Source organism: Protopterus annectens, chromosome 4.part1, assembly GCF_019279795.1.
Source record: "Protopterus annectens isolate FY-2018-M chromosome 4.part1, PAN1.0, whole genome shotgun sequence".
Classification (NCBI taxonomy): domain Eukaryota; kingdom Metazoa; phylum Chordata; order Ceratodontiformes; family Protopteridae; genus Protopterus; species Protopterus annectens.
Window position 1 is genome coordinate 758397774 of NC_056734.1, and position 1130995 is coordinate 759528768.

At 41.5% G+C, this 1130995-nt stretch overlaps 2 protein-coding genes and 1 pseudogene across 3 annotated transcripts in view; all 3 read left to right on the forward strand.

The window, feature by feature from the left end:
- The first annotated feature begins 151994 nt into the window (after window positions 1-151994).
- CCHR4.PART1H3orf33 (chromosome chr4.part1 C3orf33 homolog) lies at window positions 151995-718088 on the forward strand. Of its 2 annotated transcripts, XM_044070506.1 has the most exons (6): window positions 152105-152169; window positions 258759-258766; window positions 327540-327599; window positions 445602-445755; window positions 560855-561015; window positions 711612-718088. In XM_044070506.1, the coding sequence occupies exons 2-6, from the start codon at window positions 258764-258766 to the stop codon at window positions 711885-711887; spliced, it is 654 nt and encodes a 217-aa protein (XP_043926441.1). In that variant the 5' UTR covers window positions 152105-152169; window positions 258759-258763; the 3' UTR covers window positions 711888-718088. The 2 variants fall into 2 exon arrangements, with proteins under 2 accessions (XP_043926440.1, XP_043926441.1); XM_044070505.1 differs by lacking the exons at window positions 258759-258766; window positions 327540-327599 and having other exon boundaries at window positions 151995-152131.
- Window positions 224194-224751, forward strand: LOC122801429 (annotated as a pseudogene).
- A 360145-nt stretch (window positions 718089-1078233) lies between the features above and the next one.
- PLCH1 (phospholipase C eta 1) overlaps window positions 1078234-1130995 on the forward strand; it is a 3453772-nt gene continuing 3401010 nt past the window's right edge. The window contains exon 1 of the mRNA XM_044070508.1: window positions 1078234-1078642. The gene's annotated coding sequence lies outside the window, so the exon portion shown is untranslated. The remainder of the gene's footprint in view (window positions 1078643-1130995) is intronic.

Consider the following 1130995-nt stretch of genomic DNA (forward strand, 5'->3'; position numbering starts at 1 on the left):
GATGTGTCCCACCTGGGGTACTGATATTGGGAGGGTGGCTGTCCATTCCATATGTCATTGCTATGTGTATATGGACATTACACATGTCTATCATCATGGTGTGGACAATGGCCTTCTGCAAGGTAGGCAGCATGCTGCTTGGTGGGGTGTGTATGGTGCATGCTGGTATCGCGACATCCATGCATACACATTACCCTGACAGGTGCTATGTGCTGTGATATTGTTCAACACAGTGCTGTATGTGCCCACACACTGATATCCCGTGCACATGGATGGTAGCCTGGCCTGACATGGGTACCACATATGTCTACATCCAGTGCCTGCTGCCACCGCCATGTCAGCAGGTGCACCACACAGCACCATCCCTCCCACAGGGACCGTGGTGTTGGGCACAGCATAGGTATCCATGTATGGGGACAGGGATGTTCACATAGCGGGGCACTGATGCTATCATCCATCGGACCATACACGTATGACACACACCTCACACACCCAGCCCATTCAGTATGTTGTTCGCAGCACTGACACAGCTATACTGCTAGGCCAGGGACATTCCCAGCCGTACATACACAGATGCATGAACATCTGTCTGTGGCATAGGCTACAATGATGGTGGGGTTCAACACATAACGTGTTTGAGTGTGGCTGGCGCAGATGTTCTGTGCCTGCGTGTCTACACGGTAAACCTGTTCTACAGTAGCCAGCGGTGATGTGCTGTGCACATGTCAATGCTGTACATTGTGTTGGTGTCTGTCTGTCAACAGGCCAGTGGTGGAACACACAAGGGTATTAGTGATCAAATATGCAAGCCGCCCTGTACAGCTGTACTGCTAACATCTCTGGTGCTAATGTATCATGGACATGCACACCTTACCCGGACAGGTGGTAGTGGGTTGCCTCCCATACCCATCTCCTCTTGTGGGTTACTATGATCCAACACACTGTTTGTATTGTATGTTCAGGCTATGCACCTGTGTGGGACATGTGGGCATGCAATGCACTACTGCGTACCTTTGCACCCATTGCACAACATGTCACACAGGTACACTGGCAGCCATGCACTTCACAGCTTCATGACGGTACAACAGGTGTTGTACACACATAACACATATCCTGTGGGACATGGTCATATGTACAGGCATGTCCAACAGTCACGTACCACTGCTACCCCTATATGATGGATATGCAGTACATGTGGCGGTACAGCAACTGTCACATGTAGTCGTGCAATGCCCCCGTACCTGCATGGCGTGGTACTGCCTGTGGGGGATATGCGTCTGCATCCATGCTGTGCCCATAGCTGACAGTTGTACATCGATATGTGCAACATACCTCATTTGGTATTCTCATGGGTGCATGTTCAACATGGCTCCGCATTGTTTGTGTCTGTCACACAGTCATTGTTGTACATGGTTTACATGCCAGCCATGGCTTACTGTATGTGATTCCATGTACTTCATTGGGATACCATCATTATACATTATAACAGCATATTCCAGCCATCACATAGCCTTCCTAGATGACACTGTTAGCCAGCCAGTAGTAGGTGTTCCGCCATCTGCACATAGGTCACACAGTACCAGGGCGGCTGACACCCATTCTGGGGACAGGGTGCTGACAGCTGTGGATGGGTGTGATGCTGTCAACAACCGTGACTGCACCTGATGGTCACATCTGGATGGGTAACATTCACAACACACACCTACCTTCACGTAGTAACACATCATCTACAACAATGGACATTCCTGCCAGAACAATGTGTGCAGTATGTCTGTATGACCACCGTAGGCACCACTGATGGCCCCCAGCATGGCAGCCAACAGCACCGGTGTATATCCCGTGGAACCATGGGTTACACCATTCACAACACACCTGTCTCAGATGACCCTGTTGTGGATCACAGTGCAGTTCCACACATCATGTTACAGTATGCATCATGCACTGATATGTTGCGGACGTGTGAACAGCTGTGCAACTCAACATATGCACACATGACACATCACCTGGTACAACATATCCCTCATACAACGTGTTATTGTGACCGCCCTGTGATGGCATTACACAGGCTACGTGTACTGGGACATGTGATGGCTCACCAGTATATTCACCCTCTGGGTGTGTGTCTGGCCAAGTGTACAGTAGGCAGTGGTCTGAACACGGGGACACTGTACATTGACCTACTGTGTCACTGCAACTGTTGCCTATGCTCATACTGTACTTATACAGGCATGTGGTATCTGACCACTATGACAGTCCTGGTCGACCACACTGCTGTGGCACACATGACCTGTGGCCATCTGCCTGGGGTGTGGAGCACACATGTACATCTTCACATGCTATACTGCCTCTGTGGCGGTGTCACATGACTGTCTCCAGCAGGGCTGTAACAGGCAGGCACGACATGGGGTCATGTGGGACAATGCTTGCACCTTCCACTGTGCTGCACACAAGCAAGGCACACACACTAGTGCACCACTCACATTTATCTGCAGTGACTGGGACCTGCCTCCATGTTCTGTGCAGCACGCCTGCAAGTACAGATTGTACACGGATCATACCTCCCAGGCACATACCTGGACTGCAACACACACAGGTGAGGGGATCACACATCACACAGTGTTCTGCACACATCCTGGATATTTGCCAAACACAATGCATCATAGGTGCTCAATGTGCAGATACCCATGTTTGTGACTGCTAGACACATTGTAACACACAACAGAGTTTACATTGTACACCACAGGTTACATGCTGTCTCTGTTGTTATACTGTACATTGGGCCTCGGACAGCTGCCACTGCCATGTGCTGACAGCAACCCACACTTCCCTAGAATGGACACCCATGTACCTACACATGCTTGAGGCATGCACTCCACCCAGCTGGATGACACATTACACAACACATACCATACCTACACTACCCTCAGCATGCACAATACCTCCATGTGTCTGGTGTGTTAAACCTGGGGTTATCCCCCCTTTGGTGGATGAACACATATGCTTCACGGCCCTGCTAGCCACACCCTGGACACACACCCATCACAGCATACACGGAACATGTGTACTACAGCCAGTACTACTGATGTCTGCTGACAGCAGTTGTTGATGGCATGACACCCCGGCAGATGGACAGTGTACATACATATGCTGACACATACCACAGTGCACTTCCGTAGCATGTACACAATGGTGGGGACCATGCTATTCCACACAGAGATGTGGCGGTACTGACATTTTCACAGACGCCACGGTGGTGGTCATGTTCCATGCACATCTGATGTATGGGCACATGTGCAGGCTGTTGCACGGTGGTGTATATTCACATGTGTGGGGTGCATCACTTGTCAGCCATGGTGGGTCCTCGTGGTCCATCACATGCTCCTAGGCTAGCTACCTACACATGACTGCCGCACATTGCAGTGTGGGGCCTCAGGCAGTGTGGTGGTATGTCTGTGTTGTTTGGCTACATCCACATTCAATGTCACATACAATTGTCACCCAGGCATTGCAGACCGTGATAATGTTGGCAACGTGCCAGGCGATGGTGTACTTACCAACAATACACACTCACTCACTACAGGGTTGCAATCCATACATGGACATCGTAGTGTCCCTGTGGACACATACATGGTACTGACATGCACACGTTATGTCCTGGGACACTGGCCCAATGTCACCTTCCGATGTCCCTAGCTGTTCCCGCCAACCTGTTTGGTATGTGTCTCCACACCAGCCCACTATATTCACTGCTAGCCTGTCAGACATTGTGTACCTTGACCACCGCACAGCCGCATCTATCGCACTACCCATGGGTGTCACTGCATTGCACGTGTGGCACTGCATTCGTACACCCATGACTGGACTGTTCTGTATGGCACTGGGGCACATCCTCACAAACGTGCTTCACGCACACATTAATGGCCTACATGCCTTTCCTGGCACCCTTGTTGGGCTTCTGTGTGCCACAGCACACCACATACACATGCTGGCCACCTGTCGTACCATTGCATGGGGGGTTGGGGTGGTACAGAGGGCAACAAATCAGACGTTGTCCTCACATTGCCCTTCAGCACCATTCCACGTTCTGGTATTGGCAACGTACACATCCACCTGCACATCATGCCCTGTGTCTCAGGATGTTAGGCTATATGACTCCTGGACAGGACACACAGTGGTGCAAGCATATCATACTACCTACTACATGTCAGGTACATATGGCATTACACAGACCTCACTCATGGGGCCACTCATGTTCACTATTGGCTTACATACACAACATGCTGTCACAGAGTACTGTCCATGCCTAGATATCCCACATCTACATACCTGGCACCATTATAGCTCCACCGGCTCATACCGATAACGACCATACGGGTGTCAGTGTGGCACATACATCATGTGGGTGTCATGGCATCAGGATGCATGACACATGGTGCATGCACATCACCTTTGCATAGCAACATTCACCCAGTGACTATCACATGGATACTGGCCCTGTACATGCATATCACATTGTACATGGTTGCTGTACACACAAATGCCCCACACGGTCCTGTGGTTACCGTATTCCACTGTGGCATGGATACACTTCTGCAGGGCCACACCTATCTGTTCTGTGTGTGATGCTGGTACATAGGTAGCCATTGTACCTGTGGCATTCACACATCTACACACGGTCAAGGGTACAATACCACATTCATGGTGTACCTTCCACAACGGCTACAACTTAACATGGCACAGCATTGTCATGCCACGATGTGTACCAGGCTCGGACAGTTTACATATGCGGCTGACAGATGGAAAACACATCTGTACACATCTGCATACCACATACACAGGGTTGTCTTCTGCTCTGACACGGACCATGTCCTCCGCATTACTGATGCATATACTCCTCATACATGACAATTGCAGTGGGCAGTGTGAACGGACTGCTCATGGATATGTGCACACATGCCACACTGCATGGGCTGGGCTTCTGTGTTACTTCCGCAGACACAACACACACCATGCTGTGGAACATAGGTCCTGTGCACATCCCACAGGGACACACAGTGGCACTGTTCATGTGATAGCTCCCTTGCTGTTTGAGTGACACATAGTCATGGTACGACCACAGCAGCAGTACTGTGTAAACATGCAGTTGACACCCGCCTCTGCTGTTCACTGGACACTACCATGGGGAGGTGACACTACTGTGTACACTGCACATGTGTTTACACATGGACCTGCCAGACCTCATTGTTGGCCACAATGCACCTGCAACAGATCGTTTGGGCATGGTTACCTGGTGTTCCTTCCATTTCAGATGGCTATGATGCTACTACTCTGTCCCATACCTACAGGCCATATGTATCCTGTTATTGTACATACCAATAGGCAATACCTCCATTATGCATGATATGCCTGTGATACTGTGTATAATGTCTGTCATATCCACCATGACAGCTTTACATTACACATAGTTGACATAGTATCCCCTACTGCAAGGCATACGTGCAGGTCAGGTGCACATTACGTATGACATCGACGGTATATGCCCATACACATGTGTGCTGTGACAGTATACATACATGTCCTATCCCCTGCTATGGCACTTCCTTGTTGGACATCCACTGCCAGCATCGGCGTGTGGTCTGGCATTGTTCTCTCTTATGCCCCCCTGTGGCAGCCCTTGTGGTGTCTCGGCTGTGTACATGATGTCCCACTGCTGTGCACACGGTGTCCACAGTCGGTATGCTCAGCAGGATAGCACTACATAACCACCTTTCAGCACTCTCTGCATTATGGACAAGTATCATTACTTACAAACACCATTCCCATACAGTACTGCTTCATCGTACACATCATGCGTTACACACCCGTACATATCGTGTGTTCTACATACCTTGTCGGTGTTTCGTTACGTTTTTCGTTCCATGTATCGTTATTCCTATTTATCACTCTTTCCGTTGTACACTGCTGGTTCGGTATGAGCATACGGTTTGAATATCCTGTGAGTCATCCTTATATCCGTCGATACCTGCAACATGTGGGTTCATCCCAACAATTGCTGTTCCTCAGTGTGTAATTGTGCGCATATCACCTGTGCATCTACTCCATTTGGACATTACGCGTCGTAACTGGGGTATGGTTGGATTCTTCACCTGGGCGTTGCCTATTTGCCCTACCTTCGTGGAGATGGTCTGTATTGTGTTATGTTATGTGTAACTGCAGCCGCTATGTGTGGCGACAGGTACATTTCGCAGTGGTGTTGGCCGTGGATTGTGTGTGTTGGGTATGGTATTAGGTTTGACATGTGGGTGTCCCTGTCCTGACTGCGTCTGTTGATGGCGTTTTGCATTCGGATGTGTAACATAGCTGTTGTATTCCTTTGAACAACGCATGCAAGTATGCATCCGCTGTTGATTGTGTTTTTCACGCGAGATGTATCGGTTATGCAGATGTCATTGACTGCCTGTATGTTTGTGCTGCTATTATGGCTTGTATCCCTTTAATATGTACGATGGGGAATATCGGAGGTTGTAGGTGACAGTTACGGGTTGTGGGCCTTGCATCTCTACATACACGGTATGGTTGTCTGTGTGCTCCATCCCTGCCTGGGGAGTTGACAGTTAATTGTTTGTTGGTCTGGGAGTGTAGGTTATGTTGTTGTCATGTGGTGTTGGTATCGCCTGCGTATGTGCTTCATGCATGTATTCCTCCGTCACATCTGTGGTATATCAGCGGCTGTTTGTACGTGACGACTATCCCTTGTCATTCTGTCCCAGATATTTACAGTGATTGTGGTCCTGTACTTGGGATGGCCTGTTTGCCATTGGTTGCCACCTATTCAGGTGGGGATTGCTTGTTTGACACTTGTAGAACACACAGCAGTGTTTACGGGCCGATACGTGGCCACGGTCAGTAGCGAGGTAGCACATACGTATTTCCGCGGTACATACCTATTGCTGTGTGACTTTGCCGACGTATCGTTTTGCAATTAGCATATCGGTGTCATACATACGGTCATGATTAGTACATACGTCCTTTCCATTTCCTGTGGGGTATATTCCTGTGCTACGTTCTGGGACATTGTCACTTTACATCATTATACGTCGCCACACGCCTAGCCAGGGTGGGGCTCTCACTACTACTTTGGGACTACTGGTGTACATATGCCTGTGGCTAGTGTACTGTATGCCTACACATATTATTCCACTCTGCCTCTAACATGGCACCAACATACACATATTACAGAGACACACACATTACACTCGCACAGCGACACACACGGCACCCTCTCCGCACACATACACATACTACGGCAGTCACGGGGACGTTTGCACACAGTACCTGCGTGGGCCGCATCACCGGCGGCGGTGTCTACCTCCCCCCTCATATCATCATAGTATAACCCGCGCATGTACTGTTACTGTACTGTGGCCTGGCGATCATTCCAACTCGCGGTTATGCATTTCGGTATGTTGACCTTTCCATGGTTGGCGGTATCCTCTTCTGTTAAACCTCCCGGATGCTCAGGTTGTCGTTTCACTATGTATACTATGTACAGATATCGCGTGTTACATCTCTGTCACCTTACATCCCTCTGATTCCCTGTCTTACCTGTAGTACTTCTATGTATATGTGTACATATATGTCTATATATGTAATGATATCTATCTACATATATGTATATGCACATATATACATGTTTATATGTATACACCTTGCGGCAAACATGGCAGCATACAGCAACGCCGTCTGCAGTAGGACCCGCGTACGGTTCAGGTGTTGCCGTTCCATGCTCCGCTGGCTGTTGGGTGTACAGTGTTTGGGTGCTGCCTATGTTGGAGTCACACATGGGGCCACCCATATGGTACACTTTATGGGTGGTCATGTTTGTGTGCCATCCATTTCACTGTGTGTGCAGGTAGGGAGGTGTCAGTCCATGGGGCCTACGCTGTCAGAGTATGTGCTATACGTTCCCTCTTTGCCACGGCATAGGCATATTGGGTACGCCTCCGTCTGCCTACTGGGGCTGGCACAGTGTGTTCATGGTCCTGAACCCTCTGTGCCTGGACTGGCCTTGGCAGTTGTGGTGGGCTTCGTGGCCCTTCGCCATTATGTCCCTGCAGCAGCTGCTTCCGCAGGATCATATTATGTAGCATGGCACATACTATGAATATGTGGGCACATGTGCCTGGAGAGTACTGCAGGGCTCCACCAGATGTATCCAAGCACTGGAACCGTGATTTCAGCATCCCAAACACACGCTCTATGATTATTCTGGTTTGTGCGTGTGCCTCATTATGGCATTCTTGCATGTGTGTGTGTGCATTTCTGATGGGAGTCATCATCCATGGCTCCAGTGCATAGCCAGCATCTCCCACAAGGTGGCCTTGTGGGATGTCCCCCTGGTGAATACCTGGTACAGCTGTGAGGCATGCCAGATATGGGAGTCGTGGTAGCTTCCAGGGCTGCCAGCACACACATCCATGATAATGCCCTGCGCATTGCACATGACCTGGCAATTGATGGAGGGGAATCCCTTGCGGTTTATGTAGCGTCTACCCTGCTCCCCAGGTGGTGACTTGATTTGTATGTGCTTACAGTCTATCGCACCTAGTACCTCCGGGTATTGTGTGACACGGTGGAAGTGGCACATATTGCTAGCCAACTCCTCCTGAGATCTGGGGAAGTATATATGCTCATTGGCATGTGGTAACATGGCATCCAGAAACTGGTGTAGTACCCTGGATGCTGATGCCTGTGAGATGCCCATGATATCCCCAGTTGGCCTTTGAAAGGTACCTGTGGCCAGTATTCGCAAGCTTACACATACCTTTGTGTCCACTGGGATGGGCTCCCCTCTGTTGTTTCTTGTTCTAAGGCGTGGCCGGCACAGCTCCACTATTTGCTGTAACGTGTCCCTATCCACCCTGTAACGCTCTATTATCTCCAGGTCTTGTAGCCCCTGGTAGGTTACCCTTGGTCTGAACACTCTCCTTCTCCTCTGAGGCCTACGGTAGTTGTCGGCATCCTCCTCCACAACTCCGTCTGTCTCTAACACATGCTGATGGATCACGGCCACGGCAGCACCCAACATGTACATTTTAAAAGTTCCCCGTGTGTTTACACCTAAGGTGCGGCATTTGGGAATACACGGCTGTGTTTTGTGTGCATTCACACTTTATACTGTTGTGCTGTACATCCGGTGATGTCATAGGGTGTGTCTGTGCGGCCGTATCTGGGGATTATCTTCCGTGTTTTACCGTTGGCACTGCAACGCTGTTGCCTTTGGTGTTGCATTACTCTTGCCTGCAATGGATTACCTTTCGACCTTCCCTTACTGTTTATGCACGTTGCACCTACTATTTCCTGGCATGCATCCTGCAGAGCCCTGTCATGTGTAGTTTCTGGGACATGGCATATCGTGCGTTTTGTGTGCCACCTCCGTTATGCTGCCTGTCTGCTTTGCTCTGCTGTGTCAGGTCTTCACTCTTTGCACTCTGCTACCTCCCCTACTTTCTTTGCATTCATATGCCTCCTTTATCCCGTTTTGCAGGTTTCTGCATGCAGAGTTGTCAGCTGCCGCCGATTGGCCTTCGTGGGTTGATTAGTGTTGATTGCTCATTACTACTCCAATTACTATGCTTCCGCATTTCCTCATATTCTCAACATCACCTTCCTGTTTCCGATGTTATTTGCGGGGCGAGCGTCACATGACTGGGTTAAGGGAACACAGTCATCCTCGTGCACATGCACCTCTGCGCGCATTGTGTGCTCTCAGCTCAACTATTTCCCCACACGCCGGTCCTGCAGCTGTGGTGTGCAATGTACAGCCCAGGTTTGCTGAGCTCCAATGTGCTTCCTCCTACAGTGGCACACCCCTCTGCAGGTGACATGTATTCCCTCTGAGCCACTTCTCGGTGTATTACCGCTGCGCCGTTTGGTACAGCCTTACGCCGGCGGGGGTTTTGCAATTCAGTATTATCTGCCTCATTTGCATGGCATTGACTACTAATTCATAGTTACCACGCCGAACACTGCCGCGAGTCCTTGGCAACCCTTGCACCGTGGTTGTGGCTTTCCATGCATACCATAGTGTATTGTGGCTGTGAAGCTGATGTGTATTACGCTGCTGTTTTATAACATTGTCATATTATTTCATTGTTTTGCACCTTCCGCAGACATGTCCTGGGGTTCTGCTGTGAGTTTCTGTGGACATACCATTTATGTTATTATTTACATGTTGTGCATGTTTTCTTTTGACATTCTCTGTGTCTTTCGCCATTGGCATATGGCAACAGTGTGATACCTGACGCTGACAGCCTTCCGTTACTCCTATGTTATGTTTGGGAAAATGTAAACCGTTTTTTTTGGTTTACATTGCCGTGGCCTTATGCTACGCCTGCGCCACTTCGTGGATCGCTATATGCCTTCATTTGCATGGTGCAACACCGCACATGGGGTGTTTAGCATACCTACGCCAGTGGCGGCGCTGATCCGGTGCACGCCGGTAGTGCACGTGGGATTGGATCGTACCTGAATCGCTCGGCGGCCATATTTGGCATTGTAACGCCTACGCTGTGCGTGCGCCTGGTGCAAGGTTCATGAATTCCCAGGGATAGTCTTTTTCAGGAGTCAAGAGTAGCAGCTTTGTAAAACCCTTTGCCAAATTGTTAAAAATGTAAAATATTGATGTTTCAGATAGGACCTGCTAGTGCATTAGCATTTGTATTGGTTGTTTCCATTTTTCTCATTTCACAGTAACATTTGTGTTCCTCTAGGCAGAATACTTATGACCCTGTCACCTTAGAATTTTCCTGGGTTGGTTCCTGACAGCTGTGGGACACTTGTACAATAATTTAAACCCCACTCTTCATTGTCTGCTAGCACATTATTTTGGGGGAGGAAGTTACACTAGTAAGAAGTTGTTATGCAGTGAAAACAGACATTAGGAATTCCATCTGGAAGGGTTCAGACAAAAAACATATATTGGTTTGAACCAAAAAAGGAAAGAATCCTGTTTTGTACTGTGTGGTGAGAAGACCTACATGTCTGGTCACTATTTGCCAATAAGCAACCATGCAGTAGTATATGGTTCACAGTGGTCATGGAAAAAGATTCACGAAGTGCCACAACTAGCAGCCTGTGGGATTTTTAGAAAACCTTATTAAAGTAGAATATAGAAGGTGCATGAGAAAAAAAAACTGGGTTGTTACTGGAAGAAGAGTAAGGGAGGGGAAGGGCTGTGGGAAAACATAGAAAAGCAGTGTGGAGGATATGGAAAAAGAATTAAAAAATGGTCGCCATGGCAAAAATGAAAAGAAACAAAACGCATAAAAAAGCAAAGGGAAAGTTAAATGGAAAAAGGCTAAGCAGATATTAAGAAAAGGAAGAAGGCTTCTTCAGTTGTGTTAGAGAAAGGAAGAAGTCATATAGGGCAACCAGTAAACTAGTTTGTGAAGAACAAAGATATAATGAGGTCATTACATCTTTCTTTACTAAAGAATCCGAATGGAGGCCATTAATACAGGAAGGCAGGGCCTTTGTATGATTGATTAGGAGATAGCAACTGAAGAGAGAGGTCTGTCACCTTGGGGGCTAAAGTAGGGTAAGGCACAGTCAGAATCCCTTAGAGAATCCCAAAACAGACTGCTATGTTTTAACTAAACCCCTGGCAGAACAGCTCAACATGTTCCTCAGGGAAGACTGGCCCTGGTGGACTGGGAGGTAACAGTTGTGCCAGCATGCAGAGAGAGCTGGGATCAGACCATGAAATTACAGGCTAGTGAGTGTGAGTTTAATTTATTTCTTATTATTTATTTGACATTTATTGACTGGGTTAGTCCGACCGAGCTGATAACCTTTTTTCATTGGAGGCTTGGGGAGAAAATCTCCACAATTAACACATATGCAAAGTATAGTATTAAAAAGGTAGTTTGTAGTTGACAATTAATAGTGTTAGGTCCACAGTTTGAAAAGTACAGTATTAATAAAGTTATTACAAAGTTTACCATTAATATTGTAAAGGCACCGAAGCTATATACAAAGTTATACAATGTTACCAGGAACACCTTCATTAAGGATGTGACTACAGTTTTAAAAAGTTAGAACAAAGTTTCCCATTAATATTGTAGAAGCACCAAGGCAATATACAAAATTATACAATTCTTGTCAGAAACACTTTCATTAAGGAAGTCACTACGTAGTAGCATAGAATATGAAAGAATGTCGACAAGCATTTAGCTACTGGTTATTTAGTTTGCAAATAGTCATAAACATGTTAGTGGAGGTAGTGTAAGGTATTTAGAAGACAGCTTTGCAGAATATGGAATTTAAGAGAAAGAAAGGGGAAGTAGAATCCAGAGGAGGTAAGGGTATACAGTTAAGGAGGGTTTGTGCAGTGGGAGGTCCAGGTGCTTCTTAGGAAGTTTTTGGTAGGAATTTTGAATTTTCAGTTGTTTAATTCTTTTAATATCCAGGGGGAGTTTGTTCCAAGAGAGGGCAGGGTAGTAGCTGTAAAGGTTTTGTCCTATTTTGCTTTTTGGTTTGTAGATTTGAAGAAGATTTTGATCAGTGCTTTGGAGAGTCCTGGGAGGGGTGTATAGGAAGACAAGTGAGGAGATATTGTGACAGAAGGAAGACAGATTGTATGACTGAGTCCTATGGTAGATATATGGAGATAATCTGATGGAATGAATGACCTGAAGCTGTGAGAGAAGTACTTGGTGGGGAACTTCTAGCCAATTTAAGCTGTTGAGAGAAAGGTAATGGTGAGATTTATAGGTTTGATTTGCATCGAATCTGGCAACTTTATTGTAGGTAGTTTCTAATTTTGTTAAGAGAGAGTTCTGAAGATTGGTGAGGATTTCTGAGCAGTATAATAGGCTAAGGGGAAAATAGGCACAGGAGAGGGAGATTTTAGCTTTGTTAGACAGGAATTTCTTATTTCTGTAAAGAAGACCACGTTTTATGTGTTTTTTTATGCAGTTGTAAATATGGAGGTCAAATTTGGGCTGGTCATCTGTTATGAATGAAGTATTTCTGAAGTAAATGCCTACAGTTTCCCTGTGGCAGAAATGGCCTAATCTGAATTTTAGGATGGATTTTTAAATCAGCCAGTTATAGATAGCCCAATTGTATGACTGAGTCCTATGGTAGATATATGGAGATAATCTGATGGATGTGATCTTATCTGGATTTCAATAAGGCCTTTGGCTTTATGCTGCAGCACAGGCTCCTTGCAAAGTTGAGAATCATTGGTGATAGAATTAAACTATGTAGATAGGTACAGTGGCTAGATAACTGACAACAGAAGGTAGTAGTCAGAAATGATGATGATTAGCAATATTTCACAGTTATGAGTCCTAGTCCAGTGCTTATTTAATATGGTTTTCTCAGATCTCATGTAACACCTAGAAAAGTGGATTTCATTTGTTGGAGGTGACTACTCCAAGAGGAGACCATTGGTGGCAGATAGTGAAATTAAGCTTGTTGAGGGACTTGGTTAGACTGTAGGAGCATGGCTTGAAATCTGACCTCTTCACTTCAGCTGCAGTTGCAGCTGGGGACCAACAGTTCATGGGCAAAGTAGTTCATCTGAACAATCAGGCTAAAAGAGATGCAGAAATGTAAAATGAGCTGAGGTTATTGTAACAGAACAGTTAAACCAAGAGGCAAAGGTAAATCAAATGCTGACCTTTGTCAAGGGGGTGAAATTCAGAGAAGTAGGAGAGTGATAATACTCCACAGCTAGAATAAGGTATTAATTTCTAAAAACTTTGCATTGATTACATCTCTGATGAAGGTATGATGGAAGATTAAGTAAGGTAGTTTGGAGAATGGAGGAGATAACTTGAGGAAAGATCAAATTAGTTTTTTTCCTTGTATTAAAGGAGAGACATGAATATGACATGAGTTTTAAGCTGTCAAGAGGCAACTATGATGAGATTGCTTTGCAAAACAAGAATAAATCAGCATATAAAATGAATTCAGTTTTATATTTCTATGAGTTTACAAAGAAATGGTGTTGAGCAAATGTTATGTTAGTATTCAAGAAGTTTGGGGCCTTCAAGGCATCTTCCAAATCCTCAAGGAATAGGACAGGAGTGGCATCTTCATCAGGCTACCTCTTGCTCCTCATTATCCTTCATCTTATTTATGTAATGTAATAGAGTATTGCAATGTTAGAGCCATGACAGGCATCCCACCACAGAAAAGTATTTGTTACTTTCTTGTGCTTATTTTATGACAGCATCTTAACTTTACTGGGACTTGCAGTCTTGTAGATACCAGTGTTTCATAGAAGATGACTGTCCCGTCTGTCAGCAGTGGTAAAATAATACCAGATCCTAAGTATTTCTAACTCCTGCCAATCATTTGTTGTAGAAGAAGGTATTATCCTGTACCAGTCTCTTATCATTAGTGATTTACAAATAACATCTTTATAAATACAAAGTAGGTATAACAGGTTGTGTGCTAGGTACCACTGGATGGTTTTAATTCCACACAGCTTTGGATTTCAGCTTCTTTTTTTTTATTCTAATAGTCATCTGACAAGTTGCATGTATGACCCTCTGCTGTACATTTTCCCCACACTGCTGTCAGTCTAGCAGTTTGACATCTGTACTTTTTCTATACTTGTTTCCTTAGTTAAAATAGTCCGTGTTATATTTGCCATTTTAGGCCAGGTTCCAAAAAGGTCTGTGAACTACTGAGGAGAGTCCTCACAGTCGAAACAACACAACAGTGGGCAGCAAATAACTTGGAATGCATAACAAGGAGCAGTAAGAGTGTAAAGTTGTTTTTTTTTCAACAAGTGTGCCAGACATGTTAATAGCAGTATTATCAGTGTCTGACAGAGGATATCTTTTCAGAAAAAGAGAACTAAAAGTGTTCATAGAGATGCATCATAGCAGCAAAAGCCAACAACGTTGTTGTACAATAAAGATGATTACACAGACCTCCTTAGCAATATAGCTCCACAGAATGCAAGTAACTGTCACAGTCCCAAAATGTTTGCAGCATGATTTTACCATGCTGCAACACTAATACTGTAAAAATCCATAAGTGTGGCCCATGCAGGACCACATAACAGTAGACTGAAAATATCACCATTATAAATAACGTATAGTGGGGTCAGGCAGACACAGGTGCCATTAAACACATGATACAGTGCATGGCCACCACGAGAAGCAGAGGAATGGCCAAGCAAAATTTGTCAGCTAGGGAAGATTCATTTTTGTGGAGCGAGGCTCCATTGTATTTTTGGAGAGCAGGGTAAGCTGGAAGAGTCAAAGAGAAAATGGAAGGTACACACAGGCCTGGTAAAAAAGGACAAAGCTAGATGTGCACCACAAACTCAACAGAAAAGGCTAGGGCTGGAACAAGGAAGGTGAAGGTGAAAATGCAGCAAGGACACTGGTTGGAGAAAGCAAGTCAGTGAACTATTGATGGGATACAACATACAAGAGGAGGATATATGCAATGGCCTTACATGCATATAACACCTCAGGGATGTCTGTCACAACAAGGATAGTAATGCCTAGATCCACAGTGCAGTAGGTATGTTTTTATACATTCAGCTAATCTGTAGGTTAGGTGAGAGCAACATACATTGGAAGTCCATACAGGTTGGAGGAGGAAATCTGACCTCCAAGACCACTAAGCCCTTAAAGTCTGTTCCCTCCTGTGACGTTTAGCTTGAGGAACTATAAAAAATAGCAGTGTCATCAAACCTCTTGACTAGGACTTTGAAACAAGTCTCTGCAGAGGTTTTGTGGACACCGAGTATGACAAGCATACTATGATGAAGGAAAAGGATCCTGTCCTATAACAAAAGTACTTGATGCACTGTGATGTTCAGAAAGCACCCTGTAAAGTGAAGTGTTTGGACCAGAAAATGGGACGTCATTAGGTTCACCATTAAATCCCAGAGACATGAACAGTTTACAGATATTCACTTTTCTAAAGTAATAGTGTCTAAGAAGGGGTGGCAAAGAGTCAGTCATTCAAGCATGTGAACACCTTGAATCAATGCAACCTGAGATTGGTGCCTTTACAAGCATACACTTAAACATATAAACAAACCAAAAAACTCGACAAGAAACAAAGTAATCAACACTAAAAATGACTTTGAAAGGAACACCACAAAAATTTTTTTATGCGTTTCATTCACTTTTAATAAGCGTGAACTTCTTCAGAATTATCATGTTCACTGAAATGATGATTTAAATTCTAATTCATTAGATCACATGTACCTTAAACCCACCAATCAAAAAATCAAATAATTTTAAACAAAGTACATAAAATACAACTAACCACCAAGAAAACTGTCATTAATCATAACAGTACAATATAAAAATGTAAAAGTGTAAAAATATTGATCTGTATTAATGTTTACAAATGAAAACACTGGAAATAAAAATGCAATTAAATTATAGTCTCTGTGCCTGTAAAAAACATTTTATATTAATTGCATCGTTTAAACCACGAAATTCATCTGCATTCAATATGATTTGCCAGATGGTTTCTCTACATTCTAACTTGATTTTAAAATTTCCACATAACAATTCATCATTGACTTTTTCCAAAACAAAAAATGTAAATTTCTTAAAATCTGAGCAAATAGTAGCATGTTTTGCCAAAGCATTAGACAAATCTTTGTTTTTAATAGCTAATGTATGTTCGTAAATTCTATTCTTCAACATTTTAATAGTTTTTCCTACGTAGAATTGATCACATGAATTACAAAAAGCAACATATACAACATTTTTAGTTTTGCAATTGTAATGACCTTTGGTAAAAATAACTTTGTTTAAATGCCTAAAAAATGCTGTACTACTACCTGCAACAAATCTACATTGTTTACAGCAATTACACGGAAAGGTACAAAAATTAGACCTGGTAGTACTAACATTGGCTTGTGAATTTTGTTTTTCTAGCAGACCTTTAAGACACACAGTCTTTTTGTATGTAAACACAGGTGCTTGTCCAATAACCCTACGACTTACCCTGATAAACTGTCCCTTAACAACTCCTCGCTTCATAAATTTAGGGTGCAAACTGTCATGGTGTAGATATTGATTAGTGAATGTAGACTTCCTAAAGATACAACTTTCAAAACATCTACCATCATGACCTAGACTTAAATGTATGTCTAGAAAATCAATTGTATTTCCAAAATGTCCAACAGTAAATGTCAAAAATTCAGTCGACTGATTTAAATACTCGACAAACACCTGAAAAGAAGTGAGATCACCATCCCATAAAAAATTTAAATCATCTATGTACCTTTTATAAAATAAAATGTGTTTTGAAAATAAATGTGAATAAAGGTACTTAATTTCCCACATGGCCATGACAATATTGGCAAAACTAGGTGCAACCCTAGAACCCATTGCAACACCTGTGATTTGCTTATAATATTTGCCTTCAAAAATAAAAAAAATATTTTCCAAGACTAAATCCGTCAAGGTACATATTGTATTCACCATAACATTGTCCAAACTAGTCTCTGTGCTTAAATATTCTCTCAAAAATTCTACACCTACACACTGATTAATACTCGTGTATAAATAAACTACATCTAGTGATACAAACCTGAAGGATCTACCTTTAACATCAAACTGACTCAAAAGTTCTAATAAGTGCCATGAGTCCCTCAAGTAAGAATGTGTACCCTGAACTATGGGATTTAAAATATTGTCCAACCAAATGGAAATAGATTCTGTTTTAGAAAAACCTGCAGCTACGATAGGTCTAAATGGTATAATTTCCGTGTGTTTATGTAATTTAGGGATACCAAATAGGGTAGCCAATTTAGGGTATTCAATGTGTAAAAAATCATAGGCCTGGTAGTCAATGTTACCTTGACTAAACAAATCAAATAGACTCATAGCTAATCTAGAAAAGTTTTTAATAATATGTTCTTTAGTGACAATTTTGTAACAACTTTCATCATTTAATAAAGTGTTCATCGTCTTACTATAATCTTCAGACTTTATGACCACTATTGTGCCATCCTTATCAGCTTTCATTACATGCAAACCCCTATTATTTGTCAAATAATCCAATGCCTTGATTTCTAAAGCATTTAAATTGGCTAGTCTATTGTCATATTTCTTAATTTCCCTAAATTCTTTTTCACATATCTTGCCAAATATTATAAGCAAATCACAGGTGTTGCAATGGGCTCTAGGGTTGCACCTAGTTTTGCCAATATTGTCATGGCCATGTGGGAAATTAAGTACCTTTATTCACATTTATTTTCAAAACACATTTTATTTTATAAAAGGTACATAGATGATTTAATTTTTTTATGGGATGGTGATCTCACTTCTTTTCAGGTGTTTGTCGAGTATTAAAATCAGTCGACTGAATTTTTGAAATTTACTGTTGGACATTTTGGTAACACAATTGATTTTCTAGATATACATTTAAGTCTAGGTCATGATGGTAGATGTTTTGAAAGTTGTATCTTTAGGAAGTCTACATTCACTAATCAATATCTACACCATGACAGTTTGCACCCTAAATTTATGAAGCGAGGAGTTGTTAAGGGACAGTTTATCAGGTTAAGTCGTTTAACCAGTAACGATGAGAATTTTTTAAATGAGTCAAAGATATTAAATGACTTCTTTATTGAAAGAGGTTATGACTCAAGATGGTTAAATAAAATCTTTAGTGAGGTCATTATTCTTAGGAATTCTAAAGCTAGTCCCATTTTACATCAATTAGTTGCTGTGAACAACAATTCCACGCTACAGAATAAAATAGCTAGGTACAATTTAGCCTTCCCTATTCCTATTTCTAATGGAATGGCTGCTATTAAGAATATTATTTCTGTTAATTGGAAGGTTATTTTGGGTAATAATGATTTGAGTAGGGTTATTGGACAAACACATGTGTTTACATACAAAAAGACTGTGTGTCTTAAAGGTCTGCCAGAAAAACAAAATTCACAAGCCAATGTTAGTACTACCAGGTCTAATTTTTGTACCTTTCCGTGTAATTGCTGTAAACAATGTAGATTTGTTGCAGGTAGCAGTACAGTATTTTTTAGGCATTTAAACAAAGTTATTTTTACCAAAGGTCATTAAAATTGTAAAACTAAAAATGTTGTATATGTTGCTTTTTGTAATTCATGTGATCAATTCTACGTAGGAAAAGCTATTAGAATGTTGAAAAATAGAATTTACGAACATACATTAGCTATTAAAAACAAAGATTTGTCTAATGCTTTGGCAAAACATGCTACTATTTGCTCAGATTTTAAGAAATTTACATTTTTTGTTTTGGAAAAAGTTAATGATGAATTGTTATGTGGAAATTTTAAAATCAAGTTAGAATGTAGAGAAACCATCTGGCAAATCATATTGAATGCAAATGAATTTTCTGGTTTAAACGATGCAATTAATATAAAATGTTTTTTACAGGCACAGAGACTATAATTTAATTGCATTTTTATTTCAAGTGTTTTCATTTGTAAACATTAATACAGATCAATATTTTTACACTTTTACATTTTTATATTGTACTGTTATGATTAATGACAGTTTTCTTGGTGGTTAGTTGTATTTTATGTATTTTATGTACTTTAATTGTTTAAACTGATTTGATTTTTTGATTGGTCGGTTAAGGTACATGTTATTTGTTATTTGTTTTTACATGTATTTATTAAGGTACATGTGATCTAACGAATTAGTATTTAAAACATCATTTCAGTGAACATAGTAATTCTGAAGAAGTTCAAGCTTATTAAAAGTGGACGAAACGCATAAAAATTTTTTGTGGTGTTCCTTTCAAAGTCATATTTAGTGTTGGTTACTTTGTTTCTTGTCGAGTTTTTTGGTTTGTTTATATCTGGTTATAATGACAAGAGTGGAATCCACTGATGAAACTTTACGGAACTTGAGTGTTTATCCAGTTCCCGAGTCGGGGAGAAGTCTTAATGAACTTATTACCTCAACCATAAGTGAGGCGGTTCATGAAGCGTTAGCCCGGCAGATGGGACGTGGTAATTGTTCAACTATTTTCAACGTTCGCCCACCAAGTCCAGGAAGTACAGCGAGTGATGGTTTCACCAATGCCAGTGCAGCAAGTCACAGTTCCAGTAAGCAAGCAAGTTTGGTATTATCCATTGACAGCGTAAATGGCAACAACAATAATAGTGGAGCATTGATTGCAGATGCTCAAGAAATCGTTCTTAAAGACAGAGTTTTTGAACATACTTTTCAAAACACTGACAATCCTTTTTGTTCGGCAGGACCAGTTAATTTAAACCAAGTAAGTGATGCTCACAACTTGACTGTTGATAACGACGCAGCAAATTGTAAAACTGACATTTGAGATTTAGAGAAGCTATGCTTAAAGTGCACTTCTCTACAGTTAGAGATTTTTTATCTAGAAGAGAATGTCAGACAGAAGTGAGTTCCTTTTGGTTTAAGGACATTTAAGTTTCCGAACTGTGTAAATTATGGTGACGACCTATATTTAAAACTTGTAGAGTTATTTAATAAGACAGGTTTGGAATTTATGAATTTGTTAATACAGCACTACAAAGTGGAACTAGCTTCTTTGAAGTTAAAAGTAGAAAGTTTAGACGCTAAAGTAAGGGCGTCTAAAGCCTTCAACTCTTTAACTACATTGTATTTTAGTATAAATGCCAAATTGGAAAGGCACAGAGCCTCAATTGTTGAAAGAAAACATAAAAAGTTAGAGAGATTTGTTGGCTTATAGCTCTAATACAGCGTTCCCTTTGAAAACTAAGAAAGTATTTAACAAAAACATTGATTAAACTGGTTCTGATGTTAACTGTAGTCAGATTAATAAAGATAATATAATACAAAGTACACACGATTGTTCTAATGTTAATGTTAATAACACTTCATCTGCCTCTGCATCCACTTCAAAAGAAAATGCATCTTATGCACAAGTTGTATCAAACATAGATACAGTTAAAGCTAGTCCTTTTTTAATGGACAAGAATGGAAACAAAAAACACCGAGATGGTCAGGGAAAATTCAAACTCGGAGCAAAGGGAAGGGCAAAAAACCGCAGGAGGAATTGAAATATGGTATTAAGTATATAATTTAACCAACGAAATTTTGCCTGCGGAAGTGATTTCCTTGCTCCAAAAAGGTTTTTAATTTATTCCACATAATAATGTTAACATTCCAAAACTTATAGTAGATTTCAAGTTGTATTTGAGAAAATTGAACTTGAAATTTATTTATGATGGTTTAAAAGAAGTATAAGTTAGCGATTCTATGTGCAAGAAAAAAAGCACTTTTAATCCTATACTTAATTCTACGTTAAATGTTTATGGCAAGATATGTGAACAAGAATTTAGGGAAATTAAGAAATATGACAATAGACTAGCCAATTTAAATGCTTTAGAAATCAAGGCATTGGATTATTTGACAAATAATAGGGATTTGCATGTAATGAAAGCTGGTAAGGGTGGCACAATAGTGGTCATGAAGTCTGAAGATTATAGTGAGGCGATGAACACTTTATTAAATGATGAAAGTTGTTACAAAATTGTCACTAAAGAACATATTATTAAAAACTTTTCTAGATTAGATATGAGTCTATTTGATTTGTTTAGTCAAGGTAACATTGACTACCAGGCGTATGTTTTTTTACACATTGAATACCCTAAATTGGCTACCCTATTTGGTATCCCTAAATTACATAAACACAAGGAAATGATACCATTTAGACCTATCGTAGCTGCAGGTTTTTCTAAAACAGAATCTATTTCCATTTGGTTGGACAATATTTTAAATCCCATAGTTCAGGGTACACATTCTTACTTGAGGGACTCATGGCACTTATTAGAACTTTTGAGTCAGTTTGATGTTAAAGTTAGATGCTTCAGGTTTGTATCACTAGATGTAGTCTCTTTATACGCGAGTATTAATCAGTGTGTAGGTGTAGAATTTGTGAGAGAATATTTAAGCACAGAGACTAGTTTGGACAATGTTATGGTGAATACAATATGTACCTTGATGGATTTAGTCTTGGAAAATATTTTTTTTTATTTTTGAAGGCAAATATTATAAGCAAATCACAGGTGTTGCAATGGGTTCTCGGGTTGCACCTAGTTTTGCCAATATTGTCATGGCCATGTGGGAAATTAAGTACCTTTATTCACATTTATTTTCAAAACACATTTTATTTTATAAAAGGTACATAGCTGATTTAATTTTTTTATGGGATGGTGATCTCACTTCTTTTCAGGTGTTTGTCGAGTATTTAAATCAGTCGACTGAATTTTTGAAATTTACTGTTGGACATTTTGGTAACACAACTGATTTTCTAGACATACATTTAAGTCTAGGTCATGATGGTAGATGTTTTGAAAGTTGTATCTTTAGGAAATCTACATTCACTTATCAATATCTGCACCATGACAGTTTGCACCCTAAATTTATGAAGCGAGGAGTTGTTAAGGGACAGTTTATCAGGTTAAGTCGTTTAACCAGTAACGATGAGAATTTTTTAAATGAGTCAAAGATATTAAATGACTTCTTTATTGAAAGAGGTTATGACTCAAGATGGTTAAATAAAATCTTTAGTGAGGTCATTATTCTTAGGAATTCTAAAGCTAGTCCCATTTTACATCAATTAGTTGCTGTGAACAACAATTTCACGCTACAAAATAAAATAGCTAGGTACAATTTAGCCTTCCCTATTCCTATTTCTAATGAACTGGCTGCTATTAAGAATATTATTTCTGTTAATTGGAAGGTTATTTTGGGTAATAATGATTTGAGTAGGGTTATTGGACAAAAGGTCTGCTAGAAAAACAAAATTCACAAGCCAATGTTAGTACTACCAGGTCTAATTTTGGTACCTTTCCGTGTAATTGCTGTAAACAATGTAGATTTGTTGCAGGTAGTAGTACAGTATTTTTTAGGCATTTAAACAAAGTTATTTTTACCAAAGGTCATTACAATTGTAAAACTAAAAATGTTGTATATGTTGCTTTTTGTAATTTATGTGATCAATTCTATGTAGGAAAAACTATTAGACTGTTGAAAAATAGAATTTACGAACATACATTAGCTATTAAAAACAAAGATTTGTCTAATGCTTTGGCAAAACATGCTACTATTTGCTCAGATTTTAAGAAATTTACATTTTTTGTTTTGGAAAAAGTTAATGATGAATTGTTATGTGGAAATTTTAAAATCAAGTTAGAATGTAGAGAAACCATCTGGCAAATCATATTGAATGCAGATGAATTTCCTGGTTTAAACAATGCAATTAATATAAAATGTTTTTTACAGGCACAGAGACTATAATTTAATTGCATTTTTATTTCAAGTGTTTTCATTTGTAAACATTAATACAGATCAATATTTTTAAACTTTTACATTTTTATATTGTACTGTTATGATTAATGACAGTTTTCTTGGTGGTTAGTTGTATTTTATGTACTTTAAATGTTTAAACTGATTTGATTTTTTGATTGGTCGATTTAAGTTACATGTGATCTAACGAATTAGTATTTAAACATCATTTCAGTGAACGTGATAATTCTGAAGAAGTTCAAACTTATTAAAAGTGGACGAAACACGTAAAAATTTTTTTGTGGTGTTCCTTTCATACACTTAAACATCTTTGGGGCAGAGTTGAGATTGAAGGGGGATAGTTCAGAACTGATAACGATCAGGTATAACCCAGAAGTATTGAAACCTTGGTTATTCTATTCAAATTTTGATACCAAAATTGGCATCCTGGAGATCCAAAGTGCACTTTTTTGATGGGTAAGGTGGATTAGTCTGTGCCACATCCATTTAAAATGTTTCTTTAGAAATACAGACATTTATGCTAATGAGATGCAAGATATGCCTCATTTTCTGTTTTCTGATATACCAGACAGAATCTGGAGTAAAGTCCTAAGCCGTTCTAATCTGGGAGTGGCTCCTTTTTTTATTTATTGACATTTGTTTACCAGAAAGGTCTGACTGGATAATTTTATCATTTTTCAGAGGTCTGGGAAGAAGTGCTCCACAAATATAAGAACAAAAGATACATATACATTGATGAAAACTGACATTACATTACATTATACTGTAAGTACATAGAATAATAGAAATATTAAAACACATAAGACGTAGAATGATAGACATGTACCGTCAGTAAAACAAGATAAATACAATATCATGTAGCACTGAAATGTGATGATGTTATAACTGAGCGAGTTTATTACTTACTCATAAAGCAAATGTCTGAGGGGAACATTAAAGTAGTGGATAAGGTAAAGGAGAGGAAGGGAGGGGAGAGTGAGAAAAAGTTATTTGTTAGAGGTGATAAGCACAGTAGATATGGGAGACAGAAGAAATAGAGGTAATGCAAGATTAAGGGTAAAAGAAATGAGTAAGTGAACTAATACAAGGAAAAGGAGAGATGGGGTGTATTTACATATGATAGGAGTGAGAGCTGTAATTATTAGCCAGATGTGCAAAGCTAGGTGTTTGAAAGGAATTATTTTAGTTGTGGCTTAAATAAATGAATGTTATATATTGCCCTGATTGGTGCAGGAATTGCATTCCAGACATGTGCCTAAATACAGACTTTGACTACAGTTTTTGTAAGGCTTATAGATGTCAAGTAGAGTTTGGTAAAAAGATTGAAGGTGATGATTTGGGAGATAGTGGTAGAGAATTGTATTAGTAAATGGACAGGAAGTTGGATTACGTGTAATTTTATGTGTTGAGAAGTTGGGTGTAATTTAGTTGGAGGTGTAATTCTAACCAATTTAGAGAGTTTGGAGCAGAACAGTGATGTGTTCTGTGACTTGTATTAGCAGCAAATCTAGCTACCTTGTAACACTGTTCAAGTTTCGATTTTAGGGTGGCCTGAAGGTTAGTCAAAATGGGAGAGGCATAAAACAGAGGAGAAGGTTATGCAGTGGCAAGAATGATTCTGGTAGATGCAGTCATGATTTTTTGGCTATTTAAAGTATTCCTTGTTTTTTGTGAGTTTTCTTTTGTATTGCTCTGTATTTGGAGGTAATACCTGAGGTTGTCAAATTTTGTAACCTCCAGCAGCTTTATATGTCAATTGGAGTCTTGTTTAGGAATGTGATTCTAAAGTTATATTCACATGGATAAGTGATTTACTGAAAAAAAGTAATTTGGTTTTCTTTGGCTTAAGGAGCTGATGATTACAAAACCAGTATTCAGTAGAGTTAAAGGCATGTTGTGTAATCCTTTCTAAGTTTTCTATATTGTCTGAGAGGTAGATAAGAGAGGAATTGTCTGCATACTATACAAGGGATGAGCAAATAAACACTGTACGAGGGATGATTGTTATGCAGAAGTATGAAGATTGTTTATGAAGATATTAAATAAAAGAGGACCAAGGATAGAGACTTGAGGGTGTCTGTATTGATGGGCATTTATAGGGAAACGGTAGAATTACATCTGACTGCCTGGTAGTACTCTGACAAGTAATTATTAAACTACTGAAAAGTAAGTTGTGAGTTATGCATGGTGGATAATTGAAGTAAGATTTTTTGCGAGAAGCAGTGCTGAATGCTTTTGATAAGTCTAGGAATAAGGAAGATGTGAGTTTACCACTATCCCTGCCTTTATTTATGTTATCTGTAAAAGTTAGGAGGGTTGTTGTGTTATGGACAGTTCTTGGTAGAAGTGCCACCTTTGTGGAGAGGGATGATATGGCATTTTTCCAGATGGTAGGAATAGAGTATTGCAGTACTGACCAGTTTATAAGGATGGAGGCTTGAATTGCAATAGTGTTAGCAGCAGTTTTGATGTATTCTGCAGGAAGGTTATTGTCCAAGGATGAGCAGCGCTTAAGACTGGATAATAATTTTTTTTGAAGAAGTAGTGAATGTCTTAAATGTAAGGTTGGGAGATTTGTGGATGGGGTGGGTAGGCATGAGTCAGGGAGGGATTCATTGGTATGGGAAGCTATACTTTCAATGAAGTACGGGTGAAACTATTTCTAAAGGGAAGTTATTGGGACAAAGGTTCGGGACATTGTTACTTCCTGGATATAAACTTGATGGATGACCAGAATTTTTGGGGGTTATATCTATAGTTAGTAAATAACAGTAGTGTTGTTTCTTGTCATGGCTGACTTGCTTTTTGGTAACGTTAAAATGTTTTTAAATAGCTGTACGTTTTGTGGAGTTTTATGTTTCTGGTAGTCTTTCCATGCTTTGTCTCTATTTTGCATAACACTTCCAGTCTAATTAGCAACCAAAGGGGCAAAGTTAGATTTTACTTTTTCTGTATAGTGGTGCAAGGCTATTTAGCATGCTTAAAAAGTTGAATTGAACATTTTTAGTGCCTCGTCTAATAGCAAGGCTTTTAGAATAATCCAGTTTAAAGCAGCTAAAACTGATTTAGGGTTACATTTTGAGAGATTATGAGTATTTTGTGTACTTGACTGGTATGGTGAATAATACGCCTGATAGCATATGGAGGGCATTGAGCACTAAGGGATTCAGGAAGGGTTCCTGATGCAGTGTAGTTGAAAGGATTAGAGATGAGAATCCAGTCAAGAATGAAACTAGAGTTCTGGGATTTGTTATAGTGAGTGGGAGAAGTAATAAGCGGTTTGAAGCCATGAAGTGTGTTGCCAGAAGGATAGTTAGAAGTTTAAGTACTCTAGCTGACGTTAGCATTACCTAGAATGATTGTTTCATTGGTGATATTGTCTAAGATCCAGTAAAGGATGCCTTCATGGGTGGATATACTGTTTTGGGAGGATGTATAGAACAATTTTACAAAGGAGTATTTGGTCATTTAATTTTATGCAGGAGATGAGCAGCTCTGCTTTATTTAATTTAGGCAGAGTTTTTTTGTAAGAGGAGACTTCATATGTGTTAGGGTTGGGGATCTTTACCCCTCCAACTTTTTTGTTTAGCCTATCAGCTGCAATGATACTGTATCATGGGGAATACTTTTCTGAGTCTTTTATATGATGTTTTAGCCATGTCTCAGTGAGGGTAACAATGTCTAATGTATAATGAGAGATCCAGGCATGCAGTTCAGTGATTTTATTACAAACACTAAGTATATTTATGGAGGTGAATTTTAGTTGTTTAGAGTTATAAGAAATGACCAGAAGGGGATGTGGGTGAGAGGTGGGGCAGAGATGGAAGGAAGGCCTGAAATGGAGTGTATATCAGTACATAGTTTCATTGTTAAAGAATGTTGAAGACAGCAAAGTGGTTTTATCATGGTAATTTTTATTCTTAGTTTTTGCTTTGTTCTGGGTGGTAATGAGAAGTAATACTTATGTATTTAAGGTAAAGAGTAGGTGAGCAGCTAGATATATTTGGAGCAATTTCTGGTGAAGAATTTTGAAGAGAATGCTTTAAATGGAGGCTTATGGTAGGTGAAGAAATTTTAGTTGTAAGAGCAATGTTATAGTCTGTGAGGATCTGTTGGTCAAGGTTATGCTTAAATAGGGTTAGGGATGGACTCTGCTTCATATGGTTGTGCAGCCTGTTTCAGAGAATGGGGATCCTCTGAGAGACACATCCATCTTGCCAAAAAGTCTGATTAGTGTCACGAGCAAAATGTAAATCCTTCAGTCTAGTGGTTCTGATGCAATTCATTTTGCAGATGTGCAAAACACTCAATGTTGGATCTGAGGATGCCTTGTATGACAGGCGTAGACTGTCTCTCAGTAACCTGTTTTCCAGCACAGTCTACACTGTCTTGGAAGGATAAATTGCTATCAGTTGTAATACCCAGACACTTAACATTCTGCAGTTTCTGTAGGTTAAGCTGTACTGGCAATAGTTTAATGACAGTTTTACTACTACTTTTCTGGAAATTTCTACCAAATAGTGTAATTTTTGTGCATTAACTGAATGAAGACCTGAATTAAGGCTGCAGGACAATTTGTACTATAGGAGAGTGGTGCTATTAGCATATACAATGCAGTTTAAACAACTGAGAAATTTTAATGAGGTATGTTGCAGTTCTATTTGCAACTCCTTGGTACAGATTTCTCTATTCTGTGTAATTAATTACCTGTTTCATTCCTAAGAAAAGGGAAGCAGAGACATTTAATTTTAGGTGTGACAAGGAAATTTCCAAAATTGTTTGAGTGCAGTAACTGTTATGGCAACCCCAAAGCTAAATACAATAAAAACACAGATTTAAAATGGGTTATCACAATACTTTGAAAGATTTGCTTTCTTAAGATGCCAAAGTTAAAAGGAAGAGATCATAACCATTCTTTGAACACAATACCCATTTGTTAACCAGGTAGGCCCACTGGACAATGTCACTTTTCAGGGGTGAGTAAAGCAAAGCTGATCCATGTCCCTATTCAAACTTAACGTAGGTCAAGGGATGGAAAATAGGAAATTTATCCTAGGATTAACCCCTAATATACAGAGCCAGTGCTTAAACTCCCTACCCCACATTTTTGTCCCCTAATACACTGAAGGTGGAACCATAACATTTAATCCTATGCAAATGACAAGTATTTAAATAAAATTATGGCATGGGTAGTTAAGCACCTACAGGAAAACATAGCTAGGGGACAAACTGGTAACAAGGCTAAGTTTAAAATGTCCCACCAAGGATGACAGCCTAGCATTCACCTATGAACCTACTAAGCAATATGCTTAAGGTCAGACAGTAGGCCAACAAAAGCTGAGGGAGTCAAACCCTGTGCCACAGGAACTAAAGCTAACATTCGTAACCCCCTGCTCCAACTGTAAGATGTATTTCACATCTGCTCTTCTATTTATAGCTCTGGATTACCTTGTTTATGTGATTTGTGACACACCCATTTCCTTTTCAATTAGTACTGTTCCAAAGCACTTTAGCATTGGAGAGCCATTTCAAAAGTTTTCTCATACCAACAACTCCTAATGGCAGGAAACATTAAAACATTCTGTGGAAGTACCCACTATGAGTAGTTAGCAGAGCCCTGCCTAAAGAGGTATAATAGGGTTATTATGCCTTCATGTAGAAGATTCCTTACCTCTGGGCTGTGAAAGCACTCTAAAGAGGAGTCCCAAGGGAGCTGTGTGAAGGTGCCACTGAAGTCTGAAAGAGACAGGAGCTAAGGGAAGTTACCCTGTGCATGTGGTAAATCCTGCTGAAAATACTGGTGAGTTTAAAAGTACTGTTTGCTTTGGAAAAAACACTGAAGGAATATTGCAACACTTCACTGAACTTCGGAAAGACTGGTGTGAATAGGCTGGACTTTGTTACTCCACAAATTTGTTGCAAGAAAGTACTTCCATTCATCCCTGTACAGAAACTTCATTTGAAAACTGTTTTTACAGACTGGTTTTACTGTTAAAAACAAACAAATAAACGTAATGCTACACAGATGGCTGGCTGGCTGCAGTAAGAACCAGCAATGATATTTTCCTCCTGTATTTTTTCTCCTATAAATCTGAATGTCCAAGCTCCTTGCTCTATCTGAACATATTTTTTCTTACCACAAAAAGGTATGCGATCCTTGAATGAATGTTTAAACTGATAGGAACCTGTAGTGAACTATATGAGAAGTGTCTAGAGTGTACAGTTGAAAAAGTGGGGAACTTTTAAAAACCCTTGTGGCCGCAGGGGAATCTGCTCTAAGAAAATCCCATATGGGAATTTGTCCCAGGAAAAGGGATCCTCATGTCAGTGAGAAGGATCTCTGTGAGAAGAGATTTCCCATTGCTCTGTGACACTTAACATTTGCATACACTAAACTAGTAGCTGCAGTTTCTTGTGCAAAATGGAAAAAATGAGGCTTTAGCAAATTCTGTTATAGTTCTTCAGAACAGATGAACAGCCACTGAGCAACATCTGGTCAGCCTCCAGTAACAAGTATCCACTTTACATTTCAACCAACTAGCTCACTGGGAATCACCAAAATGGGGCAAGTATCCCTTTATGAAACAGATTCCTAAACTCTGGTTTGAGAGGATGGTTGCAAAGGGGATAGGTAACTGTGTGAAGGTGTCCCTGAAAGCTGATGTCTGGAAGGTGTCCTTGAATTCTGAAAGGGAAAGTAGCTAAGAAAAGTTAACTTACCCATCTGATAACTGTAAGTGCTGTTTGTTTTGGGAAAACCTTGTATGAAGGAATACTGGAATTGTGAACTGAACTCTGGAAAGAAACTGATAAGATTTTTTTTCTCATTATTCTCCATGTTTTGTTGCAAAGTAATAGTTTCCCTTTATCCCTGTGAATAAACCTTGTTAATGTTATAATAAGGGGAGCGTCTTGGGCTACGACAGTTAGCCAGCTTGCCATATTGAGTGATGCAGTGGGGAGGGGGGCTCTAGGTTAGTGGTTACACTGACAAAAAGATTTTACTATGGCGGTTTGAATAGTTTTAGTGTTTGTTTTAGAGTAACAAATTAGAAGTAGCAAGGCATATTCTAGTATGAGAATTAGTACATGCATTCTGAGAGCTGTCTTAGAATCAGGTGTAATGCAATTACAGATGTTCAGGAAAATGCCAGAGTTGATTTATCTTAACTGTTATAAACTCAAGGTGAGCTATAAAAGAAAGTTGGGGGTCCAGTGGTAGATCTGGGCATTTGTAACTGAACTTGTTCCAGTCTGCTATGAATCTTCACAACACTAAATGGTGGATCACAGTTAAGTTTTTGTAGAGTTCCAAATGGCACTGTGTCTGTTTTGGGTAAGATAACACTAATCTTATTTGCTACACAGGTTTCCAAAGTATGGAAATCTTTCTGTAGCTGTAATCAGAGGGTCCCGTTCTATGTACAAAATGTTATCTACAGAGAGTTTATGTGGAAAGAGGAGGGGATAAGGCAATGTTTAAAAAAAAAAAAAAAAAAAAACGAGAGAGAGAACAGAATGGGTGGCCGACTGAGCTCTGGGAGAATCTGCCTAACTCTGATCTGCTGGTAGGACAAAACAGTTCTTGAAAATTTGAAGAAAATTGATACAAAAATATTGAGCATAGTAGGAAAATTTTATAAATACAGAAAATCTGGTAGCAGTAAAGACATACAAATCAAATTGTGCATAGATGCTAAAATGTATTCTCTGTACAACAGACTGTAGATATATTTGAAAAATAACCTTATGCAAAACAGTTTGGCTCTACAAATGTGAACATAATTTGTGCTATGCTAGCAATGTCCATGTAACCTGAGATACTGAAATTAAATTAGATTATACTGAAAAAATACTTTGCAAACTGGACCAAAACAAAGTGCAGGGAAGAGATGGACAGCATGATTATATATGTTCACCGTGTCACTTAAGTATGGAGAGATTTCTGAAGATTGTAGACATACGCTTGTTAAACTCATCTTTAAGGGAGCAGGGAAAGGACAAAAACTCATCTTTAAGGGGAAAAGGACAAGCCTAGAGTCATACAGACAAGTTTATTTTCTTGGAAAAAAATAATGAAGAAAGTTTTTTGATACATTTTAGTTAGAACTGGAAAGGTTGGGTCTTATCAGCATGCACGTGTTGAAAATAAATCAACAACTATCTGTAACGTAGTGCTTACACTTATCAAGGGCATAAGACATTGTCAGAGATTTGGCATGCATGGCTAGGCTTAAAAAGGCCCTTGTGGTCATTAGCTTAGTAAATACCTATGAACCTAATAACAGCTATAAATGAGAAATTGTGTTGTGATGTTATCTATATAGACTTACATTCTGACTTTGATAGGGTCATACACACAACAAAGATAAATAAATAAGAATAAATAGGTATTAATGTAATCTTGATAATACAGATATCTGCATGGCTTACAAACAAGGCGCGGAAAGTATATACTACAATTGGAGAGCTGAAATTCTATGTTAGAGTAAGGGTGTCCCACAGGTCAGTGTCCTAGCCCCATACTTGTTTAGGTTGTATCTTTGAAATTATGAAGACTAAATTATCTGAACTTGTACATTGTTTCATTAAGTCCCTACGCAGATGACTTGAATCTAGGAAAACTAATTTCATCTGTTACAGATAGGGCATGACAGAAAGGGCACACAAGAATAATATGCTGATAAATACATAAAAACTAAGGATGCCAGATTTTGGAGACACACATTGAAGGATTAATATCTAATAAAGCACACAATGATTGAAGCTGTGGATTTATTTAACTCACTCAAGCCTACATCACCTTTTTTGTATACTTCCAGCTCCCACCCATACCTCCTTATGGCATCCAAAACTTTTTTGGGGTCTGGCTTCTTCAAGTAAGTGATTTACCAGATAATAATATGCAGTAGTAGAAAGGACAAGGAGTTATTAAGAAAATAACACTAAGACTGTTAGTCTAGGTTGTCCTGCAGTGGAGAAACTAATTTTTGTTTGCCACATATTCACATTTTCATATTTATCTTCATATTTTCATAACCAAGAGATCTATATTTTTATTTAGGTGCATGGTGTGAAATACTATTGTGGGACACATGACAATTATCTGAAAATGCTGATTTACATCACATTATACTGGAAATATTGCTACTTGTTTGTTAGCAGTTATGAAAATAATATTTCCATATGTGCTTACATTTTTCAGAAAGCAAGTGACTTACAAACTGTTGCATGACATAAGGTGCAACCTTAGATGCTGTTGAATAGAACTGTCTTTGATATTTGTACTGTAAATAGCACATCTTGACAGAGAACCAGTTTTATTTGCACTAACATATGTTTTCAAGGGTGTACTTCAAATAAACAAAAGACCACCCACCGAAAGATGAGTCCACCGAGAGGACAACACCGAAGTGCCACACCACCAAAGCTGTTTGCAGGATAAATATGCACTTGGCCAGCATGGGTAAATTTGCCCTTTTTCCCCACTGTAGTGTGACCCTGGAGTTGGTATATCTAGTTAAGGTCCCACATTTGGGGTTTTGGATATGTAGCCCCCACCTGGGTGGATTTGATATGCTGCGGTGCATGCTTTCATTGTTTGTTGGCCAAGCGCATACTTACTCTGCAATCTGAGTTGGTAATGTGGTCATTTGCCAATGCAATGCCTCGGTGCCACCGCCTCTGCAAACCCATCCTTGGGCATGTGGTCCTTTGCCCATCTGAAGTAGGCCCATTTTCATATTTCTGTAAATCGCCCATTAAACATGCACTTATATAGGAATTTCTTGTCAAGTAAAGCTTGTATCTAGTTAACAACACTGTTCTAACAACAGATGTCTAAGCTGTATAGTTTTGAAGATATGAACATTTGTTATTGAAAGTTTAGAAAAACTATCTCTGGTTCACCATACTGTAGTTCATCATTCTTGCCCTTCTGAAAGTAAAGTGTGTGCATCATGTTAGTGCCAATAAAGAAAGTGTGGCAGATGCAAATTTGTCCATAGCTTGATATTTTTTGTCAGAGGGATGGACAACTAAACTCATGGCAGTGTGAGCCTTTTGCATAGCTGCAGCTGAGATGTTTGCATCACAACTGGGAGTTTCTGACTAAACTGGGCTTTTATTATGATGCCAGAAATTCCAGTCCACCTTTTTAAGGGCATAGGCCACAATACTTGGGTTGGCCCTGCAGTTCTAGTGGTATTTTGCAGGATGAGGGAGGGATCACCCAGGATGTTTGTAGAGAAAACCTGCATACCTTTTGCAATCATCTTTGCAGTGATTGAGGCCAATTCATCTCATTGTTTTCAATATTTCAAGATCTCAAATTTGGAGTCATCGGGAAAGGGGGGGGGGTTTGTCCCATCCTCATCATCCTGATCCTCCATAGGTGCACTCAGCTTTAATTATAAGCACATGGATTTTTGCACTTTCTGTAGTTTCAGGTTGTCTTTTTGACAGCTAAGATTCTGAGGTAAGGTTGGCACCTGTGGAAAGGATCCCTTCATTGAAAATAAAAGCATCAAAAATGTCATCATGCTATAAATAGCCACCACTGAGGAGTGTCAATATCACAGTGGCTGACACAGGAGAGGCCAACATCAGAAGACCTGACACCAGAAAAGACTTTGTCACATCTGTGCCAGGCTTTGTGGCACAGAGGGATTGACCCCTTAATGAGACCCTTCAATTAGCTGCCCCTGGCACTAGAAAAGCCAGGCAAGGAAGAGGAGTAGGAGTGAAGGGGATATGGAACTGCTTGTCTTTCCTTCAGGTGAGAGGGGTTGTCTTCCACTCAGGCACACACTAGCCTGTGCATTCTCCCTGGTGGAGACCAGATATATCACTGCTGTTGCTTCAATGGAAGAGGCAGAGCTGCTTGTAGTGACTGTCCCTTGTGGAGGTAAAGGGACATCCTCCAGAAATTAGCCCATTGCACACCCCTTCCTGGCATTTAGCCAAGTGTCTTTTTATTTTATTTTATTTTTATTGCCAACTGTACATAGGGCTGGAATGAAGGTAGGAATAATGTGAACTGCCCAGATGGCTGTCCTCTCCCAGTCAACCTTTGCACAGGTGAAGGGGCATGAATGGGGTGGAAGGAAGCCAATGGTAAACAGGCACCAGAGGTAAAAAGCCACAAAAAAATGTCAAATCTGTCACTGAGTACTGACAAAAAAGGTGCACATGATATATCAGAGGGACCAGCATCAGAAATTAGGTCATCGACACTGCTACTGCTCGTGGATGAGAGGTACAGCTTGGAAGCTTGGAGGAGTGAACCATTTCAAAGTTGAAGGTGGTTGCAAACTTGATGCTTATGCCATGTTATAAACAAGTTGAAAAGGCGACATCAAAACTGTTTGCCTTTGAGATGAATGAAATGGCAGTGGAGGAGCCAATCCTAGAACTAATGATGTGACCTGAGAAAAAGAAACCCTGAGACAAAAATTCATTGATGACTTCTGGCTCCCAGTAGCTATGTGGACAGAAGAGAAAGTTTTTTTTTATTTGCTAACATTAATAATTCCCAACACTGTTACTAATAAATATGTAGTAAACTAAGATAATCCCACAGATAATTTAAAAAGCAGGTTTTGAGTTTCCAACTTAAAGGACCACTATGAGCAAAAATTGGAAAAAAAAAAATATATATATATATTTTTTTTTTTTTTTTTTTTAATCTTACCATGAATGTCTACACAATCCAAACCTGCCAGCACCACAATTTTTTTACTACCCTAGAATACCCTCTTATGGCAAACATGCTGACCTGATCTTGTTTTCTTAGAAAGCTATTTCTTGATCATAATGCCCTGTGAAGGCATGACAGAAGACTTTTTTGCAGTGACTTTTGTATACTTGTTTTCAATGTATGTGTTTCACCATCTATGAACATTTCTTAAAAAGGGATAAAGAAGTAATTGACATAATGTAGCCCTTTTTGAGTGATATTTTGTGAGTTTCAGTTCTGTCTTCCTTCCCTGAGTCAGCCAATATTTGTATATGTATATGTATATATATATATATATATTTTTTTTTTTTTTTTTTTTTTACTTGTACAGCTCAGCTATGCAGTGAAATTGCTCTTAGTAATTATCAGGTTTATTCATCTTCAGCCACAGGAAAGAGAAAGAATATAGTTTTTTACTTCAGGTTAGTCAAGGAGTTGTAACTTTTGTACCTGAGTAGATCTGTGATCATAGCTGATATGAAGTAACAGAAGAGAGCTGCAGGTACCTTGCTGTATTTGTTTCCCTAACAAAATGCTTTCAGATATCATATGCATGGCGATGCAATAGCAAAGCAGAATTCCTAAAGAAAGTATTATGATATTTAATTCTGCCTTCGCATGGAGTGCACTGAGTAGGCAGACTAGAATAGAAATGCCACAGTGTGTGAATAACTTTTAAGGCATGCTTTTTTAACGTGAAAGTATGGGAATCATTCTCTAGGGATAGAAATACATTTTGAGGAAAGGAAATTTTGCATTTAGGACATATTTGTCCTTTAAGTGAATCATGTAATATAATAGTAGGTATTTTTAAATGAATCATTTTCATTCTGTTTGGAGTCTTGCAAAATAATTTTGGGACATGACTGGCCTGAAGAAGAAGGATCTTCTACTATTTTAATCGGCGATGAGACCTTGAGAGAAATCTGAGATAATGCATATTTAACAGCTCTTGAATGCAAATCTTTGAATTTAGATTTGTTTTTCCATTTTTCTGATTGACATGAAACCTTGAGAAGTAGATGAATCGCTGGAAAGAGGATGACATTCTAATTTGGCTAATTAGCCCCTGAGTACCTTGTGATGACAATGTCACATTGGTATAAACTGCTAAGCTGTACACTCCAGACATCTAAAGGTGACATGCCCTCCATTTCCTTTAATTCATAATGTAGTACACAAACTGAAATGAAACCCTCCGGTTACTCAGCATTAACTGTTTGTTAACGGCAGACTTAGCTAACTGATGTGTTTATAATAACTATCTTTTCTGGCAGATACATTCTCAGTGCCATCCTGTACAAAAATATGGTAATTATCTCATGTTTACTTACAACCACTTAATCCTTAAAGCAACAGACCCCTAATCAAGAAGTGTATTTAGACAATGAAACTGGAGGCTAAACTCTTGCATAAAAGCACACATCAGGTTGTCAAAACATGCACACAACCCCCACCTCACACAGCACCTAACACACACAAACTAACTTATGCTGAGGCACTTAAAAGCAATCTTCCTAAACAATGAGAAAGATTGCTCAGACCTCCCGTTGGTAAAGTTATGCCTCAGCAAACCCAAAGGCACTCAGAAAAAAACAGCGCCTAACACCATTTATGCAGTCACTCTTAATAAAACCCCAAACACTGTCCCTCTACACATGAAAGCAAACACACTTGCCAGGACCCTCATCATAGGGGACTCCATTGTAAGACATACTAATGCCCTTTAACCAGGCAATCAAGGAGAAAATGGCAGTTAGATGCTTATCTGGAGCCAAGATCTGCCAAGTCATGTATGCAACCAAGTCATTACACCACAAGTACCAGTATTATTCCATCATAGTCCATGTAGGTGTACATGATCTGAGACATACCTCCCTGGACTATACTTTATGGAGCTCTCAGGCTGGTGTGAGCCTAGCATTAAATAGCATATTACCATCACAAAGGATGATGCCACAGTCTGAATAAAAGACGATTGAGTTCTGCAAGTTGTTGTCTTTCTGGTGTCATTCTAAGAGGAACCAATATTTGTCAGCTTGGGAGGACATGATTAATAGACCATGTTGCTTTGCCAAGGATGATCTGCACCTGTCCCCTCTAGGCTTTCAAATACTGGCTAAAACTTTATCACCCTCACAGTGCCTTTTTTTAGGCAATGCCAAACTGAAAAACCTGCCAACATAGCAAAATCAACTCAAATGAACCTTTAGGTATTACTGTTCAATGCTAGGAGCCTAAAAAAAAAAAAACTCCCTCCAAGCTCCCCTCACACTTGAGAATATAGACATCTGTTCAGTTACCGAGATATAGTTTAAAGCAGCAGAGAGTACCCTGCAGTGCAAGGTTTAAATGCTTTCCACACTTTTAGACCCATAACTGCACAGAAGAGGGATAAAGGTGGAGGTATCTTGATACACATTAATAACAAACATACCTCCAGGGTGGTCAAATAGGATGATGCACTGGAATTCTTCCACTTGCAGATCACCTTACACAAAATCCTGTGCCATATCCATAAGCCTCAAAATCAACTCCATAATCTCAGTAAAACTAGTAACTATTCCAAGGCAAACTAGCTTTTATTACATGATGGTTTATCAAAACCCTGAGAACACAGCAGCCTACAGTGAGTCAGAAACCATGTACAACCATGTAAGTGGCTGCATAGAGGCTGCTGTACCTACCAGAAGTAAGGATAGAACTAGCCCCAGAAACAAAGTGCCCTGGTGTCATCCCAAATTAAACAGGATATACAACAAAAGGAAAAAAAGAATGTGTGTGGTGGCCAAGAGTGTTAGAAGTGGAACTTCTGTATTCAAGGACTGCAAGTGCTACCAACAAGCAGCATAGCAGGCATTGGGATGTGCTTTTTAATGTCCCAATGCAGCAAGGTCCTTATTACAAGAACCCAGCATCAGTGCTTTTGCCCTAAAAGATTGTAACCTGCTTCAAAACGCCATCAAACTCGTCATGTTTATTTTTGTGTTTTTTTACAAATATGTGTATTTGTGCATTGTGTATTTAATATATCCTTTCAACTCACAATGGTCTGCAGACACACACATGCACACACACATAAGCATGCAGATGTGAGGCAACAATGTGATCACTATAGTACACCTCCTTTGTACAGCGTGATGCCCCCTCCTACAGTTAGGTGAGAGGAAATGCAATTTGTCTTGCATTTTCTAGTTTTGGAGTGATGTAATGCAATCAGTTCTGTATTTGTTTTTCCCCAGGTGAAGGCTGAAGCCGATGCTTTGGCATCAGCAAGAGTTAAAACTTGCTACCTATTTCTAGACTGGTGTGGAAGATGCAGAGTTACTTTTTCCTGAGTGTGTTTGTTTGTTACAGGATTCTCACAGTGAAATATCCATACAGTGATCCTGTATATTTGTCCTTTTAAGACCAGATTCTGTACTTATTTTTTCCCCAGGTGAAGGTTGAAGCTGATGTTTTGGAATCAGCAAGCATTAGAAGCTGGCTACCTATTTGTAGACTGTCCTGAAGGATGACTCAGAGTCCCATTCTCCTAATGATGCATCATGTGTGTGAGATACAGGATTCTCATGCTGAAATATGGGCATGGCTTTGTGAAATATCTGTACAGTGATCCTGTATATTTATCCTCTGACAGGCTACACCTGTTTCTCTGTGAGATGTATCATACTGTGTAGTAACTTATAAGAGTGGAAAATGCAAGACAAATTCCACTTTCTCTCACCTGTTAATTACAGGAGGGGGCAACATTCCAGATTCTGCACAAAGTAGGTTACCGTCCCTCACTGACTCATGGTTTCATAACAGTTTGATGCAGAACAGTGCCACTGTCCAGTGGAGTCTCACTTCTGTTTCACTTTTCGTTTCATTCTGAACTCGGACTACTGTGCCTAAAGAAGTTTCAGTTAAAAAAATAATTTGCATCCACTGAGGGCGTGGTTGGTCTTTCCAGAGAAATCTCGCATTTCAGCTAGTGATTTACCCCTTTGGGTATCTGAAAATCTGGCAGTTCTGGCATGTTCCACGGATGGGCAAAATATGTCAGACTTCATGAACTTGACAACTACTTGTTGTTTATATTTTATTTATTTACTTGCCTTACCCAATAAATATCTTAATTTTGGACTAATTTTCCTTAACTTATGTAATCTAACAAGAGCAATTTGAAAAAACTATGACTTCATTTTGGTGCCTGGCTCAGTGGATTTATGCCAGATGGTGCTGAAATAGTGGTTGCTAGCTCATAGGTGCTCCTTTATATATCTACGTTTTGAATCTTGCGGCTTTAGTTTCATTTTATTATTACCCTGATTGTTTCTGTGAGCATGTAACACAATAGTATTTTTGCTGATGCTGTGCAAAATTTGAGAATGACAAAAAAAAAAAAAAAAGAATAACCAGTAAAAGGTGAAACATTTCCCGAGTTATTATTTTGGATTTAGATTTGTTACAGAGAGAACTGGAGCCCATTCCTATTCTGTGGACTGCTGAGGATTATCCAAGAGCACATCCTACAGCTATACCTTTTATCAGCTTATTTCCCATGCAGGGTGCTTTTATCCATTTTAAGCAGATATTGACTGTGTAATGTAGCTAGACGTACTGCTGCCTGCAGGTTTTAATAAAAACAGGCAGGGCCATTTTGATGAAAATGACAGAATAATTAGACACAGTGGACACTTGCAAAGAGACCAGAGCATTGTCACTACCTTATTTATTTCAGTTAGTTGCACACAACATAACCTATTCATTAGATGATGTTCTTCATGCTTCACTGTTGCAGTTATTACCTTTCGGGTTATCCACTTGCAGGTAGTCGGTCAGCCTGATTATCAAGGTCTTGGGTCCTGCGTCGGTTGCTGTCTCATCTTCCATGATGTCAGGTAGTCAGGGGTATAAAGCATGCAGCCGATGCCATTTTATCAGTCTTTCTTTCCATGCGGTGCCTGAAGCAGAAGCAGTTTGCAAGTGCCAGTTGGCTGACTCCTGAAATTTTCATTTTCGAGTTTCAGCACCAAAGTCTTCAACTAAAGCTAAGTACCCCATTGGGGAAACTTTTTCTTGCTCCTTACCGATGTCAGTAAAAGTTAATAATTGCATTACTTGTGGAAAGCAAATACCTCATAACAATTTTCATTCGTACTGTATTCCTTGCCTATGCCCTGACCATGACTTACCTTGCTGTCGGTTTTGTGCTTTATTTAATCAGCGCACTTACCATCGTCAGTATATTTTCACCTCTAAATATTTCAGTTCCCGGTTTAATTATCCAGAAATGTCATCAGTTAGCCATCCAACTACTGTGATTCCAAAAAAATGCAAAGATAAAGACAGACAGGCCACCAAGGTCCAAAACTGCCGATGACGCCTCTCCAAAGCCAGTCGCCAGTTCGCCAGTACTCAGTAAGGTGCTTTCGCAGCCCCTGATACCCACTACTTTTGATTCGCAGGCCTCTACTGAGACCCATTCGGAGTCTGGTATGCCGCGAGATGCTTCAAGTATGGAACCCGTGGATGTCTTTACCTTGGATGGGTCCGGAGCCGCTGTGCAGGCACCGGCTTCTGAGGGTGTATTCAGACCTATGGACTTGCATATTAAACCGACGCCTCCTTCTTCACTTGGGCCTAAATCTCGAACCATGCCTAAAAAAACGACGCCCAGACCACATGCTCAGGCCTCTATGCCTAAAAAACAAATAATAAGAATGGCTGAAGATCTAATAACTCTAATCAGGGGAAACCAACCCCCCCCCCTTCTAAGAGGCCTAGGACTGAAGTTGTTTATGAAACGTCTGACCAGGATTTTGTTTTTTCTGATTCTTCTGATGATCGGAATTTGCCCTTATCTACTTATGATGATTCTGATGCAGAGGACTCTATTCCCTCTGCTTCCCCTCCAGAGGATTTTTCTTTTGGTGAAACCTTACATACTCTAAGGGAGCATTTCCACTGGGAAAGCCAGGATTTTTCTGATTCAAAAAAGAGGCTTAGGGATTTCTTACTCCTGCCTCAGCATAGGTCTTTAGCTATTCCTCCTGTACTAGACATTGTTGATGATGCTTTTACGGAATCTAGTTTGGCCCCTGATTCCTTGCCTCATGCTCTCAGAAAACCTGACAGATATTACAGGGTCCCTGAGTCACACAAGTTCCTTTCTAAAAATCCTATTGCGGATCCAGAGACTATTTCACAGGGGCCCAAGGGCATTAAGGCTTCTGCTGCTAAAAATCCTACCCCTTCTGATAGAGACTCCAGGGTGCTGGATAGATGGGGTAAGAAGGTTTACACTTCTGCAACCTTGGCCATTAGGGCTTTAAACTGCCATTTTCATATGCTAAAGTATCAGCAACATGTTTCCGAAAACCACAGACACAAGGAACCAAGTAAAAAACACAAAAAGCAGGCTCTTTGAGATGGTAAGTCCATAAACACAAAATTAGTGTTTTCTTTAAAGTAGTTGCACACTCCTTAAAAGCAGGTCACCAGATAACTGTAACTAGCGTTCCAAAGCTGAAAAAGAGCACGAAAACTCGGAAACTTAACACAGGATTTATTTAACAATAAAGTACAAGCATTTTCGCTGTAGTCAAAGCTGCAGCTTCTTCAGAGGTGAATTTAAAAAAAAAATGCCAAAATCAATGCTTTTAAAGTCACGTCAATACGTGATGTAAATTGCTAAAACAGTTTTTAAAACAGACACACTACATATAATAATGCAACACTTACAGTTCAAATAAACTAAAAAATCCCTCAGGATAAACAGGAAAAATAATGCCAATTAAAGCTTATTATTAAACAAATAACCACATAATATGTGGGAAATTCCACTTAAAGCTAATAACTCAAAAAACAAAAGAAAAAACAATGTACCCTGTGCTGTGGCAACCTCAAAGTAACAGCGTAATAAAATAAATACAGAGTGCTGCAGAAATACGTTTTTCTTATAATGTAACAGCGTCTGAAAACTACTATAGTAAACTAATTACATTATACTGCAGACACCAAAAGTGTAAACTTATTAGAAAATCGGATTATTCAGCATACATAAATACTAGCAGCTTAAAAGCCTAGAATCTATATAAAATTACATCCCATTTTATCAGAATTAACTAGACTGTTACAAATTAGTCCTAGAATATTGATTTAATAAGATACAAGTATGTAGTGGTATGAAAATATAAAAAGTAAACAAATAAGGTTTTAAGTAATAGGTCAAACAATACTTATTCTAACAGTGCATGTTAACTTCATTAACAAATCAACGCCTGTAACTCCTCATTTTTAATACACATGCAATGTTGCAATGCTCATTTAAGCCTGGAAAAGAAAACGAGTCCAATAGTAGCTGCCATTCCAGTTCTCTATTTTCTAGAAATAGTGAGACTGGCCCTCCTCTTTCTGGTTTAAGGACCTGGTCTATAGCCATGAACTGGAAGCTATGTCCCTCATTTTTAAATATATGTTTGGCTAATGCATTTTCTTTATTCATTTGTCTGATAGCATAAGAATGCTCGTATACTCTGTCTCGTAATCTTCTATCAGATTTGCCTATGTAGAAGGCTTGGCAACAATTACATGTTGCCAGATAGACTATAGATCTAGATTCACAGTTCAGTTTATGATTTATTTTAAACTTCCTTTCACGAATTGTAAAAGAATTGGCTACACGTACAAAGTGGCAGTAATTACATGCGCCACACTGGAATGATCCTTTATTTTTTGTTATCCAACTGGATACCTTAGATCTTTCCAAAATTGATTTCAAATTGTTACCCCTGTACGTGATCTTAGGTTTAAACCCCAGCTCGTCCAGTAGTTGTTCGTTATTAGAAATAAAATACCAGTTTTTATGTAGTATAAACTGTATATTCTTAGAGTCTATACTAAATGTGGTAATAAAGCTACTTTCAAGGCCGTGTCCTAGTGTATTAATAGTGTTAGAAAAGGTAATGTCTAAACTCTCATTGCGAGTACATATATTTGTCTCACCTGTTTATCAAGTTGTGAATCATTTCTGTGTGGTGAAAGAGGTGAGTATTGGCCGTTGAGCCTTTTACTAATTACTTCTTCCAGAATCTCGTTAAACAAGTCGGTAGGATATTCTCTATTAGTAAACATATTTTTCAGTGTCTCACATTCCCTCAGAAACAATTCCTCTCTGCTACACATTCTTGATGCTCGAATTATTTGCCCCTTAATAATTGCTTTCTTTTGCTTAAAAGGGTGACAGCTTTTGAAATGCAACAGGGAATTACAGTAAGTTGGCTTCCTGTATATATTGGAGAAATATTCACCCTTAATAACATCTTTAGTTAACTTTATATCTAGGTAATCTATATCAAGTTCTGAAAAATTTGATGTAAATTTCAAAAAGGTAGTTGTGTCATTGATTGAACTAACAAAACTCTTAGCAGACGTACCATCTCCGTCAAACAAGATGAAGATGTCGTCCAAATATCTTGTATAAAACTTAACCTGTCCCATTCGATTAACATCGTTAAATATATGTTTTTTCTCCCAGTACGCCATGAAAAGATTAGCAACGCTGGCCCCACAAGGGGACCCCATTGCCACCCCCTGTTTCTGTAAATAATATTAACCATTAAAGGTGAAAAAATTGGGGGCTTTCAATTCAATTAACATTAGAGTAATCCATTCTATTGCTTCAATATGTGGGATCGATGTGTAAAGGTCAATCACATCTATGGTGAGAAAATTAAATGTGTTACTATATTCTACGTTGTATATTTTCTCCAAAAAGGACCAAGAATCCTTACAAATTTGAGTAACATTCTTCAAATATTTACACAGAATATTTTCTACCAATTGGGCACAGGGGTATGTAAGAGAGATACGACTATCAATAAGAGCATGTAGAGGCGGGTTAAACAAATCTTTATGAATCTTAGGGATCCCAAATATCACAGGTGTTTTGGACATAGTAATGTCTATATAGTTGTATGTGTCCAAATCAATGTTGCCACTTATAAATAAGTCCCTAAAGTAACCTCTATTCCTAGAGTGTGAGGTGTTCATTTCATTCAAAGATGAAATGCTGTAAGCAGGGCCACCTAAGATGGACTCCATCTTATCAATGTATTTGTAGTTGTCAAAAATAACAAGTTCACCTCCCTTGTCTGGTTTAATTACTCTAACTGGGGCTCTACACAGTTGTTCAAGTGCCAATAATTGCTCTTCTGAGGCATTATATTTAAGGTGGCTATTCTGTGAGAAATTAGAGCAAGTCATATATCTGAGATCCAGTTCACAAATTTTTTCAAACGGTAACAGACCAGTGTGTAAGGGTGGGTTGAAAGTGCTTGCTAATTTTAAACTAACATCACTACCAACAGCACTGTTGTTAAACATAAGTTTCAAATTCAGTTTTCTTACAAAACATTTGAGGTCGATTAAGGTCTTAACCAGGTTGCATCTTGTAGAAGGAACAAATGTGTTTGGATTGCTTAAACAGAAAATGATGTTGATTCCTGATTGTGTGTAGAATAAAGAATTATCCTGATTTAATGCATTCTGCTGAACAGGTTGTGGATTTGATTCATTAGAGGCCTCTTGCAGGGCTGCTGTTACTGGGTCTGTGCTCAGAAGTCATGCTTGGCTTAAGGATCAATCTTTGCCTGATCATGTTAAAGCTAAATTGCTGGATGCTCCCTTAAATCAGGACCGCCTGTTTGGCAACAAGGCTGAGGAAGTTCTTAAAAAGATGGGAGATGAAGCTAAATGTACGCAAACTGTTAAAGATATCTTACAAGTTCAGCCTCCTAGATTTAGTAATCACTGGCCCTCTAAGAATTGGTCCTTTCCAGCCCCTTCCAGGTCTTCTCAAGTCAAACCCAGACTCAGCAGAAACCCCAGGTTTCAGTCCCAGGGGACACACGAGACTAAACAGTGGGGGGTTTCTACACCCAAATCAGGGAGTAGTAAGACTCCCCCTATGGAAAACTGTTGCAATGACTTGCTTTTAAAATTTCCAAGCACTTCCCAATTGAATGCATCTTAAGGCGGAAAGATTGGTCTGCATGCAAAAAACTGGGAACTCATTACCCAGGACAAATGGGTTTTAAATATTGTGTCCCAAGGATACAAATTTCACTTCCACACCTTACCAACACCAAGCGGGTGGCCAGATCTACCCCCAAATCAGTGGGCAGAGGCCCAAAATCAAGTACTGTCTCTTTTAAGCATGGGGGCTATTCAGTTGGTACCAGAAGAGGAAAAGGGACAAGGTTTCTATTCCAGACTTTTCCTGGTACCCAGAAAAGGCAATACATGGCGTCCTATCCTGGACCTTTCTACTCTAAATACCTTTCTGGTGATTCCAAATTTCAAGATGCTGACTCTTCACCAGCTGCTTCCTATGTTAGTCAAAGATGCATGGCTGGCAACACTAGACTTAAAAGAAGCATACCTGCACATCCCTATCAGGGAGTCTTGCAGAAGATACCTACACTTCAAATCAGGCTTCATACATTATCAGTTCTCTGCACTGCCCTTTGGCTTATCTACTGCACCCAGGGTATTCACAAAGTGCCTAACTCCAGGCATTGCATTTTGCAGGCAAAGAAATATTCAAATATACCCATGCCTGGACAATTGTCTAATTCAGGCAGAAAGCCAGGACATACTTTTGAATCATCTGGCCTTTGTTCAAAGGGTATTGACTTGTCTGGGGTACACCATAAATGAAAAGAAATCACACCTGGTACCCTGTCAACAAATTAGATTCCTGGGAGCAAGCTTGAATACAACTTCCCAGATGGCTTTCCTCACGCCAGAGAAATTGATTCTTTTGACAACCTACTTCAAACAAGTGGCCACAAAAGCCCAGTTATCTGAAAGGCAAATGCAAGCCTTGGGGTTCATGGCCTCATGCATTCTTCTAATTCCATATGCAAGACTGCATATGAGGAAACTGCAATGGTATCTCAAAAGCTTATGGTGTCAACATTCACAGGATCTAGGAGCAATGATTCCTATCATACCTTGCCTACACCTAGAGTTCCTTTGGTGGGCACAGGCCTGCCACCAAAACAAGGGAATACCATTCACACTACCCCCTGCCACCCAAACCTTAACAACAGGTGCATCAGACTATGCATGGGGGGCTCACCTGGCAAGGAAGTGCATTCAGGGCAAATGGAACCCAAGTCAAATGCACCTACACATAAATCAAAAGGAAATGTTAGCTGTACAGAATGCTCTGACAGCCTTCAAGGACCACATTCTTCCAGGACAACTAATGGCAAAAACGGACAACACCACGGTCATGTGGTACATAAACAAGCAGGGGGGGGGGGTACCTATTCTTACTCCCTCTGCAGACTAGCCATGGCATTGTGGAACACAGCCTTGAGCTACCAAGTGAATCTACAATCTCAATTCTTGCCAGGAAAACTAAATACACTGGCAGATGGACTAAGCAAAAACCTTATGGATCCACATGACTGGAAACTGGAACCAAGGATTTTCAACATGTTGACAAGAAAATGGGGGAGCCCAGATATAGATCTGTTTGCCTCTCCCCAGAACTATCAATTGGACAAATTTTGCACAAGGATTCCCCACAAGCTAGCTTGGAAAGTGGATGCTCTATCCTTCAGCTGGAAAAACCTATCAGTTTATGCCTTTCCTCCTCTGCCTCTGCTCTCCAAAGTACTACTAAAGATCAAACAGGACAAGCCAAGGACAATCTTAATTGCACCAGACTGGCCACGACAACACTGGTACCCCCTCCTGTGCAGTGTGTCATGCTTGGGCCCATGGCACCTGCCTCAGACTCCTTCCCTCTTGTCTCAGCAGGGGAACAAGATTCTTCACCCTCAGCTGCAAACCCTGAACCTAGCAGCCTGGCTAATTACCTAATCTCTCCTTTACCATCCCTCAGCAAATCAGTTATTGATATTTTGGAGGCTAGGAGGCCTAGTACAAAAAAAATCTTATGCTGCAAAATGGAAAAGATTTTGTACCTGGAACCAATCTCAAGGGATGAGTGCAGCAGTGCCCAAATGCCTCAGATTCTACAATATTTGACAGAGATGCTTCATACGGGCTTGTCCTTTTCCTCCATCAAAATCCATGCCTCAGCCATTAAAGCTCATTATAACACAGAGCCTCCTCTCTTCTCTCACCCACTGCTCAAGCAGTTCCTCAGAGGGGCCAAAAATTTAAGGCCACCCAGGGGAGCGCCAACTCCTGCCTGGGACCTTAACTTTGTCTTGGAGCCAGCTGCTACTGCAGATTTAAAATTACTTTCCTGGAAAACAACTTTCCTTTTAGCAATCACTTCTGCAAGACAGGTATCTCAATTACAGGCCCTTATGGCAGTGGAGCCTTTCATCATCTTTCATGCGGACAGGATGTCCCTCAGAACCGATACCTCCTTCATGCCCAAGGTGGTATACAGTGTGGCTCTTAATCAGTCCATTCATTTGCTTACCTTTTTTCCTAACCCACAGAACAAAGTGGAATGGATACTGCACTCCTTAGATGTACAGAGACAACTTAGATTCTACTTGGACAGGACTAAACCTCAAAGGAATCTGAACAGCTGCTGGTGGCATTTGCTGCAGGGACAGAGGGGAAATCTATTCCAAAGCAAACCATTTCAAAATGGATAGGCCACTGCATTCATTTCTGCTATAAGCACCATGGAAAATCTATCCCACAGGGCATCAGACCCCATTCAACCAGGGCTGCATCTATCTCTATAGCCTTTCTCAGGGGCGTACCTACGAGGGGCATCCTAGAAGCTGCTACCTGGAGTTCTGTACATACTTTCACCAAGCATTATCATTTGTCAATTTTCTCTAAATCCAGAGCTGGTTTTGCCTCTGCAGTCTTGCAGGGCCTTATAGCTGGTCCTAATCCTCCACCCAACCTTAGCTTTGAGAATCTACCCAAATGTAATGACTGCAACAGTGAAACATGAAGAACATAGTACAGTTGTGCACACTTACCATAAATGTAGATGTTCAAGTGTATTCACTGTTGCAGTCATGGTTACTCTCCCTCCAGCCCCCTGACTGATATTGTCTATACCTCTATTCTTGTTTACTATGCTTAAAGCTTTGTGGTGTATTTGCTTTTTTTTGGAGGTGTAACCTTGTATATAATTGCTTCCCATTATGGGGGCACCTGACAACTGGGGCAAGAAAAGCTGATAAAATGGCATCGGCTGCATGCTTTATACCCCTGACTACCTAACGTCATGGAAGATGAGACAGCAACCGATGCAGGACCCAAGACTTTGATAATCAGGCCGACTTGAGGGCTACCTGCAAGCAGATAACCCAAATGTAATGAGTGAATACACTCAAACATCTACATTTATGGTAAGTGTACACAACTGTACTTTCTGCAGCCAACCTAAATTGATGCCCTCTTTTTATTTTCTCATATTTTCAAGCTAAATATTTTCAGATGTTACAGACATGTTGACTCAAAAAAGGGAGAAAGCTCCTTAAAAAGTGAATCTCTGCTGACACACAATTAGAAACTGCACTGACACTGATTTCCTGTGGAAAAAAGCTTTCGGCTATATGCTGTTTGACTTTTTTATGTGAGCTACTGAATCTCGAGGAATTTCTCCTCAAGATTGTGTAGGGAAGCCCAAATGTATGCATCATTAAAAAAGGTGGGGGTTAAGTCTGCATTTTGTAAATCAGCTTACTATCAGAATATTGTAATTTGCACACAGCAGTATGCACCATGTCTATCTCTTTGAATATCATAATTTAGTCTTGTAGTAAAGACAGATAATAGCAATCAGAATAACAAAGAATGCTCAGTAGATATAAAATGGGATGGTACTATCATAAGCAAAAGCAGAACAGAACAAAGGATACGTATCACTTCATCCATTTTAAAGTCACTAAAAATTTTTTTACAATTATTATGCCTCTCTTTTTTGTTAAAACATTGAGAATTTACACAAAACCATACAGAAGTCCTTTAAACATGTTTCTTGAAAAGTTCAAACACATTGCAGCTGAACTCAGGAATTTTTTTAACCTCTCTTTTGCCAAAGTCATATATAGAACAGAGTTCAATCAACTAAAATTATATCTAATTAAAAGTCTTCAAGATTCAATGTTGGTCTCAGGTATGCCCTCTCCTTGAGAGTGGATATTGAGACTAAGAGCCGATAGGGGCAATAGTCTCAATGAGAGAGCATCCCTGAGACCAACATTGAAATCTAGAAGACTTTTAATTAGTTAGGTATAATTTTAGTTGATTGAACTCTATTCTATATATGACACTTCACCTATCGTATTAACATCAATATTTTTGACCTAATAAACCCCATAATTTAGGAGGTCAACATTGTTTAGATATTTTATATATATATATATATATATATATATATATATATATATATTTTTTTTTTTTATTAGTATGGGTATTTTTAATAAGTGTATCACAGAGTAATACTTTAAGTGCTAACATCTATACAGCTGGAAAATGTATGATACCTCAAGTATAGCAATATATGAGTATTTATAGTCATGTTGAAATATAGATGGTATATGCCTTTAAATACAGGTCTTCTTGTTTTTAAATGTATCCCTTGAATGTGATTGGGTGACTAAATGTATTTAAATGTTCTTTGATTTGATCTGACTGTTTGATACTGGTTTGAAGAAGCTTACAGTGAAAGTGCTTACTGTTTTACATTCTAATAAATTGATTTGTGGTCCATTGCGTGACTGTTTTACTGCTGCTTATTTCATTGGACTTCGTACTTTTAGTTACTTAATTTTGTAATGAGAACCTTTCAGATGCAGATGAACTTTTTATGGCAGGGCTGTACTTGTTATTTATCTGGTACTTTTAAATAGTAACTAGTCCTGATTTATTTAAGGTTATGTGGAATTTTTGCTGATTTTAGTTTGCAGTCAATCATAATTTTTTTCACTCCCCCAGATATTGTTAGAGGAAAACTCTACATTGGAACTCAAAAAAAAAATGTTTTTATTATGTCTTTGTTTTCGTAGCTATTTTAATACATTAAAACAACTCTAGGTGCTTCTTGTGAAAATTTAACAAGCTTTTACATGAAATGGCCAACAGTGGGTCCTGACATATTAATGTGATATTGTTTTAGTGCTTTCTTTTTTTGTGTGTTTGTGGTATGTCATGCAGGTGGAGACAAATTCCTCTGCAAAGTATGTGAAAAGTTAAGCTTAAAAAACTGGGCACACTTTCCCTTTCTTTGATTCCAAGGCAAGGAAATGAGAGATTTATAAAGCACAGGTAGGTTTTGTGTAACTACATAATACGGGAACCATGTTATAGGGAGATAATCAACTTGAAGCATTAGTTAAATTGTAGGAGAAGGTGGAGCTTTCTTTTAAGTAACCATGCTTTTATAGCAACTTTTACTTTTTATTACAGTTATAGCAGTTTGTAACAGAAATGTTAAAGTAGTCCTCTACTAGTAACAGTATGAACATCTGCCACAAAGTTGCTGGTTAATATCTTATTTGTTTTTATACTCTGGATGTCAGAAATGCAGTGAAAACAGTCACTTGCATTTAGTTTTATTGTTTGGGAACTATTTAGCTGTTTTTGACTTGAAAAAGCTTGGCATTCTCCAAGCGAAAGCGCTTGTCTGATTTTGCTGTTCTGTACCTACTGACTTTGGATTTTACCATTTGGTCTGATTTTGCTGCTTTGTACCAACTGTCTTTGGATTTTTACCACTTGGCAACTAATAAAGGACTTACCTTTTTTACGAACTATTGTCTTCACTTTGCGGTTCTGGAACTACTCTTCTTGGTGTTATCAGTTTTGCTCTTATTTTTCTTCAACTATTTAGCTGCACTTTTTTATACAAAGACATGATTCTTATATTTTCATTAACTACAGTTTATCTTGAGGTAACTTGAAGTTTCTCTGCAAAAGTAGTCAGGTGCTTCTCTAGCCAGAAAAGGCACAGTTTTTCTGATACTTTTATTAATTTATTTATTGACTGGCATTTGTTTACCAGGATAGTCCACTGGGCCAATAAGAGCCCATTTTCGATGGAAGCTTGGTGAGAAAAGCTCCACAATAAACATGAACATAGACAAGCATTTAACGATTAGTTAAAGTAATGTAAAACTTAATTTGTATCAATTACTTAGAAGTAATACAAACTTAATTTACTAAGTGAGACAAGAAATATAAGTAAAAAAGGCTGACAACCTAATTTATTTTTTGGCAGAAGTTTTGTATATCTCAAGATATTTTTGTAGGATAATGTTAATTTGGGATAGAGAGAGGTTATAAAGAAGAACAGTATAGTGGATAAATGAATCTGTAATACAATATGTTCAGGAAGTAGATGGAGTCAGGATTTAATGGGTGGAGGCTTGATGCAAGAACAGTGCCAGGACAAAGAGAGGTACTCTTGTTAAGAGGTTCTGAAACATGCTAGGATTTGCTAAGCTCTGATTGTTAATGGAAGGGCATTTCAGGCTCTGGCTGCAGTATAGAAGTATAGAAGCTGACAGGCAGATAGGTTAAGCTTATGCACCAGTAAAAGTTGTTAATTTTCGGATCTGAGAGGTCTTTTGGGTAGATAGTTGCTAAATAATGTACTAAGGGCAAGGCAGGCTAAAGGTTTGTGGATTATTTTCTGCACATTTTTCAGTTGTAGGTAGATGGGATAGTGTGGGAGTTCAAGCCAGTTGAGGGAATGCAGAGCTGTACAGTGGTGGGAAGAATATTTAGCGTTTGTGGCAAACTTGGCAATTTTGTTCTAGCATGTGTCAAGCTTAGTTTTTAGGGAGGATTGTAGGTTAGTAAGTAATGGGGCACCATGCATGAGAGGGGGGAGTTGATAAGTAGTAGCAAAGGTTTGTTTTGTAGACAAGTCAAGAAAGTGTTTGTGCCAATAGAGAATGCCTAGTTTCTGGTGTGTTTTGTTATTATTATGTGTATGTGCAGGTCAAATGTTAGATGTCCATCTATTATTACTTCCAGTAGTTTAGTGTAATTAACAACTTCAATTATTGTTTTGTTTTGAGATTATATGGTGAAGTGGGCTTTGTTTAGGAGAGTATTTTTTTTCTTACGGGTAAAAAGGAGTAGCTTAGTTTTGTATAGATTAATTATCAGTTGATTGTTACTGAGCCAGGTCTCAATGGAGGTAAAGGCAGTTGAGTGATTTGTTAAAGATGAGACATGGCATCAGCGGAACAGATAATAGTAGAGTCATTTGTGTATTGTATGAGAGAGTCCTGACTGGATGAAGAACTGAAGATTATTAATAAAGATGTTAAATCGGAGGGGACCTAATATAGAGCCTTAGGGAGCACTGGTATCATTGTAAAGATACCGAGAGGAAGATTTTTTCCATTTGACTGCCTGATGTCTGTCTGATGCGTATCTTGAGAACCATTTAAGGGAGGGGTGAGACCAATTTTTGAGACTTGATTTAGAAGTAGGGGGTGAGACACTGTATCAAAAGCTTTTGATAAGTTGAGAAATAGGGAAGAGACAATTTTGCCTGAGTCTCGGGATTTATTGACAGTATCCATGAAGGATATCTAGGCAGTCATGGTACAATGAGCTGGTCCTAAAACCATGCTGTGTAGGTGGTAGAAATTGGTTATTAGGAAGAAAGTTTAGAAGTTGTGTATGTATACATCTTTCAAGGAGCTTAGAGATAAGAGACAGGATGGCTGTAGGACGATAGCTGGAGATATCTGTAGAGTTACTGCCTTTGTGGAAAGGTAGAGTAAATGACTTTTTCCAGAGTTTTGGTACATAGGATTCAGTAATGGATCTGTTAATGAGTATACTGATAGGGTGAGCAATGGCTTCATCTGCTAGTTTAGATATTCTGTGGGTAAATTACCAGCTGTGTTGGAGCAAGGTTTGAGTTTGAAAAGTAGTCTTTTTATAGTATTAGTTGAATGGGCTTATGGGTGAAGGTTAGCATGGAATGGGTAAGTTGCATGACAAGGCCTGAAGGGGGGATGTAGTAGAAGGAGGGCGAATGGGAGGGGATTGTCTTACTGGTCTATTATGATTAGAAATATTTGAAATTGTGGTGCACTGGGATTAAGGATAGTTGCCAGTGAGGTTTGATATACTATTCATAAAGTGAGAGTTGAAGAAGCTGGCTATTTGTGATGGAGTTTTATCAGGCTATGGGCATGGATTACTTTTAGTACCAGGGCTTAGGAGTGAAGTAATGGATGTCCAGAATTTTCTAGGGTTTTGCTTATAATTGGTTTGAAGTTTTAGATAGTACTCTTTTATGTCATTGGTTACTTCTTTTTTTTTTTTTACCTGGTTACAGAGCTGCTTGAATTTCAACAAGTCTGAAGGGATTTTATTTTTTAGCTATTGTTTCCAGGCTTTGTCCCTAATTAGCATTAGTTCTTTAGTTGGCTTCATTATCCATGGGGCATGGGTGGTTTTGATTCTTTTTACTCTAGAAGGTGCAAGGCTGTTTATAGTCTCTAGAAATGTTGCATTAAAATACTTTACCAATCATCTATCAATACTATTTTTAGAATGCTCCAGTTCAAATTTTTTAGAAGATTGATAAATGTCTCTGGTTTGAAATTGGTCAGATTCCATATTTGTTTATAATAATGCTCCTTTTGAAAGGAGGGAACTGTTCTATGAACAAAGGTGGGGAGATGATCACTAAGTGTATTTGGAAGAGTGCCAGCTGCGGAGATTTTACTTGGATCAGTAACCAATATCCAGTCTAGGATGGGACCTTCATTATTACTGCTGTTGAATATAGATGGAGTGGAGATGAGTTGGGTGAATTTGAATAGGATGACATTTGAGGATAGGAATTTGGAACAGAAGTTTAGCCAGTTAATACTGACATCACCTAAAATTATGGTGTCATTTTTAAGTGTATAATAAGTCTAGGCAAGGATCTCTTCCAGAGTAGGTATGTTATTGCCAGGGGTATATATAGAACTATGATACATATTCTTTTAGATTTGCTTATTTTCAGAAAATAAATGAAAATTTTGGTGTTAGAGAACTGAGGAATAATATTTGAGCAAGGGGTTATATTTTAAGTGTTACAGAAAGGGCGTGCAATACTACCCCTTTTTTGTGAAGTCTATCTGACCTTATGTCATTGAAGCCTGGAGAGAGAAATTTTGAGACCTTTATGTTTGGTTTAACCCAAGTTTCAGTAACAGCGATGATATCTGGTTGATTATGAGATACTCTGGCATGAAAGTTGGTAATTTTGTTATGAATACTTTGGAAGTTTAATGTAACAATATTTAAGGATTTATATGAGTTAGAGGGTCAAATAGAGATGATAGGTTAATAGTGGAAGTAGGTCCCGGATTAGGGTGGATATCACAGCATAGGGTTAAGTTTGAGACTCTGGAAGAGTAAAAGGATGGTGACTTGTTGCTTTTTTTATCTGTTAAGGTGATTCTGATGGTAGAAGATAGTGCATCTTAATGGAAGTATTAATTTAGGGAAGAGCAATGGGCTTATATGAAATAAGTTGGGAGATAGAGTAGCTGTTTGATATATTAGATTGTCAGGATGTGACAGATGTTGGTTTGGAGAGAAAGGCGATAGAGTTGAGGGCTGTGCAATTTAATAATAGGAAGAAAAAAGGAAGAAATGGAAAAGAAGCAGTATATTTATATCTGTGAGAGACATTAAGGAAAGTGGTATGAAGTGGCTGTAGTGAAATGTTTGGATTACAGTTAGAGAAAAACAGAGTTTAGAGTATAGTATAACATAATAGAAGAAATATGGGGAATGCAAGTAAATATTAATAAGTGAAAAAAATATGATTGGAGAGATTAAGGAAGGCTAGGGTAAACTAGGAGAGGAGAGGAGAGGACATCTGACATGAGATGAAGAGTTAGGTTAGCAAGAGTTTAAGTACAGGGTGAGATAGTAGTGGGGGAAGGTTTGGTTATAGATGGGAGATGTGTGCTAATGAATATTAAGTTACTGCTGGAGTGTGATGAGTGACAATAGAGTAGGAGTGGTGGGAGAGATTTAAAGAGGGCAGTATATGAATAGAGGGAAAATTAGAATAGTTGAGGTTGGGCAGAGAAGTAACTGAGACTGAGTTTGGTCTGTCTAGGAACAGTGGCTGGTGTTAAGTAATATAAGTTTAGGTATAGTTGGGGTGGGTGAGAATTGGGGGTAGGGTAGGATAGGGGACTGGATTGAGCCCCAGCTTACTGAAAGCGAACAGAGAAGATAGCACCGGGCCTGTGAGAAACTGCGAGTGGAGAAGACAAACTATCAGTAAGGTAGTTCACATAATATACATGTTTATGGAAAATATGCCTGAAGTGGTGGGTATTAATATGCAGAGAGCTGTGTTAATGTATTATTCTATAAGGAGATAGTTTAGGAGAAAGCATGAGATACAGGTTGATATGGAGGTAAGGGGAAACTTGTGATAAGATTGCTCCAGCAATGTGTAAAAAATAGTGAAATAGAAGTTGGTTGCTTAATGCGTAAAGGTAGTTATTAGATAGATTAGATGAAAGAACAAAGAACCCAAAGTATAAGGGAGGTTAAACAAATTAATAGTGTTGAGTATAAAGAAATGAAATACAGAGTTACTGGGGCAATGAGATGGTAAGGAATAGCAACATATGCTGTTCCTAACAAAAACACTATATGCTAAAGCTACCACTGTTATCACTGAAAGTGAGGCACTGTGGTATTCTGCTAGTGAATTGGAACATAAGAATATTCAAATATAAATATCTTAATGGAAAACATGCAAGTCTCTTGTGGTGTAATTCGAAGAGATAGGTGTAAGGACTTGCTTTGGGTTAAGTCACTATGTTGCTGACTTCCAATAAGGTGGACAGGAACTGGTGATTGTACTGGCCAGAGGGTCCTTTTGTCCTGTGTAAATAATTAGAGAGTAGAAGAGGTAAAACAATATATGTAGTAAAATTTAGACAGGAAAAGGTAGGGGAATATTAAGGCATTAAATAAATGTACTAATCAAAAACTGGTAATTGTAATTTACAAAACAGTATAAATTGTCCTTGTGCTGGATCGAGAGGCAAAAGTTAAAAGTAATGTGGCTAGTACACTTTGGGCATGGGGAATATAATGCAAGTCGAATGAGGTATCAGAGCCTAAATATTCTATAGCTGCTTATGGGGAGAAAAGCTCTGTATGTATAGCAGAATGTCCACTCTTTCAGTAAGAGAGGAGTCCAAAATAACAACTAGAGAGAATAAGGGAGAAAACCTAGGCAGGTTTACCTGAGCATAGACCAAAAACAAACACCATTGAAATCAATCAATAAACCAGGTACTGCTCTCATTAATTAATAGAAGGGACTTCCAAGATGGCTGCACATTGAGTAACAGCTTGACTCTTGCTCTCCCAGTGTGAAAACAGAAACTCAACAGAGAAGGCCAGTAGACTTTTGTGTTTATGGGTAAATTTAAGTAACTAGTTTGTAAGTGTACTGCCTTGGTGCCAGGAAAAAAAATACAGATAACCTGGAAAAATCAGATATAAAAAGTGAGGAAGAAACACTGACTGGGGAAAGTTCTGCAGCTGTTCGGCAAAAAGCAATACAACCTCCAGACATGACTTCCAGTAACCTACATGAAGATATAAGACAACTGCAAACAGACCTGGTTAAAATAAACAACATGATGATGGAGTATATCAACACAAACAACAAAAGGCTGGAAAAAATGGAAGAAGCTTTAAACAGATATTCAGATGAGGTGGTAAAGCTGCAAAAATCAGAGGCTGAAATGAAGAAAAAGCTGGCTCAATATGAGACTGCTCAGGAAGAGATGCTTCAAAAAATAAGAGAATTAGAAGACAGAGCACAAATGGAAAACCTGAGATTTTCAGCTATACCAGAGAAGCTGGAAGGAACAGACAGGATTAATATTATGAAAGCACAAATAAGCAATTAGAGTGTTATTCCACAGCAGGAGTTGTTAGTTGAAAGGGCACATCATGTGTACACTCCAAACCTGGCTATGAGAAAACAACCTAGACCTTTAATAGTAAAAATGCAATCTTACCAGCAGAAGGAGTTGATTATGACAAAACTGTGGCAGCAGGACAAAGTACTAAAAGTGAGAGACAACAAAAGAGGAATAAATGTATTCCATTATAGAGGGAATGTTGAGAAACTGCTGTACCCAGCTATTTTTAAAATATTTTTCCCTGGAGGAACAAAAACATTTTTTGATGAAGTACATGCTAAGGAGGACATTCAAAGGTTTGTCCAACAAAAAGTGAGCTGTGAAACAGAAGGAGATTCTGCTTCTACTTATTCTAGTAATAAAGACCACATAGACACTGTGCCAGTGAAACCTTTCCCAGTGTTTCAAAGGAAAATGCTTCAGAGAGGGGAAAAAGCACAGGACTTGACAGGAAGAATTGAGAGTGCACTGGAGATGAAGCAGAGGCAGGGTTTGGGAGATGGAGATAAACAGGAATAGATCAACAAGATCTGGAAATATTGGACTTTCTTGGTCTTTGTTAAACTTATAGGGGACTCTAAAGCATATGACCTACCTAATATCATTAACATTTTGAGATTAAAATCAATAATTTGGAAATTGACAAATGGGGGATTACAAAGTAATAATTGTGTTTGTGAAACGGGACAGAACAAAAAAATCTGGAAATATTGGATTTGTTTGGACTTTGTTAAACTTGTGGGGGACTGTAAAGCTTATTCCCTACTTCATGTCATTGTTTGGAAAAATACTAAGGAGAGGGGAAGAGGAGGGAGAAAGTTAACTGTAAGTAAAACTATTTTTTTCTTAACAGTATTACTAAAGTGGTGCATGATTTTCTTTGGCTGCTATAAAGTAAAGCTTTTTCAGTTATTCTAAGTGTAATGAGGATACTAATGTAAATAGAGGATTCTGTTTATTCTTTTTGTTTCTTTCTCCCTTCTCCAATTCTCCTTGTTCAGTTTTAAGAAATGTAGGTACTACAATGTAAAAAAATGACAAAAGAAAAATTTGTGTGCTTTTTCTCATTCTTGCATAGGGGAATGACTGGGTTAAGGGCATTAGCATTATATAAAAACAAGATTTAACAGAAAGCACGTAAATGAAAAATGTTGAATATTATAAGGTCTTTTTTCTAGTAAACAGTCCTGTATCTGGTTCTCATGTCAGTAGCAGACAATCTTTTTTCTAGTAAGCAGTCCTGTATCTGGTTCTCATGTCAGTAGCAGACAATCTGATAGAGAGAAATGGCTTGGAGAAAATATTTTCTCAAAGCACTCAAGTGTTTTCCCAGCTGGAAGAACTATAAAAATAAGGAAAAACAGATATCACTTAATATAATCACAGGCTCTTCCATGCATATTAGCAAGGATAAACTTTCTTTCTCTTTAGCTTGAGTCTGTGTGTGTGGCTGTCAGTTTGGAACTTTGGTTCCTATTAGGAGGGTAAAACTTCAATATTTGAAGATGTGTATAGTTTAGTGTATTATTAAGTTAGTAGGTTTTAGGGGGTATTTGGGGTGTGTATGCATTTTTGTTTGAGGGTTTTCAATAAAACAAAACGTTCTGCAGGATGTGACATGGGCTCAAATGGAGATGACAAGAAACAATTTTATAAAAGATTAACCTGCCAAACAGTGCATGCATGTAACATAGTAGCTGGATCTAGATATATAACAAAAAAGCTGTTATACATAAAAGATGGGAGAAATAATCCCTCGAGGATAGAATTCTTTCTATAATGTCTTTAAATGTTAGTGGTCTCACAGGTAAATACAAAAAAGAGAGAGTAGTGAAATGTATTAAAAATGTAGAGTACAAATAGCTATGCTAAAGGAGACTCACCTGGAAAGAACTGAACATGTAAATTTGATAAAGAAAGGTTTTCAGGATAGTTATTCAGCAGAATACCTGGGGCAAAGGAAGAGAGGAGTACTTATATTAATTGCAAGAGGAGCTCCAAAACTAATAGAAGAGGAAAAAGAAAATAATGATAGATTTGTAGCACTAAGGTGCTACTGGAAAGGGAGGAGGATTTCACTGGCATGTATTTATATTCCACCAAAAACTGCTTAAGAAAATTCTGGGAGAAATCAGTTTTCAGCAAGGAATTTTACTTAGAGGTGGGGACTGGAATTTGATTTGCAACAATGAAGATGTGTCTGGAGGGCCCAAAAAGGAAAATATAACAAAGAAGGGTAAATGTTTAAAGAAATTTATGAAAATATTTGGCATGGGAGATGTGAATTTACATATTATTCTCCAAGATACAAAACTGGGCTAGGCTAGACAGAATTTACATTTCACAGGAACATGTGCATTTAATTGAAGGTTTTGATATGTACCCAATAACTATTTCAAATCATGCAACATTAATAACTAAAATAAAAGCACAGGGTAATAAAATAAAAATGAGACACTGGCTCATTCCCACCTATCTGTTGAAAAAAGAGGAATTGAAGGAATGGGTAATGGAAATTATTCAGGACCTATTGGAGAAGATAGAAACTTCTTCTAAAAATACAGCCAGGGAGAGGGATACAATTAAAGTGGAATTTCAAAACAGGGTGGAAATAAAAGAAAGGGAGATATGGTTAATAACAAGAATTATTTGGAGGGACTGACAAATATTAAAGTATGGAGTCTCACAGAATAAAAAGTGGAGCAACTACAGAAACAGAAAATAAGAAATTACCTTGATAATATGCATGAGTTTAGAAAGATTGCTGTTAAGCAACTATTTTGTAATAATAACTCTAGGGCACAAAAGACTTTTAGCACAACAACTTAGGCAACAGAAAGTAGAAAGGGCAGCCATCAAGCTTGGGAGGTCCGTAACAAGGAAGATAATAAGGGATTCTTTAGAAGTGTTAGAAATATTTTGGAAATTCTATGAAAGTCTGTATAAAGCAGAGAATAATGGAAATCAAGAAAAGGTACAAATGGAAATATTTATGGAAGAATTAAATATGCCAAGGTTAGAGGGAGAGGGGGGCTCAATTACTAACAAGATAGAAGGAAATGGGATAAAAATGGTGATATATAACCAATCTATAGTAAGGTCCCCTGGAATAGATGCAATTTCTGTGGAAGTTTGGAACCTAGGAGGGAAGAAACTGATAGATCTCAAAGGTTTTGTTTAACAGTATCTTAAGTGGAGAAGAAGTACCAATGTCCTGGAAGAAATATATAGCAGCTATAATAACTAAAGATGGTAAAGATCTATTAGATCCAGTTTCATACAGGCCTATTTCAACACTAAATCATGATTATAAAGTGTTTATGTCTATAAAGGAATGGCAAATTTGATGCCAAAATGATAGATATGGATAAATGTGGTGGTGTGGAGGGGAGACAAACAGTTGACAACATAAACAGAACAGCAAATCCAAACAAAAAGAAGCACTCCAAAGCAAAATGAAAGAATAGACAACGCTGAAACCAACTCTTAAAATTTAATTTGTTAGCGCTTTCGTTCATTTCACATATAATGAACTTACTCAGACAAATTATAAAACCATATACATCCATTTAAATATTCCCCACCAAAAAAAGTAATGCTGACATCACCCAATTACCTCTTTAAAGGCACATACATATCATGGATTCAATTTTCTGGTATACTAGATACCTGGACAATATTTTTATAATTTGGAAGGGTAATGCTGAAACAGCTATAGCATTTGTAGAAAAGATTAATAACTTTACCCCCTTCCTTGAGTTTACCCACCAATTTGGTATTGAATTGATACCACTTATGGATGTACAATTGATCAAAGATAGGGTTAATTCCATGGACCTAGGGAAAATATATAGAAAACTAAAGTATTTGAATACATTTCTACATTTTGATAGTTCCCACACCTTTCACCAAAGACAAGCTGTTATTAAGGGCCAACTGGTAAGGGCTGCCCTGATTACTTCATTAATGGACTTTGAGATGGAGTGTGTTACCTTGAAGAACATGTTTTCTAGGAGAGGTTACCCTATGGGATTAATGGATGAATTAATTTTGGAAGTATCTAATAAGAGGGTAAGTAGCCACATTAAACCCATATTGAATAAAGTGGTGTTTGAAACTGAACAAGATGTGGAGGCAATTAATATTCTTGCAGATAATAATAAGAGGTTCAAATACAGGACTAGTTTCATTACATCATTTTCCTGCGATTCTCACAATTTGAGAAATATTCTCACTAAAAATTGGGTTCTCCTACATGAAGATATATCACTTATGGCTAAGATTAGTGACACACTTAGAATAACATTTAGAAAGGGACTAAATAGTAAAATAATTTTAGAGAGTTGTGGGACCCCCCCCCTACAATTATGGAATGACTAAATATGGTAGGTGTCCACAGTGTAAGTTTATGGATACTTGCAATACTTTTGTTGTTCATGATAGAGCCTACAAATTAAAAGGGAAATTTTGTTGCGACACCAAAGGTGTTATATATTTAGCAAGATGCTAGTTGTGTCCTGTATTCTAAATAGGCAAAACTGAAAGATGTTTTAGGCAACACATGTATGAACACCAGTACAGTATTGGGAAAGGTAATTTAAATAATGCTTTGGCTAAGCATATTCTTAGTAACCAAAACCATTCTTTCGGTATTTAATAATTGAACAAGTAAATAAAAATATTAGGGGTGGACCATGGGCATTAAATTTCTAGGAAAGAGAGCTACTTTGGCAGATAAAATTGAATGCTTATGCCTTCCCAGGTCTTAACGAAAATTGTTCTTTAGGCTGTATTTTAAAATTAAAGTCTTTGGCTAGATAGAATATTTAAAGATTTTGTAAAGTTCTAGTTTAGATGCAATTTTTAAGAATTTTGATATATGATATATGTTTTATATTCAATATTATAATGTTGTTTACAAAGCTATGTAGTAATTCTTTATCCTTATTGTTGAGGACTTTGTATGTGCCTTTAAATTGGTAACTGGGTGATGTCAGCATTCTTTTTTTTTTGGCAGAGAATATTTAAATGGATGTATATGGTTTTATAATTTGTCTGAGGAAGTTCATTATATGCGAAGTGAACGAAAGTGCTAACAAATGAAATTTTAAGAGTTGGTTTCAGAATTGTCTAGTCTTTCATTTTGCTTATAAACAGAACAGTGATGATACAGAGAGAAGCAGAATGTAAGAAATTACCACTGTTGCTGGTGGGTCTTGGTGTAGAGAAAGGATATGACATAGTACACTAGGATTTTATGAGCAGAGAAAGGGAAGCATTTGCATTTCCTGATAAAATTATAAGGTTGATTAGGGGGATATGTGAAGGATCGGAGGTGAAAATTAAAGTGGTGGGGTCCTCTCTGATAATATCTGCTTGAGCAGTGGAACCAGGCAGAGGTGTCCTCTTTACCCATTGTTATTTTCATTATATTTAGAACCATTGGCAAAGAAAATAAGGGACACAGAAATTCAAGGATATAATCAGTATGGTAGTCAAGAAAAGCTGTCTCTATTTGCAGATGATATTATTTTATACCTGAGAAAAACAGAAAGGGACATTACAGTACAGTGCTGTGGAACATATTCAGGCAGTTTCAATCCTATTCAGGATACAAAATTATTGAAGCTAAAACAAAAGCAATAGAGATAAAGTATGTACCCACATATGAATTGGTTCAGCAATATCCATATTTATGGGGACATGATAAAATGAAGTATTTAGGACTATGGTTTAAAAATGATAATGGTGTGGCAGCTAAGGGTATGTGGGAAGAGACTAAACAAAAGATAATACAAAAACTGAGAAAATGGAAGCTCTGTTATATGGATATCAATAGTAAGATACAAGCAGTTAAAATGTTTTTAGTCCCTTTAGTCCTATATACAGGTCAGGCCTATTTTTATCAACCAAATGAGAAGTTGTGTATAGCAATTAATAAACAGCTAAAGGATTCTATATGGGAAGGGAAGATTTCAAGAGTCAAGTGGGATAAGCTGATTCTTCCAAAAGAACAAGGAGGTTTGGGATTACCCGATTTGAAGGGGTATTTCAGAGCTACACTGTTAAGGCTCCTATACATAGTATAAGCAGAAACCTATAATTCAAAGTGGAAAGGGATGTTGATAAAACAGGGGGGAAGCTCAAGAAACAAGGAGAGTCTGGGATTTGGGGTGCAGATCCCTAAAGAGAATAACAATAACCATACAGAATATTATATTCATAAAGTAGCAAAAGTATTCTAAGAATTAAGCCAACACATGAATGGAGAAAGGAGATTCTGCCAATAGGGATGACTGCAATTAGGGATACAGACAACAGGCAAGAGGGGGGTGGAATTTATTGAGAAAATTGGCAAAAGAACTAAGGTAGTGAGAGCAAAGAATTAGAGAGGGAAAGGTAATAAAATGGAAAGAGGCCAATAATTGTTTTGGACTACAGGCTAGAGATTGCCTTTCCTATCAAGGATTGATATCAGAGTATAGGCAAAGAGAAAGAAATAGGGGGGTCCTAAATGAAAGACCTGTACTAGTAGAGTTTTTAGTAGAATCTAGAAAAGAAGCTGCTGTTAAAAAGGAATAATTAGTAGAGCATACAAAATATTGCACGTTAACGATAGGAATCAATCAGAGGAGGTAAGAAAGAATTGGGAAGAGAGATTGGATAAGCAATTCACAATGAAACAATGGGGGATATATGTATGTCTCCCAAACATGCAACAAAGTGTAGAAGATTTAGGATCTTTGCTTGGAAGTGTTTACTTGGGGTATAAAAATCCCTATGTAGACTCCAAAGAATTTTTTCCTCAGGTAGACAGCAAAGGTTGGAGGTGTGATGGGGAAGAAAGAGATAACTGGGAACATATTTTCCTGGAGTATAATCAGTTGGCAGTCTTTAGCAATCCCCTACAGTCTATTCTGTTGGAGATACTGGGTGAGCAATTTGGTGTAACTAAGGAAATAATTTTTAAGTGATGATACAGAATCAGAATTGCCTAGACATAGTAAAGCCTTGCTGAGTCTAATTTTGGTGGCTGCCAAAAAAGCAATTTCTAGAAAATGGAAATCAAAGTCTAAACTAACTAGACTAGAAGTACTGAATATAGTAGAAGAGATAAAACAACTGGAATTGGGATCTTTAGAAAAGGGTAGGGGCAAATTACATAGAAAAATGGGAATTGTGGAAACAATACATGCAGAGGAGGAATAAGGTTTGAAAGAAGGCAGGCTTTATGTTTTTACTGACAATGATTGGATACATTATAAGTGATGCATGATGTTTGCAACTAAAATTACGTCAATATGGTTTGTGATGTATAATGTTTGCAACTAAAATTATGCCGGTATGGTTTATTTTCATTTATATAAATGTATGATTGCATGGGTCATTTGTGGTAATTCAATAAAGATGTTTCTTGTTTAAAAATAAAAGTGTTCCACATATTCCAGTGGATTTCCTCAGAGTAAAGTTTAAGAAATGTACTCATCATGTTAGTTGATTTTAAGAGGGGCTGCTGCAGTGAGTGCATTATGCCCTTCTTCATCCTCCTTACTTGGGAACATTCCAGCTGCTACATCATGGCATTGTGATTTCCTGTAAGTCTGTCAAACTTGTCAGCTATTTTTTTTAATCAGGAGTCAAGGACTGATGCTCATAGAAGCAGATGGGATTACTAGGCTAACAAACCAGAAGGCTTTTTTAAGCTTAACCATGTTTCCCAAAAATATTACCAGGTTTTGGTCCCAAAGTCTTTTGTGGGGACTATATATATAAATTGGGCTTGAGTGATCAAGCATTTACAAGGTACCTCTTTCTAGTAGAGATGTAGGTGTCAGTCCAAGGGTAGGTTTATGATTTCTCATCCAGTGATGTAAGTTATACTTGAACTGGTGCAGGGAGAAACTCTGTTTCACATGAATGGGAAGTTTGTTCCAGAGAACAGGCAGTCTCAAGACAAATACTTGCCCTTCCAGCATATCTTATTTATGTTATAGATGAGGTTTATGTCCCTGGATCAGTTGTTTTTGAAGTTATTTGTTTTATGGATGTGCATCAGGTCAATTAAGACTGGATAAGAGGATATCTTCTTATAGGCCAAACACAAATCACTTCTCAGCAACCTGTAGGAGACTGAGTACAAAGATAAAGCTTTGAGGTGGTCCTCACAGGACAAGATGCCAACACCATGTATTATTTTCAAGAGGAACATATGTGGATTTTGCATATACCTGGTCATCTACATACCAAAGGGAGCATTTTATTCTATGATTTGTCCAGTGAGGGCTAGGTATAATGAAACAATGATATCTTTGGACTTAGATGCCATACTTTGCAAACTGTGCAACATAGACTTCCATACTACTGTAGATACATGATGGTCAAAGACCAATTCACTGTCTGCATGCATTCCCAAATCCCTGACCATTGGCTCTACTCTCAGTGGTGTATTATCAATGTGGTAATTTGTGGACTGGCTGTCTTTCTAAGGGAAACTGTTATGCATTTCTTAGCATTTAGTTTTAGACCATACTTTATGATCAATTATTAGCCAATGCACCTAGTTTGCAATCATCTCTGAACTTAGTCAATCAGAGGCCTTTGACACTAACCTTGACTTCAGAGAAGTGGATGCCAAAAAGCTGAGGCTCTAGCACTCAGCTTTGAGGTACTCCAATAGTGACCAGCCTTTTTTCTGGAGGTAGAATCCCCTATCCTTACTTTCTGGTTCCTATGTGTGAGCCAGCTGACTATCCAGCAGGTGACATAGGAATTTATACTTAATTTAGTGAGCTTGTCTACTATGCCTGAGTGTGATATTGTGTCAAATGCCTTCATCGGGTCAAGGTAGGTAGCATGCACCACTTTACCCTTGCCCAGTGCTTTGTTGACCTTCTCAAAGAAGTCCAACAGTCTGAGTGGGTGTGACCTGCCCTTGACAAAACCAAACTGAGTTAGATCTTTTGGTCTTTATGTTTCCTATATCATCATTTATCAAATCCATGATTATTCTTTCCATGGCTCAATATATGAGACTAGAGACGCTTATGGGTCGATAGTTTCCCAGCTCCATGGATAACTGCCCTTGTGCAGAGGGATAGCACCAGTCCTCCATTCATTCGGCACAAAGCCTGTTTGAAGGGAATGGTTAAACAGTGATTCTAACTGGCCTGATAGGTCATGCTTCATGCTATTAACAAGGTATCTTGAGGTATTATCAGGTCCTGTCAATGCAGTGATTTTGGCCTTTGAGAGTACTTTGAGGACCTTTTCCCTATTGATAGCTGGGGGAGTAATAACTAGGGGTATTTCTTGAATGGTATCTGGGGGTGAGAGTGGAGTAAAATTGAGTTTTTCTGCCAGTAGATTTGCTATATCCTCTGGCTTAGTATAAGTGGCTCTGCTTACAGTTAGTTCAGCATATTGTTGTGTATTGACTTTGAGGTTGCAAACATAGCTGAAGAATGCCTTATGTTTGTCCTTAGGATGTGAGGCTACTTTTACCTTAGACTTAGCTTTGGTAAACTTAATTAGTCCCCTGAGTTGCTTATTTAGTTTGCTGAGGAAGTTTTTAACTGCTGGGCATTGCACATCCTTATTTTTGGACATGATTTCCTTCCTTCTATCATACAACCTGTTAATGCTGGGATTCCACCAGGGTGGATTGTTTTTTGAGTTTGTACTGTGCTTATTTTGGATAGGTGCCACTGCCTCTATGCAGCTGCACACATGATTGTAAAGGGCTTTTGTGAATGACTCCATATAGACAACAGTGTTTCCTGAGGAAGTTTGCCTTGGAATAAAACCTAAAAATTCCAGGGTTAGCTGGTGTCCCCGGTTTATTTTTATTTAGAAGGTTACAGCTTTATGGTCCAACCTGATAAGTGAGGGCATTAAACTTGGGGGGGGGGGTCTGCAATGTTCTCCCATATTGGTGAAGGTTAGATCAAGGATGTTTGCACCCCAGTGGGCATTTGGACTAGCTGATCCAGGACATTCTTGTTGACAAAATCCAGGAATCTTAGGGCCTGCAAGTTTTGGGTTGTGTATGATTCCCATTTTATAGTTTGGTAGTTGAACTCACCCATGAGTATGGTATTGGGTTGAATGGGAAGTGACTCCAATTCATTTAAGTAAGTGGTATGGGTTTCCTGGGTCATAGAGGGGGGTCCTACAGCTTGCAAAGATATGGTATGGGACTTTGTTCATGATGAGTTGCACAACTGTGTCCTATTGCTTGATCAGGGATGAGGTATGTTTGCTTTTTATGTAAATTGAGATACCTTCACCTTTTGTCCTTTTCAGTGCAGTAGCTGTCTTAAATATCTTCTTCTTCTTTTGGCTGCTCCCATTAGGGGTCGCCACAGTGGATCATCTGTTTCCATTTCTTGCTGTCCTCTGCATCTTGCTGTGACACACCAACCACCTGCATGTCCTCTCTCACCACATCCATGAACCTTATCTTAGGCCTTCCTCTTTTCCTGTTACCTGACAGCTTCGTCCTTAGCATCTTTTTCCCAATATACTCTGCATCCCTCCTCAGCACATGTCCAAACTAACATAACCATGCCTCTCTGGCATTGTCTCCAAACCTTCCAACCTGGGCTGACCCTCTAATATACTTATTCCTAATCCTGTCCACCCTCGTCACACCCAGTGCAAATCTTAACATCTTTAACTCTGCCACATCCATCTCTGACTCCTGCCTTTTTGTCAATGCCACTGTCTCCAACCCATATAACATAGCTGGTCTCACTACCCTCTTGTAGACCTTCCCTTTCACTCTTACTGGTACTCGTCTATCACAAATCACTCCTGACACTCTTCTCCACCCACTCCATCCTGCCTGTACTCACTTCTTCACCTCTCTTTCACACTCACCATTACTCTGAACTGTTGATCCCAAGTATTTAAACTCATCCATCTTCGCCACCTCTACTCCCTCTCATTCACACACATATATTCTGTCTTAGTCCTGCTGACTTTCATTCCTCTTCTCTCTAGAGCATATCTCCACCTATCCAGGGTCTCCTCCACCTGTTCCCTACTCTCACTACAGATCACAATGTCATCTGCAAACATCATAGTCCAAGGGGCCTCCTGTCTGATCTCGTCTGTCAACCTGTCCATCACCATTGTAAGTAAGAAAGGGCTCAGAGCTGATCCTTGATGTAATCCCACCTCCACCTTAAACGCATCCATCACTCCCACCACAGACCTCACTGCTGTCACACTACCCTCATACATATCCTGTACCACTCTTACATACTTCTCTGACACTCCTCTCTAGGCACCCTGTCATATGCTTTCTCTAAGTCCACAGAGACACAATGCAACTCCTTCTGACCTTCTCTGTACTTCTCCATCAACACTCTCAGAGCAAACATCGCATCTGTAGTGCTGTTTTCTGGCATGAAACCATACTGCTGATCACTAATCATCACCTCCCTTCTTAACCTAGCTTACACTACTCTTTCCTATGACTTCATGCTGTGACTGATCAGTTTAATCCCTCTGTAGTTACTACAGCTCTGCACACCACCCTTATTCTTAAAAATTGGTACCAATTGATGGCTCAAAAAAATAAGGGGGGGCTGGAATTACCGGATTTCGAAATGTACTATTTAGTGATTCAGGCCAATAGGATTTTAAAGACGTCTTACTTCGATAGTGATAATAGAAAATGGACACCCAAATGGGTGCTCTTAACATACAAGCATATAAATGAAGTGGGAGTCAACGCTAAAGCATTACCCTTTTTAAATAATTGGACAATGAGTAAATATAAGCTAATGGAGCACATCAAAAGTTATGTAACGGCAATTCAAACTCTTTCGCTTCCTTAAATTTACTAAAATATATGATGGTTTTCCAACCGTTTCATAGGAACCCAAATTTAACAATTGGTGGTCAATTGATTGATCTAAAGAAATTCCCTTTAATCATGGAGTTAACTGTACTCGATTTATATCCTTTTCTAGGAGTACCAGTACATGATATTTTAAAAGAAATAGAACTCCTATTTCATATTTAATTATAGTAAGACAGCTAAAAGACTTGGTTATAAACTATTTTAACAACTTTGAAATGAAAGGGAAGATTTAATCATTTCTCGTAATCTATGGGAAGCGCTGTTGCAGGATAGAAAATATATAACCAGCATATAAATTGATAAAAGAGAGGAAGTATAATAATTATATTCTTTTATCGAGTTACTGGAGAGAGAAATTGATATTGCCAGACGACAATAAGATATTGGAGGCATTTAAATTAACATTAAAGTCCGTATCCCTTCAGAAATTGGTATTTACGCAGCTGATGATATTTAACAATGCATACTATACTGTCTCACTTTGCACAAATTTGATGCGAAGAATTCACCCATATGCCCACATTGCTTTGATCAGACAGCAGATTTGCTTCACATGTTCTGGAGTTGTAAGTGCATTTATAAATTGTGGAATTCATTAAAATTGCAGTTACAAAAATGGGTTACCAAAATTTAACACTCTCTTGGGAGTTTATGATTCTTCATATTCCCCGGAGAATCTAAATAAATCAAAAACGATTGTAATTATGAATATTTGCCTATTAATGAAATTATATATAGCCACAAATTGGTTGAACCCAGCCCAGACATCGTGGGAAAATTTCAGATTGTTGGCAATAAAACACATCTTAGCGCATAAACTGTTAATTAGTGATCACAAGAAAAATATCAACAACATAAAAATCTGGGAGCAAATTTTTAATATTATTTTGGCTTAAGAGGTTACTATCCACTTTTTCTCGGGAACCAGAATATAGTCTAAATCAACCTTAGATTAGATAGAAAATGTACAGAAAAGACAGATTGTTGGCTTGGATTTGTTAATGTTGGATTTTTTTTTTTTTTATTATTTTCCTTTTGATTGTTAGTGCTGTACCTTTGATCAATACATGAGGTTGATATATATGTGAAATTAACCAATGGAAGCATTTTGTATATATTGTATATAATGTGTGAATTTGTAATATGGTTGTAAAAAATGATTATTGAAAAAAAAAAATTGGTACCAAAACACTTTTTCTCCATTCCTCCATTCCTCAGGCATCCTCTCAATTTCCAAGATTTCATTAAACAATCTAATTAAAATCTCCACTTCCATTTCACCTAAACACCTCCATGCTTCCACAGGTATGTCATCTGGACCAACAGCCTTTCCATTCTTCATCCTCTTCATAGCTATCCTTACTTCCTCCTTGCTAATCCACTGCACTTCATGATTCACTATCCGCACATCATCCAACCTTCTCTGCCTCTTATTCTCTTCATTCATCAGCCCCTCAAAGTACTCTTTGCATCTGCTCAACATACTCTCCTCGCTTGTGAGTACGTTTCCCTTCATTATCCTTTATCACCCTTACCTGCTACACATCTTTACTAGCTCGGTCCCTCTGTCTAGCCAATCGGCACAGGTCCTTTTCTCCCTCCTTAGTGTCCAACCTTTCATACAACTCTTCATACGCCTTATCCTTAGCCTTCACCACCTCTCTCTTTGCCTGGGGAAGGCATTATACTCCTACACTGCTGAGGTGCTTTGTGTGGCTTTAAACCTTGTCTCAGTAACTACATAGACCTTTATGTTCTTCAGGGTGAGGAGAGCTTGCAGGGAATGGATTTTTTTTATTAGACTTCTGCCATTCAGCTGTATCACCTTTAGGTTATCTTGGGTTGACTTGGTTATGTCAGATGGTTTATCAGGTTAGCAATGCCTAAAAAAGGCAATATAGGGGTTGACAAGATGTTAGTCAATATTTGAAAGCCTACAGGGGACAGGTTCAGACCATAACTAGCAAAGCAGCGTCTTTTGTCAACCTTAACCTTCCTGGCTGATAAATATTGTACCCCCTTCAAATGACACCAAAAATTAAGCCAATTGTTACTCAATTATCTTCTGTTAATACTGTGGCATCAACATTGGAGAAGGTGGAATGCTGCTCAGTGCCAGGCTCATACTGACCTGGGACACATACTCAAAGAGATTCATCATGTCTCCCTTCATATAGTCCAGGGATGAACATGCCAGGTGATTTACACCTACGTGGGCCATGACTTAGTTCTACTGCTACTTGGGGTTTAATGACTTTAGTGTGCCTGATCTGGCAGATCTTGGTGCTGATATTCAACTGGCCATAACCCTCTCCTTGCACAGCCTGTGAGTGGGACATCGATGTGCCTCACAAAGGAGTCTCCTATGAACAGGATATTGGATTGTGAGGTTGTCTGCCTTATGGGCTTATGCAATGAGGCACTGTGAGGTGTGGCTGGTTGTGTCATGATGGATGTTACTGCAGTAGTGTGTTGTGAGGTTGCTGAGGATACTTATTGTGATTTCAAAGTCTGGGAGGCCTTTGAGGTTTGGATAGCTTACTTTAAAGTGCCTCAGCATATGATGGTCTGTATGTTTGCCCTGTAGTGTGTATGGCAAGTATTACGTGGTGTTGTGTGTTTCTGACAACCTGTTTGGTAATTATAGTGGTTTTACGTGAGAGCATTGTCTCCAAAGACAGTGTATTAGTACACCTCTTACATACTTTATGAGACTGTTTGAGAATAAGTTGGTTGTCAGTAAAATGAGACAATTTCTACATTGTCTCAGGATGCCTAGTACACATATCACTAACTGCTGTTGCAGGAATGCTGAGCACAGGCTAAGGGGGATTTTGTTGGGTAAAATTGTAACTCATTTTCTGCAGCACTAATCATGCTGTGTTCCACTCTGTGCCTGTAGTGCTAGTTGTTTGGGCTGCCTTGGTTCAGTCAAGTCTGCAAACACTTCAAAGACAGACCACACAGTTCTATCATTATAATATAGCTTAATCCCAGAACTGAATTAACAGTATTAACTGCTGCAGTTAAGTGTATTTAAACTGAAGTAAGGCAACAAACTGCTTTACTTGTTCATTTACAAAAAATGTTTCTCACAATTAAATGTAATTATGACTCAGACCACCAGGCAATTGTTAACATCCTGCCAATATGCAGTAGTTTTACAACTCATTAACTGGGTGTAACGTGAGAATGAGGTAGAGAAAGTTTTGTATGAGGGTAAAAGAAACATGCACTCATATTCTAACCACTGTAAGGTACATTCTAAATTGTCAATAACTGATTCAAACCTTTACCCTGATTCTGGGTGACTTTAACTATCCAACCACAGATAGGAATAACTACTCATGCCAAAACACAAATGCCCTGAGATTCCTTGATTTCATCAATGCAAATGCCTTGGACTAACTGGTCGACACCCCTACAAAAGGTGATAATATCTTGGACTTAATATTAACCAACATGAGTAACCACTGCAGCATCCCTATACTGTCATCCTCCCTGGTAAGATCTAACCACAAAGGGGTTACATTCAAAGTCACCATCTCCTTGGACCCCCCCCCCCCCAGCTAGGGTCAAACAAAAAAAACTTCTACAAAGCTGATTACAACCTCCTGAGAGAAGGTATAAACAGCTTCACAGCCACCTCCCCTGCATAGGAACTGGCACATGTGTCCAAACCTACACCAAAGTACTATAAGAGCATTTATATAGCTGCATGGAATCAAGAATACCTTACAGGACAAAATCCTCCTCCTCAACGAAGAGTAAACCTGTCTGGTAGACATCTGTAATAAATAAACTCTATGATAAAAGAAAACAATTGCTGTCCAGGACCAAGAATGAGCAGATGACTAATTAGAAGCAGCCTCTTCTTAGCCTGAAAAAGCAAATAAGAGCACTAGTAAAATCCTCCAAAGAAAACTTCAAGTCTGAACTGGCCACATCTACTAAAGACAATCATAAGGCCTTCTTCACATATGTCCACAATCTCAAAGGAAGCACTCAGATCTGCCAGAACTAGTGGTAAAGTACACCACATACACAAACGCTGTAGATATAGGCAACTTGCTGGCAGACAAGTTCATTGAAAATGTAACCCCTCTGTCCCCCCATCAGTAAATCAGGACATCCCCAGCACCTGCCCCCCCTCTTATCTCCAGGGAGCAAGTTATCACTGCCCTCTCAAAGGCAAAAAATACAGCCTCCATGGGACCTGATATAATCCCAGGCTGCATCCTACATGAACTCAGGCAGGAACTTACAGCACCATTAGGCACCCTATTCAACCAAAGCCTGATTACCAGCTTTGTCTCAGCTGAGTGGAGGACAGCCACTGTCATCCTTTTGCACAAAGGTGGAGCATCCACCGATCCCGAAAATTATAGAATCATCAGCCTACCTAGCTTGATCTGCAAGGCCATGGAACAGATTATCATAGACCTCATTAACAAGGACATGGGCAACCTCCAAACACTTGATCCCACACAGTTTGGTTTTGTCAAGAGGAGGTCATGGCTGTTAAATTTGGTTGACTTCTTTGAGACGGTGCACACTGCCTACCTTGACCTGGCCAAAGCCTTCAATACTATTCCCCACTTGGGTATAATAGATAAACTCTCTCAACTAGGCATCAATCCATATGTTACCAGATGGGTAGCAAACTGGCTTACTAATAGAGCCCACCTAGTCAAAATAGGGGAAGCCACCTCAAGCAGTAGACCCGTAATGAGTGGTGTACCCCAGGGATCAGTCTTGGGACCTCTGTTGTTTGGCATATACTTTTCTGAGGTGCAGGCTAAAACCAGTGGGCTATGGGTGACCAAATTTGCAGATGACAGCAAGCTGGGCACTGTCATTATATGGTAATCCTCCAAGAGGGTCTCACCGAAACAAATGACTGGTGCCAGAAACATGTCCTCAAATTGAATGGCAAACAATTCATCATCATCCCCTTTGGGGGAGAGTGATGTCCCACAAGTTATTATATTAATAACAAGGTCCTAAACACACAATCAGTCATGAGGGACTTGGGCACCCAGGCTGATAATAAACTGACTTTTGACCACCATATTGCATCCGTTGTATGGAAAACTTTCTACATGGCCCACTGCATTAGTAAAGGTATCTCATCCAGGGAAAGGGAGATCATAACATCCCTATATTCTTCCCTTATAACACCCATTATTGAGTACAATGCCCCTTTCAGTATGTACCTGACAAAGCATATGCAGCAGCTGGAGAGACCACAGAGGTTCCTCACCAGGAAATCCAGGGCCTCAAATATCTACCCTCCACAGGCTAAAAGCCCTGTCCCTCTACTCAGTCTCATACAGACTCCTCAGAGGTGACCTCTGTGTGGCATATAAAGTAATGGGTTGAATATAGTGATGAGGGCTCTGAAAGGAAAGCCCTCCTCTTCCTGAACTGTCTATCCTATGCAGAATTAAAAATCATTGATGAGTCTTAAGCTCACCTTTGGTTTGCTCAAAATGTTATCCATTAGAGCAAACAGCACATAGAAAAAGTGTTTTATTCTGGTGGGCCACCATTTTCATTTAATTCAGGCTTCCTTAGGTTCACAGGTTATCTTTTAAATCAGTCATGCATCCTTTATCTTATTTTAACAATTACATGTGAAACTTATCAAGTTTAAACCCAGAGTTAATGCATGACTTGATAAGTTTCTTGTAAATCTGTGAAAATGAAAGAGAGTAACTTAGCTTAGTTTCATCTGTTTTTCTAATAGGGTTTCAGCACTCACCTCCACTTAGGAGTGTGGCCCTAAATATACTCCACCCATTCCCAGTCACCCCTACATCACTTACTGATAAGTATTTGCTTTGGTTGACATGAACATCCTACACTACAGAGGTCTTAAAGTTAGAATTTGCCAACACTGAACAAAAGTTGCTTACATTACCAAACTTACTACTAAAAACATGACCACATCCTTTCTCTCATAATCTTACAATCACAATAAAATATATTCTACAATATTACATTTATAAGCTTAAAAAAACACTGTCAATCTCCTTTTTCACATTTTGAATGTAACAAGTCACTCTCTTCCTCAATTTAACCTTGGGTTTCACAACTGAATAAACTTCTCAAAAGTCCAAAAAACAAAGAATGGCAAACAAAAGGCAGAGGACAAAGTAAATTCACTCTGTAAGCTTTTACTAAAAAATACATGATAAACATGAAACGCTTTTTGTCTTGCTGAATACAAAGACTTCTTCAGATGCAAGTAAAACCTATCTTAAAACATTTTAAATAGATGAATACATTGCCATGTGATCCCAACCCACCCAATGAAATCCAATTAAGGATCTGTGCATGTTTTACACTTAAAGACATCAGTCCTATTTTACACTTTAATGCCATTGCTTCTTTCAACAATGAAGAATACATCCTACCCACCCCACTTATTGTACCATACAATGACTAGTACATTCCCTTTGAGCAACAATTTACTATCAAGGACACAAAAGAAGAAGAAAAATGAAGACAAAATGAAAACAATACAAGAAAAATAAAATAACATTTTCATTCTAAGTGGAAAACAAGTAGTCTATGTTACAATAAAGAATCATGCTGTTTACAATAAAACAATCAAGAACAACTTTAACTTGAAGTATGCGCTAGTTAGTGATGACTTTGTCACTCCCAGCACTTGGTCACAACTCATATGTGGTTAATACTCCAGTCATCTGTACAAAGTTTTAAGTTTTAAAATACTACAAATCGTACATGTTTCATTCAATTTTGGGAAATTGTATGCATTCATCAAAATCTGCCAGTATAACTCTCTTGCTTTTAATAGTAATGTACAAGGACCCCCTCTTGGGTCCTGGGGTATTTGGTCGATGACCATATATCCAAAATTATGTGTGTTGTGTTCATTTACATGTTTGGCTAGTGCGTTGTCCAGTTTACTTTTGCCTATGGCATACTGATGTTCATAAATGCGTTCCTTGAAATTACGTTCAGTTTTGCCAATATAGTAAACTGGACAATCCTTGCATCTAGCCAAATAAATGATCATCCGAGAATTGCAATGAACCTGTAGCTGACTTTGTATCTAATGTTCCTTACAGTAAAATTGTTTGTTGTATCCACCACTTTACACTGTGAACACATGCCACACCTAAACATACCTACATTTCTTGACCCTTCTCTCATTTTGTTTTCCAGTAAGCTTTTCAAATTTGATCCTTTACAGAAAACAACTCTAGGGTGCGGGCCTAAAATTTCACCAAGTGATGGATTGTTGTTTATTAACTCCCAGTTCTTCTTTATTATACTCAAAAAATGTTGTTTCACATGAAAATGTGGTGACAAGGCTCAAATGAAAGTTGGTTTTATTTGTTGTAGTAGGTGCAGCTGGTTCCCTAACCACCATGTCGTTCTGTACCTCAGAGGAATTACCTGGTAACTGTAATAACAGTTGGTATAATCCTATGTCTCTTTTATGGGTGACTTCATGTATGAGGTCATCGACTAAGTTGTTTGGATATCCTCTACTTGTGAACATACTTTTTAGAAGTTGACATTCGACCCTAAAATCATAAATCTCTGTGACCATCTTGGCTGCCCTTACCAGCTGAACTTTGACCACTGCACGTTTTTGGTGAAAGGGGTGACTACTGGAAAAATGCAGAATGGAGTTAGAGTACGTCTCCTTTCTAAATAAGGTGGCTGTATAACCTTTTTTCTGTCTATCCTTTGTGAGCAGTATATCCAGGTACGATATTGCATTATTGTCATATTGATGTGTGACTTTCAAAAACTCAGTTGTACTGTTGACACAAGGTCATGGGCTGCAACATGGTCACCTCTAACTATGATGAAGATATCATCCAAAAATCTACAATAAAAGTAAATGTGTTGTTTGATATCCACATTTGTTTGGATGTAGTCCTTTTCCCATTTTGCCTTAACCAAGTTGGCGAAACTGCCACCACAGGGGGACCCCATGGCAACACCTACCTTTTAGAGGTAATATTCTTTTCCAAACATTAGATAGATGTTAGACAAAATGATGTCCAATAGTTCACCTATTAATGATATATCTGAATCAGTTGCTCCCCCCTGTTTTAGAAACAGCATTACCCACTCAATACCTGCTTGTTGTGGAATTGAGGTGTACAGGTCCTTCACGTCGACTGTCAGGAACTCATACTCTTCCTCGAAACCTAAGTTGTTAATTTGTTCTAAGAAGGACCATGAGTCCTTACAAATACATGGAACTCTGTCTACATATTTTTTGAGTATGTGGTCGACGACTTTGGCACAACCATACATAATGGAATTACGTCCCTCGACTAGGGGCCTTATTGGTGGGTTCGTAATATCTTTATGTATTTTTGGGATACCAAATAATAAAGGTGTCTTTGCACTGGGAATTATCATGAAATTGTAGACCTGTATGTCAATTCTACTATCAATAAACAATTCCTCAGTATATCCTCTGATTCTATTAGAGGCAACATTTACTTCATTCAAGGATGCATGTTGGTATGTTGTGCTATCTAACACACTATGCATCCTTTTCTCGTAGTCCCAGCTGTCCATGATGACCAAACCCCCACCCTTGTCAGGTTTCATACACCTGACCTTACAAGAACGTATCATAGCCAAGACCTCCTTCTCTTCCTTACTCATGTTATACTGTGGTTTACTGTGCCTCCTGTCCTGTACAAGTGGACGAATGTCTAACTCACAAACACCCTCAAATAAAGCGAGTACTGGATGTAATGGTGGGTTAAACGCACTCGCTATTCTAAATTTTGTTTCCAAATGCAGAATGTCATTGTTGAACATAAGCTTGAAATTGACTTTACGCACAAAACATTTAATGTCAATAATGGCCCATGCCACATTAAGATGTATTGTTGCTGGTAAATCTGTGTTGTACAGGTCCACTCTGCATGTAAGACACTTTGCCCAGTCAAATTTGGATGGGTAATATGGTCATAGATGGCTTGTTGCTGAGGTGGGTTCTACAGAATCCTGTCTTCCACTATCAGCTTCTGCCATTACAGTCTTAGGACTCCTATACCAAATACTAAGACCAATAGGCTGCAAACAAATCTCTACCATCCTAGCTGACTTTAATATCAATTTCTTACTCTTTCAGACCTAGGATTAACATTAATGGTTAACAAATTCAACAGGCTAAATTCTATATGACAACCTTTCTCTACTGAATCTCCTTATAACATTTAGTAAAAAAAAAATCACTGTTAGTTTATCCCAAATATCAGCAAGTACTCACCCATCACCTTCAGCTTAACCCTCAGAAAATCTAAACCACTTCTTTCTGTAAAACTTTCCAAAAAGCAGCACTTCTCCAGAAGTTTGTTTGTTCCAGTTGGAGCTACCAGTTTGTCAACCTTCTACTAGTCTACTGATCTCAACATAGCAATCCCATCTTCTCATTTGTCTTCTCAGTTAACTCCAAACCATCCACTTCCCTTTTGTAACCAGGCTGAAAAAGTCATAGTCCAGTCCATTGTTAAGTGAAAAAATGAGGTCTCTAGTAAGACTCAGTGATGAAACCTTGCATTACCGGAAGACATCCCTTATCAGTCCCATAGAGGTAGATTAAATTTTTGCAATAATATTGCCAAAAAGCTACATGGTGTGATAAAGCCACCTACTGCCTCGACAAATAAACCTCCCTCTTCAGTAACCCAATATCTTTTTGGAAAGAAATTAACTCCATTTTTGGAAGGACTCCTCCCAAAGAGAACAGATCAGGCACTCCTTCCTTCTCTTCTCCAGTGGATTTTTCCTATTCTGGAACAGTTCCTTCTAAATTTGCTGTGCTGCCTAATACTTCTCAAAACCCAGACCCAGACCTCCCTGGTCCTTCCTGATTCACCGCCACAGACCTAATTAAATGCTAGTTCAAAAACTCCCTACTAAAGACACTGAAAAACTCATAAGCCAACATCCAAATGTCAATTTACTTCAGCCAGCCTTTTAACATGGGTGTGTGTGTGGGGGGGTTGGCATAATGGTTAAGGTGTTTACCTTACTGACACAAGATACAAGTTTGTATTCTCACCTTTGGGAAGCATTGCTAGATTTATGAAAAGCCCCTTGGATCATTAGCCTAGTAATCACATAAGAATATGCTTTATTAACAATGCAAGTATTCAATTGCAAATTCCCTCTGACTCAAATGGCAACCTGTCACTCAAAGCATATTCCAAATTGCCATCATATACCCAGTTTCGAAGTCCTCCTTACCCTTTGTACTACTGACTTTTACCCACCTCCATACTCCCAGTCTTCGAGAAGATGGAATCACACCCACATATAAACGCATTCAAAATTATGATATTCTCTCCCATTTCCAATATGGTGTATCATCTGGAAAATGTATAGTGACTGCTCTTTAACTTCTCAGATATGGCACATTCAAGTTAAAGAAGAAAATCTCCAGTGGAGCCACATTTATTGATCCCATCAAAGCATTTTAGATGATCAGTCATCATCTCCTTGAGAACCCACTCCTACAAGTCCATTTGAATACTGAAATAACAAAAGTGATTCACCAGCTTTTTGTATACAGATAATTAGATAAAATTGTTCATTTCATTTTTATGCTGCTGATGTGGTTATTTGCATAGCTTCCTTATCCCACTTTTATAGAAATGCTTCTGGAAACCTAACTATTCAAACTACATTCTGACCCAGCAACTAAGACCTGTTAGTGAACTTTAATAAAAATCTTGTTTGGTACCCGCAGTCAGCTAAAATGGACCTCACTAACTGGTTGACTATAGAATCCATGGGGCTCACTTTAGAAAATGCCCAACACTTCATATACATGCAGTATGGTTAGATACATCCCTTTAATTAGCACATCAAACAAAATTAAAATGGAACCAGCTTTTATTAGGGGCCAGAAGGCCAGAAAATCAAGTTGGTGAGGAGTACACAGAAGCAAAAAAAAAAAAAAAAAAAAGAAAGAAAAAAAGAGAGATTCACTGAAAGAAATACTATGAACCTGAAAAAAGTGCTTTTTTGCAGGGGCAAACACTTGCACCTTCACCAAGTGTGGCCATAACCTCACAACTGCAAAGGTATATAAACTTGCTGCTGGATCACCAAACAATGAAGCAAAAAATAAACTCCAGGATTATGGAAAGCCATCTTCAGTTAATTTGTTTCACAGTATCAAGACTCACAGAACGTTCTTTGCACAACTGCCATGTTACCAAAAAGTCTTGAGGTAGTTATTCCCACTTGTAAGACAAGCCATTTCAAAGAAAATTCTCCTTGCCACAGACTGAAGGCATTCTTCCCCACTAAATGTCTCTATCACAAAAAAAAAAAACTGTCCTCAATACAAGCATCAGGAAGATAACAGGCTGTCACCTTTTGACCTCAGCATGAATATAACACTTCCATAGTGTACAAAGCTATCTGGCTTTCAGTAAAAGTGTATATAGAATTGCTTCTAATGTTGCTTTTTATGTTGCTTAATTCCAGTTCCTGGCCCATCACAGCAAGCAAATTCTTCCCTTATAACTCATCCTACCAGCTTAGGAAACGAGAAGAAATTACTCATGTTCTCAGCCGCCTTCATAATAAACTCACCTTAAGTTGGCCATACCTTCTGCATGCATTGACCCAAAACATGTGACTCACTCTTCCTGTTCCTTATGAACCAGAATGACTGTGAATGGTTCCTATTTAAGTGGTTATGTCTTCTCAAAAATAAGTCAAGTTGATTCTGTTTTAATTATCCACCAATCACATGACTTCCCCCATACTTCTTTCACCCCTCCAACAGGTCTGACCAATTAAACATTTTTCCATTGCCCCAAAAGTAAATGCTTGAGTGACAAAAAAAGCACAGGAGCCAACTAGAAGAATCACAAGTATCTTGGACTTGAACCAAAAATGGTGTTGAGAGATGATCAGGAACAAGACCAGCAACATTGTGAAATTAATGGAATAAGAGGGATACTATAAAGCAACAAACCCATTTTATATATATAGGATTAGAAATGTGGCTTTGCAAGAAGTGGATGAGAAAGACTGAAATTTTGTTGAGTGTGTTAAACAGGTGAGGGAACTGTAAAGCATATACTCCAGTTTAACATTAATGTTTTAGAAGACAATGAAGGCACTGAAGAAACAACTGTGAAAACAGTTTTTGCACTTATTAATATTTGTATAAAAATAATGATGTAAATTGCATATTATACTGTAAAGCAGTCTTGTGTGTAGTGAGAAGTATTTTAGATGTGAGGTATGGAGAGTCTTATCCGTGACTTCTGTACATGTTAAAAACATTAAAGTAAAAAAGTGCTTTTTCTTAGTTGTAGTGCTTCCTGGCTTTACACTGAAATGAGGTTAAAAAAACCTGGAAATAAGTAAGTTAAAGTTAATATAATATTGTTGGGCTGTTGATGTTGAGGGATATAAGTTTATAGGTTCATAGATGTATACTGGGCTATCGACTCCTAGAGCCTTATAAGCTAAGCCATGGAACCCAGATGTGTCCCACGACTTATATGTTGTAGACATTTATTTGAGCAATTGTTTGTTACAACATGATTTACTGATTGTCTTTGTCCATCATAGATGTAAGACTCAGACCTGGGGTGAATTTTTGATTTCCCATCCAATGGTCCTAGTTAAACTTAAATAGGGTTAAGGAGGGACTTTGTTTCACATGGATGGGGAGCCCATTCCAGAGAAAGGGAATTCTCTGAGATGCATATCTATCTTTCCAACATGTCATATTAATGTTGCAAGCAAAATGTAGGTCTTTAGATCTAATAGTTCTAATGCTATTTGTTTTGTAGGTATGCAAAAGGGGTGGCTTGTATGCCAGGCATAGATCACATTCTCAGTATTCTGTAGGAGATAAGAGTACAGAGATAGGGCTTTTAGACAACATGCATAAAATGTTGTGTTTATGCCTTTGTTCTTTTTGTAGGGAACATTTGTGGACATTACAGTTGCTACATGTGCCTGGATAGGTACATACAGAAGGGGGCATTATACTCAATGATGGGTCTGATGAGGGCCAAGTATAGAGGTGCAATGATTTCCCTGGACCTAAATGAAATGCACTTACTTACTTGGCCTCTTTGAGGAGGTGGTCTCACCAGTCTTAACTTCCTGGGTCCTGTTTGTGAGCCAGCTGTCTATCCACCATATTATATAGGGGGTTTATGCCTAATTCCATAAGTTTGTTATCAATGCCTGCATGGGGTATTGTATAAAATGCCTTAGGCAGGTCAAAGTAGGCAGTATGTACTATTTTACTCTCATCTATTGCCTTGCTGATTATCTCAAAGTCCATCAGGTTCAGTAGGCATGACTTTCCTTTGACAACGCCAAACTGGGATGAATCCAATGTCTGAAGGTTTCCATGATAATTCCTTCTATGGCTTTGCATATAAAACTAATCAGACTAAAGGGTCTGTAGTTTCTGGGATCTGTTGATGGTCAACCCTTATGAAGAAGGATGGTTGTTGCAGTCCTCCATTCTCATGACATGAAGCCTGTTTTAAGACCATAGTTAAATAGCAACTGTAGCAGCCCTGATAGGTCATATTTTAGAGTATTCAGGAGGTATCCTAAGATATTATCAGGGGTGTATTCTTGGTCTTAGCAAGCACACCCAGGACATGACCACTGTTAGTAGGAGGGATTATGTTTGAAGGTATTTCTTGCAATGTGACTGGAGGTGAACTGGGGTAAAGTTGGAACTGAATTTGTCAGCCAGCAGATTCACTATATCACCCTCCTCAGTGAATGTGACACCATTAATGACCAGTTCATCACACCACAGCTGAAGAAGGCCTTATGTTTGTTCTTTACCTGGGAGGCTACTGTGGCCAAGGGGTCTATATTAATCACCGAACACTTAAAAAAGCGAACGGTGATTGATCGACCCAATATAAGCAAAAGCTTACAATGTCAAAGTGTCAGAACAGTGATTTTTTTCCAAGGGAAAAAAAACATTGCTGTTCCAACAAAAAATAAAAATCAATTTCAAACATTACATTAAGTGGGGGGCTTCACCCCCCCCCCACTTATATATACCAACTCTGAGACTGCACTACAGTGCCAAAAATGGCAAAGTGCTGAAGCGGCCAAGTGAATTCTTTCCCAGGGAAAGAATTCGCTTAACAGCCATTTCGATATTTTGCATTTTCAGCCTCTTAAGTTTGACCAAGACACATTCGAAAGAATGCATCTTCGGTCTTCTAATATAAACCCTGGCCAAGTGCATTGCACATATTATATCTAGAATTGTTAATATTTTCCTAAGTTTTTATAGATGCAGATGTGTAGATTAATGCCCTTGGTTTAAGTTGTAGACATTTTTTTAAGCAAATAGGCCTGGAAAATAAGATAAAATGATGAAAGACATGCAAAACTGTAGCTTCTTCTTGCATTTGCAAAGTCATTAGCTAGTTTTCCATTACCACATGATTTCAGTGAGAGACAAGAAATCAACAGGTGCAAACAAAAAATCATGAGATGTATTATTAGTGTGTTCTGGGTGAAATCTACAATGGATCCTTCACGCATTTGCAAAGATAATGGACCAGATTCCAAAGGAACTGCAATAGTGTAAATCTGCCCTGATTCCAAAAACTTGCTCTCAGTGCATGTAACTTATGTGTAAGGCCTATCTATAAACTTTATTTTACTTGGAGTTGAGCAGTCTACAGATGCAAGCAATTACTCATAAGAAGTCTGAACACTGTGTGCTGGATGAGATACATAAGGTACAGTGCAATTAATATTTAAAAGTATATTGGCAAGCAGTTCAGAGAAAATGAAGTTTGAAACAGTGGGAACCGAATAACTTATACAAGTAGTTACTTCCCCAGCAGCCTTAGTACTTTAATGCATTTAATATAACAGTGCACAGTTTATTTATTTAAAGGTAGTCAGTGCACTTCTTCTTAGGGCTAAAAGTTAAAGACAAAAACCTGTTTTTTTCAGATCTGATCAGGGAATAGAGAGAAGAAAAGTTAGCAATTAGTGTAACAGTGTAACTTGGAACACAGGCTTTAACATGCACTTTTTAAAGATCTGATCAGGGAATAGCGATAGGAAACGATAGCAATCAGTGTAATAGGAAATAGAAACTCTAACATGCACTTTAGCATGGTAACCTTAATTATAGAATAGGTAATTCATAGGGAGATGCAGTCATAAGTCTGAGGCAACTGTTCCTGTCTCCAAGGTAAACTTCAAGTATATATTTTTTGAATTTGCTGTATGATAAAAGGGGGAATGAGGTTCTAAATATCTGTTTAGTTTTTCTGTTTGAGCACTTTCATTGAAGAAAACATTCCTGAATATGTGAAATGGATTCTGCAGATGGAGTTAAGAAGAAGAAAACTTATAAAAAAGCAGCCTGCCAAACATGTGCGTGTACATGTAAGCGAAAAGTTGGAAATATACATTCAAAATAAATGTCATGTTTAATAGGTACATGTAAGCGAAAAGTTGGAAATATACATTCAAAATAAATGCCATGTTTAATAGGTAGGATCAATAGCTTTTTATCATAGTGACTACTCTGTCAATATTATAGGTTCATAGGTTCATAGGTTCATACTAGGCTATCTGCCCAAGGGCATTTATAAGCCTAGCCCATAGTTATGTGGCTTTCGCCACCCCTTTAGTTTGAATAAAAACTATGCCTATCATTTTGCTGTGCCTCTGTCAAGCAGTGACACTGAAGTAATCCCTGGGGTATATCTGCGATCTCCCATCCATTGGTCAAGATTCCTCTTGAACAAGGCCAGAGAGGTGCTCTGCCTCACATGTACCGGGATTTTGTTCCACAGCATAGGGAGTCTCTGGGTGATGAATCTGTCCCTCCAGCACATTCTATTTATAACCGTGTCAAGGTTTAAGTCTCCGCCTTGTGGTTCTGAGGGATCTAGATTTTTGAGGTGAAGCATATTCATCAAATCTGGGTTTGACATGGCCTTATATGTCAGGCACAGGTCACCTCTGAGCAAGCGGTATGAGACTGAATAGAGCTGGAGTTCTTTCAGTGGGGCAGCATAACACATATTTTTGAGACCCTTTATCCTTTTGGTGAGGAACTTTTGGGGCCTTTCAAGCTGCAGCAGGTGTCTGGTCAGATACATTCGAACGGGCATTGTACTCAATCATAGGTCTAATGAGTGATGAGTACAGGGGACGATGACCTCCCTTGATCTAGATGTGAATCCCTTCATGATCAGGTGGGCGATATAGAAGGTTTTCCTAACTACTTTAGCAACATGAGTGTCAAGCGAAGGCTACTGTCAACCTGGGTCCCCAGATCCCTGATGACTTTTTCTGTGCTCAGTGGATTGCCACCTATATGGTAGCTAGGGGTAACCTTGTTTTTCCCAAAGGGTATGACTATGCATTTTTGGCGTTTAACTTCAGGCCATGGCTCTGGCACCAGTTATCCATTTCTGTGAGGCCCTTCTGGAGGATATCTGTGTCAGATGTGTTTTCGACTATGGCGCCCAGTTTGCAGTCATCTGCAAACTTTGTCAGCCATAACCCTCCTGTGTTTGCTTGTACTTCAGAAAAGTAGATGCCGAACAAGAGTGGACCCAGGACTGAGCCCTGTGGGACACCACTTGTGACAGGCTTTGAGTCTGACATGGCTCCAGCAACTCTGACCCTGTGGGTTCTGTCGCTTAGCCAGTTTGCAACCCATCTTGTGATGTATGGGTTTACATTCAAGCTGATGAGTTTTTCGATGATACATGAGTGGGGTATTGTGTGAAGGCCTTTGCCAGGTCGAGGTAGGCTGTATGGACTGCCTTTCCCTCATCAATGGCCTTGGTGACTGTCTCAAAAAGTCAACCAAGTTTAAGAGGCAGGATCTGCCTTTGACAAAGCCAAACTGGGTTGGATCCAAAGTCTGCAAGTTCCCTATGTCTTTATTTATGAGTTCCATTATGATCCTCTCCATGGCTTTGCAGATAAGGCTTGTCAAGCTAATGGGGCGGTAATTTCCAGGGTCTGTGGAGGCACCGCCCTTATGAAGTGGGACCACAGTCACTGTGCCACTCCTTGGGTACGTATCCTGAGGTGAGGCTAAGATTAAACAGCTGTCCTAACTGTGGGTTTAATTCCTCGTTGAGTTCGTGAAGCACACAGCCGGGGACACCATCCGGTCCCATGGATGCTGTGTTTTTTGCCTTAGTGAGGGCAGTTCTCACCTGGGCGTTGGAGATGTTTGGGGGGGCTACAATCCTCTGGAATAGATATCTCTCCTTTTGGGGGAGGGGTTTGCACTGAACCTGTCAGCCAGTATGTTGGCAATGTGTGTAGGTTCAGTAATTTTCACATAATTTTGAACTAATCCTGAGCATATCTGGGAGTTTCCTCCTAGGTTTCTAACATAGCTAAAGAAGGCCTTATGATTGTCTTTAGAGTCCTTGGCGATTTTTCTCTCAAAATTTGCCTTGGATGATTTTATGAGAGCTCTTAGTTTTTTACTTATAATGATCAAAGGTGTCTTACCTTTCAAGGATTTTGCTCTATCTTGTAGTAGCTTCCTCCTTTTGTTGTAGAGCTTGTTTATGGCTGGGGTCCACCAGACTGGACGCTTGCCTTTGGTACAGAGAGTCTTAGTTTTGTTTGGGATTGCCTGATCCATGCAGTCCTGTAGGTGCTGGTAGAAGGCATTTGTAAGTGATTCAGCGGTTTGAGTAATGTTTACCACTGGCTCAGGGGCCTTAAAGGAGACCACACTAGTTTTTAGAAGTGTGAAATCGGCTTTTGAGAAGTTTTTCACTGTGGTCTTTTTGTTTCAGGTGGGGGCGGAATGAGGACCTCCAGCGAGATTAGTTTATGATCTGATCTCACCAGTGAGGGGTATACTTCCAGTGTTGAACATTTTGATCCCATGTTCGTGATGATGAGATCAAGTATGTTTTCTCCTCTTGTGGGGATGGTGACTAGTTGTTCCATGGCATTTGAGTTTATGAACTCCAGGAATCTTTGGGTTAGAGTGTTCGGGCTTGAGTAGTGTTCCCAGTCTATATTAGGGTAGTTGAAGTCACCTAGTATGATGGTGTTTGGAGATACATTCATCCCCTCCAATGTTTTCAGGAAGGCCATGTGAGGTTCCTGAGTTTGAGAGGGTGGCCTGTAACATGCTACAAATTGCAGAGCAGTCTTGCCTATGGTTAATTGCACCTGGATGGTCTCCGATGCATCGTGCGTTGCCACCAACCTTGAGGTGTGGGTGTCCTTTATGAATATGGACACCCACACTCCTTTCTTGGTGTTGTCCGGATTTTGGGGCCGGAACGCATGATATGAGGTGAAACCTGTTAGTGCTGGGGTGCTCTCAGGAGCCTTGAACCAGGTTTCTGTCACAGCACAGACATCGATGTTCTCCATATTGAGAAGGGCCTCGAGTGCGTGCATCTTGAGATTGAGACTTCTGGCATTGAGCAGCATTACCCTTAGTTTTTTTCCTTTTTGGTGTTCTAGGGTGGTAGGTTTAGAATTTGAGCCTTGCCTAAAAAGGCACTATGGGGTGGCAAGAGCCTTTGCCAATATCCGAAGCCCAGGGTGACAGGTGCAAGCCGTCCCTTGCGAAGCAGCGTGGCTTGTCCAGCATGTCATCCCAGGCAGACAGACATTGGATCCCCTTTGAATGACACCAGAATTTAAGCCAATTATTAAAGCTGATCATCTTATCACTGTATTGTGGCATCATTCTAGGTGAAGGTAGGATACTGCTCAAGGTCAGGGTCATACCTGCCTGGGCTACATAATCAGAGAGCTCCTCGATGTCCCTTTTCATGTAGTCCAAGGAGGTACTTCTCAGGTCGTTGACACCAGCGTGGGCAATGACTGAGTCGTACGTGTACCTGCTGTTGAGAGACCTGAGTGCTTGAGTTATGTGGCGGATTCTAGCGCCCGACAGGCAGCTTACTGTGACATTCTCCTTACTCAGTCTGGTGAGCGGGACGTCAGTGTGTCTGACTATGGAATCACCAATGACAAGTGTGTCTGGCATTTTGTTTGGCCTTAAGGGCTGTGACTGTTTGACACTCTGACTGTGTGGTCTATGTGTTGCATGTGTTGGGTCGTGAGGTGGTAGTTGTTTGGGTGTCTGCTTTGGTGGCCTCTGCTGTTTTGGTAAATTTTTGATCAGAGCCTCCGAGTATGTCTTTGTGTGAGTATGTGTATGATTTGAAGTTGTGATGGTACCATGTGTGACTGGGTATGTATTGTGTGTGGTTACCTTCTCCTCCTGTCTGGTCTTGCCAGTCCTATGTTGAGAGAGCTCAGCCTCCAGTTTGGCCGTATAGTTGCATCTCTCGCATGTATTTGTGTTTTGTGGGAGAAGGAGAGGATTGTCTGTGTACATGAGGCAATTGTAACATTGCCTCGATATTCCCAGGTTCACCAGTTGAGCTGAAGAGGACACTAGCAACTGATACCTCGACATACTAGAAGTAGTAGATAAAGAGACTTTCAAAAGACTCCGGGGGAAGTGGGTTTTAGGCTGGTGGGGTACTATCTATAATAAGAGTGCTTTATCAAGGTGCAAGTACTGTAGGAGTAAGTGCTAGGCTTTACAGATAGAGAATAGTCTACTTGGGAATCAAGTAGAGATGAACTTTTAAGTTATAGGATATGCTGGTTAGATCAGCAGTACAGCTCGAGGAAGGTAGGTCTAAGGGAAAATTTGAAGAGTGGAATTTAGATGGCTCGAATAGTTTAACCTTGTTTAACCGCCACTGCTCTTGTGTGCAACAGTGGCAACTCTGCGCTAACGCGCGTTTAGCGTGTTTTATAGCAGGGGGCTGAAGGGAGCTAGGAATTGGCCCAAAACGACCAATGGACTACTAGTTTCTGGCTGAAACCACCAAATCGGACAAAAAGGCCGCTCAGTGCTTCCCACTCCCACTGGTAAGCAAAGAAACTTCCCTCCTTCCTAATAAGGCAATGGATCAGTAACAGGAACTAAAAACAAAGCCCAGGGATCAGCAACTCTGAAACTGGACTACTCTAGTTCAGTAAGGCGGGAAAACAAGAGATTTTTTGTTTTATTACAGAGACAAGGAAAAACAGACAGTAAATGCTATAAATGCTGTAAATCGGCTAGCACTTTAGTGTGTAGCCTACAGAAACAATTTGCAACAATTAGTAACTTAAAGTGCAATAAACAGTGTAAAATGCAGAAATCACTTAAAGTAGCAGTAAAACAGGCGAAATGCAGTCGCTAGCTTAATAACAGTGGGAAAGCCACAAAAAATACTTATATCTGGTAGAAAGTCACTCTTTTAGCTCTCTGCTGCTTGGATCACTCTGCAGGCCACCACGAGGATCTGTGCTGAGTTGGTACAAGCTGGAAAACGTGTGTTTAGCGTGTTTTATAGTAGGGGGCTGAAAGGAGCTAGGAATTGGCCCAAAACGACCAATGGACTACTAGTTTCTGGCTGCAACTTCACCAAATCGGACAGAAAGGCTTCCCACTCCCACTGGTAAGCAAAGAAACTTCCCTCCTTCCTAATAAGGCAATGGATCAGTAACAGGAACTAAAAACAAAGCCCAGGGATCAGCAACTCTGAAACTGGACTACTCTAGTTCAGTAAGCAGGAAAACAAGAGATTTTTTTTTTTGTTTTGTTTTTTTACAGAGACAAGGAAAAAAACAGACAGTAAATGCTATAAATGCTGTAAATCGGCTAGCGCACTTTAGTGTGTAGCCTACAGAAACAATTTGCAACAATTAGTAACTTAAAGTGCAATAAACAGTGTAAAATGCAGAAATCACTTAAAGTAGCAGTAAAACAGGCGAAATGCAGTCGCTAGCTTAATAACAGTGGGAAAGCCACAAAAATACTTATATCTGGTAGAAAGTCACTCTTTTAGCTCTCTGCTGCTTGGATCACTCTGCAGGCCACCACAAGGATCTGTGCTGAGTTGGTACAAGCTGGAAAACGTGCGTTTAGCATGTTTTATAGCAGGGGGCTGAAAGGAGCTAGGAATTGGCCCAAAACGACCAATGGACTACTAGTTTCTGGCTGAAACTTCACCAATTCGGACAAAAAGGCTGCTCAGTGCTTCCCACTCCCACTGGTAAGCAAAGAAACTTCCCTCCTTCCTAATAAGGCAATGGATCAGTAACAGGAACTAAAAACAAAGCCCAGGGATCAGCAACTCTGAAACTGGACTACTCTAGTTCAGTAAGGCAGGAAAACAAGAGATTTTTTTTTTTTTTGTTTTACAGAGACAAGGAAAAAACAGACAGTAAATGCTATAAATGCTGTAAATTGGCTAGCGCACTTTAGTGTGTAGCCTACAGAAACAATTTGCAACAATTAGTAACTTAAAGTGCAATAAACAGTGTAAAATGCAGAAATCACTTAAAGTAGCAGTAAAACAGGCGAAATGCAGTCGCTAGCTTAATAACAGTGGGAAAGCCACAAAAATACTTATATCTGGTAGAAAGTCACTCTTTTAGCTCTCTGCTGCTTGGATCACTCTGCAGGCCACCACGAGGATCTGTGCTGAGTTGGTACAAGCTGGAAAACGAGCGTTTAGCATGTTTTATAGCAGGGGGCTGAAAGGAGCTAGGAATTGGCCCAAAACGACCAACGGACTACTAGTTTCTGGCTGAAACTTCACCAAATCGGACAAAAAGGCCGCTCAGTGCTTCCCACTCCCACTGGTAAGCAAAGAAACTTCCCTCCCTCCTAATAAGGCAATGGATCAGTAACAGGAACTAAAAACAAAGCCCAGGGATCAGCAACTCTGAAACTGGACTACTCTAGTTCAGTAAGACAGGAAAACAAGAGATTTTTTTTTTTTTTTTTTTTTACAGAGACAAGGAAAAAAACAGACAGTAAATACTATAAAAACAATTCACATGCAGTGCAAGCTGGCACACTTGAGTATGTAGCAATATTAGTCCACACACAGTATGAAAAAAATGTAATTAAATTAAAAAGGACTAAAAGCAAGTGCAGAAAGGGTTTATTAGATAGAATGCGGTAAAGAGATGGGACTGGGGGAGTGTCCTAGATCAAATCTACAGTGGGGCGGGCACTGCAAAAGCCACCAAATTACAGTTTCAACAGAGCTAGATCTGAGGAATCGGTCCAAGTTATAAAACCACAATAAAATGCAGGAAATATACTTAAATCAGCTTATGTCCAGTTGATGTATGCAGACAAATCTCAGTAGCAAGCAACTCTATTTAAAATGATTACAAGAGATGTAACCAACACAGGTTTTAATGTTATCAGAAACCCCCCAAGCTAATTAACACTTAAAGGAATTTCAGAGCAGTTTAACAACTAGTGCAGAGCTTCAGACACACACACACAAGACAGTTTCAACAGAGCTAGATCTGAGGAATCAGTCCAAGTTATAAAACCACAATAAAATGCAGGAAATATACTTAAATCAGCTTATGTCCAGTTGATGTATGCAGACAAATCTCAGTAGCAAGCAACTCTATTTAAAATGATTACAAGAGATGTAACCAACACAGGTTTTAATGTTATCAGAACCCCCCCAAGCTAATTAACACTTAAAGGAATTTCAGAGCAGTTTAACAACTAGTGCAGAGCTTCAGACACACACACAAGACAGTTTCAACAGAGCTAGATCTGAGGAATCAGTCCAAGTTATAAAACCACAATAAAATGCAGGAAATATACTTAAATCAGCTTATGTCCAGTTGATGTATGCAGACAAATCTCAGTAGCAAGCAACTCTATTTAAAATGATTACAAGAGATGTAACCAACACAGGTTTTAATGTTATCAGAAACCCCCCAAGCTAATTAACACTTAAAGGAATTTCAGAGCAGTTTAACAACTAGTGCAGAGCTTCAGACACACACACAAGACAGTTTCAACAGAGCTAGATCTGAGGAATCAGTCCAAGTTATAAAACCACAATAAAATGCATGAAATATACTTAAATCAGCTTATGTCCAGTTGATGTATGCAGACAAATCTCAGTAGCAAGCAACTCTATTTAAAATGATTACAAGAGATGTAACCAACACAGGTTTTAATGTTATCAGAAACCCCCAAGCTAATTAACACTTAAAGGAATTTCAGAGCAGTTTAACAACTAGTGCAGAGCTTCAGACACGCACACAAGACAGTTTCAACAGAGCTAGATCTGAGGAATCAGTCCAAGTTATAAAACCACAATAAAATGCAGGAAATATACTTAAATCAGCTTATGTCCAGTTGATGTATGCAGACAAATCTCAGTAGCAAGCAACTCTATTTAAAATGATTACAAGAGATGTAACCAACACAGGTTTTAATGTTATCAGAAACCCCCCAAGCTAATTAACACTTAAAGGAATTTCAGAGCAGTTTAACAACTAGTGCAGAGCTTCAGACACACAAACAAGACAGTTTCAACAGAGCTAGATCTGAGGAATCAGTCCAAGTTATAAAACCACAATAAAATGCAGGAAATATACTTAAATCAGCTTATGTCCAGTTGATGTATGCAGACAAATCTCAGTAGCAAGCAACTCTATTTAAGTGGAATATACATGGCTTCACATGTGTAGACAAAAGAAAGAGTATTGAATTAACTTATGAAGTGTAGGGAGTAACTTCCAAGATGGCTGCACACTGATCAACAACATAACTTCAGCTCTTCCAGTGTGAAAACAGAAACTGAGAAAAAGTGCCATTCAATTTTTTTTGTAAGATTCAGATATTGGCTAGCAAATAAGTTATCTGGATGTCAACAAAGAAGAATTCTGGAAAGCCTCAAAGAAAATCAACCAGAGAATGTGAAGACAAGACACTGTGTGGGAAAGATTCTTCAGCTTTTCAACAAAAAGCAGTTCAAGCTTCAGCTTTAGTTCAAGAAATTGCTTCAAGTAATATAGAGGAAAAATGAATCTAATGAGCTCAGAGGTGATTAAAATAAATGAAACACTGAAGTAATATGTCAATTGAAACAAAACAAGAATGAAATAAATAGAAGTTTAACTAGCCATTCACATGAACTGATAAAACTGCAAAAATCAGAGGTTGGCATGAAGAAAAAATTGGCTGAATTTGAGGTTTTTCAAGAGTAACTATTTAAAAAATAGTTGAGTTAGAAGACAGAATGCACAGACAAAAATGAGATTTTCTGCTGTAGCAGAGAAAACAGAAGGAACAAACTGTATTAAGTTTATAAAAGCAGAAATAAGCAATTGGCCTGGTGTTTCACAGCAGAATTTGTTACTGAATGGGCACATTGAGTGTATACTCCAAACCTGGCCATGAAAAAGTAGATAAGATCTATATTAGTAAAGATATAGGGCCAGATTCAGGAAGCCTCCGTGTAAGAGTTATAACTCTTACACGGAGGCTGCAGTTAAACGGTGTGATGTCAGCATGTCATGCATATGCATGAGGTGCATGAGGCATGCTGAATCACACTGTAACTCTTACACGGTCCATGTAAGAGAGTAGGGGGTGTGTCCGTAGGCTAAGCTCTGCATGCGGACACGCCCCCGTAAGTGTAGAATGGCTGAAAGTAAACAGCCACGAGAGAGGCCATGGAAATGTAAACAAACACACTACACAACACATTCCCCACAGACCATCAGTGTACAAAGTGAACAGAGGCTATAAAATGAAAATAAAACTGTTTTTTTTAACCCCCGTAAATGTGTGCTACTGTGTGTGCTCGTGTGCGCGGGTGTGCTACTAGCGCAACTGCAGTTAGCAATCAGTGGAAAAGGATATGAGAACTAAATATGCAAAGTAAGCCAAGAAGAAATAGCTTAGCGGTAGAGTTGCTGGCTTAAGAGTAGGCAGGCAGGGTTCGAGCCCACACAACAACCTTTTTTGTTTGTAAATAAGCACTAAACAAGCCCCTGACAGTATTGTCCAAATGTAAAAGTATACCCTTTTGTAAAATGGAATGAAATGGAGCATATATATTGAAGTAACACAATAATAAAAATAATTAGAAATGTACTGATAGCTAAGCTGCTGTGAGACACAGTGCCCGTAGCTGTGTAGTGTTTAAAAAGCTGCAAACTGTATGCCCATTGCCAAGCACCGGTTTAACAGGCCGAAACTGTTTGCAACTAGCTGTGCTCAGCTTAATATGTGTGTCACTAGCCAATTAAGGTTAATCCCAGTGCACACTGTTTGCGTGCCGCTCCCACAAGCTAACTGCCAGTGCGCATGCGTGAGCTCAGCAAACAGCAGACCTGGTTTAAGTGCTTAAAAGTGCCTTTATGGCACTTTGATTGACAGGTCCTGTACTCATTTTGAAAGTCTGGAAAGAAAAATAAATTCCTACTGCCAGTCTCGAACCCAGGACCTTGGTAACATTAGTCTGTATGACCTACCACTAAGCCATGACTGCCATACAAGAACATAGTGCTAAAATAAATATAACATGTAATAGTAGGAATCAATATAAAGGCAATATAGGAGGTGTACTACCCAATACATCTCAGGTAGAGTTTTAATGTCCGAATTACTGGATTCCCACACTAGTTCAGTGTTAACAGAAACAGCCCTACTAATTGTTCGCTTCTACATAATAATGTAAGGTAATGTACACATAAGAAGATATGTAAATGTACACATACATATATATAGATATATAGTAATACATATGAAATATAGTCGTAGGTGTCAGTATCCATACACACTCACTACAGGAGACAGTGAAGATAAATGCAGCAGCCAGAATCTGCAACACAGCCTGACTCCTGTGAGACCTACTAACCCCTTAACTGCTGGAAGGTGCCTCCAGCACTTTGATTGATAGACCCTGTACTCAATTTGAAAGCAAAATACAAGCATACTAGTAGGCCCTACCACAAGACCATTGTAACACTAGTCTGTATGACCTACCAGCAAGACATGACTCTCATACAGGAATATAGTGCTAAATAAGTGGAACATGTAATAGTAGGAATGAAGATAAAGGCAATATAGTATGTGTACTACCCTAAGCATGTTAGACAGACCTTCACTGTCCCAATTACTGGATTCCCACACTAGTTCAGTGTTAACAGAAACAGTCCTACTAATTGTTCGCTTGTACATAATAATGTAAGGTAATGTACACATAAGAAGGTATGTAAATGTACACATACATATATATAAATATATAGTAATACATATGAAATATAGTCGTAGGTGTCAGTATCCATACACACTCACTACAAGAGACAGTGAAGATAAATGCAGCAGCCAGAATCTGCAACACAGCCTGACTCCTGTGAGACCTACTAATCCCTTAACTGCTGGAAGGTGCCTCCAGCACTTTGATTGATAGACCCTGTACTCAATTTGAAAGCAAAATACAAGCATACTAGTAGGCCCTACCACAAGACCATTGTAACACTAGTCTGTATGACCTACCAGCAAGACATGGCTCTCATACAGGAATATAGTGCTAAATAAGTGGAACATGTAATAGTAGGAATGAAGATAAAGGCAATATAGTATGTGTACTACCCTAAGCATGTCAGACAGACCTTCACTGTCCCAATTACTGGATTCCCATACTAGTGTGTGTTAACAGAAACAGCCCTGAAAATTGTTAGCTTGTACCCAATATTGTCAGCTAAGTTCCATATATGACAGTATGTATATGTACACATATGTATATATAGCAATACATAATAAATATAGTTGTGGGTGTCAGTATGCATACACACTCACTACAGGGAACAGGTGGGAGAAATGCAGCAACCTGATTTCACAACACAGCATGAAGCATGAGAGATGTACTAACCTTCACACTCACAGAACATTTTCCAACAGCATACCAGCATGGTCCACGCCCTTACAATCTGAAAGGGCAACGCCTATCTCACATACCTTTTTATAGCACTGTCCTGAAATCACAGTGAGACATGCAATCAGTACACAACTGGCTGTATGCAATTAGCCAATGCTGCCTTACAATTGGTGCAGAGGCCATCACATGGGCCTATGCAGATACCTACAAAAGCATTCAGTACCCACACTCCACACATGCAATACAATCATTGCACAAACCTGAGAAAGAGAGAGAGAAACAGAAATGCGAAAATAAACAGACTGACAGCAGCAAAACCAGCAGCAGCAGCAGAAAACTGCAAGCAGCAAGCAGCATCACTGATACAGCAACAGCTGCCACAAACACAGGTAATGCAAAGTAGCAGGTTAATACTGTGTTTACTGTGACACCTCCAAATGTATCATAGTTCACTATCTATAGGTATGTCCATGAGATAGGTTGTGTGTACATAGTCCTGAAATATATACATATGTAATATTGCTGTACATGTTGCCCATACTTAAAACTTCCATAGCTTAGAACACAAGGCCAGTTGTGCATATGATGCAGTAGTTACCAGGGTCAGTAGAGGTTACTCCTCATTGGTGTGGGACCACTGTGTATGTATGGCACTGTTCAGGTACATATCCCGTAGTATGGCCAGGGATTAATATCAGTCTGTCATGTGGTGCTATGTCCTCCAGGGGTGAATGTAGCACACATCCAGGGATACCATTTAGTAACAGTGATGCTATGTGTTCTGCAATGATGAGGGTGGCTCTCACCTGGACATGTGAGAGGATAGGGAGGTTACAGTCATCTGGGATAACTAATACCACATGTGTAGGAGAATGGGGGGGGTACCTGCACCTAAACTGTCTGCAACAATGTTGCCAATATCTGTGCATTTGGTGAATGTGAAGCATCTTAACACTGTTGACCACAGATGCCTTGCCGTCATGTGAATCTGCCCTGTGCTGCAGTAGCCTCCTACTATTGTTATACAATATGCCTGTATCTGTAGTCCACTGGACAGGATTAATAAGTGGTGTGCAGTTGTTCTGGCTTAGATATGTGTGTGCACAGTACATGCAGTATGTGGGATGTCTGTGGTAAGCATATGCAAAGGTGCCAGCGGTGTGTGTTGTGGCTTCCACTGGCCCAATGGGCTGCATGGATAGCATCACTGTCATAACTAGTGAATAACTGTGTAATTACATGCATACATAGCAAGGTAGTGTACTGTGCTTGTGGTGTTGTTCGGATATGTATATCCAGGCTGAGTAATGTGTGTCCACATCACAGGGTTGGATGGCAACACACATCCAGTATGTAGGGATGAACACCCAGAGTGTGTCAGACGTGTCGCCTGTGCAGAAATATCCGGCCATTACCTGTGCATCCCCCACAACACACACACATGCAACATATGGCAGAAGTACTATAGCAGTACACACATGTTCATAGGTTCATACTAGGCTATTTGCCCTAGGGCATTGGTAAGCCTAGTAGAATGTGTTTGTCTTTCGCCACCCAATTACAAGTTATGCTGCTATGCCCTTGTCCGACATTAGTATACTGTGCCTCTGTCTAACAGTGACATAGAAGTGATACCTGGGGTACAACTATGAACTCCATCCACTCATCCAGATTCCTATGGAAGAGAGTCAATGAGGGACTCTGCCTAACCTGTAGTGTGAGCTCATTACAGAGTGAAGGGAGCCTCTCGGTTAGGAATATGCCCCTCCAGCTTGTCCATGTATGTCAGTGCTGAGGTCCAGGTCTCCTGAGCATGTGGCTGTATGGGACTCTGATTGCCTGAGGTGCAGCATGTTCATTACTGCTGGGTAGGACATTGCTGTGTATGGCACGCACAGATTGCCTCTGAACAGGCAGTATGCCACTGAGTCCAGCTGGATTTACTTTACCTGGGCAGCATATGACATCTGTATGAGCCATTGCATCCCCTTGATGAGGTACTGTTGTCCTGTACCAGTTGCTGTAGGTGTCTGGTTAGGTACATCCCAAAAGGTGCATTGTACGCAATTATAGGCCTGATGATGGATGAGTAAAGAGGCACAATGACCTCCCCTGCCATACATGTGAATCCCTCATGATTAGCTGGGCTATATAACATGTCTTTCAATCCACGTTGGCCATGTGGTTGACAAATGACAGACCGCTACCATGTTTCTTCCCCAGGTCCCCAACTACGTCTCCTGTACTCAATGGCCTACCACCTGTGTTGTACTTTGCCACCAATGTGGAGGCGTGGGAATCTGCATTGAATACTGATACTCCCCCTCCCTTGTTCAAGTGTTGGGGCCGACAAGAATGGTAACAGCTATAACTTGGTAGTACTGGTGTGCTCCTGTGAAACCTGAAACAGGTTCATGTTACTGCACAGATATCGATGTCCAGAATGCTAAGTAGGGTTTTGAGTGTGTGCATCCTGAGGTCTAGACTTCCAGTGTTGAGTAGCATCACTCTTACTTCCTCATCCTTTGTGATACAAATGGATGTGGGTTTGCCTTATGAACCTTGCCCAATACAGGCACTATGGGTGTAGCAAGAGGCTCCGCCAAATTCCAATAGGACAGGGGTGACAGGTGCAAGCTGTCCCTAGCAAAGCATACCACCCCAAGATGGCAGGCATTGACACACCTGTGAATGACACCAGTATGTCAGTCAATTGATGGAAGGGATCATCGTGCCTTGATATTGTGGCATTGTTCTTGGTGAGGGTAGGGTGCTACTCAAGGTCAGGGTCAAACTGTCTTGGGCTATGTGCTTAGAGAGCTCTGTACTGTCTCATGTCATGTAGTCCAGGGAGGTATGTGTCAGGTCATTCACACCAGCATGGACATTGACTGAGTCATACCTGTACTTGCCTTGGGGTTACCTGAGTGTTTGTGTTATGTGGCAGGTCATAGTGCCCGACAGGCTGCACACCGTTACCCTCACCTCGTTAAGCCTGGTGAATGTGATGTTAGTGTGCCTGATGACAGAGGCACCTAGTACAGGTGTATGAGGTGTGTTGTGTACTGTTAATGGCTGTGAGTGTTCAGCACATTGGCTTTGTGTGATATGTGTTGCACGTGTTCGTTTCCGTGGTAGTGGTTGCCTGAGTGTCTACTTAGGAGGTCTCTGCTACGTAGGCAGACCTGTAGTCCGAGCCTACAAGTATGTTCATGTGTGATCATGTGTTAGTTCTGCTGTCGTGGTAGGTCTATGTGAGACTGGAAGTGTAGTGAGTGTGGTTTCCCTCGCCACCTGACTGGTTATGGCGGTATTGAGTAGACAGAGCCTAGCCTCCAGTTTGGTATATGGTTGCATCACTCACATGAGTTTGAATTTGTTGTTAGGAGGAGGGGGTTGTCTGTGTACATGCAGCTGTTCTAACATTGTCTCTAGAGTACCACACTCACCAGCTGGACTGGGGAGGGAACTGACAACTGACCTCTGGACATGCTAGAATACTATTGTGAATTCCGTAATAATTGAAAACAAGGTCCAGTGGGGAGTGAGGGTGTACTGATATTACCTACAACTGTTGACTGATATAAAAGCGTCAGTGAGCAAGTGCCAGGTAACCTAAGTGCAATGTGTCACAATTAAGTAAATGCAACAATGACAAGCAGTCACTTGCTGTCATGTGTAACATGGAAGTACGCACAGTAAGCAATGCAGATATCAGTAGTGAGTCACAGACGTGTTGAGAAGCTGTGTATTATGTGGAAGTAGCATACCAGTGAAATAACAAGCTAACAAATAACAAGCATATAAACAAAGGTAGATCCAGGAGGCCTGGATGTAGTGTTTGCTACAGCAAACAAGGTGTAGCAATGTCAGTAAGTTACAGCTCAGATATGCAGGCACTATAAACCTGAAACCAGATGTCCCCAGCTATGAATGGCAGAGTACAGCCTATTGTCACACACGAGTGCAGACCACAAACCTTGTTAATGTTAAATAACTGGCCTGAAGGCCAACTGCCTATACCAGAACTAATACACTTGTACACTGGGCCCTCAATCAGCAGTTCCCAACTTCAATGGATGAAAGATATGTGTCCTGCCACCACAGTGCTTGCCACAAACCTCCCTAATGTAAAACAACTGGCCTGAAGGCCAAGTGCTTAGTCAAAATGACTTAGAATGATAGCTACACTGTAATCAAGTTACAACCAAGCAGTAATAAGTACAATTTAATACTCCCTGTATAGAATGTGTACCATGTATTGCTGAGATACTATGCTGATAACCTGTTTGTGTACCTTTCCAGATCAACATGGCTCCAAAAAGGAACCCAGCATATTCTGCTGCAGAGGATGACGTGATTCACCAGAGCCTGGTGCGTGACTATGCCATCCTGTTCTCACGCACCACCCAGAATCAGCAGGAGAGGTCTGCACTGTGGCAAAACCTACTTAGCAGGATAAATGATGTTGGCATGCATAATAGGACATATGAGCAGGTGAGACATCACTGCAGTGATTTGATTAGAAATGTCCGCCAGCGTGCTGCAGATATCCGCAGGCAACAGGTTGCCACAGGTGGGGGGGTGGCCACACATCCCCCCCTCACCAGACAGGAGGGGCTACTGCTAAGTGTTGTGGATCCAGCCCCAGAACAACAACAGCAACAGTCATGCATCATGATGGAGGTTGGATCCACACAGCAGCAAGACACCGAGCGTGCAGGTAAGATGCCATATTTATTTATTGTTATTACTTTTACATTTGTTGACCAAGATAGTCTAGCTGGATATATGTCCGCTTTCAGTAGAGGCCTGGGGAGAAAAGCTCCACACATAACATAATAAAGGCAGACAGACAAGTTGTTAATACAGACAGCCAACAGAATAGAAATATACACCAGCCTGTTAATTAAATCAACATACATTTAAGGAACTCAAACAGTTTAGAGTCATACACAATGTACTGTCGGTTTCAAAGCAATTCTACCTAAAGCATAACGGTTATGCAATAAGGCAAAAGCCATATAGATAATACTTAGGGCTCAGAAGGGTAGAGAAGTAAAAGGAGTATGAAAGATAAAATAATAGGGAAGAGGCAGGAGTCAAGAAGGGAAGTGAGGAAAAGAAGGAAGACAGTCAAGAGGAGGTGGGAGGGATGGGAGATGTAGGTCAGAGCATAGAAGGACATCAAGGTGAAAGAAACAGGGTAGAAGCTAGTTTTTATGCACAATGAGGGGTTAAAGGTAAAGAGAGGGTGGGGAGAGGGACGTTAGCCTGGAGTCCAACAAGCAAAGCCAGTGGTTTTGGAAGTACAGTTTGAGTTGTCGTTTGAAGAGAGGTAAGGGTGAGATTAGAGTTAACTCCTGGTATGTACATATGACTGTTCTGTACACTGTTACTTCATGCATGCATAAGGTGTGCATGTGGTATGTATATGTCATCATGATATGTAATTGTGCATGTGTGATACAGACATTATGAGCAGCTGATGTGTATAAGTGAACTAGTGTACTACTGTACTGTATCATGTGCAAAACAAATGGCACACTTGTGCCCACTGATATTACTCTCTTCACACTTCCAGTCCCTCCCATCTAGCAATGAGGCAGGCCATACATGCTGGTGAGTGTTTTTAACATTACCTGAAAAACAATTTATAATACTAGTAAGAGTAGTGTAACGCTGTAGTAGACATGCTGGTGAGTGTGAATAATAACTGTAATAACCGGTTGTACTTAATTAAGAGTAGTGTAACACGGTACTGATGTGTGTGTTTACTGTGGGGTGTGCATGTGTGCGAGTGTGCCTGTGCCCATGTGTGCATGTGTGTTAGTGTCCATGAGTGCATGTGTCCATTTCTGAATGTGTGCATTAGTATTGAAGTGCATCTCTGTCAAATATGTGTTGGGACTGTAATCTGTGTTCCCTGTTTTCCTCCCGTAGGTTCTGGTGCTGCTCTGGTGACCTGCAGCAGGGAACCTGAATCTTGTGCCCCAGGTACTGATGATGAAATGTCTGTAATGGTGCAGGAAGGTGTGTCTGGGTCCAGCATTGGTCAGCCAATTGACAGTACACAGCTGTCAACCCCGTCAATGCGCACAGTCATCCTGCCGTTACATCCTTTGTCACCATTGTCCCTAGGTGGTGGACAGTCTGCAGTGGGCATAGATCAGGGTAATGTGGTACCTGTGGTACATGCATCCCCACAAGGCAGCCATGAGCAGGGTCCTCCAATGGTACCACGCAGACAGTCGCCCATGGGTTCTCGTGGGGGCATCCGTGGCCGTACTGCCTCTGACCGACGTGCCCAAGGAGGTATGTCAACCTCCACTATGTTTAGAACTGTCATGCAGGCACAGGCACGTATGGAAAGGTACACCAGACAGGGTCTGAGGGAGCTGAGAGCATGTCGCACAGCCATGACAGACGGCATGCGTGACGTTGTGAATGCTATCCGTAACTTCACAGATGTCGTTGACAGACGTTGTGGGGGCATAGAACAGCTGCTCCACAACCAGATGTCCATGGGCCAGGGCGATGGTGTGCGTTTGCGACATCGACGTGGCCGTATGCCAGCAACAGCACCAGCTGGCAGTGGCCGCGGACGACAACAGGCCCACTCACGCACCTCAAGTGCCAGCACCAGCCCCAGCAATGCTGGGTCTGTGCTGTCATCAGGACGCCCCAGGAGACCACGTGCACGTGGCTCTGGACAGTCCCAACAGGGAACTGTGTCCAGTCAGCACACCCCTGCTTCTGATGACAGTTCCCAGTCTGGGTTAGTACCGGATACGGCCCGTAGCATCCCTGCCAGGCACAGGTACCGTGTCCGTGCCCACAGACACTGATCTGGATGACCTGACAGGTGCAGTCTGTGGCTGTCCACAAAACCCTGTACATGGCAGCCATTATGTGTGACTGTGTGCGTGCTTACACACATGCAGAAACCTAACACCTAGGGCAAACACATACACACACACTGCACCAACATTGGTCCACCCTGTACTGCTGCCCCTCACAAACACACATACACACACATGTCAATTGGTGTCACCAGTGGCTGGCTTGGGCATACCTAACCCACACCCTGTGCATATGATGACATTGTGCCACCTCCTGCATACTACAACATTGGTGCAGGAAAAGGTATACACGTTGCTGATGCACAGGGTGACTACATAGAAGTGTATAAGTAGTAACATGTTTGTAACTGTTCACTGTTCCAGTATGATTGTGTGTATATCCCAGCAGTCCTGCTGCAGTAACTGTATGAATGTCCTCAATTGTTATCTGCACCCATACTACTTACCAAAGTGTGCCAGCTGCACACCATCACATGCTAACATTGACCATGGGAATGCGCATCATGTGCTGTTATGTAGATTCAGCTATATGTATCTGTTCTGTCACACATGCATTTATACACACCCTGCTACCCACACACATGCACACGCCCACCTGCCATTCCCATTATTTATTACCCTACATGAGTAGCTGTCGATACATGACAGGTACACATTTGAGAAGTGCACTATGTTGTTTACTACTCACTTCCTCTTCTCTACCTGTACTTACAGGGTGCAGGCAACCTCATCAGTTCAAAGATGTAATGTGCATCAGGTACTGTGGTGCCCTGATTGCCACATCAAACATGTTTCCCATACGGAAATGCACACACAGACACATCCCACATCCACACACTTGCCACATTCAGGCTTCAAAACACTATCTAGGTATATTCTGGTACATGTGCGTGTTACAGTAGCATGTAACACTATACTGCGTACTGGCAGTTGTCTGTTGTCATGTTGTTTGTATAGAATAAAAGAATTGTTTGATTATCCTACTTCATTTTGTGGACATTACTTGAAGAAGTGTTACCTTACATGTGTTATTGGTACCACCACCTTCTCTTTTGTAGTTTTGTTTGTATAGGGTGCTGTCAACATCACTGCTTATTAAGGGTAATGAGCACCCTGCAGTGCATAGCCCCATGTGGCAAAAGCCACATCCCACCCCCATCATTGTGCACACACACTAACCCTACCCACAGTAAAACACATACTTTCCATTTGCAAGATTCAAACCCATACCTAACTGTGTTATGTCAGTAGAAACAGACACATTAGCAGAGTGTGCTATATGCAGTAGTTGTGGAAATCTTTTCTAATGCTGTACTTAGAGGGTGCTGACATCATCTGTGTGTAGGAGGAGGGATGTGCACCCTGTAGTGTGTTCTCCCAGTTGGCAAAAGGCACTTATCCCTCCCAGCATAGTGCACACACATAAACCCCACTCATACTAACACACATACATTCCCTTTGCAGGATTCAAACCCCTACCTATGTTATGACACTGGAGAAAGACACATTAGCAGAGCGCGCTATGCGAATTACTGGAGGACTTTAATACAGGTAATATAATTATAGAGTCCTGACATCATCAGTGTTTCAAAAGGGGGATCTGCATCCTGTACTGTACTGTCACAGCTGCTAATAGGGGCATTTCCCACACACACATCGATGTGTTAGAGGTTTGCATATGTGGGGGATCCAGTACTCCAGTGTGATTTGTATATGGTTTGATTGCAACAATGAGGGATATACTCCCAGTGGTGAGCATTTGGTACTCATGTTTGTGATGATCAGGTCTAGTATATCTGCCCCTCTTGTGGGAAGGTTGGTTACCTGTTCCATAGCTAAAGAATGTCTGATCTATGTGAACCCTAGAGCTTGGGTATTGTGGCTTGTGTAATGTTCACAGTCTATGTTTGGGTATCTGATGTCACCCAGTATGATGGTGTTTGCAGAGAAATCTATACTCTCCTGTGTCAGCATGAAGGCTGTGTGGGAGTCCTGAGTTTGAGAGGGTGCTGTAAGAGCTCCTCTGTGTCTCTTTCCATGTGGTCCAGGGAGGTACGTCTCAGGTTGTTTGCACCAGCATGGACAATGACTGCCTCATAGTTGTACTTGCTGTGGAGTGACCTGTGTGCCTGTGTTATGTGGCACATTCTATCACCCGACAGGTAGCTAAATGTGACCCTCACCTTGCTCTGTCTGGGAGCGGCACGTCTGTCAACAGCTCATGTCAAGCAAGTTCACACCCCTCATAAATGATGTGGAAACCTTCAAAGGCCCCAGGCCTGTTGAAAATATGGACCAGACTGCAGATACCTGTATAAAGGCATTCTATGGACACATTCAGGAATGCATGGATCATGACACCACATATGAAAGCATGACCCAATTCTCCAAAGGCAGATGTCTTGGGTGCCGGACACCAGCCATAAACACACTATACAATAGAAGGATGACGCCACCACATGATACAACAACCTCCCAAAATGTGAAGGCACCACTGATGGTTATTGGAAGACAACTACAGGCACCCATACAATTGTCTAAGGCCATCTTTGAGAGAAGATTCCACAAGCCACTGAGGATAATCACAAGACTGTCTGTAGTTATGTTAGGAACCTGGGTGGTACTACCCAGATATGCTCAGAGGTAATCCAAGATGTCACACAAATACAAAACACACAGACATTGCCATCATCCTAGTGGACAGGTTCACTGCTGTCTTCTCCCCCCCACCACACCGAAAGGGCAAATATGTCTCACGGCAGAGTGCTGCCCCCCCTGACATCACAGATGATCATGTAAGAGATGCCCTTCCCAAAGCAATAAACACTGCATCAATGGGACCAGACAGTGTCCCAGGCTGTGTCCTACATGAACCACAAGAAGAGCTACACCCAGACATAACACCACTGTTCAATCCCAGACTTACTACACGATATGTGGCCAGAGAGTGGCGTACAGCAACAGTGGTCCCTCTACATTCAGGTGGTGCCTTCACGGATCCTGGACACTATTCACCCCATATGTCTGACTAGCTTTGTCTGCAAAGCTATGGCAAGGATCAACATGAACCTCACATATCTAGATATTGTGTACCTACGGACATGTCACCATACACAGTTTGGCTTTGTTAATGGCAGATCCTGCCTCTCAAACCTGTTTGATTTCTTTGAAACAGTCACCAAGGCCACTGTCAAGGGGAAGGAGGTCTACACAGCCTACCTGGACCTTGCATAAGCCTTTGATACAATACCCCACTTGTGCATTATAGGGAAGCTCACCAGTGTACATATTAACCCCTATGTCACTATGGTTATTGCACACTGGCTCAAGGGCAGAACACACAATGCTAGACTTGCTGGAGCCATGTCAGCCTCCAACCTGGTACAAGTGGTGTCCCACAAGGCTCAGTCCTGGGAGCTGTCATGTTCATTATATATTTACCATAGGTACAGGCCAACATGGAAGTACTGTGGCTGAGCAAGTCGCAGGTGACTGCAAACTCTACTCGGTGGCATACTGCCTCTTCATAGCAATCTGTGCCTGACATATAAAGCCATGTCAAACCCTCACTTAATGGCCATGCTGCACCTCAGAATATCCAGATCCCATCAGGATACATGCTGGAAAGACTTGAACCTCAGGAGTGATATACATAGGACATGCTGGAGGGGCACATTCACAACTCTGGAGGCTCCTTCATTCTTGAATATTATCCCAATAGAGGTTAGGCAGACTGACTCAGTGACTGTCTTCAAGAGTGATATTAATGACTGGATGTGACATTGTAGGGTTACCTTGGAAAAGGGCATAGCAAGACAGATTTACAATGCATGTTGAAAGCCACACACATTCTGGCTAGGTGGATACATGCCCTGGGCAGACATCCCTGTATGAACCTATGGACCTATGTATCTTGTTCACCATTGGCCCTATGTGCTGTTAATCACCAATGCAATCTCAATACTATGGTAGCATGTGCAAAGGTCAGTTGTCAGTCACCTCTATGGTACAGTTGTGGGATATGTGTGTCATGTAGTAATGTCACAGCTGCCACATGTACACAGTCAACCCTATCCCCTGCCCATGGATGTACAACACATGTATGAGATAGAAACACATGGCCGAACTGTGGACTAAGCACTCTGAACCCAGTACTGGCATAACCTGTCTGGTGGCATGAAATACTACCGTGACAGCAATACCAATCTGATGTGGACCTACACGGACAGCAATAGAAGCATGGAAACACACCGGGTCAGTTGTGGAGCCTAAGGATAGCATCCTGCATGACTGGCAGACATCTCTGCAGCTGGCACACAGGCATACATTAGGCCTGCACACAGCACGCATAACACATAGCACACAAATCCTGTGTGTCAAACAAGCACAGTCTGTACAGCTATACAACACTACTGCTGCAGTTGTGTTAGGTACCTTTATTGTCCAGTACAGTGAGAACATGCTCACCAGGCTGGACAATGTGTAGGTCACAGTGATATGCTCATGGAGCACTGTGGTCCACCACATAACACAAACATACAGGTCAGTCAGATGCATGGACACATATGACTCAGTCATTGTCCATGCCACCACAGCTGATGTGGGATGTCCCTCACTGGGATACATGATAGGGAACATGGAAGGGATCACTGAGCAAGTGACACAGGCTGGTAGACCCATGACCTTGGTTGGCATCAGACCCTCACCAGGGATTCTGACATATTACTGAATGCTAATGAATTAGTGTAGCTACAACACCCTGGCTGAACGGTTCTTAACATGCTGTCACTGCATTGCTGTGGAATAACGTCTTACCACTCCCACAACAGGTGAAAACATGCAGCACCTGTACATCAACAACATGTAGACTATATGCCCCAGACCAGGTGTGTATCCCTCACTACTAGGCTGATAGCATCTACATCTCACACTGTATATACACATCCCACATGCAGCACCTGCACAGAAGACCACAGTCATAATGTTACCCTGTGCAAATACCATGTATTCACATGTGTCAGGCATCACACATGGTAACTATTGAAGGTCACAGGTACATATGTGTATTTGGCACACACATACATCACGTGTGCATTGCCATAACTGGTTTAATCAATGTCATGCATTATTGTGAGGGACAACCCGCACACATGGGCATTCTGTGTGGGCAAAACACACGTGGCATGTCTGTACTCAAAAGCCATACATAATTGTGATATCGTTTAGAAAGGGGTATGTGCATCCTGTAGTGTGTTTTCCCAGTTGCCAAAAGGGATATTTCAGTCATACATACTTACCCCCCATTCACACACACTTGCCACTTGCTGGATTCAAACCCCTATCTAACTATGTTATGACACTAGAGACGGACACATTAGCACAGCGCGCTATTCGCATTACTGGGAGATTTCCTTTCCCCTGATATACTTATAGGGTGCTGACATCATCAGAGTTTAGAAAGTGGAATGAGCATCCTGTGGTGTGTTTCCACAGTTGCCAAAAGGGATGTTCTTTTCATACACACTTACCCCCTTCACACACACTTGCCACTTGCTGGATTCAAACCCCTACCTAACTATGTTATGACACTAGAGATGGATGCATTAACACAGCGTGCTATTCGCATTACTGGGAGATTTCCTTTCACATGATATACTTATAGGGTGCTGACATCATCAGAGTTTAGAAAGTGGAATGAGCATCCTGTGGTGTGTTTTCACAGTTGCCAAAAGGGATGTTCTTTTCATACACACTGACACACACACTTACCCCCCTTCACACACACTTGCTGGATTCAAACCCCTACCTAACTATGTTATGACACTAGAGACGGACACATTAGCAGAGCGCGCTATTTGGATTACTGAGAGATTCCTTTTCTCCTGATATACTTATAGGGTGCTTACATGATCAGTGTCTAGAAAGGGGAATGAGCATCCTCCGGTGTGTTTTCACAGTTGCTAGGAGTAACATTTGGACCAAGTGTGTGAGCATGCCCAGTTCAGCCTTCCCATGGCATGTTGTGTGAAAAATGTCTCATTTATCTAAGTGTGTGAGCATGCCCAGTGTGGGCTTTCCATATGTTAAACTCTGCAGCACATCACATTTGTGGATGAGTGTGACCTTCAACAAATACCTCCAGTTTATGGTTGTGTGTTCTGTGCCATGTTGTGTAGTTACTGTCCAGATGCTTTTTGTGTGAACACAACAGGGGGTATACTGTGCCTGCAGGTTTTGCATGGGATACTTTGCACACAATTGTCAACATCCGTTCATACTGACCTAACACTGTAGTACTGTATAGTGTAGTGGTTCAGTACTTTCACTGTGGTGGTCAGTATCCTGGGCTTTAGTCCTATCACTGCTTTACATTTCTATAGTGTGCACAACAGCCTGGTTAGGGTCCAGTTGTGCACATCTGCACAAAGCGGTGCCTCTACAGACCATGGTAATTACTGCCCCATAAGCTTAACAAGTCTAGTCTGCAAAGCTATGGAGAGGATCATAATTGAGCTCATAAACAAAGATATGGGGACATGCAGACATTGTACCCATCCCATTTTGGCTTGGTCAAGGGCAGATCATGCCTTTTGTACTGGGTTGACATCTTCAAAACGGTCACTTAGGCCATTGTTGGGGAAAGGCAGTCCATACAGCCTACCTTGGCCTTGCAAACACTTTCAACACAATACCCCACTCAGGTATTGTGGAAAACCCTAACAACTGAAATGTAAACCCATATGTCACAAGATGGGTTGCAAACTGGCTTAAGGACGGGACCCACAGGGTTAGAGTTGCTGGCAATATGTTAGACTCCAGGCTGGTCACAGGTGGTGTCACACAGGGCTCAGTCCTTGGCCCCCATTGTTTGTCATGTACTTCCCAGAAGTACAGGCCAACATGGGAGGACTTTGGCTGACAATGTTTGCAGATGACTGCACACTGGGCGCCATAGTGGACAGTGCATCAGACACGGATATCCTTCACAAGGGACTCACGGTAACTGATAGTTGGTGCCAGAGCCATGGCCTGAAGTCAAAGTGCACAACATGTGTAGACATACCCTTCAGGAAAGGCAAGGTAACCCCAAGCTACCATATAGGTGGCAATCCTCTGAGCACAGAGGAGGTTATCATGGACCTGGGGACCCAGGTTGACAGTCGCCGTTCTTCTGACACTCACGTTGCTAAAGTGGCTAGAAAGACCTTCTACATTGCCCACCTGATCAGGATGGGATTCACATCCATATCTAGTGGGTGATTGTTCCCCTGTACTCTTCACTTATCTGAACGGTGATCAAGTAGAATGCCCTATTCTGGATGTATCTCACCCAACATCTGCAGCAATTGGAGACACCCTGAATGTCCCCCACCTAAAGGATCAAGGAACCCCAACAGCTGTCATATGCTGCCAGATTGAAGACACTCCCACTCTATTCACTCACATACCGTCTGCTTAGAGGTGACATGTGCCTGACATGCAAGGCCATGTCCAAACAGGGATTAATGGACATGCTCCACCTCAGAATCGGCAGATCCACCTGAACCACTAGTGCAAGTGACTTACACCTTAGCAGGGATGTACGTTGGACATGTTGGAGGGATGGAGTTATCACCCGGAGACTCCCTATGCTGTGGAATACAATCCCGGTCCATGTGAGGCAGAGCACCTTGCTGGCTGTGTTCAAGAGGTATCTTGACCTGTGGATGGAGGGTCATACGTTTAACCCGGGGATCGTCACTGTGTCACTGCTGGAGAGAGGCATGACAAAATAATGGGCACAGTACTGTTTCCATATAAGGGGTGGTGTACACCAATGAACTCTGTGCTAGGCTTATACCTGCCTTAGTGAAGATAGCCTAGTATAAACCTATGTACCTATGAACCTATCTGACCATGTTGCATTATGTTCAGATGTGAACTACTTACAACAGCCTCATCCAACATCAGTAGTGTATTCCACAACATGGGTGTACATTGGCAAACACTACCGATGTGCCCTAGGCCATTTCTAATGCTAGTCGGAGAGTGTGTTTGTCCATCAACACATTGTAAGTGTAGTTTGCCATGACATATGTCTTGTTTAGTATACTGTGCCTCTGTCTACCTGTGACATAACATTGATACCCAGGGTAAACCTCCCATCTCCCATCCACTCATTAGGATTCCTGTTGAGGGGAATCGAGTGTCTCTACGGACAACCTGTACTGGTAGTTTACTCATGCGTGGGGGTGGCTTCTGTGTTATGGATAATGCAGTACAACCTGTCCCATGTATGTCAGTGCTGGGGTTCAGGTCCCTCATGTGCATAGCTCCCTGCCATTCAGATTGTACAAGGTGCAGCATGTGCATTGATTCCAGCTTGGACATGGCTTTCTACATCAGGCACAGCTTGCATCTGGGTGGACAGCATGGCAGTGTGTGGAGCTGCACTCTGTTTAATCAGGCGACACATTACATGTGTTCCAGCTCTTTCATACTCCTGGTGAGGTACTGTTGTGGACTTTACAGGTGCTGGATGTGTCTGCATGAGGTACACCCCACAGGGGCTGTTGTGGTCATTTCTAATGCTGATGAAAGATAACTGCAGAACCACGATGACCTCCCCTTAGCTAGATGTCAGAAAGCATGGACCATGCAATCACAAATAAAACAGGACCCTCTCCACAAAGGGAAAGTGTCCTGTCTGGTGGACCCCAGCCATAAACAAACTGTATGACAGATGAGGGTTACTAATGCAAGACAGAGCTACATCTCCAAAAGGGAAGACAGCTGTGATCAGCACTAGTAGAAAGCTACATTATCTCATAAAGACATGCAAGGTCAACTTGGGGACATAAATCACCAAAGACAATGAAGGTAACCACACTGCTTTCTTCAGTTATGTCAGACACCTGGTTGTGAACCCTCAGATATGCTCAGAGTTGGTACACAACAACATATATTCCAGTGACCTGACAGATATTGGCAACATTCCGGCGGACAGCTTCAGTGCGATTTACCTCCCTCACCCCCAAAGAAGATAGTTATCACTGCTGTATGTAACCTCACTGTCATCTTGGATGTCCATGTGAGAGCCGCAATCAGCAAAGACAAGTACACAGCATCAATGGGACCTGCTGGTATCCCCGGTTGCATGCTATGTGAACTCCAGAAGGGGCTGGACCCGTATATATACAACTGCTATTTAACCTTAGTCTTGCTACAGGATATGTACCTGAACACTGGCGTACGGCAACAGTGGTCCCACTCCACAAAGGAGATGCCTCCACAGACCATGGCAACTACCACCACACAAGCTTAACCAGCCTTGTCTGCAAAGCTATGGGAAGAGTCATTATGGAGCTCTTACACAGACACATTGCTGACTTACAGACCCTTGTTCCCACCCAGTTCAGCTTTGTACAGGGCAGATCCTGCCTTTTGCACCTAGTTGACTACTATGAAACTGTCAGTAGGGCCATCGATGAGGGCTACGCAGTCCACACAGCCTACCTGCACTTGGCTAAGGCCTGTGACACAATACCCCACTCAGGCATCATAGCCAAGCTCAACAGCTGACATATAACAGCATATGTCACAGGATAGGTTGCAAAATGGCTAAGAAACAGAACCCATAAAGTCAACATTGCAGGTGCCTTGTCAGATTCGAAGCCAGTCACAGGTGGTGTCCCACAAGGATGTGTCCTGGGACCCCTCTTAATTGGTATTTACTTTTCAGATGTGAAAGCAAACATAGGGGGGTTGTGGCTGGCAAGGTTTGCAGATGACTGCAACCTAGGCACCATAGTGAATACATCAGCCGGCACACACATACTACAGAATGCCGTCACAAAGGTGGATAGCTGGTGCCAGACGCATGGCCTGAAACTGAATGCAACTGATGTGTATTCATCCCCTTTGGGAGGAACAAAGTACCCACAGATCAATACATAGACAGCAACCCACTGAGCACAGAAAACAAATCAGACACCTGGAGACACATGTAGATAGTGACATCTCTTTTGACACCCCTGTTGCCAAAGTGGTTAGGAAGACTTTCTATCTTGCCCACCTTATCATGGAGCGTTTTCCATCCAGATGATAGGAGGTCATTGTTCCACTATCCTTCTCCCTTATCAGGCCCATGATTGAATACAAAGCCCCATATGGTATGTACCTCACCCAGCACTTGCAACAGCTGGAGACACCCCAAAAGTACCTACCATAAAGATCAGGGTTCTTCAACACATGTCATATGCTTCCAGAATAGAGGACATCCAGCTTTGTTCAGTGTCATACCGCATACTTACAGGTGACCTATGCCTGACATACAAGACCATGTCCAATCAGGCTTTGGTGGACATGCTCCACTGCAAGCAATCCAAATCCACCAGAGCCATGAGAGCTGAGGATTTGAACCTCAGCACATACATGTATAGGACATGCTGGAGGGACAGAGTCATAACTCAGAGGCATCTCACACTCTAGCAGAGTATCCCAGTTCATGTTTGACAGAGTCCCTCACTGACTCTCTTCAGGAGACATCTGGACAACTGCATATGAGACAGAGGCACAGACTAGACAGAGGCACAGTCATGTTATTCAATTACGTAAGGGGTCATAATGTGTCACTACTAAGTCAGAGGCACAATATTCGGAATCTATTCTGTACACTTATTACCACTATAAGGGGTGGCAATAGCCACATCACTATGGCTAGGCTTATACATGCACTAGGGCAGATAGCCTAGTAGTAAACTATGACACTATGAAACACTGGTGTATGTGTAGGTATTGTCAGTCAAGCACTATGATGTGGTTTGGGGGGGCTTGATGTCTCCCTGTATTCCAACATTGTTTTGTCTATTCCTTCTAGCATGTCTAGGGATCAGTTGCTAGTGTCCTCTCCTGCTCAGCTAGTGAACCTGGGAATATTGAGGCAATGTTACACTTGCCTCATGTACACTGACAACCCTCTCCTTCTCCCATAAAACACACATACATGTGAGATGCAACTATATAGCCAAAGTGGAGGCTGAGCTCTCTCAACATAGGACTAGCAAGACCAGAGAGAAGGTGAAGGTAACCACACACATCACAAACCCAGTCTCACATGGCACTATCACAACTTAAGATCATACACATAGACACACAGAGACATACTCGGAGGCTCTGATCAGAATTCTACCAAAATGGCAGTGGCCAACACAGCAGACACTCACACAACTGCCTCCACAGGGCACAGCACATGCAACACATTGACCACAGAGTCGGTGTGCCAAACAGTCACAGCCCTTAAGGCCAAACACAATGCCAGACACACTTGTCATAGGTGACTCCATAGTCAGACACACTGACGTCCCGCTCACCAGATCAGTGCACGAGGAGGTCACAGTAAGCTGCCTATCGGGCACTGGAATTCACCACATAATGCAAGCACTCAGGTCACTCAACTGCAAGTACAAGTCTGACCCAGTCATTATCCATGCTGGTGTGAATGACCTGAGATGTACCTCCCTGGACTACATGGAAAGAGACATAGAGGATCCCTCTGATTATGTAGGCCAGGCAGGTATGACCCTGACCTTCAGCAGTATCCTACCTTCACCAAGTATGATGCCACATAAACAGAGACAAGACGATCAGCTGTAATAATTTGCTTAAACTATGGTGTCATTCAAAGGGGGTCCAATGTCTGTCTGCCTGGGATGACATGCTGGACAGGCCACGCTGATTTGCAAGGGACGGCTTGCACCTGTCACCCCTGGGCTTCTGGATTTCGGCTGATGCTCTTGCCACCCCCATTGTGCTTTTTTTATGCAAGATTCAGATTCTACACCTACCACCCTAGAACACAGTAAAGGAAAGACACTAAGGGTAATGCTGCTCAATGCCAGAGGTCTCAACCTCAAGCTGTACACACTCTATGCCCTTCTCAGTATGTAGCACATTGATGTCTGTGCTGTGCCTGAAACCTGGTTCACAGCTTCTGACAGCACCCCGGCACTATCGGGTGTTACCTCATACCATGCGTTCCGGCACCAGAATCCGGACAACACCAAGAAAGGAGGGTGGGTGTCCATATTCATCAAGGACACCCTCACCTCATGGTTGGTGGCAACACACGATGCATCGGAGACCATCCAGGTGCCAGTGACCGTAGGCAAGACTGCTCTGCAGTTTGTAGCATGTTACATGCCACCCTCTCAAAGTCAGGTACCTCACACAGCTGTCCTGCAAACACTGAAGGGGATAAATGTATCTCCAAACACCATCCTACTGGGTGATTCCAACTATCCACATATAGACTGGGATCACTAATCAAGCCACAACACTCTAACACAAAGGTTCCAAGAGTTCATACACTCAAATGCCATGGAACAACTGGTCCCAATCCCCACAAGTGGAGGCAACATACTAGAACTCATCATCATGAACATGGGGTCACACTGTTCAACACCAGAAGTATACCCATCATTGGTGAGATCAGATCATGGACTAATCTCAGTGGGAGTCCACATCCCACCCACACCCCAGATAGAAAAACAAATGGTGAAGACCTTCTCAAATGCCGACTTCACATTTCTAAGGACTGGTGTGGTCTCTTTCAAGGCCCCCAAGCCAGCGGACACCATTACCCAAGCCACTGTATCACTTACAAATGCCTTCTCCCAGCACCTCCAGGACTGCATGGATCAGGCAATCCCAAACAAAACAAAGACTCTTTGTACCACAGGCAAGCATCCAGTCTGGTGGACCCTAGCCATAAACAAGCTGTACAACAGAAGGAAGGAGCTACTACAAGATACAGTGAAATCCGTAGAAGGGAAGACACCCCTGCTCATTATGAGTAAAACACTGGGTTCCCCCATACAATCATCCAAGGTGAGTTTTGAGAGTAAACCCACTCAGGACTCAAGGGACAATCATGAGGCCTTTTTTACCTATGTTTGAAACCTGGGAGGGAACTCCCAGATATGCTCGGAATTAGTTCGGAATGATGTAAATATCACTGAACCTACAGACATTGCCAACATACTGGCTGACAGGTTCAGTGCAGATCCCCCCCCCCCCCCCAACTGGAGGGGTATCTACACCAGAGGATTGTAGCCCCCCAAACATCTCCAATGCAGGGGTGAGAACTGCTCTATCCAAGGCGGAAAACACTTTATCCATGGGACCAGATGGTGTCCCCAGTTGTGTGCTCCATGAACTCAATGAGGAATTACACCCGCAGTTGGGGCAGCTGTTTAATCTTAGCCTCACTTCAGGATATGTGCCCAAGGAGTGGCATACAGCAATGGTGGACCCACTTCACAAAGGAGGTACCTCCACCAACCCCGGAAACTACCATCCCATCAGCTTGACAGGCCTGTTCTGCTAAGCTATGGAGAGGATCATAATGGGAATAATACATGAAGACATAGGGGACTTGCAGACATTGGATCCAATCCAGTTTGGCTTTGTCAAGGGCAGATCATGCCTTTTAAACTTGGTTGACTTTTTCAAGACAGTCACCCAGGCCATTGACATGGGCAAGGCAGTCCACACAGCCTACCTTGACCTGGCAAAGGCTTCGACACAATACCCCACTCAGGTATCATTGAAAACATCACCAGCTTAATTGTGAACCCATACATCACAGCATGGGTTGCAAACTGGCTAAGTGACAGAACACACAGGGTCAAAGTTGCTGGTGCCATGTCACACTCCAGAGCTGTCACAAGTGGTGTCCCACAGGGCTCAGTCCTGGGCCCACATTTGTTCAGCATCTACTTTTCAGAAGTGCGAGCAAACACAGGAGGATTATGGCTGACAAAGTTTGAAGATGACTGCAAACTGCGAACCATAGTTGGATACCCATCTGACACAGACATCCTTCAGAAGGGTCTCATAGACACAGATAACTGGTGCCAGAGCCATGGCCTTACGTTAAACGCTAAACAATGCATAGTCATACCCTTCGGAAACAGGGTTACCCCTAGTTCCCATCTAGGTGGCAATCCTATAAGCACAGAAGAGGTTATCAGGGTCCTGGGCACCCAGGTTGACAGTAATATTTCATTTGACACTCACGTTGCCAGAGTAGGCCTGGGGCAGTTCCTGCTATTAGGACAGAAGTGTGACCTGGTAGTGTCAGGGTGCTGATGTGGGCTTTGACCCTGTTTTCTATTACAGCACTGGTATCTACATTCTCTATATTGTGTGCGTTTACACTGCACGCATTTATAATTCTGGCATTGGGTAGCATTACATCTAGGTTACTATCGCTTGTGGTACCTATGAGGTAGGATTGTGTTATTTGTGGTTTATGATTGGTGAGGGTGGATGTTAGTCGGGTCCTCAGGTGTGCATATGGTACATGGCATTACATTACTTAACACATGGCATTCATGCCTCAGTTGGTGCTGCAGGGCTGCCTCTGTCGGATGCACATACTACACTCCCTGTACATGTTTGGAAGCAGGTTGTGTCATGTTAGGCATCCCTGTTACTATATGAGTGAGTCAGAGTGGGTATCAGTCCCAGTGTTCCTACTGACCAAGTGTATGTGCTATGCGTTGCCTCTTTGCCAAGGCCAGGGCATACTGGGCATGCCTCCTTCTGCCTACTGGGACAAGGTCAGGTTGTTCCTCCTCCGAGTCACCCTCTGCCTGTGGTGGCCTTGGCAATGGTGGGGGGATGTTGGGCCCAGCCCTGTGCTGGTCCTGCTGCAGCTGTTTCCGCAGGATCATATTATGTAGCATAGCACATATCATGACCATTTGGGTACATGTAGTTGGTGTGTACTGCAAGGCTCCACCAGATGTGTCCAGACACCGTAACCGTGACTTGAGCAGCCCAAACACACGCTCTATGACATTACGTGTTTGTGCATGTGCCTCATTATGGCGTTCCTGTTCAGGTGTGTGTGCATTTCTGATGGGTGTCATCAGCCACGGCTCAAGTGCATAACCTGCATCCCCCACTAGGTGTCCGTGTGGGAAGTCCCCACTGGCAAATGATTGGTACAGCTGCATCAAATGCCAGATGTGGGAATCGTGGTAGCTCCCAGGGCAGCCAGCACACACATTCATTATTATGCCCTGGGCATCACACACAACCTGGCAGTTGATGGAGGGGTATCCCTTGCGGTTAATGTAGACTCTACCCCGCTCACCAGCTGGTGCTTTGATGCGTACATGCGTGCAGTCTATTGCACCCAGCACCTCAGGGTATCCGGCTATTTGCTGGAAGAGACGCATATTGCTGGCCACAACCTCACGGTCATTAGGGACATATATATGATCACCGGCATGTGCTGACATGGCATCCAGGAACTGGTGCAGTACCCTGGAGGCTGATGCCTGTGTTATCCCCATCATATCACCAGTTGGTCTCTGGAAGGTACCTGTTGCTAGTATTCTTAGGCCAACACATACCTTGGTTTCCACTGGGATGGGTTCCCCTCTGTTGGTTCTGTGTGTGAGATGTGGCCTGCACAGCTCAACAATCTGCTGCAGAAGGTCTCTGTCCACTCTGTAGCACTCTACTATCTCCAGCTCATGTAACCCATGGTAGGTGACCCTGGGCCTGTATACTCTTCTCCTTCTCCTCACTCTGGGTTGTCTGTCAGCATCTGCATTGACACCACCCTCAGCAATTCGCCTTTGCCTGATTATAACAGCTATGGCAGCCTAGCATTTCTGCTCTGAGTTCAGCTTTTCAGTTTTCAATTCTGATAGCTTACTTTCTTGCAGTATCTCTTGTGAGAAACACCCTGCACTGCTCTTTGCAGTGTTTTAAGTGCTGGGTTGGGCTTCTAGTCTGCCTGCATAATTGCCTGCTTCCAATTGTTTCCAACAATTAACTGCAGCAGTATCCTCTGGCAGTTTCCGTGTAATTTAGTTGTTTCCTGTTTCCTCTCTGTTTCCTGGGGGGGAGCAAAGTGCACACCAGCTTAAGCACGCTCACAGTCACTTAAACGCGCGCACACATCCCTACACGGTGTTACACGCGTGCACACATCCTTACACGGTGTGAACTAGGCTGATTCATGTTAAAACACGTGCACACTGCCTTAAACATGTGCACGCCCGCGCAAACCGTTGTAAACAGTTTGCAACACGCTCCCACATGTTGAACCTGCCTTACACGCGCTGCGCCCGCGTACGTATATCAAGAAACTTTGAGTGTAGGGATAGCGTAAACATTCAATTTCTTGACTTTCCTAGTGTTCTGTTGGGACACACCTCCCTCCCTGAAGTCTGTCTGTCATCTTTCACCTTACATTGCCCTCCAATCTGGTACATTTGTATCTATCCTTCCCCCCGTGATGTCACCTACCTCTTACTCTGTTCCTCCCCCTTCTCTAACTCTTACACTACTCAGAAAGTGCTCATTACCTATGTGGCAGTGTGATTCTGTATTGTAACCCTCATTTACATAGGATTGCCTAGTAATGACTAGTTACATGTCTAACACGGAGCTTCCCCCCCTTGACAACCACTAAACGGAGGCCATATTGTTTTTGGTCTGCAAGTCCCTCCATTGACATTACATGTAATACATAAATCCCACAATTGTGGGCTTATAAGCTTCGGTTTTTAGTTTAGGTAGCGCACCCGCTTTGCTGGTGTGCGCTGCAGTTAAACCTCATAACCCGTGAAAAACAAAAGTTATATTACATATTTTTGCAACACTTTTTTCATGCCAATGGCCACATATTTGGCCATTGGCATGCTATAAAACAAATGCACCCTTTATTTGGAGCTGACATAGCTCCGTTTTATTGCAGAAATGTACTCAGTTGTCAGCTGAGTACATTTCTGCAGCTAACAAATCCGTTACACGGACTGGTTTCTGCTGTGGATCGCTCAAATACCTCATTTGCATATCTTTGAGCTGCAAATGAGGTATTGAGCATTCCCTTGTCCGTGTAAGAGACGTGTTAGCTGTCTCTTACATGGAGATTTGGCCTGTTCCTGAATCGGGAGGCTTACACGGAGGCTTACACTACTCTTGAACTCCGTGTAAGCCTTCCTGAATCCGGCCCATAATCATACCAGCAGAAATAATTGATCCTGACAAAATTGGAGCAGAGAGCAAAGTATTAAAAATTGGAGACAGCAGAATGTTTTTAGGAAATGATTATTCACAGTACACCAGGCAGAACAGAAGTAAATGTATCTCAGCAATCAGGGAATGTCAAGAGGCAGGCGTGAGATTCAAGCCACTGTATCCAGCTGTCTTCAAATTGTTTTTTCTTGGAGGATCAAAGTTATTTTTTAATGTAGTACAGGCTAATGGGGAAATAAGTTTATCCAACAAAAAGTGAGTCAGCAAGCAGAAAGGGATTCTGCTTCTCATTCTTCTGACAGTGAGGTTCATAGAGAGACTTTGCCAGTGAAGCCTCTTCCAGTGTTCCAAAGGAAAATACTTGAGAGACAGAAAAAAAGTGCAGAAGTTGACTAGAAGAATCAGCAGTACCTTGGAACTGAACCAGAGTCTACTGTTGGGAGATGGAGATGAACATGAAGAAGATCAGCAACTCTGAAATTAGTGAATAAATGGAAGATCATAAATCATCTTATCACATTTCTGAAATATAATTTTGCAAGAACAAGTGGCTGAAAAATGATGGACTTTTGTTGACTTTGTTAAACTTGTGGGTAGACTGTAAAGCATATACCCCACTTTATATCATTAATGTTTAGAAGGACAATTATAGGGGGTAAAACTAACTGTAAGTAAAACCATTTTATTAGTATTTGTATAAAACACTGCATGATATGAACTGCATATGATATACAGTAAAACAGTTTTGTGAAGTGTGTAGTCTGATATTTTAAATGTGGGGGAGTAATTAAAGTAAAAGTGTGCTTTGTAGTTGTAAGAAATAAAGAGAAAAAAGGCTGGACAAAAGCAATTTTTAATGTTCATTTGCTGTGATCTTGGGCTGATGGGGCAGATGTGGAGTGTAAAAATGCACTTATACATAGAATTAAGATATTTTATATTTTTATTTTATAAGGGTGAATGCCTAGATTACTACCTTGGACTTAAGCTGTAAACATGTATTTTTGTAAACATGTAGGCTTTAAAAATAAGAGAAAATGATGAAAGTCATGAAAATGCTAAGTTTCCTATAACTAAAAAGATATTAGCTTGTTTGCTTTCCACTGCCAAAAGTTCAGTGGAATCAAGATGTCTGCAGCTGAGGCCATCTGTGCATTCTTTTCTGAGTGAAATTTACAAAGACTCACTGCTGAGTACATCTCCATGGAGACAACCTATCTGCAGGTGCAAGCAGTTAATCTTCAGAATTATGAGTATTCTTTGCTGTGGGAAATACAAACTTTAAAGGAGCAATGGTGAGCATTTCAGTGAAAAAAAAGTTAGAAATCATGAGAAGTGAATGGGAATTTTTCCCGTATGGCAGTTGATGGAGGGGTATCCGGCGGTTAATGTAGACTTCACCGGGCCACCAGCTACGGTGCTTTGATGCGCATATTGCAGTCTATTGCACCCAGCACCTCAGGGTATCCGCCTAGTTGGAAGAGACGATATTACGGCCACAACCTCACGGTCATTAGGGGACATATGATCACCGTATGTGCTGACATGGCATCCAGGAACTGGAAAAGGCAGTACCCTGAGGCTGATGCCTGTGTTATCCCCATCATATCACTCAGTTGGTCTCTGGAAGGTACCTGTTGCTGCATTCTTAGGCCAACACATACCTTGGTTTCACTCAAGGCCCCCTGCTGGTTCTGTGTGAGATGTGGCCTGCACAGCTCAAACAATCTGCTGCAGAAGGTCTCTCGTCCACCTTGTAGCACTCCTACTATCTCCTTCCAGCCCATGTAACCCATGGTAGGTGACCCCTGGGCCTGTATATACTCTCCTTCTCCTCACTCTAGGTTGTCTGTCAGCATCTGTACTGACAATCTCACCCCTGCCAAGCAATTCGCCTTTGCCTGATTATAACAGCTATGGCAGCCCTAGCATCTGCTCTGAGTTCAGCTTTTTCAGTTTTCAATTCTGATAGCTTACTTTCTGCAGTATCTCTTTGTGAGAACACCCTGCACTGCTCTTGCAGTGTTTTAAGTGCTGGTTGGCTTCTAGTCTGCCTGCATAATTGCCTGCTTCCAATTGTGCTTCCAACAATTAACCCGCAGCAGTATCCTCTGGCAGTTTCCGCGGTAATTTAGTTGTTTCCCCTGTTTCCTCTCTGTTTCCTGGGGGGAGCAGCAAAGTGCATTACCCAGCTTAAGTAATTTCACAGTCACTTAAACGCTGCCGCGACACATCCCTACACGGTGTTACACGTAAGGCGTATCAATATCCATTACACGGTGTGAATCTAGGGCTGATTCATGTTAAAACATCGCGGCACACTCAAGCCTTAAATATGTGCACGCTTCATGCTAAGAAACCGTTGTAGGAACAGTTTGCAACACGCCCCATTATGTTGAACCTGCCTTACACGCTACAAGCACACTGCATCAAGTACGCACGTGATATCAAGAAACTTTGGAGTGTAGGGATAGCGTAAAACATTCAATTTGATCTGACTTTCCTAGTGTCTCTGTTGGGACACTAACCTCCTCCCCTGAAGTCTGTCTGTCATCTTTCACCTTTACATTGCCCTCCAATCTGGCGTATACATTTGTATCTATCCTTCCCTTCGCGTGATGTCAAATTCTACCTCTTACTCTGTTCCTCCTCTAACTCTTACACTACTCAGAAAGTGCTCATTACTCTATGTGGCAGTGTGGATTCTGTATTGTAACCCCTATTTACATATAGGATTGCCTTAGGTAATGACTTTTCAGTTACATGTCTAACACGGAGCTTCCCCTGACAAACTACTCTCAAACGGAGGCCATATTGTTTCTTTTGGTCTGCAAGTCCCTCCATTGACATTAAACCATGTAATACATAAATCCTAACAATTGTGTGGGGCTTATAAGCTCTCGGTTTTATATTTAGGTAGCACCTCGCTTGGCGCTGGGTGTGCGCGCGCTTTGCAGTTAAACCTCATAACCCTCCGTGGAAAAACAAAAAAGTTATATTACTATATTTTTGTAACATTTTCATGCCAATGGCTACATATTTGGCCATTGGCATGCTTAATAAAACAAATGCACTTTTATTTGAGCTGATATAGTTCACGCTTTTACCTTTTGGGTAGAAATGTATCAGCTGTCAGCTGGAGTACATTGTCAGCTAACACGTCTGCATTACACGGACTGGTTTCTGCTTTTGTGGATCGCTCAAATACCTCATTTGCATATCTTTGAGCTGCAAATGAGGTATTGAGCATTTCCACGCCCAGTCCGTGTAAGAGACGTGTTAGCTGTCTCTTACATGGAGATTTGGCCTGTTCCTGAATCGAGGTAGCTATACACGGAGGCTTACACTACTCTTGAACTCCGTGTAAGCCTTCCTGAATCCGGCCCATAATCATACCAGCAGAAATAATTGATCCTGACAAAATTGGAGCAGAGAGCAAAGTATTAAAAATTGGAGACAGCAGAATGTTTTTAGGAAATGATTATTCACAGTACACCAGGCAGAACAGAAGTAAATGTATCTCAGCAATCAGGGAATGTCCATCCAAGAGGCAGAGTGAGATTCTCCACTAATCCAGCTGTCTTCAAATTGTTTTTTCTTGGAGGATCAAAGTTATTTTTTAATGTAGTACAGGCTAATGGGGAAATAAGTTTATCCAACAAAAAGTGAGTCAGCAAGCAGAAAGGGATTCTGCTTCTCATTCTTCTGACAGTGAGGTTCATAGAGAGACTTTGCCAGTGAAGCCTCTTCCAGTGTTCCAAAGGAAAATACTTGAGAGACAGAAAAAAAGTGCAGAAGTTGACTAGAAGAATCAGCAGTACCTTGGAACTGAACCAGAGTCTACTGTTGGGAGATGGAGATGAACATGAAGAAGATCAGCAACTCTGAAATTAGTGAATAAATGGAAGATCATAAATCATCTTATCACATTTCTGAAATATAATTTTGCAAGAACAAGTGGCTGAAAAATGATGGACTTTTGTTGACTTTGTTAAACTTGTGGGTAGACTGTAAAGCATATACCCCACTTTATATCATTAATGTTTAGAAGGACAATTATAGGGGGTAAAACTAACTGTAAGTAAAACCATTTTATTAGTATTTGTATAAAACACTGCATGATATGAACTGCATATGATATACAGTAAAACAGTTTTGTGAAGTGTGTAGTCTGATATTTTAAATGTGGGGGAGTAATTAAAGTAAAAGTGTGCTTTGTAGTTGTAAGAAATAAAGAGAAAAAAGGCTGGACAAAAGCAATTTTTAATGTTCATTTGCTGTGATCTTGGGCTGATGGGGCAGATGTGGAGTGTAAAAATGCACTTATACATAGAATTAAGATATTTTATATTTTTATTTTATAAGGGTGAATGCCTAGATTACTACCTTGGACTTAAGCTGTAAACATGTATTTTTGTAAACATGTAGGCTTTAAAAATAAGAGAAAATGATGAAAGTCATGAAAATGCTAAGTTTCCTATAACTAAAAAGATATTAGCTTGTTTGCTTTCCACTGCCAAAAGTTCAGTGGAATCAAGATGTCTGCAGCTGAGGCCATCTGTGCATTCTTTTCTGAGTGAAATTTACAAAGACTCACTGCTGAGTACATCTCCATGGAGACAACCTATCTGCAGGTGCAAGCAGTTAATCTTCAGAATTATGAGTATTCTTTGCTGTGGGAAATACAAACTTTAAAGGAGCAATGGTGAGCATTTCAGTGAAAAAAAAGTTAGAAATCATGAGAAGTGAATAAGAAGTAATAGCCTCCCGTATCTGCCTTAATACTTTAATGCAGTTAATAGAATAATGTACAATTTAGTATTATTTAAAGATAACTAGAGCACTTTTTCTTAGGGTTAAAAGTTAATATTTTCTGAAAACATACAGGCTATTTGTCCATTTGGGGTGGGGAACAGCGATAAGAAAAGAACAGACAGTAATCAGTGTAACTGGGAGCACAGGCTGTAGCATGCGCTTTAGCAAGAGTAACCTTAATTTTAGGTTAGCCATTAATTTAGAGCAATTTTTCCCTTCTGGAGGGTTAAACTTTATGTTTTGAAGACATATGTAGTTTTCAGTGTTTGTTTCAAGTTAATATGGGATTGGGATGTTATGTATTTATTTATTTATTTATTTATTTTGGGAGGGTTTTCATTAAAACAAAAAGTCTTGAAAAATGTGACATAGGTTCAATTGGAGATGAGAAGAAACAACTGTACAAAAGATCAGCCTGCTAAACACTAGCATATGTATGTAACACAAATGCACATTCAAAAAATTGTCACGTGTAATAGGTGGGAACAAGAGCTTTTTATCATGTTGTATATGCTGTCCATATTATCTTGGAATGTGAATGGCTTTACAGATATAGATAAAAAAGAAAGAATATTGAATTATATTAAAAAAATACAGAGCACAAATAGCAATGCAGAAGGCAACACATTTGGGAAGAAATGATTATGTGAATTTGACAAAGAAAGGATTTCAGAGTGGATATTCAGCAGAATATTAGGAACAGAGGAAAATGGGAGTAACTATACTAATTGCTAAAGGGGCTCAAAGAGTGATGGATGAGGAAAAATGACAAAAAATGGTAGATTTGTGGTAGTATGGGGCTATTAGCAAGGGAAGAGGATTACAATGGCATGCATTTATATTCTATTGAAAACTATTATGAAACTTAAGAATTTTTTGAGAAAAAATAGCCTTCATCAGGAAATATTATTTATAGATGGGGACTGGAATTTGATTTGCAATAGTGAGGATGTTTCAGGAGGACCTAGAAGGGAGAATATACCAAAAGAGGGTTGATTTCTAAAGAGATTTCTGAAAATATTTGGTATGTAAGATGTGAATTCAGTAGTAGGAACTCAAACAGAATTTACATATTATTCCCCAATGTACTATAAGTGGGCTAGACTACATATAAATAATATTTCACAGGAACATGTGCATTTCTGATCATGCACCAATAAAAACTAAGATAAAAATGCAGGGTAATGTAGTAAAAATAAGATACTGGTACTTTCACACCTACCTGTTAAAAAGACAGGAATTTAAGGAAATTGTGGAAATTATTTGAGTTATCAGGGAAGAAAGAAATATCTTCAGAAACTATAGCCAATGACTAGGATAAAAATGAAGATAGAGTTTAAAATTAGGGTTGACAACAGAGAAAAAGATATGGTTAAGAAATAAAAGAAATTACTTAGAGGAGCTGACAAAGATTAAAGCATTGTGAATAAGGGGAATCTCACAGAAGAAGAGGAGAAGCAAATACAAAGTGCTAAAGAGAAGATAAGGGAGTATCTGTATAATCTGCATGAGTTTAGAAACATTGTAATTAATCACCTATTTTTGATAACTCCAGAACACAAAAACTTTTAGCTTGATTTTGGCAACTTAATGTTGAAAGGGTTGTTGCCAAACCTAGGGAACCTATAACAAGAATACTAACCATGGACCCCATAGAGGTTTTAGAGATATTCCAGAAATTTTTAAAAAAATGTGTATAAAGCAGAGAAAAGTGGAAATCAAGAAAGAGTACAAATGGAAATATTTACGGAAGACTTAATTATAGGTGAGGCTCAACAACTAACAGTTAAGGTAGGACTGATGAGATAAAAACAGTAATGTATAATCATCTTCAGGAAAGTCACCAAAAACAGATGATATTCCTGTGGAAGTTTGGCAATTAGGAGGGAAGAAAGTGATAAAGATCTGAAGATTTTGTTTAGAAGTACTTTAAAAGGAGGGGAAGCACCAACATCTTGGAAGAAAGCTCTGGTGGTTGTATTGCCTAAAGATGACAAAGACATTTCAGACCCAGCTTCATATAGACCTAATTCAATGTTAAACTGTGATTATAAAGTGCTTATGCTTGTACTAGTAAAAGAATGGCAAAGTACTGCCAAAATGTATAGATATGAATCAATGTAGTTTTGTGGAGGGGAGGCAAACAGTTGAGAATATTATTACAACAATGATGATCCAGAAGGAAGCAGAATGTAAGAAAATATATCTGTGGTTGGTAGGTCTTGATGCAGAAAAAGCATTTGACAGAGTAAGTTGGAAATGTATGAGAATAACCACTCTTTGACAGAATAATAAGGTTACTTAGAAGGATATGTGAAGGATCAGAGGAAAGAATTAAGGTGGAAGGGTTTCTCTCAGATAAGCTGTGTTTGAACACAGAAACATAGACAAGGGTGTCCTCTTTATATTTACAGACACTGGAAAATCAAATAATCAACTCAGAAATACAAGGATATGATTGTTGTGGTGATCAAGAAAAGTTGGCTTTGTTTGCAGATGATATTATTTTGTACCTGATAAATCCAGAAAAGGACATCTCAGTGTTGTGGAACATTTTGAGACAGTTTCAAGTCTTTTGGGATATAAAATTAATGCAGATAAAACAAAGACTATAGCTGTAAATTATGTACCCACACATGAAATTGGTTCAGCAATACCCGTATTTTTGGAGACGTGATAAGATGAAGTATTTAGGGGTACAAATTATAAATGCTTCTGTTATGGCAGCTAAGGATATGTGAGAAGAGACTAAAAAAAGGTAATGCAAAAATTGAGAAACTGGAAACTCTTATTTATGGATGTGGATAGTAAGATACAAGCAGTGAAAATGTTTTTAGTCCATTTAGTCTTGTATATGGGTTAGGCATACTTTTATCAACCTGGGGAGAAGTTTTGGACAATACTTAATAAAGAATTGAAGGAATTTATCTGGCAGGGAAAGAGGGCAAGAAGTGGGAAAAGTTGATCCTTCCAAATGAACCAGGTGATTTAAGTTTACCCGATTTGAAGGGATACTTTATAGCTACACAGTTAAGGCTCATATACGAAACACACATTAATAATTCAATGTGGAAAGGGATGATGAAGCAAATGGAAAGTTCAAGAAATAGAGAAAGAGAGACTGAATGGGATTTTGGATACAGGTCCTGGCATGATAACAATAACAACCATATAAGGAATATTGCACTCATAAAGCAGCAGAAAGTATTCTAAGAATTAAGCCAGTACAATGGAGAAATGAGATTTTCCCAATAGGGATGACTGCAAGTAGGGGTACAGAAAATAGGAAACATGGTAAAGGAATCAAGATATTGGGAGAAAATAAAACAAGCAGGAAATGTAATAGACTGGGAGGAAGCCACACATTACTCTGGATTGTAGGCTAGCATCAGACTGCCTTTTACCAGGGCTTGGATCTCAGAAAGTACAGGCAAAGAGAAAGGGACAGGGAAATTTTAAGTGAAAGACTTGCTTCTAGCATGGTTTTTTTAGCTGAATCTAGGACAGAAGCAACTGTTACAGAAAAGGAATAATTTGAAGGGCATATAATACATGATAACTATAAGAATCAATCAGAGGAAGAAAAGATTAAAGATTAGATGGAAAAGCAATTTAAAGAAAACAATGTGAAGACATTAATCCATGCCTCTCTATGCAACCAAGTCCAGAAGGTTTAGGATCTTTCCTTGAAGTATAGGCATTTCTTATTCAAAGTAGACTTCAAAGTATTTTTTCTCTAGAAAACAAAATGGTATGATGAACAGAAAGCTGTAATGGGGAACATATACTAGAGCATAATGAGTTGGTGGATTTTAAAAATGATGTACAGAGTATCTTCGATCTTGGGTGAGAATGTTGTATTAAAGAATTCTCATTTTTGGTCGGAAAATTTGTTTATTTGTTCCAAGTCAGACTGTCCTGATTAAAAATGTTAAATAAAATTGATAGGCATTTGAATTTCAGACTTAAGGGTTTCTGAATGTTTAATTCCCTGTATTTGATGGTGCAGTGGTAGTATTGTTGCCTCACAGCTATAGGTTTTCTGGTTTGATTCTTGGTTGGGGTGGCTTCTGTGTGGAGTCTGCATCTCCTGCCTGTGTTTGTGTGGATTTGCTCTGGTGCCCTGCCACTTTACAAAGATGTGTCTGCAGTTTTAATCCCTGCGTCTCTGCTGAAAATTGTTTTTGTTCTGTCCGCAGTAAATTTGACAGGCATTTGAATTTCAGACTTCAGGTTTCTGAATGTTTAATTCCTTGCAGATTTGATGGTGCAGTGGTAGTATTGTTGCCTCACAGCTATAGGTTTTCTGGTTTGATTCTTGGTTGGGGTGGCTTCTGTGTGGAGTCTGCATCTCCTGCCTGTGTTTGTGTGGATTTGCTCTGGTGCCCTGCCATTTTACAAAGATGTGTCTGCAGTTTTAATCCCTCGTCTCTGCTGAAAATTGTTTTTGTTCTGTCCAGTAAATTTGACAGGCATTTGAATTTCAGACTTCAGGTTTCTGAATGTTTAATTCCTTGCAGATTTGATGGTGCAGTGGTAGTATTGTTGCCTCACAGCTATAGGTTTTCTGGTTTGTTTCTTGGTTGGGGTGGCTTCTGTGTGGAGTCTGCATCTCCTCCCTGTGTTTGTGTGGATTTGCTCTGGTGCCCTGCCATTTTACAAAGATGTGTCTGCAGTTTTAATCCCTGCGTCTCTGCTGAAAATTGGTTTGCTCTGTCGGCAGTAAATTTGACAGGCATTTGAATTTCAGACTTCAGGTTTCTGAATGTTTAATTCCTTGCAGATTTGATGGTGCAGTGGTAGTATTGTTGCCTCACAGCTATAGGTTTTCTGGTTTGATTCTTGGTTGGGGTGGCTTCTGTCTGCATCTCCTCCCTGTATTTGTGTGGATTTGCTCTGGTGCCCTGCCATTTTGCAAAGACGTGTCTGCAGTATTAATCCCTGCATCTCTGCTGAAAATTGTTTTTGTTCTGTCCGCAGTAAAATTGACAGGCATTTGAATTTCAGACTTCAGGTTTCTGAATGTTTGATTCCTTGCAGATTTGATGGTGCAGTGGTAGTATTGTTGCCTCACAGCTATAGGTTTTCTGGTTTGATTCTTGGTTGGGGTGGCTTCTGTGTGGAGTCTGCATCTCCTCCATGTGTTTGTGTGGATTTGCTCTGGTGCCCTGCCATTTTACAAAGACGTGTCTGCAGTTTTAATCCCTGCTGAAAATTGGTTTTGTTCTGTCCGCAGTAAAATTGACAGGCATTTGAATTTCAGACTTCAGGTTTCTGAATGTTTAATTCCTTGCATAATTGATGGTGCGGTGGTAGTATTGTTGCCTCACAGCTATAGGTTTTCTGGTTTGATTCTTGGTTGGGGTGGCTTCTGTTTGGAGTCTGCATCTCCTGCCTGTGTTTGTGTGGATTTGCTCTGATGCCCTGCCATTTTACAAAGGCGTGTCTGCAGTATTAATCCCTCGTCTCTGCTGAAAATTGTTTTGTTCTGTCCAGTAGAATTGACCGGCATTTGAATTTCAAACTTCATGTTCTTCAGAATACATAGTAGCACAACCTTTTTCTAGCAATTTTCTAAGTTTATAAGATGAATATTTTAAATTTGTCCCTATTTTGGGACTGTATTCCCCATTATTGGCTTCGTCCAGGTTTTGTGCTAAGGTTGACAGCTATGGCAAGAACTGAATTCACTGAATATGGACTGTAGAATTGTGCATATTTACTGATAAAGGTGCACTGTAGAATTGTGCATATTTACTGATAATGGTGGACTGTAGAATTGTGCATATTTACTAATAATGGTGGACTGTGGAATTGTGCATATTTACTAATAATGGTGGACTGTAGAATTGTGTATATTTACTAATAATGGTGGACTGTGGAAGTCTGAGTAGACTTTTTATGATAAATGTTCTCAACTGGGCAGTTTTGCCATTATGGGTGCATATGTTTTGTTTCATTGCTTACTGGAAAAATGTTCAAAACAAATTTAAAACACCCTCTAACAAGTGTACTGTATTGTACAAGGAATATAATTTTAGTACAATGAGGAAGGTGTATCAAAGAGCACATGTATGTTTCATATGCAAGGGGCCTATGATTGAAAACAGCCCAAAATTAATCTTTATCTGCCACTGGCAAAATGTATTTTCTTTGAATGTGGGTTTCAATGAATGTGAGTTTCAAGGGCAGAGAAGTTTTAATGCTAAGTTTTCATTGTGAGACTGCATTGCTTTGTTTAACAGATTACTTAATGTTTGTGCTGTAAAATACAAAATAAAACTTTCAAATGAAGTCCAATCATTGAAGTAAAGCAGTATGCACATTAGTGTTTATGGTAAATGGAGTGAAATAGCCAAGTAATGGTTAATTGGAATGGCTGCAGAGGCTCCAGTTCAAGCATTATTTTGTCAGGGGAAGGGCAGCAAACTCAGACAGGCCCAGCTGAACTATACCTCCCAACTGTCCAGATTTTCAAAGAATGAATAGCTTCTTGCTTCTTATTTTTGGTTTGTTGTTCATAAAATTTGTAGTTTTAATTCCTAAATGATTTGCCAGAAGTCACTAAATAATAAGTTTCAGACTTCATAACCTTCATAAAAATGCATGTTAAAGTAAGAGGCGTTCTATCAACTGTCTCAATTTATACAAGAGCAATTTTTAGTACTGTTTATATGTGCCTCCAATATATTTGGCCTTGTTCAGATTTACTGCATTAACAGGTTGAGAGGTACATGCAAATAAATTGCTTTATAGAATTAGGCATAGCCAACCTCTCAACTGTCCACAATTTTTGGCTCAAAATGTTGCTCTTCCCTAATAATCCCTCCATAAAATAGCAATTGTGGAAGAAAACATGGAGGGTTTACAATTAAGAAATAACTGTAATAATCAAAGTTATAGATTACTTGAAATGCATGTAGATTCTTTTATTTTGTCAGCTGCTCAAGGTAGCAGTACTAATATTAAAGTGTCCCTTCTTTGACAGGTAGAAGCTGTATTGTGTGTCTATTTTATATTTTGCATCACATTTTTGGTCCATTTTCATAAAATTGTGTTTTTGGCAAATTAGTGACAAATCACTAAAGACTGAAGTTAGAAAATGACAGACATTTGAGTTTCAGATTTTATACCCTTCAGAAAATTCATACTAATGCAAGACCTATTCTATTATCTTTCTAAGTTTATTAGAGCAATATTTAAAATTGTCCTTCTTGTTGTGCCTTTGTCCCACTTCTGTGTATGGCTTTGTCCAGATTTCTTGCTCTTGAAGTTGAGAGGTATGACAAATGTGTCAGGGCCATCACAGTCAGCCAGAGAGATTTCAAATTGTGACATGCTTGTTGCACCCCACTCCCCATGTAGTGACTCTGGATGTGTCCAAGCAAGGCAAGGAGTAGTTGTATCTACCTTGGATGGGGAGGACACACTGCATAAGTACTACAGTGGCTTTTCATCTGTCCTTGATTTTGCAGAATGGTCTGGTTTCTGTCATATTTTTGTACTGTTGATTTATGCTTATTACTCAAAGTGCCTGTTGCTCTGTGTTTAAGTAGCAATGCTTTAATGACCATAAGGTAAGCTTGTCTGACATCGTAAGATGCAAGTAAGCTTTAATAAGCATACTGTTAAAGAATTGCCAACATTGAAAGCCTTTCTGTTGTTGCCATGCAGAGAATACTTGACTAGATAATGTATAAGCCTTGGGTATTAAAGGACAGGATTCCATTATTTTAAAAAGCTCATTACACTTGTTGGAGACTTCCAGTCATCTCTACAGGCTTTACCCGTAAACTAAACAGAATGCCAATCATGTGTGGTCCATAACCTGTACAGTAATCCTTTAAGCAATGTATCTTGAGCTTGTTTCTTGTTTGCTTTTCAGTTTTTACTTTTATCATGTTTTCCCCATGAAACGTTGTCAGGCAGCAGGTCTTTATTGGATAAGAAACATTTTTACAAGTGGGGGCATCACATAGATTTCTACTTTCAGCATGTTGCTTGGTACTTTAATAAAGCTGAATATATTATAATTAGAACTGCAGTGCAAGGAGAAGTAGTTTGAGTTGAGTGCTTCTGGTTTTCTTATACTTGATTTTGACTGGCATTCCAGTAATGTATTTAAAAAGTAATTTATTTTTTCATGCCTCACAACCTTTTGTTTCCATCTAGATATTAAGTAAGCTGTCATGCAGCCAATGCATTGAAATATTTTTATTCTTCTACACTTATTTTTGTCTTGATTGGACTTTCATAATGATGGTTTGCCACCCAGGGCAGCGTATTTAATTAAAGTTAGTTTTTTTGTGGTTTTGTGCATAGCTCCTCCCCTTTATGGTTGACCACACCCCTTCCCTTTGACCCCGCCCATTCAGCGTCTCCTGCAGCCCCCCTGTGATTTGAAGTCACCAGCCGCCACTGATGATGAAGCAAATGGAAAGTTCAAGAAATAGAGAAAGAGAGACTGAATGGGATTTTGGATACAGGTCCTTAAGGATAATAATAACAACCATAAGGAATATTGCACTCATAAAGCAGCAGAAAGTATTCTAAGAATTAAGCCAGTATGAGAATGGAGAAATGAGATTTTCCCAATAGGGATGACTGCAAGTAGGGGTACAGAAAATAGGAAACATGGTAAAGGAATCAAGATATTGGGAGAAAATAAAACAAGCAGGAAATGTAATAGACTGGGAGGAAGCCAAGAAGACATTTGGATTGCAGGCTAAAGACTGCCTTCCCTACCAGGGCTTGATCTCAGAGTACAGGCAAAGAGAAAGGGACAGGGAAATTTTAAGTGAAAGACTTGCTCTAGCATGGTTTTTAGCTGAATCTAGGACAGAAGCAACTGTTAAGAAAAGGAATAATTTGAAGGGCATATAATATTGCATGATAACTATAAGAATCAATCAGAGGAAGTTAGAAAAGATTGGGAAGACAGATGGAAAAGCAATTTAAAGAAAACAATGTGAAGACACATTCATGCCTTCCAAGTATGCAACCAAGTCCAGAAGGTTTAGGATCTTTTCTTGGAAGTATTTGTATAGGTATTTTTATACCCCAAGCAGACTTCAAAGTATTTTTCCTCAGGTAGAAAACAAATGGTGGTATGATGGAATAGAAAGTTGTAATGGGGAACATATGTTTTGGGAGTATAATGAGTTGGCAGATTTTAAAAATGATGTACAGAGTACTCTGTCAGAAATCTTGGGTGAGCAAATGTATGTAAGTAAGGAAATTATTCTTTAGAGCTGGGATACAGGATCTGAATTGCCTAGACATAGCAAGGCCTTATTAAGTGTAATTCTATTGGCTGCCAGAAAAACTCTTTCTAGAAAATGGAAATCAAAGTCTACAGCAACTGTTTTTGAGTTAATGAATATTATAAAAGTGATAAAACAAGTATTGGATGGATCTTTAGAAAAGGGAAGGAGAAAATAAAATAGAAGTAAATAGACATTGTGGGAATGATACATGTATAATAATGTTCAGAAGAAGGAGTGAGGTTTAAGGGAATTCAGCAATTTTCTGTACTGCTGGACTGATGATAATGGCAAAGAACATGTATATGTGATATATATATATATTGAAATTTTAAATGGAAAATGTTAAAATGGTGTGTTTTCTTTTCTGTTTATATATGTTTGTATATGTCAAGTGATAATTTAATAAAGATGTTTAAAAACGAAGCATAGGGAGCAAATAATGTTCCAGAAGACACATTTGAACAAAAATAAGCATATGAATTTGACAAAAGATTTCAGGGTGGACATTCAGCAGAACATCAGGGACAAAAGAAAATGGGAGTAATAATACTGATTCATAGAGGGTCTCCAATTGTGGTAGAAAAGGAAGAAAGACAACAATAGTTGATTAAGTAACCTATGAGGAATAGAATATTTTTTTCTACAGGCACTCTGTCCTCATGTCTGTCAAACATCAGGCTTTCTCCACTCAGAATTGATCTATTTGTTCACCCTCACAGGGTATCCCTAGAGTAGGGGTGAGAATTATCTAGAGGAGCCATCATCCAGGCAGCCATGGTAGTGGTCTGTGTCTTTGTTGGCAGCCTGACGATGAAAACAATTATTATTGCCCCTAACCTCTACCTTGGGCATGCTATGTGCAACCTACATTATTGTGGGGGCTACTATTTCTTTCACCATGCAAGTATATCTCTGCTGCATCTATGATAAAGCATGTGCAACTTGGTAGCTGAATGCTTGGCCAGGTCCATCCTTATATCACTACCCCATCCTCCAAGGGATTCTGATAATGGACAGCCCCAGCCTAACCTCAACCCATGATAGACACATTTATTCTCACTACTCTAGCTCTGGCAGATGCCTAAGCCACTAGTCAAATTCAGCTCACCTGGATTGTATTTGGAACTTTGTCGCTCCAAGCCAATGGAGCTGACTTATAAGGAACAGAATATAGCAACACATCCTGCAGCTTTTTGGAATAGTTCATGTTCTGCAACCCTATGATTTTTCACAATGGGACAAAAAATAGAATGTTGCCCCCTCCAATCACGCTACCAAAAGTGGACTGCAAATGTTTGAAAACAGTGCTCACACAAACACACTTAATCACCCTGTAAGACTAGGTTCATAAGTTCATAGGTGAGTACTAGGCTAATTGCTCTTATAGGCCATTTTAAGCCTAGCCAATTATCCCATGTGAGAATCAAACCCTGCAAATTGTGTCTATAAGGTAAACACTTTAATGCCAACCTCTCTCTAGCTCTGTTGTTAAATTGCATCTGTTCCCAGTAAACTGAATTGTCAGTAGTGTCCTGCATTTTTTTATTTTTTAATGTTTATTGTACTTTTTGCTTCTGCCTGCTCCCACCAACCTACAGTTTAGTTCAGAGATTTACTCCCTCATCCCTGAATAACTGACCCATGTGTAAAGTCTTATTGTGAGCTTACTGCTAATTAGAAATGTTGCTTCTGGGTGACATCCTAATGATTTTTTCTAAATGTAGATATTCTAGCTACAACTAAGAGCAGTCATATGCAAAGTAAAGTACAAGATTCCTAAAATCTCTGTAGCTTTACATGCTCTATAGTTTCAAACAGTACCACCCAGTGCTACAGAAGTAAAAGGCAACAGAGATTATAGAAAATTCCAATTTGGCAGAAAGTTAACATTCACAGTTGACCATGTTAATTGAATACCAATACCCCTGAGTATACTGATTGTTTTCATATAGTGCTCAGCTGGATACCACTTTATACTCTTCCAGTCATCACTGCCAACCATGCCTCCATCTACTGCATACATACGTAACTAGCCACCCCCTCACATTAAACTCCTTCCCTTAAAATTAACCATACAAAATCTTTACAATTCTGAAAATATTAATATCAGCTCTTAAAAGCATTTCCCCAACACTTCACTTCAAGTCCTCTGTCTGTAGCAAATTCTAATTAATAATGCCTCCAAATGTTATACATATAAAATATAAACAAAACAAAAAAAAGAATCTTGCTTTTTCCCACTTTCTGAAATTTAAAAAAAAGTTCAGTTACAGATTTGCTGTTCTGAACTGTTTCTAAGTTTCTTGGAGGCCATTGCTTGCTTGGGCTAAAGGGAAGTCTCTGTGTTCATCAGTGGCAGTGGTAAACACTGAACAGCCTGCCTGCCCCTGTGGGAGTGGTTACTGCCTAGAAACTGTAGTTTTATTGGCCATTTTGGCTCAATTCCAAACTCCTTGATCCCCCTCTCTTAAAACCCGATTGCCTCATGGTTTAGGCATCTTTTCAGACTTGTTGGCTGTTGGTGAAGCACCCACCAAAAGGAGAAAACGCCGAGAGAAGAAAGGAGCCACTTTTGAGATTTTAAGTATTTTTCTTCAGATTATTTGTTAAGATTTCTGCATTGCCGCCTACTTTTTGGCATTTTCCAGCTTGTTAAACTTGATATCTGTATTAGGAACTTTATTTAGAACACATCTAGAGCCTGTTTACTGCATTTCCTGTGTTACACTTATTTTAAAATCATTTTTTTCTTAAAACTTGCATTTTACCTGTCTCTGGCCTAGCACTCAAGTGTGGGGCCATTTATTGCACTGTTCTAACGTGTTGTTACTTGTGTATCTCTGCTATCTTTAAACAAAACAAAAAAAAAACAAAATAATCTTGCTTTTTTCCCACTTTCTGAAATTTAAAAAAAAGTTCAGTTACAGATTTGCTGTTCTGAACTGTTTGTAAGTTTCTTGGAGGCCATTGCTTGCTTGGGCTAAAGGGAAGTCTCTGTGTTCATCAGTGGCAGTGGTAAACACTGAACAGCCTGCCTGCCCCTGTGGGAGTGGTTACTGCCGAGAAACTGTAGTTTTATTGGCCATTTTGGGTCAATTCCAAACTCCTTGATCCCCCTCTCTTAAAACCCGATTGCCTCGTGGTTTTGGTGTCTTTTCAGACTTGTTGGCTATTGGTGAAGCACCCACCAAGAGGAGAAAACGTTGAGAGAAGAAAGGAGCCACTTTTGAGAGCTTAAGTATTTTTCTTCAGATTATTTGTTAAGATTTCTGCATTGCCGCCTACTTTTTGGCGTTTTCCAGCTTGCTAAACTTGATATCAGTATTAGGAACTGTATTTAGAACACATCTAGAGCCTGTTTACTGCATTTCCTGTGTTGCACTTATTTTAAAATAATTTTTTTCTTCAAACTTGCATTTTACCTGTCTCTGGCCTAGCACTCGTGTGCGGTCATTTATTGCACTGTTCTAACTTGTTGCTACTTGTGTATCTCTGCTATCTTTAAACAAAACAAAAAAAAATCTTGCTTTTTTCCTACTTTCTGAAATTACAAAAAAGTTCAGTTACAGATTTGCTGTTCTGAACTGTTTGTAAGTTTCTTGGAGGCCATTGCTTGCTTGGGCTAAAGGGAAGTCTCTGTGTTCATCAGTGGCAGTGGTAAACACTGAACAGCCTGCCTGCCCCTGTGGGAGTGGTTACTGCCGAGAAACTGTAGTTTTATTGGCCATTTTGGGTCAATTCCAAACTCCTTGATCCCCCTCTCTTAAAACCCGATTGCCTCGTGGTTTTGGTGTCTTTTCAGACTTGTTGGCTATTGGTGAAGCACCCACCAAGAGGAGAAAACGTTGAGAGAAGAAAGGAGCCACTTTTGAGAGCTTAAGTATTTTTCTTCAGATTATTTGTTAAGATTTCTGCATTGCCGCCTACTTTTTGGCGTTTTCCAGCTTGCTAAACTTGATATCAGTATTAGGAACTGTATTTAGAACACATCTAGAGCCTGTTTACTGCATTTCCTGTGTTGCACTTATTTTAAAATAATTTTTTTCTTCAAACTTGCATTTTACCTGTCTCTGGCCTAGCACTCGTGTGCGGTCATTTATTGCACTGTTCTAACTTGTTGCTATTTGTGTATCTCTGCTATCTTTAAACAAAACAAAAAAAAATCTTGCTTTTTTCCCACTTTCTGAAATTACAAAAAAGTTCAGTTACAGATTTGCTGTTCTGAACTGTTTGTAAGTTTCTTGGAGGCCATTGCTTGCTTGGGCTAAAGGGAAATCTCTGTGTTCATCAGTGGTAGTGGTAAACACTGAACAGCCTGCCAGCCCCTGTGGGAGTGGTTACTGCCTAGAAACTGTAGTTTTATTGGCCATTTTGGGTCAATTCCAAACTCCTTGATCCCCCTCTCTTAAAACCCTCTTTTGCGCGTTTTTGCACATAGCGCAGCATCGGGCAGCGCCGCTTAATCAGGTTTAAACTATTCCCGGCTCCACAAAGTCTGCTCTTCACTTTTTCCCTTAGAGCTGTTCCAAATCTCAAAGTAAGCACTTTGTTTTCCTTCTAAAACCCAGCAGTAGCTAGGATAACTTTCTTATAAGTAAGCACTAATAAACTAAAGCACTACACCCTCTTATACTCCCTTTAAGTACTTGGCTCCCTATTGGTCCTTTTTGATCAAGACAAAAAGTAATTCCTTATACTATTCTGGCATGTCCAAAAGTCAGTTTCAGGTTTACTCTCCAGTCCAGCTGGTGAATATGGGAATCTTGAGGCAATGTTACAACTGCCTTATGTACACAGACCACCCTCTCCTCTTCCCAACAAGCTCAAATATATGTGAGAGATGCAACTATATAGTCAAACTGGAGGCTGAGCTCACTCAACATAGTACTGGCACGGTCAGTCTGGAGGAGAAAGTTATCACACACACCACATATCCAGTCTCACATAGACATATCGCAACAGCAAACCAAACACATAAACACACAAAAACATACTCTGAGGCATACTCGGAGGCTCTGAATAAAAATCTGCCCAAGCAACAGAGACCTCCAAAGCAGACATCCAAGCAACTGCTACCCCACAACAATACCCATGTATCACATAGTTCACAAAGTCAGTGTGCCACACAGTCACAGCCCTTAAGGCTAAACAACACACCTAATACACTTGTAATAGGTGACTCTATTGTCAGACACACTGATGTCCCTCTCACCAGGCTGAACAAGGAGAAGGTCACTGTAAGCTGCCTGTCGGGTGCCAGGATCCGCCACATAACACAAGCACTCAGGTCACTCCAAAGCAAGTACAAATATGACTCCGTCATTGTCCATGTTGGTGTGAATGACCTGAGACATACCTCCCTGGATTACATGAAAAGAGACATAGAGGAGCTCTCTGATCATGTGGCCCAGGCCGGTATGACCCTGACCTTGAGTAGCATCTTACCCTCACCAAGAATTATACCACAGTATAAAGACAAAATGATCAATTTCAATAATTGGCTAAAGTATTGGTGTCACTCATAGGGGATCCAGTGTCTGTCAGCCTGGGATGACATGCTTGATAAGCCACGTTGCTTCACTAGGGATGGCTTGCACCTGTCACCCGTGGGTTTTCGAATACTGGCCAAGGCTCTTGCCACCCCCATAGTGCCTTTTTTAGGCAAGGCTCAAAAGACAAACCCACCTCCTTAGACAACACAAAGAAAAAGAAACTAAGGGTAATGCTGCTCAACGCCAGAAGTCTAAACCTCAAGATGCATGCACTCGAGGCTCTCCTCAGTATGGAGAATATCGATATCTGTGCAGTAACAGAAACCTGGTTCAAGGCTCCCGAGAGCACCCCAGCACTTCCAGGCTATAACTCATACCATGCTTTTTGGCCCCAAAACTCGGACCGAACCACAAGAGGAGGGGGAGTATCCATATTCATCAAAGATACCCATACCGCCTGGCTAGTGGCACTGCACGAAGCATCTGAGACCATCCATGTGCAAGTAACAGTGGGCAAAACTGCCTTCCAGTTTGTAGCCTGCCAAACTCAGGAACCCCACTCGGCTTTCCTGAAGACACTGGAGAATATGAAGGTCTCTCCAAACACCATTATATTGAGTGACTTTAACTACCCAAACATAGACTGGGAGTACTACTCAAGCCCCAACACCCTAGCCCAACGGTTCCTAGAATTTATAAACTTAAATGCTATGGAACAACTGGTCACCACTCCCACAAGAGGGGAAAGCATATTGGACCTGATCATCACCAACATGGGGACTCTATGTTCCATACCAGAGGTATACCCCTCATTGGTAAGATCTGACCATAAATTAATCACTGTGGACATTCATATCCCATCCCCATCCCCAGCAAAGGAAACCACGGTCAAAAACTTCTCAAAAGCAAACTTCCCACTTCTCAAAACCGAGGTGGAATCCTTCAAAGTCCCAGGGCCAGTGGAAAATACGGCCCAAACCGCAGAATCCTTTACAAATGCATTCTATGGATACCTACAAGAATGCATGGATCGTGCTATCCCAAATAAAACCAAGACACACTCCTCCAAAGGCAGGAGACCTGTCTGGTGGACCCCAGCCATAAATAAGCTGTACAGCAGAAGGAGGAAGCTACTACATGATAGAACAAAATCCCTGAAAGGGAAGGCAACTCTGCTCAGTACTAGCAAGAAACAATGATCCCTCATAAAATCATCTAAGGCTAGCTTTGAAAGAAAAATTGCACAAGACGCTAAAGATAATCACAAGGCTTTCTTTAGTTATGTCAGAAACCTGGGTGGAAACTCCCAGATATGCTCTGAGTTAGTGCAAAATGACAAAAAATACACTGAACCCACAGACATTGCCAACATCCTGGCAGACAGGTACAGTGCAAACTTCTCCCCCCTCCCCCCAAATGAGCAAATGACTATCCCAACAGAGTGTAGCCTCCCTGACATCACAGATGCACAGGTGAGAGCTGCCCTCTCCAAAGCGAAAAACACAGCATCAATGGGACCGGACGGTGTCCCGGGCTGTGTTTTACATGAGCTCCAAGAAGAACTGAACCCTCACTTAAAATCACTGTTCAGTCTCAGCCTTACAACAGGATATGTACCCAAAGAATGGCGTACAGCAACAGTGGTCCCACTCCATAAAGGTGGTGCCACAACGGACACCAGAAACTATCACCCTATAAGCCTAACTAGCCTGGACTGCAAAACTATGGAGCATATCATCATGGAACTCATAAACAAAGACATTGGGAACCTCCAAACTCTGGATCCTACCCAATTCAGCTTTGTTAAGGGCAGTTCTTGCCTCTTGAACCTGGTCAATTTCTTTGAAACAGTCACCAAGGCCATAGACGAAGGGAAGGTAGCCCACACAGCCTACCTTGACCTTGCAAAAGCCTTCGACACAATATCCCACTCGGGCATCATAAATAAGCTCACCAGCTTAAATATCAACCCCTATGTCACAAGATGGATTGCAAACTGGCTTAGGGATAGAACCCACATGGTCAGAATTGCAGGTGCCATGTCAGACTCTAAACCAGTTATAAGTGGCGTCCCACAAGGCTTAGTCCTAGGACCTCTCTTGTTCGGTATATATTTCTCTGAGGTACAGGCTAACACAGGAGGACTATGGCTGACAAAGTTTGCAGATGACTGCAAACTGGGGGCCATAATCGACTCACTGGCTGTCACAAGCATCCTCCAAAAAGGTCTCACAGAGACGGATAACTGGTGCCAGAGCCATGGCCTAAAGCTAAATGCCAAAAAGTGCATAGTCATCCCCTTTGGGAAAAACAAAGTGCCCACAAATTACCACATAGGTGGTAATCCATTAAATACGGAAGAAGTAATTAGGGATTTGGGGACCCAAGTAGATTGCAATCTCTCCTTTGACAATCACATTGCCAAAGTGGTTAGAAAGACATTCTATATAGCCCACCTTATCACGAAGGGGTTCACATCTAGATCAAGAGAGGTCATTGTGCTCCTCTACTCATCACTCATCAGGCCCATAATTGAATACAATGCCCCATTTGGGATGTACCTTACCCGACACCTGCTACAACTAGAAAGACCCCAAAAGTACCTCACCAAGAGGATTAAGGGACTCAAACAGATGCCCTACGCAGTTAGGCTAAAGAATCTCCAGCTCTGCTCAGTTGCTTACCGCCTACTCAGAGGTGATCTGTGCCTGATGTATAAAGCCATGTCCAACCCAGAATTAATGGACATGCTCCACCTCAAGAAATCCAAATCCATCAGAACTACATGCTCCAGTGACTTAAACCTCAGCACAGAAATAAATAGAACATGCTGGAGGGACAGATTCATATCCCAGAGGCTTCCCTCACTCTGGAACAAAATCCCAATCCATGTCAGACAGAGCCCCTCAATGATCCTCTTCAAGAAGAATCTTGACGTTTGGATGGGAGATCGTAAATTTACCCCTGGGATCTCTTCTGTGTCACTGCTAGACAGAGACACGGTAAACTAACCTTAAATGGGCTATCTTCTGTGACCTACTATACAGAGGCACAGTCAACTAATCTAAGAAGGGTGGCAAAAGCCAAACACACTCTGGCTAGGCTTGTAAATGCCCTAGGGCAGATAGCCTAGTATCAACCTATGAACCTATATATATATATATATATATATATATATATATATATATATATATAGTACTCTAGTACAATCCATGTATGTAACATAAACCTCATATCTATTACAATTTTAGCCAAAGTGCTTGATAAACTAGTGCAAAACTATTATAATTTATCTGTTAAATGCAATAATATTAACAACATGCAAAACTACCACATAACAGTAGAGGATTTACAAACAAAAAAAAAACTAGGCATCTCTGACCTCCATTACATAAGTGGTATAAAAAACAATAGCACAATATTTGTACAACCTAAAAAAAAAACAGAATTACTTAGCCATTTACAGAAAATATACTTAAACTTGCTGAAGACACTGAAGTCAATCCTAGACTGCTAACTGCATTTCAAACAAGCATAAAAAAAAGAAAAAGAAAGAAAAGGACTGAAAATCATGCATCTCATCTGCAGAACTTCAACCGCTGATCTTTGCTAAAAAAGGTCAGTCACTTAATCATACCGGAAAACTGGTTACATGGAGAATATACTGGCTAAGGTTTATCTCACCAACACAATGCATAGGGTTTGATTATCATCTTTGAGAGAAATTGGCTAAGCTTTAAATAGCCCACAAAGGCAGACAGCCCAGTATTTACCTATGAACCTAAGTCCCACTGCTAGTCATTGGGGTTTAATACTTATCTCTCAATTCTCCCTGATTTTGAGTCAAATGTTATCTCTTCCCTTCTTAACCCTACCTAAAACTAGTGACTTCTGGAGAAAAGGTACTGAATTACACTTAATAAATAACAACAATAATTAGAGCTATAGACAACTTTTATTTCAAAAAGTGTATATTAATTCACTTTCTCTTATTCTGTCAATGTCTCAAATTAATACTGATAATATTTTAAAACTGTTCCTGTTTTTTTTTTTAGATTTGTTCCTGCGTGATTGAGAGCTATGGTTTCCATAGCTTTCAACCAATCAGAAACTAATCTCATCAGAATCATGGACAAATCCACAAATAATCAGGGGCACTTTTAAAATATAAGATCTATTAACCTGTGGTATTAACAGAATAAGAATAAACATACATTTTCTGAAGTAAAAGTAGCCTATAAGTCTAATTATTGTCAATATTTATTAAATGTAATTCACCACCTTTTCTCCAAAAGCCACCAGTTTTAAGAAGGGTTAAAATGGACAGAGCTAAAATTTGATTTAAAATCAGGGATGTTGCTGAAAATCAGAGACATTTGCGAGATATGAACTGTTTTTATATTTAATGCACGTTGATGAAAAAGCTGTTGTTCTAATCACGTTTTAATTGGATTAGAGTAATATTCAATTTTTCACACCTTTACTAAATTATCACTTAAGACAGAGGCAAACATACATTTATGTAAAAGAAAACAAACCATGTTAACATGTTTACAATTACTAACATTATACATCACAGTCATGCTTTGATACAATTGTCATCAATCTAGCATTACATACACTGCTAATTCCTGCATTCCCTTAAACCTCATTCCTCCTCCAAAACATTATTCTGCATTTTATTGTTACAGTTTCCATTTTTTCTAAATAGTTTGCTCCTACATTTTCTAAAGATCCCACTTCCATTTATTTTATCTTTATTACATCAGCTACTTCAATTATAGCTGGTCTAGACTTTAACTTCCATTTTCTAGTAATTCCTTTTTTGTTAACCACCAGAATTAAACTTTACAAGCCCTTACTATGTCTTGACAACTTACATCATGTATCCCAGTTCAATAAAAAAATAAAATAAAACAATAAAAAATCAATATTTCCTTAATTACACCCATTTGCTCACCCAATATTTCTGATGGAGGACTCTGAAAGGAATTTTTAAAGTTTGCCAACTCATTACACTCCCAAAATATATGTTCCAATGTGCCTGTTTCTTTCCCATCACACCTTTAACCATCTACCAGATGAAACATTCTTTGGAGTCTGCTTGGGGGTATAAAAATACCTATGCAAATACTTCTGAGCAAAAATCCTAAATATTCTAGACTTTGTTGCATATTTGGGAGCCATACATATCTCCTCCCATTGTTTCCTTGTGAATTACTTAATCCAGTCTCCCTTCCCAGTGTTGTCTAACCTCCTCTGATTAATTCCTAAAGTTATTGTGCAATACTGTATGCGTCCTATTTATTTTCCCTTTTTAACAGCAGCTTTTGTTCTAGTGTCAATTGAAAACTCAGACCCAGAGTAGGGCTTTCACTTAGAATTCCCCTACCCTTTTCTCTTTGCCAATACTCTTGATGTCAGTCCAAGAAGGCAGCCTCTGGCCTGCAATTTAAATGTCTTTTTGGCCTCTTCCCATTCTATTACCTTTCCCTTTCTAGTTATTTGCTCCCAATACCTTGGTTCCTTTGTCAGTTTTCTCCAGTGAATTCCAATCCCCTTTTGCCTATTTTTGTACTACTAATTGGAGTTATCCCTACTGGCAAAATCTCCTTTTTTCTGTTCTCACATTACTTAGTTTTTAGAATACTTTCTGCTACTTTATGGGTGTAATATTCTGTGTGGCTGTTGTAATTATCCTTAAGGAGCTGCATCCAAAATCCCTTTCTCTAATTTTTTGAATTCCTCCCATTTCATCTTCATCCCCTTTCCACTTAGAATTTTTAGCTTTCTGCTTGTGGTGTGTATGTGATCCTTAACTGTGTGACTCTAAAATATTCCTTCAAATTAGGTAATCCTAAAACATCTAGATGTTGTTCTATATCACTGTTACAGTATTCTTCATAGAAGGGATGTCCAGCCCAGGGCAGCCCAACATTCGGCCAGTATGGAAAATCCTAAAAAAGATCGTGTATGTGCCATACAACACATTTATGCTCCCTGCACAGAACTGTAGGGCATAAAAGGGACATAGTGATGCAACTACATAGAACTTCATTTGTCTCCAGTTTGAATGTCATTTTTGCCAGTTGGTCTGAACCCCTTGTTGTTGTACTGAATATTTAGCAACACCAGATAAGTTCCCCATTGGGGTGGGTTTTTTTTTTACTTTTCTGATCTTGTATTTTGTTTTACTACCTAGAGTTTATGTCATCCAAGAAGGGAAAATATTGGTGTGGGAGGCAGATTCCCCATAAGGATCGTCACAAACAGTGTCCTTGTTGTTTGGGTGCTTCCCACAACCATGTCTTTTGTAGTATCCATAAGGCATTTGTGCCTAAGACACTCAGAAGCCATTTGTCTTCCCTGGCCATTTATCTTGAAAACCAATGGGTTAAACAGTTAGTTCTGGGTACCATGGCAGAATCCTTTAACCCAAAGATACTCCCACTAGGTGAAATGAAGGCCAAGAAGTCTCGTCCGGATTCTTCAGCTGTCCAGCCTCCACCGGACGTCCCTCTAGAAGCAGGTAATATCTCTGTAGGTCATTCAGCTTCTACATCAGATTCCTCTGTGTGACTCCACTGAAGACCAGCCATGAGACATCTTTTCACATGTCCTTAGAGGCTTTGCAGATATCTGCTCCATATGTTGAGGGAGAACCGCATTTGATTATCCCGGAGGGTTCTAGAGGGATTCTGCAGATATTGGTCAGGGACGAAGTTCCAGGTTCTCTTACTGGATCTCGCCAAGGGTCAGAACCTCTGGTATTTATTAAGGTTAATGTCCTTTAAGACAAAAACTGAAGCATCCTCAAAAGGAATTGCAAGAGTTTACTTAAGGCTTGCTTTCTACCTTAATAGTTCTAAAGCCTCCTCAAGGGGTTTCATTTCCATCTCCTCCTTGGACCCCTTCTAAACAGCACAGGGAACCAGATTCTTTGGATGAGGATTCAGTGTCTGGTGAGGGGTCTTCGTCCTATTCTTAACATGTGCCTTTGCCTTATAGTTCTAATGAAGAGAACTCTGTTAGCCCTGAGCCTTCTTTTGAAGAATTGTCCTTTGGGGACACAATTGGTAGGATGATGGAATTCTTTAAGTGGGATTCTTCTCAAGTGTCTGATATTCAGAGAATATATTAGGAGTTCCTTCAGGTGGATTCTCCTAAACCATTGGCAATTCCTCCTGTGTTGGCTGCCTTGTTAGATACTTACATTGCTGCTTCCAAGTCTCCTGATTCTCAGGCTTCTGCTCATAAGAAACCTGATAGGTTCTATAAAGCTCCTTTAGATTATCAGTTTTTATTTAAATGTCTTTCTGCTGATCCTGCTGTGGTCAGTCTCTTCTGACAAACCTTCTAAGCCTTTGCCCTCTTCCAAACTTTTGCCTTCTGATAAGAATAGTAGGGTAATGGAGAGGATTGGCAAGAAAGTTTAAACTGCTTCTGCTTTGGCCTTGATGGCTATTAATTACCAGGCTGTCATGACCAGGTATGCTCTGGCCTTCATTGCTCAGGCTTGTCACGTTATTTCTGCTCTCCCTGATTCTGAAGGCAAATCCTCTGCGTTATCTTTTTAAGGTTCTGCTTCTTAAGTGGCTCACCACTCTATTAAATGTAGTTATGATGCGGCTGATGCCTCTTCTAGGACTGCAGCTTTTTAGTCTATCATGAGATGTAATTCTTGGCTTCATCTCCAGTCTCTACCTGAGGACATTAAGGCCAAGTTGTTGGATACTCCTTTGCATAATACACATCTTTTTTGGGACTGCTGCTGACATGCTTAAGTCTCTTTAAGAGAAAGGCAAAGCCTTGCAAGACCTTAAACATATTTTTGTCTCTCCTGTCCCTAAGTTCGAGAGAAATTATCCTTCTAGGTCTGCTTTTGTTCACAGACAACCCCAACAGGCCTCTAAGGGCAGGTACGGTGGGAGGCAGGTCCCCTCTGCTAAGGCTTATCAGATTTTTGTGGCCCAGAAGCCTCCTTTATTTGATAAGCCTGCTTCTCTTTGACAATTTGCTCCCCATTTCTTTTAGACCAGGCTCCTTTGTCCCTTTGGCTCTCTCTTTGTCTTCCAAATTGGAGTCTCATCACATCAGGCTCTTGTTTTTTTTTCTATTATCCATCAGGATTATATCATAGTATGACAATCTCTCCCTCCTTTTTCAGGGATTCCTCAGCCTCCTCTAGAGCTACTTCATTTCCTTGAGGTTCCAGGGTCTCTGTTAAACCAAAGAACCATTCAACCTCCCCCCAAGTGGGAAAGGGATTTTATTCCAGGATGCTCCTGGTTCCTTAAAAGGAGGGCACTCGGTAACCTGTTTTGGATCTCTCCCAGAACAACAATGTTCTCAAGATCCCTTCTTTTTGGATGCTTACTCTTCAAACTCCAATTCCTCTTTTATTACTCCAGGTTTTTTTGGTATCCTTGGATCTGAAAGATGCTTACCTTCATATCCCTATTCAGCCTCTCTTCAGGACTGTTTTACATTTCTCTCTGTTTTCCTCTCACTTTCAGTTCTCTGCTTTGCTCTTTGGCCTCTCTGCTGCCCCAAAGGTATTCGCAAAATGCCTAGCTCCTGTGATTGCCTTCTGCAGGTTCCAAGTCATTTAGAGTTTTCTTTATCTAGACAACCTGTTGTTTCATGCATCTTCTCCCAGTCAGTTGTTCAGGATCTGCAATTCACCATCTGTCTTCTTCAAAATCTAGGGTTGATGACTCCCTCTCAGGATCATGTGTATCTGGGATGCAGGATTCAGATGGCACCAATGTTGGCCTTTTTTTCTGCCTCCAAAGGCATTGTCATTGACAGCCTTCTTTCAGTCTCTTCTTCCTCTGACTGCCATGCCAGCCAGAGAGTTTCTTCAGGCTCTGGGATTCATGGCCTCTTCTATTTCAATACTTCATCTTGTCAGACCAGATATGCGGAAGCTTCAACAGTACCTCAAGTCAGTTTGGCTATGGCATTGTCACCCTCTGAATTACTGTGTACCTCTCCTTTTCTGTCTCACGAAGGAATTTGAGTGGTGGATTCAACAGTTCACTCTCAACCTAGGCCAGTTCAGCCTACAGTCTCTTTTCAACAGCTGTTTACTGATGCCTGAGACATGGGGTTGGGGGCTTCTCTTGGTCACCTGAAAGTTCAGGGTCTTTGGCATTCCTGTCAGACCATATCAACATCAAAGAGATGGAAGATCTAATTCTGGCCCTTCAAGCTTTTCACCTCATGCTCTCTCTAGGCTCCTTGAAGGTGCACACAGACAACACTACAGTGATGTGGTATGTCAACAAATGGGGGGAGGGCACTAAATATTACCTCCTCTGCAGGATGGCACTTCAGGCTTGGGAAGTGGCTCTCAGTTATAAGTTAACTCTTCAAGCAGTATACATTCCTTCATAGAACAATCTTGTGGAAGACTCTCTGAGCAGATCCAAAACACAGGCTTATGAATGGATGCTTCACAGAGATGTGTTTCTGGACATAGTCCATCAGTGGGGTATTCCTGCTGTAGATCTTTTTGCCTCCCCTCTGAATGGGAAGCTTCTTCTCATTTGTTCCTGAGTGCCAGGCCATCTGACATGGAAAAGGGACGCCCTTCCTTTCCTTACAAGGAAATATTTCTTTATGCTTTCCCTTCTCTTCCTCTACTTCCAAGAGTCCTGCAGAAGATTCAGCTGGACTCCTCAAAAATGTTGCTAGTGACTCCCTTTTGGCAGAGACAGCACTGGTTCACCCTCTTAATGCATCTGGCCAGGGGCAATCACCACAAGTTACCTCACTGGTTGGCTCTCCTCTTATAGGGCAAGGGGTCTCTCATACATCCCCACTTGTCCATTGTGCAACTGACATTGTGGTTGTTAGGTTTTTGATCTCTTTCAGGAACCACTTTTCTGAGGACATGCCTAGGGATTACAGGAGGCAAGGAAACCCTCAACCAGAAAATCTTATATGTCCAAATGGAAAAGATTTTTGGTCTGGTCTCACACTCATAACCTGGACCCTTTTTCAGTGGAGGTCCCTCTAGTCCTCTCTTATTTGTGTGAGTCGCTCCAGTCTGGCTTTGCCTAGTCTTCTGTGAAGACCCATTTGTCATCCATTTCTGCTTGTATGCCCTTGAATCCTCCTTTGACTTCTTGATTTAAGGTCAAACAATTTCTTAAAGGTGTCCTGCATATTTTGCCTCCAAGAAAACCTATTCCTCCTTCTTGGGACCTTAATTTTGTTTTGGAAAAATTGACTCAGACTCCTTTTAAGCCTGCAGATTCTGCTTCTTTGCAACATTGTACCTGGAAGACTGTTTTGTTGTTGGTAGTTATTTTGCTCGGAAGGTTTCTGTGCTCCAGACCCTTATGCCTATTCCTCTATCTTGTTTTTTCACAGGGACAGGGCACCCCTTCATACTAATCCTTCTTTTATGCCCAGGATAGTCAATGAGTTGTCCTTGAATCAGTCGGTACAACTTATTTCCTTTTTTCCCTTCTCCTCAGTCACTAACGAGAGGGTCCTGCATACCTTGGATTTGCACAAACAGCTCAGGTCCTATTTGGATAAAACTAGGACTATTTGTAAGTCTGATCAGCTTTTTGTTTCCTTTCATCCCAGGTCTTTGGGTTTGACTGTTTGTAAGCAAACCATCTCTTCCTGGATATCTAAGGCCATTTCCTTTTTTATTCTTTTCATGGCAAATTTCTTGGCTTCTTCTGTTAGAGCTCATTCCACAAGGACTGTTGCCTCATCTGGTGCCTTCTTCAAGAGGTTGTACACCACACCAATTTAATCTTTGAAGCTGCCACTTGGTCTTCAGTGCATACCTTTACTAAGCATTGTAAGTTGGATATGGTTTCTAGAGCCAGAGCAGGTTTTGCTGAAATAATTTTATGTGGGTTTGTTGAGGGCTCTTTTCAGCCTTCCACCTCCCACTCTGTTTCTTGAGATTTTTTACTTTCACTTCTATGAATAATACTGCAACAGTGATATAGAAGGACATAATACAGTTGTGTAAAATCTTACCATAACAGTAGATGTCCTTCTCCTCACTGTTGCAGTATTTATTCCCTCCCTCCAGCTCCCTCTTGTTCCTTGTTCTACATTTTTCCTTCTGAATGTGCATGGACTCCTTTGTCCTATGGAGACTGTTCTCGTCTGGGGAAATTCAGTTCTAGGTAGTTGCATCCGTATGTCCCTTTTTTGCCCTACATTCTGTGTGGGAAGCATAAATGTGACGTATGTTGCATACAAGATCTTTTTTTAGGAGTTTTCATACTGGCTGAGCATTGGGCTGCCCTGGGCAGGACATCACGTCTATGAAGAATACTGCAACAGGGAAGAGAAGGACATCTACTGTTATGGTAAAATAGAACTGTACTTTCTATTGGAAAAATCAGCTTATCACACTTGACCCTTGCCCTCTTACCCTCACAGATAAAATCCTTCAACTCTTTATTAATTATTGTCCACAACTTCTCCTATGGTTGGTAAAAATAAGCCTAACCTGTATAAAAAACTAAAGGGACTAAAAATATTTTCACTGCTTGTATCTTGCCATTCATATCCATAAACAAGACCTTCCAGTTTCTAACTTTAGTATTATTTTTGTTTAATCTCTTCCCATATATACTTAGCTGCCATAACAGAATCCTTTTTAACCCATACAACTGCTGAACCAATTCATGTGTGGGTACACAGTTTACAGTTAAAGCCTTTCTTTTCTCTGCATTAATTTTATATCCCAAAAAAAATGAAAGCATTTCAGAATGTTCCACAACACTAAGATGTCCTTTTGTGGCTTTATCAGGTACAAAATAATATTGTCTGCAAATAAAGTCTGCTTTTCCTGATTACCATGCCAATTAATTCCTTGACTTTCTCACTCCCTCATTTTCTTTGCCATTGGCTCCAAATATAACGCAAATAGCAATGGAGAAAGAGGCCATCCCTGCCTAATTCTTCTATGCTGATACAACATAAACAAGAACAATTTTTACCTCTAAACCCTCATATATCCTCCTAATTAACCTATTATATCAAGGAATGCAAATGCTTCCATTGTTCTACTTATAAAATCTAAGTTTACGCCTTCAAATGCTTTCTCTGCATCAAGAATCGCCATCAATATTATTTTCTTACATTCTGCTTCCATATGCATATCATTGCTCCATTAATGTCATATGTTTGCATCCCTTCCACAAAACCACATTGATTCATATCTATCATTTTTTTGTAACACCATATTCATTCTTTTAGCTATTATACACATAAACACTTTAAAAACCTGGATACTTTCCTGAAGATTGATTATATGTCACCATTTTTATCTCATGTCTTCCTATCTCAATGTTTGTTAAGCCTCATCTACCTCTGACTTTGGTAAACTTATTCCATAAATATTTACTTGTGTACTTTTTCCCTGCTTTATATGTTTATAAAATTACAGAAATATCTCTAACACCTATACCAGATCGGTGCTAATAATGGTTTAATTAGAGTAATATTTTTAAATAAAGAAAGTCCTAGGCATACAAATCCATTGTCGGTAATTCCTTTTACTATCGCGCTAGTTTAACAGCTTGCAGGCGTGGTTTGTTGACGGAGGAGTCTGTCATTAGTGTTTGTCAATCACTGAAACCACGCCCCATTCCCCGCAAAAACAGTCGGGTGGTACTTTTTTAAAGAAGTTCACTTACTGAAAAGGGAAAAGTCAGCCAGTGTTACATTTTTGAAACATTGACCTTGTGTGCGTTCCTCTTTAAGAAAAGCCCCAAACCACCTTACCTCTGACGTAAATAGGCCCGCCCAGTTAGCTGTTCGTTGCAAGGCTGTAAGTCAGGGGCTGGACAGTAATACGTTATGACGTTTCATCTCGGTGTGTGCGTGTTTTTTTTTTTTTTTTTTTTTTTTTTTTTTTTTTTAAATTCCGTACCATGACGTCTGGTACCGAGGAAGTAAAAGGAGAAGAGGCGGTGTCTATCAATTATATTGCTAAACTGTCAGAGTTTGCGGATAAGCATATTTCTTTTGTTCGGGTATGACAGTACAGACGAAAGAAATGTATATTTGTTTAGTATAAGGATATGTCTTTTGTCGTTTATGTCATTCAGCAGAAAAGGGTTAAATATGCTGTTTTTATGTATTTTACAAATGTAAACTGCTGAGTTAAGACATTTATGAGTGCAATGACGACATTTAATTTTGTACTCACAATCTCGTATAGTTGCTTCCCGTCCTGCTTTACTTTTAAAATGTTTACATTTCGTGAGATGTTGCAGTCATGTGCTTAACGTATGCAATTTTCATCTGATCTTTTAAAACAGATTACCACCTGTCCCACTTTGCAGGGATAGTCCCTCCGGACAGTTGTGTCCTGACAAAAAAATTGTAAAAATGGCAAATGTCCTGAGATTTTAGGACAGAAGTATTTCCTGTATTTTATGTAATAGTTGCATAAAACAGTTATTCTGTAACTAAAATATCTAAATGTTATAAGAAACCGAATAAGCAACTAAAATGCTACAAGAGTAAGCTTTTATTTAGGCAAAAAAATTAAGTTTTATCCTTTGTACTGACAGTGGGTATGTGTCGGCCTGTAAAATCTGATGTTTGTACCAAAAATGTCCCACTTTGGCCATTTGAAAAGGTGGCAACCCAGATCTCTTTCTAAGGTTATTTTAGATGCGTATTCCTATTTCCAAGCAAGTTAAATACAGATGTGTTTGGCACACAGTAGCTTAGCCAGTTGAAGAAAAACCCTGGCGTCACTAAGCCACGGTGTTTCCGAGAGATATTATGACTCATTAGAGTACATGTATACATGTGACTGATACCTTTATTCTGCTGAAAATGAAATTACATTAACGTTTAGCCAAAACAACAATAATCACAGTATTTGTCTTAAACATTTCATCAAAACGTTTAATTATGCTCGTATTATTTATGAAACAGTTTTATTAAAAATGCTGTTTGTGCTTTCTTTCAACTGTGAGCAGTTGAGAGCTGTTCTGATGGGAATTTGCCGTGAATAAAGTGTGCTTCCAGTATTGCTTACTGTATTTTAAGTGGTGGTAAGCTTTTAGTAACTTCCATAGATCAGTCACTTGCATGATTTTAGATTGTATGTGTCATATTTATTTACAGTTGTTGACCTAAAATGCCCAGCTGGCAGAAAGTAACTTAACATACATGTAACCTCACATCGTTTATAAAATAATGAAGAGAATTAGAAAAGCATTAATTGTCAGAACCTGTTCGAAAACAAACTGGGCATCCTGAGGCAATATAGAAACTGCCTCATGTACACCCAACAACCCTCTCCTCTTACCTCCCAACACTCAGACTTGTGAGAGATGCACTTATATCCAAACTGGAAGCCATGCACTCTCCAGCCAAGACTGGAAGAGCTGGTCAAGAGAAGGTCAACACTTGCACCACACCACATGGAACACACAGTCCTCCAGAACACATACCAGCACTGCCTTTACAAAAAACACACACCCACTTTCGTGGATGCTCTCAATAAAAATCTACCTAAACAGCAGAGACCTCCAAGGCAGAAACCCACTTGACCACCACAACACTAATCACAAGACACATAACTCTCCTAAACAGGGTGCCACTAAACCAAAGCCCCTAAGGCAAAACAGCATGCCCAACACACTAGTCATAGGTGACTTGATAGTGAGGCACACTGATGTCCCACTCACTAGGTTGAATAAGGAGAAAGTAACAGCTGCCTGTCAAGTGCCAGGATCCGCCACATAACACATGCATTCAGGTCCCTCAACAACAGATACAAATATGACTCAGTCATTGTACATGTGGGTGTGAATGACCTGAGATGTACCTCCTTGGACTATGTGAAAAGAGACCTGGAGAAGTTCTGAGATTATGTAGCCCAGGCGGGTATGACTCTAGCCCTGAGCAGCATCCTACCGTCACCCAGAATGATACCACAGTACAAGCAGAAAATGATCGATTTCAGTAACTGGCTAAGTTTCTGGTGTCACGGGATCCAGTATCTGTCTGCCTGGGATGACATGGTTGACAGACCTTGATGCTTTGCTAGAAATGGCCTGCATCTGTCACCCCTGGGGTTCTCAAAACTTGCAAAGGCTCTTGCCACCCTTATAGTGCCTTTTTTAGGCTTTGTTCCAAAGACCAAATTACCACAATAACAGCTACAAAAAATGCAATTTGAGGGTCATGCTTCTCAATGCTAGAAGTCTAAATCTCAAAATGCACTCATTCGAAACACTCCTTAAAATGGAGAACATCGACATTTGTGCTGTAACAGAGACCTGGTTCAAGGCAGCAGAAATCACCCCTACACTACCAGGCTAGAACTACACCTTTCGGCCCCAGAACTTGGACTGAAGCTCCAATGGCGGTGGTGTTTCCATATTCATAAAGGATGCGCACATCTCTAGACTGGTAGCTCAACGTAATGCATTAGAGATACTTCAGGGATAGCTAACACTGGGTAAGACAGCGATTCAGGTTGTAGCGTGCTATAGGTCCCCAACCATGTCACAAGACTCACACTCCACGTTCCTAAGCACCCTGGAGAATATTAGGGTCTAACCTAACACTCATACTAGGCGACTTCAACTACTCCTCCATTAACTGGGAAAATTACTCATGTAGTAATACACTTGCCCAATGTTTCCTGGAGTGCATTAATTCCAATGCCCTGGACCAACTCGTTCTTACCCCCACTAGAGATAGCAACATCCTTGACCTTGTCATTACTAACATGGGTGACAGTTGCTCTACACCAATAGTCAGCTCCTCCCTGGTTAGATCCGACCACAAACTAATCACCTTGGAAATCTACATCCCTCCCATCCCCCCCTGCAAAGGTAACCACCATAAAAACCCTCTCCTAAGCCAACTTTGGGCTCCTAAAACAGAGGTGGCTAACTTCACGGCACCCATGCAAATGGGAAATAATTGCATGACTGCTGAATCATACCCCAATGCACTGTATGAACATGTACACAAATGCGTGGATCTCGCCATACTCAATAGAACCAAGACGCTCTCCTCCAAAAAAAGGAAGCAAATCTGGTGGTCCCCTGCCACAAATAAAGTCTACAACTGAAGGAGGAAACTGATGCAGAATAAGGTGAAGTCCCAAGACTGGAAAAACTCCCTAATTGGCCTCAACAAAAAAGTTGAGATCCTTCATCAAATCCTGTAAAGCTAGCTATGAAAACAGAATTGCAGCAGATAGTAAAGACAACCACAAGGTCTTCTATAGTTAAGTAAACAATCTCCACGGCAATATCCAGATTTGCTCTGAGCTACTGCACAATGGTACCTCCTATACCAAGCCAACAGATATTGCCAATATACTGGCTGACAGATTCAGTGCCACCTGTACCCCTCTCCCCACCCAAAAGACCAATCACAATACCAGTAGATTGCCAGGCAACCAGTATTACTGCTGCACAGGTTAAAACAGCACTGTCATGACCAAGAATACAGCTTCTATGGGACTTGACAATATCCCTGGCTGTGCTCTACATGAACTACAGAGTGAACTGACACCTCACCTGTGTGCCCTGTTCCACTGCAGCCTCCCCTCAGGCTTTATCCCTACCGAATGGCGCACTGCTACATTCATCCCTCTGCATAAAGGAGGAGTGACTACAGACCCTGGGAACTATCGCCCCATTAGCCTGATGATGAGTCTGATATGCAAAGCTATGGAACACATCATCATGGACCTAATAAACAAGGATATATGGAATCTCCAAACTCTGGATCCCACACAGTTTGGTTTTGTGAAGTGTAGATCATGCCTGCTCAACCTGGTCGACTTCTTTGAGTCAGTCACCAGAGCAGTGGATGAAGGCAAGGTGGTTCATACAGCTTACCTTGATCTGGCCAAGGCCTTTGATACCATTTCCCACTCAGGAATCATAGAAAAACTCACTAAGCTAGGCATCAACCCCTATATCACTAGGTGGGTTGCAAACTGGCTCACAGATAGAGAACCCACAGTGTGAAAGTAGCTGACTCAAAGTCAGACTGCCGACTAGTCATGAGTGGAGTCCCACAGGGTTCGGTCCTCTCCTGTTTGGTATCTATTTCTCTGAAGTCCATGCAACATGAAGGGACTCTAGCTGACAAAGTTCGCAGACGATTGCAAGTTGGGAGGTATTATTAACTCCCAAAGTGATGTTGACATCCTACAGAATGGCCTCACTGAGACCAACAACTGGTGTCAGAACCACGGCCTTAAGCTCATTGCCAAAAATGTGTTGTTATCCCCTTTGGGAAAAACCTGGTTCCCATGAATTACCACGTTGATGGTAGTCCACTGAACGCAGAAGGCATTATAAGAGATCTGGGAACACAGGTTGACAGCAACCTCCCTTTTGATCACCACATTGCCACTGTGGTCAGAAAGTCTTTTTATGTGGCACATCTCATTACTAAGGATTTTGTATCCAGGAAGAAAGAGGTCATTGTCTCCCTCTACTCTTCCCTCATTAGGCCAATCATTGAGTACAGTGCCCCATGTGGCATGTACCTCACTAGACACCTGCAACAACTGGAGAGGCCACAAAAGTACCTCACAGAGATGATCCCAGGCCTAAAACACTTGTCCTGTGTGGATAGACTAAAAAAAAACTCCCAACTATTCTGTCTCATATCGTCTACTTAGAGGCGATCTCTGCTTGACCCAGCTCTGTTAGAAATGCTACATCTAAAGAAATCCCAATTCCTCTGCACCACACGCTCCATAGACCTCAACCTCATTAACACAATCAATAGAACGTACTAGAGGGGCAGGTTCTTAACCCAGAGACTGCTCATGCTATGGAATAGACTGCCCATACATGTCAAGCAGAGCACCTCGCTGTCCTTTTTCAAGAGAAATCTTGATGAGTGGATGGGAAATAGAAAATTCACCCCGGGGATAACTCCAGTGGCTCTACTCGACAGAGGCACTGGGAACTAAGGTCAGGTGGCACGATGCCAGGGTAATCCTGTGGCTAGGCTTGTAAAGGCCCCAGGGCCATTAGCCTAGTACACACCTATGATCCTATGAACTCCCAAAAATACAACAGCAAAAGTGTGCACATATAGCTAAAAAACACTGGAATGATAGCTGTCAAAAATACATTTTAATTTATACAGAACCTATTAATTTGTAGTATCCACTGGCACACATTAGGGCTTCATTTTCACTGCTACAAAACAAGCAACCTTAATACAATAAGCAGATTATTTTACACTCCTCTTCTCTGCTCACAATTACAGTCTATCACTCAAAATGTATTTATATCTTTTAGGGATTCCCAAATCCTACCAAACCCTAACAAGTTTAAATTGGTGCTGTTTAGTTCAAAGAATAACTACTCCCCAAGGAAAATAAAACTCCATTTACCATCAAGTCCTTCAACAATCCAAAAGTAGAATCCCCCCCCACACACACACACATGTGCACACTAAACTCCTTGGTGTCTTTATCAATAGTACCCTGAAATTTGATGACCCCATCATGCATGCCATCAATAAAACTCATAAAAAAAAGAGAACTCCTGTGTAGAACAAAAGCTTTCCTCCGAGAAACATTGTTACAGAGATTAAGTTTTATGAACTGTGCTGTATGCAGTGCCCATCTACATCAACCTTCAGTCTGCCCAACTCAAAAAAAAACTAGAGCAGCATTGCAATAAAATTATTAAATTTGCAATTTTTTACCAATATGTCATATCATTGCACTGCCATACAACAATTACAGTTGCTAAAACTACCAAACCGCTTGCGTTTAGGCAGACAGAATAGCTTAAAAGTCATGTGTCAGCCTGATAAGGATTGTGCTGAATGTATTTGCACACATGTAGTGTGCATTTATTGGATTATTGTAACTGTTTTGTAGAACTTATGGTCAGTCATTGGGACATATGTTACGTGTACACCCTCCCATGCTTGCTAACACTATGATGTAATTCCAACATATATTACATTTACTAGGGCAATGCTAACTCTGTGAACTGTTCAGTATTTCCCACTGTGGCTACTGGCATTTATTGAATAAACTGTCTGAATATTTGTTGTTATCCTGTAGGTAGTGCCTGGCCGCAAGTGTGAATTAATGTTGTGCTCATTTACCTGACATGTACCTTACCTCATAATACTATAGTATATCCTAACCTTCCACATTCTCCACTCACATGCACCCACAGCTTTCCTCAAGACAATACTTTGCTTAAATTAATTTTTTACTGTTGTCTACCTACAAAAAGACTTTGTTACATCTCTTTTTTGTCTCTTTTTTTCATACAGCTCTAGCTCTACTTCACTCGTAGCTGCCCCCCCCCCCCCCGTGAAGAATTTCTGATAATTATCCTGCAAACAACTGAGGGCAAAAGGAATCACTACTGGGAGTTTTACTGTCTGAAATAGTTTTATCTGTAGGTCTGCTTCACTCTTAGATGCCCCCCCTCCCAAATGAAGAATTTCTGAAAATTATTCTGCAAACAGCTGAAGGCAAAGGGACTCACTACTGGGAATTTTTGTAGGTGTATTCCCAGTTAACTAATTTTTGCATCCAGTTCTTAGTGCTTTTACTTAATTTTATTATATTGGGTTAGCGTGCACACTTACAAGGTCTCCCCCTCCTTTTCTCAATCCCTGCCATTGAAATTAACTGCCACTAGCTGGCAGCAGAACACCACTAAACAGCTGAATCTTAGCCCAGATTAGCAGCTCATCTTGTAAGCAAAACAGTGCTCTACAGTTATTTAAATTCTCCAGTATTACTGTCTACTGTAAAGTCACCCAAGTCCCTTCAAAGCAGTTATTTTTTCCATTCACTGTGAATAAATAGTGGAACACAGTAACTGGCATTATCCCTGCCATTAAACTACAATGCTGCTTACCTTCATGACTTAGACTTTTGATACTTTTTTCCCCAGCTCTTACCTCCTAGGTAGGGCTGTAGATCAGGTTTCACTACCATCCCCACACTGAATGCACTGACAGCAGCATTAGTCAGTAACATTACCTCCCCTTTCTCTCCCTTGTGCACATCAAGCTATCATCCCTACTTCAACCTACCTTACTGATACCTTGCAAGTCGAGTCGGGCCTTCCCGCTCCGTTCCCCCTTGCTTCGCTCTTGCTCACTTCACTCCCCTACCCTACCCCCATTTCCACCCACCCACATATCAATTACATATATACTTAGCCATAGCCCACCCAGTTTCAAGCAACCAATCAACACACACCCCATTCTAAGCCCATTCCGCACTCAAACACTGAATCTACATAAGCCTCACACTGTTAACCTATCCCACCTACCTCAGTTAACAAACACCTTTTTCAACTGTAGTACAACCAGCTTCAACTCATCACTCCCAACCCTTTCTCTCCCACATCCCATTCTGATACTTCTTTATTCACCAAACATTCACCAATGTCACTAATACACTTCACTATATTACCACTTCTTTTTTGTCACTGTCTCATACTACTTCTACACCTTACACTGTTAAATCATACTCATAGAGTACCAAAACTCACCTCTTGTACAGCTATCCAGCTTCCTAAACACAACTCCTATTCCACAATATCTCCTAGTCTTTATTCCATTAACACATTATTATTCCTCAAACATACAATCCTGTCACATACACAGCTAACTCTACAAACTACACTCTTCATAACTCAATTTAACTCTAAGTATAAACTGCTTCAACAACACCACTCAAACAGTACATCCACACTTCCTCAATGTGGAGACATCCACCCCAACCCAGGACCCACTCCAACTAACTTCCCACCTCCCAAATCTCATAAATCCCTAAAGCTCACTACCATTAATATACAAAGTGTCAGAAACAAAATTCCAGAATTTCAAGACTGGATAGCAAATTCCAGACCTAACATAATTGCCGTAACCGAGACATGGCTAAAACCATATATAAAAGACACAGAGTTCCTCCCTCCAAGTTTCTCCTGCCTAAGGTCTGATAGACCCCACAAGAAAGGGGTTGGAGTTGCTCTTCTTTATCCTAACTCTTTCACCATCATTCCTTACCCAAACTCTATTCCCCAATTATCTGCAGCTGAACTCATCATTGCACATCTAAAACTAAATGATTTCAAACTTCTGTGCCTGATAGCCATTTACATCCCACCCGGCAACAATGTTTCTGTCTTAGAAGAAATATTAGCCTGGACCTCAAGTAATATCCACAGTGAAACTATAATCCTAGGGGGTGTCAACATAAATTGGCTAGACCATACAAATCCTTCTCGAAATGCTTCCATCAACCTCTTTAACTTCACTCAGCTCATTACTATCATAACCAGGCCTAGCAGTAACACTAACAAAGGCACCTTACTTGACTGGGTCTTAGTGTCCGATCCCAACAAAATTACATCTGCAGGAGCTCTACACTCTACCCTGCAATATCAGTGACCATCTGCCTGCCTATATAACATGTGCCATCTCCTCAACCTTACATGAGCACCAGTACAGACCCTCTAGACGGCTAACTAACTTCAGCCCCATATGCTTCAGTGAAACATTAAGCAAAATCAATTGGGGCATTCTAAAGTATTTGCCTCTAGATGAAGCAGTTGAATTTTTCAATTCAACTTTCCTCATTATACTCAATAGAATGCCCCCCCCCCCTCCGGAATAAGAGAATCAAAGCAAATCACGCAATTTGGCTTTCTAGAGACATAAAAAAACTTATGAATACCAGAGACCGAGCATGGAAAAAATGGCATAATAGTAAAAACCCCATAGATCCCCAGCATTTCAAACAACTCTGCAGTCAAGTAAAGCGTCTAGTTATTAATGATAAAAACAGTACTACTTCCATCTCCAAAACAAACACAAATATAACCCAAAACAGTTCTGGAATTCAGTCTCCACTCTATTAAACCCTGGCACCAAAAGCAATCCTTGTCCAAACCCTGACAAAGCCCCTGCTGAACTAGCTACCCTTTTCAACTCCTACTTCATAGACAGTATATCCAAACTTGCTTCCACCTTTCTTACAGTTACTCACAACAGCACCCCCACTACTACAAACTATACCGCAGAAAAGCCTTCCCACCAGTCTTTCTCCTTCTCTCACGTTCCCACTTCCACTGTTTCTAAACTCCTGCTGAAACTCAAACCCGGTAGCACCGCCCCAGACAGTTTGCCCCCAGAATACCTTCAAATGTCTGCCAAATCCATCAGCTACCCCATAAGCATTCTCATAAATAGATCTATCCAAGAAGCCCATGTACCATCCATTTGGAAGAAAGCTTATATCATACCATTACATAAAGGCGGTAATAATTCAGACATCTCAGATTTCCGCCCTATAGCCATTCTAGCTCCTATTTCTAAAATAATAGAAAAATGTATTCAAATTCAACTCATGGACTACCTATCCCAAAATCAGCTACTTTCCACAACTCGGCATGGATTCCGCCCTGGCCATAGTATTACAGCTGCTCTCCTATCCTTCCTAGACACTGTTAACCACAGCTGCAATGATGGTAAACTTGTCTCTGCACTCTTTCTTGATCTCTCTAAAGCTTTTGACACCATCTCCCATCCTCTCCTCCTTTCTAAGCTCTCACACCTTGGTTTGTCCACACCTATCCTTAACTGGTTCACCAGTTACCTCACAAACAGACAACAGTCCACCAAATGGTTGCATTCTTTCTCTCCTTTTCTCATTACTTCTACTGGAGTTCCCAAAGGATCCATCTTAGGCCCCCTCCTGTTCAGTATTTTTATTAATGACTTTCACTCCACTCTCACTCATGCATCTGTAGTTCAATATGCGGATTATTCTACTATTATCTGCTCTGGTAACTCTGAAACCGAACTTCTGACCATTACCCAGAATGCTTTCTCTATTACCAAAACCTGGATGACAAATAATCACCTCGCCCTCAACCCAAATAAAACAAAACTCTTGCTCTTTATGCCCCAAAAAAGTACCACCATTAATAAACCTGATTTCATCATTTTCTCCTCCAACAAGACTGCCTTAGAGGTAGTTTCCCATACTAAGTTACTTGGCATAACTTAACCTTTGACCAACACATCCACAACACTATCAAAAAAACACACCAAAAACTTGGTACCCTCAACCGATATAAACACTTTTTAAACTATACCAGAAAAACACTTGCCCAAACTTTTCTCTTACCTTCTCTCCTCTATGGTGCCCCCATTCTGACAAACATCCAATCGTCATTAAAAATAAAATGGAGAGCTGCTACAATAAAATTGCTAAATTCATTACTAGAGCAAAATATGCCTCCCACCACTGTCACTCATTACAATCCCTGAGCTGGCTAGAACTCCCACAATACCTAACTTACATACAACTAGCCACAGCACACACATTCATCTATAATTCCTCCAAATGCTCAGCCCTGGCTTTACTTCTGACTCCTTATCAACCAAAATGTTCACTAAGATCTGAAAATCATTCACTTATCCAAGTTGAGACCTAAACTCCCTGTAGGCCAATACCTTTACTCTTTCACTGTAGCTAAATTCTGGAATGCCCTTCCACATTCTCTACGGACTATAAATAATGCCCCGTCATTCAAAAGAAATCACTCTACCAAAATCTCTCCTCTCATTGGCTATGCCCTTGCACCATCCCCAATTCCTCAGTTACCTGATTACTAACCTGACTCATCTCTCAGATACCCACACTCTTCTTCACTCCCCCTATTGTGCACTCACGCTTAATCACAACACAGTGTGCCTCTCCCTGCCTCACATGGTGTGTAAAAATTGTGTAAGTGCAGATTATCATTATCTGTCTGATCTATCGAATACCTGCCAAGCACCTGAGTCTTCCACAAAATGTTGTTATACATTGTCTATGTTACTGTGTCACTTCTGAATCCTATATTATTCTATTGTATATTGATAAATGCTGTTATTACTCTTGTATATTGTTAAATGCTGTTATTAACTCTCTAAATAATCTCTTTATTATGTACATTTTGTGGAGCTTTTCTCCCCAGGCATCCACTGAAAATGGGCTCATTTCAGCCCAGTGAACTTTCCTGGTTAACAAAAGCAAATAAATAAATAATAATACCCTCTTGCAGATGGTACTCCTCAGGCAAATACCTCAACTTCAAAGTTAAGGGCATAACCTGTTCACAGAATTCCAGTAATTCTGATGGAGATGCACTGTATTCCAACTTTGTATCCAAATTATGGAGTGATATTTCCGCAGCTCTCAGACAAAGTAATGACTTTAACAGCTTCAAGACATCTTAAATCTCTCCTGTAACCATGTTCAGCAAACCATCATAATACTGTGTTGTAAAAACTATGGCAAACTATCCTCTGTCTCTCTACTCTTAGAACTGCTGTAACAAAACTCATTTAAATGTCTTTTCAGCTGTACTGTTCTATTATTAAATGTCCAAAGTGAGTTGTATTTAACTTTCTTTACTTACGCATATTCTGAATGTTTCTCGTGCTTTTTCTTTTGCTCACTACCTCATTTATGATAGTGAACTGGATTTTTCTGACCATTAGCTACAGTTGTACGTTTTGAGCATCCTATGAACTGATGTTCTTAAGTATGTTTGTAATTAGAATGTCATGTAGTTACTCATGTAAACATAGTGTATTAAATACTTAAGAAATGTTGGTGCTTTTCTTCTTGGGCCATTGCCGAAAAGGGCATTGAGCTCTGTCAGATTTCCTGGACAACAAATACAAATAAATAAATGTTGAAGGAAGATTAGTAAATACTAGGCAGAAAGAATCTTAGTATTAGAATGCTTTAACATAAGTACAATTTTCTTGTAATTTTGTTTGAGGTAGAAATTGGCCTACAGTGTGAACAGATGTTATAGAAATTATTGGGTAGGTGAAACGTTTTCTATAGAACTATGAAGTTTATAAACTAATAGTATGCTCTGGCTTGTACTTTTATATTATATATGGTAGTTCTGTTTTGTACCAGAGTATGCAGAGAACATGGAATCTTAAACATACTTTGAGTTTATATTACTTAAGTTACTTGCAGCTACAATGTGACCATCTGAGACCCTTAGAGTATGAGGACTGGTACTCTTTGTAGTGGTGTGGGACAGTGATGGGCAAAATGAAGATGTGAGAAGTTTGTAGGGAAGACAGAGCTGTGAAATTGCAATAGTGGTTGAACTCTAACCAACTGAGTTGGTGGCGTCTATATTATCTTGTCGAAAGATGACAATATTGAACGGCATAAACATCGAAAATGTCGTACATCAAAACTGTTCTTGTGGGGGGCTCACCCCCCCCTCTAATACCAACTCCGAGATTGCACTACAGTGAGAAAAGAGCAAATTTTCTCATCCCCATTGTACCTTGATCCCGCAACATCACTTTCGATGTACGGCATTTACGACATTATAGCCCTTCGATATTTTCAACATGCGATAAGGTGAACTAGACCCGAATTTAATACTTTGCCATGCTCACTGTTATTCTTTGCACCAACTCGGGTCTACTTTACCTTATCGCATGTTGAAAATATCGAACGGCTATAATGTCGTAAATGCCGTACATCGAAAGTGTTGTTGCGGGATCATGGTACAGTGGGGATGAGAAAATTTGCTCTTTTGTCACTGTAGTGCAATCTCGAAGTTGGTTTATATAATTAGCAGGGGTGTGGGGGCGCAGCCCCCCACAAGAACAGTTTCGATATACGACATTTTCGATGTTTATGCCGTTCCATATTGTCATCTTTTGACAAGATAATATAGACGCTTAAATACAAATAACCCATTTCCCTTCTAGGAAACATACAGCTGAATGCACCCCCTGGCGCATGCAACCTACTCCCTTGGTTTATATCACTGTGCAAAAACATCCTTGCTACACTTCTATAGATTTATAACCTCTGCTGATTTCAAAATACAATGCCAGACATATGGAAAACTGCTCTGGTTAAACCTCTTCCCAAACAGCCTGAGCTAGTAAAGACTTTCACTTATGCCATATTTCCCTCCTCCCTACAATTGGGAAAATATTTGAAAAACTAATCTACAACCAGCGGTCCACTTACATCCAACAGTACCACCTCCTTACGTGTGATATGTGAACAGCATGGATTCTGGACTGTCTGGAGCACAATGACAGCACTATGGTCATTTACAGATGTGATAGTTCTCAACATGGATAAAGTAAACCTTTCAGGAGCTGCACTTATTGACTTTACCAAAGGTTTTGATCTGATTGATAACTTCCTGCTCCTTCCAAGAAATTGGTGTTTGTTCCAATACAGTCACCTGGTACCAACATTTCTTAACAAATAAGTATTTCAGTGTCAAATTAGGCCCATCCCTATCACTGCCAGCACCCTTTACCAGAGGAGTGCCCCAGGAATCTATACTTGCTCCTCTTTTCTTTTCAGTCTTTATTAACTATTTTTTTCTTTTCAGTCTTTATTAACTATTTCCATCTTCCTAGCCTTCATATTACTGTTTATGCAGACGTCATAGGTATTCTTTGATCTAGCCCCTCACATGCAACTATTCAAACCCAGCTTCAGTCTGACCTTCACTCCCTTAATTCTTGGTTAAACAACCATTAGCTACTCCTAAACCCTTCTAAAACAGCAAGTATGACATTTGGAACCTCACAGAAGCTGAAAAAGACTCCAAAAATATCAGCATCACAGATCTCAATGGTTGCCCAATAAAAACAACCACATAATTTAAATATTTAGGTTTTTGGTGTAGACCAGTCACTTAACTTCCATAGCCACATTGAAACCATCAGGAAAAATATCAGTTCTCTTTTATTTTCGTCCTGGAAAGTATCTCCCTATCTCTCTGTACCAACTACAGATGTAATAGGCAAAGGAATCCTCCTTGCTCAAATTGAATAAGGGCTCCCCATCATAGCCACAGCTTCTAAAAAAATGTTATCCACTCTACAGTTCATTGAAAACAAAATCTTCTGATTCACACTGTGTCACCCTCTCCAACACCAAATGGCTACCAGTCTATTACAGAGTTGAGCTACTCCTAGGGTTTCTTGTTTTCAAACTACTTCATCCAGTTACCTTTCCACCACTTGCAGCCAAATTCCATAATAAAACCACTCTGTGCAACTTCCGGAACCTCTCCCAGTTAACTCCCTCACTCCAGCCACCCCAAACTAAACTATACAGACCATTCCTTCTCCATTCTTGCACCCAAACTGTGGCAATCCCTCCTCTTCACCTTAAAGAAGTGTCCTTTTTCCCCACCTTCAGGGCTCAACTCAAAAGACAGCTTTATCAAAAGTCTGACTGTGAGTGCTTTTCCACTAGACAAATAACCTAATTCCCTCCTCTCCTGCACAACTTCCACTTTGATCCTGTGTTCTCAGCTGCTGCTTCTCTCATATTTGTTACTAAAATTAATTCACATTTGATTTTCTAGTCTGCTAATATTATTTACAGATTGTATCAAGTGTCTGTGGGATTATCTGTCTTCTGTGATTACGAATTTGTTCTGTTTTCTTTTTGTGAATCTCTTTACCCGGGCCATGCCTGCAAATGAACTGTAGTGATCAGTGTACTAACCTGGTAAACACTAAAGTAAAAAGTTCTACTGCGGTGACTTGTAGCATATCTAGCTGTTCCTTTTTCAGTTTATGTAGTAAGGATGGAAAGATATTGGTAAGAAGATGAGATGAGTATATTCAGAAGATATGTTATTGCTGTGACAGTCCTTACATTATCTGTGAGAAATGTATTGGTTTTGTATACGTTTCATTTTGGTTTTAATGTTTTTAATATGCAGGTCAAATTTTAGTTTTAATCAGGATTTGCACACATTTTGAAAGATAGTTACTTTTCAATCCTGATTTTAGCAAGTGAGGTTATTGTAAATTTATCTTCATTAGATAAGTAATTGCCACATAGGCCCAGTGAAGAGGAGTTGTCAGATGGTAGAATGGGCATTGATTAGGGAATGAAAGTCAGAGATGTGATTTTTAAAGGTATTTTTATGTAGACCCGTATTATTGCATTTGGAGTGAATGAAAGTAGTTCTGAAGTTTTGAGCCTTCGTTTGCAGAGACTTTTTTGATAGTGCATTAGCTGAATCATTTACGTAATGTATACATTTTGACTACCCAGAATGACTAGACATTAATTTGTATTCAGTTTGAATAAGGGAGGGTCAAGGACAGAGGCCTATGGGATATGTACTGTGAGATTGGATGAAATGTGAAATTCCACCTCATTGCTAGTGTTTTGCTGTGTTCTTAAATAGAGAACCAGTGCACATTGCTAAGTGTGAAGCATACGTTTTTCAGAATAGGTACACGTGTGAATGAATAACAGTACTCATTACTTTGCAGAAGTCCAGAACTATTGCAGCAACATATTTGCCTGACTTAAGGTAATCTTGGATGTATTTTGCTGGAAACCAAATAGCAGTATTATAGTAAGGGTAGTATTTGTGCTGTGAACTACAAATTGAATTTGTATCAATAAAAAATTTCAGCATGTGTTTTTTATATATTTAAGAATTTTGGAAAGATGGGAGGTAATTATCATTGAAAATTTTTGCTGGACCGACCTTAATGGAGAGGGACAAGATGACTGGAGAAAAGTCAGTGCACTACTTTCCAAATGTGGCAGTATAGTGGGTTGTATGAATTATTACTTAATCAGTCTAACACGTATTTTTGGGAAATTGAGAAAGTGGTATTAAAATTAATTTCCTCAGATCTTGTGGTCAACAGTGCCATTGCTTGGTGTGGCTTTCTAGATGGACACTGTTGTCTCAAATTTATTACAGATCTTTAGTTTTGTAATTGAAGCAGTTGATCAAAGTATTGTTGTAGATGCAATTTATTTAGCTTTAATGAAGGTTGTTGATAGCATCCCTCATGATGCATTTGCTTATCAGTTAAAAAATTAGTACCAGCTCTTTTTTCTAACTGGATCATTAAGTATTTTAATTCACATTTCAGTGTATTTGTGATATCACTGCCCATTTATAAGCCTATAATTCATAGCAAGTATGTTATCGATTCTAAGGACAGCTTTCCAGTTGCCAACATTAAGGATCACAATATTTTAAAAAAAGTAACTTGATAAGTTGGTAACCTGCTCAAATAGCTAAAATATTGTGCTTAATAGAAAGGATGGAGTGCTACTCTTTCATACGTCTAACAGTGAGTACCAAAGTGCCTGTTGTATTGAAGTCAATATTCTTTGTTAAGGATTGGGGTATGGTAATAAATAGTTTGTGAGTTTATGCATAATGAATTTAACATTAAGAACTATTTCTAACAGGTTAACAGAGGTCTTGCTTCCTTTGTATGTGGTTTTGATCAGGTCCCATATTGAGAACAGGTTTTCGTTTTGTCTGTACGCACTGGCTGATTATGAGAACTTCAAACAAATTCAACAAATCTTTGCCTGTAAAACTGTTTGCTTCAAAGATCTTCCCTGTGTAATCAGGTTGACATCACCTAGGTTATCCTTAATCTTTTACAGTCTGAAAATGGGTGACCTAATCAATGCTTATAATGTTTTCTTGACTACATCTTGGCAACCAGTCTTAATTTGTCACCATTAACTCCTAGGATAAATACCCAAAACTGCATGTTGTATCTACAGGTGAGTACTACAAAATCTATGCACTTGAATAGATTGTTTCCAATACAGAAAAAAAATACGTGTAGTAATTAGTCAAGCAGTGATGTTCCAAGAGTTTAAATCACTCTTGGGTAACTATGCAGATCTTGACAGGTTTAAACTGTATTATGTAAGCCATAAACTCCATGAAGACCCTTCTTAAGGGTCTTGAGTTTGTATATAAAACACTGAGCACTGAACAGCAAGTGATGACTTCCTTGGGTTCAGCACTTTGCCTTCTTTTATGGATTTTTTGATAGAGTAGTGACAGGATCAGCAGTTAAGTATGTTATGATTTTAAGGTTGCCAGAGGAAGATTATCTAGTACAGGAAATAAATGTTTGACTTTATTCATTAATTCTGAATTGTATTGGTGCCAATGTTTTTTTATAGAGAATGGGATGAAAGTATTGACCGTTTTGGTAGGTGGATTGGAAACAAGATTCATATCAGAATCATAAAAGTGGTTACAGTGTGTTCATTTATCATGGAATCACTACAGTGAGGGAAGAGGGATGGAGTATGACTGTAGCCATGGTGAAAAAAGTAGTTTAAAATTATCCACAGTTTGGGGGGATTTTTGTTTCACATGCTGCTGCCTTTGGGAGAGAAAACATGAGTATTTGCTGTTTCGAATGGCATTCTTTATTTCATTTTGTACAAAAATTGCAGAATTCTGAGTTGAGATTAATTTTGTGATTTCCTTTACCCAGAGGCATCGGGTTCCTATTATAACCTTGAACGCATGAAATGTCGAACGTCATATGGTCAACGCCATATGATCAACATTTCAAGTGTTCGAAGGTTAAGCATAATGGCGCCGTTCAGTTCAGAATGGGAGAATTTCCCTTTTCTGCACTGAAGTGCAATCTTGGAGTTGGTATATTTAAGTAGGGGGGGTGCAAGGGGGCTTGCCCCCCTACCTGCACCGTTAAGGTAAGTTTTTTTTGTTTTGTTTTGTTTTTTGTTATATATTCGAACTCTCAAACTTCGATCATATGTTGTCGAACATATGGGATTCAAAGTTTTGAAAGTTCGATTATATAATATAGACCCGAGACATCACAGCTACTGATAATTTTCTTAGTTTCTACCACAGTCTACAAATGATAAATGTTTGTATATTCTTAAGAGTTACAAACTTATTGATAGGGTTGAAGAATACTAAACTGAAGTGGGAAGCCATTTTATTATTATTTTACATTTGTTGACCGGGCTAGTCCAACTGGATATATGTCCATTTTCAGTAGAGGCCCGGGGAGAAAAGCTCCACAAATCACAGTATTATTTATAGTAAATGACATTTTACAAATGCAGGTACATAACAGATTTTTACCATTCCTTGTGATTCTGCTTACAGAATCTTAGTACATATCAGCTATGGTTAGTCATACAAAAAAATATCTAATAACACTTTTAAACTGTTAAATCACACTCTCTTTATTGTTAATAGAAAAGTAACTAGCTTATACAGGTATGGTGATTAGTAACCAGAGATAAGTGAGGTAGTTAGTCACAGGGGCATAACCACTGCGATTTAAAGTATGGCTTCAGTTTGCTTTTAAATAGGGTTATTGAAGAAAGGGAGGTTAGGTCACTGGGGAGGGATGTCCAAGTTTTACCCACAGTATTAGAGAACAGGGAATCACCAGCCAAATTGTTAGTTTTACTTATTTGTGCAAGTAGTTTATTTGATGAGCATAGGGTCTTGAGGTTATTATAGGGGGTGATAAGGTTTGTAAGTATAGGTGTGTTAGTAGGTTGATAATAGGATTTTGTGGGCAACTGTTAGTTGGTTAAATAGTAGTAGATTTGGCAACTCTAACCATCCTAGTTGTTGAAGATTGTTACACTGATGGGTTCTGTTGTTATAGGAGATAGCCAGCTTGTTCAAGTTGCTTTTACATAGTTTAGTATATATATATATATATATATATATATATATATATATATATATATATATATATATGAGGCATAAAGCAGGGTAGAGATTAAGTGGGTACAGGCAATAGTGATCCTGGCTAGTGGGATCAGAAAGGTTTGATCCTGAAGAGGGAACCCAATTTTTTGTTGACTGTTTTTATAGTACTGTTAATATGGGAATCATAGGTAAGGTTGTTGTTTGCTAGTACCCCAAGTAGTTTTGTAGTAGTATCAGGAGATATGATAGTACCATTGCTTGATGTAACATTAAAATTAAGTGGGGGGGCTACGGGTAGGATTGAATAGTAGCAGTTTTGTTTTTTTGGGGTTCAAGATGAGACATCGGTGTAGTAGCTATTTTTCGACTGTATTAAACACGTTTTGGGTTAGGGACTGCAGGCCTGCTGGAGAAGTGGCTGAGCATATTAACGTGGAATTATCCTCATACTGGATACAGATAGCTTGAGCTATAACAGAATGTAGGTCATTTATAAAAATAGAAAATAGGAGAGGACCTAATATGGAGCCATGAGGGACATCAAGGGCAATTGGGAGGTGGGAAGATAAGTTATTCTCCCTTGGTACAGCCTGCTGCCTATTGATTAAGTAGGATTGGAACCATTGTATAGCCAGTGTGTCTAGTGACAGGTTTTTTAGTATGTTTATGAGTACGGTGTGGTTAACCATATCAAAGGCTTTTGATAGCTGGATAAAGAGGGCAGAGGATAGAGTGTCGTTATTGTGATTTTTGTTAATACAGTCAGAGAAGGATAAAAGAGCAGAGATGGTGCTATGGAATGGTCTGAAACCATGTTGACAGTTAGCTAGAAAGTTGTTTTCTAATAGGTAGTTTAACAGTTGTTTATGAATGCATTTCTCCATGATTTTTGTTAGTGGAGATAATATGGCTATAGGTCTATAGTTTGATAATTCATTAGAGTTTCCTCCTTTATACAGGGGGATAATATGTGAAATTTTCCAGATTGTTGGGATAGTTCCTTCAGTAATGCTTCTATTAATCAGGATGGATATGGGGTAGGCTATGGCTTTTGCAGGTTTTTGCAGGTATTCTGCAGGTATTCTGCAGGTAGTAGGTCTGCAGAGAGGGTGGTAGGTTTAAGTTTTTGAATTAGTGTGCAGACAAGGGATGTAGAAACAGGTTGAAAGTGAAATGATGGGGATGGGTTAGAGATGGAGGCAGTTGAAGATGAGGTGTCAGGGGATAGCTGATTGGCTAGAGATTGAATGGTCTCTGTAAAGAAAGTGTTAAAGGTATTGGCTATTTGCTTGGGACTATTGTGATCAGAGCCTGAAGGGGTAGGTGTGACTGAACGGCCTGGGTGTAGGAGTTTATTGATGCCTGACCATAATTTTTGTGGTCTGTTTTGGTGGCTTTGTTGGAGCTGAAAGCAAAAGTTTTGTTTGTCCAACAGTATGGCTTTTTTGTTTCATTTCTTAGCTGTCTAAACTTTAACTGATAAGCAGGGCTTTTAGTAGTACGCCAGCTGGCCCAGAGTTTGTTTCTAAGGAGTATTTTTTGTTTGGTAGCTTTAGAGTATGGGTCTGGTTTTATCCTAGTTCTAATTGTACAGTTCTATATGTGCATGGTAGTCTAGAATGGCTAAGAATTTAGAATTAAAGTATTTTACTGCTTCTTCTAAGGGTAGGTGTTTCAAGGGTGACCAATCACATGCCTTAAGTTCTTTTTGAAAGCTGTCAGGGTTAAAATCGTTGTTGGTTCTTATTGTCGTGTAGGTGGTCGGGTTTAGAATGTCACTCATATCTGATTAAGAAAGTGAGTGAATGGTCACTCATATCTTCAGGGAGGGTCCCTACTTTGTAAGTTTGGTGATGACTATTTATGAGAATCCAATCGAGGGTGCTTTCTTTGTTATTAAGTTTATTGGTCCTTGAGAGGGATGTAATGGTCTGAGTAAAGCCGTGTAGGTTAATATGAGTAGAAGGTTGTTCAGAGGTACAGCTCTTCCAGTTGATATTAAAGTCACCAAGTACTGTGGTTTCTTGTGGGTAGGTCGTGGGAAGCCAACTAAGGATATCCTCTAGGGTAACCACGAAAAGGTAGCGTATCAGGATCCAACTAAGAACAACACAAAACAAGTATATCCAAACACGCTGATCCAGAACACTAGGACTTCGCAAAGTAGTTAGTCAAATTAATCCATTATAAATAGTGTTTTATTATAAAATCACAGATTTTGCTCTTTCATCAACTCTGAATGTTGACTTCATCAGAATACTTAAAACCATCCAATAATCCTTTTTATACTGTTGAATTTTGGCGCCAAGAAGTCTGAACCAATCTCCATTCAGTAATACATTTAAAGACATATCTTATGCTAATTTTACTAAACTTCACATTCAATGCTTAAATAATTCAGCCAACATCATTATAAAATAATAAATGAATATGATACTTGAATATGCTTCACAATATCAACAATCCAATAATGCAAAAGAATAATATGTGTAAAAAGCATATACCAAATTTCTATGTTATCTAATATGCTCATATTCATAGTTTAGCAAGTAATATAGGTTTGATGGGTATACTGTCGTTCAAGCCAGGGAAGTTAGTGGCATCTAAAAGTAATTGCCACTTAACATAAAAGCAATACTAGGAGAAAAAGAAGTTATCTCCCCTTGGGTTAATGTACACCTGTTCCAAAATGCAAACTTTAGATTATGACATTCTCCGTTGTTAGCAATATGCCTAAATAGAGTCCTTTCTTTTTATACAATATAAGTGATCATATATTCTGTTCTTAAACAGCCTTTTGGTCTTCCCTATATAATATCCAGGACATAACATACATTTCGCTAGATAAATAATATATTTGGTGTTGCAGTTACCTGGTTTGAAATTGATAGTAGTTCTATTCACATTCTCCAAAATCAAATTTTCAATTTCTAATATGTAACTACAATAACGGCAATTTCCACACTAGCGTGTGTATCCTACCTTATTCAATTTTCTCATACTATCATAATTCATCTCCAAGTTACTTTTGATATTCCTGTCCATTTTATATACAAATGTTGGTGTGTCTTCTATCAAATGTCAAATATCCTCATCCTTTAAAATATTCCAATTATCCTTTAATAGACGCTTAACCTTATCTACGCAAGGGTCATATTTCATTACACATGCTCTGCTGAATTTAGAAACACTGTTAGAATTTGAATTGGTCACCATCTGTACAATCCCCTTACCTAATATAGGTTTATATTTGTTGTTCCATTCTTTGATGACAAACTGTGCAACATCTTCTATTAAGCCCTTCGGATAACGTCTCTCCATAAATAAGGAACTAATAAATTGTATTTCCTGAACCATATATGCATAACAAGAAGTCATCCTGGCTGCTCTTATACACTGTCCCTTGAAGATGTTGCATTTGAGCTTCTTAGGATGGTTACTAGTATATTCTATATAACTATTACTGAAAGTTTCCTTCCTTAAATTTTAGATTTAAACCCTATAGGGGTGTTTGAAATTAGGGTATCCAAATAAGCTATACTCTCAGTCTGAACATTGTGTGTAAAATTAAGGTAAGAGCTAGTGCCATTTAAATAACTTATGAAGGCTTCCACAAGATCGGGGGGGCCGTCCCATAAAATGAAGATATCATCAAAAAATCTTGTATATAATTTGATATACTTCAAATATTGACTGTTACGTACATGATCTTCCTCCCAATCTATCATCACCAGATTGGCAAAAATAGGGGAGCAAGCTGCACCCATGGCAACTCCCCTGGTTTGTTTGTAATATTCTCCCTCATAAAAGATAAAATTACTGTCCAAGATAATAGACATACACTCAACTATCAAATTTATTTGATCACCTCCTAGCTTTGCATATTTTGTGATAATCCTATGAAAACTTTCCAGTCCTTCCAGTTGGGTATACAGGAAAAAAGGTCAACAACATCTATTGTGATAAAAATAAGATCTTTCTTCCATATCTCAACTGTAATTCAACCCAAAAAGTCCCATGAATCCTTTAAAACATGGGGTACATAATCATAAATGTGTTTTAACCATCTGTCTATGGCAGTGCCTATAGTAAATGTTTTGGACTGGCTACCAGATATTATCAGTCTAAATGGAGTATTATTTAAGTTTTAGTGGACCTTAGGAATACCCACTATAGTAGCTAATTTAGGAAAGTCCACCTTCATGAACTTATGCTCTTCCAAAGTAATTCTGTTATCTAACAGGTATTCCTCAAGGTACATATAAGTGTGTCTGTATGAGATATTAATTTTTTAAGAGAAACAGTCTCATAGTTTCTAGTGTGTTGTAAAATCTCATACATCTTATTAATATACTCATAAGTATCATATATCACAATTCCTCCACCATTGTCCGGTTTCATAATTCTGATATTGCCATCCTGTTTAAGTTGTTTTAACATAGCCAGTTCAGCTCGTGTCAAATTATTTCTTGGTTTACTACTAGAGCTGTCCTGCCAAAGCTTATACAATTCCTTAGTTACCACTTTCTCATATGTATCTATGTTGGGATGAGCTGGTGGTACAAATTAACTTTTCTTCACTAACATATTAGGTGTTGCAGTAGTTTTTATCTTTAAAGAAAATTGCCAAATTTAATTTTCTGAGAAATAACTTTAACTCTGTAAGTGTGTCCACAATATCAAATCTGGATGTTGGTATGCATTTCATACCTCTTGAGAAAAGTTTAATATGCTCTTTTTCTATTTTTAAATTTGTGTAGTTATACACATTAAACTTATCCATACTACTAATGACAACATTCTCTAAAGCTCTACCAAACAACCAACGAAAAGGTCTAAAAAGACCGAAGATGAAGAAAACAACAACAAGGATTCCACGTAGAAGGTTTATTCTTAAAACAAGACTTAGCGCCTCGGCTACCACAGCCTTCAGTGAGTACAAAATAGTAACACAAAACCACTCCCTTATATATCACTAGAGGTTAATTAATCAGTCAATTAATCAATATAACATTTAAAGAGACTCCACTTCATAAATAAAAAAGAAAAGAAACATAATTATACAAAAACATAAATTACAATAAATATTTCCAAATAATTTCCATATTTAAACCATTCGGTGATAATGTATTGTATTTTAATATAAAAATAGATTCTTTATACAATAACATATTTTTTAATAACTTTATGATCACCTTTTTTAACAAAAATCTGCTCTAAAATGGTTGCCTGTAATAAATCTGCATTAGTGTTATGAAATTCTAAGAAATGTGATGCAACTGAATTTTCTATTACCCCCCTCCTAATATCACAAACATGTTCCTGCAATCCAACCCTAAATTTTCTCTTAGTTTCTCCAATGTAAAAAAGATTACATGGACATTTAAGAAAATAAATAACCCCTTCAGTGTAACAAGAAAATGATTTAATTGGTGCAAATATTTTATTATTTATTTTATCAAATGTTAATTTTATCAAAGGGCACACAGTACAAGTAAATCAAGGTACAGTACCAAAAGTATTTAATGAAAGTTTTAACTTGTCATTAGGGCATATATAATATGCTCTCACTAACATATCATATAAACTTTGACCCCTTTTGTAAGCAATTGTAGGATTAGCAGGAAGTAATTTACCCAGAACTCTATCTCTTCTTAAAAATTTCCAATAATATTTCACTATGTTCCAGATCTTGTTACTCAATAAATTATATGTGGTGACAAAATAAATATCATCTGTTTGTACTTTATTATATTTTTAGGTATATTAGTCTGGCTAGTATGACCCTCTATAGTTGTAATAAACTTATTTATAGAATCCATCAGGCATTGAATTGAATAGCCTCTATGTAAAAAAATATCAACAAGTTTACAAATCTATTTTACTAAATCTTGATAGTCATTACATAACCTAGACAGCCTTACAATTTCTCCATAAGGTAAGGATTCAATGGTATGAGGAGGATGACAACTAGTTCCAAACAAATATTGATTCCCATCGATAAACTTTTGATGAACCGAAGTAAATATCGGTTCATCTACTTTCCCCACTAAAGTGATATCTAAAAAAATTTACTTTTGGCCCTACTTGCAAGCCATCAAACTTAATATCACAGTTGTTATTATTGAGTTCAAGTACAAAATTAGATACTAAGTCAAAATCTCCCTGACACAAAAAAATCAAATCATCAATATATCTAAAGTATAACACCGCATGATTCTGTACAAAATTATTAGTATAGATATAATCTAATTCAAATTTCGCCATGAGAATATTTGCATACATGGGGGCAAAAGGTGCCCCCATGGCAGTACCCTTGATTTGATGGTAAATATTTTCATTAAAGCTAAAACAATTATTAGACAAACAGAACTCAGTTAAATCCAAAACATAATGAGAAACAGGGCTATCACCCAAAAAATAGTGTAAAGCTCGAATACCATCCCGATGATTAATATTAGTATATAAACTCACCACATCTAAACAGATCCAGGAAATATCTTGAGTCCAATGTACATGTGAAAATTTCTGGATAAAATCATAAGAGTTCTGAATATATGAATCCAATTTTTGTACATATGGCAATAAGTGTTTATGTATCACTTCTCCTACATTTTGTAAAAAATAGTTAGTAGCCGCCACAATAGGGCGACCAGGAGGACTATAAAGGCTCTTATGCAGTTTGGGAAGACAATAAAAAGTAGCCAATGAACAGTTATCTATATTAAATTTAGTATCTAAGGCTTTTTTATCAAAATAGCCCAAACGAACACCTTTTTCCATCAAAATAGCAAATTGTGCTATTGATTTCATATAATCTTTATGAGTACAGATTTGATACGTAGAACTATCCTTCAAATGTTTCATACACATATCATAATACTGAGTATAAAAAGCTCTCGTATGGAACCACACGCTGTTAATATACAGTAATCCACACAAGAAGATACGTTCAAGCTCGACTAAATAGCAAAATAAATCCACCGGATATAATAAAACCAACAAATGTTGTTTATTGCACGAAACCAAATTCAACTGTTAAGCGCTTTCACTAGGCTCAGCTAGCTTCATCAGAACAGTTGGAATAATTAATTACACAGCTTTTAAATATAAAAAGGCGCCAAAATATAAAGCCTTACTTAAAGTGATATACCATGAGATCAACTTGTACATATAAATGATAAACTTTCCATAAAATACACTTTAGTAATGTCTTTGTGTAACTGTTAAATAAGTTAAAATGTAGCAAGAAATTTTTTACTACAAATGACATATGTAAATAATTAATATTACAATAAAACTATTTTATATATTAATATATATTCTGAGATGTTATAAGTTTTATACTGTGGGAATGATGTACTTCCCTACCTTAACATCAACAAGGGCTTGATGGTAAAATAGTCATTTATGCCTGGCAATCTAGTTGCATCAGTTAAAACTTGCCAAAAAGCTCTCTATAGGCCAATACATTTTTAATATTGCCACCTCTAGGATCACACTTAACAGCCTCTATTATGGCAAATTGAAATTTATGATCTTCTCCTTTTTCCATAATGTGTCTCGCTAATGCATTTTTGAATCCTTGTTTTTTATGCAATATAAGTGTGAGTAAATCCGCTGTCTTAATAATCTTTCTGTCTTACCCACATAATATGGGACAGGCCATACATATAGCGATATACACAACCATTCTAGTTTTGCAGTTACCTTTAACAGGGTATATCCTAGATCTGTTTTCATTTTCTAAAGTAATTGGACTCTTCATACATATACTAAAACATTGTTTACAAGTGCCACATCTCGAAGTATGTGCACTATCATTATGTTTAGTCTTATAGCCTAATTCAAGAATTCTCTTAATATTCAAACCCATTTTGTTCACAAATTTGGGTTCAGTTCCCAATATATCAGCCATTTCTTTGTCTTTAGTTATTAAGTACCAATTTTTTGCAATAATGTCCTTAATATAATTACTGTAAGGACCAAATTCTACTATACATGCTCTAGTGTATGTAACATTTACCATTTGTTTTACAGATACTTCTATGGCTTGATGCTCTGAAATTTCCAAATTAACTGATAGATTTGGTATGTTATTAGAACCAAGTAATGGTTTGTATTTGATTCCCCATTGGCTAATAACATATGCTGAAATATCCACCATCATGTCATTGTCATATCCTCTGTCAAAAAATAGGGATGTGATGTAATCTATTTCCTTGACCATGTCAATGTACTTTGAACACATTCTAACAGCCCTCACACATTGTCCTTTGTATATATTTCTCTTTACTTTCCTGGGGTGAAAACTGTTGAAGTCCACGTAGGAATTGGTGAAAGTGTCTTTCCTGTATATCGTGGACTTCAAACCTACAATGTCTCTTGAGATCAATGTGTCAAGGTACGGAACACCATATTCATTTACCACTGAGGTAAATTTCAAAAAATTACTACTGTTGTTAATGTAGTTAATGAATGTAGAATAGGTGTCCGTATCTCCATTCCAAAGAATGTATATATCATCAAGAAATCTTGAATAATATACAATATGTTCATCATGTGTACCATCCAATACATTCTGTTCTTCCCATTCTAGCATGACCAGGTTGGCGAATATGGGAGCACAAGCTGCTCCCATTGCCACCCCCCTGGTCTGCCTGAATATTTCTCCCTCATGGAAAATAAAGTTGTTCTCTAACACAATGCTCATAAGTTCTGCCAATAGCTGTATTCTGTCCCATGTCATATTGGTATGTTTTCTAAGGCTGTAGGTGAATGCCTCAATACCTTCTTCCATGGGGATTGAACTGAATAGATCTACCACATCAATTGTACTGAACAATATGCCCTGATGGTATTTGTGTAAGGGATAATTCTTTAAAAATTCCCATGAGTCTTTTACAAGATGCTTCACTTCCTTGTATATGGGTTTTAAAAGCGTGTCTAATACCTCTCCTATTGGAAATGTTTTGGATCTACTTCCAGATATTATAGGACGTAAACGTGGATTATCTGGATTTTTATGTACCTTGGGTATCCCTATGATGGTTGCTAAAACTGGGTGTTCAACTGTCATATAATTATACATTTCTTCCGTTATTCGATTTTCCAACAGATATTCTTCAAGGTACATATCAATCCTGCTATAAGCTATATTAACTTCATTAATGGATGACACCGTATAGTTTCCTGAATGATGTAATATATCTAAGATGTTAGCATTGTATGTGAGGGTATCAAACAAAACTATACACCCTCCCTTGTCAGGTTTCATAATACGTATTTTCGTGTCTGTCCGTAAATCCTGAAGTACTTGTCTTTCTTCTATGGACAAATTGTATCTGGTTGGAAATTTCTTTCTATTTTTATACAATTTGTAAATTTCATTCGTGACCACTTGGTCGTAGATCTGTACATTAGGGTTGCTCATTGGTATAAAATTACTCTTCTTTTTCAACCCTAATGACTCAGAAACATTAGTTGGGTTATTCTTATGATGATTATTATTATCAAACATAAGGGCTAGATTCAATTTCCTGGTGTATTGCTTGAATTCTAAAATGTTATCTACAAGATCAAATTTGGGAGTTGGAATAAAGTTAAAGTCTTTAGATAAAAGGTCGAAATGTGTTGTCTCCAATATAATACTGCTAAAATTATAAATTTTAAAACTTTTATATTCACTAACAGTTTTATTGGTGACGATTCCGATCTGATGAAATGTGTTACATTCATTATCATCCATTATATCTACCATTTCTTTTTCCATTTCCCTCCCTTTTTCCAATGCCCCTGATTCCTCTCCCAAGGTGTGTGAAAAAACTTCTCACTATTAACATCATTATGTATATCTACCCCTTGTTGAGGGTAATCTGACATGTCCATATCCTGTCTTGTATAATTCCATTTGTAACACATATTCCTTCTGTACTGGTCTTTGTCTCTATTTAGTTTTCTATGCTTACGTTCAAATGCATTCCTTGCTCTATTTTCAGCAATCGAAAACTGTTTATTAAATAAGTTCTCCCACTGAGAAAAGGCTAAATCATGTGTAATAAGATGATTCAAGTTTTCAATCTCTAATAATAATTTACTTAATTTAGCATCATTGTGTGTGATAAGAAGTTTCATATACTGAAAACCAAAACTGTCAAACAAGGCATTAAATTCAGTTTCAACTTCTACATTGATGTCAATCCCTAAAGGAAGTTTAAAATGCCTTATACCCATGGGTACTATTTGCAATGATAGACAGTGATTTAAATATGCATTGTCTAATTTCAAAGCGTTGATGCTATTTAACTTTTAACCAAACAAATAAATTATATCCTTCAAAGTTCCTTTGTCTTTGATACTACAGTCTGGTTTAGTGCCCCAATGACTGTGATCAAAAAAACATTCTTGTCCCAAAAAGTCTTTCAAATTGTGTTGTTTATTTACTGGCAAATTCGGTCGATTAGTTTCTTTGTCTTGTTTATTAACACCAGAGACATGCATATGTCCGAGTATATTGTGACTGTTTCGGTTTGGTACCTATACGTTTCGCTTCTTCCGTCAAATTGCCAAATGAGAAATCAAAAGTAAACTCTGATACAGCAGTTTTATCATAGTCATTCAAGCCGTTGTTAATCGGTAAATCTATCATACCACTAGGCAGTACGTTAATACCCTGTCCATTAGGTATACCGGGAGACGAGGTATCCGGTATACACGTAGTACTTTTCATTGCAGACGCCGGTATTGGCGTTCTGTCATCTAATATAACTTGTTTAGTCACAGTACCTGTAGTGTGAGAATTAGATGTCTCCTTCGATAATAAGACAATACCGGGGATCTTGCTGAATAGTTCCAAGACTTTGGCTACTTCACCCCTTAACGCCGAAACCTCCGCTCTGAGGTCCGATAAGTCACTTCCGTGTACAGGGGATACACCAACCATAGGGCTGTGAGACGAATCCATAAGGCAACACCAGAACAAAAAGCTCTCGTATGGAACCACACGCTGTTAATATACAGTAATCCACACAAGAAGATACGTTCAAGCTCGACTAAATAGCAAAATAAATCCACCGGATATAATAAAACCAACAAATGTTGTTTATTGCACGAAACCAAATTCAACTGTTAAGCGCTTTCACTAGGCTCAGCTAGCTTCATCAGAACAGTTGGAATAATTAATTACACAGCTTTTAAATATAAAAGGCCAAAATATAAAGCCTTACTTAAAGTGATATACCATGAGATCAACTTGTACATATAAATGATAAACTTTCCATAAAATACACTTTAGTAATGTCTTTGTGTAACTGTTAAATAAGTTAAAATGTAGCAAGAAATTTTTTTACTACAAATGACATATGTAAATAATTAATATTACAATAAAACTATTTTATATATTAATATATATTCTGAGATGTTATAAGTTTTATACTGTGGGAATGATGTACTTCCCTACCTTAACATCAACAAGGGCTTGATGGTAAAATAGTCATTTATGCCTGGCAATCTAGTTGCATCAGTTAAAACTTGCCAAAAAAGCTCTCTATAGGCCAATACATTTTTAATATTGCCACCTCTAGGATCACACTTAACAGCCTCTATTATGGCAAATTGAAATTTATGATCTTCTCCTTTTTCCATTATGTGTCTCGCTAATGCATTTTTGAATCCTTGTTTTTTATGCAATATAAGTGTGAGTAAATCCGCTGTCTTAATAATCTTTCTGTCTTACCCACATAATATGCGGGACAGGCCATACATATAGCGATATACACAACCATTCTAGTTTTGCAGTTACCTTTAACAGGGTATATCCTAGATCTGTTTTCATTTTCTAAAGTAATTGGACTCTTCATACATATACTAAAACATTGTTTACAAGTGCCACATCTCGAAGTATGTGCACTATCATTATGTTTAGTCTTATAGCCTAATTCAAGAATTCTCTTAATATTCAAACCCATTTTGTTCACAAATTTGGGTTCAGTTCCCAATATATCAGCCATTTCTTTGTCTTTAGTTATTAAGTACCAATTTTTGCAATAATGTCCTTAATATAATTACTGTAAGGACCAAATTCTACTATACATGCTCTAGTGTATGTAACATTTACCATTTGTTTTACAGATACTTCTATGGCTTGATGCTCTGAAATTTCCAAATTAACTGATAGATTTGGTATGTTATTAGAACCAAGTAATGGTTTGTATTTGATTCCCCATTGGCTAATAACATATGCTGAAATATCCACCATCATGTCATTGTCATATCCTCTGTCAAAAATAGGGATGTGATGTAATCTATTTCCTTGACCATGTCAATGTACTTTGAACACATTCTAACAGCCCTCACACATTGTCCTTTGTATATATTTCTCTTTACTTTCCTGGGGTGAAAACTGTTGAAGTCCACGTAGGAATTGGTGAAAGTGTCTTTCCTGTATATCGTGGACTTCAAACCTACAATGTCTCTTGAGATCAATGTGTCAAGGTACGGAACACCATATTCATTTACCACTGAGGTAAATTTCAAAAAATTACTACTGTTGTTAATGTAGTTAATGAATGTAGAATAGGTGTCCGTATCTCCATTCCAAAGAATGTATATATCATCAAGAAATCTTGAATAATATACAATATGTTCATCATGTGTACCATCCAATACATTCTGTTCTTCCCATTCTAGCATGACCAGGTTGGCGAATATGGGAGCACAAGCTGCTCCCATTGCCACCCCCCTGGTCTGCCTGAATATTTCTCCCTCATGGAAAATAAAGTTGTTCTCTAACACAATGCTCATAAGTTCTGCCAATAGCTGTATTCTGTCCCATGTCATATTGGTATGTTTTCTAAGGCTGTAGGTGAATGCCTCAATACCTTCTTCCATGGGGATTGAACTGAATAGATCTACCACATCAATTGTACTGAACAATATGCCCTGATGGTATTTGTGTAAGGGATAATTCTTTAAAAATTCCCATGAGTCTTTTACAAGATGCTTCACTTCCTTGTATATGGGTTTTAAAAGCGTGTCTAATACCTCTCCTATTGGAAATGTTTTGGATCTACTTCCAGATATTATAGGACGTAAAGGTGGATTATCTGGATTTTTATGTACCTTGGGTATCCCTATGATGGTTGCTAAAACTGGGTGTTCAACTGTCATATAATTATACATTTCTTCCGTTATTCGATTTTCCAACAGATATTCTTCAAGGTACATATCAATCCTGCTATAAGCTATATTAACTTCATTAATGGATGACACCGTATAGTTTCCTGAATGATGTAATATATCTAAGATGTTAGCATTGTATGTGAGGGTATCAAACAAAACTATACCCCTCCCTTGTCAGGTTTCATAATACGTATTTTCGTGTCTGTCCGTAAATCCTGAAGTACTTGTCTTTCTTCTATGGACAAATTGTATCTGGTTGGAAATTTCTTTCTATTTTTATACAATTTGTAAATTTCATTCGTGACCACTTGGTCGTAGATCTGTACATTAGGGTTGCTCATTGGTATAAAATTACTCTTCTTTTTCAACCCTAATGACTCAGAAACATTAGTTGGGTTATTCTTATGATGATTATTGTTATCAAACATAAGGGCTAGATTCAATTTCCTGGTGTATTGCTTGAATTCTAAAATGTTATCTACAAGATCAAATTTGGGAGTTGGAATAAAGTTAAAGCCTTTAGATAAAAGGTCGAAATGTGTTGTCTCCAATATAATACTGCTAAAATTATAAATTTTAAAACTTTTATATTCACTAACAGTTTTATTGGTGACGATTCCGATCTGATGAAATGTGTTACATTCATTATCATCCATTATATCTACCATTTCTTTTTCCATTTCCCTCCCTTTTTCCAATGCCCCTGATTCCTCTCCCAAGGTGTGTGAAAAAACTTCTCACTATTAACATCATTATGTATATCTACCCCTTGTTGAGGGTAATCTGACATGTCCATATCCTGTCTTGTATAATTCCATTTGTAACACATATTCCTTCTGTACTGGTCTTTGTCTCTATTTAGTTTTCTATGCTTACGTTCAAATGCATTCCTTGCTCTATTTTCAGCAATCGAAAACTGTTTATTAAATAAGTTCTCCCACTGAGAAAAGGCTAAATCATGTGTAATAAGATGATTCAAGTTTTCAATCTCTAATAATAATTTACTTAATTTAGCATCATTGTGTGTGATAAGAAGTTTCATATACTGAAAACCAAAACTGTCAAACAAGGCATTAAATTCAGTTTCAACTTCTACATTGATGTCAATCCCTAAAGGAAGTTTAAAAAACCTTATACCCATGGGTACTATTTGCAATGATAGACAGTGATTTAAATATGCATTGTCTAATTTTAAAGCGTTGATGCTATTTAACTTTTTACCAAACAAATAAATTATATCCTTCAAAGTTCCTTTGTCTTTGATACTACAGTCTGGTTTAGTGCCCCAATGACTGTGATCAAATAAACATTCTTGTCCCAAAAAGTCTTTCAAATTGTGTTGTTTATTTACTGGCAAATTCGGTCGATTAGTTTCTTTGTCTTGTTTATTAACACCAGAGACATGCGCATATGTCCGAGTATATTGTGACTGTTTCGGTTTGGTACCTATACGTTTCGCTTCTTCCGTCAAATTGCCAAATGAGAAATCAAAAGTAAACTCTGATACAGCAGTTTTATCATAGTCATTCAAGCCGTTGTTAATCGGTAAATCTATCATACCACTAGGCAGTACGTTAATACCCTGTCCATTAGGTATACCGGGAGACGAGGTATCCGGTATACACGTAGTACTTTTCATTGCAGACGCCGGTATTGGCGTTCTGTCATCTAATATAACTTGTTTAGTCACAGTACCTGTAGTGTGAGAATTAGATGTCTCCTTCGATAATAAGACAATACCGGGATCTTGCTGAATAGTTCCAAGACTTTGGCTACTTCACCCTTAACGCCGAAACCTCCGCTCTGAGGTCCGATAAGTCACTTCCGTGTACAGGGATACACCAACCATAGAGCTGTGAGACGAATCCATAAGGCAACACCAGAACAAAAAGCTCTCGTATGGAACCACACGCTGTTAATATACAGTAATCCACACAAGAAGATACGTTCAAGCTCGACTAAATAGCAAAATAAATCCACGGATATAATAAAACCAACAAATGTTGTTTATTGCACGAAACCAAATTCAACTGTTAAGCGCTTTCACTAGGCTCAGCTAGCTTCATCAGAACAGTTGGAATAATTAATTACACAGCTTTTAAATATAAAAAGGCGCCAAAATATAAAGCCTTACTTAAAGTGATATACCATGAGATCAACTTGTACATATAAATGATAAACTTTCCATAAAATACACTTTAGTAATGTCTTTGTGTAACTGTTAAATAAGTTAAAATGTAGCAAGAATTTTTTTTACTACAAATGACATATGTAAATAATTAATATTACAATAAAACTATTTTATATATTAATATATATTCTGAGATGTTATAAGTTTTATACTGTGGGAATGATGTACTTCCCTACCTTAACATCAACAAGGGCTTGATGGTAAAATAGTCATTTATGCCTGGCAATCTAGTTGCATCAGTTAAAACTTGCCAAAAAAGCTCTCTATAGGCCAATACATTTTTAATATTGCCACCTCTAGGATCACACTTAACAGCCTCTATTATGGCAAATTGAAATTTATGATCTTCTCCTTTTTCCATAATGTGTCTCGCTAATGCATTTTTTGAATCCTTGTTTTTTATGCAATATAAGTGTGAGTAAATCCGCTGTCTTAATAATCTTTCTGTCTTACCCACATAATATGCGGGACAGGCCATACATATAGCGATATACACAACCATTCTAGTTTTGCAGTTACCTTTAACAGGGTATATCCTAGATCTGTTTTCATTTTCTAAAGTAATTGGACTCTTCATACATATACTAAAACATTGTTTACAAGTGCCACATCTCGAAGTATGTGCACTATCATTATGTTTAGTCTTATAGCCTAATTCAAGAATTCTCTTAATATTCAAACCCATTTTGTTCACAAATTTGGGTTCAGTTCCCAATATATCAGCCATTTCTTTGTCTTTAGTTATTAAGTACCAATTTTTTGCAATAATGTCCTTAATATAATTACTGTAAGGACCAAATTCTACTATACATGCTCTAGTGTATGTAACATTTACCATTTGTTTTACAGATACTTCTATGGCTTGATGCTCTGAAATTTCCAAATTAACTGATAGATTTGGTATGTTATTAGAACCAAGTAATGGTTTGTATTTGATTCCCCATTGGCTAATAACATATGCTGAAATATCCACCATCATGTCATTGTCATATCCTCTGTCAAAAATAGGGATGTGATGTAATCTATTTCCTTGACCATGTCAATGTACTTTGAACACATTCTAACAGCCCTCACACATTGTCCTTTGTATATATTTCTCTTTACTTTCCTGGGGTGAAAACTGTTGAAGTCCACGAGGAATTGGTGAAAGTGTCTTTCCTGTATATCGTGGACTTCAAACCTACAATGTCTCTTGAGATCAATGTGTCAAGGTACGGAACACCATATTCATTTACCACTGAGGTAAATTTCAAAAAATTACTACTGTTGTTAATGTAGTTAATGAATGTAGAATAGGTGTCCGTATCTCCATTCCAAAGAATGTATATATCATCAAGAAATCTTGAATAATATACAATATGTTCATCATGTGTACCATCCAATACATTCTGTTCTTCCCATTCTAGCATGACCAGGTTGGCGAATATGGGAGCACAAGCTGCTCCCATTGCCACCCCCCTGGTCTGCCTGAATATTTCTCCCTCATGGAAAATAAAGTTGTTCTCTAACACAATGCTCATAAGTTCTGCCAATAGCTGTATTCTGTCCCATGTCATATTGGTATGTTTTCTAAGGCTGTAGGTGAATGCCTCAATACCTTCTTCCATGGGGATTGAACTGAATAGATCTACCACATCAATTGTACTGAACAATATGCCCTGATGGTATTTGTGTAAGGGATAATTCTTTAAAAATTCCCATGAGTCTTTTACAAGATGCTTCACTTCCTTGTATATGGGTTTTAAAAGCGTGTCTAATACCTCTCCTATTGGAAATGTTTTGGATCTACTTCCAGATATTATAGGACGTAAAGGTGGATTATCTGGATTTTTATGTACCTTGGGTATCCCTATGATGGTTGCTAAAACTGGGTGTTCAACTGTCATATAATTATACATTTCTTCCGTTATTCGATTTTCCAACAGATATTCTTCAAGGTACATATCAATCCTGCTATAAGCTATATTAACTTCATTAATGGATGACACCGTATAGTTTCCTGAATGATGTAATATATCTAAGATGTTAGCATTGTATGTGAGGGTATCAAACAAAACTATACCCCCTCCCTTGTCAGGTTTCATAATACGTATTTTCGTGTCTGTCCGTAAATCCTGAAGTACTTGTCTTTCTTCTATGGACAAATTGTATCTGGTTGGAAATTTCTTTCTATTTTTATACAATTTGTAAATTTCATTCGTGACCACTTGGTCGTAGATCTGTACATTAGGGTTGCTCATTGGTATAAAATTACTCTTCTTTTTCAACCCTAATGACTCAGAAACATTAGTTGGGTTATTCTTATGATGATTATTGTTATCAAACATAAGGGCTAGATTCAATTTCCTGGTGTATTGCTTGAATTCTAAAATGTTATCTACAAGATCAAATTTGGGAGTTGGAATAAAGTTAAAGCCTTTAGATAAAAGGTCGAAATGTGTTGTCTCCAATATAATACTGCTAAAATTATAAATTTTAAAACTTTTATATTCACTAACAGTTTTATTGGTGACGATTCCGATCTGATGAAATGTGTTACATTCATTATCATCCATTATATCTACCATTTCTTTTCCATTTCCTCCCTTTTTCCAATGCCCTGATTCCTCTCCCAAGGTGTGTGAAAAAACTTCTCACTATTAACATCATTATGTATATCTACCCTTGTTGAGGGTAATCTGACATGTCCATATCCTGTCTTGTATAATTCCATTTGTAACACATATTCCTTCTGTACTGGTCTTTGTCTCTATTTAGTTTTCTATGCTTACGTTCAAATGCATTCCTTGCTCTATTTTCAGCAATCGAAAACTGTTTATTAAATAAGTTCTCCCACTGAGAAAAGGCTAAATCATGTGTAATAAGATGATTCAAGTTTTCAATCTCTAATAATAATTTACTTAATTTAGCATCATTGTGTGTGATAAGAAGTTTCATATACTGAAAACCAAAACTGTCAAACAAGGCATTAAATTCAGTTTCAACTTCTACATTGATGTCAATCCCTAAAGGAAGTTTAAAAAACCTTATACCCATGGGTACTATTTGCAATGATAGACAGTGATTTAAATATGCATTGTCTAATTTTAAAGCGTTGATGCTATTTAACTTTTTACCAAACAAATAAATTATATCCTTCAAAGTTCCTTTGTCTTTGATACTACAGTCTGGTTTAGTGCCCCAATGACTGTGATCAAATAAACATTCTTGTCCCAAAAAGTCTTTCAAATTGTGTTGTTTATTTACTGGCAAATTCGGTCGATTAGTTTCTTTGTCTTGTTTATTAACACCAGAGACATGCGCATATGTCCGAGTATATTGTGACTGTTTCGGTTTGGTACCTATACGTTTCGCTTCTTCCGTCAAATTGCCAAATGAGAAATCAAAAGTAAACTCTGATACAGCAGTTTTATCATAGTCATTCAAGCCGTTGTTAATCGGTAAATCTATCATACCACTAGGCAGTACGTTAATACCCTGTCCATTAGGTATACCGGGAGACGAGGTATCCGGTATACACGTAGTACTTTTCATTGCAGACGCCGGTATTGGCGTTCTGTCATCTAATATAACTTGTTTAGTCACAGTACCTGTAGTGTGAGAATTAGATGTCTCCTTCGATAATAAGACAATACCGGGGATCTTGCTGAATAGTTCCAAGACTTTGGCTACTTCACCCCTTAACGCCGAAACCTCCGCTCTGAGGTCCGATAAGTCACTTCCGTGTACAGGGGATACACCAACCATAGAGCTGTGAGACGAATCCATAAGGCAACACCAGAACAAAAAGCTCTCGTATGGAACCACACGCTGTTAATATACAGTAATCCACACAAGAAGATACGTTCAAGCTCGACTAAATAGCAAAATAAATCCACCGGATATAATAAAACCAACAAATGTTGTTTATTGCACGAAACCAAATTCAACTGTTAAGCGCTTTCACTAGGCTCAGCTAGCTTCATCAGAACAGTTGGAATAATTAATTACACAGCTTTTAAATATAAAAAGGCGCCAAAATATAAAGCCTTACTTAAAGTGATATACCATGAGATCAACTTGTACATATAAATGATAAACTTTCCATAAAATACACTTTAGTAATGTCTTTGTGTAACTGTTAAATAAGTTAAAATGTAGCAAGAAATTTTTTTACTACAAATGACATATGTAAATAATTAATATTACAATAAAACTATTTTATATATTAATATATATTCTGAGATGTTATAAGTTTTATACTGTGGGAATGATGTACTTCCCTACCTTAACATCAACAAGGGCTTGATGGTAAAATAGTCATTTATGCCTGGCAATCTAGTTGCATCAGTTAAAACTTGCCAAAAAAGCTCTCTATAGGCCAATACATTTTTAATATTGCCACCTCTAGGATCACACTTAACAGCCTCTATTATGGCAAATTGAAATTTATGATCTTCTCCTTTTTCCATAATGTGTCTCGCTAATGCATTTTTGAATCCTTGTTTTTTATGCAATATAAGTGTGAGTAAATCCGCTGTCTTAATAATCTTTCTGTCTTACCCACATAATATGCGGGACAGGCCATACATATAGCGATATACACAACCATTCTAGTTTTGCAGTTACCTTTAACAGGGTATATCCTAGATCTGTTTTCATTTTCTAAAGTAATTGGACTCTTCATACATATACTAAAACATTGTTTACAAGTGCCACATCTCAAGTATGTGCACTATCATTATGTTTAGTCTTATAGCCTAATTCAAGAATTCTCTTAATATTCAAACCCATTTTGTTCACAAATTTGGGTTCAGTTCCCAATATATCAGCCATTTCTTTGTCTTTAGTTATTAAGTACCAATTTTTTGCAATAATGTCCTTAATATAATTACTGTAAGGACCAAATTCTACTATACATGCTCTAGTGTATGTAACATTTACCATTTGTTTTACAGATACTTCTATGGCTTGATGCTCTGAAATTTCCAAATTAACTGATAGATTTGGTATGTTATTAGAACCAAGTAATGGTTTGTATTTGATTCCCCATTGGCTAATAACATATGCTGAAATATCCACCATCATGTCATTGTCATATCCTCTGTCAAAAAATAGGGATGTGATGTAATCTATTTCCTTGACCATGTCAATGTACTTTGAACACATTCTAACAGCCCTCACACATTGTCCTTTGTATATATTTCTCTTTACTTTCCTGGGGTGAAAACTGTTGAAGTCCACGTAGGAATTGGTGAAAGTGTCTTTCCTGTATATCGTGGACTTCAAACCTACAATGTCTCTTGAGATCAATGTGTCAAGGTACGGAACACCATATTCATTTACCACTGAGGTAAATTTCAAAAAATTACTACTGTTGTTAATGTAGTTAATGAATGTAGAATAGGTGTCCGTATCTCCATTCCAAAGAATGTATATATCATCAAGAAATCTTGAATAATATACAATATGTTCATCATGTGTACCATCCAATACATTCTGTTCTTCCCATTCTAGCATGACCAGGTTGGCGAATATGGGAGCACAAGCTGCTCCCATTGCCACCCCTGGTCTGCCTGAATATTTCTCCCTCATGGAAAATAAAGTTGTTCTCTAACACAATGCTCATAAGTTCTGCCAATAGCTGTATTCTGTCCCATGTCATATTGGTATGTTTTCTAAGGCTGTAGGTGAATGCCTCAATACCTTCTTCCATGGGGATTGAACTGAATAGATCTACCACATCAATTGTACTGAACAATATGCCCTGATGGTATTTGTGTAAGGGATAATTCTTTAAAAATTCCCATGAGTCTTTTACAAGATGCTTCACTTCCTTGTATATGGGTTTTAAAAGCGTGTCTAATACCTCTCCTATTGGAAATGTTTTGGATCTACTTCCAGATATTATAGGTCGTAAAGGTGGATTATCTGGATTTTTATGTACCTTGGGTATCCCTATGATGGTTGCTAAAACTGGGTGTTCAACTGTCATATAATTATACATTTCTTCCGTTATTGATTTTCCAACAGATATTCTTCAAGGTACATATCAATCCTGCTATAAGCTATATTAACTTCATTAATGGATGACACCGTATAGTTTCCTGAATGATGTAATATATCTAAGATGTTAGCATTGTATGTGAGGGTATCAAACAAAACTATACCCCCTCCCTTGTCAGGTTTCATATCGTATTTTCGTGTCTGTCCGTAAATCCTGAAGTACTTGTCTTTCTTCTATGGACAAATTGTATCTGGTTGGAAATTTCTTTCTATTTTTATACAATTTGTAAATTTCATTCGTGACCACTTGGTCGTAGATCTGTACATTAGGGTTGCTCATTGGTATAAAATTACTCTTCTTTTTCAACCCTAATGACTCAGAAACATTAGTTGGGTTATTCTTATGATGATTATTGTTATCAAACATAAGGGCTAGATTCAATTTCCTGGTGTATTGCTTGAATTCTAAAATGTTATCTACAAGATCAAATTTGGGAGTTGGAATAAAGTTAAAGCCTTTAGATAAAAGGTCGAAATGTGTTGTCTCCAATATAATACTGCTAAAATTATAAATTTTAAAACTTTTATATTCACTAACAGTTTTATTGGTGACGATTCCGATCTGATGAAATGTGTTACATTCATTATCATCCATTATATCTACCATTTCTTTTTCCATTTCCCTCCCTTTTTCCAATGCCCCTGATTCCTCTCCCAAGGTGTGTGAAAAAACTTCTCACTATTAACATCATTATGTATATCTACCCCTTGTTGAGGGTAATCTGACATGTCCATATCCTGTCTTGTATAATTCCATTTGTAACACATATTCCTTCTGTACTGGTCTTTGTCTCTATTTAGTTTTCTATGCTTACGTTCAAATGCATTCCTTGCTCTATTTTCAGCAATCGAAAACTGTTTATTAAATAAGTTCTCCCACTGAGAAAAGGCTAAATCATGTGTAATAAGATGATTCAAGTTTTCAATCTCTAATAATAATTTACTTAATTTAGCATCATTGTGTGTGATAAGAAGTTTCATATACTGAAAACCAAAACTGTCAAACAAGGCATTAAATTCAGTTTCAACTTCTACATTGATGTCAATCCCTAAAGGAAGTTTAAAAAACCTTATACCCATGGGTACTATTTGCAATGATAGACAGTGATTTAAATATGCATTGTCTAATTTTAAAGCGTTGATGCTATTTAACTTTTTACCAAACAAATAAATTATATCCTTCAAAGTTCCTTTGTCTTTGATACTACAGTCTGGTTTAGTGCCCCAATGACTGTGATCAAATAAACATTCTTGTCCCAAAAAGTCTTTCAAATTGTGTTGTTTATTTACTGGCAAATTCGGTCGATTAGTTTCTTTGTCTTGTTTATTAACACCAGAGACATGCGCATATGTCCGAGTATATTGTGACTGTTTCGGTTTGGTACCTATACGTTTCGCTTCTTCCGTCAAATTGCCAAATGAGAAATCAAAAGTAAACTCTGATACAGCAGTTTTATCATAGTCATTCAAGCCGTTGTTAATCGGTAAATCTATCATACCACTAGGCAGTACGTTAATACCCTGTCCATTAGGTATACCGGGAGACGAGGTATCCGGTATACACGTAGTACTTTTCATTGCAGACGCCGGTATTGGCGTTCTGTCATCTAATATAACTTGTTTAGTCACAGTACCTGTAGTGTGAGAATTAGATGTCTCCTTCGATAATAAGACAATACCGGGGATCTTGCTGAATAGTTCCAAGACTTTGGCTACTTCACCCCTTAACGCCGAAACCTCCGCTCTGAGGTCCGATAAGTCACTTCCGTGTACAGGGGATACACCAACCATAGAGCTGTGAGACGAATCCATAAGGCAACACCAGAACAAAAAGCTCTCGTATGGAACCACACGCTGTTAATATACAGTAATCCACACAAGAAGATACGTTCAAGCTCGACTAAATAGCAAAATAAATCCACGGATATAATAAAACCAACAAATGTTGTTTATTGCACGAAACCAAATTCAACTGTTAAGCGCTTTCACTAGGCTCAGCTAGCTTCATCAGAACAGTTGGAATAATTAATTACACAGCTTTTAAATATAAAAAGGCGCCAAAATATAAAGCCTTACTTAAAGTGATATACCATGAGATCAACTTGTACATATAAATGATAAACTTTCCATAAAATACACTTTAGTAATGTCTTTGTGTAACTGTTAAATAAGTTAAAATGTAGCAAGAAATTTTTACTACAAATGACATATGTAAATAATTAATATTACAATAAAACTATTTTATATATTAATATATATTCTGAGATGTTATAAGTTTTATACTGTGGGAATGATGTACTTCCCTACCTTAACATCAACAAGGGCTTGATGGTAAAATAGTCATTTATGCCTGGCAATCTAGTTGCATCAGTTAAAACTTGCCAAAAAAGCTCTCTATAGGCCAATACATTTTTAATATTGCCACCTCTAGGATCACACTTAACAGCCTCTATTATGGCAAATTGAAATTTATGATCTTCTCCTTTTTCCATAATGTGTCTCGCTAATGCATTTTTTGAATCCTTGTTTTTTATGCAATATAAGTGTGAGTAAATCCGCTGTCTTAATAATCTTTCTGTCTTACCCACATAGTATGCGGTACAGGCCATACATATAGCGATATACACAACCATTCTAGTTTTGCAGTTACCTTTAACAGGGTATATCCTAGATCTGTTTTCATTTTCTAAAGTAATTGGACTCTTCATACATATACTAAAACATTGTTTACAAGTGCCACATCTCGAAGTATGTGCACTATCATTATGTTTAGTCTTATAGCCTAATTCAAGAATTCTCTTAATATTCAAACCCATTTTGTTCACAAATTTGGGTTCAGTTCCCAATATATCAGCCATTTCTTTGTCTTTAGTTATTAAGTACCAATTTTTTGCAATAATGTCCTTAATATAATTACTGTAAGGACCAAATTCTACTATACATGCTCTAGTGTATGTAACATTTACCATTTGTTTTACAGATACTTCTATGGCTTGATGCTCTGAAATTTCCAAATTAACTGATAGTCCTGGTGTATTGCTTGAATTCTAAAATGTTATCTACAAGATCAAATTTGGGAGTTGGAATAAAGTTAAAGCCTTTAGATAAAAGGTCGAAATGTGTTGTCTCCAATATAATACTGCTAAAATTATAAATTTTAAAACTTTTATATTCACTAACAGTTTTATTGGTTACCTCAGTGGTAAATGAATATGGTGTTCCGTACCTTGACACATTGATCTCAAGAGACATTGTAGGTTTGAAGTCCACGATATACAGGAAAGACACTTTCACCAATTCCTACGTGGACTTCAACAGTTTTCACCCCAGGAAAGTAAAGAGAAATATATACAAAGGACAATGTGTGAGGGCTGTTAGAATGTGTTCAAAGTACATTGACATGGTCAAGGAAATAGATTACATCACATCCCTATTTTTTGACAGAGGATATGACAATGACATGATGGTGGATATTTCAGCATATGTTATTAGCCAATGGGGAATCAAATACAAACCATTACTTGGTTCTAATAACATACCAAATCTATCAGTTAATTTGGAAATTTCAGAGCATCAAGCCATAGAAGTATCTGTAAAACAAATGGTAAATGTTACATACACTAGAGCATGTATAGTAGAATTTGGTCCTTACAGTAATTATATTAAGGACATTATTGCAAAAAATTGGTACTTAATAACTAAAGACAAAGAAATGGCTGATATATTGGGAACTGAACCCAAATTTGTGAACAAAATGGGTTTGAATATTAAGAGAATTCTTGAATTAGGCTATAAGACTAAACATAATGATAGTGCACATACTTCGAGATGTGGCACTTGTAAACAATGTTTTAGTATATGTATGAAGAGTCCAATTACTTTAGAAAATGAAAACAGATCTAGGATATACCCTGTTAAAGGTAACTGCAAAACTAGAATGGTTGTGTATATCGCTATATGTATGGCCTGTCCCGCATATTATGTGGGTAAGACAGAAAGATTATTAAGACAGCGGATTTACTCACACTTATATTGCATAAAAAACAAGGATTCAAAAAATGCATTAGCGAGACACATTATGGAAAAAGGAGAAGATCATAAATTTCAATTTGCCATAATAGAGGCTGTTAAGTGTGATCCTAGAGGTGGCAATATTAAAATGTATTGGCCTATAGAGAGCTTTTTTGGCAAGTTTTAACTGATGCAACTAGATTGCCAGGCATAAATGACTATTTTACCATCAAGCCCTTGTTGATGTTAAGGTAGGGAAGTACATCATTCCCACAGTATAAAACTTATAACATCTCAGAATATATATTAATATATAAAATAGTTTTATTGTAATATTAATTATTTACATATGTCATTTGTAGTAAAAAATTTCTTGCTACATTTTAACTTATTTAACAGTTACACAAAGACATTACTAAAGTGTATTTTATGGAAAGTTTATCATTTATATGTACAAGTTGATCTCATGGTATATCACTTTAAGTAAGGCTTTATATTTTGGCGCCTTTTTATATTTAAAAGCTGTGTAATTAATTATTCCAACTGTTCTGATGAAGCTAGCTGAGCCTAGTGAAAGCGCTTAACAGTTGAATTTGGTTTCGTGCAATAAACAACATTTGTTGGTTTTATTATATCCGGTGGATTTATTTTGCTATTTAGTCGAGCTTGAACGTATCTTCTTGTGTGGATTACTGTATATTAACAGCGTGTGGTTCCATACGAGCTTTTTGTTCTGGTGTTGCCTTATGGATTCGTCTCACAGCTCTATGGTTGGTGTATCCCCTGTACACGGAAGTGACTTATCGGACCTCAGAGCGGAGGTTTCGCGGGGTGAAGTAGCCAAAGTCTTGGAACTATTCAGCAAGATCCCGGTATTGTCTTATTATCGAAGGAGACATCTAATTCTCACACTACAGGTACTGTGACTAAACAAATTAAATTAGATGACAGAACGCCAATACCGCGCCTGCAATGAAAAGTACTACGTGTATACCGGATACCTCGCCTCGGTATACCTAATGGACAGGGTATTAACGCACTGCCTAGTGGTATGATAGATTTACCGATTAACAACGGCTTGAATGACTATGATAAAACTGCTGTATCAGAGTTTACTTTTGATTTCTCATTTGGCAATTTGACGGAAGAAGCTAAACGATAGGTACCAAACCGAAACAGTCACAATATACTCGGACATATGCATGTCTCTGGTGTTAATAAACAAGACAAAGAAACTAATCGACCGAATTTGCCAGTAAATAAACAACACAATTTGAAAGACTTTTGGGACAAGAATGTTTATTTGATCACAGTCATTGGGGCACTAAACCAGACTGTAGTATCAAAGACAAAGGAACTTTGAAGGATATAATTTATTTGTTTGGTAAAAGTTAAATAGCATCAACGCTTTAAAATTAGACAATGCATATTTAAATCACTGTCTATCATTGCAAATAGTACCCATGGGTATAAGGTTTTTTAAACTTCCTTTAGGGATTGACATCAATGTAGAAGTTGAAACTGAATTTAATGCCTTGTTTGACAGTTTTGGTTTTCAGTATATGAAACTTCTTATCACACACAATGATGCTAAATTAAGTAAATTATTATTAGAGATTGAAAACTTGAATCATCTTATTACACATGATTTAGCCTTTTCTCAGTGGGAGAACTTATTTAATAAACAGTTTTCGATTGCTGAAAATAGAGCAAGGAATGCATTTGAACGTAAGCATAGAAAACTAAATAGAGACAAAGACCAGTACAGAAGGAATATGTGTTACAAATGGAATTATACAAGACAGGATATGGACATGTCAGATTACCCTCAACAAGGGGTAGATATACATAATGATGTTAATAGTGAGAAGTTTTTTCACACACCTTGGGAGAGGAATCAGGGCATTGGAAAAAGGGAGGAAATGGAAAAGAAATGGTAGATATAATGGATGATAATGAATGTAACACATTTCATCAGATCGGAATCGTCACCAATAAAACTGTTAGTGAATATAAAAGTTTTAAAATTTATAATTTTAGCAGTATTATATTGGAGACAAGACATTTCACCTTTTATCTAAAGGCTTTAACTTTATTCCAACTCCCAAATTTGATCTTGTAGATAACATTTTAGAATTCAAGCAATACACCAGGAAATTGAATCTAGCCCTTATGTTTGATAACAATAATCATCATAAGAATAACCCAACTAATGTTTCTGAGTCATTAGGGTTGAAAAAGAAGAGTAATTTTATACCAATGAGCAACCCTAATGTACAGATCTACGACCAAGTGGTCACGAATGAAATTTACAAATTGTATAAAAATAGAAAGAAATTTCCAACCAGATACAATTTGTCCATAGAAGAAAGACAAGTACTTCAGGATTTACGGACAGACAAAAATTATTATGAAACCTGACAAGGGAGGGGCTATAGTTTTGTTTGATACCCTCACATACAATGCTAACATCTTAGATATATTACATCATTCAGGAAACTATACGGTGTCATCCATTAATGAAGTTAATATAGCTTATAGCAGGATTGATATGTACCTTGAAGAATATCTGTTGGAAAATCGAATAACGGAAGAAATGTATAATTATATGACAGTTGAACACCCAGTTTTAGCAACCATCATAGGGATACCCAAGGTACATAAAAATCCAGATAATCCACCTTCGCCCTATAATATCTGGAAGAAGATCCAAAACATTTCCAATAGGAGAGGTATTAGACACGCTTTTAAAACCCATATACAAGGAAGTGAAGCATCTTGTAAAAGACTCATGGGAATTTTAAAGAATTATCCCTTACACAAATACCATCAGGGCATATTGTTCAGTACAATTGATGTGGTAGATCTATTCAGTTCAATCCCCATGGAAGAAGGTATTGAGGCATTCACCTACAGCCTTAGAAAACATACCAATATGACATGGGACAGAATACAGCTATTGGCAGAACTTATGAGCATTGTGTTAGAGAACAACTTTATTTTCCATGAGGGAGAAATATTCAGGCAGACCAGGGGGGTGGCAATGGGAGCAGCTTGTGCTCCCATATTCGCCAACCTGGTCATGCTAGAATGGGAAGAACAGAATGTATTGGATGGTACACATGATGAACATATTGTATATTATTCAAGATTTCTTGATGATATATACATTCTTTGGAATGGAGATACGGACACCTATTCTACATTCATTAACTACATTAACAACAGTAGTAATTTTTTGAAATTTACCTCAGTGGTAAATGAATATGGTGTTCCACCTTGACACATTGATCTCAAGAGACATTGTAGGTTTGAAGTCCACGATATACAGGAAAGACACTTTCACCAATTCCTCGTGGACTTCAACAGTTTTCACCCCAGGAAAGTAAAGAGAAATATATACAAAGGACAATGTGTGAGGGCTGTTAGAATGTGTTCAAAGTACATTGACATGGTCAAGGAAATAGATTACATCACATCCCTATTTTTTGACAGAGGATATGACAATGACATGATGGTGGATATTTCAGCATATGTTATTAGCCAATGGGGAATCAAATACAAACCATTACTTGGTTCTAATAACATACCAAATCTATCAGTTAATTTGGAAATTTCAGAGCATCAAGCCATAGAAGTATCTGTAAAACAAATGGTAAATGTTACATACACTAGAGCATGTATAGTAGAATTTGGTCCTTACAGTAATTATATTAAGGACATTATTGCAAAAAATTGGTACTTAATAACTAAAGACAAAGAAATGGCTGATATATTGGGAACTGAACCCAAATTTGTGAACAAAATGGGTTTGAATATTAAGAGAATTCTTGAATTAGGCTATAAGACTAAACATAATGATAGTGCACATACTTCGAGATGTGGCACTTGTAAACAATGTTTTAGTATATGTATGAAGAGTCCAATTACTTTAGAAAATGAAAACAGATCTAGGATATACCCTGTTAAAGGTAACTGCAAAACTAGAATGGTTGTGTATATCGCTATATGTATGGCCTGTCCCGCATATTATGTGGGTAAGACAGAAAGATTATTAAGACAGCGGATTTACTCACACTTATATTGCATAAAAAACAAGGATTCAAAAAATGCATTAGCGAGACACATTATGGAAAAAGGAGAAGATCATAAATTTCAATTTGCCATAATAGAGGCTGTTAAGTGTGATCCTAGAGGTGGCAATATTAAAAATGTATTGGCCTATAGAGAGCTTTTTTGGCAAGTTTTAACTGATGCAACTAGATTGCCAGGCATAAATGACTATTTTACCATCAAGCCCTTGTTGATGTTAAGGTAGGGAAGTACATCATTCCCACAGTATAAAACTTATAACATCTCAGAATATATATTAATATATAAAATAGTTTTATTGTAATATTAATTATTTACATATGTCATTTGTAGTAAAAAAATTTCTTGCTACATTTTAACTTATTTAACAGTTACACAAAGACATTACTAAAGTGTATTTTATGGAAAGTTTATCATTTATATGTACAAGTTGATCTCATGGTATATCACTTTAAGTAAGGCTTTATATTTTGGCGCCTTTTTATATTTAAAAGCTGTGTAATTAATTATTCCAACTGTTCTGATGAAGCTAGCTGAGCCTAGTGAAAGCGCTTAACAGTTGAATTTGGTTTCGTGCAATAAACAACATTTGTTGGTTTTATTATATCCGGTGGATTTATTTTGCTATTTAGTCGAGCTTGAACGTATCTTCTTGTGTGGATTACTGTATATAATACTGAGTATAGTGTAACAACACAATCTTATTCCCCTTATCAGAAGGTTTAATAATCAAATCATTCCTATTCATAAGATTCTTTAGCGCAAGCCATTCACACTTTGTCATATTAAAGGAACAAAAACTTTTTTCAAAAGAATTTACCAAGTGTTGTAAAGAAAACTGTAACATTTCAGAAAATTGAATAATAGTATTATTAGTGTATGGAGGAATACATTTACTCTGATACTTAATACCATCTGTATCCAAAAGAGTTTAAGCATTAGCTATTTGAAAATCAAACTCGTCAGAAATACAAGAAAAAAAGCTATCGTTACTAGCATCACTTTCCAAGCTGCATATTTCATTATAATTATACCCACAGCCATAGTACTGAGAAAAATAAAATTTTAAATGTAACTTCCTGATAAATCTAAATATTTCTTGTTGTGTAACATAATTTCTTGGAACAACTGTAGGGACAAATTTCAGCCCCAGCTTTAAAACAGAAAATTCTATTTCTGTTAATGAAAGACCAGACAAGTTAACAACATTAGAAACATGAGAAGAAGAAATAAAGCGACTATTAGTTCCATCTTGTACGTTTGGAAGTTTGTTTAAATTGTACTTCACCCGTTGGAGAGCAGCTATTAATTCCTTTTTTCTTACTGCCTCGTTGGTTACTCTCTGCACGGGTTTGAAAGCGCTGTTTGTGAGCCTGTGGATTTTGAGCCTCTGGTAATGGCGGAAATTCTGAAAACTCTCCTTCAGAATCAGTAGTGAAACCTCCTCCTTCAGAGGAAGCAAAAGAGATGGACAGCTGTTTCTTGTTACGTTTATTATTCTTTCTCATTGATGTAGAACGGAAATTAGTGTTCCACAAAAAAGCCCGCCCATTATTGTAGTCCCGAATATCTCTCTTGATTTTAGTAGATTTAAAATCTACCTGTTCATTTTCAAATTTGTTTAATTTCTCTTTCAAGTTCTTAAAGATGTCACCAACTTTTTGTTCACCTATATCGGCAAGTAAATCTATATGCATTTCTTGAAGCTTACTTTGTAATTTATTCTGAAGCAAACGCACTCTCTCTATTAATATATTCACCCATTTCATAGCACAAGAATGAGCTGCAGCAACCCATCTATCTTTAAAAACATTATCAGCAGGATCCGTAGGATCAAATGGTGTTGCTGGATTCTTAAATGCTCTAAGCCCCCTAGGGGCAATGTCAAGTTCAGTGTATCTATTTAAGCCCAACAGGTTAAAGTGACATCGCGTTTCACGAAAAATAAGCTTTTCAAACTCATTCACAGCATCTTGAATTTTCTTAGGAAACATACCTGATGCGGAGCTTCCCAAATCCCCAAAGGGATTCAGAAATTTCTGTTGTCTCTCTTCCATAAAGCGAAAATTAGTAGATAAAAGAGTGAGAGTAGTCACCACGATCAATGTTGATATAAATCACAGTTCACAGATTCCAATCGAAAAATCACCATAAAAAGTCCAAAACATTTTATTGCAAAAGAAGAATGAGCGCTTTCGCGTAGTGCTAGCTACGCTTCATCAGATACAGTTACAAAAAAGTACCTCACATTTAAATACAAGACATTTTGGCGGGCTCATCAATCCATTAGTCTAATTACACATTGATTATTAGCAGCATCTTCAGTACATTTCAATACACTGCAAGTAATTCCAACATAAACTGTGTAACCCTTCCTTGCAACTCACAACTAAAACAAAAGCTTCCCGCTTTGCATAAATAGAAGAATACTCATTCTTAAATATAAACAGAAACACAATTAAAAGTTTCGTGATTGTTACAGAATCTAATACAAAACGGAACCATGTACCTTGATACTTAAAACCATAACAACATACCGACATAAGAACAATAGTCCACTATCTCATAAACATTTCAAGAAACAAATGTTAAAACAAACCCTATTTGGCGTGAACAAGCGGCGATCTCCATAATAATCCTTCAAACATGAAATTATCCAAGTAAAGACGTAAGCCTAAAGCTATCCAAAACGTCATCACTAGGTGTCGCTAACTCACTGGCCCTAGTTTCAGGCATCTGGGTGCGCATCTAACTACATCATGTTCCTTGACACTAGTACATGTCTACTATTCATTATGACATAACTAACCAACTCTCATACCCTGGAAGCTGTAGCGTAAAACCATGATCGTATTGGTAATGAAAAGTGTCACAGTAAACCCAATCGCTAACATATTGGTGTGCCATCATAATAAAATTGACCAAAAGGAGCAATATACAAAAATTATATAGAAGCGTGCAGAACAACAAAACAGATTAGGCTAAAACTACAGATGTAGGTATCGATTCTGGACATGCCGGGGTACACATCCCTAAATAGTCCACAATATGATGGATCAAGTAGTAACAAATTCCTTAGTGTACACTACATAAACATCTGTCTAAATGTATACTGAAACCAAGATAGATAAACACAATATAAATCCTCAAAATATACTAAAATAATATATACTCATGAAATCAATGAATTAAAGGATATAAATATACACACAAGGGAGAAAAAAACTGTATGTATGAATATACATCTCTGTAGCAAAAGACAATAATGTCCACTAATTGAGTAAAACAATTCCTTGTGCATGGTGAGACCAACAGATTCACTACAATTATAAAATTACTACATCCTAATCATAAAACTTAAACAGGGCTATAGGTAAACAAAATAACAAAAGGACAAAATGACAAAAGACTCATTCTTGTAAACATAGTATGCGACTGAGCAGCAATCATTCTGTTCAAATCTTGTGTGCATACCCATCTGTTTATGTTACTACTATCTATCAACCAACACAGGTTTGATGGAGACAAAATTGTTCAACCCTGGTGGTAAATGCGCTGCTAGCTTCAAAATCCAACATAACTCAGCCTTAGCTAGGGCATTCTCGTTATCACCTCCTCTCTTGTTCACTGACAATATTTGTAATACTCTGAAAGTAAAGAAGTGTGTATGGCATGCTTTCACATGTCTAGCTAACGCATTAGTTTCATCCTGCCTACGGATATCGTATAGATGGTCATAAATACGATCCCTTAGCCTCCTTTTGTCAAACCTACATAGAAGGCCGTACAAAGGGAGCATGTGGCTAAATATATCACATTCTTTGTGTTGCAATTAGCATAGTGATTTGGTTGAAACATATAGTCCATGTGTGGATGTTGGTACATCTGTACCTTAGTAAGGTTATTACATCTAGGGCATTGGCGACAAGGATACATGCCTTTTTTTACAATATCTCCTAGAATCAAGTTGTTAGAATGTTTCACATTGGTAACATGTTGGTCATTACACAGTAGTGTCTTGAGGTTATCACTATTCTTGTAGCAAAACCTAGGTGTAGCACCTACAATCTCTCTGACCTGTTGATTTACAGTAAGGACATAAAGCGAAAATTGCCATGAGGTGGCCTAAAGCTATTCCCGTCCTCTGTAGTACCAGAAGCAACAGGTAAAACAGTAGTAACCACAGCAGAAGATGAAACCGATGGAACAGCTGTTACAGCGGGTGAAGTAACAAAAGCAGCATTCGCTGACCCATTAAATCCAAAAACAGTCAAAGAAGTCACAGTAGGTACACCAGATGCACCTGACACCAAAAATTGGTCCAAAGTCTTTTTCACAGAATTACCCGATGCACCTTGAATTCCCAAACAGCCAGGAACCGGAGGGGTAACAGTACCAAAGAGAGCAGAACTGGAGTCATCACAAAAAACTCTAGGGAGTTCTAACATGGAATCCATGACAAACCAGAATACCAAACAACCAACGAAAATGTCTAAAAAGACCGAAGATGAAGAAAACAACAACAAGGATTCCACGTAGAAGGTTTATTCTTAAAACAAGACTTAGCGCCTCAGCTACCACAGCCTTCAAAGAGTACAAAATAGTAACACAAAACCACTCCCTTATATATCACGAAGTTAATGAATCAGTCAATTAATCAATATAACATTTAAAGAGACTCTACTTCATAAATAAAAAAGAAAAGAAACATAATTATACAAAAACATAAATTACAATAAATATATCCAATTAATTTCCATATTTAAACCATTCGGTGATAATGTATGTATTTTAATATAAAATAGATATTTATACAATAACATATGTTTTATTCTCTAAAGCTGTCTCTGTTATCTTGTTAGCATCTACCTTTTCTGAACATTGCTTAACTATTTGTGCTTTGGGTAGTCTGTAAAATTCCTTTCCCCTTTGTCTTTGTACCAATTTTGCTTCCAAGGAGGGTGTTGCTATTTGTTTGGACCCCCATAAAACTTTGCCTTGTCATCCTGCCTATTGTACATTTGGCCTCTACTGGGTCCCTTTTCTTGCCTGTTGTGAATTTCATCATCATAAGCGTTAGGACCTGTTTTCCTTACATATATAAACCTTATTAGAACTAAACTGTTTCAAATCCCGTTCTGTTTTCTTATTTTTCCTTTTGAAAATGTTTTCAGACTTTGTTTCAGTGTTCTTTAACTGTTTAGTATATAATGTTTCCCACTGTGGAAATATTAAATCACTTGTGATAGCTGTATTCAGTGCTTCAGTTTCAACTAATAAATGACATAGTTTTTGTTGTTATATTTTATAAGCATTTTGATATACTCAAACCCAAAATTGTTAAACATTTCAAAATCAGTTTTTACTTTATCCGTTCAATCAATACCCATGGGAACCTTACAAAAACGTAACCCCACTGATATAATTTTTAACTCTAAACATTTCTTAAGATATGCGTTGTCTAATTGCACTCTTTTAACAGTTCCAAGCTTTTTACCCAGTTTGTAAATCTTATCCTTCAGAGTTCCCATATCCTGTATCCTGTATCCTGTACCTGTATCCGTACCCTGGCCCAGAAATCAAGGAGCCTCAATCCTCACCACTAACACCAGGGAGGTCATCTCCTAGAGTTGGAAAGGATGACTAATACACACAGTAAAGTACAATTTCCCTTAAGTGCACACAGGGATCACAGTCAGTCTGGGGCTGGCTGCTCCCTTGCTCACCAGGTTCCCAATAAGACTCCCCACTGGCACAGCTATAGGGTCCAGGTCTCATCCTAACTGGGCAAGCTAGAACCTCCAGTACCCTCTCTGTCCAACCAGCACTTCGTGTCCCTGCCCAAGTAGTTGACACAACACACACACACTTTGAGATAAGTATTTATACAACTTCACAGGCACTCCTGGGAAAGGCTGACACAGATTCTCCAGCTGTGCCCCTTTACCCAGACTATACGGTAGTAATAGTCTAGTTTGAAGCATCCACCTGCACAACAAATTATTTGCTGTAGTCTGGACTGGCTAACACAGGGGGTTCTCCCAACGCTTCCTTAAACTTCTGAAATGCCATCTCACATGCTGGGGTCCACACTACCTTATCTGGCCTGTTCTTCCTTATCTGGTCTGTGAGGGGAGCAGCTATGGTACTATAATTGGGAACAACCTTTCTGTAGTACCCTGCTGTCCCCAAGAATGCCCTCACCTGCTTTTTGGTAACAGGTGCAGGCCATGCCTGAATAGCTTCCACTTTGGCAGGTTCTGGCCTTATCTTACCACTCTCCACTATATGTCCTAGGTAGGAGACCTCTGCCATACCCACTTGATATTTGCTCGGCTTAATGGTCAACCCTGCCCTATGTAGTCTGCCCAGCACCTCCCTGATATGCTGAAGGTGCTCTTCCCAGGAATGGCTGTAGATAGCAATATCATCCATGTAAGCAAGGGCAAACCCTCCTGCTCCTGCTAAGATATGATCTACTAACCTCTGGAAAGTCGCTGGGGCATTCTTCATCCCAAAGGGCATCTTTGTGAACTCATACAAGCCAGAAGGAGTCACAAAGGCTGACTTCCCTTTAGCACTGGGAGTCAAGGGCACCTGCCAGTAACCCTTGGTAAGATCAATGGTTGTAAGATACTTAGCCCCACCCAGCTGCTCTAGGGCTTCATCTGTCCTAGGCATGGGGTAAGCATCTGACTCTGTGTGACTATTTAATTTCCTGTAATCCACACAGAACATGTTGCTGCCATCCTTCTTTGGCACCAACGCCACTGGTGAGGCCCAGGGACTGTTGGACTCTTGAATCACCCCTAGTTGCAACATCTCCTGTATCTCCTCCCTCAGATTCTGTTTGACTCTCTCAGGCACCCTATAAGGGGCCTGCCTAATAGGCCTTTGGGGTCCTGTATCCACCTATTGCTGCACCAGGTGGGTGCTCCCTGGAATCCTGGTGAACATGCCCCGCAACTCCTGCAACACTGCTCGGATTTGTCAAACCTGGGTAGGAGATAGCTGCTGGGACATTGCTACCCCTTCCACCGAGGTGCCAGCCCGAGCCTCACTGAGGAGATCAGTCCCCAGATCTCCCTCAGACTCCTCCTGCAATCCACTGCAAATGCTCAGCACAAGGGCCTCCCTATCACGGTAAGGTTTCATCATATTAACATGGTGCAATTTGTGCCCCTGCCGTCTGCCTAGCACTTCCACCATGTAGTTAACCTTTCTTACCACCTTGTAGGGTCCCTCCCAAGCTGATTGCAACTTGTTGTGTCTGACAGGAATGAGAACCATCACCTGCTGCCCTACAGCATACTCTCTAGCTCGAGCATTCCTGTCATACCACACCTTTTTCTGTTGTTGGGCTTCTGCCAGGTTCTCCTGGGCCAGGTCCATGAGTTCCCTGAGCCTTGTCCTGAGGTTCAGTACATATGCCACAACAGACTCCTTGTGAGACTCACACTCACCTTCCCACTCATCTCGAATTAAATCTAGAGGTCCCCTCACCCTATGCCCATACAGCAACTCAAAGGGTGAAAAACCTGTGGATTCCTGGGGTACCTCTCTGTAAGCAAACAACAGATGGGGCAAATATTTGTCCCAATCCCTCTTAAACTGATCTGCAAATACCTGTAGCATGGACTTGATTGTAGAGTTTAACCTCTCAACAAGACCATTAGTCTGGGGATGGTAGGGGGTGGTCTTCATGTGCTTCACCCCACAGGACTACCACAGACAAGCCAGCAGGTCTGACATAAAATTGGCACCTCTGTCAGGCAATATTTCCTTTGAGAAACCTACCTTGCTGAAAATCTCTAGAGAAGCATTTGCCACCTTCTCTGCCTCAATGGAGGACAAAGCCACTGCCTCAGGGTATTGTGTAGCATAATTTACAATCACTAGGATATACTTTTTCCCTGTGGAACTTGGGGTACTCAGAGGACATACAATATCCATAGCTATCCTCTGAAATGGCTCATCAATCACAGGCAAAGGCATCAAAGGAGCTCTCACCTTGTCTCCTGCCTTGCCTCCCTTTTGGCACTGCTCACAGGTCCTGCAGTACTCTGTAACATCTCTGGAAATTCCAGGCCAATAAAAGTTTTGCATAATATGCCTCTTTGTACGTTTTATGCCCATATGACCTGCAAAGGGAATATCATGGGCTATGGCTAGAAGCGCCAGATGGTAAGCTCCAGGCACTACCAACTGCTGTACTCTCTCACCTTCTAACCCCCCCCCCCTCAGGGGTCCACTCTCTGTACAGTAACCCTTTGTTCCAGTATAAAGATTATCCCTTCCCTTGAGAATCAGGTGCCTCTCTAGCTACCTGCCTCAGGCCTTGCAATGTAGGGTTTAAGAGCTGAGCCTGTCTCAAGTCTCTCCTTGTAACCCTTCCCAGCTCCCCTTCCACTGGAAGTCTGGCATCCTCTGACAGCGGTGCCTCACTGTCAGCCTGGGTGCTACTACTCACCTCTACTTTTGCAGTTACCCTTTTCCAAGGGAACATCAGTACCCACAAGCAGCTGTGGCTCACATTCAGTCTCACTGCTACAGTGTAGCTCACTCCCTGAAGTAACCACCTTGGCAGTCCTGGCTGCAAGTATGCAGTCTGTCTGGGTCTCCCCCAGGCTACCAGACCCACATGCTTGTCTCCTAGCCTCAGTGCATTTAACTGCATAAGTACATGGTACTGCCTCATCCAAATCCTTCCCTTTCAGGACATCTGCAGGATGGTAGTTCCATATCCCTGTTGTCTCAAGGCAACCTACTATTGGCATTTTGTCTTTCCCACTTACTGGCTCTCTCACCTTTGGTTCCCCACCTTGCCTCCGTGGACATCTGTATGCCACATGGCCCCACTGGTTGCATTCAAAACATTTAACCCTAGCTCCTGGACATATACCTGGACTAGTGGCTTCCCCTGCTACTGGCAGATTCTGTTGGGGCAGTCTGTGCTGCCCACCATGGGTGCCTTTAGTCCAATGAGCAGTACTGGGGGTCCCTTTCCTGTGCAGGGCTGCCCTGCTTGCTAGTTATAGGTCTCCCTTCTTCCCCAACTCTTCTGAAGTAGCACACTGTCTGTCAGCTAACCAGATCCTCATGTCCTCAGGCAAAGTGCTAAGGGCTTGTTCCCTTACCAAAATGTCTGCCAGCCTTTCAGAAGTGGTGACCTGACATCCACTCACCCAGCTATGAAAATAAGTGCTCAGTTCAACAACATATTCACATGCATTTTCATCTGCCTTGCATCTATGCTCACAAAACTTTTTCCTATGCATTTCGGGTGTTAGCTTAAAACATTCTAACAAATGTATTTTTACAGCAGTATAATCAAAACAGTCAGTGTCATGCATTTTTGCTAAAGAAGTTACAGCTTTACCATGGAGTAAGGGGGTCAGGAACCGTACCCAGAGCCTTTGGTCAACTTCATACTGTTTACATACCCGCTCAAACATATGAATGAAGCTATCAAAATTATCCCTGTCTTTAAACTGTGGAAGAAATTTACTGACCTTTTGTGCTTCTGGGGTCCGGTTACTCCCTTCCCCATTACCTCCATGACTCTGGCGAAGAGTCAGCATTTCCCTCTCATGCTTTCTCTGCCGTTCCTGTTCATCAGCTTCTTGGCTCCTCATTCTCTCGGCTGCTTCTAGTTCCATACGCCTGGTCTGCAACTCAAGTCTCTTCAGCTCCAGCTGGATTTTTAAGTCCACTGCAGAAAAGTTGAGCTGTCCATTCTCCGAGGATATTGTATCTCCACTGTCAGTCTGATTATCCTCCAGGCTGCTGTTTTCTGATGCAGCGGTAACCAAGACTGCAATCAAGTCTGCCTTAGTTTTCCATGCACCAGCCCCCTAGCCTGGCACATCACTGCCAGCTGGCTCCTTGTCAGCTTTCCATACTTTTCTGCTGACATGCTGCCTGCTCACCCTGGCTAACACTAAGCTAACAAAAGAAATAAACAATTGTGATCTGAAATCTTGGTATACACTGCGTGGCTGTTTTAGAGTACAAATCACATTCGGAGATCACTGTACATAAGCTGCAGGAATTCGCTCAACCCCACACCATTACAAGCCAATTAGTATGTTAAGTAGATCCCACCACTGCCAAACACTTATGACAACCGTATCCTGGCCCAGCAATCAAGGAGCCTCAGTCCTCACCACTAACACCAGGGAGGTCGTCTCCTAGAGGAGGAAAGGATGACTAATACACACAGTAAAGTAAAATTTCCCTTAAGTGCACACAGAGATCACAGTCAGTCTGGGGCTGGCTGCTCCCTTGCTCACCAGGTTCCCAATAAGACTCTCCACTGGCACAGCTATAGGGTCCAGGTCTCAGCCTAACTGGGCAAGCTAGAACCTCCAGTACCCTCTCTGTCCAACCAGCTCTTCGTGTCCCTGCCCAAGTAGTTGACACAACACACACACACTTTGAGATAAGTATTTATACAACTTCACAGACACTCCTGGGAAAGGCTGACACAGATTCTCCAGCTGTGCCCCTTTACCCAGACTGTACAGTAGTAATTACTGCCACCACCCAGTTAATAATATCAGCTACTAAAAGGCCCTTAAAAGGGTGTCCAATTATTACTGTGCAATGTTAATATCCAATGGTAATGTGACTATAAAGTCTAAGGCTTATTGGAAGGGCGTAGACAGTAAACTCTATAAATATATAATGTACTCTAAAGCATACTTCATCTCTACACAAAGCAGCCACAGGTAGAAGGTTTTAAAAATATTTAATAATAAATAATTAAAACATAAGACAAATCTACTACACCACAGAGATATTTAAGAGTTCACAGATCACACAGAAACTTAAAATAATACAGTAGGACAGGTCTGGTTTCAAAGAAAAATACCTAATTAATCTTTACTAGCTTCAACTATTCCTACAAGATATCACAGTGCTACAAACATACATGTGAGCATAAGCAGAGTGCTGATAAGTTAGATGTCCAGATCAAAATGCTTCCAGGTCTCTTGTGAGAAATAGAATTTAAACATTACTAACAAACATGTCTCTAAGGCTTTCCCAAAATTACATAATTTTTGACACTTAGGTTTTCCCAGTATTCATATTGCATCATCTTAACACCTGGTCTGAGTTCTCAGGCCACAAACTGCAATATTTAGCAATCTAACACCTGCACAGAAACTTTCAACAATACAAGACATTTCACATGTATATGCTAACAGAAACTAAAGCAATAAAAGCACCTTCCACATCTAAATTCTAATCATAAACTTTAGCCTTAAAACAATGGGCATGAAATCTTCATCCAGCCGCCATCGGGTTGAATTCTAACATGAAAGGATACAACATGCTTCACTGGGCCAGTTGAGTGCAATGCTGTCACATATTTTGCAGTTCCACATTTCACAGTGTGTTTTCTTACATTTAAAAACATAAGCCTGTATTTTACATTTATTTATACAGTTGATAGAATTATATATTAAATTCTATTTGACTAGGCTGGCAGCCTTCGCCCATCTCTCCCCAGTCGTCACACCCCTCTCTCATGAAAAAATAAAATTTAAAGTCCTTTCTCAATAATGCAACCATTGAAGTCATTTTTCTTAGCAAACTATTAGGGGTGAAAGTGAATGATAATCTTACATTCGACCTGCATATACAAAATTTCATAAGAAGAACTCATAAAAAACTAGGGATGCTTTACAGAGCCCAACATTTTCTCACTGACACAACTAAAACTACACTTGCCACTACTTATCTCCTCCCCACTCTTCTTTATGGTGCTCTCATCCTTACTAACCTCTAGGCTTAACAAAAATTAAAACTTGAACAATGCTATAATAAAGTCGCTAAATTTGCAGTACATACCTCTTTCAGAACCCATCACCGTATAGCACTGAAAAGCCTTAATTGGTTAGAACTGCCACATCAACTAACGTATACAAAACTTCTTACCACCTATAAAATTATCCAGCATCCAGCTGTCTGTCCGGCACTAAAAAACATTCTGCATAACTATGTTCCCAGTCAGTAAATGCGATCCAGTGACCAAAAACTCTTTCTGTCTACAAACCTAACAATCTGCTGGGCATTGTCTATACTCATTTAAGGTTGATAAGGCCTGGAACTCCTTACCTGTATCTATCAGGTCTATACCCTCCCTCTCATCTTTCAAAACCTCTCTGAAAGACTTTCTAGCTAAAATGCGGCTCTGTTCTTGCTCAAAACCAAGATAACCTATACCCCTAAATGCGAACAAATACCTTTTCATTCCTTAAACCTCCTTACTCTCCCTTCTCCACTTACTTCCTTACTGCTATCTAATTCTCTTCACTGACTTTCTCTCTAAATATACCATGCCTGTTTTCCCTCACTTCATATTGCAGTTCCTCTTTGTATTAGACTAACTTAGCTGTAATTTCTTTACAAACTGTCTAAAATGTTTCTAAATATTAAATGATTGTCATATACCTTGTATCAATTTTTAAGCAGTGTTTTTATATTGTGTCTAATTTGTTATGAATATTTAAACTGCATATATTTTTTGTTTTATTTTTGAAGACTGTAAAATTATTATTGTTAAAATGTTTTGTAATAATTTAGAGGTTTTTCTCCACGGGCCTCCTCTGAAAAAGAGCTTCTACCCAGTTGCACTTTCCTGGTAATCAAATGTCAGTAAATAAAACAATAGATAAATAACACAAATAATACATGGGAAAGAGGACACCCCTGCCAGGTTCCACTGTTCAAACAGAATTTATCAGAGCGAAACCCCCACCTCCGCATTTTTGCCTCTGATCCCTCATATGTCCTCCTAATTAATCTTATTATTGTATTAGGGAATGCAGATGCTTCCATTGCCATATTCATAAAATTCCTGTTTAGTCTATTGAATGCTTTCTCTGCATCAAGAGCCACCAACAACAGTGCTATTTTCTTACATTCTGCTTCCTTTTGGATCGTCATTGTTCTTAACCACACTGATCCATATCTATCAATTTTGGCATCCACTTTGCCATTCTTTTAGCCATTATAGACATAAACATTTTATAGTCAAGCGCTTACCAGTTGGATTTTATGTAATAAAGTCATTTGTGTTTTTAGCCGTTCGTTTTTTATTATTTTATAATCAAAATGGGCCTATATGAAGCTGGATCTGTAGGGTTTGTACCATCTTTAGGTATTACAGCCACCACATCTTTCTTCTAGGATGTTGGTGCTTCTCCTTTTAAAATACTGTCAAAGAAAACCTTCCAGATCTTTATCACTTTCCTCCCTTCCAAACTTCCACAGGAATACCATCTATTCCTGAAAACTTTCATATAGATTGGTTATACATCACCATTTTTATCTCATCTCCTCCTACCCTAACTGTTAATAATCGATTCTCATCTACCTTTAACCTTGGCATATTTAATTCTTGCATAAATATTTTCATTTGTACTTCTTCATGATTTCCACGTGTTGCTTTATACAGATTTTCATAAAATTTCGAAAATATTTCTAATAATTCTACAATATCTCTGGTACTTGTTATAGACTTCCTAAGCTTGGCAGCAATGCTTTCTGCATTCTGTTGCCTGAGCCATTGTACTAAAAGCTTTTATGATCTGTAGTTATTATCAAAAAACAGCTGCTTAACAGCAGTTTGTCTAAGCTCATACATATCGTCTAGCTAGACCCTTTATTTTCTCTTTAGCACTCTGCGGTTGCACCTCTTATTATTATTCTGTGAGATTCCCCCTAGTCTGCAGTTCTTTAACTTTGTCAGTTCCTTTAAACAATTCTAGTTACTTCTTAACCATATCAACATTTCTTTTATTTCTACCCTATTTTTAATTTCCATTATAATTTTATAATACTCCCTAGCTATGTTTTCTGAAGAAATTTCTATCTTCCCTAATAGCTCCTGAATAATTTCCACTACCCATTCTGTAAACTTGGCTCTGTTTAACAGGTAAGTGGGGAAGCACCAGTGTGTCATTTTTATTTTATTACTCTGCATGTTTTATTTTTATTATTGGCACATGATCTGAAATAGTTATTGGGTGCATATCAAAACTGTCAGTTAAATGCCCATGATCCCATGAAATATGTTTTCTGTCAAGCCTAGCCCAGATTTTTACCTTGGGGAATAATATTTAAATTCTTTCTGATGATCTACTACTGCATTGACATCTTCCGTACAAAATATTTTCATAAATTTCTTTAAGAATCTATCCTCTTCTGTTATATTTTTCCCTTGGAGGCCCCCCCCCCCGATACATCAATCCCTCCAGGTAAACGCGACAGTGTTCCACTGTATTTTATGTTCTGAAGAAGTCTTGGAGGGATGAAAGTGCTTAACATTAATATCACAGAATTTCCGTCATCTCATTATTATTAATATTATTATTATTTTTTTTTTATTAATTTGAATTTTCTCTGCATATACAGCCTCACTGTTGAAAATTAAATCCCATTCCCCACCTATAAGTAGTATTCCCTGCATAAAGCTGATTATTTCTTGCAGAATTTTCTTAAACTCCTTTTCAGCAATTTTAGATGGAATATAAATAAATGCCAGAGTAATCCTCCTCACATGCTAGTAACCCCTTACTGCTACAAATCTAGCATTATTAGCATTTTGTCCCTTCTTCTATCACTTTTGGAGCTCCTCTAGCAATTAATATTAGTACTTCCCCTTTCCTGTGACCCAGATATTTGGTTGAATAACCATACTCTAATGCTTAGTTCTTTCCAAATGTGTTTCCTATAACATAACTATTTGCACTCTGCATTTCTTAGTATAGTTTACTACTATTTTTTATATATGCCTTTGAGAACATTCACATTCAAAGATAATATGGAAAGTGTTGACATTATGATAAGAAGTTATTATTCCCACCTGTTATGCATAACAGCTTTTTGTAAATGTTAGATCTGAAGTAGGATATTCATTTGTCTGCAACCTGTGGGTTATGGATCCGATATCGGATCCGAACCGGCATGGTTTTCCAGCTATGGATCCAAGCTCTCAGCTCCTCCCCTCACCCATAATGCCCTGCTCTACCCTCATGACCTCAGATCTTGTTTGCCGCGCTGGTAACTGGATGTGGGTACATAGCTCTCAGCTAAGTGAACTCTTTTCTTGTTTAAAAATAGAAAATTTTTTGATTCTTTGACTAAATTTGTGTGAAAGTATTAGGTTTCCCTTTAATATAGAGTAATTTGAGTTTATTTTAAGTTAAAGTAAATTATTTTTATTCCCTCCCCTCGCTGTTCCGTAGAGTGTGTGTGTAGGCCTGTGTGTTTTTTGTTGTTTAAGTTACTTTCTGTAACTTTAGGTATTATAGATTATGGCTGACCAGCCTAAATCTATATTTTCGAAATGCTCCGAGTGTGGCCATAAGCTCTCACCGGCTGATGGCCACACTCGGTGTGTTAAGTGTCTTGGGGTTGAACACCTCACATCTGGTTGTTCCATTTGTGCAGGGTTCAACCCCAGGGCACTGAGGGAGCGGAGGTCCAAGCTGGTCTTGGCGGGTCTTTTACCGCCAGACTCGGCTCCGCCTCCGCTCGGGACTACTGTGCCTGCAGTTGTTCCCCTGTGGCACCCCTCCTGCTCCTGGGACTCAAACTCCCGCTTCTGGAGAGGAGAGGGATGCTGCAAAAAAGGACCGGAGGGAGAAGCACCACAAGCGGCGGGCCGAGACCTCTGTTTCGGCCCGCCAGCCAAGCGGCTTCTCCCGGCTCCGTTGTCAGTTCGGTCTCCTCCTTCGGCTCCGGTCCCTGTGTGCTTTTCACCGGGTCCTGAGGAGGAGGAGACCCGATCTCCATCGAGGCTATCGAGGAGGCACTCCAGGCCTACCTCGGTAGCCTCTTCGAGATCTACCCATAGCCTTTCTGATGCTGATCTGGACCGGATGATGAGAAGGTTCATCCAGGCCCAGATGCAGATGGGAGTGCTCTTGCATCCCCTCGGGGAGCTCAACACCCTTTTTTAAGCCTATTGCTCCTTCTCCGACCCGCTATCCGGGTTCGGAGCAACTGGAGCCGAGCAGCTTTGGAGCCGGGGGAAGGTCGGAGCCGATAGTACTTGGTACCGGATCCGACCCTGCCTCGAGTGCGCCGGACCCGATCTCGGAGCCTGGATCCGAGCCGGATCCGGGGATCAGTGCTCCTTCGGCGCCGCCTGTGTCAGAGCGCACTGTCCCTTCGGATCCGAGTGCTTCGGCGCCGGCTCCGATCCACTCTTCGGATCCGAGGGGGAGCCGATTGTCGGATCCTTTGGTCGAGGTCGGCTCCCTTCGCCTTTGATGTAGTGGAGAGGGCTCTGTTGAGGGTCTCCGGACCCCGGCACTTGCTTCGGCTCCGTCCCGCTCCCTCTGCACTGGGCCAGGCTTCCACCATCCGGCCCCTGGGACAGCCCGTTTCTGTGCCCCAAGTTGCTCCTATGGAGCAAATTGCTGCTGAGGACTCCTCTGACAGCCCCCAGAGGAGGCCCTCGCAAGCATAATGCAAAAGGAGGCACATTGACTCCCCGAGTCTCTCACAGAAGACACGGACTTGGAGGAAGGGGAAGGCTCCCCACGGTCACCCCCCGAGGATGTCTCCTTTGGAGACATCATGGAAATGCTCCGTATTAGGGGGGGGTGGTCTGCCCCCAAGTCTTCCTCGGACGAGTCCGTGTTCTTGGAGGCATTTGAAACGGGCCCGTCTACCTCTTGGGTGTCCCCTGCCGACCCCCTGGTGGACCTTATTACCACCAGGGCGTGGAAGGAACCGGACACCGTGGAGCCAATTCCCAAAAGACCAGATAGGATCCTTAGTCCGCCCTCTGACAGGACCCATTGGAGTAAGGGGCCTCCTGTAGATGCCATGTTGATGGCGGCGGCCACAAAGAGGGAACTGGCTCAGGAGAGTCCCTCAGTCCACCCACCGAGCAAGGAGTCTCGGATGATGGACCGCTTGGGGAAGCGGATGTTCAGTTCGGCGACCTTCTCGGTAAGGGCGCTGAACTATTTGGCACATGTTATTCGGATGCAGCGAGATCTTATTAAGGAATACGCTGCATCCCCCCCTGAGTCCATTTCGGAGGAGGACAGAGTTCTGCACTCCACCAAAATGGCCACTCTTAGGTCAGTTACAAATACTTCTATGCGGCTACTCTCCCATGCAACGGAGGGCGCTAGAGCTGCGGGGACAGGACTGGTCACTAGACGTCAGGCCTGGCTCCGTCACTGCGATTTTTCTGAGCCCTTCAAGGCGTCTTTTGCGAACGCCCCCTTTGATGGTTCTGCTCTGTTTGGCAAGACCGTTCGCGAGACGTTGACCCAGAGCGAGAAGGACGGGAAGACGCTGTCTGCCGTCGGAATCCGCTTCTCTGCACCCCAGAGGCCCTATTCTAGGAACCAAAAGGGTCAGAAGAAGATGTGGTTCCGGAAGTCGCAGCAGTCCCAGCCTGCTCCGGACAACCAGTCCTTCCGTGGCAGAGGAGGACAAGGAGGACGCCGCCCTAGAGGCAGAGGGGCTCCCAGAAATTTCGGGTCCAGGGAACCTTTCTCTGAACGGCCCGCGCAGCAACCCTGAGGGGTTGCCCGACTGCTGTACTCTGGAGGCAGTCGGGGGACGTTTTTCGGGGCACCTAGCGGCATGGGAGTCCATAACATCGGACCGCTGGGTTCTCCAAATCATATCCAGGGGATATCGCATTCCTTTCCTTCACCTTCCAAAGTTGAAGTCCCTCCCAGACGTCCCACCCGGTCAATGGGAGGCCGCTTTGGCAGAAATTGGCCATCTGCTAAAGAAAAGAGCCATCCAGCCCGTTCCCCCAGACCAGATCGGATCAGGGTTCTACTCCAGATTCTTTTAGTGCCAAAAGACGGGGAACTAAGACCAATCCTAGACCTCTCTCTCTTGAATCTGGCAGTCCCCAAAGAAAAATTCCGAATGGTCACTCTGCAATCTATTCTCCCCCTTCTGGGAGAAAATCACTGGATGTGCTCGATAGATCTCAAGGACGCGTACTACCACATCCTGATGGACAGGCGCTCCAGGAGGTTTCTCCGCTTCGGCTGGGAGCCAGTCACTACCAGTTCGGGTCCTTCCCTTTGGTCTCACCACAGCCCCAGGGTGTTCACCAAAGTACTAGCAGTGGTAGAGGCCCACCTGAGGCTTCAGCGGGTGCAGGTCTTTCCCTACCTGGACGACTGGCTCCTTACCGCCCCAACAAGGCATCTACTTCTCTTGGCGAGACTCCTTTCTCCATCTTGCTCCATTTCTGGGCATCACAATAAATACAAAAAGTCCAACCTGGCCCACACAGCTCTTAGATTCCATAGGGGCCAGACTAGACACAAGGAGTTTACGAGCCTCCCTTACTGCGGACAGAGTTCTAAATCTGCAGCTCCAGGTGCGGGCCAGTCTCCATTCAAGTTCTGTTCCAGCGGAGTTGGTCCTGAGGGCTCTAGGGTCCATGGCTTCGGCTATAGCACTTCTTCCTCTTGCCAGGCTCAATATGCATTCTGCAGTGGGCGCTCTTAGTACAGTGGTCATACCTTGCTCTCCCATGCATCATCCCATAGCGATCAGCAAGGCTTGCAAGCGGTCCCTCTTGTGGTGGCTCCATTCCCGGATCTCCACGAGGGTCGCCCATTTTGTGCTTCTCCCCTCTCGCCACGGTGACCACGGACGCCTCCCGCCTCGGGTGGGGGCACTTTGGGCGGACAGTCCAAGGCACGTGGAACGATTCAGAGACCTTACTGCATATCAATGTTCTAGAGATGAGAGCAGTGCTCTTAGCGTTGCTAGCACTTCAGGACTTTCTTCCCTTGGGAACAATTGCGATTCAATCGGACAACATGTCTGTTGTCTGGTACATCAACAAGCAAGGGGGAACAAGGTCTTACCCTCTTTGTCGGGAGGCCATGAGAGTTTGGGAATGGGCAATCTCCACCAACCGCTTTCTCTTAGCAACGCACATTCCGGGTCGGTCCAACATCCTAGCGGACAAGCTCAGTCGCACCATTCTGACCCCTTACGAGTGGTCTCTCAATTGTCAAGTAGCGGAACGCATATTCGCACGGTGGGGAACCCCTTCTTGCGATCTTTTTGCTTCTCCCTCAAACACCAAGTGCGACAGTTTTTCGCTCTAATACCTCCTCCGGAGGTACCCCAAGAGACGCTCTGGTGCATGCTTGGCCACCCGGTCTTCTGTATGCCTATCCACCCTTGCCTCTGATGCTGCAAGTTCTTCAGAAAGCCTCTCGGTGGGTTGCAGAATGATTCTCATTGCTCCATTCTGGCCTCGACAGATCTGGTTCCCCTTCCTAAGGTCTCACTCGGTGAATCCTCCTTGGATTCTAGATCCCATCCCGGATCTGATATCCCATCCATCCTGCATTCCTCCTCCGAACCTGGACAACCTGAAGCTGACCGCTTGGCTGCTCCAGTTCCACTCTTGATAAGGACTCGGTATTTCTTCACCGGTAAAGGCTATTTTGGTGGCGGCTCATAAACCATCCACTAGAAAGGTTTACCGAAGCAAATGGAAACGTTTCTCTGTGTGGGCGGAGCGGCAAGGCCTGAATCCCTTCACGGTTCCTCTCCCTGTAGTGCTTGATTTTCTAACCTCTCTTTAATGATGGTGCCAGCAGTTCCACAGTCAAAGTTCAACTGGCGGCAATTTCTCACTATCACATTGGTCAAGATTCTAATCCTCTTATGTCAGCCAAATTGTGTAAAACATTTCTTAAAGGTACTTTTCTTCTCAGGCCCCCTATAAAACAAGCAGTTCCTCCTTGGGACCTTTCTTTGGTCCTACAGGCCTTGACCGCTCCCCCTTTCGAGCCCGCGGCTACGGTGGATCTTAAGTTCTTGTCCTACAAGACAGCCTTTTTGGTAGCCATTACATCAGCCAAGAGAGTTTCTGAACTTCAAGCTTTATCAGCTAAACCTCCTTACTTGGTATTTCATCCGGACCGTGTCTCCCTCAGGACCAATCCGTCCTTCCTTCCTAAAATCGCTTCTGAAGCAAACATCAATCAATCCATTAACCTCCCTGTTTTCTTCCCTAAATATGAAAACAAAGGTGAATATAAGCTACATTCACTAGATGTTCACAGGCAACTTAGATTTTATCTCAACAGGACAGCTGGTCATAGGCAATCCGACCAGCTGTTTATTTCCTTTGCAAAATTCAATTTGGGCAAGCCAATTTCTAAAGTTTCTCTGTCCCGCTGGATTTCACAGTGCATTTTATTGGCTTATCAAGCGTCAGGAAGGCCCGGAGCGGGGGATGTTCATGCCCATTCAACCCGGTCAGTATCTACCTCGGCAGCCTTCAAGGCTAGGATCCCTCTAGATGATATTTGTGCAGCAGCCACGTGGGCTTCATCTCATACATTTATTTCCCACTATAAGTTGGATCTTGCATCTAGGGGTAGAGCATCCTTTGGCTCCGGTGCTCCGGAATATCCTTCCATGATGGCCGCCCAAGATTCAGGTAGCTGGGGACTCTGTCCCACAGGTTGCAGACAAATGAATATCCTACTTCAGATTTAGAAGTTATGTACTCACCATAACGTTCCATCTGAGTAGGTGTATTCATTTGTCTGCAACCATCCCGCCCTCCTATCCCCCTGGCCTTTCAGTTTCCTGCATATTCTTTGTTACCCTTTTTAGGGTATTCTTGCTTTGGCAAACTCGATCTGAGGTCATGAGGGTAGAGCAGGGCATTATGGGTGAGGGGAGGAGCTGAGAGCTTGGATCCATAGCTGGAAAACCATGCCGGTTCGGATCCGATATCGGATCCATAACCCACAGGTTGCAGACAAATGAATACACCTACTCAGATGGAACGTTATGGTGAGTACATAACTTCTAATTTCGGCTTACGTGTTACATGCATACACTAATGTTTGGCAGATTGATCTTTTATGCAGTAGTTTCCTGTTGCCTCCATTTGAGCCTATGTCACATCTTACAAGACCTTTTGTTTTAATGAAAACCTTCAAAAGAACAAACACCCCCATATAACCTATTAGCGTAATACAAACAGGCAAAACTGTGTACATCTTCAAATAATGTTTAACCCTCCTAATAGGAACAATTATCCCAGCTTGACAGTTATATTTACAGGTTTTAATTGACCTATAATTGTTATCCATGCTAAGATACATGGTACAGCATGTGCTTCTACTTACACTAAGTGATGTGTGTATTTGTGTTATATTCCTCTCCAAGATAGGTTCATAGGTTCATAGATTAGTACTAAGCTAACTGCCCTTGCGAGCCATTTTAAGCCTAGCCAGTTATCCCTTGTGAGACTCGAACCCTGCACCTTGTGTTTGTAAGGCAAACACTTTAACCATTAGGCCACCCTCCCAACCCTAAAGCATGTTCATCTGCAGAGGCAGCTGGAAACACACACACACACACACACACACACACACACACACACACACACACACACACACACACACACAGGGAAGGGCCGGGAGTCGAACCTACGCCTACCTACATGAACTCACTACAGCATGAAGCATTTACAGAACGCGCTACCGAGTAGAAAACAACACGAGTTCTTTCAGAAAACATTACCTTTTAGCCACTAGAAAAAAGTATTCTGTTTGTTGTTATCTTATCAGATTGTCTGCAAAGAAACATGAGAAGCAGATACACAGTTGCCTTCAGCTTCAAGCTTCTGATGTTGCACTGTGAACATTTATTTGCTAAAGGAAAACTTTTCATTACATTCATTGTTCTTTTATTTGCTTGCATCCACTTAAAGCATATTGTTAGCTCAAACTATGGGCCTTAATCGAGTCATTCTCAAAAGTAAAAAGAGTCATATCAATTTTACTTATATCATCGCTGTATACTTTTGCAACCCATTTCTCACCTCAGCAATTTAAGATTACAGCCTGTTATTTTAAACATGCTTTTGTTCAGACTTTCCTCTCTTTTTAAATTGCAGTGTCTGCATTTCTTAAACCTAAAAAAAAAAACAGAAAGAAAGAAAGAGGGGGAGGGGAAGGGGTACCTGTTTACTTTTAGTATCACTATAACACACAAAAATAAGTAAAATAACTGAAAATGCTTTATAATATAATATGCAGTATATGTCAAGTTTTATAAAAAATACTGTTAAGAACAAGCATTATTGTATTTACCATTACCTCTTTCCTTCCCCTTCCCTTACTCTTAATGTTCTTCCAAACTTTAATGACATGAAGTAGGCATATGCTTTGGAGTTCCTACAAGTTTAACAAAGTCAAAAAAGTTCACTATTTCCAGGTTTCTTGTTCCACCATATTTCACAATTCTAATTGATGCGGTGTAATCCCACTTTTATTCATTCATTTCTGAGTTGCTGGTTTTCTTCGTGTCGACCCACATCTCCCAGCTCTAGTCTCTGGTTCATTTCCATTGTACTCCTGATTCTTCTAGTAAACTCCTCTGCTTTTCTTTCTCTCTCATGCATTTCCCTTTGGAACATTGGAAGAGGTTTCACTGGCAAAGTCCCTCTGTGAGCTTTATTACAGAAGAATAAGTAGCAGAGTTCCCTTCTGTTTGATAGCTCACTTTTTTGTTGGACATAATTTTGTATTTCCTCCTTAGCATGTTCTGCATCAAAAAATGACTTTGATCTCCCAGGAATAAAATATTCTGAAGAGAGCTGGCTACAGCAGCTTGAATCTCACACCTGTCACTTACCATTCACTGATTGCTGTAATAAATTTACTCCTGTTCTGCCTGGTGTACAGTGAGTAATCATTTTCTACAAACACTCTATTGTCTCCAATTTTTTATACTTGATTCTAACAAAACTGTGGCAGAACAAAAAACTGTTTTTGCTGGTAGGATTGTATCTTTACTAGTAGAGGTCTTGGCTGATTTCCTGTGGCTAGGTTTGGAGCATACATGCAATATGGCCTTTCAGTTAACAACTCTTGTTGTAGAATACAGTCAAGTTGCTTATTTGCGTTTTTATAACATTAATACAGACTGATAATCTAAAACACACACAAAAAACAAGACACAATGTGTGGACTCAGCAGGAGTGTGGACTCAGCAGGAAAAACACACCTCTTCAGCCAGCTCAGTAGCTAATGCATAGAGAACCAAAAACACCGAATGTCACACTGCAACAGTTTATTCTTAGAACATAACAAATCTTAGATACTAAGCGCTTTCGTCCCCATAAAATAAACAGGACTTCATCAGAGTATCAATAAAATCTAGTTCTCCATATTTAAGTAGAAAAGCCTGTGAAGGTTGCTGTGTTACCAATGGGCTGTTCTTCTTAAATATGTTTTGAATCATATAAAATTGTATTTAAATACAAAACAGTTGGTGCAGTGGTGGTGCTGCGGTAGCGTTGTCGCCTCTCAGTTAGAGTGTCTTCTGTGTGGCGACATGCGTGAATGGGCTTCCTTCGTTGAAGGTTGTACGCTGGGCCCGGCAAGCCAGCACGTAAAACTCTACTGCCAATCATTAGTGGACCGGAGTTCCGCTGTGGTGACCCCTAACCGGGAAAAGCCGAAAGACACAAACAAAACAGTTTAAAAACTGTTCAGACAAATTTATGAAAGAAATAAACCATCTGATTGTTAAACTGAAACTTAGATCATGTAAAATAAATAATCAGGGTTGAAACTTTTAGGGATTTAAAGCCTTCAGTTTCAAAAAACATGCAATAGAGACTCCTTGACTCCTTCATTTAAACCATAAACTCCGTTGGCATTTGTTCTTATTTGCCACTCAGAAACTTAAGCTTGAGTGCAGTGAATCCAAGGTCCCATCCCTGCATTGTCAAAATTGACAGCATCAGTTACAAAAAACTTAAAAAAAATGCCACTGATTGTCACTGATATGTTTCCATAAACTAATCTTAAGATAGGGTTTATGAACATTTAAGGGACATTAAGAATAGTGCTAGGTCTTTTTTGATGTAATGCCGTGGCCCGGCATGGATTGGTACTGTGTGTTGGAGGTCTTAAGGGAGGTGAAGCTGCACCAAATGTGAGATATTGGCCTACACACAATGAACCGATACATTCCTCTCTCAGTCTTTGGGACAGTTGTTCTTTCTTTGCTTGGCTGTTTAGGAGCCAAGATTTGGCTTGTAGATTATGCAGTGCTTTGATAGATAAATTAGAATGGGAATTTTCTCAGGTCGACCCCAAGAAGACAACTCAGATAATCTCCTTCCAAATAAATCGTGACGGTAGCCAGTCAGCCTTCAAGGTTCCATATGCTAGGTCAGAGTCTCACCTGACAGAACTCTTGGAAAAAATCTGTGAGAAGATGAAGGAATATGGAGAGAAGATAGATTCACATACCCAAAGAAAGAATTACTTCTGTGTACTTATTCGTGATGGCACAAAAATGTATCTGTCTGGAACCAAATTTAATGAGGAAGTTACTGCAGAACTCAAGTTTGCTTATGAGAGCATAGCCGAAGAGTATGAAGATGAGCTGATTGTTTTCTTTTCTCATGAGGCTGACAACATGAAAGACAAGCTTTGCAATAAACATACAGATCTGCGTGACCATGTTCTCCGTATACCTCATGATGAACTGTGAACCACATTACAGTTGCCTGCACGGAATGAATCAGCATATTGAGCCCTGGGTTACAAGCAGATCTTGTGACTCTGACAGCAGTTCTTTAACAGACTTTCTCTTTTATAAAGCTGAGACCTGCAAACTTGAACTGTGGTAGTTTAACAAGTGACCAAACATTAATGTTGCTGGAGTTGCAGTCATCTTGTCTCTCCCACCTTGTCCTTTTTGTACCATCAGATTAACATTTCTGTAGAATGTTTTTTTTAGGACCATGCTACTCTGTACTGATGTGTTTAATGGCATTGTTTATGCACATTTTTCTTTCTAGTTAGATTTGTGGTAGAGGTTTAAACAAAGTGCATGTTGTTAATTAAGAAAATACCAAACAATTGAAAATATAGTGAAACATATTATTGCATGGAATTGGAGCATTAATGAAGGATTGTTTTTATAACTTCAGAGTGGTGTCTCCTTTCATCTGGTGCCTGCAAGTGCCCTTTTTCAGTTGTAATGATTATAAAGTGTTTGTCTTCACTAGTTAAAACAATGTCCAAGGTGTTGGCAAAATTGATAGGTATGGATCAGTGTGGTTTTGTGGAGGGGAGGCAAACGTTTGACAACATTAATAGAACTATGATGATCCAGAGGGAAACAGACTATAAGAAAATACCCCTGTTTTTGGCAGGTCTTGATGCAAAGAAAGCATTTGACAGAGTAAATTGGGATTTTATGCGTAGGGCATTGGAAAGATTTGCATTCCTTGATACAATAATAAGATTAATTAGAAGAATATATGAAAGATCAGAGGCAAGAATTAAAATGGAAGGGTTCTTCTCAGATAAGCTGTGTTTGAACAAAGAAATCAGGCAGGGGTGTCCTCTTTCCCATTTGTTATTTGCTTTATATTTAGAGCCAATGGCAAAGAAAAGAGTCAGAAATTCAAGGATATAATTGGTATGTTAATAAAGAAAAGATGGCTTTATTTGAGATATTATTTTTTATTTGATAAATCCAGAAAAGGACATCTCAGTGTTGTAGAATATTTTGAGACAGCTTTTTGGCATATGAAATTAATTAATGAAGATAAAACATAGGTTATAGCTGCAAATTATGTACCCAAACACGAATTGGTCAAGCAATACCCATATTTATGGGAACATGATAAAATTACGTATTTAGGAGTATGGATTAAAAAGGCTTCTGTTATGGTAGCTAAGGATATGTGGGAAGAGACTAAAAAAGAAGTTATGTACTCACCATAATGTTTCATCTTTGTTGTCCATTTTCATTTATCCTTGACATGTGGGTTTGGTTCCGACCCTCAGAACTAACTCGGCAGTCACTGTAGCTCATTCTGACTAAAAACTCTCAAGCGTCACCTCTACCCTTAATGCCTGTTAAAAAAGCCTTAATGAAGCCATATCTGCTATACCTTACCATAAGAAATAAGTGCATTATCTGTTTCACCAAAGAGTCTTCAAAGGCCAGGGGATGGAGGGAGAGGAGTGAAGGATAAGTGAAAATGGACAACGCAGATGATACGTTATGGTGAGTACATAACTTCTTTATCTGATAGTGTCAATTTTCATTTTATCCTTGACATGTGGGTCAGAGTTCCCAGCTACTTTAGACCTTGGGAGGACTCATGGAAGAATATTTCTGAGCACCATTTTACCAAAGAATGCTCTTTCCCTAGAGACCAAATCCAATTTGTAATGAGTAATAAAGGTATGGGAAGAAGCCCAAGGAGCTGCTGGACAGATGTCATCAGTTGAAGCTTTAGACTGGAAAACTGCTGAAGTGGCGACAGATCTTGTAGAATGTGCTTTAACAGGTAAGGCAATTTTTCTTCTGTCATAGATAAAGGAAGTACAATCCTTGAGCCATCTGGCTAAGGTCATCTTGCTGACTGGTTTGCCAAACCTAGAACTTGAAAAGGAGACAAATAGTTGGTCAGATTTTCTCACGTCTTTTGTCCTATAAAGGTAAAAGTGTAATTGTCTGTGAATATCTAGCAAATGCAGACAGTATTCACCTCTGTTTGAAAAATTTGTAAAGAATACCAGTAAATTAATCAGCTGGTTGATATTAGACTCTGACAGTACTTTAGGCAGTGAAGTGGAATTTGTTCATAAGGAAACCATCCTTATGAAATATCAAGTAAGGTGGTTTACATGATAAAGCCTGAATTTCAGAAATCCTTTAGCAGAGATTATTGCCACCAAAAATAATGTTTTCTTGACAAAAAATTCAGATCACAGTCTGCAGATGGTTTGAAAGGAGAATGTACAATAGTTTGCAATGCTAGGCTTAGGTTCCAAGGTGGGGTAGGATCCTTGACACAGGGTTTCAGCAAAAGTGTCCCTTTTAAAAATACCTTACAGAGTCTATGAGAAGCTAAGGGATGTTTTTCCAAACCGTCATGGAAATTTGAAATTGCTGCCAGCTATATTCTGATTGTGGAATGAGAAGCTCCTGCATTGAAAAGAGAGGCTACGAACTCTAAAATATTATCATAGAGGAGGAAAAGGGATCAGTATCCCTTTCATCTGGCCAAATGGTAAATCTTTTCCATTTACTATTATATAATTTCTGTGTGGAAGGTTTATGATAAGCTAGGAGAATTTGAAAAGTAAAGATGCCTGCCCACTAGTGGAATTGGAGGAACCATGCTGTCAGTTTGAGGTTTAGAATGTATGGGTGACCTAGCTCGTCTGGAGCTGGGTCCAGAGTCCAAGGTGGTTAAATCAGATAAGGCCAAAGAAAGGGGAGCCACATCTGTCAAGGCCAAAAAGGAGCAATGAGGATTACTTTGCTGTTCAACCTGAGGGCTTTCTGTAAGAATTTTGGGATTAGAGGTATTGAGGGAAAGCCATACAGGAGTCTTTGGGCCAAGTGTGGAGAAGAGCATCTCTTGGTGACTTCCCCTGAGGGGGAATCAGGCCAAAGTAGTTTCTACCCTTGTTGTTTAGGGGAAAGACAAACTGGTAGCAGCAAGGCTGGTCCCAGTGATGGAAGATCTGTTATATCACTTTTGGATTGAGAGACTGCTTGTGAGGCTGGAGAATACATCTGCTCAGCTTGTCTGCTTTCACATTGGAACTCCCCGGAATGTGCGTTGTTATCAGAAAGCGGTTGGAAGAGATTGCTCACTGCCACACTCTGAGTGTTTCTCAGCAAAGGGGATAAGATTTGGTTCTTCCTTGTTTGTTGATATACCAAACCACTGACATATTGTCAGTTTGAATCACAATTGTTCCCAGAGGAAGAGCAGCTTGAACGGCTTGCAAAGCTAAAGGCACTGCTCTTAGCTTCAGAACATTAATATGCAAGTTGTCCTCTGTAGGGGGTGCCTTGGACAGTCTTACCCAGAAAATGCCACCCCACCCCATTTGGGAGGTGTCCGTGATCAGTATGGCCATCGGCTCTAGAAGGACAAAGGGATGACCTAGGAGAATTTCTTTGGAGTGAATCCACCAAGCTAGATCCTTTCTGCAAAGATTGGTGATCAGAATCTGGTCCGACATGGGTTGATGTAGTATAGACTGTTGAGAAGCCAGCAACCATTGCAGAATTCTCATGTGATATCTGGCTAGGAGAACTAGAGTAATTGTCGCTGCCTTAGAAGCTATGGCCTATAAAATTAGGCGAGCAGGAATCTTCCTTCTGTGTATAATTTTTTTCACTTGGGATGTGATTTTTTTGAAGTCTCACTGGGGAAAGGGAAGCTATGGTTGTTGTTATATTCAGCAGTGCCCGTATAAACTCCAAACTCTGGGTTGGAGACAGTTGAAATGTTTCTTGGTTGATAGTTATTCCTAAGTATGCACAGATCTGGAGAACATAATCCCTTGCTTCTGTCAGTCGATGACTGGTCGAAGCGGTCTTGAGGCAGTCGTCCAAGTAAGGAAACACCCAGAATCCTTGCAGTCTCATGTGAGCTGCTAGTGCTGCCATGTATTTGAACATCCTGGTGGCTGTGCTGAAACCAAAGGGCAGTGCCCTGAATTGGTAATGACTGGCTCCCAACCAGAAGCAGAGAAACTTTCTGGAGTGCTTGTCCATTTTTATATGGTAATACGCATCCTGAAGATCTGTCGGGCACATCCAGTCGTCCTTTCTTAAAAATGGAAGAATGGACTGTACCGTGACCATCCGGAATTTCCTTTGTCGAAATGATTTGTTCAACACACTGAGATCCAGAATTGGTCTCCAGTCCCCTGTCTTTTTTGGCACTAAAAAAAATCTTCAGTAAATTCTGGATCCTCTCTGCTCTGGTAGGACTTCTTGGATGGCTCTCTTGTCTAGCAGTTTTTGAAATTTTAGAACTGATAGTTCTGTCTGACTAGATGGAATATTGGGGATTTTTTTGCATACGGTGGGGGGGGGGGTCGGAAAAGGGTATGGTATAACCTCTGGATATGATCTGTTACACCCAAGAATCTGTTATGTTCAGCCAGGTGTTTTGGTGCAAGGATAAGCATCCCCTGACTGCCTCCAAAGAAAGACAATCAGGCCTCCTTTCAGAAACACTGAAAGGGCTTACTCAGGAAGGAGTCCCCGAAGCCCTGGTTCTGAAGACCACCTTTGCTGTGTAGGCAGCGTCTTCCATTGTGGTCCCCCCCCCTTGCTCCTGGGGGAACTGCCTCCACGTGTGTCTTGGAAAGGCCCTTAGGAGTTTTTGAACCACATCTTTGTACTGATTGGAAAACTTCCTAGAAGAAGATCTTTGGAGGGTGGAAAAATGTATGCCCATAGAAAAAGGGTCTTACCATTCTTCTCACACCTGGATAAAATTTCTCTTACTTTTGGGCCAACCAGAAATGATTCGTCAAAAGATGCATTGATGAATGAAGACTTAAATGGTTCCTCAAAGTCACATAGGTGTATCCAGGCATGTCTTCTTATGACTACGTCTGATCCTGCCACTCTGGAGGTACCTTCAGCTGCATGACCAATGAGCCTATGGAAAAGTTGGACACAGACTACAGGGTGGCGAACTGGGAAGCAACCTTCTCTTGGACTCTCTCAGTAATAGATCCTGCCAGAGTGTCTGACAACTCCTTGATCAGATCCCTTTGAAGTTTGGTGAAATGTGCCAGGAAATTCAAAGACCTTAAGGCGAAGATCAATGAAGCGTACACTCACTTCCCAAATCTATCCATTGCCTGAGACTGTTGGGTGGATGGATAGATGAACTCTCCTCAGTGAGTTCCTTTTCCATGGTAGCCGTTACAACCATGACGTCTATTGCAAAACCTTTAGCTCAAAATTGCTTATCCTTAGGTGGAGATAAAATTTTGTCCAGTATCTTAGGGATGGGTTCAGTGGTGTCTGGAACCTTCCACACCAGCTGAGAAATCAACTGGATGATTTTGTCAGCAGATGGTGTCACCCAAGAGGTAAACGGGAGAGCACTGAAAGCCTGCAGGTAAATTGATTCCTCCAAGGAAGGTTTTTGGGACTTCTAGTCACCCCTCTGTTTCAAAATTTCCTAGGAAGTCTCCAAAGGAGACATCTTCAGTGGATGACCTTGGGGACCTTTTCCTTCATCAAAATCAGTGTCTTCTGTGATCAGTTCCTGTGGGGAATCTTAAGTGCTTCCTCTTGCACTTCATCATCTGAGGAACCTCCTCAGGGGGATAATTTGGGGAGGTATCAGAAGAAGGTAAAACCTGTATTTGAGAATCCTGAGGTTATGGTGCTTCCTGTCCCAGTGGAGAGACAGGTCAAATAACTAGGGCATGAGGAGGGCATCTGTTTCGAGGAGGAAGAGGCCAACTGAGTCACTGTAAGAGAGAGAGCCCTCTCCATTGCCTCTAAGGCTGGCCCCCTCGAAGAGGGAATGGAGCCCAGAAGCAAGATAGATTTTCTCAGAACTGAGGTCACTCCTCTCTCGAAGATACAGCCCCCGAGACAGAGGCCGGAGTTGAACTGAACTGTGCCAATGCTGTAAGGTGCAAGGACGGCTCCAAAAAAATTGGAGTTGACTCCTGTCCCTTGGAGCTGACAGTACAGATGCGGCCCCAGGAGGTGTCTGGCTCTGAAATAACTGAAGAACTCAATGCAATAACCAGTTCTGAAGAGAGAGGGATCTCCAGAACCGATACCATCGGCACCAGATGACTCAAAGCTGTAAACTCTGAAGACTCGGAGGAGGTCAGAGAAGGAGTAGTTACATGGGTGAATGAAGGTTCAGCTCCTGAACCCATAGAAGCCGGAGCCGAAGGGAGTCCTGTGAAAACTCTCACCCACAAACTTTTATTCACCAGCTTCTCCTCATTGAATTCTGTAAGGTTTTTGGTGGAATGGACTGACGGCAGAGAGGGTGATTTTTGGTCTCTGAAGAAAGACCTTGGGTAACTCGCCCACAACAGAGTCAATAGATGGGGAGTAACAAGTCCTGGGTAGAGTTTCTTTTTGTTCAATGTCTGTAGTCTCCACTGAAGTAGTCGGTGTCAATGCAGATGCAGAAGGCGAGTCTTGTTGTGCCAAAGCCATTGGCATCAAGGGTTTTGACTTCTGAATAAAGGTCGGAGACGGACACTTTACTGGTACTGAAATCTTAGCATAAAAGTCCTTCATCTCTGAGGGACTTTTTATTAGCTGAGGATCTAGGTTTCTTTGCTGTCGGTGCTGAAGGGGAGGATGGTGCCGTAAAACTCCTCTTTTTGCCCTCCTCCAAAGAGGATGATGAGGAAGGAGAAGAAATATCCGTTGTCCATAGCAGATATAGCCTCTCTAAAGGTGGATGGAATCAAGCCTTTTAAAACCAGCTTATTCCTCTCAACAAGAGTCCTATGGCTAAAACCATGGGAGGTACTGCAGTCCTCCTGTAAATGCACAGGACCCAAACAGTATACACATGAAAGATGTAGGTTTGAAAGAGGAATCTTATGGCAGCATTTCTGGCATTTTTTGAAGACAGAAGGGGCCTTAGATTTCTCAGTCATAATAAAATGTAGGCTGTCAGTACACATTGACACACACACAACACCCACGCGAAGGAGAGAGTGGCAAAACTCTCAACTAGAAAGGGCAGAAAGATGGTACTTTTTTTTGTAGTGAAAAACAAGAAGGAAAGAAAGAAAGAAACCAGCAACGATGATGGTTAAGAAGTAAGCTATCAGCAATGATAGCAGAAAATACACTGGAGCATACTGAAAGGGAGACAGTAATACTAAATAAAGTGTAGAGAAAACAGCAAAAGAGAATAAACACTCAAAGAGAGAAGAAGTAATGGCCAAATCAGTTCTGAGGGTTGAACCAAACCCACATGTCAAGTATAAAAGGAAAATTGAAAACATCAGATCAAAAGATAATACAAAGACTGTGAAACTGGAAAGAAACTCTTACATATGGATATGGATAGTAAGATACATGCAGTGAAAATGTTTTTAGTCCCTTTATTCTTGTATATGAGTCGGACATACTTTTATCAACCAGAGGAGAAGTTGTGGACAATAGTTAATAAAGAATTGAAGGAATTTGTCTGGGGGTAAGAGTTAAGTGGGATATGTTGATCCTTCCAATAGAGCCAGGTGGTTTAGGTTTACCTGGTTTGAAGTGATATTTTACAGCTGTACAGTTAAGGCTCTAATGTATAACACAAGCAGAATGTTTTAATTTAGAGTGGAAAGGGATGATGATGAAGCAAGCGGAAAGTTCAAGAGATAGAGAGAGAGTGGGATTTTGGATGCAGATCCTTAAGGAGAATAATAACAGCCATACAGAATATTATATTCATGAAGCAGCAGAAAGTAGTCTAAGAACCAAGCCAGTACGGGAATGGAAAAAAAAGATTTTGCCAATAGGAATGACTGCAAGTAGGGGTACAGAAAATAGGCAAGAGGGGGCTGGACTTTAGTGGAGAAACCTGATAAAGGAACCAAGATATTGGGAGTAAATAACTCAAGAAGAAAAAGTAATAAAATGGGTTGAGGCTGAGAATATATTTGGATTGCAGGTTAGAAACTGCATTTTTTACCAGGACTTGATCTCAGAGTACAGGCAACGACAAAGGGATAGAGGAATTTTAAGTGACAAGCCCTCATATATATTGCATGGTAAATATAAGAATATATCAACAGCGGTTAGAAAAGATTGGGAAGAGAGACTGGAAAAGCAATTTACGATAAAACAATGGGAGGACATATATGTGCCCTACCAAGTATGCAACCAAGTCAAGAAAGTTTAGGATCTTTGCTTGAAATTGTTTGCATAGGTATTTTTATACTACAAGCAGACTTCAAAGATTTTTTTTTCAGGTATAAAGCAAATGTTGCAGGTGTGATGGAGAAAAAAGAGGTAACTAGGAGCATATGTTTTGGGAGTGTAATGAGTTGGCAGATTTAAAAAAATTCCTACAGAGTACTGTATCATAAATTTTGGGTGCTCAAATGGTTGTAAGCAAGGAAATGATTCTTTTGAGCAGGAATACAGGATCTGACTTGTCTATGCATGGTAAGGCTTTAAGTTTAATTCTGTTGGCTGCCAAAAAAGCAATTAGTAGAAAATAGAAATCAAAGTCTACACCAACTGTTTTTGAGGTACTGAATGTTATAAAATAGATTAAAGATCTGGAAGAGGGATCTTTAGAAAAAAGAGGGATCAAATTGTATATAAGTAAATGGAAATTATGAAAACAATACAATGTTCATGAGGAGGACTGAGGTTTAATAAGACAGGAATTCAGCAAATGTTTGTGATGTTGGACCAGTGATAGTAGCAAAGAAATATATGTGGTATATGTCATATTTAAATGGAAAATGTTAAAATGGTTTGTTTTCTTTTCTGTTGATGTATGTTTGCTTATGTTTTAAGTTATCCTTTATTTAAAGGTGTTTTAAAAAAACAGAAAGCCTTTGATAGGTTTGGGAAGAAGTTTATACTTTTCCACCATAACCTTCAGAATAGTTAATTGCTGACTTACTTATTTCAAAGACTAAAACATCATCTTTAAATTCTTTAATATCTTCTGTATTTCAAGTTTCTTGCCTAGTTACATAATTAATTTACCAGAGGATGTCAAAGCTGAGCTCCTGAATGCTCCCCTTGACAAAGATATATTATTTGGTCTTTCCTCTGTTAACATAATTAAAAGATTTGAAGAAAGGTGAAAATTAATCCTGTGGTTTACCCAGATTTTTCATCCTTCTCCCCCACAAGCCAAAATATAATAGAAGCTTTCCTTATAGTTTAGGTCCCTTTTATAAGAAGTAGGATAAACAATCCCAGCCAAATAACATTTCAGAAAGCAATGGCAAGGAGGTTAAACAAAGAGTAGAGGGTCCTTCCAAAATTAAGTACAGTCTAAAGAAAGGAAACCGACTATATGCATCTTCATAGTCTTCTCCATTCCACCCTGGCAGTCTAGTAAAGCTTTCCCAAAGTCTGGGTCTTCACTTTCCTCTGTGGCACCATATAACGTCTGACACCCGATTTTCTAAAAATCTTTCAAAAAGGCTACTACTTACAGTGAGATTTCCTTCCTCCTTTTCAAAGAATTCCTCTGCATCCATCCAGTCATACTTCCCTATTTCCCCCTTTCCTAGATCAAATGGTATTTCAAGGAGTTATGGTACCTACTCCCCCAAATCAAATAGGGAAATTATGTTTTCAAGAATCTTTAAAGTTCCAAAGAAAAAAGGATCCCTTCATAGAAATGTATTTTCTGAACCTTTCCCATATTTAGACGAATGCCTTATTTTTGAAGATTTTTATACAAGTTGTTGAGAATCCCTGTCTTGGTTTAAAAAATTCTAAGTCTGAGATTTCATTGAACAGAGAAATCTCTAATTTCATTTCACAAGATAATATTTATGGGATGTAATGGATATATTCATTATGGTAGCTTTTCATTCTCAGGACAAAGTGGAACTTTACAAGAAACAGTTTGATACTTTCCAGCCAGACTCTGGCATCTGTCATGGAATATGTCAGGATTCTAGGTTGCATGGCTCCAATAGTTCTCATGATTACTTGGACAAGACTACACATGAGGAAAATTCAGTGGTTCATCAAAACAGTTTGGACCCACCAACATTACCCCCTGTCATTTCAGATCCCACTGTTGAGGTTTGTAAACAGAGATCTACTCTGTTGGATAAATCAGTTGTCGTTCAAATCAGGTCTTCCTTTTTTCCTTCCATTTCCTACTTAGTCTGTAACCACAGATGCCTCAGACTTTACTTGGCAAGCTGTATACAAGGGGTGAAAGTTCAGGCTGTATAGAACAAGCAGGATAAATTAAAACACATGACTGTCAAATGATGACACTAATAAATGTTCTCAAATCTCAAAAAAACATCTTTGGATTCTAGGCTCTCTACTAATAATAACAGGCAGCACCATGGTGATGTGGTACATAGACTTGGGAATCTAGATCCCGCTCCCTTTGCAGACTAGCTATGATAGCCTGGAAACTACCTACTCAGTATTATATGATCCTCCAGGCTTCTTACATCTGTCCTAGGACACTGCTATAGCAGACAAGCTTTGCAGAGCCATGACAGATCCCCATGAATAGAAGTTGCATCCTGGGTCTTCCAGGAAATGATCCAGCCATTTACCTCCCTTCACAATAGACAGTAAAAGAAATTCTGCTCCTGGACTCCTTAACTGGAAGGCAGATGCCTTTTCATTCCCATGAACAGATATGCTCCTGTATACCTTTCTACCCTGTCCTGTGATAACCATGGTTCTTGTTGAGATTCTGAAGCACATCTCCAAAAATGGTACTTGCAACTCCCTTTTGGCCCAGGCAGTTGTGGTTCTCCCTTCTTTTCAAAATGGACAAGGGTAATTACCAAAAGCTTCCTCACAGGATGGACTTGTCACACATGATAGAAGTTGTTTTAACTCACTGCCTGAATGATAGAATAGTAATACACTTTAGGCACCTGTTTTCTGAGGATGTGCAGCAGGTATCACAGGAGACCAAATCATCTGATACTAGAAAACCATATTTGGCTAAGTGGAAAAGATTTTGTCCTTCTTTATCACTGTTGCAATATTATTTGATATTCTGCTGAAGGTGGCATAATGTCTGACCACTATACCAAAGCCTTTACATCTTCCCAGCATTGTACATCAGACTCATGTCCTATTCGCAAGGTGTAAGGTGCATGTGTGATGTAGGGATGTCTAATCCCCACTCTGAATGCTTCTGAAATCGATCTGTACTCCATTCATCAAGCTGCTTCTTCTACTGAGTCTAATCCAAATGAGTACCCTGTTGCGGCCCCTTTCTTTTCACTTTTCCTTCTTATAGTTTGTGTTCCTGTCATCCAGGAAGAAGAAATGTAAGTGTGGGAGGCAGATTCACCATAAAGACAGACATGAGAAGTGTTTTTTTTTTTTTTCTGGTGCTAAGCATGATGATACTGTGTGTGACATCTGTCAGGTCTTTGTCCCCAAGACACTCTGCAGTTGTTTGTCCTTCCTTTCTATTTATCTTGAAATCCAGTATCTGAAATTACTGACCCAGGGTACCATGGTGGAATCCACCCATCCTGAGGTTTAATCACCTGCTAAGAAAAAAGCTAAAAGACCATATACTGAATCAGCTGCTGTCCAGGTTCCACTGGATTCCTGTCTCTGGTTGGATGAATAACTCGAAGGCCAGCTGGTGATGATACCGGTTTCCTCTGCCACGACCCAGTTGGAGGCCAACATGGAGTTGCTTACTCGCATGTCTGCTGAGGCTGTGCATACATCTGGTACAGACATGGGGGGGGGGTGTCTGACTTGCTTGATTCAGACAGTAAGACTTTTGCTCTCTCTTTACTGAGTTCTGCATCTCAGGTAGTCTGACATTCCATTAAATGCAACTATGATGCAGCTGATGCTTCCACTGGAGCAGCTGCATCTGGTTCTGTCATGAGAAGATATTTCTGGTTGCTCCTGCAGGATTTTTCTGAAGACATTAAGGCCAAACATTTAGATTTTCCCTTGGATAACTATAATCTTTTTGGCACTGCTGCTGCAGAATTGTTTAAAACCGTGCAGGATAAGGGCAAGGTTATACAGGACCTCAAAATATTTTTGTTTCTTCTGTACCCAAGTTCCAGAGGAACTGTCCATCAAAATCATCTTTTCTCTGTAGACAGCCTAGACAGTTTGCCAGAGGTAAAAGGGTTTCTAAGTGGATTTTCCTGGATAAACCCAGAGTTCAAAGGGCCAGAAACCCTCTTTTACTAATAAATCTGCCTCTAACTGACATCCAGCCTCTCCTACCCCTCTGTCAGATTCCCCTATCCATCAGAATAGCCCTTTCCTTTCCTGTTTGGTAACAGATAACCACAGACACCTGAGTTTTTGCCATCATCCAGCATGGTTATTTTGTGGCTTAGAAGTTAATTTCCCCATTTTCTGGTTTCCTTCAACCTCCCCCTTGGCAGCTTCCTCATTTTCTCTAGTCCTGTGGGATTTTGTAGAACAGGGAACCATACAACCTGTTCCCTTAGCTCAACAGGGAACTGGTTTTATTCCAGAATGTCTCTAGTTCCCAAGAAGAGTGGTTGTGGAGGCCTGTCTTATCTCAACACCTTTTTCAAGGTGCCTTCCTTCAGGATGTTTTCTGTTCAGACTCTTCCATCTTTTGCTTCCCCGGACTTTTTGTTAGTCTCCCTGGATTTGAAGGGCACTTACCTTCATATTCTTTTTCATAGTCTTTTCAGGAAATATTTGCATTTCTCTGTTTCTTCCTCTGACTGTATCAGTTTTCTAATTTGCCTGTAATCTGTCTGCAGCTCCAAAGGTATATTTACCAAATATCTGGCCCCGGTGGTAGCTTTCTGCAGACTTCAGGGAATCCAAATATTCCTTTATCTGGATGACCTTCTAATTCAAGCCCCTTCTCAGCAACTCTTATTACAGAATCTATACTTCACTATGCTTCTTCTACTCTTAATATCAAAAAGTCGGTGTTGACTCCTCAGGACCAAGTGTTTTTGGGTTGCAGGGTTTAGACCATTCTAGTGTTGGCTTCACTTCTGCCTCCCAAGGTCCTTGCCTTGACAACTTATTTTGTCGCTTCTTCCTTTTCCAATTCTTTCTGCAAGGGAATTCCCAGGGGTTCATGGGATCTGCCATTCCTATGGCTTTTTCCATACTCCCCATGAGGAAACTTCAGTGGTATCCCAAGGCTGTTTGTCTTCAGCACTGTCACCTTCTGGAGTTTAAAGTCCATCTTTACCCTGTCTCAGAGTCAGACTCTGCTGGTGGATTCAGCAGATCTCCCTAAATTCCAGCCTGCATTTTCAGGTTCCTTTTCCTACTCAAAGCTATACATGGATGCTTCTGATTGAGGTTGGGGAGCTTCTTCCAACAACCTGATGGTTCAGGGTCTCTGGTCCTATCAGTAGATGTCAGACGACAACAATATGAAGGAGATTAGGTTCATAGGAGATTACTAAGCTAACGGCTCAAGAGCCCTTGCAGGTCTAGCCAATTTTACCCAATTTTCTATCTCTGTGGGAAAGGTAACAAGGGTTGGCAAGCAGGGCTTTGACTATTTTTACAGACTGCCTCCACCTATAAGGAACATGGGCACCACCCCAGGAGTGAATTTGTGATTTCTATTCTTTGGTCCAGATTATGCTTGAAGATGGTCAGGGATGGGCTGTGCTTCACATGAATGGGAGGGTGTATATTACAAGACCGAAGAAGCATTCTTTTGAATGCATCTTGGTCGAACTTAAAAGGCTGAAAACGCAACATATCGAAGCGGCTGTTAAGTGAATTCTTTCCCTGGAAAAGAATTTGCTTGGCCGCTTCAGTACTTTGCTGTTTTTGGCACTGTAGTGCGGTCTCGAAGTTGGTATATTTAAGTAGGGGGGCGCAGCATTAATGTAATGTTTGAAATTTATTTATTTTTTTGTTGGAACAGCGATTTTTTTCCTTTGGAAAAAAATCACTGTTCTGACACTTTGACATTGTAAGCTTTTGCTTACATAGGGTCGATTAATCACCATTTGCTTTTTTAAGCATTCGGTGATCTAACGTGGACCTGAATAGGAAACCTGTTCCAGAGGAGGGGCAATCTTTGGGGCACGTATCTATCTCTCCAGCATGATCTATTCATGCCAGAGGTCAGGTTTAGATCTTTGGAGTGGGTAACCCTTGTGTAGTTAGTTTTGCGAATAAGCAGCATTTCCATCAGTGTTGGGTCATAGACTTCCTTGTAGGTCAGGCACAGATCACCCGTCAGTAATAGGTAGGAAACTAAATACAGTGATAGGGCTTTTAATTTGTCTGCATATTACAGGTTGGTTATACCCTGTATTTTTTGGGGAGAAACCTCTGAGGATGTACCACTTGTTGCAGGTGCCTGGCAAGATACATGCCAAAGGGTGCATTGTATTCAGTTATTGGTCTGATGAGGGCCAAGTACAGTGGTACTATGACATTCTTAGATCTGGATGCCATGCCCTTACTTATAAGCTGAACCACATAGAAGGATTTCCTCAACACTGCGGACACTTGGTGGTCAAAGTTCAGATTACTGTCTGAGTACCCAGATCTCTCACCACTGGGTTCACTGTTGGGGGGGGGGGTGCTATCAGTGTTGTAATTTGCAGGGGTATTTGATTTCCCAAAGGGTATTTTTATGTACTTTACAATTAGTTTGAGGCCATGGCTCTGACACCAATCATTAGTCTGCGTCAGACCTTTTCTGTAAGATATCAACATCATTTGGGGAGTCAGTGATTGCCTCCATCTTGCAGTCATCAGCAAACTTGGTCAGATAAAGGCCATCTACATTTGCCTTGACGTCTGAGGACTGTTTGTAAGCTTCTGAGCAGTGCTAAAAAGTCTGCTCTTCAATTTTTCCTTTAGATCTGCTAGTTCTCTCCTCTCCTGCATTTTTACTAGCTTATTAGTCTAGCACTTTACCAGACGTCTTGTAGCACTTATTGTAGCACACAAAAGTGCTACTAGCACTAAACATTCTGCAAGAAAACAGCTCCAGTACTTATTATTAATACCCACTCCTCCAGGCATGTCTAAAGGTCAGTTCCCTGTGCTTTTTCCTATTAATCTGGTGAACTTGGGCATCCTGAGGCAATGTAGCAAATGCCTCATGTACAATGACAACCCTCACCTCTTGCCTCCCAACACTCAGACTTACGAGAGATGCACTTGTATATCCAACTTGGAAGCCACACACACTCCAGCCAAGACCGGAATAGCTGGTTAAGAGGAGAGGGTCAACACTTGCACCACACCACATGGAACACATGGCCCTCCAGAACACACACCAGCACTACCTTCACATAAAAACACAAACCACACACCCACCTTCATGGAGGCTCTCAATAAAAATCTACCCAAACCGCAGAGGCCTCCAAGGCAGAAACACACTCGACCACCAAAACACAACACTAAACATGAGACACATAATTCTCCTAAACAGTGTGCTACTCAACCAAAGCCCCTAAGACAAAACAGCATGCCCAACACACTAGTCATAGGTGATTCGATATTGAGGCACACTGATGTCCCACTCACTGGGTTGAATAAGGAGAAAGTAACAGTCAGCTGCCTGTCAGGTGCCAGGATCTGCTACATAACGCACGAACTCAGGACTCAAGTCCCTCAACAACAGGTACAAATATGACTGTGTCATTGTACATGTGGGTATGAATGACCTGAGACGTACCTCCGTGGACTACATGAAATGAGACATGGAGGAGCTCTCGGATTATGTAGCCCAGGCGGGTATCACCATAGCCCTGAGCAGCATCCTACCATCACCCAGAATTATACCACAGTACAAGCAGAAAATGATTGATTTCAACAGTTGGCTAAGTTTCTGGTGTTATTCCAAGAGGATCCAGTATCTCTCTGCCCCGGGATGACATGATTGACAGACCCCGATGCTCTGCCAGAGATGGCCTGCATCTGTCACCCCTGGGCTTCCGGATACTGGCCAACTCTTGCCACCCCTATAGTGCCTTTTTTAAGCTGTGTTCCAAAGACCAAATTATCACCGTAACAACTACAAACAAATGCAACCTGAGGGTCATGCTGCTCAATGTTAGAAGTCTAAATCTGAAAATGCACTCGCTCGAAGCACTCCTTAAAATGGAGAACATTGACATGTGTGCTGTAACAGAGACATAGTTCAAAGCAGCAGAAAGCACCCCTGCACTACCAGGCTATAACTCATTCCACACTTTTGGGCCCCAAAACTTGGACTGAAGCTCCAAAGGTGGTGGTGTTTCCATATTCATAAAGGATGTGCACATCTCCAGACTGGTAGTCCAACATAACGCATCAGAGATACTTCAAGTGCAGCTAACATTGGATAAGACAGCGACTCAGGTCATAGCTTGCTATAGGTCCCCAACCATGTTGCAAGACTCGCACTCCATGTTCTTAAGCACCCTGGAGAATATTAAGGTCCAACCTAACACTGTCATACTAGGCGACTTCAACTGCCCCTCCATTAACTGGGAAAACTACTCATGTACCAATACACTTGCCCAACATTTCCTGGAATTCATTATTTCCAATGCCCTGGACCAGCTCGTTCTTACCCCCACTAGAGGCAGCAACATCCTTGACCTACCAATAGTTAAACTCCTCCCTGGGTAGATCCAACCACAAGCTAATCACCTTGGAAATCCACATCCCCCTCCCCCCACAAAGGTAACCACCATGAAAAACTTCTCCACAGCTAACTTCACGGCACCCATGCAAATGGAGAATATTTGCATGACCGCCAAATCATACACCAATGCACTGTATGAACATGTACACAAATGCATGGATCTCACCATACCCAATAGAACCCAGATGCTCTCCTCCAAAAAAAAGAAGCCAATCTGGTGGTCCGCTGCCATAACCAAACTCTACAACAGAAGGAAGAAACTGATGCAGAATAAGGTGAAGTCCCAAGACTGGAAAAACGCCCTAATCAGTCTCAACAAAAAAGTGAGATCCTTCATCAAATTCTCTAAAGCTAGCTATGAAAACAGAATTGCAGCAGATAGTAAATGCAACCACAAGGCCTTCTATAGTTATGTAAAGAATCTCAATGGCAATACCCAGATTTGCTCTGAGCTACTGCACAATGGTACCTCCTATACCGAGCCAACCGATATTGCCAATATACTGGCCGACAGATTCAGTGCCAACTTTACCCCCCAAAAGGACCAATCACAATACCAATAGATTGTCAGGCACCCAGTATTACTGCTGCACAGGTTAAAACAGCCAAGGCCAAGAATACAGCTTCTGTGGGACCTGACCATATCCCTGGCTGTGTTCTACATGAACTACTAAGTGAACTGGCACCACAGCTGTGTGCCCTGTTCAATTACAGCCTCACTTCAGGCTTTGTCCCTACGGAATGGCACACTGTTACAATCATCCCTCTGCACAAAGGAGGAGTGACTTCAGACCCTGGGAACTATCACCCCATTAGCCTGACGAGTCTGATATGCAAAGCTATTGAATGCATCATCATGGACCTAAGAAACAAGAATATATGGAATCTCCAAACTCTGGATCCCACAATGCTTGGTTTTGTGAAGGGTTGATCATGCCTGCTCAATCTGGTTGACTTCGTTGAGTCAGTCACCAGAGGTGTGGATGAAGGCAAAGTGGTTCATACAGCCTACCTTGATCTAGCCAAGGCCTTTGATACCATCCCTCACTCAGGAATCATAGAAAAACTCACTAAGCTAGGCATTAACCCCTGTATCACTAGGTGGTTGCAAACTGGCTCACAGATAGGACCCACAGTGTGAAAGTAGCTGACTCCAAATCAGACTGCCGACCAGTCACGAGTGGAGTCCCACAGGGTTTGGTCCTGGGTCCTCTCCTATTTGGTATCTACTTCTCTGATGTCCAGACCAACATGAAACTCTGGCTGACAAAGTTCGCAGACGATTGCAAGTTGGGAGCTATTGTTAACTCCCCAAGTGATGTTGACATCGTCCAGAAAGGCCTCACTGAGACCAACCACTGGTGTCAGAACCATGGCCTTAAAAAAGTTCAATGCCAAAAAAATGTGTTATCCCCTTTGGGAAAAACTCAGTTCTGATGAATTACCACATCGATGATAGTCCACTGAACACAGAAGGCGTTATAAGAGATCTGGGAACAGAGATTGACAGCAACCTCTCTTTTGACCACCACATTGCCACTGTGGTCAGAAAGTCCTTCTGTGTGGCACATCTCATTACTAAGGGTTTTGCTTCCAGGAAGAAAGAGGTCATTGTCTCCCTCTACTCTTCCCTCATTAGGCCAATCATCGAGTACAATGCTCCATTTGGCATGTACCTCACTAGACACCTGCGACAACTGGCAATGCAGCAAAAGTAACTCACAAAGATGATCCTAGGCCTTAAACAGTTGTCCTATATTGACAGACTCAAAAAAACTCCAACTATTCTCTATCTCATATCTCCTACTTAGAGGCAATCTCTGCTTGACTTACAAAGCCATGTCTGACCCAGCTCTGTTTGAAATGCTACATCTAAACAAATCCCAATCCTTCTGCACCACACGCTCCAGAGACCTCAACCTCATCACCACAATCAACAGAACATGCTGGAGGGACAGGTTCATAACCCAGAGACTCCCCATGCTATGGAATAGACTTCCCATACATGTCAAACAGAGCACCTCACTGGCCCTCTTCAGGAGAAATCTTGATGAGTGGATGGGAAATAGAAAATTCACCGTAGGGATCACTCCAGTGGCTCTACTCGATAGAGGCACTGGGAACTAATGTCGGGTGGCACAATGCCATGGTAATCCTATGGGCTAGGCTTGTAAAGGCTCCAGGTCCATTAGCCAAGTACACACCTATGAACCTTTCTCAAACAGGAGGTGGCCCAGCACTGAGCCCTGTGGTACTCCACTGGTGGTTGACCTCTTGCTGGATTTAGATTCTCCCATTCTAACAGCATGTGTCTTACCTGTGAGCCATGTGGCTATCCATCTGGTGACATATAGGTTTATACCCAATTCCGTGAGTTTATCTATAATACTCAAGTGGGATATTGTATCAAATGCCTTGGCCAGATCAAGATAGGTGGTATGCCCTGTCTTATCCTCATCAATGGCCTTGGTGACCTTCTCAAAGAAGTCCACCAGAATGAGCAGGCAGGACCTGCCTTTCACAAAGCTGAACTGGATTGGATCTAGAATCTGAAGATTTCTTGTGTCTTTGTTAATCAGGTCCATGATTATCCTTTCCTTAGCCTTGCATATGACTCCAGTCAGACTTATGGATCAGTTGTTTCCTGGGTCAGTTGATGGTCCCCCCTTGTACAGAGGGATGACTGTTGCTGTCCTGCACTGTACTGAGACAAAGCCTGTCTGGAGACTCTGGTTAAATAGAAATCCGAGTGAGTTTGCCTGAGTTATGTTTCAAGCTATTTAATAGGCACCCTGGAATTCCATCAGGGTCCATTGATGCCACATTTCTACCTTTAGAGAGTGCAGTGATGACCCATTATTTTGTGATAACAGGCAAAAGAATTGTAGGGGGTATTCCATGGGGAGTAACCAGAGTTGATGAGGGGGTAGAATTTGAGCTGGTTTGCAATTACTTCAGACTGAGTATAGGTAGTGCCATCTATAACCAGTTCAGCACATTGTTGAGTGTTTCCCTTAAGGTTTTGGACATAACTAAAAATGCATTGTGGTTATCCTTTGCTTGGAAGGGTAGTTTAGTTTTGTATTTAGCTTTTGAAGACTTGGCTAGTTCCCTGATTTGCCTGTTGAGACTAGTGAGGGAACTTTTTTCTGTGTTGTACGTCCTCACACTTCTAACAGGAATTTCTTTCTTCTGTTGTGTAGTCTATTTATGCCAGAGGTTCACCAGTGTGGCTTGTTTTTCCAGCTAGACCTGGATTTAGTTCATAGATTGATACACTATTACTAGGCTAATGACCAAGTGGGGTGGGGATTCTAAGCTTAGACAAATTTTCCTGATAGAATAATGATGTCTTGCATCCAAATAGAATATTGAGGGCCAGGCATTTATAAGCTACAGCTGTCCATAAGTGATATGGCTGCCAGGCCCTATGTAAATTTCCTATTCCCCATCCACTGGTCTAGGTTGCTCTTAAACTGGGTACATGGATGGGAAGCCTGTTCGGTCAGGTACTATAGTTATACATGGCACTCCTGTATACTTCTGAATAAGCGTCCATGTTTCGAGGTTGAGGGATATTTAAAATTACTTATGCGATCACTTAATAAAAGGTAATCTGCCTTAGAAAAATTCTTTAGCGTTTTAGGGCTTGATGGGGGTTCTACCATTACTTTTATTTCAAAGGAGATCGATTTATGATTCAGTCTTACCAGTAAGGACATTACACGGGGGGTGGGGGGGCAACACTTCCCCATGTTTGTGAGTATTATGTCAAGGATATTTGAGCCCCTAGTGGGAGCGCAGACCAGCTGTTCCAAAGTATTTGCATGGACAAAGTCAAGGAATCTCTGAGCCTGCATGTTAGTGGTTGTATATGTTTCCCAGTTTATGGAAGGGTAGTTAAAATCGCGCAAGAGTAGTGTGTTGGGCTGAATGATAAGTGATTCTAGTATCTTCACACATGTGGAGTGGTTTTCATGGTTCTTGGTTGTGGACCAGTAACTAGCGATGATATGGTGGGGGATTTTGTCTATGGTCTGATGGACATGGAGTATCTCAAGCAAGGCATCCTGCTTGACCAATCTAGAGGTGTGATTGTCTTTTTTATGTAAATGGAAACACATTTTCCTTTGATTTTTTCCTTTTCAGGGGGTGGTCTGAATGTGTTTGAGGCATAGTAGCCTTGCAGCACTGGGATGCTTTCCACAGCCTTGAACCACATCTCTGTAACTGCACAAACATCAGCATTCTCCAGGGCAAGTACAGCTTCCAATGAGTTCACTTTCTTGTTAAGACTGCTAACACTGAGCAGTATTACCTTCAGCTTGCCATTAGAAGAATTTGTTAGGTTGTTAGGTCTGTTAGTTTGGCACTGCCTAAAAAAAGCACTATGGGGGTGGCTAATGCCTTGGCCAGTATTCAAAAGCCTATAGGCAAAGCAGTGTGGTCTTTCGATGATGATGTGCCAGAATAACAAATACCGGATCCCCTTGGAATGACACCAGTAGCTAAGCCAGTTATTGAAGTCAATCATTTTCTGTTTCTATTGTGGTATCATTCTTGGGGAGGGTGGAATGCTGCTCACTGTGAGGCTCATACCAGTCTGCGCCACATTTTCAGAGAGGTCCATCATGTCTCTCTCTTCATATATTCTAGAGAGGTACGTCTCTGGTCATTCACACCCACATGGACTATGACTGAGTCATACTGGTGCTTGTGGTTGAGTGACCTGAGTGCCTGCATGGTCTGGAAAATCGTGGCACCTGACAGGCAACTGACTGTAACCCTCTCTGTATCCAACCTGATGAGGGGGGCATCCATTGTCGCATGATGGAGTGTTGGCAGTATACATGAGACAATTTCTACATTGCCTCAGGATGTCCGTGTCCACCAGGCTGGCCACAGAGATAGCAGAAAAGTGCCTATCCATGGTTTCATGTTTGTTACTATGGGATTAGCCAGGGAGAAGAATGGGCAGATGTAACTGGACTGGGATGATAGCACACAGACGAAGAACGGGTGCTATACTCTGTGTGAACTGCAGCTATCCAACAAAGCAGTGCTGTTCTACACTCAACTCAGATGCTCCTAGAGCAGCAGAGGGATTGGGGAAAGTTGCAGAGATAGTTATTTCAGGTACATTTTAACCTGATAGTGTTTTCATCTATACAGGGCACTGCTAACCTCCACTCCATGGAGAGCAGCCTAGCACAAACACTGGCTTATATAGAAACAGAAAAACAAATTTTACAACAGCAGTGCTTACAGACCAATAAGGAAGAGACACAACAAGCTTTCAGCCAGCAGCCCCCAACTTGGATAGGTTTGCTACAGCACACTTCTGCCACAAGAGTGCAGTCAGAAAACCCTCTTAATGTAAAAATGCTGGTTTTAGAGCTCAAGTGCAGGGAAATCACACAATCTAGGTACTACTGTCTTGTAAAACTAGCAGACACAATGTAATTAAGTATTACAGCATGAGTGTAGACAGTTCAGCTTGGAAACTCTACTAAACTGTGAGAAATGTAACAATTAATATAGGATTCTTATGAAAACATAGTAAAAAAATCAGAAGTGCAAAATATTTATTCTCATTCTTTTAGCAGTGGATGACTTTAGATGCAGCAGATTCTGTGTAACTCACAGGCAAAGTAGCCAAACCAAGAGCAGCTCTGAAGAATTGAGCACAAACCACGCAAACACTGGGCTTATATAGAATCAGACAAACAAGTTTTACAACAGCAAGGCCTGTGGACCAATCAAGAAAACACACAATAAGCTTTCAGCCAGCAGCCACCAACTCAGGTTTGCTACAGCACCCTTCTGCTACAGTCAGAAAACCTTCTTAATGTAAAAATTCTGGTTTTAGAGCTCAAGTGCAGGGAAACCACACAATGTGCAATTGAAGTACTACAGCAACAGTAGAAACAGTTTAGCTTTCAAACTCTACTAAAGTGTGAGAAATTTAACAATTAGTACAGAATTCATATGAAATACAGTAAAAAATAATCAGCAGAAGTGCGAAATGATACATACTTTCATTCTTTTACCAGCAAATGGCTTTAGATGTAGAAGATTCTCTGTACCTCTTCAGCTAAGAGCAGTTCTGAGCTGAAGGCTGTAATCCTAGCTCTTCAGGCCTTTTATTCCCTTTGGTTTCCAGGTCTTCTAAAGGTTTTTACAGACAATACTGCAGTCATGTGGTACATCGGGGTGGGGGGGGGGGCAAAATCTTATCTTCTTTGCAGGCTGGCCTTCAGGCCTGGGATTTTGCAATACATCACACTTGATTCTTCAGGCAGTTAAAATCTTCAGAGCACAACCTAGTGGAAGACTCTCGGAGCAGGAGCAGGACCCATCCTCACGAATGACTGCCTGACATAGAAGTGTTTTTGGACATTGCCCATTGGTGGGGTACTGCTAAAGGAGATCTTGCTTGCATCCCCCCTAAACAGACCACTTCTGGGTTCTGTTCAAGAGTTCCAAGGATGCCATGTCTTTCTCTGATGCTCCTGTATGCCTATCCCCCTTTTCCTTTGCTCCCCAGGGTCTTGCACAAGACCATATGGGACACTCCCAAAATCTTGCTGGTGATTCCCCTTTGGATCAGAAAGCACTGGCTCACCCTTCTCTCTCACCTAGCGAGGGACAGTCATCATATGTTATCTCGCAGGATGGATCTTCTCTCACAAGACAAGGGGGTCTGTCATTCACCCTCACTTGTCCACACCAACTGACACTGAGTGATCTTTTCTCAGGATGTGTTTCAGGTTTTGCAGGAGACATGAAAACCCATTGCTAGAAAATCCCATGTGGCTAAGTAGAAGAGATTTTTTGCTTGGTGTCTCAAGTATGACCAGGACACTTTTTTTCTGGGGGGGGGGGATTCCTGGGACCTTTCTTACTGGTCTAAATTGCTCAATTTTAGTTTGGTGTCTGTCTGTCTTTGAGTCCACCTTTGGTTTCTAGTATTGAAATAAAACAATTCCTAAAAGAAGTTCTTAAATTTGGGCCCCCAGGGAAACCTGTTCTTCTTCTTCTTGGAACCTTAATTTTGTTCTTGAAAAATTGACATATAGTATCCTTTTGAGCCCGCCTTTTTTTTACCTTGCAGCATTGTACTTGGAAGACATTATTGTTGGTGGCCCTTACTTCTGCCAAGAGGGTTTCTGAACTCCAGGTTCTCATGGCAGTTCCTCCTGTTTTGTTTTTTTCACAAGGACATATTGTCTTCTCACACTAATCCTCGTTTTATGCCCAAGATGGTTAATAATTTCTCCTTGAATCAGTCTTTTCATCTTCAGTCCTTTTTTCCTTCACCACAATATGCTAGTGAGAAGGTACTACACACCATGGATTTACACAGGCAGCTCAGATATTACTTGAATAAGACAAAGTGCATTAGAAAATCTGAGCAACTTTTTGTTTCCTTTCATGCCAGGAAATTGGATTTGGCAGTGTTTAAGCAAACCATTTTCTCACATGAATTTCTAAGGGTATATCCTTTTGTTAACTGTTTTCATGGCAAGCAGCTTTCTTCTTTGGTTCATGCTCATTCTGCTAGGGCAGTAGCCTCTTTTGGTGCTTTTTTTCAAGGGTCTGGATACTTGATCCATCTCAGACGATTCTTTTTGGTCTTTTGTTCACACTTTTATCAGGCATTCTAAGTTGGATGTCATTTTCAGGGCCAATGCAGGGTTTGCAAGGGCTGTCCTTCATGGGTTCTTGGAGGACTCTTTTGTGCCTTCTTTCTCCAATACTTTACAGTAGCTTTTTATACTCTCTCAAGTGTAAAGAATATTGCAACAATGATAAGGAGTACAGTTGTGTAAGATCTTACCTTAACAGTAAATGTTCTACTTCTTTCTGTTGCCCTACTACTGGCAGTGGGGTTTCCTTCGGTTTCCCTTCCTGGATGGGCAAGTTATTGTTTCTCTGGGATTGCTGTGGTTCTTCTGGGGCACTTCATTTCTAAGGATTAGGCATCCGTATATCACATATGTACCCTACGCCTTGGGTGTAGGATTTGCATCTGATGTACAACACTGGGAATGTGTAAAGGCTTTGGTGAACTAGCCAGATGTTAGACTATCCTCAAAAGGATATCTCAAGTATAAAGAATACTACAGCAGCAAGAATTAGGACATCTACTGTTATGGTAAGATCGTATACAACTGTACTTTCTGTTTTGTGCCAACATAAGAATCAAGCTTGTTTAAGGCCCAAGCACCTCTGGCTCTACAGTATTTGTGTTAGTTATTATCCTTTGGCTTTTCTTACACTTTTGTCAAGATTCACCTCTTGGCCATCTTTGCTTGCTTGCCCACGTATCCTCCCTTTCTTCCCACCCTCAAGTGGAACAGTTTTCAAAAGGGGTTTTCCATATCTGTCCATACAGAAAACCGGTGGCTTCTTTATTCTAGAAAAAAATAATCATTTTCCTTTTGAATCTGCTGTTGATGCCGATTTTAAGTACTTCTCTTGGAAGGCAGTGTTACTTATTGTTCTGAGTTATGCAGGAAGAATATCTATGAAAAATGAGATAGGGTTGAATCACCGTAAGAGCCTGTAACTGAAAGATTAGATAACTTTGAGAGCAAACCCTTCATCTATGCCTAAGTGGTTTCAGAGTTTACCTTCAGCCAGGCTGTTCATTTCCCTATTTTCTATTCAAAATTCAAAATAAAAAAATAATGAAGAGGGCATTCTACACAATACGGATGTCCTTAGGCAACTCAGATACTACATTGACAGGATAAAAACCTTCAGGAATTCTACTGTTTATTTCTTATGAAGGTAAGAAAAAGGTATAATCGGTGTAAAAACAGAAAATTTCTAAATGATTGTCTCATGCTGTTGTTTTTGGTATTCTCACCATAACGAGACACTTCAAGGGAAGACCAGGACCAACTCTACCAGGGCTTTGGCTACTTCTTTGGCTTTTTGGAAAGAGGTGTCTCTAGAAGCATACTAGAGCCAACACCTTGGTCATCTATGAATACCTGTATCAAGTATTGCAATCTGGCTTTTTTCTCTAGCTTCATTACAAGCTTTGGTCGGACTATTCTCCAGGGGTTTCTGGGCACTGATCCTTCTTCCTCCCCTTTCATTCTAATCTTTGTATTTTGTCCCATATAGCTTAGACTACTTCATCAGTGATCTTATTATGAGCATAGATAAGTTGTGTAAGTAAACTTACCGTAATAGTAGATGCTTGAATACATTGCTGTTGCAACAGGAACACACTCCCTCCACTTTTTGATATGGTTTACACCAGGGTGTGGATATTTTTCTTTTCCTTACTCCTAGCACATATGTAGCCGACAGAGGCTAGCCTCATTTGCTCTGAGGCAAGAAGGCTCTAAATGTTTGGCATCCTAACCACTGACTTCATACCATTCTCCTTGGGCTTTAGAGTGGTTAGGGTGCATGGAAGTGCCCTAAAACTTTGGAATCTCTCCAGTTGTCCAGTCCTTGTAAAGGTATGTCCCAGTTATCTTAGGGCACTCTAGTGATCTATATGAATATCTATTTTTATGGTAAGTTAAAATGGATGATTACACCTATCTTGAAGTCATTTGGTTATCCATAGGTCAGGCTTTATGTTACAGAATTTAGAAATATATGTACTAAAAAGAGGTGCCCTAGTACTGAGCCCTGTGATACTCCATTTCGTTATTTTTATTTATTTTTTAATTATTTATTTAGTTACTTTCTGAAGTGGCATCTGTTACCTTAAATGTATGAGATCTATTCTTCAGCAAGTTTAAAATGCATATTGCCAGATTGTTTAAAATACCAGCATGGGGTGCAGCGTCACAGGCCTTGATCAGATCCAGATATGCTTTTTGAATGAATGGTCATTGCTTATTCCTCTGTAACATTCTCAGAGAAGTTTACCAGGTTGAGTAGACATGATCTGCCCTTGACAAAACCCAAACTGAAGAGGATCCAGTTGCATGAGATTTTTTGATATTGCAGTTTGAGGTGAAATATGATAAGTTTCTTGGTCTTGCAAATTAGGCTTTTTTGGCTGATAATTCTGTAAATTTCAGGGTCTGTGGTAGATCTCCTTTTATGCAAGGACACCACTACAGCTGTTTTCCAAATCGCAGGGACATGTCCTGTGGTTAGAATGAAATTAAACAAATGCAAGATGGAGTCACTAAGATCATACCTGGCACTATTAATTAGGCATCCAGGTAAATTTTCTGGGCTCATGGATATGGTGTTTTTAGGTTTTAGAGCATACAGCTGGTATATATTCCATGGTGATCTTAGCGATTGAGTGGGACTTGAGGATTTGTGGAATTTCAGTGATTGTCTCTAGCGTAAAATTAGCATCATATCTGTTTTCAAGGATGTTAGTAATGTTTTTAGGGTCAAAGTAGGTAATGCAATTTTGGATTAGTTCCACAAATTACAATCTGTTATTTCACAGGTTCCTAATGAAACTAAAGAAGGATTTGTTTTCTGCTGTCATTTTTAGTGCTTGTTCAGCATTAGTCCTTGTGATGGTCATTTTTAGTTCCTTGTTGACCATTTTAATTAGGTTTTCAACATGGATAGATTTGTTATGGGACTATAGAATTTTTTTCTTTTGTTATAACATTTTTTTTTTAAATTCTCATTATAGTTGGCTGTAGCCATTAAAATAAGCCCTTCTCCTTACACATGTGTGCCAACCCTAACCCTGCACATTATGTTGCTAAAACCACTTTCCCTAACAGTACAGTTAATAAAGACAAAAGGACACAGTATGCAAATAACACCATCACCCTGTGCAATACTAGGTATAGTGAAATTTCAGAAGTGCTTTTACAGGACAATTGTCAACTCAGGGTTCTTGCATCTGTAGAAGTTAATGCCAAACATTCTGAAGGGAAATTACTGTAGTAGACCTTGATGATTTATGTATGAAACATTTAGAGAGATACTTTGTAGTTAGGTTAGATAGTAGCTAATCAATTAGTATTTATTAACAAGAAAGAATTAGCTTTGTTAAGAATGATGAATAGAGAGGATTCACCTAAATGGCTATTACCTGGCTACTACTAGTGCTGGCCTCCCCACAACTTCATACTGCTGAGATTCAATGTTTATTTGTATTTCTCTCATCAGAAGTAAAAACAGTAGCATTAATCCCAAGATGAGAAATACACTATAGGCTCAGTGGTGATCAGCAGACTTGTTTCATATGATGCAAGGGTCTGTAGGCTAGTTGTTGCCTTTCCTTGGTAGATGCCTTGAAGAGCAACCAGATCAGTGAGGAAGGACCCACATAGACACTTACTGCCCAGTCAGAGACGGTGAGGAATCAGTGATCCACTACTCCTTCTCTCACCAGGAGCAAAACAGAAGCACTAATCCTAAGATGAGAAGCAGGTCACAGGTTATTTGGTTATTAGCAGGAAACCACCAATATTCAGTACCAATTCACAAACAAAACCAGTGTATCCAAACAGGAATTTATTGCACAAAAAATGCTGACTAAAAATCACTTTTTTACTCCTCTCTCAACTCCTCGGCAGAATGCCCTTAACAGAGTATAACATCACCTTGCAACATCTCCACTTATCTACAAAAAACTCTTAATTAAAACAATTAATTACAACACCCACTTCCAATTAAGTCCTTTGTTTAACCCCTTAGGGTGCAAAGTTTCAAACTTTAAAATAAAAAGTGCTTCTTTCTGTTGCAGTTTAGTTTTTAAACATGTTCCTAAACTACAATTAACTTTTTCTATAATAGTACCCTTTAACCTTTTCCCATCACTATTATGATACATTTTAAAATGTAGCCCTAATGGGCTTTCCACCTTCTCATTTTTAATATTTCTCAAATGCTCTAAAAATCTCACACAGAAACTCTGTTTAGTTTCCCCTATATAAAATAATGTACATTCACATTTGAGCACATATACAATTCCTTCTGTCATACAACTATAAGTGTCACACAAAAAGTACTTCTGTCCATTAATACATTCAAAAGTGCGTACTGTGTGACTGCGGATTCACTTTACATGCTCGAAATTCTGAAATATCGAATTTCAGAATCTTGAGCCCATAAAGTGGAAATTCTAAAAGATCGAAAACCCAGAAGCACGAAATTCAAAATCTCGCATTTCGGAGATGTTGAATTAGCGGTTTTGGTGTTGTGCTGTGTTCATGGATTCAGGTAAGTGTTTATGTTTTAAGGGTTTTGGGTAGGGGCTGTAGTGTGTATTAGTGTGTTTTGTTACTGTGATGTGTGTGTGCAAGGGGAACGTAGCTTGTGGTGGTGTTTTGTATGTTTGTGCATGTAGTGCAACCTTGGAGTTAGTATATTTAAGTGGGGGGGTGGGGGAGGCGCACCCCCTCCACATGGAGGCTGCATGGGGGCTTGCCCTCCTGCTTGTATGTAGGATAGGGTTGTGTGTTTGTGTGTAGGGAGGAAGGTGTGCATGTATGTGTGTGTGTGTATTATAGAAGTCGTGATCTTGAATTTCGCTTCTGGGTTTTTGATCTTTTAGGATTTCCACTTTAAAGGGCTCAAGATTCTGAAATTCGATATTTCAGAATTTCGAGCATGTAAAGTGAATCTGTGACTGCATATGGCACAATGTCCATAGGCTTTAAAACCCATATCCTGAATAGGCTTTCTAAGCCTTTCTATTAGAAATTTAAACTGGGCATGTACCAACATATCTTTAATACTTCTGCCCCGTCTGTGTGACACAATTGGCCTTTGAGGCAGTAGTTCTCCCAACAATGGATCTTGCATCAAAAAATTCCAATAGAACATGACTATTTTTACAAGTTGTTCCGTGAAAATTCCATATGTAGCCACAAAAAATATTTTATTCACCAAATTATTACTTCCATTCCTATCTGGTTTACCCTTATATTCATGTACTGCATTGTATCGGTTTCCTTGCGGTAATCTATTTTTTGCTAACTGTATACATTCAACACTGTAACCCCTATTTCTAAACTTATAACATGTACTCAATACTTCTTCCTCAATTTTATTCCTATCACTAGTTAATTTAAAAATGCTTAGCAGCTCATTGTAATGCAGTGCATTTATTAGATGAGGTGGATGGGAACTAGATCCATCCAAAAAATTATTTACTCCTTCAAATTTACGATGTACAGAAGTAACTATATTCCCCCTTTCTACAGCAAGATTGACATCCAAGAACACTACACTTTCTCCGCATTGTACACCATCAAAACGTATTCCGAAATTATTTCAATCTGGTTACACTAGACTTCCCACCTTCACACAGAAAAATTAGATCATCTATATATCGATGGTATTCTACTACATAATTTCTAAATAAATCCATTCTGTATAAAAATTGTGCTTCAAAAAGTCCCATAAACAAATTTGCATACATAGGATGGTTATTAGCAGTCTTTTCCCAGATGATGTAGGGATATGTAGGCTTGTTGTAGCCTTTACCTGGTAGAAGTCTTAAATAGCAACAAGATCAGTCAGGAATTCCCCTTGCAGAGACTTGCTGCCCAGTCAGAGGCAGTCAAGAGTCAATATCTCTCTGCTCCTTCTCTCACCCGGAGCAAAACATTAGTTCAAATTCCAGACCTTTGAAGCACTTATTAGGTTTTCCAGTGATCAGCAGACTTCAGGAAATCATGACCACCTACTCCTTCTCTCACCAGGAGAAAAACAGAAGCCCATATCCCAGGATGACTACTGAAGGCAGAATGTGGGCTCTCCAGTGATTGGTGGTCTTGGATCAGATGTTGCAGAATTTAAAGATAAGATGGAAACAAAATGGGTTAATATCCTCGGTGTGCAGTAAGCAGTTTTGAAGATATGAAAAAGGGGTAACTCGAATTTTAGCAGTCTAAGGAGAGAGCCACTAATTTTAAAGGAGCAAGCTGGATTGGATGGGGATAGGCACTCAGTATACTAGCTGCATGAAATACAGTGACAAGGCAAATACATTTAAATAGCTTGAGGGGGAGTAACTTCATAAAAAGATAACTTTTTTTATATCTTTATTGGATTATCACTTAAGACACAGGCAAACTTAAATTTATATTAAAGAAAAGAAACCATGTTAATATATTCACGGCTATACATATTATACATCATATGCATTTTTATACAATTATCATCAGTCCAACATTACATAAATTGATCAATTCCTGCCTTCCCTTAAACCTCATCCTCCTCCAAAACATTTTTTCTGCATGTATTATTCTCACAATTTTCATTTTTTTCTGTGCAATTTACTACAACATTTTCTAAAGCCCTACATCCTGTTCTTGTATCTCTGTTGCAATATTCACTACTTCAAGTATGGATGGTTTAAATTTTAATTTCCATTTTCTAGTAATTGCTTTTTTGGCAGCGACCGGAATTAAACATTACAAGCCCTATGCAATTCAGATGCTGTATACCAGCTTAAAAAATTTCCTTAAGTTACATTCTTTTGCTCACCCAGTATTCCTGACAGAGTACCGTGCACTTTGCATTTCTTAGTATAATTCAGTATTCGTACCTTTTTGTCTATACTTGTGAGGTCATTCACATTCCAAAATAATATGCTTAGCATAGCCATTATAAGAAGTTATTATTTCCAACTATTATGTATGATAACTTTTTAAAATATCTATCTACAGCTTTGTGTTACATGCACCTACTAATGCTTGGCAGGCTGGACTTTAGTTATACAGTTGTTTCTTGTCATCTCCAGTTTAACCTATGTCACATTTTACAGAACATTTTGCTGTGAAGTTGTTCAATCTCGCCGTTTGTTCTTTACACGTGGGTTCGGCCGCTTTCCAAGCTCAGTATCTTTGAGTAGCTCGAGGCACAGTCCCTATCCCATGATGCTCTCCTACCAACCCCAGATCTAGTTTGCCACTGCAACAGATCGCACGATCTTCGGAGGAAGCTCGGGCTAGTAACCTTTTTTTATTCTTAAAAGATTTTAAAATTACTTATTTAGACTGTCAGGGATCTGATATTTGTGAGACTTCTCATATTTCTTGTAATTGTTGTTCAGTGAGTTAACTGGATATTATATTTTTGTCTTTCTAATTCAGAGCGGTTGCTCCTAGGCCTTTAGCCTTTCTTGAGTTGCATTTACTTGACAGGGCTCTGTCAAATTTAATTCCATATCCCCTTTTTTTCATAGAATTGTTGTATCTGAACACTTTTTGTGTCACATTATTCTTGTAGGCATTGCAGTTCAGGGATCTGAACTTTCTAAGGAGTTCTTAGTGGTTTTTCAACTTTATTGATATTGTTATCAGGGATCTGATATTTGTGTGTATTTTCCTTATATAATGTCTGAGAAACAAAAATCGGGATTTAAAAGGTGTGACTGTGGACAGAAGATGTCCATCACCGATAACCACATTTCTTGTGTGTACTGCTTGGGTCCACTACATTTACAAGAAGATTGCTCTATCTGACATTCCTTCAGTGGCAGGGTTTTATTAGAGAGGCGAAGGAAATTGGTGGACAGAGGGCTGTTAAAGCCAGATTTTCAAGAAGCATTAGACAAGACTGACCAGACCTCCAAGTCCTTGAAGGGGTCAAAGTCTTCTAAGGTGTCATCGGAGCACAAGTCTTCTGTTCCGAGCACCTCTGGGAAGACTCGGTCACCGGCTTCGCAGCCTTCAGAGCCATGCACTGAAATCTTACCTCGGAGCCAAATCATAGTGTTGGAGCCGGTGTCGGAAGTTTTAAAGTCCCAGATCCTTAAGTCAGTGGCTTCTTTGGCTCCTTCGACCCGTTCTTCCGGTACCCTTTCTGACATCGATGTGGACTGCGTGGTGCAGAGACTTTTGGTGAACCCGGCCCTGGCCAAATTGCTTTCAGCTTCGACCCAGCTGGCTTCCATGCCTACAACCCCCCCACCATGATGTCTGCTCCTCCTCCGAGGCCAGTTGAGCCTTCGGAGCTGGAAAGAGAGGATTTGATAGTGGTGGAACCCTCGGAGCCAAGGCATGTTCCAGTGCCCTCGGCCCCGTCGACCTTGACTTTTTCGGTTCCATTCGAAGAGTCTTAGAGTTGACACTCTCTCGCTGGTTCCGGGGGAGAGAGTAGAACTGATGCTTTGGTTCCGACTCTCCCTGTCGGGGCTTTGGCACAGATGAGCTCGGTTCCATCCTCTGGTTCAGAGTCCGTGGTCTCGGCCCCTGGGAGGTTGCCATCTTCTTCGGAACCGGCGGACTCCTTGGGTCGGGAAACCGGTTTCTTCGATGTCATGAGGAGGGTCATGTTTGCTAAGACCTGTACCTCTTCAGATCTTTCCTCTTCCTCCCCTAAAGGGCCGTGCTCTGTCCCTACACCACAGGTCCCTACCAAGCGTCGAGACCCAGAGCCTCAGGTAACCCCATTGGTTGACCCATGCTTGACTGAGACTTCACCAGACTCCCCCACTGATGAAGTCCCCAGAAAAAGACTGTGCAAGAGGAGGCATTTAGATTCCCCTCAGGAATCCTTAACATCAGACACCGACTTAGAGGAATCAGAAGGGTCCCCACGGTCCTCCTCTGAGGATGTCTCATTTGCAGACATCCTGGAAATGTTAAGGCAGAGGGGTGAGTGGCAGTCCCTTACCCCTACTGAGGATGAGTCGGTGCTCCTGAAGGCCTTTGGGTCTCAACCTTCCACCTCCTGGGTTACTCTGCCCTTTGACGAATTAATGGACTTGGTCGCTCGAAGGGCATGGGAGTCTCCTGATTCCATGGAACTGGTCCCTCAGAGGCCCAACAAATTTATCACCTCCCCTCAAGACAGTTCTTTTCTTACGAAGGGAGTCCCCGTTGATGCCATGGTGGTGGCGGTGGCCACCAAGAAAGATGTCAGAAACCTCTACTTCTGTTCATCCTCCTAATAAAGACTCTAGGACTATGGACAGATACAGGAAACACATCTTTAGTTCTGCGACATTTGCAATGAGATCGCTCAACTATTTGACCCACTTTACCCATCTTCAACGAGATCTCCTCAAAGAGCTTGGAGATACTCTACAGGGCAAAACAGATGATGCTGTTTCTGAGAAAGTAACGGCACAGCTTAACACCCTTAATTCTATTGTGAACTCGTTCATGCGGCTCATTTCTTATGCAGCCGATGGATCGAGCCGGGAAGCAGGTTCAGCGATAGCTCTGCAGAGACAATCCTGGATGTGCTTATGCTCCTTTGCGGAAGCCTTCAAGTCTTCCTTTGTTAATACCCCATTTGATGGCTCTTCCTGGTTTCGGCCTAAAGTCAAGGAGACACTCACTAGGTGTGAGCAGGAAGGAAAGACTCTATCTGCTGTAGGAGTCCATTTTTCCACCCCCACTAGACCATACCCCAAAGGGCAGAAAGGTGGAAAAATGTGGTTGCGAAAGCCCCAAGGAGCTTTCCAGAACACACGTAGTGAACCCCCTCCAGGGGCAGAGGAGGAGGAGGTATAATGGTAGACGCCGCCCAGGCGGCAGAGGGGGTCTGCAGAACCAGGGTGATAGGGAGCAGTTCCTTGGCAAACCCTATCAGCACTTCTGAGAGGAGGCCCGACCGTCTTGCTCTGGAGGCAGTCGGGGGTCGCTTAGCTTTATACCCAGATGCCTGGCTAGGAATTGCATCAGATTCTTGGGTAAAAAGCATAATTACCAGAGGTTACATCATTCCCTTTTCAGAATCCACTTCTATTCGTACAAGAATCCCAGACGTTCCACCCAGTCTGCGGAATCTAGCAACCATAGAAATTCAAAGGCTGCTAGAAAAAGAGTCATCCAGCCAGTCCCAGCGGATCAGATGGGATCCGGAACTTACTCCAGGTTCTTTTTAGTTCCAAAGAAAACAAGGGACTGGAGGCCCATCTTAGACTCAGCAAACTAAACACCTCTGTCAAAAAGGAAAAGTTCTGGATGGTCACGCTTCATTCGATACTTCCGTTTCTCAAAATGGGCGATTGGATGTGCTCTATAGATCTCAAGGATGCGTACTACCACACCAAAATGGCCAGGCCATCCAGAGATCACTTGCGTTTCCGTCTGGGGGCAGTCACTACCAATTCCGAGCTCTGCCCTTTGGTCTCATCACAGCCCCCAGAGTGTTCACCAAATGTATGGCAGTGGTCATGGCTCACCTGAGACGTTTAGGATTCCGGGTGTTTCCAAATCTGGATGACTGGCTCCTCACTGCCACCACCAGGCATCAACTAATTCGCGCCAGAGATTACACTATCAACATGTGTTCCAGGTTGGGCATAACCTTAAATTTCGAAAAATCTGCTTTATTGCCATCGCAGCATATTTCCTTTATAGGAGCAGATCTAGACACCACCACCTCCCTCGTCAGATTGCCTCAAGAAAGTGTAATATCTTTGCGAAGTCAATTGTCCCATTTGTTAATGGAAAGGAGAGTTCCGGCATTCCAGGTTCTGAAGCTGTTAGGCACCATGGCAGCTGCACTCATAGCGGTTCCTCTGGGATGAATGCACATGAGGGTACTCTAGTGGTTGTTATTCACACAATGGTCTTATCAACAGCTTCCAATTTCACACAAGATTCTTCTGACAAATGCTTGCAAAAAGGACCTTCTTTGGTGGTTGAACAGCCACCAAGTTACTGTAGGTCGCCCATTTGTACTTCCCCCTCCCACAGCCACAGTGACCATGGATGCTTCCCTGATATGGTGGGGGGGGGGGCTGCTTCAGGGAAGAACTATCCAAGGCACTTGGTCAGACATGGAATCTCATTTGCACATTAATGTCTTAGAGTTGAGAGCGGTGGTTCTAGCGTTGCAACACTTTCACGTCTCTCTACCTCGAGAGACGATTGCAATACAGACAGACAACATGTCGGTAGTCTGGTACATCAACCAGCAAGGGGGGGCCAAGTCTTACCCCTTATGCCGAGAGGCCCTGAGACTTTGGCAGAGGCTGTATCCACTGGGCGCTTTCTGATAGCAACGCACATACCCAGGTCATCCAACGTGATAGCGGACAAACTGAGCAGAGCCATTCTGTTACCTCACGAGTGGTCCCTCAAAGAACGAGTGGTGGAAAGGATATTCCGCAGATGGGGCCAGCCTTGCTGCAACCTTTTTGCATCCCCGATGAATGCCAAATGCAGAAGTTACTTTGCCCTGTACCCCCCACCGGGGAACAGCCCAAGGGACTCACTTGTACACGATTGGCCCTCGGGTCTCCTTTATGCCTTCCCTCCAATCCCCAGATTCTTACAGAAAGCCAAAAGCCTGGGAAGGACTGTTATTCTAATAGCCCCGTTTTGGCCTCGGCAGATATGGTTCCCCTTCCTACAGCAATACCAAGTGGAACAACCTTGGCCCACTGCCAGACCTTCTGACTCATTCATCGGGAATTCTTCATCCCTGTCTTGTCTCCCTCAAACTGACAGCTTGGCTGCTCCACTTCCCAACCTAGCCTGGTCACATGATTTGTCTCGAGTGGTTCAACATATTTTAGTTTCCTCTCACAAAGTCTCCACCAGGAAACTTTATAATAGCAAATGGAGACGATTTGTTCATTGGGCTTCTCAGCATGATATTGATCCCTATGTCGCCCCTATTCATAGTATTCTGAAATTCTCGACTTCGCTCTTTCACGATGGTGTGGCAGCTTCTACGATAAGGGTTCAATTGGCTGCCATATCTAACTTCCATGTGGGATGCAGTGGTTCAAATATTATGTCCCACAGGTTATGTAAAGCCTTTTTGAAAGGAACTCATCACCTTAGGCCACCTATCAGACATCCTGTTACTCCCTGGAATCTGAATTTGGTGCTATCTAAACTCATTCATCCACCTTTTGAGCCTGCATCATCTTGTCTTTTGAAGTTCCTTTCTTGGAAGACAATTTTCCTGGTGGCTATTACTTCGGCTCGTAGAGTTTCTGAACTACAAGCACTTTCTATCAGGCCTCCATATCTAGTCTTTTACCCCGACAGAGTGTCTTTAAGAACAAATCCAACCTTTCTTCCTAAGGTCTGCTCCAAGGCAAATTTGAACCAGTCTATTGACCTTCCTACCTTTTTCAGACATCATGCTAATAGAATGGAGTACATGTTACATAAGCTTGATGTTCACAGACAATTGAGGTTTTACTTGGACAGAACAAAAGAATTTAGGAAATCTGATCAATTATTCGTTTCCTATGCAGACAATAAGAAAGGTTTGTCGGTATCCAAAGTTACACTGTCCAAATGGATTTCTGATTCTATAAAATTTGTATATTCTTCAGCTAAACAACCTTTAGAACGTGAGGTGAAAGCTCATTCTACCAAGGCTGTTCCTACGTCTTTAGCCCACGCAGCCCGTCTACCTTTGGACATCATTTGTGCAGCTGCTACTTGGTCCAAACCTCATACATTTATCACTCATTACAAGTGGACAGGGCCTCCATGGACAGGGCTTCCTTTTGTTCAACCGTTCTCAGGAATATACTCCCGTGAGCCGCCCAGGATTAGGGTGCTTGGGACGCTACCCACGTGTAAAGAACAAATGGTGAGATTGAACAACTTCACATAAAGAAGTTATGTTCTTACCATAACGTTCCATGTGAGTTGTTCATCTCGCCTTTGTTCTTACACTCCCTCCCACCTTCCCCCTCCAGGTTATGGAAGAACAGGTATGACTGGTGGTCTGGTTGGTCTTGCTAGTGTCCTTCTTTCCAGTCAGATTATTGTTTAGCTATTGTAAATAGTTATGTACTATGTACATTGTTTGTAATTTGTTGCTTAGTGTGTTTTTTTTTTTCTTGCTGGTTCAGCAAACTAGATCTGGGATTGGTAGGAGAGCATCATGGGATAGGGACTGTGCCTCAAGCTCCTCAAAGATTTTGATTTTGGAAAGTGGCCGACCGGAGCCGATTCCCACGTGTAAAGAACAAAGGCAAGATGAACAACTCACATGGAACGTTATGGTAAGAACATAACTTCTTTTTTTAATGAAATCCTCAAATAAAAAACACCCCAAGACACTCCCACAACCTATTAACTTTAAAACAAGCACACAAAACTATGTATATATTCAAATAATGAAGTTTAACCCTCCTGATAGGAACAGTTATCTCAAATTGACAGTTGCATAAACAGGCATTAACTAATGTGGAAAAATACTGAAGTCAACATATTTTGTATTCTGTATTTAAAGGGTTAAGCAGAAAAATGTTCACTGCGTGCAAACTGAAATGTTCTGGAAAATGTTGATCACTGAGGAATGCAGGAGTTAATCTTAAACTGCTGATAAAGTTAATGGTGCAAGAATAACTGTGGTACTGGCTGGTAAAAACAAGTAATCAAACTATCAATTTTAATGAATGTTCTGTGTGCTACGTGTATGTACGTGCAGGAGGGTCTATATAAGGAGAACTCAAAGTACAAGTAGCCAGACTGCTGGCATATTACTATCATGTAGCAGATCTCCATGCATGTAAAAATAAAGCTGTTTTACTTGCTTACAAGAACTTGGTGTGATTCTTCCAGAATATGTTAGAAGAGTAAAATCTTTCGACATAACTGGCGCCCAACGTTAGGGCGGCCCCTGCACGGCGAATCGAACAAAGAGAGGCTGAAAACCTGCGAGGTGGAGAGAGATCAGGCTCTCCTCGAATGAAAGACCTCCAACTGAAACAGGTTGAAATTAGAGGCCAGTCACTCTTTCCAGATTCAATCCGTGAGGTGGCAGCAAAACAGGGCGGAGGAATCACAAAGGTAAGCAAAAAGAAAAGCTATTTTTTGTTGTTTCTGATTGGAATTTTTTGACTAAATTTTAAGGGACTAGTCAAGGGAGAAATTGAATTTTCTCAAAGTATAAGGGGTATATGTGAATAGATTCCATATACAAGAGATCTCAGGAACAGGAATAGTTTCTCGTAAGAGAAATGGGAACAGGAACCAGTTGCCAAAGGCGACAAAACTGAAGATGAAAAGTTTATGTTTGATTTACACCCAAAGAATGTAAAGTATTTAGATAAATGGAAAAAGGAACATGGGTTTAGTGGATGTTTAAATAAGTCAGAATGTCAAAATCTAGTAAGATTACTGCAAACAGGCAGGAAATAAGACAAGGAAGCAAAAGAAGGTAGGGATTCCCCAGGCACAGAAATGGCTGGAGGAAGCAAATAAAAAACATAAGGAACAAAATTTGAAAAAGGGTGTGGTAATTCAAGTGAAAAGATGTGTACTTTGTTCAAAAGGAAGATAATGAAACTTCCATAGTCAGTCGTAGTCACCAGAATCCCTCGGCCCCTCCCATCCAGTATCCAGACCCTGCACAGGTTATTGAGGTGCCCCGACCAGGACCCACCGCAATACCAGGCTTCGTGAGTGTCCCCCATGCCACGTATTATATTACAGAGAGAGCCTGCCAACACTCTTGACTTACGGCGGAAGTATTAGGAGAGAAGGGGACTGGAAAATTAAGGAGAAGGTAGATCAGGAAGGAGAGGAATACCCACTGATAGAAGTGGCAAATCCTCAAGCAGGCAGAAGGCGAGGGTCCTACCATATTGGTCTACCGACCGTGGACCCGTGATGATATCCGAAAGCGGTAGAGGGATTCCCCATCCAAAAGTAGATATGCGTAAATTCCATTACAGGCGTAGGGGCATGAGAATGAGTTATAGATTAAACGCTGTAGAATTTGAACAAGTAATAAGGCAAATCCTAGGACCTGATTGGCACCTTATTTGCGGAACTTGGGACCCCTGCTACCAGAGGAAGGGGAGCCTTGCCGTTTAACTCAAGTGTGTAGAACCAGAATAAAGACTCTCCTAGATAAAATAGAAGAACATTGGAAGCCCAAAGCAGATTGGACTTGCATTAATCAATGCGTTCAATCAGATGACGAAACCGTAGACAATTATCTACATCGTCTCACACAATGTTTTGATGCTCATAGTGGGTTGATTAAGGCAGAAAATCAGGCAAATGACTCGCCCTATGAACAGCAACTGAAAAATGCATTCCTAAAGGGCTGCAAGACAGCCATTGGTAACTTTATACAAAAGCATATGATCACACACAGGACAGCGTCTACAGCCCCTTATGGATTATGCTAGACATGCTGAGAAATACCTGAAGGAAAAAAAAAATAAAAAAGCCCAGACTTTTACAGTTAGTGAAGATGGAACTTTAATGTTAGTTCAAGGTTCCGCAAATCGCGGAAGAGGGCGTGGCAGGGGAAGAGGACGAGGACGGGGAGGCATAAGTCATTCTGAGGATTTCGAGGGTAGGCAAAAGAGGGGGGAGTGTTTTAAGTGCGGTAAGAAAGGACATTTCGCCAGAGATTGCAGAGGACCGGGGAAACCGATGGTTGCTTCCGATGGTACCGCATGACTATATGATGGTCAAAAAGACGTAGATGGAGGGTATGAGGAAGAAGAAGAAAGTGAGAATGGGGAAGTAGGTATAAGTGAAGACGATGGGTGGGGACAGGAAATGGCAGAAAATGAGAAATATCAAATGGTAAATCTAACAGCACTAGCATCAACTATGCAATTGGAATCCCAACCAGTGATCACATTGCAAGTTGAGGGCCGAGACATAGAATTTCTTTGTGACTCAGGGGCTTCTCGAGCGTTAGTCAGAAGTACTGCCATATCATCCGATGTTACCTCGGATGAATATGTGCTTGTAAAAGCAGCAAATGGTCGTATTTACAAAGAGCCATTGTCCAAACCTCTGTGGTTTACCGACCCAGAGACGAACCAAACCATACGGTTCCGAGTAATAATTTCAGAAATCTGCCCAGTACATTTACTAGGAAGGGATTTAATGCAAGTGTTCGGTATAGCAGCCGTCCCAACCTCCACGGGATGGTGGCAAGGAGAATAGAACTGAATAGTGCAATGCTATTAGAGGGGCAGGGAGATCTACATTACTGGTATAGTAATGATTTGATAGAGACAGGCCCCAGAGTGTAGTGACGGCTCTTACAAATTTGGCATTAAGCAAATACGGCATAACAAATCCGAAGGTGTCAGATCCATTACATTGCACAATGTATTACAGAAGATGTGCGGACCTGATTTAGAATCTGAAAAGAAATTTTTTAGTTTTAAAGTCACCAAACTAGTATTGCATAGCCATTTTTGGGACACACTAGGTAATTCTGCAGTCACATGTAGCCTTACAAGGGATATGCAGCTGCTGTATAAGAATGAATTAACCACACATATTTCAGTCACGGAGGGTAAAGGAATGTCATGGTACCTCGTGGGTAAGAAAATAACTGAATGGGTAGGATGGACACCAGAACAGTTGGCAGGTAAAGGCATTCAGGTTCAAAAACTTAACTGGGTTACACAAGCCAGACCGACCGTGCACCTCAGGGAAGACAAACCGATACAATCCCCTGGGACATTATGACTATGTCTCCTTACCCCCATGGAAGAATCTCAATTGCAGATGATTCCAAACTCATTATGGTCGCAGGGTCAGCACGATATCGGACTGATTAGAACGGCAGGACAGGTGAAGATTACACCCAAGTCAGAATTTAGACCTCATAAACGGCAGTATCCCTTGAGCAGAAAGGCAGAGGAGGGCATTTTACCGGTAATCACAGCACTTTTGAAAGCTGGAGTATTAATTCTGTGCACAGACTCACCGTGTAATACGCCCTTATTTCCAGTAAAAAGCGGATGGGACATGGAGGATGGTACAAGACTTACAGGCAATAAATGCGCGGTGGTACCTCGGGCCCCATAGTCCCGGATCCGTCTATTCTGCTGAACGATATCCTTCCAACGGATAACTACTTTTCTGTAATTGATATCAGTAATGCCTTTTCTCTATTCCCTTGCAGGAAGATAGTAGATTTTGGTTTGCATTTACGTTTATGGGCAAGCGTTATACCTATACCAGGTTACCGAGGGATACTGCGAAAGTCCGACCATCTTCTCACAAGAGATGTCCACCAATTTGGCTCAGTTCCAACCAGCCCAAGGGTGCCACCTACTGCTGTCGTGGATGATATCCTCCTGGCGCGACTACGGAAGAACTCTGTAAGTCCGAGACTATTCGACTACTACACTTTCTGGCACACGAAGGACATAAGGTAAATAAGTCTAAGTTACAATTTTGTAAATTAGAAGTACGTTACCTGGGTTATACTATCTCTGGGAAGGGCAGGCGATTAGATGACAGCAGAAAGAATGCTATTTTACAAGCCCCATGCCAACTACAAAAAAGAAATGATGTCCTTTTTAGGCATTACGAACTTCTGTCGTAGTTGGATTCCCAACTACGCCGAAGAAGTGCACCCGCTATCAGACTTAATTTTTGCAATACCGATGGCGGCAAAAGATTTGCTGCACTGGACAGACAAGGCAGTACAGGCATTTACTAGGATCAAGCAACTGATAGCTGGGTCAGCAACATTGGGGTTTCCAGATTACAGTAAGACCTTTATACAGACTGTAGATTGCAAGCAGGGATTTATGACATCTGTTTTAATGCAAATGTATGGAGATAAGTTAAGACCATTGGCATTTTACTCTAGCAAATTAGACTCAGTAGCACGAGCATTACCACACTGTGTGCAAGCAGTAATTGCAGCCGCTTTGGCGGTACAAGCGTCTGCCACGTTGGTATTGTTCCATGATCTTACGTTAAAAGTCCCGCACTCTGTAGCAGTCATCCTTCTGCAGGACAAGTTAACATTTCTGTCACCTAGCAGACATTTATCTTGTATGACTACGCTGTTATCGCAGCCACACATGACAATTGAGAGATGCACTACCTTAAATCCAGCGACATTGCTACCTGTTGCTGAAGACGGTATTCGCATGTATGCTTAGATCTCATACATTCTAAAGTTCTACCAAGACCGGATCTTAAAGATCAACCCTTACTACATGCGGACTGGACACTGTTTGTAGATGGGTCAGCACGCAAAACAGAAACAGGCACCACGCAGGTCGGGTATGCAGTTACTACTGCAACTCAGATAATAGAGGCAAGACCACTCCCCGGGAACTTATCCGCTCAAGCAGCGGAACTGATTGCTGTGACAAGGGCATGTCTCCTTTCAGAGGACAGGAATGTCACTATCTATACGGATAGTCAATATGCCTTCTACGGTGCATGTGTTTGCTCAGCAATGGAAAAATAGGGGGATGGTTACAACCTCGGGGAAAGACATTATGCACAAAGACCTAATCCTTGAATTACTACAAGCCGTCCAACGGCCACGGGGTTTGGCCATCTGTAAATGCGCTGCTCATACCCGTGCTAAGGACCCGGTATCACTTGGTAATGCCCTAGCAGACAAAGCAGCCAAAGAGGCAGCTATGTCCAGTACCTTTTCACTTGAAACCACACCTACAGAATTACAACCAACAGATAAATTTGATTTGCAAACCTTACAAGTCATGCAGGAACTTAACACAGTACAGGAAAAACAACGCTGGACTAGGTATGGTGTTAGGCAGAACAAAGGAATCTATGTGGGACCGGATAATAAATATGTTTTGCCTACTAATCTTTTTAGATATGCAGCACTAGTTGTGCATGGCCCTTCCCATCTGGGCCCTGCAGCTATGGTTAGAATTATCCACCTTACCTTTTGGACCAAGGGTTTCATTGCATATGCAAAACGTTTTTGTCTATCCTGCATAGTATGTGCTAAATACCACGCCGAAGGGGTCAGAGTTGCTCCGGCATCATTTCGAACACCCCTATCCTTTTCATACAATATGTATGGACTTCATCGAATTGACCCGCACAACTAAAGAAGTTTGTGTTAGTAATAGTAGATGCATTTACTAAGTGGGTTGAGGCTTTTCCGGTGACACATCCGGATGCTCAATCAGTGGCTAAAATTTTGGTCAATCACATCGTCCCGCACTTTGGACTTCCTACACGCATCTACTCTGACAACGGCACACATTTTGTCAATCAGATCATACAGAAACTGTCTACAGTTTTCCAAATTGAATTGAAACACCATTGTGCCTACCACCCACAGTCAGCAGGGTTGGTGGAACGCCATAACGGCATTCTAAAAGGCAAGTTGAGAAAACTCATGGCGAGACACATCAGTCTTGGATTACCTGTCTACCTCTAGCCCTCCTTTCCATGCAAGACAACTCCCACCTCAAAAGGAGTCACCCCATTTGAGTTGTTGTATGGGAGACCTTATTACGTCCTGCAGTGGCAAAACTTGTTGCCTGCGGAACGTGAGGGGGTGAGGAGATAGGTGAGTACATGAGGAAAATGCTGACCAATACTAACAGCTGTTTAACGAATGATTGTTTTCAGGTTCAAGAGACGACAAGATCACGGAAATCAGACCCGGCGAGTGGGTCTGGATCAAAATAATAAAACGCAAGAATTGGGCATCCCCCAAATGGGAGGGCCCCTACCAGGTGCTAATCGCAACTCCAACAGCAGTTCGGATTAAAGAAGGGTCCTCATGGATCCACCTAACGCATTGCAAAATCATAAAACATTTTAAGTTAAATAAAGACTTGAGTTCCCCTGAGGAACAAACAGACAGCAGCAATCATGAAGGACAATAATGAGAATAAGAGAAAATGGTTCTATTGCAATGTTTTATTGTTTATAACTATTGTGATTGTAATATTTCTGTTTTGGACATTTCTGTCTTTTAATGAAGCTAGCCATTCAAAAGAGACAAACACACCAGCTGGCATCCAAACTTTAATACATATCAAGCGATTAAATATGCATATGCATCCTCAATGAATGTCTCAAATTGTTGGGTATGTACTGCAATACCTACTGTACACAGTGGCTTAATGTTAGGGACAGCCCCTCTGGGAATAAATGATACTTGGAATAGTTTGTTGTTTGAAACCACAGAAGTACCACTGAGAGACAAGGTGGCGCTGCCTCTTCTGGGGCCAAAATGGAACAGTGTGTTTTCAAAAGATGGGGAAAGTTAAGGTGGGGCTGAGCCAATGTAATTTGACAATAGTTCATAATTGTACCCTAGAAGGGCAGTGTGAGACTAAGTTTGGAGCTATAAAGTAAGACATCAATGTAAATGATATTAGTTTTGTTGAAAAATGCTGTATGTATATGGCCTGTTATTTAAGGGGCTAAAGCCAAATGGGAGTTATGAATTTGCAACCAATATTACCATCAAAACAAATGATTGTTATTTTATTTGTGGTAGGAAAGCATATAAATGGTTACCATATGGCTGGTCAGGAAGTTGTTTTTTGGGATATCTGATACCAGCTATCAGGCACGCAAATGCGTTGCCTCAAGGTAAAATACGAAATGCACGTTCTCTTAATAAACCTATTAATCCCGTTGGTAACATTGATGCGTCATGGATTTATCACCATGACTTGGCACACGCCAGCAGCAAAGGACTCTCACATATGGACCTAGGCGATGATGTAATTGCTTGGGCTGGTATTTTGCCAGCATATGGGACAGTAAAATCCATCTGGGAACTGAGAAAACTGTCAAAACTGTTAGAGACTCTGAGTAATGCGACATTTTCAGCTAGAATTGGTGACGGACTAATTAACGGCGATGAGAACAGTAGTGTTGCAGAACCATATGGCTCGATTTCACCCTAGCGGCGAAAGGAGGTACTTGCGCTCTGATACACGAGGAGTGCTGCTCGTTCATCCCTGATAACGAGCACGCGATTCAGAGCCACCTTGAAATAATTCAACAAGTTTCTGAACTGACTAAACCTGGTCCAAACCCCTTGACTGACTTTTTCCAAAATCTGTTTGGAAACTGGGGTTCTGTGTTGATGAACATTTTAATTGCTGTATGTGTTGGTGCAATCATATTTTTGCTGCTTGGCTGCTGTTGCATACCATGTATCAAAATGATAATATCGAAGGTTATCTCTGCCAATGCTACAAAAGCATATTTCTCTGATTATGAGAAGGTATACAACGTATCTGGGATTGTGTAAAATAAACAGTATACAAAATGTTGTAAGGGGGGAAATGTGGAAAAATACTGAAGTCAACATATTTTGTATTCTGTATTTAAAGGGTTAAGCAGAAAAATGTTCACTGCGTGTAAACTGAAATGTTCTGGAAAATGTTGATCACTGAGGAATGCAGGAGTTAATCTTAAACTGCTGATAAAGTTAATGGTGCAAGAATAACTGTGGTACTGGCTGGTAAAAACAAGTAATCAAACTATCAATTTTAATGAATGTTCTGTGTGCTACGTGTATGTACGTGCAGGAGGGTCTATATAAGGAGAACTCAAAGTACAAGTAGCCAGACTGCTGGCATATTACTATCATGTAGCAGATCTCCATGCATGTAAAAATAAAGCTGTTTTACTTGCTTACAAGAACTTGGTGTGATTCTTCCAGAATATGTTAGAAGAGTAAAATCTTTCGACAACTAACCTGAAATTAAGGTTATCCATACTAAATTGCATGTTACAGCTTGTGCTCCTAGGACTGACATCAGGTTATCAGTAGTATAAAGTAAGGCAACCGACGCCATTACATCAGTCTTTCTTGCCGAGGAGCCCAAAGAAGAAACAGTTTGCACGAGTACCAGTTGGCCACTACCTGAGTTTCATTTTCCGAATTGAAGCTGAAGTCTTCTAAAGCTAAGTACCCCATTGGGGATCCTTTTTTCTTGCTCTAACCGATGTCAGAAAAAGTTAACAATTATCTTGCTTGTGGAAAGCAAATACCACACCGAAATTTTCATTCTTACTGTGTCACTTGCTTAGGCCCAGACCACTATGTCCCTCGCTGTAGTTTTTGTGCTTTGTTCAATGCCAGAATTATATGTAGTTGGGCCCTTATTATAGCTAGATATTTTCGCTCTCAGTCTTCGAATTCCGATATGGCTTCAGTAAGCCATCCGACAGCAGGTCTTCCGAAAAAACATAAGGATAAAGACAGACCACACAGGTCCAAACCCCAAACCTACCAACGACCCTTCTGTTAAGCTAGTCATCAGTTCTCCGGTCCTCAGTGAGGTGCCTTTGCAGCCCGTGATGCCCGCTTCTTTGGATTCGCAGGCTGGTACTGAGACCCTTTCGGAGTCCGGTATGCCGCAAAACTCTTTATCAACTAAGGATCCTGCTGATGTCTCTACCTTGGATGGGTCTGGAGCCGCTGAGCAGGCACCGGCTTCTGAGGAAATACTTCTCACTACCGATTCTCGACACAGACAGACTTCTTTCACGTCTACCGTTCTTTCGAAAAGTACCAAGTTTCTAAGGCCCAGGGTATGAACCACACCCAAGAAACCGACGACCCAATCTCAGGCACCTGCTTCCTTGCCTTAGTCTCAAATGCTTAAAATGGCGGAAGACCATATAAAGATGATCAGGGGAAGCCAAGCTACCCCTTCCAAAAGAAAAAGAGATTTGTCCTCAGCTGTTTTATCTGAACAGGAGTCTGATGACTCTGATGCGTCTGAATATGAAGACATGCAACCCCTCTCTGCTTATGAGGATTCTGATGCAGAGGAATCCGTTTCTTCAGCCTCTCCACTCGAGGACTTTTCCTTTGGGGAAACCCTATATACTTTAAGGGAGCATTTCCGATGAGAATGTCAGGACTACCCTCAGTCTAAAAAGCAACTCAGGGAATTCTTAGATCTTCCACATCACAGACCTTTGGCCATTCCTCCTGTCCTGGATGTTGTGGAAGATGTTTTCATGGAATCTAGTTTGACTCCTGACACCCTCCCTCCTTCTCCCAGGAAACCTAACAAGGTATTATAGAGTCCCTGACTCACACAAATTTCTTTTCAAAAATCCTACTGCTGACCCTGAGGTTATTTCTCAAGGCCCTAAAGGAATTAAAGCAACTTCTGCTAAGAATCCCACCCCCTCAGTTAGGGTTTACCAAGCATTAGATAGATGGGGTAAAAAGTATACACCTCTGCTACTATTGCTATTAGAACACTAAATTGTCAGTTCCATATGCTAAAATTTCAGCAACATACTATGGAACTCCTCAAACAAAAAATATCATATTTTCCTGCTTGTGCAGAAAATAAAGAGTTACAAGAGTTAATGCATTCTGCAAGTCAAGTAACTAAACACACCTTACACTGTGGTTTTGATGCCCTAGAAGCATCTTGCAGGGCAGCAGTCACTGGTTCTGTCCTTAGAAGGCATGCTTGGCTTAAGGAACATCCCTTGCCAGACCATGTCATATCTAAATTATTGGATGCACTCGTGCACAAAGACAACTTATGTGGCACCAAGACAGAGGAGGTCTTAAAAAGGTGGAAGAAAAAGCTAAATCTATGCAGACAGTTAAGGATTTCCTGCACGTCCAGCCACCCAGGTTCAGTAGGCATTGCCTCTCCAAGCACTGGTCCTTTCCTTCCCCCTCCAGGTCAGTTAAATCCAGACCCCGGGGAAGCAGACCCGCCAGACAACAGCCACAGGGAATGCTGAGATCAATGCAATGGAGTTCCTCCACTTCAAAACCAGGGAGTGCTAAGCCACCCCCTCATGGTAAGAACTCACAGTGACTCTCCACTTCCATCTGCCCACCTGCATTTGCCCCTAGGAGGAAAATTCTCCTTTCATGCCACCATTACCAACGACTGCTGGGTCCTCAACATAGTTTCCCAGGGATACAAATTTTCTTTCCCCACTCTATCAACCCCAAAAGGGTTCCCATATCTTCCTCCAAACCAGTGGGCAGAGGCCAAACAGTAAGTCATTTCCCCAGGTCTCTATGAGGGCAATAGAGCACATTCCTGCAGAACAGATAGGCCAAGATTTATACTCCAGGCGCTTCCTGGTACCCAGAAAAGAGGGCACCTGGCACCCCATCCTCGATCTATCCATTCTTCATAGGTTGGTACTAGGCTATCAGCCCTAGGGCCTATACAAGCCTAGCCATAACAATTCCCTGGCTATTTCTTCCCACATTATTTACTTTCCTGGACCCCTGTCTAGCAGGGCGACTGACGTGATCCCTGGGGTGAATTTCCTTTCTCCCATCCAATCGTCAAGGTTCCTCTTGAAGAGGTCCAAAGAGGCACTCTGCTTGACATGTATGGGCAATCTATTCCAGAGTCTGGGGAGTCTCTGGGTCAGGAACCTATCCCTCCAGCATGTTTTGTTTATTGTGATGACAAGGTTTAGATCCCTGGAGCGTGTAGCTCTGAGGGATTGGGATTTCTTTAAGTGTAGCATGTCCAACAGCTCTGGGTTTGACACGGCCTTGTATGTTAAGCAGAGATCGCCTCTGAGTAGGCAATATGCGACAGAGTATAGCTGGAGTTTTTTAAGGCGGTCAGCATAGGGCATCTGCTTTAGGCCTGTGATTCTTTTAGTGAGGTATTTCTGAGGCCTTTCCAGTTGTTGCAGATGTCTTGAGAGGTACATACCAAATGGGGCATTGTATTCTATAATGGGTCTAATGAGGGATGAGTACAGTGGGACAATGACCTCCTTTTTTCTGGATGAAAAGCCCTTCGTGATGAGGTGTGCCACATAGAAGGATTTCCTGACTGTTGTGGCGATGTGGTTATCGAAGGTGAGACCACTGTTCACCTGTGTCCCTAAGTCTCTTATCACACTTTCTGTGTTTAGTGTATTGCCACCTATATGGTAATTCATGGATACATGTTTTTCCCAAAGGGGATAACAATACATTTCTTGGCATTGAGCTTGAGCCCATGGCTCTGGCACCAAGCATCTGTTTCTGTAAGGCCCTTTTGTAGAGTATCCACATCATTTGGGGATTCAATAATGGCTCCCAGTTTGCAGTCCTCTGCAAACTTTGTTAGCCAGAGTCCCTTAGTGTTGACTTGTACTTCAGAGAAGTAGATGCCAAACAAGAGCGGCCCCAGGACTGAACCCTGAGGTACTCCACTTGTCACTTGTCTGGAGCTGGATTTGGAGTCTGCTACTTTTACAGTGTGGGTTCTATCAGTAAGTCATTTAGCAACCCATTGGGTGACATAGGGATTAATGCCCAACTTAGTAAGTTTATCTATGATTCCAGAGTGGGGGATGGTGTCAAAGGCCTTGGCAAGGTCTAGATAGGCTGTGTGGACCACCTTACCCTTGTCCATGGCTCTGGAGACTGATTCAAAGAAGTCAGTCAGGTTCAGGAGACAAGATCGGCCCTTCACAAACCCAAATTGGGTGGGGTCCAGTGTTTGAAGGTTGCCAATGTCTTTGTTTATAAGTTCCATGATAATACGCTCCATGGCCTTGCAGATAAGGCTTGTCAGACTGATGGGACGGTAGTTTCCGGGACCCAAGGTGGATCCCCCCTTGTGGATTGGGATAACTGTAGCTCTGCGCCACTCAGTGGGCACGAAACCTGAGGTGAGGCTATGATTAAACATGACACTTAGGTGAGGTGCCAGTTCATATTGTAGTTCATGTAGTACACAGCCGGGATGTCATCTGGTCCCATGGATGCTGTATTCTTGGCTTTAGAGAGTGCGTTTTGTACCTGTGTGGCAGTTATTACTGGAATTTGGCAATCTTCCGGTATTGAGATGGGCCATTTAGGGGGTGAGAGGGGGTGAAGTTGGCACTGAATCGATCTGCCAGGATATTGGCAATATCCTTCGGATCAGTATATTTAATGCCATTCTGTTTTAGCTCAGAGCAGATCTGAGCATTGCCATTTAGATTCTTGACATAGTTATAGAATGCTTTGTGGTTGTCTTTGGAATCTTTGGCAATTTTATTTTCGTAACTAGCTTTGGAGGATTTTATGAGGCATCTCAGTTTCTTACTGAGGCGAGTAAGGGAGTTTTTTGCATCCTGGGATTTTCCTCTTTTCTGCAAAAGTTTCTTCCTTTTGTTGTAAAGTTTGTTTATGGCAGGGGACCACCAGATTGGCTTCCTTTTTTGGATGAGAGAATTTTGGTTCTATTTGGGATGGCACGATTCATGCATGAGTGGATGTGCTTGTACAGTGCCTTAGTGTAGGATTCAGCAGTTGAACTTTCAGTTCCCGTCTGCATGGGTGTCATGAAGTTTGTCACTTCTGACTTGAGAAGCATGAAGTTCGCTTTGGAGAAGTTTTTTTATGGTGGTTTCTTTACTGGGGGGTGGGGGTGGGATGTGGATGTTAAGGGTGATTAGCTTATGGTCAGACCTGACTAATGAGGGGTTGACCATAGGTATGGAGCATTGATTTCCCATGTTGGTAATGACCAGGTCTAGGATATTGGAGCCCCTGGTGGGACTATGGATTAGTTGATCCAGGGCGTTGGAATTTATGAATTCCAAGAACCGTTGCGCAAAGGTGTTGGGACATGAGTAGTTTTCCCAGTTAATGGCAGGGTAGTTAAAATCCCCCAGTATTAGGGTGTTTGGTTCTATCATAATATTTTCCAATATGTTTAGAAAGGTGTAGTGAGAATCTTGGGGTGTGGTGGGGGATCTGTAGCAAGCTACAATTTGGATTGCAGTCTTACCTATTGTTAGTTGCACGTGGAGAATTTCAGACACATTGTGTTGGCCAACTAGCCTGGTGGTGTGAATATCCTTGGTGAATATTGACACTCCTCCACCTTTAGTGTTTCGGTCCTGGTCTGGTGGCCGAAAAGTGTGGTAAGAGTTGTAGCCTGGTATTGCAGGGGTGCTCTCTGGAGCCTTGAACCAGGTCTCAGTTACTGCACAGATGTCGATGTTCTCAATTTTTAGGAGTGCCTCGAGAGAGTACATTTTGAGGTTTAGACTTCTAGCATTGAGTAGCATTACCTTCAGATTTTGCATGCTTGTACCTGTTACGGTGGTGGTTTTGTACTTTGAAGTTTGCCTAAAAAAGGCACTATAGGGGTGGCAAGATCCTTAGCCAGTAACCTGAATCCCAGGGGCGACAGGTGCAGACCATCTCTGGCAAAGCATCGTGGTCTGTCAATCATGTCATCCCAGGCAGACAGATACTGGATCCCCTTTGAATGACACCATAAGCTTAGCCAATTGTTGAAGTCAATCATTTTATCCTTATATTGTGGTATCATTCTGGGAAGGCAGGATGCTACTCAGGGCTAGGGTCATACCTGCCTGGGCCACATGATCCGAGAGCTCTTCCATGTCTCTTTTCATGTAGTCCAGGGAGGTACGTCTCAAGTCATTCACTCCAACATGGACAATGACAGAGTCATATTTGTACTTGTTGTGGAGTGACTTGAGTGCATGCGTTATGTAGCGGATCCTGGCACCCGACAGGCAGCTGACTGTAATTTTCTCCTTATTCAACCTGGTGAGAGGGACATCAGTGTGCCGGACTATAGAGTCACCTATGACTAAAGTGTTAGGTACATTGTCTTGCCTTAGGGGCTGTTGCTGGGTGGCACACTGGTGTTGTGAACTATGTGACACATTGGTTGTGATTGGTGTTTGTTTGCGTTTCAGCTTCAGAGGTCTTTGTTGCTTGGGCAGGTTACAGTTAAGGGCCTCTGCATATGTGGATTTAGTGTTGCTATATGTGGGTGTTGGTGGTGCGGGTTTAGAAGGGCTATGTGTTGCTTGAGGTGTAGTGTGGGTGTTAACCTTCTCCTCTTGACTGTTTAGCACAATCTTGGGTGGAGAGAGCTTTGCTTCCATTTTGGCTATGTAAGTGCATCTCTCACAGGTTGTAGTGTTGGGTGGTAGGAGGAGAGGGTTGTCTGTGTACATGAGGCAATTGCTGCATTGTCCCAGTATGCCCAGATTCACCAGGTGGACAGAAGAAATCACTGGAAGCTGACCCTTGGACATGCCTGGTTTGGGGCTTTTTTTTTTTCTTTGTAAAGTATAGGAGCTGTTTCCTTAGCAAGGTACTTTGCAATTATAGGCTGTCTAGTGCCTACTATTAATTTCTCCTTGTTAACAAGGAGAGTTCAGTGTTTGTATGAGTTTAAGGCTTCCTAGTGCTTTCCAGCAGGTATTAGAGAAAGTGCTAGTCACAGGGATGCTTAAAGGTAAGATTGAAAAGAATGCAGTCTGCAGTGTGCACTAGAGAAGTTAGATGTGAAAGTAGGTAACTTGAGTTTTACCTGTTTAAAAAGTTAAGTTTAGTGGAGAGTTACTATTTTTAAAACAGCAAGATGGATTGAAAGGGGTGGTCACTTTTGTATTTTGGTACTATGAAATACTGTAGGATGGCCAATAAATTTAAATAATTGAAGGGGTGGGATTTCAAAAATGATGATTTTGTGATTACTCACATAAGCCAGTGAAAGTAGAGAGAAATGAGATATATGGTCAGATTAACATAAGAGGCGGGCAACTAGAAGACAGTGGTATTTAACAAGACAACTTAAATGGGTAGGAGGGCGGGAAAAAAAATCTGCCTGACTCAGAACAGAGAGAGCTGTGGTCTCTTTTGAAGTTTTAATATGCTGTTAAAACAGAATGCAAGCAAAACACAAGGTAAAGAAAACAAACTACAGTATTCAAAATATAGAAAGGCAATACAGTAATACAAAAAATAAAAGCAAACTAACCTTTCCTTCACAGCAAAGTGTAGCAGAGTCTGGATGAGCCTTTCTGGTTCTAAACACCTTCCTGGTGATACAAAAATTCAAAATGCTCACCCTCGAGCAACTACTACCTATGCTCTCCAAGAATGCTTGGTTAGCCACCCTAAACCTAAAAGAGGCCTACCTCTACATCCCAATCAGGGAATCATGCAGGAAATATCTATGTTTCAGGGCAGGATCTCTGCACTTTAAGTTCTCTGCGCTTCCCTTTCGCTTATCTACTGCTCCCAGAGTTTTCACAAAATGTCTGGCTCCCGCCACTGCTTTTTGTAGACAAAGAAATATTCAAATTTATCCATACGTAGATGATGGCCTAATTCAGGCAGACAGTCAGGAAAAGCTGCTTAAGTACCTGTCCTTTGTAAAATCCCTACTGACCTCCCTAGGGTACACTTTCAACAAAAAGAAATCCAAACTAGTACCCACCCAAAAGATTATATTCCTGGGAGCAAGCCTGGACACAGAATCCCAGATGGCATTCCTTACAGCAGAAAAGCAAACTTACCTGACAGCCTATTTCTCTCAACCAGCCACCAGACACAGTTATCTGCAAGGAAAATCCTGCAAGCACTGGGGTTCATGGCATCTTTCATTCTACTCATTCCATATGTCAGACTGCATATGAGGAAACTTCAATGGTAACTAAAAAGCCTTTGGTGTTAACACTCTCAAGACCTCGAAACTCTTATACCAATGATACTTTGCCTAAGGAAAGATTTTCTATGTTGGGCAGCAGCATGCTACCACAACAAGGGACTACCCTTCCTCCCGCCACCCCAGACCCTCACCACAGACACATCAGACTATGCCTGGGGTGCATACCTGGACGACAGGTGCATACAGGGCCAATGGAGCCCACATCAAATACATCTGCACATCAACCAAAAAGAGATGTTAGCTGTTCAGCACGCATTGACAGTTTTCAGGACCCTTCTCTCCCCAGGGGCTCTACTGATCAAAACAGACAACACCACTGTGATGTGGTATATCAACAAGCAGGGAGGGACTCACTCTTGCCCTCTATGCAGGCTCGCCATGACCATTTGGCACACAGCCTCAGCCATGCAACTACACCTGTTAGCACAATTCCTGCCAGGCTCTCTAAACTCTCTGGCAGACAACTTAAGCAGAAATCTTCTGGACCCACATGAGTGGCAGCTAGACCAAAGAACCTTCATCCTAATAACTCAGAAATGGGGCACTCCGAAGGTCGACCTCTTTGCTTCCCACTCCAACCATCAGCTCAGCAAGTTCTGCACCAGGGAGCTTCACTGCAGGGCCTGGAAAGTGGATGCCGTATTCTTCCAGTGGGCCAGCCTCTCAGTCTATGCTTTTCCCCCACTACCTGTCATTACCAGGGTACTGCTTAAAATAAGGGAGGAAAAACTGAGGACAATTCTAATTGCTCCAGACTGGCCTCGCCAGCACTGGTACCCACTGCGCAGCCTTTCCCCTCTGCCACCATGGCATCTCCCTCCTAACCCAGAGGGAAGGAGAATTCATGCATCCCCAGTTGCAGACCCTCAGTTTGGCAGCCTGGCTTATTCCCTGACCACTGAACAAGCTGCAAATCTCAGTAAACAGGTTCTAGATGTTATATGTGAGGCCAGACGCCCTAGCACTAGAAAGTCTTATGCTGACAAATGGAAAAGGTTCTGCACCTGGATCCAGGCTAAGGAGCCTATACAGCACAGCCCTCTCTACCTCATATCCTAGATTACCTAGCTGACCTGCTACACAGTGGTCTCTCCTTTTCCTCTATTAAAATTTATGCCTCTGCTCATTTCAACACTGAGCAGCCACTTTTCTCACACCCTCTCATCAAACAGTTCCTAAGAGGGGGTAGCAACTTGAGACCACCCAGAAGAGCACCTACCCCAGCTTGGGACCTAAACTTTGTGTTGGAAAAGCTCACCCTGCCCCCCCCCCCCTCATTGAACCAGCAGCTTCAGCAGAGTTAAAGTTTCATTCCTGGAAGACAGCCTTGCTTTTGGCCATCACTTCAGCCAGAAGAGTATCCTAGCTACAAGCACTCATGGCTGTAGAGCCCTTCATCATCTTCCATGCTGACAGGGTGTCCCTCAGGACTAACCCATCCTTCATGCAAAAAGTTGTGTCCAGTGTGGCTCTCAACCAATCCATTCATTTGCCCACCTTTTTCCCTAACCCACAAAACAAGGGAGGAAGGATACTACACTCTCTAGATGTGAACAGACAGCTCAGAATATATCTAGACAGGACTGAATCATTCAGAAAGACTGATTAATTGTTAGTCAGCTTTGCTGCAGGAGCAGAGGACAAAGCCATATCCAAACAAACCATTTCCAAATGGATAGCACACTGCATCCATTTCTGCTACAAGTAACATGGGAAACCTCCCCCTAAGGGGGTCAGGACTCACGCTACCAGAGCAGCCTCCACCTTTGCAGCTTGCCTCAGAGATCCTGGAGGCTGCAACATGGACATCTGTTCACACCTTCACCAAGCATTACCATCTGCCTATCTTCTCCAAATCCAGGGCAGGCTTTGCCACTGCAGTCTTGCAGGGCATCCTAGCCAGTACCTAGTCTTCTTGACTGCCTCCACCCTTTTCCTTAGCTTTGGGAATCAACCCAAATGTGATGACTGCAACAGTGAAACATGAAGAACATAGTACAGTTGTGTACACTTACCATAAATGTAGATGTTGGAGTGTATTCACTGTTGTAGTCCTAGTTTCCCTCCCTCCATTCCCCTCTTCTCTCTCTCCTTACAAGGAACTTTTTGGTATTTACTTTCTACTGGTGGGGATCTTCCACCATATCCTGGCTCCCACTTGGGGGCTCCTGACAGTTAGGACAAGAAAAACTGATGTAATGGTGTTGGCTGCCTTACTTTATACTACTGATGATCTGACATCAGTCCTGAAGTGACAGCAACCGACGCAGAAATACTAAGCCTCTGATATTTGGGCCGACTGAGGGGTACCCTGGCAGGGTTAACCCAAATGTGATGACTGCAACAGTGAATACACTCAAACATCTACATTTATGGTAAGTGTACACAACTGTACTTTCTAGTGAATGCATTAATGTATTTATTTACCAGACAAACAGTGGTCTCTTATGCACTTCCAGTAATTTCAAACTTTATTTATTTCTGTCAGTAAACAGCATCCAGATCTCTCGATTTATTGCCTGCCCCTGTATTTGGCATGTTTCCATGAAACCATAAGAGCAGAATGTACTTCTGTACTAACACTGAACATTAATTTACTCAAGGAAAACTATTGATGACAATTTTTTCTGTTATTTAAAAAAAAAAAATTTCCTTAAACAAAAATGTTACCATTCGATTAAACTGAGGGCATTAATCCTGATATTCATCTCTGCAAAAGTAAAAGTAAACATTTCAACTTTCTATTATGTCACATTATGTTATATTATATTACATTATATTCACTGCACTTTTACACCCCATCCCCCACCCCAACAGCCCAAGATTACAGTCTATTAACTCAAATATGCTTTTGTCCAGTCTTTCTTCTCTTTTTACATTGTAATGCTGACATTTCATAAAACTAAAAAAGAAAAAAAAAAAGGATTTGTTACTTTAGTATCTTCATCACACACAACACGAAAATGCTTTACTAAGTAACATGCAGATCTGACGTTTTCATTTTTCCACACAAATGGGGGTTCAGATCTGAACCTCTGATCTGACTCGGCCGCATACACTAGACTTCGGATCCTCCCTGTACCCATAATGCCCTATTCTGTCCCCGTCACCTCATATCTCATTTGCCACCATCGTGGTTAGACATAGATTCCACTCTCGAGTATTTGTAAAAAAGTTTTTTCCCCTTATTATTATTATTGGGTTATAAACCCGCAATGGTGGTGCTGCGTTAGCGTTGTCGCCTCACAGTTAGACGTTGCCCGTTCGATTCTCAGTTAGAGCGTCTTCTGTGTGGCGACATGCGTGAATGGGCATTCCTTCGTTGAAGGTTGTGCGTTAGGCCCGGCAAGCCAGCACGTAAAACTCTACTGCCAATCATTAGTGGACCGGAGTTCCGCTGTGGCGACCCCTAACTGGGAAAAGCCGAAAGACACAACAACATTATTATTGGGTTATAAAATTTCAGTAGTTCTTTCTCAAACTTTATAACTTTTCTTACAACCTTCCTCTTAGTTTTGGGATTTTTTGACATATATATATATATATATATATATATATATATATATATATATATATATATATATATATATATATATATATATATATATATATTAATCTTTTTCCACTAAGTTGTTAGTAGTCTTCCTGCCTGTTACCTAATTTGCAAGTTATCTTTTTTTAAATACCACTGTTGGTATTTTCTTCCTTTGTATTTGTATTTTAAGGTCTTCTGCTGGTAATTTCCCTTTCTGCCCTTTTCTAGTATAAAACAAACAAAATAAAATTGGTGTTGTTGTTGTTTTATTTTTGCTGTTCTTACAGGGGTTGTTTGCCTGTTGTATAGCTATATTAGACAAACCTATATGTTTTAAAAATGCACCTCTTGTGGGCATAAGATCCCCAGGTCAGATGCCCACAAGAAGTGTGTTTTACTGTTTAGGACAAGACCATTTCGGTACAGCCTGCACGGTTTGCTCTACTTTTAACCCCAGAACATTAGCTGATAGGCACAATAAGTTAATTCTTGAAGGACTACTACCAGCTTCTTCTGGGGCTCAAACGTCATCTAAATCAGCCAAGTCAATTTCTTCTGAAGCAAAAAAGAGGTCTCCCCTGAGGAGCTCTAGGGATTCCTCTGAGCCATTGGAGAAGAACTGTTAAAATTTTGGATCTGACTTCTTGGATCCTAAATAGTACTCAGATCCAACAGCATTGGCTCTGCTCATGATCTCTCCACTCCCTTGTACTTTTTCATTGGATCCCAGGCCCTTGGATCTGGGAGCTAGTTCTGCTAAAAGAAGCTGTACCTCGGAGTATACAGTTAAATCAGTATCTCCCCCCTTGCCAGTTCAGCTCTTCGAAACACTGAAGAAACATTCCAAGCCCTCTTCCACAGCATCTTCAAGGTCTTCCAGGGGTTTGTAAGAGCGGATGTGGATAGGATGATGCGGAAGCTTTTCAGGACTCTGATTGAGATGGGGTCTTGCCAGCTCCATCCCCTCCTGGATCCATGAGTGTATGTACAAAGTCCATATCGTCTCCCTCTCTGATCCAACCCATGGTTTGAGATTCCCAGGATTAGAGATCCCCAAGAAGTTTGGTGCCTGGTACGGGGAAGGTTTTTTCCTCAGCTTCGGTCTGCCTGACTGGGTCTGCTCTGATACCCTCGGATCAGAGAGGATCTCAGAGCTGAGATGTCGGTGCTGGATCCGAGGTGTTGCATTTGGCTCTGATTTTGTCAAATTCATCCCTCCCTCTGGGAGCTTCGGCCCTGGACAGCTTGGATCTGATTTTCCCTTTGAGGCTGAGATTCGGAGGTGTCCCCGAACTGCCTTCTTCGGAGGCCTTTGCTCCATGGAGGGTGAAAAGGGTTTCCCGTGGTCCTTCAGCTTTCAAGGTGGAAGAAAGGGCTTTTTCTCTCCATAGAGAGCCGTTGTCTCTTTTCTCTGATCCTGTCCCTCTTCCCTGTTTGGTTCCAAGCTCTGAGCCCATAAGACCTATTCCATAGGGACAGCCAGTTCCAGGAAGTTTCCAGGCAGTTCTTCTAGAGGAATTTCCCCTTTCTTCCGACACCACCCCCAAACATCCCACGGAGGAGGTCCCTCGGAAAAGGACATGTAAGAGGAGATGCACAGACTCTGAGATGGAGTCTCTCACAGAAGACACTGATTTTGATGAAGGAGCAGGATCTTTCAAATAGTCACCTGATGACATCTCCATTGGAGATATTCTCGAGATCCTCAAGCAGAAAGGTGATTGGTTGTCCCATTCTCCTTGTCCTGAAGAATCAGTATTACTGGAGGCTTTCTATTCTGGACCATGTATGTCTTGGGTGACCCCACCCCCCACCCCCAACAGATGAACTGATTATTTTGGTTTCTTGCCCGGCATGAAAGGAACCAGACACTTCCATCCCCAAGCACCAGGACAAATTTTTGGCTGCTCCTTCTGATAGACCCCACTTAAGCAAAGGAGTCCCAGTTGATGCAGTGGTAGTGGCAGTGGCAGCCACCAAGGAAGAGATGGCAGAGCAAAGCTCTTCTGTCTATCTGCTGAACAGAGTCCAGAGTGTTGGACAGATTTGGAAAGCGAGTTTTTGTCTCTGCTACATTCGTGCTGAGGTCTCTAAATTATCTGGCACATTTTACTACAGAAACATTTGACTAAGGAGTTATCAAATACTCTGTTGGAGTTCATGTCTGTTGAGGATTTCAAAAAGATTTCCTCTCAACCGGCCACTCTGCTGTCCATTTCAAATGCTTTGATGAGGTTCTTCTCCCATACAGTGGAAGGTACCTCATGAGCAGCCGGATTAGGAATAGCCATAAGGAGACGTGCTTGGATGTGGCTGTACAATTTTGCAGAGCCCTTTTAGATGTCCTTTGTTAATGCCTTATTTGATGACACTTCTTTGTTCGGGCCATCAGTTAAGGACACACTTAACCCAACAGTGAGCAAGAAGGAAAGACACTGTCTGCCATAGGAATCAAGTTTTCTACCCCTCAACGGATATTCTGAAGAAACCAATGAGGTGGTAAAAAGATGTGGTTCCATAAGTCTCAAAGACCTTTCCAGGATTTGTGCAGGAATAATTCCTCCAGAGGCAAAGGAGGAAGTTTTAACAGTAGACATCACTCTAGAGGCATAGGGGGCCCACAGAACCAGGGCTTTAGAGAATAATTTTCAAATAGGTCCTGACAGTGTTCCTGAAGTGCTGCCCAACTGTCCAACTCTGGAGGCAGTCTGGGGTCGATTCTGTTTGCATCTAGATACCTGGACAGATATCACAAAAGATTCTTGGTGCTAAGAATAACATCCGGAGGTTACTATGTACCATTTTCTCGTCTTCCTCATCCTCAAAGTAAGAAATTTCCCAATGTGCCACCCAGTCAGAGGAAGGATGCAACACAAGAAATACAAAATATTCTAGAGAAAAGAGTCATCCAAAAGGTTCCAACCAACCAGATAGAATTTGGAACTAGCTCTTGATTCTTTTTAGTTCCAAAGAAAACAGAGGACCTCAGACCCATTTTGGATCTAAGCAAGTTGAACCAGTTCATAAAGAAGGTGAAGTTCTTAATGGTCATGGTCCAGTCCATCCTGCTGTTTCTGCACAAGGATGATTAGATGTGCTATATAGATGTCCAAGATGTGTAGTATCAGGTCCCCTTCACATGATCGACTTTTCACAAGGTCGAAATTCATATGGCCGAGACCATATGATCGACTTTTGAAAAGCCGACCATGGGCATCCACTATCTCCATACAGTGCGGAATGGGAAAATTTCCTTTTTCCGCACTGCAGTGCAATGTTGGAGTTGGTATATTTAAGTTATGGGGGGTATGGGGGGCAGAGCCCCCATGCTAACAGTTTTTAGTTAAGTGTTCATTGTGTTTTTTGTGTTTACTTTACATGGTCAGCTTCCTGAAAGTTGATCATATGGTCTCGGCCATATGAAAGTCGACTTTGTGAAAAGTCGACCATGTAAAGTACACCCGTAGTATCACATAAAAATAGACAGGCAATCCAGGATACATCTACGCTTTCGGCTGGGAGCCAATCATTACCAATTCATAGCTCTGCTCTCTGGACTCACCACAGCCCCCAGGGTGTTTACCAAGTGCATGGCAGTAGTAGCAGCTCACTTGAGGCTCAGCAGATTCCAGGTGTTTCCATAGCTAGATGATTGGCTTCTCACCGCCCCATCCTAGCAACAACTTCTGCAAGCCAGGGACTATTTGCTTTATATTTGCAACACCTTGGGTATCTCAATAAATCTTGACAAATCAAAACTAGTTCCAGTACACAGCCTGGAATTCATAGGGACTCTTTTGAATACTACAACTCTTGATAGCTTCCTTACCTCACCACTGCATTACATCCTTAAGACATCAGACTATACTTTCTCACCGTTCTCCTCCAGCAGGATTAGTACTGCAAGCTCTGTGGTTGATGTCAGTTGCCATACTACTGGTTCCCTTAACATATTTCTTTATGCAAATTCTTCAGTGGACCTTAGCTGTACATTGGTCCATTCTTTTTCAACCTGTATCCTTTCCTATAAGACTCACTCCAATGTGCAAATGTTATATTCGTTGGTGGATTCAGTCAGACAATCTTTTTCTGGGTAGACCATTCGTTCTTCCACTCCCAGTTGCCACACTGGCCACGAACATTTCCCAACTGGGGTGGAAGACATTTCTTGGGAAGGGCTGTCCAAGGCATGTGGGCCCCTCTATAGACCAGCTTGCATATCAGTATTCTAGAAGACGAGTCCTTCTAGCAATGCTCTCCCTCTGGGGGCTATTGCAGTTCAGATGGACAACAGGTCAGTAGTCTGGTACCTCAACAAGCAAGGAGGAACTCAAACTTACCCCCTGTGCAGAGAGGCTATGAGAGTGTGGGAATGGGTGATCTCTTCAGATCGGTTTTTAATTGTGATGCACATCCCAGGGAAAAGCAACCTATCGACAGACAAGCTAAGTAGATCTATTCTGATGCTTCATGAGTGGTCCCTCAGTCAGTCTGTAGTGAATATGATCTTCAGCCAGTGGGGCCAACCTTGCTGTGAACAGTTTGACTCCCCCCTTAACAACAAGTAGCTCTGATCCCCCCCCCCCCCCCTTAGGGGGAGTTGCAGAGAGACGTCCTGTTCATAATTGGCCTCCAGGTCTGTTTTATACCTACCCTGCTCTTCCTCTGATTCCAAAATTCTTACAGAAGGCAAACAGGTGAAGAGCTCAGTTATCCTTATTGCCCTCATCTGGCCTCAGCAAGTATGGCTTCCCTTCTTACGGTCTCACTTGCGATCTCCTCCATGGATACTCGAACCTGCTGAGGATTTCTTGTCTCGCCCATCAGGAATTCAGCATCCCATCCTCCACGCCCTGAGACAGTCCAAGCTTTCTTCCCTAGTTTGTGATATTGTTTTAACCTCCCGGAAATCTTCTAAGAAGAAAGTCTACAGAAACAAATGGAAAAGATTTTCTATTTGGGCTTCTAGACAGAATATTGACCCTTTTTCAGCCTCAGTTTCTGCCATTCTTCACTTTCTGACAACTCTCTTTAAAAAAGGGGCCAGTTTCTCAGTAATTAAACTTCAGTTGGCAGCAATTTCAAATTTCCATTCAGGAAGTAAATCACTTTCTCTGGCTTCTTCCAGGTTGCGTAAGGCCTTCATTAAGGGCATCTTTGTTCTCAGACCCCATAATGGACCCTTCTCCATGTTGGGACCTTACTGTGGTCCTTCAAGGTTTAACTCGGAAGCTAATAATAACAAAAGTATCAAAATAATCGACTAATAATAACAAAAGTACAAAGTCACAGACTAATAATAACAGATGTAATGGGATCCTATCTCGCCTACATTCATAACTGATGGATTCGGAGCCGATCCATCGGCTCCAACTCGGCCACTATATACTAGAACGGAGTCTCTAATTGGCTGGGCTACCCCTTATCCCAGAATGCACCACGCCTGCTTCCCCAGATCTCGTTTGCCACTTTTCAAGCTAGACGTGGTCTCGACTTGGCTGGAGCTAAGTGGTTTTTTTGATTACTTTTTGGTCTTTTGACCTAGGGTTTTCTTCACAAATTTAACAAACAGCTGTTTTAACAGCTTTACGTGTGTGTGTGAACCTGTTTTTGGTTGTTGGTATTTTTTTCACTTACCGGGCAAGGCCCGTTTAAGTTAGAGGGCCCTTGCCCTTATTTGTGTGTGGGTGTGCTGATTTTGTCTCTACTGTACGTCCTGATTTATCGGGCTAAGCCCGTTTAAGTTAGAGGGCTTCTGCCCGTTTTGTGTTCTGTATCTCGGGCCAGTCCCGTTTTGAGTCAAAGGGCTCGTGCCCTACTTTAAGGTTTGCTTTTCGTTGTGGGAAATAGTTGTGTGATAGGATGTCGAAAGAGCAGAAGTCTAGTTTTAAAAAGTGCACCAAGTGCAACTACAAAATGTCTCTTGCTGATAGCCATGCTGTTTGCGTATATTGTTTAGGACCGAAACATTTGCAGGAAACATGTAGTGTTTGTCATGCTTTTTCCTCTAGGGTCCTTCAAGAACGAAAAAATAAATTGATCCTTAAGGGCCTTATTAAGCTCTCCTTTGAGGAAGCTTTGGCTTCTCCTTCCTCTCCAGCTTCTAAAAAGAAAAGGTCGTCGGCTCCGACCAGTCCGTCGGAATCGACTTCCAAGAAGCATAGGTCGACCTCTTCTTCCTCGGCTCCAATGGCTTCGGAGCCTCGGGTGGAAGGGTCTGCCTCGATACCTCTTTCCTCGGCTCCATTGGTGTCGGAGCCGCAGGTTGGGGGATCGAGAGGCGAATCATCTGCTTCGGCTCCTTTGGTCTCGGAGCCGTTGGAGGTGTGCAGCTCAGACTCCCCCCCCCCCCGGCCCCGATGCTTATTCATACGGTTCCGGATCCGGTGCCGATGGTGTTGGAGCCGGTCCCCTGGTCTATCGGAGCCGAGAGAGAAGTCGTCTCGGCCCCCATCTATTTCCTCTAAATCCTCCAGGTTGTCAGACTCAGATTTGGACAGGGTTATCCAGAGGCTTTTCCAGTCCCCGATTTTTGCAAAAATGGTCTCGGCTCCAGCCCACTCGGCTCCGGAGCCGATCCCCACTTTGACGCATCCGATTCCTCCTCCAACCTCCTTGGAGCCGTTGGAGTCGGTAATGGTAGAGCGGAGCAGAGTTGTCCAGTCGGAACAGAGACTCCCTCGGAGCTTCTCTGTTCCGACCATCATTCCTACCCTGTCCACGGCATCAGGGTTCGGTACCGGGACTTCCTCGGTCGGGGCCGAGGGGAACACTTTGGAACTGGTTGCTTCGGTGCCTAGTCTTCCCCTCGGAGCGTCGGCCGCAGGGATTCCCGTTACCGTCGTGGTCTCTCAGCCTGTGTCCTCCGTAGAGTCTGGAGGTCCTGCTTTTGAGGCCATGAGGAGTGCGCTGGCCATGTCCTTGCCGGCTCAGTAAGTCTCTACCTCACCGTCCCTAGACTTGGGAACTGGTGCTTCTGGTGTGCTTCATTCCCACGACAGTGGGGCCCCAGGGCCTGAGGATACCCCCTTGGGGGGGGTTCCCTTCTCCCAGGAGGTCCTTCTGAATCCGCTTCAGATGAACCTCCAAGAAAAAAATTGTGCAAGAGGAAGCACATTGACTCCCAGGATGAGTCTATCACATCAGATACTGACCTCGATGATGCGCAGGGGTCCCCAAAATCGTCCTCGGGTGACGTCTCATTCTCAGATATCCTCGAGATCCTGAGACAGAGAGGCGATTGGCAGTCCAAAACCCCTTCCGCAGAGGAGTCAGTCTTCCTCAAGGCCTTTGGGGCCCAGCCCTCCGCCTCCTGGGTGCCTCCACCCTTCGATGAATTACTAGATTTAGTTTCTCGAAGGGTGTGGGAACACCCTGACACTGTGGAACCGGTGCCTGCCAGGCCTAACAAGTTCCTCTCAGCCCCTCCTCAAAAGGAATTTTTGACTAAAGGAGTTGCAGTAGATGCGATGGTGGTGGCATCTGCCACTCAGCAGGATGTGGCAGAGGCTTCAACGTCTATTCACCCTCCTAATAAGGATTCCAGGAGCATGGATAGGTATGGGAAGCGTACCCTTTCTTCAGCGGCCTTTACCCTGCGGTCGCTGAATTATCTTTGTCATTTTACCAGGCTCCAAAGGGACCTCCTCAAAGAGTTAGGTGAGTCTCTTACGGGTAATCTTCCTGAGGTGTTAGCCCAAACTGTTGGCGCCCAGATGACTACCCTATCTTCGATAGTCAACTCGTCCATGAGGCTCATATCATATGCGGCCGAAGGCGAGTAGAGCAGCGGGAACAGGCGTGGCTCTTAGAAGACACGCCTGGTTACGCTTGTGTCCCTTTGCGGAGGCCTTTAAGTCTTCCTTTGCCAACGCCCCCTTTGATGGGTCCTCCCTGTTTGGACCCAAGGTGAAGGACACACTGACTCGGTGCGAGCAGGAGGGCAAGACCTTGACTGCCGTGGGGGCCCATTTTTCCGCTCCCTCTAGACCTTACCCCAAGGCCCAGAGAGGAGGGAAAATGTGGTTCAGGAAATCTCAAAGGTCTTTCCCTACTCCACCGAGTGATCCCCCCTCTAGAGGCGGGGGGGGGGTTCAGGAAGACGCCGCCCCAGAGGCGGCAGAGGCCCCCGTAACTCTGGAGGCTGCGATTCCTTTCGTGGTCCATCCTACGCTCACCGTCCCTGAGATGTGGCCCGACTGCGCATCTCGGGAGCCAGTCTGGGGTCGCTTTGCGGAACACCCGCAGGCTTGGGAATCTGTCACCAAGGATCAGTGGGTGCTCCGGACCATAACCGGAGGCTATCTCATCCCTTTCATCAAGAACCCCCCTCTTCCTATCAGGAAAATCCTGGATGTGCCACCCAGTCAGTGGGATCAAGCAGCGGTCGAGGTTTCAAAGCTGCTAAAAAAAGGAGTCATCCAGCCTGTCCCCGCCGACCAGATCGGATCAGGAACTTACTCAAGACTATTTTTGGTGCCAAAAAAGACAGGGGACTTAAGACCCATTTTGGACCTCAGATCATTGAATCGCTTTGTAAAAAAATCCAAATTCTGAATTGTCACCCTTCAGTCCATTCTCCCGTTATTGGAGAAGGATGTCTGGATGTGCTCCTTAGATCTCAAGGACGCTTACTATCACATTCTGATAAGTCAAGAGTCCAGGAGTCATTTATGCTTCCGCCTGGGAGCCAGTCATTTCCAGTTCCGAGCACTACCCTTTGGTCTCACCACAGCCCCCAGGGTGTTCACCAAGTGTCTGGCAGTAGTGACAGCTCACTTGAGAAGTCTAGGATTCTAAGTGTTTCCCTATCTAGACGACTGGCTCCTTACTGCCACCTCCAAGCATCTATTAGTTCGGGCGCTTATGACCACAGTCAGTTTGGGTCATTCACTAGGAATCACGTTCAATTGGGGAAAATCTGTGCTGCAGCCGTCTCAGTGTATTACTTGTATAGGCGCAGAGTTAGACACAAGAAGAATGCGGGCATTCTTGTCGGTAGAAAGGATTCAGGTCCTGCAGTCTCAGGTTCAAACCTTGTTACCCAGATCATGAGTTCAGGCCAGACTGATTCTGCAGTTATTGGGCACGATGGCCTCGACTGTTCTTCTAGTCCCCTTAGCCAGGCTGCACATGCGGGTGCTGCAATGGCTACTGTCGGTTCAATGGTCCTTTCAGGAACTCCCCTTGAACTATTTTGTCCAGATTACGGAAATTTGCCATCGGGACCTACGTTGGTGGCTGCTTCGGTCCAACCTGGACCAGGGGCGACCCTTTGTTCTTCAGCCTCCCGTCGCCACAGTGACCACGGACACCTCCCAGATAGGGTGGGGGGTCATTATCTGGACAGGTCTGTCCAAGGCACATGGCAGGTTCACGAAATGCACTTACATATCAATATCCTGGAAATGAGAGCGGTGCTGCTGGCGTTACAAGCACTTCATCATGCTCTTCCCTGGGGTACTATTGCAATTCTAGCCGACAACATGTCGGTAGTCTGGTACATAAACAAGCAAGGCGGAACCAGGTCCTACCCTCTTTGCCGAGAGGCCATGAGAGTGTGGTATTGGGCGATTGCTACCCAGCGTTTCCTAGTGGCAACGCACATTCCGGGGAAATCCAGTGTGATTGCAGACAGGCTAAGCAGGACTTTCCTGTTGCCCCACGAGTGGTCCCTCAACGACAGAATGGCTGCAAACATCTTCGCCAAGTGGGGTCTCCCTTGTTGCGACTTGTTCGCCAGCCCTCACAATGCGAAATGCAGGGAGTTCTTCACTCTGACTCCCTCTCAGGGGCAGATTCCCAGGGATGCCCTAGCTCACAGTTGGCCCCCCGGTCTACTTTATGCCTTCCCTCCGGTTCCCCTTCTCCCGAAGGTGATACAGAAGGCGATTTATCTAGGAAGCGACATGATTTTGATCGCTCCACACTGGCCTTGTCAGGTTTGGTTCCCCTTCCTTCTGAGGTATGCGGTGGAAGGCCCATGGTTTCTGGACCTGGTGCCCGACCTGTTAACTCATCAGTTGGGACAGTCTCACCCATCCCTCAGGTCCTTGAGGTTGGCCGCTTGGTTACTCCACTTCCAACCTTAGTCAGAGATAACTCTCTTTCTCCAGACGTCATCCACATTTTGTCCTCTTCTCACAAACCTTCCACTATTAAACTGTATTCCAGCAAATGGAAGAGGTTTACTCTTTGGGCCCAGCAATGAGGTATAAATCCCCTTACTGCCCCAGTACCTCAGGTTTTAAAATTCCTGGCTTCTTTGTTTTATTTGGGCTCTTCAGTTTCCACAATTAAAGTCCAACTGGCGGCTGTCTCTAATTTTCATGTCTCCTTTGAGCCTTCCTTAATGGCAAACAGGCTTTGCAAATCTTTCCTTAAAGGAGCGTGGCTCCTTCGGCCCCCAATAGCCCATCCTGTGCCCCCTTGGGACCTGAATATGGTTCTAGCTTCTTTAACTGCCCGCCCCTTTGAACCAGCAGCTACTTGTGATATAAAATTTCTATCTTGGAAAACCGCCTATTTGGTGGCAATAACCTCTGCCAAGCGGGTCTCAGAGCTTCAGGCTCTGTTCTAATCCTCCTTATTTGACCTTTCACAAAGACAGAGTGTCCCTCAAGTTAAATCCCTCTTTCTTGCCCAAGGTAGCATCCCCCTTATGCATTCAACAATCCTTGGAGCTCCCTGTGTTTTTCCCAAATTCTCCAATAGCGTAGAATATATTTTCCATCAGTTGGATGTTCACAGACAACTGCGTTTTTATTTAAGTAGGACCAATCAGACACGAAAGTCAGATCAGCTGTTTGTGTCCTTTGCGGAAAATAGGTTGGGTCAACCGGTGGCTAAAACCACCATAGCCAAATGGATTAAAGATTGCATCTCCTTCATTTATTCACGGTCCGGCAAAGAGCTACCCTTCCCAGTCAGGGCTCATTCTACCAGGGCAATGGCTACTTCTGTAGCATTCCACTCCAAATTATCGATAGATGATATCTGTGCGGCCGCTACCTGGACTTCTCCGTACACCTTCCTTTGGTTCCACAGTTCTCAGGAGTGTTTTCCAATGAGCCACCCAGGATTTAGGTGCTAGGGACGCTATCCCATCAGTTATGAATGTAGGCGAGATAGGATCCCATTACATCTTTTAGTTATGTACTTACCATAACTTCGGATGTATGGGATCCATCTCGCTACATTCATACTCCTCCCTCCTTCCCCCTTCCCATTGGATTTAGAGGGAATGTTGCTACTTACTGAGTTTTTCTCTTGCAGGACTTTAGTTTGTTACAGTTGCTGGTATGTCTCTGTGTCTGGATGTAGGTATGAAAGCGAACAAACAAGATCTGGGGAAGCAGGCATGGTGCATTCTGGGATAAGGGGTAGCCCAGCCAATTAGAGACTTCGTTCTAGTATATAGTGGCCGAGTCGGAGCCGATGGATCGGCTCCGAACCCATCAGTTATGAATGTAGGCGAGATGGATCCCATACATCCGAAGTTATGGTAAGTACATAACTAAAAGTTAACCCAGAAACCCTTTGAACCAGTAGACAAATGTGATCTGAATTTGTTTCATGGAAAACAATTTTCTTGGTAACTATAACTTCAGCAAAAAGAATTTCTGAGCTCCGGGCTCTATCTGCTAAGCACCCTTACATTGTCTTTCATAAAGACAGGGTTTCTCTGTGCACTAACCATTCCTTTCTACCTAAATTGGCATCAGAAAATATCAACCACTCCATACAGTTACTAGTCTTTTTTCCAGATTTTTCTAATAAAGGAGAATGACATGCTTTATCTCCTTGATGTGCACAGATGACTACGTTTTTATCTTCACAGAACAAAACAGTTCAGGAAGTAAGATCAGGTTTTTATCTTTTTCCCCTAATCAGCTGTTTCAAGCAGTATCTAAAGTTACTCGACTAAATGGATTATGGACTGCATTTCATTGGTTTATTCTCAAAAAGGACTATATTTACCAGTACTTCCTTGAGCTCATTCAACTCGGTCCATGGCTACTTCATCCACCTTATGGTTAAGGACCTTAATTGACAGCATTTGTACTGCACCTACTTGGTCAAAGACTCGTACATTTGTTACGCATTACAGGTTGGACATCTTATCCAGAAGCAGAGCTTCTTTTGGTTTGACAGTGCTCTGGCTTGTCCTCCTATGAGGGTCTTCTGAGGGCTACATAGTTGGGGACTTTACCCCATTTGTGAGGAAGAATGAAAAGGACAACATCAGATTTATAAGTTTTATACTCACCATAACTTGGCATCTGTATTGTTCATTTTCATTCTTCCTCACCTTCTGTCCAATTCATTCTCCGTCTCTGTTGCTCCTGGAAGTACCTATTAGACTGTGTTTGGAACCATTCATTCCAGTATTGAGCCCTGTCTTTTCTTTTGTCTAGTTTTATTTTTCTTGGACAAGTGGGAGATTAGGCAGTAAACTCAATCTGAGGTGATGGGGCAGAATAGTGCATTATGTGTAGAAGGAGGAACTCAAGAGCTGGATCTAAAGTCTAGTGTATGTGGCTGATTTGGATCTGAGGTTTGGATCTAAACCCCCATTTGTGAGGAAGAATGAAAATGGACAACACAGATGCCAGGTTATGGTGGGTACATAACTTATAATTTATATGAAATGATTTATAGAAACAATGTTAAGTACAATTTATTTTCTAAAGAAAGTTTTTATTAATAGTACAAGTTGAAACAATGTAAATCAAACAAATACTTTTAACAGTATTAAACTATATACAGTGTATACATATGCATACCATATTAGAGAAAAAGATAAAAATAAAAGGAACTTAATAGTTCTTGACAGATATTATAAAATGTCTAATTTTTTATTAGATTGGTTTAGAGTGTCTATTAGTTGTATAATTCTTAAACAAGAGTTGCACATCTCTGTGGATGAAGATCTTATTTTTTTAATTTCATCTTCTTTGGTCAGATCAGACTTGAGTAATAAGATGGATTCTTCACAGGTAGGAGAGGCAGTAGATTTTTATTTCTTAGTAATGATCTTCCATGCAATTGCTGGAATTGTCTATAGAAAATAGTACTGATTTTTAATCATTATCTTTGTATTAGGAGAGTTAAAAGAATAAGATCACATGTTAGTGAAAATATGTCTGCCCATATTGCTTGGAGGAAGGAATTAATGTTGTGCCAATAGTTACAAAGATTCTGACAATCATAAATTATATGTTTCCAGTCAACAATGCAATTTTCAAGCTAAATTGTTTTTATATACTTTTATAAAATTTGTGGAGTGCAAAATGCTGTATGTAAGGATTTCTGAGTAAATACTATGCAAGTTTGAACTATTGATGCTCCAGCATTTGAATTTAACATTATTAATTTATCATGTTAAGACAAACTTTCAAATCTTTCATGTAATACAAAAATTTCCAAAGATTACTATCCAAATGTTTGTATTGTAATTAGATTTCATATCATTCAGATTTTTTGTATTGTAATTAGATTTCATATCATTCAGATAAGATAGTTTTTCAAAATTAACCATGTTTTTTCTATCGAACCTATATAATTTATAAGATTTTGGATTTTATTGGGATTGTTTCATGAGACAGTCTTAATATTTTCTAATGTACAAGATCTTAAGGATTGTAATTCTATTCATTTAATAGGGTCTACACTGAACTCTGTTTTAATGTCTGAGATGGACTTGAGACATATATTATTAAAACAATGTAACCATCCACAAACACCATTTGCTCACTATATATGAAAATTTGAGTTATTACCTTTTAATAGAAGTCCTTTAGATATTTAAATGGGTATAAGTTAAACCCTTCTTTAATTTCTGTGCCTGAAAAAAATTGATGTTAAGTTGTCAAACTCGCCTTCATTCTTGCTGGATGGGTTCGGAGCCGATCCTCGGCTCTGACTCGGCACTTGCTAAGCTCGAGAACTCATTTTACCAGCTCGAGGCAACCCTATATCCCATGATGCAAGGCGTGACTACCTCAGATCTCGTTTGCCGCTTCGCGAAGAGGTCTCCTTTTTACCAGCTCAGGTAAAGTTTTCAATTTCTTCAGATTAGTCAGAGTTTTTCCCCTTATTTTCTATTTGTCCTTTATTGGGTATATTTTTTATACTTATACTTGTCACCTACCCTATATTCCCTTCCTTTAGGTTAGGATTTATTTCCTTCAGGCCTTAAGCCTCCCCCTCATTTAATTCCTGTCAGGTTGTGTGTGTGTGTTTTTTTTTGGGGATTAACTGTGTGACTGTTGTGTGTCTGTCTGTTTCTTGGACATTATTATGTCTAAAGAGGTAAAGGTCTCAGGCTTCAAGAAGTGTGACTCGTGCTGTCAGAAAATGTCTCTGACAGACGGTCACACTTCTTGTGTGTATTGCCTGGGGCCTTTACACCTGCAGGACTCCTGTGCCATTTGTCACTCCTTTAGCCAGAGAGTCCTGCAGGGACGAAGAAATAAATTAATTCATCGTGGCTTGTTAAAGCCTGAGGGTTCTCCGACCAAGGCTGGGTCGGTTAAACCCTCTAAGCCATCTAGAGCCCAGGCTGTAGTTTCTAAGCCTTCGGCTGTGGCTCCGACTCCTTCGGAGTCGAGATCGGCTCCGGCTGGAGATGATCTTTCTTCTTTGGAGATTGTTGTGTCGGCTCCGTCCGGCTCCGACACACAAAAACCTATTACTTTGTCGGCTCTGGCCAGAGCCGACGTGTCTTTATCCAGTATTGGAGCCGACAAATCTTCGGCTCCATCTGGAGCTGAGGGGTCGTCGGCTCCGATGGCTCCATCCAGGAAGAGATCTCGGTCTCCTTCCTTGGAGTCGATTCGTTCGGTACCGGGATCTCCTCTTTTGTCAGAGCGGAGCCATCGGAGCAGATCTTCAAGATCTTCCAGGCTATCAGATCACGATTTAGAGAGGGTGGTAAGCAGACTGTTGAAGTAACAGGCACTAGCCCAAATGCTCCATAGCCCGTCTCAACAGACGTCTGCTATTTCTCTTCCCCCCGAACTTCCTCCTCCGACTCTCCTTCAGAGTTCGGAGCCAGAGCTTCTCGGAACGGTGACCGTGGGTGCGCCGGAGCCAATACTTCCCCTTTCGGCTCCGACGTCTTCGGCTCCGATCTCCTCCATAAGACCTTCGTTGGAGGGATCCGGTCGTCGAGTCTCCCTTGTCAGCTCCGAGGGGGCGAGTGGCATCGGACCCTTGTCCGACCCTGCTCTCCCTCTTGGAGCGTCGGCATTGGTGAGCTCGGCACCGACATCGGCTTCGGAGCCTTCTCTTTCGGTGGGGCCGGGGATTCCTGTTTCTTCGGGGCGGGAGTTTTCTGGCCTCCCTGGGAGAGGAGCCTTCGAGGTGATGAGGAGTGTCCTAGCCCCTGAGCTAGGTCAACGGTCTATTCCTTTAGCTCCTCCATCTGCGGTGCCTGTTGATGTCTCTTGCCAGTCTCTTGCTCCCGGACCCAGAGATCCATCGCCCCAGGTTTCCCCATTGGGAATAACTTCCTCTTCCAAGGTTTCTCCTGATCCTGCAGCAGAACCCCCGCATAAGAGGATGTGTAAGAGGAAGCACACAGACTCCCCTGAGTCTACTACATCAGATACCGACTTAGATGAGTCGGAGGGTTCCCCACGGTCCCCCTCAGAGGATGTCTCCTTTTCAGACATCCTGGAACTCCTTAAGCAGAGGGGGAACTGGCCTTCCATTAACCCCTCCGAGGATGAGTCGGTATACCTGGAGGCTTTCGGATCTCGACCCTCCACCTCCTGGGTGTCTCCGCCTTTCGACCCACTCATGCAAGTAGTGGCTCGTGGGCGTGGCAGCCCCGGATTCTGTGGAACCAGTTCCTAGGAGGCCCTCCAAATTCATTACAGCCCCTGCAGACAAACAGTTTCTTTCTAAGGGCATTCCTTTTGATGCTATGGTGGTGGCGGCGGCCACCAAGAAGGAACTTGCTGATCCTTCGGTACCTGTCCATCCTCCTAATAAGGATTCTAGGACCATGGATAGGTACGGCAAGCGGATGTTTTCTTCAGCGACCTTTGCTATGCGTTCGCTGAACTACCTTTGTCACTTTACCAGACTTCAGAGAGACATTCTCAAAGAACTAGGTGAAGTGGTTCAGGATCCTTCGGCCACTGGGGCTCAGGAAAAGATTGCCTCACAGCTGGGAATCCTCAATTCTTTGACTAACTCCTCCATGCGGCTCATTTCTTATGCAGCCGATGGGGCGAGTAGGGCCGCAGGCACAGGAGTGGCACTTAGGCGTCAGGCCTGGATGCGGCTTTGTAATGTTGCAGACCCTTTTAAGGCGTCCTTCACCAGTACCCCCTTTGACGGTTCGGCTTTGTTCGGGCCTCAGGTGAAGGATACATTGACCAGGTGTGAGCAAGACTGCAAGACCCTTTCTGCCGTAGGAGTCCATTTCTCCACCCCTTCAAGACCCTATCCAAAGGGTCAGAAGGGAGGGAAAATGTGGTTCCGTAAATCTCAAGGAGTCACGCCGGACACACGTGGTCAGTTTACCCCCAGAGGCAGAGGGGGTAATAATAATAGGCGCCGCCCTAGGGGCAGAGGGGGTCCGCAGAATCAGGGTAGCAGGGAGACTCTCCCTGATAAACCCTTCCAGCATCCCTGAGGTGTTGCCCGACTGCCCACCCTTGGAGGCAGTCGGGGGAAGATTGTCGCTGTACCCAATAGCCTGGCGTTCCCTCTCTCAAGACAAATGGGTACAGTCGATCATATCCGAGGGCTACAATATCCCTTTCGAGAGGTATCCCGTTCCACATCATTCCCTTCCAGACGTCTGGCAAAACAGGAGGTATCAAAACTCCTAGCAAAAAGAGCCATCCAAATAGTGCCAGCAGACCAAGTAGGATCCGGCACCTACTCAAGATTCTTTTTGGTCCCCAAAAGGACAGGAGATTGGAGACCAATTTTAGACCTCAGCAGACTAAACAAGTTTGTCAAGAAGGCAAGTTTCCGGATGGTCACGCTTCAGTCCATTCTACCCTTTTTGGGCAAGGACAACTGGATGTGCTCAATAGACCTTCAGGATGCGTACTATCATATAAAGATTCACAGGCACTCCAGAAGGTTTCTCCGCTTTCGGCTGGGGTCCAGTCATTTTCAATTCAGAGCCCTGCCCTTTGGCCTCACTACAGCCCCCAGAGTGTTTACCAAATGCATGGCAGTGGTTACTGCTCGTCTGAGACGTCAAGGATTCCAGGTGTTTCCGTATCTAGACGACTGGCTCCTTTCCGCCACCACCAGGCATCAACTTCTCAAGGCCAGAGACCACACTCTGCAAACCTGCAAGCAATTGGGGATTTCAATAAATTTCGAAAAATCTTCTCTGTCGCCTTGCCAATCTATTACCTTTATAGGCGCAGAATTAGACACTGTCAGCATGTCAGCCAGACTCACAGAACGAAGAATTCTGGACATTCAGAAGTATGTTCGGATCATATTACTCAGCAAGATCATCAGAGCCAAATTTGTCCTGAAGGTTCTGGGTCTTATGGCTGCGGCCATTGTTCTTCTGCCATTAGCCCGCTTCCACATGAGTCTTCTGCAGCGGATGTTGTTCGCTCAGTGGTCATTCCAGCAACTCCCCATGAGTCACGAGATTTTTGTCACGCAGTCGTGCAAGAGTCATCTAACCTGGTGGATGTCTTCTCTGCTCCATCAGGGCCGACTGTTTCTTCCCCCAGTTCCGGTTGCCACAGTCACTACGGATGCCTCTCTGATCGGGTGGGGGGGGCATTATCAGGGCAGGATGGTCCATGGGACTTGGCAACCCATAGAATACCATCTGCACATAAATGTCCTAGAGATGAGAGCAGTGCTTTTAACGTTGCAAGCCCTCAACGACTTTCTTCCCTTAGGGACTATTGCAGTTCAGATGAACAACATGTCTGTAGTCTGGTATATCAACAAGCAGGGCGGCACCAGGTACTACCCACTGTGTCGAGAAGCTCTCAAACTTTGGCAATGGGCGATCTCCTCTCATCGGTTTCTGATAGCAACGCATATCCCCGGGAGATCCAACCTCTTAGCAGACAGACTGAGCAGAGCTATTCTCATGCCATACGAGTGGTCTCTCAAGCGATCGGTAGTGGACGAGATATTTCAGAAGTGGGGCTTCTCTTCCTGCGACCTTTTTGCTACACCCCAAAACAGCAAATGCCCGGACTTCTTCACCCTTTTTCCTCTACCAGGCCATTCCCCGAGAGACTCTCTAACCCAGGATTGGCCCTGGGGACTTCTGTATGCCTTTCCTCCTTTTCCACTGATACCACAAGTTATTCAGAAAGCTACCGTATTGAGAGCCAAGTTGATCCTCATTGCCGCTTACTGGCCTCGACAAATTTGGTTTCTGTCCCTGCATCGTCATCTCCTGGCGCAGCCTTGGCATCTGGACCCAGTTCCAGACCTTCTGACCCACCAGTCGGGTCAACCGCACCGGGCCATTCGTTCTCTCAACCTCACTGCTTGGTTGCTCCACTTTCTTCCTTAGCCAGGCTTCCTATGATCTTTAACCCTGTTAGGGATATCATAGTAGCTTCTCTTAAGTTCTCCACCAGAAAGATTTATGCTAGTAAGTGGAAACGCTTTTCTTTCTGGGCAAAGTCTAAACACTTAGATCTCTTTACTGCTCCAGTGCATTCAGTTCTGGATTTCTTAGCAGAGATTTTTCAATCAGGGTCTTCTGCTTCTACAGTTAAAGTCCAATTGGCAGCAATCTCTAATTTTCATGTTGGTTTAGCAGATCAAAACATAATGTCCCACAAACTTTGCAAAGCCTTTCTCAGAGGTATATTTCTCCTGAAGCCTCCAATCAGAGATTCCCCTCCGCAGTGGGATTTGAACTTAATGCTGGCATCCTTGATTCTACCCCCCTTCGAACCGGCTGCTACATGCTCCTTAAAGTTTCTTTCCTGGAAAACAATTTTCTTGGTGGCTGTTACTTCAGCTAGAAGGGTTTCTGAACTTCAGGCCCTTTGTGTCCGTTCCCCTTACTTGGTTTTTCACAAAGATAGGGTATCTTTAAGACCTAATCCATCTTTTTTGCCCAAAGTTGCTTCCCAGATGAATCTTAACCAAGCTATTGATTTGCCAGTTTTTTTCCCTAATTATTCAGACAAAGCTGAACAAAAACTTCATTACTTAGATGACCTTATCCAGATGGCTGTCTTCTATCATTTCTTATGTTTATCATCTTAGAGGCAAGCAACTGTCCTCAAAACCAAAAGCACATTCTACCAGGAGCCTATCCACATCCACAGCTTTTCAGGATAGGCTACCTATTGACACCATTTGTGCAGCAGCCACTTGGGCCACTCCTCACACCTTTGTCTCTCATTACAAATTGGACTTGGCCTCCAGGGACAGGGCTAGGTTTGGTTCCACAGTTCTCAAGAGTCTGTTCCATTGAGCCACCCAGGATAGAGGTGCTAGGGACGCGGTCCCATCCAGCAAGAATGAAGGCGAGTTTGACAACTTAACATTTAGAAGTTATGTACATACCATAACGTTCCATGTTAGTTGTCTTCTCTCGCCTTCTTTCTTGCGTCCCTCCCTCCTTCCCCCGGGCCTGGACTGATCTTGAGGTTGTTCCTTCCTTTTGTTGGGGGTGTTGTCACTCTTTCCAAGAGTTCACAGTAGGATGAGTCACTACTGTTAGTGGCCATTGGCCTAGTTTCTCCTACATTTAGTATCTTCTTCCTTGGGAGGAAGTATTTTTTGACAGGGTTTTTCTTTTAGCCACCAAACGAGATTTGAGGTAGTCACGCCTTGCATCATGGGATATAGGGTTGCCTCGAGCTGGTAAAATGAGTTCTCGAGCTTAGCAAGTGCCGAGTCGGAGCCGAGGATCGGCTCCGAACCCATCCAGCAAGAAAGAAGGCGAGAGAAGACAACTAACATGGAACGTTATGCTATGTACATAACTTCTAATTTCATTTCTTTCATTATTGAATTAACATAAAATGAATGAGTTGGAGAATAGATGTTATACAGATTATGATTACAAAAGACTGTTGAATAATTTTCTTTAGAAATGTTGAGGAATGTGTGATTTTCATTTTTTAGAGTGAAACATAATTTGATGTAAACATTTCCAGTTAGATTGATAGTTCTTAATAAATCACAACATTTGAACCATAAATTTGGATGCATTGACATACATTTTAACTCTGGAAATGTTATTCTCTCATTACTCCAGTCTCTTATGTGATGCTTTGAGGGTGTTCTAGGTTTTTTAAAAGGCAATACTATATATATATATATATATATATATATATATATATATATAGATATATATATATATATATATATATATATATATATATATATATATATAGATATATTATTGATTCCCTTTAATTGGGATTTAGTGGTGGGAAGAGCTGTAGTATAAATGATATATAGCATTTTAGGTAATAATATTGCTTTAATAAGTTGTAAGCTTTCTTCAAAAGAATAGATTTGCTTATTCTATTGCTGATTTAATTTGATAATTTCTTGAAAAGTTTTATTGAAATGTATATCCCTTATAGTTTCCCAAGATTCTTTTAATGTCATTCCTAAATAGCCTATTTTTCTGATACCTTACCAAAATAAGCTTCCATAAATTCTAATGTGATTGAGTTGTTAAAGAATAAATACCTGGTTTTATTATTGTTATTGAAATGTAGACCAGAAAGTTCTTTGAATAGTTCAGTAGTTTTAATTAATCCAGCAATAGAAGAATTCAAGTTAGATACTGTTTATAAAATATCAACGAATAGCATAATTTTTTATAAATATTCCTGTCCAATATGAATCTCTTTATATAAAATTGGATGTAATATTTATAGCTAAAACTCCAGTATCTAAAGCAAACAGAATAAGGGAGAGATGATGACCTTGTTGAGTGCTCCTTTTTATATCAAAGGATTTAGAAAGGAATGTGCCTGTTTTGACAAAAAACTTTGTCTTGATAAGTATTCTTAATTGAGTTAAATTCTTGAGAGAAAAACAAAATATTCTAATGTTTTAAAAAGGAAGCTCCAAGAGATTGTATCAAATGCTTTCTCAGTATCTTATATGAGATCTATGTTTATCAGCTCTAGTTCTTTGTTGCTGTTTTTGATTAAATCTACTGTTTTTGTATAAATGTAAGTAGAAATGTAACTACTCTGTATTTAGCTTCAACTTAGTATAATGCAATGTAAGCAAATTAAGCTTTTCTCTCCAGGCCTTCGCTTAAAATGGGTGTTACTCCGGTAAACAAAGATAAATAAATCTATAATTGTTATAACTTCTTTAACTCATTCACTCCAATGGAGCTAAAGGAGTTTGCACTGTAACTTCCAATGGGTGAAACCTAAGCTTTTTGATAAAATCAAATAATGTCATCACATTTCAAACAAATGTTCATATCTCTGGAACCATAGGGGTTATGAAAGAAGTATAAATGGCAAACTCCTCAGTACAAACTACTTTTATAGTGGTAGTAGAATTCTTTAGGTTCTAGATCTTACAACTGTATTTTATAAGTCACAGTAAACACAGTAACTGCTACGTTTGTAGTATTTTGTAAACAACTTACAATATTTTAGCAACCACTCAAGTTACACACATACTGTTAGCACCACTTTATTTATCTAGCTGTGAGCTTTCATACAAGGCTAAAGAGTTCTGTTTGTGTTACTTAGTTGTTGAGATATTTAGAAAAATATGAAAATTGTGTCTATATAAAGTAATATCATAAAAGCAACAGTTGATATATATTTACCTGCACTAGACAGAGGTCAAATATTAATGCAGTTGAGTTTGCCATTGTGTAAGCTTTAAGATGAAATCTTTTAAAACCTTGTACATAGCATGGTTTTGGAATTAGTGATGGAAATATAAATAAATAATATTTGATGCCTAGAGACATCACTAGGAGTTAACTGCAGATATATCCAGATATGTCACTAGGATGTAATGAGTCAATATTGTCCTGAGCATGTCTTTTTTTTATTTATTTATTTATTTATTTTACATTTGTTGACCGGGCTAGTCCAGCTGGATTAATGTCCATTTTCAGTGGAGGCCCGGGGAGAAAAGCTCCTGAGGTTAGATACAATATTGGAAATACATAAGAAGACATAGTACAAGTGTGATTATACAAAGGTAAAAATGAACATACAAATATTATAGATTTTAATTTATTCAGAACAATCCTAGCAAAACAATATAATAAGGTATGAGATCATAAAGTATATAAAAGGTAGTATTGAACCATGGTAGATAATACACAAACTTTTTTTTTTTTTTTTGCTAAAAAGAGATATGTAATATTTACAATAAATAGGGGTAATATATCAGTTGAAGAAGAAGATAAAATCCAAGTGGATAAGAAAAGTTTATGATAGAGTTAAGGATGCCAACAGGCTAGTCTGGGTTGGTACAAGAGCAAAGCCAGAATTTGTTAAGATGTATTAAAAGTTGTTTTTTAAAGAGTGGAAGAGTATGCAAAGAGGACAGATCAGATGGAAGATTATTCCATACTTTACCTACTGAGTTAGAAAAAAGGCAGTTGCCTGCAGAGTTCATAGTTTTGGTAATATTAACAAGTAATTTGTCAGAGGAACGTAGTTGTTTCAGGTTGATATAGGAGTCAAGAGTTTGGAAAGAGCTGGTGTTTTAGAAGGTTGGTATAGAATTTTGTGTGCAATTAAGAGTTGTTGAAAAATAAGTTTATTAGGGAGTTCCAGCCAGTGTAGTTGTTGTAGGTTTAGACAGTGGTGAGCTCTAAATTGTGATGTGGTGGCAAAGCGGGCAATATTGTGGTAAGATGTAGTGAGTTTCTTAAGGTTGCTTTTAGATAGATTAGTGTAAATAGGAGATGCATACAAAAGGGTAGAAATAAGATGTGTTTGGGCTAGGGTTATCTTAGTTTCAGGTGTGAGGAAGGACTTTATTCTGTATAGGGATCCAATCTTTTTATTAAGGGCTTTTATTGTGTTGTTGATGTGACAATCAAAGTTAAGATAATTATCAATAGTAACACCAAGAAGTTTAGTTGAGGAGTCAGGAGAAATTATGGTGTTATCAGATGCAGTAATACAGAAGTTTAACAAAGTCGATTTACGGGTAGGTGAGAAGAGTAATAATTTAGTTTTTTTGGGGTTAAGGAGTAGACAGCGATTGGAGAACCACTGTTCAGCAGTTGAGAAGGCTGATTGTGTTTGAAACTGGAGTTCTGTTTGAGAAGAGGCAGTGCAAATTATAGTGGAATCATCTGCATATTGTATGCAGGTAGTATTAGGTATAGATGATTGAAGGTCATTAATAAAGATGGAAAATAAAAGTGGGCCTAGGATAGACCCTTGAGGAACTCCTAAAGAGATAGGGAGGAGAGCAGAGAGAATTTTTGCGGAGTACGGCTTGCTGGCGATTTACAAGATAGGAAGAAAACCAGGTTAGGGAAGAGGGCTCCAGGGCAATAGATTTTAGTGTGTGCAGAAGAAGTGTTTGATTTACCATATCAAAGGCTTTTGATAGGTCTATGAAGAGAGAAGATGTAAGATTATTGTTATTACGGTTTAGGTTTATTGTGTTGGTGAAGGAGAGAAGAGCTGTGGTAGTACTGTGAGCAGGTCTGAAACCATGCTGAGTGTCTGCCAGAAGGCTATTATTGAGGAGATGGTTGAGTAGTTGTTTATGTATGCATTTTTCCATGATTTTAGCTAAGGGGGATAAAAGTGCTATGGGACGATAGTTGGAGAAGTCGTAAGATTTGCCTCCTTTATGGAGGGGAATGATATGTGATACTTTCCAGATTGCTGGGACATTATTTTCTTTTATTGATCTGTTTATTAAGATAGAGACAGGGTAAGCAATGGCTTTTGGGAATAAAGCCTGTCTGATATTTGTTAATTATTCTGGGTATTAATGCCTTTAATCTTTCTGCTAAAATGGCCATATACATTTTGTGATCTATATATAATAGGGCTGTTGGCCTGTATAAAGAGCAAAAGGATGAGTCAGACTTACTTTTAGGAATAGGAGTTATTAATTACCATTTCCAAGATAGAGGAATTAGTGTTTTTGAATTAACTAGTTTTAGAGTATTGTGAAATAAATGTATGACTTTTTGTGGGAAAAACTTGTAGATTTCTGTAATCGGACCATCTGCTTCTGGACCTTTATTTGATTTGAGAATTTTTAATCTTTGTTTTATTTATTTTAAAGTTATGCCCTTTAGTAATTGTTTGTTTTCAAGGTTGGAAACTTGGGAAATGTCTATAATGAAAAGTATAACTTTTTTTAAGAATATATTATATTTTGTGTTTGGGATTGATGCACAGATGTATAGTAAAATTTGAATTCAGAAAGAATTTCTTCAAGGTCTGTTTTGGAACGTTTGTCTTTAGTACTTATAATATTTGTTAGATGTGATTTCCTTGAATGAATCTTGGAATGTCTCACAATTATATGAATACCCTTAGGAGTCATTGTGTAGATTTAACTTTTTAATTTTTCCAGAGCTATAGTAGCTTTGTGATTAAAAATATTTTGATATTGAAAATTTAGATCAGTAATTTTGGAAAGTAATGATTTGTTGCCTTTTTGAAATTCTGCTTTCAATTTCTGAATTTCTTATTGAATATCAATTAATTTTTGATTCCATTGTCTTATTTTTTATTATACCAAGATATACTTCTGACATAGATATATGCTTTAAAGGGATCGCAAACCATTAACAAGTTTTTTTCATTTAGATTTGATTCTTGAAAAAGATTGATTTACTAGTAAACCAGGGCTTAAAATCTTAAAGTTTAGTAAACTAGGCTGTAATTCTTATTATGATTATTTTTTATTTTTATTTTTCATAAACAGAGCATTGTGATCAGAGATTAGGCAATGTATTATTTTATATATCAAGATTTTGGATACTATATTTTAGTAATACATATTTTATCTATTCTGGGCTGTGTACCAAAATATATGAGTAGTGAGAGAAGTCTAGTATGTCAGAGGTCCGTACAGAGAAATTATCAATAATGTTAAGGGCATCTAACCAGTTACTTAAAACCTTTGCTGAAGCTGAGATTATTGGATCTCTTAAGGCACTGGATTCAAATTTACTCATAATACAGTTAAAATCCCCACCCAAATTTAAGTTACCTTTCATATTACCAGCGATGTAGTTTAAATGAAGTTTTGCTTTCTTAGCACCCATTCCTCAACCAATGTAAGTTAGCAAGTGTCCATACTCTTTTATCATATTCAAGGACAGTCATGTTAAATAAGCCATCTTGATCTTTTTTGAGTAATATTTTGGTAAATTCCTTTCTTTTCCCAAAGAGTCATAGTTCCTGTTTTACTTTTACTTTTAAAAGAGGATTGAGAAATGACTTCATAGTTAGGGAAATTGAATCTTTCTCTAGCTTCTGTTTTGATATGGGTTTCTTGTACCAATGCAGTTTGCGCTTTATTAGCAATTAAATATTTAATAAAATGTAACCTTTTTAATTAATTATTAAGACCATTTACATTAAGAGAAATAATATTCAGATTCATACTATGTTAATTAAAGAAATACTATTTTAGAGCTTAATATATAATGTGCAGTTGTCCTATCTCACCCTCATTCTTGACTGATGGGTTCGGAACTGATCCTCGGTTCCGACTCGGCCATTTTCTAAATCTCGAGGTCTTCAACTAGCTCATGGCTCTATCCCATTCCCCAGATCTTGTTTGCCACTGAAGCAATTCAAGTCATCAAGAGCTAGCTCTGGTTAAGTTCAAACTTTCTTTATTATTATTTTTGTTAAAAGTTGCTGAAAGTTAATAATCATAGTGTAATGAGGTTGCTATTAATTAATCACATATTTCTATGTTCTTATCCTTTGTCTTTGAAGCTTTTTGCTGATTTTTTCTAGTTGGCCATTTGTTGGGCCTTTAAAACCCTATCCCTTTACCTGGTTGTGGTATAGTTGTGCTACCTTAGAATTAGATTATAGCTGAGTTAGAAGGGTTTTAAAAAAAAATAATCATGTTTCAAGGATTAGAGAGAGAGAGTGTGTGTGTGTGTGTGTGTGTGTGTGTGTGTGTGTGTGTGTGTGTGTGTGTGTGTGTGTGTGTGTGCGCACGCATGTGCGCAAGCACCTTTTCACTTATTCTTCTCTTCAGTAGCCATTTTTTTGAGGTTCTACTGTGTGTTTGATAGTATTGTAGTTTGATACATATAAAGACTTTTAAACAACTTGTTTAAGTTCGAGTGTTGTTTATTGTTTATTTTTGTTCACTTTAATAGCATTGTTTCTTACAAGTATTTGATAGCCTGTTTAAGTTAGAAGGCTCTTGTACTGTGTTGTGTTTCTGATATTTTGTGTTCAGGATGGCGAGTAAATAAAATAAGGATAACAAGGAGACCAGGGTCTCAGAATTTAAAAGATGTCCAAAGTGCTCACAGAAGATGTCTATCACTGATGGGCACTCCAAATCTTTATACTGTTTAGGAGCCCTGCATTTGCAGGAAAGTTGTTCCATTTGCCATTCTTTCAGCTCTTGGGTGCTTCAAGAGGGAAAGAATAAATTGATATTAAGGGGGTTGTTAAAGTCTTCCTTTGCTGAGGATTTAGAGAAGATTCAAACTCCATTAAATAAGACTTCTTCGCCTTCTTCGTCCAAGTCTGAGAAAAGCTCTAAGAGACCAGATTCAGCTTCTTCAGATGGTTTGGAGCCTTCAAAAAAGATTCAAAAATTCTTGGAACCGACCACATTGACTCAGACTTTTACCTCGGCTCCATCTGTGTTGGAGCCGATGGTAATTCAAGCTAGGAGAAGATTAGCAGTTTAGATCCTGTGTTGCCTATGCAGCAATTCCCAATTTTACAATCTGTGGCATCACTGACGCCATCATCTCATTCTTCCAGAAGTCTTTCGGATTTGGACATGGATCATTTGGTGCAGAAGCTTTAAAGGACACCAGCTCTTTTGTCAGCACAAACCCAGTTGGCTTCAGATCCGACCAGACCAGTACTCCCTACTTCGATTCCTCTGACTCCTAATGTGGTCTCGGAGCTGGAGTGTGTGGAGCTGATAAGCTGGTGACCCTACGGTGCAGAAACCTTCTTTGGCTTCTTCAGTACCTACTGCTCAGACTACCTTGGTGCCGACCAGGGAGTCTGGGTGCTGACAGTATCCGGTCGGCTCCGGGAGGGGACAGCTAGACTGACAATTTATCGGTTCTGGCTTTACCTCTCAGAGCATTGGCTTGGATGAGTTTGGCCCTACTTCGGAGCCGTCCCTCATGGCTCCGGGGGGAGCTTCTGGTTCTTCAGAGCTCTCCTCGGGTCATGGAGGGGGTGCCTTCGCGGTCATGGGGAGAGCACTGCCCCCACGGACAATCCAGTGTTTCAGATCCTACCATTCCTTCCCCTAGAGTTTCAGGTCCATCTTCTGCACCACATGGCCCACAGCACAGAGATCCAGAACCTCATGACACCCCACAGGGCATACCTTTCTCTTTGGAAACCTCCGGAAGCCCCATCTGAGGAGGCACCACAAAAGAAGACATGTAAGAGGAATCATCTAGACTCCCCTGAGGAGTCAGTGACATCAGACACACAGACTTTGATGATTCAGAGGGGTCCCCATGGTTGCCTTCTGAAGATGTCTCTTTCGCAGACATCTTAGAAGTCCTTAAGCAGAAAGGCGGCTGGAAGGCCACTAACCCTTCTGATTCAGGTTACATATACATGAAGACTTTTGGTTCTCGACCTTTCACCTCTTGGGTGTCTCCGCCTTTTGATGAACTCTTGGACTTGGTTTGTCGGAAGGCGTGAGAGTCTCTGGATACTGTATGTCCCTAGGAGGCCTGACAGATTTATCACTGCACCACAGAGCAAATCTTTCTTGACCAAGGAGGTGCTAGTAGATGCTATGGTGGTGGCAGCGGCCACTATAAAGAGATGTCTGAGACATCCACAGCTGTCCATCCACCAAATAGAGTCACATGCGATGGACAGGTATGGGAAGCGCATGTTCTCATCAGCGACCTTTACTCTACGGTCCCTAAATTACCTAACTCAGTTTACAAGATTACAGAGAGATCTCCTAAAGGAGCTTGGAGATACTCTCCAGGGTAATGTAGCTGTGGGAGTCTCTGATAAAGTAACTTCTCAGCTCTCGACACTAAACTCTATAGTCAACTCTTCCATGAGGCTCATTTCGTATGCAGCCATTAGAGCAGGCAGATCAGCAGTACAGGAATTGCCCTTAGGAGACATTCCTGGATGCGCTTGTGTTTATTTGTGGAACCTTTCAAGTCATCCTTTATCAGTACCCCTTTTGATGGCTCATCCTTGTTTGGGCCCAAAGTAAAGGAAACACTGACTAGGTGTGAGCAGGAAGGAAAGACTCTCTGCCGTTGAAGTCTGTTTTTCCACACCTTCAAGACCATATCCTAAGGGTCAAAATGATGGAAAGATGTGGTTCCATACAACCTAGGGAGCCCGTGATGAACCCCCCCTCCAAGGGCAGAGGAGGGGGTAATAATGGAAGATGCCGGCCATGAGGCAGAGGGCATCTGCAGAATCAGGGTGACCGAGAGTCTTTCTTCAGTAAGCCCTTTCAGCGTTCCTGAAGGGAAACCTGACTGTTCTACTCTGGAGGCAGTCGGGGGGGGGGGGTCGCTTGTCTTTGTACCCAGACACCTGGCTAAAAATCACAAAGGACAAATGGGTGCAAAGGATCATATCCAGATGGTATGCTATCCTATTATCCAACCATCCCCACAACCTTGAGAAGAATTCCAGACATTCCACCGAGTCACAGGAATCAGACAACAACCGAAATTTAAAAATTGCCAGAAAAAAGAGTCATCCAACCAGTACCCGCAGACCAGATAGGATCTGGGTCTTACTCAAGATTCTTTTTAGTTCCAAAGAAAATGGGATACTGGAGACCAATATTGGATTTCAGCACATTAAACAAGTCAGTATAAAAGACAAAGTTCTGGATGGTCATGCTACAGTCAGTTCTTTCCTTTCTGGGAAAAGACGATTGGATGTGCTCTAAAGCCCTCCAGGTTGCGTACTACCACATAAAGATGGACAGGCCATCCAGGAGCCACTTGCATTTCTGGCTGGGAGACAGTCACTACCAATTCCGAGCACTGCCCTTTGGGCTCACTACAGCCCCCAGAGTGTTCACCAAATGTATGGCAGTGGTTACAACCCACCTGAGGCATGTAGAATTCTGGGTGTTTCCATACGTAGACGAATGGCTCCTTACTGCCACTACCAAGCAGCTACTACTACAGGCAATAGACAACACTTTGGCCCTATGTACTCAACTTGGGATCACAATCAACTACGAAAAATCTGCCTTATAGCCATTGCAGCATATCGCATTCATAGGCGCAGAATTAAACTCGGTAACTATGACTTTCACATGAACAAATACAATGTATTCACACCCAAATTCAAAACCTACTTTTGAGAACGAGAGTACAAGCAAGAACTGTTCTCAAAGTTTTAGGGACAATGGCAGCAACTGTCACCATACTCCCTTTAGCTCGCATGCACATGCGGATTCTGCAATGGCTTCTCTTTATCCAATAGTCAATGCAGGACTTACAAATGTCATACCAGATAATTCTGACAGAATCTTGCAAAAGGGACTTAGCCTGGTGGATAAACTTGGATCAAGTCACCATAGGCCGTCCTTTCACCCTACCTTCCCCATCAGCCACAGTGACCATGGATGCTTCCCAGATAGGGTGGGAGGGCATTATCAGGGAAAGACAGCCCAAGGCACTTGGCAAGAACATGAGTCTCACCTGCACATCAACGTACTGGAGATGAGAGCAGTGCTACTGGTGTTGCAGGCATTTCATCACTCTCTTCCTCCAGGCACAATTGCGACCCAGGCGGACACCATGTCAGTGGTATGGTACATAAACAAGCAAGGAGGAACCAAGTTTTATCCCCTTTGTCGAGAGGCCCTCAGAGTATGGCAATGGGCGACCTCTTCCCCAGCGGTTTCTTATAGCAGCGCATATCCTGGGGAAATCCAACGTGATAGTGGACAAGCTCAGCAGGACGATTCTAATGCCCCACGAGTGGTCCCTGAAACAAGATGTAGTGGAAATGATTTTTCTCAAATGGGGCCAGCCTTGCTGCGATCTCTTTGCCACCATCCATGAACACGAAATGCAGCAACTATTTTTCCCTGATCCCTCCACCGGGGGAGTTACCGAGGGACGCACTTGTGCACGATTGGCCCCTGGGTCTCCTTTATGCCTTCCTCCCCTTTCCACTGGTACCAAGAGTACTTCAGAAAGCCAGTTCACTGGGAAGGACATTAATCCTCATAGCACCTTACTGGCCTCGTCAAATTTGGTTCCCCTTCTTACAGCCTCATCTATAGGAAGAGCCATGGATCCTGGACCCAGTACCAGATCTCCTGACACATTCTTCAGGTGCTCTTCATCCTTCACTCTTAACCCTCAAGCTGACAGCTTGGCTGCTGTGATTCCCAAGATAGCCAGGTCACAGAATCTTTCATCTACAGTAAGACACATCTTGATCTCTTCTCACAAATCATCTACAAGAAAATTGTACCTCAGTAAACGGAGGAAATTTTCTGTCTGGGACACACAAAATAGTATTGACCCATATTCAGCATCCATTTCATCTATTCTTGAGTTCTTGACTAAACTTTTTTAATGAAGGAGCTGTGGCATCTACTTTCAGAGTTCAGTTAGCACTTATCTCAATTTTTCATATTGGTAATGAAGATTCAAGTGTAATGTCTCACTAAGGTTGCCACCCGTCCCGTTGTCAGTGAGACACTCATGGGTTAAGCCACCTTATACTGTTGCCCACTGTGTCAAGAAGTGGGACCTGAAAAGTCCCACTTTTGCGATCGCACTGAATTGCCGTGGAAAAGTCGCAATTACATCCGTTTTGTTTCACGGCAATTCAGTTAAGTCACCAACCCGGACCTGCAGGCAAAGCTGTTACCTGTTAGGTGCGGGTGCTTTAATTCATGCAACAATTGGCTGCAATTCACGAAAGGGGTGGGGATTGGGGCAGCAAAGATCACGGCTGTAGGAGCACTTGTTTTAAGCGCTTCTACAGCCGCTAAAAAAAGACCGCAATTTTTTTTTTTATATATAACAAGCGATCCATCCAGCCAGCCAGCCATCCTCCTCCATCCATCCAGCCAGCCAGCCAGCCAGCCAGCCAGCCAGCCAGCCAGCCATCCTCCTCCATCCAGCCAGCCAGCCAGCCAGCCAGCCATCCATCCTCCTCCTCCAGCCAGCCAGCCATGCAGCCAGCCATCCATACATTCATGCAGCCAGTCATCAATCCCTCAAGCCATCCATCCAGCAGCTACTCCCACCAACCAGCTAGCAACTCTAGCCAGTCATCCATCCAGGCCGCAGCCATTCATACAGCCAGCTGTCCATTCATGCAGCCAGCCATGCATCCATTCATTCAGCCATCCATCCAGTCATTCCTCCATCCAGCTGCTACTCCAGCAGCCATCCGTCATACCCATAACAGCATCTTCTTCACCACTCTGGTGGTGACGTCACGGTAGAGGGTGTGGCCAGTGTCATATTGGCCACACCCACATTTCCCACTTTGACCCGCTTAAAAGGTGGCAATCCTATGTCTCACAGGCTAGCAAAAGCCTTCCTAAGAGGTACAAACTTGCTAAGACCATATATCAGGCCACCCTTACCTCCATGGAATCTCAACTTCCTTTTGTCCAAAATAATTCTTCCCCCTTTTGAACCTGCATCATTGTGTGATTTAAAATATATAATCTGGAAAACTGCTTTTCTAGTAGCCATCACTTCAGCCAGAAGAGTATCAGAGTTGCAGGCCTTGTCCATTAAACCTCCGCAAATGTTGTTCCACAATGATAGACTATCATTACATATGAACCCATCCTTTTTGTCAAAGGTGTGCACAGAATTTAGCCTCAATCAATCAATTGAACTACCAGTATTCTTCCCCAGATACGGCAATAAGGCAGAATACAGGCTACACCAGTTGGATGTTCATAGACAACTGCATTTTTACCTACATAGAAAAAAAGACTTTAGAAAATTGGACCAACTTTTTGTATCCTATTCAGAAAATAAAAAAGGTCTTTCACTAGCTTTGTCAAACTGGCTGTCTCAATGAATTTTGTTTGTTATAATTCAGCACATAAAGAATTACCACAAGAAATCATAGGACATTCAACAAGGGCAGTAACTACTTCCTCTGCTTTCCATGCTAGGCTACCCATTGATACTATTTGTGCAGCAGCTACATGGACTAAGCCTCATGCCGTTATCACTCATTACAAAGTAGACATGGCCTCCAGTGACAGGGTCCTTTTTGGTTCCACTGTTCTGGAGAATGTACTCCCTTGAGCCACCAAAGAAGAAAGGTGTTATGGACGCTGTCCCATCAGCCAAGAAAGAGGGCGAAATAGGACAACTACACATAAAGAAGTTATGTACCTACCATAACGTTCCATGTGAGTTGTCCGTCTTACCCTTCATTCGTATGTCCCACCCACCTGACCCCCTGCCATGATTTCTGGAAGAATGAGAGGTGGTTCTACTCTTGGTAGCTGGTCTTTCACCCTCTTCTGAGTCTGGTAAAGAGTATTATTGGTGTAGATATCTCTCTCTGTATATATATATATATATATATATATATATATATATATATATATTTATAGAGAGAGAGAATTGTTACGTCAGCAAATGATCTGGGGAATGCCCTTTGGCATCAAGGGATAGGGATAGAGCCACGAGCTTGCTATAGACCTCGAGCTTTAGAAAACGGCTGAGTTGGAACCGAGGATCGGTTCTGAACCCATCAGTCAAGAATGAAGGGCGAGATGGACATCTCACATAGAACGTTATGATAGGTACATAACTTCTTTATATTGAATGTTATGTTTACATTGGGTGGTAGTTACTCACGAGTCTCTCCTAAGATTTCTAAATAAAGGTTGTAAATAAACATAAAAGTGGAAAGGAAATTTATAATTATACCATGACCTGCTATTAATATTCCAAAACGTGCACGCTGATTGGCCAGCGTGCACGTTGTAAATCGACTTATACTAATGGAAAAAGGTCTGGTTGCCCAGACTTTTTCCATTAGTATAATTCTCTTTTAAAACACTGTCTCGCTATGTTAAAAGAGTTTAACATAGCGACACAGGTTTAAAAAAAGCAATGAAGATCTCTGTTGCTTTTTTTAAAGCTGTCTCGCTATGTTAAACTCCTTTAACATAGCGACACAGTGTGTAAAAAGCAACGGAGATCTTGCTTTTTCCGTTGCTTTTTTTAAAACCTGTCTCGCTATGTTAAATGGGTTTAACATAGCGAGACAGCTTTAAAATAAGCAACGGAGATCTCCGTTGCTTATTTTAAAGCTGTCTCGCTATGTTAAACCCATTTAACATAGCGAGACAGGTTTTAAAAAACAACGGAGAAAGCAAGATCTCCATTGCTTTTACTGTTCGCTATGTTAAATGGGTTTAACATAGCAAGACAGCTTTAAAATAAGCAACGGACCGTTGCTTATTTTAAAGCTGTCTCGCTATGTTAAACCCATTTAACATAGCAACAGTAAAAGCAAAGGAGATCTTGCTTTCTCCGTTGCCACAGCTCTGATGTACTGTGTAGGCATGCAGTACATCAGAACTGCCGTGGATACCAGACAGCTGCGGAAGGGCAGCAAAGAGGCATTATACAATGCCATTATTTAAGAAAAGTAATTATTTCTTTTCTTAAATAATGTCATAGTATAATAGCAATAACCCACGCCTGGGTGTGGGTAATGCGGGATTTACCCATGGTTGTCTTTGTTTGGTCCCTCGGGCTTCACCCTCGGGACCAAACCACACCAACCGTGGGTAAATCCCGCATTACCCACACCCAGGCGTGGGTTATTGCTATAATATTTAACTTGTACCAGTTTTCCAACATGGTATGCAAATTGGAATTATATTTGTGATAGAAAAGAATAATAATTCTACTAAAAACAATTGTACAAAACAATTTTAAACCCCTGTTGGAAACTGTAGTGGTTCCAAGTTCAACTAGTTCAATTAGAGAGAAAACCAATTAAGCTATCACTTCAAGCACTCCTGTAATGAGCGATAAGAGAAAAATAATCCTCACAAGGTGTGACTGCAGACAGTTGTGTTTTAAGAAGAGGAGAAGGAATCAGAGGTGGATCTAGCCTCCTCTATGTTTACTAGAAGAAATTATTTAGTGTTTAAAGAGTAATTCTCACAAATGACATGCTGTTGTTTAGAGTGTAAATTACAATAACAGTACAAAGTACCTCCTAAGACTGATATGAGATGCTTTAGTGTGACACCTTTGTAGATGATTATTACTGTCTGAGTAGCTGAAAACACAATCTCAACACTATTTAAATGGTTGTCCATATTAAGGAAATAGTAATTATAATATGTTGATGTGGTTAAGATATATATAAGAATGCTAATTAGAATTTATAATTTGTAACAATATCATGCACGAGCTTTAATTTGTAATGGTTTGCACATCTCCAAAACACAATTAAACTGTTTATTTCTTTTCAGCATCTTTCCTTTTTTCTGATGATAGTTTTCCAAAGTTAGGAGTTTTAATTAATATAACCATCTCAAAACTGTTCCATTTATAAAATGTATGTGATTTTTTTCTCATTAAAAGACTGTTATTATATTTATAATGTTGAACCATATCTAATAGTATAGTGTTTCTCAAGCATGCCTTAAGAAGATGTGAAATATTTTAATATACTATATTTATAAGTGAGTGTTGTCTCATCCTCCTCAACCTCTTTTCCCATTTTGCACATGGGGTCGGGGTGTCACTTCAGAAGTGACAATTATCTTGAGCCAAGGTTTTACACCACTGGGTGGCTAGATTTTACATGAATAGCCATTACCAAATTTGATTGTGTTCTGTCCCATTTTTAATAGAAATTTGGACCATGCAGTTTTCAGCACTAATTCCTTGTCTAGATAAGAAAGAACTCTTACAACAGTGGATCTTAGAGAGGCATGAAGTTTCGTAAGAACAGGATCTGAAGTAGATTACTTCATTTGATCTTCAGCCTGTGGGTCTTCGGATCCGACACGGCCGCATTTTCCAGCTATGGCACTGAGCTCCATACTCCTCCCCTTACCCATAATGCCCCATGTCTCCCTTCTCCCCTCAGATCTCGTTTCCTGCCTGAGAGTGCACAAGCGTGGTCCGAGCTCCAGAGTATTTTTCAGCGTTTGTGAGAGTGTATTTTCCTATTTTTGCTTCCTATTAACTTTTCTTTCTCTTGAACTTTTCTGTACCTCCCAGGGTTTTTTTCATTTAGGTAGTAAAAAAAAAAAAAAGGCTTTCCTTCCTTTCCGTTCTACTTCTCTTTCTCTAATGAGCGCGTGTGTGTCTGGGCTGGCTGAAGGGATGGCAGATGCCCCGAAGCCCGGTTTCAGAAAGTAAGCTTTCCCCAGCGGATGCCCACACTCTGTGAATGGTCTGCTTGGGGGCTGAACACCACCAGTCCCCCTGCCCTATTTGCACTGGGTATAACCCAGGGCACTTAAGGACAGGCGGGACAAATTGATCCTTAAGGGCCTGTTGCCCTCTTCTTCTGGGATTACGGTCCCCTTTCCCCTGCTGGGAAAGCAGCGGTTGCTGCTCCATCTTCCTCTTTCCTGACCTCTGGGACTCACACTCCTACCAAGAGGTCTGGGGGAGGGGGATCAGGTCAAGAAGGACTGGCCTTGCAAGCGATTCCCCCGACCACTTATCGCAGGCCAGCCCACCACTGAAAGTGAAGCCTGTATCCAGGCCTGTGACTCCTAGGCTCAGGTCCCCTAGGTTTTCACCTGAGCCCAAGGAACTACAAAGCCGGTCTCCGGTCAGGTCTTCCCCCCACCCACCATCGGGACTCCTGTCCAATTTTGGCGGCATCCTCCCACTCCACTTGGAGACTTTCAGAAGTGGAGATGGACAAGATGATGCGGAGGTTTATCCGCACTCAGATACAGATGGGGGTCTTGCCGGAGCCTTCTCCCTCCAGTGCAGGTCCCTTCCAACCCTTATTCTGTCCTGTTACTACTTCTTTGATCTGACCCGTGGTTTCAGAGTCATTGGATCCAAGGACGATCGGAGTCAAGGGGTCAGAGCTGATGTTACCCTGTACCTCGACATCTGCCAGTGCCTTGAGTTTGTCAGATCTGACGGTATCGGATCCGAGCTCTCAGAGCCGGAACCTCGGAGTCGAATCCGAGGGGGTGGTTTCTGCTCCGGTTTGTCGTAGAGAATCATCCCTCTCAGCATCTTGGTTCCAGCAGGCTCTGCTCCAACTCCCCTGTCGGGGAAATGGGGAGTGGCTTCTGCCTTTTCTGCCCAGGAGGCACATTCCTCCCCTGCTTTTGGCGTGGTGGAGAGGGCTCTTGCCGGGTCGAGACCTCAGACTATCTCATCCTCTGAATCTGTCCAGACCTCCCTGGCTCTGTGTGTGGTTCTGGTCATCTTGCCCTCTCAGGGTCAGCCCATGCCCATAATGCCCCAGGTATTTCCGCCTTCAGAACAGCCCGTTTTTGCAAGGCCTCCCCTGACAGTCAAACTGAGGAGCCCCCCCCCCCCGCAAACATACATGTAAAAGGAGGCACTTGGACTCTCCACTAGAGTCCCTCACAGAGGACATGGATTTGGATGAAGGGGAAGGCTCCCCAAGGTCACCCCCCCCAAGGATGTCTACTTTGGGGACATCATGGATCATGGAGTTCCTCCGCCGGGGGGGGGGGGAGTGATCTGCCCCAAAGCCAACCTCAGACGAGTCCGTGTTTCTGGAGGCATTTGGCACAGGCCCATTTATCTTTTGAGTGTCCCCTCCTGCTGACCCACTTATGGAACTAATAACATCTAGGGCTTGGAAGGAGCCAGACACAATAGAGCCAATCCCTTAGCGGCCGGATAAGGTTTCGAGTCCCCTCTCGGACAAGCTTCATTGGCACAAGGGGTCCCATGTAGATGCTATGATGATGGCAGCAGCCACCAAGAAGGAGTTTGCTCAGGAGAGCTCCACGGTCCACCCTCCTGACCGAGAGTCGAGAGCATTGGATTGCTTTGGGAAGCAAGTTTATGCTTCGGTGCCCTTCTCTGTGAGGGTGCTGAACTATATGGCGCATGTTATTCGACTCCAGAGAGATCTTAAGGAAATCATGGAGTCGATCCCAGGGTCCATGTTGCCGGAGGATAGGAAGACGTTCGATGCACGAATGGCCACCCTAAAAGCAGTAGCCAGCAGGTCCATGCGTTTGTTCTCCCACGCCACAGCGGGAGCCGCATGGGCGGCAGGGACAGGCGTTGCCATCAGGCGTCATGCCTAGCTCTGCTTATGTCAAATTACAGAGCCCTTCAAGGCATCTTTTACCAACTCCCCTTACGACGGTTCTTCCCTGTTTGGGAAGACGGTCAGAGAAACTTTAGTCCAGAGCGAGAAGCACGGTAAGACACTGTCTGCAGTCAGGATCCACTTCTCTCTGCCTCAACGTTCCTTTTCCGGGAACCAGCGAGGCCCAAAGAAGATGTAGTTCTGCAAGTCTCGGGTGTTTTCCAGGAACACTCAGGACTCGCCTTCCCCCAGAGTCAAAGTGGGATTTGACAGGCGCCGCCTTAGAGGCAGAGGGGATCCTAAGAATTTCAGGTCCTGAGAACCCTTCTCAGATAAACCCTAAGGGGTTGCCTGACTGCTTTTCTCTGGAGGCAGTCAGGGGTTATCTATCGCTATACCCTTTAGCATGGGAGTCCATAACTACAGATCAATGGGTGTTGTGCATCATATCCAGAGGATATTCCGTTCCGCTCCATGAACCTTTCCCATCCAACAAAGCCCTCCCGGATGTCCCACCCGCACAGTGGGAGGAGGCAGCAGTACAAATAGATTCACTGCTAAGGAAAAGAGTCATCAAAATGGTCCCCCTATACCAGTCCGGATCCAGAGTTTATTCCAGGTTCTTTTTAGTGCCAAAAAAGACGGCGGACCTCAGACCAATTTTTGATCTGTCCAAATTGATCCTGTCTGTAACCAAGACAAAATTCCGGATGGTCACGATTCAGTCTATCCTGCCCTATCTGCAGGCCAGAGACTGGATGTGCTCAATAGATCTCCAGGATGTGTACTATCACATCAAGATGGACAGGTTCTCCTGGAGGTTCCTTCACTTCTGGCTGGGAGCCAATCATTATCAATTTTGAGCCCTTCTCCTTGGTCTGACCACAGCCCCCGGGTGTTCACCAATGTAATGGCGGTAGTAGCGGCTCACCTGTGGCTTCAGGGTATTCCGGTCTTTCCATACCTGGACGATTGCCTCTTTACTGCCCCTTCAGAGCATCTACTTTGTCAAGCCAGGGACTCCTTCCTTCGGCTAGCCAACAAGTTGGCCATCATGATCAACATGAACAAATCTGCTCTACTTCCGGTTTAGGTTTTCATTGGTGGCATGGCTGGACACATTACAAACGAGGGTGATCCTTATGTTAGACAGGATACACAATCTGAGATTGCACGTCTTACACATCCTTCAGACCCATTTACCAACAGCCGAGGCAGTGTTAAGAGCCGTGGCGGCCAAGATCAATATTCTTCCAATGGCGCGCCTTCATATGAGAGTGTTGCAGTGGACGCTTGCAATTCAGTGGTCCCTGTTAGATCTCCCCCTGTTATTTCCGGTGAGAATCTCAAGAGCGTGCAGGGACTCCCTTTGGTGGTGGATTCAGTCTCCAGACCCTCTCAAGGGTCGTCCGTTCCAACCTCCCTTTCCCAAGACCACGGTGACTACAGACGCCTCCCTATTGGGGGGGGGGGGCATTGCTCAGGAAGGGCAGTCCAAGGCAAGTGTTCCCCTTCCGAGACCTTTCTGCACATCAGTGTTCTAGAGATGACAGCAGTTCTCCTTGCATTGCAGGCCCTTTATACTCATCTTCCTGTAGGAACGATTGCAATTCAGATGGACAATATGTCAGTGGTCTGGTATATCAACAAGCAAGGGGGAACCAGATCTTATCCCCTGTGTCGAGAAGCCATGAGAGTGTGGGAATGGTGATCTCCACTGGCCGTTTTCTGGTGGCAATGCACATTCTGGGATGGTCCAGCATTCTAGCAGACAGACTCAGCAGATCTAACCTGATGCCTTACAAGTGGTCTCTGAACCCTTGAATAGCGGAACAGATCTTTCTAGAGTGGGGCCGTCCTTACTGCGATCTCTTTGCATCTCCTTCCAATGTGAAAAGCAGCGAGTTTTTCGCTCTGAACCCCCCCACTGGGGGAAACCCCCACAGATGCTCTATTTCATGCTTGGCCTCCTGGTCTTCTTTATGCATATCCTCCTCTTTCCCTGATGTCAAAGTCTCTGTAGAAATGCCGCAGGCTGGGGAGCACTGTGATCTCATCACCCCATTCTGGCCTTGACAGGTTTGGTTTCCCTTACTTAGGTCCCATCTAGTTGTTCCACCATGGACTTTGGATCTGGTTCCGGATCTTCTCTCGCATCCCTCGGGGATCCCACACCCAGATCTGGACAGTCTGAAGCTCACTGCTTGGCTGTTCCGGTTCCCATGACTATTAGGACTCCCAGTTTGTCATCCCCTGTTAAGTCTATTCTGGTAGCGGCTAACAAATCTTCTACTAGAAAAGTGTATCATAGTAAATGGAAACGTCTCTCAAAATGGGCCTCTCAGTGGTCCCTGGACCCTTTTATCGCTCCTCTTTCAGCAGTCTTAGATTTTCTGTCTAGCATTTTTCATCAGGGTGCCAGTTCCTCTGCAGTTTAAGTCCAACTGGCAGCCATTTCTAATTTTCACGTGGGGGTAAATATGTCTTCATTGACTTCCTCTAAACTTTGTAAGACTTTTCTTAAAGGTGCTTTTATTCTTAGACCCCCCAGTAAAGAATCCTATCCCACCGTGGGAACTTACCTTACTGTTGCAGCCGTTGGTTTCTCCCCCCTTTGACCCTGTGGCTTCAGTGGATTTGCAATTTCTGACTTGGAAAACTGCCTTCTTGGTCACCATCACATCTGCCAGAAGGGTGTCAGAGCTTCAGGGTCTTTCAATCAAAATGCCCTACATGATTTTTCATAAATATAGGGTGTCACTTCCCACCAACTCGTCTTTCCTCCCTAAAGTAGCTTCAGAAGCCAATATTAATCAGACCATTCATTTGCCAGTCTTTTTTCCTAACTTCCAGAACAAAGGGGAATATAGGTTACATTTATTGGATGTGCACAGACAATTGAGATTTACCTGCACAGGGCTAAACCCTTCCGAAAATCTGATCAACGTTTTGTGTCTTATGCCAAGCCCTTCTTTGGTAAACCAGTGGCAAAAGTGACAGTTGCTTGCTGGATCTCGCAATGCATTGGCCGAACCTATTTGGAGAGAGGCCTATCTTTGCCAGGATAGTGAAAGCTCATTCGACCCAATCTTTGGCTATGTCTGCGGCCTTTTGGTCCAGGGTATCTTTGGATGATATTTATTCGGCTGCCACTTGGTCCTCATCTTATACCTTTATTTTGCATTATGAATTAGACATTGTCTCTAGGAGTAGAGCATCCTTTGGCTCTGTGGTGCTCCGGAACATCCTTCTATGAGGGCCACCCAAGAGTTTGGTAGCTGGGGACTCTGTCCCACAGGTTAAAGATCAAATAAAGTAAACTACTTCAGATAAAAAAGTTATGTACTCCCCATAACATTCCATCTGAGTAGTTCTACTTCATTTGTCTTCAACCGCCCCCCCCCCTCCTTCCCCCTAACCTTATCATTCAGATGATGATATTTTTTCTTTCTTATCAGATGATTATTGTTGGGATCCTTGTTTCTGTCCAGGCTAAGGGAGTTTCCTATTGGCTATCCTGGTAATAAGGTGTCATTAGGTCAGGTGTCTGATACATGTTAGGCAGGAAACTTGATCTGAGGGGAGAAGGGAGACAGGGGGGCATTATGGGTAAGGGGAGGAGCATGGAACTCAGTGCCATAGCTGGAAAATGTGGCCATGTCAGATCTGATTCGGATCCGAAGACCCACAGGTTGAAGACAAATGAAGTAGAACTAAGGTGGAACGTTATGGTGAGTACATAACTTCTTTTTTCCCAATAGACCAATGGGTTATTTCTATTTCAAATGAGAAGCTTCTTGTAAGTTTAAAAGTTGTGGTATCCAAATGGTAAAAAAATAAATCATGTTTTCGCCTTCTGCTTTTTCAGGAACTTCAAAAATTCTCAGGTTGCATCTTCTCTCTCTAGTTTCCAAATCCTCAGTTTTATTTAATAGCAGTTTGTTTTGCTTTAATAAAAATTCTGTCTGGATTTCCTCCTCTTCGACTGTACCATCCATGTCATTTAATGCTATTTCCATTTCTTTGATTTTCAATCGTATTTCTTAGCATTTCAGTCTGGTTAAAGCTCTTTTCTTGAAGTTTGTCTAATTTTATCTGGAAACTGTGAGTCTTTAAGAATAGGTCTTGTAAAGAAGATAAAACATGTTGGAATTCTTTTTTTAGTCATCTCTCCTGAAGAGACTCTGTATGAACTAATTTCTCACTCACTCAGCAAGATGCACCAGAAGAATTTGACAGAAATATTTCTTCTTTGAGGCTAGTATTTTTGATCAATGTTTGACAGGGATGTTAACTTTAACATTTTAAAGTTTTAAGACCTAAAGTTTTTTTTTCTTTCTCAAAATTAAGATATCTGCAGAGCACACAAAAAGAGCTACTGCACTACCACCATCTTTGCTCCACCCAAGAACAAAAATTTTACTTGCAGTTACATTCTCTTTTTTTTCTCTTTTTGTTTTCTAGATGTCCTTCCAAATGTCAGTAGCCTGAAATGTGGTACATGCCTGTCTGCCCCCAACAGGTTTAACAAAGTAAACAAAAATCTCTATCAACCTCTTTTTCTTGTGAAGCCATATTTCACAAATGTGATTGATGCTTTACCCTCACATTTATTCAGTAATGTCACTGTTGCTAGTCTTACTGCACATCTCCATCTCTCTAACCTCAGACTCTGGTTCAAGTCCAAGGTACTCCCGATTCTTCTGGTCAACTACTGTGTTTTTTCCGTCTCTCAAGTATTTTCCTTTGGAACATTGAGAATTGTTTCACTGACAAGTTTCTTTATGAGCTTTAGTATCAAAAGAATGAGAAGCGGAGTCCCCTTTTGTTTGCTGGCTCACTTTTTTTGGACAAACATTTATATTTCCTCCTTAGCCTGTTCTGCATCAAAAAATGACTTTGATCCTCTGGGAAAAATATTCTGAAGACAGCTGGATACAACAGCTTGAATCTCACACCTGCTTCTTGACATTCCCTGATTGTTGGGATAAATTTGCTTGTCTTCTGCCTAGTGTCCAGTGAGTAAACATTTTCCACAAACACTACTGTCTCCAATTTTTAATATTTTGCCCTTCTGTCAAAGGTTTGTCAGGATCAACTCAATGCTGGTAAGATTGCATTTTTACTAATACAGATCTTGGCTGCTTTCTCATCAATAGTTTTGGAGCATAAACACAGTGTGTTCTTCCAGTTAACAAATCTTGCTGTGGAATATCAGTCGAGTTACTTAATTGTGCTTTCATAAAATCATTACTGTTTGTTTCTTCCGGTTTCTCTGCTACAGCAGGAAATGTCAGATTTTCTCTGTGTGATCTGTCCTCTATCATTTTTTAAAACGGTTCTTCTTGAGCAGTCTCATACTCAACCAGCCTTTTCTTCATTCCGACCTCTGATTTTTGCCACCTTATCAGTTCATCTAAATAGCTGTTTAAAACCTATTCCATTTTTCCAGCTTTCTGTTGTTTGGGTTTATATACTCCTTCAGTGTTTCATTTATTTCAGTCATCTAAGAGTACATTTAATTTTATTCCCTCTCAATTACTAGAAGTTATTTCTTGTACCAAATGTGGAGCTTGAACTGCTTTTTGCTGAACAGTTTCAGGATTCTTCTCAGTCAGTGTTTTCTCTTCACCTTTTCTGTTTGATTTTCTTTAAGGCTCTAAGTTTCTTCTTTGCTGGCATCCAGGCAGTGTACTTACTAGCCAGTAACTGAATTTTACTACAAGAGTCAGAATTACTGGCCCTTATTTATCCATTTCTTTTTTCACATTGGGAGAGCTGAAATTAAGTTGTTGATTAGTGTGCAGCCATCTTGGAAGGCCCCACAACATGATAACGTTGTGCCTACTGACAAAAGCCAATAAAAGAAAAAAAATGGATGGAATTATGCAGTCAGTTTAACGTAAGGGTAAACAACTAGAGCGACAGTGAGTTTAAGAACACAGCAACATCAGAGAGGGAGGGTGGAAAAAATAATTTCTGTGGTATTCACAAGAGACACAGCTTTGGTTTCTTTCCAAGTTTAAATGTGCAATTGAAAATAGAATGCAATTAAAACATAGTCTAATGAAAATACACCACAATTACAAAATGGAAGAAAGGAATAAAACAATACAAAATGCAAGAAAGCAATATAAGGAAAAAGACCTAAACCTTGTCACCACAATAAACAGGACACGCTGGAGGGACAGATTCCTGTTCCAGAGACTTCCTATACATCTGGAACAAACTACCCATCTATGTCAAGCAAAGTTCTTCATTAGCACTCTTCAAGAAAAATCTTGATGAGTGGTTGGGAAATAGGAAATACACGCCGGGGATCACTTCTGTGTCTCTGCTTGACAGTGACACAGGAAAATAACTTTCTTGGGTGGGGCAAGCCATGGAACCTTGTTGGCTAGGCTTACGTAGGCCCTTGGGCCGATAGCCTAGTACCTACCTATGAAACTAACCTTTCTGCAGTAGAGGTCTTTGGAAGAGTCTAATTGTGGTTTTCCAGTAAAGACTTGAAATGTATTATTTTATCACTTAAATACAAGGTGTAGTTCATAGCTCCTTCCTCAACTCACAGGGGATTAACCTTACGTCTCCCATTCTAATTTCTGTACATTTCGTGAGAATGTAGGAATGCAAATATAGCCAAATGCCATTATTAGATGGGATCATGCCATTTTGTCAGGTGCAGTGTTTCTGAGTCTTTTACTATTTGACTACAAACATCATTGTGTGGCATATTTAAGCAATAATGACGACGTGGTGTAGTATATTGAAGATTTGCCCACGGTTGGCATGGTTTAATCACGAGGGCGAGTGATTAAATAAAGCCAACTGTGGGTAAATTTCAATATACCACAATATACCACAACTACGGAGTAGGTTATTACTATTATACAATGACATTATTTAAGAAAAAAATACTTACTTTTTTTAAATAATGTCTTTGTATAACGGCGCATTACTGTTCTTCCGCTGGTTGTGGTACACTGCTTCCTTGTTTTGATGTACTGAGCATGTGTATGGGACTTGTGTTCCTATGCATACCCAGTACATCAATGCTTTGAAACGGAAGCAACGGAGAAAAGAAAGTCTCCGTTGCTCCTTTTTTTTTATTATTTATTAAAAAAAAAGTTTTGGGCACTTTATACCAATGGAAAAGGTCCGGGCAACCAGACCTTTTTCCGTTGGTATATTGTGGGATTTACAATGGGCACGCTGGCCAATCAGCGTGCACATTTTGGAATATTAATGAGGGATCATTGTATAATTGTCTTTCATGCAACTTCACATGTGACCTTTGTAGTATGGTACTTTGACAGTTGTAATTATGTTTGTGCATTGTAGTCTGTGGATGTTTACCTATGGGACGTTTGCTCCTGACTTTTGGTTTGTGAACTGCATGTGCAGTTAAAGTATTTTATTTTTTTTTTTATCATTAAGATGCTGCAGAGATGGAATTAGAACATTTTTTGGTTCTATGACTTCAGCATCAGAAATGCTCAAATGGTGACAGGGAGCAGTATATTTTTATGGTTGATATTTAATTTTTCTCCATGGTTATGTGGCAATAATGCAATCATGGCTTGACCCCTTACGAAATGCTTAGATCATTTTTTCTGTGGATATTAGAAACTGTGGTACTTCATTATCAGTTTCTTGATGTTAGTAGTATGATATTGTCATCCTTGGTGTTTGATCTGTTACAGACCCCATTAGCTTGGGATGTTCTTGAAATAGTCACCAGAAAAGGGGTTAAAGAAATGTTTTCCCCTTTCTGAAAGGTAGAGTGACTACAGAGTTGCTTATATTAAGTTGGTACAGGGAGCATAGGCTTGTCCAGAACCAAAAGCTTGGTAAGTAACTTTGACCTGCATCTCGGAGCAAGATACTCTGGCAGGCCAAAGCTCTTGTGCTGTAACTGATGGCATTTGTGCCTAATGGCTTTTCCTTTGTTTGCATACACCCACACTGTAAAAAGTTTTACTGTTTTCTACACTATTATGAGGATCTAAAAAAAAATCTTATTTCTGGTCAGATGTAATATTACTCAGATCTGAATGTGCTTTTAAGACTGGGATTTTGTCTTGCAAAGAATTTTAGTAAACAATGTGTTTCAGAAAGGAAGAAGCATATGATTTTGACAATAATATCTTTGTCATACTTATTTTTACAGAATATCAGTGTTGGACTGGCATTGGCTGGAGTAATTTTGTTAGCACGGAGCATTAAATTAGTAAGTAATGATGCTCAAGAAAACAGTTTTAAAATTACTGTTGTTTTAAACTGATTTATCTTTACATGTAGTTGCCTTAATGTAGTGTGAACTTTCAGAATGGTCTTATCTTAGAAGAATGTGTTTGGAATGGGAGCCTTAGCAGTTTTGTGGTCATTATTATCTATCCTTCTTGAGACTGGAGGAAACTTTTTAATTTTTTTTTTTTGCTAAACTTATAATGGTATGCAGGCTGATTGCCTATTGCTTATATGAACCTATTCAAGTGAAAATAATTAAATTAAATGGATTTTTTTCATTCTTTGAGACACCAGAACCCATTAGAGTACTCACAGTGTAAAAGGCAGAGAAACTTATGTTGATGGAGTGCCTGCCAATCACTGGATACATGCAGTCACTCACATGTGCTAGAGGCACTCGCATTGATAGTTTGAAAGATCATCAGTTCACCTGCAGTGCAGTGTTTGGATATGAGGGGAAACTGGAACACCTGGCAAAAGCATTCTGTGGAAATGCCTTTGAAGAGTTAACTGAAATGTACATGCATTGCAAAATCAACACACATAAATTAAACAAAAATGCATAGTAGTGTATGTGACAGAATGTGTGAGTGTACAATCAATAAGCAATAATGATATGAGAATGGTACAGTACATTTATATATTTATTTAAATTTGTTTATTGGGGTAGAACACTGATCAAACACTATTTACATAGAAAATGTACCAAACCAAATGTAGGTACTGTTACATAAATGGAGTAGAAAAGGGAGAACAGAATTAAAGTAGGATAGCTAGAAGTGCTGGTGATATGTGTAGTAGTAGCTAGATTAAGAAAGCCAATAAACACTTGTTAGATAAGTTAAATTAGTTAAGTAGTACATGTAGAGGTAAAGTGTGTTATATGCTTCATTCATAGTGTAAAACTGGTCTAATGTGCAAATAGTCATCTTCAGTCATACTGACATAAATATGTAATTATATATGCATGTATAGCCATGTTACTCATCTTGCATTAAATGTGGCAGTGAGAATACAAAGTCCTTTTTGAAAACACTACATCTATTTAAGGGTAGTAGGCTAAGTAGCAGGTGATGTCGTTAGTTCATCCTATCTAAGTGATTATCAGAGGGTTGCTTTATCAGAGACCGCATATGTAATCAAGGTAGTATGGAGAAAACAAGCTAGCTGCAGGGATACCATCTTGAGCATCTAAGACTAGAATAAAGTCGTGAGCAAGAAAAATAGATTGAGTTATTGGTGGGGCAAGTTTTAAAACTCAGATGCAGTAATTTAAGGAGTTAGATAATGATACATGTTTTACAGTTGCTGCTACTTGTTTCGAAGGACAGTTGATTACTTTGAATGGGAACCTGTAGTGTTTTGCATCCTCAAGGGGTCCAGGCGAAAAGACTGCCATCTGGAACAGTCTCCCAGTTGAAGTTGAAGAGAGCAAAATACTTTAGAACTGTATAAGACCACACTGAAAGAACATCTCACAAAGGGAGTCACTTGCCCTTGTTTCAAAGATAATGGTTAAAAAAGTAGTGCAGTTAAAACCAACATTGTCCCTTCTGTAATCAAAACTGAAAACATTTGTTTGCATTCATTTCCAAAGTGCAAACTAATCAATTTCTACTATGTTTACAGTAAATAGTGTATTCTTATACTGTGAATATCATTATAGTAAGTATATTCCTATACTGTAAATATTGTAAATTACCATTTTAATGTCAATATGTTGCTAATAGTTAACTGCTGTACAGATTATCACAGTGGTCTTTCAATGTGCCCTATTTTCTGTGCTATAATCATGTTGACGTGTTTTTTTCGATGTTCTTTGTATGTAACAATTGCTTAATTATTGTCTAGTGACCTGGATCATAGTTGAAAAGGCTCTTTCAACCATTCTACTTACCCAGTTATCCAAATAAATAAATAAATACACATTTGAAGACGTATTGGATTGGATTATATTTTGCAGCCTTGAATTGTTTGCTAAATAAAACAACCATGGTTTTGTCTGTTTCTTTGCAGTCTCTGGTCCCAAACCATCTATTTGCTGGAAGTATGTAGGCCAGCCTATTGTAGGTTGGGGAGTTCCATAGCAGGGTGGAATAATCAGTCTATATTGATTTATCATTTTTGCCCATCTGATTTATAAAAACGACTGGTCCAAATATAGAACTCTGTGCTGTGTGACACCTTCCTTTGTACTGCAGGTGAATAAACAGCTGCTCTGACACTTAACTGATGGATTTCATTGACTTTTTGTGCCCCCTAAACCAACATAGAGAATCATGCTGTCCTCCTCCAACTATAGACTTTCTTTGAGTAGTTAGTGAACAGTCAGGTTGAAGATCTTAGACAAGTAAAGGAATATTGCTGCTCTGCAAAGTTTCTAATTTAGACTGGAAATGCAGGTATCAGTCAGTCTGATTTTGGCACTTTTCCATGCTGTGACCATCTGTAAAGCAATGTTTTACTGGAAATAGGATGTTGTAGCATGGTATTAATTAATAAATTGAATATGTACAACTTTTCCATTACTTTGGTCAGTGGACTGAGAATGCTGATTTGCCTACACTATCTAGTCTTGCTGTGATCCTCACCTTTGTGGGTAAGAATAATCATGCTTCTTTTCCAAATGAGGTTAGCACCTTCCCGTATTCTTCCATTTGTAATGAGTGCAGGTAGGTAGGCAGCATGAGTAGAGGTATACTCTTAGTAAACACTAGAGGGAGTCTACGAGCAGACTCAGCTCCTTGACTCTTTCTTTTGACAAGTTGTTGTTGTGTCTTTTGGCTTTTCCCGGTTAGGGGTCGCCACAGCAAAACTCCAGTCCGCTAATGATTGGCAGTAGATTTTTACGTGCCGAGTTGCCGGCCCTGACGCACAACCTTCAACGAAGGTATGCCCATTCACACATGCCTCCACACAGAAGACGCTCCAGCTGAGAATCAAACAGGACACCGTCTTACTGTGAGGCGACAACACTACCGCAGCACCACCACCTAATTACATCACTATTAGTGGGCTGTAGAATAAAAGTTGAATGACCTTCCCTTTCCAAATTATTTATTTTTAATTGCACATTGTCACACACCATACCAGTAGGATTAACACAACTATAAACAGGCAAGTCAAAGTAACAAGATGATCTAGAAAGAGATAATTTCACTGTTATTTCAAAGTTAAAAAAATACCTTAAATCTCATGGCATACTTCTTGAAATGTGATACAGTAAACACCTTCTCAGTGTCTTTCTGTGTCAGAAGCTATGATCTTTGGAGATAAAAAAAAAATACAGATTATTTCCCCGGCACATTAATGATCCCACATGGTCTCCTAGTAAAACCACCCCATTCTTTAGTAACTGATTGATCTGAATTGATCATACCCTGTAGTTCAGATATTATATTGAAGAAACAAAGGCTAAAATCAGTGGGATACTAATATAAGATACAAAGATTTGCAACTCCTAGACCTTGAAGGTAGAAATGCTGTGTGACAGAGGTATCCTTGTAGCTCATCTTGAATATAGATCTTAATCCTCTGAAGAGAACCTGGGAGGCCACGGTGGTGCAGTGGTTAGCATTGCTGCCTCTCAGTAAGAGGTTCTCAGTTCGATCTTTGGCTGGGGTGCCTTCTGTGCGGAGTCTGCATGTCCTCCCTGTGGTCGCGTGAGTTTCCTCCGGGTGCTCCGGTTTCCTCCCACATCCCAATGACATGCTGTAGGTGGATTGGACACTCTACATTGGCCCTAGGTGAGAGTGTGTGCATGTGTGTGCCTTCTGTGGAAGGTTGGGTGCCGGGCTGGCAACTCAACACTGTAAAACTGCACTGCCAATCATGAGCGGACAGGTGATCCACTGTGGCGACCCCTAACCGGGAAAAGCTGAAAGAAGAAGAAGAAGATCCTCTGAAAAGAACCTCAGAACCCTCCAAATAACACCCCCCCCCGACGTATCAAGACAAAGTCTTACTAAAGCTTGTCTTTCAGACCAGCAGAGAATGTACCTTTTGCTAAGCTTATTATGTTTTTAGACTGCTATAAATTGATTCCTTCCATTTCTTTTATGGCAGGCTTTCCTTAAGGCAGTCAGTTTGCAGATTTTTCCGCTTTCCATACAGTGTCATTTACTTAGAAGACAATGACAGTAGTTTCACTGTGTTAGCACCAAAACTATGGAGTCCCTCCCACCAAGACTTAAGCCAGTTTACTATATGAAATTTCAGTCCCAGCTTAAACAGTTCCTTGCAAAAAAGCCCACTATAATTGCTTTAATCCCCCTAAAAACCCCTTTACATATGGGCACTACCAAATTATTTAACTCTCATCAGCACCAGTGTTTTTAGTATACTTAAGAAATATTATAACTTTTCAAACTTGTGTAATAAGTAATGCCATAATTAATGTCATGTATACAGGACTGTGTAGAGTGTTTCAAATTATTCTGTTTTGCAGTTCCTTTAAGCTGTTATATTCTGTGTCTCTTGTGTAAAATTGAGACACTTTTTTATGTTACTGGGTTCATAATGTTTTGTAATTAATTTATGATGTGCGTGCACCTGAGCAATTATAGATGTCTCTCCTTTGTTATCAGTTCATTACCATGGCTTACAAATTCTAATAAATATAATGCAGAAGTAAAGTGAAGTATTGCGAGAACATAGAAGTATGGGTACAGTTTTAATAACAATTGGTAAAACAAAAAAAAGAAATAGTAAACACTTTTCAGGAGTTTGGCTCACAAAGATTTCACCAGTTGGATACCCTTTAAATAATGCAATTTAAAAAAAAATCAAAGCAACACTAACCAGTTACAATGTGATCAAAGCATTCTCAGTATAACATACATGGATCAAAAATACAAGTTCTGTCAGTTAACTAGTGTGTATATGCTACAACATTCAATTTGTCTAGTGTTTTTTACACTGTGTGCACTGCACGATTGTTGAATATACATATTTTTAAACATAATTATTTGGTAATGAAGAAAAGTTCAAGTATCATCCCTCTTCTAAGTATAATAACTTCAGGTTTCTGTTTTGTGTTTTGGACTTTGCTGAAGATGTGCTGGAAGGAAACTTGAAGAGTCTTTCTTGATTACAAAGATGCCTGACAAACAGCACTAAAATCAGTGCTCCCCCAGTTAATGACCATTTGAATTTTCAAAAGTGTACTAAGAAAAAGAATACTCTGGCCAGCATGGTGGTGTAGTAGAATAAAGTCCTATCTATGGCCCAGGTGACCTGGGTTTGATTAACAGCTTGGGTGACTGAGGTGGTGACAATGAGGGATGGGCATGCCCATCCTGGAGGAGGGCATTTATCTAGGCATTCCATGCAGGGAGACATGGTTCATAGAGGGAAGGAGCCCGTATATGAAACAGGTGAACATAAGGGAGGGGAATACCAAGAGGTTGACCATAAATGGAAAAATTGCCCAGTGGAAGCAATGTGGATTGCTCTGTTTGCCCTTGGTTCAATTCCAGAGCTTTCACTGACAGGAGAAACAATCTGGTGTTGAAGGGCCTTCTTCCTTCTACTACTTTGTTTTATGCTTCCATAGCTTCCAACCACGTTGGATCAGACTACATCTAAATCAAAATTACCCTGAATCTGAACGCCTCCCCTCTTACCAGATTTTGTCACTTCTTGGCTCCCGCCATCCTTCTTGGAGGGATCTCCCTGGAGACATTCAAGACCTTTGTCCTTCACATCTTCCAGACGTTTATCTGAGGCTGACATGGATAGAAGCTCTGATCCAGATGGGAGTACTTCCAGTTCCGATTCCTACCATATCTACGAGCCAACTTTTGTGTACTTCTGCCTTGGTCTCTCTCACCAATCTGACCCATTTTTTTTGAGCCCTAGGATCCGAGACCCCTGGAGGTGTCCTCATTGGATTTGAAATGTGACTGTATAATACAGGTACGGAAGTTAGAGGAAAGGTAGGTGTGACTGCAGCTAACCCATATGCTTACAGGATTGTTTAAGAAAAGCTGCTCTTCAGTGTATTTGGAGTGGGGTGGGTCACCTTTTTGTAATTTAATTTTTTACACCATTGGCTAGCCTTAGTAATGCTGTAGGCCTGTATATATGTAAGCAGTAATTTTCTACAAGCTTGAAGCGCATAGTTTATTCTTCATCTGTAATCATAGAGCAGCAAGTCTGTCTGCAATGCATTCACCTCCCAAGTCCAGTTTACTCATCTGTGGTGCTTAACTGAAATTACACTCCTGGGAAGGTATTGTAAGTAAAGGCTAGCTCAAAATAGCATGTCCTTTTACAGTAGTGATTTAGAGGCTAGGGTGTTCTCTAGATACTAACTAGTGGACTGATGTTGTCATTTTATCACAAACATTATAAAGAAGAACTGGGGGATTTTACAACTAGATGATAGTATTAAAACATTAGTAGGTCCCTACCCCAGTTTTTCTTTTAAGAACACTAGATCATTAAAGAAAATGTTATGCTATGATAAACGGCATCAAAATAGAGTATTATCAGATAGGAAAGGCACATTCCCATGTCGGAGCTGCAATCAATGTAGGTATATATCTGGCAAGAATATTTTTTAACATCCTGATACAGGGGTGTTATATAATTTTGATCATTATGCAGATTGCAAGTCAAGGAATCTTGTATATTTGGCATTATGTATCAAATGCCGGGCATTCTATATAGGTATGGCAAGTAGGACCCTTAGGGAGAGAATCAGAGAACATCAGTATGCCATCAATAAAGAGAATGATAGGAATACCTTAGCTAGACATGTATTGTTGGAAGGCACTACCCATACATTTGAATTCCTGGCAATAGAACGAATTCAGACAACAATGAGATTAGGTAATGTAGCGAATTTCACTGAGAGGGAAGAATGCAAGTGGATTATTAGAATGCAAGCAGATGTAGGACATGGTCTTAATGAAAGGGTTAGTTTAAAACCCTTTCTTATTAATCGTCCTTTGAAGCATTGATGTTGAAATAAATATTATTACTATTATTATTATTATTTCTTTTTTATTGTTTTTTCTTTTAAGTTTAGAGTTTTTATGGCTTTTTTATGAACCTTGCTTCTATGTGTAAAAAAAGGGGGGTTCTTATGAGCTGCTTGAGGTGATTTTATTGGTAAAATGTGTCAGATGATATGTATTTAAGTAATTAATATGTACTGTTTCTTATTAAAGTATGAAGAAGCGTCCTGAGCAGACGTGAAAGCGCTTACTATCCATGGAATAAAAGTTTTTATTTTTCTGCTACATTCGTGACCACTTTGAATTTTGTTACTGGTTGGCTTCGATTGTTGTGGAGTACCTGTACCTTACACTTTGCAATTTGACTTTTCTCTGGGTCTTACAGGTACTTTACCCCACGAGATTTCTTTCTTCTCATTTTCATTTGTTCCTCAACCTGTGGGGTCAGATCTGACTCAGCCACTTTACAAGCTTAGGATTCAAAGCTCGAACTCCTCCTCTCCAAACCCATAATGCCTTATTCCTCCAGATTACTTCAGATCTCCTCGGCCGCTTGTCTGGAAAGCATTGAGGTTTCACTGGTCTGACAGCTCCTAACAAAAGTTTTTTGCTAGTTGTAAGTCAGCCTTGAGACATTTTTTTCTTGATTTGTTTCTATCCTCTCCTCCCATTTTTACCTATTACATCTTATATATAAAAAAAACATTTTTACCTATTACATCTTATATAAAAAAAAAAAAAAAAAAAAAAAGACTTTCTTGCAGTTTACTTCCATTTGGTTCCTTTCCTCCTCCTCCTTCTCTCTCTCTTTTCTCTCTAATGGGAAGGTAGATTTTTTTTTGGTTTGTCATGGCTGGTAATCCCAATAAACCCTTGGGTTTAAAAAAAAACACTTTCTGTGGGCACAAGATTCCCTTATCTGATGCCCACAAGGAGTGCATTTACTGTCTAGGCCCAGTGTACCTGGACAGTTCTTGTGACATTTATATGGGGTTTTATCTGCGGGTGCTGACAGACCACAGGAATAAGTTCGTTTTAAAAGACTTGCTTTCTTCTCCTGGTGCTTCTGTGCCTTCCACTTCAGGAGCTCAAACCCCTGTAAAGAAACCTAAGGAGGCCTGGGAAAATAGGAAACATTCCCCAGAGAGATCATCCTATTCCTCGAAGCTGCCAAAAAAGGCTCCAAAAACCCTGGATCGAAGACCTTTGGATTTGAAAGTGCTGGTCTCTCCTCCTTTGGCTCCTCATGCTCTTCCTGTTACTATGGGGCTAGGTGTCTCGGCGCAGAGATCCCTGTGCAGGAGGCCTCTCCCAAAAGATTGTTCAGGCCTCCTTCAGCTTCTTCTTCCATCAGGTCTTCTTGGAGTTTGTCCAAACATGAGGTGGATAGACTGATGAGACAATTTCTCAAGACACAGATCCAGATAGGGGTTTTGCCAGCTCTGTCCACTTCTGGAGCCGAGCAGACATTCTCCCTTCCATCATGTAACTCCTTCTCCAATCTGACCTCTTGCTTCGGAGTCATCGGATCTGATGGCTCTGAGAACTGAAATGTCGGATCCAGTACTTATTACTTCAAGTCCTACCATCTCCCTGATCTGCTCAGCTCTGACAGCCTCAGGGCCCAGTGCATCTCAGAGCTGAAGACTGGACGTCAAGTCTGGGGTGCTTACTTCAACTCTGAAGTTTTCGGAGCCTCAGCGTTCAACAGCTTGGTGCCTACTCCACTTTTGGAGCTGAGGATTGCAGGGGTTCTGGAGAAGTCTCTGCCAACAGCTTCGGCTCTTGAGGAATGACTTTCGGGTCCTCGTAGTCCATCTGCCTTCGAGGTGGTGTTGAGGGTCCTGTTCCACCCTAGGGGACTCCCAGTTCTTTCACTGTCGAATCTGATCCCCACCTCCATGGAATCTGTGACTGAGACCTCATATCTACTACTGGGACAGCCAGTCCAAGAAAGCCTCCAATCTTTTCCAACTGTGGAACCTCATATTTCTTCCAATACCTCCCTGGAGCATCCCACCAGGGAGGTCTCCCAGAAAAAGAAGCGTAAAAGGAGACACTTGGATTCCCCTCAGGAATTGGTCATGACTGACATTGACTTTGAGGAATGGGAGGGGTCCCCAAGATCTTCAGCTGATATTGTCTCCTTTGCAGACATCTTAGAGATCCTCTGTCAGAAAGGTAGATGGTCCTTCCAAACCCTAACCCAGAGGAGATGGTGCTTTTGGAGGCTTTTGGCACTGGTCAGTCTACTTCCTGGGTGTCCCCTCCCTGCAGATGCTCTTATCGATTTAGTATCTACCAAAGTATGGAATGAACCAGACACTGTACAGCCCATACCCAAATGGGTGGAAAAGATACTCAGTGCCCCCACAGACAGATTGCACTGGACCAAAGGGGTCCCATTAGATGCCATGGTTGTTGCAGCAGCCACCAGAAAGGAGCTGGCTCAAGACAGCTCCACTGTCCATCCACCTAACAGGGAGTCTAGGGCTTTGGGCAGATTTGGAAAGAGGATTTATGCTTTAGCCACATTTGCTTTACAAGTGCTAAACTACTTACCTCATTTTACCAGGCTACAGAGGGACTTAATCAAGGAACTCTCTAGCTTAGTCCCTGAGTCCATGTCTGATGAGGAACAGAAGATCTTTTCCTCCAGAATGGCCACTCTTCAGTTGAGATCCAACTGTCCATGAGGTTGATTTCCCACAGTGCAGATGGCACCTCAAGGGCCGCCGGTTCCGGCATTGTCATTAGGCATCATGCCTGGATGCAGTTCTGTGACTTTGCGGAACCTTTCAAGGTGTCATTTGTCAATGCACCCTTTGATAGTTCAGTCAAAGATACACTCTTCCCATAGCAAAAAAAGATGGAAAGACCTTGTCTGCCATTGGAATCTGTTTTTTTACCCCACAAAGATGTTTCACCAGGAATCAGTGTGGTGGTAAAAAACTGTGGTTCAAGAAGTTTCAGGGTCCTTTTCAGGAATCTCAAGGAGACTTTTCCCCAAGGGGCAGAGGGGGAAATGGTTGTAGTGGTAGATGCCATCCCTGTGGCAAAGGGGGGGGGGGGTCCACAAAATCAAGGGTCTCAAGATTCTTTTTCGGACAGACCTTTCAACACCCCTGAGAGGTTGCCCAGCTGCCCTTTTTTGGAGGCAGTTGGGGGGAGCTTATCCTTGCACCCAGAAGCCTGAATAGCCATCACAAATGGCTGATGGGTGCAAAGGATCGTATCCAGAGGATACTCCATTCCCTTTTTAAATCCCCCCCAAACCAGAGACTTACCTCCGTGATGTGCCACCCAATCAGAGGGAGGTAGAAGCTGTAGAAATTACAAAGCTGCTCCAAAAAAAGTCATCCAGGAAGTCCCTCCCAACCAAGTTGGATCAGGCATCTACTCAAGGTTCTTTTTAGTACCAAAGAGGACAGGGTACCCAAAGCCAATTTCGAATCTGACATCTCTGAACAAATCAGTGAAAAACTCGAAATTCAGGATGGTCATGATCCAATCCATCCTACCTCTTCTGAAGATGGACGACTGGATGTGCTCGATAGACCTGAAGGATGCGTACTATCTTATCAAAATGGACAGGCACTCCATATGGTATCTTTGCTTCAGGCTGGGAGCCAGCAGTTACCAATTCAGAGTGCTCCTATTTGGTCTCACCACAGCTCCCAGGGTGTTCACCAAATGCATGGTAGTAGTTGCAGCTCATCTCAGACTGCAGGGATTCCACATGTTTCCTTATCTGGACAACTGTTCCTAACTGCTTCAGTCAAGCATCTACTCATTCAAACTAGGGGATATCTCTTGCAGCTAGCTGCCACTCTCGGTATCATCGTCAGCATGCAAACATCACAGTTACTACCTGTCCAACTGATACACTTTACTGGAGCACACTTGGGCACAACCAAAACTATAGCCTACCTACCTCCATACAGAGTTTCGACCCTGAGGCTGGATATCTTGCAGAGCCTAGCTATTCCGGCCCCTCCAGCAAAATGAGTGCCCAGGGCATTAGGCTTGATGGTTGCCATGATAACTGTATTACCTACAGCATGCTTACACATGAGAATCCTACCGTGAACATTATCAGTCTAGTGGTCTTTATGCCATCACCCACTGAAGCAGCTGATCAAGCTATCACGTGTATGCAAAAATTCTCTCCTTTGGTGACCTCACTCCTCAGAAGTCAACCAAGGATGCCACTTTGTTCTTCCCCCAACAAATGCCATGCTGAATATAGATGCCTCCCAGATGGGGCAGGGGGCATTTTCTGGGTCGGACTGTACAAGGCATATGGACTTCTCAGGAGACCAACTTGCATATCATCATCCTAGAGATATGAGCGGTCCTTCTAGTGTTGCAAACACTACACAGCTTTCTTCCTCTAGGGTCTGTTGCGATCCAGATGGACAATATGTGTATAGTGTGGTATATCAAAAAGGAAGGAGGAACCAGATCTTACCCTTTTTGTAGAGAAACAGTGAGAGTGTGGCAATCAGCGATACCTGCCAACTGCTTTCTAACTGCAGTGCACATTTCAGGGGAGTAAAACATTCTAGCAGACAGGCTCAGTAGAGTTTTATTGATGCTTCAGGAGTGGTCTGTGAATCAGTCAGTGGCAAACATGATCTTCCTCAAATGGTGTCAACCTTGCTGCGATCTCTTTGCTTACACCCTCAACAACAAATGCAGGATGTTCTTTGCCTTGAACCACCCTCAGGGACAGTCACCAAGAGATGCTGTAGTCTTTATGCATTCCCTCCTTTACCACCGATTCCTAAATTTCTTCAGAAAGCGCACTGATTTTGGCCTCTGCAAGTCTGGTCCATCTTCCTTTGGTCTCACCTGATTTGCCCTCCCTGGACACTGGATCCACTTCCAGATCTACTGTCCCATCCCTCAGGGCAGATTCACCAAGACCTTCAAGGCCTAAAATTGACCGCCTGGTTTCTGCAATTCCAATGATGGCTAGACATTCCAGGGTTCCATCCCCAGTCCAAAAGATTCTGATTTCCTCCACAAAATAGCTACCAGAAAAATCTACAAGAGCAAATGGAAAAGATTCTCCATCTGGATTCAACAGAAGTTAGTAGATCTTTTACGGCTCCTATTCCAGTAGTATTTTATTTCTTGGCTTTCCTCTTCCAAAATGGGGCCAGCTATTCCACTGTAAAAGTTCAATTGGCAGCTAGTTCAAATTTTCACATTGGAGAGAACTCTTCCTCTCTAGCTTTGTCAAAATTATGCAAGGCCTTTCTCACAGGTACCTTTTTACTTCGTCCCTAATCAAAGATCCAACTCCTCCTTGGCACCTAACTTTGATTTTACAGGCATTACTTCTTCTCCTTTTTGAATCTGCAGATAATGTAGATTTGAAGTTTCTTTCCTGGAGAACAGCTCTGTTGGTAGCTGTTACTCCAGCTTAAAAGAGTTTCTGAACTGCAAGCCCTCTCTTCTAAACCTCCTTATTTGATTTTTCATAAAGGCAGCGTATCTTTGCTGACCAATCCATCCTTTTTGCCTAAGGTTGCTACAGAAAACAGTATCAGTCATTCTGTTAGCCTACTGGCTTTCTTTCCCAGTTTTTAAAAATAAGGGAGACTACACGCTGTATATCCTTGATGTTCATAGGCAGTTGTGTTTTTATCTGGATAGGACAAAATCTTTCAGGAAATTTCATCAACTGTTCATATCCTTCTCAGATGTTAGAAAAGGTGCAGCAGTTGCCAAGTCCACAATGGCTAAATATCTGTGGGATTGCATTTCCTTTATTTATTCTTCAAAAGGTATTCCTCTACTTAGCCATGTCAAAACTCATTCTACACGATCCATGGCAACATCTCAGGCTTTTTGCTGAAGAGTGTCAGTTGATAATATTTGTGCAGCTGCCTCTTGGTCAATTTCTCATACCTTTATTATATATTATAAACTAGACATTATCTCCAGGAATAGAGCTGCTTTTGGCTCTGCATTGCTATGGAGTATCCTTCCTTGAGGGCCACCGTAGGTTGTTGTAGCTGGAGACTCTGTCCCACAGATTGAGGAATTAATGAAAATGACATCGGATAAAGAAGTTATGTACTTACCATAACGTTCCATTTGTGTTGTCCATTTTCATTCTTCCTCATCTCCCAACCCTCCTTCCCCTTGTCCATGCTTATGCAAAACCTGATGGAGATGCTAGTAGGAGCCACATTTCCTGTTCTGAGCCCCTGAACTGAGCATACACTATCCTTTTTTCTTTGTGATGGATGTAGGATTCTTTCTAAAATTGGTGTGTGTGTGTGTGTGTGTGTGTGTGTGTGTGTGTGTGTGTGTGTGTGTGTGTATATATGTGTGTGTGTGTGTGTGTGTATATATATATATATATATATATATATATATATATATATATATATATATGTCTGTGTGTGTATCTTGCATGTATGTTAGCAGCAAACTTTATCTGAGGTAATCTGGGGGGGATAAGGCGTTATGGGTTGGAGAGGAGGAGCTCGAACTTCAGATCCTAAACTTGTAAAGAGGCTGAGTCGGATCCGAGGGTTGGATCCAAAACCCACAGGTTGAGGAAAAATGAAAATGGACAACACAAATGGAACGCTATGGTAAGTAAATAATTTCTTTATACATGCCGTCAGAAAGGAGATAAATTGGTAAGTATAGGATGTTCTTCATCTCACATTGCTGCAGTCCTTACACTTGGGTAGTCCGCTGTCCTCGGTCGGCCCGAATATCAAAGTATAAGGCTGACGTCGGTCAAGGCGCTTAAGACTGACATCAGGACGTCAGGGTACAAATGCGCATGACCGACGTCATATCCTCAGTCTTTTTTGCCGCATGGTCCGATGCAGAAGCAGCGTTGCAAGTGCCGTTCGGCGTTCTGAAATTTTTCGAATTCGGAGTTTCAGACCGAGTCAAAGTTGGCTAAGTACCCCGTTGGGGAATATTTTAGTTTTTTCTTGCCTCAGTGGTTTACCGGATGTCAGAAAAAGTGAATAACTGTATTTCTTGTGGGAAACAGATACCGCATAGAGATTATCATACTTTGTGTATTCCTTGTTTGGGGCCTGAGCACGACGTTGTTGGGTGTCGCTTTTGTGCTAGGTTCAATAAGCGCACTATTAAGCGAAGGTTAGATTGTGCCAGGTTGGTCTTCGGCAAGCCGTGCAATTATAATATGCCGCCGGATGCTCCGGCCGCTTCTTCGAAGAAGCGCAAAGACAAAGCAGCTAAACCCAGGCAAGAAGAGTTGTCCGTTCCGGACGCCGGTTCTTTAGAGGTGTCAGTGGAACCGGTGGTTCCGCCGGAGGTTTCTCTGGAGTCCCAGGGGGAGACTTTGTTATTGCAGGATGTGGCCTCTCAGGAGGCAGGTCAGGCTGAAGGGGCTTCTCAGGTTACTGTACTCCCCTCCCTTCCTAGGGTGGTTAGGCCCTCTCCTTCTGTTTCCAAGGCTTCTCCCAGAGGCAGGCCAGGTTTAGCTTCTGTTGGTGTCACTCCTAGTTCTTCAGGATCTGTGCCCAAGAAGCACATGCTTAAAATGGCAGAAGATTTAATTACTTTGATTAGAGGTTCTTTGCCCCTCCTGATAAGAGGCCTAGGGTGGAACCAGAGTTGGGGAGTTTTGAGCAGGCTTCGGATGTTTCAGAGTCTTCGGCTGAAGACTTGCAGGAGTATTCTCCTTATTCTGATTCTGATGTGGATGATTCTACTCCTTCTGCTTCTCCTCCAGAGGATTTTTCTTTTCAGAGACTCTTCATTCCATGAGGGAACATTTTAAGTGGGAAGGTCAGGACTTCTCTGATTCCAGGAAAAGGCTTAGGGAATTTTTGCTTTTACCCCAGCATAGGCCTTTGGCTATACCTCCTGTTCTGGATGTTGTGGAAGATGTGTTTGCAGAGGCTTCACTTAATCCTGATTCTTTGCCTCCTGCTCCTGTTAAACCGGATAGGTATTACAGGGTGCCTGAAGCTCATAAATATCTTTATAAGAGTCCTAGGGCGGACCCAGAAACTGTTAGTCAGGGACCTAAGGGTGTCAAGGCCTCTGTTGTAAAAAATCCGGTTCCTCCAGATAAAGAGGCCAGGGCTTTGGATAGATGGGGAAAGAAAGTCTATACTTCTTCCACCTTAGCTATGAGGGCTTTGAATTGCCAGTTTCACATGTTGAAATATCAAAACTATCTACTTTCTCAATTGAAGTCTAAGGTAGATGCTCTAGCGGAAGGTATTGAGTGTAAAGAATTACAAGATTTGGTACATGTTTCTGAACAGGTGGGTAAGCATTCTTTACAATGTGGTTTTGATGCTGTACAGGCCTCGTCTAGGGTGGCTGCCACTGGGTCAGTTCTTCGAGGCACGCCTGGCTGAGGGATCAGAATTTATCTGACCATGTTAAGACAAGGATTTTAGATGCTCCTTTACAGTCTGATGTGTTGTTTGGTTCACCTGTGGAGGCAGTCTTAAAGAAAATGGAAGACAAGGCTAAGTCTATGCAGACTGTTAAAGATTTTTGCAAGTTCAGCCTCCAAGTTTAGTAGGAATTGGCCTGCTAAGGGGTGGACGTACCTTCTTATGATTCACAGTCTAGGGGTAGATCTAGACGTGGTAGGGGCAGAGCTCAGGGCTCTTTCAGGCCTAGAACAGGAGTTCACCTGCACAGTCTTGGTGAGGGCAGGGGCCAGTCCTTTCGTAAACAGGCCCAATGACCTACCTTTTCAGCTGCCAGAGCCTTCTCGTCTGGCAGCACCTTTGGGAGGAAGGTTGGCACTCTTCAAGGAAAATTGGAGTTTAATTACCCAAGACAGATGGGTATTGGATATCATACACCAAGGTTACAAGTTTTATTTCCATACCTTGCCTCCTTTCAAAGGCATGCCAGACGTTCCTCCTCAGCAAAGAATAGAGGCTCACAAACAAATTTCTCTGCTGCTTCAAATAGGGGCCATACAGCCGGTCCCTCTGCCAGAAGTGGGCCTAGGATTTTATTCTCGCCTGTTCCTAGTACCAAAGAAGGGGAACACGTGGAGACCAATTTTGGATTTATCTATCCTCAACACTTATCTGGACATTCCCAAGTTCAAAATGTTGACGTTACAACAGCTTTTACCTCTGCTGGGCAAAGATCACTGGATGGTGACTCTGGATCTCAAGGAGGCTTACCTTCATGTTCCTATCAGGCTAAGTTGCAGGAAGTATCTGCGTTTTCGGGCTGGGACTTCTCATTATCAGTTCTCTGCATTGCCCTTTGGCTTATCTACTGCGCCCAGAGTGTTCACGAAAGTTTTGGCTCCAGTGATAGCTTTCTTCAGGCTAAAAGGAATACAGATCTATCCTTATTTGGATGATTGCCTGATTCTGGCTCAAGGAAGGGACGAACTTCTTCATCATTTGCAATATGTGATAGCAGTGCTAAGATGCCTGGGGTATTCTGTGAACGAAATAAAGTCCAGTCTAGTACCCTCTCAGGACATGTGCTTTCTGGGTGTGAGACTGAATACAGCATCCCAGATGGCCTTTTTGACCCCGGACAAACAAAAGAATCTTTCCCTTTACTTCCATCAATTGTCTCATCAGTCCAGGCTGACTGCAAGGACAGTCCTTCAAGCCTTGGGGTTCATGGCATCTTGTATTCTGGTGCTTCCCAATGCCAAACTGCATATGAGGAAGCTACAATGGTATCTCAAAATGTATGGACACAGCACTGCCAGGATATGGACACTGTCATTCAGATAATACCTTGCATTCAAAAGGAATTTTTGTGGTGGGCTCAGGAATGTCACCTAAACAAGGGACTCTCTGTGACCCGGCCAGAGGCGAGTCAGATTCTAATGACAGATGCCTCAGACAAAGCTTGGGGAGCTCATCTAAATGGAAAGTGGATACAAGACACGTGGCCTGCCAGACTACAACATCTACATATCAACTTGAAGGAGATGTTAGCAGTCCAATTTGCATTAATAGCTTTCAAGGATTTACTTCTTCCAGGGCAGGTGTTGATTCTAACAGACAACACAACTGTCATGTAGTACATCAACAAGCAAGGGGGAACACATTCTTATCCTCTATGCAGGCAAGCAATGATTTTGTGGGAGACTGCTCTCAGTTTACAGCTAAATCTTCAGGCAAGGTTTCTGCTGGGAGCACAGAACTCCTTAGCAGATGTGTTGAGCAGACGAATTATGGATCCCCACGAGTGGAAATTGGATCCTCATGTATTTCAGAAATTGACAGTGTCATGGGGAACTCCAGACATAGATCTGTTCGCTTCTCCACTAAACTACCAGCTGCCAAAGTTTTGCACAAAAAGGTTTCATCCCACAGCCCGGAAAGTGGATGCTCTTTCTTTCAATTGGAGCAATCTTCATGTGTATGCCTTTCCACCTCTGCCTCTCCTCCCAAAGGTACTCCTAAAGGTCAGACAGGACAAGCCAAAGATGATTTTAATAGCTCCAGATTGGCCTCGACAGCACTGGTACCCATTACTGAGAAGTCTGGTACGGGAGCCTCCATGGCCTTTGCCTTCGATTCCACACCTGCTGTCTCAGGAGAACAGTCATTTACTCAATGTCAAACTTCACTCTCTTCACCTAACAGCCTGGCATATTCTGTTTTGAACCCTGGAGGGTCTCAACTTCCACAGCAAGTTTTGAATGTTATTTTGGAGGCCAGAAGGCCTAGTACAAGGAAAGTGTACGCAGATAAATGGAAGAGATTTTTATTTTGGAGTACAGCAAAGGAATTTGATGTTTCTGAGCCTAATTTAAGTGTGGCTCTTCAATATCTTACTGAGTTACTGGACAAAGGTTTGTCCTTCTCTTCTATTAAGGTTCATGCTGCAGCAATTTCTGCTCACTATGACTGTGACCCACCATTGTTTTCTCATCCTTTGTTTAAGCAATTCCTTAGAGGGGCAAAGAATATAAGACCCCCACGTAGAGCTCCTACTCCTGCTTGGGATCTCAATTTTGTGTTGGAGAAACTCACTCTACAACCTTTTGAGCCTGCAGCTACTGCCGAGTTGAAATATTTATCATGGAAGACTGCTTTTTTGTTGGCCATTACCTCTGCAAGAAGGGTTTCTGAATTACAGGCCCTTATGGCGGTTGAGCCTTTCTTAATTTTCCATAAGGATAGGGTATCTTTGCGTACTAATCCTTCCTTTATGCCTAAAGTGGTTTCTAGTGTGGCTTTAAACCAAACTATTCATTTGCCTACTTTTTATGCAAACCCCCAAAATAAAGGGGAAAAGATTTTGCACACTTTGGATGTACACAGGCAGTTGCGATATTATTTGAGCAGAACTAAAGGGTTCAGGCAGTCTCAGCAGTTATTTGTTTCATTTGCTTTGGGTTCTCAGGGGCAAGCCTGTGTCAAAACAAACTATTTCTAAGTGGATTGGGTTTTGTATTGCTTTCTGTTATTCCCATCATGGTAAGGAGATTCCAGCTGGGATTAGGCCTCATTCCACTAGGGCTACTGCCACTTCTACAGCTTTTTAAGGGGTGGCAACTAAAGATATTTTGGAGGCAGCTACTTGGAGTTCAGTGCATACTTTCTCTAAGCATTATCACCTTCCACTTTACTCTAAATCTAGGGCTGGTTTTGCCACTGCAATTTTACAGGGCATTTTGGCAGCTCCTACTGCTTTATAGTTTTGCCATCCTCCCTTACCTCTGCTTTGGGATTCTACCCAAGTGTAAGGACTGCAGCAATGTGAGATGAAGAACATAGTACAGTTTTGTACCTACCATAAATGTAGATGTTCAAGATCCACATTGCTGCAGTCCAATCCTCCCTCCTTCCCTCTGTAGTTAGAGGCGGTTGTGTGGGTTGGGTTGTAAATATTGTGTATATTGTATATATTGTACATATAATTAGTGCAAGGGTGGTTGGTTGGTTTTTGCTGTCTTTTGGTTTTGACCTTTCCTTTTAGGGTCTTCTGACATCTGGGGCAAGAAAAGACTGAGGATATGACGTCGGTCATGCGCATTTGTACCCTGACGTCCTGATGTCAGTCTTAAGCGCCTTGACCGACGTCAGCCTTATACTTTGATATTCGGGCCGACCGAGGACAGCGGACTACCCAAGTGTAAGGACTGCAGCAATGTGGATCTTCGAACATCTACATTTATGGTAGGTACAAAACTGTACTTTACCTCATGTAGCAGAGCTTACAGGTTGCTACAGTTACTCAGTTATATTGATAAAATTTGTTCCTCTAATTATTTATAGCATTTCATATCTGAGAGGTACAATGGTTCTGCAATGCCAGAAATATTACTGGAAATTGTTACAAGATTTAGTGGAGAGATTTATTTAATTTAAATTCATACAGAGCTCATGAAAGCAGGATACAAGTGCATTTCAGATAATGAACTCAGTGCCATTGTCCTAGAAGCGGACTATATTCCATGTATTTTTTCAGAGCAGCAAAAAAGCCAAGAAATTCAATGGAAGAATTTTGAGAAAGCTACTTTTAGTTTTGTAGGATTACTAAAAAAGATTAAATAAGGACAGTAATTAAATTTACTAGGTTGGTCTTACTAGACATTACCATTTTTCAGGGGAGACCAGAGGTGGTACTTATACTGATGAGGACCTTGAGGAAATTCCCCACATTTTTCTCATTGGACATCATTGATAGTGGCTATGTGTTGTGCTCTTCTTATGATGGAGGCTGAGGAGATGTCACAGATATCCTAGCTGTTCTTGTGACATCTCATGCTGCTTTACAGCAGGTAGAAGTTTGCGCATAAATGTAGAGCATATCTGAGGTGTACTAGTCAATAACAGTGAAATAATGGTCATTTTAAGAATTTGAGAATTAAGTCTGAAATGTGGAACACGTCATGAGATCCAGAAAAAAAGTGTGTGTCTGCAGTTGACTTCAGGAAAATAGAAGAGAGTGAAGTTTGTGTGTGCTGAGTAGTGGGGGAAATGAATCTTTTGAATGTTGGGATGCTGATTGATTGTCTGTGTGTAAACGTAGAATGTCAAAGGGTATTTGAAGCAAAAAGCATTAACGAGATGTGTTTTACGTTGTGTATTTTTAGTAAACTTTTCAGAAATATTTAAGAAGGAGATGGGATTTTAATTGGGGAGGATTACTTTTGATGAGTTGGAGTGATGTTTTTTTTTAAACACCTTTATTGAATTATCACTTGTGACTTTGATTAATTTTTCTATAAATGTAAATGTGTCTAAGCCTATTACCAAGTTCATGTTTACAAACATTATATTTCACGTATTTTGCTTTTATATCATATAACCTAAGCAACATTACTTAAATTATCAGTTCCTGCCCTTTTTTCAAACGATAAATATCTTTATTAAAGCATCACTTACGACACAGGCAATCGTATTGTTCCACAGTTCCCATTTATTCCTATGTAGTTTGTTCCTACACCTTTCTAAATATCTCAATTTCAGTTGTTTTATCTCTGTTACTATATTCGCTACTTTTAGTATAGTCAGTTTAGATTTTGATTTCCATTTCTAGTACAGTAAACTCTCAGTTAGCCAGCACCCATGGGGATTGGTAGATGCCAGATAAGTGTAGTTTCTGGTTGCTTGAGAGTTAATATTAAAAATAGACCTGACCATACTTCTCAACCTGGAAACATCAAAAATCTGGACAAGGGCCATGAAAAATAGGTACAAATCTGTACGATGATTAACATCTAATTTGCATACACAATTACATAACCCCACCCACTACAATGGAATTGTGGGATATCAACTTTCAAACACAAACTGCAGAACAGACAACCAAAATATGGCACCAGAGTCCCCCTGCAGCCATTTCAATGTCCCATTACCTGGCTATTTCACCCCATTTACCATAAACACTAATGTGTGCATACTGCTTTACTTCTACAATGATTATTTGGATTTTATTTTTACATTTTGCAGCACATCAGTCCACAAACACTAACAGACATCTGATAAACAAAGCAACACTGTCTCACAATGAAAATAGACTTGGCATTAAAACTTCTCTGACCTTGAAACTCACATTAATTGAAACAGTATTGAAACCTGTACCACATCCAAAGAAAATGCATCTGGCCAGTGGTGGATAAAGATTACCTTTGGGCTGTTTTCAAATCATTGGCCCCTTACACAGAAAACAAGAAATATACATGTGTTCTTTTCTTTGATATATCTTCCTGACTTTATTAAGTTATAGTCCTTATATAATACAGCACACTTGCTAGACAGAGCACATTTTAAATGTATTGTTTGAATGAAAATTTTTCCAGTAGGCTGTACTGTAGGCAATGAAAGAAAATGCATGAATCAATAATTACAAAACTGCCCAATTCAGAACATTTCCATCATAAAAGTCTACTTCCACACATAAACTATAAACAGAATGACAGTAGTTTAAGCCATAGGCATCTTGCACAGCTTCTCGCACTTATTTTCAATTTCAGTTTTTTTTTTTTGGGGGGGGGGGTCAAAAACCAGGGACACATTTTAAACATTGCTTGTATAATTTTTGGAAAGGTGCTAGAATAAAATGCTGTGTTACCACCATGCATATTACTGGCAAGTCTTGAACCCAGAACACTATACACTACAGTCAGTGCAACATACCGCTATGCTAAATCAGTAGTTTAAACAAAGGAAGACTGAAACTTAATGGCTATCATTTAGTAAATTCAGTTCTCACTTCTCACCATAGCTCTCAACCTCTTAGCACATAAAACCTGGACAAACAACAAAGCCAATAATGGGGGAATACAAATTCTGTTGTCACCATAGCCCTCAACTCTTAGTACAAAAAAAATTCTGAGCAAAGCTGAGAAATGGTAGTGGCTAGGGACTTTAGTCTCTTTTTACCTTGTACCAAAGGTACAGGGTTTGAACCTAAATACCTGCAGCCACCAGGTGTATTACATTGGGGGCATTTTCACACACACACACACACACGCACTCTCTGTGTCTGTATGTAACTTGCAGTTTTACATTACTGACCTTGTAGTACCAGTCATCATTTGAAGCAGGCACTAAGGAATTAACAGCATAGTACTGCAGATTTACAAACAGATATTTCGTTAGCCTTAGTCCACTTCCTGATCCTCAACAGATTGAAAAAAAAAGAAATAGGAAGAAGCAGTGGGATATTCTCTTGTAAATCACTGACTACTATAGATTAATACAAAAAAAAAATCAGTACTATTCAGAACCTCCTGCTGTTTTTGCTGCTCTACCTATGCCTGTTTTCAGAAATTTATAATGGCGTGCACATGACATACAATAAGAATGTTATGATAGTAGCTGGTTAACCCTCCAGCTGGACTGCAGTCAGTACTTTATCCTTCTGTGCCAAGGGTGTGGCTGCTTCACTGACATTCTATCAAAGATTACAGTTAATTCTCCTATATATGTTTGTGTTAAGTGAAGCTAGCTATAAACTAAACAATGTTATCACTGCACCAATCAATACATTCAGTTATCACTGCACCAATCAATACATTCAATGCATTCAGTTTTTTCTAACATCAGTATTCATTCAGTTTGTTCTAACATCAGTATTCTTTGCTAACCTTAGCCATCATGTAATGCACAACCGTTTGACTCTAGAATTTAAGCATGTACAGGTAATTTAACCATGGCACGGCCTATCATATTTGCTGGACTTGTATCAAACTGCTAGAGAGATAAGATTAGTATCACTGTGAATGCATTGCTAATATGGCCAACAACCACTAAATAATGGTGGTAGACCTTTTAGACACTGCTCCCTATGCATATAGACCAACCTGCCTGTTAGTATAAGAAAATGTTCTGCCTTGGTAAGCTGAACTGCTTACTACAGTCAAATATAATATAAACCTCAATTGTATGCAGTCTCACATGATATGTTAAAACTCTAAGGAGTGTGAAATATCAGTTACCAAAATCCATTAAAGATTAACAGGGTAAAATATGTAATCCTGTTTTGGCTGATAACAATAAATGATAATTTTATGCTTTTTTCCACTCCATTAAACAATAGTTTCTCTGAACATATAAGAATGACTTGTTTGGCAGTTTTAGTGCTATAAAAGCAAGGACTTAATGCTGTTTCATATTGTAAATTTGTTACTTCCAAATTGTGTTTTAGAAAATATCTGAGTTAAGTGCTGATAATGCATAGGTCATCATTATAATTTAGCAAAGTCATAAAACATGCATTAATAGCTGTAAGTGAAGGACATCTCCTATGTGTATACACACACACACACACACACACACACACACACACACACACACGCACACGCACCCCCCCCCTTTGTTCCTTACCTAATCCAAAGTCATTTCCAAAACGGCATCAGATTTAGAATACAGCAGAAGATCCATTAAGTCGCTACGGCAGCAGCGTCAAAGCAAAGTCCTTCTCGGCTAGGCTAAAGCAAAGCCAGCAATTCTTCTTCTGGCTTGGCAGCAGCAGTTAGTTCAAAACACTTCCTGCCTGCTGCAGCTACTGCTCGCAGCCAGCCGGAAATGATGACGTGAGCTCCTTGAGCTCAGTTCTGACTGGCTGGTAGTGCTGACGGGGCTGACATCATTGCACACGTGATGACGTCGGCTCCAACAGCGCGAAAACTAAAAAAATAAAAAAAAACAAAAGCAAAGAAATCGGAAATGAAGGGGTGCCACTCAGGAATCGTGGCACCCCTTCATTTGGACCCCAAAACTCCGTAAAAAACGAGTAATTCGGGATGATTGGGAGGTCCGGACCTGACCAATACTGTACCCTATACTATACCATACCATACTATAAGCACTGTATTTATTTGATTTTAATATTGAAGTACAGTAATTCAAAGCCTGGCTGGAATAATAATAGTTTAAATTTATATTTCCACATGGAACAGTTTTCAGTGGCACACTGAGTGGATTGGAATTGAATGAATTGAATAGAGAGAGAGAGAGTGAATGCATGTATGAAAGCAGAAGTGACTGTGTGTGTGAGAGATCAGAGAGATGTATAAAAGCTGAAGAGTGTGTCAGAGATGAGAGAGAGAAAGAGTGAGTGAATGCATAATGAAAGCAGAAGCGAAAGTGTGTGAGAGATCGGATAGAGATTGTGCAAGTTGATGCAAACTGACTGAGTATGGAGCGAGTGTTAACATTTTAGTGATTTGACTTGTTTGGTTTGACTTGTTCTCAGGTTGGGAGCAGAGTGAATTTATTTGTATCTTCCTTTTTAAAACTCTGAAACTCTAAAAATGCAAGGTATGTTTCTGCAGGGGGAAAACAGAAAGTGCAACACATGAAAAACTGAATTGTTCATACTGTACTGTATTACTTCAATTTTTTCTGGTTGCTTGAGAGTGCCAGTTGCTTGATTTCCGGTTAACTGAGAGTTTACTGTAATTGCTTTTTTGGCAGCCACCATAATTAGATGCAGAAAGCCCTTACCATGTCTAGTCAATTCTGATTCTGTATCATAGCTCAGAAAAATAATTTCTCTCGTCACACCAATCCGCCCACCCAGCATGTCCAACACTGCATCCCGCAGGGAATCCTTAAAGTCCACCAACTCACCGCACTCCCAGAAAATGTGTTTGCAATTGCCTTCTTCTTCTCCGTCACACCTCCAACGTTTGCTCTCTACCTGAGGAAAAATTCTCTGGAGTCTACTTGGGGTATAAAAATATGAATGTAAACATTTCCAAGCAAAAATTCTAAATGTTCTAGATTCTGGACAGCATGGTGTGGAGCTTACTGAAGGCTCAGATTGAGATGGGGCTGTTAAGCTCTCCATCCTACCTTGGATTTGTGAGACCCTGTAACCATATTTTGCAGTTCCTCATCTGATCTGACAGTCTGCTTTGGAACCCCAGGATCCGGATGCCCCATGAGAGATGTCAGAGCTAAGAATACTGCTTTCCTCAACTCTGGCAGTGTCTCAGACTGGCTTGGCTGCGATACTATCTAATCAGAGTGAGTCCCAGACCCGAGATATCGGTGCCAGCTCAGGGGGTGGATTTGGCTCCGACATGGTCTGTTCCATCTCTACCACTCTGGGTGTTGGCTCTTGTCAGTTCAGGTCTGGTGTTATCTGAAGGCCGTGAATCTGGAGTGATATCTTCCTTTTCTCCTCCTGCTTCAACTTCGAGGAGATGGGGGATAGATTTCCGGGATTGTTGGCTTTCCGGGTGGTAGAGAGGTTGTTCTTTAGACCAAGAGATGCATCTCCTCTTCCTCTGGAACCTGTGCAGTCCTCATCTGGTCCAAGCCTTGGTCCCATTCATCCTGCCCAAGGTCAGCCCATCCAGGAAGTCCTCCATTCCCCAATGTGTCATGGGCCCCTTCCTCTTCCAAGTCCTCCCCTGACTCTTCCATGGAGGAGATGCATCGAAAGAGGATGTGCAAGAGGAAGCATGTGGACTACCCTTTGGAGTCTTTGACGGAGGACACCGATCTCGATGAAGGTGAAGGGTCCCCTCGATCTCCACCTGCTGATATCTTATTCGGAGATATCCTAGAAAACCTAAAGCACAAGGGTGGATGGTTTGCCCAACCCCCTTCTGAGGAATTGGTGTTTCTGGAGGCATTCATGATGGGTCTGTCTATATCCTGGTGTCCCCACTGGCAGATTAACTTATTGATTTGGTCTCACGCTGGGCTTGGGAGGAACTTGACACCATAGAGCCTATTCCCAAGCGTGCTGACAAGTTCTTGAGCCACCCCCCCCCCCCCCCGTCGGATTGTCCCCACTGGGTAAAAGTATTCCGGTTGATGCCATCATAACATTAGTGGCCACAAAGAAGGAGCTAGCATATAACAGAGTTCCTTTGTCCATCCCCTGAGCACGGAGTCCTGGGCCTTGGACAGACATGGGAAGAGCATATGTTGTTGTTGTGTCTTTTGGCTTTTCCCGGTTAGGGGTTGGCACAGCAGAACTCCGGTCCGCTAATGCTTGGTAGTAGATTTTTACGTGTCGAGTTGCCGGCCCCTAGTCAACGAAGGTACACCCATTCACACATGTCTCCACACAGAAGACACTCTAGCTGAGAATCGAACAGGACAACATCTTACTGTGAGGTGACAGTGCTACCACAGTATACATGGGAAGAGCATATATGCCTCAGCAATTTTTTTGCTGGGAGCGTTAAGCTATTTGGCACAATTTATGCATCTTCATAGATATCTGGTCAAGGAGATCTCCAGTTCTCTCTCTGAGCACATGTCTGAGGAGGTCTCTCCCCAGTTGTCAATTCTTGCGTCTTTGGCTAACTCATCGATGAGGCTGATTTCCAATGCTGTGGAAGGTACCTTTCGAGCAGCTGGATTGGGCATAACAGTAAGAAGACGTGCCTAGTAGAGGTTTTGTGTGTTTGTACAACCCTTTGAAGCATCTTTTACCAATGCCCCCTTTGATAGGCTTCATTGTTTGGACCATTGGTAAAGGATACACATACCACAGTGAGCAAGAGGGCAAGACTGTGTCTACTTTAGTGATCAAGTTTTCTCTCTCTGAGGCCTTTTTGAAGGAACCAGCGTAGTGGGAAGAAAATATGGCTCAAAAAGTCTCAGGGCTCTTTCCTGGATTCTCACAATGAATCCTCATCCATAGGCAGAGGACAAGTGTCCAATGGAAGTCACTGCCCAAGGGGCAGAGGGGGTCCACAGAATCAGGGCTTCAGAGAACCTTTCTCTGACAGGCCCTATCAGTGCTCCTGAAGTACTGCCCAATTATCCTACTCTGGAGGCAATTGGGAGCAGATTGTCATTGCACCTAGACACCTGGACAAAGCTAACAAATGATATCTGGGTGCTAAACATAATTTCAGGAGGTTATTGCATTCTCTTTTTCCTTCCCCCACCTTCTGGAAAGAAGCTCCCTGATGTTCCATGCAGTCAGAGGGAGTACACCATGAATGAAGTTCAAAAACTTCTAGAAAAAAGTCATCCAACCAAACAACAAAGATGCAGAACTTATTCATGCTTCTTTTTGATGCCAAAAAAAGACAGGGGACTTGCAACCTATATTGGACCTGAGCAATCTAAATTTGTTTGTCAAGACGTCAAAGTTTCCCATGGTGATGGTTCAGTCCATTCTGCCATTGCTATGCAAGGATGATTAGATGTGCTCAGTAGACCTCCAGGATGCGCTTATGGCTGGGAGCCAGTCATTACCAGTTCAGAGCACTGCCCTTTGGACTCACCACTGCCTCCAGGGTGTTTACCAAATGCATGTCTGTATTGGCAGATTACTTGAGACTGCAGGGATTCGAGGTATTTCCGTACCTAGACGATTGGCTTCTTACGGTAATGTCAAGGTATTGACTAGAATTGGAGACCCAGTGCCTCTTGCATGCCCTCCATCAGCTGGGGATCACAGTAAATCTGGTAAAATCGAATTTGACATCTGTACAGATAAGATTTTATAGGAACACAACTGAACACTGTCACACTAATAGCAAGAATACCATTACAGTGGGTATCATCTCTGAGACAAGAACTTCATCTTCTACTGGATCCACCCTCTCTCCCTGCAAGACTTATTTTAAGAGCTGTAGGTTCCATGTTGGCTGCCATACTTCTAGTACCCTTACTTAGCAAGGTTCAATATGTGAGTACTTCAGTGGACACTAGTGGTCCATCCTGTGTCACACTTTAACTGTTCCCATCAAACTGACTTCAGGCTGCATCTTTGATGGTGAATGTCATCGGATGATCTCCACCTAAGCAAACCATTTTCTCTCCCACTCCCATCACCCACAGTGACCACGGACACTTAATTATTGGGGTGGAGGGGGCATTTCAAAGGAAGATGGGTCCAAGGCATGTGGTCTAGCTTAGAGACCAAATTGCACATCATTGTTCCGGAGATGAGAGCACTCCTTCTGAAGTTGCAAGCTTTTCAAGACTGTTTTCCTCTGGGAATGATAACATTTCATACAGACATGTCAGTAGTCTGGTGTATCAACAAGCAGGGGGAACTTGCTCTTCCCCCGTTATGCAGAGAGGCCAGTGTGGGAATGGGTGATCTCCTCAAACAACTTTCTGATTGTAACAGACATTCATAGTGAGACCAACATTCTTGCAGACAGACTCAGCCAATCCATTCTGAGTCCACACTAGTGGTCCCTGTATCAGTCAATAGCGAACCAGATATTTCGCCAATGGGACCAACCTTTCTGCTACCTTTATGTATTCCCGTTAAACACCAAATGCAGCAAGTACTTCTCTCGGATCCCCCCAACCGGGGAGCCACCTAGGAATGCTATAATACACGATTGGCTTCCAGGTCTTCTGTACGCTTATCCCCCAATCCCATTGATACCGAAAGCTCTACAGAAAGCCAGCAGGTTCAAGAGCACACTAATCCTCATAGGCCCCTTCTGGCTTTGTCAAGTATGGTTCCTCTTCCTGCGGTCTCAAGCCAAGTATCCACCATGGATACTTGATCCCAGACAGGACCTGATTTCTCACTCATCAGAGCAGCAGTCCCCCAGTCTAAGATCATTGAGACTAACTGCTTGGTTTCTCCACTTCTAATGATTCTAAGAAAGTCCAGGCTAGCCTCTCCTGTCTGAGACATTATTCTTGCTTCTCAAAAACCTGCTATCAAAAACGTTTACAATAGTAAATGGAAAGGGTGTGAGCACGGACTCAGAATATTGACCCTTACTCAGCTCCCATTTCAACCATCCTACTTTTCCTAAGTTCTCTGTTTCAAGAGTGAGCCAGTTTTTCTACGATTAAATTACATTTGGCAGCAATTGCTAATTTTCACATCACGGATGATTCACATTCATTAGCTTCCATTTCAGCGTCTAGGTTATACAAGGCCTTCATGAAAGGAATATTTCTTCTTAGGCCACCTGTTAAAGATCCTTCTCTTCCATGGGATCTGAATCAGAGCCAGCTAATTCCTGTGACATGAAGTTTTTAACGTGGAATACCATTTTTCTTGTGGCCATTACTTCAGCCAAAAGAGTATCAGAACTGCAAGCCTTGTCTTCTAAACCGGCATACATTTACTTTTTGAAGGACAGGGTATCTCTGAGGATAAATCCTTCCTTTATGCCAAAAGAGGCCACGGAGACTAACATAAACCAGTCCATTCATCTTCCTGTTTTCTTTCCCAAGTATTCCAACAAGGGTGAATACACGCTTCATCACCTTGACTTTCAGAGACAGTTGCATTTGTACCTGCACAGAACAAAGGAAATTAGGAAGTCTGAGAAACTATTTGTCTCTTTTTCACCCAATCGGATAGGCCAAGCAGTGTCAAAAGTAACGGATCATCAATTGTTTCTCCATCATTTACTCCTTGAAGGGACTGCAATTGCCCCATCCACTGAAAGCCCACTCTACCAGATCAATGTCTACTTCTTCACCCTTTGCAGCTAGAATTTCTATTAATGACATATGTGCTGCGACAACCTGGTTCATGTCAAATACTTTGTTTCGCATTATAAACTGGATATAGTTTCCAAAAACAGAGCATCTCTTAGGTCCGAGGTGCTCAGGCATATCCTTTCATAGGGGCTACCAGTCATAATTATGTAGCTGGGGACTCTGACCCAATGCTGGGGAATAATGAAATGGACAACATCAGATTTAGGAGTTATGTACTTACCATAACTTGGTATCTGTGTTGTCCTATTTCATTATTCCTCACATCCCACCCAACCTTTCCACTTTCAGGAAGTCTAGAGGTTTCTAGGAAAGTTCTGAATTTATGGTTCTCTGTCTTGAGCTCCAGCTGAGAGCATGGTTATTAGTGGTGGTGGTGTTGCTCTTCATAGTTGTTATAATCATATCTTTGCTTCGCCCTTTTCCGAGGCAGTGAACTCAATCTGAGAAGTTGGAGGAGATGCAGGGCACTATGGGAGGAGGAGGAGCTTGAGATTAGTAGCATCTGTCTTTTGGAACAGCTGGTTAAGATCTGACTTCAGATCTAAGGATCCAGTGGTGAGAAATAATGAAATAGGACAACACCGATACCAAGTTATGGTAAGTACATAACACCTAATTTTCTGCTTGTGCTATGTTTAGGAGCCTTAACTGTGTAGCTCTGAAATACCCCTTCAGATTGGGTAATTCCAATTCTCCCTGTTCTACTTGAAGAATCAGCTTATCCCACTTGACTGTTGTCGTCTTCCCCTCTCAGATGAAGTCCTTCAGCTCTTTATTAATTGCTATCTTCAACTTCTCCTCTGGTTGATAAAAGTATGCCTGACCTGTGTATAAGACTAAAGGGACTAAAAACATTTTGACTGCTTGTATCTTACTATCCATATCCATATAACAAAGCATCCAGTTTCTCAGTTTTTGTATTATCTTTTGTTTAGTCATTTCCCACATATCCTTAGCTGCCACACCAGAATAATTTTTAATCTGTACTCTTAAATACTTCATTCTGATATTGTTAATCCTCGTTCAGTCATTACGTATGGGTATCGATTCCGACCTCGGAACCGAGCCGGCGTCTTCCAAGCTCGCGTCAGCTACAAACTCTCGAGCTAAACTCTTACCCATAATTCCCCTCTCCCTGTTACTTCAGATTTCGTTTGCCACGTTGCCATTTGGTCGTGTCAAGCTGCTTCTCTTGAGCTAAGTATGGATATTTATTGTCAGACTAGTCTGTTATATAACCTTTCTGTCAGAAAAGTTTCCAATTTGTTGTCTCTTACCCTATCGCATTTAGTGACTATATTTTCTTGAGTTTCCTTCTCTTTACTCTGCACCTTTTACCCCAAGGTGTTTTCTCCCTTACCATCGTTGGTAATTCCTTCCTTTTCTTCATTACCTTCGGGTATTCTTTCGTATCATTGCTAGTACCTTTTCTTCTATCTCCTTTTCTATCATGGCAGATAAAAAAGGTAGTCCAGGATTTAAAAGATGTTCTGCTTGTGGACACAAATTACCTACATCAGATGCACACTCTTTGTGCGTTTATTGCTTGGATGTGTCCCACTTATCTGTTGACCCGCCCTGTGGTATTTGTAAAAATTTTTCCAATAGAACTTTGATTGAAAGGAAAAATAATTTGTTGCTGAAGGGACTTCTGAAATCTCCCTTTTCAGAGGCTATTTCTGGGTCAGAGGCTTCAACCCCTCCTAGAGCCCATAAGAAAATTTTGGATAATCCTACTAAGGCCAAGTGTTTGCCTTTGTCCCCGGCTGGGGATTCCCAGCAACCAAGACCTAAGAAGGCTAAAGTTTCTGCTTCGGAGCTCACTCAATCGGCTCCAGTGCTTTCGGTGCCTAGACCTTCGGCACCGAGGCCTTCGGCGCCATCAGTGATCTCGGCTCCGTCTTCTCCTGTACCCTTTACTATATCTGTACCAGGGGGCTCCTCAGTTCAGATTTTTGCAACTACTACACCGGCACGGACTGTTCAGACGGCGCAGACCTTGACCACGTCCGCTCCGACATCTTTCTCAGAACCGACGCCTCAGTTATTAGCACCAATTTTGTCAGTTCGACCTTCGGTACCAGTAACCACTTTGGCACCAATCCTTTTGTCGGTGCAGACCGTGACCTCAGCACCAATGATTTCCTTGGTGCAGACATCTGTAGTCCAGTCTCTCTCAGCACCATTGTTCTCAGTGCGGACTGGTGAGGTGGGCACCGAGCTTGTTTCTTCTGTGGAGAGACCTATTTCTCCCTCAGTCTCCATGAGGTCCACTAGAAGCCTTTCCGAACACAATGTGTTGCGTCTTGTAGATCAAGTGCTTCTGGCCAGAGGTATCCCACCCCCCAGGACCTATCCTTCCTTGGGAGGTGATCACCCATTGCCAAAGACCCCTTCTTATTTTCTCCTTCATTGCCTTTGAAGTCCATTGATATAGCATAGTCTTCCCCCTCTACCTTTCCCTTTATGGCTCTCACTAAGGAACCGCAGTTGCCTTCATGGCAGGAGAATTTTGCTACGACCCAGGATGACAGTTGTGACACATGTAATTTGTTGTTTCACAGCCATCCAGGGACTCCGGGTCGGCAGGCTGAGCCACTTAGGGGAGGGGTGACCCCTGTCCTGGGCACTCACCCCTCTTCAGGTGGACCAGCCTTCCAACTGATGGAGAAGGCTCTGGCTTCTGCTGGCGATAATGTGCTGTCTATCCCCCCGCCCTCCTCTGGTCCACTGTGTTCACAAGTCGCACCTAGCGGACACCGGGCACAAGGGCCTCAGGACATAGTCCCACTGGAAACTCCCTTTCTGTCTCCTTCCTTAGCTTCTCCCTCTGAGGAAGTTCATCAGAAAAGTTTGTGTAAGAGGAAGCACATGGACTCTACAGAGGAGTCCCTCACTGAAGACACAGACTTTGATGAGGAGGAAGGATCCCCTCGGTCACCCTCTGAGGTATCCTTTGGTGATGTCCTCGAAATCCTTAAACAGAGAGGTGACTGGCAGCCCTCTAATCCGACCTCTGAGGAGTCTGTGTTCCTGCAGGCTTTTCGCGCCCGGCCCCCTACCTCCTGGGTTACTCCACCTGCCGATGAACTTGTCCGGCTCATCGTGCAGCGTGCGTGGAAGGCTCCTGACACCGGCGAGGCTATTCCCCGGAGGCCAGATAAGATTTTGTCCCCTCCTGCTACGGATTCCCATTGGTCTACAGGTCTTCCTGTGGATGCTGTGGTGGTAGCAGCCGCAACCAGAAAGGATCTGGCGAAAGAAGAAAGCCAGACTGTCCACCCGCCTAACAAAAAGTCCCGGGCACTGGACAGGATAGGGAAGCGCACCTTTGCATCAGCGACCTTTGCTATCAGGTCCCTGAATTATATGACACACTTTATCAGGCTTCAAAGGGATTTGATTACCGAGCTGTCTGAAACCTTGGCTGGTGCCGTGTCTGATGAGGTCCGTGACAAAGTGGCCTCTCAGCTGGCCACCATTGAGTCAATATCTAACTCCTTCATGTGGCTGATAACTCATGCATCAGAAGGAGCAGCTAGAGCAGCGGGGTTCACCTGTGGTCTTGAGACAACAAGCCTGGATGCGCTTGTGCAATTTCGCAGAACCCTTTAAGGCTTCCTTTCTTAATGCTCCCATTGAGGCCTCTTCATTGTTTGGACCCAAAGTTAAAAGCACACTGGCCAGATGTGAACAGGACGGCAAGACCCTTTCTGCCATAGGTGTCTGTTATTCTTCCCCTCAACGTGCTTTCTCCCGAAACCAAAAGAGTGGGAAGATATGGTTCAAGAAATCTCCAGGTCCTTTCCGTGACGCACAGGCTGACTTCTCCCCTAGAGGCAGATGGGGAAACTCACAGGGAAGATGCCACTTTCAGGGCAGAGGGGGTCCGCGTAACCAGGGTTCCAGGGACACTTTTCCTGGCCAATCCTACCAGTGCTCCTGAAGAGAGGCCCAACTCCTTTCGTCTGGAGGTGGTTGGGGGTCATTTCTCCTTGTACCCTTCTGCCTGGCTAACCATCACCACCGATTCTTGGGTACAAAGGATTATAACCATAGGTTATCATATCCCCTTTGATCTTTGTCCTGTCCCTTCAAAAATCCTTCCCGACGTTCCATCCAGTCAAAGGGAAGAAGCAGCACTAGAGGTAGAAAATCTGCTAAAAAAGAGAGTCATCCAAATAGTCCCTCCAGACCAGATAGGATCCAGATTCTACTCAAGACTAGTTTTGGTGCCAAAGAAAACCAGGGACCGGAGACCAATTTTGGATCTCAGTGTATTAAACAAGTTTGAGAGAGTACAGAAATTCCGGATGGTCACAATACAGTCTATCCCCCCTCTTTTGGAAAAAGACAATTGGATGTGGTCGATAGATCTTCAAGATGCGTATTACCACATAAAAGTGGACAGGCCATCAAGAAGACTTCTGCGCTTCCATGCGGGGGCCAATCAGTACCAGTTAAGAGTACTGCCCTTCGGACTCTCTACAGTCCCCAGAGTGTTCACAAAGTGCATAGCAGTTGTCACAGCTCACTTGCGACTTCAAGGATTCCAGGTGTTTCCATACCTAGACGACTGGCTCATCTCTGCCCCCACCAGACATCTATTGGAAGAAGCCCTGACATACTCTCTCCTCATTTCAAAAAGGCTAGGCATAACCATAAACTGGCAAAAATCCAATCTCACCCCATCTCATTCCACAGAATTCATAGGGGTCATCTTGGATACAAAGAATTGCAGAGCATCCATTCCAGAGCACAGAATTTTAAGGATAAAGCAACAACTGATCCCAATCCTTTCAAGGGAGAAATCCACAGCTCACTCTGTCCTACAGCTGTTGGGTTCCATGGCAGTCTCCATCACTATTGTCCCCCTGGCCAGGTTTCATATGAAGCCTCTACAATGGCCACTGCTCACCCAATGGTATCCTTTTCAGCATCCTTTTTCAGCCAAGATTCGAGTAACCCACAGGTGCAAACAGGATTTAAATTGGTGGATGACCCACAACCCGTCACAATGGTCTCGCCCCTTCTCTCCCCAGCAACCTAAGGCTACAGTGACCACAGGCGCCTCCCTGATGGGGGGGGGGCTATGTCAGGGCCAGACAGTCCAAGGCACTTGGTCTGAATTGGAGGCCCAACTGCATATAAATGTTCTAGAGCTGAGGGCAGTGCTGCCGGCGTTGCAAGCATTCCATCCCCTGCTGCCGTCTGGGACAATTGCGATTCAATCAGACAACAAGGCGGTGGTCTGGTACATCAGCAAACAAGGTGGAACCAGATCTTGCCCCCTTTGTCAAGAGACCATGAGAATATGGCAATGGGCGGTGGCTACCAACCATTTTCTTCTAGCAGTGCACATTCTTGGGAGTTCCAACGTGATGGCAGACAGACTCAGCAGGTGCATTCTACAACCTCATGAGTGGTCCCTGAATCCCTTGATAGCGGTGGAGATCTTCCACCGCTGGGGCCATCCTTGCTGCAACCTCTTTGCTTCCACGACCAACTACAAATGCAGCAACTACTTCGCCCTGATTCCCCCTTTGGGACAGTCACCCAGGGACGTTCTAGTCCACGATTGGCCCTCGGGTCTTCTTTATGCATTCCCACCTTTTCCCCTCATTCCCCAGTTTCTGAAGAAATCCCGTCAGTTGAAGAGCAAAGTCATCCTCATAGCACCATATTGGCCTCGTCAGATTTGGTTCCCCTTCCTTTGGCCTCACCTGCTAGATCAACCATGGATTCTCTATCCAACCCCGGAGTTGATTTCACATCCGCAGAACCTGATTCATCCCAACTTGGACAGCCTGAAGCTTACAGCTTGGCTCCTCCAATTCCCTTGATTGCCAGGCAGAATGTTCTTTCTTTACCAGTATGGGACATTTTTATTGCATCTCATAAGTCTTCTACTAGAATTACTTATCTAAGCAAGTAGAAAAGATTTACCTGTTGGCTGAAAGAAAAACAAGTAGATCCCTTCGCAGCACTGGTGTCAATAATACTAGAGTATCTGGCCGACCTATTTCAATCGGGTCTGTCGGCCTCTACCATTAGAGTTCATTTGGCTACAATATCTAATTTCCATGAAGGTGTCCAAGACTCCACTCTTATGTCACACAAATTATGCAAGACCTTCATAAAAGGTGTGAATCATTTGAAGCCCCCTTTTAGAGAACCTGTTCAGCCATGGGACCTGTCGTTAGTTCTACAAGCTCTGACAATGCCACCCTTCGAACCAGCTTCTTCTTGCGACCTCAAATATTTGTCATGGAAAACTTTGTTTTTGGTGGCCATTACTTTTGCCAGACATATCTCTGAGCTTCAAGCTTTATGCATTAAGAGTCCATACTTGATTTTTCATAGAGATAGTGTCTTTGGGAACTAATCCTTCCTTTCTGCCAAAAGTGATCTCTGAAATGTCCATTAATCAAACCATTGACTTGCCAGTTTTCTTTCCCAATCATTCAAAAAGAGGAGAGTATTGCCTACATACCCTAGATATTCACAGGCAAATCCGCTTTTACTTGAACAGGACTAGGTCCTCGAGTAAATCTGGCCAGTTATTTTTGACCTATTCTGGACCTAGATTAGGATCTGCTGTTGCTATAGTCACATTAGCTAGATGGTTGAAACACTGTGTGGCCTTCATTTATACACAATGCAATATCCCATTGCTTACTACCATGAAGGCTCATTCAACAAGGTTGGTGGCAACTTCTGCTGCCTTCCATGCCAGAGCTTCTTTACATGACATATGTGTAGCCGCAACTTGGGCTATGCCTCATACCTTCATCAGTCATTACAGATTAGATTTGGCCTCCAGGGGAAGAGCATCCTTTGGTTCTATGGTGCTCAGGAATGTCCTTCCATGAGAGCCTCCCAGGAATAGAGGTAGCTGGGGACTCTGTCCCATACGTAAGGAATGAACGAGGATTAACAATATCAGATAAAGAAGTTATGTCTTACTATAACATTCCATCTGTATTGTTGATCCTCGTTCAGTCATTACGACCCTCCCTCCTTCCTTCCCCTTCCTGTGGCTTCTAGTGGATCACACCATCTGGTTCTCTTAGGTCATTTGACCAGAGGTAGCCCTTACCTTCTTTTGACTTGCAAACTCAATCTGAGGTAACAGGGAGAGGGGGATTATGGGTAAGAGTTTAGCTCGAGAGTTTGTAGCTGACGCGAGCTTGGAAGATGGCCGGCTCGGTTCCGAGCTCAGAACCAATACCCATACGTAATGACTGAACGAGGATTAACAATACAGATGGAACATTATGGTAAGACATAACTTCTTTTTTTATTATATTCCTGTAAATACAGATATTGCTGAACCAATTCGTGTGTGGGTACATCATTTACTGCTATTGCCTTTGGTTTGGCTTTATTAATTTGTATGCCAAAACGATTTGAAACTGCTTCAAAATGTTCCACAACACTGTAATGTCTCTTTCTTGTTTTATCAGGAATAAAATAATATCATCTGCAAACAGAGGCAGCTTTTCTTGTCTACTGTACCAATTATATCTGTGAATGTCTGAGTCCTTTATTTTCTTTGCCAGTGCTTGTAAATATAATGCAAATAACAAAGGTGAATGAGGACTCCCCTGCCTGGTTCCTCTACTCAAGCAACAATTATCATAGAGGACCACACCCACTTCAGTTTTCACATCCAATCCTTCAGATATCCTCCTAATCAACGTTTTAATTTTTTCAGGAAATGCAAATGCTTCCATTGCCATACTCATAAAGTCCCAGCTTACTCTGTCACATAGGTTCATAGGTTGGTACCAGGCTATCAGCCCTAGGGCCTATACAAGCCTAGCCATAACAATTCCCTGGCTATTTCTTCCCACACTATTTACTTTCCTGGACCCCTGTCTAGCAGGGCAACTGACATGATCCTCGGGGTGAATTTCCTTTCTCCCATCCAATCATCAAGGTTCCTTTTGAAGAGGGCCAGAGAGGCACTCTGCTTGACATGTATGGGCAATCTATTCCAGAGTCTGGGGAGTCTCTGGGTCAGGAACCTATCCCTCCAGCATGTTTTGTTTATTGTGATGACAAGGTTTAGATCCCTGGAGCGTGTGGCTCTGAGTGATTGGGATTTCTTTAAGTGTAGCATGTCCAACAGCTCTGGGTTTGACATGGCCTTGTATGTTAAGCAGAGATCGCCTCTGAGTAGACGATATGCGACAGAGTATAGCTGGAGTTTTTAAGGCGGTCAGCATAGGGCATCTGCTTTAGGCCTGTGATTCTTTTAGTGAGGTATTTCTGCAGCCTTTCCAGTTGTTGCAGATGTCTTGAGAGGTACATACCAAACGGGGCGTTGTATTCTATAATGGGTCTAATGAGGGATGAGTACAGTGGGACAATGACCTCCTTTTTTCTGGATGAAAAGCCCTTAGTGATGAGGTGTGCCACATAGAAGGATTTCCTGACTGTTGTGGCGATGTGGTTATCGAAGGTGAGACCACTGTCCACCTGTGTCCCTAAGTCTCTTATCACACTGTCGGTGTTTAGTGTACTGCCACCTATATGGTAATTCACGGATACATGTTTTTTTCCAATGGGGATAACTATACATTTCTTGGCATTGAGCTTGAGCCCATGGCTGTGGCACCAACATGCTTTCTCTGCATCAAGGCCCACCAACAACAATGGTATTTTCTTACATTCTACTTCCCTCTGGATCATCAATGTTCTGTTAATATTGTCAGTTATTTGCCTACCCTCCACAAAACCACATCAGTCTATATCTATCAATTTTGGCATTACTTTTGTCATTCTTTTAGCCGTTATAGACATGAACAATTTATAGTCATGGTTTAGTATTTCAATGGGCCTGTATGAAGCTGGGTCTGATTGATCCTTATCCTCTTTATGTATTACAGCTACCATTGCTTTCTACCAGGATGTTGGTACTGCTCCTCCTCTTAAAATACTGTTAAACAAAACCTTCCAAATCTTTATCAGTTTTTTTCCCTCACAGCTTCCAAACTTCCACAGGAATGCAGTCTATTCTTGGGTACTTTCCTGTAGACTGGTTATAAATAACAATGTTTATCTCATCTCCTCCTATCCTAACCATTAGTAATTGAGCCTCATCTACCTCTAACCTTGGCATATTTAATTCTTCCTTAAACATTTCCATTTGTATCTTTTCTGGATTTCCATATTTCTCTGCTTTATACAGACTTTCATAGAATTTCCGAAATATTTCTAATACCTGTACAGGATCTGTTGTTACCTTTCTTGTTATGGCTCCCTAAACTTGGCAACAGCCCTATGTTCTCCATGTTTCACTGTTGCAGTCATCACACATGGGTTATCCTGCCAGGGATAGCCCTCAGTCGGCTCGAATAGCAGAGGCTTAGTATTTCTGCATCAGTTGCTGTCACTCCAGAACTGACGTCAGGTCTTCAGTGATATAAAATCAGGCAGCTGACGCCATTACATCAGTCTTTCTGGGCGAGGAGCCCGAAGCAGAAGCAGTTCGCACGAGTGCCGGCCAGCCGCTACCTGAGTTTTTGTTTCCGAAATTGAAGTTGAAGTCTTCTAAAGCTAAGTACCCTGTTGGGGATTCTTTTTTCTTGCTCTAACCAATGTCAGAAAAAGTTAACAATTGTCTCGCATGTGGAAAGCAAATACCACACCAAAATTTCCATTCTTACTGCGTCACCTGTTTAGGCCCAGATCAAGACATCCCTCGCAGTTGATTTTGTGCTTTGTTCAACGCCAGAACTATACGTCCTTGGGCCCTTATCATAGCTAAATACTTTTGCTCTTGATCTCTATATTCCGAAATAGCCGCCAGTTTGCTGGTACTCAGTGAGGCGCTTTCGCAGCCCCTGATACCCGCTTCTGTGGATTTGCAGGCCGTTACCGAGACCCATTCAGAGTTCGGTATGCTGCGAGACTCTTCTTTGACTACGGAACCTGCGACTATCTCTACCTTGGATGAGTCTGGAGCTGCTGAGCAGGCACCGGCTAATTTAACGGAAGCGTCTCTGTCTTTATCCTTTCATTTTTTTCAGAAGATCGGTAGTCGGATGGCTTACCAAAGCCATTTCGGAATATAGAGATCAAGAGCAAAAGTATTTAAAACAGGTGACGCGTCTTCAGTTCTTTCTAAAACTACTGAGTTTCTAAGGCCCAGGGTACATACTACACCTAAGAAACTGATGACCCAAGCTCAAGCACCTGCTTCCTTGCCTTAATCTCAAATGCTTAAAGTGGCTGAAGACCTTATCATGCTGATTAGGGGAAGCCAGCCTACGCCTTCTAAAAGAAAAAGAGACTTGTCCCCAGCAGCCTTATCTGACCAGGAGTCCGATGACTCTGACGTTTCTGATTATGAAGACATGCCCTTGTCTGCTTATGAAGATTCATATGCAGAGGAATCCATTCCATCTGCCTCTCCTCCAGATGATTTATTATTTATTTATTTCCAGTTTGATGACCAGGAGGTCCACTGGGCTCAGGGAGCCCATTTTCAGTGGAGGCCCAGGGAGAAAAGCTCCATAATACACAGTAACAATAAGCAACAAAGTAAATATTACACAGTAAAACCTAGTAAGGTACAATCAAAAAGAATAGTAGAACATACATTACATATATACTTTTATACTAGAATAGGGACAAGTGAAACTCTACATACTTTGAGAGAGCATTTCCATTGGGAATGCCAGGATTATCCTCAGTACAAAAAGAGACTCATGGAATTTTTAGATTTGCCACAGCACAGACCCTGAGCTATTCCTCCTGTCCTGGATGTTGTGGATGATGTTTTCATGGAATCCAGTTTCTTACCTCCTGCTCCCAGGAAACCTGACAGGTATGACAGAGTCCCTGACTCACACAAATTTCTTTTCAAAAATCCTACTGCTGACCCAGAGGTCATCTCCCAAAGACCTAAAGGAATAAAAGCAACCACAGCTAAGAATCCCAACCCTTTGGGCAGGGATTCCCGAGCTTTAGACAGATGGGGTAAAAAAGTATATACCTCTGCAATTCTTGCCATTAGAACATTAAATTGTCAGTTCCACATGTTGAAATACCAGCAACATACAATGGAACTTCTTAAACAAATAGTATCTACCTTTCCAGCTTGTACAGAAAATAAAGAATTACAGGAGCTTATGCATTCTGCAAGCCAAGTTGCTAAACACACTTTGCAATGTGGCTTTGATGCTCTAGAAGCTTCTTGCAGGACAGCAGTCACAGGTTCTGTACTTAGAAGGCATGCTTGGCTTAAGGAACAGACCTTGCCAGACCATGTCAAATCAAAACTATTGGACGCACCACTGAACAAAGACAATTTGTTTGGCACCAAGGCTGAAGAGGTCTTAAAAAAGATGGAAGAAAAAGTTAAATCTATGCAGACAGTTAAAGACTTTTTGCAAGTCCAGCCTCCAAGATTCAGTAGACATTGCCCCTCAAAACACTGGTCCTTTTCAACCCCCTCAAGGCCGGCTCAGACTAGACTTAGAGGTAGCAGACCCCCCCAGACAGCAGTCCCAGGGAATGCAGAGATCTAAGCAATGGAGTACCTCCACTTCTAAAACAGGGAGTGCTAAGTCACTCCCTTATGGCAAGAATTCACAATGACTTTTCAACTCCACCCCTTACCTCTGCCCACCTGCTTGTGTCCCTAGGAGGAAAACGTGCCTCCCATGCAAAAAATTGGGTCTCCATCACCAACGACCGATGGGTCCTCAACATAATGTCCCAGGGGTACAAATTTTATTTCCACACACTGCCAACCCCAAAAGGGTTCCCAGATCTTCCTCCAAACTGGTGGGCAGAGGCACAAAACCAAGTTCATTCCCTGCTCTCCATGAGGGCAATTCAGCTTGTCCCGACAGACCAGACAGGCCAAGGTTTTTATTCCAGACTTTTCCTGGTACCCAGAAAAGAGGGCACATGGCACTTAATCCTAGATCTTTCCATTCTAAACACTTTCCTGGTGACACCAAAATTCCAAATGCTCACCCTCCAGCAACTTCTTCCAATGCTATCCAAAGATGCTTGGTTAGCCACTCCAGACCTAAAAGAACCCTATCTGCACATCCCATTCAGGAAATATCTATGTTTCAGGGCAGGATCTATGCATTATCAGTTCTCTGCACTTCTCTTTGGCTTATCCACTGCTCCCAGAGTTTTCACAGAATGCCTGGGTCCAGCCATTGCATTTTGCAGACAAAAAAATATTCAAATTTACCCTTACTTGGACGACTGCTTGATTCAGGCAGACAGTCAGGAAAAGCTGTTGCAGCACCTGACCTTTGTAAAGGACCTGCTGACATCACTGGGGTACACTATAAATGAAAAGAAACCCAAACTAGTCCCCAGTCAGTAAATTGTATTCCTGGGAACAAGCCTGGACACGGCATCCCAGATGGCATACCTTACTCCAGAAAAACAAGCCTGTCTGACAGGCTACTTCTCTCCAGTAGCCACCAGAACCCAGTTATCCACAAGGAAAATCCTGCAAGTTCTATGGTTCATGGCTTCATGCATTCTACTAATTCCATATGCCAGACTGCATATGAGTAAACTTTAATGGTACTTAAAAAGCCTTTGGTATCAACATTCCCAGGACCTGGAAACCATTATACCTGTGATACCTTGTCTAAGGAAATATTTTCTTTGGTGGGCAGAAGCATGCAACCACAACAAGGGACTTCCCTTTTCACAACCCCACACCACCCAGACCCTAACCACAGATGCATCAGATTATGCCTGGGGTGCACACCTGGACGACAGATACATTCATGGCCACTGGAGCCCAAATCAAATACATCTGCACATCAAGCAAAAAGAGATGCTAGCTGTTCAGCACACTCTGACAGCTTTCAGACCCCCTACTCTCTCCGGGGCCTCTACTAATCAAAACAGACAACACCACAGTGATGTGGTACGTCAACAAGCAGGGAGGAAACCACTCTTATCCACTCTGAAGGCTAGCCATGACCCTTTGGCACACGGCTTCAGCCATGCAAATTCAAATGCTAGCACAATTCTTACCTGGCAACCAAAACTCTCTGGCAGAAAATTTAAACAGAAATCTCTTAGACCCACGCAAGTGGCAATTAAACCACAACACCTTCAGCCTGATAACCCAGAAATGGGGTACCCTGAAGGTGGACGTATTTGCCTCCCACAACCACCACCAGCTCAGCAAATTCTGCACCAGGGAACCTCACAGCAGGGCCTGGAATGTGGATGCCCTATCCTTCCAGTGGGTAACCCTCTCGGTCTATGCAGTTCCCCTTCTACCTCTTCTTACATGGGTATTACTCGAAATACGGGAGGAAAAACCAAGAGCAGTCCTGACTGCCCCAGACTGGCCATGACAGCACTGGTACCCACTACTGCGCAGTCTGTCACCGTTGCCTCCATGGCACCTCCCTCAGATTCCCACTCTCCTGACCCAGCGGAAAGGAGAGATGTTCTTCGTGTTTCACTGTTGCAGTCATTACATTTGGGTTATCTGCCTGCAGGTAGCCCTCAGCCAGCCTGATTATCAAAATCTTGGGTCCTGCATCGGATGCTGTCTTTTCTTCCATGATGTCAGGTAGTCAGGGGTATAAAGCATGCAGCCGACGCCATTATATCAGTCTTTCTTGCTGCGCGGTTCCGAAGCAGAAGCAGTTCGCAAGTGCGTGTTGGCCGACTCTGGAAATTTTCATTTTTGAGTTTCAGAACCGAAGTCTTCAAAAAGCTAAGTACCCCTTTGGGATCCTTTTTTTTTGCTCTAAACTGATGTCAGTAAAAGTTAACAATTGTATTACCTGTGGAAAGCAAATACCTCATAAAGATTTTCATTCCTACTGCATTCCTTGCCTAGACCCAGACCATGACTTCCCTCGTTGTCGGTTTTGTGCCTTATTCAACCCTCGAGCTATTCGTCGTCAATCCATTTTTGCAGCAAACTATTTCGGTACTCGGTTTAATTATCCAGAACTGGCTTCAGTAAGCCACCCGACTACCGACATTCTGAAAATCTTAACGATAAAGACAGAGACAGACCGCATAGGTCCAAAGCTGCCGACGATGCTTCCATTAAGCTAGTCGCCAGTTCGCTGGTACTCAGTGAGGCGCTTTCACAGCCCCTGATACCCGCTACTTCAGATTCCCAGGCCTCTACTGAGACCCATGCCACGAGATGCTTCTTTGACTATGGAACCTGCGGATGTTTCTACCTTGGATGGGTCCAGAGCCGCTGTGCAGGCACCGGCTACTGAAGGTGTATTCAGGCCTACGGACTTGCATTTCAAACTGACGCCATCTTCTTCTTCAAGGCCTAAAACTCGACCCACGCCTAGAAAACTGACGTCCAAACTGCATGGTCAGGCCCATATGCCTAAAAAACAAATGATAAGAATGGCTGAAGACTTTATTACTCTAATTAGGGGAAGCCAGCTTTCTCCCTCTAAGAGACCTAGAACTGATTTTCCTTCTGATTCTTCTGATCAGGATTCTGAAATTTCTGTTTCTTCTGATGGCTGGGATTTGCCCTCATCTAACTATGAGGATTCTGATACAGAGGACTCCATACTCTCTGCTTCCCCTCCAGAAGATTTTTCTTTTGGTGAAACCTTGCACACTCTTAGGGAGCATTTCCGCTGGGAAAGCCAGGATTACTCTGACTCCAAAAAGAGGTTTAGGGAATTCTTACTCCTACCTCAACACAGGCCTTTAGCTATCCCTTCTGTACTGGACATTATAGATGATGCCTTCTTGGAATCTAGCCTGGCCCCAGACACTTTACTTCCAGCTCCCAGAAAACCTGACAGGTATTACAGAGTACCTGACTCTCACAAGTTCCTCTTTAAGAATCCTACTGCAGACCCAGAAACCATTTCACAGTGACCCAAAGGCATTAAGACTACTACTGTCAAAAACCCTACCCCCTCTGATAGATATACCAGGGCCCTGGACAGATGGGGCAAGAAGGTATACACTTCTGCTACTTTGGCCATTAGGGCCTTAAACTGCCAGTTTCATATATTAAAGTATCAGTGCATATTATTGGACTACTGAAACAGAAAATTATGTTAATTCCCGAGTGTGCTGAAAATAAAGAATTACAGGATTTAATTCATTCTGCTGAACAAGTTGGTAAACATACTTTGCAATGTGGTTTTGACTCTTTAGAAGCATCTTGTAGGGCTGCTGTCACTGGGTCTGTTCTTAGAAGGCATGCTTGGCTTAAGGAGCAAAATTTGCCAGATCATGTTAAAGCTAAATTACTGGATTCTCCCTTAAACCAAGACCACCTGTTTGGCAACAAAGCAGAAGAATTACTTAAAAAGATGGAGGAAAAAGCTAAATCTGTGCAAACTGTTAAAGATTTCCTGCAAGTACAGCCTCCCAGATTTAGTAGACATTGGCCTTCTAAGAACTGGTCCTTTCCTGACTCTTCCAGGCCTTCTCAGTCCAAACCCAGGAACAGCAGACCACCTAGGCTACAGTCTCGAGGTACTCACAGGCCTAAGCAGTGGGGGGCTCCCACTTCCAAAGCTGGAAGTAGTAAGACAGCCCCCTATGGCAAACTGTCACAATGACTTAACCTTAAACCTTCCAAGCCCTGCTCAACTGTCTGCTCCCTTAGGGGGAAAAATCACCCTGCATGCAAAAAACTGGGAACTCATTACCCAAGACAAATGGGTTTTAAATATAGTTTCCCAAGGATACATATTCCACTTCCACTCCTTACCAGCCCCAGATGGTTGGCCAGACCTACCCCCAAATCAGTGGGCAGAGGCTCAACAGCAGGTTCTCTCACTTCTAAGTATCAGGGCTATTCAACCTGTCCCAGCAGAGGAATGGGGCGAAGGTTTTTACTCAAGACTGTTTCCTGGTACCCAGAAAAGACAACTCCTGACGTCTTATCCTGGACCTGTCTATTCTAAACACTTTTTTGTAATCCCAAAATTGAAAATGCCAACTCTTCATCAGCTGCTTCCCATGCTAGGCAAAAATGCCCGGTTGGCAACATTGGACTTAAAGGAAGCTTACCTGCACATCCCAATAAGGGAATCTTACAAAAAATACCTACACTTCAGAGCAGGCTACATGCACTATCAGTTCTTTGCACTGCTTTTTGGCTTATCTACTGTGCCCAGGGTATTCACAAAGTGCCTAGCTCCAGTCATTGCATTCTGCAGGCAAAGAAATATTCAAATATACCCATACCTAACCATTGTCTAATTCAGACAGAAAGCCAGGACATACTATTAAATCATGTGGCATTTGTAAAGAAACTGCTAACCTCACTGGGGTACAACATAAACAAAAATAAATCTCACCCAGTACCCTGACAACAAATTGTATTCCTGGGAGCAAGCTTGAACACAACTTCCCAGATGGCCTACCTCACACCAGAGAAACAAGTTTATTTGGCAGCCTACTTCAAACTACTGGCCACAAAGACCCAGTTATCTGCAAGGAAAATACTGCAAGCCCTGGGGTTCATGGCCTCTTGCATCCTACTAATTCCATATGCAAGACTGCATATGAGGAAACAACAATGGTATCTAAAAAGCCTATGGTGTCAACATTCTCAGGACCTGGAATCAATGATCCCTATCATTCCTTGTATAAAGACAGAGTTCCTATGGCGGGCAGAGGCCTGCTACCATAGCAAGGGACTGCCATTCACTCTACCCCCTGCCTCCCAAACCCTAACAACAGACGCTTCAGACTATGCATGGGGGGCTCACTTGGCAGGGCAGTGCATTCAGGGCAAATGGAACCCGAGACAAATGCACCTGCATATCAATCAAAAAGAAATGTTAGCTGTACAGAATTCTCTGACAGCCTTCAAGGACCATATTCTTCCAGGACAATTATTGGTAAAGACAGATAACACCTCTGTTATGTGGTACATAAGCAAGCAGGGGGAACACACTTGTACCCTCTCTGCAGACTAGCCATGGCTCTCTGGAACACAGCCTTGAGCTACCAAGGCATCCACAAGCTCCACCTGCCAGGCAAACTAAATTCACTGGCAGACGACCTAAGCAGAAATCTCATGGACCCACAAGTGGAAACTGGAACCAAAGATATTCAACATTTTGGGAAACAAATGGGGGAGCCCAGAGATAGACCTGTTTGGCTCCCCTCTGAACTACCAATTGGGCAAATTCTGCACAAGGACTCCCCACAGACAAGCTTGGAAAGTGGATGTCCTGTCCTTCACCTGGGAAAGCCTCTCAGTTTATGCCTTTCCCCCTCTGCCTCTACTCTTGAAAGTTCTGCTAAAGATCAAACAGGACAAGCCAAGGACAATTCTCATTGCACCAGACTGGCCACGCCAACACTGATACCCCCCTCTTGCACAGTATGTCACTGCTGGAACCATGGCACCTGCCTCAAACCCCTTCCCTGCTGTCCCAGCAGGAGGGCCAGATTCTGCACCCTCAGCTTCAAACTCTGAACCTTGCAGCCTGGCTAATTCCTTTTCCTAAGGACCGGTTTTAAAGAGACAGCACTGTTCAGACCTGGAGGGGCATATGCTTTAAAGTCAATTATCCACCTGAGTTCCACATATTCTGTTTCATTACTCACATCACCTTCTCTTAAATTTTCTAAGATTTTTTTGTAAGACTAAGAATTTAAAACTTTTTTTGCTGCAGCATATACTTCTTTTGGTTTGTCTGATACCAGTGGCACTCTTCATATTTTTACAACCAGACTAATTACCTGAGCTCTCCAATACCCTCCATCAGTAAGCAAGTATGGATGTCATTCTGGAAGCAAGGAGGCCTAGTACTAGAAAATCCTATGCTGAAAAGTGGAAAAGATACTGTTCCTCGAGTCAGACTCAGGGGATGGGCACAACAATGCCCAGCTTACTGCATATTCTTCAGTACTTAACAGAGATGTTCCACAAGGGTCTTTCCTTCTCATCTATTAAAATTCATGCCTCAGCCATTTCAGCACATTACAATACGGAGCCACCCATCTTCTCTCACCCCCTGCTGAAGCATTTCCTCAGAGGGGCCAAAAATTTAAGACCACCCAGGAGAGCCCCTACTCCAGCCTGGGACCTTAACTTTGTACTGGAAAAGCTCACTCTACCTCCTTTCGAGCCAGCTGCAACTGCACAGTTGAAATTCCTTTCTTGGAAAACAGCCTTCCTTCTAGCCATCACTTCAGCAAGAAGAGTGTCCGAATTACAGGCCCTCATGAGAGTGGAGCCCTTCATCATCTTCCATGCAGACAGGGTGTCCCTCAGGACCAATCCTTCCTTTATGCCCAAGGTGGTATCCAGTGTGACCCTTAATCAGTCCATTCATTTGCCAACCTTCTTTTCTAATCTACAGAACAAAGGAGAACAAATGCTGTACTCTTTGGACTTGCACAGACAACTTAGATTTTATTTGGACAGGACTAAGCCTATCAGGAAAACTGAACAGCTGCTTGTTGCCTTTGCTGCAGGGGCATAGGGGAAGGCCATTTCAAAGCAAACCATTTCTAAGTGGATAGCCCATTGCATTCATTTCTGCTATAAGCACCATGGAAAACTTACCCCACAGGGGTTAAGATCACATTCCACCAGTGTTGCATTTACTTCAACAGCCTTTCTCAGAGGTGTTCCTACCAGGGACATCCTAGAAACTGCTACCTGTAGCTCTGTACATACCTTCACCAAGCATTACCACTTGCCTATTTTTTCTAAATCCAGAGCGGGTTTTGCCACTGCTGTCTTGCAAGGCTCAATAGCTGGTCCTAATGCTCTCTAACTGTCTCCTCCCTTCCTTAGCTTTGGGAATCTACCCAAATGTAATGACTGCAACAGTGAAACACGAAGAACATAGTACAGTTGTGTGCACTTACCATAAATATAGATGTTCGAGTGTATTCACTGTTGCAGTCCTGGTTACCCTTCCTCCAGTCCCCTACTTTTATTGGCTATACCTTTCTTCTTGTTTACTGTATTTAAGCTTTCTGGTGTATTTGCTTTTTGTTGGAGGTGTAACCTTGTATATAATTGCTTCCCATTATGGGGGCACCTGACATCTGGGGCAAGAAAAACTGATGTAATGGCATCGGCTCCATGCTTTATACCCCTGACTACCTGACGTCATGGAAGAAGAGACAGCATCTGACATAGGACCCAAGACCTTGATAATCAGGCCGGCTGAGGGCTACCTGCAGGCAGATAACCCAAATGTAATGACAGCAACAGTGAATACACTCGAACATGTACATTTATGGTAAGTGTACACAACTGTACTTTCTTGCATCCACAATTGCAGACTCTGAACCTGGCAGCCTGGCTTATTCTTTGACCTCTCCTTCAGTGGCCAGCCTAAGCAAGCAAGTCCTGGATGTTATATGTGAAGCCAGACGTCCCAGCACTAGAAAATCCTGTGCTAACAAGTGGAAAAGGTATTGCTCCTGGATTCAGGCTAAAGGAGCTGACCAGCACAGCCCTTCTTACCTCTCATCCTGGATTAACTAGCAGACCTACTTCACAGGAGCCTCTCCTTCTCTTCTATTAAAATTCATGCCTCTGCCATCTCCACTCATTACAGCACAGAGCCACCTCTCTTTTCACACCCCCTCATGAATCCATTCCTTAGAGGGGCTAACAACTTAAGGCCGACCAGAAGAGCCCCTACTTGGGACCTTTGTGTTGGAAAAACCCACGCTTACCCCCCTTTGAGCCTGCAGCTTCAGCAGAGTTAAAATTACTCTCTTGGAAAACAACCTTGCTTCTGGCCATCACTTCAGCTAGAAGAGTGTCTGGGTTGCAAGCACTCATGGCTCTGGAACCCTTCATCATTTATCATGCTGACAGTGTCTCCCTCAGGACTAACCCAACTTTCATGCCTAAATTGGTGTCCAGTGTGGCTCTCAACCAATCTATTCATTAGCCCACCTTTTTCTCTAAACCACAAAATAAGGGGGAAAGGATCCTGCACTCTATGGATGTGCATAGACAGCTCAGATTCTACTTGGATAGGACTAAGCCCTTTAGGAAAACTGACCAGTTACTAGTCAGCTTTGCAGCAGGGGTGGAGGGAAAGGCCATATTAAAACAAACCATTTCCAAATGGATAGCACACTGTATCCATTTCTGTTACAAACACCACAGGAAACCACCTTCAAAGAGGGTCAGAACACATTCAACTAGGGCAACTTCCACCTCTGCAGCTTTTCTCAGAGGGGTCCCTACCAGGGACATCCTGGAGGCTGCAACTTGGAGTTCTGTTCATACCTTCACCAAACATTACCACCTGCCTATCTTTTCCAAATCCAGAGCAGGCTTTGCAACCACAGTCCTGCAGGGCATACTAGCCAGCCCCAACACTTCTTGACTGCCTCCACTTGTTACTTCAGCTTTGGGAATCAACCCAAATGTAATGACTGCAACAGTGAAACACAAAGAACATAATACAGTTGTGTACACTTACCATAAATGTAGATGTTTGAGTGTATTCACTGTTGCAGTTCTGATTTCCCACCCTCCACCCCCCTCCTCTCTCTCTCTCTTCCTCACTATTTACAGTGCATTTTGGTATTTACTTTCTACTGGTTGTGTCATTCCACCATAACCTATCTCCCTATTTGAGGGCTCCTGACATTTGGGGCAAGAAAAACTGATGTAATGGCGTTGGCTGCCTGATTTTATACCACTGATGACCTGACATCAGTCCTGGAGCGACAGCAACCAACGCAGAAATACTAAGCCTCTGGTATTCAGGCCGACTGAGGGCTACCCCTGGCAGGATAACCCAAGTGTGATGACTGCAACAGTGAATACATTAGAACATCTACATTTATGGTAAGTGTACACAACTGTACTTTCTACTTTCTGTTGCCTGAGGGGTTGTGCTAAAAGTTTTTGCACTGTACTGTTATTATCAAAAAACAGTTGCTTAACAGCAATCTTTCTAAAGTCGTGCATATTATCAAGGTAATCCCTTATTTTCTGCTTAGTATTCTGCAGCTGATCCTCCTCTTGTTCTGTGAGATACCCCCTATTCTGCAATACTTTAACATTTGTCAAGCCCTCTAAATAATTCTTACTTCTTAATCGTAGCTGCCTTTCTTTCATTTCCATCCTATTTTTAAACTCCACCTTAATGTTATCCCTCTCCCTAGCTGTAGTTTCAGAAATAATTTCTATCCTCTTGAATAGCTCCAAAGTAATCTCCACTACCCATTTCTTAAATTCCTCCCTTTTCAACAGATAGGCGGTAAGGCACCAGTTCTCATTTTTATTTCATTATCCTGTGTTTTTATGTTAGTTATTATTGGCTCATGATCTGACATAGTTATTGGGTGAGTATCAAGACATTCATTTAAATGCACATGTTCTTGTGAAATGTAAATTCTGTCTAGCCTAGCCCAGTTTTTATATCTTGGGGAATAATATGCAAATTCACTCCAGTCTACTGTTACTGAATTCCCATCTTCCATGCCAAATATTTTCATAAAGTTCTTCAAAAAGCAACCCTTCTTTGTTATACTATCATTTCTGGGCCACCCAGACACATCATCACTGTTACAAATTCCATCCCATTCCCCACCTATATGTAATATTCCTTGCTGAAAACTTATTTCCTCCCATAATTTCCTTACGCTCCATTATAGCACTTGTAGGTGGAATATAAATACATGCCAGTGTAGGCCTCCTCCCTTGCCAGTAGCCCCTTAGCACTACACATTTGGCATTATTATCTTTTCTATCCTCTTCTGTCACTATTGGAGCTCCATTTGCAATTAATCTAAGTTCTCCTCTTTTCCTTTGTCCCAGGCATTCCACTGAATAACTTTCCTGAAAACCTTTCTTCATCAAATTCACATGTTCAGTTCTTTCCAAGTGTGTCTGTGTTCTGTAACATAGCACTCTACATTTTTAATATACTTCACTAATCTTTCTTTTTTGTACTTGTCTGTAAGACCGTTGATATTTAAAGACATTATAGAAAGCATCATTGCATTAAAAAGTTATTATTCCCAACTTTTATGTATAACCCGTTGTTGTTGAAAGTCTAGTTCCAGCTTTTGTGTTACATGCATATACTGTTTGACAGGTTGAACTTTTATACAGTTGTTTCTTGTCATATCCATTTGAACCTATGTCAAATCTTACAAAATTTTTTGTTTTGTTGAAAGCCCTCAAACAAAAAAACAAAACACATCCCCAATACCCCTTTAAAATCTATTAACTTAATAATAACACACAAAACTATATACATCTTCAAATATGAAGTTTTAGTCTCCTAATAGAAACAAAAGTCCTAAACTGACTGCCACACTCATAGACTTGAGTTAACCTAAAAGAACAGTTAAATGTGTTAAGATGCATGGTGCAGCCTGTGCTTCTACTAAGTGCTAATTGGCATTGTCTTTTCTTTGTAGCTCTCCCAGCTGGGAAAACCCTTGAATTCTTTCAGAAAACATTATCTCCTAGACAGTCTCTTCTCAGTTTTTTTTTTCCTTCAGTCAATCACTCTCTACCAGACTGTAGCCAGTTTCTCTTTATCTGATAGTCTGCATAGAGACACAAAAATCAGGCAGCCAGTTTCTCTTTATCAGATCATTTCCATGGAAACATGAAGACCAGATGCAGAATTACTGCTGCGTATACATGCATTTACTAGAAAAAAGCCTCATAATATTCAGTATTCTTTTTAATTTACTTGTTTACTCTTGAAACTTGTTAATAAATCACTCTAAGGTCCATCCAGTCATGTTTTGCTCTCAATACCTTGGTTTCTTTGTCAGTTTTCTCCAATAAATTCCAGCCCCCTCTTGCCTAGTGTCTATATCCTTAATTGCTGTCATCCCTATCAGCAGAAACTCCTTTCTCCATTCCCGTGTCAGTTTAGTTCTTAAGATATTTTCTTCTACTTTATAGATATGATATTCTGTATAATTATTGTTATTCTCCTTAAAGGCCTGCATTCAAAATCCGTGTCTCTCCTTGTTTCTTGAGCTTTCCCCCTGTTGCACCCTTTCCACTTTGAATTATAGATGTTATGCAGTCCAATCTCGCCTACATTCTTACCTGTGGGTTCGGAGCCGAATATCGGCTCCGACTCGGCCAAACTTTTCTAGCTCGAAGTCTTCTATTGGCTGTGCTAAGCAGGTATCCCATGCTGTACTACTCCATATCCCCAGATCTCATTTGCCGCTTGTGTAGCTCGGACGTGGTCTCGCTTTTGGCTGTGGCTAAGTACCTTTTTCTTCTTCTTGAGAGAATTTGTTACAAACAAAAAGCTATTTAAATAGCTATTTCTATTTGGTGTTTTGGATATTGTCTGTAGTTTGATTGAGGTTTTAGTGTCTGTCATTGTTTTGTGGGCGAGTTGGTGTAAAACCGTTTTAGTTAGAGGTTTTTAGCCTTAGTCGTCTTAGAGTGTGTTAGTCTGAGGATTGTGAGTGCTGTTGTTGTGGAAAGTTTTTGTTCCTGCACTTATTGGTATTTGTGTGACTGTAGTTGTTTTTTTTCGGTCAGGCAGTGACTTGCTTGTCGTATTGGTTTTTTGCGACCTTCGGGTTTTAAAAAATGCTCTAAGTGTGACTACAAAATGTCCATCACCGATGGACATTCACTATGTGTTTATTATCTGGGAGCTATCCACCTGCAGAAGTCCTGCAGCTTCTGCCATGCTTTTAGTCCCAGGGTGCTCCAAGAAAGAAAGAATAAGTAAATTCTTAAGGGACTCTTGAAACCCTCGTTCGAAGAAGCCATGGATTCGACTTCCAGTTCTAAATCAAAGTCTACTAAATCAAAAAAGAGATCTCCGGCTCCTTCAGTCTCCTCGGAGCCATCGGAGAAAGTGATGAAGCTAGCCTCGACCTCCTTGGCTCCACTATCCTCGGGGCCGCAGGAAGTGTCGGTGTTGATGGAACCAGCATCGGCTCCAATTATATTGGAACCTCTTCGGAGCCGATCGCCCAGTACTAGACCAGTGTCACCTGAGAGGAGATTCATATCTCCCTCCCTGTCCTCCAAATCGTCCAGGACACTTTCAGATGTGGATGTCGATAGGGTTGTGCAGAGGCTCCCTCAGTTACCGGTTTTGGCTAAATTGTTCTCGGCTCCGTCCCAGTCGGCTCCAGAGCCGGTCCCGATACCTTCTTCAATTGTTCCTCCTCCGAGCACATCTCTGTCTTCGGAGCCGGAATGCTCCGCTCCATGTGATGTTCCTAGGTTGGCTCCGATGGCCCCTCCGGGCTTATCGGTGCCGACATCAGCTCCGACCCCATTGGCTCCGTCCATGGGGTTCAGGACTCGGGATTTTTCAGTCAGGCCCAAGGGGGGTACACCTCGAGACATCTTTCGGTTCCTAGTCTCTTACTCGGTGCCTCGGCTCATGGAACCCCGACTCCTGTCATGGTCTCGGAGGCTGGCCGGTCCTCGGACTCTGGGAGCCCAGCCTTTGAAGCCATGTGAAGTGCGCTGGCCAGATCTTCAGCTACATCATGCGGGTTGGTCATTCTGTCCCCTACCACTCCAGTGAGAGCCTCTGATCACCACCTATCTATAGACAGCTGAGCCCCAAGGCCTAGGGATACCCCCACGAGTGGTCCCCAAGTTTCATCCTATGACGATGTTTCTTTCTCCGACATCCTGGAGATATTGAAACAAAGAGGTGACTGGCCGTCCAAATCCCCCTCCGAGGAGGAGTCAGTCTTCCTTAAGGCCTTTGGTGCTCAGCACTCTGCCTCCTGGGTGTCCCCACTCTTCGATGAGCTCTTGGATTTAATCTGTTGGAGGGTGTGGGAGAACCGTGATTCTGTGGAACCTGTACCCAGGAGACTCAATAAATTTCTTTCTGCTCCCCCGGGTAAGGAGTTTCTCTCCAAAGGAGTCCCTGTGGATGCTATGGTTGTGGAGCCGGCCACTCAGAAGGAAGTAGCAGAGACTTCTTCCTCCGTCCATCCTCCTAACAAGGAGTCTAGGACCATGGACCGGTACAAGAAGCGTACCCTCTCGTCAGCAACCTTTACGTTATGGTCGCTGAACTACCTGTCTCATTTTACTCAGCTCCAGAGAGATCTCCTCAAGGAGTTAGAAGATACTCTTGCGAGTAACGTGCCTGAGGCAGTGGCCCAGACGGTTAACGCCCAGGTGTCTACGCTCAATTCCATCGTTAACTCCTCCATGCGGCTCATTTCATATGCAGCCGAGGAAGAGGGTAGGGCAGCAAGCTCAGGAGTCGCCCATAGAAGGCAAGCCTGGCTGCGCCTTTGTCATTTCGTGGAGGCCTTCAAGTCTTCTTTCACTGACGCCCCCTTTGATGTTTCTTCCTTGTTCGGAACCAAAGTGAAAGACACCCTCACCAGGTGCGAGCAAGAGGAAAAGACCCTTTCTGCTGTAGAGGTCTGTTTTTCCCTTCCCTCTAGGCCTTACCCCAAGGCCCAGCGGGGTGGGAAGATGTGGTTCAAAAAATCACAGAGGTTTTTTTCCTGGTGCACAAGGTGAGTCCCCCTCCAGAGGCAGAGGAGGGGGAGGTTATTCAGGGAGACGCCACCCTAGAGGCAGAGGGGGCCCCGCAATTTGGAAGACCGCAATTCCTTTTGTGGCTCTCCCTACCGTTGTTCCTGATGGGATGCCCGACTGTGCATTTCCGAAGTCAGTCAGGGGCCGAATATCGTTATACCCGGAAGCCTGGCAGAGCATCACCCAGGACCGATGGGTATTACAAATAATTTCCGGAGGTTATGCCATCCCCTTTTTGTCAGATCCCCCTCCAGTCAGAAAAATCCCGGATGTTCCACCCAGTCAAAGCGATCACGCAGCTTCAGAGGTTTCAAAGCTGCTAGGAAAGGGAGCCATCCAGCATATCCCTTCAGACCAGATCGGATTAGGGACTTACTCAAGATTCTATTTGGTGCCGAAAAGAATAGGGGACCTGAGACCCATATTAGATCTCAGCCGACTGAACAACTATGTACAAAAGTCCAAGTTCCGTATGATCACACTACAATCGATTCTCCCATTGTTGGGAGAAGTATGGATGTTCATCGCGTTACCCTGCTGCAGTCATCACACTTGGGTTATCCTGTCGTCAGTCGTTCCCACAGTCAGACGGATTTCCAAAGTCTTGTTCCGACGTCGGTTGCTGTCGCCTCATCCCTGACGTCAGTGCGCCAGGGGTACATATATTGCAACCGACGCCATTTTCTTCAGTCTTTCTTGCCGCGCGGTGCCCGAAGCAGAAGCAGTTCGCAACTGCCGGTCGGCCGACTCCTGAGATTTTCGAATTTGAGTTTCAGACCGAAGTCTTCTATAAAGCTAAGTGCCCTGTTGGGGAACCTTTTCTTGCCTCAGACCGATGTCAGAAAAAGTTAACAATTGTATTTCTTGTGGGAAGCAAATACCTCATAAGGATTTTCATTCTTATTGTATACCCTGCCTAGGCCCTGATCACGACGTCACTTCTTGTCGTTTTTGTGCTAGATTTAATAAACGCCGTATTAAAAGACGATTTGATTTTGCACCACACTTTTTTGGCAGAAAATTTAATTATAACATGCCGTCGGAGCTACCGACTACCGGCGTGTACAAAAAGCGCAGGGATAAGGATCGACAGCCCAGGCCTCGGTTGATCCAGTCTCCGGTTCTCCGGTTATCTGTGAGGCTCCGACGCAGCGTCTGACTACCGCAGTTGAGGAACCCGAGACCGCTACGGAAATCTTGACGGAATGTACTAGGCCGATGCAGCCTTTTACTTCAGGCCCTACCGACGACTTACCTCCCAAGGACACCGGTACTTCTGAAACACTTTTGCTTTCTGAAGGCGTTTTCAGACCGACGACTCTTACAGTCAAAACGTTTTCCAAACCGAAGGCTCCTTCCCAATCGAAAAAAGCTTCACTTCAGTCTCCTGTTCAAGGCCCTATGCCTAAGAAACAGATGCTCAAGATGGTTGAAGATCTGATTTCTCTTATCAGGGGTTCCCAGCCTCCTCCTGACAAAAGGCCTAGACAAGAGGAAGAATCTGCTTCCTCCGAACAACTGTCTATTTCTTCGGATTCCTCTGAAGACCAAGACTATTCCTTCTCTCCTTATGAAGATTCTGATGCTGAGGACTCTATTCCCTCAGCTTCCCCTCCAGAAGATTACTCTTTTGGGGAAACTTTATACACTGTGAGGGAACATTTTCACTGGGAAGGTCAGGATTACTCTGATTCCAAGAAAAGGCTCAGAGAGTTTCTTTTACTCCCCCAACACAGACCTCTAGCCATCCCTCCTGTTTTGGACATTGTGGATGATGTTTATTTAGAATCCAGTTTCAACCCTGACTCTCTGCCTCCTGCCCCGGCCAAGCCTGACAGATACTACAGAGTACTTGATTCCCATAAATTCCTTTACAAAAGCCCAGTAGCTGACCCAGAGACTATCTCCCAGGGTCCCAAGGGGGCTAAGGCTTCCATGGCTAAAAATCCAGTACCTTCTGAAAGGGATTCAAGAGCACTAGACAGATGGGGGAAAAAGGTTTGCACCTCAGCCACTTTAGCTATGAGAGCTCTAAACTGTCAATTTCATATGCTTAATTGTCACCAATTTCTGATTTCTCAGTTAAAACAAAAGATAACAACCCTTCCTCAACAATCTGAATTGAAAGAAGTTCAGGATTTGTTGCACGCCACCGAGCAGGTGGGCAAACATACCTTACAATGTGGGTTTGATTCTTTGAAGGCCTCCTGCAGAGCAGCAGTCACTGGTTCTGTTGTACGAAGGCATGCCTGGTTAAAGGAACAAAGTCTGCCTGAACATGTTAAAGCAAAACTACTAGATGCTCCCTTGCAGCAGGATATTCTTTTTGGTGTTAAAGCAGAAGAAGTTTTAAAGAAAATGGAAGATAAGGCAAAGTCAATGCAGACAGTCAAAGATTTCCTACAGGTACAACCCCCTCGCTTCAGCAGAAACTGGCCAACCAAAAATTGGTCCTTTCCAGCCATTGACAGGCCTCAGAGGGGTAAATGCAGGCGCCCAAGTGGCAGAGGACAACCACAAGCTCAGTATAAACCTCGCCAATGGACCACTCCAACCCAGAAGGGAGGAGAAGACAGGTCTCAAGCCACCAGAAGGCAAACTCAATGACTTGCACCTCAACTGGCCAAACAAAGCTCTCTTAAAACTAGCATTATTTGTAGACAATTGGCACATGGTCACAAAGGACAAATGGGTCCTAGACATAATTTTACGAGGATACAGATTCCACTTTCACACCTTGCCAATAAAAAGAGGAATGCCAAGCCTGCCACAAAATCAAAGGGCAGAGGCTCAAAAACAAATTACAGCTCTCATGGCCATGAGAGCCATTCAAAGGGTGCCAACTCAAGAGCAAGGCCAAGGATTTTACTCAAGACTATTCCTAGTACCCAGGAAAGAAAATGCTTGGAGACCAATTCTGGACCTTTCAGTTTTAAACACTTACAAGTTCCCAAATTCAAGATGCTAACACTACAGCAGCTACTTCCCATGTTGGGCAAGGAAGCATGACTGGTAACGTTGGACCTCAAGGAGGCATACCTGCATGTCCCCATCAGACAAAGTTGCAAAAGATACCTCCGTTTCATTGCAGGTTTAACCCATTATCAATTCTCTGCATTGCCCTTTGGCTTATCTACTGCGCCCAGAGTATTCACAAAATGCCTGGCACCAGTAATTACATACTGCAGACAAAGAGGAATTCAAATATATCCATACCTGGACGACTGCCTCATCCAAGCAGAAAGAAAAGACATTCTCATACAACATCTGACTTTTGTGAAGCATCTACTAAATTGTCTGGGGTACACAGTAAACGAAAAGAAGTCAAACTAGTACCCTCACAAAAAATGACATTCCTGGGTGCCAGCTTGGACACAACGGCCCAGAAGGCTTATCTTACACCAGACAAGCAATTACAGCTGACTCAATATTTCAAGACAATGGTAACAAAGACCCAATTAACTGCAAGAAAAATTCTGCAGGCTTTGGGCTTCATGGCATCTTGCATTCTGATAATACCATTTGCAAGACTGCATATGAGGAAATTACAATGGTACCTAAAAAGCGTATGGTCTCAACACAGCCACAGCTTGGACACAGCGATATCTCTCATTCCCTGCCTTCAACAGGAATTTCTATGGTGGGCACAGGCATGTCACCTCAACAAGGGTCAGCCTTTCACCTTGCCCTCACCCAGGCAAACTATCACAACAAATGCTTCAGACTATGCCTGGGGGGCTCACATGGCAGGGCAATGCATTCAAGGCCTATGGACTGCAGAACAAAGAAAACTGCACATAAACCAAAAAGAGATGCTAGCTGTACAGAAAGCTCTGACAGCCTTCAATGATCTACTACAACCTGGACAACTGGCAATAAAGACGGACAACCAACACCACAGTAATGTGGTACATAAACAAACAAGGGGGCACACATTCCTACCCTCTTTGCAGGCAAGCAGTAATCTTATGGAACACATCTCTGACCTACCAAGTTCAGTTACAAGCTCACTTCCTGCCAGGACAGAAAAACACATTGGCAGACGACCTAAGCAGAAACATCAAAGATCCCCACGAGTGGAAGCTAGACCCACAAATATTTGCAATGATAACTCAAAGATGGGGCCTACCAAATATAGACCTGTTTGCCAGTCCTCAAAACTACCAGCTGACAAAATTTTGTACAAGGACATTCCACCAACAAGCTTGGAAAGTGGATGCTCTCTCCTTCAGTTGGGAAAACCTGACAGCATATGCCTTTCCTCCATTACCTCTTCTCACAAAGGTTCTTTTGAAGGTCAAAAAGGAGAAACCTCGAATGATTCTCATAGCCCCAGACTGGCCACGCCAGCACTGGTACCCACTATTGAAGAATATGGCTCACAGTCCACCATGGATATTGCCTCAAATACCTCATTTGCTCACAGAGTAAGACAAGCAGATTCTACACAGCCAGATCAAAACCTTAAACCTGGCTGCATGGGAAATCAATTAAGCAGCCAGCCAGACCCTCTTTCACAAGCAGTACTGGATGTTATTCTAGAAGCCAGGAGGCCAAGCACCAGGAAGGCTTACTCGGACAAATGGAAAAGGTTTTCTGCTTGGAACCAAGCTAAAGGCCTAGATACAACTCAGCCTCATATGCCTCACATTCTGCAGTATTTAACTGAGATGTTGCATAAAGGACTTTCCTTCTCCTCAATTAAAATCCATGCTTCAGCTATTTCAGCTCACTACGACACAAATCCACCTTTATTTTCAAATCCACTCCTAAGGCAGTTCCTCAGAGGGGCAAAAAACATTAGACCACCTAGAAGAGCTCCTACACCTACATGGGACCTCAACTTTGTTCTGGAAAAACTAACATTACCTCCCTTTGAACCAGCTTTTTCTGCAGACCTTCAGTTCCTATCTTGGAAGACTGCCCTGCTCCTGGCAATAACTTCTGCTAGGAGAGTTTCAGAATTACAGGCACTTATGGCAGTGGAACCTTTCCTCATTTTTCATCAAGACAGAGTTTCTCTCTGAACTAATCCTTCCTTCATGCCAAAGGTGGTTTCCAGCATAGCTTTAAATCAAACCATCCATCTATCCACTTTCTTCCCCAATCCACAGAACAAAGGTGAGAGACTCCTACATTCCTTAGACATTCACAGGCAGCTTCGATATTACTTGGATAAAACTAAAGCTTTCAGAAAAACTGACCAGCTCTTTGTTTCCTATGCTACAGCTTCTCAAGGGAGGGCCATTTCCAAGCAAACCATTTCTAAATGGATAGGCCATTGCATACGATTCTGCTACACCCATCATGGGAAACCAGTTCCTCCTACATTAGATCCCACTCTACCAGGGCAACAGCAACCTCTACAGCCTTTCTCAGGGGGGTTCCTACCAAGGAAATTTTAGAAGCTGCAACTTGGAGTTCTGTACACACCTTCACCAAACACTATCACTTACCTCTTTATTCTAGGTCCAGGGCAGGCTTCGCCACTGCAGTTCTGCAGGGACTCATTGCCTCCTCTAACCCTCTATAATGCCTCCACCCTACCTTAGCTTTGGGACTCAACCCAAGTGTGATGACTGCAGCATGGTAACACGATGAACATAGTATAGTTTTGTACCTACCATAAATGTAGATGTTCGAGTGTTCACCCTGCTGCAATATAGGTTACCCTCCCTCCAACCCCTCTGATCTACTGGCTAAACATCTGCTATGCCTTACTGATGTATTTGCTTATAGCTGAAGGGTTTTTGTGTCTGTACAGTGTTCTCACTTTATGGTACTGATTTGGATCTCCCTTTTGGGGGCACCTGACATCTGGGGCAAGAAAAACTGAAGAAAATGGTGTCGGTTGCAATATATGTACCCCTGGTGCACTGACGTCAGGGATGAGGCGACAGCAACCAACATCGGACCAAGACTTTGGAAATCCGGCCGACTGCGGAACCGCCTGACAACAGGATAACCCAAGTGTGATGACTGCAGCAGGGTGAACACTCAAACATCTACATTTATGGTAGGTACAAAACTGTACTATGTGCTCCATCGACCTAAAGGATGCTTACTACCATGTCAAAATGGACAGAGCATCCAGGAGTCACCTACGCTTCCAGCTGGGAGCCAGTCATTTCCAGTTTCGAGCCCTGCCCTTTGGTCTCACCACAACCCCCAGGGTGTTCACCAAGTGTATGGCAGTGGTGACAGCTCACTTGAGACGTCTAGGATTCCAAGTGTTCCCGTACCTGGATGACTGGCTCCTTACCACCCCCACCAGGCATCTACTAATCCAAACTAGGGAAGCTACCATCACTCTCTGTCAACAGTTGGGTATAACACTGAATTGGGAAAAATCTGCCTTGTTGCCCTCACAGTGTGTCATTTTTATAGGTGCAGAGTTAGACACTGTTCAAATGTAAGCCTTTCTACCGCAGGAAAGAATCAGAGTCTTACAGCAACAGGTGCACGCCCTGCTTCACCTGAAGAAAGTGAAGGCAAGATTGGTTCTTCAACTCCTGGGGACTATGGCAGCAACAATTATGTTGGTCCCTCTAGCAAGATTGCACATGAGGCTCCTTCAGTGGCTCCTCTTTGCTCAATGGTCTCTCCAAAAACTTCCTCTTTCCCACCCTATTTTGCTCACGGACAGATGTAAACATGATCTCAGTTGGTGGCTTTCCACCAGCAATCTGGAAAGGGGAAAACCTTTCGTTCCACTAACCCCGGTTGCCACAGTGACCACGGACGCCTCCCAGATGGGGTGGGGGGGGGCATTATCTCGGCAGGACAGTCCAAGGCATGTGGCAAGATCACGAGATACATCTGCATATCAACGTTCTAGAGATGAAGGCGATGCTACTTGCGTTGCAGGCACTTCAGAGCTTTCTACCTCTAGGGACTATTGCAATACACTCGGACAACATGTCAGTGGTGTGGTATCTGAACAAGCAGGGGGGGCCAGATCATACCCCCTGTGCAGAGAGGCCATGCGAGTGTGGCAGTGGGCAGTGTCTTCCCAATGGTTTCTGATTGCAATGCACATTCCGGGAAAGTCCAACGTGATAGCGGACAGGCTAAGCAGAGCTATTCTGATGCCTTATGAGTGGTCCCTGAATCGTCTAGTTGCAGAACTAATCTTCAGCAGATGGGGTCAGCCTTGCTGCGACCTTTTTGCCAGCCCCCTCAATGCCAAATGCAGCAGCTACTTCACGCTGATACCCCCACAGGGGGAGTCACCCATATACGCTCTAGTTCATGATTGGCCCTCTGGTCTGCTTTAGGCTTTCCCTCCGTTTCCCTTGCTATCAAAAGTGATTCAGAAAGCACTATCCTTGGGAAGCAGAATGATTCTGATTGCTCCACACTGGCCTCGTCAAGTCTGGTTCCCATTTCTCCACCCCTGCATTGTGGACACACCTTGGATTCTAGACCCACAACTAGATTTACACACACACATGTCGGGACAGTTCCACCCCTCTCTAAAGACCCTCTGGTTGACAGCCTGGCTACTCCACTTCCGTCGTTAGTTAGGCTTCATCACTTCTCACCTGAGGTAGTTCATATTTTATCTTCCTCTCATAAGCCCTCTACTAGGAAGATTTATTCTAGCAAATGGAAGAGGTTTTCTGTTTGGGCTTATACCCAAGGAATTGACCCTTGCACAGCCCCAATTGCTTCAGTCTTGGTGTTTTTGTCTATGCTTTTCTATCAGGGCTCAGCGTCAGCTGCCATTAAAGTTCAATTGGCAGCGATTTCTAACTTTCATGTTGCTAATGAGCCTAGTCTGATGATCACAGACTCTGTAAGGATTTCCTGAAGGGCACTCTTTTACTCCGTCCTCTGGTCTCAGAACCTATCATGCCCTGGGATCTAAATTTTGTCCTGCAAGCCCTTACTTCACCACCCTTCGAGCCTGCAGCTTCCTGTGACCTAAAATTCTTGACCTGGAAAACTGCCTTTTTAATAGCCATCACTTCAGTCAGGCGAGTTTCAGAAATTCAAGCTCTTTCTATCAAACCTCCGTACTTGATCTTTCATAAGGACAGGGTTTCTCAGGCCAAACCCTTCCTTTCTTCCTAAAGTGGCGTCCATATCTAATCTTAATCAATCTATTGAGTTGCCAGTGTTTTTTCCCCAGTTTTCAAACAAGGCAGAATTTAAATTTCTTCAATTGGATGTACACAAACAGTTGCGTTTCTATCTGCACCAAACTAAAGATCTCCAAAAATCTGATCAACTATTTGTATCTTTTTCGGAAAACAAAATTGGGTCCCCTGTCTCCAAAATCACTCTATCCAGATGAATTTCCATTTGCATCTCTTTCACTTATTCCGCAGGAGGTAAAGACCTACCGTTTCTGGTCAAGGCTCAGTCTACTCGGGCTGTATCTACATCTACAGCCTATCAAGCCAGACTGTTTATGGATGATATTTGTGCATCAGCTACTTGGACTTCTCCTCACACATTTGTTACTCATTACAAATTGGATGTGGTATCTAGGGGCAGGTCTTCCTTTGGTTCCACAGTACTCAAGAGTATCTTCCAGTGAGCCTCCTAGGATGTAGGTGCTAGGGACGCTGTGCCACAGGTAAGAATGTAGGCGAGATTGGACTACATAACATCAAGAAGTTATGTACTCACCATAATGTTCGATGTATGTAGTCCATCTCGCCTCACATTCTTACTTACCCTCCCACTTTCCCCCTTCCTGGAGGATTTGGAGGTTAGGTCTGATTTATAGAGTTCCCTTCACTTTAGCTTATTCTTCTTTACCTGGATATTGTTATGCATGGGGTATGAGTGAGTGTTCGCAGCAAACTAGATCTGGGGATATGGAGCAGTGCAGCATGGGATACCTGCTTAGCCCAGCCAATAGAAGACTTCGAGCTAGAAAAGTTTGGCTGAGTCGGAGCCGATATTCGGCTCCAAACCCACGGGTAAGAATGTGAGGTGAGATGGACTACATACATCGAACGTTATGGTGAGTACATAACTTCTTGTTTTCTGCTTGTGCTATGTATAGGAGCTTTAACTGTATAGCTCTGAAATACCACTTCAAATCGGGTAATCCCAATCTGCCTTGTTCTGCTGGAAGAATCATCTTGTCCCACTTGACTTTTGCCATCTTCCTGTCCAAGATAAAGTCCTCCAGCTCTTTATTAATTGCTATCCACAACTTCTCCAGTTGATAAAAATATGCCTGACCTGTGTACAAGACTAATCTAAAAACATTTTAACTGCTTGCATCTTACAATCCATATCCATATAACAAAGCTTCCATTTTCTCAGATTTTGTATTATCTTTTGTTTAGTCTCTTCCCACATATCCTTAGCTGCCAGAACAGAATAATTTTTAATGAAACTCCTAAATACTTCAGTTTATCATGTCCCCATAAATATAGATATTTCTCAACCATTTCATATATGGATACATAATTTACAGCTATTGTCTTTGTTTTCGCTTCATTAACTTTGTATCCCAAAAAGATCTGAAATTGTCTCAAAATGTTCCACAACACTGTAATGTCTCTTTCTGGTTTGTCATGTATAAAATAATATCATCTGCAAATAGAGCTATATGTTCTTGACTACCATGCCAATTATATCTTTGAATTTGTGAGTCCCTTATTTTCTTTGCCAATGGTTGTAAATATAATGGATATAAGAAAGGGGAAAGAGGACTCCCCTGCCTGGTTCCTTTGCTGAAACAAAAATTATCAGAGAGGACCCCACCCACTTTAATTTTCACCTCTGATCCCTTATATATCCTCCTAATAAACCTTATTATTTTTGCAGGAAATGCAAATATTTCCACTGCCCTGCTCAAAAAGTCCCAAATTACTCTGTCACATGCTTTCTCTGCATCAAGACCCACCAACAGCAATAGTATTTTATTACATTCTGCTTCCCTTTGGATCCTCAATGTTTTGTTAATGTTGTCAAAGTTTTGCCTCCCCTCCACAAAACTACATTGATCCATATCTATTAATTTGGGCATTACTTTTGCCATTCTTTTAGCCATTACAGACGTGAACATTTTTTAATTATGGTTTAGTATTGAAATGGGCCTGTACGAAGTTGGCTGTGATGGATATTTACCCTCTTTTGGTATTACAGCTACCACTGCATTCTTCCAGGATGTTGGTACTTCTCATAAAATACTGTTAAACAAAACCTTCCAGATCTGTATAATTTTTTCCCTCCTAACTTCCAGACTTCCACAGGAATGCCATCTATTCCTGGGGATTTCCTGTAGATTGGTTATACATCCCAATTTTTATCTCATCTCCTCCTATCCTATTAGGAAATTGAGCCTCATCTACCTCTAACCTTGGCATATTTAATTCTTCCATAAAATTTCCACTTGTATCTTTTCTTGATTTCCATATTTCTCTGCTTTATACAGACTTTCATAGAATTTCTGAAATATTCCTGATACTTGTACAGCATCTCTTGTGACCTTCTTTGTTATAAGCTCCCTAAGCTTGGCAACAGTCCTTTCTACTTTCTGTTGTCAGAGTTGTTGTGCTAAACATTTTTGTGCTCTAGTGTTATGAAAAAAACAGTTGCTTAAGAGCAATCTTTCTAAACTTGTATATATTATTGAGGCAATCCCTTATTTTCTGCTTAGCATTCTGCAGTTGATCCTCTTCTTGTTCTGTGATATTCACCCTATTCTGCAATACTTTAACATTTGTCAGTCCCTCTAAGTAATTGTTGTTGCTTCTTAACCATAGCTGCCTTTCTTTCATTTCCAACCTATTTTTAAACTCCACTTTAATTTTATCCACTCCCTAGCTATATTTTCAGAAGTAATTTCTATCCTCTTGAATAGCTTCTGAATAATCTCCACTACCCATTCCTTAAATTTCTCTCTTTTCAGTAGATAGGTGGGAAAGCACCTGTGTCTGATCTTTATTTCATTACCCTGGGCCAGATTCAGGAAGGCTTACACGGCGTTCAAGAGTAGTGTAAGCCTCCGTGTAAGCCTCCCGATTCAGGAACAGCCCAAATCTCTGTGTAAGAGACAGCTAACACATCTCTTACACGGACTGGGCGTGGAAATGCTCAATACCTCATTTGCAGCTTAAAGATATGCAAATGAGGTATTTGAGCGATCCACGAAGCCGAAACCAGTCCGTGTAACAGACGTGTTAGCTGCAGAAATGTACTCAGCTGACAACTGAGTGCATTTCTGCAAAATTAAAAACGGAGCTATGTCAGCTCCAAATAAAGGGTGCATATGTTTCATTAAACATGCCAATGGCCAAATATGTGGCCATTGGCATGAAAAACTGTTGCAAAAATAAGTTATATAACTTTTTTTTTTCACGGGATTTCTGGGTTTAACTGCAGCGCACACCCGCGCAAACGGGGTGCACTACCTAAAACTAAAACCCGAAGCTTATAAGCCCACAATTGTGGGATTTATGTATTACATGGAATGTCAGTGGAGGGACTTGCAGACCAAAAACAATATGGCCTCCGTTTAGTGGTTGTCAAGGGGGGGAAGCTCCGTGTAAGACATGTAACTAAGCATTACTAGGCAGTCCTATGTAAATGAGGGTTACAATACTGAATCACACTGCCACATAGGTAATGAGCACTTTCTGAGTAGTGTAAGAGTTAGAGAAGGGGGAGGAACAGAGTAAGAGGTAGGTGACATCACGGGGGGAAGGATAGCAATAAATGTACCAGATTGGAGGGCAATGTAAGGTAAGAGATGACAGACAGACATCAGGGAGGGAGGTGTGTCCCAACAGAACACTAGGAAAGTCAAGAAATTGAGGGTATACGCCATCCCTACACTCAAAGTTTCTTGAAATACGTGCATGCGCGCATGTGCGTGCGTGTGAGGCAGGTTCAACATGTGGGAGTGTTGCAAATCGTTTACAACGGTTTGCGCGGGCGTGCACGTGTGTAAGGCAGTGTGCACGCGTTTTAGCATGAATCAGCCAAGCTCACACCGTGTAAGGATGTGTGCTTGGCGTGTAACACCGTGTAAGGATGTGGATGTGTGCGTGTAAGTGACTGTGAGCGTGTTTAAGCTGGTGTGCACATTGCTCCTCCTCAGGAAACAGAGAGGAAACAGGAAACAACTAAAATACAGGGAAACTGCCAGAAGATACTGCTGGAGTTAATTGCTGGAAACAATTAGAAGCAGGCAATTACACAGGCAGACTAGAAGCCCAACCCAGCACTTAAAACACTGCAAAGAGCAGTGCAGGCTGTTTCTCACAAGAGATACTGCCAGAAACTAAGCTATCAGAATTGAAAACTGAAAAAAACTGAACTCAGAGCAGAAATGCTAGGGGCTGCCATAGCTATTATAATCAGGCATAGGCGAATTGCTGAGGGTGGTGACAATTCAGATGCTGACAGACAAAACAGAGTGAGGAGAAGGAGAAGAGTATACAGGCCCAGGGTCACCTACCATGGGTTACATGAGCTGGAGATAGTAGAGCGCTACAGAGTGGACAGAGACCTTCTGCAGCAGATTGTTGAGCTGTGCAGGCCACATCTCCCACACACAACCAACAGAGGGGAACCCATCCCAGTGGAAACCAAGGTATGTGTTGGCCTAAGAATACTAGCAACAGGTACCTTCCAGAGACCAACTGGTGATATGATGGGGATATCACAGGCATCAGCCTCCAGAGTACTGCACCAGTTCCTGGATGCCATGTCAGCACATGTCGGTGATCATATATATGTCCCTAATGACCGTGAGGTTGTGGCCAGCAATATGCGTCTCTTCCAGCAAATAGCGGGTTACCCTGAGGTGCTGGGTGCAATAGACTGCACGCACATACGCTTCAAAGCACCAGCTGGTGAGCGGGGTAGAGCCTACATTAACCGCAAGGGATACCCCTCCATCAACTGCCAGGTCGTGTGTGATGCCCAGGGCATAATAATGAATGTGTGTGCTGGCTGCCCTGGGAGCTACCACGATTCCCATATCTGGCATCTGACGCAGCTGTACCAATCATTTGCCAATGGGGACTTCCCACACGGACACCTAGTGGGGGATGCTGAGCCGTGGCTGATGACACCCATCAGAAATGCACACACACCTGAACAGGAGCGCCATAATGAGGTACACGCACAAACACGTAATGTCATAGAGCGTGTGTTTGGGCTGCTCAAGTCACGGTTCCGGTGTCTGGACACATCTAGTGGAGCCTTGCAGTACACACCAACTACATGTACCCAAATGATCATGATATGTGCTATGCTACATAATATGATCCTGCGGAAACAGCTGCAGCAGGACCAGCACAGGGCTGGGCCAAACATCCCCCCACCATTGCCAAGGCCACCACAGGCAGGAGGTGACTCGGAGGAGGAACAACCTGACCTTGTCCCAGTAGGCAGAAGGAGGCGTGCCCAGTATGCCCTGGCCTTGGCAAAGAGACAACGCATAGCACATACACTTGGTCAGTAGGAACACTGGGACTGATACCCGCTCTGACTCACTCATACAGTAACAGGGATGCCTAACATGACACAACCTGCTTCCAAACATGTACAGGGAGTGTAGTATGTGCATCTGACAGAGGCGGCCCTGCAGCACCACCTGAGGCATGAATGCCATGTGTTAAGTAATGTAATATCATGTACCATATGCACAACTGAGGACCCCAACTAACATCCACCCTCAACAATCATAAACCACAAAAACACAAACCCACCTCATGGGTACCACAAGGGATAGGAACCTAGATGTAATGCTACCCAATGCCAGAAGTATAGACATCAAGATGCGTGCAGTGTAAACACACACAGTATAGAGAATGTAGATATCAGTGCTGTAATAGAAAACAGGGTCAAAGCCCACATCAGCACCCTGACACTACCAGGTCACACCTCATACAGTGATGTACATGTGCAAAAACAGAGGGTGACTAGCAATAAATGGCATGGATAACCACACACCCATGTTTGTACCACAACAAGAAGCAACATGGAATAGCCATGGTCAAAAAACAATGGCTAAAACTGACTACTACTATATAGCTTGCTGCAGACCACTGTCCTAATAGCAGGAACTGCCCCAGGCCTATGTTCATAGCTTCATAGGTTCATACTAGGCTATCTGCCCTAGGGCATTTATAAGCCTAGCCCAGAGTTTTGTGGCTTCTGCCACCCCTTCAATTTGATGGATAATATGCCCATTATTTTGCTGTGCCTCTGTCAAGCAGTGATACTGAGGTTATCCCTGGGGTATACCTGCAATCTCCAATCCATTGGTCAAGATCTCACTTGAACAAAGCCAGTGAGGTGCTCAGCCTCACATGTACCAGGATGTTGTTCCACAGCATAGGGACTCTCTGGGTGATGAATCTGTCCCTCCAGCACATCCTATTAATATCTGTGTTGAGGTTTAAGTCTCCTGCCCTTGTAGTCCTGATGGATGTAGAGGTCTTGAGGTGAAGCATTTTCATTAATTCTGGGATGGGCATAGCCTTGTATGTCAGGCACAGGTCACCTCTGAGCAGACGGTAAGCGACTGGAATTCCTTCAGTCGGACAGCATAAGAAATATGTTTGAGACCCTTTCACCTCCTGTTGAGGAATTTGTGGGCCCATCCAATTGCCGCAGGTGTTGGGTCATATACATTCTGAATGGGGCATTGTATGCAATCATTGGTCTGATGAGTGATGAGTACAGGGGAACAATGACCTCCCCTGATCTAGATGTGAATCCCTGCATGATGAGGTGGCCAATGTAGAAGGTCTTCCAAACTACCCTGGCAATGTGAGTGTCAAACAAAAGGTTACTGTCAACCTGGGTGCCCAGGTCCCTGATAACCTCCTCTGTGCTTAGAGGATTGCCACCTAGATGGGAACTAGTGGTAACCTTGTTCTTCCTGAAGGGTATGGCTATGCATTGTTTAGTGTTTAATGTAAGGCCATGGCTCTGGCACCAGTTATCCGTGTCTATGAGACCCTTCTGAAGGATGTCTGTGTCAGATGGGTTTCCAACTATGCTTCGCAGTTTGCAGTCATCTTCAAACTTTGTCAGCCATAATCCTCCTGTGTTTGCTCGTACTTCTGAAAAGTAGATGCTGAACAAATGTGGGCCCAGGACTGAGCCCTGTGGGACACCACTTGTGACAGCTCTGGAGTGTGACATGGCACCAGCAACTTTGACCCTGTGTGTGCTGTCACTTAGCCAGTTTGCAACCCATGCTGTGATGTATGGGTTCACAATTAAGCTGGTGATGTTTTCAATGATACCTGAGTGGGGTATTGTGTCGAAAGCCTTTGCCAGGTCAAGGTAGGCTGTGTGGACTGCTCACGTCAATGGCCTGGGTGACTGTCTTGAAAAGGTCAACCAAGTTTAAAAGGCATGATCTGCCCTTGACAAAGCCAAAGTGGATTGGATCCAATGTCTGCAGGTCCCCTATGTCTTCATTTATAATTCCCATTATGATCCTCTCCATAGCTTAGCAGAACAGGCTTTTCAAGCTGATGGGATGGTAGTTTCCGGGGTTGGTGGAGGCACCTCCTTTGTGAAGTGGGTCCACCATTGCCGTATGCCACTCCTTGGGCACATACCCTGAGGTGAGGCTAAGATTAAACAGCTGCCCTAACTGCGGGTGTAATTACTCATTGAGTTCATGGAGCACACAACTGGGGACACCATCTGGTCCCATGGATAAAGTGTTTTCCGCCTTGGATAGAGCAGTTCCCACCCCAGCATTGGAGATGTTTGGGGGGCTACAATCCTCTGGTGTAGATACTCCTCCAGTTTGGGGGAGGGGGGGAGAAATCTGCACTGAACCTGTCAGCCAGTATGTTGGCAATGTCTGTAGGTGCAGTGATATCTACATCATTCCGAACTAATTCTGAGCATATCGGGGAGTTCCCACCCAGGTTTCAAACATAGGTAAAAAAGGCCTCATGATTGACCCTTGAGTCCTGAGTGGGTTTACTCGCAAAACTTGCCTCGGATGATTGTATGGGGGAACCCAGTGTCTTACTCACAATGAGTAGGGGTGTCTTCCCTCCTACGGATTACGCTCTATCTCGTAGTAGCTCCTTCCTTGTGTTGTAGAGCTTGTTTATGGCTAGGGTCCACCAGACTGGATGCTTGCCTGTGGTACAAAGAGTCTTTGTTTTGTCTGGGATTGCCTGATCCATGCAGTCCTGGAGGTGCTGGTAGAAGGCATTTGTAAGTGATACAGCGGCTTGGGTAATGGTGTCCGCTGGCTTGGGGGCCTTGAAAGAGACCACACCAGTCCTTAGAAATGTGAAGTCGGCATTTGAGAAGGTCTTCACTGTTTGTTTTTCTATCTGGGGTGTGGGTGGGATGTGGACTCCCACTGAGAGTAGTCCATGATCTGATCTCACCAATGATGGGTATACTTCTGGTGTGGAACAGTGTGACCCCATGTTCGTGATGATGAGTTCTAGTATGTTGTCTCCACTTGTGGGGATGGTGACCAGTTGTTCCATGGCATTTGAGTGTATGAACTCTTGGAACCTTTGTGTTACAGTGTTGTGGCTTGATTAATGATCCCAGTCTATATGTGGATAGTTGGAATCACCCAGTAGGATGGTGTTTGGAGATACATTTATCCCCTTCAGTGTTTGCAGGATAGCTGTGTGAGGTACCTGAGTTTGAGAGGGTGACATGTAACATGCTACAAACTGCAGAGCAGTCTTGCCTATGGTCACTGGCACCTGGATGGTCTCCGATGCATCGTGTGTTGCCACCAACCATGATGTGAGGGTGTCCTTGATGAATATGGACACCCACCATCCTTCTTGGTGTTGTCCAGATTCAGGTGCCGGAACGCATGATATGAGGTAACACCCGATAGTGCCGGGGTGCTGTCAGAAGCTGTGAACCAGGTTTCAGGCACAGCACAGACATCAATGTGCTACAGACTGAGAAGGGCATACAGTGTGTGCAGCTTGAGGTTGAGACCTCTGGCATTGAGCAGCATTACCCTTAGTGTCTTTCCTTTACTGTGTTCTAGGGTGGTAGGTGTAGAATCTGAATCTTGCATAAAAAAGGCACAATGGGGGTGGCAAGAGCATCATCCGAAATCCGGAAGCCCAGGGGTGAGAGGTGCAAGCCGTCCCTTGCAAATCACCGTGGCCTGTCCAGCATGTCATCCCAGGCAGACAGACATTGGACCCCCCTTGAATGACACCATAGTTTAAGCAAAATATTACAGCTGATCATCTTGTCTCTGTTTATGTGGCATCATACTTGGTGAAGGTAGGATACTGCTGAAGGTCAGGGTCACCACCTGCCTGGCCTACATAATCAGAGGGATCCTCTATGTCTCTTTCCATGTAGTCCAGGGAGGTACATCTCAGGTCGTTCACACCAGCATGGATAATGACTGGGTCAGACTTGTACTTGCAGTTGAGTGACCTGAGTGCTTGCATTATGTGGTGGATTCCAGTGCCCGATAGGCAGCTTACTGTGACCTCCTCCGCACCGATCTGGTGAGCGGGACGTCAGTGTGTCTGACTATGGAGTCACCTATGACAAGTGTGTCTGGCATTGTGTTTGGCCTTAAGGGCTGTGACTGTTTGGCACACCGACTCTGTGGTCAATGTGTTGCATGTGCTGTGCCCTGTGGAGGCAGTTGTGTGAGTGTCTGCTATGGTGGCCACTGCCGTTTTGGTAGAATTCTGATCAGAGCCTCCGAGTATGTCTCTGTGTGTCTATGTGTATGATCTTAAGTTGTGATAGTGCCATGTGAGACTGGATTTGTGATGTGTGTGGTTACCTTCACCTTCTCTCTGGTCTTGCTAGTCCTATGTTGAGAGAGCTCAGCCTCCACTTTGGCTATATAGTTGCATCTCTCACATGTATGTGTGTTTTATGGGAGAAGGAGAGGGTTGTCAGTGTACATGAGGCAAGTGTAACATTGCCTCAATATTCCCAGGTTCACCAGCTGAGCAGGAGAGGACACTAGCAACTGATCCCTAGACATGCTAGAAGGAATAGACAAAACAATGTTGGAATACAGGGAGATATCAAGCCCCCCCAAACCACATCATAGTGTTTGATTGACAATACCTACACATACACCGGTGTTTCATAGTGTCATAGTCTACTACTAGGCTATCTGCCCTAGTGCATGTATAAGCCTAGCCATAGTGATGTGGATATTGCCACCCCTTATAGTGGTAATAAGTGTACAGAATAGATTCTGAATATTGTGCCTCTGACTTAGTAGTGACACATTATGACCCCCTTACGTAACTGAATAACATGACTGTGCCTCTGTCTAGTCTGTGCCTCCGTCTCATATGCAGTTGTCCAGATGTCTCCTGAAGAGAGTCAGTGAGGGACTCTGTCAAACATGAACTGGGATACTCTGCTAGAGTGTGAGATGCCTCTGAGTTATGACTCTGTCCCTCCAGCATGTCCTATACATGTATGTGCTGAGGTTCAAATCCTCAGCTCTCATGGCTCTGGTGGATTTGGATTGCTTGCAGTGGAGCATGTCCACCAAATCCTGATTGGATATGGTCTTGTATGTCAGGCATAGGTCACCTGTAAGTATGCGGTATGACACTGAACAAAGCTGGATTTCCTCTATTCTGGAAGCATATGACGTGCTGAAGAACCCTGATCTTCATGGTAGGTACTTTTGGGGTGTCTCCAGCTGTTGCAATTGCTGGGCGAGGTACATACCATATGGGGCTTTGTATTCAATCATGGGCCTGATAAGGGAGAAGGATAGTGGAACAATGACCTCCTATGATCTTGATGGAAAACCCTCCATGATAAGGTGGGCAAGATAGAAAGTCTTCCTAACCACCTTAGCAACAGGGGTGTCAAAAGAGATGTCACTATCTACATGTGTCCCCAGGTGTCTGATTTGTTGTCTGTGCTCAGTGGGTTGCTGTCTATGTATTGATCTGTGGGTACTTTGTTCCCCCCAAAGGGGATGAATACACATCAGTTGCATTCAGTTTCAGGCCATGCGTCTGGCACCAGCTATCCGCCTTTTTGACGGCATTCTGTAGTATGTGTGTGCTGGCTGATGTATTCACTATGGTGCCTAGGTTGCAGTCATCTGCAAACTGTCAGCCACAACCCCCGTATGTTTGCTTTCACATCTGAAAAGTAAATACCAATTAAGAGGGGTCCCAGGACACATCCTTGTGGGACACCACCTGTGACTGGCTTTGAATCTGACAAGGCACCTGCAATGTTGACTTTATGGGTTCTGTTTCTTAGCCATTTTGCAACCTATCCTGTGACATATGCTGTTATATGTCAGCTGTTGAGCTTGGCAATGATGCCTGAGTGTGGTATTGTGTCACAGGCCTTAGCCAAGTGCACATAGGCTGTGTGGACTGCGTAGCCTTCTTCGATGGCCCTACTGACAGTTTCATAGTAGTCAACTAGGTGCAAAAGGCAGGATCTGCCCTGTACAAAGCTGAACTAGGTGGGAACAAGGGTCCGTAGGTCAGTAATGTGTCTGTGTAAGAGCTCCATAATGACTCTTCCCATATCTTAGCAGACAAGGCTGGTTAAGCTTGTGTGGTGGTAGTTGCCATGGTCTGTGGAGGCATCTCCTATGTGGAGTGGGACCACTGTTGCCGTATGCCAATGTTCAGGTACATATCCTGTAGCAAGACTAAGGTTAAATAGCAGTTGTATATACGGGTCCAGCCCCTTCTGGAGTTCACATAGCATGCAACCGGAGATACCAGCAGGTCCCATGGATGTTGTGTACTTGTCTTTGCTGAGTGCGGCTCTCACATGGACATCCAAGATGACAGTGAGGTTACATACAGCAGTGATAACTATCTTATTTTGGGGGTGAGGGAGGGGGTAAATCGCACTGAAGCTGTCCGACGGAATGTTGCCAATATCTGTCAGGTCACTGGAATATATGTTGTTGTGTACCAACTCTGAGCATATCTGAGGGTTCACAACCAGGTGTCTGACATAACTGAAGAAAGCAGTGTGGTTACCTTCATTGTCTTTGGTGATTTATGTCCCCAGGTTGACCTTGCATGTCTTTATGAGATAATGTAGCTTTCTACTAGTGCTGATCACAGCTGTCTTCCCTTTTGGAGATGTAGCTCTGTCTTGCATTAGTAACCCTCATCTGTCATACAGTTTGTTTATGGCTGGGGTCCACCAGACAGGACACTTTCCCTTTGTGGAGAGGGTCCTGTTTTATTTGTGATTGCATGGTCCATGCTGTCTGACATCTAGCTAAGGGGAGGTCATTGTGGTTCTGCAGTTATCTTTCATCGGCATTAGAAATGACCACAACAGCCCCTGTGGGGTGTACCTCATGCAGACACATCCAGCACCTGTAAAGTCCACAACAGTACCTCACCAGGAGTATGACAGAGCTGGAACACATGTAATGTGTAGCCTGATTAAACAGAGTGCAGCTCCACACACTGCCATGCTGTCCACCCAGATGCAAGCTGTGCCTGATGTAGAAAGCCATGTCCAAGCTGGAATCAATGCACATGCTGCACCCTGTACAATCTGAATGGCAGGCAGCTATGCACATGAGGGACCTGAACCCCAGCACTGACATATTTAGGACAGGCTGTACTGCATTATCCAAAACACAGAAGCCACCCCCACGCATGAGTAAACTACCAGTACAGGTTGTCCGTAGAGACACTCGTTGAGCCCCCTCAACAGGAACCCTAATGAGTGGATGGGAGATGGGAGGTTTACCCTGGGTATCAATGTTATGTCACAGGTAGACAGAGGCACAGTATACTAAACAAGACATATGTCATGGCAAACTACACTTACAATGTGCTGATGGACAAACACACTCTCCGACTAGCATTAGAAATGGCCTAGGGCACATCGGTAGTGTTTGCCAATGTACACCCATGTTGTGGAATACACAACTGATGTTGGATGAGGCTGTTGTAAGTAGTTCACATCTGAACATAATGCAACATGGTCAGATAGGTTCATAGGTACATAGGTTTGTACTAGGCTATCTTCCCTAAGGCAGGTATAAGCCTAGCACAGAGTTCATTGGCATACACCACCCCTTATATGGAAACAGTACTGTGCCCATTATTATGTCATGCCTCTCTCCAGCAGTGACACAGTGACGATCCCGGGTTAAACGTATGACCTTCCATCCACAGGTCAAGATACCTCTTGAACACAGCCAGCAAGGTGCTCTGCCTCACATGGACCGGGATTGTATTCCACAGCATAGGGATTCTCCGGGTGATAACTCCATCCCTCCAACATGTCCAACGTACATCCCTGCTAAGGTGTAAGTCACCTGCACTAGTGGTTCAGGTGGATCTGCCGATTCTAAGGTGGAGCATGTCCATTAATCCCTGTTTGGACATGGCCTCGCATGTCAGGCACATGTCACCTCTAAGCAGACGGTATGTGAGTGAATAGAGTGGGAGTGTCTTCAATCTGGCAGCATATGACAGCTGTTGGGGTTCCATGATCCTTTAGGTGGGGGACATTCAGGATGTCTCCAATTGTTGCAGATGTTGGGTGACATACAGCCAGAATAGGGCATTCTACTCGATCACCGGTCTGATAAGTGAAGAGTACAGGGGAACAATGACCCACTAGATCTGGATGTGAATCCCATCCTGATCAGGTGGGCAATGTAGAAGGTCTTTCTAGCCACCTTAGCAACGTGAGTCTCAGAAGAGCGACTGTCAACCTGGGTCCCCAGGTCCATGATAACCTCCTCTGTGCTTAGAGGATTGCCACCTATATGGTAGCTTGGGGTTACCTTGCTTTTCCTGAAGGGTATGTCTACACATGTTGTGCACTTTGACTTCAGGCCATGGCCCTGGCACCAGCTATCAGTTACTGTGAGTCCCTTCTGAAGGATATCCGTGTGTGATGCACTGTCCACTATGGCACCCAGTGTGCAGTCATCTGCAAACATTGTCATCCAAAGTCCTCCCATGTTGGCCTGTACTTCTGGGAAGTACATGACAATCAATGGGGTCCAAGGACTGAGCCCTGTGTGACACCACCTGTGACCAGCCTGGAGTCTAACATAGTGCCAGCAACTCTAACCCTGTGGGTCCCGTCCTTAAGCCAGTTTGCAACCCATCTTGTGACATATGGGTTTACATTTCAGTTGTTAGGGTTTTCCACAATACCTGAGTGGGGTATTGTGTTGAAAGTGTTTGCAAGGCCAATGTAGGCTGTATGGACTGCCTTTCCCCAACAATGGCCTAAGTGACCGTTTTGAAGATGTCAACCCAGTACAAAAGGCATGATCTGCCCTTGACCAAGCCAAAATGGGATGGGTACAATGTCTGCATGTCCCCATATCTTTGTTTATGAGCTCAATTATGATCCTCTCCATAGCTTTGCAGACTAGACTTGTTAAGCTTATGGGGCAGTAATTACCAGGGTCTGTAGAGGCACCGCCTTTGTGCAGATGTGCACAACTGGACCCTAACCAGGCTGTTGTGCACACTATGGAAATGTAAAGCGGTGATAGGACTAAAGCCCAGGATACTGACCACCACATTGAAAGTACTGAAACACTACACTATACAGTGCTATAGTGTTAGGTCAGTATGAACGGATGTTGACAATTGTGTGCAAAGTATCCCATGCAAAACCTGCAGGCACAGTATACTCCCTGTTTTGTTCATACAAAAAGCATTTGGACAGTAACTACACAACATGGCACAGAACACACAACCATAAACTGGAGGTATTTGTTGAAGGTCACACTCATCCACAAATGTGATGGGCTGCAGAGTTCAACATATGTAAAGCCCACACTGGGCATGCTCACACACTTAGATAAATGAGACATCTTTCACACAACATGCCATGGGAAGGCTGAACTGGGCATGCTCACACACTTGGTCCAAATGTTACTCCTAGCAACTGTGAAAACACACCAGAGGATGCTCATTCCCTTTCTAGACACTGATCATGTAAGCACCCTATAAGTATATCGGAGAAAAGGAATCTCTCAGTAATCCGAATAGCGCGCTCTGCTAATGCGTCCGTCTCAAGTGTCATAACATAGTTAGGTAGGGGTTTGAATCCAGCAGGTGGCAAGTGTGTGTGAAGGGGGGTAAGTGTGTGTAAGTGTGTATGAAAGAAACATCCCTTTTGGCAACTGGGAAAACACACCACAGGATGATCATTCCACTTTCTAAACTCTGATGATGTCAGCACCCTATAAGTATATCAGGGGAAAGGAAATCTCCCAGTAATGCGAATAGCACGCTGTGCTAATGTGTCCGTCTCTAGTGTCATAACATAGTTAGGTAGCGGTTTGAATCCAGCAGGTGGCAAGTGTGTGTGAAGGGGGGTAAGTGTGTGTGTAAGTGTGTATGAAAGAAACATCCCTTTTGGCAACTGGGAAACACACCACAGGATGATCATTCCACTTTCTAAACTCTGATGATGTCAGCACCCTATAAGTATATCAGGGGAAAGGAAATCTCCCAGTAATGCGAATAGCGCGCTGTGCTAATGTGTCCGTCTCTAGTGTCATAACATAGTTAGGTAGGGGTTTGAATCCAGCAGGTGGCAAGTGTGTGTGAAGAGGAGTAAGTGTGTGTGTAAGTGTGTAAGTGTGTATGAAAGAAACATCCCTTTTGGCAACTGGGAAAACACACCACAGGATGATCATTCCACTTTCTAAACTCTGATGATGTCAGCACCCTATAAGTATATCAGGGGAAAGGAAATCTCCCAGTAATGTGAATAGCGTGCTGTGCTAATGCGTCTGTCTCTAGTGTTATAACATAGTTAGGTAGGGGTTTGAATCCAGCAGGTGGCAAGTGTGTGTAAGTGTGTATGAAAGAAACATCCCTTTTGGCAACTGGGAATACACACTACAGGATGCACATACCCCTTTCTAAACGATATCACAATTATGTATGGCTTTTGATTACAGACATGCCATGTGTGTTTTGCACACACAGAATGCCCATGTGTGTGGGTTGTCACTCACAATAATGCATGACATTGATTAAACCAGTTATGGCAATGTACACATGATGTATGTGTGTACCAAATACACATATGTACCTGTGACCTTCAATAGTTACCATGTGTGATGCCTGCCACATGTGAATACATGGTATTTGCACAGGGTAACATTATGACCGTGGTCTTCTGTGCAGGTGCAGCATGTGGGATGTGTATATACAGTGTGAGATGTAGATGCTATCAGCCTAGTAGTGAGGGATGCACACCTGGTCTGGGGCATATAGTCTACATGTTGTTGATGTACAGGAGCTGCATGTTTTCACCTGTTGTGGGAGTGGTAAGACAGTATTCCATAGCAATGCAGTGACTGCATGCTAAGAACCATTCAGCTAGGGTGTTGTAGCTACACTAATTCATTAGCATTCAGTAATTTGTCAGAATCCCTGGTGAGGGTCTGATGCCAACCAAGGTCAGGGGTCTACCAGCCTGTGTCACTTGCTCAGTGATCCCTTCCATGATGTCCTTCATGGATGCATCTGCAGTCATAACAAATGGGTTGTCCTGTCGTCAGGCAGCCCTTCGGTCGGCCGGATTCCAAAGTCTGGGTCCGCCGCTGATGTCGCTTCACCCGACGTCATCTCTGCTGGTCTTCGGTATAAAGGCATCAGCCAACGCCATTTTCCTCAGTCTTTCTTGCCGCTGGCACCAAGCAGAAGCTGTTCGCAAGTGCGGTCGGTCAGATCCAGAGATTACTACTACCAAATACTCAAGACTTCTAAAAGCTAAGTACCCCATTGGGGACTCTTTCTTGCCTCAGCCGATGTCAGAAAAAGTCAATAACTGTTTAACTTGTGGGAAACAAATACCTTATAAAGATTTCCACTCTTACTGTTTGCCTTGCTTAGGCCCAGACCACGACGTAGCAGCCTGCTCGCCTGTGCTTCCTTCAACCGACGAACGCTTAGGCGCCGGTCAGAGTTTGCTGAACAGTTTTTCGGCTCAGATTTTGCGTACATTATGCCGCCGGATCCTCCGACTACCCAAATTGTTAAAAGCAAAGAAAAAGACCGACACTCGCGGTCCGCGGTTTCGGCGAAACCACGGTTAAGTAAGTCATGAGTGTCTCGGTTTCGCGAAACCGAGAAAACTGGTCAATCTTCAGCGAATCCATGACTACTACTGAGGCTCCTGCTACCTTACCTGAATCAGCCTCAGAAATTTTGCCTACAACTGTGGTTCCTACTGATCTATCAGACACCATCCCCTTGGATATCTCTACCCCAGCACGTGGTGCTGCTAGGCCTCCTGCAGCCATGTCTATTAAGGCCTTTGCCAGGGCTAAAGCAGCCAAATCAGCTAAATCAGTGCCTGTTAAACCACCCTCACTCAGGCCCACTTCTAGTTCACAAATGCTTACTCTGGCAGAAGATTTAATATCCTTAATTAGGGGATCCCAATCTCACCCAGACAGGGCCTCTCAGCCACCAGAAAAGAGACCTAGAGCAGAGCCCCCCGAGCCTGTGTCCTCTGATGATTCTGCGGATGACTCAGACATTACAGACCAGGCTCCTTTTTCCAATTATGAAGATTCAGATGCTGAAGAATCCATTCCAGCTGCCTCTCCACCAGAAGAATTCTCCTTTGGGGAAACCTTACATGCCATGAGAGAACAATTCCAATGGCAGGGACAAGATTTCTCAGATTCAAGAAAAAGGCTTAGGACTTTTCTGCACTTACCACAACATAGGCCCTTAGCTATACCTCCTGTCCTACCTGTTGTGGACGATGCATTTAATGATGTCTGCACTGCACCTGATTCTTTACCTCCAGCCCCTGCCAAACCAGATAGATTTTACAGGGTGCCAGACACTCATCACCACCTCTACAAGGCCCCACTTGCAGACAAACTATATCCCAGGGGCCCAAGGCAGTAGCCTCGACCACAGCAAAACCCTATTCCCTCTGAAAGGGAATCCAGGTCCTTAGAGAGATGGGGAAAAAGTCTACACCTCTGCTACTCTTTCAGCTAGAGCTTTAAACTGTCAGTTTCACATGATCCAATACCAAGAGTTTATGCTTGATCAGTTAATTAAAAAGCTGTCCTCTGATGAATCTTTAGATAAGAAATATGTATTAGAAATGGTGAATAACATCCAACAGGTTAGTAACCATTCTTTAAAATGTGGCTATGATGCACTGGAGGCTTCATTTAGATCAGCCATGACTGGCACAGTGATAAGAAGGCATGCATGGTTGAAAGAACAGGTCTTGCCGGATCATGTTAAAGCTAAGCTATTGGATGCTCCTATGGATAAGGCCAAAATGGAAGAGAAGGCAAAATCTGTACAAACAGTTAAAGATTTCCTACAGGTTCAGCCCCCAAGGTTTAGCAGGAACTGGCCTGCCAAAAATTGGTCCTTTCATGACTCCACAAGATCCCAAAGGGGCAGGAACAGACGCTCTAGGGGCAGAAATCAATCCAGAGGAGGTGCCTACAGAGGACGACAGTGGCAAGGCAATAACCGAGGCACAGACACAACCACTGCCACTACAACAGGACAATCTCAGTGACTTGGCTCTATCTCCACCTACCAGGGAGCAAATAGCAGCACCATTAGGCGGAAAGTTAGCCTTACTCTCGAAAAATTGGCACTATATTACAAAAGACAAGTGGATTTTGCAAACCATAGACCAAGGCTACCGGTTCCACTTCCACACTTTACCAGTAAATAGAGGAATGCCAAACCTGCCCCCAAATCAAAAAATAGAAGCCCTGCACCAGATAGCGGAATTAATAAAGATGAGAGCTGTGGAAAGGGTGCCAATAACAGAACAGGGCAAAGGATTCTACTCCAGACTATTCCTAGTACCAAGAAACGAAAAAAACTGGAGACCTATTCTCGACCTGTCCATCTTAAACACATACATCATTGTCCCAAAATTCAAAATGCTGACCCTACAGCAACTTCTTCCCATGCTGGGCAAGGAGTGTTGGCTGGTAACTCTAGATCCCAAGGAGGCATACCTGCACGTCCCCATTCGACCAAATTGCAGAAGATACCTCAGATTTCTTGCAGGATCAGAGCATTATCAATTCTCAGCATTGCCCTTGGCTTATCTACTGCGCCCAGAGTATTCACAAAATGCCTGGCATCAGTAATCGCCACTGCAGAGTACAGGGAATTCAAATTTATCCATACCTGGACGACTGCCTGTTACAAGCGGACAACAAAAGCAAGCTGACAACAGATTTAAAGGGTCATTTACTTGCTACAAGCCCTGGGATACACAGTCAATTTTCAAAAGTCAAGGCTGATCCCATCCCAGACAAGAACATTCTTGGGCTGGAATTGGACACAGTAAAACAGATGGCATTCCTAACTGCAGAAAACAAAAGAACTCCTCTTTACTTCTTAGCATTAACAAAGCAGAACAAACTAACAGCAAGAAAAGTTCTGCAGGCCTTGGGCTTCATGGCATCATGCATAATCTTGGTCCCACATGCCAGACTGCATATGAGAAAGTTACAGTGGTACCTAAAGAATCTATGGTCTCAACACAGACACAGCTTAGAAACAGAAATACCACTAATCCCATGCTTAAAACAGGAGTTCCTATGGTGGGCTCGGGCATGCCAGTCAAACCCAGGCTTACCCTTCCACAACTTTCGAGCAAACCAAACCATCACAACGGATGCCTCAGACCTAGGATGGGGGCACATGCTGGACAAATGCGTACAAGGACTGTGGACTCAGGACCAGCTGCACCTGCACATAAACCAAAAAGAAATGCTGGCAGTAAAACTGGCAATCGTAAAATTCAGACCATTCCTCAAAGAAGGCCATTTGATGATAAGGACAGACAACACCACAGTCATGTGGTACATCAACAAACAGGGAGGCACTCATTCTTACCCCTATGCAGAATGACTTTGGACCTTTGGAATCTGGCTCTCAGCTACAACATCCAGTTACAGGCAATATTTGTACGGGAAAAGAGAACACCCTAGCAGACATTTTAAGCAGAACAACCTCGGATGCTCACGAATGGATGCTACACCGACATCTTCAAGGCCATCACAAAGAAATGGGGAATGCCACAGATAGATCTATTCGCTTCCCCACAAAATCACCAGCTCAAAAAATTCTGCACAAGGACATTCCACCCACTTGCATGGAAGGTGGACTCTCTATCCTTCAGTTGGAAAGGCCTGACAGCATATGCATTCCCACCTCTTCCCTTGATGCACAAGGTACTACTGAAAATCAAAGAGGAACGTCCAAGGATAATTCTGATAGCTCGAACTGGCCAAGACAACGCTGGTACCCATTGCTGAGGAGCATGTCTCGGGAGAAAATGTGGTCAATAGCCCTGATGCCTCTGATGTTAACTCAGAACAACTACAACATCATACATCCAAACCTAAAAACCTTGCAACTGACTGCCTGGAACATCACATAGCAGTAACTAACCCAGACCTTTCACAAAGGGTCAAAGACATTATCCTTGAAGCCCGCAGACCTTCAACAAGAAGGAACTATGCAGGAAAATGGAAAAGGTTCGTCATTTGGAGTACTGAAAGAGGAAAAGATGTGTCGAACATAGATATTGCTAACATTCTGGAGTACTTGGCAGAGCTTCTACATACAGGCCTGTCCTATTCCTCCATCAAGATACATGCATCAGCTATTTCAGCAGAATACAGCTTTGATCCTCCTGTCTTTTCACATCCTCTACTCAGGCAGTTTCTCAGAGGGATCAAGAATGTAAAACCTCCTAGGAAACCACCATTACCAGCATGGGACTTGAATTTTGTACTAGAAAAGTTGACACTACCTCCGTTTGAACCAGCAGCAACAGCAGATCTACAGCACCTGTCATGGAAAACTGCTTTCCTGCTGGCTATTACTTCAGCAAGGAGGGTTTCGGAACTACAGGCCTTAATGGCAGTACAACCCTTCCTAATCTTCCATCAAGATAGGGTATCCATGAGAACTAATCCTACATTTATGCCTAAGGTGGTATCCAGAGTGTCTTTAAACCAGGCAATCCACCTACCTACCTTCTTTCCCAATCCACAAAACAGAGGTGAAAGAATAATGCATACCTTGGATGTACATAGACAGTTACGCTACTACCTGGACAGAACCAAAGGTAACAGAAAAACTGACCAGCTCTTTGTAGCCTATGCAACAGGACGGGAAGGAAAAGCAATTTCCAAACAGACAATCTCCAAATGGATAGGAAATTGCATAAGATTCTGTTACTCCTACCATGGAAAACCAATCCCACAGAACATAAGACCTCATTCTACAAGGGCTACAGCCACTACCACAGCTTTCTTAAGAGGAGTGGCAACCAAGGACATTATTGAGGTGGCTACTTGGACCTCCGTGCATACATTTGCCAAGCATTATAATTTACCTCTATATTCTAGATCCCGAGCAGGGTTTGCCACTGCTGTACTGCAAGGGATCCTGACTAAACCATAATTATTATTCCTCCTCCCCTAGTTTGGCTATGGTATTCTACCCATTTGTTATGACTGCAGATGCATCCATGAAGGACATAGTACAGTTTTGTACCTACCATAAATGTAGATGTCCGAACTGGATAGCATCTGCAGTCAGGATTACCCTACCTCCTTACCCTCTGCGGTACTCCTAGGGTATTTACCCTCCTAATAGCTAGCTGGGGGGGGTGGGAGTCTCTTATGGTGTATTTGTTTGTATATATGTACATACATGTTTATTTTTTGTGTTTGTCTTCTACTATTTTGGAAACATTGGCATTTATCCAAAATTTAGCTTTCCAAGAGGGCAATTGGCATCTGGGGCAAGAAACACTGAGGAAAATGGCGTCGGCTGATGCCTTTATACCCGAAGACCAGCAGAGATGACGTCGGGTGAAGCGCGACATCAGCCGAAGCCGGACCCAGACTTTGGAATCCGGCCGACCGAAGGGCTGCCTGACGACAGGACAACCCATTTGTTATGACTGCAGATGCTATCCAGTTCGGACATCTACATTTATGGTAGGTACAAAACTGTACTTTCCCTATCATGTATCCCAGTGAGGGACATCCCACATCAGCTGTGGTGGCATGGACAATGACTGAGTCATATGTGTCCATGCATCTGACTGACTTGTATGTTTGTGTTATGTGGTGAACCATAGTGCCCCATGAGCATATCACTGTGACCTACACCTTTTCCAGCCTGGTGAGCATTGTCTCACTGTACTGGACAATAAAAGTACCTAACACAACTGCGGCAGTAGTGTTGTATAGCTGTACAGACTGTGCTTGTTTGACACACAGGATTTGTGTGCTATGTGTTATGCGTGCTGTGTGCAGGCCTAATGTATGCCTGTGTGCCAGCTGCAGAGATGTCTGCCAGTCATGCAGGATGCTATCCTTAGGCTTCACAACTGACCTGTTGTGTTTCCATGCTTGTATTGCTGTCCGTGTAAGTCCACATCAGATTGGTATTGCTGTCACTGTAGTATTTCATGCCACCAGACAGGTTATGCCAGTACTGGGTTCAGAGTGCTTAGTCCACAGTTTGGCCATGTGTTTCCATCTCATACATGTGATGTACATCCATGGGTAGGGGATAGGGTTGACTCTGTACATGTGGCAGCTGTGACATTACTACATGACACACATATTCCACAACTGTACCATAGAGGTGACTGACAACTGACCTTTGCACATGCTACCATAGTATTGAGATTACATTGGTGATTAACAGCACATAGGGCCAATGGTGATAAAGATACATAGGTCCATAGGTTCATACAGGGATGTCTGCCCAGGGCATGTATCCACCTAGCCAGAATGTGTGTGCCTTTCAACATGCATTGTGAATCTGTCTTGCTATGCCGTTTTCCAAGGTTAGTATACTGTGCCTCTGTCTCACAGTGACACATAAGTGATACCCAGGGTAACCCTACAATGTCACATCCTGTCATTAATATCACTCTTGAAGATAGTCACTGAGTCAGTCTGCCTAACCTCTATTGGGATAATATTCAGGAATGAAGGGAGCCTCTGAGTTGTGAATGTGCCCCTCCAGCATGTCCTATGTATATCACTCCTGAGGTTCAAGTATTTCCAGCGTGTATCCTGGTTGGATCTGGATATTCTGAGATGCAGTATGGCCATTAAGTGAGGGTATGACCTGGCCTTCTATGTCAGGCACAGATTGCCTATGAAGAGGCAGTATGTCACTGAGTAGAGCTGCTGTTACTTTAACCAGTCAGTATGTGGCATCTGTTTGAGCCCTTTGATCCCCTTGTCGAGGTACATATGTGGTATCTCCAGTTGCTGCAGGTGTCTGGTAAGGTGCATGCCGACAGGTTCATCATAGTCAATTATGGGCATGATGAGGGATGAGTAAGGGGCACAATGTCCTCCACTGATCTACATGTGGATCCCATGATGATGTGGCCCATATAACATGCTTACCTAACCACTTTGTCCATGTTGTTGTCAAATGGTAGAATGCTATCAACCTGTGTACCCCAAGGTCCATAATTCCTTCGTCTGCACTTAATGGATTAACACATATGTGGTACGTTGTGGTCACTTTGTGTTTGACAAAGGGGATGACTATACGCTTTCTGTCATTCACGTTGAGGCCATGGCTGTGGCACAAGTCGTGTGTTTGCAAGAGCCCCTTTTGGAGGATGCGTGTGTTAGCTGGTGAGTTGATTATGGTGTCCGGTTTGCAGTCACCTGCGACTTGCTGAGCCACAGTACTACCATGTTGGCCTGTACCTATGATAAATATATAATGAACATGACAGCTCCCAGGGCTGTGCCTTGTGGGACACCACTTGTACCAGGTTGGAGGCTGACATGGCTCCAGCAATTCTACCATGTGTGTTCTGCCCTTGAGCCACTGTGCAATACCCATAGTGACATAGGGGTTAATATGTACACTGGTGAGCTTCCCTAGAATGCACAACTGGGGTATTGTATCCAAGGCTTATGCAAGGTTCAGGTAGGCTGTGTAGACCTCCTTCCCCTTGACAGTGGCCTTGGTGACTGTTTCAAAGAAATCAAACAGGTTGGAGAGGCAGGATTTGTCATTGACAAAGCCAAACTGTGTATGGTGACATGTCTGTAGGTCCACAATATCTAGATATGTGAGGTTCATGATGATCCTTGCCATAGCTTTGCAGACAAAGCTAGTCAGACATATGGGTCGAGTAGTGTCCAGGATCCGTGAAGGCACCACCTGAATGTTGAGGGACCACTGTTGCTGTATGCCACTCTCTGGCCACATATCGTGTATTAAGGCTGGGATTGAACAGTGGTGTTATGTCTGGGTGTAGCTCTTCTTGTGGTTCATGTAGGACACAGCCTGGGACACTGTCTGGTCCCATTGATGCAGTGTTTATTGCTTTGGGAAGGGCATCTCTTACCTGAGCATCTGTGATGTCAGGGGGCAGCACTGTGCCGAGACATATTTGCCCTTTTGGTGTGGTGGGGAGAAGGCAGCATTGAACCTGTCCACTAGGATGATGGCAATGTCTGTGTGTTTTGTATTTTGTGTGACATCTTGGATTACCTCTGAGCATATCTGGGTAGTACCACCCAGGTTACTAACATAACTACAGGCAGCCTTGTGATTATCCTCAGTGGCTTGTGGAACCCTCTCTCAAAGATGGCCTTAGACAATCATATGGGTGCCTGTAGTTGTCTTCCAATACTCATCAGTGGTGCCTTCACATTTTGGGAGGTTGTTGTATCATGTGGTGGCGTCATCCTTCTATTGTATAGTGTGTTTATGGCTGGTGTCCGGCACCCAGGACATCTGCCTTTGGAGAATTGGGTCATGCTTTCATATGTGGCTTCATGATCCATGCATTCCTGAATGTGTCCATAGAATGCCTTTATACAAGTATCTGCAGTCTGGTCCATATTTTCAACAGGCCTTGGGCCTTTGAAGGTTTCCACATCATTTATGAGGGGTGTGAACTTGCTTGACATGAGCTGTTGACAGACGTGCCGCCCTCCGGACAGAGCAAGGTGAGGGTCACAGTTAGCTACTTGTCGGGTGATAGCATGTGCCACATAACACAGGCACACAGGTCACTCCACAGCAAGTACAGCTATGAGGCAGACATTGTCCATGCTGGTGCAAACAACCTGAGACGTACCTCCCTGGACCACATGGAAAGAGACACAGAGGAGCTCTTACAGCACCCTCTCAAACTCAGGACTCCCACACAACCTTCATGCTGACACAGGACAGTTTAGATTACTCTGCAAACACCATCATACTGGGTGACGTCAGCTACCCAAACATAGACTGTGAACATTACACAAGCCACAATACCCAAGCTCTAGGGTTCCCATAGATCAGACATTCTTTGGCTATGGAACAGGTAACCAACCTTCCCACAAGAGGGGCAGATATACTAGACCTGATCATCACAACCATGAGTACAAACTGCTCACCACTGGGAGTATATCCCTCATTGTTGCAATCAAACCATATACTAATCACACTGGAGTACTGTATCCCCCACATATGCAAACCTCAAACACATCAATGTGGGTGTTGGAAATGTCCCTATTAGCAACTGTGACAGTACAGTACAGGATGCAGATCCCCCTTTTGAAACACTGATGATGTCAGGACTGTATAACTATATTACCTGTAGTAAAGTCCTCCAGTAATTCGCATAGCGCGCTCTGCTAATGTGTCTTTCTCCAGTGTCATAACGTAGTTAGGTAGGGGTTTGAATCCTGCAAAGGGAATGTATGTGTGTTAGTATGAGTGGGGTTTATGTGTGTGCACTATGCTGGGAGGGTTAACTGCCTTTTGCCAACTGGGAGAACACACTACAGGGTGCACATCCCTCCTCCTACACACAGATGATGTCAGCACCCTCTAAGTACAGCATTAGTAAGGATTTCTCCAACTACTGCAAATAGCACACTCTGCTAATGTGTCTGTTTCTACTGTCATAACACGTTAGGTATGGGTTTGAATCTTGCAAATGGAAAGTATGTGTTTTACTGTTGGTGGGGTTAGTGTGTGTGCACAATGATGGGGTGGGATGTGGCTTTGCCACATGGGGCTATGCACTGCAGGGTGGTCATTACCCTTAACAAGCAGTGATGTTGATAGCACCCTATACAAACAAAACTACAAAAGAGAAGGTGGTGGTACCAATAACACATGTAAGGTAACACTTCTTCAAGTAATGTCCACAAAACAGAGTAGGATAATCAAACAATTCTTTTATTCTATACAGACAACATGACAACAGACAACTGCCAGTACTCAGTATAGTGTTACATGCTACTGTAACACGCACATGTACCCGAATATACCTAGATAGTGCTCTGAAGCCTGAATGTGGCAAGTGTGTGGATGTGGGATGTGTCTGTGTGTGCATTTCCATATGGGAAACATGTTTGATGTGGCAATCAGGGTACTACAGTACCTGATGCACATTACATCTTTCAACCGATGAGGTTGCCTGCACCCTGTGAATACAGGTAGAGAAGGGGACGCCAGTAGTAAACAACATAGTGCACTTCTGAAATGTGTACCTGTCATGTATCAACAGCTACTCATGTAGGGTGATAAATAATGGGAATGGCAGGTGAGCGTGTGCATGTGTGTGGGTAGCAGGGTGTGTATAAATGCATGTGTGACAGAACAGATACATATAGCTGAATCTACGTAACAGCACAAGATGCGCATTGCCATAGTCAATGTTAGCATGTGATGGTGTGCAGCTGGTACACTTTGGTAAGTAGTATGGGTGCAGATAACAATTGAGGACATTCATACAGTTACTGCAGCAGGACTGCTGGGATATACACACAATTATACTGGAACAGTGAACAGTTACCAACATGTTACTACTTATACACATCTATGTAGTCACCCTGTGCATCAGCAACGTGTTTACCTTTACCTGCACCAATGTTGTAGTATGCAGGAGGTGGCACAGTGTCATCATATGCACAGGGTGTGGGTTAGGTATGCCCAAGCCAGCCACTGGTAACACCAATTGACATGTGTGTGTATGTGTGTTTGTGAGGGGCAGCAGTACAGGGTGGACCGGTGTTGGTGCAGTGTGTGTATGTGTTTGCCCTAGGTGTTGGGTTTCTGCATGTGTGTAAGCACGCACACAGTCCCACATAATGGCTGCCATGTACAGGGTTTTGTGGACAGCCACAGACTGCACCTGTCAGGTCATCCAGTTCAGTGTCTGTGGGCACGGACACGGTACCTGTGCCTGGCAGGGGTATCCGGTACTAACCCAGACTGGGTACTGTCATCGGAAGCAGGGGTGTGTTGACTGGACACAGTTCCCTGTTGGGACTTTCCAGAGCCACGTGCACGTGGTCTCCTGGGGCGTCTTGATGACAGCACAGACCCAGCATTGCTGGGGCTGGTGCTGGCACTTGAGGTGCGCGTGGGCCTGTTGTCGCCCACGGCCACTGCCAGCTGGTGCTGTTGCTGGCATACGGCCACGCCGACGCCGCAAACGCACACCATCGACCTGGGCCATGGAGATTTGGTTGTGGAGCAGCTGTTCTATGCCCCACAACGCCTGTCAACGACATCTGTGAAGTTACGGATAGCATTCGCAACGCCACGCATGCCGCCTGCCATGGCTATGCGACATGCTCTCAGCTCCCCAGACCCTGTCTTGTGTACCTTTCCATACGTGCCTGTGCCTGCATGACAGTTCTAAACATAGTGGAGGTTGACATACCTCCTTGGGCACGTCGGCCAGAGGCAGTACGGCCACGGATGCCCCCACGAGAACCCATGGGCGACTGTCTGCGTGGTACCATTGAGGCCCTGCTCATGGCTGCCTTGTGGGGATGCATGTACCACAGGTACCACATTGCCCTGATCTATGCCCACTGCAGACTGTCCATCACCTAGGGACAATGGTGACAAAGGATGTAACGGCAGGATGACTGTGCGCATTGACGGGGTTGAAAGCTGTGTACTGTCAATTGGCTGACCAATGGTGGACCCAGACACACCTTCCTGCACCATTACAGACATTTCATCATCATCAGTACCAGGGGCACAAGATTCAGGTTCCCTGCTGCAGGTCACCAGAGCAGCACCAGAACCTACGGGAGGAAAACATGGAACACAGATTACAGTCTCAATACATATTTGACAGAGATGCAGTTCAATACTAATGCACACATTCAGAAATGGACACATGCACTCATGGACACTAACACACATGCACACTTGGGCACAGGCACACTTGCACACATGCACACCCCACAGTAAACACACACATCAGTACCGTGTTACACTACTCAATTTACTACAACTGTGTATTACGGGTATTGTGAACACAGTCACCAGCATGTCTACTACAGAGTTACACTACTCTTCCTAGTTTTATAAATTGTTTTACAGATAATGTTAAAAAGACTCACCAGCATGTATGGCCTGCCTCATTGCTAGATGGGAGGGACCTGGAAGTGTGAAGAGAGTAATGTCAGTGGGCACATGTGTGCCATTTGTTTTGCACATGATACAGTACAGTAGTACACTAGTTCCCTTATACACATCAGCTGCACATAATGTCTGTATATATATCATGATGACAGATACATACCACATGCACACCTTATGCGTGCATGAAGTAACAGTGTACAGAACAGTCATATGTACATACCAGGGGTTAACTCTAATCTCACCCTTACCTCTCTTCAAACGACAACTCAAACTGTACTTCCAAAACCACTGGCTTTGTTCTTCTTGGAGTCCAGGCTAACGTCCCTCCCCCTACCCTCTCTTTACCTTTAACCCCTCATTGTGCATAGAAACTAGCTTCTACCCTGTTTCTTTCACCTTGATGTCCTTCTATGCTCTGACCTACTTCTCCCATCCCTCCCACCTCCTCTTGACTGTCTTCCTTCTTTTCCTCACTTCCCTTCTTGACTCCTTCCTCTTCCATATCATTGTATCTTTCATACTCCTTCTACTTCTCTACCCTTCTGAGCCCTAACTATTATGTATATGGCTTTTGCCTTATTGCATAACCGTTATGCTTTAGGTAGGATTGCTTTGAAACCAACGGTACATTGTGTTTGAGTTCCTTACATGTATGTTGATTTAGTTAACAGGCTGGTGTACAATTCTATCATGTTGGCTGTCTGTATTAATAACTTGTCTGTCTGCCTTTATTACGTTATGTGTGGAGCTTTTCTCCACAGGCCTCTACTGAAAATGGACATATATCCAGCTAGACTATCTGGGTCAACAAATGTAAAAGTAATAACAATAAATGAATATGGCATCTTACCTGCACGCTCGGGGTCTTGCTGCTGTGTGGATCCAACCTCCATCATGATGCATGAGTGTTGCTGTTGTTGTTCTGGGGCTGGATCCACAACACTTAGCAGTAGCCCCTCCTGTCTGGTGAGGGGGATGTGTGGCCACCCCCACCTGTGGCAACCTGTTGCTCATGGATATCTGCAGCACGCTGGCAGACATTTCTAATCAAATCACTGCAGTGATGTCTCACCTGCTCATATGTCCTATCATGCATGCCAACATCATTTATCCTGCTAACGAGGTTTTGCCACAGTGCAGACCTCTCCTGCTGATTCTGGGTGGTGCGTGAGAACAGGATGGCATAGTCACGCACCAGGCTCTGGTGAATCACGTCATCCTCTGCAGCAGAATATGATGGGTTCCTTTTGGAGCCATGTCAAGCTGGAAAGGTACACAAACAGGTTATCAGCATAGTATCTCAACAATACATGGTACACATTCTATACAGGGAGTATTAACGTCTACTTATTACTGCTTGGTTAAAACGTGATTACAGTGTAGCTATCATTCTATGTCATTTGTACTAAGCACTTGGCCTTCAGACCAGTTGTTTTACATTAGGGAGGTTGGTGGCAAGCACTGTGGTGGCAGGACACATATCTTTCATCCATTGAAGTTGGGAACTGCTGATTGAGGGCCCAGTGTACAAGTGTATTAGTTCTGGTATGGGCAGTTGGCCTTCAGGCCAGTTATTTAACATTAACAAGGTTTGTGGTCTGCACTCGTGTGTGACAATAGGCTGTACTCTGCCATTCATAGCTGGGGACATCTGGTTTCAGGTTTATAGTGCCTGCATATCTGAGCTGTATCTTACTGACATTGCTACACCTTGTTTGCTGTAGCAACCACTACATCCAGGCCTCCTGGATCTACCTTTGTTTATATGCTTGTTATTTGTTAGCTTGTTATTTCACTGGTATGCTACTTCCACATAGTACACAGCTTCTCAACACGTCTGTGACTCACTACTGATATCTGCATTGCTTACTGTACGTATTTCCATGTTACACATGACAGCAAGTGACTGCTTCTCATTGTTGCATTTACTTAATTGTGACACATTGCACTTAGGTTACCTGGCACTTGCTCACTGACGCTTTTATATCAGTCAGCAGTTGTAGGTAATGTCAGTACACCCTCACTCCCCACTGGACCTTGTTTTCAATCATTAATTATTACAGAATTCACAATAGTATTCTAGCATGTCCAGAGGTCAGTTGTCAGTTCCCTCCCCAGTCCAGCTGGTGTGTGTGGTACTCCAGAAACAATGTTAGAACAGATGCATGTACACAGACAACCCCCTCCTAACAACAAATTCAAACTCATGTGAGTGATGCAACCATATACCAAACTGGAGGCTAGGCTCTGTCTACTCAATACCGCCATAACCAGTCAGGTGGCCAAGGAGACCACACACTACACTTCCAGTCTCACATAGACCTACCACAACAGCGGACCTAACACATGATCACACATGAACATACTTGTAGGCTTGGACCACAGCTATGCCTATGCAGCAGAGACCTCCTAAGCAGACATCCAGGCAACCACTACCATGGAAACGAACATGTGCAACACATATCACACAAAGCCAATGTGCTGAACACTCACAGCCATTAACAGTAAACAACACACCTCATACACCTGTACTAGGTGCCTCTATCATCAGGCACACTAACATCACGTTCACCAGGCTTAACGAGGTGAGGGTCACGGTGTGCAGCCTGTCGGGCACTATGACCTGCCACATAACACAAACACTCAGGTAACCCCAAGGCAAGTACAGGTATGACTCAGTCAATGTCCATGCTGGTGTGAATGACCTGACACATTCCTCCCTGGACTACATGACATGAGACAGTACAGAGCTCTCTGAGCACGTAGCCCAAGACAGTTTGACCCTGACCTTGAGTAGCATCCTACCCTCACCTAGAACCATGCCACAATATCAAGGCACGATGATCGCTTCCAACAATTGACTGACATACTGGTGTCATTCACAGGTGTGCCAATGCCTGCCATCTTGGGGTGGTATGCTTTGCTAGGGACAGCTTGCACCTGTCACCCCTGTCCTATTGGAATTTGGCGGAGCCTCTTGCTACACCCATAGTGCCTGTATTAGGCAAGGCTCATAAGGCAAACCCACATCCATTTGTATCACAAAGGATGAGGAAGTAAGAGTGATGCTACTCAACACCGGAAGTCTAGACCTAAGGATGCACGCACTCAAAACCCTACTTAACATTCTGGACATCGATATCTGTGCAGTAACATGAACCTGTTTCAGGTTTCACAGGAGCACACCAGTACTACCAGGTTATAGCTGTTACCATTCTTGTCGGCCCCAACACTTGAACAAGGGAGGGAGAGTATCAGTATTCAATGCAGATTCCCACGCCTCCACATTGGTGGCACAGTACAACATAGGTGTTAGGCCATTGAGTACAGAAGACGTAGTTGGGGACCTGGGGAAGAAACATGGTAGCGGTCTGTCATTTGTCAACCACATGGCCAACGTGGATTGAAAGACATGTTATATAGCCCAGCTAATCATGAGGGATTCACATGTATGGCAGAGGAGGTCATTGTGCCTCTTTACTCATCCATCATCAGGCCTATAATTGCGTACAATGCACCTTTTGGGATGTACCTAACCAGACACCTACAGCAACTGGTGCAGGACAACAGTACCTCATCAAGGGGATGCAATGGCTCACACAGATGTCATATGCTGCCCAGGTAAAGTAAATCCAGCTGGACTCAGTGGCATACTGCCTGTTCAGAGGCAATCTGTGCGTGCCATATACAGCCATGTCCTACCCAGCAGTAATGAACATGCTGCACCTCAGGCAATCAGAGTCCCATACAGACACATGCTCAGGAGAGCTGGACCTCAGCACTGACATGCATGGACATGCTGGAGGGGCATATTCCTAACCGAGAGGCTCCCTTCACTCTGTAATGAGCTCACACTACAGGTTAGGCAGAGTCCCTCATTGACTCTCTTCCATAGGAATCTGGATGAGTGGATGGAGATCATAGTTGTACCCCAGGTATCACTTCTATGTCACTGTTAGACAGAGGCACAGTATACTAACGTCGGACAAGGGCATAGCAGCATAACTTGTAATTGGGTGGCGAAAGACAAACACATTCTACTAGGCTTACCAATGCCCTAGGGCAAATAGCCTAGTATGAACCTATGAACATGTGTGTACTGCTATAGTACTTCTGCATATGTTGCATGTGTGTGTGTTGTGGGGGATGCACAGGTAATGGCCGGATACTTCTGCACAGGCGACACGTCTGACACATTCTGGGTGTTCATCCCTACATACTGGATGTGTGTTGCCATCCAACCCTGTGATGTGGACACACATTACTCAGCCTGGATTTACATATCCGAACAGCACCACAAGCACAGTACACTACCTTGCTATGTATGCATGTAATTACACAGTTATTCAGTAGTTATGACAGTGATGCTATCCATGCAGCCCATTGGGCCAGTGGAAGCCACAACACACACCGCCAGCACCTTTGCATATGCTTACCACAGACATCCCACATACTGCATGTACTGTGCACACACATATCTAACCCAGAACAACTGCACACCACTTATTAATCCTGTCCAGTGGACTACAGATACAGGCATATTGTATAACAATAGTAGGAGGCTGCTGCAGCACAGGGCAGATTCACATGACAGCAAGGCATCTGTGGTCAGCAGTGTTAAGATGCTTCACATTCACCAAATACACAGATATTGGCAACATTGTTGCAGACAGTTTAGGTGCAGGTACCCCCCCCCATTCTCCTACACATGTGGTATTAGTTATCCCAGATGACTGTCACCTCCCTATCCTCTCACATGTCCAGGTGAGAGCCACCTTCATCATTGCAGAACACATAGCATCACTGTTACGAAATGGTATCCCTGGATGTGTGCTACATTCACCCCTGGAGGACATAGCAGCACATGACAGACTGATATTAATCCCTGGCCATACTACAAGATATGTACCTGAACAATGCCATACATACACAGTGGTCCCACACCAATGAGGAGGAACCTCTACTGTCCCTGGGAACTACTGCATCATATGCACAACTGGCCTTGTGTTCTATGCTATGGAAGTGTTAAGTATGGGCAACATGTACAGCAATATTACATATGTTTATATTTCAGGACTATGTACACACAACCTATCTCATGGACATACCTATAGATAGTGAACTATGATACATTTGGAGGTGTCACAGTATACACAGGATTAACCTGCTACTTTGCATTACCTGTGTTTGTGGCAGCTGTTGCTGTGCCAGTGGTGCTTGTTGCTGCTTGCTCCTTGCTGCTTGCTGTTTACTGCTTGCTGCTGCTTTTGCTGCTGGCTGTCCTTATATTTGTTTGATTTCTCTCTCTGTCTCTCTCTCTTTCTCTGTAGGTTTTGTGCAATGAATGTATTGCATGAGTGTAGTGTGGGTACTCAATGCTTTTGTAGGTATCTGCATAGGTCCATGTGATTCCATGTGATGGCCTCTGCACCAATTGTAAGGCAGCATTTGCTAATTGCATGCAGCCAGGTGTGTACTGATTGCATGTCTCACTGTGATTTCAGGACACTGCTATAAAAGGGTATGGGAGATGGGCGTTGCCCTTTCAGATTGTATGGCGTGGACCATGCTGGTATGCTGTTGACAGTGTTCTGTGAGTGTGAAGGTTAGTACATCTCCCATGCTTCATGCTGTGTTGTAGATTCAGGTTGCTACATTTCTCTTGCCTGTTCCCTGTAGTGAGTGTGTATGCATACTGACACCTACAACTGTATGTCATATGTATTGCTATATAAATATATATATATCTGTGTACATATACATACTTTCATATATGTACATTAGCTGACATTATTGGGTACAAGCTAACAATTAGCAGGGCTGTTTCTGTTAACACTACACTAGTATGGGAATACAATAATTGGGACTATAAAAGTCTGCCTGACATGCTTTGGGTAGTAGACATACTATATTGCCTTTATCTTCATTCCTACTATTACATGTTCCACTTATTTAGCACTGTATTCCTGTATGAGAGTCATGGCTTAGTGGTAGGTCATACAGACTAGTGTTACAATGGTCTTGTGGTAGGGCCTACTAGTATGCTTATATTCTGCTTTTGACTTGAGTATAGGGCCTATCAATCAAAGTGCTGGAGGCACCTTTAAGCAGTTAAAGGGGTTAGTAGGTCTCACAGGAGCCAGGCTGTGTTGCAGATTCTGGTTGCTGCATTTATCTTCACTGTTTCCTGTAGTGAGTGTGTATGGATACTGACACCTACAACTATATTTCATATGTATTAATATATATTTATATATATGTATGTGTAGATATACATACCTTCATATATGTACATTACCTTACTTTATTATGTACAAGCTAACAAGTAGCAGGGCTGTTTCTGTTAACACTGAACTAGTATGGGAATCCAGTAATTTGGCCATTGAAACTCTACCTGACATGCTTTGGATAGTACACCTCCTATATTGCCTTTATATCGATCCCTACTATTACATGTTATATTTATTCTAGCAGTGTGTTCTTGTAAGGTAGTCATGGCTTAGTGGTAGGTCATACAGACTAATGTTATGAAGAGACTGGCAGTGGGAATTTATTTTTCTTTGCAAACTTTCAAACTGAGTACAGGGCCTGTCAATCAAAGTGCTGAGGCCACCTTTAAGCAGTTAGAAGGGTAAGTAGGTCGCACAGGGGTCAGGCTGTGTTGCAGATTCAGGTTGCTGCATTTATGTTCACTGTTTCCTGTAGTGAGTGTGTATGGATACTGACACCTACAACTATATTTCATATGTATTTATATATATTTATATATATGTATGTGTAGATATACATACCTTCATATATGTACATTACCTTACTTTATTATGTACAAGCTAACAAGTAGCAGGGCTGTTTCTGTTAACACTGAACTAGTATGGGAATCCAGTAATTTGGCCATTAAAACTCTGCCTGACATGCTTCAGATAGTACATCTCCTATATTGCTTTTATACTGATTCCTACTATTACATGTTATATTTATTTTAGGACTGTGTTCGTGTAAGGCAGGCATGGCTTAGTGGTAGGTCATACAGACTAATGTTACCAAGGTCCTGGGTTCGAGACTGACAGTGGGAATTTATTTTTATTTGCAAGCTTTCAAACTGAGTACAGGACCTGTCAATCAAAGTGCCATAAAGGCACTTTTAAGCACTTAAAACTAGGTCTGCGCTCGTTTGCGTGAGCTCACATCTTGCACTGGCGGGGAGCTTTGCTAACACACGCACACCAGCTAATTTCTTTGAAAGAAAAGAAAAAGGGGTGACAGGAAAGTGGTGAAAAAGGGGTCACAAAGAGGGTAAGACAGTAGGGAAACAAGCGTGGGATTTGCAGGAGGGATGTAGGTAAGGCCCATAGATGCCCATGTCTTTGGCAGCAACAGCTGTGCATTTCCATGTATTTTGATGAGACATTGGAAACCTTTCACCCCTGAGAGAGGTGTCAGGACAACATTAATATTTGTTGTAGAGCCAATTGTAATTAACTGTTTCAATGTCAGGCAGACATGTGTGCGACATGGACAGCTATGTATGGGGCGTAATTTTTTTGTGGGTACAGAGTGCCCTTTTTTTTTTTTCAGGTGAGAGTGGTATGTCAGATGAAGGAAGTCGGTATAGCTGGGGAGGTAGGTTGGGTAGGTTAACAGACAAGACAGACAAGACGCATACAGGGGCGGTGTATGACACACGTGGGGGGGTTACACAATTGACAGGGACGGAGGTTGGGATATCCGAGATGCATGAGCCCACAGATGGCAACAGTGGAACTGATATCCCCACCCATAGGCAGTTGCCACTGTTCCTTCACAGCCCAGGACGGGCTGTGCTGGGGCTGTGTGGGGGCAACGCCGGGGCCGTTAGCTGTGCCACACGAGCCTCGAGCTGGCGTAGGGGCCCAAGAACAGAGTCTTGGATCTCCCTTCGCACCACAGACCGGACACCTTGGAGGGTGAGTGGACGGACCCTCCGCCACACTTGCAGAGGGGACAGGCCCCATCCCCTGCAGTGCTTCCACCCGATGGTGGCACAGGGCCACCGGAGGGGGTCCGCCTGGGCACCAGTGCCAGGTGCAGTCGCCAGTTGAGGTGGGAGAGGTGGGTCCGCTGGGACCTGCCTTCCCAAGCGTTCTAGGTTTGTGAGTAGTTATGTTAGTTTGGGTTAATGGCATTTTATTCCATTCAGATTAGTTGTAACAGCATGCATTGGTATTCCCATCAAACAAACACCCAGATGTTAACACCATTGAACAAGGGCATATCAATATCACATGCATTATTTGAACAGAAATACACAGTCAAACAACATGCAGGGTTGATTAATGGCAACAGGCCATCAAATTTGCAGGTATGAACAGGGCACATGCACAAACAGACATGCATATATTTTTGAAACGGACAAATGTCCATGATTAATGAAATGCTCACATACCATTATTTAGTGGGTGTTGTTATATGGAATTATAGGGTTGGGTGGAGATAGAAAGTGATGACACATTCATATGTTACACATTGATTTACATTTGTAATAGGTACACAGTTAAGTTGAGGCTGATGTTTCAAAATAATTTTTATTTGACTGTCATGCTACACCTGTTACAAATACATCACTATCCTACTTATTTTGAATCTGATCAGATACATCATCCTGCTACACTTTGACAGGACAGGGGACAGCTATGGCTGTTTAGTCTGTCAGATAATCATTCATTCTATCTGCAAATTGTTTACTGTGATCACCATAATCAGACTTTGGCCTAGACATTCCAGATTCTGACACACTGAAATCAGTTTGGGATATTAAGATGTACTTCCCAAATGCATTTAGTTCTGTAGAAACACACTGGGGCTACTATATTCAGGGGTTATTACTACTTTATTTATTCATACATGACCCTTTCTGTCACTCTCACACATCCTGCAACTTCACAGTTCAGGTTGGTACTTCTAGGCTTTGTTCACATGTTAGACTGGTGGTGATTCAAACACTTTCCAACAGCCTCACTTCTGTCATGATTCAGCATTTCAACAGGGATATATTTCACATATGTCTACCTCAGATTCTGAAGCTGTACTCTTGAGACTACTGCAGGTTACACTATATTTAATTCATGGTGGGACATCTGTATTACAGCACTGTTTAATTCTATCAATTATATTTCCAGTTACACTTGCATACTGATGAACTTGTTGCAGCCATACCTGCAGACTTTCAATTCCTGCTTGCACATTATATTACTTTTAATCAATACACTGCAGTGTTCTGATACATGCTACAGTACAATATTTATTTACAAGTAATGGGTGGGGTTACTAACCTGCATGGTGGCGCAGCACCAGCTCACGGGCATACATCTCGGTTCGCAGAGCGGACACCTGCAGCTGTAACTGAAAGAAGTAATATTGGACTACACATCTCCATGGTATCAGCCAGTTGTAATCCTTACATACATAAGCAAAATGTAACTTACTCAGTAGTTGGGCGTTGGGCATATCCCGGGCCTCCTGGATCCATTCGGTCAACTGGTCTTGCTTGCGTCGCTTCAGGTCCGCATGGTGGTGACGGACCTGCTCACCAGTGCGTGGAATGCCAGTAGCACTGGTCAGATCACGAGCCAACTGGTCCCATGCCTCTGCCCTATACACTCCCCATGAGACCTGGCCCTGCATGAGTTGGGCCTCGTGATGATGGACAAGGAGCCAGACCATGTATCTGGACTCCTCAACGCTGTGCTCGAAAGCAACGTCCCTCACCTACTCCACTCATTCTGACTGCAGGTCTGTTTTACAATCGTTTCTGCTGTGTATTCCCGCCTATGGGGCTTATATATGCCGCTTTTCCCCGCACATTTCTCTGATTGGCCGTTTTGGAATTGTATCTACTTCACTGAAAATGCTTTATCATGCTCCATTCTGGATTTTATCCCATATATATGCTATTTCTGCATTTCTAGGTATTGCTGTCATGGCTTAGTGGTTTAGTACCTTGACTCTAGTGCATGGTATCCTGGGTTCGAATCTGGTAACTGATTTTGATTTTCCTGACAGAAATGAGTTGAGACCTGTCAATCAAACATGCCAAAAGCACTTTTAAGCACTTAAAAGCAGGTCTGCTTCGTTTGCGGAGCTAACGCATGCGCACTGGCAGTTAGCTTGTGAGCGCGCCAAGAAGCGGTGTGCGCTGGGATAAACCTTAATTGGCTAGTGACACACATGTTCAGCTAAGCACAACTAGTTGCAACTAGTTTCAGCCTGTTAAACCGGTGCTTAGCAACGGGCACGCAGTTTGCAGCTTTTTAAACACTACTCAGATACGGGCGGTCTGTCTCACAGTAGCTTAGCTATGATTACATTTCTGACTGTTTTTATTATTGTGTTACTTCAAAATATATGTTCCATTTCATTCCATTTTACAAAACGGAATACTTTTACATTTGTACAATACTGTCAGGGGCTTTTAGTGCTTATTTACAAAAAAAAAAGGTTGTTGTGGGGGCTCGAACCCTGCCTGCCTACTCTTAGGCCAGCAACTCTACCGCTAAGCTATTACTTCTTGGCTTACTTTAATATTTGTTGTAGAGCCAATTGTAATTAACTGTTTCAATGTCAGGCAGACATGTGTGCGACATGGACAGCTATGTATGGGGCGTAATTTTTTTGTGGGTACAGAGTGCCCTTTTTTTTTCAGGTGAGAGTGGTATGTCAGATGAAGGAAGTCGGTATAGCTGGGGAGGTAGGTTGGGTAGGTTAACAGACAAGACAGACAAGACGCATACAGGGGCGGTGTATGACACACGTGGGGGGGTTACACAATTGACAGGGACGGAGGTTGGGATATCCGAGATGCATGAGCCCACAGATGGCAACAGTGGAACTGATATCCCCACCCATAGGCAGTTGCCACTGTTCCTTCACAGCCCAGGACGGGGCTGTGCTGGGGGCTGTGTAGGCGGGGCAACGGCCGGGGCCGTTAGCTGTGCCACACGAGCCTCGAGCTGGCGTAGGGGCCCAAGAACAGAGTCTTGGATCTCCCTTCGCACCACAGACCGGACACCTTGGAGGGTGAGTGGACGGACCCCTCCGGCCACACTTGCAGAGGGGGGACAGGCCCCATCCCCTGCAGTGCTTCCACCCGATGGTGGCACAGGGCCACCGGAGGGGGGTCCGGCCTGGGCACTAGTGCCAGGTGCAGTCGCCAGTTGAGGTGGGAGAGGTGGGTCCGCTGGGACCTGCCTTCCCAAGCGTTCTAGGTTTGTGAGTAGTTATGTTAGTTTGGGTTAATGGCATTTTATTCCATTCAGATTAGTTGTAACAGCATGCATTGGTATTCCCATCAAACAAACACCCAGATGTTAACACCATTGAACAAGGGGCATATCAATATCACATGCATTATTTGAACAGAAATACACAGTCAAACAACATGCAGGGTTGATTAATGGCAACAGGCCATCAAATTTGCAGGTATGAACAGGGCACATGCACAAACAGACATGCATATATTTTTGAAACGGACAAATGTCCATGATTAATGAAATGCTCACATACCATTATTTAGTGGGTGTTGTTATATGGAATTATAGGGTTGGGTGGAGATAGAAAGTGATGACACATTCATATGTTACACATTGATTTACATTTGTAATAGGTACACAGTTAAGTTGAGGCTGATGTTTCAAAATAATTTTTATTTGACTGTCATGCTACACCTGTTACAAATACATCACTATCCTACTTATTTTGAATCTGATCAGATACATCATCCTGCTACACTTTGACAGGACAGGGGACAGCTATGGCTGTTTAGTCTGTCAGATAATCATTCATTCTATCTGCAAATTGTTTACTGTGATCACCATAATCAGACTTTGGCCTAGACATTCCAGATTCTGACACACTGAAATCAGTTTGGGATATTAAGATGTACTTCCCAAATGCATTTAGTTCTGTAGAAACACACTGGGGCTACTATATTCAGGGGTTATTACTACTTTATTTATTCATACATGACCCTTTCTGTCACTCTCACACATCCTGCAACTTCACAGTTCAGGTTGGTACTTCTAGGCTTTGTTCACATGTTAGACTGGTGGTGATTCAAACACTTTCCAACAGCCTCACTTCTGTCATGATTCAGCATTTCAACAGGGGATATATTTCACATATGTCTACCTCAGATTCTGAAGCTGTACTCTTGAGACTACTGCAGGTTACACTATATTTAATTCATGGTGGGACATCTGTATTACAGCACTGTTTAATTCTATCAATTATATTTCCAGTTACACTTGCATACTGATGAACTTGTTGCAGCCATACCTGCAGACTTTCAATTCCTGCTTGCACATTATATTACTTTTAATCAATACACTGCAGTGTTCTGATACATGCTACAGTACAATATTTATTTACAAGTAATGGGTGGGGTTACTAACCTGCATGGTGGCGCAGCCGCACCAGCCTACGGGCATACATCTCGCGGTTCGCAGAGCGGACACCTGCAGCTGTAATATGAAAGAAGTAATATTGGACTACACATCTCCATGGTATCAGCCAGTTGTAATCCTTACATACATAAGCAAAATGTAACTTACTCAGTAGTTGGGCGTTGGGCATATCCCGGGCCTCCTGGATCCATTCGGTCAACTGGTCTTGCTTGCGTCGCTTCAGGTCCGCATGGTGGTGACGGACCTGCTCACCAGTGCGTGGAATGCCAGTAGCACTGGTCAGATCACGAGCCAACTGGTCCCATGCCTCTGCCCTATACACTCCCCATGAGACCTGGCCCTGCATGAGTTGGGCCTCGTGATGATGGACAAGGAGCCAGACCATGTATCTGGACTCCTCAGCGCTGTGCTCGAAAGCAACGTCCCTCACCTACTCCACTCATTCTGACTGCAGGTCTGTTTTACAATCGTTTCTGCTGTGTATTCCCGCCTATGGGGCTTATATATGCCGCTTTTCCCCGCACATTTCTCTGATTGGCCGTTTTGGAATTGTATCTACTTCACTGAAAATGCTTTATCATGCTCCATTCTGGATTTTATCCCATATATATGCTATTTCTGCATTTCTAGGTATTGCTGTCATGGCTTAGTGGTTTAGTACCTTGACTCTAGTGCATGGTATCCTGGGTTCGAATCTGGTAACTGATTTTTGATTTTCCTGACAGAAATGAGTTGAGACCTGTCAATCAAACATGCCAAAAGCACTTTTAAGCACTTAAAAGCAGGTCTGCGCTCGTTTGCGCGGAGCTAACGCATGCGCACTGGCAGTTAGCTTGTGGGAGCGGCGCGCAAACGGTGTGCGCTGGGATAAACCTTAATTGGCTAGTGACACACATGTTCAGCTAAGCACAACTAGTTGCAACTAGTTTCAGCCTGTTAAACCGGTGCTTAGCAACGGGCACGCAGTTTGCAGCTTTTTAAACACTACTCAGATACGGGCGGTCTGTCTCACAGTAGCTTAGCTATGATTACATTTCTGACTGTTTTTATTATTGTGTTACTTCAAAATATATGCTCCATTTCATTCCATTTTACAAAACGGAATACTTTTACATTTGTACAATACTGTCAGGGGGCTTTTTAGTGCTTATTTACAAAAAAAAAAGGTTGTTGTGGGGGCTCGAACCCTGCCTGCCTACTCTTAGGCCAGCAACTCTACCGCTAAGCTATTACTTCTTGGCTTACTTTGCATATTTAGTTTTTATATCCTTTTCCACTGACTGCTAACTGCAATTGCGCTAGTAGCACACCCACGCCTGGCACACAGTAGCAAACATTTACGGGTTTACAAAAATAAAACAGGTTTTAATTTAATTTTATAACATCTCTTCACTTTATACACTGATGGTCTGTCGGGGCATGTGTTGTGTAGTGTGTTTATTCACATTTCCATGGCCTCTCTCGTGGCTGTTTACTTTCAGCCATTCTAGTCTTCCGGGGGCATGTCCGCTTGCAGGGCTTAGCCTACAGACATGCCCCCTACTCTCTTACACGGACCGTGTAAGAGTTACTAGTGTGATTCAGCATGCCTCATGCACCTCATGCATATGCATGACATGCTGACATCACACCGTTTAACTGCAGCCTCCGTGTAAGAGTTATAACTCTTACACGGAGGCTTCGTGAATCTGGCCCCCTGTGTTTTTATTTTAATTATTATTGGAACATGATCTGAAATAGTTATTGGGTATATATCAGGACCTTCAATTAAATGCACATGTTCCTGTGAAATGTAAATTCTGTCTAGTTTAGCCCAGGTTTTATATCTTGGGGAATAATATGTAAATTCACTTTGAACTTGTATTACTGAATTAGCATCTTCCGTGCTAAATATTTTCACAAATTTCTTCAAACATCTACCCTCATTTGTTATACTTTGCGTTCTGCTCCCCAGACACATATTCACTGCTGCAAATCAAATTCCATTCCCCCCTATAAGTTATATTCCTTGCTGAAATCTGATTATTATAATAGTTTTAAATGGAATATAAATACATGCCAGTGTAATCCTCCTGCCTTGCCACCAGCCATTTTTATTTTTTATACTCTTCTGTCGCTATTGGGAGCTCCTCTTGCAGTTAATGTAAGTACTCCTTTCTTCCTTTGTCCCAGATATTCCGCTGAATAACCATCCTGAAAACCTTTCTTATCAAATTTGCATGTTCATTTCTTTCCAAGTGTGTCTCCTGTAACATAGCTATTTGCATGCTACATTTTTAATATAGTTCAATGTTATTTCTTTTTTGCATTTATCTGTGAGACCATTGACATTTATTGACATTTAAAGACATCACAGAAAGCATCATTGAATTAAAAAGTTATTATTCTCATCTTTTATGTATAACACTTTTTATTTGTTAAATGCCTAGTTCCAGCTTTTGTGTTACATATACTGCTTGGCAGGTTGAATTTTTATATAGTTGTTTCTCGTCATATCTATTTGAGTCTTTGCCACATCTTACAAAACTTTTTTTGTTTTATTGAAAGCCGTCAAAAGAAATAATAAAGCCCCAATACCCCCAAAACCTATTAATTTAATACTAACATACAAAATTATGCACATCTTCAAATATTTAAGTTTTATCCTCCTAAAAGAACAAATGTCCCAAACTGACAGCCAAATTACAGACTTCATTTAACCTAAAAGAAAGGTTATCCATGCTACAACGCATGTTTCCACCTCTGCTTCTACTAAGTGCTAACAGTTTTTGTCCAGTCTTTATAGCTGTCCCACTGGGAAATGCTTGAATGCTTTTAGAGAACGTTATCTCCTAGCCAGTTTCGCTTTTCTTTTTTTTTTTCACAGCCAGTCACTTTCCACCAGACAGCTACTAATTTCTCTTTATCAGATTGTCTCCATGGAGACCTGAGAACCAGACAGCCAACTTTGTTATCAGATTGTTTCCATGGAAATATGAGGGCCAGATACAGAATTGCTGCTAATCATGCATTCATTTGCTTGAAAAAAGTCTCATAATATCCAATATTATTTTTCATTTACTTGCTTTCTCTTAAAACTTTTTACTAAATCAGTCTAAGGTCCTTAATCCCATCATTCCCCCATACAAGACTGAGAAAAAGCACATTAATTTTTATTTAGTCATGCTCTTTTAACCAGGCTTTTTTTTACATTGCAGTGCCCACATTTCTTAAAACTGAACAAGAATAAAGAGAGAAGGGAGAAAGATTGAAAAAAAAAACAGCAGCACCTATTTACAATCCCCATTACACTTAAAATAGCGGAGAAAACTTTACCTTATAGCATGCAAAGAAAACCATGCACCACAAAAATAGTACTATTAAGAAAAATATGCTTTCTTTACTTACAGTTAAATTTCTCCCATTTCTTCCCCTCTCCAAAGCATTTTTCCTAACATTAATGACATGAAGTGGGGGATATACTTTAGAGTCTCCCACAAGTCCAACGAATTCTGAAAAAGTCCAGTATTTCCAGATTTTCTTGTTCTGTCATATTTCACAGATATTGTTGCACTTAATCCTATGTTAAGTTACAGTTATTAGTTTTATTACTGTTCTTTTCCATCTTCCAAATCATGTATCTGCTTCATTTCCAACTTACTCTCAATTCTTCTATTTAACTCTCATGCTCCCTTCCTTCCCTCCAATGTTTTCCATTGAAATGGAGAAAAAGGGTCACAGGTAAGTCTTTCTGTGGTCTTTATTACCAGAAGAATAATAACCAGCATTTTTTTCTGTTTCAAAGCTCACTTTTTGGTGGACAAACGTTTGTGTTTCCTTCTTAGCATATACTTCAAAAAATGATTTTGTCCCTCCAGGGAAGAATACCTTGAATACAGCTGAGTATAGCAGTTTGAATCTCACGCCTCCATCTCGGCATTCCTCGAATAGTGCAATGAATTTAATTCTCTTCTGCATGGTGTACAATGAGTAATCATTCTCCAGAAACACTCTGCTGTCACCCACTTTCAGTATTTCATCCTTCTGCCACAGTATTGTCAGAATCAGCTCCTTCTTCTGGTAATATTGTATCTTTACTATTAAAGGCCTAGGTTGCTTTCTCATGGCAAGATTTGGAGCATGCACATGATGTGCCCTTTCAACTAACAACTCCTGCTGTAGAATACCAGTCCAGTTGCTTATATTTGCTTTCATAAAATTAATGCAGTCTGTGCCTTCCAGCTTTTCTGGTATAGCTGAAAATCTCAGGTTTTCCCTATGTGCTCTGCCCTCTAATTCTATTATTTTTGATGCATCTTTTCCAGAGCAGTCACATATTCAGCCAGCCTTTTCTTCATTTCAACCTCTGCTGTTTGCAGCTCTATCACCTCATCTGAATATCTGTTTAAAGCTTCTTCTATTTTTTTTAGCCTTTTGTTGTTTGTGTTGATATAGTCCATTAGTGTTCTGTTTATTTTAACCAGGTCTGTGTGCAATTGTCTTATATCTTCCTGTAGGTTACTGGAAGTCATGTCTGGAGGTTGCATTGCTTTTTCCTGAACAGCTGCAGAACTTTCGCCAGTCAGTGTTTCTTTTAGCTGATTTATTTTCCTGGTATCCAGGCAGTACACTTACTAGCCAGTTACTGAAATTTGCCCACAAAAGTCTATTGGCCTTCTCTGTTGAGTTTCTGTTTTAAGAGGGAGAGCTAGAGTTAAGCTGTTACTCAATGTGCAGCCATCTTGGAAGTCCTCTTGAGTGATGTTATTTTGATAAACTTAAGTGGGCTATCAAAAAAGAAACCCTGCAGATAAATGTGTCAGTTTTTAAGTTTGTTCTTGGCAGATGAGAGTTAAATATTACATGGATAATATTGAGGTGGAAGTACAAACTATTGTACAGCAGACCAGTATTAAGATTGTTCACTCTTTCATAGGTTCATGGGTTGGTACTAGGCTATCGGTCCTAGGGCATATACAAGCCCAGCCATAACATTTCTCTGGCTATTTCTTCCCAGAATATTTACTTCCCTGGTCCCCTTTCTAGCAGGGTGACTAACGTGATCCCCAGGGTGAATTTCCTATCTCCCATCCAGTCGTCAAGGTTCATTTTGAAGAGGGCCAAAGAGGTGCTCAACTTGACATGTATGGGCAGTCTAGTCTAGAGTCTGAGGAGTCTCTGGGTCAAGAACCTATTCCCTCCAGCATGTTTTGTTCATTGTGATGACCAGGTTTAGATACCTGGAGCATGTGGCTCTGAGGGATTGGGATTTCTTTAAGTGTAGCATGTCCGACAGCTCTGGGTTTGACATGGCCTTGCATGTTAAGCAGAGAGCGCCTCTGAGTAGGCGATATGTGACAGAGTATAGATGGAGGGTTTTTAGATGTTCAGCATAGGGCAGCTGCTTTAGGCCTGTGATTCTTTTAGTGAAGTATTTCTGTGGCCTTTCCAGTTGTTGTAGGTGTCTTGTGAGGTACATACCAAATGGGGTGTTGGACTCTATAATGAGTCAAATGAGGGATGAGTACAGTGGGACAATGACCTCCTTTTTCCTGGATGAAAAGCCGTTAATGATGAGGTGTGCCACATAGAAAGATTTCCTGACTGTTGTGGCTGTGTGGTTTTCGAAGGTAAGACCACTGTCCACCTGTGTTCCTAAGTCCCTTATCACACTTTCAGTGTTTAGTGTACTGCCACTTATGTGATAATTCATGGGTACTTGTTTTTTTCCCAAAGGGGATAACTATACATTTCTTGGCATTGAGCTTGAGCCCATGGCTCCAGCACCAAGCATCTGTTTCTGTAAGGCCCTTTTGTAGAATAGCCACATCCTTTGGGGATTCGATAATGGCTCCCAGTTTGCAGTCATCTGCAAACTGTTTTAGCCAGAATCACTTAGTGCTGGCCTGTACTTCAGAGAAGTAGATGCCAAACATGAGCGGTATCAGGACTGAACCCTGAGGTACTCTGCTTGTCACTTTTCTGGAGCTGGATTTTGAGTCGGCTACTTTTACAGTGTGGGTTCTGTCAGTAAGCCAGTTGGCAACTCATCAAGTGACGTAGGGATTAATGTTCAGCTTAGTAAGTTTATCTATGATTCCAGAGTGAGGGATGGTGTTGAAGGCCTTGGTGAGGTCCAGATAGGCTGTGTGGGTTTGCCTTACCCTCATCCATGGCTCTGGAGACTGATTCGAAGAAGTCATTCAGGTTGAGGAGACAAGATTGGCCCTTTACGAAGCCAAACTGGGTGGGGTCCAGTGTTTGAAGGTTGCCAATGTCTTTGTTTATAAGTTCCATGATAATGCGTTCCATGGCTTTGCAGATCAGGCTCGTCAGACTGATGGGGCGATAGTTCCCGGGATCCAAGGTGGATCCCCCCTTGTGGAGTAGGATAACTGTAACTGTGCACCACTCATTGGGCACGAAGCCTGAAGTGAGGCTATGATTAAACATGACACTTAGGTGGGGTGCCAGTTCATTTTGTAGTTCATGTAGTACACAGCCCGGGATGTCGTCTGGTCCCATGGATGCTGTATTCTTAGCTTTGGAGAGTGCGTTTTTAAACTGTGTGGCCTTGATTACTGGAATTTGGCAAAATTTTAATATTGAGATGGGCCCTTTAGGGGTTGAGAGGGGAGTGAAGTTGGCACTGAATTGATCTGCCAGGATATTGGCAATATCCTTGGGATCAGTATATTTGATGCCATTCTGTTGTAACTCAGAGCAGATTTAGATTCTTGACATAACTATAGAATGCCTTGTGGTTGTCCTTGGAACCTTTGGCAATTTTATTTTCATTGCTACTTACATAAGCTAAATGTAATGTGATGCAGTGCTAAATATGATGAGGTAATTTGCCATGTCACAAAATTATGTGATTTGTTAAATCGGTTGACTGTAAAGATTTATGTGATTCTGATTTATTATGCAATGTGAATGTGTTATAAAAAAAAAAGATCCCCTACTATTTTCCATAAGTGCCATTAAATATTTTACTTCTCCTGAGCTAGCGCTGACTTAGACAAATGGGAGCTTGATTTAATGTCTTATCTGAAGGGCAGCACCTCAGAAGTGCATCATTCCGCTCTCCTTATGCAATACCATATAAACAATATTGTTACATGAATCATTCAGTCAGACTCACACTAAGAATAATTTAGTGTAAGAGCACATTATAAGAGTTTACATAACATAGGTCATGTCTTGTTTTCTACCCTGCACTCAGATGTCAAATATTTGTTGTTAGATGGTGCATTAACTAGCTTATTCCTCAATGTGACTGTAAATCTTACCATCACTGTGCAACAGGTGTCTTAGAAACTATACAGCTTTTCTCAGTGGATTTTCCCCACCATTGATCGGTGACCATTTGAATATGTTCCAATAGCCTGATAACATTTGATCTGATGTTGTCAGTCTTCATTCACTCCTTGACTGTGGGCTCGGTTCCGAGCCTCGGAACTGACTCGGCCATTTACTTCATCTCGTGCCTTCCAATCTCTCGAGCCAGGCTCTACCCATAATGCTAAAATTACCTCAGATCCCGTTTGCCACTTCAGGTGTCAGAAGCATTCAACCTTTCTCTCAAGCCTTGGCTTATTGTTAAGTAAATTTTTAGCTATTTAAAATCACCTTTTGAATATTTTTCTTGATTTTTTTCTTCCTAATAGCTTTCTTACTGTCTACCTGCTCCTCTCGTTTTAGCTTCTCCTTAGCGTGTGTGTATTTTTCCCGCTTTCCATACTACCATTGGTAGTTCTTCAAGTACCATTGTTGGTGCATCCTTTACCTTTTTAAGGTATATCTTAAATACCATTGTTGGTATTTCCTACACCTTTTTTTCTTACTCTCATCTAAAAAAAAAAGAAAAAAAAAATCTTTGTTTCTGTCCTTTTCTGCCAAACTGTGTGTGTGAGACTGTTAGCACTATGGCTAAAAAATAAGTTTCTCCAGCTAAATCCTCTAAAGGCACCTCTGGATTTAAAAGATGTCAGAAATGCCAGTGTAAAATGCCCAACTCTGATGGGAATACCCTTTGTGTCTGCTGTTTGGGAAAGTCCACTTACAAGAAAGTTGCTCAGTTTGTCACAGTTTTTCTACCCGTACACTTACTGAGCATAAGAACAAATTGATACTTACGGGATTTCAAAGAGGCCATCTCTGGGTCTAGAACTAAGCCAGCACTTCATCATCATCCTCTTCTTCTACTAGTAAGAAAAGACCTTCTTCGCTTCCAAGTACCTCAGAATCGTCCACATAGTTTTCTAAAGGGCATTCTGCACCAAAGAGTTCTTTGGCACCGAAAGGTATCTCTGACTTGGCACCTACAAAATTATTGGAGCTGACAAAGACTTCCTCGGCACCCACAGAGAATTTGGTGCTGGAACAGTCAAAACTGCCTATGCTCCCAAGGACAAAATATTCACCAACTATTGACCCTTTTAAGGAGAGGCCACCAAGCCCTTTCCTTGAAGTGAAACCCCAGATGTCTCCTTCAACTGCCTTGATTCGATCCACTAAGAGTCTGTCGGAGGCTGTCATTATGAGACTGGTGGATCAGCTCCTGACTGTGAGGGGATTGTCCTCGGTTCCAAGCCACTCTGGTGTCGGAACCAGCTTATCTATGACACCACCTGTTCCTCCTCCTCCTCCAACTCCTATTGAGTCACTGTAGTCCTTGGTTCCGACACTCCTGGCATCGACTGTTTCACTTCCGGTAGCATCCTCTTCTCTGATACTGAGAGCTGCCTTGATCTCCTCTGGGCTTTCAGCACTGGAGGCCTTCCGGGGTCAAGACTCTCTGGCTGGGTCCGAGGTACAGGGGTCATTTTCCTTAACTTCAGAGCCATCCATGTCCCTTGGTGCCTCAGGCTTCTGTTTCGGGGGTCACCTTCTCGGTGTGGGGTGTGACCCTGTTTCCAGGCTCCCATCCCTGTATGGGGGGGCCGGCCTTTTGGATCATGGAGAAGGCTTTGTCCATTGGGCTCTCACAGTCTTTGCCATCTCTGTCGGGACTAGTTTCTACATCCTCTCGACCTGAGCTGCCATCTATCTCATCCCCAGGACAGAGGGCACAGAGGTCCCAGGGTATACCCACTTTGGTGGATTCCTCTTCGGACACTTCCCGGATCATCCCCTGAAGAAGTACCTGTGAAGAAGTGCAAGAGGAAGCACTTAGACTCCCCAAAGGAGTCACCCCTGATGATGTTTCCTTTGGGGACATCCTAGAAAACCTGAAACAGAGGGGTGGCTGGTTGTCCTTCCAGCCTTTCTCAGAAGAGTCATTATAATTGGAGGTTTTTCATGCCCAGCCCTCTACTTCGTGTATCTCTCTGTCTGCCGACGATCTCATTAAGTTGATCGCTCAGTGGGTGTGGAAGATGCCCAGCTCCATCGAGCTGATCCCTAAGAGGCCTGATCGTAACCTATCAGCCCCCAAGGACGAGCCATACTGGATGTTGATGCCATGGTGATAGTGGCAGCCATGAAGAAGGAATTTGCTGAGGAAAGTCCATCTATCCATCCCCCTAACAAGGAGTCTAGGACTTTGGATATGTTTGGGAAGCATGTTTATGCTTCAACGATCTTCGCTCTTAGGTCCTTGAATTATATGGCGCACTTGACAAGATTACAGAGGGATCTGATCAAGGATGTCTCAGATACCCTCCCAGGAGCAGTAGCTGAATGGGTACGAGAAAAAGTTACCTCTCAGCTAGCAACCCTTGATGTGATTTCTAAATCGTCCATGAGGATGATTGCTCATGCAGCTGAAGGGATGACTAGAGCAGCGGGTTCAGGCATAGCCATTAGAAGGCACTCCTGGATGCGCTTGTATGACTTTGCGGAGCCATTTAAAGTGTCATTCGTCAACGTTCTGTTTGACAGGGCTTACAATCACCTTGTCGATCGCACTTTGCTTCGTGCGATTGACATTTGTGCGAAACTGCCTTTGGTCAAACTGAAATTACAAATGCCACAATGTCGAACCTTACAGTAGCGAGCATTTGCTGTTGTAAGGTTTGACATTGTGGTGCAGATTGCACTATAGTGGGGATCAAGAAATGTACCCTTTCCCTCACTGTATGCACTACAGTCGTGCAATCTTGGAGTTTATATATATAAGTAGTGGGTTGGGGGGTGCAGGGGGCTTGCCCCCCTGCAAAAGTGTTTGTTAATGGATGCGCTTAGAAGGCACTCCTGACTGTGCTTGTGTGACTTTGCAGAGTCATTTAAAGCATCATTCGTCAATGCTCCGTTTTATGGATCTATGCTTTTTGGTCTCAAGATAAAAGACGCTTTAGCCAGATGTGAGAGAAAGATGGCAAGACCCTTTCTGCCATTGGTGTATGTTTCTCCACTCCTCGGTGGCCTTACTCTAGGAACCAGAGAAGTGGGAGACTATGGTTTAGAAAATCCAAAGGGCCTTTCCAGGATTCACGCGGCAAAGACTTTCCCCAGGGCAGAGGGGAAGTAATAGAAGACGCCGCCTCGAGTCAGAAGTGGACTTCAAAACTAGGGGTCCAGAGAATCTTTCTCTGATACTTCCTATCAGCACCCCTGAATGTGGCCCGATTGCCCTCCTCTGGATGCAGTCGGGCGATGATTTTCTCTGCATTAGTCTGCCTGACAAATATTAACTACGGATAAATGTGTACAGGGAGTAATATCCAAAGGTTACAAAATTCCATTATTGTTACCTCCAATAAACCAGAAAAAAACTCCCAGATGTTCCAGTCAAAGGGAAGCAGCAGTCATAGGAATTCAAAAACTGCTGGACAAAAGAGTCATCCAGAAAGTTCCACCAGACCAAACGTTTTTTATTCAAGATTCTTTTTACTGCCCAAAAAAACAGGGAACTGGAGACCCATCTTGGATCTCAGCCAGTTCAACTAGGCAGTTCAGAAAACCAAATTCCGGATGGTCTCGGTACAGTCAATATTTCCATTCTTGGTGATTGGATGTGCTCGGTAGATCTCCAGGATGCCTATTACCATATAAAAATGGACAAATGCTCCAGGAGGTTTCTGCGCTTCTGGCTGGGAGCCAGTCATTTCCAGTTCAGAGCACTGTCCTTTGGACTCACCACAGCCCCCAGCATGTTCACCAACTGCATGGCAGTGGTTGTAGCTCATCTCAGACTGCAGGGCTTTCGAGTTTTTTCATACCTCGATGACTGGCTCCTTACCAATGCCACCAAGCATCAGTTAGAATGAGCAAGAAATTACACTCTATGCCTCTGTACATCTCTAGGAGTAACAATACATTTTGAAAAGTGAAGCCAACAACCTTCTCAGCAGTTAGACTTCATCGGAGCCCGCTTAGATACTGTCTCAGGAGTCGCTTCTCTTCATCCAGAAAGACTGAAACACATCAGATTCCAAGTCTCTCAAATTCTAAGAAACAACAGAGTGCCAGCAAAATTAGTCCTAAAAGTGCTTGGCTCAATGGCAGCAGCAATAACTTTTGTCCCCTTAGCAAGATATCACATATGAATCCTGCAATGGTTGCTTGCCTCCCAGTGGTCTCTGATTTATCAACCAATGTCTTACCTGATTGTAATTACCATCCACTGCAAACATGATCTTTCATGGTGGCTCCATTCCAATCAGATACTCATGGGCTGACCTTTCATTCTTTGCAAAGTCAAGCCATAGTGACCACGGATGCTTTCCAGATAGGGTGGGGGGGCATTATCTGGGAAGGTCAGTCTAAGGCACATGGTCCTAACTAGAAGCCAACTTGCACATCAGTGTTCTGGAGATGAGGGCAGTGCTCTTAGCATGGCAAGCATTCCAGGATGGCCTTCCTCTGGGAACAGTAGCAATTGAAACGGACAACATGTCAGTAGTTTGGTACATCAACAAGCAAGGGGGGACCGAATCTTACCCATTGTGTCGAGAAGCCCTCAGAGTTTGGCAATCGGTGTTTTCTACCAACTGCTTTCTCATAGCACCGGACATTCTGGGGAGCTCCAATGTGATACCTGACAAGCTGAGCAGAGTGGTCTCGCAATCCTGTAGTGGCGAACAAGATTTTTCGTCACTGGGACCAACCTTGCTGCGATCTTTTTGCTCCACTCTTGAACAACAAGTGCAGAAGTTACCTTGCCCTAATTCCCCTGCCGGGGGATTTTCCCAGAGATTCCCTCCTTCACGATTGACCCCCCCCCCCCGGTCTTCTCTGTGCCTTTCCTCCATCTCCCTTGATATCGCAATTTCTAAAGAAAGTCAAGAGGACAGAGAACTCAATAATCCTCATTGCTCCTTTTTGGGCTCGACCGGTTTGGTTTCCCTTTCTTTGGTGTCACCTTCTTCAGAAACCATGGATTCTAGACCCAGCTCCAGTGGCATGGTTTATCTGAATCCCCAACATCTCAAGCTCCCTCCGTGGCTTCTCCAATTTTCATGATTGCCAGGCATCCTTCCCTATGCTCTCCTGTCTGACAAATAATTGTGGCTCATCACAAACCTTCAACTAGGAAACTTTACCAAAGTAAATGGAAAAAAATTGTGAATTGGGCCCTTAACAGCAAACTTGATCCTTACTTGAGCCAGGTTCATAAGGTTTTGGATTTCTTAGCCAACCTCTATCAGGATGGTTCCTCTGCATCAACAATTAAAGTTCATCTAGCGGCAGTCTCAAACTTTCATATGGGATTCGATGGCTCACCTTTAATGTCACACAAACTTTGCAAAGCATTCTTAAAGGGACTCCTGATGTTAAGACCCCCATTTAAAGAACCAATTCCTCCTTGAGATCTAACATTAGTCCTACAGTCCCTTACCTCGTCCCCCTTTGAACCATCAGCCACTTGTGACTTTATTTTTAGTGGCTATTACGTCTGCCAGAAGAGTTTCTGAACTTCAGGCCTTATCCTGCAAACCTCCATACTTATTATTCCACAAGGATAGGGTTGCACTTAGGACCAATCCATCCTTTTTACAAATGTGGTTTCAGAAGCTAATATAAATCAGACACTTCAATTGCCAGTCTTCTTCCCTAATTTTCTCAATAAAGGGGAGTATTCCCTTCATTTGCTAGACGTCCACAGACAACTATTTTTTTACCTTCACAGAACAAAGGATTTCAGAAAATCTGATCATCTATTTGTTGCATTTTCTTCCCTATCTAAGGTAATCCAGTTTCCAAGCTTACCTTAGCAAAATGGCTTAGAGACTGTATTACTTTTAGTTCTCAATTGAAAGGGCTCCAGTTACCACACCCAGTTAAATCCCATTCAACCAGAACTGTGGCAGCTTCTGCAGTTTTTCATGCCAGAGCATCCTTGGATGACATTTGTGCAGTGGCCACTTAGTTTTCTCCTCATAATTTTATCACTCATTACAAATTGGATCATGTCTCGAGGGGACAGGCATCATTTGGTTCGATGGTGTTTAGGAATATTCTTCTGAGAGACCTCCCAAGACTAATGTAGCTGGGAACTCAGTCCCACAGTCAAGGATTGAGTGAAGATTGACAACATCAGTTAACGAAGGTTACGTCTTACCCTAACGTTCCATTTGTGTTGTCGATCTTCACTAATCCTTGACATTCCTCCCCACCTTCCCCCATCCTGAGACTCTTAGTGGGCCAAATCTTCCATGGCTGGCTTCATATTACAGACGCATAGCTGGTGTTTGACTATTACGTCTATTATTATTATTATTATTATTATTATTATTATTATTTCTGCTTGTCTGTCTGCCACTATGTTGGGCAAACCCGATCCAAGGCAATTTTGAGAGGATCATTATGGGTAGACCCTGGCTCGAGAGTTTGGAAGGGGCAAGCTGAAGTAAACGGCCAAGTTGGTTCCGAGGCTCGGAATCGAGCCCACAGTAAAGGATTAGTGAAGATCAACAACAAAGATGGAATGTTATGGTAAGACATAACTTCTTTTTCAAAGCTGTTATTGTTTGTAGTGCTCAGTGTAATGCAAGCATTGCAGCACTGCTGTTTGTTTGAGACTGTTTTGTATCTTGTATCTTGTATTGGTTATTTTCTTCTTTTTGTACTGTTCTGTAGTTGTAGAGCTATTATATTTAAGTATGTGAATGTGGGAGGTGAAGTCCCAACACAGTATGAGTCCAAAAATAATGTTTGAAAGTACTGCAGCAACACTATCCTTGATTAGTTAAGCATTGGTTGTTTAACTTGATTCTGATTAGTCTGAACAATTAAATGGTCCCAAAGCAAGCAGTTAATAACTAGTAAATGCAGAGCATTCTTTTATTATACCATGTCAGCATCAAGTCAGACCTACCTGCTTACTTGATTGAGTTTTTGAGCTTGTACTATTGAAACTTGTTGTCATCCTTTTAACTGCATTTTAGTTCATTAATTTTCATCCTTTGTCTCTGTTTTACAGACAAGCAAATTTTGCAGTGCTTTAGAAATACCGGTGGAATTTATAGAAAAAAATGTTAAGCTTCGAGGGAGAGTAAACAATATAACAGAAAAAGGATTGGAAGTTGAACATATTCCTATCCACCTTCCTTTGATTTCAGCACTGCATAGGAAAAGTAAGAGGATCTGAAATAGTTTCTGATTATTTGATTGAACTGTGAATTTATGTTTGCATTGTAACATTTGGTAACTACTTCCACTCATTAAAAATAAGTAAGCAGTAATGCCTGACAGGATGTGTGTTAATGTGTAATTAACGCCCACCCAGGGGTGTTATGAGTCCTGATGCCGCAGGTGGAGGGTCTCTGCACCCCTGGAAGGGCGTTAATTACACATTAACACACACCCTAGAGGGCATTATTGTGCTTAGGGAATGGGCTTGTTGTAAAATTGCTGTGTTTTACTTACTTATTTTTTTTAAGTACTATATTACTTTTTTGTATATTTTTGATGTAAAATAGTTCCTCCTCCTAATGTTTCAAACTTCCTGTAGTATATGTTAATGGTGTTGGAGAAAGCATTTTATATCAAAAATATATTAAAAAAATAATATAGTACTTAAAAAAAAGGTAAGTAAAACACAACAATTTTATAGCCAGCCCATTCTCGCTCTCTCTCTCTCTCTCTCTCTCTCTCATACACAGCTTTCATACACGCATTCACTCACACAAGATAGCTCTCACTCTCTCTCTGTCTTTCTCACACACACACACACACACACACACACACACACACACACACACACACACACACACACACACACACACACACATACACACATACACACACACACACACACACACAGATACACACACACACTTTTTATTTTACACGCGCGAAATAGCAGAAGCACTGCTTAGCAAGCTTAAAAATAGTAGCTCAACTGATCTCTTTCACACACTCATACACTTTCACACACAAACACACACACGCACATTTTTTATTATTTTATTTTATTTTACACTTGCTAAACAGCAAAAGCTCTGCTTAGTGAGTGCAAAATAATGATGGCTGTTCCATTTTTCTCAGTCCGTGCTCCACGGCAGCTTGATAAGCTGCCGTGAAGAGGCGGACTCGTTTTTCATTGGGCATTACTTGTACATTAATACCCTGCTGGAGAACGCTCGTTCTCCAATCGGGGCTTACTGATGTACAGTAAGCCCATTTTCTAATGCAAAATATTTTAGGCATCCAGAATAAATAATAAATATGCAGTTGTAATTCTGTATTATCGTTTTGGTACTAATTGTTGAAAAGTTTAAATAATAAAGATTGCCATATAAAAACTGAATCATTCATATGGATCTGTCACACAATACTTACCCCTTCACTGCAACAGACTTCCACTCTAAATTAATTAGTGCTGCATACTTTCTTCCTTTAAAAAGGAGTTAGGCATCTGGATGGGTATCTAGAACTAGACCAGTGGTATGACTGGCCTGTTGCTCCTTGAAAAAGGAGGTAAGGTCAAAGGGTGGATACTAGCAAGGTGTAAATGGCAACTTGGCCTAGTTGTCTTGTATATACTATGATTCCATTCCTTCTAGTCCCATTTCCCATAAGACAGTGACTGTGCAATATTTGAATTACTGATACAGAGAATTGTTTTTACACCCTAGAATTAATATAAATCAGTTTTATATTTATAAAATGCATCACATGCCTCACACTGGGCTACATAAACCAATCCTAGAGTATTACAATTTGTGTAAGTCTTACCTATTGTGAAGGCTGCCAGCCTAGCTAGATAGGATTTTGTAGATAATTCTGTCATTTTTAAATATTAATGTAAGCCACGTGCTTGTTCTCTTAAATGTAAGAAAATTATGGTAAATGTTGAACTTCAAAAATGTAACCACATTGCACTCTACTGGAGGAAAGCTGATAAATCAAGCATTGTATAATTGTTTGATCTCAAAACTTGGTACCGAGATGTCTGAATGAAGGAATTCTTCCTATTGTATTGAGACCAGAGTTAATAGCTAGAATTTACATGTATTATGTATTTTATTGCTCTGGCTTCCTGACCAGCTGCAAGATGAAAAGGGCTGTTACACTCTGAGTTTCTGTTAGCCTGGGAAACGGAGAATAATGATGTAATCTGAAATGAGTCAGTGGTACTGTGTTATCAATTTAAGGACAGAGAGAGAGAGAGAGAGAATCCGAGCAGTTTGCATTTATTTTCAGAACTGACAACATGACCAGCACTGTCTTGCTCTATATGTAAGTTTATTTTAGAACTGTGTTTGTTCTTGGCTATAGATAGAAAATAGGAAGTCTAGTCTAGCTGTTTTCTGTATTGAGGTCAGAACTATTCTACTATATTATTTTAAGCATTTTCCTGTGATCTCTGAACTCTTGACTAGCACTGTGTAGTAAGAAGTATTGTCTTGTGTTCTTATTATTTATTATTAAATATTTTTGAACCTTTCAACTGTGGCTGTTTTATGTTGAGATAATTTAAGCTCTAGAGTACATTGCATGTATATAGTGATACTGTCCATGCCACTCCAAATAAACCTTCCTGTTTATCACACTTACCATTTGGATAGTAATATTGGACAGTAATAATTGGGCACCCTTTGATAAGGGCCTTATTAACAGCTGATATTAGTGGTTGGTGGCAATTGGTACTACCGTATATCTGGGCAGAAGGGGCATAGCTGGAGAATCTGTGCCAGCCTTCCCCAGGAGTGCCTGCATGTTTCTCGTATCTCAAAGTGTGTGTGTGTCAGCTCCTTGGCCAGGGACACGAAGCACTGGTTGGATAGAGATGGTGATGGAGGTTTTAGCTTGACCACTAGGCTGAGATCTGGACCCTATAGCTGTGCCAGTGATGGTGTTATTGAGGATCTGGAGAGAAAGGAATAAACCAACCCCAGACTGACTGTGATCTCTATGTGCTCTTAAGGGAAATTGTACTTTACTGTGTGTGTATTTTTTTATCCTTCCCAATGTGGATGCCCCTCACTGGTGTTAGTGGTGAGGATTGAGGCTCCCTGATTGCTGGGCCAGTGCATGGGCGCCACACCTATAGTGTATTTATTTTTGCTTCTAATATGTACCCCCTCACTATGAATAATATAGGGGTACTGAGAACATGTTCCACATTTGTAGGTACCAACCCTTTTATTCATACAGTAAGCTCTCAGTTAACCTATACCCATGGGGATTGGTAGAAGCTGGATACCTGTAGTTTCGGGTTGCTTGAGAGTTGCTATTAAAAATAGGCCTGACTAATACTGTACCCTATACTATTTGTTTGGTTTGACTTGTTCTCAGATTGGGGAAAGAGGGAATTTATTCCTATCTTCCTTTTTAAAAATCTAAAATTCTAAAAACGTAAGGTATGTTTCTGCGGGGGAAAACAGAAAGTGCAACACATGAAAATTACACTGTGTTTCTTAGATTTTTTTTTTTGACGGTTGCTTGAGAGTGCCAGTTAACTGAGAATTTACTGTACCTTTGTTTTTATGGCCACTGTTACGATCCTGTAAATCCTTTATACGTCGCTCTTTCTTAAATATACACTTAAGGGGCTTCCTGGAAATAGTGTTCAGATCAGATAAACTGGCAACTTTTTCCCCATTCCTTTTCAGTAATGTTTTTAATCACATTAACATCGCCATTAAAATTTGTAACAAATGCTCCTGTATATTCTTCCTTATTCTCAGGTGAATCCATCCTTTCATTACTGGACCTTAAAATAACGGAATCATTCCCTAAAAGGGGTGTATAACTATCTTTCCTAACCTCTGAAACTTCCTTACTTACTTCCTTAATAAGCTTTGTAGAGTAGCCCCTCTCCTTAAACATGTCTTCCAAATATTCACACTCATTGTAAAAATCCAAATGAGTATAAGTCATTCTACTCCCCTGACATACTGACCCTTGACGATACCTCTCTTCTGACAAAAGGGGTGTGCACTTGTAAAATATAAAAATGAATTTGAATAGGTATCCTTCCTTTAAGCTGTTGATTTGAACCCATCATTCGTCTTGTGAATAGTCACATCCAGATAATTCATCTTGTCTTGACTAATATTATGGGCAAATTTCAAAAAATCAGTTGTGTTGGAAATATGTTCCATAAATTCTTTTAATTTGTCCTCAGTGTTCACCTAAAATAAACAGATATCAAGGTACCTTTTATACAAACTCCTACAATTAACATACTTAGAATTGAACACAAATTTGTGTTCCCAAACAGAGAATATAATGTTGGCATAGGTGGGGATGCAACTTGCCCCCATTGCTACCCCACTAATCCGTTGGAAGAACTCACCTTCAGAGTATATACAATTCTTCTTTAAAACCATCTCAAATAATTCTAAACATGTACAAAAGTCATTGTTGGAAAGTCACCCTCTATCAGTTAATGCTTCCTCAAACCATTTCATTCCCATGTCATGGGGGATAACAGTCAACAAATCAACTATATCAATAGTGATGAAAATAATCTCCTCACTGAATAATTCAGGTTTCACACGTGTTAAAAAATCCCATGAATCTTTTAAAATTTCACTTTCTTTCATCCACATCTTCTTTAATGTGTAATCTAAAAACTTGGCTAATGGGGCAGTTTGGACCCTTCTGCAGATACGATTGGCCTAAGAGGTGGGTCCATAGCATCCTTCTGTACTTTAGGTATGCCAAAAATCGAGATAACTTGAGGTATTTCATTCACCAAATAATATAGGTGTCTAAATCAACTAATCCCTTGTCCAATGCCAAATTAATTCTTCTGTAAGCTACATTAATCTCATCTTTGACACCGTAATATATCGACTATTATCACAAAGAATGTCCATCATCTTCCCACCTTTATCAGGCTTCATCACCCTCAAATACTTGTTCATCCTGATTTCTTCTAACAACCTTCTCTCATCTACAGTAAGGTTGGGAGCAAACTTGTTACTCTGGATCCCCTTACTTAGTTCTTTTTCAACTTTAGCCTCAACATTTTATTATTTGGGGATGCAGGGGGAAGGATTTTCCTTTTGAGAACTTCATTGTGGCTTGACCCTTGACTAATGCCTGAAAACATAATTTCAAAATTCGTTTTATGGACAAATAATTTAAGATCTAGTAACACTCTATTGATATCACATTTTCTTTTTGGAATTAGCTTAAAACCTTTTGAAATAAATTAAAAAGAACTTCTTGACTATCTACACTACTGTAGTTAAAATATTATAGTTATTGTAACGATATTTAAAACAATCCTTAAGAATGCCTCCAGTTACCGAGCTACTCACCTTGACCAGTATGTCCCTACTGTTTCTCTCCCCCGCCCCCCACCGCTCACTGTAGTTGTAGTGGGGAGGTCTTCTTTTTCAATCTCACCAAACTCCAAAGGGGATGGAATTCTAAAGGGTCATATTGAAACGAGTACCAAATGTACCAGATTCCCTAAAATCAATCCCCTGCCTTTTGTCCTTCACATATTGTTCATCTCTATTAGGTAAATATTCCTGAGGACTTTCCCACCTATCATGATACTTTGTGCAGATTTTAGGTCTGGGGAAGCTCTGGTGCTCATTGTAGTCCAACTTATCCCTATCTAATTTGTTAATTTTCCTTTTAATAATAATCTTACATTTCTCATCAGTCTTATTTCTTACATCAAAATAGTTATCATTTTCATAATCAAGTGTACACTGATTGATGCGTTCAGTCTGTCCATATAATTTTGCCATGTTTTTCTCATTTTGCTTAAAGGTGGCTCACATAATATCCATACCACATCTATCAAAAATCATTAGCAATTCCTTGTGAAAATCAGAGCCATCCTCCACATTATTTGTGTATTTGTGTACCTGCAACCCTTTTGATACAATACCCAAACTGATGCAGTCCTTTAGATATGCATTATCCAAATCTAAGAATCTTTATTTAAACGTATAATTATAGAGTCGCTGAATATTATTGTGATAAGTATCAGAATAAATGACGTGCTCACTAGCCTGCTCATGGCCATTAGATGTTTTTTAATAAACCATGCACTCAAGTTATTATAAAGATCGCGGTGGTGGTGCTGCGGTAGCGTTGTCGCCTCACAGTAAGACGTTGTCCTGTTCGATTCTCAGCTTGAGTGTCTTCTGTGTGGAGACATGTGTGAATGGGCATACCTTCGTTGAAGGTTGTGTGTCAGGGCTGGCAACTCGGCATGTAAAAATCTACTGCCAATCATTAGCAGACCGGAGTTCCACTGTGGCGACCCCTAACCGGGAAAAGCCGAAAGACACAACAACAAGTTCATTAGAAGTAAGCAAATCACCTTGTCTCCAGGTGGTTTGACTTCCAGGCATGATACCCCATTCGTCTGATCCTTCACAATCATTGCTACGACTGAAAAAAATACTGGGCAGTCCTTGATAATCCATATCTGCTCTCCCTGAGTTATGCTGCTGGAAAATACCACCATTCTCTCCCATTCAGTGAGCACCATGTGAGGATTGCCCAGTACACTCTGTTTGTGACATCATTTCCTGATTACCAGGCAGAGAAGTTGTGGAAACAAAGAAAGCCAGGGACTGACAAATCGGGGTTAGCAAATTAACAAGTTGAGTAAGTTGGCCAACCATCTTCTGTACCTTGCCAACTTCTCCATTCCTCACCATCTTGGCCCCAGGTGAAATGAATTGCCCTTCTGTACCTCCAAACATTGACTAAAACCAGATGCAAGGGAGGAAAAGTGCCCAAACCACTCAAAACAACAATGAAAATCCATAAAGGCACTTAGGAAGGAGCAGTCCAAAGACAAATCAAAGCACTTCATTAAATCACATAAACGTTTTAACAAAATCACCACGTTTTCGTCAACAGGACGGACTTCATCAGATGTAAAATTTAAATAGAGATGAAGCACTTAAATATAGGAAGCCACGTAGCAACTATCAGTGACATTTACATTCCAATTAATCACCTAATTATAAAATATTGAAACCTAAATTTCAAATGAAATAACCATCACGAGCATTTAAAAGCATAAACTAACCTGTTAATGAACATTCATTCTTATGTTCAAGTAAAAAATGATAATAAATAGTACAAATGTGATGTGATTAACAGGTAAATGTCAAAAGCTACGTGGCTTCCTGTATTTATTGAATAAACTTTTTAGGGGTTTTGACAGGTCTTGTTTCAGGCTGGCCAGTAGGAAGTCTGGTGTGTTATCGGGTTCTGTAGAACCAGTATACTTGGCCTTGGAAAGTGCTTTGAAGGCTTGTTCTTGGAAGATTTGAGAGGGGTGTAGGTGTGAGTGTGTTATCTGGGAATGCATGAGGAGGGGGAGTGAAGTTAAAGCTCAGTTAATTTGCTAAATAGACTGGCTATATACTCAGGGTCTAAGTATGTGATATCATTTACTGTTAGCTTTGTGCAGTAACATAGGTAAAGAAGGCCTTATAGTTGTCTGTTGCCTGGGTGGTTATATTTTACCTCATATCCAGCTTTGGTTGATTTGATCAGGTGCTGGAGTTCTTTTAAGTTTAGCAAAAGCTGTTTTGTCATTTTGAGTTCCATTTGTTATTGTGTGCAGTGAGTTTTTTTTTAATTTATGGACTCTACCATAGCTGTTTATTTTTAAATTTGGCATTGTTTTTACTTCAGATGGGGAGGCAGATGCATCTGTGCAGCTATTTACATGTGCACGGAATTTGGCGGTGATTAATTTCACATATACAGTAGGGCCAGCAAGATGGAGGAGGATGTTGAACTTAGCCAGGTCATCACTCCATTTTAGTAGGTAGGTTTTTGCATAATCTCAGAATACTGAGTTATTTGAAGATATTTCCATCTTCAGTCTTGTAGAGAATGTGAGTGATTTACGGTGTGATTTGACTAGGGAGTAAGTTACAGCTGGTGGGGAACAGAGCTGTCCCATATTGGTGAGGACCAAGATTTTGTCTGTCCTAGTTGGGGAGAAAACTAACTGTTCCAGAGAGTTTGTATTTATGAAGTCCAGAAGAGCATACACGTTATGGGATATGCAAATCTCTCAGTTGATGGAAGGGTAGTTCAGGTCCCCTAGGAGAATGATGTTTGACCTATTGCATAGGGACTCCATGCTAGTCTGGTAGGAGGTGAGAGCCAAGGGGGCATAGAGGGGGTCCTATAGTTAGCTGTGATGTGTTAAGGAATTTTGTTAGTGGTAAGTTGGACATGGAGGAGTTTGAGGTTGTTAAACTGTCTAACAAGCCCGGAGGTGAAATTGTGTTTATGAATGTAGAGACTCCTTCAATGACTTTGTCTAATGAGGTGGGCCTGAATGCATGGGAGGTGTTGAAACCTTGCACTGATTGGGTGCTTGCAGTGGTCTTGAACCACATCTCCTTTACAGTATACGTAAGGATGTACTGCAGGGTAAGCAGTGCCTTTTCCTTGGATGCAATTCTTTGTGCTTCTTTTTTTTTTTTAATTAAATCACAGTTTAAAAAATGGAATAGGTACACATACATTAATAGAAAAGAAAAAAAACATAATATTTTCATTATTTTCACGCAGTATACTTGTGTTTTCCTTTTAACAATTATCATTCACTCCAGCATTACATAACTTGCTCAGTTTCTGCCTTCCCTTACACCTCACTCCTCCTTGAACATCATCCTGCCTGTATCGTTCCCAAAAATTCCATTTATTTCTATGCAGTTTTGCTTATTCCCTTTTCTAAAGATCCCACCTCTTATCTAGACTTTGGCAAGGCATTTTGATGGTTTCACATTAATGATTAGTATGGACGTTGGATTTCCTTTAGGGGGGTGATTGAATAGTAACCTGAGTAACAACTAGCTGCATAGCAAATCATACAGGGTAATAATAAATAATGTCTGCATTGAGGAAAGGGGAGATATTTTTGAAGCTCATTGGGTTCCTTACTGGATTATAGGAAAATCCTGTTTAATCTCCATTTAGCATGCTGTTTAACTATGGTTCTTTCCCTTTACAAGATAATTATTTGTGTCGCAACTGCAAGACTTTGTTATGCATCTGGACATCTCTCAGCTTTTATAAACAAAATATTTGCCTTTAATTTATTACTGTCTACTGAAATCTTTCACATCCTGTAGAAATCAAGGATGTTATGCAGTCCAATCTCACCTACATTCTTACCCGTGGGTTCGGAGCCGAATATTGGCTCCGACTCGGCCAAACTTTTCTAGCTCGAAGTCTTCTATTGGCTAGGCTAAGCAGGTATCCCATGCTGCACTGCTCCATATCCCCAGATCTCATTTGCCGCTCGTGTAGCTCGGACGTGGTCTCGCTCTTGGCTGTGGCTAAGTACCTTTTTCTTCTTCTTCTTGAGAGAATTTGTTACAAACAAAAAGCTATTTTAATAGCTATTTCTATTTGATGTTTTGGATATTGTCTGTAGTGTGATTGTCTTTGTGGTGTCCCACTAGCTGTTCCAACGGGCTAGGCCTGTTTCAGTTAGAGGACCTAGTCCGTCCCCTTTCTTGTCTCTGTTTTTTGTCTTTGGGATCTAAAACCATTTGAGTTAGAGGTTTTAGTGTCTGTCATTGTTTTGTGGGCGTGTTGGTCTAAAACCATTTTAGTTAGAGATTTTTAGCCCTAGTCGTCTTAGAGTGTGTTCTTCTGAGGATTGTGTGTGCTGTTGTTGTGGAAAGTTTTTGTTCCCGCGCTTATTGGTATTTGTGTGACTGTAGTTTTTTTTCGATCAGGCAGTGACTTGCTTGACGTAGTGGTTTTTGGCGACTGTTCTTCAAGATGTCTAAAGATTCCAAGGAGCACAAACCTTCGGGTTTTAAAAAATGCTCTAAGTGTGGCTACAAGATGTCCATCACCGATGGACATTCAGTATGTGTTTATTGTCTGGGAGCTATCCACCTGCAGGAGTCCTGCAGCTTCTGCCATGCTTTTAGTCCCAGGGTGCTCCAATAAAGAAAGAATAAGTTAATTCTTAAGGGACTCTTGATACCCTCATTCGAAGAGGCCATGGATTCAACTTCCAGTTCTAAATCAAAGTCTAGTAAATCAAAAAAGAGATCTCTGGCTCCTTCAGTCTCCTCGCAGCCATCAGGGAAAGTGATGAAGCTAGCCTCTACCTCCTCGGCTCCACTGTCCTTGGGGCCACAGGAAGTGTCAGTGTTGATGGAACCGGCATTGGCTCCAATTATATTGGAACCTCTTCGGAGCCGATCGCCCAGTGCTAGGCCAGTGTCACCTGAGAGGAGATCAAGATCTCCCTCCCTGTCCTCCAAATCCTCCAGGACACTTTCAGATGTGGATGTCGTTGGGGTTGTGCAGAGGCTCCTTCAGTCACCAGTTTTGGCTAAATTGTTCTCGACTCCATCCCAGTTGGCTCCGGAGTCGGTCCCGATACCTTTTTCGATTGTTCCTCCTCCGAGCGCATTTCTGTCTTTGGAGCCGGAATGCTCTGCTCCATGTGATGTTCCTAGATCAGCTACGATGGCCCCTCCGGGCTTATCGGTGCCGACATCAGCTCCGACCCCATCGGCTCCGTCCACATGGTTCGGGACTCGGGATTCTTCAGTCAGGCCCGAGGGGGACACCTCGGGACATCTTTCAGTTCCTAGTTTCCCACTCGGTGCTTCGGCCCATGGAACCCCGACTCCCGTCATGGTCTCAGAGGCTGGCCGGTCCCCGGACTCGGGGGGGGGGGGGGCAGCCTTTGAAGCCATGCGGAGTGCGCTGGCCAGATCTTCAGCTTCATCATGTGGGTCGGTCATTCTGTCCCCTCCCACTCCAGTGAGAGCCTCTGATCACCACCTATCTATAGACAGCGGACTCCCAAGGCCTAGGGATACCCCCATGAGTGATCCCCAAGTTTCTGAGGGCCCCTCAGAGTTTTTGTCTGAGGAGCCCCCTAGAAAGAAAATGTGCAAGAGGAAGCACATAGACTCCCAGGATGAGTCTCTCACCTCAGATACTGACCTCAAGGAATCGGAGGGGTCCCCAAGTCATCCTCTGACGATGCTTATTTCTCCGACCTCCTGGAGATATTGAAACAGAGAAGTGACTGGCCATCCAAAGCCCCCTCTGAGGAGGAGTCGGTCTTCCTTAAGGCCTTTGCTGCTCAGCCTTCCACCTCCTGGGTGTCCCCACCCTTCGATGAGCTCTTGGATTTAATCTGTCAGAGGGTGTGGGAGAACCCTGATTCTGTGGAACCAGTACCCAGGAGACCCAATAAATTTCTTTCTGCTCCCCTGGGTAAGGAGTTTCTGTCCAAAGGAGTCCCTGTGGATGCTATGATGGTGGCGGTGGCAGCCACTCAGAAGGAAGTAGCAGAGACTTCTTCCTCCATCCATCCTCCTAACAGGGAGTCTAGGACCATGGACCGGTACGGGAAGCGTACCCTCTCATCAGCAACCTTTACCTTACGGTCACTGAACTACCTGTCTCATTTAACTCGGCTCCGAGAGATCTCCTCAAGGAGTTAGGAGATACTCTTGCGGGTAACATGCCTGAGGTGGTGGCCCAGATGGTTAACGCCCAGGTGTCTACCCTCAATTCCATCGTTTACTCCTCCATGCGGCTCATTTCATATGCAGCCGAGGGAGCGGGTAGGGCAGCAAGCTCAGGAGTCGCCCTTAGAAGGCAAGCCTGGCTGCGCCTTTGTCATTTCACGGAGGCCTTCAAGTCTTCTTTCACTGACGCCCCCTTTGATGGTTCTTCCTTGTTCGGAACCAAAGTGAAAGACACTCTCACCAGGTGCGAGCAAGAGGGAAAGACCCTGTCTGCTGTAGGGGTCTATTTTTCCCTTCCCTCTAGGCGTTACCCAAAGGCCCAGTGGGGTGGGAAGATGTGGTTCACAAAATCACAGAGGTTTTTTCCTGGTGCACAAGGTGAGTCCCCCTCCAGAGGCAGAGGAGGGGGGAGGTTATTCAGGGAGACGCCACCCTAGAGGCAGAGGGCCCCCTCGCAATTCGGGAGACTGCAATTCCTTTTGCAGCTCTCCCTACCGTCGTTCCTGATGGGATGCCCGACTGTGCGTTTCTGGAGCCAGTCGGGGGTCGAATATTGTTATACCCGGAAGTCTGGCAGAGCATCACCCAGGACTGATGGGTATTACGAATAATTTCCAGTGGTTATGCCATCCCCTTTTCGTCAGACCCCCCTCCAGTCAGAAAAATCTTGGACGTTCCACCCAATCAAAGGGATCATGCAGCTTCAGACGTTTCAAAGCTGCTAGGAAAAGGAGCCATCCAGCATGTCCCCTCAGACCAGATCGGATTAGGGACTTACTCAAGATTTTTTTTGGTGCCGAAAAGAACAGGGGACCTGAGACCCATATTAGATCTCAGCCGACTGAACAACTATGTACAAAAGTCCAAGTTCCGTATGGTCACACAATCTATTCTCCCATTGCTGGGAGAAGAAGTATGGATGTGCTCCATCGACCTAAAGGATGCTTACTACCATGTCAAAATGGACAGAGCATCCAGGAGTCACTTACGCTTCCGGCTGGGAGCCAGTCATTTCCACTTTCGAGCCCTGCCCTTTGGTCTCATCACAGCCCCCAGGGTGTTCACCAAGTGTATGGCAGTGGTGACAGCTCACTTGAGACGTCTAGGATTCCAAGTGTTTCCGTACCTGGATGACTGGCTCCTTACCGCCCCCACCAGGCATCTACTAATCCAAACCAGGGACGCTACCATCACTCTCTGTCAACAGTTGGGTATAACACTGAATTGGGAAAAATCTGCCTTGTTGCCCTCACAGCGTGTCATTTTTATAGGTGCAGAGTTAGACACCGTTCAAATGCGAGCCTTTCTACTGCAGGAAAGACTCAGAGTCTTACAGAAACAGGTGCACGCCCTGCTTAACCTGAGGAAAGTGAAGGCAAGATTGGTTCTTCAACTCCTGGGGACTATGGCAGCAACAATTATGTTGGTCCCTCTAGAGAGATTGCACATGAGGCTCCTTCAGTGGCTCCTCTTTGCTCAATGGTCTCTCCAAAAACTTCCTCTTTCCCACTCTATTTTGCTCACGGACAGATGCAAACAGGATCTCAGTTGGTGGCTTTCCACCAGCAATCTGGACAGGGGAAAACCTTTCGTTCCACCAACCTCGGTTGCCACAGTGACCACGGATGCCTCCCAGATGGGGTGTGCGGGGGCATTATCTCGGCAGGACAGTCCAAGGCACGTGGCAAGATCACGAGATACATCTGCATATCAACGTTCTAGAGATGAGGGCGATGCTACTTGCGTTGCAGGCACTTCAGAGCTTTCTACCTCTAGGGACTATTGCAGTACTCTCGGACAACATGTCAGTGATGTATCTGAACAAGCAGGGGGGAACCAGATCATACCCCCTGTGCAGAGAGGCCATGCGGGTGTGGCAGTGGGTAGTATCTTCCCAGCGGTTTCTGATTGCAACGCACATTCCGGGGAAGTCCAACGTGATAGCGGACAGGGTAAGCAGAGCTATTCTGATGCCTTATGAGTGGTCCCTGAATCGTCTAGTTGCAGAACGAATCTTCAGCAGATGGGGTCAGCCTTGCTGCGACCTTTTTGCCAGCCCCGTCAATGCCAAATGCAGCAACTACTTCACGCTGATCCTCCAACAGGGGGAGTCACCCAGGGACACTCTAGTTCACGATTGGCCCTCCGGTCTGCTTTACGGTTTCCCTCCATTTCCCTTGCTATCAAAAGTGATTCAGAAAGCGCTATGCTTGAGAAGCAGAATGATTCTGATTGCTCCACACTGGCCTCATCAAGCCTGGTTCCCATTTCTCCTCCCCTACATTGTGGACACACCTTGGATTCTGGACCCTCAACCAGATGTACTGACACATGTCGTGACAGTTCCACGCCTCTCTATGGACCCTCCGGTTGACAGCCTGGCTAATCCACTTCTGTCGTTAGTTAGGCTTCATCACTTCTCACCTGAGGTAGTTCATATTTTATCTTCCTTCCATAAGTCCTCTACTAGGAAGATTTATTCTAGCAAATGGAAGAGGTTTTCTATTTGGGCTCATACCCAAGGAACTGACCCTTACACAGCCCCAATTGCTTCAGTCTTGGAGTTTTTGTCTATGCTTTTCCGTCAGGGCTCAGCATCAGCTACCATTAAAGTTCAATTGGCAGCGATTTTCAACTTTCATGTTGCTAATGAGCCTAGTCTGATGGCTCACAGAATCTGTAAGGCTTTCCTGAAGGGCACTCTTTTACACCGTCCTCCGGTCTCAGAACCTATCATGCCCTGGGATCTAAATTTTGTCCTGCAAGCCCTTACTTCACCACCCTTCAAGCCTGCAGCTTCCTGCGACCTAAAATTCTTGACCTGGAAAACTGCCTTTTTAATAGCCATCACTTCAGCCAGGCGAGTTTCAGAAATTCAAGCTCTTTCTATCAAACCTCCATACTTGATCTTTCATAAGGACAGGGTTTCTCTTAGGCCAAACCCTTCCTTTCTTCCTAAAGTGAAACCCTTCCTTCCATATCTAATCTTAATCAATCTATTGAGTTGCCAGTGTTTTTTCACCATTTTCCAAACAAGGCAGAATTTAAATTTCATCAATTGGATGTACACAGACAGTTACGTTTCTATCTGCACTGAACTAAAGATCTCCGAAAATCTGATCAACTATTTGTATCTTTTTCGGAAAACAAAATTGGGTCCCCTGTCTCCAAAGTCACTCTATCCAGATGGATTTCCAGTTGCATCTCTTTCGCTTATTCCGCAGGAGGTAAAGACCTACCGTTTCTGCTCAAGGCTCACTCTACTCAGGCTGTATCTACATCTACAGCCTATCAAGCCAGACTGTCTATGGATGATATGTGTGTGGCAGCTACTTGGGATTCTCCTCACACATTTGTTACTCATTACAAATTGGATGTGGTATCTAGGGGCAGGTCTTCCTTTGGTTCCACAGTACTCAGGAGTATCTTCCAATGAGCTTCCCAGGATGTAGGTGCTAGGGACGCTGTCCCACGGGTAAGAATGTAGGCGAGATTGGACTACATAACATCAAGAAGTTATGTACTCACCATAACGTTCGATGTATGTAGTCCATCTCGCCTCACATTCTTACTTACCCTCCCACTTTCCCCCTTCCTGGAGGATTTGGAGGTTAGGTCTGATTTACAGAGTTCCCTTCACTTTAGCTTATTCTTCTTTACCTGGATGTTGTTATGCATGGGGTATGAGTAAGTGTTCGCAGCAAACTAGATCTGGGGATATGGAGCAGTGCAGCATGGGATACCTGCTTAGCCCAGCCAATAGAAGACTTTGAGCTAGAAAAGTTTGGCCAAGTCTGAGCCGATATTCGGCTCCGAACCCACGGGTAAGAATATGAGGCAAGGTGGACTACATACAGCGAACGTTATGGTGAGTACATAACTTCTTCTTTTCAACAAAATGCTCTTTATTTAGCAAAATGGAAAATAATTCTTTCTGGGCAGAGTATGAGTGTGGTGTTTCTAAAACGTGTTTATTTGCTCGACTTTTGAACAACTTGTACAAGACAGCCTTGTTTTAGGGTTTATATGTATCTTTATATAAATATTTATATATGTATATATGTCCTTCATGGATGCATCTGCAGTCATAACAAATGGGTTGTCCTGTCGTCAGGCAGCCCTTCGGTCGGCCGGATTCCAAAGTCTGGGTCTGGCTTCGGCTGATGTCGCACTTCACCCGACGTCATCTCTGCTGGTCCTCGGGTATAAAGGCATCAGCCGACGCCATTTTCCTCAGTCTTTCTTGCCGCGTGGCGCCCGAAGCAGAAGCTGTTCGCAAGTGCCGGTCGGTCAGATCCAGAGATTACTACTACCGAATACTACTTCGAAGACTTCTAAAAAGCTAAGTACCCCGTTGGGGACTCTTTCTTGCCTCAGCCGATGTCAGAAAAAGTCAATAACTGTTTAACTTGTGGGAAACAAATACCTCATAAAGATTTCCACTCTTACTGTCTGCCTTGCTTAGGCCCAGACCACGACGTAGCAGCCTGTTCGGCCTGTGCTTCCTTCAACCGACGAACGCTTAGGCGTCGGTCGGAGTTTGCTGAACAGTTTTTCGGCTCAAATTTTGCGTACATTATGCCGTCGGATCCTCCGACTACCCAAATTGTTAAAAAACGCAAAGAAAAAGACCAACACTCGCGGTCCGCGGTTTTGGCCGAAACCACGGTTAAGCAAGCCGCGAGTGTCTCGGTTTCGGCCGAAACCGAGAAAACCGGTCAATCTTCAGCCGAATCCATGACTATTACTGAGGCTCCTGCTACCTTAGTTGAATCGGCCTCAGAAATTTTGCCTACAACTGTGGTTCCTAGTGATTTATCAGACACCATCCCTTTGGATGTCTCTACCCCAGCACGTGGTGCTGCTAGGCCTCTTGCAGCCATGTCTATTAAGGCCTTTGCCAGGGCTAAAGCAGCCAAATCTGTTAAATCAGTGCCTGTTAAGCCCCCCTCACACAGGCCCACTTCAAGTTCACAAATGCTTACTCTGGCAGAAGATTTAATATCCTTAATTAGGGGATCCCAATCTCACCCAGACAGGGCCTCTCAGCCCCCAGAAAAGAGACCTAGAGCAGAGCCCCCCGAGCCAGTGTCCTCTGATGATTCTGCGGATGACTCACACATTACAGACCAGCCAGAGGCTCCTTTTTCTACTTATGAAGATTCCGATGCTGAAGAATCCATTCCAGCTGCCTCTCCACCAGAGGAATTTTCCTTTGGGGAAACCTTACATGCCATGAGAGAACAGTTCCAATGGCAGGGACAAGATTTCTCAGATTCAAGAAAAAGGCTTAGGACTTTTCTGCACTTACCACAACATAGGCCCTTAGCTATACCTCCTGTACTGCCTGTTGTGGATGATGCATTTAATGATGTTTGCACTGCTCCTGATTCTTTACCTCCAGCCCCTGCCAAACCAGATAGATTTTACAGGGTGCCAGACACTCATCACCACCTATACAAGGCCCCACTTGCAGATCCCGAAACTATATCCCAGGGGCCTAAGGCAGTAGCCTCGACCACAGCAAAAACCCTATTCCTTCTGAAAGGGAATCCAGGTCCTTAGAGAGATGGGGAAAAAGTTTACACCTCTGCTACTCTCTCAGCTAGAGCTTTAAACTGTCAGTTTCATATGATCCAATACCAAGAGTTTATGCTTGATCAGTTAACTAAAAAACTGTCCTCTGATGAATCCTTAGATAAGAAATATGTATTAGAAATGGTGAATAATATCCAACAGGTTAGTAACCATTCCTTAAAATGTGGCTATGATGCACTGGAGGCTTCATTTAGATCAGCCATGACTGGCACAGTGATAAGAAGGCATGCATGGTTGAAAGAACAGGTCTTACCGGATCATGTTAAAGCAAAGCTGTTAGATGCTCCTATGGATAAGGCCAGTTTATTTGGTACACCTGCCCAGCAAGTAATGAAGAAAATGGAAGAAAAGGCAAAATCTGTACAAACAGTTAAAGATTTCTTACAGGTTCAGCCCCCAAGGTTTAGCAGGAACTGGCCTGCCAAAAATTGGTCCTTTCCAGACTCCACAAAATCCCAAAGGGGCAGGAATAGACGCTCTAGAGGCAGAAATCAATCCAGAGGAGGTGCCTACAGAGGACGACAGTTGCAAGGCAATAACTGAGGCACAGACACAACCACTGCCACTGCAACAGGACAATCACAGTGACTTGGCTCTGACACCGCCTACCAGGGAGCAAATAGCAGCACCTTTAGGCGGAAAGGTAGCCTTATTTTCGAAAAATTGGCACTATATCACAAAAGACAAGTGGATTTTGCAAACCATAGACCAAGGATACCGGTTCCACTTCCACACCTTACCAGTAAAAAGAGGAATGCCAAACCTACCTCCAAATCAAAAAATAGAAGCTCTACAGCAGATAGCGAAATTAACAAAGATGAGAGCTGTGGAAAGAGTACCAATAACAGAACAGGGCAAAGGATTCTACTCCAGACTCTTCCTAGTACCAAGAAAAGAGAAAAGTTGGAGACCTATTCTCGACCTGTCCGTCTTAAACACATACATCATTGTCCCAAAATTCAAAATGCTGACCCTACAGCAACTTCTTCCCATGCTGGGCAAGGAGTGTTGGCTGGTAACTCTAGATCTCAAGGAGGCATACCTGCACGTCCCCATTCGACCAAATTGCAGAAGATACCTCAGATTTCTTGCAGGATCAGAGCATTATCAATTCTCAGCATTGCCCTTTGGCTTATCTACTGCGCCCAGAGTATTCACAAAATGCCTGGCATCAGTAATGGCTCACTGCAGACTACAGGGAATCCAAATTTATCCATACCTGGACGACTGCCTGTTACAAGCGGACAACAAAAGCAAGCTGACAACAGATTTACAAAGGGTCATTTACTTGCTACAAGCCCTGGGATACACAGTAAATTTACAAAAGTCAAGACTGATACCATCCCAAACAAGAACATTCTTGGGCGCGGAGTTGGACACAGTAAAACAAATGGCATTCCTAACTACAGAAAAACAAAAAGAACTCCCTCTTTACTTCTTGGCATTAACAAAGCAGAACAAACTAACAGCAAGAAAAGTTCTGCAGGCCTTGGGCTTCATGGCATCATGCATAATCTTGGTCCCGCATGCCAGACTGCATATGAGAAAGCTACAGTGGTACCTAAAGAATTTATGGTCTCAGCACAGGCACAGCTTAGAAACAGAAATCCCACTAATCCCATGCCTAAAACAGGAGTTCCTATGGTGGGCTCAAGCATGCCAGTCAAACCCAGGCTTACCCTTCCACAACTTTCGAGCAAGCCAAACCATCACAACGGACGCCTCAGACCTAGGATGGGGGGGCGCACATGCTGGACAAATGCATACAAGGATTGTGGACTCAAGACCAGTTGCACCTGCACATAAACCAAAAAGAAATGCTGGCAGTAAAACTGGCAATCCAAAAATTCAGACCATTCCTCAAAGAAGGCCATTTGATGATAAGGACAGACAACACCACAGTCATGTGGTACATCAACAAACAGGGAGGCACTCATTCATACCCCCTATGCAGAATGACTTTGGACCTTTGGAATCTGGCTCTCAGCTACAACATCCAGTTACAGGCAATATTTGTGCCGGAAAAAGAGAACACCCTAGCAGACATGTTAAGCAGAACCACCTCGGATGCTCACGAATGGATGCTACACCCGGACATCTTCAAGGCCATCACAAAGAAATGGGGAATGCCACAAATAGATCTATTCGCCTCCCCACTCAATCACCAGCTCAAAAAATTCTGCACAAGGACATTACACCCACTTGCATGGAAGGTGGACTCTCTATCCTTCAGCTGGAAAGGCCTGACAGCATATGCATTTCCACCTCTTCCCTTGATGCACAAGGTACTACTGAAAATCAAAGAGGAACGTCCAAGGATAATCCTGATAGCTCCGAATTGGCCAAGACAACACTGGTATCCATTGCTGAGGAGCATGTCTCGGGAGATAATGTGGTCAATACCCCTGATGCCTTTGATGTTAACTCAGAACAACTACAACATCATGCATCCAAACCTAAAAACCTTGCAACTGACTGCCTGGAACATCACATAGCAGCAACTAACCCAGACCTTTCTCAAAGGGTTAAAGACATTATCCTTGAAGCCCGCAGACCTTCAACAAGAAGGAACTATGCAGGAAAATGGAAAAGGTTTGTCATTTGGAGTTCTGAAAGAGGAAAAGATGTGTCGAACATAGATATTGCTAACATTCTGGAGTACTTGGCAGAGCTTCTACATACAGGCCTGTCCTATTCCTCCATCAAGATACATGCATCAGCTATTTCAGCAGAATACAACTTCGATCCACCTGTCTTTTCGCATCCTCTACTCAGGCAGTTCCTCAGAGGGATCAAGAATGTAAAACCTCCTAGGAAACCACCATTACCAGCATGGGACTTGAACTTTGTGCTAGAAAAGTTGACACTCCCTCCGTTTGAACCAGCAGCAACAGCAGATTTGCAACACCTGTCATGGAAAACTGCCTTCCTACTAGCAATTACCTCAGCAAGGAGGGTTTCGGAACTACAGGCCTTAATGGCAGTGCAACCCTTCCTAATCTTCCATCAAGATAGGGTGTCCATGAGAACTAATCCTACATTTATGCCTAAGGTGGTATCCAGAGTGTCTTTAAACCAGGCAATCCACCTACCTACCTTCTTTCCCAATCCACAGAACAGGGGGGAAAGACTGCTGCATACCTTGGATGTACATAGGCAGTTACGCTACTACCTGGACAGAACCAAAACTAACAGAAAAACTGACCAGCTTTTAGTAGCCTATGCAACAGGAAGGGAAGGAAAAGCAATTTCCAAACAGACAATCTCCAAATGGATAGGAAATTGCATAAGATTCTGTTACTCCTACCATGGAAAACCAATTCCACAGAACATAAGGCCTCATTCTACAAGGGCTACAGCCACTACCACAGCTTTCTTACGAGGAGTGGCAACCAAAGACATTATTGAGGCGGCTACTTGGACCTCCGTGCATACATTTGCCAAGCATTATAATTTACCTCTATACTCTAGATCCCGAGCAGGGTTTGCCACTGCTGTACTGCAAGGGATCCTATCTACACCATCAATTTTCTTCCTCCACCCCTAGTTTGGCTATGGTATTCTACCCATTTGTTATGACTGCAGATGCATCCATGAAGGACATAGTACAGTTTTGTACCTACCATAAATGTAGATGTCCGAACTGGATAGCATCTGCAGTCAGGATTACCCACCCTCCTTCCCCTCTGTGGTACTCCTAGGGTACTTACCCTCCTAATAGCTAGCTGGGGGGGAGTCTCTTATGGTGTATTTGTTTGTATATATGTACATACATGCTTATATTTTGTGTTTGCCTTCTACTTTTTTGGAAACATTGGCATTTATCCAAAATTTAGCCTTCCAAGAGGGCAACTGGCATCTGGGGCAAGAAACACTGAGGAAAATGGCGTCGGCTGATGCCTTTATACCCGAGGACCAGCAGAGATGACGTTGGGTGAAGTGCGACATCAGCCGAAGCCGGACCCAGACTTTGGAATCCGGCCGACCGAAGGGCTGCCTGACGACAGGACAACCCATTTGTTATGACTGCAGATGCTATCCAGTTCGGACATCTACATTTATGGTAGGTACAAAACTGTACTATATATATATATATATATATATATATATCTATACACACACACACACACATATATATATATATATATATATATATATATATATATATATATATATATGGATTCACTTCAGAAGCTCGAAATACTGAAATCTCGAATTTCAGTATCTCGAGCCCAAGAAGTGGAATCCACAAAACAATGAAAACTAAAAACTGCAAAATTCAAAACCTCGAATACCGGAGGTGTTGAATTTCGCGGTTTCACTACGCTCGCACACACACACACACACACACACACACACACACACACACACACACACACACACACACACACACACACACACACACACACACACACATAATCTCTCTACTATATGAAAGCAGGGGGGGACAAGCCCACCTGCACCCCAGCACCCCCCCTACTTAAATATTTTCACTCCGAGGTTGCACTACATACAAACACACACAAAACACCACCACACAAGCTACATTCTCCTCATACACACAAATCACAGCAAAAGAACACACTGACACACTCCACAGCCCCTACCCAAACCCCTTAACACACACACACACTTACCTGAATACATGACCACAGCCAATCATTAGAAGTGTGAAATTCAAAACCTCCGGTATTCAAGGTTTTGAATTTCGCGCTTCTAAACTTTCGCTATTATGTGGATCCAGCTTCTTGGGCTCGAAATACTGAAATTCTAGATTTCAGTATTTCGAGCTTCTGAAGTGAATCCATATATATACATATACATATGTGTGTGTGTGTGTGTGTGTGTGTGTGTGTGTGTGTGTGTGTGTGTGTGTAAATGCCAACCACAATTGTATAGGGCTAGTACACAGGAGAAAACACATATCAGAGTGCTGTGAATTTACAAATATGCCAGAACTCCCTACAGTATCTACATATACTGCTGTGTGCCTGTACTCCCTTCCTACTTACTGTAGGTATGCAAGTGATTGTTGACAGCAATGTCTGTAATTCACAAACATTGAATCTCAGTGTATGCCACATAGGGGAGCCACATGTTATACGGTTACAGCTGCATGCAAAAATAGGAAAATAAACACAAGATGTCTCTCACCCCCCGGAAACGATGCTGTTAATGCTCACCAGAACATCTTTGAGCAACTGCAGCAAACTTTGTACCTATAATTTAATCTCCATTCTCACTTTCATATCACCTCTATCAGTTCACCTTCTTCTCTCTCAAGATATATTGTAAATATTGCAATTACTTCTTGCTTTGTAATATAAGCATGTTAAAAGCGTTTTCTTACACTGATAATTCCAGTAGTCTATATGTAATAGCAATTTACGTAGCTAAAAGTTATGTATGTATGATGTTGTATCATGTTTGTTTTGAAAATTATTTATTGCACCCTGCTAGACTGAACCAGAAAATGGGCTATTTGGAACAATGTAGGTGCTGTCACTGAATCCCCCAAGACACTAATACCTTTCAAGATGGCCTGATACTGACTAATAATTGGTATCAGAGTTATGGTCTAAAACTCAGTACCAAGAATTGCATAATAGTTTCTTTTGGAAAGATGGCCAACCCAACAAATTACCACATTGATAATACACCACTGAGAGAAAACCCAGTGGTCAGAGATTTGGGAACACATGTAGACAATAGTAAGGAAGTATTTTTATGTAGCACAACTTATAAGCAAATGTGTGGCACCTACGTCCAAAGATAATCATTGTTCCATTGTACTCTACCCTAATTAGACCAACCATAGAATAATGTGCCCCCTTTGGTATGTACCTGGCCAGACATATACAACAACTGGAGCATCTACAGGGGATCTTGCAAAACGAATGCATGGTGTAGGCAACATGTCCTTTTGCAGACTGCCTCAAAGCCTTATCCTTATACTCAGTCTACTACAAATTGCTGACAGGTGATCTGTGTTTGACCTACAAAGCATCCTCTTTTCCAACCTAAATGGAGATGTTGCACATCTGCAAAATAAATAGCATTAGAAACACTGGATGCAGGGACCTTAACTTCATCTGCAGTATAAATGAGATATGCTGGAGTGACAGGTATGTGTCTCAGTTACTGCCGTTTCTGTGGAGCAGGCTTTCCTTCCACGTGAAGCAGAGTTTTTCCATGCACCTATTAAAGCACAGCTTTGATCAGTGGATGGAAAGTCATAAATTTACTCGCGTTTGTCACTTGTCTTTATTAGAGAGAGGTACCTTGTAAGTGCTCAACCAGTCATGCCCAGGTTAAATATACCCCTACAAAAATCTGGCTAATATTTTGGGAAACCTGGCTAGACCAAAAAAGGCCATCTAAGGTCAATAACATAGTAATTCCTTGTGATCCTATAAATATGTATATAAATCTTCAGGAATGCAGTATTGCATTGCAATTATATTATGTAGCACTTGAGCCTCTGCTGGACACCCCACCTTTCACAGTAACACAGGGTTGCAGTCACACTGTTGCCCCATAAATGAGACCCAGAGATGCAACTGCTGCCTTCATTAGAATACTGTGCTAAGTACCCTTGTTTCTCTTATGTGACAAATAAAATGAAACTTTCATGAATCATATAGTGCCATGTTTATGGAGCATGGAAACTTCCATGGTCTGTGCCACTTGGCCAACATGACTGACTGTAGTGCTCCTACTACATATGCAGCACTGCATGTGATAAATAGCCAGTAAAGTCCTATATATAATACACATATTAAGTGCACAGAGTGACTATATCATAGAAATATAATACAGAAGAGCAGTAAGCAGTACGCATTCTATAAAGTCTTTTGTAATGGAGGCACCTTTAGAGGTAATGTGTGGGGTCTGTTTGTGATTGTTTTTTGATGGTTATGGACAAGGGTCTTCTATATGCCGTCAGACATTAGGGAAGTTCACTTTTATGAATCACACTAACTTGTAAACTGTGTGAAAATAACAGTCCTCACAATGCAGGCTTGCCACTGGACATAAATCCCCAACCCATAACTTTCATTGAAAGTTATATTGTTTGCTTACATAAGCTTATAGGTAGGTACTAGGCTATCGGCCCTAGGGCCTATACAAGCCCAGCCAAAAAGGTACCCTGGCTTTTGCCACCCAAGAAAATTATTTTCCTGTGCCACTGTCGAGCAGAGCCACAGAAGTGATCCCCGAGGTGAATTTCCTATTTCCCATCCAATCATCAAGATTTTTCTTGAAGAGTGCTAATGGGGAGCTTTGTTTGATGTAGATAGGTAGTTTATTCCAGAGAATGGGAAGTCTCTGGGACAGGAATCTATCCCTCTGGCATGTTCTGTTTATTGTGGTGACAAGGTTTAGGTCCCTAGAGCGTGTAGCTCGGAGGGGATTGGGATTTTTTTAAGTGGAGCATGTCCAACAGCTCTGGGTTTGACATAGCTTTTTATGTTAGGCAGAGATCACCTCTGAGTTGGCGATATGCGATGGAGTAAAGCTGGAGTTTTTTTAGACAGTCTGCGTAGGGCATCTGTTTGAGGCTGATAATCCTCTTTGTGAGGTATTTCTGCGGCCTTTCCAGTTGTAGATGTCTTGTGAGGTACATACCAAAAGGAGCGTTGTACTCTATAATGGGTCTAATGAGTGATTAGTAGAGGGGAACAATGATCTCTTTTTTTCTGGATGAGAACCCTTTTGTGATGAGGTGTGCCACGTAGAAGGATTTCCTGACTACTGTGGTGATGTGATTATCAAAGGAGAGACTACTGTCCACCTGTGTCCCAAGGTCTCTTACCACACTTTTGTTGTTAAGTATACTACCGCCTATGTTGTAGTTCATGGGTATAGAGTTTTTACCAAAGGGGATGACAATACCCTTTTTGGCATTGAGCTTGAGGCCATGGCTTTGACACCAGGCATCTGTCTCAGTGAGGCCCTTTTGTACGATGTTCACATTGTTAGGAGTTTCGATTATGGCTCCTAGTTTGCAGTCATTTGCGAACTTCGTTAGCCAAAGTCCTTCTGTGCTAGCCTGTACTTCAGTGAAGTAGATACCAAACAGGAGAGAACTTAGGACTGAACCCTGTGGTACTCCACTTGTCACTGGTCTGAAGTCGGATTTGGAGTCTGCTACTTTCACAGTATGGGTTCTGTCAGTGAGCTAGTTGGCAACCCGTCTTGTGACATAGGGATTTATACCTAGTTTAGTGAGTTTATCTATAATTCCAGAGTGGGGGGATGGTTTTGAAAGCCTTGGCAAGATCTAGATAGGCTGTGTGAACCACCTTACCCTCGTCTACGAGTTTGGTGACTGCTTCAAAGAAGTCTATCAGGTTTAGGAGATATGATCTGCTTTTTATAAACCTGAACTGGGTGGGGTCCAGAATTTGGAGATTACCAATGTCTTTGCTTATAAGTTCCATGATGATACGTTCCATGGCCTTGCAGACCAGGCTCGTCAGGCTAATGGGGCGATAGTTCCCGGGGTCCGTGGTGGCTCCCCCCTTGTGGAGTGGGATAACCATCGCTGTGCGCCATTCAGCAGACACAAAGCCTGAGGTGAGGCTATGATTGTATCAGTATTTCTTCAGACTTTCACCATTCTCCAGTCAGAATCCTTTTAAAAGGTGTTCATGGTATGTTCGTTTCACTTATTTAGCAGTTTTGAACTTCAGGATGGAAAATTATTATACCTCCTTTGAACCTTCTGTTTCAGTGGACTTAAAAGTTCTTTCTTGGGGAAAAAAACTCTTTTGATGGTAATAACTTTTACCAGTAAAATTGCTAAATTATAGACTTTACATAGAGGAACCAAAAACCTTTCACAACGAACATTTCTATAATAACTAATTTTTCCTTTACATGTAACATACTTTGGATTTTTCTTTTAACTGTTATTTTTATTTTTTATGGCTTCTTTCATAAACAAGATAATGTAGAAGCTATCACCTACAGTAAAATAACAGAGACATGACAACTTAGCTATGTGGCATAGAGGGTTAAAGGCCAGATTACAGTCCAGATGACCTGGGTTTGAGTAGCAGCTCAGGAGCTAGAACAGCTGGGCAGGGGAGAATGGGAAATTAGTGCCCTTTCAACTTGTCCATGGGGGGGGGGGGGTTGTTTCTATGTAAGCAGAGGTTTGCATACAAAAAGCGTCCATAGACCAAAGAGATTTGGACTGGCAATCACAAACCACCGTTGGTAGCTTTTGTGGGGGTACGTGTGTGAGAACATGTAGACGAGGGGGAAGCGTAGGACATCCCTGAAGTGATATAGGTACCCACATCATCCATGGGGGAGGTAGAGCCATACTGGAAATACCCATGGTGTACATAATAGATGAATTAATTATACTGGTGGAGCAAATCCTTTGTAGTTCCCTCCTGAAGACAAGCTTGAGTGGTAACCATAGTCCCCCTTCTGGGGGAGAGGGCCAGGTCAGGGTTTTTTTGTGATCAGTGAATTGAGGGTACATGCCACCAGCAAGCTAAGCTGTAGGTATGGATGCAAGCAGAGCACAAAAAACCTTCATGGCTGCCTGTATGGTGACCCTTCTGGATGGCATGCCTTTTTGTATTCCACGGGTATGTTCCTAGCATGGAGGCTGCATGGGCTGAGTTTGATTGGGAAAGCTTAATAGTCATTATCTATAGGGGCCAAAAGCACTTAAAAATAACAGAGCCAAGCTGTATAAAAAATCATGTTGTTAGTAGGTCATTTTAGCAAAAGTAAATTGTAGTCAAATCCACAGCATATTAAAATTCTATCTACACAGTGAAACTAAAATGTATACCTGAAATATTGTTTTATGTTGGGAGATTCCAAGCTAGCTGCACACTAAAATGTAGGTTTATTAGAGATCTTCCTGTGTGAAAAAGAAAACAGATGTAAATGATCCAGTGGAAGCTGACAATTTTGGGTACAAATCAGTTATTTGACTAGTCACTATACTGACTGGATGGCTGTAAAGAATAAATTTGGACAAAGTAAGAGAAAAACCACCAGAAAAGGTGAAGGAAAAATTCTCATGGAGTAGAATCTTGCTGCTGTTCATCAAAAAGCATTCCAGTTTTTGTGCAGGAGGTAGCTTCTAGTAGTTTAGAGGAAGAAAATAAATAATCTGCTTTCAGAGGTGTTTAAAATAAGGGAGAAACTGGAGGAATATATGAAGTCAAATGACAAAAGGCTGGAAAGAATAGAAGAAGCTTTAAGTAGCTATTCAGGTGACCTGCTAAAACTGTAGAAATCAGAGACTGAAATGAAGGAAAGATTGGCTGAATATGAGGCTTTTCAAGAATGCCTCTTTCAAAAATAGTAGGGCTAGAACACAAAACATGAAGAAAAAAAACAAAGATTCTCTGCTATATCAGAAAAACTGAAATTAATACACTGTATTACTTTTTTATATATAAGTGTAAATAAGCAACTGGTTTGATATTCCATGGCAGAATTTGTTTACTGAAAAGTAATACCGTCTGTACATTTCAAATCTGGTCATGAGAAAGAAGCCAAGACCTATAGTAGTCATACCAGCAGGAAGAGCTTCTCCTGACAAAATTGTGGAAGAAGGGAAAAGTATTAACAACCGGGGATACCAAAGGTTTTGCGGAAAATTATTTTTCACTGCACACCAGGCAGAAGAGAATCATGTTTCTTAACATCTTTTGATTGCAGGGATAGACGGGTATGAGATTTAAGTTGCTATATCCATCTGTTTAAGAATTATTTTTTCCTGGAAGATCAATGATATTTTGGATGCAGAACAGAGTAAGAAGGGAATAAAAAAGTCTACTCAGCAAATGGTAAGCCGGCAAGTTGAAGGTGACTCTGTATCTCATTCCTCTGACAGTAGCAAAGTCCGTAGATAGAGCTTGCCAGTAAAACCTTTACCATTATTCCAAAGGAATTCATTGGATTTGAAACAGAGACTGGCTTTGTGTGGTTGAGATTATGAGGATAAAGAACAACAATAATTTGAAAGTAAGGAATAAATTACATATTTGCAAAGTGTCATTTCCATAACATGCAGTTTGGACATAAGAACTGTGCTTCTACAAAAAGTGCCTAAAAATGACTGTAAGTTTGTGGACTGTGTTAGTTAGTTAATTAATGAATTAATTAATTTTACATTAGTTTACTGGGGAGGTCCGACTGGACAGAGCTGTCCGTTTTCAGCGGAGGCCTGGGGAGAAAAGCTCCAGAACAATTGCTAACATACTATACATAAGACATTTACATAAGCATTGTGGTTCACACATTCACTTATAAAAATATAGCAGATAATAAATAGCAGATAATAAATCTATGTTAAATGTTTGAACATCCAAAATGTCGAACATTATATGGTCGAGATCAAATGTTCAACATTTGGATGTTTGAACATCAAATAAAAAAAAAGTAAAAAAAGAAAAAAAAAACATTTTTAACAGTGTAGCCCCCCTGCACCCCCACCCCCCTACTTAAATATACCAACTCCGAGACTGCACTTCAGTGCAGAAAAGGGAAATTCTCCCTATCTGCACCATACGGCGCCATTGAAAGTCTATCTTCGAGCATTCAAAATTTCGAACGTTTGGTCTCGACCATGTAACGTTCGAAGATCTGTCAGGTACCCGATAATAACATATGATTGCATAAGATATTTACATAAGCATACTGGTTTAGACACACAAAGTATAGCAGGTAGTAACATATGATTGTTGTTCATACAGTATGTTTAGTAGAGATAGAATGTTTATAGTGTTTAGAATCTAATGTTTAGTACTTTGTTTAATTTACTTTGCTGTTAATGTTGTTCATGTTTAGAAGGATAATGAAGGTATCAAAGATGTAACTGTAAATAAAACAAATTCTTGGTAATATGTATAGAATTTTCCGAAAAAATGCATGTTACATTGTAAAATAGTTCTGTACAGTATGAAGAGGTACTTTAAATATATGATTTGGGGTGAGTTTTATCAATGACTGCTAATTGTACTAGTAATGTTAAAATAAGAAAGCACCTTTTCTTCACTGTAATTTATCAGGAGTTTATACTGCAACAAGATAAGGGCTAGATATAATCAGTATAATTTTGTGATTTGGGACTGATGAGATGAAGATATGGAAATGTTTTACCATATGTTTCTATTAAACTACAGTGGTTTCCCCTCGTGTTATACATGTAAAGGTGTAGATTAATGTTCTTGATTTCTACTACTGACAATGGGGTACATGTTATTTTTCCTTCTTTTTCTGAAGAAACGGACTGAAAAATGAAAATATGTAAAATGACAGATCTGATGTTGTCATTTTCATTTCTTCCTCAACCTTTGGGTTTCAGATCCAACTTGTTTAGGATTTGAAGCTCGAGCTACCCTCTCCTACCCATAATACCTCATTCTCCCAAATTACCTCAGATCTCATTAGCCACTCGTTGTAGAAGCATCGAGGATTTTCATCGTGTTTCACTGTTGCAGTCATGACTGTAGGGTTCTCCCCTATCGGCAGGCAGTCCTCGGTCGGGCAGAATCCCAAAGTCTGGGTCCGGCGTCGGCTGCTCAGCCATGCTCCCTAACGTCAGAGCGCCAGGAGTACAAAGCTGACAACCAACGCCATGTTCTCCAGTCTTTCTTGCCGTGCGGTGATAGCAGTTCGCAATTGCCGGTCGGCTGACACCTGACAATTTTTTCTAAACGTACTTCAGTCCGAAGACTTTCTTCTCCTACTCAAAGCTAAGTACCCCGTTGGGGAAACTTTTTTCTTGCTCCAGTCCGATGTCAGAAAAAGTTAATAATTGTATTTCATGTGGGAAGCAGATACCTCATAAGGACTTTCATTCTTACTGTATTCCTTGCTTAGGCCCTGACCACGACGTAGCTAGTTGTCGGTTTTGTGCTAGATTTAATCAACATACGATTAAACGAAGGTACGATTTTGCATTTCATTACTTCGGTAGGCGTTTCAATTACAAAATGTCGTCGGACACGGTTCCGGCTACCGGAGTTCACAAACGACGCAAGGATAAAGTCAGGCCTCCGAGGTCCAAATCAGACGATATTGTACAAGCAGAGCCAGCTTCTGGTTCGGCCGTCGTCAGTGAGGTGCTTTTGCAGCCCCTGTCGTCGGCCATTTCGGAACCGATGGCCAAAACAGACTCCCACGAGGAGCCAATTAGGCCTTTGAATATTTCTGTTGCAGGACCTTCGGACAATGCTCCTTCGGATGGGTCCGGAGCCGTTGTGCAGGTACCGGCTTCTGAAGGGGTTTTCAGGCCTACTCAGCTTCTAATAAAGGCAAAGACAAAGGCAAAGGCTCCTTCAAAATCAAAGACTACAGCCCAGGCCTCTTCTGATCCGGCACCCAAGTCTCAGAAACAGTTACTTAAGATGGCGGAGGACTTACTTACTATGATCAGGGGTTCACATCCCCCTCCAGATAAAAGGCCAAGGCAGGAAGTGTATTATGACTCCTCTGATCAGGCTTCTGTTTCTTCAGTTTCTTCTTCTGACCAGGAATATTCTTTCCCTCCTTATGAGGATTCTGATGCTGAGGAATCCATTCCTTCAGCTTCTCCCCCTGAGGATTTCTCTTTTGGGGAAACTTTACATGAAATGAGGGAACATTTTCACTGGGAAGGACAGGAGTACTCGGAATCTAAGAAGAGACTTAGGGATGTTCTTCTTCTTCCCCAACATAGACCCCTGGCTATCCCTCCTATTTTGGATATTGTGGATGATGCTTTTTCGGAGGCTAACTTAACTCCTGACTCTTTTCCTCCAGCTCCTGTTAAGCCAGACAGATATTATAGGCTTCCTGATTCCCACCAGTTTTTATACAAGAATCCTACTGCTGATCCTGAAACCATTTCTCAGGGCCCTAAGGGGGTTAAGGCCGCTACTGCTAAAAACCCCGTTCCCACTGAGAAGGATTCCAGATCTTTAGAAAGATGGGGCAAAAAAGTGTACACTTCTGCTTCTTTATCTATTAGGGCTTTAAACTGTCAATTTCATATGCTGAAATACCAGCAATTTCTTCTGTCTGTTTTGAAACAAAAGCTAACTTCCTTTTCCGCCTGTGCAGATGATAACGAATTACATGACTTAATGCATGCCACTGAACAAGTTGGGAAGCATGGTTTACACTGTGGATTTGATGGCTTGGAGGCTTCTTGTAGGGCGTGCATTAGAAGACATGCTTGGTTAAAGGAACAAAACTTGCCAGATCAAGTAAAAGCTAAGTTACTGGATGCTCCTGTTCAGCATAATGTTTTGTTTGGATCTAAGGCTGAAGAGGTGACAAAGAAGATGGAGGACAAGGCAAAATCCATGCAAACGGTTAAAGATTTTTTACAAGGACAGCCACCCAGATTTAGTAGGAATTGGCCTACAAAAAATTGGTCCTTTCCCAATTCAGACAGGCCTCAGAGGGGTAGATACAGACGCTCCCGAGGAAGGCCTCAAACGCAAGCCTCTTACAGACCAAGACAGTGGACTGCTTCCACCCCTAGGGGAGGAGAGGACAGGTCGCAAGCTCATAGAAAACAGGCTCAATGACTCCCTCTGTTGGCCTGCAGGAACTTTTTGCCTTTTTACTCTTTTTCACCTAAATTGGACTCATATAACCCAAAACAAGTGGGTTCTGGATGTGGTTTCAAGAGGTTACAAATTCCATTTTCATACCCTACCAAGACCAAGCGGATGGCCAGATCTTCCAAAACATCAGTGGTTAGAGGCCTTAAACCAGGTGGAAGCTCTCTTGGCTATGAAAGCCATAGAACTGATTCCACTTTCAGAAATGGGACAAGGTTTTTACTCAAGGCTCTTTCTAGTCCCCAGAAAGCAAAATTCATGGAGACTCATTCTGGATCTGTCAGTCTTGAACATTTTTCTCGAGATACCAAAATTCAAGATGCTTACTCTACAGCAGCTACTTCCAATGCTGACCAAAAATGCATGGATGGTAACTTTGGATTTAAAGGAGGCATATTTACACATTCCCATCAGGCAGGAATGCAGAAAATACCTCAGGTTCAAGGCCGGATCGAGGCACTATCAATTCTCTGTGCTGCCCTTTGGATTGTCTACTGCGTCCAGGGTCTTCGCCAAATGCCTGGCTCCAGTAGTAGCTTATTGCAGACTCAAGGGAATTCAAATTTACCCTTATCTGGACGACTGTCTTATTCAGGCAGACATCAAGGATGTCTTACTCCAGCATCTAGAATTTGTTCAGAATCTTCTCAAGTTCCTGGGATTCACTGTAAACATAAAAAAGTCAAATTTGACACCCTCACAACAGATAACTTTTCTGGGTGCTCTTCTAAACACAACAACCCAGATGGCATTTCTGACATACGAAAAACAATTACAGCGGGCTTCAACTTTCAAAACCTTGGCAATATTAACTCAGCTATCTGCAAGGAAATTCCTGCAGGCTTTGGGTTACATGGCCTCCTGCATCCTTCTCGTACCATATGCAAGACTACATATGAGGAAAATACAGTGGTACCTAAAAAGTGTATGGTCTCAGCATTGCCACAGTTTAGACATACAGATCACCGTCCTTACTTGTCTTCAAAAGGAATTCCTTTGGTGGTCCAGGGCATGTACTCTAAACAAAGGAAAACCCTTCAGTCTGCCTCCAGCCAGTCAGATACTAACCATGGACGCCTCAGACTACGCATGGGGAGCCCATTTGCAGGGCAACTGTCGGCAGGGCCTTTGGACAAAGGATTAGAAGCACCTGCATATCAATTTAAAGGAAATGTTAGCCGTTCAGAACGCTCTATTGGCCTTTAGGAATCTTCTACAACCAGGACAACTACTGATACGGACAGACAACACCACAATTATGTGGTACATAAACAAGCAAGGGGGATCACTTTCCTATCCCCTTTGCAGACTAGCCATGAATCTATGGCACACAGCTCTAGCTTGCAAACTGGACCTTCAAGCTCAGTTTCTACCAGGGAAGCAAAACTTCCTGGCAGACAGTCTGAGCAGAAACCTGTCGGGCCCACACGAATGGATGCTGGACACCGAAATATTCAAGATGATTACAGCAGTCTGGGGATGTCCTCACATAGACCTCTTTGCATCCCACCTCAATCATCAACTACAGATTTTTTGCACCAGGACATTCCACGAACTAGCTTGGAAAGTGGATGCACTATCATTCAGTTGGAGAAACCTCTCAGGGTATGCCTTCCCGCCTCTACCTCTTCTTCCACGGGTGTTATTAAAGATCAAACAGGACAAGCCCAAGGTGATAATTTTGCTAGCCCCAAATTGGCCTCGACAGGTTTGGTACCCAACACTGAAAAACCTTTCTCTGGAGCCCCCTTGGATTTTACCACTTACTCCGAACCTTCTGTCCCAACACCAGGGTCAGGTTCTGCACTCCCATGTCAAAACTCTCAGCCTGGCGGCCTGGTTAATCCAGGGTCTATGATTCATTCTCTCCTACCCAAGCAGGTTATGGATGTCATTTTAGAAGCCAGACGTCCTAGCACTAGAAAATCTTATGCAGGAAAATGGAAAAGATTTTGCTCCTGGATGCAGGCTCAGGATTCGGATCCTCTTATTCCTAACATTCCTCTGATTTTACTTTACCTGACAGACCTCTTACATAAGGGTCTCACTTTCTCTTCCATAAAGATACATGCTTCTGCTATTTCTGCTCATTATAACACAGATCCTCCAATCTTTTCCCACCAGCTCATGAGACAGTTTCTCAGAGGAGCTAAGAACTTAAGGCCCCCTAGATCTCCACCCATTCCTGTTTGGGATCTCAACTATGTTGTGGAAAAACTCACTTTACCTCCTTTTGAGCCTGCTGCCACATCTGACATCAAGTTTTTATCTTGGAAGACAGCCATCCTGTTAGCTCTGACCTCTGCCAGGAGAGTTTCGGAGTTGCAAGCTCTCATGGCTGTGGAACCTTATATTATTTTTTCACCAAGATAGGGTGTCTTTAAGGACTAATCCTACTTTCATGCCTAAGGTGGTTTCCAAAGTGGCTTTAAATCAAACTATTCACTTGCCAACTTTTTTCCCCAGTCCTCAAAATAAGGGGGAAGGGATCTTGCATTCCTTGGATGTACACAGACAACTACGTTTTTACCTGGACAGAACCAAGGACATCAAGAAATCAGAACAATTGTTTGTTTCTTATGCTTCAAGTTCCCAAGGTAAAGCCATTTCAAAACAGATCATTTCTAAATGGATTGCTCATGGAATCAGATTTTGCTATTCACACCATGGAAAGCAAATCCCAGGGAGTATAAGGACTCACTCTACCAGAGCTGCTGCCACTTCAGCTGCCTTCCTCAGGGGAGTTCCTACCATAGACATTTTGGAAGCTGCAACTTGGAGTTCAGTGCATACTTTTTCTAAGCACTACAATCTACCTCTCTACTCTAAGTCTAGGGCAGGCTTTGCTTCTGCAGTCTTGCAGGGCCTTTTAGCCGCCCCCTCTACTTTATGACCACCTCCCTTTTATTCTGCTTTGGGATTCAACCCTACAGTCATGACTGCAACAGTGAAACACAATGAACATAGTACAGTTGTGTACACTTACCATAAATGTAGATGTTCGAGTGTCTTCACTGTTGCAGACTGGGTTACTCTCCCTCCTGTCCCCTCTTATTTTTTCTTTTGTGTGGTTCCCTTCTTCACCCTTCTTCTGAGGTGTATTTGCAAAGGGTATGGGATCTTACTCATTTTGGAACACCTGACATCTGGGGCAAGAAAAACTGGAGAACATGGCGTCGGCTGTCAGCTTTGTACTCCTGGCGCTCTGACGTCAGGGAGCATGGCTGAGCAGCCGACGCCGGACCCAGACTTTGGGATTCTGGCCGACAGAGGACTGCCTGCTGGCAGGGGAGAACCCTACAGTCATTACTGCAACAGTGAAGACACTCCAACATCTACATTTATGGTAAGTGTACACAACTGTACTTTTCATCACCCTTGAGCTCTGTAACTAAATTTCACATAAGAAGGTCCTGTAAGTCAGTCTTTTGGCAATTATTTGTTGTTCTTTTTTACTCCTACCCTGCTACTTCATAATATAAAAAAAAAAAAAAAGTTTTTAGTTAGTGTAGTGTCTCTTTCCCATCAGGGTTTCTGTCTTCCATGCTTCTTTCCCTCCCTCTCTTTCTTTCTTCTTCCTTTATAAAAAACTAAAGCTAAGCTGTTTATCATGGCCAATAAACCAGATAAACCATTAGATTTTAAAAAATGCACTTCTGTGGGCACAAGATCCCATTGTCTGATGCCCACAAGGACTGTGTTTACTGTCTAGGCCCAGTGCACCTACCCATTTCTTGCAGCATTTGTGAGGGGTTTTATCCACGTACTCTGGCGGATCGTAAAACCAAGCTGGTTTTAAAGGGATTGCTTCCTTCTCCAGTCTCTTCTTTGCCCTCCACTTTGGGGTCTCAAACCCCCACTAGAAAATACAAGGAGGCCCAGGAGCACAGAAAACGTTCCCTGGGTAAATCCTCCTCTTTGACCTCTGAGCTGATAAGATCCAACAGTTACAGGCTGTTCTCCTCCACCCCATGTTCCACTTACTTCCTCAGAGCCGGGAGTTTCGGCACAGAGATCATCTTCCTGGTAGATGTCACCCAAAAGTGTGTCCAGGCCACCATCATCTTCTTCTTCCTCCATCAGGACTTCTTGTAGTTTGTCCACAAATGATGTGGATAGATTGATGAGGCAGTTTTTCAAGACACAGATTGCCATCTCCATCCTCCACTGGATCCGTGAGCAGATATTCACCCTTCCATTCTGTAATTCCTTCTCCAATCTGACCTTCTGCATTGGAGTTGTGGGATCTGATGGTCCCGAGAACTGAGATATCAGAACTGGTAGTGGTTATTACTTCAACTCTGACCGTTTCCTTGACGGATTCAGTGCCGACCATGTCTTGGAGCCAAAGCCTCGACATTGAGTCTGGGGGGGGGGGGGGGCTTACTTTGATTTAGAAGTTTTCGCTTCCCCTCAGATCCTCGGTGTTTGACAGCTCTGCTCCAACTCCCCCTTCAGAGCAGAGGAGTTCTGGGGCTCAGGAGATGTCTATTCTAACAGTTTTGTCTCTGAAGGGGCAGATCTTGGGTTTGCGGAGTCCTTCTGCCTTCGAGATGGTGGAGAGGGTTCCCTCCTATCCCAGGAGGATCCCGGTCCTCATTCCATTGGAATTGCTCCCCACCTCCATGGGATCTGTGACTTAAGCCTCACTTCTACCACTGGGACAGCTGGTCCAAGGAAGCCTCCAATCTCTTCCACCTGTACAAGCCCAGATCTCTTCCAGTTCCTCCCTGGAGCATCACACAGAGGCGGTCTCCCGAAAGAGAAAGTGTAAAAGGAGACAACTCGATTCCCCCAGGAATCAGTCATGATAGACACTGATTTCGAGGAAGAGGAGAGGTCCTCAAGATCTCCACCTGATAATGTGTCCTTTACAGACATCTTAGAGAGCCTCCATCAAAAAGGTGATTGGTCTGCCCAAAACCCCACCCCTGAGAAAACAGTACTTTTGGAGGCTTTTGGGCGTGGAAGGAACCAGACACTGTAGAGCCCATTCACCAAATGGACAGATAAGATACTTAGTGCCCCCTAGACAGATCTCATTGGACCAAAGGGATCCCCGTAGATGCCATGGTTGTTGCGGCAACCACCAAAAAGGAGTTGGCTCAGGAAAGCTCCACTGTCCATCATGCTAACAGGGAGACTAGGGCTTTGGACAGCTTTGGCAAGAGAATTTACACTTTTGCCACCTTTACTTTGTGAGCATTGAACTATTTTTCTCACTTTAAGAGGATACAGGGGAACTTAGTTAAGGAACTCTGTAGCTCTGTCCCTGAGGCCATGTATGATGAGGAACAGATGACCTTTTCCTCCAGAATAGCCACTCTTCAATTAATTTCCAACATGTCCATGAGTTTAAAATCCCAATTTGCAGATGGCACCTCAAGGGCGGCCAGTTCAAGCATTGCCATTAAGCGTCATGGTTGGATGCAGCTGTGTGACTTCACGGAACCTTTCAAAGTGTCATTCGTGATTGCATCTTTTGATGGATCATCATTGTTTGGCCCCACAGTCAGAGACACACTCACCCCTAGCAAGAAAGATGGAAAGACCTTGTCTTCCATCAGAGCTAGGTTTATCCCACAAATATTCTTCTCTAGGAATCAGAGTGGTGGTAAAAAATGTTGGTTCAAGAAGTTTCAGGGTCCTTTTCAAGAAATTCAGGAAGTATTTTCACGTCTACTTTATTAACTCGAATGTTCAAAAGTTTGAATACATAAAGATCGACACATATGCATCAAACTCTTAAACGTTCACAAGTTAATAAAGAAAAAGAAATACACACACACAAACAAAAAGATGTAGATGGGGGGCAAGCCCCCCTGCACCCCCCACACCCCCCGCTACTTAAATATACCAACTCCGGGATCGCACTACATTGAAGTAAACGGAAATCTCCACCTACTTAGATTTCCATTTACAGTTTTCGACGGTTTGCACTTTCGATGCATATGGTTTGATCTATATGTATTCGTGGTTTTACGCTTTTTCGTAAATAAAGTAGACCCGAATTTTCCCCCAGAGGCAGAGGGGGAAACATTTATAATGGGAGAAGCTGTCCTTGTGGCACAGGAGGTCCACAGAATCAAGGCTCTCAGGAATCATTCTCGGACAGACCTTTTCAACGTCCCTGAAATGTGGCCCAGCTGTCCTTCTCTGGAGGCAGTTAGGGGGTGCTTATCCTTACACGCAGAAGCTTGACTAGCCATTACAAATGACCAATGGATGCAAAGGATTGTATCCAGAGGTTACACCATTCCCTTTTTAAAATCTTCCCAAACCAAGAGCTTAACTCCCTGATATTCCACCCAGTCAGACAGAGACAGCAGCTTTAGAAGTTTCAAAGCTGCTTCAAAAAATAGTAATCCAGGAGGTCCCTCCTGATGAAATTGGGTCTGGCACCCACTCAGGATTCTTTTTAGTACCAAAAAAAGGCAGGGAACTAAGGCCAATTCTGGATCTGACATCTCTGAACAAATCAAGTAAAGGACTCAAAATTCAGGATGATCACCATCTAGTCCATTCTACCGCTACTGAAATTGGATGACTGGATCTGCTATATAGTACTGAAGGCTGCATACTACCATATCAAAATGGACAGATGCTCCAGAAGGTATCTTCACTTCAGGCTGAGGGCCAGCCATTATCAATTCAGAGTGCTTCCATTTGGTCTCACCACAGCCCCCAGGGTGTTCACCAAATGCATGGTAGTAGTCGCAGCTCACCTCAGACTGCAGGGATTCCATGTGTTTCCTTACCTGCTTCTACTCATCCAAGCCAGGGACTATATGTTATAATTAGCTCCCGCTCTTGGCATAACCATCAACATGAAGAAATCACAGTTACAACCTTTTTCAAACCATAGGCTTTATAGGAGTGCATTTTGACATGACCAAAACTTTGGCCTACCTGACTCCAGACAGGCTTTCAAATTTAAGGCTGCATATCAGACATATTTTGGAAATACTAGTTTCTCCAGCAAGCTGTAGTACTTAGGACTATGGGTTCCATGGCTGCCACAATAACCCTGTTACCTACAGCATGCTTACACATGAGAATTCTACAATGAGTGTTATCAGTCCAGTGGTCCCTACATCAACACCCATTAAACCATCAGATCAAGCTGTGACACAAGGGAAATACTGCCAGCCCAGCTAGCTGGAATTTTGTAAATAATTATATGTCATTTGAGAATATTAATATGATTTATATAAAAATGTAACAAAAGGAGACACTGCCAGCCCTGCTATCTGGAATTTTGTAAATAGTTATGTGTCATTTGTGAATACCAACATGATGCATTTGCTTGTGTTAACAAATGTATTAGAACTATATGGTATGTGTATATTAAACTACTGGTAGTGTGTGTTGAACAGGTTTGTACAGTACCAAGCTTCAAGGATGTGTCCACAGTGTACCCTACTGGAAAAGAACAGAAATGTATATAAACTGTATACCTGTGCAAATGTATGTTTTAATAGTAGAAACTAGAACATATAGAGTTAACTTGCAAAACTTCAAGAAAATAAGTTGAAATTAAATTGTTTTACGATTGTGTTATAAAAGTTAGTTTCAATGCAGCAAGGAGACAGGATATCTAGAACTAGGATGCCTTCTGCATTGTTTTGTAAGTGCTTTATTGTTATATGTCTTCTAGCAACTGCAAACATCTGAAGGCTATGTATTTTTCACAAGGAGATGTCAAATGCTACAATAGGGGGTTGTGATGTCATCCAAGCTAACCCAGCAGTAATATCTGATATTAATTTACAAACTCTCTTAGAGAGAGGGAGAGACTGTGCATTTTGTATTTTGTCTAGGACCTAGCAAGAACATCTACTCATCATCACCATCTGCACTTGCAAGAACATCTACTCATCATCACCATCTGCACTTGCCTTCCTCTGTAAGTAAGTTCTTAGGGCATAGTAACTCTCTTAGACTCAGATAGGAATATAGTAAAGATTAGTTTAGATGTTTTATTTGAGACTGTCCTGGAGTATTGTTTTAAATATTTCCTGTGATTTTTAACTCAGTAACTGTGTTTGTGGGCTGAGTATGTCTTGTTATTTTATCATTTATTATTAAATATATTTAAACATGTCTTTGTGGCTGATATTTGTGAGACATATTTAAGCTCTTAGAGTACTTGCATATCTATTTGGTGACACTGTACAGGCCACTCCTAAATAGCCTTGCTTGGTCAGACTACCATTTGGATAATAGTAACATTACACAGTAGGATTGGATACCCTTTGTTAAGGGCCTTCTAGTAGCTAATAAATAGGGGTTGGTTTCAGTGAAAACTACCGTATAGTCTGGGCAGAAGGGGGCACAGCTAGTAAACCTGTGCCAGCCTTCCCCAGGTGTATGTGTTTGTATATAAATCAAATCTCAAAGTGTGTGTGTGTGTCAGCTACTTGTGCAGGGACACGAATCACTGGCTGGACAGAGAGGGTGCTGGAGGTCTTGGCTTAGTCCCTCAGCTGAGATTTTAACCCTATAGCTGTGCCAGTGGGAAGTCTTATTGGGGATCTGGAGAAAGAGGGAGAAACCAGCCCCAGACTGACTGTGATCTTTGTGTGCTCCTAAGGAAAGCGCACTTCACTGTGTGTGTACTTGTCATCCTCCCAGTGTGTATGTCCTCTAGCTGTTGCCTGTGGTGAGGATTGATCCTCTTTGATTACTGGGCCTATGCAGGGGCATCACACAAGCTATCATGGTTGTGCAAAGACTCCCTCCTCTGGAGGCTTAATTTCCCAGAAGTCAGTAAAGGACGCCATTTTGGTCTTCCCCCACCAAACGCCATGTTGACCATGGATGTCTCCCAGCTGGGGGGGCATTTTCTGTGTCGGATGGACCAAGTCACCTTAGATCTATGGATGCGAAATAGAAAATTTTCCCCAAATTACATATCAGTGGCTAGAGATGAGAGCAGTCCTTCTAGAATTGCAAGCACTACACAGCTTTCTCCCTCTAGGGACAATTGCAGTACAAGCAGACAAAATGTCGGTAGCGTGGTACATTAACAAACAAGGAGAAAACAGATCTTGCCCTCTGTATCAAGAAGCAATGAATGTGTGACAGTGGGCAATCTCTATCAACTGCTTCCTAACTGCAACACACATTCTGGGGGAGTACAACATCCTAGCAGACAGGCTCAGCAGAGTGGTCTCTGAATCAGTCAGTGGCAAACATGATCTTCCTCAAATGTAGTCAGCCTTGCTGCCATCCCTTTGCAACCCCCCTCAGCAACAAATGCAACAGTTTCTTTGCCTTGATCCCTCCTCAGGAACAGTCACCAAAAGATGTCGTAGTTCATGCATGGCTCCCCAGTCTACTCTATGCATTCTCTCCTTTTCCCCCGATTCCCAGAGTGCTTCAGAAAGCGCACAGTTTGAAGAAGAAAGTAATTGCTTATTGCTCCTTTCTGACCTCAACAAGTCTGATTCTCCTTCCTTTGGTCTCACCTGATTTGCCTGCCATGGACACTGTAACCTTTTCCAGACCATATGTCCCATGCCTTTGGGCAGACTCATCTGGATCTTCAAAGCCTCAAACTGACCGTATGTTTTCTTCAATTCTTTGATTTCTTCCCACAAAGCATCTACCAGGAAAACCGCCGAGAGTAAATGGAAAAAAATTTCCATATGGGCTCAGCAGAAGCAAATAGGTCCTTTTACAGATCCTACTCCAGCAGTGTTGGATTTTCTGTCTTTCCTTTTCTAAGAAGGAGGCAGCTATTCCACTGTAAAAGTTCAACTAGTGGCCATTTCATATTTTCATGCTGGAGAAAATTCTTCATCTCTAGCTTCATCAAAACTATGCAAGGCCTTCCTTAAGAGTACCTTTTTACTTCGTCCCCCAATCAAAGATCCAACTCCTCCTTGGAATCTAACTGATTTTACAGGCATTAGTTCTTCCTCCCTTTGAACCTGCAGGCAAGCCAAGGTAGATTTGAAATTTCTCTCATGGAAAACATCTGTTTTGGTAGCTATTACTTTGGCAAGAAGACTCTCTGCACTTCAAACCCTCTCTTCTAAATCTCCTTATTTGTTTTTCCATAAAGATAGAGTGACTTTGTGTACCAATCCATCTTTTTTGCCTAAAGTTGCTACACAAAACAATATCAATCAGTCTGTTAATTTACCTGTTTTCTTTCCCAGTTTTCAAAACAAAGGAAAATACATGCTGCATCAACTAGATGTTCATAGAGAGTTGCATGTTTACCTTGACTAGACTAAATTTTTTAGAAAATTTGACCAACTGTTCATATCTTTCTCAGATGTAAAGAAGGGGAAAGCAGTTGCCAAATCCACAGTGGCTAAATGGTTAAGAGACTGTATTTCTTTTGTCTATTCATCAAGAAATATTCCTTTACCGAGACATGTCAAAGGTCATTTTACGAGATCCATGGCAACATCTCAAGCCTTTTGGTCAACTGTGTCTATTGATGATATTTGTGCAGCTGCTTCTTGGTCAAGGTCTCATACTTTTATTACGCACTATAAACTTGACATCATTCCTGGAATAGGGCTGCTTTTGGCTTTGCTTTGCTCTAGAATATCCTTCCATGAGGGCCACCCTAGATTATTGTAGCTCGGGACTATGTCTCACAGGTTGAGGAATGAATGTAAATGACATCAGATAGAGAAGATATGTACTTACCATAATGTTCATCTGTGTTGTCCATTTTCATTCTTTCTCAACCTTCCCACCATCCTTCCCCTTGTCCATGACTATGAGAGATCTGATAGATATGTTTATAAGCACCGCAGTTCCTGTTTGAGCTCCTGAGCTTTGTTCTATCTCTTTACAGTAAGTATCTGCATATATATATATATATATATATATATATATCTATATATATGTATGTATATGTATATATGAATATATATATATATATATATATATATATATATATATATATATATATATACAAATTGTAATATGTTTGCAGCAAACTCGATCTGAGATAATTTGGGGGAATGAGGTATTATGGGTAGGAGAGGAAGAGCTCGAGCTTTGAATCCTAAACTTGTAAAGGGGCCATGTCGGAACCGAAACCCACACATTGAGGAATAATGAAAATGGACAACACGGATAGAATGTTATGGTAAGTACATAACTTCTTTTTCCCATTGTTTGAGACAATCTACTTCATGCATTTGTTAAACTATTGACTGTGTTTCTCTCTGTCAGAAAAGTTCAGGCATTGGAGCTGGTCTGTCTACAGGAGATGACAAGTAATATGAATGATGTTGCCTACACAGAGACTGAAGACATAGTGAACATAAGGGCCAATACATGTACCTGTAACTTTACCTCTGTCTCCCCTCCACCTGTCCCTCAAGATATACTTGAAACTGGCTCGCCTCCAGCTGTCATACAAGACCAAGTTCTAAAAGTGCAATCAGAAACTAAAAATACTGCATACAACACTATTCAATCTCAGCCTCTGTACAAGTTTTTTACCAAGTCAATGGAGATCAGCTGCAGTCATTCCTCTGCATAAGGGAGGACCTTCCACAGACCCAGGCACTTATAGACCCATAAGTCTCATATGCAAAGCCATGGAAAGACTCTTCATTCAATTAATCAGTCAGGGCATAGAGAATCTCCATACACCAGACTCATCTCAGTTTTGATTTGTCAGGGACGGGTCATGCTTCACTCTACCTGGTAGATTTTTTGAAAAGGTCATCAAAGCAATGGATGAAGGCAAAATGGTACACACAGCATAGCCTGACCTGGCCAAAGCTTTTGATACAGTTCCCCACTCAGGCATAGTAGATAAGCTAAATAAACTGGGAATAAAACTCTGTCACCTGCTGGGTTGCAACTGACTCACAGATAGGATGTAGATAATCATAATAGGGGAAGTTACCTCCACTAAGAGACCATTCAGCGGTAGAGTCAACCAAGGTTCTGTGCTGGAAGCTCTCCTGTTTGACATCTACTTTTCTGAAATAAAAGCCAATGCCAAAGAACTGTGGCTGACTACATTTGCAGATGACTGCAAGCTAGGAGCAGTCATTTAATCCCCAGATGACTTAGCCACCCTGCAGGAAGGTGTGTCTCAAGTAAATAACTGGTGCCAAAGTCATGGCCTGAAATTAAATGCCAAGAAATGCATTATTGTATGCTTTGGGAAGTCATCTACCCCAGAGAGCTACCATATTGACAGTACACCCCTAAGAGCTGACCCAGTTGTTCGGGATTTGGGAACTTATGTGGACAGTGACCTTTCTTTTGACCTCTTTAGTCAGGCCTCATTAGGCCAGTCATCGACTATAATGACCCATTTAGCATGTATATGTCCAGACAAGTGCAGCAACTGAAATGCCCACAGAGATACAAGGCCTAAACAACATGTCCTACATGGACTACTCAAGGCCCCATCACTCTGCTTGGTATCCTACAGATTGCTAAGAGGTGACTTGTGTCTGGCAAACAAAGCATCCTCCAACCCATTACTGATGGATTTGCTGCGCATCAGCAAGTCAAATGTCATCAGAAATACTCAATCTAGTGATCTAAACCTCTTCTGCAACATCAACAGAATGGTTTGGAGAGACAGGTATATATCACAGAGAATACTGCTGTTGTTCACTTAAAACAAGGTTTATCCCTGTCCATATTCAAGTACAACTTAGATCTTTAGATGGGAAACAGAAAATGTTCTCCATGACTGCCCCCTGTACTACTAATGGACAGAGGCAGCTCCTAAAAGCTTTATCCCAAGCACGGTTCCCTTCAGATTATCTATGGTATGACCCCAGTTATTGTCATTAGGGGGTAATATATAATTATCGACTATATGATGGGTAAAGCCAATATATAACCAAATGGGATAGGTTATTTCAAGCACAAAAAGGAAAGTGGCCTACAAGGGTAGCTAGCCTAATACTTACATATGAACCCTTAATAATCAAATATCTGATCCACAAACTCTAAGGCATTTGTATGAGAAACAGTACAATTGTATAAGAAACAGTCTAATTAGTACTTAAAGGGAAACTGGCAAGCAGTTACATGAAAATGAATTGTCTGACAAATTGAAGGGAATATATTTGCAAGTAGAGGCATTCCTAGCAGCATTCAGCACTTCAATGTAAAACATAATAATGCACAATCTATGTTGTTCATTTTAAGGGTAGCCAGTACACTTTTTCTTAAGGCTAAAAATCAGCCTGTGGGTGTAATTGTATTTGTTTGGGGGGGTGCTTGTGGATGTAGCTCTCTGGTTTGGGCCTGTGGCTGTAGCTGTCTGTTTGAAGCCGTTCTTTTTGGAAAGCATATATAGTTTTGTCTGTTTACTGTAAAGTTTGGGGGGGGGATTAAAATGAAAATGTGCATAGTTTTTTGTTTTTCAGTGTTTTTATTGAAGCGAAACATCAGGAAAAATGCAGTACGGATTGAAACAGAAATGAGAAGCTGCAACTGCATCTAAGATCAACCTGCCAGATTTTAATATGTTCATGTAAGTTACAGGTTGGAAACATATATTTAAAAAAACCTGAGAAATTGCTGCTGGAACTTCCATAAATTTTAATAAAAATAAAATGCACAAAATCAAAAACACAGGGACAAAGGGAATTTCACCAGATAAACTTCTCTTCCATGCACTTTAATAAATAAACACACCAAAAACATATAAATGAGTAAGCACTTTCTCTCACTACCTGTTACGAAGGAAAGTTCTTAAGGCTTGTATTTTTTTATGTTGATCTGGTGGGATTTCATTTGTGTCAGTGTTACTGTTTTTTGTGGATGTATTCAAAAACTGTTGTGTAAAATATGTAGAAATAATATACATTTTTTTGGAATGACTGCATTATTACTTATCATGGAATGTGAATAGCATTGTAGATATGAACAAGAAGCAAAGAGTATTGAATCAAGACGTGTTGGGTGCAACTAACAATGTTCCAAGAGACACACTTGAATGGAAACAAGCATGTGAATTTGGCTAAAAAAGGATTTTGGAATACATATTCAGTAGAGTATCAAGGAAAAAGGAAAAGGGGGTAATAATTTGGATTGTGACAGGGGCTCCAATAGTGATAAAAGATGAGAAGAAAGATAACAATGGTAGAGTTTTTTGGAAGTAAAAGACATTGGCAGAGAAGGAGGATTACACCAGCATGTATATGTATTCCACCTAAAAATACTTTTAAAATTAAGAGATTTATTTGAGAGGTAATTAGCTCTCAGCAGGGAATATTAGTCATGGGTTAGGACGGTAACTTCATCTGCAGTAATGAGGATGTATGTGAGGGAACCTGGAAGGGAAAACATGACAGAAAAGAGGTTAGATTTTTGAAGAAATAAATGATAATATTTGGAATGCAATATGTTCACTTACTATCGGGAACCTAGACATAATATTTCTATTATTTTCCAGGGTAGAATAACTGGGTTAGATTGGATAGAAATTATATTTTTCAGGAGCATAGATATGTCATTTATAGCTTTGAAACTCATCTAATAATTATCTCAGATCATGCCCCAATAAAGACTAAGGTAAATATGCAGGGTAATGTCTTCCAAGATGGCTGCATACTGATCAACATCTTAATTGCAGCTTTCCCAGTCTGAAAACAGAAACTGAGAAACAACAGATAAGTGATATTATTAGCTTGAGTAAAATTCAGTTCTTGGCTAATAAGTACACTGCCTGAATGCCTGCAAAGAAGAAACTAATAAAGCCTGAAAGAAAGTTGACTCGAAAAAGAGAAGAGAAAAGACTGATAGGGAAGAATTGCAGATGTTCAGGAAAAAAGAGTGCTCAGAGATGATTAAATTAAACAAAACAGTGAAAGAGTATATCACCTCAAATAACAAAAGGCTAGAAAAAGTAGAAGAAGCTTTAAAAAGATAATTCAGATGAGCTGATAATACTGCAAAAATCAGAGGTTGAAATGAAGAAAAGGCTGGCTGAGTATGAGACTGTCAATGTTTAAAAAACAGAAATAGCACACAGGGAAAATCTAAGATTTTCTGTTGTATCAGAGAAACTAGAAGTAACAGAATGTATTAATTTTGTGAAGGCACAAATAAGCAAGTGGACTGGTATTATTTATTTATTCATTTTACTTTTGTTTACCGGGATAGTCCGACTGGGTCACATGACCCATCAGCAGATGCCCGGGGATAGAAGCTCCAGAAGTTAAATCAACAATTAATCGCAAGATAAATTAGTAAAATAGACATATACGTAACATAGTAGGTTAACAACTTGTACATAATTCAAAAATTCAGCTGTTATTTGAAAGGGCACACCATGTGTATGTTCCATATATGTCCATGCAAAAGCAGCCAAGCCCTTTATTAGTAAAGATGCAGACCTACCTGAAGAACGACTTGATCTTGACAAAACTGTAGCAAAAGAGCAAAAGTATTAAAGGTTGGAGACAGTGAAGTGTTTCTGAAAATGATTATTCCCAGGCAGAAGAGAAACAAATTTATTAAAGTAAGTGGGGAATGTCAAAAGGCAGGTGTGAGTGTCAAGTTGCTGTGGCCAACTGTCTTCAGAATAGTTTTTCCTGGAGGATCAAAGTCATTTTTGATGTAGAACAGGCTAAGGAAAAAAAATGGAAAAGTTTATCCAACAAAAAAAATGTGCCATCAAGCAGAAGGGGACTGTGGTTCTCATTCTTCTGGTAATAAAGCACACAAAGAGACCTTTCCAGTGAAACCTTTTCCACTGTTCCAAAGGAAAATGCTTGAGAGAGAAGCACAGGGGTTGACTAGAAGAATCGGGAGTACCATGGAATTGAACCAGAGTCTAGAGCTGGGAATGGAGCGGAACAAGAAGAAGACCAGCAGGGACAGAAAGTGAATAAATGATAGACTACGAAGCATTGATCACAGTTGTGAAATATGGCTGTATAAGAATAAGTGAAAAGAGTGGACTTTTGTTGACTTTGTTTAACATGTGAGGCACTGAAAAGCATTTGGCTCACTTCATGTTATTAGTGTTTGAAAGGACTTTGTGGGGAGGGGAAGAATGAGGAAAAAGGTAACTAAGTAAAACAACTTCTTTCTTTCTTTAACAGTGTTTCTTTGAAACTTTTCGCAATATAAATTGCATATTTTATAGTAAAGTATTTTTAGTTGTTGTATGTTATTAAAGTAAACAGATACCTTTTTTTCCTTCTTCCTCTTCTCTTCTTGTTTTTTTTGGTATTAAGAAATGTAGCCGTTGCACTACAAAAAGAAAAGAATATCTAGACAAAAGCATGCTTAGGTTAATAGGCTATAGTCTTGGGTTGTTGAGATGGAGAATGGGGTGTAAAAGTGCACAGATCATAGTATATAGAGAGCTGATATGTTATCTCTTACTTTTGCACAGGTGAATGTCTGGATTAAGACCCTTGGCTTAATCTAATAACAAATTTTAAGTGGAAAGAAGTAAATATGAGAACACCGAATATAATGAAGTTTCCCTTTAGCAATAAATGTTTCAGCTTATCTTCTTTAACCGGCAGTACAACATGATAATGACTATTACCACAAGAAACTATATTTATGGGCAATCTTAAAATCAGTTGATTAGACTGCAACTCCCCTCACCCCAAAAATACCATCAACCTACATGGCTTTAATCAATTTATCCAGGCACCCACAAGGTTTAATAAGACATCTAACAAACAGTCCACCCTGGACTGGATACTAACAAACAACCCAGCCCTCCACTCCCATGCAGGCTGTTTACCAGATAGCCTCAGTGACCACTTCCCAACATATATCATTAGGAAAAGGACACATACACCAAAACATACCACTTATGTACAAATAAGAAACAAAAACACCTGAACCCCAAGTTAATAGGCTCACTCAAACAATGTAACTGGCTACCTTTAAAACAGCTTCCCCTACAGGAAGCTATAGACTACTTCAATTCCACCTTCCTTACAATACTAAACTCACATGCCCCCAGCAGATATATTCACGTAAAATCAAATTATGCCCCATGGCTAACAAAGGAAACCCTAACTCTCCTAAAATGCAGAGATAAGGCCTGGACAATATGGAATAAAGCAAGGTCACAACCCAACCTGCAGACTTACAAAGAACTTATAAATAAAGCAAATAAACAAATTAAGCAAATAAACAAATAAAACAGGACAAAATTAACTACTATACTGAAATACAAACTAAACACCATAAAAATACACAAAAGTTCTGGTCTGCAATAAACAATAGCCTAATGCCAGGTAAAATAAGTACACCCCCACCTACCACAAGTAATAGTTCCAACAGCACTGCCACTCAATTCAACAAATACTTTACTGAAACCATCTTAGCACTGTCAAACAGCCACCGCCTATTAATACAACCACCACTCCCTCTCCCACCATCACATCAGCCTTCTCCCTGCAACCTGTACCTACCAGTACAATTAGGAAAGTGTTAACAAAATTAAAACCCACTAAATTAGCAGCAGGCAGTTTACCAGCCGAATACCTCAAAATAACAACAGAAGGCATAGCATATCCCATATCAATACTAATCAATAGATACATAGCTGAACAGCAAGTCCCTCCCATTTGGAAAACCTCATACATTATTCCACTTCAGAAAGTTGGCTCTTCTACCGAGTTCTCCAGTTACCGTCCTATTGCAATATTATCACCACTGTCTAAAATCCTAGAGAGGGTCATTCATATGCAAGCCTCACAATACCTCTATACTAACAAACTTCTAACTAACACTCGGCATGGCTTCCGCCAATACCACAGCACATCTTCTGCCCTTCTAACTTTTACTAATACTATTTAACTATTACAGGAACAGAAACAACTATGTATCCTCCACCTTCCTTGACCAGTCAAAAGCTTTTGACATGGTTTCACACTCCAAACTCCTAAATGTCCTCTCCGACCTAAACTTTTACAAGTCTACTCTTAACTGGTTCCAGGATTACCTTACTGGATGCCAGCAAGCTGTTTCTTGGCAACACACACTCTTACCCCTCCTACAGTAACTCTAGGGGCACTGCAAGGTTCAGTCTTAGGACCACTACTATTCTCCATATTTACAAATAACCTTTACCTGCCAGCCCCACAGTCCACACTCATCCAATACGCAGACGACTCAACAATGATCTGTGCTGCCTCCACACTCCCTGAACTGCACAAACTAACACAAGATTCATTTTATGCAGTCGAGTCCTGGCTCACAGATGCTAAACTAATACTCAACCCCAAAAAAACCCAAGTAATGATCTTCCATCCCACTAATGTAGCCTCACCCTCCAATACATTTACCATCACCTCACTAAATAACACTGCTGTAACTCCATGCCCCAATACTAAACTCTTAGGAGTGGAAATTGACTGTAAGCTTAAATTTGACAAACACATTTCCCAAACTATAAAAAAAGTTCATAAAAAACTAGGCACACTATATAGAAGTAAACATTACTTTACCAAAAATACTAAGATTGCAATTGCCCAGTCCCACCTCATCTCAACCCTGCTGTATGCAGCTCCCATACTAACTAATCTACGAAAATCAGAGATGCAAAAACTTGAATCCTGCTATAACAAAATAGCACGATTTGCCACTAACCTACCAGCTAGAACTCATCACTGCCATGCACTTAAACAACTAAACTGGTTAGAGCTCCCCCAACTACTACACTAGATTCAGTTAACCATGGTCCACAAAATCCTATATCAGCCAAGTAAAACACCTGCTCTACAATAATTTATCCAACCTTATGCCACAAACAGAAGCCTGCGCTCCACTAATAAAAAGTTCATAAAAATCAATGCAGCTAAAACTCAAGCAGGAGATTCCCTCTTCTCAAATTACATAGGCAAAATCTGGAATGAACTACCTGATAACATCACCTCCATAGTATCTCTAGTCCAGTTTAAAAAAACTCTAAAAACCCTCCTACTAACAAGATGGCTGTGCCCCTGCTCTACTCCTGACTAACTCCTCACCTATGGTCAATGCCCTTATCTATACCTCTGCTTACCAGTCATTACTACTTCCTTCTCTTTTGCTCTCTACCCACCACCTCCTACTTAATTTTACTACTAACTCAAACTCCTGACACAAGGAATCTTCCTATTCACTCATTAATACTTTTGCCACACGTGCAATAAATGGTAAATGTTTTATCATACAACTAAGCTTAAATCAATGTATGTTTTGATGATGAGTGTAAAATATGTTATGATATCTAATGTTTGTAAATATGTTCACAAGAATCCTGCATTGACTGTATCATCTACACTGAAACAGACATGCAGTTCAACCTGTTTTTTTCTTTGTATATCATCTATTTGTCTAACATTATCATGTAATTGCCTAGACACTTCACATTTGTGCTTAACATACTCTGTATATTGTTGCACTATGTCTTTAACGTGGAGCTTTTCTCCCAGGACCTCCGCTGAAAAAAGGACATGTGTCCAGTCGGACTTTCCCAGTAATCAAATGTAAAATAAAATTAAAATAAAAATAAAATCTTTCAGGCTGCAACAGAGAACTATATTTTTCTTTTTTTTTCTCTTATTTTTCCATGGTGGCAGGCTGATAATAGGACAGTGAAAAAACAGCAATGTTTTTTTCAAGGCTAAAAGTTAATGATTTCTGAAAGTATCCAAGTAGTTTTCACATTGAGAAGGGGGGGTGATGTAAATAGTAGCACATGTAATAACATATGTCTTAACAAAGATAACCTGAACGTGCCCAGCTTTTTGAATGTCTTTGGTGTACCTTAACCTTCTGTATCCTTGGTTAGTGGTGTTGGTGGCCTGTTAAATTCTAGCTTCTTTACCTGTTTGAGAGATTGAAATGGGTTAGTAGAATCTTAGTCAAATTATCATGTTGTACTGCCGGTTAAAGGAGGAAGTTTCAGAGTCGTGATTGTAGTCCGGGGTGTTCTTTGACAGAAATTATATTTCACAGGAGCATGTCCATTTGAGAACTTTGATACACCTCCACTAACTATTTCAGATGATACTGTAATAATTACTAAGAAGAAGATGCAGGGTAATGAAATAAAGATAAGACACTGAAGCTTCCCCACCTACCTGTTGAAAAGAGAAGAATTTAAGGAATGAGTAGCGGAAATCATCTGGAAAAGTTATAGTTAGTGAGTGGGATAAAATGAAAGTGGAGTTTAAAAATAGGGTGGAATTAAAAGAAAAAGAGATATGTTTAAAAAGTAATAAGAATTGTTTAGAGGGGCTGACAAAGGTTAAAATATTACTAAATAAGGGAGATCTCAGAACAAGAATAGGTGCAATTGCAGAGTGCTAAAGAGAAAATAAAGAAGTATGTGTGTAACATGCGTGAGTTTAGAAAGCTTACTATTAAGCAACTGTTTTTTTTTTTTTTTGTTAACTCCAGAGCACAAAAGCAGATAAGTAGGGAAAAAATAAAAAAGGACAAATGGAAACATTTATGGACGACGTAAATATACCAAGGTTAGAGGTAGACGAGGCTCAACAGCTAACAATCTGATGTTGTTAATTTTCTTTCCATTCATCACTGATGGGTTTGGTTCTGAGCCCTCGGAACTGAGTCGCCATTTTAACGAAGCTCACACCCTCAGCCCAGAGCCATTGTGACCATGGATGCTTCCCTGATCGGGTGAGGGGGACATTTCTAGGGAAAGACAGTCTAAGGCACATGGTCCACCTCAGAGGCCCGTCTGCATATCAGTGATGTTCTTCGTGTTTCACTGTTGCAGTCATCACACTTGAGTTATCCTGCCAGGGGTAGCCCTCAGTCGGCCCAAATACCAGAGGCTTAGTATTTCTGCGTCGGTTGCTGTCGCTCCAGGACTGACATCAGGGGGTAAAAAAAGTATACACCTCTGCAACTCTTGCCATTAGAGCACTAAATTGTCAGTTCCACGTGCTGAAATACCAACAACATAACATGGAATTCCTCAAACAAAAAATATCTACCTTTCCTGCTTGTGCAGAAAATAAAGAAATACAGGAGCTTATGCATTCTGCAAGCCAAGTTACTAAACACACTTTGCGATGTGGCTTTGCTGCTCTAGAAGCTTCTTGCAGGACAGCAGTCACAGGTTCTGTACTTAGAAGGCATGCTTGGCTTAAGGAACAGACCTTGCCAGACCATGTCAAATCTAAACTATTGGACGCACCATTGAAGAAAGACAATTTGCTTGGCACCAAAGCAGAAGAGGTCTTAATAAAAGATGGAAGAAAAAGCTAAATCTATGCAGACAGTTAAAGACTTCCTACAGGTCCAGCCACCGAGGTTCAGTAGGCATTGTCCCTCCAAACACTGGTAATTTCCGACCCCCTCCAGGCCAGCTCAGACAAGACCTAGAGGAAGCAGACACCCCAGACAGCAGTCCCAGGGAATGCAGAGATCTAAGCAATGGAGTTCCTCCACCTCAAAAACAGGGAGTGCTAAGCCACCCCCTTATGGAAAGAACTCACAATGACTTTGCACCTCCACACCTTACCTCTGCTCACCTGCTAGTGCCCCTAGGAGGAAAACTCTCCTCCCATCCTAAAAACTGGCCCTCTATTACCAACGACCAATGGGTTCTCAACATACTGTCCCAGGGATACAAATTTTATTTCCACACTGCCAAACCCAAAAGGGTTCCCAGATCTTCCTCCAAACCAGTGGGCAGAGGCCAAAAAAACAGGTAAATTCCCTCGTCTCCATGAGGGCAATACAGCCTGTTCCTGCAGACCAAATAGGCCAAGGTTTCTATTCCAGACATTTCCTGGTACCCAGAAAAGAGAGCACCTGGCGTCCAATCCTCGATCTATCAGTTCTAAACACCTTCCTGGTGATACCAAAATTCAAAATGCTCACCCTCCAGCAGCTTCTTCCTATGCTTTCCAAGGATGCTTGGTTAGCCACCCTAGACCTAAAAGAGGCCTATGTACACATCTCAATCAGGGATTTTTGCAGGAAATATCTACGTTTCAGGGCAGGATCTATGCACTTTCAGTTCTCTGCGCTTTCCTTTGGCTTATCCACTGCACCCAGAGTTTTCACAAAATGCCTGGCTCCAGCCATTGCTTTTTGCAGACAAAGGAATATCCAAATTTACCTCTACTTAGACGACTGCCTGATTCAGGCAGGCAGTCAGGAAAAGCTGTTACAGCACCTGACCATTGTAAAATACCTACTGACCTCCCTGGTGGAGTATACTATAAACGAAAAGAAATCCAAACTAGTCCCCACTCAAACAGTTGTATTCCTGGGAGCAAGCCTGGACACAGCCTCCCAGATGGCATTCCTTACTCTAGAAAAACAAGCCTACCTGACAGGCTACTTCTCTCAACTAGCCACCAGAACCCAGTTATCTGCAAGGAATATCCTGCAAGCTCTAGGGTTAATGGCATCCTGCATTCTACTCATTCCATATGCCAGACTGCATATAAGGAAACTACAATGGTACCTAAAAAGCCTTTGGTGTCAACACTCTCAGGACCTGGAAACTATCATACCTATAATACCCTGTCTAAGGAAAGATTTTCTTTGGTGGGCAGCAGCATGCAACCACAGCAAGGGTCTTCCCTTCTCACAACCCCACACCACCAAGACCCTTACCATAGAGGCATCAGATTATGCCTGGGGTGCACACCTGGACACCAGGTGCATTCTGGGCCATTGGAGCCCAAATCAAATACACTTGCACATCAACCAAAAAGAATTGCTAGCTGTCCAGCACGCTCTGACAGCTTTCAGACCCCTGCTCTCCCCGGGGCCTTTACCGATCAAAGCAGGCAATACCATAGTGATGTGGTATATCAACAAGCAGGGAGAAACTCACTCTTACCCTCTCTGCAGGCTCGCCATGACCCTTTGGCACATGGCTTCAGCCATGCAAATTCACCTGCTAGCACAATTCCTGCCAGGCTCCCAAAACTCACTGACAGACAACTTAAACAGAAACCTGCTAGACCCACATGAGTGGCAGCTAGACCACAGAACCTTCAACCTTGTAACCCAGAAATGGGGCACCCCGAAGGTGGACCACTTTGCCTCCCACAACAATTACCAGTTCAGCAAATTCTGCACCAGAGAACCTCACAGAAAGGCCTGGAAAGTGGATGCTCTATCCTTCCAATGGGTAAACCTCTCAATCTATACATTTCCCCTTCTATCTCTAATTTCAAGGGTACTGCTCAAAATAATGGAGGAAAAAACAAGGGCTATCGTGATTATCCCAGACTGGCCATGCCAGCACTGGTACCCACTGCTGCGCAGCCTGTCACACCAGCCACCATGGCACCTACCTCAGATCCCAACACTCCTGACCCAGAAGAATGGAGAAGCCATGAATCCACAACTGCAGACGCTGAACCTGGCAGCCTGGCTTATTCCCTGCCCTCTCCTCCAGCTGCCAGCCTAAGCAAACAAGTCATTGATGTTATACGTGAGGCCATACGCCCCTGCACTAGGAAATCCTAGGCTGACAAGTGGAAAAGGTATTGCACCAGGATCCAGGCTAAAGGAGCTGAAACAACACAGCCCTCCCTACCACTCATCCTGGATTACCTAGCAGACCTACTACACAGGGGCCTTTCCCTCTCTTCTATTAAAATTCATGCCTCTACCATCTCTGATCATTACAGCACAGAGCCACCTCTCTTCCTCTCACCCTCTCATTAAACAGTTCCTAAGAGAGGCTAACAATTTAAGGCCACCCAGAAGAGCTCCTATCCCAGCTTAAGACCTTAACTTTGTGCTGGAAAAGCTCATACTACCCCTTTGAGCCGGCAGCTTCAGCAGAGTTAAAATTCCTCTCTTGGAAAACAGCTTTGCTTCTGGCTGTCACTTCAGCTAGAAGAGTTTCAGAACTACAAACGCTCATGGCTGTAGAGCCCTTCATCATTTTCTATGCTGACAAGGTCTCCCTCAGGACTAACCCAACTTTCATGCCTAAAGTGGTGTCCAGTGTGGCTCTCAACCAGACAGTTAATTTGCCCACCTTTTTCCCTAATCCACAAAACAAGGGAGAAAGGATTCTGCTTTCTCTAGATGTGCACAGACAGCTCAGATTCTACTGGATAGGACTAAATCTTTTAGGAAAACTGGCCAATTGCTAGTCAGCTTTGCAGCAGGGGCAGAGGGCAAGGTCATTTCCAAACAAACAATATCCAAATGGATAGCACACTGCATCCACTTCTGCTACAAACACCATGGGAAACCAACCCCCTAAGGGGGTCAGAACGCATTCCACCAGGGTAACCTCCACCTCTGCAGCTTTTCTCAGAGGGGTCCATGCCAGGGATATCCTGGAGGCTGCAACATGGACTTCTGTTCATATCTTCACCAAGCATTGCCACCTGTCTATCTTCTCCAAATCTAGGGCAGGCTTTGCAACCGCAGTTTTGCAAGGCATCCTAGCCAGCCCCCAGTCTTCTTGACAGCCTCCACCCTTTTCTTCAGCTTTGGGAATCAACCCAAGTGTGATGACTGCAACAGTGAAACACGAAGAACATAGTACAGATGTTCATCGTGCATACAGCTGCAGTCATAACAGATGGGTTCTCCTGCCGTCAGGCGGGTCCTCGGTCGGCCGAATTCCAAAGTCTAGGTCCGGCGTCGGGTGTCGTCGCTTCTTCCCTGACGTCAGTGCGACAGGGGTATAAAAGAACCAGCTGACGCCATTTTCTTCAGTCTTTCTTGCCACGCGGTGCCCGAAGCAGTTCGCAAGTGCCGGTCGGCCAGCTCCTGAAATTACGAAGATTTTGCAACCGAAGTCTTCTTGAAAGCTAAGTACCCCGTTGGGGAAACTTTTCTTGCCTCAGACCGATGTCAGACAAAGTTAATAATTGTATTTCATGTGGGAAGCAAATACCGCATAAGGATTTCCATTCCCCTCTGTATTCCTTGTTTAGGCCCAGACCACGACGTCTCGGTCTGTCACTTTTGTGCTACATTCAACAAGCGTACCATTAAGTGTCGGGTGGAGTTCGCCCAGCATTATTTTGGCAAAACATTTAACTATATTATGTCATTGGATACTCCGACTCCAGTTTTGTCTAAAAAGCGCAAAGATAAGGACCGACACACGAGGTCCGCGGCCCCTACCGACACCACGCCAAAGCCGACTACACGTGGTCCGGTTCTCAGCGAGGCGCCTACGCAGCCCCTGACTACCGACGACACTTTATTGGCGGTGTCTCCTGTGCCCGAGGTCGCAGGCTCCTCGGCCCACACCCCGACTACAGATACCGAAGCCACTCTTGGAGGTGAATCTCAAACTGTGGACAGGCCTACCTCCTCTCAAGGTGTCTTCAGACCTTCCTCTTTTTTTTCCATCAAGGCTTTCACTAAGTCTAAAGCAGCCATGCATTCTAAGAGGCAAGCTACACAGGGCCCATCTCCAGGCCCCATGCCTAAAAAACAGATGCTTAAAATGGCTGAGGATTTAATTACTCTTATCAGGGGTCTCAACCCCCCCCCCCCCCGGACAAAAGACCCAGAGTGGAGGAAGAATCCCCCTCCTCTGATCAGGGCTCCATTATATCAGAGCACTCTGATGAACAGGAACATTCTTACTCCCCTTTTGAAGACTCCGATGCAGAGGAGTCCATTCCATCTGTATCCCCCCCAGAGGATTACTCATTTGGGGAAACTTTGCATAACTTAAGGGAACACTTCCACTGGGAAGGCCAAGATTATTCAGATTCCAAGAAAAGGCTTAAGGAATTTCTCTTGCTACCTCAGCACAGGCCTCTGGCTATACCTCTTGTCTTGGACATACTAGATGATGTGTACTCGGAGGCCTGCCTTAACCCGGATTCTCTACCTCCAGCCCCAGTCAAGCCTGATAGGTACTATAGGGTCCCTGACTCACACCAATTTCTATACAAAAGCCATACTGCTGACCCAGAAACCATCTCACAGGGCCCCAAGGGAATTAAGGCCTCCACTGCTAAAAATCCATTACCTTCTGAGAGAGATTCCAGATCTTTAGAAAGGTGGGGAAAAAAGGTATATACCTCGGCCACCTTAACCATGAGGGCATTAAACTGTTAGTTCCATATGCTAAAGTACCAACAGTTTTTGTTATCACAATTGAGAAGTAAAATGTCACAACCTGAACAACCAGACTTGAAGGAGTTGCAGGATTTGATGCACAGTGCAGAACAAGTGGGTAAACATACCTTACAATGTAGTTTTGATGCTCTAGAGGCCTCATGTAGAGCTGCTGTTACAGGATCAGTCATACATAGACATGCCTGGCTCAAGGAACAAACCTTACCAGATCATGTCAAAGCTAAATTACTAGATGCCCCTCTACAAAAGGATGTATTATTTGGTGCTAATGCTGAGGAGGTATTAAGGAAAATGGAGGAAAAGGCTAATTCAATGCAAACAGTGAAAGATTTTCTACAGGTACAACCCCCATGTTTCAGTAGAAATTGGCCTTCCAAAAATTGGTCCTTTCCAGCCACGGACAGACCCCAAAGAGGTAGATACAGGCGCCCGAGGGGCAGAGGGCAATCCCAAGGATCGTTTAGAGGCAGACAATGGCAAGCTCCTACACAAAGAGGTGGTGAGAATAACTCACAACCATTCAGAAAGCAAGCCCAATGACTTTCCCCTTTGCATGCCAAGCAAGACTCAAATGGCAGCACCCTTAGGTGGAAAACTGGCATTATTTTCAAAAAATTGGCATATTGTCACAAAAGACAAATGGATCCTGGACATTATAAACAGAGGCTACAGATTCCATTTTCACACCCTTCCAAAAATGAGAGGCATGCCAAACCTGCCACACAATCAAAGGGCAGAGGCACAAAGACAAATTTGAGATCTCTTAGACATGAAAGCTATTCAAGAGGTACCTACGCACGAACAAGGTCAAGGTTTTTATTCCAGACTATTCCTGGTACCAAGGAAGGGAAAAGATTGGAGACCTATTTTGGACTTATCCATCCTAAACACATTTCTACTCGTACCAAAATTCAAGATGCTCACTCTACAGCAGCTTCTTCCCATGCTGGGCAAGGAGTCTTGGCTGGTAACATTGGACCTCAAGGAGGCATACCTGCATGTCCCAATCAGACAAAATTGCAGAAGATACCTCAGATTTCTTGCAGGTTCAACCCATTATCAATTCTCTGCATTACCCTTTGGCTTATCTACTGTGCCCAGAGTATTCACAAAATGCCTGGCATCAGTAATTGCCTACTGCAGACTTCAAGGGATACTACCCCTATTTGGACGACTGCCTGATCCAAGCGGACAGCAAGCACATTCTTCTGAAACATTTGGCTTATGTAATAATGTTGTAGAATTCTCTGGGATACGCAGTTTACAAAAAGAAATCAAGGCTAATACCCTCTCGGAAAATAATTTTCCTGGGTGCCAACTTGGACACAAGCCCCCAGATGGCCTACCTCACGCCAGAGAAGCAGGGGCAACTAACTCAATACTTCAGAACACTAGCAAATTGCACCAGGCTGACTGCAAGGAAAATCCTGCAGGCTCTGGGATTCATGGCATCTTGCATCTTACTAATCCCATGTGCAAAGCTGCATATGAGGAAACTTCAATGGTACCTGAAAAACCTATGGTCTCAACACAGCCACTGCTTGGAAACAATAATACCACTAATTACATGTCTTCAAAAGGAATTTCTGTGGTGGGCTCAAGCATGCCAAACAAACACAGGTCTCCCATTCAACAAGCCTCATGCAAATCAAGTCATCACAACAGACGCCTCTGACTACGCCTGGGGGGTGCACATGACAGATCGGTGCATTCAGGGCAAATGGTCCCAAAAAGAAAAGCACCTTCACATCAATCAAAAGTAGATGCTAGCAGTAATAAATGCTTTTATAGCTTTCAAAGACCTTCTGCAACCAGGTCAACTATTGATAAGAACGGACACCACCACAGTAATGTGGTACATAAACAAACAGGGAGGAACCCATTCTTACCCCCTATGCAGACTGGCCATGTCACTTTGGAACATGGCCCTGGACTTACAAATCAAACTACAAGCACAGTACTTGCCAGGCAAGGAAAACACGCTGGCAGACAACCTAAGCAGAAATATGACAGATCCACACAAATGGAAGTTGCATCCTCAAGTTTTTACAGAGATAATTCAAGCATGGGGAAGGCCAGACATAGATCTCTTTGCCTCCCACAAAAATCACCAATTGACAAAATTCTGCTCAAGGATTTTTCATCCAAAGGCCTGGAGAGTGGACGCTCTCTCTTTCAGTTGGACATTAATGACAATTTATGCCTTCCCACCTCTTCCTCTGCTGCCCAAAGTTCTATTAAAAACCAGAGCAGACAGACCAAAGATGATTCTCATTGCTCCAGACTGGCCAAGACAACACTGGTACCCACTCCTGAGGAGCCTGACGCATTCCCCACCATGGACCCTGCCTGTAATGCCTCTTCTTCTGACTCAGCACAGCTTCAAAACTCTTCACAGTCAGCTAAAAACACTCAATCTAGCCGCATGGAGGATTTCTTAGCATCACAACAGACCCTACTCTCTAAGGAGGTGCAGGATGTCATTTTGGAGGCCAGAAGGCCATCTACTAGAAAAGCTTACTCAGCAAAATGGAAACGGTTTTGTGTCTGGAATGAGAAAAAGGGCCAGGATCCTGGAAAACTGAACTTACCTCAAATATTACAGTATCTAGCTGAGCTGCTAAGCAGTGGACTTTCATTCTCCTCCATCAAAATCCATGCCTCAGCCATTTCTGCAGAATACAACACTGATCCACCCTTATTCTCTCACCCCCTCTTAAGACAATTCCTCAGAGGGGCGAATAATCTAAAACCCCCAAGGAAACAACCAATACCTGCTTGGGATCTCAATTTCATTCTAGAAAAACTGACCTTGCTTCCTTTTGAGCCAGCTGCCTCATCAGATTTGCAGTATTTGTCCTGTAAAACAGCTTTCCTTCTGGCTATTACCTCAGCTCGTAGGGTATCGGAACTACAAGCTCTCATGGCTGTGCAGCCTTTTATCATCTTCCATCAGGACAGAGTTTCCTTACGAACCAACCCGTCCTTTATGCCAAAAGTGGCATCCAGGGTAGCTTTGAATGAGGCTATACACTTACCTACCTTTTATCCTAATCCTCAAAACAAAGGGGAGAGATTACTACATTCCTTGGACATCCACAGACAACTGCGTTATTATTTGGACAGAACAAAGCCTTTCAGAAAATCAGAACAGCTCTTTGTGTCCTATGCTATAGGAGCTCAAGGAAAGCAAATTTCCGAACAGGCATTCTCAAAATGGATAGCCCACTGCATACGCTTTTGCTATTCTTTCCATGGCAAAACTGTACCTACAGGCATCAGATCTCACTCCACAAGGGCCACGGCTACCTCTGCAGCTTTTCTCAGAGGAGTTCCTACCAAAGATATTTTGGAAGCAGCCACTTGGAGTTCTGTGCATACCTTCTCCAAACACTACCACCTTCCACTATACTCCAAATCTAGAGCGGGCTTTGCCACTGCAGTCTTGCAGGGCATTCTGGCTCCTCCTAGTTCCACGTAGTGCCTACCACCCCTTTCTTAGCTTTGGGATTCTATCCATCTGTTATGACTGCAGTTGTATGCACGATGAACATAGTACAGTTTTGTACCTACCATAAATGTAGATGTTCGAGTGCTAATACAGCTGCAGTCCAGGTTTCCCTCCCTCCTTCCCCTCGTGGGACAGGCCTGTTGGCTAACATCTCCTCATGTAACCTGATTGGGGTATTCATTCTTGATGTATTTGCTTGCACTACTGTATTTTGATGATATGGCATTGCTTTATTACACAAATTTATGTATTGCCTTCATTCTGGGGGCACCTGACATCTGGGGCAAGAAAAACTGAAGAAAATGGCGTCGGCTGGTTCTTTTATACCCCTGTCGCACTGACGTCAGGGAAGAAGCAACGACAACCGACGCCGGACCTAGACTTTGGAATTCGGCCGACCGAGGTCCCGCCTGACGGCAGGAGAACCCATCTGTTATGACTGCAGCTGTATTAGCACTCGAACATCTACATTTATGGTAGGTACAAAACTGTACTTTGTGTACACTTACCATAAATGCAAATGTTTGAGTGTATTCATTCTTGCAGTCCTGGTTTCCCACCCTCCATCCCCCTTCTTTATCTCTCTCTCCCTCTTCCTCACTCCTTACAGGGAAATTTTGGTATTTAATTTCTACTGGTGATGTTCTTCCACCATAACGTAGCTCCCTATTTGGGCGATCCTGACATTTGGGGCAAGAAAAACTGATGTAATGGCCTCGGCTGCCTGATTTTATACCACTGACGACCTGATGTCAGTCCTGGAGCGACCACAACTGACTCAGAAATACTAAGCCTCTGGTATTCGGGCCGACTGAGGGGTACCCCTGGCAGGATAACCCAAGTGTGATGAATAGTGAATACACTCGAACATCTACATTTATGATAAGTGTGCACAACTGTACATTCTGGAACTGAGAGCAGTGCTGTTAGCATTGCAGGCCTTTCATTCGTCTCTCTTGTCTGGGACAGTAGCTATTCAGTCAGACAGTATGTCAGTGGTCTGGTATATCAACAAGTAAGGAGGAACCAATTCTTACCCCCCTGTGTTGAGAAGCCATGAGAATTTGGCAGTGGGCAATAGCTTCCAACTGCTTTCTGATAGTAATGCATATCCTGGGGAGCTCCAATGTAATTGTGGACGAACTGAGCAGATGCATCCTCCTGCCTCACGAGTGGTCCCTCAACCCCGAGGTGGTGACAGAAATCTTCAGCCACTGGGGCCAGCCTGGCTGCGATCTTTTCGCCTCTCCTTTGAACAAAAAGTGCAGCAGCTATTTTACCCTTCTTCTCCCAGAGGGGGAGTCTCCGAGGGACGTTCTAATCCACAATTGACCCACGGGACTTCTTTACGCCTATCCTTCCATTCCCCTGAGTCTACAATTTCTAAAGTAAGCTCTTCAGTTGAGATGCAAGGTGATCCTCATAGCTCCGTTCTGGCCTCGACAAGTTTGGTTCCCCCTTTCGGCCTCATCTAGTATACCCGCCGTGGATTCTGGTCCCTCTTCTAGATCTGATTACTCACCCCCGAGGGTTGAGCCATCCAAATCTGTCCAGTCTCAAGCTGACAGCTTGGTTTCTCCACTTTCATTAGTTGCCAGACAAGCTAATCTCTTCTCGCCTGTTCGAGACATCATTCTGGCCTCTCATAAACCATCCACAAGAAAACTATATCAGGATAAATGGAAAAGGTTCTCCATCTGGTCTAAGGATAACATGCTAGACCCTTATTTGGCTCCAGTAACTGTGATACTTCAATACTTGGCTACGTTTTTTGATAATGGAGCCTCTGCCTCTACTGTACGAGTTTCTAATTTCCACAATGGTATAGATGGCACCCCTCTTATCTCTTTACGTCTATGCAAGGCCTTCCTCAAGGGAACCTCTCATATCAGGCCTCCTGTCAGATAGCTTGTGGAACCATGGAACCTCACTTTAGTCCTTCAGTCTTTGACTCAAAAACCTTTTGAACCTGCTGCAAAATCTGACCTAAAGTTTTTGTCTTGGAAATGTTTGTTCTTGGTAGCCATCACGTCTGCCAGAAGGGCCTCGGAGTGGCAAGCATTGTGTATCAAGAGGCCCTATCAGTGTTCTTTCCGAATTTTTCCAGTAGAGGAGAGTACTGCCTTCACTTCTTGGATGTACATAGGCAACTGAGATTTTACTTAGACAGGACTAAACCTATCCGTAAGTCTGAACATCTTTTCATCTCCTTTTCTGGGCCCAGAATGGGAGATGCTGTTTCCAAGGTTACATTATCGAAATGGCTAAGGGACTGCATACGTTTCATCTCTTCCCTCAGTAACAAACCTATTACAAAAGTTTAAGCTCACTCCACTAGATCTATGGCAACATCTTTTCCATTCCAGGGCTTCCATGGATGACATCTGCACAGCAGCTACTTGAGCTAAGCCTCATACCTTTATCAATCATTACAAATTGGACTTGGTCTCCAGAGGGAAAGCTGCCTTTGGCTCAGTGGTACTCATTAATGTTCTTCCATAAGGGCTGCCCATGGACCTCAAGGTAGCTTGGGATTCTGTCCCATCAGTGATGAATGGAAAAAAGATTAACAACATTAGGTAAAGAAGTTATGTCTTACCATAACATTCTATCTGTGTTGTTCATCTTCTTTCATTCATCACTTCCCACCCTCCTTCCCCCTCCAAAGGCTCCTGACGGATGCTTTGGGTCCAAGTGGTGTCCTAGGGTATTTGGGCAGAAGTGGCCTCGGCTTTACTTCTGTTTCTCTAGCAAACTCGATCTGAGGTAACAGGGAGAAGGGCATTCTGGGTAGAAACTTAGCTTGAGAGTGTTTTGGCTTGCACGAGCTTGGTAAAAAGGCTGACTTGGTTCCGAGGGCTCAGAACCAAACCCATCAGTGATGAATGAAAGAAGATGAACAACACAGATGGACTGTTATGGTAAGACATAGCTTCTTTGTTAAGATAGGAGGAAATGACATAAAAATGGTGATGTATAACCAATCGACAGCAAAGTTTCCAGAACTAGATGATATTCCAATGGATATCCGGAACCTAGGAGGGAAAGAAAATCTTTAAGATCCAGAAGGTTTTGTTTAGCAGTGTTATAAAAGGAGGTGATACACCAACACCCTGGAAAAAAAGCTGTGGTGGCTGTAATATCTAGAGACAGTAAATACCCATCTGATCCTGCTTCATATAGGCCCATTTCAATTTTAAACCATGGTTATAAATTGTGTGGCTATAATGGTTAAAAGAATGGTGAAGGTGATGGCAGAATAGATAGATGTGGACCAATGTGGTTGGCTAATATTTGACAACATTAATAGAACAACAATGATATGATCCAGAGGGTAGCAGAATGTAAGAACATAACACTGTTATTGGTGGGTCTTGATGCAGTGAATTAATATGACAAAGTAAGTTGAGATTTTATGAGTAGTGCAGTGCAAGAATTTGCATTTCCTGATGCAATTATAAGGTTAATTAGAAGGATGTATGAGGGATCAGAGGCAAAAATCAAAGTGAGTTGGTTACTGTCAGATTCATTGTGTCTGAACAGGGGAACCAGGCAGGGTGTCCTCTTTCTCTTTTGTTATTTGCTTCATATTTAGAAGCATAGGCAAACAAAACAAGAGACTCAGAAAGTCAAGGATATAATTGGTATGGTGTTCAGGAAAAGTGGCTTCATTTGCAGATGATATTATTTTGTACCTGATGAAACCAGAAAAGAACATCTCAAGGTTGTGGAAAATTCAGAGACAGTTCCATTTTTTTTCCAAGGATATAAAATGAATGAAGATAAAACAAAGGCTGTAGCTATAAACTATGTACCCACACATGAATTGGTCCAGCAATGCCCATATTTATCAGGACATGATAAAATGAAGTGTTTAGGAGTATGGAGTATAAATGATTTGGTTATGGCACCTAAGGATATGTAGGAAGAGACTAATCAAAAGATAAAAACTGAGAAACTGGAAGCTCTTGTCTCTGGATATGGATAACAAGATACAAGCAGTATAAATGTGTTTAATCCCCTTAGTTTTATACACAGGTTAGGCTATTTTTATCAAACATAGGAGAACTTGTGGCTAGTAATTAATAAAGAGATGAAGGATTTTATTTGGGAGGGGAAGAGGGCAAGAGTCAACTGAGATAAGTTGATCCTCCCAATAGAGAAAGGAGATATAGGATTACCTGATTTGAAGGGATATTTTAGAGCTACGCAATTAAGGCTGTTATACATAACACAAACATGGAGCTACAATTCAAAGTGGAAAGGGATGATGATGATGAAGCAGGAGGGTAATTCAAGAAATAAAGAAAGAATGGGATTTTGGAAGCAGATCCTCAAGGAGAACAGCAGCAGTCATACAGAATATATTCAGAAAGTAGCAGAATGTGTACCAATAACTAAGCCAACACTGGAATGGAGAAAGGAGATTCTGCCGCTATGGATGATTGTAGTTAGGGGTACAGAGAAGAGACAAGATGGGACTGGAATTTGCTGAAGGAAGATGGCAAAGGAACCAAGGTACTGGGAACAAATATTTGTAGAAGGAAAGGTAGAATGGGAAGAGGCCAAAAAAGCATTTGGATTGCAGGCAAGTGATTGCCTTCCTTATCAGGAATTGATTTCTGAGTATAGACAGAGAAAAGGATAGGTGAATCCTAAATGAAAGACCTGCACTGGTTGAGTTTGTAGTTGAAAGTAGAACAGAAGCTGCTGTTAAAAATGGGATAGTTAGTAGGGCATATACAGTATTGCACAATAAGTATAGAAATCCGTCAGAAGAGATTGAGAAGAAATTAGACGTGCAATTCACAAATAAGTAATGGTAGGACATATGTATAGTTTCCAAATATGCAAATAAATTAAGAAGATTTAGGATTTTTGCCTTGAAGTGTTTGCGTAGATACTTTTATACACCAAGCAGACTCCAAAGAATTTTTCTTCAGGTAGATGGCAAATGTTGGTGGTGTGATGGGGAAGAAAACGTTTACTGATAATGCATGTTTTGGGAGTGCTATGAGTTGGCAGACTTTAAAAATTCTGTACAGAGTACTCTGTTGAGAATACTGGGTGATCAGATGAGTGTAACTAAGGAAATTATTTTTTTTTCAGCTTGAATACAGGATCGGAATTGCCTAGACATAGCAAAAACCTTGTTAAGTTTAATTCTGGTGGCTGCTGCAAAAAGCAGTTAATAGAAAATAGAAATCAAAATCTAAGCCAACTAAACTTGAAATAAGAGATAAAAGAACCGGAAGTGGGATCTTTAGAAAAGGGTAGGATTGAATTACATAGAAGGAAACAGAAATTGTGGGAATAATATGTTTTGAAGGAGGAGTGAGTTTTAAGAGAAGGTAGGAAATTAATAATTTATATAATGTTGCTTAGATTATTGGATATATAACAATATATGTGATGTATAATGTTTGTAAATGTGAACTTATTATTGTTTGATTACTTTCATATAAATGTAAGTTTGCCTATGTCACAAGTGATAATTCATTAAAGGTATTTAAAAAACAAGATAAAGATACACAGTAATCTAGTAAAAATGAGACACTGGCACTTTTCTTACTTGTTTGTTAAAAAGAGATTTTTTACAGAATGGGTAGTGGAAGAGATTCAAGAGTTATTGGGGAAGATACACATTTCTTTGGAAGAGATGGCTAATGAATTTGATAAAATGGACTGTAATAGGAATTACTTACAGGGATTATCAAAGGTTAAAATATTGCAAATAAAGGAGAATCTTACAGAACATGAATAGGAGCAATTGCTGATTGCTAAAGGTAAAATAAAGGAGTCTTTGGATATGCATGAGTTTAGAAAGTTTGCTGTTAAAAGTATTTTTTGATAAGAACTCAAGGACATAAAAAGTATTAGCACAACTTATGCAACAGAAAATAGAAAAGAGTGGTGCCAAATGTCAGGAGCTTATGATAAGAAAAATAATCAGAGACTGTATAAAGGTATTAGGGGTATTTTGGAAATTGGAAATTCTTTGAAAATCTGGATAAAGCAAAGGAATGGTAAAACCAAGAAAAGGCACAAAAGGAAATATTTATGGAAGGATGTTTTTTTAAAGTAGTCCCCAGAGACTCTAACCAACAAGTGCCCTAGCTGGTGGCACATACTCCCTATGGATTTCCATATTTATTGTTTAGAGAATGAACATGATATCGATAGATGTTCTACATTAGATCACAGTTACAGTAGCCTAAGTTATTATGGTTATATCCTGCCAAGGATATGACCAACCAGAAAAGCTTTTCAAAGCTTATGGGTACTTTCCACAAACTCTACTAAGAGCTTGAGCTGAGCTCCATACAAAAGGCAGTCAGCAGGGCTTGCCTTTAGTTAACTATTGCCCTAGGCAAAAGGTCTCCACAGTGCCCCCCAGCATCATCCGGTGCTCCCATCCTGGTCGACATATACTATCCAGATTACTAGAAAAGCTCCCCTGCTAGAGAGGCGCCCTAGTCGGCTGCCTAGTTGGCCTATGCCTATGGCTGGCTGTGGCAGTCACTGTGCTGAATTCCACAGAGATTTCTTGCTGCCAAAGTGCTCTCCTTCTATGGACTTCTTAGTACCTACGGTCTGCTAGTTATCTTTCAAGCCTGGGGCAGCTAAGTTCATTGTTTGGGACAGCCTTCCAGTACTTTGCTTTTCTGAGGAAAATGAGTATTTCTTTTTCTGTGATTTTTTTGTTAATATTAGTTAGGAAAACAGATTTACTATGAGTGTCATTACTTGTCATAGGAATTTTACTTGTGAGTGTTTGTATGACTAAATTGTGAAAAGATCTGATCTGATGATGTTAATCTTTATTCATTCTTTACTAATGGGTGTTGGTTCCGTCCTCGGAACTGAGTTGGCCGTTATAACAAGCTTGCTCCAGCCAAAAAGCCCTTGAGCTAAGCTTTTACCCACAGTGCCCCTCTCCATATTACCTCAGATCTCGTTTGCCGCATATGAAACAAGACGTGTCAGGCCAGCTGTCAGCTAAGTCAGTTAGAACTTTTTCAGTACTAATTTAAATTGTTTATTGCCTTTCTTAAACTCTTATTTTTTCTCTATTTATCTGCGTGCTTGTCCCTCTCTTTTTTTTTCTGCCTCTGTACCATTGCTGGTACAGGCCTTTCCCTTACTACTTATTATTTCTTTTACCATTGTTGGTAATTTTTCCTTCCCTTTCTTTTATTCATATCTTAAAAAAAAAAAAAAAAACTTTCCTGTCTGTCCTGTGTGACTGTGTTTTTCACTACTGCTGTTATTTCACCTGTGATATGTCGGATAAAAAAGGAACCACGGGCTTTAAACACTGTAATCAGTGTGACAGAAAGATGCCCAATATGGATAGTCATTCATCTTGTGTGTCTTGGCTAGGGGTGCCACACCTTTCTGTGAAATCCCCTTGTGAAATTTGCAAAGGCTTCAGCTCCTATACTTTAGCAGAGTGTAAGAACAAGTTAATGTTAAAAGGACTATTGAAATCTCCTTTTGTGGCGGCTATCTATGATTCGGAGGGCTCACCCCCTCCTAAGAGAAAACATAAAAAGAGGAGTAAATCGTTACCCTCCTCTCCTCATGACACTGAAATTAAACAGTCGGAACTGAAACTAAAAGTTCCTAAATTGACACCAATACCCACTGCACCGGGGCCTAAACCTTCGACCTTGGCACCGCCTTCGGTTCCAAGACAGCAACCGGCTTCAGTGCCATATTCTTAGGCATCTATGCCTGCACCAACCACGTCTCCAACAATATCTTCAGCACCGAGAATGACTATGGCACTGACCCACCTTTTAGCACCAAAAATAGTTGTCCCAGATCCGGTCACTCCCCCCTCCCTGTACTTCATATTGGTTTTTCGACCTTGGTGCCAAAAGGTCAAATCACCCCTTGGACCAGACATTCCCTCTCAGTGGACCCATTTTTTGGCCCGCAATACACTCCCTTTTTAGAGCATCCTATTTCACCTTCGGGGATGTCCACTCATTCCTCCAAGAGTCTCTCAGAACTTGACGTAGTGAGGCTCATGGATCAGCTCTTGGTGACCAGAGGAATTTCAACTTCATCCAAACCCTCCCTCCCATCCGGAGCTGAGAGGACTTCTACAAAGACTCCACAGTATTTTCCTCCTTCGACCTCCTTGCAGGTTTCGGAGTATTCAACACTGATGCAAACCCTGGTTCCAGCTTTTTTGCTACCAGTGGTTGATCTTACCACGGTACTGGAGCCTTCCCTTTGGCCTTCGATTCTTTCGGAGCTGGGGCATCCTTGAGACTGAGACTGGTCTGTCAGCGCAGTGTTCCCTGGTATGGCGTCTCCTTTTCGTACATCTACTGCGGTTCCAGTTGCTTTGACGGAACCGACTCCTCCTGTGGCTCCTTCCCTGGCATTGGGCTTTCGGAGTGGGGTGTGACCCCGGCCCCGAGGTTGTCTTTCTTGGTTCCAGGCTCCCACCCCTCTTTGTGAGGACCTGCTTTCCAGGTGATGGAGTGGGCACTGGCCTTGGTCTCTCTGGTGCCAGAGATCCACCCTTTCCCTTCCTGTGAGCCACAGCTGACACAGCCCACTACTCACGGACAACGGACTCGGGAACCTCAAGACACCCTTCAACAAGGTTTCCCCCTCTGTAGAATCCTCCTCGGATGCTTCCATCAAGGAGGTTCCTAGCAAGAGATCATGCAAGAGGAAGCATGTGGATTCCCCAGAGGAAGCTCTGACTGAAGATACAGACTATGATGAGGGGGAAGGGTCCCCACAGTCAACCCCTGATGATGTTTCCTGTGCAGACATCTTAGAAATCCTGAAGCAGGGGGGTGACTGGAAGTCCACCACCCTTCCTCTGAGGAGTCCATATTTTTGCAGGCCTTCCAGGCCCGGCCCTCTACCTCCTGGGTGACTCCGCCTGCAGAAAACCTTGTCCAACTCATCGTGCAGTACGTCCGGAAGAGTCCTGATACCACTGAACCTATTCCCCGGAGGCCAGACAATATTCTTTCCCCTCCAGAGGACAACCCACACTGCACCAAGGGCCTTCTGGTAGATGCTATGATTGTGGCGGCGGCCACTAAAAAAGAGCTCACGAAGGAGAGCACTACTGTCCATCCCCTAAACAGGGAGTCTTGGGTAATAATCAGACTTGGAAAGCGAGTGTATTCTTCAGAGACCTTTGCCATCCGGTCCCTGAATTATCTGGCAGACTTTACTCTGCTTCAGAGAGACCTAATTTTAGAACTCTCAGAAACCCTGGCAGGAACAGTCTCTGAGGTACAGGATAAAGTTGCCTCACAGCTTGTGACCCTGGAGTCCATCTCTAATTTGTCCATGAGGTTGATTTCCCACTCTGCCGAAGGGGCGGCTAGAGAAACGGTGCAGGCGTTGTCACGAGACAGCACACCTGGATGCACCTATGTGACTTCATGGATCCTTTTAAGTCTTCCTTCCTAAATGCCCCATAGAGGCCTCCTCTCTTTTTGGCCCAAAGGTAAAAGACACTTTAACCAGGTGTGAAAAAGACGGTAAGACCTTGTCTGCCGTAGGCATGTGTTATTCCACACCCCAACGACCCTATTCCAGGAATCGGAGGAGTGGAAAGATGTGGTACAAAAAATCCAAGGTCCTTTCCGTGACATACTTGGCGAGTTTTCCCCCTGGAGTAGAGTAGGAAGCTGGAAGACACCCCTTCAGAGGCAGAGGGGGTCCGCATAACCAGGGGTCCAGAGATTCTTTCTCTGGCAGCCCTGTTAGCGCTCCTGAAGAGTGGCCTGATTGTTTGCCTCTGGAAGCAGTAAAGAGTCATCTTTCTCTGCACCACTTTGCCTGGCAAAAAATAACCACAGATTCTTGGGTGCAAACGATAATTACCAGAGGTTATCACATTCCCTTCAATATTTTCCCAAGACCTTTAAGGTGCATTCCCGACATTCCACCCAGTCAAAGGGAAGCAGCAGCTCTAGAAATTCAAAAGCTGCTTCAAAAAAGAGTTATCCAACCATTCCCTACAGTCCAAATAGAATCCGGGTTTTACTCAAGGTTCTTTTTAGTGCCAAAGAAAATGGGACTGGAGGCCAATTCTGGACCTCAGCATCCTAAACAAACTCGTCAAACAAGCAAAATTCCAGATGGTCATGGTACGGGCTACACTTCCCTTCCTGAGCAAAGACGATTGGATGTGCTCTGTAGATCTTCAGGATGCATATTACCACATAAAAATGGACACGCAGTCCAGAAGATTTCTCCGCTTCTGGCTGGGAGCCAATCACTATCAGTTCCGAGCACTGCCATTTGGTCTCTCCACAGCCCCCAGAGTGTGCACCATATCTAGATGATTGGCTCCTCACCACCCTGACCAAGCATCTATTAGTCTCAGCGATCCATTACACCCTACGTCTCTTGAAACACCTAGGGATAACAGTAAACAAGGACAAATGCAAACTAATCTCTTCATAAAGACTGGAGTTCATAAGGGCAGAATTTGATACCCAATCTTGTCTAGTCTACCTCCCTCTTCACAAGATACAGAGACTCAGATCGCAACTCCGAGTGATAGACAGGACAAAGTGCCAGCTTGGGCAGTTCTTCAACTACTAGGGTCCATGGCAGCATCTGTAACAATGGTCCCACTATCAAGACTGCACATAAGGCTTCTTCAGTAGCTTTTACTAACACAATGGTCTCTCCCTTTTTTGATTTCTCCAAGTCTTTTGGGTTTCTAATACCATGACGGGAATGGACCCCATTCCTAAGTCAGAGTACGATTAAAGTTCATGAAATGAGTATTATTCCACTCTTTGATGTTAGCCAGAAGTGCTCTTCACAGTACCCGCAATGACTCATTCTGCAATTCATACGGTGTTTCATGAATTGGTAACATATCTAAATATGATTGTAAATTATTTTTTATAAGACCAGTTGCTCCTACTACTATTGGAACTGTCTGGGTATCTTTCTTCCACAAGCTCTCGTTTCTGCCTGCAGATCAAGGTATTTTATGACTTTGTGTCTCTCTCTATGGAAGACACTATAGTCACTAGGTGTGGCAATTTCAATGATCAGTGCTACCTTTGTCTTCTTTTCTTTGATCACTATGTCCGGTTTTCTAGCATCTATCTTTTGGACTGTTGGTATTGGGTGATCCCATGTGATGTAAACTTCATCATTTTCTGTAATTCTCTGTGGTTCATGTTTCCAATGTTTTTCAGCCACTTCGATACCATAATATTTGCACAATCTCCAGTGTAACAATCTCGCCACATTATTATGCCTTTCAGTATACAGTCCCTCTGCCATTAGAGCATCGCAACCAGCAATAAAGTGTGTAACTGTTTCCATGTTCAATGGACTTAGTAAACCAGCGTGTACGCAGCCCACTATCTTGGGCTGCCAATATTAACCTTTCATTTCTTGATGTAAATTCACCTCTCCTTAACCATTCCTGTGTTCGTTCTTGATCAACATGAGGCTCTTCCAGAAGTTTTTTATACTTGCAACTATATTTATGTTTTTTCCACATTTCTTGCCTTCTCATCTGAGCTTTCACCTTATATTCTTTCTTTTCTTTTTAACACATTCAGTTGCTGCCTAGTTTTTATCCACTTCTGGTTTGATTTCCATTCCTGCTTGACGTCGATATGCTTCTGCTAAATTAAGCAGAGATGTCATCTTAGATTTATTTTCCTCATGTTTCAAAACTTTCACCACATTTGGATCTTGTGAGGTCAATAGATATGTGTGGAATCCCACGATTGCAGATCTGTACATGTAATCAGTTTCAAGGAGGCCCATCCCTCCTTCAGAACGGGGGATATATAATCTTGGTATACACTGATTTTTTATAAATCATTTGGTGAGCATGAAGCATCCTTCTTGTTTTGATATCCAATCTATCCAACACTTTTTGGGGCCAGTCAATCACTCCAAATCTATACGTTAGGACAGGAAGAGCAAATTGATTTATAGCTTGGATCTTGTTCGTAGGTGTCAATGCTGTTTTCAGGATTAATTTAAGTCTTCTAAAGTACTCCTTACTAAGCCTTATTCGCATTTGTTCATGTTTTATTGCTGATCCTTCATCAATTCCCAAGTATTTATACACCCCCTCTTGCTCAAGTTCTTTTATATCACATTCTTGTCCCAAACTGATGTTTTCCTGGTGCTGCAATTTTCCTTTTTTAAAGGTTGCTTTTGCACATTTATCAAGACCAAATGACATTCCGATATCATCTGAAAAAGTTTTGACAACCTGCAGCTGTACTTTCAGTTCCTCATCTGATGAGCTATGCAATTTTAAATCATCAACAAAGAGAAGATGAGAAGTCATTAGACTTTGTTGTTTCCTAGAAGCCAAATTGTAGCCATGGCCTAGGCTGTTAAGTAAGCAGCTTAATGGGTTAATGGCAAGGCAGAATAACAAGGGTGACAGAGAGTCACCCTGGAATATCCCCCTTTTAATTTTTATCCCTGGGATAATAATCTGTCCTTTATCATGGCATAATTGCAAAGTGGTCTGCCACTGTTTCATGGCTACTGTAATGTAATCAATCAGTGTAGGTGTATCTTATGCATTTTTAAGCACTCTTTTATCCATGAATGTGGGATACTATGAAATGCTTTTTGTAGTCAATCCATGCCATACTTAGGTTTTTCCCCTTCTTACAATTCTCCACTATAACATTGTTTAACAACAAATGGTCCTTTGTTCCATATGACTTTCTTTTATTGCCCTTTTGTTCTACTGCCATAATTGAGTTTTCTTCTAAATGACTATAAACTCTGTTGGCGTCAGTTCCCGTGTATAGTTTGTATGTTGTCGGAAGACAAGTTTTTGGTCTATAATTTTTAGGGTAGCTTGCAGGTTCACTCTTAAGTAAGAGCATTGTTTTTCCTGCTGTTAACCAGTGCAGTGTGCTGCATATATAAATAGTTCTTACTCATGGCTAAATCATTGTGCAAAGAAGTTAATACTTTAAGCCGAAAGTTAGGTACTGCATCTGGGCCTGGGGTTTTCCAGTTAGAGGCTTTTCTCAACTTTATTTCAGTCTCTCTAGTTGTTATTTCATCCCATTTCATATCCTGTACCTTTAAACTTCTTATTCTCTCTTTTACTTCTTCTATCCATTTAGCATCTTTGTTATGTTCCACAGGATCTTCATAGATACTTCAACAAAATGTATCTACTTCCTCTTTTTTTGGCGGTCTATCTATTCCTTTTACCTTATTTCCCAGTTTTTTATAAAACTTTTTTGGGTCATCAGTAATTTGTTTATTTTGTGTTTTTCCCTTATATTTATCTTCGTATCTTCTAAGTCTTTCCACCTATTTTGCAATTTTTAGTTTGTTATCTCCAATAGTGCATAATAGATCCTGGTCTGTTCTAATACCACGCATTGCTTTTATCACATCTATCTTTCTTAATATTTTCATTGATCTGTCCCCTCTTCTATAATCTTCTAACAATGATACTTCTTCTCTTAGCTGCTTTATAGTTTTCTCTATTCTGCATTTCCATGATGGTATTCGCTGTTGCCCCCTCTTTTCCCTCGCTACCCTATGTTCCTGTGGTGGAACTTTATCAGTTATTAATTTAGCAGGACAATAATATATTCTGTTTACTTCTGTTATATCTCATGGGTCTCTATGGACAATGGTAATTACTGTGTTCATTTGTTATATCAAGCTTCTGACTTTTGGGGTTTTATTAACCTTCTGCAGTCTATTTCTCTCATTGATCTTGATATATCTATCTTTGTCTATTAAATCAAGCAACTCCTCTCTTAACTCATTTTCTTCCATACTGAGGGTGCATCCCTTGTTTTCCATTTCCTGTGGGCATTCTATAGAAAGTTCTGTAGCATCTTCTTGTGGCACATTCTCTTCAATTTCATCCTGTGTCTTCTGTTGTTCTGTCATATGGGAACTCACTGACCTATCACTCCTCCACATTGACTGCATCAGAGTTTCCACAGTTTCTTGTTTCTTTCCTTGCTGTCTAGCTTCAAATGAATGTTTTTACTGGTTTCTTGTGGAAGGCTCCAAAATATCTTGATATGGCACCTGACCAGTTACTTCCTGTTCCACTGGTTTCCCCTTAATTTGGATATCCATTGCTCTATCCTGTTGTGGTGCTTTCTGCATTTGATTTTCTACACTGAATCCTTCTCTTTGCAGCTGTTCTATTACTTCAATTTCTATTTTTTGACTTCTTCATTACTCATCTCTTTTTCTACTTTTCCTCTTAGTCTTATTTTTTGTATTGTAAAGTTTTCCATATCCAGATTCCTTTGCCTATATTTTTCTTCAAATATGTTTGGTGCTGCTCTTTTTGTATTAATTAATTTTGCTTTCTCCTTTGCATAAATATTACACTATATTAAATCTCTTTTCCTTTCCCTTGTCCATATTTCTTCTTCACATGTCTCCTGGTCTTCTTGCTTTTCCTTATTCTGGGGACATACTCCAGCATACTGTGATGTAGTCTGTCTTAGACCTTCTACATTAAATCCTTCACTTTGCAGGCACTCCATAATTTCAACTTCTATTTCTTTAACCTTTACTTTACTAATTGTCTTTTCTACATTATGTTTTTGTGTTATTAATCCTTTTATTGTGAAATTTTCCATATCTGGATGCCTTTGCGTGTATTTCTCTTCGAATACTTTTGAGACTGCCTTCTCTATATTACTCAACTTAGCTTTCTCCTTTGCATAAATATTGCACCATATTAAATCTTTTTCTTTCCCATGTCCATATCTCTTTTTTAGCTTTTTCAAATATCTCTTTAAGTTTTGTTGTTTGTATTTTTCCACTTCCTCAAAGGCTTCTTTTTCCAAAGAGATCAAAGTTTCTTGATCTATATACTGTTTTTCAAAAATCTGTTGTATTAATGAACACAAATTTTTATCTGAAACTTCTGACAGTTTTTCCTGCGAAAGTATTTTTCTTTCCTCTAATTTCTCTCTTAATAGTTTTGTATATCTTGTATCCGGAAATTCTGGGCTTCTTGCATAATAATAACAATACATAATTTCTTTCTTATCCTCAATAGTCCATTGTATCATCTTTATTGGCCAATCAATTTTTGTCCTTTTTGTGGACTGCTACTTCCTTCTACAACAGGGGGGGGCATCCTCCTCCTGAGCCTGGCCTGGCCCCATTGTAGGAATATATCCGCATTTTGAGAATTCTACACTGTCATTTTTTCCAGTCCTGGCACCAGTGCGCCTACCAGGATTGGGAACTTTTTTATCCTGGGTCTTGTGCCCCCAGTTATCTTTTTTCATTTTTGATTTACTTCTGTCCATGATATATGCTATATAAATACGGTCTATATATCAGTATCGCCTTGGTGAGATTTTGTGAAAAACAGGGTCCACCTCACGAAGGTACTCACCAAGACTTGAGTATGAATTTAATTTCAGCACTACTACGCTCCTTTGCTTGCTGACTTTTCATCTCTTTCCATCAGGACCCTCAGTGGTCCCCTTTGAATGTCCCCATGACATTTCAGATCAGGATAACAAATCGGTGCAAACAAGACTTAATTTGTTGGATGAAGCCAGAAGAGAACTTATGGAGCTGACCTTTCTTCCCTTCTCAGCCCAAAGCCATCGTGATCACGGATACCTCCTTGATTGGGTGGGGGGGGGGGCAGTACCAGGGAAAGACTGCCCAAGGCACTTGGTCATCCATAGAGGCCAATCTGCATATCAGTGTTCTAGAACTGAGGGCAATGCTTCTAGCATTGCAAGCATTTCAGTCTGTTCTCCCTTCAAGAACACTTGCCATCCAGCCCGACAACATGTCAGTAGTCTGGTACAACAACAAATAAGGCAGAACCAAGTCCTACCCATTGTGTCGAGAGGCCATGAGAATTTGGCAATGGTCCTAGAAAGTCTGATAAGTTATAAAGGTACCTCAGATCCACAAGTGTCTGTTTTTAACCCTAAAACAGACTCAGCAGTGATTTCTTTATCTAAAACTGCTTTTGCTAAATAGATTGCTAATTTTAATCCCATTATCTCTGCAAAGGATGAGAATGCTTTTCACAGAATTTGGAAAAACGAGTACTCATCTGCTATTTAACATTCAGAATTTTAAACTGCCAGGCTCACGTGTTAAAGTTTTTGCTTCTGTCAGTTGAGAAAATGAACCGATTAACTGTTAACCTTCCCTCTTCTGAGATGACAAAGTATTTGAATGCCTGCTTGTGTTTTATCTGCTAATCATGTAATCAAACATTATTTAAAGTGTTCCTTGACAATCCTAATATTATTTCTGGAGTTGCTGATTCTGGGTCAGTCATGAGAAGATTTGCTTGATTGCATTCTCAAAATCTTCCAGAAGCTGTTAAGACTGATTTTAAATTATTCCATGGAGAAGGCAGTTCTGTTTGTCCCTTTTTCAGCTGAGGTTCTTAAAGAGATTTGATGAGATGGGAAAGTTGATTCAAGCATCTGAAAATCAAGGACAGTCCAAAAAGTCTGCCCCCAAACGCACACACACACACACACACACACACACACACACACACACACACACACACACACACACACACACACCTAGCCCTCTCTCTCTCTCTCTCTCTCCTTCTCTGAGTCTATGTCGCCCTCTGCAGTACCAAATTATACAGATTCAGAAGTCATTGAACAGTGGTACAGTTAACGGGGAGTCCCTTGCTCCTTTTCAGGAGATTCCAGCTTATCCAGTAGTCCAAATATCCCTGTTTCCTCCAGTTCTGGAACAAGTGTTCTCTCAGGGTGTCCTAGGTGGGAACTCTATTCGTACGTAAAAGAACTTTGGAAACTAAACTATTTTGGATAAAGAATAGTTGATTTAAATATATGCACTAACAGTGCATGTTGCTTGAAGAGCTTCCACATTTTCAAGCTTTTCTCTGGTAATTACTTATAGAAAATAAATTTGTTAGTCTGTGTGGGCATGTTCCATGAGCAAATGGATCTACTTTAGGGTTTAGAGCCACAGCTATGGCTAAATTGTCTTTTTGCTTGAGGAATATGACCAAAAAAGTAAGCATTATATTCTACCAGTGGAATCTGGGATTTATGTTTTTAATGGATTTGTGTTCATTAATCAGGATAAACTGACTGAGCATGGCCCAATTTCAGTGGAGGCCCAGGGACAAAGGTTCCAGAACAGATCAAATAATAATCTAGAGTACTGGCACATTACCAGGAAAAATACATGTAAAATAAGGAGGTACAGTTCTTAGTGTATAAAGTTCAAAATAAGAAGAAAATATAGAGTTCAAAACGAGAAGAAAATAAAATATTCATAGATCTAGAACTATTATTTGTCTTTGTTGACTGAGAAAGTCTGACTGGGCAAAGCCCATTTTCATCAGAGTCCCATGGAGAAAGGTTCTAGCTGATACATTTAAGATACTCATGACAATTTTTTTTCAAAGGTACATTACATAGCTAGTTCTTAGATTACCCAGATACAAACAGGTAATTGTTCTACAGTGAAACTGTACAAAGATAAAACTGGCGGTTCATCTGCGGTGACATGCATAATGTTAAGAATGCATATAGTTAATATACAATATATGTGGCAAGCAGATATTAGATATGAATTATAAGGCATGGGTAAGAAGGGTTACAGAATTGATGTTAGGAATACATGTAATTGAGGTAATGAGTGTGAAACATTAGTTTGTAGGTAGGTAACAGTTAAAGCTAGAAGGAGAGAGGCAGTACATATCCGATGAGTCAAGGATAGTGGGAATAATGATACTGGGGTACATACTGAATAGAAATTAGTAATAAGAGAGTGGTCAGAGTATTTGAAGGAGATGGATAAAGTGGGAAGGTCAAAAAGAAATTGAAATGTAATGTGAGGATTAAGATATGAAGGTAACTGAAGAGGAATGGTAGAAAAATTTGTTGTATATAAGGAGATAGAGGTTATAAATGGATGGGGAGTATGAGTTGACAAAGGAAAATGGAGTTGCCCAGTAGAGGAACATGTGCACAACTAGCTAATTGCTTTCTGTGACGGTGAGCAATCCATATGTTGCACTATTTACTTACTATTTCATAGAATATGTCCACATATAGTGCAGTCATTGTTTACAATATATAGAGAAACTAATATTTACTGGGGAAATAAAGTAAAAAAAATCTGGTGGGTGATGCTACAGAGACTGCCAGGTTTATGAGAAACCATTGAAATTAGGGGGTAGAAAAATATGGGGCTATGGTGGAAAAGGGAGATATTCAGAGACAATATTGCCATAGATCTACAATTGCTTTGCTGGCAAGCTCTAGTATCACTGCAGCATTAATAAGTGATTGAATGACATGAAACAGTATCATTAAGCAAAAGCTTATTGGCAACTCACTTGTATCTCGCTGCATTTAACACAAGTATTTCCTTAGCATAGGCACCTGTAGACACACACACACACACACACACACACACACACACACACACACACACACACGTGCGCATACACACACACACACACACACACCTGTACAGTACCACTTGTGCCCCTACACACCCATGCATGCATGCATACAGGCTAACAGTACTAACCTGTTGTGGGAGTTATAGCCCAGATCCTGCCATAGACAGCAAACACATACACATACAGTCTCACAGTTCTTACCTGCTACAATGGTAACAGCCCTGCTCCTGCCATAGACAGAGGTTTCATACCGCTGTAGTGCTACAGTTGTCTTTGAATAACTCCCTAATAATGCACTGAGCAGTTCTGCTTGAAACAGGTTTGGGTAGGGCATTATGTGTTTTTGAATATCTCTCCAAGGTGTGATATTTTTTAAACAGCAGAAAGTTGTGGAACATGGAAAAGAGGGGGGAAGGGAGAATTAGAGAGTCTACCCTATAGACTAGTTGTTAGTGTAGTTGATGGATTATTGGAAAGAGTACTGAATGAAAATGTAGGTGATTAAAATAAACTTGAGGGCATACTGATAGGTAGAATGTTTAAGATGTACCTTTCTTATTGTTGCAGGTCCAGTTTAAGTGAAGGGGAGATAAGCTGCTTGTTTGTATGGGCTAATTTGGGGATTTTTTTTCTCTGTTTTCTCCAGTCAGATTGTTTGAGCTTGGCTGCTTATTCAGGACCAAGGTGTAAATCAGAGTGTATGTATGTACCTTTAAGAAGCAATAATCCAAAAAAGAGGGAACAATTGCCCAATACACAACATAATGGAAATCTTCAGTTTTGGTGATATTTTAGGTTTTACAGTTTTACACAATGTATGTATATATATATATATATATATATATATATATATATATATATATATATATATATATATATATATATGTATATATATATATGTGTGTGTGTATGTATATATTAAATTATGTTATGTTACCATTGTGTGTTTAGGTTATCAAGTATGTATAGATATGAATTTACATGTTAAGTTGCAATTCTTGAACCACCCACTAGATGGTGGTATAAGCCAGTCTTTTGTACTGATTTTCATTTTGATATGTTTTTATTACATTTGGTAGTTATTTATTGAAACAACTGATTCTCACCACACTCCTATTGTTGGTTATTTGCATTACAGTTTAAACATTATACAAGGTTATATTTTTTTAATTTTTATGGGTTAGGAACATTTAATGTTGTGGAAATATATATTTTTGTGCGTTGTTATAGGTCTTTTAATGTGATTACTTAGTTGTTCATTAGTATCAGGTTTTGATTGACTGTTTAGATTAATACAAAGGTATAAAAGTTCCTGTTTTGAGGAAGTCCTTGGAGACGGAAACACTGTGTGTAGTTCATTCGTTTATGTATTCGCTTTGAGTTTGTACAATGTGTCCTTGTGGTCAATAAACTGCCTTTCCTTGCCATGGGTTCCAATTGTTTTGCCCTTGTTTCAGTTTTTACCTTTAAGAAGCATTTCCAGATGTAACACATACATATAAATACTGAGCATGTGCAGGCAACAGTGCCATTTTGAGAGAACAGCCAGAGTGTTAACATATATGAATGCAGTAGTCTGTCTGTTTATAAGTTTATTTAAGTTTAAGTTACAAAACCTCATTTGTGATGTGTTTGTGTGTAATAAAGTTGCTTGAACAGAACCCATGAATGTTCATCTGTTTTATCCTGACCAGACGAGCGACATGGTGTCAGAACCGGGATTACAAGAGCTATTTCTTCAAGCCATGAGTTGCAGAGTTGAAGGTGAAGGCAGACTAAGCAGGTTGAGTGAAACGGAGCACAGACAAACAGAAAAGGCCAGAAACAAGCTAAAGGTAAAGAAAACTGCACAAATTATTTATTTGGCAAAAAATGAAACGGCACATTTATAATGCACAAAACGCATTATTAGTCAAATGAAAGGCACGTGACACATTATTAATTAAACAAAATGTTTGAAACCACAATATTTGATAAAACCAGCACAACTATTCATATGGGGTTCAGAAGTACCTTTGGTTTACATAATGAGCATGTTTAAAGTAGAACGGGCACAAGAAAAGTATAATGAGCATTATAAGAGATAAAAAGGGGGGGCGGCCACAGTGATGCAGTGGTTAGCATTGTCGCCTCACAGCAAGAGGTTCACCGGTTCAATTCTCGGATGGGGTGCCTTCTGTGCGGAGTCTGCATGTCCTCCCTGTGGTCACGTGGGTTTCCTCCGGGTGCTCCGGTTTCCTCCCACATCCCAAAGACATGCTGCAGGTGGATTGGACACTTCAAATTGGCCCTAGGTGTGAGTGTGTGTGTGCCTTCCGTGGAAGGTTGGGCGCCGGGCTGGCAACTTGACACCATAAAACTCCACTGCCAGTCATGAGCGGACAGGTGATCCGCTGTGGCGACCCATAACCGGGAAAAGCCGAAAGAAGAAGAAGATAAGAGATAAAAAGGGCATAATGAGTGCAATTAAAGAGCAGATTAAGCTTAAAGAGCAAGGCGACTGAATATTTTTTAGTAGAAGACCGTGTTTTGGCACAAACTAATATTTTACATTGACCGAAGCCATTCAGAGCATAGCAAGAGTTGTTTGGGAGTGTGCAAAGTGTTTGCAGAGTGTGTGCTTTATTACGGTGTAATTATTTCAAAGAGTTTGCTGTGCACAAAGTATAGTTGTATTGGAAAGTGCAGTCAAAGTACAGCCATTTGTGCCACCATTTCAGAGTGTTTCTTACACTATGCATGGTTATTTCGCAAAGTACAGCCATTTTGAAAGGTTCTTATGCTGTGTACAGTTTATTTGCAAAGTGCATTCATCTTGGAGTGTTTCTTACTCTGAGCTTCTTCTGTTGTGTACAGTTTATTTGCAAAATGCAGTCATTTCAAAGTATTTCTTACACTGTTAAGGTGTGGTTTCATAAAGTACAGTTTTTTTCAGAGTGTTCTTGTGCTACAGAGACATATTTGGCAGTTGCAGTTATTTCAAATAGTTTGTTGTGCTATTGGGCATAATTACAAGTACTGGCATAAAGTTCTAATATATATATATATATATATATATATATATATATATATATATATTTTATATATATATTTGGTGTATGTTCATATATAATTCCAAGCACCTTCAATACTGTGTGTTGATATGGCAGAAGCATTTCGTAGACCAGGTCCACTTGTATTTGATCATAATATAGCAGAGAATTGGAGAGTATTTGAGCAAGAATACAATATTTTCATACAAGAAGTTTTTTCTGACAAAGATGTGCTTACAAGGGGATTCATTTTTTTTAACTTAGCTGGATCAGAAGGTATTGAAATAGAGCATTCATTTGTGTATGCACCAGAAATATATGCAGAAGAAGGGGAAAAGCATCATGTTGTGGTCCCAGCTGAATCAAGGGAAGACCTTGAGTGCTTAAAACGTAAATTTAGAGAAATGTGCAACCTGCAGACAAATGTTACATTAGAGAGGCACTTATTTTATACAAGAGATCAAAAGCCAGGTGAATCACTGACTTGAGAAACAAAGCTAAAATGTACAGATTTGATGACTTGAAAGATGAGTTAATAAAGGACAGGCTTTTGTGTGGTGTTAATAGTGCTGCAGTGAGAAAGATTTTGCTTCATGACAGTGATTTAACATTAATTAAAGCCATAGAGATTTGTCAAATCCATGAGCTCACAGAAAGGCACTCAAGTATGCTTACAAGTGATGAGAGCATGATTTCAGCAGCCTCTAGAGCAAACGTAGACAGCATGCAACACATGGCAAGCAGAAACAGGCAGTGACCCATGTGGGTGCTGCAGGGAGAACCTGTGGCTTTCTAGCAAGTTCCAAGACTAGCTCAGTAAAAAGGACATGCTCAGTACAGTATAAGAGTGAGTCAGCAAAACCCAAGTCAAGATTTTATTGTTAACTATTGTAATTGTGGTGCCAACTATGAGTCTAAAAGAGAGAAGTGCTTAACGTTTTCAAGCAATGCCTCAAGTGTAAAAAAATGGAACCATTTTCAAAAGTTTTGTAAATCAGGCAACCATCATTCAGTTATTAAGAGCGGTCACTCAAAAAAGCAAGTTGATCATATAGAGAACTGCAATCCTACTTTCTATATAGATGGTGTATCAGTGGTCGGTGAAAAGGTTAATGCAGTAGATTTTTTTGACAAAGAATGAAGTATTTTATACTGTCCTGGTCAATGGTAAAAACCCACGGAGCTCGAAGTAAACACTGGTTCAAAGTGTAATGTAATGTCAGCAGAAACATTTGCTAAAGTGAGAGCTGGACTGGTGAGCAACTTAATTTGGTCAATTGTGCGAAGCTTGTTGCTTATGGAGGTGAAGAGATTCAGACAGAAGGCTCAGTAGTGCTTTCATGCTATTCGGCAGGGAGCAGTTACAGTTTGCAATTTTATGTGGTCTGAAGACCTGTGCAGTCATTATTAGGTCTCAGAGACAATATAAGAATGAATCTGCTTTCTTTTACCAAAGAAGTACATCATGTAAACACGTCCCAGTTCCAGCTTTACTGATGCTATTTTCTCAGAGTATGCTGATGTTTTTGATGACAAGCTAGGTAAACTTCAGTTGTGTACTCCATGAAGTTAGACCCAGAGATCAGTCCAGTGATCAGACCAGCAAGAAGACTTCCAATAGCTATGCAGGATAAAGTGAAGGGCCAGTTAGACAACATGGTGCAGCAAGGTGTGATTTGTCCAGTCACAGAACCAACAGACTGGGTGCCCATGGTAGCTGCTCATAAGAAAAATTCAGATGAAATCAGAATATGCATTGACCCAAGAAACTTGAAAAAGGCATTAAAAAGACCTCATCATCCTATGCGTACAGTTGAGGAGATTGCAACCCACATGCCAAATGCCATAGTTTTTTTCTATTTAGATGCAGAGTTCATTTTGGCAAATGATCCTTGATCACAAATCTTCACTACCAACTACATTCAGTACCCCATTTGGTAGATACAGATTCCTCAGGATGCCTTTTGGAAAAAATTCTGCCAGTAAAGTCTTTCAGCGTGCAATGGAGAAAATTTTTTCAGGCTACCTGTGTGCAATAATAGTTGATGATTTACTAGTTGGAGGTTACGGTGAAGCAGAGCATGACATAAACCTCTGGAAAGTTCTGGACAGACCACGTGAAGTGAATTTAAAGCTCAATCCTCTGAAGTGCAAATTCAGACTACCAGAAGTTACTTATGTAGGTCCTTTATTTACCAGTACAGGCTTACGAACAGATACTTCTAAGCAAGCAGCCATTCTTGTGGTGCCAGCTCCTGGCAATGTCCAAGCCCTGCAGCATTTTCTAGGTATGTTTATTCGGGCAAATTTATCCCTGACTTTAGTGAGTTATCAGCACCTTTAAGAGAGGTGACACACAAAAATGTTGCATGGTCATGGTTAGAACAACACCAGAGAGCATTTGTTAACCTCAAACAGCAAATTGCTAACCTGCCTGCATTAAGATACTATGATGTCCACAAACCAGTAGCTCTTTCTTGTGATGCTTCAAAGTTTGGTTTTGGTGCAGTTGTTCTTCAAGAGGGCAGACCTGTTGTCTATGCATCTAGAACTCTTACCCAAACTGAGATGCAGTATGCTCAAATTGAGAAGGAACTTTTGGCAATTGTGTTCAATTGTTCGAAGTTCCATGATTATATTTAGGGCCAAGCAATTCAGATAGAAACTGACCATCAACCTCTAGTCACTATTTTAAAGGAGCCTGTGCATTCAGCTCCAGCAAGACTACAAAGAATGATGCTCAAATTACAAAAATATAATTTCAAAATGGTCTATACAAAAGGTAAACTTCTTTGTCTGGCTGATACCTTATCCAGATCGCCCAGAAATACCACTGAACAGCTTGAGGCAGACAATTGTGACTTTGATGTCATGGAAGTGCATAATTTTTCTACCACAAGACTTAATGATCTGAGAGATTATACAAAGACTGATCCAGTTTTGCAAAAGTTCAACCACTTCATCAATTTAGGATGGCCATCAAAGCAATCCAGTGTACCGCCAGAATTACAACCTTACTTCCCATACAGAGATGAGATGCTGATGGAATACATTCAGATTTTACATTGTGGCCACCCAGGTTCCGATTCTGCCAAAAGAAGGGTGAGAGGACTAGTATTTTGGCCTTTTCTACCAAAAGACATTGATAAAGTGCCTTCTTTTTGTTCAGTGTGCAACAGTACTAAGCCGCATTTGCAAAAAGAGCCACATCAGCTAAGCCAAATTCCTGAACTACCTTGGTCAGCAGTAGCAACTGACATATTTGAGTGGAACAGTCAACATTACTTAGTGTTGGTAAACTCTGATTAGAACTGGTTTGAGATTGATTTGCTACCTAACCTAACATCCAGTGCTGTTATTACTAAGATGAAACGTCATTTCTCAGTCCATGGTAGTCCACATAAAGTTGTTTCTGACGACGGTTCTCAGTTTACCAGTCAGTTGTTTCAGAGAATTTCTAAAGAGTGGGACTTTATCCATGTTACTAGCAGTCCTGAATATCCTCAGTCAAACGGCCTTGCTGAGTACAGTACAGAGTGAAAAGAAGTTATTGGAAAGGTCAAAGCGTGACAATACAGATATTTTCTTGAACTTTCTTAATTTCAGAATTATATACTGTGACAACCTACTTGGCTCGCCTACTCAGAGACTTCTGTCTAGGCAAACCAGAGCAACCTTGCTATCAGTTCTAGTTTGTTGGTGCCTAATGCTAAAAACAACAGAGCAATCAAAGCCCAACTTTTTAAGAAGCTTTCTTCTCAGAAGTCCAGCTATGATAAAACGAGCAAATTTCTTCATCAGTTAAAAGAAGGAGAGCGAGAGAGAGAGCGAGAGAGAGAGAATGCAAATGGCGTAAGTCTTTGATCGAATTGGTCAAGTGAGAGGTACATGTACCATGTCGAGATCCTACTTAGTGGAATTTGAGGGTATAGAGTACAGGAGAAACTGCAGACATCTTCTTCCTGTATCAGAAACGAAATCACGGCATAATACCTGTGATACAGACTCTAGATCTCAGAGCAACCCTGACAGTGTTTGTACCGAAGAACATGTCTCAGTATCCATTCCTGTTACTGATGATGTCCCAGATGTCTCCAAAGTTGAACATTCCTTGAAGACAGTCCCCATTGCTAGGTCCAATTCTGACTTTTATGCTACATGGTCAGGTAGTATTTCAAGACCTAGTGTAAAATACACAGCAACCTGGACATGATTGTTTTCTGTGTGCCTAATTTTGTATGATTGCATGTCAAATTAGTTCTGTATAATTGCATGTCAAAAGATCATTTCTGTAAATTGCATGTCATTGAATACTGTCATTTCGTATATGGGCTATTTCTCAGAGGGGACGATGTAGCTCAGAGCATGTGTATATACCTTTAAGAAGCATTTCCAGATGTAGCACGTGCATATAAATACTGAGTACGTGCAGGCAGAAATGCCATTTTGAGAGAACAGCCAGAGTGTTAATATGTATGAGTGCAGTAGACAGTCTGTTTATAAGTTGAAGTTTAAGTTACAAAGCCTCATTTCTGATGTATTTGTGTGTAATAAAGCTGCTTGAACAGAACCCATAAATGTTCGTCTGTTTTATCTTGACCAGATGAGCAACACAAGGGAGCCTTCATGATGGTTCATATTTGGTAGCTTGGATCAGACTTTAAACTTATGACAAGAATACATGAAGGTATGCAACAGTAAAAAGTTGATTGTGAGACCAGTTACCACTCTAGTGAGTACAGGATGACACTTTAACTAAAATGAAAGAGGTATTTCAATGGGAACAAAATTAAATTCCTATTTCTCAGTAAAAGTATTATGAGTTGTTGCAGCTAGATTTTTCAATCAGCAGCTTCTTTCCTTTTTATCTGCCTTAAAGGATATTTTCCTTACACCTTGCACTGTACCTGACAGTCAGCCTCCTGCTCTTAGAAAGGCTGATTAAGTTATAAAGGTACTTCAGATCCACAAGTGACTGCTTTTGATCCTAAAGCAGATCTTGCTGTGATTTCTTTATCAAAAACTGCTTTTGCTAAACAGATAGCCAGTTCTAATCTCATTTCCTCCACCAAGGATGGGAATGCTTTTCATAGATTTGGGAAGAAAAGGTATTCTGCTGCTGCTTTAACATTCAGAATTTTAAACTAGGTTCACATGTTGAAGTTTTTGAAAATGTAGGTAATCAAAATAAACACAACCAATCCTTGGTATACAACTGACCGCTCCACAACTTGTAGTCCGGTGAAAATTTAATTTATTCCAAGATACACAAAACTTCTGCTCGACCACAATGGTGTAGAAATGCAATAATAATCCCAACAGTAATAAAATAAGCGCTTTCATCTGTGCTCTTGTCAGACTTTATCAAACTGTAAATTTCCTTCATCATTACTGTTTTATACAATAAAATGTCCTAATTAGTATCCAATTAACATTTAAAAACACAAGTCCATTAAAAAGGTAGCTCCCCTCTATAAAAATAGAAAACCACAGTTGTAATTATAAATACAAAAGTAAAAACACTGTTAAAAGTATGAATAGAGACTAACCGAAAAAACTAAGTACCTAAATTGGGTACATTTTTGTAAAATCTCTTTTGTATTTTTATAATTTTCTAGCTCTTTGTTTTAAAACAGGTCGAAGAGACAAGTACTCATTAATACCTGGGGCTTCTATTGCATTTAAGGTTAACTGCCAATGCAGTTCCCTAATTTCTGTCTCGTTCCCCTAGTCACCCCCTCTTATGTTCATTTTAACTATCTCTAGTATACCAAACTTGAAACAGGTAAAATTGGGGCATAATTGTGAATTTTTGAAGAAGGCGTTATTCTTATTCTGTGTTTCCATGGCGTATGTATGTTCGTATATTCTTTGTCTAAGGGATCTTTCTGTTTTCCCCACATAAAAATTGTGGCAACTCTGACATAAAGCAATATATATCACCCCTCTTGTTTGACAATTGCCACCAGCGAATTTGATTGTATCTATCCATTCTCTTAGTTTATATTCACTACTTTCCAAAATTAATGAACATTGATTACACCTACCACATTTATTAGTAGGTCTGGTTATACTCAGTTGTGTAGGGTGTTCCACAATTCCCATTTTTTTCTATGTAGTCTGCTCCTTCTCATTTCTAAAGATCCCAATTCCAGTTGTTTTATCTCTGTTAGTAAAATCACTACTTCCAGAAAAGTTGGTCTAGACTTTGATTTCCATTTTCTAGTAATTCCTTTTTTGGCAGCCACCATAATTAGATTCAGCAAGGCTTTACTATGTCTAGGCAATTCTGATTCTGTATCATAACTCAAAAAAATCATCTCTCCAGTCACTCCAGTCCATTCACCCAGCATCTCCAACAGAGCTGTCTGCAGGGAATCCCTAAAGTCTGCCAGCTCATTACTCTCACAAAAAATATTCCCAGCTATGTCTTACTTGCCCGTCATACCTACAACATTTGCTATCCACCTGAGGAACAATTCTGTGGAGTCTACTTGGGGTATAAAAATAGCTATGTAAACACTTCCAGGCAAAGGTTCTAAATCTTCTAGACTTTGTTGCATATTTGGGTATTTGGGAGATATACATATATCCCCATTGTCTCTTTGTGAATTGCTTATCCAATCTCTCTTCTAAATCCTTTCTAAGCTCCTCTGATTGAGTCTTATAATTACCATGCAATATTTTCTATGCTTTACTAATTATTACTTTTTAATGGCAGCTTCTGTTCTAGATTATATTAAAAACTCTACCAGGGCTGTCTTTCATTTAGGAGCCCCCTATTTCTTTCTCTTTGCCTATACTCTGATATCAATCCTTGATAGGGAAGGCAATCTCTAACTTGCAGTCCAAATAAATTATTGGCCTCTTTCCATTCTATTACCTTTCTCTTTCTAGTTATTTGCTCCCCAATACCTTGGTTCCTTTGCCAGTTTTCTCCAATAATTTCCAGCCCCCCTCTTGCGTATTATCTGTATCACTGACCACAGTCATCTCTATCGGCAAAATTCTCTTTTCTCCATTCTAGTGCTGGTTTGGTTCTTAGAATACTACTTGCTATTTTATGAATATAATACTCTGTATGATTTTGTTTGTTCTCCTTAAGAGTCTGCATCCAAAATCCCAATCTCTCCTTATTTATTGAGCTTCCTCCCTGTGTTAGCATCATTCCTTTCCACTTTGAATTATAGCTTTCTGCTTGTTGCTCTAAAATGGCCCCTCAAATTAGGTAATCCTAGTCCACCTTGTTCTGTTGGTAGAATCATCTTATCCCACTTGACCCTTGCAGTTTTCCCTTCCCAGGTAAAATCTTTCAACTCTTTTTAATTGCTATCCACAACTTCTCCAGTTGATAAAAATATGCCTGACCTGTGTATAAGGCTAAAGGGACTTAAAACATTTTAAGGGCTTGTATCTTAGTATCCGTATCCATATAACAAACTTTCCAGTTTCTCAATTTTTCTATTATCTTCTATTTATCTCTTCCAACATATCCTTAGCTTCCCCCACAGAGTCATTTCTAATCCATACTCCTAAATACTTAATTTTATCATGTCCTCATAAATATGGATATTGTTGGACCAATTCATGTGTGGGTACATAGTTTACCAATATTGCCTTTGTTTTAGCTTCATTAATTTTGTATCCTGAGAAGATTTGAAACTGTCTTAAAATATTCCACAACACTGTAATGTCCCTTTCTGTTTTTTTCATGTATAAAATATCGTCTTCAAATAGAGCCAACTTTTCCTGACTAACCATACCAATTATTTCCTTGACTTTCTGAGTCCATTATTTTCTTCGACAGTGATTCTAAATATAATGCAAACAACAAAGGGGAACGCAGACAAGCCTGCCTGGTTTCTCTACTCAAGCAGAAATTATCGGAGAGGACCCCACCCACTTTAATTCACGCCTCCTTTCCCTCATGTATTCTTCTAATCAGTGTTAGAATTACATCAGGGTGAAGCAAATGCTTCCATTCCCCTGCTCATGAAGTCCCAGTCTACTCTGTCAAGTACTTTCTCTGCATCAAGACCACCAATAAAAGTGGTACTTTCTTACATTCTGCTTCCCTCTGGATCATCAGTGTTCTGTTAATATTGTCAAATGTTTGCCTCCCCTCCACAAAACCACATTGATCCATGTCTATCAATGTCTATCAATTTTGGTATCACTTTTGCCATTCTTTTAGCCATTATAGACATAAATACTTTATAATCATGGTTTAGTATTGAAATGGGCCTGTATAAAGATGGATCTGATGGCAGGCTAGATATTATTGTTACCAAAACCTTCTTCCAGGCTGCTGGTACTTCTCCTCCTCTTAAAATACTGTTAAACAAAACCTTCCAGTTCTTTATCAGTTTATCTGAAGTAGTTTACTTCATTTGATCTTCAACCTGTGGGTACCGGATCCGTATCGGATCCGAGCCGACAACTTCACAAGCATCTGCTCTGAGCTCCAAGCTCCTCCCCTTACCCATAATACACCACCACTACCTTCCATCCCTCAGATCTTGTTTGCCACGGCTTCCAGCGCATCATGATTCTTAAGCTCCAAGTTGTGAGTAGGTCTTTTTCAAAGTTATTAGTGTTTTTGTGTGTTTGCTGGTAGTATAGGTTTCCTCTCTTCCTCCCCTTCGCTGGTGTGTTGATTTTAGGTTTTGTTGTCTTAGTTTTAGGTAGTTTTAGGTAGTTTGTAGTAGTTAGTCTTCCCTTCCCCCCCTCAGCCTTCTGTGTGCTTGTCTGAGTGTGTGGTGAGTGGAGTGTGTCTCTTAAAAGTTTGTTTCTTGTTGTTTAGTGAGATATGGCTGATCTCCCTAAACAGGTTTTCAAAAGATACACTGAGTGTGGCCACAAATTGTCACCTGCTGACGGTCACACTCTGTGTGTGCTTTGTTTGGGTGAGGCCCATTTAGCTACCGACTGTATTTGTGTGGGTTTTAACCCACACGCCCTTAAGGATCAGAGGGCCAAATTAGTTATGAATGACCTGCTCCCTTCTGCGGAGGCGGCTGGCTCCTCTTCTGCTTCAGTCACAGCTGCTGCTGTGACCGCCTCTCCTTCTACTCCTGTCCTTGCTTCTTCTCCCTCCCAGGCTGAGATTCATCCTCCTGCCTCTAAGCCTATGGAAGCAGAGCATAGAAAAGGCAGAGAGAAGGAGAGAGAGCACAGATCTGAAAATAGAAAGAGGTCCCCTGACCTTTCGACTCCGACTGGACCTCCAACCAAAATTCAGCCTAGGCACCATGACTTCCCTCGGCTTCGATCTCCTAGCTTTTCTCGAGAGCCGGAGGAGCTCAGACCACCCTCTAGAGCCTTGTTCTTCGACTCACGAGGTCAGAGTCCTAGGCTTGGTAGCGGTCCACCCGCAGTCTCTCTGAAGTTGACATGGATAAAATGATGCAGAGATTTATTTGCACACAAATTCAGATCGGAGTCTTGCCGGCCCCCTCTCCCTCTGGAGGGGGGGAGCTAGCTTCCCTTCTTTACACCTATACCTCCTTCTCAGATCCGACCTCCGGTTTTGGAGTACATGGATCCGAGAGTGCCCCTAGTTAGGGGGTCGGTGCCGATGGTACAAGTCTGTTTGATGCCAGCAGCTGCCTGGAGCATGTCGGATCCGACTAGTTCGGATCCGAGTGACTCTCGGAGTCAGAGCCTGGATGTCAGATCTGAAGGGGTGTAGCTGTTTCTATCAGCTCCGACCTTGTCGAGTCACGGCCCCCTCCTCGGAGTGCCGTCTACTTCAGGCCCGGCTCCAATTCCCACATCGGATCCGGGGAGAGCAGTTCCCTTAATGGTGTCCCAGGAAGCTCGCTCTTCCTTGGTGTTCGACGTTGTGGAAAGGGTTCTCTCCAAAGGATCGGGAGCCCCTGACTATATCTTTGGACTCTGCCCCAACTCCTTCTGCTTTGTGTGTGAATCCCATCATTTTACCACAGGAACAGCCTGTGCTCGAGGAGCCCCAGGTGTTTCCCCCTGAGGAGCAAGAAGTGGTTTGCGAGTTACCTTCAGAAAGCCCCACCGGAGAGGTTCATCGCAAGCATACATGCAAGAGGAGGCACTTGGACTCCTCCACGGAGTCCCTCACCGAGGACACTGATTTGGATGGTGGGGAAAGTTCTTCCAGATCACCTCCTGAGGATGTCTCCTTTGCTGCAGTGTTCATTGGAATGGGTTTGTATGCTGATTAAAAGAAATGTATGTACCAGCAGCAAGCTGCAGGAACAAATTGTTGATTTACAACAAAGATTGAAAACTGACTCCTCTGAGAGGACTTTTGCCAATAAAATGGGCGAAATCAAGGTAAAACTTGACAAAGCCCAGTCGGATGTAATAATTCGCAAAAAGAAAAAAGAAAACTGGTTCGTGATATGAATGATTTCAGTAGTGGAACCATTTTTTCTTTGCAGCGTGTGCAGCGTTGTGGAAGGGAATAGGTTGGAAGGCAGGAAATCCAGATCCAGAGAATCATTTTGGTCATCGACAGAAGCGCTATCTAAAAAGAGCATTTCTTTTGAGAACATTCGGTCATCAGGAGTGAATACCTCTTCAAATTTATCCCCAGGGACAGATGGGGATGTATCCAGCCAAGGCAATCAACGTAAAGGACAGAAAAATTGGCCGAGGGGCAGGAAATATTGAAAGACCTGAATAAAGGTGACTTTTTTAATAATGTTATTGACATTGACATTTCAGTTGTGTCAGGTTTTTCTGGTGTTACAAGTTCCAATAATGTAAACTTTGGAGCTGATGAACTACCTGAAAACAATGCCGTTCATCTGAGCAATAGTTTAAAAATTGTTAATTTGTCTGATATGCAACTCACAGCAAATACTGTTAGCTTGTTAAGTAAGGGGACGAAGTTTGTTCCAACTAAGTTCCCCACTTTATCTGAAAATTTGCTTACATTTAAAAGTATATTTTAACAAACTGAACAAGCAAAGAACCAGTATGGTAAATACAAATGTATTAGACGAAAGTATTGATGAAGAAACTGAATTTTTGATGAATGTTGCTATATATGATTATGGGGAATGAATTTCATTGTGAAAATGAAGTAAATGATGATTTGCCTAGATGTGATACACTTAGTACAGGTTATGGTAGGTTTAATTTGCCCCCTTTACTATCTTGTAGTAGATTTGTTCCAGCTAAATTATCTGCAGCAGTTTGTACATTTGAACAAGTTCTAATTAAGATGATTGAACTAGAATATACTAAGTTTTGAAAATCAAAAAACTATACAATTTGACTAAACTAGAGTGGTCAGAACTACTCAAGGTCAGGGGGTGTTTAAAGAAGATTGTGTTTAGGCAATCCGATAAAGGTAGGAATTGGGTCATTATGTCAAAGGCCCAATAAGGAAGAATGGCACTAGATTTGTTGGAGTGTGAGGATAATTATTTGCTTTTACCCAATAACCCAATGGTTAAATATAGTGTTGAGCTATTGGACCTGCTAGAAAGGATTGAGAGGTTGGTTTTCTTGACCAAGGAAGATATGAAAAAGTTGGTAATTAAGGACCCATACGATCCTTATTTTTATGTTATACCTAAAATCATAAAAATGTTACCAATCCCCCTGGTAGGCCAATAGTCTCTGGAATTCGTTCCTTTGTGCCCAATGTAGGAACTTTTTTAGATTCAGTTTTAAAGGAGTATCTGTATAGGGTTCCTGCTCATATTAAAAATACACAGGAGTTATGTGAAAAGGTTAGTGCAATAAAATGGAAGAATGATTAGTACTGGGCTTCGGTTGATGTCAATTCACATTACACTTCGATCACAAATAGGTATGGTTTGGAAGCAGTGTTTGATATGGATGATGGACCTAGAACAACTTTCATTGTAAGGTTACTTGAGTTTTGTTTGACTCACATTTATTTTAAATTTGAAAATCGGATCTACTTACAGAAAAAGGGTACAGCAATGAGTGCCTTGTATGCACTCACTTATGCAGTGATATATATATGGGTTATTTTGAAAATTTGTTTATATATACATGGCCGGCATAGGCGAACTAGGCAACCGCCTTGGGCGCCGTACAGGCCGGCCTCAAAAGGGCGCAATTCTGCTGTGAAACGAACGCTAACCGGGAAAGCTGAAAAGACAATAACAAGTACATTTATTTTCAATATTCAGTCAACGCCGCCCATACAGGCTAATGCGCCCACCCCCACTTCAACTTAAGCACGAACGTGATCTCAATCACTGTTTTATTGGAGCGCACGGATGTGGAAGGCGCACTTCCAGAAAATATCCAATACACAAATTCACATGGAACTCGTGAAAAACAGCTGGTAAGATACATAATACAACGGGTCCTCACATTAAATATGCAAAACTGATTTTGGCAGCAAAGAGAATGTGGAGATCAATGTAGTTTTATTTATCAACTGCTATGAAATACACAGTAAAAATTAACTAGGGCTCTGCAATCGCCTTTTGGAAAATACCTTTCCATGTTAACAAATGCTACTTGCATATACCTAGTATTTTTTATCTAGAACTCCGTACTGTTATATTATTATTGCAATTTATTAACATTCTAACTCATTCAGGAAACATAATGCAGGATGATCAGTTCAAGGAGAGGAAACTACTTTAGTTTCTCACCGAGACTGTTCATCTTTTAGGTCTACTAATTTGTGAGCATTCTACGTCATCATGATTACCACGTATCTACACTGATTTCCTCTTATTAAAAATACAAGAACATATTTATGAGTGCTTCTCCCACCCCCTCCTGTATATGGCCATTCGTCCGATTTAGTGATAATAAATGACATGACACCAGAATGTCATTTTAAATTAAATTTCCTTTAGTTAATGTTCTGGTGTAACAGTGAAAAAACTAATATATGTGATAAAATTTGATCCGAAATTGTTTTATCTTCAGCGCTGTTTTATTGTTTGCTGTACTGTAACTGTTAAAGTTCTTCTATTAATAAATGTACCTCCTGCTTTAGGGATGTTTTAACATCCCGAGAGTCAAGAATAAAAAGTTAAAAGACGGACAACTGCATTTAGTAGACTACCACACATCTTACACTTGCAATTAACCAAAAAAAGCTTTATTTTACACTTTGTGTCAGTTTAGCGTCTTGTCTTTATAGAATATCATCAGAGTTTGCAAGAGCCGTTAAACAATATCAACAGATTTAATCAGAACTGATAAAACGACGAGGGAAATATTTTTGTACCATTGATTGTGAGATCTGAAAATCACAGGTGGGAGGATGACATAATGGTTAAGGTGCTTACCTTAAAGAGACAAGGTGCAGGGTTTGATTCTCACATGGGGTAACTGGCTAGCCTTCAAAAGGGCAGTTAGCCTAGTACGAACCTATATAACAACGCTGGAGTGACTATATCACTTTAAAAGTTAAAGCAGTCGCTGTATTGTGTCATTACTTTAAAAAAAAAACTCAAGAAAATCTATCATTATTACACAAAAGGCTTAACATCAGACAATTAATTACATGAATGTGAAGACAAATACAGTGTGTGTTTTTCGTATTACTAAGTTGAGACAAGGTAAAGTGTTTTTCAGCCATTCACTGGCTGTGACCATTACTGTCTGCAACTGAAATGACTCAGGTTGCTAAGTTTTGTTATATGTGAATGAATAGACATTTCACTTTGCTACTTTAAAACTAGCCGAGTGCTTTCCAATTATCAATAGGTTAACTCTTAGAGCAGTATCAATATAGAAGTGCAACAGAAATGGGAGATTAGCTAAAAAAAGGAAAACAGTTCCTGTATGTTTGAGAAATGGTTTTTTAATGTATCTTATTTTGAGCCAACAAAAGTTACATTGAATTATAATCTGGTCTATTTCCCCTTACTAAAACTGTTTACAAGTTGTAAACCTTGTCATTGCTTTGCTGAAGGGATCACATGTAATCTGTTAAGTGTCCAGAAACTATGGAATCTATGGGAACGCATGGGGGAAATCAAACCACATCACCTATCATTCTTTTCTAGACTGATATGCTACAATGATTGTGCCTTACCCAGCACATGCTCATTGGCATGCTGTGCTGTCACCTCTGTAAAAGCCCCATAAAAAGAGAGATCACATAATGACTTTTGCTAATAAAACAATATGCACACAATATTATAACACTGATCAACAAATGACATTGTAATAATTGGCTTACAATTTGTTCCTTCAGCCTTGATGCTTGGAACCCAGGCACTACATTTGTATTTTAACTTGTTATTTGTAGGAATCTATGTGACTGTGATGTTAGTTAGTCATTTTTTTTTGGGGGGGGGGGGGTGTAGACATCTGAGTCATCCAGTACAAAATGTCTTCAGTTGTATTGCCATTTTCTCTTCAGGCAGCCAGAACCAGTAGTTCTTTACAGTGGGATGCATGCCATTGTACTAATAGTGTCACAGCATTTTGGCATAGTGGTGTGGTTCTATACAAAGAAAATAGAGAAAGGGAATGATCTTGCACTTTTCAAACATTATCTGAATGTATGGGTAGCTGCAAATTGACCTCTGGTTTAGCAGTCTCGTTCTTGGCTGTGGCAAAATGTAAATATTCTGCTCATATTGATTTTTATTTTATTTTAAATTTGACTGTGATAGTCCGACTGGATACATATCCATTTTCAGCAGAGGCCCCGGGAGAAAAGCTCCAAACTTAAAGACAAGCAAGTTACAGTATATGCACAAACATGGTATTAACGTACAAGTTAATCTCACATTTCAAGCGTATGAATACAGTTTATATGCAGAAGTGTATATAAATATGTTGGTCTCTTATCAAACCTATAGTTGTAGCTTGTATGCAGAGTATCTGCAAAGATATTAGTTTCTCTTTTCAAACCTTACTGTAAGAGGGTAGTTGCTATAAATAAAATTGCAGGATTATGGAAGTGGATGAGGCTTTACTCAGGGTTAGAGCAAGGACATAACCAGTGAGTTTTAAAATACTGTTGAGATTTTTTTGAACTGATTAAGGGAGGGGATCACAGTAAGTTCAGATGGGAGCGAATTCCTGGTTTTGCCTACTGAATTAGGGTAAGTAAGAGTAACTGGTGATTAACAATGTCAAAGGCCTTGGAAAGATGGAGAAACAGAAACCGATTGTTACGGATGGAATTTATGACATTTAGAAAAGGAGAGGATGGCTGAGGTGGTACTGTGCTGTGGTCTAAATCCATGCTGGGAGTTGGCCAGAAGATTATTTTGAATAAGTTAGTGTAAGAGTTTATGGATACACTTTTCCATAATTTTAGAAAGAGGGGAAAGGATAGCTATTGGTCTATAGTTTTTTCAGTTCAATGAAGCTGCCACCTTTATGGATGGGTATGCCATGGGATATTTTCTGAATAGAGGCTTCAGTTATTCTGTTTGTTATGTTTTAAAACTTGGGTATATTACATTAAAATGTTTTGTTGTGAAAGGTTCAAAATAGTGATTTGCAATGTTCTTTTACAGTCACATTTGTTACCACTTCTATGTTTAGTTGGGTGATTGTCGGAGTCACACCATCTCCCTGCAATGACAATACCTTGCTGTTCAACAAACTCTGTGATGGTTCCTGTTTGTCTTGCTCTGTCAGTTTTCTTCAAACAAATATACGGATAATTCTAATTGCAAAGTCTTTCTTGATGGTTTTGTTTTAGGGGAGGCTTAGTTGACAGACTTTTCTCTACTTTAAGTGCTAACTGCAAGGACACTGCATGTGAGGAGAGTACAGTGGTATCTCAATCTTTTGAAATGACAGTTCATAGCCTCTAAAACATGTTCCTTATCCTCACTAGCCCTCTTTAAGAGGAACCTGGACAACTGGATGGGAGACTGAAAATATGCCCGTGGGATCCCACCTCTGTCCCTGCTGCTGGACAGGGAAAACAGGTGCTGACTTTGTGTGTGCATGGGTGAAATTCTTGTCTAGGTTTTAGGGCCTCCATGCCAGTAGCCTAGTGACCCATCTGTGGGCGTGGCTCAATTAGGGGTGTTCTTTGAGTTCGGTGTGGATGGGGCTTAAGGGGCGCCAGAGCAGTACTTCGCCTAGGGCGCTGTTTCAGCTAAGGCCGGCCCTGTATATATAACACTGTTTTTTGGAGAGAAAAAGTTATGCTGTACAGTAGATTTATTGATGACATGTTCTTTGTGTGTAAAGGTTCACCTTTAGAGTTTGAGCATTTTATTGAAGGATTAAACACAAATGCTTGTGGTATTAAATTTTCAACATGTTTTGGTAACACTGCTATACAATTTTTGGATGTTGAATTTTATGTGGATGAACATTGTGCCATTCAATATAAGCCATTTATGAAGCCCACAGCTGTTAACAACTTTCTTTTTGCTACAAGTATGCACCCCCCACATTTAATAAGTACTTTGCCCCTAGGGGAATTCAAGCAAATTGCTCATAATACTTCTGAGGAGAAGTAGAAGGTAGCATTTCTGCTGGATACAAGAGATAGGCTGTTGGTAAGGGGTTATGATAGAGAAAAATTGGATAGTGATTTGAAGTACTTACAAACAGGTGAAAGGCTTCAATCAAAAAATAGAGGGCAATTAGAAAATAAAAATTTGAAACCTACATACCAAGGGCAATACATATATTTTGGTTCGAAATTCTCACCTTTTTCATCAATTATGAAAGAGTTGATATTGGGTTTATGGCATTTAGTATGCTTAGATGAGACAGTTGGGGATTTATTCCCAGGCTTGGTAAAATTTTCATAGGGAAGATATTCTAATCTTAAAGAATTGTTAAACAAGCCTTTACATTTTTTAGAAAATAGAATTATGGGATCTTTTTCTTGTGGAAAATGTAAGGTTTGTAAGAAAATAAGGAAATAAGGAATATCTCAGGCAGTTTCATCAATGGACATAAATTTATAAGTATACCATTGGGTGTGGGTGTGAAAGAACAAAGTGGTATATAGGTCAAACGAAAAGAGCCGCCAAAGTTAGAATTTTGGAACATTTGGGTGATATTCTGAATAAGAATTCTAAGAGTCCTGTGGCAGATCATTTCTGCAAAGTACATGGGGGAGATGATTGCACCTTCATTTTTAGTGTTCTGGCAAGTCCATTTCAAGTGAAAAGTGGTGAGCTTAATAAAAATTGAATGTGCTTGAAAGTAAAATGATTTTAAACTATGGGACTTTGACACCCAGAGGGTTAAATTTGGAGGTGGATTATGTTTAAACTGATGGTGTTTATACATAGAAACATTTATTTTATGTGTGTGTGTGTGTGTGTGTGTGTGTGTGTGTGTGTATATATATATATATATATATATATATATATATATATATATATATATATACAGTTTTTGAATATATATGTATTTATTAGTGTACACAATATTTGATATTTACATATTAAGTATTTATGTATTAAATGTTTGTATTTTGATAGTTTGAAAGTGGAATTCAAATTTTATATAAAGGTTTGATGAAATAGGTATGGATCACTTTGAAAGAGTTGCAGCAGTGGGATATTTAAAAATGTAAGGGTAATAGGATAATTAATTAACTAATTAATGTGTCAATGATGGGATTACAACCTGGTATAAATGTAGTATTCATTGTGATGTATGTATTCTTGAAGGCGAAAGGCCGAGGTACCAGATTTCTTGGTGGAAGTAAAGAATTCATCTACTACCTTCACTGCTGTGTGTTTTTTTTCCTTCTGTTTTGGTGGTAGTGTGTTTTACAACCATTGCAATCCAGTCAGACAACATGTCAGTGGTCTGTTATATCAGCAAACAGGGAGGGACCAGATCTTAGCCCCTTTGTCGCAAGGCCATGAGAGTTTGGGAATGGGTGATCTCCACCGGTCGTTTTCTGGTAGCAATGCATATTCTGGGACGGCCCAGCATTCTAGTGGACAAACTAAGCCGGACTATTCTGATGCCTTACGAGTGGTCTCTGAATCCTTCAGTAGCAGAATTGGGGTCAGCCTTGCTGCGATCTCTTCACATCTCCTTCCAATGTGAAGTGCAGTGAGTTCTTCGCTCTGAACCCCCCGCCGGGGGAGTCCCCCAGAGACACTCTAGTCCATGCTTGGCCTCCTGGTCTTCTTTATGCTTATCCTCCTGTCCCCCTTATTCCGAAGTTCCTACAGAAAGCTTGTCGACTGGGGAGCAAAGTGATCCTCATTGCCCTGTTTTGGCCTCGCCAGGTATGGTTTCCCTTCCTTTGGTCTCATCTTCTAGCTCCTCCTTGGATCTTGGATCCCATTCAGGATCTCATTTCGCACACCTCAAGGGTCCTTCATCCGAATCTGGACAGTCTAAAGCTCACAGCTTGGCTGCTCCAGTTTCCTTAATCACTAGGACTCCCGGATTGTCTTCTTCGGTCAGCTCATAAGTCGTCCACCAGGAATATTTATCACAGCAAATGGAAGTGTTTTTCCTTTTGGGCTTCTCAAAGGAGTTTAGATCCTTTCACGGCTCCCATTCTGGCTATTCTTGATTTTTTGGCAAATATTTTTCAACAAGGGGCTAGCTCGTCTATGGTCAAGGTTCAACTAGCCGCCATTTCTCATTTTCATGAGGGTGAGAATTATCCTTTTTAAGCCTCTTCCAGATTGTGCAAAGCCTTTATTAAAGGTACCTTTCTCTTATATCCTCCGGTCAAAGATTCCATTCCCCGTGGGACCTTACTATGGTACTTCAACCATTGGTTGCTCCTCCATTTGAACCTGCAGCAACCACAGATCTTAAGTTTTTGTCTTGGAAGACAGCCTTTCTAGTGGCTATCACCTCTGCTAGGAGTGTTTCAGAACTTCAGGCGTTGTCTGTCAAGGTTCCATACATGATTTTCCACAAGGACAGGCTTTCTCTTTGCACCAATCCTTCTTTTCTCCCAAAAGTAGCATTGGAGGTTAATATCAATCAAGCTATCACTTTACCTGTTTTCTTTCCAAATTTTACAAACAAAATGGAATATAAGTTGCATTTGTTGGATGTTCATAGACAGTTACGGTTCTGTTTGCACAGGACCAAAACTTTTCATAAATGTGACCAGTTGTTTGTGTCTTTTTCTCCAAGGTCACCATTGCTAGGTGGATCTCCCTATGCATCCTTCAGATCTACAAGGATAAAGGTTTGTCTCCTCCAGGTTAGGTTAAAGGTCACTCGACTAGGTCCGTGGCTACTTCTGCAGCCTTTTGGTTGAGAGTATCCTTAGACAACATTTATTCTGCGGCTACTTGGTCCTCATCTCATACTTTTATTTCTCACTATAAATTGTATTTGATTTATCAAAGGAGTACATCCTTTGTTTTCGTGGTGCTCTGGAATATCCTTCCATGAGGGCCACCCAGGTATTTAGTAGCTGGGGACTCTGTCCCACAGCTTGAAGATCAAATGAAGTAAACTACTTCAGATGGAACTTTATGGTGAGTACATACATTTTTTTCCCCTCCTACCTTCCAAATTTCCACAGGAATACCATCTGTTCCTGGGGACTTTACTGTAGATTGGTTATACATAGCCATTTTTATCTCATCCCTTCCTATCTGTTACTAATTGAGCCTCATCTACCTGTAACTTTGGCATATTTAATTCTTCCATAAACATTTCCATTTGTACCTTTTCCTGATTTCTGTATTTCTATGCTTTATACAAATTTTCATAAAATTTCCAAAATATTTGTAATGCTTCTACAGGGTCCACTTGCCTTTGTCTTTGTTGATCATTTCCATGATAATTAATTTTGTGACTTTGCATATTAAACTCATCAGTCAGGTCTGTAGTTTCCAGGGTCGGTTGATGGTCCACCCTTATGAAGTGGGATGTAGTCCTCCATTCTTGTGGTGCAAAGCCTGTTTTGAAGCTATAGTTGAACAGTGTCCTGATAGGTCATGTTTCAGGCTATTTTGAAGGCATTTCATAAAACACAAATAAAGTACTACTGAAAAAAAAATGGCTTCAGGAAACAGTCAGTTAGTTTTAAGGTGCATAAAGCGCTTTTCGTTTAATAAAATAAACTTCCTCAGATCTGTTGAAGTTTATTTTATTAAACGAAAAGCGCTTTATGCACCTTATGACTGTTTCCTGAAGCTATTTTCTTTTCAGTAGTATTTTGGAGGCATCCTAGTATATTGTTGGGGCACAATGAGGCTGTGTTTTTGGCCTTAAGAGAGCGCCACCAGGACCTGCTTCCTGTTAATAGTTGGAAGGCTTGTGCTAGTAGGTATTTCATGGAAGCAGGCAGGGAGGAGTTGGGGTGAAGTTTGAGCTGAATTTGTCAGCCAGCAAATTTGCTATGCCTTTCTGCTCAGTGTAGGTGGCACCACTGACCACCAGTTTGGCACCCTGGTATGTGGTGCCTTTGAGGTTTTGGACATAGCTGTAGAGGGCCTTATGGTCCTTTTAAACTGTGAATGAAGCTATCTTGACATCGTAATTGGCCTTGTTGAACTTTGTCCTTTTAGTTTCCAAATTAGTGTGATTAGAGAGGTCCTATCATTATGAGAATTGCTGTTCCTGATTTTAGCCATGAAATTTTTCATTTTGTTATGTACCGTATTAAGGTTAGGATTCCACCAGTGTGGTTTGTTTTGGGATTACGTCTAGTAAGTGCAGCAGCCTGTATACAGCCATTTACATTGTTGTACAGGGTCTCTGTGAACAATTCTGCATAGGTTGCCGTGAGCTCTGAGTTGGGTGGGGCAATGAATTTTGTCAAACTATTGAGCTGATGTCAGTCTTCACGTAATCCTTGACTGTGTGTTCGGTTCTGAGCCTCAGAACCGACTCTGCCATTTATTTCAGCTCGTGCCTTGCAAACTCTCAAGCTAGGCTTTTACCCATAATACTCCTCTCAAAATTACCTCAGATCTTGTTTGCCACTCCATGTGTCAGACATGTTCGACCACTCTCGAGTCTTGGCTTAAGATTTAAGTAAGTTTTCTTATCTTAATATCCATATATGAAGTAGTTAACTTCATTTGATCAGCAACCTGTGGGTATCGGATCTGACCTGGATCCGAGCCGGCAGCTTTCCAAGCTTGAGATCCGAGCTCCAAACTCCTCCCCTTACCCACAATACCCTGCCATCTCCTTCCAACCCCCAGATCTCATTTGCCGCAGCTTCTACAAGCACAAGTTACGAGCTTCTGGTTAAGAGTTAGTGAGTAATTGTTAAAATAATTTCTTTACGATTTCTTTTTTGTGAGTAGTGTGTGTGTGTGTGTGTGTGTGTGTGTGTATGTCAGATTGTTCACTTATCGACCTCCCCTTTTCCTTCTTATCTTAGTTTTTTAATACTTAATACTTCTATCCCCACCCTTAGTCTTGTGTGCGTGAGTCCATGTGGTAAGTGTCTAGGATGGCCGAAGGCCCTAAGGCCATTTTCTCTAAATGCTCTGAGTGTGGCCATAAGCTCTCCCCAGCCGATGACCACACTCAGTGCGTTATTTGCCTGGGGGTTGCGCACCTCTCATCAGGCTGCCATATTTATGCAGCTTTTAACCCCCGGGCCCTGAGGGATAGGAGGAACAAGCTTATCCTGGCAGGTCTTATACCCTCGGACTCGGCTTCTTCCTCCTCTCCCTCAGTGGCTTCAGCCGTGGCTGCAGCTGTTCAGCCTGCTACCTTGTCTCCCCTGGCTGGGACTCAAACTCCCGTTGTTTGCCAGGGAGAGAAAGAAACAAGGAAAATAGAAAGGAGAGAGAGGGAGAAAGAGAAGGAGAGAGACAGAGAGAGGGAAAGAGATAGAAGCACAGGAGCCACAAGCGGTGGGCTGTCAGCCCCTTCGGCCTGCCAGCTAAACTCCTTTCTTCCCCTCAGAAGATTCCCCAGTCTTCCCCATCTCGGCTCTGCTCTCCACGCTTCTCGCCGGAGCCAGAGGAGGAGCCCTGGCCATCTTCGAGGTCGTCGCAGCGGCTCTCCAAGCCAGCTTCGGCGGCCTCATCTAGGTCTACCCGAAGCCTCTCCGATGTCGACATGGACTGTATGATGCGTCGCTTTCTACAGATCCAGATGCAGATGGGAGTGCTCCTGCCCCCCCCCCCTCCGGGGGGAGTTCAGCCACTTTTTTCGCACCCATAGCTCCTTCTCCGATCCACTGTCGGGTTTCAGAGCCGTCGGATCCGAGTAGTCTCGGAGCCGGGGAGTCGTCGGCACTGATAGTGGTTGCTAATTCGATGCCGGCTGTGCCTTCGAGTTTGCCAGATCCTTTTCCGGATCCGAGCTCTCGGGGCCGAGGGCCAGGCGTCGGATCCGAGAGGGCTGGTGCATCTTCGGCTCCGTTGCGGTCGACGCATACCTCTCTTTCGGATCCGATCGCTTCGGGTCCGGCTTCGGTCCCCACGTCGGACCCAAGGGTGTTGATCACGGATCCCAGACAGAGCGGTTCACCCTCGGCATTCGACATGGTGGAGAGGGTTCTCTCGAGAAATTCGAGACCCCCTGCTCTTACTACGGGTCCAGCCACCACTCCATTGCATATGGGCTTGTCCTCCATCATCTGGTCCCGGGGACAGCCTGCGTTAATGTCCCAGACAGTTCCTTCGGAGGAAGAAGACCCTGTTAGTGAGCTCTCCTCGGACAGCCCCCCTGAGGAGATCCCTCACAAACGCAAGTGTAAGAGGAGGCACTTGGACTCCCCCGAGTCCCTCACGGAAGACACCAACTTAGAGGAAGGGGAAGGTTCCCCCAGGTCACCCCCCCGAGGACGTTTCATTTGGAGACATTATGGAAATGCTGCGCTTAAAGGTGGGTGGGCAGCCCAAAAGCCTTCATCGGATGAGTCAGTGTTTCTGGAGGCATTCGACGCAGGCCCATCTACCTCTTGGGTGTCCCCTCCAGCCGACCCCCTGGTGGACCTGATCACTACCAGGGCGTGGAAGGAATCGGACACTGTAGAGCCAATCCCCAGGAGGCCTGATAAGATTCTTAGCCCCCCGATGGATAGGACAGCGTGGAGCAAAGGTTCCCTGGTAGATGCCATGGTGGTAGCGGCTGCCACCAAGAAGGAATTAGCACAAGATAGTTCCTCGGTCCAACCTCCTGATAAGGAGTCTCGGACGATGGACCGTATTGGAAAGTGGATGTTTGCTTCAGCTGCCTTCTCTATAAGGCCGCTGAGTTACTTGGCCCATGTTATTAGGCTTCAGCGAGATCTGGTCAAAGAATACGCTGAGTCTCCCCCAGAGTCCATGTCGGCCGAGGACAAATGAGCTTTCTCGACTCGCATGGCCACTCTAAAAGCTGTGTCAAGCACGTCTGTGCAGCTACTCTCCCATGCCACGGAGAGAGCTGCTAGAGCCAGCGGATCAGGCATCATTTTAAGGTGTCACACCTGGCTCCGACTTTGCGGAACCTAATGCTCCCTTTGACGGTTCTACCCTATTCGGGAAGACTGTCTGAGATATGCTGGTTCAGAGTGAGAAAGACGGAAAGACGCTGTCTGCCGTCAGAATCCGCTTCTCGGCTCCTCAAAGGTCCTTTTCTAGGAACCAGAGAGGACAAAAGAAGATGTCGTTCCAGAAGTCTCAGCAGTCTCGTTACTCTCCGGACCCTTTGTCCTTCAGAGGCAGAGGGAGACAAAGTGGACGCCAGCCCAGAGGCAGAGGGGGCCCAAAGAATTTTGGGTTATGAGAACCCTTCTCTGATCGACCCACGCAGCAGCCCTGAGGGGTTGCCCGACTGCTCCTCTCTGGAGGCAGTCGGGGGGCATTTTTTCGAAGCACCTGGCACAATGGGAGTCTATCACGACAGATATCTGGGTGCTTCATGTAATATCCAGAGGTTACTCTGTCCCCTTCGTAAACTTACCTCCTTGATCGAGGCACCTCCCCGATGTACCACTCAGTCAAAGGGAGGCTGCAGCTTTAGAAATAGAAAAGCTGCTAGAAAAAAGAGCCATCCAGCACGTCCCCCCAGATCAGTTCGGGTTAGGCAATTACTCCAGGTTCTTTTTGGTGCCAAAAAAGACGGGGGACTTGAGGCCAATCCTCGACCTTTCTACTACGAACCTCTTCATTGCCAAGGAGAAATTCCGGATGGTCGCACTTCAGTCTATTCTCCCCTTGTTGTAGGAGAACGACTGGATGTGCTCCATAGGCCTCAAGGACGCGTACTACCACATTCTCATGGACAGGCATTCCAGGAGGTTCCTCCGCTTTCGGCTAGGGGCCAGTCACTTCCAGTTCAGGGTCCTACCCTTCGGCCTCACCACAGCCCCCCAGGGTGTTCACCAAGGTCGTAGCGGTTGTAGCAGCCCACCTGAGGGTTCTGGGAATACTGTTTTTTCCATACCTAGATGACTGGCTCCTTACCGCCCCCACCAAGCATCTACTTTGCTTAGCCAGGGATTGTTTCCTGCTCCTGGCTTCCCAGTTGAGGATCACTATAAACCACAGGAAATCATTTCTTCAACCTGCTCAAGTCTTGGACTTCATAGGGACCAGGATAGACACGCTTCAAACCAAGGCCTTTTTGACGTCAGACAGACTTCGCAGCTTGACCCTCCACATCTTAGCCCTCCTTTAATTTCAAGCCCCATCGGCGGAATTAGTCCTGAGAGCTTTAGGGTCCATGGCAGCGGCAATCAATCTTTCGCCGTTAGCGCGCTTACACATGAGAGTCCTCCAGTGGACCTTGCAGGTTCAGTGGTCGATCCTTCAGCATCTGTTGGACTCTCCGATCCGCCTCAGCAGAGTTTGCAGGGATTCCCTCCTGTGGTGGATCCAGTCTCGGGAACTTCGGGAAGGATGACCATTTATAATGCTGCAACCCCAAGCCACGGTAACCATGGACGCTTCTCTCCTTGGGGGGGGGATTGCATGGGCAGGACTGTCCAAGGTACGTGGACTCAGACAGAGACCGTGCTGCATATCAATGTTCTGGAGATGAGAGCGGTTTTTCTAGCGTTGCAGGCCCTTCATGCCCTTCTCCCTCCAGGGACTATTGCAATTCAGACAGACAACATGTCAGTGGTCTGGTACATCAGCAAACAGGGGGGAACCAGGTCTTACCCTCTGTGCCGAGAGGCCATGAGAGTTTGGGATTGGGCGATATCCACCAACCATTTTCTGTTAGCAATGCACATTCTGGGATGGTCCAACATCCTGGCGGACAAGCTGACTCGAACTATCCTCTCACCTTACGAGTGGTCTCTGAACCCTTTAGTAGCGAATCAGATCTTCCGCAAGTGGGGCCAGCCTTGCTGAGATCTCTTCGCATCGCCTTCAAACGTGAAGTGCAGCGAGTTTTTTCGCTCTAATCCCCCCCCCCCCCCCCCCACCGGGGGAAAGCCCCAGAGACGCTCTAGTTCATGCTTGGCCATCCGGTCTTCTTTATGCTTATCCTCCTCTTCCATTGATGACAAAATTCTTACAGAAAGCTCGTTGGTTGCGGAACAAAATTATCCAAATAGCCCCATTCTGGCCTCGTCAAACCTGGTTCCCTTTTCTACGGTTTCACCTCATAGCTCCTCTTTGGACCTTAAATCTCATTCCGGATCTGATATCTCACCCGTTGGGGTTGGAACCCCCGAATCTAGTCGACCTCAAGCTCTCAGCTTAGTTGATTCGGTTCCATTAGTTGCTAGGACTCCTGGTATCTCGTCGGCAGTGAGATCCATCCTGGTAGCGGCTCATAAGCCCTTTACCAGGAAGGTTTACAATAGCAAATGGAAGCGTTTTTCCATCTGGGCCTCCGATAGGAATTTGGACCCTTTCACGGCTCCTATTCCAGCAGTGCTTGCTTCCTATCTCACATCTTTCAACAAGGGGCCAGTTCTTCTACTGTAAAGGTACAGATGGCTGCTATATCCCATTTCCACATTGGAGATCATTTCAGTCCCTTGGCCTCCATTAAGATCTGTAAGACTTTCTTAAAAGGCACTTTTCTCTTAAGGCCTCCCATTAGAAATGCCGTTCCCCCATGGGACCTGACTTTGGTCCTTCAGGCTCTCACCGGATCCCCCTTTGAACCTGCAGCTTCGGTTGAATTGAAATTCCTATGTTGGAAAACTGCCTTCTTAATAGCTATCACCTCAGCCAGAAGGGTGTCAGAACTTCAGGCCCTCTGTATTAAACCCCCATATCTTGTCTTCCATAAAGACAGGGTCTCTCTCAGGACTAATCCAACCTTTTTACCTAAAGTGGCTTCTGAGGCGAACATCAATCAGTCTATTAATCTACCATTTTTTTTCCCTAACTATCAGAATAAAGGGGAATATAAACTTCATTTTTTAGATGTGCATAGACAGTTACGTTTTTATTTGCACAGAACAGCTACCTTTCGAAAATCTGAGCAGCTCTTTGTTTCTTTTGCAAAGCCCTTCTTGTGGAAGCCTGTGTCGAAGGTGACTCTAGCCAGATGGATCTCTAGCTGCATTTTACTTTCATACAAGATTTCTGGTCTGCCTGAGCCCTTAGGCGTCCATGCTCACTCAACCCGTTCAATGGCTACTTCTGCTGCCTTTTGGTCAAAGATTCTCCTGGATGACATTTGTTCTGTGGCTACTTGGGCCTCTTCACATACCTTTATCTCTCATTATAAGCTGGATTTGATCTCCAGAGGTAGAGCAACCTTTGGATCTGCAGTGTTCCGGAATATCCTTCCTTGAGGACCACTCAAGTGTTTCGGTAGCTGGGGACTCTGTCTCACAGGTTGCTGATCAAATGAAGTTAACTACTTCAGATAAAGAAGTTATGTACTCACCATAACGTTCCATTTGAGTAGGTAACTTAATTTGTCAGCAACCGACCCTCCCACCTTCCCACTAACCAGGTTCTTTAGATACCTGGACCATAGTTTGGTCCCAGTTTTTCTTAAACCTTAGGTTAGGTTTTACCTTTCAGGTTGTGGTATTGTCTTGTGATATTGTATAAATGGGCAAATGCGATCTGGGGGTTGGAAGGAGATGGCAGGGTATTATGGGTAAGGGGAGGAGTTTGGAGGTCGGAGCTCAAGCTTGGAAAGCTGCCGGCTCGGATCCAGGTCGGATCCGATACCCACAGGTTGCTGACAAATGAAGTTACCTACTCAGCTGGAACGTTATGGTGAGTACATAACTTCTTTTTTTCTCTTAATAAGGCCTTTTTTGCCCTCTAGTATATCATTTTCTCTACCTGCTCCTCTTGTTAGCTAATTTCCGTGTGTATGCTTGTCCCTTTCTCACTCTCTACTCTACCGTTGGTAGTTTTCTTCGTAGTACCATTGCTAGTACTCCTTCTTTTTACCTTTAAAGGCATTCTTTCCTTACAATAGTTGGTATTTTTCTCTCCCTTTAAAAAAAAAAACATTGCTAGTACTCCTCCTTTTTATCTTTAAAGGCATTCTTTCCTTACAATAGTTGGTATTTTTCTCTCCCTTTAAAAAAAAACACTTTATTTTCTGTGAGTTGGTGTGTGTGACTATTTCATTTTTTTTCATTATGGCCGACAAGGTTGAGTCTCCAGCCAAATCTTCCAAAGGCACCTCAGGTTTTAAATGGTGTCTCAAATGTCAGGATAAAATGCCCAATTCGGATGGGCATACACTATGTTTATATTGTCTAGGCAAAGTTCATTTACAGGAGAGGTGTTCTATTTGTCATCCTTTCTCTACTAGGACACTTACAGAATGTAAAAACAAGCTAATTTTTTAGGGCTGTTGAGATCCATGGCACTGAACGGCAAAGAAGATTTGACACCAACAAAAATTTCGGCGCCGGCTTAAGCTTCCTTGGCACCAAGAGAAAAGCCGGTACTGGAGCAATCACAATTGATCTCACTACTAAGATCCAGGTACTCTCCCTCAATTGATCCTTTTAAGGATAGACCTCCAAGCCCCTTCGTTGATGTCAGACCCCCTATGTCTCTATTGATTGCATCAGCTCGGTCCACTGAGTCTCTCTGAGGCTGACATCATGAGACTGGTGGATCAGCTCCTGACGGCGAGGGGATTGTCTTCGGTTCCTAGCCAAGCTGGCGTCGGAACCAATCCTACTACAAAACCACCCATTCCAACTCGTATTGAGACATTGGAGCCCTCGGTTTCGACATTCCCGGCGTCAACTGTCTCAGTTCCGGTAGCAACTTAGTCTCCGGTACCAAGAGCTGCCTTGAGTTCCTCCAGCTTTTTGGCATTGGAGGCCTTCTGGGGTTGAGACTCCCTGGTCAGGTCTGAGGTGCATGGATCAGCTTCTTTATCTTTGGAGCCATCCATGACCTTTGTGCTTCGGCCTTTGTAGGATCGACTCAGGCAAACATCAAGCAAACCAAATTCTAGATGGTCTCGGTACAGTTGATACTTCCATTCTTGGAAAAAGACGATTGGATGTGCTCTATAGACTTCCAAGACATGTATTACCACATAAAAATGGAGAAATGCTCCAGGAGGTTCCTGCGCTTCCGTCTGGGAGCCAGTCATTTGCAGTTCAGAGCACTGCTCTTTGCACTCATCTCAGGCCCCAGGGTATTCACCAAATGCATGGCAGTGGTTGCGGCTCATCTCAGACTGCAAGGATTTCCAATTTTTCCATACCTCGACGACTGGCTCCTCAACACTACCAGCAGGCATCAGTTAGAAAGGGCAAGAGATTACACTCTGCATCTGTGTGCATCTCTGGGTATCACAATAAATTATGAAAAGTCAAATTTACAGCCTTCTCAACAATTAGAATTCATTGGGCCCCGGTTGGACACTGTTACAGGAATTGCTTCACTTCCACTAGAAAGACTACAAAGGATCAGATCTCAGGTCGGCCAAATTATCCAAAACAGCAGGGTTCCAGACAGATTAATCCTACAAGCATTAGGCTTGATGGTAGCCTCAGTCACTCTTGTTCCCTTAGCAAGATATCACATGTGAATATTAAAGTGGTTACTTGCCTCCCAGTAGTCTATGATACATCAACCAATGTCTTACCTAATCATGATTACCAATCACTGCAAACAGGATTTTTTGTGGTTGCTCCATTCCAGCGAGATTCTCTCAGGCCGACCACTCATTCTTCTGCAACCGCAGGCCATAGTAACCATGTATGCTTCCTAGATAGGTTGTGGGGGCATTATCTGGGAAGGACAGTCCAAGGCACAAGATCCCAACTGGAGGCCAACTTTCACATCAGTGTTCTTGAGAAGAGGGCAGTGCTGTTAGCATTGCAAGCATTCCAGGGTGCCCCTCCTCTGGGAACAGTAGCAATTCAAATGGACAATGTGTCGGTAGTTTGGTGCATCAACAAGCAAGGGGAAACTAAATATTACCCATTGTGTCGACAAGCCCTCAGAGTTTGGCAATGGGCAATTTCTTCCAACCGCTTTCTTACAGCAATGCACATTCCGGGGAGCTCCACTGTGATAGCGGACAAGCTGAGCAGAACCATTTTCCTGCCTCACGAGTGGGCTTTCAAGCCTGTGGCAGTGAAAGAGATTTTTTGTCACTGGGGCCAAACTTGCTGCAATCCTCTTGCATCCCCTCTGAAGAACAAGTGCCAGCAGTTACTTTGTCCTAATCCCCCCTACGGGGGAGTCACCCAGAGATGCTCTTCTCCACGATTGGCTCCCCGGCCTTCTCTATACCTTTTACAGACTCCTTTGATATCCCAGATTCTAAAGAAAGCCAAGAGGTCGGAGAATTCAATAATCCTCATCAGCCCCTTCTTTCCTCGACAGGTTTGGTTTCCCTTCCTTTGGCCTCATCTTCTTTGGAAACCATGGAAACTGGGCCCAGCTCCAGGTCTGCTTTCTTATCCAGAGGGCATGGTTCATCTGAACCTCCGTTATCTCAAGCTCATGGTGTGGCTTCTCCAGTTCCCATGATTGCCAGGCATCCTTCCCTTTCCTCTCCTGTCCGTCAAATCATTGTGGCCCATCACAAACCTTAAACTAGGAAACTGTATCAAAGTAAACTGGAAAAATTTGCAAGATGGGCCCTTATGAGCGAACTTGATCCTTATACGACCCCTGTTCATAAAGATTTCGATTTTTTAGCTAACCTATATCAGTCTGGTTCTTCTACCTCAACAAGTCAAGTCCATCTAGCGTCAATCTCAAACTTCCATATGGGGTTTCATGGGTCATCTCATGTCACATAATCTTTGTAAAGCCTTTTTAAAGGGAGCCCTAATGTTAAGACCTCCTTTTAAAAAAAATTCCACCATGGGATCTAACACTAGTTCTTCAGTCCCTTACTTTGTCTCTTTTTGAACCATCAGTTACTTGTGCCTTAAAGTTTCTGTCTTGGAAAACTTTATTTTTAGTGGCTGTCACATGTGCCAGAAGAGTATCCGAACTTCAGGCCTTGTCTTGCAAACCACCCTCATTACAAACTGGATCAGGTCCCTAGGGAAGGGGCATCATTTGTTCGATGGTGCTCAGAAATATTCTCATGTGAGACCTCCCAAGATTTAGGTAACTGGGGACTCTGTACCACAGTCAAGTTTTATGTGAAGATTGACAACATCAGATAAAGAAGTTATGTCTTACCATAACATTCCATCTGTGTTGTTGATCTTCACTAATCCTTGACATCCCCTCCCTCCATCCCCCAGCCTGCGAACTCTTAGTGGATCGAATTCTCCCAGGACTGGCTTCATATTAAGGGCACATATCTGGTCTCTTCTTCCTATTTGCTATTTGTCTGTCACTAATTTAGGCAAACTCGATCTGAGGTAATTGTGAGAGGAGGATTATGGGTAACTATTTTTCTTGCTGGTGATCAGGGATGATTTGTTTATTTCTAAGGTCATAGTAGTAGAAAGAAGCTTAGCTGGCTTTTCTGACATGTGGGGCTGTTCTCCAGACTGGCACCCCATCTCGCCAGTTCTTCATTTGGTGGGGAAAAAAGGGCCTCTCCATTCTAGTAGAACTGTAAGCCAGTTACACTTACTCTCCTTCTTTCAGCTCTTCATTGGAAGAGCAATAAAAAAAAAAGGCTGTTGCCTTACTCTGGCTTTCAAAGCCAGATAAACGCACCCCTCCCTGCCCAGCTCTTCATCAGTATACATTTGTAGCAATCAGCTTGCTACAGCATACTCCATATAAAGTGCTGATGCGCTGAACTTCATTTTTGTATCGGCATTCAGAAATGCCAGTACAGAAAGATGAATGCAGGAATTGCACTTCACAATTGCATCCACTAACATCTTATGCTTGGGACAGCTGTCCCCCTTGCCGCACCCTTTCTTAGCTACTGGTTAAGACCTGTGTGCTTTGTGCCTTCTAAGTTTGTTATTACCCTAGTTTCTATAGTTGTTACTCTTTTTATTAGGTATATGGTTATTCCTATGTCTAAGCTAACCAGTTAGGAAATGTGTGTGTTGTCGGTTATTGCATAATTTTATTTATTTATTTTATTTTTATTTATTCATTCATTCATGCATGCATGCATGCATGCATGCATGCTGTGTGGTCTGTGTTCCTTTTCTGGACCCCCAAAAAGAACAGAAAACGGGTATGAGGATATCTTCCTTTTATATGCTTGGACCAGTCAAGAGCAGTATATTTAGTCTGTGGTTCTTTGAATACAGGGGGAACACTGAACTGCTGAAGAAGATCCTGCAGATGGCAGCAGTTTGCCTTTCAGATTTCCCAGTCTGTTTTTTATATACTTACAGCAGTGGTCCTATTAAATCTCTTCTGCTATGGTGTTTCACACAACTGTACTGTCTTTGAGAGTGTCGCTTGCATTGCATAAGATGGACATCTACCCTAATTTTGTCTTCGCGAATATGGCATTTGTGAACATCATCCATATTTTGACTTTTAGAGCTGGTTCTATAATGTACATGAATGAAACCAGACTATTATCCACATGACTCAGGTTCCATTAGAATCCTAGGCTCTAAGAGCCAGCAAGCTGAGAAGAGAGAGAGAGAAATTATGATAATGCAGAACGTTCATACCTGTTCTTTGGGGAGAATATTGACATGGTGTGTGTGCCTTAAGTTCACTCCCAGTCGAGACTGGAGATGAAAAGGAGCACTGCCTTCAAGCAAGGTGTGGCCAGTAGGGGTACTGTCGCTTATGGAAGTGGTAGGCCAAACTCTCTCACTGTCTCATTGCAGGCCTATCCTTTGTGGCATCTTGGGCATGCTCTGGGATGTCTGTATCATGACTTGAGATATAGAATGTCCAGATATACTTTTACTTCTAGTGAATACTATTTTTGTGGGGGAGGACTTTTGGATAACAAAATTGAATAGGAAATTGGAATAACAAATGAGTGGCGCGACAGAAGTAATAACGAGTGATTGCCTGATTTATACAAACATGTGAATGATGGCTGATACTGGACTGGGATAATTCCCAGAATATAGCCACTTAGAAAAGTGACCAGTATTTGGAGAGCTGCAAGTCCCCCATGTAGTACTGACTACAAGGGGCAACTTCAGACAGCTGCAGTTACAGTCATCATTTCAGTTATACTTTATGAAATTGCAGGGAGCAGGAGCACTGAGCAGATGTAAATTCTTTTTTAAAGGTGCAACATTTTCACTAAGATTCCCTGTAAATTGTATTGTTCCATTGAATAACAAATATTTTTAAGAATGTAGTTGTAGTACCCCAAAAACATTACTAATGTGAGTACTTTATCTGTGACTCTTCGCAAAATGTTTCTTTTGCAGCGCCATCACATGGTGACCTACTAATTAGATTGGCTGGAGTGGAGCCAACAGCTGATGGTAGACTTTGGCTGAAAGAAAAGCTGAAACCTTCACAGATGATTTGGTTCAGACTTATAAGAAGGGAACATTCTGCACTTGATTGCCTTATTTTGATAAACCAGGTAAGCAGAATTGATGTCTATGACATTCAGAATGTATCAGGAGATAATGAGTTAACATCTGGGCTGTTAACTGTAGTATAGTTCAAGACTCTTTCTCTTGAGGTTTCATGTTGCATGGTGAGGCAGCGTACTAAAATAAAGGTTTCATTTGTAGGACTGAACCAGTGAATTGTTCTAGCTCCTTTAATACAAAAACTGAAGCCAGCTGGTAAAAAATGTCTGAGTCGTGTGTGTGTGTGTGTGTGTGTGTGTGTGTGTGTGTGTGTGAGTGAGTGTGTGCGCGCGCATGCGTGTCTGCCTCTGTCTTTCTGCCTGCCTGTGTGCCTTTTCCTGCCATTGTGTAACTGCAGAATTTAATAAAGGCTGTGGAAGGTATATACTGTAGGTCTTGTTGTACTGAGTTGCCCCTGTGAACTACAAAGTTTTCATATAGGCGTTGTGTTGTCATGACGGTGAAGTCACTTGTCCATGAGAAAGTTCCACAAACTTAATTCCGTATTTCACATCTTTATATTTTAGTACCATTTTAATACATTTATTTATCTACAAGAAGCCATAATCATTTGTACTTAAAGCTTTAACAGATATTTTTGACTTCATAAAATACACATACAAAGTAATTAAAACATTCATAGTTCAAAAAACACTGGTTCTTTTGTGACTAGACTTGAGTTGACTTCTTGCCTCACTGATAATGTATTATTTGAGTTGCCATCTAGATTGTTCCTCTACATTATCTTCTGGTTAGTTTTTCATGAAGAACGATAGCAAAATAGAAAAGTTAAACATAGTTCCACCTGCACTTCTTTCTAGAAGAGTTTTTTCTGTAGTTTCAGTGGTAACCTTTAATGTATACTGTACGAATATCTTAGCTTTTGAGTAACCCAGAGTTGAAACAGGATAATGGTTAGGAAACGGGAAACAAATTAATGGAAGAAAAATGTCAGCTTCATGTTATCCACTGATCGTCTCATGTAGGTGAAAAAATAATGCCAAGTAGTGATGATTCTTTATTTAACAAAGACATCTTGTGAAGTACTTACATTAGTAAGTCCAGCACACCAGTGAGCACATTCTTCAGGAAGTATTTTTTTACTTCACTAGCTGGTATTGCCTGCGTTGACAGTGAACTTCTTAGTAGATATGACAGCTTTATTTTTCACCGAGAAGTCACACTGATGTTGAACTGATCAGTATTTTGTTTTCATAATAAAATGTTTAATTTTAGTTATGATTTATATTTGCTTACCGTTAAAGTTTAAACTGGATACAGTTCCAGATTTATGTCTTTTTGGCATTTAGTCTGCAGATAGAACAGATAGATGCTATGGCTATGAACTTGAAGCAAGCTGAAATGCTGCTTAACTTCCAAGTTCATAAAAAATAACTGTGCAGCAGTATATCTTATCTCCAACCAAGTATGCATTGTTAAGCAAACTGCACTGTGCTGTACTGGGCTGATAGGGTGCAAGTGTGTGTGTGTGTGTGTGTGTGTGTGTGTGTGTGTGTGTGTGTGTGTGTGTGTGTGTTTGAGAAGGATATGAGGTTTCCTTCCATTTGCTGTATTACCTCATACATTCTGTAAGTAAATAAATAATGAAATAAAATCTAGTGTAGAAAGATAAATTGTCATAATTTATTAAAACATGAAATGCAAATGCATGGGATGAATTCATGAATGCCTGCACTAAGTGTGCACCGTTTGGCGTGACTAGACAACACAAGCGTAACTCACACCTTCTTCCTAATTTTAGTTTTCCTACTGATTTCCTAGAGCCTTAAATATTGAGGGGGGTTCATAAAGGCTACCACAATGTGTAGACTGCGAGTACAGTTAGTGTAATCTTTCTGAGTGACTAAACAGCTTAAAAAATTTGGTAGTGTTATTCTTCAATGCAGGTAGTGTACATTTAGTGTAGACATTCATGAATCTGGCCCCATTGCATTAGTCTGCTGTTACAGCACTGTAGACCTAGATCATCCTGCTGTATGCGTCTGGTATCAGCTGTGTTCCAGTCTAATTTTCTAGAACCAGAACACCACAAAACCACTTAATTAACACTAGATCTGATGTTGCCAGTCTTCATTTACTGTTGACTGATTGGTTCGATTCAGAACATTGGAACAGACTTGGCTGTTACTACAGCTCGCAATCACTAAAAACTCTCCAGCTTAAGCCCTACCCACAATGGCTGTCTCCTAGTTACCTCCGATCTCATTTGTCGCTTCCAGAGATAAATGCATTCACCGCAGCTCTCAAGCTAAGTCAATTATTTATTTTTTTCTATCTGTAACCTTCCCTAAAGTACTTTTCTTTACTATATATTTCTACTTGTTCCTATGTGATTTCTGCCCTCTCTTTTTTATAGTCAATGCAAGTGTATTCTCTCTACCATTGTTGGTAGTTCTCTTCTTCTCTGCAGATATGTACTCTTCCTACCATCATTGGTAGGTTCTTCCTTCTCTTTTTCCCTTTAAAGTTTTTTGGTTGAAAAATCTAAGGCCCTTCTGTTTTTTTTTTTTTTAAGAGGTGCCAAAACTATGGCCAGTAGATTCACCCTTTCTGTCCAAATTTTTTCCTTTTGAAGAAATACCACACAAACATTGTGTCATAAGAATATATTAATTTTGACACAAAAAGCCATCTCTGGTGCTGACAGGGAATAAAGTGAAACATCTCTCTCATCAGTCTTTGTTCTGTTTCAACAAAAAATGAGGAGAACAGAAGCACTTTGGTGCCACCTTCTTCTTCGACACCGTCTTCTAGATGACACAGAGCTTTGGTTTACTTAAGTTCCTCTGAACCAACTGCTTCTAAGCATATTGCTACAGTTCCAACAACAGCTATGGAATCGATGGCCTTATCCGAGTCTGCATCTTCTGCACTGAAGGCACTTAGGTTCCGAAGGAAATATTGCTTGCTTTGTTCTGACAGCATCTGTGGAACTGATTAACCTTGTCATAGTGGAACTTTCCATCGGCGCTGACCCTACCGGCACTGGTTAAACCTTTGCAAGATACTTCCTAGAACAATCCACTCCTTTTGAGTCTTTACAGTATTCGGCCTCAACCCTCTCAGTACCGACTGCATTGATTCTGGAGATGCTGTAACTTCCAGAATCACTGATTACTTTTGCCTTTTGGATCCAGAGACCTCTCAGGGACCGAGTCTATGCTGTCGACTCCAGGAAGCAGGAGTTGACTCCTACTTTTTGGAGCAGTCCCTGCATCTCAGAGCATCAGCACGCATTGGTTCAGCCCGTACTTCTGCCTTGGCATTTGTCTCTTTGGGACAGGGAGTAACTGGGGTTCCGAGGTTGTTCTTGCTTCTGAGGTTCCTTCCCTCTTTGGGGAGTTCAGTCTTTGGGGCTGTGAAGAGACCTTACCAGCATCTCCATGGGGCCAGTGAATGCCCAGGTACCAGGGTTCCTGGACATCTGAATCATCCTTCTACTGATACCCCGCCCCTTCCACCAAGGCGGCCCCCTCAGAAGAGAAAGTGCAGAAGAAGCATTTTCAGCTCATAAAGAAATCTATCACTAACTGTAAAGTATTCAGTGAAGGAGAAGGATCTGTAACGTCTCCCTCTGAAAATATCTTCTTTGGAGACATCCTGGAGGCACTAAAGCAAAGGGGGGACTGGAAGTTCCAAACCCCCTCCCCAGTGGAATCAGTGTAACTACCCTTAAGCACCTGACCTTCTACCTCTTGGATGATTCCGTCCACAGATGATGTTGTTCATTTGATCTTTCAGCAGGCATGGAAAGGTCCTGACTCCTTTTCAGTCCATCCCCAGTACTCCTGACAAATTCTTTCCTTCCTCTGAGGATAAACATTTCAGGGTGAAAGATCTGTCTTTAGAGTCCATGGTCATTGCAGCTGCCTCAGGAAAGGTGCACGCTGTAAAAAGTCCTATATTCAACTGCCTAACAGAGAGTTTCAGACAATGGATAAGTTTGGAAAGCTAGTTCACACTTCATAGACCTGTCCCTTAAGATCCTTGAATTTCTGGGCACTTTTTTACTAGTCTTCAAAAGGATATGCTTAGAGTTATCCAATACCCTTGTGGGAGTGTCTCTGAGGAGGTAAAAGAGAAAGTTGCTTCCCAGTCATCTACTCTACAGTCTGTGTCTAGCTCATCCACGATGCTCATTGCACTTGCACAACAGCAGATTCAGGCATTGCCATTGGGAGACCCGCCTGGATGCATCTATGTGATTTTGTGGAGTCATTTGGGTCTTCATCCATCAATGCTTTTTTAGGCTGATCATCTCCCTTTGGCTCAGAAGTTCGAGAAGCATTACACAAGTGCGAGGAAGATATTGACACCCTTTCTGCTGTAGACATACCTTCCCCCCCAGAGATCCTTTTCCAGGAATCAGAGCGGTGATGGGAAAATGTGGTTCAAAATCCAAAGGACCTTTTCAAGACACATGTACAAGCAGTTCTCCCAGTGGCAGAAGGTGGAACTGCAATGGAAAACACCACTCACGTGGCGGAGATGGTCCGTAGAACCACAGTTTTAGAGATTCTTTCCTTCGTAAGCCTTACCAGATTTCCTGAATGATAGTCTGTCTACCTTCCTGTGGAGGCAGTTGGGGAAGATGCTTATTCTTGCACCTGAACTTCTGGCTAGAAAAAACTACAGATTCTTGGCTGGAGGAGTTTATGGCCAGAGGTCATATCATATTCTTACCAGTCCTCCCCCAGTACACAAGAAAATCTGCTATATTCCACCCAATGAGAGGGAGCCAACAGTTATGCAATTACTAAAAAAAAAAAAAAAAACAGGAAGAGGCAGGGGACTAGAGACCATTTTGGATTTCAGCATTCTGAGCAACTTGGTTTGTAAAACGGGATTCTGTATAGTCACACTTCAGACTGATCTTCTGTTCTTGAAAAAGGGAGATTGGATATGCTCTGTAGATCGTCAGGAAGTGGATGACCCTATTACCTTATTAAATGGGCAAAAGCTTCAGAAGGTACCTCCACTTCTGGCTAGTAGCCAGTCATTACCAGTTCAGGGTTTTGTCCTCGGGCCTCACCACAGCCCCTGAAGCATACACAAGCTGGAGAAATCACTTTATAAAAAACACAGCAAAAATACAGCAAAGCTTTCAGGCATAAAAAACCCTTCTTCAGTGCATTACAATTCATTAATAAAGAACATGCTGATTTTATAGAGGGTCATCGTCACATGGCCAGCAGCCCAATGGTCATATGACTTATATAAAACAAACAGTTAAAAATCATCTTAAATCATTACTTAAAACTTGATACATATAACTTCATTATTGATGGTTAGATTACTTTTGTAACTATTACTTTAACTTGGTTTGTTGTAAATATTTAAGGACAGGTTTTAAAGTGACAACGTCATTTAGTCCTGGTAGTTGATCTGCCTCTAATCTAACTATCCATTCATACTCTTTTGATTCAAGCATATTGTTAGTATCTCCTCCTCGAACTGTTGTGGCCACAATGCAAATAACTCTGAAGAAAACTTTGTGTTGGCTGCCATGTTCTAATATATGTTTATACAATGCATTAGTGGCTACTGCTCTTCTTATTTCTGATCTATGCTCAACTATTCTGTCCTTGAGCTTTCTTATAGTTTTACCTATATAGAAGCCGAGCATTGGGAGCAAGTAGCCATGTATACAACAGATGTAGTATTACATGTAGCTTTTAAATTAAAAGTATATAATTTATTTGTTACTGGATGTTTGAACTGATGGCTAGCATGATCAAAAATATCACAACAACAGGAACAGTTAAAGCATTTATAAGTACCTGGTTTATTAACCATAGAGGTAGATATGAGATTTAAATCCTTATAACATAGTTTTTGTTTAAGAGTTTTCATATTTCTGAAAGAGAAATATGGTCTTTCATCTAATACTTTTTTAACATTCGTACAAGCCATTAGAATCAGCCAATTCTTCTGTATAATATCCTTAATTAGATGTGTTTTTGCATTAAACGAAGTGACAAACCTAATTTTAGTGATAGGTTGTCTTATTTCAGGTGCTCTAGTCCCTTCTGTATAGATGGGTCTAAGTGTAGTATTTCTATCAACTAAGGTTTTATTTTTAAGATCTAACAATAATTTACTATTATAACCACTGGATATCAGCTCCTTGAACATAACTTCGAGCTGTAAATTAAATTTACATCCTCTGTATTTAATTTACTTACTCTACCAAACTGTGAAGTTACCATGCTTCTAAAGACATGTGATGCATGCATACTCTGAAAATGTAAGTACCTCCCTGAGTGTACTTCCTTCTGATGTATACTAGTATGAAAACAATCCTGTTTCCTATATAACATTAAATCCAAGAAGATAATTCTTTCATTTGAACTTTCCATCTTAAATTTTAAAAAATCAGTGGTACTATTCAGATATTGTAGAAATTCATTTAGTTCAACCTGTGTGCCTTTCCATAACATAAAGCAGTCATCTACAAAACGTTGGTAGAATACAACTTTATCAGCAAACTGATTACCATCATTAAATATAAACTTTTGTTCCCAAACATATAAAACTAAGTTGGCGTAGGTATTCACGTAGATGTACCCATGGCTACGCCAGATGTTTGTAGATATAATTGTTTATATCAGTTCAAACATCCAGTAACAAATAAATTATATACTTTTAATTTAAAAGCTACATGTAATATTACATCTGTTGTATACATGGCTACTTGCTCCCAATGCTCGTCCTTCTATATAGGTAAAACTATAAGAAAGCTCAAGGACAGAATAGTTGAGCATAGATCAGAAATAAGAAGAGCAGTAGCCACTAATGCATTGTATAAACATATATTAGAACATGGCAGCCAACACAAATTTTTCTTCAGAGTTATTTGTATTGTGGCCACAACAGTTCGAGGAGGAGATACTAACAATATGCTTGAATCAAAAGAGTATGAATGGATAGTTAGATTAGAGGCAGATCGACTACCAGGACTAAATGACGTTGTCACTTTAAAACCTGTCCTTAAATATTTACAACAAACTAAGTTAAAGTAATAGTTACAAAAGTAATCTAACCATCAATAATGAAGTTATATGTATCAAGTTTTAAGTAATGATTTAAGATGATTTTTAACTGTTTGTTTTATATAAGTCATATGACCATTGGGCTGCTGGCCATGTGACGATGACCCTGTATAAAATCAGCATGTTTTTTATTAATGAATTGTAATGCACTGAAGAAGGGTTTTTTATGCCTGAAAGCTTTGCTGTATTTTTGCTGTGTTTTTTATAAAGTGATTTCTCCAGCTTGTGTATGCTTCATTGACTGTTACTTCCTTGGACAAGTTTTTTTCTCACCACAGCCCCCACAGTGTTCAAAATGGCTCTCTGATTGCATTTCCTTCATCTACACCAACCAAGGTAGAAATGTTCCCAAACTCATGGCATAAGCAGCAGCTATCTTGAGACTGCAAGAGTTCCAGGTGTTTCTTTATGTGAATGACTGTCTTATTTATGCTCTGACCAGGCATATGTTAAAAGTTAGAGACTATGTTCTCTTTACTTGAACATACTTAGGAACAATTGTAAATTACAAAAATCACAATTGACCCCACCTTGTTCGAATTCATAGGTACAATTTTCAATATGGAAACTTTTATAGCCCCTAGCTACTGCAGTAGTTCCCTTGACAAACTATCACAGGAGAATTCTTCAATGGCTACTTGCATATCAACGGTTAATCCCTCATCAACCTATGTCAGATCAGTTCAGACCTCCGATCTTTGCAGAAAAGAACTGGTTTGGAGGTTGCACTCGAAAGAGATTCTTTAGGACAGTTTCTTTGTCCTCTCTGCAGCCAAAAGCATAGTGTCCATGGATGCCTCCCAATGGGGCAAACAGGCATTATCTGGGCTATAAACACCATGGTTCTCTTTGAAGGCCAATTTGCATTTCAAACCGTAATCTCCTTTGGTGAGAAGCGCTCAGAACATGATTCTCCCAACCAGTTTATGATGGCAGACAAATTGAGCAGTTTAATCTTCTGTCACATGAGTGACTTCTCTATCCAAGCATAATGAAAAGGATTTCTTTGTTGAGGGGGGCCAGACTTACTGCAGCCCCTTGCCGCACGTTTGAACTACAAGTGCAGCAACTACCTTGCTCTGCCCAACACCCCCTGGTGTGTTAAGAGAGAGCTGCTGCTTTGCTGTATCACCCATTCACCTACTTCTGTCATCTAATGGAGAGGGGGGCCATCTGCACAACCATTTAGATGTTAGCACTTGTCACTTTTTCATATTTCCCCTTTTCATCTCTTTCATCTAGATATTGGAATGATGATATGTAGTTTATTCAAGAATACATCTCTAGATTTGCTCTTTCTCTCACTCACTCTTTCCTTGTTGTTAGCCAATTCGAAAATGATAGCTGTCAGTTCCCTCAGTGAGTGAATTCTATCTTTTAATTCTTTGTTATTAATTGCTTGCTCTTTCCTCATCATTATCCAGTTCTGAGATCATAGCTCTCATTTATCTTAGTGAAGAAATTCTATTGGACATCCAATTCTTTGTTTTTAATTTCTTGTTTAATAGCAACATATTTGCCAGCAACAGATTTTGTTTGGGCAGCTGAGTTTCCACCACTCCCTGAAAAATTATTTTGGGGAATAACTGCAGTTCCAGTCTGAAACCTTCCTCCAACAAATTCTGCATCTGTCGCTTAAAACCCACCAACCTATAACTTGTTCAGAGAACATGAAGCCAGTCTAGTATCCTAAATCTCCAGCAACCACCGTCCACTATTGGGAATATTTTCTATAGCCAGACTAGTATATGAAAGTACAGAAATTTCCATACAAAATCTATAGGATGTTATGTGGTCCAATCTCGCCTACATTCTTACTCACGGGTTCGGAGCCGAGCATCGGCTCTGACTCGGCCAACCTAATTTTTCTAGCATGAAGTCTCTAATTGGCTGGGCTAACCTGGTATCCCATGTCGCACTGCTCCATAGCCCCAGATCTCGTTTGCCGCTCATGTAGCTAGGACGTGGTCTTGCTTGGCTGTGGCTAAGTACCTTTAAAACTTCTTTTTTCTCTCAGAAAATTGTGGTTTTCCTCACAAAAGCTATTTTAATAGCTATTTTTGCTTGTTAGTTATCGTGTTTGTTGTGTGAGTGTGTTTTTTTGGTATCCCTACTGTTCCGGCGGGGTAGGCCCGTTTAACTTAGAGGACCTAGTCCTCCCTATTTCCTAGTTGTTGTCTGTTATTCCTGTTCGATTTAGAGTGGTGTTTTTCCCAGGTGTAGTGTTTGTGAGCACTTTCAAGAATCGTTTAAGTTAGAGATTCTTGTCTGCTCTTGTTGGCTGTTGTTTCCCGCCTTAGCCGTTTTTTCTCAGGCATAAGGTCCTGTTGCTTGTGTTTCATTTGTGCCTGTCAGTATGTCTAAAGATCAGAAGGATCAGAAGGAGGATAAACCTTCTGGGTTTAAGAAATGTTCAAAGTGCAACTACAAGATGTCCATTACCGATGGACATTCCGTTTGTGTTTACTGCCTAGGGGCAATTCACTACAAGAGTCCTGTAGCTTTTGTCACGCCTTCAGTCCGAGGGTGCTACAGAAAAGGAAAAACAAACTTATATTGAAGGGTCTTTTAAAACCTTCCTTTGAGGAGTCCTTGGACTCTTCCTGTGGTTCTCTAGCTAAGTCCAAGGCTTCTAAGGCCAAGAAGAGATCTCCGGCTCCGTCTGTTTCTTTGGAGCCACCGGAGAAGTCTGCCAAATTGGACTCTACCTCCTCGGCTCCTCTGTCCTCGGGGCCGCAGGAGGTATCTGTTGTGCTGGAATCGGCCTCGGCTCCAATTCTGTTAGAACCTATTCGGAGCCGGTCTCCTAGTGTCAGGCATGGATCTCCAGACAGGAGATCAGTCACCTTCTCTTTCCTCCAAATCCTCCAGACTTTCTGATTTGGATGTTGATCGGGTGGTTCAGAGGCTCCTGCAATCGCCTGTGTTGGCAAAATTATTTTCGGCTCCAACCCAGACGGCTCCGGAGCCAGTCCCAAGTGCTTGTACCAATAGTTCCTCCTCCGAGCACCTTGTCTTCGAAGCCGGAGTGCTATGCTCCGAGTGATGTTATTCTCCCGGCCCCGATCGTTTATCGGTGCCGATGTCGGCTTCAACCATGTCTGCTCCATCCTCTGGTTTCAGAACTCGGGTTTCCTCTGTCGGGCCTGAGGGGGATACTTCGGGACTTCTGTCGGTTCCGAGCCTTCCTCTCGGTGCGTCAGCTCGGGGAACTCTGGCTCCGATCTTGGCCTCAGAGGCCGGTCATTCCTCGGATTCGGGGGGACCCTCCTCCGAGGCCATGAGGAGCGCACTGGCCAGATCTTCAGTTACATCACCCGGATCGGGCTTTCCATCCCCCTTCACACTGGCTAGAGCCTGTGGTGTCCCCCATTCAGTAGACAGCGGAGCCCAAAGGTCTGGGGATACCCCATGAGTGGTCCCCTACTTTCTGAGGGCCCCTCGGAGTCCGTGCCTGAGGAGCCCCCAAGAAAGAAGTTGTACAAGAGGAAGCACATAGACTCCCAGGACGAGTCTCTCACTTCTGATACTGACCTCGAGGAATCAGAGGGGTCCCCCAAGTTGTCCTCCGATGATGTCTCTTTCTCCAACATCCCGGAGATTTTGAGACAGAGAGGTGGCTGACCGTCCAAGACCCCCTCTGAGGAGGAGTCGGTATTCCTCACGGCCTTTGGAGCTAAACCCTCCACCTCCTGGGCGTCTCCACCCTTCGACGAGCTTTTGGATTTAATCTGTCGAAGGGTGTGGGAGAATCCTGACTCGGTGGAACCGGTACCCAGACGCCCTAACAAATTTCTTTCAGCTCCCTCTGGAAAAGAGTTCCTGTCCAATGGGGTTTCTGTGGATGCCATGGTGATGGCTGCCACTCAGCAGGAAGTAGCCGAGCCTCAGTCCATCCTCCTAACAAGGAGTCCAGGAGTATGGATCGGTATGGGAAGCATACCCTCTCTTCAGCAACCTTCACCCTGTGGTCGCTGAATTATCTTAGTCATTTTACTCGGCTCCAGAGAGATCTCCTTAAAGAGTTGGGAGATACTCTAACAGGTAATGTACCTGAGGCTTTAGCGCAGACAGTCAACGCCCAGTTGTCTACCCTTGGCTCAGTTGCCAACTTGTCCATGAGGTTCATATCTTATGCAGCCGAAGGGGCGAGTAGGGCAGCTAGTTCAGGTGTAGCCCTCAGGAGGCAAGCCTGGATGCGCCTGTGTCATTTCACGGAGGCCTTCAAGTCTTCCTTCACTGACTCCCCCTTTGATGGGTCCTCACTCTTTGGGACCAAAGTGAAAGACACCCTCACCAGATGCGAGCAAGAGGGAAAGACCCTGTCTGCCGTAGGGGTCCGTTTTTCCCTCCCTTCTAGGCCTTACCCCAAGGCTCAGAGAGGAGGGAAGATGTGGTTCAAAAAGTCACAGAAGTCTTTCCCTGCCGCTCAAGGTGAGTCCCCCTTCAGAGGCAGAGGAGAGGGAGGCTATTCTGGAAGACACCGCCCTAGGGGCAGAGGAGGCCCCCGCAATTCGGGAGACCGTGATTCCTTTTGCGGGTCTTCCTATCATCGTTCCTGATGTGTTGCCCGACTGTGCTATTCTGGAGCCAGTCGGGGACCGCATTTCGTTGCACCCGGAAGCCTGGGCAAGTATCACTCAGGATCGATGGGTGCTTTGAATAGTTACCGGAGGTTATTCCATCCCCTTGCTATCAGACCTCCCTCCAATCAAGAGAATCCCGGACGTTCCACCCAGTCAAAGGGATCACGCAACACTGGAAATTTCAAAGTTGCTAGAAAAAGGAGTCATCCAGCCTGTCCCCTCAGACCAGATCAGATTAGGGACTTACTCAAGACTCTTTTTGGTGCCGAAAAAAACAGGGGATCTGAGACCCATCCTGGATCTCAGCCGATTGAATCACTACGTTCTAAAGTCCAAGTTCCGAATAGTCACCCTCCTGTCTATTTTTCCGCTACTGGGAAAAGATGTATGGATGTGCTCCATCGATCTCAAGGATGCTTACTACCATATCAAAATGGACAGGGCATCCAGGAGTCACTTACGCTTCCGGCTGGGAGCCAGTCATTTTCAGTTTTGTGCCCTGCCCTTTGGTCTCACCACAGCCTCTAGGGTTTTCACCAAGTGTTTGGCAGTGGTGACAGCTCACCTGAGATGTCAAGTGTTTCCATACCTGGATGACTGGCTCCTCACCGCCCCCACCAGGGATCTTCTCATTCAGGCCAGGGAAACGACCATTGCCCTTTGTCATCGGCTAGGAATTACCTTGAACTGGGGAAAGCCTGCCTTGCTGCCCTCACAGCGTGTCACATTTATAGGTGCAGAGCTACACACCGTTCTGATGCGGGCGTTCCTGCCCCAAGAAAGGATAGGAGCGTACAGAGTCAGGTTCGCGCATTGTTACCCCTTAGGAAAGTTCAGGCCAGATGGGTTCTACAGCTCCTAGGATCCATGGCAGCAACCATTATGTTAGTGCCTCTAGCCAGACTACACATGAGGCTTCTGCAGTGGCTGCTCTTTGCCCAATGGTCCTTTCAGGATTTCCCCCTGTCCCACTGATCCACCCACAGGGGGAGTCTCCCAGGGATGCTGTAGTCCACGATTGCCCCCCCCCCCCCGGTCTGCTCTATGCTTTCCCTCCATTTCCTCTGTTACCAAGAGTGATTCAGAAAGCCATATCCTTGGGAAGCAAGATGATTCTAATTGCCCCACACTGGCCTCGCCAAGTCTAGTTCTCCTTTCTTCATCAGTATGCAGTGGACAGTCCTTGGATTCTGGACCCAATACCAGACCTACTGACACACATGTCAGGACAGTCTCATTTCTCCCTGCGGACCCTCAGGTTGACAGCCTGGCTACTCCACTTCCTTCCTTAGTCAGACTTCATCATTTTTCACCTGAGGTAGTACACATTTTATCCTCTTCTCATAAATCTTCCACCAGGAAAATTTATTCCAGCAAGTGGAAATGATTTTCTATTTAGGCTCATGCCCAGGGACTGGACCCTTACACAGCCCCTATTCCTGCTGTTTTGGATTTTTTATCCATGCTGTTTCAAAGGGTTCTGCTCCTGCGACCATTAAGGTCCAACTGGCCGCTATTTCCAATTTTCATACTTCTTATGAACCTTCTGTTATGGCTCATAAACTCTGTAAGGCCTTTTTGAGGGGCACCTTGTTACTGCGGCCTCCTGTGTCAGAACCCATCATGCCATAGGATTTAAACCTTGTCTTGCAAGCCCTGACTTCTCCACCTTTCGAGCCAGCTGCTACCTGTGATTTAAAATTTCTGTCTTGGAAGACTGCCTTCTTAATAGCCATCACATCAGCCAGACGGGTGTCGAAGATTCAAGCTCTGTCCATCAAAGCCCCGTATTTAATCTTTCATAAGGACAGGGTTTCCTTGAGACCTAATCCGTGCTTTCTTCCTAAAGTTACATCTACTGTTAATTTCAGTCAGTCTATTGAGCTGCCAGTTTTCTTCCCTCAATTTTCCAACAGGGCAGAGTTCAGATTTCATCAGTTGGACGTGCACAGGCAGCTACGTTTCTACTTATACAGGACAAAACAACTACGGAAATCTGACCAACTGTTTGTGTCCTTTTCAGAAAATAAAACAGGTTCCCCGATTTCTAAGATTACAATTTCCAGATGGATTTCTGATTGCATTTCCTATATCTATGCGTCACCAGGCAGAAATTTACCGTTCCCCGTCAAGGCTCACTCTACCAGGGCAGTTTCTGCTTCAGTAGCTTACCATTCCAGGCTATCTTTGGATGATATTTGTGCTGCGGCCACGTGGGCTTCTCCTCACACCTTTATTACTCATTACAAATTGGATGTGGCTTCTAGGGGCCGGGCTTCATTTAGTTCCACAGTTCTCAGGAGTATCTTCCTTTGAGCCTCCCAGGATAGAGGTGCTGGGGACACTGTCCCGTGAGTAAGAATGTAGGCGAGATTGGACCACATAAAATCTAGAAGTTATGTACTCACCACGTTCAATGTATGTGGTCCATCTCGCCTCACATTCTTATGTACCCCCTCCCACCTTACCCCCTCCTGGAGGATTTGGAGGCGACATTCGGTCTTGAGTACCCTTCAATGTTGGTTGTTTTTCTTTCTACCCTGGATAGTGTTCTACCTTCCTGGACTGTGGTTGTGCATGGGGTGTGACTGTGGATTGCTGCAAACTAGATCTGGGGCTATGGAGCAGTGCAACATGGGATACCAGGTTAGCCCAGCCAATTAGAGACTTTGTGCTAGAAACATTAGGTTGGCCGAGTCGGAGCCGATGCTCGGCTCTGAACCCCTGAGTAAGAATGTGAGGTGAGATGGACCACATGCATTAAATGTTATGGTGAGTACATAACTTCTAGATTTGTGGCATTATTTAGTCATATTGTCCCTCCCAAAGGAGCTGTTAAGAAATATATGCCAACCCTCTTTACATTTTTAAAAATCCTGCTATTTAGGATTACAGAATATCTTGTAGGCCTTCCAAATCAGCCCCCCCCCCTTTAATAACGTTATAGATGTTCATCATATTGATCACTGCTGCAGTAGCCTTAGCTATACGAGTTATATCCTGCCAAGGATGTAATGGTCAGCCAGCTTCCAAAGCTTCAGAGCACCATCTACATTACCAAACTGTCAAGCAGCTCGAGCTGAGCTGACCAAATGATAAGTTTGGACATGAATCCCTTCAGAACACTTACAGCCACTATGGACAAGGGGTTAGCCACATCCTCTGTGGCTGTTGGAGTCCCTTCAGTTGACATGGAAGAGCCACTTTTGTTGGCCCTGGGAGAGGGAACATGAATGTTTCCTTATTGTGCCAGAATGCTGTGCCAATCCTTGTGGAAGGAGCTGCTGGGACTAGTAACAATTCGGCCCCATTTTTCTTATCAAAAAGAAACAGAAAACCATTCATGTATCTACTCCTCCTCAAATTTCTGTAGACAGGAGTAGTTTACTGGGCCTGGCTTGGGGTTTAATTCAGGTTATTGATCCTTTTAAGGTAGCTTCTGGTAAAATAAATAGGGATTCCTCTTTTCCTGCAGTGATTCAAAATTCCAAATCTGAAATGTAGTATGCAAAGACAGATTCATTTTTTTCCCTCAGATTTCTGATTCAGATTCAGAGAAGAGCTCAATTTCTGATTCTGTCTTGGGGGGGGGGGGTCTTTTTCTCTGAGACTTTTGCCAGAATCTGCCAGTGTTTTCAGTTGGAGAACACCGAGGTTTCTCTGTCTCTCAGAAAATTATATGAGTTGTTACAGAAGGGTTTTCCAGCACCTACACCCATTCCTCATGTTCTGTTAGCTTTAGAGGATGTGTCTGTGTTTTAATGCCTGCAGTTTTCCTGTTAGTCAGCCATCTGCCCTTAAAAAGGCAGATAGGATGTATAAAATTCCTCAGTCTTTTAAATTTGTATACACTATTCCCAAACCTGACCCAACAGCTATAACCTTAGTTGAGCCCATTGCTGCTAAGCACTTAGTTAATTCCAGTCCTACTCTTTCTGATAAGAATGGGAAAAAAGTGTATACTACTGCAACTTTGACTTTCAGAATTTTGAATTGTCAGGGTCCTATGTTAGTTTGCTCTGAAAAATTGTGAAAGCGTGAAGAATGTTTTATCTGCAGTTTCCTCTTCTGAGGAAACATCTGTTTTAAATAATTTTGCTGTTCCTAGTTTTGTCTTTTCAGGTCCCAGCCTCCCTTTCTGTGTTGGAAGGAAAACACTGAAGGACCTGCTGCCCAGACTTGTGTTTTAGTCAGCTCAGCTCGAGCTGCCTGACAGTTTGGGCACATGGAAAGTGTCCTGAATCTTTGGAAGCTGTGCAGTGGTTATATCTTTGGAAGGATATAGCCCATATAGCTAAGGCTACCGCAGAAGTGATAATTTGAACATTTACTGTTGTGGTAAGTTTACTTACACAACCGTACTTTCTTGTTATGATATGCCCAGGCTACCCATATGCATTACAAACAGTATTGTGGGCTGCTGTACTTGGAAAGAAAAAGAAACTTACCAAAGAGCCCTTGCCAACACCATGAGCTGATTCGATGCCTCAGCCCATAATTGGTGAATCTGTAATGGCCATTTGTCATTTCTCAGACCACTGACTTAGTTTTCCATCTTCCTGTGGTGTAGTCCTTTCAGCCAACTTGAGTTGGGGGTCAGCCACATCCTCATTGGCTGCTCAATTGTCAGATCCAGGCATGGAAGAACCATCTTCTCTGGGTCAAGGAGATGCACCAGGATATGCTTCTTGGGCTATCAGGGAAAAGAGACCTCTAGACGAGGTAGAAGTGCCTTCTCCAAGTCAGTCCTCAGCCAAAGTTATACATGCAAAGAAAAAAAAACAAAAGGTTAAACACTGTTCATCTAAGGATATGGTGGCTGTTAGAAAATAATATGTCTGATGTTGTCGATTTTCATTTTTCCTTAATGTATGGGTTCAGATCCGATACTCAGAACCAACTCGGCCATTATTCTAGCTTGTGGCCACCAACAAACTCTCGAGCTCCTTCCCTACCCACAATGCACCTCCCCAACATCCCTCAGATCTTGTTTGCCACTTTAGAGTTTAGATATGGTCACCTTCAGCTCTTGAGTTTTCTGTGAAAGGTAAGTTATTTCTTCTTATTTTTTCTTTGTTTCATTCTTCAAATTTAATTTGAAATCTAGTTTATCCTGTACTTTTGCGGAAAATCTCCTTCCCTTTACCTTTTTAACTGTTTTATAACTGTTAATGGAGAAAACATCTGAAATGGAATAAAATTCCAAAGAGAACTTTGTTAAATCGAGATCCAGTAAGCACTTTCATCTTTTACCAGCTATTTTTCTCCATTATTGTGACAGTTTATTTTACCGACTTGATGTCAGTGTTTTATAACTATCCATAGCTTTTTTTTATAGGTTCATAGGTTGGTACTAGGCTATCAGCCCTAGGGCCTATACTAGCCTAGCCATAACAATTCCCTGGATATTTCTTCCCACAGTCTTTACTTCCCTGGACCCTTGCCTAGCAGATGACTGATGTGATCCCCGGGGTGAATTTCCTATCTCCCATCCAATCATCAAGGTTCCTTTTGAAGAGGGCCAAAGAGGTGCTCTGCTTGACATGTATGGACAGTCTATTCCAGAATCTGGGGAGTCTCTGGGTCAGGAACCTATCCCTCCAGAATGCTTTGTTCATTGTAATGACAAGGTTTAGATCCCTGGAGTGTGTGGCACTGAGGGATTGGGATTTCTTTAAGTGTAACATGTCCAACAGCTCTGGGTTTGACATGGCCTTGTATGTTAAGCAGAGATCGCCTCTGAGAAGGCGATATGCGATAGAGTATAGCTGGAGTTTTTTTAGACAGTCAGCATAGGGCATCTGCTTTAAGCCTGTGATTCTTTTTTTGAGGCATTTCTGCGGCCTTTCCAGTTGTTGCAGATGTCTTGAGAGGTACACACCAAACAGGGGAATTGTATTCTATAATGGGTCTAATAGGGATGAGTACAGTGGGACAATGTCTTCCTTTTTCTTCTGGATGAAAAGCCCTTAGTGATGAGGTGTGCCACATAGAAGGATTTCCTGACTGTTGTGGCGATGGGGTTATCAAAGGTGAGACCACTGTCCACCTGTGTCCCTAGGTCTGTTATCACACTTTCAGTGTTTAGTGTATTGCCACCTATGTGGTAATTCACGGGTACATGTTTTTTCTCCAAAGGGGATAACTATACATTTCTTGGCATTGATCTTGAGCCCATGGCTCTGGCACCAAGCATCTGTTTCTGTAAGACCCTTTTGTAGAATATCCACATAATTTGGGGATTCAGTAATGGCTCCCAGTTTGCAGTCATCTGCAGACTTTGTTAGCCAGAGTCCCTTAGTGTTGGCCTGTACTTCAGAGAAGTAGATGCCAAACAAGAGCGGTCCCAGGACTGAACCCTGAAGTACTCCACTTGTCACTTGTCTGGAGCTGGATTTGGAGTCGGTTACTTTTGCAGTGTGGGTTCTGTCAGTAAGCCAGGAGGCAACCCATCGAGTGACATAGGGATTAATGCCCAGCTTAGTAAATTTATCTATGATTCCAGAGTGGGGGATGGGGTCGAAGGCCTTGGCAAGGTACAGATAGGCTGTGTGGACCGCCTTACCCTCGTCCACAGCTCTGGAGACTGATTCAAAGAAGTCAGTCAGGTTCAGGAGACAAGATCAGCCCTTCACGAACCCAAACTGGGTGGGGTCCAGTGTTTGAAGGTTGCCAGTGTCTTTGTTTATAAGTTGTATGATAATACGTTCAATGGCCTTGCAGATCAGGCTCGTCAGACTGATGGGCCGTTAGTTCCCAGGATTCAATGTGGATCCCTCCTTGTGGAGTGGGATAAATGTAGCTGTGTGCCACTCAGTGGGCATGAAACCTGAGGTGAGGCTATGATTAAACATGACACTTAGGTGAGGTGCCAGTTCATTTTGTAGTTCATGTAGTACACAGCCGGGATGTCGTCTGGTCCCATGGATGCTGTATTCTTAGCTTTGGAGAGTGCAGTTTTTACCTGTCTGGCCGTTATTACCGGAATTTGGCAGTCTTTCGGTATTGAGATGGGCCCTTTAGGGGGTGAGAGCGGGGTGAAGTTGGCACTGAATCGATCTGCCAGGATATTGGCAATGTCCTTGGGATCAGTATTTAATGCCATTCTGTTGCAGCTCAGAGCAGATCTGAGCATTGCCATTTAGATTCTTGACATTGCTATAGAATGCCTTGTGGTTGTCTTTGGCAATTTTATTTTTGTAACTAGCTTTGGAGGATTTTATGAGGGATCTCAGCTTTTACTGAGGCTGGTAAGGGAGTTTTTTGCATCCTGGAATTTTCCTCTTTTCTGCAACAGTTTCTTCTTTTTCTTGTAAAGTTTGTTTATGACAGGGGACCACCAGATTGGCTTCCTTTTTTTGGAGGAGAGCGTCTTGGTTCTAGTTGGGATGGCACGATTCATGCACGAGTGGATGTGCTCGTACAGTGCCTTAGTGTAGGATTCAGAAGTCAGACTTTCAGTTCCTGTCTGCATGGGTGTCATGAAGTTTGTCACTTCTGATTTGAGTAGCATGAAGTTGGCTTTGAAGAAGTTTTTTACGGAAGTTTCTATACTGGTGGTGAGGTGGGGGAGGGATGTGGATGTCAAGGGTGATTAGCTTATGGTCAGACCTAACCAACAAGGGGAAGACCATAGGTGTAAAGCATCGATTTCCCATGTTGGTAATGACCAGGTCTAGGATATTGGAGCCCCTGGTGGGACTATGGATTAGTTGATCCAGGGCACTGGAATTTATGAATTCTAAGAACCGTTGGGCAAACGTGTTGGTACATGAGTAGTTTTGCCAGTTAATGGCAGAGTAGTTAAAATCATCCAGTGTTAGGATGTTTGGTTCTATGTTAATATTTTCCAGTATGTTTAGAAAGGTGTAGTGAGAATCTTGTGGCATGGTGGGGGATCTGTAGCAAGCTACAATTTGGATTGCAGTCTTACCTAGTGTTAGTTGCACCTGGAGAATTTCAGACGCATTATGTTGGGCAACTAGCCTGGTGGTGTGAATATCCTTGGTGCATATGGACACTCCTCCACCTTTAGTGTTTCGGTCCTGGTTTGGTGGCTGAAAAGTGTGGTAAGAGTTGTAGCCTGGTATTGCAGTGTGCACTAGAGGAGTTAGATGTGAAACTAGGTAACTTAAGTTTTACCTGTCTAAAAAGTTAAGTTTTAGCGGAGAGTCACTATTTTTAAAACAGCAAGATAGATTGAAAGGGGGTGGTCACTTTTGTATTCTGGTACTATGGAATACAGTAGGATGGCCCAATAAATTTAAATAGTTGAAGGAGAGTGATTTCACAAAATGATAATATTGCGCTTACTCACACAAGCCAGTAAAAACAGAGACGAAATGAGATATATGGTCAAATTAACATAAGGGGCAGGCAACTAGAAAGACAGTGGTGTTTAAGAACACAACACTAACCAGGTGGGAGGGTGGGGAAAAATTTCTGCCTGACTCACAAGAGACAGAGCTGTGGTCTCATTTCAAGTTGTAATATGCAGTTAAAAGCAGAATACAAGTAAAACACACGGTAAATAAAATCATAGTATTCAAAATAGAAAAAGGCAGTAAAGTAATACCATATGCAACAAATAAAAAGCAAACTAACCTTTATCTCACAGCAAAGTGTAGCAGAGTCTGGGTAAGCCTTTCTAGTAAATGTATAATATTATGTATAAGATTGTAGCTCTTAACATACTACTGCCTACAATCTTGGTGTATATTGTTTAGGACTGCAGTGTTTTATCATAAGTTTCAGAGGACAGGAAAAAATAAGCTGTTGTTAAAAGCTTTCCTGCCATCTTATTTTTCTAATGCCTTTGCTGGGATTCAACCCCCCCCCCCCCCCCAAACGAAATGTAAAGACCCGGCAAAAGGTCTAGATTCCCGGCTTCTCTAGTCCCTTCTTCAGAACCGAAAAGAAAGAACAAAAACTGGATCCGAGCTACGTCCAGTCCGACCATCATCGGATCCAACCACACATTTCTTTATTTCTTCAAAACCTGAAGAAAAGAATTAATTTATTACCGAAAGTTTTACTGCTAACTGCCTTTTTTCATAGGTTCATAGATAAGTACTAGGCTAATTGCACTTACGAGCCATTTTTAGCCTAGCTAATTATCCCTTGTGAGACTCGAACCCTGCACTTTCTGTTTGTAAAGCAAACACCTTAACCATTAGGCTATCTTTTTCTCAGAACATTGCTGGCTTTTGAAATTCAAGGACCCTTCAAAAAGTCCAGGTGTTCAAATTCTTTGGCTTCAACTTCATTCTCAACTAGAAAAGAAAAAAAAAGGGAGACAGACTGTCAAAAAGAGTTTGTATCCAGCCACCTCTGATCCAGTGTCACTAAGATCTCCTCGGATCTGAGAGGTTCAACTCCTATCACTGGCTCCTAAGTTTTCAGATCCGAAAGACATCATTTTTAACTCCTGAGAAAACTTACAAATCCAAGCCCTCTAGGGCTCTCTCCATATCCTAAGTTCTCCTTGGATCCGACAGGTCTGGCTGTTACTTCTGCAATCTTATGTCAATTTTCATTCACCATCGACATATGGGTTCAGATGCAACCCTCAAATGCAACTCAGCCACTGTTTCCAGCTCGTAGAACCCTACAAACTTTCAAGCTCCTCACTGTCCATAATGCCCTCAGTCCTATTCCACTTAGATCTCATTTCCCACTTGTAGAGTCGAGATGTGGATGTTGATTTCTCCTGAGCTCTACAAGTAGGATTTATACATATATCTTTAAAATTTAAAAATGTTCTCATTTATCTTTCCCCTTTTCCTCTTCAGTCTATCCTGCCTATTTGTTATTATTTCCTGTTTGGCAAAATACTAATTTTTTTGTAATCCCATTTTAAGTGGGAATGCGTATCTTGCTGTGTCTTTCCATCCTGTCTATGCTATTAAAAAAAAAAAAAAAGGTTTCTCTTTAACTTTATCAGTATATAGTAACTTTGGTTACCATATCTTGTGTGTGTGTGTGTGTGTGTGTGTGTGTGTGTGTGTGTGTGTGTGCGCGTGTGTTTGTGTGCGTGCGCGCGTGTGTGTGTGTGTGTGCGTGTGTGCTTGTGCGTGTGTGCTTGTGCGTGTGCACACATTGGTGTTTTTTGCAATAACTTTCTTCTTCCCTTTTAGTGATTTAAAGCATGGCGGAAAGGGTGTTTAAGAAGTGTGTCAGATGAGGGCACAGGATACCCTTTTCTGATGGGCATACTTTATGTGTATACTGCTTAGGACTTGAGCATCTCAATAAGCAGTGCGATATCTGTGAGGCCTTTAACCCCTGGGCCTTCACAGTGAAGAAAAACAAGCTGGTTTTGAATGGGTTGTTGCCTACAATTGTTTTCACAAGCCATCACTGCGGCTCAACCTTCCACCTCCACCAGGTCTAAGGATCATGCCAAAAGATCCAGATCTGTTGATGTACCATCTTCTGCAGAACCTAAAAAGAAGATACCGAGACTTCCCCAGTTACATGTTAATCTTTGGCTCTGACTAAGATGTTGTCCCCGGATCCAACAAAAAAGAAAACTTCATCAGATCCTAAGTCTTAAGATCCAAACCCTCTGCCCAGAATCATCTACTCACCATCCTTGGATCTGGTACCTTCTGGGTACCCTCTGTCTTCCTCGAGAGGCATTCTAGGCCTTTGTCTTCGGTATCCTTAACCTCTTCAAAAAGTCTAATGGGAGCTGACATGGCTAGGATGGTGAAAGAGATGGTCGCAAAACAAATTCAGAGGAGTAACCTTAGGGTCTGTACCCCATTGGATCAGGGACTTCCACAGATGTCCACGACTCCTGCTCTGACCCGACACTTGGTTTCAGGGTTTTCAGATCTGAGTGTTCTGGGCCCATCCTGGTCAGATCCAAGGAAGCTGGATTCTTTGGATCCGGCAGTGACTCTGAGTTCATTGGCTCCAACTCTTTCGGATCTGGACAGCTGTCAGAGCCAGGGCTACCACATCAGATCCGGGGAGGTGGGTGCAGTTGACTCCGAGGTTTTTGGAGCCATCTCTCCCTCTCAGAACTTTGGCATTTGATAGTTCGCCTTCGTCTTCCTTCTTGGGCAGTCATCCTGCGGGGGGGAGAGTGCTAATGGACCAAGGACCTTCTCATTCTGCTCCATTGGTCTCCTCTTCCCCAGGGAGGTCTGCTTTCAAGGTGTTAAGAGGGTCTTTCCTGAACCTTCAGATTGAGTGGGTGTTCCTCACTTGGCTCCATCCTAAACAACTCCTTTGACCTTGTCTCGCTTCACCACTCCATGCCACGAAAACAGTCGGTCCAGAGTTTCCAGACTGCTCAATCTGGGATTCCTTCCTCTTCCAATACTTCCCCAGACCATCCTACCGAGGATGTCCTTAGGAAGAAGTGATGCAAGAGGAATCACCTAGACTCCCCCCCCACCCAAGAGTCTCACACCAGTGATATTGACCTCGATGAAGGAGAAGGGTCCCCCAAATCACCACCTAATGATATCTCCTTTGGAGACATGTAATCCACAAAATGAAGCAGCTTTTCAGGCAAAACAATAAAGCCCTGAGCAGGGCAAGCTTAGAAAATTGTAAAAAAAAAAACACAGATGGCTCAGCACACTTCAGTTCACTTTATTCCACAGTTTCTGTGGAATAAAGTGAACTGAAGTGTGCTGAGCCATCAGTGGGTTTTTCGCAATTTTCTAAGCTTGCCTTGCTCAGGGCTTTATTGTTTTGCCTGAAAAGCTGCTTCATTTTGCAGATTACAGGTTTTATTTGGAAGCTGCTGTGAATTTTGTTTTGTTTTTTCTTTGGAGACATCCTTGAACCAATGGGTGGTTGGTCTGTTCAAAACCCTTTTTCCAGGAGTTGGTATTTCTGGAAGCTTTCAGAACTGGCCCCTCTATGTTCTGGGTAGCCCCACAGTCCGACAAATTGGTGGACCTAATTTGGCGGAAGGCTTGGAAGGAACCTGACTCAATTGAACTCATCCCTAAGAGACCAGATAAAATTATGGCACCATCAGTAGAAAGGAAGTTTGGGAGTAAGGGTGTGCCAGTTGATGCCATGGTTGTGGTGGTGGCCACAAGAAAGGAACTCGTGGAGGAGAGTTTGACTGTCCATCCTCCTAATAGGGAGTCTAGAGCAATGGACAGATTGGGGAAGCAAGTGTATACTTCAGTGACCTTTGCCATTCGTCGCTGAATTACCTAGCCCATTTTACAAGGTTGCAAAGAGATCTGCTCGATGAACTTTCCAACTTTTTGTCAAGGACCATGACTGAAGGGACCCAAACATCTATGCCCCCTCAGTTGGCTACCTTACAATTGTTTGTAAACTCCTCCATGAGGCTTATTTCCAATACAACGTAAGGTGCCTTAAGGGAGGTGGGTTCAGGCATATCCATGAGGAGGCATGCCCGGATGCACCTGTGTGATTTTGCGGAGCTCTTCAAGTCTTCTTTCATCAACGCTCTGTTTGACGGCTCCTCCCTATTTGAACCCACTGTTAAAGAAACAATTACCAGGTGTGAGAAGGATGGAAAGGCCTTGTCTGTTGTTGGAGTTTTTCGACCTGCCAAAGAACCTTTTCAAGGAATCAGCAGGGAAGTCGCAAGATGTTGTTCAAAAATTCTCAAGGTCCTTTCTCCAACACACGTGAAACTAATTCTCCCAGAGGCAGAGGTAGATATGCTCACAATAGAAGATGCCCTTGTGGCAGAAAAGGTCTGCAAAATGTAGGGTTCAGAGATACCTTCTTTGATAGACCTTATCAGTGCTGCTGAAAGGAGGCCTAATTGTCTTCCTCTGGAGGCAGTCGAGGGTTATTTTTCTCTGCACCAGACAGCTTGGCTAAGTATAACAAATGATATTTGGGTGCAGAGAATTATTACCAGAGGCTATACCATACCCTTTTTCCTTCCACCCCCATCAGTAACAAAGCTCCCCGATGTTCTACCCAATCATACTGAGCCAGCAACTTAGCAAATTCAGCAGTTACTTGTAAAAATAGTCATCCAAGAAGTCCCACCAGACCAAATAGGATCTTGAACTAATTTAAGGTCTTTTTTTTTTTTTTTGTTCTAAAAAGACGTGTTAAACATGTCAGTCACACACAGCAAGTTTTGGATGGTCACGGTACAGTCCAGTCTACCTTTTTAGGGTGTTTAACAAATGCATGGCAGTGGTAGCAGCCCATCTAAGGCTGCAGGGAATGTGGGTGTTCCCTTGTTTGGACAACTGACTCATCACTGACCCAACCAGGCATCAGGTAGTAAAAAATTGCTTAACTCTAGGGATCACAATAAATCATGACGAATCAAAATTGCAACCCATCTAAAATTTGGAATTCATAGGCACAATCTTCGACACTCAATCCATGCTCGCATTCATACCATTACCACAAAAACAATACAGAGCATCAAAAGCCAGGTCAGGAGAATTATTGTAGCACGAAGATATCCACCAGAAAAGTCCTGCAGGCTGTTGGCTTGATGGTGGCAGCCATTACCTTAGCACCCCTAGCAAGGTTTCACATGAGAGTGTTACAATGGATGCTACAAACCCAAAGATCCATCTTCACTCACCCTCTGTCAACAAAGATAAGGGTTACTCAGATGCGCAAAAATTACCTGTCATGGTGGAAGTCAACCCTAACAAGGTCGCCCATTCATACCTCAGCCCAAGGCCATAGTGACCATAGATGCTTGTCTGATTGGGTGGGGGAGGCATTATCTGGAGAAGACAGTCCAAGGCACTTGATCCCTCACAGAGGCCGACCTGCATATCAGTGTTTTGGAGATGAGAGCGGTGCTTTTGGCATTGCAAGCATTCCAAGATTCTCTCCCTCTTGGGACAACTGTGATCCAAACATGCATTATGTCGGTAGTTTGGTATATCATCAAGCAAGGAGGAACCGAGTCTTACCCCTTTTGTCAAGAAGCCCTCAACGTGTGGCAGTGGGCAATAGCCTCCAGTCACTTTGTGTTGACAATGCACATTCCCAGGACATCCAGTCTGATAGCAGGCAAACTCAGCAGGTCCAGTCTATTACCTCACGAGTGGTCCCTCAACTAGAAAGTGACAGAAATGATTTTTCTTCACTGGGGCCAACCTTGCTTCAATCTTTTTGCATCTCCCTTAAACAACAAATGCAGCAGCTTCTTTGCCCTAATCCCCCCAGCGGGGGAGTCACTGAAGGACACTGTTCTCCACGATTGGCCTCCTGGTCTGTTACACACCTATCCCCCAACTTCCTTGATTTCCAGAATCTTACAGAAGGCAGACAGATTGAAGAACAGAGTAATCCTCATTGTACTTTACTGGGCTCGACAAATGTGGTTCCCCTGTCTTTGGCCTCACCTACTATCTCCACCTTGGATTCTAGATCAGAATCCAGACCTTTTGTCCCATCCAACAATACTGATTCACCCAGACCTTCCCAACCTCAGAGTGACTGCATGATTTCTCCAATTTCGTTGATGGCCAGGCAACCTATGCTTTCTTCCCCAGTCTGTTTTTTTTTTCTTTTGTCTTCCCATAAGCCATTTACTAGGAAATTATACAAAAGCATGTGGAAAAGATTTGTTTACTGGGTGCAGCAAAATCACATAGAACCCCTTACAGCTCCTACTTATGTGGTTCTTGAATTTCTAGTGGAATTGTTTAATGAAGGAGCAAGCACATCTACTATTAGAGTTCATCTTGCAGCAATTACAAATTTCCATGTGGGATTACACAGTTGTTCCCTGTTTCTGCAAAGATTTGTAAAGTTTTTCTGAAAGGTGCTTTTCTGCTAAGACCTCCATTTAAAGACCCTGTTTCATGTGGGATTTAACTCTAGTACTACAAGGCCTAACACAACCCCCTTTGAGCCTGCATCCAATTGCGATTTGAAATTCTTATCTTGGAAGACAGCTTTACTGGGTGCTATAACATCAGCCAGGAGAATATCAGAGCTTCAGGCTTTGTTCTCAAAACCCCCTTACTTGGTCTTTCACAAAGATAGGGTTTCCTTACAGACCAATGCTTCCTTTCTACCAAAGGTGGTGTCAAAATCCAATATTAATCAGGCCATTCACCTGCCAGTATTCTTTCCAAATTTCAGTAACTAAGGGGAGTTTTTGCTGCATTCATTAGATTTTCATAGACAGTTGCATTACTATTTGCATCGTAGGAAGGACTACAGGAAGTCAGACCAGCTTTTCATTTCCTTTGCCCACCATAGGTTGGGATAACATGTTAAGAAAGTGTCTATAGCCAAATAAATAATGGAATGTGTTTCCTTGGTGTATGCAAAATTGAATATGCCCCGCCACAAACCTTTAAGAGCTCATTCCACCAGATCTGTAACAACTTCCATGGTCTTTCAGTCCAGAGCTTCCATGGATGATATTTGCACAGCTGCTGTTTGGTCAAATCCACATACCTTTATCAACCACTGCAAATTAGATCTGGTCTCAAGGGGAAGAGCAGCCTTTGGTTTGGCCGTCCTTAGGAACATCCTTCCTTAGGGAAACCCAGGGCTCAGGTAGGTGGGGACTCTGTCCCATACATTGATGGTAAATGAAAATTGACAACATCATATAAAGAAGTTATGTACTCACCATAATGTTCCATCTATGTTGTCCATTTTCTTTCACAATCAATGTATGGGATAAAAAGTGAGGATCTGAGGATTCAAAGGACAACTTAAATCTTGATCTCTAGTGATGGTCTCTCTCTCTCTCTTTCTCTCTCTATGTAGTTGCTACTATCTTCTTTCCTTTTCAGCTATAGGTATTATCTGAGGGGAATAGGAGTAAGGCATTATGGGTAGAGAGAAGCTTGAGAGTTTGCAGGCTTTCACAAGCTGAAAATAGTGGCTGAGTCAGATCAGGGGGTTGGATCCAAACCCATACGTTGATGGTGAATGAAAATGGACAACACAGATGGAACATAATAGGGAGTACATAACTTCTTTTTAGATCCTAAGCATTCAGGTCTGACAGACATAAGTCTTATTATGGAGAAATTGAAAGATTTTGGATCCAAGCTCTTTGGATCTAAAGCATTTACAGCCTCCTTCGCATCCTAAGCTTTCGGATCCGATAGACAAAAGTTTTGACTCCAGAGAAACTAGAAAATTTTTCCAATCCAAAGCCCCTAAGGTCCTCTTCAGATTCTAATTTCTCCTCAGATGTGACAGGTTTGGCTGTTATTTCTACCCTGGATCCTAAGTCTTTGGAAATGACAGACACAAGTCTTATTGTAGAGAAATTTAAATATTTCAGATCCAAGCTCTTCAAATCCAAAGCCTTTAGAGCCTCCTTCGCATCCTAAACCTTTGGCTGTGACAGACGAGTTTTAACTGCAGAGAAAACTAGAAAGAGTTTGAATCCAAAGCCCTAGTGCTTCTATTGGATCGTAAGTCCTTCTTGGATCTGGCAGGTTTGTTATTGCTTCTTCATTGGATCCTAAGCCTTTGGATCTGACAGACAACAATTTTTTTCCATAGAATTTGAAAGATTTTGGATCCAAACTCATGGGATACAAAACGTTTAGAGCCTTCTTCAAATCCTAAGTCCTACTCAGATCTGACAGGCTCGGCTGCTATGGTGGTTAGTTCCTTACCTTCCATTTTTTCCCTTCCCACTCAACTTTTTCAGGATGTAGATAAGATGATATGAAATTTTTTTGTTGCTCAAATCCAGATGGGGGTCTTGCCAATTTTGCCCTCTCATGGATTTGTGAGTGTGTCTTCTAAGACTAATTTGCCATTTTTCCTACCTGGCCAGTGGTACCCCCAAGAGGTTTGCAATCGGATCAAAGAAAGGTAGCCTCATTCACTCTTTTGATATCCCTGACTGTTTCTATTTATATACCCTCAGATCAGAGTAGGTTTAGGATACCAGGTCTAAGGGGTTTGGTTCGGTCCTGATCTTTTACATATGTCCTTTCTCCTCATAGTCTCAACCACAAAGTCCATTTTTCCCCTCCTAGAATCAGACCCAGGGGCAAGCTCCTACCTTCATTCCTTCGGAGCTCTGGTTCTATGTAAGAGGGGCAGAGTTTTTCCTCAGTTATGTCACTTTTCTGTAATATGTTATGCAGGGTCTATCTTGGATCCTACCCACTTGTACTACCGACACAGCCATTCAATCCTAAAGTACATTTTAAGAGGCTACAAACAGATTTGATGAAAGGACTGCCCATTTCGCTTTCTAGAACCAAAACTGCTGAGGCTCAGTCTTCAGTAGTCTTTACCCTACAGACGATATCCAGTTTGTCCATAAGCATTATCTTGCATACTGCAGAAGGTGTTTCCAGGGCTGTTCAGGCGTTTCCATTAGGAGACTGCCTGGATGTGCCACAATGATTTTGTGCCATCTTTCAAGTCATCTTTCAACAGTGTTTCTTTTGACAGTTCTCCTTGGTTTGCCCCCACAGGTAAGGGCAGAAAGACCCCATCTGCTGTGAGTATACCCTTTTCTGTCCCTGCGACGGATTTTTTTCCCAGTAATCAACCTGGAGGTCAATGTATGTGTTTAAGGAAGTCTCAGGGTCCTTTACAGGACACAGGTGTAGAGAGTTACTCCCCGAGGCAGAGGAGGGTGCAATAATGACTGAAAATGCCTCCATAGCAGAGGACTCCTGCAAATCGTGGGTCTAGAGACACTTCTTCTGTTAGATCTTGCCAGTGCTCCTGAAAGGAGACCTCAGGGGCCTCCACTGCATACAGTTGGGGTCTCTTATCTCTACACCAGAAAGCATGACTAAACTTAATAAAGGATGCTTCCTTGCAGAGAATCATTTCCAGAGGTTATCTCATTCTCTTTTTCCCTTTCATCCCAGTTACCCAAGAAGCAGTAATACTAGAATTCAAGAGCAGCTTTGAGTCATCCAACAGATCATTCCAGACCAGTAGAATACATAACTGACTCAATAGTCTTCTAGTGCCCAAGTAAAATAGGATACTGGAGATCAATTTTATGTCTCAGTGTATTGAACATGTCTCAGTGTATTGTTCAAATTCTGTTTGGCATGTCCTCCCCGTGGTTGGGTGGGCATTCGAAAGACATGCATAAATGGGCGTGCCTTCGTTGGAGGTTGAACGTCGAGCTGGCACCTCGGCGTTCGTGAAAATCTACTGCCAATCATTAGCGGACCGGAGTTCCGCTGTGGCGACCTCTAACCAGGAAAAGCCGAAAGACAACAACAACAACAACACTAAGTCTTAATTAGTCATGGTTCATTCCAAATTCTCCTTTTTGAGCAGAACAACTGGATGGGATCGATTAACCTTCTGGATGCATACTATCACATAAAATGAAGAGACGATCCAGGAGGTAGTTACAGTTTATGCTGGGAGCCAGCCATTACCAGTTCAGAGTCCTGCCCTTTGGCCTCACCACAGCCCCCAGGGTGTTCACCAAATGTATTACAGTACTAGCATCTCACTTGACAGTGCAAATATGCCACATATTTCTTTTTTGGGAAGACGGGCTCATTAACCCAGCCACTGGGGATGCACAAGTCAGTGAATTTCTTTGTGCCTTTCCCAAGCCCGGATAAATGGGGAGGGTTGCGTCAGGAAGGGCATCCGGTGTAAAACCTCTGCCAAATTACTTATGCGGAGAACATTTCATATTTCCATACCAGATCGTTTGAGGCCCGGGTTAACAACGACCGCCACCAGTACTGTTAGCCAACAGGGTGCTGGCAGAAATTGGGCTACTGTTGGCCGAAGGAGAAGAGGAGGGGGAGGGCATGCCTGAAGGCAGGAAGAGAGGAGGAAGGTTAGGAGTGTAGTATTGAGGGTAGGAACTTTGAATGTTGGCAGTATGACTGGTATAGGGAGAGAGCTAGCTGATATGATGGAGAGAAGGAAGGTTGATATATTGTGCGTGCAAGAGACCAGATGGAAGGGAAGTAAGGCCAGGTGTATAGGAGGCGGGTTCAAATTGTTTTATCATGGTGTGGATAGCAGGAGAAATGGGGTAGGGGTTATCCTAAAGGAACAGTATGCCAAGAGTGTTTTGGAGGTGGAGAGAGTGTCTGATAGAGTGATGTTTATGAAGCTTGAAATTGATTCTGTAATGATGAATGTTGTTAGTGCATATGCTCCACAAGTTGAGTATGCTATGGATGAGAAAGAAAAATTTTGGAGTGAGTTGGATGAAGTGGTGGTGAGTGTACCCAAAGGTGAGAGACTAGTGATTGGAGCAGACCTCAGTGGGCATGTTGGTGAAGTGAACAGAGGGGATGAGGAAGTGATGGGTAGGTATGCTGTTAAGGAGAGGAATGCAGAAGGTCAGATGATTGTGGATTTTGCGAAAAGGATGGACATGGCTGTGGTGAATACGTTTTTTAAGAAGAGGGAGGAGCATAGGGTGACATACAAGAGTGGAGGAAGATGCACTCAGGTGGATTATATCCTATGTACGAGGGTCAGTCTGAAGGAGATTGGAGACTGTAAAGTGGTGACCGGGGAAAGTGTAGTTAAGCAGCATAGATTGGTGATCTGTAGGATGACGTTGGTCATCAAGAAGAGGATGAGAAGTGTGAAAGCAGTGCCAAGGATTAAATGGTGGAAGTTAAAAAAGGGTGATTGTGAGGTGGAGTTCAGGGAAGAGTTAAGACAGGCACTAGGAGGCAGTTTAGAATTACCGAATAGCCGGGAAACTACAGCAGAGCTAGTAAGGGAGACTGCTAGAAAGGTGCTTGGTGTGACAACTGCACAGAGGAAGGAGGACAAGGAGACCTGGTGGTGGAATGAGGAAGTACAGGAGAGTATACAGAGGAAGAGGCTGGCGAAGAAGTGGGATTGCCAAAGAGATGAAGAAAGTAGACACGAGTATAAGGAGATAGACGCATGGCAAAGAGAAAGGTGGCAAAGGCTAAGGATAAGGCATATGGAGAGTTGTATGAGAGATTGGACACTAAAGAGGGAGAAAAGGACCTGTACCGATTGGCTAGACAGAGGGACAGAGCTGGTAAAGATGTGCAGCAGGTAAGGGTGATAAAGGATAGTGAGGGAAGCGTACTCACAAGTGAGGAGAGTGTGTTGAGTAGATGGAAAGAGTACTTTGAAGGGCAGATGGATGAAGAGAATGAGAGAGAAAGAAGGTTGGATGATGTGGGGATAGTGAATCAGGAAGTGAAACAGATCAGCAAGGAGGAAGTACGGTCAGCTATGAAGAGGATGAAGAATGGAAAGGCTGTTGGCCCAGATGACATACCAGTGGAAGCATGGAGGTGCTTAGGTGAAATGGCAGTGGAATTTTTAACCAGATTGTTTAATGAAATTTTGGAAAGTCAGAGGATGCCTGAGGAGTGGAGGAAAAAGTGTTTTGGTACCTATCTTTAAGAATAAGGGTAATGTGCAGAGCTACAGTAACTACAGAGGGATAAAATTGATCAGTCACAGCTTGAAGTTATGGGAAAGAGTAGTGGAAGCTAGGTTAAGAAGGGAGGTGATGATTAGTGATCAGCAGTATGGTTTCATGCCAGGAAAGAGCACTACAGATGCAATATTTGCTCTGAGAGTGTTGTTGGAGAAATACAGAGAAGGTCAGAAGGAGTTGCATTGCGTCTTTGTGGACTTAGAGAAAGCATATGACAGGGTGCCTAGAGAGGAGTTGTGGTATTATATGAGGAAGTCGGGAGTGGCAGAGAAGTATGTAAGAGTGGTACAGGATATGTACGAGGGTAGTGTGACATTGGTGAGGACTGCGGTTGGAGTGATAGATACATTTAAGGTGGAGGTGGGATTACATCAAGGATCAGCTCTGAGCCCTTTCTCATTTGCAGTAGTGATGGACAGGTTGACAGATGAGATCAGACAGGAGGCCCCGTGGACTATGATGTTTGCAGATGACATTGTGATATGTAGTGAGAGTAGGGACCAGGTTGAAGAGACCTTGGAGAGGTGGAGGTATGCTTTAGTGCATTGAGGAATGAAGGTCAGCAGGGCTAAAACAGAATATATGTGTGTAAATGTGAGGGAGGGTAGAGGAATGGTGAGGATGCAGGGAGTAGGGTTGGTAAAGGTGGATGAGTTTAAGTACTTGGGATCAACAGTTCAGAGTAATGGTGAGTGTGGAAGAGAGGTGAAGAAGAGAGTGCAGGCAGGGTGGAATGGGTGAAGAAGAGTGCCAGGAGTGATTTGTGACAGATGGGTACCAGTAAGAGTGAAAGGGAAGATCTGCAAGAGGGTAGTGAGACCAACTATGTTATATGGGTTGGAGACGGTGGCATTGACGAAAAGGCAGGAGGCAGAGTTAAAGATGTTAAGATTTGCACTGGGTGTGACTAGGATGGACAGGATTAGGAATCGGTATATTAGAGGGTCAGCTCAGGTTGGACAGTTTGGAGACAAAGCAAGAGAGGCGAGATTGTGTTGGTTTGGACATGTGCTGAGGAGGGATGCTGGGTATATTGGGAAAAGGATGCTAAGGATGGAGCTGCCAGGTAAGAGGAAAAGAGGAAGGCCTAAGATAAGGTTTATGGATGTGGTGATAGAGGACATGCAGGTGGTTGGTGTGAAAGAGCATGATGCAGTGAACAGGAAGAAATGGAAACAGAAGATCCACTGTGGCGACCCCTAATGGGAACAGCCGAAAGCAGATGATGATGATGATGGGCGCATTACCACTCCGGCCAAGCATTTACTGGTACAAGCTTGAGATCAAATGCAGTAGACTTGTTCACAATTTGGCATAACCATCAATCATAACAAGTCAGAAGTCTAACTGACCTGGATGTTAGAGTTTATAGGAACGATTTTCAACACAGTGTCTATGCTAGCGTCTCTACCCCTTTACAGAGTACAAACAGTAAGGTAAGAAAATAATTGTAGTACCAGAATATCAGCAGGATTGATTCCACAAGTTCTGGGATCAATGTCAATGGCAGCAGTTATACTTCCTTTACTAAGATATTATTTTTTTTTATTTTATTTAACATTAGTTTACCGGGAAAGTCCGACTTGGAACAAAGCCAATTTTCAGTGGAGGCCTGGGGAGAAATGTTCCAGATGCATGTCTTTGTAATGTGGGAGGAAACCGGAGCACCCAGAGGAAACCCACACGGATACAGGGAGGACATGCAGACTCTGCACAGAAGGCACCCCAGCCGAGAATTGAACCAGAGAACCTCTTGCTGTGATATTGCTTGAAGATCTGTAACAGATGCTATGAACACAATAATAAATTCTCTCTCAACCTGTGTTGATAAAGATGATAATAACTCAGGTAGGCAAAGGTTATTTTTCCGGATGGATGCAGTCAGAACAACTGTTACTAGGCCATCATTTCTTCTTTCTCCACTAAAGGCCACAGTGACCATGGATGCTTCCCAGATTGGAAGGAGTGGACAATTCCTGGGGAATACAGTCCAGGGCACTTGGTCCCCCAAGGAGGCCAACTTACATATACTGTGAAGGTGTGACGATGGGTGATTTCTTCAACTGCTTTGTAATTGTAGCCCATTTTCTGGGAAGGTTCAACGTGATAGCTTTCAACCTGGGCAGGTCCATCTTACTTCCTCACATCTTGTCTCTCAACAACAAAATGACGTACATGCTTTACTTATTTATTTAATTGTTTGTTCATTAACTTATCATAAGGACACTTTTCATTCTGTGCCCAGGAGTACAGACTTCAGGCAAATGAATGTTGCTCATTTAAATGGAAGAAACAGTTTAGGCAAACTAAATATGTACAACAAAAACAAGGTGGAAGAATATAAAATGTGAAAGGCATTTACATCTTAATAAAGGTTACATCAGAGAGCAGCCACATTGAAGAACAAGCCACCCTCATTATACCTTACTGACTTTGATTAAGATGGTTCCCTTAATCCTTGACCTCTGTTTCTGTACTCACCTTTGCTTTTAGGTCCAACTCTAGAACTTCTGTCTCACCTGACAATCATCCACACATCTCTAGCCTAAAACTGTGTGTGTGGTTTTTCTGATTACATCAATAACCAGGCAAACTATGTTTTTTTTTTTTTTTGCCTGTCCGTTCCATTCTGTTATCTTCCCATAACAACTCTCTATGAGAAGTCTTTACAGAAATTTATGGAAAAGATTTTCTTTGTTGAGTAGAGCTGTATCAGTTATAACCTTTTCTAGCTCCGATACATTCTGTCCTTGAATTTCTAGTGAGTTTATTTGAAGAGGGTGCTAGTTTATTGAATGTCTAACTTCTATTCGCAGCCTTTTTTTCAAATTTCCATGTGGAGTTTCAGAATTCTTCCCTGGCTTCCTCTAAAGTTTGCAAAGCATTTTTTAATGTTTTTCTTCTACTTAGACCTCCTTACAAAGATCCCATGTCACCTTGAGATTTAAAGTTGGTATGGCAAACTTTGACACAGTCTTCCTTTCAAACTACAGCCAAATAGAATCTAAAATTCTTAACCTGGATCACTATCCTTTTAGTTGCATTTCTTCTGCTGGAAAATGTCAGAACTTCAAGCATTATATTCCAAGCCTCATCTTTGATTTTCCACATGGATAGGGACACTACATACCAATGCTTCCTCCTTACTTAGGGCGGTGACAGAATTTAGTATTAACCAACCAGTTATCCTGTTATTATTTTTTTCCCAGACTTTGCAAATAAAGGAGAATATATGCTGTGCTTACTAGATGTTTATAGCTGAATGGTGTTTCTACCTACACAGAACTAACAAATTAGGAAGACAGATAAATTCTTGGCTTCTTTGACACATCACAAAATGGGCAAATTGGTTGCAAATGTAACTATAAGCAGGTAGCTGACGGATTATGTTTTATTTGTTTGCACTAAATTGCATCTCCCCCTGGCAAACCAATACAGGCTCATTCAACTACACCTATGACCACTTTCACTATATTCCAGTCTAGACAACGCATGGACTTTAGTTATGGGGCCTCTACTCGGTCAAATCCTTATACCTTTATCACTTATTACAAACTGGAGCCGGTCTTGAGGAGAAAAGAGGCCTTTGGCTCAACCATACTCAGGAATATCCTTCATTATAATCTGCCCAGGAATTTAGGTAGCTGGAGACTCTGTCCTATACATTGAGGAAGAATGAAAACTGACAATATCAGATAAAGAGGTTTTGTACTTACCATAATATTCCATCTGTGTTGTCCATTTTTATTCTTCCTCATCTCCACCCCCTCCATTTATCACAAGTGAATTCTGGAGGAATGAAGTTCTTTGGACACCACATGTCCCATGTGTTGAACTCTTAATTATGACAATTCTTTATGGCCTTCTTGTCAAGCTGCAAACAAGATCTAAAGGATGTTAGGGGTGGTGCATTATGGGTTAGGAAGCAGCTTGAGAGTTTGTCGGCCATGAGCTAGAAAAACATGCGAGTCGGATCCAAGTATCGGATCTGAACCCATAAACTGAGAAAGAATGAAAATGGACAACATAGATGGAACATTGTGGTAAGCACATAACTTCTTTCTTACCTTAGCCAGTGTAAGAGATTCTTTGGCATAATTATTTATTTTTATTTTATGTATTAATTGGGAGGGGAACACAATAGCAAATAAGTGTGTTTGCTTTATTTTACAAAGACTGGTGTCTCATTTGCATGCCTTTCCACAATGGTGGATTGTGGCAGACATGGGCAAAAACATCTTAAGCCTGAATTTCTAAGATAAAGTTTCACTGCTAATTGAGTGAGAATGATTTCCCACAAAAAGCGAGAGAAAACCTATGGTCTTGTAATTCTGGAAGTTATGTTCATTGACAGGGTCCATCTGTATCGCTTAGAAGTTTTTCTCCAGTAAATGCTGAAAATCTTGGTCTAATTTTGGAAGGAATGCAACAGTGCATTATTGTTGCTGGAAATACATTAACCAACTAAAATGTTGCCATTGTTACATTTAACTAGAAGACAGACCACTGGAGAGTTTCATTTTGCTTTGAACTACTTCTGTTGCTTGGGACTGTAAGATCCACACCATGAAAAGCTGAGAAAAAATTATCTCCCCAAATGGACTTTTGGTATGTTAAAGACTGAATTTAAACATTTTTGTTTTGGCATGATCAGATGTGTAAATCTTGCTACAAAAGTAATTACAAAAACAGTACAACATTCTGCAATAAGATACCTAATGACCCAAGTTGTTTTTAGTCCAGTAAGAGGAGGTGTGTGAAAAGAAGTGGACCAAAGGGTATATACCAAAACTGATTATTTCAAAAAATAATAAGAATAAAGCCTGTTGTAAGACTGAGAGATATGGGCGTTAAACAAAGTATGGGAAATGAAAATGCTGTATCTATTAAGCCTAAACTTAGCAGACATGTAAACTGAATGGAAACATAGTAAGGGAGGTATTACCCAGGTAAAGAATACACTTTTGTGCATATAAAATATCTTAGTAATACTGAATAATGTAAGTGGAATATTAAAGAGCCGGTTACAAACTTAACGGGGTCATGCTGCTGTGCAATCTGCCTTTGGGAGTTCTCTAGAAAATGTCATGGTTTCACAAGCTCATAGATTCCTACTAAGCTTACAGCCAAGGAGACCATTGAGAAAGTCCGTGACATCATCCAGTATTGGCGATAAACTAATAGTGTTCCCCATAAGCAAACAGAATTTCTCCACATATTCCTGCTGAAAATTTGTGATCACCCATCCAGTCATCCAGACTGGCTATAAAGTCTGCTGGGGAAGTATGTTGTAAAGACAGCTTATTTCTGAAATGGGGAATAAGTTGGGCTAGGTATTTGTCATGCCATCTGGTGGTATTGATGTGGTTGTATATGTTTAGATCTCTTGAAGAGGCATTTGCTTTACCACTGATTCTGTTTAGACGAAGGAGCTAAAAGAGTACTAAGTCATTTATGCCAAAGTCTGTAAGACATTGAGTAGAGGGATAGAGGGATATAGTTTTTTTTCTATCAGAGTAGCTAAGGGTACTGAAACCTGAGGTATTTTTAGTGACAATTTTGGGGCTTAGTGAGATACATACTGAAGGATGCATTATATTAAATGATGACAATAATAAGGGATTAATAAAGAGAGACTATAACTTCTTTGGGCCTTGAGGAGCTACCACGAAGGAGAAGTTGTGCAAGGTAAAAAGATTTTCTAACTACCACAGAAGGTTTGTAGTCAAAGGAGAATCTATTATCAGCAGGCTAGCCTTAAGAGAAAAGGTACCTTAGGCTAAGAGCTCCATGCCCCCCCCCCCCCCCCCACACACACACACACATTCCTCAGTGCACCATTCCACACATCATGTAGTTACTGATCTGATGTTGTCGGTCTTCAGCTATTCTTGACTGATGGGTACTCAGTTCCGACATTCGGAACCAATCCAGCCATTGTATAGCTCGCATCAGCCAAAAAACTCTTGAGCTGCAAGTCTACCCATAATTCCCTCTCTAGGTTGCCTCAAATCTCATTTGCCGCTCCTGCAAATCAGATGTGTCAGCCAGACATCTCTCATAGATAAGTATTACTAATCTTATCATAGCTGTTTCTAACTGAGTTACAGTTTTTTTTCTAATTCTTATTTCATAAAGTCTCTTGTTGAGTGTTGGTCTACTAGTGTGTTTTTCTCCTTCGTACCATTGGTAATTTCTTTCTCCCTACCATCGCTGGTAGTTCTTTTCTATTTTTACCCTTGTGGTAACTTCTCTACCATTGTTGGTAGACTTTCTCTCTCTATTTTCCGTAGTGTGTGTCTGTCTGTGAGAGTTAGTAGATAAGGCAGAAAAGCCAAAATCTTCAACTACAGGTTTCAAACAATGTACTGAGTGTGGCAGAAATATGCCAAACTCAGATAGTCATGACAAATGCGTTTACTGCTTGGGTGTGCCTCACTTGAGCATGGATTGTACCATTTGCCAGGGTTTTAGTAATAGAACCCTGACAGAGAGAAAGAATAAATTGATCCTCCAAGGGCTCCTTAAGGCCCTTTTTGAAGAAGGCTTGTCCAAGGCCGACCAGTCTCCACGGGCCTCTGGCTCTAAGTCTTCTCACTTGGTGCCATCATCCCCTCCGGCGCTGACCCTTAAAAAGCACAAATATGCTTCTGAAGGCTCCTCCTCAGAAGCAAAATCCAAGGTTACAAAACTGTTGGAACTTTCAAAGTCTCCAGCAGTGAAGAGTTCTTCAGTATCTTCTGCACTGGCTACGTCTACTGTTCAGAGCCCTAGTTCTATGGCTACAATTATCTTTACAGCTCTGATTTCGATGCTGGCTTTTTCACCCATGGTGCAACAGACGGTACCGAAACAAACCATAATTTCAGAACCCAGGTTTGCTTACTCGCCATCATTAGATCCCTTCCTTGGACAATTGCCTAGTCCGTTTGTAAAGAGACCTGAATCTCCTTCAGCCTTTTCAATGTGCTCCACCAGAAGTCTTTCGGAACTGGATGTTGTTAGGTTGGTGGACCAGATCTTTGTAGCCCGGGGTCTTTCCTCTTCTTTTCATCCCCCTATTCCTTTCAGAACAGGTGTTTTTTCTCCGTCCACACCCAATTACTCTCCTCCTCTAACCTCAGCTCAGGTTTTAGAGCCTTTGGCTGTGACCACCTAGGTTCCTATCACTTCGGCGCCAACTGCAGATTTGTCCTGGACTCCGAGTTTGGCTCTGACCCTTTCGGGTCACCAGGACCACATCTTTGCTGTCGAACATGGAGGGCTTGTGTCAATTCCAAGCATTTCTATGGAGCCATCCGTATCCCTTATGGCTGCGGTGGTAGACCCTTCCTCGTTTCCAGTCTGTCAGGTAGGGCTCTCAGGGTGAGGTGTGACCCCATTCCGAGTTTGTCGGTCTCAGTTCCTGGCTCCCATCTCTCCTCAGGGAGTCCTGCCTGTCAGGCTATGGAAAGGGCTTTACCCACTGCTTCTTCTCATGTGGCTTCTGGGTTATTGGAGTCTCCCCTTGAGGCCCCAGGTTCTTCAGTTCTGCCACCAACCTTTACCCCCAGATTGCGTGCATCACGGTCACAAGACTTACCTTCTAAAGGTACTCCCTCTTCCGAGGCGTCCTCAAATGTTCCACTGAAGAGCCCCCTTGGAGGAGATCATGCAAGAGGAAGCACCTGGGCTCCCTGGAAGAATCAGTCACAGAGGACACAGATTTTGATCAAGGGGAGGGTTTCCCACGATCACCCCTGGAAGATGTCTCCTTTGGAGACATTCTGGAGATCCTAAAGCAGAGGGGTGATTGGAAGTCCAAAGACCCATCCTCAGAGGAATCTGTATACTTGCAGGCCTATGGTGCTTGCCCGTCTACCTCCTGGGTGACCCCGCCTGCTGACTGTTTAATTAAGCTAATTGTTCAGAGGGCTTGGAAGGAGCCCGATTCAGTGAAATCAGTCCCCCAGACACCTGACAAGATACTTACTGCTCCAGAGGAAACCTCACTGGTCTAAAGGCTTGGTAGTAGATGCCATGGTGGTTGTGGCAGCCACTAGAAAAGAACTAGCTGAGGAAAGTTCTACTGTCCACCCCTCTAATCGAGAGTCCAGGGCAATGGACATATTTGGGAAGCAGGTCTGTGTGTCATTGACCTTCTCCATCTGGTCCTTAAACTTCTTGGCACATTTTACTTGACTCCAAAGGGATCTGATCAAGGAGCTGTCAGACACCCTGGTGGGAGCTGTAGTTGAGGAGGTTCAGGAAAAAGTAGCCTCCCAACTAGTTACCCTGGAGTTGATCTCAAACTCATCCTTGAGGCTTATTGCACATGCAGCCGAAGGGGTGACCAGGTCAGCAACTTCAGACATTGCAATTCGAAGACATGCTTGGACGCGCCTGTGTGAGTTTGCAGAACCATTCAAATCTTCCTTTGTCAATGCCCCCTTTGACAGGTCCTCTTTGTTTGGTCCCAAAGTTAAGGAAACTCTGTCCAGGTGTGAGAAGGATGGAAAGACTTTGTCTGCTGTGGGCATACGTTTTTTCACTCCTTAGTGATCCTATCCCAGGAATCAAAGGAGTGGTAAAATGTGGTTCAGAAATCCCAGAAGCCTTTCAAAGATGCACATGGCTCGGACTCCCCTCAGGGCAGAGGGGGGAGTTACAATGGAAGATGCCATCCCAGAGGCAGGAGTGGTCCACAAAATCAAGGTTCCAGAAATTTATTCTCCAGTCAACCCTATCAGCATTCCTGAAGGGAGGCCCGATTGCTTACCTCTGGAAGCAGTTGGGGGAAGATTTTCCTTGCACCCAAATGTCTGGCAATGCATAACCATTGATGCTTGGGTGCTAAGGATAACTGCCAGAGGTTTTGTAAGTCCCTTCGCTTTTTATCCGAGAACCCTTTCAAGACTCCCTGACATTCCACCCAGTCAGAGAGTTCAAGCAGCAATAGAAATACAGAAGCTGCTAGAAAAAAAGAGTCATCCAAGAAGTCCCACCAGACCAGTTAGGATCCAGTTTTTACTCAAGATTCTTTTTAGTGCCAAAGAAAGCAGGGAACTGGAGAACAATTTTGGATCTCAGTATTCTAAACAAATTTGTTCAACAAGAAAAATGCCAGATGATCACGGCTCAGTCTATTCTCCCTTTCTTAGAGAAAGACGATTGGATCTGCTCTATCCACTTTCATGATGTGTATTACCACATAAGAGTGGACAAACGCTTGAGATAATTTCTCCGCTTCCGAATGGGAGCCAGTCATTTCCAGTTGAGGACACTGCCCTTTGGTCTCACCACAGCCCCTCGGGAGTTCAACAAATGCATGGCAGCAGTCACAGCTCATTTGAGGCTGCATGGATTTTGAGTGTTTCCTTATCTAGACACCTAGCTCCTCTCTGTTCCCTCCAGGCATCTACTGCAACAGGCCACGGACTTCACACTGGACCTGTCCCACCAATTGGTTATAACAGTCAACACTGCAATATCCTAGTTGAATACCACCCATGAAATGGAATTCAGCGGAGCTCTTCTCAACACTTCTTCCTGCATTGCATCACTTTCCCTTTACAGGTTGCAGAAGATACAGATGCAAGTTCACCCACAACTGCACTCAAACAAGATACCTCCTCTACTGATTCTACAATCACTGAGTTCCATGGCAGCTGCTATCACCTTAGTCCCATTAGCAAGGTTTCACATGAGACTTCTATAATGGCTACTAGCAAACCAGTGGTCTATCCTAACTCACCCCATGGACCACTTAATTTTCATTTCCAGTCATTCGAATTATACTGGAACAGTAATCAGGATACACCACGAGAAGTCCAATATTGTTAGAAAAGTTCTTTTATTCCATAAAACTGCAGAAGATGAGCGCTTTCACGTGCTTAAACGCACGCTTCTTCAGATCTACTAACATCATTCTCTAATGCCCTTTTATACAGTTAAAACAATTCCTAATTATTCCTAATTAAAACCTCATTGCATACTTCATCAATCAAGTGTTTAAAGGTACATCACAATTCAACCTTGCTTGATCTATAGTAAAATATTACTGACTTTAAAATTGAGTAAAAGTTAATGCATTTCATCATTTACTTTCAACCTAATGTACACATTCACATATATTTAGTCACTATAATTCAATTTGAGGTATTAGTACCTAGCGTACATTACTTTTTATTCATTTATTCGTCATTTACATTTCAGTACTTCGAGAACCAAAAAAGTTCTTAGTACCTGTGCTAAACTCTGAAAGAGTTACTGGAGTAAAAGTGGAGAGATATAAGAATAAAAATACATTCTTGTTAATTAACATCAACAACTTCTAATATGAACTATGCGTCTTTGACATAAAGTGCTTAGAGTTCATTCATTTCCTCCTACTTCTCTGTTCAACAAAACATGTTTTTGCCCATGTGTTCAACAACTGCATATAACTCTACAGAGAAACGCTAATGAAGTACTTTAATATTTGTTCAGCTTTATGGGGATATATATTTATTGTGTAGAGAAGTTCTGAACAAATATTAAAGTACTTCATTAGCGTTTCTCTGTAGAGTTATATGCAGTTGTTATTTATACTAACGCTTAATGAACAGAGAAGTAGGAGGAAATGAATGAACTCTAAGCACTTTATGTCAAAGACGCATAGTTCATATTAGAAGTTGTTGATGTTAATTAACAAGAATGTATTTTTATTCTTATATCTCTCCACTTTTACTCCAGTAACTCTTTCAGAGTTTAGCACAGGTACTAAGAACTTTTTTGGTTCTCGAAGTACTGAAATGTAAACGACGAATAAATGAATAAAAAGTAATGTACGCTAGGTACTAATACCTCAAATTGAATTATAGTGACTAAATATATGTGAATGTGTACATTAGGTTGAAAGTAAATGATGAAATGCATTAACTTTTACTCAATTTTAAAGTCAGTAATATTTTACTATAGATCAAGCAAGGTTGAATTGTGATGTACCTTTAAACACTTGATTGATGAAGTATGCAATGAGGTTTTAATTAGGAATAATTAGGAATTGTTTTAACTGTATAAAAGGGCATTAGAGAATGATGTTAGTAGATCTGAAGAAGCATGCTTACACGTGAAAGCGCTCATCTTCTGCAGTTTTATGGAATAAAAGAACTTTTCTAACAATATTGGACTTCTCGTGGTGTATCCTGATTACTGTTCCAGTATAATTCGAAAACTTTTTGTGTCTTGCAGCAGGATACTTTGGGAGAACTAGCGGTAATTTTGTTGTTTGATTTCCAGTCATTGCAAGAATGATCTAATCTGGTGGATGTATTCAAAGGAGATTCTTCAAGGCTGTCCCTTTGTCTTACCTCAGCCCAAGGCCATTGTGACCTTGGATACTTCCCAGATGGGTGGGTGGGAGGGGGGGGGCATTATCTAGAGAAGACAGTCTGAGGCACTTGGTCTGTCTCCGAGGCCAACCTGCATATTAGTGTACTGGAGCTAAAGGCAGTGCTTCTGGCGTTGAAAGCATTTAATTCTGCCTTACCTCTAATGATGGTAGCTATTCAGTCAGACAACACATCAGTGGTCTGGTACATCAACAAACGGGGGAACCAATCCTATCCATGGGTCGAGAAGCCCTTCGGGTGTGGCAAGGGGCCATATCTTCCATCTGCTTTCTGATAGCAACACACATCCTGGGGACTTCCAGCGTAATTGCGGACAAATTGAGCAGATGCATCCTCATGCCTCATGAGTGGGCTCTGAACCCCAGAATAACAGAGGAGATTTTTCTTCATTGGGGCCAGCCTTGCTGTGACCTGTTTGCCTCACCCCTGAACAACAAGTGCAGAAGCTACTTTGCCCTAATTCCCCCTCAGGGGGAATCCCCCAGAGACGCTCTTCATCAAGATAGGCCCCCAGGTCTGCTCTATGCCTTTCCTCCCTTCCCTCTGATCCCATTACTTCTTAAGAAAGCATTTCAGTTGAGAAGCAAAGTAATCCTCATTGCTCTTTATTGGCCTTGACAGATATGGTTTCCCTTCCTTTGGCATCATCTACTTTGCCGCCCATGGATTCTAGACCCAGTTCCGGATCTCTTGTCCCATCCCCAGGGACTAGTGTATCCCAATCTTCGGACTCTTAAGCTGACAGCTTGGTTCCTCCAATTCTGATGTTCACGAGGCATAATGCTATACCTTCTCCTGTGTGGCATATTTTGTTGGCATCTTGTAAACAACCCACCAGAACTCTCTATCTAAGCAAATGGAAGAGATTTTCTGTTTGGATGTCTAACAATGGACTAGACCCTTTTTCAGCACTAGTAGAGAAAATCTTGGAATTCCTAGCTGCCACCTTTAATAAAGTAGCTTCTGCCTCTACAGTTAAAGTTATTTTAGCAGCAATTTCAAATTTTCATATCTAATTTAATGTCTCAGACTTTGCAAGGTTTTCTTAAAGGGTACAATGCATTTAAAGCTTCTTTTTAAAGATCCTGTCCCACCTTGGATTCTGACTCTTGTACTACAATCACTTACGGCACCACCATTTGAACCAGCAGCTACTTGTGATTTAAAGTTCCTTTCCTGGAAGAAGTTACTTCTCATAGCTGTCACTTCTGTGAGACGGTTTTCCGAATTACAAACCCTGTGTTCTAAAGCTCTGTACTTAATTTTCCATAAAGACAGACTGTCGCTCAGGACATATCCAACCTTTTTTCCTAAGGTGATCTCAGATGTTAATATCAATCAGTCTATAGACTTACCTGTGTTTTTTCCCAAATTTTTCTAACAAAGGAGAGTACTGCCTTCACCTTCTGCATGTACACAGGCAGTTGCGGTTCTGCCTAGATAGAACTAAACAGTTTAGGCGATCTGATCAATTGTTTATATCCTTCGCCAGTGCAACTTTAGGCAGGACAGTGTCCAAGGTAACTCTCTCCAGGTGATTGAGAGAATGTTTATCTTTCATCTAGAAGAACGTGAATATGAAACTCCCAAAAACAGTCAAGGCGCATTCTACTAGATCATTGGCTACTTCTGCCGTCTTTCACTCCAAAGCTTCCATGTCAGAAATTTGTGCGGCTGCAACTTGGGCTAAGCCTCATACCTTTATTATGCATTACAAATTGGAAATGGTCCCCAGGGGAAGAGCATTTTGTGGTTCTATGGTGCTCAGAAATGTCCTTCCTTAAGGCCTCCCAGGATACAAGGTTGCTGAGGACTCTGTCCCATCATTCAATAACAGATGAAGATTGACAACATGAGATAAAGAAGTTATGTCTTACCATAATGTTCCATCTGTGTTGTCGATCTTCATCTATTCTTGCATCCCTCCCACCAGCCCCGTTCTTCAGGTTTCTGGTGGAGCGATACCCTGTCCTGGGTTTTTATTGTTACATGTTCCTTGGACAAGGCTTCTGACTTGTCTTTTGCAAACTCAGTCTGAGGTAATCTAGAAAGGGGAATTATGGGTAGACTTGCAGCTCAAGAGATTTTTTGGCTGACGCAAGCTATACAATGACTGGATTGGTTCCGAATGTCAGAACTGAGTACCCATCAGTCAAGAATAGATGATCGACAACACAGATGGAACAATATGGTAAGACATAACTTCTTTTTTTCGACATTTTCACATATTTTGCTGTGTTATTCAGCTGTCTCCTGTATCTTTAAAACATGCTTTAACTGGGCCAGACTGCATTGTAGTAACTGAGTTAAGCCAGGGGTCTAGGAAATGCTAGGCTCCCAGAATTCATGAGGGTCCTAGATCTTGTGAAGTGCATTTCAGTGGTTTTTCTTTCAACTATCTTGATTCAGTGATGTCATAAACAAAAATCATGACCAAGGGAAGAAACTTGGTCTTGCTGTTCAACTTTACTTTTTCCTGCATGTTTTCAAAATACCCCAAATGGGGCGGACTGTACTACAAAACTGGAAGAAATGACTGAATTAAGCCAGAGGGATTTGGGGGCATGAAGAGAGGTGAGTGAGTGGTTTGAGAAACGACAAATGGCCACTATAGATTTACCAGTTATTGGCTGAGGCATTGAATGAGTCTGTGCTGCTGGCAAGGCCTCTTTGGTAAGATATTATTTCTTTCTAGTACAGCTGAAGATGAAACAGCAGGAGGTCATCTGAGGAAGTCTCCAAACCTGGTAAGCATTGCTAGAATAAGTCTGTCAGAAGGTAAGTTGTCAAAAAGTGTTCACAAGCAGCATGCTCACACTTGCACTTAAATATACAGGCCCCTATCAAAATTCAAGCTGTTGACCCTAAGGAGTATGATCTGAAATTGTTGTCATTTGGTCTTCAACCTGTGGGACCCATATCCAGCATGGATCCAACTCGGACGCATACTCCAGCATTGGATCCAAGCTCCCCTACCCATAATGCCCCTGTCTCCTTCCTCCCCTCAGATTTCGTTTGCTGCTTGTGAGAGACAGCAGCGTGATTACAGCTCCAAGCTCCCTTTAAAGTAAGAATAGACCTTTTGGTAAGAATTTTCTTTCGTCTCCGTCCATGTCTTGCATCTTTGCTATCACCTTCCCTACCGTATCAATGTGCACTTCATGTAGGTTTCTTTAAAAAAAAAAAAAAACTCTTTGTCTTTCCGTGTCTCGTTTTTCAATGTTGTGTGTTTGATGGAGTTTAGCTTTCTACTTGCCATGGCTGAACCTCCTAAGCCAGGCTTTAGGAAATGTACAGAGTGTGGCCATAAGCTTCCCCCCTTCTGATGGCCACACTCTGTGCATTGTTTGTCTGGGTGTAGAGCACCTAGATTCCTCCTGTTTGATCTGCGCAGGTTTCACTCCCTGCCTCTTGATTGACAGGAGGAATAAGTTGATTTTGAAGGGCCTCCTCCCTTCGGAGGCTTCTACTTCTTCCTGTGCTCCAGCTTCTGGGACTCAACTTCCGACCAAGAAGTCCAGGGATAGGGAAAAGACATGTTCTAAGGAATGGGACAGGCCCAAGAAGCAGTCCCCTGACTACTCTTCTGTGGTAAAGCCACCAGCCAAGTCACGTCCGGATCCGAACCGGGAATCTCCTCGACCCTGGTCTCCCCATTTTTCTCCACAGCCAGAGATTTCCTGGGCTTGTCCCCCCTCTACCTCCACTCGGTGCCACTCCAAGCCCAGGTCGGTGGCTTCTTTCATCCGGTCCTCTCGCAGCCTTTCTGAGCCGAGGTCAACAGTATGATGTAAGCACTAAATAAGCTACAAATTACTACAGCACTTAACCTTCCTCACTACCTAGAGGAAAACAGTTTTTGTACTTACTTTCTTCACTTGCTTAGAGAAAAACGGCTCTTGTACTCACTTTCTTCACTTGTCTAGTGGAAAATAGTTTTTTATTCAGGCACGTCCAAGGGTCAACTCCCAGTGTTTTCTCCTGTCTATCTGATGAATCTGGACATCTTGGGGCAATGTAGCAATTGCCTCATGTAGACAGACAACCCTCTCCTCCTACCACCCAACACTACAACTTGCGAGAGATGCACTTATCTAGCCAAACTGGAGGGAAAGCTCTCTCCATCCAGGACTGAACTTGACAGTCAAGAGGAGCAGGTAAGCACTTGTGCCATACCACACTCATCACATAGTCCCACTAAACCAACACCACCAAAATCCACACATAGAAACACAAAAAACATTCTCGGAGGCTCTCAATAAAAATCTGCTCAAGCAACAGAGACCTCCAAAGCAGAAACGCAATCAACCTCCACCCCCCAACACTACCCAAATGACACATTGCCCACAGACTCAGTGTGACACTCAGCCACAGCCCATAAGGCAAAACAATGTACCCAACACACTAGTCATATGTGACTCTATAGTCAACACACTGATGTCCCACTCAACAGGCTAAACAAGGCGAAGATTAGTGTCAGCTGCCTGTCAGGTGCCAGGATCCGCCACATAACCCATGCACTCATGTCACTCCACAACAAGTGCAAATATGACTCTGTCATTGTCCATGTTGGGCTGAACGACCTGAGATGTACCTCCCTGGACTACATGAAAAGAGACATGGAAGAGCTCTCTGACCTTGTAACCCAGGCAGGTATGACCCTAGCCCTGCGTAGCATCCTGCCATCGCCCAGAATGATACCGCAGTACAAGGACAAAATGATTGACTTCAACAACTGGCTAAGCTTCTGATGTCATTCTAAGGGGATCCAGTATCTGTCTGCCTGGGACAACATGGTTGACAGACCATGATGCTTTGCCAGGGATGACCTGCACCTGTCACCCCTGGGATTCCGGATACTGGCTAAGGCTCTTGCCAACCCTATAGTGCCTTTTTAGGCAAGGTTCAAATGACAAATTCACCACCGTAACAGGAACAGGCAAGCAAAAACTGAGGGTAATGCCACTCAATGCTAGAAGTCTAAATCTCAAAATGCACTCCCTCGAGGCACTCCTTAAAATGGAGAACATCGATATCTGTGCAGTGACTGAGAACTGGTTCAAGGCTCCAGAGTGCACCCCTGCATTACCAGGCTATAACTCATACCACACTTTTCGTCCATCTAATCTGGACCGGAACACCAAAGGCGGAGGTGTGTCCATATTCATTAAGGATATCCACACCTCCAGGCTAGTTGCTCAGCATAATGCATCCGAGGTTATCCAAGTGCAACTAACTGTGGGCAAAACTGCAATACCAATTGTAGCTTGCTGCAGATCCCCACCATGCCCCAGGATTCCCACTCCTCATTTCTTAATATACTGGAAAATATTAGGGTTCAACCAAACATCCTAAATATGGGCGATTTCAACTACCCCACCATTAACTGAGAAAACTATTCATGTACCAACTCCTTCGCTCAACGCTTTCTGGAATTCATAAATTCCAATGCCCTGGATCAACTTATCCACACCCCCACCAGGGGCAACAATATCCTAGACCTAGTCATTACCAACATGTGTGACTGGTGTTTTACACCTGAAGTCAACTCGTCGTTGGTCAGATCTGACCATAAGCTAATCACCCTAGATATCCACATCCCACCCCTCATTAAGAAAACCACGGTAAAAAAATTCTCCAAAGCCAACTTCATGCTTCTTAAGACAGAAGTGGGGAACTTCATGACACCCATGCAGATGGACAATACAGTTACGACCGCTGAATCTTACACAAATGCACTCTCTAAGCACTGATATGAGTGCATGGATCATGCTATTCCAAACAGAACCAAGATGCTATCCTCCAAAAAAAGGAAGCCAATTTTGTGGTCCCCTGCCATAAACAAACTGTACAACAGAAGGAAGAAACTGTTGCAAAATAGAGTAAAATCCCATGAGTGGAGGAGCTCCCTGGTCAGCTTCAGTAAGAAGCTAAGATCCCTTATAAGATCCTCCAAAGCTAGCTACAAAAACAAAATCGCCACTGATTCTAAGGACAACCACAAAGCATTCTATAACTGTGTCAGGGATCTCAATGGCAACACGCAGATCTGCTCTGAGTTACAGCACAACGGCACGAAAATTACAGAACCAAATGATATTGCCAACATCCTGCAAGATAGGTTCAGTGCTAACTCTTCCCCCCTCTCACCCCCTAAAGGGCCCATATCTATACAGGAAGAATGCAGAGTCCCTATAATCACAATTATGCAGGTAAAAGCTGCACTCTCTAAGGCCATAAACACGGCATCTATGGGACCAGACAACATCCCAGGCAGCGTTTTACACGTACTTCAGAACGTACTGGCTTCCCACCTAAGCACCATGTTCAATCATAGCCTCACATCAGGCTTTGTGCCCACTGAATAGCGCACAGCAACAGTTATCCCACTCCACAAAGGGGGAGCCACCACTGATCCTGGGAACTATCGCACTATTAGCCTGACGAGCCTGGTCTGTAAGGCCATGGAACGTATCATCATGGAACTCATAAACAACGACATTGGTAACCTCCAAACTCTGGACCCCACCCAGTTTGGGTTTATGAAAGGTAGATCATGCCTCCTGAACCTGATTGACTTCTTTGAGGCAGTCACCAAAGCTGTAGATGAGGATAAGGTGGTTCACACAGCCTATCTTGATCTCGCCAAGGCTTTCGACACCATCCCCCATTCTGGAATTATAGATAAAGTCAGTAAACTAGGTATAAATCCTTACGTCACAAGATGGGTTGTCAACTGGCTCACTGACAGAACCCACACTGTAAAAGTTGCAGACTTCAAATCTGACTTCAAACCAGTGACAAGTGGAGTACCACAGGGTTCAATCCTGGGACCTCTCCTGTTTGGTATCTACTTCTCTGAAGTACAGGCTAGCACAGAAGGCCTTTGGCTAACAAAGTTCGCAGATGAATGCAAACTAGGTGCCATAGTCGAGTCCCCAAATAATGTGGACATCCTACAGAAGGGCCTCACTGAGACAGATGCCTGGTGTCAGAGCCATGGCCTCAAGCTCAGTGCCAAAAAGTGCATTGTCATCCCCTTTGGTAAAAACTCTGCACCCATGAACTACTACATAGGCATCAATCTACTTAATGCTGAATGTGTGATAAGAGACCTTGGGACCCAGGTGGACAGCAGTCTCTTCTTTGATAATCACATCGCCGCAGTAGTCAGGAAATCCTTCTACGTGGCACACCTCATCACAAAAGGGTTCTCATCCAGGAAAAAAGAGGTCAATGTTCCCTTCTACTCAGCACTCATAAGACGCATTATAGAGTACAATGCCCTTTTTGGAATGTACCTCACAAGACATCTGCAGCAGCTGGAAAGGCCACAGAAGTACCTCACAAAGAGGATTACTGGTCTCAAACATATGCCCTACACTGACCGTCTCAAAAAAACTCCAGCTTTACTCCATAGCATATCGCCTACTCCGAGGTGATCTCTGCCTAACATATAAAGCTATGTCAAACCCAGAGCTGTTGGACATGCTGCACGTAAAGAAATCCCAATCCATCCGAGCTACATGCTCTAGGGACCTAAACCTTGACTTCACAATAAACAGGACATGCTGGAGGGATAGATTCCCGTCCCAGAGACTTCCCATACTCTGGAACAAGCTACCCATCTATGTCAAGCAAAGTTCCTCAGCACTCTTCAAGAAAAATCTTGATGAGTGGATGGGAAATTGGAAATACACCCCGGGGATCACTTCTGTGGCTCTGCTCAATAGGGGCACAGGAAAATAACTTTCTTGGGTGGCGTAAGCCAGGGAACCTTGTTGGCTAGGCTTACTTAGGCCCTTGGGCCAATAGCCTTGTACCTACCTATGAACCTAGGATGTGGAGGTTTATTCAGACCAAGATTCTGATGGGAGTCTTGCCTGCTCCTTAACCCTCCGGTGCTGAGAGCATGCAGTCCATTTTCCTTCCCATTGCTCCTTCTTCCGATCTGACCTCATTTCGGAATCATTGGGTCAGGGGTTTCCCGGGGTCAAGGGGGTCGGCGCCAGTGGTTCCAGGTACCTCGACACGACCATTGTCTTGAGTGGTTCGGCTCCTTTGTTTTCGTAGCCGACCAACCCTCAAAGCTGTAGCCTCAGCATCGGATCCGAGGCGATGGCGTCAACTTTGAGGGTTTTGGAGTCAGCACTTCCAATCGGAGTCTCGGGACCTGGAGGCTCAGCTCTGGCTCCCCCCTTGGCACATAGTGTGGTGGATCCAGTCCTGCTCACTGCTGCTTCAGAGATTTGTTTGCCCTCTCTTTTCGATGTGGTGGAGAGGGTCCTCTCGTTTCCTTCAAGACCCTTGATATTGTCATCCTCTGAGTCCGTTCTGGCTCCCTCTTTTTCTGGGCCAGAGTCTGCCATCCTGCCCCCTCAGGGACAGCCTCTCACCATTACGCTCCAGGAGGTTCCCCCCGGGAACTCCCCAAGGTTTCCAAGTCCTCTCCAGAAATCCCCCCCCCCCTGCCGAGGAGTTCTCTTGGAAACACTTGTGCAAGAGGAGGCACTTGGACTTCCCAACAGATTCCCTCATGGAAGACACTGAGTTGGAGGAAGGGTAGGTTTCCCCCCAATCATGCCCGGAAGATGTCCTCATTGGAAACATCATGGAAATCCTGCGTTTGCGAGGAGGGTGGTCTACCCAAAAGCCCAACCTGGATGAGTCAGTGTTCCTGTAGGCGTTTGGCACATGATCCTCTACCTCATGGGTGTCCTCTCCCGCAGATCCCCTTGTGGATTTATTTCATCCAGGGCATGGAAGGAACCAAACATGGTTGAGCCTATCCCCAAGCACCTGGACAAAATACTCAGTGCTCCATTGGCTAGGCAACATTGTTGAAGGGATCCCCGGTTGATGCCATGGTGGTTGTAGTGGCCACTAAAAAAGAGTTCGCTCAGGAGAGCTCCATGGTCCATCCTTCAGACCGAGAGTCACAGACTATGGACCATTTTGGGAAACAGGCTTATGCTTCAGCTATGTTTGCATTGCGTGTGCTGAACTACATGGCACACTTTGTCAGACTGCAGCGAGATCTGTCCAAAGAGGTCACTGTGTCTGTCCCAGGCTCCATGTTGGCACAGGAGAAAAAGGTGTTTTCCCCCTGTATGGCCACCCTTACTTCAGTATCTAATACTTCCATGAGGCTGCTGTCCCACACTATGGAAGGTGCCTATAGGGCTGACGGAACAGGCGTAGCCATCAGGCATCATCCCTGGTTCCTGCTTTATGCTTTCTCAGAGCCCTTCAAGGTGTCATTTATAAATGCCCCCTATGACGGTTCCACTCTTTTTGGCAAGATTGTTCAAAACACCTTAGTCCAGAGCGAGAAAGACAGAAAGACCTTGGCTGCCATCGGGATTTGCTTCTCAACCGTGCAACGATCCTTTTTTAGGAGTCAGTGTGGAGTGAAGAAGATGTTGTTCTGGGAATCTCAAGGCCCTTCCCACAACGTCCAGAACTCACCTTCCCCAGAGGCAGTGGGAGATGCAACAGACGCTGCCCTTCTGGCAGAAGGGGGGCCCAAGGAACCAAGGGTCTTGGGATCCTTTCCCGGACAGACCCTCTCAGCAGCTCTGAAGTGTTGCCTGACTGCTCATCTCTGGAGGCAGTTGGGAGACGTCTTTCTCTGCACCCTACAGCCTGGGAGTCTATCACCGATGATCGTTGGGTTTTGCAGATAATATCCAGAGGATACTGGATCCCCTTTCTTCAACCCCCAGTCTCTCCCAAACACCTCCCGGATGTCCAACCCGCGCACTGGGAGCAGGCAGCTGTAGAAATTTTCAGGCTGCTCGAAAAGCGAATCATCCAACCTGTCCCCCAGACCAATCTGGATCAGGCATCTATTCCAGGTTCTTTTTAGTGCCAAAGAAAATTGAGGAATTAAGATTCATTCTGGATCTTTCAACCCTAAACCTGTCAGTTGCCAAGATGAAATTCCAGATGGTCACCCTTCAATCCATTCTGCCCTTCCTACAGATAAACAACTGGATGTGCTCGTTGGATCTCAAGGACGCGTACTAACACATCATGATGAACAGGTGCTGTCGGAGGTCCGTCCACTTATGGCTGGGAGCCAGTCATTGTCAGTTCAGAGAGCTCCCCTTTGGGCTCACCATTGCCCCCAGGGTGTCCACCAAAGTGATGGCAGTAGTGGCAGCTCACCTGTGGCTGCAGGGGTTTCAGGTCTTCCCCTACCTGGACGATTGGCTCCTTTCCGCTCCCTCCAGGCATTGACTGTGTCAAGTCAGGGATCGTCTCAAGACCACTTACTATCTGGGCATAACCATAAACCTCAACAAGTTCCAGTTGGCACCAATGCAGGTTCTCCACTTTATTGGGGCTCGTATAGACATTATTCAAGGCAAGGTATTTCTTCCTCCTGACAGACTGTTATCTCTTCGCCATCATGTCTCTTACATCTTTCAAACCAAACTTCTGCCTGCAGATTCAGTTCTTCGGGCGTTGGGGTCCATGGCGGCTACTATCACTCTCATTCCAACTGCATGCCTTCATATGAGGTCCTCCAATGGACTCTGGCAGTTGAGTGGTCCTTGCTAGACCTTCCTTTATCACATCCAGTTTATCTCAGATTTGCAAGGATTCTCTTCTTTGGTGGCTTCAGTCTTTAGACGTCCTTCTGGGTTGTCCATTCATTCTTCCTTCCCCTGCAATCATGATGACCATGGACGCTTCCCTGCTCTGGTGGGGGGGGGGCATTACATGGGAAGGATGGTCCAAGGCATGTGGTCTTCCCTGGAGACCCATCTGCATCTCAGTGTCCTGGAGATGAGGGCAGTGCTTTTGGCATTGTAAGCTCTACATGCCTATCTTCTTCAAGGGACTATTGCCATCCAGACAGACAATATGTCGGTAGTCTAGTACATCAACAAACGGGGGGGACCAGGTCTTACCCCTTTGTCACAAAGCCATGAGACTGTGGGAGTGGGAGATTCCCTCTGGCTATTTTCTGGTGACAATGCATATCCTGAGGAGGTCCAACATGCTAGTGGACAGGCTCAGTAGATCTATTCTGATGCCGTATGAGTGGTCTCTGAAGCCTTCAGTAGCGGAACAGATCTTTCTAAAGTAGGATCAGCCTTGCTGCGATCTCTTTGCCTGTCCTTCCAATGCAAAGTGCAGCGAGTACTTTGCTCTGAACACCCATCCAGGGGAGCCCCCCAGAGACGCTGTAGTCCATGCTTGGCCCTCTGGTTTACTATATGCCTACCCTCCACTGCCTTGACATCCAAACTCATTCAGAAAGCTCGATGGCTGGGGAGCTCAGTGATCCTCATTGCCCCCTTTCTGGCCTCGCCAAGTTTGGTTCCCCTCTCTTTGGTCTCATGCAGTGTGTCCTCCTTAGATACTAGGCCCAGTTTGGGATCTGATTACACATCCTTCAGGGATCCCTCACCCAGACTTAGCTTGAAACTCACGGCTTGACTGCTCCAGTTCCCTTGGTAGTTAGGACTCCCCGGGTGTCTTCTCCTGTTAAAAAGATTTTGGGAGCAGCTCACAAATCTTCTACCAGGAAGGTTTACTTGAGTAAGTGGAAGCGTTTCTCAATTTGGGCTTCTCAGCATGATCTGGATCCTTGTACTGCACCAGTTCCAGCCATTTTGGAGTTTTTGGTGGATATTTTTAATCATGGAGCTAGTTTTTCCTACGGTAAAAGTACATTTGGCAGTAATCTCTAATTTTCACATAGGCGAGAATCCAGCTTCTTTGGCTTTGTCCAAGCGTTGTAAGGCCTTTTTGAAAGGCCTCCAGTTAAGGACCCAGCACCACCTTGGGATCTCACCTTGGTACTGCAAGTTCTGGTTTCTCCCCCCTTTGAACCAGCAGCTATGGTTGAGTTGTAGTTTCTGTCTTGGAAGATGGGCTTTTTGTTGGAATTACCTCATCCAAGAGAGTTTCGGCAATCCAAGCCTTGTCTGTCAGTCCCCCTTATGTGGTATTTCATAAAGACAGGCTATCCCTGTGGACAAATTCATCTTTCCTTCTGAAATTGTCATCAGACTCCAGTATCAACCAGGTCATCAATCTCCCAGTCTTCTTTCCAAATTTCCAGAATAAGGGAAAGTACAAATTGCACTTGCCTAATGTTCATAGGCATCTGCATTTCTATTTGCATAGAACAAAATCCTTTCTTAAGGCTGATTAACTTTTTGTTTCCTTTTCTAAACCCTTCTTGGGAAAGCCTGTCTCTAAGGTTACTGTTGTTTGATGGAATTCTGAGTGCATTTAATTGGCCTATCGAGCCAAAGGGTTATCTCCATCAGGGCATGTCTGGGCACATTTCACCAGGTCTGTTGCTACGTATGCTGCCTTTTGGTCCAGGGTTTCCTTAGATGATATCTGCTCTGCAGCTACCTAGACATCGTCGCATCCATTTATCTCCCATTATAAATTGGACCTTATTTCCAGGGGCAGGGTATCTTTTGGCTCAGCTGTGCTCTGGAACATCCTTCCATGAGGACCTCCTGGGGTTCATTGGTAGCTGGGGACTCTGTGCCACAGATTGAAGACCAACTGAAAACAACTTCAGATAAAAACATTATGTACTCACCATAATGTTCCATCTGAGTTGTTGCTTTTTATTTGTCTTCAACTGTCCATCCCTTCTTTCCCCTTCCTCGTGTGGGCTGTGTAGCAGAGCGGATGGAAGAAGCATAGCTCCTCTGCTCTGGCTAGTTTCTTTCTTGATAAGTTTTGTGGTAATGACAGGTTTCGACGCATATGTTCTAGGGCGAGGTGCTGCTGTTCTGCAACAAACTTGATCTGAAGGGGAGGAGGGAGACGGGCATTATCGGTATGGAAGGAGCTTGGACCTTGGATCTGATGCTGGAGTATGCGGCCGAGTTAGATCCATGCCTGATCCAGGTCCCACAGGTTGAAGATAATTGAAAAGCAACAACTCAGATGGAACGTTATGGCGAGTACATAACTTTTTTTTTTCTCTCATCCCTCAAGGGAGTTTTATAACACTAGATCTGAAGGATGCTAATCATCACATTCTCATAGCTACAGGCTTCAAGAAATTTCTCAGATTATCTTTGCCTTGATCACATTATCGTTTCTCTGTATTGCCCTTGGGTTATCCACAGTTCCCTGGATAGTTACAAAGTATCTAGCTCCAGTCATTGCTCATTGCAGACTGAACGACACTCACATATTTCCTTATTTAGACAACTTCCTTTTCTTTGCAGAGTCTTTTCCCAGATGTTAAGAGTCCTTAGAATGGGTTTCTTCTCTTCTTACCAATCAAGGGTTCCAGAAAATTGTTCAGAAATCCTCCTCAACCCAGTTAGATAGGATTGTCTTTTGGGTATGTCTTCTTAACACTTCTCATCAAAAAGCTATTTTGACACAGGAGGGTGGATTTTTTTTAACTGGAAACTTTCCTGACCTTCTTCAGTGATGCTCAGACTTTGCAGGAGAATTTCTTAGGATTGTAGGGTTCATGGCTCTTATGATTCCTCTCACAAGGTTACTTTTGAGAAAAATTCAATGGTTTCTATAAAAAAAAAAAAAAACATGGACCGAACTTTATATCCACTGGATTGTCAGATTCCAATTTTGGGGCACCTGTGGAAACATTAGGTAGAAACAAATCTATGTCTTCCTTTCTCTCCTCACACTCCAAGCCAGTCTGTAACCACAGAAGCTTCAGATTTTACATGGGAGGGGGCAGTTTCCATAGGGATAAAGGTGCAGTGTCTGTGGAATTCTTCAGACAGACCAAAGTGTATAAATATCAAAGTGATGCTAGCTGTGATTCATGCCTGGAATTTTCTTCATAGCTGTGGTCTCAAGGACCTCTAGTGGTAATTGCAGACAATACCACTGTTATGTGGTACATTAACAAATGGGAACAGAAGATCTTCCTCTCTGTGCTGTCTGGCTTTGAGATCTTGGGAGTTAGCTGTACAGCACTGCATTGCTTAACACTCCAAGCATCTTACATACTGTCAGAGCAAAATGTAGTGGCAGACAAGCTCAGCAGGACCAGGACAGACCCCCATGCACGGAAATTAAACAGGTTCTTTTTAGTGCCAAAGAAATTCATACATTTCTTGCTTGAAACACAGGAGGGAAGAATAATATTAGCTGGAGACTTAAATTTACCAGAAACAGATTGGAATAATATTGATTCAACAATGTTAATAAGGAAATTATTCACAATGTATATTTTTTACATTTTACATTTGTTGACCGGGCTAGTCTGGCTGGATAACAAGTCCATTTTCAGCAGAGGCCCGAGGAGAAAAGCTCCACTATCTACTAGTACATTTCATAATCAATATATTTGCTCAAAAAAAAAATACATCATTAAAACACTGCAAGAGAGATATTCAACAGTAATGTAACAAGTTTTCTCATAATAAAATAAGAAAGATACTATTATTCAGTTTCAACAAATTTACAGAGAAGGTATAATACTTATAGTTCTAATAGAGGTAGGATCAGAAACAGAAGTTGGAGTGGAGAGGAAAGGAGTAGAGGAGTAAGAGAGTAATAAATAAGATAAATTAGTCAGGTGTACTGCAGGAACAGAGCCAGTGGTTTTGGAAGTATAGTTTAATTTTCTGTTTGAAAAGAGGCAAAGATGTAGTCAGAGTTATGTCACTAGGAAGAAGATTCCAGTTTCTACCTACAGTATTAGTGAAAAGACAGTCACCGGCAAAGTTGTTTGACTTAATTGCTTTGGCCATTAGTTTATGAGAAGAGCGTAGGGAGTTGAGATTGTTATAGGGGATTATCAGTTGAGAAAGTATTGGTGTGTGGTCAGGTTGATAAAGTATACTATGAGTAATAGAGAGTTGAGGGATAAGCAAGTAGTTTTGGAATTCAAGCCAGCCTAGAAGTTTTAGGTTTAGACAATGGTGGGTTCTGAAGGGGTTACCAGTGGCAAAGCGGGCAATATTATTGTAGCAGGTTGTTAATTTAGCTAGATTGCTTTTTTTAAGATTGGTATAAATAGATGAGGCATATAGAAGTGAAGATAAGAGATGTGATTGGGCTATTTTGGTTCTAGTTGCTGGGGTTAGAAAAGGTTTAATTCTATATAGGGATCCTATTTTTCTGTTAACGAATTTGATGGTGTAGTTAATGTGTTGATCGAAGGAGAGATTGTTGTCGATAGTTATACCTAGCAGTTTTGTAGTAGAGTCAGGTGAGATGATAGTGTTTGTGTTAGAGGAGATGGTGAAATGTAAAGGGGTGGTACGAGAGGTGGGGGTGAAAAGGAGAAGTTTAGTTTTTTTGGCGTTAAGTAGGAGGAATCGTTTTGAGAACCATGTTTCAACAGTATTAAATATGTTTTGGGTAAGTGAGATCAGTTCTGTGGTGGAAGGAGCAGAACAGATAAGGGTTGAATCGTCTGCATATTGAATGCATGTTGCTTGTGGGATAGCAGAATGAAGATCATTGATGAAGAGAGAGAAAAGAAGGGGACCAAGAATGGAGCCCTGAGGAACTCCGATGGAAATTGGCAAAAGAGAAGAGATATGGTTTTCCCATATGACTGCTTGCTGCCTGTTGCTAAGATATGAAGTGAACCATTTAATAGCTAGGTTGTCGAGTGATAGAGATTCAAGAATGTTAGTTAAGAGAGAGTGATTGACCATGTCGAATGCTTTTGAGAGATCAATGAAAAGAGCAGAAGAGAGAAGATTATTGTTGCGATTTTTGTTGATAGTATCTATAAAAGAAAGAAGGGCAGTGGTGGTGCTGTGATGAGGTCTAAAGCCATGCTGACAGGGTGCTATTATGTTGTGAAGAGACAGATATTGTACTAGTTGCTGGTGAATGCATTTTTCCATAATTTTTGCTAAGGGTGAAAGGAGAGCAATTGGTCTATAGTTGGAGTAGTCAGTAGAGTTGCCTCCTTTATGTAGTGGAATAATATGAGAGACTTTCCAGATTTCTGGGATGGATCCTTCTTGGATAGATCTGTTTATGAGTATGGATATAGGGTATGCGATTTCTTTGGCTGCTTTTTGGAGGAAAAGTGAGGGTAGCTTATCAGCTGAAGGAGTACAAGGTTTCAGTTTGTGAATGAGTCTATAGATGTAGGAAGTAGATGTAGGTTTTAGAGAGAAGTTGTAAGAAGAGCTAGCTGGGTTGTTTGGGGGGTAGTAGTTGTTGGTATTCATTTGTCTAGCTAGGGATTGAATAGTTTCTGAAAAAAAAGAGTTAAAAGTATTAGCAGTCAGGAGAGGAGTGTCTGGGTTGGCATTTAGCGGGGAGGGAGTTTTGGCAGTACCTGGGGAAAGGAGTCTGTTCACAGATAACCAAAATTGTTTGGAGTTGTTATGATGGGTTTGTTGAAGTTCACAGTAGTATTTTTTCTTGTCTGAGATTATAGCTTTTTTAGCTTGATTTCTAAGCTGGCGGAAGTAAAGAAAATCTGGGCTATTTCTGTGGCATCTCCATTTGGTCCAGACTTTGTTTCTGGTGAGGATGAGTTTTTTAGTGTCTTTGGAGAGCCAAGGGGCAGTTTTTGACTTCATTCTAATGGATCTCTCTGGAGCATGTCTATCAAGAATGGATAAGAAAGTAGTATTAAAGAATAAAACTGCATCATCAAGAGGAAGTGTTTTTAAGGAGTTCCAGTTACAGATGCTGAGTTCAGCTCGAAAAAGGTCTGTATTAAAATGCTTGGTAGAGCGAATTCGTTGGATATTAGGGGTGCTTACACAATCTGACTTTTCTCTAGAAATATAAGTTAGGGAGTGATCACTGATATCATCTGGCAAGGTGCCTACGTTATATATTTTGTTATTATTGTTTGTTAGTATCCAGTCTAATATGCTCTCTCTTTTACTGTACTTATTGATTCTGGTGGTAGAGGTGATAGTTTGGGAGAAACTGTGTAGATTAATATGAGAGGATGGATTTTCAGCATTAATAGTACTCCAGTCTATGTTAAAGTCACCTAGGATTATTGTTTCCTGTGGGTAGGTGGTAGAAACCCAGCTAAGAAAGTCTTTTAATATTGGAATATTGTTACCTGGAGGTAGATACAAGCATATGATATAAAGGGCTTTTTTAGCATTTAGTTGGAGTTTAGTTGTGATGGCTTCTATTTTGCTATCCTGGTTTGGACATGTTGGTAGAGTAGTAATGTTAAGTTGATTTTTAAAAAGGATTGCTACTCCACCACCCTTACGTTTTGCTCGGTCTTGTCTAAGTATGTTATAGCCTTGGGGTATTATCTCAGAATCCTTGGTGCTTGATTTAAGCCAGGTTTCTGAGAGGCATAGAATGTCAAAAGAGTAGGTGTCTAGGAGGGCATGAAGGTGGGGTATTTTATTGTTTATACTTTGAATGTTAAGGTGCCCAATGAGGAGTTGATTTTTAAGATTTGAAGAGCATATTTGAGGGGAGAGGTCAGCTGGGCCTGGGTTGGGGTGAATGTCACCATCTAGTAAGGTGGGATTACCTAGTTTGTCTATAATGTTATTGTTTAGTAAGGTTAGAAGTTTAGGTTTTTTATCTGAGGGTGGGATAAAGTTGAGGTGAGACAGTCTGTGAAATCTAAGAAGAAGGTAATTAGGGGTGGATTTAGTATTGGAGTATGATGTGAAGGTGTATATGGTTGAGGTCTGTTTTTGTGTGGAAGTAGGCAGGATGGTAAGTGAGGTTTCAAAGAAGGTAAGATGGTAAGTAGAAAATAGGGTGGTTAAGAGTAGGACTGATAGAATACAGAGTGTTGGAGAGTAGGGAGTCATTGTTTACAGAAATATGGAAAAAGAGAGAGAAGAGAGAAAGATATGGGAGATAAGGTAAGTAGGAGGAAGTAAGCCTGTTAAGAAGGGTAGGGGGGAGCTGTAGTATATTAAAAAGTATCAGAGAGGGGTAAGACTGGTGGAGAGAGTGGAAGGACGAAGGAGATATATAGTATGAGAGGTGAAAGGTTAAGGTAGTGGGAAAGGAAGTAGAGAGGACCAGGAGGAAGAGGTAAATAGTAGGAGGGGTGTGTAGAGGGGTGGGCTTAGACAAAGAAAGGGCGGGATAGGACAGTAGGGTATAGGGGGTGTGTCTGGTGAGCTATAAGAGTAGGACCCCAGGGGGTGGGTGGGAATTGGGAATTATATTCAGGAACAATTGCTTCAGATTGTAAGAAAAACCTACCAGGAGACGGAACATGTCAGACATAGTTTGTGTTCGTAAAGAAATTATTGTTACTTCAAGTTGAGCTTTACCATTGTTGATGTGCAGTGATCATGGGGTTATAAAGGTTAATTTGTTGCTAGATAATTCTGCCAAATTGAAATCTAAACCAATGCACAGAAGGTTAATTATAGATTATATGAAAGCAAAACAGTCACTACGTAAAACAAACTGGAGTGAGGTGTTCAGTGGAAAAAATGTCAATGGAATGTGGAAAGTTTTTGAAGGGAAATTGAGTGCAAAAAAATCAAAAAAATGTTTAACATCAGAATCTAGGCATACAATGTCAGGGGGAATATATTTCCATAATATCAAGATATCTGATTAAGGTGAGAGATAAAAAATATAAGAAATGGAAGAGAAGTCGAACTACAACTTTGAAAACTGAAATAAACAAGCTGGACAAACAGATTAAGCATAGTGTGACACAAGATCAAGAAAAATTTGAAGAAAATTTATATCACGATTTTGAGCATAATATGAAACCTTTTTATAGATGCACAAGATATTGAAGGAGTAAAGACATATACATTGATAAACTGTGTGCAGATTCTAAAATTTATTCTCAGACACAACAGATTATAGATATGTTTACAAAATCTTATACAAAACAGTTTGGCTCCACAAAAGGGGTGGTAAGTTGTCCTGCTGACATCCAGGTAACCCCAGATACTGGAATCAAATTAGATTATATTGAAAAAGAACTGTGCAAACTGGATTGAAACAAAACACAAGGGAGGAGACAGAATTAGTAACAATGACCTAAGAATACTTCAGCAAGAACTTAAGGTACTATTATATCTAGTATTTACTAGGTCATATAAATGTGGGGAGATTCCTCACATTTGGAGATATGCGCTTGTTAAACCTGTTTTTAAGGGAAAGTGGAGTAGGACAAACCCGACCCTTAAGTCTACTTTCATGTTGTGGAAAATTATTGGAGAAGGTAATATTGAATAAGTTATTGTCAGACTTGGACAGAGTGGGACTTGAAACCATACATCAACATGCATATGTTGAAAATAGATCTATTGCCATCTGTAACATGATGATCTGAAGTAGTTTACTTCATTTGCTCTTCAGCCTGTGGGGTCTTCGGATCCGAATCAGATCCAAGATGGCAGCTTCACCAGCATCTGATCTGAGCTCCAAGCTCCTCCCATTACCCATAATGCCCCTCCATCTCCTTCCTTCCCTCAAATCTCATTTGGCTCTGCATAGCTTAGCATCGTAGTCTGAGTGCCAGGCGTGGTGATTTTCTATAGCGATATTTTGGGGTGTGCGTATATCTTGTAGTGTTAGATCAGGTTTTTCCTTTCCTTTACCTCTCTTACCTCATTGTTGCGTTGCGTTAAAAAAAAAAACAAAAAAAAAAAAACTAGCTAGTGTGGTAGTCTCCTCTATCCTTCCCCCCACCTCGTTAGTTAGAGAGTGTGTGGTTGGGTCAGTAAAGACCATTTGTGCCTTCGTCCTTGGCATGGCTGAGCAGACTAAGCCTGTTTTTAGGAAGTGCACAGTGTGTGGCCACAAGCTGTCCCCAGCTGGTGGCCACACTATGTACGTTGTGTGCTTAGACGTCCCTCACCTTTCTACGGCTGCTTGATTTGTGCGGGCTTTAATCCAAGGGCCTTAAAAGACCACATGGCCAAATTAGTGATGAAGGGACTGCTTTCTGCTTCAGAGGCGGCTGTCCCTGCGACTTCTCCAGTCACGGCTGTGACTGCCTCTACTTCTTCCTCCTCCAAGGCCGGGACTCATCCTCCTGACAAGAGGTCTGTGGAAGAGGATCAACCAAAAAAGGACAGGGACAAGGCAAGGAAGAAATCCCTGGACCAATCTGGTCCGTCGGGTCCTCCTCAGAAAGTACAGGCTACTTCTAGGTCTAGCACTCCTCGGCTCCACTCACTTAGGTTCTTGCTGGAGCCAGAGGAACCAAGACCTTCTTCAAGGGCCTCTGTGCACTGACACTCCAGACCGGCATCAGTGGCGTCGTCGTGCTCCACCAAAAGTTTAAGCAAAGCGGAGATGGACAAAATGATGCAAAGATTAATTCGCACCAGATCCAGATGGGAGTCTAGCCAAGCCCCTCTCCCTCTGGAGTGGGGAGCTTGCTTCCCTTTTTCACCCCTATAACTCCTTCTCCAATCTGGCCCCCGGTTTTTGGATTCGAGAGGTCTTGGAGTCAGGGGTTCAGTGCCGATGGTACCTTGTACCTTGATGCCGGGCATTAACTTGAGCACGTCGGAGCCGACTAGTTTGGACCCGAGCAGCTCTCGGAGCCATAGTCTGGGTGTCAGATTCCAGGTGGGGTTTCTGTCAGCTCTAATCATGTCGGGCCACGGTTCTCCCCTCGGCATCTTGGCGCCTGCAGGCTTGGCCCTGATTCCCCTGTTGGATCCAAGGAGAGCTGCTTTCCTACTTGTGTCCCAGGAGGCTTGCTGTCCTTCGGCATTCACTGTGGTGGAAAGGGTTTTCTTCAGTGGGTCGAGGCCCCTGACTATTTCCTCGGATTCCGCCTAACTCCCTCAGCTCTGGGTGCAGCTTCTGACATTTTGTCTACTCAGGGACAGCCCGTGCTTGATGTGCCCTAGGCGATTCCCTTTGCGGAACAACAGGCAGTTTGCGAGTCCGCTCCGGAGAGTCCCATTGAAGAAACTCCTCGCAAACGGACATGCAAAAGGAGGCACCTGGACTCCTCCCCAGAGTCCTCCACTGAGAACACCAATTTGGAGGAAAGGAGGCTCCCCCAGATCACCCCTGACGATGTCTCGTTTGGAGACATCATGGAACTCCTGTGCCAATGGGGGGGAGGTCTGCTGCTAAGCCTACCTCGGACGAGTCAGTGTTTCTGGAGGCCTTTGGCATGGGCCCGTCTACTTCCTGGATGTCCCCCCTGCGGATCCCTTGGTGGACTTTATCACCACCTGTTCATGGAAGGAACCGGACACTGTGGAGCCAATTCCGAAACGTCCAGATAAGATCCTGAGCCCCCTTCAGATAAGTCTAGTTGGAACAAGGGATCCCCAGTAGACGCTATGGTGGTAGCAGCTGCCACCAAGAAAGAACTACTGCAAGAAAGTTTTACGGTCCATCCCCCATCCGAGAGTCCAGGATGATGGATCATCTAGGGAAGTGGGTGTATGCTTCAGCCACCTTTTCCTCAAGGGTGATGAATTATTTGGCACACGTCACCCGACTGCAGAGCGACCTTGTCAGGGAGCTAGCTGAGTCGCCCCTGGAGTCGATGTTGCCAGAGGATAAGTGCATATTTTCCATGCAGATGGCCACTTTAAAAGTGATATCTAACATGTTCATGCGCCTCCTTTTGCCACCCACTGAAGGAGCAGCAAGGGTGGCCGGGTTCGGTGTTGCCATGAGGCGACATGTTTGGCTCAGGCTGTGTCAGTTCACAGAAATCTTTAAGGTGTCATTTGCGAAAGCCCCTTATGATGGTTCTTCCTTGTTCAGGAAGACTATTCGTAACATGATGGTCCAGGCTGAAAAGGAGGGAAAACAGTCTGCCATCGGGATCTGCTTCTCTAACCCTCAAAGATCCTTCTCCAGGAATCAGCGAGGGCAAAAGAAGATGTTTTTCCGGAAGTCTCAGTATTCCCGGAACACTCAGGACTCATCTTCCCCCAGAGGCAGAGGGGTTTTGATAGATGCTGGCCGAGAGGCAGAGGGGGTCCGAGGAATTTGGGGTCTCGGGAACCTTTCTTGGAGAGGCCCACGCAGCAGCCCTGAGAGGTTGCCCGACTGCTCTGCTCTGGAGGCAATCAGGGGGCATCTTTTGTTGCACCTAGTGGCATGGGAGTCCATGTCAACAGGCCATTGGGTGCTTCAGATCATATCCAGAGGCTACTCCATCCCCTTTGTGGTATCTCCTCTTCCCCCAAAAATCCTCCCAGATGTACCACCCATGCAAAGGGAGGTAGCAGCACTCGAAATAAATAAGCTGCTAAAGAAACAAGTCATCCAACCCGTCCCCCAAGATCAGTCCGGATCGGGCATCTATTCCAGGTTCTTTTTGGAGCCCAAAAAGACAGGAGACGTAAGACCAATTCTGGATCTTTCCACCCTCAACCTGTCAGTTACCAAAGAGAAGTTCTGGATGGTCACATTGCAATCCAGCCTGCCTTACCTGCAGGAGAAAGATTGGATGTGCTCGATAGATCTTCAGGATGCGTACTACCATATAAAGATGCACAGATGCTCCACGAGGTTCCTCCACTTCCAGCTAGGGGCCAATCATTATCCGTTTCGAGCCCTACCCTTCTGTTTCACCATGGCCCCCAGGGTGTTCACCAAGGTCATGGCAGTTGTAGCAGCTCACCTGAGGCTTCAGGGACTACAGGTCTTCCCATACCTGGATGATTGGCTCCTTGTTGCCCTCACCAAGCATCTACTCTGTCAAGCCACAGACTACTTTCTGAAGCTGTCAGGTCATCTGGGAATCACTATCAACACAGCCAAGTCTTCTCCGAACCCAGTCCAGGTTCTAGAGTACATTGGAGCAAGGATAGACACTTTGCAAATTAAACTTTTTCTAACCCCAGAGAGAATTCGGAGCTTACAACTCCGTGTGTCCTTGATAACTCAATCTCATCTTCCCGCAGCAGAGATGGTATTCCAAGCTCTTGGTTCCATGGCAGCCACCATTACTCTTGTTCCCTGTGCTCATCTGCATATGTGGGTACCACAGTGAACATTAGCAGTCCAATGGTCATGGTTAGATCTGCCATTGATGCATCCAATACATATCAGCAGGGCTGGCAGGGAGTCCCTCCTCTGGTGGATGCACTCTTCGGAACTGGCCGAGGGACGCCCCTTTATTGCAGCCCCTCTCCAAGCCATGATGCCCATGGACATCTCCCGACTAGGGTGGAGGGGACATTGCTCGGGAATGACAGTCCAAGGTACGTGGTCCCCGAACAAGACTAAGTTGCTTATCAATATTCTAGAGATGAGGGTGGTCCTTTAGGCGTTGCAGGCCCTTCATGCCTTTCTCCCTCCGAAAACTATTGCAGATCAGTCAGACAACATGTCAGTGGTCTGGTACATCAACAAGAAGGGAGGGACCAGATCTTGCCCCATTTGTCACAAGGCCATGAGAGTGTGGGAATGGGCGATTTCCACCAGCCAGTTTGTGGTAGCAATGCACATTCCGGGATGGTCCAACATGTGGCGGACAAACTGAGCAGGACTATTCTGATGCCTTACGAATGGCCTCTGAATCCTTCTGTAGTGGAGGAGATCTTTCTCGAGTGGGGTGGCCTTGCTGCAATTTCTTTGCATCTCATTCCAACACAAAGTGCAGTGAGTTCTTTGCTCTGAACACCCTGCAGGGGGAGGCCCCCAGGGACGCTCTAGTCTATGCTTGGCCTCCCGCTCTTCTTTCTGTTTACCCTCCGTTACCTCTTATTTCAAAATTCCTCCAGAAGGCTCACAGGCTGGGGAGTAAAGTGATCCTTATTGCCCCATTTTGAACTCGTCAGGTATGGTTTCCCTTCCTTTGGTCTCATCTTCTAGCTCCTCCATGGATCATGGATCCGATTCCAGATCTCATCTCTCTCCCCTCGGGGGATTCTCATCCAAACCTGGACATTTTAAAGCTCACTGCTTGGCTGCTTCAGTTCCCTTGATAGCTAGGACTCCCAGTTTATCCTCTCTGGGCAAGGCTATTATGGTGGCAGCTCACAAATCGTCTAGCAGGAAACTTTACCGTAGCAAATGGAAGTGTTTCTCCATCTTGGTCTTTCAAAGGGACTTGGACCCTTTCACAGCTCCGGTCTCGGCAGTGTTGGAGTTCTTGGCGAATATATTCCATCAGGGTGCTAACTCTTCTACTGTAAAAGTTCAATTGGCTTCCATTTCTAGCTTCCACATTGGGGAGAACATGGTTTCTTTAGCATCCTCTAGGGTATGCAAAACCTTTATTAAAGATACCTTTCTTTTAAGACCCCCAGGGAAAGATCCTACCCCTCCTTGGGACCTTACTTTGGTTTTACAGGCTCTGGTTGCTCCACCCTTTGAGCCGGCTGTGTCAGTAGACCTAAAATTTTTATCTTGGAAAACGGCCTTTCTAGTAGCTATCATCTTAGCTAGGAGGTTTTCAGAACTTCAAGGGTTGTTTATCAAAGCTCCATATATGATTTTCCGTAAGGACAGGGTGTTGCTTCGTACCAGTCCATCGTTTCTTCCCAAAGTGGCTTCTGAAACCAATATTAACCAGACAATTAACTTACCTGTTTTCTTCCCCAATTTTCAGAACAGGGGTGAATATAAATTACACTTGTAACCATTCCTCCCTCCTTCCCCTGGCCTTATCATTATTTTATTACTCTGGCATGGAGGAGAGGATGCCTCTGCGGCTCTCCTATTCATGCTTGTTAGGTTTTGTGGATAACCTTTTGTGGTAAGGTGTCATTGGGTCAGGCTTATGTTTATGGTGCAGCAAATTCGATCTGAGGGAAGGAAAGAGGTGGATGGGCATTATGGGTAAGGGGAGGAGCTTGAAGCTCAGATCAAATACTGGTGAAGCTGCCATCTCAGATCTGATCTGGATCCGAAGACCCCACAGGCTGAAGACAAATGAAGTACAACTACGCAGATGGAACGTTAGGGTGAGTACATAACTTATTTTTCTTTAACAATAAAATAGCTAAGAATGAAAAATGGTCCTGTGTTGTAATTTATATAGATTTAACTTCTGCATTTGACAGGGTCATACACAAAACACTGAACAATAAAGTAGTACAAATAGATGTTGATGTACTCTTTATAAGATGGATAGCTGCATGACTTACAAATAGGATATGGCAGGTATCATACAGCAACTGGACAGGTGAAATCCTTGGTTACAGTCAGAGTGTCCAACAGGGCTGTGTCCTAGGCCCTTACTTGTTTAGATTGTATCTTTTCAACCTAACATTTTCATCTGAGGTGTTCTACAGTCTATATGCAGATGACCTGAAACTGGGTAAACTGATTACATGTGTTACAGATAAGACATGTCGGCAAAATAACTTCACTAAATTGACCATTTGGGCACAGGAGAATAATATGCTGATAAATGCATCAAAAACCAAGCATATGAGATTTGGGAGACATAAATTGAAAGGTGAATATTTAATACAGCACACAGTGATTGAAACTGTAGACGTATTTAAGGACCTGGAGATGTGGGTAGATCGGGTCTATATTACATTGCCAAAATGCAATTTCAGTGAGCACATATACATCGACACCTAATCAGTGAAGCAATTCACTGAATTTCATCAGGGCAAGGAAATACTTGCCTGCACCAGAATGTACCGATATCTCTGTGGAATTTAACCCACACACACCCTAACTATATATACCAACTCCAAGATTGTACTACAGTGGAGAAGAGGGCAAAGTTCTGTTGTTGGCCAACTATGTCTTTGCCCTGATTAAATTCAGCGAATTGCTTCACTGTTTAGATGTCAATGTATAGGTGCTCACCGTAACTGCATTTTGACAATGTAATATAGACCCAGGTAGATCCAGCTATGAGTTTTTTTTCTAATCATATCAACCAACTGATTAATGATAGTTACAGAATAATAAGTGGTATAAAAATATTTATAAAGTCTAGGGAATCTAAAATGATGAAGTCCTTGTTTGTCAGTTACTTAAAACCCAAACTTGAGTATGGGATAACTGTATGGAAACCCTATAAGAAAACAAGCATGAGTAAACTGGAAAGAGTACAGCGAAAATATACCAAGGGCATCCATGGATGCGAAAATGTAAGTTATTATAAAATACCAAAATATCTGAACTTGTACAGTGTCTCTTACAGATATCTAAGAGGAGATCCTATTCAGGTATATAAGGCATTTAGAGCCAACTACCTCTGGGAATGTTTGGTGTTATCAAAGTGTACTAGAGAATCATCAGACAACCTATGTAGAAGATTCTATAGCAATGAGAAGTGTACTAATTGGTTCTCCGACAAAGTAGCTGATGCGTGGAACAGACTACCAAATTACATTAAAGCAAGTACTAGTTTAGATATTTTTATGAACAGCCTGGACACTTATTATGGGAACAAGTGATTTGGTACATTGGAAAGCTAGAAGGGCATTAATGCCCATGCTTGAATTATTTGTATGTTTGTATGTATTGGTCCAACCTCTGCAAGATGAGTAACTGAGTTGCACGTTCTCATGATGGGTGAGCCCTGTCTGTTTTTTCCTAGAGATAGGGTCTTGTCAAGAAACAAGCCTTTCATTCATGCCCAAAGTTGTTTCATAGTTTGAATCAATTCATCAGTCTCTTGGTCTTCTATCCAGAGAATAAGAACCAAGGAGAAAAACAAATCAAGTATTTATTTCTTATGCTGGGACAAAGAAAGGATAACTCATGTCAAAATAGACTATTTCAAGATGGTTGTCCTCAGCTGTTACTTTTTGTTATACCCACCATGGTAAATCAGTTCCAGGCAGTATCAAGGCACATTCTACTAGAGCTTTGGCTTTTTTGCTGGTGTATTGGAATGGGGTGGACTCTAGAAGGATTCTAGAGGCAGCTACTTGGTCCTATGTAAATAGTTTTATAAAGCTTTACAAACTGGATTCATTTTCTGTGTTCAAGACAGATTTTGTTAGGACCATTCTGCAGGAGCTCCTGGATCCATATTCCGCCTCCTCCTACCAGGTTGGATTGACTTTGGTAATCCACTGATATAGCTTAAAGGCTACTACAGCATTGAGAATAATGAACATGGTACAGATATGTAAGTTGCATTTACCCATATGAGTAGATGTTCGAATTCCTCACTGCTGCAGTAACCACACCTTCCCCCCCCCCCTGCTTCTGTATAAAGGTAGTCTTTGTGATATCAATTTTTTGATAGCATTTTATCTTTTTGAATTTCAGGATGAATATGCTCCTTATGGGCAAAAAAGTCATGAAGAAAGCTTCACTCTGACTGTAGATTTCCCTACAAAGGTCTGTCCAATCAGCAGTCAGGTGTGGAAGGGAGCCAGTGCTTTTTATACCTGGCAATTGTTTTGTCTTGTCTTGGGCAGGACACAATCTATATAGCCTAAAGGCTGCAGCAGCAGTGAGGAATTTGAACACCTACTGTTACAGGTAAGTGCAACTTACACAAGTGTACTTACCAGCACACATTAGACATACTTAGGTTTTAGGTAATGTCTGGCATCACTAACTGACTTTAATACTCAGTGATTTTCAGCAAATTAAACATTCTTCCAGAGAGAGAGCAAAAGTATGTGGCAAAATCATGGACAACAGGCATGGGGATTACTATGCCTTACGTTCTGTGATTTTTTTTTTCATTCATTTGATCACAGTGAAACATCTGAAGTGAATTAATATAACAAAGTGGCTTTACCTGCTGAGCACGTGTGTGTGTGTGTGTGTGTGTGTGTGTGTGTGTGTGTGTGTGTGTGTGTGTGTGTGTAGGTTTATATATGTGTCTGTATATGCTTCTGATGGTGTATTTAGACAAGAAATACGTACACAACATATTTTGGATGTAAAATACTTCCTCCAACAATTACATATGCTACAACAAGTTTGAAACATTAGGCGGAGGAACTACATTTTTAACACCTTTATTTAATTATCGTTTAAGACATAGGTACACTTACATTAATAGAAAATAAAACAAACCATATTAACATTTTTTTTCCATTTGCACACATTATACATTACATTTTCTTTCTTTATAACAACTGTCTTTCATGCCATCATTGAATAAATTGCTCAATTCCTGTCTTCCCTTTAACCTCACTCCTCCTTCTCCTGAACTTTATTCTGTGTGTATATTTCCCACAAATTCCATTTATTTCTATGTGATTTGCTTCTTCCCTTCTCTAAAGATCCCTCCAGTTCTTTTATCTCTTTTTACAATACTCAGTACAGTAGAAAGTTGATTATTGGAACGCAGGTTAGTAGAAAGTTGATTATTGGAACGCAGGTTAATCGAATGACTGGTTGTCCTAACTGAGGTGCTAGAGGTGACGCACCATTCAGGAAGTGACATGTAGGCATACAAAAAAGCCATGAACAGTGGTCCAAGAGGTGACGCACCATTCAGAAAGTGACATGTAGGTGTACAGTGTGTGTAGGTGGGTAGATTTGTATACAGTAGTGTGTGTGCCTACAGAATGCTACAGTGGAAGCGAACAGTATTAACCCTGAAAGACAAATTTACAATCACCGAAAGGCTCCTAAATGGTGAGTGTGTCACCAAATTAGCACAAGAATATGATGATGGAAAAATCTACAATATGTGACTTAAAGAAGTGAAAAGCTGCCATTGAATCTTTCATGACAAACCTTGATTCAGCTGATGGTTCATCAGTGCAAAAGACCATGAAGTCATCAGAAAATACAAAGTTAGATGACGCTGTTTACAGGTAGTTTCTTCAAAAACAGTCAACAGGTGAACCGATCTGTGGTCCTTTGCTTTGCGAAAAAACATTACAGTTCAGTGAAGAAAATCAGTGGACCCTCGACATCTTTTCAAGCGAGTACCAGGTGGTTGAAATGCTTCGTATCACTTCATGGAATTTGTGAATTACATTTTGAAGAATAAAACTCTCACCAGACAAAACTGGAGCTGAGGCCTTTAAAAAGATGGTTAGAGAATTGGTTGAAGAAGGATACAGTTTGGACAATATTTACAATGCTAATGAGACTGGGCTCAATTGGAAGGCATTGCCTAGAAAAACACTTGCCACACAAGAATCTGCTGCACCAGGCTACAAAGTTAGTAAAGATAAATAACTTTGCTTGTTTGTGCCAAAGCTTCAGGAAATCACTCCTTCCCATTCTTGCAATTGGAAAAAGTAAAAATTTGTGATGTTTTAAACATGCCAACATGGATTGTTTTAAACATGCCAACAAGCCTGTTAAATGCATGTCACAAAAAATGCATGGATGGACTGTGCACTTTAACTGTTTTTTTAATGTGTTTGTGCCGGCCATAAAAGAATACCAACTTGCAAAAAATAAGAGAGAAAATGTTTTGTTGCTGCTTGACAGTGCACCTTCACATCCATCTTCTGGCACTTCTGGCATTTTAAATGAAATTGTTGAGTTTATATAGGTGTTATATTTGCAACCGAATATTACCACATGTTGCCAGCCAGTGGACCAAGGCATGATAGAGACATTGAAGTGGTTATACCATAAGCAATTGCTAAGCAAGCTGTTTTAACTGATGATAAAGCGTTACTAAAATGTAGAAAAAGATAGACCTAAAAGATGAGTGTTATATGATATCTTCTTCATGGAGTTAATGTCACTTTAGAACAAGCTTGGTTTATACTCTTCCCCCAAAAAGAAAAATTAGACCATCTTCACTCAATGATGAAAAAACTGTTGAAGAAATCATGCATATGGTGGAAGCAATATCAGGGTTTTCAGACTGTGAAAAAGAAGACGCTACTGAATGACTTAGTTGTGATGCTGATCCTGGATTTCAAACAATGGAAGATGATGAAATTGTATCATCTTTGATTACAGGAACCGGCACATCTGACATAGGTGATGAGTCTCCAGTAGATGATGAATCTAATCCAGAAATTTCCAACTCGTGAAGCATTCACCTGTTTAGACAAAGCCCTGCTCTGGTTTGAAGCCCAGGCTGAAAGTGATGCAATTCGATTAAACTTTATAAAGAAAATCCATGATTTAGCAGCTTGTAAAAGCATAAATGCCTTAAAAAACTGTCTTTCGGCTTTTCCCATTTAGGGTTCACCACAACGGAGCTCCAGTCCGCTAATGATTGGCAGTGAATTTTTACAGTGTCGAGTTGCCAGCCCAGTGCCCAACCTTCAAAGAAAGCGCACGCACCTACCTACATGTCTTCAATTCACTCGACCGTGGGGAAGACATGCAGACTCTGCACAGAAGGCACTCCAGTAGAGAATCGAACTGGAGAACCTCTTGCTGTGAGGTGACAACACTAACCGCTGCACCATCGCATAAATGCCTTAAAGCAAAAAAATTTTTTTTTTTTTATTTATTTAAAATTTAGTAGAATACATACATATATAATAAACATTTTAGTATGCATGCACACTACTGTAATAAAATATGTATACCCATCATCAAACAAATGAGTCTTTGTCTTTTATTAAAATAATCCAAATAACAATGAGTACCACAGGAAAATGTACGCTCCTGAGCAGAAAGCACAGAAATAAAATCATAAAAAATAAAGAAAACTGCTCAGGTGCAAAACCATGCAGAAAATAACAAGCAGCATACAATGAGTCTCTTCAGACCAAAGTCATATAAATCACACCAAACAGCATACGACAAGTCTCTTCAGACCAGGAATATAAGAATAATCCAATCCAATGAAGCAAAATGCTGTTAACTTCTTTAAAACCAAATCTTTTATTAGCAGATATCTGGTAAGCGCTTTCGCCAAAGTGGCTTCTTCAAACCATAAGAGTATAAAGCTGTTCAAGACACACCTTATATACATTCAAGTACACCTTCAATTACTAATTAAGCCTAATGATATCATACTTAAAGCATATACATTTAAAGTGAAAAATCAAATAGTACTACAATACACCTGTACAAGGAGTAAAGATAAAATATTTAAAGAGTATTACTGCATAAAAATGGACATCACTTAAGCATCCTAAAGATATTATATAAATAATATCTTTAATTAATCCATCAATAAGACAATTTATTATAAAAAAATGTTTAAAAAAACTATTTAAAATGAAACCTTCTGTTTTTAAGAGCTGGTCTTAAAGGAACCTTATTAAGACCAGGGTGAATATGTGCTTGCAGTCTGATAATCCAGTTAGTTTCATTTTTTATCCATGAATGTGGGATACTATCACATGCTTTTTTGTAGTCATTCCATGCCATACTTAGATTCTTCCCCTTTTTACAGTTCTCCACTATGACTTTAACAACAAATGATCTTTTGTTTCATATGACTTTTTTTTTTGCTCTTTTGTTCTATTGCCATAATTGAGTTTTCTTCTAAATGACATAAACTCTGTTGGCATCAATTCCATTGTATAGTTTGTACGTCGTTGGAAGGCAAGTTATTGGCCTATAATTTTTAGGGTAGCTTGCAGGTTCACTCTTAAGTAGGAGCGTTGTTTTTCTTTTGCTAGTTGGTGTCTGTTCTTACTCATGGTTAAATCTTGTGCAAAGATGTTAGTACCTTTAACCAGAAGTTAGGTACTGCATCTGTGCCTGGGGTTTTCCAATTAGAGGCTTTTCTTAACTTTGTTTCAATCTCTCTGGCTGCTTCTTCATCCCATTTCATATCTTGTGCCTTTAAACGTCTTATTTTTTTTCTTTTACTTCTCTCCATGTAGCATCTTTGTTATTTTCAACAGGATTTTCATAAATACTTCTCCAAAATATATCTATTTCTTCTTTTTTGTGCTCTTTCAATTCTTTTTACCTTGTTTCCCAATTCTCTATAAAACTATTTTGGGTCATCAATAAATTACTTATTTTGTATTTTTCCTTTATATTTATCTGTGTATATTCTAAGTTTTTCCACCTGTACTTTGATTTTTAGTTTATTTGTGATGGTGCATGATAGATCCTGATCTGTTCTAATACTGCGCATTGCTTTTATCACATCTATCTTTCTGAGTATTTTTGTTGCTCTGTTCCCTCTTCTATACTCTTCTAACAGCGACAGTTCTTGTCTTAATTTTTTATAGTTTTCTCTATTTGATACTTCCATGATGGTTTTTGATTTCACCTCTTTGTTTCCCTCACTGCCCTGTGCTCTTGTGGTAGAACTTTATCAGTTGTTAATTTAGCTGCACAGTAATATATCCTGTTTACTTCTGCTATATTGCATGTATCTCTATGGACAGTCCTAATTACTGTGTTCATTTGTTTTATCAAACTTCTGACTTTTTGGGTTTTATTGACCTTCTGCAGTCTGTTTCTGTCATTGATCTTAATAGTCTATCTCTATTAAATCAAGCAATTCTTCTCTTAGCTCATTTTGTTCTAAACTGAGGGCACGTTTTTTGTTTTCTTTGTTTTTCTTAGGGACCCTGTATGGGTGTGTTGGTGAATATTTATATTTTAGGAATCCTTTACTAGTAACCATGGATGTGCAAACTCTTTTTACGGTTATTCCGAATCAGTTTGGAGTCAACGCATTTAGAGCTTTTCTATATGAGAAGAGTGGTTATGGAGCTACCCTCATCAATGTGATTTGTACCTTGTTAGAAATGATTCTGGACTTTAATGTTGACACCTTTGATGGTGAGTTCTACTTACAGAATATACATTTTCTGATAACATCAAATTCTACAAGCACTTTTTAGATGATTTGTTCATCTTGTGGGATGGCACTGGCGAGATGCTTGAGAGATTTATAATACAGCTAGAAAGTACTAAAAGTTTTTTGAGATTTACCAGGCAGTGTTCCAGAGAAACTATTGATTTTCTGGATGTACACTTGTTTATTGAACCTGATGGTCATGTGGGTACAGCGCTCTATAGACAACTGTGCTAGAAGAATCATTTGTTACTTAAAACAATATGCACCCAGGCTATGTATTTAGTAATATTGTGAAGGGACAGCTGCTCGAACTCACATCTGCATATGGACCACTGGATGTTTAAAGAAGTGGATAACCTTACCTGTGATTTATGTCGTAGAGGTTATTCACATTCAAATGTGAATGAAATTGCCCTAGAGACTGATGTGTTAAGAACTATGAGGGGAAACCCTTCTTTGCTAAAACTTCAGAGAGTACTACAGAACAGCAGAAGAGTAAGGATGTGAGCGGCAGTGTACCTCAACTGACTTTGACTTTTAACAACAATGTAGATACAGTGTGTAAGGTAATTAAACAGAACTGGAGCATTCTGACATCAGATGATCATATTAAGACTATTGTAGGGGAAAACTCTTGTTTCGGTTTTAAGAACAATTTGCCTTTAAAGCAGAGACTCTACTATGGTCCCAGGCTTGAGAGATGTATTGTGAGTGATAGAGTGGGCACATTTCCTTGCCGGACCTGCAGTGATTGCAAATATGTGTTTACTGAGAATAGATTTGTACAAATGATGACAGGTAAATTATTTTAATTTAAAGGATTTGCAGACTGTAAAACTCGCAACATTATATATTTGGCTAAGTGTCATGAATGTACTAGTTTTTATGTTGGTAAAAGCAACAGACAATTTAAAGAATGGCTATTACAGCACTTGAGTGATGTTCATTGTCAAAAATTAACTAATGCATTAGCGAAACATGCTAAATTGAATGCTGATCATAATTTTACTTTTATGTTATTACAAGTAGTGAATGTGAACTTGAGGGGGGTGGTTTGATTAATAGAAGCAGATGAAATACATTAGATAGCTACTCTGCAGGCTGATAAATCCCCAGGTTTGAATTCTTGTGTTCCATTGAAACCTGCCCTTAAAGAGCGTAGATTTTTTTCTTTGAGATGTGTTTTTTGCTTGATTGATTGATGTACTTAATTAGGGTTTTTATATGGGGTATTTTAATTGTGATTCGACCTGAGGAAGGGCTGTTGCCTGAAAGCGCTTGTCTGTTTTATTTAAAGTTTTATGCATTTAGGTGTGTTAGCCAGGTCCACATTTTTTTTTATTTTTCACTTTAGTAAATTTGCTATTTTTAAATTTTTAGAGTTTGTACAGAATAAAATGCTATACAAATTCAAAGAATTAACATAAACAATTTGGTTTATTAATCCTAAACCTCCATCTTCCTTGTCCATGTATTAGACTCCTGTCTCCACTGTTTTCAGTCTCGAACCCCATGTAAAAGAAAAAAAATTACTTGTAGTATTTCTTTTTCATAGATTATTGGCAACATATAGCCACTAGCTAAATAGGCAGTCTTCCCCAGTGTTACTGAAATAATCAAATAAACCTCTTTATTAAACAGTACCTTGTATGTTTTCCAAAAACAATAAAGCTCCTTTATTTTATCTAGTGTCCTATTCCATTCTTCCTCACTTAAATTTTTACCCCCAGATCTTACTCCTAACACAGATATTTCTTTCATTGAGAAAGATACCCCTCCTATCTTTATTATATCACCCAGTCCTTTACTTTTTTTCTTTATTTAGAGTCATGTCTGTTATATTTAAAAATTGATGTATATAACTTAAAACTTTTTTCATCCAGACTTTTGTTTCTCATAATCAAAATAATATCTGCATAAGTAAACTTGACTGGAATTGTTATCAGTTTATTAGTTCTGGTTTAAGCACTTGGGCTTCAGGCCAGTTATTTTATTAATAAGGTTTGTGGTCTACACTCTTGTGGGAGGAGAGGGTAGATTCTGGCCTTTTGAGCTGGGAATTGCTAGTTGAAGGCTTATTGTGCCTACTTATGTGAGCTGTTCCTTTCTGAAATTGGTGAGCCTTGTTTGCTGTAGCATAAACTAGATTCACACTTGCTGAATCTAGCTCTATTTGTATAACTTGAGCACTAATCCAGGCCATCTTTTTTTGGCGAGGGTTCCCCTAAACCCTAGTGGCAGGAGTGTGCAGTTAGAGCTTGTCTGATTGAAGACTGCTGGAACAGGGCTCAGTTGTGAGCTTTTTTATTGGTTAATTTGTTTAAATCAGTTTGCTCTTGTTTGCTACTGTTATATTTGAGTGTATCTGTTCTCCTGTGTAAATCAACCTAAACAGAGTTTAAATATCTTTAGCGTAGTCTGGTTAAAGGTTTTGCTGTATCCAAATCTGTTTGTGTGATCCTGTGTTTCCTGCTATACCATCTTGTATTGGCCAGGGCCTGCCTGCACTTAGTGGGAGTAACTGAACTGGTTGAAACTGGTCTGGCATAGGGTGTTGAGCTAAGAGCTCAGGGACAAGGGTTGCTTGGGCAATTTCAGTGTTTCTATTTTACTTTTGTTTTACTGGCATTTAAACCCAGCATTTGCATGGGTTTGTGCTTGTTTGCCCATCTCGCACTGCCTCTTTGCTATTTTAACCCTTTGCGAGGTATCTCGGTTGTATTTTTCCCTTACCAGCACTCCTACACGAGGCCCTCACCTGCAGCTACTGTATTGATTTTATCCAGCCCTACTCACACCTGTAGGTACTCTCCTGAGATGGTGTCCACTCTACTATCCCTGACCTCTCTTTCACAGATTCTGATAACCATGGACGGACAATTTCCTCTGGTTTCCCCTGCTAGTCTGGTTGATATGGGCATCCTGAGACAGTGTAGCAACTGCCTTATGTACACAGATAACCCTCTACTACTACCACCTAGGAACACAATATGTGAGAGATGCAATTACATTAGGAACCTAGCATCCTTGCTGTCTCAGTCACAGACCAGTACATCTGGAACTGAGAAGGTTGCCTGCACAAACACTATGGACACCACACCTCTAACACCACCCACATCTGTACAACACACTCGTACATATGCGCGGGTTCTCAACAAAAACATACCTAAACAAGAGACCTCCACAGCACCAAGCATCACACATAGTGCACATGTCTGTGTCTCACTGCCCCTTACAAACCTAACATACTAGTCATAGGAGACTCTTTTGTGAGACACACAGATGTGCCCCTCACCAGCCTAGACAAGGAGGAAGTCACGCTAAGTTACTTGTCAGGTGCTAGAATCCGCACTCAAGTCTCTTAACAACAGGTACTGTTATGACTCTGTCATAGTCCATGTTGGTGTGAATGACTTGAGACATATGTCTCTGGACAATATGAAGAGAGACATAATTTAGCACGCTGAATGTGTCCCAGGCAGGTATGTTCCTAGGCTTAAGTAGTATCCTACCATCACCCAGAATGATGCCTCAATACAAACAGAAAATGATTGACTTTAACAATTGGCTTAGTTTCTGGTGTCATTACAAGGGGATCCCGTACCTGACAGCCTGGGAGGACATGATCGACAGACCACGATGCTTTGCCAGAGATGGCCTTCATCTGTCTCCCCTGAGCTTCAATCTTCTGGTAAAGTCCCTTACCTCCCCCATAGTGCCTTTTTTAGGCAAAGTCATGAGCACAAAATTACCAACATGAAAAATTCTTCTAATTGAAATTTAAATGTCATGCTGCTAAACGCTAGGAGTCTTATCTTGAAACTGCACTTATTGCAAGCATTCCTTGCCCTGAAGGATGCTGACATTTGTGCAGTTACTGAAACCTGGTTCAAAGCTGTGGAGAGCACCCCAGGCTTACCAGGTTACTCATCCTACCATACTTTCCGACCCCAAATGGAGGGCTACAAGCCAAAGGAGGTGGAGTTTCAATATTTATCAAAGACATGCATGCCTCCAGGCTGGTCATATGGTATGACACACAGGAGACACTCTAAGTGCAGTTAACTGTTGACAAAACACCTATTCAAATCATAGCTAGCTACAGACACCCAACCATGACTCAGAACTCCCACTCCACCTGTCTGGACTTACTTGAATCCATCAAGATTCAATCCTTTACCCTGATCCTGGGTGACTTTAACTAGTTAACTATAGGGTGGAAGACCTATTCTAGCCCAGACATGAATGCCCAGGGATTCCTAGACTTCATCAATGCCAGTGCATTGGATCAGCTGATCGGCACCCCTGCTAAAGGTGAAAATATCATGGACCTGGTTCTAACCAACATGAGTAACCACCATAGCACCCCTACAGGGTCATCCTTGTTGGTAAGATTCGACCATAAAGCAATCACTTTTGAAGTCACCATCTCCCCTGCCCCCCCCCCCCGGTCAGGGTCAAACAAAAAACTTTTCCAAAGCTGACTACAATCTCCTCAGAGAGGTATAAGCAGCTTCACAGCCACTGTTCCTTCAGTTGGAACTAGCACTAATGTCCAAGCCTACACCAAAAAAGTGTAGTGCCACATAGGTGGCAGTACACTAAACACTGAAAGTGTGATAAGAGACTTAGAGACACAGGTGGACAGTGGTCTCACCTTCGATAACCACATCGCCTCAACAGTCAGGAAATCCTATGTGGCACACCTCATCACTAAGGGCTTTTCATCCAGAAAAAAGGAGGTCATTGTCCCACTGTACTCATCCCTCATTAGATCCATTATAGAATTCTATACCCCGTTTTGTATGTACCTCTCAAGACATCTGCAACAACTGGAAAGACCACAGAAATACCTCACTAAAAGAATCACAGGCCTAAAGCAGACCCCCTATGCTGAACGTCTAAAAAAACTCCACCTATACTCTGTCGCATATCGTCTACTCAGAGGCGATCTCTGCTTAACATACAAGGTCATGTCAAACCCAGAGCTGTTGGACATGCTACACGTAAAGAAATCCCAATCCCTCAGAGACACACGCTCCAAGGATCTAAACCTTGTCATCACAATGAACAAAACATGCTGGAGGGATAGGTTTCTGACCCAGAGACTCCCAAAACTCTGGAATAGACTGCCCATACATGTCAAACAGAGCACCTCTTTAGCCCTCTTCAAAAGGAACCTTGATGATTGGATGGGAGACAGGAAATTCACCCCGGGGATCATGTCAGTCACCCTGCTAGACAGGGATCCATGGAAGTAAATACTGTAGGAAGAAATATCCAGGGAATTGTTATGGCTAGGCTTATATAGGCCCTAGGGCCGATAGCCTAGTACCACCTATGAAACTGTGAGCACCTACATATCTGTATGGACTCAGCAGTACACGACAGGACCAAATCATCTTTCTCAAGGAAGAATAAACCTGTCTAGTGGACAGCTGCAATAAACCAACTCTATAATAAAAGGTAAGAATTGCTGTCCAGGACCAAGAAGGAGCTGGTGCCAAGTTGGAAGCAATCTCTCCTTCTTCCAAACAAGCAAATAAGGTTACTGGTGAAATCCTGTAAGGCTAACTTCAAGTCCAAATTGGCCACATCCACTAAGGGCAATCAAAAGGCCTTCTTCACATATGTCTGCAATCTCAAAGGTAACACCCAAATCTGCTCTGAACTGGTGGTCATTAACACCACATACATAAACGCCATAGACATAGCCAATCTGCTGGCATACAGGCTCAGAGAAAACTTCACCACTTTTGTCCCCCCATCAGTAACCCAGGACATCCCCAGCACCTGCCCCCCTACCCTCTTCACCATGGAGCAGGTCTTTAATGCCCTCTCAAAGGCAAAAAATACATTCTCCATGGGACCCAATAACATCCCTGGCTGTATCGTACATGATCTCAGGCATGAGCTCTCAGCTCCATTAGGCACCCTGTTCTACCAAAACCTGAGCACCAGATTCATCCCAGCTGAATGGAGGACAGCCACTGTCATCCCTCTACACAAAGGTGGAGTGTCCACTGATCCAGGCAATTCTAGGCCCATCAGCCTAAATAGCCTGATCTGCTAGGCAATGGAACACATTATCATGGACCTTATAAACAAGGACATTGGCAACCTCCAAACGCTTGACCCCACACAGTTTGGTTTTGTCAAAGGGAGATCATGCCTGTTAAACTTTGTCAACTTCTTCAAAACAGTCACCAAAGCCATGGACGAGGGGAAGATGGTGCACTCCACCTACCTTGACATAGCCAAAGCCTTTGACACTATTCCCCACTCGGGCATAAACTCTGCAGGCTAGGCATCAACCTGTATGTTATCAGATGGGTAGCTAACTGGCTCACTGATAGAACCCACTCAGTCAAAGTAGGGGAAGCTACCCCTATTAGTAGACCCGTAATGAACGGTGTACCCCAAGGATCGGTCTTGGCGCCTCTAATGTTTGGGATATACTTTTTTGAGGAGCAAGCCAAAACCAGTGGTCTGTGGCTGACCAAGTTTGCAGATGTGTGCAAGTTGGGTGCAGTCTTAAATTCCCCTAGTGATGTGAACATCCTGCAAGAGGGCCTTACCTAAACTAATGACTGGTGCCAGACGCATGGCCTCAAATTGAATCCCAAGAAATGCATCATTATCCCCTTTGGGAAAAATGGCATCCTCACTAATTATCACATTAATAACAGTGTACTAAGCATGCAGTCATTTGTGAGGGACTTGGGCACCCAGGTTGACAGCAAACTGATCTTTGACCACCATCTTGCCTCCGTTGTACGGAAGGCTTTCTACATGACCCACCTCAAAAATAAGGGTATTTCATCCAGGAAAAAGGAGGTCATAACATCCCTGTACTCCTCCCTTATCAGACCCAGTATCGAGTACAATGCCCCCTTTTGGTATTTACCTTGCCAAGCATATGCAGCAGCTGGAGAGACCACAGAGGTTCCTGACCACAAAAATCCAGGGTCTCAAACACCTATACTGTACAGGTAAGCTAAAAGGCCTGACCCTCTACTCAGTCTCATACAGACTGCTCAGAGGTGCTGCTCAGAGGTGACCTGTGTCTGGCACACAAGGCCATCTCAGACCAAGCCTTGATGGAGTTGCTACATATCTGTAAGCCAAATTCCACTCACGCAACCCACACGCAAGGCCTTAACCTGGTCTGTGACATTAATAGAACTTGTTGGTGGGATAGATTTGTTTCTCAAAGACTCCCCCATCTGTGGAATAGACTCCCTGTCAAGCAGAGTACCTTTCTAGCTGTCTTTAAAAGGAACCTGGATGGGAAACAGAAAATACACCCCTGGGATCCCACCTGTGTCCCTGCTGGCCAGGGGAAACAGGTGCGGATTTTGAGGGAACATGGGCGAAATTTTTAGCTAGGCTTATAAGAGTCCAGTAGCCTAGTATCATCCTATGATCCTCTTAGTAATATAAATAGCACCTCTCATGTGCAAATCTACATCTGTGACTAATACATTCATAACTGTTGTAAATAATATACTACTCAAAAGACATCCCTGATGTATGCCATTCTTTATATGTATTTCTTTACTTAACCATCCATGTACTAAAATTCTTACTTTATTTTTATTATATGCAGAATTAACATACATTCTTAATATTCTTACTTACGTTATAGTCTTCCATAATTGTCCACAAAAGTTCATGTTGTACTGTTTCAAAAACTTTATTTAAATCTCCTATAATGATCATGATCTCATCGGTCCTGTTTATATCATAATCCACAATTTCCCATACTATGCATAAATAATTCCTGACATCCTTTTCCCTTTAAACTATATATGCTATCTTCCATAATAATTTTCATTTTACTTTCCATTCTCTTCTGAATTATTTTCATAAAAATCTTATAATCTGTATTGTTAAATACTATAGGTCTCCAGTTTTCAGTTTTATTTTTGTCTTCCTTTTTTCCTTATAAATTTAAGTGTACCACTGCATAAATCTTTAGATGTAAAACCTTAATTTAACTATTCATTCATAACTTTTAAGAAGTACTTTTCTTGCCAATTTGTAAAATTCATATAAAATTGGTATCCTATTCCATCTCATTCTGAAACTGACTGTAAATTAACTTGACTAAGTATCTTATGTAATTCATATAAGTTCATAGGTAGGTATTAGGCTATCGGCCCAAGGGCCTGCGTAAGCCTAGCCAGCAAGGTTCCATAGCTTACGCTACCCAAGAAAGTTATTTTCCTGTGCCACTGTCCAGCAGAGACACAGACGTGATTCCCGGGGTGTATTTCCTATTTCCCATCCACTTATCAAGATTTTTTCTTGAAGAGTGCTAATGAAGAACTTTGCTTGACATAGATGGGTAGCTTGTTCCAGAGTATAGGAAATCTCTGGGACAGGAATCTATCCCTCCAGCCTGTCCTGTTTATTGTGGTGACAAGGTTTAGGTCCCTAGGGGGTGTAGCTCGGAGGGATTGGGATTTCTTTAGGTGTAGCATGTCCAACAGCTCTGGGTTTGACATAGCTTTATATATTAGGCAGAGATCACCTCAGAGTAGGCAGTATGCTACGGAGTAAAGCTGGAGTTTTTTGAGGCGGTCAGTGTAGGGCATTTGTTTGAGGCCAGTAATCTCTTTTTCCATTTCCTTATTTTCATGTTCTCTCAATTTTAAACATGTCGTTCATTTTGTACTTTCTATCTTATAACATTTTCCTTACAAAATTTATGAAGATAGTCATGATTTGTTCTTGATCTTCTTACCACTTCTCTGTCATCTTTCATTTCTCTTATTATACTAGTATTCTCTGTAACTGTGAAGTTAGCTGATACCTTGTAAATAATATATTTGCTTAAAGAATAATTTTTTAATATTCTCTATTGTTCCTTTCCAAATACTTTAAAGCATCCATGGGCATTGTTTTGTCATTTTTTTCCATTTTTCTTACATCTGACATTCTAAAAAAAAAAAAAAGAATTTTTTATATTTTTTTCAAAGCTAGATACTATTCAGACCAGTTTTTTATAACACGCACTAGTGGAAATGTGATCTTTTCATAAAGACACTTACTTTTTTCCATTTTTATCCCATAATTTCTTATTTATTCTTTTTATTAATTTCCCCAAGCTGATATACTTTTATTTTCTTGTATTTATATCCATATGACTGAGTGATGTGAACATCCTGTTACAAGTGTTTCTTCCTTAGCTATATTTAAACCTTGTGTTACAATATCATATGTTTCCATCTTGTATATACCTGGACTATATTGCCCATAAATTACTATTCCAAGTCTTTATATTACCATATTTTATAACTTCAAAAATGTTCTCAACATAATTTCCTCTCATCTTTTTCCTGTGAAATCACAATTAAACTTTCCTGTTAATATTATATTCATATTAATTACTACATAATCCAACAATTAAATAATTTTTCCCTTTCTTTACTTGTAATATAGACATACAATGCTACAACTGTATGTATCTGATTACGCCATCTGAGATCTACAATAGTTAGTCTTCCCATCATTGCCAATGTTATGTTCATTATTTTCACTGACTTTCTACAAAGTACAGCTATGCCTGAACATAGTTACTTTCCTAGGTTCCATAATCTATCTCCTCAAAGTTTCATTGTTTGTAATCTCTCTTCTTTTGTCAAACATCTTACATCTTCCAGTATTATTACATCAACATCACACTTCATAGTCATCGTAAACTTTATTGTCATTTAGAATTACACGTGTAGCCTAAATGAAATTTCATGCATCTGCTCAATTCTTGATATTACAAAGGAAAGTGAAACAACACATACAAGTGGAGGAATAACCATAACTGACAAATACACTACTACTCCCAGTACACGCAAGAAAACCAGAGACATTTACCAACACTCATATACGAAAAGAATACCTTCCCGTAAGTTAAATTAACTACCCTATTTAAAGTAATACAAAACACACTACAGACTGAAATGCGTAAGTTATTTGTCTAATATTGCACTTGAGTGAGTTAAATAATACTGACTATGGATATAATAAATATTGCATCTACGTGGAATAGATTTAAGTATGTATTGCACAAATAAATAAAAATTGACTTATGTGTCTAGACTCCTGGGGCTAGTGCTCGAGTTCAGAAGTCTAATCACTATAGGGTAAAAACTGTTAGTGAATTTTGTAGTTCAGCAGCGGATGCTACGGTATCTCCTGCCTGATGCCAGATGCTTAAACAGTCCATACGCAGGATGCGTGTTGTCCTGTATTTGGTGGCCTTTTGGATGCTTCTTGCAGAATAAAGATGTATTGATGGAAGACTGGAACCTGTTACCTTCTCTGCAAAATCACCACTCTTTGTAGCGCCTTCCTTTCTGTAACTGTGCAGCTTCCAAACCATATTGTGAAGTTGCAGGTGAGGATACTCTCTATTGCACCTCTATAGAAGGTGGAGATAATAGGAGGAAGCTTGCCTTTTTCAGCCTTCTTAAAAAATTGAGGCATTGATGTGCTTTCTTGACTAGTTGGCTGGTGTTTCCCTACCACAAGAGATCCTCTGATATGTATACACCCAGCAATTTTGTACTCTTAACCCTCTCCACACTCTCACCATTGATCCTGAGCACTGGGTGGTTTGTTCTCCTTTTCCTGAAGTTGATGATAATCTCTTTGGTCTTGCTTACATTCATGTCATGGTTGTTCACCTCACACCAACTGATTAGAGATGCCACCTCCTCTCTTTATACCCTTTCATCCTCCTTTGTGATGAGCCCCACAACTGTGGTGTCATCAGCAAACTTGATGATATGGTTGGACTTGTGCCTAGCATAGCAGTCGTGGGTCAGGATGGTGAATAGCAGTCGTGGGTCAGGATGGTGAATAACAGTGGGCTGAGAACACATCCCTGTGGAATCCTGGTGTTAATCATGATGCACTTTGATGTGTTCTTACCTGAACACATCCTCTGTGATCTCTGTCAGGAAGTCCAGGATCTAGTTACAGAGATGTTTACTGATTCCTAAATGTGCTAGTTTTTCTGTCAGCTGCATTGGTACCACTGTATTAAATGCAGAGCTGAAGTTTATGAACAGCATCTTCACATAGTTGTCTTTGCCCTAGTGCTACTGATATGGCATCAGCCATGGATCAGTTAGCTCTGTACACAAACTGCAGAGGGTCAAAATCAGGAGGTAGGCATGATGAAAGATGCGTTTTTATCAGCTGCTCAAAACATTTCATAACAGTGGATGTCAGAGCGACTGGTCTGCAGTTGTTAGGGCTGGAAGGAGTGGTTTTCTTAGGTAGTGGGATGATGATAGTTTCCTTGTAGCATGAGGGTACTTTTACCATGGCAAGAGAAGTGTTAAATATTTCCTTGAGCACTGTGCATAGTTGATCAGCACAGCCTTTTAACACCTTGTCCAGTATAATGTCTGGGCCATCAGCCTTCCTTACTACACCAATTTAGGATGCATATTTTTCTTTTTATATATTTTGATACTATTTACATGTACTGAAAGCACTCTAAAGTTGTCATTATATCTGTTGTACCTTACCAGAAATTTTGTAAATTTGATGTATTTATCTCCTTTACATTATCCATTTCCTTTCTTTTTTCTTAAATTCATCCCTTTAAACTTTCTTTTTCTGTCTCTTACTCTTTTGCCAATAAAATTTTTTAACTTTCAATATTTTCCAATTTATATTTTCCTCATCACTTATTTCAGAACCTTCTTCTATATTATCTTTTCATTTTTCTCTTTATCCTTATCTTTATTTTTACCCTGATCTTGCTTCCGTACTTCCTCTTTATCTTTTATTGGGCCTGATGTTCTTTGTGTTTCACTGTTGCAGTCATCACATTTGGGTTATCCTGCCAGGGGTAGCCCTCAGTCAGCCCGAATAACAGAGGTTTAGTATTTCTCTGTCGGTTGCTGTTGCTCCAGGACTGATGTCAGGTCGTCATTGGTATAAAATCAGGCAGCTGACACCATTACATCAGTCTTTCTTGCCAAGGAGCCTGAAGCAGCAGTTCACACGAGTGCCGGTCGGCCGCTACTTGACTTTTCATTCCGAATTGAAGTTGAAGTCTTCTAAAGCTAAGTACCTTGTTGGGGATCCTTTTTTCTTACTCTATCCGATGTTAAAAAAAGTTAACAATTGTCTCGCCTGTGGAAAGCAAATACCACGCCGAGACTTCCATTCTTACTGTGTCACCTGTTTAGGCCCAGACCACGACGTTCCCCGCTGTCGCTTTTGTGTCCTTTGTTCAATGACAGAACTATATGTCGTCGGGCCCTTATTGTAGCTAGATATTTTCGCTGTTAGCCCTCAAATTGCGAATTGGCTTCGGTAAGGGACTCGGGGAATTCTTAGATCTACCACAACACAGACCTTTGGCCAGTCCTCATGTCCTGGATATTGTGGATGATGTTTTTATGGAATCCAGTATGACTCCTGACACCCTTCCTCCTGCTCCCAGGAAATCTAACCGGTATTACAGAGTCCCTAACTCTCACAAATTTCTTTTCATAAATCCCTGAGGTCAAGGACCTAAAGGAATCAAAAGAACTTCAGCTAAGAATCCCACCCCCTCAGATAGGGATTCCCGAGCATTAGACAGATGAGGTAAAAAAGTATTAATCTCTGCTACTCTTGATAGTAGAGTTTTAAATTGTCAGTTCCACATGCTGAAATATCAGCAGCATACCATGGAACTCCTCAAACCAAAAATATCTTCTTTTCCTGCTTGCGCAGAAAATAAAGAATTACAATAGTTAATGCATTCTGCAAGTCAAGTAACTAAGCACACCTTACAATGTGGTTTTGACACCCTAGAAGCATCTTGCAGGGCAGTAGTCACTGATTCTGTCCTTAGAAGGCATGCTTGGCTTAAGGAACAGACCTTGCCAGACCATGTCAAATCCAAATTATTGGACGCACCTTTGAACAAAGACAACTTATTTGGCACCAAGGCAGAGGAGGTCTTTAAAAAGATGGAAAAAAAGCTAAATCTATGCAGACAGTTAAAGACTTCTTACAGGTCCAGTCACCGAGGTTCAGTAGGCATTGCCCCTCCAAACACTGGTCCTTTCCTGCCCTCTCCAGGCCAGTTCAGCCCAGACCCAGGGGAAGCAGCCCCAGGGAATGCAGAGATCTAAGCAGTGGAGTTCCTCCTCTTCAAAACGGGGAGTGCAAAGCCACCCCCTTATGGTAAGAACTCACAGTGACTTTTTACTTCCACCCCTTCCCTCTGCCCACCTGCTTGTGCCCCTAGGAGGGAAACTCTCCTTTCATGCAAGCAACTGGGCCACCATTAAACAACGACCGATGAGTCCTCAACATAGTGTCCCAGGGATACAAATTTTATTTCCACACTCCGCCAACCCCAAAAGGGTTCCCAGATCTTCCTCCAAACCAGTGGGCAGAGGCTAAAAAGCAAGTTTTTTCCCTGCTCTCCATGAGGGCAATATAGCATGTTCCTGCAGAACAGATAGGCCAAGGTTTCTACTCCAGACTCTTCCTGGTACCCAGAAAAGAGGGCACATGGCACCCCATCCTCAATCTGTCCATTCTAAGCACCTTTCTGGTGATACCAAAATTCAAAATGCTCACCCTCCAGCAGCTTTTACCAATGCTTTCCAAGGATGCTTGGTTAGCCACCCTAGACCTAAAAGAGGCCTACCTACACATTCATATCAGGGAATCATGCAGGAAATACCTATGTTTCAGGGTAGGATCTATGCACTTTCAGTTCTCTGCGCTTCCCTTTGCCTTATCCACTGCTCCCAGAGCTTTTACAAAATGGCTGGCTCCTGCCATTGCTTTTTGCAGACAAAGAAATATTCACATTTACTTTTTCTTAGACGACTGTCTGATTCAGGAAGGCAGACAGGAAATGCAGCTACAGCACCTGACTTTTGTAAAGGACCTACCGACCTCCCTGGGGTATACTATCAATGAAAATAAATCAAAACTAGTGCCCACACAAAAATTGTATTCCTGGGAGCAGGCTTGGACACAGCATCCCAGATGGCATTCCTTACTCCAGAAAAACAAGCCTACCTGACAGGTTACTTCAGTCAACTAGCTACCAGAATCCAGTTATCCGCAAGGAAAATCCTGCAAGCTGTAGGGTTTATGGCCTCATGCATCCTACTCATTCCATACTGCATATGAGGAAACTACAATGGTACCCAAAAAGCCTTTGGTGTCAATACGCTCAAGACCTGGAAACTGTCATACCAATGATACCTTGTCTAAGGAAAGATTTTCTTGGGTGGGCAGCAGCATGCAACCACAACAAGGGACTTCCCTTCTCACAATCCCGCGCTGCCCAGACCCTCACCACAGACGCATCAGACTATGCCTGGGGTGCACACCTGGATGGCAGGTGCATTCAGAGCCATTGGAGCCCAAATCAAATACATCTGCACATCAATCAAAAGGAGATGCCAGCTGTTCAGCATGCCCTGACTGCTTTCAGACCCCTACTCTCCCTGGGGCCTCTACTGATCAAAACAGACAACACCACAGTGCTGTGGTATATCAACAAGCAGGGAGGAACTCACTCTTATCCTCTCTGCAGGCTCGCCATGACCTTTTGGCACACGGCCTCAGCCATGCATCTACACCTGCTAGCACAATTCCTGCCAGACTCTCTAAAATCTCTGGCAGACAAATTAAGCAGAAACCTGCTAGACCCAGACGAGTGGCAGCTAGACCACAGAACCTTCACACTTGTAACCCAGAAATAGGGCACCCCAAAGTTCGATCTCTTTGCCTCCCACTCCAGTCATCAGCTCAGCAAATTCTGCACCAGGGAACCTCACAGCAAGGCCTGGAAAGTGGATGCTCTATCCTTCCAGTGGGTAAACCTCTCGGTCTATGCATTTCCCCCTCTACAACTCATTACAAGGGTACTGCTCAAAATAAGGGAGGAAAAACCGAAGGCAATCCTTATTGCCCCAGACTGGCAATGCCAGCACTGGTACCCACTGTTGTGCAGCCTGTCACCCCTGCCACCATGCCACCTACCTCAGATCCCAACACTCCTGACCCAGGGGAATGGAGAATTCATGCATCCACAATTGCAAACCCTCAACCTGGCAGCCTGGCTTATTCCCTGACCTCTCCTCAAGCTGCCAGCCTAAGCAAACAAGTCATTGATGTTATACGTGAGGCCAGATGCCCCAGCACTAGAAAATCCTATGCTGACAAGTGGAAAAGGTTTTGCACCTGGATCCAGGCTAAGGGAGCCGGAAATGCACAGCCCTCCCTACCTCTCATTCTGAATTACCTGGCAGACCTACTACACAGGGGTCTATCCTTCTCTTCTTTTAAAATTCATGCCTCTGCCATCTCTGCTCACTACAGCACAAAGCCACCTTTCTTCTCACACTCTCTCATCAAACAGTTCCAAGTGGGGCTAACAACTTAAAGCCACCAGAAGAGCTCCTACCCCAGCTTGGGACCTTAACTTTGTATTGGAAAAGCTCACCCTACCCCCCCCCCCCTTTAAACCTGCAGCTTCAGCAGAGTTAAAATTTTGCTCTTGGAAGACAGCCTTGCTTCTGGCCATCACTTCAGCTAGAAGAGTATCAGAGCTACAAGCACTCATGGCTGTAGAGCCCTTCATCATTTTCTATGCTGACAGGGTCTCCCTCAGGACTAACCCATCCTTCATGCCTAAAGTCATGCCCAGTGTGGCTGTCGACCAATCCATACATTTGCCCACCTTTTTCCCTAACCCACAAAACAAGGGGGAAAGGATTCTGCACTCTCTAGATGTGCACAGACAGCTCATATTCTATCTGGACAGGACAAAATCTTTCAGAAAAACTGATCAATTGCTAGTCAGCTTTGCAGCAGGGGCAGAGGGCAAGGCCATTTTCAAACAAACAATCTCCAAATAGATAGCACACTGCATCCATTTCTGCTACAAACAGCAAAGGAAACCACCCCCAAAGGGGGTCAGGACACATTCCACCAGGGCAACCTCCACCTCTGCAGCTTTTCTCAGAGGGATCCCCACCAGGTACATCCTGGAGGATGCAACATGGACATCTGTTCATACCTTCACCAAGCATTACCACCTGCTTATCTTCTCCAAATCCAGAGCAGGCTTTGCCACCGCAGTCTTGCAGGGCATCCTAGCCAGCCCCCAGTCTTCTTGACTGCCTCCACCCTTTTTGTCAGCTTTGGGAATCAACCCACATGTGATGACTGTAACAGTGAAACACAAAGAACATAGTACAGTTGTGTACACTTACCATAAATGTAGATGTTCGAGTGTATTCACTGTTGCAGTCCTGGTTTCCCTCCCTCCGTCCCCTTTCTCTCTCTCTCTCTCTGTCTCTCTCTCTCTCTCTCTCCTTACAGGGAATTTTTGGTATTTACTTTCTACTGATGGTGTTCTTCCACCATACCCTAGCTCCCTATTTGGGGGCTCCTGATAGGGCAAGAAAAACTGATGTAATGGCATCGGCTGCCTGATTTTATACCACTGTCGATCTGACATCAGTCCTGGAGTGACAGCAACTGATGCAGAAATACTAAGCCTCTGATATTCAGGCCGACTGAGGGCTACTCCTGGCAGGATAACCCAAATGTGATGACTGCAACAGTGAATACACTCGAACATCTACATTTATGGTAAATGTATACAACTGCATTTTTCTTCTCTTCATATACTGCCCTCACTTTTGTTTTCTTCTTCTTCATACTTTTTGTCTAGATTACAATCCATCCTTAAATGCCTACATTTTTTTACATTTATAACATTTCAATTCGCACTTTTTTGCATCATGACCTGTTCCTTCCCACAGAAATAAAATTTCCTGTTATCACAGGTACTTATCAAATGATCATCTTTTACATAGAAAAAAAAACATTTTCATTTCTCCTCAATATTTTACAAAACCTCTGTTACCCACTGCATTTATCATACTAGGGGTAGGAACACTTTTTTCTTTCTCCATTTTCAGTACAATATGACAGTCCCATCATAGACTATGTTAATGTCCATAACTTCTTTACAAAGTTTGCTTAAATGTGTCTTTAAAGGCTGTTTTTCAACTTCAGTTCAAAATTGTTTTTCTGTAAAAATGCTTTAACCACATAAGAATTCATTGGATCTACAGTTCTTTTTCTTCTCATACTCCACTTTCCAGAACAGAACCAGTCTCATAAAAGTCACAAAATGGATAAGAATAAAAGCTGTTACTCCCTGAGCCTTCACTTCCAATGGGACCATTAAATTATCCCAAGTGTCACAACTATCCTTTTGTTTTTATTCTTTGTTCTGAATTCTCACCATATTTCATTTTCCTCTGTTTGTATCTCATAATTTTCTCTGCAGTTTCTTTAACAGTCTCGGCAGATGATTTCTTTGTCAGTCTTCTTTCAAAATAGCTTCCAATTCCTGTTATTGAATTTTGTTCATTATTTCACCCCATGAAACAGCTTTTCCACTTTCCAGCTTGCTGTGCAACAACAGTTCACCCAAAATATAATAATGCAATCATCATAATAAAACATCCATCGCTGTTTTGAACATTTGCTTCCAATAAACCAAACAAATTCTACTGAAACAGCTCTTTGGAATGTTGTAGAGCTTCAAACACTACACAAGCATTCACCCCTGTGATAGCTGCCTTCTTGGATCTCCTTGAGTGCTGTTCTCCCAGCCACCACTGGACTAGGAACAAAACAAGCACTCTCTTAATGAGCAGAGATCCTTTGTTAAAATATGCATACTTATTTACATTTTATATCCATATTTACACTATATACATTATCAACAGTATACACATGCACAACATGCCTTTATTTTACATTTTATACATCAAAAATACAATAATCATTTTTTGCTTTCTAACCCCCACTCCAATTTCCACAACCAAAACCTTATTTTTTTAACATCATAGCCAAATCCCATTTTTCATTAATCATAATTTCCTTCACCCATTTATTCCAAAGTAACCATATAATGCAGAACATTTTTCTATCAATTCTCTTAACATAATATCTGAGTTGTCCTTTTCATTCTTCCTCAAATGGGTTTAGGATTCCATCCTCGGATCAGACTCAGCCGCATGCACAAAATGTCAGATTCAGTTCTCGAGCTCCTTCCTCTACCCTGTCAACTCCTCAGATTTCATTTGCCATCATTGTGGTAAGACATATGATCCAACTTGAGCAGTAAGATGTGTCTTTTTGTATAATTTCTCTCAAATTTTTCATTACTGTCCTTTTTCTACTTAATATTAAAGTTAGTGACAACTTTCCTTCTTCCTTCCAGTTGTTGCAGGTGTCAGATTATTGTGCTCTTCTGCCCCTTGCCGTTTCTCTTTCTTTGTACCACTTGTCTGTATGTATATATATATATACATATATATATATATATATATATATTTTTTTTTTTTTTTTTTTTTTTTTTTGTTTATGTAGATAAAAAATGTTTGTGTCTTATTGTCTGTTTAACCCTTTTCCCTTCAGATTACACTAGCTGTTGTTTAACCCTTCTGTCTTTAGGGTTTACTGATTTTCTGCTGACTATGATATTTGAGGAAACCTACAGGATTCAAGAAGTGCACTTCTTGTGGGTATATGATCCCTAACACTGATGCTCACAAGGAGTGTGTGTGTATTGTCTGGGAGGTGCCCATCTTGACTCTCCATGCACCGTTTGTGTTATTTTCAATCCTAGGGCGCTCTCTGATTATTGTAATAAATTGATCTTGAAAGTATTACTTTCAGCTTTTACTGGGGCTCAAACCCCCTGCAAAGCATTGCAAGTTGCCTCGGAGCCAAGGAAAAGGCCACTTCCTAAATCTTTGAGAGCTTCCTCAGAACCTTCAAAAAAGTTACAGAAGGTCAGCGATCCGACCTCTTTGGATCCGAAGTCCATTGACCCGCCCTCGTATTCAACCTCTTTGGATCCGAAGTCCATCGACCCGCCCTCAGATCCGACTGACTCAACTCCTACTATGAGCTCTACTTTACCGTCCACCTCCTTCTCGAATCCTAAACCCTCAGATCCAACCACTAGAGGGCATACACTAGAGTTTGTTTTAAAGCCTGTCTCTCCAGCCCTGCCTTCATAAGTATTCCAGATGCCGAGGGAGCAGTCCAGGCCAGCATCCACAGCATCATCCAGATCTTCAAGGAGTTTGATGGAGGCAGATGTGGACAGGATGATGTGGAGATTTCTCAGGGCTCAGATTCAGATGGGGGTCCTACCAGGTCTGTCCCATCTTGGATCCGTGAGTGCACCTTCCCAGCCAATACTGTCTCCTTCTCTGAACTGACCTATGGTTTTGGAGTCCCAGGATACGAGATCCCCGAGAGGTTCAGCATCAGATCCGAGACAACTTCACTCCTCTACTCCAGCAGTGTCCCTGACTAGTCCTGCTCTGATTCCCTGGGATCAGAGCAGGTCTCGGATCAATGACATCATTGCCTGGTCTGAGAGGTTGGGTTCATTCCGACCTTATCGGATTCATCCCTTCCTTTCAGAGCCTCAGCTCTGAACAGCCTGGATCTGATTTTTCTGGTAAGGCTTGGATCCAGGGATGACCCCGACCTCCAGTCTATGATAGCCTCGGTTTCGAGCAAGGGGGGAGAAGATTCCCTGGGTCCGTCAGCCTTCCAGGTGGGAAAAAGGGCTTTCCTTTGCACAGAGAGCTGTCTTCTCTTACCTCAGATCCTAACAAATACCCCTCATTGGGTCCGAGCTCTGAGCCCTTCTTACCTACTCCTCAGGGTCAGCCAGTTCCAGGAAGCCTTCATACATGTTCCACGGAGGAATTTCCCCCTTCTTCCAATACCTCTTACAAACACCCCACGGAAGAGGTCCCTCGGAAGAGAATGTGTAAGTGGAGACCCATAGACTCGCCTGTGGAGTCTCTCATGGAAGACAATGATTTTGATGAGGGAGAAGGATCCCCCTGATCACCATCTGATGATGTCTGCTTTGGAGATATGCTTGAAATCCTCAAATAGAAGGGTGTCTGGTCTTCCCAATCTCCTTCTCTCGAGGAATCAGTGTTCCTGGGAACCCCATATATGTCTTGGGTGACCCCCCCCCCCCGGTAGATGAACTTATTGATCTTCTTTCCCCCAAGGTTTGGAAGGAACTAGACACTGTCACGCCTACCCCCAAGCACCAGGACAAGTTTTTAGTTCCCCCTTCTGATAGACCCCACTGGAGCAAGGGAATCCCGGTTGATGCCATTGTTATGGTGGCAGCCACTAAGAAGGAGGTAGATGAGCAAAGCTCCTTTGTCCATCCACCGAACAGGGAGTCAAAAGCAATGGACAGATTTGGAAAGCATGTGTATGACTCCGCTACGTTTGCTCTGATGTCGTTGAACCATCTGGCACATTTCACTCATTTGCAGAATAACTTGACCAATGAACTTTCAAACTCTCTCTTGCAGTCCATGTCTGTGGAGAATCTCGAGAAGGTCTCTCCATAACTAGCCATGCTACTGTCCATTTCTAATGTCTCCTTGAGACTGATCTGCCATGCAGGAGAGAGTGCCTCGCAAGCTGCTGCTTTAGGCCTAACCATTAGGAGACATGCCTGGATGAAGCTATGCAACCTTGCTGAACCCTTTAAGGCATCATTTGTTGATGCCCCTTTCAATGACTCTTCCTATTTCGGGCCTTATGTGAAAGATACACTTACCTGCAGTGAACAGGAAAGAAAAACTCTCTTTCTGCCATAGGACTCAAGTTTTCTACCCCCAACATATATTTTTTAAAAATCAATGGGGTGGTAAGAAAATGTGGTTCCAGAAATCGCGGGGACCTTTCCAGGATTTGCATTGGGACACTTTCTCCAGAGGCAGAGGAGGACGTTTTAGTGGACGATGTTGCCCCAGAGGCGGAGGGGTCTACAGAAACAGGGTTTCAGGGACTCCTCCTCTGATATGCCGTATCAGCACTCCTGAAGCATTGCTCGATGGTTCGCCTCTGGAGGCAGTCTGTGGTCTCTTTTCCTTGCACCTAGACACCTTGGTAAGTATTACAAGAAATTCATGAGTGCTAAGAATTATATCCAGCAGTTATTACATACCATTGTTCCTTTCTGCTCTTGTCCAAAGGAAGGAACCTCCCAGTGTTCCACCCTGTCAGAGGGAAGATGCAGCTCAGGAACTTCAAAAGCTGCTATAAAAGAGAGTCATCCAGGAGATCCCACCTGAACAAATAGGATTCGGAACTTACTCCCACTTCTTTTTAGTGCCAAAGAAAACAGGAGACCTAAGACCCACTTTGGATCTAAGCAATTTGAATCAGTATGGAAAGATGAAGTTCCGAATGGTTACAGTTCAGTCCATCCTGCCTCTTCTGCACAAGGATGACTGGATTTGGTGCTTAGATCTCCAGAATGCATACTATCACATCAAAATACACAGGTGATCCAGGAGATATCTACGCTTTTGTCTGGGAGCCAATCATTACCAATTCAGAGTACTGCCCTTTGGTCTCACCACAGCTCCCAGGGTGTTCACCAAATGCATGGCAGTAGTGGCAGCTCACTTGAGACTCAAAGGGTACTGGTGTTTCCATATCTTGACAATTGGATCCTCACCACCCCATCTAAGCATTAACTTCTACAAGCCAGGGATTACTTGCTCCAGCTCTCCAACACCTTAGACATCTCAATAAACCATGCCAGATCGAACCTAGTCCCTGTACACACTCTGGAATTTATAGAAACTCAATTGAATACTACGACTCAAGTGGCATCCTTACCTCTTCATTGAGAGATCAAGTATGAGCCGTGCTGTCTCATCCATGTCCTCCAGCAAAGCTAGTACTGTAAACTCTGGGTCGATTTTAGCTATCATTCTTCTAGTTCCTCTAGTGAGATTCTTTATGCAAATCCTTCAGTGGACCTTAGCGGTACAGTGGTCCATACTTTATACCAGCCCCTGTCCTTTCCCATAAGACTCATTCTAGTCTGCAAACATCATGTTCACTGGTGGATTCAGTCCAGCAACCTGTTTCTGGGCAGGCTGTTCTCCCTTCCTCCTCCATTTGCCACAGTAACCATAGGCATTTCCTGACTTTTGGGGCATTTCCTGGGAAAGATGGACCAAGGCACGTGTTCCCCCTCAGAGACTAAGTTGCATATCAGTGTCTTACAGATCAGAGCAGTCTTCTACCATTGCAAGCCTTTCAGGATATTCTTCCTGTGGGGACTATTGCAGTTCACAGAGACAACATGTCAGTTGTCTGGTACATCAACAAACAAGGAGGAACCCCTTCTTACCCGCTGTGCAGAGAGGCTATGAGGGTTTGAGAATGGGTGAGCTCTTCAGACCTTTCTTATTGCAATGCACATACCAGAGAAAACCAGCGCACTGGCATAGAGACTCAGCAGAGCCATTCTGATTCACCACGAATGGTCTTTCAATCAGTCAGTAGCGAATATGATTTTCAGCTGCTGGGACCAGCCTTCCTGTAATGTATATGCTTTGCCCCTCAACAAGTGCAGCAAGTAATTCACTCTGATCCCCCCTCCAGAGGAGTCACAGAGAGATGCTCTACTTCACAACTGGCCCCCAGGTCTCCTCTGTACTTACCCTCCTCTTCCTGTCATTCTAAAGTTTTTACAGAAAGAAAGCAAGCTGAACAGCTCCGTCATCCTCATTGCCCTGTTCTGGCCTCCACAGGTATGGTTCCCCTTCCGATGGTCTCACTTGAAATATCCTTCATGGATACTGTAACCCTTTCAGGATCTCCTGTCATCCATTGGAAATTCAGCATACCAGTACTCACACCCTCAAGCTAGCTGCATGGTTTCACCACTTCAATAATGGTCAGATAGTCCAGGCTTGCTTCCCCTCTTCCCCTGTTCTTGACATCATCTTGGCCTCCCAGAAGGCCTCCACCAAGAAAGTCTACAGAAACAAATGGAAAAGATTTCCTATTTGGGCTTCTAATCAAAATATTGACCCCTTTTCAGCCACCTACTTTGGTGATCCTTCTTTTTTCTCACTTTACATTTTAAGGAAGGGGCTAGCTTTTCTACTGTTAAATTTCAGTTGGCAGCTATTTCCAACTTCCACAATGGAAATGAATCAGTATCCCTGGCATCTTTCAGTTTATGTAAAGCATTTATGAAGGGAGTTTTCCTCCTTAAACCTCCAATAAAGGATCCCTCTCCTGTTTGGGATGTCACTATGGTCCTTCAGGGTTTAACTCAGAAACCCTTTGAACCAGAAGACAAAGGCAATATGAAGTTTCTTTCTTGCTAAATGGTCTTTTAAGTAGCAATCACTTCAGCAAAAATAATTTCTGACCTTCAGGCCCTATCGTCTAAGCCTCCTTACATTATTTTTCACAAGAACAGGGTGTCTCTATAGACTAACCCATCCTTTCTTAATAAAATGGCTATGGAGTCTAATATTCACCAGTCCATACAATTATCAGTTTTCTTTCCAAATTTTACAAGTAAGGGTGAATACATGCTTCACCTTCATGACTTGCACAGACGTTATCGTCACAGAACAAAGTGCAGGAAGCCTGATCAGCTGTTTGTATCTTTTTCCCCTAACTGCTTGGGTCATGCAGTTTCTAAGATTACTGTTTGCATTTTGTTGATTTATTCTCAAAAAGGTTTAGGATTGCCTGAATCCCCTAGAGCTCACTATACTAGATCTATGGCCACTTAATCTGCTTTTTCATTAAGAATTTCTGTTGACGTTATCTGCACTGTAGCTACTTGGTCAAAGACTTGTACTTTTGTTACACATTATAAAATAGACATTGTCTCCAGAAGCAGAGCATCCTTCGGTTTGACAGTGCTTCAGCATCTCCTTCCCTAAGGGCTTCTAGAGAACTACATAGCTGGGGACTCTGACCCATTTGTGAGGAAGAATGAAAAGGACAACATCGGATTTAGAAGTTATGTACTTACCATAACTTGGCATCTGTGTTGTCCATTTTCATTCTTTCTCACCTTCCATCCCATCCGTCCCCCTGCCCTGTCACTCGTAGAAGCATCTGTCAGATGGTATTGGAGCCTTTAAGTTCCTGATTTGAGCCACAAGCCTTTTTCTTATATCTGTTTCTATCTCTATAATAAAGTGCGAAATTAGGCAGCAACTCAATCTGAGGATTTGGGGACAGAGTAGAGCATTATGGGTAGAGGAAGGAGCTCAACAATTGGATCCAAAGTCTTGTGTATGTGGTCGAGTCAGATCCAAGGATCAGATCCTAGACCACTTTGTGAGGAAGAATGAAAATGGACAACATGGATGCCAAGTTAGTACATAACTTCTTGTAATTCTACTTTTATTCTTCTAATATCAAAATTCAGTCATATCCATATTCATCCTATTTACTTCTGTAAATCCGTCCAGATGATTTGAATCTAAAATCTTTTTTCCATAACATTTTAACCTTTTTGCACCCTAAAATACGCATTCACTGGTTTCAGATTCCAACAGTACAAACAAGTTCTATCTTTTTTACTTTTATAAGGCATATTGCCTTCAGTGGTAATTTTGGTTTCATCAATCTCCGTAGAAATCTTGTCACCGTATCATTTTTTGCACGTCTTTCTCCCCTTTTCAGTCTTTTTAACATTTGTTTTCCACAGCATGATTTTATCTCAATAGTTCTGTGTTTCTTTATTACAGCAAAGTCTCCTCCTTTTTGAATTAAAAAAATAACCATTCCATTTTATACTTCATACTTAATATCTGTGTTAAAATAGAACCATAAGTATCTTTTACACATTTAATTATGCCATGTAAACTATCAGATTTATTAACCCTAGACCTCCTTTTTTTTATACACATATAAACCCCCTTTTTCACTGGATTCAACTTAGACCCCCAAGTAAAGGAAAAAATATATTATACACTTCCTTTTCCAAAGGCAAACTAAAACACATGCTAAATAAGCATTTCTAGCTAACAAAATGGAATTAATTAAATGTACTTTTTTTGAAGGGACAATCGAAAGGATTTCCAAAATAAACAAATATTCCTCATTTTTTGTAATCTTTCTTTCCAAAACGTATTCCAAGAATTATTATATTTGTCATATTCAGTTTAATCCCTTCAACCAGATCCCCTCATACTCTAATCCTTGACTTTTTCTTCATTTATTGGAAATCCTATTACTTGAATAGTTGCCTGTAAATATTTTATCACTCTGGTCATACCTGTTCCCTCTTGAGCAATAATAATAATAATAATATCTTCTGCATACATTAGTATAATTGGCATCTTTATCACTTCATTAGAAACATAACACAGCTACATCTCTGTGTTCATATCTATATATATCACATTCATCACTATTACAGATGGTGTCCCATTCAATGGACAGCCTTGTCTAATGTGTTTCTCAAGATTTATATCTTCATTAAGCTACCTGTTTACTAATGCTTTAACTGTATTATGTCTGTATGCCGTAATACAAACAGTTTTTATCTTTTCACTTATACTATAACCTTTAAAAATATCCCATAACACAGAATGATGAATTGAATCAAAAGCTTTACTTAAATCCCCTACCATTAATTTTGCATTTATATTGTTGTACAATACATCTTCTGCTACTTCCCTTATTATCAGTAATAAGTCTTGAATCCTTTTCCCTTTTATACCATATACATATCCATTTACAACCTTACGCACTTTTCCCTTTTTTGTAAAATAGTCAGAGAAAGTTAATAATCCGTATTTAGAACCATTGGTCTCCATTTCTGCAACTGTTGTCACCTTTTTCCATATAAATCTAACTACACCCCTGCACAATTCTTTATACGTGAATCCTTTATCCAACCATTCATTTAGTACTGTTATAAGCCATTTTTTATCTAATGTCATATTTTTATACATCCTATATTCTGTTCTATCTGGTCCTGCAGCTGAATCTAAATTAATTACATTCAAAACCTGTTCTAATTCTTCTATTGTAATTTTTTTCCAGATCTTTATTGTCTTTGTCAGACCTTACATTCCTTACTAACTATCCTCTGTGATTCAAATAATGTCTTAATATATTCTTTTGCTACCTCCAAAAATTTTTCTTGTGTATTATATATATTATCTAATCAGGCCTTCAATTCTCTCATAACATTATTATTCTCTTTAACTATTTTGCTTAAATATGGTGCATTTTTTTCCTTGCAAAAAATATCTTTGCTTATACAATAGATACGCTATTTTTTCTTATTCAACGCCTATAAGTCCTGTTCCTTCATAAAAAAATCATCATTCCTCTGTAAACAGTCAGTAGTAATATTGAATTTCTTATTTTTTAGCTTATCCATATTTATGTTTTTCTTTTACCATATTATTTAACACTTGTTATACTTCTGTTTAAAACTTAACCACCACTCTGACCAATCCTTATAGAACTCTCTCATCCTCACATGGTCTTGCCATAATTTATTCTTATCCTCTTTTCATGTGTCATCCCATTTCACCTCATTTATTCTTTTTAAACCCTTCACTATTTTTATATGCTCAAAATGCCCTTTTATTGCAATCCAGATTGCCCTATGGTCTGAAAACTCTGTCATTAAAACACCTTCTTCCACTATTAATACGCCTTCTGATAACAAAAAACAGTCTATTTCCATTCTCTTGTCTCCTGTTGTATAGGTCCATCTCCTTTGATTCCAAATTCTTAACTTCCCATATTTTATAATGTCCCATACTAACTTAACATCATACAATTTCTTTTTCTGCTTTCTCAGATTACAGTGAAAATCACCTGTTACAATAATCTCCTTATTAGTTGTTACATATTGAATAATACTGCTGTACATCTCCTCTCTCCCCTTTCTTAGTTACGTCTGTATAAATGGCAATAATTCTAATGATATGATCCCCCCCCCCATCTTATATCAATAACTGTAGTTCTCCCTGTTATAACAAAGGTAACATTGAACATTTTTATTGTCTTTATATAATATGAGAATTTCCTAACAGTTCTTTTCCAAAGTTCCAAATAACATTTTCCCACCCACATTTTTGTTTGATATCTTTCTGCTTGAGATGAGAATTTGATGTCTTCTGAAATAATATCACATTATTGCTTTTTACACCACTCCAAAATTCCTATTCTTCTTTCTAACTTTTTAAACTATTAACATTGAGAGCTAAAATTTTACAAGTAACGTTACCTTAATGTAATATTCTTTCCCTTTCTTTTTTAAATTCCTATTTAATCTTCCTCTTCTTCTCATACTCTTTTACCAATAGAATTTCTTTTTTGTTTAACCATATTCCATTTAACATCATCGGTATCACTCAACCCTGGCTTCTCTTCCTCAATTCTTTCCATATTTAAATCTTCCTTCATATTTATTTTTAGTCGCACTTGTTCTCTGTCTACTGTATTAACTACTACTATTTGCATTTTCAAAATTTCTAGTTCTTTTTCTATAACTTTATCCTTTTTACCTTGCTCTGTTACTGTGTCTACCATTTCCAGTTCTACCTCATTTCCCCTTTTCTTCACAGTCATCCCCCAAATGTCCCACTTTATTACACTTACAGCATTTCAATTTACAATTCCTTGCATCATGTCCTAATGTTAAGTTGTCAATCTCGCCTTCATTCTTGCTGGATGGGGTTCGGAGCCGATCCTCGGCTCCGACTCGGCACTAGCTTTAGCTCGAGAACTCCTTTTACCAGCTCGAGGCAACCCTATATCCCATGATGCAAGGCGGAACTACCTCAGATCTCGTTTGCCGCTTAGCGAAAGAGGTCTCCTTTGCCAGCTGAGGTAAGTTTTTCTTGTTAAAGAAGAAAAAGTTTAGTTAGGGGTTTAATTTCCCTTCAGTGTTAGGTTAGCCTGTATTTAGTACAGCCCACCCTATTCCCTTCCTTTTTAAACTTTCAAAATAGTTTTTTTCAGTTAATCTTTAGTCAGGCCTAGTTCCCCAAGTTATTCCCTTCCTGTGTGTCTGTGTAGGGATTAAGTTCTGTGTTTGTGGGGACTGTTTGTATATATCCTTTTAGGATGTCTAGGGAAGGCAAGGTCTCAGGTTTCAAGAAGTGTGACCAGTGCTGTCAGAAAATGTCCCTGACAGACGGTCACACTTCTTGTGTGTATTGCCTGGGGCCTTTGCACCTGCAGGACTCCTGTGCGTTGTGTCATGCTTTTAGCCAGAGAGTCCTGCAGGAAAGGAGGAACAAGTTGATCCTCCGAGGTTTGTTAAAACCTGAAGGTTCTCCTCCTAAGCAAGGGGCAGGAAAACCTCTTAAGTCACCGAAGGCTCAGGCTACAGTGTCCAAGCCTCCTCCGGTGGCTCCGGCTCCGTCGGAGCCGATATTGGCTCCGGCTGGAGCCGATACTTCTTCTGCTAAAGTAGTGGGTTCGGTGCCGGCCGGCTCCGATACCCGGACTACTGTTGCCTTGTCGGCTCCGGCTGGAGCCGACACTTTATCCAGCATCGGGCCGAGATCCTCGGCTCCATCTGGGGTTCAAGGGACTTCGGCTCCGATGGCTCCGGCCCGCAAGAGATCCCGGTCCCTTCGATACTAAGTATTCACTCGGCTCCGGGGTCTCCTCTTTTGTCGGAGCGGAGCCATCGGAGCCGATCTTCGAGATCTTCCAGGCTGTCTGACCACGATTTGGAGAGGGTGGTAAGCAGGCTGTTGAAGTCTCAGGCACTGGCCCAAATGCTCCATAGCCCGTCTCAACAGACTTCGGCTATAGCCCCAATTCTTGAGATTCCTCCTCCGACTCCACACCAGAGTTCGGAGCCGGAGCTTCTTGGGACAGAGACTGTTTCGATGCCGGAGCCGATACATCCTTCAGCTCCGTCATCCTCGGCTCCGATCTCCTCCTTGAGACTTTCTTTGGAGGGATCCGGTCGTCGGGTTTCCACTGTCTGCTCCGAGGGGGCTAGTGGCATCGGACCCTTGTCCGACCCCGCCCCTGCTCTCGGAGCTCGGCTTTGGTAAGCTCGGCGCCGACATCGGCCTCGGAGCCTTCTCTCTCCTTGGAGCCGACCATTCCTGTTTCTTCGGAGCGGGTGTGTTCAGGTCTCCCGGGGAGAGGAGCCTTTGAGGTGATGAGGAGTGTCCCGGCCTCTGAGCCTGGTCAACGGTCTATCCCTCTAGCTCCTCCCTCATCAGTGCCTGCAGATGCCTCTTGCCAGCCTCTTGCTCTCAGGCCCAGGGATCCATCGCCCCAGGTTTCCCCACTGGGAATTTCCTCCTCTTCCGAGGTTTCTCCTGATCCTGCAGGGGAACCCCCTCGGAAGAGGACGTGTAAGAGGAAACACACAGACTCCCCTGAGTCTACTACATCTGATACCGACTTAGATGAGTCGGAGGGTTCCCCTCGGTCCCCCTCTGAGGATGTCTCATTTTCAGACATCCTTGAGCTCCTCAAACAGAGGGGGAATTGGCCTTCCATTGACCCTTCCGAGGATGAGTCGGTATACCTGGAGGCTTTTGGATCCCGACCCTCCACCTCCTGGGTGTCTCCGCCTTTCGACCCACTCATGCAAGTAGTGGCTCGGAAGGCGTGGGCGGCTCCAGATTCTGTGGAACCTGTCCCCAGGAGACCATCCAAGTTCATCACGGCCCCTTCGGACAAACAGTTCCTGTCCAAAGGTGTCTCTGTGGATGCTATGGTGGTGGCGGCCACTAAGAAGGAACTGGCGGATCCTTCAGTACCTGTCCATCCTCCTAATAAGGATTCTAGGACCATGGACAGGTATGGAAAGCGGATGTTTTCTTCAGCGACCTTTGCAATGCGTTCGCTGAATTACCTTTGTCACTTCACCAGGCTTCAACGAGATATTCTCAAGGAACTGGGAGAAGTAGTCCAGGATCCTTCAGCTGCTGGGGCTCAAGAAAAGATTGCCTCTCAGCTAGCTATCCTGAATTCGATATCTAACTCCTCCATGCGGCTCATATCTTATGCAGCCGATGGATCGAGCAGGGCCGCAGGCACAGATGTTGCTCTTAGACGCCAAGCCTGGATGCGGCTGTGTAATTTTGCGGACCCCTTTAAGGCGTCCTTCACCAACACCCCTTTTGACGGTTCGGCTTTGTTCGGACCTCAGGTGAAGGATACTTTGACCAGATGTGAACAGGACGGTAAAACTCTTTCTGCCGTTGGAGTCCAGTTTTCCACTCCTTCTAGACCATATCCCAAGGGTCAGAAGGGGGGGAAGATGTGGTTCCGTAAAGCCCAAGGAGCTACACCGGACACACGTGGTCAGTTTACCCCCAGAGGCAGAGGGGGTAACAATAATAGACGCCGCCCTAGAGGCAGTCCTCAGAACCAGGGCAACAGGGAGCCTCTTCCTGAGAAGCCCTTTCAGCATCCCTGAGGTGTTGCCCGACTGTCCATCCTTGGAGGCAGTCGGGGGAAGAATTTCGCTGTACCCAGTAGCCTGGCAATCCCTATCACAAGACAAGTGGGTACAGTCGATTTTATCCGAGGGTTACAAAATCCCCTTCGAAAGGTTTCCCGTACCTCTACAATCCCTTCCAGACATCTCACCCGGTCAAAGGGATTTGGCAAAACAGGAAGTTTCAAAACTCCTGGCAAAAAGAGCCATCCAAACAGTGCCGGCAGACCAAGTAGGATCCGGCTTCTACTCAAGATTCTTTTGGTCCCCAAAAGGACGGGAGATTGGAGACCAATACTAGACCTAAGCAGACTAAACAAGTCTGTCAAAAAGGCAAGATTCGGATGGTCACGCTGCAATCCATTCTGCCCTTTCTGGGCAAGGACAACTGGATGTGCTCGATAGACCTTCAGGATGCGTACTATCATATAAAGATTCACAGACGCTCCAGAAGATTTCTCCGCTTTCGGCTGGGAGCCAGTCATTACCAATTCAGAGCACTGCCCTTTGGCCTCACTTCAGCCCCCAGAGTGTTCACCAAATGCATGGCAGTGGTCACAGCTCACCTGAGACGTCGAGGATTCCAAGTGTTTCCTTATTTGGACGACTGGCTCCTCTCCGCCACCTCCAAGGATCAGCTTCTTCGGTCCAGAGACTACACCTTACAGCTTTGCAAGAGTCTAGGAATTTCGGTGAATTTCAAAAAATCCTCTCTGCTGCCTTGCCAATCTATCACCTTTATAGGCGCAGAGTTAGATACCGTCAGAATGTTAGCCAGGCTAACAAATCAAAGAATTCTGGACATCCAAAAATTTGTTCAGCTTCTGTTACTAAGCAGCAGGGTCAAAGCCAGGTTTGTCTTGAAAGTTCTAGGCCTAATGGCTGCAGCCATTGTTCTTCTTCCACTGGCTCGCTTTCACATGCGTCTCCTGCAGTGGATGTTATTCACGCAGTGGTCGTACCACGATCTGCCCATGAGACACGAGATCTTAGTGACACAGTCTTGCAGGGCTCATCTACGATGGTGGATATCTTCCCTCTTCTTCATCAGGGCCGACCCTTTGTTCCCTCCTCCAGTTGCCACAGTCACCACGGATGCCTCTCTGATCGGGTGGGGGCATTATCAGGGCAGGATGGTCCACGGACGTGGCAACCCATAGAATACCACCTGCACATAAATGTCCTAGAGATGAGAGCAGTGCTTTTAACGTTGCAAGCCCTCGACGACTTTCTTCCCACAGGGACTATTGCAGTACAGACGGACAACATGTCCGTGGTCTGGTACATCAACAAACAGGGCGGAACCAGGTCCTATCCCTTATGTCGAGAAGCTCTCAGACTTTGGCAATGGGCGATCTCTTCTCAGCGGTTTCTGATAGCAACGCACATCCCCGGCAGGTCCAACCTATTGGCGGACAGGCTAAGCAGATCTATTCTGACGACTCACGAATGGTCTCTCAATCAGTCTGTAGTGGATCAGATTTTTCTGAAGTGGGGCACCCCTTGTTGCGATCTTTTCGCTACCCCTCAAAACAGCAAGTGCCCAGATTACTTCACACTTTTTCCTCTTCCAGGCCAACCCTTGAGAGACTCTCTAACCCAGGATTGGCCTCGGGGACTTCTTTATGCTTTTCCTCCCTTTCCATTGATTCCACAAGTCATTCAGAAAGCCACCGTTTTGAGAGCCAAATTGATCCTCATTGCTCCATATTGGCCTCGACAAATTTGGTTTCCGTCTCTACATCATCACCTTTCTGGTGCAGCCCTGGCATCTGGACCCAGTTCCGGATCTTTTGATCCACCAGTCGGGTCAGCAGCACCGGGCCATTCATTCTCTCAACCTCACTGCTTGGTTGCTCCACTTCCTTCCCTAGCCAGGCTACCAATGATTTCTGACTCAGTCAGGGACATTTTAGTGTCTTCTTTAAAGTCGTCCACTAGAACTGTTTATGCTAGCAAGTGGCGGCGTTTTCTATTTGGGCAAACGCCAGAAATATTGATCCTTTCACCGCTCCTATACATTCTGTTTTGGATTTCCTGGCGGAGGTTTTTCATTCGGATCGTCATCATCTACAGTCAAAGTACAACTGGCTGCTATTTCCAAATTTCATGTTGGCTTGCAGGACAATAACATCATGTCTCATAGGTTATGCAAAGCCTTTTGAGAGGAGTTTTTCTCCTAAAACCGCCTGTGAAACATCCTCCTCCGCAATGGGATCTGAACTTAATGTTGGCATCCCTTATTCTACCTCCTTTCGAACCGTCTGCTACGTGTTCTTTAAAGTTGTTGACATGGAAAACTATATTTTTGCTGGCTGTTACTTCTGCAAGAAGAGTTTCTGAGATTCAGGCCCTCTGTATTCGTTCACCTTATCTGGTGTTTCATAAGGATAGGGTTTCGCTCAGAACTAACCCTTCCTTTCTTCCCAAGGTTGTATCTCAAGCCAATATTAACCAATCTATTGATCTACCAGTTTTCTTTCCTAACTATGCTGACAGAGCTGAACAGAAGCTGCATTTTTTGGATGTTCATCGTCAGCTCAGGTACTACTTGCATAGGACTAAACAAATTAGAAAATCAGACCAATTGTTTGTCTCCTATGCAGAAAACAGGATGGGTCTTCCAGTATCTAAAGTGACCTTATCTAGATGGTTGACTTCCACCATTTCCTATGTGTACTCTCTCAGGGCAAACAACTATCTTCTAAGCCAAAAGCACATTCGACCAGGAGTCTATCCACTTCTGTAGCCTTTCAGGATAGACTTCCCATTGACACTATTTGTGCAGCAGCTACTTGGGCCACGCCTCATACCTTTGTGTCTCATTACAAGTTGGATTTGGCCTCCAGAGATAGGGCCAGTTTTGGTTCCACTGTTCTCAAGAGTCTGTTCCATTGAGCCACCCGGGATACAGGTGCTAGGGACGGTCCCATCCAGCAAGAATGAAGGAGATTGACAACTTAACATTTAGAAGTTATGTACCTACCATAACGCGTTCCATGTTAGTTGTCTTCTCGCCTTCTTTCTTGCGTCCCTCCCTCCTTCCCCCTGGCCTGGACAGATCTTGGAGAGTTCCTATTAGATTGCTTCCTCTGCAGCATTGTTATGAGGACTTCTTTTAGGAACCATGGTTCCTAATTATATTAGGATAACTCTTTAGCAGGGTTAGTTAGCTGCCAAACGAGATCTGAGGTAGTTCCGCCTTGCATCATGGGATATAGGGTTGCCTCGAGCTGGTAAAAGGAGTTCTCGAGCTAAAGCTAGTGCCGAGTCGGAGCCGAGGATCGGCTCCGAACCCCATCCAGCAAGAAAGAAGGCGAGAGAAGACAACTAACATGGAACGTTATGGTAGGTACATAACTTCTAATTTTCCCACATGCAGAACATCGTCTTTTAACACAGTTGCTAATTAAATGATCAGTTTTCCAACACAGAAAACATGTTTTGGCTATCCCCAATATTTAACCAAACCTTTGTTACTTTCAATATTTATAATATTTGGAATATGCACAATGCTTACATTTTCTAGTTTCAAAATCACATTGCAATCCCATGCCCCAGTCCATAAATCTCTATTATCATATACTTTTGATAAACTCAGTGCATCTTTACATAACTTTGATAAGTGTATCATATACTTTTGATAAACTCAGTGCATCTTTACATAACTTTGATAAGTGGCCTTTTAAATTCTCCTTTTCTGCTTCAGTCCTGAATTGTATGTAATTTTTTTTAGTTTCCCTGTAAAAGGGCTTACATACATAGGTTGGTACTAGGCTATCGGCCCTAGAGCCTATACAAGCCTAGCCATAACAATTGCCTGGCTGTTTCTTCCCACATTATTTACTTCCCTGGACCCTGTCTAGCAGGGTGACTGACGTGATCCCCGGGGTAAATTTCCTATCTCCCATGCAGTCGTCAAGGTTTCTTTTGAAGAGGGCCAAGGATGCACTCTGTTTGACATGTATGGGCAGTCTGTTCCAGAGTATGGGGAGTCTCTGGGTCAGGAACCTATCCTTCCAGCATGTTTTGTTCATTGAGATGACAAAGTTTAAGTCTCTGGAGTGTGTGGCTCTGATGGATTGTGATTTCTTTAAGTGTAGCTTGTCCACCAACTCTGGGTTTGACATGTCCTTGTATGTTAAGCAAAGATTGCCTCTGAGTTGATGATATGCGACAGACTATAGCTGGAATTTTTTTGTCGGTCAGCATAGGGCATTTGATTTAGGCCTGTGAGTCTTTTAGTGAGGTGTTTCTGCGGCCTTTCCAGTTGTTGCAAATGTCTTGTGAGGTACATACCAAACGGGGCGTTGTACTCTATGATGGGTCTAATGAGGGATGAGTACAGTGGGACAATGGCCTCCTTTTTCCTGGAAGAAAAGCCCTTAGTGATGAGGTGTGCCACATAGAAGGATTTCCTGACTGTTGTGGCGATGTGGTTATCAAAGGTGAGACAACTGTCCACATGAGTTCCTAAGTCTCTTATCACACTTTCAGTGTTTACTGTACTGCCACCTATGTGGTAATTCATGGGTACATGGTTTTTCCCAAAGGGGATAACTATACACTTCTTGGCATTGAGCTTGAGCCCATGGCTCTGGCACCAAGCATCTGTTTCTGTATGGCCCTTTTGTAGAATATCCACATCATTTAGGGATTCAGTAATGGCTCTCAGTTTGCAGTCTTCTGCGAACTTTGTTAGCCAGTCCCTCAGTGTTGGCCTGTACTTCAGAGAAGTAGATGCCAAACAAGAGCGGTCCCAGGACTGAATCCTGAGGTACTCCACTTGTCACTTGTCTGGAGCTGGATTTGGAGTCGGCTACTTTTACAGTGTGGGTTCTGTCAGTAAGCCAGTTGGCAACCCATCGAGTGACATAGGGATTTATGCCCAGCTTATTAAGTTTATCTTTGATTCCAGAGTGGGGGATGGTGTTGAAGGCCTTGGCGAGGTCCGGACAGCTCTGGAGACTGATTCAAAGCAGTGAGTCAGGTTCAGGAGACACGATCGGCCCTTCACGAACCCAAACTGGGTGGGGTCCAGTGTTTGAAGGTTGCCAATGTTGTTTATAAGTTCCATGATAATACGTTCCATGGCCTTGCAGATCAGGCTCGTCAGACTGATGGGATGGTAGTTCCCAGGATCCAAGGTGGATCCCCCCTTGTGGAGTGTGATAACTGTAGCTGTGTGCCACTCAGTGGGCACGAAGCCTGAGGTGAGGCTATGATTAAACATGACACTTAGGTGAGGTGCCAGTTCATTTTGTAGTTCATGTAGCACACAGCCCGGGATGTCATCTGGTCCCATGGATACTGTATTCTTAGCTTTGGAGAGTGCGGTTTTTACCTGTGTGACCGTGATTACCGGAATTTGGCAATCTTTCTGTATTGAAATGGACCCTTTAGGGGGTGAGAGGGGGATGAAGTTGGCACTGAATCGATCTGCCAGGATATTGGCAATGTCCTTGGGATCAGTATATTTAATGCCATTCTGTTGTAGCTCAGAGCAGATCTGGGCATTGTCATTTAGATTCTTGACATAGCTATAGAATGCCTTGTGGTTGTCTTTGGAATCTTTGGCAATTTTATTTTCGTAACTAGCTTTGGAGGATTTTGTGAGGGATCTCAGCTTCTTACTGAGGCTGGTAAGGGAGTTTTTTTACATCCTGGGATTTTCCTCTTTTCCGCAACACTTTCTTCCTTCTGTTATATAGTTTGTTTATGACAGGGGACCACCAGATTGGCTTCCTTTTTTTGGAGGAGAGCGTCTTGGTTCTATTTGGGATGGCACGATTCATGCACAAGTGGATGTGCTCGTACAGTGCTTTAGTGTAGGATTTGGCAGTCGAACTTTCAGTTCCCGTCTGCATGGGTGTCCTGAAGTTTGCCACTTCTGACTTGAGTAGCATGAAGTTGGCCTTGGAGAAGTTTTTTATGGATGTTTCCTTACTGGGGGGTGGGATGTGGATGTCAAAGGTGATTAGCTTCTGGTCAGACCTAACCAATGAGGGGGTGACCACTGGTGTAGAGCATTGATTTCCCATGTTGGCAATGACCAGGTCCAGGATATTGAAGCCCCTTGTGGGACTATGGATTAGTTGATCCAGGGCGTTGGAATTTATGAATTCCAAGAACCGTTGGGCAAAGGTGTTGGTACATGAGTAGTTTTCCCAGTTAATGGCAGGGCAGTTGAAATCACACAGTATTAGGGTGTTTGGTTGTATCTTAATATTTTCCAGTATGTTTAGAAAGGTGTAGTGAGAATCTATGGCATGGTGGGGGATCTGTAGCAAGCTACAGTTTGGATTGCAGTCTTACCTAGTGTTAGTTGCACCTGGAGAATTTCGGATGCATTGTGTTGGGCAACTAGCCTGGTGGTGTGAAAATCCTTGGTGAATATGGACACTCCTCCACATTTAGTGTTTCGGTGTTCCAAGGTGAACAGTTTTTTTTTTCATATATTCTTCTAAGAATGTTTCCATTATCTGACCAGTCTCAAACATAATGTCAAAAAAGTCTCTATTGATATGTATAAATGCTCTTACCTCATAAGGTTTGATTCCTAATGTTATTACCTTATCCCATACCTTATAGCTGTCCAACTCAGAGTTTTCCTTCGCAATCCGCACCACAAAAAAAAAATCTCTTTTTCTTTAAACACACTTCTTTCTTATTTTCCTTCCCTGCTTTTACCATCTCTTCATATGATTTTCTGTCGACCTGTCTTTCCTTGACCTGCTGCACTTCTTCCCGCTGAATCTTTTCCATCTACTCTCCCGAGGAAACATCTTTATCATTCTCTGGTTCACTCATATTTCCCATGTCCATCAATAATTCATCCAGCAACCCTCCCAATTGGAGGGTTGTTACAACAGATTCTTGTTACAACACATTCTTGTGTTCCTACTTCTTCCTCGAAGAAGGTTTTGTTGAAACACTTCTGAATCCATTACTGCTGATTCAACCTCCTTCTCCACCTCCGTGGACTTCCCTTGAAAAAAATACCATGTCTTTTCTGATGCCATCATCATGCCATTACTTTCCAAAAATGAACCCTCACCTTCCAACACCTCCGTCACTACATTTACCTCCTCTGTTGTTCAACTAACAGCATCTAAATTGCTACCTCCACTCTCACAGTCCTTTCCTCCTTCCATATTTGCTTACTGTCTTACTGCTTCTCCAAGCCTCCTTTGCACTCAGATCAGAAGCCAGGAAGTATCACTGCAAAACAAGTAGGGTTTTTTTTTTATTTCTATACATATATACAGTTCTTATTCTTCACATATTTTAACACCATTCAATACATTAATAGTCCTATTTTAAGTATTCTCCCCACTCTTTAACCCACAACTAAAACCATATTTTTTCCAGTATTTTTGTCAATGTCCATTTCCCATTGCATTTGATTTCATTAAGTCTTTCATTCCATATAACCCATGTTACATAAAATATTATTCTGTCCATTTTTTTGCTTTATTCTGTGATCTGATCCCATAAAACCCATACTCTATCATGGCCATTTAACATTTCAAAATTGAAATAAGTTTTAATGAAATAATGTTTACTTACTTCTTTTCACAGTTTTTGAATTCCCTCACATTTTAAAAAAACATGTTCTATAGTTTCAATTCATTGCATTTATTACATATTGTATCACGTTTTCTCTGTATGGCATATTTGCCCCCACTGGTAATTTTCTTATGGACCTCTACAAAAAATCATTGCATTCTTTATTTTTTATAATTTCTGTATCTCATTATTATTGCTTTCTTATTATCTGTTTCTAACTCTTTCCATGGATCCACCCAATAAAAGGATCTCATGATGTCACTATTTTCTAGTCGTTTCTATCACATTCTTTTTTTAATTTCCACAATACAATTTTGCAAATTTCTCTATATTTACAATGCATTATTGTTTCTATCAACTCTTTATTGTTTTTCATTCAGTACTTTATACATATTTAGAGGCTGCAAGTATAATCAGATTTATCAGCAGAAATCCCCCTTGTTCATCTTTCATATACAAAATTCCACCCTTAACCGAGTTCAGTCTTGACCTCCAAATAAATGAAAAAAATCTTTATAATTTCTTTTTCATATTTCATTGGCATCATATGAGTAGTTCCGAAGATGACAATACTCCATCAAAGAAAATAAAAAGGCTTGTGAAATTTAACACCGATTGAACGAAAAAATATTCCTGATTATGAGAAGGACAAGAAGGATATGCTGCATGTTTGATGTGCAATTATATGCCATTTTCAACTGGACATAGTGGCAAAAATGACATCAAATGACATACGAAGTCCACCGCGCACACAAACAATATTTCAGCCGCTTTGACATGCACCAAAATAACATTTTTCATGAAAAAAAAATTAGAAGGAAGAAGATATTATTGCTGCAGAAACAGCTTTTTGTTTTGTTAATTGTAGCAGAACTAAAGTAACAAAAATTATGTATGCTTTTGCACCTGAATCAAAAATATTTTTTTTTTGAAAGAATTGCAAGATGACCAGCCATTTTCTGTGAGTACCGACACCTCAAACAAAGGCAATATAAAAACCTTCCCATTAATTGTACGGTATTTTAACAAAGAACAGGGCACTCAAGCAAATTATTAAGCTTTTACTCACTGGAAAGCAATACATCAATTAGTATAGTAGGTTCTATAACAACAGCATCTTTACGGAATTAAAAAGCCATTAATTCAAATATAATTGGAATTGGGTGTAATTGTCACATACTACACAATACTGCTAAAAAACCTGTGCAAACTTTAACTTGTGGTATAGTCAACTGTTATAAAAATTTATAATGAATTTAGTTTGTTGACAAAAAGAGTCGTACAACTAAAATAATTGTTTGAATTGCTAGAAGTAGAGTAGTATGAAATGTTATGCCATGTGCAGACTCAATGGCTCACTTTAATGCCCGCAGTTGAGTGGATAATAAAAAAGGTTGAGCTGATATTGTACTCTTTTTGAGTCAAAAATCCAAATCTGGAATGCTTGAATTGTTTTTCAATGATAAATTAGAGTTGGCATACCTGGGATTTGTTGCAAATGCATGCAATATTATTCAGAATGCATTAACAAAACTTCAGAGCAATGATGCTTTAATAATTGATGTTTTTGAAATAATGAATGGTGTATTGCAGTTGCTCAAAGAAAAGATGATGCCTTTTATGGAAACATTGCTAAAACAATGTTACTACAATGCAGTGACGACACTAAAGTAACCCATTTCAAAAATGACACACAGAAATTATTTGAAAGAGTGATACAATATCTACAGAAATGGTTTGACTTTAAAAGTAACAAATTTCAATGCATTAATGTTTTGTCCTTAAAACCAAGCATAAAATCAAATTTTCATCAATTGAAAAATTAATAAAATTATTTAATATTACTTGCAATATTCCTCACAGCAAGAGGTTCTCCGGTTCGATTCTTGGCTGGGTGCCTTCTGTGTGGAGTCTGCATGTCCTCCCTGTGGTCGTGTGGGTTTCCTCCCACATCCTAAAGACATGCAGTAGGTGGATTGGATACCCTAAATTGGCCCTAGGTATGAGTGTGTGCATGTGTGTGCTTTCTATAGAAGGTTGGGTGCCGGGCTGGCAACTCTACACCGTAAAACTCCACTGCCAATCATGAGCGGACAGATGATCCGCTGTGGCGACCCCTAACCGGGAAAAGCCGAGAGAAGAAGAAGATTGGCATCATATAAACATTTGCCATATAAGCTATTTTACCTATTGTTATGGTATTTATTAAATGTGCTTTCTTTTTGTATGAAACACATATGTCTTCCAGAATATTATCATGTCCTTGATTCCTTTAATAATTTTGTCCCACTGTTCATGTCTGTAATCTGTCTTTCTAAATATTATTCCTAAAATACCTATATTCCGCCCCTCCTATAATACCTTCTTAGCCAAATCCTTTACTTTTCTCTTTATTTATACTTAAACCAATTTCCTTCAACTGTGTACTTAATTTTCAATTAATTTTTTCCTTCCAGGTTTTATCTTTTGCTATTACTAAAATATCATCAGCGTAAGTATACATTATTGGCAGTTGTATTTCCTCCATCATTCTATATCCTCCCTTACTTGCCATTTTATTAATTTCCATTACTACTGTGTTTATGACTATAACATAGATCGTACTGCTTGTGGGACATCCTTGTTTATACCACACACTATTTTCCCCAATCCAACCATTTAGGTTCAAGCTCAGATAATTCTTTTCCTATATTGATTTAATTGCTTATAATATTTTTTCGCTTACGTTATATGTTTCTAAAATTTCCTGTAATGCTTTATACTGAGTACTGTCATATGCCTTTCTAACATCCCCATGATTTTTGTTTCCACATTTTTATTAATAATGCCATCAGTTACTTCCCTTATTATCCACAATAGGTCTTGACTCTCCTTTCCTTTTCTCACAAACAAATTCTGATCAAGTAATCTTTCTGCTTTACATTATAATTTTGTAGTTACTATTCTAATGAAAATTTTATAGTCTGTGTTATTCAGTGCAATTGTAATTGAGCTCCAGTTTTTTTATTTCATCTTCATCTCCTTTCTTTAATATAAATTTTATCACACCTGTACATATTTCTTTATGCTTAATTCCTTTTTTGTAACCACTCATTCATTACTTCTATAAACATCATATTTTGCCAGTCATACATTTCTTTATACATACTGTATTCAGTTCCGTCCAAACCTGTAGCTGAATTAACATTAATATCTCTCATGATCTCATTCAACTCATTTATATTTATTTATTTTTCTCTCAATACTCATTATCTTCCTTATTTATTTTCCCCTTTGTAAATTTGTTCTGTGTTAACTTCTTTTTTACTGTATGAAATGTAATATATATTTAATTATTTCATATATTTCTCCTTGTTTTTTTTAATTTGTTTCCCTTCTTTCATTTTTCAATTCTCTCATTATCTTTCCTTCTTTTAGTATCTTACATAAGTATGGTGCTGCTACTTCTTTTTTTTCCTTGCAAATAATATTTTTTTTGTTTATATAATAATGTATTAACCTTGTCCTGATTTCTTCTATATATTTTTTCTTTTTCATAAAATGATTTTTTATTAACTATTAAATATTTTGCTTAATATTTTATATTCCATTTTTCCCTTTTTCTTTTCTTTTATGTGCATTCTAAAAATACTTATTTATTTTTTAATTGAATCCAACATATTGTCCAGTTTTCATAAAAATCTCTCATACCAATATGTTGTTGCCGTAATTCTATAATTTATTTTCTTTCTCCTAATTCTAACTCTTTTTCATTTCCTCTCTTTATGCCTTTTCCTATTTTGATATATTCCACGTTTTCATGAATTCTTATCCAAATCCCCACATGATCAGAAAAGCTAGTATGTTTGATTCCTTTTTGTGTAATATTTAGACCTTCTGATATCAAAAATAATCAGTTTCTGTCTTAGTTTCATTTCTTTTGTAAGTCCAGTGTTTATTTTCCCATATTTTTAATGTTCCACTTTTCATAATTTCACTAATCATTTTAACATCACAGCTGTTCTTTTTATTTCTCAAATTACAATTAAAGTCACCTGTCGTTGTATCCATGTTAACACAGTCATAATTAGGTATACTTTTAAACACTGTTCCTATTTCTTTTTGTTACATATACATACATATAAAGCTGTTAGTATATGTACATATTTTCCATCTTATATCCACTACTGTTATTTGGCCCAGTTCTACTATTGTAATATCCAATATTTTATATTTTCTTGGCATAATAAACATATAGCTGAGCATGTTTATTTGCCCATATTCCAAATAACAGTACCATTCCAAAGTTTTTTTTGTTTGCACCCTTTCTTCTTCTGTCAACATTCTAATGTCTTCTAACACTAATACTTGAGCATCTACTGCAGCACACCATTGTAAACTACTAATTCTTCTTTTAATATTCTTCATACTGTTCACATTCAAAGCAAATATTTTCAGCTTTATAGAGCAGTTATTAGAATATGTTTTTATCCCTTGCCTTTCTTATTCTCTTTAACCATTATATTTTTAAATTTTCGTTTTCTTTCCCTAACTCTCCTATTGAATGTTTCTTGCCTTTTATTATATGCCACTCTGCCTCTTCCCCACTTGCTTCATCTGTCTCTATCTCTTTTTCCTTCTCTTTGTTTTTCCCCTTAAATTTAAATACCACTTCTATGTTTTTTTTCATGTTGTGTTCCTGTACAAGTTTTCTAACTTTTTTTCCCATAATTTCATCCTTAATTTCATTTTCATGTTTATTTTCATTTTCTTATATTTCTACCTCACATTATAACCATGAATGTCCTGTATTACATTTATTACATTTCATTTCACATTTCTTTGCATTATGGTCTATCTGACCACATAAATAATATATTTTTTCACATTCATTAATTAAATGACCACTTTTTCTACAAAAATAACAAGTCTTTGGTCGTCCTGTATACCTTACAAAACCTCTATTGCCATGCACATTAATAATACTAGGTATATGTATTACATTGTTATTTTCCATTTTCAAAATTATTCCACATTCCCAACCCCAGTCCATAATCCTCCTTCATTCTAGATTTTAGTAGTGTCCAACACTTCTTTACATATTGTTAACAAATATTCATTCAGTTCTTTTGCTTCCACTTCATTTCTAAACCGAATCAAAATTCTGTTTGTTTGCCTGAAAAAGGCTTGCATCACATATTCTGACCATGGAAAGTCTGCTTTCCTTTTTTCATAAATCCAAAAGTCACAAAAGACTGAACACTGCTGGAGTCAAACACCTTCTGTTTATTTAAAACACCAAACACATAAAAGATGAGCACTTTCGGGCCTCTGCCCTTCATCAGATAAAGCTTCTCACATAGTCCAAACAATTTAATGTGGTTTATTTGGCAGAGTGTCATTCCTGCACCAGTTTTTATGTAGGCAAGACTAACTGTATGTTTAAGGTCAGGATCCTACAGCACCTCTCTTCTATTAGGAATGGGGATACACACAATGCACTATTTAGACATCTGGAAGCCCATCCTTTACATGGTTTTAAATTCAGAGTGATAGTGAATGTGAGATTGAGTAAAAGAGGGGGTGACATTAAACAGCTGACTGAACTAGCTGAATCAAAATGGATTGTTGAACTTATGGCACATAGGAGTCCTGGGCTCAATGAAGTCATTCCCATGAAACCCGCCCTTAAAAATAGGCGGGTTTTTCATTGATTTTTAACTGAATTTCATTGGTTAACATGTATTTTAAATTGTTTGGACTATGTGAGAAGCTTTATCTGATGAAGGGCAGAGGCCCGAAAGCGCTCATCTTTTATGTGTTTGGTGTTTTAAATAAACAGAAGGTGTTTGACTCCAGCAGTGTTCAGTCTTTTGTGACTTTTGGATTTTCGATTTCACTTCATCTGACTGAACTTTGGTGAGGCATTGAACATTGTTTGTGACCTTTTCCTTTTTTCATAGGCTGCCAAAAAGTTTCCATAGCCTGAACAATTTCAAAAAACAAGTCACAAAATCTTTGTTAATTAAAATGAAAGCTCTTAGCTCTTCAGCTTATACTCCCAGAGGTACAATATCATTGTCCTATACCTCATATCTGTCAAAACCTTTTTCTTTTTTACTCCTTACTTAAACAACATATTCTTTCTTCATCTCTGTCCTCTCCTTAGGCCCTTCTTCCACCATTTCAGCATATGACTTTTTTTCTGGAACCTACTATGGCTCTTTTTCCCTCTCTTTTCTCCCTCTTCTATTTTTTTTCCATAATGTCACTCCAGGATATAGCAGCTCCACTTTCTGGCTCACTCTGGTTAACTAGCTCTTCTAGATACTCATCCTGCAACCCTTCTGACTGGATGGTTGAAATAACACATTTTTCTGCCACTTCAGGTTTTTCCTGAAATTTTTCTTCTGAATCCATCTACACAACTGCATTTAGTTCCATCTCCTTTTCCTCCGGGCTGCCTCCCCGTCTGGAACAGGAACAGGAGGTCAGGATGTGTAACACCCAATCTCTTCCCCCTACTGCCAAGAGTAGGGGAAGTTCCCCAATGCCCTGGACAAATTTCTCCCAATAGAAGAAATACCACCTTTAGTCTTCCCTGAAAAGAAGCTACTAGCCTAGTGGGACTAAACTGTTCAATAAAGGATAAATAATAAAAATATATACTTTTGTCAGTCCTTCCTTTTCTAAATTGTTCAAGGGGTTTTCTGTCTACTTGTTCAGCTTTGGCAAAAATAAATTAAACAGTCTCAATAAATTCAGGTAACCAGACATTTAAGAAGAAATGGCAAGGGGGTTTCAAAGAGAAGTTCCAAACCTCCCAAAACTAAGGACAGTTCAGCGGATCTGTTTTCTTCCAGAAAGTCAGTATCTCCATTTTTCTCTTTGGTAACAGATTGTGTCAGACAAGATAAAAGTGCAGGGGGGGGACATCAAGGGCAGATGCAAGCACATACATATCTAGGAGATGCATCTGATCAAGGTACTCATCTCTCTGAACCATCTTTGATCCCTGGGACCTCCTTAAATGGTTTCAGACAATACCACAGTCATGTGGTATACCAAAAGCAAGGAGAAGCCAGATCGTACCCCCTTTGTAGGCTAACCATGTTAATTTGGGATACAGCTTCACAGCACAATCTTACTCTACAGGCATCCTACATTCTGTCAGAGTAAACTGTGTGGCAGGTAAGCCGAGCAGGACCAAGGCAGATCTTTGCAAATGGAAACTAGATTAGGGTCCCTTCCAAGATTTAAGCTGTCTGTGAGGAGTTCCTCAAGTAGAACTTTTTGCCTCCTCTTTGAGCAATCAACTGACAAAATTCTGCTCCAGGACCCCATGCAAGAAGGCCTGGAAGTCAGATGTTTTTTCTTTGGACAGGAATGTTCCTGTATGTTTTTATACCCTTTCCACTAATATCCTGGGTACTCCTGAAGATTCAAAAGGAATCTCCCCAAGATCATTGTGGTGACTCTCTTCTGGCGTAGGCAATCATGGTTCTCCCTTCTTTCAGAAATGGCCAGGGGCAATTAGCATAAGCTTCCTCACAGACTGGATCTGCTCACACAAGAACATGAGTGTTTGATACACTCTGACATCAATCATCTTTAATTGACTGCTTGGATGAGAGAGTCTTGATTCCTTTTAGGCACCTGTTTACTGAGGACATGCAGCAGGTACCAGTGGAGGCAAGAAAGCTTGCTAGGAAAAAAAAAAATATATATATATATATATATATATATATATATATATATATATATATATGTGTGTGTGTGTGTGTGTGTGTGTGTGTGTGAAGTTGTTAAATCTCGCCTTTTATTCTCACTGATGGGCCGTTAGCAAAGCTCAAGGTTTGCCAGTAGCTCGAGACCAAGCCCCTTATCCCATGATGCACTGCTGAAATTACCTCACATCTAGTTTGCCGCAGCACAGATCTTGGTGTTCCAGATAGCTCGGACCAATTTTTATTGGATATATTCGTCTATTTGCAAGTTTTAAAATTTTTTTCTTGACCTTTTTGTTAGGATAGTTTATATATATATATATATATATATATATATATATATATATATATATATATATATATTTATTTCTATATAGATTTAGACTTAGATTTAGATTTAGTTAAGTGCCCTGTGTTGGCTTGTTTTTTTCTGTAGAGTTGGTCTAGTAGTTGGCCTTGTATTTAACTATCTTAGTCAGTAGTTACTTAGATACTTTCTTGACTATGTTTTTTTCCATTGTTTAAATTTGCCTAGATTTAAAAACAGATGTCTGATGAGAAAGAGAAGCCACATCCTAAATCTGGCTTCAAAAAATGTCTGAATTGTGGACAAAAAATGTCAGTCACTGACGGGCACGTTTAGTGTGTTTATTGTCTGGGGGCATTACACTTCCAAGACTCTTGTAGCATCTGTCACTCCTTCTCTTCCAGGGTACTTTTAGAGAGGGGGAGGAAATTGGTGGATAGGGGTTTACTTCAGCACCCCTTCTCAGAAGCACTGGGTGACCAGTATGGTGCTAGTAAATCCTCTAAGTCATCCAAGTCTTCAGGTGACTCCAAAGTATCAAAAAAGGCTAAAAAAATGGAGGGTGTAGGGTCATCGGTTCCATTGCTCTCGGAACCGAGTGTCCCTTCTGTTTGGAGCCAGCTCTCAGCTTTGGAGCCAGTTTCTGAGATTCCGTCATCCTCTCTGCTCCAATCAGCACCCTCGGTGCACTCCTCGAAGTCTTCTGTCAGATCTGGATATGGACCGGTTGGTGCAGAAGCTTTTACGGGCACAAGGCCTTGCCAAATTGTTGTCGGCTCTGACGCTTTCGTCGGAACCAAAGACCATTAACCTGGACTTGACTGCTCCTCCTCCGAGCCGTACTGGACTTTCAGAGCTGGAGGAGCTTGACCTGATGGTTGTTGAGCCTGTGGAGCCGAGACCTGCTCCGGTGTTATCGGTTCCATCTACTCAGATGTCCTCTGCGCCGACCGGGGACTCTAGGAGCCGACACTCCTGTCGGGTCCGGGGAGGATAGTCATACCAATTTGTCGGTGCCGACTCTTCCTCTCAGGTCTTCGGCTCGGAGCCCATAGTTTCAGTGCGGGAGGATCGGACAGTTCCTTCGGATCTGTTTACTCCTTCTCATCGGAGCCATGGTGCCTTCGATGCCATGAGGAGAGTCCTGTCTCCAAAGACATCATCAGCATCAGGTCTGGCTTCCTCCTCCCCTCAAGCACCTGTGTCCGCTCCTGCTTCTACCGGTCAACCCAAGCGCAGAGATCCTGAGCCTCAATTAGTCCCACAGGGTGCCCCCTGCTCTTCCGCGACCTCCCCAGAAGTCCCCACTGAGGAGGTACCCAGGAAGAGACTGCACAATAGAAGGCACTTGGACTCCCCACAGGAGTCTTTGACATCTGACACTGACTTGGATGAGTCAGAAGGGTCCCCTCAACCCCCCCCCCCGAGGATATCTCCTTTGCGGAGATATTAGAGATCCTTAATTAGAGGGGTGGTTGGCAGTCCAAAAGCCCTACTGAAGACGAGTCAGTGCTCTTGAAGGCTTTCGGGTGTCAACCTTCCACCTCTTGGGTGTCTCCACCTTACGATGAGCTGATTTCTCGTAAGGCATGGGAGTCTCCGGAGGCCATGGAATCTGTCCCTCGGAAGCCAAATAAATTCACCTCTGCCCCAGTGGACAAAGCTTTTTGACTAAGGGAGTGCATGTTGATGCCATGGTGGTGGTGGCAGCCACCAAAAAGGAAACGTCTAAGACGTCCTCATCTATCCATCCTCTTAACAGAGATTCCAGGATCATGGATAGATATGTGAAACACATTTTTAGTTCAGTGACTTTTTCCCTTTGATTACTGAACTATTTAACCCATTTTACAAGACTACAAAGAGATCTCCTGAAAGAGCTAGGAGATACTCTCCAGGGTATGTTAGCTGCAGGGGTTGCCGACAAAGTCAACACCCAGCTCGCTACCCTAAACTCGATTGTGAACTCGTCCATGCGTCTCATATCTTATGCAGTTGATTGTTCGAGTAGAGCCGCTAGTTCAGGCATTGCTTTGCGTAGACAAGCCTGGATGCGTCTCTGTTCCTTTGTGGAGCCTTTCAAGTCTTCCTTTATCAATACCCCATTTGATGGCTCATCCCTGTTTGGACCCAAGGTAAAGGAAACTCTAACCAGGTGTGCGCAGGAAGGCAAGACTCTATCTGCCATCGGAGTCCGTTTTTCTACCCCTACTTGGCCCTGTCCCAAGGGCCTTAAGGGTGGAAAGATGTGGTTCCGAAAAGCACAGTTAGCCTTTCAGGACTCATGTGGCAAAACCCCCTCTAGAGGCAGAGGAGGGGGTTATAATGGAAGATGCTGCCCGCGTGGCAGGGGGGGGGTCCACAACAGCAGGGTGATAGAGGCCAGTTCTCTGGTCAGCTCTACCAGTGCTCCTGAAAGGAGACCAAGCTGTCCGGCTCTGGAGGCAGTCGGAGGTCGCTTATCTTTGTACCCAGAAGCCTGGCTAAACAAAACATCCGATACCTGGGTACAAATCATTTCCAGAGGGTATTTCATACCGTTCTCTTCCCCTCCCACTCCTGTCAGCAGAATCCTGGATGTTCCACCCAGTCTCAGGGAACAAGCAACTACAGAGGTCCACAAGTTGCTAGAAAAAAAAGAGTCATCCAGCCAGTCTCAGCAGACCAAGCAGGATTCGGAACTTACTCAAGATTCTTTTTGGTTCCAAAGAAAACAGAGGACTGGAGACATATCTTGGACCTCGGCAGACTCAACCAATTTGTAAAAAAAGAGAAGTTCCGAATGGACACGCTTCAGGCCATTTTTTCCTTTTTAGGGAAAGGCGATTGGATGTGCTCCATCGATCTCAAGGACGCGTACTACCACATAAAGATGGACAGACACTTCAGAGATCACCTGCATATCCACCTGGGAGCCAGTCACTACCAGTTTCGAGCCCTGCCCTTTGGTCTCACTACAGCCCCCAGAGTGTTTACCAAATGCATGTCAGGGGGCACGGCTCACCTGAGGCATCTAGGATTCCAGGTGTTTCCATACCTAGACGATTGTCTCCCTACCGCCACCACCAGGCATCAGTTGATTCAGGCAACAGAATCTGCTCTGACACTCTGCAACCACTTAGGCATTACAGTCAACTTAGAAAAGTCTGCCTTGTCGCCATCGCAGCATACCGTCTTTATAGGAGCAGAGTTAGATACCTCAACCACCACTCTATGTCGAAAGGGTCTCACTTCTTCACCAACACGTCAACTCATTGGTGTTGAAGAACAGAGCTACCACCGCAGAGGTTTTGAAGGTACTAGGTTTGATGGCGGCAGCAATTCTTGCCATTCCACTTGCAAGGATGCATATGCGAATTCTTCTATGGCTCCTGTTCGCTCAATGGTCTTACCAGAAATTGCCAATGAACCATATGATTCTCATCACAAACTTTTGCAAGAGGAACCTTCGTTCGTGGTTGACATCTCTTCATGTCACAATAGGATGACCCTTTGTGCCCCCACCCCACTAGCCACTGTGACCACGGACACTTCCCTGATAGGGTGGGGGGGCATTTTCAGGGAAAGTCTGCCCAAAGCACATGGATGGATCAAGAGTCATATCTGCATATCAATGTTCTGGAGTTAAGAGCAGCACTTCTGGCATTGCAGTACTTTCAGGACTCTCTTCCTCTAGGGACAATTGCGATTCAGACAGACAACGTGTCAGTGGTCTGGTACTTGAACAAACAGGGCGGAACCAAGTCTTACCCCCTTTGTCGAGAAACCCTCAGAGTATGGAAATGGGCTGTGTCATCCCAGCGCTTTCTGTTAGCAGCGCACATCCCGGGAAAATCCAACGTGATAGCGGACAAGCTGAGCAGGGCAATCCTGTTGCCTCACGAGTGGTCTTTCAACCAACACGTTGCGGACATGATTTTCTGCAAATGGGGCCAGCCTTGCTGTGACCTCTTTGCCAGTCACATCAATACCAAATTCAGAAGCTACTTTGCCCTAATACCACCTCCGGGACATCCCCTGAGAGACACACTCGTACACGATTGGCCTTGGGGTCTCCTATATGCATTCCCTCCAATTCCATTGATACCCAGGTTTTTACAGAAAGCAAAGTCGATGGGAAGACTGTTATTCTTATAGCTCCCCCATTGGCCTTGACAGATTTGGTTCCCTTTTCTTCACCATCATCTGCTGGAGGATCCATGGATCCTGGACCCAGTTCCAGACCTCCTGACACACCCGTCAGGGGACCTCCATCCTTCACTGCAGTCTCTAAAGCTGACTGCTTGGATGATCCACTTCCCCAAATAGCCAGGCTTCATTCACTCTCAGATGACACAAGACAAATTCTATTGTCTTCTCATAAGCCATCCACCAGAAAACTATATCGCAGTATGTGGAAAAGGTTCTCTATTTCGGCCAGTATGCAAAAAATTGACCCTTTCCAAGCTCCTTTGTCGTCCTTTTTAGAGTTTATGAGAATGATTTTTAAGGAAGGAGCAGCAGCTGCCACAGTTCGGGTTCAGTTAGCAGCCATATCTAATTTCCAACTTGGATTGGATGGGTTAAATATTATGGCCCATAAGTTATCTAAGGTTTTTCTCAAAGGTGTTTTTCACATGAGGCCTTCTGTCAAAACCCCTTATTCTCCCTGGAATTTGAATTTTATGCTATCTCAAATAATTCTTCCCCCCTTCGAACCAGCATCATCTTGTGATCTAAAATTTTTGTCCTGGAAAACTATTTTACTAGTAGCCATTACTTCTGCCCGCAGAGTGTCAGAACTTCAAGCATTATCTATCACACCTCCTTATATGATTTTCCATGTTGATAGAGTATCTCTCAGAACAAACCCCTACTTTTTGCCTAAAGTCTGTTCTGAGTCTAATATCAATCAGGTCATTGAGTTGCCAGTCTTTTTTCCCAACCATTCCATCAAATTAGAATACATGCTGCACAAGCTTGACGTGCACACACAGCTCAGATTTTATCTTCATAGAACTAAGGATATTAGGAATTCAGATCAACTTTTTGTATCCTTTTCGGAGACCAGAAAAGGTAGACCAGTGGCTAAAACAACCCTTTCAAAGTGGTTATCGGATTGTATCTCATTTGTTCAAGCAACTGCTAACATACCCTTGCCACACAAAGTATAGGCTCATTCAGCCAGAGCCATTTCTACGTCTTCTGCTTTTCAAGCCAAATTGCCCCTTGATAACATTTGTGCTGCAGCCACTTGGTCTAAGCCTCATACTTTTATCACTCATTACAAAGTGGATAAGGCTTCCAGGGACAGGTCTTCTTTGGTTCTACGGTCCTGAAAAATTTACCCCCGTCATGTCAGAATGTTCTTGAAAGGTTTTTACTTAAGAAGCCTTCGAGTAAACCAGTGGCCCTTCGTTGGATCTTAATTTTTCATTAGAGAAGCTAACACTTGCTCCAGTTGAACCAGCTAATCTGGCTGACTTGAGGTTCTTAACATGGAAAACATTTTTCACTGATTGCTCTGACCTCTTCAAGAAGGGTATCGGAGTTGCAGCCAGTATGGTGAGTCAGCTCTGTCTCATTTTCCATATGCACAGGGTTTCTTTGAGAACTAATCAAACTAATCCTTCTTTTATGCCTAAAGTGTTATCCAAGTTTACTTTAAGCCAAACTATCTATCTCTGTTTTATTTATTGAACCTAAAAATGAGGGAATAAGGATACTCCATATCTTGGATGTCCACAGGCAGTTCAGGTACTAAATTGGCAGAACTAAATCTTTCAGATCTTCATATAGTTTTTTTATGAAGATAAGATAAGGGAGAACCTGTGTCAAAACAGACTATTTCCAGATTGTTATCTAAGGCTGTTACCTTTTGTTATACTCATCATAATACGTCTATTCCAGGCAGGGTGAAGACCCAATCTACTAGGGCCTTGGCTTCATCTGTGACTTTTTGGAAAGTGTTGGATTCTAGAAATATTTTAAAAGTTGCTACTTGGTTCACTGAGCATACTTTTACAAAGTACTATAAGTTTGATTCTTTCTATAGGTCCAGATCAAGCTTTGGTAGGAACATTTTCCATGGGTTCCTGGAGTCTTCTCCTCCCACTGCCCAAATATAATTAGCTATGGTACTCTACCCATATAGCTAAGGCTACTGATCAACAGGATGAACATAGTATAGCTGTGTAAGATAAACTTACCATAACAGTAGATATTTGAATAGTCACTGCTGCAGTAGCCATTCCCGCTCTCCACCCTCTTGTTTTTGTTTTTTTTTTTTTGTGCGTGTGTGTGTGTGCTTTTTTGTGTTGTTTGTTTTTTTAATCCCAGGATGGCATTTATTTTTTTTTTTGTTCATAGGTTCTTAGAAGGTTAGTAGGTTAACGGCCCTAGAGCACTTACAAACTTAGCCATATTTATCCAGAGTTGCCCCAGTTGTCAGTGGTTAGGTGAGTGATGTTCGCAGAGGTATGGGTCTGTAGCAGTTAATACTGACTTCCTCTGTTCAGGAGAGACATGAGCACCATCCCAGCAGTGAATTTCCGATCACCCATCCATTGATCAAGGTTGCATTTCAAGAGGGTCAGGGAGGGGCTCTGTTTCCCGTTTTTTGGAAGCTTGTTCCAGAGAAGTGACAGTCTGTGGGAGATGCATTTATCTCTCTTGTATGACCCGCTCATGTCAGAGGCTAGGTTGAGATCCATCAGGGCCGGCTCAGAGACTGCCCTGTAAGCCAGGAACAGGTCACCCCTTAGCACCCTGTAGGGGACAGAATAAAGTGACAGGGCTTTCATTCTTTCCGCATAAGACTTGTTTTGTGTACCCTGTAATTTCTTGGTGAGAAACCTCTGTGGTGTCTCCACTTGTTGCAGGTGTCTGGTGAGCTACATACAAAAGGGAACATTGTACTCAATAACTGGTCTGATGAGGGCCAGGTATAATGGAATTATGACATACTTAGATCTAGATGTGATGCCTTTACTTATAAGATGTGCCATGTAGAAGGATTTCCTTACTACTGTGGATGTGTGGTAGTCAAAGTTCAGATTGCTGTCAGTCTCAGTACCCAGACCACATACCTAGCATAGTCCTTTCAAGGCTCAGCCTACCTCTGTTTGCTGGCAGGAAAGCTCTGAAGTGCTTTGCTCCCAAACATGTCTTTGTCAAACCAACTCAAGCTGCTTGTCATTTTGGGCGTGTGGAACGTGCCTGAAGCTTTGCAAGCTGGTCATCTGTTATATCCTTGGCAGGATATAGCCCATATAGCTGAATAGCTAAGGCAATTGCAGCAGTGATCATTTGAACATCTACTATTCTGGTAAGTACAACTTACACAACTGTACTTTTTTTTTTTTTAGATTCAACTAAAAACTTGTAACACAGCAGGTCTTTCGCTTAGGACTCCCTATCCCATTCTCTCTGCCTATACTCTGATATTAACCCCTGATGTTTCCTCTCAAGTTGTTTGCTCATAGTACCTTGGTTCTCTTGCAAGTTTTCCCCAGTCCCCCCCCCCCCTTTACCTATATCATTCCTATTGGCAAAATCTCCTTTTTCTATTCCCATTCTCTTCACTAGCCACCATATCTGTAAATAGCCTTCTACGGTCTAATAACTTGTAATAATAATGGTAGGGATCATGATATTTGCGTAGGAACTGTAATGAAGTTAATTCAGTATAGTAACTAGGATCTCATAATGCCAGTCTATTGGCAACTTGCTACTTTGTTTTTAAATTCTCTCTTAATTGTGTAATTTTTTTTATTTTGTATTTTTGTGACTTCTTGCATTTATGTTGTATGTTTGTATTTTTGTATTCTTGTAGTCATGTATTTTCTTGAGCTTTTCTCCCCAGGACTCCATTGAAAACGGGTTCTTCAAGGCCCAACTGGACTATCCTGGCAAACAAACTGCAAATAAGTAAGTAAAATATTGCCTTATTTCTTAGAATACTTTTTGCAGCTTTACAAATATGATATTCTGTGTGGTGGTTATTATTACAATTAAGGATCTGCATCTAAAATCCCAATTTCTGCTTATTTCATGAACTCCCACCCTCTTCATCATCATCCATTTCCACTTTGAATTATAACCTTCTGCTTCAGTTATGTATATAAAGCTTAACTGTGTAGCTCTAAAATATCCATTCAGATCAGGTAATCCTAAACTACCTTTTTATATTGGGCAGGTCAGCTTATTCCACTTTTTAACTCTTGCCCTTTCTCCTTTCCAGATAAATGCCTTCAGCTTTATTAATTATTCTCCACAACTTCTCTTCTGGTTACTAAAAAAAATTACCTGACCTGTATATAAAGCTGAAAGGACTAAAATCATTTTCGCCGCTTGTATCTTACTAATGCATATCCATGAAAAGTGTTTACAGTTTGTCAATTTTTGTGTTTTCTTTTGTTTAATCTCTTCCCACATATCCTTAGCTGCCATAAGAAGCCTTTTTAATCCATACTCCTAAATAATTCATCTTATCATGTCTCAATAAATATGTGTAGTGCTGAACCAAGTCATGAGTGAGTACATAATTTATGGCTGTAATCTTAGATCTGAAGTAGGGACTTCATTTGTCAGCAGCCTGTGGGTCTTGGATCCGATATCTGATCCGAGCCGGCAACTTGTTTCAAGCTAATGGATCCAAGCTCCTAGCTCCTCCCCTCACCCATAATCCCCTGCCAACCCTCCATGACCCCAGATCTAGTTTGCCGCGCTTGTAGATAGCTGGATTCTGTTGAGCTCAACAAGTAAATCGTCAGTTAAGTGTGTTTTTCTGTCAAACTTCTTCCTTTTTTAAAATATATAAAGTGTGTAAGTGTTAGGTACCCTGTAGTGTAAAAATATATTTCTTTTAATTAGTTTTTTCCCTCCCTTCGCTGGTCGTTAGTGAGTGCGTGCGTGTGTGTGTGTGTGTGTGTGTGTGTGTGTGTTGTGTTTTTGGGGCCTGTGTGTTTGTGTAGCACTACCTTTTCTTTTAAGTATGGCTGAGGCCCCAAAAGCCATTTTTTCCAAATGTACCGAGTGTGGCCATGAGCTCTCCCTGGCTGATGGCCACACTCAGTGCGTTTGATGCCTTGGGGTTGAACACCTCACCTCAGGCTGTACCATTTGTGCAGCGTTCAACCCCAGGGCACTGAAAGAGCGGAGGTCGAAGCTGGTCTTGGCGGGACTTTTACCCCCGGACTCGGCTCTGGCCTCCGTTGCTCCCGTGGCACTACCACAGGTTGTGGCTGCTACCACTCCTGCCCCCCTTTCTTCGGCCGGGACTCAAACTCCCACTAAAGCGCCGGCGGGCTAGGAGGGAGAAACGGAGGGAGAAGCACCACAAGCGGCGGGCCGAGGCCTCCGCTTCGGCCCCGCCAGCTAAGCAAGCTTCTCCCTCCACTGCTTCTAGGTCTCCTCCTCCTCGGCTCCGATCCCATTCTTTCTCCCCAGGGCCCGAGGAGGAGGAGGCCCGATCTCCATCGAGGTCATCGAGGCGGTATTCCAGGCCTGCCTCGGTGGCCTCTTCGAGATCTACGTTCAGCATGTCTGATGCAGACTTGGACCGGATGATGCGAAGGTTCATCCAGGCCCAGCTGCAGATGGGAGTGCTCTTGCCTCCCCCTCCCTTCGGGGGGGGGAGCTCGACACCTTTTTAACATCCAATTGCTCCTTCTCCGACCCGCTATCCGGTTCGGAGCGTTCAGAGCTGAGCAGCGTTGGAGCCGGGGGTGGGTCGGCGCCGACAGTACTTGGTACTTCGGATCCGACCCTGCCCTTGAGCTTGTCGGATCCGACCTCTCGGAGCTGTGGCCCGAGCTTCGGATCCGAGGGATTCAGTGTGCCTTCGGCTCCTTCCAGGTCGGAGCGCACTGGTCCTTCGGATCCGATGGTCTCGGTGCAGGTTCCCATCCCTTCATTGGATCCAAGTGGGAGCCGACTCTCGGAGCCCAGAGAGAGTGGTTCCCCCTCGGCCTTCGATGTAGTGGAGAGGGCTCTGTTGAGAGCATCCGGACCCCCGGCCCTTGTCTCGGCTCCACCCTGCACTCCCTCTCTGCTGGGCCAGGCTTCCATCACCCGGCCAAAGGGACAGCCTGCTTCAATGTCCCAGGTAGTTCCATTGGAACAGGATGTTGCTGGCGAGGCCTCCTCGGACAGCCCCCCCGAGGAAGTGCCCCGCAAGCATAAGTGCAAGAGGAGGCACGTGGACTCCCCTGAGTCCTTAACTGAGGACATGGACTTGGATGAAGGGGAAGGCTCCCCAAGATCACCCCCTGAGGATGTCTCCTTTGGAGACATCATGGAGATGCTGAGGATCAGAGGTGGGTGGTCTGCCCCCAAGTCTTCCTCCGACGAGTCCGTGTTTCTGGAGGCAATCGAAGCAGGCCCGTCTACCTCTTGGGTGTCCCCTCCGGCCGACCCCTTGGTGGACCTTATTACCACCAGGGCGTGGAAGGATCCGGACACCGTGGAGCCAATACCCAAATGCCCGGACAGGATACTAAGCCCCCCTCAAACCGGTCGCACTGGAGCAAGGGTTCCCCCGTAGATGCCATGTTGACGGCGGCAGCCACGAAGAGGGAACTAGCTCAGGAGAGCCCCTCATTCCATCCACCGAGCAAGGAGTCCCGCTCGATGGACCGCTTAGGGAAGCGAGTTTTTAGTTCAGCGACCTTCTCGGTAAGGTCTCTGAACTATATGGCACATGTCATCAGGATGCAGCGGGATCTTATCAAAGAATACGCTGCCTCCCCCCCTGAGTCCATGTCGGCGGAGGACAAACAATTGTACTCCACCCGAATGGCCGCTCTGAGATCCATTTCAAATACCTCTATGCGGCTATTGTCCCACGCCACCGAGGGAGCCGCTAGGGCTAGCGGAGCGGGCCTAGTCATGAGACGTCAGGCCTGGCTCCGTCGTTGTGACTTTGCGGAGCCCTTTAAAGCGTCTTTTGCGAACGCCCCTTTTGATGGTTCTGCCCTGTTTGGCAAAATGGTTCGCGAGACACTTGTCCAGAGCGAGAAGGACGGGAAGACGTTGTCTGCCGTCAGAGTCCGCTTCTCTGCACCCCAGCGGTCCTTTTCGAAGAACCAAAAGGGTCAGAAGAAGATGTGGTTCCGGAAATCGCAACATTCCCAACCCGCTCCGGACAACCAGTCCTTCCGTAGCAGAGGAGGACAGGGAGGACGCCGCCCCAGAGGCAGAGGGGCTCTGAGAAACTTTGGGTCCAGAGAACCTTTCTCTGAACGGCCAACGCAGCAGCCCTGAAGGGTTGCCCGACTGCTCCACTCTGGAGGCAGTCGAGGGGGCGCTTCTCGGAGCACCTAGCGGCATGGGAGTCCATCACGACAGACCGCTGGGTGCTTCGAATTCTATCCAGAGGGTACAAAATACCATTACTTCATGTCCCCAAATTCAAGAACCTCCCCGATGTACCACCCAATCAGAGGGAGGCTGCAGCCGCAGAAATTCAGCAGCTGCTAAGAAAAAGAGCCATCCAGCCCGTCCCCCAAGACCAGCTCAGATTAGGGTTCTACTCCAGGTCTTTTTGGTGCCAAAAAAGACGGGGGACTTGAGACCGATTTTAGACCTTTCCTGCTTGAACCTGTCGGTAACCAAGGAAAAATTCCGAATGGTCACTCTTCAGTCTATTCTCCCCCTTCTAAGGGAGAACGATTGGATGTGCTCTATAGACCTCAAGGATGCGTACTACCACATTCTAATGGACAGACGATCCAGGAGGTTCCTCCGCTTCCAGCTGGGAGCCAGTCACTACCAGTTCAGGGTCCTTCCCTTTGGCCTCACCACAGCCCCCAGGGTGTTCACCAAGGTATTAGCAGTGATTGCGGCCCACCTGAGACTCCAGGGAATACAGGTCTTTCCGTACCTGGATGATTGGCTCCTGACCGCCCCAACAAGGCATCTACTTTGCTCAGCCAGAGATTTCTTTCTCCACCTAGCCCCACGGTTAGGCATCACCATCAATGCCGACAAATCCCTTCTGGCCCCGACACAAGCCATAGAATTCATAGGAGCCAGAATAGACACCAGAGAGCTACGAGCCTTTCTAACATCCGAACGACTTCGGAATTTGCAACTCCATGTGCGGGCTATCCTCCAATCAGAGACCCCACCAGCGGAATTGGTCCTGAGGGCACTGAGCGCCATGGCGGCAGCGATAGCGCTCCTTCCATGTGCCCGTCTGAACATGCGGGTACTGCAATGGACCCTTCTAGTACAATGGTCCTTTCTGTCTTTTCCTCTTCATCACCCCATTGCTGTCAGCAAGGCTTGCAGGAGGGCTCTGTTATGGTGGCTCCATGCTTCGGACCTCCATACGGGCCAACCCTTCTGCACCTCTCCCCCTCTCGCCACGGTGACCACGGACGCCTCCCGCCTCGGGTGGGGGGGCATTATTCAGGCAGGACGGTCCAAGGCACATGGAATGATACAGAGACCTCCCTGCATATCAATGTTCTGGAGATGAGAGCGGTGCTGTACGCGTTGCAAGCACTTCAGAATCTCCTCCCCGTAGGAACGATTGCAATTCAGTCGAACAACATGTCGGTTGTCTGGTACATCAACAAACAGGGGGGAACCAGATCTTACCCTCTATGCCGCGAAGCCATGAGAGTGTGGGAATGGGCGATCTCCACCAACCGCTTTCTGATTGCAACGCACATTCCGGGGCGGACCAACATCCTAGCGGACAAATTCAGTTGCACCCTTCTTACCCCGTACGAGTGGTCTCTCAACCCACTAGGAGCGAAGCAGATATTCGCAATATGGGGGCAACCCTGCTGCGATCTTTTTGCCTCTCCCTCAAACACCAAATGCAGCAATTTCTTCGCTCTGATTCCCCCTCCAGGGGAAACTCCAAGAGACGCTCTGGTGCATACTTGGCCACCCGGTCTACTTTATGCCTATCCTCCTCTACCCTTGATGCTGCAACTTTTACAGAAAGCCTCGCAGTTGGGGAGCAGGGTGATCCTCATTGCCCCATTCTGGCCTCGGCAAATTTGGTTCCCTTACCTGTGGTCTCACCTAGTGAATCCTCCTTGGATTCTGGATCCCAGTCCGGATCTAATCTCCCATCCGTCGGACTTACCGACCCCAAATCTGGACAATTTGAAGCTGACAGCTTGGTTGCTCCAGTTCTACCAGTATCTCTTCACCAGTCAAAGCCATCCTTGTGGCAGCGCATAAGCCCTCCACCAGGAAAGTGTACCGCAGTAAATGGAAACGTTTCTCCATCTGGGTGGAGCATCATAATCTAGATCCCTTTACAGCTCCTCTTCCATCCATATTAGACTTCCTAACCAAACTTTTTCAGGAAGGCGCTAGTTGCTCAACTGTCAAAGTGCAATTGGCTGCCATCTCACATTACCATGTGGGACATGATACAGGACCTTTGATGTCGGCCAAGTTGTGTAAAACCTTTCTCAAGGGCACCTTTTTGCTTAGACCTCCTATAAAAGAAGCTGTACCACCGTGGGATCTTTCACTAGTTCTTCAAGCCTTGACTACTCCACCTTTTGAACCTGCTGCTTCAGTAGATCTCAAATTCTTGTCCTGGAAAACAGCATTCCTTGTAGCCATTACTTCTGCGAAAAGAGTTTCGGAGCTTCAAGCTCTTTCTGTGAAGCCTCCTTATTTGATCTTTCACCCGGACAGAGTGTACCTCAGGATCAATCCCTCTTTCCTTCCGAAAATAGCATCAGAAACCAATATAAATCAATCCATAAATTTACCGGTTTTCTTTCCTAAATATCGGAATAAAGGAGAGTACAAGCTGCACTCATTAGATGTTCATAGGCAGCTACGTTTTTATATTCATAGAACGGCTGGTCGTAGACAATCCGACCAGCTGTTCGTTTCCCTTGCCAATTTAATATCAAAAGTATCTCTATCACGCTGGATTTCACAATGTATCCTATTAGAGTACCAAGCCTCTGGGAGACCTGCACCTGAATGATTTCTCGCACATTCCACTCGTTCCATCTCTACTTCTGCGGCCTTCAAGTCTAGAGTTCCATTGGATGATATTTGTTCGGCAGCCACTTGGGCCTCATCTCATACCTTTATTAACCACTACAAACTGGACGTGAGTTCTAAAGGGAGAACATCCTTTGGCTCTGCGATGCTTCGCAATATCCTTCCATGGTGGCCACCCAAGATTCAGGTAGCTGGGGTCTCTGTCCCACAGGTTGCTGACAAATTAAGTCCCTACTTCAGATTAAGAAGTTGTGTACTCACCATAACGTTCCATCTGAGTAGGTAGCTTCATTTGTCTGCAGCCATCCCCCCCTCCTTCCCCCTGGCCTTCTTCGGATCTATGTTAGTTGGATACCCTTTTTGGGTACATATTGAGGGGCAAACTCGATCTGAGGTCATGGAGGGTTGGCAGGGGATTATGGGTGAGGGGAGGAGCTAGGAGCTCGGATCCATTAGCTTGAAACAAGTTGCCAGCTCGGATCCGATATCGGATCCAAGACCCACAGGTTGCAGATGGAACGTTATGGTGAGTACATAACTTCTTATTTTATCTTCATTAATTTTATATCCTAAAAAGACTTGAAACTGACTCATAATGTTCCACAACATCCTTTTCTGGATTTATCAAGTACAGAATAATATCATCTGCAAATAAAGCCAGCCTTTGTTGATGACTTTTCCAGTTATATCACAGAATTTATGAGTCCCTTATTTTCTGTGCCAGTCATTCTAAATATAAAGCAAATAAAGGATAAAGAGGACACCCCTGCCTGGTTTCTCAGTTCAAATAACTTATTGGTGAACAACTTGCCCATTTTAATTCTGACCTGTGATCTTTCATATATTCTCATAATTAACCTTTTTATTGTATCAGGGAATCTAAATACTTCCATTACCGTACCCATAAAATCACAGCTCACTCTTTTGAATGCTTTCTCTGCATCAAGACCAAACAACAGTGGTATCTTCTTAAATTCTGCTTCCTTTTGAAGTATCATTGTTTGTTTAAGGTTGTCAAATGTTTGCCTCCCCTCAGCAAAAGCAAATTGATCCATATCTATCAATTTTGGCAACACTTTTGCCATTCTTTTAGCAATATCGATGCAAACACTTTAGAATCATGGTTTAACATTGAAATAGGTCTATGTGAAGCTGGGTCTGATTGGTCTTAACCGCTTCAGGTAATATAGCCATCACAACTTTCTAACAAGATGCTGGTACTTCCCCTCCTTTTAAAATATTATTAAACAAAATCTTCCAGATCTTTATCACTTTCTTCCCTCAACTTCAAAACTTCCACTGGAGTACCATTTGTTCCTGGAGACTTTCTTGCAGATGGATTATATATTACCGTTTTTATCTCATCTTCCCCTGTCTTAACTATTAGTTGTTGAGCCTCATCTTAATATTAACATATTCCCAGTTGCAAACATTATACACCACATTAATTCTTTTTATATTTATCCTCAATTCAACAGTATATAAATGAATCAGTTACTGCCTTCTCTTAAACCTCACTCCTCCTCCAAAATATTATTCTGTGTGTACTGCTCCCACAATTTCCATTGTTTCTGTGTAATTTACTCCTCCCTTTTCCAAAGATCCCAATTCCAATTATTTTATCTCTGTTGCAATATTCATTACTTTGAATACAGTTGGTTTAAACTCTGATTTCAATTTTCTAGTAAAATTGCTTTTTTGGCAGCCACCAAAATTAAATTTAACAAGGCCTTAGTATGTCTAGGCACTTCTGATCTTGTGTCCCAGCTCAAAAAAAAAATCATTTTAAAATCATTTCTTTAGTTAGGCCTGTTTGCTCTACCAATATGGGCTAAAATCTTTGTGCTGTGGAGTTGTTATAAAAAATAATTGCTTAATAGCAATCTTTCTAAACTCATGGATATTATCCAAATACTCACTTATTTTCTCTTCAGCACTGTGTAGTTTCTCTGCTTCCTCTTCTGTGAGATTCTCCTTATTCTGTAGTACTTTAAGGTTTGCCAGCCCCTCTAAATAATTCCTATTACTTCTTAACTTTATCTTTTCTCTTTTTTATTTTTACCCTATTTGTAAACTCCCATTTTCATTTTGTCCAACTCACTAGCTATCCCTTCTGAAGAAATTTGTGTTTTCCCTAATAACTCTTGAGTAATTTTCACTTCCCATTTCTTAAATTCCTCTCTTTTTAACAGGTAGGTAGGAAAGAGCTGGGTCTCATTTTTCCTTCATTACCCTGCACTTTTATCTTAATTTTTATTTGTGCATGATCTGAAATAGTTACTGGATGTGTGTCAAAGCTTTCAATTAAATGTTCATGTTCATGTGAAGTATCATGTCTGTCCAGTCTAACCAAGTTATTATACCTTGAAACCAAGTACAAATGATTAGTCCAGGTTATATAAGTTTTGCTAGCAGATCTAGGAGACTTTCTTCCTCTCTCTCTGTCGCCCTTCCCGTGGGAGGAGAAAGATGCCTTATGGAAGTTTAAAATAGTTCATTCAATTAAGTAGGTAGGTGGATGAGTGTTCTTGCTGTAATACATTACATTCATTGGGTCAGTTATTTAAAGGCAGTTACAGACAGTGGTGAGAGAGTCCAGGGGAGCTCATTGGAGGAAAATATGGGAGATGGAAAAACAAGGAACCAATCACAAAGCTTAGAGGTTAGTCCCTTATTTGAATATTCCTGAAAGACTCATGAGGGTTTACCAGCTGAACAGCCTTTGGCACCTCATTCTTAGTTAAAAGGTTTTAATTTAAAAAAATAAATAAATTAAATGAGAACACACCGTGAGCTACCACTGTAGAACTGTATTCATCAGGTTTGAGTAGTTTACAGTTTCTTGAATGAAAATGCTGCTTTTTCGAGGCTATCACCACACTTTATTAGCATGTATTGTATCATGTAATATGAGAGGCTGTGTCTGCCTTTGTGGGGCTCGTATTCCTTGAATCAAATTATTAAAGATTCATTACAGAACTTTTTCCAGTTTAACTTGTCCTTATCAATGCTTGTATCATATGTAATATGAAAGGCTGTGCCCAGTTTTATTGGGCTCATATTTCCTGATTATGTCTGAGCTCCTCTTATTGAATTCAGGTCTCCATACCAAATATTTTCATAAATTTCTTCAGAAATCTATCCTTTTTTGTTATATTTCCCTTCTAGGTTCCCCTGATATATCCTCACTATTTCAAATCAAGTTCCGGTCCACACCTATAAGTAATATTCACTGCTGAAAGCTGATTATTTCTCCCAAAATTTCTTAAGCTCCACAACAGCAGTTTTTTGGTGGAATGTAAATACATGCCAGCATAATCCTCCTTACCTGCTTATAGCCCATTGCTACCCCAAGTCTATCATTATTGTCTTTTTTTCACTTCTATCACTATTGTAGCCCATCTAGCAATCAGTATTACTCCCCTTTTCCTTTGTCACTAATATTCTACTGAATATCCAACCTGAAATCCTTTCTTTGTTAAATTTGCATGCTCATTTCTTTTCAAATGTGCCTCCTGTAACATTGCTATTTGTTTCTTAATGCAATTCAATATTCTGTTATTTTTGTCTGTACCTGTAAGGCCATTTATTTTCCAAGATACTATGGAAAGATTAGCCATTATAATAAAAAGTTATTATTCCCACTTATACATGGCAGTTTTTAATGTGTATTTCAATTTTTGTCTTACATGCATACACTAATGTTTGGCAGACTGATCTTTTTATAGTTGCTTCTTCTCATCTCCATTTGAACCTATATCACATTCTGTAGACTTTTTACTTTAATGAAAAAACTCAAACAAAAAGACTAAAGACATTTTCAGAATGCGCAATTGTCTATTAAATTAAAATAAACACACAAAACTTTGTACATTTTCAACAAATGAAGTTTAACCCAAAAGACAGGAACAATTGTCCAAAATCGAGAGTTGCACCCACAGGCATAATGTGATCTAAAATTAAAATTATACATGCTAAAGTCCATATTACAGTCTATGTTCCCACTTTTTTCTAGCTCTGTTCTACTCCCATGTATGCCTTCAGAAAACATTAACATGTTAAGTTGTCTATCTCACCTTCATTCTTGCTGGTTGGTTGGGTTCTGAGCCGATCCTCGGCTCCGACTCAGCCATCTTCAATAGCTCGAGAGATGTTTACTGGCTCGAGGCTAACCCATATCCCATGATGCCTGGCGCTAGTTACCCAGATCTCGTTTGCCGCTTCAGACTGCGAGGTTGTCTTACTGGCTCAGGCTCGTATACTTTATTGTATTTTTCTATTTTTACTAGAATTTATCCTTTATAGTGTACCTAATTTCTTAGTTGTACTATTCCCCTAGCTATATTCTCTTCTAGTTTAAAAAAAAACAAACAAAAAAAAACAAAACGTTTTTAGGTAGTGTCTGTAGTAGTAGACTTTACTTAGTTTCAGTGTGTGTGTTAGCTGTATAGTTTATATTGTTTAATTAGTTATACCTGCTAACTTATTTTTCTTGTGTGTGTGCGTGCGTGTGTGTGTGTGTGTGTGTGTGTGTGTGTGTGTGTGTGTGTGTGTGTGTGTGTGTGCGTGTTTAACCTTGGTGTGTGTGTGGTAACATGTCCAAGGATACTAAAGTGTCCGGATTTAAGAAGTGTGACTCATGCTGTCAGAAGATGTCTCTGACAGATGGTCACACTTCTTGTGTCTATTGTCTGGGTGCGGTGCACCTGCAGGACTCTTGTTCAGTTTGTCATGCTTTCAGCCCAAGAGTCCTGCAGGAGCGCAAAAATAAGTTAATCCTTCGGGGTTTGCTCAAGCCCCAGGATTCACCGGCCAAGGCTCAGCCTGTGAAATCCTCCAAGCCACCTAAGTCTTCGGCTCCCAGTTCTGAGCTGTCGCTGGGTGAAACTCCACCATCCACCTCGGCTCCGGCCAGAACCGATGTGCCTCCCTCCCAATCGGCTCCAGCATGTACTTCAGAGCCATCTGGGAGTCGAAAGAGATCTAGGTCTCCGTCCTTGGAGTCGATACGCTCGGCTCCACGGTCACCTCTGCTCCAATCGGAGTGCAGTCATAGGTCCTCTCATTCCTCTCGGTCCTCTAGACTTTCAGATCAGGACTTGGAGAGAGTGGTCAGTAGGCTGCTGAAATCACAGGCCCTAGCGAGAATGTCCAGCCCCCCTCATCAGGTGTCGGCATCATCCACTTCTGTAGATATTCCTCCTCCGACTCCTCTCTTGAGCTCGGAGCCGGAGTTCATTGGGGTTCGAGTCTTGGAACCATCGGCTCCGATACCTTCTCCTTCGGTTCCGTCATTGGCTCCGATCTCTTCCATGGCACCGTCCTTGGAGGGATCTGGGCGCCGAGACTCCTTCATCGGCTCCAACCCCGTTCTCCCCCTCGGAGCTTCGGCGCAGGTGAGCTCGGCTCCTACATCGGCTTCGGAGCCGTCTCCCTCGATGCGGAGAGGGATTCCATTTTTTTCGGAACCGGAGTCTTCTCTGCGTCCAGGCGGCGGCGCCTTCGAGGTCATGAGGAGTGTATTGGCCCCCGAGTCAGTCCCACGGTCAGCCTCATTGGCTCCTCCCCCTATGGTGCCTGTGTCTGCCTCTGCCCCTCCTCCAGACCCCAAGCGTGGGGAACCAGTGCTCCAGGGCACCCCTTTGGGTGTTTCTTCCTCTTCCGAGGTCTCCCCTGATCACTCAGAGGAGCTACCTCGTAAGAGGAAGTGCAAGAGGAAGCATGTTGACTCCCCTGAGTCTATCACATCAGACACTGACTTAGAGGATTTGGAAGGGTCCCCGAGATCCCCCTCTGAAGATGTCTCCTTTTCAGACATTTTGGAAATGCTTAGGCAGAGGGGGAACTGGAATACTCTAGCCCCTTCTGAGGATGAGTCGGTATTCCTGGACGCGTTTGGTTCCCAACCTTCCACCTCCTGGGTGTCTCTGCCTTTCGACCCACATATGTCTGTGGTGGCTCGGAAGGCGTGGTCAGCTCCAGACACAGCGTAACCAACTCCCAGGAGACCTGCTAAATTTATAACTGCACCTCAGGACAAACAGTTTTTGACTAAGGGCGTACCTGTTGATGCCCTGGTGGTAGCAGCAGCCACAAAGGAGGAGTTGGCAGAAACTTTGTTATCTGTCCATCCCCCTAACAAGGAGTCTAGGACTATGGACAGATATGGGAAGCGAAGGTTTGCTTCAGCGACCTTCTCCATGAGGTCTCTGAATTATTTGTGCCATTTCACTCGCCTTCAGAGGGATCTCCTTAAAGAGCTTGGAGATACCATCCAAGATCCATCAGCTGAGGGGGCTCAAGCTAAGGTGGCCTCCCAGCTGGCGACTCTGAATTCAGTTTTTAACTCCTCCATGAGGCTCATTTCTTATGCAGTCGATGGTGCGAGTAGAGCTGCAGGCACAGGTGGTGCCCTTAGGAGGCACGCATGGATGCGGCTATGTAATTTTGCAGAGCCCTTCAGAGCGTCTTTCACCAATACCCCTTTTGATGGTTCTGCTCTCTTTGGATCACAGGTGAAGGACACCCTAACCAGGTGTGAACAGGAAGGCAAGACGCTCTCTGCCGTGGAGTATGTTTTTCCACTCCTTCAAGACCATACCCCAAGGGTCAGAAGAGTGGAAAAATGTGGCTCCGGAAATCCCAGGGAGCCTTGCCTGACACACGTGGTAAGTTCCCCTCCAGGGGCAGAGGAGGGAACAATAACAGACTCTGCCCTCGTGGCAGAGGGGGGCCGCAGAACCAGGGCAGCAGAGAATCCTTCTCTGGGAAGCCCTTTCAGCATCCCTGAAAGGTTGCCCGGCTGCCCACCTCTAGAGGCAGTTGAGGGAAGACTCTCACTGTACCCCAAAGCCTGGCAAGATCTAACTCAAGACAAGTGGGTACAGTCGATCATATCCGGAGGTTACAGAATTCCCTTTGCTCAACCCCCGTTTCCATCAAACAAGTCCCTTCCAGATGTTCCACCCAATCTAAGGGACCAAGCAGCTATAGAGATTTCAAAACTGCTACACAAAAGAGTCATCCAGGAAGTCCCCGCAGACCAGCTCGGATCCGGAACTTACTCAAGGTTCTTTTTGATACCAAAAATGACAGAGAACTGGAGACCCATTCTGGATCTCAGCAGATTATACAGATCTGTACAAAGAACAAAGTTTTGGATGGTCACTCTACAGTCCATTCTACCCTTCCTGGGTCAGGACAATTGGATGTGCTCTATAGATCTTCAGGATGCGTACTACCACATCAAAATGGACAGGGGCTCCAGAAGATTCCTTCACTTCCGGTTGGGAGCCAGTCATTATCAGTTCAGAGCTCTGCCCTTTGGTCTCACCACAGCTCCCAGGGTGTTCACCAAATGCATGGCAGTGGTTACAACTCACCTGAGACATCAGGGATTCCAGGTGTTTCCATATCTAGATGACTGGCTCCTCACTGCTACCACCAGGCATTGCCTCCTACAAACCAGAGACTACACTATCAAAACTTCTCCAGGCTAAGCATCACTATAAATTTCGAAAAATCTGCATTGTTGCCCTGTCAGCATATCCCTTACATAGACATAAATTTAAATACAAGGAACATGTTTGCGAGTCTTCCACCAGATAGGGTATCATTAATTCGCCATCAAGTCCAGATTTTATTAACATGCAACAGGATTCAAGTCAGGTTCGTCCTTCAAACACTGGGTTCCATGGCATCAGCAATTCTTCTTGTTCCCCTAGCCCGCTTTCACATGAGAATTCTATTCACACAGTGGTCCTTCCAACAGCTTCCCATGTCTCACAAGATTATGATCACAGAAGCATGCAAGAAGCACCTCACTTGGTGGATGATCTCCCCATCAGTGTCCCGGGGCAGACCATTTGTGCTACCCCCTCCATTCGCCACAGTGACCACGGACGCTTCCCTGATAGGGTGGGGGGCATTATCAGGGCAGGACAGTCCAAGGCACCTGGCAACCTCACGAGTACCATTTGCATATAAATGTCTTGGAGATGAGAGCCGTGCTTTTAGCGTTGCAAGCCCTTCAGGGCTTTCTCCCTCTAGGGACAATTGCAATTCAAACAGACAATATGTGAGTGGTGTGGTACATCAACAAGCAGGGTGGAACCGGGTCCTACCCTCTATGTCGAGAAGCACTCAGACTTTGGCAGTGGGCAATCTCTTCCCAATGTTTTCTGATCGCACCGTACATCCCTGGGAGGTCCAACGTCATAGCAGACAAGCTCAGCAGAGCAATTCTCATGCCTCACGGGTGGTCTCTGAATCAGGTAATTGCCGAACAGATCTTTCGCAAATGGGGGCAACCTTGCTGCGACCTATTCGCCACACCCTTCAACAGCAAGTGCAGCAATTTCTTCTCCCTTCTTCCACTTCCCGGCCACTCCCCCAGAGACGCTGTAGTCCACGATTGGCCTCAGGGACTTCTTTACACTTTCCCTCCGTTTCCCCTAATACCCAACCTCATACAGAGAGCAACTGTGTTGGGTTGCAGAATGATCCTCATTGCCCCTTACTGGCCTCGACAGATATGGTTCCCATTCTTGCATCATTACCTTGTCGAGCAGCCTTGGATTCTGAATCTTATTCCAGATCTACTGATTCATCAATCGGGCAGACTGCATCGATCCCTTCAAACGCTCCAGCTCACAGCTTGGTTGCTCCAATTCCAACCTTAGCGAGGCTTCCTAATATTTCATCCTCTGTGCGTGAAATTTTTATCTTATCACACAAATCCACAACTAGGAAAACTTATGCTAGCAAGTGGAAATGTTTTTCTTGCTGGGCAGAGGCTAGGAATATAGACCCCTTTTCAGCCCCTGTCCACGAGGCTTTGGAATTTTTAACAGAACTCTTTCATTCTGGTTCCGCTTCTGCTACAGTCAGGGTTCAGTTAGCTGCCATTTCGAATTTTCACATTGGGTTGCCTTCTAACAACATTATGTCTCATAAGCTGTGTAAAGCCTTCCTCAAAGGAACCACTCTGCTTAGGCCCCCAGTGAGAGACACCCCCCCCCCCACCTCCATGGGATCTAAATTTGGTACTAGCTTCCCTAATCTTGACACCTTTTGAACCTGCAGCATCTTGCTCCATTAAGTTTTTATCCTGGAAGACTCTTTTTCTGGTAGCCATTACTTCTGCCAGACGTGTTTCGGAGCTTCAGGCTCTATGTATTCGTCCTCCATACTTCGTTTTTCATAATGATAGGGTCGCTCTAAGGACCAATCCTTCCTTCCTTCCTAAGGTCTGTTCACAAAATAATTTAAACCAGTCCATAGACCTTCCTGTGTTCTTTCCTAATCACACCAATAAGGCAGAATATAAATTGCACCAGTTGGATGTTCACAGACAACTGTGTTTTTATTTGCATAGGACAAAGGACATCAGGAAGTCGGACCAACTCTTCCTTTCCTATGCTGAGGGCAGACAGGGCCTTCCAGTCTCAAAGGTAACATTATGTAGGTGGTTGTCTCACATTATTTCATTCATTTACCAGCTGAGAAACAAAGAATTATCTATCAAACCAAAAGGCCACTCTACTAGGGCATTGGCCACCTCGGTGGCCTTCCAATCTAGGTTGCCCATGGAATCTATCTGTGCAGCTGCTATGTTGGCTAACCCACATACCTTCATTTCTCATTATAAACTAGACATTGCTTCCAGAAACAGAGCTGATTTTGGTTCCACTGTTCTGTAGAGTCCGTTCCAATCAGCCACCCAGGATAGTAGGTGCTAGGGACGCTGTCCCAACCAGCAAGAATGAAAGCGAGATAGACAACTTAACATAAAAAAGTTATGTAACTACCATAATATTCCATGTTAATTGTCTTCTTCTTGCCTTCTTTCTTGCATCCCACCCTCCATCCCCCTATCCTAGTGGATCGAGAGGAGCTCCCTTTTTCAGATTTCATTGGCTGAACCTTCTCTGGTTGTCCTTTTTCTGCTTAGATAGCTTCACAGTTAGGCCCAAGGGGCTACTAGGGCAGAATTCTCCCTTAGTTATGTCTGGAATAGCTTTTTCAAATGAGATATGGGTAACTAGCACCAGGCATCATGGGATATGGGGTAGCCTCAAGCCAGTAAACAGCTCTCAAGCTATTGAAGATGGCTGAGTCGGAAAGAAGGCGAGAAGAAGACAACTAACATGGAACGTTATGGTAGGTACATAACTTCTTTTTTCAGTCTTAAGAAAATGTGCACTGACTACTTTTAAGTAAAAGTAATTATGCACTGTTCTGTTAAATGCATTAAGAGTGCTGGGAAGACTACTATCTCTTCTTCACATTCCATAATGTCAAACTTTATTTTTCACTGAACTGGTTGCCATTTTACCTTTAAATTTTGCATTTCCCTCACCAAAGAATGCTCACAGCTCTCACGGTTAATTGCTTGCACCTGTAGACAGCACATCTCCATGTAAAAGTAGTCAGCAATGAGAAAAAACAGCTAACAAATTTGCAGATTCATGAAGGAATCTTTGAAAATTTTCCTCCAAACAGAATGTACAGAATTCCCCTGGCTAACTGCCTTCAGCTTTAGACTTCTTGTCTCTCATTGAAAACATTTGCTAATGGAAAAATAAGTTATCTTTGCAGAACCAAGAAGCCTAGCATTTTTCATGGCTTTCATCATTTTGTCTCATTTTTCAAGGTTATTTACTTTCAAAAAACGTGTTTATAGCTTAAGATAGGAACTTTAATATACATACCCACCCTTGTAAAAGCAAAGGAAATGATCATCTTAATTCTACATATAATAAAGTCTGTGCACTTTTACACCCTACCCCACCACAGCAGCCCAAGATTACAGCATTATATTAACTTAAACTTGCTTCTGTCTGGCCTTTCTTCTCTTGTTATACTGTAAAGCCTGTATTTGTATAACTAAAAAAGTACTTGTTTACTTTCACATCTTTAACACATACAACAGTTACTGAAAAGACTCCCCCCACATTTAAAATACCCCAACAGCACACTCTACAAAACTGCTCTACAGTACAGCATGTAGTTTATATCATGAAAATGTTTATACAAATGCTATAAGAACAAAAATGATGTATAGTTAGTTCTCCCCCCCTTTAGTGTCCTTCCAAACATTAATGACATATGCTTTACAGTTCACCCACAAGTTTAACCTAGTCAGCAAAAGTCCAGTCTTTTCTCAGTCACTTTTTCCTTGAAAAGCCATATTTCACATATGTGATTGATGCTTTATAATCTATTTATTCACTAATTTCAGTGTTACTGGTCTCCATCTCCCAACACCCAACTCCAGTTCAAGTCCAAAGTACTCCTGATTCGTCTAGTCAACTCCTGTGTTTTTTTCTCTCTCTCTCTCTCAAGCTTTCACTGACAAAGCCTGTCTAAGAGCTTTATTGTCAGAAGAATCATAAGCAGTGCTCTTTTTGCTTGCTGACTCACATTTTTGTTAGATAACATTTTTTATTTCCTCCTTAGCCTGTTCTGCATCAAAAATGTCTTTGATCTTCCCGGGGGGAGGGGGGAAGGGGGGGTAAAATACTCTTGACAGCTGGATACAGCAGCTTAAATCTCACACCTGCATCTTGACATTCCCTGATTGCTGGGATAAATTTGGTTATTTTCTGCCTTGGGTGCAATGAATAATCATTTTCCACAAACACTCTGCTGCGTCCAGTTTTTAATACATTGCTTTGCTGCCACAGTTTTGTCAAGATCAACTCTTTTTGCTGGTATAAGCATGTATTTACTAATATAAGTATTGGGTGCTTCCTCATGGCCAGGTTTGGAATGTATACTCAATGTGCCCTTTGAATTAAAAAAAATTCCTGATGTGAAACACCAGCCCAGTTGCTTATTTGTGTTTTCCTGAAATGAATACAGTTCTTTACTTCCAGTTTGTCTGGAACAGCAGAACATCTCAGTTTTTCTCTGTCCTCTAACTCTACAATTTTTTTTTTTTTTTTTTTTTTTTTTTGAATTCTTTTTTATTACAAATTTTCAATCTTACACAATAGGACAAAAAACATTCCAAACAATACATCTAATTGAGAAATACATTATGCAAATTGTATATAGAATAAGAACATCAAAAACAACTATGTACAGTTCATACAATGCCCATATCAATTCCTGTATAATTCAAGTACAGCGAGATAAGGACTATTGGTTTCTGTAATATAACAGTGCTTATTTAAGTATATGTTCAGATAATATTTCCCAAAATTCCTTCATAACTGGTTTTTGTTTAATATTGTGGAACAGGTATTTGTGTGCCTTGAGGTAATTAATCGCTATGTGTTTAAATCCTTCCCATGATAGGGAGTTTCTGTTTTTCCAATTCAAGGAGATGTAGTATTTGATTAACATAAAGATAGGAATCAGTACCTTGTATTTTCTTTCTGGTACTCCAGGGGGGGGGGGGATACGAAGAATGGTAAATTCCCACGACAGGGTGGATTTTTCATAACCGATTTTTTCAATAATCACCTTCAAGGCACACCATAGGTTGTAGGAACATTTGCAGCTCCAAAACGAGTGAAGGATATCATCCGATTGGTTCGGGCAATATTTACAATTAGGGGAAAGATTAGGGAAAATTTTGTTCAGGATCGTGGGGGTAAAATACGCATTGTTCACGATCATCATTTGGGTGTATTTCATCTTCTTAAAGGGAATCGATTTAGTGCTTAGGTTTATAGCCTTCGCGAGTTGGTTTTGGTTAATATCAGGGTTGATCTTTGACCAGAATTTCGAAACATTTAGTTTGTTCTGGTATCTAAGCGTCATAATGGCTTTGTACACATTTGAGATCATTTTTTTTCCACTGAGCAGGAGATTTATTAGTGTTTTGCATGTTAAGATATCATTGTCCGAAACTAGTGGATGTTCTAGGAGTTTACTTACTATATCTCTAATTTGTCGTAGTACCATTAAGTACTTATATGGTAAGCCGAGGCTAGTTCTCATGTCAGGTATTGATTGGTGTCTAAGGGGGAAAAGATCCGAAATAGAGGTATTTAGCAGTAGGGGGTATTGCTCCAAGTTTAGCATGTTACCGTTTAGCTTAAGATTGGGGTTTAGATGAAGCGGTTGTAAAATAACAAACGAGTGTGAAAGGTTCAGAGATTTAAAGATTGCCTGTAGGGATTTTATGTTAAATATTATGTTTGTTGTGTGCTTTAGGGTCCCTAGGTTATTTTCGTTTAAAAATGGGAGAGCGGCCGGGTTGAATTTTAACGATTTAATATAGTTATTATAGAGAGACATCCATGGTGGGGTCCATAACGGTTTATTCTTCTTGTAGGACACTATTTTAAAAATTCTACTAGTGTTAATAATCTCATAATAGGTTTTAAAGTCAGGTAGGCCCAGTCCCCCCTGTTCCTTAGGACAGATAAGCTTTGAATAGCTAATCCTGACCGATTTAGGGGCCCAGATAAATTTAGAGATAGTTGTTATAATTTTTTAAAAAAAATTGTTATGCGGAGTGTTAGTAGTTGCTTGAAATAGGTAGAGAAGCCTATGGAGAATATTCATTTTAATCACTGTTGTTCTGGCCAAAAACGGGAGCTTGAGCTTAGACCATCTTATGATATCGTTTTGTAAGTTTGACCAGTGCCTGACTACATTGTCTTGATAGTAAGTGTGGTTACCTTGTGAAAATTGAATACCTAAGTATTGTATTTGCTCTTTGAATTTGATCTCTGTAGTTGATGTGATGTTAGGTAACCTCGAGTGAATGTTTAAAGGGAGTATTAAGGATTTTTCCCTATTTATCTTGTAGTTTGCTAGGTTAGAGAATATTTTGATAGAAGATAGTATTTTAATTGGGTCAGAGTTGGGGAGGGTGAAATATATGTTCAGGTCATCCGCGTATGCCGATAGGGAAATCTTTAAGTTATATATATTAGGGGGGTGGTGAAATGTAGCTTGTTTGATAAGCATGAAAAGTGGTTCCATATATAAGTTAAAGAGGAGAGGGGAAAGAGGGCAACCTTGCCTAACTCCATTAACAATTTTGATTCTGTTAGATATGTGTTTATTGATTTGTAGGGTGGTATATGCTGTAGAATAGAGAGTTTTTAATTTGTTTATAAAAGAGATTGGGATATTGAAGCATGGTAAGATAGCAAATAAGAATTTAGTACTTAGTCTATCGAACGCCTTCGATGCATCTACTACTAAAGCATATATCGGGTGTTTTTTTAATTTAGAATGATGTATCAATGCTTCTAGAAGTAAGGTCTGATCATTAGTTTGTCTACCTGGAATAAAACCCGATTGTTCGGGGGAAATAATATATGAGATAACGGCTTTGAGCCTATTCGCCAGGATCGTGGCTAGAATTTTCATGTCTAAGTTAATCATGGATATGGGTCTGTAGTTTTAATTTTTTAATAGTTCTTCTTGAGAAGCTTCATACTCAGCCGGCATCTTTTCATCCCTTGTTTTTTTTTTTTTTTTTTTTTTTGCAGTTTTATCAGTTCATCTGGATAGCTAATTAAAGCTTATTTTAGTTTTCTCAACTTTTGAGATGATGTATTTGTTTGTGTGATTTGACCATTATTTATAGTACAGATTTTTCCTTCATGTTAAATACTTTTGAACAGCTGACTGCTTAAAATTACCTGTTGTGTATTTTGTTGTCAGATATTTTACTTAAAAGTTAAAGGTTATGTTTACATTTAAATACAAGGAAAACAAAAAAAAAAACAAGAACTTATAAACATTTTCTGTTTTTTTTTTAAACAGAGATTTTCCTGAAGTTCTTCTGAATTTACAAGAAGACTATTAATATTGAATGACTAATGATACTGTTTTTTTTTTCAAGGTAATACAATGTAATCTTCCTCTCTTACAGGGTGGTCTTTTCAGTGTTTGCCTTAATGAAGAACTCTTGAATTTGGGGCTTGGCAGAACAGCTCCCATTGAAGGACTACATTATAGTTCCAAGTTGTACTGGAAACTACATAAAAGATTGCTCCAGGCAGAAATGAAAGCTCAAAAGAAGGGTAGAGGCATTTGGAAAGAGAGCACATATTGGGATTTTTTTGTTTCAGATAGCTTCAAACGTTTTGCAGTTGTTCAACAGTTAAAAAAGTTTTTTGCTTGGATCAAACTGCAGATTCAAAAGTGAAAAACTTTATCTTTCATAGAATGCTGCCAAATTGAATTTGAGGAACAAAGAACTTATGCATGTTTACTTCAGCTGCAATAACTTAATTTTTATTTAGCTTTATTTTAATTACCTGGTGCTTCTTTCTGTGTGTAAACCTTGTTTTACGTTAACAAAACTTAAGTGATAACTGAATGAAGAGCACAAGCAACAGAACTGTATTTGATATTAAAACAATCTTCACGCATTGTTGAATAATGAGGAGAGACCAGATGAGAGCTGAGTCAACAGTAAGCTGATTTTATAGTCTTGGATTGATGAGGAACTCTCTAAGAATTGTGACATTATGGATGATATGTAAATTTTACTCTGCCCATAAGCTAGCTTGTGTGAATTTGTCTTCTGTGAAAATAAGGTATACATTGGGACTGGATAGCCCAGAAATAAGATTGGTTTTGTAATTGTTAGCAGTCAGTTATTCATTTCATGTCTGCCTTTTTGGCTGTTATATGTATGGTAGCATTATAGTTTTGATTAACATTACAGCAACATAGAATTGGGAGCAAAAGTAAAGAAATACACTGTTGTAAATATGTTTATATTGCACTAAAACATTCAGCATGTTGAAAAAAATTGATCTGATGTCAATTTTCATTCAGTCATTCCTCAACTGATGGGTTCAGATCCAATACTTGGATCCAATTTGGCCATTACGATAGCTCGTGGCTTCCAACAAACTCTCAAGCTCCTTCCTTACCCATAATGCACTGTCCCTAACATATCGCAGATCTCACTTGCTGCTTTCGCTTCTAGATGTGCTCGCCATCAGCTCTCAGACTAGTTATTAAAGATAAGTGAATTTCTGATTTTTTATCCTTCAAACCTTAATTTTTGAAAAGTTCCTTGTCTTTAAAAAGTTTATCCAATTTCCTTAAGTGTTCTTTCGCTTCTTTAAACTTGACAGTGCAATCTTTACTGCTATTGTTGCTAGGCCTCTCCTTCCCTTTCTTTTTTCTCTACAAGAGTCTTGTAGCCCTATGCTGTCATAATTGATAGTTAACTTTTCCTTATTTCCTTTTGCTGCCTAAAATATGCTAGTACATTCTTACTAGCTTTTTTTTCAGTTACTGTTGGTTATAGATATTTGCATTACACCATGTTTGAAAAAAGATAAAAAAAATGTGAGAAATGTGAGCATAAGATGCTTTTCTCGGATGCTCATACTCTTTGTGTTTATTGTTTAGGGTCTAAACATCTTAACCAAGATTGTGACATTTGTCGTGGGTTCAACCCAGAGCTTTGGCTGATAGAAGAAACAATAATTTTAAAGGGTTTTTTTACCAACTCCTTTTTCTAAAGCCAATTCTGGAGTTCAGACTCCTAAGATTAAAGCTAAGGACCCTTCAAAATGGTCCAGATCTTCAGATTCCCAGGCATCTTCTTCCTTGGAACTGAGGAAAAAGAAGGAAAAAATTGGATCCAAAGTCACTTGAGATCCAATCATCTTTGGATCGGACCAGATATGTTTCAAGTTTTATAGCCTCTGAGCCGAATAAACATACTCCAGATCCAACATCCTTAGATCCTAAGACATTAGCAAGGTCTATTTGCCCAGGCTGGATCTGGTCCCTTCCAGGGTGCCTCCCCATTTTTAGAGAGGCACTCAAAATCACTTTTGGTGGTATCCTGTTGTTCCTCCAAGAGTCTTATGGAAGCAGATATGGAAAGGATGATGACATTTTTCACGGAGCAAATTCAGAAGGGAGGTCTCACGGTTCCTACCCATTCAGGTCAGGAACACCTTCCATCTACAACTCTACCAATAACAACTCCTTCTTGGACTCAACCTGTGGTTTTAGAGTCTTTGGATCTGAGTGTTCCGGGCCCTTTGGGGCCAGATGCAAAGAGAGTATTGTCTTCGGATCTGACTGTTACTCTGAGTACACCAGCTCCAGCATTTTCGGATCTGGATGACTGTCTGAGCTGAAGCATCCAGGTCTGATCTGAGGAGATAGGATCGACTCTGAAGTTTTTGGAGCTGTCTCTTCCTGTTGAAACTTCGGCACTGGATAGCTCAGCTCTGATTTCCACCTTCAGTGGATTGCTCTCAGAGTGGTGGGAGGTGCCAGAAACTTGTTTTCTCAGCTCCGTTGACTTCCTTCTCTCCTGAACGGTCTGCTTTTGAAGTTGTGAAGAGGGTTTTCTCTGCTCTTGCAGGTCGGACAGGTCCTTCCACCTCATATTCACCCTCAATGTCTCAGATGACTTTGTACCATGATCCTCAACATTCTACCCCAGAGGGACGGCCTTCCCAAAGCTTCCAGTCCACCTAGCAGGGTGCTGTCATTTCTTCTAATACTTCTCCAGTTCACCCCACCGAAGAAGTCCCTAGGAGGAGGAAGTGCAAGAGGAGGCACTTGGACTCTCCACAAGTGTCTATCACTGTGGATACTGACTTTGATGAGGGGGAAGGGTCTCTCAAATTACCTCCCAATGACATCTCATTTGAAGACATTCTTGATATCCTTAAAAGTTGGCTGCTCTGCCCAAAATCCTACTCTTGAAGAGTCAGTATTTCTGTAAGCTTTTGGGACAGGCCCGTCTACTTCCTGGGTTACTCTACCCACTAATAAACGCATTGATTTGGATTTTAGGCAGCCATGGAAAGAACCTGATACAATTGAGCCAATCCCTAAGAGATCAGACAGGATTATGGCTCCACCAGCAGGAAGAGATTACTGGAGTAAAGGGGTACCACTTGATGCAATAGTCATGGCAGCAGCTACAAAGAAGGAACTCGTGGGACACAGTTCCACTGTCCATCCCCCTAATAGAGAATCTAGGGAACGGGACAGATTTGGTAAGTGAGTTTATGCTTCAGCAACTTTTACTGCCAGATTGCTGAACTACTTGGCACACTTTACAAGACTGCAAAGAAATTTGATTTAAAGAACTATCAAAATATCTTTCTGGTACTGAGACTGCTGAGACTCGACCTTCAGTAGTCTCTCAAGTGGCTACCTTTCAAGCTATATCCAGTTCGTCCATGAGGCTCATCTCACACACTGCAGAAGGCATCTCAAGGGCTGCTGGTTCAAGTATTTCCATCAGGAGGCATGCCTGGATGTGCCTGTGTGATTTTGTGGAGCTCCTCAAGTCATCATTCATCACTGCTCCTTTTGACAGCTCTTCTTTGTTTGGCCCCACTCTAAAAGACACACTCTTCAGGTGTGAGAAAGATGGAAAGAGCCTTTCTGCAGTGGGTGTGTGTTTTTCGACCCCTCAAAGGACCTTTTCCAGGAATCAATGGAGACATTGAAAGTCGTAGTTCAGGATGTCTCAGGGTCCTTTCCAGGACACAGACATGGAGGTAGCTCCCCCAGAGGCAGAGGGGAAGCGATAATGGTAGAAGATGCCCCCATGGCAGTGGAAGCCTACAAAACTGAGGGTCTTGAGATTCCTTTTCTGACAGACCCTTTCAGTATGCCTGAAGGGAGGCCTGATTGCATTCCTCTGGAGGCATGCAGGGATCACTTATCTCTGCACCTGGAAGCCTGGTTAAACATAACAAAAGACACTTGAGTGCAGAGAATTATTTCCAGAAGTTATGTTATTTCCTTTTCCCTACCACCTCTGTTGTCCAGAAAAATATCAGTGTTCCACCCAAACAGAGGCACGCAGCAGCACTAGAAATTTAAAAGCTGCTAGAAAAAAGAATCATCCAAAAGGTCCCACCAAACCAAATAGAATCTCGAACTTACTCAAGATTTGTTTTAGTGCCACAGAAGACAGGGGACTGAAGACCAATGTTAGATCTCAGTGTGTTGAACAAATCTGTTCAACACACCAAGTTCGGATGGTCATGGTTCAGTCCATTCTGCTATTTCTGAGCAAGGATGACTGGATGTGCTCAATAGACCTTCAGGATGCTTACTATCACATAAAAAATGGACAGGCGATCCAGAAGGTACTTACACTTTCATCTGAGAGCCAGTCACTTTCAGTTGAGAGCACTGCACTTTGCCCTCACCACAGTCCCCAGGGTGTTCACCAAGTCTAAGGCAATGGTAGCAGCTCACTTGAGACTGCGAGGATTCCAGGTGTTTCCATATTTAGACAACTGGCTTATTACCACCTCGACCAGGCATCAGTTGATACAAGCACGGGATCAAGTGTAGCAGACTTGTTCAAATCTTGGAATAACCATCAGTTACAACAATTCTCAGTTACAACCATCTGAGATATTGGAATTCATTGGAGCAGTGTTCAGTACGGCATCTCTGGTAGCATCTCTTCCTGTTTCAAGATGACAGACAATAAGGAAGCAGGTCAGGAAAATAATTTGCAGTACCAGAATTTCAGCCCAGTTGATTCTGTAAGCCCTGGGATCAATGTCAGTAGCAATAATTTTAGTTCCTTTAGCAAGATATCACATGAGAATTCTGCAGTGGATGCTAGCAATACAATGGTCAATGCTGTAGGCTAAGATAAGAATAACTCATGTATGCAAATGGTATCTTTCCTGGTGAATGCAGTTGCAACAGCTGTTACAAGGTCATCATTTCATTCTCTCTCAGCCCAAATCCATAGTGACCATGTACACTTCTCAGATTGGGTGGGGGAGGCATTTTCTGGGGAAGACGATCCAAGGCACTTGGTCCCCCAAAGAGGCCAACTTGCATATCAATGTTCTGGAAATGAGAGTGGTGCTTTTGGTGATGCAAGCATTCCAAGACTCCCTCCCTCACAGGGCAAATGCATTCCAAATGACAACGTCAGTCATTTAGTATATCAACAAACATGGGGGAACCAGATCTTATTCTGTGTGTCGAGAAGCCCTCAGAGTGTGGCAATGGGCAATTTCTTCCAACTGCTTTCTAATAGCAATGCATATTCTGGAGAAGTCCATTGTGTAAAAGTGGACAAATTGAGCAGGTCCATCTTGCTGCCTCATGAGTGGTCTCCAACAACAAAGTGATGGAAATGATTTTCAAGCAGTGGGGCTGACCCTGCTGCAGTGTTTTTGCCCATCCCCTAAACAAGTGCAGCAGCTTCTTTGCCATGATCCCGCCACTGGGGGAATCACCAAGGGATGCTGTACTCCAAGATTGGCCCCCCAGTCTTCTGTATGCTTATTCTCCGTATCCCCTCATTCCCAAATTCCTTCAGAAAGCAGTCAGATTGAAGAGCAAAGTCATCCTTTTTGCACCTTACTGGCCATGACAGGTTTGGTTTCCCTTCCTTTGGCCTAATCTTCTATGCCCACCTTGGATTCTGGATCCAGTACCAGGCCTTCTGTCTCACCCAACAGCCGTGGTTCACCCAGATATCTCAAACCCCAAACTAATGGCATGGTTTCTCCAATTCCTTTAATAGCCAAGCAACAGATGCTTTCTTCCCCTGTTCGTTCCATACCTTTATCTTCCCACAAATCTTCTGTTAGGAAACTTTATAGGAGTAAATGGAGAAGTTTCATTTATTGAGCAGAGCAAAATCAGACCCCTTCTCAGGTCCAGTTCATTCTGTTCTTGAATTTTTTAGGGAGTTTGTTTAATGAAGACATTAGTTCATCAACTATTAAAGTTAACTCACAGCAATCTCTAACTTGATTATAGGAATTCAAAATTCTTCCATGGCTTCCTTTAAATTATGCAAAGCCGAAAGGTACTTTTTCTGTTAACACCTCCTTATAACGACCCCATACCACCATGGGATTTAAATTTAGTACTGAAAGCCTTAATACATTCTCTCTTTGAACCTGCAGCTAAATGTGATCTAAAATTTTTGACCTGAAAATCTGTATTTTTAGTTGCAATTACATCTGCTAGAAGAATTTCAGAACTTCAAGCATTATCTCCTAAGCCTACATACTTGATTTTTCATAAGGACAGGTTCACCTTAAGTACTAATGCTTCCTTCTTGTGTAAGGTGGTGTCAGAATCCAACACTAACCAATCCATTAACCTGCCAGTTTTCTTCCCACATTTTACAAAGAAATGAGAATATATGCTGCACTTACTGGATGCTCTTAGACAATTGCATCTCTGCACAGAACAAAAGATGTTAGAAAGATAGATAAGTTATTTGTTTTCTTTGCACATAAAAAGTTGGGCGAATCAGTCACAATGGTAACTAACCAGATGATTGACGGATTGCATTTATTTTGTCTGTAACAAATTGAATCTACCTGTACCAAAACCATTAAAGACGCATTCAACCAGATCTATGTCAACTTCTACTGTATTCCACTCTAGAGCCTCTATGGACGATATATGTGTTTCTGCAACTTGGTCAAATCCACATGCCTTTATCACTCATTACAAACTAGATCTGGTCTCCAGGGGAAGGGCAGCCTTTGGCACAGCCGAACTCAGGAATAGCCTTCCTTAGAGTCCACCCAGGGATTTAGGTAGGTGGGGACTTTGCCCCATCAGTTGACAAAGAATGAAAATGGACAACAGAGATGGAACGTTATGGTAAGTAAATTACTTTTTTTTTTTTTACATTAACTAGATTAGACATATTTAAAACACATTTTTGGCACACTAAAACTTAGAACTGCTGAATGTATTTGTTGTGCTTTAGAATACAGATCAAACTGCTGAAAACATGTTAAAGTATATTAAAGGAACCAGATTCATCATGTTTATATATGTAATAAATTACAGATTTATTGCCAAATGTTACCTACTACTGCAAGTTATTTAGGTGAGAGGAGTATTAGCTAAAATGTAATGCAATTACCCTTTCCTGCTGAGACTATCACACCTGAATGGATTACAAACATATATGTCATAGTACTTTACATGCCTCATGTAACATGACATGACCAACCTCTTGCCATAATAACTTGTTTTATGACTATATTTAATGTTGTATGTTATTATAACATATTTTTTTTTCCTTGAATAAAGATATGTAAAGATGATACACCAAAAGGAGCGGTGGTAATGGTGATCTTTGAAAAGAATGTACATAGGTGGTTGCAAAAAGTGCTTGAGGAAGATTCAGGTTTATGAGGATATCAGAAAAAAGGCAACCTTAACAAAGGAGAATCTTGGGGAGGAAGAAGGAGGCGATGGGATAAGATATCTTTTTCTGCTTTGTTGGGTAGCATACTGAGAATCTGCAGATGTACTATAGGAATGGGACAGGAATACAACAGCTAGGCCAGATTTTTTTTTTTACTTAGAAGCAGCAAACCAAGATTAGTAATTAAGGTCAGAAGAGGCTTAAAAGACAAAAACGTATTTTGACTGGTGCCATGCCAGTGCAGAAGAGAAAGTCCCCAGACTGCTGGTAGTGCAGCATAAAACCATAACAAAAAGTGACAGTGGAAAAGGAGAAATAAGAATCCATAAAAATCAATACTTGTTAAATAAACAGAATGTAATCAATAGCAGATGGATACATCTCGATAGAGATTTAGTTAGTGACTAGAAATAAACATGGATGCCAAACAAGGTAGAGAGAGAATATAGAGACATTATGCTGCAACATGTGAAAGTCAAGGTTAAAAATTAGAAATTCTGTCTAGATATATAATCCTATGAGAAGGTGGTAGCAGATTCTTTATCAGACAACTTCTAAAATAGTACAGAAATTTCAAATTAAAATAAAGATTTGACTAAAACCTTAACTGGACCTTCTGAGGGTGCAAGAGGTGGCTAAATAAAAAAGTGGGGCATGAGGGTAAATACCACCTGCTGCTCAGGTAGCAAATTGCCTTTGAATACATTCTCATCATGTTTGTTATTACAGAGTCACTTATCCTGAAATAAACTGTGCAATGCAAATATGTTTCAACATCTGTGCACATAGGGCCAGATTCATAAACTTTGAATGCTACAGCACAGGCTTGAATGTAGCACAGAAGGTCACATGATGTCATGTTTGATTCATAAATGCCATAAAAGCCATGGAGCAAGATTGCTCAAGACCACTTGTGTGAACCTGCTTCATTGTGCCCCGATCACCTACACCTATGCTAATGACCCCATCCTGATCAACATTCACCATTCTGAAAAGTATCAACAGTGCTGTATGTGCTAGGCCGCATAGTAGAAGCTAGTGGTCTCCAGCAGCAGCCATTCTAATATTCTTTTGACCTCAGGCCTTATATCGTCTAAGAAAGTGAAATGGGAGCCATTCCTCCACAGTGTTGCCACCTGCCCTTTCTCCCCACCCCACCCTTAGACCATCTGGAATTTCGCTGTTTAGTCTGGTATTCTGGTCTTTAAGAGGAAGCGCTACTTTTTACAAGCTTCATCAGACAGCTAGCAGATGTGCTGCTGGCTCAGAGAGAAATTTCTGTCCCTGGTGCTGTTTGCTTAGCTGTTGCAAGCCATCCAAGACACCAAGACTGAATCTGTCATAGCATGACACAGTATGTCCCTTCTTACCAATCTCACCATCAGCCAGCCACACAACATGGAGCCAAAGTCATTAAAATTAATAACTTAAAAAATGACTCCTGGAGTCATTTCCCTGTTTTACCATTTTATTCAGAACAGTTAGTATGAGTCTGTTTCTGTTCAGTATTTACTGGTCTGTAGAACTACAGCTGGCTCACTTGATGCCAGGTGCCATTCCCTAAACTGAAGGCCATAAAGTTGAAGAGCAAGAGAAGGAAAACAGTCAGTCTGATGTTGTGCTTTACATTCATTCTTCAGCGACTTGAGTCTCGGATCTGACTCAGCTGCATTTACAAGATTCTCATCTCCTGCACTGAAGCTCTTCCCTCTGCTATACCTCAGATCTTGTTTGGCACCATATTGCTACAAACACAGATCCCTGTATTTTTGGGTATTTTTACATTACTGTAAGTCAAATTTTTATCTCTAAAATTTCCTAATCTGATGTTGTCAATCTTCACTTAATCCTTGACTGGGTTCGGTTCAGTATTTCGTAACCGACAACCATTATTCCAGCTCGCACCCTCCAAAACTCTCAAGCTAAGCCTTACCCATAATGCTCCTCACAGGATTACCTCAGATCTCATTTGCTGCATTCAGTGCTAGATGCGCCTATCAAAACAGCTCTTGAGCAAGCTAATTCTACTTTGTTGTAAGTGAAATTTCTCTTATAATCACCTCTTTAGTGACTTCTTTTTTCCTCTTTTCCTGCTTTCGTTCCTTAACATGAGTAGTGCTTTTCTTGTACATACCATAGTTGGTATTTTTTCTCTCTCTTACTGTTAAGATAATTCTTTGTACCATTGTCGGCACCTTTTTTTCTCGCTTTCCTTCTTTACCATTTGGTAATCTTTCATACCATTGTTGACACCACTTTTCCTTATAAAAAAAAATCTAATCTTTAGACTATAATTTATTAATTTTCTTTCTGCCTTCCTTCTTGATTGTGTACTTTTGGAAATGGCTGAGCAAAATAAGGGAACTTCTAGTTTCAAGAGATCCCAGCATAAACTACCTAATTCGGACAGACACTCCCTATGTATGTATTGTTTGAGGCTGGTGCACCTTCAGGAAGACTGTGCCATCTGTTGTGGCTTCAGTCACCTGGCCCTTATTGAGAGGAAAAACAAGCTTATCCTAAAAGGTCTTATTAAAACTGCTTTTGATGAGGCCATATCTGGTTCTCCAAAGTCAGAAATGAATGTTAACTCTCCTCCTTCATCTTTTTCCTCATCTAAACATGGACATTCAAAGAAGAAGAGCAGCTTGGTGCCATCAGTATCTTTGGCAGCATTATCAAAAATGTCTAAAACTTCCCCGTTTCCTACAGTTTCATCGGAATCGACTGGGGAAAAGACTTCACCTTTGGTGCCTACCTCTGCACCGACAGCTTTGGCACTGTCTACTACTGCTATTTTGGAGCAGACATCTCCGAAACCAAAATAATTTTTCTTTAAAGACAGGCCACATACTAGGTATTCTCCCTCACTGGACCCTTTCATAGACAGACCTCCAAGCCCCTTGGAGAAACACAGATCCCTGTTGGTCTGTTCAGTCCATTCCACCAAGAGCCTCATGGAATCTGATATTTTGAGGCTGGTGGATCATCTCTTGGTGGCAACGGGATTGTCCACTTCTGCGGTTCCTAGTTTTTCTAGCTCTGGAACCTTACCTATCTTGACTTCAGTGATTGCTCCTCCTCTGACTCCAACTGAGCCCTCAGAGTTCATGGTGCCTACAGTCCTGGTTTCATCTGTCTTGGTGCCGGTCCGAGTTACTTCTCCAGCGCTGAAAACAGCCTTGAGCTGTTCGGTTCTGCCGGAACCGGAGATGACTTGGGGTCATAGCTTCATTGCCAGTTCTGGGAGGCATGGTTCCACTCTGGTGTTGTCAGAGCCGTCCATCCCTCTCAGAGCATCGGCACATGTTAGCTCGACACAGGCTTCTTCAGAGGTGGCCTTGGTGCAGGATGGGGCCACAGTTCCAAAGGAGTCTGTTTCTGTTCTGGGCTCCCATTCCTGTATGGGGGGGTCTGCCTTCCAAGCCATGGACAGGGCATTTTCCACTGCAGGCATTCAGTCGACACCCCTTTCATTAGACCAACAGCCCTGCACTTCCCCTCGCCTGGAGCTTCCTCCAGCCTCTACTCTAGGGCAGCGGGGACTGAAGCTTCAGGATCCAACCATAGTGGCCATGTTCTCTTCAGATACCTCTCTGGCCCATCCCACCAAAGAGGTACCTCTAAAGAAGAAGTGCAAGAGGAAGCACTTAGACCCCCCCTGAAGAGTCTTCACTGAACATATCAATTTCGATGAAGGAGAAGGTTCCCCAAGGTCACCCCTGGAAGATGTCTCCTTCAGAGACATTCTAGAGATCCTGAAACAGAAGGGTGGCTGGACTTCCCTTCATTCCTCAGAGGAATCTGTATACATAGAGGCTTTCCATGCCCAGCCCTCTACCTCCTGGATCTCTCCACACACTGACGTTATGATTAAATTGATTGCACAGCGGACTTGGAAGATACCTGATTCTATCAAGCCAATCCCAAACAGACTAGAACATATTTTGTCAGCTAATCAGCATCAGCAGAATTGGGCAAAAGGAATACCAGTAGATGCCGTGGTGGTAACAGCAGCCACCAAAAAGGAACTTGCTGATGAAAGTCCTACTATCTATCCGCTTAATAAAGAGTATAGGATGATGGATAGATTCGGGAAGTGTGTATACGCTTCATTGACCTTTGCATTAAGGTCCTTGAATTACATGGCACATTTCACGAGACTTCAACGAGATCTGATAAAAGAACTATCAGATACTCTGACAAGAGCAGTAGCTGAAGGGGTTAGAGAAAGGGTAACTTCACAGCTGGCAACCCTAGATTCTGTTTGCAACTCGTCCATGAGACTGATTGCACATGCAGCCAAAGGGAAGATGAGGGGAGCAGGTTCAGGCATAGCTGTTGGGTGACACACCTGGATGCACTTATGTTGATTTGCGGAGCCATTTAAGTCTTCTTTTGTCAACGCTCCATTTGACAGAACATCCCTTTTTGGTCCCAAAGTTAGACACTCTGGCCAGATGTGAGAAGGATGGAAAGACCCTTTCTGCCGTGGGTGTATGCTTTTCCACTCCTCAGTGGTCTTACTCCAGGAACCAGAGAAGTGGAAAGCTGTAGTTCAAAATGTCTCAAGGGCCTTTCCAAGACTCATGTGGCAACGACTTTCCTCGGGGCAGAGGAGGGAGTAACAGTGGAAGACACCATGCATGAGGCAGTGATCGTCCACAAAATCAGGGTTCCAGAGATACTTTCCCTAGTAATTCTTATCAGCGCACCTGAAAGGAGGTCAGATTGCCATCCTCTGGAGGCAGTCGAGGGACGATTATCCCTGCACCTACCTGCCTTGGCTCAAGGTAACAATGGACAGTTGGATAAAGAGGATCATAACCAGAGGTTACAATATCCCTCTTCAGACAAACCCAGAAAATTGAACAAAATCACAAATGTTCCACCGAGTCACAGGGATGCAGCTGTCTTAGAAGTTCAAAAATTGCTCGACAAAAGAGTCATCCAAGCAGTCCCACCAGACCAGATAGGATCTAGGTTTATTTGAGATTCTTTTTAGTGCCAAAGAAAACAAGGGACTGGAGACTGATTTTGGATCTCAGTCAGTTGAACAAATTAGTTCAACAAACCAACTTCTGGATGGTCATGATTCAGTCTATACTTCTTCTTGGAAAAAGACAATTGGATGTGCTCAATAGATCTTCAGTATGCATATTGCCGTATAAAAATGGACAAGTAATCCAGAAGAGTGCTGTGCTTCCAGCTAGGAGCCAGTCATTATCAATTCAGGGCCCTGCCTTTTGGTCTCACCAAAGTCCCCAGGGAGTTCACAAAATGCATGTAGTGGTAGCAGCTCACTTCAGACTGCAAGGATTCTGTGTGTTTCCATACATCTCACCGCTCCCACCAGGCATCTACTTTTGGAGGCAAGAGACTATGTTCTTCAAACTTGTTCCTCTTTGGGAATCACTATAAACTATGAAAGATCTCATCTAGAGGCAACACAATTGTAATTCATAGGAACAATGCTAAACACAAGCACCGTCATTGCGTCTCTTCCCCCAGAAAGACTTCAGAGAATAAGATTGCAACTCAGTCAGATTATTTGCAGCAAAAAGGTGACTGCAGGGCCGTTGCTTCAAACGCTAGCTTCACTGACAGCCTCCATCACTCTAGTTCCCCTTAAGTATCACATGCAGATTCTGAAAATGGCTCTTGGCATCCCAATTGTCGGTACTGAATCAGTCAATGCCCCATCTGGTACTAATCACCAACTTGTGCAAGAGAGACTTGAGTTGGTGCCTTTACTCCAACAAAATTTTGTCAGGCAGACCCTTTGTCCCTCTTCAACCCCAAACCATAGTGACCATGGACCCATCCCAGATGGGGGGCATTATCTGGGAAAGACAGTCCAAGGTACTTGGTCCCAGCTAGAGGCTAATTTGCACATCAGTGTACTAGAGATGAGAGCAGTGTTCTTAGCATTGCAGGCATTCCAAGAAACCCTCCCCTTGGGAACAACTGTGATTCAAACCGACAACATGTCAGTAGTCTGGTACATCTACAGGCAAGGGGGGACCAGATCTTACCCTCTTTGTCTAGAAGCACTCAAAGTATAGCAATAGGGAGCTTCATCTGACTGCTTTCTAATTGCAGCATGCATTAAGGGGAGCACCAACATGATTATGGACAAATTGAGCAGGACCATCCTCATGCCTCATGAGTGGTCTCTCAATGCATCAGTGGTGGAAACGATCTTCTGCCGCTGGGGCCAGCCCTGCTGTGATCTCTTTGCACCCTGCCTGAACAAGTGCAACAACTACTTTGCCGTAATTCCCCCTGCGGGAGAGTCACCAAGTGACACTTTCCTTCACGATTGCCCCCCCCCCCCCAGTCTGTTGTATGCCTTTCCCCCAATTCCTGTCATATCCCAGTTTCTAAAGAAAGCCAACAGGTCGAAGAACAAAATAATTCTCATTGCCCCATTCTAGCCTCATCAGGTGTGGTTTCGCTTTCTTTGGTCTCATCTAATTCGGAAACCTTGGACACTTGACCTAGATCCAGATCTTTTGTCCCATCCGGATGGACTAGTTCATCTGAGTCTTCAAAATCTCAAGCTCACTGAGTGGCTTCTCCAGTTCCAGTGATTGCCAAGCATTCTACTCTCATTTCCCCAGTTCAAAGAATTGTTCTAGCCACAAACCTTCGACTAGAAGGTTGTACTTCAGCAAGTGGTAACAATTTTCAAAATGGCTTCAGGGACTAATCGCGATCCTTTTTCAGCACTAATTGATAAGGTCCTGGAGTTTTTAATACTGCTTTTTGAAGCAGGAGCATCTGCCTTGACCATATGAGTGCATCTAGCTGCAATATCAGATTTTCATAATGATGTGAATGACACAATGTTAATGTCCCACAAACTTTGTAAAGCCTTTATAAAAGGAATTTTGATGCTCATACCCCCATACAAAGACACTTCTGCACCTTGGGACTTGAATCTGGTACTTCAATCCATAATTAGTTCCCCTTTTGAACCTTCTACAACTTGCGATCTGAAGTTTTTATCCTGGAAACTTTACTGCTGATAGCTATTACTTCTGCAAGGAAGATGTCTGAACTACAGGCCTTATCTTGCAAACCTCCATACCTTACTTTCCATAATGCAGGGTTTCCTTGCGAACAAATCCTTCTTTTCTACCAAAGATATTGTCAGAAACGAGTATCAGCCAGACTATTCAACTTCTAGTTTTCTACCGCAAAGTCTCAAACGAGAGTGAATATTGACTACATTTACTAGAAGTGCCTAGACAATTGGGTTTTTACTGTCACAGAACAAAGGAAATCAGAAAATCTGATTAGTTTGTTTCATCTCTTCTGCTACTATGAGAAAACCTGTTTTTAAAGTTACTCTAGCTAAATGGTTTAAATACTGTATAACTTTCATTTATAACAAGAAGAAAGCGCAACTACTGGGACTTGTTAAAGCACATTCAACAAGGGCAGTAGCCGCTTCTGCAGTCTTTCATTTCAGAGCTTCTATTGATGATATGTGCTCAGCGGCTAGCTGGGCATCCCCTCATACTTTTGTTACTCATTACAAGCTGGATCTGGTCTCTAGGGGACGAGCGTCATTTGCCTCGATGATGCTTAGACCTCCCAGGATTTAGGTGTCTGGGGACTGTCCCACATTCAAGGATTAAGTGAAGGTTGACAACATCACATAAAGAAGTTATGTCTTACCATAATGTTCCATCTGTGTTGTTGATCTTCACTTATCCTTGACATCGGGTCTATATTAGAACACCAAACTTTCAAAATTTCGAGTGTTCTAATATCGAACCCTATTAATCGAAAATTTAAAACATCGAACATACAGAACAGTGAATTTTTTCCTAGGGAAAAAATTCACTGTTCCAAAACACATGCACACAACACAAGCACACCAAACAAACAGCAATCCACACACATACACCTAAACTCTTACACCTAACCCTACACTAAACTATACATACACCACTAACTGTCCATTTACCCTAACCCTAAGGTCCATCACTATCACATAGTCACCTCATCCACGCCCTAACTCACCTACCCTGCCCTAACCTTCACGTCCACACAATCGCACACTTACCTGACCCGTGCCCTAACCCTAACTCACCTAACCCGCCCTAACCGTCACGTCCACACAATCACACACTTACCTGAACCCAACCCGTAACTTTCCACCACAGCGCTGAAAATACCGAAGCAACAGAAACGGAAAGCCAAATTCTTTCCCTAGGAAAAAATTTGGTTTTCTGTTTCTTCGATATTTTCAGCGTTCGCTGAAAAGTGTCAATATTAGAACACTCGAAATTTTGAAAGTTCGGTGTTCTAATATAGACCCCTTGACATCCCCACTTTCCTTCCCCTTGCCCTTCGGTTTCTTGGTGGAATGGATCTTTCCCAAAAGATTGACTTTTCCTTTTTGGAATACAGATATGATCTCTGGTCTGTTACTTCCTGTCTGTCACTATTTTATTCATACTCGCTCTGAGGTAATCCTGTGACAGGAGCATTATGGGTAAAGTTTAGCTCACGAGTTTTGGAGGGTGAGTTGGTTCTGATATGTGAAATTGAACACACATTCAAGGATAAATGAAGATCGGCAACACAGAAGGAACATTATGGTAAGACATAACTTTTTTCCCTTCTCTTCCACCTTACCTAGTCTATTGAGTTTTTTGTGTTCTTTACTTTGCGGGTGGGGGTGGGGGTTTGTTGGCACCATTTTGGTACTTTTCCCTCCTTTTTTCTACTCTCTAGAGGGTATTTTCTTTACCTACCATTATTAGTGGTCAAAAAAAAATTTATTTCCTTCTTGTTAAGAATCACTGTTGGCTGTTAGCTAAGATCAATGTAGTATCATGGTTGAGAAACCAACAGGTTTAAAAAATTGCACTTCCTGTCGGCATAAGAACCCTAACTCTGATGCCCACAGGGAGTTTGTCTACTGCCTCGGGGCTTCTCATCTGAACACAGACTGCTCCATTTGTGCAGCCTCTAATTCCAGGGTCCTTAGTGGCCATAGAAATAAGTTAGCCTTAAAAGGTTTGCTACTGCCAACCTTCTTCTTCTTCTTCTGCCCTAGGGGCTTAGACCACCACAAAATCATCCAAAGCCTCTTAGTAGGTGAAAGATTCACATATGAGGTCTCCAAACTGCTGTCCAAAGACTACATAACCTTTAGAGTTTCCTCAAAAGATTCAAAGGAAATCAGATCCAACCTCCTTGGATTCGAAACAAAAACAGTTGGATCCCACAGTTCGACAAGTATGCATACAAACTTTCCATGAACCCGATCCCAAGGGTTCACTCTAAAGCCTGTTTCTCGTCATCGCCTCCTTTCCTTCAGAAGACCATAAGGAGAGAGTCTTGGCCCCAGTCCACCACTTTCTCCATTGGGTCCTCCAGCAGCCTTTCAGAAGCCGAAGTGGATAGGATGATGGGGAAGTTCCTCAGAGCTCAGATTCAGATGGGGATATTCCTGGCTCTGTCTCCCATCGGATCTGTAAACCTCTCTTCTACTTCTCATGCAGTCATCTCTCCTTCTCCGATCCAACTTATGGTTTCAGAGCCCTTGGAGCCAAGAAACCTGAGAATGTCGGCATAGGATCCGAAGACAGCTAGAGCTTTGACTCTGACCACTTCCCTGACTTGTTTGGTTCCAATTCCTTTGGACCAAGATGAGTCTCAGAGACAAAGAGTTGGCTCCGGGTTCAGGGAGCTAAGTTCCACTCCAAGGTTGTCTGAGCCATCCTTGCCCCTTGGAGCTTCAGCATTAGACAGTTCCAGCTCCCCAACTCCAATAGTCCAATTCCCCCTTTGATGTATGGTTTGTAGCATCAGCAGCTTCATCTCCAGTATGACCAACCACTTCATCTCCCAGTGCTTCTGCCTTCAGGGTAGTGGAGAGGGTCTTTTCTCACCTGAGAGATTCAACTACTGTATCCTCTATGGCTCCTACAGCCCTGCGTCCATTGAGTCTGAGCTTTGATACTCTCAGGCCTGTTCCACAGAGACAGCCAGCCCCATCAAGCGTATCAACAGTCCCCCTTGAGGAATTTCCTCTCTCTTTGAATACTTTGCAGATCTTTCCACTGAGGAGGTTCCCCAGAAGAGAACTTGTAAGAGGAAACAGACTCCCCTCAGGTGTCCCTCATGGAAGATAGGGATTTCTATGAAGGAGAGGAGTCCCCCAATCTCCACCGGATGATGTCTTCTAAGGAGAGACAACTTAGAAATTCTCAGGCAAAAGGGTGGATGGTTCGCTGATACACCCTCCCAAGAGGAGTCAGTCTTTCTATAAGCTTTTAGGTCTGGCACATCTACGTCTTGGGTGGCTCCCCTGGCAGTTGAGCTTATAGATCTAGTCTCTTGCTGAATGAGGAATGAACTAGATACCATAAAACCCATTCCCATCACCTTCTTGTGTCACCTAAAGCCAGGGCACAGTGGATCAAGGGAGTTCCTATTGGCACTATGGTTGTGGAGACAGCCACAAAGAAGTAGTTGGCAGAGCATACTTTTACTGTCCATCCACCTAACAGAGAATCCAGGGCATTGAACAGATTTGGGAAGTGCATTTTTTCCTCAAAGACCTTTGCCTTATGGTCTCTGAATTACTTGGCACATTTCACAAGATTACAGCGGGATTTGACTAAGGAACTTTCCAAATCCCTCTCCGAGTCCATGTCCATGGAGGGCTACAAGAAGTCTTCTTCAGAAATGGCCACTCTCTTATCCAGCTGTAATGCAGCCATGAAGCTGATTTTCCATACTGTGTGGAGGGCACCCCACATGGAGGGGCGGGACTTCAGGCATAGATGAGCATGGATGAGCTTATGCAACTTTGTGGAGCCTTTCAAATCTTTTATCGATGCCTCTTTTGATGGAATGCCCTTGTTTGGTCCAACTGTACAGGACATGCTTTCCTGGAGTGAACAAGACAGGAAGACTCTGTTTGCTGTAGCGATGTGTTTTTCTTCCCCTCAACAATCCTTTCCAGGAATCAAAGAAGAGGCAAGAAAATATAGTTCCGTAAGTCCCAGGATTCATGCGAGGATAAATCCACCTGAGGTCAGGGAAACAAATCTGTTAGGGGAAAAAAATATGAAAAATAAAAAGTACAATAATCTGGTTGCACAAGTGTGCACACCTTTAAACTAATACTTTGTTGAAGCAACTTTTGATTTAATTACAGCATTCAGTCTTTTTGGGTAGGAGTGTATCAGCATGGCACATCTTGACTTGGCAATATTTGCCCACTCTTCCTTGTAAAAGTGCTCCAAATCTGTCAGATTGTGAGGGCATCTCTTGTGCATAGCCCTCTTCAGGTCACCCAACAGATTTTCTATTGGATTTAGGTCTGGGCTCTGGCTGGGCCATTCCAAAACTTTAATTATCTTCTGGTGAAGATATTCTTTTGTTGATTTGGATGTATGTTTGAGGTCATTGTCGTGTTGAAAGGTGAAATTCATCTTCAGCTTTCTAGCAGACGCCTGAAGGTTTTGGGCCAAAAGTGACTGGTATTTGGAACTGTTCATAATTCCCTCCACCTTGACTAAAGCCCCAGTTCCAGCTGAAGAAAAGCAACCCCAAAGCATGATACTGCCACTACCATGCTTCACTGTGGGGATAGTATTCATTTGGTGATGCGAAGTGTTTTTGCGCCAAACGTACCTTTTGGAATTGTGGCCAAAAAGTTCAACCTTGGTCTCATCAGACCTTAACACATTTTTCCACATGCTTTTGGGAGACTTGATGTATTGTTTTGAAAGTTATAGCTGGGCCTGGATGTTTTTCTGTGTAAGAAAAGGCTTCCGTCTTGCAATCCTACTCCATAGTCCAGACATATGGAGAAAATGGAAGATTGTTGTCACATGTAGTACACAACCAGTACTTGCCAAAAATTCCTGCAGCTCCTTCAGTGTTGCTGTAGGTCTCTTGGTAGCATCCCTGACCATTTTTCATCTTGTCTTTTCATCAATTTTATAGGGACGTCCAGTTCTTTGCAATGTCACTATTGTCCCATATTTTCTCCACTTTCTAATGACTGTTTTCACTGTGTTCCATGGTATATCCAATGCCGTGGATTTTTTTTTTACACTTCAACAATCAGATCCCTTTGATGCTTTGTAAGCTCTGTGAACCATGGTTTTTGCTGTAGCAGGCAACTGAGTAAATGTCAGGAAAATCCTACTAAGACAGCTTAACTTTATTTCAGGTTAATTAGAGTCTCTTTAATTGATGGCAGGTGTGTATCCAAGAAGACTGAATGCTGTAATTAAATCATAAGATGCTTCAACGAAGTATTAGTTTAAGCGTGTGCACACTTATGCAACCAGCTTATTGTACGTTTTTTATATTTTTTCCTCTAACAGATTTGTTTGTTTTTCAATTGAATTATACAGGTTATAGGTCACATTAAAGGTGGAAAATGTTTTGAAATGATTTATTGTGGTCTCATTTTTTTATCACAAAAACCTGGCATTTTAACAAGTGTGTACATTTTTTATATCCACTGTAGGTGCTCATTTGAACACAGTCTGATTGCCCCTCTTCCATAACATCAAGTAAGGATTATCAGGTGCCAGGTGGAGCAAATTACTACATACCCTTCTGCCCCAACCAGACTTATTTTTCAAGTGCTAGGGTTAATGGTAACTGCCATAACCATAGATGGCTTTCCATTTCACTGTTGCAGTATTGCATTCAATAGTGATCCCCTGCCATCGGCGGCCCAACGTCTGGCCAGTATACCAAAGCCTTTAGGATGCTAAGGGTACATCATACATCAAATGTATTCTCCCTGTGTACAGTGTAGGCCCTAAAGTTAACACCTGGATGAATCCTCAGAATTCCTTTGCCACCATTCCAAATGCCATCTTCGATCATCGGTCTGAATGCTTGCTGGTTCACTAAGCTGTTTTCTGATAAGTACCTTGTTTGGGGTTTTGTTCTTATCGTTTTCCTTCTTTTTTTGTTGCTTGTATTGCTTATCTCATCCAGAAAGAGTAAATGCCAGTGCTGAAGACAGATTCTCCATAAATACTGTCACAAACAGTGTTTATTTTGTCCAGGTGCTTCCCACGACCATACTTCCTGTTCTATTTGCCATGCTTTTGTTCCAAAGAGTCAGTTTTCCTCTTTGGCCATATATTTAGAAAATCAACATCTTAACTTTTTGGCAAAAGACGCTATGGAAGGAATTTCTTGTTCTGAGGGTCGGCCATCTACAGAGAAAAAGACCAAGAAAGCTAGGTTTGATTCTTCGGCTACGCCACCTCTGCAGGATCTCTCTCTTTAGGCTAGTGAAAGGCCAGAAGATCACTCATGGAATGGTTTCCTTTGCTGTGACTGCTTCAGAGGCTTTCATGGATTTGGCTTCAAGCTTGTCCCTGGAGGTCTTGCATATGTCTGCTTCAGATGTTAAGGGGGAACCGCGACTGCTTATTCACAAAGGGCATAGGGGTGTTCCTCAGATTTTGGTTGAGGAGGAAGTACCAACTACAGTTATAGACTGTCCTATGGGGTCTGAGCCATCTTAAGTTTTACAAGGCTGATGTCCCTTTAAAGAAGAAGAAAAAAAAACTAAACATGTTTCTCCTGCTCCTGAGGACCCCCAGACTGAATGGCGGAATTTCACTCAAAGTTTGTTTAGCACCCTTATGGCTCTGAAGCCTCATCAATGAGTTTCTGTTCCAGGCCCCATTGGTCTTTTACTCCTCTTAACAGATCTAGGGAATAAGGTTCCTCTGAGAAGGATTCTGATGAGGAATTATTTGCCTATTCTTCCAGGATTCCTTCTCATTTAGAGTATGGTTTTGAGGAACATGAATCCACTAGTACTTTTAAGGAGATTTCCTTTGGGGATGGAATTTTTCAAATAGGATTGTGCCCAGGTGTCTGAGTTCAGAAGAGGTATTAAGAACTTTTTCAAATGGACTCTCCTAGACCTTCTGATGATCCTCCTGTCCTGGCTGCCTTGTTGGATGCCTTTTCTACTGCAGCTCAGGCTGCTGATTCTCAGCCTCCTGCTCCCAAAAAAACTGTCAGGTTTTATAAGGTGCCTGATGATAGCAAGTTCCTTTATAAGTGCCCATCTGTGGTGTCTGTGGCATCTGACAAGCCAACAAAGTTATTGCCTTCTGATAAAGACAGTCAAAGTATGGAAATATTGGATAAGAAAGTTTACACATCATCTACCCTTGCTTTTAGATCTGTCAGTTATCAAACGCATATGACAAGACAAATTCTGGCTGCTCTATCTCAAGCTTGTCAGGTTATTTCTGACCTTCCTGACTCTGAGAGGAAGACTTCTGCTCTCTCTCCTTGTTAAGAACTTCTTCTCAGGTGGCTCGCCACTCTATTAAATGCAGCTACGATATAGCAGATGTCTCCTCTAGAACTTTTGCTTTTGGGTTTGTGCTGACGCGGTATTCCTGACTTCAGCTTCAACCCTTGCCTGATGATATTAAAGCTAAGTTGGTGGATGCTCCTCTAGATAACAATCATTTGTTTGGTGGTGCTGCTGCTGATTTGTTCAAGTCCCTACAGGAAAACAGTAAGGTTTTACAAGATCTAAAGATAATTTTATTTCTCCTGTGCATAAATTTGAAAGGAATTAACAAGCTGGCCTTTGTTAGTAGGTAATCTTGCCCTCCCCCCAAAGGTAAGAAGGGTGGTAGAAGGGCTCACTGCTAAGGCTACCCAGACTCCTATAACTCATAAATCTCTTTTCCCTGACAAACCAGGTGCTGTCTGACTGTCTTGTACTTCTCAGCCACATTCCGGATTCTCTTCACCTTTCCCTGTCTCTTCCTGTTTGGTTAAAAATTGCTTAGGACTCCTGGGTTCTTTCCATCATTCACCAAGGTTATTACATGGTATGGAAATTTCTTCCCTCTTTCATAGGCATTCCTCAGTCCCCTCAGGAACAATTAGCTTTTTTCCAGAGGTTCTTCAGGATCTCTTGACTCAGGGAACTATTCAGTAAGTTCCAGTTTCTCAAAGGAGGAGGGGGATTTATTCTAGAATGTTCTTGGTCCCCAGGAAAGAGGGCACTTGGAGACCCATTGTGGATCATTCTCACCTAACACCTTTCCTGAAGGTCCCTTCCTTTCGGATGTTGTCCTTTCAGACTTTGTTTCCACTGCTGCTTCCTCAGGCTTTTCTAGTTTCTCCTGACCTCAAGGATGCTTATCTTCATATCCCTGTTCTTTCCCTTTTCAGGAAGTTTTAATGTTTCTCTGTTGCTTCCTGGCATTTTCAGTTCTCTGCTTTGCCCTTTGGCCTCTCTACTGCCCCAAGGGTATTCACCAAATGCCTCTCGCCTATGATTGCTTTTTACATGCTAAAGGGTTTACAGGTCTGTCTCTACTTAGACTTACTTTATCAGGCAGCCTCTTTAGAGATTATACAATTCCACTGCAGCATCTCCATTTTGCCATTTCCCTCCTGCAAAGCTTGGGGTTCACTATAAATTTACAAAGGTCTTTCCTGACTTCTTCATAGGATCATGTGTTTGTGGGATGCAAGATCCAGACTGTTCCAATGATGCCATTTTTGCCTCCTCCCAAGGCCTTAACTCTCATTGCCTTCTTTCAAACCCTTCTTCCTCTGGCCTCAATTATAGCCATGGAATTTCTAAGAGCTCTGGCTTTCACGGTGTCCACATTCCTATGCTCCTTCTAGCCAAACTCCACATGAGAAAGCATCAGTGGTTCTGGCTTCAGCATTTCATTGACTGTCTTCTTCCATGCCTCAAGCTGGAAATTCACTCATCGATTCAGCAGTTGTCCCTCAATCCAGGGCTTCCTTTTCAACCTCCCCTCCCCTCTCAGGAGCTGTTCACAGACCCTTCAGACATGGGATAGAGGGCTCCTTTGACTCTCTAAAAGTGCAGAACCTTTGGTCACTTCAGCAAAGGAAAGACCACATCAATGTCAAAGAGATGAGAACTCTTCTGTTGGCTTTTCAGGCATTTCATCCTCTTTTCATTGCAGGTTCCCTCAAGGTACTGACAGACAATGCCATAGTTATGTGGTATGTCAGCAACAATGGGGGGGGGGGAGACAAGGTTTTTATCTCCAGTGCAGGTTATTTAGTATTTAAAGTGTGGGAGGTAGCTATCCAGTATCAAGTGGTACTTCAAGCAGTTTACATTCCCTAAGGTCAGAACACTGTAGCAGACTCTCTGAGCAGGTCCATATCACAGTATCACAATCCTATGAGTGGATGCTTTACAGGGATGTGCTTGTGGACATTGTCCACCATTGGTATACTCCTTATCTAGATCTGTTTGCTTCCCCTCTGAACAGACAACTTCCTCTTTTTTGTGTCAGAGCCCCATGTCCTCTGGTCTGGAAGGTGGACACCCTCTTTTTTTCTTGAAAGGAGATGTTTATTTATGCCATCCCTCTCCTTCCTTTCATTCCAAAAGTCCTGTTCAAGATAAAACAGGATGCTCCCAAAATCTTGCTGGTGACTCCTTTTGGCCCAGGGAGCATTGGTTCCGCTTCTTCTGCATTTAGCCAAGGGTAATAATTGCAAGTTGCCTCACAGGGTAGACCTACTCACAAGACAAAGGATCTCTCTTCCATCCACACCTGTCCACTCTTCAACTGACACTGTGGATGATGGGATGTTGATTCCATGTAGACATCTTTTTTTTCTGAGGACATGCTTAGGGTCCTGCAGGAGGGCAGGAAATCCACTACTAGGACATCTTACTTATCCATATGGAAGAGGTTTTCTGTTTGCTGTCTTTCTCATAACCTGGATCCACTTTCTGTCGATGTCCCTTTGGTTCTCTCTTATCTGTGTGAATTGCTCAAGGCTGGGATGGCATATTCTTCTGTTAAGTCTCACTTGTCATCTATTTATACTTATCTGCCTCTAGATTTGAGGCTAAGGAAATTCTTAAAGGTGTCTTTCATATTAGACCTCACAGGAAGCTTATTCCTTCTTCCTGGGGCCTTAATTTTGTTTTGGAGAAATTGACTTAGGCTCCTTTTGAGCCTGCAGCTTCATCTTCCTTGCAGCCTTGTTCTTTGAAGATTCTTCTTTTGTTGGCCCTTACTTCTGCCTGACAGGTGTTTGAGCTTCAAGCCCTTATGGCTGTTCCCCCTTTTATAGTTTTCCATAAGGACATGGTGTCCCTTTGTACTAATCCTTTTATGCCCAAAGTGGTGAATGAGTTGTCTCTTAATCAGTCTATTCATTTGCCCACTTTTTCCCCTTCTCTACAGTCTGCTAGTGAGAAGTATTCGCACAATTTGGATGTGCATAGACAACTCAGATTTAATTTGTATAAGACCAAAGCTTTTCACAAACCTGATCAACTTTTTGTTTCCTTTCATCCTGGATCTTTGGGATTGGCTGTTTCCAAGCAAACTGTTTCTTCCTGGATATTTAAAGCCATTTCTTTTTGTTCTTTTAATGGCAAGAGCCTTCCTTCTTTGGTTAAGGCTCTTACTACTAGGGCTGTGGCTTCTTCTGGTGCTTTTTTCAAGAGCAAAGATACTAACTGTATTCTGGAGGCAGCTACCTGGACTTCTGTGCATACTTTTACCAAGCATTGTAAATTGGATGTGATATCCAGGACTAGAGTTGGTTTTGCTAGGGACATCCTTCATGGGTTCCTAGAGGGCTCTGCTGGTCCTTCCTCCTCCCTCTTCATGAGCTTTTGCACTCTTCCTGTTATAAAGAATATTGTAACAGTGAAATGGAAGGATATAGTATAGTTGTGTAAAATCTTACTATAACAGTAGATCTCCTTCTCTTCAGTGTTGCAGTATTCACTTCTTCTCTCCTCCCCCTTTTTCTTTTTCCTTCTGGATGTGCCTAGTACCTCTCCAATTGTTAGACTGGATTTCCTACCAGGGCTCTCAGTTCTGAGGATGGTATGTCCTACATTACCTTTATGCCCTGCACTGTACGCAGGGAGCCAATGTTTGAAGTATGGAGTACCCTTAACAAATTAAAGGCTTTGGTATACTGGCCGGACATTGGGCCATCCTTGGCAAGGAATCCCTATTGTAAGGAACACTGTAACAGTGTAAAGAAGGACATCTACCATTATGGTAAGATTTTACACAACTGTACGTTCGTATGGTCCAGTTTTATATGTGCATTTTTCAATGGACTCCAGCTGCTCAGTGGTCAGTTCTTTGCCATCTCTTGTTCTTTCTGATCAAACTCATTCAAGTATGCAAAGACCAACTACATTGGTGGATTAAGTTGGATACATTTTCCAAGGCCACCCTATTGTACTTCTGTCGCCAGTAGCCATAGTAACCATGAACACCTCTGAACTGGTGGGGGGCATTTCTTGGGACAGATGGCGCAAGGCATGTGATGCCCAGAAAATACCAATTCTCGTATCAATATCCTAGAGATGAGTGGTCCTCCAAGAGTTGCGGGCCATCCAGGACAATTTTCCTTTTGGGACGATTGTGATATAAACTGACAACATGTCTGTGATTTGGTAAATCAACATGGAGAACCTGTCTTATCCTCTTTGATGAGAGGCAATGAGAGTGTAGCAGTGGGCAGTCTCCTCCAACCACTTTCTTATGGTAATGCACATACCAGGGAAGTCCTGCTTTTTAAAAGACAAACTCAGCAGGTCCATTCTGACACCTCATGAATGTTCTCTCAATCAGTCAGTGGTGGAGAGGATTTTCCATCACTGGGCCAACCTTGCTGGCACCTCTTTGCATCTCCCCACAACAAGTACATCAAGTTCTTTGCCCTAATTCCCCCTTCCAGGGAGTCATCAAAAGATGCTCTAGTCCATGTGTGGCTCTCCGGTCACCTTTATGCTCATCTCTTGATACCTCTAATCCCCAAATTCTTACAGAAGTCACTTTGGTTGAAGAGCTTGGTTATCCTCATTGCTCCATTTTGGCCTCATCAAGCAAGTTTCACCTTCATTATCCACCATGGATACTGGACTCCAGTCCAGACCTGCTTTCTCATCCTTCCAGGATGGATCATCCGGACATTCCAAGCCTCAAGGTGACTTCATGATTTCTCAAATTCCACTGATACCTAGACAGCCCAGACGTTCCTCCCCAGTTCGACAGATACTTCTATCTTCCCACAAGGTCTCTACAAAGAAGATTTACAAAAGTGAATGGAAAAGATTCTCTATTTGGGTTCTGCAGAGGCAATTGGATCCCCTTCCCTGCTGCTATTTCTGTGGTTCTAGAATTTTCAAGAAGGCGCTAATCTCTTTACTATCAAAATACAATTGGAAGTCATATCTCATAGTAATTCAGGAGAAAATTCTTCCTCATTAGCTTCTTCAAAATTGTGCAAGGCTTTTCTAAAAGGTACTTTCTTGCTTAGGCCCCCTGGAATTTGACAGTTGTGCTGCAAGAGTGAACTCAGAAACCCTTTGAACCATCAGCTAAGTCTGATTTAAAATTTTTATCATGGAAAACAGCTTTCTGGTGGCCATTATGTCTGGAGGACAAGTTTCTGAACTCCAGGCTGTCTTTTTCCAAATCTCCTTGTCTTATTTTTCACAAAGACAGGGCTACCTTATGGACCAATCCATCATTTTTGCTTAAAGTAGCCTCAGAAACAAATATTAATCAAGCCAATAATTTGCTTGCTTTCTTTCCCAACTTTGCTAACAGAGGAAAATACATGCTTCATATTTTGGGTGTACATAGACAACTATGTTTTTATTTGCACAGAACAAAAGATTTTACGAAGTCAGAACAATTCTTTGTCTCCTTCTCCCAAACAAATTGGGCTCAGCAGTTTCTAAAATTACCCTAGCCAAATGGCTTACTGATTGTATTTCCTTTGTTTTCCGCTTTGGTCTAGAACTTTTATTGACATTTGTGCAGCCTTTATTGCTTACTACAAATTGAATTTGATTTCAAGGAGCAGAGCTGCCTATGGTTCTGCAGTACTCCAGAATATCCTTCCATGAGGGCCACCCAGGGTCCACATAACTAGAGACTGTCCCAGTCATTGAGGAATGAATAAAACGCACATTAGATATTAACATTATGATACCATAACTATGCATCTGTGTTGTCCATTTTCATTTTTCCTCAACTTCCCAGCCTCTTTAACCCTTCCTTTTCTCTCCTGGAGTGACCTTGTGGTTATTGTGGAACTTCAGTTCCAGGTTTAAGCCCCATTTCTGCTACTACTATTTTTACTTTGTCTGTAATTATGATTAATTACTCCTAGGTCTTATAAGGCAGCAAATACGAAATGAGGTGTAGCAGGTTACCTGGAGCATTGTCGGTAAAGGGAGGAGCTTGAGTGTTGGATCTAAGAGTCTTGTAAGTGCATCTGAGTCAGATCCAAGGTTGGATCCCAGACCTAATCATTGAGGAAGAATGAAAATGGACAACCCAAATGCATATTTATAGTGAGTACATAACTTTAATTTCTACTCTTACTGTAGTAAACTGCTTGCTACAACTTAGACCACCCACACTTCAGTCATGACCAGAAAATCAGTATCAATATTCATTTCAGTATTGGCATTCAGAAATGCCAGAACAGAAATGAATACCAGTATTGCACTACTGATGTGATGACTTCTCCAGATTTTGCCCATAAACATCTTGCACCCAGGGCAGCTGCATCCTTTGCCCGACCTTAGTTGCACCTCTACTGTATTCTTTTTGTGCTTAATGTTCAGCCCTCCTTAGTTTATTTGCTTTTCTAATCTCATTTTATCTCTTTAAATTCATTTGCACTCTATTTATAGGTACTAAATTCACTATTCTTTATAATACCAGACACCCCACCTTTCACTTGAAACACCCTAAACATTCTTTTATTATATGTTATAAGGCTTTGCTTGTTAAAAAGCATAGGGCCAGTTGCAATTTCCACTTATACTTGGGTTTCCTGGATGGGGCTTCATTGATACCATTGTATGCAAACTCTGCCCTGGAGTGGAACCTTCAGCTGTTTAACCTCTTCATGTCTTGTGGGTTATAACCAGAAATCCCTCTTGTAAGTTATGACAGTTGTATGCATTGTTCTCGACCCTGTCTCTGAGGGTGATATATCTCAAGGTCCCACTACAACAAGGCTGAGATTCTCTCTGACATGCTTCAGCCTTGTGGCCTAGCATTTTTAAAAGAGATTACAGTTTAGCTCCTTTTTGGTGATTATTGTACCCAGCAGGTTGTCTGTTATTCAGTATCTTCTTTTAGTTTAGATTGAGGGAGAGCTGTATTTCATCAGTTATCCTTACAGACTCCTCTAAATTTGCAGTAGGCACAGGAGCAAAGTGTGGGTACCTCTTTGTCTACCATACAGCTGGTAGTTTAAGGATGTTCCTTCAGCTATTTGTGAACTTTCTTGTACTCTCCCTGTTGCCAGTCACAACTAGATAGTGTTGGGGATCTCAATGTCCTGGGTGATGATGAGTCCATGGCTATTGTAAAAGGATTGTTTTGTATTAATAAAATATTCAGGTTAGTTGAAGTTGCTACCCGTCACCATGGACATACCCTGGACTTAGGTTTCCATTTCAGTCACTTTACCAGTGATCTGGTGGTGGAACCTATCAGTTGGTCAAATCACTGGCTGAAATACTTTACTGATAATCTACCTTGAGTAGAACTCCCTAGACCATGGCTTATGCACTGCAGGAACTTTCATCTGACAGCTCCTTACTCCTCTTCTCCAGTATTGCATCAGACATTTCATGAAAGCAGTGCACATTATCCCAGTAATCGAGCTGATGCCTATAATTTTGGCACTTACTGCATCACTGCATATGTTGCTTCATGCTCATCTCACTTTTTGACAGATAAGCCAACTTTTGTGCCAGTAGTTTTGCTCCTCACAGTTTAAGGACAGGATTACACTGCCTATCACAGTGAGGTCTTCTGGAAAACATCTTTGGTCTGGAAGGTTTATGCTGCAGCCATCCAAGTCTTACATCTCAACTTCTTAGCACAAGAAATCTGGACAAAGCCTAAAATAATGGGGGGCAAAGGCCCCAAAAACAGGGACACATTTTAAATACTGCTATTATAAACTTAAAAAGTTTCTAGAATAGCAAACTTTGTGTTGGCATGGATTTTCTGAAGCATATAAAGACTGAAATTCAAATGTATGTCATTATTTAGTGAATTCAGTTTTCAGTAGTTTGCCCGTAAGCCACAAATTATGTGAGTTTTGGACCAAAAATAAGAGGCAAAAATGTGGATATTCCACAAATATCTGAACAATTGAGAAGTATGATCCAAGTAGTTGCTGTCAGCTTGGTGATTGCAAGACTTTGCAGCTAAGTCTGCCTCACCCCCTGAAAAGTTTGTTTTGCTGTTGAATGCAAATTTGCTGCTCAGTTCTTTTGTGTAAAGTTTGTCTTGATTAGACTAAGTATCTCATATACCTTTGCTAGGATGAAAAGTGACCATGAAGAGTCTGTCTCCCTTTGCACTTGGAATGAGCTTGTTCTACCTGATTTCTCTGATTTCACTTCTCTGGTCTCCAGCATGGGGCAGACTACATTTAGGCCTGCCCTTTGCCTCCATCAAACTGTTGAGTTCTGGTCTTGAGGTGCTAGGTCTGAATATATACTAGACTGTCACTTCTTCCCTTGGGTCAGAATTCTTTCCAATGTTATTAAAGGAGGCACTGGTCACCCTAATTATCAAATAAATGGGTTTATATCCTGAAGGTCTAGATACTTACAATCTGATCATAAACTTTTTTTCACTAGTTAAATTCTACAAAAGGTAGTGCATACTTGGTTAGATTTCTGTTTCAAGAAATGATCCATTTTATATGCATTTTGTTTCCATGTGTGCAAAACATCGGACCTCCACTATTGGTCTTGAGCCCATTTGCTTCCCTGTACTGTGTAAACTCAGCAAACAGATGTGGTCCCATTAGAGATCTAGGCAGCCAGTGAGGTGGTTTGTGTTCTTGCTGGCATCTTGGCAATCCTAACCCCAATCCGTGGTGGTTGATGAGAGCAGCCACATTACCATAAGACATCCTACACCTTCCCACTGCAAAATCATGCTTCCACCCAGATGTTAATATGAGGGCTACCATCACTGGCTTGGAATTGCCAAGAGTGAAGCTTGAGTCCTGTCTTTTCTAGTGTCACAGACCAATTGGCATAAAACCACTACTTTCTCCACTCATGATGGACAAGCCAGTGTTGGTTGATAACTCATACCTAAACCCACTGAACTGTTCCAGTACTAATCTTTTTTCCTAAAAGAGATCTTCCCACAACAGACAGCGTTCTATTACAGTGTTATATCTGTGTTATTACACTTTATCCAAAGCACTGTACACTTTAAGTAATACCAAAATCTTTAGATGTTCTGAAGGTTTTTGGGATTATGGGAATGAGTGTTTGTGTGGTGTAGGAAGGTTATGGTTTGAGTAGGGTTAAGTGAGGACAGTTGTGTGGTGCTTGTGTGTTGGTACATGTGCTTATGTCAAAAGCTGCCTTTATCAGTGGTGATGCTACAGAAAAGTTTTTTGAAAGGTAAGGTGCAAGGTAAGGATCAGCAGGTATTAAATGGTATTGTGGAAAGAAGCCCCTCTGCCCACCTTATTAATGCCTGACAACTTTAACCCTGCCCCTAACTTTAAACCTAATCTACACTTTCCAAAAGCCCTTTCCTTAACAATACCAGTATTCAGACAAATATGATGTTATTTCCATTTCAATGATACATTATTCATTACAACAGGGATTCCTTGCCAAGAGCAGCCCAACATCTGGCCAGTATACCAAAACCTTTAGGTTGCTTTAAGGTATGTCAGATGTCACGTATGCCCCTCTCATAGCGTCGGGCATAAAGGTGAAATCTGGATGCACCATCCTCAGAACTTCTTTGCCACCAGTCCGAACGCCATCTCTTGATCATTGGTCTGAATGCTAATTCACCAAGTTGCTTCAGATAAGTGCCCATTTGGGTTTTTTTGATCTTATCTTTTTTTTTTTTTTTTTTTTGCATTGTTGCTTGTGGGGTTTCATGTCATATAAAGAAGAGTAAATGCCACTGTGGGAGACAGATTCCCCATAAAGACCATCATGAGCAATGTACACCCTGTTCAGTTTGTCAGGCCTTTGTTCCTAAGACATTTCATGGTCAGCTTTCTTCCTTGGCCTTGTGTTTGAAGAATCAGTGTCTTAAACTTTTAGCTAAAGACATTATGGAAGAAACTTCCCGCTCTGAGGGACAGCCATCGACGAAGAAAAAGGCCAAGAAGCCTAGGTCTGATTCTTCTGCTGTGCAGCCTCTGCTGGACATCTCTTTGGAGGCAAGTGAAAGGCTGGAAGTTCGCCCAGCTCCACCATTGGACTCTTTTACCGCTACTGTTTTGGAGTCTGGTGTGGATCCAACCTTATGTACATCCTTGGTTGCCTTACAGACATTTGCTTTGGATGTTCGGGGAAACCATGGCTGATGATTTCCAAGGGGCTAGGGGTGATCCTCAGATTTTGGTCAAGGAGGAAGTTCTGATTACTATTACTGAATGCTGTCCAGGGTCTGAGACTTCTAAGTTTTATAATGCAGATATCCCCTTAAAGAAAAAGACTAAGCATATTTCTCCAGCTTTGAAGGACCCACAGAGTGAATGCCAGAATTTTACTCTTGCGTATTTTATGCTTTGATGGCTTTGAAAGCTCTTTGTGAGGTCTCTGTTCCAGCCCACCCCCCATCCTCTACTCCTCTTAAAAGATCCAGGGAACAGGATTCCTCTGAGGAGGTGGTGGAGTCAGATGAGAATCCCTTGATTATTCATATCAGATTCCCTCTCCTTTAGACTGTGGGTCTAAGGAAGAGGAATGTACTAGTCCTTACAGTCCTTTCTTGGAAATTTATTTTGGGGACACAATCTCCAGAATGATGGAGTTTTTAATGAGATTGTGCCCAGGTTTTTGAGGTAGAAAAGAGATATTACAAGCACCTGCAAATGAACTCTTCTAGACCTTCTGTTGTTCTTCCTGCTTTCTTCCTCTGGCCTCAATTATAGCCATGGAATTTCTAAGAGCTCTGGCTTTCACGGTGTCCACATTCCTATGCTCCTTCTAGCCAAACTCCACATGAGAAAGCATCAGTGGTTCTGGCTTCAGCATTTCATTGACTGTCTTCTTCCATGCCTCAAGCTGGAAATTCACTCATCGATTCAGCAGTTGTCCCTCAATCCAGGGCTTCCTTTTCAACCTCCCCTCCCCTCTCAGGAGCTGTTCACAGACCCTTCAGACATGGGATAGAGGGCTCCTTTGACTCTCTAAAAGTGCAGAACCTTTGGTCACTTCAGCAAAGGAAAGACCACATCAATGTCAAAGAGATGAGAACTCTTCTGTTGGCTTTTCAGGCATTTCATCCTCTTTTCATTGCAGGTTCCCTCAAGGTACTGACAGACAATGCCATAGTTATGTGGTATGTCAGCAACAATGGGGAGACAAGGTTTTTATCTCCAGTGCAGGTTATTTAGTATTTAAAGTGTGGGAGGTAGCTATCCAGTATCAAGTGGTACTTCAAGCAGTTTACATTCCCTAAGGTCAGAACACTGTAGCAGACTCTCTGAGCAGGTCCATATCACAGTATCACAATCCTATGAGTGGATGCTTTACAGGGATGTGCTTGTGGACATTGTCCACCATTGGTATACTCCTTATCTAGATCTGTTTGCTTCCCCTCTGAACAGACAACTTCCTCTTTTTTGTGTCAGAGCCCCATGTCCTCTGGTCTGGAAGGTGGACACCCTCTTTTTTTCTTGAAAGGAGATGTTTATTTATGCCATCCCTCTCCTTCCTTTCATTCCAAAAGTCCTGTTCAAGATAAAACAGGATGCTCCCAAAATCTTGCTGGTGACTCCCTTTTGGCCCAGGGAGCATTGGTTCCCGCTTCTTCTGCATTTAGCCAAGGGTAATAATTGCAAGTTGCCTCACAGGGTAGACCTACTCACAAGACAAAGGATCTCTCTTCCATCCACACCTGTCCACTCTTCAACTGACACTGTGGATGATGGGATGTTGATTCCATGTAGACACCTTTTTTTTCTGAGGACATGCTTAGGGTCCTGCAGGAGGGCAGGAAATCCACTACTAGGACATCTTACTTATCCATATGGAAGAGGTTTTCTGTTTGCTGTCTTTCTCATAACCTGGATCCACTTTCTGTCGATGTCCCTTTGGTTCTCTCTTATCTGTGTGAATTGCTCAAGGCTGGGATGGCATATTCTTCTGTTAAGTCTCACTTGTCATCTATTTATACTTATCTGCCTCTAGATTTGAGGCTAAGGAAATTCTTAAAGGTGTCTTTCATATTAGACCTCACAGGAAGCTTATTCCTTCTTCCTGGGGCCTTAATTTTGTTTTGGAGAAATTGACTTAGGCTCCTTTTGAGCCTGCAGCTTCATCTTCCTTGCAGCCTTGTTCTTTGAAGATTCTTCTTTGTTGGCCCTTACTTCTGCCTGACAGGTGTTTGAGCTTCAAGCCCTTATGGCTGTTCCCCCTTTTATAGTTTTCCATAAGGACATGGTGTCCCTTTGTACTAATCCTTTTATGCCCAAAGTGGTGAATGAGTTGTCTCTTAATCAGTCTATTCATTTGCCCACTTTTTCCCCTTCTCTACAGTCTGCTAGTGAGAAGTATTCGCACAATTTGGATGTGCATAGACAACTCAGATTTAATTTGTATAAGACCAAAGCTTTTCACAAACCTGATCAACTTTTTGTTTCCTTTCATCCTGGATCTTTGGGATTGGCTGTTTCCAAGCAAACTGTTTCTTCCTGGATATTTAAAGCCATTTCTTTTGTTCTTTTAATGGCAAGAGCCTTCCTTCTTTGGTTAAGGCTCTTACTACTAGAACTGTGGCTTCTTCTGGTGCTTTTTCAAGAGCAAAGATACTAACTGTATTCTGGAGGCAGCTACCTGGACTTCTGTGCATACTTTTACCAAGCATTGTAAATTGGATGTGATATCCAGGACTAGAGTTGGTTTTGCTAGGGACATCCTTCATGGGTTCCTAGAGGGCTCTGCTGGTCCTTCCTCCTCCCTCTTCATGAGCTTTTGCACTCTTCCTGTTATAAAGAATATTGTAACAGTGAAATGGAAGGATATAGTATAGTTGTGTAAAATCTTACTATAACAGTAGATCTCCTTCTCTTCAGTGTTGCAGTATTCACTTCTTCTCTCCTCCCCCTTTTTCTTTTTCCTTCTGGATGTGCCTAGTACCTCTCCAATTGTTAGACTGGATTTCCTACCAGGGCTCTCAGTTCTGAGGATGGTATGTCCTACATTACCTTTATGCCCTGCACTGTACGCAGGGAGCCAATGTTTGAAGTATGGAGTACCCTTAACAAATTAAAGGCTTTGGTATACTGGCCGGACATTGGGCCATCCTTGGCAAGGAATCTCTATTGTAAGGAACACTGTAACAGTGTAAAGAAGGACATCTACCATTATGGTAAGATTTTACACAACTGTACGTTCGTATGGTCCAGTTTTATATGTGCATTTTTCAATGGACTCCAGCTGCTCAGTGGTCAGTTCTTTGCCATCTCTTGTTCTTTCTGATCAAACTCATTCAAGTATGCAAAGACCAACTACATTGGTGGATTAAGTTGGATACATTTTCCAAGGCCACCCTATTGTACTTCTGTCGCCAGTAGCCATAGTAACCATGAACACCTCTGAACTGGTGGGGGGCATTTCTTGGGACAGATGGCGCAAGGCATGTGATGCCCAGAAAATACCAATTCTCGTATCAATATCCTAGAGATGAGTGGTCCTCCAAGAGTTGCGGGCCATCCAGGACAATTTTCCTTTTGGGACGATTGTGATATAAACTGACAACATGTCTGTGATTTGGTAAATCAACATGGAGAACCTGTCTTATCCTCTTTGATGAGAGGCAATGAGAGTGTAGCAGTGGGCAGTCTCCTCCAACCACTTTCTTATGGTAATGCACATACCAGGGAAGTCCTGCTTTTTAAAAGACAAACTCAGCAGGTCCATTCTGACACCTCATGAATGTTCTCTCAATCAGTCAGTGGTGGAGAGGATTTTCCATCACTGGGCCAACCTTGCTGGCACCTCTTTGCATCTCCCCACAACAAGTACATCAAGTTCTTTGCCCTAATTCCCCCTTCCAGGGAGTCATCAAAAGATGCTCTAGTCCATGTGTGGCTCTCCGGTCACCTTTATGCTCATCTCTTGATACCTCTAATCCCCAAATTCTTACAGAAGTCACTTTGGTTGAAGAGCTTGGTTATCCTCATTGCTCCATTTTGGCCTCATCAAGCAAGTTTCACCTTCATTATCCACCATGGATACTGGACTCCAGTCCAGACCTGCTTTCTCATCCTTCCAGGATGGATCATCCGGACATTCCAAGCCTCAAGGTGACTTCATGATTTCTCAAATTCCACTGATACCTAGACAGCCCAGACGTTCCTCCCCAGTTCGACAGATACTTCTATCTTCCCACAAGGTCTCTACAAAGAAGATTTACAAAAGTGAATGGAAAAGATTCTCTATTTGGGTTCTGCAGAGGCAATTGGATCCCCTTCCTGCTGCTATTTCTGTGGTTCTAGAATTTTCAAGAAGGCGCTAATCTCTTTACTATCAAAATACAATTGGAAGTCATATCTCATAGTAATTCAGGAGAAAATTCTTCCTCATTAGCTTCTTCAAAATTGTGCAAGGCTTTTCTAAAAGGTACTTTCTTGCTTAGGCCCCCTGGAATTTGACAGTTGTGCTGCAAGAGTGAACTCAGAAACCCTTTGAACCATCAGCTAAGTCTGATTTAAAATTTTTATCATGGAAAACAGCTTTCTGGTGGCCATTATGTCTGGAGGACAAGTTTCTGAACTCCAGGCTGTCTTTTTCCAAATCTCCTTGTCTTATTTTTCACAAAGACAGGGCTACCTTATGGACCAATCCATCATTTTTGCTTAAAGTAGCCTCAGAAACAAATATTAATCAAGCCAATAATTTGCTTGCTTTCTTTCCCAACTTTGCTAACAGAGGAAAATACATGCTTCATATTTTGGGTGTACATAGACAACTATGTTTTTATTTGCACAGAACAAAAGATTTTACGAAGTCAGAACAATTCTTTGTCTCCTTCTCCCAAACAAATTGGGCTCAGCAGTTTCTAAAATTACCCTAGCCAAATGGCTTACTGATTGTATTTCCTTTGTTTTCCGCGTTTTGGTCTAGAACTTTTATTGACATTTGTGCAGCCTTTATTGCTTACTACAAATTGAATTTGATTTCAAGGAGCAGAGCTGCCTATGGTTCTGCAGTACTCCAGAATATCCTTCCATGAGGGCCACCCAGGGTCCACATAACTAGAGACTGTCCCAGTCATTGAGGAATGAATAAAACGCACATTAGATATTAACATTATGATACCATAACTATGCATCTGTGTTGTCCATTTTCATTTTTCCTCAACTTCCCAGCCTCTTTAACCCTTCCTTTTCTCTCCTGGAGTGACCTTGTGGTTATTGTGGAACTTCAGTTCCAGGTTTAAGCCCCATTTCTGCTACTACTATTTTTACTTTGTCTGTAATTATGATTAATTACTCCTAGGTCTTATAAGGCAGCAAATACGAAATGAGGTGTAGCAGGTTACCTGGAGCATTGTCGGTAAAGGGAGGAGCTTGAGTGTTGGATCTAAGAGTCTTGTAAGTGCATCTGAGTCAGATCCAAGGTTGGATCCCAGACCTAATCATTGAGGAAGAATGAAAATGGACAACCCAAATGCATATTTATAGTGAGTACATAACTTTAATTTCTACTCTTACTGTAGTAAACTGCTTGCTACAACTTAGACCACCCACACTTCAGTCATGACCAGAAAATCAGTATCAATATTCATTTCAGTATTGGCATTCAGAAATGCCAGAACAGAAATGAATACCAGTATTGCACTACTGATGTGATGACTTCTCCAGATTTTGCCCATAAACATCTTGCACCCAGGGCAGCTGCATCCTTTGCCCGACCTTAGTTGCACCTCTACTGTATTCTTTTTGTGCTTAATGTTCAGCCCTCCTTAGTTTATTTGCTTTTCTAATCTCATTTTATCTCTTTAAATTCATTTGCACTCTATTTATAGGTACTAAATTCACTATTCTTTATAATACCAGACACCCCACCTTTCACTTGAAACACCCTAAACATTCTTTTATTATATGTTATAAGGCTTTGCTTGTTAAAAAGCATAGGGCCAGTTGCAATTTCCACTTATACTTGGGTTTCCTGGATGGGGCTTCATTGATACCATTGTATGCAAACTCTGCCCTGGAGTGGAACCTTCAGCTGTTTAACCTCTTCATGTCTTGTGGGTTATAACCAGAAATCCCTCTTGTAAGTTATGACAGTTGTATGCATTGTTCTCGACCCTGTCTCTGAGGGTGATATATCTCAAGGTCCCACTACAACAAGGCTGAGATTCTCTCTGACATGCTTCAGCCTTGTGGCCTAGCATTTTTAAAAGAGATTACAGTTTAGCTCCTTTTTTGGTGATTATTGTACCCAGCAGGTTGTCTGTTATTCAGTATCTTCTTTTAGTTTAGATTGAGGGAGAGCTGTATTTCATCAGTTATCCTTACAGACTCCTCTAAATTTGCAGTAGGCACAGGAGCAAAGTGTGGGTACCTCTTTGTCTACCATACAGCTGGTAGTTTAAGGATGTTCCTTCAGCTATTTGTGAACTTTCTTGTACTCTCCCTGTTGCCAGTCACAACTAGATAGTGTTGGGGATCTCAATGTCCTGGGTGATGATGAGTCCATGGCTATTGTAAAAGGATTGTTTTGTATTAATAAAATATTCAGGTTAGTTGAAGTTGCTACCCGTCACCATGGACATACCCTGGACTTAGGTTTCCATTTCAGTCACTTTACCAGTGATCTGGTGGTGGAACCTATCAGTTGGTCAAATCACTGGCTGAAATACTTTACTGATAATCTACCTTGAGTAGAACTCCCTAGACCATGGCTTATGCACTGCAGGAACTTTCATCTGACAGCTCCTTACTCCTCTTCTCCAGTATTGCATCAGACATTTCATGAAAGCAGTGCACATTATCCCAGTAATCGAGCTGATGCCTATAATTTTGGCACTTACTGCATCACTGCATATGTTGCTTCATGCTCATCTCACTTTTGACAGATAAGCCAACTTTTGTGCCAGTAGTTTTGCTCCTCACAGTTTAAGGACAGGATTACACTGCCTATCACAGTGAGGTCTTCTGGAAAACATCTTTGGTCTGGAAGGTTTATGCTGCAGCCATCCAAGTCTTACATCTCAACTTCTTAGCACAAGAAATCTGGACAAAGCCTAAAATAATGGGGGGCAAAGGCCCCAAAAACAGGGACACATTTTAAATACTGCTATTATAAACTTAAAAGTTTCTAGAATAGCAAACTTTGTGTTGGCATGGATTTTCTGAAGCATATAAAGACTGAAATTCAAATGTATGTCATTATTTAGTGAATTCAGTTTTCAGTAGTTTGCCCGTAAGCCACAAATTATGTGAGTTTTGGACCAAAAATAAGAGGCAAAAATGTGGATATTCCACAAATATCTGAACAATTGAGAAGTATGATCCAAGTAGTTGCTGTCAGCTTGGTGATTGCAAGACTTTGCAGCTAAGTCTGCCTCACCCCCTGAAAAGTTTGTTTTGCTGTTGAATGCAAATTTGCTGCTCAGTTCTTTTGTGTAAAGTTTGTCTTGATTAGACTAAGTATCTCATATACCTTTGCTAGGATGAAAAGTGACCATGAAGAGTCTGTCTCCCTTTGCACTTGGAATGAGCTTGTTCTACCTGATTTCTCTGATTTCACTTCTCTGGTCTCCAGCATGGGGCAGACTACATTTAGGCCTGCCCTTTGCCTCCATCAAACTGTTGAGTTCTGGTCTTGAGGTGCTAGGTCTGAATATATACTAGACTGTCACTTCTTCCCTTGGGTCAGAATTCTTTCCAATGTTATTAAAGGAGGCACTGGTCACCCTAATTATCAAATAAATGGGTTTATATCCTGAAGGTCTAGATACTTACAATCTGATCATAAACTTTTTTTCACTAGTTAAATTCTACAAAAGGTAGTGCATACTTGGTTAGATTTCTGTTTCAAGAAATGATCCATTTTATATGCATTTTGTTTCCATGTGTGCAAAACATCGGACCTCCACTATTGGTCTTGAGCCCATTTGCTTCCCTGTACTGTGTAAACTCAGCAAACAGATGTGGTCTCATTAGAGATCTAGGCAGCCAGTGAGGTGGTTTGTGTTCTTGCTGGCATCTTGGCAATCCTAACCCCAATCCGTGGTGGTTGATGAGAGCAGCCACATTACCATAAGACATCCTACACCTTCCCACTGCAAAATCATGCTTCCACCCAGATGTTAATATGAGGGCTACCATCACTGGCTTGGAATTGCCAAGAGTGAAGCTTGAGTCCTGTCTTTTCTAGTGTCACAGACCAATTGGCATAAAACCACTACTTTCTCCACTCATGATGGACAAGCCAGTGTTGGTTGATAACTCATACCTAAACCCACTGAACTGTTCCAGTACTAATCTTTTTTCCTAAAAGAGATCTTCCCACAACAGACAGCATTCTATTACAGTGTTATATCTGTGTTATTACACTTTATCCAAAGCACTGTACACTTTAAGTAATACCAAAATCTTTAGATGTTCTGAAGGTTTTTGGGATTATGGGAATGAGTGTTTGTGTGGTGTAGGAAGGTTATGGTTTGAGTAGGGTTAAGTGAGGACAGTTGTGTGGTGCTTGTGTGTTGGTACATGTGCTTATGTCAAAAGCTGCCTTTATCAGTGGTGATGCTACAGAAAAGTTTTTTGAAAGGTAAGGTGCAAGGTAAGGATCAGCAGGTATTAAATGGTATTGTGGAAAGAAGCCCCTCTGCCCACCTTATTAATGCCTGACAACTTTAACCCTGCCCCTAACTTTAAACCTAATCTACACTTTCCAAAAGCCCTTTCCTTAACAATACCAGTATTCAGACAAATATGATGTTATTTCCATTTCAATGATACATTATTCATTACAACAGGGATTCCTTGCCAAGAGCAGCCCAACATCTGGCCAGTATACCAAAACCTTTAGGTTGCTTTAAGGTATGCCGTATGTCACGTATGCCCCTCTCATAGCGTCGGGCATAAAGGTGAAATCTGGATGCACCATCCTCAGAACTTCTTTGCCACCAGTCCGAACGCCATCTCTTGATCATTGGTCTGAATGCTAATTCACCAAGTTGCTTCAGATAAGTGCCCATTTGGGTTTTTTTGATCTTATCTTTTTTTTTTTTTTTTTTTTGCATTGTTGCTTGTGGGGTTTCATGTCATATAAAGAAGAGTAAATGCCACTGTGGGAGACAGATTCCCCATAAAGACCATCATGAGCAATGTACACCCTGTTCAGTTTGTCAGGCCTTTGTTCCTAAGACATTTCATGGTCAGCTTTCTTCCTTGGCCTTGTGTTTGAAGAATCAGTGTCTTAAACTTTTAGCTAAAGACATTATGGAAGAAACTTCCCGCTCTGAGGGACAGCCATCGACGAAGAAAAAGGCCAAGAAGCCTAGGTCTGATTCTTCTGCTGTGCAGCCTCTGCTGGACATCTCTTTGGAGGCAAGTGAAAGGCTGGAAGTTCGCCCAGCTCCACCATTGGACTCTTTTACCGCTACTGTTTTGGAGTCTGGTGTGGATCCAACCTTATGTACATCCTTGGTTGCCTTACAGACATTTGCTTTGGATGTTCGGGGAAACCATGGCTGATGATTTCCAAGGGGCTAGGGGTGATCCTCAGATTTTGGTCAAGGAGGAAGTTCTGATTACTATTACTGAATGCTGTCCAGGGTCTGAGACTTCTAAGTTTTATAATGCAGATATCCCCTTAAAGAAAAAAGACTAAGCATATTTCTCCAGCTTTGAAGGACCCACAGAGTGAATGCCAGAATTTTACTCTTGCGTATTTTATGCTTTGATGGCTTTGAAAGCTCTTTGTGAGGTCTCTGTTCCAGCCCACCCCCCATCCTCTACTCCTCTTAAAAGATCCAGGGAACAGGATTCCTCTGAGGAGGTGGTGGAGTCAGATGAGAATCCCTTGATTATTCATATCAGATTCCCTCTCCTTTAGACTGTGGGTCTAAGGAAGAGGAATGTACTAGTCCTTACAGTCCTTTCTTGGAAATTTATTTTGGGGACACAATCTCCAGAATGATGGAGTTTTTAATGAGATTGTGCCCAGGTTTTTGAGGTAGAAAAGAGATATTACAAGCACCTGCAAATGAACTCTTCTAGACCTTCTGTTGTTCTTCCTGCTTTTGGCTGCCTTGTTGGATGCTTTTTCTACTTCATCTAAGTTCCTGATTCCCAGCCCCCTGCCACCAAGAAACCTGATAGGTTTTATAGGGTACCTGAGGACTGTAAATCTCTATATAGGTGTTGTTCTGCTGTCCTTTCTGTGGTGTCTGCAATCCATCTCAGTTGCTGGATTCTACTAAGTTACTTCCTTCTGATAAAGACAGCAGAACTATGGAAAGGATAGATGAGAAGGTTTATTCCTCTAATACCTTAGCTTTTAGGGCTGTCAGTTTTCAGACCCATATGTCCAGGTACTTCGGGGCTCTTCTTTCCCAGGCTTGTCAGGTAATTTCTGATGTCCCAGACTCTGAAGGGAAGGCTTCTGCCCTTTCTCTGTTAGGGATTTTGACCAGGTGGCTCACCATTCCATTAGGTGTAGTTACACCTGCTGCCTTTGGTTCTGTAATGAGGATGTATCCCTGGCTTCAGCTTTAACCTTTGCGTGACGATATTAAGGCTAAGTTGATGGATTTTCCTCTGGACCGCAAACACTTGTTTGGTGAAGCTGATGCTGATTTGTTTAAGTCTCTTCAGGATAAGGAAAACGCCTTACAGGAACTTAAGCATGTTTTTGTTTGTCTCTGCCTAAATTTCAGAGGAATTACCCCAATAAGCCAACCTTTGTTCATAGCCAGTCTCCCCCCCTCCCCCAAGAGTAAGAAGGGTGGGTAGCAGGCTCCTCCTGCTAAAGCTACCCAAACTTCTGTACCACATAAGTCTGCTTTCCTGACAAACCAGGTGCTGTCTGACTATCCTGTTCTTCAGAACCACATTCCTCTTTCACTTCATCTTCACTTTCTCTTCTGGTTTGGTTAAAGATTACTCAGGATTCCTCGGTTCTGTCCATTATCCACCTAGGGTATTTCATGGTGTGGAAATCTCTTCCTTTTATGGGCATTCCTCACCCCCCCCCCCAGGAATAATTGCCTTTCTTTCTTGGGGTGTTTCGGGATCTCTTGACTCAGAGAACTGTTCAGAAAGTTCTAGTTTTCCAGAGGAGGAAAGGTTTTTACTCCAGAATGTTTTTGGTACCCAGGAAAAAGGGCACTTGGAGACCTATTCTGGACCTGTCTCATTTAAACACTTTTCTGAAAGTCCTGTCTTTTCAATTGTTGTCACTTCAGACTTTGTTCCCTCTTCTGCTTCCTCAGGTTTATCTGGTGTCTCTGGACCTCAAGGATACGTATCTTCATATTTTAATTCATCCCCTTTTCAGGAATTTTTTACATTTCTGTATTACTTCCTGGCATTTTCAATTCTCTGCTTTGCTGTTTGGCCTTTCTACTGCCTCAAGAGTATTCGCAAAATGCCTCAATCCTGTGATTGCTTTTTGCAAACTAAGGGGAATCCAATCTTTCCCTACTTGGATGACCTCCTGTTTCAGGCATCTTCTCCAGAGACATTGTTGCAAAATCTTCATTTTGCAGTCTCTCTTCTGCAGAGCTTGGGGTTCACGATACATTTCAAAAAGTCCTTTCTGAGTCCTTCTCAGGATCATGTCTTTCTGGGATGCAGGATCCAGATTGTTCTTATGCTGGCATCCCTGCCTCCTCCCAAGGCCCTAACTGTCATTTCCTTTTTTTAATCCCTTCTTCCTCTGACCTCAGTAACAGCAAGGAAATATCTGAGAGTTCTGGGGTTGATAGCATGCACCTTTCCTATGCTCCCTTTTGCCAAACTCCACATGAGAACACTTCATTGGTTTCTAAAGTCAGTTTGGTTTCAGGAATCTCATCTCCTTGAATTTTTAGTTCTTCTTCTTCCATGTCTCAAGCAGGAACTTCAGTGGTGGATTCAGCAGTTAACTCTCAATTCAGGGATCCCCTTTCTTCCATCTCTTCCCTTTCAAGAGCTTTTCACAGATGCTTCAGCCTTGCGATGGGGAGCAGCTTTCAGTTCCCTAAAGATGCAGGGAGTATGGTTGCCTCGTCAACAGAAAGATTACATCGACATCAAGGAAATGAGAGCTCTTCTGCTGGCTCTTCAGACCTTTCATCCTCTTTTCTCCCCAGGACCTCTCAAGGTGTTTACAGACAATACTACAGTGATGTGGTATGTCAACAAATGGGGGGGGGGGGTAAGGTCTTATTTTCTTTGCCAGTTGGCACTTCTAGTGTGGGAACTAGCTATCCAGTATCAAGTGACTCTTCAGGCAGTTTACATTCCTTCTGGTCAAAACATTGTGACAGGCTCTCTGAGCAGGCCCATAACTCAATCCCATGAATGGATGCTTTACGGAGATGTGTTTCTAGACATTGTCCACCAGTGGAGTACTCCTGAAATGGATCTTTTGCTCCCCTCTGAACAGACAACTTACTTTTTTATATGCCAGAGTCCCAGGTCCTATGATTTGGAAGGTGGATGCCCTTTCTTTTTCTTGGAAGAGGATATTTCGTTATGCCTTTCCTCCCCTACCCCTCTTTCCAAAAACTCCTGTTCAAAATACAGCAGAATGCTCCCAAAATCTTGTTGGTGACTCCCATTTGGCTGGTTACCTTTTCTTCTGCATTTAGCCAAGAGCAATCATCACAAGTTACCTCACATGGTGGATTTGCTCACACAAGACATGGGATGTCTCATCCATTCCCACTTGTTTATTTTTCAATTGATGCTGTGGGCAATAAGATTTTGATTCCACATAAACACCTTTTTTCAGAGGACGTGCTTAGGGTCATGCAGGAGGCCAGGAAATTCACTACTAGGAAATCCTACTTATCCAGATGGAAGAGGTTTTCTGTTTGGTGTCTTTCTCATAACCTGGAACCATTTTCTGTGGATTGCCCTTTGGTTCTCTCTTATCTCTGTGAGCTGTTCAATGCTGGGTTGGCTTATTCTTCTGTTAAGGCCTACTTATCAGCTATCTCTGCTTGTCTGCCTTTATCACCTCCTTTAACATCTGAATTTGAAGCTAAACATTTTCTTAAAGGTGTCCTTCATATCTGATCTTCCAGGAAGCCTGTTTCTCCTCCCTGGGATCTTGATTTTGTTTTAGAAAAAATTGACCCAGGTTCCTATTGAGCCTGTTGCTTCAGCTTCTGTAAAGCATTGTTCTTGGACAACTACAGTTTTGTTAGCCCATACTTCTACCAGATGGGTGTCTGAGCTACAAGCCCTTATGGCTTGGCCTCCTTTTTTTAGTGTTCTGCAAGGATAGGGTGTGCCTTCGTACTAATTCTTCTTTTATGCCCAAGGCAGTGAATGACTTGTCTCTTAATCAGTCTATTCGTTTTCCCACTTTTCCCCCTCTCTGTTAGTGAGAAGGTGCTGCACACATTAGATGTGCATAGACAACTCAGATTTTATTCTGATAAGACTAAGTTTTTCATAAATCTGATCAGCTTTGTTTCCTTTCATCCTAGGTCTTTAGGATTGGCTGTGCCCAAGCAAAATATTTCCTCTTGGATTTCTAAAGCCATATATTTTTTGTTATTCCTTTCATGGTAGCAGCCTTATGTTAAGAGCCTTCCTTCTTCTGTTAGGGCTCATTGTACAAGGGCTGTAGCTTCTGGTGCTTTTTTCAAGAGTTTGGATACTAACTCTATTCTTGAGACAGCTCCCTGGATGTCTGTGCATACTTTTACCAAGCACTCCAAGTTAGATGGAATTCCAAAGCTAGAGCTGGTTTTGCTAGGGTCAAGAGCTCTGCTGGTTCTTTCTCCTCCCTGAGCATTTGCACACTCCCTATTGTAATGAATAGTGCAGCAGTGAAATGGAAGAACATAGTACAAATGTGTAAGATCTTACCATAATGGTAGATGTCCTTCTCTTCACTGCTGCAGAATTCACTCTCTCCCTCCTCCCCCTGATCCTTTTCTCTTCTGGATGTACTGATTCTGTCTTTTCTCCTTGGACTGGCATTCCTACTGACATTCTCAGTTCTGAGGATGGTATGTCCTGATGTCACCTTTATGCCCTACACTATGCGAGGAGCATACATGTGATGTACGGCATACCTTAAACATCCTAAAGGCTTTGATATACTGGCCAGATGTCAGGCCACCTTTGCCAGTGAATCCCTATTTTAATGAATACTGCAACAGTGAAGACAAGGACATCTACCATTATGGTAAGATCTTACACAACTGCACTTTCAAAATGTGTAGTGGAATTTGGTGTTCCAGTCACAAAAGGAGGAACTGTGTGTTTCCATTTTAAATTGATTTTCTTTTAGATGTTTTGAGATTTAATATATGTTTAATTTTTAAGTGCTGGCATTGATCACTTCAGTTTCATTGTCTACATTATATAGTCATGCATGTTTATATATATATATATATATATATATATATATATATATATATATATATATATATTGCACCCAAGAAATTAAAATGTTTGCTTTTTGAAAATAAAACTATGAATAAGATTGTAAAGTCCACAGACAGCACAATGCCAACAAAAGTCCATATAGTCAATGCTGTGGATTTATCTATAGTAAAATGCATAACACAAAGATGTGATTCAGTAGAGAAGACAATGATGCTAGGAAAGATTGAAGGTAAAAGAAGAAGGGGACAGCAGAGGTGGAGGTGGATAAACAGCACTACTGAAGTAATCAATATGAATTTGCAAGAACTTAAAGACGGAATTCTTGGCAGACAGGCTTGGTGTGCTAAAGTCCTTGAGATCACGAAGAGTTGAATTTGACTAAGCAATAACAGCAACATTGGTAAAACTGCAAAACGCAGAGGTCAACATGAAGAAAAAACTGGCTGAATATGAGACTGCACAAGAAGAGTTGTTTCAAAAAATAATAGAATTAGAGAACAGAGCATGTAGATAAAACCTAAGAGTTTCTGCTGTACTGAGAGCCTGGAAGGAACAGACTATTAATTTCATGAAAGCACAAATAAGCAACTGGACTGGTATTCCACAACAGGAATTGTTAATTGAAAAGACACATTATGTATATACTGCAAATCTGGCTGTAAGAAAACAACCTAGACCTTTAATAGTAAGAATGCAATCTTGCTCAGAAGGAGTTGATTCTGACAAAACTGTGGCAGAAGGACAAAATACTAAAAGTGGGAGACAGCAGAGTGTTTGGTAGTGAATGACTACTCCAGGCAGAGGAGGAATACAGTTATTCCATTATATAGGGAATGTCAAGAAGCAGGCATGAGATTCAAACTGCTATACCCAGATAGCTTCAACATATTTTTCCCTGGAGGAACAAAAACATTTTTTGATGAAGTACATGCTAAGGAAGAAATACAAAAGTTTTTTCCAACAAAAAGTGAGCTGTGAAACAGAAGTAGACTGCTTCTTCTTCTGCTAATAAAGACCATAGAGAGACTGTGCCCGTGAAACCTTTCCCAGTGTCTCAGTGGAAAATGCTTGAGAGAGGGAGTTGACTAGAAGAATCGTGAGTGCAATTTAGATAAAGCAGAGACAGGGTTTGGGAGATGGAGATGAGCAGGAATAGAACAAAAATTCTGGAAATATTGGACATTCTTAGACTTTGTTAAACTTGTAAGGAACTCTAAAGCATATGCCCTACTTCATGTCATTAGCATTTGGAGACTAAAATCACTTACTTGGAAACTGACAAACGTGGAATTACAAAGAATTAATTATATTTGTGAAACAGGACATAGCAAGAACATCTGGAAATATTGGTTTGAAGGCTGCCAGCCCAACTAGCTGGAATTTTCTAAATAATTCTATGTTATTTGTGAATAGTAATATGGTTTGTATGCTTGTCATACAAATGTAAGAAAACTATATGATCTGAAGTAGGGACTTCATTTGTCAGCAACCTGTGGGTCTTGGATCCGATATCGGATCCGAGCCGGCAACTTGTTTCATAGCTAATGGATCCGAGCTCCTAGCTCCTCCCCTCACCCATAATCCCCTGCCAACCCTCCATGACCTCAGATCTAGTTTGCCACGCTTGTGGATGGCTGGATTCCTTTGAGCTCTAGCAAAATCGTCAGTTAAGTCTGTTTTTTTAGTCAACTTTCTCAACAGTTAAATTTAAAAAAGTGTGTAAGAGTCAGGTTCCCTGTAATTTTTATTTTTTACATAGTTTTCTCTCCCTTCGCTGGTTGTTAGTGAGTGTGTGTTTGTGTTTTTGGGGCCTGTGTGTTTGTGTAGCACTCTTTTTTCTTTAAAGTATGGCTGAGGCCCCAAAAGCCATTTTTTTCTAAATGTACCGAGTGTGGCCATAAGCTCTCACCGGCTGATGGCCACACCCGGTGTGTTCGGTGCCTTGGGGTTGAACACCTCACCTCAGGCTGTAGCATTTGTGCAGCGTTCAACCCCAGGGCACTGAAAGAGCGGAGGTCGAAGCTGGTCCTAGCGGGACTTTTGCCCCCGGACTTGGCTCCGGCCTCCGCTGCTCCCGTGGCACTACCACAGGCTGTGGGCAATGCCACTCCTGCCCCCTTCCTTCGGCCAGGACTCAAACTCCCACTAAAGTGCTGGAGGACAGGGAGGCTAGGAGGGAGAAACGGAAGGAGAAGCACCACAAACGGCGGGCTGAGGCCTCCACTTCGGCCCCGCCAGGTAAGCGGGCTTCTCCCTCCACTGCTTCTAGGTCTCCTCCTCCTCGGCTCCGATCTCCTTGCTTCTCCCCAGGGCCCGAGGAGGAGGAGGCCCGATCTCCATCGAGGTGGCATTCCAGGCCTGCCTCGGTGGCCTCGTCGAAATCAACTTTTAGCATGTCAGATGCGGACTTGGACCGGATGATGCGAAGATTCATCCAGGCCCAGCTGCAGATGGGAGTGCTCTTGCCTCCCCCCCTTTGGGGGGGGGAGCTCGTCACCCTTTTTCGCTCCAATTGCTCCTTCTCTGACCCGCTACCTGGGTTCGGAGCTGAGCAGCGTCGGAGCCGGGGGTGGGTCGGTGCCGACAGTACTTGGTACTTCGGATCCGACCCTGCCGTCGAGTCTGTCAGATCCGACCTCGGAACCGTGGCCCGAGCTTCAGATCGGAGGGATTCAGTGTGCCTTCGGCTCCGTCCAGGTCAGAGCACACTGGTCCTTCGGATCCGATGGTCTCGGCGCCGCTCCGATCCCTTCATAGGATCCGAGTGGGAGCCGGCTCTCGGAGCCCAGGGTGAGCGGTTGCCCCTCGGCCTTCGATGTAGTGGAGAGGGCTCTCTTGAGAGCATCCGGACCCCTGGCCCTTGTCTCGGCTCCACCCTGCACTCCCTCTCTGCTGGGCCAGGCTTCCATCACCCGGCCTCAGGGACAGCCTGCTTCAATGTCCCAGGTTGTTCCATTGGAACAGGATGCTGCTGGCGAGACCTCCTCGGACAGCCCCCCCGAGGAAGTGCCCCGCAAGGACAAGTGCAAGAGGAGGTACGTGGACTCCCCTAAGTCCTTAACTGAGGACACGGAATTGGATGAAGGGGAAGGCTCCCCAAGATCACCCCCTGAGGATGTCTCCTTTGGAGACTTCATGGAGATGCTGAGTATCAGAGGTGGGTGGTCTGCCCCCAAGGCTTCCTCCGACGAGTCCGTGTTTCTGGAGGCATTCGAAGCAGGCCTGTCTACCTCTTGGGTGTCCCCTCCGGCCAACCCCTTGGTGGACCTTATTACCATCAGGGCGTGGAAGGACCCGGACACCATGGAGCCAATCCCCAAATGCCCGGACAGGATACTAAGCCCCCCCCGCAGACCGGTCACACTGGAGCAAGGGTCCCCCCATAGATGCCATGTTGACGGTAGCAGCCACGAAGAGGGAACTAGCTCAGGAGAGCCCCTCAGTCCATTCACCGAGCAAGGAGTCCCACTCGATGGACCGCTTAGGGAAGCGAGTTTTTAGTTCAGCGACCTTTTTGGTAAGGTCTCTGAACTATATGGCACACGTCATCAGGATGCAGCGGGATCTTATCAAAGAATACGCTGCCTCCCCCCCGAGTCCATGTCGGTGGAGGACAAACAATTGTACTCCACCCGAATGGCCACTCTGAGATCTATTTCAAATACCTCTATGCGGCTATTGTCCCACGCCACCAAGGGAGCCATTAGAGCTAGCCGAGCAGGCCTAGTCATGAGATGTCAGGCCTGGCTCCGTCATTGTGACTTTGCGGAGCCCTTTAAAGTGTCTTTTGCGAATGCCCCTTTCGATGGTTCTGCCCTGTTTTGCAAAACGGTTCGCGAGACACTTGTCCAGAGCGAGAAGGATGGGAAGACGTTGTCTGCCGTCGGAGTCCGCTTCTCTGCTCCCCAGCGATCCTTTTCGAAGAACCAAAAGGGTCAGAAGAAGATGTGGTTCCGGAAATCGCAACATTCCCAACCTGCTCCGGACAACCAGTCCTTCCATGGCAGAGGAGGACAGGGAGGACGCCGCCCCAGAGGCAGAGGGGCTCCGAGGAACTTTGGGTCCAGAGAACCTTTCTCTGACCGGCCCATGCAGCAGCCCTGAAGGGTTGCCCAACTGCTCCACTCTGGAGGCAGTCGGGGGGCGCTTCTCGGAGCACCTAGCAGCATGGGAGTCCATCACGACAGACCGCTGGGTGCTTCGAATTATATCCAGAGGATACAAAATCCCATTACTTCATGTCCCCAAATTCAAGAACCTCCCCAATGTACCACCCGATCAGAGGGAGGCTGCAGCCGCAGAGATTCAGCAGCTGCTAAGAAAAAGAGCCATCCAGCCCGTCCCCAAGACCAGCTCAGATTAGGGTTCTACTCCAGGTTCTTTTTGGTGCCAAAAAAGACGGGGGACTTGAGACTGATTCTAGACCTGTCCCATTTGAACCTGTCGGTAACCAAAGAAAAATTCCGAATGGTCACTCTTCAATCTATTCTTCCCATTCTAAGCGAGAATGATTGGATGTGCTCTATAGACCTCAAGGATGCGTACTACCACATTCTAATGGACAGACGATCCTGGAGGTTCCTCCACTTCTGGCTGGGAGACAGTCACTACCAGTTCAGGGTCCTTCCCTTTGGCCTCACCACAGCCCCCAGGGTGTTCCCCAAGGTATTAGCAGTGATTGCGGCCCACCTGAGACTCCAGGTAATACAGGTCTTCCCGTACCTGGACGACTGGCTCCTGACCGCCCCAACAAGGCATCTACTTTGCTCAGCCAGAGATTTCTTTCTCCGCCTAGCCCCCCAGTTAGGCATCACCATCAATGCCAACAAATCCTTTCTGGCCCCGACACAAGTCGTAGAATTCATAGGAGCCAGAATAGACACCAGAGATCTACGAGCCTTCCTGACGTCGGAACGACTACGGAATTTGCAACTTCATGTGCGGGCCATCCTCCAATCAGAGACTCCACCGGCGGTATTGGTCCTGAGGGCGCTGGGCTCCATGGCGGCAGCGATAACGCTCCTTCCATGCTCCTGTCTGAACATGCGGGTACTGCAGTGGACCCTTCTAGTACAATGGTCCTTTCTGTCTTTTCTTCTCCATCACCCCATTGCTATCAGCAAGGCTTGCAGGAGGGCTCTATTATGGTGGCTCCATGCTCCGGACCTCCATATGGGCCGACCCTTCTGCACCTCTCCCCCTCTCGCCACGGTGACCACGGATGCCTCCCGCCTCGGGTGGAGGGGCATTATTCAGGCAGGACCGTCCAAGGCACGTGGAACGATAGAGACCTCCCTGCATATCAACGTTCTGGAGATGAGAGCGGTGCTGTACGTGTTGCAAGCACTTCAGAATCTCCTCCCCGTAGGAACGATTGCAATTCAGTTGGACAACATGTCAGTTGTCTGGTACATCAACAAACAGGGGGGAACCAGGTCCTACCCTCTATGCCGTGAAGCCATGAGAGTGTGGGAATGGGTGATTTCCACCAACCGCTTTCTGATTGCAACGCACATTCCGGGGCGGGCCAACATCCTAGCGGACAAATTCAGCCGCACCCTTCTTACCCCGTATGAGTGGTCTCTCAACCCACTAGTAGCGAAGGAGATATTCGTAATATGGGGGCAACCCTGCTGCGATCTTTTTGCCTCTCCCTCAAACACCAAATGTGGCAATTTCTTCGCTCTGATTCCTCCTCCAGGGGAAACCCCAAGAGACACTCTGGTGCATTTTTGGCCACCCGGTCTACTTTATGCCTGTCCTCCTCTATCCCTGATGCTGCTGCTCTTACAGAAAGCTTCGAGGTTGGGGAGCAGGATGATCCTCATTGCCCCATTCTGGCCTCGGCAAATTTGGTTCCTTTACCTGTGGTCTCACCTAGTGAATCCCCCTTGGATTCTGGATCCCAGTCCGGATCTAATCTCCCACCTGTCGGACTTACCGACCCCAAATCTGGACAATCTGAAGCTGACAGCTTGGTTGCTCCAATTCCACTCCTAGTTAGGACTCGCGGTATCTCTTCACCAGTTAAAGCCATCCTCGTGGCAGCGCATAAGCCCTCCACCAGGAAAGTGTACCGCAGTAAATGGAAACGTTTCTCCGTCTGGGTGGAGCATCATAATCTAGATCCCTTTACGGCTCCTCTTCCATCCATATTAGACTTCCTAACTGAACTTTTTCAGGAAGGCGCTAGTTGCTCAACTGTCAAAGTGCAACTGGCTGCCATTTCCCATTACCATGTGGGACATGACACAGGGCCCTTGATGTCGGCCAAATTGTGTAAAACCTTTCTCAAGGGCACCTTTTTGCTTAGACCCCCTATAAAATAAGCCGTACCACCTTGGGATCTTTCACTAGTTCTTCAAGCCCTGACTGCTCCATCTTTTGAACCTGCTGCTTCAGTAGATCTCAAATACTTGTCCTGGAAAACAGCATTTCTTGTAGCCATTACTTCAGCGAAAAGAGTTTAGGAGCTTCAAGCTCTTTCTGTGAAACCTCCTTACTTGATCTTTCATCCGGAAAGAGTGTACCTCAGGACCAATCCCTCCTTCCTTCCCAAAATAGCATCAGAAACCAATATAAATCAATCCATAAATTTATCGGTCTTCTTTCCTAAATATCAGAATAAAGGAGAGTACAAGCTGCACTCATTAGATGTTCATAGGCAGCTGCATTTTTATACTCATAGAACAGCTGGTCACAGGCAATCCGACCAGCTGTTCATTTCCTTTGCCAAGTTTAATTTGTGGAAAGCAGTATCAAAAATCTCTCTGTCACGCTGGATTTCCCAATGTATCCTGTTAGCGTACCAAGCTTCTGGGAGACCCACACCGAAGCAGATATTCGTAATATGGGGGCAACCCTGCTGCGATCTTTTTGCCTCTCCCTCAAACACCAAATGTGGCAATTTCTTCGCTCTGATTCCTCCTCCAGGGGAAACCCCAAGTTACACTCTGGTGCATGCTTGGCCACCCGGTCTACTTTATGCCTATCCTCCTCTATCCCTGATGCTGCAGCTCTTACAGAAAGCTTCGAGGTTGGGGAGCAGGATGATCCTCATTGCCCCATTCTGGCCTCTGCAGATTTGGTTCCCTTACCTGTGGTCTCACCTAGTGAATCCCCCTTGGATTCTGGATCCCAGTCCGGATCTAATCTCCCACCCGTCGGACTTACCGACCCTAAATCTGGACAATCTGAAGCTGACGACTTGGTTGCTCCAGTTCCACTCCTAGTTAGGACTCCCTGTATCTCTTCACCAGTTAAAGCCATCCTCGTGGCAGCGCATAAGCCCTCCACCAGGAAAGTGTACCGCAGTAAATGGAAACGTTTCTCCGTCTGGGCGGAGCATCATAATCTAGATCCATTTACGGCTCCTCTTCCATCCATATTAGACTTCCTAACTGAACTTTTTCAGGAAGGCGCTAGTTGCTCAACTGTCAAAGTGCAACTGGCTGCCATTTCCCATTACCATGTGGGACATGACACAGGGCCCTTGATGTCAGCCAAATTGTGTAAAACCTTTCTCAAGGGCACCTTTTTGCTTAGACCCCCTATAATATAAGCCGTACCCCCTTGGGATCTTTCACTAGTTCTTCAAGCCCTGACTGCTCCATCTTTTGAAGCTGCTGCTTCAGTAGATCTCAAATACTTGTCCTGGAAAACAGCATTTCTTGTAGCCATTACTTCAGCGAAAAGAGTTTCGGAGCTTCAAGCTCTTTCTGTGAAACCTCTTTACTTGATCTTTCATCCGGACAGAGTGTACCTCAGGACCAATCCCTCCTTCCTTCCCAAAATAGCATCAGAATCCAATATAAATCAATCCATAAATTTACCGGTCTTCTTTCCTAAATATCAGAATAAAGGAGAGTACAAGCTGCACTCATTAGATGTTCATAGGCAGCTGCATTTTTATACTCATAGAACAGCTGGTCACAGGCAATCCGACCAGCTGTTCATTTCCTTTGCCAAGTTTAATTTGGGGAAAGCAGTATCAAAAATCTCTCTGTCACGCTGGATTTCCCAATGTATCCTGTTAGCGTACCAAGCTTCTGGGAGACCCGCACCTGAAGGAGTTTGCGCACATTCCACTCGTTCCATCTCTACTTCTGCGGCCTTCAAATCTAGAGTTCCATTGGATGATATCTGTTCTGCAGCCATTTGGGCCTCATCTCATACCTTTATTAACCACTACAAACTGGACGTGATTTCTAGAGGGAGAGCATCCTTTGGCTCTGCGGTGCTCCGCAATATCCTTCCATGATGGCACCCAAGATTCAGGTAGCTGGGGACTCTGTCCCACAGGTTGCTGACAAATGAAGTCCCTACTTCAGATTAAGAAGTTATGTACTCACCATAACATTCCATCTGAGTAGGTAGCTTCATTTGTCTGCAACCATCCCCCCCTCCTTCCCCCTGGCATTCAGTGGATCTATGTGAGTTGGAATACCCTTTTTGGGTACATATTGAGGGGCAAACTTGATCTGAGGTCATGGAGGGTTGGCAGGGGATTATGGGTGAGGGGAGGAGCTAGGAGCTTGGATCCATTAGCTATGAAACAAGTTGCCGGCTCGGATCCGATATCGGATCCAAGACCCACAGGTTGCAGACAAATGAAGCTACCTACTCAGATGGAACGTTATGGTGAGTACATAACTTCTTATTATGTACTGAGCTTTAAGAATGTAATCACAGTGTACCCTACTGGAAAAGAACAGAAATGTATATACCTGTGCAAATGTATGTGTTCATGGTAGACGTTGGAACATACAGTGTTAACTTGCAAAACTCTGAGAAAATAAGTTTAAATTGTTTACAGCTATGTTATAAAGTTAGTTAATGCAAAGAGACAGGATGTCTACATCTACAGGATTCTTTCTATTGTCTGGAAACAGAAATAAGGACAGGTTTCAAAGGTAAAAGTATTTAACTGTTTTATGACTTCCAGTTCCAGGCAAAACTTCTAAGAGATAAGTATTTTTGACACAGAGGTGTCAAATAGTGATGCTATCCAGCTAACCCAGCAGTAATGTGTATTATTAATTTAAGAAGCATCTCTCAGAGAAAGTCTGTGCATTTTGTACCTTGTCTTAGATCTAGAAACATCCTCTCACCAGCACTTTTGCCTTGTTAATAGCAAGTACTAGATTACAATGATTTCTCTTAGATATAGGTAGGAATACAATAAAAATTAATTTAGATGTGTTCTGTATTTGTGAGACTGTCCTGCAATGTTGTTTTAAAGTATTTCCTGTGATTCTGAACTATGTTGTCACTGTGTTGAGTTATTGAGTATTGTTTTGTGCTTTTATTATGTATTATTAAATATATTTAAACTGTTTAATTGTGGCTGGTTTGTTTAGAGATATTTAAGCTCTTAGAGTAGTTGCATATGTATTTGGTGACACTGTACAGGCCACTCTTAAATATCCGTAAAGTCTTGGACACATCATTTGGATAATAGTAACATCACGCAGTATAATTGGTCACCCTTTGGGAAGGGCCTTAAAGTAGCTGAAAAAGGGTGGTTGGTAGCAGCTTGTACTACCTTACAGTCTGGGCAGAAGGGGGCATAGCCTTACCCAGGAGTTTCTGTTTTTGCATATAAATCAAATCTCAAAGTGTGTGTGTGTGTGTGTGTGTGTGTGTGTGTGTGTGTGTGTGTGTGTGTGTGTGTGTGTGTGTGTGTGTGTGTGTGAGCTACTTGGGAAGGGTCACGAAGCACTGGTTGGACAAAGAAGGTGCTGGAGGTTTTGGCTTGACCTTTAGGCTGAGATCTTAACCCTATAGATGTGCCAGTGGGGAGTCTTACTGGGGATCTGGAGAGAGAGAGAGATGGAGAAACCAGCCCCAGACTGACTGTGATCTCTGAATGTGCTCTTCAGGGAAATTGTACTTTACTGTGTGTGTACTTGTCATCCTCCCAATGTGCATGTCCCTCACTGGTGTTAGTGGTGAGGATTGAGGCTCCTTGATTACTGGGCAAGTGCAGGAGCATCACCATTGGACTTGTTTGGACTTTGTTAAACTTGTAGGGGACTCTAAAGCATACACTCTACTTCATGTCATTAATGTTCAGAAAAAGAATCAGGAGAAGGGAAGAGGAGGCAGAGTTAACTGTAAGTAAAACAATTTTTTTTCTTAACAGTATTATTTAAGTGGTGCATGATTTTCTCTGCATGCTATAAAAGTATTTTTTTCATTTATTTTAAGTGTAATGAAGATACTAATGTAAATAGGTGCTTCTGTTTATTTTTTGTATTTTTCTACCTTCTCTCTTTCTCCTTGTTCAGTTTTAAGAAATGTAGACACTGCAGTGTAACAAAAAGATCTGTTAAAAGAGTGTGATAAATGAAAAATGAGTGTGCTTTTTATCATTCTTGCATAGGGGAATGACTGGGTTAAGGCCATTATCTTTATATAGCAACAAGTTTTAACAGAAAGCAAGTAAATGAAAAAGAATATTGAATATTTTACGGTCTTTTTTAGTAAACATTCTTGTATCTGGTTCTCATTTTATTTATTTAACATTTGTTTACCAGGAAAGTCTGACTTGGAACAAAGCCAATTTGCAGTGGAGGCATGGGGAGAAACATTCCAGATGTATGTCTTTGTATGTGGGAGGAAACCAGAGCACCTGGAGGAAACCCACACGAATGCAGGGAGGACATGCAGACTCCGCACAGAAGGCACTCCAGCTGAAAATTGAACCAGAGAACCTCTTGCTATGAGGCAACAATGCTACCACTGTACTACTATGCTGTCCATAGCAGACATAGCATTTACTAGAAGACAATCTGATAAAGAGGAATGCCTTGGAGAAAATGTTTTCTGAAAGGATTCGTGTTTTCCTAGCTGTAAGAGCTATAAAGATAAGGCAGAACCAGACAGCACTTAATAAAATCACAGGCTCTACCATGCATCTCAGCATGGATATCTTGTTTCTGTTTAGCTCGAGTCTGTGTGTGTGGCTGTCAGTTTGGAACTTTTGTTCCTATTAAGGGGGTAAAACTTCAATATTTGAAGATGTACATAGTTTTGTGTGTTATTAAGTTAGTAGGTTTTAGGGGGTATTGTGTGTGTGTGTGTTTTATTTGAGGGTTTTCAATAAAACAAAAAGTTTTGCAAGATGTGACATAGGCTCAAATGGAGATGACAAGATACAATTCTATAGGTTCATAGGTTCATACTAGGCTATCTGCCCAAGGGCATTTACAAGCCTAGCCCATAGTTTTGTGGCTTACGCCACCCCTTTAGTATGGGGAACTATACCCATTATTTTGCTGTGCCTCTGTCGAGCAGTGACACTGAGGTAATCCCTGGGGTATATCTGCGATCTCCCATCCATTGGTCAAGATTTCTCTTGAACAAGGCCAGCGAGGTGCTCTGCCTCACATATACCGGGATTTTGTTCCACAGCATAGGGAGTCTTTGGGTGATGAATCTATCCCTCCAGCACGTCCTATTAATAGCCGTGTCGAGGTTTAAGTCTCCCGCCCTTGTGGCTCTGATGGATCTAGATTTTTGAGGTGAAGCATATTCATCAAATCTGGGTTTGACATGGCCTTGTATGTTAGGCAAAGGTCACCTCTGAGCAAGCGGTAGCGACTGAATAGAGCTGGAGTTCTTTCAGTCGGGCAGCATAGGACAGATTTTTGAGACCCTTTATCCTTTTGGTGAGGAACTTTTGTGGCCTCTCCAGCTGCTGCAAGTGTCGGGTCAGATACATTCGAATGGGGCATTGTACTCAATCATTGGTCTGATGAGTGATGAGTAGGGAGACAATGACCTCCCTTGATCTAGATGAGAATCCCTTCATGATAAGGTGGGCAATGTAGAAGGTCTTCCTAACTACTTTAGCTACATTGGTGTCGAATGACAGACTACTATCAACCTGGGTCCCCAGGTCCCTGATAACTTCTTCTGTGCTCGGTGGATTGCCACCTATTTGGTAGCTAGGGGTAACCTTGTTTTTCCCGAAGGGTATGACTATGCATTTTTTGGCATTTAACTTTAGGCCATGGCTCTGGCACCAGTTATCCATTTCTGTGAGACCCTTCTGAAGGATATCTGTGTCAGATGTGTTTTCTACTATGGCCCAGTTTGCAGTCATCTGCAAACTTTGTCAGCCATAACCCTCCTGTGTTTGCTTGTACTTGAGAAGTAGATGCCAAACAAGAGTGGGCCTAGGACTGAGCCCTGTGGGACACCACTTGTGACAGGCTTTGAGTCTGACATGGCGCCAGCAACTCTGACCCTGTGGGTTCTGTCACTCAGCCAGTTTGCAACCCATCTTGTGATGTATGGGTTAATATTTAAGCTGATGAGTTTTTCAATGATACCCGAGTGGGGTATTGTATCGAAGGCCTTCGCCAGATCGAGGTAGGCTGTATGGACTGCCTTTCCCTCATCAATGGCTTTGGTGACTGTTTGAAAAAGTCAACCAAGTTTAAAAGGCATGATCTGCCTTTGACAAAGCCAAACTGGGTTGGATCCAAAGTCTGCAAATTCCTATGTCTTTATTTATGAGGTCCATTATGATCCTCTCCATGGCTTTGCAGATAAGGCTTGTCAAGCTAATGGGCGGTAATTTCCAGGGTCGGTGGAGGCACCGCCTTTGTGAAGTGGGACCACAGTTGCAGTGCGCCACTCCTGAGTGCGTATCCAGAGGTAAGGCTCTGATTAAACAGCTGTCCTAGCTGTGGGTTTAATTCCTCATTGAGTTCGTGGAGCACACAGCCGGGGACACCATCAGGTCCCATGGATGCTGTGTTTTTTGCTTTGGAGAGAGCAGTTCTCACTTGGGCGTCGGAGATGTTTGGGGGGCTGCAATCATTTGGTATAGATATCTCTCCTTTTGGGGGGGAGGGGGGGGAGAAGTTTGCACTGAACCTGTCAGCCAGTATGTTGGCAATGTCCGTAGGATCAGTAATCTTCACATCATTTTGAACTAGTTCTGAGCATATCTGGGAGTGTCCTCCCAGGTTTCTAACATAGCTAAAGAATGCCTTATGATTGTCTTTTGAGTCTTTAGCTATTTTTCTCTCAAAATTTGCTTTGGATGATTTTATGAGAGCTCTTAGTTTTTTACTTATAGTGATCAAGGGTGTCTTACCTTTTAAGGATTTTGCTCTATCTTGTAGTAGCTTCCTCCTTTTGTTGTAGAGTTTGTTTATGGCTGGGGTCCACCAGACTGGACGCTTGCCTTTGGTACAGAGAGTCTTTGTTTTGCTTGGGATTGCCTTATCCATGCAGTCCTGCAGGTGCTGGTAGAAGGCATTTGTAAGTGATTCAGCGGCATGTGTACTGTTTTCCGCCAGCTCGGGGGCCTTAAAGGAGACCACACTAGTCTTTAGAAGTGTGAAGTCGGCTTTCGAGAAGTTCTTTACTGTGGTCTTTTTTATTTCAGGTGGGGGTGGGATGAGGACCTCCAGCGAGATTAGTTTGTGATCTGATCTCACCAGTGAGGGGTATACTTCCGGTGTTGAACATTGTGCTCCCATGTTCGTGATGATGAGGTCAACTTGCCAAGCAGTGCATGCATATAAAACAAAAGCTGGAACTAGACATTTAACAAAAAAAAAAAAAAAGCTGATATACAAAAGCTGGGAATAATAATCCCTCAAGAATAGAATTCTTTCAATAGTGTCTTTAAACATTAATCATTTCACAGATAAGTGCAAAAAAGAAAGCGTAGTGAACTATATTAAAAATGTAGTTGCAAATAGCTATGCCACAGGGGACAGACTTGGAAAGAACTGAACATGTGAATTTGATAAAGAAAGGTTTTCAGGATGGTTTTTCAATGGAATACCTGGGGAAAAGGAAGACAAGAGTACTTATATTAATTGCCAGAGGAGCTCCAACAGTAATAGAAGAGGGGGAAAAAAGACAATAATGGTAGATTTGTAATACTAAGGGAGTACTGGCAAGGGAGGAGTATTACATTGTCATGTATTTATGTTCCACCGAAAACTGCTGTAATGGAGCTTAAGAAAATTCTGGGAGAAATAATCAGCTTTCAGCAAGGAATATTACTCATAGGTGGGGACTGGAATTTGATTTGCAACAGTGAGGATGTGGCTGATGGACTCAGGAAAATATAACAAAGGAGAGTAGATTTTTTTAAAGAAATTTATGAAAATATTTGGCATGGAAGATATGAACTCAGTATTAGATATTTTGAGTGACTTTGCACATTATTCTCTAAGATACAAAAACTAATCTAGGCTAGAAAGAATTTACATTTCACAGAAACATCTGCCTTTAATTGCAGGTCTTGATACGTACCCAATAACTATTTCAGATCATGCACCAATAATAACTAAAAAATGCAGGATAATGAAATAAAAAGAGACACTGGTGCTTTCCCACCTGTGTGTTGAAAAGAGAAGAATGTAAGGAATAGGTAGTGGAAATTATTCAGGTACTGTTAGAGAAGACAGACATTTCTGAAAATATCGTTAAGGAGTGGGATAAAATTAAAGTAAATTTTAAAAGGAGGAAATAAAAGAAAAAGAAATATTAAGAAGTGACAATAATTATTTAGAGGGACTGACAAATGTTAAAGCACTGCAGAAAAGGGAGAATCGCACAGTACAAGAAGAGGAGCAATTGCAGAATGCTAAACAGAAAGGATTACCTCAATAATATGCACAAGTTTAGAAAGATTGCTGTTAAGCAACTGTTTTTTGATAACTCTAGGCACAGAAACATTTAGCACAACGACTCAGGCAACAGAAAGTAGAAAAGGCTGTCACCAAGCTTAGGGAGCCTATAACAAGGAAGATAACAAGGGATCCTGTAGAAATATCAGAAATATTTCAGAAATTCTATGTAAGTCTGTATAAAGCATAGAAATATGGAAATCAAGAAAAGGTACAAATGGGGACATGGCCAAGGATGTGCCTTGAGTAGCAGCACTTTCTTTCAGCTCTGCCTTATTTCTTTTATGACAGGAATTTTTATTTAAAACTTACTTAAATACATTTTTTAATATATTTAGTTTTTTTAATAGTCTTCTAAGTTAGTATTAAATTATTTTTTAATTTTTTTAACTTTTCCTGTTAAAAAAATAAGAGACAAGTTTCTGGCATCTGGATTCAACATGAGATTTACAAAATCCTCTCACCAGGACTCAGCAATAAAAAAGAGCTTCAAACTCTTTTAACTACTATTCAGGAATTACCCACAAAAATTGACAGAATGGATGTGAAGATTGATGTTTTTAAAGAAAATACTTCTCAACAAATGGAGACTATACATCAAGAACTTAAGCATCAGAAGAAATATATTCCAGGTATTGAAACATCTTTAAATGACATAGGTTCATAGGTAGGTACTAGGCTACTGGCCCTAGGACCTATATAAGCCTAGCCAAATGGTATCCTGGCTTTTGCCACCCAAGAAAATTATTTTCCTGTGCCCCTGTCAAGCAGAGCCAAAGAAGTGATCCCCGGGCTGAATTTCCTATCTCCCATCCAATCATCGAGATTTTTCTTGAAGAGTGCTAATGAGTAGCTTTGTTTGATATAGATAGGTAGTTTGTTCCAGAGTATGGGAAGTCTCTGGGACAGGAATCTATCCCTCCGGCATGTTTTGCTTATTGTGGTGACAAGGTTTAGGTCCCTAGAGCGTGTAGCTCAGAGGGATTGGGATTTCTTTAAGTGGGGCATGTCCAACAGCTCTGGATTTGACATAGCTTTGTATGTTAGGCGGAGATTGCCTCTGAGTAGGCGATATGCGACAGAGTAAAGCTGAACGTTTTTGAGACGGTCTGTGTAGGGCATCTGTTTGAGGCCAATAATCCTCTTCGTGAGGTATTTCTGCGGCCTTTCCATTTGCTGTAGATGTCTTGTGAGGTACATACCAAAAGGGGCATTGTACTCTATAATGGGTCTAATGAGTGATGAGTAGAGGGGAACAATGACCTCTTTTTTCCTGGATAAGAAACCCTTTGTGATGAGGTGTGCCACTTAGAAGGATTTCCTGACTACTGTGGCGATGTGATTATCAAAGGAGAGACTGCTGTCCACCTGTGTCCCAAGGTCTCTTATCACACTTTCGGTGCTAAGTAGACTATCGCCTATGTGGTAGTTCATGGGTACAGAGTTTTTACCAAAAGGGATGACCATGCACTTTTTGGCATTGAGCTTGAGGCCATGGCTTTAACAACAGGCATCTGTCTCAGTAAGGCCCTTTTATAGGATGTCCACATCGTTAGGAGTTTTGATTATGGTTCCTAGTTTGCAGTCATCTGCGAACTTTGTTAGCCAAAGACCTTTTGTGTTAGCCTGTACTTCAGAGAAGTAGATACCAAACAGGAGAGGTCCCAGGACTGAACCCTGTAGTACTCCACTTGTCACTGGTCTGAAGTTGGATTTAGAGTCTGCTACTTTCACAGTGTAGGCTCTGTCAGTGAACCAATTGGCAACCCATCTTGTGACAGGGATTTATACCTAGTTTAGTGAGTTTATCTATAATTACAGAGTGGGGGATGGTGTTGAAAGCTTTGGCGAGATCTAGATAGGCTGTGTGAACCACCTTACCCTCATCTACGGCTTTGGTGATGGCTTCAAAGAAGTCTATCAGGTTTAGGAGACATGATCTGCCTTTTACAAACCCGAACTGGGTAGGGTCCAGAGTTTGGTGATTACCAATGTCATTGTTTATAAGTTCCGTGATGATACGTTCCATAGCCTTGCAGACTAGGCTCATCAGGCTGATGGGGTGTTAGTTCCCAGGGTCCATGGTGGCTCCCCCTTTGTGGAGTGGGATAACCATTGCTGTGCACCATTCAGTGGGCACAAATCCTGAGGTGAGGCTATGATTAAACATGGTACTTAGGTGGGGTGCCAGTTCGTTCTGTAGTTCATGTAGAACGCAGCCTGGGATTTTGTCAGGTCCTATGGATGCTGTGTTCTTGGCTTTGGAGAGTGTGGTTTTTCTCTGTGTAGCCATGATTACAGGAACTTTGCATTCTCCTGGTATAGAGGTGAACTCTTTAGGGGGTGAGAGAGGGTTAAAGTTAGCACTGAACCTATCTGCCGGGATATTGGCAATATCAGTTGGTTCTGTATATTTAGTGCCATTGTGCTGTAACTCAGAGCAGATCTGAGTGCTGCCATTGAGATTCTTGCCATAGCTATAGAATGCTTTGTGGTTGTCTTTAGAATCAGTGGCAATTTTGTTTTCGTCACTAGCTTTGGAGGATTTTATGAGGGATCTCAGCTTCTTACTGAGGCTGACTATGGAGTTCCTCCAATCACGGGATTTTACTCTTTTTTGCAACAGTTTCTTTCTTCTCTTTTAGAGTTTGTTTATGGCAGGGGACTACCAAATTGACTTCCTTTTTTTGGAGGATAGCATCTTGGTTCTGTTAGGGATTGCACGATCCATGTACTCATGTAAGTGCTTAGAAAGTGAATTTGTATAGGATTCAGCAGTCGTACCTTTATTGTCCATCAGCATGGGTGTTGTGAAGTTTGCCACTTCTGTCTTAAGAAGCGTGAAGTTGGCTTTGGCGAAATTTTTTACAGTGGTTTCCCTAATGTGGGGTGGGGGTGGGATGTGGATGCCTAGGGTGATTAGCTTGTGGTCGGATCTAACCAATGAGGAACTGACCTCTAGTGTGGAACACTGGTTGCCCATGTTAGTAATGACCAGGTGTAGGATATTGCTGCTCCTGGTGGGGGTGTGGATAAGTTGATCCAAGGCATTGGAATTTATGAAGTCCAGAAAACGTTGAGCACAAGAGTTGGTACATGAGTAGTTTTCCCAGTTAATGGTGGGGTAGTTGAAATTGCCCATTATTAGGATGTTAGCTTGTACCCTAATATTTTCCAGTGTATCAAGAAATGAGGAGTGGGAATCCTAGGGCATGGTGGGGAATCTGTAGCAAGCTACAGTTTGGATTGCAGTCTTGTCCAGAGTTAGTTGCACTTGGATAATCTTGGATGCATTATGTTGAGCAACTAGCCTGGAAGTGTGGAAATCCTTAATGAATATGGACACGCCTCCGCCTTTAGAGTTTCAGTCTAGGTTAGGTGGCCGAAAGGTGTGTTATGAATTATAGCCTGGTAATGCAGGGGTCTCTGTCACTGCACAGATGTCGATGTTCTCCATTTTAAGGAGTGCCTCGAGTGAGTGCATTTTGAGGTTTAGACTTCAAGCATTAAGTAGCATTACCCTCAGATTTTGCTTGCTTGTACCTGTTATGGTGGTGAATTTGTCATTTGAACCTTGCCTAAAAAAGGCACTATAGGGGTGGCAAGAGCCTTAGCCAGTATCCAGAATCCCAAAAGTGACAGGTGCAGGCCATCTCTGGCAAAGCATTGTGGTTTGTTGATCATGTCATCCCAGGCAGACAAATACTGGATCCCCTTAGAATGACACCAGAAGCTTAGCCAATTGTTGAAGTCAATCATTTTGTCCTTGTACTGTGGTATCATTCTGGGTGTTGGCAGGATGCTACTCAGGGCTAGGGTCATACCTGTCTGGGCTACAAGATTGGACAGCTCCTCCATGTCTCTTTTCATGTAGTCCAGGGAGGTATGTCTCAGGTCATTCACACCAACATGGGCAATGACAGAGTCATATTTGTACTTGTTGGGGAGTGACCTGAGTGCGTGCATTATGTGGTGAATCCTGGCACCTGACAGGCAGCTGACAGTAACTTTCTCCTTGTTTAGCCTGGTGAGTGGAACATCAGTGTGCCTGACTATAGAGTTACCTATGACTAGGGTGTTGGGTACGTTGTTGTGCCTTATGGGCTGTGGTTGAGTGGCACACTGAGTTTGTGGGCTATGTGTCATATGGGTTGTGTTGGGGTGGACAGCAGAATACAACAAAATGAACATAATTTAGAATTCCTTCTGAAGCAATATACCCTGTTTCAAACTAAAATAGATGATCTTGAGAATAGATCTCGAAGAAATAACATAAGGATCTTTGGGCTGCCAAACAATCTAGAAGAAAACAACTTGGAGAAATGTTTAACCTCATGGCTACCCGATATTTTACAGCTTCCTGAAGCACATTCTTTTGGTATAGAAAGAGCTCACAGGTCTTTATTTACATCCAAATTTGTCAGATGTAATTCCACAAAATCTGTCATAGTCAAATTTTTATCATCCCATGATAAAGAAATAATATCGAAGACTGCTTGGTCCAAGTCATCTATTAAAAACAAAGATAACACCATCTGTTTTGACAATGACTATTCTACACCTGTCATAACTAAAAGGAAACAATTCTTACCTTTACTCAAAGAGCTAAAAAAAACACAAATAAAATCTCACCTGCTTTTCCCTGCAAGGCTGAGAATCTTCCTTCCAGATGGTTCTAAGATTTTTGAAGAAATGGATACAGCTCTTAAGTATATTAAATCTAACAAAATTTTGGATAAAATAGATGACATGGACTGGGCTAGTTCAAGTCTCAAAAGAATTGCTGAAAATGGAACCTGGTAAACTGTTGGCCACAAGAAGAAACTTAAAAAATAACCATGTTACCTCATTGTCTTTATTTTCTTTTTCCTTACATAGGAATTTTTTCTTGTGACCCAGTGGTCTGGGAAAATGAAAACGGTTCAACAGGTGAGTGGTGTTGTATTCTTTATTATATTGTGTTTTTGGCTTATGTTTCTTACTGAATAGTTTATTAGATTTTCATAATTGCCTTTAGTTTTTTGTTTTATCATGTATCTCTATTACTAACCTTTAGTTCTTTGTGTTATAGTTATTTCTTGCATATTTATAGTATATATTATATATTTTGCTTTATTTAAAATATACTCTGTTTATTATGAGAAAAATATCTGCTCAGTGTCCCCTGCTTACTTATGTCCTTGAACATATAGACTGCATTACTTAATTTGTTTTTGTTGACTGATACTAAGTAGCTGCATATTACTGGGGTTCTATGGTAGCTGTTCTGATAACAGTCCCTTCCCTTATTTCATTAATCTGATACATATGTTAAAGTTTTAATATTTATATTTCATTTGTCCTCTCTCTTCACAGCCTATGATTAGCTTTGGTATATATTTTCTGAGTCGTTGTTGGTATTTAGAAAAAGTTATCTGGCTGTTAATTCTTGGCATTGATTTGCAGTTCTGTTTCTTGATTTATTGCTCATTTCTGTGTGGGACTGTTGAATGCCTGTGTTTGATTATGTTTTGGGTGACTGTTTTCACATACCTTTGTGGTTATAATGTCTTTTTTTGTTAGTTTGGGCTTGGTGGCTTTGTTTGGTGCTTTTATTGTGGTGCTTCCATTGTTTGCTTAAGCCCTGTTCGTTGGTGGTTGTGGGCTTGATTTGATATTGGAGCACGGTAGTTCTGTGAGTTGTATTTCCCTTTTTTTTCTTTTTTCGCCTCTCTCAGCTGCCTTTTTGCAGTGAGGAGATTAAGGGTTGCTGGAGTATCCCGTGAACCTCTCGAGGCTCATGCTACCTTCAGATGTTGTGTCAAATAACTGTTGCTTCCTGATGAAGATTTGGAGGGTGCTTGTGCTTCCTGCAGCCTGAAGACAAGACTATAGGCACAGCTGAGCTTCTCTGATGAGCCATTTAACGTCATGTTCAGCCTGATGGCTGTTGTTAAAAGGAAGTAACTGTTTCTTTTTATCCTTCCCTGTTTTGTTCAAACTACGTAACATATTTTAATCAGGTCTTGCAGTTTAAATAATGCAAAAAGATTTCTAAATAAGCAACTAAATCTTTGATATATGCAAGCTTCCTTTTATTACAATATAAAAAGTATTTGATATATTTATTTAATTAGTAAGTAATGAGGGGTTGTATTCTTGTAATTTTGAAGCAACAAGAATCTTTTCTGTAATAGAATGATTATACATAGGGTTGACACATGTTCCACTTTGCAAAAGACAGTCTCCTTTTGGGCAGTTGTATCCTTTAAATCTTTGGATGAATGACAAGTGCACTGAGATTTTGGGACAAGATTATTGCCTATATTTTGTTTAGAAAATGCATAAAATAGTTATTCTGTATCAGAGACTTTTATATGTTATATGAAACAGAATTAGCAACTAAAATGGTACAAGAATAAGATGTTATTTAGGCAAAAAAAAATAAGTAAACTTCTGTCCTTTGCACTGGTCATAGATATGTTTCACCTATCATAATCAGACATCTGTACTAAGAATGTCCCTTTCTGGGCATATGATAGGGTCGCAACTCTGTTTATATATGTTTTAAAGTTGTTGTTTGGGATTCTCCTTCTGAGCTGAGAGGCTTTCTTTTTCTCCTCAGTAGAAAGCAAAAGAGAAAGGTCTCATTATGTCATGCATCAATCATTATTATTTAATTTAAAGTAAACTTGCTGCAGTCTTATTACAAGTTATAAAGTAGCACTACAAATTAATTTTTTTTTATCATTTATTATAGTGCTACTTTGTTATCTGTATTTTAATATGTAAGCTTAATAAATAGATTTGGTTCTTTCCTAATGCACATTTAAGGAGGATATATATCTGGTTAAAAGCTTGTAAAACAGTCAATTATTTTACTCTTTCTAGACTTATAGTCAAATACTTTTTTTACGATAAATAGATTTTGGTTTGCCTTTATAGGATATATCCTCTGTTAAATTCATATTATATCTTACAAATGATTGGTTTATTATATCTCTTGTTTATACTAGAATAATTTAATTATTTAAAGGAAAATATGGATATATACATTTATGCACTTACACCCCCCAGTAAAGAAACCACCATAAAAAAGTTCTCCAAAGCCAACTTCATGCTACTCAAGTCAGAAGTGACAAACTTCATAACACCCATGCAGACGGGAACTGAAAGTTCAACTGCTGAATCCTACACTAAGGCACTGTACGAGCACATCCACTCATGCATGAATCGTGCCATCCCAAATAGAATCAAAATGCTCTCATCCAAAAAAAGGAAGCCAATCTGGTGGTCCCCTGCCATAAACAAACTTTACAACAAAAGGAAGAAACTTTTGCAGAAAAGAGGAAAATCCCAGGATGCAAAAAACTCCCTTACTGGCCTCAGTAAGAAACTGAGATGCCACATAAAATCCTCCAAATCTAGTTACGAAAATAAAATTGCCAAAGATTCCAAAGACAACCACAAAGCATTCTATAACTATGTCAAGAATCTAAATGGCAATGCTCAGATCTGCGCTGAGCTAAAACAGAATGGCATTAAATATACTGATCCAAAGGATATTGCCAATATCCTGGCAGATCGATTCAGTGCCAACTTCATCCCCCTCTCACCCCCTAAATGGCCCATCTCAATACCGGAAGATTGCCAAATTCCAGTAATAACGGCCACACAGGTACAAAATGCACTCTCTAAAGCCAAGAATACAGCATCCATGGGACCAGATGACATCCCGGCTGTGTACTACATGAACTACAATATGAACTGGCACCTCACCTAAGTGTCATGTTTAATCATAGCCTCACCTCAGGTTTCGTGCCCACTGAGTGGCGCAGAGCTACAGTTATCCCAATCCACAAGGGGGATCCACCTTGGATCCCGGAAACTACCGTCCCATCAGTCTGACAAGCCTTATCTGCAAGGCCATGGAGCGTATTATCATGGAACTTATAAACAAAGACATTGGCAACCTTCAAACACTGGACCCCACCCAGTTTGGGTTTGTGAAGGGCCGATCTTGTCTCCTGAACCTGATTGACTTCTTTGAATCAGTCTCCAGAGCCATGGACAAGGGTAAGGTGGTCCACACAGCCTATCTAGACCTTGCCAAGGCCTTTGACACCATCCCCACTCTGGAATCATAGATAAACTTACTAAGTTGGGCATTAATCCCTATGTCACCCAATGGGTTGCTAAATGGCTTACTGATAGAACCCACACTGTAAAAGTAGCCGACTCCAAATCCAGCTCCAGACAAGTGACAAGTGGAGTACCTCAGGGTTCAGTCCTGGGGCCGCTCTTGTTTGGCATCTACTTCTCTGAAGTACAGGTCAACACTAAGGGACTCTGGCTAACAAAGTTTGCAGATGACTGCAAACTGGGAGCCATTATTGAATCCCCAAATGATGTGGATACTCTACAAAAGGGCCTTACAGAAACAGATGCTTGGTGCCAGAGCCATGGGCTCAAGCTCAATGGCAAGAAATGTATTGTTATCCCCTTTGGGAAAAAACATATATCCATGAATTACCATATAGGTGGCAGTACACTAAACACAGAAAGTGTGATAAGAGACTTAGGGACACAGGTGGACAGTGGTCTCACCTTCGATAACCACATCGCCACAACAGTCAGGAAATCCTTCTATGTGGCACACCTCATCACAAAGGGCTTTTCATCCAGAAAAAAGGAGGTCATTGTCCCACTGTACTCATCCCTCATTAGACCCATTATAGAATACAACGCCCCATTTGGTATGTACCTCTCAAGGCATCTGCAACAACTGGAAAGGCCTCAGAAATACCTCACTAAAAGAATCACAGGCCTAAAGCAGATGCCCTATGCTGACCGCCTTAAAAAACTCTAGCTATACTCTGTCGCATATCGTCTACTCAGAGGCGATCTCTGCTTAACATACAAGGCCATGTCAAACCCAGAGCTGTTGGACATGCTACACTTAAAGAAATCCCAATCCCTCAGAGCTACACGCTCCAGGGATCTAAACCTTGTCATCACAATAAACAAAACATGCTGGAGGGATAGGTTCCTGACCCAGAGACTCCCCAGACTCTGGAATAGATTGCCCATACATGTCAAGCAGAGTGCCTCTTTGGACCTCTTCAAGAGGAACCTTGACAATTGGATGGGAGAAAGGAAATTCACCCCAGGGATCACATCAGTCGCCCTGCTAGACAGGGGTCCAGGAAAGTAAATAATGTGGGAAGAAATAGCCAGGGAATTGTTATGGCTAGGCTTGTATAGGCCCTAGGGCTGATAGCCTAGTACCAACCTATGAACCTATAACTGTTTCCAAATAACTTTGTTATACTACTTCCTATATAATATGAAGTTTTCTTGTAGTGAGTTGATCTAATATAGATTTACTATTTTGGTAATAACATAAATCTACAGTTTTAAAAATAAATAATAACTTAATTTTAAATTCCTGATTATATTTCCACTTAATACAATACGTAATTATGTATTAACTCTTACATTTTTTGATAACTTTAGTTATAGAAATCTTTATTGCAATAATTGTAATTTCTCATTCTTATAGTACTACTAATTTATAATATTAGATGTTGTTACCTTACACCATGTTATTTTTTTTTGCTAAAATTCAATTTAAGTTATCTCGTCTTCATGTTAATTAAGCATAGAATATTTGATAACTTCTTCCCTTGCATAACATAGACAGTATTATCCACAAGCCATGTTTTTAATTATGAACTAGTTCATACTTAGGTGGAGCTTGACAGAAACTTGCTGCTAGTAGGTTAGTCAATTTGGGTGATTAATGTCACTCAAATTAGGAGTTTATAACTCCAGGTGGGTTTTTGAGGGATTTAATTTTATAAAACACTGTTACTACTTTTTGTTAGTTTTCTTTTTGATGTTCACTAAAACAAGTATAGAAAATTGTTATTTATATATTCATGTCATTTTAATGTTAAATCTTATCTTTGTTTCATACTGTATATATTGTATATTTCCAACATTTTGCTAGTTTTACCTCATAGTTCTAAGTTTACAGAAAGCTCCTATCAGTATATATTTCTTTTCAGTACTATTACAACATGACTTTTTTGTATTGTATTTCCCTTAACATAAATGGTTTGAATAACCCTAACAGGAGAAGATCTTTAAACAAATATCTCCAGTTAAATAACTCACAATTAGTCTTTCTGCAAGAAACTCATTTATTAGAGGGTGATGCTTCCAAGTTGGAATCTAAATCCTTCTCAATACTCCATAGCTCTCAACACTCTCAAAAAAAGGGAGGTGTTGCAATACTTTGGAATGACACATTACCACAACCTAAAATTATAGTTTCGTACAAAGATAATAACAATGTGATAGTTTCTGTTGTAATAGAGTTTAATAACTTAATCTTCACTCTAATTAACATGGACTGGATTCCTGGCTTTGGTCAAAGCTCAGCTCCACATATAGATCATATTATTCAATTCTCTAAAGGTAAAATTATATTAACTGGGGACTTCAACTGCATTTTTGATAGTTCAGACTCTCCTTTTAAAGGTAACAGAAAGGTTTCCAATTCTGCCAAACTCCTAAAAGAATTTGCAAATTAAGTTTTATTGAAGGACATTGATAATTATGCGGACACAAAATCATTAGGTTATACTTTCTTTTCACACATACATAACTCATTCTCAAGAATAGATAGATTCTTTATTTCCAATGGTTTAACTGATTATCTAAGTAATGTGAAAGTTATTACTTGTCCCAATTCAGACCATAACTCTATAACCTTTGATATACATATCTATACTCATTACAATGTTCAGATAAAATGGATACCGACATATATCACTAAATTAAAAGATTTTAACACCTTTATAATAGAGGAAGTTCGTATTTTTTTGGAATTTAACGCCAGTAGTATTACATCTGAAATTTTCATCTGGGACGCCATGAAAGCATATTTGTATGGCAGAATAATTCACTGGTATAACAAAATACTTTTATGGGATAAAGATTTAAAAGAGATACAATCTAAACTTGATACCTTGAATCTTGATTTATCAAAAAAAAAACAACTAGACAAATCCAAACTGGAGGAAATAAAGACTCTAAACAAGAAATATCTTGAAATTTTAAACCATAAAACTATGATCAGTCTTGAAAATTTTTACTTTATTAATTTTCAATAAATCCCAGATATTTGAATATCTCAGCCAATAAAGTAAAAAGATTAAATAAATTTAATCATATTAAAGAAATATATTCATCTCATAAGAAAAAAAGTATCTGACTTACATGACATATTAAATGAATTTAGAGAATATTTCCTTAAGCTGAACCAAACTACTGCATTAATAAATACAAAGAAAGATATTCAAGCTTTTATTAATAAAAACATTAAAAAGAAATTAACAATAGAACAAACCAATCTACTTGATTGTCAGATTACTTTAAAGGATATTCAAGAACAAATTAAAACACTCAAACAAAACAGAACACCCGGTAATTATGGTATTATTCCAGAAGTATACAGCATTTTACCGAAGGAAGCTTTAACATTGTCACTTTCAGTGTTTAACACAATATAAAATAATAATTCCATCCCTCCGTCGTGGAAATATACATTTATTTCTCCCATTTTAAAGTCTGAAAAAAGACCCTACTAAATGTAATTCATATAGACCAATATCGTTATTAAACATGGATTATAAAATGTTTATGCCCATATATGCAAAAAGGCTTAAAACTTTCTTCCCAACTTAGTAGAAGACCAAACAGGTTTCATAATGCATAGAACAAATTTTGATAATATTACAACAATACCCTTAATTGAATCAACTAAAAACTTAAAAAATAATTTAACTATAGTTAGTTTAGACTTAAATTGTGCTTTTGACACAGTTAATTGGGATTACCTTTTCACACTCTTACAGGAACTTAAGTTTTCAAATAATTTTATAAATCCTTATCACCCAGTTATATACAGGCTCTAAAGCGTATGTCAAAATTGGTTCTACTATATCTCAGTCCATACCTACAACTAAAGAGACCAAACAAGGTTGTCCTTTATCCCCGCTTTTATTTACTTTAGTTATCGAACCTTGGGTGAATCTGATTAGAGGAGATAGTAATAGTAAAGGTTTCAATATAAGTCTTAATCTTCAAAGATTCAATTGTTTGTGGATGACATTCTGATTACTTTAGGAGGTGTAAATCCAACAATTCAGGAATTATTTGATGATATAGACTACTTTCAGAAAAACTCACGTCTTAAATGTAACCATAACAAAACGCAAATCCTGTTAACTGGCCCAAAAAAGTACAATATTCAAAATGAATATAAAAGATATATACTTCAACCTCAACACATCAGCTATTTAGGGATAATAATAGCTAGCAACATAAAAGAAATACTAAAATTAAATTTTGAAAATTGCTTAATAGAGATAGACACACTAATACAGAAATGGTCTAAAATAAAATTGTCAATAGATGAGAAACCATCTATTATAAAAATGATACTTCCTCCAAACATCTTATATATAGTTCAGTCTATCTCCATCCTTCCACCTTGTACAATAATCCGAAAGTTTAACACTATGATTAAAAAAATTATTTGGCACCCAATTAAACCTAGGATATCTTTATCATATCATATGTATAGCTGGAATAATGGAGGTATTGCATTTCCAAACTTAGAAATATACTCCATTTCTTCAGTTATTTAGACTATTTTGTACTGTATAGATAGTAATTACTCAGCAAAATAGAAAGATTTTATTGTATCTTCATCACAAATTTTAAATAATAATAATCTTCTTAAATTAAATCTAGTAAACATACATATTTATATGTAAGCTAAAGAAATATTTTGCTCTTTGCCCTACCCTAAACTTTATATCAAACTATGTCAATAATATTTTAAAATCCTTTAAAAATGTCATTCTTAGAGCTCAATCATATGATTATTGGTTAGTCCTTATTTTTTCTACAGCATACACGCAAGGGGTTATTTTCTCTACAAATTTTGATAAAATGTCAATATTTGAATAAAATCATTTCATTTATTGGCATCAAATGTTTAAGAATAGTGAATTACAATCTATTGATACTTTACTGATAGAGAATGATCTAGATTCATCATTATGGCTTGACTTACAAGAAGCCAGAAATTATATTAAAATAGACTTGGTATAATACCTTCTTCAGTTAAAAAATTAATTCCCAAATGTATTCATTATTTCATTGCTATTACTCAACAGAATAGCTTAATTAAAATTAGCCTTTCAAATATATATAAAATTATCAAATCTGATCTTGATATATTTCCTGATAATTATTGGAAATACTTCTCTAATATTAATAATAATAACCCTTCGGATAAGGATAAGTTGAATTTTCTTCAGTCAGCAGGTAGAACTACATCTTTACTTAAATGGAAAATCTTTGCCTGGAGATTTTGAAATAGATCTTTCATTACTCCATATAACATAAATAAGTCGTATAAGGAAAATATTCTCTGTTGGAGATGTATGAAGGTTCAGAATACTGATTGGTCACACATTTTTTATGATTGTTTACATTTGAAAAAATTTTAGGAATATATTAATAATTTCTTGCAAGTAATTTTTACTGATAATTGTCACCTTACTAAATCATTAGTTTTATTTAATTCCCCAATCCCAACATATGTTAAATCTCGTAAATATTTGCATCGTTGGTCTGTGCTGTTCATAGCCAGGAAAGAAATTACTAGGAAATGGAAGTCATCGCAAATTCCTTCCTTTCAAAATTTTAAAGATCTTCTCTTGGAGGTATCCAAGTTAGAATCAATGACAATTAAATATAGATCTTCTAGGAATACAGTAGGTATACTCAATGGTTGAACATAACTGAATTATTAGAAAATTAATAACTTAAAACTGTCAATCTGATCTTATTAACTTGTTTTAAATTAACTCATCTACCTGTAGTATAGTGGACATTGATGTACATAGTTCATTGTATTTTATTTGGCTTTTTGTTAGTGTTTTAGTCCTTTTTATCTTTAATATCAAAAAAGTGAGCAGGTTTATTTATTAATAATCATATTTTTATGAAATGATATTAATAAAATTTATTTCAAAATAAAAAAGAAAAGGTGCAAATGGAAATGTTTATGGTAGAGGAGCCTCAATTATTAACAGTTAGGATAGGAGGAGATGAGATAGAAATAGTGATGTATAGCCAATCTACAGGAAAGTCCCCAGGAATAGATGGTATTCCTGCTGAAGTTTGGAAGCTAAGAGGGAAAAAAACTGATAAAGTTCTGGAAGATTTTAACAGCATTTTAAGAGGAAGAGAAATACCAACATCCTGAAAGAAAGTGGTAGTAGCTGTAATACCTAAAGAGGGTAAAGATCCATCAGATCTAGCTTCATACATGCCCATTTCAATACTAAACATGATTATAAAGTGTTTGTAATGGCTAAAAGAAAGGCAAAAGTGATGCCAAAATTGATGGATATGGATCAACATGGTTTTGTGGAGGGGAGGCAAACATTTGACAACATTAACAGAACTGTGTTGATCCAGAGAGAAGCAGAATGTAAGAAAATACCACTGTTGTTGTTGGAGCTTGATAAAGAGAAAGCACTTGACAGAGTAAGCTTGTCTTGATTAGACTGAGTACGCATATACGTTTGCTAGGATGAAAAGTGGCCATGAAGAGTCTGTCTCTCTTTGCACTTGGAGTGAGCTTGTTCTACCTGATTTCTCTGATTTCACTTCTCTGGTCTCCAGCATGTGGCGGACTACATTTAGGCTTGCCCTTTGCCTCCATCAAACTGTTGAGTTCTGGTCTTGAGGTGCTAGGTCTGAATGTATACTAGACTGTCACTTCTTCCCTTGGGTCAGAAATCTTTCTAATGTTATTAAAGGAGGCCCTTGTCATCCTAATTATCACATAAATGGGTTTAAATCCTGAAGGTCTAGATACTTACAATCTGATCATAAATCTTTTTTTCACTAGTTAAATTCTACAAAAGGTAGTGCATACTTGGTTAGATTTCTGATGTTCTTTGTCTCACATTGCTGCAGTCATAACCTGTGGGTAGTCCGCTGTCCTCGGTCGGCCCGAATACCAAAGTGTTAGGCTGGTGTCGGTCATGGGCACCCGGAGCTGACGTCAGTACGTAGGAGTACTTAAGCGCATGACCGACGCCATATTCTCAGTCTTTCTTGCCGCGTGGTCTGAAGCAGAAGCAGCGTTTGCAAGTGCCGTTCGTCATTCTGAAATTTTCAGTTTTCGAGTTTCAGACCGAAGACCAAGTTGGGCTAAGTACCCCGTTGGGGAAAATTTTTGTCTTTTCTTGCCTCAGTTAATCCGGATGTCAGAAAAAGTTAATAATTGTATTTCTTGTGGGAAACAGATACCTCATAGGGACTATCATTCTCTCTGTATTCCTTGCTAAGGGCCTGAGCACGACGTAGTCGGGTGTCGTTTTGCGCTAGATTTAATAAGCGCACCATTAAACGCAGATTAGACTGTGCTAGGCTTGTTTTCGGTAAGCGGTGTAACTACAACATGCCGTCGGATCCTCCGACGCCCGCTACCGCTAAAAAGCGAAAAGATAAATCTTTAAGGTCTAAACCGGATGAGTTGTCCGTTGCATGTTAGCAGCCCCTAATGCCTTTTAGTTTGCCAGCCTCCCTTTTCCTTTGCTTTGGGATTCTACCCACAGGTTATGACTGCAGCAATGTGAGACGAAGAACATAGTACAGTTTTGTACCTACCATAAATGTAGATGTTCGAGGATCCACATTGCTGCAGTCCTATTTTCCCTCCCTCCTTCCCTGCTTTGGTTTGGGGTTGTGGTTGTTGTTGTTATTATTACTTGGGGATAATTGTTATTTCTCTCCTTTATGGCTCTGGCCTTTTCTTTTTAAGGCCTTCTGACATCTGGGGCAAGAAAGACTGAGAATATGGCGTCGGTCATGCGCTTAAGTACTCCTACGTACTGACGTCAGCTCCGGGCGCCCATGACCGATGCCAGCCTAACCCTTTGGTATTCGGGCTGACCGAGGACAGCGGACTACCCACAGGTTATGACTGCAGCAATGTGGATCCTCGAACATCTACATTTATGGTAGGTACAAAACTGTACTTTTCAAGAAATTATCCATTTTATATGCATTTTGTTTCTATTTGTGCAAAACATTGAACCTCCCCTATTGGCCTTGAGCCCATTTGCTTCCCTGTACTGTGTAAATGCAGCAAAGAGATGTGGTCTCATTAGAGATCCTGTCATCCAGGCCGCCAGTGAGGTGGTATGTGCTCTTGCTGGCTTGTTGGCAATGACAGCATTTATAATAAAATCCTAATGCCAATTCATGGTGGCTGATGAGAGCAGCCACATTACCATGAGACATCCTACACCCTCCCACTGCAGAACCATGCTTCCATCCAGATTTTAATATGAGGGCTACCATCACTGGCTTGGGATTGCCAAGAGTGAATCTTCAGTCCTGGCCTTTCTAGTGTCACAGACCAATTGACATAACAAAAACCACTACTTTCTCCACTCAAGATGGACAGGTGTTGGTTGCTTACTCCTACCTTCACCCACTGAGCTGTTCCAGTACTAATCTTTTTTCCTAAAGGAGATCTTTCCACAACAAACACCTTTCTATTACAGTGTTATATTTGTGTTATTACACTTTATCCAAAGCACTGTACACTTTAAGTATTACCAAAATCTTTAGATGTTCTGAAGGTTTTGGCATTATGGGAATGAGTGTTTGTGTGGGTTTATGTGGGTTATGGTTAAAGTAGGGTTAAGTGAGGACATAGTTGTAGTGTGGTGCTTGTGTGTTGGTACATGTGCGTATCTCAAAAGCAGCCTTTATTAGTGATGATGCTACAGAAAAGACGTTTGAAAGGTAAGGTGCAGGCTAAGGATCAACAGGTATTAAATGGTATCGGGGAAAGAAGCCCCTCTGCCCACCTTATTAATGCCTGACAACTCTAACCCTGCTCCTAACTTTAAACCTACACTACACTTTCCAAAAGCTCTTTCCTTAACACTACCACTATTCAGACAAATTTGATGTCCTTCCATTTCAATGATGCAGTATTCAATACAACAGGGATTCCTTGCCAAGGGCGGCCCAACTTCTGGCCAGTATACCAAAACCTTTAGGTTGTTTTAAGGTATGCCATATGTCACACGTATGCTCCTCACGTAGTGTGTGGCATAAAGGTGACATACAGACGTACTATCCTCAGAACTTCTTTGCCACCAGTCCAAACGCCATCTCTTGATCGTCAGTCTGAATGCTAGTTCACCAAGTTGTTTCAGATAAGTGCCCCTTTGGGTTTTTTTGATCTTATCTTTTTTTTTGCATTGTTGCTTGTGGGGTTTCATGTCATCCAAGAATAGTAAATGCCACTCTGGGAGACAGATTCCCCATAAAGTCCATCATGAGCAGTGTTTTGTCTCAGCGCTTCCAACGACCATACTCCCTGTTCAGTTTCTCAGGCCTTTGTTCCTAAGACATTTCATGGTCAGCTTTGTTCCTTGGCCTTGTGTTTGGAGAATCAATGTCTTAAGCTTTTAGCTAAAGACACTATGGAAGAAACTTCCCACTCTGAGGGACGGCCATCCATGAAGAAGAAGGCCAAGGAGCCTACATCTGATTTTTCTGCTGTCCAGCCTCTGCTGGACATCTCTTCTGATGCAAGTGAAAGCCTGGAGGTTCACCCAGCTTCACTACTGGATTCTCATTACTCTACCGTTTTGGAGTCTGGTGTGGATCCAACCTTATGTATATCCTTGGAGGCCTTACAGACATCTGCTTCAGATGTTTGGGGGAACCACAGCTGATTTCCAAGGGGCTAGGGGTGTTCCTCAGATTTTACTCAGGGAGGAAGTTCTGACTACTATTACTGAATGCTATCCGGGGTCAGAGCCTTCTACATTTTATAAGGCAGACATCCCCTTAAAGAAAAAGACAACATATTTCTCCAGCTCTGAAGGGCCCTCAGAGTGAATGCCAGAATTTTAGTCCAGGTTGTTTTATGCTTTGATGGGTCTCTGTTCCAGCCCCCCCCCCCAGTCCTCCACTCCCCTTAAAAGATCCAGGGAACAGGATTCCTCTGAGGAGGTGGTGGAGTCAGATAAGGAATCCCTTGATTATTCATCTCAGATTCCCTCTCCTTTAGACTATGGGTCTAAGGAAGAGGAATCTACTAGTCCTGACAGTCCTTTCTGGGAAATTTATTTTGGGGACAGAATCTCCAGAATGATGGAGTTTTTTTAATGGGATTGTGCCCAGGTTTCTGAGGTAGAGAAGAGGTATTACAAGCTCCTGCAAATGGACTCTTCTAGACCTTCTGCTCCTCCTGTTTTTGGCTGCCTTGTTGGATGCCTTTTCTACTTCATCTAAGTTCCTGATTCCCAGCCCCCTCCACCAGGAAACCTGATAGATTTTATAGGGTACCCGAGGACTGTAAATTTCTATAAATTCCATAAAAGGTGGGAATAATAATCCCTCAAGAATATCATTCTTTTGATAATGTCTTTAAACATTAATCATTTCACAGATACATACAAAAAACAAAGTGCAGTGAACTATATTTAAAAATGTAGAGTGGAAATAGCTATGCCACAGGGGACAGACTTGGAAAGAAATGAACATGTAAATTTGATTAAGAAAGGTTTTCAGGATGTTTTTTCAATGGAATACCTAGGGAAAAGGAAGAGAGGAGTACTTATATTAATTGCCAGAGGAGCTCCAATAGTAATAGAAGAGGGGAAAAAAAAGACAATAATGGTAGATTTGTAATACTAAGGGAGTACTGGCAAGGGAGGAGTATTACATTGTCATCTATGTATGTTCCACTGAAAACTGCTGTAATGGAGCTTAAGAAAATTCTGGGAGAAATAATCAGCTTTCAGCAAGGACTATTACTCATAGGTGGGGACTGGAATTTGATTTGCAACAGTGAGGATGTGGCTGGGGGACCCAAATAGGAAAATATAACAAAGGAGAGTAGATTTTTTTAAAGAAATTTATGAAAATATTTGGCATGGAAGATGTGAATTCAGTATTAGGACTTTTGGGAAATTATAATCAGTTTTGGTGTACTATTTCCACTTCCAGTTAGCATATGATCCTAATATGGTTTATAATGTTCACTGTATAATTAATCGAGGTTATATATTATGTTATATATATTTTTTTTCAATTCATGCAATGTTTCATGACATTTACATGAACATTTGGGATGTTTTTTATGTGTATTTTAACAGTGGAAGCATATCTTGTTTTTATACATATGTTTTTAAATTTTAATTGTTCATTTGCTTAATTGATGTGGATGATTGTATTTAAGGTGTTTCTGTACCAACCATTGAGTATCTGATGAAGTCAAGGTGTGTTTGACGAAAACGTTGTACTTGTATTTACTGGCGTTAATAAAGAGCGTGGTTGAGGTCTTCCTGGACTGATATATTCTTTGGTTTGGTTTATTTTATCAGCAGAGTCTCTTTTTGGTTTCCTAGGACTTTTGAGTGACTTTACACATTATCCCTAAAATACAAAAACTGATCTAGGCTAGAGAGAATTTACATTTCACAGAAACATGTGCCTTTAATTGCAGGTATTGATACGTACCCAATAACTATTTCAGATCATGCATCAATAATAACTAAAATAAAAACACAGGATAATGAAATGAAAAGAGACACTGGTGCTTTTCCACCTATGTGTTGAAAAGGAAAGAATGTAAGGAATAGGTAGTGGAAATTATTCACGAGCTGTTAAAGAAGACAGACATTTCTGAAAATATAGTTAAGGAGTGGAATAAAATTAAAGTAAATTTCAAAAGTAGGAAATAAAATAAAAAGAAATATGATTAAGAAGTAACAATAATTATTTAGAGGGACTGACAAATGGTAAAGCACTGCAGAAAGGAAGAATCTCACAGTACAAAAAGAGGAGCAATTTCAGAATGCTAAACATAAAGTAAAGGATTACCTCAATAATATGCACAAGTTTAGAAAGATTGCTGTTAAGCAACTGTTTTTTGATAACTCTAGGGCACAGAAACTTTTAGCACAATGACTCAGGCAGCAGAAAGTAGAAAGGGCTGTCACCAAGCTTAGGGAGCCTATAACAAGGAAGATAACAAGGGATCCTGTAGAAATATCAGAAATATTTCAGAAATTCTATGAAAGTCTGTATACAGCATAGAAATATGGAAATCAAGAAAAGGTACAAATGGAAATGTTTATGGAAGAATTAAATATGCAAAGATTGCAGGTAGAGGAGGCTCAATTACTAACAGGATAGAAGGAGATGAGATACAAATGGTGATGTATAACCAATCTACATAAAAGTCCCCAGGAACAGATGGCATTACTGTGGAAGTTTAGAAGCTAAGAGGGAAAAACTGATAAAGTTCTGGAAGATTTTGTTTAACAGTATATTAAAAGGAGGAGAAATGCCAGTATCCTGGAAGAAAGTGGTAGTAGCTGTAATACCTAAAGAGGGTGAAGCTCCATCGGCTCTAGCTTCATACATGCCCATTTCAATACTAAACATGATTATAAAGTGTTTATCTATAACGGCTAAAAGAAAGGCAAAAGTGATGCCAAAATTGATGGATATGGATCAATGTGGTTTTGTGGAGGGGAGGCAAACATTTGACAACATTAACAGAACTGTGTTGATCCAGAGAGAACCAGAATGTAAGAAAATGCCACTGTTGTTGTTGGAGCTTGATAAAGAGAAAGCACTTATCAGAGTAAGCTGGGACTTTATGAGCAGTGCAATGGAAACATTTGTATTCCCTGATAAAATTATAAGGTTTATTAGGAGGATATATAAGGGATTGGAGGTGAAAATTAAAGTGGGTGGGGTTCTCATTGATATCTCTGCTTGAGCAGAGGAAACAGGCAGGGGTGTCCCCTCCCCTTTGTTATTTGCATTATATTTAGAACCATTGGCAAAGAAAATAAGGTATTCAGAAATTGGTATGGTAGTCAAGAAATGCTGGCTGCATTTGCAGGTGACATTATTTTATACCTGACAAAACCAGAAAGGGACATTACAGTGTTGAGGAACATACTGAGAGTTTCAAACCTTTTCAGGATACAACATTAATGAAGCTAAAACAAAAGCAAAAGAGGTAAATTATTTACCCACATATTAACTGGGTCTGCAATATCCATACTTATGGGAACATGATAAAATAAAGTGTTTAGGATTATGGATTAAAAATGAAACTGGTATGTCAACTAAGGATATCTGGGAAGAGACTAAATGAAAGATAATACAAAAACTGAGAAAATGGAAGCTTTGTTATATGGATATCAATAGTAAGATACAAGCACTCAAAATGTTTTTAGTCCCTTTAGTTTTATACATAGGTCAGGCAAATTTGTATCAACTAAAGGAGAAGTATTGGATGGCAATTAATAAAGAGCTGAAGGATTTAATCTGGGAGGTAAAGACAGCAAGAGTCAAGTGGGATAAGCTTATTCTCCTAATAGGATGGATTGGGATTATCCAATTTGAAGGGATGATGATGAAACAGGGGTGAAGCTCAAGAAACAAGGAGAGCCTGGAATTTTAGGTACAGATTTTAAGAAGAATAACAATAATCATACAGAATGTTATATTCATCAAGTACCAGAAAGTATGCTAAGAACTAAGCCAACACTGGAATGAAGAAAGGAGAATCTGCCAATAGGGATGACTGCAATTAGGGATAAAGACAATAGACAAAAGGGGGCTGGAATTTATTGGAGTAAACCGGAAAGGGACCAAGGTATTGGGAGCAAATAACTAGAGAGGGAAATGTAATAGAATCAGAAGACGCCAAGAACTTATTTGGACTGCAGGTTAGAGATTGCCTTCCCTATCAAGGAATGATATCAGACTATATGCAAAGAGAAAGAAATAGGGGGTCCTAAATAAAAGACCAGTACTAGTAGAGTTTTTAGTAGAATCTAGAACAGAAGCTGTCATTAAGAAACAAATAATTTTTAGAGGATATAAAATATTGCATGATAACTATAAGAATCAATTAGAGGAGATTAGGAAGGATTATGAAGAGAGACTGGATAAGCAATTCACAAAGAAACAATGGGATATATATATATATATATATATATATATATATATATATATATATATGGTTTACTATGGTATGGTCGAACCGGACCCCATCGAATGATGGGGTTGTCGACCCACATACATGAAAACGACAATGTTGAATTCCAACATTGTCAAAATACATCTTGTCTTTGACCTCAAAACGGGCTTTAACATGGGTCAAGATAGAGGTGAGATTCTTACTTTGACAATGTCTGACTCGACATTGTCGCCGTTCGGCTTCTGGACTTCGACTGAAGTGGGTTTGACCAAACCCACTTCAACCTTACTATACTAAACCTGTATATATATATATATATATATATATATATATATATATATATATCCCAAATATGCAACAAAATCTAGAAGATTTAGGATCTTTGCCTAGAAGTGTTTACACAGGTACTTTCATACCCCAAGCAGACTCTGAAGAATCTTTCCTCAGGTAGATAGCAAATGTTGGAGGTGTGATAGAGATGTAAGAGGTAACTGGGAACATATTTTCTGGGAGTGTAATGAGTTGACAGACTTTAAATATTCCCTGCAGAGTGCTCTGTCAGAGATGCTGGGTGAGCAAATTGGAGTAACTAGAGAAATTATTTTTTTGAGCTATAATACAGAATCGGAACTGCCTAGACACAGTAAGGCCTTGCTGTGTCTAGTAATGATGGCTAACATTAAAGCAATTATGAGAAAATGGAAATCAAAGTCTAAACCAATTTTAATAGAAGTAGTGAAGATAGTAACAGAGATAAAACTGGAACTGGGATCTTTAGAAAAGAATAGGAGCAAATTACATAGGAAAAATGGGAAATGTGGGATCTATACATGGAGAGGATGAACGAGGTTTAAAAGAAGGCAGGATTTGAATGAGCTGTGTAATGGCTGACTGACATTGACTGGATATATTAAAAGTGATGTATAATGTTTGCAGCTACAGTTGTGTCAGCACGGTTTGCTATGTGTAATGCTTGCAAATGAGATTGTCTCACTTTGGTTTATTTTCATTTATAGAAATGTAAGATTGCCTATGTCATACTTGATAACTTAATGAAGATGTTTCCTGTTTAAAAAAAATGAATGTGGTTAAGTTTGCTTGTGATCACTTCTGGTGCATTGTCTGATGATAGTGCACTGAATGATTCACTTTTCCTGGGATTTTGCATTTTATTGATTGTGGTGGTACTCTGTAGATGTGAGGGTGTTTGGCTGAATTATCACCAGTGCAATGTCTCATAGCGACACTTTCCTCAAATGTAGATGTGGTGAGATCATGTAGATAGGCAACAGAAATATGGGAGTAGGTTTGACTCACTGATGTTCTTTCCTAGCACACTATCATTAATTCACTGTTACAGAACATTGCTCTTGCTATTGGAATTGTGTCATGATAGAGTTAGCTTACCTACATCTTATAGTGTTCGTCCCCCCACCCCCGGATGTCTAGGGTGGAGCCCCCAACAGTATGAGAACTGTAGGCTATAGTAATGCATTATGTGTAGGTTAGGGTATTTTTGGATAAGATTAATTTTGACAATATGAATTCTGAGTGAACACAATTTTTGTAGATTTTTTTATATATATATATATATATATATATATATATATATATATATATATATATATATACACATACACACACACACACACACACACACACACACACACACACACACAGACATATTTATTTACCAGGGTGGTGGATTAATAAATATTGACCAACTTCAGGCACAGCCTGGGTAAAATGCAAAACATTTCGGAAACAAAGTACAGAAATGTTAGCAATGACAGGGTAGTTCAGACTAGTTACACAGAAACAAATAGCTGTATATGTACATTCTAGTAAACAAGCACAGTGCAATGAACAGCCAAGCAGAGTGTAATGTAATATATATATATATATATATATATATATATATATATATATATATATATATATATTAATTTTTAAAGTAGGTCATTTTTCAGTAAATTTTGAGGGAGAAGAGACTTGGAAAAGATGTAGGGATAGTATGTTAGGAGATATGTCCTGTGTTGAAGCAGGAATATTTGGCTTGAATGAAGAAATGTTTTTTTTTTTTAGTTGCATTCTGCATTTGGAATAAGTGTTGATTTCCTTTCAGTTGATGAGAAGAGCTTGCCAAAGAGTAGATACCTGATAGGAGAAAGCATGAGCAGTGCTATGGAGTTTGGGTCTATGGGTAATGAGAGTTGGTGTGGCTTTTGAGTAGTGTCTCAGGTTGTATGAGAAGTTTTTATTTTTAAAGAAGTCTAGCTGCAAGGGGAGGAAATCTGTGGAGCTGGAGTAGTTTGTAGAGTTGGGATTCTAAAGATAGGTTAGATCTTTGTTTTATGGGTAGCCGTTTGGCTTTCTCTAGGGCAGTACAGTGATTTTTCTCAGACAGGCAAGTTTGTAATGAATCAGCTTGCTGTTAGAGATAGTCTGGAGTGTGGCAATGTTTTTATTGGTGGTAAAAGCAAAAATTGGAAGCCCATATTCAAGTTGAGAAAGGAGAATTCCTTTGCCAGTGGCTGCTCTAGCTGGTTGGGATAGAAAAGGGAAAGTCTTTTTGGCCCAGAAGAGGAGGGTGTTTATTTTGGTTCTCACTTTATCTATATGGAAATGGAAGTTTAGAGACTGAGCAAGCCATAGTCCTAGGTTTTGAAGGTTGAATTTATCTCTTTGTAATGCTTGCATAGGTCAAAGATAGTTAATGAGTCAGGTGCTTGGTGAATTTTCTGTGGAGTTCCAAAACGCAGTTTTACTATTGGCAGGATTGGTTTATGTGCCATTGGTGGAGCTCATGTAAGTCTGCCTGAAGTTGGCATTGAATGTTGGAGTGAGAGTAACCTGACTGGTAAATGACAATGACATCAGCATAGAAGATAAGTTGGAGATGGGGGAGGTCACAAAGAAGTTTGTTAATGAATATGAAGAAGAGCCGGGGGCAAAAATGGATCCTTGTGGTACACCTTTGGTAATAGGTACATGTTCTTAATGGGAGGATCTCATTTTAACTCTAAAGTGTTTGTGTTTGAGGACATTTTTTAAACCAGGGAGCAGTGTCTGGACTGATAATTTAATTTAGTTTGTTTTGGAGAAGGTAGTGGTTAGTGATGTCTAATTCCTCTGTCAGGTCTATAAATATGGCACAGGTAAGGAGGTCACTATCAGAGTTTGGGTCTATATCATAATATCGAACGTACCAGACCTCAAAGTGCTTTTTTCTGAGATTGCGGTACAGTGAAGAATGGAATATTTGCCCTTTCCTCACTGTAGTGCGATCTTGGAGTTGGAATATATATTTAGTGGGGGGTGTGGGGGGCTATGGGAAGTTCGAGGTCCGGTATGTTCGATATTTTGAGCGTTCACAATTTGTGCAATTCACTCATATGATATAGACCCATAGTTTTGCAGGATGTCATCAGTTAGCAGCCAAATTGCTGTCATAATATATCAACCAGAGGAGAAGCTGTGGATAGCAATTAATAAAGCGCTAAAGGATTTCATCTGGAAGGAGAAGATGGCAAGAATCAAGTGGGGTAGGCTGATTCTTCCTGCAGAACAAGGTGGCTTGTGATTTGAAGGGGTGTTTAGGGCTACACTTAAGGCTAAATAGCACAAGCAGAAAACTATAATTCAAAGTGGAAAGGGATGAAGGAAAAATATGGGGGAAGCTCAAGAAACAAGGAGAGACTGGGATTTTGGATGCATATTCTTAATGAGAATAACAATAACCATATAGAATGTTGTATTCATAAAGTAGCAGAAAATATTCTAAGAACAAAGACAACATAGGAATTGAGAAAGGAAATTCTGCCCATAGGGATGACTGCAATTGGGGATACAGACAATAGGCAAGAGGGGGCTGCAATTTATTGCAGAAAACGGGCTAAGGAACCAAGGTATCGGGAGCAAATGATTAGCGATGGTAAGGTAATAGAATGAGAAGAGGCCAAGAATTTATATGGACTACAGACTAGGGATTGCCTTCTTTATCAAAGGATTGATATCAGAGTATAGGCAAAAAGAAAGAAGTAGGGATATCCTAAGTGAAAGACCAGCATTGATAGAATTTATAGTAGAGTGTAGAACAGAAGCTGCTATAAAAAAGGGATAATTAGTAAGCATATAAAATATTGCATGATAATTATAAGTATCAATCAGAGGAGGCTAGAAAGGATTGGGAAGAGAGATTGGATAAGCAATTCACAAAGAAATAATGGGGGGATATGTATGCCTCCCAAATATGCAACAAAGTGTAGAAGATTTAGGATCTTTGCTTGGAACTGTTTACATAGGTATTTTATACTCCAAGCAGACTCCAAAGATTTTTTCTTCACGTAGATAGCAAATGTTGGAGGTGTGATGGAGAAGAAAGATAATTGGGAACATATTTTCTGGGAGTGTAATGAGTAGGGAGACTTTAATAATCCACTGTAGACTACTGTGTCATAAATACTGGGTGAGCAAACTATTTTAACTAAGAAAATTATTTTTTTTGCGTTATGTTATGGACATGGAATTGCCTAGATGTAGTAAGGTCTTGCTGAGTCAAATTATGGTATTTGCCAAAAAGCAATTGTTAGAAAATGGAAATCAAAGTGTAAAGCAACTGAAAAACAACTGCAAATGGAATCTTTAAAAAGGGTGTATGCAAATTACATAGAAGCATGTGATTTGTGGGAACAATACATGCAGAATAACATTTAGAGGAGGAATGAGGTTTGAAAGAAGGCAGGATTTGAATGAGGTATGTAATGTTTGACTGACAACTGGATAGAGTGTAAATGATTTATAATGTTTGCAACTAAAGATACATCAATATGGTTTGTTTTCATTTATATAAATGTATTATTGCCTATGTTATAAGTGATAAGTGAGTAAACATGTTTCTTATTTAAAAATAAATTCAATAAAGATGTTTCTTCTCTAAAAAAAGTGCTGTCATGGTAATTCGTCCAGGACATAATCCATGCTGTTTGGAGGAGAGCAGGTGGTACTGCTGGATATATATATATATATATATGTGTGTGTGTGTGTGTGTGTGTGTGTGTGTGTGTGTATAAAGAGAGTGTTGCATGTAGAAAATCAATTTTCCAAATCTGCAGCATGATGTTTTGTGTCAGGCATAGGTTATATATGTGGGTGAAAGAAGGCAAAGATGTTCCCTCAGATTCTCAAAAGCTTGCACGGAGTGTAGGATCGGTGCAGGAGCTCAAGCAGGCAATATGTCTGCCGTGCAATCCAGGAACAGCCTGCAGGGGCATGCACGAGTGCTCCTGCACTAATCTTGCATGGACTAAGCCCTGGTATGCAAATCACCCCATTTTTTTAGCCAATCTAGGCTGTTTAAGCATAGGGCAGCACCACGCAAACAGGATCGGGGTGAAAATAATAAAATAAACCTAAAATAAACAGTCTAACTAAAATCACTATTCTGCCATGCAAGTCAATGACAGGCAGAAGACAACCTGGCCATTGAGTAGTGGCTGCTAATGGGGGAGGCTCTAGCCTGCAAGCCTAGGAGTTAGGTGACATTATGGGGGGGGGGGGGTGCCAGGCATACTGTAAGCAGATTGGAGCCCTATGGCTCGGGTTTGCTCCTGGCTTAGTGCAGCTAAGCTAGGGGGGTGTGTCTAAACCTGCCTAGCACTCTTTACAACGTCTAAGCGGGTGTGCACGTCGCGCACTGGGTTTTACAGGAAGGAAAAATAAGTTAAACCAGGAAATAGCAGCAGTGTGCACATTTGAGCACTCTGTTTGCACGGCACACCCCTGGACTTAAACACGAAGCCAATGGGAAGGGAAAATAGCAGTAGGAAAGTAATCAAGGAGAACTATCTTAGCTGGCAGGTGAAATGTATCAGAATCAACCAATTACACAGGCAGCAGACCAGCCCAGCCCAGAACACTACTATAAACTAAGCAAACACCTTCCCCTCTGGTTTTTCCCACACTCTACACCACCGGTGTAAAAAAGTGGGGAACTTTTAACACTCACAACAGCAAAATGATAGGGTCTGCAATAGCTATCATACAACTTGTGTAAGAGGCTAAGGGTGGTGAGGATGTGAATGCTGTTGACCAACTCACAGTTAGGAGACAAAGAAGAGTGTACAGACCCATGGTAACCTACCAGGGGCTACATGAGTTGGAGAAAGTGGATCGCTATAGGGTGGACAGGGCCTCCTACAGCAAATTGTTGAGCTGTGCCGGCCACACCTGACACACAGAACTAACAGAGGGGAACCCATCCCAGTGGATACCAAGGTATGTGTAGGCCTAAGAATACAAACAACAGGTACCTATCAAAGACTAACTGGGGATATGATGGGGATTTCACAGGCATCAGCATCCAGGGTACTCCACCAGTTCCTGGATTCCATGTCAGCACATGTTGGTGAGCACGTATATTTTCCCAACACCAGTGAGGCACTGGCCAGCAATATGCAACTGTTCCACAAAATAGCAGAATACCCTGAGGTAGTGGGTGCTATAGTCTGCATGCAAATATGCATCAAAGCACCACCCGGTGAGCAGGGTAGGATCTACATCAACCGCAAGGGCTTCCCCTCTATCAACTCCCAGGTCATGTGTGATGCCCAGGGCATAATAATGAATTTGTTTGCTGGCTGCCCTGAAAGCTATCACGACTCCCACGTCTGACACCTGATAAAGCTGTGCCATACATTTGCCAATGGGGACATCCCGCACGGTCACCTAGTGGGGGATGCTGGATACGCACTGGAGCTGTGGCTGATGACACCCATCAGAAATGCACACAAACCCAAACAAGAACTATATAATGAGGCACACGCACAGACCAGAATTACAGTAGAGCATGTGTTTGGGATGCTCAAGTCACGGTTATGGTGCCTGGACACATTCAGTAGAGCCTTGAAGTACTCACCAGCTACATGTACCCAAATTGTCCTTGTATGTGCCATGCTACACAATATGATCCTGTGGAAATAACCGCAGCAGGAACAGCATGGGGCAGGGCCACACAGCCCCCACCATTGCCAAGGCCTGCACAGGCACAGAGTGACTTAGAGGAGGAACAACCTGAGCCTGCCCCAGTAGGCAGAAGGAGGCGTGCCCACTATGCCCTGGCCTTGGCAAAGAGGCAACACATAGCACACACACTGTCACAGGAGGGACCCAGAGAATAACACCTCTCTCCGACTCTCACATACAGTAAAAGGGATGCCAAACATTACACTACCTGTGCCTGACCATGTGCAGGGAGTGTACTATGTGCATCCAACATAGGCAGTCCTGCAGCACCACCTTCAATACTGGGACGCTGACAAGGTAAGTGACTCACACATGCCAGTCGGGGGGGGGGTCACATACCAAACAACAGTCACAGCCAGCAGGACATGTGTAGACAAACACAAACAAAGGCTGTGCTATGGCCCCTGAATGAGGTTTATGTGTAACCCCCCCCCCCCAGGCCTACACAGACAGACTACAGCAGGTCAGGCAGTGGGATGTCAGTTCTGAAGGGTAGGAAGTCAGAAACTAATATGTAGGTAATTAAAAGCTAAGATCTGTAGTACACTGGTATGCCTCTAGCCAGCACAATAGGTAAGGTGTACCCCCCATCTGATGCAGAAATGTAGTCACAGTCAGGTGTGCCCCCCCCATCCTATGTAGAAATGTAGAAACAGTCAGGTGTGCCCCTCTTCCTATGTAGAAATATAGTAACAGCCAGGTGTGCCCCACAATACTGTGTAGAAATGTAGAAATAGGTGTGCCACCCATCCCACATAGAAATATAGTAACAGTCAGGTGTGCCCCGCCAATCCAGTGTAAAAATGTAGAAATAATCAGGTGTAACCCCATCCTACGTAGAAATATAGTAACAGTCAGGTGCCCCACAATCCTGTGTAGAAATGTAGAAATAGTCAGGTGTGCCCCCCATCCTACATAGAAATATAATAATAGTCAGGTGTGCCCCCCATCCTATGTAGAAATATAGTAACAGTCAGGTGTGCTGGAGTTCTGTGGCTCGGGTTTGCTCCTGGCTTAGCACAGCTAAGCTAGGGGGGGGGTCTAAACCTGCCTAGCACTCTTTACAAAGTCTAAGCGGGTGTGCACGTCGCGCACTGGGTTTTACAGGAAGAAAAAAGAAGTTAAACCAGGAAATAACAGCAGTGTGCACATTTGAGCACTCTGTTTGCACGGCATGCCCCTAGACTTAAACACAAAGCCAATAGGAAGGGAAAATAGCAGTAGGAAAGTAATCAAGGAGAACTAGCTTAGCTGCCAGGTGAAATGTATCAGAATCAGCCAATTACACAGGCAGCAGACCAGCCCAGACCACTACTATAAACTAAGCAAACGCCTTCCCCTCTGGTTTTTCCCACACTCTACACCACCGGTGTAAAAAAGTGGGGAACTTTTAACACTCACAACAGCAAAATGATAGGGTCTGCAATAGCTATCATACAACTTGTGGAAGAGGTTAAGGGTGGTGAGGATGTGAATACTGTTGACCAACTCACAGTGAGGAGACAAAGAAGAGTGTACAGACCCAGGGTAACCCACTAGGGGCTACATGAGTTGGAGAAAGTGGAGCACTATAGGGTGGACAGGGCCTCCTACAGCAAATTGTTGAGCTGTGCCGGCCACACCTGACACACAGAACTAACAGAGGGGAACCCATCCCAGTGGATACCAAGGTATGTGTAGGCCTAAGAATACAAACAACAGGTACCTATCAAAGGCTAACTGGGGATATGATGGGGATTTCACAGGCATCAGCATCCAGGGTACTCCACCAGTTCCTGGATTCCATGTCAGCACATGTTGGTGAGCACGTATATTTTCCCAACACCAGTGAGGCATTGGCCAGCAATATGCAACTGTTCCACAAAATAGCAGAATACCCTGAGGTAGTGGGTGCTATAGACTGCATGCAAATATGCATCAAAGCACCACCCGGTGAGTAGGGTAGGGTCTACATCAACCGCAAGGGCTTCCCCTCTATCAACTGCCAGGTAATGTGTGATGCCCAGGGTATAATAATGAATTTGTGTGCTGGCTGCCCTGAAAGCTATCACAATTCCCACGTCTGACACCTGATAAAGCTGTGCCAGAGATTTGCCAATAGGGACATCCCGCACGGTCACCTAGTGGGAGATGGTGGATACGCAGTGGAGCTGTGGCTGATGACACCCATCAGAAATGCACACAAACCCAAACAAGAACTACATAATGAGGCACACGCACAGACCAGAATTACAGTAGAGCATGTGTTTTGGATGCTCAAGTCACGGTTACGGTGCCTGGACACATCCAGTGGAGCCTTGAAGTACTCACCAGCTACATGTACCCAAATTGTCCTTGTATGTGCCATGCTACACAATATGATCCTGCGGAAATAGCCGCAGCAGGAACAGCATGGGGCAGGGCCACACAGCCCCCACCATTGCCAAGGCCTGCACAGGCACAGAGTGACTTGGAAGAGGAACAACCTGAGCCTGCCTCAGTAGGCAGAGGGAGGCATGCCCACTATGCCCTGGCCTTGGCAAAGAGGCAACGCATAGCACACATACTGTCACAGGAGGGACCCAGAGAATAACACCTCTCTCCGACTCTCACATACAGTAAAAGGGATGCTAAACATTACACTACCTGTGCCTGACCATGTGCAGGGAGTGTACTATGTGCATCCGACATAGGCAGTCCTGCAGCACCACCTTCAATACTGGGACGCCAACAAGGTAAGTGACTCACACATGCCAGTCGGGGGGGGGTCACATACCAAACAACAGTCACAGCCAGCAGGACATGTGTAGACAAACACAAACAAAGGCTGTGCTATGGCCCCTGAATGAGGCCTATGTGTAACCCCCCCCCCCAGGCCTACACAGACAGACTACAGCAGGTCAGGCAGTGGGATGTCAGTTCTGAAGGGTAGGAAGTCAGAAACTAATATGTAGGTAATTAAAAGCTAAGATCTGTAGTACACTGGTATGCCTCTAGCCAGCACAATAGGTAAGGTGTACCCCCCATCTGATGCAGAAATGTAGTCACAGTCAGGTGTGCCCCCCCATCCTATGTAGAAATGTAGAAATAGTCAGGTGTGCCCCTCATCCTATGTAGAAATATAGTAACAGTCAGGTGTGCCCCCCCACAATCCTGTGTAGAAATGTAGAAATAGGTGTGCCACCCATCCCACATAGAAATATAGTAACAGTCAGGTGTGCCCCGCCAATCCTGTGTAGAAATGTAGAAATAGTCAGGTGTGCCCCCCATCCCACATACAAATATAGTAACAGTCAGGTGTGCCCCCCCCCACAATCCTGTGTAGAAATGTAGAAATAGTCAGGTGTGCCCCCCATCCTACATAGAAATATAGTAATAGTCAGGTGTGCCCCCCATCCTATGTAGAAATATAGTAACAGTCAGGTGTGCTGGAGTTCTGTGGCTCGGGTTTGCTCCTGGCTTAGCACAGCTAAGCTAGGGGGGGTGTCTAAACCTGCCTAGCACTCTTTACAAAGTCTAAGCGGGTGTGCACGTCGCGCACTGGGTTTTACAGGAAGAAAAAAGAAGTTAAACCAGGAAATAACAGCAGTGTGCACATTTGAGCACTCTGTTTGCACGGCATGCCCCTAGACTTAAACACAAAGCCAATAGGAAGGGAAAATAGCAGTAGGAAAGTAATCAAGGAGAACTAGCTTAGCTGCCAGGTGAAATGTATCAGAATCAGCCAATTACACAGGCAGCAGACCAGCCCAGACCACTACTATAAACTAAGCAAACGCCTTCCCCTCTGGTTTTCCCACACTCTACACCACCGGTGTAAAAGTGGGGAACTTTAACACTCACAACAGCAAAATGATAGGGTCTGCAATAGCTATCATACAACTTGTGGAAGAGGTTAAGGGTGGTGAGGATGTGAATACTGTTGACCAACTCACAGTGAGGAGACAAAGAAGAGTGTACAGACCCAGGGTAACCCACCAGGGGCTACATGAGTTGGAGAAAGTGGAGCACTATAGGGTGGACAGGGCCTCCTACAGCAAATTGTTGAGCTGTGCCGGCCACACCTGACACACAGAACTAACAGAGGAACCCATCCCAGTGGATACCAAGGTATGTGTAGGCCTAAGAATACAAACAACAGGTACCTATCAAAGGCTAACTGGGGATATGATGGGGATTTCACAGGCATCAGCATCCAGGGTACTCCACCAGTTCCTGGATTCCATGTCAGCACATGTTGGTGAGCACGTATATTTTCCCAACACCAGTGAGGCATTGGCCAGCAATATGCAACTGTTCCACAAAATAGCAGAATACCCTGAGGTAGTGGGTGCTATAGACTGCATGCAAATATGCATCAAAGCACCACCCGGTGAGTAGGGTAGGGTCTACATCAACCGCAAGGGCTTCCCCTCTATCAACTGCCAGGTAATGTGTGATGCCCAGGGTATAATAATGAATTTGTGTGCTGGCTGCCCTGAAAGCTATCACAATTCCCACATCTGACACCTGATAAAGCTGTGCCAGAGATTTGCCAATAGGGACATCCCGCACGGTCACCTAGTGGGAGATGGTGGATACGCACTGGAGCTGTGGCTGATGACACCCATCAGAAATGCACACAAACCCAAACAAGAACTACATAATGAGGCACACGCACAGACCAGAATTACAGTAGAGCATGTGTTTTGGATGCTCAAGTCACGGTTACGGTGCCTGGACACATCCAGTGGAGCCTTGAAGTACTCACCAGCTACATGTACCCAAATTGTCCTTGTATGTGCCATGCTACACAATATGATCCTGCGGAAATAGCCGCAGCAGGAACAGCATGGGGCAGGGCCACACAGCCCCCACCATTGCCAAGGCCTGCACAGGCACAGAGTGACTTGGAAGAGGAACAACCTGAGCCTGCCTCAGTAGGCAGAGGGAGGCATGCCCACTATGCCCTGGCCTTGGCAAAGAGGCAACGCATAGCACACATACTGTCACAGGAGGGACCCAGAGAATAACACCTCTCTCCGACTCTCACATACAGTAAAAGGGATGCCAGACATTACACTACCTGTGCCTGACCATGTGCAGGGAGTGTACTATGTGCATCCGACATAGGCAGTCCTGCAGCACCACCTTCAATACTGGGACGCCAACAAGGTAAGTGACTCACACATGCCAGTCGGGGGGGGGGGGTCACATACCAAACAACAGTCACAGCCAGCAGGACATGTGTAGACAAACACAAACAAAGGCTGTGCTATGGCCCCTGAATGAGGCCTATGTGTAACCCCCCCCAGGCCTACACAGACAGACTACAGCAGGTCAGGCAGTGGGATGTCAGTTCTGAAGGGTAGGAAGTCAGAAACTAATATGTAGGTAATTAAAAGCTAAGATCTGTAGTACACTGGTATGCCTCTAGCCAACACAATAGGTAAGGTGTACCCCCCCATCTGATGCAGAAATCTAGTCACAGTCAGTTGTGCCCCCCATCCTATGTAGAAATGTAGAAATAGTCAGGTGTGCCCCTCATCCTATGTAGAAATATAGTAACAGTCAGGTGTGCCCCCCCAACAATCCTGTGTAGAAATGTAGAAATAGGTGTGCCACCCATCCCACATAGAAATATAGTAACAGTCAGATGTGCCCCCCAATCCTGTGTAGAAATGTAGAAATAGTCAGGTGTGCCCCCCATCCCACATAGAAATATAGTAACAGTCAGGTGTGCCCCCCCCCCCCACAATCCTGTGTAGAAATATAGTAATAGTCAGGTGTGCCCCCATCCTATGTAGAAATATAGTAACAGTCAGGTGTGCTCCCTAATCCTGTGTAGAAATAGTCAGGTGTGCCCCCCCATCCCACGTAGAAATATAGTAACAGTCAGGTGTGCCTCCCCACAATTCTGTGTAGAAATGTAGAAATAGTTAGGTGTGCCCCACCCCATCCTATGTAGAAATATAGTAACAGTCAGGTGTGCCCCTCAAAATCCTGTGTAAAATGTAGAAATAGTCAGGTGTGCCCCTCCCATCCCACTTAGAAATATAGTAACAGTCAGGTGTGCCCCCCCCCCACAATCCTGTGTAGAAATGTAGAAATTGTCAGGTGTGCCCACCCCCCCGTCCTACATAAAAATATAGTAACAGTCAGGTGTGCCCCCCCCCCCACAACCCTGTGTAGAAATGTAAAAATAGTCAGGTGTGCTCCCCCATCCTATGCAGAAATGTAGTAACAGTCCATGCCAAATGATCGACGGATACCCTGCAGAGACAGCATGCTACCTGTAGGTGTACAACACAAAGGTCAGCACTGCAGTACAAACTACCTGGACTCGATCTGCACATTCAATACAGACGGCCATACTGGGCATCCCCACACACTTGGGTTAATGAAGGCAATGTCAGTCAACAGCATACTGAAAGGTCATACTGGACATACTCACTCACTTAAACACATGAAGGCCATGTCTGCAAACACCAGTGGACCAGACATATCTGTCAGCCGCAGGTGTTAGTGCAGACACTCTTCAGTATTCACTACACATGCTTTGCACACACAATGGATAGGAATACAGGCATATATGTAAGGACAACACACTATAATAATCCAACGGTAGACATACATAGATGTGTGGAAGAGGGTGACTGTGACAAGGAGCCATCCAGGGCTCTCCCACCCAGCACACAGCCAAAAGGCCACAACTACACGAGAGTCTGATGTCACACACTGCAGATACTAGCCACCAGTATCTGTCAGCATTACAGAGTATGTGGTGCACGTGCCAGCTGTGCAACATGACTGTTCAAGGAAGTAGTCATCTAGCAGCTGTATACACGTACTTGTGGAATATGACCCAAGTTGTGCCCACATGTGGTGTGTCAACCCCTAGATGAATGGGCTATGGCCCATGCACACACACTGCCCTCCCCATAGTCCCACTATGACAAGCCTGCTGAGGTCATCTACTGTGAAATACACCTTTGGGAGAGTTGTATCCCAGTAATCTCTGTGGTGTGCCCCATAACTGTGTATTGCTGTAGTGTGATAAACTAGTTAGGTAGGAGTTCTAACCCCAGCCTTGGCAACTGTGTGTTTCTGTCTGTGTAGAGAGCAATTATTTTTAGGGTGGTCACACTCCCTACAATTGAAATGCTCTACTTTGGTAAGGCTGCTGATGTCATCCACCTAGAAATACATCCCTGGAAAGGTTATATTCCAGTAATCTCTGTGGTGTGTCCCATACCTGTGTACTGCTGTAGTGTGATAAAGTAGTTAGGTAGGAGTTCAATTCCCAGACATAGCAACTGTGTGTGTCTGTCTGTCTGTGTAGAGAAAAATGCTTTTTAGGGTAGTCACACTCCCTACAATTCAAATGCTCATCTTTGGCAAGGCTGCTGATGTCATCCACCTAGAAATACACCTCTGGGAAGCTGTACCCAATAATCTCCATAGTGTGCTGTAACTGCGTACATCTGTAGTGTGATAAATTAGGTAGTTAGCTGTTCTAATCCTAGACATGGTAAGTTTATGTGTGTGTGTCTGTCTGACTCTTTCTGTGTAGAGAGTAATGCTTTTTAGGGTAGTCACACTCCCTACAATTCAAATGCTCATCTTTGGCATGGCTGCTCATGCCATCCACCTAGAAATACACCTCCAGGAAGCTGTAGCCCAATAATCTCCATAGTGTGTCCTGTAACTGCTTACTGCTGTAGTGTGATAAATTAGGTAGGTAGCTGTTCTAAACTCAGATATGGCAAGTTTGTGTGTGTGTCTGTGTAGAGAGCAATGCTTTTTAAGGAAGTCACACTCCCTACAATTCAAATGCTCATTTTTGTCAAGGCTGCTGATGTCATCCACCTAGAAATACACCTCTAGGAAGCTGTAGCCTAGTAATATAGTGTGTCCTGTAACTGCATGCTGCTGTAGTGTGATAAATTAGGTAGGTAGCTGTTCTACTCCTAGATATGGAAAGTGTGTGTGCCTGTCTGTGTAGAAAACAATGCTTTTTAGTGTAGTCACACCATGCAATTTGTATGCTCTACTTTGGCAAGGCTGCTGGTGTCATCCACCTAGAAATACACCTCGGGGAAGGATGTAGCCCAGTAATCTGCATAGTGCGTGCCATAACTGTGTATTGCTGTAGTGTAATATAGATCCCTGTTAGGGGTTCTATACCCACACATGTTGGTTGTGGATGTTTTGTGTTTCAATGTCTGTATAGGGAGCAATGCATTTTAGGCTAGTCACACGCAGTACATTTCCAATGGCCTGCTTTGGCAGCCCTGCTGATATCATCCAATGTGAAATACACCTTTGGGGAAGGAGTTCTCCAATAATCCCTGTGGTGCGTCCTGTAACAGCTCCATGCTGTAGTGTGATATAGACCTCTGTTAGGGATTCTATACCTACAAATGTTGGTTGTGGATGTTTTGTGTGTGTTTCAATGTCTGTGTGGGGAGCAATGCATTTTAGGCTAGTCACACTCAGTACATTTTCAGTGGCCTACTTTGGCAGTCCTGCTGATGTACTCCAATGTGAAATACACCTTTGGGGAAAGAGTACTCCAGTAATCTCCATGGCGCATACTATAACTGCATAGTGCTGTAGTGTAATAAACTAGTTGGGTATTGTTCAACTCCCAGACATGACAGGTGTGTGTGAGAGACACCTGGGCCCAATGTGGGGTGGGTTTTGCAAATGTCTTTTATTGTGGCCCTATGGCTGGGGTGCAAATCCATACCTGTATATGTGACATCACGGCCAGGCAATCACAGTTAGCAACCCCAGTATTACCCAGATCACACTGTCAACCCATGTCACATACACACACACATGCTGAGGCAACAACCAATATGTGTGTAGTACACTGCATATTGGTGACTGATAGTAACTATAGAGTGATTGCAGTGGCCTACAGAGGGCATGGCACCCTGTCCATCAGTCCAATAGGCACATACATGCAGACAGTCCACCTTCCCCATGTTCCCCACTGGACACCTGCAGCACCTGTGGTGCCATCACGTGACCCACAAAGAACATACCATGCCTGAAAACATGCCCTATATGGACAGATGCCACTGACACCAGGGAATGCCATTAGCATGCTGTCAATGTAGGTGCAGCATTAACCTGCTGTCCATTACCAGTTCCTGCCACAGGTGGCCAAGACTGGCACATCTGATGACAATCTGTGTACACAACATGGGCTCAACACCTCAGGTACAGTTCAACATGTCACTGTACATGCATGTGTGAGGTGTGCACATCCCAAACACCATCCATGTCATGGACTAGGGAACACATACATAGCAAGCGATGCACAACATTGGCCACATGCAGTAGCCACCCAGGTGACTGGATGGTGGATACAATATCCACCTGTGTGGGAAAATGCAGAAACCACAGGCCTGAGCCTCAATGAAGACCATTGTCATGTGGCCTGATGCCAAGGTATACCCATAACCTAGCCTTATATACCTGTCTGGCACAGTGGACCACCACATACCCGTGCAGAAATGCACCCATGCATGTCAGTACTGGCACCCTGTGGGTTTATGTGTGTTTTATGATGCGTATGATCACAAGCACACTCATTACAACCCCCAGTGGCATACTGAAGCATGCTGTCTAATGTCAGACACCTCCCCATACCCTTTGCCCATATAACCTCTGTATGACCCATGTGGTGCATGTGATACCTGCACAGTAATGTGTTGTGGAAATCTCACTAGTGATGAGCTGTGTCCCTGGCCCTGCTAAGTGTGTCAATGTGTGTGCATCCCTGTGAGAGTCTGGCTGTGTTGAAGCTGGCACCTGTTCATGTGGACAGGCACATGCACATCACCTACTGTATAGCTACCATATCCCTGTTGAAGATGTCATTCACCATCACATATATGTTCTGCGGACTCCACAACAGGTAACCTATGTGGCGCATCCAACAACTGCATAGGACTGTGATAGCACTACATAGTCATCAGGGATTTGATACCCTGTGCTGGTAGGTGTGTGATACAAACATGCTTAGATTTTACTCTCCCACCCCTCCCTGAATTATCAATGCCTCTGTCTGCCCCTCTCACTCCCTCACTGGTGGATGTGGAGACCTATACCTGCTTTTCTTAGGCAGCAGCATGTGTTTTTTAGGTAATGCTCATGATCAGCTGATAGCCTCTGCATGAATTGCAGCCCTCCCCTAGCTGATTGCACGTGGAACAGCTGTGGTAACATTCCCATAGTCAATTGCATGGAAACACACTCCAATATCTAGGAACATCATGTTTGTGTTGGTCCTTTTCATTCACTGTGAGCAGAAACTCATTCTGTTTGGCAAACAACATCTCAGATGGAGTGGGGATTTACCTCTGACAACATACACTGTGGAAACAGGCCAACACACAGGAGGGGGATGTGCCTGACCTGACTACAGACTGTAAGTGCTGCTATACTGCATTCGGAGTAATGTTGGTTTAACAGGGTGTGTGCGGATATGGCTGTCCTACATGTATTAATACCTGCCATGTCAGTTGTATGTTTATGAGGACTCCCCGTCTGTAGGATCATCTGCATACTGGGCAGTGTGTGGTGCCTTTGGTGTCATGTGTTACCCACAGAACATGTATCTGTGAACTGCATAAGGTAGTGTGAGGATTGCAGTCTGTAGATGGTGAAAGCCATGACAGTTACTGACTTTATATCCCTCATAGGACATATGTTGCAACAAACCCTGTTACAACAGTAAATGTATGATGTTATCACAGCAACGTGTTAATATTGGCACTGTGTATGTGCTTCCAGCTACAACTCAGTCAACCTTTGTACATATCTCATGCATTAAGAGGTGCATATGTGCTGTACACCATAATTAGTGTCATATCTGATAACACGCCAGTGAGATATCAAACTGCTACACATGTTATGTACAGTAGGGGTTATATTTGATAACATAACCTGGACATACTATGGTTGTTTGTACAGTACTGAGGTCTGTGTACTTATGGTGAATATTGACAGTGTGTGAATTGTTAATATGTACCTTGGCCTGTGTACAGACTGTGGTAATTGTCATCCTCCTAGGTCCCATCCTATCTGATGTTACATGCTGCTCCACTGTATGTTACCATATTGGCTTACATGCTTGTAGGGCCATACACACACATGTCCCATACCACAATCAGCCATCAGAGCAAACTGTGTAGCGGCCCAGTATATTTAGGGTTAGTGTGTGAGTGGTACATATGAGGATGGTGTTGAACAGATAGTCCATATACTGTAATATTATGCTGGTTTGCCATATGTGGCTGTGGCTGTGTTCTCATTGGATGTGGTTATGCACTTTTGCACAGGTGTATCTTACCCTGTGCTGTGACATGCCTGTACAGCCTGCTATATATGCAGGTACATGTGCATTCCCCCATAGGAGATGTAGGCCAGTGTTGAGCCAGTCTGCCTGTAGTCTGCACAGTGCATTGTTGCATGCCTAGCAGCTTAGTGTACTTACCCAGTGAGATGTCATGTGCAGATACTTGCCAGATGTACTGCTGCCGGGCCTCCCTTAACAGTCATGTATGTCAGACAGAGCAGTGGGATATTGTACAGATGTATGTCAATATCTAGTGGGTAGTATGAGGCCATGGCACCCCTGTACCAGCGGTTATTACGTGTCAGGCCAGACAGGGGTTTGTGAATGCATAACCTATGGTGGCATATGTATATCAGTCAGTATGTGTTATACCCATCTACATGGCTGTTAACATCCATATTGTCAGGCATGATACACATGTTTTGCACTAAGGGCTTCTGTGTATACCTCTGGACTGTACAGAATGTGTCAGAATGTCCACACATATTGGCCAATATCTCTGCTGTAGTCAACAGGAGCAGTACGTGCTAGCAGCAGTACTTTACTATGATGTCCTTAGGATGTCTGTCAGTAGGCAATGGGACACATGTGGAAAGAAGATGCAACCTCACACACAAACCATGTATGTGAAGACAATCCCAATTACAGTAGCAATAGTATATAGAACTGTAATAGTACACAAATAAAGGTTTTCCATTTCTGCAAACCTGTGTGTGGTGTTTTTTCCTATAACCTCTCTGTGGGTATATGTTGCAGGCAATGATTGTCATTTGTGTGGGTGGCCCATACAGTGTCCAGTTGTTCAGGTATGAACTGCAGGCATAGTGGCTGTTCCATATTTTTTGCACCTTCTACATATGTATCTTACTGTAATACTTCTGCATGTGTATGTGTAGTCACATGTATATCTACATATATGCAAATATATATATATATATATATATATATATATATATATATATATATATATATATATATATATATATATATATATATATATATCTGTATCTGCATATATGTGTCTGTGTATATGTATCCTGGGGATGTTGATAGCTTCCAGATTTTACATTTCCTATGGGAGCCAGACTGTACTGCATGATATGTTACCTATACCAGCCTGGCATCATACAGGTGGGATGTAGTACTGTTAACATCTTGTGCCCATGTCATGTCAGGTCCTGGTTACTGGATCTGCAACACTTGGTAGTGTATTGCAGGGTGGACATGTTTGGCTGTGGGGGGTATGCCCAGTCATACAAGACATATATTGTTTAGGGCATCTCAACCCCATTAACGGTGCATGTGGACATATTTGTTTTTGTTAATCTACCATTGCTATCTACAGATGTATAGCCACATATACCTATATAGATATATATATCTGCTTACATATATATGACTATGTCCATATATACCTACATAGATATATATCTGCATACATATATGTACCTTGCTGTGTATATGTAGACATATAGATGTAGACATATATATGTGTCAATGTAGGTATTTGCATGTATATATGTTGATATATATTTATATATATTTCTAAATATATATATATATATATCTGCATATATAGATATGTTATATCTGTTTAGATATTAATATATCTATACACACACATACATCTAGTTGGTATACATTCTCTGTATTGTTGCATGACTGGGCTGGATATGTTTCTGAAAACATCAGATTTATGTATATTTGTTGTGGCTTAGTGGTAAATCACTTTGTCAGTGGTGTGCAGGGTCCTGGGTTCGAGCCTTACAGAGGCTGTTTATTTTGTTGCTGGGCAGAACACGGGCCATTGGATACAGAGTGATTAAGGCACTTTAAAGCAAGCGGGTTTGCATGGGCTTGCATGGTGGTAAACACTGCTAACTTCCGGTTGCAGTTTCTTACACTCAGTTAGCTTCTAAATTGCTTAACCTGTGTAGGCAGTGCTTACCCCCATGCAAACCCACTTACAACTGCTCAAAAGTGCCTTAATCACTCTGTATCCAACGGCACTTGTTCTGCCCAGCAACAAAATATACAGCCTCTGCAAGGCTCAAACCCAGGAACCTGCACACCATAGCCAATCTGATTTACCACTAAGCCATAGCAGATGCACATAGCCCTGATGTTTCAACAAACATATCATCCAGCACAATCATTCAACAGTACAGGAAATGTACTTTTACATCTAGATGTATGTGTGTGTGTGTAAATATATATATATATATATATATATATATATATATATATATATATATATATATATGTATATATATATATATATATATATATATATATATATACACACACACACACACACACACACATATATATATATATATATATATATATATATAGAGAGAGAGAGAGATAGATATATATGTATATACAGATATATAGCTATAGATATAACAGAGAACATAACAAAGACATATATGAACACAGGCACCGTTAATGGGAGTGAGGGGGCTCAAGCAACATAAGTCTTACACGTATTGATATCCCCCCACCCAGCAAAACAGGTCTGCCCTGCAATACAATACCAACTGTTGCAAATGCCATAACCAGGACCTGACACTACATGGCCACAACAGTAAGCCATCCCATGTATTATGTTAGGCTGGTATTGATAACATATCATGCAGTACAGTCTGGCTACCATAGTGAATGTACAATGTGTAAGCAATAAACAGTCCTAAGATACATATACACAGATGCATGCATGCAGATACTTATATATGTGTGTGTGTATGTATATATATATATATATATATATATATATATATATATATATATATATATGTAACTACACATACACACACAGAGGTATGTCTAGGAAGATACATAATCAGAGGGTGCACACCATACTGAACAGCCAGTATCCCTACAGTTGCAACCTCATCCGATGGACAGTGTATGAGTCACCCATACCAAAGACAATTGTTGCCTGAAACATATACCCACAGAGAAGTCAAAGGATGTAACACAACACACAGGTTTGTATACATAAGAAAGGTTTATTTGTGTACTATTACAGTTGTATATGCCATGTCATAAAGCTGATTATGCTTTGAAATACATGGAAACAGAGTAATGCAACTCTCAAACAAATCATTTATTGCAGTAATCTGAAAACATCACATCTGTTGGTGTGCATGCCAAGGCCTTCAAGTAGTACAATAGGAAAGACAGACTGGGCCACAGGATAATAAGCAATCAACAGTATGTAATGCAGATGTATAGCCCAGCGGCCTCTAAATACAGTCTGCACACAATCCCTAGGGGAAAAAGACCTAGGTTGAAGGGTGGTATCTGTTACATAACAATGCATAACTGAAATCATCACAATCACACTGATGGCAGTAAGCAGTAGGCCAGCAATGTTCACAAGGTGAAATGTATGGTAATGTACATCCGCATACCTTAAGGTAGCTTACTACTGGTATTCCTCACATGTTGTAACACCCTAGGATACTTATGGTGCATACCCCCCATACGCTGACTTACAGGGGCATATAACACTATTACATACACTGACCTCTAGACTGCAGAGGTGCACACATGTGTTGTGCAGATAAAGCCCACATATGTATGATGCATATGTTCTGCACACCATTATTTATTGATATCATACCTGATAACAAGCCAGTCAGATAACAGACTGCTGGACATGTTGTGTGTAGTAGGGGTTGTTTCTGAGGACATTACCTGGACATTATTTGTTTGTGTGTACAGTACCGTGGTCTGTGTACATTGGGCAGGGGTCTGCAACCTTCACTATCCAAAGAGCCATTTCTGACCCCTCACCCACCAAACTAAATTCATTGGGAGGCACAACAGCTATCTGATTCCTAAAATGAAGATAGCAGAGCATATACGGTTTCATATATAGTTATACTAAATATAAAATAACTAAGTGTATAAGAACAATACCTAACATATGTCCATAATTGTGTTCTTGTGTTGGGATTGCTTGATCTGTGTGTTTGTGTGTGTCTGTTGTGCGGTAGAGTGTCGATTAATCCTCAGAGGTACTGGGAGCCACTACAACAGGGTGAAAGAGACACATGTGGCTCCAGAGCTGCAGTTTGCAGACCCCTGAGTTAGGATGATTGACGACAGTATGTGTATTGTACTTATGAACCTTGGGCTCTGTACAGACTGTGGTAGATGCCATTGTTCTCGGTCCTGTTCTATCTGATGTTACATGCTGCTCCAGTGTATGGTACCCTATTGGCTCACATGTCTGTAGGGCGAGACACACACACGTGTCCCATACCACAGATAGCCATCGGACCACACTGTGCCATGACCAGTGTATGTAGTGTTAGTGTGTGAGTGGCACATATGAGGATGGTGTTTATCAGACAGTCGTTATAGTGTCATATTAAGCTTGTGTATCATATGTCGCTGTGGCTGCATTAACATTGGATGTGGGTATGCATTTTCTCACAGGTGTCTGCTATGCTGTGCTGTGACCTGTGTGTTGAGCCTGCTATAATCACAGGTACATGTATATTTCCCCATACAATATGTAGTTCAGTGTTGTGGCAGTCTGAGTGTAGTTTGCCCAGTGCTTTGTGACATGCCTAGCAACCTACTGTAATTACCCAGTGTGCTGTTATGTCCAGTTATTTGCAAGACATACTGCTGCCAGGCCAGCGTAACTGTTGTGTATTTCTGACAAAGCAGTGGTATGCTGTACAGATGTATGTCACTATCTTCTGGGTAGTATGTGGCCATGTGAACTCAGCACCACCAGGTATTATATGTCAGGACAGACTGGCGTGTGTGCATGCATACACTGTCTGGGCATATGTACTCCAGTATTGTCGTGATATACCCATGTACGTGGCTAGTAACATCCACATTGGGAGGCGTGGTCCACATGTCTCGCATGAAGAGGACATGTGTACACTTCTGGACTGACCACAGAGTGCCAGACTGTCCATATATATTGGTCATATCCCTGCTGCAGTCCACAGGATCATTATTGTGCTAGCAGTGGTACTGTACTATGATGCCCTTAGGATGTCTGTCCGTAGCCAGTGGTGCACATGTCTATAACAGATGTGACCTCCCACACCCAACATGTCTTTTAAGACACACCTATGACAGTAGCAACAGTCTACATATACACCTGCAATACTTCCATGACATCTCGTTGCACTAAGGGGTTGGGACTATTGGTGCTGAGGTAGGACTCTATTCTATTTTCTGGACATATGGTAAACATATATGTGTACACATATATCCACATATCTATATAGATATGTACACATATACATATCCACATACATATATGGACATATACATATCCACATACATATATGGAGATATATATGTACACACACACACACACACACACACACATATATATATATATATATATATATATATATATATATATATATATATATATAAACACATATAAACACTCACACATATACACAGCAATGACTTCAACAAGTGGCTAAGCTTCTGATGTCATTCAAAGGGGATCCAGTATCTGTCTGCCTGGGACAACATGATTGACAAACCACGATGCTTTGCCAGAGATAGTCTCCACCTATTGCCCCTGGGATTCAGGTTACTGGCTACAGCTCTTGGCACTCCCATAGTGCCTTATCTAGGCAAGGTTCAAAGGACAAAACCACCACTGGAATAGATACAAGCATGCAAAACTGAAGGTAATGCTACTCAATGCTAGAAGTCTAAACCTAAAAAGGCACCCTCTTGAGGGACACCTACAAATGGGGAACATTGATATTTGTACAGTAAATGGGACCTGGTTCAACGTTCCAGAGAGCACACCTGCAATACCAGACTACAACTCTTATCACACATTTTGGGCACCAAACCAAGACCACAACACTACAGGTGGAGAAGTGTCCATATTCACCAAGGTTAGTCACACCTCCAGCCTAGTTCCCAACACAATGCATCTGAGAATCTCCAGGTGCAACTAACATTAGGTAAGACTGCAATCCAAATTGTAGCTTGCTACAGATCCCCCACCATGCCCCAAGATTCTCACTACATCTTTATAAACATAGTGGGCAATATTAAGATACAACCAAACACCATAATACTGGGTGATTTCAACTACCCTGCCATTAACTGGGAAAACTACTCGGGTACCAGCACCTTTTACCAATGGTTCCTGGAATTCATACATTCCAACCCCCTGGATCAACTAATCCATTGTTCAACCAGGGGCTCCAATATCCTGTCATTACCAACATGGGAGAAAGATGCTCACCACCAGTGGTCACCCCCTCATTGGTCAGGTCTGACCATATGTTAATCACCGTTGACATCCACATCCCACCCCCACCTGCCAGTAAGGAAACCTCCATTAAAACCCTCTCCAAAGCCAATGTCATGCTACTCAAGTCAGACGTGACAAACTTCATGACACCCATGGAGACGGGAGCTGAAAGTGCAACTGGTAAATCCTTCACTAAGTCACTGTATGAGCACATCCACTCGTGCATGAATTGTGCTATCCCAAATAGAATCAAGACGCTGTCCTCCAAAAAAGGAAGCCAATCTGGTGCTCCACTGCCATAAACAAACTATACAACAGAAGGAAGAAACTGTTGAAGAAAAAAGGATAATCCCAAAATGCAAGCTGCTCCCTTACCAGCCTCAGTAAGAAGCTGAGATCCCTCAAAATCCCCCAAAGCTTGCTACATAAATATAATTGCCAAAGATTCCAAAGACAACTACAAGGCATTCTATAGTTATGTCCAGAATCTAAACTGCAATGCTCAGAACTGCTCTGAGCTACAACAGAATGGCATTAAATATACTGATTCCATGGAGTTTGCCAATATCTTGGGCAGATTGATTTAGTGCCACATTCACCCTCCGCTCACCCCCTAAAGGGCCCATCTCAGTACCAAAAGATTGCCAAATTCCAGTAATCATGGCCACACAGGTAGAAACCGCACTCTCCACAGCTAGGAATACAGCATCCATGGAACCAGATGACATCCCGGGCTGTGTACTACATAAACTACAAAATAAACTTGCACTTTACCTAAGTGTCATGTTTAATCATAGCCTCACCTCAGGCTTAGATCCCACTGAGTGGCACACAGCTACAGTTATCACACTCCACAAGAGGGGATCTACCTTGGATCCCGGGAACTACTGTCCCATCAGTCTGACGAGCCTGATCTGCAAGGGCATGGAATGCATTATCATGGAACTTATAAACAAAGACATTGGCAACCATCAAACACTGGAACCTACCCAGGTTGGGCTTGTGAAGGGCCGATCTTGTCTCCTGAACCTGATTGACTACTTTGAATCAGTCTCCGGAGCTGTGGAAGAGGGTAAGCAGGTCCACATAGCCTATCTGGACTTGTCCAAGGTCTTTGAAACCATCCCCCACTCTGGAGACATAGTTAAACCTACAAAGCTGGCCATAAACTCCTGCATCAGTAGATGGGATGCCAACTAACTTACTGACGGAACCCAGAATGTAAAAGTAGCCAACTCCAATCCCAGCTCCAGACAAGTGACAAGTGGAATACCTCAGGGTTCAGTCTTGGTACCGCTCTTGTTTGGCATCTACTTCTCTGAAGTACAGGCCAACACTACAGAACTCTGGCTAACAAAGTTCACAGATGACTGCAAACTGGGAGCCATTATTGCATCCCCAAATGATGTGGATATTTTAAAACAGGACCTTACAGAAACAAATAAACAAAAGTAGTGTGGCTTTTCAGCATAAACCAAACCAGAACAACCAAAAAAAGCCGTTGAGTAGTATGCAGTACAAAATCCAGTTCAACACGAAAGTGACACCATCCACATATACGCTGAACGCTTACAGAAACAGATGCTTGGTGCCAGAGCCATGGGCTCAAGCTTAATGCCAAGTAATGTCTAGTTATCCCCTTTGGAAATACCATGTACCCATGAATTACCACATAGGTGGCAGTACACTAAACACTGAAAGTGTGATGACAGACATAGGGACACAGGTGGACAGAGGTCTCACCTTCATTAACCACATTGCCACAACAGTAAGGAAATCCTTCTATGTGGCACAACTCATCACTGAGGGCTTTTCATCCAGGAAAAAAGGAGGTAATTGTCCCACTGTACTGATCCTTTATTACACCCAGTATAAGGTACAACTCACCGTTTGGTATATACCTCACAAGACATCTGTGACAGCTGGGAAGGCCGTGGAAATACCTCACTATAAGAATCACAGGCCTAAAACAGATGCCCTATGCTGACCATCTAGAAAACCTCCAGCTATACTCTCTGGCATGTCATCTACTCAGAGACTATTTCTGCTTAACATACAAGGCTATGTCAAACTCTGAGAAATGACATCTGTAATAAGTGTATGTAATGCCATGTACAGTACATGTGTCTATGTGCTGTCATTACAGTAACAAAGGGTTTTGAGTGCCATGTCTGGGACACACAAGTATATGAGACCTGCACAGCACTGTTATCTGTGTGAATGTGTTACATGCAGGGGTAGCATCCCAGGGTATGAGCTGTCACACTGCCATGTAGTGTAACATGGCATTACTACTGTTGTCAGTGCTGTCCCAGGCAAGGGTAGAGTGCTAACATTACTACTGACAACAAGCACACCGTGGGCATAGCTGCACTCTGAGGCCTCACTGTCATGTTCCTGGTGTGTGGGCTGTGTCACTTTATATATCCCCTACTGGATAATAATCAGACATGTGGAATGTAACTGCAGAGTACCGTCTGTACAGCACATGTTAGTGAGGGCTTACAACATGTAGTAATGACATACATATTGTTGTCAAACATCCATCTGTCAACACATTCATCCTACTGCATAGCTACTCACCAAACTGATGTCTGTCAGTCCCTCTACAGATGTGCAGATGACAGGTAACCAGCTGGGATATGTACAGGCAACCTCTGCTTGATTAATACTAACATGGCTGGCCAGCTGTGTACTACCTGTCACATATAGAAGACAACACCCTGTATGGGCCACATGCCATGGCTACCTACACTACACTACCACAGTCAACAGAACATGCTTGGGTACAGGTCTCCATAACAGACACTAACCATGTGTCGTAATACATGTTGCATACATGTCAAATGGATCACCTCAGTGGCCATGTGCAGAAGGCACCCAGAGGATTTGCTGATGCATGTCACTCTCACGCTGATGGTCACTAATGTGGTGTCTGTTGATAGATTGCCTGCTGGCACATGGCAGGTAGCATGATACCAATGTACACACACCCACTACACAACCAATCTCTCCATGGACAATAGCCAGGTACACAGCTATGACCACCTGCAGCAATGCACCACAGTGCTGACACATGTATGTGTGCATTACTGAGGATAGCAGTGTTTGTGTGTTAGTACACCTGTAGTTGGGAATTCCATGACAACCTTCACAATCACCTCAACACTTATTGCCATAGTCAGATGTGGCCGCTGCTGTATTGGACATGACATGTACCCTGTTACATTCCTCTCCCTAACGGCTATTTGTGCCTTGCAGTACCAGCACAACAGTGTTGTACAAATGGGGCGATAGGCATGGGAAACCCATTGAGGTTTGCCAAGTGTGTGTATGTGTACATGTCTACATATCTGTAGGGTACTCCATTCCGAGGCCACATACTCCTATTACACTACACATTGCCACACAGTAGTACAGATAGTGTTGTCACTGCCCATAGGTGAGGCATGGCAATGCAACACCCTACTATGCCTGTGGCATATGCATTAGATGCATATCCCTGTAGTACCACTGTTGTGATATACAATGGGTTGTATTGCCGTCGTGGGCAATGTGTGATAGTGGGTATGTCAGAGTGTCATAATGGGTTCCAGTGCATACAATATCCACTGGGGGATGTGGGTGCTGTGTACACTGTCATTACACCATGGTACACCTGGTATATATCCCACGTACCACTTTCTGGTGACCACTGTCACCATCAACCATACAGGTAACTGATACCACAATACAGTCCAGTTATGTATGTGCTGTGTGCAGCCTATCTGTAACACATTGGACACATAGACTACTTAGCACCAATAAGCCTAGGTCTCTAAGATGAGTGTCTGCCTATATGTCTGTCAATGTGTATATGATGATATGACACACTATGTAGTGTCCATATACAACCATTACATCCCCCATTACCATATTGCACATGTCTGTGGATGTTCTGCATGTAACATGTAACCTGGTACACACCTCACCCTAAACATTGTGTGGTGTGTGCAGTGAAAGCCACACAGTTCAGTAGCACTACATACCTAGGTAAGGGTCTAGTCACAGTGTTGCCAAGTAAGGATGTGCGTGTATGTGGATGGATTGACATAAGGTTGCAGATTATACATGTCCCAGTGGGTCACCTGTCAATGAGGCACAGCCAATATCTGTTATAAAAACCTGTGACGTGTGTGCAACTGTACACTGGATATGTCACAGCCATGGTGTCACCACAGTGCCATAACCCTTGTGGAATATGACTGCAGACCATCCTCCTGCTGACACATGTACACCTACAGCACAAATGGATAACATTATGGAGATCACAATCAATCAGTGTTGCTAACATCTGAAATGCATCATAGCTGGATGGCTACACTACCTGACATGTATGCATTACACATTACCCCTGACAACATCTTACACTGCAGTACATTGCTGCACTCTATTACAGTCACTATGTGCATCAGAACTATATTAGCATGTCCCTGCATCGATGTTTTGGATGACAGAGATGTGGCACAGGTATCATCATATGCACAGGATGTGTTGCTGGTTTGCCAGAGGCCGAGGGTGGTCCATACATTTGACACCATGTGTGAGGGTGAGGGGTTTAATTCTTTGATCAGGACGTGGTGATGCGGTGTGTGTCAGTATGGGGTTGCCCTAGGTGTGTTTGCATAGTGTGTGGGTATGCATGCACACAGTTCTGCCATGGTGGCTGCCCTATACAGGTATTTTTGGACAGCTGCAGACCATACCTGGCAGGATGTGCAGTTCACCACCTCTGGCCACAGACACGCTGACTGTGCCTGCCAGAGGTTCCATGGGCTCATGCAGGTACAGACCTTGATGTGCTACTTTGCCCTGATGATGACAGATATCCGCTGGAACCATGTCCTGCCTGGGACTGGCCAGGGCCATGTGCACGAGGCCTGCTGTGGTGTGGTGTGAACAGCACCCCCAGTGATGTGCTGGGGCTGGTACTATCACTACAGGAGCGGCTTGGCATCCTAGCATGTCCACATCGACCGCCAGCTACTGGTGTTTCTGGCCCACGTTCACGCGGCCGTCGCACCTCTCCCACTAAGTTTTCAAGCATGGACATACCACAGTCGAGAAGGCCCACCATCTCACCCCACTGTCTATCCATGATCTCGTTCTGATCACGGAGGGCAGCAGCAAGTTCACAGATGTTGTCACTTTCAGATGAGAAAGCATCCCTCTGCAGCCTCAGGCCCTGTCTGGTGTGCATTTCCATACATGCCTGTGCCTCCATGACAGCCTGAAACATGTGCCTGGTGGTACCAGTTGTGGCACCTCTGCCAGGGGCATGATGACCAGCGCCCCTCCCATGAGCACCATGGTACATCTGCCTATGTGGTGCCCTGCCAGACATCCAGCTATGCTGACTGTGACCCAACCCAGTCGGCATGGAAACCACACTCTCCTGGGCACTTGCACCAACCGCCAACTGTCCCTCTGCTATGGCCACTGGTGATGGGGTGTGTATGGGCACTGTAACTGTGTGCAGGCTTGGGGTGGCTAGGAGGGTGATGACAAATGATGGCGCACTGACGGCCTCTGATAACTCCACCTGTGCCTCAACAGTACCATCATCATCCTTGGTGTCTGTATGGACACCAACCTCAGATTGCATGTAGGCAGGGCCCTGACCCACCTTGCCACCTGTGGGGGAAATTAACACACTTTAAGACCTGTACAGCATTGCATAACAGTACACACATTTACACACATACACACACACACACACACACACACACACACACACACACACACAACCACACACTGACAGTCCACCTTACTACCTCCCTATCCCTGGGTTTACAGACAGTCCCATATTCAGTTACATATGTTCCCCATCCTGCATGGCACTTGCTAACATACACTCATTAATACTACCCATAACATATCATTCCTCTCCATGCCTACACTTGTGATCACAACACATGACCTGTTACTCCATCACCTCCCTGACTTGAGTGGAGTAGGTTGTCCATGGCCTCACTGCTGTCATCCAGTGTTAATCCTGTATATATCTGGTCATCGTGTACATCGCCCCTATATGGTAGGGTCTACTACATTCACTACATATTTCACACACCGGAGTCTCATACTACAGTCTTGCTCAGTCCATGCCACATCTGCTGTACAATCAACCTATCATGTGGACAACAGTAATATCTGGATACACTCACTGGTATGCTCTGGTAATTTCCCATTGTATTAGTAGTGCTGCATACGTGAGTAGTCGGTTATCTATCTGCTGATGGCAATATGATGTGTATACTTGGTGTGTACTTTTCCTCCCAATGCATGTTCCATGCTACAGACCTTGTTATACTATCAGCTGTCCTGTGATCACATATCAGACAAGTTTTCCTGGTGTCTCATGTGTCACTCCATGTCCATGTACTGCACAATCCCAAGGAGAAGTACTGCCATGTGATCAACTCCACAATCACCTGTGCATATATAGACACCCACACAAACAGACACACATGTACACACACATCTGACATGCATAGACCATACTCCACTCCACCAGATTGCTCTTACAGACACAATAAACAGCCCCTCTCCACACACACACCTACATGTGAGGTTGCACAACTTTTGTACAAACAGTCCTCCCATTACCCTTCTGTCAGCATGTATTACATCTAGCACTCAACAGCATGCAGTGCAGCTATAGTGACTTCATGCTAGTGCCAGTATACATGTGTGTGATGCATGGGCTGTGTTGGTAGGTGAGGCCCTTCCCCTTGATAACACTGCACCCATGTACACAGTGTTACGGTGGACCTGTTCTGCAGCCTGCCTTGTATTGTGCATGCTGCATGTGTAGTACTGTGTCAGTTATGTCAGCTCCAATGCTCACAGCCCCTATGTGTTTGAGCGACGCATACCTGGGATGATATGTGGACAGATGTCATTTGTGAATGCCTGATGTCTGGTTTACAGATCACATCAGTGGTGCATGTATGACCAATACAAGACTATTACACTGACGTCCGCCAGACCTTACCATGGCTATGCGGGGGTGGCCTACACATGTCCTACAACTCTGCATGGTTGCAAGATCTACTCATGTGCACATCCCTTGGAGTCCACACACTGCCATCACTATTGCTGTGGAGTTAGGGTTACATCTGCCACAGTTACTGAACCTGATTGTGTGCAGATACAGCCATTCTTAGCATATGTAGGATCCCTGCTGCAGTGCACTGCTGTGTCATAATGACACACCCTCCCCACCTCCAGCCTTTTTGCAGATATTTGACAAATATGGCCTACACATGTGTCAGTTTGCAGTGTCCCAAGAATGGGACACTACATGCACCAGCCTACTACCAGATAATTATGTGGCCCACAGTACTATGTTATGCCATAGTGTCGATCTGTAATGGTTGCTATTGTAATGCAGGTATATTTACTGTTGTAGCACCGTATGAGGGTGTTGTTTCACACATGTCCCTACTGTAGGCCATGTGTCCCATCATTCTTCTCATCCCTGTGGACACATTTCACAATGACAGGATGTTAGTTATCTTGCATGTGTTTGATGTACCCTTCCAACACCCCATCATGGTCTTCACTGTGATGTGGTGCATTTCACAGCAACAAAATGTGAACATGTACAACATGCAGTATGGGTAGGTGTGTTAGATATGTGCATGGAATATCTCATAGATATTACATGCCTGGTGTATTGGCAAGCATGAACATAAACCATATTCACTGGCTACAGGCTGCTGCCTTGGTGGTATCCTAGAGGGACCTACATAAGAGTGTGAGAGAGTTGTTGTCAGTGGCCACAGCTGTGGCATTCATAAAGGGTGGGTGCAGCATTACGGCACATCAACAGTAGAAGTCCACAATACTACAGCTTATGCACATCTGTGTATTACTACTACACAGCAACAGACTATGTATATGACATCTCAGATATGCATGATCTACCTGTACAGATGCAGATGCAAACACAGCAGTGGTCTAATGATGTGCCCTGGGGCCTTACCTGCACGCTCCTCAGCCGGTGTGTTGGTGGCACCCACCTCCACAATGCTCCCTGCCAGTTGTTAGTTCTTCAGGTGAGCAGGTGCCACAAGGCTGCTGAGAAGCTCCTCCATATGAGTCTGGGGTGGATGGATGGCATACCACCCCTGTTGTGAGGTGGTCCCTCCCCCATATGGCAGCTGCACGCCGACATACATGGCGAAGCAGGTCACTACAATGATGCCGGACCTGCTCAAAACTGCGGTTCTGCAGGCCAACATCATTGACCCTGTGGACTAGATCATTCCACAGGGCGGTCCTCTCCTGCTGATCATGGGCTGTCCTGCCAAAAATTAGCGGGTAGTGCTATATCAGGTGTGTCAGGATTACCTCAGTTTCTGCAGCACTGAAAGCTGGTAATCTGGCATGAGACATCTTCCCTGAAAGACATAAAGATGGAAACAGATCTGAGCAACTCATAAAGCAGGGTTACCATAGTTCTTAATACACATCTCTGTCTCCCCCCACCATATTAGCTACAACAAACCATTCACACAATGCAATTGGTATGTTGACAGCTTACATACCATTGGGACATATGTTGTATTGTACCACGCTTTGTGCTATGGGTTTGTTCCACACTTTGTGCTATGTGTTTGTAGCCATGTTTCCTGTGGGGACACTGTCTTTGCTGGCTTGTTACAGACTATTTCACCTGCATGCTATTGTCAGTGCCACAATGTTTCCACATGTGCATGTGGTAGGCCTGCTATGTGATTCCTGCACATCTGCCATTCTGTGTTATTGGGGATATCTATGCATGCTGTTGGACATGTTCCGGGATTGTGTGGACTATTACACCCCACATATGTTCCATAACAGTGACACAATAGCATGTGTAGGGGTTAATTGCCAGCAGGACCACCTCTCCCACCTCATCTGGCCATGCTACCTGGCCACATCGCATCTGGGACCCACCATGGGACCTTATCATCTACTGGTCCTGCACTACCTACAGGTGGGACCACCTCAGGAGATGGTGCCCCCCCCCCCCACAAGCACACACACAGAGAATCCTGTCACCCAAAGTGAGGTCCAGGGTCTGGTGCATAGAAAGCTCCACAGAGACATGGGGGATGTGCTACATCACCTGGATCCCTCCAGTACACATAGACAAGGTGGACATGCTTGCTCCTCCTGCATAGCCCACAGCCCAGGCACCTTTATGACCATGTAGATGCTGTCGTGACTGTCCATGGGTGGAGATCTTGGTCCCATTGCTTCCATATGGGGGCTCAATGGTGTACACATTCCAAACAACACTCCCCATCCATGGTATTTACACACCACATGTGTCATATCAGTCCTGTATGCTGTGTTTTCTGTCTTCAGACCCAACCTACATACCACAATTTGCTTACTAGCCTTCACCAACATACAAATCCCACCTTCACAAACACATGCAATGTGTTCCCAACATGGGTTACACACCACACATCAAAGTCTATTTTGCACCCATGTACTGCTGTATACATATATATATATATATATATATATATATATATATATATATATATGTGTGTGTGTGTGTGTGTGTATATATATATATCTGTTGTGTATTGATATGTGTGATGTTTTCTCACACATATCATGGAAGGGGACATGTATTTACATATATAGAACCTCCCCTTTAAATTTCTCCATCTCTTCGAACAGCGCCACTGTTATCTTACCCGACACTTCAACTAAATTATTAGGCGTTACAATTGACAATAAACTCTCTTTCGACCTACACATTAACAACTCCATAAAGTTAGTTAACAGAAAGATAGGATCCTTATATCGAATCAGACCTTTTCTTACACCACCTACCAGAACAAGGATTGCTCACTCTCATCTTATATCAACTCTTCTATATGCTGCGCCTATCTTCACTAACCTCAAAAAAACCAGCCTTAGCAAACTGACAACCTGCTATAATAACATTGCCCGCTTTGCTACTGGTAATCCCTATAGAACTCATCACTGCCTCAACTTACAACTTCTAGGCTGGCCTGAGTTTCAAAACTATCTTTTAATCCATCAACTCTGCATTGCCCATAAAATACTATACCAACCTAATAACACCCCAATACTCTCTCAACTCATAACCCCATATAAAAATCTCAACTCTCCTCGCTCAGACAGCAAAGTACTGACAAGTTCAACAAAGTCTAATAATAATGCTGGTGACTCTCTATTTACCAATGCTATTGGTCAAAATGGAATTTGTTACCCACTAGCTTAACAAAGATAACTTCATTGCCCCTCTTCACACAAAACATTAAAAGGCATTTCCAAAATCACTGGCTTTGCTCTGTCATAAACCTGATTAGTCTATCTCTATTACTACCCAACAAAACCCTTATTCCCATCCTCATTATTTCCCTTACCCTTGCCTTTCCATATAAATCCAATCAATTCTTTTTGTCACTACTTGTTAATTGAGAATTGAACTGCATGGAGTAGTCATAGTAACTAACTCCTGTACTAGTATTTTACACATAAGAGTGTTATCTTTTATTTTTATTTTTATATGTTTTTACTTGCTAACTCTATTACTAACTCTTAGATGTTCATTATTATTAGTACTGTTAGTACATTTTATATAACAATTTGTGTGTGTAAACTTTTTTACTTCTTCTTAGAATGTATCTCACTTTGTGGAGCTTTTCTCCCCGGGCCTCTACTGAAAATGGAAATTCTTCCAGCTAGACTAGCCCGGTCAACAAATGTAAAATAAAAAATAAAATATATGTGTGTGTGTGTGTGTGTGTGTGTGTGTGTGTGTATATATATATATATATATATATATATATATATATATATGTGTGTAGAAGAATTATGTTATATGTGTGTGTGTGTTTGTTTATATATATATATATATATATGTAGACACACACACACACACACACACACACACACACACACATATATATATATATATATATATATATATATATATATATATATATATAGATATAGATATGTACATATATGTGTAGATATATATTGTGTGTTGTTTATATACCTATATCTATATGAGTGTCTGTATATCTGTAGACATACACGTCTAATTATATATCACACATATATTTTTCTATATGTGGTGTGCATACAGACATCTGGTCTACACTCTGTAACTCTCTTTCCTTCACAGCTACATTGTTCTGCCTTGCTGCAACACAGACAGGTGTCACATGTGAACACAAACTAACATCGGGGTGGTATATATGGTGACAGATTGCAGATAAGCCTATTATACACTTGTGGCATTTGTACATGCTACATTACACATTAACATGACTGTCCTGCAAGTGGTGTGCTCTGACACCCATGTGTCTATCATGATGGCAGTACTTCCACCACCAGCTATTGCCCACAGTTATATACCAAACACAGATATTATGGCTTACATATTTGTCATTCATTGCTGATCTGCACAGTTGACAGGTATGTCCCACTGCCTACAGGGACAGACAGTATTGTCCAGAGCAGTTGTTCGGCAGAACATCATTACAGAAACAACTACTGATGACACATATAAATTATTCCACATCATTTGTCCTATTATTCTATACCACATACTACATTCAATTAAATACATATATGTTTTACATACTTGTTAATGTTTTTTGACAGCTGTTTTTTTTTTGTCTCTCTCTCTCTTTCTCTCTCTCTCTCTCTCTCCACTAGAGGGATTGAGCTGGTTTGAATAGATTGCAGCATGGCTTTTGTAGGTGATGCACATGATCAGGTAATGGGCTCTGTACCAATCAGTGTGCACCAGTTGCTAATTGCATGCAGCCTGCTGTGTAGTACTTTGGATAATCACTGTCATGGCAACCCAGTACTATAAAATACTGACTCATGTGGGCGTTGTCCCTTAACCTTTCCAGTATGGAGGACATCCTTCCTGTATGTGGGCAGCAATGTTACAGACAGCAGGTAGCAATACCTCTTACAGCAGGACTTGCAGACATAAGCCAACTACACATTTGTATAAGGTTCCAGACCTACAGACAGCATGAGTAGTGTTGTTATGTGCATTGTGTATTGCTGGTCTTACAGTGTTTGTGTGTACATAGTAGTTTAGGATGGAATGCAGTCTGTCTGCATAGCTCTCAACTGTGGGCCTATCCACATGATGGACAGTGGATTGTCTGTTAGGTTTTGTCTGTGCACCACATAGGTCTTGTCCTAGATATATCACTGGCAGTCTGTCTGTTGTATGCTATCAGTACATGGCTACATCCATTTGTGTTTCTGATGTCGTATTCCTGCATAAGGGTATGTTGCAACAAATACAGTAACACCAGCAATTTCCAGGGTGTGTAAGAGTAATATTGCAAATATGGCCCTGTGTTCCTGCCTCTGTCCTCCACATATATGGTAGGCTTTGTCCTGCTGTGATACAGTTAGGGGTTATTAGGTAATGGCCTATCATTATTTACTGTTAGCATTCCTGCTATCGTCCTAGTCACTCCCAGAAAATATGTTGGTCATGGTCCATATATATGGGGGCAACAGTTGGACAACATATGTGTGCCCTTGTACATTGCAGAGGTCAATGTGTGGCACACAGTGTTCTTTGCCCTTGTACAACCTTTTATGGGGGAGGGGTATTCAATACTATCAACCTTGGCTGTGATAACATGTCATGGATATTATTGTTAAGACACATTGAGGTATGTGACTGTACACTTTCATACGTTCCTCCATGAGAACAGTGGTGAGCTACAGCTTACAGTGTTACACACAGTTCAGTTAGTCAGTGTGATTGTGAGATGTTATGTGACAGATACATTGACATTACCACAACTAATAATTTCCCCCTAGGGCTTGACTGCAGGGTTCATAGGTTCATGGGTAGGTACTAGGCTATTGGCCCTAGGGCCTATACAAGTCTAGCCAAAAAGGTACCCTGGCTTTCGCCACTCAAGAAAATTATTTTCCTGTGCCCCTGTCAAGCAGAGCCACAGAAGTGATCCCCAGGGTGAATTTCCTATTACCCATCCAGTCATCAAGATTTTTCTTGAAGAGTGATAATGAGGAGCTCTGTTTGACATAGGTAGTTTGTTCCAGAGTATCAAAAGTCTCTGGGACAGGAATCTATCCCTCCAGCATGTTCTGTTTATTGTATTGACAAGGTTTAGGTCCCTAGAGCATGTAGCTCAGAGGGATTGGGATGTCTTTAAGTGGAGCATGTCCAACAGCTCTGGATTTGACATAGCTTTGTATGTTAGGCAGAGATGACCTCTGAGTAGGCGATATGCGACAGAGTAAAGATGGAGTTTTTTGAGACGGTCTGCGTAGGATATCTGTTTGAGGCCAGTAATCCTCTTTGTGAGGTATTTATGTGGCCTTTCCAGTTGTTGTAGATGTCTTGTGAGGTACATACCAAAAGAAACGTTGTACTCTATAATGGGTCTAATGAGTGATGAGTACAGGGGAACAATGACCTCTTTTTTTCTAGATGAGAAACCTTTTGTGATGAGGTATGCCACGTAGAAGGATTTCCTGACCACTGTGGTGATGTGATTATCAAAGGAGAGACTACTGTCCACCTGGGTCCCAAGGTCTCTTATCACACTTTTGGTGTTAAGTAGACTACTGCCTATGTGGTAGTTCATGTGTACAGAGTTTTTACCAAAGGGGATGACAATGCACTTTTTGGCACTGAGCCTGAGGCCATGGCTTTGACACCAGGCATCTGTCTCAGTGAGGCCCTTTTGTAGAATGTCCACATCATTAGGAGATGTTCTTCGTTTTCCATTGCTGCAGTCCTTACTATTGGGTATAGTCCGCATCCAGTTGGCCCGAATACCAGAGTATAAGGCTGACGTCGGTCAGGGCGCATTAGACTGACGTCAGTACGTCAGGGTACTAATGCGCATGACCGGCGTCATATCCTCAGTCTTTTTTGCCGCGTGATCCGATGCAGAAGCAGTTTTGCGAGTGCAGGTTGGCGTTCTGAAATATTTCCGAAACCGGAGTTTCAGACCGAATCAGAGTTGGCTAAGTACCCCGTTGGGGAACATTTTGGTTTTTTCTTGCCTCAGTATTTAACCGGATGTCAGAAAAAGTGAATAACTGTATTTCTTGTGGGAAACAAATCCCTCATAGGGATTACCATACATTGTGTATACCTTGTTTAGGGCCTGAGCACGACGTTGTTGGTTGCCGCTCTTGTGCTAGGTTTAACAAACGCACTATTAAGAGGAGGTTAGACTGTGCCAGATTAGTGTTTGGGATGCTCCGACGCCCGCTTCGTCCAAGAAGCGCAAGGACAAAACAGTGCAGCCTAGGGTTGATGAACCGGCAGTCCCGGACGTCGGTTCTTTAGGTGGCTCAGTGGAGCCAGAGGTTTTGCCAGGAGTTTCTATGGAGTCTCAGGCAGAAACTTTACTGTTACAGGATGTACCCTCTCAGGAGGCAGGCCAGGCTGAGGGGGCTTCTCAGGTAACTATTCTTCCCTCTCTTCCCACAGTAGTTAGAGCCTCTCCTTCTGTTGCCAAAACTTCTTTTAGAGGTAGGCCAACTTCAGCTTCAGTAGGGGCTTCTCCTAGCCTTTCGGGTTCTGTACCTAAGAAACATATGCTTAAAATGGCAGAAGATTTGATTACTATGATTAGAGGTTCTATGGGCCCTCCTGATAAGAGTTTGACAGTTTTGAACAGGGTTCAGGGGCTTCTGAGTCTTCTGCGGAAGATTTGCAGGAGTATCCTCATTATTCTGATTCTGATGTGGATGATGCCACTCCTTCGGCTTCTCCTCCTGAGGATTTTTCATTTTCAGAGACTCTGCATTCCATGAGGGAGCACTTTAAATGGGAAGGCCAGGATTACTCTGATTCCAGGAAGAGGCTTAGGGAATTCTTGTTTTTACCCCAGCATAGGCCCTTAGCTATACCTCCTGTGTTGAATGTGGTGGAAGATGTTTTTGCAGAGGCTTCCCTGAACCCTGATTCTTTGCCTCCTGCTCCTGTTAAACCTGATAGGTACTATAGGGTGCCCGACGCTCATAAGTATTTGTTTAAGAGTCCTAGGGCGGACCCAGAAACTGTTTCTCAGGGGCCTAAAGGTGTTAAGGCCTCTGTGGTTAAAAATCCTGTTCCCACTGACAAAGAGGCAAGGGCGTTAGATAGGTGGGGTAAGAAAGTGTATACTTCTTCCACTCTAGCCATGAGAGCGTTGAATTGTCAGTTTCACATGCTGAAATATCAAAATTATCTCCTTTCACAATTGAAATCTAAGGTGGATGCTTTGGCGGAAGGTATTGATTGTAAAGACTTGCTGGATTTAGTTTATGTGTCTGAACAAGTGGGCAAGCATTCTTTGCAATGTGGTTTTGATGCTGTGCAGGCCTCCTCGAGGGTGGCTGCCACTAGTTCTGTTCTTCGCAGGCATGCCTGGTTGAGGGATCAAAATTTGGCTGAGCATGTTAAGACAAGGATTTTGGATGCTCCTTTACAGTCTGATGTGTTGTTTGGTTCACCTGTGGAAGCAGTTTTAAAGAAAATGGAGGACAAAGCTAAGTCTATGCAAACTGTTAAAGATTTTTGCAGGTACAGCCACCGAAGTTTAGTAGAAATTGGCCTGCTAAGGGGTGGACATATCCTGCTTATGATTCCCAGTCTAGGGGTAGGTCTAGACGTGGTAGGGGCAGGGCTCAAGGTTCTTTTAGGCCTAGAACAGGGAGTTTACCTGCTCAGACTTCTGGTGAGGGCAGGGGTCAGTCCTTTCGTAAACAGACCCAATGACCTGCCTTTTCAGCTGCCAGTAGATTCTCGTCTGGCAGCTCCTTTGGAAGGACGACTGTCTCTTTTCAAAGAAAATTGGGATTTAATTACTCAAGACAGATGGGTGTTGGACATCATTCAGCCAGTCCCTGTATCAGAAAGGGGCCTAGGATTTTATTCTCGCATGTTCCTAATACCAAAGAAGGGGAACACGTGGGGACTGCTTTTGGATTTATCTCTCCTCAACACTTATCTGGACATTCCCAAGTTCAAGATGTTGACGTTGCAACAGCTTTTACCCCTGCTGGGCAAAGCTCACTGGATGGTAACTTTAGATCTCAAGGAAGCTTACCTTCATGTGCCTATCAGGCTAAGTTACAGGAAGTATCTGCGGTTTCGAGCTGGAGATTCTCATTATCAGTTCTCTGCATTGCCCTTTGGCTTATCTACTGCGCCCAGAGTATTCACAAAGGTTCTGGCTCCAGTGGTAGCTTACTTCAGGCTACAAGGACTTCAAATCTATCCTTATTTAGACAACTGCCTGATTCTGGCTCAAGAAAAGGAAGACCTTCTACAGCATCTGGAATATCTTATAGCAGTGCTAAGATGCCTAGGGTATTCTGTGAACGAAATAAAGTCCAGTCTAGTACCCTCTCAAGACATGTGCTTTCTGGGTGTGAGACTGAATACAGCAGCCCAGATGGCCTTTTTAACCCCGGACAAACAAAAGAGTCTATCACTTTACTTCCATCAACTATCTCATCAGTCCGTGCTGACTGCAGAGACAGTCCTTCGAGCATTAGGGTTCATGGCATCTTGTATTCTGGTGCTTCCCAATGCCAAACTGCATATGAGGAAGTTACAATGGTATCTCAAAAATGTATGGACACAGCACTGCCAGGATTTAGACACTGTCATTCAAATAATACCTTGCCTTCAAAGAGAATTTTTGTGGTGGGCTCAGGAATGTCACCTAAACAAGGGACTCTCTGTGACCCGGCCAGAGGCGAGTCAGATTTTACCGACATTGCTTGGGGAGCTCATCTACATGGAAAGTGGATACAAGACAAGTGGCCTGCCAGACTACAGCATCTACATATCAACATGGAGGGGATGTTAGCAGTCCAGTTCGCATTTCTGGCTTTCAAGGAGTTACTTCTTCCAGGGCAGGTGTTGATTCTAACAGACAACACAACTGTCATGTGGTACTTCAACAAACAAGGGGGAACACATTCTTATCCTCTATGCAGGCAAGCAATGATTTTATGGGAGACTGCGCTACGCTTGCACCTAACTCTTCAGGCAAGGTTTCTGCCGGGAGCACAGAACTCCTTAGCAGATGTGTTAAGCAGACAAATCATGGATCCCCACAAGTGGAAACTGGATCTTCATGTATTTCAGAAATTGACAGTGTCATGGGGAACTCCAGACATAGATCTGTTCGCTTCTCCACTAAACCACCAGCTGCCACAGTTTTGCACAAAGGGGTTTCATCACACAGTTTGGAAAGTGGATGCTCTGTCTTTCAGTTGGACAAACCTTCATGTGTATGCCTTTCCACCTCTGCCTCTTCTTCCAAAGGTACTGTTAAAGGTCAGACAGGACAGGCCAAGGATGATTTTGATAGCTCCAGATTGGCCTCGCAACACTGGTACCCTCTACTACGGAGTCTGGTAAAGAAGCCTCCATGGCCTTAACCTTTGATTCCACATCTGTTATCCCAGCAGGACGGTCATCTGCTCAATGTCAAGCTTCACTCTCTTCATCTGACAGCCTGGCATATTCTGTGTTGAAACACAGCAGGTCTCAACTTCCTCAACAAGTTTTAAATGTGATTATGGAAGCTAGAAGACCTAGTACAAGGAAAGTGTACGCAGCAAAATGGAAGAGATTTTTATTTTGGAGTAAAGCAAAGAATTTGGAGATTTCTGAGCCTAATTTGAGTATGGCTCTTCAATATCTTACTGAGTTACTGGACAAGGGTCTGTCCTTCTCTTCCATTAAGATTCATGCTGCAGCAATCTCAGCTCACTATGATTGTGACCCACCATTGTTTTCGCATCCTTTGTTCAAGCAGTTTCTTAGAGGGGCAAAGAATATAAGACCCCCACGTAGAGCTCCTACTCCTGCTTGGGATCTCAATTTTGTGTTGGAAAAACTTACTCTACCACCTTTTGAGCCTGCGGCTACTGCTGAATTGAAATATTTGTCATGGAAGACTGCTTTTTTGTTGGCTATTACTTCTGCAAGAAGGGTGTCTGAGTTGCAGGCCCTTATGACAGTCGAGCCCTTTTTGATTTTCCATAAGGATAGGGTATCATTACGTACTAATCCTTCCTTTATGCCTAAGGTGGTTTCTAGTGTGGCTTTAAACCAAACTATTCATTTGCCTACTTTTTATGCAGACGCCCAAAATAAAGGGGAAAAGATTTTGCATACTTTAGATGTACACAGGCAATTGCGTTATTACTTAAGCAGGACTAAGGATTTTAGGCAGTCTCAGCAGTTGTTTGTTTCTTTTGCTTTGAGTTCGCAGGGCAAGCCTGTGTCAAAACAAACTATTTCTAGGTGGATTGGCTTTGCATTGCATTTTGTTATTCCCATCATGGCAAGGAGGTTCCAGCTGGGATTAGGCCTCATTCCACTAGGGCTACTGCCACTTCAACAGCATTTCTACGAGGGGTGGCAACTAAGGATATTTTGGAAGCAGCTACTTGGAGTTCAGTGCATACTTTCTCTAAGCATTATCACCTTCCTATCTACTCTAAGTCTAGGGCTGGTTTTGCCACAGCTGTTTTGCAAGGCATGTTGTCAGCTCCTGCTTCTTTATGATTTGCCAGCCTCCCTTACCTCTGCTTTGGGATTCTACCCAATAGTAAGGACTGCAGCAATGGAAAACGAAGAACATAGTACAGTTTTGTACCTACCATAAATGTAGATGTTCGAGGATTCCATTGCTGCAGTCCAATTTACCCTCCTCCTTCCCTCTGTGTTTAGGGGTGGTTGTGTAGGTGAGTTTACCTGCTTATATTTTTGTATATATTGTTCATGTTTTGGTGCAGGTATTTTGGGCCTTGTCTTTTTAGGGTCTTCTGACATCTGGGGCAAGAAAAGACTGAGGATATGACGCCGGTCATGCGCATTAGTACCCTGACGTACTGACGTCAGTCTAATGCGCCCTGACCGACGTCAGCCTTATACTCTGGTATTCGGGCCGACTGGATGCGGACTATACCCAATAGTAAGGACTGCAGCAATGGAATCCTCGAACATCTACATTTATGGTAGGTACAAAACTGTACTTTTCAAATATGGCTCCTAGTTTGCAGTCATCTGTGAACTTCATTAGCCAAAGACCTTCTGTGTTAGCCTGTACTTCAGAGAAGTAGATACCAAACAGGAGAAGACCCAGGACTGAACTCTGTGGTACTCCACTTGTCACTGGTCTGATTTGGAGTCTTCTACTTTCACAGTGTGGGTTCTGTCAGTAAGTTGGCAACCCATCTTGTGACATAGGGATTTATACCTAGTTTAGTGAGTTTATCTATAATTCCAGAGTGGGGGATGGTGTCAAATGCCTTGGCGAGATCTAGATAGGCTGTGTATACCACCTTACCCTCATCTATGGCTTTGGTGACTGCTTCAAAAAATTCTATCAGATTTAGGAGACATGATCTGCCTTTTACAAACCCAAACTGTGTGGAGTCCAGAGTTTGGAGATCTCCAATGTCTTTCTTTATGAGTTCCATGATGATACGTTCCATGGCCTTGCAGACCAGGCTTGTCAGGCTAAAGGGGTGGTAGTTCCTGGGGTCTGTCATGGCTCCCCCTTTGTGGAGTGGGATAACCATCATGGTGCACCATTCAATGGGCACAAAGCCTGAGGTGAGGCTATGACTGAACATGGTACTTAGGAAGGGTGCCAGTTCATTCTGTAGTTTGTGTAGAAGGCAGCCTGGGATGTTGTCAGGTCCCATGGATGCTGTGTTCCTGGCTTTGGAGAGTAAGTTTTTTACCTGTGCAACCATGATTACTGGAACGTTGCATTCTTCTGGTATAGAGATGGGCCCTTTAGGGGGTGAGAGGGGGGTAAAGTTAGCACTGAACCTATCTGCCAGGATGTTGGCAATATCAGTTGGTTCTGTATATTTGGTGCCATTGTGCTATAACTTGGAGCAGATATGAGTGATGCCATTGAAATTCTTGACATAGTTATAGAATGCTTTGTGGCTGTCTTTAGAATCAGTGGTGATTTTGTTTTCATAACTAGCTTTGGAGGATTTTATGAGGGATTTCAGCTTCTTACTGAGGCTGACCAGGGAGTTCCTCCAGTCATGGGATTTTACTCTTTTTTGCAACAGTTTCTTTTTTCTGTTGTAGAGTTTGTTTATGGCAGAAGACCACCAGATTGGCTTCCTTTTTTGGAAGATAGCATCTTGGTTCTGTTACGGATAGCACAATCCATGCACTCATGTAAGTGCTTATAAAGTGCATTTGTGTAGGATTCAGCAGTCGTACCTCTATTGTCCATCTGCATGGATGTTGTGAAGTTTGCCACTTCTGTCATAAGAAGCGTGAAGTTGGCTTTGGAGAAATTTTTGCATTTGTTTTCCTAATGGGAGGTGGGATCGGGATGTGGATGCCTAGGGTGATTAGCTTGTGGTCGGATCTGCCCAACAAGGAATTGAACTCTGGTGTGGAACACCAGTTGCCCATGTTGGTGATGACCAGGTCTAGGATATTGCTGCCCCTGGTGGGGGTGTGGATAAGTTGATCCAAGGCATTGGAATTGATGAATTCTAGAAAACGTTGAGCAAAAGAGTTGGTACATGAGTAGTTTTCCCAGTTAATGGTGGGGTAGTTGAAATCACCCATTATTAGGGTGTTGGGTTGTACCCTAATATTTTCCAGTGTATCAAGAAAAGAAGAGTGGGAATCCTGGGGCATGGTGGGGGGTCTTTCGCAAGCTACAATCTGGATTGCAGTCTTGCCCAGAGTTAGTTGAACTTGGATAATCTCAGATGCATTATGCTGAGCAACTAGCTTGGAGGTGTGGATATCCTTAATGACTATGGACACACCTCCACATTTAGTGTTTTGGACCGGGTTAGGTGGCCGAAAGGTGTGGTATGAATTATAGCCTGGTTATTCAGGGGTGCTCTCTGGAGCTTTGAATCAGGTCTCTGTCACTGCACAGATGTCGATGTTCTCCATTTTAAGGAGTGCCTCGAGTGAGTGCATTTTGAGGTTTAGACTTCTAGCATTGAGTAGCATTACCCTCAGATTTTGCTTGCTTGTACATGTTATGGTGGTGAATTTGTCATTTGAACCTTGCCTAAAAAAGGCACTATGGGGTGGCAAGAGCCTTTGCCAGTATCCAGAATCCCAAGGGTGACAGGTGTAGGCCATCTCTGGCAAAGCATCATGGTCTGTCGATCATGTCAGCCCAGGCAGACAGATACTGGATTCCCCTAGAATGACACCAGAAGCTTAGCCAATTGTTGAAGTCAGTCATTTTGTCTTTGTACTGCGGTATCATTCTGGGTGATGGCAGGATGCTACTCAGGGCTAGGGTCATACCTGCTTGGCCTACAAGATCGGAGAGCTCCTCCATGTCTCTTTTCATGTAGTCCAGGGAGGTACATCTCAGGTCATTCACACCAACATGGACTATGATAGCGTCATATTTGTAATTGTTGTGGAGTGACCTGAGTGCGTGCATTATGTGGTGGATCCTGAAACCTGACAGGCAACTGACAGTAACCTTCTCCTTGTTTAGCCTGGTGAGTGGAACATCAGTGTGCCTGACTATAGAGTCACCTATGACTAGAGTGTTGGTTACGTTATGCCTTATGGGCTGTAGTTGAGTGGCACACTGAGTATGTGGGCTATGTGTCATTTGGGTTGTGTTGAGGGGAGGAGGTTGCTTGCATTTCTGCTTTGGAGGTCTCGGTTGTTTGGGCAGATTTTTATTGACAGCCTCCTCGAATGTAGGTGTGTGTTTTGTGCTTCTGTGTGTGTGTTTAGGTGGTGTAGGTTTTGAGGGACTATTTGATGAGTGTGGTGTGGTGCAAGTGTTTACCTTATCCTCTTGACTGTCTAGTCCAGTCTTCAGTGAAGAGAGCTTTTCTTCCAGTTTGGTTATATAAGTGCATCTCTCACAGGTCGTAGTGTTGGGTGGTAGGAGGAGAGGGTTGTCTGTGTACATGAGGCAATTGCTACATTGCCCCAAGATGCCCAGATTCATCATGTAGACAGGATAAAACACCGGGAGCTGACCTTTAGACATGCCTGGATAAGTGCTTATTTAATAAGTAGTAAAAACTGTTTTCCTCTAGACAAGTGAGGAAAGTTGAGTGCTGTAGTAATTTGTAGCTTATTTAGTGCTTACAACAAGTTCTGAACAAGTGCTGAGCTCAAAGAAACAGATTTGAGTTCTAAAACTATAAAGCTGGCTAGTTGCAAGAGAAAATTTGAAGAGCCGACTTTATGGCACCAGGAATAGTTTAACCCTAGTTAAGTGGGGGGGGGGGGGCTTAGGAGTTTACAAACAGTCCTGGATATGCAAATCTGTATCTGGACTAGACTTGTTACAGGAAAGGGGGGGGAAACAAGCTTAGGATTTTTTTTCAGTAAAGTGGAAATGGAGAAAGCTGGAACAGAAGTTAGTTCAAGGTTAAGAATCTGAGTGGGTTGGCCTTCACAAATGTTCTCTATTAGATTGAATGAACTAATGACACTAGACTGGGAGGAGTGTCACAGATCAAATGTACAGTATGGGCAGGCAACTGCAAAGCCACCAAGTATAAGAACACCACAACATTAAGGAGGGTGAGTGGGAAACTACTACAAAGGAGAGTGGGTGGGAAACTACTACAGCTCCTAGCTGTAGCCACTAAATAAAATGTTTAAACAGATCAAGGAGCAAGCAGACTCTAGAGAATGCTTTTAACTGCAGATTAGACTAGAACACAGAAACCTCAAAAAATCAAAAATGCACAGAAAAGCTCAGATAGAGCACTCACAAACAGAAAATACAACTCTCAGTATGTAAAAGCAGTTTACAGTTAAGTAATTCAGTAAACATGCAATTAGAGTAATGAAACAGTATCTAGCAATGAAAAATACAGTTAAAACAGTATAAAACAGTACATAAATGCAGTAAAAAAATCTTTATAACAGTGCAAAGTGTAGTAGATTAACTGTGTAGATTAACTGTATAGCACAATTATAAGTGTTTCAGAAGTGCAGTTCAATGAAATAAATGTAAGAAATAACTTATCCTGCTCTTGGAATCTTAAGGAATTTCTGTTTAGTTTCAGTAATGAAATACCATCCACAGCCTAATAAATACAAACACAACCTTTTCCAGACACAGGGTTTATATACCAGTAAGGATGGAAGATTTAGAAGATCAAATTACTACTCAGTCCTATTAGCCCCGGCTATTACCCAATCACTTGTACTACAGAAGGTCAGGAGACCCTGTTATTTTCAATAATAATGAAGACAGACTACAGGCAGAAAATGGCTGCCATAAACACAGGAAACTCAAATAAAACTACCAGGCCTGGACAACAGCAGGCCTCTATCAAGATTATGCCCCCTGAGCAGAACACAGAAACCTCACTGTAATTGGAGGCTGCTAAACTACATCTTTAATTGTTGATTGCTACTTATCTTGAAGGCAAATCCTTTGTCAACTGTTGTACTAATTGAAGGCCTTGGCCTGGACAGCATAGTATGTTATATATCCACATTGCTTGCATCTACTGTTTTGTGTGGGCCTTGCATTCATCACCGATTATATATTTCCAAAGCTATGTGCTGTAGGTAATGGCATACATAATTGTGTAGTACACAAATTAAAGGTTTTCTGTGTATGCATACCTGTGTGTGGTGTCATGTCCTTTGAATTGTGAGTGGGTATATGTTTAATGTAAGTATTCTCATTTGTGGGAATGGTTGCCACACTACACATTTCCCAGGTGCCATTTACAGGGCTTGTGGCTGAGGAATATACTTTGCACCCAGTACTTCCACACTACGTCTACATATGTATGGCTACTAATACCTTTTGTCTGTGTATATGTGTATATACATATATATATATATATATATATATATATATATATATATATATATATATATATATATATATATATATATTTATATACCTAAATATATTTGTCAATGTATAGATGCGTGTGCATATCTGCACTATTGTAATGTGTACTCTTTCCACATTGTACATTCCCTATGGTAGAATGACTTTTCTGCATGATATGTTACAGATATTTGCCTGACATTTTACAGGTGAATTGGCTTACTGTTAAACCATTGTACCTGTGTTGTGGAGGATCCTGGAGTCAAGAACTAGATGTGCTGCATATTGAATTGCATAGCATATCTGTTAGGACTGTGGAGGGGGGTAACATAGCACTAATTATCAGGTATCCCTCATTTCAGCCCCCACCCCCATTAACAGTGCATATGGTCAGTTATGTTGTAGTGAGTGGTTCAGGATGTGTTGCTCCCATGTGGAAAACACATTTCTATCTGTATATATATATATATATATATATATATATATATATATATATATATATATATGTACATAATTATATATGTAAACCCCCCATATACATATATATATATAGATATAGATATACATATGAACATATTTATCTATCTATATACAATTGATGTTATATGATTATTTTTGAGTCATACACACACACACACACACATATGTATAGCTGTCTATCTGTCAAAAGTTACAGATATATATTTGTCCATATGTCCATGCATGTTTGGTTCATAATTTTGGCCTGCACCTCATTCTCTTGGCAATTGACATGGATGATCTCAGGATTGAAGTCAGTAACTAATGACAACACATTTGTGTTTCGGGCTTCAACCCCTTCAAAATATGTGTTTTAATACATATAACTGTTTAACTAGCAACATTTTAAGTGTATAAGAACAATATTTGACATATATTCCTATTTGTACCCACATTTTGGCACACTTTGCACAGAATTCTTGCATTAAGAGGTTGTGTGGTATGATATTACTACATTTCCTGTACTGTTGAATGATTGTGCTAGATGATATGTTTGTGAAAACATCAGGATTATGTATATCTGGCATGGCTTAGTGGTAAATCACTTTGTGTATAGGGTGCAGGGTCCTGGGTTTGAGCCCTGCAGAGGCTGTTTATTTTGTTGCTGGGCAGAACATGGGCCATTGGATACAGAGTGATTAAGGCACTTTAAAGCAGTTGTAAGCGGGTTTGCACAGTGGTAAGCACTGCTAACTTCCGGTTACAGTTTCTTATACTCTGTTAGCTTCTGAATTGCTTAACCTGTGTAGGCAGTGCCTACTCCCACGCAAACAGGCTTAAACCCACTTACTGCTGCTTAAAAGTGCTTACTCCCGCTTACCCCTGTGCTAGTTTCTTTAAAAGAAAAGAAAAAGGGGTTGATAGGAAAGTGGTGAAAAAAGGGGCACAAAGAGGGAAAGACAGTAGAGAAAATAGCCAGGGATGTGCAGGAAGGGTATAGGGAAGGTCCATAGCTGCCCATTTCTTCTACAGCAACAGCTGTGCATATGCACTGACTTTGGAGGTATATTTGGACACTCAAACCCCTGGGTGGGGGTGAGGACAATAATAATTTGCTGTTGTGCCAATTAGACCGGATTACATGTGTCCAGTGGACACGTGTGCAAAATGGCCAGCTATGTATGGGGCGAGATTCTTTTGTGGGAACAGATTGTCCTTTTTTTTCAGGTGAGAGTGGGCTGTTGGGGGGGGTAGTAGGTATATTTGGGGAGGTAGGTTGGGTAGGTTAACAGACAAGACAAACAAGATGCATACAGGGGCGGTATATGCCACATGTGGGGATAAACCCCTTGGACAGGGAGGGGTGTTTGGAAGTCACAAGCCCATGAGCCCCCAAATGTAAACACTGAGACTATTTACTGAGGTCACCACCCATGGGCAGTCACCATTGCACCTTCACGGCCCCAAAGGTGGCTGTGCTGGGGGCTGAGTAGGAGGGGCAGGCTCACCCTCTAATTGCGCCACGTGGTCCTCAAGCTGGTGTAGCTGGTCTCGAATCTCCTTGTCGAGCTCCCTATGCACCATGGCCCGGACCTGACGGCAGGTACATATCCGCCCCCAATCCCAGGGGGGCCGAGCCCCATCCCCTGCAATGGTTCCACCCAAAGGTGGTGCAGGGCCAATGGAGGAGGAGGTTCCAGGCTGGGCCTCAGATGTGCTGGTGCCTGGTGCCATGGCCAGCTGAGGTGGGACAGATGGGTCCACTGGGACTGGCCTTCCCATACAAGCTATGGTGTTGCAGTTTTAAGAAAGGTATCAGTTAGTAATAGTCAACAGCATTCAGGATTAGTTATAATGGCATGCATAGGTATTCCCATTAACTCAAGACACCAGATTTACAACAGTTGCATATTGAGCAGAACACATGCATATATGGAACAACAGTGGCCATTACAACAGCATGCAGGTTTCATTGATGGCAACAGGCCACCAATATGGGAGTATTTTAACATGGCACATGCATAGAACCAAACGTGAATATTTATAAACCAATAAGATATATGTACCAACAAAAGTTTGGAGATTACACATACCCATTGAGGTGTGTAATTAGGTTATTGCAGCACATGGTGGAGGTGAGAGAGAGAGGTCAATTAACAACTAATATATCCCTGTAGTTTCACAACTTTCTTAGTCACTGCAGTGATCTGTCCCTTACATGTATTATTACCCAATGTCCTTACTTTGTACAGTGGTATGTTTGTGGATTAGTATCTACATGGACTGTGTCTTACATATAGTCTACACCTCTGACCTGTTATAGCTGTTGAGGAAATCATTGTTAACATTACCTGACAAGTTCTACACATACTCCCAGATTTCATGCTTGTGGACAAGTATATAAGTTAACTGTGTTGTACCTACAGTTTACACTTCTTACCTGTTATAGCTGTGGAGAAAATCTTTGTTAACACTACCTGACAGATTCTACACGTACTCCCAGATTCCATGCTTGTAGACAAGTATATGAGTGAACTGTGTTGTAACTACAGTCTACACCTCCTACCTGTTATAGCTGTGGAGAAATATCTGTTAACACTACCTGACAAATACACATACTCCCAGATTCCATGTTGATGTTATACACATACCTAACAATCTGTTATTGCACACACTCTGGTCAAGGCTTGACAGGATGCAGGTGTTAATGTGACATATTTTGGAATAGCTGTCATACACTTTGGGTGAGATGCTGCAATGGCAGGTTTGTTTTCATATACATTCTCTTTTTATGTTCAGGTCTGACTATCCATTATATGTTAGTATTAGCTGCCTACATTTATTGGATCATCACACTAATTTGTCAGGAGAACAGGTTACCGAACAGCAGATTTGGACCATTTATCTGGACATGCTGGACAGATCAGAACAGTTAGGGGTATGACTATGCATACAGCTTACTACCTGAACATTCTGCCACAGTCTGTACAGTTGATCATTATGATTATGCTTACAGCATACTATCTGAACATTCTAGCAAAGTCTGTATAGTTGTTGGGTCTAATTATGCATACAGCTTTTTATCTGCACATTCTCACAAACTCTGTACAGTTGTGGGGTATGATTATGCATACAACTTACTACCACTTCCGGGATTCAAACCCCTGCTGTGTGTGGTAAAAATATTACAGTTGATATCACAGTACACTGTGCTATCAGGGAACTGGTGTGAAGCATTCCAATGGTTTCTAAGTCTCCCTCAGTTGTTCTATATGGCTGACCTCTTGGGACTTCCATCATTGTTATAGTGAACTTCCTATACGTTTTAACTGCATTCAACAGTGTGGGTAACACTGCTTAATAAAACAGGATTATTTATAGAATGCAACACTACAACAACATATGAAAGCAGAATGTACACAAGCACACAAGCACTCCAGGGGTTATACATTTATTCACAAGATATTACACCTTTATTTCCACACAGCCTATATGACAGTCTTCCTGCCATATTGTCTGGCTTATTCAGTACATCCCATACACAATACATTTTTATACTGGTGCAACACTTTTTAGAACTGTTATATTTATTTCTTATGACAGTACATGCAAGATTATTACTAACCTGCCTCACGATGCAGCCTTTCCAGGCAAGCAGCATGGGCTTGCTGGTTCGTAGCCCACTCATCTGCAGCTGTCAGAGAAATACAGTGATATTTAGCCATTACTTATCCATAGTATACACAAGCTAGGCAATCATTATCTATGTAGTAGAATGGGTACTTAGTGCTGGGGCATCGGCCATCTGCCTTGATTCTTGGATCCACTGCTCCAACAGATCACCCATCTGCTGCTTCAGGTCAGCATGGTGATGCCTGACCCGCTCACCATTCCGGGGGATACCAGTGGCACTGGTGAGGCTACAAGCGAGACTGTACCAGACCTCCACTTTATACTGAGAGCCCTGGTACTGGCCCTGAAGTAGTCTCTCCTAATGGTGTTTCACCAAGAGCCATACCATGAATCTGGACTCCTGGGTGCCCAGCACTGTGCTCTAAATCGAGTGCCTTTCCCAACTCCAGCCATTCTGCCTACAGTAGGGAGGTGCAACCAGTTATGGGAATTATTCACACCTGTGGGATTTAAATATGCCCTATTTCCCACACTTTCCCATGATTGGATGGTTTTGAAAAGGCTAAGCTATGGGCACACCTGCTTACCTAATGTTGGCATTGCTTAAAGGGGTATACCACTGGGCAGACTGAGTTAGCCGGCCTACACATTGCTTACTATTGTAAGCTGAGCTGTGCAATGCTTAGCATAGCTTAATATTTAATTAGCATTATATTTTCCTTTTGATATTGATTTATTTGTTACATGTTATATCTGTGTCTGGTATCTGTGATTCATGTGTACGTACAATGCATGGGGTCCTGGGGACTTCAACACTTTATTACAATAACACCTCACATATGGCCTTACTGCAGTACTCCAGTTCACATGTTTATGTTATGTAGCAGGTTATACATCACACTGTACATAGATTCATTTCACATGTTCAGTTTAAGTTTCCTATGGTGAGGATTTGTTTGTTGAAACCTCAATCTTATGTACTGCTATGATGGCTTAGTGGTTAACTACTGTGACTGTAGTATACAGGGTGCTGGGTCCAAGCCTTGCAGAGGCTGTTTATTCTGTTGCTAGGCAGAACACGGGACACTGGATACAGAGTGATTAAGGCACTTTAAAGCAGCTGTAAGCGGGTGTGCGTGTGTTTGCGCAGAGCTAAGCACTGCTAACTTCCGGTTACAGTTTCTTATACTCAGTTAGCTTCCACATTGCTTAATCTGTATAGGCAGTGCTTACCCCTGCACAAACACACATAAACATGCTTACTAGTGTTTACATATGCTTACTACTGTTTAATTGTGCTTAAGCCTGCTTACTAGTGCCTTATTCATTATGACACTGATACTTCACATGTGCATTTCCTGCAGTACTCTAGTTCATAAATGTGTGTTATTTAGTGGGTTTTGCAACAAAAATATTGGTTATAACGTGCTTTGCCATGTAAAATAGACTGTGCTGCAGTGGGACTCGAACCGGGAATGTCTGCTCGTTAGACGGATGTTCTACCCACTACACTATTGCTTTGCTGCTTCATTTGCATATATCTTCCTTGTTATCCTCTTCAGCCTTTTAAGCTGCTTTAACCATAGCTAAGCGATGGGCACACCCGCGCAACTACGGTTAGCTGTACTCGGATTTATTAAAAAAATAAATACAAGGGTTTCTTCATTTACTTTTTATGTACTGTTGCTGTTGTACACATGGGGAACTGTTGGTGGGAACATGCGGACACCTATGAGCGAGCTCGCTCATTTCTTACGACTTCCTGCTGTTCTACATTGTAGGGGCATGTTTATTCTGAGAGCTCTGCTCTCAGACACGCCCACCTGCACTTGTACACGCTCCATGTAAGCCTAGGTGCTTGGGCAGCGCGCCTTCGTTAATATGCATGGTGCACTGCCATCCTGCTCCTAAACAGGTGCTTCTGTGCAAGACTAAGCTAGTCCTGCACAAAACATTAGTTAATCCAAGGGGTTGTCTGCAGTGTTATATGAATCAGGGGTTTATGCTGTCTGATCTAGAAATGGTGTCAGTGGGAATATTTTCAAGTAAAGTAGAGACTTTGTGATGTATGCATCTGAAGTAGAAGATGAAGATGATTAGCGGTGGGGTGAGCAATTCATGTGTGGAGTTTATTGGTGGAAGAATGCAAAATTCTTTAAGGAAACCTTCTAGAGAAGTTATTGTACAACACTGAATAGTGTTTGGTTTTCATTCTGTAAGAAGATTAATGTCTTTCCAAAAGTGTTTGGGTGGATGTAAAAGGGTAATTTATTAATTTGCTTGGTGATATATTTTGTGCCTTCTGATGGACTTCTTGGCTAGGTTATGTAAGGGTATAAAGGAGGTAGTTAAAAGTTGTTTGAATTCAGTGAATAGCCATTCAGTTTTGGTGAATTTATAAAGCTTGTGGATAAGTGGAAAGAATTTGATTTGCAGCTGAAGTAGAAAGCTAGTTAGGCTTACAGCTGCTGTTTTACAATCATGTAAGGAGAGTATATGGTTCCACTTGTGGGCTATGAGAAAGGATGTACATTTGTCAACATTAGTGCTATTCTAGTTTCTGAAGGCTTTTAATATTGGTGGCAGTTTTGCAGGATGTTTGACAATTGTGTGGATGATTGGGCAGTGGTTGCTTGGTGATGGTAGCAGGACATTTATTTTGGAGATGTGAAGTTTGGTATGTTTGTAATAATCAGGTCAAATGTGGAGTATTTGGGGGATCTTAGGTTAGGTCTTGCTAGTTCTTTTATGAGTTGAGGGAGACCTAGATCTGCTATGAAAGTGCCCATATCAGATGAAAGACTGACATGATTACTAAAATTGAAGTCACTTAAGAAATACAGTTGTTGGGCCTAGGTTGGGTTATTCTTTAGAAGCATAAAGATTATGGAGCATAGTTTTTTGGTGTGTTAAGGCAGATAGAAAAATGTTTCTGAGTCTAAGTAATTACATAAGAGTGTTCCTGACAGTGGTGTGCTGGGGAGTGGGTTTGGTCTGATTACTGGGGGTTGTGGTAGTAGTTTTTTTTGTTGATTTTTTGTGTAGAAGTTATGGAAGTAGGGGTAATGCATAGTGATGTGATAATTGGTTGAGTAAGTGTTTTATGAAGATGTTTGTTATTAGCTGCAGGAGGTGAGAGAGGTGAAGAGGAAAGAAGTAGGTAGAAGAGGGTAAGTTGTGGAAAGAGGAACATTTTATTGATTGGATGTGTGCTATCTTTGTATATGAAGCTGTAAGCAGGAGTTAAGACTTCCAGTAATATTGTAGTGCTGACTATGAGAGCAGTGAGACAACAGGGTTATGTGATTTTTATGTTGGTGTCTTGTTAAGAGGTGTGTTTTGAAGGCATGACTGTGGATGGAGATCAGAGTAAATATACTGGGTGGTAAGGAAGATGGCTGAGGAATTAGGGAGTGGGAGGGAAGTGATGCAGGAAACAACTTTCCCTTTCTTGGGAATTAGTCAAAGCCTGTGCCCAGCAGTGACCTCAAAAAGGTAGGTACAAATGAATGAGTTGTTCAGAAATTAAAGCTTGGAGAAAAGAGGCAGTGCTAATAATTCTTTGACAGTAAACCAGTGAATGCTGCACCACTTTATTGGGGCAGGGTAGATTCCTGGAATGTTGGGATTATTACTACTGGGTATTTCTCAGTTGTTACAACAGCCTAGAGGTATAAAACCCTAAAGGGAATATACTTATTAAAATAGAAGTGTTTTAAAATTATGAGTCAAGCGAAGAGAAACCATGGAGATTCCACCTGCCTTAACATTGTTATAAAACATAGAATTTTTAGATACTTTAGATTATTTGAGATAAGTTTAATTCTGACAAGTGGAAAGTTACAGAAGTTTAAATATACCCTGATATGTAAAGCCTGATAAACAACTAAAGGCAGAAGTTATATAAAGTAAGTTTATTTTGTACAAAACACGGCAAAAATACAGCCCATTTGGCTTTTTTCTGCAAACAAAAGAAAACATTACCTTGTTGTTATCTTTACCACATAAGTTCAGTTTCTTATAGCCTTCCTGCTGTTAGCTACAGCCATTTATGCTGATATTGATAGGCCATTATTTTATCTAATACTTTTGGCTACCTGTCTAACAGTTATAAGAACAATAACTGTCTGGAGTTTTTGTCCTCGGGTCTTGACTGAAAATAGACCACTGGATCAATTGGACTAACCCGGTTAACAAATCTTCTTTCAGCTTTTCCCGGTTAGGGATCGCCACAGCGGAACTCTGGTCCGCTAATGATTGGCAGTAGATTTTTACGTACCGAGTTGCCAGCTCTGACGCACAACCTTCAACGAAGGTACGCCCATTCACGCATGTCTCCACACAGAAGACGCTTTAACTGAGAATTGAACAGGACAACGTCTTACTGTGTTAACCCGGTTAACAAATGATAAATAAAATATATAAATTTGCAATCCAGCCAGTATCCACATTTATAGGCATACTTCAAAATTCTCTGCAGTTTACTCACATTTAGAGGCACCACATTTTCTTACCAAGTGTGTTACAACATATATGTATATATTATAGCACATTGTGGTTCTTGCAGGGAGGTATGTTCAAAAAGTCAGACTGACATGAAAAGAATATAGATATTGCACCGAGTGCACAATGCTGTTGTGACAATTTTTCTAATGTGCTTTACTTAAAATGTTCCTTTAAGAAAGCCAGGAAGCTGCTGTAATAGAGTGAGAGGTTCCCATTTATTTATTGGTAACTGAAGCTTTTTAGTGATGAATAAAAATGAAGGCTGAAGCCCATTAGTGATGTATAAAAATGAGGGCTGAAGTCAGTTAAGTAAGAGTTGTTGGCACTTCGGGGGGGGGGTAATTTTGTGCTTGGAGCAGTGCTTCTGAATGAAGCACTTCTGCGTAAAGTGACATCTGGAGGAAAACATCAGAGAGAATCTGAACATCTTTCTGCATTAGGAACCAAATAAAGAGAGCTTTTGAGAAGGTCAGAGACAGAAACTTGAGAGAGACTGTGTCCTCGCTATATAGGACTATGCTTTAAGATACTTTGAGTTGTTTTGTTACTTTCATGTGATTATTTTGGGAAGAGCTTGTATTTTTCTGTTCACATTTAATAAAACTTTTATTTTATAAGACTACTACTCTCTGCTGCATTTGTATACTTCGTAAAAGAGATACATATACACACATATCACAATTATTTCTCATTAGGTGTAGAGATCTGTGAACAAAGCTTACAAAAATAATTTTGCAGTTATTTGAAATACATTGTTGTTTCATTGCTTTGAGGACTGAGCAGTGCTATTCACCAATTATAATGCAAATTAGATTTGCTATCTTTTAACAAATTTAAGAAAATGCCTATCTGTAACAATTAATATAGTTCATTGTAATTTGGACAATGACAGATCATTTCATTTAGACTATTCTTTATTATTAAAGCATTCACAACACACAACACAATGTTGGAGCATTGTGTAAATCATTTGAGAGGATTTTATGAAGCCAGATAAGCATTTCTGCAGACATATTGGGCTATTTTAACTTTTATATGTCTTACATACCAGTCAGCATTCATTTTTAGAGTTACATACAGTGCATTAAGCTGAAGTTGTTCATCCTCAATTACAAAAGTCTTTTGAGGTGTCTGCTATGCATTGTGTAAAATTTTAGGTGCAGATTATGTCCAGAAGGTACACTTTAAATGTTATTATTATTATTATTAGTAGTAGTAGTAGTAGTAGTATTTAGTATTAGTAGTATTGATACATAGAGGATGGCTGCAGTGGTGCAGCAGTTAGCATTGCCACCTCACAGCAAGAGGCTCTTCGGTTTGATCCTCTGCTGGGGTGCCTTCTGTGTGGAGTCTGCATTTCCTCCCTGTGGTTGTGTGGGTTTCCTCCGGGTGCTCCGGTTTCCTCCCACATCACAAAGACATGCTGTAGGTGGATTGGACACTCTAAAGTGGCCCTAGGCTTGAGTGCATGCATATGTGTGCCTTCTGTGGAAGGTTGGATGCCGGGCTGGCAACTCAACACCGTGAAACTCCACTGCCAATCATGAGCAGACAGGTGATCTGCTGTGGCGACCAGGGGAAGAAGTATTGATACATAGACTTCAGAGCTCTGATGCATATGAACATTTTTATTCTAATTAACTCCATATTTCTGATTTTATTTTTAACATTGCATTATAACTATTAACTCTATAAGTAATACATTGATATGATGTGAGGTATTTCTGATAAACATGTTGTAGATTTATTTCTATTACAAATGTGTATTTAACATAAAGACATCAATGGTAAAGGACTAATCAGTCAAGGCTTATTTGGAGTGACTTGGACAGTAAACTCTATAAATATGCAATGTACTTCAGAGCTTAAATTATCTCTACACAAACCAGCCACAGTTAAAAGGTTTTAAAATATTTGATAGTAAATAATTAAAACCACAAGACAATACTTTCTACTACACAGAGCTAGCAAGAGTTCAGAGATCACACAGAAATACTTAAAATAATTCAGTAGTACAGTTCTGACATCACAGAAAAACACTTAGTCTAATCTTTCTAGTTTCTACCTATCTCTTAAAGAAAAACACACGTCTAGGATAACTTACATAAGACAACAGGCAGTGCTGTGAGTTGGATGATCAAGACAAAAATGCTTCGTGCCTTCTGATTCTCTCTGTTTAAATTGAAATTGCAGTTCTGATAAACATTACATCATTCTTTCACTTTCCTGGTGTTCCCAGGCCAACAGAAACTGCATTATTTTGTTATCTTGCAGCTGCAGGAAACTACATCAATAAAAGACATTCCATATGTAAACTCTAGTAATTATTCCTTAAGTTAAAACAATAGGTAGGATGCCTTCATCTAGCTCGGCCGTGGCCGAGTTGTAAACATCAAAGACAGCCATGATATAATTTGAACTTCAAGGGGCAAACAAGAAATGCTTTTCTTAGCTTTCTTTACAACAGAGGGCAATGTTGTTGTATTGTTTTAAGTTCACATTTCACAGCATATTCTTTCATTTAAGAAAACAAGTCTGTAGTTCAACATTCATATTAACAAATGATAGAATTATGTATAAAATCATATCCGGCTAGGCTGGCAGCCTTCACATGGACCTAGCAAGAACATCCACTCATCTTCACCATCTGCACTTGCCTTGCTCTGTAAGTAAGTTTTTAGGGCATAGTAACTATTTTCGATATAGTTAAGAATATAGTAAAGATTACTTTAGATGTTTTCTGTATTTATTTGAGACTGGCCTGCATTGTTGTTTTAAATACTTCCTGTGATTTTGAACTCTGAAGTTACTGTGTTGATGTACTGTATATTGTCTTGTTCTTTTATTATTTATTATTAAATATATTTAAACCTATCTTTGTGGCTGATATTTGTGAGACATATTTAAGCTATTAGGGTACTTGCATATCTATTTGGTGACACTGTACAGTCCATTCCTAAATAGCCTTGCTTGGTCAGACTACCATTTGGATTAATAGTAGCATTGCACAGTTGGATTGGGCACCCTTTGTAAGGGCCTTATAGTAGCTGATAAGTAGTGGTTGGTGGCAGTGGAAACTACCTTATAGTCTGGGCAGAAGGGGGCATAGCTAGTAAACCTGTGCCAGCCTTTCCCAGGTGTGTGTGTGTGTGTGTGTGTGTGTGTGTGTGTGTGTGTGTGTGTGTGTGTGTGTGTGTGTGTGTCTTTGTATATAAATCAAACCTCAAAGGGTGTGCGTGTGTCTGTGTGTGTATGTGTGTGTGTGTGTGTGTGTGTCAGCTACTTAGGCAGGGACACAAAGCACTGATTGAACAGAGAGGTTACTGGAAGTCTTATCTTGGCCAGGCAGCTGAGATCTCAACTCTATAGCTGTGCCAGTGGGGAGTCTTATTGAGTATCTGAAAAAAGAGAGAGAAACCAGCCCCAGACTGACTGTGATCTCTGTGTGCTCTTTAGGGAAATTGCACTTTACTGTGTGTGTGTACTTGTCATCCTCCCAGTGTGTATGTCCCCTAGCTGTTGCCACTGGTGAGGATTGAGGCTCCTTGATTACTGGGGCAGTGCAGGGGCATTACATATTAATTGGTGGACAGTGGTGGGATATCCACATCACATATTAATTGGTTGACAGTGGTGAGATAGCCACATCACATATTAACTGGCTTGTAGTGGTGTGGATACTGAATTCCTGTAGCATGCACAGTGGTCACTGAAGGTGTTTGTACTCTTAATCAGCCACACAGTGAACACTCAGAGTTTCACATTACAATTGTTTTTTTTTGTTAGATTAGTTAGTCAGGGAGAGCAGGCAGGCATGTCAACAGAGGAGTATGACAAACAGCCAGATGGCTGAGATGTGCCAGTCTAAAGGACTGGTGCATGCCAACCTGACTATGGCAGAAATGATTGAAGCTTTGGGCACAGCTGCATCACAGACCAGTGATCAGGAGGACAACCAAACTGGTGTTGGAGATGTACAGCTCTCAGAAATTGGGCAACTCAGCCTTTCCACAGAGGACCTAAAAATCCATCTGGAGTTAGAGACTTGAGCTGGAGGCCAAGCATTTGGAAAAAGAAGCAGCAGAGAGACTGAGACGTCTAGAGGCTATGGAAAATGAGAAACTGAGATGTCTTGAGACTGAGGAAAATGAGAAACTTAGATGTCTAGACGCTGAGGGGAAGAAGAGGCACAGGCAACATGAAAAGGAGATGCTGACTCTTCGCCAGAGTCATGGAGGTAATGGAGAAGGGAGTAACTAAACCCCAGAATCAACAAAGGTCAGTACATTTCTTCCACAATTTACAAATGGGGATAATTTTGATAGTTTCATTCATATGTTTGAAAGAGTATGTAAACAGTATGATGTTGAGTAAGGGGTCTGGGTACGGTTCCTGACCCCCATACTCCATGGTAAAATTGTAACTGCTATTTCTAAATTCTCTGATATTGATTGCTTAAATTATAATATTGTAAAAACTGTCTTTTAGTATGCTTTAAGTTAACACCTGAAGCTTAAAAGAAAAAAAGTTTTGTGAGCATAGACACAAGGCAGATGAAATTGTTTGCAAATATATTGCTGAACTAAGCACTTATTTTCATAGGTGGGCAAGTGGATGTCAGGTCACCACTTTTGAAGGGCTGGCAGATGTTTTGGTGAGGGAACAAGTCCTTAGCACTTTGCCTGAGGACATGAGAATCTGGTTAGCTGATAGGCAATGCAATACTGCAGAGAGCTGGGTAAGAAGGGAGACCTATACCTAGCAAGCAGGGCATCACTGCACAGGAAAGGGACACCCAGTGCTGCTCATGGGTCTAAGGGAACCCATGGTGGACAGCCCAGACTGCCCCAACAGAGTCCATCAGTAAAAGGGGAAGCCATTAGTCCAGGTACACATTCAGGAACAAGGTTTAAATGTTTTAAATGCAACCAGTGGGGCCATGTAGCTTACAGATGTCCACAGAGGCAAGGTGGGAAATGAAAGGTGGGAGAGTCAGCAAGTGGGAATGACAAAATCCCAGCAGTAAGTTGTCTTGAGACAACAAGGGTGCCAAACTACCACAAGAGGTTATATCCTATCTTAGTGGATGAGATAGAGGCCACTGCTAAGAGAGACACAGCCTCTGACCTGACCGTTGTAAAGCCTACAATGGTTACAGAGGAGCACTACTTGCTTGGGCAGTCTACTCCAGTCAGAGCTTTAGGAGGGACCCCATTCCAAATACCTTTGGCTAGGGTTCACCTTGACTGGGAGGGTGAAAAGGAAGCCAGGAAGTAGGTGTGTTTGAGAATTTACATGCAGTCAGGTTTGGAGACAAGCATGTGGGTCTGGTAGCCTGGGGCAGACCCAGACAGACCGCACACTTGCAGTCAGGACTGGTGAGGTGGTTACTTCAGAGAGGGAGCTACCCTGTAGCAGTGATACTGAAAGTGAGACACAGCTTCTTGTGGGTACTGATGTTCCCTTGGACAGAGTGACTGCAAAGGCAGTACCTAGGCTGACAGTGAGGCACCGCTGTCAGAAGATGCCAGACTTCCTATGGAAGGGGAGCTGGGAAGGGCTACCAAGAGAGAGGTGAGACAAGCTCATCTCTCAGACCCTACATTACACTCCTGAAAGAGGTAGCTAGTGAGGCACATGATTTTCATGGGAAGGGGGAATCTGTATACTAGGACAAAGGGTTACTGTATAGAAAGTGGACCCCTGAGGGAGGGCTAGAGGGTGAGAGAATACAGCAGTTGGTAGTGCTCAGAGCCTACTGTCTGGCATTTCTAGCCATAACCCATGATATTCCCTTTGCAGGTCATATTGACATAAAATGTACAAAGAAACATATTATGCAGAACTCTGGGATTTGCAGAGATGTAACAGGGTACTGCAGGACCTATGAGCAGTGCCAAAAGGTTGGCAAGGCAAGAGATAAGGTGAAAGCTCCTTTGATGCCTTTGCCTGTGATTGAGGAGCCATTTCAGAGGGTAGCTATGGATATTGTGGGGCCTCTGAGTACCCCATGTCCCACAGGGAAAAAGTATATCCTAATGGTAGTAGATTATGCTACCAGATACCCTGAGGCTGTGGCTCTGTCCTCCGTTTAGGCAGACAAGGTGGCAAATGCTTTGTTAGAATTTTTCAGCAGGGTAGGTTTCCAAAAGAAATACTGACTGACAGGTGCCAATTTCATGTCACACCTGCTGGCTTGTCTGTGGAAGCACTGTGGGGTGAAGTACCTAAAGGACACCCCCTACCATCCCCAGACTAATATTCTTGTTGAGAGGTTAAACTCTACACTCAAGATGATGGTATGGGCATTTGCAGACCAGTTCAAGAGGGAGTGGGACAAATATTAGCTCCATCTGTTTGCTTACAGAGAGGTTCCCCAGGAATCCACAGGCTTTTCACTTTTTTGGTTTCTGTATGGGCATAGGGTGAGGGGACCTCTAGATTTGATTTGAGATGAGTGGGAGGGTGAGTGTGAATCCCTCAAGGAGTCTATTGTGGCATATTTCCTAAACCTCAGGACAAGGCTCAGGGGACTCGTGGGCTTGGCCCAGAGGAACCTGACAGAAGCCCAACAGCAGAAAAAGGTCTGGTATGACAGGAATGATCAAGCTAGAGAGTATGCTGTAGGGAAGCAGGTAATGCTTCTCATTCCTGTCACTCACAACAAACTGCAGGCAGCTTGGGTGGGACCCTACAAAGTGGTAAGGAAGGTCAATGATGTTAACTACATGTTAGAACTGCTAGGCAGGAGGCAGGGGCACAACTTGTACCATGTTAACATGATGAAACCTTACCATGATAGGGAGGCCCTTGTGCTGAGTATTTGCAGTGGATGGCAGGAGGACTCTGAGGGGGATCTGGTGACTGATCTCCTCAGTGAGATTCAAACTGACACTTCAGTGGAAAGGTTAGCAATGTCCCAGCAGTTATCCCCTACCCAGGTTCAAGAAATCCAAGCAGTGTTACAGGAGTTTGGAGACATGTTCAGTGGGAAACCAGTGTGCACCCACCTGGTGCAGCACCATGTGGATAAAGGACCCCAAAGGCCTATTAAGCAGGCCCTTTATAGGGTGCCTGAGAGAGTCAAACAGACTCTGATGGAGGAGATACAGGAAATGTTGGGACATGGGGTAATTCAGGAGTCCAGCAGTCCCTGGGCCTCCCCACTGGTGCTGGTACCAAAGAAGGATGGCAGCACCTAGTTCTGCGTGACTAATGGAAATGAAATAGTCACACAGAGTCAGATGCTTACCTCATGCCTAGGACAGATGAAGCCCTAGAGCAATGGGGTGGGCTAAGTATCTTACCAGTGTTGATCTTACCAAGGGTTACTGGCAGATGCCCATGACTCCCAATGCTAGAGAGAGGTCAGCCTTTGTGACTCCTTTTGGCTTGTATGAGTTCACAAAGATGCCCTTTGGGATGAAAAATGCCCCAGCGACTTTCCAGAGGCTGGTGGATTGTATCCTAACAGGAGCAGGAGATTTTGCCCTTTCTTACCTAAATGATATTGCCATCTACAGCCATTCCTGGCAAGAGCACCTTCAGCATGTCAGGGAGGTGCTGGGCAGACTACATAGGGCAGGGTTGACCATTAAGCCCAGCAAATGTCAGGTGGGTATGGCAGAGGTCTCCTACCTGGGACATAGAGTGGGGAGTGGTAAGATCAGGCCAGAACCTGCCAAAATGGAAGCCATTCAGCATGGCTTGTCCCTGTTAAAAAAGCAGGTGAGGGCATTCTTAGCGACAGCAGGGTACTACATAAAGTTTGTCCCCAGTTATAGTACCATAGCTGCTCCCCTCACATACCTGACAAGGAAAAACATTCCAGATAAGGTAGTGTGGACCCCCCAACATGTGAGCCGGCATTCCAGAAGCTTAAAGGAGCTTTGGGAGGACCCTCTGCATTAGCCAGTCCAGATTACAGCATGGGGTGGGGGCTATACTTAGCCAGGTTTCTTCAGAGGGAAAAGAGCACCCAATGGTATATCTCAGTCATGGGCTCCAATCCAGGGAGGAATGCTATGCAGCTGCAGAAAAGGAATGCCTAGCCATAGTGTGGGCACTGCAGAAACTTCAGCCTTATGTGTATGGAAAGAAATGCACTGTAGTTACAGACCAGAATCCCTTAACATGGTTACATCGAGCCAGCCAGCAAAATGCCAAGTTACTAAGGTGGAGCCTCGGGTTGCAAGCATATGATATGACAGTGCAGCACTGCAGTGGGGTTAGCAATGGCAACACAGATGGGCTGTCAAGACAGGGAATGGGGTAAGTTATTCCCAGATAGGCTCAGCCGTCTCAAGCAATGTTTCTCAAGAGTCACTTGAAAAACTAGCTTGACTGTTTTGGGGGGGGGGGTGATATAGGGAAATATTGCCAGCCCAGCTACCTGGAATTTTGTAAATAATTCTATGTCATTTATGAATATTGATATGATTTATGCAGAACTGTATGTTATGTACTGAGCTAAAATGTAACCACAGCATGCCCTGCTGACTTAGAACAGAAATGCATATAAACTATATAAATGCGCAAATGTATGTTTTAACAGTAGAAACTATAGCATAAAAGGGTTTACTTGCAAAACGTCAAGAAAATAAGTTGAAATTAAGTTGCTTTACAATTGTGCTATAAAAGTTCTCTCTCAGTTTCAGTATAGCAGACACAATGCCTAGAGCTAGAAGTTTTTGTATTGTTTTGAAAAAGAAATAATTACTAGGTTTGAGATGTGGAAGTGTTTTATTGCTTTATGACTTCCTAGTAGCTGTAAAGATCTGAAAGATATGTATTTCTCACACAGTGATGTTAAATTCTGTTAGTTTCTGTTTAGCCTGGGAACTGGTTAGGTGACAAAAAAGTGATGTCATCCAAGCTAACCCAGCAGTAAAATGTGATATTAATTTAAGAACTCTGTTAGAGAGAGTCTGTGCATTTTGTATTTTGTCTTGGACCTAGCAAGAACATCCACTCATCATCATCATCTGTACTTGCCTTGCTCTATCAGTAGGTATTTAGGACATGATAACTCTTTTAGATATAGTTAGGAATGTAGTAAATATTAGTTTAGATGTTTTCTGTATTTATTTGAGATTGTCCTGCATTGTTGTTTTAAATACTTCTTGTGATTTTGAAACTGAAGTTACTGTGTTGATTTACTGTGTATTGTCGTGTTCTTTCATTATTTATTATTAAATATACTTAAACCTGTCTTTGTGGCTGATAATTGTGAGACATATTTAAGCTCTTAGAATACTTGCATATCTATTTGGTGACACTGTACAGGCCACTACTAAATAGCCTTGTTTGGTCAGATTACCATTTGGATTAATAGTAAGGTTACACATCAGGATTGGACACCCTTTGTAAGGGCCTTATAGTAGCTGATAAGTAGTGGTTGGTTGAATTGGAAACTACCTTATAGTCTGGGCAGGAGGGAGCATAGCTAGTAAACCTGTGCCAGCCTTTCCCAGGTATGTGTCTGTGTGTTTGTATATAAATCAAACCTCAAAGTGTGTGTGTGTGTGCGTGTGTGTGTGTAAGTTACTTGGGCAGGGACATGAAGCACTGGTTGGACAGAGAGGGTACTGGAGGTCTTAGCTTGGCCACTCAGCTGAGATCTCAGCTCTATAGCTGTGCCAATGGGGCGTCTTATTGGGAATCTGGAGAAAGAGGGGGAAACCAGCCTCAGACTGAGTGTGATCTCTGTGCTATTAAAGGAAATTGCACTTTACTGTGTGTGTACTTGTCATCCTTCCAATGTGTACATTCCCTAGCTGTTGCCAGTGTGAGGATTGAGGTTCCTTGATTACTGGGCCAGTGCAGGGCTTCACAACACCTATGAACACATGAATGACACTGACAATGTTGTACCTTTTGTGTATGTTTTTACATGGAGCCAGGTATGCAGGCAAACGTAGGGAAAATAGTGGTGAGAGGAGACTCAGCTGGGGCCCACACCTCCATCAGGGGCTAGTGGGGGGCTATTGCAGAGGGGAAAATGGCCAGTAGCAGTGAACTGGAATCTTAGCCACAGTGGGGAAAAGGAACCAGGCTTCCTTTGGAAGTTAGTACTTCAAGGTGAGTGATAGGTGGTAGCAGTCCACCAGAATTTGAGACACTACTAGCATAAAATACCAGATTTAATTTGGAAGTGGAGGTAAGTAACGTCACCAAGAAGGAGATGAAGCAAGTTCAGCTCTAAGACCATACTTTACAGGACTTGAGGGAAGTAGCCAAGGTGATTCCAGATTCTCCGTGGCAGATGGAGTCCATATACTGGAACAAAGGTTACATGTACAGGAAAAGGACCCTAAAGGAAAGTGCAGGGTGAAGTAATACAGCAATTGGTATTACCTAGGGCTTAATAGCAGGCACTTCTTGCTATAGCTCATGGCATTCCTTTTGCAGGCCATATGAGAATTAAGCATACTAAAAGGTGGCCTTAATCAGAATTCATATTGATCTGGTATTGCAAATATTATAGCAGGATAATGCAAGACCTGTGAGCAGTGCAAAAATGTTAGTAAGTCAGGAGACAAGCCAAGCTTTCTTTTTTTCTTTTTAATACCTTTATTGAACTTTCACTTAAGACTTAGGCAAATGTACAATCTGATGTTGTCAATCTTCATTTATCCTTGACATGTGTTGATTTGGTTCTGACTGTCAGAACTTGCTCGGCCGTTATAACAGCTACTGATCTAAGTCCCAACCCAGAATGCCTCTCTCTAGATTGCCTCAGATCTCGTTTGCCGCTCTTCAAATAAAGATGCATCAGACAAACTCTCTTGAGCTAAGTGTAATTTTATTATTTCTTTGATCAATACTGAAAATTTTCTAAAGCCTTTTTTCTTCTCCCCATTAATTTTACTTATATCTTCTTTTTGGTAGTTTTTTCCCATTAATCTTTAGTTGCTTTTTTGAGTGGTAGTGCTATCCCTTTATTCCTACTTCTGGTAGTTTTGGCCTACAATTGTTGGTAGCCTTTCTCTGTTTTCTGTCTTCTTCTGTGTGCATGAATATTTTAGTGTGACTGTTTTCTGCCATTGATTCCTTTTCTCTATCAACATGGCAGATAAGAGTAAGGGTACAACTGGCTTTAGATAATGTTTTGGTTGTGGCAGAAAAATGCCCAATTCTGACAGGCATTCATTTTATGTGTATTGCTTGGGTCCAGCGCATTTACAAAAAAATGCGATATGTGTCGTAGAGAGGAAAAATAAGCTTATTTTAAAAGGTATGATAAAAACATCCTTTGATGAGGCTTTGTCCAGTTAACCTAGGACATCAAAATCAGATGTGTCTTCTCCTTCACCATTTTCTTCCCCTTCCTCAAAGACTGAACATGCTAAGAAGAGGAGTCTCTCAGGGCCAGTGTCCCCTTTGGCTCTGGCACATAAGAGATCTAAATCTTCGGCTCCCATACCTACTGCAGAACCAAAGTTGGTTAACAAAAAATCTACAGAACCATACCCCTCGGCACCTCAAGTTCCAGTGCCATCCACCTCGGCACCACCCTTTCACGTAATTTCTCTTACCTTGGTGTTGGTTATGGTGCTAACAGTATTCTTGAAACTGGTTCCTTCCACAGCACTGATAACTCCACTGGAACCATGATTTCTTTCAGCTCCTAGAACTAGGTATTCCCCATCAATAGACCCCTTTGTGGGACAACTTCCAAGCCCATTTTTTAGAGAGGCCAGAATCCCCATCAACCTTTTATGTCCATTCCTCCAGGAGTCCGACAGAAGTCGATGTTGTGAGGTTGGTGGATCAGCTCCTCATGGTGAGGGGTCTTTCAACTTCTTCCCAGGCTTCACTCCCTTCTGCAGATGGGACCATTTCTCCAAAGACTCCACCAGACGTTCCTCCTCTAACCACCACTGCAGCATTAGAGACCATGGCTCCGATTTCCCCGGTTCTAGCTGTTTTAGTGCCAGCAGCTCTCATGCCTGTTAGCCTCAGTCTCTGTCCTGAGTTCCTTGGCTTCCTCAGAATCAATGGACTCCTGGGGACATAGCTCTACTGCACCATTTGTGAGCCCTTTTCCGGGCTCTTCCTCATCTTCGACTTTGATGGTGGTTTCCTCGGAGTGGGGTGGAACCACGGTTCTGTGGTTGTCCTTCCCTGTTCTGGGCTCCTGTTCTTCTTCAGGGGACCTGCCTTTCAAGTTATGGAGAAGGTCTTGGCCTCTGCAGGGTCTCAGCTGGTTTCTTCCCCATTAGAGTATTTTTCTGGGACTCCCTCTGGATCACAACTTCCATCAACCTCCACGCCCAGACAGCGAGTACTGAAGCTGAAGGACACCCCTGTACAGGTCCTTACCTCTTTCGAGTCTTCCACAGAATGTCCCACTGAGGAGGTGCCCCAGGAAAGGTCATGTAAGAGGAAATACCTTGATTCCCCAGAGGACTGTGTCATAGAGGACACTGACTTTGTTAATGAGGAGGGTTCCCCCAGTCACCCCCAGAAGATGTCTACTTTGGAGACATCCTTGAAGTATTAAAGCAGATGGGTAGCTGGAAGCCCCAACACCCATCCTCAGAGGAGTCAGTGTACTTACAAGCTTGTGGGGCTCATACATCTACCTCTTAGGTGACCCCACCAGCTGATAATCTTATTAAGCTGATTGCACAGTGGGCATCGAAGACCCCTGATTCCATAGATCCAATGCCCAGGAGACCAGATAAAATCCTTTACTCTCCAGAGGATCATCAGCACTATGCCAAAGGTTTAGTAGTAGATGCCATGGTGGTTGCGACAGCCACCAAGAAGAAAATAACAAAAGAAAGTTGCACCATTCATCCCCCTAACTGAGAGTCCAGGGCAATGGACAGGTTTGGGAAAAGGGTCTAGGCTTCTTTGATCTTTGCCTTATGGTCGTTGAATTTCATGGCACACTTCACTAGACTTCAGAGAGATCTGATCAAGGAGCTCTCAGATACCCTTGCAGGAGCTGTGTCTGATGAGGTACAGGATAAAGTAGCCTCCCAGCTTGCCATCCTGGAGTCTATCTCTAACTCGTTAATGAGACTTATTGCGCATGCAGCCAAAGGGATGACTAGGGCAATGGGTTCTGATGTAGCCATAAGTAAGCTTGCCTGGATGCGCTTGTGTGAGTTTGCTGAGTCTTCATTCATCAATGCTTTGTTTGATGGATCTTCCCTTTTTGGTCCCAAAGTTTAAAGATACCTTGGCCAGGTGTGAAAAGGGTGGAAAAAATGTATCTGCCATGGGCGTACATTTTTCCTCTACCCAATGCTCCTATTCTAGGAACCAGAGAAACAAAAAAACATGGCTCAAGAAAACCTAAGGAGACACATGGTACTGACTCCACTCGGGGCAGATGGGGGAGCTATAATGGAAGACGTTGATCACGCGTCAGAGATGGCTCACAAAATCAGGGTTCCAGAGACTCTTTCTCAGGGCAACCTTACCAGCCCTCTTGAAGGGAGGCCTGATTGCTTGCCTCTGGAGGCAGTTGAGGGAAGACTATCCTTGCACTCACTAGCCTGGAAAAAAATAACCACAGATGACTGGGTGCTAAGGATCATTGCCAGAAGATAGTACATTCCCATTGTTCTCACTCCAAAAATAGGAAGAATCATCCCCGATATTCCATCCAATCAGAGGGATCAGACAGCTCTGTAAATTCAAAAGCTGCTAGAAAAATGAGTCATCCAAGAAGTCCAACTAGACCAAATAAGATCCGGATTCTATTCAAGGTTTCTTTGATGCTAAGAAAGACAGAGGACTGGAGACCAGTTTTGGATCTCAGCATTCTGAATAAGTTTGTTCAACAGACAAAATTCCATCTACTCGAACAGACAAGAGATTTCACCCTACGCATTTGCTCTCATCTAGGTATAACAGTGAATCTCGTCAAATCTCAACTATGCATGAACCAACAACTGGAGTTCATAGGAGCCTGCCTGAATAAGACCTCTTGCATAACCTCTCTTCCTCTTCATAGACTGCAAAAATTAAGATCTCAGGTAGACATTATTATGTCCAGTGACAATGTTTCAGCCTTACTAGCTCTACAGGCACTATGATCCATGGCAGCGGCCATCACATTAGTACCACTAGCAAGGTTCCACAAGAGAATTTTGTACTTGCTTATGGCCTCCCAATGGTCTATCCTCACTCATCCCCTAAATTACCTCATCTGAATTACCAGTCATTGCAAGAAGGATTTATCTTTGTGGATGGAATGCGAGGAGATTCTTTTGTGCCGACTATTTATTTCACTCCATCCCAAGGCCATAGTGACCACGGACGCTTCCCAGATTGGGTGGGGGAGGGCATTTTCAGGGAAGAATAGTCCAAGGCATTTGATCTCTGATAGAGCCCAACCTGCATATCAATGTTCTGGAACTTAGGGCAGTGCTCTTAGTGTTGCAAGCCTTTCAAACTACCCTCCCTTTAGGAGTGATTGCAATTCAGTCAGACAACATGTCAGTTGTCTGGTACATCAACAAACAAGGCCTCAGGGTGTGACAATGGGTGATCTCTTCAAACAGCTTTCTGGTAGCAACACACATCCTGGGGAGCTCAAACGTGATAGCAGACAAATTGAGCAGATGCATCCTCCTGCCTCATGAGTGGTCTTTCAATCCCGGAGTGGGGAAGGAGATTTTCTGACGCTGGGGCCAGCCTTGCTGTGACCTATTTGCATCACCCCAAAACAAAAAGTGCAGCAGCTACTTTGCCCTAATTCCCCCTCAAGGGGAGTCCCCAAGAGATGCTGTCTTTCATGATTGGCCCTCAAGACTACTCTGTCTTTCCCCCATTCCTCTAATATCCCCCTTTTTAAAGAAAGCCATAACATTGAAGAGCAGGATGATTTTCATTGCCCCATTTTAGCCTCGCTAAGTCTGGTTCCCCTTTCTTTGGCCTTACCTACTTCAATGTCCATGGACTCTGGACCCAGATCCAGATCTCCTGTCCCATCCTCAGGGACTGGTTCATCTCAACCTGAAAAAACCTCAAGCTTACAGCTTGGTTGTTCCAGTTCCATTGATTGCCTGGTGAAATAATTGATCTTCCCTAGTTCAAAAAATGTTAGCTTCCCATAAACCTTCCACTAGGAAACTACCTTAGCAAATGGAAAAGATTCTCTTTTTGGGCACGCGATAATGGATTTGATCCCTTTTCAGCACCAGTTGAAAAGGTGTTACAATTTTGTCTATGCTCTTTGAACAAGGAGCTTCTTTTTCTATCATCAAAGTTCAGCTTGCTGCTATTTCTAATTTTCATAATTGTTTTGAAGAACATTCATTAATCTCACATAGGCTGTGCAAGATTTTTCTGAAAGGAACCTTAAGATTAAAGCCGCCTTATAGGGAACCTCTCATTCCCTGGGATCTCACTATGGTTTTGCAGTCCTTCGCAAATTCCCCGTTTGAGCCAGCTGCTACATGTGATTTGAAATTTCTTGCATGGAAGACCATTTTCTTAGAAGCCATTACATCCGCTAGAAGGATTTCAGAAATTAATGCGTTATCCTCAAAACCTCCATATTTAATATTTCATAAAGACAGATATCGCTAACAACCAGTCCAGCCTTTCTTCCAAAGGTTGTATCTGAAATTAACATTAATCAATCCATTGAATTGCCAGTATTCTTTCCTAATTTTTCTAACAATATGGCAAAGCAGACCAGAAACTGCTGAATGCAGCTTGATTAAGATACAAAATCAAACAAATCTAAAATCAAACACTGCAACCACAGAGAGGATGGTATACAACTAAAATCAAATGTAAACTTTAATAGCAAATATAAAACTCATAAGAAATCACAAATAAAACGTGGTAAAAGATATATGTATAAGAGCTCTAAGATAAGTGCTTTCGGCTTGATGCCTTCCTCAGATCTTCTGGAATATAAGAGACAGCTGCACTTAAATAATTGAGAAGTGCTCTGATATCTTAAAGAATCAGTGAGGTTAGGATTTCATCTTCTTAGTTTCTGCCCCCTTTAATAGGGGGTTTTAAAGGAGCCATTACATTCAGTCCTGGTGTTTTATCAACCTGTAAGTCTACAATCCATCTTAGTTCATGTATCTCAGTTCTATTAACTATATAATCACCTCTTGGACTCTCTTTTATAATTTTCAGCATCATAAAATGAAATGTATGGCCAGGATGAGCAGAGATATGCTGGTTTAAGTAATTGGTTTTATTTTGGAGCCTTATATCATTTAGGTGGTGTAAAATTATATCCTTGTGGGGTCTATTCGTTTTTCCAACATAGAAATGAATGTATGTATTACAGCACACAATGTATATAATGTTTTTGGTGTTGCAATCTGCATATGTGTCAAGCATATATTTTCTCCCAGTAGTCAGATGTATAAAACGGTTACTAGAATCAATGTATAAACAGACTTTGCATCTTCTGCTAGGAAATGTGCCTTTGCATGTTGCAGTTAAGGTGGATTTGTGATTTCTTACAAGTTTTATATTTACTATTAAAGTTTACATCTGATTTTAGTTGTATACCATCCTCTCTGTGGTTGCAGCATTTCATTTTACATTTGTTTATTTTTTTTAACAAGGGAGAATACTGCTTACATTTATTAGATGTTCACAGGCAGTTGCATTTTTATCTCAACAGAACTAAAGACTTCAGAAAGTCGGACCAGTTATTTGTTTCCTTTTCAGGTCCTTCCATGTGCAAACCATTTATTTTATTTTATTTTATTTTACATTTGTTGACCGGGCTAGTCTAGCTGGAGTAATATCCATTTTCAGTAGAGGCCCGGGGAGAAAAGCTCCACACAAATACATACAAAGAAATATTGAAAACATAATTTGTAAAAAAACATAAATGTAAAAATTATGGTTAAACAATAGCATAAAAATTACAAAATTTAGAATAAAATAAAGGAACACAAATATACCTAGAGATTTTATAAGAAAGTGAATCAAGGATAAGAGGATAAATGAGAGATATGCAATAATTAAGAACAGGTTAGAGTAAAAGGGATAAAGGAAATAAAGAAGATTAAGGATCATCGACAGTAAGGAAAGAGTGGAGCAAAAAGAAAGGAACAAGGTAGCAAAGTGGAAAGAGTTAAAACTAAGGCAGAGCAGATAATAGAAGCAACCATATAGAGCAAGAAGTGGTGTTATAGTTTACATTATATGAGCAGGCAGGCAGAAAAGTAGGAGGAAAGTAAAGTTAAGGGAAGAAAGGAGTAAAGGCAAGTAGTTAGTCAGGTATAGTACAGGAACAAAGCCAGTGATTTTGGTAGTAGAGTTTGATATTTTGTTTAAAAAGAAGCAATGATGTGATCATAGTTAAATTGCTAGGTAATAGATTCCATCTTCTACCTACAGTATTAGTGAAGAGAGAGTCGCCGGCTGTATTATTGGATTTTATTGTACTGGCCAAGAGTTTACAAGATGAGCGAAGAGAGTTAAGATTGTTATAAGGGATTAAGAGTTGAGAGAGTATAGGGGTGTTGTTTGGTTGGTACAGTATTTTATGGGCAATAATAAGTTGAGGGATTACCAGATAGTTTTGGAATTCAAGCCAACCTAGTTGTTTCAGGTTAAGACAGTGATGGGTTCTGAAGGGGTTACCAGTAGCAAAGCGGGCAATGTTGTTATAGCAGATTTCCAGTTTGTTAAGGTTGGCCTTTTTGAGGTTGGTAAAAATAGGTGAAGCATATAGGAGAGTGGATATGAGATGAGAGAGAGCAATCTTGGTTCTAGCAGGTGGGGTGAGAAATGGCTTAATTCGATATAGAGACCCTAATTTTCTGTTGACTAATTTGATGGTATTGTTAATATGTTGATCGAAAGATAGATTATTGTCTATGGTAATTCCTAAAGGTTTTGTTGTTGAGTCAGGTGAGGTGACAGTGGCATTGTTAGAAGAGATGGTGAAGTTTAAAGGGGGGGTCCGGGTAGTGGGGGTGAAGAGGAGAAGTTTAGTTTTTTTGGCATTGAGTAGTAGAAACCAACTGGAGAACCAAGATTCTACAGTATTAAAGATTTTTTGCGTAAGTGAGTTAAGTTCTATTGTGGATGATGCTGAGCAGACAATGGTAGAGTCATCTGCATATTGAATGCAGGTAGCTTGAGGGATTATTGCATGAAGATCGTTAATGAAGAGGGAGAAGAGAAGAGGGCCAAGGATGGAGCCCTGAGGAACTCCGATGGAGACAGGCAATAATGAAGAGATGTGGTGTTCCCAAAGCACTGCTTGTTTTCTGTTACTTAGATAGGATGTAAACCATTTGATGGCTAGATTATTAAAAGAGAGGGATTCAAGAATATTAATTAACAAAGAGTGGTTAACCATGTCGAATGCTTTAGAGAGATCAATAAAGAGGGCAGAGGAGAGAAGGTTATTATTGCGGTTCCTGTTGATAGTATCTACAAAATATTGTGCAGAGACCACCAAGCTGATATAATAAAACTGTTTAACAAAATTGCATAAGCGCTTTGGAGGCAAACCCTTCTTCAGATGAACCATCATCTGAAGAAGGGTTTGCCCCAAAAGCGCTTATGCAATTTTATTAAACAGTTTTATTATATCAGTCTGGTTGCACAATATTTTGTTGGTTTGCCGTTGTTTGGAGCAGATACATTTAGTGGGAGATAAAAGTCTTAATCTTCTTATTGTCCTTCCATGGGTAAACCAGTTTCAAAGGTCACATTATCTAAGTGGTTAAGAGAATGCATAACCTTTATCTGCACTAAGAAAAGCCTCCAATTAACAGTCCCAGTTAAAGCGCACTCTAAAAGGGCTATAGCCACGACTATGGTTTTCCATGCTAAGGCTTCCATGGATGATGTATGTGCAGCCACAATTTGGGCTTCTCCACATATTTATCACTCATAACAAAGTAGATCTGGTCTCCAGGTGAAGGGCTTCATTTGGTTCTATGGTGCTCAGGAATATTCTTCCATAAGGCCTCCCAAGAAACAAGGTACCTGGGGACTCTGCCGCACAAGTAAATGATAAATGAAGATTGACAACATTAAATAAAGAAGTTATAGACTTACCATAACGTTCCATCTGTGTTGTCAATCTTCATTTATCCTTGACACTCCACCTTCCTTTCCCCTTCTTCAGACTCTTTGAAGGAACGGATTTTAGTCCTGGTTAATTGTTACTTCATGTATGACCTTGGACATAGCCTCTTCAATGCTTATAGCAATACTTTTCCTTGTCCTTATTTATAGCTGCAAACTTGATCTAAGGTAATCTAGAGAGAGGCATTCTGAGTTGGGACTTAGCTTAGGAGTTTTTGGTCCGCGCGAGCTGTTATAATGGCCGAGCCAGTTCCAAGAGTCGGAACCGAGTTCCCACACATCAAGGATAAATGAAGATTGACAACACAGATGGAACATTATGGTAAGTCTATAACGTATTTTTTTATAGAAAAGCAAACAAACCATATTAACATTTTCCCACTTCCAAACATTATACATCACATATATTATTTTGCATATTTACCATAAATTCAGCATTACATAGACTGATATTCCTGCTTTCCCTTAAACCTCACTCCTCCTCCAAAACATTATTCTGCATATATTGTTCCTACAATTTCCATTTTTTATGTAATTTGCTCCTTCTCTTTTCAAAAGATCCCACTTCAGTTCTTTTATCTCTGATATAATATTCAGTACTTCAAATACAGTTGTTTTAGACTTTGAGTTCCATTTTCTAGCAACTGCTTTTTTGGCAGCCACCGGAATTAAACTGAACAAAGTCTGTGTCTAGGCAATTCAGATCCTGCATTTTGGCTCAAAAAATAATTTCCTTAATTACACCCATTTGTTCACCCAATATTTCTAATGGAGTACTCTGTAGGGAATTTTTAAAGTCTACCTACTCATTACATTCCTCAAACATATTTTCCCAGTTACTTCTTTCTTCCACATCATACCTCCAACATCTGCCATCTACCTGAGGAAAAAATATTTGGAATCTGCCTGGGGTGTAACAATACCTATGCAAAAATGTTCAAGCAAAATCCTAAAAAGTCTAGACTTTGATGCATATTTGGGAGCAAGCCAATGCTTCTTTTAATGCCTTTGCATATTATTGAGGAACTGTTTCAGTGATAGCTATGGGTACTGGGGGACATTTGAGTTCCACAGGTAAGAAATATATATCATGGTAGTGGTAAATTATGCCACTAGGTACTCTGAGGTGGTGGGTCTGTCTTAAATTGAAGCAAACAAGGTAGCAAGTGCTTTGTTACACATTTTTAGTAGGGAAGGTCTTCCTAGAGAACTTCTGACAGACAGATGTGCTAACTTTATGCCAGACTTGCTAACATGTTTGTGGAAGAGCTGTGGGGAAAAACATTTCAAGACTTACCCAGTTACTATGAACCGGCATATGGTCTGGTGAAGAGGTTAAACTCTACACTGAAAATCAAGTTAGCAGCATTTACAGATCAGTTCAAGAGTGAGGGGACAAGTAACTCTCCGATTTCCTTTTTGCGTAGAGAAATGTGCCACAGGCATCCACGTGTTTTCACCCTTTGAACTGCTGTATGGTCACAAAGTGAGGGGGTCCTGATTTTAATTTGTGATGAGTTGGGAGGATGAGTGTGGAATATGTCCTAAAATTTTGGAACACGATTTAGGGAGTTCATGGGAATGGCCCAGCAGCACTTGCCAACAGACACAACAGTAACAAAAAGGTTGATATAACAAGAGAACCAGACGCAGAAAGTATTCTTTTGGATAGCAGATGATTTTGCACATTTCTGTTAGACACAGCAAGCTGCAGACAGCTTGTGAGGGTACTTTTGCCATTGTGGAAAAGGTCATTGATGTTAACTGCATAGTAGAGTTGCCAGGCAGTTAAAAGAAACACTATCTCTACCGTGTTTATATGACCAAATCATATCAAGACAGAGAGGCCCTCATACACAGTATTATCTGTTGTAGATGGCAGAAGGAATCAGAAGGGGATCTAATGTTAGACCTCCCTTAGTGAGAAATTGTTTGACAACTCAGTTAAGGAAGTAGCCCTCTCCAAGCAGAACATTTGAGCAATATTGCAGGAACTTGGAGATGTGTTTCTTGATAAGCCAATCTGTACCCACTGGTTGGACAGCCATATGGAAACAGAACTCCAACAGCCCATCAAACAGTCTCCTTACACAGTGCCTGAAAAAAGTTAGGCAAACCTGTAGAGAGGAACAGCAAGACATTACAACAAGGGATAATCCAGAAAGTGAACGGTCCACCGGCCACACCAGTGTTCCTAGTGTCAAAGAGGCAGATTCTTACTTCATGGCCAGGACTGATAAAGCATTAGAAAAGCTGAATGGGGCTAAGTATCTAACCAATACTGACTGGACCAATGGTTACTGACAGTTATCCCTGACACCTGCAGCCAGGGAGAGGTTAGTATTTATAACACCATTTGGATTGTACGACTTTATAAAACTGCCCTTTGGAATGAAAAATGTCCTGGAACAGAAGACGCAAAAGGAAAACAGAGGTCAGTGAGAAAAGGAAATGCATGCAAAAAGCAGGACAAGCATTAGAAATTGTTCATCAGTTTCATCAGTAATGATATTTTTTGTCGAAAGTGTAGAATTGACTTTTTTTGAAAGAATATACTGGATAAAGGTATATGCACATATATCTTGGAAACAAAAGCAGCTCAAATACTACAGAAAATCATACTGACAACAGATTCCCACAATAATGCATACATTAGTATATATGTAGCACACTGTTTGTGAAGTTTGGGTGAAGATAGATGAGAGCTGCCAGCCTAGCCAGATAGAATTTTGGAGATAATTCTGTCATCTGTAAATATTAATGTAAACCACAGGCTTGTTGTCTTAAATGGTAAAAATAGTGTTACATGTGGAACTGGAAAAAAATGTAACAACAGTGCACTCTACTGACCAAGTAAAGCATATTGTGACCCTTTGATGTAAACATGGCTCCGGTCTGTCTAGATGAATGAATTCTTGCTATTGTTTTAAGTCCAGAGTTAATGGCCAGAATTTGCATGCATGAATGTCCTTTATTGCTCTGGTTTCTGCCCAGAGGTGAAAAATGTAAATGTAGTTTCTTTTAGCCTGGGAACCCAGGGAAGTGTGAAGAATGATGTAATGTGAACCAAGAATGTGATTTAAAAACACAGAGAGAATCAGAGAGCATTAAGCATTTTTGTCTCGACCATCCAACTCCCAGCACTGTCTTGTTCTATATGTAAGTTTATCTTAGACTTGTGTTTTCTCTTAGAAATAGCTAGAAACTGGAAAGATTAGACTAAGTGTTTTTGTGTGATGTTAGAACTGTACTACTGAATTATTTTAAGTACTTCTCTGTGATCTCTGAACTCTTGACTAGCACTGTGTAGTAAAAAGTATTGTCTTGTGTTTTGACTATTTGTTATTAAATATTTTTAAACCCTTTCAACTGTGGCTGTTTTTTACAGAGATAATTTAAGCTCTTTAGAGTACTTGCATGCCTTTAGTAAATTGTACAAAGCCACTTCAATAGCTTTAGCCCTGGGCTATACTACCAATTGGATAATAATATTGCACAGTAATAATTGGACACCCTTTTAAGGGCCTTTGAGTAGCTGATAAATATTAGTGGGTGCTGGCAGCTGGTACTATCGTATACTCTGGGGAAAAGGGGCACAGCTGGAGAACCTGTGCCAGCTTCCCCAGGCCTGTCTGCGTGGTTGTATAAACTCTTCTCAAAGTGTGTTTGTGTGTGTGTGTGTGTCTGTTTGTGTCAACTACTTGGGCAGGGACACGAAGCACTGGTTGGACAGAGAGGGTGCTGGAGGTTTTAGCTTGCCCCTAGGCTGAGATCTGGACCCTATAGCTGTGCCAGTGGGGAGTCTTATTGGGGACCCGGACAGCAAGGAAGCGACCAGCCCTGGACTGACTGTGATCTCTGTGTGCTCTTAAGGGAAATTGCACTTTACTGTATGTATTTGTTATCCTTTCCTCCTATATGAGATGCCCCTCCCTGGTGTTAATGTTGAGGATTGAGGCTCCTTAATTGCTGGGCCAGGGCACTGGTGTCATACTGTTCACAAGTAACAGTACTGAAAAACAGTGAAATGGACCATATAAAATTCAGTCAGTCATTTAGAAAGTGAATGAACCTGAGTAATAAAATATGCTACTTCAGAACGTCACCATAACAGAAAGGAAACACAATATGAGATTACATGCAAATCTAGCCAAACAATGACAAATGTCTTATGGAAATCATGTAACCCCAACTTGTGGGGTGAGAAAGAGTATATACTGCTGATTTACAAATATTAAAGGTTGACCAGGAGCAAGTAAGACAGAACAAGGAACAGGAGAGAGAAAAGACTTGAATCAAAGGAAATTGCAAGGGCTCACAGTTCTGAGTCTCAAAGGGAGTCCATCTGTCACAGCAGTGATCCTAGGTGGTAGAGCAATGAAAACAAGATAATAGAATGCTGTAAGGTACCAAGTCATGCAGATTAAGAAAGTAACATCTGACAAGATCACAAAAGGCTAGTGCAGTATCTGCACACCACCTTTAGTCAGTACAAGGACCATGGATGTCTGTTACTATGTATGACACTTGGATACAGACACACAGGTGACTCAAGCAAGAACAGACTGGTGGTCGCAGGGAATCCAAGTGCAATAGGCACCTACCAGTATGTCCAATTAGTTTAAAGTAATATAAAAAAGTGCTACGCTAGCTTGAACCCCAACAACATCTAAGATACAAAGTTAATTGGGCAAGACACCACACGTCTTAAAGAGATAGCTCAAAATCCCTTTGAGCACTGCTGGGGAGCAATCCTGACACTCTTGGAGTGAATGAGGTGATGCACAGATAAGCTCCAAGATTACTTGGACAAGACACAGCTAAACACTTTAAAGATATAGTTCAAATTCATTTTGAGCACTGCTGGGGACAGTCTTAATGCTCTTGGGACAGGTGGACTGCTGCAAGACCATGCCTATGCTACAAGGTTATTTGGACATGACTCTTACAAACATCTTAAAAAATCACTCAGAATCTATTTAAACACTAATAGAGTGGTTCTGACAGTCCTGACATAGGTGGGTTGCTGCATAAGCATACCTTATGGACTTCATGCAGCCATGACCTCTGGGATAGGCATACCTCTCAAGTATATCTCAGTACTAAGTATGTTTCTCATTTTGAGTCTTTAAATGTTCATTTTCCTTTTGATTCCCCACTGAAAGTATCTACCATACATTCAGCAGTAAGAATCTTTTAACTGATATTCATTGTAATTTTATTTTTATTTATTTAATTCTTTTGTTTACCAGGAAGTCTGACTGGGCACAGGACCCATTTTTAGTGGAGGCCTGTGGAGAAAGGCTCCAATGTGCAAACAAAAGTAATAGACAGAGTGAATCTAACATTTGAAAGTCAAAAATATACCATCACTTCTCTACCCCATGACTCAAGTGAACTCCTCTCTATCCAGCTGCTTCACTCTACTTGTACTGTGTACATAATATGTCTGCCAATTGCTACTGCAAATGTTAACATAATCACACTACCAAAGGAACTTCTACAGCTGAATTCCACCTTCAGTTGTATAAGTACAAAAGAAGCAATACCTTCCGTTAAACTCTATGTAAGGCAGCTTCCAAGAATCAAACCAAACTTAATTATTTTCCCTCACTTCTGCATCAGTGTGTTCTGTACTGTAGTGTTGAATTTGCTGGAGGGACACTCCCACCCACAGGTCTTATACTGCTGAATGTGAAGCTAAATTACCATATTACCATGTTTACTCTAGCAGTGTAAAATGTCCTTGGAAAGGCAATGTTGTTGTGTCTTTCGGCTTTTCCCGGTGAGGGGTCACCAGAGCGGAACTCCGGTCTGCTAATGATTGGCAGCAGATTTTTACGTGCTGAGTTGCCAGCCCTGATGCACAACCTTCAACAAAGGTACGCCCATTCACGCATGTCTCCATACAGAAGATACTTTAGCTGAGAATCGAACAGGACAACATCTTACTATGAGGCGACAACGCTACCGCAGCACCACATAAAAGCCCTTAACAATAAAATTAAATGCTGTGACTCACATCAGGTATTTAGAGTTCAAAGACCTTGTCTTTGTATGCATAAACATTCTACCTCACTAACTGTGTTTAGTGGTAAACCAATGCAGAGCTCTATGCGTGGATAGCTGATCAAAAACCTAGTATCCTAGCCATAACAGAAACATAGCTACAACCAAATTCTAGCAACACCAAAATATTACCACCAAACTATAACATGATTAGGAATGACCGAACTAAAAGGAAAGGCAGTGGTGTAGCAATAATATACCCAGACTGTCTCGACCATTATAACACCCCCATACCACAATTCAGTAATGTAAAACTTTTATCACTTTTCTCAAACTAAACAAACACAAACAAATCTATATCATTATCTTATATATTCCCCCAGGGAATAATATCAATGTATTAGAAGACATTCTTTACTGAACCTCAACTTCCAACCCTTATGAAACAGTCATATGAGGAGATGTTAACATTAATTGGCTTGACCTTATATCTACCTCCCCTAAATCTAGCATAAATCTTTTTGGATACAAACTCCCAACATACTTTAGCAAAAACTCACATTCCATACTAGACTGCATCTTGGCATCTGATCCCACTAAATTTACCTTCTCTGGTACCCTATTGAATACCCTCAGTGATCATCTCCCTGTCTTTGCCAAACATCACACGCAAAATCCTCCAAAACAGCAAACTATAAAAACTATTAGTAACACAACAAATTTTAACCTTTAGACATTCAACTATATCCTCTCCTCAATTAACCGGAATGTGCTAAGAAATATCCCACTAGATGACGCTCTTGAGAAATTTAACTTAATATTTCTTAACACCTTAAACAAAATGGTACGCCCCAGAAATAAAAGAATAAAAACAAGAGATGCACCCTGGTTAAATAACCCTACAAGAAGACTACTGCAAGCTAGAGGAGAAGCCTGGAAAAACTGGCAACCAAACAAAACCCCACAAAACCTCCAACAATATAAAAGTCTTTGTAACCAGGCCAAAAGATAGATAATCTCTGACAAAAGTTATATAGCAAACCCCAAAATAATTGCAAAGCCAATCCCAAGAAATTCTGGTCAGCATCAAGAAAATAATGCAACCAGGGGGCAAATATAATCCCAATCAATGTTCAAATAGTACACCTCTGGACACTGCTCCACAACTTAATACCTACTTTGTAGACAGCATAGCATCTATTACAAAATAATTTAGTCTTAGTACTGCAGATCACAAACAAACTATTACCTCCTACACTTCAACCAGTATCTACAGCATATATAAAAAAACTCTTAAGCAAACTAAAAATCTGCTCTGCCTCTGCAGATAATCTACTCAGTGAATTCCTTAAAATAACAGCAAGTAGCGTATGTTACCCCATATACATACTCATAAATAGATCCATACAGGAAAACCATGCCCCCAAAATCTGGAAAAAATCACATATCATTATCCTCCATGAAGGCTGTACTTCTAAGCAGCACTAATTTCAGACCAGTAGTTATCCTATACCTCCTCTCTAAAATCTTAGAAAAATGCATCCACAAAGAACTCCTACAATACCTCAATCAAGAAAAACCTCTAACTCAAACCCAGCATGGTTTTCAACCCTCTAATAGCACAGATACAGCTCTTATAGCTTTCACAGATGCAGTGAACAAAGCCAGAAATAGCGGCCAACTTGTCTCTGCCATATTCCTTGACCTATCAAAGGTCTTTGATACAGTTAATCATTCTAAACTACTAGAGCAAACGACAACCTTAGGTCTAACACCAAACACCCTAAACTGGTTCAAGAGTTATCTCACTGATAGATGCCAATCCGTAAAATGGCAATCAGTGCTCTCACCTTTTCTTGCTGTCAACACTGGCATCCCACTAGGATCAGTCCTTGGTCTTCTTTAATAACGTTACAAATTCTCTTCACTCTTGCACACAACATGCTTCTCCCATACAGCAGACTGATGACTCAGCACTTATATGTACTTCCACCAACCATACACACCTCAACCAAATTACACAATAATCCCTCACTGCCACTGAAAAATGGTTTCAAAACTCCCAACTTCTGCTTAACCCAAAGAAAAACAAACTTTTACTTTTTTATCTTAATTCTCTGTCACATGAAAAACACAACTTTAAAATACACTCCCTCAATAATACTACTATAGAAGTGGTAAGCCAATACAAAACTATTAGGCATGACAATAGGCAACAACCTTATATTTGATTTAAGCGTGCAAAATGTCATAAAAAAAACACACCAAAAACTAAGCCTACTATACAGAGCTAGAAACTTCCCTACCTCCACATCCAGATGCACCCTTGCAATTAGTTATTTTCTGCCTTCCCTTCTTTATGGATCCCCCATCTTCACTAATATTTAAATCTTACTTACTCAAAAACTTGAACAATGTTACAATAAAATAGCCAGATTTGCATCAAATTCACACTGCCGTACCCACCCCTGAACTGCACTGAAAACACTTAACTGGCTAGAACTACCGAACTACCTAAAATATATTCAGCTAATCACCACACATAAAATCAGTCATAATCCAGCCACCCGCCCAGTCTGAAATTCTGTACTACAAAAACACTCCCCTGAATGGCCCCTGTCATCAAAAAAAACAAGTTCAACTCATTGTTCATACACCAACTAAATCAGCGGGGTATTCTCACTCCATAGCTAAAATATGGAACACTGTGCACACATCTATAATTATGGAAGGACACACCCCTCAAGTCCTTCACACACACTGTTAAAAACTATCCAAAGAAAATATGGCTCTGCTCATGTTCTACACCAAGTTAATCAAATAGCTCCTTAATTTGTAACTGTAACAGCATTACCTTCCATCTTGCTATTAAATTTTATACAACTGATAATTTCTTGCCTCTTTTACCTATACCCTACACTACTATTATCACTATGCCTAACTTTTTTTCTCAGTTTTGCTTTTTCCCTATTCGTACCCCGCACGTTAGTAATAAACACGTACATTTCTATCTCCTACGTTCCCTGTCCTGTAATTCCCCTCCTGCCTCAACCCTGTACTATAAGATGTGTATACTAAGTACATTATAATAAACAAAAATTAGTTAACTATCAAGCAAAATTGTAATGATCTGAATCGTATAATTGTAAAGACCACTTGTCTCATGTATATAGTCTCTTTAGTAATATCTAATGTCTGTAATTAATGTTTAAGTATGTTTCATCTAATAAATACAAAAATTATGTGCTATTCATTACTGTATATTCTTTTTTGTATGTGAAAATTTTCATTGTTGTTCTGTAATAAGTTAACGTTATATGCTAATTGTCTCTGGAGCGTTTCTCCCCAGGCCTCTGCTGAAAATGGGTACCCACCCACTTGGACTTTCTTGGTAAACAAATGTCTAATAAAATAAATAATGAAATAATAATAACAGTCTTTACAACGTTTTCCAAAAGACAGAGAACTGCATTTCAAATTTGATAAAATATACAGACAGCCATACTGTTGCTATTTCCAACAGAAAGCAAAATGTCTTACAAGCAGTAAAATGGTGAGAAAGAGCTAGATTTGAAAATAGAAAATGGGGGAGTTGAGAATGGAGAATAAGAAAAGGAGAGAAAGACGGTACAGGTAGGAGGAAGATATCAAGGGAGCTGAGCGGGGATGAGGTTGAAGTTGAGTGATGTGCTAATTTGGTGCAGCATATTTGCAGAGAGAGTAGTAGAGTGAAACTTTAGCTGTAGTTCAAATGACTGTAGTGAGCAGTCATGTCTTACTGTTATGGGGATGAAGTTCCTAGTTTTTGACACTTGATGGAGGCAAAGTGAACAGTCAGGGCTGACTTTAGGTAAACTGGTGCCCTCAGTGAACAAGGCTCCATAGACCTCCCCCCCCCCATCCTATCCTGGTCTACACACACTACCTAGATTACTTTTTTTCCTTCCTTGTTCTCACAGCTTGTCTTACTCTTCAGTTTTTTTTTCCTGCAAGTTAATTATTCATTCATTCATCCAAAATGCTCTATATAAGCAATACAGCACTATGATAACTGTGCAGGAAACAACAGCATTAAGTTGAGGGTCTGAGGGCCACAAGGCCCCCAGAAGCCCTGGGGTGGAGGTTCTAGATGCTCCAAGGTGAATTTTGGAGTTTTTTTTTAAACAAGTTTTTTCATCCAGTGATAGCCAGAACAAAAAACATGATCAAAGTAAGAAATTAACCTTATTTGTTCAACTTTTGATTTTTCCTGCTTTCCTTCAGCACATCCTAACTGGCCAAGGCTACACTGTAATAATTGCAATGGAAATAATTGTACTAAGCTGGGGACTGGGGGTCAACTAGGCCCCCAAAAGCCAAGAGGGTTCTAAATGCTGTGAGGTGAATTTTAGAGTTTTTAAACAACAGTTTTGTCCAACAATGGCCTGAACGAAAGCCACGATTAAGGAAAGAAATTAATTCTTCAACTTTTTTTTTTCTCTGCATCCTTTCAACGCACCCTAAATGACCAAAGCCACCCTGTAATAAATACACTTTTCTGTGGGTATGGATGCGCAGCTAGGCAATCAGAAACCATGAGGGTTATAGATGCTCTGAGATGCATATTAGAGCTTTTTTTCCAACCTTTGATCCAATGATGGCCTGAATAAAAATGTTGCAGACAGAAAAGAAATTTAATCTTACTTTTGTATTTCAGTGAAGAAATAACTTGTATCCAATTGTTCATGCTCAAAGCTGACCAAACACCAGTTCACAATAAAATGAAAAGACAAATGCTTGTAAGAATACATATTTTGTATCTAAGTACAGTACCTGCTTCTCTTTCCCCACCTTAAAACAGTCACTTTCTGTGTATCCCCTTCTGGTGTTAAACTAAGATTAAAATTAAGGCACAAATGTCCTTAGTCATATTTCAAGTTATTGCTGTCATATTTATCTACAGCTTGCCTCCTCATCCATATTCCCGCAAAGATATCAACCCTCTGTGTATCCTAACGTCAGACTGGGACAAAACTGAAAAAGCAAATAAAATATAACATATTTGTTGTTAGACATATATAAACATAGTGAAGTTGTAGGTCATTTAAGCCTAGCTAATTTCCCTTTAAAGGTAAGAATCAAACCCTGTACAATGTATCTGTGAGGTAAACACTGTAACCATTATGCAAACCCTCAACCTCCCAAAACATAGCCATCTGTCAGGCATATATAAACAGCATGCTTATTTACTCTCCCCAAAGACAGCCACCTGTATATGCATCAGATGCCTACAATAATGATTCTAACATGATACTTCTACAGACAGTACCGAGCTTCTGTATAAACTATAATGACCTTCAGTTCAACCCTCTGAAGTTTGTGAGGAAAGTTAAAGAAATAATGACAGAAGTGGTGAACTTCATGACACCCATGCAGATGGACAATACAGTTACGACTGCTGAATCCTACACAAATGCACTCTATAAGCACTTACACGAGTGCATGGATCGTGCTATCCCAAACAGAACCAAGATGCTATCCTCCAAAAAAAGGAAGCCAATCTGGTGGTCCCCTGCCATAAACAAACTCTACAACAGAAAGAAGAAATTGTTTCAAAAGAGAGTAAAATCCCATGAGTGGAGGAGCTCCCTGGTCAGCCTCAGCAAGAAGCTGAGATCCCTTATAAGATCCTCCAAAGCTAGCTATGAAAACAAGATTGCCACTGATTCTAAGGACAACCACAAAGCATTCTATAGCTATGTCAAGAATCTCAATGACAACACCCAGATCTGCTTTGAGTTACAGCACAATGGCACAAAAATTACAGAACCAACTGATATTGCCAACATCCTGGCAGATAGGTTCAGTGCTAACTTTACCCCCCTCTCACCCCCTAAAGGGCCCATATCTATAAAGGAAGAATGCAGAGTCCCTGTAATCACAACTTCCAGGTAAAAGTAGCACTCTCTAAAGCCAAAAACACAGCATCCATGGGACCAGACAACATCCCAGGCTGCATTTTACATGAACTTCAGAATGAACTGGCTCCCCACCTAAGCACCATGTTCAATCATAGCCTGACATCAGGCTTTGTGCCCACTGAATGGTGCACAGCAACAGTTATCCCACTCCACAAAGGGGGAGCCACCACTGATCCTGGGAACTATCGCCCTATTAGCCTGACGAGCCTCGTCTGCAAGGCCATGGAACGTATCATCATGGAATTCATAAACAAAAATATTGGTAACCTCCAAACTCTGGATCCCACCCAGTTCGGGTTTGGGAAAGGCAGATCTTGCCTTTTGAACCTGGTTGACTTCTTTGAGGCAGTCACCAAAGCCGTAGATGAGGGTAAGGTGGTTTACACAGCCTATCTTGACCTCGCCAAGGCTTTAGACACCATCCCCCATTCTGGAATTATAGCTAAACTCACTAAACTAGGTATAAATCCCTATGTCACAAGATGGGTTGCTAACTGGCTCACTGACAGAACCCACACTGTAAAAGTTGCAAACTCCAAATCTGACTTCAAACCAGTGACAAGTGGAGTACCACAGGGTTCAGTCCTGGGACCTCTCCTATTTGGTATCTACTTCTCTGAAGTACAGGCTAACACAGAAGGCCTCTGGCTAATGAAGTTCGCAAATGACTTCAAACTGGGAGCTATAGTCAAGTCCCCAAATGATGTGGACATCCTACAGAAGGGCCTCACTGAGACAGATGCTTGGTGTCAAAGCCATGGCCTCAATCTCAATGCCAAAAAATGCACTGTTATCCCCTTTGGTAAAAACTCCTTTGATAACCACATTGCCACAGTAGTCAGGAAATCCTTCTAGATAGCACACCTCATCACAAAAAGGTTCTCATCCAGGAAAACATAGGTCATTGTTCCCCTCTACTCGACACTCATTAGACCCATTATAGAGTACAATGCCCCTTTTGGAATGTACCTCACAAGACATCTGCAGCAGCTGGAAAGGCCACAGAAGTACCTCACAAGAGAATTACTAGCCTCAAACAGATGCCCTACACTGATCGTCTCAAAAAACTCCAGCTTTACTCTGCAGCATATCGCCTACTCTGAGGTGATCTCTGCCTAACATATAAAGCTATGTCAAACCCAGAGCTGTTGGACATGCTACACCTAAAGAAATCCCAATCCCTCCAAGCTACACGCTCTAGGGACCTAAACCTTGTCACCACAATAAACAGGACTTGTTGGAGGGATAGATTCCTGTCCCAGAGACTTCCCATACTCTGGAACAAGCTACTCATCTATGTCAAGCAAAGTTCCTCATTTACACTCTTCAAGAAAAATCTTGATGAGTGGATGGGAAATAGGAAATACACCCCGGGGATCACTTCTGTGGCTCTGCTCAACAGGCACACAGGAAATTAACTTTCTTGGGTTGGCATAAGCCAGGGAACTTTGTTGGCTAGGCTTACTTAGGCCCTTGGGCTGATAGCCTAGTACCTACCTATGAACCTATAAACCTATGACCACGTTGTCTCCAGCCCAACACAAGATATAGTGACTGCTGAGGTTTGGGAGGAATGTTAAAGAAATAATGAAATCACCAGACCCCTACACAAGTACAGCAAACTCTGTTTACACCCATTCACAGGACTGGTTTTAAACTGGGTGGGGGTCAGAGCAGTGGCGATTACTAAGCCCATGTAAAAATCCAGTTATACAGCATTGGTTTGTTGGGGGCCAACATCATGCAGAAGGTTTGAAGGTCTGGGTATTCTGTAATTCATTTAGCTCTTTTTTTTTTTTCTTTTTTTTTTATAGACTGTTAAATTGAGCAAGAGATAACCCACACTAAGCAGTTACAGCCACTTCTATGCTGAATTTGGATGCCCGATTCTTAGAAAAGGGGAAGACAGTGTAATGTATTATTTCACCTTTGTTCCAAACAGTTGCCACAAATTAAAATATTACACGTTGTTTTGCAAGATCATGTTAGTCCTACAAAGCCAAAATAATAAGCAAACAACAGCAGGCAGCTAGTCATTTTCTACCACAGAAGACAGTCACAGCAATTATACCTGCTCTGTCTCTCTATATCAGGTGTACACTTCAATAGTCCATCTTACTTCTTACAAAAGCACACTAGTCCTTCAAAGTCTGAAAGTGACTGTTTAAACTGAGCAAAGAAAAGGTTAGTTATTTTCATTTAGCCAACCTCAACCTAGCAGTTAAAGCGACAACATCTGGTGGCTATGTAATATTATTTCACCTCCACAGTCCACACAAACATGTTGCCATACATAAAAGTATTCCAGTTCAAGCTGTTACACACAAATCACAAAGCCGGAAAAATATTGCTCAAACTATCTGGTTGATCCCTGCCAGCATTATTGTAAAACCAATAATAAACACTTATCTCACTGCACCATTACCTTCATCCCATCTTCCCACAAAAATCACAAAGTCAGAAATATTGTCTAAGACATCTGGTTGGCCATACATGCAGAATAATGCTTTGGAAGAGGAATGGCGTTTAACAGAAGGCAGGATTTGAATGAGCTATGTAATGTTTGACTGACACTGACTGGATAGGTTATAAGTGATGTGTAATGTTTGCAACTAAAACTATGCCAATATGGTTTGTTTATATATATATATATATATATATATATATATATATATGTATGTATATATATATATATATATATATATATATATATATATATATATATATATATATATTTATATATATATATATATATATATATATATATATGGTTATCTATGTTATAAGTGATAATTTAATAAAGATGTTTATTGTTTAAAAAAAGAACATCTGGGTGATCACTGCCAGCATTATTGTAAAAACAGCAATAACACTTCTCACCATGCTATTCCCCTCATCCCAACAGCCCACACAAATCAAAAAGCCAGAAATATTGCCAGAAATATTAGGTTGATCACTGCCAGCATTGTTGTAAAAAACAGTAATAAAGAACACGTCTCACTGTGCCATTCCCCTCATTTCAGTTGCACATACAAAGTACAAAGCCACATAGTTGATCACAGCATTATTGTAAAAACAGTAATAACATTTGCCATGCCCTTCCCATCATCCTAAACTCCCACAAAGATTAAAAAGCTGGGAATATTGACTAAAATATCTGGTTAATCACCACCATCATTGTAAATATATATAAATATATATGTATAACCTGTTGCATCTCCTAACTTTTTCTCTGTTAGTAACTTCTGCTTACACTAACCTCCTAAACCCTCAGCTCTACTACTATAACCCTACTATAGCACCCTCCTTTCTCTCCCCCTCCCATTCTCCACACTATTTATCTTCCCCCACACCTCCTATCAATGTCTGTACATTATCTTTCTTTTGAACAACGATTATCTTTTTGTTTTTACTCTTATATGCAGTAAATTTAGACCACTGCTATCAGTGCAACCCTTAATGTTCATAATTTTTTCTTTTGTTTTTCTCTTTATAATTAATTTTGCATTTGCATTGTTATTTTTAATAGTTTTTGTCCTGTATGTATATCTTTGCTTATGTTTGCTGGGGCTCTTTCCCCTTGAGTCTCCACTGAAAATCGGTTGCTTACTATCAATGCAGTCATCTCAAAACGTGTTTAAATATTACAAAACTTAAAAAGTATAACCCCACACATTCAAAATAACCTATCACAAAACCTCACTAATTAAAAAGTCACATTGTTTAAGAGTTTCCCACCAAGTTACATTTTAACTCTTGCAGTACTGATATATAACTAAAATGTATAGCAAGCTTTTAGTCTTAAGAAACTACTTAAAGGAACCCAATCATTAAGACCTGGGTATGTTACAGCATTACTTCGTAAAATCCACTGTAATTCAAAATGTTCTAGATAATCAGATTCAGGTACCCCCTGGGACCCAGAACACTTTGGTCAATAATACAAAATTTAAATACATGGTCTTTATTTTCACAAATATGTCTGAATAATGCATGTTAGTGTCCATTTTTCTGATGTCATAGAAATGCTGATATATTCGGTCTTTAAGAGCCCTTACAGTTTTTCCTATATAGAAACAATCACATGTCTGACATACAGCAGCATGTACCTCTCCTTTAGAATAACAGTAGAACCTTCCGGGGAAAACATTGTTCTAGCCCAATGGGAGAAAATTTGTATTTTCACATCAGGTTTTAAAGAAGAGTGGAGCATGTATGGTAGATTTTTTGATGATATAATTTTTTGGAAAGGAAGTGAGTCAAGATTATAGGAATTTTATGATTATTTGAATAATTGTAGAAAGTTCTTAAAGATTACAATGAATATGGATTATGAGAAAGTTAATTATCTTGATGTCACTATTCTTAAGGCTAGGACCGATAAGAAACTTGTGTCTACATTATATAGGAAATCAACATACTCAAACACCTTGTTACACTTTTGTAGTTGCCATCCCTTACATCAAAAGAAGGCTCTGATTGAGGGCCATTATGTTCGGTTATCCAGAATGGTGTCTGATAGCAATTTATTTTTTGAACAATGTGACATCTTGAAGGGTATGTTAGGAAGAAGAGGTTGCCTAAAGACATTTGTAGACAAGATTCTTCGGGAAGTAAAAAGAAAAAGAAGTGATGGTATTTATGTCTCAGTTATTGGCACCATTCTGTCTAATACTGAATTAAGTAATGTGTCTGACAATAAAGTTAAACATTGTAGGAACAGGTCATACATTGCACTGTTCAACAAAGCTTTTTATTCCATCAGTGGTATAATAAGAAGAAAGTGGGGTCTTTTTAGAAGTGATCCAGATTATATAAAAATTGTTTGAGAAAAACGTAAACATTCTGTATAAAAAAGAAAGTAGCTTCAAGCAATTGCTTGCAAAGGTGGAGAATAATAGAATCCACAAAGATGGAAAAATGTCTGTGTGGGGCATGTGCCCAATGTTGTAACATTTTGGTATGTAAGACAATGAATCTTGGGGGGGATTTTGTTGTAAATGTCCCTGGAAGGTTCTACTGTTATTCTAAAGGAGTGGTATATGCTGCTGTTTGTTTCTATATAGGAAAACTGCAAGGGCTCTTAAAGACCAAATATATCAGCATTTCTATCAGAAAAAAATGGACACTAAAATGCATTATTCAGACATATCTTTGAAAATAAAGACCATGTATTTAAATTTTGTATTATTGACCAAAGTGATTTGGGTCCCAGGGGGACCTGAATCAGATTATCTAGAATATATGGAATTACAGTGGATTTTACAAAGTAATGCTGTAACATACCCAGGACTTAATGACCATGTTTCTTTAAGTAGTTTCTTAAGACTAAAGCTTGCTATATGTTTTAGTTATGTAGCAGTACTGCAAGAGTTAGGGCGGCCATGGTGGTACAGTGGTTAGCATTGTCGCCTCACAACAAGAGGTTCTCCGGTTTGATTCTGGGGTGTCTTCTGTGTGGAGTCTGCATGTCCTCCCTGTGGTCACGTGGGTTTCCTCTGGGTGCTCTAGTTTCCTCCCACATCCCAAAGACATGCTGCAGGTGGATTGGACACTCTATATTGGCCCTAGGTGTGAGTGCGTGTGTGTGCCTTCTGTGGAAGGTTGGGTGCCGGGCTGGCAACTCGATACTGTAAAACTCTACTGCCAATCCTGAGCAGACAGGTGATCCGCTGTGGCGACCCCAACTGGGAATAGCTGAAAGAAGAAGAAGATCAGTATTGCAAGAGTTAAATGTAACTTGGTAGGAAACTCTTAAACAATCTGACTTTTTAATTAGTGAGGTTTTGTTATTTTGAATGTGTGAGGTTGTACCTTTTAAGTTTTGTAATATTTAAACAAGTTTCGAGATGGTTGTTTTGCTATTATAAGCTGAGAAAGTGGAGAGAATAACAAGATTTGTGTTAGCATGTGTTTTCTGAAGGAAATGAAGTCTGAAACTCAAACGTATGTCACTATTTAGTAAGTTCAACCCTCACTAATTTGCCAGAAAACCACAAATTTTATGAGGCACAAACTAAAAACATAAGGCAAAAATCTGGGCAGTTGAGAGGTAAGGAGAGAACACAAAGGCATTTAAAACATACTGAGTTTCCCAAAACACCTTGGGAGGTAGGGTGGAATGGTAGAATTTGAGGTGTTTAATGGAGTGGACTTGGAGTGAATGAAGGAGATAAACAGATGCACATATCAATGGAAAATTTATATGAGTCAGTCATACATGTATGAAAAAATGCAGAGTTTCAGAGGAAAAAGAATGATCAGGAAAAGGGGGTTGTGATTTGAAACTAGATAGGTGATGCTGTAGGGGGCATGGCATTCCTTTTCTCAAGAGATGCCATGTACCTGGTGCTGCCCGACCGTGAAAGCTATAAGAGTGAAGAAATAGTGGCACTCGGAACTTTGTGAGATGGGCAAGTGAGTTACGTGATGATGGTCAGTTTAGGTAGAAGGCCAAACAAATGCATCAGTGTTGCAGCATGTAGGGCAGGTAGAACTGTCACATAGTTGTCTGTTATCAGTTTTTGTACCTTTTTTATTCTGCAGTACTTAAATGCATATGCATGCATCTACTTACACTATTACTGCTTCTTGGTATTAACAGCTGTTTCTGTGTCATGTACTGCATTAAGTCTTTGTATAGTACACTTAAAACGTTTTACCTCACTTTTCCAAATTGTAGTTCTTGTATATTTAGAAGGTTCTTGACAAATGAGAGAGGTGCATTTTTGGTAGAAAACAGTAGCTGCTACTATCTGTTTTTTTCCCATGCATACATAGTTCATTCTGATTAGAAAATATGAACTGGCTTTTTCCAACAGTCATAGTATTTTGTATTGTTTAAATACAGATTTGCGTTTACTTGCATCTTCTTCTGCTGGTCATGTTTAGCTTCAAAAATAGTTAACTATGACCTTATTATTTGAATGATAGTTACTATTTGAATGTTAGTGCTAGCATTTTCTGTAGAATGTAATTTGTTTAATATCAATTTGCTTGAGTCTATTTGGTTAAATGTAATTTCTAGAAATACTGTACTGAACAAAAGTTTTACTAGTAGGACTGTTCCACTGTTTGAAATGTTGTGTGCTTGAATATCACTACTCTAGCACTTACAGAACCAGTGATTTTAAAAGGTTAGAATCGGGGTTAGGGCTGAGGTTTGAATTCAGTTTGTGGTAACCATTTGGGTAGGATTATGGAGATCATGGACAAGTGATGTCTGAAGAAATCCTGTGAAAGTGATGCCAAATAGTGTATTTTGTGCACTTTGAAACTATTTCTAACTGAACAAAATTATTTTTTTTTTATTTTTAAAATTCAGTTTTGTGGCTTTTGAAGTTTCTGTTAAAGCAAATGTCATGGAACCATTTTTTAGAGTTTTTAGTGCCTTCGTTGAAGGATGGGCGTCGGGCTGGCACCTTGGCATCGTAAAAATCTACTGCCAATCATTAGCGGACCGGAGTTCCGCTGTGGCGACCCCTAATCGGGAAAAGCCGAAAGAAGAAGAATATGGCTGTTTTATTCTGATGAAGTCTGTGATACCTGGACAAAAGTGTTCAAGTTTGTGAATAACAGTGTGAAGCTACGAGGTTTACTGTTCTTGTTCTTGGTTGGAATTGTCTTGTGGTTTTGTTCTGAGACTATCAATGCAATGCAAATAGTTAATAACCTCTTCTTTTTGACAATTATTTTGTACTGTGATTATTTAATATTTGTATATTGTCACTTTATCATTACTTATGTTTGCTGGGGCTTTTCCCCTCGGGTTTCCACTGAAAATGGGTTTGTTTGCAAACTCAGTTGGACTAACCTGGTTAGAAAATGTGAATTAAATAAATAAATAAATATAGTAATAATGCTTAGCTCAGCTGCACCATTCCCCTCATTCGAACTGCATACATAAATCACAAAGCCAGAAAAATTGCCAAATCTGCTTAATCTGCCAGCAACACTATTGCAAGCATTCAAATAACACATGCTTCACCGAGACCACTTCCTCCCTCTCCTTTCTGGTCAGTCAAAATGTTACAAAAAATACTGGAAACAAGTGCAAAAGCAAAACTTCAAATATAATCCACACACTTGAAGGAAATCAGGCTCTGCTCTTGGACACACCAAAATCTTTAATAATCCACAAGGATTCCTCTCCTTAACACCATACTTACCCATCACTTACTCATCCCCTCTATTCACTTCACCAACTTGCCCATTGAAGTCCACTCCAATCACTAGTCTCTTACCCTTAGGTACACTCACCACCACTTCATCCAACTCACTCCAAAATTTTTCTTTCTCATCCATCGTACCCCCAACTTGTGGAGAATATGCACTAACAACATTCTTCATTACACCATCAATTTCAAGCTTCATAAACATCAGTCTATCAGACATTGTTACATTCGGTTAAAGGTTGAGAGGTCATAATCGTACAGGATGGGCATTGCGATGCTCAAAATATTGGCATTGAAACACCTTAAGAATTTGTACAGTTATTCAAATCAGGGATATGCAACATTCTGACTGTAATCCACACACTTGAAGGAAATCAGGCTCTGCTCTTGGACACACCAAAATCTTTAATAATCCACAAGGAGAAAGATAACTTTAACGCTGACAATCACAATACGTTTTCGATTCGTAGTCTTCTTCAGAAAGTATAAATCAGAGTGATTTTACAACTGGCACAACCCTTTTTTATACCCAGAAACACATAATAATTGATAATAATTAATCAATTAACCAATTAATCCTAAATAACACTCTAAACACAAGCTCACAAGAAGAACCTACTAGAACAGCCTTTTTTAACTCTATTAACCTCTTTCTTAGAAACATATTTTATACATAAATTGCTAAACTAACTTTAAAAGCTAAAATTCTTAATATAATATCAGTTAGTATATGAATATTTTAATAATTTGTGTCCATATAATTAAATCTTTCTACATTTCTGCATCATTCAAATACAATTTGGCGCCATCTGGTGTTGTAAGTGATATATTACAGAACTAAAAACACAACCATTACTATGTATAAAATATATAGAATGAGTTATTAAATATAATATTGTTAAAAATATATAAGTGGATAAATAAAAATAACTGATATAACTTGTATATCTCACATACTACTAGTTAATACATAAATAAGTTTGATTCTAAACTCATATATTCAATAAGAACTGTAATAAATAATCTATACTAAAGTTGATAATAATTCCTGATATTTCTACTATAACAAAAATACATTTAAACATATGACACATAGCTTAAAAATGTTAAAATATGTAACAAAATATATATATAAAATATATGTCTATATGAAATATATAATATATAACATGAAAATATGCAATAGAAAGAATGTATATCAAATATTGTAATGATAGAATGATAAAATAATAAATTAATATAATATGATTATAATATGATATGATAAACAGAGTTAGGAGGTACTGAGATCCACATAATAGATGCTCCTACATCATAAATATATAAATTAAGAAGCAAAAATAAAGGGTGATTGCACATATATCAACTATAAACTTGTACAAGCAAGCAATTCTACTTTTAAAAATGCTTTATCAAGGCCATAATACTATAACTTCGCTGCTCTCATTTTTAGCACTGGTGCGATGGAAATAATATCATTGAGGCCTGGGGACTTATTGGCTTCAAGGGTTAATTGCCAAATTAATTCTTTATATTCAATTGATGTCTCCCAAAGGCCCCCTCTGACATCCTTATCCACCACTTCCAACACAAAAAAATTAAATATTGCTCTCGGACAACTGGCTTTATGCCTATATAAAGCGTTATTAACACAATTAGTCTTAATCTCATAATTGTGTTCATAAACTCTATTCTTAAGTTTTCTCTCGGACTTTCCTACATAGAAAGCTTCACATATTTTGCATAAAGCAATATAAACAATACCCTTAGTTTCACAATTGGCAAAGCATTTGCTCTCAATAAGTAAATCACGGCTTGGTATATAAATTGTATTTTTTGTTAAAATAAATGAACATTGAGAACACCTACTGCATTTGTATGTGCCAATCTTTCCAGATTTTATCACTCCTACCTGACCTTTATTCTCTAAGATAGATTTTAAGCATCTCCCTTTTCTATATGTACATCTCAATGGTTGTTGGAACAAACACCTAAGATCAGATAAATTCCCAAATCATAGCCATTCTTCTTCCAACATTTTCCTAATTTTTACAGCTTGGCCACTAAAATCAATGACCAAATTGCCATCCAATTCAGTCCTTTTTTGTAAAATTTTAGCATCCCAACCTTTGCCTAGGCCTAAAATAGGTTTGAATTTTGATTGCCTACCTTGCTTAACTTCTTCTGCAATTGTACTAATAAGGTCTGAAGGGTAATTTCTTTCCTTAAACATTTTAAACAACAATAAGCATTCTTCATGAAAATCACAGTCCCTAGAAATCATCCGACTAGCTCTTACATACTGTCCTTTCACCACACTCTTTTTCTGATAGTGAGGGTGAGCACTGTTATAGGACAGATATGAATTTGAAAATGTATCTTTCCTAAATATTTTAGAAAAGAAACCTGTTTCTCCTTTCCCAATATATACATCCAAATATCTGAGAGCTACTTTATCCATCTGGTATGTAAATTTAAAAAAATCAGTTGACTGGGATATATAATTGTAAAATGGTTTAAATTCATCCTCGGATCCTGTCCACAAAAAACACATATCATCTAAAAAACGTTGATACAAATTCCAACAATGCTTGAAAGGGGAATTAATGATGTATTTTTCTTCCCATGCCCCTAAAATGATATTAGTATAAGTTGGGGCACATCTAGCACCCATAGCGATGCCTTGTATCTGTTTAAAGAATTCCCCTTCATAATAGATGAAATTATTACTTAACACAAGGTCCATCAAGGTAATAATCAAATAAAAGTCATTATTGTTATATTTGCCATAATCGAGTAAGGCTTCCTCAAACCATTTCATACCCTCAGCATGTGGGATAGAAGAGAACAGGTCAACTATATCAATAGTTATAAAAATTACTTCTTTCATAAAAACTTCAGATGTTAAATTGGCTAATAATGACCATGAATCTTTAACAACTGCATTGCCTGATAAAGACATATCCTTCAATTTTCTATCAAGCCACTTAGCTATAGGTGCTGTCACTGAATTGGCAGAAGCAACTATTGGCCTCATAGGTGGATTGTTAGTATTCTTATGGACCTTAGGCACTCCAAAAATGATGGGGGTCATTGGTTTTTCCACTTCTAAAAACTTATACAACTGAATATCGATAGAACCTTCCAATAACAAATCATTTAAAACCATCGTCACCTTCCTATTACCAATATTAACCTCATTTAAGGAAGCTCTAACATATTTAGTTTCATCATTCAGAAGATCCATCATTTTGGCTTCATATGTCAATTGATCCATAATTACCGTTCCCCCACCTTTATCTGGTTTGCACACTCTAATGCTAGTATCATTGCTTAATCTTTTAAGTAGCAAGTTTTCTTCCTTAGTCATATTATAGCCAACCTTATCTTTAGATAGTTCCATCCTAATTTTACTTTCTATCAGTGATTCAAAATTTTTCAACTGGGGGTGGAGGGGTGGATTAAATGTGCTTTTACGTCTTAGCTCATTATTTATTTTAGCACCTTGTTGCCCTTGAAAAAAAATTTCAAAGTTTTTCTTCCTTAAAAATAGCTTTAAATCAATCAATAATCTAGTAAGGTCCGCTTTCCTATTAGGGACAAACTTAAAGCCCTTCGAAAATAGAGAAAACCAAGTCTCATCAATATCCAAAAGGCTATAATTAAAAATATTATAGCCATTAAAATTCTAAACAAAGCCATCTACCTTAATGGTTTTATGACTGATACTATTATCCGGTGCAACTTCATATCTTTCTACCACTGCATCTGTTCTTTGCTGTGGCTTTGATTGTAATTCTGATTGTGAAACCCCATTTGTCGTCCTCGCCCCCTCCCCCTCCCCCCTATCTGATAGTTTTTTTTGAAAATTGTTAGTTTGCTGGTAATTTCTAATTCTTTCTGACCTCCTAAGTTGAGGGAATTCAGTTTCACCATCCACATCAATAAAAATATCATTATTAATCACAGCTTCATTCCTATTCTGTTCATCACCATTCCACTCATGGCCATATTCAAAGAAATTCTTAAACTTATATGGTCTTGGTTTAGGGTAACACACATTATCCTTATATTCCTGTATGTCCCTATCTAATTTTTTACATTTTCTTACATATACATTCCTAATACTATTTTCTATCTTTCTAAGCATTTCATGATACTTTTTTTGACTATCTTCCAAAGAAAAAAGTAAATCATTTATAATACAATCATTCAGCTTATCTATTTTACTTTGTAAAAGCTCCATTTCCCTTTCATTTTCATTAATTAAAGCTCTTAAGATATCTAAGCCGCATCTATTAAAGATGCTTAACAGTTCTTTATGCAGTTCACCTCCTTCCTTCACTCTGTTTGGATATTTAAAAATTCTAAGTCCTTTTGGGACAATATCCAAACTAATACATTCTTTTAAATATATATTTTCTAATTCAAGATTCTTAAATCTAAACAATAATTCATCTAGCAATTTAACATTAGATTCATAAGTAAGATTAATATCACTTACACTCACCAGATGTGCCCTCTTATCCTTAAAATTAAACTTCATATGTAAAACATCCTTCAAGTCCTTGGTGTACCTCGGTGTTTTATTTTTAAAGTTCACTGAGGTTTCCCCTTCATCGCAAATGGTAGAAGCATTCCCTTTATCACCTTCCTGCGGCTGGTTAACGCTAGCAGTTCCACCTAGTCTTGAAACCATTGCAGTACCTCTTTGTGTAAGCGCTGCCTCTAAGCGAGGGTTGTCCATGTTCCTAAAAATTGAAGGAACATCTTTATCAGCTAAATGTGACGCTTTACCATCCTTTAACTTCCCTCCTGAGGTAGAAGAACCTGATGCGCTCACTCCTACCATGCCATTCTCCCTCCGCATAAGCACTTCCTGGTTACATGGCAAATCAGATGATGACATCATGGGTGGGTTGTACCTCTGCGATAGCAGCTCAATGAGCTGCGTTAGTTGGTTGGTTAACCTGTCCATTCTATCTTCTTTAACGCCCACAATGTCTTCAACTCCTAATGTGGATTCGGTTCCTGGCACGCCCTCCTCCAATTCCATCACGTAAAACTGATACAAAAAATACTGGAAACAAGTGCAAAAGCAAAACTTCAAATATAATCCACACAATTGAAGGAAATCAGGCTCTGCTCTTGGACACACCAAAATCTTTAATAATCCACAAGGAGAAAGATAACTTTAACGCTGACAATCACAATACGTTTTCGATTCGTAGTCTTCTTCAGAAAGTATAAATCAGAGTGATGTTACAACTGGCACAACCCTTTTTTATACCCAGAAACACATAATAATTGATAATAATTAATCAATTAACCAATTAATCCTAAATAACACTCTAAACACAAGCTCACAAGAAGAACCTACTATAACAGCCTTTTTTAACTCTATTAACCTCTTTCTTAGAAACATAGTTTATACATAAATTGCTAAACTAACTTTAAAAGCTAAAATTCTTAATATAATATCAGTTGGTATATGAATATTTTAATAATTTGTGTCCATATAATTAAATCTTTCTACATTTCTGCATCATTCAAATACAATTTGGCGCCATCTGGTGTTGTAAGTGATATATTACAGAACTAAAAACACAACCATTACTAAGTATAAAATATATAGAATGAGTTATTAAATATAATATTGTTAAAAATATATAAGTGGATAAATAAAAATAACTGATATAACTTGAATATATGAATTTAGAATCAAACTTATGTATTAACTAGTAGTATGTGAGATATACAAGTTATATCAGTTATTTTTATTTATCCACTTATATATTTTTAACAATATTATATTTAATAACTCATTCTATATATTTTATACATAGTAATGGTTGTGTTTTTAGTTCTGTAATATATCACTTACAACACCAGATGGCGCCAAATTGTATTTGAATGATGCAAAAATGTAGAAAGATTTAATTATATGGACACAAATTATTAAAATATTCATATACCAACTGATATTATATTAAGAATTTTAGTTTTTAAAGTTAGTTTAGCAATTTATGTATAAACTATGTTTCTAAGAAAGAGGTTAATAGAGTTAAAAAAGGCTGTTATAGTAGGTTCTTCTTGTGAGCTTGTGTTTAGAGTGTTATTTAGGATTAATTGGTTAATTGATTAATTATTATCAATTATTATGTGTTTCTGGGTATAAAAAAGGGTTGTGCCAGTTGTAACATCACTCTGATTTATACTTTCTGAAGAAGACTACGAATCGAAAACGTATTGTGATTGTCAGCGTTAAAGTTATCTTTCTCCTTGTGGATTATTAAAGATTTTGGTGTGTCCAAGAGCAGAGCCTGATTTCCTTCAAGTGTGTGGATTACAGTCAAAATGTTGCATATCCCTGATTTGAATAAATGTACAAATTCTTAAGGTGTTTCAATGCCAATATTTTGAGCATCGCAATGCCCATCCTGTACGATTATGACCTCTCAACCTTTAACCGAATGTAACAATGTATGATAGACTGATGTTTATGAAGCTTGAAATTGATGGTGTAATGAAGAATGTTGTTAGTGCATATTCTCCACAAGTTGGGGGTACGATGGATGAGAAAGAAAAATTTTGGAGTGAGTTGGATGAAGTGGTGGTGAGTGTACCTAAGGGTAAGAGACTAGTGATTGGAGTGGACTTCAATGGGCAAGTTGGTGAAGTGAATAGAGGGGATGAGGAAGTGATGGGTAAGTATGGTGTTAAGGAGAGGAATGCAGAAGGTCAGATGATTGTGAATTTTGCAAAAAGGATGGACATGGCTGTGGTGAATACTTATTTTAAGAAGAGGGAGGAGCATAGGGTGATGTACAAGAGTGGAGGAAGATGCACACATGTGGATTATATCCTATGTAGGAGGGCCAGTCTCAAGGAAATTGGAGACTGTAAAGTGATGACAGGAGAAAGTGTAGTTAAGCAGCATAGAATGGTGGTCTGTAGGATGATGTTGGTGATCAAGAAGAGGAGGAGGAGCATGAAAGCAGTGCCAAGGATTAAATGGTAGAAGTTAAAAAAGGGTGATTGTGAGGTGGAGTTCAGGGAAGAGTTAAGACAGGCACTGGGAGGCAGTGAAGAGTTACCGAATAGCTGGGTAACTACAGCAGAGCTAGTAAGGGAGACTGCTAGAAAGGTGCTTGGTGTGACATCTGGACAGAGGAAGGAGGACAAGGAGACCTGGTGGTGGAATGAGGAAGTACAGGAGAGTATACAGAGGAAGAGGCTGGCGAAGAAGAAGTGGGATTGTCAAAGAGATGAAGAAAGTAGACATGAGTATAAGGAGATGAAGCGCATGGCAAAGAGAGAGGTGGAGAAGGCTAAGGATAAGGCATATGGAGAGTTGTATGAGAGATTGGACACTAAAGAGGGAGAAAATGACCTGTACTGATTGGCTAGACAGAGGGACAGAGCTGGGAAAGATGTGCATCAGGTAAGGGTTCATAGGTTCATAGGTTCATACTAGGCTATTTTCCCTAGGGCATTTATAAGCCTAGCCCAGAGTTTTGTGACTTTCGCCACCCCTTTAGTTTGAAGGATACTATGCCCATTATTTAGCTGTGCCTCTGTCAAGCAGTGACACTGAGGTGATCCCTGGGGTATACCTGCGATCTCCCATCCATTGTTCAAGATTTCTCTTGAACAAAGCCAGCGAGGTGCTCTGCCTCACATGTACCGGGATTTTGTTCCACAGCATAGGGAGTCTCTGGGTGATGAATCTGTCCCTCCAGCACGTCCTATTTATGACCGTGTCAAGGTTCAAGTCTCGTGTTCTTGTAGATCGGATGGATTTAGATTTTTTGAGGTGAAGCATGTTCATTAATTCCGGGTTGGACATGGCCTTGTATGTCAGGCACAGGTCACCTCTGAGCAGGCGGTAAGCGACTGAGTAGAGCTGGAGCTCCTTCAGTCGGGCAGCATAAGACATATTTTTGAGACCCTTTATCCTTTTGGTGAGGAAATTTTGGGGCCTTTCCAATTGCTGCAGGTGTCGGGTCAGATACATTCCAAATGGGGCGTTATACTCAATCATCGGTCTGATGAGTGATGAGTACAGGGGAATGATGACCTCCCTTGACCTAGATATGAATCCCTTCATGATCAGGTGGGCAATGTAGAAGGTCTTCCTAACTACTTTGGCAACGTGGGTGTCAAATGAGAGGTTACTGTCAACCTGGGTCCCCAGATCCCTGATAACCTCTTCTGTGCTTAGTGGATTGCCACCTATATGGTAGCTGGGGGTAACCTTGTTTTTCCCGAAGGGTATGACTATGCATTTTTTAGCGTTTAACTTTAGGCCATGGCTTTGGCACCAGTTATCCATTTCTATGAGACCCTTCTGAAGGATATCTGTGTCTGATGTGTTTTCAACTATGGCGCCCAGTTTGCAGTCATCTGCAAACTTTGTCAGCCATAATTCTCCTGTGCTTGCCTGTACTTCTGAAAAGTAGATGCCGAACAAGAGTGGGCCCAGGACCGAGCCCTGTGGGACACCGCTTGTGACAGGCTTGGAATCAGACATGGCGCCAGCAACTCCGACCCTGTGGGTTCTGTCACTTAGCCAGTTTGCAACCCATCTTGTGACGTATGGGTTTACATTTAATGTAAATAAATGATAGTGAGGGAAACGTACTCTCAAGTGAGCAGAGTGAGTTGAGTAGATGGAAAGAGTACTCTGAAGGGCTGATGAATGAAGAGAATGAGAGAGAAAGAATGTTGGATGATGTGGGGATAGTGAATCAGGAAGTGAAACAGATTAGCAAGGAGGAAGTAAGGACAGCTATGAAGAGAATGAAGAATGGAAAGGCTGTTGGCCCAGATGACATACCAGTGGAAGCATGGAGGTGCTTAGGAGAAATGGCAGTGGAATTTTTAACCAGATTGTTTAATGAAATTTTGGAACGTCAGAGGATGCCTGAGGAGTGGAGAAAAAGTGTTTTGGTACCTATCTTTAAGAATAAGGGTGATGTGCAGAGCTGCAGTAACTACAGAGGGATAAAATTGATCAGTTACAGCTTGAAGTTATGGGAAAGAGTAGTGGAAGCTAGGTTAAGAAGGGAGGTGATAATTAGTGATCAGCAGTATGGTTTCATGCCAGGAAAGAGCACTACAAATGCAATGTTTGCTCTGAGAGTGTTGTTGGAGAAATACAGATAAGGTCAGAAGGAGTTGCATTGTGTCTTTGTGGACTTAGAGAAAGCATATGACAGGGTGCCTAGAGAGGAGTTGTGATATTGTATGAGGAGGTTGGGAGTGGTAGAGAAGTATGTAAGAGAGGTACAGGATATGTACGAGGGTAGTGTGACATTGGTAAGGACTGCGGTGGGAGTGTCAGATACGTTTAAGGTGGAGGTGGGATTACATCAAGGATCAGCTATGAGCCCTTTCTTATTTGCAGTCGTGATGGACAGGTTGACCGATGAGATCAGACAGGAGGCCCCGTGGACTATGATGTTTGCAGATGACATTGTGATATGTAGTGAGAGTAGGGATCAGGTTGAGGAGACCCTGGAGAGGTGGAGATATGCTTTAGAGAGGAGAGGTATGAAGGTCAGCAGGGATGAAACAGAATATATGTGTGTAAATGATAGGGAGGGTAGAGGAATGTTGAGGATGCAGGCAGTAGAGCTGGTAAAGGTGGATGAGTTTAAGTACTTGGGATCAATAGTTCAGAGTAATGGTGAGTGTGGAAGAGAGGTGAAGAAGAGAGTACAGGCAGGGTGGAATGGGTGAAGAAGAGTGTCAGGAGTGATTTGTCACAGACGGGTACCAGTAAGAGTGAAAGGGAAGGGCTACAAGAGGGTTGTGAGACCAGCTATGTTATATGGGTTGGAGACGGTGACATTGACAAAAAGGCAGGAGTCAGAGCTGGATGTGGCAGAGTTAAAGATGTTAAGATTTGCACTGGGTGTGACTAGGATGGACAGGATTAGGAATGAGTATATTAGAGGGTCAACTCAGGTTGGACAGTTTGGAGACAAAGCAAGAGAGGCGAGATTGCGTTGGTTTGGACATGTGCTGAGGAAGAATGCTGGGTATATTGGGAAAAGGATGCTAAGGATGGAGCTGCCAGGTAAGAGGAAAAGAGGAAGGCCTAAGATAAGGTTTATGGATGTGGTCAGAGAAGACATGCAGGCGGTTGGTGTGAAAGAGCATGATGCAGAGAACAGGAAGAAATGGAAACAGATGATCCGCTGTGGCGACCCCTAACGGGAACAGCTGAAAGAAGATGATGATGAACAATGTGACTTGAACAGCGAGTCAATTGAAGCCCCATCCCCTGGAGCACCCAGTATTCCATGATCACATTTTATTTTAAATTGCTACTAATGCTTTATTTTCTTTTTAGAGCAATGAAGCATTGTTCTAAAAAATAAATAAATAGATAAAAAGTGCCCCCACAACTGCCACAAGCACAGCACCCCAGGCGGTTGCCTAGTTTACCTATGCATAAGGCCAGCCCTGGGAACAACATGCAGAGTTATTAGATTTTGATAAGGTTGAAGGTCTTTTTCAGAATAGAGCAAGCTTCTGTGTGGGTTGTATAGTTGTACTATGTTGGGTAAAGATTGACAGTCATTTGGTCTGTTTATTAGATTGTGGATAATAGGGAGATGGGAGTATGTGAGTTGGTGAGATAGTTTAAGCTAGTGGACATCTCTGAGGGTCAAACAGTTGTGTGCTTTATGGGGGAGACTGGATGCAAATTTTGCGACTAATTCATATTAATTCAGCGGTAGTACTTTTTATAAGTATAAAGTAACACATTTTAACCATCCTATAAGCTTTTAAGTTGGAGTTGTTAGTTACATTGTGAGAGGTAGTGCTCCACATTTGGAGTTGGTAGGTTGAGGGCAGTAGGGGAAACACAACAACATACGTATACCTAACTTTCCATGAGGTTCGGTGACCTTGCATTCACCCAGGACTGACATTTTGTCTGTACAGATGAAGACTGAATTCTTAAAGTCAATATGTGGATGTGTATTGTGTATGCATGGTACAGTACTTAAGAACCTTATTTCCAAAAGAAAACCACAAACTCAGTGTTTTGTTGAGGGGCAAAGCTGCTACTCCAAGCCCCATAATTTGATTAAATGTAACAAAAGACGGGGGGGGGGGGGGGGGGCATTCCTCAAGAGAATGTAAATATGTTTTCAAGAAAAACTGCTTTGCTCCGTCAAGACATGAACATAGCATTCGCTGAAGTACATTTGATCGGATGTTAATTATACGACTGCAGTCAGTGGGCAATCTTGTTGCAGGCAGAAAACCACCAATCATTATAAACAAACCCGGGCCGAGTCTGTAATTGGTTATTATTCGATCAGTCTTCTGCCTTACTAGACATATTTTAACCAAATAAAACAAACAAAAAAATGAATAATAATTTTTATTAAGTAATATCAAAGTTAAGTTACATCATCTCTCGTGTATACTACAAGTTCATACTTTTAAAAAATATTCATGTTATCCGCTGTTTTCTAACGGTGTTCAACGTGTAAAACATACCTAAACTAGGGAAGCCGCCTTTTCAGATGCCCAAAGTGGGATATTTTTTGTAGAAACTTGAGAGTTTGCAGGCAAAACATAGCCATAGCTAGAGCAAAGGACAGAACTTCACCTTTTTGCCAAAATAAAAGCTTACTCTTTTAGTATTTGAGTTGCTTATTCTATTTCTTCTCACGTTTAGGTGGTACAAAATAACTTATTTATGCAACTATTAAAGAAAACGTAGGAAATATGTTTGCCCGAAAATCTCAGGACATTTCACATTTTTTTTTGGGGGGGGGGGGGGGGGGGCAGGACATAACTGCACAAACAGGGGCTGTCCCTCGCAACGACGGACAGGTGGTAACCCTAACGAGACTCGTACAATTCGTTTTATGCTTTTGTTGCTTCTACTGCGTCCTCCCACAGTACAATATGTATTTGTAGATATAAAGAAATGGTTCGAAACTGCAGAATGCACTTTTGTACAACAGCTTAAAATACAGTGATAATAGGTACCGTAGCAAGATTTTAAAAGAAAAGAACACCAGTATTATGCGGTACGGCAGCAGTCGCTCGGCCGTTGAATCATGTTACCAGTTGTAGGATTTCGGTGTTTAATCGTGTCTAGAACTTACAAGTAATAGGGTTACCACCACCTGTCCCTCTCTGCTAGGTACAGTCCTGCTTTAGGTAGCTGTGTACTGTGAAAAACTAAAACACGGCAAATGTCCTAAAATGTTAGGACAAAAATATTTACTAAGTAAACCAATAATAAAGAGTTAATACAGTTTTAATGAGATGTGATGTGGTCCGCCGTTTTATTTTTTTACTACTAATTCCTTTCTATAAACTTTCAATCCTATAATCTTAACGATATATACACAGTTGTTTTATAGTTCTCTACACGACCACCGTTATTCACTGTGTGAAATCGTAACTGTCCCCCCACGTGATTGAAATAATAGAAACTGCTTGTTTCTATGGTAGTAGCCAATCAGACGGTTAAGTGAGATCAAAGGGTGATATACACGAGCCGCTGCTAATACCGGATATACTGAACCACAGGAGGGCTAGAGTGCTGCCCCCTTTACTTGACAAGAGGAGTTTTTTTTACAGTTTAGTTTTTAAAGAAAATAGAGGAGAAATTTAACGAATGTGAGCAAGTGTGCGGCCGAATAAGTGAGAGATACCACTGACAGATTATAAGTGATTTCTTAATTTATGTTTGAAAATATTTAGTAGTATTTATTTTTCAGTTTATTTATTTATACTGGTAGGGACCAGTTTCAGTCCCACAAAGACATGCAGTAAGCAGAGAGTATTTTGCATTGGGATTACAAATCCTTCAGTGTTTCCACATAATGCAGTGTTGTTTCAGTGTTTTACATAAAATAAGATAAATAGAAGTCTCATTTAGACGTTTATGGTTTGAAAATCAAGATTTTTTCATAACATTGTGGCTTTTTGAAAACTAGAATATTTCTACAATTATCTAAACTAAAGTTAGCCAGTTAGTACTTCACTCGTTTAGGAAAAATACTCCTTTATCTTTGATATGGTTGTAGAGAACAGCAACTGGCACTTAGCATGCTTTTATTAAGCACGCGAGGCAACATCTGCAGAAATGTGTAATTTTTTAAATGCAAAGCAGATTGAGGTGTAACAGTATGATTGAGTACAAATACAAAACGAAAATTTGTTGCTGCATTCCTGGTACAATTAATACTCGAAACTATACATAACTGTATAAAATAAACATCGACAACATTTTTCCTAAAAAGTGAGTCTGGAAAAAAACAGCTAATTTTGTCTGTGACATTCTATGGGATTTTAACACCCGGGATGTAAGTTTCCTTGTCAGTGAACAAGAGTCATTGATGTGTAAATGATGAGAATAAAGTGGTTTTTAATATGCTTTCCTATTGGTGGAATGTTTGAAACAGAAGGTAAAGTAAGACGTTCATTAGTGTTTTCTGTAGAAACCAGGCGAGCAGAAAGTGGATTGCATGGAATGGATCCACACTAACGTGAGCAGTGCACTTGTGTTATTGTGTCTATTCCATAGACAGATGGAGTGAGCTTTACAAAAAGTTAACACTGGGTTTTTAGAGTCACTATATGGAATTGTCATTTATGCAAAAACAAGGAAGCCTGCTCGCACTGAGTTAGCTGATTGTACTGTTTATAGCTATACATCTCAAACGGTCTTGTCTTTGAGGATAATCCCAAGTTTTGCCTGTTTTCTGTTAGAATTTGGAAGATTGATAATAACAGGCATTACAATTACAGTCTTCTGACGATACATATTATCGTCTTTATATCAACTTTTATTTTAACCTGGGTAGTATTTAAAAATTTCTCTGATTTTAAACCATTGTCCTTGTTCTTCAAGTAAGAGTATGAGGGACATTATCAGATATCTTGAGTGCAGTGCAGCGCTGCAGTGGTTAGTGTTGCCACCTCATAACAAGAAGATCCGATGTTGTAAATCTTTTATTCATTACCATTAGGACTTTGGTACCGTCCTCAGAACTGATACGGCTGATGCTCTTCGTGGTTCACTGTTACAGTCATTACTGCAGGGTTCTTCCTGCTGGCAGCAGCCCTCGATCGGCCAGAGTCCCAAAGTCGGGTCCGACGTCGGCTGAAGTCGCTCCTGCCCTGATGTTTGTGCTCCAGGGGTATAAAGACTTCAGCCGACGCCATTTTCCCCAGTCTTTCTTGCCGTGCAGTGCCCATTGCAAAGCAGTTCGCAAGTGCAGGTCGGCTGACTCCTGTTTATTTTTGGTGGCTTTTGAATTAAAGACTTCTTCTTTTGAGCTAAGTACCCCGTTGGGGAAACCTTTTTCTTGCTCCAGTCCGATGTCCGAAAAAGTTAATAACGGTATTTCTTGTGGGAAGCAAATACCTCATAAGGATTTTCACTCTTACTGTATACCTTGCTTAGGTCCTGACCACGACATAGCTAATTGTAGGTTTTGTGCTAAGTTTAATCAACGCACTATTAGGCGTAGGTACGATTTTGCCTTCCATTATTTTGGGAAAAGATTTAATTACAATATGTCGTCGGATTCTTATCCGGCTACTGCAGTGTATAAGAGGCGCAAGGATAAAGACAGGCCTCCGAGGTCCAAAGTGGACGACTTTATTCAACCAGAGCCAGTTGCCGGTTCGGCTGTCATCAGTGAGGCACTTTCGCAGCCCCTGTCGTCCGCCACTTTTGAACCGGTTGCCTGTACCGACTCCCGTGAGGAGCCGATGGGGCCTTCAGACTTTTCAGGGATTGGACCTCCAGATATTGCTCCCTCAGATGGGTCCGGAGCCGCTGTGCAGGCACCGACTTCTGAGGGAGTTTTTAGGCCTACATAGCTTCATGTACAGATGACTCCAGTTTTGCAGTCAAGGACAAAGGCAAAGACTAAGGCTCCGGCAAAGACAAAGCAGCATGCACAGGCATCTTCTGTTCAGGGCCCTAGACCTCAAAGACAGATGCTTAGAATGGCTGAAGACCTGTTAACTATGATCAGGGGGTTCTCATCCCCCTCCTGACAAGAGACCTAGGCTAGAGCCAGATTATGATTCCTCAGATCAAGTTTCAATTTCTTCTGCTTCTTCTTCTGAGCAGGATTATTCCTTCCCTCCTTATGAGGATTCTGATGCTTAAGAATCCCTTCCTTCGGCCTCTCCTCCTGAGGATTATTCATTTGGGGAAACCTTGCATGACATGAGAGAGCATTTTCACTGGGAAGGGCAGGAATACTGTGAATCTAAGAAAAGGCTTAGGGATTTTCTTCTGCTTCCACAGCATAGACCCCTGGCTATTCCCCCTGTATTGGACTTTGTGGATGATGTTTTTACAGAGGCATCTCTTTCTCCTGATTCTTTTCCTCCTGCTCCTGTCAAACCGGATAGGTATTATAGGGTTCCAGATTCCCACAAATATCTTTTTAAGAATCCTTCAGCTGATCCAGAAACTATTTCTCAGGGCCCTAAGGGTGTTAAAGCGGCCTCTGCTAAGAATCCTATTCCCTCTGACCGAGAGTCCAGAGCCTTGGAAAGATGGGGAAAAAAAGTTTATACTTCTGCTACATTGTCTATTAGAGCTTTGAATTGTCAATTTCATATGTTAAAATATCAGCAATACCTTTTGTCTGTGTTAAAGCAAAAGATGTCTGCTGTTTCTGGTGGTGCAGACAATAAGGAATTACAGGATTTATTGCATGCTATTGAGCAGGTGGGTAAACATACCGTGCACTGTGGTTTTGATTCTTTGGAGGCTTCTTGCAGGGCTGCAGCAGTTATTAGAAGGCATGCTTGGTTAAAGGAGCAAAGTTTGCCTGAGCAGGTTAAAGCAAAGCTTTTAGATGCCCCTTTGCAACACAATGTTTTGTTTGGGGCCAAAGCTGAGGAAGTATTGAAGAAAATGGAAGACAAAGCCAAATCTATGCAGACAGTTAAAGATTTTCTACAGGTACAACCCCCTAGATTTAGCAGGAATTGGCCAGCTAAACCTTGGTCCTTTCCGAGCTCGGACAGACATCAGAGGGGCAGATACAGGCGTTCCAGAGGTAGGGGTCAGGCACAGCCCCCTTTCAGAAATAAGCAGTGGAGTTCCCCCTCTCCCAAGGGAGGGGAAGATAGGTCACAACCTTACAGGAAACAGTCATTATGACTCTCCCTTACTAGCTCCAGGGGCTCCCCTCCTGGATGCGCCTTTGGGAGGAAAAATCTCTCTTTTTTATCACAATTGGAGCCGCATAACCCAAGACAAATGGGTTCTGGACATAGATTCAAGGGGTTACAGGTTTCATTTCCATAACTTGCCAAAATCAAACGGATGGCCAGATCTGCCAAAGCATCAATGGGCAGAGGCACAACGGCAAGTTCGGTCCCTCATGGATATGAGGGCCATAGGTTTGGTACCAGATTCAGAAATGAGGCAAGGGTTTTATTAAAGACTTTTCCTGTTTCCCAGGAAGGAAAACGCATGGAGACCAATCCTGGACCTTTCCGTATTGAACACCTTCCTAGAAATTCCAAAATTCAAGATGCTCACTCTGCAGCAGCTGCTGCCTATGCTGAGCAAGAACACTTGGATGGTGACTTTGGACTTGAAGGAGGCTTACCTGCATATTCCCATACGGCAAGAGTGCAGAAGGTACCTGAGATTCGAAGCGGGCTCGAGGCATTACCAGTTCTCTGTGCTGCCCTTTGGCTTATCTACTGCGCCCAGGGTCTTTACAAAGTGCCTGGCACCAGTAATGGCGTTTTGCAGACAGGAGGGAATTCAAATATACCCTTATCTGGACGATTGTCTCATTCAAGCGGACGACAAGGAGACTTTACTTCAGCATCTAGCATTTGTGCAGCATCTTCTCTTGTGCCTAGGGTTCACAGTGAACCTAAAGAAATCAAACTTGGTGCCCACGCAGCAAATTACTTTCCTGGGTGCGCTTCTGAGCTCTACCACCCAGATGGCTTATTTGACACCAGACAAAAAAGTGCAACTGGCTTCTTATTTCAAAAATCTGGCTTTAATGAGTCAGCTGTCTGCAAGAAAAATTCTGCAGGCTCTGGGTTACATGGCATCCTGCATTCTGTTAATACCATATGCAAGGCTGCATATGAGGAAGATACAGTGGTACCTGAAGAGTGTATGGTCTCAGCATTGCCACAGTCTGGAAACAGTGATCGCAATTTTGCCTTGTCTCCGGCAGGAGTTTCTTTGGTGGGCCGAGGCCTGTCTCCAGAACAAGGGGAGGCCTTTCTGTCCCATTCCAGCCAATCAAGTCATAACGACGGATGCTTCGGATTATGCATGGGGAGCCCACATGCAAGGGAAATGTCTTCAGGGTGCCTGGACAGAGGACCAAATGCATCTGCACATAAATTTGAAGGAGATGCTAGCTGTACAGAATGCCCTGACAGCCTTCAAAGATCTTATTCTACCGGGGCAATTACTGATAAAGACGGACAACACTACGGTGATGTGGTACATAAACAAACAGGGAGGTGCTCACTCTTACCCCCTGTGCAGATTGGCCATGGCTCTGTGGAACACAGCACTAGCCAATAAGGTGGACTTACAAGCTCAATTCCTGCCAGGAAAGGACAACACTCTGGCAGACAGTCTATGCAATTCTGGTATTCCACCCTGATGAACCTGGCTCAGGGTCCACCCTGGATTTTGCCACAACTTCCACATCTACTGTCTCAACGAGATGGCCAGATCCTGCACAGCCATGTCAAAACTCTGAATCTGGCAGCCTGGTGGATCCAGGGTCTTTAAACAGTTCTACCCTTATCAAACAGGTACTGGACGTAATTCTTGAAGTTAGACGGCCCAGCACCAGGAAATCTTATGCAGGTAAATGGAAAAGATTTTGCTGCTGGAGTCAGGCCCAAGGTTTTGATTCTGCAGTTCCAAACATTCCTCTGATTTTACAATACCTAACAGAGATGTTACATAAGGGCCTATCTTTTTCATCTATCAAAATTCATGCTTCTGCTATTTCTGCACATTACAATACGGATCCCCCAATCTTTTCTCATGTGTTACTTAAGCAATATATGAGAGGGGCAAAGAATATAAGGCCTCCTTTAAGAGCACCAGTTCCCACTTGGGATCTCAACTTTGTTTTGGAAAAGTTAACTTTGTCTCCTTTTGAACCTGCAGCTTCCACAGATTTAAAGTTTTTATCATGGAAAACTACTTTTCTTTTAGCCATTACCTCTGCCAGAAGAGTTTCGGAATTGCAAGCTCACATGGCTGTGGAACCCTTTATTATTTTTCATCAGGACAGGGTGTCCCTGAGGACTAATCCCACCTTTATGCCTAAGGTGGTTTCGAAAGTAGCCTTGAATCAGACTATTCATTTGCCTACCTTTTATCCTAATCCTCAAAGTGAAGAGGAAAGTATTTTGCATTCTTTAGATATACACAGGCAGCTTAGTTTTTAACTGGATAGGACCAAGATTTTCAGGAAATCGGACCAATTGTTTGTGGCTTATGCTTCTATCTCACAGGGGAGAGCAATCACTAAGCAGACTATTTCTAAGTGGATTGCCCACTGCATCAAGTTCTGTTACTCTCATGGTAAACCTTGTTCCTGTTAATGTCAGAACACATTCTACCAGAGCTACTGCCACTTCGGCAGCTTTTCTCAGTGGAGTTCCTACCAAGGAGATCTTAGAAGCTGCAACTTGGAGTTCTGTGCATACTTTTTCTAAGCACTACAATCTCCCTCTCTATTCTAAATCTAGGGCAGGCTTTGCCTCTGCAGTCCTGCAGGGTTTTGTGGCCGCCGCTTCTGTTCCTTCTCCATCCCCCCTTTCTTAGCTTTGGGATTCAACCCTACAGTAATGACTGTAACAGTGAACCAAGAAGAACATAGTACAGCCAGCAGGAAGAACCCAACAGTAATGACTGTAACAGTGAACATACTCAAACATCTACATTTATGGTAAGAGTACACAACTGTACTTTTCCAAGCTTGCGCCAGCCAAAAACTCTCAGCTAAGACCTACCCATAATGCCCCTTTCTTACTTACTGCAGATCTCATTTGCCGCATTCCTCGTCAGACGTGCTAGCCATCTCTCTCAAAGCTAAGTGGAAAATTGTGAGTTTTAATACAGTTGTTCCTCAAAATTTCTTATTTTTTTAGTCAATTTAGCCTTTTCTCACTGTCGCCTATAACCTACTTCTATTCCCTACCTTTTACCTTGGTAATTACATTTCTACCATTGTTGGTACTGTCCCTCTCTTCTGCCTTTGGTAGGCCCTTCCTTACCACTTGTGATATTTTTTAATACCATTGTTGGTATTCTCTCACTTTTTCCTCTCCCTTCTTTTGTTTCTTCTATTAGGATAGCCTTGTTGTCTTACAATGTCAGACAAAGCTAAGTTGGGATTTAAACAGTGTGACAAGTGTGGGCTTAAGATGCCCAACTCAAACAGACACGCTTGTTGTGTCTACTGTTTGGGCATGGACCGTATTAAAGCTGACTGTGACATTTGTGCTAATTTTAGTAATCGTGTACTAGCAGAACGTAAAAATAAACTTATTTTAAAAGGTTTAAGACACTTTTTTCAGAGGCTCTATCTGGGTCAGAGGTCTCACCCCCTCCAAAGACCAAAAAACATGAAAAACGGAGTCACTCGGTTCCTGCATCTCTGTCAGTTATGGAACCAAGTCGGCTCCGTGCTTCTCCGGCGCTCTCGGTGCAGACCTTTTCGGCATCAGGCTCTGTATCTTCTCCCTCCATGCCATCTATGATATTCACCCATATTTCGGTTCCAGCCTCAGCACTACTGACTTCTGTGCCATCCTTGGATCCGACATTGGCTCCTATGATTGTACCTGCTTTGGCACCATCTCTGGCCATGGTGCCGATAGTTTCTTTGGCTCCATTGGCTCCTAAAGTCAAATATCTGCCAAGGACAAGATACTCTCCAACTTACAACCCTTTTTTGGGGCAGAGGTTAGCCCCTTTCTAGAAAGACCTGATTCTCCTTCAGCAGCCTCCTTTATATCCACCAGGAGTTTTTCTGAATTAGACCTAGTGCGGGTTGTGGACTAGCTTCTGGCAGCTTGGGGATTGCCCATTCCAGCTAGACCTTCTGTCCCTCTTGGCTTGGAATCTTTTACTACATCTTCCCCTGTTTATCCTCCTCCGGCCTCTACCCAGGTCCCAGAGATCTCGGTACCGATGTCCACCCCGGTGCATACTGTCTCGGCTCAGACAACAGTTTTTTCCCTTTCGGCACCAACCACCCTTGCTAAATCAATTCCGGTGGAGCCGATGCTCTCTCGGAGCAGTGCTTGGACCGTCCGTACCTTGGTACCCACCCTGGTGCCAATTTTCTCGCTGGCGCCATCTATGTCTATGGCTCTGACTGCTTCCAGTCCTCTCGGGGCTCCTCACCTGGACATGGGCTCCTCAAGGCGGGGTGTGACCCCGGTTCCGAGGTAGTCCTTCTCGGTTCCGGGCTCCCATCCCTCCTCGGGTGGGCCTGCTTTCCAGGTGATGGAGAGGGTCCTTGCCTCCGCAGGCTCGCAGTCAGCACCATTGACATCAGCATCAGAACCCCCCCCCCAGCATGCAGCTGTCCCAACCCCCTATTTCGGGATCCCAGGCATGGGAGCTGCAAGACCCCCCTTTGAAGGGAACCCCTTCTCCGGAGTCCTTCTCAGAAAATCCTACTGGGGAGCCACCCTGGAAGAAACGGTGCAAGAGGAAGCACCTTTATTCCCTGGAGGAATCTATCACCAAAGACACCGATTGTGATGAGCGGGAAGGGTCCCCACGGTCTCCGACAGGCGTCTCATTCAGAGACATTCTCAAAATCCTCAAGCAGCAGGGAGAATGGAAGTCCTCTAACCCTTCTTTTGAGGAATCGATGTTCTTGCAGGCCTTCCATGCCTGGCCATCTACTACCTGGGTGACCCCACTGGCAGATGACCTTGTTAAGCTCATTGTGCAGCATGCCTGGAAGGCCCTGGACAAAGTAGAACCTGTCACATGGAGGCCAGACAAAATGTTATCTGCACCTGAAGACCAGCCCCACTGGTCCAAGTAGTTGACAGTTGATTCCGTGGTTGTGGTGGCAGCCACCAAGAGGGAACTGGCAGAAGATAGTTCCACTTTCCATCCTTCAAACAGGGAGTCTCGGACCATGGACAGACTAGGGAAGTGGACCTATGCTTCAGCGACCTTTGCCATTCGGTACTGAACTATCTGGCACACTTCACTCGCCTCCAAAGAGATCTAATTTCTGAAATGTCTTCCTCTTTGACGGGGGTACTCAGAGCGTCTTCTGTGTGGTGACATGCGTGAACGGGCGTTCCTTCTTTGAAGGTTGTGCATTAGACCCAGCAAGCCAGCACGTAACACTCTACTGCCAATCATTAGCGGACCGGAGTTCCGCTGTGGTGACCCCTAACCGGGAAAAGCCGAAAGACACAACAAACTGCCTGATGAGGTGTGTGACACTGTCACCTCGCAGCTAGCTATCCTTGAATCCATCTTGAACTCCTTGATGCGTTTGATATCTCACACCACCAAGGGAGCAGCTCGAGCTGCTGCATCAGGCATTGTCATGAGACTTAATGCTTGGATGTGGTTGTGTGACTACGCAGACCCCTTTAAATCTTCCTTCGGCAATGCACCTGTCGATGAATCTGCACTTTCTGGACCCAAAGTACAAGACACACTTGCACGAAGTGAGAAAGATGGAAAGACCTTGTCTGCTGTGGACATACGCTTTTCCAACCCCCAGAGGTCCTACTCCAGGAACCAGAAGGGAGGAAAAATGTGGTTCAAGAAATCCCAAGGATCTTTTTGTGATTCTCATGGTGAGAAATCCCCCCTGGCGCAGAGGGGGCAACTCATCTGGAAGATGCCCCTTTCAGGGTAGAGGGAGTCCACATAATCAGGGCGCTAGAGATTCTTTCTCAGGCAGACTCTACCAGCGCTCCTGAGCAGTGGCCCGATTGCTTTCCTCTGGAAGCAATCGGGGGTTGTTTTTCTGTGCACCTACCAGCCTGGCAACTTATTGCTACCAATGTTTGGGTGCAGAGATTAATATCCAGAGGCTACCAAATACCATTTGATTTAACTCCCAGACCCGTCAAACGAATCCCCGATGTACCACCCAATCAGAGGGAATTAGCAGCCTTAGAAATAGAAAAGCTGCTAAGAAAAAGAGTCATCCAACCAGTCCCACCAGACTAGACAGGATCCGGGTTTTACTCGAGGTTCTTTTTAGTGCCAAAAAAGACAGGGTACTGGAGACCAATCCTGGATCTCAGCCTATTGAACAAATTTATCAAACCTCAAAAATTCTGGATGGTCACGGTACACTCCATTCTCCCCTTCCTAGGGTGCGACAACGGATGTGCTCTATAGACCTCCAGGATGCATACTACCACATAAAGATGGCTCACCGCTCCCAGAGGTTTCTCCACTTTTGGCTGGGAGCCAATCACTACCACTTCAGAGCACTGCCATTCGGTCTCTCGACAGCCTCCCGAGTGTTCACCAAATGTATGGCAGTTGTGGTAGCTCATCTTCGACTACAAGAATTCCAGGTGTTTCCATATCTAGACGATTGGCTCCTTACTGCTCCAACCAGGAATCCCGTAGTCCGCAGCCTCTCTTACACTGAAGGTCTCGCTCCCTGCTTGGGGATTACAATCAACAAGGAAAAATCTCAAATATCCCCAACAAAGACACTGGAATTTATTGGAGCAGTCTTCAACACAACATCCTGTCAAGCTTCTCTCCCCGCTTTCAAAAATAAGGCACCAAATCCAAGACCTTCGTCCTCAGATCTATGTACCAGCATGGCTTGTACTGCAACTCTTAGGCTCCATGGCGGCTGCCATTACATTAGTACCACTGGCGAGGCTGCACATGAGAATCATGCAGTGGCTCATTTCCGCACAGTGGTCATTTTTAATTCACCCACTCGACCACATGATACATCTTACAAATCGTTGCAAGGAAGAAATGCTATGGTGGATTAAGTCACAAATGAATCTTTGGTGACGACCATTCTGTCTTCCCCAGCCCACAGCCACGGTGACCACGGACACTTCCCTGTTAGGGTGGGGGGGCATTTCCAGGGAAAGACTGTCCAAAGCACCTGGTCCCCCATGGAGGCAAATTTGCACATAAATGTCCTGGAACAGAGGGCAGTTCTCTTAGCGTTGCAAGCGTTCCATACATCCATAACTTCTGGGACCATTGCAATTCAGTCAGACAACATGGCAGTCATCTGGTATATCAACAAGCAAGGCAGAACCAGGTCTTACCCCCTGTGTCGGGAAGCCATGAGGATTTGGCATTGGGCGATGGCTTCCAACTGCTTTCTTATAGCAATGCACATTCCCGGGCGTTCCAACCGTATTGCGGACAATCTGAGCAGGAACATCCTGATGCCTCATGAGTGGTTCCTCAACCCTGTAACAGCGGATCGGATCTTCCGACGCTGGGGCAAGCCTTGCTGTGACCTGTTTGCTTCCCTCCTAAACAAGAAATGCAAAAGCTTCTTTGCCTTGATCCCCCCTCAGGGGGACCGCCGAGGGATGCTCTAATGCACAATTGGCCCCCAGGTCTTTGGTAAGCCTTTCCCCCATTTCCCCTCATTCCAGAATTTCTCCAGAAAGCTCAGAGGTTGAGAAGCAAAGTGTTCTTCATTGCCCCCTATTGGCCCCTTCAAGTTTGATTCCCATTTCTATGGCCTCATCTGATTCATGGCCCATGGTTCCTGGATCATTCCCAAGACCTGTTATCTCATCCTCAGGGACTGATTCATACGAATTGCCACAGTCATAAGCTCACAGCTTGGTTTCTCCACTTCCAATGATAGCCAGGCTGCCTGACATCCCATCTCCTGTTCATGAAATTCTTCTGGCTTCACACAAACCTTCCACCAGGAAAGTTTATTCTAGTAAATGGACTAGGTTTTCTATTTGGGCCAAAGATTAGAACATAGATCCCTTCTTTATGTCTATTAAAAAGATCCTTCAATACCTGACGACTCTTTTACATGCAGGAGCCTCAGCATCGATGATCACTGTACATTTAGCAGCTATCGCCAATTTTCATAATGGATTTGATAATTCTTCGATTATGTCACACCGGCTATGCAAGACATTTTTGAAAGGAGTATTACACGTTAAACCTCCTGTCAAGCCTCCCTTAGAACCTTGGGACTTGACTTTGGTGCTTCAGTCTCTCACAGGTCCTTCTTTCGAGTCCTTTGATTCATGTGATTTAAAGTTTTTGTCATGGAAAACCTTACTTCTGTTAGCACTTACCTCAGCAAGAAGAGTATCTGAGCTGCAGGCCTTGAGTGTCAAGAGACCTTACTTGATCTTACACATGGATAGGGTGTCCCTTCGTACTGACCCTTCTTTCTTGCCCAAGGTAATTTCTGGATTTTCCATTAACCAATCTATTGACCTGCTGGTTTTCTTCCCTCAGCATTCTTATAGAGGGGAGTACCTTTTGCACACCCTTGATGTGCATCGGCAGCTTCATTGTTATTTGGACAGGACTAAATCTTTCAGGAAAACAGATCAATTGTTTGTGGCCTTTACAGGACCCAGATTGGGTAAACCTGTTTCCAAAGTGACTTTATCCTCCTTGCTTAGAAACGTCATTACCTTTGTCTACCAACAGAATAAGCTACCCTTACCTTCCAGAATAAAGGCTCGTTCTACCAGATCTATGGCTACTTCTGTAGTATTTAATTCCAGAGCCTCTATGGATGATATGTGCACAGCAGCCACTTGGGCAAGACCTCACACCTTTATCTCTCATTACAAATTGGATTTGGCCTCCAGGGGATGAGCATTTTTTGGTTCTATGGTGCTCAGGAATATCCTTTCTTAGGGCCATCCAGGACTCAAGTAGCTTAGGACTCGGTCCTAATGGTAATGAATAAACAAAGATTTACAACATCAGGTAAAGAAGTTATGTCTTACCATAACGTTCCATCTGTGTTGTAGATCTTTATTCACTCATTACTTCCCGCCCTCCTTCCCCCTGCCTGGACTCCTGGTGGACTCCTGGTGGACTTTAGGAACTCCTGGTTAGGGTATTTGCTCAGACAGAGCCTTCTACTATTTTTCTATTATTACCTCTATTATATAAGGGCAGGCAAACTTGATCTGGAGTAACTAGGAGAGGGGCATTATGGGTAGGTCAGCTGAGAGTTTTTGGCTGGTGCGAGTTTGGAAACGGCCGTATCGGTTCCGAGGATGGAACCGAAGTCCTAATGGTAATGAATGAACAAAGATCTGCAACACAGATGGATTGTTATGGTAAGACATAGCTTCTTTTTCTCCGGTTCGGTTCTCGGCTAGGTTGTATTCTGTGCGGAGTCTGCATCCCCTCTCTGTGTTGTTGTGGGTCCCTTCGGGGTACTCCAGTTTCCTCCCACATTCCAAAGATCCTCTCCATTCCATAGACATGCTGCAGGTGGGTTGGACACTCTAAAGTGGCCCTAGGTGTGAGTGTGTGGTAGGGATGAGCTACCGTGGCAGGGCTAGCCACCCAGCAGCATAAACCTTGGCTCTACATGATTGTTGTCACTGTTGAAGTGGTGGTTTTGTAGTAGAACACTACCTCACCAGATGCGCAGTAGCAAGCACCGCCCAACACCCTGCACATGAACTTTGTGGAGGTGGGAATAAACATAAGAAGGCCTTCATCATCAATATGAATATTCAGAACATTAGATTGCACTTCAAATTGTTCGTGCAAGCTTCTGACTAGTGACCCGAATGCAACATGTAAGGAATGCACATAAGCAATTGTATTTCTTGGAAGAAGACAGCACAGTCATAAGCAACTGTAGTTCTTGGAAGAAAACAGCACATTTTAGGCTACTTCTGTAATGCGGCAAGCTCATGGAAACACAGTAAAAGTACTTATGTAAAGAAGCAATGTGTACATGGGGGGGCAGGGGGGCTTGCCCCCCTGCAAAAGCGACTACTATACAAAACTATACCACAGAAAGTGATTTGGGGAAATAATGTGAAGAACAGCAAAGCTCACAAAAATGCATGCTGCAGTTAGAGACGCAATTCAGTTCAGTCTTGAAACCTCAGTTAAGGGAACATCAGAAAATAAAAATGGAGGTTGCTGCCTAATTACATTATAAGGTCCCACATGTGCAGCATGACATCCCTGGTTATTTTATTTCTTTTTTACTTTACCTCTATATGTCAACCTGAACATTTCAGCTCGGTTCTGATGATTTTTCTCCCGAGAGTTCTCAGGTTGACATTTGGTTACCATATCCAGTACAATTTAGTTGGTTATTCAGGCAGTAAGGTTATAAATAAACATATTAAATAAATATATTAACCAGCAAAATGACTTGACTTAACCGTAGTGAATCTGCTACTCCTTACTTGTCCTCATATTTATGAAAGTACACTGCACATTAAGCAGCTATCATAACACTGCGGACAGAAAAACGTCAACTTGTTTATACTGCGTATTACTGTGCACTGTGTATAATACTGAGTTTCGGACTGGTTATGAAATGTGATTATCCTTTCATTTCTTTAAAAAAAAGGACAATAAACACAAGAATAACTCCGCTAGAATGAACACTTTTGGAAAATGGCACAGTACGACCACACAATGAATATTCACAAGGACACTTGCAAATCTGCATGACTTGTCAATCATGCATGATTAACATGCCACGTCAGACACCCTTGCCATGCCAATCACTTTTGCCACACCCATTTCTGAGCAGAAACGCCGGTGGGGTAGTGTTCTAATACAAAACCGCCACCCAATACTGTCTGGGAAAAGGGGTTGAGGATGGACGGATAGTCTCAAGTAATCAATTTCTTTGTGTTATGTCATGCGTGGATGTACCAAAGCTTTGCACATACTGCAGTAATGGGGGTTATATTGTAGTTAAGAAACCCACCCGGCGGCTCGTGCAGGAGTGGGCATGGCCTCTGTGATTGACAGGTGCCAGCCGGAGTTTCCATATGCAAATATGCCATGACTGACACAGAATGCAGAATTGCCCATGACATCATGCATATATTACATTCCACATTGTACTGCAGTAATCACAGCTCCAAAATATGGGTTGTCACAATTAAACAATATAATTTTTTTTCCTTACAGCAGAGCTATTTCTTATATTAATATGAATTTTAGAAATGTGATGTGAATTAACTGGCAAGTGATGTAATGTATTTTATTAATTTTAATTATAGTTGCTAGTTTCCTTTGCCAGCAACAGCTCCTTAAAGCAGAACAATTAGGTGTAGTACTAAAATGGAAATATAGAAAGTAACAATTCATATTTGCAGTTCTCTGAAATTGAAGTAAAAATTAAAATGAGTGTTAACAACAGATCAGTGTGTTGCAATGATAATAAATGGACCTCAAGCATTGCAATATGTAACAGCAATAAAAATATGAACTGTAATCAGAAATAGCTGTGTAGTATATGCTTTTTTTGGACACATTTCCTTTGCTAGCAACATCTTCTTAAAGCAGAACAATTAGGCATAGTAATAAAAATTACTTGTACAAAGTAATATTTAATATTCTCGTTGTAATGGAATGGAGAAGTACAAAATGTTGAAATGCTAATATAGTCATATAATGTAAAAGATGGACCCCAATCAGTGCAAAATGATGCTTCTTTTTGCAGTTTCCTTGGTCACAAACAACTCCTTAAACCAGATCAATTACATATAACAATACAAAAAAATACAAATTTCTCACATGCAGCTGTCTAGCTAGGGTTGATTTGAGTTCAGAAGGTGACAGTCCCATGGTTTTTGAGTAAGCAGATATCTTTTACCAAGAACCAATACATTAATTGTACAGAAGCATACTTATTAAGCTAAAGTAAGTGCTTCGCAAATGTCTTTCAAGTGTTTTGTGGCTCAGAAGCTTAAGCTTGTTAGTTAGCTAGATTCTCTGTATTATTTAAATAGTTAACATTGGGTTATTTAAAAAATCACGTTTGAAAATTCTTTCGGTACAGTATGGATTAACTGCTTTGGCACAATATGAATATTCATGGGCAAAAACAGTAAGACTCAGTAAGTATGTGGGAGGTGGAGAGACAAGGCCGTGTTGCTGTGTGTCAGGCGGGGTTTGGGTGGGGCTTGCTACTGCGCATCTGGTGGGTTTGCGAAAGTAAATATAACCGTAATGGGCACAACAGAGTTTGCAATAGATGTCAAAAGTTGCATTTTTGTTAGGGGGCACAGTTCGGGGGGGGGGGGGCTTTTCTCTCTGCACTCAGTTTACTAAAATGATCATCTCTGAAGGCGTTGCACCTCAGGGAAAGTGAAATTTACTCCTCAGTGACCCGCCACTGAGCAGAGTGCATTGTTAGACAGCACTTTGAAATAATGATTGTTGCAAAGACAGACTACTGCCATTTCTATTTAACCATGATGACTAAGTGCGGTGCGTAGAATCAGTGCTAAGAAAAAAATCTTGTTTTCTTCTCAGCACAGTTTGGAGAACATGCAGACTCTGCACATTACTCCACTTACACTTATAGCTCTCAACCAGCAGTTGAGAGGGTATTGTATATAATGTAAATACTTTTGAATTTATTACTACTGCAATATCAGTATTTGCTTGTAATATCAGTTGTAAAAACTCTGTATTTTGTTTAACTGTTAATATTACTTAAATCTGTTTTTCCCTTAACTACTGTTGAACTTTGTTAACTACTCTCTTAACTTTTCATCTCACTTTGTAACTTTGTGGAGCTTTTCTCCCCAGGACTCTGCTGAAAACAGACACCTGTTGTCCAGTCAGACTATCCTGGTAAGCAAATGTTAAATAAATAAATTATTTGTTTTAACTGAATGATCTGATACTGTTAATCCTTGTTCATTCCTTATGTATGGTTATTGGTTCCGAGCTCGGAACCGAACCGGCCATTTTCCAAGCTCGCGTCAGCTTTAAACTCTTGAGCTGAACTCTTACCCGCAATTCCCCTCTCCCTGTTACCTCAGATTTCATTTGCCACATTGCCATCCTGTCATGTCAAGCTACTTCTCTTGAGCTAAGTACAGTCAATTGTTGTTTAATTGCTTTACAAATTACTTTTCTGTCAAAAAAGTTCATATTTTATTGTCTCTTACCCTATCGCATTTAGCGTTCATAATTTCTTCAGGTTTTTCTGCTTTTTCCTTACTACTTTTACAGCGAGGTATTCTCTCTTTACCATCATTGGTAATCTTTTCCCTTTTCTCTCCTACCTTCGGGTACTCTCTTGTACCATTGTTGGTATTTTTTTTTATTAATTAATTTGCTGTCATAGCAGATAAAAAAGGTAGTCCGGGGTTTAAGCGGTGTTCTGATTGTGGACACAAACTGCCTGCTTCTGATGCACACTCTTTGTGCGTTTATTGTTTGGGAGCTTCCCATTTATCTGTTGAACCACCCTGCACTATTTGTGAGAACTTTTCTAATAGAACATTGTTGGAAAGGAAAAATAAGCTGATACTGAAGGGACTTCTAAAATCTTCCTTTTCAGAGGCTATTTTTGAGTTGGAGGTCTCAACCCCTCCTAGAGCCCATAAGAAAATGGATGTTTCTACTAAGGCTAAATCTTTGCCTTCGGCCCCGGCTGGGAACTCCCACCAACCAAAACCTAAAAAGGCTAAAGTTTTGGCTCCGGAGCTCTCTCAATCAGCCCCAGTGCTTTCGGTGCCTAGACCTTCGGCACCGAGGTCTTCGGCCCCATTAGTGATTTTGGCTCCATCTTCTCCAGCAGCCTTCTATATATGGGCACTGAGGGACTCCTTGGTTCAGACCATTACCACTATATCTGCACTGACCATTCAATCGGTGCAGACCTTGACTGCGTCATTTCCGAGATCTTTCTCAGAACCGACGCCTTTATTGTTGACTCCAGTTTTGTCGGTTCCAGCTTTGGCATCGACAACTTCGGCACTGATCCCTGTGTCGGTTTCAGCTTCGGCACCGACAATCACTTTGGTACCGATCCCTGTATCGGTGCAGACCATGACCTCGGCACCAATGACTTCTTCGGTGCAGACAACAGTAGTCCAGTCTCTCTCGGCACTGTTGTCCTTGGTGTGGTCAGATGAGATGGGCACCGAGTCTGCTTTTTCTGTGGACAGGCCTGTTTCTCCCTCAGTTTCCATGAGGTCCACTAGAAGCCTTTCCGAACATGATGTGTTGTGTCTTGTGGACCAGGTACTCTTGGCCAGAGGTATCCCAACCCTCAGGAACTATCCTTCTTTGGGAGGTGATCACCCATCTCCAAAGACCCCTTCTTATTCTCCTCCTTCATTGCCTTTGAAGTCCTTGGATATAGCACATTCTTCTCCTTCTGCTGTTCCCTTTATGGATCTCACTAAGGAACCACAGTTGCCTTCATGGCATGAAAGTTTTGCTATGACCCAGGATGTCAGCTGTGACATGCATAGCTTGCTGCTTCACAGCCATCCAGGGACTCCGGGTTGGCAGGCTGAGCCACTTAGGGGAGGGGTGACCCCTGTCCTAGACATACACTCCTCTTTGGGTGGATCAGCCTTCCAACTGATGGAGAAGGCTTTCGCTGCTGCTGGTGATACCGGACTGTCTATACTTCCACCCTCCTCTGGTACACTGGTTTCACAAGTTGCACCTAGCGGACACCTGGTGCAAGGGCCGCAGGACATATTCCCTCAGGAATCCCCCTTTCCGTTGTCTTCTCCAGCTTCTCCCACTGAGGAGGTCCACAGGAAAAGTTCATGTAAGAGGAAGCACATGAACTCCACAGAGGAGTCCCTCACCGAAGACACAGATTTCGATGAGGGGGAAGGATCCCCTCAGTCACCCTCTGAGGTATCCTTTGGCGGTATCCTCGAAATCCTGAAACAGAGAGGTGACTGGCAGTCCTCTAATCCGACCTCTGAGGAATCTGTGTTCCTGCTGGCCTTTCGCGCCCAGTCCCCTACCTCCTGGGTTACTCCACCTGCCGACGAACTTGTCCGGCTCATCGTGCAGCATGCTTGGAAGGCTCCTGATAACGTCAAAGCTATTCCCCAGAGGCCAGATAAGATCCTGTCCTCTCCTGCTTTGGATCCCCATTGGTCCAAAGGTCATCCTGTGGATGCCTTGGTGGTGGCGGCTGCAACAAAAAAGGATCTGGCAGAAGAAGAAAGCCAGACTGTCCATCTGCCTAACAGAGAGTCCCAGGCCCTGGACAGGATAGGGAAGCGCACCTTTGCTTCAGCGACCTTTGCTAACAGGTCTCTGAATTATATGGCACATTTTACCAGGCTTCAAAGAGATCTGGTTTCTGAGGTCTCTGAAACCTTGGCTGGTGCTGTGTCTGATAAGGTCCGTGACAAAGTGGCCTCTCAGCTGGCCACCATTGAGTCTATATCTAACTCCTCTATGCGACTGATATCTCATGCATCAGAAGGAGCAGCTAGAACTGCGGGTTCAGCTGCGGTCTTGAGACGACACACCTGGATGCTCTTGTGCAACTTCGCGGAACCCTTAAGTCTTCTTTTCTTAATGCCCCCATTGAGGCCTCTTCATTGTTTGGGCCCAAAGTTAAAAGCACACTGGCCAGATGTGAACAGGACGGTAAGACCCTTTCTGCCATAGGTGTCCGTTATTCTTCCCCTCAGCGTGCTTTCTCCCGAAACCAAAAGAGTGGGAAGATATGGTTCAAGAATTCTCAAGGTCCTTTCCGTGACACACAGGCCGAGTTCTCCTCCAGAGGCAGAGGGGGAAACTCACAGGGAAGACACTCCTTTCGGGGCAGAGGGGGTCCGTGTAACCAGGGTTCCAGGGATTCTTTCTTTGGTCAATCCTACCAGCGCTCCTGAAGAGCAGCCCAACTACTTTCCTCTGGAGGTGGTTGGGGGACGTTTCTCCTTGTACCCTTCTGCCTGGCTAACCATCACCACCGATTCCTGGGTACAAAGGATTATAACCAGAGGTTATCATATCCCATTCGATCTTTGTCCCATCCCTTCAAAAAATCTTCCCGACGTTCCACCCAGTCAAAGGGAAGAAGCAGCACTAGAGATAGAAAAGCTGCTAAGAAAGAGAGTCATCCAAATAGTCCCTCCAGACCAGATAGGATCCGGATTCTACTCAAGACTATTTTTGGTGCCAAAGAAAACCGGGGACTGGAGACCAATTTTGGATCTCAGTGTATTGAACAAGTTTGTGAGAGCAAAAAATTTCCGGATGGTCACAATACAGTCTATCCTCTTGCTTTTGGAAAAAGATGATTGTATGTGCTCTATAGATCTTCAAGATGCGTACTACTACATAAAGGTGGACAGGCCATCAAGAAGATTTCTGCACTTCTGTGTGGGAGCCATTCACTACCAGTTCAGACTACTGCCCTTCAGACTCTCTACAGCCCCCAGAGTGTTCACAAAGTGCATGGCAGTTGTCACAGCTCACTTGCGACTTCAAGGATTCCAGGTGTTTCCATAACTAGATGACTGGCTCATTTCTGCCCCCACCAGACATCTACTGGAAAAAGCCTTGGCATACTCCCTCCTCACTGCTCAAAGGCTAGGTATAACCATAAACTGGCAGAAATCCAATCTCACCCCATCTCAGTCGACAGAATTCATAGGGGTTATCTCGGACACAAAAAACTGCAGAGCTGCTATCCCAGAGCACAGAATTCTAAGGATAAAGCAAAAAACTAATTCCAGTCCTTTCAAAGGAAAAATCCACGGCTCACTCGGTTCTACAGCTGTTGGGTTCCATGGCAGCCTCCATCACCATTGTTCCCCTGGCCAGGTTTCACATGAGGCTTCTACAATGGCTACTGCTCACCCAATGGTATCCTTTTCAGCATCCTCTTTCAACCATGGTTAGAGTAACCCACAGGTGCAAACAGGATTTAAATTGGTGGATGACACACAATCTCTCACAATGGTCTCGCCCCTTCTCCCCCCAGAAACCCAAGGCCACAATGACCACGGACACCTCCCTGATGGGGTGGGGGGGGCTATGTCAGGGACAGACAGTCCAAGGCACTTGGTCTGAACTGGAGGCCCATCTGCATATAAATGTTCTAGAGCTGAGGGTGGTGCTTCTGCCGTTGCAAGCATTCCATCCCCTGTTGCCATCTGGGACAATTGCGATTCAATCAGACAACATGGCGGTGGTCTGGTACATCAACAAGCAAAGTGGAACCAAATCTTGCCCCCTTTGTTGAGGGGCCATGAGGATATGGCAATGGGGAATGGCTACCAACCATTTTCTTCTAGCAATGCACATTCCTGGGAGTTCCAACGTGATAGCAGACAGACTCAGCTGGTGCATTCTTCAACCTCACGAGTGGTCCCTGAATCCCTTGATAGCGACGGAGATTTTCCACCACTGGAGCCATCCTTGCTGCGACCTCTTTGCATCCCCGACCAACTACAAATGCAGCAACTACTTCACCTTGATTCCCCCTCCGGGACAGTCACCCAAGGATGCTCTAGTCCACGATTGACCCTCGGGCTGTCTTTATGCATTTCCACCCATGTGAAGTTGTTAATCTCGCCAATTATTCTCACTGATGGGTTGGAGCCGATTCTTGGCTCCAACACGGCTGATAGCAAGCTCAAGGTTTGCCAGTAGCTCAAGACCAGCCCCTTATCCCACCATGCACTGCTAGAATTACCTCAGATCTAGTTTGCCGCGGCAAGAGAGATCTCGGTGATCCAGATAGCTCGGACCATTTTAGAAACAGAATTAACAGCGAATTTTTTAAAAAGTTTCCTTTTTGATATATTTATGTAGTGTGTGAGTTCCATTAATTTTAGATAGTTTAGACAGTTTAGATAGTTTAAATTGTTTTAAATTAGGGACTTGTTGGCTTTTTAGTTTGTGTGGCCTTTAGCCCCTTTTCCTACTATTAATCCCTTTAGTAGTTATTTTTTTTTCTGTGAGACTCTTAGTCCCATATTTGTATTATATTTTTAGTTTTATATATATATATATATATATATATATATATATATATATATATATATATATATATATATATATATATTACTGTTGTAGATTGTGCTCGGGTTGGGCTTAGTTGTTTGTGAATCTATTTACTGTTTTTCTCTCAGTATGTCAGAGGATAGGGAGAAATCCCATCCCAAATTGGGTTTTAAAAAATGCCCAGATTGTGGGCAGAAAATGTCCATCACTGACAGACATATTCAATGTGTCTACTGCTTGGGGGCCAAGCACCTCCAAGACACCTGTAGCATTTGTCACTCCTTCTCTTCAAGAGTCCTCTTGGAGAGAAGGAGGAAACTTATAGACAAAGGATTGCTACAGCAATCTTTTTCAGAGGTTTTGAATAGCCATGAAGGTGCTAGTATGTCTTCCAAATCTTCAAAATCCAAGTCTTCAGATAAGGTATCCAAAAAGGCTAAAATTTCGGAAGGAGGGTCATCGGTTCCACAGTCATCGGAGCTGAGTATACCTTTGATTTGGAGCCAGCTCTCAGTATTGGAGCCGGTCTCCGAAGTTCCTTCTTCACCTCTGATCCAGTCAGCACCTTCGGTGCATTCAGCTAAGTCTTCAGTCAGCCTTTCGGATATGGACATGGATCAGCTAGTGCAGAAGCTTTTACAGGCACCTGGATTGCCAAATTGTTGTCGGCCCCGACCAGCTTGTCGGTGCCGAAGACCATGGAACCAAAATTGTCTACTTCTCCTCCGAGCCGTACTGGGCTCTCGGAGCTGAGGGAAGTCGAACCGATGGTGGTCGAACCCTTGGAGCCGATATCCGCTCCAGGGTTATCGGCTTCATCTACTCGGATGTCCTCGGCGCCGACTGAGGGCTCTAGGAGCTGACGCTCTCCAGTCGGGTCCGGGAAGGATAGTCACACTGGCTTGTCGGTGCCGACTCTTCCTCTGGGGGCTTCGGCTCGGATGAGCTCGGCTCCTACCTCAGGCTCGGAGCCCAGGGTTTCGGTGCGGAAGGATCGGACGGAACTCTTGGGTCCGTCCACTCCTCCTTGTCGGAGCCATGGTTCCTTCGATGCTATGAGGAGAGTTTTGTCTCCAAAGACAACATCAGCATCGGTTCAGCTTTCCCTCTCCCCTCAAGCTCCTGTGTCTACTTCTGAATCTACCAACCCCTCTAAGCATAGAGACCCTGAGCCTCAAGTACCCCTACAGGGTGTCCCCTGCTCTTCTGAGACCTCCCCAGGCCCCCCACTGAGGAGGTGCCCAGAAAGAGACTGTGCAAGAGGAGGCACTTAGACTCCCCACAGGAGTCTTTGACACCTGACACGGACTTAGGTGTGTCAGAAGGGTCCCCTCGGTCCCCCTCTGAGGATATCTCTTTTGCAGAGATACTAGAGATCCTTAGTCAGAGGGGCAACTAGCAGTCCAAGACCCCTACTGAGGATGAGTCTGTGCTCTTGAAGGTTTTTGGGTCTCAACCTTCCACTTCTTGGGTGTCTCCGCCTTACGACAAGCTCATGGATCTGATCTCTCATAAGGCGTGGGAGTCACCGGAGGCCATGGAACCTGTCCCTCGTAGACCCAATAAATTCATATCTGCCCCAGTTGATAAACCTTTTTTGACAAAAGGAGTACCTGTGGATGCCATGGTGGTGGCTGCAGCCACCAAAAAGGAAGTATCTGAGACATCCTCTTCTATCCATCCCCCTAAGAGAGATTCTAGGGTTATGGATAAATATGGGAAGCGCATGTTTAGTTCAGCGACTTTTTCTCTGCAATCACTGAACTACTTGACCCATTTTACAAGACTACAGAGAGATCTCCTGAAAGAGCTAGGAGATACTCTCCAAGGTACAGTAGTGGCAGGAGTGTCCAACAAAGTCAAAGCCCAGCTTGCTACCCTTAACTCAGTAGTGAACTCGTCCATGCGTCTCATATCCTATGCAGCTGATGGTTCAAGTAGAGCTGCTAGTTCGGGAATTGCTCTTTGCAGACAAGCCTGGATGCGTCTCTGTTCCTTTGCGGAACCCTTCAAGTCTTCTTTTATTAATACCCCATTTGATGGCTCATCACTGTTTGGGCCCAAAGTAAATGAAACTTTAACCAGGTGTGAACAGGAAGGCAAAACTTTATCTGTCGTTGGGGTCCAATTTTCCACTCCTACTCGGCCCTACCCCAAGGGCCCTAGGGGGGAAAGATGTGGTTCCGAAAAACTCAAGCAGCCTTTCATGACACATGTGGTGAATCCCCCTCTAGAGGCAGAAGAGGGGGTTATAATGGAAGAAGCCCCCCCCGTGGCAGAGGGGGTCCGCAGCAACAGAGTGACAGGTGTCAGTTCTCCGGTCAGTCCTACCAGCACTCCTGAAAGGGAGCCCGACTGTTCGGCTCTGGGGGCAGCCGGGGGTTGCTTGTCTTTGTACCCAGAAGCCTGGATAAGCTTAACATCGGATACTTGGGTACAAAGCATCATTTCCAGAGGATATTTCATACCGTTCTTTACCCCTCCCATTCCTATCAAAAAAGTCCCAGATGTTCCACCCAATCTCAGGAAACAAGCAATTGTAGAGGTCCACAGATTGCTAGAAAAAAGAGTCATCCAACTAGTTCCAGCAGACCAAGTCGGATTCGGAACTTACTCAAGATTCTTTTTGGTACCAAAAAAAAACAGGGGACTGGAAACCTATCTTGGACCTCAACAGACTCAACAAGTTCGTAAAGAAAGAGAAGTTCCGAATGGTCACGCTTCAGTCCATTCTTCCCTTTTTAGGGAAAGGCGATTGGATGTGCTCCATAGATCTCAAGGACGCGTACTGTCACATAAAGATGGACAGACGCTCCAGAGATCATCTGCGCTTCCGGCTGGGAGCCAATCATTACCAGTTTTGAGCCCTGCCCTTTGGTCACACTTCAGCCCCCAGAGTGTTCACTAAATGTATGGCAGTGGTCACGGCTCACCTGAGGCATCTAGGATTCCAGGTGTTTCCATACTTAGATGATTGGCTCCTCACCGCTACCACCAGGCATCAATTGACTCAGGCAACACAATACACTCTGACACTCTGCCGTCAATTAGGCATTACGATCAACTTCAAAAAGTCTGCCTTATCGCCATCTCAGCATACTGTTTTTATAGGAACAGAGTTAGATACCTCAACCACCACTCTATGTCTCCCTATCGAAAGAGTCTCTCTTCTTCACCAAAATGTCAGCTCACTGGTGTCAAAGAACAAAGCTACAGCAGCGGAGGTATTGAAAGTACTAGGTTTGATGGCAGCAATCCTGGCTATACCACTCGCAAGGATGCATATGTGAATCCTTCAATGGTTTCTCTTCACTCAATGGTCTTACCAGAAACTACCAATGCACCACATGATTCTTATCATGGATTCTTGTAGGAGAGACCTTCGGTGGTGGTTGACGTCTCTTCATGTTAAAGTAGGGAGACCCTTTGTCTCCCCCCCGCAGTAGCCACTGTGACCACGGATGCTTCTCTGATAGGGTGGGGTGGGGTGGGGGCATTTGCAGGGAAAGACTGCCCAAGGCACATGGACAGATCAAGAATCACATCTGCATATCAATGTTCTAGAGCTGAGAGAGGTACTTCTGGCGTTGCAGTACTTTCAGGACTTTCTCCCTCTAGGGACTATTGCAATTCAGACCGACAACATGTCAGTAGTCTGGTACTTGAACAAGCAGGGTGGAACCAAGTCTTACCCCCTTTGTTGAGAAGCCCACAGGGTTTGGCAATGGGCTGTGTCGTCCCAGCGTTTTCTGTTAACAACGCACATCCCGGAGAAATCCAACATCATAACGGACAAGCTAAGCAGGGCAATATTATTCCCTCATGAGTGGTCTCTCAATCAACAGGTTGCAGAGTTCATTTTCCACAAATGGGGCCAGCCTTGCTGCGACCTTTTTGCCAGCGACATCAATTCAAAATGCAGAAGCTACTTTGCCCTGATATCACCTCCCGGTCATCCCCCGAGAGATGCACTTTTACACGATTGGCCCCCGGGTCTCCTTTATGCATTTCCACCCTTCCCATTAATACCCAGATTTCTACAGAAAGCAAAATCGCTGGGAAGGAAGGTTATACTCATAGCCCCCTACTGGCCTCGACAGATTTGGTTTCCGTTTCTCCACCATCATCTGTTGGATGATCCATGGATCCTGGACCCAGTTCCAGACCTTCTGACGCACCCATCAGGGGACCTTCATCCTTCTCTACAGTCCCTGAAACTGACTGCTTGGCTAATCCACTTCCCCTAATTGCCAGGCTTCATTCAATTTCAGAAGATACAAGACAGATTCTCTTGTCCTCTCACAAGCCATCTACCAGGAAATTATATGGCAACCAATGGAAAAGGTTCTCAATTTGGGCCAACGCACAGAACATTGACCCTCTTCGAGCTCCGCTATCTTCGATTTTGGAATTTTTGACAAAAATTTTTAAGGAAGGGGCAGCAGCTGCTACAGTTCGAGTTCAGTTAGCTGCTGTCTCAAATTTTCACCTTGGTCTTGATGGCTCAAATATTATGAGCCATAAATTATCCAAAACCTTCCTTAAAGGCATTCTTTATATGAGACCACCGATCAAAATTCCCCTTTCTCCCTGGAATTTAAACCTTATGCTGTCTCAACTTATTCTTCCTCCCTTTGAACCAGCTTTTTCTTGTGCTTTAAAATTCTTATCGTGGAAAACAATTTTTCTCATGGCCATTACGTCTGCCTGCAGAGTGTCAGAACTTCAAGCATTATCCATCAGACCACCCTACATGATCTTCCATGCTGATAGAGTATCTCTCAGAACCCCTCATTTTTACCTAAAGTCTGTTCTGAGTCAAACATCAATCAGGTCATTGAACTACCAGTGTTCTTCCCAAACCACTCAAACAACTTAGAATATATGCTGCACAAACTTGATGTTCACAGACAGCTCAGATTTTATTTTGACAGAACTAAGGATTTTAGGAAATCAGATCAACTTTTTGTATCCTCCTCAGAAGCAAGAAAAGGCAATCCAGTGGCTAAAACAACCTTATCTAAATGGTTATCTGATTGTATATCCTTTGTTTATGAAAATGTGAACATGCCTTTAATGCACAAACCAAAAGCTCATTCTACCAGAGCTGTCTCTACCTCTTCTTCTTTTCAAGCTAAATTGCCCCTTGACGATATTTGCACTGCAGCCACTTGGTCTAACCCTCATACCTTTATCTCACATTACAAAGTAGATAAGGCTTCTAGGGACAGGTCTTCCTTTGGTTCTACAGTACTGAAGAACATACTCCCATGAGCCACCCAGGGTTGAGGGTGCTAGGGACGCTACCTATCAGTGAGAATAATCGGCGAGATTAACAACTTCACATAAAGAAGTTATGTACTCACCATAACGTTCCATGTGAATTGTTTATCTCGCCTTTATTCTCACGTCCCTCCCTCCTTCCCCCTCCTGGCTGACTGTTGACTTAGAGGCTAGTGCCATCCTGGTTATTCAATATTTCTCTTTCCCTTTGGGTACTCTTCTTCGTAGATATATATAAGAGAGTATGTATAAGTTGTATATACATATATATATATATATATATATATATATATATATATATATATATATGTATAGAATATTATTCGCAGCAAACAAGATCTGAGGTAATTCTAGCAGTGCATGGTGGGATAAGGGGCTGGTCTCGAGCTACTGGCAAACCTTGAGCTTGCTATCGGCTGTGTCGGAGCCGAGGATCGGCTCCAACCCATCAATGAGAATAAAGGCGAGATAAACAACTCACATGGAACGTTATGGTAAGTACATAACTTCTATTTTCCCCTCATTCCCCAGTTTCTGAAGAAAGCCCATCGGTTGAAGAGCAATGTGATCCTCATAGCACCATATTGGCCTCGACAGATTTGGTTCCCCTTCCTTTGGCCTCATCTATTAGATCGACTGTGGATTCTCCATACAACCCCGGAGTTGATCTCACACCCACAAAATCTGATTCATCCCAACCTGAACAGCCTGAAGCTAATGGCTTGGCTACTCCAATTCCCTTGATTGCCAGGCAGAATGATCTTTCTTTACCTGTACGTGACATTCTCATTGCTTCTCATAAGTCTTCCACTATAATTACTTATCTGAGTAAGTGGAAAAGATTTACCTGTTGGCTGAAAGATAAACGAGTAGACCCCTTTTCAGCACCAGTGTCGATAATACTAGACTATCTGGCCGACCTGTTTCATTCGGGTCTATCGGCCTCTACCATTAGAATTCATTTGGCTGCAATTTCTAATTTTCATGAAGGTGTCCAAGATTCCTCTCTTATGTCCCATAAATTGTGCAAGACCTTCATAAAAGTTGGGAATCATTTGAAGCCACCTTTTAGAGAACCTATTCAACCATGGGATTTATCATTAGTTCTACAAGCTCTGACAATGTCACCTTTCGAACCAGCCTCTTCTTGTGACCTCAAGTATTTGTCTTGGAAAACCTTGTTTTTGGTCGCTATTACTTCTGCTGGACGTATTTCTGAACTTCAAGCTTTATGTATCAAGAGTCCATACTTGATTTTTCATAGAGATAGAGTGTCTCTGAGAACTAATCTGTCATTTCTGCCTAAAGTGATCTCTGAAATAATGTCCATTAATCAAGCCATTGAATTGCCAGTTTTCTTTCCCAATCATTCAAACAGAGGAGAGTATTGCCTACATACCCTAGATATACAAAGGCAAATCCGTTTTTACTTAAACAGGACTAAACCCTTTCGTAAATCTGACCAGTTATTTTTGGCCTTTTCTGGACCTAGATTAGGATCTGCTGTTGCTAAGGTCACATTAGCTAGATGGTTGAAGGACTGTGTGACCTTTATTTACACACAACGTAATATCTCGTTGCCTACTACCATGAAAGCTCATTCAACAAGGTCGGTAGCAACTTCTGCTGCCTTCCATGCCAGAGCTTCTTTACACAACATCTGTGCAGCTGCAACTTCGGCTATGCCTCATACCTTCATCAATTATTGCAAATTGGATTTGGCCTCCAGGGGAAAAGCATCTTTCAGTTCTATGGTGCTCAGGAATGTCCTTCCATGAGAGCCTCCCAGGAATAGAGGTAGCTGGGGACTCTGTCCCATACATAAGGAATGAACGAGGATTAACAATATCAGATAAAGAAGTTATGTCTTACCATAATGTTCCATCTGTATTGTTGATCCTCATTCAGTCATTACGACCCACCCTCCTTCCCCCTCCTGTGGTTTCTAGTGGGTCTCACCATCCGGTTCTCTTAGGTTATTTGACCAGAGGTAGCCTCTACCTTCTTTAACTTGCAAACTCAATCTGTGGTAACAGGGAGAGGGGGATTGGGGGTAAGAGTTTAGCTTGAGAGTTTGAAGCTGACGCGAGCTTGGAAAATGTCCGGCTCGGTTCTGAGCTCGGAACCGATACCCTTACGTAATGACTGAACGAGGATCAACAATACAGATGGAACGTTATGGTAAGACATAACTTCTTTTTTTGGCAGCACACACTTCCTTACTGATGCTGCATTGCCATAACGTCTACAATTTTTATTTTTTAAGTATGCTTATACTGTGGCCTGAATGAGTGTTGTGAAATCTGCATTGGGTGAAAATATATTATGATTTGTAATGTTTAAAAATGGTGCATACACCCTCTTTTCCTTTTCAAAATCAGACAAACTGAACTGCTTGTCTGCTTGCTACAAGCACTTAGTAGGGCCAGATGAACGCTGTTCATTCAACTCCAGAATCAGAAATCAGTTAAAACTGGAAGTAATACTCTTCTGTAAGTGGTTAATGAACAGACTACCCTGTGTGGTAATTACACATTTGAAACTCCACGATTTCAGCACTGACACAGTTATGGAAAAAAAATTAAAACACAGAGCCCTGAGCTCTCTTAATTACTTATTTGCATTAGTTATCCTACTAAGTCACTCATGAATGGACATGCTCCTTATGCTGGTAAAATGGTCTTCTTAAGCCATTTGTTCCCCTCCTGCAACACACACATTGTTTTCAGACCCAGGATACACCTACTACAAGTTTTATTACAGGATAATATTAAAATAAACTGGTTAAACTTAGAAATAGAAAAAATGGAACTGCGTAGACCAAGCCTTGCTGCTTTGCCACAGATGGACTGCACCTGTCGCCCCTGGGATTCTGGATACTGGCTAAGGCTTTTGCTGCCCCTATAGTGCCTTTTTTAGGTAAGGTTCAAATAACATATTCACCACTGTAACAGGAACAGGCAAGCAAAAACTGAGGGTAATGCTACTCAATGCTAGAAGTCTAAATCTCAAAATGCACTCACTCAAGGCACTCCTTAAAATGGAGAACATCGATATCTGTGCAGTGACTGAGACCTGGTTCAAGGCTCCAGAGAGTATCCCTGCACTACCAGGCTATAACTCATGCCACACTTTTCGGCCATGTAATCTGGACCGAAACAACAAAGACAGAGGTGTGTTCATATTCATTAAGGATATCCACACCTCCAGGCTAGTTGCTCACCATAATGCATCCGAGGTTATCCAAGTGCAACTAACTCTGGGCAAAACTGCAATCCAAATTGTAGCTTGCTACAGATCCCCCACCATGCCCCAGGATTACCACTCCTCTTTTCTTGATGTACTGGAAAATATTAGGGTTCAACCAAACACCCTAATAATGGGCGACTTCAACTACCCCACCATTAACTGGGAAAACTACTCGTGTACCAACTCCTTAACTCAACGCTTTCTGGAATTCATAAACTCCAATGCCCTGGATCAACTTATCCACACCCCCACCAGGGGCAACAATATCCTAGACCTAGTCATTACCAACATGAGTGACCGGTGTTCCACACCTGAAGTCAACTCCTCGTTGGTCCGATCCAACCATAAGCTAATCACCCTTGATATCCACATCCCACCCCCATTAAGGAACCACGGTAAAAAAATTGCTCCAAAGCCAACTTCATGCTTCTTAAGACAGAAGTGGTGAACTTCATGACACCCATGCAGATGGACAATACAGTTACAACTGCTGAATCCTACACAAATGCACTCTATAAGCACTTACACAAGTGCATGGATCGTGCTATCCCAAACAGAACCAAGACGCTATCCTCCAAAAAAAGGAAGCCAATCTGGTGGTCCCCTGCCATATACAAACTGTACAACAGGAGGAAGAAACTGTTGCAAAAAAGAGTAAAATCCCATGAGTGGAGGAGCTCCCTGGTCAGCCTCAGTAAGAAGCTGAGATCCCTTATAAGATCCTACAAAGCTAGCTACGAAAACAAAATCGCCACTAATTCTAAGGACAACCACAAAGCATTCTATAGCTATGTCAAGAATCTCGATGGCAACACCCAGATCTGCCCTGAGTTACAGCACAAAGGCACGAAAATTACACAACCAATTGATATTGCCAACAACCTGGCAGATAGGTTCAGTGCTAACTTTAGCCCTCCCTCACCTCCTAAAGGGCCCATATCTTTACAGGAAGAATGCAGAGTCCCTGTAATCACAACTACGCAGGTAAAAAATGCACTCTCTAAAGCAAAAAACACAGCATCCATGGGACCAGACAACATCCCAGGCTGCGTTTTACATGAACTTCAGAATGAACTGGCTCCCCACTTAAGCACCATGTTCAATAATAGCCTCACATCAGGTTTTGTGCCCACTGAATGGCACACAGCAACAGTTATCCCACTCCACAAAGGGAAAGCCACCACTGATCCCAGGAACTATCGACCTATTAGCCTGATGAGCCTGGTCTGCAAGGCCATGGAACGTATCATCATGGAACTCATAAACAAAGACATTGGTAACCTCCAAACTCTGGATCCCTCCCAGTTCGGGTTTGTGAAAGGCAGATCATGCCTCCTGAACCTGATCGACTTCTTTGAGGCAGTCACCAAAGCCGTAGATGAGGGTAAGGTGGTTCACACAGCCTAGCTTGACCTCGCCAAGGCTTTTGACACCATCCCCCATTCTGTAATTATAGCTAAACTCACTAAACTAGGTATAAATCCCTATGTCAGAAGATGGGTTGCCAACTGGCTCACTGACAGAACCCACACTGTAAAAGTTGCAGACTCCAAATCTGACCTCAAAGCAGTGACAAGTGGAGTACCATAGGGTTCCGTCCTGGGACCTCTCCTGTTTGGTATCTACTTCTCTGAAGTACAGGCTAACACAGAAGGCCTCTGGCTAATAAAGTTGACTGCAAACTAGGAGCCATAGTCAAGTCCCCAAATGATGTGGACATTCTACAGAAGAGCCTCGCTGAGACAGATGCCTGATGTCAGAGCCATGGCCTCAAGCTCAATTCCAAAAAGTGCAGTGTCATCCCCTTTGGAAAAAACTCTGTACCCATGAACTACCACATAGGCAGCAATCTACTTAACACCAAATGTGTGATAAGAGACCTTGGGACCCAGGTGGACAGTAGTCTCTCCTTTGATAGTCACATTGCCACAGTAGTCAGGAAGTCCTTCTACATGGCACACCTCATCATAAAAGGTTTCTCATCCAGGAAAAAAGAGGTCATTGTTCCCCTCTACTTGACACTCATTAGACCCATTATAGAGTACAGCGCCCCTTTTGGAATGTACCTCACAAGACTTCTGCAGCAGCTGGAAAGGCCACAGAAGTACCTCACAAAGAGGATTACTGGCCCCAAACAAATGCCCTACACTGACCACCTCAAAAAACTCCAGCTTTACTCCATAGCATATCGCCTACTCCGAGGTGATCTCTGCCTAACATATAAAGCTATGTCAAACCCAGAACTGTTGGACATGCTACACCTAAAGAAATCCCAATCCCTCCGAGCTACACGCTCTAGGGACCTAAACCTTGTCACCACAATAAACAGGACATGCTTGAGGTGTAGTTTCCTTTCCCAGAGACTTCCCATACTCTGGAACAGGCTACCCATCTATGTCAAGCAAAGTTCTTTATTAGCACTCTTCAAGAAAAATCTTGATGAGTGGATGGGAAATAGGAAATACACCCTGGGGATCACTTCTGTGTCTCTGCTCGACAGTGGCACAGGAAAATAACTTTCTTGGGTGGCATAAGCCAAGGAACCTTGCTGGCTTGGCTTACCTAGGCCCTTGGGCTGATAGCCTAGTACCTACCTATGAACCTATAGTATTGGCATCATTAGGTTTCTGTAAAAGTGAGACAGGCTCCACTATTCCTCTCAACTGTCCAGATTTTCTCAGTATGTTCAGATTTTTGCCTCATTTTTTTTATTTTAACAAGAAGCATCTTTATTAAGTTAACATATGACACAGGCAATCATACATTTATATAAATGAAACAAACCATATTGAAATACTCCTAGATGCAAGTATTTTACATTACAGACTGTATTGACATAATTTTAGTTGCAAACATTATACATTACTTATAATCTACCCAGTCATTATCAGTCAAACATTATATAGCTCATTTAAGTCCTGCCATCTTTTAAACCTCATTCCTCCCCATAGGTATTGTTCCCACATCTCCCTTTTTTTCCTATGTAGTTTGCTCCTACCCTTTTCTCAAAATCCAAATTCCAGTTGTTTTACCTCTGTTACTATAGTCACCACTTCTAGTACAGTTGGTTTAGACTTTGATTTCCATTTTCTAGTAATTGCTTTTTTGGCAGCCACAATAATTAGGACTCAGCTTACTGTGTCTAGGCAATTCCAATTTTGTATCATAACTCAGAAGAATCATTTCCCTAGTTACACCAATTTGCTGATAAGAGTAGTCTGCAGGCAGTCTTTAAAGTCTATGTAAACATATCCAAGCAAAAATCCTAAATCTTTTAGATTTTGTTGCTTATTTAGGAGACAAGCATATATCCCTCCATTGTTTCTTTGTGAATTGCTTATCCAGTCTCTCTTTCCAATCCTTTCTAACCTCCTATGACTGATTCATATAGTTATCATGAAGTATTTTGTATGCTGTACTAATTGTTCCTTTTTTAACAACAGCTTCTGTTCTACATTCTACTAAAAACTCTACCAGTGCTGGTGTTTCATTTACGACCCCCTGTTTCTTTCACCTTGCCTATACTCTATCAATCCATGATAGGGAAAGCAATCTCTAACCTGCAGTCCAAATAAATTCTTGGCATCTTTCCATTCTATTACCTTTCCCTCTCTAGTTATTTGCTCTTAATACATTGCTTCCTTTGCCAGTTTTCTCCAATAAATTCTAGCACCCTCCTGCTTATTGTCTGTATTCCTAATTGTAGTCATCCATATTGGCAGAATCTCCTTTCTCCATTATTGTGTTGGCTAGTTCTTATAATATGTTCTGCTACTTTATGAATATAATATTTTGTATGATTATTGCTATTCTCCTTAAAGGTCTGCATCCAAAATCCCAGTCTTTCCTTGTTTCTTGAGCTTCCCCCTTTTTCATCATCATCCATCCCTTTCCAGTTTTAATTATTGGTTTCTCCTTGTGCTCTGTATAGGAACCTTAAATGTGTAGCTCTGAAATACCTCTTCAAATTGGGCAATACCAGTCTGCCTTGTTCTATTGGAAGAAGCAACTTATCCCACTTGACTCTTGCCGTCTTCCCCTCCCAGATAAAATCCTTCGGCTCTTGATTAATTGCTATCCACAACTTCTCCTCCAGTTGATAAAAAATATGCCTGACCCGTGTATAAGACTAAATGGACTAAAAACATTTTAACTGCTTGTATCTTTCTATCCATATATATGTGACAGACCTTCCAGTTTCTCAGTTTTTATATTATCTTTTGTTTAGCCTCTTCCCACACATCCTTAGCTGCCACAGCAGAATCATTTTAATCCATACTCGTGAGTACTTCATTTTATTGTGTTACCATAAATATGAGTATTAATGAACCAATTTGTATGCGGGCAATTAATTTACTGCTGTTGCCTTTGTTTCCACTTCATTAATTTTGCATCCTGAAAAGAGATGAAATTGTCTCAAAAAGTTCCACAACATTGTAATACCCTTTTTTCTGGTTTTATCACGTATAAAATAATATCGTCTGCAAATAGAGCCAGCCTTTGATGACTAACATACCAATTAAATCCTTGAATTTCTGACTCCCTTATTTTCTTTGCCAATGGATCTAAATATAATGCAAATGAAGGGGAAAGAGGAACCCCCTGCCTGGTTCCTCTGCTGAAGCAGAAGTTATCAGAGAGGAACCCACCCACTTTAATTTTCACCTCTGATGCTTCATATATCCTCCTAATCAACCTTATAGTTTTATCAAAGAATGCAAATGCTTCCATTGCCCTGCTAAGAAAGTCCCAGCTTACTCTATCAAATGCTTTCTCTGCATCAAGCCCATCAACAACAGTGGCATTTTCTTACATTCTGCTTCCCTGTGGATCATCAGTGTTCTGTTAATGTTGTCAAAGGTTTGCTTCCCCTTCACAAAACCACATTGTTCCATAGCTATCAATGTTGGCATCATTTTTGCCATTCTTGTAGCCATTATAGATGTAAACACTTTATAATTGTGGTTTAGTATTGAAACATGACTGTATGGAGCTGGATCTGATGGATCTTTACCATCTTTAGGTATTACAGCTACCACTGCTTTCATCCAGGATGTTGGTACTTCTCCTCTTAAAATACTGTTAAACAAAACCTTCCAGATCTTTATCAATTGTTTCCCACCTAGCTTCCAGACTTCCACCGAAATACCCTCTATTCCAGGGGACTTTCCTGTAGATTGGTTATACATCACAATTTTTATCTCATCTCCTCCTATCCTAACTGTTAGTAATTGAGCCTCATCTACCTCTAACCTTGGCATATTTAATTCTTCTTTAAACATTTCCATTTGTACCTTTTCTTGATTTTCATATTTTTCTGCTTTCTACAGACTTTCATACAATTTCTGAAATATTTCTAATACTTAACAGGATGTCTTATTATTTTTTTTCCTTGTTATAGGCTTCCTAAGCTTGGTGACATCCCTTTCTGTTTTCTCTTACCTGAGTCATTGTACTAAAAGCTTTTGCGCTCTAGAGTTATTATCAAAAACAGTTGCTTAACAGCACTCATTATAAACTCATGCATATTATTTGGGTAATCACTTATTTTCTGTTTAGCATTCTGCAGTTGCTGCTGTTCTTGTTCTGTGGGATTCCCCCTGTTTTGCAGTACAACATTTGTCAGTCCCTCCAAATAATTCATGTTAATTCTTAACCATATATCCCTTTCTTTTATTTGCACCCTATACTTTAATTTTATCCCACTCCATAGCTATATTTTCAGAAGAAATTTCTATGTTCTCTAATAGCTCCTGAATAATTTCCTCTACCCATTCCTTAAATTCCTCTCTTTTCAACAGATAGGTGGGAAAGCACAAGTGTCTCATTTTTATTTCATTACCTGTGTTTTTATTTTAGTTATTATTGGTGCATGATCTGAAATAGTTATTGGGTACATATCAAGACCTTCAATTAAATGCACATGTTCCTATGAAATGTAAATTTTGTCTATCCTAGCCCAGTTTTTGCATCTTGGGGAATAATATGTAAATTCAAAACACTGAAACCTTCAAAGCTGGCCCCAATAAAGGCTGTCCCTCCTCCAACTTCTCTATACACCACACACGGACACTCTGAAGCAAGAAGTTGGTCAGATGAATATCCACAATGAAGGGAAGTCGGCCCAACATATAAAAACAATACATCTGATGTTGTAAATCTTTTGTTCATACATTACAGATAGGACCTCGATTCCATCCTCGGAACCGATATGGCCATTTTCCTGCTCGTGCAAGCCAAAAACTCTCAGCTAAGAACCTACCCACAATGCCCCTCTCCTAGATACTCCAGATCTCGTTTGCAGCATTCCTAGTCAGATGTGTTAGCCATCTCTCTCAAAGTTAAGTAGTAAATTGTTGATTTTATAACAGTTTTTTCTTCTAAATTACTAAATTTTTAGTCAACTTAGCCTTTTTTCACTGTCGCCTATTTCCTACCCTTTTCCTTGGTAATTTCATTTTTTACTCTTTTTGTTACTGTCCCTCTCTCCTGTCTTTGACAGGCCGTCCATTTTTACTAGTGGTATTCCTTAACTAACTAACTGGTATTTTATTATTTTTAAGATTTTTATTATCATTATTATTATATATATATATATATATATATATATATATATATATATATATATATATATATATATATATATATATATATATATATATTATTTTATCTTATTCTTTCTATAGTATAGCATTGTTTTCCTTACCATGTCAGACAAAGCTGTGTGACAAGTGTGGACGTAAGATGCCTAACTCAGATACACATGTCCGTTTGGACATGGGTCATATTAAAGCTGATTGTGAAATTTGTGCTAGTTTTAGTAATTGGACAATAGCAGAATGTAAGAATAAACTTATTTTAAAAGGGTTACTCAAGACACCCTTCTCGGAGGCTCTATCTGGGTCGGAGGTCTCACCCCCTCCTAAAACCAAAAAATATAAGGAAAAACAGAGTCACTCGGTTCCTGCCTCCCCGTCAGTTATGGAACCGAGTCAGCTCTGTGCTTCACCAGCACCCTCGGCGCAGACCTCCTCAGCACCAGGATCTGTGTTCTCTCCCTCGGTGCCGACCATGGTATTTATTCCTGTTTCGGTTCCAACCATGGCACCACTGACTTCGGTGCCATCCTTGGTTCTCACATTGGCTCTGATGACTGTACATGTCTCGGCACCATCCCCGTTCATGGTGCCGACAGTCTCCTTGGATCCATGGGCTCCGATGACTGTACATACCTTGGCACCATCCCTGTCCATGTTGCCGACAGTTTCCTCGGCTCCATGGGCTCTGATGACTGTACATGCCTCAGCACCATCCCCGTTCATGGTGCCGACAGCTTCTTCAGCTCCATGGACTTCGATGACTGCACATGCCTTGGCACCATCCTCGGCCATGGTGCCAACAGTTTCTTCAGCTCCATCTGCTCCAAAATTTGAATACCTGCCAAGGACAAGATATTCTCCAACTTATGACCCTTTCTTGGGGCAGAGGTTTAGTCCCTTTCTAGAAAGACCTGATTCCCCTTCAGCAGCCTCCTTTAGATCCACTAGGAATTTTTCTGAACTAGACCTAGTGCAGGTTGTGGATCAGCTTCTGGCAGCTAGGGGATTGCCCATTCCAGCTACACCTTCTGCCCCTCCTGGCTCGGAACCCTTTACCTCATCTTCCCCTGCTTATCCTCCTCCAGCATCCTCCCTGTTCCCGGTACCAATATCCTCTTCTCTACATACTGTCTTGGCTTCGACAACAGTGTCTCCCCTGTCGGCACCAACCACCCTTGCTGCATTGGCTATGATGGAGCCAATGCTTTCTTGAAGCGGTGCTTGGACCGTCTGTACCTTGGTACCTAATCCGGCACCTATTTTCTCGCTGGCACCATCTATATCTACGGCTCCGATGGCTTCCAGTTCTCTCAGAACCCCTCAACTGGAGGTGGGCTCGAGTGGGCCTGCTGTACAGGTGATGGAAAGGGCTCTTCATTCTGAAGGCTCACAGCCAGCACCTAGGACACCAGTATCAGAAACCCCCCCAAGCATGCTCCTCTCCCAAACCGCTATGTTGGGTCCCTGGGCATGGGAGTCACAAGAACCCCCTGTAAAGGGAACCCTTCTCCAGAGCCCTCCTCAGAAGATCCCACTTGAGAGCCACCCCGGACGAAACGGTGGAAGAGGAAGTACCTTGATTCCCCAGAGGAATCTATCACAAAAGACACTGATTGTGATGAGGGAGAAGGGTCCCCACGCTCTCCCCCAGACAATGTTTCATTTGGAGACATTCTCAAAATCCTCAAACAGTGTGGGGAATGGAAGTCCTCTAGCCCTTCTTCTGAGGAATTGGTGTTTCTTCAGGCCTTTCATGCCCAGCCATCTACTTCCTGGGTGACCCCACCAGCAGATGATCTTGTTAAACTAATTGTGCAGTGTACCTGGAAGGCCCTCGACAATGTAGAACCTGCCCCCCGGAGGCCAGACAAAATTTTATCTACACCTGAAGACCAGCCCCATTGGTCAAAGCAGCTGACAGTTGATTCTATGGTCATGGCGGCGGCTACCAAGCGGGAACTGGCAGAAGATAGTTCCACTGTCCATCCTCCAAACAGGGAGTCCCAGAACATGGACAGATTAGGGAAGTGGACCTATGCATCAGCGACCTTCGCCATTCAGTCGCTGAATTATCTGGCACACTTTACTTGACTCCAGAGAGACCTAATTTCTGAAATGTCTTCCTCTTTGGTGGGGGTACTGCCTGATGGGGTATGTGACACTGCAGCCTCGCAGCTAGCTACCCTTGAATCCATCTCGAATTCCTCGATGCGTTTGATATCTCACACCACCGAGGGGGCAGCTCAAGCTGTCGCATCTGGTGTTGTCATGAGACATAATGCTTGGATGCGATTGTGTAACTTCACAGACCCCTTTAAATCTTCCTTCACCAATGCACCTGTCGACGAATCTGCACTTTTCGGACCCAAGGTATGAGACACACTTGCACGTAGTGAGAAAGATTGAAAGACCTTGTCTGTTGTGGGCATACACTTTTCCAACCACCAAAGGTCCTACTCCAGGAACCAGAAGGGAGGAAAAATATGGTTCAAGAAATCCCAAGAATCCTTTCATGACACTCGTGGTGAACAATCCCTGCGGGGCAGAGGGGGCAACTCATATGGAAGGCTCCCCTTTTGGGGTATAGGGGGGCCGTGTAACCAGAGAGCCAGAGATTCTTTCTCTGGAAGACCCTACCAGCGCTCCTGAGCAGTGGCCTGATTGCTTTCCTCTGGAAGCAGTCGGGGGTCGTTTTTCTCTGCATCTACCAGCCTGACATCTTATTACTACCGATGTTTGGGTGCAGAGAATAATATTCAGAGGCTACCAAATACCATTCGACTTAACTCCCAGACCTGTCAAACGAATCCCCGATGTACCACCCAATCAGAGGGAATTAGCAGCCTTAGAAATAGAAAAACTGCTAAGAAAAAGAGTCATCCAACCAGTCCCACCAGAACAGACAGGATCTGGGTTTTACTCAAGGTTCTTTTTAGTGCCAAAAAAAGACAGGGGATTGGAGACCAATCCTGGATCTTAGCCTACTGAACAAATTTATCAAACCTCAAAAATTTCGGATGATCATAGTACAGTCCATTCTTCCCTTCCTAGGGAGGGTCAATTGGATGTGCTGTATAGACCTACAGGATGCGTACTACCACATAAAGATGGATCACTGCTCCTGGAGGTTTCTCCACTTCCGGCTGGGAGCCAATCACTACCAGTTTAGGGTACTGCCATTCAGTCTCTCGACAGCCCCCTGAGTGTTCAGCAAATGTAGTATGGCAGTTGTGGTAGCCCATCTTCGACTACAAGGATTCCAGGTGTTACCCTATCTAGACAACTGGCTCCTTACTGCCCCGACCAGGAATCTCCTAGTCCACAGCCTCTCTAACACTCAAGGTCTCGCTCTCTGCTTGGGGATTACAATCAACAAAGGAAAATCTCAGATATCTCCAACAAAGACACTGGAATTTATTGGAGCAGTCTTCGACACAACATCCTGTCAAGCTTCTCTCCCCCCTCACAGGCTTTTAAAAATAAGACACCAAATTCAAGACCTTCTTCCTCACACTTTTGTACCAGCACGTCTTGTACTGCAACTCTTGGGCTCCATGGCAGCTGCCATTACTTTAATACCACTGGCGAGACTGCACATGAGAATCCTGCAGTGGCTCCTTTCCCGCACAATAGTCGTTGTTAACCTACCCACTCAGCCACATGATACACCTTACAAACCGTTGCAAGGAGGAAATTCTATGGTGAATGGAGCCACAAAAGAATCTTTGGTGTTGACCGTTCTGTCTTCCCCAACCTACGGCCACGGTGACCATGGATGCTTCACTGTTAGGGTGGGGGGGGGGGGCATTTTCAGGGAAAGACTGTCCGAGGTACCTGGACCTCCATCAAGGCCAACCTGCACATAAATGTCCTGGAACTGAGGGCAGTTCTCTTGGTGTTGTAAGTGTTCCATGCATCCCTACCCTCGGGGACCATTGCAATTCAGTCAGACAACATGTCAGTCATCTGGTATATCAACAAAGAAGGTGGAACCAGATCTTACCCCCTGTGCCTGGAAGCCATGAGGATTTGTCACTGGGCAATAGCTTCCAGTCACTTTCTTATAGCAAGGCACATTCCTGGAAGTTGCAACCTTATTGCGGACAATCTGAGCAGGAACATCCTGATGCCACATGAGTGGTCCCTCAACCCTGTAATAGCAGGTTGGATCTTCCAACTTTGGGGCAAGCCTTGCTGCAATCTGTTCGCTTCCCCATTAACTACAAATGCATGAGCTATTTTGCCTTGATTCCCCCCTCAGGGGGAAACCACCGAGGGACGCTCTAACGCATGATTGGCCCCTGGGTCTTCTGTATGCCTTTCCCCCATTTTCCCTCATTCCAAAATTTCTCCAGAAAGCTCAGAGGTTGAAAAGCAAAGTGATCCTCATTGCTCCCTAATGGCCACGTCAAGTCTGGTTCCCATGTCTATGGCCTCATCTGATTCACAGCCCGTGGATCCTGGATCATTCCCAGGACCTATTATCTCATCCTCAGGGATTGATTCATCTGAACCTGCACAGTCTCAAGCTCACAACTTGGTTCCTCCACTTCCAGTGATTGCCAGGCTGCCTGACATCCCATCTCCTGTTCATGAAATTCTTCTGGCCTCACACAAACCTTCCACTAGAAAGGTTTATTCTAGTAAATGGACTAGGTTCTCTATTTGAGACAAAGACCAGAACTTAGACCCTTTCTCTATGCCTATTCAGAGTATTCTACAATACCTGACTACTCTTCTACATGCAGGAGCCTCAGCTTCAATGATCATTGTACATTTAGCAGCTATCGCCAATTTTCATAATGGTCTTGATAATTTTTCAGTTATGTCATGACCTATGCAAGACCTTTTTGAAGGGAGTATTACATGTTAAACCTCCAGTCAAGCCTCCCTTAGAAACCTGGGACTTGACTCTGGTGCTTCAGTCTCTCACAGGCTCTCCCTTCGAGCCTTTTGATTCATGTGATTTGAAATTTTTGTCATGGAAATCCATACTTCTAATAGCACTCACCTCAGCGAGAAGAGTATCTGAGCTGCAGGCCTTGAGTGTCAAGAGCCCTTACTTGATCTTCCACATGGCTAGGGTGTCCCTTCGTACTGACCCTTCTTTCTTGCCCAATTTCATTTCTGGCTTTTCCATTAACCAATCTATTGACCTGCCGGTTTTCTTCCCAAGGCATTCTAATAGAGGGGATTACCTTTTGCACACCCTTGATGTGCACCGGCAGCTTTGTTGTTATTTGGACAGGACTAAATCTTTCAGGAGAACAAACCAATTGTTTGTGGCCTTTGCAGGACCCAAATTGGGTAAACCTGTTTCCAAAGTGACTTTATCCTCTTGGCTTAGAAACATCATTACCTTTATCTTCCAACAGAATAAGCTACCATTACCTTCCAGAATAAAGGCTCAGTCTACCAGATCTATGGCTACTTCTGTAGCTTTTCATTCCAGAGCCTCTATGGATGATATATGTGCAGCAGCCACTTGGGCAAGACCTCATACCTTCATATCTCATTACAAATTGGATTTGGCCTCCAGGGGACGAGCATCTTTTGGTTCTGTGGTGCTCAGGAATATCCTTCCTTAGGGCCACCCAGGACTCAAGTAGCTGGGGACTCGGTCCTATCTGCAATGTATGAACAAAAGATTTACAACATCAGATAAAGAGGTTATGTCTTACCATAACGTTCCATCTGTGTTGTAGATCTTTTGTTCAGAGCCTCCTACCTTTTTTTCCTATTACTACATCTTCTATCTAGGGCAGGCAAACTCGATCTGGAGTATCTAGGAGAGGGGCATTGTGGGTAGGTTCTTAGCTGAGAGTTTTTGGCTTATGTGAGCTGGAAAACGGCCATATCAGTTCTGAGGAGGGAACCGAGGTCCTATCTGTAATGAATGAACAAAAAATCTACAACATAGTTGGAACGCTATGGTAAGACATAACTTATTTTTTATTGTTGAATTTAACAACACGAAATACACATAACTGGATTAAGTGCTTTCATCTCTCATCTGGAGACTTCATCAGAATCATAGGCTTAATTGAATTTCCCATTTAAATACTGTCAATTAATTTCTAAGTTGTCAACCACTAATCAATGCAAAAATTTAACTCTAAACTTGCTTGTATGAATCATCCACATATACTATACAAAATGCATAAAAATCTTCCTAAAATCATTTTATATTGGTGTATATTATTTGTTTATGTATATATGTTAAAAATGGGTGGATATGAATAAAATAATAAATTAATAAATAGTAAATAATATTGTTTTAAAAATGTTTTAAATAATGTTTTTAAATATAGCAGCCTTATAAATATATGCAATAGTACAATTACAGGATGTGTGTTAAATTCTTATAATAGGGAATAATCCATAATACCTCTTACCCTATATATTAAATACAATGATTAAATAAGATGATTAAATAAATAAATAAATATTAAATAATATATAGCAACACCACAGTAAATAGTCAGAACTCTAAAGTCTAACTATGAGTGCCCTAGCACATACTTAATTCATATGTATGTTATAATAACAGTAATATAGTATATATATATATATATATATATCTATATATATATAGATATATATATATATATATATATATATATATATATATATATATATATATATATAATGTATTAGTATATAATATATGGTGTCTAAACACTCACTGATTTTATCTTTTGGGGTTGGTAGCTAAAAGTTTGAGGGCTGAGGTTATAGAGATGTGGTCATTTAATCCTGGGTTGTGACATGCATCCAGTCTTAACTGCCATATCATCTCTCTGAATTCCAATTTAGTTTCCCAGCCCCCCTCCCCATCTCGCTGTGCTTCACCTCTTTCAACACCCAAAATTTATAATCTGCTTTATCACAAGTTTGAATATGCCTGTATAAAGCATTGTTTTCATTCTTTCTGGTTGTATCATACATATGTTCATATATACGCTGTCTTAGGTTACATTCAGTCTTCCCTATATAATATGCCCAACAGGCTGTACAATAAGCAAGATATACCACCCCTCTTGTGTAACAACTGGAATATGTCCTGCTTCTAAGTTTATAAGGAATACTCTGTATTTTTAAGTCCTTAACTCCTGCTATAAAAGAGCATTGGGAACACCTCCCACATTTAAATGTTTCAGTCCTAGTACTAGCCCCTCCTTTATATTCAACTTTTTGCTTTTCTAAAATTTTTTTTAAATTGTAATTCCTCTTGTAACTATATCTGAGGGGGTCTCCTAAATATATCTAACTTAGTGGGCATTCTATTGAACATATCCCAAGTATTATTAATACATTTTTGACCCATCCTATATTCTGTCCCTGGGTTATAACTAGTTATAACTAAATATGGTGCCTGAGGTACAACTTGTTTGGTTTCATTCAATTTCTTTCTCTTACAAATTACTTCACCACTTGTAAGTAAGGGTAAATATATAGTCCCCCAACCCTTCAAAATTTTGTTTTTAATAGGGTTGATTAGGCTATTAGGATATCCTCTTTCACTGAAAAGTGTATGTACATAATTGATTTATTTAATGAAATCTTTTTCCTCTGCTGTCATCCGGGCTATTCTTACCATCTGTCCTTTCACTATATTGTGCTTTAAGAATTGGAGATGGTCACTGTTGTAATGTAGATAAGAGTTTGAAAAACACTTTTTTTCTATAAATATTGGATCTATACCTGTTATTAATGTTGTCCTTAGTAAGTCTCACATCTAAATAGTGGATATCCTCCAAACCCACTTCATGTGTAAAATGCAAAAAACTCAGTACTACTGTTCAAAAATTCCATAAATGGGGTAATCATCTCCAGTGGTCCTTTCCACAAAATAAATATATCATCCAGAGAGCAGTAATATCTCTCTACATATTCAAAATACCTGGAATTGAAAATGTAATGAGTCTCCCAATATAACATAATGTTTGCATAAATGGGAGCACAGTAAGAACCCATGGCTACCCCATCCAATTGGTGATACAATTCCCCTTGAAAATAGATATAATTATATTTCAACATCAATTCCATATTCTCCAATACTAATTTAAAATCATTTAGTGTCAAAAAACCAAAATCTACTAACATCTGCTCAAACCAGTTTAACCCGATCTTGTGGAGTATCACAGAAAACATATCTGTAGCATCGATAGTCAAAAATGTGATGTCATTATTATATTCCATAGTCCCAATTTTATTCAAAAAGTCCCATGAATCAATAAGTATATGTGGGTACCTGTTGTAAAAACTTTTTAGCTTGGTGTCCACAAAAATTGCCAGGGGTTGTGTTTTTGACCCTTCAGATGTGACAGTGGGTCTGAGTGGTGGATTACCTATCCCTTTAGGAACTTTGGGGATGCCAAAGATTGCTGTAATAGTAGGTTTGGGTACCCTCAAAAACTGATATAAATGTAGATCAATACATCCCTGCATCAAATTGTCTTCCAAAATCAAATCTATTTCTTTTTATGAAATATTGAATTCATTTATAGATATTGATGCATATATATTCCCTGTATTTAGAATACCCAACATTTTCGCTGTATAATCCCACTGTTCCATAAGCACCTCCCCACCCCCCTTATCTGGCTTTATAACTCTTATCTTAATATTCTGACTTAGTTCTTTTAATAGTCTTGCTTCATCTATGGACAAGTTTGGGTGGTAATACTTGTGTGTTTTATACTCACTCTTATTTGACTTATAACACACATCTCAAAATTTTGTAAGTCTTGGTGTAGTGGGGGGTTATAGATACTTATTTTGTTCAAAATAGACTTCTTAGTCAATCCTGGTGAGTCCTTAAATATATATTCTAAATTTAATTTCCTTGTAAATAGTTTAATATCTAAAATAACATTCTCTAATTTCATTTTTTTGTAAGGGTACAAAGGTAAACCCTTTTAAAAATAAAGAAAAATAATTTTCATCAATTGCCAAGTCTGTGTAGTTATAAATATTAAAATTCTTAAAAGTGTGAACTATATTCATCACTTCACTAATTTCCGTGGATGTATTAGACCCAACTTCATCCAAATAAATGTCTACAGTACTGTCTGTCATAACTTGTAAAGGTACATCTGAGTAAGTATGAACTAAAGCCCCATTGGTGTTGTTAACACCTAAGACATTAGAAACTTCTACTAAGTCTTCGGGCGTTGTCTCACTGGGGGTTGAAAATTCCCTGTAGCTTCTGTATAGAAGGGTTGATGGGGTAAATTCCGTATCCTTTCTGACCTCCTGGGGCCTTCCTCCCTTAAAGGGTACCCCTAATTATAATTGCTCTCCTCATATGCATTGGTATCTGGAATGTCCATCCCCCTCCCTCTATTATAATTATCTTGTCCTGTTCAAAACTATCTTCCCATCCAGTGAGTATGTGTGGGGACTTCTTTAGTTCCATAAAAAAATCCTGTGTTACCCCTGTTGTGTGTAAAGGAATCACAAGTGTAGTCTTTGCCCTGTTCATACCCTTTTAAACCTCTCTGATTTTGCCACTTTTCTCTTATGGTTTTTAACCATTAATTTATCCACATCCTGTAATATTCTAAAATAATCATTTTTATACTCATTGACTGAAAACAGCAAATTTTCATTGATTTCCTTATACGATGCATCAATGTCATTTTTCAATTTGGCCATAATACATTCATTATTTTTAATCATCACCTTTAAAATAGCCAACCCACAGTCATTCAAAATATCAATAATGCTTTTGAAAAATTCAGAATCTCTCTCTTTATTGTTCGGAAACTTGTTAAGCCTCAGCCCTTTGGGCACTATTTTCTGAACAATACATAAATTCAAATACCAACTGTCCAATGATAAAGTCTTGAATTTAGACAAGCAAGTTTTAAGGTTCTTACATTTCTCTTGATATGTCCCATTTGTTTTCCGTTTACCAGTTATCTCAGTCTCCATTTTACCAAAAGATTTGTGAAGCCATTGTTGGAAGTCTAAGTTGTAATATTCTTTAAAATTGCCCCTCAGAGTGTCCTCTGTACCTCTGTTTGGTTCAAAACCATCCTGTGTATGCCTGTTGTTGTTAGAACTAGTCCGTGGTGAGCGTTACCTCCTTCCCTTCCTGTGGAAGTAAACGGACATTCATCCCTCTTTGTCGATGTCATCTCTGCATCTAAACTAGGTGCCGGACTACCCTCGACGCATGGAATATTGGTGTCTGAACCCAGACTGTTGGGTTCAGTATGTGAAAAGTTTTGCATGAGCTTGATCAGTTCCCCCAATAGGGAACTTTTGTTTTGCGAATTGGGGACTCCTCAGCTGCCAGGCATTGAAGCGATCACTAGTAATCAAATGCACTGCACACAAAATAAGGCAAAACACTGAAACCTTCAAAGCTGGCCCCAATAAAGGCTGTCCCTCCTCCAACTTCTCTATACACCACACACAGACACTCTGAAGCAAGACGCTGGTCAAATGAATATCCACAATAAAGGGAAGTCGGCCCAACATATAAAACAATACTTTATTGTTGAATAAAACAACAAGAAATACACATAACTGGATTAAGCACTTTCATCTCCCATCTGGAGACTTCATCAGAATCATAGGCTTAATTGAATTTCCCATTTAAATACTGTCAATTAATTTCTAATTGGTCAACCAATAATCAATGCAAAAATGTAACTATAAACTTGCTTGTATGAATCATACACATATACAATACAAAATGCATAAAAAACTTCCTAAAATCATTTTACATTGGTGTATATTATTTATGTATATATGTTAAAAATGGGTGGATTGGAATAAAATAATAATTTAATAATTAGTAAATAATTAATATTGTTTTAAAAATGTTTTAAATAATGTGACTGTAAAGGAGGGGCTAGTACTAGGACTGGAACATTTAAATGTGGGAGGTGTTCCCAATGCCCTTTTATAGCAGGAGTTAAGGACTTAAAAATACAGAGTATTCCTTATAAACTTAGAAGCAGGACATACTCCAGTTATTACACAAGAGGGGTGGTATATCTTGCTTATTGTACAGACTGTTGGGCATATTATATATGGAAGACTGAACGTAACCTAAGACAGCGTATATATGAACATATGTATGATATAACCAGAAAGAATGAAAACAATGCTTTATACAAACATATTCAAACTTGTGATAAAGCAGATTATACATTTTGGGTGTTGGAAGAGGTGAAGCACAGTGAGGTGGGGGACTGGGAAACTAAACTGGAATTCAGAGAGATGATATGGCAGTTAAGACTGGATGCATGTCACAACCCAGGATTAAATGACCACATCTCTATAACCCCAGCCCTCAAACTGTTAGTTACCAACCCCAAAAGATAAAATCAATGGGTGTTTATATACCATATAATATATTATATACTAATACAATTTATATATATAGGAGCGCTACAGAATCTTGAAAGCCCAAAATCCTGAAAGTTCAAAATAGTGAAAACTCAAAATACTGAAAACTAAAAATCCTGAAAACACACAGGATACCAACACTCACTGTATTCCAGCAAAAGGACATACAGAAACAAATAAAACACAAACTATATTACTGTTCTCCAAGTATAAACAGGGGGCAAGCCCTCTGCACACCCATGTGGGGCTTCACCCCCCACACCCCCTGCTACTTAAATATATCAACTCCAAGGCTGCACTTAGTGTAGTGAAGTGCAATCTCAGAGTTGATATATTTAAGTAGCAGGGGGTGCAGGGGGCTTGCCCCCCTGCATATAGTTGAAGGGTAATATGTTTCTGTATGTACTTGTGCTGGAACATAGTAAGTGTTGGTATCATGTGTGTTTTCAGGATTTTGAGTTTTCAGTATTTTGAACTTTCAGGATTTTGGTCCTCAGAATTTTGGGCTTTCAGGATTCTGTAGCACTCCTATATATATATATATATATATATATATATATATATATATATATATATATATATATATATATATTATTATATGTTATTATAACATACATATGAATTAACTATGTGCTAGGGCACTCATAGTTAGGCTTTAGAGTTCTGACTATTTACTATGGTGTTGCTATTTATTATTTAATATTTATTTAATTAATCATCATATTTACTCATCGTATTTAATATATAGGGAAAGAGGTATTGTGGATTATTCCCTATTATAAGTATTTAACACACATCCTGTAATTGTACTGTTGAAGATATTTATAAGGCTGCTATATTTAAAAAAACATTATTTTAAACATTATTTAAAAGATTTTTTAAAACAATATTAATTATTTACTATTTATTTATTATTTTATTCCAATCCACTTAGTTTTAACATATATACATAAACAAATAATATACACAAATGTAAAATTATTTTAGGAAGTTTTTTATGTATTTCGTATTGTATATGTGTATGATTCATACAAGCAAGTTTAGAGGTAAAATTTTGCATTGATTAGTGGTTGACCAATTAGAAATTAATTGACAGTATTTAAATGGGAAATTCAATTAAGCCTATGATTCTGATGAAGTCTCCAGATGGGAGATGAAAGTGCTTAATCCAGTTATGTGTATTTCATGTTGTTTTATTCAACAGTTGTTGTTGTTGTTGCTGTGTCTTTCGGCTTTTCCCAGTTAGGGGTCGCCACAGCGGAACTCCGGTCTGCTAATGATTGGCAGTAGATTTTTACATACCAAGTTGCCAGCTCTGACGCACAACCTTTAACGAAGGTACGCCCATTCATGCACGTCTCCACACAGAAGACGCTTTAGCTGAGAATCGAACGGCACAACGACTTACTGTGAGTCGACAATGCTACCAAAGTATTGTTTTTATATGTTGGGCCAACTTTCCTTCATTTGACCAACTTCTTGCTTCGAAGTGTCCGTGTGTGGTGTATAGAGAAGTTGGAGGAGGGACAGCCTTTATTGGGGCCAGCTTTGAAGGTTTCAGTGTTTTGCCTTATTTTGTGTGCAATATGTAAATTCAATCTGAACTCCTGGTACTAAATTGACATCTGCCATGCCAAATATTTTCATAAATTTCTTCAAAAATCTTCACTCCTTTTTGTTATATTTTCCTTTCTGGCCCCTAGACACATCTTCATTGTTGCAAATCAAATTCCATTCCCCACCTATAAGTAATATTCCTTGCTGAAAGCCGATTATTTCTCCCAGAATTTTCTTAAGCTCCATTATAGCAGTTTTAGGTGGAATATAAATACATGCCAGTGTAATCCTCCTCCCTTGCCGGTAGCCCTTTAGTACTACAAATCTACTATTATTATATTTTTTTATCCTCTTCTATCACTATTGGAACTCCTCTTGCAATTAATATAACTACTCCTATTTTCCTTTGCCCCAGGTATTCCACTGAATAACCATCCTAAAAAACTTTCTTTATCAAATTCATATATTCACTTCCTTACAAGTGTGCCTCCTGTAGTATAACTATTTGCACTCTCCATTTTTAATATAGTTCACTACTCTTTCTTTTTTTTAGTTTATCTGTGTGACCAGTTGTATTTGAAGACATTATAGAAAGCACCATTGTCTTAAAATGTTATTATTACCACCTTTATGTATAACAGCTTTTTTGTTAAATGTCTAGTTCCAGCTTTTGTGTTGCATGCATACACTGTTTGACAGGTTAATCTTTTATAGCTGTTTCTTGTCATATCCATTTGAGCCTATCTTGCAAAACCTTTTTTGTTTTATTGAACACCCTCAAAAAACACCCCAACACCCCCTAAAACCTGTTAACTTAATAATAACACAGAAAACTATGTACATCTTCAAATACTGAAGTTTTCCTCTCCTAATAGGAACACATGTTCCAAACTGACAGCCACACTCACAAACTTGAGTTAACCTAAAAGAAAGGTTATCCATGCTAAGATGCATGGTGCAGCCTGTGCTTCTACTAAGTGCTGTCTGGTTTTGCCTTATCTTTATTGCTCTCTCAGCTGGGAAAACACTTGAATGCTTTCAGAGAACATTATCTCATAGCCATTTCTCTTTATCAGATTGTCTCCTGAAGATGTGAGAACCAAATACAAAATTGCTAAGCATACATTTCATTACTAGAAAAAGCCTTATCATATTCAATATTATTTTTCATTTATTTGATTTATCTTAAAACTTGCAACAAGAACAAGCCAAGGGCCTTAATCCAGTCATTCCCCTATGCAAGAATGAGAAAACGCACACCAAATTATCTTTTGTCATGCTCTTTTAACTAGATTTTCATCTTCTTTTTTTACATTGCAGTGCCTACAATCTTAAAACTGAACAAAGAGAAAGAAAGAAGAAGGAAGAAAGGAATAAAAAACAGGAGCAGCTATCTACATTAGTATCCGCATTACACTTAAAATAACTAAGAAAACTTTACTTTATAGTATGCAAAGAAAATCATTCATAAAATATTATCATTAAGAAAAAATGTTACTTGCAGTTAACATTTTTCTTCTTCCCCTCTCCTAAGTATTTTTCCAAACATTAATGACATGAAGTAAGGCATATGCTTTCGAGTCCCCTACAAGTTTAACAAAGTCCAAAAAAAGTTCAGTATTTCCAAATTTGCTTGTTCTGCCATGTTTCACAAATATATTTATTGCTTTGTAATCTCACATTTGTCAATGTCCAAGTTACTGGTTGTATTCTTGTTCATCTCTGTCTCCCAAATCCTGTCTCTGCTTAATTTCCAACTTACTCTGTATTCTTCTAGTCGACTCTTGTGTTTTTTCCTTCTCTCAAGCATTTTCCTTTGAAACATTGGAAAAGATTTCATTGGCAGTCTTTCTCTGTGTTCTTTATTACCAGAAGAACAAGAAGCAGAATCTCATTCTGCTTCACAGCTCACTTTTTGTTGGACAAACTTTTGTATTTCCTCCTTAGCATGTACTTCATAAAAAAAAAAAAAAAGATTTTTCCTTCCAGGGAAAAATATTTTGAAGATAGCTAGGTACAGCAGTTTGAGTCTCACACCTGCTTCTCCACATCCCCTGATTAATGGAATAAATGTACTCCTCATCTGCCTGGTATACAATGAGTAGTCATTTTCCACAAACACTTTGCTGTCTCCCACTTTTAGTATTTTGTCTTTCTGCCACAGTTTTGCCAGAATCAACCCCTTCTGCTGGTAAGATTGCATCTTTACTATTAAAGGTTTGCTTTCTCATAGCCAGGTTTGGAGCATACACACAATGTGCCCTTTCAATTAGAAATTTCTGTTGTGGAATATCAATATAGTTGCTTATTTGTGCTTTCATATAATTAATACAGTCTGTTCCTTCCAGCTTCTCTGGTACAGCAGAAAATCTCAGGTTTTCCCTATGTGCTCTGTCCTCTAATTCTATTATTTTTTGAAATATCTGTTGTAAAGGATCAATTAATTTTAGCCAACTATGGAGTCAGAGAGAGAATTCAGCTATCATGTTGTGGTGAATGGCATTCCCAAAGGTAAGCGCATGCTAATGTTATTTAGTCTTGAGGATGCCTCATTATATGGGTTACTTCATATTGCGGTTCAGGCTGTAAATCCAAAAGATAGAAGCTACAAGCACATTGCTGAAATGTTTAAGAGACAATCTGAAACCAACCCACTGATAAAAGCAGAAAGATTACATTTTAAGCATTTCAGCTGGAAGACTAGTGAACTGGTAACACAGTACACAATGATATGTGAATTTTGTGCAAACTGGGATGAAGAACTGAGAAACAGATTTTATTACTGGTACTCACATGGAAGTCTTGTCAGAGGAAGATGGTATCTGAAGTGAAAGTAACACTTCTAAGAACATTCAAATAGTGCTGTTTATGGAAATGACAGATGGAGATATATACAGCAAGTACTATTTGGCACAGTATGTAAAGCCGAAACTCAATTAGGTAATCAACAGGTAAGAGATTTTGTTACCATTATAACAATAAAAATAGCCACCAAAACTGTAACTTTAAAGAAGAGAAAAACAATAATTGTGAGAAATTTTGAAATATGTATTTATTATGCCTTAGAAGAATGCAGTTCTAAAGAGATTCATAAAAAAAGTTTTTGTGAAAGATTGCAAAATATATTTCTTACAAGGAAACATAATTAATTGCCAGTGTTTTTACTATTAAACAAAACAAGCAAAATAATTGTTTGTGTCTATTTTTCTAGTGAATAATAAAAACAAAATAAAGTCAACAGTGCTGATTGTATCAGAAAATGGTTTAGTTAGTGTTTCCAAACAAGTTGTTGCAAGCTAAAATGGTTAAACCATCTCCAATCTACCATTATGTTTATCAGCATTGGGTCAGATGCATACAGTGTGCAATGAAATCTGTTGTGGTCAAAGGAAGCAGTCCGGCTTTATGTGGTGGGAAGTAATTACAGAATATTGTGTTAAACTGTAAACAGATAAAGTTTGTGTATAAAAGTGGGAGTTCTGAATGAGTTAAAGTTGAACAAAGAAATTCTGGAAATGTTTGATGAGGTATTTTAAGAGGAAATATGTTAAGTGCATAGTGTGAAAGCATTAATTCTGGTGAAGCTAAACATTTCTGCAGAGTTCTGTAAGACTCCATCCTCCCCCTGGCACTTGCAAGGAAAGAGAAAGCTTAGAAAGAGAAAAAAAATATATCAGTCCAGTGAACCACAGCAAAGGGGCTTCATTTATTATTTCAGTGGTAAGGAGGGATTATTTAGTATGCGTGTAAGTGGTGGCACATTACCTGCAATCTGAGGTGCAGTACTACCTGTAATGGAAGAGTTAATGGCCATACTGAGTCATGGATGGAATTGTGTTCTCAAAAACTGATTAAGCTGTCTGTGTGTGTGTCTTGATTAGTGAAACTATTAAGTAAATGGTGTCTAGAACCCTAATGGGTAGGGCTGTGTGCTAACCCTAATCCTATCATTGTCATGCCCTTAACCTCAACCCTATAAATTGGGGTAATAAAATGCTTTTCCTCAGTGCCACTATGAAGTCAGGTTATGTGAATGCAATTAGTGGGTTTTTTTGGGGGTATTTAACTGATTTGAAAAGGAAGTTGTTTTCCTTTCTCAATTAATTTACTAATATGAAGAAAAATGTTTCAACAAAAGCTAAGTTTTTCCTTTTTTATATTAAATGTATCAGAGTGGTTTGCGCACGTGACCAGTTCTAATATACTTCTATGTGGGACCATGTGATAGTGATTGATGATATGGTGGTTATCCTCATATTATACATGTTTTGTAACTCACTGTGTATTTTTCACATATTCACTTGGAATGCTTCTTTCTAGGCCTTTAATAAAATGGGACTTTCACATAGCTTTCTGTGTATCTACAGTACTCTGTACAGCAGATTGCCATTACTGACAATCTCCTGCCCTGCATATGATGCATTGTAGTATGTACATTATATTCATATATATATATATAGAGAGAGAGAGAGAGAGACAGAGAGATACATAATACAATTTTAAATTGTGATTTATTTTTCATTCTTTGTTTACAGTTATCGCATGTAAATAAAGCAATGTTAAATGCCCCCTCTCCATTTTAATATTGAACCTCCTTAAGTTATAAATTGCTTAGACAGAATTTAATTCTACACTCTAAATAAGCTAACGTTCTACTCTGTGCTGTAGTCCAAAAAAGAATAGTCAAATATGAAATTAATTAAATGATTTTAGATAACTGTATGACAACAAAACATTAAAAATACCAATGTAAAGAATGTAAAGTACTTAGGAAAATGCAGGATCCACAATTCTGCAGTATTTTGGGATTATTATTATTATGTTGTGAGCATAGATGTTGTTTAACATGGGCAAGAAACATTTTTCTTTATTTAAACACCTTTATTAAATTATCACTTAAAACATAGGCATACATACATTAACAGAAAATAAAACAAATATAAACATTTTCCAATTTACATACATTATACATCACATATCTTTTCTTTCCTTGTAACCATCATCAGTCAGATTTATATAAATTGTTCAGTTCCTGCCTTCCTTTAAAACCTCATGTCTCTTCATCCTCCTGAACATTACTCTGTATGTACTATTCCCACAATTTCCATTTATTTCAATGTAATTTACTCCTTCCCTTTTCTAAACAGCAAGCTTTCAGTTCTTTTTTTTTATCTTTTATAATATTCAGTACTTCAAATATAGTTGGTTTAGACTTTGATTTCCATTTTCTAGTAATTGCTTTTTGGCAGCCAATAGAATTAAATGTAACAACAACTTACTATTTCTAGGCAATTCGGATACTGTGTCCAGGGTCAAAAGAATCATTTCCTTAGTTACAGACATTTACTCAACCAATATTTCTGACAAAGTAGTCTGTATGGAATTTTTTTAAATCTGCCAACAAAATACACCCATAAAACGGAAGTTCCCAGTTGCCTCTTTCTTTCCCTTCACACCTTATCACATTTGCTATCTACCTGAGAAAAAAATCTTTGAAGTCTGTTTGGGGTATAAAAATACCTATGCAAACACTTCCAAGCAAAGATCCTAAACTTTCTGGATTTTGTTGCATGCTTGGGAGCTATACATATGTCTACCCATTGGTCTCTTTTAAATTGCTTTTCCGTTCTCTGTTCCCAATCTTTTCTAACCTTTGCTGCTTTTTTCTTATAGTCATTGTGCAATATTTTGTGTGCCCTACTAATTATCCCCTTTTAACAGCAATTTCTTTTCTACTAGAGCAGCTCTTTTATTTAGAATTCCCCTATCCCTTTCTCTTTCCCTATACTCTGATATCAATCCCTGGTAGGGAAGGCAGTCTTCAGACTGCAGTTCAAACATCTTCTTGACCTCGTCACACTCTGTTACCTTTTCCTCTCTAGTTATTTGCTCCCAATGCCTTGGCTCCTTTGCCAGTTTGCTCCAATAAATTCCAGCCCACTCTTGCCTATTTTCTGTACACCTACTTGCAGTCTTCTCTATTTGCAAAATCTCTTTTCTCCATGCTTGTGTTTGTTTAGTTCTTAGAATACTTTCTACGACTTCATGAATACAATATTCTGTATGGTTGTTATGATTCTCTTTAAGGATCTGTATCCAAAATCCCACTCTCTCATTTCTTGAATTTCTGTCCTACTTCATCATCGTCCCTTTCCACTTTGAATTATAACTTTCTTCTTCTGTTATGTAAGTGAGTTTAACTGTGTAGCTCTAAGATATCCCTTCAAATCAGGTAATCCTAAACCACCTTGCACTGTTGGAAGGATCAGCTTATCCCACTTAACTGTTGCTCTCTTCCCCTCCCAGATAAATTCCTTTAAACTCTTTATTAATTATTGTCCTCATCGTCTTCTCTAATTGATAAAAATATGTTTGACCCATATTTAAAACTAAAGGAAGTGAAAACATTTTCACTGCTTGTATCTTACTATCCATATCCATAATGAAGAGCTTCTGGTTTCTCAGTTTTTGTATTATCTTTTATTTAGTCTCTTCCCGCATATCTTTAGCTGCCCTAACAGAAGCTTTTTTAATCCATATTCCTAAATACTTCACATTATCGTGTCCCCATAAATATGTGGATTGCTGAAACAATTCATGTGTGGGTACATACTTTATGGCTATAGCCTTTGTTTTATCTTCCTTAATTTTATATCCTGAAAAGACCTAAAACTGTCTCACAATGTTCCAGAACACTGAGATGTCCTTTTATGGATTTATCTGGTACAAAATAATATTATCTGCAAATAAAGCCAACTTTTCTTGATTGCCATACCAATTATGTCCTTGCATTTCTGTCTCCCTTGTTTTCTTTGCAAATGGCTGTAAATATAAAGCAAATAACAAAGGGGAAAGAGGACACTGCTGACTAATTCCTTTGTTCAGACACAACTTATTAGAGGATTCCTCCCAGTTTAATTTTTGCCTTTGATCCTTCATATATCCTCTTAAGTGACCTTAGTATTGTATCAGGGAATGCAGATGCTTCCATTGCCCTACTCATAAAATCCCAGCTTGCTTTGTCATATACTTTCTCTGCATCAAGACCCACCAACAGCAGCTGTATTTTCTTGCATTCTGCTTGCTTCTGGATCATCATTGTTCTTCTAATGTTGTCATATGTTTGCTTTGTCTATACAAAACCACTCTTATCCATGTCTATCTATTTTGGCAGCATCTTTGGCATTTGTTTAGCTAGTATAGACATAAGCACTTTATAATCATGGTTTAAAATTGAACTGGGTCTAGATGAAGCTGGGTGCGATGGGTCTTTACTGTCTTTGGGTAATACAGCCACCACAGTTTTATTCGAAGATGGTGGTGCTTCCCCTTCTTTTAAAATACTGTTAAACATAATATCTGATGTTGTTAATTTTCATTCCATTCATCACTGATGGTTTCAGTTTTGAGCCAGCAGAACCGAGTCAGCCTTATACCAAAGCTCACGCCAGGCAAAAACTCTCGGGCTAAAATTTTACCCATAACCCCCTTCTCCGTGTTACCTCTGATCTCGTTTGCCACGTTGCCATAAAGCAGCGTTCAAGCCAGCTCTCAGCTAAGTCTTTGATATTGTTGGAATATTCTGTTATTTTGATATTTCTGATAACTCAAAATTGTTTAGTGTGTTCTTAGCTAGTCTGTTATTTCTTGTACCTGTGTTTCACTAAGTCCCTTTACAACTTTCCTGTCATTACCTGTTGGTAATCTTTGTACCATCACTGGTACACTCCCTTCTGTCTACCCACTGTAGTAATTATTTTATATACCATCATTGGTATCTTCTCTTTGCCTTCCAATTAACTATTGTTGTCTGATTAGTTGTGGTAATCTTTTGGATTTTTCTTTTTTGCTCATTGTGCATTGTTGAGTTTGTTGATATTAACATGTCGGATAAAAAGGGCACCTCAGGCTTCAAACAATGCCTGAAGTGTGGGACAAAAATGCCTAATAGTGACTTTCATGATGACTGTGTTTATTGTTTGGGAGTGCCTCATCTCTCAGTACAACTCCCTTGCTCTTTCTGTCTGGGGTTTAGCTGTCATACCCTGAATGAGCGTAACAATAAATTGATGTTGAAAGGCCTACTCAAATCATATTTCTCAGAGGCTCTCTCCATGTCGGAGGGTGCACCCCCTCCTAGGAAAGACATAAAGAGACCACACTCCATTCCCTCCTCACCCTCTGGTGAGAAGGAAAGACCACCAAAACCAAAAATTCCAAAGCTTTCTGCACCAGAACAAAAGTCTTCACCCATAGCACCATCTTCGGTACTGTCTTTGTCTGTATCGTCGACGTCGACTACCTTGGCACCAACAACGTCTATGCCATCAGATGTGACTGATCCTAAAATTTTGACCTCCACTCCGATTATGACTCCGAGCCCTTTCTGAGCTCTGATAACTCAGATAGACCCTGCTGTTCTTATCATCTCAAAAATGGAGATTGTGGTGCCGCTAGACGTACAAGCACAGACCCAATATTCCCATCTGTGGTCCCTTTCTTGGGACAGGCTTATAGTCCCTTCTTAGATCATCCAGAGTCCCCTTCGGGGATATCCACTAGGTCTAGCAGGAGCCTCTCCGAACTCAATATGGTGCACCTTGTGGACCAGCTGCAGAGAGCCAGGGGGATTACTTCTGATTCAAAATCCCAGTCCCTCATGGGACTTGGGTTTTCTGCTTCACTGACTTCACCTTACTCTCCTCCTTCATCCTCCTCACAGGTTCCAAAGCCCTCAGCACTGATGCCTCTTTCAGCACCCTTGGCTTTGGTGCCAGTAGTGGACCTTACTTCGGCCCCAAAGTCGACCCTTTGGTCTTCTGTTCTGTTGGAACTGGTTCTTCGTCAGGCCTGGGACTGGATTGCAGATTCCTCGGTTCTGAGTTCGGCACCGACTTTTTCTACGGTGCCATCCACAGTTCCAGGAACCCTGTCGGTACCTAACCAGCTTGAAGCTGCACGCCTGGGAGTGGGCTCAACGGAGTGGGGGTGTGACCCCAGTTCTGAGGTTGTCCTTCTCAGTTCTATGCTCCCATCCCTCTTCAGGTTGCCCTGCTTTCCAGGTGATGGAGAGGGCTCTTGCCTCCATGAGCAAGCCTTCGGCATCAGAACCCCCATGTCCTCTCCCTGTGCTGCAGCTGTCAGAGGCCACCATCTCAGATCAAGCACGGGAGCTGAAGGAGACCCTATTGCAGGCTGACCTTTCTTCCTGATCTTCCTCAGAAGCTCCCTCTGAGGAGGTTCCTAGGAAGAAATTGTGCAAGAGGAAGCACATGGAGTCCCATGAGGAGTCCTTCACTGAGGATACGGATTATGATGAAGGGGAAGGGTCCCCTTGATCACACCCTGAGGATGACTCCTTTTGAGACATCCTGGAGATCATGAAACAAAGGGGTGATTGGAAGCTCGAAAACCCTTCCTCGGAGGAATCCATTTTCCTGCAGGCCTTTCATCTTCAACCATCTACCTCCTGGGTGACCCCGCCTGCAGACAAGTTGGCTCAGCTTGTGGTGCAGTGCACCTGGAAGAACCCTGATGCAATTGAAGCAATCCCCAGGAGAACAGACAAGTACCTCTCTCCCCCTGAAGAACATCCTCATTGGTCAAAAGGTCTACCGGTAGATGCTATGGTGGTGGCAGTAGCCACCAAGAGAGAGAGAGCTGAGGAGAGCCACACTCTTCACCTACCTAACAGAGAGTCCCGAGTGGTAGACAGACTGGGGAAGTGACTGTTTGGCAAAACACACTGAAACCTTCAAAGCTGGCCTCAATACATGCTGTCCCTCCTCCAACTTCTCTATACACCACACACGGACACTCCAAAGCAAGAAGTTGGTCAGAGGAATATCCACAATGAAGGGAAGTCAGCCCAACGTATAAAAACAATACTTTATTGTTGAATAAAACAACATGAAATACACATAACTGGATTAAGCGCTTTCATCTCCCATCTGGAGACTTCATCAGAAACATAGGCTTAATTGAATTTCCCATTTAAATACTGTCAATTAATTTCGAATTGGCCAACCACTAATCAATGCAAAAATTTAGCTCTAAACTTGCCTGTATGAATCATACACATATACAATACAAAATGTGTACAAAACTTCCTAAAATCATTTTACTTTGGTGTATATTATTTGTTTATGTATATATGTTAAAATGGGTGGATTGGAATAAAATAATAAATTAATAAATAGTAAATAATTAATATTGTTTTAAAAAATGTTTAAATAATGTTTAAAATAATGTTTTTAAATATAGCAGCCTTATAAATATATGCAATAGTACAATAACAGGATGTGTGTTAAATACTTATAATAGGGAATAATCCATAATACCTCTTACCCTATATATTAAATACGATGAGTAAATATGATGATTAAATAAATAAATATTAAATAATAAATAGCAACACTATAGTAAATAGTCAGAACTCTAAAGCCTAACTATAAGAGTGTCCTAGCACATAGTTAATTCATATGTATGTTATAATAACATAGTAATATTGTATATCTATGTATATATGTATATATATATATATATATATATATATATATATATGGTTCCCATTCAGAAGCCTGAAACATCATAAGCCTGAAAATCAAAATCCTGAAACCAAAAGCCTGAAAATTCAGAATCCTGAAAACTCAAAATCCTGAAAGCCCAAAATCCTGAAAGACCAAAATCCTGAAACTCAAAATCCTGAAAACACAAATAATGCTAATATGTCAGTATAAAGACACTAATATCTACCAACTGACCCTGACCCTAACCCTAACCCTAAGGTCCGTCACTATCACACACTCACCTGACCCGCGCCCTAACCCTAACTCACTTAAACCGCCCCTAACCCCAATATTTGTCACTATTGCATACATGCCTAACCTGCGCCCTAACCCTAACTCACTTAAACCACTCCTAAGCCTAAAATAAAACCAACCGCACACTTACCTGACCCCAACGCATGACCTAACACCACAGGGCTAACAATAGCAAAGCCACAATGACATCAGTATGTCTATTTTGTGTTTTCAGGATTTTGAGTTTCAGGATTTTGGTCTTTCAGGATTTTGGGCTTTCAGGATTTTGAGTTTTCAGGATTCTGAATTTTCAGGCTTTTGGTTTCAGGATTTTGATTTTCAGGCTTATGATGTTTCAGGCTTCTGAATGGGAACCATATATATATATATATATATATATGTATATATATATATATATATATATATATATATATATATATATATATAATGTATTAGTATATAATATAATATAATATAATATATGGTGTATAAACACTGACTGATTTTATCTTTTGGGGTTGGTAGCTAGCAGTTTGAGGGCTGGGGTTATAGAGATGTGGTCATTTAATCCTGGGTTGTGACATGCATCCAGTCTTAATTGCCATATCATCTCTCTGAAGTCCAATTTAGTTTCCCAGTCTCCCCTCCCTTGCTGTGCTTCACATCTTCCAACACCCAAAATTTATAATCTGCATTACCACATATTTGAATATGCCTGTATAAAGCATTGTTTTAATTCATTCTGGTTATATCATACATATGTTCATATATACACTGTCTTAGCTGGTTACATTCAGTCTTCCCTATATAATATGCCCAACAGGCTGTACAATAAGCAAGATATACCACCCCTCTTGTGTAACAACTGGAGTATGTCCTGCTTCTACGTTTATAAGGAATACTCTGTATTTTAAGTCCTTAACTCCTGCTATAAAAGGGCATTGGGAACACCTCCCACATTTAAATGTTCCAAGCCTAGTACTAGCCCCTCCTTTATATTCAACTTTTTGCTTTTCTAAAATTTCTTTTAAATTGTAATTCCTCTTGTAACTCTATCTGTGGGGTCCCCTAAATATATCTAACTTAGTGGGCATTCTATTGAACATATCCCAAGTATTATTAATACATTTTTTGACCCATCCTATATTCTGTCCATGGGTTATAACTAAATATGGTGTCTGAGGTCCAACTTGTTTGGTTTCATTCAATTTCTTTCTCTTATTAATTACTTCACAACTTGTAAGTAAGGGTAAATATATAGTCCCCCAACCCTTCAAAATTTTGTTTTTAATAGAGTTGATTAAGCTATCAGGATATCCCCTTTCACCAAAAAGTGTATGCACATAATTGATTTCTTTAATGAAATATTTTTCCTCTGATGTCATCCGGGCTATTTTTTCTATCTGTCCTTTCACTATATTATGCTTTAAGAATTGTGGATGGTCACTGCCGTAATGCAGATAAGAGTTTGAAAAACACTTTTTTCTATAAATATTGGATCTATACCTGTTATTAATGTTGTCCTTAGTAAGTCTCACATCTAAATAGTGGATATCTTCCAAACCCACTTTATGTGCAAAATGCAAAAACTCAGTACTACTGTTCAAAAATTCCATAAATGGGGTAATCATCTCCAGTGGTCCTTTCCATAAAATAAATATATCACCCAGTAAGCTGTAATATCTCTCTACATATTTAAAATACTTGGAATCGAAAACATAATGAGTCTGCCAATATAACATAACAATGTTTGTATAAATGAGAGCACATGGAGAACCCATGGCTACCCCATCCAATTGGTGATACAATTCCCCTTGAAAATAGATATAATTATATTTCAACACCAATTCCATATTCTCCAATACTAATTTAAAATCATTTGGTGTCAGAAAAACAAAATCTACTAACATCTGCTCAAACCAATTTAATCTAATCTCATGGGGTATCGAAGAAAACAGATCAAAAATGTGATGTTATTATTATATTCCATAGTCCCAACTTTATTCAAAAAGTCCCATGAATCAATAAGTGTATGTGGGTACCTGTAGTAAAAACTTTTTAGCTTGGTGTCCACAAAAATTGCCAGGAGTTGTGTTTTTGACCCTTCAGAGGTGACTATGGGTCTGAGTGGTGGGTTATATATCCCTTTATGAACTTTGGGGATGCCAAAATTGCTGGAATAGTAGGTTTGGGTACCCTCAAAAACTGATATAATTGTAGATCAATAAGTCACTGCATCAAATTGTCTTCCAAAATCAAATCTATTTTCTTATATAAAATATTGAGTTCATTTTTAGATACTGATGCCTATCTATTCCCTGTATTTAGAATACCCAACATTTTCGCTGTATAATCCCACTGTTCCATAAGCACCACCCCACCCCCCTTATCCAGCTTCATAACTCTTATCTTATTATTTTGATTTAGTTCTTTTAATAGTCTTACTTCATCTAGGGATAAGTTTGGGTGGTAATACTTGTGTGTTTTATACTCACTTCTTATTTGACTTATAACACACATCTCAAAGTTTTGTCTTGGTGTAGTGGGAGATTATAGATACTTCTTTTGTTCAAAATAGACTTCTTATTCAATCCTGGTGATTCCCTAAATATATATTCTAAATTTAATTTCCTTGTAAATAGTTTAATATCTAAAATAACATCCTACAATTTCAGTTTTTGTACCGGTACAAAGGTAGACCCTTTTAAAAATAAAGAAAAATAATTTTCATCATTTGCCAAGTCTGTGTAGTTATAAATATTAAAAGTCTTAAAAGTGTGAACTATATTCCTTACTTCACTAATTTCCATGGATGTATTAGATCCAACTTCATCCAAATAAATGTCTACAGTACTGTATGTCATAACTTGTAAAGGTACATCTGAGCAAGTCTGAACTAAACCCCATCGGTGTTGTTAACACCTAAGACATTAGTCCTTGGGCATTGTCTCCATGGGGGGGGGGGGGGGTAAAAATCTCTGTAACTTCTGCATAGGAGGGTTGATGGGGTAAATTCTGTATCCTTTCCAACCTCCTGGGGCCTTCCTGCCCTAAAGGGTACCCATAATTATAATTGCTCTCCTCATATGCATTGGTATCTGGAATGTCCATCCCCCTTCCACCTATTATAATTATCTTGTCCTGTTGGAAACTCTCTTCCCATCCTGTGAGAATGTGTGGGGACTTCTTTAGTTCCATAAAAAAATCCTGTGTTACCCCTATTGTGTGTAAAGGAATCACAAGTGCAGGCTTTGCCCTGTTCATACTCTTTTAAATCTCTCTCTAATTTTGCCACTTTTCTCTTATGGTTTTAATCATTAACTTATCCACATCCTGTAATATTATAGCAATAACCCACGCCTGGGTGTGGGTAATGCTGGATTTACCCACGGTTGGCGTGGTTTGGTCCCGAGGCGGCCGGGGACCAAACAAAGCCAACCGTGGGTAAATCCAGCATTACCCACACCCAGAAGTGGGTTATTGCTATTATACAATGACATTATTTAAGAAAAGAAATAATTACTTTTCTTAAATAATGGCATTGTATAATGCCTCTTTACTGCCCTTCCGCAGCTGTCTGGTATTCTGCGGCAGTTCTGATGTACTGTGCGCCTGCGCAGTACATCAGAATTGTGGGCAAAAGCAACGGAGAACGCAAGATCTCCGTTGCTTTTTTTTACTGTCTCGCTATGTTAAATGGGTTTAACATAGCGAGACAGCTTTAAAATAAGCAACGGATATCTCCGTTGCTTATTTTAAAGCTGTCTCGCTATGTTAAACCCGTTTAATATAGGGAGACAGCATTAAAAAAAAGCGATCTCCGTTGCTTTGTACACACTGTGTCGCTATGTTAAAGGAGTTTAACATAGCGAGACAGCTTTAAAAAAAGCAACGGAGATCTCCGTTGCTTTTTTTAAACCTGTGTCGCTATGTTAAACTCTTTTAACATAGCGAGACAGTGTTTAATACTAACGGAAAAAGTCCGGGCGACCGGACCTTTTTCTGTTAGTATATTGAGGGATTTACAACGGGCACGCTGGTTGGACTGGCCAATCAGCTTGCACGTTTTAGAGGAGGAATTGTATAATCTAAAATAATCATTTTTATACTCATTGACTGAAAACAGCAAATTGTCATTAATTTCCTTATACAATGTATCAATGTCATTTTTCAATTTGGCCATAATACATTTATTATTTTTAATCATCACCTTTAAAATAGCCAACCCACAGTCATTCAAAATATCCATAATGCTTTTGAAAAATTCAGAATCTCTCTCTCTATGGTTCGTAAACTTGTTAAATCTCAGCCCTTTGGGCACTATTTTCCGATCAATACGTAAATTCAAATACCAATTGTCCAATGATAAAGTCTTGAATTTAGACAAGCAAGTTTTAAGGTTCTTACATTTCTCTTGATATGTCCCATTTGTTTTCCGTTTATCAGTTATCTCAGTCTCCGTTTTACCAAAAGATTTGTTAAGCCATTGTTGGAAGTCTATGTTGTAATATTCTTTAAAGCGTCCCCTCAGATTGTCCTCTGTACCTCCGTTCAGTTCGAAACCATCCTGTGTACACCTGTTGTTGTTAGAAATAGTCCGTGGATGAGCGATACCTCCTGCCCTTCCTCTGGAAGTAGACGGACATTCATCCCTTCTTGTCGACATCATCTCTGCATCTAAATTAGGTGCCGGACTACCCTGGGTGCATGGAATATTAGTGTCTGAACCCGGACTGTTGGGTTCAGTATGCAAAAAGTTTTGTATGAGCTTGATCAGTTCCCCCAATTAGGAACTGTTGTTTTGCGAATGGGGGACTCCTCGGCTGCCAGGCATTGAAGCGATCACTAGTAATCAAATGAACTGCACACAAAATAAGGCAAAACACTGAAACCTTCAAAGCTGGCCCCTATAAAGGCTGTCCCTCCTCCAACTTCTCTATACACCACACATGGACACTCTGAAGCAAGACGTTGGTCAGATGAATATCCACAATGAAGGGAAGTCGGCCCAACATATAAAAAAAATACTTTATTGTTGAATAAAACAACATGAAATACACATAAATGGATTAAGCGCTTTCTTCTCCCATCTGGAGACTTAATCAGAATCATAGGCTTAATTGAATTTCCCATTTAAATACTGTCAATTAATTTCTAATTGGTCAACCACTAATCAATACAATAATTTAACTCGAAACTTGCTTGTATGAATCATACACATATACAATACAAAATGCATAAAAACTTCCTAAAAATCATTTTACATTGGTGTATATTATTTGCTACCTACAAACCTGCTATTCCAGCAATCTTTGGCATCCCCAAAGTTCACAAATGGATAGATAATCCACCACTGAGACCCATAGTCACCTCTGAAGGGTCAAAATACAACCTACAAGCTAAAAAAAATTTACAACAGGTACCCACATATACTTATTGATCCATGGAACTTTTTGAATAAAATTGGGACTATGGAATATAATAATAACATCACATTTTTGACTATCGATGGTACAGATCTGTTTTCAGTGATACCGCATGAGATCGGATTAAATTGGTTTGAGCAGATGTTAGTAGATTTAGTTTTTTTTACACCAAATGATTTTAAATTAGTATTGGAGAATATGGAATTGGTATTGAAATATAATTATATCTATTTTCAAGGGGAATTGTATCACTAATTGGATAGGGTAGCCATGGGTTCTTCCTGTGCTCCCATTTATGCAAACATTGTTATGTTATATTGGGAGACTCATTATGTTTTCAATTCCAGGTATTTTGAATATGTAGAGAGATATTACCGCTTTCCAGATGATATATATTTTTTGAAAAGGACCACTGGAGATGATTACCCCATTCATGGAATTTATGAACAGTAGTACTGAATTTTTGCATTTTACACATGAAGTGGGTTTGGAGAATATCCACTATTTAGATGCGAGACTTACTAAGGACAACATTAATAACAAGTATAGATCCAATATTTATAGAAAAAAAGTGTTTTTTAAACTCTTATCTACATTACGACAGTGACCATCCCCAATTCTTAAAGCACAATATAGTGAAAGGACAGATGGTAAGAATAGCCCGGATGACATCAGAGGAAAAATATTTCATTAAAGAAATCAATTAGGTACATACTTGGGATATGTTCAATAGAATGCCCACTAAGTTAAATATATTTAGGAGACCCCTCAGATATAGTTGCAAGAGGAATTACAATTTAAAAGAAATTTTAGAAAAGCAAAAAGTTGAATATAAAGGAGGGGCTAGTACTAGGACTGGAACATTTAAATGTGGGAGGTGTTCCCAATGCCCTTTTATAGCAAGACTTAAGGACTTAAAAATACAGAGTATTCCTTATAAACTTAGAAGCAGGACATACTCCAGTTGTTACACAAGAGGGGTGGTATATATTGCTTATTGTACAGCCTGTTGGGCATATTATATAGGGAAGACTGAACATAACATAAGACAGCATATATGTGAACATATGTATGATATAATGGGATAGAATGAAAACAATGCTTTATACAGGCATATTCAACTTGTGATAAAGCGGATTATAAATTTTGGGTGTTGGAAGAGATGAAGCACAGCGAGAGGGGGGAGACTGGGAAACTAAACTGGAATTCAGAGAGATGATGTGGCGATTAAGACTGGATGCATGTCACAACCCAGGTTTAAATGAGCACATCTCTATAACCCCAGCCCTCAAACTGTTAGCTACCAACCCCAAAAGATAAAATCAGTGGGTGTTTATACACCATATATTATATTATATACTAATACATTATATATATATATATATATATATATATATATATATATATATATATATATATATATATATATATACAGGTCTATATTATAACATCGAAATCTACAAAGATCGAATGTTATAATATCGAACCCTAAACACCGAAATCTGCAAACATTGAACAGTCAGAATAGCGATTTTTTTCCCCTGGGAAAAAAAAATCGCTATTCCGAGAAACATACACACAACACAAACACACACAAAAAACAGCAATCCACACACATGCACTTAAAATTCTACACCTAAACCTAAACTAAACTTTACATACACTACTATCTATCCACTTGCCTTAACCCGACCCTAAACCTAAGGTCCGTCACTATCGCACACTCACCTCACTCGCACCCTAACCCTAACTCACCTAACCCGCCCCCTAACCCTAACCTACACACAACTGCACACTTACCTGACCCGCGCCCTAACCCTAGCTTACCTAACCCTAACCTACACACAACCGCACACTTACCTGACTCGCGCCCTAACCCTAACCTCCACACAATCGCACACTTACCTGAACCCGACCCGTAACGTTCCAGTATATCGAACGCTGAAAACAGCGAAGCCACAGCAACGGCCCACCGAATTCTTTCCCTGGGAAAGAATTCGGTGTCCTGCACCTTCGCTGTTTTCAGCGTTTGACAAAACTGGTTTGATATTATAACATTCAAACTTTATAAAATTTGATGTTATAATATAGACCCTATATATACACACACACACACACACACACACACACACATATATATATATATATATATATATATATTTATATACACACACACACACACACACACACAAAATATTACTATGATATTATAACATACATATGAATTAACTATGTGCTAGGGCACTCTTATAGTTGGGCTTTAGAGTTCTGACTATTTACTATGGTGTTGCTATTTATTATTTAATATTTATTTATTTATTTAATCATCATATTTATGCATCATATTTAATATATTGGGTAAGAGGTATTATGGATTATTCTCTATTATAAGTATTTAACACACATTCTGTAATTGTACTATTGCATATATTTATAAGACTGCTATATTTAAAAACATTATTTAAAACATTTTTAAACAATATTAATTATTTACTATTTATTAATTTATTCCAATCCACCCATTTTAACATATATACATAAACAAATACAATACACCAATGTAAAATGATTTTAGGAAATGTTTTATGCATTTTGTATTGTATATGTGTATGATTCATACTAGCAAGTTTAGAGTTAAATTTTTGCATTGATTAGTGCTTGACCAATTAGAAATTGACAGTATTTAAATGGGAAATTCAATTAAGCCTATGATTCTGATGAAGTCTCCAGATGGGAAATGAAAGCACTTAATCCAGTTATGTGTATTTCGTGTTGTTTTATTCAACAATAATGTATTGTTTTTATATGTAGGGCCGACTTCCCTTCATTGTGGATATTCCTCTGACCAACTTCTTGCTTCGGAGTGTCCGTGTGTGGTGTATGGAGAAGTTGAAGGAGGGACAACCTTTAATGGGGCCAGCTTTGAACCTTTCAGTGTTTTGCTTTATTTTGTGTGCAGTGCGTTTGATTAGAAGTGAGTGTTTGCTTCATCAACCTTTGCTATTCAGTCTTTGAACTACCTGGCACATTTCACCAGACTTCAGAGAGACCTCATCTCTGAACTCTCTGGTACTCTGTCAGGAAAGGTGTCTGATGAGATTCATGACAAGGTGGCCTCGCAGCTAGAGACCCTGGAACCAATTTCTAATTCATCCATGAGGTTGATTTCACATGCAACTGAAGGGGTGGCCAGAGCTGCAGTTTCGGAGTAGTTATGAGACGTCATACCTGGATGCGCCTATGTGACATCGCGGATGCCTTCAAGTCTTCCTTCCTTAACGCTCCAGTGGAAGTGTCCTCCCTGTTTGGCCCTAAAGTGAAGGACACGTTAGCCAGGTGTGAGCAGGATGGTAAGACCCTGTCTGTAGTTGGGTTACATTTCTCCACTCCTCAGTCTCCCTTTTTCAGGAACCAGAGAAGTGGGAAATTGTGGCACAAACAATTCTCGGGGTTCTTTTCACGACACATGTGGCGAGTTTACCCCCAGAGGCAGAGGGGGCAACTCTCCTGGAAGCCAGCCCTACCAGGGCAGAGGGGGTCTGCATAATCAGGGTAACAGGGATTCCTTCTCTGGGCAGCCCTGTCAGTGCTCCTGAAGAGCGGCCCGATTGCTTTCCTCTGGAAGCAGTCAGGGGACATCTTTCTGTGCACCCCAATGCCTGGCTATCTATTATCACGACTCTTGGGTGCAGAAGATAATATCCAGAGGTTACAAAATCCCTTTTGATTCCTATCCAAAACTTCCAAAGTGAATCCTAGATGTTGCACCCAGTCTAAGGGATGAAGTAGCTCTACAAATAGAACAACTGTGCTTAAAAAGAGTCATCCAAAAAGTCCCACCAGACCAGATAGGATTTGGATTTTACTCAAGGTTCTTTTTGGTGCCAAAAAAAACAGGAAACTGGAGGCCAGTTTTGGACCGCAGCTGTTCAAACAGGCTTATCAGAAAGACAAAATTCCTGATGGTCATGGTTCAGTCCATTCTCCCTTTTCTGGAGGAAGGCGATTGGATGTGCTTGATAGACCTTTGGGATGCGTATTACTGCATCAAGATGGACAAAAGCTCCAGAAGGTTTCTTCGCTTCCAGCTGGGAGCCAATCACTACCAATTCCGTGCTCTGCCCTTTGGACTCTTTACAGTGTTCACCAAATGCATGGCAGTAGTGGCAGCTCACTTGAGACTTCAATGATTGTGGGTGTTTCCATATCTGGATGATTGACTCCTCACTGCCCCCACCAAGCATCTACTGGTAACAGCCTTGCATTACACCCTCTCTCTGGTGCATCACCTGGGAATATCCATAAACTGGGAAAAGTCCAAACTGACTCCAACCCAGATCCTGGAGGTTATAGGGGTAATGTTCAATACCCATTCTTGCTGGATCTCTCTCCAGGATCACAAGCTTCAAAGAATAAGGATACAGCTCTGGGTGATACTCTGTCATGACTTGGTCCTGGCCCATCAGGTCCTGCAGTTGCTAGGATCAATGGCAGCATATATAGCTATAGCACCCCTAACAAGATTTCACATGAGACTCTTACAGTGGCTACTGTTAACTCAATGGTATCCGAATCATCAACCATTGTCTTCCAAGATCTGTATTATGAATTGGTGCAAACTGGATCTTCCTTGGTGGAAGAAGCCAGACTCAGCACTTTGGAGCTGACCTTTCCATCCCCTTCAGCCCAATGCCATTGTGACCATGGACACTTCTCTGATAGGGTGGGGGGGCCATTATCGAGGAATGACAGTCCAAGGTACATGTTCAGATGTAAAGGCCAATCTGCATATAAGTGTTCTAGAACTGAGGCCAGTGCTCTTAGCATTGCAGGCATTTCAGACTGCCCTTCCTTCCAAAACTGTTACTATCCAATCGTACAATATGTCAGTAGTTTGGTACATCAACAAACAAGGAGGAACCAAGTTCTATCCCATATTTTGAGAGGCCATGAGTGTTTGGCAATGGGCGATAGCTTCTAACCCTGTTCTGATAGCAATGCATTTCCCAGGGAATTCTGACATGATCACAAACAAATTAAGCAGGTGCATTTTCCTATCTCATGAGTGGTCCCTCAACCCCAAGTTCGCAGCGAAAATGATTTTTGATTTGTCTAGATAGAGAGATTTAGACCCTTTTTCTGCACCCATCTCTGCAGTACTCCAGTACCTATCTAATTTTTTGAGGAGGGCGCCACAGCTTCAACCATTTGTGTCTATTTAGCTGCCATTTTGAATTTTCATAATTGTTTCAGTGACTCCTCCTTAATCTCTCATTGCCTGAGCAAGACCTTTTTGAAAGGAATGTATCATTCAAGACTTCCAATTAAGTAGCTCACAGAACCCTGGAGTCTCAATCTTGTCTTGCAATATTTGACATGGTCCCCCTTCGAACCAGCAGCCACGTGTGATATCAGTTTTCTATCCTAGAAATCCCTTTTTTTGATGGCTATTACTTCGGATAGATGCATTTCCGAGCTCCAAGCTCTTTGTACCAGGCATCCTTATTTGATTTTTCATAAGGACAGAATATCACTATGGACCAATCCTTCCTTCCTACCAAAAGTAATTTCCAACTTTTCCATTAATCAGACAATTGATTTGCCTGTGTTTTTTCCTAATTTTTCTAACAAGGGAGAGTATTGTTTATATTTACTGGATGTTCACACCCAATTGAGGTTTTACCTAGACAGAACAAAAGCTATCAGAAAATCAGACCAATTGTTTATTTCCTTTTCTGGTCCAAAAATGAGAAAGTCAGTCTCTAAAGTAACTCTGTCCAAATGGCTCAGTGACTGTATAACTTTCATCTATAATCTAGAAAAGAAATCTGTTCTTCTAAACATCAGGGCTCATTCCACTAGATCTATGGCAACTTATGTGGCATTTTATTCCAGAGCTTCAATGGACGACATCTGTGCAGCAACTACGTGGGCTTCCTCTCATGCCTTTATCACTCATTACAAGCTGGATCTGGTCTCCAAGGGAAGAGCGTCCTTTGGTTAAATGGTGCTCAGGAATGTTCTTCCTTAGGGCCACCCAAGATACAAGGTAGCTAGGGACTGTGTCCCATCAGTGATGAATGGAATGAAGATGAACAACATCAGATAAAGAAGTTATGTCTTACCATAGCATTCCATCTGTGTTGTTGATCTTCATCCATTCATCACATCCCATCCTCCTTCCCCCTCCTAGAGGCTCCTTGGGAGTCTTTGGGTCCATTTCCTGGACTAAGGTTTTTGTTCGGAGACGGCCACTACTTTACTTGCTAGGACAAACTTGATCTGAGGTAAGAGGGAGAAGGGGATTGTGGATAAAATCTTAGCTCAAGAGTTTTTGGCTGGTGCGAGCTTTGGTATAAGGCCAACTTGGTTCTGAGGGTTCGGAACGGAACCCATCAGTGATGAATGGATGAAGATCAACAACACAGATGGAACATTATTGTAAGACATAACTTCTTTTTTACAGTAATTTATCACTTTCTTCCCTCCTAACTTCCAAACCTCCACAGGAATACCATCTGTTACTGGTGACTTTTCTGCAGATTGATTACACATAATTTTTATCTCATCTTCACTTATTTGACCTATTAGTTGTTAAGCCTTATCTGCCTCTAACCTTAACATAATTAAGTCATCCATAAATTTTTCCATGTTTGCTTTTTCTTGAGTTACACATTTCTGTGATTTATACACATTTTCATAAAATTTCTAAAATATCTCTAATACCTCTTCAGGATCTCTGGTTATTTTTCTTTTTACATGCTCCCTAAATTTGGTAATAGCCATTTCTACATTCTCTTGTCTAAATTGTTGTGCTAAAAGTTTTTGTGATCTACAGTTATTATCAAAAATAGTTTCTTAACAGCAGTCTTTCTAAACTCTTGGATATTATCCAACTACTCCCTTATTTTCTCTTTAGCACTATGCAGTTGCTCCTCTTCTTCTTCTGTAAGATTCCCCTTATTCTGCAATACTTTAACCTTTGCTAGTCCCTCTAAATTTAAATTACTAAATAACCATATTATTTTTATTTCTACCCTATTTTTAAACTAATCACTTCTCTAGAAATTTCTATTTTCACCAATAATTCTCGAATATTACCCATTCCTTGAATTCTTCTCTTTTTATAGGTAGGTGGAAAGCACCAGTGAGTAATTTTTACTTCATTACTCTGCACTTTTATCTTAGTTTTTATCACTTCATTATATGAAATAGCTATTGATATGTGTCCAATCTTTCAATTAAATGCACATGTTCCTGTAAAATATCATTTCTGTCCAGTCTAGTCCAGTTATTGTACTTTGGGGAATAATATGTAAATTCTGTCCAAGCTCCTACTACCGAATTCACATCTTCCATATCAAATATTTTCATAAATTTCTTCAGAAATATATCCTTCTGTATTATATTCCACATCTAGGTCCCCCTGATACATCCCCACTATTGCAAAGCAAGTTCTAGTTCCCACCTATAAGTAACATTCCATGCTTAAAACAAACATTTTCTTAAGCTCCATAATAGCAATTTTTAGTGTAATATAAATAGAAAATAGCATAATCCTCCTCCCTTGCCAGTAGTGCCTTGCTACCACAAATTTGCCATTACAATTTTTTTTTCTTCTTCTTCTACTAACACCATGGGAACCACTCTAACAATCAGTATTATTACCTCCTTTTCCTTTGTCCCTGATAATTCTGCCAAATATCCATCCTGAAATCCTTTCTTTGTCAAATTTCATGCTCATTTCTGGACAAATGTGTCTCCTGCAGCATTGCTTTTTGAACTCTACATTTCTTCATATAATTCACCACTCTTTCCTTTTTGGCTATACTTGCAAGGTCATTTACTTCCAAAAATAATAGAGATAGCATAGCCATTATGATACAAAACTATTGTTCCCTCCTGATGTATATCACAGTTTTTTTGAACGTGTATTTCCAACTTTTGTCTTACATGCACACACTAATGTTTGGCATGCTGATCTTTTATACAGCTGTTTCTTCTCAGCTGAATTTGGGAACCAAGAAAAAGGTTCATGTAGTGCCGAATTGTCTGAGGGCCAAAAGTCCAATTCCAAAATAGAAAATCACTCAGAAACAAAGCAGTGAGCAGACAAACAAATCATAAATCCCACTGCAGGTGTATGAAAGTGTTAGAGAGTAACTATGTTCTGACTGAATAGCAAAATAATAAAACTTTTATTATACACATTAAAAACGGTTGAGCGCTTTTGTCCTAAAATCATGGACTTCTTCAGAACTGTTACAAAACAAGTACATCAATCCTTAAATACCCTTCCAACAAGCAATTCCTTTAGTAAATTAAACCAATCAAGTAATTAACTTGTTAAAATAACAATCAAAAATAATATAGTGGGATGCAATATAGTGTGCCCAAATGCCTTAGTTCAATACATGTCAAAACAGTATTCACTGTTTTAAAAAATATATATGTGCTTATAAAAATATGTGCGTAAAACATGGAAAAACACAGTCTGATAAATTTATAAAATGTTAAAAAAAAAATAAAATAAAATCCTGATTGGATATTAAATATGAACAAAATTAATACACCATTAAAAACTACATAAATTACAATTGAGCTTTAAATTTTAACAGAAGCACAATGGATGTATATTCATCGAGACTTTTATCATTAATGGCGTTTAACCTAATTTGCCAAAACAGTTATCACACTTCCAATTTGTCTCCCAACAACCCCCTGTGACATCAAATGATACTGTTTCAGTAATACCAAACAAGAATTTAGAAAAAACAACGCAATTCTGGGGATGTCTACAGAGTGCATTATATGAATTCATTTTGTTTATCACGTGAATATGCTCATAAATTCTTTTTCAGAATGGAAGCCCCATTTTGCCAATGTAGTAACATAAACAGTTTTGACAGTGGGCAAGATATACAACCCCCTTAGTTGCACAATTCCCGTCCCCCAAAAATAATTTAAAAGGTGGGTTCCCTAAGGAAATGTCTGATCTTTCCATAATATAGGGGCATTGATGACAAGCACCACATTTGGTGGTACCCCGGAGCTAAGACCAGTAGTAATTTAATGAGAAAAAGTACATATAATCCCCCCAAACCCCACTTTGGCTGTATTCGAAACAGCCTATGAAAGGGAGATACAAAATATGAACCACACTCATCTTCCATGTTTTTACAACATAACTATGGAAGAAAAGGAGGATTTGATGGAACTCGGGAGTAATCCTACTCTTAGAGTTATGAAACTAGATAAGGGTGGAGGTATTGTTCTTGCTGACAAACGGGATTATATTTGCAATATCTATGCAGTGTTACAAGATATTGAAAAGTGCACAGTGGTCTTGAGAAATTACATTTTTATTGCTTATAAAAAAATTATGTTTTTCTTGAAGATGCTTTTTCCCAAGGAACTATTAATGTTGACACATACAGATATCTGTTGAAGAAATCCCCTTCTATCCCTAATGTGTTTGGTATAACCAAAATTCATAAAAATATATCCCAACCCCCATACAGATTGATTGCAGTAGATAACAATTCAAAAATATACCCATTGGCAGTATATATAGATTGCATTCTTAAGGAGTCCATTAGAGCAATGAATCATATTTTAAATGACTCCGGGGATTTTTTAAGTAAAATTCAAGCTCAATGTTTTAGTCAGTTTTTCTGTGGTTGTTGTAGTTGATTTTTCATCTATCCCACATAACCTTGGTCTTGACTTATTTTTAGAAGATATGACTGAGTTGACCTCATTAGATGGTTCCACTATGAACTTCATTGTTGATTTAATGGAGTTTGTTTTAACCAACAATTGTATCACCTTTGAAGGGGAATACTACAGACAGAAAAAAGGGGTGGGTATGGGGATAATTTGTGTCCCAATCTACACCAATCTAGTGTTATATAGTTGGGAGAAAGACTATGTTTTGAAGAGTTCTTTTCAGAATAAATGGCACATTTACTTAAGATACCTGGATGACATATTTGTCCTATGGAAATACTCAGACACAGAAGCACATGCTAATTTCTTGGCCTGTTTGGAAAACACCACAACCTTTTTTATCATTTATGGGACATTTTCTCGAAGACAGCATAGATTTATCTTGATGTCACTATATTTAAAGATCTGTCAAGGGGGACTTTTAAGTCTAAAATATACAGGAACCCCACTTTTTCCAAAGGATATTTAGAATACAGCAGTTATCACCCCAAACACATCAAGCAGAGCATCTTTAAAGGTCAGTTAGTTAGAGTGGCTCATATGTGTTGTGACACACCCCATTTTGAGAGTGAAGTTCAAACTGTGACAGATATAGTTTAGAAGGGGGTACCCTAAAGATTTTCTGCATAATGTCACTTTTGAAGTGAGACAACAATGGGGAAAAGGATACAAGCCACTTTTATTGGTTGATAATGAACCATTAAAGACATACACTAACACTATGAGTTGTAACAATTTGGTAACAACAAAATTCACACATTCTTTAGTTGCCACTGTGTCACTGGTGTTAAGATCATTCAAAATATAGTTACCAAAAACTGGAGTATATCCAAGATTAATGAGGACATCTTTAGGGTTCTAGGTAACACCCCATCATTTGTGTTCAAGATGGGGAAGAACTTGAAATTTTTATTTGAACATGAATATGGTGCCTGAAATACAAGGAACAGCAGGAATTGTTTTGGCAAATTAGGTTAAACACCACTAATGATAAAAGTCTCAATGGATATACACCCATTGTGCCTGTGTTAATATTTAAAGCTGCTCAGTTGGAATTTAGGTAGTTTTTAATGGTGTATTAATTTTGTTCATATTTAATATCCAATCAGCATTTTATTTTATTTATTTTTTTGACATTTTATAAATTTACCAAACTGTGTTTTCCATGTTTTACACACATATTTTTATAAGCACATATATATTTTTTTAAAACACTGGATACTGTTTTGACATGTATTGAACTAAGGCATTTGGGTACACTATATTGTATTTCACTATATTATTTTTGACTGTTCCTTTAAGAATTTAATTATCTGATTGGTTTAATTAAATAAAGGAATTGCTTGTTGAAGGGTATTTAAGGATTGATGTACTTGTTTTGTAACTGTTCTGAAAAAGTCCATGATTTTAGGATGAAAGTGCACAACTGTTTTTAATGTGTATAATAAAACTTTTATTATTTTGCTATTCAGTCCAGAACTGGTTACTCTCTAACACTTTCATACAACTGCAGTGAGATTTATGATTTGTTTGCCTGCTCTCTTCTTTATTTCTGAGTGACATTCTATTTTGGAATTGGACTTTTAGCCCTCAGACAGTTCTGCACTATGTGAGCCTTTTTCATGGTTCTTGAGTTTGACAAGTATGCTGCACGGTCACATGCTTTGTATTTTTCTTTTTGTTTGTTTGTTCATCTGAATTTGGACCTATGTCACATTTTTCAAGACTTTCTATTTTAATGAAAACCCTCTAACAAAAAACTAAATACAGTTTCAGAACAGAAACTCTTTTTATATGCATTCAGTTCAAATACACAGAGCTTGTCTCCTTTATATGGCTTTGTAGTTTTTAAATAACTCACTGAGTATTGCTTTACTTCTGGTGTCTTTCTTTGCTGCATTGCACACTAATAAATCTGTCTGTGCAGCAAACAGTTAATTGCCTGCACTACTATGAGCTTAATCAAACTATGGTATATATTTCACTCATGCTTTAATCATTTTCCAGTCAGACTTCCCATTATAAACGCCATTATTTATTTCTAGAATTTTTGAAGTGTGTATTACAAAGCAGCTCTCCCACAGAGCAGGTTGATGCATTCTTAGCTATCTTTTTACATGGATCTTTGTGCCTGAGCTCTCATCTTCATTTTATCTTCTACCTAAAACCATGCCATAAATTCTCTTTTGATAATATACCAAGAGTACAGCACCCTGGAAAGTTAACAAGTTCATTTAAAGTACATGGGAGTCCTTTACATTTCTCTTCTTCTTGGCTGTTTTCCAGGTGATCGACAGAAACATGGAAAAAAGTGAAAAAGAACAAAAGGAACACTAGCAATATAATCCAAGGACACAGCACATGTCAGTGTTCATGGAGATGGAGCACCATGGCTGTTTATGCTATCAGACTACTGTGTCTCAAAATGCATTATGCCACTTGTGTGAAGAATGCAAAATGCTGCTTCCAGTCATCACCGAAAATCCATTATGGGCTTTTGTAGCAACATAAATGACTGTCTTAATATGCATTTTACTAAAAAACATTTTTTGTTTTGTTTTTTGGACATAATTTTGTCTTTGTAGTGTTTCTTCTTCTTGCCACTTTTATTTTCTTACTATTAAAAATAAATTGTATTGGAATTCTAGAATTTCTAAATTATTGTCATTTTACATACATAAAATCATAAGTGATGTTTTGCAAAAATAGAATAATTTGTGGAGCTTAAATATTTCATGTATTTGGTAGCATGAAGACCTATAAGAAAGAGGCAAAGAAATGTATACATTATCTATCTATCTATCTATCTATCTATCTATCTATCTATCTATCTATCTATCTATCTGTCTGTCTGTCTGTCTGTCTATCTATCTGTCCATTTCTTTGCATAAAAAAATGCACAGCACACAAACACATAGACACACACATACATTCATACAGACACACACCCACACCGACACACATCACACAGTTTTTGTTTCAGTAAAGAGGAATGTTTGAGGCACAGCAAAGCCATATTATTTAAGATGCATGTTGACATTCAAAGCCAATAAAAGGCAAGCTTATCTGCTTGCATTATGAACTCTGAACTCAACAACTGACAACTTTCTGGTTGTTGCATCAAAGCTCTTCCTTTTTACTGCAGACCCAATATGCCTTTCTGTGTTTGCCCATGCTTGTTATTTTCCTGTGTCCAAGGTATGGAATAGGGTCACACATTGTAGGATAGAATAGCATAGCTAAAATGGGATGCTACCTTCCTTTATGATACATTTACCCCACTGGCATGATTCTTATCATGAGGCAAAAAATATACATTTTCTCCAGCAATCTGTTACACAGTGTACTTTGCCCCTTTTTGCACAGATTGAAGCTGCATATAGAACTTCACTGCATTTCTGCAGAGATACCTTAAGCCTCTTCCTTGTTCCTTCTCACTGTAAATGGAAACTCAACATTGTAATACATCTTACCGATGGTTTATTAGATCTCACTTTTCACCTGGTGTCTCCATCTGGGACTTACAACAGCTCCCTGGTAGAGAGACACTTTTAGGGCCAGCTTGTTTTTACGTTTGTTGGAACAGGGCCAGCTATAAATGTTTTTCTCCTATAACTCCACAGATATTTGTTTTACTATTTCTGCTCTGACTATGACATTTTAGAAGCCTATCAGAGGGTAATGTACAGGAACTGGATGGACTATCCAAAGATATTTTCAAGAAACTGGCCTCTCTCCTGGAAATGCTGTTAAAAAGGTATTTGGCAGGCTGCTGGCTAGTGAGAAAATTCAGCACATCTGAAAAATGGCAATTTAAAACATTTATAAATAAATAAATCCTAATAGAATGACATCTGGTGACCATGATCATTAAGCATTGGTTTAAATGTTGTTGTTGTCTTTCGGCTTTTTTTTTTTTTTTTTCAGTTAGGGGTCGCCACAGTGGAACTCCGGTCTGCTAATGACTGGCAGTAGATTTTCACAAACGCCGAGGTGCCAGCTCGACGTTCAACCTTCAGCGAAGGCACACCCATTTACACATGTCTTTCGAACGCCCACCAAACTGTGGGGAGGACATGCAGACTCCGCAGAGAAGGCAGTCCCCGCACTCCAGTCGAGAATTGAACGGGAGAACCTCTTGCTGTGAGGCAACAATGCTTGGTTTAAATAATGCCCCTAAATAAACAAACATTTGTTCTTTAACTGATAAAATGTTTTCCAATCTTTTACCTCTCGATAATTCTGTCAATACTCAAAAACAAAAACTGAGCTGTCTTGTGTTTCTGGGCATGCTTATGTAAACCATTACTTTCACTTTTACAATGAACATCAAGAAGGTGCTCAGACGTCCTATGCTTAAATATGCAACTAGGTTTTTCTAACATAAAGGCATAAAGCTAAATAAATTATTCCTTCTATTCTGCAAGTTGTAAGATAAATTTGATAAAGCTTTGTTGTATTAACAGAAGTAAATTCTGTATGTTTTATAGCAAATTTGCAGAAGGAAAAATAACTACCTGGCTTACATCCACAATTGTGGAACCATTAATTGTTGTATAGTTATCTTTATGAACTAAATGTGTTTTATAGCTTGCTAGGAACTGTGAAAGAGTTTTAGCTTTTCAAAAATAAAAAATCCATTATCAACTAGTTTTTAATCAAAATATCTATTGCTGTTCAGAATATGCCAGTTTTTATTTAGCACATCTCTAATCAAATTTACATTTGATCCATTTAGTGACAAAAGAAAACTTACAATAATTATCCTTCTCATTGCTGTGTTGTATCCACTTGATCTGCTACGTGCCTAGGTTTGTAAATGGCTCCTGTTGCATGCTGTCTAGAGGGAAAAAAATGCTTCATAAAGGGGTTGTTGTCTTTGAACTGGCTTTTGGTTCTTTTGTTTGGCTTATGTTAATATATTTGTATCAGATGAATCGGAAGAGTATAAAATATGACAAAGAGTCCCTGAAGCTGATTTCTTTAACACCTCATCAAAATGTTTCTTGAAGCTATTTTTTCATCAAAGAAATGGACCATTTTATTTTAAAACAGTATCAATTGAACTGTTGTTTTTTATAATCAGCAATATCTCTGAAATGTTTCTGTTTTGAAGCTCCTTATATAGAGTAGTAAGATTTGTTTTATACTTGCAGTCTAGTTTCAAAACTCAGAACATGAACCGTCACTAAACCTCTCAGCCTAATACACAAACTGGTCCACATCATGTTGCAAAGATGCAATCTGTCGGTCACAGAAATCCATTAATGTTTGAAAAAACAACGTAGACACTATTTGTTGAACCATTTGTCAAGTATTAAATAAAGCATTATCAGTATCCACAATCCACGAGGTGCAATACCCCCTTGGAGATATGCTTTCAATAAGTGTTGATGCCAAAAAGCAACCCAAAGTTATTTAAAGACAATAACAGTTTATAGAATCAAGACTAAAGCCAGAGACAGTGCTCGTCTCCAAAATGTTATCTTCATCACTTTATTGTCAACAAAAATATCCACATAATTTTTTCTTCTCCTGTTTCCTGGTGTGTTAAACAGTTTTATTTGGGTTCAGTTATGGTTGGTTCATGTACAGTATGCTGAATGTACTCCTGCCATGCATCTTTCCTGGTTATTCACCTATGAGTAGGTGGTGCCATTGTGAATAAATTCAGAGCACTGCTAAGTTTTATTTCTTAGTTTTCTAATGTAACTGAAGAAGAATTTATGATCCTCCTTAGCGTCAGATGTCTACCTGCATTCATGGAATGCTTTAGTAGACCTAATAATACTTTTTAAGACTTTAGTAATATTTCTTATACTATCCATGTTATGTGCTTTTTTGGATCTTCTGCATAATGTAAAGATTTTTTTTTTCTTTTATTGTAAAGTTTAATTATATTGCTGGACCAGAAAGGTGGCTTGTTATTAAACTTCCCATTGTATTTTGCTCTAATTCGGACTGTCTGCTCTTTACAGTTATCTAGGTACACATTGAATTTCTTTGTACACCTTCCTGCTATGATAATGTTGAGCTCAGTGCTACCATTGGCGTATTTTGAGACCTTTTCATAGAATATGATCAGACTGATACATTTGAAATCCTGAATTCCAAGATATTGCATACAAGAGGGTTTAGAGATTTTGAATGTGAAATGTCACTAGTTTATGGTCTGACTTGACTGAGGAAGGAGATGCTTGGAGCTAGAGTACAAAGTATCTAGGTTTATAAAAGCCAGGTCAAAAATGTTATGCCCTTTAGTAGATATGTTTACCAGCTGGTCTAGGGAGGTTTTGTCTAAGAACGTCTGAGCATATTCTACATTAGAGGTATAAGTGCTGCAGTTACTCGATGGGCAAAGTCAGTCAAGATTATGGTGTTTTTGTTTATAATGACTTCCTCTAGAACATTTAAAAAACTGATATGATTTTCTGGGGACATGGAGGGTGTCCTGAAACAAGCTATATGTTGATAGTTGATTCTGGTTAGGATGCTTTGGAGTTCTGGGAGTTAATTGTGTGGGTCTCTGGGTATTTGTCTGGTGAAGATATGTTCCCTAACAAATATGAAGATACCAACACAGTTGTCACCTGGTATGAAGGCATGGTAGGCACAAACCCAGATATGGTAGATGTGCTTTCTTCACATTTAAATCAAGTTTCAGTAATTACACAAAAATGGATGTGTTCCAAGTCTAGGAAAGCCTGAGGGACAGGCCTTTTATTGTTAAGACTTTTGGTTTTGAGTCGAGCCACCTTAATTTTATGCGCAAATTTTTAGTTACATTGGAATGCCTGTTAGCTGACCTCTGCCTAAAAAAAGGGCACGATGGGGCCATCAAAAGCTTTAGCCAGAATGCAGAAGATGTGGAACAAGAGGTACAGAGCATCTTTAGCAATGCAAGTCACACTTCTGAGTATCTAATCCTCTACAGGTGCTTCTAGAGGAGAACTGAATCCATGAGTGAAGCTGTCATTCTGCTGCTCTGTTGATCAGCTCATAGCTGGAGTATTTTTTGTATTTCTAGTGGTTGCACAGGGGAAAGGCATCACAATACTGGAGGAAAATCAAAAATAGCACCTAAGGTGATCAGGTAATAGAGAAACAACTTCTTCTTTTGGCTTTTCCCGTTAGGGGGTCACCACAGCAGAACAACGGTCTGCAGGATTATTGGCAGTGGAGTTTTATGGTGTCAATTTGCCAGCCCAATGCCCAACCTTCCTCAGAATGCACACACACTACACTATAGAAAAAGTTGAGGAAACTGGTGTTCTTTCAGTAGTGGACAGAAAGAATAGGGGACATGATCTGCTATCTAAGGTTATAAGAAAGAACTGCATTAGAATAGTTCTACTGAAAAATATAGGGGTTGCAGAAATAGTCACTGATTACAAAAATGAGAAACCTAGTTTTATGTTAGACTTAAAAAATACTATAAACAGAAAGTGGTGGATTTATGGAATGGACTGCCAGAGTAGGTAGTAAGGAATTAAACTAGATTTCTTCAATAGGACCTGGGATGTGTGGAGGAGAGATGGAAGCATAGCAAGGGGAGGAGTAGCTACATAATACTCATTACTTATGTCAGCACATTAGGTCTACTAGACAGATCTGCCAGGTAATATTAGTATAGCAGGGATGTATGTATGCATTTTGTGTGTACTTGTGTATCTGTGTGCACATGTATGCATATACATCTACCTAATCTGTTACCACCTAAGTAATATACATTGCTTATCCTTTATCTGGCCCCATAATGATTTCTGCATGTGTGCCTAATGTGTATAAGCTTGAACTGTACACAAACTTTATATTAATATTTTTCATGAGATCTATATTCTCTACTTGCTCTGTCTGATAATTACATTGTTGCCTGTGCTGCAGGTCTTTGTTGAAAAACAAATATTTGGAGCAGCCCGCTCACCTGATTGCTAAATAGTAAACACACAAACAAACAAAATAATTTCATATCTAGTAAGTAACCATAGTAGTTTCCCTAGAGTGCTATCACATATCAGCAGGTTCAAACTAATGTAGCTTCTAACCCTATGCAATCTGTTCCAAACAATTATTACTGGTGATTTTTGGGAGCATGTTGCCTCTTTCAGTAGTTCATTGAATCCATCCCTGACAGACCACAGACAGCAAATTATACTAACAGTGACTACTACTGTTAGTAAAGTGGTTTGTGGAGATTTTTGCATTAAGTGTGTGATGTGATTTGTGAAGGTTTTTTGGACTCTGTGTTTGTGGATAGTAGTTCTATACATTGCTTTGGAGAGAATGTAAGTTATAGACTGGATAGTTTTCTGCTTTCTTGCCTGTGCGAATCTGCAGGTACTGTTTGTCTGTATTGTTTCTAGCAGAATGCTACTACAAACAATAAAAAATGAACGGTACAACAGACGTGTGTTTGGAAAAGTTTTAATAAACAAAGTAACTAAGCATTTTCGCCTAAAAACAGGGGCTTCATCAGAGTTACACTGTAACAAAATAAAACCATTTAAATATATTTACTGTGTCTAAAATAATGACATCATCAATTAACACAATACTCTCTAATTAAAAAGCTATTTCTCTTAAAGAAATACATCCTAAAAAATATTGGCATATTTTAAATGATAAATAAATCACTTCTAATAAAATAATGTGAAATACACCTCTAGAAATAATTAAATAAAAATAAAATAAGAAAACACAGCATCATTTACAGTAATTAATCCAGCCCTCAAATTAAGAATGCCTACAACAGAAATATTGTCATTAATGCCTAGTTCATTAGTAGTATCAAACTTAAGTTGCCATAACAACTCGTTATATTCAAACAGGCTTTTATAATCTCATCGTCTTTCATCAAAAGGAACTTTGTCAATAATAAAAAATAGGAACCTCCTAAAGTTATTATATTTTATAGTGTCTGAACAAAGTGGTCACAGTCTTTTTATTTTTAACATCAACATGTTCATCTATGCTTTCCTTAAGCTTTCTAATAGTTTTACCGATGTAATATGCATAACATGAAATGCAGGAGGCAAGATATATTACCATTTTAGAATTACAATTATGTCTCCCTGGACAGGTAATAGTACAGTTGTGGTTTATCACTGTCACATATGGACTGTCATTTATATATCTACAAAACTTCTAACTGCCACTCATACCCATACTTGACCTACGGCTATTTCTCTCCAGCTCAGAATTACTCTCTAACCATCCCTTCAAGTTTTTACCCCTACTGTGCACTATATGAAGGATGTCTCCTAATTTTGTCTTCACATCTAGTGAGAGGGCCATTTTTGAGGCCATTTCCAGAACTCTGTGAATGTAAGGGCCATCATAATTGTAAGGCACTAACATGGCACATCTTTTGTCATGTTTTTGCTATGAATATTCAGGTTATTGAACATACTATCTGATCTCAAAATAGGAGCATTTACAGCAGAATGCTGTAAACAGGGAGTACAGAAAATTCTTCATAATATTAGAGCTGTGTAGCTGAAGAGTTAGTGTGTTTAAGTAAGGAGAGGTGAACTAACCCACCACCACCAGTACCACATGAAGATGCAGAGGGCCTGCTTCTCTCAAAAATATTTATTCTATGATTTTTTTAATGTACTTCATGGAAAGAAAAACTTTTAAAGGTATTTAGTTATCTTTATAGTTTTGTTTACAATTGTATTTGATTTTTGGCTTAGTTCTGTCATATAGCCATGTTTTAAGTGGAGTGACTTCTGTCACTTATTGCATGTAACCTATTTTTTACACAGGTAATAGTCCTTCTGCTGTCTTGTATCCCCTGCCATGTTTTTCCATCTTTCAGTAGGTGCTGTACTGAATTTCTAAGAACTTGTACATATGGTTCTGTTGCATATGTGTGGGTAAGGATGTGCATAAACTCTTTCCTCAGAGCATTAAAAATTATCATCACTACTGGGGAGAGCATGCAAGATAATACAGTCCTCTTGGGATCTAAATGCATATCTTTTGCTTTAACAAGAAATCAGATATTATGAGGAAAGATTATTACTCTGATTTTTATTTTTTAATAACCAGATTTGCAGCTACAATGTAGGCAGTGGGTCAGTCCTAGAGGATGTGGCAAAAGAAAGGCAGAAAGATAGGAATTATGACAAGGGGTAGACAAGGTCACTGGACATTCTACATTGGAGATGTCACATTTACACATCTTGTTTTATTATGAAATATTGCTTCAGGTGTTTCACAATTGAGCAGCACCTCTCTTTAAAAAGTTCTGGCATCACACTAAGTCAAGTATTTAAAAGTACATTGCATTTTCCTCCAGCAGCTTTAACTTTTGGCTGGAATTGGAAGGAGTGGGTAGCCAGATAACATAGTTATGCTACCGAATCTATAAGTAAATCTAGAGATCATAGATTATCCGTGGTGGTGCAGCGGTAGCGTTGTTGCCTCACAGCAAGAGGCTCTCCCGTTCGATTCTCGGCTTGGGTTGGGAGTGCCTTCTGTGTGGAGTCTGCATGTCCTCCCCGTGGTCGAGTGGGTGTTTGAAAAACATGCATTGAATGGGTGTGCCTTCGTTAAAGGTTGGGCGTTGAGCTGGCAACACCATTAAAACCAACTGCCAATCATTAGCGGACCGGAGTTCCACTGTGGCAACCCCTAACCGGGAAAAGCCGAAAGACCAACAACAACAACATAGATTATGTCATTGCTTTTGCACATAAGAACAATAAATATATGATTTAATAACATGGTTTAATGACAAGATTCAAAAGATGTAGTAGACAAGTTAAAAATGTAGACCATGAGATATACAATTCAGCAATGCCAACAAAAAAAAAAAATAGAAGTGCCATGCATGTCCCCTGACAGAAGCCATGAGAACACAGAGAAGATATTGTACCTTTTTGTGGAAATAGCATAAGATTTATTATACAGCTGCTTGAGCTTTCAGTCTACATGAGCCCTTAGCACCTGAGAAAATGCTCATGTAGTTTGAAAGTAAATGAAGCTGCACTGTAAAACATGCTGCTTCAACAAAAGGCATTACATCACCTCAGTTTTCCAATGTTTTCAAACAGAAAGAAGATTGACATAGATTGATCACAGCAAGCTGAGTGTACCAGCTAGACAATTTGCATTTACTCATATTAGTAAAGAAATTGAGATGTAGATAATGTAGTCCTGTAGCAACGGAAGTGTGAGGATGAAAGCACAGAATGACTCTAGACAAGTTAATAGATCTTCACTGCTCCCTTGACATATCAGAAATCTAAGCATAGAAGATAAATGAATATGGAGAAAAAGATCTTAACTCAGAAGAAAAATAAAATGAAGTGAGAGTCAGAAGCTAAAGGAAAATGTATAAATATAGAAGATATATTTTAAAGCACAGTTCGGATACTGTAGTTGATAGTATCCTTATAAAAGATTGTACCTGCATGAGTAAACTGTATGCAAAATGAAAGGTCAACAGAAGAAGTTCTAAAGATATGCCAGGTATAAAAGTTACAGACCAGAGATGCCAACTCAGACAGTGAAGTAAAGCAAGAAAACATATAAATTGTATACATTTACATTAACACCTATGTGGTGTGCAATGTCACAGCTCTAGCAACCTACTGCCATCCTTGCATTCCAGACCATTTTCTGAAAATCAACTTAAAAGTATATGATAAAGAAATGTAAATATTTTGTTAACAATAAAAGCTATTTAAAACATAGAAATAGCAATGTTACCTATAATAAATATTCTTTATAGTGATAATAGTCAGTGCAGTGATAGTCTTTCCATAAATACTATAATATATTATAATGTGCACAAACCTAGAATTATATTTTTTGCTAAACTTTCACAAAAAATTGTTGTATCTTGGAAACTGTATAACCTAGACATGTATTGTAAAAACACTTTTGTTAAACAGAAGTAAGCTTTCATGTGACAGCAAGAAGTTCCTCTTTGAGTGCATGTTCATTGAGATATTTACAGAAATATGAAAACATATGCTTAATTGTATAATTAGCAGTATAAATAATGCTGAATCTCTCTCTCAAGATGTGCAGCTTACAGTAGGAATATTAATCACATTTTTTTCAATAATGTCTAAAGTTTCACCTGATGCTATGCAATAGTTTGCAAGTCACTTGTTTTTGAGCTACTAAATACATATGGAAATATTGTTTATTTTGATCTCTTCATTCAGAATTCCCTTCTCCTCAACTAGCCTTCCCAGATACTTGAAGCTATTAACCTGTTTCACTATCTTCCCTTCTATCTCAATTCTCAGCTTCTGTTGATTTCTCCAATTTGCTGCCATTACCACTGTCTCATCTGTACTTAGTTTCATCCATTGAGCCTTCAGTTTTGCATTCCATTCCCCTATCCTCTGTTCAAGTTCTTGCTCAGAGTATGGCTGAATGCCACATCATCTGCATACAGCAATTTTGTTGATCTGCCTTCTCCAGCCTGTTTGCTAATGTAATCCATCACCAGTATGAGCACAGCAGTGGGCTCAGAGGTGAATCCTGATGCACACCCACACGCACTCGGAACCCCTCTGTGAGACCAAACACTGCTCATACTTTGGACTGCAGACTAGAAGTTGCTTTCCCTATCAAGGATTAATAGCAGAGTGTGACGTCCCTCCTCTGGGCCAGTGATCAAGAAGCCTCAATCCTCACCACTGACACTGGTGGGGAATGTTCACTGTGAGAAAAATAGCCACACACAATATTTTCAGATGCAGACCTCTGCACCAAGTACAGTTTCCCTTAAGAGCACACAGGGGATGCACAGCCCAGTCCTTGGACTGGGCTTTCTCTCCAGGCCCCAAATAAGACTCCTCACTGACCACTATAGAGCTGAGTTCTTAGTCAGATGTCGGGTGTTCCAAGCCAAGTCCTCCACCACTCTCTCTGTGATATCAGTGCTCTCAGTGTCCCTGTTCAAAGTAGCTGTCACACACACTCTCTTTGAGATTTGATTTTCACACACGCATACACACCCACCTGAGAAAGGTCGACACAGCTTACCCGCTCTGCTACCTCCACCCAGACTATAGGGTAGATCTGCTACCACCAGAACACCTAAAGACAGCTACTTTAAGGTTCTTACCAAGGTATCCAATTACACTTATTAAAATTAATACTTATACAAAGCAACAAGACTTTCAGGAACATGGAGCCACAGTGCCATTAAATAAATGCAAGTACTCTCAAAGGTTAAATATTTTCTGAAAGACCAGCCACAATGAAAGGGTTAGATATATTTAGTAATAAATAATGAAAAACATGAAAATGCTGAATATCTGTTTACAATAAACACCAGAGTTTCAATCATAGGAAATATAAAAAAACAACACAGATGGAAAGACTCAGACATATACAGAAAAAAACAATTAGCTAATCTCACTATATTTGTTTTAACTGACTGAAGGAATTCTGTTCCCTAGTCACTTACTAAAGCAAGGCAAGATGAAAGTGGATGAGAATCTTGTCAGGTCCAAAAACAGAGTGCACACCTCACATCTCTCACTAATATTCAAATACAATTTCAGTGCTGGTTACAGAATGACATCACATATTGCCACCTGAGTCTGTGGTTCCCACACTATCCTCTCACTAGAAACTGAGCCAGGATCTGGCACTGATGTGTCACAATACACACATAGAACTTTATCTAAGGTTTATTACAGCATCTGGAAACTAAAACCTTTCCAACACTTACCTTTCCTGCAGGAACTAACAAGCCATTCTCTGGCAACCCAGGGTGTGAAAAACTGAGGGGCTGCCAGCCCAGCCAGATAGAATTTTAAAAATAATTCTATGCCATTGTAAATATTAATATGATCCACAGGGTAATAAACATGTAATAAACAGATGTAAGAAAACTGTGTTATGTTCTGAGCTTCAAAAATGTAACCACAGTGCACCCTGCTGGAATAAAGCGGATAAGTTAAGGATTTTATGACTGTATTTGATCTCAAGCTCTGAGACATGATGTCTGCAGCTAGAAATTCTTTATATTGCCTTAAGACATAGGCATCTGTCTGCCTGGGATGACATGCTGGACAAGCCACGCTGCTTCGCAAGGGACGGCTTGCACCTGTCACCCCTGGGCTTCCGGATATTGGCAAAGGCTCTTGCCACCCCCATAGTGCCTTTTTTAGGCAAGGCTCAAATTCTAAACCTACCACCCTAGAACACCAAAAAGGAAAAAAACTAAGGGTAATGCTGCTCAATGCCAGAAGTCTCAATCTCAAGATGCACGCACTCGAGGCCCTTCTCAATATGGAGAACATCGATGTCTGTGCTGTGACAGAAACCTGGTTCAAGGCTCCTGAGAGCACCCCAGCACTAACAGGTTTCACCTCATATCATGCGTTCGGCCCCAAAATCCGGACAACACCAAGAAAGGAGGGTGTCCATATTCATAAAGGACACCCACACCTCAAGGTTGGTGGCAACGCACGATGCATCGGAGACCATCCAGGTGCAATTAACCATAGGCAAGACTGCTCTGCAATTTGTAGCATGTTACAGGCCACCCTCTCAAACGCAGGAACCTCACATGGCCTTCCTGAAAACATTGGAGGGGATAAATGTATCTCCAAACACCATCATACTAGGTGACTTCAACTACCCTAATATAGACTGGGAACACTACTCAAGCCCGAACACTCTAACCCAAAGATTCCTGGAGTTCATAAACTCAAATGCCATGGAACAACTAGTCACCATCCCCACAAGAGGTGAAAACATACTTGATCTCATCATCACGAACATGGGATCAAAATGTTCAACATCGGAAGTATACCCCTCACTGGTGAGATCAGATCATAAACTAATCTCGCTGGAGGTCCTCATCCCGCCCCCACCTGAAACAAAAAGGACCACAGTGAAAAACTTCTCAAAAGCCGATTTCACACTTCTAAAAACTAGTGTGGTCTCCTTTAAGGCCCCTGAGCCAGTGGTAAACATTACTCAAACCGCTGAATCACTTACAAATGCCTTCTACCAGCACCTACAGGACTGCATGGATCAGGCAATCCCAAACAAAACTAAGACTCTCTGTACCAAAGGCAAGCGTCCAGTCTGGTGGACCCCAGCCATAAACAAGCTCTACAACAAAAGGAGGAAGCTACTACAAGATAGAGCAAAATCCTTGAAAGGTAAGACACCTTTGATCATTATAAGTAAAAAACTAAGAGCTCTCATAAAATCATCAAAGGCAAATTTTGAGAGAAAAATCACCAAGGACTCTAAAGACAATCATAAGGCCTTCTTTAGCTATGTTAGAAACCTAGGAGGAAACTCCCAGATATGCTCAGAATTAGTTCAAAATGATGTGAAAATTACTGAACCTACACACATTGCTAACATACTGGCTGACAGGTTCAGTGCAAACTTCTCCCCCTCCCCAAAGGAGAGATATCTATTCCAGAGGATTGTAGCCCCCAAACATCTCCAACGCCCAGGTGAGAACTGCCCTCACTAAGGCAAAAACACAGCATCCATGGGACCGGATGGTGTCCCCGGCTGTGTGCTTCATGAACTCAACGAGGAATTAAACCCACAGTTAGGACAGCTGTTTAATCTTAGCCTCACCTCAGGATACGTACCCAAGGAGTGGTGCACGGCGACTGTGGTCCCACTTCATAAGGCGGTGCCTCCACAGACCCTGGAAATTACCGCCCCATTAGCTTGACAAGCCTTATCTGCAAAGCCATGGAGAGGATCATAATGGAACTCATAAATAAAGACATAGGGAACTTGCAGACTTTGGATCCAACCCAGTTTGGCTTTGTCAAAGGCAGATCCTGCCTCTTAAACTTGGTTGACTTTTTCGAGACAGTCACCAAGGCCATTGATGAGGGAAAGGCAGTCCATACAGCCTACCTCGACCTGGCAAAGGCCTTCGACACAATACTCCACTCAGGTATCATCGAAAAACTCATCAGCTTGAATGTAAACCCATACATCACAAGATGGGTTGCAAACTGGCTAAGCGACAGAACCCACAGGGTCAGAGTTGCTGGAGCCATGTCAGACTCAAAGCCTGTCACAAGTGGTGTCCCACAGGGCTCAGTCCTGGGTCCACTCTTGTTCGGCATCTACTTTTCTGAAGTACAAGCAAACACAGGAGGGTTATGGCTGACAAAGTTTGCAGATGACTGCAAACTGGGCCATAGTCGAAAACACATCTGACACAGATATCCTCCAGAAGGGCCTCACAGAAACGGATAACTGGTGCCAGAGCCATGGCCTGAAGTTAAATGCCAAAAAATGCATAGTCATACCCTTCGGGAAAAACAAGGTTACCCCTAGCTACCATATAGGTGACAATCCACTGAGCACAGAAAAAGTCATCAGGGATCTGGGGACCCAAGTTGACAGTAGTCTTTCGTTTGACACTCATGTTGCTAAAGTAGTTAGGAAAACCTTCTATATCGCCCACCTGATCATGAAGGGATTCACATCTAGATCAAGGGAGGTCATCGTCCCCTGTACTCATCACTCATTAGACCTATGATTGAGTACAATGCCCGTTCGAATGTTTCTGACCAGACACCTGATGCAACTTGAAAGGCACCAAAAGGATAAAGGGTCTCAAAAATATGTCTTATGCTGCCCGACTGAAAGAACTCCAGCTTTATTCAGTCTCATACCGCTTGCTCAGAGGTGACCTGTGCCTGACATATAAGGCCATGTCAAACCCAGATTTGATGAATATGCTTCACCTCAAAAATCTAGATCCCTCAGAACCACAAGGGCGGAGACTTAAACCTTGACACGGTTATAAATAGAACGTGCTGGAGGGACAGATTCATCACCCAGAGACTCCCTATGCTGTGGAACAAAATCCCGGTACATGTGAGGCAGAGCACCTCGCTGGCCTTGTTCAAGAGGAATCTTGACCAATGGATGGGAGATCGCAGATATACCCCAGGGATTACTTCAGTGTCACTGCTTGACAGAGGCACAGAAAAATGATAGGCATAGTTTTTATTCAAACTAAAGGGGTGGCGAAAGCCACATAACTATGGGCTAGGCTTATAAATGCCCTTGGGCAGATAGCCTAGTATGAACCTATGAACCTATGAACCTATGAATAAATTACTAGGTTTCAAATGTAAAGTGTCTTTTATTGCTGTGACTTTCTGGCAGGTGCAGATCAAAAGAGAAATGTTAAATTTTAATTTCTGTGAGCCTGGGAAACTTAAGCAGACGTAACAAGAATGATGTAATCTGAAATGACTCAGCAGTAATGTGTATTATCAAGTTAAGGGCTATCTCAGGAAGTAAGGATAACATTTTGTATTTGTTTTCAGACCTGTTAACAACTCACCAGCACTGTGCCTTGCTCTGTAAGTAAAGTTATTTAGATCTTAGAATTTCTCTTAGAGATAGATAGAAATATAGCCAGATTAGTCTAGTTGTTTTCTATATTTACATCAGACTGTCCTACAATATTGTTTTAAAGTATTTTCCTGTGATTTCTGAACTTGCTATTATCACTGTGTTGAACTGACGAGTAGTGTCTTGTGTTTTTATTATTTATTATTAAATGCTTTGAATCTTTTAACTGTGGCTGGTTTGCGTGTAGAGATATTTAAGCTCTTAAGAGTTCTTGCATGTATTTGGTGACACTGTATAGGCCACTCCTAAATAGCCATCAAGTCTTAGTCACACTTACCAATTGGATAATAATAACATTGCACAGTAGAATTGGACACCCTTTGGTAAGGGCCTTTATAGTAGCTGATAAGGGTGGTTGGTGGCAGTCAGCACTACCTTATACTTTGGGCAGAAGGGGACATAGCTGGAGAGGCTGTGCCTGCCTTCCCCCAGAGTGTTTGTGTGTTTGTATGTAATTCATATCTCAAAGTGTGTGTGTGTGTGTCAGCTACTTGGGCAGAGACAGAAAGCACTGGTTGGACAGAGAGGGTGCTGGAGGTTTTGGCTTGATCACTCGGCTGAGATCTGTACCCTATAGCTGTGCTAGTGGGGAGTCTTATTAGGGATCTGGAGAGAAAGGAAGAAATCAGCCCCAGACTGACTGTGATCTCTGTGTGCTCTTAAGGGAAATTGTACTTTACTATGTGTGTACTTGCTATCCTCCCAATGTGGATGGCCCTCACTGGTGCTAGTGGTGAGGATTGAGGCTCCTTGATTACTGGGCCAGTGCATGGGTGTCACATATTAATTGTTTGGCAGTGGTGGGATATCCACATCAAATATTAATTGTTTGATAGTGGTGAGTTAGCCACATATTAATTGGCTTGTAGTGGTGTGGACATTGAATTCCTGTAGCTTGGGCTCAGTGATCACTGAAGGTGTTTTTGTACTCTAAATCTTCCATGCAGCAAACATTCAGAAGTCAGATCACAATTGTTTTATTTCTTTTGTTAGCTTAGTTAGTCAGGGAGAGCAGGCAAGCATGTCAGCAGAGGGGTATGGAAAGCTGACAAGGAGCCAGTTGGCTGAGATATGCCAGGCTAAAGGACTGGTGCATGGTCACAGCTGTATCAGAGAATAGCAACCAGGAGGATGATCAGACTAGCCGTGGAGATGTACAATGCTCAGAGAATGGACAGCTCAACCTTTCTAAAGAGAACTTAAAAATCTGTCTGGAGCTAAAGAGACTTGAGTTGGAGGCCATGCATTTGGAAATAGAAGCAAAGAGACTGAGACATCTAGAGAGTGAGGAGAATCAGAAACTGCTATGCCTGGAAGCTGAGGAGAAGGTTTCTCAAAGGCAACATGAAAAGGAGATGCTGACTCTTTGCCAGAGTCATGGAGGTAATGGGGAAGGGAGTAACTGGACCCTAGAAGCACAAAACGTCAGTAAATTTTTTCCACAGTTTACAGAGGGGGATAATTTTGATAGTTTCATTCATATGTTTGAGAGGGTATATAAACAGTATAATGTTGACCAAAGGCTCTGGGTACAGTTCCTGACCCCCTTACTCCATGGTAAAGCTGTAACTATTTTGTCCAAACTGTCGGACAATGATTTTTTAAACTATAATATTGTAAAGAATTGCTTTTTAGAATTGTTTAAGCTAAAACCTGAAACGTATAGGAAAATATTTGTGAGCATAGACGCAAGGCAGATGAAAGTGTGTGAATATGTTGCTGAACTCAGCACTTATTTTCATAGATGGTTGAGTGGATGTCAGGTCACCACTTCTGAAGGGCTGGCAGACCTTTTGGTGAGGGAACAAGCCTTTAGGACATTGCCTGAGGACATGAGGATCTGGTTAGCTGATAGACAATGCTGTAATGTAGATGAGTTGGGGAAGAAGGGAGACCTATACCTAGCAAGCAGGGCATCCCTGCACAGCAAAGGGACACTTAGTGCTGCTCATGGGTCTAGGGGAACCCATGGTGGGCAACCCAGAGTGCCCCAACAGAATCTAACAGTAGCAGGAGAAGCCACTACTCCAGGTACATGTCCAGGACCTATGGTTAAATGTTTTGAATTCAACCAGTGGGGCCATGTGGCATACAGATATCCACAGAGGCAAGGTGAGGAACAAAAGGTGAGAGAGCCAGTAAGTGGGAATGACAAAATGCCAATAGTAGGTTGTCTTGAGACAACAGGGGTTCCAAACTACCATCCTGCAGATGTCCTGATAGGGAAGGATTTTGATAATGCAGTATCGTGTGTTAATGCAGTTACACACAGTCAGGCTTGGAGACAAGCATGTGGGTCTGGTAGCCTGAGGGAGACCCAGACAGACCACAAACTAGCAGCCAGGACTGGTGAGGTGGTTACTGCAGGGAAGGAGCTACCCTGTAGCAGTGAGACAGAAGGTGAGCAACAGCTGCTTGTTGGTACTGATGTTCCCTTGGACAGAGTGACAGTGGAGAGGTGAGTAGTAGTATGCAGGCTGACAGTGAGGCACTGCTGTCAGGAGATACCAGACTTCCTGTGGAAGGGGAGCTGGCAAGGGTTGCAAAGAGAGAGAGTTGAGACAGGCTCAGCTCTCAGACCCTACATTACACGGCCTGAGGCAAGTAGCTAGTGAGGTATCTGATTCTCAAGGGAAGGGGGAATCTGTATACTGGGAAAAAGGGTTACTGTTTAGAGAGTGGACCCCTGAGGGAGGGCTAGGAGGTGAGAGAATACAGCAGTTGGTAGTGCCTAGAGCCTACCATCTGGCACCTCTAGCCATAGCCCATGATATTCCCTTTGCAGGTCATATGGGCATAAAACATACAAAGAGATGTGTTATGCAGGAATTTTATTGGCCTGGGATTTCCAGAGGTGTAACAGGGTACTGCATGACATGCGAGCAGTTCCAAAAGGTAGACAAGGCAGGAGACAAGTTGCAAGCTGCTTTGATGCATTTGCCTGTGATTGAGGAGCCATTTCAAAGGGTAGCTATGGATATTGTGGGGCCTCTGGGTACCTCAAGTTCCACAGGGAAAAAGTATAAAAAGTATATCCTAGTGGTAGTAGATTATGCTACAAGATACCCTGAGGCAGTGGCTTTGTCCTCCATTGAGGTGGAAAATGTGTCAAATGCTTTGTTAGAGATTTTCAGCAGGGTAGGTTTCCCAAAAGAAATACTGACTGACAGAGGTGCCAAGTTCATGTCAGACCTACTGGCTTGTCTGTGGAAGTACTGTGGGGTGAAGCACCTAACGACCATCCCCTACTATCCCCAGACTAATTGTCTTGTTGAGAGGTTAAACTCTACACTCAAGTCCATGCTACGGGCATTGGCAGACCAGTTTAAGAGGGAGTGGGACAAATATTTGGTCAATCTGTTGTTTGCGTACAGAGAGGTTCCCTAGGAATCCACAGGTATTTCACCCTTTGAGTTGCTGTATGGGTATAGGGTGAGGGGTCCTCTAGATTTAATTTGAGATGAGTGGTAAGGTGAGTGTGAATCTCAAAAGGAGTCTGTTGTGGCATATGTCCTAAATCTCAGGACAAGGCTCAGGGAACTCATGGGCTTGGCACAGGAGAACTTGGCATAAACCCAACAACAGAAAAAAGTCTGATATGACAGGAATGCTCAAGCTAGAGAGTACGCTGTAGGGCAGCAGGTAATGGTTCTCAATCCTGTCAGACACAACTAGCTGCAAGCAGCTTGGGAGGGACCCTACAAGGTGGTAAGGAAGGTCAGTGATGTTAACTACATGGTAGAACTGCTAGGCAGGAAGCAGGGGCACAAATTGTACCATGTTAACATGATGAAACCTTACTATGATAGGAAGGCCCTTGTGCTGAGTATTTGCAGTGGATTGCAGGAGGAGTCTGAGGGAGATCTGGTGACTGATCTCCTCAGTGAGGCTCGAACTGGCACCTGAGTGGAAGGAGTAGCAATGTCTCAACAGCTATCTCGTACACAGGTTCGAGAAATCTGAGCAGTGTGTTACAGGAGTTTGCGGACATGTTCACTGGGATACCAGGGTGCACCCACCTGGTACAGCACCAGGTGGACAAAAAAACAAAGTCACTAATCCACAAGTGCAGTAAAGTTTTAATATAAAAGAACAAAGCTTTCAGACATAAAAGTCCTTCTTCAGTGTTTAAAAACAATTAAATCCAACCATCATTTTATACAAATTTAAAAATAATCACATGACACAGCCGTCCTATTAAAATAAAATATCAATTATATCAGCAGTCTACAACAATTCATATTGAAAGAGGTATTCTCACACATACATCAGAACATATTTAATACTATCATAAGTCATGAAATATATATTTAAAAATAATACATATATATTAAAAAAATATATAAATATATATATATATATATATAAAAAGATGATGCATATATATATATATATATATATAAATATATAACATCAGGCAATTTTTTGTTGCTTGGTTCTTAATATTGGTTTCAATGTAACCTGTTTATTCAATCCTGGGTGGGTATCTGCCTGCATACGAACAATCCATTCATATTCCTTTACATCAAGTTTATTAATAATATCACCACGTCTTAGGCTAGGCTTCAAATATTCAATGACTCTAAATACAAACTGATGGGAAATGTCCTTTTCTTGTACATGTTGTGCTAGGGAGTTAGTCTCAACTTTCCTACGTATCTCGGATTTATGTTCCAGAATTCTATCTCATAGCCTTCTGGAGCATTTACCTACGTAGAATGCTGGACAGATAGTACAAGTCACTAGATAGGCAATCATAGTAGTATTACATGTGGCCGTACAATTAAATATATATTTCCTTTTACTAGAGGGATGTATAAATTAATTCACTTGGCATATATTAGCACAGCGGGAACAATTGTAACATGGGACGGTCCCTTTCTTTTGAAATTCAATACCTTTCAGTTTGTTTAAAGAAAAATCTTTATAACATAAACGCTGTTTTAAATTATTACAATTTTTATAACTAAACATAGGTACATTAGGTAACCATCTTTCACATCCTTGAATAGTTTTAAGTATGTCCCAGTTTTCCTTAATAATATGCTGTATATCCTCAGTGGCTCTACTGTACGACATAGTATATCTTAATGGTTGTAATTTATTAGATACACCCTGATCATGTATATCCCTAGATTGTGAAAAAAATGGCCTTGCTTTACCATCCCTAAATGAGATAACATCACCTTTGGTACAAGTCAGTTCATTAATATTATAGCCTTTCATAACAAAGTCATTAGTCATTTCATTCATTTGCTCAATACATAAGTCCAGTTTTGTATTCAATCTACTAGCCCTTATGTATTGGCTTTTAGCTACACCTTTAAAAACATGCTTAGCATGCATGCTATTTTTGTGGAAATATTTATTAGTACAAACATCCTTTTTATAAATGCAGGTATCCAAACCATCCTCAGTTATCATAATACGTACATCTAAAAAGTCAATAAATGAATCAGACATTTTCATATCAAATCTCAAAAATTGAGTACATTGAGCTAACAAAGTTTTAAATTCTTGTAATTCATTATTGCTGCCCCTCCAAATTAAAAAGACATCGTCCACAAAGTGCTTATAAAAAAGAACTCTGTTCGAACAGACATTCACATCATTATATATATTTATTTCCTCCCATTTGCTCAAAGTCAAATTAGCATAGGTGTTCGCCACGGCCGTCTGAAAGCTTTGTTCTTTTATATTAAAACTTTACTACGCTTGTGGATTAGTGACTTTGTTTTTTTGTCTTGAACTGTTTTTGCCACTTTCCACTTAACCAGCTTTGCTTACTTTGGACTTTTCACAGCACCAGGTGATACAGGACCCCAAAGGCCTATTAGGCAGGCACCTTATAGGGTGCCTGAGAGAATCAAATAGACTGTAAGGGAGGAGATACAGGAAATGTTGAAACTAGGGGTAATTCAAGAGTCCAACAGTCCCTGAGCCTTCCCACTGGTGCTGGTGCCAGAGAAGGATGGCACCAACAGGTTCTGTGTGGACTACAGGAAATTAAATAGTCACACAGAGTCAGATGCTTACCCCATGCCTAAGACAGATGAAGCCCTAGAGCAGCTGGGTGAGGATAAGTATCTTACCACCATTTATCTTACCAAGGGTTACTGGCAGGTGCCCTTGACTCTCAGTGCTAGAGAGAGGTCAGCCTTTGTGAGTCCTTTGGGCTTGTATGAGTTCACGAGTATTCCTTTTGGGATGAAAAATGCCCAGCAACTTTCCAGAGGCTGGTAGATCATATCCTAGCAGGAGCAGGAGGATTTGCCCTTGCTTACCTAGATGATATTGCCATCTATAGCCATTCCTGGCAAAAGCACCTTCAGCATGTCAGCGAGGTGCTGGGCAGACTACAGATGGCAGGGTTGACCATTAAGCCCAGCACATGCCAGGTGGGTATGACAGGAGTCTCCTACCTGGGACATAGAGTGGGGAGTGGTAAGATCAGGCCAGAACCTGCCAAAGTAGAAGCTGTGAAAAACTGAGGGGCTGCCAGCCCAGCCAGATAGAATTTTATAAATAATTCTATATCATTGTAAATATTAATATGATCCACAGGCTGGTTTCACAGATGTAAGAAAAGTGTGTTATGTTCTGAGCTTCAGAAATGTAACCACAGTGCACCATGCTGGAATAAAGCGGATAAGTAAAGAATTTTACAACTGTGTTTGATCTCAAGCTTGGAGACAGGATGTCTGCAGCTAGAAATTATTTCTATTGTCTTAAGACATAGATAAATTACCAGGTTTCACATGTAAAGTGTCTTTTATTGCTGTGGCTTCCTGGCAGGTGCAGATCAAAAGAGAAATGTTAAATTTTAAGTTCTGTAAGCCTGGGAAACTTACTCAGATGTAACAAGAATGATGTAATCTGAAATGACTCAGCAGTAATGTGTATTATCAATTTAAGGGCTATCTCAGGAAGTAAGGATAACATTTTGTTTTTGTCTTCAGACCTATTAACAACTCACCAGCACTGTGCCTTGCTCTGTAAGTAAAGTTATTTAGATCTTAGTATTTCTCTTAGAGATAGATAGAAATATAGCCAGATTAGTCTAGTTGTTTTCTATATTTATGTCAGACTGTCCTACAATATTGTTTTAAAGTATTTTCCTGTGATTTCTGAACTCTCTATTATCACTTTATTGAATTGATCAGTAGTGTTGTGTTTTTATTGTTTATTATTAAATATTTTAAACCTTTTAACTGTGGCTGGTTTGTGTGTAGAGATATTTAAACTCTTAAGTATATTTGCATGTATTTGTTGACACTGTATAGGCCACTCCTAAATAGCCGTCAGGCCTTAGTCACGCTTACCAATTGGATAATAATAACATTGTACAGTAGAATTGGACACCCTTTGGTAAGGGCCTTTATAGTAGCTGATAAGGGTGGTTGGTGGCAGTCGGTACTACCTTATAGTCTGGGCAGAAGGGGGCATAGTTGGAAAACCTGTGCCACCCTTCCCAAGGAGTGTCTGTGTGTTTGTATATAATTCATATCTCAAAGGGTGTGTGTGTGTGTGTGTGTGTGTGTGTGTGTGTGTGTGTGTGTGTGTGTGTGTGTGTGTGTGTGTGTGTGTGTGTCAGCTACTTGGGCAGGGACACGAAACACTGGTTGGACAGAGAGGGTGCTGGAGGTTTTGGCTTGACCACTCGGCTGAGATCTGTACCATATAGCTCTGCCAGTGGGGAGTCTTATTAGGGATCTGGGAGAAAGAGAGAAACAAGCCCCAGACTGACTGTGATCTCTGTGTGCTCTTAAGGGAAGTTGTACTTTACTGTGTGTGTACTTGTTATCCTCCCAATGTGGACGCCCCTCATTGGTGCTAGTGGTGAGGACTGAGCCTCCTTAATTACTGGGCCAGTGCATGGGCATCACACAGGGTAGCAAATAGTTCACCACTAAGGGCAATAGAGCAGGATCCCAGCCCAGGCTTTTCACAGACATTGCTTCTCTGGCTGTATTCAGACCTGTGAGTTAAAATATTTATGGCCTAAAGCAAGTCATTTAATTTCAGGCTATTTTTCTTAAGGTTAGCTGGGCTGAGCTTAACCCCTTCCCTTCCAGTATTCTCTGTTAAAATATATACAGTTCATCAGTTACAACACAGTCTGACATACATGTATGTTTCTTTTCTGTCCATCAGGACCCACTGCTGATACATTTTTAAAACAAGAAATTTACAAATACATTTTTAACACAAACATCTGAACAAATCAGTTTGATATTCAAATGACACATAATCCTTTACAAAACTCCAGCTAGCTATGCTGGCATATATTACACATGCAGTGCCCTACTCCACCTGGCACAGCTGGCACTACCTCACATCATCACAGAGAGTATAGGCAAAGAGAAACAAATAGGGGGATCCTAAGTGAAAGACCAGCATTGGTAGAAGTTTTAGTAGAATCTAGAACAGATGCTGCTATTAAAAAGGAATAACTAGTAGAACATACAAGTTATTGCATAATAACTATAAGAATCAATCATAGGAGGTTAGAAAAGATTGGTAAGAGAGAATGGATAAGCAATTCACAATGAAACAATGGGGGTTATATGTGTGTCCCTGAAATATGCAACAAAGTGTGGAAGATTTAGGATCTTTGCTTGGAAGTGTTTACATAGGTATATTTATACCCCAAGTAGACTCCAAAGAATTTTTCCTCAGGTAGATAGCAGATGTTGGAAGTCTGATGGTGAAGAAAGAGGTAGTAGGTAACATATTTTCTGTGAGGGTAATGAGTTGGCAGACTTTAAAGATTCCCTGTAGACTGTTCTGTCAGAGATACTGGGGTGGCAAATTGGTGTAACTAAAGAAATTATTTTTTGAGCTATGACACAGAATCAGAATTACCGAGACACAGTAAGACCTTGCTGAGTCTAATTATGGTGGCTGTCAAAGAAGCAATTACTAGAAAATAGAAATCAAAGTCTAAACAAATTTTACTAGAAGTAGTGAGTATAGTAACAGAGATAAAACAACTGGAACTGGGATCTTTAGAAAAGGGTATGAGCAAATTACATAGAAAAATTTGGAATTGTGGGAACAATACATGTAGAAGAGGAACAATGTTTAAAAGAAGGCAGGATTTGAATGAGCTATGTAATGTTTGAGTGACAAAGACTGGATAGATTATAAGTGGTGTATAACGTTTGCAAATAAAATTATGTCAATATGGTTTGTGATGTATAATGTTCACGATTAAAATTATGTCAATGTAGTTTGTTTTCATTTATATAAATGTTTGATTGCCTATGTCATACATGATAGTTTAATAAAGATGTTTCTTGTTAATACAAAAAAAATTAAAAAAAAAACTGTTCATACTCGAGTCATTGGATCTTTGTACGTAGCCTGCACTAATTTTGCTAATGATTTCGGGACTTCATACCACTGCAGTACTGCCCAAATCAGCTGTCTTGGGACCTTGTCATATGTTTTCTCCAAGTCTTGGAATGCCCAGTTGGACTCTTTCCTCATCTCTAGCTTCTTCTCAACTATCTGTCTCACTGCAAACATTGGGTCAGATGTGCTGCATCTTGATCTGAATCTGAACTGCTCATCTCCCATCTTACGTTCTACTACTCTGCATATATGTTTATCAGTCATCCACTCTAGAACTTTCATGCAATGTGACAGGAGTTTGATACCTCTTTACACAGTTGTGGATGTTCCCTTTGTTCTTGTACACTGACATGACTATGCTTATTCTCCAGTTATCTGGGATATGCCTTTCTCTCCACACTGCTAAAAGTACCCTCAGGAGCCATTTCTCCCCTATCTGACCCAGCATCTTTATCTTAACTGCAGTGACCTCATCTCAGACTACTGCTTTCCCTGACTTCATTTTCCTTAGTGCTATTCTTACTTCTTCTAGGGTGGGTTCCTCTTCTTTTCTCATCATAGGCTGTGTCTGGGGCAGTACAGCTTCTGTGGGATTTCATCATTCACAAGCTGTCAGAAGTATTCCTTCCATCTGCCTTTGATGTCCTGTGGAGATATATATATATATATATATATATATATATATATATATATATATATATATATATATATATATATATATATATATATATAAAGCTTATTAATCAGGTAGGTGCACTGATCAAAAAGACTCTTCTTAGTCATTACTCATGCAACTAAGCAAAGATGAGTACATAAAGTAAAACATTGCATCTTCAGGATATATCATAGTTTTCTGACGACAAACTGATAGTGAAGGTATTGGCATTGAAAATGACACAGATGATTATACTATATATCTTATTTAAGGTGTAAAGACATAAGTCACAGTAAAGTTCTAATATAGTAGATCAAAATGCTGACAGATACAGGATACTAAGTGAGCATAATATCAAAGAAAGATTGTAACAGGTTGAAACCAAAGCCAGAGATGAAGAGGATTCACAGCAGAATCAGTGTATACATGTTAACCAAGGCACTTCTAATAAAAGTCTGTTTTCTAGCAGAATTGAAATTAAATGAAATGTAGCTAAAAGCCATTTTCAATGTTTTGCAAGACAGAGGAATTTAAGTTACTCCAGAACCAAAACATTAAGTGTGGTACAGATACTGAATGGCACTGATGAAAATTAACAGCATGGACACAAACTACATAAGTTACTCACTGAATGCATGTTTCATGTTACTGGAAAGTTAAGTAATTATTATTTCAAGTTGCATGCAGACTATAAGGTAACTCAAATAGAAAAGCCTCACAGGAGGATGCCTTTTTACTTGAACTGAAATGTCAAAAAACATTTAAGAGAAGCTCCAGGGAAAAAAAATTAGTACACTAGAAAAACAGTAGACATTACACTGTGGGCTTCTCAGACAATTACACTACTTAAGCAAAAATGTCCAATTAAGTCAGATTTTGTGTGGATTTGAGAGCTGCAAATAAAACTTTACAGAGGAAACAAAACGTGACACCTGTAGTTTTATAAATGAGACTAATGGAGCAAAGGTGTTGCGTAAGTTAAAGCTAAAGTCACTTTATCAGCAGCTTGAATTTCTCCCTAGCAGCAGAAGCATTAGAATTTCCACTGTCAAACAGTGGCACAGCAGATAGCATTGTTGCCTTACAGCAAGAGGTTCCCCAGTTCGATACTCAGCTGGGATGCCTCCTGTGTGGAGTCTTCATGTCCTCCTTGTGGTCACATAGGTCTCCCTGGGTGCTCTGGTTTCCTTCCACATTCCAAAGACATACAATAGGTGGATTGCACACAATAAATTGACCACAGTTGTGAGTGTGTGTGCAAGTGTGGTGTGGAAGAACTACTGCGACGGGGCTAGCCACCTAGCAGTGTAAACCTTGACTCTAGATTATTGTAACTATTGAAGTAACACCCCAAGCCCATGTGTAAAAATGGGAAAAGAGGTTGTGGATGGATGAGTGGATGGATTCTATTAAAAAAAATAAATAAACAAAATCTGATATCAAATGTCGCTTGTTCTACTTAAATCTAACAGCATTTGATGTAATAAGTAATGGGATCTAGAATGCAAAAAAGTTTAGTCTATGACAGAGATGCAAGAGAACATGAGGAAACTCTTAAGATATGTTAAACAAAAAAGAATAAGATTGCAATAAATAAGGAAAAGTACAAGTTTAATAAGCATGTACCAGAATGTTATGGTTTTATAGTTTCTACAAATGATGTGTCACAAGTCTTAAAAAGGTAAATGCAAAACATGACATACCACTTCAAACCAGTTTGAAAAAGATTAGAAGTTTTTTTTTTCATCATGTCTAGTTATAGTTCCAAGTTTATAAAAGACTGTAACACAATTTCAAAGCTACCCAGATAGCCAAAGAAGGTAGATGTTGTTTAGGTCAAAAATAACTTTAACAAAAATAACAGAGTACAATGACTAAAAATAACAGAATTTCCTTTATTGTAAAAGAACACCCATATGGTTAAGACTAAGCAATTAAGGTCTTGTCTCACAAAGAAACTATAGTCTTTTTATGCAGTAAAAGCTTATGTACAAACATTTTGTTATCTATCAGACTATAGCCACTGACCCATTAAAACTTAACACTTATGTACTGTTTTTCTTACTAAGAATCAGAAGACCCTTATCTGTGCCTTTTCTTATTAGGGACAAGTTCTGAACTTCCACATTTTCTTATCTGGCACTACCCACATTAACACTTTCTATGCTGGCACTTTAGCAAATACCAAGAAGGTGGAAGAAAAATCAAGACAGGCCTAAGCTGTTAGGATCTATCTTGAAACAATATGTATTTTACTTCTAAAGAAGAATATTACATAAACACTGAACATTTTCCCTTCTTACACTTCTCCTTTCTCAATCCCTCATATGATGCTGTGAGGCATCACTCATGTCAAGTATTTCTTAATGACTGGACAATAACGGCAAGTTTTCAAATGGCTTGATACTTTTCCACATGCAATCAGACATTCTTCACACACAGTTTCCTTCTGACCTTGACATGCACAATGCTTATACAAATGTTGAGCAAAAATGGTTTTATAAGTAATAAGCACATGGCTGTGGATAGAATAAAAAGACAGTTTGAATATTTTTCAATTTCAGTCTCTCTCTTTCCAACAAATTGTCATGAATGCATCCAAAATCCTTAACACACTTTCTTTTCTAGCCTCTTTTTCATCATGATTTTCTTCAGCTATGGTCATTGGCACTTTTTCATTTCTATTTTTAATATGCACATTTGATAATTTAATACTTTTGCTAGTTTCAAGAAGCTTAATGATCAGTATTTTGCACATAAATAAAATAATGCTTTAACATATTATAATGATGGCAATAAGTGTGAAGAATTTTAAAATATACCCCTATCCAGAGAATAGATTAATCAACCATGCCCATTGAGAGCTGTCAGCTTTTCTAACCTGAGAAAACTCTAAGTTTTTGTATGATTTCTAAGTGACTATGAACAGCATGCTCATTATCTGGTATAAATGAGCAGCAATCTGTTTGGATGAGTGCACACATACCTTCCTTAAAAGCAAGGGTAAAATGGAGTGCATGGAGTTCTGTAGCACTACACTATGCATAACAGTCATTTCAATAGTAATTTAATTTACTAATTCAGAATTTACATTACTCACTACTTCTAATAATTTAGACATTTTTCTTAATTCCCAAATTGACTTTACTGCTATATAGACTAAAAAAATAGCTGCTCCTGAGATAATGCCATCACCCAAGTCCTTATGTTAGAGGTGGTTGAGTGCGGTCTTTTCTAAATTATGATGATAAACCAAGGACACATCTATCTTTCTGACCAGATTTTTAATGTCTTTTGTCTCCCTCTTTTGGTGAACATTGCAAATGTGTCCTCTGGGTAAAGTCTGTGTATGTCGAATGGCATGAATAACATGACTAGTATAACAACATCCTGTCTAGTCTCCTGATAACCAAGGGTAAGCTTGATCTCCTCATATATAATAAAACTCATGAAACATTGCCATTCTCTGTCCTCCAGCCCCATTATATGTTTACTAAGTAATATTACAGGTACTCCATCCAACAGGAAGTGGTCCATTTTTAATGTAACGAGTATGTTCCTTCACAGTCATTGATAAGTGGAAGCAGTTTAAAGGGGGGTAACACTTTACCAAGAATTATGTTTGTTCTTTTTGTTTTTAGTCACTAACATTTTTCTAATTGCTTCTCCTACTTTTGTCTATGTTGCTAGTAATGGAAGCAACAGTATGCTCCCATTGTGTGCCATTGCTATATGTGCACATATCCAACGGTTACATTCATTGTCTTGCATAAGTATACAGCTCAGTAGAAAAAGTACTAAACTTAGGATGCCAGTCTGGTGATATATGATACTGATTTTCAAACAAACTCCACTCTGTTTTCTGAACTGGTAGAAGTCCTATGAGCGGCACTTTTTTGACCGACTCATTTCCTGAATTTTGGACCAATTCCTATACATTGTCCATTGTAGATGACATTACTGGATCACTAGGTCTCACTTTCTGCTATGTTGATCTCCCCGGTTTTTCAACTAGTATGGGATGCAATTGACTCATCATCAGTAATGGGTGGAATGACATTGTTAGCATCTTTTCGATATCCATCACTAGGGAGGGCCTTCTTAACATGTGAAAAGTGAATCCAAGTAGTCAGTCCTTCACATTGAATGGTTGTAACTGTCATAAGGAGAACCATGAAAGGTCATTACTATCTTTGCAAGAGAGCATGCTATCCAGAGAAGGCTCTGACAAACATGGAATCTCCTAGTTAGATATTATGGAAGGAGGCAGGATCAGGCTGCTACTGATCTGAAACCACCTGTGAAAGAACACGTTATAAAACAGAAACAAAAGACTTGCTATAAAGAAAAATAGTTTTATCAACATATTGTAATGCTGAATTACTGGGCAGTGGTGTTGTTGGCATTTTCATTGGGTCTTCCCATAAGAATTTCATGGACAGAGTATTTTCTAGAGGTACTAAATGGAATGCAAATACTAAATAAAACTAAAGCCAATGCCTGTGGCCATTTAAGACAAGTCACCTCACACAATTTTGCAGTTCTAGTTTTTAAAGTTTGCTTCATTATCTCAACTGGCAATGAATGCATGTTTACCTTCATGATTTTACACACTTGTACACACTTGTACTACCTGACTTGCAAAATGAGCGCTTCTGATTGATTGAATTCAACAAATTTGGGTATGATTTCTTGCAAAAATTTCTTGGCAACTGTAGTCCCATCATTCCTAGCACAGGGGTAAACTTCAATCAATCCAGAAAATACATCTACAATTACTAAAACACACTTACATTTTTAACATTGTGGTAATTGAATAAAATCTCACTGTACACAACAGAAAGTTCCCCACAGATTTTTCAAAGACTGTGCAGGGACAGGAACACTTTTTGACACATTATACTGTACATATATTGTACATGTATTCACAAAATACTGAATGACTTCTCAAATATAAGGGGCATATGAATCGGTCAAAATTTGTCTTATTAATGCAGTTTTGGTAGTGGTGCTGCGGTAGCGTTGTCGCCTCACAGCAAGACGTTGTCCCGTTCGATTCTCAGCTAGAGCGTCTTCTGTGTGGAGGCATACGTGAATGGGCCTGCCTTTGTTGAAGTTGTGCATCAGGGCTGGTAACTCGGCATGTAAAAATCCACTACCAAACATGAGCAGACCGGAGTTCCCCTGTGGCGACCCCTAACCGGGATAAGCCGAAAGTCAGAGGGCAAATGATAACCCCAAACCAACTGAACTACAAAAGAAAGTGGGGCTATCAGCATCCCATCTGGATGGCACCATAGTGAGTTTGGGGAGTGGTTGCAACCATTATGCATCCACCTCACATTTTCAGAGTCAGCAGCTTGGTTTTGAAAAGACAACACTTCCTTTAAAGAAACAAGTGCATTAGTTTCTTATAATTGCTGCAAAATTTCAGCCTGAACAGGATAAGACAATGCAGCTTGTCTGGCCACCATAACAGCAAAAGCATTTCCTTTTCAAATGTAAAAATCCTCCGTCTTATGAGTGCTACAATTGAGTATGGCTATTTTCCTAGGTACAGAATTGCATTTAATAGTTCATTAACAAAAACAGAATTTTTAATAAGAGGTCCTCCTGATGTCATTTACCCTCCTTCGCTCCAAAGTCTCGCAAAATCATAAACTACCCCTTAGGCATAATGTGAAGCTTGTGAAAACTGTTATTGCATTTTCTTTTGCTAGTTTGTATGTTTCAGTAATGGCTAAAAGTGCAGCTATTTTTGCAGATACATTTCCATTTAAGTGCCAAGTCAATAGTACTTGGTTTGCTGTGCACACGGAAAATGCTGCTACTAACAAGCCATCTTCTCTTTGAATACAGGAGCCATCAACAAATACAAACAACTTAGATTTCAGTTTTGGGACATCTTTTAAATGTGATCTAGGAGGAAGCACATGGTTAACTACAAAAACACAGTCATGGGGTTCACCTTATTCCACTGTAGGAATTAAAGAAACAAAGTTAAGAGGTGGACATCTAATAACCTGCAAATAAGGGTTGTTAAGCAAGGACAATTCATATTAAGACAGTACTAAATCAAACAAATATTGTGTTTTAGTTTTTAATAACAATGCTTCTATAGAATACTTAACTACCATAAAAGTCGAGAGATGAGAGAGATGGCAGCAGCTATTTCTACTATGCGTTCCATCATACACTAAGGCACTGTAGGAGCAAATCCACTCGTGCATGAATCGTGCCATCCAAAATAGAACCAAGATGCTCTCCTCCAAAAAAAGGAAGCCAATCTGGTGGTCCCCTGCCATAAACAAACTATATAACAGAAGGAAGAAACTGTTGCAGAAAAGAGGAAACTTCCAGGATGCAAAAAACTCCCTTACCAGCCTCAGTAAGAAGCTGAGATCCCTCATAAAATCCTCCAAAGCTAGTTACAAAAATAAAATTGCCAAAGATTCCAAAGACAACCACAAGGCATTCTATAGTTATGTCAAGAATCTAAATGGCAATGCTCAGATCTTCTCTGAGCTACAACAGAATGGCATCAAATATACTGATCCCAAGGATATTGCCAGTATCCTGGCAGATCGCTTTAGTGACAACTTCACCCTTCTCACCCCCTAAAGGGCCCATCTCAATACCAAAATATTGCCAAATTCGGTTATCACGGCCACACAGGTGGAAATCGCACTCTCCAAAGGTAAGAATACAGCATCCATGGGACCAGATGACATCCTGGGCTGTGTACTACATGAACTACAAAATGAACTGGCACCTCACCCAAGTGTCATGTTTAATCATAGCTTCACCTCAGGCTTTGTGCCCAATGAGTGGCGCACAGCTACAGTTATCCCACTCCACAAGGGGGGGATCCACCTTGGATCCCGGGAACTACCGTCCCATCAGTCTGACAAGTCTGATCTGCAAGGGCATGGAACGCATTATCATGGAACTTATAAACAAAGACATTGGCAACATTCAAACATTTTGAATCAGTCTCCAGAGCTGTGGACAAGGGTAAGGCAGTCCACACAGCCTATCTGGACCTTACTAAGGCCTTCGACACCATCCCCCCACTCTGGAATCATAGATTAACTTACTAAGCTGGGCATAAATCCCTACATTACTCGATGGGTTGCCAACTGGATTACTGACAGAACCCAGACTGTAAAAGCAGCCGACTCTAAATCCAGCTCCAGACAAGTGACAAGTGGAGTACCTCAGGGTTCAGTCCTGGGACCGCTCTTGTTTGCCATCTACTTCTCTGAAGTACAGGCCAACACTAAGGGACTCTGGCTAACAAAGTTTGCAGATGACTGCAAACTGGGAGCCATTATTGAATCCCCAAATGATGTGGATATTCTACAAAAGGGCCTTACAGAAACAGATGCTTGGTGCCAGAGCCATGGGCTCAAGCTTAATGCCAGGAAATGTATAGTTAGCCCCTTTGGTAAAAACCATGTACCCATGAATTACCACATAGGTGGCAGTACAATAAACACTGAAAGTGTGATGAGAGACTTAGGGATACAGGCGGACAGTGGTCTCACCTTCGATAACCACATCTCCACAACAGTCAGGAAATCCTTCTATGTGGCACACCTCATCACTAAGGGCTTTTCATCTGGAAAAAAGGAGGTCATTGTCCCACTGTACTCATCCCTCATTAGACCCATTATAGAGTACAATGCCCTGTTTGGTATGTATCTCACAAGACATCTGCAACAGCTGGAAAGGCCACAGAAATACCTCACTAAATTAATCACAGGCCTAAAGCAGGTGCCCTATGCAGACCATCTAAAAAAACTCCAGCTATACTCTGTGGTATATCATCTACGCAGAGGTGATCTCTGCTTGTCAGGGCGACTGACATGATCCCGGGGTGAATTTCTTATTTCCCATCCAATCGTCAAGATTCCTTTTGAAGAGAGCCAATGAGGTGCTCTGCTTGACATGTATGGGAAGTCTATTCCAGAGTATGGGGAGTCTTTGGATCATGAACCTATCCCTCCAGCATGTTTTGTTCATTGTGATGACAAGGTTTAGATCCCTGGAGTATGTGGCTCTGAGGGATTGGGATTTGTACTGAAGTAAGTAAAGGGTCTAAAACCATCATTTCTATGCTGTGGTAATAATTCTAATATTACAGGATCAAAATTTGTACTGAAATAAGTAAAGGGTCTAAAACTATCATTTCTATGCTGTGATAATAACCCTAATGCTACTTTGTTCCTTTCACAATAGAGTGAAAATAATTTATTTGATTAATCAGGTAACCCAAGCGCACAAGGGTTTGAAAGCAAAGTTTTCATTTGGACAAATGCTTGCTCATCATGTTTCTGACAGGGTAAGGGCTCAGGGCTGTCTTTCTTCAAAATTCTAACAAAGGCTTTACTACTTCTGCATAATTTGAAATCCATTTCCAGCAATAACCTGTCAATCCCAGAAAAGCCCTCAACTGTTTTAATGTTGTATTGCATGGTGCATCACGCAAACGCGGTTACCTGTGCCTTGTTTATAAGCAAACCTCTCCAGTTTAAAATTCTCTGTAGGAAATGCTCTCCACAGTTTCCCACTGTTCATAGTTGCTCAAAGAGCTGCCAGATTGTGCAGTGGGCAGTACTACTGCAGGTCATCTAATAGTATACTACTAAACACTCTTACTTAGACCTTTGAGTAACTCTCAGCTACTCCTTCCTATCGACTAAGGATCTGGTTTAATGGATAGGTGCTTCCCTGTCATCTCTGTTTCTGGTCTGGTGGATATAGGCATCCTGAGGCAGTGTAGCAACTGCCTAATGTTCACTGACAACCATTTCATTTTAGAACAAACACTGTGTGAGAGATGTAGATACACAATGTCATTGGGGGTAAGGCTCTCATGTACACACATGAAAAATGCAAACCAGGTTGTTAGCATTACACCCAAAACACTCACTACCAGCACTAAAAAGCAAACACATAGACCCACATATGCAAAGATACTCACTTGTAATCTACCCAAACCTCCAACATATCCTAAAAGCATCTCTCAGTGTCCCCACACACTCAAAAAAGATAGCGCATCACAAAACACATAGCTCTGAAAATCATAGTAGCCCTGCTTACAAGCCTATAAGGCAACACACCACTCAGCCAAACATTCTACTTATTGAGGATTCTACTATAAGATATACTGATGTTCCCCTTATCAGGCTAAACAAGGACAAGATCACAGTGAGCTGTCTGTCTGGAACCAGGATTTCCCAGATAGGGCATTCACCTAAAAATAAAATAAAGCGAGGAGGTGTCTCAGTGTTCAGACAGGACAAGTACATTGCTGGACTGGTCCAACAACATGACTCACTTGAGCTACTCCATGCCCAACTAACTATAGGTGTGACCCCCTATCATATCCTTGCTAAGCTACAGATTCTCTAACATGAGTCTGAAAAACTACACCTCCTACCTAAACCTACTGGAATCTCTTAACATTCAGCCTAACACCATACTTATGGGTGGCTTCAACTACCCCTCCATAAACTGGGAGACATATACGACCCATAATTCACTTTTAATCAGTGTCATCTGTGTTTGGAGGGGTGTGGAAGTTTAATAAGCTGTCATTAGTTAGCTCCTCAACTAGAGGTACAAATATCCCACATCTAGTACTCATGGACAAGTACTCATGAACATGGGGGGATGCTGCTCCCTCCCATGCATTAACTCCTGGTAAGATTTGACCACAAAATTATCTCCTTTAGTATTAAAACTAACCCAGAACCCCCATTAAACTCTAAACCTGTTAAGAACTTTGCTAAGGCCAATTGCCTGAAACTAAGTGACTGCTTATTAAACTTCCAAGCCTCTCTGAACACGGATGACACTGATGCCTACTCTGAGCTGTACACAAAAGCACTGTACAACCACATTCATGGCTGCATAGAGGAGGCAGTACCTGTCTGTCTGAGTCAAACCTATGATTACTGGCAAAAATAAACCACCCTGGTGAAGCCTAGCATAAATAGGCTATTCAACAAAAGGGAAAATACTCTCCAAAGCCAAGAAGGAACAAACAAATCAGTGCAAAAAGACATTCACCAGTGTAAACAAACAAGTTAGACAGCTAGTTAAATCTGCCAAAGCAAATAATGAGGCAAAGATAGCCTCCCAGGTGAAAGATAACCATATGACTTTTTTTAATTATGTTTGTAACCTCAGGGGAAATGCTCAGCAATTTGTTGAGTTGATCATGAACAGCAACACTTATACCCAGTCTGAAACCATAGTGAACCTGCTGGCCGAAAAGTTCAGTTCAGACTTCTCCCCCCATCACCTCCTACAACACTCAAAGAAACACCTGCAACCATCCCCAACCAGTCATTATGAGGAAACAGGTCCTTACTGTGCTTGCTAAAGCCAAAAACACAGCTTCCATGGATCCCAACAACATTCCAGGATGCTTCTTAAATAACTTAAAACAAAATCTATCACAGCCACTAGAAACCCATTTTAACCACAACCTCTAGAGGGGCTTTGTCCCAGAGGAATAGAGGACTGCAACAGTCGTCCCTCTGCACAAGGGGAGCCCATCAACTGACCCAGGGAACTACAGACCCATAAGCTTGACCAGTCTTATTTGCAAGGCCATGGAGATAATTATCATGGGCCTGATCAATAATGACACAGGAACTCTCTAAAAACTGGACTAGGCCCAATTTTGCTTTGTCAAAGGGAGGTCTAGCCTGCTCAATCTGGTGGACTTCGAGAAAGTTACCAGGACCATGGATGAGTGTAAAGTGGTACATACCGCTTATCTAGACCTGTCCAAAGCTTTTGACACAATCTCCAACACAGGGGTCATAGATAAACTCAATAAGCTAGGCATCAACCCCTATATCATTAGGTGGGTTGCAAACTGGCTCACAGATGGAATCCACAGTGTGAAAGTAGCTGACTCCAAGTCAGACTGCCAACTAGTCATGAGTGGAGTCCCACAGAGTTCGGTCCTGGGTCTTCTCCTGTTTGGTATCTACTTCTCTGAAGTCTAGGCCAACATGAAGGGACTCTGGTTGACAAAGTTCACAGACAATTGGAAGTTGGGAGCTATTATTTACCCCCAAAGTGATGTTGACATCCTACAGAATGGCCTCACTGAGACCAATGACTGGTGTCAGAACCATGGGCTTAAGCTCAATGCCAAAAAATGTGTTGTCCTCCCCTTTGGGAAAAACCCGGTTCCCATGAATTACCACATCGATGATAGTCCACTGAACACAGAAGACGTTATATAAGAGATCTGAGAACACAGGTTGACAGCAACCTCTCTTTTGATCACCACATTGCTGCTGTGGTCAGAAAGTCCTTCTATGTAGCACATCTCATTACTAAGGGTTTTGCATCCAGGAAGTAATAGGTCATTGTCTCCCTCTACTCTTCCCTCATTAGGCTAATCATCGAGTACAATGCCTTATTTGGCATGTATCTCACTAGACACCTGCAACAACTGGAGAGGCCACAAAAGTACCTCACAAAGAGGATCCTAGGCCTTAAACACTTGTCCTATATGGACAGACTCAAAAAACTCCAAATATTCTCTGTCTCATATCGCCTACTTAGAGGCGATCTCTGCTTGACTTACAAAGCCATGTCTGACCCAGCCCTGTTAGAATTGCTACATCTAAAGAAATCTTAATCCCTTCACACCACATGCTCCAGAGACCTCAACCTCATTACCACAATCAACAGAACATACTGGAGGGACAGGTTCATAACCCAGATATTGCCCATGATATGGAATAGACTTTCCATACATGTCAAGCAGAGCACCTCGCTGTCCCTCTTCAAGAAAAATCTCGATGAGTGGATGGGAAATAGAAAATTCACCCCGGGGATAACTCTAGTGGCTCTTCTCGACAGAGGCACTGGGAACTAAGGTGAGGTGGCATGATGCCAGGTTAATCATATGGCTAGGCTTGTAAAGGTCCCAGGGCCATTAGTCTAGTAGACACCTATGAACCTATGAAGATGGATTTGTTGGTTGAAAAAAGGATGCTTATTACACCATTGTCCACTCTGGCCAAAATTAAAACAACGTCCAATACGTGACCCAGTCTTCTTGATCTGAGTTGAAGTGGGGGAGGGTAAACATTTTGCTGGTACTGTCCTGGGTCTTATTGTGAAAAGAATCTAAATCTACCTCTACCTCTCCTCATCCTCCTTCTGCCCCACCAACTTCTCTGTGAATCATTATTAAATTGTTGAAGTTGAACATCCACTAATTTCTTTTGTTGTTTTTTTTTTCCTCTCTGACTTTGTTGTCTGCTACATATTACATTTGATTAACAATTTCATGAACATCTGAACTGGGCCAATTTAGACAAACCTTCTTTATCTGATCTTGTATAGGTAGTAATAAGTCTTCTACAAATGCTGCTGACAGGTCACTAGGTTCTGGATGCCCTAAAAAAGTCTCACACACATCTATCATGTGTTGTAAGTATGCATCAATAGATTCATTTTACCTCTGCACATAGCAGTGCCCATTTAGGTGTTGGAGAGCATACTGTAGTTATTGTCTTTAGTAAATTAGTTCTCACAGATAGAAATCCATCATCTGAATGTTTTGGAATGTTGTCACCAGCAGCTGACTTTTCACATATTTTTCTAAAATTATCTGGAGGAGTAGAACTTTTAAAACTGCCCACAAGTCTTCAATTGTGAGGTTTTATAACTGCACGTCCTTCCAAAATTTTAGCATATTTGGCTGAATGTGTTTGAATGGGAGGGAGAAAATCTACAATAGTTTGAAACTCTACTGCATTGCATGGATGGAATGCTGTTATATTGGGTTTGTCATCACCATCTTGGGCTGCTGCAGGGTTAGGTACCTTCCTCAAAGGGAGAGTCAGAGTCTGAGTGTTAGATGGTATGGTAGTGGCGGGAGTATTTATTTATTTTACATTTGTTAACTGGGAGAGTCCAACTGGATATATGTCTATTTTCAGTGGAGGCCCAGGGAGAAAAGGTCCAGAGCAATAATATCATTAACAAGAGAAAGACATGTTAACCAAAAGTTTCAATAAACAATATAAGCGTACACAATCTTTATACTTCTTATAGAAGTATAGTACATATAAAATAGTGAGTTAACCAAAGAGTGTATTTGCTAACATTTGCAGGCTACATTAATATGTACATCTTATAGAGGTGTTTAAGCAAGTATAGAAGGAATATAGAGTAGATAACTTCATAACTCATTTCTACATATGAGAGACATAATATGTCCTTTAGGTTTCTTTGCAGTGTTCAGTGATACTATTACCCCATTCAGACATTACAAAAGCAGTAGATAAGCTGTTACTCTAGTTGCTAGAAACAGAGACATATGAGTTACTATCCAAGGGTAGTACAGGTACATAATCTGTGATTTAGGAAGTGTGTTTTTAGTAGTTTTTTGAATTGGGGGGTGGAGTTGTTATCTATTATGTGTGCTGGAAGGGAGTTCCAGATTTTAGAGATAAAGTGGCTATACATGGATCTACCTGCCTCATTTTTAAAGTTTGTTACCTTAAGGAGGTGTTGGGTACTTGATCTCAGGGATCTGGTAGTGGTGTAGGGCTGGAGTAGTTGCTGCAGGGCTGGTGTGTTGCCTGGATGATGTAGTACTTTGTGAGCAAGTGCTAGTTGGTTGACTTGAAGGGTCAGGGAGAGTTCTAGCCAGTTGAGTTTTTTTAGGCTTTCACAATGGTGGGTTCTAGAAGGTGATCCTGTAGCAAATCTGGCTATTTTATTGTAGCAGCTATCTAATTTGTTGAGCTCAGTTTTTCGGAGATCGGTAAGCATGGGGGAGGCGTAAAGTAGGGTCGATAGGAGGTGTGTCCCGGCTGTGGAAACCTTAGAGTGACTGGTGAGAAGCTGTTTGTTGCGATAGAGTAGGCCCATTTTTCTGTGGACTCTTTTTATGGCCTGGGAGATATGAATGTCAAACTTAAGGCTATTGTCAGTTTCGAGGCCTAGCAGTTTGGCGTGACTGCTGGGTGTGATGGTGGTGTTGTTATGAGAGGAGATTGAAAAGTTAAATAAGGAGAGTGGAGACCTGTGAGGGCTGAAGAGGAGTAATTTAGTTTTGGCTGGGTTTAGAATGAGGTTTTGGTTAGTGATCCATGTTTCTGCCAGGGAAAAGCATTCTTGTGTTAGGGAGAGGAGGTGGTCATGGGAGTTGGCGGCACAGATAATGGTGGTATCATCTGCATATTGGACTATTGAGGCTTTGGGTATGGTGGATGGTAGTTGATTAGTAAATAGGGTGAAGAGTAGAGGACCCAGGATAGAGCCTCGGGGTACCCCTAGGGAGACAGGCAGTAAGGGAGAGAGCTGATTTTGGCATTTTACAGCTTGTTGCCTACCATCTAAGTAGCTCTTAAACCAAGAAATAGTAGAGAAGCTGAGATTTATGGTGGTTAGTGTATGAAGCAGTTTTTCATGGTTGACCATGTCAAAGGCTTTAGATAAGTCTAAGAGAGTTGCAGATACTAGCAGTCCATTGCTTCTGTGGTTATTGACGGTATTAGTGGATGATGTAAGTGCAGTGGTAGTGCTATGGAAGGGTCTAAAACCAAGTTGCTGAGTGAATAGTAATTTGTTTTCTAAGAAGTACTTCATCAATTGCATGTGAACAACCTTCTCTAGAAGTTTTGATAGGGGGGATAGTATAGCTATGGGTCGATAGTTACTAAGTTTTACAGAGGTACCCCCTTTGTGCAGTGGTGTAATATGTGATATTTTCCAAAGATAGGGTACTTTGCAGTCTGAGATAGATCTGTTTATTAATATGGAAACAGGGTAGGCTATTGCTTCAACTGCTAGTTGCAGATATTCGGAAGGTAGATTATTGGTAGCTGTAGAGGCTAGTCTAGGTTTTAGGAGTCATTTTTGTATGATTTTTTAGTGGGCACTGGGTTGAAGGTGAAGATGGGGTAACTGAGATTTGTTTTGGGTGAAGATGGTGTTTTAATTGTGGATGGGTTGTTGGGGCTTAGTTGGTTGTTGGCTAGGTTTTGGATAGTTTCTGTGAAGAATTTATTGAGCTGAGTGGGGACGTTATCATGGTTGTTCACTATTTTGGGGGTGGGGTGGTTGTTTTCCCTGGTTGTAGTAGTATAGTGTTGACAGCAGCCCAGAACTTTTTTGGTTTGTTAATATATTTATTCTGCATATTTTGGTAATAGGAGATTTTGTCTATTTTAATAAGTTGTTTGACTTTGTTACGTAACTGACAGTATGTTTGAATGTCTATTTGGGATTTGCTTTTATGATAGTTTGTCCATGCTTTGTTCTTCTCACGGAGTAATGTTTTAGTATTTAAAGTTAGCCAAGGTGCATGTTTAGTTCTGATTATTGTAGTTCTAGGAGGGGCATGGTGGTTAAGTATGTTAGTGAAGGAAGTACTGAAGTATAGTACTGCTTCATCAAGGTCCAAAGTTTTTAGGGGGGTCCAGTTACATAGTTTTAGGTCATTATTGAAGTTGAGTTGGTTGAAGTTTTTTCTGTTCCTACATTCTCTGACAGTTTCTTGGGTCAGTTGGTGAGTTTTGCTTCTTATTAGAAATGTAGGTAGGTGGTTGCTGAGGGTGTCTGGCAGGCAGCCAATGTGTGATATGTGGGAAGGATGAGATACTAGTATCCAGTCTAGTATATATTTATGTTTGGTTCTTTTGTCTGTTCTGGTGGGGGAAGTTATTAGTTGGGTTAGTCCATGTAAGTTGATATGGGAGGTAGGGTTTAGACTGGAGCAGTTGACCCAGTCAATATTAAGGTCACCTAATAGGATGTTTTCTTGGCGAAGGGTGTTGGTTATCCATTCTAATAGTTTTTCTGTGATGGTAATATTGTTCCCTGGGGGGATGTAGCATCCTATACTGTTGATGTGTTTATGTGGGTTAAGTTTCAGTTTAGTGAGGATGAGTTCAGTGTTATCTAGGTCTGGGGTTGTTATGTCTAGGTTTTCTAAGATAAGGTGAGTTTTATATAGTATTGCTACTCCTCCACCCCTTTTTCCTACTCTGTAATTTCTGATTATATTGTAGCCTGGTGCTGTGATTTTATTATCTTGAATTAGGGGCTTAAGCCAGGTCTCTGTCAGAATGACAATATCTGGATGGTAAAAGGAGATTAAGGCATGTAGGTCATGGACCTTATTTAAGATGCTTCTAATATTTAGATTTATGATGAGGAGTAAGTTTGTGGGCCTATGGAGTAGGGTTGTATTTAGGTCTGGGATTGGTCTATGTGGACTGAGTGGGTCTGGGTTGGGGTATATGTCACTGCAGCATACTAGTGCTGTTTTCAGGTGTACATAAAGTTTGACTAGTTTGTTGATGAGTTTTGTGTAATTAGGAGTGGTGTGGGATTGGCTATTTGATGGGCATATCTTGTGTCTGAGGTGGTGGATTATGGTGGTGTGATAGCTGTATGGGGTTAGTTGTAAATATGGTATGGGGTTTGGAGTATTGGGGGATGTTCCTTTGTAAGGAATGAATAGTGTGTAGGTAAGTGGTGTTTGGTAACTGGTAATGGTGGTTAGCAGAGTGAGGGAAGTGATGCAACTGATATATAGTAGGAGTTGAGTGTGTGAGGGTTGAGATGGTGATATCATGGTGCAGGGATGAAATACCTAGTGTCAACCAATATAACTCCAAAAACCCACAGCTACTATTCAACAATATGATCCCACCAAAAATATGATAAATAAAAATCAACTAGGATAACACCAAAGATTAGTCACTGTAGTTATAAATGATCAAGTGTTAAAAATCATCCAGCAAATACGATTCTTATATCAATTAAAGCAAGAATGTATATGCTTTAAGCATTTAGATAAGGTTATTGCCCGTTTGATTCTCAGTTAGAGCGTCTTCTGTGTGGCGACATGTGTGAATGGGCGTTCCTTCGTTGAAGGTTGTGCGTTAGGCCCGGCAAGCCAGCACGTAAAAATCTACTGCCAATCATTAGCGGACCGGAGTTCCGCTGTGGCAGCCCCTAACCGGGAAAAGCCGAAAGGCACAACAACAACAACAACAACTAATATTGTTATATAAGTACCTTTGGCTTCACGTAAACATGGGTAGGTAATAGTTCTGGATGTCAGACCAGATAATATATGGTTTTTCTTATGGAACTTGGAAGAGTCTTAAGAAAGTTAATAAAATGAGTGTTGAGAGTATGAAGCCTGGCAGTTAATTCAGTGGATTGAAACCATGAACTACTGGCAAGCTGTTTCTTGGAGTCCAGGGCTTGATTTCCATAGCCTTCCTCTTCCTGTTGTGTGACTCACAGTTGTGATTGTAGTCAACGGTCATGAATACTGTCTTTTTGGAGAAGGTGCTATATGTGACAGCAATTTACTATGTACTGTTCTGCTCCCCAGCACCTGATGAGTCTGCTGCCTCCTCCACTGTGGGAGATTGCTCAAGATCAGAGTGACTTGTCCTTTACTGGTGGTACAGAATACTGATATCATCTTCAGAGGATGAATCAAAAGTTGATGCATGCTTTAGCTTTGCTGGGACCTGGTTTTCACCTGTATTTTTCCATCAGTAATTATTGGAAATTGTGAAATCAGCTTTTTGTGTTTCTTTAAAATAGATACTTTGTTAGAGGAGGTGTTTTTATTATGTAATCATTTTCATTTGTCTCTTTACTTTTGTTTGCTCTTCTCAATAACATTTGACCAGAATTTTGAACAGCATATTGCTGGAATCTAGTGATGTATATCATGTTGATCACTGCCTCAGTAGCCTTAGCTATATGGGTTATATCTTGATTAGGATATAGTAGACTGCTAAATTCCAAAGCTTCAGGGTACCTTCCATATGCCCAAACCATCAGTCAGCTCAAGCTGAGCTGACTAAAAGGACAAGGTTTGGGTGCTAAGCCCTTCAGAGTGTTTCTGCCACTAAAGAATACGTTCCTCTGTGGCTTTCGAGGATTGATGGTCAGCTTGCGTTGTTCCTTTCATGGGCAGATAAGTTTCATTTGGGGAAAAAAGTTCCATTTAAAAAATGTTTGTTTTATAACACTTTCCAGTTTAGAAAGGTTATTTTAAAGCTAGGAGTTTGTGATTTAATGGACTGTGAAAAGACTGAGTTTGTATTTTTAAACGTGAGAGCTCTTTTTTCTTGTCAATTTTAAAGTTGTTTAAAGTAATTGAAAAACATTTTTTCTGTTGAGAAATTGTGTTTTGTTTTACCTTTTCGGGCATGCAGCATATTTTAAAGTGTTTTTTACTATGTTCTTTCTGTTCTTTCAGACACAAAAAAAAGTTAAGCAAACAGCTTTTGCCCTTACAGCAGGCTAGCAATTTGCCACAGCAGCAGGTGGATGACTCTGCTGTGGCCATTAGTTCTACCTCAGACCACTCATCGTTTACCCTGGATCTCTCTGGTGTGGCACTTATAGCCACTATGGACCAGGGGTTAGCCACATTCTCTGCAGTTGTTGGGTTCCCCTTAGTGGGCAAGGGAGAGACTCTTGCTGGTCCTGGGAGAGTGAACGGGGAAGACTTATCTGTTTTATCAGAATGTTATGTCCATCCCTGGGGAAGCTGCTGCTGCTATTAATAACACTGTTAGTCCCATTTTCCTGTCAAAAGAAAACAAAAAAAATGAAACATGTATCTACTACTCTTCCAATACCTTCAACAGCAGTAGTTTATTGTATCTGGCTCATGTAATTCAGGCATTTGATCATTCTTGTAAAGTAGTTTCTGATAAAAGAAAGATGGATGCCTCCTTTCCTGAAGAGTCTTAAGATTCTGAATCTGGACAGGAGGATGGAGGTCCAGATACATGTTTTTTTCCTCAGATTTCTGATTCAGACTTAGAGGAGAGCTCAGTTTCTCACTCTCACTGTGTGTGTGTGTGTGTGTGTGTGTGTGTGTGTGTGTGTGTGTGTGTGTGTGTGTGTGTGTGTGTGTGTGTGTGTGTGTGGAGTCTCTTTCTCTGAGACTATTTCTATAATGTGCTAGTGTCTTCAATGGGAGAACACTGACATTTCACAGTCCCTAAGAAAATACTATGAGCTATTAGTGAAGGAATTTGCAGAACCTGCACCCATTGCTCTAGTTCTGTCAGCTTTGTAGGATGTCTGTCTTAATGAATGCAATTTTCCTGACCGTCAGCCAGCCAGTTGCCTCTATAAAAGTTCATCAGTCTTTTACGTTTTTATACACTCTTCCCAAACCTGATCCACCAGCTACAGCTTTAGTCTTAGTTAATCCCTCTGCTGCTAAACTCTTAGTTAATTCCAATCTGACTATTTCTGATAAAGATGGGAAGATTACTGATATGTGTGGGAAAAATAGTGTATGTTTCTGTAACTTTGATTTTTCAAAATTTGGAATTGTCAGGCTCACATGTTGAGGTTTGCCCTGACTAATTGTGAAAGTATGTAGAATGTTTTGTCTGCTGTTTCTTCTTGTGAGGAAAAATCCGCTTTAAATAGTTTAACTTCTTCTATTCTTCAAGTGACTACTCATTGCATACAGTGCATGTACGACTGCTGATACTTTTACAAGGACTGTGGCCACTGTTACTATTCTGAGGAGGTTTGCATGGCTGCATTCTCAGAAGCCCACAGATGATGTTAAAAAATGAGATTTTAAATTCTATTTTGGATAGAGATTTAGTTGTTGGTCCCAATGCTGCAGAGATAATCAAAAAGTATGATGAAAGGGGTAAACTGTTACAGGGAATCTCTAAGATTTTTCAGCCCCCTTTTTTACAAATTTTCCAAGGGGTTCTCTAACTTCTCATCCAGTTTTTGTAAGAAACAAAATAAACAGTCTCAACAAAATACAGGTAAAGAGATGTTTAAGAAGAATTTGCATGGGGGGTTCCAAAAAGAATTCTGGAAACTCCCGAAATCAAGAACAGTCCAAAAAGTCAGAATGATTATTTAACAGAACCTGATCCCCCTTCCCACCCTGGCAGACCCCTTTTCTCCTAGAAAGTGTTAATATCCCCTTTTCTTTTTGACAATAGATAGTTTCAGACAAATGGGTCTGAAGATCATTAATCAAACTTACAGATGGCAATGCCAGGAAATTCATCCTTTCCAAGGGTAATTCCTTATCCTCCAGACGAGACTATTTTATTCCCACCTGTCCTTCACCACATGCTATCCCAGGGAGTGATATATACAGTTCCCACTTTCCTGGGTGGAAAGGGATTTTTTTCAAGGATGTTTTTAGTGTCAAAGAAAGAAAATGCTTGGAGGCCAATTCTGGATCTTTCTTTCCTAAACGTTTGTGATAGTGCCCAAATTCAAAATGATGTAACTTCAAAACCTATTACCTCTTCCTCATTCAAGTTTACTGGTAACACTAAATTTAAAACATGCTTGCCATCACATTCCTCTTCATCCAGACTTCGGCAGTTTCTTAAGATTTTCTGTGTCTGGATCACATTATCAGTTCTCTGCCTTACCCTTTGGACTATCCACTGCACCTAGAGTATTCACAAAGTGTCTAGCTTCAGTTATAGCTCATTGCAGGCTATAGGTTATCTAAATTTCTCCATTTAGATGATCTGCTTATCTCTGCAGAACCTTCTTCAAAGTGCCAGAAATTGCTGTCTTGGGTGAGAGATCTCTTACACAAGCTGGGATTTCCCCTCCATGGATCATGATGCGCATGAGGCCTACTTGACCAAACTAGAGTCAATCCTAATATTGCCAAACACTCTGGTCATGGGTGATTTCAGTTATTTCACCATCAACTGGGAAACCTACTCTAGCCATAACTCACCAGCGCAAAAGTTCCTTGACTTTGTTAACTCAAATGCCATGGAACAAATGACATGGACTCTGATGATGCCTTTTTAGGTGAAAGCGCTTAGTCGGTGGATGTTTCATTATTAAATAACTCCTGGTTGTTCATCGCTGGTCCTGGTATTCTGTTCTACAGTTGTTGCCTTTCGCGTTCCCTGATTTTGGTGCAGTGCCCTTTTGTGGGGTTGCTTATCTCCTTTTTTCTGCCATGGAACAAATTGTTCAAACCCCAACAACAGGAAAAAATATACTAGATCTGGTTCTCACTAACATGACAAACAGATGCACCACTGCAAATGTCAGACCATCATTAGTCAAATCTGATCACAAATCAGTTGCCTTTGAACTGGCACTAACACCAGAACTTATAAAGGGCAAATTCAGACTAAAAGCTTCACCAAAGGATACTATACCCTCCCAGAGAAAGGTATAAATGCCTTCCAAGCCCCACCTCCAGCTGGAAGTGGTAACTACACCAAAGCGTACACTAAAGCTCTGTACAATCACTTGTATAAGTGTATAGACTCGGCTGTTCCAGAGACAATCAAAGCCAGAACCCCAAGTCAAAACAATTTGTCCTGGTGGACATCCAGCATCAACAAACACAAAAAGCTGCTGTCTGAGAAAACTAAGGTGAGGCCCCAACAATGGAAAAGCACCCCCCTCAGCCTCAACAGCCAAATAAGGCAACATATCAAATCCTCTAAGGGTAACTTTGAGTAAAATTTGGCAATCACAGCCAAGCATAACCCTAAGGACTTTTACAGCTATGTACTTAGCCTAAAAGGTAGGACCCAAACATGTGCCAAACTAGAAACTAACAGTATCAGACACACTGATCCCACAGAGATAGCAAACCTGCTAGGAAACAGATTTGGTGAACATTTCACTCACTTATCCCCTCCAAACTTATCATAAACCTTGCCCCCAACTTCCCTCCCACCCTACATATCCATAGAGCAGGTCATTAAAGCCTTGTCTAAGGCACAAAACACAGCCTCTGTGGGACCAGATGGCATCCCAGGCTGTCTTCTAAACAAACTAAAACATGAACTAGCATCAACATTAAGTACCCTATTCAATCACAGCCTAGCCACAGGGTTTGTTCCTGTGGAATTTAGAACAGCTACAGTTATTCCCCTCCACAAAGGTTGATTAGTAACCAACCAAGAGAGTTATAGACCCATAAGCCTGACCAGCCTCATCTGTAAAGCCATGGAGTGCATCATCATGGATCGCATAAATAAAGGGGTCCCCTTTATTTGATCAGCTTTTCGGAACATCGAAACTCTGATCATCAAAGACCAGAAAATCGAAGTTCCGAAATGTGGAACCCTGTGAATGGAGATCGCCATACAGTGCAGAATGGAAATTTTACCATTCTCTTCACTGTAGTGCGATTTCAGAGTTGGTATAATTAAGTAGCAGGGGGTGTGGGGGTTGCAGGAGGGCTTGTCCTCCTGCAAAAACATGAAATTAGAAGTTTTAGTGTTTTATATTTTTTTCTCATAGGTTTAACATTTCAGAACTTCGATCCTCTGGTCTTCATTGATCAGAGGTTCGATGTTCCGAAAAGTCAACCAAACTAAGTAGACCCAAATAAAGACATAGACAGACTCCAAACCCTAGATGCAACCCAATTCAGCTTCAAGGGCAGATCTTGCCTGTTAAACTTGGTGTATTTCTTCAAAAATGTGACCAGGGCCATTGACAAGGGCAGATCTGTGCACACAGCATACCTCGACTTGGCAAAGGGCTTTGACACAATCCCACACTCAGGCATTACCGATAAACTTAGCAAACTGAATATAAACCCCTTTGTTGGAAAATGAGTTGCCAACTGGCTCACAAACTGGTCACACACTATCAAAGTGGGTGACTCCACATCAGCCAGCAAATATGTCACCGATGGGGTGTTACAAGGTTCAGTGCTGGGCCTCGTATTGTTTGGTATACACTTCTCAGAAGTTCAGGCTAAAACTAAGGGGCTGTGGCTGACCAGGTTTGCAGACAACTGCAAACTGGGTGCAATTACTGAATTCCCAAATTATGTCAGCATACGTCGGTGTTATGCAAACCAACGACTGGTATCTTAGTCATGGTCTCACACTGAATGCAAAGAAATGCATCATCATTCCCTTCGGTAAAAACAATGTCCCTTCACACAATCAAATTAACCACAATACCCTATGCACCTTCAAAGTGGTAAGAGATCTGGGATCACAAGTAGACTGCAACCTCAACTTTGACTACCACATGTCTACTGTAGTAAGGAAGGATTTCTACGTAGCACACTTAATTAGCAAAGGCATCGCCTCTAGAGCAAAGGAGGTTATAACCCCTCTATACTCATCACTAATCAGGCACATAATTGAGTATATCCCCCCTTTCAGCATGTACCGTACAAAATACCTACAGCAATTGGAGAGACCTCAGAGGTTTCTAACTAAGAAAATCAAGGGACTCCAGCATGTTCCTTACACAGACCAACTAAAGTCCATGTCACTATGCTCAGTATCATATACACTTCTTAGGGGAGACTTATGCCTAGCTTACAGAGCAATCTCCAGCCGAAGCCTAATGAATTTGCTGCACATCCTTAAATCAAACGGGACTAGAGCTACCCATTTCAGGGACCTAAATATGGCCTGCAACTTAAATAGGACATGCTGGAGGGACAGATTTGTCTCCCAGCAACTGCTGTATCTCTGGAATAGGCTGGCAATTCATGTGAAGCAGAGCATCTCTATGATACTGTTCAGAAGCAACCTGGATGAGTGGATGGAGCACCATAAATTCTTACTGGTGATAGTTTTCACAACCCTCCTGGACATGGGCAGTCATTACTAAATACAGTCCTGGGTACTGACTACAGTATCTATGGTATTACACTGGGATGAAACAGCTAGGCTTGAAATGACCTCCGGGTCAATAGCCTAGTAACCTTCTATGATCCTATGAAATCTTGCTTGACTCCTCCCAGGACTGTGTTTCTGAAATGCTAACTAGGCACTATGGTTCAAAGATCTTTTCTTCCACAGGAAAAAAAATCTATATCAATCTATATCTATGTCTATTTCTGGGATTTTCCACTGAGAATTTGGTCACTGTGAGGGAATATCTCAGGATTTTGGGTCTCATGGCTTCTATGATTCTCATGATACCCCTGGCAAGACTCCACATGAGAAAGGTACAGTGGTATCTGAAGTCTCTTTGATCCCAGCAATAACACTTCTAGTCTTTTCATATCCAGCGCGGGGGGTTGTCAGAAAGGAAATCAGTTGGTTGAAACAACAGATATTCCTAAATCCTGCGATGTTTGTCCTGATCAAGGCAATCAACTCTCTGAATCATCTTTGATCCCCAGGACCTCTTCAAGTTGTTACAAACAATTCCACAGTCATGTGTCCTGTTTAGCCTGTCTGCCACACAATTTGCATTGCAAGCATGATGCTCTTGTACTAACCCTGGTTAAGAGAAACTATCTTTAACTACTGGTCACCTTAGCATTTGTAATTTGTAATTACTGTACATGTTATGAGCTCTCTAGTTTTATGAAGTTTTTCAACCTTAAACAATAAGTAAAAAGGTTACACAGAAAAAACAGCCAGTAAAAAAAAAAAAGAAAAATTTAGCAAGGCTAGACTTTCCACTGTGTGATTCCTTAAACCTCTTGAATTAGAGGCACATGGGATATATGCAAATGACCTCTTAAGGACATCAGATGTTTCAGCTATATGGCAATTCTGAATGTCCACGACTTTTTTCTTTTTAAGTCTTTTTATGGACAAATTCAGGCCAATAAAGCCAAACCCCACTAACTGTAGACATAAATGTTTCAGCCTTCTTATGGTATTATTAGCATAGCATAAGTGGTATGTTTGTCTAACCTTTAGAAACACAGAGTTGTCGTTGCCAGCTAATGTCCATAACCATTAGGGTGTCTACAAAATATCACAACCAACAAACTAAAACAATGAGTAAAAAGGTCACACAGAAAAAACAATCAGTAAAAAAAACAAACAAAAAAAAACAAAACAGAAGAAAAATCTAGCAAGGCTAGACTTTTCACTGCCTGATTTCTTCAACCTTTTGAATTAGAGGCAATATGAGATATTTGCAAATGACCCCTAAAAGGCATTGGGTGTTTCAGCTATATGGCAATTCTGAATGTCCATGACTTTTTTCTTTTTAAGTCTTTTTATGGACAAATTCAGGCTAATAAAGCCAAACCCCACTAGCTGTGGACATGCATGTTTCATGGTAGTTTTTTGACCTTTTTAAAATCTGGCTATATTATTGTTAAGACAATGTATTGTGAAACTACTCATACTGTAAAAAATGTTGAACTGTCTGTTCTATATCTTTGTACATAGACAATCAATTTATTATTCATCATGTATATATCTACTATCATTGCTACATCAATATTTGTATACTTTCTCTGTGTATTAATGTGGAGATTTTCACCCCAGGCCTCCGCTGAAAAAGGACAGCTTGTCCAGTCAGACTTACCCAGTAAACAAATGTAAAATAAAATAAAATAAAATAAATGTGGTGCATCAACAAGCAAAGGGGAACCAGGTCATACATCCCTCTGCAAGCTAGCCACATTAGCTTGGCAAATAGCTTCACAGCACAGTCTCACTCTACAGGCATCCTATATTCCTTCAGAGAAAAATTGTGTGGCAGACAGGCTAAACAGCATAAGGGCAGACCCTCACAAATAGAAACTTGATCAGGGTGTCTTCCAAGACTTGGTCCATTTGTGGGGAGTTCCTCAAGGAGACCTCTTTGCCTCCTCTTTGAACAATCAGCTGGCAAGATCCTGCTCCAGGACTCTATGCAAGAAGGCCTGGAAGATAGAAGCCTTTTCTTTTCCTTGAAGAGGAATGTTCCTGTATGTTTTTCCACCCTTTCCACTGATATCCAGGGTACTTCTGAAGATTCAGAAGGAATCCCCAAGATCATTGTAGTGGCTGTCTTCTGGCCTCAGGAACCATGGTTCTCCCTTTTTTTGGAAGTGGCCAGGGAAAATGACCACATTCTTTCTTACATACAGGATCTACTCACACAGGAACAGGGGTGTTTGATATACACTGACACCAGTCAACTTCAGTTTACTGCCTAGATGATAGGGTCTTACTTCCCTTTACTGAATATATGTTGCAGGTACTAATGAAAGCAAGAAAGCCTGCTACTAGAAAATCATATATGAGCAAATGGAAAAGGTTTTCTTGTTGGTGCCAACAACATAACCAGCACCCATTCAGGGCTAGTTTTTCTCTGGTTTTACAATATTTGTATGAGTTACTATCCTGTGGCCTTTCTTATACCTCTATCAAGGTTAATTTATCAGCCATTTCAGCATGTCTGCTCATGAATCATCCTCTTTCAATACAGTCTCATGTCAAAATGTTCTTGAAAGGTGTGTTTTGCATAAGAGGCCTCCAAGAAAACTGGTGCCCCCTCCCTGGGATCCTAATTTTGTGGTAGAGAAGGTAACACTTGCTCCATTTGAGCCAGTTAATCTGACTGACTTGGGGTTCTTAACATGGAAAAACAGTTTTACTGATTGCACTGACCTCTGCAAGAAGGGTATCTGAGTTACAAGCTCTTATGGAGAGTCAACCCTATTTCATTGTCCATAGGCAAAGGGCGTCTTTAAGAACTAATCCTCCTTTTATACCTAAAGTGGTATTCAAGTTTAAGCCAAACTATCCATCTCCCCATTTTCTTTCCTGGACCTAAAAATGGGGAAAAAGGATTGTCCATACCTTGGATGTCAATGGACAACTCAGGTACTATCTTGACAAAACTAAATTTTTCAGATCTTTGAATCAGTTGTTCATTAACTTGTGTCAAAACTGACTGTTTTAAAATGGTTGTTTAAGGATATTATCTTTTGTTATACTCACCATAACAAAACTATTCCAGGCAGGGTCAAGGCTCACTTTACCATTGACTTGACTTGATCTGTGGCTTTTTGGAAAGGGTTGGATTCTAGAAGTATTCTAGAAACTACTACTTGGTCCTCTGTACATACTTTTACAAACAACTATAAGTGTGCTTCAGAAAATATATACGATCCTATCCAACTTTTGAAACAGCTAATGCGCAACATAAATTGTTCAAAGAGAAAAAGAACAGACACGCTGTACCACGGCTGTAGACTTTATTGAGTAAGCACTTTCAGGGATACAACCCCTTCATCAGACTACAAGAACAAACTCATTCACTAAATTTATACCACTCCAATTAAGAGCCCCATCAGTAAAAGAGAATTCATTAAAGAGGCAGTGACATCTAAAAACATAATAGGAAATATCATAAAAAATACATTCTTTAAAAGCTTTATAAAACACATAGGGCTGCAATACATGTCTTAGATGTAAAAAGTACTAAAAGGAATAAATAAATAAATAAACTAATGTTTCAGTGGTCGAGGTTTTAAAAAAGGTTTTAGGAACACCTTATTATTGAGGCCTGGTGGTTTATCTGCAGCATAAAGCATAATCCACTTCTGTTCCAAGGCCTCAGTCTGGTTCATTAAGTCACCTCCTTTCCTATTCTCACACAATACCTCTAATACAAAAACATTTAAAAATATGATTAGGACCTTCATTTTTGTTATGTACAGCAAGGGCACTGCTCTCTTTGCAATTCCTAATATCTCTATAATGCTCAAGTATCCTATCCTTGAAACGCCTATTTGTCTTACCAATATAGTATGAGAAACATATAGTACAATATGCAAAATAAACAACATTAGGTGTCTTACAATTAACATAAAAATTACTAATAAACTTAAAACCCAAATGGGGATGTGTAAAGCTAACGCCAGGATGAATATGTGTACATGCTGTACAGTTCCTGCATGGGTACATTCCCACTCTGTCTGATTGGCACCTGCGAACAGAGCCATCAAACCTGTGGCATAGCTGACTCTTTAATGTTTTATTATTATGAAACGTGAAATTTGGTTTACTATTTATAACATCCTTTAAACCATCTACAGTAGATAAAATACCCCAATGTCTGGTAATAACATCACATACCGAGCTAATGTTACTAGAGAATGTTGGAGGCATCCTTAATTTATAATCATTCCTCCTGGCATTCAAACCTATATCTGTAATACTACTCAGATCTCCAGCCAATCTTTCATTATAGTAGGGTTTACAGCGGTCACCCCTGGCTCTCCATGCGTCATTTATATAACAATCAATAATATGACCTTTATATCCTCTTTCACAGAAATCTGACTTCAAACTTAAAAGTGCATTATGGAGTTCTTTATCGTCATTACATATTCTCATCACTCTAATTATTTGCCCTTTCACTACATTATGCTTAGTATAGTTGGGATGCATACTTGCATTGTGAAGAAGGTTATTTTTCCTAACCGGCTTCCTATAAAGGTGTGTCTTAATTTCATTCAAAGAATCCTTACTTATGGTCACATCTAAAAAAATCAATAACATCCATAGAATATTTAGACGTGAACTTAAGGAAACTAGTAGTTTCATTTAAAAAACAAATGGTTTGATTTCTGTTTATATGCTTTATACAGACTTTCATAGAATTTCTGAAATTTCTCAATACCTCTACAAGATCTTTTGTTGTTTCCCTTATTATAGGCTCCCTGAGCTTGTTGACAGCCTTTTCTATTTTCTGTTGCCTGAGTTGCTGTGCTAAAAGATTTTGTGCTCTAGAGTTATTATCAAAAAAAGCTGTTTAACAGCAATCTTTCTAAACTCATGTATATTATTGAGGTAATCCCTTAGTTTCTGTTTGGCATTCTGCAGTTGCTCTTCTTCTTATTCTGTGAGATTTCCCCTATTCTGTAATGCTTTAACATTTGTCAGTCCCTCTAAATAATTCTTGTTACTTCTTACTCATATCTCCCTTTCTTTTATTTCCACCCTATTTTTAAACTCCCCTTTAATTTTTATCCCACTCACTAGCTATATTTTCAGAAGAAATTTCTATATTTTCGAGTAGCTCCTGAATAATTTCCACTACACATTCCTTAAATTTTCTCTTTTTGACAGGTGGGAAAGCATTAGTGTCTCATTTTTATTTCATTACCCTGTGTTTTTATTTTAGTTATTATGGGTGCATCATCCGAAATAGTTATTGGGTGCATATCAAAACTTTCAATTAAATGCACATGTGTTAGTGAAATGTAAATTCTGCCTAGTCTAGCCCAGTTTTTGTATCTTGGGGAAAAATATGTAAGTTCACTCTGAACTCTTCGTACTGAAGTCATATCTTCCGTACCAAACATTTTCATAAATTTCTTCAAAAATCTATCCTCTTTTGTTATATTTTCCCTTCTGGGTCCTCCAGACTCATCTTCATTGCTTCAAATCAAGTTTCAGTCACCACCTGTATGTAATATTCCCTGCTGAAAGCTGATTATTTCTCCCACAATTTACTTAAGCTCCATTATAGCACTTTTAGGTGGAATATAAATATATGTCAGTGTATTCTCTTCTGTCACTATTGGAGCTCCTCTTGCAATTAATATTGTTACTCCTCATTTCCTTTGTCCCAGGTATTCAGCTGAATAGCCATCCTGAAGACCTTTCTTCATCAAATTCAAATGTTTATTTCTTTCAAAGTGTGTCTCCTGTAGCATAGCTATTTACACTCCACATTTTTAATATAGTTCACTACTGTTTCTTTTTGTATTTATTTATGAAGCCAATGACCTTTAAAGACATTACAGAAAGCATCATTTTCTTATATAGTTATTATTCCCACTTTTTATGTGTAACAGCTTTTTTGTTAAATGTCTATTTCCAGCATTTGTGTTACATGCATACACTGTTTGGCAGGTTGATCTTTTATATAGTTGTTTCTTGCCATATTTATTTGAGCCTATGTCACATCTTACAAAACATTTTTGTTTTACTGAAAGCCATCAAAAGAAAGCACCCCCCAATACCCACCTAAAACCTATTAACTTAATACTGACACATAAAACTATATACATCTTCAAATATTGAAGTTTTACTCTCCTAATAGGAACACGTGTCCCAGACTGACAGTTATACTCATATACTTGAGTTAACCTAAAAGAAAGGTTATCCGTGCTAAGATACATGGTACAGCCTGTGCTTCTACTAAGTGCTGTCTGCTTTTTTTCTTATCTTTATAGCTCTCCCAGCTGGGAAAACATTTGAAGGCTTTCAGAAAAGATTATCTCCTAGCCATTTCTCTTTGTCAGATTGTATCCATGGAGACATAAGGACCAGATACAGGATTGCTGCTAAGCATACATTTATTTGCTGGAAAACGCTTTACAATATTCAATGTTCTTTTTTTCATTTCCTTGCTTTCTTTTAAATCGTGTTACTAGATCAAGCTAAGGGCCTTAATCCAGTCATTCACCTATGCAAGAATGAAAAAAAAATACATATTTTTTCTTTTGTTATGCTCTTTTGACCAGACTTTTCTTCTTCTTTTTTTTACATTGCAGTGCCTACATTTCTTAAAGCTGAACAAGGAGAGAGGGGGGGGGGATGGAGAAAAAACAGGAGCACTTGTTTACATTAGTATCCCTATTACACTTAAAAAATAATTGAGAAAAGTATATTTTATAGCATGCAAAGAAAATTCTGCACTATAAAAATATTACTTGTGATGCCCGTGCCCTGACCCAGCAATCAAGGAGCCTCAATGCTCTTCACTAACACCAGTGAGATACATCTCATATAGGAGGAAAAGATAACAAATACAAACAGTAAAGTGCAATTTCCTTTAAGAGCACACAGAAATCACAGTCAGTCCAGGGCTGGTTGCTTTCTTGTTCTCCAGGTCCACAATAAGACTCCCCACTGGCACAGCTATAGGGTCCAGATCTCAGCCTAGTGGGCAAGCTAAAACCTCCAGCACCTTCTCTGTCCAACCAGTGCTTTGTGTCCCTGCCCAAATAGCTGACACACACACACACTTTGAGAAGAGTTTATACAACCACACAGACACTCCTGGGGAATGCTGGCACAGGTTCTCCAGCCTTGCCTCCTTTTCTCAGACTATATGGCAGTACCAGCTGCTACCACCCACTAATATTTATCAGCTACTCAAAGGCCCTTAAAAGGATGTCCAATTATTACTGTGCAATATTATTCTCCAATTTGTAGTTTGGCCCAGGGCTAAAGCTATTGGAGCGGCTTTGTACAATTTTACCAAAGGCATTCAAGTACTCTAAAGAGCTTAAATTATCTCTACAGAAACAGCCACAGTTGAAAGGGTTTAAAAATATTTAATAAAAAAATAGTCAAAACACAAGACAATCATTTTACTACACAGTGCTAGTCAAGAGTTCAGTGATCACAGAGAAATACTTAAAATAATTCAGTAGTACAGTTCTGACATCACAGAAAAACACTTAGTCTAATCTTTCTAGTTTCTAGCTATTTCTAAGAGAAAACACAAGTCTAAGATAATTTTACATATAGAGCAAGACAGTGCTGGTGAGTTGGATGGTCAAGACAAAAATGCTTAATGCTCTCTGATCCTCTCTGTTTTTAAAATCACATTTCTGGTTCACATTATATTATTCTTCACACTTCTCTGGGTTACTTTACATCATTTTTCACACTCCCCTGGGTTCCCAGGCTAACAGAAACTACATTTACATTCTTCACCTCTGGGCAGAGACCAGAGCAATAAAGGACATTTATGCATGCAAATTCTGGCCATTAACTCTGGCCTTAAAACAATAGGCAGGATGCCTCACTCTAGACTTACTGACTCTGAGTTTTAACATCAAAGGGTCACAACATGCTTTACTTGATCAGTAGAGTGCACTGTTGATATATTTTTCCCAGTTCCACATGTAACGCTATTTTTACCATTTAAGACAACAAGCCTGTGGTTTACATTAATATTACAGATGACAGAATTATCTACAAAATTCTATCTGGCTAGACTGGCAGCCTTCACCTATCTTTACCCAATCTTCACATTACTATTAAGAACATTTTTTTCTTACTTACAGTTAACTTTATCCCTCTTCTTCCCCTCTCCTATTTTCTGAACATTAATGACATGAAGTGCAGCATATACTTTAGAGGCCCCTACTAGTTTAAAAAAGTCCAAAAAGTCCAATATTTCCAGATTTTATTGTTCTGTCATATTTCTTATATATAATGATTGCTTTGTAATCCCACATTTGTCAATTTTCAAGTTACTGGTTTTATTCCTGTTCCTCTCCATCTCCCATATCTTGTCTCTGCTTCATTTCCAATGCACTCTCATTTCTTCTAGTCAACTCTTGTGCTTTTTTCCTTCTCTCAAGCATTTTTGATTGAAACATTGGAAAAAGTTTCACTGGCACAGTCTCTCTCTGTCTGATCTTTATTACCAGAAGAACGAGAATCAGAATCTCCTTCTGTTTCACAGCTCACTTTTTGTTGGACAAATTGTTGTATTTCCTCCTTAGCATGTACTGCATCACGTCCCTCCAGGAAATAATATTTTAAAGATAGATGGGTACAGCAGTTTGAATCTCATGCCTCCTTTTCAACATTCCCTGAATAGTGGAATAAATTTACTCCTGTTCCTCCTCTTCTGCCTGGTGTACAGTGAGTAATCATTCTCCACAAAGACTCTGCTGTCTTTCACTTTTAGTACTTTGTCCTGCTACAGTTTTCAGCCACTCAACGCCACTCCACAAAGGTCAAATCAGCAAATCCATTACCTCAAATGAGGAAAGAAATGGATGTAGTAAATTTATTAAAAACAAAACCACTTTATTGAATATACACTTCCATTGAAGCGCAAACATTAACATGAACAAGTGCTTTCATCCCTTTATAATATTAGGAATTCTTCAAAGTTCAAATAATTGCTCCACAGTCCATCTCTTTAAGTAGCTTGCCCACATGGTAAACTTATCCCAGCTGCACACAGACTCAAATTGTCCCCGGTCTCTGTTGCAATTCCCCACCCATTAATCCACTCAGCCAAAATATTGACTTTTGTGCTAAAAGGGTAGCCAGCTGTGTAAGGTTCCCCGAGGAGGATTTGAGTTGGTGAAAAAAATTTACATGACCCACCTTTTGCACCCCATTTTGGATGCAAATGGATCAAAAGCATGTGGGTCACCAGAGTTTATTGATTTAAAACTAAAAAATGTACTTCATGATGAAGGACATAGTGCAATAGATTCTTGGTACTACCTCACTAAGATTCAAGATGAAATGTACAGAGAACATCTTATTTTAACAACTATAGATGTTACAGATTTATTCACAGTAATAACTCACCAATGTAGTCTAAATTGGTTTATTGAGTACCTTGATTTCAAGAGGAACATGGATAATAATACCATTGGGGCTCTTGGATTATTGAAGGAATTAGTACTAAACAATAATTACATTAATTGCATTTTTTTATTTTTACCAGTATAGTTTATATTTGGATATTAAAGCCTTAGGCATTTGTTTTGCTGGCTCCCATTTTCACTAAACCTGATTCAGGGCTTGTCAAAATGATAGTGCTGAGGAAGCGATACTCTGCATAAGTTGAAAATGCTTTATAAAGTGATGAATGATATTTATGGTAAACTCGTGAAACTGCTACATTGTTTCAATATTGTCTGGTAATGGGATATTTTAACTAGATACACTGACTGCTGATAAATAAGTTTGGTTGTAGAGTCGCAATGTATTTGTTTTGGTGACTTTTAATGGGCTATATTAACTTGCTCTGCTTTATGTACAATATTTGTGATGTCTATGCTTATTTTGATGTCCTTATTTTGTTGATTTTACTCTTCAATTCTTTCCTTTTTTCTTATTTGCAACTTTTAGCACCATTGAGCACCTGGTCATCCTGGGTCTCCCCCCTCTACTTGTGCAAGTGAGGACTCCTCTCACTCCAGCTAAAAGCAAAGGAAACTCTAACCAATAATCATCAAAAAATAAAGGCTGCAGCCCCAGCTTTAATTCTGGGATCCCTGCTGTTGCCACTTACGGACAGTGTATGTGCCTGCTTTTGTGACTACTGTTATGCCTTGTTAACATCTGTTACAATCAGCTAGAGAATGCACCCCAGGTGCAACAGCAGCAAACCTTCTTCCTCTTAGCCCCCCCACCCTTTTCATCCATTCCACTTGGATGGCGCAGTGGTGCAGTGGTAGCATTGTCACCTTACAGCAAGAGGTGCTCTGGTTCAATTCTTGGCTGGGGTGCCTTCTGTGCAGAGTCTGCATGTCCTCCCTGCATTCATTTGGGTTTCCTCACATGTTACAAAGACAAGCATCTGGAGCATTTCTCCCCGGGCCTCGGCTGAAAATTGGCTTTGTTCCAAGTCAGACTATCCCGGTTAACAAATGTTAAAAATAAATAAATAAATAAATAAACTGTTGATACATTTTGCTTAACTTATCTGTTTTGTTATGTTAAGGTATTGAGCCCCTTTCAATAGAGTCATAGCCTTCAGTCCCTACCCCTCAATATTTATTCTTCTCTAATTAAACACCAAATGAAAGTGCAAAGTCTCAAGCTAGTCTTATATTATATATACATAGTGTGCAGCAAACAAAGAGCAAAGGGGAGTACAAATGTAAAAAAAAAGAATAAAAGCCACCATTGCAGACCAGTAAGCAGCATACAACTTCTACCTGTGGTGTACTCTTACTGATTGTTTTTCATAGAGAAACTTTCCACTCCTCATATAGGTTGTAAGCCCGATCCATTCTCCCTTGCTGTGCTCGGGCTCACTCCACTCTCTACCCTACCCCCATTCCCACCCACACCCACTTTCATTTAATTTATACTCTCTACTCAAATAGAAAACCCAACCCACCTCATCCAATTACCTTATCCCTGCTCCCTGACCTCACACAACCCCACCCTTTTCCCTTTACACTATGTCTAATCAGATTACTGCTATTTCTTACAATTTTAACTTATACCATGGCTATAATTTACCTCCTATCTCCTTTACTTTACTTTATCATGTCACTCACCTCCTACCATTTACAACTGCACTAATTCCAACCTCCAACTACTATTACATTCTCCAATCAACAAAAAGAATCATTCTATACATGCTGTATCTCACCAACTCTATTCAACATCTCCCCTACCCAACTTCACAAACACAAAGTCTTAGCACACACTCCCTTACCACCTAAGCTAAAGCTAAAATACTTATGTCACAGCCACTACCAGTACCACTCCAAACCACCCCTACTCCCAAACACACTTCTAACTGATGGGGATAGCCACCCCAATCCAGGTCCTGCTTCTCCTACAACTTCCTCCACTATCCCAATAGCCACCAGTCTCAACAGTCCCCCGCAATCCAAAACATCTTAGTATATACTCAATTAACATACAGAGCCTCCAGAATAAAACCACAGAATTACACTCCTGGATTACCCTCCATTCCCCACACATTCTAACCCTATCTGAAACATGATTATAGCCCCACATCTCAAACTATGAAATCCTTCCTCCCATTGCAATATCTACTGGCAAGACAGAATAGTTAGGAAAGGTGGTGAAGTTGCCATTATGTACTCCAAGCACCTCAGTCTATCTCCCCTAGCTGTAACCCATCCACATTTCTACCCTGCCAAACTACTTATCCTAAACTGTCACTTTAACCCACAAAAGATATTTGACTTAGCTGCTATCTATATCCCACCAGGTAATACCATTCCCATCCTCAAATCTATACTATCATGGCTATCACTCAATATCAGCTATGAAGCCATTCTGTTAGGAGATGTTAACATTGACTGGCTAAAACTATCTACAACAAGCCCATCTCTCACCATCAACTTCGTGGGTTTTATCAGCTACTTACTACACCTACTAGATTCAATAAAAACAACAATAGTAGCTCCACTCTTGACTGGATCCTAACAACTGACCCTAACCCATATTAAAACCCTACTACCTTACTAGACTCACTTAGCGGCCACCTTCCTATCTGAATTCTTAGGCATGCTGTTCATATATCTAAATACCATCTCTACAAAGATTGTTGCAGTCTCTTCACTTTTAACAACGAGACCTTTAATCACATGCTAAACTCTATAGACTGGTCAATTCTGAAACACATCCCTCTTAATGATGCTGAGCTTCATTTCAGTTGCACTTTTCTCTCCATCCTTGACTCCCTGGAACCTCTCAGAAAAGTAAGAATAAAAAAAAATCACACACCTTGGCTCTCAAAAGATACACTCACTCTTATGAAAAAGAGACAGCACCTGGAAACAATGGGATAAAACTAAATCACCTTCTCTTCTCCAAACCTATAAACAACTAGGTAATATGGCTAAAAAACACATCAATACAGATAATAAAATATTCTACTCCAATGCCCAGCTCACCCATAAGTCTAATCCAAAACAAATTCTGGCACTCTATTAATAAGATTCTGCACTCAGGCAATCCTTCTACCCCCATCTCCTACCCCACAAATCCCCCCTTGAAACTGCCACTCTTTTAAATTTATACCTCATTGAATCTATTCACAAACTCACCCACGATGGTCAGAACAATAAACACACACCACCTACTCCATAATTCACCAATGCTCCCTCTTTCACACTTAACCCCATCCCAATATCTTACATCAAATATCTCCTGCTTAAGCTGAAGCCATGCTTCTCCTCTTCTGACAACCTCCCCCCTTTCTTAAACTAGCTGCTCACTCAATAGCCTACCCGACTTTTATCCTGATCAAAAGAGCTATTCAAGAACCCACTGTTCCAGATATATGGAAATCATTCTTTATCACTCCACTACACAAGGGAGGCAACAGCAATGAACCATCCGACTACAGCCCTATAGCTATCCTGTCTCTGCTATCTAAACTCCTTAAAAAAATCCATTTACAGATAGCTCATTAAGTACCTTCTCGATAATACCCTCCTAACCCCTACACAATATGGCTTCAGACTCCATCATAGTACATCTACTGCCCTACTGTCCTTTACTCAAACTGTTGCAGAAGCCATGGACAAATATTTACTGGTTTCTTGCCTCTTTCTTGACCTTTTTAAAGCATTCAATATATTATTACACTCCAAACATCTCAATAAACTATCACAACTCAACTTATCTCCATCTACTATTAAATGGTTCTCTAGCTATCTCACTAATAGACAACAATCAGTAAGATGACAGGGTATCTGCTCCCCTTACTTACCAATCCAAACTGGGGTGCCTCAAGGCTCGATTCTTGGCCCTCTACTCTTCACTATTTTTACAAACCAACTGCATACTTTCTGTACAGCATCCTCCCTGACACCGTATGCGGATGACTCTACCCTTATTACCTCTTCTGACAGTTTCTCTAACCTCCTCTTTACTATTCAACATAGCTTCCTATCTGTAGAAAAATGGCTAACTGACAACCAAGTAATTCTAAATCCCCCAAATAACAAAGCTATGACTTTTTTTCCAAAAAAACTCTCTAACCACAAAATAACCTTTACCATTTATTCTCTTGATAATACCATCATACTGCCTGACCCATATACTAAACTTCTTGGTGTTATCATCGATGACCGATTAAAATTTGATACCCATATTCAGCACTGTATAAAAAAGACCAATCAAAAACCCGGCCTACTCTATAGACATAAAAAATACCTAGCCCCTGAGTGTAGGCAGAAACTAGCTCAGGCCTTCCTCCTTCTGTGTCTACTTAATGCCTCCACCATCTTTTCACATCTACAATCAACCCTTTTGGCTAAACTCTGCCAATCATACTATAGTGTTGCAAGATTTGCTAGTAACCAACTTGACAAATCTCATCACTGCCATGCACTAAAACAACTCCAGTGGCATGACTTCCCCAGCACCTGCTTCACTCCGAGCAGCAAATGACTCATACTCTGCTCTTAAAACCCCTTTCCTGTCCTGCTCAATCCTCACTAATATCACATGTCCCTCTCAGAACTCTCCGCAGCTCTAACCAGCTCCTTCTGGACACCTATAAACCAAACAAAACATTGGTAAACTCGTTTACAAATATAGTATTTCCCATGCATGGAACAAACTCCCCCTTAACATCTAAATCATTTCTAACATAAATCTCTTTAAATCCATACTTAAAACTTTTCTCCTAAATGCCAACACCTGTCATTTCAATGATCCCACTTAAATCCCACCTTACCACCTTACTACCTCTCAGACTTTTAACACCCACCTATTGCGTGTCCTATTTAATTTGCATCTCTTTCACTTTTTCTTTTTTTCTAACTTTTGTACTGCATGTTATACACATTATTGTAATGTTTATGTAAACTTCATTCTCAGGCCTTTTGTAAATTTCTAATGTTCTCATGTAAAGCACATTATTGTAATGTTTGCATAAAGCTTCATTGTCAGATGTTTTTCTTTTTCGAAATTTTGTAATAACTGTCTGGAGCTTTTATCCTTGGGTTTCCATGGAACGGGCCACTGGCTCAGCTTGACAAACCAGTTAACAAATGACAAATAAATAAAATAAATAAATACATTTGGTTTGAAGGGACCACCTTTAAACAAAAAAATGGGGGTAGCAATAGGTACAGCTTGTGCCCCAATTTTCGTGAATATTGTCAGCTTTTGGGAAAAGAACTTTGTTTTTAACTCAGAATTTTGAAACTCATGGACATTTTATGGCTGATTCTTTCATGATTTGGTATTATTCTGGACAGGCACAGAGGACAGGTTAAACAAATTATTTGATTTTAAAAGTAACACTATAGACTTCCTAAGGTTCACTATAAATAAGTCCAAAACGAGTATATGTAATCTTGATACAGAAATCACCATAGATCCCACTAATAGGTGTTTCTCTTCTAACTTATACAGGAAACCCACATATTCAAATTGGTTTATATTATGAAATTGCATGCTCAGAAGAGTGAGTGACACATAATCGACACCATGTAAGTGAAAGCTTACAACGTCGAAACCTCAGAACAGCGATTTTTTTTTTCCAAGGGAAAAAATCGCTGTTCCAAAATAAAAAAAAAAAAAACTGTAAAACATTACATAATGTGGGGGGCTTCTCTCCCCACACCCCCTGACATGGAGGGCTGTGGCCCCACACACCCCCTACTTAAATATACCAACTCTGAGATTGCACTACAGTGCCGAAAACGGCAAAGTAGCAAATGCGGCCAAGTTAATTCTTTCCCAGGGAAAGGATTCGCTGAAAAACCGCTTCACTATTTTGCCTTTTTGCGCTTTTCAGTTAGACAAAGATGCATTCGACAACCTACATCTGTGACAGCGTAATAGGGAGCCATCCAAATACCCTGCTTCATTTTGACAGTTGTCATCCTATATACCAGAAGAAGGCACTGGTTAAAGGTCAACTAGTGAGACTTTCTAGGATTGTCTCTAGCCTTCATAAATTCTGTATAGAAGGAGAGAAACTGAGATCTATGTTATTGAATCAGAGCTACCTAACATTTATTTTTAAAAGAGATCTTTAAGAAAGGATATTTTAAAAGGATCACAGGTAAATACAAACTGCTTTTGGGCACTGACCCCCCCACACACACACTTTTGAGAAGGTTGATAACATCAACTGATTTAAATAGGGCTTCATTACTACCTACAGTAAGAATGCTGAAACCATTAGGAATATCATGGTTAATAACTGGAAAGTTCTAGATATGGGGGAGATTGATAAAAACAAGATAGGGAACTGTCCTGTGGTTATATATAAGAGAGAATGGAATTTGAAAAACTTCCTAGAAGCCAAGAAAGGCAAAGGAAAAAGAACAGGTGGAAACAATGGGATGAAAAAATGTGGGAGATGTTCCCAGTGTAAATTTATTATTGAATGGGCTTCTATAGATATTTATGGGTACTGTAAAGCTTTTTGCCCCAAAAGATGTAATTGTAAGATGAATATGGTGGTCTATGTTGCAATATGTATGAGCTGTCCCTCATTCTAGATTGGAAAAATGGAGGGGCAATCAAAAGAGTAAATATACGAACATATCAGGACATAAAAACATGCTTTTAGTTTTTTTATTATTGAAGTGGTAGAAATAAATCAAAGGGAAGGACCAACCAAGATTAAACTGGAATGCAAAGAAGCCAAATGGCAATTAAAAACTAATGCAACTGGTTTGGGTGGGTTGAACTATCATATTTCTTTAAAATGTATTTTTTTTTTTATAAAAGAAGGCACTCACTTATTAAATGGATTAAAAGGTAGTCAAACCGTTTTTTTTTTTTTTTTTTTTTTACAAAAAAGGTTAAATAATAAATCCCCCCCCCCAAAAATTGTATATACATACATATGTAGATTTATATTCATATATTTTAAATATATATTTTTCATGTATATATATACATATATATATATATATATATATATATATATATATATATATATATATATATATATATATATTTAACATATTTTTAACATGTTTTGTTCATTACAGTTCCGGGGAACAATATTAGTAAAATGAAAAGGGAAAGAACTATTATGCACTAATGGATATTTGGAGATATTACTTAATCAATTATGAATAAGGGGGAAGTACTATGATTGGCTACTTAAAGAGATGAACTATGGAGTAATTATTTGAAGTTTGAAGAAGTCCTGATATTGTAAAGGATGAAAGTGCTTGTTTGTTTTAATGTTTGAGCTTCTTTGAAAGCATATATTCAATAAAATGGTTTTGTTTTTAATAAATTTACTACATCCATTTTATTTCATGATTTGAGGGTCTGGATTGCTGATTTGACCTTTGTGGAGTGACATTGAGTGGCTGAGGACTACTTGGTTTATTAATATGAAGTTGGTTTGTGGTCTTCTGCTACAGTTTTGTCAGAATCAACTCCTTCTGCTGGTAGGATTAAGTCTTTACTATTAAAGGCCTATATTGCTTTCTCATATCCATGTTTGGAGCATACACACAATGTGCCCTTTCAATTAACAACTCCTGCTGTGAAATACCAGTCTAGTCATTTATTTGTGCTTTCATAAAGTTTATATAGTCTGTTCCTTCCAGCTTCTCTGGTACAGCAGAAAATGTCATGTTTTCCATACGTGTTTTGTCTTCTAATTCTGTTATACTTTGAAACATCTCTTCTTGAGTAGTTCCATATTCAGCAAACCTTTTCTTCATTTCAGCCTCTGATTTTTGCAGTTTTATCACCTCATCTGAAAATCTGTTTAAAACATCTTTGATTTTTTTCCAGTCTTTTGTTATTTGAGTTGATATACTCCATCAGTGTTTTGTTTATTTTAATCAAGCCTGTGTGCAGTTGTCTTATACTTTCCTGTAGGTTACAGGAAGCCATGTCTGCAACTTGCGCTGCTTTTTGCTGAACAGCTGCAATATTCTTCCCAGTCAGTTTTTTCCTCAAATTTTGTAGCTGATTTTTTTTCAGGTCCTTTGTATTTCTTTTTTCCTGGGATTTAGGCAGTGCACTTATTAGCCAGTTACTGAAATTTACCTAGAAATATAAGTCCACTGGGTTTCTCTTCTGAGTTTCTGTTTTCATAATGGTAGAGCTGTAATTAAGTTGTTACTCAATATGCAGCCATCTAGGAAGTGTACAACATTGGTTAGTGCCTTGGGTAAAACTGCAAGACATTTGGAATATGGAAGTTTTCCCTTACTGCTAAGGTTGCTTCATCTTGGAAATATGTGGATGCAGAGGAGCTTGCCCCTGGAAAAACACTTGCTTTCTATTTTGCTAAGTTCTTTTTTTAATTTCTCCACAGAACAGTGTAACTATATTTAACAGGTTACTATGAATCCAATAAAATGTGAGTATGTGACCACATCTCTGATCTTAGGCAATAGACTGTGGTGATTGCAATCTACAAAGGAGGGAATCACATCAAACTCAAACAAATTTAGACTCAGTAGTTTGGCCATTGTTATAGGTTCATAGGTATGTACTAAGCTATCTTTCCGAAGGCATTTGTAAGCCTAGCCAGAATGTGTTGGCTTTCGCCACTCCCTTAGATTAGTTCCCTGTGTCTCTGTCCAGCAGAGCCACTGAAGTGATCCTCAGGGAAAACTTTCTGTTTCCCATCCACTTGTCAAGGTTTCTGCTGAAGAGTGTTAGCGAGGAGCTCTGCCTAATGTTGATTGGAATCTTGCTCCAAAGCATGGGAAGTCTCTGTGACAGGAATCTATCCCTTCAGCACGTCCTATTTATTGTTGTGGTGAGGTTTAGATCCCTAGAGCGTGTTGCTCAAGGGGATAAGCTTTTCTTTAGGTGGAGCATGTCCATCAATTCTGGGTTGGACATGGCCTTGTATGTGAGACAGAGATCACCTCTGAGTAGGCGGTATGCAACCGAGTACAGATGGAGTTTCTTCAGTCGAGCTGCATAGGGCATCTGTTTGAGGCCAGTGATCCTCTTGGTGAGGTACTTCTGTGGTCTTTCCAGCATTTGCAGGTGTCTTGTAAGATACATCCCAAATGGGGCATTGTACTCTGTGATGGGTCTGATGAGTGATGAGTAGAGGGGCACAATGACCTCTTTTGATCTGGATGCGAACCCTTTTGTGATAAGGTGTGCCACGTAGAAGGATTTTCCAACCACTTTGGCAATGTGATTATCAAAGGAGAGTTTACTATCTACTTGGGTCCCTAGATCCCTTATTACATCTTCCGTATTTAGGGGACTACCACCTATGTGGTAGTTTGTGGGTACTTTGTTTTTTCCAAAGGGGATGACTATGCACTTTTTGGCATTTAGCTTGAGGCCATGATTTTGACACCAGGTGTCAGTCTTAGTGAGACCCTTTTGGAGGATGTCTGTGTCAGCCGGAGAGTCAGTTATAGCCCCTAGTTTGCAGTCATCTGCGAACTTGGTCAGCCATAGTCCTCCTGTGCTTGCCTGTACCTCTGAGAAGTATATGCCGAACTGTGTGGGGGTCCTAGGACTGAGCTCTGGGGAATGCCACTTGTAACCGGTTTAGAGTCAGACCTAGCTCCCGCAACTCTTACCATGTGGGTTCTGCCCGTGAGCCAGTTGGCAACCCATTTTGTGACATAGGGGTTTATGTTCAGGCTGGTGAGCTTGTCTATAATACCAGAATGGGGAATGGTGTCAAAGGCCTTTGCGAGGTCTAGGTAGGCTGTGTGTACCACCTTTCCCTCATCTATAGCCTTGGTAACTGTCTCAAAGAAGTCCACCAGGTTTAGGAGGCATAGTCTGCCCTTAACAAAGCCAAACTGGGTTGGGTCCAGAGTTTGGAGGTTCCCAATGTCTCTGTTAATGAGTTCCATGATGATGCGCTCCATAGCCTTACAGACAAAGCTAGTCAGGCTTATAGGGCGATAGTTCTCGGGGTCTGTTGTGGCTCCACCTTTGTGGAGCAGAATTACTGTTGCTGTGCGCCACTCTATGGGTATGTAACCTGTGGAAGGCTGAGTTTGAACAGTGTGTTTAGGTGAGGGGTTAGTTCATCTTTGAGCTCATGTAGGATGCAGCCTGGGACACTGCCCAGTCCCATTGATGCTGTGTTTTTAGCTTTGGAGAGGGCTGTTTTATCCTGAGTGTCTGTGATTTCAGGAGCTCTACATTCTTCTGGTATGGTTATGGGCCCTTTTGGGGGTGAGAGGGGGTTGATGTCTGCACTGAACCTGTCTGCCAGGATGTTGGAAATATCATTCGGTTCAGTGTATTTTGTACCATTCTGCACTAACTCCATGCAGATCTGAGCATTGCCACTTATATTCTTGACATAGATAAAGAATGCCTTGTGGTTATCTTTGGAGTCCTTGACAATTTTTCTTTCAAAACTCACCTTGGATGATTTTTGAGGGATCATAGTTTCTTGCTGATACTAATCAGGGATGTCTTCCCTTCTTGGGATTTTACTCTTTTCTGTACTAGTTTCCTCCTTCTATTGTATAGCTCGTTTATGGCAGGAGTCCACCAGACTGGTTTCCTTTTCTTAGAGGAGTGAGTCTTGGTTTTGTTTGGAATAGCACGATCCATGCATTCTTGTAGGTGCCCGTAGAATGCATTAGTAAAGGATTTTGCAGCTTGGACAATGTTATCCTTTAGCATGGGGGCTTTGAAACTTTCCACCTCGGTCTTAAGTAACGTGAAGTTTGCTTTTGAAAAGTTTTTCATGGTGGTTTCCTTGTCCGGGGGTGGGGGCAGAATGTGGATAACCAAAGTGTTTTTTTTTATGGTCAGATCTAACTAGTGAGGGGTTGACTTCCGGTGTGGAGCATCGGTCGCCCATGGTGATGACCAGGTCCAATATGTTGTCACCTCTGGTGGGAGTGCTGACCAGTTGATCCAGAGCGTTTGAGTTTATAAATTCTAGGAAATGTTGGGCAAGGGAGTTAGTACTTGAGTAGTTCTCCCAATTAATGTTTGGATAATTGAAATCACCCAATATTAGGGTGTTTGGTAGGACCTTTATATTTCCCAGTGTTTCCAGAAATGCGGAATGGGGGTCCTGGGACATGGTGGGTGATCTGTAGCAAGCTACAATTTGAATTGCAGTTTTGCCAGTTGTTAGTTGCACGTGGATGATCTCTGAAGCATCGTGCTGTGCCACTAACCTGGAGGTGTGGGTATCCTTGATGAATATGGATATGCCCCCGCCTTTTGTATTTCGATCCGGGTTCTGTGGCTGAAATGTATGGTATGAGTTGTAGCCTGGTAGTGCTGGGGTGCTCTCTGGAGCCTTAAACCAGGTTTCTGTTACTGCACATATATCAATTTTCTCCATACTGAGAAGTGCCTCAAGTGCGTGCATTTTAAGGTTTAGACTTCTGGCATTGAGTAGCATTACCCTCAGTTTTTTGTTACTTGTGCTATTTATGGCAGTGGGTTTGTCTTTTGAGTCTTGCCTAAAAAAGGCACTATGGGGGTGGCAAGAGCCTTGGCCAGTATTTGAAAGCCTAAGGGTGACAGGTGCAAGCCATCTCTAGCGAAGCAGTGTGGCTTGTCGAGCATATCATCCCAGGTGGACAGACACTGGATCCCCTTTGAATGACACCAGAAACTAAGCCAATTGTTGAAATTGATAATTTTTTCTTTATACTGTGGTATCATTCTTGGTGAGGGCAGGATGCTACTCAGAGTCAGGGTCATACCAGCCTGGGCTACAAGATCAGAGAGCTTTTCCATGTCTCTTTTCATGTAGTCCAGGGAGGTACGGCTCAGGTCATTCACACCAACATGGACAATGACAGAGTCGTATTTGTACTTGTTCTGAAGTGACCTGAGTGCTTGTGTTATGTGGCGGATCCTGGCACCCGACAGGCAGCTAACAGTAACCTTCTCCTTATTCAGCCTAGTGAGTGGGATGTCAATGTGCCTGACTATAGGTTCACCTATTACTAGTATGTTGGGTACGTTATTTTGCCTTAGGGTCTGTGATTGCATGGCACACTGGTTTTGTGAAGTATGTGTTTCATGATTTGTGTTGGGGGGTGGAGGTTACTTGAATGTCTGCTTTGGAGGTCTCTGTTGCTTTTGTAGATTTTTATTTAGAGCCTCTGAGTATGTTTTCATGTATTTATGTGTGTTTTTTGCCGGTGCTGGTTTAATGGGTCTATGTGAGACTGGTGGTGTGATGAAAGTATTTCCCTTCTCCTCTTGACTGTCTGATCCAGCCTTGGATTGAGAGAGCTTATCCTCCAGTTTGGCTGTATAATTGCATCTCTCACATGTATTAGTGTTTGGTGGTAGGAGGAAAGGGTTGTCTGTGTACATGAGTCAGTTGTAACATTGCCTCAAAATGCCCAGATTCACCAGTTGGACTGGAGAGTACACCTGAAGCTGCCCTTTGGACATGCCTGGATAGGTACAGTGAACTGTTTTACTGAATGGCTGGTAAAGTTGAATAGAGAGCCTTGTCCTGTACAGTATAGGAAGGTCTAGTGCTAGAGTTTATAAGTGCTTGCTATGAATTTTGAGCAAGTGCCGGGCTGAGAAATGAATGGCTTTAGTGCTTAAGTTGAAAGTTTGTCTAGTTCCAAGGGAAAAATTGAAGAGGAGACTTTGTGGAGCTGGGAAGAGTAATACCCTAGCTAACTGGTGCTGCCTGGCGTGCAAAACCGGACAAATGCGGTATTTATAGCAGGGAAATGAAAGAGATGGAAATTAGCCCAAAATGGCCAATTAACTACTAATTTCTGGGCTGAAACCACTTCTCCAGGGACAGATAGGCTCAAAGCTCCCCTCTCTCACAGGTGAACAGAGAAACTTCCTTCTATCCAAGTAAGGTGTGGGCAAACACAGAGATTTGTAACACAGCCCTGAATTCAGCACTAACCTGAAAACTGGACTATACTAGCTTAGAAAGGCGGGAAACAAGTATATATATATATATATATATATATATATATATATATTTTTTTTTTTCAGAAAATAAAGCATGTAAAATCATGGAGAAAGGCACAATGAAAAGTTCCCAGAATAACAGAGAGGACCTACTTCTGTAAGATGTGGTATAGTTAAAGGAATATCTTGACTTTTGAATCTTAAAGCATTCTCTGGAGAGGTAAAAGACAGTGAAAGCATATTGTTTTGGCACTGCTCAGCATTTGATACTTTTCTGCATAATGGAATACTTGACAAAATCATTAATTCATTTTCTAATCCTATTCAGGATCACATGAGACTGTCAATCTACCCTGGCACTCATTGGGTATAAGACTGAGACCCAGCCCTGGGGAGGATGCCAGTCCATCACAGGAGATAAACATAAACACAGACACCATGCACAACTATGGAGAATTTAGAGACTTTCCAACTCACCTATTGTACTGTTTTTAGAATGTTGAAGGAAATCAGAGACCTCATAAAATGCACACATTGACAAAGGATGGATATGCAGACTTCACAAAGAAGACATCCCAACTGTGAAATGAATCAGATAATCAAGCTCAGAGAGCCAGCGATGCTAATCACTGCACCACAGTGCCCCCAACTCACAAATTAGAAGTATTAAATATCAAAACATATGTAGTTCTATGGGTAAAACACTGATTAGGAAACAGGATGCAACAGGTCAGGGCAAGATACTGCCTGTCTATCCAAATGGCAGCTCTAAAAATCTCTGTGCAGGCACCTTTTTCTTTTTGGACCATTATTTTAATATATAACATTTCTAAATGGCTTATGGATAAATATGCTGATGACTGCAAACTGGGTAGTCTAACTGTGTTATTAAAATAGGACAAAGTTCTCCAAAATGATCTACAGAAATGTGTAGCTGGTACATTAGTAATAATCTCACATTGGATGAAAAATGTATCTAGAGGTTATGATTACAAAAAATTGGTCAGTTGATAAAATGATGCAGCCATTAAAGATCAAGGGACAATGGTAGACAATAATTTAAATTTTGACCAGTGTGCATTGTCAAAGTCAGCAAAGCACATTCTGTAGCTCTACTAATTCTGAAGGACATGTGGAGCCACTCCATGGACAGTATTGTACAACTCCCTACCTCATTGTTCCGGTCCAGTATTCAATACAACACAACATTTGCTAACCTTCAAACAAACCATCTAAAACAACCTGGAAAGGTTCAGTGATTTCTTACTATAAAAATCATAAGCTTGGAAAACTGGAATTAGAAAGACTTCAGGAATTGTCATTATATTCAGTTTCATACTGGTTACATAAAAAATATCTCTCTCTGTCAGTAAGGCAATGTCTGACTTGGTTCTTCCAGAATTTTCATTATATTTTGTTTCACATTTGTTAAGGAAGACTACTGTCTGGTCAATAAGATAATGTCTTACTGGTCCTTCTTGAAAGCTCATACCTGGTACACACCAAGCTAACAGCAGCCTGGGGTAACTATTTTTATTTATTTTATTTTACATTTGTTAACCGGGCTAGTCTAGCTGGATACATGTCCATTTTCAGTAGAGGCCCGGGGAGAAAAGCTCCAGGAAAAGATATAAAATAGACATATCAATGTCATAATACATCCAAATTAAAAATACAAAGATGATAATGGCACAAATTAGAAGATACAAATGTTAAAAAAACAAAATATATATAATTTTTTTTTTTTTTTTTTTTTTTTTTTTTCTCTCTCACTGTCTTCTCAAATACAATAGACAGTGAGGATATGCAGTATATACATACATTTGATTAGCAATGTTATGGTATTTTGTATCAGTAGGGTAGTATTAGAAGTTTCAGAGAAGTAATAAGTTAAGAAGGAAGGAAGTTAGTCAGGGTTAGTACAGGTGCATTGCCAGTGTGTTTTAAGAAATAGCTTTAGTTTCTTTTTAAAGAGTGAAAGAGAAGTTTGAGTTGTAAGTTCAGTTGGTAGTAAATTCCATAGCTTGCCTACAGAGTTAGAGTATAGGGAGTCACCTGATGAGTTATTGGATCTAGAAGTGTTGATCAGGAGTTTGTTTGAGGAGCGTAAGTTCTTGAGGTTTTTGAAAGGTGTAATGATGGTAGAGAGTATTGGAGTGTTGTGGGGTTGGTGCAGGGACTTATGGACAATGGTAAGCTGGAGAAATTGAATATGGTTAAGAAGTTCTAGCCAGTCCAGTTGTTTTAGGTTTAAACAGTGATGAGTTCTGAAGGGAGAGCCTGTTGCAAATCTAGCAATGTTATTATAGGATGTTGCTAGTTTGTTAAGGTTATTTTTTGAAAGGTTAGTATATATAGGGGAAGCATAGAGTAGAGTTGAGATTAAGTGGGTTCTGGCTATAGTGGTCCTAGCTACTGGTGTAAGAAAGGGCTTGATTCTATAAAGGGATCCTAGTGTTTTGTTAACTGATTTTATTGTGGTATTGATCTGAGTAGCAAAGTTTAGGTTGTTGTCAATTGTTATTCCTAGGAGTTTAGTAGATGTGTCGGGGTAATAACAGTTCCATCAGTAGATGTGAGTGTAAGGTAAATAGGGGTGGAGTTTCGGGTTGGTGTGAAGAGTAGCAATTTAGTTTTTTTGGGGTTAAGCAGGAGGCATCGGTTTGAGAACCATTGTTCTACAGTGTTAAAAGCTTGTTGGGTCAGAGATTTAAGTTCAGTTTGAGAGGTGGCTGTGCAGATAATAGTAGAGTCATCTGCATATTGAATGCAGATGGTATGTGGGATTGCTGATTGGAGGTCATTAATATAGATGGAAAATAGAAGTGGGCCTAAAATGGAGCCCTGTGGAACACCGAGGGTAATAGGAAGGTTACTAGAGAGTTTGTTTTGCCAGAGTACAGCCTGTTGACGGTTTTCAAGGTAAGATTTGAACCAATTTATAGCTAGGGAATTAAGTGAAAGCGATTTCAGAATGTGTATTAGGAGTTGGTGATTAACCATATCAAAGGCTTTAGATAAATCAATAAAGACAGCAGAGGAAAAATATTATTGTTACGGTTTTGTTGATGTTGTCTGTGAAGGATAGTAGGGCAGTGGTGGTGCTGTGAAAAGGTCTAAAACCGTGTTGGCAGTTGGCAAGGAGGTTGTTATGGAGAAGGTGTTTTAGAAGTTGCTTATGGATGCATTTTTCCATAATTTTTGCAAGAGGGGATAACAGAGCAATAGGACGAAAGTTAGAGTAGTCATTGGAATGACCTCCTTTGTGTAGTGGGATAATATGGGAAATTTTCCAGATGGATGGGATAGTCCCCTCATATATGGTTCTGTTGATGAGTATGGAAATTGGGTAAGCTACGGCTTTAGCTCCTTTTTGTAGAAATTCTGCAGGGAGTTGGTCTGCTGAAGGGGTGGTAGGTTTAAGTTTTTGGAGAAGGGAGCAAATGAAGGAAGTAGGTACTGGTTGTATATGAAATGGTGGGGGTGGAATAGTGGTAGAAGTAGGCAAATTTGATGTATCAGGAGATAAATGGCTAGCAAGTTTTTGGGTAGCATTTGTGAAGAAAGAATTGAAGGCATTGGCAGTTTGGGAGGGATTGTTAGGGTTGGAGCCAAGTGGGTTGGGAGTGATTAACTGACCTGGGTATAGGAGTTTATTAATGCTAGTCCAAAACTTTTGTGGTTCCTTATGGTGGGAGTGCTGTTGGTAGAAGTTCTTTTTATCTAACAGGATGGCATGTTTTGTGTTGTTTCTATGTTGTTTAAAGATTTGGTGATCTGAAGGATTTTTTGTGGAATGCCATTTTGCCCAGAATTTGTTTCTAATTAGGATTTTTTGCCTAGTTATGTTTGTGAGCCAGGGGGCTGGTTTAGATTTGTTTCTAACAGAGCGTAAGGGGGCATGATGTTCCAGGATGGTTAGGAACTTAGAATTAAAGTACTCTACTGCTTCATTGATTGGGAGAGATTTTAATGGTGACCAGTTACATTGTTTGAGTTCAGCCTGGAAAAGTTCTGGGTTAAATTTCTTTTTGGTGCGTAGTGTTCTGTATGAGCATGGGAAAGTTTGGTTAGTTTTATGTCTGATAATGTAGGTTAGTGAATGGTCACTTAGGTCATCTGGGAGGGTACCTGTTTTGTATGTTTGCTGGGGGCTATTAGTAAGTATCCAGTCCAAGGTACTTTCTTTGTTGTTGGGTTTGTTAGTTCTGGTAGGGGAGTCAATAGTTTGTGAGAAGCCATAAAGGTTGATATGGGTGGTAGGGTGTGTAGTATTACAGGTATTCCAGTCTATATTAAAGTCTCCAAGGACTATGGTTTCTTGTGGCAGATTTATGGAAAGCCAGTTAAGGATATTCTCGAGTGTATTGATATTGTTTCCTGGAGGAAGGTATATACAGACAATATTAATAGCCTTATGTGTGTTGATTTGAAATTTAGTGATTAGTATTTCAGTACTGTTGTCAGAAGGTGGGTTATGATTTACAGTGCTAACTTGTAGCTCTGCTTTATAGAGGATTGCTATTCCTCCTCCTTTTTGGCAGTGCGGTCCAATCTAATGATATTATAGCCTGGTGGGGTCACTTCATTGTCCTTAATAGTAGGTTTAAGCCAGGTTTCAGATAGGCATAGGATGTCAAATAGGTGGACATCTAAAAGGGCATGAAGTTGAGTAATTTTGTTACAAATGCTTCAGATATTAAGGTGAGCTATAGAGAGTGAGTCAGAAGGTTTGATAGGTTTTAGTGTACTAGATTTATTTGGGTTGCTGTTTGTAGAGTTAATGTTATGGTTTGGGCCAGGGTTTGGGTGAATGTCACCATCTAGTAGGGAGAGGAGGAGTGCTATGTGTTTAGGGTTGAGAGTGTTATAGTAATAGTCTGTAAATTTTTAGCATCATGGACTGTATACGTAATGTGAGTTAGCCTATGATATTTGGCTAGTAGGTAGGAGGGTTTGGATATATATTTAAGGAGGTTGTGATGGTTAGTTAGAGGTGGTGTGGATGTGTGTTTGGTGGGGAGGAGAAGAGTAGAGTAAAGTGATTGTTCATAGGAGGTTAAGAAATAGGTAGAGGTTAGGAGAGGTATGAGAGAAAGTATGAAAAATAATCGCAGTTGGTGTGGGATAATAGAAGTAGGCATTATAACAGTTTGAGAAGTGGGAGAAAAGTAGTTGATAGTCTTTTAAGCAGTTAGAAGGTTTGTAAATAGTTAGTATGTTGTAACCAGGAGGGAGAATTGGAGAGGTAGCAGAGGATATGTTGAGATAGTGAGGGTTGGGGTGTTAATGATGTGAGTAGTTTGATTGGATAGAATGTGTTGTGGGTGTGGTTAGAGAGGAATAAATGTTGGAGCACTGGGGGCGGGTGGGAATTGGGGGCAGGGTAGGGGAGCGGTGTGAGCCCGTAGGGCTTAACGGAGCGGAAGAGACAAGAGTAGATTGTCAAGGAAGACAATCAGTGAGGTATGAAATATAGTGGATAAGACTGAAGGTAAGAAAAAGTAGAGGAGTGTTGAGGGGCTGTCAGGATTAAAGGTAGATAGTATAAGGAGTAGAGTGAGACAAGAGATAATTTAGGTTGTAGGAGAGATGGTAAAAACAGTAGGTTAGGAGAAACCCTGGGAAGAGAAATTTGGAGAGATATGGATACGAATGTGAGAAGAAAACTAAGAAAAACTAATATTCAGAAGCTGATATTAGGCTCCACCTAGTGGCCAGTTATTTTAATGCAGTAGTAGGTCTCCTAAAGGAGATATCAGACAAGGGGTAAGGGGGAGATAAAATGAGTAGAAATAAGGAGGGTGTGAGCTGGAGGTAAGATTTATGTAGAACGTTAAATATGGGGGGGATAGGTTGGCTGCTGGTTACCTGACTGTAAGGCTTGTCTACCTAGCAGTATTTTAACAATATAATTATTACTTCCTTTTACTAGAAGCTATAATAGCACATACTTTCGCTGTCTCTAAGCAGGGTAATGTTTCCAAGTGAGCTGGTAGGTTAAATGTAAATAAAGAATATTTTCCTTAAGCGTCCAGCTGGGTGGGTTCAGGTGAACTGGTACAGATAGGTGCAGGAACAGAAGGCTGGTTCATTAAAAAGAGAGAAAGAGAGGTAGTGAGGCAAACTGTATGTGAGCCAGCAAGCAAGCAACAAGTTACTAAAGACACAGTAGTAAGGTTAAGCACAACAGGAGTTCACAATACTCTATCTTGTCAAAAAACATACAGTTACAGCATATATCAGGTACTACTAGCAGTTCTAAAACCCTAACAGTATTCAGTAGACCGGTTACTAATACAGATATAATGCATTTGCTATTATAAAATAACTAATACACTCGAGTATAACATCTTATAAGGTCAGTGAACAACAATTGTAAAGTAAGCTACCCCAAAAATAGAGAGGCAGAGGTAGTCCATTCATACTGCAAAAGTCTAGAGTTAAGATGATATTAGGGTGCAGGATTGTACAAAACAGCTGGGCCAGCTAATACTAAAAAATATCAATAACAGAAAAAACATGTCAGATGCATTATATAATGACTTCCAAATTTATGGAATAACTTTTTTCTTACAGTTACAGTCACTAATTAACTTTCTTAAGACACACACACACACACACACACACACACACTCTCATATGTATACATATATATATATATATATATATATATATATATATATATATATATATATATATATATATTCACAGAAGTGTCTCTGAACCAATCCATTCACCTTCCCGCATTTTTCGTAATCCTCAGAATAAAGGTGAAATGATTATTCCCTTAACATACACAGACAACTGGGATTTTATTTGAATAAGATAATAGAAATTAGAAAATCTTATCAGGTAGTCATCTCCTTTGCTGGTAAGCAACAAGGCCTTTCATTTTCCAAACAAACCATTTCCACATGACTATCCCTTACTAACTCATTTTGCTATTCCTTTCATTGTAAGTCTCTCTCGGGTAGCATCAAAGCTCATTGTACAAGAGCTGTAGCATCTTCTGGGGCCTTTTTCAAAGTCCTTGGCTTCCAAGTCTGTTTTAGAAGCAGCTACTGAGTTCCCAATTCTTACCATTACAAAATATTACAAAACTGATGTTTTTTTTCCAGGGCTAGCATAGTTTTTTTTCCAGAATCATTCTACCTAGCATTACTAGACTCTAGTTTAGTGCCTCTTCCCCCTCCCTCAGTAGATAAAAAGCTTTGGGAATCATTCCATTGGTTATCATTACTGCAAAAGTGATTTATTAATGAACATAGTACAGTTGTGTAGAACTTATCATAAGAGTAAATGTTTTAATAGGTCACTGTTGCAGTATATGCACTGTCCTTCCACCTTTTCTTTTTTCTTTTCGTTTTGGCCAAGGAAGAACCGCTTTTGCCTATGACCACCACCCCTTTTTCCCCTACATATTCTGATTCTATCTTCTTTGTACTTAGCCTAAGTAACCTAGTGGGACAATAAAGCTGTAAGGTTTTTGGGATTTGTATATCCCTTAGGTAGTACGGCACATGAGGAAGGAGTATTTCAACTCTGGCATAGCCAGGCATATGGTATCCTTCGCAGGATACAGTCCATTCATTAACACTACTGCAACAGTGATCTATTCAAACAGCTACTCTTATGTTAAGTTCTTACACAGCTGTACTTTGTCATAGCTATGTATATGTGACTTGGCTAAATGTGTAGTTTTTTCCTTCCTGTGTAGTCTTAGTTTCATTTTGCACTTTTTATTTTGCTCCATTACCTATACACTCTGACTAACATTTGATATGGATTTTTACTCATTTTACTTTGCAGCTTGCTTCATATTGTTCCCTAAGAAATTAGTAAAATTTTGCTTCATTGGGAGAATCTCCTCAGCAAAATATAATGAAATTAATTGATAAGAAAGAAGCACCACAAATTCCTTGAAGCACAGGGCCCAATGCATCAGAAAGGCACAGCAGAAAGGCTGAAAGAATCAGTTTTGATTTTTTTTTTCTCTATTATGATAAATAAGGTTGCAGAATACGATATTAGGGAGAAATGGCCACATCCTTTTTAAATTTCAATAACTCTTTTTTTATTTCATTCATATGAGTTTTTTTGAATGAATAACACAGAGTAAAACTGGCTTCGAAGTGATAAAAGATTAGACAGTGACTAATGGGAGGTAAAGTTCAAAAAAACGAGCCAGCACGTAAAAATCGCTCGTAGACAAAAATGTTTATTTAACAAACATACTGCATATAATGGCAAAACACCATTATAAAAGCAAACCGGTTTCGGCTATCATAAAGCCTTTATCAATGCTACATGTTAAAACAGTTAAAGAACTCACCACCACATAAGTACCATATTTATAGTGCCCATTTAAAGGGGCATGTACCATAATTTAAAGGACACATACCATTTTGAAATACAGAAAAAATATATAGAATAAACAACAACTCTGAGACAGACAAAATATGTATTCATATAATACATATAAATAATAAATAAGGAAAAGAATGATATCCTTCCCAACATATCTCAGTTGTTGTTTCAATAAATCATTATAAATATAACTTAGTGTTATGTAAGGAAAACCTCATAATACAAATGGAAAATATCCACTAAAATGTATCCTGTATTTAAATTTATTTGTTTCAATGAATCATAATAAATATGACTTAATATTATATAGCGAAAACCTGATGGTGCATAACAAAAATATCCACTAAAATGTATCCTGTATTAAAGTTCATGAAACAAAAATTGGTATAATCATAAATTATAAACTATTCCAAAGTGTTTAATCCAGGTCTAAATAAACCACCCAATTTTATTATCCACATGTTTTCCATTTGATTAAGTTTCTGATGCCATCCAGCTTTGAAACCCCTGTGTAAAGTTATCCTATCTATAATTACAAATTTGAAAACTGCAGATGGATGCTCTATGGTATGTTTAAAGAGGGCATTAGCAACACGTTTATTTTTAATTGCACTTAGATGTTCCCCTATTCTGAATTTCACCGGCCTGGACGTCTGTCCAACATAAAATGCAGAACAGGTGCAGGTTGCCAAATAAACAACCCAATCCGTGCTGCAATTAGCAAAAACCTTGATCTCAAAAATTCTAGGGGTGTTTTTACTAGTAAATTCTCTAGTTTTATTTAAATGTTGGCAGGCCGTACAATGACCACAAGGATAGCAGCCCATTAATATCTCCCCAGATAAAGTCCTTTGTTGTGGAAGACTTGGAATATATCTTTTGTTGTGAGTGAAATATGAATTCATATTTCTTCCCCGTCGATAGGAAAATTGACATTGATCAGGCAACACACTACTCAAAATGTCATGTGACAAAAGAATTCCCCAGTGTTGATTAATGATGTCCCTAAAACGATTGGTGTTGGTACCATAAGTTGTTACTAGCCGTAAGGGTTGCTTGATTTTCTGCCTCTTAGAATCCTTATCATCTGATTTATAACACAATAACTCCTGGCGTGTTAGTCTGTTAGTTTGTTCCGCAACATTGGAAAGAAGTTGAGAATTATAACCCCGTTGGGAAAACCTGTGAGATAAATCAAGACTGGAATCAAGATATTCCTGATCAGATGAACAGATCCGTCTAATTCTCATGAATTGAGATTTTGGAATATTGCGGATGATGTGGCGTGGATGGGAACTGTTAGCATGTAATATTGTGTTGTATTTCGGGAATTTTCTATAAATAGTGGTAGACAAAGTATTATCTATAAGTCTTGCCACCTTAACATCCAGAAATACAATATTAGAATGTTCAATGTTGACAGTGAACCTAATGCCAAAAGAATTATTATTCAGGTAATCCACAAACTGGATTAACCCCTCCCTATTACCACGCCACACCATCCAGCAATCGTCTAGGTATCTGCGCCAGATGTCCAGATGATGTAAAAATAAATTGTGCTGAGCATCATATATATATACTTGGCCTCATAATACCCCATGAACAAATCTGCATAAATAGGTGCGAAGGAAGCACCCATCGCAGTTCCCTTAATTTGCCAATAAGCCTTTCCTTGATAGTAAAAGATATTCTTACGCAACACCATTTCAGTTAATTTGATCAAGAAATTCCCAGGTCGTGTGGGATGCTTGTATAAAGTGAAGCCACATCTAATGTGCAAAGCAACCAATGGGATTGCAATTGAGAGTCATTGATAATATTAAGAAATTCGGTAGTGTCTTTAATACGGGACCTAATAAAAATCAGCAGCGGCTTCAGATAGAATGTGAGAAATGCTGACAATGGTTCCATTAAGGAACCCCTACCTGAAACAATAGGTCTACCCGGAGGGTGTAATGGATCTTTATGTATTTTGGGTAGCATGTATAAGTATTGAGGAATGGGTTCCTCTACTTTAAGTTGTGTACCTACCTGCTGTGTAATAATGCCCTGTTGAACCGACATATGCAAAAATGAATCAATTTCTCTCTTAAAAGAAGGAGTGGGATCAATACTTAATTCCATATAAAAGCTGGAATCTGCTAGTTGACGCAAAGCTTCCTGATTATATGTGGAATGATCCAAAATCACAACAGCTCCCCCTTTATCTGCCATAGTTATTACTATATTGTGATTATCCCTAAGTTCCAACAGAGCTTGCCTTTCTGCTGCAGTAAGATTGTTGTTAGTTGGCTCATACAAATTAGAATAATGTAGCTCTTTCATTATGCATTCCCTGAAAATGGAAACATGTTTGTTCATGGGGGGAACAAAATCTGATTTCCCAAATCTAAAGTCAGATGACCTTTGAGTGTTATCACAGTCTGCAAAAAATATTTTAAGGTTAAGTATTCTACAAAATTCATCAACTTCTTGTAATAACTGATTTTCAGAGACCAATGAAGTAGGTACAAAGGTTAATCCTTTATTCAGAAGTTGTATGTGTACAGGAGAAAGTTCAAAAGATGAAATGTTATGAATGTTATTGTTTACTTCACCATTTGTTGCAATAGGGATTGTAAGGTTAGATTGCTGGAACCTGGCTCTGTGTTTCCTGCCCCCCCGCCTCCTACCCCTAGCTCTAAAGGGGGTGGCTGTTTTCTTTTTGCAGCTGGGGACACTTGGTGTGAAAAACACTCCCCATCTGTAGCAGAGGAAGTGTCCTCCTCAGAGGTAGCATCAGACGTGACCTTGTGATGTCTCAAAATGGACCTTGGTCTTTTTTTGTTAGTATTAATATTTTTGAAATCCTGAAATCTAACTGATTTCTGGTTAACAAAAGGTTTCCCTTTTTCATAGTCCATAAGATCACGATTAAACTTATTGATTTTTCGTTTCATAAGCTGTTTTTCCAATATAGAAAGTTCCTTGGCCAGGTCTGAAACATGCTGTGAGTAAGACACTTCTTGTTTAAATTGTTCTACCTCCCCACACAAAGTTTGAATCTCTATAAGTTGACTTTGTATTGTCCTGTCATAATAACGCAATAAACAATCAACAAAATGCATGGATGATAAATGTTGTGCTTCCGCCCATTCTCTAGACAATTCACTATCTATGTTAGCCACAAGGGGTTGTATACGGACCCTTAGTCCCCTTGGGGTAATATCTTTGGTTTTGTAGGCTTTGAAAAGTTTCAAGTGCCAAACATTGGTACGTAAAGTCTTCATATGTCTGTTAAGCTTAGAGAACATAATGTTACATTGGGATTCACCATCTGGTATTGTATTAGTGGGATCAGGTCCTGATGCAATATTTAGGCCAAAAACCTCTAAGTTATCCTGGTCAGCTGAAAGCCCCCTCAATATATCACTTATATCCATGGCTGAACAATATAGTTAAATAACCAAAGAGTGATATAACCACATAAAATTCCCGAGTGACCACCAAATGCAAATTCACACTTTTGATAATCAATATCTGATATCAGTAGTAATGTCCATAAAAAGGAGTTAACATCCCACAAACCATGTAATTATACATTAATCCTGTTGAAAAACTAGATATGATAGAATTCCCTTACTATAAGTGGCCAAGAACAGAAATAATGGACCTTCGTCTCCAACTTGTTTATAGATATGATGGTTTAAACTGCAATTTATAAATGCAGACAAAAATACACAACTTATCCAAAAATGGATGTTAATAAGCAAGATCCAAAAAATTTTTAGATATTAAATATTAAATCATCAAAAAAGGCCGACTTGCGTCTCTGCCTGTCATACCATTGTACTGTATATTGCCCCCTTAAGAAAATAATCATCTGCCAAAATCAGAAAATGTTGTAGATGAAACCCTTTATGGACATTCAACTTGCAATACTTAATAGTTACAATATATAGTGAATGAAAATCATGGCAACTCGGAAAACTATGTCTGGCTTATAACCCCTAAAAATAATATATGTCAGGACCTGAGCCCATATATAATCCAGTAAAAAGATGTATTTATACAAATGAAGTCCCCCAAAAAATGTATATAATTAGATAAATATGTCCTAATCACTATGTTTCAATTTAGAAAAACTAAGTACCAACACCTGTATAGACAAGAGCCCGTGATTTTTAAAATCAGGCCTCAATCCTCTAATGATGTATCATACAAAACCTGTAACCCCTTGACAGAAACCAAATGTCAATTGTATTTAAATTTCTGTATTATATTGACAAATTACAAAAACACATATGTATTTTGTAAATTGTACATAATCCCCCAAGGGCGAACATATAAGGAACAACAATCGTTCAAATGTCCCCAACAAAAATATGTGAACTGGTCGTTGGTAAATAATACAGAGTAAAACTGGCTTCGAAGTGACAAAAGATTAGACAGTGACTAATGGGAGGTAAAGGCCTACAACCAGTTGAGTTCATTCTTAAAATATAAAAGTGAAGAGTGGAAACTGAAGGGAGGCATTGTGCACTCCATGTTTCTCACACCTAGAGGATTTAGAAACAGAATGCATGCTTTTCTATAGAAAATACAAAGATCTGCAATGAGACACATTGAGGCAGGAAAAGGTGAAGACATACCATGGTTGTTGTGTCTTTCGGCTTTTCCCGGTTAGGGGTCGCCACAGCGGAACTCCGGTCCGCTAATGATTGGCAGTAGATTTTTACGTGCTGGCTTGCCGGGCCTAATGCACAACCTTCAATGAAGGAACGCCCATTCACGCATGTCGCCACACAGAAGAAGCTCTAACTGAGAATCGAATGGGCAACGTCTAACTGTGAGGCGACAACGCTACCGCAGCACCACCACCGCAGTCTGAAGATATACCATGGTAAACTGTAAAATTGGTACAGACTGCATCCAAGATATAGTAAGCACAGAAACTGCTCATTTGAGAGTCTAGAAAACTGAAGGCAGTACTTGATGTCATAAAGCAGGAAACAAGAAAGAAAGCCCATGTTAATAACATATTTAATGGTTTAAAGGAGGTGAAACTAGTGTACAAAGTGTGTTGTGTGTGTGTGTGTGTGTGTGTGTGTGTGTGTGTGTGTGTGTGTGTGTGTGTGTGTGTGTGTGTATGGGTTTGTGTTTGCGTAGGGAGGAGAGGTATATGATGCTGTTTTTTTTTTTAATTGCAGGGGTAGATATGCCATGATACAAGTATATCATCATAAGAAGATGACACAATGATGCCACCTCTAAGTGCCCTCAGGATGGTTCTTTGTAAAATTATGTGTCTATTTCTAGAGTCAGTGTCTTTGCAAAGGCACAAAAAGAAAACTGAAAGAAAATCAACTGTGAAAGTAACAAGCCTGCAAGAAGAAGGTTGATAAGGAGCACCTAGTACTTGGAAGAGTAATACACACACCTGAAAAGAGAGATACCTTTAGGTAATGCATTGATGTAAATATTATATAAGGAAGCAATATATTTTAGGACAAAATAGATGAAAGGGTTATACTGAGTGGGGTATATGTATGAGAAGGCATCTCTTCACCCAGAGCATACCAAGGAACATAAAGTCAGCAAGGATGCTCAGATGAAATACATGCTGTCCAGAAATCCAAGAGTGTCTTGAATAGGTACAGAGAAGTTGCACTAGAAGAAGTACAAATTAAAGTTTCCATACCTCTCAAATGTCCCTGATTTTGACTCACATTTTAGCTCTGTCCCTCTTAAACCCTCCTAAAACTGGTGACTTTTGGTGAAGGGCAGAGGTGCAGGAAGATGCTGAATGCTGGGGGGGGGGGTGGCAAGGTCCAGAGGGGCATGTAGTGATGTGAAAAGTGTTTTTTTTCCTTTTTTCTTCTACTATTAGCTGTGATAAAAGATGTACACATATATGTGTTGAATACCTGCATATACGGCCAATTGTTATTGCACTAAGAATAATTCTACATACATTTCCTAGTAAAATTATAAATGAAACTACTGTCTCTCATCACCCCATTCCAAGTTTGAATGGGACATGTGCTTTCACTCGAATGCCTGGCCTTTGAGTATACCATTCAAAAAGACTGCCTGTGTGCTAAAACCTGAATGAGTAAATGAAAGGGGGACAGAAGTTTTAACAAGCAACATTAAACTTTGGCATCTGTGTTTTTTTTGGGCATTGCAACCCAAACTACATAGTGGTGAACAACAATTGTAATTGCTATATGGCATGGACTCTATGACTTCAGTCTGTTTCTGGCCATAGTCCAGACAGCCTAATGTACACTTTGTATTGTGAAAGTGGATATAGTGGAGACAGGTTGGCAATTTCAAAATTCAGAATAAAAATTATACACTGAGCTGTCAGCATTATAGTCAGAAATAGGCTAAAACCATAGGCAATGCTAACGTTTGCTCTGGTATGTCCTAGAGTTCTGAGGACAATAAATGCTGGTTTCTGAGTTTGATTAAAAAAACACACACACATAGGCACAGCCGCAGACTTTGCTATTTAAATCTGCATTATGAGTGTTCAATCCAACTAGTACTTCAACTGTAGAAAATAATATTGAAATAAAATTCAAATTTGCAAGTAATCATTCTGGGTTGTAGAAAAGTACAGTTATGTAGGTAAATTTACTATAATAGTATATGTTCAAATGATCCCTGCTGCAGTAGCCTAAGCTATATGTTTTATATTCTGCACCTTCTACTCACCCAAACCATTGGCTTGAGCTGAGCCAGCCAAAAAAAAACAGGTTTGGGCACCAAGATCTTCAGAGCTTTCACACTACCTGAGAGAGGGATGCTGAGCCCTGAGAAGACATTGCTAGGAATAAACAAAGTAAATAAATAAATAAATAAATAAATAAATAAATAAATAAATGCCTACACATTAGAATAAAAAAACTCACAAAAAACAAGGGGGTGGCTGGATGAAGGGAATGGCTACTGCAGCGGTGGTCATTCGAACATCTACTGCTGTGGAAAATGTATTTACACAACTGCACTTTGTTCTTTATAGTAATCATTGCTGTGATAGCCTAAGCTGTATGGGTAGATTATCACAGCTTAGAACAACTGGGAGGTAGAAGAAGGGTCCAGGAAGCCCTGGAGAATGGTCCTAGCAAAACTTGATCTAGACCTGGAGAAGGAATTTGGCTTGTGCTTTGCAAAAGTATGTACAGAGGACCAACTTGTTGCTTCTAGAATACTTCTGTAATTCAACCCTTCCCTAAAAGCCATAGATGAAACCAAGGCATGACAGAATATGAATTGATCCTGCTTGGAATAGTTTTGTTGTGGAAGGAATAACAAAAGGTAATAGCCCGAGATATCCATTCGGAAATAGTCTGCTTTGACACAGTCTGTCCCTTCTCCTTACTTTAACAAGAAATGAACAACTAAGTGGAAGTTCTGAAAAAAATTGTAATGTCAAAATAGAATCCAAACTATCTGTGGACATCCAGAGTATGAAGTATCCTTTCTCCCTCATGCTGGGGCTCAGGAAATAACACAGGGATATGGATAGTTTGGTTTTAAGTAAATCTGAATGCCACTTCAAGAATAAAAGAAGGATCATTTCAAAAGAAACCCCTGTCCTGTGAAAAATGAAATAAGGTTGACCTACCATAAGGGCTTACAACTCAAGATATGCTTCAAGATGTCAGAGCAAAGAGTAAAACTCTTTTCCATCTTAAGAACCTCAAGTCAGCCAGATGAGCTGGTTCAAATGGGGCAAGTGTTAGCTTCTTTAACACACAATTAATGTCACTAGGAGGAGCCACTAGTTTCCTTGGAGGTCTCTTAAGCAAAACCCCTTTGAAAATATGTTGACAGGAGAATGCCCTGAAAAAGGGGGATCCATGGGCAGACATGCTGAAATGGCAAACACATGAACCTTGATAGTGGAGTAAGGCAGGCAAATAGAAAACCAACTCACACAAATATTGTAAAGCAAGTGAAACACTACTTTGAATGGGTTCAGCTTATGTTTTTGGCACCAACTAAAAAACATTTTCCATTTGCTAATATATGATTTTCTAGTAGAGGGCTTTCTTGCCCCCATTATTACCTCCTACAAATCCTCAGTAAACAAGTACCTAAAGGGTACTAAGACCCTAAGATCCAGGCAATCAGTTAAAGTTGTTTGAGGTACGGTTGTATTCAATTTACCCATTCTTTTTTTTTTTTCAAACAAGAAACATCTTTATTAAAGTATCGGTTATGACAAAGGCAATCATACATTTATATAAATGAAAACAAACCATACTGACGTATTTTCAGTTGCAAACATTATAGATCACTTATATAGCCAGTCATTGTCAGTCAAACATTACAAAGCTCATTCAATTCCTGCCTTCTCTTAAACCTCATTCCTTTTTCAAAACATTATTCTGCATGCAGTTCTTCAAAGACCCCTTGATCTAGCTTCCATTCACAAAGGTCTGCCTTTGTCTTGCCCAGCTTGTCTGCCACACAATTTTGGTCTGACAGAATGTAAGAAATAGAGTGAGATTCTGCTGTAAAGCTATATCCCATGATAACATGTCTAGTCTGCAAAGGAGGTAGGATCTGGGTCTCCTAGCTTTTTTATGTACCACATCACTCTGGTATTGTCTGTAACAACTTGGAGTAGTTCTGGGGACCAAAGGTGATTTAGAGAGCTGAGTGCCATGATAAAAGCAAACTTCTCCTTTACATTTATGTGCTCATGTATGTCTTTGTTGTCCTCCTTTACATTTATGTGCTCATGTCTGTCTTTGTTGTCCTCCTTTACATTTATGTGCTCATGTCTGTCTTTGTTGTCCTCCTTTACATTTATGTGCTCATGTCTGTCTTTGTTGTCCTCCTTTACATTTATGTGCTCATGTCTGTCTTTGTTGTCCTCCTTTACATGTATGTGCTTGTGTCTGTCTTTGTTGTCCTCCTTTACATTGTTGTGCTTGTGTCTGTCTTTGTTGTCCTCCTTTACATGTATGTGCTTGTGTCTGTCTTTGTTGTCCTCCTTTACATTTATGTGCTTGTGTCTGTCTTTGTTGTCCTCCTTTACATTTATGTGATCATGTCTGTCTTTGTTGTCCTCCTTTACATATATGTGCTTGTGTCTGTCTCTGTTGTCCTCCTTTACATTTATGTGCTTGCGTTTGTCTTTGTTGTCCTCCTTTACATTTATGTGCTTGTGTCTGTGTTTGTTATCCCAGCTACCTTGCACTTTTACCCCCCCTCCCCAGCAAAGTGCAAGGTAACTGTGGTGACTGACTGTTTTGGGGCAGGAGGGGAGAGGGAGAGACCTGTATTCAGGGAACATGATGTCTCTTCCCCACTGGGCAAAAGGAACTATTTCTATTACTCCCTCCCAATAAAGCATGTGCTGTAGGACAGGAGAGAACAGAGGGGCTTGGTCTGGGGATGTGGAATGATTCCCTGTAAAGGAGGGATCTCTTCCCAATGAGTCAGTCTCAGAACCCATTTGTCTGTAACAACCTGTTGCCAAAGTGACAGAAATGGAGAATCTGACTTAATGAAAGGGATAAAAGACTGCCAGGGTGGGAGGTGGGACAAGGCCACTTAATCATTCTTTTTTTGACTGCCCTTTGCTCTGTGGGGGTTCCTGCTTTATTTTAGGGAACCTCCCCACCATTATTTTTTGTCTGCTTAGCAGCACATTGCTGACACTGTTTGTTTTGTTTTGTTTCTTGATGCAGTTGGACAAGGGAGCAAAATAACCTTTGAAAAATTTAGAGGGAGGGAAAAAAATCTGGGAGATTCCTTGTTCCCTGAAAACCCTTTCATCACATTTTGATAACCTTTGCAGCAGTGGGACCAAAATCTCTATTGAAAGATGAATTTAAAAGCTTATTTTTACATCCTCTAGTAGGTTCTGAGAATGAAGCCAGGCAAGCCTCCTCAACATAGTACCAGTGACAACCTCACTGGATGTTGTATCTACGGTCATAAACACTTTAAATGAATAGTGACCTGAAAAGTAAAACATACCGAACCACACAAAGCAGATTTTTCCTCACAGGGAGAAACTGCAGATAAAACATTCATCTTATTTTCACAGTTAGTTACAAACTTTAACATATGAGCCTGACAAATCAAAATTATAAAAATTAAAGTTGCAGAAGGAAATGCTTTTCCCCAAACTTAAAATTGTTTTACCATCCTTATCAAAAGGGGTAGGATTAGAGTTAAAATGTTTGGTAGCAGCTGAATTAACTAAAGTTATAGCTGCTGAGTCACGTTTGAGAAGAACATATAAAGACTTAAATTACTGAGGAACTTTATGCATTCTATTTGCCCTTTTTAGGGTCAGTAGGCTGAGTATCAGGAAACAATCCACAAAGCACTGAATAGAGGAGAAGCCAGGCACCAGACAGCTGAAGTAAAATGGCAAGGTTTATTGAAGCAACCCAAACACAAACGTAACCCACCCCCTCTCATCTTTTTGTATTTCTTCTATAATAAAAAAAGTGTATTTTGCTAAGGGGCAGGTGTGTGTATGCTTGTATAACGCGTTGGTTATTTTCTTATTTTTTTATGTCATTAACATGTTCATATATTCTTCTCCTAATCTTTCTTTCAGTTTTGCCAACATAAAAACTCGAACAAACCTTACATATAGCAATGTAAACCACTCCTGCAGAATCACAAGTATTGTGGGACTTGGCTTTTATTTCCTTTCCCCTAGCTTCAGTGAAAACACTTGTAGTATCAGCCATCCAAGGGCATTGCGCACACATTTTACATGAAAAAGTGCCATTAGGCTTAACTGTTTTCTTTTTTACGTTAGGTATAGGCAACAAGCAATCTTTTATGTTGCGTCCCCTTCTGAAAATAAACTTGAGGGGTGTAGTCTCTTGTAGCCCAAGATCACTAATTCTAGTAAATTTATCCCATTCTTTCACAAAAGTTTTTTGGATGATGCCACCATCACCACTAAAATCTGTAATAAAAGCTCTATTGTAATTCTTATCAGTTTTATTAGGGGTATCTAGAGCTTCTGTAGTGGTGTTGTTATCACCATGTACAAAATCTAGAACTCCTTTTCCTAAAATAGGTTGAAATCTGTTTTCTCTACCCCTAATTACTTCATCCTTTATCTTTGTAATAAAGTCTAAGGGGTATCCCCTTTCTAGAAACATTTGAACCACAAATTCAGTCTCTTTGTTAAAATCCAAATCATTGGAGGTCATTCTTGAAATCCTAACAAACTGACCTTTCACAATGCTTCTTTTTTGGTGGATAGGATGTCCACTAGTAAAATGTAAATAACAGTTGGAAAAAGTTTTCTTCCTAAATATTCTTGATTTGAAATGATCCTCATCTTTAATTAAAGTTACATCTAGATAATTAATTTCCCGAAGGCCAATTTCATATGTAAATTTTAAAAATTCAGTAGTATTACCAATGTACTGTAAAAACTCGTCTAACTTATCCTTGGTGTCTGTCCATAGAATAACTATATCATCTAGGTAACGTTCGTATAAACACCAACTGTCCTTGTATGTAGTGTTAAAAATGAAATTACTTTCCCAGGTGTTAAGTACCATATTAGCAAATATGTGAGCACATCTTGCTCCCATCGCTACTCCACTCTTTTGTTGGAAATATTCTCCTTGGAAGAATATATAGTTATGTTTAAGCACCATTTCCATCAATACGGTACAAGTGTAAATTTCATAATCTGATATGTCCCCGGAACCTCTAATGGATTCTTCAAACCATTCCAAACCTATGTCATGTGGGATGGAGCCAAAAAGGTCCACTACATCTATTGTAACAAAAATAAGGTCTTCTTTAAACAACTCGTTATTAACTTTTTGCAAGAAATCCCATGAATCTTTTAAAAATGAAACATGCTTCATCATGGATTTTTTCAATTTAACATCAATAAATTTAGCTAAAGGGGAAATAGCTGAACCTTCAGCCGCTACTATAGGACACAGGGGAGGATCCTTGTCATTTTTATGAACTTTTGGAATACCAAAAATGGAAGGAATTTTTGGTTTGTCATTGTGTAAGAAATCAAATAAATCATTATCTATAAATCCTTCCAAAAACAAACTCTCATGGCCTCTCTGCAAAGGGGATAGGACCTGGTTCCACCCTGCTTGTTTAGGTACCAGACTACTGACATGCTGCAGGAAAGAATAGCAATCATCCCCTTGGGAAGAGAGCTCTGAAGTGCTTGCAATGCTAGAAGCACTGCTCTCATTTCCAGGATATTGATGTGCAAGTGTACCTCGTGATCTTGCCATGTGCCTTGGACCGTTCTGCCCAGATAATGGCCACCCCAACCTATCTGGGAAGCATCTCTGGTCACCGTGGCGGTAGGAGACAGGAGGGTCAGTGGTTTCCCTATGTCTAGATTGGATGACTGAGGCCACCAACGTAGGTCTTGTCGGCATTGTTCCATGATGAGAATGGGATAAGACAGAGGAAACTCCTGAAAGGACCACTGGACCAAGACCAGCCACTGGAGGATCTGCATATGTAGCCTGGCTAGCAGTACTAGCATGATGGTAGCTGCCATGGACCCTAGTAGTTGAAGAGCAAGTCTGACTTGGACTTTCTTGAGGGGTAGTAAGGCTAACACCTGAGCCTGTAGCACTTTGATTCTTTCTGTTGGAAGAAAGGCTCTCATTTGGATGGAGTCTAGCTCTGCACTGATAAATGCAACATGCTGTGATGGCCGCAACACAGATTTTTCTCATTTGAAGGTAATCCCTAAGTATTGGCCCAATGTGATGGTAGCCTTCGTGGCTCGAACGAGTAGATGCCTGGAGGGGGAGGTGAGAAGCCAGTCGTCCAGATAAGGAAAAACCTGGAATCCTTCACGTCTCAAGTGGGCTGTCACCACTGCTAAGCATTTGGTAAACACCCTGGGGGCTGTGGTGAGGCCAAAAGGCAGAGCATGAAACTGGTAGTGACTGGCTCCCAGCCAGAAGCGTAAGTGACTCCTGGATGCCTTGTTTATCTTGATGTGGTAATAAGCATCCTTGAGATCTATGGAGCACAGCCATACTCCTTTTTCCAATAAAGGGAAAATGGACTGAAGAGTGACCATTCGGAACTTGGACTTCAGTACAAATCGGTTTAAATGGCTGAGGTCCAGAATGGGCCTCAGGTCCCCTGTCCTTTTTGGCACCAAAAATAATCCTTACTAAGTTCCTGATCCGATCTGGTCTGAGGGGACTGGTTGGATGACTCCTTTTTCCAGCAGCTTTGAAACCTCTAGCGCTGCTTGATCTCTTTGACTGGGTGGAATGTCTGGGATTTTTCTGGATAGGGGAGGGGGTGTATAAAAGGGAATGGTGTAACCTTCGGTAATTATTCGGAGCACCCATTGATCTTGAGTGATACTTTCCCAGGCTAGAGGATGCCTCGAAAAACGGCCCCTCGACTGGCTCCGGAGTAGCACAGTCGGGCAGTCCCTCAGGGACATTGGTAGGAGGATCCACTAAACGATTCACGGTCTCCTGAGTTGCGGCGGCCTCCTCTGCCTCTAGGGCGGTGCCTTCCAGAGTAATTCCCCACTCCTCTGTCCCTGGAGGGGGGGTCACCATGCTCAATGGGGAAAGACTTCTGAGACTTCCTGAACCACATCTTGCCTCCCCTCCATGCCTTGGGATAAGGCCTAGAGGGAGGCAAGAAATGGGCCCCTACGGCAGACAAAGTCTTACCCTCCTGTTCACATCTGGTGAGAGTGTCTTTCACTTTGGGTCCAAAGAGGGAGGACCCATTGAAGGGTGCGTCAATGAAGGAAGACTTGAAGGCTTACGCGAAGTGACACAGGCGGATCCAGGCTTGCCTCCTGAGGGCTACACCTGAGCTAGCTGCCCTACCCGCTCCTTCGGCTGCATAGGATATGAGTCTCATGGACGAACTGACAATAGAGGAAAGGGTAGACAACTGGGCGTTGACAGTCTTATTCACTGCCTCAGGCAAATTACCCGACAGGGTATCTCCCAATTCCTTAAGGAGATCTCTTTGGAGCCTAGTAAAGTGGCAAAGATAGTTCAACGACCACAAAGTAAAGGTCACAGAAGACAGGGTACGCTTCCCATACCGATCCATACTCCTGGACTCCTTGTTAGGAGGATGAACAGAAGCAGTAGCTTCTGCAACATCTTGCTGAGTGGCAGATGCCACCACCATGGCATCTACAGGAACTCCTTTAGTTAGGAACTCTTTCTCCGGGGGTGCAGACAAAAACTTGTTTGGGCGGCTGGGCACTGGTTCCACGGAGTCAGGGTGTTCCCAAACCCTTCGACAAATAAGGTCTAACAATTCGTCAAAGAGCGGAGACACCCAGGAGGCGGAAGGTCGGGCTCCGAAGGCTTTGAGGAGGACCAACTCATCCTCAGATGGGGATTTGGAAGGCCAGTCGCCTCTCTGCCTTAAAATCTCCAGAATATCGGAGAATGAAACATCATCAGAGGATGACTTGGTGGACCCCTCTGTGTCATCTAGGTTGGTATCAGAAGTGATGGACTCATTCGGGGAGTCAACCTGCTTCCTCTTGCATGACTTCTTTCTGGAAGGCTCCTCAGGCGACGAATCTGAAGGACCCTCAGAAAGCTGGGGGCCACGTATGGAAGTATCCTCGGGCCTTCGAGCCCCGCTGGTGTCAGAGGCTCCAGCCCCAGTGTCAAAGGAAGCAGTAGCTGATTTGAGTGAAGTCACTGAAGACCTGGCCAGTGCGCTCCTCATGGCCTCGAATGCGGGTCCACCGGAATCCAAGGACCGACCCGTCTCTGAAACCACAATCAGAGTCAGGGTTCCCTTAGCCGAGGCACCAAGACGGAGACTTGGAGCCGAGGGATGAAGCCCTGATGTATCCCCCTTGGGTCCGACCGAGGAAACCCGGGTGCCCCAACCAGAAGATGGAGTTGAAAAGGCTGGAGCCGAGGTCGGAGCTGAAAGTCCTAATGGGGTATCGGCGCCGACCCCAGGATCTCACTCGACGCAGAACACCTCGGCTCCGTTGACACAGAAGTGCCCGGAGGAGGAATAATCAGAACCGACAAGAGGGAAGGCTCCGGAGCCGACTGGGCTGGAGCGGAAAATAACCTGGCTAACACCGGCGCCTGAAGGAGCCTCTGTACCACTCTATCCACATCCGAATCTGATAACCTGGAAGACTTGGAGGACACAGAAGGTGGTCAAGATATCTTACCCAGAGAATCCAGGTTTAGACTAGCAGAAGGGCTCCGAATTGGCTCCAAGAGAATCGGAGCCGAAGCTGGCTCCAGTGTCACAGAAACCTCCTGCGGCGCCAATAACAATGGGGCCAAGGAAGCCGACTCAGACACAGGAATTCCTTCCCTAGGCTCCAAAGCCAATGGAGCCGAGGAAGGTGGAGCTGTCTGCAATATCTTCTCCGATGGCTCCGAGGAACTAGACGGAGCCGGAGATCTCTTTTTTGGTTTAGATTTAGATTTCCCACTAGGGGAGGCATACTCCAAAGCTTCTTCAAAGGCAGGTTTGACAAGGCCCCTGAGAATCAATTTATTTTTCCTCTCTTGCAAGACTCTAGAACTAAAGGAGTGACAAACACTACAAGATTCTTGCAAATGATTGGCGCCCAAACAATAAACACAGATGGCATGGCCATCTGTTAAAGACATCTTAAAAGAACATTTGGCGCACTTTTTAAAACCAGAAGGCTTATGCTCCTTCTGATCTTTGCCTGACATGGTAATTCACAATAAACCATACACAAGATAAGGAAGGCAGGAGGAAGGGACTCTAACTTAAAAGTCCCAATAGAGTTAACAGACACAGGAAAGGGCTAAGGCCCTCTAACTTAAACGGGCCTAGCCCGTCAAACACAAGGATGCCACAAAAAAACTTAAACTAAGCTAGTTGAAGAAAGGGGCTCTAACTTAAACGCCCCTACAGACGTAACAGACACCGGAGAGGCTAAGGCCCTCTAAATTAAATGGGCCTAGCCCACCAAACACAAGGAATCCACAAAAACTAAAAAAATTAACTGAACTAGTCGCAAAACACAGGATACATTCAACGTAGCTGTAAGAACAGCTTTTGACAGAAAGTTTAGAAAAATAAGCTAAAAAAACAGTTTAAATAAGGTACTTAGCCACAGCCAAGCTCGAGACCACATCTGTACACTACCAGCGGCAAACGAGATCTGGGGGTTTGGGTGTGGTGCATCTTGGGATACTAGGGCTAGCTCAGCCAATCACAGACTTCGAGCTAGTAAATAGCAGCCGAGTCGGAGCCGATTCTCGACTCCGAACCCGTCAGTTAAGAATGTGGCGAGATAGGACCACATTACATCTTTCTGTTTTTCTCATGTCTCTTTTCTGTGGCACAGTTTGTTTATTAAAAAAAATGAGCCAGGAGCTGGGGGAACAGTTCATGACTTTATTTAAAGGACCTATGGTAATAGTATTACTATTAATAATAGAATTCGAATTAATATCCATTTTGTAAAGTAAGATGTATATAACTCATAGTGGACATATAAAGTCTATTTCAAGACCGTCCTGAAATAGACTTTATATGTCAACTATTAGAGTTATATACATATTATGCTTCACAAAATGGGCATTAATTTGAATGTTGTTATTAATAGTAATAGTATTTTAAAAGTGTCCCTGATTACTTCTGGATTTGCCCTTGATTTGTTGAGAGCAAAGAATTATGAGAGAGTGTAGTTTCATCTGAAGCACTTGCATTTTTCTGGAAAAATGGGGAAAAAATGGCACATAAATTTTAACAGCTGCTCCATTAGCTTAATATAGACCGTGAGCTATGAGCTCTTTGTTGGTATGCACTCCCTGATCAGTGGTCACCTCTGAATTTCCCTGGTGTAAATGTAGTGTAGCTCCCGAAATGCCACCAGCGTGTTTTTTTACCTGATACATAACAGTGAAACCTGCCATACCATATCCAAGCCAAAGAATAATTGCAGACAAGTACACAACGGTGTATAGTAACAATAATCAAACGTCAGCAATATGGTTACCACCCGTGACCCGTCCCTCTTTGCGAGGGACAGTCCCACTTTGGGCAATTGTGTCCTGCAAAAATAACTAAAAAATGGCAAAAGCCCTGAGATTTTAAAAGCCCGCGAGGTACTACACTGTTCCCATAAATATTATATGGAATAACATAAGCAACTTAAATGCTACAAAAATAAGCTTTTATTTTGGCAAAAAGTGAAGTTCTGTCCTTTGCACTATTTTTGGTAGAAATGTGAGATTTTGCAGGACAAAACATACCCACGGCCAGTGCAAAGGACAGAACTTCACTTTTTGCCAAAATAAAAGCTTATTTTTGTAGCATTTGAGTTGCTTATGCTATTCCATGTAATATTTATGTGTTCCAGATACAAAATAACTGTATTATGTAATGTTTAAAGAAAACTTAAGAAATATATTTTGTCTTAAAAATCTCAGGATATTTGCCATTTTTTAGTTTTTTTTTTTTTTGCAGGACACAACTGCCCAAAGTGGGACTGTCCCTCGCAAAGAGGGACAGGTAGTAACCCTAACCCTAGCCAGCCAACACTTGTGTCACCAAGCAGCAGGAATAAACAGTAGAAATCCTGTCCAAGCATATTTGTTAAAGGAAAGCAAGAATAACTAAATATGTCTCTGCGTTGATTACAAATAATATACATGGGCAGGCGCGTTTCTTTCCTATTGGTGCCTGCAAATGATGATTAGTATTTTACAAAAAGTTTATTAGATGGGAAAAGTGTAAAGGCTGGTGCAAGACGCTGGTAACTCTTGAGCCTTCCATTCCCACGTCCTCGAGCCAGGTTTTCTAACGTGCCCCATTTATTGTTAATCTTTGAATGGGAACGCAGGTTGTGGCGGCATCGAACCGTTCAGAGCTCAGTTTACTTCTTGTACTCCTCTTGTTTCTCACCAGGTTGTTTTCTGGAGCAGAAATTGTAGATCTCAGTTACTTAGTGTCACGTTTGGAAAGAGAGAAGGATCTGCGACGTACAGTGGAAGGCATCGGGTCTCTCTTTGCCCGGGAATGCATATTTATTTTTGAGTTAGTAATTAATAACGTGCACAAGTGTTGTGAAAAGTGTACTTTGGGAACAATGCTGTAGTGAGGACGTGTGGGAATAATTAGTTTACTTGTTTCTGAGAGCAGAATATCGCGTTGAGTAATTTTTAAATTGGTGTTGGCATCAGGTCAGTTTTTTTCCCTTATAAGTCAATGTACTGTATATCTGTAAAGCTTTTTGTTAGGCATGTCAGCTTGGAGTTTATGCACTATTGCAGTGCAATGTGTTATTTGTACCAGGCTTGCAAAAATATATTTGCAAGTGACTTTTCCCTTAATGAAATACACCTGCTAGACTTAAACCAGGCATTATTACTCGGTGCGAGGCAATTGCACGATGCCACTTACATTTCTCTTTAACGTTTATTTTGTGTATCCAAGTAAATTGTCAGTGGGTTGTTTTTGTGAAACGCAGCTAACTTGTGTGGCTGACTACGCATTGCATTCATGTATCTGATGTTTTGTTTACTATCCTTCTGAGTAATAATTCAATAAAAGTTTGTGGTACTGCTGCTAAGTAATTGATTCATAACGGACTCTGATTAGAAGGCTAGTTAAGACAACTGCTTTCTTAATAGTTTCTGCACATTGATGTCCATGTTAACAACCTTAAGCAGTGTTGTATATTAGCAGCTTAAGCAAATTAACGTGTTAACACCTGCCCCCCCCATGTATCTAAATCAATGCAATTCATGTAACTTACCATAATGGCACCTGTGTGTTTGACATAGCACTTTAATACACTGAGGTGTGCCATTTTATCAAACCCTTGGTGTTAATGTGAAAGCATAAAGTATTGTCAGATTGCATCATAAGAAGTGTCAAAGCTTTTCAATTCTTTATCAGTTCAGTTGCATTACTAGTATGCTTACAGTTTTTATACTGCTAAGAAAAGCTATTGAACAGATACAAACTGCTTTGAAAGTGAGACAGTTAAGAAGGAATCTGCATAGAGGTCGTTGGCTGCCTAAATCAATAAAGGCCATTGTTCAGCCAGAAGTGCAGGCAGCTTAGAGGCTAACCCTGCTGTCCTGGAAGATCCACATCTTACTGTTGTACCATGTAATTTATTGTGATTCACCAAGAAAGGCAAATGACTGAAAGTGGTTTTCTGTTTAAAGTTGTCTTTTTGTTATGTGAGTGATATAAACAAAAAATGGTTTAGTTAGTTGGGTCAAGTTAATTTACTGATCCAACCAGCCTTTTCAGGTTAAAAGTGACAGTTATGTTTGTTGCACATTGTAAAGATGGAAAATATTTGAAACTTGGCTAGGTGAGACTTAATACAGTCTTGCAGTAATTTTAAGTACATATACTTGCTGTTTGTCATGGTGCACAGTTTCATTATTGTTGCAAACAAAAATAACATTTTTGTTTTTCCTTGAATTTCTGTTTTGGTGCAGTTTTGAGATGGCATATTACTAACTTTAGCAAAGCAGTTACATTTAAATTCTGTCATACATGACTTTTTACTACACTATTACATTATTAAGTGATGTTCAGGGACCTTGTGACATACAGTTAAATCATTGTATAAGGGCCATGACTGATATAGTTCTCTGCTTTATCTTGGACTGTTTAGTTACTTTGATTCTTTAATTATTTGACATGAAATTACTGGTGTCTGTGGGTTCATTCCTCTTTTTATTGTTTTCCCTAGAAGTGGAGCCTTAACTTCAAGTGACATTTGTTCCAGCCGGTGTCATGAAAACTGAATTGCAGGCAGCACAAACCAGTAGGAAAGCAGATAATTAGATTGCAGAAAGGGGGAGGGTTACAGCAGTGACAGAGTGGAAGTGCGGTCACATTTCTTTTTCTGATGTAAGGAAGTCCTAGTAAAACAATAGGTCAGGTAAAGTTTATTCTGTTGAGATCTCATTTGTATTGGCAGCTGATTTAAATGCAAATTGCATCTAGAATGTAGATAAATGTTTGCAAACTGCATATGCTGGTCCAAAACCTTTTAATGTAATGTTACTTAATTCTTTTTACATTTATAATCTGACTTGGGAGGTGGTGTGTCGCCTTATGTGCTATGCTGTCTGAACTTGTGTGTTCCTGGTAGGACCACCTTACTTGGTACAGAAGGAGGATTTGGACCATCAGTGTTATCCCCTTTTCTGTCTCTGATACTCCATTGAATATCCATTCTGAAATCTTTTCTTTGCCAAATTCACATGATCTTTACTAGTCTGACGCATCTCCTGTAACTCTACTATTTGCACCCTGCGCATCTTAATATAATTCAGTACACTTTGCTTTTTGTCTGTACCCAGAGGTGCAGCTAGGGTGGGGAGAAGGGGGTAGCCACCCCAGGAGCAAGATGTCAGTGGGCACAATCATCAATGCCGATGCTGCATTTGCTGAAATGCTTCAGTGCTCCATATGTGATCTGGTGCAGTACTGTTTTTTGGAAATGAATGCTGGTAATGCTTTTCTGTCAGGGCTGAAGCTTCAGTGTTGCTGTAGAAAGCCTCATGTTACATCTGTAGTGAGTGGCTTGCTATACATTTAAAGAAGAGAAAGGGGATTGGGGAGAATGGATCTGGCTTGCTTCATAGGTTAGTACTAGGCTAACTGTCCTTGCAAGACATTGTAAGCCTAGCCAATTTATTCCTTGTGAGAATCAAACCCTGCACCTTGTGTTTGCAAAGCAAAAACCTTAACCATTAAGCCACCTTCCCAACCCTAGGTTGCAAATCAAACACCTTAACCGTTAGGCCACCCTCCTAACACATAGGTGTGGAATGCTAAATTGAGAAATTAACCTTTTATTTTTCCAAGCTATGGCACTGTCTTTTACCTATAGTGCAAGTTTTACATTCCATGGTAATGTTGATATGGCAGCATTCTGAGTAAAGATTTGGAAGAATCATTTATAATCAGCAGTCTCAAATTAAACAAATACTTGCCTTGTATTTATAAAATGTCCTTGGAATAACTTGGACTGGATACACTGACCTTGGCATCATTATGGAAAGTGTCTCAAGGTAACATCCGGAGGAGGCAAACCAGAAATTTTTGCTACAAAAGAAATCTATGGATTTTAGGGCGAACCAAGAAAGAAGTGAGTTCTGTAAGACTTTTGGGATTATGGGATCCAACAACATTTTTGGAAACGTGTAGTTAAATGATGAGCAGTTTTCTAAAGCCTGTGTGTTTCACCTTATGTTTTGTGTCACTGCGTTCATTATGTATGCTAGCACTGTAACTGTTTTCCTTTACTTTGGACTCCTTATAAATTTTGGCTTATGGTTATGCTAGGCAGTATGACCTAGGTCATGCTTGTAAAGCTAGTATAACATGTGTGCCCAATCAGTTATTACCACAAATGAGGTCAGCTCCTTTTGATTGTTTGTTTTTTTTTTTCTAATGTTCGTTCATTGCATCGTCTACCAGACATCAGCCTCTTCCTTCCTCCCTCTAGAGTTGTCATGTAAACAACCATCAGGGATTTTTTGGGTAGACCTAATCCCACCCCCTGCCTTGCTGACGTGAGTCTCACTGCAAGAATGTCTTATTCTTTCCCTTGGCGTATGCTTTTATGATTTCTGTGGATATTGATCATTTGATTACTGCTGCGGTAACCTTGGCTATGTGGGTTATATCCTGCATAGGATAGAACTGCCATCCAGTTTCCAATTTTTAACAGCACCTTCCACATGCTCAAACTAGCAGAGTTGAAGAAAACCAATTATTTGAGTCCTAAGCCCTTTGCGGATGTTCTTCGTCTCCCATTGCTGCAGTCCTGACATAAGGGTATTCCGCTGCCCACCATCGGCCCGAATACCAAAGGGCTAGAACCGGCGTCGGTCATCGGCGCTCGAGACTGACATCAGTACGTGTCAGTACAAATGCGCATGACCGACGCCATAACCTCAGTCTTTCTTGCCGCATGGTCCCTAAGCAGAAGCAGTATTTGCAAGTGCCGTTCGGCATCCTGGAATTGTCGGTTTTCGAGTTTCAGACCGGAGACCAAGTTGGGCTAAGTACCCCTTTGGGGACATTTTTGTCTTTTTCTTGCCTCAGTATTGACGGATGTCAGAAAAAGTTAATAACTGTATTTCTTGTGGGAAACAGATTCCTCATAGGGATTACCATTCACTTTGCATTCCTTGTTTAGGGCCTGAGCACGACGTTGTTGGGTGTCGCTTTTGTGCTACTTTTAACAAACGTGCTATTAAACGTCGGTTAGACTGTGCTAGGCTAGTGTTTGGTAAACGTTGTAATTATAACATGCCGTCGGATTCTCCGACGACTGGTTCTTCTAAGAAACGCAAAGAAAAGTCTTTGCGGTCCAAACAGGATGAGGCGGCCACTCCGGACGCCGGTTCTGTAGTACCACTGGCTACTTCAGCGGCTCCTTCTGAAAGTTTACCTGAGTCTCAAGGGGAGCCTTTGTTACTACAGGAAGTGGCTTCTCCTGTGTTAGGCCAGGCTGAGGGTGCTTCTCTGATGTCAGTGGTTCCCTCCCCTCATAGGGTAGTTAGGCCTCCTCCTTCTCATAGCAAAGCCCATTCTAAGTCTAAGTCTGCCCCTGTTGGTGCGTGTCCCCAGGGTCCAGCTCCTAGGAAGCACATGTTAAAGATGGCTGAAGATTTGATTACTTTAATTACGGGTTCTATGCCCCCCCTGCGAAGAGGCCCAGGGTAGAGCCAGAGTTGGAGGGTTTGGTTCAGTCTTCCAATGAGTCAGATTCCTCTGTAGAAGAACTTCAGGATTTCCCTCCCTATTCTGATTCGGAGGCTGAGGACTCTACTCCCTCTGCGTCCCCTCCAGAAGATTTTTCTTTCTCTGAGACTTTGCATTCCATGAGGGAACATTTCAAATGGGAGGGCCAGGATTATTCTGATTCCCGTAAAAGACTGAGAGAATTCTTGTTTTTGCCTCAGCATAGGCCCTTGGCTATTCCCCCTGTACTGGATGTTGTTCAGGATGTGTTTTCTGAGGCTGCCCTTAACCCAGATTCTCTGCCTCCTGCCCCGGTTAAACCAGACAGATACTACAGGGTTTCGGAAGCTCACAAGTACTTATATAAGAGTCCTAGGGCTGATCCAGAAACTATTACTCAAGGCCCCAAAGGGGTTAGGGCTTCTGTGGTTAAGAATCCAGTTCCTCTGGACAAGGATGCTAGGGCCCTGGATAGGTGGGGTAAAAAACTGTATACCTCTTCTACTTTGGCTATGAGAGCTTTAAATTGTCAGTTTCATATGCTTCGGTATCAGAATTATTTGCTGGGCCAATTGAAATGTAAAGTAGATGCTTTAGCTGAAGGTATTGAATGTAAGGAGCTTCAGGATTTAGTGCATGCTTCAGACCAAGTTGGTAAGCATTCTTTGCAGTGTGGTTTTGATGCTTTACAGGCTTCTTCCAGGGTGGCTGCTACTAGTTCAGTCATTCGTAGGCATGCTTGGCTTAAAGATCAGACCTTGTCAGAGCATGTTAAGGCTCGAATTATGGATGCTCCTCTACAATCTGATGTTCTTTTTGGTCCTCCAGTGGAGTCAGTTTTGAAAAAGATGGAAGAGAAAGGTAAGTGTATGCAGACAGTTAAGGATTTTTTAGAGGTTGAGCCGCGTAAGTTCAGTAGGAGTTGGGGTGGTAAGGGTTCGTGTTTCCGCTCTTCGGATTATCAGTCTAGGGGCAGGTCGAGGCGAGGTAGGGGTAGGGCTTCCTTTCAGGGCCCTGTTACTTCTAGGTCTTTGAGTTCTTCTACCCCTTCTGCTGGGGAGGGCAGGGGTCAGTCCTTCAGAAACAGACCCAATGACCCGTGTCTTCAGCTGCCGGACTCTGCCTTGCTGGCAGCCCCTCTGGGAGGAAAACTGAGATTTTTCAAAAGGAATTGGCATTTGGTTACCCAAGACAAATAGGTATTGGACATAATAAATCGAGGCTACAAATTTTATTTTCACACATTCCCTCCTTTCAAAGGTATGCCGGATGTGCCTCGCCAGCAAAAACTGGAAGCGCAGACTCAAATTTCTTCTCTGCTTCAGTTGGAAGCAATACAGGAAGTACCTTCTGCAGAAAGAGGCACGGGGTTTTATTCCCGTCTTTTCTTAGTGCCAAAGAAAGGAAATACTTGGAGACCAATTCTGGACTTGTCCATTCTAAATACCTTTCTGGAAATTCCAAAATTCAAGATGTTAACACTGCAACAGCTGTTACCTATGCTGGGCAAAGATCACTGGATGGTGACTCTGGATCTCAAAGAGGCCTATCTTCACATTCCTATCAGGCCCAGTTGCAGGAAATTCCTGAGGTTTCGGAATGGGAATTTGCATTATCAGTTCTCTGCATTGCCCTTTGGCTTGTCTACTGCGCCCAGGGTATTCACAAAAGTCCTGGCTCCAGTAATAGCTTTTCTCAGGCTAGCAGGAATTCAAATTTATCCTTATCTGGACGACTGTTTGATTCTGGCTCAAGGCAAGCACGAACTTCTTCAACATCTGCAGTATGTAATGACAGTTTTCAGATGCCTAGGGTATTCTGTGAACGAAATAAAGTCCAGTCTAGTACCCTCACAAGAGATGTGTTTTCTGGGTGTGAAACAGAATACAGCTACTCAGATGGCATTTCTTACCCCGGACAAACAAAGGAATCTTCACATATACTTCCAGCAGCTATCAGTAATGTCCAGGCTGACTGCAAGGACAGTCCTTCAAGCCGTGGGGTTCATGGCATCTTGCATTCTAGTACTTCCCAATGCCAAACTGCATATGAGGAAGCTACAATGGTATCTCAAGAACGTTTGGACTCAACACTGCCACGATTTGGACACTGTCATTCGGATCCTACCTTGCATTCAGAGAGAATTTCTGTGGTGGGCTCAGGAATGTCACCTAAACAAGGGGCTCTCTGTGACCCAACCAGAGGCAAGTCAGATATTAACGACAGACGCCTCGGAGTCAGCCTGGGGAGCTCATTTCAGAGGGAAATGGATTCAAGACCTTTGGGCCCCAGAGCTACTTCACTTGCATATCAACATGAAAGAGATGCTGGCAGTTCAATTTGCCTTGGAGGGATTCAAAAGTCTACTTCAACCAGGACTGGTGTTGATTCGAACAGACAACACGACGGTCATGTGGTACATCAACAAGCAAGGGGGGACTCATTCTTACCCTCTTTGCAGACAAGCAATGCTGTTGTGGGAAACTGCTTTGAATCTGCACATCCCTCTTCGAGCACAGTTTCTGCCAGGAGCACAAAATTCTTTAGCAGATGTTCTGAGCAGACAGATTGTGGATCCTCACGAATGGAAATTGGACCCTCAGGTATTTCTTCAGTTGACAATGGCTTGGGGAACTCCGGACATAGATCTGTTTGCTTCTACTCTGAATTTCCAACTGCCACTGTTTTGCACAAGGCTGTTTCATCCGAAGGCCTGGAAAATAGATGCACTATCCTTCAGTTGGAGCAACCTTCACGTGTATGCTTTTCCTCCTTTGCCTCTTCTTCCACAGGTGCTGTTGAAAGTCAGGAGGGACAAGCCTTGCATGATCCTTATAGCACCGGATTGGCCTCGTCAGCATTGGTACCCTCTGTTGAGGAGCTTGATTCATGTACCACCTTGGCCATTGCCACAGATTCCTCATTTATTGTCTCAGGAGAACAATCATTTTCTCAATGTCAGGGTGCACTCCCTGCGCCTGACAGCCTGGCGCATTCTGTTTTAGAGAAGGAGGACCTTCAGCTCCCTCAACAAGTTTTGGATGTTATTTTGGAAGCCAGGCGTCCTAGTACTCGAAAAGTTTATGCTGGTAAATGGAAGAGATTTTTTCTTTGGAGTTCAGCTAAAGGCTTTGATGTCGAATTGCCTAATTTGAGTTGTACATTGCAATATTTGACTGTTTTATTGGACAAGGGTTTGTCCTTCTCTTCTGTAAAAGTGCATGCTGCAGCTATTTCTGCTCACTATGATTGTGACCCTCCTTTATTTTCACATCCATTGGTTAAACAGTTTCTTAGAGGGGCAAAGAATATCAGACCCCACGGAGAGCTCTTACTCCTACCTGGGATCTTAATTTTGTTTTGGAAAAGCTGACTCTGCCTCCTTTTGAACCTGCAGCTACAGCTGACTTGCAGTTCTTGTCTTGGAAGACTGCTTTTTTGTTGGCTATTACTTCTGCTAGAAGGGTATCTGAATTACAGGCCCTCATGGCAGTGGAACCTTTTCTGATTTTTCACAATGACAGGGTTTCCTTACGTGCTAATCCTACTTTTCTGCCTAAAGTGATTTCTAATGTGGCATTGAACCAGTCTATACATTTGCCTACTTTTTATGCTAACCCCCAAAATGACGGGGAAAAAGTTTTGCATTCTTTGGATGTACATAGGCAGTTGAGGTATTATTTGAGCAGAACCAATGAGTTCAGGAGTTCTCAACAATTATTTGTTTCTTTTGCTTTGACTTCACGAGGGAAAGCTGTCTCGAAACAAACTATTTCCAAGTGGATTAGCCATTGTATTGCTTTTTGTTACTCTCATCATGGTAAGGATGTTCCAGCTGGGATCATGTCTCATTCTACTAGGGCTACGGCCACTTCTACTGCTTTTTTGAGAGGGGTAGCTACTAAAGACATTCTAGAAGCAGCTACTTGGAGTTCTGTACGTACCTTTACAAAGCATTATCATTTACCTCTTTATTTTAGGTCTAGGGCTGGGTTTGCCACTGCAATCTTACAGGGCATGTCAGCAGCTCCTACTGCTATTTAGTTGACCAGCCTCCCTTTTTTCCGTTGCTCTGGGATTCTACCCTTATGTCAGGACTGCAGCAATGGGAGACGAAGAACATAGTACAGTTTTGTACCTACCATAAATGTAGATGTTCGAGGATCTCCATTGCTGCAGTCCAATTTTCCCTCCCTCCTTCCCCCTTTTTCTTTTTAGGTTGAGGTTTGGGTGGTGTTTTTTGTATTCTGACGTCTGAGGCAAGAAAGACTGAGGTTATGGTGTCGGTCATGCGCATTTGTACTGACACGTACTGATGTCAGTCTCGAGCGCCGATGACCGACGCCGGTTCTAGCCCTTTGGTATTCGGGCCGATGGTGGGCAGCGGAATACCCTTATGTCAGGACTGCAGCAATGGAGATCCTCGAACATCTACATTTATGGTAGGTACAAAACTGTACTTTTTCTTGCCAGCTGAGAGAAGGAGGGAGGCTAGAGCTCTGAAAGGGTCAGTGCTATACAAGTAAATCTCCAAGCCCTCATTGTGGCAATAAAAGTATTCCAAAGTAAGGGGGGGTGAATGGAGGGAGTGGCTACTGCAGCAGTGATCATTTCAACATGTAGTCTCTACTTACTCAACTGTAATTTTCTTAACATGTGCTATGCCGTGTATACATTGTTTAGTAGATAATATTGATAGTCTTTTTAGTGTAACGTATTTCTACACTTAATGACATTCTTTCCAGCTACCTCCGTACCCCTGTCAGTCACTGGGCCTACCAGCCTTTCCTAGTGCCCCTGGCCTGTCGTTATAAGACTTGGGCCATTGCAGAACTTAAGGGTATCCTAGGATCCTAAAGTGCACAAACATTTCAAGCATAATGTTACTGGCATACTGTTTGTGGTTTGTGTGGCTGGCATACTGTTTGTGGTTTGTGTGGCTGGCATACTGTTTGTGGTTTGTGTGGCTGGCATACTGTTTGTGGTTTGTGTGGCTGGCATACTGTGTGTGGTTTTGGGTTTGTGTGGCTGGCATACTGTGTGTGGTTTTGGGTTTGTGTGGCTGGCATATACTGTGTGTGGTTTTGGGTTTGTGTGGCTGGCATATACTGTGTGTGGTTTTGGGTTTGTGTGGCTGGCATATACTGTGTGTGGTTTTGGGTTTGTGTGGCTGGCATATACTGTGTGTGGTTTTGGGTTTGTGTGGCTGGCATATACTGTGTGTGGTTTTGGGTGGCTGGCATATACTGTGTGTGGTTTTGGGTGGCTGGCATATACTGTGTGTGGTTTTGGGTTTGTGTGGCTGGCATATACTGTGTGTGGTTTTGGGTTTGTGTGGCTGGCATATACTGTGTGTGGTTTTGGGTTTGTGTGGCTGGCATACTGTGTGTGGTTTTGGGTTTGTGTGGCTGGCATACTGTTGATGGTTTTGGGTTTGTGTGGCTGGCATACTGTGGTTTTGGGTTTGTGTGGCTGGCATACTGTTGATGGGTTTGTGTGGCTGGCATACTGGTGTGGCTGGCATACTGTTTGGTTTTGGGTTTGTGTTGCTGGCATACTGTGGTTTTGGGTTTGTGTGGCTGGCATACTGTTGATGGTTTTGGGTTTGTGTGGCTGGCATACTGTGTGTGGCTGGCATACTGTGTTTGGTTTTGGGTTTGTGTGGCTGGCATACTGTGTGTGGTTTTGGGTTTGTGTGGCTGGCATACTGTTGATGGTTTTGGGTTTGTGTGGCATTATGTTAAGCAAAAAGAAAATGCATCTGTCTTGTGCTGCAATTACCATTGGGGCTTATAGCTTTCACAGTTTTCTTGAAGTTTAAGCAAATCTTTGTGCAATACCCTTATGTGGTTGAGTGGTTAGGTGCAAATCTTAAAATATCTGAATGCTATTTTTGCTTTAGAAATGTTTGAATTCAAAATTCATATTAACTAAGCATTTGTTCATTTCTTACAAAGTTGTTCTTGCTAATGATGGCACCTTCTTCAGCTGATGGTTGATTTTTATGCAGATTACTTAGTGTTCGTAACTACAAAGAATAGTTGCACTAAGCCTATAAAATGACATATAAGATCAATATGACCACACACTGGTGGCTTTGTTTTATATTCACACGGATGTGGTTAGTGGCACATCTTGGACAGTTTGATATTCAGTGCAACTTATGTTGTGGTCTTCAGTCTGTCAGTACCAGGTTACCATGTGGAGCTTTGGACAAGGTTTTACTGTTCTCAGGTGCCCTAATGAATAATGTTTTGTTCTGTGGATTGATTGGCCAGAGCTGCTTTCTGGAGTCAGTAACATTCCATGCTGTACAGACAGCTGATTTTCACTAGCCAAAAATCGGTATTCTACAGGTTGTCCTGCTGCAACTAGTCGACACACTTACATTTAGTTCCTCTTTGCTTAGGAACATTCATCGCAGGTAACCGTTTCGTAATTTTAGTTGTAGTACACCTTCACTGGCCTCCACGTTTACAGTTTCCATCTCTGATTTCCCGTCTGTCCATCATGGTATGACGAAATGAGAAACTCGGACATAAAAGATAATTAGGAACGGTTTTATTTAAAATAAAGGTAGAAAAATCCTACTTTCCAAAAATTAATGAAGTTCCCAAAAGCAAACGTAGGAATGAACAAAAGAAAATAATCAAATAGTACACACACTCAAAGTAGGAGGGAGGCATTCACATAGTTCTGTCATTGACCAGTGAAGGATGTATGGTTTGACGGGTTTCTCATGATGGAAATGGATTAAGTAAAGACATCTGCCATCTTAATATATACATTATTATCAATGACTAATGTGCTGCTTTTTAAGTGACGATAACTTTTAATGGTAGCCATTTGGACAGGTTCAAACTTGAAGGGAATTGTTACCAGTACAGATTGGTAGGGTTAATTATCTTTGAGTAAGCTATTCCTTGGGATTCGGCAAGCTGTATCTTCCATGCAGGAACAGTGTAGGAACTCCTGCATGGGAAATGGCTGCCGAGCGATTCAGGAAAGTGGCGTTTTCACGTGCACGAGCGGCCCTACACTGTTCTAGCACAAAAACCCAGCAGATATGCAAATCGCCTCATTTGCTGGTGAAAACCATGCAAATGAGGTGATTTTGCGATCCACCAAGCTGCAAGGTCTCTGTGCTAGAACAGTGTCTGTGCAGAAATGTATTCAGAAAATAACTTGGTACATTTCTGCAACTGACAAGACGGAGGCATGACAGCTCGTGGAAAAGCATGTACATACATGAGACATGCAAATAGCCAAATATAAGGCCATTGGCATTGAAAAGTGATTGATTATTATGAAAATTAAACTTTTTTTTTTTTGGGGGGCCATTCTCGTCCGTAAGCATAGGGCAGTGGTGCGCAAACAGGATCGTGCCGAAAATAAAAAACAAAATGGGAAAACTCAATTTAAGTTAAATCTGCATTTTGCCATTATAGTCGGTGGCATGCAGAAAGTAAACAATAAGGGGAAAGGATCTGTGTAGTGCAGTAGCTAATGACACACTGGAGTATGCAAATGAGGGGAGTTGTACTGAATCACAGATTTCTTCAAAGTGTCAACTTGTACCTAACCGTGTAGGTGCAGCAATACAACAGTGGAAGTGTAAGAGCTGAATGACTTCATAAGGGGGCATGTCATGCTTGTTGTAAGCTCATTGGAGCTCTGTGGCCTGTGTTTGCCCTTTAGCTAAGCATAGCTAAGGAAGGGGGTGTGTCAGATGTGGCTGAGCAGTTTGTACATAGCCTAAACGGGTGTGCGCACCGTGGTTTAAACAAAAAAAAATGGCAGCACTGTTTACATATTAGCACTGGGTATGCTTGGCGTGCCTCTTGGCTTAAATAGGGAGGAACTGGGAAGGGCAGCACTGTTTACATATGAGCACTGGGTATGCTTGGCGTGCCTCTTGGCTTAAATAGGGAGGAACTGGGAAGGGCAAACGGCAGTAGGAAGTCAGTCAAGGAGAACTAGCATAGCTGGCAGGTGGAATGTATCCGAATCAGCCAAATACACATAGAGCAGCCCAGCACACTACTATAAACTATGCAAACCCCATATAGACTGTTTTTTCCCACAAACTCTACACCACCAGTGTACACACAGGGGATTTTTACCTGGCAAAACTAAATAAAATGTTAGAGGCTGCTGCTGCTTTACTCCATCAATATGTGCTGGAGACTGAGCGTGGTGAGGAAGAGAATGCAGACAACCGACCCACAGTGAGGAGGAGGAGAAGTGTACAGACCCAGGGCCTACATGAGCTGGAGATAGTAGAGCCCTATAGGGTAGACAGGGACATTTTACAGCAAATTGTTGAGCTGTGCCAGCCACGCCTCACACACAGAACTAATAGAGGGGAACCCATCCCAGTGGATACCAAGGTATATGTATGCTTAAGAATACTAGCCACAGATGCCTTTCAAAGACCAACTGGGGATATCATGGGGGTTTCACAGGCATCCGCATCCAGGGTACTCCACCAGTTCCTGGATGCCATGACACAACATGCCAGTGAGCACATATATATTTCCCCACTGCCCGTAAGATGTTGACCAGACGTATGCGTCTCTTCCACCGTATAGCAGAATACCCTGAGGTAGTTAGTGCTATAGACTGCATGCACAGCCACATCAAAGGACCACCTGGTAAGTGAGGTAGGGTCTACATAAACTGCAAGGGCTTCCCCTCCAACTGCCAGGTCGTGTGCGATGCCCAGGACATTATCCTGAATGTGTGTGCTGGCAGCCCTGGAAGATATCACAACTGCCACATCTGGCATTGCTTACAGCTGTATCAGGCGTTTACCAGGGAGGACATACCATATGGCCATCTAGTGGGGGATGCTGGCTATACACTAGCCGTGGCTGATGACACCCATCAGAAATGCACACACACCCAAAGAAGAACACCATAATGAGGCACACGCACAAACCAGGATCATTGTAGAGCATGTGTTTGGGATGCTCAAGTCATGGTTCCGCTGACTTGACATATATCCGGTGGAGCCTTGCAGTACTATCCAGCTACATGTACACAAAGGTTCATAGTATGTGCCATGCTACACAATATGATCCTGCAGAAACAGATGCAGCAGGAGCACTACGGGGCAGGGCCACACAGCCCCCCACCATTGCCAAGGCCAGCACAGGCACAGAGGGACTCGAAGGAGGAACATCCTGATCCTGCCCCTGTAGGCAGATTGCCAAGGCCAGCACAGGCACAGAGGGACTCTGAGGAGGAACATCCTGAGCCTGCCCCTGTAGCCAGAAGGACGGGTCGCCCAGTATGCCCATGCCTTGGCAAAGAGGCAATGCATATCACACACACTGACACTGTAGGGACCCAGGGATTGATACCTCTCTCCGACTCTCACATACAGTAGAACGGATGCCAAACATGACACTACCTGAGCTTTACCATGTGCAGGGAGTGTACTATGTGCATCCAACATAGTCAGCCCTCCAGCACCGTCCTCAATACTGGCCCAGCAACAAGGTAAGTCACCCTTCCTATCAATTATTGAGTGGAGTAGTATGTTCTCATACTTGTATGTATGATATGGATGCAAGCATGCAAGGGAATTGGGTGGCTGAATGGGATAGCAACAGACAGCTATATGGGGCAGCAGGAAATTCATAACAAATACTGGTGTCAACATACTAGGCAGCGCTACACAAGGTGCAACCCCCACTGCAGTACATGGGATGGTCCAGATAACTGTGGGTGTGAATAGGTCACACACATTTGATATCAATGAGAGTCACATACCCACCACCAGCCTCACCCAGCAGGACAGGTGTAGATAACCATAAAGAAAGGCCGGGCTAAGTCCCCAAATGATGGCAATGGTGAACAACCCCCCCCCCCCCCACCAGATCTACACAAACATACTACAACAGGTCTGGCAGTTGTATTCTAGTTCTGAAGGGTAAGAAGTCTGAAACTGAAACTTATGCCATTAAGATCTAACATGTGTACTCTGTTATGCCTCCTTTCTGCATGATAGGTCACAATACGATATGAAATGGAAGCCAATCGAGTAACCTTAATACCAATGCAGTCATTGCAAATGTTTAAACCTGCAGGTGTGCAGCCCCTCCCCCTAACAATTCGACGTAGAAATGCAGTAACATGGAAGTTTGAGGAGTAATATCACTGGAGTACAGATGGCCAGAGCTGTTCCAGATGGCCAGAGCTGTCCCAATCTACATTGTTGCATGTATACAATATGCAGAGTAATGGTGAGTGTGGAAGAGAGGTGAAGAAGAGAGTACAGGCACGATGGAGTGGGTGGAGAAGCGTGTCAGGAGTGATTTGTGACAGACGAGTACCTGTAAGAGTAAAAGGGAAGGTCTACAAGAGGGTAGTGAGACCAGCTATGTTATATGGGTTGGAGACAGTGGCATTGACAAAAAGGCAGGAGTTTGAGCTGGATGTGGCAGAATTAAAGATGCTAAGATTTGCACTGGGTGTGATGAGGGTGGACAGGATTAGGAATAAGTATATTAGAGGGTCAGCCCAGGTTGGAAGGTTTGGAGACAAAGCCAGAGAGGCACGATTACGTTGGTTTGGACATGTGCTGAGAAGGGATGCTGAGTATATTGGGAAAAAGATGCTAAGGATGAAGCTACCAGGTAACAGGAAAAGAGGAAGGCCTAAGAAAAGGTTTATGGACGTGGTGAGAAAGGACATGCAGGTGGTTGGTGTGACAGAGAAAGATGCAGAGGACAGGAAGAAATGGAAACGGGTGATCTGCTGTGGTGACCCCTAATGGGAACAGCCGAAAGAAGAGGAGTGTGGTAAGTTTATTGTGTGTGTAATATTGCCTGGAAGTGGTCAGCATGTGGGCCTGGATGGTTGTGTCCCCGTGACCTAGGTACAGTACAGTGGATGACAGGGCCATGTTCCAACAACTGCAGTACCAACCACACTGCTTCTCAGCTGCACCCATGTCAACAGTTGTACATACCCACTGTCCAGATGTCAATATCTGCCACCGTCGGAAAGCTGGATATGCCATGAATGGAGCCCATACATAGAAACAGTACACAGGTGGAAGTAACCTACACAGTGCATATAAAATAACTGTCAACTGCACACAAGTTTGGAATTATGCATAGAGGTTAGCATCACATTAGTTTATTACTGGTAGTCTGGCCAATCACTGGCAGTCCACAAAAGGCACAATTAGAAAGTGATGACAGGCTGCCCATGTCCACATACAAGCCAGCATAAGGGGAATGTCCCAGGTATATTTGTGAGTCGGGTGCAAGTAGCTTCCATATCACACATGCACCCAGCTCACCCCACCATCAGCCACAGGTTTATCACAGGTCATATCCTTGCTGTAGGGAATGAGTACAGCGTGAACCCATCTCTGTATGGGAATGCATACATGATGCTGCATGAACCCATCTCTGTATGGGAATACATACATGATGCTGCATGCTGAATATGTGTCCAATGCAGGTGTGTCCCTAGCTGTAAGCAGCAACCCAACCACATCCAGACCTGTGGATCAGTATGAACAGGAAGGATTGACAGGAACACCTCAACCACTCACCACGGTTACCCCAGGGTAATCCACTGGCTTGCAGCCTGGGAACATATGACTAATAGAATGCGCTGGCCTGCTACAAATGGCCTGCAGCACTCTCAAATGGCCTACAGTCCTCTGGCAAAGGCCCATTCCTCACCCATAGTGTCAATGTATGGAATGTCAGGGGGTCCCAACTAACAACCTAACACATTAAACAGAAAAATGCAAGCCCATGTTGACAAATGCAGTAGGACATTGGGAGGCATGCTACTGGCAAGGACTGTGGACCAGGCCATAAATACTACTGGGATAAAGGCCCAACTATAAGGGTACCTCCTGAGATATTGCTTACATGATGTTAGGAAGAGGAGAGAATAACAGGGAGGGGGTTGTAGGAGCATGGATGTCATGGAGTGTGTCAAGTCTGAAACTGTGTCTGCTCATACTACCCCCTGACTGCAAAACCATGAATGAATATCTGCAAAACTGCTTGTAAACCACAATGTGAAGGTAAACTGACCGGATAGGAGTCCTGCCTCTGGATAACCTGGGTGTATCTGTACAGCTGAGAGGTATGGCCCAAGCAGGATATGGCCATTCTGTGAATTTGAGAAAAGCACAAGGAGGGGCAACCAGCCAGCATACTAACAAGGTGCTGCACCATTTACACAGAACCAGCAGTCTATTGTCTGTAGCTACCCCTCCACAATGGCAGGTGTGTGCCAGAATGTGTAGTCTATATGCCTCAGAATATTGGTCTCTGCTTCATTCATCTTGTATTTCCCTAGTAAATAACTATGAGCAAAGAATGATAACTGTCAATAGTTGAGGACATCCTACATCACAGTGTAAAACAGTACATATGTCAGAAAATCTGTTACAACCAACCATGTTGCACAGACAGCAATAGTTGCAGTATCCCTGTATGTTACGCCCATTGTGTCTCCATATTGGCAACCTACCTACAGATATCCTCCAGAAACAGTTTGTTAGGTGTAGCTGTAGCACATAAAATCCTGAACTGGAGTCCAACTTTCCCTGGAATGGATGCACACACTCAATATAGGTCATACTGGGCATGCTCATACACTTAGAGAAACGAAGCCCATGTCTCACAACACAGTGGACTACAGTTATCGGTTATTCGTAGCTGTCTGTGCACACACACCAGATTGTACACCATTGATACTTCACACACACATTGGATAGGAATACTCAGACATATCGAAGCCCAACATAATATAATATGTCAAACATACACACGGATGTGGGAAGAGAAAGACAGACAGCGACGGAGAGAATCTCATTATTAGGCCTTTCCCACCCAGTACACATCCCATTGGCCTATATCACGTAGTTTCATAGTTTAGTACTAGGCTATCTGCCATGTGGCATTTGCAAGCCTAGCCCTAGAGATGTGGCTTTCGCCACCCCATGATGTGCTGATGTCATTCACTGTAGAAATTCCTTTGGTTAGCCCTCAGCCCTATAGTCTGAGTGGTGCTTGTGATAACTCTGTAACACTACAGTACAAATAAGTATCCATGTGGCAGTTGTAATCAGTCCTGTCAAATGTACAGTTGTGTGCGAGTGTGTGTGTGTGTGTGTGTTTCTAGATGAATGTGGTTGAAGCCATTCACACTCACTAAACTTCCTTTATCACTGCTGCTGATGTCACTCACCTTAGAGGTATGTTTGGATAATGTTCCACCTATAATCTCAGTGGCGCATGTAATAAATGCGGAACGATGTAGTAGCAATAACTGCATAGGTAGGGGTTTGAATCTCATTCCTTGTGTGTGTGTGTGTGTATATATAATATATATGTATGTGTGTGTGTGTGTGTGTGTGTGTGTGTGTGTGTGTGTGTGTGTGTATATATATATATATATATATATATATATATATATATATATATATATATATATTGTGTGTGATATACATACACACATATATGTGTGTGTATATGTATGTATGTGTGTGTGTGTGTGTGTGTGTGTGTGTATATATATATATATATATATATATATATATATATATATATATATATATATATATATACATACACACACACAAACTTGCCAGGAATGAGATTCAAACCCTTACCTATGCAGTTATTGCTACATATATTAAGGTCAGTGGTGCGTGTGGTAAATGTGTAACATAATGGTCTGAAATCATAGTTGGAGGTTTGAACCTCACTCCTGGCAAATGTAAATGTGCGTGTAGGGTAAAATATTTTGTGAAATCTCTCACCTATTACATCACCCAATGCCGGTATTTAGAAGGGCTGGTGATGTTCCTCACCTTATAAGTACCTTGGGACAACATCCATCCTATAAGCTCTGTGGCATGGGCGATAAATGATTAACACTGTAGTAAGTGTGTGTGTGTCATCAGTATCCTGTGTGGGTGTGGTGTAATTGTGTAATAACAGGACCCATTGGGGGGCAGGTTTTGCTAAATTATTATATTGAGTACCTAGTATATGTCCCAATGTCCACATTACAAAGCCAACAGTTGTCAAACACTGTAGAGGTTGATGTAGACAATCCACTGCTCTAATTGTCTAGTGCCATGTGCAATGACTATGTGACAGTATAGGCAACCCTTCTAATACTCAGAGACCACTTTCCACCCGCGAATCATAAGCAAACACACTTGGCTAGGCAGCAGCCACTATATTGGTAGTTCTCCTGCAAATTGCCTCACAGTATCCACAGTGTGATTGCAGTGGACTACATGCCTGTTGACCATAACAGTGCTACTGACATCAGAAAGTACTTTTGTGTGTTACATCTCCTGACCTGAGTGTGTGTTATCCAGCAAGTAAAAGGACATGGCACCCTGTTCCATCCCCTCAGTAGCCCAATCAGTTTGTACAGTGGCCCTTTTGCCATATTCCCCACTGGATGCTTACAACAACTGTAGAGTCTGCAAACATACCCCACAAAGGGACTACCATGCCTTTTACACATGCCCTATATGAACAGATGTCAATAACTCCAATGAATCCCCGTATCATGCTGTCTATGTAGGTGCAATCATTACCTCAGTTATATAGCCAGGTCTCATCAAACGAGGTCAGGAATGTTATGTAGGTGCAATCACTACCTCAGTTATATAGCCAGGTCTCGCCAAACGAGGTCAGGAATGCTACTTCTGAAGATTATCTGTCCACACAACATGCCACAGAGACCTCAAGCACATTTCCACACTTCAAAAGAACATGCATGTGGGACGTGCACAACCCAGACACTGTCCATGTTATGGAATATAAATCACATACATTAGGAAGCAGTGCACATCACTGGCCACCCACAATAGAAATCTGGATGAGTGGATGGGGAATAAAATACCCACCCCTGGGGACCACTTCAGTGACTATACTCCTGAGCCACACTGAGGACTATTTTCATGTGGCCTGATGCCAGGGTATTCCCTTGGGCTAGCCTTGTAGAACCTTCAGGCCCATTCATCTACTACACACATATGAAGCAATGAACCTATGGATCTCGGTACTGGCAAGTGTGTGTGTGTGTGTGTGTGTGTGTGTGTGTGTGTGAACAGTAATCTCAACGTGTTTGATGAATATCCCCTGTGGCTGTGGTTATTGGCAATCAGGTGTGTCCAAACCACGACACGTACCATTCTCCATTCTACAACAGATTATGTAAATCAACATATACCTATCTACAACCCTCAACCCTATAATCTGTGAGGCATATGCAGTCACTGTGTTACAGACCGGGGATTTCTGTGCACATACTGTACCCTGTCTGATATGATGGATGTGTTACCACACTGCCATACCCCATGGTCTTGCTGCAGGGCCACATCCTGGTGACACACAGATGCCTAGAACGGAAATGGGATACAGCATTTCACTTGTATGGGGAGAGAGGGGTAAAGCTGGTACTGAATGTGTTGCCAAGACTGTGGCCAATATCTGTTGTCTCAGGATAGGTATGAGCATTGTGCAGTAACTCGCAGAACTTGTGTTTAATGCTGAGGAGGTTGTTGATGTAACTATCAAAGGCTGTTGTGACTGTTGTCAGTGTCTGCTGCATGTCTGCCGTCATAGATGCCTGTAGGGGATTCCATGAGGAATCCAAAGTTGTGTTTTGAGGCTAATAAAAGGAGTTCAACAGTCATGGGACATCACCTTTCTCTGCAACAGTGTCCTGCTCCTGATGTACACTTCAGTAATGGCAGGGGACCATCGCTTTGTCTCCCAGTGTTTGGAGGATAGTGCCTGGGTTCTGTTGGCTCTGGCTAGTACTATGCATTCATGTAGCCGTTTGTACAGTGCCTATGTGTATGATTCCATAGTCATGCAGCTATTTCCCATTGCCATGGGTGCAATGAAGACATTCACCCTTGTTTTCATGGCTGCAAAGTCCGCTTTGGAGAGGTTTTGCAAGGTGGTTACCTTTTGTGTGTGTGTGTGGGGGGGGGGTGTCTGACTTGTTGAGTTCCATGTTGATTACAGCCTATGTGAATCTCACCATGCAGGATTGATATCTGTGGATGAGCAACAGTCCCATATTTAAGAAGTCAGCACAGGTCAAGTTTGTTGAATCCTCTACCAGGGGTCAGTATGAGCTGGTCATGGCAATGGAAATGATGAATCCCAGAAGTGTTGGGCCACTGTACTGGCACTTGGCTACCTTACCCAGTTGATGGAGGGGAAGTTGAAGACTCGTACTATGTCAGTGTTGTGTTGGACCATCATGGATGGCAGGGTGTTGAGGAATGTGCATTGACAGTCTAGGGACATAGATGTGGACCCATAGCAGGCTATGGTCTGTATTGCACTATTACCCCAAGGCAGTTTTACCAGAAGTATCTCCAAAGCATTATGATGGGATACTAGTCTGGTGGTGTTCCTAGCCATAATGAATATCGAGACAACACCCATGACCCTCAGATTGCATACATGTGTAGCTATTATTGTGGTAATAACATTAGGAACACTGCCTAATAAGGCATCATAGGGGTGGCAAGACACTTGGCCAGTATCTGGAAACCCAGCGGTGACAGATGTAGGACATCTGTGGCAAGTCATTTGGTTCTGTCAATCATGTCATCCCAAGCAGAGAGGTACTGGATCACCTGAGGATGACACACAACACGTAAGCCAATGTTGCAGTCAATCGTCTGTTAATTAGTACCGTAGCATCATTCTTGGTGACAGCGGTATACTGCCCAGGACTACTATCACACCTGTCTGGACCACATAATTAGAGTTCAACCATGTCTCTTGTCATGTAGTCCAGGGAGGTGTGTCCCAAGTCATTCACACCCACATGGTTACAGAGTGATGCTCGTAGTTGCTGTGGAGTGCCATGACTGGCTGTGTCATGTGTTGGATGCTGGTATGTGATAGATATTTGGCTGTTACCTGCTCCATATTCAACTTAGTGAGTGGGATGTGTGTTCCTCAGTACTGAGTTACCCATGATCACTGTTTTGTGCAAGGTGGTTAGCCTTAGGAGCTTAGGTTGAGGGGCACACTGTGTAAGTTAAATGTGTCCCTTGGCATGTGCCATGTCGCAGTGTCTGAAGTGGGTGTCTTGTCTTTCTAGTCTGTGCTGTTTGGGTAAATGTCCATTGAGTGCCTCTAGGTAGGTGGATGTGTGGCTTTTCACTGTAAGTCATGGCTGTCAAAGTGTGTGTCATGGTGAGCTACATGTTCCACATGGTGTGGTGCAGGTGTTTATCTTCTCCTCTTGACCTGCTAGTCCAGTCTTTGCTAGAGAGTGCATATGTCCACATTGGGTGATATATGGGTAACCCTCACAGATCTGAGTGTTTGGTGTTTATAGGGGAGGGTTGTCTGTGTACATGAGCAGTTGCAACAGTGCCTCAGAATGGACAAGTGCACCAGGTTAATGGGTGAAAGCACAGATAACTGCCCTTCAAACATGCCAGGAGGGGTGGAGATAACTAGTAAATACTGGGGCTACATCTGTGATAAACAAGTACTGCTGACTACTCCCAGGTGTGCCACACTTGATAAAATAACCTGGTGAAAGCCACAATGCTAGTTGAAGTGCAAGACAGAACTAGCATGATGTATGGGTGGAACAGAAGGCAGACTGTCTGCCACGTGTAATACTTTACCACAGCTGTGCAGTTATCAGCAGCTTTGACCATTTGAAAGTTCAGTATCTCTGTAGCACATGCGGTAACTGCATAACACAGTGGTAGACATACCTAGATAGGCAGGAGGACTAATTCCCATACTGGCAAGTGTGTGTGTGTGTGAGAGAATCATGTATTGTCTGCCTTATACCATTTTTGACCTGTGTACTACCCTTTACACTTCCCTTCACACCAATTTAGTAGTCCTTTTCATGTTATCCACCTTAGAAGTACCTTTGGAATAGGTGGAAATGTATAAGCTCTGTGGCGTGTCTGATAACTGTGTAGCACTGTAGTAGGAATACCTAGATAGGCAGGAGTTCTAATTCTAATGGTGGCAACTGTTTGTGTGTGTGAGGATCATATCTTGTGTGGCTTATACCATTTTTATGTGTATACATTACATGGCTGGTGACCACCTCCTGCTGCCATTACTTTATATAGTGTGGTAACAGCATCTGCCTCACATGCAGCAGGTTAAACCATTCATACAGTCCTCTGTACAGATATGTCTGGAATATCCATATGTTTGCAACCTATACATGGTCGGAAGTGGTTTGTGTGCCTCAATGCCCATGTATGTGATATTATAGCCAAATAGGCCACAGTGAGTGTACTGACACATATGGCAGCATGGGGTATCGTACCTGACTGAAACATCATGCTGATACGACATCTGCTGCCATCACAGGTGGCCAGCCTTGTAGGTGCAATACATGAGTCCAGATGCTTGGTTATACAAGTGAACTGTTCCTGTTATGGGTCACATTAAAGGCTGGAAGAGGTGTGTGGACTGTCATATTGTGGTCCTAATTAGTGTGCAACAGGAACACCTTGCATCTTAGAGGGATGTGTACATGATTTATATCCACTGTATACCACTAATGTGTCTCACCTGTCCTTACCTTAGGGCGTTTGTCCAGCCCATTTTGCTGGCCTCTGTCCAGATGTCTTGGCACTGACCAGTTGTGAGGTATGCCTCAGGAATGTTGAATTCATGTCAGGCCCCAGTGCTGTGACCACTGTGATGCAATACAGTTAACCCCAGCACAAGTGAACATGCACAAAAAGCAATATAGCTATTACAAAAAGCAATATAGCTATTACTGATGGTTGTGTGTACGATAAATTGCATGCGCTTCACATGTCTGGGGTACTGCCAGGCAACAACAGAACAATGTCATACTCACCAGCTTCAGGCTGCTGTCCCATATGCAGACCAGAGGGTCCTAGGTTGTTGAGAGGGAGTTATTGTCAGCAGACTCGCATGCTGCCTTGGTACAGAATGGATGCAGCATGTCTGAACCTCTACAGTACTAACCACAATAATGCACAATGTCCTATCCTCGCCATAGTTGTGCACCTCTGTGCATTAGAAAACCCCATCCAGAACTGCAATTGGACCTGACACATGCATGTAGATATAATACAAATACATGTATGTCTGATACATTAGTGTAGTAATCCCCACTGGGCTTTTACCTGCACGCTCCTCATCCAGTGTGTGTGTGTGTGTGTGTGTGTGTGTGTGTGTGTGTGTGTGTGTGTGTGTGTGTGTGTGTGTGTGTGTGTGCGTGCACGGGCAACCCACCTCCACAATGCTTCCCTCAGCTTCATGGCTTGTGCATTGGGTGTGTGCCTCAAGTTTGGTGAGGAATTTCTTGGTGGCTGGGCCCCCACCTGTGGCTAGCCGGTCCCTCGCTACAGCAGCAGCCCATTGATGGGCATGGTGGATGAGGTCAGTGGCCTGATGTTGCACATGCTTATAAGTTCTGCTGTGCAGGCCAGCATCATTTACCCTGTGGACCACACTGTTCCACAGGGCAGACCTCTCCTGCACATCTTCTGCTCTCTGTCCAAATAATATAATAGGGCATAATGTCCAATCACATATTGGGTGATGTCAGTTTCCCCAACAGCAAAATCTGGTAGGCGAGCACTCTGCATGTTACCTGGAAGACATAAACAGGAAAAAGATCACAGGACCTCATACGGTTGTCAAAATGCACAACAGTGGATATTACTTGCAAATAATCCACACTACACCATAACTCTCCAAGCTATCATGACTGCAGCAGCTTGCTTGCATTACACTCCTGTCCCTGAGCCATCTTATTCCCCCCAGTGTTGGACACTTGATTGCATAATCTTCTATTCTCCATTAATTTCTATGTTGAGGGTTGACAGTGGGCAACTTACATGTGGATGGTGGCAGGTCTGTGTTTGACTGTGGTGTATGTGATGGAGCTGTAAGCACATGCCTGAGTTCATGTAGGAGGCAGACAGTGATGTTATTATGCCCCATCAGTAGGCAATATGTACATGCTCACCATTGCTGAGGGGAGGAGTGTGGTTGATGTGCATATCCTCTTGTACAACTCGGGTGTACAGGGTGGTGATGTTCCTACCTAACCTATATCCACAGCATGTGTGTATGAGGTGTTCTTTACCCACAGTACAGGGTGAATTGTGTTGTTTCCTCTGAGACTTACAACATATGTGGAGACACCGTTGCAATTGTCTGATTTTTTTAGTCTTGGTCAGCCTTACAGGAGGACACCTGTGAGCTTATATGCTTGCTCAGATATAGGTGGACTTGCTTCCAAGTTGTTGCCTGCACCTATGTGTCAGTGTACAACCAATGTAGCAACCTATTATATGGTTTGTGTATTGCTGCTGTCCACCAAAGGGGATTACTCTACCTTGGTGGAGGCTGGATATACAGGTCAGGTACTGCTGTGTCCATATATCTACCATGGATATAAAGGCTACACACCCCTGATACACTGCCTGGTATTTGTGAAATAGGAACATAACACCACAATAACTCATTCCATAACCATTCCCGCCTGTAGTGTGACCTATAGCCTATACAATTCAGTTGAAAACCTAATAATCTTGTCTGTGAAAACATATGGAAATAATACTCAGTACAATAAGCCAGTTGAATGAGTGTGCACATCCTTAAGCTGATATGTTGTGTATGCACCTCTTGAGATGGTTACAGCTTTCATCCATCTTGGTCTGGACTCTAACATCATGGCACATCTTCACTTGGCAATAGTTGCTCACCTTCCTAGAAACACCTTTGATTGTATTTCAGTGGAATTGTACAGGTTAGGGGTCATATTCAAGATGAGAAACATTATGAAAAGATCTTTTGTGGTCCGATTGTCATACAGCACACAAATCTGGCATTCCAGCAGGGGTGTACACTTGTGATATCCACTATATATATATATATATATATATATATATATATATATATATATATAATCAGTATCAGGGCAATGCAACAACCAGTAGCTGTACACATTTATGTTTCTTGTATGCACTGACATTGATATTACACACACGTGCAACATGCGCAACCTATGTACCTGACTGCTTGAAACCCATGTGATTAGTTTTGTGCCTTCCAGCTGAACATATGCATACATACATGTGCCCGGTATACATTTCTGTTCTATGTTAGTATGGCACACTGCATTTACAGTCTTGCTGATCAATCGTACTTCTCAACCTTGTTACAGCAGTCCGTCTGGACAATGGCACACATAAACAGGTGTCAAAAGGGACATCAATATTGATACTCTTTTAATGTAGCTGCACCATATATTAGTACATTGATTGCACAGTAGGGTTTGACATCACTGTGATAACCTGGAAGATGTCCAACAGTAATACGTAGGCTATTATGTTACAATTTCATTGCTCACAGACCTGCCAATGGTTTGGCTGACGTAACACAGGTATATGTGTATGTGACTACAGATATCCGTCATAAATGTGCTTATTGTCCAGCAGGACACTGTACAGTTGAATGTTATTTAATTCAATATATCACATGCAGTTCAACACACGTCTGCAACAGTACTTTACTATGCACATGCCCTCTATAGGTATCTTAGCTTTACAAGGCAAACATGTGTCATACTCATAATCACAGGTGACATGGATATGGAAAACATCCCACTAACTGGCCTAGCAGTGGCACAGTCACAACTGTTTCACCCCTGTAGTTGTCGTATATCAGCTGTCCTTTCCCCAGAATGAGTCAGGCTCCTGAGCTGTGATCCTACCTCTCAACTTCTCAGAGCATCATATCTGGACAAAGCCTAACATGATGGGGGAGGGGGATAAATAGGCACAGACTTTAAATATTCCTGTTACAAACTTAGGAACTTTGTAGAATGATGCATTTTGCATTACAATGAATAGTCTTAAGGATGTGGAGTCTTAAACTCCAGTGTTTGTCATTACTTGATGTCTTCAATCCTCAGTTATTTGCCAGAAAAGTACAGATTTCAGGTGGAACAAACAAAAAAATATGATGGTAAAATGTGGACATTCTGTACAGTTGAGAGGTATGTCTGTGATCTCTCCCACTGCAGAGAGGGCCAGATGCTATGGCCATAGCTGTTTAGCAGGACATTAGTACAGCAAATCTTGTTGGGACATATATTCCTCCAAATCATATTTCCCATTATTACAGACCAAGTACTACATTTAATTACTTGCTTACACGTTCACTTACCTTTTTTCTTTCTTCTCTTTTCCACTTTTTGTTTTGTTTGTTTCTCTGTCTCTCTTTTACAGGGATAGACCCCACTTGCTAATTGCATACAGAGCAGTTGTGTAGTTCTTCCAATAGCCAATGTCAGTGGCAACACACTCCTATAAATGAGTACTCCATGTGGGCGTTGGCCCTTTCCCTTACTTGTGAGGAAGATATCCTGGTGTTGTGTGAGCTACTACCTCTTACAACAAGACTTGTGGAGACAAGCCAACTAAATGGTGTAGAAGGTTCAAGACTTTGGTGCAGAATGTGATTATTGCTGTTTATATATTTAGAATACTGCTAGTTTAATGGGGTTTGTCTGCACATGCTACTTCTGCATGGGTTTCAGTCTGACAAAGTTCTGTCTCTGCATAGCTGTCAACTGTAGGGGGCCATCCACATAATGGCCACAGGTTAGCCTATTCTGTATGGACTGTTCCCCAGACAGGTATTGTCCTTGGCAAATCAGTAGTATACTCTGGCAATTGCATTATGTAAATGGCAACCTCCATTTGTTTTTCTGAGTTTATATCCCTCAGAAAAGATATATTACAACAAACCCTGTAACACCAGCAACTTTCTCAGTGTATAGCCGCAGTATTTCAAGTATGGCCATGTATTTGTGCCTCTGTCCACCAGTTATGTCAGGCTTTGTCCAGATGTCCAGTAGGAGGTTGATGGGTATATTGGTCTATCCTTATTTAGTGCTGTAATTCCTGCTGAGGGGAGAGGCTGGGAAACCTGTTGAAGTCTGTACATTCAAGAGGTTGGTGTATAGAGAATGTTCTTGGATGCCCTTGTAACATATTTTATGTGGGGGACAGAAACACCTGTTGTAAAACTAGGCTGTTAGAACATGTGAGATGTTATTGATAAGAAATATGACAGTTCTATAGCTGTACATTTGAATACATCTCACCATGGGGACAGTAGTGGGTTCCAAGGTACTGTTTTTTAAAAAGTCTGTTCCTCATTTTGACGAAACATTCATAAAAGGACAATTGTTATGTACAGACTCAGTGTATTAATATTAACTGTGATACTTTATCCCATAGGGGGTTAAATGAGGAGTGTAATTGGAGGCTGTGTATTTAATTATGTAATTGGGTATTAATTGCTACTTGTGATTAAGGCATGTATTTCTGGTATTGTTTTACTACATGAAGGCTTTGGGCAAAACACCAGAGTATAATAAATGTGTGAATCACTGGCTGGTTGTATCTTTTCCTTGCTATGTTCAGACATATTATTTGTTTTGCTAAGAAGTTGTTGACCTATCATGAAATTGTAGCAGTGTACTGTTCACATATTTATTTGGACTGTGTGTGTGTGTGTGTGTGTGTGTGTGTGTGTGTGTGTGTGTGTGTGTGTGTGTGTGTGTGGGGGGGGCAGATGTGAGTGTCATGGCTGCTTTTATATCCAACTGTGTATGGTGCCCAGTTGTGGGTGGTCTGTCAGCAGCATATGTTTGTATGGGCATTTTGGGACATGTATGCATATATCTATCTGTATGTAATCTCTCTCTCTATATATATCTATATCTATATATATCTATATATATATCTATATCTATATATATATATATATATATATATATATATATATATATATATATATATATATATATATATAAATTTTGTGTATACACGCACACACACACGTGTTAATACCAGCCTGCATTTAAATTGGAACCTGTGTTCTGAGAGACTGCCTTACAAGACTATCTGCAAGTATACAGAGCTGAGTATAGTTTTCTTTATTATAGAGTTTAATTGTTGCTTAGATATCTGTTGTCTCACTGTTCTGAGAGTCTGATCTGCAAATATACAGTGCTGAGTATATTTTTTTGGTTTTATAGTTTATACTATTAGTGGTTGCTCAAATCTCTGCTGAAAACTGTCTTCCCCACCCTCCCTGTTTTGGTTTGTAGTTTAAATTTGGTGGCTTTTGCAGTGCCTGCCCCACTGTAGATTTGATCTAGGACACTCCCCCAGTTCCATCTCTTTACCGCATTCTGCCTAATAAACCCTTTCTGCACGTGCTTTTAGTCCTTTTTAATTTAATTGCATTTTTCAAACTGTGTGTGGTCTAATATTGCTATATACTCAAGTGCTAGCTTGCACTGCATGTGAATTGTTTTTACTACTTTTCTGTAAAAAAAAAAAAAAAAAAAAAAACTGTAAGCCTGTTTCCTACCTTTCCTGTAACTAGTGCTCCAGATACAGATTTGCTGTATCCAGGACTGTTTATAAGCTTCTAAGCCCCCCAAGCCTCCCTGTGTTGGAGGGAAGCCTTCTAGCTTATCAGTGGGAGTGGTAAGCATTAGGTAACCTGTCTACCACATAAGGAGTGGTTCTGGCCCAGAATCTGTAATTATTGGCCGTTTAGGCAATCTTCCATCTCTCTCAACTTTCTGATTTGAAAGCCTGCATTTGCACTTGTTTCTGTCCTGTAACTCATCTAGTGCAGATACAGATTCTTAGTTTTAGCACTTAAATTTGCTTATTCGTACTCAGCACTTGTTCAGAACTTGTAAGCACTAAATAAGCTACTAATTACTATAGCACTCGATCTTCCTCATTACTTAAAGGAAAACAGTTTTTGTACTTAACTTTTCTGACTGGCATTGAGAAAAACAGCTCTTGTACTCACTTTCCTCACCTTATCTAGAGGAAAATATTTTTTATTCAGGCATGTCCAAGGGTCAGCTCCCAGTGTTCTCCCCTGTCTATCTGATGAATCTGGGCATCTTGAGGCAATGTAGAAATTGCCTCATGTACACAGACAACCCTCTCCTCCTACCACCCAACACTACAACCTGTGAGAGATGCACTTATCTAGCCAAACTGGAGGTAAAGCTCTCACCAACCAAGACTGAACCTGACAGTCATGAGGAAATGGTAAACATTTGCACCATACCACACTCATCACATAGTCTCACTATGTCTACACCACCAAAATCCACACATAGAAACTCAAAAACATTCGCGGAGGCTCTCAATAATAATCTGCCTAAGCAACAGAGACCTCCAAAGCAGAAACACAAGCAACCTCCATCCCCCAACACAACCCGAATGACACATAGCCCACAGATTCAGTGTCAAACACAGCCAGTAAGGCAAAACAGCATACCCAACACACTAGTCATAGGTGACTCTATAGTCAGGCACACTGATGTTCCACTCACCAGGCTAAACAAGGAGAAGGTTACTGTCAGCTGCCTGTCGGGAGTGCCAGGGTCCGCCACATAACCCACACACTCAGGTCACTCCACAACAAGTACAAATATGACTCTGTCATTGTCCATGTTGGTGTGAATGACCTGAGACGTACCTCCCTGGACTACATGAAGAGATATGGAAGAGCTCTGCGATCTTGTAGCCCAGGCAGGTACGACCCTACCCCTGAGTAGCATTCTGCCATCGCCCAGAATGATACCGCAGTACAAGGACAAAATGATTGATTTCAACAATTGGTTAAGCTTCTGGTGTCATTCAAAGGGGATCCAGTATCCGTCTGCTTGGGATGACATGATCGACAGACCACGATGCTTTGCCACCGATGGCCTGCACCTGTCGCCCCTAGGATTCCGGATGCTGGCTAAGGCTCTTGCTGCCCCTATAGTGCCTTTTTTAGGCAGGGTTCAAGTAACAAATTCACCATCATAACAGGAACAGGCAAGCAAAAACTGAGGGTAATGCTACTCAATGCTAGAAGTCTAAATTTCAAAATGCACTCACTCGAGGCACTCCTTAAAATGGGGAACATCGATATTTGTGCAGTGACTGAGACCTGGTTAAAGGCTCCAGAGAGCACCCCTGCACTACCAGGCTTTAACTCATACCACACTTTTCGGCCATCTAACCTGGACCGAAACACCAAAGGTGGGGTTGTGTCCATATTCATTAAGGATATCCACACCTCCAGGCTAGTTGCTCAGCATAATGCATCCGAGGTTATCCAAATGCAACTAACTCTTGGCAAAACTGCAATCCAAATTGTAGCTTGCTACAGATCCCCCACCATGCCCCAGGATTCCCACTCCTCTTTTCTTGATGTACTGGAAAATATTAGTGTTCAACCAAACACCCTAATAATGGGCAACTTCAACTACCCCACCATTAACTGAGAAAACTACTCGTGTACTAACTCCTTAGCGCAACGCTGTCTGGAATTCATAAACTCCAATGCCCTAGATCAACTTATCCACACCCCCACTAGGGGCAACAATATCCTAGACCTAGTCATTACCAACATGAGTGACCGGTGTTCCACACCTGAAGTCAACTCCTCATTGATCCGATCCAACCATAAGCTAATCACCCTTGATATCCACATCCCGTCCCCACCCCCTATTAAGGAAATCATGGTAAAAAATTTCTCCAAAGCCAACTTCATGCTTCTTAAGACAGAAGTGGTGAACTTCATGACACCCATGCAGAGGGACAATACTGCTGAATCCTACACAAATGTACTCTATAAGCACTTACACGAGTGCATGGATCGTGCTATCCCAAACAGAACCAAGACGCTATCCTCCAAAAAAAGGAAGCCAATCTGGTGGTCCCCTGCCATAAACAAACTGTACAACAGAAGGAAGAAACTGTTGCAAAAGAGAGTAAAATCCCATGAGTGGAGGAGCTCCCTGATCAGTCTCGGTAAGAAGCTGAGATCCCTTATAAGATCCTCCAAAGCTAGCTACGAAAACAAAATTGCCAGTAATTCTAAGGATAACCACAAAGCATTCAATAGCCATGTCAAGAATCTCGAAGGCAACACCCAGATCTGCTCTGAGTTACACCACAACGACACGAAAATTGCAGAACCAACTGATATTGCCAACATACTGGCAGAGAGGTTCAGTGCTAACTTTACCCCCCACCCCCACCCCCTAAAGGGCCCATATCTATACAGGAAGAATGCAGAGTCTCTAATCACAACTATGCAGGTAAAAGCTGCACTCTCTCTAAAGCCAAAAACACAGCATCCATGGGACCGGACAACATCCCAGGCTGCATTTTACATGAACTTCAGAACGGACTGGCTCCCCACTTAAGCACCATGTTAAATAATAGCCTCGCATCAGGCTTTGTGCCCACTGAATGGCACACAGCAACAGTTATCCCACTCCACAAAGGGGGAGCCACCACTGATCCCGGGAACGATCAACCTATTAGCCTGACTAGCCTGGTCTGCAAGGCCATGGAACAGATCATCATGGAACTCATAAGCAAAGACATTGGTAAACTCCACACTCTGGATCCCACCCAGTTCAGGTTTGTGAAAGGCAGATCATGCCTCCTGAACCTGATCGACTTCTTTGAGGTAGTCACCAAAGCCGTAGATGAGGGTAAGGTGGTTCACACAGCCTATCTTGACCTCGTCATGGCTTTCGACACCATCCCCCATTCTGGAATTATAGCTAAACTCACTAAACTAGGTATAAATCCCTACATCACAAGATGGGTTGCCAACTGGCTCACTGACAGAACCCACAATGTAAAAGTTGCAGACTCCAAACTGACCTCAAAACAGTGACAAGTGGAGTACCACAGGGTTCCGTCCTGGGACCTCTCCTGTTTGGTATGTACTTCTCTGAAGTACAGGCTAACAGATATCCATATCTGTCCCCTCCTTCTGTTGTACAGTTTTTTATGGCTAGGGACCACCGAATCGGCTTCCTTTTTTCAGAGGTGAGGGTCCTGGTTCTTTTGGGTATGGTGGTATCCATGCATTTGTGTACGTGTTCATACTGCATTGTTATTTGATTTAGCAGTCTTGCAACTAGTCTCCATTTGCATGGCTACCATGAGGTTAGCCACCTCTGTTGTTATGAGGCCATAGTTAGCTTTGGACAGGCTTTTCATGGTGCCTACCTGTGGAGGGGGTGGGGGAGGGCTGTGGATTTCCAAAGGTGATTAATTTGTGTTAAGATATAACAAGGGAGGTGTTGACTATTAGTGTAGAGCAACAATCGCCCATGTTAGCAAGGACCAGGTCGATGTGATGGGCAGGTGCACTGGTACATGAATAGCTTTCCCAGGTAATGGTGGGGTAGTTGGAGTCAACCAGTATGGGAGTGTTAGGTTGGTCACTAATATTCTCCAGGGTGTTTAGGGACATGGAGTGTGAGTCTTGGGACATATTTGGGGACCTATAGCAGGCTACAACCTGAACCACTGTCTTACCCAATGTTAGCTACACCTGCAGGATCTGTAATGCATAATGTTGGTCTACCACTCTCTGGAGGTGTGTGCATTCTTAATGAATATGAAAATACCACCACATTTGGAGCTTCAGTCCAAGTTCTGCAGCCAACAGTTGTGGAATGAGTTATAGGTTGGTAGTGCAGGGGTGCTTCCTGCTGCCTTTAACCATGTCTCTTACAGCACAGATGTCATTGAACCCCATTTTATGGAATACTTCAAGTGAGTGCATTTTCAGATTTAGACTTTGTGTGCAGCAGCATGACCCTCAGATTGCATGTGTTTGTAGCCATCATATATATCTGTATATTTGTGTGTGTGTGTGTGTGTGTGTATATGTATATGTATATGTGTGTGTATGTGTGTATATATATATATATATATATATATATATATATATATATATATATATATATATATATATATATATATATATGTATATATGTATATATATATATATATATTTATATCTATATATATATACACACACACACAGCTCCATACAAATATACATGTATATATAGAGAACCTTACTGATTCTACAGACTCTCTTCCCTACTGTTGAATGAATGTACTAACTGATATGTTGGGAAGGTCATCTCTATTTTATAGGGCTCAGGTGGTGTAATATTGCTTTGATAGTAGTTTACAGGGCCCTGGGTTCAAGACTTGGCAGACCTTATTATTTTGTTGCAAGGCAGAACAGTTCTGCTGGGGAGGAAGGGATGAGGGCAGTAATTAACAGAGGTCCCTAGTTTGGGCCCCTTCTCCCCCATTTAGACGGCCTTTGGACACATTTGTTGCAGTAAAAAGTTCAGAGTGTGGATTTGATGTCTGACTGCACTATATATCTATCTATATTTTTTATATTAATATATGTGTGTGTGTGTGTGTGTGTGTGTGTATGTGTGTGTATATATATATATATATATATATATATATATATATATATATATATATATATATACACACACACACACACCTACCTATCAAAAGCTTTTGATAGTGTCTCACTCAAAGCTGCTTTTATAACTTGAGACTGTAAACTGCTCCCCACACACTATCCTGGTTCCATAACTATCTACACAACAGAAAACAATCTTTTAGATGGCAAAGTAAGCAATCCAATTACCTGCTGAACAACACAGGTGTTCCACAAAGGTCTGTTCTTGGGCCCTTGCTTTTTAACATATAATAATCTCCCTTAAGCATCCTTGCAAAGTACACTCATTCAATACGCGGATGAGTCAACAATAATTACATCCTCTAACAGCATCTCAGATCTCCTTAAGTTAACACAAAATGCATTTACTTCCATTGAATCCTGGCTTAACGAAGCTCAACTGCTACTTAATCCCAAAAAATCAAAACGTTTACTCTTCACAACCAAACCTTTAACTCTAGACTTTAAAATATTCTCTCAAAACAATACAGAAATTGAAATTGTAAAAACAGCCAAACTACTTGGCATCACAATTGATGATAAACTATCCTTTGAGAATCATATATTCAACTCAGTTAAAAAGACCCATTTTAAGCTTGGCAAACTCTCTGTAGGCATAAACTCTATTTGAACGAGTCTACCAAGTTGAAGCTAGCTAATAGTCTACTTCTACCCTCTCTCCTCTATGGCTGCCCTATATTCACTAACCTACACACATCTCTCCTGAACAAACTGCAGTCGTGCTACTATAAAATAGCCAAGTTTGTCTCCAACATGCCAACTCGCACACATTGCCTGGCCATTAAATCTTTAAACTGATTTGAGTTCCCTCATTACCTACATTACTCCCAACTTACTCTCACCCAGAAACTACTAAATAATCCAAACTTCTGCCCATCCCTTCAGACTATAATACAAACGCACACTCCTGCTCGGCATCTTGGTCCTCTAACAAACAACATTTAACCATAACTAACTCCAACAAAAGAGCTGGACAGTGTCCTGTATTCCCATGGCATTGCTAAACTTTGGAATGCGCTCCCTCTCTCTCTTACTCAACTAGACTCTTTAAAAACATTTAAATTTTTTTGCACTAAAAGAATGCTATCTCAGTAACCGTGTCTGTTCTTGTCCTATAATTAAACCACCTTAAATGTTTTGGCCACTATACACTATAAATACTTTTACTAATTTAATATAGTTGCAATTTACACCATCTGTCTTCATATCCAATCTCTCTTGCTTTCTTTGTTTCTGTGGATGAATAAACAGAATTGACAAAACTGTATTCTTGCTTATGAGAATATATAAACAGAATTAACACACTGGGTTTATTTTCTTGTATTGTATGCCTCTATAATATGTATTTGTCTTGTATATCTACTTCAATTTGTATTGTGTAAAAGATTTCTTGACTTTCAAAGTTAAGCTGATGTTATGTAAAAATTTCTGTGATTGTATGGAGCATTTCTCCCCTGGCATCCACTGAAAATGGGTCATTGTCCCAGTGGACTTTCCCGGTCAACAAATGTCAATAATAATAATTATATATAGTGTATGTATGTGTGTGTGTGTATTTATATATATATATATATATATATATATATATATATATATATATATATATATATATATATATAAATAAAATGTATGCATCTCCATACACACATACATTTATCTATGTACTACACATGTCTAATGTTAAACCTTTTCCCTATTGTTGAATGACTCTGCTGCATAATATGTTTGAAAAAACAACAGTTCAGATGGCTTAGTGATAAATTGCTGTGGCTATGGTGTGCAGGGTCCTGAGTTCAAGACTTGCAAGGGTTGATTATTTTGTTGCTGGACAGAAGGGCAGTTGGATACAAACTGATTAAGGCACTTTTTAAGCAGTTGTAAGCGGGTTTGCGCTGTTTTCCGCTGCGGTAAACAATGCTAACTTCCCGTTAACTATGCTGACAGACGGTTAGCCTTAAAAGTGCTTAGTCTGTGTAGGCATCACTTAGCATGGCGCAAACAGGCTTCCTACTGCTTACTCCCACTTACACCTGCGCTAATTTCTTTAAAAGAAAAGAAAAAAGGGGTGATAGGAAAGTGATGAAAAAGGAGGCACAAAGGGTGTAAAACAATATGAAAGATAGTTAAGGATGGGTGTAGGGAAGGTCCATAGCTCTCCATTTCTTCTACAACAACCGCTTTGCATATATAATGAATTTGGATGTAAATTTGGACACTCAAACCCTTGAGAGTGAGGGGTGAGGACAACAATAATGTGTTATGAAGCCAATTAGGCAAGATTACATGTGTGCAGTAGACATGTGTGCGAAATGGACCGCTATGTGTGGGACGACATTTTTTGGGAACAGATTGCTCTTTTATTTTAGGTGAGAGTGGGATGTTTGGGAAGGTTAGTAGGTATATTTGGGGAGGTAGGTTGGGTGGGAAGACAGACAAGACAATATACAGGGGCAGTATATGACATGAGGGGGTAAACACCTTGGACGGGGAGGGGTGTTTGGTAATCGGAAGCCCACGAGTCCCCAAATAGATATAGTGGGACTGAGGTCTCCACCTATGGGCAGTCGCCACTGCACCTTCACAGCCCCGAAGGTGGCTGTGCTGGGGGCTGAGCTGGATGGGCATGCTGACCCTCTAATTGTGCCATGCAGCCCTCAAGCTGGCGTAGCATATCTCCCAATTCCTTGCTGAGCTTGCTACGCACCAAACCCCAGACCTGGCTTTGGGTGACAGGATCCTATCCGAACCTGTGTTCGGGGCGGGGGGGATAAAGCCCATCCCCTGAGGCAGTTCCACCCAAAGGTGGTGCAGGACCAGCGGATGAGGAGGTCCTGCGGTGGGTCTCAGATGTGCTGGGGCCCGGTGCCATGGCCAGATGAGGCGGATCCGCTGGGATCGGCCTTCCCAGATGTGCTATGGTGTTGCTGATTTAGAAAATATGTTGGTTAGTAATGGTAAACACATTCCAGGATTAGTTATAACAGCATGTATGAGTATTCCCATTAACCCAAAACAACAGATTAGGAACATTTGCATAGCAAACAGAGCACATGCATATATAGAACCACAGTGGCCATTACACCGGCATGCAGGTTACATTGATTGCAGCATGCCACCAGTGATAGTATTTAAACAGGAAACATTAATTGGAATACATTTCAACATTTGTAGAACAGGACGCATGTCCCAACAGTAGGTTTTGTGGAAAACTTCATTTATGTGTTTAGATAAGGTGGGGGAGAGGGGGAGAGGGGAAGAGAGAGATGTCAGTTAACAAATGTAGATTCTTACAGTGGTCACAGCTTTAATGATCATTGCTCTACTCATTACTCTACAGGTATTATTACAACAACTATGGCATTGGGTTCGGCAGTGGTATGTTTGTACACAGTATAAATACAGCCTTCTTATAGCTACTTTATACTTTCTCTCACCTGGAAGACCTGTGGAGGGAATGTTTGGTAATACTACATGACTGTTTCTACCCATATTCACATAGTCTGGGTTACATATGTGTTTCTACCCATATTCACATAGTCTGGGTTACATATGTGCACTCATAGTGTGTGTGTGTGTGTGTGTGTGTGTGTGTGTGCGCGCTTCTGACATACTCCTGATTTGTTGTTGGTAGCAGGGACCAGTAGCTGTGACAGCATGATACTTTTGAACATTTCTTGGGGGCAACCACTTGGTGTGTATGTACTTATCTTGCTGTCATTTGCAGCGTGGGTGTTGGACACAGTATTACTACAGGCTTCTTATAGCTACTTTATACTTTCTTTCACCAGGAAGCTCTCTGGAGGGAATTTATGTTGACACTACCTGACTGTTTCTGCACACATTCACAAAATCCTACTTGACATTATGTTGTACAATCTGACCTTGTGATTACAACATTCTTTTATATACATTCCTATACATACGTTTTGACATAGCACAGAGTGGATAACACATTACTATTCCGATATCAGATCTTGCTGCATGAAACTTTCAAGTCATACAGTACCACAGTAAACACAATTGTTTTCACTTTTATTGACCGGTAATTACACTTTTATTGATAAATAACCTGTATGTCACTGTTACTGTCCTACTGGCTTAAGTCACTAAAAAACATACCTGTTTTTAAATACTGCAAGCTGACATTCTGCTACATTTTATTTATTTGCCCTACATAATAAGAGCTAGATTGTTGCTCACCAGCCTTGCGACGCAGCCTTTGCAGCCTGCTGTAGTGGGCTTCCAAGTTCAGAGCCCTCCCATCTGCAACTGTACAGGAGATTAGAGAAAACATTTATGCATACCTATCCATTACATACACAGGCTGGACTTTGGCTAATACTTACACACGGCTGGAGCAGTCCCTGCTTGGGCATCTTGGACCCACTGGTCCAAAAGGTCCCTCTTCCTCCGCTTCAAGTCAGCAAAGTGGTGCCGGACCTGCTCACCAGTCTGTGAGATGCCAGTGGCAGTGGTGAGATCTCGGGCAAGTTGGTCCCAGGCCTCCGCTTTGTATTGGGAGCCCTGGTACTGGTCCTGCAGCAGTCGCCCTTCATGGTCTTTAATGAGGAGTCTGACCATGATGCTGGACTCCTGAATGCACCAGCACTGCGCCCGAAAGTGCACAGCTTCACCTACACCAGCCATACTGGGTACAGTGGGGAGCTACAACTGGTTACAAGCTGTATTCCGTCTGCATGGTTTAAATAGGGCTAATATCCCACCCTTTACCTTGATTGGACAGTTTTGAAACTGTTGAGCTAAGCTAAGCACCGGGCAAACCTGCTTAGCTAAGATAACTATTGCTTAAAGGTGTAGATGCTTATCCCTGCTTACCAGTGCGCAAATCCGCTTAGTTATGCTAACTCTTGTTTAAACTTTAAATTTCAATGACACCTCCCGTTTGGGGCTGCTACACTACCCTGGTTAGCATACACATAATAATATTCACTACCTATTTATGAAAAATACATTTTAGTTGCGTTTCACTTATGAAAATGTATGGACTGTTGTGGGACTCTGACTGCATGCTAGGTGAACACTGTAACCACTACATTATTCCAGTTTCACTATTAGTACTGTGTATATTTCTATTTAGCTTCTTTTGATGTTTAAACTCTGCTATACATAGCTGCACGATGGGCACACCCGCCCAGCTATGCTTTAAACTTTATTGAACACAGGGAAAAAAAATTAAGGAGTATATTTTAAAAATTAAGGAATATATTTTAAATGTTGCTATTAGACACTTAGAACATTGATAGAATGACAGGCTTTGCATTAACATGTATTTTGCAAGGGGTATGCAGTGTGTCACAGTGCCGTTTTAACGGACTGCACTCCTTTTCTGGTGTATGGTGCACATATATAGCAGAATGTGCACATATATAGCAGAATGTGTACATTCTGCCATATATGTGTGTTTTTCTGAGGTAGGCTGTCTGTTATTTTCTCCACAGACACTTAAGTGTCCATGGAGACTTTCATTCAGTTTGAATTGCTGAATGAAAATTCTCGAGTGCAGGGGGCATGTGTATTGTGAGAGCATTGCTCTCGGACACGCACCCTGCACTCTCACACAGAACTCTGTCCGTTTTAGAACACGGCAGTGCGCCTTCATACATATGCATGGCATGCTACCGTGCTGCACGGGAACAGTCCCTTCCTTGCAGGAATAAGCTATTCCTGCACGAAAGTTTGCTGAATCCCGGGGATTGACATTTTAAATAAAGTGGTTATTGAACTGAGTAACAAAAGTATCGGTAATGCTGTTTGTGCTTGGCAAAGGTGTGACTCTAGTGTGGCCTGGGTGAAATATATTTCTTGTGTCTAGAACAGATTTTAAAATAGTTTTTATATTTATGCTAAAGACTGGCATAATAGGATTCTTTGTCTGTAATTTATTTTTTAACACAATTTTCAATTTTTAAGCTGTCCAAAAATCTGTAAGACAGTTTTTCTTTTTATTCCAGACTTTGTCTTTGTGATCATAATTTTTTTCTGTTTGTACAGAATTTTAATACTCTTACATTTTATATAAATGAAAATAAACCATACCGACAGAATCGTAGTTGCAAACATTATACATTACAAACCATGCCAATGCAACTGTAGCTACAAATGCTATACATCAGTGTCATTGCCAGTCAACCATTATATAGCTCCTTCACTTCCTGCTCTTTTAAATCTTGTTTCTCTTCAGCATGTATTGATTCCACACTTCTCATTTTGTCCTATGCAGTTTGCTCCTACCTTTTTCTTAAGATACCAGTTCCGTTGTTTTATCTGTTACTATTTTTGCTACTTCTGGTAAAGCTGGTTTAGACTTTGATTACCATTTTCTATTACTTTTTGGCAGCCATTAAAATTAGACTAAGCAAGGCCTTACTATGTCTAAGCAATTCCGAGTCTGTATCATAGCTCAGAAAAAATAATTTCATTCATTAAACCAATTTGCTCACCCAGCATCTCTGATAGAGCAGTCTGCAGTGAATCTTTAAAGTCTGCCAAGTCGTTACACTTCCAGAGAATGTTCCCAGTAACCTCCTTTCTTCCTCATCACCCCTCCAACATTTGTTGTCTACCTGAGGAAAAAATTATTTGGAGTCTGCCTGGGGTATAAAAATACCTATGTAAACACTTCCAAGCAAAGATCCTAAATCTTTTAGATTTTGTTGCATATTTGGGACACACATACATATATTCCCCCCGTTGTTTCTTTGGGAATTGCTTTTCCGATCTCTCTTCTGAATCCTTTCTAACCTCCTCTGATTATTATAGTTACCATGCAATATTTTATATCCTCTACTAATTATTCCTTTCTTAGCGGCATCTTCTGTTCTGGATTCTACTAAAAACTCTACCAGTTCTGGTCTTTCATTTAGGACCCCCCTGTTTCTTTCTCTTTGCCTATACTCCTGCTTTTTCTTTATCAATCTGTAACCTGAAGTCCAAATAAGTTATTGGCGTCTTCCCATTCTATTACCTTTCCCTCCCTAGTTTGCTCCCAATACCTTGGTTCCTTTGCCAGTTTTCTCCAATAAATTGCAGCCCCCTCTTGCCTATTGTCTGTATCCCTAATTGCATTCATCTCCCATCAGCAGAATGTCCTTTCTCCATTCCTGTGTTGGCTTATTTCTTAGAATACTTTACTTTATGAAAATAATATTTTGTATGATTATTGTTCTTAAAGGTCTGCATTCAAAATCCTAGTCTCTCCTTGTTTCGTGAGCTTCCCCACTGTTTCATCATCACCTTTTTTTCCATGTAGCATAAGCAGAATATTATGATTAGTTGTGTATTAGCCTTAAGTGTGTTGCTGTGAAATACGCATTCAAATCTGGTAGTCCCAATCTGCCCTGTTCTATTGGAAGAATAAGCTTATCCAACTTGACTCTTGGCATCTTCTCCCAGATAAAATCTTTTATCTCTTTATTAATGTCTATCCACAATTTCTCCTCTGGTTGATAAAAATATGCCTAACCGGTGTATAAGACTAAAGGAACTAAAATGTTTTAACTGCTTGTATCTTACTGTCGATATCCATATAACAGAGCTTCCATTTTCTCAGTTTTTGTGTTATCTTTTTAGTCTCTTCCCACATCCTTAGCTGCCATACCGGAGTAATTTTTTATCCAAACTTCTAAACACTTCATTTTATCTTGTCTCCGTAAGTATGGATATTGCAGAACCAGTTCATATGTGGGTACATAATTTACTGCGATTGCCTTTGTTTTAGCTTTAATTTTGTATCCTGAAAAGATGTGTGTTCCACAGCACTGTAATGTCTTTCTAGTTTTGTCAGAAGTAATATCTAGCTAATAGAGCCAGCTTTGCTTGATCTCCATACCAGTTATTCTTGAATTTCTTTGCCAGTGGTTCTAAATATTATGCAAATAAAGAGGGGAGTGGACACCCCTGCCTGGTTCCTGTGTTTAAGCGGAGATGATCAGAGAGGACCACACACACTTTTAATTTTCTCCTCCGGTCCCTCATATGTTCTCCTAATCAACCTTCTATTTTGTGGTCAGATTTTACCAGGGAGGAGATAATGCATGGGAGGGAGCAGTATCCCCGCATGTTCATGAGTACTAGGTCAAAGATATTTGTACCTGTAGTTGGGGATCCAACTAGTTGCTCCAGGGTGTTTGCATTGACGAAGTCCATAAACTTCTGAGCAAGTGAATTATGTCGTACAAGTCTCCCACTTTACGGAGGGGTAGTTGAAGTCATTCATAAGTATGGTGTTGGGCTGAATGTTAAGAGGTTCCAGTAGGTTTAGGTAGGAGGTGTGGTTTTCCAGACTCCTACTAGGGGATCTGTAGCTAGCAAGGTTATGATAGGGTGTCACACCTGTAGTTAGTTGGGAATAGAGCAGCTCAGGTGAGTCATGCTGTTGGACCAGTCTAACAGTGTACTTGTCCTTTATGAACACTGAGAACCCTCCTAATTGTTTTTTTTTCTTGGCTGAGGGGGATCGAAATGTATGAAAGGCATAGTAGCCTTTGATAGCCGGGGAGCTTTCCACGGATCTGAACCATGTTTCTCTGACTGCACATGTTTGTGTTCTCCAGGGAGAAGTGTTCCTCCAGGAGTGCAGATTTTTTATTTAAACTGTTAGCATTGAGCAGCAGTACCTTTACATAGCTGTGAGTGATTTTTGTAATGTTGGAGGGTTTAACAACTTGGCACTGCCTACAAAAGGCATGTAGTTCAGCCTCCTTGAGACTTTGGCTCAGACTCACATTTGCTATTCAACTTGTCCAGTGAGCCTCACCCAGATGTGCAAGCACTCTTAACTGCATGGCTTCTCCAATTCCTGTGATTGTTTAACAGTCCAGGATTTCCACTTCCCTTGAACACATTTTATCTTTCTCACACAAACCTTTAACTAGGAAGATTTACAAGAGCAGGTGGAAAATTTATTTTTGTTTGGGTCTCCGAGAAAGACCTTGATGCATGTTTGGCCCCTCTTTTAACCTTGATTGATTTCCTTGCTCACCTTTTTCAAGGTGGAGCCAGTTATTCCACTATCAGTGCTGTTGGCTGCCATTTCTTTCTTTCTCATTGGTGAACCAGTTATTCCACTATCAGTGCTGTTGGCTGCCATTTCTTTCTTTCTCATTGGTGAACCAAGTGTAAGACCTTTCTGTAAGGTGTTTTTTGCATCCCCAATCAGTGCCCCTGTGCATCACTGTTTTGCAATTCTTGATAGCCCCAACCCCATTTGAACCGGCGGCTAAACCTGATTTTGTAAAAAAAAAAAAAAAGAATAAATAAAGACATTATATTTGAGGACAAATCCATCCCTTTTACCAAAGTTGGCTTCTGAATTTTCCATAAGTCCGTCCATAAATTTGCTAGTTGTCTTCTCAAATTTCTTGAACAAAGGTGAATACACTTTACATTTGTTAGGTGTTCATCCCCAGCTGCGTTTTTACTCGCACCCCACTATTCTTCAGGAAGTCTGAGCAACTATTTCTTTCCTTTTCAAAGTCTAAATTGGGACAGTTGGTATCCAAATCCTCCTTATCTAGATGGCTGGCTAAGTGCATTTCTCTTTGTTTACCAAGAGAAGAGATTACCTCTCCCTTCAAAACCTAAAGCTCATTCAACAAGATCTGTAGCCTCATCTGCAGCCTTTTTTACTCTAGTGTCTCCATTGATGACAGTTTTGCTGCAGCTATCTGATCAAAAGTTCACACGTTTTTCTTAAGTTGGATATCTAGTCCAGATCCAGGTCTTCTTTTGGTTCAACCATGCTCAGGAATGGCCTTCCGTGAGACCTCCAAAGAGTTAAAGTAGCTGGGAACTCTGTCCTATATGTAGAAGAATGGACGGAAAAGACATCAGATATGAAAGTTGTGTACTTGCCATAACATTAGATTTGTGTCATATTCTGTCTATTCCTTTACTACCCTTCCTCTGTTCCCCATCCATATTTGATTCCCAGGAAATAGTTACTAATCTGTGGTTACTGTCTGGAATGGGTCTGACTTTGCCTTGGCTCCTGAAAATTTAGCTCGTTTCTCCACAGTTCCTTAGCCACTATTTCTTGTCTACTAGGTTTATATGCTTATTCCTTTCTAAAGATGTTTTCAAATAGTTGTACGAGGCAAACTCAACCCGAGGTTGCTGCTCCTGTGCATGGGGATTATAGTTAGTGGGAGGAGCTAGAGTACAGGATCCTAAGCTGTGAAATGGACAAGCATGGATCAGACATCTGATCTGATACCCCATATGTAGAGGAATATATGGAATATGACCACACAGATCTAATGTTATGGTGAGTGCATAACTTTTGTATATATTCCTTTTAATGTTTCATGTATTTTAATCACCTCTCAGTACATTTGATTATTTTTTTCCTCTAAATTATTGGAAGGCATCTTTGAACCAAAGCTGAAGCTTGAACTGCTTTTTGCTGAACAGCTACATAGTCCTCCCCACACACTGTTTTCTTTTCACCTTTTTTGATTGATTTTCCTTTCAGGTTTTCAAATTATTTACTTTGGGATGATGTAGTGTATTTATTAGCCAGTAATTGAATTTTTACCCAAAACAGCTTAAATAGCACTCATTTTTTTCAGTTTCTGTATTCACACTGGGAGATTTGAAGTCCAGTTGTTAGTGTGCAGTCATCTTGGAAGTCATTGACATCATTAATATTGAAATTGACAAAGAGAAACCACTGGATGTTTTATAAGTAGTTTTTAGCAATTTGGTTGATTCATTCCCGTGATTGGAAAGCTATAAAGGATGGGTGTTAGGGCACTGTAATCTGAATTGAAGCAGGGACGTTGGGAGGCGTACTGACTGTACGCATTTCAGTACAGTGTTTGCGTGGAGGGGGTAGCATAAGGCAGGCACTAGGATCTAGGAGAAAAAGCTAAAGTAGTGCCTTCTCCTTTAAGGAGGGTCATGTGTGCATCATATGCACGCTAACGTGGATGTAAGCATATTTTTCACTCGTGCGCGCAATTTAAAATAGTCGTTTCATTGAGACAGGAGGTGTGTGTGCACGCGTGTATACACTTATTTATTCTACAGGTTCCGTTCGTTTCTGTATGAGAAAGTGTGTGTGTGCACATACAATTATATGATTTATTGTAGAGGTTCTGTTTGTTTTTGGATGAGTGAGAAAATGTATGTGTTTACATGTATGTATGTATGTAATTTCAAATAGCTGTTCTGTGTGAATGACTGTGTGTGTGATGTAAAGTAGCTGTTGTATGAAAGAGAAGGGCGATTGTGTTCGTATGTGTGAGAAGGTAGGTGTGTGTGTGTTTGTGTGTGGGTGTGTGAGGTTTTGTGTGGGTGTGTGTGGTTTTGTGTGTGGGGGGGTATGTTTGTGTGTGTTTAACATACCTTTCACCTGTCCAGATTTAGCCTCATAGTTTTGGTCTGTTTTTCATAAAATTTGTGGTTTTCTGGCAAATCAGAGAGGACTGAAGTCACTATGTTCTTCAGAAAGTACATTCTAGCACAAATTCTGTTATTCCAGCAACTTTTGTAGTTAAAAAGAGCAATGCTTAAAATCTGTCCCTAATCATACCTCTCAGCTGTCCAGATTTTCACAGAATGTCCAGATTTTTGCCTCATATTTTTGTTCCATTTCTCCTAAATCTGTTTTTCTTGCAAATTACTGGCTAACTATTGAGGACTGAAGTGAGAAAATAATGGCAGGCATTTGAGTTTCAAACTCCCATATGCTTCAGAAAATTCATGCTAATGCAAAACCTGCAATTATATCAACTTTCTAAGCCTGTAAGGGCAATATTTAAAATGTTTCTCTATTTTTGGGCCTTTGTCCAGATTTCTTGCTTGAAGAGGTTGAGAGACGTGATCCATATTTTGGGCCATTGTATCTCCATTATTTCAGGCTTTGTCCAGATTTCTTGCACAAAGAGAGAGAGATATGCATACTTCTCAACTGTCCATTTTTTTGCAGAATGCCCTGATTTTTGCCTTATATTTGTGGTTTTCTGGCAAATCAGAGGATTGAAATAAATGTCATACATTTCAGTTTGACTTAGCATGCATTTTTTAAAGAAAACAAAGACAAATGCTGTTATTCTAGCAACTTTAAGTCTGTTAGAGCAATATTTAAAATCTGTCCCAATTTTAGGCTTTGTCCAGGTTTCTTATGCTAAGAGGTTGAGAGGTATGAAGGTATGGTGTGTAATGCTCTAGTTAAGGGGAGGGCAAGTTAGTCAATTAACTTGATCAGGCTTGACCCTGTAACTTGGTTACACGAGACAGAGCCTGAATTCGCCATACCAGCTACCAGACTGCTGAAGGAACTGTGAGCTCCAGTGGAGACAAGAGCCTGATTACCAGACTGCCGATGGAATTGTGAGTTTGAGTTTCAGTACATTTTCAGGGCATTATGAGTTTCAGTGCATTTTCAAGGTACTGAGTAGTATTTCATTTTCATGGAAATGAGTCTTTTTAAGGGAAGATAAATTTACTGTTGCTCATGTTAAGTCTGTTTTCAGTGTGCAAGTAACTGTTTTGTTTAAAAAAGTTTTCACCATAAGTGAATTGGCATATGTTTTACCAGGTCTGAATGAACGCATAAATATGTGTTTTTTAGAAAGGAAGATAAACGGTTAAACGTTTTTATTGTTAATTACATTTACTTGACTGTAACTGAGTAGTAATTGATTTCACATTTTAGGTTTAAATAGAGTGCGGGACTGTGTTTTTAACATTCTGATGAAGTGTTTTATGAAAGCGGAGATTAAAACTTTTTATGCTAATTCAGTTTGTCTCTTCTGTGGTATACAGTCAATTTTGGTGGTTAACTGTTTTGTTTATCAAATGGCAGTCACTGTTTGTGTTGTAGAATTTGAAAGAAGGGTTAGCAGCATAATTGCCTTTGGTGCAGAAGGCTGTGGGTTTTACTCCAACACCATGTAGATGGAGTGCTGATGTTGCAGTGCCATTTTGACTCTGGATTATTTGGTGCATTTTAAGGAGGTATAGGGGTTCTACACTCCTAGTGTGTCCTTCTTTGTAAATATGCCTAGTAACTTGTTGTTGGCTTGTCAGTCATTCCCTATTGCAATATTACCAGCTTACCATTTTTAATGTAACATAGACAATTTATTCTTCAAAGGCAGCAGGTACTGAATTTGTAGATTAAACATTGAAATGTAAAGTTGTTTGCTAGTAGCAACCTCTTTTCTTCGTTACAGATCTCTTTAAGGTAGAATTATCTGGATGACTTTTACTTCTGAAAAGATTGTGCTTTTTGAGTAATATTGGTGGATTATAATGATAGAAGTTTGAGTGGCATTTTATGGTCAAAATTTTCTGAAATGGGTAGCTTTATCATTATTTCGTACATTTTGTTTCATTGCTTTTTAGAAGAATGTTCATAACTACAAATTTAAAAACACAATTCTAGCAAATTGTGATGTATTTTATAAGGAATATAATTTATCATGAGGGTGAATCAACGAATACATACATGTGTGCATGGCCCTATAAATGTGTGCAAGAAGCCTATGGTTTGAAAACAGCTCAAAGGTAAACTTAATCCTCCACTGTCAGATGCATTTTCTTTTAATGTGGGTTTTCATGCCATTTCAATGAATGTGAGTTTCAAGGGCAGAGAAGTTTACTGCTCATGCTGAGTCTGTTTTTCATTGTGAGAATGTATTTAGCAAATGGCTATCAGTGCTTGTGCTATTTTATTTCAATATCTGTAATCATTGTAGAAATACATAAGAAAATGGTTTCCCTGTGTCTTTATTTAAAATATCTATGATAATTCTTTCCATGCGTTTACGTACAAGACCAGTCAGACTTATGGTCTGTGGTTATCCAAGTCAGTAGAAGGAGAAACCGTTGTGCTAAGGATTAACTACTGCAGTCCTCCATTCACTAAGCATGAAGCCAGTTACTAGGCTAATGCTGAACAGTGATTTTAGAGTGCTTGATACCTCATGTTTCATGCTATCCAAGAGGTAACCCAGGATATTATCAGGGCCTATTGAGGTAGTATTCTTTGACTTGGAGAGTGCATTGAAGACTTGTTTGCTATTGATAGCCAGATGATTTATGGTCGAGGGTGTCTTCTGAGAGGTATTGAGGGGAAGAAGGGGTGAAACTGGAATTAGATTCATCAGCCAGCAGGTTTGCTCTATCCTCTGATTCCTTTTAAGTGGTTCCATTTACAATTTGTTCAGCACACGGTCATGTTACCTTTGAGGTTGTGAACAAAGCTGATGAAGGCCTTGTCATTATCTTTTGTCTTTGAGGATAGTTCTGCCTCAAATCTTGCTTTGGTGGGCTTGATAAGATTTCTGAGTTGCTTATTTATTTTGAGGGGTTTAATACCCTTCTGGGTATTGTAGTTCCTAGTATTGGCCATGGTTTTCCAACTTTTGTTATACAAGTTGTTGATACTGGGATTCCACCAGGGTGGCTTATCTGTGTTGGTTCTCTGCTTATTCCTTGTGGGTACAGCTACCTCAGTGCAGCTGTTTACATGATGGTAAAGGGGTTCTGTAAACAATTTGCATAGTGGTGGCAGAGTTCACATTGTTTTGGGGGATGGAAATTTTAGCATGGTATAAGTCATTAATACAAGGTTTGCTTTGGAATAATTCCTAAATGTTTGAGGATTCGATGGCATCCATTTCTGAGAAGTGTTTGGACAGGTACATACCAAAAGGTGCATTATACTCGCTCAGTTATTGGCTTAATGAGTGCCAAGTAGAGGGGAACAATTATATGCCTGGATCTGGATGATATACCTTTTATATATAAGCTAGGGCTTTATTTTTGAATTTGGTGGTGTGTTTATTTCTGAGGGTGGAAGATGTGTCTATGGAACTATTTAAATATGCATAGAGCTTGGCGGTAAATTATTCTGTACAGTGGAAGTTTGAAACAGGCTTAGTAGAGTGACCCCATTCCCAACTAATGCCCTGTACCCAGCATAGTCAGAAACCAGCACTACTCAGATATGTACATATGAATTCACTTACACTAGCTTACAAGGGGGTTGAGAATGGTGTGGTAATTTTCTTTGACATTTTCCACAATCAAACCTGAGTGTCTTCATTTGTTCTTTCAGCATGTAACAGCATAGGGCTATACATAAAGTGACTGTTTCATTTGGTTGACAGGCAGCCTGCATTTGCAGATATGCGTTTTGTCTTTTCAAGCTGTTTCCTTCTCAGGATATTGGGTGGTATTGTGTCAGCTTTGAACATTAAACTTTGGGCAAAACTTATTTCTTCCTTGAATTTTTCTTTCCATTCATTTTGTTCAGACTATCACTGGATCATAAGACTAGAAAAAACTCCAAACAAGCGCCTAGAGCATGTAACAGTAAACAGTCCCACCAGTTCTGGCGCCTAGGGTAATTCAGTTCTGGCGCCTAGGGTAATTTTCTTGCTTTAACCAATTTCCTTTCAGCAAAGGCTTGAGATTCACAGAATATAAGCAGGGCAGTAAGGATGTAAATTTCAACTGCTTTACTTTTTGCTTGATTGACTCCCATGGGTACACATCTTCATTAATTGTCAGTGGCAGTATGACTTGCCCAGCAAAAATGTATTTGCTGTTGAATGTAAGGTTTACCATTCCAAAAGGCTTAGTGTGACTGTAGGCCATGGGAGTGATCATGCATTGCCAGGTGACCCATGCTGGTGAAAGGGAGGTAGTTGTGGCTCATAGCTTGGGTGTTACCTAGGAAGAGCACTGTATGTTGTACCTACAGACCACAACATTGCGAAACATGTGATGCCAGTCCTTTAGTCAGCAGCATCACTGGAGGTGTAATGAGCCACTACAGGGGTTAGGGGCTGCAAGGGGAAGAAGAGTAATTGGGGGGGGGGGCGGGCAAACTGATCTGTCCTAGTGTAAATGGAAAGGTATTTTGTTTTTTGACTTACGGAAGATGTACCTTTGGAAAGAAAATGTTCATGCATCGTGTAATTACTACCCTGGCGTATACTTCCAAGTGATCTGTTCAGAGATCAGCAATATAAAGGGGACGTGGCTTGGTCAGCAGTGTTAATGTGGGTGTGGCTTGTTGAGGGGGCAGCAGTCTGGGAGTTGCTAGTACAAATTTGAAAATCCTGGCTACACCCCTTAATTGAAGTGATGTGAAAGAAAGTGGTAAAGAGATCATGTTGAAAGAGGGTTGAGTAGGGTCTGGCAAGGTCTTTCCTGTGTTTAATACTGTTTGGAAACTTCATATTGTTTATCATGAGGGGCAGAGGTGATCTGAACAAGAATTCTGGATGATTCCAGGATGGGAAAGGTGTTGAGGAGGGAAATGTTTGCAGATGGGAGTGAGAGTAGCAGAGTTGGCAGAAAAGTGGCAACTAAGGTTTATTATGGAGAAGTACAAGACATTTCATTTGGAGTCAATGAATCCCTGAGTAGACTACTGTTAGGAGTGAAATACTACAGTGCAGAGCACGGCAAAGATCTTGGGCTAATGGTGACTGCAGAAGTGAACCACTACAGACAAGAAAATGCTAGCATGTATCTTAAGAGTAGCAAATTTGGTAAGTATAGCTTTTTTGGTAGTACTTAGGGCTGCAGATTTAAGTAACATGTTAAGTTTTGTAATGAAGGATATTCAGATGGAGGAGAGAGTCTGTGAAAAGGCTACCAGGATGTTAGAGGGGAGTTGGGAGGATAGAAGTTCAAACAGAGACTGAAGGATGCAAGTTTTTTCCTGTAGTGTGTAAGGAAGGACGAAGAAAGAAAACACTATGGATTCTCTCTGTTATGATGGTTTGGTGCAAGGGTAGAAGAAAGGGGAATTTGGATAATGATGGATTATAAAGCAGTGGAATCATTTAGGGTGTCTGGGATATGTGAAAAACGGGATGAATGAATGATGCTAGTGTGTAATGCACAAAAAGTAATACTAGATGAATACTTTTAACACAATTTAATGCAAGTTGACATCAGTACAGAATCCCTCCCAGGGAGTTTAATAGAAAACATGGCCTTCTCTTGTCTGTATCATTCAGACCACTACTTCTCTTGGTTATTGAAAACTATTTGACAAAATGTGACAGACTAGTGTTGTCATGTGACTATTTGTCAGAATGCACTGGGCAAGAAGAATCCTTTGTGGGCATGACCTGGGTAAGTCACAGCATAAGATATCACATTTTTTGTATGCAAGTTCTCATTAAAGAAAATGCGGTGGCAATATAGCCAATGGACTGCAAATTATAAGGCAGCCATAGAGGATTACTAAATTACACCGAAGGCTGTGTCATAAAATATTTATTTACTGCAAGCATTCAAAGCAGGCAAGTTTTTTACTGGTTTACAACAGATCATATCTGAAAAGTTATGCAATTTAGAGTCATTATGAATGTTGTGTGTGACCTTTATTAAATCACAGTTAAGTACCGTGCCATATGAAATAGTATGTAAAGAAATCAGTTAAAGGTACTAGGAACATACAGAAGTGCCTAAAGTGCATGAATTCAGAATTTGCATATCTGCATTGTTTAATTAAACCAAGAGATTCTTGAAAAATGCAAAATCAGACATCAGAATATGAATTCAGTTAAACAAATGTTCAAAGAAAACAAGTTATATTTCACCAGAAAATGTTATCTTTTTTAGTTTTAGAAAAGGTTTACTATTGTTTGTTCTAATGGCAAAATATTTGCCGTTTGAAACAACGAAAAGTAAAACCAAACACAAAATTTCGAACGGACACAATGTCGACCCAAATGATCGACACATTTGAGTCGACATTGTTACTGAAGCCTTCATGTGATAGCCGTATAGGAGCTGATGTAAATCAGACTCCTATACGACTTATCACGTTTTTGCAGAGGGGCAAGCCCCCCTGCACCCCCTATAGGGGGCTGTGCCTCCCACAAACCCCCGCTACTAATATATTCTAACTCCTGATATCGCACTACAGTGGGGATACAGATGAATGTCCAATCCCCACTGTACCTCGATCTCCGTGCAGATAGTCTAATACACTTATGTGAATGCACTACTGCATTCGCATAAGTGTGTTCGACTATCCCATCCATTTAAATTTTGTGCACGGCATTCTGATTTTCAGCAGCAATACTGCCAACAGGCAGTCGTTCATACAAATGATTGTAAACCTTTAGAAAATGGTTCAGTACAAAGGTACAGTAATCTGGGTGAGACTTGAGCAGCATAATCGGGTCAGGCACATTGTGTATGTTAGATATATTTCATGAGTTTTTTTAGACCATTACCTTAGCAAAAAATAGGCATGGGCAGAAAATAGATTTACCTAGGACCAAAATGGAATGTGGAATTGTTTTAGGTCATAAGGGAATGTGGGACTGAATATATTTGAGGGGATTGTGTGTGTGTGGGGTTGTGTGTGTGTGGGGTTGTTGT

What these genes read in the sequence shown, in the direction of transcription:
- CCHR4.PART1H3orf33 (XM_044070505.1), top strand. Translation starts at nt 152,030, where the DNA reads ATGACGTCTGGTACCGAGGAAGTAAAAGGAGAAGAGGCGGTGTCTATC. An exon ending in AGCATATTTCTTTTGTTCGG is followed by an intron (nt 152,132 to 445,601) that starts GTATGACAGTAC and finishes TCTGTTTTACAG; the next exon opens with ACAAGCAAATTTTGCAGTGC. An exon ending in GCCTTATTTTGATAAACCAG is followed by an intron (nt 561,016 to 711,611) that starts GTAAGCAGAATT and finishes CCTCTCTTACAG; the next exon opens with GGTGGTCTTTTCAGTGTTTG.